Here is a 1153433-nt window from a genome sequence, read left to right on the forward strand (position 1 = left end):
CCCAAACTGTTTGATGGCTCCAACACTGTATGATGGCCACCACAGTGTAATCCCCTCACTGTATGATGTTCCCCTAAATAGCCTCCATATGGTATAATGCACCAGATAGTCCTCAATATAGTATAATGCACTCCCCATAGGCCTCTATATAGTATAATGCACTCCTCATAGGCCTCTATATAGTATAATGCACTCCCCATAGGCCTCAATATAGTATAATGCACTCCTCATAGGCAGACTCTATGTAGTATAATACACTCCCCACAGGCAGACTCTATATAGTATAATGCCCCCCCATAGGCAGACTCTATATAGCATAATGCACTCTCCTTAGGCCTCCATATAGTATAATGAACCTCCATATAGTATAATGCACCTCCATAGGCCTCATCCTCTGCTCTGAGTTCCTTCACATCTCAGTGCTAAGTAATGACATCATCGAGCCCGCTGTCAGTGACATCAGACACAGAATTATGGGCTCCATCTCTCATAATTGCTTTCAACTGTATCGGCATCCAGCTGAAACAGTTGAACTTGCGATGATGGGCCCATTTGAACTTGTTCACGGGCCCCAATAGCGGCTGGGTGGCTGTGCAGGGAGATCGAGTCTCCCTGCTCTGCCGCAGACTTCAACTGTATGGGTGTGCTGTGCATGCCCATACAGTTATCAGTAGCATAGCTCCAGTTCAGCCCCTCAGAGCACAGGTCCTGGGGCGACCACCCCCTTTGCCGCCCGGTGGCTACGCTACTGCTTGTTGTACATCATGATGTTGCAAAGTAGCACAAGCAGGAAACTCCAATCCAAAGATGTTGGGAGACATAAAGTTGGCTCAGTTTAGACCACATCGGTGACCGGACAGAAGAGGTGAGAGCTGTGGGAGTATTACTTATTTTTATTTATTTTAACCCCTTACCAATTTTTTTTTAATCCAGCAAAGTGGCGTCTGGCTGCCAGATTGCTGCATATGCATGAAATGAATCTCAGAAATAAATATATTTTGCATTCTAGTGACTGTAAACATTTTTTCTTAAATTTGAAGTTTTCTGCATTGAGAATTTTACCAGGACTTTTCACATGACTTGCAGGTGATGTCACAAAGCCTTGAGGGTAAGTGCACATTTTGCGGATTCTGCTGCGGATTTCTCCGCAGTGGATTTGGAAAATCCGCAGTGCAAAACCACTGCGGTTTTCACTGCGTATTTTATCGCGGTTTCTTCTGCGGATTCCTCTGAGGGTATTCAACTGCACTTTCCTATTGGTGCAGGTTGAAAACCGCTGCGGAATCCGCAGAAAGATTTGACATGCTGCGGAAAATTATCCGCTGCGTTTCCGCGCGTAATTTTCCGCAGCATGTGCACAGCGGTTTTTTTCTCCCATAGGTTTACATTGTTTTGTAAACTTTGGGAAAACTGCTGCGGATCCTCAGCGTCAAATCCGCTGCGGATCCGCAGCAAAATCCGCAGCGTGTGCACATACCCTAACACATGCACAATAAACCAGGATTGCTGAAGCCTGTGATTAACTGCAGTCAGGTGTCTAGAAGAGCGTGCATCATCAACATAGACATCCCGTCTTCTAGTCACCTGACCACTGCAGCCAATCACACCATTCAGCGTGACTTTCATAAAGAGCAGACATCACTACCTTACCCTTTGAAGTGTCCTGTGCTGGATCTACGGGGGATGCTGGCGGGAGTTTATGCCTCTGTTTTTCATTAATTTTTCTTAAAGGGGTTCTCTAGTACCCATGTTGAAGTTTATTTTAATTTTTTTAAATTAGCAAAAAAAGAAAGAAAAAAACGCACACCCTCCCCAGGTCCAGTGTTGAGTGTCCGGTGTCTGCTATTGTCTGCCAGAGTTGACAGCGGGAGCTGGTCATAACAGTTGTGCTGACTGATTGGCTGCAGCACTGTTAATGTTATGTTAGCGCTGCAGACAATAACAGACACTGAGAGCAGCGACAGAGACTCAGCGCTGGACCCAGGGAGGGAGAGTAAAGTTCAGATTTTTTTTTTTTTTTTTAAACAAAACTGTAGACGGAGGTTTTCTGAAACTGAAAAACCTCTTTAAGCAGATGTGTCCTCTGTCACGTCGTGGTGTACATAAAGGTTCTGCATTGTCCAGACTTCAGCTGATTGTCCCATCATCCCCCCTTCAGTACTTTATACCACCCTCTCCATTATTATTTCAGGTGTTTAATAACCACTTTTCCACTTTTACTGCAGTGCCCGGTGCTCAGGACACCTGTACTGTATTTACTAGGACCATTGTAGGGCTCCATACAAAGAGGACGCTTTACAACCCAGGGAATCAGCATAATTAAATTTACATCAGTACAAAACCCCTGGATCTCCTCCTTCCCCTTCACATGCAGATAGAAGCATTTGTATAAGGTAACTCGTAAAAACAAAAAAGAAGACTTTCCATGAATGGAAGATTTAGGTGAAAGCGTAAATAGGATTTGTATATTGTCCTGGGGTTCACCTTAAAACTCAACACAAGTGATTAGTGGCCGCAAAGAGGTAAAACTTGCGTTTAGCATCTCAATGGCCGGAGTGATGGAGGACTCAGCGTGAGATGTGCATTTTACAATTTACTCCTGTTCCACCGCCTCCTTTTATTTTTGCTTTATTCTCCTTTTTTTTTGGAGGGGGGGTATGTACACGGGATACCCGTATTGACAAACGTCTGGTCACATAAGAACGCAGTGGACAAGGACGAGGAGAATTCCTTGAGATGAAAACTGACATTGAGGATCAGGGGTTAATTTCTGGAACAGAAACATTTGCATACAAATGAAAAATGATGGGATTTTTTTTCTCTTCTAAATTTTCAATGTCATCAGCATCAAACAGCGGCCTGCACTCCCTTGCTGTTTGAAGAATATTCATCACTTGTGAGGAAGGGGGCACCTTGTTTTGTATTAATCACAATTGCAGGTCAATGACTTAATTTAAGGGGCTCTGTCTGAAGTGCCACTCACTCCTCGCTCCGAGCTTGGAGCTTTTGTGCTTCCAACAGGTCTGGGATAAAAGAAGCGCTGCGCTGACGGAGCGATGGGATGGGAAAAAGTTGTCCATTTTACCAGGGTGCCGGAAGAGAGGGGGGATCTCATCAGTTTCTCACATCTATGCGGGGGGGTAAGGGCGGCACACACAGGCGATTACAGAACGCAGACATTAATTATAACCTGTCGATAATTATTGACAGGTTGTAAAATTGTACCATGAACCTGTGCGGTTTGCGATTCTAGCTTTTACTTACCACCTTCATATCAGTATAAAGAAAAGTTTTGCAACTTTCCAAAATACTTTGCTATTTAACTTTCTCCCCAGTTTATAGATCTCTGCTTTCTATCAATAAATGATGAACTTGTTCTTACCCCTCTATAAAGTGCACATACAGTTCTCAAACAACAAAAAGTGTATATAATAAACAAAAAACACAAAGCAAAAAACAACAACACATAAAGCATAAATAGTAACAGTTGTAGGTCCCAATAATTCCTCCTGCCCATTTCACATAGGGCTGGACATAAATGGAGCAGATTTAGGCTAACGGACTTGGCACCCCTAATCCTGGCACAGGCCAAAGTTAGTCAGGTGCCAGTGTGGCCCTGCAGTTCCTAATCAGGACTCATGCACGTGTGTCCTTCCTTACCTTTCTTCCTGGCTTGACTTGGCCACAAATGAGTAGCGTGAGATGACCAGCTCTAAAAAAAGAAAAAAAAAGCATGATTTTGTGATACTCTGTCAGGAGACGTTTATGCTGTATGTATCTGTATACGCCACTCTGGTCGCGATGAGGATTGCAGCCTATTGAGGGTTTTACAAATTTATAGAATTTGTGGAAGTCCTTAAAGAGTAAGCGTTGTTATCATTTTTATTTCATGAAGCAATTAAATTACCGTAAGCAACTTTGTAATCTATTTAATCAAATAAATGTGCTTCTTTCTCCTCCTGGACTGATCTTTTACTCTCAATTCATTGGTAAAATCTGTATATCATAGTTGGTGCTTATAAAATTCTATGTAGAGGGAGGAGCTAGAGGCGGACGCGTTCTCCTGAAACAGCCGTTACAATTCTGCGTAGAACTTTGTGAGCACCAACTGTCATCTCCTACTACAGTAAAGGGAAGATTTTCATTTAATGAAGACATATTTAACTCAGTTTGGAGAATGAAAGATCAGTCCCGGTCCCGGAGGAGAAAGTGGATTTTTTTTTTATAAGATACATTGTAAAAGTTTCTTATTTTCTCTTGTACTATTAATTTATTAAAAAAAATTAAAACGACTGTCACATGTTGACAAAAATCATAGAAAGGTGAGGATGGCACCAGGTATATGTGTACTTACCAAGAGTCCCGAATTCGCTGGGACTGTCCACATTTTTCTTGAGATGAGGGGTGAGGCTTACACAAAACCTGCCCACAAGGTAGGCAGTTGTGTATGGGATGTGGGGAAGTTTCTGGAAGAATAAGGTGCAGGAACAAAGCAAAGTTAAAAAACCAACACCATTGTTGGTCTCTCTCGGTTTAAGTTGGGTGACAAAAATATTTGCCCTACCTTGGCTTGGCATCCACTTTGGTTCTCCACAACAGGTGGACCACTGGATTTGGGGGCTCATGTCAGGTGGAGCAGCTATGACCTCCTCTGCTTGGCAAGCCAAGATCATCGTAGCCACAGGTGAGCACAAGGATTTGACGACTTTAGTCCGGGGACCACTTTGGTACTCCTTGCGCTGTGCTAACCCCTCCACCGGTTGTCCAATGTTGGCATCCTGGGCTCTGATTACCATACGCACATAATGATGTTTTGAGAGTCTGGTAATCACAAGAGGAGCCCAGGATGCCGACATTGGACTACCAGCTGAAGGGGTTTGCACAACCCAAGAAGTACTAAAGTGGTCACTGGACTAAAGTCGGCAAATCTTTGTGCTCACCTCTTCCTACCACAACTTTGGCCTGCCAACCAGAGGAGGTCATAGCTGCTCCTCCTGACATGATCCTCCAAACCCATCGGGCTCTGACATGTTGCCACGTTTTCCCAGTGTGATTATGGCCATGGAGTACCCATACACAAGTACAACCAGACACAAATTAAAATAGTATGTCAGTACCTACCCCGGCACATCAGAGAGGGCTACCAGGACCGAGGAGCCACCTAGCAAAGCCGACACTTTCCCGGCATCTCGAACATTTTTAATATCTTGTTATCTGTTAATAATCTGTTTATCAACTATCTGGAAACGTTATCGGAGTAGACTTTGGCTAAAACGTGATACTGTGCCCAAATAATGAGCCCCCGCTGAGCAAAAAAAAAAAATGTAAATCAACCTTCCAGGACTTTCATTTCTCACTGTTTATGCAGTAGTCAGCCTCAATGTTAATAGGTTATGGAAGACAGTACTGCGGAGAAGTGAGGCAAAAAAAAAAAGATTAAAATCGTGTCTTACAAAATCTGGTGGATAGGGCACAGTCCTAATTAGCGATATCATGCAATATTTCATTCCGTCCAGGTCCCTGAGTGACAGTGGCGTACGACTACAGAGTCGACTGGAACTTGATTTCATTCCAGTGTGTAGACAAAATTCTAACTTCAAAGAAAATGTTCTATCTCCCAACTCCAGCTCCTGAGTGCTCTGGAAGTATAATATAGATGGGTTTAGCAATCCCTGCTGAGAAAAGGGCAATTTGACACTGAATCTGCTATTAAGGCACCATAAAAATACTGACTTTAGATAACTGCTCAATATCACAGGAAATATTCCCCATGAAATTCATAAAGTATGTTGGGTGACTTTTATTTCTCATGAAACGTTCTTTTTATTTTTTTAATGTGATTTTTTTTTTTTTTACATAACTTTCCCGGCTTCAGTCTCAAGCAGCAGACAAAGGATAATATTGGGTTAGTTTTATGGCACGTAACCCCTGTAGTTCTTTAGTTTTTCAATAACAGAAAGTTATTACCTGTGTATTTTTCCAATAGATTAATTAGTTTCTCATTATCTCCTTTTATACAAAAATATGGGTCTTCTCTTGCGCTGCCCCGATACTCTAGATTTCTTTTCCTTAATCTATTTGACTCATCCAGACCCCAAAGCAGTGGCATGTATAGGAAGAAATAATGCACATGGAAGGAAGCGCCCCCCATTCCCACAGTTACACATCCTGGGTCCTTAACTAATGAGTTCCTAAAGAGGACAAGTACTTCCTCACAGATAAGACCAATTTGACTGCAGGGCTGCATGGTTTTCCTCTTTAGCATGTGTACACTGTAGGCTAAGTGATGTACTCTATATACACTGGGTACAGAAAGTATTCAGACCCCTTTACATTTGTCATTCTTTGTTTCATTGCAGCCATTTGGTAAATTCAAAAAAGTTCATTTAACCTAATGTACAATCTGCACCCCATCTTGACTGAAAAAAAACAGAAATGTAGAAATTGTTGCAAATTTATTAAAAAAGAAAAACTGTAATATCACATGGTCATAAGTATTCAGCACCAGCAGAATAGTGAGTGCAGCTCTGGAGTATAATACAGGATGTAACTCAGGATCAGTAATGTGTGTACACAGTGACTGCACCAGCAGAATAGTGAGTGCAGCTCTGGAGTATAAAACAGGATGTAACTCAGGATCAGTAATGTAATGTATGTACACAGTGACTGCACCAGCAGAATAGTGAGTGCAGCTCTGGAGTATAATACAGGATGTAACTCAGGATCAGTAATGTAATGTATGTACACAGTGACTGCACCAGCAGAATAGTGAGTGCAGCTCTGGGGTATAATACAGGAGGTAACTCAGGATCAGTAATGTAATGTGTGTACACAGTGACTGCACCAGCAGAATAGTGAGTGCAGCTCTGGAGTATAATACAGGATGTAACTCAGGATCAGTAATGTAATGTATGTACACGGTGACTGCACCAGCAGAATAGTGAGTGCAGCTCTGGGGTATAATACAGGATGTAACTCAGGATCAGTGATGTAATGTATGTACACAGTGACTGCACCAGCAGAATAGTGAGTGCAGCTCTGTAGTATAATACAGGATGTATCTCAGGATCAGTAATGTAAAGTATGTACACAGTGACTGCACCAGCAGAATAGTGAGTGCAGCTCTGGGGTATAATACAGGAGGTAACTCAAGATCAGTAATGTAATGTATGTACACAGTGACTGCACCAGCAGAATAGTGAGTGCAGCTCTGGAGTATAATACAGGATGTAACTCGGGATCAGTAATGTAATGTATGTACACGGTGACTGCACCAGCAGAATAGTGAGTGCAGCTCTGGGGTATAATACAGGATGTAACTCAGGATCAGTAATGTAATGTATGTACACAGTGACTGCACCAGCAGAATAGTGAGTGCAGCTCTGGGGTATAATACAGGATGTAACTCAGGATCAGTAATGTAATGTATGTACACAGTGACTGCACCAGCAGAATAGTGAGTGCAGCTCTGGGGTATAATACTGGATGTAACTCAGGATCAGTAATGTAATGTATGTACACAGTGACTGCACCAGCAGAATAGTGAGTGCAGCTCTGGGGTATAATACAGGATGTAACTCAGGATCAGTACAGGATCAGTAATGTAATGTATGTACACAGTGACTGCACCAGCAGAATAGTGAGTGCAGCTCTGGAGTATAATACAGGAGGTAACTCAGGATCAGTAATGTATGTACACAGAGACTGCAACAGCAGAATAGTGAGTGCAGCTCTGGGGTATAATACAGGATGTAACTCAGGATCAGTAATGTATGTACACAGAGACTGCAACAGCAGAATAGTGAGTGCAGCTCTGGGGTATAATACAGGATGTAACACAGGATCAGTAATATAATGTGTGTATATAGTGACTGCACTAGCAGAACAGTGAGTGCAGCTCTGGAGTATAATACAGGATGTAACTAAGGATCAGTAATGTAATGTATGTACACAGTGACTGCACCAGCAGAATAGTGAGTGCAGCTCTGGAGTATAATACAGGATGTAACTCAGGATCAGTAATGTATGTACGCAGAGGCTGCAACAGCAGAATAGTGAGTGCAGCTCTGGGGTATAATACAGGATGTAACACAGGATCAGTAATATAATGTGTGTATATAGTGACTGCACTAGCAGAATAGTGAGTGCAGCTCTGGAGTATAATACAGGATGTAACTAAGGATCAGTAATGTAATGTATGTACACAGTGACTGCACCAGCAGAATAGTGAGTGCAGCTCCGGAGTATAATACAGGATGTAGCTCAGGATCAGTAATGTAATGTATGTATGCAGTGACTGCACCTGCAGAATAGTGAGTGCAGCTCCGGAGTATAATACAGGATGTTACTCAGGATCTGTAATGTAATGTATGTACACAGTGACTGCACCAGCAGAATAGTGAGTGCAGCTCTGGACAATAATACAGGATGTAACTCAGGATCTGTAATGTAATGTATGTACACAGTGACTGCACCAGCAGAATAGTGAGTGCAGCTCTGGAGAATAATACAGGATGTAACTCAGGATCTGTAATGTAATGTATGTACACAGTGACTGCACCAGCAGAATAGTGAGTGCAGCTCCGGAGTATAATACAGGATGTAACTAAGGATCAGTAATGTATGTACACAGTGACTGCACCAGCAGAATAGTGAGTGCAGCTCTGGAGTATAATACAGGATGTAACTCAGGATCTGTAATGTAATGTACTGTATGTACACAGTGACTGCACCAGCAGAATAGTGAGTGCAGCTCTGTGTATAATACAGGATGTAACTCAGGAACAGTAATGTAATGTATGTGCACAGTGACTGCACCAGAAGAATAGTGAGTGCAGCTCTGGAGTGTAATACAGGATGTAACTCAGGATCAGTAATGTATGTACACAGTGACTGCACCAGCAGAATAGTGAGTGCAGCTCTGGGGTATAATACAGGATGTAACTCAGGATCAGTAATGTAATGTATGTACACAGTGACTGCACCAGTAAAATAGTGAGTGCAGCTTTGGGGTATATTACAGGATGTAACTCAGGATCAGCAATGTAATGTATGTGCACAGTGACTGCACCAGCAGAATAGTGAGTGCAGCTCTGGAGTGTAATACAGGATGTAACTCAGGATCAGTAATGTATGTACACAGTGACTGCACCAGCAGAATAGTGAGTGCAGCTCTGGGGTATAATACAGGATGTAACTCAGGATCAGTAATGTAATGTATGTACACAGTGACTGCACCAGTAAAATAGTGAGTGCAGCTTTGGGGTATATTACAGGATGTAACTCAGGATCAGCAATGTAATGTATGTGCACAGTGACTGCACCAGCAGAATAGTGAGTGCAGCTCTGGAGTGTAATACAGGATGTAACTCAGGATCAGTAATGTATGTACACAGTGACTGCACCAGCAGAATAGTGAGTGCAGCTCTGGGGTATAATACAGGATGTAACTCAGGATCAGTAATGTGATGTATGTACACAGTGACTGCACCAGCAGAATAGTGAGTGCAGCTCTGGAGCGTCATACAGGATGGTTATAACTCAGGATCAGTAATGTAATGTATGTACACAGTGACTGCACCAGCAGAATAGTGAGTCCAGCTCTGGAGTATAATACAGGATGTAACTCAGGATCAGTAATGTAATGTATGTACACAGTGACTGCACCAGCAGAATAGTGAGTGCAGCTCTGGAGTATAATACAGGATGTAACTCAGGATCAGTAATGTAATGTATGTACACAGTGACTGCACCAGCAGAATAGTGAGTGCAGCTCTGGAGTATAATACAGGATGTAACTCAGGATCAGTAATGTAATGTATGTACACAGTGACTGCACCAGCAGAATAGTGAGTGCAGCTCTGGGGAATAATACAGGACGTAAATGTAGATTGATATACGTATTTGGTGTCATTCATATTTCTGCGATGCAAGAGTATTAGATTTTCCAGACTTTTCGCCCTCCACCCAAACCATGCAGTTTATCGCTTACATCAAGACTGTCCTGGTCTCAAAAATTAGAAAACACATTTTTGTGTGTTGGCAAGCGAAGCTTATTAGGCGGACGGCCATTAAAGAGGAGATTGGCCAAGATTCCACTTTGTGACTTCCCTGCACCCTGTAATGTAAGTGTTATTTTATGAGCCCTGCTTGTATTTCCAAGTCAACATAATGTGAAAATCTATATTTCCATTTTTTTTTATTAGATGCCCAGCTGGGAATAAAAAGCACCTTTTAGAAATTCTGATGTTAAGTATTGAACATTTCTTTAATATTGCTGCGTTATGGTGCCAAGTGAGTGTAAATGACCCCAACCTCTGACTGGGGGGTCCGTCCAAAGAATCTTAAAGGGGCACTTTTATGTCTGCCTGTATAGGACTTGAAGAAAATCATTCAATTGTTATTTCATGAATTTCCCCAAATCCGGCCAGAATCTGTTTTCTGCTTTTGTTTAGTGTTTTTATTTTGGACACTTTTTTTGATGCAGATTATTTGTTGGTGCGGAGTAATACTCTGTGCTGTGTGATCTCACTTTGCGACCCAGAATGCAGTTTTATGAAAGTAGTAGTTTACATATTGTGCTCCATGTGACCGTCTGATGCAAATGACTAGGGAGGAGTACGGAGCGCATGAAATTGACTCTTTCTCTCGTTTTTTGCAGTCGATGCTGATTTAGGATGTGAGATTTTACCAGCAGAAGTGCTAATCAGGCAGGAGAGTCTGTGAGGATTTACTTATGTATGCAGAAAATTATGGATGTCATTAAAAAGTAAGAGATTATGTCAGGGAGACTCGTTTTGATCTGTATCGTTAGCGAGATAAACTGAGAAAACAGCAAATATGTCAACTAAGTGTCACGGTGTAAAGATAAAATTCCATATAAATGGTGGCATTTAACCCATGATACCTGGTACTCCACCCGGAATTGATAAAATCAACATTTTCAGACCCTGGAATGGTTTTATAGACAAGACAATTACCCTTCTTCCTGCATATTAACTGGCATTATTAAATATCGCTTTTATTAGGTATTATCTAAATCAAATTATTTTCCAATATTGTTGTCTAATTGAGAGCAATATTCCTCAACTGTCCTATTGCTGTGATCTGCATTAGTTGTGTAGATGTTTCGCCGTTAAGCTGGCTTCATCTAGGGTACAGGGGCTTCTATTGCTGTGATCTGCATTAGTTGTGTAGATGTTTCGCCATTAAGCTGGCTCCATCAAGGGTACAGGGACTGCTATTGCTGTGATCTGCATTAGTTGTGTAGATGTTTTGCCATTAAGCTGGCTTCATCAAGGGTACAGGAGCTTCTATTACTGTGATCTGCATTAGTTGTGCAGATGTTTCGCCGTTAAGCTGGCTTCATCTAGGGTACAGGGGCTTCTATTGCTGTGATCTGCATTAGTTGTCTTGATGTTTCGCCGTTAAGCTGGCTTCATCTAGGGTACAGGGGCTTCTATTGCTGTGATCTGCATTAGTTGTGTAGATGTTTTGCCATTAAGCTGGCTTCATCAAGGGTACAGGAGCTTCTATTACTGTGATCTGCATTAGTTGTGCAGATGTTTCGCCGTTAAGCTGGCTTCATCTAGGGTACAGGGGCTTCTATTGCTGTGATCTGCATTAGTTGTGTTGATGTTTCGCCGTTAAGCTGGCTTCATCTAGGGTACAGGGGCTTCTACTGCTGTGATCTGCATTAGTTGTGTAGATGTTTTGCCGTTAAGCTGGCTTCATCAAGGGTACAGGGGCTTCTATTACTGTAATCTGCATTAGTTGTGTAGATATTTCGTCGTTAAGCTGGCTTCATCAAGGGTACAGGGGCTTCTATTACTGTGATCTGCATTAGTTGTGTAGATGTTTTGCTGTTAAGCTGGCTTCATTAAGGGTACAGGAGCTTCTATTACTGTGATCTGCATTAGTTGTGTAGATGTTTTGCAATTAAGCTGGCTTCATCAAGGGTACAGGGGCTTCTATTGCTGTGATCTGCATTAGTTTTGTAGATGTTTTGCCATTAAGCTGGCTTCATCAAGGGTACAAGAGCTTCTATTACTGTGATCTCCATTAGTTGTGCAGATGTTTCACCATTAAGCTGGCTTCATCAAGGGTATAGGAGCTTCTATTGCTGCAATCTGCATTAGTAGTTTCGCTGTTAAGCTGGCTTCATCAGGGGTACAGGGACTTTAACCTACTTTCTCTTCCTGGAAGCAAAACTGAGCATTATTAATTCTGTGAAACAATTTTTTAAAATTGTTTCATAAAAATAATTGAGATTTGAAACCCAGCATGTAATCCTGGTGTGACAAATTAAAGTCACATGTCAGAGGAGATCTGCGTAGGAAGAACAAACCAAAAAGCATTTGGTAATATAGGGAGCAATGCACTATGAGGACAAAACAGAGGACTCTTGTCTGTCCTGTCTGGGAGTCAACCCCAAAATAATTAAATAAATGAAAAACCCTGTATGTTCTACTGCCATCTACAGATGAGTTTATATTACTGCACCGTGAACTAGAATTTGTTACTTTCTTTGCTGCATCTTAGCCTTACTTAAAATTGGTTGGGATTTTTTGTAAAATTGGTTTACTGCCATCCTGCATTTCTCTGCAGGGTCTACTAATGTATTATGGTAAAAAAAACCTGAAAAAAATAGAGTAGCTTACCACTAAATATGCACTAACAATATGGAGCCCACAAACATGATACACAGCCAGATAGATGAAAAATAGCAATAATTTATTGATTACATGATTTATTTAATCATACAGTTTAAAAATAATGGAAAGGAACAGAACAGGGTAAAACAAACCTCATAAGAGTGCAAAAGCAAGAGGTAATAGATATCAGGGTCACCAAATGCCAGAGAGATTATGCTGAAGCAACATGTGTGCATATGTTAGATATGTGATACATTGCTCAAAAAATAGTGCAAATAAATTACACACAAAAGTTATTCTTTACCTTGGTCACTTTCTGTCATCTACCTATTCATACATGGATGGATATATATATATATATATATATATATATATATATATATCTGGAGCTCTTTACCACTTATTTCTTGTCTTTGGCGTCCAAAAATGTTTGTATGCTCATTCCTGGCCACATTGTGGCTTCTCAAGCTCACTGCGCCTGATCCCACATTTGAGGGATAGTATTTCTTCTTTTTATTCATCACATTTAGTTTGTTTTATGAATGAATAATGTAAAGTTTTTAGAAATAAGTATTATTTTCTTAGAAAAACGAGGGCGGCCTCTAAGGCACATTGCACCCTAACACGTATTCTTTCTCTAATTTCAGATTCCCTGCTGAGATGGCCAGTAAAATGTGTGATTTATCTAACCCCCTTGATGTTGAAGAAATGAAGAGTCTGCTATGAATTGATGAAGATTTAGGGGACGAGAGTGACATTTCATCTCCTTATGAGGTGGAAGAATGTAAAAGTGAATCAGGAACAGAGCAGGATGGTGAGGAGACTGATACAGATGAACAAGACAAAGATAAAACCTTAGATTTGGGCAAAGATAAAAACACCAAGTGAAGCAAAAAGCCACTTACAGAGTTAGCCAAAACACCAAGCGCTGGCCAATGGTCATCTTCTTCGTGATGTTAAATGTGGGTGGTATCAATTCACAAATTATTTACTTTGACAATTACCTTGAACCACTGCGTAGAAGGATTTACCTGAAAACCTTGGCTAATGAGCTGGTGAGTGGAGAGCTACGCCGAAGAAGTCCAAAGACCAGTGGAATCCTCTCTGACCTGCAAGTCCAGCTGAAAAGATTTAATCCCAAAGATGATCGAGAACAATCACCTCTCCAATCTCCCAGAAAATGTAGATGCACCTTCTGCACCATTGAAACTGGAGGCAGAAGGATGTCAAATTATGAATGCAAAAATTGTCACAACGCGATCTGCCTGTCCCATGCAAATATGATCTGCCAACCTTGCTTCTCTAAGTGTAATTGTGTGTCCCAACTCGGTTGTCGGGTGACCCGGGACCAGGGGCTCCTTCCTTGTCCCTAATGCTAGGGGGCGCCCTAGCTTGCCCTGTTCCCCAGGTTACTTCTGAAGGTGAAGATGCCGGGGCCACGTACCTTTCATTATCTCCTGTATTCACTCTGTCTGTACCCTTCCTCCACCCAGGGAAGAGGGGAGCAGCCGTGCACCGCAATACACCAACCAGACAAACAAGGCAACACGAACAGGGGCAACTGAAAATACGAGGCATACAAATATTCACTCACATATAACAGATGAATTCACCGGGGAGTGGAGAATGGGGAAAAACCAAAGTAGGAGAAGGAAAGGGAATTATCACACTTACAAACCTAAGCAACAGGCGCTGATAAACCCACCATACACCTTCTCATATACCCACTAACTCCTATCCTCCCAGCCATGCAGCATAAGCTAACTCTGACAATGTGTGTCAGTCAGGACCCAGATTATATATTGGATAGGAGTGGCTAACTGTGCTCAGCTGAGAGCCCAGACTGCCAGAGCTCCCAACATGGCCGAAAGAAATTTACCCTGTTTAAAAAGAAGGTGCAGTACTTCTTTTCAGCGCATGAGTAGGAGCAATCATATGCTGCGGTCTTCTGCCTCCTCTCTGTCGTGGTAACCCAGTGACACTGTGTTTCTTCTGATGAACATGTAACCTCTGAATCTGAGTGACTAGTAATCAAGTAGCAGCTAATGCACTAACATTAAGTTTTTTTCCTAATTTTAATGTTTAGTACTACTTATGTCATGAAAACTTGAGGCTATTTGGCGTTAGTTGAGAAATTTGGTACTTTTTGTTTTAATATGTTTATGGTTATTAAATGGGTTTTTTTACATCTGATTTTGTGTACTCTCTTTTAATACAGCCCTACGAAGGTCACTGATTACTTTTAGAGTCCTGACATTGAGATAATTAGATATTCTATGTGATTTTATAACCTGTGCCTGTCAGGGGCACTGCGCCTGAACTCGGGAGTGCCAGCCGTGCGCCTGACGGAGGGTTAATGGTAAAATAGCCAAAAGGGTGAATACTTCGCAAGCCACTGTATTTTTAGCTCAATTTGACAATACTAAGGCAGTGTTTTCGTTAAAGTACTCGAAAGGGGTTGGACACAGTCCTAGAAGACCTAGAGTATTACGACTTTTCTGTGTAATTGAAGGCTTTGTTATTTGCCAAAAATGAATTTTTGGGTGAAAAATTTGGCAAAACTGTCAAATTTGAATTTCAAAAGATTTACTAAGCTCCAAAAGGTTTCATTTTTAAAATCTCCATTTAGACGAAAGCTGATTTGTGGCTGTACCCACAGTGGCCGTGGGATGGGATCGATAGAGTGAGTAAATAGTTCTCGTCTCTTGGTGTCATGGTGCGCCCCTCGCTTCCTCACATCGTATCGCCTCTTCCTGTAATGCTCCTTTAAGTTGGTGTTAGAAAGCGAAAAAAAGAGTCTTTTCCGTGTGCATATCTATAAATTCTAGAGCATTTATAGCCACCCTTAGTCACACAGCTGCTCAATGCCTTTATGATAGGTCTATGGTCTCGCAATTACTTCTCTAACCGGATAACCTGTACCCATTACATTTCATTTGCATATAAGAGCCCGGAGCGTAACGCCGTACACACGGCCTGTTAATGATCATAGACTTATTGTTATTAAAATAAAAGAAAAACATAAGCAAAATTTCCGCTAATTATATGAAATTATAGGTATTCTGCAGAGGTCGCTATTTTATGGCCACTCTCAAGCTAGACGGAATTAATAAGTTCATAAATCAGAGGCTTAGCAGAATTAATATCGCCTAATGTTGTGTCGCAGGTAGAGAGTGCACGCGTACGGGGGAGCAGAGGCGCTTCTGGCTCCGCTATAGGATCACAATTAACTGATTATATTATAAATTCATCCGGGCTTTATAATGAGTTAATGTCATTTCAATCTCTGATATTGCGCTGCGTTCCCGGGACAGACTCCATTTTGTAAAATGAATGGCGTCCTATTATATACATTTCCAAGGTGCTGTTTGGGAAATAGATATCGCTCTTGTTATGAGCGAGTTAATGTAATGGGGTTTTACTGCTCACCGCACATCGTTTCTGATCCATTTATTTTGCACTTGTATTTGCTTTGTTACAATGTAATTAGAAAGTTACACGTGTTCTTCTCGTACCCTGATCCATCCAGTCCGGGGAAGGAAGAGGATAAAAGTGCATGGTTTGCCGTTACCACAATGGTAAAAACTAACGATTAATCTATTATCCCAGGAGAACCAAATTAAAGACCAATTTTTAGGTGCATTTTCCAATAGGTGGAGCTAGAGTTTTAGTCCCCTCCTTCTCTGAAGAGACAATTTGCATATTTAATTTCCCAGAGGAGAATGCATGGCTTATAAGTCTCCTCACTCTGACATGCCAGGCCTTGTGTGTCACTCTCTACAAGGAGAAGAGTTACCCTTTAGACCCCAGTCCAGAGCAACTCACCTAATCAAAGCAGATCTCATGCTTTGCACTGATGAGGGGCATTACCCCAAACACCATGTCTGCAAGCTGAGATTTTGGTTTGGCTTTTATCCTAAGTCATATTGCAAGGCTTGTTATTGACTTTTAGGATTGTTGCTTCTAATAGGTGACCCGAGAGTTCTAGTCCTCTTCTTCTCTGAAGAGAGAATTTGCATATTTAATTTCCCAGCGGAGCATGTATGGCTTATAAATCTATCTCCAACATGCCAGGCCTGGTTTGTCACTCTCCACAATGAGAAGCGTTATCCCTTAGACTCCAGTCCAGAGCCTTTCACCCAGGCCAAATCAGATCTTATGTTTTGCACTGTTGAGGGGCAATACCCCGAAACACGTCTGCAAATTGAGACTCTGGTCACATTGCAAGGCTCTTTTAAAAGTCAATATTGGCTTTTTGGTTTGCTGCTTCGAATAGTTGGCACTAGAGTTCCAGTCCATACAATGATGGGGGAGCAAGCTTAACAAATGACGCTTGTTGGCATTTGAAACAAGTTTCTATTATGGATCATGATGTGATTTTGTAACCTGATCGATTTCCCTTGTTGAAATAAAAGCGGATTTTATGAAGTCGGAACCTCTTTGCCTTGGATTACTCACACGTGTGGCCACACAAGTTCTGTGCTTCGACGCGCCAAATACTGCTATAGGTGAGCTGGGTCTCTCTACCTATTTTTATATTGAACCTGTGACTTTCATTGCTTATGTAATAAAGTGAGTACCACACCAGATTTACCCTACATAAATGTAATTTTCAGATATTGACAAGCTGAATTTAAAGGGGTTGTCCGATCCTAACAAATTTGCAGTCATTCTATGTGACTGGAGACTTGTGAATGCTGAAAAAGGCCCTCACCTTGAATAATTTGGGCTTGGCTTCCGAGCCCGCTGCCAACACCTTCATCCTACATTGGACCTAATTGTACATCCTATGTTAGTGAAATGTGACGCGGGGTGGTAGCCGTGGATGAGGTACTCTTGTTCTACGCCCTGGCACGCTACATGAAAATAAGGGTCCTGGCTGGGTGTGTGCAATTTAGCTATGGAGGCGCTACCCTCTTGCAGGTCGCATGCTGCTGGTGACTTCAGCTGGCCAGGACCAGGTCTTGCAAAGTTCTATGAGGGAGACCACCACTTATAGATAAACTGTATATCGTTCAACAATAACTTGATGGGAATTATCTCCAGTTGATAGCGGGTGCACAACTTCTCTTAGGACATGGAACATCTTTATACACATTCCCTCCGTCCTTCCCAGAATAACTCAGTTCTGCCTTGTTCAGTTCTTCACCACAACTCAACACAATACTTCAGGAACTTCCCTTTCCCCAATAACAATTCTACAGAAGGTAAAGGAAAGTCCTGTACTTCAGCCCGTGGGTCCATGTCCTTTTCCCCTAAGGGGAGCTATTTTGCCACCGTGGCCGTTACTCAACTTCTCTGCTGGTCGACACCTTGGAACTACCCTTTGAGTCACTCTCATCACCCCACATTCCCTGCTCTGATCCGTCCCGTTACCTTCTGGACTCGCAAGTTTAGTATTGCCTTGTTAGGTTTCCTGCCCCTAGATTCCATCTCTGGAGAATCACTCACACCTTCCGTCTCTTTTTCTTGCTTTCTTCTTGGATTTCGCTATCTGTTCCCATGGTCTCCACTCTCCACTCACCCCACGTACACCAAAATCATGAGGCTGCTTACTTTTCAGACCGTAGGTCTGCTTCTGCTGCAGGCTGGACCCTATCTGACTTTCTGACATGAAACTCCCTCACTTTACTCTCTCCCGATCTGGGCTAGTCCCAACTATTAACCCGAACTGTCCCTATCAACTCCCTGCTTCTGGGCAGAACACAACCTATCACTAATAACACACATTACTAAACACACTGCACATCAAAATACATTGCAACAATACATGTGTCTTCAAAGGGGAAATGTTGGCAACACTTCACCTTCTTACATAAGGAAAGGGATGAACGGCTGACTTCACTGACAATACAATATGTAACATGCTCCCGAAGGGGACATCACACATTCATTATCTTGAGTGATATCTCCTTCAGCCCTAAATTATATCTTCCTCTCTGCATTTATCAATCTAATGGTATCGCTTCCTGTCTCAGTGACCACACAGCCAAATAATCTATTGGACTTAATTGTTATGGTCACGGAGAATAATGAAAATTTGGCTTTGGAGAGAACCGGGAAAGAGGCACCAACCATGAAGAGATAAGGGAAGAGATGATACATCCATTCAGAGAACAGAGGAGAGAGGCTCCATTCATGCAGAAAGCAGGGAAGAGAGGATCCATGTGTAACATGGCGCAGTGCGGTAGCCATTAACGAGGTACACATTGCATGAAGGTGGGGGTCCTGGTTGGGTGTGTGGACTTGTTCTGTGTGTGCGCTCTATATACAAGCTGCATGTTGCTGGTTGGCCAGGACCAGTTGTTTGACAGTTAATGGAGGAGTGTGATCACCAGATCAAAAATTTTATGCTGAATATTAACTTGGGGAGGTCTATATAGAGTAGATCCTCTCCCAGGACCCGTCTCTGGCAAATCACTCTGTCTCTCAGTCACTCTTCCTTGTTTCTGCTCTGGATAACGCTCTTTCTCCCAGTCTCCTCTCACAGCTAGTGACAACCAAGGAATGTGCCACTGCTCACACGATACCTTAGGTCTCTATGCACTCCAGGCCACATCTGATGACCCAATAGGAACTGTCTCTTTCCCTTCAGCTTTGTACCTCCCACATTGGGCTAGTCCCAAACATTAAGTCTAACTTTCCCTTTTGTCAAGCAGCACACCTTATGAACATTACTAACGCAAGTCACCATTCACATTTTACATCCCAATAACAATTGTCTCTTCAAGGTGAACATGGACAGTATGTTCATCTCCTTACATGTGCATGCAAAGAACAGGAAAGAGAGACAGTATGCATGCAGTGACCACTATAGAAAGGCTCCATGCATGTGGAGAACAGGGAAGAAAGGCTTCAATCATGTGGAGAACAGGAAAGAGTGGCTCCATACATGCAGAGAAAAGATCATAGAGGCTGAATACAGTACTTAAATCCATCCAATCACAGGGAAAAGATGCTCCTCCCAAGCTTAGGAAGTGGCTGAGTGGCTCCTGTTATGATCCTTAGTGGCTGAGGATCACAGAATGAACTAGCTAAGTAACTGAACATAGAACGAGCTCTAGGGAGGTGGTAACTGGACTGACCGCAAAACCTGATCCTAACCAAACACACTAAAGGTAGCCAGTGAATGTGCCTAAATTCCTGGACGTCTCGACGCAGCCTGAGAAACTTGCTACCCCTATAGAGAAAGTAAGACCTCACTTGCCTCAGAGAAATTACCCCAAAGATATAGGAAGCCCCCAACAAATATTAACGGTGAGGTAAGGGGAAAATACAAAACGTAGAAATGAAAACAGATTCAGCAAATGAGGCCCACTAATACTAGATAGCAGAAGACAGGCAGGGAACTGTGCGGTCAGTAAAAAACCCTATACAAAATATCCACGCTGAGAATTCAAGAACCCCCACACCAATTAACGGGGTGAGGGGAGAAACTCAGCCCCCTAGAGCTACCAGCAAGCAAGGAAATCACATATTAGCAAGCTGGACAAGGACAAGTAAAAAACATATTGAATACTGATGAGCAAAAATAACCAAACAGAAAACTTAGCTTCTCTTGAAGAGACTGATAGCGAAGGAATTCAGGAGAGATCAAAATAGCACTGAATACATCGACAGCAGGCAAACACTGAAAGTCCAGGTGAGCTAAATAGGAAACCAGCTAACAGATAACGAGACAGCTGATCCTGCCTCAGAGGGAGCCCAAAGACAGCACTCACACAGTACCACTTGTGACCACAAGAGGGAGCCCAAAAACAGAGTTCACAACAGTACCCCCCCTTGAGGAGGGGTCACCGAACCCTCATCAAAACCCCCAGGGCGATCAGGATGAGCCACATGGAAGGCATGAACCAAATCGGCCGCATGAACATCAGAGGCGACAACCCAGGAATTATTCTCCTGACCATAGCCCTTCCACTTAACCAAATACTGAAGCCTCCGTCTAGAAATACGAGAATCCAAGATCTTCTCCACCACGTACTCCAATTCGCCCTCAACCAGCACCGGGGCAGGGGGCTCAACAGAAGGAACCACAGGCACCACATACCTCTGCAACAAAGACCTATGGAACATGTTATGTTATGAATGGCAAACGACGCTGGGAGGTCCAAACGAAATGACACCGGGTTAAGGATTTCCAAAATCTTATAAGGACCGATGAAGCGAGGCTTGAATTTAGGAGAGGAGACCTTCATAGGAACATACCGAGAACACAGCCATACCAAATCCCCAACACGAAGTCGGGGACCCACACCGCGACGGCGGTTGGCAAAGCGCTGAGCCTTGTCCTGTGACAACTTCAAATTGTCCACCACATGGTTCCAAATCTGCTGCAACCTATCCACCACAGAATCCACCCCAGGACAGTCAGAAGGCTCAACCTGACCCGAGGAAAAACGAGGATGACAACCAGAATTGCAGAAAAAAGGCGAAACCAAAGTAGCAGAACTAGCCCGATTATTAAGGGCAAACTCGGCCAATGGCAAAAAAGTCACCCAATCATCCTGATCAGCAGAAACAAAATATCTCAAATAAGTTTCCAAGGTCTGATTAGTTCGCTCGGTTTGGCCATTCGTCTGAGGATGGAAGGCCGACGAAAAAGACAAATCAATGCCCATCTTAGCACAAAAGATCCGCCAAAATCTGGACACAAACTGGGATCCTCTGTCAGACACAATATTTTCAGGGATGCCGTGCAAGCGAACCACATTCTGAAAAAATAGAGGAACCAAATCGGAGGAGGAAGGCAACTTAGGCAAGGGCACCAAATGGACCATTTTGGAAAAGATCACACACCACCCAGATGACAGACATTCTCTGAGAGACTGGAAGATCCGAAATAAAATCCATGGAAATGTGCGTCCAAGGCCTCTTCGGGAAAGGCAAAAGCAAACCGCTGGCACGAGAACAGCAAGGCTTAGCCCGAGCACAAATCCCACAGGACTGCACAAAGGAACGCACATCCCGCGACAAGGAAGGCCACCAGAAGGACCTAGCCACCAAATCTCTGGTACCAAAAATCCCAGGATGGCCTGCCAACACCGAAGAATGAACCTCGGAAATAACTCTGCTGGTCCATCTATCTGGGACAAACAGTCTCTCTGGTGGGCAACGGTCAGGTCTATCCGCCTGAAATTTCTGCAGCACTCATCGCAAATCTGGGGAAATGGCAGACAAAATCACTCCCTCTCTGAGAATACCAGCCGGCTCTGAAACTCCCGGAGAGTCAGGCACAAAACTCCTAGAAAGAGCATCAGCCTTCACGTTCTTCGAACCAGGCAGGTACGAGACCACGAAATCGAAACGGGAGAAAAACAACGACCAACGAGCCTGTCTAGGATTCAGCCGCTTGGCAGACTCGAGATAAATCAGATTTTTGTGATCAGTCAAGACCACCACACGATGCTTAGCTCCCTCGAGCCAATGTCGCCACTCCTCAAATGCCCACTTCATAGCCAACAACTCCCGATTACCAACATCATAATTCCGCTCGGCAGGCGAACACTTTCTTGAAAAGAAAGCACAAGGTTTCATCACAGAGCAATCAGAGCTTCTCTGCGACAAAACAGCCCCTGCTCCAATCTCAGAAGCATCAACCTCGACCTGAAAAGGAAGAGAGACATCAGGCTGACACAAAACTGGAGCCGAAGAAAACCGGCGCTTCAGCTCCCAAAAGGCTTCCACTGCCGCAGCAGACCAATTAGTCACATCAGAACCCTTCTTGGTCAAATCCGTCAAGGGTTTAACCACGCCAGAAAAATTAGCAATGAAGCGACGGTAAAAATTAGCAAAACCCAAGAACTTCTGAAGACTCTTAACAGATGTAGGCTGAGTCCAGTCATGAATAGCCTGGACCTTGACTGGGTCCATCTCAATAGTAGAAGGAGAAAAAATAAAACCCAAAAAGGAAACCTTCTGTACTCCGAAGAGACATTTTGAGCCCTTCACAAATAAGGCATTAGCACGCAGGACCTGAAATACCATCCTGACCTGCTTCACATGGGACTCCCAGTCCTCAGAAAAGACCAAAATGTCATCCAGATACACAATCATAAATTTATCCAGATATTCTCGGAAGATGTCATGCATGAAGGACTGGAACACAGAAGGAGCATTAGAGAGTCCAAAAGGCATCACCAAGTACTAAAAAATGGCCTTCGGGCGTATTAAATGCTGTTTTCCATTCATCCCCCTGCTTAATACGCACAAGGTTATACGCACCACGAAGATCTATCTTGGTGAACCAACTGGACCCCTTAATCCAAGCAAACAGATCAGATAATAATGGCAAAGGATACTGAAATTTGACCGTGATTTTATTTAGAAGACGATAATCTATACAAGGTCTCAGAGAACCATCCTTTTTGGCCACAAAAAAGAATCCTGCACCAAGAGGGGAGGAGGATGGGCGAATATGTCCCTTCTCTAAAGACTCCTTTATATAACTCCGCATCGTGGCATGTTCTGGTACAGACAAATTAAAAAGTCGTCCCTTAGGGAACTTACTACCAGGAATCAAATTTATAGCACAATCACAATCCCTGTGAGGAGGCAGGGCACCGGATCTGGGCTCATCAAATACATCCTGGTAGTCCGACAAAAACTCAGGGACCTCAGAAGGAGTGGAAGAAGCAATTGACACCAAAGGAGCATCGCCATGAATCCCCTGGCAACCCCAACTTGAAACAGACATAGCTTTCCAATCCAGAACTGGATTAGGGGCCTGCAGCCATGGCAGACCCAAAACGACAACATCATGCAAATTATGCAGCACAAGAAAGCGAATCACCTCCTGATGTACAGGAGTCATGCACATGGTCACTTGAGTCCAATACTGAGGCTTATTCTCAGTCAATGGTGTAGCATCAATTCCCCTCAGTGGAATAGGGAATTCTAAAGGCTCCAGAACAAAACCACAGCGCCTGGCAAATGACAAATCCATCAGGTTCAGGGCAGCACCTGAATCCACAAAAGCCATAACCGAGTAGGATGACAGAGAACAAATTAAAGTAACAGACAAAATGAATTTAGGCTGTATAGTACCAACGGTGACAGATTTAGCGATTTTTTTTACGCGCTTAGAGCATGCTGAAATAACATGAGTTGAATCACCACAGTAAAAGCACAACCCATTTTGACGTCTATGATTTTGCCGCTCAATTCTGGTCAGAATTCGGTCACATTGCATAGACTCAGGTCTCTGTTCAGAAAACACCGCCAGATGGTGCGCAGATTTGCGCTCCCGCAAACGCCGATCAATCTGAATGGCCAAAGCCATTGAGTCATTCAGACTTGTAGGCGTGGGGAACCCCACCATAACATTCTTAATGGCTTCAGAAAGACCTTCTCTGAAATTTGCAGCCAGGGCACACTCATTGAGTAAGCACCGACCATTTCCGAAATTTTTGACATTACACCTCAGCTTCATCCTGGCCCTGAGAGACAGCCAGCAAGGCCTTTTCTGCCTGGTTCTCAAGATTAGGTTCCTCATAAAGCAAACCAAGCGCCAGAAAAAACGCATCCACATTCAGCAATGCAGGATCTCCTGGCGCCAGGGAGAAAGCCCAATCTTGAGGGTCGCCAAGTAACAGGGAGATAACAATTCTAATTTGCTGAGCGGAATCACCCGAGGAACGAGGTCTCAAAGAAAGAAATAATTTACAATTATTCTTAAAATTCAGAAACCTAGATCTATCTCCAGAAAACAACTCAGGAATAGGTACTTTTGGCTCAGACATAGGACTGTGAACAACAAAATCCTGAATGCTTTGCACCCTTGCAGCAAGATGATCCACACTAGAAGTCAGACTCTGAATATCTATGTCTGCAGCTGAACTCAAAGCCACCCAGAGATTAAGGGGATGAGAGAAGCTGGACAGACTGCAGCAAAGGGAGAAAAAAAAAATTGTACTCAGGACTTCTCTTATCCCACTTCTGCGATGCATTAAACACTTTTTGGCCTGCTGTACTGTTATGATCCTTAGTGGCTGAGGTGTCATGATCTCTGCAGGCAGAGATCATAGCAAGCCTATAGAGGGACAAGCTCTCGGAAGATGGAACTATACTGACCATGAACTAAGCCTGCCGCGCAACTAGAAATAGCCAGGTAGCATTTCCTATTAATCGCTAGATGCCCAGCTCTGGCCTAAGACCTAAATAGCTAGCAGAGGGAAATATAAGACCTGGCTCACCTCTAGAGAAATATTCCAAAGAAGACAGTAGCCCCCCACATATAATGACGGTGAGTTCAGATGAAACAACAAACGCAGCAGGAAAATAGTCTTAGCAAATTTGAGGTCCGCTTACTAGATAGCAGAAGACAGATAGTATACTTTCATGGTCAGCAGAAAAATACTAACAAAACACCATCCAGAGATTACCTTAAACTCTGGCATTAACTCATAACGCCAGAGTAGCAATCCCTGATCGACGAGAGCTTTCCAGACACAGTAACAAAACTTCAGCTGCGAACTGGAACAAATAGGCAAAACAAAACATGGACAAAAGTCCAACTTATCAGTAGTTGTCTAGAAGCAGGAACAAGCACTGAGAGGCATCAGATAACATTGTTGACCGGCAAGAAACCACCAGAGAAATGAGCTTAAATAGCGACACCCACTACTGATGGAATCAGGTGAAACAGGAAAGAGGATGACAAGTCCAATTCCACAAGCGGCCACCGGGGGAGCCCAGAATCCAAATTCACAACAGTACCCCCCCCTCAAGGAGGGGGCACCGAACCCTCACCAGATCCACCAGGGCGACCAGGATGAGCCCTATGGAAGGCACGAACAAGATCAGAAGCATGAACATCAGATGCATTGACCCAAGAATTATCCTCCTGGCCGTAACCCTTCCAGTTGACCAGATACTGGAGTTTCCGTCTGGAAACACGAGAGTCCAAAATTTTCTCCACAACGTACTCCAACTCACCCTCAACCAACACCGGAGCAGGAGGCTCAACAGAAGGTACAACAGGTACCTCATACCTGCGCAATAACGACCGATGAAAAACGTTATGAATGGAAAAGGACGCAGGGAGGTCCAAACGGAAAGAAACAGGATTAAGAATCTCCAATATTCTATAAGGGCCGATGAACCGAGGTTTAAACTTAGGAGAAGAGACCCTCATAGGGACAAAACGAGAAGACAGCCACACTAAATCTCCAACACAAAGCCGAGAACCAACACGACGATGACGGTTGGCAAAACGCTGAGTCTTCTCCTGTGACAACTTCAAATTGTCCATAACCTGCCCCCAGATGTGATGCAATCTCTCCACCACCGCATCCACTCCAGGACAATCCGAGGATTCCACCTGACCGGAGGAAAATCGAGGGTGAAACCCCGAATTACAGAAAAACGGGGACACCAAGGTGGAAGAACTGGCCCGATTATTGAGGGCGAACTCTGCCAATGGCAAAAAAGCAACCCAATCATCCTGGTCAGCAGAGACAAAACACCTCAGATATGTCTCAAGGGTCTGATTAGTCCGCTCGGTCTGGCCATTAGTCTGAGGGTGAAAAGCAGATGAAAAAGACAAATCTATGCCCATCCTAGCACAGAATGCCCGCCAAAATCTAGACACAAATTGGGTACCTCTGTCAGAAACAATATTCTCAGGAATACCGTGCAATCGGACAACATTCTGAAAAAACAGAGGAACCAACTCAGAAGAAGAAGGCAACTTGGGCAGAGGAACCAAATGGACCATTTTAGAGAAATGGTCACAGACCACCCAGATGACAGACATCTTCTGGGAAACAGGCAGATCTGAAATAAAATCCATCGAGATGTGTGTCCAAGGCCTCTTAGGAATAGGCAAGGGCAACAGCAGTCCGCTAGCCCGAGAACTACAAGACTTGGCCCGAGCACAAACGTCACATGACTGCACAAAGACTCGCACATCTCGTGACAGAGAAGGCCACCAGAAGGATCTTGCCACCAAATCCCTGGTACCAAAAATTCCGGGATGACCTGCCAATGCAGAAGAATGTACCTCAGAGATGACTCTGCTGGTCCAATCATCCGGAACAAACAGTCTATCAGGCGGACAACGATCCGGTCTATCCGCCTGAAACTCTTGCAAGGACCGCCGCAGATCAGGAGAAACGGCCGACAAAATTACTCCCTCCCTAAGGATACCTGTGGGTTCAGAATTACCAGGAGAGTCCGGGTCAAAACTCCTAGAAAGGGCATCTGCCTTAACATTCTTAGAACCCGGTAGGTATGACACCACAAAATTAAAGCGAGAAAAAAATAAAGACCAGCGCGCCTGTCTAGGATTCAGGCGTCTGGCAGTCTCAAGATAAATCAAATTTTTGTGGTCAGTCAATACCACCACCTGATGCCTAGCCCCCTCGAGCCAATGGCGCCACTCCTCAAACGCCCACTTCATGGCCAAAAGCTCCCGATTCCCAACATCATAATTCCGCTCTGCGGGCGAAAATTTGCGAGAAAAGAAGGCACAAGGCCTAATGACGGAGCAGTCGGAACCTTTCTGCGACAACACTGCCCCAGCACCGATCTCCGAAGCGTCAACCTCAACCTGAAAAGGCAGATTCACATCAGGCTGACGCAACACAGGGGCAGAGGCAAAACGGCGCTTAAGCTCCTGAAAGGCCTCTACAGCATAAGGGGACCAATTAGCAACATCAGCGCCTTGTCTGGTCAAATCAGTCAGTGGTTTAACGACATCCGAAAAACCAACAATAAATCGGCGGTAAAAGTTGGCAAAGCCCAAAAATCTCTGAAGACCCTTAAGAGAGGAGGGCTGAGTCCAGTCACAAATAGCTTGCACCTTGACGGGATCCATCTCAATGGAAGAGGGAGAAAAAATATACCCCAAAAAGGAAATTTTCTGGACCCCAAAAACGCACTTAGACCCCTTCACACATAAAGAATTAGACCGCAGAACCTGAAAAACTCTCCTGACCTGCTGGACATGAGAGTCCCAGTCATCAGAAAAAATCAGAATATCATCCAGATATATTATCATAAATTTATCCAGAAAATCGCGGAAAATATCATGCATAAAAGACTGGAAAACTGAAGGGGCATTAGAAAGACCAAAAGGCATGACCAAATACTCAAAGTGGCCCTCGGGCGTATTAAATGCGGTCTTCCACTCATCCCCCTGCCTGATCCGCACCAAATTATACGCCCCACGAAGATCAATTTTAGAGAACCACTTAGCACCCTCTATACGAGCAAACAAATCAGTAAGCAATGGCAATGGGTATTGATACTTAACAGTGATCTTATTCAGAAGCCGATAATCAATACATGGTCTCAAAGAGCCGTCTTTTTTTGAGACAAAGAAAAACCCAGCTCCCAAGGGAGAAGAAGATGGACGAATATGTCCCTTTTCCAAAGACTCCTTTATATATTCCCGCATAGCAGCATGTTCCGGCACAGACAAATTAAACAAACGACCCTTTGGATATTTACAACCCGGTATCAAATCTATGGCACAATCGCACTCACGGTGCGGAGGTAACGACCCAAGCTTGGGTTCGTCAAAGACGTCTTGATACTCAGAGAGGAACTCAGGGACTTCAGAGGGAATGGACGACGAAATAGAAACCAAAGGTACGTCCCCATGAATACCCTTACATCCCCAGCTCAACACAGAAATAGCTCTCCAGTCCAAGACTGGGTTGTGAGACTGCAACCATGGCAATCCCAGTACCAAATCGTCATGTAAATTATACAGCACCAGGAAACGAATAATCTCCTGGTGATCCGGATTGATACGCATGGTTATTTGTGTCCAGTATTGTGGTTTATTATTAGCCAATGGGGTGGAGTCAATCCCCTTCAGAGGAATAAGAGTCTCCAAAGGCTCTAAATCAAAACCACAACGATTGGCAAAGGACCAATCCATAAGACTCAGAGCGGCGCCAGAGTCAACATAGGCGTCCGTGGCAATGGATGACAAAGAGCAAATCAGGGTTACAGACAAAATAAACTTAGACTGAATGGTGCCAATGGAAACAGACTTATCAAGCTTCTTTGTACGCCTAGAGCATGCCGATATAACATGAGTAGAATCCCCACAATAGAAACACAATCCATTCTTCCGTCTAAAATTCTGTCGCTCGCTCCTGGACAGAATTCTATCACACTGCATACTTTCTGGCGTCTTTTCCATAGACACCGCCAGATGGTGCATCGGTTTGCGCTCCCGCAGACGCCTATCAATCTGAATAGCCATTGTCATGGACTCATTCAGACCTGCAGGCAAAGGGAACCCCACCATAACATCCTTAACGGCATCAGAGAGACCTTCTCTGAAAGTTGCCGCCAAGGCGCACTCATTCCACTGAGTAAGCACAGACCATTTACGGAATTTTTGGCAGAAAACTTCAGCTTCGTCTTGCCCCTGAGATAGTGCCATCAAAGTTTTTTCTGCCTGAAGTTCCAAATGAGGTTCCTCATAAAGCAAGCCCAAGGCCAGAAAAAACGCATCCACATCGCGTAACGCAGGATCCCCTGCTGGCAATGAGAAGGCCCAATCTTGAGGGTCACCCCTGAGCAAGGAAATCACAATCCTAACCTGCTGAGCAGGGTCTCCAGCTGAACGAGACTTCAGGGACAAATAAAGCTTACAATTATTTCGGAAATTCTGGAAGCTAGCTCTATTCCCTGTGAAGAACTCCGGCAAAGGAATTCTCGGCTCAGATACCGGAGCATGTACTACAAAATCTTGTAAATTTTGTACTTTCGTGATGAGATTATTCAAACCCGCAGTTACACTCTGGAGATCCATTATTGTCAGGTGCACACAGAGCATACAGAGATTAGGAGGAGAGAGAGAAAAAAGACTGCAGCAAGGCAGACTGGAGGAAAAAAAAAAAAAAAAAAAAAAAATTCCAGCAGACTTCTTATAACTCTCCTTTCTCAACCTGGGTCTTTAACACTTTAGTGGCCGGTCAAACTGTCATGATCTCTGCAGGCAGAGATCATAGCAAGCCTATAGAGGGACAAGCTCTCGGAAGATGGAACTATACTGACCATGAACTAAGCCTGCCGCGCAACTAGAAATAGCCAGGTAGCATTTCCTATTAATCGCTAGATGCCCAGCTCTGGCCTAAGACCTAAATAGCTAGCAGAGGGAAATATAAGACCTGGCTCACCTCTAGAGAAATATTCCAAAGAAGACAGTAGCCCCCCACATATAATGACGGTGAGTTCAGATGAAACAACAAACGCAGCAGGAAAATAGTCTTAGCAAATTTGAGGTCCGCTTACTAGATAGCAGAAGACAGATAGTATACTTTCATGGTCAGCAGAAAAATACTAACAAAACACCATCCAGAGATTACCTTAAACTCTGGCATTAACTCATAACGCCAGAGTAGCAATCCCTGATCGACGAGAGCTTTCCAGACACAGTAACAAAACTTCAGCTGCGAACTGGAACAAATAGGCAAAACAAAACATGGACAAAAGTCCAACTTATCAGTAGTTGTCTAGAAGCAGGAACAAGCACTGAGAGGCATCAGATAACATTGTTGACCGGCAAGAAACCACCAGAGAAATGAGCTTAAATAGCGACACCCACTACTGATGGAATCAGGTGAAACAGGAAAGAGGATGACAAGTCCAATTCCACAAGCGGCCACCGGGGGAGCCCAGAATCCAAATTCACAACACTGAGGATCACAGAATGAACTAGCTAAGTAACTGAACATAGAACGAGCTCTAGGGAGGTGGTAACTGGACTGACCACAAAACCTGATCCTAACCAAACACACTAAAGGTAGCCGGTGAACGTGCCTAAATTCCTGGACGTCTCGACGCAGCCTGAGAAACTTGCTACCCCTATAGAGAAAGTAAGACCTCACTTGCCTCAGAGAAATGACCCCAAAGATATAGGAAGCCCCCAACAAATATTAACGGTGAGGTAAGGGGAAAATACAAAACGGAGAAATGAAAACAGATTCAGCAAATGAGGCCCACTAATACTAGATAGCAGAAGACAGGCAGGGAACTGTGCGGTCAGTAAAAAACCCTATACAAAATATCCATGCTGAGAATTCAAGAACCCCCACACCAATTAACGGGGTGAGGGGAGAAACTCAGCCCCCTAGAGCTACCAGCAAGCAAGGAAATCACATATTAGCAAGCTGGACAAGGACAAGTAAAAAACATATTGAACACTGATGAGCAAAAATAACCAAACAGAAAACTTAGCTTCTCTTGAAGAGACTGATAGCGAAGGAATTCAGGAGAGATCAAAATAGCACTGAATACATCGACAGCAGGCAAACACTGAAAGTCCAGGTGAGCTAAATAGGAAACCAGCTAACAGATAACGAGACAGCTGATCCTGCCTCAGACCTGCAGAATGACACAAAGAGCCACCAGAGGGAGCCCAAAGACAGCACTCACACAGTACCACTTGTGACCACAAGAGGGAGCCCAAAAACAGAGTTCACAACAGGCTCCATCCTCACAGAGAATAGTAAAGAAATGACGCAATATACAGAGAATAGGGTAGAAATTTTGCACCCATGCACAGAATAGGGCAAGAGAGGTCCAGCCATGAAGAAAACAATTAACGTAGGACCCACCCATGCGGAGGAAGGAGGAGATAAGCTCCACCCATGCAGAGAACAGGACAGAGTGGATCAACTCAATGATCCATCAGTGGGACTGAGTCATAGTGAAGGATTAGGATTCCTTTGATCCCGGGCTTAGTAGGACCCCAGTAGGTGGGTCGCCAGTGAATTCACTTTATAGTTACAGTACATAGTCACCTCTCCAGAATGTACAACGTTTTGGAACAGGAGACCCCTTTAGGTTCTAAAACTTCCTAAAATTATTTTTTTAGATTTTGAATATATTTTATTTTTTTCCAATCACAGCCCCCCCACCATGCTTTTATCATTCTTATATAAGAACATAAGTAAGCAATTGTGTCTCAGACGCATAAGCAAATAATGAGAACGATTCCTTCATTACAAATTGCTTCTCTGGCATCTGCTATCAAAAACAGAAATTCTCCGCAGACACAGAGTCTGGAAAGTCGGGTATTTTACTGCAGAAAATTCTCATTTTTAAAATGTTCGTTATTATACATTACAACAGGAGGACGGTTCTGGTGGCCTCATGGATAGATCACTCACCAAATAAACTTTAATGAACACTCCACAATAAAGAGACTTCTAAACTCTCGCAATTTGCCAACTTAAAATTCAGTTTTATTATTATTTTCTCTTTTTTTTCTGAGGGAACAATTTATTTTAGTAAGCCTGGAAGTGAGACGGGTGCTCTGTAGTAATGAGCTTGTTGCCATTTTTATTTTCTCAATCTATCTGGCCTTTCATTTATAACTTGCAGATTCTAAGCTTTTTTTTATAATGGGATTTATTGTAACTCATTTCTTTTTAATGCACTATTATGTGTTTATAATGTTACTGTTATTCAAAAGCTTCTTATTGTTAACACAATCTACAACATTGTGAAGAAGAACCCAAATGTTACTTGGTTCTATCTATCTATCTATCTATCTATCTATCTATCTATCTATCTATCTATCTATCTATTATCTATCTACAGTATCTATTATCTATCTATCTATCTATCTATCTATTATCTATCTATTATCTATCTATCCATCTATCTAGGCAAAGGGGCTTTGCACACAATATCTTTATTTTTGCTATTGCTTGTGTTGCACTATTCTTCTTTTTTTTATCTATCTAACTCATATCTATTTATCTTTTATGCATCTGTCCTGGATTTGTGCTCTGCTTCCCTCTTCACAGTCAGCTAAACTCTACATCGGGCTTTGCAGATGGCCCGGAGTGATCCCATATGATCATCTGTCTATAAAGGTATTAAGACTTTAGTGTTGCTTGACCTTGCCTTTCTATATACACCATTATATCCTCAGTTGATGTCTGCAGTTTCCAAGACGTCTTCCGCCTGCCTGTGATTTCTAGCATCCAGAAATGCACCCCCAAAGTATGATGCTTCTCCCACCATGCTTCACAGTTGGGATGGTGTTCTTGATGTTGTACTCATCCTTCTTTTTCCTGCAAACACAGTGAGTGGAGTTGATACCATAAAGTTCTGTTTTGGTCTCATGTTCCCCCATGCCTCCTCTGGATCATACAGATGGTCATTGCCGAACTTCAAATGGTCCTGGACATGTGCTGGCGTGAGTAAGGAGAACTTGCGTGCCCTGCTGGAGTTTAATACATGATGGCGCACTGTGGTCCCAGCTCTCTTTAGGTAATTGACCAGGTACTCCTGTGTAGTTCAGGGCTGATTCCTGACCTTTGTCAGAATCATTCTTACCCCACGAGGAGAGACCTAGCATGGCGCCCAAGACCGAGGAAGATTGACAGTCATCTTGTGTTTCTTACATTTTCTAATAATTGTGCCAACAGTTGTTGCCTTCTCACCAGGCTGCTTGCCTATTGTCCTGTAGCCCATCCCAGCCTTGTGCAGGTCTACACTTTTGTCCCTGGTGTCCTTAGACAGCTCTTTGATCTTGGCCATGGTGGGGAGGTTAGAGTGTGATTGAGTGAGTGAACAGGTGTCTTTTATACAGGTAACGAGTTAAAACAGGTGCAATTAATACAGGTAATGAGTGCAGAGTAGGAGGCTTCTTGAAGAAAAACTAACAGGTCTGTGAGTGGTGGAATTCTTGCTGGTTGGTCGTTGATCAAATATTTATTTCATGCAATAAATAAAATGCAATTTAATGAATACTGTAGATATGCACTAAATGCACTGAACGACACTGATGAATGAACGACCATCTACCTGTGTAGCTGGGTAGAGATGTGTGAGGCACACATACTCTTCTAAAGGAGATGATCAAGTCGGTGATGAAGCTGTACTGTGTCCTGGATTCGTGCTGTTCTGGATGATGCACAGTCAGCAGCGTTCCTGACGACTGCGCTGATCCTGACACCTGCTTGAAAAGGGAAAAGCTGCCGCCTTATGTCTGCGTGACGTCACTACATACGTCAAGGATCCCTGTTTGAACTTGTTACCTGTATAAAAGACACCTGTCCACACACTCAATGAATCACACTCCAACCTCTCCACCATGGCCAATACCAAAGAGCTGTCTATGGACACCGGGGACAAAATTGTAGACCTGCTCAAGGCTGGGATGGGCTTCAGGAAAATAGTCAAGCAGCTTAGTGAGACTCATTCATTTTATCAGTGTCATTCATTGTATTTAGTGCATATCTATCAAATTAATTGCATTTCTACCCATCACACACGAGGGAAACCAGGTACGTCAACATATACAGTGTTAAATACAACATGAGCACGCAGTGGTAGCACCAGGGCAGTCATTGAATAAAATGCAATTAAATTATGTAAAAATCATACAATGTGATTTTTTATTTTTAGATTCTGTCTCTCACAGGCGATGTGTACCTACGATAAAAATCACAGACCTCTCCATTCTTTGTAGGTGGGAAAATTTCCAAAATTGATAGCGTATCAAATACTTATTTTCCTCACTGTATATGTATAGTTTGAAAACTGCAGGACTCCAGAACTGAAATAATAGAAATAATTGTGACTTTATTGAGCCATGTGGTTACTGCGACGTTTCACTACCTGCTGTCGTTATAATATTCTCTCAGAATATTTCTGCTTCCTTCGCGCCAGTATTGACAGGTGACGCACTTTCTGCCACTATTCCCATTAATCACTCCTATGTTTCATCCTGCATCCGGATAATGATGTAAAACCAATCCAGACCTTGAATTCGATTTGTTCCGTTATTGTTACTGTTGTCTCCACCGCGACCCCTAAAACTGTGACCTAAATATGGCTGAACGGCCCATCATGTGACCCGCAGAGGGCTGCGTGCCGTGGCCCGGAGCGATCTCCAGCTCGCTATTATTGGGAAGTGCACAGATGTAGCAGATGGCAGCGTATTGTCCAGAGATGACCCATGCATAATTGCTGAGAGGTTCAATACGCTCAGGTTTTAGATCTAATTGCATTGACCGTCTTACCTACCGCTGCTCAATGATTTCATTTCCTTAAGGTGGAAATCATCTCTGAGACGGAGCACCGGCGACACCAGAGACAGAGTCCCTTCTGTAAGGGCTTGTGTCACTGCGCAGAAGATACGTCAGTCCTCCACCGCTGTCTGACCGCTCATACCTTAATATTACATCATTACGAGAGCAACCGCGAGGCCAAGACATGATGGGACGATACCGGGCAACCAGCACTTGTAGAGTCTGTGCCATTATCTGCTGATACCGGCGCTCCAGAGACGCCATTGCTGGGATTGTACATTATGGGTAAAGATACTTCATTATGGCATGTAATAATCGCGGTTAGATAATAAACACACAGTATATATATTATACACACATATATACTATGCACTAATACCCACATTGCCACAAACCTTTCTTTTGAATTGGCAATATATAGAGAATACATATTTAGAAATGTAACAAATACAATTATTCTTCTCATTATTATCCACGAATGATCCATGAGACACAGATTGACACAACCCGATGCCTACGATGTGCTGCACAATCAGCAGAGGACACGAAAGCATCAGAGCGGCAGCGATCAAGGCTGCTACGTAGGTAGATCGATCAAAGAAAGAATGTGGACGAAAGATAGGGACATGATAGAAGTATGGACAGAAAGATAGACACATGGATAGGGGAAGTAGGGAAAGAGGGAGGGAGGGAAGGAGGAAGGAAGAAAAGAGGGAGGGAAGGAAAGGGAGGGAGGAGGGAAAGAGGGAAGGAACGGGAGGTAAGGAAAGGGAGTGAAGAACTGATGGAATAAGGGAAGGATGGATGGAGGGAAGCATTAAAGGAAAGAGGGAAGGAAGGAAAGAGGAAGGAAAGGAACGAGGGAAGAAAGGAAAGAGGGAGGAATAAGGAAAGAGCGAGATAGGAAGGAGGAAAAGAAGGAGGGAAAATGGAAGGAAAGAGGGAAAGATTGAGGGAAGAGAGGAAGGAGGGAGGGAAGAAAGGAAGGAACGAGGGGAAGGAAGGAAGAAAGAAGGGAAGGAAGGAAGGCAAGGAAAGTGGTAAGGAAAAGGAGTGAAGAATTGAAGGAATGATGGAAGGATGGAGGAAAGGAACGAGGGAAGAAAGGAAAGAGGGAGGTAGGAGGAAAGAGGGAGATAGAAAGGATGGAGAGAAAGAAGGAAAGAGGGAGGGAAGAAAGTGAGGAGGAAGGGAAGAATGGAAGGAAGGAGGGAAGAAAGGAAGGCGGGAGAGAAGAATTCAAGGAACAAGGGAAAGGAAGGAAAGTGGGAAGGAAGGAGGGAAAGAAGGAAAGATGGAGGGAAGTAAGGAAGGAACGAGGAAAGGAAGGAAAGAAGGAGGGAAGGAAGGAAAAGGGAGGTAAGGAAAGGGAGTGAAGAATTGAAGGTACGAGAGACGGATGGATGGAAGGAAGGATTGAGGGAAGGAAGGCAAGAGAGAGGTATAAGGAAAGAGGGAGATAGGAAGGATGGAGGGAAAGAAGAAAAGAGGGAGGGAAAGAGGGGAAGGAAGGAAAGAGAGAGGAAAGGAAGGAGGGAAGGAAGGAAAGAAGGAAGGGAGGCAAAAGGAAGGCAAGAGGGAGTGAAGGAGGCAAGGTGGGAGGTAAGGAAGAAAGAAAAAGAAAGGAAGGATTGAAGACAAATATGAAATAGTTTATATGAATAGAGAGAGAAAGAAAGAGAAAAAGGATGACAGATAAATGTGAAATAGATGACAGAAAGGTAGATCATAGATGGATCGACACATAAGAAGGAATTAAGAAAGATTAAGTCAGAAAGAAAAGGAGAAAGAAAGAGAAGGATAAGAGTTGAATGTAAAGTATATAGAAGAAAGATAGATAATAGATAGATAATAGATATATAATAGATAGATTATAGATACATAAATAGATGGATGATAGATAGATAATAGATAGATGATAGATAGAAGATAGATAGATGATAGATAGATAATAGATGATAGATAGATGATGGATAAATAGATAATAGATGATAGATAGATAATAGATGGATGATAGATGATAGATAGAAAATAGATAGATGATAGAAGATAGATAGATAATAGATAGATAATAGATAATAGATAGATAATAGATAGATAGATAATAGATAGATGATAGATAGATAGATGGATAGATAATAGATAGATGATAGATAGATAATAGACCGGATATACAGAATTAGCCCCCCGTGTGTTCCGTGTCGCCATCTTTCTCATATATCTGCTTTCTGGCCTGTAGACCCCACAATACTCGATGTTCCGTTACTAGCTCGGTTTCTGATGATTTTCCTCTTCTTTCCCTGACTCAGTGATGACTCTGGTATCCGGGATATTCTCGGTGTTCAGCCGCTCACACACGGTCACCTATGGCCGCGCTCGTCCTTGACATGGAGGACTCCAGACGCTGCGCTCTCCACACAGCGGTCCACCTTAATTTAGAAATGAACCTCTTGCAATTATGTCGGCTACTTAAATTTATTTGCAGACGGCTCAATTCATATTGATCATAACTCGACCCTGCGGTGACCTTGAACAAAGGTACTCGGCTCCCGCCATGGCTGCTATGATCAATACCCCGTGCAATTGCCTATACCTAGTTACTGATAAATGAAGTAAGGAAGGTATACTATTTCACACGCTGCCATAATAATAGCTCATTTAGCCGCCTGTTTAGAGAAAGGTTTAATATTGATACGTGTGGCAGAATAATGAGATCCTGAGACTCTTTGCAATGGTCGGAAAAACAATGGGGCTCATGGTAACTGCACATTATCAGAAATAAATCATTATTTTGCTACAATGTGAAAGGAGAGAGGGATAAAGAGCCAAATAATGATATAGCAGACGACAAAAAAAAAAAAACACTTGATTGTTCCGTCTTTCTTCATTAACCCTTTCATGGGCAGATTGCCTCAATGTGCGAGATTTTAACGTTTTTATTGTTTTTTTTTCTCATTAAAGGAGCACTCCGACTAAAATGGATGCATTGCGTTATGCCCAGAGCAGGACGGTGTGCGACCCAGGCGGGCAGCCAAGGGTCCGCAGGGCGACATAAGGTGGGTGCCTCCGCTTGTTATTGTGAAAACATCAATGCCAAAAAAAAAAATCGGATGACTCATTAAACATTACTGCTTGCTGTCAGTGAATGAAACTCCATCAAGGGGGAAAAAAAATAATTGTCCCTGTCCTAAAAATTGATGGTGTTCATGTAATGGACACATAAGTGCATTGTGTGTAGCGTCGTCTTCTGTGTGTCCATCACACAACAGGAATAGTCACATTCACTGCACTGAGTATCATGGGTGCTTGGGTGCACACTGCGTATCGAGGGTGCTCAGGTTTGCACTGAGTATTGTTGGTGCTCGGGTACACTAAGTATCATGGTTGCTCAGGTACAAACTGAGGATCGTGAGTGCTTGGGTACGCACTGAGTATCACTGGTGTTCGGGTACACACTGATGATCGAGGGTGCTTGGGTATGCACAGAATATCGAGAGTGCTCAGGCACACACTGAATATCGAGGGTGCCACGGTATGCACTGAGTATCATGGGTGCTTGGGTACGCACTGAGTATCGTGAGTGCTCTGGTACGCACTGAGTATCACGGATGCTTGGGTATGCACTGAATATCGAGGGTGCTCGGGTACACACTGAGTATCGAGGGTGCTCAGGTACACACTGAATATCGAGGGTGCTATATTATGCACTGAGTATCGAGGGTGCTCAGGTACACACTGAATATCGAGGGTGCTATAGTATGCACTGAGTATTGAGGGTGCTCAGGTACACACTGAATATCGAGGGTGCTATAGTATGCACTGAGTATCATGGGTGCTTGGGTACGCACTGAGTATCGTGAGTGCTCGGGTATGCACTGAGCATCACGGGTGCTTGGGTATGCACTGAATATCGAGGGTGCTTGGGTACACACTGAGTATCGAGGGTGCTCAGGTACGCACTGAGTATCACGGTGCTCGGGTACACACTGAGTATCGAGGGTGCTCGGGTATGCATCGAGTATCACGAGTGTTCGGGTACACAATGAGCATCGAGGGTGCTTGGGTATGCACTGAGTATTGAGGGTGCTTGGGTACACACTGAGTATCGAGGGTGCTCAGGTACACACTGAGTATTGCGGTGCTCGGGTACGCACTGAGTATCGCGGGTGCTATAGTATGCACTGAGTATCATGGGTGCTTGGGTACGCACTGAGTATTACGGGTGCTCGGTTACACACTGAGTATCAAGGGTAATTGGGTATTCATCGAGTATCGCGAGTGTTCGGGTACACAATGAGAATCGAGGGTACTTGCGTACACACTAAATATCAAGGGTGCTTGGGTACGCACTGAATATCGAGGGTACAAGGGTACACACTGAGTATCGAGGGTGCTCAGGTAGGCAGTGAGCATCATGGGTGCTTGGGTACACACTGAGCATCGAGGGTGCTCGAGTATGCATCGAGTATCGCGAGTGTTCGGGTACACAATGAGTATTGAGGGTGCTTGCGTACGCACTGAGTATCGAGGGTGCTCGAGTGACATGTTCAAGTCCCTGCGGCTGCATGTTTCATAGCTGTTAGACAGCCAAGAAACATGGGGGATTGCCACAGACAATCCTCGCATGTTTTGTGACTGTCTTATAGCGGCCACAGGGCCTCGAATATGTGACTCGAGCACCCGCGTTACTCAGACTAAGGAGCACTTGCGCTCATCACTTGTGCCATCCAAATAGCGGTCATGCATGCTGCCATTTTGCACTTGTGGACCATTGATGTGTTTCGGTCCGTTTGCTGTTTGCAAGCTTCTCTTTTGCATATGTCCTGCACATTCACTCTTCTGGATGAGCCCTTAAGTGGCCGAGTGTCACAATTTGCAAATCGAACATTGTAACTAACCTCACCCAGGGGTGGACATACCATTGGTGCAACCAGCGACCCAAGCGGTAAGAAGGCCATTTTCTCCTCCACAGCAGGTTGTATGGTGAGCTACTGGACTGTATGTGTCTGACCCGTTCTGTATGTGTCCTCCAGCCTACACATCTATCCACTGATACATTGTAACAAACCGCAACTGGGTGACAATAAGAAGAGGCAGACTGGAAAAATCTATTGATTCCGTTTTGGTGAATTTCACCAATTCGATGACGTGTTGGTGGAACATCCACCGGTGCAGGTGACCTCCCAGCCCAGCTCCTTCCTTCTCTCCTGTCTTCACGCTGTCGGTAATTGCCTTCTAATGTAATCCTGGAATCCTAAACACAGATGGCTCCTCAATCTCCCATCCAGATCGTTACCCTTTGTTTTGGGACTGTAGGTCTAATGTCTGGTAATTTGACACGTATGTATAAGACGGGAGCCTACCTGCTCTTAGCCCATCTCTATCTGCAAGGTCTCGATCTCCCGGGGCCTCGTGTCCTTCTGTAATCCAATCCGGGGGAATATGTCTAGACTTCACAGGGCCGTGCTCATTTACATGGATTTCATTTCGTCGACCTGAACAGAAGATCACATGTAAGAACTGGGAATAAGAAGCTTTCAATCACCCCGGTGCTCACCTCAGGCTCGGCAAGCAGGTGGCGACTCCATTACACCCAGCTGCTCGAGAATCCGGAGCAGACACTTGTCCATAGGCAACTTTTAAAGAAACGGTTTATGATACTTTCTAGATGAGAAATAAAAAAAAATATGAAAAAAAAACAGCTTCCGTCTCCACGATCGTTAAATATTGCTTGGCTATATTCATTTTCATGCCGCTAAAATGTATATTGTTTGTGAAGCCAATGTATGAACAGCTGTAAAATTTAATTTCGGATGATCTATGGCGTAAGTCGAAATGAGAAAAGCAATAACAATTTATTTTAATAGTATCTTAATTAATACTGAATTACAATGCGATTCCTATGGAAGGAGCCCACGACGTCGACTCGAAATGCCAAATTAATTCTTTATGACCGGCGCTGTTAAAATCAATACTAAATGAATACATAATGGTGGCATAGTTAGAATGAAAAGTGACCACACGCAACAATAAAACGCGCTCGTCACCACCCTTATCTATAGCCGAATAATAATAAAAAAAGATTCCTCAACTCGTTGACGGGAGCCATAAAAGTAGCCGGGGCCTAAACTGTATATAAAAATAAGTGCACGTTTATGTCTTTATTACATTGTGATTTTATGCGTCGTTATAGTGATTCCCGTTGAAAACAAGGGCACAGGCGTTTATTGCATTGCTTATCAGATGCATAGTAGGAGGGTGTGAGCTCAACGGGCAGGAAAACGGTCCAGGACTTCAATAGAAAACCAACAGGAATACAATTTATTCCAATTTATTTTGACTTTTACATTTATTTATTTTTTTTAATTTACTTTGCGAATATTTTACAATTATTTGTGATTTAATCTTTTATTTTACTCTTGTGATATGTTCTTTTATGTTGCATTTATTTTGTATCCATTTTATATGTATTCTCTTATTTCTTTCATTTTTTACATTATTTTATGCTCTTTTTATATTTTATTTTATGTTTTTTTTTTCATTCATTTTACAATTATTTTATATGTATTCTTTTATTTTCATTTTATATTTATTATTTAATTTACTTTACAATTATTTTATATTTCTTCTTTTACTTTATTTTACACCTATGATCTTTTATTTTACATATTTTACATGTTCGTATTCGTTCTCTTATTTTACGTTTTATAGTTATTTTTTCATTTTTTACTTTATTTGCTTTATGTTTATGCTTTTAGTTTACATTTATGCTATATACATTCTACTTTAAATTTAGCTTTTATTTATTTTGTATTCTTTTCTTACAATTATTTTACATTTATTCTTTTATTTTTTATTTTTTTTATTTAACATTTTACCGTTTATAATCTTTTTATGTTTTTGCTTTTTTAAAATTATTATTATTATTTTATTCCAATTTTTCTGCATGTGGCTGGACATAGGTTGGTGCCCTGTGCAGTACCTGCTGTTGACACTGGTCGTTCCGCTCTTGCTAATGGTTAACCATTTATGGCCCAAATAGTACAATAACACAGTGCAATATCGAGTATACTATTCACCATCTGAGCTGCTCAGGATAACTATGCAAATTCATTATTTATCGTCCTGTCTGTATAATGAATCTATATTTCAGGGGCTATTACACGTTACAGGATCCCTTCGTTAGGTTAATCACACTGATCGGCATTGATTCACTGATTAATTAGAAGTGGATGTATTGCTTCCCCGGCATGTCTCCGCTTCATAGAGAACATTTTGGAGGGGTCTCTCTGGAATCAGTCAATCACTCAATTATAGGAAAAAATATATATTTTTTTATAAATTGTTACATAACAAAAATGTACGGTAAGTAAAAAAACTAATAATTTCGAAAGTTATCCGGTAATTCCCCCACAGCTCTGGTACAGTTCCTCTGGTGTTCCCAACTTTCACATGACCGCAGCAACCAATCACTGACTTTGACATTCAGGTGCCATAATCACTGTTAAGGCCAGTGATTGGCTGCAGTGGTCACATGTGAGTGGGGCAAATTGTCACTGCTGGGCAGATCGGTAAGACCGGACCACCAGAAAAGCATGGAATTTACCAGGTGAGTATAAGTTATTTTGAGATTTATTTTACATTCATTTTTGTATTTATTCCACAGTCTCTTATTTTACTTTATATTTAGCTTTTTTTCTTTACATACCGTAATTAAGTATGTTTATTCTTTTATTTTACATGAATTCTGCTTCACCTTTGTTATATTCATTCTGTTACTTTACGTTTATTTAGTATTTCATTTATTATCTTATTTTACATTTATTTTGTATTTTATTTGAATTGTATTCTTTTATTTTACATTTAGTATAGTTATTTATTTTACTTTATATTCATTTTATATTAATATGTATTTCCTATTTTCCACTAATTCTCCTGCACAGAGCCGTACATAGGTTGGTGCCCTGCGCAGTACCTGCTGTGGACACCGGTCGTCCTGCTCTTGCTAATGGTTAACCATTTAGTACCCAAATAATACAGCTATTGTCACGATTCCTCTGCTCAGTGTGTCTGGGATGCAGTTACTGACAGCTCAGCCTTACAATCTGAGACTGGTAGGTGCTGATCTTTCTTCAGGAGTTCCCTGTTCTAAGTGATTACCCAGCTATCTAGCTAAGCTGTCTGTCCCGGATCTCTGCCAGACGTAACATTTGCCCGGTGGTGCATGTTTGCCTTGTATTCCTCTGCTCTGTTTTTTTGATCAATTGCTGCTTAACCTTGGACCTCGTTCTGACCATCCATTTGCCTAGCCCCTTTGCTCTGATCCGCTATCTTCCTGGTATTCTGACCTTGGACCGTGACCTGACTGCGCCTTTGTCTTCCCCTTTAGTTTAGTATTTTCTCTCTTGGTATCTGAGCCTGGAACGTTTGACTACCCTGCCTCATGGCTTGTCCGTGAGTAGTAACTAGCGCCACAATAACCCGATGCAGCATTCACCATACATTATTGTCCTACAGTATCTACCAGCCATGGCCATCCATTCACAGTCTGAGCCATAATCACTGTTAAGGCCAGTGATTAGCTGCAGTGGTCACGTATAGGTGGGGCATGTTGTTACTTAACAGGGACCATTAGAGCTGCAGGGAATTTACCAGTTGAGTATAAATTGATATTTTCACACATCCTCTTATTTAGTATTTTAAAAAAAATCCTGTAAAACCTCCTTGAAAACCTGTAGATTGTTCTCGGTATAGTTCTATAAGCAAAAAAAGAATGAGCAATATACAATGTAAAAGCCGGAGCGTTGTCTTTTGTCCTGTCATCCCTGTGCCTTTCCTCTCCCTCCGGCTGCCTTCCTCTATATCTCACAGTAGGAAAGTTGTAAGTCCCTGTCTGCAGAACGTCAGCGTGGGGAGAACATCTTCAGGGGGAGATATCATTTTAAGATTTTTTTTTTTTTACTTAGAGCCTATTTTCTCTTTACGCACAGCATAGCCGGTTCATGACTAATAGGACCCGGAGCAAGGTAAAAGGTTTAATTTCCCCCCCTCTGATCTGCAGCCTATATTCCCTATCATCTCTGTAATACTCTATTATTAGCTAATATTAGCTTTGCTACCCTCCCCATGATCTCATAATGGTTACACGGGGATCGTATTATGCTGCCAGTGCCTCACTATATACTAGAGTACGTGCTAACAATATTGACACATAGATGTCATTTTGTGATACTCTGTTGGGAGACGTTTATGCCTTATGTGTCTGTATGAGGCATCTAAAGCAATGCAGGCCTGGACCATTGGAATAGTAAGGGAAGCAGTTGGTAAATCTCCCCTAGAGAGATGGACCCCCAAAGTCCTTGGTCCAAGGGAGCAGATTTAATGTAGCATGGCTAAGAACTGTACATATTTCTGGGTTTTAATGCATAGAATTCTTTCGCAGGATGTCCTGTTTTTAAACTTAAGCATTTTTCATATTTTTCTAATGGATCAATAAAGCTCCTTTTATTACTTGGACAAGTTTTAATGCAGCACGGACAAGGGGCGTCGGTGCAGCAAGGCAATCAAGTTGGAACAATGGTGGTCAGAGTTCGAAAACAGCAACTGAAATAGCCAAACTAGAAGAATGGCAGCAGAGCTGGAACAGTGATGTAGCAGAGTTGACTCAATGGTGAATACCTGGTGTAGCAGAGCTACGTTTGCAACTTTTAATGCAGCATGGACAGGTGGCGTTGGTGCAGCAAGGCAATCAAGTTGGAACAATGGTGACATATGTGTCACAGTTGCAAAACAGCAACCAAAATAACCAAGCTAGAACAATGGCAGCAAAGCGTGAACACTGATGTATCAGGGTTGACTCGATGGTGAAAACCTGGTGTTGCAGAGCTGAGTTTGCATCAGTGACTCAATGCAGCAGAAACGAGGCAAGATTTGACTCAGCAATGGGGGACTGGTGTAGCCATACTGGAACCATGGAACAGCAGAGCTCAGACTGAGAAGGTTTCCAGTGTAGTGGCAAGACACCAGCGGCCTGAATACTCATCACCTGAGCTGGTCTAAATGACCCTGGTGCGTGATGTAAAACGATCTCTCCAGGTTGACACAGCAACCTGATGCAAAGAGTAGCAGAGTGTCTCAGCAGCAGAGGACAAAGTATGCAGTGTTCAACGCTGGAAACGGGAGAGGTGGACAACTGTACTTCCTTGACCCATCACAGGAGAGGATTGTAGGCCACACTCTATACAAGTCATACTGAATATATACATCCACTTTCGCAGTGTGCTCTCTATTGTTATTTTTGCATTTGCAGATGATTACTTAGGTCTAATTTGGTTTTGGCAATGTTAATCCTTGGTGGTCAAGAATTAGCCAAATGGGATTGTCTTCTGCTGGATCTTTTTGGGGTCGTTACTGTGCCGGTGCCTGATCCAGTAGAGCATCCTCTGTTCTTCTAGTAGCCAGTCTAATCATTTTTACTCCATTCGGGCTTAGACAGTGGACTATATAGAAACCATCATCAGCCCAGTGCGTCCTCGTTGTCGCCATCCAGACCGAGCAGGGGGTGTAAATCTGGTTTCGATATGTCCTGTTCCATCTGGGTGAAGACCAGCGGTCACTGCTGCAGACCACACGACCCCTCTAATGTTCATACATTCTAAAACTCTTGATAGTTGAGTGATACAATTGTCTAAAAAAATGAAGAAAAAAAGTTTTTTTTTTCCCGTCACAGAAGCGCAACAAAGAAAGCGAAGCTATAAATAAAGTAATAAACAGCTTTGATGAAGATATTGTTGTAAGGGAAATGACTCCATGTGTATCGTGCAGTATAGCTGCTGCTCAGCAGGAAGGAAAGAATTAAAGCTACAGGTAGTTAGATGGAAGGAAATTCTGAGACACGGAACACTTAACTGTGATCAAAGCAACCTAGCTGCCACTTGTAGGAGTTATTTTAGTCTCAGGATGGTTCATTTGTTTATTTTTCTCTATAGATTACTCATAATGCGATAGGATGCATACAGCAGTGGTGGCCATGTACAAACAGGCCAACTCCCCAATACATAAGTTATCCTGTTCAGTTACTTTGTGTCTAATGACATTTATTAATATATTCCCAGTATTGCTTCCATATATATTGGCTTATTTCATTATGATTTTTATTGTGCTGTCTTTACTAGAGAATGGCGCTCATGTCCCCATGACAACACTTCCGGAATGTTTTAACCAGACCTGGTTCCATACAAAAATGTCATTATGTATTCTAATTAGATACATTTAGGCTCAGTGTATTGGTTATCATACCAGAAGAATGCAGCAGAAAATATTGTGTATTTTGGCAGGGAGCTAAAGGGTTTGTCCAGGATTACAAAAACACGGCTGCCTTCTTTTAAAAACACTGCCACCTCTGACCATGTGTTTGTGCATGATATTGCAGCTCTGATTTGTTCACTCCAGTGGGGTGACTTGCAATACCAGACACAACCCATGGTCAGGGGTGGAGCTGTTTCTGAAGAAAAAAAAAAGCAACGATGTTCTTCTAATCCTGGACAGCCCCTTTTGAGATGGAGCTAGACATGATGGGTATGATATACTGTAGATTTTTATAGGACTAATTCAGGATTAGAAAAAAAGTGTATTTTCTTTAGCAACAGCACCACATTTGTTCAGTGGCTATGTTTGGTATTGCAGGTCAGCCCTAATTTATTGAATTACTGAATTGAAGTACTGAGTACTATGCACAGCCCATGATCGGACATGATACTTTTTTGGGAAAAAAAAGCATTCTACTGGGTTATGTTCAAACAGAGGTTTTTTTCAGTAGTTCAAAAAACTTGTTTTCAAGCAGGAAGCTGTTGGGTAGATTGTGGAGCAGTTTTTCTTTTCCTGAAAAGATTTTGAAGAGTTTTGATCGGACAGTGACTTGTTTGGAGAAGATTTCTTCTGAATCTACTTCAAAGAAGCAACATTCACAATTATTTTTCCATCAGGAGTTTTTCAAAACCTCTTCAGCCTAAAAAGGGTCAATACAAACATCCGGTGTCTGTAGCTGCAACTTAAAGTGATGATTCTTATGTAGTTCCAGTTACAAAATGCTTGTAAGAACAAACAACTTTGCAATTTACTTTGTATTAAAAATCATCTCTGTTGTTAGGGTCACATGGTGAGGTAGATCCTTCAAACCCAAGGTCTGAGTAGACACCCGGGCCACAGGAGTCAGTGCAGCAGACAAGTGAGGCACACAAAAGATGAGTAGCTGAGGTACTTGGAAGCTGCAGGCAGAGAGGAGACATTCTGGACACTGCAGACAGGTTACAGAAATAATGGAACCCCTAGGCAGACGGGAGTCCAGTAGCAGGGGTACTGGAAGCTGCAAAAAGACAGGAGACATCCTGGAGAGAGCAGATAGATGCCAGAGGACAGATAGCAGGGGTCTTGGAAGCCTCAGGCAGACTGCAGAGGTACACAGGACTCAGGAATAGTGATTAGCGAACATGCTCAGATAATGTGTTATCCAAGCACACTTGGCTGCTATCCCAGTGACTCCGGCGTGCTTAAGTAATATGTTCGAGTCCCCATGGCTGCATGTCTCCTGTTAGACAGCTGCAACACATCCAGGGATTTTCTGACAAACAGGCAATACCCACATGTGTTGTGGCTGTTGAACAGCCACGAGACATGCAGCTGCGGTGACTCGAACATATTGCTCGAGCTTGTCCGAGATACTTGCATAGCACCCGAATATGCTCAGATAACACCTCATCTGAGCAGGTTCACTCGTCATCACTACTCAGGAACACTAAAGTCTAAATACAAGGGTAAACACAGGTGTTTGTCTTGGTGAACCCTAAAGGTACCTTCACACTTAGCGACGCTGCAGCGATACAGACAACGATGCCGATCGCTGCAGCATCGCTGTTTGGTCACTGGAGAGCTGTCACACAGACAGCTCTCCAGCGACCAACGATGCCGAGGTCCCCGGGTAACCAGGGTAAACATCGGGTTGCTAAGCGCAGGGCGGCGCTTAGTAACCCGATGTTTACCCTGGTTACCAGTGTAAAATGTAAAAAAACCAAACAGTACATACTTACATTCGCGTCCCTCGCCGTCCGCTTCCCTGCACTGTGTGAGTGCCGGCCCTAACAGCAGAGCGGTGACGTCACCGCTGTGCTGTGCTTTCACTTTACGGCCGGCGCTCAGTCAGTGCAGGAAGCAGACGCTGGGGGATGCGAAGGTGAGTATGTACTGTTTGTTTTTTTTACATTTTACACTGGTAACCAGGGTAAACATCGGGTTACTAAGCGCGGCCCTGCGCTTAGTAACCCGATATTTACCCTGGTTACCATTGTAAAACATTGCTGGCATCGTTGCTTTTGGTGTCAAACACAACGATACACGCCGCTCTGACGACCAAATAAAGTTCTGAACTTTCAGCAATGACCAGCGATATCACAGCAGGATCCTGATCGCTGCTGCCTGTCAAACACAACGATATCGCTATCCAGGACGCTGCAACGTCACGGATCGCTAGCGATATCGTTTAGTGTGAAGGTACCTTTATATAGGCACAGGCTGATGATCACATGAGATCATGCTGGGTCATCTGCAAAGTCTGACATGCAGCACAACAAAGTTTACCAGACCGGGGATAGGACAGCAAAGCCCAAATTTGGGGCAGTTGCATAACATCTGTTTTCAAGAATTTAGGGATTTTCAATGCTATAGTGTACAGCTTGCCACTCTGAAGCTGGCCAGATCGCTGGATATGACTAGCCTCAGCGCCTCTGTGCTCTTCCGATGTTACTAAAGCCAAGTTGCCTCTGCTAGCAGCAAGGGAGGTCACTCAGTTTGGATCAGTGGTGAGACCTTGGCATTGATTCAAACTGTCCATCTTCAGGAGAACACTAAAACAGAAAGCCGGGTGCCGGGAGGGGTGCACTACTGAAGGAAAACATTTGATTGACCTTTGAATTGGTTATGGGGTTTTACCCTGGTGAGTGTGGCATCATTTATAAGGAATTTTTATTGAACCAGGACAACCCCTTTAGTGATACCAATCCCATCACCAATCCCATCACCATCACCCAACTTTCCTGATCCTTCTCACCCTGTATCTGTCTGCTATTCCTGGTATGTCCGCTGGCTGCTATTACTGTTTTTTTTTTCTCCTGCATGTTTTCTCACCTTAATTCCTTGATGCCAACACACAGTTGGCTTTATCTGTCCATTTGCATATGACTATTTCCTATTTGTTTTTGCTTCTGACTTCAAATTAATCCCGTCCTGTGTCTGTGACCAGTCTCCCTGCTGCCCCTTCCTCCTGATCACACCTGGCCTATTTCATGTGCACGTAGCTTGTTATAAATTCAGAGTCACAGGTCTGTCTCTATAAGGATGGCTCTAAAAGGATAACAGCAGAAATATGCCAGAAGTGAGCAGAAGGTATGACTAACACTGTTAATAAATGTACTACATTTCTTTCACTTTCCCCTACAATTATTCTCATCATGCTGACATACTGTACGCTCTAACAGTTTTGTCTCCATTACTCCTCATTCTCCTTCGCTATCCCCAAACCCCAGCACCCTCTAGCCAAGTAATAATCTCTCCTTCCCTCTTGCCTCCCCACCTGACCTCCTCCACTGACCTGCTCCTCAACCTCAGATCTCTCCTAATAAAACACAAAACAAGCCGCCCACTTTCCTTCTCCCATCTGCTCTCTCTCTCTCTGCTTCTCCTCACTGCTGGCGACATATCTTCCAATCCTGGACCCCCTCAGCTCATACCTTCCATTACTACCCCCTCCTATCACTCCCAAACCAATATAAACACCTGAAATCTTGCTCACCTGAAATCTGTGCCCATGACGCCCACACCCCTGTACCCTCTCTCTGGATCACTATGGATTGCCCGCTCCATCTGCAATAGTCACGACCTCTTTTCCTCTCATAATCTTTCCTTTCTGGGCATCACCTAAACATGGCTGACACCCTCTGACATCGCCTCCCCTGCTGCACTATGTTATGGTGGCTTCCACTTCACCAACACTCCTCGCCCTGGCAATAAACATGGTGGAGGAGTTGGAGTTCTCCTTTCTTCCAATTTTACCTTTAAGCCAATCCCACCTCTACCCTCCCTTATCCTCCCCTCTTTTGAAGTCCACTCTGTCTGCATCTACTCCCCCTACAACCTCCATATGGCCATCATATACCGAGATCCGGGCTCGACCACTGCCTTTGTTGACCAATTCTCCACCAGGCTCCTTCACTTTCTGTCTGCTGACATTCCCACCATCATCATGGGTGACTTCAACATCCCCATTGACACCCACCAGTCAGCAGCCTCCAAACCCCTGTAGAACGATAAGGTAAAAGGAAAAAGAAATCCAGCTTCCAAAAATATCAAAATTTATTGAAGATAAAATCCAAAGTCCAATGACATGGTTCACAGGAGAATGAGTAGCAGCAGGCTATGCATTTCGAACAATGAGTTATTTTTCAAAGCTTTGAAAAATAACTCATTGTTCGAAACGCGTAGCCTGCTGCTACTCATTCTCCTGTGAACCATGTCATTGGACTTTGGATTTTATCTTCAATAAATTTTGATATTTTTGGAAGCTGGATTTCTTTTTCCTTTTACCTTATCGTTCTACGTGATGACTGCACGGTATCCGGGCTTCCCCACAACAAATGCCTAATAGGTGAGCTGGTTTTTCACTATTTTTCCAAACCCCTGTCCCTGTCCTCTTCAGCCACCCACACAGATGGACATGCATTAGATCTGGTCTTCACCCATCTCTGCTCTCTATCCAACTTCAAAACCCCCCATCTCCCTCTACCTGACCACCATCTACTCACTTTCTCATCCCTGTCCTCCTCACCTGTCACCCATGTCCAGCAACATGTGCACCCCCGCAGAAACCTCGCACATCTAGACCTTCGCACACTCTCTGACTATTCCACCACTATCCTCCATAGCTTCACTCCACGACACAGACACTGCCACTAGTTTCTACAATGCCACTCTTGCATCAGCCATCGGCTCGGTCGCCCCTGTCATGCATAGCAGAGTGTGACAATTCAATAGACAACCCTGGCACAATAACATCACTAAAAGGCTTTGGCAAGTATCCAGAATTGCAGATCGGCGTTGGAAGATAACACATTCGCAAGATGATTTCGCTACACTCAAACAAGCAACAGTCGCATTCAAATCAGCTCTCACATCTGCTAAACAGGCCTATTTTACATCCCTCGTATCTTCTTTATCCCACAACCCCAAACAGTTGTTAAACACTTTTAACTCCCTCCTCTGCTCACCACTGCCCCCTCTGAGTTCCCTAATTGTTGCCGAGGACTTTGCCATGCACTTCAAAAATAAGATAGACCAAAGAAGGCAAGTCTTTGTTGTCAAACCACCACAACCCCTTTGTATACCAAACCAATGACCTAACCCCATAACTTCCCTCTCCAAAATCACTGAAGGGGAGCTTGCTCATCTTCTCTCCAAATCACACCTCACCACTTGTGCGCTTGACCCCATCCCATCCCACCTCCTCCGCAACCTCACCACCACACTAATCCTATCGCTAACCCATCTCTTCAACCTATCACTAACTTCTAGTACCTTCTCCTCTGCTTTCAAACATGCAACAATTACACCTATCCTCAAAAAGCCATCCCTTGACCCAAGCGTTATGTCCAGCTATCGCCCCATATCTTTGCTCCCATTTTCTTCCAAACTCCTTGAGTAGCAATTCCATGCTGAACTTTCCTCTCACTTTGCATTTAACTCTCTCTTCGACAACCTACAATCTGGCTTCTGTCCCCACTATTCCACTGAGACTGCCCTGACCAAAACTACTAAAGACTTACTTACAGCCAAAGCTAACTGATAATTCTCTATACTACTCCTTCTAGACCTGTCCTCTGTCTTTGACACAGTTGACCACTGCCTCCTACTAGAGATCTTCTCTTCCTTTGGTGTCAAAGACCTTGCCCTATCTTGGATCTCCTCATACCTTTACAACAGCACATTTAGCTTTTCCTACTCCCATACTACCTCTTCATCTCATCCCCTCTCTGTTGGAGTCCCCCAAGGCTCTGTCCTAGGATCCTTACTCTTCTCAATCTATACACTCGGCCTGGGACAACTCATAAGGTCCTATGGCTTCCAGTACCATCTATACGCTGATGACACTCAGATCTACCTCTCTGGCCCAGATGTCACCTCTCTGGTCTCCAGAATCCCAGAGTGTCTATCAGCCATATCCTCCTTCTTCTCCTCTTGCTTCCTCAAGCTCAATGTGGACAAATCTGAACTAATCCTTCCCTCCATCTCACATATCTTCCCTACCTGATCTATCTATCAAAACAAATGAAATCACATTTTCCCCTGTCTCCAAAATCTGCTGCCTTGGAGTAACCCTGGATTCTGCCCTGTCCTTCAAACCGCACATCCAAACTCTCGCCACCTCCTGTCGCCTCCAGCTCAAAAATATTTTCAGAAACCATCCTTTCTTCAACCAAAATGCTTGTGTGTGCCCTAATCATCTCCCGCCTCAACTACTGCAACATCCTCCTTTGTGGCCTACCTTCTAACACTCACGCACCCCTCCAGTCCGTCCTTAACTCTGCTGCCCGACTAATTAATCTCTCTCCTCACTACACTCCTGCTTCCCCTCTTTGCAAATCCCTTCACTGGCTCCCAATTTCCCAGTGTATCCCATTTAAACTACTAACACTGGCCTACAAAGCCATCCATAACCTTTCTCCTCCGTATACTTCCAAGCTAATCTCTCAATATCTTCCCTCATGTAATCTCCATTCCTCCCAAGACCTCCTTCTCTCCTCCACGCTTATTCGCTCCTCACCCAATCGCCTCCAAGACTTCTCCCGATTATCCCCCATCCTCTGGAATTCTGTGCCCCAAACGTCCGGTTATCCACCGCATTTGGATCTTTCAAAAGAAACTTGAAAACCCACCTCTTCGGGAAAGCCTACAACCTGTAATGACCACGCGGCCACCTCAACACCATCGGAGCTACTGCAACCCCCGACCTACTGTCTCCTTCCCCATAACCCTGTAGAATGTAAGCCCGCAAGGGCAGGGTCCTCTTCCCCCTGTACCAGTCTGTCATTGTTAGTTTGTTTACTGTAAGTGATATTTGTATTTTGGTGTAACCCCTTCTCATGTACAGCATCATGGAATTAATAGTACTATATAAATAAATAATAATGATACCAAGTATTAGGTAGCACCAAGGTCCAGGCTGCATGGAGTTTGCATTTTTTTCCTAAATCACTCGGAAACATACCTAATGGCTATCTAGCTTCCTAAGGCTATTTCAGATTCTGCACATTTGCAGCATAATCTGTGAATGAAATATTCTGCTGTGTGTGTCCTTACCCAATCTGTCTCTTGTAGGGACTGGTGAAATATTTTAGCACTATATAAAACAATAGAAAATAGATGGGGAAAATTATTGGAGACCAGACAGCCCGTCTTGGTGGCATTCTTAGAGAATCCATTCAAAAATTAGACCAAAAATTCATGTACCCTTTGAAGTTCCTAAATGCACTGAAAATGATCAGTGTTTTGTGTCCACAGTTGTGTGCTGGCAGGATCCCTCGCTGGAAAGAATCAGCGTCTTACCGTGTGAAGCTTAATATCAGTGTTTGCTTTTGTTGAAAAAAAAAAAAAGTCTACAAAGGGAACGTATCTCTGGAGGCACCAGCCAGTCTAGCTTCCTCTGAGATGTATTATGGGCACGGTGGAGATGGGCCAAGCGACACTCTTTTTCTCAGAACGAGTAATATGTAATGAGTTTGATACGTTTCATGGCTCCTTTTATTTTAATATGCCTTTTTGTTTCCATTGGCTTTGAGAGTTAAACCACACACACAAAAAAATACATACATAAGGTTTTACGGGTAGAGGCTTTATCTCCTGCAAGATGTCCCCTCTGCTCTCATTCACTCCTCAAGAAGGGCGCCAGCATCTCTTGTTTCCTGCTGAACATTTGGCGTCCATTTCCACGCCGTTACATCAATCAGGACTATAGCCAAGCCTAATTGTTTTTAGTCTACGTCCCAATAAGCATTATTCATGCTGCTTTCCTTAGTATATTGCTTTATATTTCTTCCTTAAAAGTAGAGTTTTACAAGAACATATTGGAAACTTTTTGTAGGGCAATGCCAAGGTCCCACCTCGATTTTTTTTTTCTTTTTTTTATACACAAGCTTCAATTGTGGAGACATCTAGGATCTCGAATAGTCTGAGAATTACAGAACATTGTAAAAACTAAGCTCCGGAGGTTATTGTCTATTGTTCCGCTTGCTAAACCAAAGACAGGTTTGTCTTTATTTTTTTTTATTTTTTGGACATATAAAATGCATGATGCTTTGCATATGCGGAACATTCGGCCAGGAGATGCTGACGCCCCTTTGCTTTAATAGTTGGAACAGAGCAGCTTATTGTCACATGCGCAGGGACAATTCAGCGCTGATTTTCATTTCCATGAGATTAAAAATGAAACATGTAACCACAAAGCTGGTTTATGTCATCCACTCTCCGCTCCGGCAGCAGTGCCAAAAAAATAGACATTTGATAGGTTTGCTAGAGAAGCAGATGCAGAAAATGCCATTCCCATAATTTAAACTACGTCTTATCTGAACGGAAAGGAACTTGCGAAACATGTTATTACAATCTATATACACGATGAAACATCATAAAGGTCACCACTGGAAAACAATGCAAAAATGGTCTTCAAGAAGGGTGGTCTTCTCAAAGAAGTGGGCAATGTACATAAGATAAAAGGGAAGATCCATCACAAATAAATCTAGTCTACTTTAGGGATGGTTTAATCAGAGATGTGGTCTTCAGTACATACAATGGAATACTTCCAAAAGCAAAAACACCCTCCATGAGATGACTACTGGAAAGTAGAATAAAAAATGGTCTTCTAGAAGGGTGGTCTTCTCAAAGAAGTGACTGACGAAGATAAGATAAAAGGGAAAATCTAGGACAAAAAGTGGTCTTCCAAAGGCGATGTCTTCTCAAAGAAGTGGCCAATATACACATGATAAAAGTAAAGATCTATCACAAATAAATCTAGTCTAATTTAGGGAGATGTGCTCTTCAGTACAGTGGAATACTTCCAAATTCAAAAATACCCTCCATGAGATGACTACTGGAAAGTAGAATAAAAAATGGTCTTCTAGAATGATGGTCTTCAGAAAGAAGTGGCCAATATACATAAGATAAAAGGGAAGATCTAGGACATATACTTCTAGTCTACTTTAGAAATGGTTTTCTCAAGATGTGGTTCTCATTATATGCAGTGTACCACTTCTAAAAGTAAAAAAAAAAACCTCTATGAGAGGAGCACTGGAAAGTAGAGTAGAGTAAAATATTGTGTTATAGTAGGGTGGTCTTCTCAAAGATGTGACCAATGTACATAAGATAAAAGGGAAGATATATCACAAAAACAAATCTGGTCTGATGTAGAGATGGTTTTCTCAGAGATGTTGTCTTCATGACATACAATGTAAAACTTCTAAAAGTAAAAAATAGACCTTTATGAGATGACCACTGGAAAGTAGAGAAAAAACTGGTCTTCTAGAATGGTGGTTTTAACAAAGAAGTGATCGATATACTGTATATATAAGGTAAAAGAGAAGATCTATCAGAAAAAAAATCTAGACTACGTTAAAGATATGGTCTACTCTTCATTATATACAGTGTGAAACTTTAAGCAAAAAAATACCCATGAGATGACCAATGGAAGGTAAAATAAAAATAATGGTCTTTTTCTCAAAAAAGTGGGCGATGTACATATTATCAAGGGAACATACAGCAGATTCCTAAACATTTAGTCTATAGTATTTAAGGTTCTTTTTTTCTGAGGCAAGCTCTTCATTATATACAGTTTAACCCCTCTAAAAAGAAAAATAATCCTTTTTGAGATAGCTGTAACCAAGAAGGGTAAAAAGTGGTTTTCTGAAGAAGTTGTCATCTCAAAAAAGTGGCCAATATACACAAGATAAAAAGGAAGATCTATCACAAATAAATCTAGTCTACTTTAGAAATGCTTTTCTCAGAGATTTATTCCTTGTTATATACAGTGTAACACTTCTAAAAGATAAAAAAAAAACCTTTGTGAAATGACCACTGGAAAGTAGAGTAAAAAATGGTCTTCTAGAAGGGTGGTCTTCTCAAAGAGGTGATGTACAAAAGATGATAGAGAAGATCTATCACAAAAAATATAGTCTGCTATAGAGATGTGGTCTTCATTTTATACAGTGTAACACTTTCAAAAGCAAAAGAACTCTATGAGACGACCACTAGAAAGTAGAGTAAAAAATTGTCTTCTTTTTAAAGAAGTGGGTGATAAACATAATATTAAAGTTTAGGTATAGCATATTCCAAAAAATCTGGTCTACTGTCTTCAAGGTTGGGTTTCTCAGAGGAATACTGTTCATTATACAGTCTGCAGATTATACTTTCAGAAAGTAAAAACAAAGCCTTTTTGAGATGACCTTCATGAAGAAGAGTAAAAAAATTGTCCACCAAAGGAATGATCATCTCAAAGAAATGGCCAATATACGGTAGATGAGATAAAGGAGCGGATCTATCACATCAAAACCTATTCTAAGTCAAGTCTTTTTTTTACAGAGACAATTTTTTCATTATGTATAGTGTAAGCCCTCCAAATGCCCAAAAATGCTCTTTTACAAGACCACAAGTAATGTCATAGATTTTCAGTGCCATAATGTACAGATGTGTCCTTCCTTACCTTTTTTTTCTTGGTTTGACCATTGGGTGAATGGCACAAGATGAACAGCTTTAATTAAAAAAAAAACATGATTTTGTGATATTCTATCAGGAGATGTCTATTTGTGGCCACCCAATGCTTGTGATGTAGTTTGCGGCCCGTCCAGGGTTTTGTCACGATAATGGAAATAATTTGTGGCAATTTGGGGAATTCGACTCTAAATGGTGCATGTGTATGGGTGTGACATGGACAGCTAGACAACATAATTCTACCCATTGATTGAATAACTCCATGCCAAACCATGGACATTAATAGATGGTTGGTTCTCCCTTGACTGTTGTAACAAGCACCCTTCTTCCAGAAAGGCTTTTTACTACATTTGGAACAAAGCAATGTACATCATCCATGTACACATCATCCAATGTACACATTCATGGTGCCAAAAGTACAATTGTGAGGTCATTGAGTAACAGTAAGATTTCTCTTCCTTGGAACCCTTGGAAAGCAGCTCCTGTCAATCCAAACCTAACAGTTTGGCATGCTCTTGTAGACAGAAAGCTTCATTTCGAAATCTGGCAAACACATATCCATCGATTGTGAAATGGTGAAACATGATTCATCACTCCAGAAAATGAGTTTTTATTGCGCCAGTAGAATGGCCTTGACTCTGTAGTAGACTCTAATTGTTGGGACATCTATCTAATAAAATATATTTTTTGAGGCAGAATAAACCTTCAAGTATGTGCACGAGTCAGAGCCCAGTGCCAGGATGCTTGGCATCATGCTGGAGGACCTTAGGATTCCAGTAGTGACTATTAGGATGGCTCAAACTGAAGGCAACAAAGCTGAAGGAGTCTTACGCCTTGATTAATCGGTTCTGTTTAGAAGAAAACCCCAACAATATAGAGATCACAAAGAGTTTTGTAGCCATCAAACAAAGCAATCCGATGTAATCTGTGGGAAAGCTTAACCGCAAGTGCTCACAATTTCTTCAGCGCCACCACAGGAGAAATGAAGTGTTACACAGTTCATAGTACAGTAAAATTCTGTTTGTGCATACTATTAACATGACTTAATTTTTATCTGTCCTATCTATCTATCTATCTATCTATCTATCTATCTATCTATCTATCTATCTCAGTCGCTGTTCAATTCAAATAAGCTTTATTGGCAGGACCAAATAAACATTAGTTTTGCGAAAGCATGTGTACAATAGGGAGTAGGGATAGGGACTGTAGGAATGATAAATGGGGACACATCCAGGGTGGGGTCTATGGAAGTCCATGGCATATTATAGTTCTCTTTCTCGCAGCCTATGGCATGCACTCACATACTGCGCTGCTCTCTCCCCATGCTCACATACTGGGAAGAGATTGGAGAGTCTCCTGAAGTGAGTATCACTCACTGCTGAGTATTTGGTGCAGTGTAGCAGGAAGTGGGACTCATCCTCCAGGGCCTCTGGGTCGCAGTGTGGGCACAGTCTGTCCTCCTTGGGCTTATAGCTTTGTCTGTGCCGGCCAGACTCAATGGCCAGACTGTGGGCACTGAATCTATACCTGCTCAGGATTTGGCGGTGTCTGGGGTCCGAGAGTTTCTCCAGATATGGGGACAGTCTGTAGTCTCTCTGTAGACTCTGGTACATGGTCATTTTCTTTGAGGTGGGTATATAATTCCTCTAGTCACAGACATATCTCTCTGCTCCTCGTCTACTATCTTTTTAATTCTGTGTTTTCTCAGGCTGCTGTGATTGGTGTTTTTGTCCGGTTGGGTTTGGGTGAGCTGTCCCAAGGGTCCTCTTTCGGGTGGACCACCTATATGTAGCAGGGCTTTATGGTGATGGAAGCTTCAATTTATACTGTGTATATGAACCAAGAATAACAGTTTCCTCTTCAGATCTGCTAGGTGTAGAGGGAATCTGCCCAGCTCAGCCCAACAGGCACTTTTAGAGGGATCTGATGGACCTGGAGATGGAGCTTACAGAATTCCAGGTGGAATATTTCTGTTTTGATGGAATCCCACTTTGACCAGTCTGGGTATATGTGAGGACCCCAGACTTTGCTGCCATACAGGAGGATTGGGACGATGATGGCACTGAAGATTTTTAGCCAGACCCTCACTGGTGGCTTCAGGTGGTAGAGTTTCCTTCGGATAGGTTTTGCAGGACTTATCCTTTAGGGTCTCGATTTCTTGTTTGAGGCTCCCTGACTGGTGAATTTCCAAGCCCAGGTAGGTGTATTTGTCCATTACTTTAAGAGTACAGTTTAGTACAAATGAAGGATGCCGGTTTGTTTTCTTCTCTCGAACACCATGAAGTTGATTTTCTCTCTGTTGATCGGTAGTGCCCATGGAGAGCTGAAATTCTCCAAGATTTTCAGGTTGTCTTGGAGGCCTTTCTTGGTTGGTGACAGCAGCAGTAGGTCATCTGCATACAGCAAGAATTTCACCTGGGCGTCATGGAGTGTGAGATCTGGTGCTGCGGAAGATTCCAGAGTGATTGATAGCTCATTAATGTAAATGTTGAAGAGCATTGGACTTAGACTAATTTTTCCACCATTCATACGCATGCTGCAGCGGTTCTCGTTGCAGGAGCTTTTGATTACATCATAGGTCATTCCTCCTATTCCGTTCTCCAGCAGTTTCAGAATTAAGTCCAGGTGCCATATGGAGTCAGAGGCCATTTTAAAGTCTGCAAAACAGGCTCAGCATCTATCTATCTACTATCTATCTATTATATATCTCAGCATCTATCTATTTTTCTATCCCATATCTATCTATCTATCTATCTATCTATCTATCTATCTATCTATCTATCTATCATCTGTCAACATGTCATCTACAGTATCTACCCATCTATCTGTGTATCCACCTATCTATGTATCTTTCTGTCTTACAGACCTTTTGTTCTGTTACATTCCGCATTCTAATATTCCACACACTAATTTTCTTGCTTATATTAAATGTGTCTGAAAGAAACTACTGGAATTAACCATGGGTATATCATCCAAGGAGAATTTATCTTTATTTTTTCAGGCACTTTGTTCTATTTTTTATTAAATTCTGCCAGCTGTCAGCTAAACAAATCTAGCCAGGTGGGGTTCACAATCCATAACTAAGAAACCTAGGAGTACAGCTGGCCAGTTCGCCTTAAGGAAGAATTGAAACAAATGGCGAGGTTGGATCATCCGAGCTGTTTCCAGAATGGAGAAATAAAGCTACCTACATTCCTTCCCTTTATTTATTGTCTGATCGTTATATTTAATGCTGAGAATAAACATGAGTTTAATGCTACATTGTAATGTTATAGAATAGGTCAGGACTATGGCTTTTCTATAAAAATGTGCTCCTATCATCATCTTACATACGAGTTATACCCCTCGTGTATTAATTTTGAAAACCCATTGTCATATGCCCTAGCAGGGAATTATGAGTTAACAGAGGGGGACTTTCTGCTCAGGATTCTCATCTTTTGGCCAGAGAGGAGTTAGAGGCGATCTGTCCTATCCTACATTATACAGATAGCCCATTGATTTAAATGGACACTGTACTACCTCATTTTTCCTGAGGTGGCGCTGTAGGAAAAGTGAACACCTCCAGGTTTCCTTACAGATTACAGCTGATCACTAAAATAATTACATGTGAAGGATTTCTCATTCTGTTCTTTATTGCATTGTGATTCCCATTTTGTTGATGGTGAAGGCAGTTTGCCTGATTCTCCTTTTACTTGCCAAGAAAAAGTCAAAAAAAGCTTATAAAAAACAATTCACTTGACCTAAGATGACGCCAGTGGTTTCTAGCAGTAAAATCACAATTCTGTGCATAAAACCATCATGATAAGAACTCTTTTCTGGGACTCATAGAAGGTTTGTCACCAGGTTAAAAGAGACCAGTTTTTGCTCTTAGTTTATTCCCTCTTCTCCCCTGACTATTCTGTTTTTGTTTGTTCCTAAATCCACCATTTATTTCCAGAGATATAGGCATCTTTATTTAGTGCTAATTTTTATGGCCTGCACCACGGGGGCGGTACTCACAGGGTAATAATGCAGAGCAGTCTAAAGACACATAGTTACATAGTTACATAGTTATTAAGGTTGAAGGAAGACTGTAAGTCCATCTAGTTCAACCCATAGCCTAACCTAACATGCCCTAACATGTTGATCCAGGGGAAGGCAAAAAAAACCCATGTGGCAAAGAGTAACTCCACCATGGGGAAAAAAATTCCTTCCCGACCCCACATACGGCAATCAGACTAGTTCCCTGGATCAACGCCTTATCAAGGAATCTAATATATATACCCTGTAATATTATACTTTTCCAGAAAGGTATCCAGTCCCCTCTTAAATTGAAGCAATGAGTCACTCATTACAACATCATACGGCAGAGAGTTCCATAGTCTCACTGCTCTTACAGTAAAGAACCCGCGTCTGTTATTAGGCTTAAACCTTCTTTCCTCCAGACGTAGAGGATGCCCCCTTGTCCCTGTCTCAGGTCTATGATTAAAAAGATCATCAGAAAGGTCTTTGTACTGTCCCCTCATATATTTATACATTAAAATAAGATCACCCCTTAGTCTTTGTTTTTCCAAACTAAATAGCCCCAAGTGTAATAACCTATCTTGGTATTGCAGACCCCCCAGTCCTCTAATAACCTTGGTCGCTCTTCTCTGCACCCGCTCTAGTTCAGCTATGTCTTTCTTATACACCGGAGACCAGAACTGTGCACAGTATTCTAAGTGTGGTCGAACTAGTGACTTGTATAGAGGTAAAATTATGTTCTCCTCATGAGCATCTATGCCTCTTTTAATACATCCCATTATTTTATTTGCCTTTGTAGCAGCTGCCTGACACCGGCCACTGAATATGAGTTTGTCATCCACCCATACACCCAGGTCTTTTTCATTGACGGTTTTGCCCAGAGTTTTAGAATTAAGCACATAGTTATACATCTTATTACTTCTACCCAAGTGCATGACCTTACATTTATCCCCATTAAAGCTCATTTGCCATTTATCAGCCCAAGCTTCTAGTTTACATAAATCATCCTGTAATATAAAATTGTCCTCCCCTGTATTGATTACCCTGCAGAGTTTAGTGTCATCTGCAAATATTGAAATTCTACTCTGAATGCCCCCTACAAGGTCATTAATAAATATGTTAAAAAGAAGAGGGCCCAATACTGACCCCTGTGGTACCCCACTGCTAACCGTGACCCAGTCCGAGTGTGCTCCATTAATAACCACCCTTTGTTTCCTATCCCTGAGCCAGCTCTCAACCCACTTACACATATTTTCCCCTATCCCCATTACTCTCATTTTATGTAACAACCTTTTGTGTGGCACCGTATCAAAAGCTTTGGAAAAGTCCATATATACTACGTCCACTGGGTTCCCTTGGTCCAGTCCGGAACTTACCTCTTCATAGAAGCTGATCAAATTAGTCTGACATGAACGGTCCCTAGTAAACCCATGCTGATACTGGGTCATGAGGTTATTCCTCTTCAGATACTCCAGCATAGCATCCCTTAGAATGCCCTCCAGGATTTTACCCACAGTAGAGGTTAAGCTTACTGGCCTATAATTACCGAGTTCAGTTTTTGCCCCTTTTTTGAATATTGGCACCACATTTGCTATACGCCAGTCCTGTGGTACAGACCCTGTTATTATGGAGACACGCCCCAGAGGATCATGTGAGCCACGCCCCTAGTACAAACAATACAAATTGGTACTAACTAAAAGGTCCATATCTGTAGATCCGTATAGTGGATTTAAAATAAAAAAAAAAAAATGGAAAACTCAGAAGAGCAGTGGGAATAAAATAAAAGCAAAAACTATTCACTTTTGATCTGTTGACAATCATCTTTAATTAGAGTCTATGATAAGCAGTGCTTTATACTTTAGCTTGATCAAGCGCTCGTCTATAATTCAATTTCTTGAAAAGCACAAATGACCAGAGATAGCGTAAATTCACTACTATAAAACTCCTTCATAACTTGGGGATACTTGGAATTGTCACTTGTTAACAATAGGGTAAGAAATATTGGTAAATCAATATTGAAGATCACAAAACAGTAAAAACACTAAATAATGATAAAAAAGTAAACGCAAAAATATGTCCATAAAAAAAAATTGTATGCAGTGACACATGATAAAAAACAGAAAAAAAACCCAATAAAAACTTCCAAAAAAGTGCTTATAAACATAAAAATTAAAAATGACATAAAAGCTAAACAAAATAAATTGTTCAGAATTCCAGAAATTTATTACAGTAAAAGTCTGTAATAAAATTCTATTGAAATTTCTGTAATGTAATAGAAAGATCATGCTACATTGTGTTCGCGATCCTATTTAATTATATAGTCATCTGAAATTTTGGAGGAACCCGCAACATTTTATAAATCGATTTATAACTGTGGACTTGAAATTGATCCCTATGTATCAAAGATCAGAGAAAACTGTCTGCGAATAATTCTGCTCTTGTATATGAAAATGTCTTTTTTTCAATATTTCTGTCGAAGCAAGCAGTGTGTGTGCCTCCACCTAGGGGTCTCCTCCATCCACCTACAGCCAGATTATACTGAGCTCTGGAGCCAAGCAGAAAACATATGTGCGCCTACCACAGGCAGAGCTTTCCGCTCCATCCTTCATTTCTGGAGAAGGTACCAAGTGTTTTGCATTTAAGTGTAAAGTCTGTTGTGAGTTACATCGATGTACTGACTATTTTTTTTCTTTAGTTTTGGATATTGGAATATGTTGGGCTTCATTCACTAAGCAGTAAATTATTAATCAGAACTGTACTGGGGGAGATTTGTAAAGACGGAGACACTACTTCATTGCATCTAGAGTCTGACCCTAGATGTGTTCAGGTAAATCCTCACAAGGTCAGACTTCCCGACCTGCACTCTGGCGATAAGTCAAGCAGTCTCATGCCAAGTTTGGTTTGCCTGATGACCCATAGACCAGGATGCCTCATTCCAAGCCAATGCAGCATATAGTGAAGGGCCCACTACTCAGACATTATTGATCATTAGAAGGGGATCCCTAGTACCCTGTTTGCGCAGAGCTCATAAAAACAGGAGACACTTTGCACTGTTAAGCAATTTGTACTGTTCTTGGCTTTATTGACACATTGTGCATTTGCAAACACTGAACTACTCTCTGAAGCTCATAATTAACACGCTATAAGTAGCGTTGATCAAATTGATTTACAGGACCCTGATCCAGTGGCCAGGTCAGTAATCTATGGCTTGATATGAGCCCCGCATCACCTTCTACCTGTCAAAATCAGTGGCTTCACTTTTGACTATCCAGTCCAGCATGCGTCACATCACAACAATGACTTTGTACTAAGCTGGCAAATAATAAAAAAAAAAAACTGGGCTGTTCACAGGTCTCTGATCTAGCGGACAGGGAATAGTGTCTTGGTTGTTGTACCAGAGACTTAAAAATCAATTTGCTCATCTCTATTGATAAGCTTCTACTGAGATACCACTAATTGCAAGAAAGTGTGTTACAAATATCTTTTGTGAATGCAGTGGTGTGGGCATTCTCCATGTCTGCTCCATTCAAAATGGGAGACATTTTGTGAAACAAGTTGTACAGCACTTACATGGAACCAACCATGGAACTCATCTCCTAGACTCTGAATGCAACCATGAATCTCACAACAATATAATTCATCTGTGCGACTCCGAGAACGCAATCATGGAACTCACCTCTGAGACTTCGAACACATCTCTGAATGCAACCATGAAACTCATCTCCGAGACTCTGAACACAACCATGGAACTCATGTCCGTGACTTCAAATGCAAACGCATCTCTGAATGCAACCATGAAACTCATCTCTGAGACTCTGAACACAACCATGGAACTCATGTCTGTAGCTTCAAATGCATCTCCGAATGCAACTATGGAACTCATCTCTGAGACTAAGAACGCATCTCTGAGCGCAGTCCTGAAACTCATCTCTGAGACTCTGAACACAACCATGGAACTCACCTCCGAGACCCTGACCACAACAATAGGACTCATCTCCGAGACCCCAAATGCAACCATAGGACTCATCTCGAAACACAACCATGGTACTCGTGTCCATGACTCCAAACACATCTCCAAAACCAACCATGGAACTCATCTCTGAGATTCTGAACGCATCTCCGAACGCAACCATGGAACTCATCTCTGATATTCTGAACGCATCTCCGAATGCAACCATGAAACTCATCTCCGAGACGCCAAACACATCTCGGAACGCAATAATGAAACTCATCTCTGTAATTTTGGTAATATATTCATCTTTTTAATACCATATGCCCAGATTTGAAATCAGCATGTATGTGACCATAAATTCCAGCTACATAACAAATTGTTGGCTTCAAACTTACTTGAGTAGTGGCTACCAGGATGTCAGTGCAGGAAATTTGGGGCTCCAACCATTAAAAACATATAATTGATAGGTTTTTTAATAAAATGAAATACAATCCAAAACTACAAAGTAAAATGATGTCAGGCAAGATTAAGATCATCTTGGCTATATATGCTGCTCATAGGAAGAAGCCCTAAAGATATCATAGCACCGAAGCATTTAATTGTTTTTCTGTCTTTTTTTTCTAGAACGATGACACATACCTCTCCATAAGAAAAGCTGATTCTAAGCCCTAATTGTGTACTCAATGAATTGCTTTCATAATTATTCCATTAATTGTCTTGACATTAACATGAACTGGGGGTCAGTGATGCTAAAACACTCTGGCACTTTTACATTAATGCTGATGCTGGAGATTCTCACTTAGTGACGAGATAGTAAGTGACTAATTAGTGAATGACAAGACGAACATTATGGGGACACTGTAAAAACAAAGGATCATGAAAATTCAGTTCAATGCCGTAAACTTGAGTTTTAGAAATTAATTTTGAGTCATTGTGCTAAAAAAGACACTATGTGAGATGCATATTCTGCTGCCCAAGGGGATAGAGGATACAGACAGTCATTTTCTAGTTTTCTTATATTGTTATTCACTCTTCCTGTTGTATGCCTTTATAATAAGAAACTTTACCTATGACATGCAATCCATAGTACGTTCTTAGGGTTTTAGTGTGCATAGTTAGTATAGAGCAATATTTAAATGCTACTCACTTGGAAGCGATATGAAGTATCACAGGACTATTTTCTATTTAAAAGTTTGGCTGGCTTATTTCAGCCGTCATGAATCACATCACAGGAAAACTTAAATACAGCCTTGGTCCGGCACAAAGTGAAACATAAACTAAAAAGTCCATACAATAGTTCTGGTTAGCCCACTTAAGTTACTTGCTTTATTTCATTATGTTCTTGAGTGAGTTTTTTTTAAAGAATTTTATTGGGTTTTTTTCTGCTGCAGTTTTTGTCTTTTTGAAGTGTCATGTTTTAAATAAAAACTGCTTAGTTTGTTATACTTCCTGGTATTTGGCTTTGATAAAACTTTACTGATAATGTCATATGCGGAATACATTTGTTTTTTACCTGCGGATTTTCCTAATTTCATCCAAGTTTCTGATAAAGCTCTGCAAATAAAACGCATGTTTACTGCAAGAGAAACTGACGTTGCTGATTTCAAACACGCACTGCCGGTCAATTTACGCTGCACAAAAATAAGCACAACGGGCAGGAGATTTCTATAAATCCCATTCACTTTTCTGGAAACGTAAGATGCTGCATATTTTACACAATGAAGATGTGTAGTGTCAAAAACTCACCAAAAAAAGTCATCATGGGAACCTAGCCTTAGTCTTCATAACCGGCAACCAAACCAGTTGGGACACTTTTGGTTGCCAGATCGCTAGAAAGTCTTGAGAATGAAATGACTGTATGTCCAAATAAATGTACGACTATTGTGGGGTTGCTGGATGGTCTAGGTTTCATCTATTTTATTCTATCAATTTGGCACCATTACATTACTCTAAAGAATTACATACCTCATTTATTATACAGGTATGTCCTTGCTTACCTTTTCTTTTGACCTGTACCTGTCCTTCTGAAACAATTGGCTCAGAATTAAAAAATCAAAGCATAATTTTGTGATACTCTGCTGGGAGATGTTTATGCTCTACGCGTCTGTATTTTCCCACCCAGTTTATGTGATGCAAATTGAAGCCTTTCAAGGGTTTTTATTAACACGTCACTTTTAGCATTACATTTGTATTATGTGAAATCGATGACCTTAAAGGGGCTGTTCACTCCTTTTTTTTTATTTCAAAATAGGCCTGAGGGAGGTCTAAAAGGAAAAAAAAAGCATACTAACAAACCAACCAATCAACTTCATATCGTTTTCTTCATCATCCTCCTTTTTGGAGAGGATGATAAGTCTGTTCTGTGGCCAGTGATTGGCTGCAGCAGTCATGCACTGTCACCATCGGAAGAGACGATACAGATGGGGGAATTGAGCAGCTGTACAGAGGAGAGTTAGGGAATTGGTAGAGGAGTATATATTTTTTTACTTCGTTTAAGGGACTGTACGACCCATTTCTTAGTAATTGAGGTAAGGTGAAAAATTGTAAATTTGTACATTTATATTAATTACATTTTTACTTAGGATAGAAAAATTGAAAGTTTTCTATCATCTTCTTACAGATAAAGACACCTGATACATAGAGCTTGGTAGTGGGGAACTGAGAATGGTAGAGTGAAGGGGAAGGAGGGAGAAAACAGAGGAAAAATGGGCAAGCGCTTTTTGGAAGGTGAGTGGCTGTTCGGAGGTGGGAACTCCTCGGGTGTTGTGATCCGCTTTTTGGGCTCCCCTGGTGGTGGCTGGTGGTACTGGAGGCTTGTGTGTGCTTTTCTCCCTCAGCTCACCTGTTTCCATCAGTTTTGGGAGTTCCCTATTTAGCCTTGCTCTCCAGTCACTTCCTTGCCGGTCATCATTGTAACCTGAGTCATTCAGTTGCATGTTCCTGCTACTAGTCTGCTGATCAGCTAAGTGGACTCTTGTCCTTTTTGTTTTGTATTTTTTGTCCAGTTTACAGTTTTGTCATTCCCTGTTACTGGAAGCTCTTGTGGACTGAAATTGCCACTCCTGTGTCATGAGTTGACACAGGAGTCTTAAAGTAATCTCAGGATGGGGTTTTGAAAGGGTTTTTCAGCTGACCGTGAAGTCCTCTTTTGTATCCTTCCTCTATCTAGTAAGTGGACCTCGCTTTGCTAAATCTACCTTCATACTGTGTATGTCTTTTCCTCTGAACTCACCGTTAATATATGTGGGGGCTACTATCATCTTTGGGGAATTTCACTAGAGGTAAGCCAGGTCTGTTCCTTCCTCTTCCAGGCGTAGTTAGTTCTCCGGCTGGCGCGTGGCATTTAGGCAGCCGTAGGAATGCTCCCTGGCTACTGTTAGTTGTGTGGTAGATTTAGGTCACGGTCAGCTTGAGGTTCCATCACCCGAGAGCTAGTCTGTTATGCGGTGCTTCTGATGTTCCCATGCCATTGGGGAATCATGACAGTATGACCGGCCGCTGTTAAAACTGTTGGCAGAAGAAAGGAGAGAAAAAGAAGTCTGCAAATTTTTTATTTTTTTTTCCCTTGGTGCTTGCTTTATAGTTGAATCAGTTGCATTTCAGCTCTAATTGCAGTCTTTGTCTCCCTCTCCTTCTAATCCTTGAATGGCTCTGATCTCTCCGGTTTAAGGATGGACCCTCAGAGTTTGGCTGCAGGTTTTAATAATCTTGCTACGAAGGTTCAGGATTTACAAGATTATGTTATACGTACTCCTATTTCTGAACCTAAGATTCCTACACCAGAGGTATTTTCCGGAGATAGATCTCGGTTTCTGAATTTCAAATGTAATTGTAAATTATTCCTTTCTCTCAGACCTCACTCCTCTGGAGATCCTGTTCAGCAGGTTAAGATTGTGATTTCTTTGCTGCGAGGTGACCCTCAAAATTGGGCATTTTCATTGACACCAGGGGATCCTGCGTTGCTCAATGTGGATGCGTTTTTTCTGGCTTTAGGGTTGCTGTATGAGGAACCTAATTTGGAGATTCAAGCTGAAACAGCTTTAATAGCCCTGTCTCAAGGGCAAGATGAAGCTGAGATATACTGCCAAAAATTTCGTAAATGGTCTGTGCTTACTCAGTGGAATGAGTGTGCCCTAGCGGCAAATTTCAGAGAGGGCCTTTCTGATGCCGTTAAGGATGTCATGGTGGGGTTTCCTACGCCCACAGGTCTGAATGAGTCCATGACAATGGCGATTCAGATTGATCGGCGTTTGCGGGAGCGCAAACCTGTGCACCATTTGGCGGTATCTTCTGAAGGGATGCCAGAGAAAATGCAATGTGACAGAATTCTGTCAAGAAGCGAGCGGCAGAATTATAGGCGCAAAAATGGCTTGTGCTTCTACTGTGGTGATTCCGCGCATGTTATATCAGCATGCTCTAAACGTACTAGGAAGGTTGACAAGTCTGTTTCTATTGACACTTTACAGTCTAAATTTCTTCTGTCTGTAACTCTGATTTGTTCATTATCAGTTATTACCGTGGATGCCTATGTGGACTCTGGCGCCGCTCTGAGTCTCATGGATTGGTCCTTCGCCAGGCGCTGTGGGTTTGATTTGGAGCCTCTGGAAGTTCCTATACCTCTAAAGGGTATAGATTCTACACCTCTGGCTTGTAATAGACCACAGTTCTGGACGCAAGGGAATGCGTATGACTCCAGACCATCAGGAGGTGATTCGCTTCCTCGTGTTGCATAATCTACGTGATGTTTTAGTGCTTGGATTACCATGGTTACAATCTCATAACCCAGTACTGGACTGGAAAACTATGTCTGTGTTAAGCTGGGGATGTCGGGGGGCTCATGGGGACATACCTTTGGTTTCTATCTCGTCATCTATTCCCTCTGAGATTCCGGCTTTTTTGTCGGATTTTGGGGATATTTTTGAGGAGCCTAAAATTGGTTCTCTCCCTCCCCACAGAGAGTGTGATTGCGCCATAGATCTGATTCCAGGCAGCAAATTTCCAAAGGGTCGTTTGTTTAACCTATCTGTACCTGAGCATGCTGCCATGCGAGAGTATGTTAAGGAGTCCCTGGAAAAGGGACATATTCGTCCTTCTTCGTCACCTTTAGGAGCTGGGTTTTTCTTTGTCTCTAAAAAGGATGGCTCGCTGAGGCCTTGTATTGATTATCGACTCCTGAATAAAATGACAGTCAAATATCAGTATCCGTTGCCGCTGCTTACTGATTTGTTTGCTCGTATAAGGGGGGCTAAGTGGTTCTCCAAGATTGATCTCCGGGGGGCGTATAATTTGGTGCGAATTAAGCAAGGGGATGAGTGGAAAACCGCATTTAATACGCCTGAGGGCCACTTTGAGTATTTGGTGATGCCTTTCGGCCTTTCTAATGCACCTTCAGTTTTTCAGTCCTTTATGCATGATATTTTCCGTGAATATCTGGATAAATTTCTGATTATGTATTTGGACGATATTTTGATTTTTTCTGAGGACTGGGAGTCTCATGTTCAGCAGGTCAGGAGGGTTTTTCAGGTCTTGCGGGAGAATTCTCTGTGTGTAAAGGGTTCTAAGTGTGTTTTTGGGGTTCAAAAGATTTCTTTTTTGGGGTACATTTTTTCCCCTTCTTCTGTTGAGATGGACCCTGTCAAGGTTCGGGCTATTTGTGACTGGATGCAGCCTACTTCTCTAAAGGGTCTTCAGAAATTCTTGGGCTTTGCTAATTTTTATCGTCGATTTATAACTGGTTTTTCTGGTGTTGCTAAGCCTCTTACGGATTTGACTAAAAAGGGTGCTGATGTTGCCAATTGGTCCTCTGCCGCTGTGGAGGCCTTTCGGGAACTTAAGCGCCGCTTTTCGTCTGCCCCTGTGTTGTGCCAGCCCGATGTCTCTCTCCCCTTTCAGGTTGAGGTCGATGCTTCCGAGATCGGAGCGGGGGCGGTTTTGTCGCAGAAAAGTTCCGATTGCTCAGTGATGAGACCTTGTGCGTTCTTTTCTCGAAAATTTTCTGCCGCCGAAAGAAATTATGATGTCGGTAATCGGGAGCTTTTGGCCATGAAGTGGGCATTTGAGGAGTGGCGTCATTGGCTTGAGGGTGGTAGACATCAGGTGGTGGTTTTGACTGATCACAAGAATCTGATTTACCTTGAGTCTGCCAGGCGCCTGAACCCTAGACAGGCGCGCTGGTCGTTGTTTTTCTCTCGGTTTAATTTTGTGGTCTCATATCTACCAGGTTCTAAGAATGTGAAGGCGGATGCCCTTTCTAGGAGTTTTGAGCCTGATTCCCCTGGTGATTCGGAACCTACAGGTATCCTTAAGGATGGGGTGATTTTATCCGCTATTTCCCCAGATCTGCGACGTGCTTTGCAAGAGTTTCAGGCGGATAGACCTGATCGCTGTCCACCTGGTAGACTGTTTGTTCCTGATGATTGGACCAGTAGAGTCATCTCGGAGATTCATTCTTCTACGCTGGCGGGTCATCCTGGAATTTTTGGTACCAGGGATTTGGTGGCTAGATCCTTCTGGTGGCCATCTCTGTCTCGAGATGTGCGTGTTTTTGTGCAGTCTTGTGATGTGTATGCTCGGGCCAAGCCTTGTTGTTCTAGGGCTAGTGGGTTGTTGTTGCCCTTGCCTATTCCAAAGAGGCCTTGGACGCACATCTCTATGGACTTTATTTCTGATCTTCCTGTCTCTCAGAGGATGTCTGTTATCTGGGTGGTGTGTGACCGTTTTTCTAAGATGGTTCATTTGGTGCCATTACCGAAGTTGCCTTCCTCGTCTGAGTTGGTTCCTTTGTTTTTTCAAAATGTGGTTCGCTTGCATGGTATTCCTGAAAATATCGTTTCTGATAGGGGTACCCAGTTCGTTTCTAGATTTTGGCGGGCATTCTGTGCCAGGTTGGGCATTGATTTGTCTTTTTCGTCTGCCTTCTATCCTCAGACTAATGGCCAGACGGAGCGAACTAATCAAACTTTGGAGACGTATTTGAGGTGTTTTGTGTCTGCGGATCAGGATGATTGGGTTGCCTTTTTGCCGTTGGCGGAGTTTGCTCTTAATAATCGGGCTAGTTCTGCCACTTTGGTTTCCCCTTTCTTTTGCAATTCAGGGTTTCATCCCCGTTTTTCTTCTGGTCAGGTGGAATCTTCGGATTGTCCTGGAGTAGATGCTGTGGTGGATCGGTTGAATCGGATTTGGGGACAAGTGGTGGACAATTTGAATTTGTCCCAGGAGAGGACTCAGCGGTTTGCTAACCGCCAGCGTCGGGTTGGTCCTCGCCTTCGTGTTGGGGACTTGGTGTGGTTGTCTTCCCGTTTTGTCCCAATGAGGGTTTCTTCTCCTAAATTTAAGCCTAGGTTCATCGGTGCCTATAGGATTTTGGAGATTATTAACCCTGTTTCCTTTCGTTTGGACCTTCCGGCATCTTTCGCTATCCATAATGTGTTCCATCGGTCGTTGTTGCGGAGATACGAGGTGCCGGTGGTTCCTTCTGCTGAGCCTCCTGCTCCTGTGCTGGTTGAGGGTGAATTGGAGTACGTTATAGAGAAGATCTTGGACTCCCGTATTTCCAGGCGGAGACTCCAGTATCTGGTTAAGTGGAAGGGCTATGGTCAGGAAGATAATTCTTGGGTAACTGCCTCTGATGTTCATGCCTCAGATTTGGTTCGTACCTTTCATAGGGCTCATCCAGGTCGCCCTGGCGGTTCTTGTGAGGGTTCGGTGCCCCCTCCTTAAGGGGGGGGTACTGTTGTGATCCGCTTTTTGGGCTCCCCTGGTGGTGGCTGGTGGTACTGGAGGCTTGTGTGTGCTTTTCTCCCTCAGCTCACCTGTTTCCATCAGTTTTGGGAGTTCCCTATTTAGCCTTGCTCTCCAGTCACTTCCTTGCCGGTCATCATTGTAACCTGAGTCATTCAGTTGCATGTTCCTGCTACTAGTCTGCTGATCAGCTAAGTGGACTCTTGTCCTTTTTGTTTTGTATTTTTTGTCCAGTTTACAGTTTTGTCATTCCCTGTTACTGGAAGCTCTTGTGGACTGAAATTGCCACTCCTGTGTCATGAGTTGACACAGGAGTCTTAAAGTAATCTCAGGATGGGTTTTTGAAAGGGTTTTTCAGCTGACCGTGAAGTCCTCTTTTGTATCCTTCCTCTATCTAGTAAGTGGACCTCGCTTTGCTAAATCTACCTTCATACTGTGTATGTCTTTTCCTCTGAACTCACCGTTAATATATGTGGGGGCTACTATCATCTTTGGGGAATTTCACTAGAGGTAAGCCAGGTCTGTTCCTTCCTCTTCCAGGCGTAGTTAGTTCTCCGGCTGGCGCGTGGCATTTAGGCAGCCGTAGGAATGCTCCCTGGCTACTGTTAGTTGTGTGGTAGATTTAGGTCACGGTCAGCTTGAGGTTCCATCACCCGAGAGCTAGTCTGTTATTCGGTGCTTCTGATGTTCCCATGCCATTGGGGAATCATGACACTCGGGGGTGTAAATAAGTGGTGAAGGAGTTGCAGTTATTTCTCAGCCTTAAAGCCTAAGAGGGGGAACAAAAGACCCTTTGCACAATATGAGGACATTACCTATTGGGTAATAGTTAGGGAACCATAGAAAAGATCTTACATTGGGGCCCAAAAGCTTTGTTAGTCCTCAGGGGCGGAAAGCCTGGTTTTAGGGGTGGAGCATTATCAATTTTATTCATTTTTATGACTGCATAAATATTGTTCAAATCAGGAGGTAAAATAGTCACAAGGTCAAATGGTTTCTTAATTCTCGTCACTGTTCAGTTGACATCTAGGATAACTCATTAACTAAGGATTGGATGATCTGCGCAATAAATGGTTAATTGTTCGAGGGTGGATTTAACTTTTAAGTGATTAAAGCCCAAATAACAGAGTTAAATAATATTTTGCAATCTTTACTGGTTACTGGCTGTAAAGTGACTTTAATGAATGTGTTTTTAATATTCTGACATTTTATTACTCACCATAGCAACATGTAAAAAAAAATAAAAACGACATTCAATCTCAGATATTTCTATGTATACAGCAAAGTTAATTGGGTAATTAAGTGTTAAATCGAGAAAACCTAAATCCGTTCCAAGTCAGCGAGTTAGATGGTCCTGTTCTTGGGGACTGTGTTATTTAATTTAAAACATAATCAAATTATCATTAATTACATTATGTAATTAGGCTAAGTGAAAAACTGGAAAATCAGCACTTGACCGCCAATCATCATCCATATCCGCCTTTTGGTTCCCTGTGATGAGATCAATTGCGTATTTTTTCTAAAAAACATGCAAGATCACTAAAAAGCGGAAGAAAACTTTTTCTCCCCATGAGTTAATCCGTGGCAAACCCTTTCATCTGAAGCCACCTTCAGCACGCGGCTGAAATTGCTGGAGGAAGCTGCAGCCATGAGGATGTTATAGTATTAGATGGCGGCCATGACACAATGGCAGAATCAAACCTACCAGAGTTTTAGCCCCTATGTTGACACTTTGGAAAAGTTTTTTCCTCTAGTGTTTTTTTTTGCAGCTTATTGATTGGACAGTGCCTAGCTTGATGAGGTTTTCTGATGGATCCACCTCAAAGAAGTGACATACTCTTACGTTTTCCACCAGACTCTTCAGGCTATGTCTACACGGGGTCTTTTTGTTGGGTTTTTTGGAACCGAAACCGAGCATAAACTCCCAAGGTTTTTTTTTTTTTAAGTTTTGAGATTTGGAAAGTTTCCGCTCAGTTTCCACAAAAACTCCTCGAAAAAACTCTGTGTGTACGTACCCTCACTATTCATATGTTCAGTTCTTTGAGCATTTTTTTCTCCTTCAGGTTTTGAAAAACATCTGTTAAGAGAAAATAAAGTGCATGTCACATATTTGAAGGGGCTCCTGACAGAATCTACTCCAAACTAGGCACTGTCCAATCAAAGGGCTTCAAAAAATGCTTCAAGAAAAAAAACACCTCCAAACTTAAAAAAAAGCAAAACTCTTCAAAACCACTTCAGGTTCTGCTTCTGGAAAACAAAAACTCTTCCAAAAACATCCCAAAAGAAGGAGCATTTTCAACATTTTTTGACCATCTCAAAAAAGCTGCGTGTGTATGTACCCTATGACCCTTAAGAGAAAAGTTGGCCAAACCCATGATTTTAGGGTGAACATCCAAACATGTGATTGTCGGGACTCTCCGGTATATACATTTGGGAGATTTCCTTCACATTGGATGCTCATCCAGCCCTGCCAAAAACAGCGGGTTCACCAGACTTTAATATGCGTTTGGCCTTATAGAGGTGTAAATGGATCTAAAGTGGCTTTTTTTAAAATCTTAGTTTATTCCTGTTGCTCCCCTATCCTCAGTATTCCATTTTTGTTGAACCACTAAACAGATCCAGACATATAGGTCTTTTAATTTTGTGCTAATGTTTATGGTCTTTAGACTCTTTACCTAGGGGGTGCAGCTCCCAGGGTAATAATATATAGCAGACTAAAGACACGCCCCTGAGGATCCAATGAGCTCTTGTCCCATAAATACCATAAAAATTACCACTGATTTAAAAAGCCCATTTCTATGGAACTGTATGACAAATTAAATAAAAACAAAAAACAGGTTCCTCAGGGGAACAGCAGGAGTAAAATAAAAGCAGAGACTGGCCAATTTTTACTTTGTGATAGGTCTTTCTGGAAGGAGAAAATTCTTCAATGTGGAGACTTTCCTTTACTTTCTTTATTTTACTGGCCAAAATCTACAATCATGTTTCAAAGTTCTTCTACGGAGCAGATTTTGATTTACCGGGCTGCAACCTCCTTCATCTGTAGGAGAGACAATTTGCACACCTACTTCCCACGAAGCATTGTCTGTAAGAATAAATAGCAGCTCGGTCTCTTCGTTAAGAGCTATTACACAATGAGAGATCCGAAGCGAGTAGAGAAACGGTTTTGTGATAGTTGCTGTAGAAAAAGGATTGTGGAGTGTTAAAAAAAAGTTACAAAAAATTTCCAAACATATGGACTTCATAGAATTATATAGTGGGCACAATTCCTGGTCCATTTGCAAGTCTCATGAGAAAATTTGGGTCAGGAGATAAAATTAAATTAGTAACAAAAAATCTGCTTTTTTTTTTCAGCACCACTCTTTCCCAATGGTTGCATCTTACATTGCAGCTCTAATACCAAGACCTACCCTAGAGACAAGAGTGTTTTATTTTGGAGGAAAAAAAGATTTCTTTTTACCCAAACAACTATACATTCATTAATACAATGTAATTGAGAAATAAAACCGGAAAGGGTTCTGTACAGTAAGAGCAATAAAACTAGCTAAACTGGTAATAAAGTCAGATATAATGCCAGATTTATTAAAAATGGGCTAGATATTATAATATTTGGCAACAAATGATATCTATTGATAAAAGTAAATTAATTTATAGTTGTTATAGTTTAAGGGTAGAAATTGGCCCTTGGTGTCTTCCGTTGCATCAAAAGTCGAACTTAATAGATTTGTAACTAAATAGGAAAACAAGCAAAAAAGCAAAAAACAAAAAAAAACAAAAAGGCAACTACAACGACAAAAAAGGCAACTACAACAACCTAACAACCCAAGTTATCTTCCATGGACTCACCTTTCTACCAACGATACTCTAAATCAGTGCCATGTGCCACGCAGCATTTTAACACTCTGTAATTAATTCTCTCTTAGGTTCTTCCAATTCCTCTGCACATAATTTGTATCTTAATCATGTTTGGTAAAGAAGTCCTTTAGAAAATTTGCACTGCCTCAATAGCCGGACGAACTTACTTTTAAGTCAAAAACACTCACAAAAGGTTTACGTTATAAGGAGCGGCTTTGGAGATGAGCAGATTTTGTTAGTAAGTACAAAGTGAACATGCAAATTGCCTTATCTTGTGGGATTCACAAACAACCATCATTCAGATTGATTTAATACGTTGCCTTTTATCTTTAAAAGTGTTAATTAGAAAATAGGGACAGTTCTCTGAACACTTAAGAGTAATAAACAGATCAAAACGGCATCCGTGCCTCTATGATGGGACTTCTGAAGACTTTATAAAGGGATTAATACAATTGTCAAAAAGACCACAGTATACATATTAAATAGTGCTATCAAGCCACAATAACAGACTTTTTTTTTTTTAGTTTATTTTGTTAAAAAAAAATTAAAATAAATAAATAAATACAAATCTGCTGTTTTCATATGATAGATTAAATAAATGAGCAATTTGCTCTTTGTGCTTTTTTTTCCATATTAATTACTGTTACCAAGTTCAGGTTGGGAAACGGGGAAAGCAATTAAAATACAAACATGAGACGTGACGAACGCCGCGATTGAGCGATAAGGTGGGTCTGATGATTGTGGACGGTTTGCATTGGTTGAGTTTGCAGCATGGATTCTTATGTACCAAGGATGAAGGGTATGTGGTTGTCCACATGATGGGGTGGTTGGGGCGGACTGGCTAATTAGGGCTCATGACGATGGCTGGTTTTCTCGTACAAAGTCTATCCATTTTTTTCATGGGTAGAACTCATGCCTATTATAGTCTATGGAGCCGTTCACATGTCAGTGTATATTTTTGCGGACCGAGTGGTCTGCACACAATCATGGAGACAGGTCTGATTTTGATCAGTCTTGGATCAAATACAACAATGCAAGTTTGGGGTCTGAAAAAAAAAGTTCACCACTTAGATCCCATTTATATGCTGTCTGTTCTCCACGGAAAGTTTGATGAGAAGCTTGAGAAACCTCCATCGGGTTTTTTTTTCATGATAGAAAAACTGATGAAACTTTGACCCAAGAATGATAGTAAAAACAGACCAAACTCTGACCAAAAACACTGATGAAACGAGGACCATTCTTTTTATGTACCGGAAAAATCACTGATGTTTCAATGAGACTTTAATGAGGTAGGGCAAATCCAAGCTCATTGGTTAATCCAAACACCCCTTAAAATTTAAAGGGTATGTCCACAGTGTACAGTTTTAGTGTCATTGCTAAGATGCACATCTATAAAAGAAAGTTATTGATTTTTTATTAAAATGTTTTTGAAACTTTGCATTTTTTAGATTTTTCAAAACTTTCCTGGAGCCGTTAATGAAGTAGGGCAAATCCAAGCTCATTGGTTAGTTCAAACGCCCCTTAAAATTTAAAGGTCATGTCCTCAGTGAGCAGCTTTGGAGTTATTGCTAAGATGTAAGTCTATAAAAGAAAATTATTGTTTTTGTTTGTTTTTTCTTAAATGTTGTAGAAACTTTGTATTTTTTAGAGTTTTTAAAACTTTCCTGGGGGTGACCATATTGAAAGCACACAGATTGATCTTGTATTGTTTATATAAGATGTGCAGCAAGGTGTGATTGCTTAATAACCGCTTGCCATAAGTCCTACTATGGAGCGCTTACCCCCGCAGGCCTAATGGCAAATCATCTAAAGCACAGACGACGATCTGTAACCACCTCATCTGATCAGAGTACCACTAATCCTCTCACCGGGCCCAAGCACAGCGACACAATGATACACCCTTTGGCCAAGCCAACTTTCCAAATTCTGCTACTATACATCCTACAGCATTAAAGGCACCATAGAAAAAAAGTACAAATTAAAGGTGCAATATCTGCAAAAAAAAACAAAACGTATTCCAGCACCTATCTACATGCAAACATACCATGATACAACATAAGAAGGCCAAGGCTACTAGTTTCTTCACTAGCTGTCTACAGTTGTTCAAGGATACATTTGTAAGAGAAGGGATTGTTCAGCGATCCAACAAGTCCAATCAGAGCACCCTCTTGCATATGTGAGGAGTGCCCGGGCTGTAGTCATGGCTGACACATATTGCTCAATCGCGCCCTAGTTCCCTGTCACATGAATACAATGTCCCCTTTTCAGCATAACTTCTGCACCATCAGGGTCCCATCGGAGCTGCTGAAGTTCTGCTGCTGGCGCTGTTATGCATAAAGAGACTAGTCCAAGTTCAACTTAAAACAGACAACTTTACTGTGTTCTTCTCTCAGCACATCCAAGTCTATTGCAGCATCAACATAGGGTTCCACATAGTTTACATCCTTCACTTTTCCTGTGCTCTCCCTCATGTCCTTCAGCACGTACCATCTTGTCCGGTACTACAGCGTCCTCCCTGTCCAGCTTCACTACTCTTAGAATTCCCCTGTCCACTTTGCCCCAGACATAAGCTGCCACGTGATAGAGCCACCTGCATTCCTGTGCTCTCCCTCATGTCCTTCAGCACGTTCCCGGATTGTACCATCTTGTTTGGTATCGCAGCATCCTCCCTGTCCAGCTTCACTACTCTTAGGAGTTCCCCTGTCCGCTTAGCACCAGATGAAAGGGCATCTGCCCACGTAGTAAGATGCCACATGATAGAGCCACCTGCGTTACTGTGCTGCTGCAATTCCTGATCTCCTGGCCTTGGATGTCTGGGCTTCTAGCTTCCAACGTTACGAGGCCCACTGCGTTGCCCCAGGCTCTAGAGCCCTCCAGGACTGCCTGGGCTCTCTGGCCCTCCTGGTCTGTCTGAGCTCCCTATTTCCACTAGCCTCCAACAAGGAAATACTCCTATCTTATCCACATTGGCCCCTCCTATGTTAACTGATACTTTATTACTATAACTTTTATAGGAACAGTATCACCATCTAGTGTCCTAATTGACGTACTGCACTTTCCCTATTCATACTTCATGTATATATATAGCAGCATCAGGTATTAAAATATATACAATTGGCAACATTTAACATTTAATCGGGACGTGCTTGGGGTATAAAACAGTCTCTGCGACACCTTACACATACACCCTTGAAGACCATGCTAACTCCATACAGATGTTGTCCTTGATCCCAATCAAACCATGGATTTCAAAGCTACAGGGCTTCAATAGTTAACGCTACTGCCTATTTATGCCACATGGCTTAAGACCTGTTTCTAAATACAGGCAGCATTGTGGCTCAGTGGTTAGCACTGTTACTTTGCAAAACTGGGATCCCACCTTCTAATCTCACAAAGGACAACATCAGCGGGTAGATTGTATGTTCTCCCCGTGTTTGCGTCAGTTTCCTCTGAGTTCTCTGGTTTTCTCCTACACTACAAAGTCATCCTGATAGGGAATTTACATTGTAAGTCCCAATGGGGACAGAGATGGTGACGATGTATGAAAAGAGAAACTTATAGTACATGGAATACTTTCTGGGAAGTAAGATATGCAAATTTACTTCTTCATAGAGGTAGAAACGAGCGAATCTTTTAAAATTCAAATTCATCAGATCCTTCAAACTTTCCCAGGAAACTCAATTCAGGTTGATTCAAAACTAATCTAAGCCTTCAATTGCCCTGAAAAATGTAAAGGACAATGTTCATTTTCCCTCACACATTTCACAATCTTCTATACTGCTGTATTGTCAAACAACATTTTCAGGCTGCATTCTCACATTGCATTCTTTTGCCGTGATCATACTAGATCTGCAACAGTTTTGTTGAAACTTTGAAAAATCGTGGCAAAATCATGCTCTTTTGCCACAATTATCAAAATTTCCAGATTCATTTTTGTGACTACCATCAGTCACAAACGATGCTATATACTTCCATAAACAGCTAATATGAAAATTAAGAGGACAATAGGAAGTTTTGAGAATTAAAAAATTGGCTTTATTAACAACAATAACATGTTAAAACCGAAGGCAACCGTTACAAAATGACGGTGCCGTAGACATACGAAAATGCAAAAAGACACCAGACAAGAAGGTCTGCCGCACAAAAAAGTGGTATCTGGTAAGGAAAGAGAAAAACTCTCAATACATAGTAAGGGTGCAAGTAACACATATGTAAGCAATATACCCTAATAGCATTGGTCCCATGAGACATGATCCATATACATAAAATGCAGATAATTTATGCATGTGTATTTCGGCATTGTACCTAAGTCACACTTGATCACAATCAAACGAATAATCCATGGGTATAGAGTCTCTCTGGGCAAGGGGCTAAGTCCATACTCCGTACCCCATATCAATTGTCTGAATAATCAGAGGTAAATGCAAGCATACTTTACCAGAGTGTCAGCAGACCAATTGCACATAGAGGTAGAAACGAGCGAATCTTTTAAAATTCAAATTCATCAGATCCTTCAAACTTTCCCAGGAAACTCAATTCAGGTTGATTCAAAACTAATCTAAGCCTTCAATTGCCCTGAAAAATGTAAAGGACAATGTTCATTTTCCCTCACACATTTCACAATCTTCTATACTGCTGTATTGTCAAACAACATTTTCAGGCTGCATTCTCACATTGCATTCTTTTGCCGTGATCATACTAGATCTGCAACAGTTTTGTTGAAACTTTGAAAAATCGTGGCAAAATCATGCTCTTTTGCCACAATTGTAGCACAACATGGTTACAATTTATTCAGTTTTTATGGCTTTCTCTTCTTATCTCTATGGCAGAGCTATGAGCTGTGATGAGTACTCGTAATCCTGATTTACCATAAAATGGCTGCTGCATACCCTGCCTTGGCTTTTATACAGCCTCTGATAGTCTCTATCGATTGTCTGTGCTGTACTATGTACTCTGATAGCTGCATGGCATCTGAGGACATGCAATTTTTTCCTAAAGGATGAAATCCTCTACATTGTGTCAAATTGCGCTGGAAATTTTTGGCAATTAACACAAAATAAATCACAAATTCTTCAAATTCGGTGTGTCCTGTGAATTCCACAAAATTTTTTACAAAAGTTTGATTCACTCATTTCTAGTAGCAACTATTTAAAGCCTTGCTACATGACTAAGGCTATAAAGCCAAACCTGGATATCCATTTGCACACAGTTGTTTCAGGTTTCTTGCCTCTCATCAGTGCAAAGTAGAAGAATGGCTAGGTGAAAGACATGTGGAGGAGGCTTTAAAGAGTAACGTTTCTCCTTCAGGAGACAGACAAGCCTGCTAAGGGAGATCATGCAAATTCGGTGTTAAGGATAAAGAATATAAAATGTTGGAATCGGTGGGGACTTCTGGGAATAACCCTGACAAATGTAACTCTGAAGTTTGGTGGAGCCGAGGGGGTCACATTTAAGAGCCAAAGTTTGGAGGGCTGGATTTCCCTTCCTCTGATCAAATGATCCCCTTGAGATGTTGTGTAGGTTTTCGCTGATGTTTCCCGGTATCTGTAAACACTCGGTATGTTAATCTGCATGTAGCTTTCCTCTCCATTTCACCCTGACATGAAGCAGACACGCTGATTGCTAGTGGCGGAACCTCATCCCCTCCAAGAGGTGAGTAATGCTGCACCGCAATCTGCTATTTAGTTCAGCGCCGTCTTCCACCTGTGTTATTATGTTTTACTTCATGCTGTAATTCCCAGGAAGTGAACAGTTAGGTTCGGTGTAACCTTTATTTCAGCTATTGTTAGCACTTCTGTATGTCACGGCAGGACTCGGAGATTTAATGTTGGATCTTCAATCCTAATAGGGAATTTTAATTACTCCCCTAACACTCCTCAACCAAAAGCGTCTGAATTATTTGCTCGCTGTATATACATAACCTCCTGCTCTTTTGCTAACATTTGTTATCAGGAATAAAAAAAATATATATATAACCAATTGCTACAAAAGTAGTTGTAAAGCCGAGAGTGAATATTCCTTGCATCATTAATTATAGTTATGCGCCTTCTATCTGGCGCTGCCCTTGTTTTCTCCATAGGTTCGGCGAGGAAAAATAAAAGTGTCATACTTATTTTATTTTAACCCAGGAGTTGCTGGGAGAGCAAATTTTTTTGTCTTATGGGTGGAAAATATATATGCACCCCCCCTCACATAAAATATCCCACATCGTCCTCGCCTTTAGGGATTGTGATGTAAATGGAGCGCCCCCACACCGCCGCAGGGCCGAGGGGTACCCGGAGCCGGGCCTCTGGGATCTCAGTCCTGGGGTTGTCACGGTGGCTAGACCCGGTCCGTGGCCCTGTCCGTCAGTGGGGGACGTCCGGTGCAATAAGTGGTGTGGTAACGGTGCAGTTGTGGGGTGCAGGTCGCGGTAAATAACGAGGACACCAGGTTGCAGTCTCTTTACCTCTTTACTGGAGATCTCTCGGTCCTCAGTCCGGAATCCGGCCCACCAGGCTGCGCAAGTCCGGCCGGTCCAATGGCACCTCCAGAGTTCTCTTCACAGGTGGAAATCAGTGCCTTCCTTCTTAGCGCTGTGTGTTGTAGTCCTTCCCTGCTGTGCTCACGGAAAGTACCCCACAACTGTTGTGTCTGTTTCTTAAGTTCCCTCACAACTCGATTAGATGTTCCTCTCTTATTCCGTCCCTCCCTGGTATTCAGGTTGGAACGGCACCCGTTTGTCAGGTAGGCCTGGAGTTCTTCCGGGACCCTAGTGACGCCCCTCTCCCGCAATTGCCCCCCAAGACTTCATAGGTGATATGTGGTAGACAGCCCGCCTGAGACTGACTGTCCTGCCGCTGTTTGGAGTATGGCTTAAAGCTGTAAATTATTCCACTCCCTCGGCGTTCCGGCCACCGGTAATGCGCCTCAGCAAGGTGCTGCCTCTTTCAACAAAACCCCTGCTGGTATTCTCCTTCTGCTTGATCTCGTTTCTCACTCAGCACAATCTATCTCGCTTCTAGTCCTTTCTTGGGCACCGCCGCTATGCTGAGCAGGCACGGTCCCGTTACGTTCTTTCAAAGCCAAGCCTCTGCCAGGATCCCACCCCTGGCAGAGACCCTACTGTCTCTTCCTCCACAACACCCTCTCTCACTAGGTGTTGCTTCATTCAATCCAGTCAGCGTTCTCTACTAACTTCCTGCCTGACCCCCAGTTTACCCACTATGGTGGGGAGTGGCCTAATGAATAGCACCCTTAGCTCCCCCCGGAGGCCCAGCTGTGAAACATATTGGTGTCTGTGATACCTGATTGGAGGAACTCCTTCAGTGCCATCGAACGCACCATGGCTCCCCTTAGTGGCGGAGCCACAGTACTGCAACGACCAGGACTCTGGGGCGCTGCATAAATCATGGCGATCATTCCTTTATCTGAGCCCAGCAGAAGTGTGGTTGTGATCGATAGAGGTGTAGCTATAGAGCATGTATAGATAGGAATCACAACAGGAACCAATGCCCAAGGGACTCAAAGGCCCATCTGACAGTCTCTACCAGGATCAAAAAAGTCTCACGAGGGATCAGGATTTTAAAGTTACATCACTGCAAACATACTTGTTACATCTATTCTTCAAGAGTTCAAGAACATAGAGTACTCACCCCCATCTCATTCTAAAGTTAATTAATAGGTCATTTGTACATATATTTTCTACGTCAGACACCCCCCCCTTAAATCTGATATCTTACCTTAAGTTAATCAGAGGTCCAATGATTTTATTTTTTAGATTAATTCTATAAGTTGACTGCCAATGCATATTATTTATTCAGAATAGACTTATTTACTTGTTCCTTTCTCTCTTAAAACTCATATATACCTTCTTCTCAGTTAGGGGTCATCGTGTTATTATCACACAATCTTTGAACAGTATTCTTTTACATTTATTTTTTCAACCAAGAACACATTCTCAGTGATCAATATTTCCTGTATGAGGAAGTTACATAAATTGTACCACAGAAATTCTCCACAGGATAGGACCCAAACTGTTAGCACAGTTACTGTTGATGACTACACAGCTCTTTTCACACAGTTGTAAAGGATGAGATGACAGTTTTCAGCCCCCTGATTGTATAATTATAATATATGAGCTTATTTAGGAGAATATGGAGAAGATAAAGACACTGTTGCTCTAGGATGGTATTTATGGTAGGATCTGCTGGTGCACCATGGGATTCGTAGCAGAGCAGAAAGGAAAAAAAGCCTATTGAAATCTGCAATCAAGTTATCTGAAGAGATGAAGACAGAGCTGCACTGTGTGCAAAAGAGGTGCAGAGTGTAATAAGGTGCTGGGATGGAGAAATAAAGATGACATAGTAGAGGGGGAAATAAAACAACACCCACCGGGAAATGTAAATTTAACATTTTATACCTTACCTGGGCATGTGGTGTGTATGACATGGTCAGATACAACCTGTTTAATGTACGAAAGAGAGACTCTCTAAATCCCAAAGCCTATACGCACAATGCAAGAACTGCCAAAATGTAGAATTAAGAAAGACTTCGATACACTCTGTATTGGACATAAAGGAGGGCATCATACACATTCTTTTAAAATTGTTAGGTATTGGGACTGCTAGACTCATAAAGGCTGTGCACTAAGTGCAAGGACTGCCAAAATTTAAAAGGAGGGACTGCAATACACCCTGGAAGACAACAATTTTGAACAAGTGACCCATAATGGCCTTCTAAAATATTTGTAGAGAGAAACTTATAATGACCTTCTACAAATTTGGAAAGAATGACACATAATGACCCTCTAAAAATTTGGATAGAGTGCAGCATAATGACTCTCTAAAAATTTGGAGAGAGTAACTTACAGTATAATGACCTTCTACAAATTTGGAAAGAGTGACGTATAATGACTCTAAAAATTTGGAGTGAGAGCCGCATGATGACTCTACATTTGAATTGGGGTTATGTTCCACTGCTGTCACCCAGTGGGGTTGAGAAGTCTGGTACCATCCAGGCATCATTCATTTTAAGTGAGGGCCTCATGATGACCCTATATTTTGAGTGATGGACGCTTGTTGAACCTATAAAGATTTTGAGTGAGAGCTGCCTATTGACCCTATAAAGATTTTTAGTGAGAGCCGCATGATAACCCTGTTGATATGGTGGAGCAGGACATGAAAAAGAAGAAACCATGAACTGAACCCTTTTTTGGGTGGGAAGGGGTGCATGGGAATACACCAGAAAAAACATGGAACATTTGAATTTGTTTTATGTTCTGCTGTGGTCATCCAGTGGGTTTGAGAAGTCTGTGCCAATCCAGGCCCTGTTCACTTTGATAAAAGTCAGCCAGTCAGCATTTACAGTTGACAGGCAGATGCACCTATCAGTTATTATGCCCCAGCAACACTAAAAACCCGCTGACAAAACGCTACTGGTAGGGCAGGCCAACACCTTCAAAGTGTAGAGGGACATTTCATGTCACATGTCCAGCTTGGATACCCAATAGTTGTACGGAGGACGCTGGTACAGTCGGCTAGGTACTCTTTCACCATCTTCAAAAACTTTTCCCTTCTTGTCAGACTACCCAGTGTATCAGGGCATGTGCGCTTGGAGGGTCTAATCAAACTGTCCCGCAGGAGGAAGAGATGGAAAGTTCTCCTTGTAGCGTGGGTCAAGAGGGGTGATCAACCAGTAATCAGTGTTGGCAAAAATGCGTATAATGTGGGGGTCTGTTATGACCCCAGTGGACAGGGTCTCAGAGGAACGTGTAAGTCTGCGAGATTCAAAAATCCAGCTCATAGGGCTGTGGTAACTGGGTTGACCAAATAGCTACTCCTAACGCCAACACTAGAAGTAGCCGGGGATCATGCCTACGGTGATCGCTAGATGACTCGCGCCAGCCGGAGAATCTAACTACCCCTAGGAGAAGAAAACAAAGACCTCTCTTGCCTCCAGAGAAAGGGACCCCAAAGCAAGATACAAGCCCCCCACAAATAATAACAGTGAGGTAAGAGGAAATGACAAACACAGAAATGAACCAGGTTCAGCAAAGAGAGGCCAGCTTACTAATAGCAGAATATAGCAAGATAACTTATCTGGTCAACAAAAACCCTATAAAAATCCACGCTGGAGATTCAAGAACCCCCGAACCGTCTAACGGTCCGGGGGGAGAACACCAGCCCCCTAGAGCTTCCAGCAAAGGTCAGGATACAGATTGGAACAAGCTGGACAAAAATACCAAACAAAACAAAAGCAAAAAGCAAGGAAGCAGACTTAGCTTGAAATACAGGAACCAGGATCATAGGACAAGAGCACAACAGATTAGCTCTGATTTCAACGATGCCAGGCATTGAACTGAAGGTCCAGGGAGCTTATATAGCAACGCCCCTGAACTAACGGCCCAGGTGAGGATATAGGAAAAGACAGAAGCTCCAGAGTCAAATCACTAATGACCACTAGAGGGAGCAAAAAGCAAAATCACAACAGTACCCCCCCCTTAGTGAGGGGTCACCGAACCCTCACCACGACCACCAGGGCGATCAGGACGAGCGGCGTGAAAGGCACGAACTAAATCGGCCGCATGAACATCAGAGGCGACCACCCAGGAATTATCTTCCTGACCATAGCCCTTCCACTTGACCAGGTACTGAAGCCTCCGCCTGGAGAGACGAGAATCCAAGATCTTCTCCACCACGTACTCCAACTCGCCCTCAACCAACACCGGAGCAGGAGGCTCAGCAGAAGGAACCACAGGCACAACGTACCGCCGCAACAAGGACCTATGAAATACGTTGTGGATAGCAAACGACACAGGAAGATCCAGGCGAAAGGATACAGGATTAAGGATTTCCAATATCTTGTAAGGACCAATAAAACGAGGTTTAAATTTGGGAGAGGAAACCTTCATAGGAACAAAGCGGGAAGAAAGCCACACCAAATCCCCAACACGTAGTCGGGGACCCACACCGCGGCGGCGGTTGGCAAAGCGCTGAGCCCTCTCCTGTGACAACTTCAAGTTGTCCACCACAAGATTCCAGATCTGCTGCAACCTATCCACCACAGAATCCACCCCAGGGCAGTCAGAAGGTTCCACATGACCCGAAGAAAAACGAGGGTGGAAACCAGAGTTGCAGAAAAACGGCGAAACCAAGGTGGCGGAACTAGCCCAATTATTAAGGGCAAACTCAGCCAACGGCAAGAAGGTCACCCAATCGTCCTGATCAGCAGAGACAAAACACCTCAAATAAGCCTCCAAAGTCTGATTAGTTCGCTCCGTCTGTCCATTAGTCTGAGGATGGAAAGCAGACGGAAACGACAAGTCAATGCCCATCCTACTACAAAAGGATCGCCAGAATCTGGAAACGAACTGGGATCCTCTGTCTGACACAATATTCTCAGGGATGCCGTGCAAACGAACCACGTTCTGGAAAAACACAGGAACCAGATCGGAAGAGGAAGGCAGCTTAGGCAAAGGAACCAAATGGACCATCTTGGAGAAGCGATCACATATCACCCAGATAACAGACATGCCTTGAGACACCGGAAGATCAGAAATGAAATCCATGGAGATATGTGTCCAAGGTCTCTTAGGGACAGGCAAGGGCAAGAGCAACCCGCTGGCACGAGAACAGCAAGGCTTAGCTCGAGCACAAGTCCCACAGGACTGTACAAATGACCGCACATCCCTAGACAAGGAAGGCCACCAAAAGGATCTGGCCACCAGATCTCTGGTGCCAAAAATTCCTGGGTGACCTGCCAACACCGAGGAATGAACCTCGGAAATGACTCTGCTGGTCCACTTATCAGGCACAAACAGTCTGTCAGGTGGACAAGAATCAGGCCTATCAGCCTGAAATCTCTGCAACACACGTCGCAGATCAGGAGAAATAGCTGACAAGATAATACCATCCTTAAGAATACCAACAGGTTCAGCGACTCCAGGAGCATCAGGCACAAAGCTCCTGGAAAGAGCATCGGCCTTCACATTTTTTGAACCTGGTAAATACGAGACAACAAAGTCAAAACGGGAGAAAAACAATGACCAGCGGGCCTGTCTAGGATTCAGGCGTTTAGCAGACTCGAGATACATCAGATTTTTGTGATCAGTCAAGACCACCACACGATGCTTAGCACCCTCGAGCCAATGACGCCACTCCTCAAATGCCCATTTCATGGCCAACAACTCCCGATTGCCCACATCATAATTTCGCTCCGCAGGCGAAAACTTCCTAGAGAAAAAGGCGCAAGGTCTCATAACAGAGCAACCAGGGCCTCTCTGCGACAAAACTGCCCCTGCTCCAATCTCTGAAGCATCCACCTCAACCTGAAAGGGAAGCGAGACATCAGGCTGGCACAAAACAGGCGCCGAAGTAAACCGACGTTTCAACTCCTGGAAAGCCTCCACGGCAGCAGGAGCCCAATTAACCACATCGGAGCCCTTCTTGGTCATATCCGTCAAAGGTTTCACAATGCTAGAAAAGTTAGCGATAAAACGACGGTAGAAGTTAGCGAAACCCAAGAACTTCTGAAGACTCTTAACTGACGAGGGCTGAGTCCAATCAAGAATAGCTCGGACCTTGACTGGGTCCATCTCCACAGCAGAAGGGGAAAAAATGAACCCCAAAAAGGGAACCTTCTGTACACCAAAAAGACACTTTGAGCCCTTGACAAACAAAGAATTTTCACGCAAAATTTTAAAGACCATCCTGACCTGCTCCACATGCGAGTCCCAATTATCAGAAAAAAACAGAATATCATCCAGATAAACGATCAAAAATTTATCCAGCTAGTTCCGGAAAATGTCATGCATAAAGGACTGAAAAACTGAAGGGGCATTAGAGAGCCCAAAAGGCATCACCAAGTACTCAAAATGACCTTCGGGCGTATTGAATGCGGTTTTCCATTCATCTCCTTGCTTAATGCGCACAAGATTGTACGCACCACGAAGGTCTATCTTGGTAAACCACTTGGCCCCTTTAATCCGGGCAAACAAGTCAGACAACAGCGGCAAAGGATACTGAAATTTGACAGTGATCTTATTTAAAAGCCGATAGTCAATACAAGGCCTCAAAGATCCGTCCTTTTTAGCCACAAAAAAGAATCCCGCACCAAGAGGGGAAGAAGACGGACGGATGTGTCCTTTCTCCAGAGACTCCTTGATATATGAACGCATAGCGGTATGTTCAGGTATCGACAGATTAAAAAGTCTTCCCTTAGGAAATTTACTGCCTGGAATCAAATCTATTGCACAGTCACATTCCCTATGAGGAGGCAATGCACTGGACCTGGACTCGCTAAAGACATCCTGATAATCAGACAAATACTCCGGAACTTCCGAAGGCGTAGAAGAAGCAATAGACACAGGCAGGGAATCCTCATGAATACCACGACAGCCCCAACTAGACACTGACATAGCCTTCCAGTCAAGGACTGGATTATGGGTCTGTAACCATGGCAGCCCCAAAACAACCAAATCATGCATTTTATGTAGAACGAGAAAACGTATCACCTCGCGGTGTTCAGGAGTCATGCACATGGTAACCTGTGTCCAATACTGCGGTTTATTTTCTGCCAATGGCGTAGCATCAATACCCCTAAGAGGGATAGGATTTTCTAATGGTTCAAGAATAAAACCACAGCGCTTAGCAAATGAGAGATCCATAAGACTCAGGGCAGCACCTGAATCTACAAACGCCATGACAGGATAAGATGACAGTGAGCAAATCAAAGTTACAGACAGAATAAACTTAGGATGCAAATTACCAACGGTGACAGGACTAACAACCTTAGATATACGTTTAGAGCATGCTGAGATAACATGTGTAGAATCACCACAGTAGTAGCACAAGCCATTCCGGCGTCTATGAATTTTCCTCTCATTTCTAGTCAAGATTCTATCACATTGCATCAAATCAGGTGTCCGTTCAGACAACACCATGAGGGAATTTGCGGTTTTTCTATCACATTGCATCACATCAGGTGTCTGTTCAGACAACAACATGAGGGAATTTGCGGTTTTGCGCTCCCGCAACCTCCGGTCAATTTGAATAGCCAGGGACATGGTATCATTCAGACCTGTGGGAATGGGAAAACCCACCATAACATTCTTAATGGCCTCAGAAAGGCCATTTCTAAAATTAGCGGCCAGTGCACACTCGTTCCAATGTGTCAGCACGGACCATTTCCGAAATTTTTGGCAATACACCTCAGCCTCGTCCTGGCCCTGAGACATAGCCAGCAAGGCTTTCTCTGCCTGAATCTCAAGATTGGGTTCCTCATAAAGTAAACCGAGCGCCAGAAAAAACGCATCAATATCAGCCAATGCCGGATCTCCTGGCGCCAACGAAAAAGCCCAATCTTGAGGGTCACCCCGTAAGAATGAAATAACAATTTTTACTTGTTGAGCAGAGTCTCCAGACGAACAAGGTTTCAGGGACAAAAACAATTTACAATTATTCCTGAAATTCCTAAACTTAAATCGGTCTCCTGAAAACAGTTCAGGAATCGGAATCTTGGGTTCAGACCTAGGATTTCTGATAACATAATCTTGTATACTCTGCACACGAGCGGCAAGCTGGTCCACACTTGTAATCAAGGTCTGGACATTCATGTCTGCAGCAAGCTTAAGCCACTCTGAGGTAAAGGGGAAAAGAAAAAAAAAAAAAAAATGAGAGAGGGAAAAAAACACCTCAAAATTTTCTTTCTTATAATCCCACTTCTGCAATGCATTAAACATTTAATACTGGCCTGGCATACTGTTATGACCCCAGTGGACAGGGTCTCAGAGGAACGTGTAAGTCTGCGAGATTCAAAAATCCAGCTCATAGGGCTGTGGTAACTGGGTTGATCAAATAGCTACTCCTAACGCCAACACTAGAAGTAGCCGGGGATCATGCCTACGGTGATCGCTAGATGACTCGCGCCAGCCGGAGAATCTAACTACCCCTAGGAGAAGAAAACAAAGACCTCTCTTGCCTCCAGAGAAAGGGACCCCAAAGCAAGATACAAGCCCCCCACAAATAATAACGGTGAGGTAAGAGGAAATGACAAACACAGAAATGAACCAGGTTCAGCAAAGAGAGGCCAGCTTACTAATAGCAGAATATAGCAAGATAACTTATCTGGTCAACAAAAACCCTATAAAAATCCACGCTGGAGATTCAAGAACCCCCGAACCGTCTAACGGTCCGGGGGGAGAACACCAGCCCCCTAGAGCTTCCAGCAAAGGTCAGGATACAGATTGGAACAAGCTGGACAAAAATACCAAACAAAACAAAAGCAAAAAGCAAGGAAGAAGACTTAGCTTGAAATACAGGAACCAGGATCATAGGACAAGAGCACAACAGATTAGCTCTGATTTCAACGATGCCAGGCATTGAACTGAAGGTCCAGGGAGCTTATATAGCAACGCCCCTGAACTAACGGCCTAGGTGAGGATATAGGAAAAGACAGAAGCTCCAGAGTCAAATCACTAATGACCACTAGAGGGAGCAAAAAGCAAAATCACAACAGGGGTCACTGGAAAGCCGGCGGGACATAAAGTCAGCCATGTGTGCCAGATTCCCAACAGGCAGGACTTCCCTGTCTGTTGTGAATTCCGCTCTTGGGCTCCCTCCGGTGGTTGTAAGTGGCACTTTTGTGAGTTCTGCTCTTGGGCTCCCTCCGGTGGTTTTAAGTGGAACTGCTGCTCCTTGGATTTAGTAGTCAGCAGCTGCTTCCACTGATCGTCTTTCTGGCTTGGCTATTTATCCTGGCTCTATCCTTTAGCCAGTGCTAGTTGTCAATGGTTCCTGGTTGGATTCACATCTCTCTTGGATTTCCCTGATATTCTGTCCAGTTCAGCAAAGATAAGTCCTTGCTTTGTTCTTTTGCAGTCCACTTTTTGTGGACTTAATCGTTCAGCACTTTCTATGTTTTTTCTAGTCCAGCTTGTCATTATGGATTTATTCAGTTAAGCTGGAAGCTCTGGGAAGCAGATTTACCCTCCACACCTTTAGTCAGGTGTGGAGATTTTTGTAAACTCTGTGGTGGATTTTTCTAGTTTTTTAATACTGACCGCACAGAGTATTCTGTCCTGTTCTATCTATCTAGCTAGAGTGGCCTCCTTTTGCTACATCCTGGTTTCATTCTGTGTATGTCATTTCCCTCTCCACTCACAGTCAATATTTGTGGGGGTCTGTCTGTTCTTTGGGAATTTTCTCTGAGGCAAGATAGCTTTCCAGTTTCTATCTTTAGGGGTAGTTAGTCCTCTGGCTGTGACGAGGTGTCTAGGGAGTGACAGGAACATCCCACGGCTACTTCTAGTGTTGTGTTAAGCTCAGGAACTGCGGTCAGTACAGGTACCACCTCCTCCAGAGCACGTCCCATGTTGCTCCTAAACCACCAGTTCATAACACCTGTCCCAACCACAACAACAACTCTATATTCTCTTCCTCTTCAGCCAATCCACACTGAACAGATGGGGTGAAGCTGATGTGGGTGGCACACTCTGTAGTGCAGGCAACCATCTGTTCCATCCTCCTCCTCCTCCTCATTATCACAATCCTCACTGAGATGAGATGAGGCTGGTCTGGGTAGTATCACCCTGTATACTTTCTTCATTCATCTCCACCTGATCCACATACAAAGCTTCCACTTTAATTGTGAGCAGTGAGCATTTGAGTAGACAAAAAAGCAGGATAGTTACGCAGATTATAGCATCATCACTGCTCACCATCTTGGTTTTGTAGATCCGCACAGATGTCAGACATCCATGCCCATTCATTGGTTTTTGTATGCAGAGGTTTAACATAATACTAATGGTCATATTATAGCTGGTATTCAACTATTGCCCTCTGATACTTACAAAGCCTTGCCAACATATGTTATGTGGAGTTCCAGCATGTGGTCACCAGATCGGTGGCAGCTGTAGCTGACTTGCAGAAATGGGTGCACAAGAGGCATATCTTCACAAGTAGCTCAGACAAATATGGGTAGGTTTTCAGAAACCACTGAACCACAAAGTTAAGCACGTGGGCCAGGCATGGTATGTGTGCGATCTTGCCAAGCTTAATAGCCATCACCAGGTTGCGGCCATTATCACACTCGACCATGCCTGGTTGTAGGTTCAGTGGCAAAAGTCACAGATCTGTCAGGTCTGTTAAACGTTTCAACAACTCTGCACCTAAACAAATTAGTTTCAGCTTAGCCTGTTCCCACTTCACTGAGGCAGTGTTGCAACACTGCTTCCAGCTCGTGACTGATATGGACAACGTGGTCTGAGATGACAACTCAAAGAGACAGGATGAGGAAGAGGTGGGGTGCAGGAACTACTTTAGAAGTTGGAGGAAACCCTGATGGAACTTAAGGCCCCGTCACACTTAGCGACGCTGCAGCGATACAGACAACGATGCCGATCGCTGCAGCGTCGCTGTGTGGTCGCTGGGGAGCTGTCACACAGACAGCTCTCCAGCGACCAACGATGCCGAGGTCCCCGGGTAGCCAGGGTAAACATCGGGTTGCTAAGCGCAGGGCCGCGCTTAGTAACCCGATGTTTACCCTGGTTACCAGTGTAAAATGTAAAAAAACAAACCGTACATACTCACCTTCGCGTCCCTCGGCGTCCGCTTCCTGCACTGACTGAGCGCCGGCCCTAACAGCAGAGCGGTGACGTCACCGCTGTGCTTTCACTTTACGGCCGGCGCTCAGTCAGTGCGGGAAGCAGACGGCAAGAGACCTGACGGACACCGGAATGTGAGTATGTAGTGTTTTTTTTTTTTTACATTTACGATGGTAACCAGGGTAAACATCGGGTTACTAAGCGCGGCCCTGCGCTTAGTAACCCGATGTTTACCCTGGTTACCAGTGAAGACATCGCTGAATCCGTGTCACACACACCGATTCAGCGATGTCAGCGGGACCTCAACGATCAAAAAAAGGTCCAGGCCATTCCGACACGACCAGCGATCTCACAGCAGGGGCCTGGTCGCTGCTACGTGTCAAACATAGCAAGATCGCTACTGAGGATCGCTACTGCTGACTCAGCAGCGATCTCGCTAGTGACCTCGCTTAGTGTGACGGGGCTTAAGACTCGCATTCTTTGGTGTTGGTAGCATGTGTGCCATTCCAGGATCAGAACTGGTCCCGGCCTCCACTAAGTTCACCCTGTGTGCCGTCGGGGAAACGTAGCGTCCCTGGTCAAAAGCACTTGTCCCCATATCGGTCGTTAAGTGGACCTTCCCAGTAACTGCACTGATCAGGGCACATGGGATGTTATGGGACACGTGGTGGTGTAAGGCGTGGATGGCGCACCAGGAAAAATAGTGGCAACTGGGACCAAGTACCGAAGGACGGCCGCTGCCATGAGGTTGCAGAATGCCTCAGTGTCCTGGTATCTCTGGGTATTAGATCAGATAGGATAGACAAACTGGACAGCAGTTTGAGAAGCCTCTTCTTACCTCAGCACCCCTGGTATCTCCAGTATTAGATCAGACACACAGGGTAGACAGCAGTGTGAGCAGCCTCTTCTTACTTTAGCACCTCTGGTTTCTCCAGTATTAGATCAGATAGACAGTGGGGACAGCACTGTTAGCAGACTGTCATTACTTCAGCACCCCTGGTATCTCCAGTATTAGATCAGATAGACAGGGCGGACAGAAGTGTGGATAGCCTGTTCTTACCTCAGCACCTATGGGATCTCCAGTATTAGATCCGATCGACAGGGTAGACAGCAGTGTGAGCAGCCTCTTTGTACCTCAACAGAACCCCTGGTATCTCCAGTATTAGATTAGATAGGAAAAACAGAGTGGACAGCAGGGTGAGCAGCCTTTTCTTACCTCAGCACCCCCGGTGTCTCCAGTATTATATCAGACACACAGGGTAGACAGCAGTGTGAGCAGCCTCTTCTTACTTCAGCACCCCTGGTTTCTCCAGTATTAGATAAGATAGACATTGTGGGCAGCACTGTTGGCAGCCTCTTATTACTTCAGCACCCCTGGCATCTCCAGTATTAGATCAAATAGACAGGGCGGACACCAGTGTGGGCAGCCTCTTCTTACCTCAGCACCTATGGGATCTCCAGTGTTAGATCCGATAGACAGGGTAGACAGCAGTGTGAGCAGCCTCTTCTTACCTCAGCACCCCTTGTATCTCCAGTATTATATCAGATATACAGGGTGGACAGCAATGTGAGCAGCCTTTCTTCTGTTGGCTCCCCTGGTATTTCCAGTATTTGATCAGATGGACAGGGTGAACAGCAGTGTGAGTTACCTCGTCCTGCCTCAGCACCCATGTTACCTCCAGTATTAGATCAGATAGACAGGATGGACAGCAGTGTGAGCAGCCTCTTTTTACCACAGCACTCCTGGTATCTCCAGTATTAGATCAGATGGACAGGAAGGACAGGAGTGTGAGCAGCCTATTCTTACCTCAGCACATCTTGGTATCTCCAGTATTAGATCAGATAGACCGTGTACGCAGTCTCTTTTTACCTCAGCACCCATGTTTTCTCCAGTATTAGATCAGACAGACATGGTGGACAGCAGTGTAAGCAGCCTCTTTTTACACCACAAGTCCGTTTCCTCTGCTGTGGTATTTACATACATTGTGTACTATGGGACTACACAACACCATACTCAACAAGCTGCAATCTTTTATGTGATCTGACATGCTTCTTTTGTAGCTAGTAGTGTCTTTTATACCAATTTGCACTACAGTAGTTCTTTTGTGTAATTAGACCTTATAGAGTTACTTTCTCTGCATGCATTAATAAGCCTTGGGAGACCATGTCCCTTTGACCCTGTTGCCGGTTCACCAGTTCTGCCTTGGACCACTTTTGTTAGATGCTAGCCACTGTGTACCACAAATACCTCACACCAACTGCACTTTTGACCCGGTTATCTAACCATCACAATTTCACCATGTCTTCAACATGTACTCCAATACATCATATGGGCAGCACGGTGGCTCAGTGGTTAGCACTGCAGCCTTGCAGAGCTGGAGTCCTGGGTTCAAATCCCACCAAGGGCAACATCTGCAAGGAGTTTGTATGCATGGGTTTCCTCCGGGTTTATCGGTTTCCTCCCACATTCCAAAGAAATACTGATAGGGAATTTACATTATGAGCACAGCGATGATAATGTGTGCAAACTGAAAAGCGCTGCAGAATAAGATAGTGCTATCTAAAAATAAAGGTTATTATCATAGTATCATGGTTATTCAAGATCTCGGTTTGTATTCTTTTAATAGGAATGTTCATAGTTTTCTTCTATTTGATTAAAACCTGTCCTGTGATGGATAAAGGTTTTTGGACAACTAGAAGACACAGCTCTGATAATCATACTGTGAGTGTACAGAACCTTACACCTGTGAGAGCATTACTAGTCTGGGGTCAAATTTTCTTTACCAATTCCTTCTGGATCATTACAAGGTCTTTGTCTCTGTACAAAAATTTGGATGTGTAGGCAGGGTCTTTGTCTCTAGAGGAAATGGGGGCAGATCTTTGTCTTTTTACAGAAAACAGAGGTGGGTCTTTTTCTCTCTACAGGAAGTGAGGAGGATCTTTATCTTTCTATAGGAAATTGGGGATGGTCTATGTCTTTTTACAGGAAGTGGGGACAGCACTTTATCTTTTTATAGGAAGTGGAGGTGGGTCTTTGTCCATCTACAGGAAATTGCGGAAGGTCTTTGCCTTTCTACAGGAATTGGTGGCAGGTCTTTGTCTGCTCTTGTTCTCCTGTTAAACTGTATACAGGTTAAAAAAAAGTTGGGTTTCTAGACTAGATCAAAAAAGCTATTGGACAATAACATGAGTAAATTGAGGAGGGAAGTTATGGAAAGGAAGTTCCAGCTCCTTTGGTGTGAGGAGTATACGAGTCAGGAAGATTAACCCCTGACTCAGAAATGTGCACACCAAAAGCATTTTTTACCTTGTAGGAGATGAGGGTAACAATTCCATGATTTTTGACAGGTTTTGAGTGAAATGAAAGGTATAACTCATTTTACATGTACATGTATAGTAGAGCTGAATTTGTAATATAGATATATTTTATGTGCGAACATAACAGTTGGATTATGTGCAGTCCCACGAGGACCCCGTAGCACATCAAAATAATACTATGACAAATTCAGCGCCACTCCATCTGTATATACCGTGCATCCATGATTTATGAAGCCTCCATCACTCCCCATTATATAGGGGATTTAATATGATTAATCAATGTATCCAGCTTTAATAAATAGTTAAACAGAGAACCATTCATTGGGAGTTCGGAACAATTCACATATTCTCTATGAAGGTAGAATTGCCATCGCCACCGAGCTCATGAATTATTTATTAATGGGAAAAAAAAAATGCGATTCCATATAATGGCTTGAAAGTTTTACTGGTTTAATGAAAAGTAATATTTTAAGAACTAAACTTGCAAAAGATAATGGTGCAATTTCGTGTCCTTTTTATCTTCAAGTATATAAAAAATGGATACTCTTACGTCTAGGTGTGCCTGGCTGTATGAAAATTCAATGCAAATAAGTCTTCACCCCTGTGGTACTTGCAACTGTTTTCTCTTTGATAACCCAATTATTGTCTCAAGAGCTGTGTCAATTGCTTCAGCGATCTCTTCTTCAACAAATCACTCCTGTAACCTCAAGCATTTTCCATTTGATTCTGCCATTTTTGACAGTTCAAAGCAATCAGAGACGGCCTCACAAGGATCGGGATTGATTTTATGTACTTGCTTATCATGTTAATTCCTTGAAAATCAGCCTTTTCATCCTTCTGTCTGATTATTGCTGTTAGAAAGACTGAGAAATAGAGAAGATCAAACAGAGCAGTTATAGGTAATATTATTGTCTGGGCCCAATCTCGAAATACAATGTGAAACGACACAACTAACCCAAACTGTCTGAAAGTTTATTCTACTTGATGGCTGACCCAAACATGATTTCCAAAATTAGGTCTACCCATTTATTTCTCATTACTAGGTCTGGGAGTGTTCGGGATTTCATTGAAGAGAGATTGAGGTGTATATGAAAACTTATTTACTGGCAAATAGAGATGGCAATGACGTGTTTTCCGAGCACGCTCGGGTGTTATCCAAGTATCTTCGGTGTGCTTGAATAATATGTTCGACATCCGCAACAGGACCAGGAGCGATGTTCATACTATTAACTGGCTTGTATTTAAGGTCAATGTTCTGTATCACAAGTATTCAGCAAGTTCCTGGTGCACAACTCAAGAATTAACAGAATGGCAAAAGAAAGAATCCATCGGTCATGCTTTACACTCTTAGGCCCTCCACTAAACATAACCCGTATCGGACGGACCCAGCATAGTGCCAAGCATCTAATTATGGGACTCAGGGCTCCAGCAGAAGACAACCTCAACTCAGGATCTGATAACTTGCCACTAAGATCTACTTCTCATGCGGGAACAGCCAACTGGTAATGTTAATGGGAAAACATTCTCCTCCATTCGTTCTTGAATTCACATATATCAAAATAATTCCTTGGAAAAACAAATAATTTCCAGAACTAAGTACATGTAATAGTATGGGGCCTACTCATTATTTGCAGGATTTCTGAAAGGTCTTTTTTTGTCTTGCCATCTTTTTTTCCCACCAAACTAATCAAAATCGCGCCCACTGTGCATAACTTTTGTGCCACGTTTAAGTTCCCATTTATTCCGTCTTTTACATACAGTTAGGGGTACATAGCAACATTTATTGTGCAACACTGAAATTGCAGCATCTCATTGCGACATATTTAGTGATTTTCTATAGCCTTGCATTGCGGCTTGTGACATCCTGTGACTGCGGCGCAGAGTCTCAAATATGTTGGGTTTTCTGTTGCATGTCGCAAGCAACCCACTTGCCATAGGATTCGATGCAAGTCGTAAGCGACATGCAACGTGTCACAACTTGGCTGGCTTATTTTACAGCAAAATCAGAGCTCTAAAATGGTCAGGGTGCAAGTTGCACAGATGTTTTTGTAGCCCAGCTTTTATGTCGCCATAGCCTTGGAATAATTTTTACTCCAGATTAAAAGGTGCAAAAACGATGACGGATTAGGGCTTATATGTTTCAAAGAAGACACCCAGATCTCGTCATAATTCTACCATTGCAACATACTGTGGTAGAATAGTAATGGAGAAGACAGACAGTCCTTTTTTTCACCAGAAAGCTTTTGAAAAGTTGATGGAGGGGTCATGGCCTCAGACTGCCAGACACATTCACCATAATTTCATTATATTGCAGTAGGAATGCACTTCAGTCCATGACCGTACATTTCTGCCTGATGCAAGTCAACTCTCTTGGCGAATTCCTCTTTACTTTTATCTTCTAGATATTAGGACTCAGCCTCAGATGGACATTTTTCATTTTTTACCCATTCATAATAATTTATGCAGCAACTACTGTATGTGTTGCATGTGCTAAAGTGGATCTGTCACCAGAATTCACAATAGACACTGTATACACTGTTAAGTGGATCTCTTAAACCTGATGAGGCAGATGCACTTGCTTTGAAATGTTATCTCAGTATGGATGCATAATCCATCTTGAAAGTTTAATCTCAATCTATGCAAACCCAATTTGACAGAGCGCCACTCCTCTCTGCTGCCGAGTATTTGCCCACTGAGCCTGACTAGACAAAGAGAATCCAGAATAGGTGCAAAGAACATTGAAATTATTTAATTCAGGACAGCAATCCTCTGTATGTACAATTTGTTTTAACGTTTCGCCTATCAATCAGTCCTTCATCAGAAAAAGATTGCAGAGTATGGCACAGAATAAAATTACAGTGCAAGGGAGTAGGCATTCCCCACCGCATTTCCCCTGCGGTGGGGAATTGATCCCTTGCAGCCGGATTCCGCTGCACATTACAGATGATTATAGGGGTCGAAACAACAGGACACACTATAACAACCTTATCAGATAATACACAAAAATATGCACCCAACCTAACAATTTGGGATTGCCTAATGATATTTATGTGAAATTATCAATTCTTATCTTATAAAGTGCCATGAGCTCATGATTGATGGGGAATCTGACTTTTGGAACCTCCACCGACCTTGCAAATGAAGGGTCTATAGAGATGCTAACGTTATGTGCACCGTCAGGTAATCGGGAGCACAGCGGTATGGAGAATTTACAATGAAGGCATCACCTGTCTTTTGATTGGACCCAAAATGATCTAAAAGTGATGATATGTCCTAGCAATGTAATACCCCTTTAAATATTGTTTTTGGTGTTATTAAAAATAACTAACTACTAACTTAAAACATTTCTTCAAAAGCGCCAAAACTATTTTTATTGATTGGAAATACGTTTAATTGATTGGACATGAATGAATCTTTTTGAAGGCAAATTATATTTGCTTCAATGTTTAAAAAAAAAAAAAAAAAGATTCTCCTGAATCAATTTTTTTGCAATTTGCTTTGGGCAAACGCAGCAAAACGGTGGCCATCAAATGGAGCAAAATGGTTAAAGAAGCAGTCCTTCTCATCCTCTCATCAAAGATTTTATCTTCTTAATATATTGCAGTCGTCATATTATACTGCACTGTGTACTTGCAATTGCTCATTTTATCTTTCTACCCAGATAATTCCTCTCTTTTCTCTATGTAGAAACAGGAAGTCTCTTTTCCCGGCATGAATCATTCCCCTCTTCAACTACTGACCAAACTGCCCCCTCTTCCTCCGGCCAGGGACTTTTGCAGTGATGACTCATGCAGGAAAAAATTGACCTCCTGTTTCTACATAGAGCTTAGAAGGATTGAGTTAGTCAGTTTTAATCAAGAATAATTAACTGGGTCCAAGAGCAAAATGAGCAATTGTAAGTGCAAAGTGCAATATGATGATTGAAATATATTGGGAGGATAAAAAGTTTGATGGGAGTTCTTCGTTAAAAAAAAAATGATGGCATTCACTTGTCTCCCCACCACAGTTCCCTCTCCGATCTATAATGTCTACTTTGGATCTTCAAGAATTTTCATTTGGCGTCAAAGCTTTTGCATTGCCTAAGGTGGTGACGAAGCATCAAGGAGTGAAAGTTGTGATGTTAGAAGCCTACACAGCCCTAGAAGACACGACGGCGAATGAAGATGCCAGAAGAGCCAAAGTGAAGCTTGTTTTTTTTTTTACCTTGATAAAAGCACCAGGCTGGTGCCGAAACGCGTTGGGTTGATAAAGAACCATTTTGGAAAGCAAAAGACTTCTCATTTACCACAGCCCTTGCAATGTGATAATGTTGTCCTCTCCTAAGAGGAGCCAAAGAGGACATCATGCATGGTGCGAAATGTAGCTATGAGGAAGACTGGTTGGAGGGCTGCAGTGGTGGGGTACAGGTGAGGAGCAGCATTAAACTTTTTATCCTACTTTAGTTTTTTTTGGGGTCTGGTGATTTTAAATTATAGTATGGCATATTTGCCCATTTTGCCTCTACAGTTTCACCAATTATAGGTAGAACCGGCTAAACACCACTGGCCATCTTGTCTCACGAACACATTTTTGACCCAAGTCAACTTTACATGAAACTCATCAAAGGGTATTCTGTTTCTAAATGTATGTTAATTAGTGCAAACCACTGTATATTCAATGCCATAAATCATCAAATAAAGTTATATATTTAAAAAGGAGGAAAAAAAAAAAGATTTGTTCCAGGAGCGATTAAGCCTCCGTGTTAAAGAACTTGTCTTTACTCTGCATTTAGCCCTCCGCGATCTCACTATATCCAGTATATTTTATGATAAACATGTCGAGTCAAAGAAACATTAATGAAGCAATTCCCCAAATAAAACAGACCATCATATCTGAATTGCAGCAGAGAGAGAAAGTGGGGTCTTTGTAGTTTAATCAAGATCAGAAGACTTGTTTTGAGCGTCTGTCATCTTTAATTTTACGGCACTTCATTTCAGAGTGGGACAGCCGGGGTCACATGCAATTAAAACACAGGCAAGATTTGTCTTGTGAAATCTTAACATAAAAAGTAATGTGTTACTTCATTTTAACTTTTTTTTTTTCACTGAACTCAGCGAAAGTCACTAATTACTTCCCCCCTCTCGTCACCTTTTTCGATAGAGCGCACATTTTTATTTTTTTTTAAATTGCGGGGTTTTTTTTTGGTCATCATACAGAGAAGTTTAGAATTTTCATATCAAACGTACGGCTCCGGATAGCAGAGTGAATCGGGAGGATAAGGAGAAGATTGAAGTTTTTTTTTTTGTAGAAATACATTTTAAATACATCTAAGCCCTTCTTAAATTAAGACTCCGTTGGATGAAAAGATACAAAAAAAAAGCCATTAATCTGCTTAACCGGGGCAGGTAGGAATACAGATCTCAAAATGACTCATAAACGAAGGGAGTTTAACGCGATATGGGGACAAAACGACTTAAATTTATCAGTTCGGAGGAAACGTCGGGAATCAGTTTAGGGCCTGTTTTATACCTAGATGACAGTCGATTCATCACAGTGATTGGTAAATTGCAAAGACCCTTATTAACCTTATTGGTAAGGAGCTTAAAGGTTCATTGAATCCACAAAATAGACTTGCTTATAGTCATCCCCGCTGCTTCTGATACTTTGTAAAGAAAACCCTTTAGATTCACATCCCAATCTCCCGTTCGAGTACTTCGCTAATTTAAGTGCGGCCGAGGGAGCCATATCATGGAAATGATAGGAATTCACACAGCGCTGTAGCTTTAAGCCTCCACGTCTAGAGCACCTGGAGAATGTCTTAAGTAGTTTGCTCTTTTGAAGATTTTTTTTTTAGGAGGGATGATAGATTTTTTTTTTCTATTTATTTATTTTTTGCAAGTAACCAGGGATTATCTTTGATACCTGTCCAAAAGAGTTATGTCTACACCGATTTCCCTCCCATGCCGCTAATTAACTTTATTGTATGCAGGAAACAGTCCATTTAATACCTGCATTCTTTCTGTAATGCCAAGTCAAATGAAATCCAGTGTGAAATCTAGTTAGCGTTTGCTGTTTTTGAAGTCATTTTGAAGTTTCCAGTTGTGCTGACTGTGACCTTAGAACTGATAGCTGGGAAACGCTCAGACGGTTTTCTTTTTGCATCCCAAGTACATCGTTTTCACGTTTAGTGTTAGGTCTCACCTGGACTTTCTGGCAGGCAGATATTTATTATCGGGAAGACAGAGTACATTTCTTTAAAACTCGCAGATGGGGAATTTTCAACAACATCTTCAAAGTAACGGCAGAAAGAAAATCATATATTTTATTATACAGAATCCAAAAATAAATTGGTGGAAGATACAACCAGATGTTCTTATGGGTCATGTTATCTTTTTATGATAGGTTAATGGATTTCATGGTTTTATTGCGAAATTGTCTTCTTTATGTAGGAGTCTTCCTTTTTATTTACCTTAAGGAATAATCCAGCTTCTCCAGAGTACTGTCTGTAGAACAACCTGATACGTTTTTGCTTTCTCTCACTCTTTCTTTCTCTTTCCTTTCTCTCGCCTTTCTCTCTCTCCTTTTTCTCTTTTTTTTTTCTCTTTCCTGCTTTCTCTTTTTCTCTCTTTTCTTCCCATCCTTCCTTCTCAGATCTACAAATGTAACAAGTATTTAACACAACCGCATTACCCTCTTTTAGCAATGGAATGGCTGCATTACACAACTTTTGTTTGCTATTATTGAAGTAATTTTTAAGTATCTATATCTCATATCTCTATCTATCTTAGCTGGCAAAGAACTCTGTGTGTGTGGCGCCCCTGAGGGTCCAGTCATCACAGAGGTACTGCACCTCATCCAGAGGTGTGGTATCCCACTCTCGGGTAAGGAGGGGGCACTATCGAGGACTCTAACACTCACACCCAACACACACCACTTCAGTCAGGGCACCTGGGCGTACCCTTAGGGAGGATGGCCTCATCTCAGGCTGGAGAGTACTGGGTGGTGGGAGTGGGTGGGGTAGGTAGGAAAAAGGGGAGGAGCGGATTAGGTGGGAAGGACTGTGTGCAGTGGGGAGTTGGTTGAAGAAAGAGGAGTGAAGAGCGTAGCTGAGGAGAGAAGTGTGAGGGAGAGCAAGAAGGAAGCTTCTGGGAGGACAGAAGGGGTTCTAGGGGCACGGGTAGTGAGTAATCCACCCATGGGGCCCACATCCACAACCATAGTTAGGTGAAGGGACCAAGTCGCAGTCAGGGGACCAGCCCCAATTTAGTGGAAATCTTCAAGGTTCAGCTAAGAAACCAGATGCTGTGGCATTTGTAAGTGTCACAGCCACAACTACCCATAATTTGCTAAAAAGGCAGTCGTATAGAATGCTGGGGACTCAGAGGACGTCGCCCGACCAGGTTTGTGGCTGCTGGCTTGGAACACTGTGGGTGAGGCGCTGGGCAGGAGAGGTGGAAGCCAGCATAGAGAGACAACCAGAGAAAGACATGAGAGGAGTCCTGGAAAAGTGCACCCCAATTTACCTGGGAGTTTGCTGGGCCATTGACCTGGAGGACACAGCACCCGGCTGGCATTTGTGGACTGGAGAACTGTGTGTAAAAGTGGAAACTGCACCTTGCTGTGTCCTTCGAGTTATTGCTGCGTCCCCTGCCCGGCATAACCACAACCGCTATCTTAACACTTAACCCTACAACTGCCCTGAGGCTAGCTCTACCCATGGAGAGCTGCACCATCTTTGCTGCACCACCATTGCTCCAAAGGATCTGACTGCAGCATTGGCTATTATAGCCGAACATCACGGGTGGCAGCACGAACAATCTTCTATAAACTTTAATCCCCTTTCATCACTCTCATTCTTATTGGACGCCCAGGGCCACAGTACGGGTCACCGCTGCCGTGACTTCTCCTTTAAGAACTGTGCCGACCCGGTACAGAGTACCCTGTGGCCCAATAGGGCGCTCCATGTGCATTCCAAATGCATTGCTGTTTATGTGGATATCACGCACTGAATTTGTATCTATTTTTTTCAATAAATCTTGAAATTTTGAGAAGCTGTATTTTGTCTAAAAATTTTTCTACAATTGGCCATTGGATTCCGTGCTTCAACACACCTAGAGCCTGGGCGAGCTTGTTTTCTTTTTTCGTATTATCTATCTACAGTACCAGTCAAAAGTTTGGACTCACCTGTTCATACACTGGTTTTCCTTGTTCTTATCACCTGGAGTGGCTTCCAATGAACAGATCACCTTGTCAAGTGATCATTTGTGAAATCTCCGGTGTTCAAAAAGTGTTAGAAACCATCAAGTGTGTGTTGGCAGAAGCAGTGTTTGTACACAGCTCCATAGAGTGCTGACCCCTATTCCACAACAGTTCTAAGCTAGAATATGGCAATAAGCAATCAACTAAGTGAAGAAAAACATCAGTCCATTATTAGTTTTATGAAGGAACAGATGAATGACCTCGGGGAGACCAAAACATCCAACACTGCGGAGACACCATCACGTGTTTCTCAACGCAGTGATCCAGAACACTGCCCCCATCCCTTATGGGAAATATTCTCCGGGAAGGAACAACCACGGGAAGGGCAGCATCCAATAAAGGAGAATATCCAATAAAGGAAGACCACCTATGCCAAGCATGGTATCCATCCACAAACAGCTGTTTCGGGGTTTTTGCCCCTCATCAGTGTGGAGTAGGAAACTGGCTATTAGGAGCAGTGCCTGGTGAAAGGCTATGAAGGAACAGATGAATGACCTCGGGGAGACCAAAACATCCAACACTGCGGAGACACCATCACGTGTTTCTCAACGCAGTGATCCAGAACACTGCCCCCATCCCTTATGGGAGATATGCAAACGCATGTAAAGTAAGCTGCGGAGACACCATCACGTGTTTCTCAACGCAAGCAATGAATAGCCAGGCCTTTCTCCGGGAAGGAACAACCACGGGAATGACAGCATCCAATAAAGGAGAATATCCAATAAAGGAAGACCACCTATGCCAAGCATGGTATCCATCCACAAACAGCTGTTTCGGGGTTTTTGCCCCTCATCAGTGTGGAGTAGGAAACTGGCTATTAGGAGCAGTGCCTGGTGAAAGGCTATGAAGGAACAGATGAATGACCTCGGGGAGACCAAAACATCCAACACTGCGGAGACACCATCACGTGTTTCTCAACGCAGTGATCCAGAACACTGCCCCCATCCCTTATGGGAAATATGCAAACGCATGTAAAGTAAGCTGCGGAGACACCATCACGTGTTTCTCAACGCAAGCAATGAATAGCCAGGCCTTTCTCCGGGAAGGAACAACCACGGGAAGGGCAGCATCCAATAAAGGAGAATATCCAATAAAGGAAGACCACCTATGCCAAGCATGGTATCCATCCACAAACAGCTGTCTCCGCAGTGTTGGATGTTTTGGTCTCCCCGAGGTCATTCATCTGTTCCTTCATAGCCTTTCACCAGGCACTGCTCCTAATAGCCAGTTTCCTACTCCACACTGATGAGGGGCAAAAACCCCGAAACAGCTGTTTGTGGATGGATACCATGCTTGGCATAGGTGGTCTTCCTTTATTGGATATTCTCCTTTATTGGATGCTGCCCTTCCCGTGGTTGTTCCTTCCCGGAGAAAGGCCTGGCTATTCATTGCTTGCGTTGAGAAACACGTGATGGTGTTTCTAATAGCCATACAGGTTTTCCTGTATTGGATGTTTTCCTTTATTGGATGCTGCCCTTCCTGTGGTTGTTCCTTCCCAGGGAAAGGTCTGGCTATTCACTGCTTGCGTTGAGAAACACGTGATGGTGTCTCCGCAGCTATCCTACATGCATTTGCATATTTCCCATAAGGGATGGGGGCAGTGTTCTGGATCACTGCGTTGAGAAACACGTGATGGTGTCTCCGCGGTGTTGGATGTTTTGGTCTCCCCGAGGCCAATCATCTGTTCCTTCACATTACTTTGGTAAACACCTGAGGGGTGACCGATATACCAAAGGGGAGGGCCCTATACTGGAAGTGTCTGACTACCCCATCCAACCGTACCGCCACCCTAAGGTATCGTTGGTGTCCTGCATAAATGGGGATATGGTAATAGGCGTCCTTCAAATCCAATACTACCATAAAGCAGTTTTTAAACAGCAGCTTTATTGCGGTGTTAATAGTTTCCATTTTAAATGATTGTACGGTCAGGAAATTGTTAAGAGCCCTAAGGTTAATAATTGTTCTGAAGGAGCCGTCAGGTTTACGTATTAGGAATAGAGGAGAGTAGAATCCTCTACCCTGTTCTCCTTCCGGAACCTCTGATAGGACATTCTTATTGAGCAGGTCGTGAACTTCCGATTCCAGGGCCGCCTGTTCTGCTGGAGAGAACCTGAGTGGGGTGATTCTGAAGAAATTCTGAGGGATAGAGGAGAACTCTAGCCGCAGACCCATAGCTATTATCCCCAAAATCCAATCGCTACTGGAGATTTTTGACCAGGCCGGGTAGAAGGCAGATAGTCTACCTCCCACCGGGGCGACTAGTCATTGGGGTGGTTTTTTGACCTCACGGGATGGCTCCTGACGTCCCCCACCTCCAAACAAATCCAGTACCTTTCTTCTTTTTATCGTCCCATCTGCTCTGGTCTCTAGCTGGTCTCCTTCGAAAGAATCTTTTCCCTGCGAAGAGACGCCTGTAAGAAGTAGTCGGTAGACTGGGAAATTTCTTCTTCTCGTCTCCGGCTTTCTCCAGCAGTTCGTCTAGGACCGGACCGAACAGGTATTCCCCTTTGCATAGGATAGAGCACAGACGGGATCTGGATTGAAGGTCACCCGGCCAACATTTCAGCCATAGGGCCCTGCGTGCTACATTTGATAATCCTGCCGCTCTAGCCGCCATTCTTGCAGAATCTGCAGATGCGTCCGTGAGAAAGGCAGCAGCATTCTGAATTGTTGGCAGGAATTTTAACATAGAATCTCTGGAGACTCCCTCTTCCAATTTGGACCCTAGTTGATCCAGCCAGACCATCATCGATCTGGCTGCACATGTCGCAGCTACAGCAGGTCTCAGGGCACCCGCCGACATTTCCCATGTCCCCTTAAGGAATGAGTCAGCCTTCTTATCGAGAGGATCCTTTAGGGAAGCCATGTCGTCAAAGGAGATAGATGATTTTTTAGATGCCTTAGCCACCGCTGCGTCCAATTTTGGTGCCTTATCCCATGTGTTCACCAGGGGGTCCTCAAAGGGATATCTACGTTTAAAGGCCGGTGGAAAGGAGCCTTTTTTCTCTGGCTTTTTCCATTCCCTTTTGATAAGGTTCTGAACCTTGTCATTAAGCGGAAATGACCTACGTTTTTTTGGGTCTAGACCGCCAAACATTAAGTCCTGCGCTGAAAGTTCTGGCCTTTCGTCAGCCACCCCCATGGTGGATCTAACTGATTTAATCAGTTTGTCCATCTGGTCCAACGGGAAACAGAAACGATTAGAATCCTCTTCCGAAGAGGACGCTGAGGAGACAGAGGTGTCTGAATCATTCTCTCTTCTAAGGCCAGCGGACGTATCCGAATCTGAGGCGCTAGGCTCCCTTCTTCTATTGGAAGGCTACCCCCGGGACAGGGATTTCAGGGAATCTTTCACCTCCTTCCTGATAATCTCTCTAAGATTTAACGTAAACTCAGGAGACTCTTCCGCCACCTATGGGAGCGGAGAAAAAGGCTATGTAATTAATATCTGGTGCTACCGCTATCAGTGTTTCCATCAATTTATTCCCTACCGTCTGCCGCACACACGACTGACAAAGCCTCTTAGGGTAGGCGTCTGGCAAAGGGCAAGCGCACAACGCGCACTCCTTGTTTTTAACCTTACCAGCCCATTTTTTCCCCTACGGAAATAAACATAGGAAAAGACTGCATCAGGGTACGTTCACGAAGATCTCTTACCCAGGCAGTAGTGGTAGGTACCGGATTACTGGGGGTCAGTCCAGATCCTTCTGTTTAGATCTGCGACTGGCCTGGTTACTGCGTCTGCGGGTCTTCGCCTGGGGGTTCGCATGGGACCTCTCCGAGGATCTGTCCTGCTCCTGCTCCAGCAGACCGACGGTAGCTTCCGGCTCATCTATAGCTGCAAATGGGCTCACAAGCAGCCCCGCAGCATTCTGTTTGGCTATATATAGCCCTTCCCCCGGATCCGGAACATGTGCAGGTGTGTGGCCAGAATCCATCCCCCCACGTGCAGGTCACTGCTCCACCCCCCTCCACCTCTCACCGCTCCCCCCCGCTGCCCCCACCACATGCAGGACCGCGGCGTTCCCAGCTAAAGCCGGCCGGTGTTTGATTTCCGGTCCCGGCCCAACCCCCTGCGCGTCACTTCCGGTATCGGCCAGTGCGCTCAGGGACGCGCCCGGAAGCCGGGGACAGCACCGCCGGACCCCCCAGCCGCACGCCGCTACACCATCGCCGCCCGTGGCCACAGCACAGCGGCGATCGCGGCAGAAGCCGGCGTCCGACACCCGGCTCCGGTCCCGCCCCCCCGCCGACCTCTGATCCGAAAGGAGCGCAGAGGGGTGCTCCAGGAAGCCTGCACTGCACCGACAGGACCAGAGGCAGGGAAGACAGAGGCCCAGGAGAGCGAACGGACCCGAGGGGGTAGACATACTCACCTCGCTGGCCTCTGGAGACAGAGTTCCTCCAGACGCTGCTCCACTCTGCACCGCTCACTGTCGTGGAGCCCTACCCGGACCCACCGTGGCGCTTCCAGGGACCCGCACTCCCCGAGGTAGGAGACCCCCTCGCTACCTGGGTCGGACAGCCGGCCTGGGTATTGATAGATGAACCGAAGTCATATCTGTAGGGAATCCTGTCCTCCAGGAACAGGAAACCAACTGATGCGTGGGAGAGGTGCTGCCCTTATGTATCTGTAGGTTTTCCTGTTCCTGAAGGGCGGATCCCCTCTCTCCGTAGTGCTGTCATGGACGACCCATAAAAGTCAATCAGAGTTCCCAGCTTCAGAAAACGCAAATTAACAGCACTACAAATAACAGTCTTCATAAATTATGCACAGAAATCAACTATAACACATATCTTAACATCAACTGTATAGAAAAGACTGTGAGAAGCAACCTTGGTGGTCAAATTGATGCACAGAAGCAGTTACTTAGGACCACAAACAAGAAGAGACTTGTTTGGGTGAAACCATCACAAGGATTGAACATTAGATCAGTGGAATATGTACTGTGATCTGAGAGTCAAAATTAGACATTTTGTGAATCATTCCATGTCATTATGTGAGGCATAAAAGGTGAGTGGATGGTTTTCATATGTGTGGTGTCCCCATGCAGGGAGGGGACATTTGATTTTTGTCAGGGTGATTTCCTAGTGACACTGTTGGTGATTAATTCCAAATTCAAAGCATGCTTATCCGGCATGGATACAACAGCATTTTCCAGTGACATACCATCCCAGCTGGTTTGCAATTAGTGGAACCATCATTTGTGTTGCAACAGGACAATGACACTAAACACTTCCAGACTTTGTAAGAGCTGTGTGACCTAGATGGAAAGGGATGGAAATGGTGTCAGAGGACATGTTCTTCACAATTGCCCAACTTTAACCCAACTGAGATGGTTCGGGATAAGTTGGACGCGGAATCAAGACAAAGCAGCCAACAAATGTTCAGAACCTCTGGGAACTCCTTTAAGACTGGTGGATGCAATTCCAGGGGATGATCTGATGAAATCGCCAGAGAGAAATCCAAGGGGCTGTAAAGCTGTCATCAGAGTAAATGGGGAGTACTTTTAGGAATCTAAGGCTACGTTCACACGATCCGTTTTTTGCTGCGGATCCGTAGCGGAATTGCAGCTACGGATCCGCAGCCGTTTTCCATGCAGGGTACAGTACAATGTTACCCTATGGAAAACAAAACCCGCTGTGCCGACGATCCTTTTTTTCGCTGGAAAATCCGCGCGGATTTGCCAACGGAAAAAAGAAGTACCATGTCAATTCTTTCAGCGGATTCCGCTGCGGGTTTCCAACAGCACCAATAGGAAACTGCAGTTGGAAACCCGCAGTGGAATCCGCAGAAGAAAAAGGACACAAATCCGCCGAGAGAAGCACCGCCGTTTTCCACTGCGGATTTCCCCGAAAAAGGACCGGAAAAATCCGCAGTGAAAAACGGATCGTGTGAACGTAGCCTAAGGCTACACACACATTCTCAGTTGTTTCACATGTTTCACATGTATTTCTTTACTCCTTGATTTCATGTGGTGGCTTTTGTGGTTTTGGTGCCTTCAGTCTCAATTTTCAATTGCACTATGGAAAGAAGGCAACTCGATGAAGGCTCTGGGCAATAGTCTGCAGGGAAACCCTGGTCCTTGCATCATGTGGATGTGACATGCACCACCTACCTAAAAATTATAAAAATGTTGACTTGACCTCCACAAAGTAAATGGCAAGGTCTTCCTCAATAATGAAAAAACATAAAAATTGAGCTTGGTTCAAGTTGGTATACATGCAGCACATAAACGCATGTTCACATTGGCCATAAAGCATACAAAACCTACAGGAAGCAAAATGTGCAAAACCCCTACTGTAACTAAATAAGTATAAAGCAAAAGTGCAGTAAAATAACACAGGGTTCTTAGTAATACTGTTTTTTATCAAAAATAGCATAAAAGCCTTCCCACCGTAGACAAGGTGACCCTGATCGGGATGGCCCTACGCTGTCTAATGTTAAAAACCTTACTGTTGTGAATTCTGTTTTTGGGCTCCCTCTGGTGGTTACTGGTGGTACTGGCTGACTTTTGTCTTGCACCTGTTCCCATCAGGAATCTGGGAGTTTCCTATTTAGTCTGGCTTCTCAGTCATTCTAGTGCCGGCAATCAATGTTACCAGAGCACCTCTGTTGCTTGCTACCTGCTCCAAGTCTGCAATTCAGCTAAGTTGGATCTTTGGCATTTTTTGTGTTTGTTTGTCCAGCATGCATTTATATTTCTCTTGCTGCTGGAAGCTCTAGTGATCTGAAATTACTACTCCGGTGTCATGAGTTGATAACGGAGTTAAAGTAATTTCAGGATGGCTGTTTAGGGTTTTGAGGTGACCGCGAAGTCCTCTTTTGTATTTTCTGCTATCTAGTCAGAGGGCCTCTCTTTGCTGAATCTATATTCATACTGCGTACGTGTTTTCCTCTTACCTAACCGTTATTATATGTGGGGGGCTACTATCACTTTTGGGGTTTCCCTGGAGGCAAGCCAGGTCTGTGTATTCCTCTACTAGGAGTAACTAGATCTCCGGCTGGTGCGAGGTGTCTAGGGATAATCGTAGGCACACCCCCTGGCTACTATTAGTTGCGTGTTAGGTTCAGCGTCGCGGTCATCTGAGATTCCATCATTCCTAGAGCTAGTCCGTTTTTGCCTGAGTCCCTGCCATTGGGAAACATGACACCTTACCATGTGTGAGAGTTTTTACTCATTTTGCTTCTGGTAGGTTTCGTATGCTTTATGGCCAATGTGAACATGTGTTTATGTGCTGCATGTATACCAACTTAAACCAAGCTAAATTTTTTTCTGTGCAAGCTGAGGTGCGGTCATCTGAGATTCCATCATTCCTAGAGCTAGTCCGTTTTTGCCTGAGTCCCTGCCATTGGGAACCATGACAGTATTGCCGGCCGCAAATGTATTAAAGGTATTGGCTGAAGAAAGAGAGAAAAGAAGAAGTTTCTGACACTTTTTTTTTTTTTTTTTACTCAGTTCTGTCTAGCCATAATTGCAATCTGCTGCTTTTTTCTCTCCTCTTAACCCCTGAATGGCTCAGATCTCAGCTGTTGAGAAATGGATATCCAGAGTTTAGCTACAGGCCTGAGTGCTCTTGCTTCTAAGGTTCAAAATATCCAAGACTATATTATACATGCTCCTATGTCAGAACCCAAGATTCCTATACCTGAGTTCTTTTCTGGAGATAGATCTCGTTTTTTGAATTTTAAGCACAATTGTAAATTGTATCTTTCTCTGAGATCTCGCTCCGCTGGAGACTCCGCTCAGCAGGTTAAAATTGTGATTTCCTTGTTGCGGGGTGACCCCCAGAATTGGGCATTTGCATTGGCACCAGGGGATCCTGCGCTGCTCAATGTGGATGCGTTTTTTCTGGCACTGGGGTTGCTCTATGAGGAACCTAATTTGGAGATTCAGGCTGAAAAGGCCTTGATAGCCCTCTCTCAAGGGCATGATGAAGCTGAAATATATTGTCAAAAATTTCGAAAATGGTCTGTGCTTACAGACAGTGGAATGAGTGCGCCCTGGCGGCGAATTTCAGAGAAGGTCTCTCTGACGCCGTTAAAGATGTCATGGTGGGGTTTCCTACGCCCACAGGTCTGAATGAATCCATGACTATGGCTATTCAGATTGATCGGCGTTTACGGGAGCGCAAACCTGTGCACCATTTGGCGGTGTCTTCTGAGCAGACACCGGAGATTATGCAATGTGATAGAATTCTGTCCAGAAGTGAACGGCAGAATTATAGGCGTAAAAATGGGTTGTGCTTCTACTGTGGTGATTCTGGTCATGTTATATCAGCATGCTCTAAACGCACAAAAAAGGTTGATAAGTCTTTTGCAATTGGCACTTTACAGTCTAAGTTTATTTTGTCTGTAACTTTGATCTGTTCATTATCATCTATTACTGTGGATGCCTATGTGGATTCTGGCGCTTCCTTGAGTCTTAAGCTGGGTTCACATTGCGTTAATGTGTGCACGCTAACGGACAGCGTTGCACGGCGAAAATGTCGCAATTAACGCTGTGCAACGGGGCCGTTAGCGTGCCCATTGACAGCAATGTCAATTTCTCCTGCAGCGCATCACTAGCGCGTGCCTTTTTCGGCTCGCGCTAGTGATGTGCCGTTCTTCTGTGACGCGCCTCGGATGCTGCTTGCAGCATCCGCGGCGCGCCCGAGGTCCGTTCCCCGCTCTCGCAGATCGGGGATCTGCGAGAGTGGGGACGTTAACGTGACCCCTAACATGGCCCCTAAATAAACATTGCGTTAGCGCAATCCGCTAGCGCTAGCGCTAAACGGATTGCCCTAACGCAATGTGAACCTAGCCTTATGGATTTGTCCTTTGCCAGACGCTGTGGGTTTAGCCTAGAGCCTTTGGAAGTTCCTATCCCTCTGAAGGGTATCGACTCCACACCATTGGCTAGGAATAAACCACAATACTGGACACAAGTGACTATGTGTATGACTCCTGACCATCGGGAGGTGATTCGCTTCCTTGTGTTGCATAACTTGCATGATGTCTTAGTGCTTGGATTGCCATGGTTGCAAACTCATAATCCAGTCCTTGACTGGAAAACAATGTCTGTTAAGCTGGGGATGTCAGGGGGCTCATGGGGAAGTACCTTTGGTTTCCATTGCTTCATCTACTCCCTCTGAAATTCCGGCATTTTTGTCTGACTATTGTGATGTTTTTGAGGAGCCCAAACTTAGTTCTCTCCCCCCTCACAGGGATTGTGATTGTGCTATAGACTTGATTCCGGGCAGCAAGTTTCCCAAGGGTCGTTTGTTTAATCTGTCTGTGCCTGAACATGCTGCTATGCGAGAGTATATTAAGGAGTCCTTGGAAAAGGGACATATCCGTCCATCCTCATCCCCTTTAGGAGCAGGTTTTTTTTTCGTGGGTAAAAAAGATGGCTCCCTGAGGCCCTGTATTGATTATCGCCTGTTAAATAAGATTACAGTCAAATACCAGTATCCTTTGCCACTATTGACTGATTTATTTGCTCGTATTAAAGGGGCAAAGTGGTTCTCTAAGATTGATCTTCGGGGTGCGTATAATTTGGTGCGGATTAAGCAGGGAGATGAGTGGAAAACTGCATTTAATACGCCCGAGGGCCATTTTGAGTATTTGGTAATGCCTTTTGGTCTTTCTAATGCTCCTTCAGTCTTTCAGTCCTTTATGCATGATATTTTCCTTAAATACCTGGATAAATTTATGATTGTGTATTTGGATGATATTTTGATTTTTTCGGATGACTGGGAGTCGCATGTTCAACAGGTTAGGAAGGTTTTTCAGGTTTTGCGGGCCAATTCTTTGTTTGTAAAGGGTTCAAAGTGTATTTTTGGGGTTCAGAAGATCTCCTTTTTGGGGTATATTTTTTCCCCTTCTTCTGTTGAGATGGATCCTGTCAAGGTTCGGGCTATTTGTGATTGGACGCAGCCTACTTCCCTGAAGAGTCTTCAGAAGTTCTTGGGCTTTGCTAATTTCTATCGTCGATTTATAACTGGGTTTTCAAGTGTTGCTAAACCTCTGACTGATTTGACTAAGAAGGGTGCTGATGTTGCCAATTGGTCCTCTGCGGCTGTGGAAGCCTTTCGGGAGCTTAAGCGCCGCTTTTCTTCCGCCCCTGTGTTGCGCCAGCCTGATGTTTCGCTCCCTTTTCAGGTCGAGGTTGGTGCTTCCGAGATTGGAGCGGGGGCGGTTTTGTCGCAGAGAAGTCCCGATTGCTCAGTGATGAGACCATGTGCATTCTTCTCTCGAAAGTTTTCTACCGCCGAGCGAAATTATGATGTCGGTAATCGGGAGCTCTTGGCTATGAAGTGGGCATTTGAGGAGTGGCATCATTGGCTTGAGGGTGCTAGACATCAGGTGGTGGTCTTGACTGATCACAAGAATCTGATTTACCTTGAGTCTGCCAGGCGTCTGAATCCTAGACAGGCGCGCTGGTCGTTGTTTTTCTCCCGGTTTAATTTTGTGGTTTCATACCTGCCGGGTTCAAAAAATGTGAAGGCAGATGCCCTTTCTAGGAGTTTTGAGCCTGACTCCTCTGGTGATTCTGAGCCTACGGGTATCCTTAAGGATGGGGTGATTTTGTCTGCTGTCTCCCCAGACTTGCGACGTGCTTTGCAGGAGTTTCAGACTGATAGGCCTGATCGTTGTCCACCTGGGAGACTGTTTGTTCCAGATGAATGGACCAGTAGAGTCATCTCGGAGGTTCATTCTTCTGTGTTGGCAGGTCACCCTGGAATTTTTGGTACCAGAGATTTGGTGGCCAGGTCCTTCTGGTGGCCTTCCCTGTCTCGGGATGTGCGTGCCTTTGTACAGTCTTGTGATGTTTGTGCTCGGGCCAAGCCTTGCTGTTCTCGGGCTAGTGGATTGTTGTTGTCCTTGCCTATTCCGAAGAGGCCGTGGACGCACATCTCTATGGACTTTATCTCGGACCTCCCGGTTTCTCAGAAAATGTCCGTCATTTGGGTGGTGTGTGACCGTTTTTCTAAGATGGTTCATTTGGTACCCTTGCCCAAATTGCCTTCTTCATCTGAGTTGGTTCCTTTATTTTTTCAGAATGTGGTTCATTTACATGGTATCCCGGAAAACATCGTTTCTGACAGGGGGTCTCAATTTGTGTCTAGGTTCTGGCGAGCGTTCTGTGCCAGGATGGGCATTGATTTGTCTTTTTCGTCTGCATTCCATCCTCAGACTAATGGCCAGACGGAGCGAACTAATCAGACCTTGGAGACTTATTTGAGGTGTTTTGTGTCTGCTGATCAGGATGATTGGGTCGCCTTTTTGCCGTTGGCAGAGTTTGCCCTCAATAATCGGGCCAGTTCTGCCACTCTGGTTTCTCCTTTCTTTTGCAATTCAGGGTTTCACCCTCGTTTTTCATCTGGCCAGGTGGAATCTTCGGATTGCCCTGGAGTGGACACGGTGGTGGATAGACTACACCGGATTTGGAGTCATGTGGTGGACAATTTGAAGTTGTCTCAGGAGAAGACTCAGCAGTTTGCTAATCGTCATCGTCGTGTGGGTCATCATCTCCGCGTTGGGGACTTGGTGTGGTTATCTTCTCGTTTTGCCCCTTATGAAGGTCTCTTCTCCTAAGTTTAAACCTCGGTTCATAGGTCCTTATAAGATTTTGGAGATTCTTAATCCTGTATCTTTTCGTTTGGACCTACCAGCATCTTTCACCATTCATAATGTCTTCCATCGGTCGTTGTTGCGGAGGTACGAGGTACCGGTTGTTCCTTCTGTTGAGCCTCCTGCTCCTGTGCTGGTGGAGGGTGAATTGGAGTATGTTGTGGAGAAGATTTTGGACTCTCGCGTTTCCAGACGGAGACTTCAATATTTGGTTAAATGGAAGGGATACGGTCAGGAGGATAATTCTTGGGTGACTGCCTCCGATGTTCATGCCTCTGATTTGGTTCGCGCCTTTCATAGGGCGCATCCAGATCGCCCTGGTGGTTCTCATGAGGGTTCGGTGCCCCCTCCTTAAGGGGGGGTACTGTTGTGAATTCTGTTTTTGGGCTCCCTCTGGTGGTTACTGGTGGTACTGGCTGACTTTTGTCTTGCACCTGTTCCCATCAGGAATCTGGGAGTTTCCTATTTAGTCTGGCTTCTCAGTCATTCTAGTGCCGGCAATCAATGTTACCAGAGCACCTCTGTTGCTTGCTACCTGCTCCAAGTCTGCAATTCAGCTAAGTTGGATCTTTGGCATTTTTTGTGTTTGTTTGTCCAGCATGCATTTATATTTCTCTTGCTGCTGGAAGCTCTAGTGATCTGAAATTACTACTCCGGTGTCATGAGTTGATAACGGAGTTAAAGTAATTTCAGGATGGCTGTTTAGGGTTTTGAGGTGACCGCGAAGTCCTCTTTTGTATTTTCTGCTATCTAGTCAGAGGGCCTCTCTTTGCTGAATCTATATTCATACTGCGTACGTGTTTTCCTCTTACCTAACCGTTATTATATGTGGGGGGCTACTATCACTTTTGGGGTTTCCCTGGAGGCAAGCCAGGTCTGTGTATTCATCTACTAGGAGTAACTAGATCTCCGGCTGGTGCGAGGTGTCTAGGGATAATCGTAGGCACACCCCCTGGCTACTATTAGTTGCGTGTTAGGTTCAGCGTCGCGGTCATCTGAGATTCCATCATTCCTAGAGCTAGTCCGTTTTTGCCTGAGTCCCTGCCATTGGGAACCATGACACCTTACCATGTGTGAGAGTTTTTACTCATTTTGCTTCTGGTAGGTTTCGTATGCTTTATGGCCAATGTGAACATGTGTTTATGTGCTGCATGTATACCAACTTAAACCAAGCTCAATTTTTTTCTGTGCAAGCTGAGGTGTGGCCTCCCTCTCCTGAGCTGGAAATGACATTTAAAGACTTTCCAAGACTGGTGTCCATGGGTCGCGACCCAATCCTTTTGTCTGCCCTTATTCACAAACTGAGATCAACTCTGATACCTAAGGTTTTTAATATTAGAAAGTGCAGGACTGTCCCAATCAGGGTCACCTTGTCGACGGTGGGATGGCTTTTATGCTATTTTTGTCTATCGGCCTAGACGACTGCTGCGCTCTGTAAACAACTTTTGACTAACCTCTGCACTATTCCGTACCTCCGACTCCCGACTCCAAGACTTCTGCCGTGCTGTGTCAATCCTCTGGAATGCTCTACCCCAAGAAATTAGGACCAGCCACAACTTGCACGTGCTCCCTCAAAACACATTTGTTCAGAGCGGCCTATCATGTTCCCTAATCAAAGTCATTTTATGTGTAAGTGTGCGTGTGTAGCCCTTTCACTATCTCCACCTATCCCCGCCCCCTGAAAATGGCTGGACCATCATTGTATATACATCATTGTAAATTCACACCTGTACTTTGTATCTCCCCCACCTCATTGCAGATAATAATAATAATCTTTATTTATATAGCGCCAACATATTCCGCAGCGCTTTGTAAGCTCTCACGAGCAGGGGCGTCTTATTTTGCTTTAATCATTATATTATTGTTACCGCTGTTACTTATGACTGGCGCTATATAAATAAAGATTATTATTATTATCCTTTATCAAAAAAGTATTACTAAGAACCCTGTGTTATTTAAATGCACTTTTGCGTTTAACTTATTTAGTTACAGCAGGGTTTTTGCTCATTTTGCTTCATGCAGATTTTGTCTTCCTCAATAATGGTAAAATATAGCCCAAAGCTCCTCAAATGGTTTATTCTGGGTCAGAAAAATCTTGCTAACATTTGAGACTCATCTACAGTCAATTTCTGAAGAGGGACACAGAAAGTGCCAGAGTGAAGTGTCTTGTCATGCTTAAGAATGGCGTGGTGCCTCATCAATAAGGCTTCTTTTACACTTGCCGTGTTTATGCGGCCCGTTTTTGCAGCCCCAATAGATTTCTATGGGGCCGCAAAAATGGGCCACAACAATTCGTCGGAGCACCATACGCCGTATGGCCGTATTTACGGACATGGCACCCATTGAAAATCAATGGGGCTGCAAAAACAACGGAAGCTTGTTTTTTCGGTCCACCATGTCGACAGTATTTGCGGATCGTAGTTTTTTTTCCCTACTTTTTCCCCAGTATTCTAAACCAGAAAAATGGCAATCTGCAATATTTTTTGCTGCCCGTTTTTGCGGCAGACCGTGAAAATTACGGCAATACGGCCCGCAAAAAAGCCCACAAAAATGGGCTGCAAAAAACACTGCAAGTGTAAAAGAAGCCTTAAGGATGGCTCACATTGTATAAAAAGTTTGCTAAATCTCTAGAATCATAAGAGGTGGGTAAAGGTTCAACTTGAACACTGAAAAAAAATCTTCCAAATTTAGAATTTTCTTTTTTCTTAAAGATACCTTGTGATTAGTGTTGAGCGATACCATCCGATACTTGAAAGTATCGGTATCGGAAAGTATTGGCCGATACCGGCAAAGTATCGGATCCAATCCGATACCGATACCCGATACCAATACAAGTCAATGGGACTCAAGTATCGGACGGTATCCCTGATGGTTCCCAGGGTCTGAAGGAGAGGAAACTCTCCTTCAGGTCCTGGGATCCATATTAATGTGTAAAAGAAAGAATTAAAATAAAAAATATTGCTATACTCACCTCTCCGACGCAGCCTGGACCTCACGGAGGGAACCGGCAGCGTTCTTTGCTTAAAATTTGCGCGTTTACTTCCTTCTGTGAAGTCCCGGCTTGTGATTGGTCGCGTGCCGCCCATGTGGCCGCGACGCGACCAATCACAGCAAGCCGTGACGTAATTTCAGGTCCTTCAGGATTTAAAAATTACGTTCTGGCTTGTGATTGGTCGCGTCGCGGTCACATGGGCGACGCGACCAATCACAAGCCGTGACGTCATGGGAGGCAGGACACGCGCGCATTTTAAAATGCGCGCGTGTCCTGCCTCCCGTGACGTCATGGCTTGTGATTGGTCGCGTCGCCCATGTGACCGCGACGCGACCAATCACAAGCCAGAACGTAATTTTAAAATCCTGAAGGACCTGAAATTACGTCACGGCTTGCTGTGATTGGTCGCGTCGCGGCCACATGGGCGGCACGCGACCAATCACAAGCCGGGACTTCACGGAAGGAAGTAAACGCGCGAATTTTAAGCAAAGAACGCTGCCGGTTCCCTCCGTGAGGTCCAGGCTGCGTCGGAGAGGTGAGTATAGCAATATTTTTTATTTTAATTCTTTCTTTTACACATTATTACATTATTGTTGTTTCGATACCGATACCCGATACCACAAAAGTATCGGATCTCGGTATCGGAATTCCGATACCCGCAAGTATCAGCCGATACCCCATACTTGCGGTATCGGAATGCTCAACACTACTTGTGATATGTAAAAACAAGATGATAATTTGGATCTAAATGCAGTTTAATTAACCCATTCAATAAGAGAGATTATTGAGCAAACAGCTAAATGTTTCTATCATGATATCCTTAATTAAACTTCCCTTATTAGAAGCTCAATGACAAGAATTAGCCACACGTAATTAGACTTAATAATGGCACAATTACACAGAGAAGTATGAGAAACTTGTCACAATTAAAACATTTTTTATATTATTTGTTTGCATATGTAGGTGTGCACATATTATCCTAATTATAGGGGGAGAATAGGAAAAAGTTCAAATCAGGCCGTAGTGCCTAATAGGGTCCATGTGTCACGTTAGAGTATGCTACTGCTATAAATCATATGTAGCAGGTGGTATTCGTATTACAGATTTTTGCATTGTAGACCGGTGTTTCCAGTTATGATGCAACAGGCTCTTAATTAAAATTTGTAAATGATGGGAATAAAAAATTTGCTCTGCTGTATCTTTGTCCGTCATCTCTCCCAGTGACGAAAACAATTTGTCCTAATTTCAAAACAGTAGAAAGGAGATTTTATAGGAATAATAGGGTTAGGATTTTCATGGGAGGAGTTAAGAAGTTCAGGGGTGTAATTTTTCTATCTAAAAATGTAACGGATCATCTGATAGAGCTTAAATCTGTTTCCAAGCTTTTAAGACACGATGATCCTGGAGGTCCCTTCCAACTCTAACATTCCATGATGAGACCCAGGAGGGTTTTGCGCTTGTGCGTTGTGATGATCTGAAGAGGTCGATGACCAGAAAGTTGACGCGTAGAGGCCGGACAGGTGAGCAGTAAGGTGTGTATTAGAATTTTTTTAAATTCTTTAACATTGTGACTGTTAAAAAAAAAAATGACGGCCAGTGGTCAGCGCCATTTTTCTGTATCTGTGCAGAAGTCTGCATTTTGGCGAATGCGGCTTTGTGTAAAATATGACCAGAATTCAATTCCACTTGAATTCATTCACTCATCCTTAGTCACTATGTCTCTTTATTGTTACGGCTTTTACCAAGGATTGACAGCAGTTTAAAAAATTACCGCTTCTAAAAAAATATGATGTTCACACAATGGGTTCCCTATGTGATAATATGGCACAATTAACGCGGTTTTACTCCATTTTCAAAAACTTGCAGCAAAATAGGTCATCGTAAACACATTGTGTGAATATGTAAATATACAGGGTCATTCCAGAATGTCTTATGGCATTCACTGACACATTGTGTGCCAAATTCAACAAAATGGGGCATGTGGTTCTTTTATTTTAGACAAAATAAAAAATGCTCTTTATTTTTGTCTTTTTCCTTTTTTTTTTAACATTCACATGCTCTGTTACAATGTCGCACCCGTTTCTTTGCAAAAAAACGTTCTGGCTTATAAAAACAAAAACAAAAACAAAAAACAGGAAGGGACTGGAGAAAATTTTTGAAGAAAATGTAATGACTGTTTTAAAAGTTGCAATTTATGAATCGGCTGCACACATATGGAAAACAGAAATCAATCCCATAATGGGAACATAAAAAAAAACACGAGAACTGAACACATAAAGTAGACTTAAAAAAAGCTAAAAATCAGACTTAATTAAAACAGGTTAAAAAAGTAAGAGCTGTTTTAATTGTTTCTTTCATAAATCAATAGTATGCATGAAAATAGGAAACTTTGTGATGTATCTTATCAGAGAAATCTGCTTCTTTATCCTCCTGGACCGATCGCTCATTCTCTGAATTCTTCAGTGAATATAACTGTTGTTTCAGGAGAACTTGCAGCAGAATGTCTGTCTCCGCCTCTACCTCCTCCCTCTCCATTGAATTTTATAAGCACCAATTGTCATCTCCTGTCGCAGTATTGGAAATATGTCTTCAATGAATAAAGATTTTACCAATGAATTAAGAGATGAACGATCTGTCCAGGAGGAGAAATAAGCAGATTTCTCCGATAAGATACATTACAAAGTTGCTTAATTTCATGTGGACTATTGATTCATGAAAGAAAATTTTAAACTTACTGTTTACGACACTAAAAATTAAATAAAAGACAGATGCAAATGCAATAATAAATTGGGACCCCTTTGTGATTTTATTTTTGAACTTCCAAAAAGTTTCAAACATATTCTTTATTTATAACCGATATAAAACAAATGCAATAAAACTGATACATAATAATATAACATGATTCCAGATGTTCACATACTATAGGAAATACATGACGGTCATATTAAAGGTCCCAGGAAAACAATGCTGTAAAAAACTCAAAAACATTTCATACCCATTTCCACCATTTCTGTGTTTGTATATCGTCTTTACATTCATGTCGAAAACACACAGACATGTACAACTCCGCAAAAGGCTTAAAATTGTATCTCTGTGCAAAAACAAAAACTGTGTGCACCTCCCCTGAAAGACATGGATTTACCTACACTACCCAAATCGTAAAATCAATGTCTACTTTTTACAATATAATAGTTTTGTAAATTAAAAACATTACGTGCAAATTAATTTCGGATCCAGATAGTCAGAGACACAGGAAAATGAGTCATGAACGAATAAGCGGTTCATTATTATTACTATTATTATTATTTTTAACTTAAAATTAATTTTCAGGATTTGTGGATTTTGCTGCCGTTCTCGGACACCATCAGAAACAAAAAAAGTTTTGTAGCAACTTTAACTTCTCTGTTGAACTTCATGGAAAAAATTGTATCACAAGTCTGCAACCGATCGACCATAACAGGTATTGAGAAGCAATAAAAAGTTGCAAATTTAATAAAAAATATGGAAGGCGCCAAGAATACGTGACTTAATTTTTCACCCACAAAAACTTTTTACACCAGTAATAAATCTCTCCATTGTCTGTGCTGAGGATTTGGAGATGTATTAATCAACGCGGTAAGTTGGACCTAGAAGTAACAAAATTATAAAAAGTGGACATTGATTGAAAAGCGTAACCTCAGAGATGAAAACGTCATACAGGAAGATTTTAGAGATCTACTCTCCTAAGCGTTACTTGCTGCCTTGTGCAAATAGCATTGGACAGGGAGAAGAGGTGATCTGTGCCATCACCTTTTGTGATTGGTGGATCCTGTGTTATGTACTGAATGTAGGAATGTTATCTGTCATTGTAACCCTGTCTTTGATGATAATGAAACCGCTGAAAAATCTTTTGTACACAACATGAATTATACATTTTCTTTTAAATATAAAAAAACTTGATTTGAACAGTAGGTCATTTTTTGATTACATATTCTTCTTAAAGGGCACCTGAGATGCGAACTCTGCTTCAGGAAAATGGCCGCCGCGATCTCCATCTGCGCACGCGCTGCATCCCGCGGCCATTTTCCTGAAGCCGCGGCCAGCAGAGCGCCGCTTCTGCGCACGCGCGGCCAAAGGAAGATGGCCGCGCCCACCGATCACCAATGGAATACAGCACATCGCGCTCTTTTCACTCCCCTGTGACGTGGATTTGGGACCTTGGGCATGCGCACACCACTACGCCACCAACGGAAAACTAAGCAAGATCTGGGGGAAGACACCATGCCCTTTTGACCAGACCAGCCTGATTGACAGGCGAAAACGGCTACTTTGGTAACGTATTTCGGCAACATAGGTGGGGAATCGGGGTCCACAAAATACACTGTTGTAATGCACAGCTCAGGCCCTATTTAACAGTATTTTTATCTCATACGGAAAAAACGGGGTGACAGGTTCCCTTTAAGGCAGCAAATTATTTCTATGGCTAAGGGTACATAATATATATATACTGGTATATTATCTTTGGTACAAGCTGATGCTTAAGGAATCAGTTGGTTGACATAGTGTGTAGGACCTTACTGTGGCGATCCCTACAAGATAATCGATGATCTACCTTACAGCTTTGCTGAGTATAAAGCATTGCAGGGAACTAAATATGATGGCTCATCGGAATAATTTTAAGGTCACCAATGGTCCTCTGGGTGGAGAAGACATCTCTTTGGTTTATTAAAAGAGTTATCTCATCAACATTTCCCATGGATAAGGATAAGTGAGAAATACATGAACGGTGGGAGACTGATTGATGGGAATCCCATTGATCAGGAGATTAGGGGTCCAATGTCCTTGGTGTAAACTGTGAAGATAGCGGTGGTCAAGGATGAGCACTCACACGAGGGACGCGGGACTCCTGATTTTGAGATCTGCTGGGTTTCCAGTGGTTGGATCTTTACCAATCATATAATGAGCATGTCTTCGATGGATGATAAATGTTGGTGGGATAACCCCTTCAAGTAGATTTAGGGATTGTACAGGTAGCAATTGCACACATATCCTTTGCCTATGAAAACCCAAAATATCTCGGACTAATTTGGAGGCTACACAAATGCTGTGTGTAATCTAGATTTTGGATTTGATAGACCGTGATCTACAGTGCCTTGTGAAAGTATTTGGCCCCCTGGAACTTTTCAACCTTTTCCCACATATCATGCTTAAAACATAAAGATACCAAATGTAAATTTTGGGTGAAGAATCAACAACAAGTGGAACACAATTGTGAAGTTGAACGAAATTTATTGGTTATTTAAAATTTTTGTGGAAATTAAAAAACTGAAAAGTGGGGCATGCAAAATTATTTGGCCCCTTTAACTTAATACTTTGTTGTGCCACCTTTTGCTGCAATTACAGCTGCAAGTCACTTGGGGTATGTCTCTCTATCTGTTTTGTACATCGAGAGACAATCGTGTTTGATGGAGATCATTTGTGAACAGCAGTTTTCAGCTCTTTCCTCAGATTCTCGATTGGATTGAGGTCTGGACTCTGACTTGGCCATTCTAACACCTGGATACGTTTATTTGTGAACCATTCCATTGTAGATTTTGCTTTATGTTTGGGATCATTGTCTTGTTGGAAGACAAATCTCCGTCCCAGTCTCAGGTCTTTTGCAGACTCCAACAGGTTTTCTTCAAGAATGGTCCTGTATTTGGCTCCATCCATCTTCCCATCAAATTTAGCCATCATCCATGTCCCTGCTGAAGAAAAGCAGGCCTAAACCATGATGCTGCCACCACCATGTTTGACAGCGGGGATGGTGTGTTCAGGGTGATGAGCTGTGTTGCCTTTACACCAAACATATCATTTGGCATTGTTGCCAAAAAGTTTGATTTTGGTTTCATCTGACCAGAGCACCTTCTTCCTTATGTTTGGTCTGTCTCTTAGGTGGCTTGTTGCAAACTTTAAACAACACTTTTTATGGATATCTTTGAGAAATGTCTTTCTTCTTGCCACTCTTCCATAAAGGCCAGATTTGTGCAGTGTACGACTGACTGTTGTCCTATGGACAGACTGTCCCACCTCAGCTGTAGATCTCTGCAGTTCATCCAGAGTGATCATGGGCCTCTTGGCTGCATCTCTGATCAGTCTTCTCCTTGTTTGAGATGAAAGTTTAGAGGGACGGCCGGGTCTTGGTGGATTTGCAGTGGTATGATACTCCTTCCATTTCAATATGATCGCTTGCACAGTGCTCCTTGGGATTTTTAAAGTTTTGGAAATCATTTTGAATCCAAATCCGACTTTAAACTTCTCCACCACAGTATCACGGACCTGCCTGTTGTGTTCCTTGGTCTTCATGATGCTCTCTGTGCTTCAAACAGAACCCTGAGACTATCACAGAGCAGGTGCATTTATACGGAGACTTGATTACACACAGGTGGATTATATTTATCATCATTAGGCATTTAGGACAACATTGGATTATTCAGAGATCCACAATGAACTTCTGGAGGGAGTTTGCTGCGCTGAAAATAAAGGGGCCGAATAATATTGCACGCCCCACTTTTCAGTTTTTTAATTTCCACAAAAATTTAAAATAACCAATAAATTTCGTTCAACTTCACAACTGTGTTCCACTTGTTGTTGATTCTTCACCAAAAATTTACATTTGGTATCTTTATGTTTGAAGCATGATATGTGGGAAAAGGTTGAAAAGTTCCAGGGAGAAGAATACTTTTGCAAGGCACTGAACTTTTTGCATAAATATTGACTAAATTTAACAGAAAAAAGCTTTGCATTCCAATATCATGAGCTCTACTATTTGATTTTGATAAACCATGCAGATTGCCATATTCCCCGAATCACTTTCAGGTCTCAGGAGGGTCGGTCCAAAAACAATCCCCAAGCTCTGTGTTGACATCAGGTTCACGGAGGCGTTGTCGACAATCCTGTAAAATAACACAAGGACATATTGGTTTACATTCCTTCACATCTTCGGGGGTTAAATTGCTAATGTTGACAAATTTAGGTCCCCATGGGAATAAAAAGTTGTTACCTAAAGAACAAGTAATTAGCGGTACTGTTTCCTAAGCGCATTGTAGTCTCGCATCTCTCTGAAGCGGAGAATTAAATACAGGCCACTTAGATATGTTGGCCGGGAAAAATCTAATTTCTAATCGTTTTCCCGTTTGAAATAAAAAAAAAAGATGAAATCACTTGCTTTCGGTATTTTCTACGACGACTCAATCAAAATAACCACAATCAGAAGATTCTTATTACTTTCCTGAAATAAAACATTGTTTCATGGGATATAAAAGTAGCTAATAATTATTCCATTCTAGGCCACATTACTGGCTGCATAGTTAATTTTAGCCAAAGATGATGTTTTTTCTTGTGCAGGAAAAGGAGCCAATTTCTTTTAAAATGAAACAGATTTTTAAAGACGACAGACTGATTTGTAATAAGTACATATCTATTATCTATCTATCCAAATCCATCCGTCCGCCTATCTTCTAACCAAAATGGGAAATCAAAGTAACATAAGACATAATTCCGGAGATGCAAATCATCCAAGGCATAAGCCAAACTTCTACCAATAAATCCAAATGGAAACCAATCATTCCATCCATATCGGGCAAAGCAATATCAGACTGTATCATCCACCTATCTTATAATCAGTCTGTCTGTCCAACCATTGGTTTTGTTGGACAGCCCGGTGGCTCAGTGGTTAGCACTGTTGCTGTGCTGTGCTTCTAGGTTCAAATCCCACCAAGGAAATCATCTACAAGCAGTTTGTATGTTCTCCTCGAGTTTTCTCTGGGTTCTACAGTTTCCTCCCACACTCCAAAGACATACTGATAGAGAATTTAGGTTTTGAGCCCCAATGGGGACAGCGATGATGATGTCTGTAAAGCGCTGTGAAATATGATGGCGCTATATAAGGGTTCGTGCGGATGACTGTAATAATCACACTAGTGCTATCCTTCGTTCTGACAAATAGCACCCATCCCCATGTTATTTTATGAGGCCTTGCACATGTCCGATTTTTTCCTTGGACAGAGCAGGTCCGTTGAAAAAAACAAAATTGCTGCATGCCCAAGTTTGATCCAATATTCGAATCGCACTTGACCATGCAAGTCGATGCGTCCTTGGAAACCAGCGGATGACATCTGAGTGCAGTCTGATTTCCATGGACTGACACAATGGAAAAGATGGAGACATTTTTTTCTCCATCTTCTCCTCATTTGAGAAAAATCGGATAACACAGTGATCAGAGTTTGATTTGCATAATCGACCCGATTCTCTTGGATGAGACAATATACGGTCATCTGCCCACAGCCGAAGCAAGGGAGATAAATATATTTATAAATATATTCAGCAATCTTTTAACATATATTAGGCAGGGGCCCCCAAAAATATATCCGTTAGTATTTTATTTTAATCATTCTGTATAAGATCCTCATGCCTAGTCCATATTTTATTTTTTTAAAACTTATTTTACTCACTTATATAGTGCCATTAATTCCACAGGGCTTTACAGACATTTACAGAAATGACAGAGTACCTCGTGCCCTGGACATCCTGTCCTGCAGTACCCAGGCAACCCATTGATTTGAGTGAGTACCATGTACGGTAATTTTTCATCCTATCCTTTTATGGCGATGCAGGGAAACTTTATGCTAATTCAAAAACTACAGCTGATCGCTGAAGGTCTTTGTGATCTGCTTATGGGACCTTAGTATTGAGCGAATGTGCTCATTTCATGGGTTTTCTGAGCATGATGGGTGTTTTACGAGTATCTTGGGCGTGCTCGTAGATTATGTTTGAGGCCCCACAGCTACATGATTTGCAGCTGCTAGACAGCCTGAATACATGTGAGGATTCTCTAACAAACAGGTAACCCCTGCATGTGTTCAGGCTGTCTAGCAGCTGCGGGGACACAAAGTCTACGAGCATGCCCAAAATACTCAGAGAACCCCCGAGCATGCTCGGAAAACCCGAGTAACAAGCACACTTGCTCATCACTAGACCTTATACCAAGGAGAACCTCTTTTTTTTTTTAACTGCTCACCTGTTTAGGCAATAAATGGCCGTTTCCAGGTGGGAGTATTTGATTGACAGTGCCCTTTAAGACAAGTTTTATCAGCCTATGATACTGTACACACATCGTGGCTGAATCCCATTAATGGATTTGCAGAATCATATATACATATGGTACATTTCTTAGTAATGAGATTACTTCCACTTAATTAGAAATGAAATTTAATAAGAAAGAGAGTCATAAATAATTCCACTCCCAAAAATAGGTCATAAATAATAATCTTTTAAGTCTAGATTATATTACACATCAAAAGATACATGATGTAATAGAGATCTAGAAATTGTTCTCTACATACTGTGGAATAGATTCAGAATAACTGTGTTTCTATTAACAATTACAAATACATACACATTTCTTATTAATTAATATATTTTTTTTAAGTGTGTTCAATTATATATTTCATTAATTGCATGTCATTCCATAATTAATCGCTATTTTCCACAGATTTATTACCTCTATGATATTAATATAAGACCTAGAGATGAATGTTGGCTATTATATGGACATTAGTACTTCCTTTGTGGGATGCCTGAATCCTGTGATTGGCCTGAAGTTATCATTTATTTATGGAAATCAGTAAATTTTATTATGGAACATTATCTTTAGCTTTTTTGCGAGTTCCTCAGGGGAATTATTAAGAAATAAGACATTTTCTAACTATAACTTCCATATAACAAGCTTCCTGTGAGTTCCTCATGGGCGTGGTTACAGAAAGTGGAGATAGGGAGGAATTAATTACATCAGGGCCCTGGTATTTGACTGCGTCCAAAGAAGATACCAATAATATAAATGGCTGATGGTTTGTGAGGAAGCACCTGTTACAGATTTTGCATTAGGTGCCCAGAGACTACAAGTTACACCCTGCTGAATCCATTTTTATTTATTTCTTTCATGTAATTTACACATCTCTACACAGTAATAAGCCCATCTATCCATGATTTCTCCAGTAAGTGGAGATGTTTTTGGAAGAAGAACCAAACTGTTTAGGTTCATCTTGTGAGGTGGATCCTGTAAGAATCAGGTCTGGGTGGGCACATGGACCCCGGGCATTAATGCAGCAAGCAGGAAGGCATGTGATAATTGAGGACATGGCACACACAGGAATCTTAGGAGCAGTAGGACGGGTGAAGGGATGGAAGCAAACTGAAGCACAGTATGCACAGAAAGTGGAGCAGAAGTTTAGAGTCTCAATCCCAAGACAGAGGTGGGCCTTAGATAGGTCTAGAGAGATGATGTCACTGATCCACTATGGACAACCTTCAAAACCCGACACAGTGCATAGCAGAAGGCAGCAGACCCAGTGGAAGAAAACAGAGGACGTGATACCCGGGACTAGGGTTGAGCGACTGCTTTTTTAGGATCGAGTCGGGTCTCGTGAAACCCGACTGTCTCGAAAGTCGGATCGTGTGAAATCGGCCGACTATTCTGAAAAGTCGGGGGCCAACCGAAACACGAAACCCAATGCAGGTCAATGGGGATATATATATTTTTTTCTCTCTCTCTCTCCTCCGTCCCTGCAAAGTTTGTGTTTCACTGTGCAAATCGCTATATCCCAAACGTTAAGATGGCGGTTTTACCCCCTGTGACGCCGCACAAAGCAAGCCGGAACCTATGTCATCACGCTGCCCACACTCCTTCATTGGCTGAAAAAATGGCGGGGAAAGCGTCATATGAAACGCGACTTTGGCGCGAAGATCGCCGACCGCATGGCCGATCCCACAGTGGGATCGGGTCGGGTTTCATGAAACCCGACTTTGCTGAAAGTCGGCGACTTTTGAAAATGTCCGATCCGTTTCGCTCAACCCTACCCGGGACAAAACACAAACTGTATAAATATCTACAATAGGTACAGATAAATTGCAGATGGTGATAACGCTGTGCCCGCTACCTCTAAGTGGTTTTTCCTCTTGACTTTTCAGCTTCTAAGTAAAATAGGATCTACGTGAATCACGTGTCGTTGGGATATTTAATAAGTGACACGTTGCTGATCTCAGTGATCGGTATCTTAGAAGATGTGGGGTGAGACAACTTTTCGAGAAGCCAAATTCTCTAAAGCATGAAAACAATACGAGCACAGCGACTGCACGCAGAGGAGGTAGCATAGCTGGAGTTGTGGTTTATTCCATGTTTCTAATAAGAGCTGTTATTGTTATGTAACAACAAAACACTCAGCGCCGGCCAATTTCTATTCAGCTGTTTAATGGTTGAGGAAATTGACTTATTCTGCTTACTTTTCACCCTAAGGATTCATTTCATGATCAGTGATATTCTTTTCATCCGGCATCAGATAGTCTGGAAATTCTAGTACAGTATTGTTGGATGATCAGAAATCTCACACAAATCGGAAACAGGAAACGAAACACAGGGTAATATGAATGATTTCCTATAAAAATCACATGCATATGCCTGGCGGAAAGGGTATCCACCATGCAAGTACAGGGTGGGCCACTTATATGGATACACCTGGGTGGGCCTTGTATATGGATACACCTAAATAAAATGGAAATGGTTGGTGATATCAACCTCCTGTTTGTGTCACATTAGTATATGGAGGGGGAAAACTTTTCAAGTTGGGTGTTGACCATGACAGCCATTTTGAAGCCGGCCATTTTGGATGCAACTTTATAAATGGCCCACCCAGGTGTATCCATATAAATGGCCCACCCTGTACATGAGTGATTGTGCAGGTCCATCATATCCCTCAGGGGAAGGCAGAGGTGATTGACAGCTGTCCATCTGCACTAATTGCCTTATTTGAAGAAAGCATAGATTCCAATTGTCATGGCTTCATTATCAAAGAAGCCATAATGCAAGTGTGAACCAAACTTAAAGGTCCCCATATGCCTTTTACACATTAAGTAAACAATTATGAGGATTGTCCATATCTCACTGGACCTTACACTTTCCACAGGAGGTCTACGTTCTGACTTTTTACAAGATTGAAATCCTTTCAGTCTCAAATAACAGTGTCTGCCTGTAGCTCGAAGTCCTCTCTGATGCTTGTTCTCAGGGCATCAGACCCTCACTTGTCTTTGGCACCTCTTGTGGTGGGTAGATGGGGTACTGTACACACAATCTGAGACTTGCTACTCCCACTTCATGGTCTTACCAATTTATATCACCACTTATATCACCGCCTCTTGGTTGCTTCTCCCTGCACCACCATGTTGCCCCTGCATGAGTGCCATGCTTTGCCTAGTTCTACATTGCACCTGGGGTTCTTTTCCTCCTGATTGGGAGGTAGGAAACTCTGTTTTCTGATGACCAGGGACACTTTGATATTTGCAGCAACCCTGGTTAAATACACACTGCATCAAGAGAACGAAAAACTATTAAGAAAAACAAGAACCAAGTCAAACTAATAAAGTTATTAAAGGCATAGTTGACAACTCTTGTGAATGCCTTTCTGGGAAGACTATGCTACTTGCACATTATGTGGGGAGCAAAAACTTTTTACCTAGAGCCTTGTCCTTTTTTTCTGGTCAATTCCCCTTTCCACAGCTCCTCCAAACCAGTTTGGACTCTGGAACTCTGCCTGTTGGTGAAGCAATTTATTGTTACGCCCAAGAAAGCTTCCGGACCAATGCTTTTTGCAAGGTTTTGACGGTGCTCATCATGATATTTGGTAACTAAAAAATGTTCCCCTTTTTTTCTTCCTATATGTTCCAGGAGGGTTGTCAAGTATGAATAAAGGATACCGTCACACATTTAAAGAAATCACCCAATAAAGAAATGGCTGCAGACAATTTGGGCTGACCTCATTACCATACAGTTGAGTTTTTTTAATTGCACATTTTGAGCCCGCAGTTAAGCCTGGCAGCTTTCACACTTTGCATTAGTTACATGCTCTAAATTCTTTGCAGACTTGTTCCCATTACATGTTTATGTGGTTTTGTTAACCTGCTAGCATGTACTGGACCATAATTTTCCTTGCAAAATTTGCCCCCAAAGCCTGCAAGGAATGTGAGCGTGACTTCATGGTGCTAATAATCTGTCCTGAGCTGTAAGTCTACTTTTCCATCGATTGACATTGCCGCTACTTTCACTACAAGTTCTGATACTTCTGAAAGCATTATGGTTATATGATGTGTCAGTCCTGTGAATTCTTCCTTTTGGAATAAAACATACATTGAGGTCACATCCAATGTCAACGTAAAATGTCAGCGCATACAATAAAATTATCCACGGCAGCGGAGAGAAGAGACGAGCGTGCAATTCATTCCAAACCGAATGCTTGATATCATTTTGATTTAAGCACAAATGGGAAAAAAACAGACATTGTCATATTGTGGAGCTCGTCCGCTGTACATGTGTGAACTATTCTCGTGGAGCCAGATAGGAACAACGCGATGGCGTCCAAAACTGACTGATATCATTAAAGTCAAAAGACAATTGAGCTCTGTCATGACAAAATGATAAGTGTGCGAAACGGAATGAGACAAAGTGTGATAGATGAAGCCAAAGTGCTGAAGCCAAGTGGGCTAACGCACTGAGCGGAGCCTGATCCGTCCCTTAATGGTCGTATCTGGATGAAAGCACAATGAAGCCAGTGCTGCAGAATCATCGCTGACAACTACAACCTCTTTATAAAGTCCTATTAATAGAGACTTCTTGTAAATACCTTGGATTCTACATGTAATAACAATTGTGGAGCATTTTGTCTGCATGAACCTTCTGCTCCGAACCACCGGTAGGTTGTCTAGTCCTGGGTCTGTGTCCAACCCAAGACAGCATTCCCTGCGTCGGCACGGGACCGTGTGTGTGTGAAATTCACTGCTGACTGGTTTCTTTTATTTGCTAGGCCAGACCCCTGATTAAAGAATGGAAGTGTAGAGGCAGGGACCTGGGATCGAGGCGACCACCAGTGGATTGAGCACTCAGGCCAAGTCAATTTTGAAAAATTCAATAGAAAATAGTTTGAAAAAAGACATTTATTATGTTCTGAAATCTCTACACTTCCCAAAGTATAATAAACAGAAGGGAAAGAAGGGGTAAAGAAGTAGTAAAATACATTATCCTCACCTGTCTTAAGACCTCACTTTTCCGTATTCCTGCTCCTTCACTACGATAGCTCACCAGTACTCCGCATTGGTCTTTTCTCATTGGTTCACCGGTCTTTGGTAATCGGCCTCATGAGTTCACAAGAAAGGGCAATGCTTATCATTGCCTTCAATGACATTTAGTACCCCCCATTATGACAGTGTGAGTGCAATCACTGACCTCAGTCCCGGAATGGAGCAATGGAAGAACCAAAGATCACTGCGAAGGACCGATGACCTACACTAGTGGCTGAGGTACTGTAAACACAATTGAGTGTCTAGGACAAGTGGGAATAATGTATATTATGTTTATTATTTTTACCCCTTCTCAACCCTCAAAGGAAGACAGGCTGGCATTTTTCTGGATTTGGACCAATTGAATCCTAAAAATATTAGTATGGTTTTAGTGAACTTGATTTGTTACAGATGAGTTGGCTCAAAAAAAAAAGACTGGTCCAGTGACCACTTTGGTATCCCATGTGCCTCTTTAGATTAGTAGGCCCTCATGAGTTCATGAGTAGGTTGGCTCTGCATTGTAATGATATCATGGGGTATACTAATTAGATGAGACATTGGGCAATGCCGGCAGGTAAGAGAAGGTTCACAGGGCTCTGGTTTAGCAGCCACTTACTATTGACAAGGCCCCTGCAAATCTTTTTGAGCAACTCTATACCTTACCAATTAAAGCTGCTGCATTTTTTCCATGGAAAACCCCTTTAATGAATTGGACAGAGTAGTTGTCTATAGGTGGCATTAGGGAGACAGTTTCCTCCTTTTTCAGAAGGAGAGCTTATTTGCATACTTTCCCCCAGGAAGCATTGCCTGTAAGCAATGATCTCTATAAAGCAATGATCTTCATTCTAGGGGAAATATTTCCTTTTTCTAAAGTTCCTCCGACACATTAAAAATATATTCTAGCCCAATCGTCGTCTGATTCATGATTCAGACGAGTCTTTACGAGACAAGAAGAAATTTGTAAAATAAATGATATTAAATTGACTAATTGATTCCAGATAGAGGCCAGAAGTTGCAGGTGGTGAGCAGCTAATGAAAGTCCATAAATCACCGGTGACAATTGCGAGTCTTGTTTTCTTTATTTAAAAGCTACCTGCTCTCGGAGACGCCATTGATCTGCATGAGGACTGGTGAAAAAAAAAATGAAGGTTTTTTTTGTGTGTGTGTGTGTGAACAGTGAAGAGATACACTTAATCCAATTTGACAGGCAATGCCAAAGATGCCAGTGGTAATTAATTAGCCCGTAATTTAGACCGCAGAACAACAGGATATAGGAATCGGTGTTCAGTGCCATTTCCCCTTAGGCTCCATCTTACAGGGTCAGGTTTATGTCTGTTGTGTTGAAGGTCAGTAAATAAATTGGCAGAGGGCCACGGCGCTGGACGTTTCATGATAGATATCCTTCACCCTCCTAAGTGCCTCTGGCATTCGCAGCCGGGAATGAAACCGTAATTCTCTTCTTTTTCTCCAGAATTGAACGTTCCTTTCTTGAAGGATTTTAGCAGAGAAAGAAGTTGAACTTATGTGGCATTCACTTGTCATACGGCAAACTGTCTACAACACAGACCCAAAGTATCAGAAAGCACTTTCCATTTTTACAACATTCTCTAGCCGTAGCAGGATAATGTGTTCATTAGAGATGAGCGAATCTTTATATGTTCAAATTTGTGTTGATACAAAAATACTCCAGATCCTTCAATTTCTCTGTAATATGAATTACACTCTTGAATTCCTCTCTGACACATCTTCTTCACCGCTGCACTGTCACACGTCATTTGTACAGTTTAGTCAGTGTTTTATGACTTTTTCTCCTTATCTTCATGGCTATGCTGTGACGTTCTTTCACTATCTTGATTCACCAAAAAATGGCCACTGCATTTCTTGCCTATGCTTTTATACAGGCTTTGATATGTCCGAGCCAATCAGGAGGGCATTATGGGGAAGCTCACTTGCCATGCCTCAGGTCATATGATCTCTCTCTGATGCAGAGGAAAAAAAAAAGATTTGCAAATTAAGTGTCTTTCAGAAGAAAAAGTATTTCTCTAGTGCCACTTATTGGAGGTAGCTAGCCAATAAGCCAATGTCTTGCAACACAACTAAGAATATAAGGAGACCAGAGTCTCCTCTTGTAGATAGAGACAACCACCTGTAGATAGCAGTTTCTGGGTTCTTGCCCATTTTCACTCTAGAAATGGTATTGGCAAGATGGGTAGGAAGCCTATGATGCGGGCTCTACAGGTGGCACTAGACATTGTTTTGTTCCTTCTGAATGAGAGCAAATTTCATAGTTTTTGACCTTGAAGGTAGATTTAAGTTCAACCTTCCTTCTAACATGTTGACCCAGAGAAAGCCCCAAACCTCATGGGGAAGGTGCCATCCCCATGGGGCAGTCAAAATTCCAATAGGGCAAACACTTTTTTTCCAGGGAGCATTGCTGGTGGGAATTTGTCAAGTATCTCAAGGTTCATAAATTGCCACCAGTATCATACAGAATCATATACATTTGTATTGTGATAAAACTCTGCAGCTATTAGTGTCAGAAACACTTTTGTTTCACAGCTTATAATATACAAATTAACCAGGACTAATCTGGAGGGGCATCTATTTCTCATGGGCAAGTCTGAGCCTTGGGTGCTGTAACCATGCCCTCTAGGTGCGAATGGATAAGGGGAGACAAAAAGCACAATAGGGTCATATCCGGTAGGCAAGTACAAGTGAAGGAACATGTAACTGCTCAGATTTTAGGGTTGTGAAACAGACAACTGAGGAAAAGAATCAAGAAACAGCTGCTACAGCACCATCTGGATGGGAGTCCTGCTGTGTTAGCGTTTGTTTCCAAGATAGAAGTGGTGATCTGCTCTGCAGAGGAGAATTTTCAATAATGATCCAGAGGACATGAAGTAGGAAGCAATGTGGTTTATTCTCAAAGTGTTTCGTAGTTGGACTAACTTCTTCATCAGGAGAAACCACAACAACTATTCTCGGTGTGACTGACATCTTCAATTCCCCCGTCAAAGCTTCAATGCCCGACGTTGTGCACCTCCTAAAGACCTCCGGCACTGAAACTGTGATGGGGGACAGTGAAAAAGGTGTCAATCACTCTGAGTGGGTGTGATTACTGCATTTAAGGATGAGACTAATTCTGGAAAATAGAAGCCCCATCGGATTAATCCTTGCATATAATGATTGGTGAAACCAAACTGTTTTGCCGCTCACGGCTGCACAGTTTTCTCACAACACACACATAATTAAAACACAGAAATAGTGCTTGTTCTTACACTGGTGCCAGTTTGAGGGCCTTGGAGAACCGGACAGTTTTCTTTAAGCCTCTCTACAGTAGCTGGCAATCTCCACAATAAACTAAGTTTTACTAAATCACATCAAACGTTTCTTACCAAGTCAACTTGTATCCAACGTGGCACTGATGTGAAAGAAGAACACCGAAAAATAGAACACGAAAAATAGAAGTGCAAGCCGGATGTGTATTTCAAGGCAGAAGTAAAATCCAAAAAGTTTAATATTATAGGTTTTAAAAAGTTGACATGTTTCAAGGTTCTACATGACCTCATCATCAGGACAAAAACCAAAAAGGATAGCGGTTAGGATAAGTTCATCTTATAAGCAGTCATTTTTTGAAAAACGCGCCAAACCGGGCACATGACCGACTAGAGTTCAAACACTTAATCCAGAAGCATGTGGGTGTTATGCATATGTAACATATAATTCTTATAATATAGATTAATATATTTATATATATTTTATTAAAAGTAAAAATAAATTCATTAAAACATTAAGGAAAAAGATTAAAATGAAAGGTTGGGAAGCTCCTGTTAATAATATAAAATGCGATCTAACATAAAATCCTCAAACATTTGATCACATTTTATAATAACAACCTTCCATTTTAATCTTTTTCCTTAATGTTTTAATGAATTTATTTCCAGTTTTAATAAAATATATATAAATGTATTAATATTAAACTATCACTTTGAATCCAGGAGCCTATCTTGTCATTTAGAGAGGCCAAAGTACAGAAATGCACAATAGTTCTACAATATGGCATTTAATGGAGCATGACAAAAGAAGAAAAAAGCTCTGTGTTCTTCTCTATGAAATCAGAATCTAGAGATATAATATGGCCAATAATCATGATAAGTTAGTAAGTATAATAAAATTATCTAATATTTCTATAACCTTTAACGATCATGATTTTTTTATGACCATTCTATCTAATGTATTTACTTCTAATAATAATCCTAAATAAAATTTTACAGATATATAGATTAGTCCAAAAACTAGGGACGACATTTCAGGACAAAATGGCAAAGCCTTTCTCAAGCTTGATGCCTAATTAAAAGTTTTCATCATCTGACTTTGGAGAGTTGTCCCAAATTTTTGGTGTTTTCCATTTTTAAGAGGTTCTTGCTGATAACTTTGGAGGCTTTGCACTGTTGCCTTTTTCACATGTGCCCAAAAGCTTTCGCATTTTTGTTTTTTGCATGACACAACTTTTGGAGTACTTCCTACATTTTTGAACCTTCTATTTATATTGGTGGTTTGTTACAACAACCTGTGAGCTGGCACCACTTGCTACATTGAAATACTTACATAGTTATTCAGGTTGAAGGAAGACTTTAAGTCCATCTAGTTCAACCCATAGCCTAACATGCCCTAACATGTTGATCCAGAGGAAGGCAAAAAAAACCATGGGGCAAAGAGTAACTCCACCATGGGGAAAAAAATTCCTTCCCGACTCCACATACGGCAATCAGACTAGTTCCCTGGATCAACGCCTTATCAAGGAATCTAGTGTATATACCCTGTAACATTATACTTTTCCAGAAAGGTATCCAGTCCCCTCTTAAATTGAAGCAATGAGTCACTCATTACAACATCATACGGCAGAGAGTTCCATAGTCTCACTGCTCTTACAGTAAAGAATCCGCGTCTGTTATTATGCTTAAACCTTCTTTCCTCCAGACGTAGAGGATGCCCCCTTGTCCCTGTCACCGGTCTATGATTAAAAAGATCATCAGAAAGGTCTTTGTACTGTCCCCTCATATATTTATACATTAAAATAAGATCACCCCTTAGTCTTCGTTTTTCCAAACTAAATAGCCCCAAGTGTAATAACCTATCTTGGTATTGCAGACCCCCCAGTCCTCTAATAACCTTGGTCGCTCTTCTCTGCACCCGCTCCAGTTCAGCTATGTCTTTCTTATACACCGGAGACCAGAACTGTGCACAGTATTCTAAGTGTGGTCAAACTAGTGACTTGTATAGAGGTAAAATTATGTTCTCCTCATGTGCATCTATGCCTCTTTTAATACATCCCATTATTTTATTTGCCTTTGTAGCAGCTGCCTGACACTGGCCACTGAATATGAGTTTGTCATCCACCCATACACCCAGGTCTTTTTCATTGACGGTTTTGCCCAGAGTTTTAGAATTAAGCACATAGTTATACATCTTATTACTTCTACCCAAGTGCATGACCTTACATTTATCCCCATTAAAGCTCATTTGCCATTTATCAGCCCAAGCTTCTAGTTTACATAAATCATCCTGTAATATAAAATTGTCCTCCCCTGTATTGATTACCCTGCAGAGTTTAGTGTCATCTGCAAATATTGAAATTCTACTCTAAATGCCCCCTACAAATCATTAATAAATATGTTAAAAAGAAGAGGGCCCAATACTGACCCCTGTGGTACCCCACTACTAACCGCGACCCAGTCCGAGTGTGCTCCATTAATAACCACCCTTTGTTTCCTATCCCTGAGCCAGCTCTCAACCCACTTACACCTATTTTCCCCTATCCCCATTATTCTCATTTTATGTAACAACCTTTTGTGTGGCACCGTATCAAAAGCTTTTGAAAAGTCCATATACACTACATCCACTGGGTTCCCTTGGTCCAGTCCGGAACTTACCTCTTCATAGAAGCTGATCAAATTAGTCTGACATGATCGGTCCCTAGTAAACCCGTGCTGATACTGGGTCATGAGGTTATTCCTCTTCAGATACTCCAGTATAGCATCCCTTAGAATGCCCTCCAGGATTTTACCCACAGTAGAGGTTAAGCTTACTGGCCTATAATTTCCGAGTTCAGTTTTTGTCCCCTTTTTGAATATTGGCACCACATTTGCTATACGCCAGTCCTGTGGTACAGACCCTGTTATTATGGACTCTTTAAAGATTAAAAATAATGGTCTATCAATGACTGTACTTAATTCCTGCAGTACTCGGGGGTGGATCCCATCCGGGCCCAGAGATTTGTCAATTTTAGTGATTTTTAGACGCCGCCGTACTTCCTGCTGGGTTAAGCAGGTGACATTTAATTGGGAATTTTTATCACTGATCATATTGTCTGCCATGGGATTTTCTTTTGTAAATACTGATGAAAAAAAGTCATTTAGCATATTGGCTTTTTCCTCATCCTCATCCACCATTTCAGCCAGACTATTTTTAAGAGGGCCAACACTATCATTTTTTAATTAACACTAATACTTGTACTGATTTGTTTTCTTGTTTTATAAGTAACTAGACCAATACGTAACGTCCCTAAAAAATGTGCCACCTGGGTCAATAATTCACCCTTTTTTTGAGTGCTGCCTATTTTTTTTTAAACTTTATTTGTAACATTGTTTGCTGGGTTATAACCTATGTGCCGGTAAGAAACACATACACAGGTAGATAGATATCTTTCCTCCACCTCTCCTAACCAATCTGTCTATCGGAGTAACTCTTGACTCTGTCCTACAAACTGCACATCCAAGGTCTTCCCACCTCCTGCCACATTCAGATCAAAATTATTTTCAGAATTCGTTCCTTCCTTAACCCTGAATCTACTAAAAAGTTAGTACATGCCCTCATCATCTCCCGCCTTGACTATTGCAATATTTTCCTGTATGTCTTTCTATACCTTACTAACAGCTCTCTCCTCCAGTCAGTCCTTAACTATGCTGCCTCACTAATCTACCGCTCGCCTCACTACTCCTCTGCTTCTCCCACCACAAATCCCTTCATTGTCTACCAATTCCCCAACGCATAAAGTTAAAACTACTAACATTGACAAAGCTGTCCATAATCAGTCTCGGAACTAATCTTCTGATATCTTTTAACACGTAATCTGATGTCTTCCCATGACCTCCCTATCTCCTCACCCAATCACCTCCAAGACTTCTCCCAAGTATCTCCCATCTTCTGGAATTCTATGCTCCAACACATCTGATTATTCACCACATTTGGAACTTTCATATGGAACTTGAAAATGCATCTCTTCAAGAAAGCTTTCAACCTGCAATAACTCTGCAGCCACCTCACCACCATTGGAGCTGATGCAACCCTTCACCCTACTGTCTCCTTCCCCATTATCCTGTAGACTGTAAGTACACAAGGACAGGGTCCTCTCCTTTCTGTACCAGTCTGTCATTGTTAGTTTGTTCACTGTATTTTATATTTGTATCTTGTATGTAACCTCTACCCGTGTACAACACCATTGCATCAACGGTGCTCTAAAAATAAATATTAACGATATAGATGTAACTTTTTTAATGGCTTTTGGCTTGTTCTCAAGCCATGGTGACTTGATGTAGGATCTGTAGGAAGATCTATCTCGTGCAAGATTAGATAGGTCCACCAGGTTCTTTTCAGACGTTATCTTGATAGAATCAAGCCATTGGGTTGCTGGTTTTCCTCTTCGCCATGTTCCTTCTACTTTTCCGTCCATGATGTCCTTCTTCAGTGATTGTTCTCTTCGTTTAATTTGTCCAAAGTAAGCAAGTCATAGCTTGGTGGTCCTTGCTTTGAGTGACATATCTGACTTGATTTGTTCCATAAATGACTTGTTGTTTCTTCTTGCCATTTATGGTATTGACAGCATCCTTCTCCAATACTACATTTCGAAGGAGTCGATTCTTCTTCTGTCTTGTTTGTTTATCACAAAGAGTTCTCATCCGTATGTTAATACAGAAAAGACCAAACTATGTATGAGCCATGTCTTCATCGCCAGTGAAATGTTCCTCTATTTGAAGACCTTGTCCAGTGACTTCATAGTTGATTTGTCCATAGCTATTCTTCTATTGACTTCTGGTGTCGTGAGTGATCATCGATCTGAGTAGGTTGAGTCCTTTACAACTTCCAGTTTGTCGCCGTCCATCTCAAAGTGTATTGTTGTGCCTGGCCAGTAGTCAATATCCTTGTAGGTACATAGAGCACAGACATTATATTTAATTAATTAGTCTTTACTTCTTACTGTAACATATATTACAACCTCTTCTTGTAAACTTCATATGGGTGCATTGGAGCGTGTGACATCTGATTAAAGCAATGGCCGTATCCGCGCGTTCCGGTGCCGAGCGCCGATGTATTTGTTATACATTCTTCCTTATATTTATAACACCGTATGTAAATGATGTTATTGTTATACAGGGAGAATTCCTGCCTTTGACTTCGCTTCTGCTTATGTCTATGGCGGAGCAGTTATAATAATCATATCAAATAAGCATAGCCTGAATCTAATTGTGAATATTTTAAAATGCTGAATGAGGACAGCAAAAATAAACACCAGATCCTGCGCTCCCCGGGATAAGAAGGTAGAGTGAAAAAATCTGCTGGACTTGACCACATTGTCATAATCCACATACATAACGGCTTATTGAATCCAGGCCATGCAGACGAGGGGACGACTGCTGGCTCCGCAGTGGAACACTGCCGGCCACAACAAAGCGCAGCAACTCTACTCTCCATGTTTTCTCACAGACTTCTTAAAACATCGGCTTCGGTTACATCTGACATCCCGGATTTTCTTGTAAATTTGGGTCTTACCTGTTCTGCTTAAATTGAGCAAATAAACTCGACAGATATGTAGATAAACTATCTGGAGCACGTGTTTGGATCACGTATCGCGTTCTTCCAAAGGAACAGCAATCTGTGACACTCCTTTTTTATGATACTATAAATCCCAGCATGGCCTGATACTCCCAGATTGTCAGGGCTTTCTGGGAGTTGTAGTTTAACATTAGCCGGAATCTGGGTGGTTGCTGATTTTTGCATGAAGCAATGATAGGAAAATATATAGGTAAAATGTAGATGTAGCAGAAGCTAAATTTGTCACATATGCAATGTATTTGTCAATAGTTTTTTCTAATATCTAATCTGTATCTTCTCCCTTTCAGTTTCACTCCATTGCTTCTCGTGTTTCCATGTGAAAATGAGAATAATGATGATCCCTCTACACTGTGACAGCCCTTCAGATATTTGTAGAAGACTATTAAGTCTCCTCTTGGCCTTCTTTTATGCAAGCTAAACATTCCCAGATCTCTTAACCGTTCCTCGTAGGACATACTTTGCAGTCCGCTCACCATGTTGGTCGCTCTTCTCTGAACTTTGCACCAGTTGGCAACAGTCTAGAGGCAACAATCAGAATGGGGTGAAACTTTGCAAGCTGCAGCCACATACCATCCTGGTTTTGGCTACATTTGCGCGGTCCATTGCTATTATTTTATAGGCTACAGAAAAATATAGGAGCTAAGCAACAAGGACCAGAGCTGTGCTGTTCAGCTGTATACAATGTTTACATCTGGTCACCCCTGGATCACTGGGGGTATTTGATGTCGGGCCCTCAGCGACTTGATAACAATCACCGACCTCTTCCGACAAGCCTACAACCTGCAGTAACCACCGATCGACCAAACCGCTGCACGACCAGCTCTACCCTCACCTACTGTATCCTCACCCATCCCTTGTAGATTGTGAGCCCTCGCGGGCAGGGTCCTCTCTCCTCCTGTACCAGTTATGACTTGTATTGTTTAAGATTATTGTACTTGTTTTTATTATGTATACCCCTCCTCACATGTAAAGCGCCATGGAATAAATGGCACTATAACAATAAATAATAATAATAATAATAACAATGACCTATCCTATGAACAGGTCAGCAGTATTATAAAGGGCTTGTCATGGCTTGGGGCGTGCTTTCGGGATTCTCTGGTGCCAGCACCGGGAGTGGGAGGTCCTGTGACCTTAAATATGCAATTTTCATACTTTTGGACACATTCCGACTAGACGTGTCCAGCCTCATCTACATACATGAATAAATGTGGTCACATCTAGTCGGCATGTGACAACATGAACGTATGCAAATCCCATACTTGCAGTCATACATCTCCCTCTCCTTGTGTTGGAGAACTTTGACAGCAAGCAGTGTGCACACTGTGAGGATCCACAAGTCTACAGTCACAGAGTGACTGCAGACTAGAGCCGCGAGACTGGACAACCCCTTTAAGCCTAGAAAACTCCTTTAACATTGTGCGACAAGCCCTGTGATGAGAGTAAGGAGATAGAATGGGGACAGTGTATATGTTGCAATGTGACACCCCTTGGGGGTGGACAGGTGACTAATATTAGAATTAGCTTTTCCAGATTACAGTCTATGCATCATGATAACGAGCTGAGACAATACGTTTCCTTTCCGTCCTATGTAACAAACTCTTCTCTACTACATCTGCTATATCTGGGTAAGTCAGGCTCTTACATATGGATATATATCACTGTACTGAGTACTGTGTAACTTGTATTTTAGCAGTACCGCCATATGGGAATTATTATAGGGCCAGAGAGACGCTGCTATGTGTCCAACAATGGGACAATAGAGTCGCTTTAAGATGATTTTGGTCACTAAACAAGCTGGGAGTTGTAGTTTTTCCATAGCTGGAGAGTAACAGGTTGCAGACAATTTCTCTTAAGTTTTCTCTCAAGTTTTACACTACATTTAAAACTTTTATTTCAGGTCTGTGCTGATTTTTCAAGGAGGAATGTCTTTTTTTTTTATAAAGTTTAAACTGCTGCTGTCTGCTGACAATTAGGACTTCTCGGTTCCCACGTCTTTCAGTCGTAGTATCTGCTCTTTACCAACGCTAAATCCTCCTAGGGCTTCACACTGGAAAGACAGGTCACTATTGTTTGGTCTACATAGAGTAAACTTGTTTTCAGAGGCCATTTACATCATTATTCTCTAGACTCTAAACAGCTGCCATTATCCCTGCAGTAGTGAAAGACGTGTGGATATCAAGTGTGATCACGCAAATTTGCCAAAAAGACGTCCCTTCCGTGGCTACCTAGCAGTCTGGAGTTATCAGTGCAAAGTGATTGCAGTTATCTATGCAAAAATATTAACCCCTTCATGACATATGACGTACAGTTATGTCATATTTTGTGCCGCTGCCTTCGATGCGGCCTCCCACACCGAGTCCACATCTTTCCCAGCAGATGATGACAAATTTAATAAAATGCAACAAGAGGCGATCAAAAACATTGGATCTGCCGGAAAATGGTATCGGTAAAAACATCAGCCCAGGTCACAAAAAATAAGCCCTCTCACAGCACTATGTCCTGAAAATTGAAAGTGTTACAAGTCTCAGAAAAGGCGACACAAGCAAAGGTTTTTTTTCCAACAAATATCCAAATTTTCTTTCGCCCCGCTGAAATATATATATAAAAAGCCTGGAGAATTATAATGCAAGGTCGATTTTACAGTATAGTGAGTGAGAGAAATAACACACCGACGCCCCCCCCCCCCCAAACCAAAAAAAAATATGAAATTGCACTTTTCAAATTTCAACACACTTGTAGTTTTATTCTCGCTTTCCAGTGCATCACGTGATAAAATTAATAGCGCTATTCAAAGTATAACTCGTCCCACAAAAAACAAGCCCCCATACTGCTCTGTGAACAGAAAAAATTTAAAAAAGTTATGGCTCTTGAGTCTTGAAAGAAGCAGAAGATCAAAACGTAAAAAAATAAAACAAAACAGAAAATCGCCCGAGGGTGAAGGGTTAAGAATGTAAATGGAAATGTAACAAATGACAATGGTTACAAATATTGAATGTAAAACAGTAACAAATATTGCAAATGTATCAAATCATCAGAGGCTGCAAGGGATCCTGGGTAAAGTTACACTTTTGTGACTCAGCCTAAAGCTTAAAGGGAGTGTGCCAGCACAAACTGCACTTGCAAGAGGGGCCTTTGTGCACTGGCTTAATCGCCCCTCCCCATGATGTGTTCATGGGGTACTGATAAGTTGATAACGGTCTGATGGTTAGTAAAAGTCTGATCTATCAAAATTATTTAAACCGTAACCTTGAACCCCGAAAGAAAAAATTGAAATTCCCAATTTGTGCTTTTATTCAGATCCTGCAGTTCACCCCAAAAAATCAAAAAATTCAACAAAAAGTGATGATTATGTTGTATGTACGCCACAATTCATGAGGGAAAAACTAAGGTTTCTGCATAATGGAGGCAGCATTCAGAAGACTATACAGGTTCAATTATTATTATGAGGACGAGGGTATGTGTTTAGTTCATGCCAACAGTTTGGGCTGACAAACCCCCTTTAAAGTGAACCCGTCAGGCAGTGGCGTAACTACAAAGTTATGGGCCCCGGTGCGAACTTCCAAATGGGGCCCTCCCCCCCACCTCCGTGACGCCCCCCCACCCCCTTCCCCTAGATACGCCTCGGACTGTTGCAGGAATCTCCTGCACTGCAACATGGTGTTGGGTGCCAGCACAGCCCGCACAGTGGTATATCCAGCACAGCCCGCACAGTGGTATATCCAGCACAGCCCGCACAGTGGTATATCCAGCACAGCCCGCACAGTGGTATATCCAGCACAGCCCGCACAGTGGTATATCCAGCACAGCCCGCACAGTGGTATATCCAGCACAGCCCGCACAGTGGTATATCCAGCACAGCCCGCACAGTGGTATATCCAGCACAGCCCGCACAGTGGTATATCCAGCACAGCCCGCACAGTGGTATATCCAGCACAGCCCGCACAGTGGTATATACAGCACAGCCCGCACAGGGGTATATACAGCACAGCCCGCACAGGGGTATATACAGCACAGCCCGCACAGGGGTATATACAGCACAGCCCGCACAGGGGTATATACAGCACAGCCCGCACAGGGGTATATCCAGCACAGCCCGCACAGGGGTATATCCAGCACAGCCCGCACAGGGGTATATCCAGCACAGCCCGCACAGGGGTATATCCAGCACAGCCCGCACAGGGGTATATACAGCACAGCCCGCACAGGGGTATATACAGCACAGCCCGCACAGGGGTATATACAGCAGAGCCCGCACAGGGGTATATACAGCACAGCCCGCACAGTGGTATATCCAGCACAGCCCGCACAGGGGTATATAGAGCACAGCCCACACAGGGGTATATACAGCACAGCCCACACAGGGGTATATACAGCACAGCCCGCACAGGGGTATATACAGCACAGCCCGCACAGGGGTATATACAGCAGAGCCCGCACAGTGGTATATACAGCACAGCCCGCACAGTGGTATATCCAGCACAGCCCGCACAGGGGTATATCCAGCACAGCCCGCACAGGGGTATATACAGCAGAGCCCGCACAGGGGTATATACAGCAGAGCCCGCACAGGGGTATATACAGCAGAGCCCGCACAGGGGTATATACAGCACAGCCAGCACAGGGGTATATCCAGCACAGCCCGCACAGGGGTATATAGAGCACAGCCCGCACAGGGGTATATAGAGCACAGCCCGCACAGGGGTATATACAGCAGAGCCCGCACAGGGGTATATACAGCACAGCCAGCACAGGGGTATATACAGCACAGCCGGCACAGGGGTATATACAGCACAGCCCGCACAGTGGTATATACAGCAGAGCCAGCACAGGGGTATATAGAGCACAGCCCGCACAGGGGTATATACAGCACAGCCCGCACAGGGGTATATACAGCACAGCCCGCACAGGGGTATATACAGCACAGCCCGCACAGGGGTATATACAGCACAGCCCGCACAGGGGTATATACAGCAGAGCCCGCACAGGGGTATATACAGCAAAGCCCGCACAGGGGTATATACAGCAAAGCCCGCACAGGGGTATATACAGCACAGCCGGCACAGGGGTATATACAGCACAGCCGGCACAGGGGTATATAGAGCACAGCCCGCACAGGGGTATATAGAGCACAGCCCGCACAGGGGTATATACAGCAGAGCCCACACAGGGGTATATACAGCAGAGCCCGCACAGGGGTATATGCAGCACAGCCCGCACAGGGATATATACAGCACAGCCCGCACAGGGGTATATGCAGCACAGCCAGCACAGGGGTATATAGAGCACAGCCAGCACAGGGGTATATAGAGCACAGCCAGCACAGGGATATATACAGCACAGCCCGCACAGGGATATATACAGCACAGCCCGCACAGGGATATATACAGCACAGCCCGCACAGGGATATATACAGCAGAGCCCGCACAGGGGTATATGCAGCACAGCCAGCACAGGGGTATATAGAGCACAGCCAGCACAGGGGTATATAGAGCACAGCCCGCATCTCATCTCCCCCCCCCCCCCCCCGATAATGGCCCCACAGTCCGGTGAAAAAGAAAAAAAAAAACTCTCCTCACCTTTCCTTTTGCCCGCGCTGCTCCTGGTGGCTGCAGTCTGCCCAGGACACTGCAGGTGCGCGATGATATGACGTCATCGCGCACCCGCAGTGTACTGTCAGAGGCAGAGCGGGGAATGATGGGAGAGGGAGCGTCAGGTGACGCTCTCCTCCATCATTGCATTGAACTATACCGGTGTCATAGACGCCGGTATAGTTAAATGCGGCGGCGGCGGCGGCGAGGAACAGTGCAGCGGCCCACTACTGGCATCGGCTCTTCTGGCATTTGCCAGAAGTGCCCGATGTCCAGCCCGGCCCTGCCCTGACCTGCCGGCCCGGGGCCCCTGACCTGCGGGGCCCGGTCGCAATGGCGACCGCTGCGACCGCGGTCGTTACGCCCCTGCCGTCAGGTCCCTTGTGCCCCCAGAAACAGCAGTAGTTGTAACTACATATATAAACACCCTGCCTAACAGTCCCTGTATTACATTACACACAGATTTTTAGAAAAAAAGTTTTTCAACATATTTTCCACAATGGCCTTCTGGTATTTCACCATTTTAGAAGACCTCCCACCTCAAGAAAAAGAACTGCAAAGTTCTCCTTGTAGCGTGGGTCTAGCCGGGTGAACAACCAGTACTCTTTTTTGGCCAAGGTGAATGTTATGCGAGAGTCACAGGAACATTAGCAGTACATAAAGTCAGCCATATGTGCCAAGCTCCACAGCCAACACTTCCCTGCCTCCACCATGATGACGACTTTCCATCTCCTCCTCCCTTTCTTCTTCCTCATTCCCATCCTCAGCACATCCACGTAGGAGAGACGGGACAAAGGTTGTGTGGCTACTAGCGTCTATAGCGCTAGCCACCAGCTCCTGTTCTTCCTCCTCAGAAATGTAAGATTGCAACATTTTTAAACTTTTTTTTTTTCAGTTTTATAGATCACAGGAAATGTTTCCCAAACTACGGAATATTGTATGAGTGACAAATTTAAGCTGCAAATTTTTAATTGCTTTTTTGGAGTGATATATAAATATATACCAAAAAAAAAACAGAACAAAGAATACAGTATTGGTAAAAAATTTAACCCCTTCATGATCCGGGGTATTTTCAATTTTTCGTTTTTTGCTCCCCTCCTTCGCAGAGCCATAACTTTTTTATTTTTCCATCAATATGGCCATGTGAGGGCTTAGTTGTACTTTTGAATGACATCATTGGTTTTACCATGTCTTGTACTAGAAAACGGGAAAAAAATTCCAAGTGCGGTGAAATTGCAAAAAAAGTGCAATCCCACACTGTTTTTTTGTTTGGCTTCTTTGCTAGGTTCACTAAATGCTAAAACTGACCTGCCATTATGATTCTCCAGGTCATTACGAGTTCATAGACACCAAACATGTCTAGGTTCTCTTTTATCTAAGAGGTGAAAAAACATTCCAAATTTTGCTAAAAAAACAAAACAAAAAAAATTCTGATACCCGCAGCATCTCCATTTTTCGTGATCTGGGGTTAGGTGAGGGCTTATTTTTTGCGTGCCGAGCTGACGTTTTTAATGATACCCCATTTGTGCAGATACATTATTTTGATCACCCATTATTGCATTTTAATGCAATGTCATGGTGACCAAAAAAAGTATTTCTGGCGTTTCAAATTTTTTTCTCGCTACGCCGTTTGGCGATCAGGTTAACAATTTTTTTTATTGATAGATTGGGCGACTCTGAACACGGCAATACCCAATATGTTTATATTTGATTTTTTATTGTTTTATTTTGAATGGGGCGAAAGGGGGGGGTGATTTAAACTTTTATATATTTTTTTATTTTTTTCATATTTTTTTAAAACATTTTTTTTACTTTTGTCATGCTTCAATAGCCTCTATAGGAGGCTAGAAGCTGGCACAACTTGATCGGCTCTGCTACATAGGAGCAAAGCTCAGATCGCTCCTATGTAGTAGAATTGCTGCATTGCTACGAGTGCCGACCACAAGGTGGCGCTCACAGCAATCCGGCATCCACAACCATAGAGGTCTTCAATAGACCTCTGGTTGTCATGACGATGCATCACTGACCCCCGGGGGGGTCAGTGGTGCGTGCATTTCCGGCCCAATGGCCGGAAGCGCTAGTTAAATGCTGCTGTCAGTGTTTGACAGCGGCATTTAACTAGTTAATAGCTGCGGGTGAATCGCTATTCCACCTGCCGTTATAGCGGGCATATGTCAGCTGTTCAAAACAGCTGACATGTCCCAGCTTTGATGCGGGCTCACCGCCGGAGCCCACATCAAAGCAGGGGATCTGACATTGGCCGTACTATCCTGTCTGAGGTTAGGAAGGGGTTAAGCCAGGGACATTTTTTAACAATTTTTTTGAAGTGTTATATAAGACAAGAAAGTTACACAAATCACGTAAAACTATGGATAAAAAATATAACATTTTTTCACACCCCAACCAAAAAAATTGCAGCTATAAATTTACCAATGAACTGCACAGCCCTAATCCCTGTCTAAAGACTGGATTTTGTCACTCTCCCTGTTCCTGCAACTCTCTCTTCCTCCTAGGCTAAATGCATATTGTATGTTATACAAATGGCGAAGCAAATCATTAGCCCTTAGAAGGACTGTTAGTATGTTTGCTCAGCATCAGCATCAGTATCTACACTACAGGCCTCTGATTCATTACGCTTTGCACACAAAGGTGCACTATCTCCCTTCAATATGAAGTTTCACAGAGCTGTGCAATGGCGTCTGTGTGATGCCATTTCTTTTATAACCCCTGATGATGTCACAGTCAATCACAGTAATGCCACAACCAAGATGGCTACAGCATTACAGTGACAGGCACGCAATTCCTGCATGCTTATTGGCTGTGTAACAGGTACCAAAAATGCAGAGTGGGGATTCGAGTTTTACTTAGCGCACCGCCCATTACTCGCTGAGAAACGAGTACATCCCAGCACCATGATACTCAAGTGATAACCAAATATTCCCAAGCACGTTCCACATTCCTATTTCTGAAGACAACAGACAAGAAACTGAGCTGATCAAGGTACACAGAAAAATGAAGTCTTAGGAACACTGAAGTTTTAATACCAAAACACAGGTGTGTGTCTTAATGAGCCTAATATAGGTCTAGACAAATTATTACATGGGATCACGCCAGGCCAAGTGCAAAACCTGATGTGGAGCACAACAGAGTTTAGTGGACCAGGGTAAGGGAAGCAAAGTACGGATCTGGGAGAGCTGTGCAACAAAGACAAGGCTCTGCATAGCTCTGTCCTTTAAGTTCAGATGTTAGGATCCGGTTTAGAGATGGGCGAACCTGAACAGTAAAGTTTGGGGTCCGTACAGAACAACTAGTGTTCATGAATGAACCCCAAACACGGACTTCTCCAGGAAGTCTGTGTTACTGTTTGGGTTCAGGAACCGGAACATCGTGTTTTCTACACTGCTATCTCCATGACGGTAAGATCATTACCGCAGGTCGGAGAGCTGCAGTACCCATGCTGTCAGATGACAGCATGAGCCAGCAGCTGTGATTGGTGATAAAAAAAGGTTACTACTGGTCACAGGCATCAGCTGATCAGAGAGTACTACTCTCATCAGCCTACACCTGCTGTCGCTGATAACAGCGACAGCAGGTGTAGCTGATGGGATTATTCATCAGCTGGCACCTACACTTTACATAAATAAGTTTTAAAATAATTACATGGGGTCTCTTCTATTTTTGATAACCAGCACAGGCAAAACTGACAGCTGCGGGCTGCAACCCTCAGCTGTCAGCTTTATCATGGCTGGTTATCAAGAATAGAGGTGTCCCACGCCATTTTTTAAAATTATTTATTTTTGACACCCAGCCAAGCTAAACAGAACAGCTGAGGGCTGGTATATTCAGATTGGTAACGTGCCATGAATATTGGCCCCCTCAGCCTAAAAATAGTAACCCGCAGTCGCTCTAGAAAAGGCCCATCTAATAGATACACCAATTTTCGTGCTTTACCTATCTCTTCCTACTTACCCTGGTGTGGTGGCAAGTGGGGCAATAGTTGTGAGGTTGATGTCAGCTGTTTTATGGCTCCTGACATCAAGCCCACAGGTAAGTAATAAAGAGGCATCCATAAGACGCCCCCATTACTAACCCCATAGTTAGATTGTACAAAAAAACAGTCAGAAAAAGTCATTTAATTGAAATAAATACCCTGAAACCTTTGTTTGAAATAAAGAAAAAAAACAAAAAACAGTGCTATACTCACCTATGCCTAATCCATTGAAGTCCATGTCCCCTGGAAAAAAACAGGCAATAATAAACAACTATATCCCTCACGATGTGAAGATATTCCATACTGTCCTACGATGATCCGGATGATTTGGAGAGCAGTCCCATCAGTGACCGCTCTCCCGCTAACACTGAGACAGGAGCATAATCACATTCCTGCAGTATCTAGCGCTGAGCTACCATGAAAAAGTTCACTGAATTCATAGCTGAGCTTTTTCATGCAGTGAACGATGCCGTAAGTGAGGTCATCGGGGTTCATCAGCTATAAACTTTGGTGAACTTTCTCACTGGAGCTCAGCGCCTCAGAGTGCAGGAATGTGACTACGGTCCTGTGTCACTGTGAGCTGGCTGGCAGGGAGAGTGATCACTGGTGTGACTGCTCTCCAAATCATCTGGATCGCCTGGGGACTGTATGGATTATGTTCACATCGGAGAGGTGAGAAATGTCGTTGTTTATTATTTTCTGTTTTTTTCCAAGGGACATGGGCTTCAGTGAATTAGGAGTAAAGTTGAGTATAACGGCACTTTTTTTGTTTTTTATTTTAACTAGGGGAGTCTGTGTCTTTATTTTAATTAAAGGATTTTGTTCTGGCTGTGTTTTTTGTTTACAATCTGAATATAAGGGTTAGTAATGGAGGCGTCTTATAGACGCCTCTCCATTACTAACCAATTTTTTTGATGTCAGCAGCCATGAAACAGTTGATATTAACCCCACAACTATTACTCCACTTGCCACCTCATCAAGGTAATTGGGAAGTGCCGGGCAAAGCACCAGAATTAATAAATACACCTTTCCTGGGGTTGCTGCGGGCTGCTATTTTTAGTCTATGGGGCCAATATCCATGGCCCTTACCATTTTTAGAATATCAGCCCTCAAAATGAGGGGGACCCACAACATTTTTAAAAATTATTTATTTAAATCATTACAAAAAAACCTGTGTGGCATCTATTCTTGATAACCAGCTATGAAAAAGCTGACAGCTGATGGTTGCAGCCCGCAGCCGGAGATTTGCCTCCGCTCAAAAATAGAAGAGATCCCATGTAATTTTTAAAAAATGTATTCATTCATAGCACAGGCACCAGCTGATGAATACTCCCATCAGCGACACCTGCTCTCACTGTTATCAGCGATAGCAGGCGTAGGCTGATGAGAATAGTACTCTTTCATCAGTTGCCGCCTGTGCCTGGCGGTAACCATTTTACTGCTTTTCACAGCTGCTAGCTCACTCTGACAGCGTGGGAACCACAGCTCTTTGACTGGTGGTAATGATCTTTCCGCAAAACAGATCCCATGTCGGCTGTGCAGATGACAGCGTGGCAAACAACGGAGGTTCAGGCCCCCAATTCATCTGGCACCCATACTTTTTTTTTTTTAGATGTTTGGCCGAACTCCTCGGACCCGAACATCCACGTGTTTGCCCAACACTAACCTGGATCCCCATGGAATGGTCAGACCCAAGGTATGTTATTCTCTATCCTTTGGATCAAGAATAACTTTTTTTTTATTTTGGGGGGTGATAACCCTTTAAGGAAATGTATCGCCCCCTCCCCAATTCATCTTTGATCTCCTACAGATAATCTCCTATAATGATGAGATTAGCCTTTCTTCATTTAGCTATCAGTCAGGTGTGGGGCCGACGCATTTCATTATTATTATTATTACGCAGCACACACAGGTTTGCATTGACAAAAGCCCATTAAAATGTACTTTTCTAAATGATAGGAACTAGGTAGGTGGCCTGCACTCCCTCATCATTCCAAGCCCCTAACATCTTGTGTCGCAGCCTGAAATAATCATAAACATAATCATAAACATTTAGGCGCTGCTTATTCTCACTGTGACTTATTAGCGGAAAAACACATCTTGGAGGTAAGTTCTTATTAAATAGTTTTTTCGTCACTTTAAACATGTGCTGTCCAGAGCCGGCCCTTCTCGAGCAGACGCGGGGAACAAACACTTCACATTCACAGATGCTCCTAATTTGGTGCGGTTTGGAGTGTAATTTAGATCAAAAAGATCTATGTAAATGAGTCAGGATTTCTTAATTAGGTGCTTTCAGTGAAAGAAAGGGAATAGTAAAAAAAAAACTTGGACCACATCAGTAGGTGCGGGTGTGGCGCCCACAATATTGGAGCCTTCTACTTTGGGTTTGGTTCAATATTGTTCAGGCAGAGAATTTTTTGATTTTTTTTTTTTCAAGGCACAATAATAAATCTGCAGATGGTATAGACATAACGACGCTACTTCAGAAGGATTGCATGAAATGCTGTCTCTTTGGCGAAGTCCTCCAAGTAGGTCACTCTGTTGTGAGTTAGCAGTTTCTTGTATAGAACTGCCAGATATTTGTTCCTATTAGAATGGGGCGCGTTCCAGTCTACGATTCTCTCCTTAAATTTTTTTTTTTACAAGTGCTATTTGTTTATAAAAAATTTGCAGATCTTCCTCGGAGCTCGCCAATGTGCTGTCACAGTAGTAATTATGAAACGAGCGACGCCACAATTGTATTTCAAATTAAAATACAGAATGATACATTGTTTTTATTTTTGCGCAGATGATACCATTTTAAATCCCTTTTTCCTGCTTTTTTTTATTTCAAATTTGACTTTATTAAAAAAAAAAATCTTAGGCATTCATGTATTTTCTTTATTTGCTCAAAGGGTGCCAGTATTTAGAGTCGTTCACAGGTTGTAATTGTAGAGCGACGTTTAGAAGGAAATTAAATTCGGAAAAATTGACGGAAGTTATTTAAGAAAAAAGAAAATCTGAAAACTGAAAGTAAAGATTTCAGTAAATATTTTGTATGTATTTGCTTCGTTATGGTCATAGTAAATAAAGCTTAATTTCCTGAAAACTGTCATGAGTGTCAAATAACTTTAGTTCCAATATGTAGTAAATCATATTTCTATTTTGATTTATTATTTGTGCGTTTTATTTTTACTTTGTGATATGTCACCAATACTACCCTAAGGCCTCATTCACACTTTTTTTTCATACATATGTTGATTTTGAATAGGTTTTTTTTTATCTGATCAGTTTTTTTATCTCATTTTTACCCATTTCTTTAATCTATCTGTCCATTTTTGCCATCAGTGTGGACTTACAGTAATGTGTTGTTTAAGATAAAAAAAAAGATAAAAGTTTTCAAACTTTTCCTACCCAATACACAGGTGCCATCTGTGTGATGTCCATTTTTTTCCTCAATCTCATTGGTTTGAATGTGACATTTTAATCCAAAAATTGTTTAAAAATTGTACATATTTTAATTTTATTAGTGAACCGATTGTACACATGTAAAAAGAAAAAAAAACAAACAAACATTCAGAGCACCTACATGTGAATCAGGCCTAACTACTCCATTATTAATACTAATAATAAAATGTAATTATACTATACATTTAAAACATTTTATTAGTTAATTCAATATTTTTTTAAAATTTTTATTAGGTCTTTATATATGTACAGGTTTGTATTACTTTATAATAAATTAATATTTCTAGCACCATGATAACTATGTTCTTGATAGAGTATTTTTTTACTGGTATTTTTCCCATAATTTTATTATTAGATTAAAAAAAACAGAAATTGATTATTACAAATGTAATAATTAAATAAAAAAGAAGCCATAAATATGCTTGTAAAACTTCTTTAAAAATATTTGGAAAAAAATGAGAATTAAAAAAAGAACAAAAGATTGGAAGAGCCCTTATTTAATGAAATCATGACGATGTTGCCTGTAATGTTTGAAAACATATTTTTTACGGGTGATCTGATGACTAAATAAAACTCTGAAAACACATCTGCTCCTTATTGCCAGCAAAGAGGAACCCAACACAGATGAAATGAATCAGGAAAAAAAAAAAACAACTTTGTATAAAGATAATAGAACACGAGGATACGTGCCACGCAATCAGCTGACCACGCAGAGGCGAAACTCCGACAGCAACTCGCCTGATGAACGAGCCAATGAGCCAGATGCTGCGGTTGGCTGAGGATTTTCGTTGTGTACCAAAAGTAGACATCTGGGTTCAGCAATTTTCATTCAAAAAAAGAAGATAATAGGGAAGAGTTTCTGCCATCTTCCGCACCAATCTCTTCAATTCATTCTGAACTATGAAAAATAAATGCGTAATATGGCGAAAGAAAACATATAATTTCTTTGGAAAACGACCGATAATTTTTTTTTTTTTTTTTTCAAAAGATAAAAGAGCCAAAAAGGCTCAAGCAAGAAATAAAACTGAATGTAAAATAGTAAATAAATATAGTAGAATATATAAAATAAAATCTAGTATATATAGTAAAATATATAAAATAGAATATTTATTAAAATGTATAGTAAAATGTATAAAATATATATCGAAAAATTCCAGTATATCAACATCCTGGGACCACCGAGGTGGGAAAGTAACAAATATACGGTGCACGGTCCTGGTAACAAATAAGTAGGAGAAACAAAAAACATGACATTTATTGACTTCTCCCATAAATAATTTTTTTTAGATGTCCTACAATGCACAGTAATGTGCCGATATGATGTAGTGACACAATAGTGCCAGCATTTCTGCTCTTTCCAGGCATCCGGTATTAGTTAAAATAACTTCCGTTTTAATTTTTATTTCATAAATCAATATTACACATGAATATAAGAAACTTTGTAATATATTTTATCAGAACAATTAGTGTCTTTCTCCTTCTGGGTTGATCTCTCTTAATTCTTAGGACAGATTTTTCCCATTATGGAGATAGGAGATAACAGTTGGTGCTCTTAAGATTCTATGGAGGAGGGAGGATTTGCCTAAAATAAATGTAGCCACATATGTAATTCCCGCCTAGAATATTAACTGTATGCATGTATGCAACGTGTAATACTACTTGCTAGGGTTGAGCGACTTTTATTTTTATAGGATCGGGTCGGGTTTCACGAAACCCGACTTTCTCAAAAGTCGGGTCGAGTGAAATCGGCCGATCCTATAAAAAAGTCGGGGTCGGGGTCGGCCGAAACACGAAACCCAATGCAGTGCAATGGGATACTATGGTTCCCAGGGTCTGAAGGAGAGGAAACTCTCCTTCAGGCCCTGGGATCCATATTAATGTGTAAAATAAAGAATCAAAATAAAAAATATTGATATACTCACCCTCGGACGCGCCCTGCTTCTTTCCGGCAGCCTTGAGCGCGTGAAGGACCTTAGATGACGTCGCGGCTTGTGATTGGTCGCGTGACCGCCCATGTGACAGCTCGCGACCAATCACAAGTCGCGACGTCACCGCAGGTCATTCACGCGCTCATTCTTAGGAAGGAAGGCTGCCGGTTAGTACCAGGGCACGTCCGAGGGTGAGTATATCAATATTTTTTATTTTGATTCTTTATTTAACACTTAAATATGGATTCCGATACCGATTCCCGATATCGCAAACATATCGGAACTCGGTATCGGAATTCCGATACCAGACTCAGAAGATCGCCGACCTCATGGCCGACCCCACACAGGGGTCGGGTCGGGTTTCAAGAAACCCGACTTTGCCAAAAGTCAGCGACTTCTGAAAATGGCCGACCCGTTTCGCTCAACCCTACTACTTGCTTCACAAAGTCAACCTGTCATCGGATTCATGATCTTGGAGGACAACTGGGTGTCAGTACTTTATATGGTGAAGGAGGTGCTATGAAAATGGCATTCTGGTGGTGTGGACCTTGTGAGTCACTAAGGATTGAGGGCTGAACCTCCTTAAATCCAACAAGAGGGTGTGAACTTCTTCAAAAGGAAATCCCCAGTTTGCAACTCCAGTGTAATCTCTAAGAAGAACATATAGATAGGAAGCAGATGCCTGGACAAGGTACCAAAGTGATAAACAGAAATCATTCAGGCAGGGCATTGGACCACATAGGTGGAGATTACTAGTGAAGGTCAGGGCAGGCAGCAGATAAATAGACACGTTGAATATTACTAAACAGGTTCTGCCAACAGCAGATCTGTGTGGATAAGGAGAACAGTGCTTGTTGGGGAGCAGATACCATGCCCTAAAGGAAGGACAATGCAGAGAGACAGGTGCCATTCTCACAGTATCACCGTGACCAATAAGTTGCGACTAGTCGTTGTAATGCACTGCATGTCACCATGGAACTGGCATAGTGAATAGTTTTTCATCCTTATTTTGCCCTCGTATTAACTACCTCTAAATAACATTAAGGCCATTCTCAGGCAATGGTTTTATCTTGTTTTTGAAAAACTGCATAAAAATTATTCGTCAGTAACTCTACCCTTGCATCAGCGAGCACAACCCCTTTTTGCATCTTTGCAAGGCTAGAAAATCTATGATCATATATGAACAGAGATAACCGTCCCACTCCCTACAAATCCATATTTAAGAGCTGCAGGTAGTTGTTTTCATGCCGATCTATTTAAATGAAAAAATCCTGAGTTTTGTATCTGCATCTCCAATGTAGATTCACGCGTTTCCATATTTATGTATTTCATACTTTTTTACATTTGTATCTCTCATCATCCCAACATACTTAAATGTATATGAGCAAGCTAAAGAGGACGGATAGAAGATGATTTTCCTGCAAAATCTGACTACACAGAGTGTTTGTTGTCTGTTACCATGGAGAGACCGAAATACTTTTGTAGCTGTAATGACAAAATGAAAGGAGATTTTTAATTAAGAACATTTGTAGAGTTACTTCATTTTTCATTTTGCTATGATTAAAAAAAAATCTCTTGAACCTTGTCTTCCATGAATAACGACATTATACACGTAGAAGTGAAAGGTGCTGCTCACAGCACCTCTTACCTCTTCCTCAAAGCAACCTCTCCAGCGCCTCTTACCTCTCGATTTACTGTAGGTGTAAGATTTCACGGGGTAACCACATCAGAGAGGATGTGCAGAGAGCACTCCCCGGTGCATTCCTCTGTTATATATGAGTGAATATTTGTATGCTTCGTATTTTCCGTTTTCCCTGTTCGCGTTACCTTGTTCGTCTGGTTGGTGTACTATGGTGCACAACTACTCCCCTCTTTCATGGGGGAAGGGTACAAACGGAGGGTGGATTCAGGAGATAAGGTAAGGTACGTGGCCCCGGCATCTTCACCTTCAGAAATAACCCTGGGAACAGGGTGAGCTAGGGCACCCCCTAGCATTAGGTACAGGGAAGGAGCCCTTGGTCCCTAGTCACCCAACAACAAAGTCATGACATAAGAGAGTCTGAATTGCCTCTTTAAAGGTGTTGTCCACGTTTTGAGCTTTTTTTTACTTAATTGGAGCTCAAATAATTTTTCCAATTGGGTTTAATAAAAAGCGGTTGCAGGTTTTGCCTTCTCTAGCCTCTGTGTTGTATTTTCTAGAGCTGGCTGCAGAATGACTTAATTGAGGATCTGTCAGTCACCGCACTATGGATGTCATACGGGAAGTTTTTAACTCTTATACCTGTCTTTTTTCTAACTCATCTCAGCTGATTTATGGCCACAGACCACATCAAAGTTGAAAGTGCAAGGGAAAAAAAAAAGTTTAGAAAAGCAAAACGAGGCAACATTTTTAGTGAAAGCCAATTGCAAAAAAAAATTATTTGCAGTCTAAAATACATGCATATGATTACATAAACCGTCCCCAAGAGTTGACAATCCCCTTACTGATATAAGAGTTGTCAATAGGCCAAGTATACATGTCGAAGGGCTATGGGTGAGTTCCATATCAGCCATCACATGGAAACCGCACTGAGCGTGGCGACATATAATCTGCTCGAAATAAATTGCACCATAACGCTGCAGGTTGACAAGTAACCAGTTTTGTGTATAAATAGCACATATTTCTCTTTAAAAGTCAAGGCAGTGACATTTTGTGCAACACTCTAATTCCCGTCTTGCAAACAGAAGAGCCCAAATCCCTCCAGGTAATGTTACTCTCGATAAGTAATGTCACAGCGTGACTTCACATGTTAACAGCCCGGCGAAAGAGTGTTTTATAAAGCTTTCTAATCAGCTTGAAAATGGTCTATTTACAGACACTGAAATCATATTTACCTGCACTGGAGGTAATAGTAAAAAGAGCAGATGATCAGGCGAGGTGTGAAGTGTTCTGTACAGCCAGGAGCTGTTTATTTATCCTCATCTAATCTGTCAGTACCATTAGCTTATCTCACTATCGATGACATGAATATTTTATTCATGCCATATGTATTTCTAAGAGTTTACATTGCAAAATGCTGTCACCAAACCGAGATGTTCCGCTGCCATAATACAATTACATGTGTAGTATACAAATGCTTACATTGAAATGTAACAATGCAGAAGTAACTTTTCTTCAGGTGCTCAAGCATATTTGGTAATTATCAGCAGATATTGGTCATATCAAATGTGACTGTCCTGTAACTATGATTAGATGAAGGAAGGATACAGATTATTCACTGCACGAGCAGCGACATTTTGAATTCTTTACTGCTAGAGCATTGACATAATACATTCTTTACTGCTAGACCAGTGAGATTATAGATCCTCTACTGTTAGAGCGGTGAGATTATGGATTCGTTACTGTTAGTGCAGTGAGATTATAGGTCTTCTACTGTTAGAGCAGTAAGATTATGGATTCTTTACTGTTAGAGCAGTGAGATTATAGATCCTCTACTGTTAGAGCGGTGAGATTATGGATCCGTTACTGTTAGTGCAGTGAGATTATGGATTCTTTACTGTTAGAGCAGTGAGATTATGAATTTGATACTGTTAGAGCAGTGAGATTATAGATCCTCTACTGTTAGAGCAGTGGGATTATGGATTCATCACTGTTAGAGCAGTGAGATTATGGATTCTTTACTGTTGGTGCAGTGATATTATGGATTCTTTACTGTTAGAGAAGTGATATTATGGACTCTTTACAGTTAGAGTGGTGAGATTATGGATTCTTTACTGTTAGTGCAGTGAGATTATGGATTCTTACTGTTAGAAAAGTGATATTATGGATTCTTTATGGTAAGAGCAGTGAGATTATGGATTCGTTACTGTTAGAGAAGTGATATTATGGATTCTTTATGGTTAGAGTGGTGAGATTATAGATCATCTACCGTTAGAGCCGTGAGTTTATAGATCCTCTACTGTTAGAGCAGTGAGATTATGGATTCGTTACTGTTAGAGCAGTGAGATCATAGATCCTCTTCAGTTAGAGCAGTGTGATTATGGATTCGCTACTGTTAGAGCAGTGAGATTATGGATTCGTTACTGTTAGAGCAGTGAGATTATAGATCCTCTACTGTTAGAGCAGTGTGATTATGGATTCGCTACTGTTAGAGCACTGAGATTATGGATTCTTTACTGTTAGTGCAGTGATATTATGCATTCTTTATGGTCAGAGTGATGAGATTATGGATTCTTTACTGTTAGTGCAGTGATATTATGGATTCTTTACTGTTAGAGTGGTGAGATAATAGATTACTATTAGAACAGGTTCAAGGAGTGTCTGGATGTCTTTCTTGAAAAATAGAATATCACTGGTTAAGAAAACTAAATTTTGGAGATGGGCTGTTGATCCAGAGAACTAGTCTTATTCCTACTTGTGGAAACACTCCAGGGAGAGGCCTGACTAGGCTGATGCTGTCCCCGGAGTGCTTCTCCTGCCTCACCCCAATTAATTGACAGGTCTCTTGCATGTATGTACATAGAGAGAAACCTGTCAATCAAATGGTAGGGGGCGGAGAGATGCCAGCTGGCGAACACATCAGACTAGTCTCTCTACTGTCCCTGCCCAGCTTTTCAAAGTATGTTCACTCTGAAAAATCTTAGTGTATAAACGTAAAATATTCCATCAATCCTGCATCATCCTGTAGTTTGAAAAGCATGAATCTCAAGACAGGTTCCCTTTAAAACTATGAAACTACAAGTTTTGACTTTTCAGAATAAGCTATCCTATGTCTTACATGAGGAATAACACTATTTCTGGCCATTACATAACATTTATTCTGCATTTCACAAATTTTGTCTTCTGCGGCTTCTATCTTTGAATTTGCAGCTGACTCTGAGCTGATGGGAAACCAGCTGCCTTGATGTCTCCATACACATCATACAGACACGAGTGACTCCTGCTCTTCATTCCTTTGCATGCAGAGGGAAGCAGCAGCATTAGCAGGGAGGATGCTATACAGCAGCACTGAACTGTGTAGATGTGACTACAATGCTGGGTGAGGTAAAAGACTTGTTAGAAATCTCAACACAATCTTTCTTTGTCTACTTCTGCCTCGCTTCTAACTCTGCCTTCCCAACCCATTATTAAATATACTAGGTTGTGTAATCGGAAACCTCAGTGTCCTGAATTTTTGGGATAAGATTTATTACATTTTTTAGATTTGCCCGTACTGCTGATTTAAGCAAAATTCATTTCAAGTACAGTTCTCATTTATAGGATTTGGGCACCTTTGGTAGCAACATTTTTTCTCACCTATTTTTGGCTAATAATAATCATTTTTGCAAAATAACCCTATTACTAGACTAATGTCGGCTCTACCTAGCCACAGAGGTTGGCACCCTGAATTATGCAATTGGCGCCCCCACTCAAAGTCAACTTGCCCTAATATCCCCTCTTATATACTATATGTCTAGAGGCAATCCAAGCATAATGGCTAATGCAAAAAACACATAGTAGAACCCCAAATAGTCGTCAAAAATTACATGTAGAGGTCAAATAGATGTTACAGGGAACCAAGGTGTCTCAATGGGGTGTGCCAATCCTTATCCATAATGTGCCAAAATGTCAAGTGAAAGGATAAATAACTATAGGCCAAAAAGACAAAGTAATGCAACAAAATGTAATAATATTCATAATAACAAGTGCGATATTAGAAAAATAACTGATCCAAATGTACATAATGTGCCGTATTCAACCCAATCTCAAATTAGTACGAAGAATCCTGTACTCAACGCGTTTCCCCAAAATAGCTTCCTCAGGAGTTCATTCTGTGTAAGTTCATCATAAATTCATCAATTACTCAAAGATATATATAGAATGCCAATACTTGGCTTCTAGATACGATTGTGGCACCTATGTGATAATAAGGGGCATAGGTTGGACATGATATCCAGATAGGTTAGCATAACGCCAGGTAACATCTCCAAGATAGTTCCCACCATGCAGCATGTCATGTGACGACAAATTTAGCGCCATAAATAAGAATAAAAGGGAGTGACGTATCTTGGAACGCATTTTGTGCTCCAACTGTATCACCCACGAGCAAAAAGTGATGTTGCGAGACATCGATAGGGAATGGCGCCGGTCTGAAAAAGACAATGGAACGCTCCAGATGGAGCACTTGGTGAGAAACATTCATTTCCCCAATTTTTTTTTTTTAAGTGTCAATTTTAACTCTCAGACAACAGAGGGTTACATTTATTTAAGAGGAACTAAAATCATTACAGGAATCACGTGTAGATTTTTTCATTTCCCTTCAAAATGGCCCACAGCAGGGATCAATTAGAGTGTGGCCCTGTGAGGTAATGGAGCCGAGCCACACTTTGATTGGAACCTGCTGCTGTTTATAGACCGGGTAGTAGAGCGATCGATAGATGCCGAGGAGACGTTTTGGTATGTGAGTGCGATGCTCCCTGGAGTATATTTTAGAAATTTGTCATGGACCAGTTAGTTAAGACACCAAACAAGAAACATGTACTTAGAACTTCCAACTCACTTTCTCAGGTGTTCAAAAAGAACTTTCATGGTATCTCGGTTACATGGCGGCAGCTGCTTCACCAGCGTCCTCAGCGTTTTAATTTGACGGTCTCTTTCTGGAAGTTCTGTAGGAAATAGAAGAGTAGAGAAAGTAAGAAAAAAGACAGCAACAAAACAAAAGAAGTAAAAGTAAACAAAATAAAACTTATCTAAAAACTTTTTTTCCTCAAAAAATAAATAAAAGGTCAGTTTTTGGGAAAGTCTATATACATATAAGAGGCAGCTTAGATTCATCTGTACAGTTACTGGCGATGCACAGCAGAGAGGCACATGAGAGAGGCACAACAGAGATTTATAGCAGAGAGGCACAGCAGAGATTCATAGCAGAGAGGCACAGCAGAGATTCATAGCAGAGAGGCACAGCAGAGAGACACAGCAGAGATTCATACCAGAGAGGCACAGCAGAAAGGCACAGCAGAGATTCATAGCAGAGAGGCACAGCAGAGATGCACAGCAGAGATTCATAGCAGAGAGGCACAGCAGAGAGGCACAGCAGATATTCATAGCAGAGAGGCACAGCAGAGATTCATACCAGAGAGGCACAGCAGAAAGGCACAGCAGAGATTCATAGCAGAGAGGCACAGCAGAGAGGCACAGCAGAAAGGCACAGCAGAGATTCATAGCAGAGAGGCACAGCAGAGAGGCATAGCAGAGAGGCATAGCAGAGATTCATAGCAGAGAGGCACAGCAGAGAGGCACAGCAGAGATTCATAGCAGAGATTCATAGCAGAGAGGCACAGCAGAGATTCATAGCAGAGAGGCACAGCAGAGAGTAATAGCAGAGAGGCACAGCAGAGAGTAATAGCAGAGAGGCACAGCAGAGAGGCATAGCGGAGAGGCATAGCAGAGAGGCACAGCAGAGAGGCATAGCAGAGAGGCATAGCAGAGATTCATAGCAGAGAGGCACAACAGAGAGGCACAGCAGAGAGGCACAGCAGAGATTCATAGTAGAGAGGCATAGCAGAGAGGCACATCAGAGATTGATAGCAGAGAGGCACAGCAGAGAGGCATAGCAGAGAAGCACAGCAGAGATTCATAGCAGAGAGGCACAGCAGAAAGGCACAGCAGAGATTCATAGCAGAGAGGCACAGCAGAGAGGCACAGCAGAGATTCATAGCAGAAAGGCACAGCAGAGAGGCATAGCAGAGATTCATAGCATAGATTCATAGCAGAGAAGCACAGCAGAGTTTCATAGCAGAGAGGCATAGCAGAGAGGCACAGCAGAGATTCATAGCAGAGAGGCATAGTAGAGAGGCATAGCAGAGAGGCACAGCATAGATTCATAGCAGAGAGGCACAGCAGAGAGGCATAGCAGAAAGGCATAGCAGAGATTCATAGCAGAGAGGCACAGCAGAGAGGCATAGCAGAGATTCATAGCAGAGAGGCACAGCAGAGAGGCATAGCAGAGAGGCATAGCAGAGATTTATAGCAGAGAGGCACAGCAGAGAGACACAGCAGAAAGGCATAGCAGAGATTCATAGCAGAGAGGCACAGCAGAGAGGCATAGCAGAGATTCATAGCAGAGAGGCACAGCAGAGAGGCACAGCAGAGATTCATAGCAGAGAGGCATAGCAGAGATTCATAGCAGAGAGGCACAGCAGAGAGGCACAGCAGAGAGACACAGCAGAAAGGCATAGCAGAGATTCATAGCAGAGAGGCACAGCAGAGAGTAATAGCAGAGAGGCACAGCAGAGAGTAATAGCAGAGATGCACAGCAGAGAGGCATAGCAGAGAGGCATAGCAGAGATTCATAGCAGAGAGGCATAGCAGAGAGGCACAGCAGAGAGGCACAGCAGAGAGACACAGCAGAAAGGCATAGCAGAGATTCATAGCAGAGAGGCACAGCAGAGAGTAATAGCAGAGAGGCACAGCAGAGAGTAATAGCAGAGAGGCACAGCAGAGAGGCATAGCAGAGAGGCATAGCAGAGATTCATAGCAGAGAGGCACAGCAGAGATTCATAGCAGAGATTCATAGCAGAGAGGCACAGCAGAGAGTAATAGCAGAGAGGCACAAGAGAGAGTAATAGCAGAGAGGCACAGCAGAGAGGCATAGCAGAGATTCATAGCAGAGATTCATAGCAGAGAGGCACAGCAGAGAGGCACAGCAGAGATTCATAGCAGAGAGGCATAGCAGAGAGGCACAGCAGAGATTCATAGCAGAGAGGCACAGCAGAGAGGCATAGCAGAGAAGCACAGCAGAGATTCATAGCAGAGAGGCACAGCAGAAAGGCACAGCAGAGATTCATAGCAGAGAGGCACAGCAGAGAGGAACAGCAGAGATTCATAGCAGAAAGGCACAGCAGAGAGGCATAGCAGAGATTCATAGCATAGATTCATAGCAGAGAAGCACAGCAGAGATTCATAGCAGAGAGGCATAGTAGAGAGGCATAGCAGAGAGGCACAGCAGAGATTCATAGCAGAGAGGCATAGCAGAGAGGCACAGCAGAGAGGCACAGCAGAGATTCATAGCAGAGAGGCACAGCAGAGAGGCATAGCAGAGATTTATAGCAGAGAGGCATAGCAGAAAGGCATAGCAGAGAGGCATAGCAGAGATTCATAGCAGAGAGGCACAGCAGAGAGGCATAGCAGAGAGGCATAGCAGAGATTCATAGCAGAGAGGCACAGCAGAGAGGCGAGTTCTCAGTTTAAAGCAGGCAAGCCATTGGATAGTATTAGGAGTAGTGCGTACAGAAGGGAGGGAAAGGAAGTTCCAGCACCTATAGCACTGGCAGAACACTAATGAAGAGAAACTAATGAAAGGTGGATGGCAAGTTAAACATCATGAAAATTGGGACAGTTCCCAGACATCGTAGACTTGTTGTGTGGTGACTGGTGAGGGCAGGAAGACAATGCTTTTTCTGCCATTTTGGGTGAAAGGACAGGTAATATTTTTAAGACATGGCAGCCATATTTATTTCCTATTGAATGCATTATGTTTGCAGCATGCCATCATATATCAGTCACCTGGAGGTGCTCATGTCCTTCTTATAGTCGCCCTACATATTACTGTGAGCACAAATCCTACATAACTTTTATTACTTTCAAGAAATCCTTTGGTCAGCTAAGAAAAAAAAAACCTACTGGATCTCTTCGTTTTTCAGCGAAAGTCCCTCTTGCTGAACATGAAATGATTTATCACAGGCTCACAGCTGGAATTTACTCAGTCACTTAATAGGACATTAAGAGCAGCAATTAAGCCGTACTCCCCAAACAGAAACAACATCACTTGCTTGAGTTTGCTCTTCACATGTCCTTGTGTCTATATTTACCGCACCAAAAAAGCCGCTATTGCCTGGATTTTACCAAATCTTCTCCACAACTGACAATCAGATCCGTGCACCATTCCCGGAGCAGCGAGGGAGTCCGGATAACCATTAAACAAGACACCGTCCATGTTGGCACTAGCACAGTATAAATCATTCTCCAAGAACCCACTGTGCGACTTGTCTGCCAGAACCTGCGTGCAACAATGACTTCATAAATCTGATAACAATTTTAATGTGCCGTAAAATCACCCTTCAGGCAGGAGGCTTGACTCCCAGAGACGTACCTATCCATAGGAATACAGTCTGGAAACATATGCTGCAGAGGTGTGAGCGTGATTTATCTTATTACCTCCTGTCTAACACCGACTTATAGAAAAAGTAACATCAGCTTCTGTATTCAAGTAAATGTGAGCGTATTTTACACTATAAATATACACTCACCGGCCACTTTATTAGGTACACCATGCTAGTAACGGGTTGGACCCCCTTTTGCCTTCAGAATTGCCTCAATTCTTCGTGGCATAGATTCAACAAGGTGCTGGAAGCATTCCTCAGAGATTTTGGTCCATATTGACATGATGGCATCACACAGTTGCCGCAGATTTGTCGGCTGCACATCCCAAAGATGCTCCATACAAGGCAGGATGGATCCATGCTTTCATGTTGTTTACGCCAAATTCTGACCCTACCATCCGAATGTCGCAGCAGAAATCGAGACTCATCAGACCAAGCAACGTTTTTCCAATCTTCTACTGTCCAATTTCGATGAGCTTGTACAAATTGTAGCCTCAGTTTCCTGTTCTTAGCTGAAAGGAGTGGTACCCGGTGTGGTCTTCTGCTGCTGTAGCCCATCTGCCTCAAAATTCGACGCACTGTGCGTTCAGAGATGCTCTTAGGCCTACCTTGGTTGTAACGGGTGGCGATTTGAGTCACTGTTGCCTTTCTATCAGCTCGAACCAGTCTGCCCATTCTCCTCTGACCTCTGGCATCAACAAGGCATTTCCGCCCACAGAACTGCCGCTCACTGGATTTTTTTTCTTTTTCGGACCATTCTCTGTAAACCCTAGAGATGGTTGTGCGTGAAAATCCCAGTAGATCAGCAGTTTCTGAAATACTCAGACCAGCCCTTCTGGCACCAACAACCATGCCACGTTCAAAGGCACTCAAATCACCTTTCTTCCCCATACTGATGCTCGGTTTGAACTGCAGGAGATTGTCTTGACCATGTCTACATGCCTAAATGCACTGAGTTGCCGCCATGTGATTGGCTGATTAGAAATTAAGTGTTAACAAGAAGTTGGACAGGTGTACCTAATAAAGTGGCCAGTGGGTGTAGATTTTATATATATATATATATATATATATATATATATATATATATATATATATATATTTTTTTTTTTTTTTTTTTTTTTGAGTCACTGTGTACATTACTGATCCTGTACTGATCCTGAGTTACATCCTGTATTATACTCCAGAGCTGCACTCACTATTCTGCTGGTGCAGTCACTGTGCACATACATTACATTACTAATCCTGAGTTACATCCTGTATTATACCCCAGAGCTGCACTCGCTATTCTGCTGGTGCAATCACTGAGTACATACATTACTGATCCTGAGTTACATCCTGTATTATACTCCAGAGCTGCACTCACTATTCTGCTGGTGCAGTCACTGTGTACATACATTACATTACTAATCCTGAGTTACCTCCTGTATTATACCCCAGAGCTGCACTCACGATTCTGCTGGTGCAGTCACTGTGCACATACATTACATTACTAATCCTGAGTTACATCCTGTATTATACCCCAGAGCTGCACTCGCTATTCTGCTGGTGCAATCACTGAGTACATACATTACTGATCCTGAGTTACATCCTGTATTATACTCCAGAGCTGCACTCACTATTCTGCTGGTGCAGTCACTGTGTACATACATTACATTACTGATCCTGAGTTACATCCTGTATTATACCCCAGAGCTGCACTCACTATTCTGCTGGTGCAGTCACTGTGTACATACATTACATTACTGATCCTGAGTTATGTCCTGTATTATACTCCAGAGCTGCACTCACTATTCTGCTGGTGCAGTCACTGTGTACATACATTACATTACTGATCCTGAGTTACATCCTGTATTATACCCCAGAGCTGCACTCACTATTCTGCTGGTGCAGTCACTGTGTACATACATTACATTACTGATCCTGAGTTACATCCTGTATTATACTCCAGAGCTGCACTCACTATTCTGCTGGTGCAGTCACTGTGTACATACATTACATTACTGATCCTGAGTTACATCCTGTATTATACTCCAGAGCTGCACTCACTATTCTGCTGGTGCAGTCACTGTGTACATACATTACATTACTGATCCTGAGTTACATCCTGTATTATACCCCAGAGCTGCACTCACTATTCTGCTGGTGCAGTCACTGTGTACATACATTACATTACTGATCCTGAGTTACATCCTGTATTATACTCCAGAGCTGCACTCACTATTCTGCTGGTGCAGTCACTGTGTACATACATTACATTACTGATCCTGAGTTATGTCCTGCATTATACTCCAGAGCTGCACTCACTATTCTGCTGGTGCAGTCACTGTGTACATACAGTACATTTCTTATTCTGTTCTGATATAGAGTTGCAGCATGTAATATAATTCAGAGCTGCATTCTAAATTCTCGAGATTTTAAGAAAACCTGAAGCTAAAATCTCAACATTCCTTGCATTTTGGGAAGTGTAATCTTAATTGCACATGGCTCAGTGGTTAGCACTGTATGGTGGCTCAGTGGTTAGCACTGTATGGTGGCTCAGCGGTTAGCACCGTTGCCTTGCAGCACTTGGGTCCTGGGCTCAAAACCCACCAAGGACAACATCTGCAAAGAGTTTGTATGTTCTTCCCGTGTTTGCGTGGGTTTCCTTTGGGTTCTCCTGTTTCCTCCCACACTCCAAAGACATACTGTTGGGGACAGTGATGATGTCTGTAAAGCGCTGACAATTATGATGGCGCTATATGAGAAAAGCAGAGTAAATAAATAATAAAATATTGATATAAGATAAGAAAAAAGTGTCTCTACAGTGTAGCAGTTCTGGGTTGTTTTTAAAGACAGTGGTCTAAATTGTGATTACACCTCTGGTCTATAATTTATGGTATATGGTGATTTTTGATTTTTTTCCTCTGGGAATAGTCCAGTGATATCCCCTAAGTGTCAAAATAGGACATATACAGTGGGGCAAAAAAGTATTTAGTCAGTCAGCAATAGTGCAAGTTCCACCACTTAAAAAGATGAGAGGCGTCTGTAATTTACATCATAGGTAGACCTCAACTATGGGAGACAAACTGTGAAAAAAAAATCCAGAAAATCACATTGTCTGTTTTTTTATCATTTTATTTGCATATTATGGTGGAAAATAAGTATTTGGTCAGAAACAAACAATCAAGATTTCTGTCTCTCACAGACCTGTAACTTCTTCTTTAAGAGTCTCCTCTTTCCTCCACTCATTACCTGTAGTAATGGCACCTGTTTAAACTTGTTATCAGTATAAAAAGGCACCTGTGCACACCCTCAAACAGTCTGACTCCAAACTCCACTATGGTGAAGACCAAAGAGCTGTCAAAGGACACCAGAAACAAAATTGTAGCCCTGCACCAGGCTGGGAAGACTGAATCTGCAATAGCCAACCAGCTTGGAGTGAAGAAATCAACAGTGGGAGCAATAATTAGAAAATGGAAGACATTCAAGACCACTGATAATCTCCCTCGATCTGGGGCTCCACGCAAAATCCCACCCCGTGGGGTCAGAATGATCACAAGAACGGTGAGCAAAAATCCCAGAACCACGCGGGGGGACATAGTGAATGAACTGCAGAGAGCTGGGACCAATGTAACAAGGCCTACCATAAGTAACACACTACGCCACCATGGACTCAGATCCTGCAGTGCCAGACGTGTCCCACTGCTTAAGCCAGTACATGTCCGGGCCCGTCTGAAGTTTGCTAGAGAGCATTTGGATGATCCAGAGGAGTTTTGGGAGAATGTCCTATGGTCTGATGAAACCAAACTGGAACTGTTTGGTAGAAACACAACTTGTTGTGTTCGGAGGACAAAGAATACTGAGTTGCATCCATCAAACACCATACCTACTGTAAAGCATGGTGGTGGAAACATCATGCTTTGGGGCTGTTTCTCTGCAAAGGGGCCAGGACGACTGATCCGGGTACATGAAAGAATGAATGGGGCCATGTATTGTGAGATTTTGAGTGCAAACCTCCTTCCATCAGCAAGGGCATTGAAGATGAAACGTGGCTGGGTCTTTCAACATGACAATGATCCAAAGCACACTGCCAGGGCAACGAAGGAGTGGCTTCGTAAGAAGCATTTCAAGGTCCTGGAGTGGCCTAGCCAGTCTCCAGATCTCAACCCTATAGAAAACCTTTGGAGGGAGTTGAAAGTCCGTGTTGCCAAGCGAAAAGCCAAAAACATCACTGCTCTAGAGGAGATCTGCATGGAGGAATGGGCCAACATACCAACAACAGTGTGTGGCAACCTTGTGAAGACTTACAGAAAACGTTTGACCTCTGTCATTGCCAAAAAAGGATATATTACAAAGTATTGAGATGAAATTTTGTTTCTGACCAAATACTTATTTTCCACCATAATATGCAAATAAAATGATAAAAAAACAGACAATGTGATTTTCTGGATTTTTTTTTCACAGTTTGTCTCCCATAGTTGAGGTCTACCTATGATGTAAATTACAGACGCCTCTCATCTTTTTAAGTGGTGGAACTTGCACTATTGCTGACTGACTAAATACTTTTTTGCCCCACTGTATAACTTAGCATTGAAGCAGACCATACAGTTGCTATGAGGTGCTGGCAAAAATGAGGCCCAGGCAATCTCACTGAGATTGCTCGTGGGCGGAGAGAACCAGTGCAGCAGTCCCCTCCCCAGAGGATCAGGGAGGAGTGGCAAAGCGCAACCCCACAACTAAACATCCATTTCTATCATTGCTGTGGGGCCCCTGCTCCTTCATGCAAGCCCCTGGCAAGGAGATTAAGTTGCTATACAATGCACTGACTCTCTATACAACACAGACTTGTTTTATTATTTGTTCTATCCTATGCATACATTTCTTTTACACATTGTATCTTAGTTGTACACCCTGTAGGCCTAGCAGTTGAAAAAATGCTTAATCTTCTCATCTTTTTTACTAGGACTTTGGACTAAAATATTTTGGTGAACTTTACATTTAATGGGATTTTTCTCTGCTCAAAACGTTATTCAGATCGTCTGCAGACTTCACATTCCATCCGAATGGAAGAAGAAGAAATGCAACGTTGAAGAACTTATCTTTATATAACAAATAGACTTTAGTTCCCGAATTCTAAAAAACCCTCTAAAAAAATGTGTTACTGGCAAAAACAAGAGACAATTCATTATCACATTTTCATCTTTTTTTATCTAGTTTGTGGTGTGTGCACCTGTTTTTCATTTGCGCCTTATTTTTTAGTCTATATTATGTATTTACCTGTTTGTTTTTGTTTGTCATTGTGATGTCATTATTAAGATGATGAAAAATGTATGCACAAATGTACTTTAGTCCCCCCGTTCACCCACACCCCAGAATATGTGGCTATTTGTGTTAAAAGCAAAAGAAATGAGCCGGGCTATAAGCTGGTATAGAAGCAAAGTGTGAGAGCATGTTCACACTATGGCCATTTCACACACAAAACCCCAAAATAACCCACATAAAAAGTAAAATGAGCAAGTAAATCACTAAATGGTCCACTCTTCTTTGCAGATCATCTCTAAATCATTAAGATTTTGAGGCTGTCTCTTGGCAACTCGGAGCTTCAACTCCTTCCATAAGTTTTCTATGGGATAAAGGTCTAGAGACTGGCTAGGCCACTCCATGACCTTAATGTGCTTCTTTTTGAGCCACTCCTTTGTTGCCTTGGCTGTATGTTTTGGGTCATTGTCTTGCTGGAAGACCCAGCCATGACCCATTTTTAATGTCTTGGCGGAGGGAAGGAGGTTGTCACTCAGGATTTTACGGTACATGGCTCCATCCATTCTCCCATTGATGCGGTGAAGTAGTCCTGTGCCCTTAGCAGAGAAACACCATGCTTGACAGTGGGGATGGTGTTTTTTGGGTCATAAGCAGCATTTATCTTCCTCCAAACACGGCGAGTTGAGTTCATGCCAAAGGCCTCAATTTTTGTCTCATCTGACCACAGCACCTTCTCCCAATCACTCACAGAATCATTCAGGTTTTCATTGGTAAACTTCAGATGGGCCTGCACATGTGCCTTCTTGAGCAGGGGACCTTGCGGGCACTGCAGGATTTTATACCTTTATGGCGTAATGTGTTACCAATGGTTTTCTTGGTGACTGTGGTCCCAGCTGCCTTGAGGTCATTAACAAGTTCCCCCGGTGTAGTTTTAGGCTGATCTCTCACCTTCCTCATGATCAAGGATACCCCACGAGGTGAGATTTTGCATGGTGCCCCAGATCGATGTAAATTGACAGTCATTTTGTATTTCTTCCATTTTCTTACTATTGCACCAACAGTTGTCTCCTTCTCACCCAGCGTCTTATTTATGGTTTTGTAGCCCATTCCAGATTTGTGCAGGTCTATGATCTTGTCCCTGACATCCCTATAAAGCTCTTTGGTCTTGCCCATGTTGTAGAGGTTATAGTCTGATTGAGTCTGTGGACAGGAGTCTTTTATAAAGGTGACTATGTAAGACAGCTGTCTTTAATGCAGGTAACGAGTTGATTAGGAGCGTCTAACTGGTCTGTAGGAGCCAGAACTCTTAATGGTTGGTAGGGGATCAAATACTTATTTCTCACTGCAAAATGCAAATAAATTTATGTAATTTATACAATGTGATTTTCTGGATTTTATTTTTGATATTCTATCTCTTAATGTTAAAATTAACCTACCCTTAACATTATAGACTGTTCATGTCTTTGTCAGTGGGCAAGCCTACAAAATCAGCAAGGGATCAAATACTTATTCCCCCCCCTTGTAATCAGGTCAACGTAGTACCCTATTTTGGACAGTTTATCAGGAGAGGGGGCCCTTACAATGAGGGTACAGGCTGAATAATTAAATCAAATAAGCGGTTATACTGGGAGGTATATTAGAGAGTAAGTATACCACAGCTAAGAGAGAGATTATACAGATACGTATCATATATTGGATATAATCCTCAACATAGTATGTACTTCAGACTGAGCCTTGGGGTCCATTAGTCAAAGAGAGGTGCCCTCATATTCAACGTCTCTAAAGTGCTTCCGTGTGCATCAATAGTTAGTTACCCATTATTATTACCAATATCCATCAGATTGATAAATCAATACAATAGATCAGGATTTCCCAGCCAGTATCCTTATGATGAGTTCAGTCTACGAGACGCGTTTCCCCGTCATGAGGTTCATCAGGAGAACATACTGTCTAAGGTCCATAAAGAGAAGAGTCAAAGACAGCGTGGGAATGGTGCACATCTTCGTGACTCTCGGAGCCGGTATCCGCCAGTATGTTCTCCTGATGAACCGCATGATGGGGAAATACTTGTCTACTTTTCCGAGGTTCCAACCCTACCACTGATAGAGAACTAGGAACATACCGTTCTTTCCAGTCAAGATTGCCAAACTGGTACACAGAGCCTTACAGGTGGGGTAATGCTTAGAAGTTGCACATACCCAGAAAAGAACCAATGACTTGTCCAGGGGTGGATACAGACAGAAAGGGGCCCCTGGGCAAGAAGGGTATATGGGCCCTTAGCAGTCCAATAATGCGAGACTGAAGCTTCTTTCCTCTTTGTAGGTAAATGTAGACGACCCCTGACCGGTTGGGTCCCTGTGCAGCTGCACAGGTTGGGCCGGTGGTATGTCCGCCCCTGGACTTGTCCTCATTACTCTTTGTGTAGTGGTTTATTTCTAATCTATTGTAAAACAAGAAAAGAATGAGAAAAAAAACCCCCAGTAATAGTCAACTTGTGGCAGCTTTAGTCAGCAGTCCTGAGCCGGCGATGATAAACACCTCCACCGGCTCTGGCATTTATCAGGACTGCAATATTATTACCACATACAGTCACAGCTTGGCTACCGTTATCATTGAAGAAAGGCCCAGCTAATCTTAATGGTTTGTAAAGCCGTTACCTGCGCTGGTCCGACATTTATCATGATCACTTTACCTCATAGGCCTAACACACAAAAGGTCTTTTATCTGCGAGGGACATCACTATGAATTATTATTTGCAGCTAGGTAGAAAATTGTGTGTTGCAGATACCTTTTCTCATTATAAATCACGCAGTCACATTCCGCCATTCGGCTACATAAAGCTGCTGAGCTCGGGATTTTTTGCCACACTTTGCTCTTTAAAGCCTGGAGAAAATATTGCGAACTGATGCACTAAAAAGCGTAATATGATTTCTTTTCCCCTTCTCTGGCGCTATGTACCTTTGCCTTCCTGCGCTAGGACAGTTTACGAGGTTCAGCTTCCCTGATGCCAATCCAAAAATGGATAAGAACGAGAAAATACTAAAAGAACAAATGCATTTGTTTCTAGATGTTTGTGTTGGACCTTCCATGACCTTGTGAGGTCCCAGATAAAGTTAAGTTATTCATGTGTAAACTATCATGGCGTCTTTTATGCTTCGATTAGGATTTTGAACATCAGAAATGGTTTTATCATGGAGACATCAAGGCGGTACGTACTGTGCCGGCATTTCATGGCTTGTTGAGCGCCGTCTCCAGATTGTGGAGTGTAAATTGGTCCTTTTATTGGGAACAAAATACAATCAGTGTCCATCTCCGTAGAGTAGAATTGGTTCGATAAGACGGGAAACATTATAGGGAGTTGAGATAAGCTGATGGTCCTCAAGACAACAATGGATGAACTTTTTAGCTTTTTGTCCTTCGAAGACTTTATTTTCCCCAATTAAGACCGCATTGGGTTATACTCCTGATTTCTCCAAGGAATTAACACCTTGCTGCTACTTGCCAGGCTGGATAACCTCCATGATGTAATGAACGCTGGCACCGCGACCTTTTCTAAGTTGATATTATGACTTGATTACACAAATGTGTTCATCCTTTCTGTAAAATCTCTCACGTTACAAATTCAATTCATTTTGTTGTCAGACTAGAAAAAGCTTCAACAGGCTTCAATCCAAATCACGGTCACCGAGTGGCAACGTGTAGATACACGTGGCATAAACATCTCTCGACAGAGTGACACAAAATTAGTTTATTTGTTTTCAAATCTGGTTATTTTGTGTCACTCATCTCTAGAACAAAAGGGATGATAAGGAAGGAAACATCTGTACGATAAGGAAGGAAACATCTGTACGTTGAATATGACTGGGACTACAACAATCCTAAAGACCCACATGAGACTAAAGTCGTCTGAAACCCACCAATATCAATGGGATGAGTCAATGTGTATGGGTCCTTCTGCTTCTTCCCCGACAGCTGAGGTCAGGGGAGAGAAGGATCCATCCTAATAAATTTCAGTGGTCGATCCTTTTGTTCTTCTAGAGATAAGCTGCCGCCAGAGGAATCGGTTAGTGGCTCTCAATATAGGGGCGCTTGATGGAATCGAACATTCATGTGTACGGAGGAATCAGGAGAGATTGATGTAAAATGAATGATTTGTCTCCAAGTTCTCCATACTGTGTATGGAGGTTTTCCAACTGAATCGACATTCATGGTCTTGTCTGGACTCTCAAGGCCAACGACGGAAATTATTGACTGCTTTATCAAATATAAAATGATCAGGTTGGTTTTTCTTGGTGCGTTTTTCCTTAATAACGCAGCAACACAAACTTTTGAGCCTGAGTATTTTTCCATTCATTACAGAGCTACATCTGACAACTCTCATAAATTGTTTTCGCAAGCACAAAAAACCAGAGGAACCAATAGACTGAAGGTCCTTAGGTTAAACAAAATTTTAACCCAATAGTGAGCCAGCAGAAGACAACTCATTTTATGACTCTGGAGCCAATCACTTACCACTGGGGTTCGATATTGATGGAGGGTGGTCCTCAGGCACCCAATGAACCCCATCATGACACTAAGGGCTTGTGCAGACCACCATATTTTCCTTCCTACTGTGATCCAAGAAAACTTCGGCTCGCACTTGGCTATACATGTCAATGAGCCCGTGGAAACCATTGGACTGCACTTCGATGACATCTGAGTGCGATCCTAGATTCATGGAATGACAGACTGGAGAAGCTGAAGACATTTTCTTCTCCATCTTCTCCTCATGCACGAGAATTGGATCACACTCTGATCAAACTCTGATCAAACTCTGATCAGAGTGAGGTAGGCATAATCGGTCTGATTCCCTCGGATGAGAGAACATATGCTGGTGTGACCTAAACTATATATAAGCATGACATTTCTGTGTTTTTTGATGTATTGATCTCTGTATCATTAAATGCAGAACTTTTATATTTTTACATAAAAAATATATACTTACAATTTGCACGTAGCATGAAAATAATATATAAAATAATACATTGATAATTATTACAATAATCATGATAAATAATACACAAAATAGTTGTGTATAATAATAACAATAAATACAAATATATATTGTTTCTTTTTTTTTTTGCAGCCCTGATATAAAATCCTAACGATCCAGCGCCGTAACGTACTGAGAAAATACAGAGAATTATACAAAGCCTACAAATTTGTGTTCTTGACGTTGATCTTGTCCTCAACGATTTTGCATTGTAAATTGATAAATGAACTAAACACATTACGCCGCCTGTGTGTGCTCGGTGAATACTGTTCTTTATACTGAGATGCTTAGCTTAATCTTGCAATGTTTTGCATAGATAACATTAATAAGTGAATCTGCTCTCGGAAAACTTGAGCGCTAATGTATCAAACTCCAGGTGTCGGAGACAGAGGGAAATAACCAATAATAGTCATTTTTTAACATATTTAATGGCACTGATTATGCAATATGCAACTCTAAATGGCTTATAGCACATTGTAGCATGGTTCCATCCCATTGGCTGCAGTAGGGTGCAGGCAGATGGATGACAGTGACAAGGAGGAAAGTGCTTTTGCTTATCCGTGCGTTAAGATGCCATCCCGTAGCACTGTGTACTGCAGTCACTTCATTAGGATGCCAGGGTAATGGTAGACTACCACTCAAAGTGACACCCCATTTCCTGCTTACTGAGCGCTTCAACCTCAGCAGATGTCAACAATCTCCGAGTGCTACAGAGCAGACCTAAGATTCTTGTTACTCCATAGCGTTAGTTGTTTCCCTCTTACATGGAGCCATGCACTCGGTGCCCTGTGTGCTACAGGCGTGCCGAGTCCTGGAAACATAGTGGGCCACTAAACAGCATGGCGTCGGGCATTAGCACCATACATCATAACCGTTTCATCATTATTGTCGTCCCCAGCGTGAATGCAAATAATTCATCTCATTCTGATTCCGGAATTAAAGGTTAATCATTGTATAACGGAATTATGGTTCTTTGCCATTTTGAAGATCTCCGCTCGCTGCCATTAAATGGAATCTTCATCTTTACGTCAAGACGGTTAAGCCCGTACAAACGTCAATATTCTCATAGTCCAGTGGTGAATGGCTTCCAGTCGAAAAACAATCTTCTGTGAACTAAATGCATCATGAGGAGAACAGATCTTATTATTTCTATAGATCTAGATAAAGGTAAATATTTAATTATTGCCTTAGTGTAGCTTTTATTGATTCCGATTTGCAGACTTTATTATACTCCAGATCGGCATTCACAAGATTTCAGTCCTCAGAGCGGTAATCTCCCGGCATTTCTTAATGACTGGACATTGTTTTAAGATGATTTTGTGAATTCTACAATGGTAGAGATTGTCTTTAATTTTTTCCAGTCAGTTGATTTATGCTGCCCAAGTAACGTCAATATCATAAGAACTGAGCATCACAATTGCTGTTTTTCTCTGAAATGCTGGGGCATAGTTTGAAGATCTGGATGGGGACCATAGCTGGAAAGGAGACTATTGAGGCACCGTTCTCGATGGCTTTTGCCAGGAACAGTCCCAGTTGTTTGTTATGTCTCTTCCTAAATGCAAATGCATGTAGGATAGCTGCGGAGACACCATCACGTGTTTCTCGACGCAAGCAGTGAATAGCCAGACCTTTCCCCGGGAGGGAACGACCACGGGAAGGGCAGCATCCAATAAAGGAAAACATCCAATACAGGAAAACCACCTATGCCAAGCATGGTATCCATCCACAGACAGCTGTTTCGGGGTGTTTGCCCCTCATCAGTGTGGAGTAGGAATCTGGCTATTAGGAGCAGTGCCTAGTAAAAGGCTGTGAAGGAACAGATGATTGGCCTCGGGGAGACCAAAACATCCAACACCGCGGAGACACCATCACGTGTTTCTCAACGCAGTGATCCAGAACACTGCCCCCATCCCTTATGGGAAATATGCAAATGCATGTAGGATAGCTGCGGAGACACCATCACGTGTTTCTCGACGCAAGCAGTGAATAGCCAGACCTTTCCCCGGGAGGGAACAACCACGGGAAGGGCAGCATCCAATAAAGGAAAACATCCAATACAGGAAAACCACCTATGCCAAGCATGGTATCCATCCACAGACAGCTGTTTCGGGGTGTTTGCCCCTCATCAGTGTGGAGTAGGAATCTGGCTATTAGGAGCAGTGCCTAGTAAAAGGCTGTGAAGGAACAGATGATTGGCCTCGGGGAGACCAAAACATCCAACACCGCGGAGACACCATCACGTGTTTCTCAACGCAGTGATCCAGAACACTGCCCCCATCCCTTATGGGAAATATGCAAATGCATGTAGGATAGCTGCGGAGACACCATCACGTGTTTCTCGACGCAAGCAGTGAATAGCCAGACCTTTCCCCGGGAGGGAACAACCACGGGAAGGGCAGCATCCAATAAAGGAAAACATCCAATACAGGAAAACCACCTATGCCAAGCATGGTATCCATCCACAGACAGCTGTTTCGGGGTGTTTGCCCCTCATCAGTGTGGAGTAGGAATCTGGCTATTAGGAGCAGTGCCTAGTAAAAGGCTGTGAAGGAACAGATGATTGGCCTCGGGGAGACCAAAACATCCAACACCGCGGAGACACCATCACGTGTTTCTCAACGCAGTGGATGGATACCATGCTTGGCATAGGTGGTTTTCCTGTATTGGATGTTTTCCTTTATTGGATGCTGCCCTTCCTGTGGTTGTTCCCTCCCGGGGAAAGGTCTGGCTATTCACTGCTTGCGTCGAGAAACACGTGATGGTGTCTCCGCAGCTATCCTACATGCATTTGCATATTTCCCATAAGGGATGGGGGCAGTGTTCTGGATCACTGCGTTGAGAAACACGTGATGGTGTCTCCGCGGTGTTGGATGTTTTGGTCTCCCCGAGGCCAATCATATGTTCCTTCACACTCTTCCTAAATGCACACATAGAAGAGACCTGTCAATCAACAAGAACAGGACAAGATTAGTGGGGTAAAAACTCTCACGCTGCTAGCGGGGATCTCACAGAGGCAGGGCCGGACTGGGACTAAAATTCAGCCCTGGCATTTGAAGTTACACAGGCCCACTTGTCACATGGTGACTGTATAATATCTTTGTACACTTGTAGGCAGGGCCGGTTTTAGGCAAAGTTTAAAATGGGTCCCCAAATGCTAACATATTGCACATCACACAGAAGCCTTTCTGTTGTATTTACGTGCGCTGAGTTCAGGCCGCTAAACGAGTTTGATCGACAATACTGAAGTTGTTCAACGCTTGTTTCCCGGCCTCTTTCCACCAGCTGAGGAATAATGATGAGACAGAACGATCACTAATAGATCACCATACAGTATCATGTTTTCAGCAGCACATCTACAGTTTACACTGGCAATGTGCTGCTGACAACAAGGCTTTTTGTTCCAGCAAAAACAATCCGAATATGCAGCATTTTACTTGTTTAGTAAAATACACCCCATAGTCCTCTATATATTATAATGTGCTCCATAGTCCTCCATATAGTATAATACACTCCCTATAGTCCTCTGTCATGATCTCCATGGCCAGAGAACTAGCATAAGCCTCTATAGGAACAAGCTCTTGGAAGATGTAACTGTACTGACCATGAACTAAACCTACCGCATCATCTAGATAGCAGAAGACAGAAAGCATACTTTCATGGTCAGTAGAAAACCCTAACAAAACACATCCAGAAATTACTTTAGGACTCTGGCATTAACTCATAATACCAGAGTGGCAATTCCTGATCAACAAGAGCTTTCCAGACACAGTAACGAAACTGCAGCTGTGAACTGGAACCAAAATACAAAAACAAAACATGGACGAATGTCCAACTTATCTAGTAGATGTCTGGGAGCAGGAACAAGCACAGAGAGGCTTCTGATAACATTGTTGACCGGCAAGCATCTAACAGAGAAGCCAGGTTATATAGCGACACCCAGATCTAATCAGAACAGGTGAACAGGGAAGATGATGTCACAAGTTCAATTCCACCAGTAGCCACCGGGGGAGCCCAGAATCCAAATTCACAACAGTACCCCCCCCTCAAGGAGGGGGCACCGAACCCTCACCAGAACCACCAGGGCGATCAGGATGGGCCCTATGAAAGGCACGAACCAGATCAGAGGCATGAACATCAGATGCAGTGACCCAAGAATTATCCTCCTGGCCGTATCCCTTCCACTTGACCAGATACTGGAGTCTCCGTCTGGAAACACGGGAGTCTAGGATTTTTTCCACAACGTACTCCAACTCACCCTCAACCAACACCGGAGCAGGAGGCTCAACGGAAGGCACAACCGGTGCCTCATACCTGCGCAATAACGACCGATGAAAAACGTTATGAATAGAAAAGGATGCAGGGAGGTCCAAACGGAAGGAAACAGGGTTAAGAATCTCCAATATTTTATACGGACCGATGAACCGAGGCTTAAACTTAGGAGATGAGACCCTCATAGGGACAAAACGAGAAGACAACCACACCAAATCTCCAACACAAAGCCGAGGACCAACACGACGGTGACGGTTGGCAAAAAGCTGAGTCTTCTCCTGGGACAACTTTAAATTGTCCATCACCTGCCCCCAGATATGATGCAATCTCTCCACCACCGCATCCACTCCAGGACAATCCGAGGATTCCATCTGACCGGAGGAAAATCGAGGATGGAACCCCGAATTACAGAAAAACGGGGAAACCAAGGTGGCAGAGCTGGCCCGATTATTGAGGGCGAACTCCGCCAATGGCAAAAAAGCAACCCAATCATCCTGGTCAGCAGACACAAAACACCTCAGATATGTCTCCAGGGTCTGATTAGTCCGCTCGGTCTGGCCATTAGTCTGAGGGTGAAAAGCAGACGAAAAAGACAAATCTATGCCCATCCTAGCACAAAATGCCCGCCAAAATCTAGACACAAATTGGGTTCCTCTGTCAGAAACGATATTCTCAGGAATACCATGCAAACGAACAACATTTTGAAAAAACAGGGGCACCAACTCGGAAGAAGAAGGCAATTTGGGCAGGGGAACCAAATGAACCATCTTAGAAAAACGGTCACACACCACCCAGATGACAGACATCTTCTGAGAAACAGGCAGATCTGAAATAAAATCCATCGAGATGTGTGTCCAAGGCCTCTTAGGAATAGGCAAGGGCAACAATAATCCACTAGCCCGAGAACAACAAGGCTTGGCCCGAGCACAAACGTCACAAGACTGCACAAAGCCTCGCACATCTCGTGACAGGGAAGGCCACCAGAAGGATCTTGCCACCAAATCCCTGGTACCAAAAATTCCAGGATGACCTGCCAACGCAGAAGAATGCACCTCAGAGATGACTTTACTGGTCCAATCATCAGGAACAAACAGCCTATCAGGCGGACAACGATCCGGTCTATCCGCCTGAAACTCCTGCAAGGCCCGCCGCAGGTCTGGAGAAACAGCTGACAAGATAACTCCCTCCTTAAGAATACCTGTGGGGTCAGAGTTGCCAGGTGAATCAGGCTCAAAACTCCTAGAAAGGGCATCCGCCTTAACATTCTTAGAACCTGGTAGGTACGATACCACAAAATTAAACCGAGAAAAAAATAATGACCAGCGCGCCTGTCTAGGATTCAGGCGCCTGGCGGTCTCAAGATAAATCAAATTTTTGTGGTCAGTCAATACCACCACCTGATGTCTGGCCCCCTCAAGCCAATGGCGCCACTCCTCAAACGCCCACTTCATGGCCAAAAGCTCCCGATTCCCAACATCATAATTCCGCTCAGCGGGCGAAAATTTACGGGAAAAGAAGGCACAAGGCCTCATCACGGCGCAGTCAGAACTTTTCTGCGACAACACTGCCCCAGCTCCGATCTCAGAAGCGTCGACCTCAACCTGAAAAGGAAGAGTCACATCAGGCTGACGCAACACAGGGGCAGAAGAAAAACGGCGCTTAAGCTCCTGAAAGGCCTCCACAGCATCAGGGGACCAATTAGCAACATCAGCACCCTGTCTAGTCAAATCGGTCAATGGCTTAACGACATCCGAAAAACCAGAAATAAATCGACGATAAAAGTTGGCAAAGCCCAAAAATTTCTGAAGACTTTTAAGAGAAGAGGGCTGCGTCCAATCACAAATAGCTTGAACCTTGACAGGATCCATCTCAATGGAAGAGGGAGAAAAAATATATCCCAAAAAGGAAATTCTCTGAACCCCAAAAACGCACTTAGAACCCTTGACACACAGAGAATTAGACCGCAAAACCTGAAAAACCCTCTTAACTTGCCGGACATGAGAGTCCCAGTCATCCGAAAAAATCAGAATATCATCCAGATACACTATCATAAATTTATCCAAAAAATCGCGGAAAATATCATGCATAAAGGACTGGAAGACTGAAGGGGCATTAGAAAGACCAAAAGGCATCACCAAATACTCAAAGTGGCCCTCGGGCGTATTAAATGCGGTTTTCCACTCATCCCCCTGCCTGATCCGCACCAAATTATACGCCCCACGGAGATCAATCTTAGAGAACCACTTGGCCCCCTTTATGCGAGCAAACAAATCAGTCAGCAACGGCAATGGGTATTGATATTTAACCGTGATTTTATTCAAAAGCCGATAATCAATACATGGTCTCAAAGAGCCGTCTTTTTTTGACACAAAGAAAAAACCGGCTCCTAAGGGAGATGACGATGGACGAATATGTCCCTTTTCCAAGGACTCCTTTATATATTCTCGCATAGCAGTATGTTCAGGCACAGACAGATTAAATAAACGACCCTTTGGGTATTTACTACCCGGAATTAAATCTATAGCACAATCGCACTCACGGTGCGGAGGTAGTGAACCCAGCTTGGGTTCTTCAAAGACGTCACGATAATCAGACAGGAACTCAGGGATTTCAGAGGGAATAGATGATGAAATGGACACCAAAGGTACGTCCCCATGAGTCCCCTTACATCCCCAGCTCAACACAGACATAGCTCTCCAGTCAAGGACTGGGTTGTGAGACTGCAGCCATGGCAATCCCAGCACCAAATCCTCATGTAGATTATACAGCACTAGAAAACGAATAGTCTCCTGGTGATCCGGATTAATACACATAGTCACTTGTGTCCAGTATTGTGGTTTATTATTAGCCAATGGGGTGGAGTCAATCCCCTTCAGAGGAATAAGAGTTTCCAAAGGCTCTAAATCATACCCACAACGATTGGCAAAGGACCAATCCATAAGACTCAAAGCGGCGCCAGAGTCGATATAGGCGTCAGTAGTAATAGATGACAAAGAGCAAATCAGGGTCACAGACAAAATAAATTTAGACTGTAAAGTGCCAATGGAAACGGATTTATCAAGCTTTTTAGTACGCTTAGAGCACGCTGATATAACATGAGTAGAATCCCCACAATAGAAACACAACCCATTTTTCCGTCTAAAATTCTGCCGCTCGCTTCTGGACAGAATTCTATCACACTGCATGCTTTCTGGCGTCTTCTCAGTGGACACCGCCAGATGGTGCACAGGTTTGCGCTCCCGCAGACGCCTATCGATCTGAATGGCCATTGTCATGGACTCATTCAGACCCGCAGGCACAGGGAACCCCACCATAACATCCTTAATGGCATCAGAGAGACCCTCTCTGAAAGTAGCCGCCAAGGCACACTCATTCCACTGAGTAAGCACAGACCATTTACGGAATCTTTGGCAGTAAATTTCAGCTTCATCTTGCCCCTGCGATAGGGACATCAAAGTTTTTTCTGCCTGAAGTTCCAAATGAGGTTCCTCATACAGCAAGCCCAAGGCCAAAAAAAAACGCATCCACATTGCGCAACGCAGGATCCCCTGGTGCCAATGCAAAAGCCCAGTCTTGAGGGTCGCCGCGGAGCAAGGAAATCACAATCCCAACCTGCTGTGCAGAGTCTCCAGCAGAACGAGATTTCAGGGACAAAAATAGCTTACAATTATTTCTAAAATTCTGAAAGCTAGATCTATTCCCTGAGAAGAATTCCGGCAAAGGAATTCTCGGCTCAGATACCGGAGCATGAATAATAAAATCTTGCAAATTTTGTACTTTCGTGGTGAGATTATTCAAACCTGCAGTTACACTCTGAAGATCCATTATTAACAGGTGAACACAAAGCCATTCAAAGATTATAAGGAGAGAGAAAAAAAAGAAAGACTGCAGCATAGACAGACTGGCAAGTGATCCAATTAAGAGCACAGAGGAAAAAAAAAAAAAAAAAACTCTCAGCAGACTTCTTATTTCTCTCCTTTCTCAGCCAAGGATTTTAACCCTTTAGTGGGCCGGTCAAACTGTCATGATCTCCATGGCCAGAGAACTAGCATAAGCCTCTATAGGAACAAGCTCTTGGAAGATGTAACTGTACTGACCATGAACTAAACCTACCGCATCATCTAGATAGCAGAAGACAGAAAGCATACTTTCATGGTCAGTAGAAAACCCTAACAAAACACATCCAGAAATTACTTTAGGACTCTGGCATTAACTCATAATACCAGAGTGGCAATTCCTGATCAACAAGAGCTTTCCAGACACAGTAACGAAACTGCAGCTGTGAACTGGAACCAAAATACAAAAACAAAACATGGACGAATGTCCAACTTATCTAGTAGATGTCTGGGAGCAGGAACAAGCACAGAGAGGCTTCTGATAACATTGTTGACCGGCAAGCATCTAACAGAGAAGCCAGGTTATATAGCGACACCCAGATCTAATCAGAACAGGTGAACAGGGAAGATGATGTCACAAGTTCAATTCCACCAGTAGCCACCGGGGGAGCCCAGAATCCAAATTCACAACAGTCCTCCATATATTAAAATACACTGCTCAGTCCTCCACATAGTATAATACACTCCTCATAGTCCTCCATATAGCATAATACAATCCTCATAGTCCTCCATATAGCATAATACAATCCTCATAGTGCTCCATATAGTATAATGCACCGCCACAGTCATCCATGTAGTACAATTCACTTCCCATAGTATAATGCACCCCATAGTTCTTCATATAGTATAACGTATTCCCCATAGTCCTCGATACAGTATAATGCAGCCCACATATAGTATAATGCAGCCACCCCAGAGTATAATGCAGCCACCCCAGAGTATAATGCAGCCACCCCAGAGTATAATGCAGCCACCCCAGAGTATAATGCAGCCACCCCACAGAGTATAATGCAGCCACCCCAGAGTATGTAACCCCCATAGAATATAATACAGCCCACCTCCCCATAATATATAATGTAGCCCCCCATAGAATATAATGCAGCCCCCCATAGTATATAACGCAGCCTCCCCCATAGAATATAATATACCCCCACAATAGTATATAACACAGCCACATAGTACATAACATGGCCTCCCCCATAGAATATAATATACTCCCCATAGTATATAGCAAAGCCCGCATATTATATAGCACAAACCGCATAGTATACAGCACAGCCTGCATACTATAGCACAGCTCGCGTAGTAGATAACACAGCCCACACAGCAGTATTCAGCACAGACCACACAGTAGTATACAGCACAGACCACACAGTAGTATACAGCACAGCCCACGTAGAAGTATACAGCACAGTCCACACAGTAGTATACAGCACAGCCCACAGAGTAATATATACAGCACAGCCCACAAAGTAATATATACAGCACAGCCCACAAAGTAATATATACAGCACAGCCCACAGAGAACTATATACAGCACAGCCCACAGAGAACTATATACAGCACAGCCCACAGAGAACTATATAAAGCACAGCCCAGAGTACTATATACAGCACAGCCCAGAGTACTATATAAAGCACAGCCCAGAGAGTACTATGAACAGCACAGCCCAGAGAGTACTATATACAGCACAGCCCACAGAGAACTATATACAGCACAGCCCACAGAGAACTATATAAAGCACAGCCCAGAGTACTATATACAGCACAGCCCAGAGTACTATATAAAGCACAGCCCAGAGAGTACTATATACAGCACAGCCCAGAGAGTACTATATACAGCACAGCCCAGAGAGTACTATATACAGCACAGCCCACAGAGTACTATATACAGCACAGCCCACAGAGTACTATACACAGCACAGCCCACAGAGTACTATATACAGCACAGCCCACAGAGTACTATATACAGCACAGCCCACAGAGTACTATATACAGAACAGCCCACAGAGTACTATATACAGCACAGCCCACAGAGAACTATATACAGCACACAGTAGTATACAGCACAGAGCACAGCCCACAGAGAACTATATACAGCCCACAGTAGTATACAGCACAGAGCACAGCCCACAGAGAACTATATACAGCACAGAGCACAGCCCACAGAGAACTATATACAGCCCACAGTAGCATACAGCACAGAGCACAGCCCACAGATAACTATATACAGCCCACAGTAGTATACAGCACAGAGCACAGCCCACAGAGAACTATATACAGCACAGAGCACAGCCCACAGAGAACTATATACAGCCCACAGTAGCATACAGCACAGAGCACAGCCCACAGATAACTATATACAGCCCACAGTAGTATACAGCACAGAGCACAGCCCACAGAGAACTATATACAGCACAGAGCACAGCCCACAGAGAACTATATACAGCCCACAGTAGCATACAGCACAGAGCACAGCCCACAGATAACTATATACAGCCCACAGTAGTATACAGCACAGAGCACAGCCCACAGAGAGCTATATACAGCCCACAGTAGTATACAGCACAGAGCAAAGCCCACAGAGAACTATATACAGCCCACAGCAGTATACAGCACAGAGCACAGCCCACAGAGAACTATATACAGCCCACAGCAGTATACAGCACAGAGCACAGCCCACAGAGAATTATATATAGCACAGAGCACACAGTAGTATACAGCACAGAGCACAGCCCACAGAGAGCTATATACAGCCCACAGCAGTATACAGCACAGAGCACAGCCCACAGAGAACTATATACAGCCCACAGCAGTATACAGCACAGAGCACAGCCCACAGAGAACTATATATAGCACAGAGCACACAGTAGTATACAGCACAGAGCACAGCCCACAGAGAGCTATATACAGCCCACAGCAGTATACAGCACAGAGCACAGCCCACAGAGAACTATATATAGCACAGAGCACACAGTAGTATACAGCACAGAGCACAGCCCACAGAGAGCTATATACAGCCCACAGCAGTATACAGCACAGAGCACAGCCCACAGAGAACTATATACAGCCCACAGTAGTATACAGCACAGAGCACAGCCCACAGAGAGCTATATACAGCCCACAGTAGTATACAGCACAGAGCACAGCCCACAGAGAACTATATACAGCCCACAGCAGTATACAGCACAGAGCACAGCCCACAGAGAACTATATACAGCCCACAGCAGTATACAGCACAGAGCACAGCCCACAGAGAACTATATACAGCCCACAGCAGTATACAGCACAGAGCACAGCCCACAGAGAACTATATATAGCACAGAGCACACAGTAGTATACAGCACAGAGCACAGCCCACAGAGAGCTATATACAGCCCACAGCAGTATACAGCACAGAGCACAGCCCACAGAGAACTATATACAGCCCACAGCAGTATACAGCACAGAGCACAGCCCACAGAGAACTATATATAGCACAGAGCACACAGTAGTATACAGCACAGAGCACAGCCCACAGAGAGCTATATACAGCCCACAGCAGTATACAGCACAGAGCACAGCCCACAGAGAACTATATATAGCACAGAGCACACAGTAGTATACAGCACAGAGCACAGCCCACAGAGAGCTATATACAGCCCACAGCAGTATACAGCACAGAGCACAGCCCACAGATAACTATATACAGCCCACAGTAGTATACAGCACAGAGCACAGCCCACAGAGAGCTATATACAGCCCACCGTAGTATACAGCACAGAGCACAGCCCACAGAGAACTATATACAGCCCACAGCAGTATACAGCACAGAGCACAGCCCACAGAGAACTATATACAGCCCACAGCAGTATACAGCACAGAGCACAGCCCACAGAGAACTATATATAGCACAGAGCACACAGTAGTATACAGCACAGAGCACAGCCCACAGAGAGCTATATACAGCCCACAGCAGTATACAGCACAGAGCACAGCCCACAGAGTACTATATATAGCACAGAGCACAGCCCACAGAGAACTATATACAGCCCATAGCAGTATACAGCACAGAGCACAGCCCACAGATAACTATATACAGCCCACAGCAGTATACAGCACAGAGCACAGCCCAGAGAGAACTATATACAGCCCACAGCAGTATACAGCACAGAGCACAGCCCACAGAGAACTATATACAGCCCACATCTCTTCTCTTCCTCCCCTCACCTCCTCCGAGAATGGCCCCACAGTCCAGAAAAAAAAAAAACTCTCCTCACCTCTCCTCGTGCCCAGCGTTGCTTCCTGGTTCCTGCTCCTGTCTCAGCAGCTGCAGTCTGCCCGGGACACAGCAGGTGCGCGATGATATGACATCATCGCGCACCCGCAGTGTCAGAGGCAGAGCGGGGAATGATGGGAGAGGAGCGTCTGTAGACGCTCTCTCCTCCATCATTGCATTCAACTGTACCGGCGTCTATACGCCGGTATAGTTGAATGCGACGGCGGGGGTGGCGGATTGAGCGGCCCACCACTGGCACCGGCCCTTCTGGCATTTGCCAGAAGTGCCCTATGGCCAGTCCGGCCCTGCACAGAGGTCACCTTGACTGGGAACAGAGCCTCAGTGACCTCCGTCAATGATGTCACCACTGGTCACTGAAGCTCCACTCTCAGCAGCTCATTCACCAGTGGTTCTCAGCCTGGACGGTCGCATCTTGGTACCGTCCAGGTTGAATACTGTTTATCCTCTAGACATGGATTACAGTGTGGGAAAGAACGGCGACAGACAGGTATGATATATTGTTGTTTTTTTTATTTTAGTTTTCTTACAGGAGATCGAGGGCTTTGGTGGAATTACGCAAGGTCATGAGTATGCTTTAATTAAGAATATTAAAGGAGTCTGTGTCTTTCTTTCAATTAAAGGACTTTATTCTGGTTGTGTCTTTATTTACCATATAACTATAGGATTAGTAATGGATGATGTCTTATATAGACACCTCTCCATTACTAAGCCATAGGCTTGAGGTCACCTGACAATACAAAGGTGACATCAACCCCACAAATATTAACCCGACTTGTCACCGCTACAGGGCAAGTGGGAAGAGCTGGGCAAAGGGCCAGAATTCGAGCATCTAATAGATGCGTCTTTCCTGGGCAGCTGCGGGCTGCTATTTTTAGGCTGGAGGGGCCAATATCCATGGCCCCTTACCAGCCTGAGATTAGCAGCCCCCAGCTCTCTGCTTTAGCAAGGCTGGTTGTCAAAAATGGGGGGGACCCCACACCGTTTTTTAAAATTATTTATTTTAATAATTAAAAAATACGGCATGGGGACCCCTCTATTCTTGATAACTAGCCTTGCTGACACTGACAGCGGAGGGTTGCCTGGCTGGTTAGCAAAAATACAGGGGAACCCATGCCGCTTTTTAAAAAAAATTATTTATTTACAGTGCAGAAGCGGCTGATGAATACTCCCATCTGCCACTCCTGCTCTCACTGTTATAAGCAGCAGCAGGTGTTGGATGATGAGATCAGTAGTCCCATCAGCTGACACCAGTGACTGGAGGTAAACTTTATATCTTCAATCACAGCTGAGCGCTTCCACTGTCTTTTGACAGCATGGGAACCACGGTTCTCTGACCGGCGGGGATGACTTCACCGCCAACCAGAAGTGGTGTTTGCCGCGCTGCCATACACATGACAGCGCAACAAACACTCCAAAGAGTAACAAGGACTTCCTGGTGAAGTCCGTGTTCGGTGTCCGTGCCTGAACAGTAGGTGTTCGGTACGGATGCCGAACTTTACTGTTCGGGTTTGCTCATCTCTAATAGTGAGTGCAGTTCTGGGGTATAATACAGGATGTAACTCAGGATCAGTAATGTATGTACACAGTGACTGCACCAGCAGAATAGTGAGTGCAGCTCTGGGGTATAATACAGGAGGTAACTCAGGATCAGTAATGTATGTACACAGTGACTGCACCAGCAGAATAGTGAGTGCAGCTCTGGGGTATAATACAGGATGTAACTCAGGATCAGTAATGTAATGTATGTACACAGTGACTGCACCAGCAGAATAGTGAGCGCAGCTCTGGAGTATAATAAAGGATGTAACTCAGGATCAGTAATATAATGTATGTACACAATCAATGACTCCATCAGCAGAATAGTGAGTGCAGCTCTGGAGAATAATACAGGATGTAACTCAGGTTCTGTAATGTATGTACACAGTGACTGCACCAGCACAATAGTGAGTGCAGCTCTGGGGTATAATACAGGATGTAACTCAGGATCAGTAAAGTAATGTATGTACACAGTGACTGCACCAGCAGAATAGTGAGTGCAGCTCTGGGGTATAATCAGTAGCGTAACTACCGGGGGGCAGAGGGGGCCATCGCCCGGGCCCCATGCTCTGAGGGTCCCATCCGGAGGGGGGGTTCTGCCTTATATGCAGGATCTGCCTATTGGGGGATGCTGCCTTATATACAGAATCTGGCTATGGGGGGGTGTGCTGCCTTATATACAGCATCTGCCTATTGGGGGGATGCTGCCTCATGCAGGATCTGCCTATGGGGGGGTGCTGCCTTATATGCAGGATCTGCCTATTGGGGGGTGCTGCCTTATATACAGGATCTGCCTATTGGGGGGGTGCTGCCTTATATACAGAATCTGCCTATTGGGGGGGTGCTGCCTTATATGCAGGATCTGCCTATGGGGGTGCCTTATACTACAGGATCTGCCTATGGGGGGTGCTTTGTTATGCTACAGGATCTGCCTATGGGGGGTGCTGCCTTATACTACAGGGTCTGCCAATGGGGGTGCTGCTTTATACTACAGGGTCTGCCTATAGGGGTACTGTCTTATACTACAGGGTCTGCCTATGGAGGTGCTGCCTTGTACTATAATGAGGACTATCTGGCACATTATACTATATGGAGGTTATCTATGGGGCCGTCATACAGTGTTGGAGCCATCAAACAGTTTGGAGGCTAATAATGGGTCAGTATACTGTTTGGATGGTACTTGTTATGGACCTGGTGGTTAGGAGCACCCGAAATGACCTGATGAGTAAACTCAAAATCGGGACTAGCTCTGGGGAAGTGGGAACTCTGCTGACCGCAAACTCTACTCCTATCAACACACACTAGAAATAGCCGTGGAGCGTACCTAACTCTCCCTAGACGCCTCTTCACAGCCTAAGAGCTATTACCCCTAAAGATAGAAATAGAAGCCTAACCTTGCCTCAGAGAAATTCCCCAAAGGTAAAGGCAGCCCCCCACATATATTGACTGTGAGTTAAGAGGAAAGTCACAAACACAGGAATGAAACAGGTTTCAGCAAAGGAGGCCAGACTTCACTAAATAGTCAGAGGATAGAAAAGGAAACTATGCGGTCAGCACAAAAAAACTACAAAAACCACACAGAGTATGCAAAAGGACCCCCACACCAACTCACGGTGTGGAGGTGCAACACTGCACCCCAGAGCTTCCAGCTAGCAAGGAAATATCATGATAGCAAGCTGGACTAGAATTTAGCAGTACTAAGAAATATATTCAGGCAGCAGTACAACAAATGAACTAGAAGGGACTTAGCTTCTGCTGGAGTAGAAAGGTCCTCAGAGAAGTCCAAGAGAGATCTGAACCAATACTGATACATTGACAGCTGGCATGAAGTAACGATCTGAGTGGAGTTAAATAGGTAAGCCCGCATAGCAATAAACGAGAGCAGCTGATAAAGCCAACCTCAGTGACCAGCAGTTCCGCTCGAAGCCACCAGAGGGAGTCCAAGAGCAGAACTAACCAAAGTACCATTCATGACCACAGGAGGGAGTCCGAGAACGGAATTCACAACAGTACCCCCCCCTTGAGGAGGGGTCACCGAACCCTCACCAGGGCCCCCAGGCCGAGCCAAATGAAAGGCACGAACTAAATCAGCAGCATGGACATCGGAGGCAACAACCCAGGAATTATCCTCCTGACCATAGCCCTTCCACTTAACCAGGTACTGAAGCTTCCGTCTCGAAATACGAGAATCCAAAATTTTTTCCACCACATACTCCAACTCCCCCTCAACCAACACCGGAGCAGGAGGATGAACGGAGGGAGCCATAGGCGCCACGTACCTCCGCAACAACGACCTATGGAACACATTATGGATGGCAAAAGAAGCTGGAAGGACCAAACGAAATGACACAGGGTTGAGAATTTCAGAAATCTTATAAGGACCAATGAAACGAGGCTTAAACTTAGGAGAAGAAACCTTCATAGGAACATAACGAGAAGACAACCAAACCAAATCCCCAACACGAAGTCGGGGACCAACACAACGACGGCGGTTAGCGAAACATTGAGCCTTCTCCTGGGACAACGTCAGATTGTCCACTACGTGAGTCCAAATTTGCTGCAACCTGTCCACCACAGAATCCACACCAGGACAGTCAGAAGGCTCAACCTGCCCGTAGAAAAACGAGGATGAAAACCAGAATTGCAAAAAAAAAGGCGAAACCAAAGTAGCTGAAATAGCCTGATTATTAAGGGCGAACTCAGCCAATGGCAAGAAGGTCACCCAATCATCCTGATCAGCAGAAACAAAGCATCTCAGTTAGGTTTCCAAAGTCTGGTTGGTTCGTTCGGTTTGGCCATTTGTCTGAGGATGGAAAGCTGTTATGGTTCTCAATGGCAAGAGAACATAGCCCAGCAAACATACGAACTAGCTCTTGGAAGGATGGAAACTAAACTGACCATGAACTAAACCTGCCGCACAACTAACAGTAGCCGGGTAGCGTAGCCTGCGTTTTATCCCTAGACGCCCAGCGCCGGCCGGAGGACTAACTAATCCTGGCAGAGGAAAATATAGTCCTGGCTCACCTCTAGAGAAATTTCCCCGAAAGGCAGACAGAGGCCCCCACAAATATTGGCGGTGATTTTAGATGAAATGACAAACGTAGTATGAAAATAGGTTTAGCAAAATTGAGGTCCGCTTACTAGATAGCAGGAAGACAGAAAGGGCACTTTCATGGTCAGCTGAAAACCCTATCAAAATACCATCCTGAAATTACTTTAAGACTCTAGTATTAACTCATAACATCAGAGTGGCAATTTCAGATCACAAGAGCTTTCCAGACACAGAAACGAAACTACAGCTGTGAACTGGAACAAAATGCAAAAACAAACAAGGACTAAGTCCAACTTAGCTGGGAGTTGTCTAGCAGCAGGAACATGCACAGAAAGGCTTCTGATTACAATGTTGACCGGCATGGAAGTGACAGAGGAGCAAGGCTAAATAGCGACTCCCACATCCTGATGGAAACAGGTGAACAGAGAGGATGATGCACACCAGTTCAATTCCACCAGTGGCCACCGGGGGAGCCCAAAATCCAATTTCACAACAGTACCCCCCCTCAAGGAGGGGGCACCGAACCCTCACCAGAACCACCAGGGCGATCAGGATGAGCCCTATGAAAGGCACGGACCAGATCGGAGGCATGAACATCAGAGGCAGTCACCCAAGAATTATCCTCCTGACCGTATCCCTTCCATTTGACCAGATACTGGAGTTTCCGTCTGGAAACACGGGAGTCCAAGATTTTTTCCACAACGTACTCCAACTCGCCCTCAACCAACACCGGAGCAGGAGGCTCAACGGAAGGCACAACCGGTACCTCATACCTGCGCAATAATGACCGATGAAAAACATTATGAATAGAAAAAGATGCAGGGAGGTCCAAACGGAAGGACACAGGGTTAAGAATCTCCAATATCTTGTACGGGCCGATGAACCGAGGCTTAAACTTGGGAGAAGAAACCCTCATAGGGACAAAACGAGAAGACAACCACACCAAGTCCCCAACACAAAGCCGAGGACCAACCCGACGCCGGCGGTTGGCAAAAAGCTGAGTCTTCTCCTGGGACAACTTCAAATTGTCCACTACCTGCCCCCAAATCTGATGCAACCTCTCCACCACAGCATCCACTCCAGGACAATCCAAAGATTCCACCTGACCAGAAGAAAATCGAGGATGAAACCCCGAATTACAGAAAAAGGGAGACACCAAGGTGGCAGAACTGGCCCGATTATTGAGGGCAAACTCCGCTAAAGGCAAAAAAGCAACCCAATCATCCTGATCTGCAGACACAAAACACCTCAAATATGTCTCCAAGGTCTGATTCGTCCGCTCGGTCTGGCCATTAGTCTGAGGATGGAAAGCAGACGAGAAAGACAAATCTATGCCCATCCTAGCACAGAATGCTCGCCAAAATCTAGACACGAATTGGGTACCTCTGTCAGAAACGATATTCTCCGGAATACCATGCAAACGGACCACATTTTGAAAAAACAGAGGAACCAACTCGGAAGAAGAAGGCAACTTAGGCAGGGGAACCAAATGGACCATCTTAGAGAAACGATCACACACCACCCAGATGACAGACATCTTCTGAGAAACAGGAAGATCCGAAATAAAATCCATCGAGATGTGCGTCCAGGGCCTCTTCGGGATAGGCAAGGGCAACAACAATCCACTAGCCCGAGAACAACAAGGCTTGGCCCGAGCACAAACGTCACAAGACTGCACGAAGCCTCGCACATCTCGAGACAGGGAAGGCCACCAGAAGGACCTTGCCACCAAATCCCTGGTACCAAAGATTCCAGGATGACCTGCCAACGCAGAAGAATGAACCTCAGAAATGACTTTACTGGTCCAATCATCAGGAACAAACAGTCTACCAGGTGGGCAACGATCAGGTCTATCCGCCTGAAACTCCTGCAAGGCCCGCCGCAGGTCTGGAGAAACGGCAGACAATATCACTCCATCCTTAAGGATACCTGTAGGTTCAGAATTACCAGGGGAGTCAGGCTCAAAACTCCTAGAAAGGGCATCCGCCTTAACATTCTTAGAACCCGGCAGGTAGGACACCACAAAATTAAACCGAGAGAAAAACAACGACCAGCGCGCCTGTCTAGGATTCAGGCGTCTGGCGGACTCAAGATAAATTAGATTTTTGTGGTCAGTCAATACCACCACCTGATGTCTAGCCCCCTCAAGCCAATGACGCCACTCCTCAAAAGCCCACTTCATGGCCAAAAGCTCCCGATTCCCAACATCATAATTCCGCTCGGCGGGCGAAAATTTACGCGAGAAAAAAGCACAAGGTCTCATCACGGAGCAATCGGAACTTCTCTGCGACAAAACCGCCCCAGCTCCGATTTCAGAAGCGTCGACCTCAACCTGAAAAGGAAGAGCAACATCAGGCTGACGCAACACAGGGGCGGAAGAAAAGCGGCGCTTAAGCTCCCGAAAGGCCTCCACAGCAGCAGGGGACCAATCAGCAACATCAGCACCCTTCTTAGTCAAATCAGTCAATGGTTTAACAACATCAGAAAAACCAGCAATAAATCGACGATAAAAGTTAGCAAAGCCCAAAAATTTCTGAAGACTCTTAAGAGAAGAGGGTTGCGTCCAATCACAAATAGCCTGAACCTTGACAGGATCCATCTCGATGGAAGAGGGGGAAAAAATATATCCCAAAAAGGAAATCTTTTGAACCCCAAAAACGCACTTAGAACCCTTCACACACAAGGAATTAGACCGCAAAACCTGAAAAACCCTCCTGACCTGCTGGACATGAGAGTCCCAGTCATCCGAAAAAATCAAAATATCATCCAGATACACAATCATAAATTTATCCAAATAATCACGGAAAATGTCATGCATAAAGGACTGAAAGACTGAAGGGGCATTTGAAAGACCAAAAGGCATCACCAAATACTCAAAGTGGCCCTCGGGCGTATTAAATGCGGTTTTCCACTCATCCCCCTGCTTAATTCGCACCAAATTATACGCCCCACGAAGATCTATCTTAGAGAACCACTTGGCCCCCTTTATGCGAGCAAACAAATCAGTCAGCAGTGGCAACGGATATTGATATTTAACCGTGATTTTATTCAAAAGCCGATAATCAATGCACGGCCTCAAAGAGCCATCTTTCTTAGCCACAAAGAAAAAACCGGCTCCTAAGGGAGATGACGAAGGACGAATATGTCCCTTTTCCAAGGACTCCTTTATATATTCTCGCATAGCAGCATGTTCAGGCACAGACAGATTAAATAAACGACCCTTAGGGTATTTACTACCCGGAATCAAATCTATGGCACAATCGCACTCCCGGTGCGGAGGTAATGAACCAAGCTTAGGTTCTTCAAAAACGTCACGATATTCAGTCAAGAATTCAGGAATCTCAGAGGGAATAGATGATGAAATGGAAACCATAGGTACGTCCCCATGCATCCCCTTACATCCCCAGCTTAACACAGACATAGCTTTCCAGTCAAGGACTGGGTTATGAGATTGCAGCCATGGCAATCCAAGCACCAACACATCATGTAGGTTATACAGCACAAGAAAGCGAATAATCTCCTGGTGATCCGGATTAATCCGCATAGTTACTTGTGTCCAGTATTGTGGTTTATTGCTAGCCAATGGGGTGGAGTCAATCCCCTTCAGGGGTATAGGAGTTTCAAGAGGCTCCAAATCATACCCACAGCGTTTGGCAAAGGACCAATCCATAAGACTCAAAGCGGCGCCAGAGTCGACATAGGCATCCGCGGTAATAGATGATAAAGAACAAATCAGGGTCACAGATAGAATAAACTTAGACTGTAAAGTGCCAATTGAAACAGACTTATCAAGCTTCTTAGTACGCTTAGAGCATGCTGATATAACATGAGTTGAATCACCGCAATAGAAGCACAACCCATTTTTTCGTCTAAAATTCTGCCGTTCACTTCTGGACAGAATTCTATCACATTGCATATTCTCTGGCGTCTTCTCAGTAGACACCGCCAAATGGTGCACAGGTTTGCGCTCCCGCAGACGCCTATCGATCTGGATAGCCATTGTCATGGACTCATTCAGACCCGCAGGCACAGGGAACCCCACCATAACATCCTTAATGGCATCAGAGAGACCCTCTCTGAAATTCGCCGCCAGGGCGCACTCATTCCACTGAGTAAGCACAGCCCATTTACGGAATTTCTGGCAGTATATTTCAGCTTCGTCTTGCCCCTGAGATAGGGACATCAAGGCCTTTTCCGCCTGAAGTTCTAACTGAGGTTCCTCATAAAGCAACCCCAAGGCCAGAAAAAACGCATCCACATTGAGCAACGCAGGATCCCCTGGAGCCAATGCAAAAGCCCAATCCTGAGGGTCGCCCCGGAGCAGAGAAATCATAATCCTGACCTGCTGAGCAGGATCTCCAGCAGAGCGAGATTTCAGGGACAAAAACAACTTGCAATTATTTTTGAAATTTTGAAAGCAAGATCTATTCCCCGAGAAAAATTCAGGCAAAGGAATTCTAGGTTCAGATATAGGAACATGAACAACAAAATCTTGTAAGTTTTGAACTTTCGTGGTGAGATTATTCAAACCTGCAGCTAAACTCTGAATATCCATTTTAAACAGGTGAACACAGAGCCATTCCAGGATTAGAAGGAGAGAGAGAGAAAGGCTGCAATATAGGCAGACTTGCAAGAGATTCAATTACAAGCACACTCAGAACTGAGAAAAAAAAAAAAAAATCTTCAGCAGACTTCTCTTTTCTCTCCTTTCTCTGTCAATTAATTTAACCCTTTTAGTGGCCGGTCAAACTGTTATGGTTCTCAATGGCAAGAGAACATAGCCCAGCAAACATACGAACTAGCTCTTGGAAGGATGGAAACTAAACTGACCATGAACTAAACCTGCCGCACAACTAACAGTAGCCGGGTAGCGTAGCCTGCGTTTTATCCCTAGACGCCCAGCGCCGGCCGGAGGACTAACTAATCCTGGCAGAGGAAAATATAGTCCTGGCTCACCTCTAGAGAAATTTCCCCGAAAGGCAGACAGAGGCCCCCACAAATATTGGCGGTGATTTTAGATGAAATGACAAACGTAGTATGAAAATAGGTTTAGCAAAATTGAGGTCCGCTTACTAGATAGCAGGAAGACAGAAAGGGCACTTTCATGGTCAGCTGAAAACCCTATCAAAATACCATCCTGAAATTACTTTAAGACTCTAGTATTAACTCATAACATCAGAGTGGCAATTTCAGATCACAAGAGCTTTCCAGACACAGAAACGAAACTACAGCTGTGAACTGGAACAAAATGCAAAAACAAACAAGGACTAAGTCCAACTTAGCTGGGAGTTGTCTAGCAGCAGGAACATGCACAGAAAGGCTTCTGATTACAATGTTGACCGGCATGGAAGTGACAGAGGAGCAAGGCTAAATAGCGACTCCCACATCCTGATGGAAACAGGTGAACAGAGAGGATGATGCACACCAGTTCAATTCCACCAGTGGCCACCGGGGGAGCCCAAAATCCAATTTCACAACAGAAAGCCGAAGAAAAAGACAAATCAATGCCCATCTTAGCACAAAAGGACCGCCAAAACCTAGAGACAAACTGGGAACCTCTGTCCGACACAATGTTCTCCGGAATGCCATGCAAACGAACCACATGTTGAAAAAATAATGGCGCCAAATCAGAGGAGGAACATAATTTAGGCAAGGGTACCAAATGGACCATCTTAGAAAAGCGATCACAAACCACCCAGATGACAGACATCCTTTGAGAGATAGGAAGATCTGAAATAAAATCCATTGAAACATGCGTCCAAGGCCTTTTCGGGACTGGCAAGGTCAAAAGCAACCCACTGGCACGAGAACAGCAGGGCTTAGCCCGAGCACAAGTCCCACAGGACTGCACAAAAGAACGCACATCCCGTGACAAGGAAGGCCACCAAAAGGACCTAGCCACCAAATCTCTGGTACCAAAAATCCCAGGATGACCAGCCAACACCAAGCAATGAATCTCAGAAATAACTCTGCTAGTCCATCTATCAGGGACAAACAGTTTCTTCGCTGGGCAACGGTCAGGTCTATCAGCCTGAAACTCCTGCAGCACCCGCCGCAAATCAGGGGAGATGGCAGACAGAATTACCCCCTCTTTGAGAATACCAGCCGGCTCAGGGACTCCCGGAGAATCAGGCACAAAACTCCTAGAAAGGGCATCCGCCTTCACATTCTTAGAACCTGGAAGGTATGAGACCACAAAATCGAAACGGGAGAAAAACAGTGACCATCGAGCCTGTCTAGGATTCAACCGCTTGGCAGACTCGAGATAAGTCAGATTTTTGTGATCTGTCAAGACCACCACATGGTGCTTGGCTCCCTCAAGCCAATGTCGCCACTCCTCGAATGCCCACTTCATAGCCAGCAGCTCCCGATTGCCAACATCATAATTACGCTCAGCAGGCGAAAACTTTCTAGAAAAGAAGGCACATGGCTTCATCACAGAGCCATCAGAACTTCTTTGAGACAAAACAGCCCCTGCTCCAATCTCAGAAGCATCAACCTCGACCTGAAAAGGGAGCGAAACATCTGGCTGACGCAACACAGGGGCCGAAGAAAAACGACGTTTCAGCTCCTGAAAAGCCTCAATGGCCGCAGAGGACCAATTCACCACATCAGCACCCTTCTTTGTCAAATCAGTCAAAGGTTTAACCACACTAGAAAAATTAGCGATGAAGCGACGGTAAAAATTAGCAAAGCCCAGGAATTTCTGGAGGCTCTTCACAGATGTAGGTTGAGTCCAATCATAAATAGCCTGAAATTTAACAGGATCCATCTCGATAGTAGAAGGGGAAAAAATGAAGCCCAAAAAGGAAACCTGAACTCCGAAGAGACATTTAGACCCCTTCACAAACAAGGAATTAGCACGAAGGACCTGGAATACCATTCTGACCTGTTTCACATGAGACTCCCAATCATCCGAAAAGACCAAAATATCATCCAAATATACAATCATGAATCTATCCAGATACTTTCGGAAGATGTCATGCATAAAGGACTGAAACACAGATGGAGCATTTGAAAGCCCGAATGGCATTACCAGGTACTCAAAATGGCCCTCAGGCGTATTAAATGCTGTTTTCCATTCATCGCCCTGTTTAATACGCACAAGGTTATACGCCCCTCGAAGATCTATCTTGATGAACCAACTAGCCCCCTTAATCCGAGCAAACAAATCAGACAGCAGAGGCAAAGGGTACTGAAATTTGACCGTGATTTTATTGAGAAGGCGGTAATCTATACAGGGTCTCAGAGAACCATCCTTCTTGGCCACAAAAAAGAACCCTGCTCCCAATGGTGATGAAGACGGGCGAATATGCCCTTTCTCCAAGGACTCCTTTATATAACTCCGCATAGCGGCGTGCTCTGGCACGGATAAATTGAAAAGTCGGCCCTTAGGAAACTTACTACCAGGAATCAAATTTATAGCACAATCACAATCCCTATGAGGGGGTAGGACACTGGATTTGGGCTCATCAAATACATCCTGGTAATCTGACAGAAACTCAGGGACTTCAGAAGGAGTGGAAGCAGAAATTGATACCAACGGAACATCGCCATGTACCCCTTGACAACCCCAACTAGACACAGACATTGATTTCCAATCCAATACTGGATTATGAACCTGTAGCCATGGCAAACCCAACACGACCACATCATGCAAATTATGCAACACCAAAAAGCGAATATCTTCCTGATGTGCAGGAGCCATGCACATGGTCAACTGAGTCCAGTACTGAGGTTTATTCTTGGCCAACGGCGTGGCATCAATTCCCCTTAATGGAATAGGATACTGCAAAGGCTCCAAGAAAAAACCACAGCGCCTGGCAAACTCCAAGTCCATCAAATTCAGGGCAGTGCCTGAATCCACAAATGCCATAACCGAGTAGGATGACAAAGAGCAAATCAGAGTAACAGACAAAAGAAATTTAGGCTGTACAGTACCAATGGTGACAGACCTAGCGAACCGCTTAGTGCGCTTAGGACAATCAAAGATAGCATGAGTGGGGTCACCAGAAGAGCGGGGTTTCAAAGCAAGAAACAGTTTACAATTATTTTTGAAATTCAGAAACTTAGATCTATCCCCAGAAAACAAATCAGGAATTGGAATTCTAGGCTCTAACATCGGATTCTGAACTACATAATCTTGAATGCTTTGTACCCTTGCAGTGAGATGATCCACACAAGAGGACAGACCTTGAATATCCATATCTAAACCTGAGTCCTGAACCACCCAGAGATTAAGGGGAAAAGAGAGACCAAACACACTGCAAAGAAAAAAAAATGGGTTCAGAACTTCTCTTATCCCTCTTTTGAGATGCATTGACACTTTATGGGCCAGCTGTACTGTTATGGACCTGGTGGTTAGGAGCACCCGGAATGACCTGATGAGTAAACTCAAAATCGGGACTAGCTCTGGGGAAGTGGGAACTCTGCTGACCGCAAACTCTACTCCTATCAACACACACTAGAAATAGCCGTGGAGCGTACCTAACTCTCCCTAGACGCCTCTTCACAGCCTAAGAGCTAACTACCCCTAAAGATAGAAATAGAAGCCTAACCTTGCCTCAGAGAAATTCCCCAAAGGTAAAGGCAGCCCCCCATATATTGGCTGTGAGTTTGGAGGAAAGTCACAAACACAGGAATAAAACAGGTTTCAGCAAAGGAGGCCACACTTCACTAAATAATCAGAGGATAGAAAAGGAAACTATGCGGTCAGCACAAAAAACTACAAAAACCACGCAGAGTATGCAAAAGGACCCCCACACCGACTCACGGTGTGGAGGTGCAACACTGCACCCCAGAGCTTCCAGCTAGCAAGGAAATATCATGATAGCAAGCTGGACTACAATTTAGCAGTACTAAGAAATATATTCAGGCAGCAGTACAACAAATGAACTAGAAGGGACTTAGCTTCTGCTGGAGTAGAAAGGTCCTCAGAGAAGTCCAAGAGAGATCTGAACCAATACTGATACATTGACAGCTGGCATGAAGTAACGATCTGAGTGGAGTTAAATAGGTAAGCCCGCATAGCAATAAATGAGAGCAGCTGATAAAGCCAACCTCAGTGACCAGCAGTTCCGCTCGAAGCCACCAGAGGGAGTCCAAGAGCAGAACTAACCAAAGTACCATTCATGACCACAGGAGGGAGTCCGAGAACGGAATTCACAACAGGTACTATACAGTGAGGGGGCATTAAACTGTATAGGGGAGCGTACAGGGGGGAGACTCAGGACATTATTAAATGTAAAGTGGGCACTTATTGTTATAGGGGAACTCAGGTTACTGTGACTATCAAAGGGGCACACAGGGCAATATTTTCTAGGGGGCAAAACGTGGGCACTATTTTCAAGGGCACTTGCACCCGGCATTAATTAAGAGTGTACAGAAAACCACACAGCAGGTGCAGTAATAGGGACACATACGGCATCATCGGCTCAGTATTGGGATATCAGGTGCAGTAATAGGGACACATACGGCAGCAGCGGCTCAGTATTGGGGTATCAGGTGCAGTAATAGGGACACATACGGCTGCAGCGGCTCAGTATTGGGGTACCAGGTGCAGTAATAGGGACACATACGGCAGCAGAGGCTCAGTATTGGGGTATCAGGTGCAGTAATAGGGACACATACGGCAGCAGCGGCTCAGTATTGGGGTATCAGGAGCAGTAATAGGGACACATACGGCAGCAGTGGCTCAGTATTGGGATATCAGGGGCAGTAATAGGGACACATACGGCAGCAGCGGCTCAGTATTGGGGTATCAGGGGCAGTAATAGGGACACATACGGCAGCAGCGGCTCAGTATTGGGGTATCAGGGGCAGTAATAGGGACACATACGGCAGCAGCAGCTCAGTATTGGGGTATCATGTGCAGTAATAGAGACACATATGGCAGCAGCGGCTCAGTATTGGGGTATCAGGGGCAGTAATAGGGACACATACGGCACCAGAGGCTCAGTATTGGGGTATCAGGTGCAGTAATAGGGACACATACGGCAGCAGCAGCTCAGTATTGAGGTATCAGGTACAGTAATAGGGACACATACGGCAGCAGCGGCTCAGTATTGGGGTATCAGGGGCAGTAATAGGGACACATACGGCAGCAGCGGCTCAGTATTGGGGTATCAGGGGCAGTAATAGGGTCACATACGGCAGCAGCGGCTCAGTATTGGGGTATCAGGTGCAGTAATAAGGACACATACGGCAGCAGCGGCTCAGTATTGGGGTATCAGGGGCAGTAATAGGGACACATACGGCAGCAGAGGCTCAGTATTGGGGTATCAGGTGCAGTAATAGGGACACATACGGCAGCAGCGGCTCAGTATTGGATTATCAGGTGCAGTAATTGGGACACATATGGCAGCAGCGGCTCAGTATTGGGGTATCAGGTGCAGTAATAGGGACACATACGGCAGCAGCGGCTCAGTATTGGGGTATCAGGGGCAGTAATAGGGACACATACGGCAGCAGCGGCTCAGTATTGGGGTATCAGGTGCAGTAATAGGGACACATACGGCAGCAGGGGCTCAGTATTGGGGTATCAGGGGCATTGATAGGGACACGTACGGCAGCAGCGGCTCAGTATTGGGGTATCAGGGGCAGTAATAGGGACACATACGGGAGCAGAGGCTCAGTATTGGGGTATCGGGGCAGTAATAGGGACACATACGGCAGCAGCAGCGGCTCAGTATTGGGGTATCAGGGGCAGTAATAGGGACACATACGGCAGCAGAGGCTCAGTATTGGGGTATGGGGGCAGTAATAGGGACACATACGGCAGCAGCAGCGGCTCAGTATTGGGGTATCAGGGGCAGTAATAGGGACACATATGGCAGCAGCGGCTCAGTATTGGGGTATCGGGGCAGTAATAGGGACACATACGGCAGCAGCAGCGGCTCAGTATTGGGGTATCGGGGCAGTAATAGGGACACATACGGCAGCAGCGGCTCAGTATTGGGGTATCAGCAGGATGAGGAGTTTGTGCAGGTTGGGAATAGATGGTGATGGCTGGAATATGAGAAGTGAAACGTGTCTTTGTTGTATTCTCTCCAGACGAGTCGTGGCTGTAAGAAGTTGTCATGTCGGTCTGGGCCAGATGGAGAAGACGGGAAAAATGAATGATTCCATCAGAGAACGTCAGCGGTAAGACATTATCTGTAACTGTGCTGTGATCTCTTATATGTTCTGTAGGGCTGGTATCTACCGCTGACCATATGGCGGTAATATCAATGTTGGTCTTTATATAGAGATTACTTTCAGTAACAGCGCGGTCATCTGCTGAGGTTCTCCTCCACTATTAGGGTGCGTCACTGAATTGTAATCAAGGCTACCTGGTTAGGGGTCCACTCAGAAGCTTCGTCCCCCCCGAACCAAAATTCTAGCTATGCCTCTGGGTATAATACAGGATTTGTGGTCCCCTATGGCCGTCAAACCAAGGCCATCTTCACCTCTGTGGCCAGTATAATGGACGCCTCTGGCATGGACTAAGTTCAGTGGTATCTCGACCATGCCAATGATGCTGTTGTGAGGGCTGCCACAATGGACCAGACTGGACTGAACAATGGACAAACTATTGTGAATCTTTTTGCTCGGCTGTAATACACATATACATTTTTATATAGCGCTCTACATTAGAGCAACCTCTACAACTTTGATTTAAAGGAAAATATCCATGTAATTAGCATTAGAAAAATCTACATGCTACCATTTATATTCATTTCTTTCTACCCATTTGTATGAAATTGAATGAAAAAATGCAAAAAAATAAAATAAATAAATCAAACAAAATATTTTTTGTTAATCTTATTGTTTATTTATTTATTTTTTTTTATTTTAGACGGATGCGGTGCGGACACCTGGGACATTCTCATCCATTTGCTTAAATGCTCCACTTTCTACCAAATCTATATAGTTTCCAACAACAAGTGAATCCATTATAGGTAGTGGAGAAAAATGTTTGCTTTCTTGAAATAAATGCAATTATGTGCAATCTAAGCTCCCCGGAGCAGCCGCTATTTACGCCACAACACCCTTGTTTAGGGGGTGGACATGGCTTCATGACTGTTTATTGTAGCAGCTGAATAATACCAGCGCTGGCCTTTTGACTTTGAACCACTACCAAATTTCAGGCTGTGAGGAAATTGTTGTACATTTCCTGATAAATTGAGTTAAGCAGACATTAAGTGAGCTTTAAGAAAACAAATGGCCCATCTTTATCACAGGTGGACACTGATGACTTAATGGGGCCTGGGCTGATTGTATCAATTCTAATGGCTTGACGGGAAGCATTAGGAATTTTTTTTCTTGTGTGCATAAAAAAAAAAAAAATCCCTGGCATTGTGAATCCTGCTAACACAGACCTGTCAGGCGTTCTGTATCCCTCTGTGTAAGGAAGCAGATGTTTGTGTGTATACTATGAACTGGCATTGGAGCCAGCGACAGATGCCTGTATAAATGCCAGGTTTGTGAATTTTTACTGCCGGAGCATGTTCTGAGGAAGTGCAGCCCTGCCCTCTATCCTAGGTAGTTCCCGGAGGTACAGGCTCCGCCGCAGCCATGTTTACACATCTCCTAGTAACCGCCTGCGGACGCCGAATCCAGACTTGCACAGTAATCGATTTTAGAGCTAAGTATAGCTGAAATTTATGTTTCGCCGGGATTATGATGTCAGGAAGAAAATAAGGCAAGGGGGAGGGTATGTGGTCGGCCACGTTGCATAAGGATCTTCAAAAAAGGCCGTGGGAATCTGAATTGTTGCAAAACATCTTATGAAGGGAGGGAGAAATTAGGTTATGTGAACATGACGTCTTTTTCAGGTGGATTGGGACTGATATCACCTGAAGAAGCACTAAAAAAATGCCTAAAAGAAAAGAACATCTGCACTACAATTTCTAAACTATTTGCTGTGCACATGTTCTGACTTTTCTCAGGCTTCGAAAGAGGTGAAGCAGCTAAAAAAAATTAAAAAAAGAGTGACCCGTCCATATTTTTGGTGGCTTCCATTTGGAATTCAATATTGTGTTATTTGTGGAATAAGAAAGAAAAATACCGGCGGCACCACCACGAGGGACGTCATAAAAACATTTCAGGAAAAACACAACCTGCATTTTCTTGAAGTGCCTTCTGCCATGTGCACATACTCTTAGGCATGTGATTCTGGTGCATGCTTTGTATATAGAAGGTGAAAGGCAGGGGATATCATATATACAAGTCGTAGGTTCAGTGGCCAGGTCCGTATTCCATGGTTGCTTGGCAGGAGCTCTGCAAATCACCTCCTACTTCCTGGCATTCCCAGGACCTTTTTTAATTAGCAGGACCATCACTTTTATGTAGTAATAAACACACATTGTCACACCAGGTCGACTAGTCAAGGTTGAGCCGTGGATGTTGGGAAGTAGGAGGTGGTCTGCAGTGCTCCTGATTGGTAGCCAGGGACCCGGCTACTGGACCAGGGTATCGTGAATCATATGTATTATATTCTTTTACCTTGTATCCAAAGAAAACATCAATATCAAATGCCTAATCTCTTCATTGAAGCTTTTTGCAAAGAATATTTTTAATAAATTGGTGAACGAGAGACTGTCTCCTGCTTTTGTTTCTGTATTTTTCAGGTACCCATTTCTGGACTTTAGCGGATTCAGTGGATTATGTTGTACATGCATGGGTTGTAATTTTTTCCAGTAAATTGGTGAATGACAGATAGTGTGGGGGAGTCTTTATTCAAACAAAGTATTTTTTTGTGTGTTTTTATGTATTACTGGGTTAGTAATGGGGTTGTCTGATAGATCCTTCTCTACTACTAACCCCAGGGCTTGATGGCAGCTGTGATTTTTGACCATTCAGAGCTGACATCAACCCCAACAGCCATTACCCCGTTTGCCACAGCACTAGGGCAACCATGAAGAGCCAGGGAATGTGCCAGAATAGGCGACATCTCATGTGATGCACCACTTCTGGGGTGGCTGCTGGCTGGTATTTTTAGGCTGGGAAGGGCCCAATAACCAGGGACCTTCCCAGACTGATAATATCAAGGCGCAGCTGTCTGCTTTACATTGGCTGGTTGTTAAAAATAAGAGGGATCCCATTTTGTTTTCTAAAATTATTTATTTATTTAATAGCTTAAATGAGGTGAAACACCCTTTAATGACCTGTGAGAGGCACTAAAAGGTGAAAGTTTATAATATGTAGGGAGCTTGTGACATTATATATCTACAGAACATCTATCCTATTCTATCCCATAACTATCTATCCCATATCTATCTATCTCTCTTTCTCATATCTATTATCTATTACGATATCTATCATCTATCTATTATCTATCCATCCATCCATCCATCCATCTCATATTTATGCAAAGCTGCTTATATTAAGTGATATTATGGATGGGGGGGGCACTATATGATCCATTCATTGGCTCCCAACCCTCGAGATAAAGCTGCCAGCCGCTCAAGACAGCAAGTATGGATGCTGTAAAGAGTTTTATATTCCCAGCAATTATCCTGGATGCTGCCGGCGTGGAAACAGGTAGCTTGTAGTCTATTAAACAAACACAGTAGCCCCCTCACTTTTATTTGACATTTTATTTGGCTGTGACAAATGAGCAGCCGTTGGATTATAACATAATTCGTCTTGTCTTTATTACTAGCACAAAGGACACCATTCATTAATTATTCTGCCGTTGTAGCTTAACACTAACTGGAAAGGTCCCTCTTCGGACAGATGGTGGGGACGATGTTATTTATATCAATCAGCCAAAATCCTCAACAAGGATTACTGTTCCTCAGAATACAATGATTCATTTCTTTTTTTTACACGCCCCTCACCCCAATCCCGTCTGCTTTCTGATATCTCTCCACCAAAAAAAAAAAAAATGCTAAAAGCTAAGATGACCAAAACAAGGAATAAAAAAAAAATTAAAAAAATGGTTACAATTAAATCGATCAATTAGATCTGCCAACCGACCATTAACACTAATGATTTGTAAATGTATAACCGGCATTGAAGAGGGGAGGCGAAAACTGGACTTTTTGTCCCAAAAACAATAATAATCTCCTGGATATAAAAAGAAGCAATAAATAAATAAAAACAATGAAACAAATAAAACCATAAACAAACAAAAAAAGGACTTTTTCTTAACTCCAGATTTATTATGCCACTTAAAAGGCATCTTTAGTCTCCTACATAGATGGCAGATGCTGGATGACAACCATTAACGGCCACTATTAGAATGCCCAAGGGGGTTGTCACTCAGGTTTCAACAGAAATAAATCTGTGTTGTTATACAGACCTTTAATTTAATATGTCTCCGCTGGTGTGTCAGTCTTTACTGTAGTTTTAATGTTCTATTCATGAAGGTAATAATCAGAATTATAAATGAAGTGAGTTACACTTAGCAATTCAGTAACAAACATTAGCTCTTTATGGGAAGTCATTATCAGAAAATGACCTATAGTTAAAAATCAGGTTTTTGTATTACATTTTTGAAAAAGTTGGAAATTTTCCTATTTATAATCACAGTCCGTATTAAAAAATAAATAATAAAAATCTTGCAATTTTCAAACTGACCACTGGGGATTTTTTTAGACTTTAACTTTTTGTCGTTTCAGGAAACAACACATGTATATGGCCACAATGAACATGCTCCTGAACCCTATTTTTTTGTATTGAAGCATTTAATGGCCATGTGCAAAGGTCATTGTGAAGGGAGGGAAAATAGGTGAGCTGTGACATCGCTAACTTTTATTGGCGGGTCCTGTATTATCCGCTGTGCATAAACTTTCACTTGCCATTGTAATCCAGTCTCTCCAGTAATGAGCGTGCTGTAAACTTTTCCTATAAAAACAGTAAATATGAGTCTAAAATAGCTCCATTGTATTAATTGCAGAAAAATAATGTTGTTTTGCACAGTGTGCACTGTCAGAATTCTCCGGTGCTGGCGTCAGAGTATGCTCCGGCACTGTCATGTCGGACGCTATTCACACTAGGGCATCCGACAGACAGTGGTAATTTCACATTTGTCCACTACACGCTCAGTGGCGCCAGCTAGACTTTATCCAGGTTATCCGGGGTTAATCTAGCTGGTAATCGGGTTGGAGGTTGGGTCACGCCCATGGCCTTTAAATAGTCATTCTGGACTTTGGGCGTCGCCGATTATAGCTTGTGTCTTGTGCCTGGTGATCTCGGTCTGGAGTGGTGGTCTAGGAGAAGAAATATCGTATCTGGTGGTGTATTATCCTTTGTCATATTTCTCCTTCCTATATTTGTATTTGTTTTGCCCTGTGCACATTATAGTGTTTTCTTGTGTGTCTGCGGCGTGGTGCGTTTTTAGTTTTCCCTGTCTGTGCTTTCTGTAGGGGTTGGTGTGTGGTCTTATCACTGGGTGGCGTGTGGAGGTTTCAGCATAGGACTGAAACAGGAGTCAGGGTCAGGCCTGGCGGCCCAGACAAGCACACCATCAGTGTAAATTCTGGGAGAGGGACAGACAGGGTTTTCCCTAGTCTGAGGGATATCGCAGGGGCCCAGTTAATCAGCTGTAGTCTACCCAGTACCCGCGTGACAGGCACGCTCCAGTCACGCTCAGGCACCGGTGCCGAAGCGTGACCACAAGTATGCGATTTGTATACATGTGGTCACATGTCGACTGGACACGAAAGTCCTTGGTCAATTTAATTGGATTGGGTGAGGCCTTACACATCTAGTCAGAATGTGGCCGGAAGATTGCAAATCGCATACTTGCGGTCACATGACCATCAGCTCCCAGCACTGGCCCCGGGGAATCCTAACATTATGCACTGGGCATGCTGTCAGGATTCACAACTTTGCAGTCACATAGAGTGACTGCAGACTTCAGTCATAATACTTGACAACCCTTTGAAAAGCAGTCATGAAAACCATCAATCGCTATAATGAAACTCACTCATGAGGGCTGGCCAAAAAAGGAAAACAAAGAATTTTTATGCACTTTTAATAAATTTAATGTTTTTTTCCCGATAACTGAATAAACAACAATCTATATTTGCATGCTCATGTAAACACTGGCCACATCGTAAGACCAGGCAGGGAAGCACAACCACTAACAAGTGAGTGAATTGTTTTTGCAGACATTTTTTCTTCTTTTTTCTTACAAAGAAAGAGAATTATCTCTGCTGCAGAGGATAAGTTCATCAGTTACTAGCTTCTCCAAAGACGAAATGACAAATCAAATAACAGCCTGCATAAATTATCCACAGACACCAAGTATCAGACACATCACAACATCACCTGTCCAGAGGAGACAGCGAGAATCAGAACTTATAGTCAAATTGCTGCAAAGAAGCTGCTACTGAGGAGTGCAAAGAAGATGAGTAGTGATGAGCGAATATACTCGTTGCTTGGGTTTTCCAGAGCACGCTCGGGTGGTCTCCAAGTATTTGTTAGTGTTCGAAGATTTAGTTTCCTTGCTGCAGCTAGACCATTTGCGACTACTAGACAGCTTGATTACATGTGGGGATTCCCTAGCAACCAGGCAACTCCCACATGTACTCAGGCTGGCTAATAGCTGTGAATCTAGCAGCTGAATCAACAAAAACTAAATCTCTGAACACTAACAAATACTTGGAGACCACCCGAGCATGCTCGAGAAAACCCGAGCAATGAGTATATTCGCTCATCACTAAAGGTGAGATTTGTTTTGACCAAGCAATGCAAGGAGTGGACATTAGATTAGTGGAATCTGTACTGTGGCATGATTAGTCATAATTAAAGATTTTTGGTACCAACCGCCATATTTTTGTAGGGCGTAGAAAACCTGAGCACAGTTTCTACATGTCTGATGTCCACCGTGTAGCATGGAGTTGTAGATGTGATGGTGTTGGGGCAATTTGTTGGCAATTATGTTGGTGAATAATTCCAAAATTCAAGGCACGCTTATCCAGCATGGCGACCAAATTATTCTTCAATGACCATCATACCTTCTGGTTTTCACTTAATGGGTCCATTATTTGTGTTCAACACAGGACTATGACCGAAAACACCATCAGGCGATGCATGGGTAATGTGACCAATAAGGAAGTGATGGAGACTGCGTAAGATGAGATGGTCTCCACCATCATCCGACCTCAACTCAAGTCAGTTGGTTTGGGACGAGTGTTACACAAAGTGAAGGCAACATAACCAGAAAGGGCTCAGCACATCTGGAAACACCTTCAAGACTGTTGGAAGCCATTCCAAGTGATGATCTAATGCGTCTGATGAAGGAATGAGCTGTCAGAGTAATAGGGGTTACTTTTGGGGAATCTGAGGTTTAATGAATATTCTAGCTTGTTTCACATGAGTACTGTGTATAGATATAATCCTGAAATATTGCAGTATTTACTCTAAACTTCATAATAGGCTGACATTGCCTGGTTTGTTCAAATGACTTTTTAGCAGTCTTATCACAGGTAGTAATAATAATAATAATAATAATAATAATCTTTATTTATATAGCACCAACATATTCCACAGCGCTTTACAGTTTAACAGTTTCAAACACAACAGTCATAGGTAACCACTTTAACAATACAATAATAAAGCAAAATAAGAGGACCCTGCTCGTGAGAGCTTACAATCTACAATGAGGTGGGGGAGATACAGAGTCCAGGTGTGTATCTACAGTGATGTATTTACAATGATGGTCCAGCCATCTTCAGGGGGTGGGGGGTGGATGGAGATAGTGAATGGGCTACACACACACAAACATAAAATGACTTTGATTAGTTAACGTGGTAGGCCGCTCTGAACAAATGTGTTTTGAGCGAGCGCCTAAAACTATGCAAGTTGTGGACGGTCCTAATATCTTGCGGTAGAGCATTCCAGAGGTTTGGCGCAGCACCGGAGAAGTCTTGGAGTCGGGAGTGGGAAGTACGGATTAGTGCAGAGGTTAGTTGAAAGTCATTTGCAGAGCGCAGCGGTCGGCTAGGCCGATAGACAGAAATGAGGGAGGAGACGTAAGGGGGTGCCGCACTGTGGAGAGCTTTGTGGGTGAGAACAAGTACTTTGAATTGTATCCTGTAATGAATGGGCAGCCAGTGTAATGACTGGCGAAGAGCGGATGCATCTGAGTAACGATTAGCCAGATGGACGACCGTGGCTGCCACATTAAGGATGGACTGGAGAGGGGAAAGTCGAGTGAGGGGGAGGCCAATTAATAGAGCATTGCAGTAGTCCAGGCAGGAGTGGATTAGGGCCACAGTGAGGGTTTTTGTTGTTTCCATGGTGAGTATAATGGTAAAACATATGTACACTGTATAATAAATAGTACAGGATCCTCCATTCATGATAGGTGATGTCACAACTCACTTCCTCCTCCTGTATCATAACATCGTATACACAATTTACAATGATGGAGGTTTGGTACAGTCCACCTTTTCCTCTTCATGTTCAAAAACAGCTCCATTTAATACAGTATGCACCATTCACAATAGGTGATGTCACAGCTCACCTCCTCCTCCTGTACAATGACTGATAACACATCTATATACAGCAGATAACACAGGATCCACCATTCACAATATGTGATGTCACAGCTCACCTCCTCCTCCTGTACAATGACTGATAACACTTCTATATACAGCAGATAACACAGGATCCACCATTCACAATAGGTGATATCACAGTGCAGCGCCCCCACTGCCGCAGGGCCGAGGGGTACCCGGTACCGGGCCTCTGAGTCTCTGCTCTGGGATTGTCACGGTGGCTAGGCCCGGTCCGTGACCCTGCTGTGGGGCGTACAGTAAATAATAGATGTGGATGGTGGTAGTGGTGCGGTGTAGTGCCGGTCGCAGTAAATAACGAGGACACCAGGTTGCAGTCTCTTTACCTCTTTACTGAAGGTCTCTGGGTCCTCAGTCCGGAATCCGGATAACCAGGCTGCGCAAGTCCGGCCGGTCCAATGGCACCTCCAGAGTTCTCTTCGCAGGTGGAAATCTGTGCCTTCCTGCTAGCGCTATGTGTTGTGGTCCTCCCCTGCTGTGCTTACGGGATAGTCCCCACAACTGTTGTGTCTGTTTCTGATGTTCCCTCACAACTCGTTCGGATGATGTTCTTCTCCTCCGTCCCTCCCTGATGTTCTGGTTAGGACGGCACCCGTATGACGAGTAGGCTCGGAGCTCTTCCGGGACCCTAGAGTCGCCCCTCTCCTAGTGCGCCCCCCATGTCTTCATAGGTGATGTATGTGAGACAGCCCGCCTGAGACTGACTGTCCTGCCATTGGTTTGAAGTATTGCTTGGAGCTAGATATATAAATACTTCCTCGGCGTTCCGGCCGCCGGTTGTGCGCCTCAGTAGGATGTTGCCTCGGTCTTACAGCACGACTCCTACTGGTATTTCTCCTCTTGCTTTGATCTCGTTTCTCACCCAGCACAATATATCTCGCTTCTAACCCTTTCTTAGGGCACCGCCGCTATGCTGAGCAGGCACGGTCCCGTGACGTTCTTCCTTGTTGCCAGGCCTCTGTCAGGGTCCCAAACCTGACAGGGACCCTACCGAATCTTCCCCCACAACACCCCCTGCCACAAGGTGTTGCCTGGTTCCAACCCAGTCAGCTTTCTGATCTAACTTCCTGCCTGACCCCCAGTTTACCCACAGTGGTGAGGAGTGGCCTAATAAATAGCACCCTTAGCTCCCCCTAGAGGCCCGACTGTGAAATGCATTGGTGTATGTGATACCTAGTCAGATGAACTCCTTCAGTGCCATCGGACATACCATAGCTCCCCTTAGTGGCGGAGCCACAGTACTGCAACGACCAGGACTCTGGGGCGCTGCAACAGCTCACCTCCTCCTCCTGTACAATGACTGATAACCCCTCTATATACAGTAGATAACACAGGATCCACCATTCACAATATGTGATGTCACAGCTCACCTCCTCCTCCTCCTTTACAATGACTGATAACACTTCTATATACAGTAGATAACAGGATCCACCATTCACAATAGGTGATGTCACAGCTCACCTCCTCCTCCTGTACAATGACTGATCACACTTCTATATACAGTAGATAACACAGGATCCACCATTCACAATAGGTGATATCACAGCTCACCTCCTCCTCCTGTACAATGATTGATCACACCTCTATATACAGTAGATAACACAGGATCCACCATTCACAATAGGTGATATCACAGCTCACCTCCTCCTCCTGTACAATGACTGATAACACATCTATATACAGCAGATAACACAGGATCCACCATTCACAATAGGTGATATCACAGCTCACCTCCTCCTCCTGTACAATGACTGATAACACCTCTATATACAGCAGGTAACACAGAATCCATTATTCAGAATTACATAGTTACATAGTTACATAGTTATTAAGGTTGAAGGAAGACAGTAAGTCCATCTAGTTCAACCCATAGCCTAACCTAACATGCCCTAACATGTTGATCCAGGGGAAGGCAAAAAAACCCCATGTGGCAAAGAGTAACTCCACCATGGGGAAAAAAATTCCTTCCCGACTCCACATACGGCAATCAGACTAGTTCCCTGGATCAACGCCTTATCAAGGAATCTAATATATATACCCTGTAATATTATACTTTTCCAGAAAGGTATCCAGTCCCCTCTTAAATTGAAGCAATGAGTCACTCATTACAACATCATACGGCAGAGAGTTCCATAGTCTCACTGCTCTTACAGTAAAGAATCCGCGTCTGTTATTATGCTTAAACCTTCTTTCCTCCAGACGTAGAGGATGCCCCCTTGTCCCTGTCTCAGGTCTATGATTAAAAAGATCATCAGAAAGGTCTTTGTACTGTCCCCTCATATATTTATACATTAACATAAGATCACCCCTTAGCCTTCGTTTTTCCAAACTAAATAATCCCGAGTGTAATAACCTATCTTGGTATTGCAGACCCCCCAGTCCTCTAATAACCTTGGTCGCTCTTCTCTGCACCCGCTCCAGTTCAGCTATGTCTTTCTTATACGCCGGAGACCAGAACTGTGCACAGTATTCTAAGTGTGGTCGAACTAGTGACTTGTATAGAGGTAAAATTATGTTCTCCTCATGAGCATCTATGCCTCTTTTAATACATCCCATTATTTTATTTGCCTTTGTAGCAGCTGCCTGACACTGGCCACTGAATATGAGTTTGTCATCCACCCATACACCCAGGTCTTTTTCATTGACAGTTTTGCCCAGAGTTTTAGAATTAAGCACATAGTTATACATCTTATTACTTCTACCCAAGTGCATGACCTTACATTTATCCCCATTAAAGCTCATTTGCCATTTATCAGCCCAAGCTTCTAGTTTACATAAATCATCCTGTAATATAAAATTGTCCTCCCCTGTATTGATTACCCTGCAGAGTTTAGTGTCATCTGCAAATATTGAAATTCTACTCTGAATGCCCCCTACAAGGTCATTAATAAATATGTTAAAAAGAAGAGGGCCCAATACTGACCCCTGTGGTACCCCACTGCTAACCGTGACCCAGTCCGAGTGTGCTCCATTAATAACCACCCTTTGTTTCCTATCCCTGAGCCAGCTCTCAACCCACTTACACATATTTTCCCCTATCCCCATTACTCTCATTTTATGTAACAACCTTTTGTGTGGCACCGTATCAAAAGCTTTGGAAAAGTCCATATATACTACGTCCACTGGGTTCCCTTGGTCCAGTCCGGAACTTACCTCTTCATAGAAGCTGATCAAATTAGTTTGACATGATTGGTCCCTAGTAAACCCGTGCTGATACTGGGTCATGAGGTTATTCCTCTTCAGATACTCCAGCATAGCATCCCTTAGAATGCCCTCCAGGATTTTACCCACAGTAGAGGTTAAGCTTACTGGCCCATAATTACCGAGTTCAGTTTTTGCCCCTTTTTTGAATATTGGCACCACATTTGCTATACGCCAGTCCTGTGGTACAGACCCTGTTATTATGGGCTCTTTAAAGATTAAAAATAATGGTCTATCAATGACTGTACTTAGTTCCTGCAGTACTCGGGGGTGTATCCCATCCGGGCCCGGAGATTTGTCAATTTTAGTGATTTTTAGACGCCGCTGTACTTCCTGCTGGGTTAAGCAGGTGACATTTAATGGGGAATTTTTATCACTAGTCATATTGGCTGCCATGGGATTTTCTTTTGTAAATACTGATGAAAAAAAGTCATTTAGCATATTGGCTTTTTCCTCATCCTCATCCACCATTTCACCCAGACTATTTTTAAGGGGGCCAACACTCATTTTTTAGTTTCTTACTATTTATATAGTTAAAGAATATTTTGGGATTATTTTTACTCTCTCTGGCAATGAGTCTCTCTGTCTCAATCTTTGCTGCCTTGATTTGCTTTTTACAGAATTTATTTAATTTTCTGTATTTATTTAATGCCTCCTCACTACCTACTTCCTTTAATTCTCTAAATGCTTTCTTTTTGTCCCTTATTGCGCCCCTTACAGCTCTATTTAGCCATATTGGTTTCCTCCTATTTCTAGTATGTTTATTCCCATACGGTATATACTGAATGTCTGATGTCACAGCTCACCTCCTCCTCCCTTCACAATGACCACTATACAAGTCACTGAACATGTCCACAATTCTCCATGGAGTTATCTTCAGTAGGGTTGAGCGACTTTCATTTTTTTAAGATCGAGTAGGGTTTTGGGAAACCCGATTTTGTCCAGAGTCGAGTCGAGTGCAGTCGGCCGATTATCGCTAAAAGTCGGGGATCGACCGAAACACGAAACCCAATGCAAGTCAATGGGGAAGCATAGTCGGCAGTGAGTGGAGGCCAGGAAAACACCTACAGTGCCCATTTTAATGCCAAAAACATCCATTCTTGTTTCTGAAGCTTGCCAATCTTAATTAACTGTATAATAATAGTTGGGCATAGGGAATTGGGGGAAAGTTGTGGGGGGAGTAGGGCTGGCTCAAGTTTTTCGTGGGCCCAGGAAATGCGGACTACGTCACGGCGGTGTTGCAGGGAAAGGTAAGTATTTAAAAGTTGCAAGTGCTGTGATCCTGAGCAAGCAGGGGGGGGGCCCACTCGTTCGCATTGCCACTGGCACAGGGCCCCTCAAAGTACGGCGGTGTGTTTGCATGGCGGGGGCGCCTCCCACCAGCAGCGACACTTTTGCGTACTCTGAGGGGCCCTGTGCCAGTGACGTCGCCAACGAGTATGCCCCCCCACCTGATGAAGGAACCTGCACTTTCATCTGCACCTTCCTCTTTGTCCCTGTGTAAGGTGGTATAACATGCGGGAAGGGGAACCTTACTTTCAGCAGGGACAGATTCTGGCTGTGTAGAGTACAAGGGGAATGTAGTGGTCTAGGTCAATGTACCAGCAGACTCATTTAGCAGTGGCTGGGCAATGGGCAGGATGAGGAGGAAACAGATATAGGGCCAAAGAATAAAGTAGGCTACATGCAGTTCAAAATTGGTAACAGGACTAAACAGGCGGCATTGCTTTGTTCAGTGGAGTAGCAAACCCAAGAGCAGCAGACACTGTTTCAAGGGCCTAACCACACTAGTAGGCCAAATGCAGTTTAATATCTGATAGTATAGGGCGAAAGCCAGAATGTGGAAGCTCAGCTTTGTTCAGTTGAGGACAACACCAGGGAGGGGCAGACACCTTTAGTAGGCCGGAAAAGCCTATTGCATTTTTTAAAATGGTAATTTGGAGCAGAAGGTTGAAGCTCAGCTTTATTTAGTTGAGGGCAACACCAGGCAGGGGCACACAGACAGACACCTTTAGTAGGCCGGAAAAGCCTATTGCATTTTTCAAAATGGTAATTTGGAGCAGAAGGTTGAAGCTCAGCTTTATTTAGTTGAGGGCAACACCAGGGAGGGGCAGAAGCCGTTAGTAGGCCCTAACCACCATTTTTTTTTTTTAAAACCACTTAATGAGAGCCGGAAGGTTGAAGCTCAGCTTTATTTAGTTGAGGACAACACCAGGGAGGGGCAGAAGCCGTTAGTAGGCCCTAACCACCATTTTTTTTTTTAAAACCACATAATGAGAGCCGGAAGGTTGAAGCTCAGCTTTATTTAGTTGAGGACAACACCAGGGAGGGGCAGAAGCCGTTAGTAGGCCCTAACCACCATTTTTTTTTTTAAAACCACATAATGAGAGCCGGAAGGTTGAAGCTCAGCTTTATTTAGTTGAGGACAACACCAGGGAGGGGCACACAGACAGACACCTTTAGTAGGCCTGAAAAGCCTATTGCATTTTTCAAAATGGTAATTTGGAGCAGAAGGTTGAAGCTCAGCTTTATTTAGTTGAGGACAACACCAGGGAGGGGCAGAAGCCGTTAGTAGGCCCTAACCACCATTTTTTTTTTTAAAACCACATAATGAGAGCCGGAAGGTTGAAGCTCAGCTTTATTTAGTTGAGGACAACACCAGGGAGGGGCAGAAGCCGTTAGTAGGCCCTAACCACCATTTTTTTTTTTAAAACCACATAATGAGAGCCGGAAGGTTGAAGCTCAGCTTTATTTAGTTGAGGACAACACCAGGGAGGGGCACACAGACAGACACCTTTAGTAGGCCTGAAAAGCCTATTGCATTTTTCAAAATGGTAATTTGGAGCAGAAGGTTGAAGCTCAGCTTTATTTAGTTGAGGGCAACACCAGGGAGGGGCAGAAGCCGTTAGTAGGCCCTAACCACCATTTTTTTTTTTAAAACCACATAATGAGAGCCGGAAGGTTGAAGCTCAGCTTTATTTAGTTGAGGACAACACCAGGGAGGGGCACACAGACAGACACCTTTAGTAGGCCTGAAAAGCCTATTGCATTTTTCAAAATGGTAATTTGGAGCAGAAGGTTGAAGCTCAGCTTTATTTAGTTGAGGGCAACACCAGGGAGGGGCAGAAGCCGTTAGTAGGCCCTAACCACCATTTTTTTTTTTAAAACCACATAATGAGAGCCGGAAGGTTGAAGCTCAGCTTTATTTAGTTGAGGGCAACACCAGGGAGGGGCAGAAGCCGTTAGTAGGCCCTAACCACCATTTTTTTTTTTAAAACCACATAATGAGAGCCGGAAGGTTGAAGCTCAGCTTTATTTAGTTGAGGACAACACCAGGGAGGGGCACACAGACAGACACCTTTAGTAGGCCTGAAAAGCCTATTGCATTTTTCAAAATGGTAATTTGGAGCAGAAGGTTGAAGCTCAGCTTTATTTAGTTGAGGGCAACACCAGGGAGGGGCAGAAGCCGTTAGTAGGCCCTAACCACCATTTTTTTTTTTTAAAACCACTTAATGAGAGCCGGAAGGTTGAAGCTCAGCTTTATTTAGTTGAGGACAACACCAGGGAGGGGCAGAAGCCGTTAGTAGGCCCTAACCACCATTTTTTTTTTTAAAACCACATAATGAGAGCCGGAAGGTTGAAGCTCAGCTTTATTTAGTTGAGGACAACACCAGGGAGGGGCACACAGACAGACACCTTTAGTAGGCCTGAAAAGCCTATTGCATTTTTCAAAATGGTAATTTGGAGCAGAAGGTTGAAGCTCAGCTTTATTTAGTTGAGGGCAACACCAGGGAGGGGCAGAAGCCGTTAGTAGGCCCTAACCACCATTTTTTTTTTTAAAACCACATAATGAGAGCCGGAAGGTTGAAGCTCAGCTTTATTTAGTTGAGGACAACACCAGGGAGGGGCACACAGACAGACACCTTTAGTAGGCCTGAAAAGCCTATTGCATTTTTCAAAATGGTAATTTGGAGCAGAAGGTTGAAGCTCAGCTTTATTTAGTTGAGGGCAACACCAGGGAGGGGCAGAAGCCGTTAGTAGGCCCTAACCACCATTTTTTTTTTTAAAACCACATAATGAGAGCCGGAAGGTTGAAGCTCAGCTTTATTTAGTTGAGGACAACACCAGGCAGGGGCACACAGACAGACACCTTTAGTAGGCCTGAAAAGCCTATTGCATTTTTCAAAATGGTAATTTGGAGCAGAAGGTTGAAGCTCAGCTTTATTTAGTTGAGGGCAACACCAGGCAGGGGCAGAAGCCGTTAGTAGGCCCTAACCACCATTTTTTTTTTTTAAAACCACTTAATGAGAGCCGGAAGGTTGAAGCTCAGCTTTATTTAGTTGAGGACAACACCAGGGAGGGGCAGAAGCCGTTAGTAGGCCCTAACCACCATTTTTTTTTTTAAAACCACATAATGAGAGCCGGAAGGTTGAAGCTCAGCTTTATTTAGTTGAGGACAACACCAGGGAGGGGCACACAGACAGACACCTTTAGTAGGCCTGAAAAGCCTATTGCATTTTTCAAAATGGTAATTTGGAGCAGAAGGTTGAAGCTCAGCTTTATTTAGTTGAGGGCAACACCAGGGAGGGGCAGAAGCCGTTAGTAGGCCCTAACCACCATTTTTTTTTTTAAAACCACATAATGAGAGCCGGAAGGTTGAAGCTCAGCTTTATTTAGTTGAGGGCAACACCAGGGAGGGGCAGAAGCCGTTAGTAGGCCCTAACCACCATTTTTTTTTTTTAAAACCACATAATGAGAGCCGGAAGGTTGAAGCTCAGCTTTATTTAGTTGAGGACAACACCAGGGAGGGGCACACAGACAGACACCTTTAGTAGGCCTGAAAAGCCTATTGCATTTTTCAAAATGGTAATTTGGAGCAGAAGGTTGAAGCTCAGCTTTATTTAGTTGAGGGCAACACCAGGGAGGGGCAGAAGCCGTTAGTAGGCCCTAACCACCATTTTTTTTTTTTAAAACCACTTAATGAGAGCCGGAAGGTTGAAGCTCAGCTTTATTTAGTTGAGGACAACACCAGGCAGGGGCACACAGACAGACACCTTTAGTAGGCCTGAAAAGCCTATTGCATTTTTCAAAATGGTAATTTGGAGCAGAAGGTTGAAGCTCAGCTTTATTTAGTTGAGGGCAACACCAGGCAGGGGCAGAAGCCGTTAGTAGGCCCTAACCACCATTTTTTTTTTTTAAAACCACTTAATGAGAGCCGGAAGGTTGAAGCTCAGCTTTATTTAGTTGAGGACAACACCAGGGAGGGGCAGAAGCCGTTAGTAGGCCCTAACCACCATTTTTTTTTTTAAAACCACATAATGAGAGCCGGAAGGTTGAAGCTCAGCTTTATTTAGTTGAGGACAACACCAGGGAGGGGCACACAGACAGACACCTTTAGTAGGCCTGAAAAGCCTATTGCATTTTTCAAAATGGTAATTTGGAGCAGAAGGTTGAAGCTCAGCTTTATTTAGTTGAGGGCAACACCAGGGAGGGGCAGAAGCCGTTAGTAGGCCCTAACCACCATTTTTTTTTTTTAAAACCACTTAATGAGAGCCGGAAGGTTGAAGCTCAGCTTTATTTAGTTGAGGACAACACCAGGCAGGGGCACACAGACAGACACCTTTAGTAGGCCTGAAAAGCCTATTGCATTTTTCAAAATGGTAATTTGGAGCAGAAGGTTGAAGCTCAGCTTTATTTAGTTGAGGGCAACACCAGGGAGGGGCAGAAGCCGTTAGTAGGCCCTAACCAAAGTTGAAGGCCAAATGCAGTTTAATTTCTGATACTATAGGCCGAAAGCCAGAAGGTGGAAGTTCCGATTTAGACAGTGGAGGACAATTTGAATTAGGGACTGCAGACAGACTTAGTAGGCTGTCCCCTGTGGACCATGCATCCACCACATTAACCCATTGCGCCGTAATGGACACGTAATCTTCCGTGGCCATGCCTACAGGTCCATGCGTCTGTTGTCAGGTGCACCTTTGTACTCACAGATTGCCAGAGTGCATGGACAATGCGGTCTTCTACATGCTGGTGGAGGGTTGGGATGGCTTTTCTCGCAAAAGAAGTGTCGACTGGTTAGCTTGTAGCGTGGTACAGCGTAGTCCATCATGGCCTTATTAATAGTAAATAAAATATATAACTAGGCTCTATGAACTTTTAAATAGGTTCCAGGGGTACACGGGCAGCATTGGTGTGGTCAGTGGAGGAGTATTGCAAGTAGGGGCTGCAGACAGGCTATCAAAGGCCTAAAATAACAAACAGTAGGCAGTCATGGCAGTTTTACATCGGTTACATGGATACACAGGCAGGCACTCCAGGCAGCATTGTGGTCAGTGGAGGAGTATTGCAAGTAGGGGCCGCAGACAGGCTATCAAAGGCCTAAAATAACAAACAATAGGCTCATGGCAGTTTTACAGCGGTTACATGGATACACGGGCAGGCAGCTTGGTGGTCAGTGGAGGAGTATTTAAAGTAGGGACCGGAGACAGGCTATCAAAGGCCTAAAATAACAAACAATAGGCTCATGGCAGTTTTACAGCGGTTACATGGATACACGGGCAGGCAGCTTGGTGGTCAGTGGAGGAGTATTTAAAGTAGGGACCGCAGACAGGCTTCAAAGGCCTAACATAAGAAAATGGGCTGGCTGTAGGCACTTTATAATTGGTTCCAGGGGTACACGGGCAGCAGTGGTCTGGTCAGTGGAGGAGTATTTAAAGTAGGGACCGCAGACAGGCTTCAAAGGCCTAACATAAGAAAATGGGCTGGCTGTAGGCACTTTATAATTGGTTCCAGGGGTACACGGGCAGCAGTGGTCTGGTCAGTGGAGGAGTATTTAAAGTAGGGACCGCAGACAGGCTATCAAAGGCCTAACATAACAAACAATAGGCTCATGGCAGTTTCACAGCGGTTACATGGATACACGGGCAGGCAGCTTGGTGGTCAGTGGAGGAGTATTTAAAGTAGGGACCGCAGACAGGCTATCAAAGGCCTAAAATAACAAACAATAGGCTCATGGCAGTTTTACAGCGGTTACATGGATACACGGGCAGGCAGCTTGGTGGTCAGTGGAGGAGTATTGCAAGTAGGGGCCGCAGACAGGCTATCAAAGGCCTAAAATAACAAACAATAGGCTCATGGCAGTTTTACAGCGGTTACATGGATACACGGGCAGGCAGCTTGGTGGTCAGTGGAGGAGTATTTAAAGTAGGGACCGCAGACAGGCTATCAAAGGCCTAAAATAACAAACAATAGGCTCATGGCAGTTTTACAGCGGTTACATGGATACACAGGCAGCTTGGTGGTGAGTGGAGGAGTAGTGCAAGGAGTGTCTGTCCCAGTACTCCCAAAATATAAATAGATGTTAATGTCTCGCAAAACAACCAAAACAAAAAAAAAAGGTGGCATACTTAGGTACAGGGGTGGGCTCATCTACTGAGTTTCTGACATAGTAATTTGGCAGTAACTATTTAATGGTGCCAATATAGGACACAGACACAGACTACTTTAAGTTGCATCATAGATGTCTACAAATTTGTATTGTCAGTGCCAGACATTGAATGATGTCAGCGAATAGACTAAAGATTGGTGGAGCTGTGCGACATAATTTTGCACGTGGTAGAGCACATTTTGAGCTGGGGTAGGGGGGAACTCTCTTGAGGCCGGCGGGACCGCCCCAGGGCCCCTCATGTTACAACGGTGTGTCTGACGTTGGGTGCGCACCACCACCGCCAGAGACACTACATTGTACTATGAGGGACCCAGTAGCAATGCCGTCAACCAAAAGCGAGCACACCCACCTCTTCAGACAAACAGCAGTCTCACGGGTGCTTGCGCCAAGTCGCGATACCACGGCCCCGTGTGGGGAGTTTTGCCATTTAGGGAGGTGTAAACATGTCGTATGCTGTACAATCAGCTGCAGCAAATTAGACATTAGAAAAGTAATTCACAGGCAAGAGCTTTTCATAGGAAAGCTAGGTGTCGGCCGGGCAAGGTGGGGCAAAAGATTTCGAAATCCAGTTGTGGTTCATTTTAATGAATGTTAGATCGTCAACATTTTGGGTAGCCAGACGAGTCCTTTTTTCGGTTAATATTGAACCTGCAGCACTGAATACTCTTTCTGATAGGACACTTGCTGCCGGGCAAGCAAGCTCCTGCAATGCATATTCTGCCAATTCTGGCCAGGTGTCTAATTTGGAGGCCCAGTAATCAAATGGGAATGACGGTTGAGGGAGAACATCGATAAGGGATGAAAAATAGTTAGTAACCATACTGGACAAATGTTGTCTCCTGTCACTTTCAATTGATGCAGCAGTACCTGTCCTGTCTGCGGTCATAGCAAAATCACTCCACAACCTGGTCAGAAAACCCCTCTGTCCAACGCCACTTCTGATGTGTGCACCCCTAACACTCCTAGTCTGCTGCCCCCTGGAGCTCGTGTGAGAACGATCACGTGCGCTGTGTGCTGGGAATGCCTGAAGCAAACGGTCAACAAGAGTTGATTGTTTGGTTGCTAATATTAGTTCCAAGTTCTCATGTGGCATAATATTTTGCAATTTGCCTTTATAGCGTGGATCAAGGAGGCAGGCCAACCAGTAATCGTCATCGTTCATCATTTTCGTAATGCGTGTGTCCCTTTTTAGGATACGTAAGGCATAATCCGCCATGTGGGCCAAAGTTCCAGTTGTCAAATCTCCGGTTGTGATTGGTTGAGGGGCAGTTGCAGGCAAATCTACGTCACTTGTGTCCCTCAAAAAACCAGAACCCGGCCGTGACACGCAACCAAATTCCTGTGCCCCCGGGAAAGGTTCGGCATTAAAAATATACTCATCCCCATCATCCTCCTCGTCCTCCACCTCCTCTTCGCCCGCTACCTCGTCCTGTACACTGCCCTGACCAGACAATGGCTGACTGTCATCAAGGCTTTCCTCTTCCTCTGGTGCAGACGCCTGCTCCTTTATGTGCGTCAAACTTTGCATCAGCAGACGCATTAGGGGGATGCTCATGCTTATTACGGCGTTGTCTGCACTAACCAGCCGTGTGCATTCCTCAAAGCACTGAAGGACTTGACACATGTCTTGTATCTTAGACCACTGCACACCTGACAACTCCATGTCTGCCATCCTACTGCCTGCCCGTGTATCCTCCCACAAATAAATAACAGCACGCCTCTGTTCGCACAGTCTCTGAAGCATGTGCAGTGTTGAGTTCCACCTTGTTGCAACGTCTATGATTAGGCGATGCTGGGGAAGGTTCAAAGACCGCTGATAGGTCTGCATACGGCTGGCGTGTACAGGCGAACGTCGGATATGTGAGCAAAGTGCACGCACTTTGAGGAGCAGGTCGGAGAACCCAGGATAAGTTTTCAATAAGCACTGCACCACCAGGTTTAAGGTGTGAGCCAGGCAAGGAATGTGTTTCAGTTGGGAAAGGGAGATGGCAGCCATGAAATTCCTTCCGTTATCACTCACTACCTTGCCTGCCTCAAGATCTACTGTGCCCAGCCACGACTGCGTTTCTTGTTGCAAGAACTCGGACAGAACTTCCGCGGTGTGTCTATTGTCGCCCAAGCACTTCATAGCCAATACAGCCTGCTGACGCTTGGCAGTAGCTGGCCCATAATGGGACAACTGGTGTGCAACAGTGTCATCTGCCGATGGAGTGGTTGGCAGACTGCGTTCTGTGGAAGAGCTGTAGCTTCTGCAGGAGGACGAGGAGGAGGAGGAGGAGGGGGTGCGAACGCCTACAGCCAACTGTTTCCTAGACCGTGGGCTAGGCACAACTGTCCCTAAATTGATGTCGCCTGTGGACCCTGCATCCACCACATTCACCCAGTGTGCCGTGATGGACACATAACGTCCCTGGCCATGCCTACTGGTCCATGCATCTGTAGTCAGGTGCACCTTTGTACTCACAGATTGCCTGAGTGCATGGACGATGCGCTGTTTAACATGCTGGTGCAGGGCTGGGATGGCTTTTCTGGAAAAAAAGTGTCGACTGGGTAGCTCGTATCGTGGTTCAGCGTACTCCATCAGGGCTTTGAAAGCTTCGCTTTCAACTAACCGGTAGGGCATCATCTCTAACGAGATTAGTCTAGCTATGTGGGCGTTAAAACCCTGTGTACGCGGATGCGAGGATAAGTACTTCCTTTTTCTAACCAGAGTCTCATGTAGGGTGAGCTGGACTGGAGAGCTGGAGATCGTGGAACTTTCGGGTGTGCCGGTGTACATGGCAGACTGAGAGACGGTTGGAGACGGTATTGTTTCCGCCGGTGCCCTAGATGCAATATTTCCTCCTACAAAACTGGTGATTCCCTGACCCTGACTGCTTTTGGCTGGCAAAGAAACCTGCACAGATACTGCCGGTGGTGCGGAAAATGGTGGCCTTACAGTGACGGAAGGGATGTTGCGTTGCTGACTAGCTTCATTGGCCGAGGGTGCTACAACCTTGAGGGACGTTTGGTAGTTAGTCCAGGCTTGAAAATGCATGGTGGTTAAGTGTCTATGCATGCAACTAGTATTTAGACTTTTCAGATTCTGACCTCTGCTTAAGCTAGTTGAACATTTTTGACAGATGACTTTGCGCTGATCAGTTGGATGTTGTTTAAAAAAATGCCAGACTGCACTCTTCCTAGACTCGGATCCCTTTTCAGGGATTGCAGACTGAGCTTTAACCGGATGGCAACGCTGTGCTCCAACAGGTTTTGGCTTTGACACGCGTTTTGGTCCAGATACGGGCCCGGCAGATGGAACCTGTTGCGATGTTGATGCCTGCTGCGGCCCCTCCTCCACCTCCGCTTCTGAACTACTGCCGCCTGCACCCTGTTCCCCCAATGGCTGCCAATCGGGGTCAATAACTGGGTCATCTATTACCTCCTCTTCGAGCTCGTGTGCAACTTCGTCTGTGTCACTGTGTCGGTCGGTGGTATAGCGTTCGTGGCGGGGCAACATAGTCTCATCAGGGTCTGATTGTGGATCTGTACCCTGAGAGGGCAATGTGGTGGTCTGAGTCAAAGGAGCAGCATAGTACTCTGGCTGTGGCTGTGCATCAGTGCACTCCATGTCAGAATATACTTGTAATGGGCATGGCCTGTTAAATGTTTCACTTTCTAAGCCAGGGACGGTATGTGTAAAGAGCTCCATGGAGTGACCCGTTGTGTCGCCTGCTGCATCCTTCTCTCTTGTTGTAGTTTTTGCTGAGGAGGACAAGGAAGCGACTTGTCCCTGACCGTGAACATCCACAAGCGACGCGCTGCTTTTACATTTACCAGTTTCGGAAGAGGAGGCAAAAGAGCTAGAGGCTGAGTCTGCAATGTAAGCCAAAACTTGCTGTTGCTGCTCCGCCTTTAAAAGCGGTTTTCCTACTCCCAGAAAAGAGAGCGTTCGAGGCCTTGTGTAGCCTGACGACGAAACTGGCTCCACAGCTCCAGACTTAGGTGGAATATTTTTATCCCCACGACCACCTGATGCTCCACTACCACTACCATCATTACCAGCTGACAATGAACGCCCACGACGACCTCTTGCACCAGACTTCCTCATTGTTTTAAAATCTTAACCAAAGTAACTTTATTTGTTGCTGTCAAACAACTTACACGGTGAGCTATAACTTCAGTATGATTTCAATATCCCTTAACAGGTTGGTGAGACCACAAGGAAAATCAGGCACAATGTTACACACTCTGTTTTCTGTGGCACAAAATCACAGAGATGACACACACGCAGGACTGTCACTCAAGCACTAATGTCAATATTAATCTCCCACCTAATTTATTTTTTTTTTTTTTTCAGGGAGACTTTAGAAACCAAATAATATTAAAAAAAAAAAAAAAAAAAAAAATAGGCTTGCTATAGCCCACTGAATGAGAGATAGCACACACAGCAGTGGCACACAAGCCCTGACTGAGGCCAATATTTTTCTCCCACTGATTGATGTAGTGTTTTTGTGTTGAGGTAGAATTTAGAACACAAATCACGGAAAAAATAAATAGGCTTTCTATGGCCCACTGAATGAAAGGGAGAGAGGTGGCACACCCAGGAGTCAAGACTGGCACACAAGCTGAAAGGGCAATATTACTCTCCCACTGTTTTTTTATGTATTTTTTGTTTTTTCAGGGAGACTTTAGAAACCCAATAATATTTTAAAAAAAAAATAAATAGGCTTTCTATGGCCCACTGAATGAGAGGGAGAGAGGTGGCACACCCAGGAGTCAAGACTGGCACACAAGCTGAAAGGGCAATATTATTCTCCCACTGTTTTTTTAGGTTTTTTTTTTTTTTTCAGGGAGAATTAGAAACCAAATAATATTAAAAAAAAAAAATAAATAGGCTTTCTATGGCCCACTGAATGAGAGGGAGAGAGGTGGCACACCCAGGAGTCAAGACTGGCACACAAGCTGAAAGGGCAATATTACTCTCCCACTGTTTTTTTAGGTTTTTTTTTTTTTTTCAGGGAGACTTTAGAAACCAAATAATATTAAAAAAAAAAAAAAAAAAAAAAAAATAGGCTTGCTATAGCCCACTGAATGAGAGATAGCACACACAGCAGTGGCACACAAGCCCTGACTGAGGCCAATATTTTTCTCCCACTGATTGATGTAGTGTTTTTGTGTTGAGGTAGAATTTAGAACACAAATCACGGAAAAAATAAATAGGCTTTCTATGGCCCACTGAATGAAAGGGAGAGAGGTGGCACACCCAGGAGTCAAGACTGGCACACAAGCTGAAAGGGCAATATTACTCTCCCACTGTTTTTTTATGTATTTTTTGTTTCTTCAGGGAGACTTTAGAAACCCAATAACATTTAAAAAAAAAAATAAATAGGCTTTCTATGGCCCACTGAATGAGAGGGAGAGAGGTGGCACACCCAGGAGTCAAGACTGGCACACAAGCTGAAAGGGCAATATTATTCTCCCACTGTTTTTTTAGGTTTTTTTTTTTTTTTTCAGGGAGAATTAGAAACCAAATAATATTAAAAAAAATAAATAAATAGGCTTTCTATGGCCCACTGAATGAGAGGGAGAGAGGTGGCACACCCAGGAGTCAAGACTGGCACACAAGCTGAAAGGGCAATATTACTCTCCCACTGTTTTTTTAGGTTTTTTTTTTTTTTTCAGGGAGACTTTAGAAACCAAATAATATTAAAAAAAAAAAAAAAAAAAAAAATAGGCTTGCTATAGCCCACTGAATGAGAGATAGCACACACAGCAGTGGCACACAAGCCCTGACTGAGGCCAATATTTTTCTCCCACTGATTGATGTAGTGTTTTTGTGTTGAGGTAGAATTTAGAACACAAATCACGGAAAAAATAAATAGGCTTTCTATGGCCCACTGAATGAAAGGGAGAGAGGTGGCACACCCAGGAGTCAAGACTGGCACACAAGCTGAAAGGGCAATATTACTCTCCCACTGTTTTTTTATGTATTTTTTGTTTTTTCAGGGAGACTTTAGAAACCCAATAATATTTAAAAAAAAAAATAAATAGGCTTTCTATGGCCCACTGAATGAGAGGGAGAGAGGTGGCACACCCAGGAGTCAAGACTGGCACACAAGCTGAAAGGGCAATATTATTCTCCCACTGTTTTTTTAGGTTTTTCTTTTTTTTTTCAGGGAGAATTAGAAACCAAATAATATTAAAAAAAAAAAATAAATAGGCTTTCTATGGCCCACTGAATGAGAGGGAGAGAGGTGGCACACCCAGGAGTCAAGACTGGCACACAAGCTGAAAGGGCAATATTACTCTCCCACTGTTTTTTTAGGTTTTTTTTTTTTTTCAGGGAGACTTTAGAAACCAAATAATATTAAAAAAAAAAAAAAAAAATAGGCTTGCTATAGCCCACTGAATGAGAGATAGCACACACAGCAGTGGCACACAAGCCCTGACTGAGGCCAATATTTTTCTCCCACTGATTGATGTAGTGTTTTTGTGTTGAGGTAGAATTTAGAACACAAATCACGGAAAAAATAAATAGGCTTTCTATGGCCCACTGAATGAAAGGGAGAGAGGTGGCACACCCAGGAGTCAAGACTGGCACACAAGCTGAAAGGGCAATATTACTCTCCCACTGTTTTTTTATGTATTTTTTGTTTTTTCAGGGAGACTTTAGAAACCCAATAATATTTAAAAAAATAAATAAATAGGCTTTCTATGGCCCACTGAATGAGAGGGAGAGAGGTGGCACACCCAGGAGTCAAGACTGGCACACAAGCTGAAAGGGCAATATTATTCTCCCACTGTTTTTTTAGGTTTTTTTTTTTTTTTTCAGGGAGAATTAGAAACCAAATAATATTAAAAAAAATAAATAAATAGGCTTTCTATGGCCCACTGAATGAGAGGGAGAGAGGTGGCACACCCAGGAGTCAAGACTGGCACACAAGCTGAAAGGGCAATATTACTCTCCCACTGTTTTTTTAGGTTTTTTTTTTTTTTTCAGGGAGACTTTAGAAACCAAATAATATTAAAAAAAAAAAAAAAAATAGGCTTGCTATAGCCCACTGAATGAGAGATAGCACACACAGCAGTGGCACACAAGCCCTGACTGAGGCCAATATTTTTCTCCCACTGATTGATGTAGTGTTTTTGTGTTGAGGTAGAATTTAGAACACAAATCACGGAAAAAATAAATAGGCTTTCTATGGCCCACTGAATGAAAGGGAGAGAGGTGGCACACCCAGGAGTCAAGACTGGCACACAAGCTGAAAGGGCAATATTACTCTCCCACTGTTTTTTTATGTATTTTTTGTTTTTTCAGGGAGACTTTAGAAACCCAATAATATTTTTTAAAAAAAATAAATAGGCTTTCTATGGCCCACTGAATGAGAGGGAGAGAGGTGGCACACCCAGGAGTCAAGACTGGCACACAAGCTGAAAGGGCAATATTATTCTCCCACTGTTTTTTTAGGTTTTTTTTTTTTTTTTCAGGGAGAATTAGAAACCAAATAATATTAAAAAAAATAAATAAATAGGCTTTCTATGGCCCACTGAATGAGAGGGAGAGAGGTGGCACACCCAGGAGTCAAGACTGGCACACAAGCTGAAAGGGCAATATTACTCTCCCACTGTTTTTTTAGGTTTTTTTTTTTTTTCAGGGAGACTTTAGAAACCAAATAATATTAAAAAAAAAAAAAAAAAATAGGCTTGCTATAGCCCACTGAATGAGAGATAGCACACACAGCAGTGGCACACAAGCCCTGACTGAGGCCAATATTTTTCTCCCACTGATTGATGTAGTGTTTTTGTGTTGAGGTAGATTTTAGAACACAAATCACGGAAAAAATAAATAGGCTTTCTATGGCCCACTCAGTGAGAGATGGCACACACAGGGATGGCACTGTAGCAGAAATGCCAATCTTAATCTCCCACAAAAAAAAAACAAAAAAAAAAAAAAACTGTCCTACAATTACTATCTCCCTGCAGTAATGTAAGCCAGGTATGGCAGGCAGCAATAGGAGTGGACTGATGCACAAATTAAATAAAAAGTGTGGACAAACAAAAAAGATAGCTGTGCAGAAAGGAAGGAACAAGAGGATATGTGCTTTGAAAAAAGCAGTTGGTTTCCACAGTGGCGTACACACAGCAATACAGCTATCACGGAGCCTTCTAGGGCAGCCCAATGAGCTACAGCGCTGAGGGGAAAAAAAAAAAAAATAGCTTCCACAGTCCCTGCACACCGAAGGTGGTGTTGGACAGTGGAAATCGCTGCAGCACAAGCGGTTTGGTGGTTAGTGGACCCTGCCTAACGCTCTCCCTGCTTCTGACGAAGCGGCAGCAACCTGTCCCTAAGCTCAGATCAGCAGCAGTAAGATGGCGGTCGGCGGGAACGCCCCTTTATAGCCCCTGTGACGCCGCAGACAGCAAGCCAATCACTGCAATGCCCTTCTCTAAGATGGTGGGGACCAGGATCTATGTCATCACGCTGCCCACACTCTGCGTTCACCTTCATTGGCTGAGAAATGGCGCTTTTCGCGTCATTGAAACGCGACTTTGGCGCGAAAGTCGCGTACCGCATGGCCGACAAGCACAGGGGTCGGATCGGGTTTCATGAGACGCCGACTTAGCCAAAAGTCGGCGACTTTTGAAAATGATCGACCCGTTTCGCTCAACCCTAATCTTCAGTCTACAGGTTCCTTTGATACTTGTGGCCACTATAAAGCAGATATCTGAATGCTGTAATAACAGCCCAGACAAGATGACCGGTCCTATAATTATCTGCAGGACTCTGAATTTAAAAATGTACTATCAGAACATAAAAACAGATGAGAAATATGAAAAGTAGTTATTGATATCTGGCTTCAATTAGGAAAACATACAATTTATTGATACATTCTTTCATTTTCTCTCCTGCTTCCTTACTTCTAATGCTTTGTCAGTCTTAACTCCAGCTCTGATAATTTATTCCTGCGCAAGATGAGCAGTATTATAAACCTTGTTTAAAGTTTGGTCAAACATCTTAGAAAAGTGCAATACAAATATTTAAAATGGGAGTCGCAAGTGAAATATCTCTTTAAGGGGTATCAGAATTAGCGCCCCACCTTTCTGCATGGAGATTGCTGCTGGTGGCAGTGTAATAGTCTTCAATAAAAAAATAAATAAATAAATTAAAAAAAATTGCTATTCATACATGATGATAGCAGATGATCCAAAAGCACTGTTGATTCTTCATTCATTCATACCTCCAAGAAACATTCACAAAAGTTCCAAAACATATTAAAAAAATATATATATAAAAAAAGGGACCGACTGTCCGGGCCCAGGATGCACTGACTTCATTTTTTTCCATGTAAAATTCCTGTAATTCCTTGAGATTGACGGATTACATAATCTGTTTCTTTGACTGATCAAACAGCTGCTGGAGGATGAGTGAACTCTTCTGTATCACTGGCAGAGGGAGAAAACCAGGCGGAAAAAAAGTTAACTTCCCGTCTCAGTCCTTATCCGAACGCATCATTGTTCTAAAACCTCGTCGTACAAACTAGTTTGTCGGAACGTTTCCAGACCCGGGCCGTCACTACAAGTATCAGCAGCATGCAAATATCCCTTTTCAGGTTGTGATTAAGATTTTAAATGTATCCTTTTTGCTTTTAGTTAATGAAAAACAAAGTCTTGGAGGATCTAAGTTGTAATTTATTAAACATGAAAGGCTCCTTGATGAAATATAGAAATGAGATATATTTTGCATTTCAAAGATTTAAGCTGACAACTTACTTGCATGCAAATAAGGGCGAGAATGGTAAGAAAGAAAAAAAAAATATGTGGAGGGAAACGATTCTTGAGTGGACTTATTACAATAATGTGGCATGCAGATAAGACAAACACGGAGCGTTAAAAGACATTCATTTCACTAAAGTCTTAAAATTGGCTTTTTCATGCCATTGTGTATTAATGTTCCTCTTCCGGAATGCTGCATATTAAGCAAGTGAACAGAACCAGCCGTAAATTTCATAATTACGAATTTAAGGAACACGACTTCACTCTTTTTTCCCCGCAATATGTTCCTTCCCCCACCCCCCCATCCACCATCTCCTCGGCTTCGGTAACGCAGAACTGCTAATGCATTTTAATCATTTATGTGTAAACAGTTGAGGATAAAATATTCTTAAGTTTATCAATTCCAAGAGCTGTTTATTTGCTTGCAAAATAGCGCAGATTACATAATATATATCTTATCATTTCTGCTCATCAAATCCTCATTTGCCGAATGCAAATTCTTCCTGGCTAAGTGCTCCCGCACCTCAATTTGAATGAATAATAGGATCGACTCTATTAAAATCAGTTTAGGCCTTGCCATGGGTGACACATAAGCGGGGGTTAGAATGAAAATAAAAGGTCAATGCCGACTTCTTCCTGGATGTATAAACGTATTACTGATGGCATCTGTATCATGAGCCGGTGACACGTCGGGACTAAGTGGTTACGTTTTGGGGCTACTTGGGATGTTATTGTATTATAATCATCTGTGATCGTCTCACACACAGGAATATAGAAGGTTTATTAACACTGGATTATCTCTCCGGTATAATAAAACCATCTCCCGTGTACTTAGAGAATAGAGAAACAGAATATTGATGGCGGAGACCAAATGGCCCATCAAGGCTTGTGTATAATCGTGGTTATATGTATGAAGGGTAATCATAATATTTTGTATAAATAATTGGAGAATCAATAACAAATCATTCTTTTTCACCACTAGGGGGCGTTGCTATTTTGCCGTCTCTCTAGATTTTATTTATTTATTTAAATCAAGAAAATATGCAAATGCATGTCTACTACGAGGAATTACGAAGAGACACTAGACAGGACGAGAAAAGGGAGTTTAGTCCCATCCATTGGAAGTAGCGATAGTAATAGTCAATATTAACCATTTAAGGTGTGTCATGATGCACTGGTGACATCTTCCGACGAGGGGTGGATATATCGTTGATGCAGCCTGTGCGATCATACAGGAGCCCAAGAGGTAATGCGACCATACAGGAGGTATGGGGGCCATTTCCACCCCTAAAGCAGGTAGAATTGTGCATTATGAGGAGCTATTGGGCTAAAAAGGGCCCATATATTGTTCTTGAACAGGGGCCCACATTTATATGTGTCCACCAGCCATCAAATTAAATACTGCACTTGGGACGCCGGAAGTTAAGAGATTCGTGGGCCTCCCGTCTAGCCGTCAGGTACCACAAAGCTGCTGGAACAGAGTTTCTCAAATTGGTCCTCATATCTCTACCTGTATCGCCTATCAAGGAGAAGACGTTTCAGGGAAATGCCGGCAGTGTTTTTCCTAAAATGTCTTCTTTGATGTCTTTTCAGATCTCTTTTGCATTCGTTATTAAAATTCCATATACAACATAGTGGTGGATTCCAAGCAGAAGCCACCAGAACAGGTCTCTTCTTTTAGCCGTTTTGCAACTTTTGGAGCGGTTAGAAGTCACCAAAATGGAGCCTATGCACAGCAAGTCGCTTTGACATTACTGGGCATCTGATCACTCTTTTGGGTCTTTTTTGTTGCTTTTCCAGGTAGATTTTGGGCAGAATCTTCCTTAAAAGTACGTTATGTGCACATATCCCCAACACATGCCCTAAGCTATGAAGCCAAGGAATCTGGAACGAGGCCGATGGGAGATGTGGGCTCACTGGGTCGTGAACATTTTTTTTTTAAGCACTTTTATTTTTTGTCTTTATTTTTTGTACTGGCAGATGTTGCGCCAAATTCAAAATGTGGCAGGACGTCTGATTGATTTATAGCAATGCAAGGATGTTTATTTCCGCTGTTCTGCTTTATCTGCACCTTTAAATGTTGTCCAATTCTTATAATAACTTTTGAAATGTCACGTTATTTTTAAATTTTCGCAGAAAAAAGTTAGATTTTGTCTTGCAGAAAACAACTGCACACAAATTCCATAACGCTTACAAAGTTTGAAGAAGATAAATTTGCCGAATGCATCTAGGTAATGAAATCCATCCAAACAAAAGTATAGAGCAAGCCCAAAAGATGGCAAGGGTTAAAAAAAAATAGCCTTAAAATGCAACAAAGTCCATAAAACATTGCACAAAACATAAATGCTTAAAGTCCAAACATTTGCTTCAAAAAGGATGCACAAAGAACGATGAATTGGGGCATATGTCTTCACCTTTAATCCTCACAAAGGACTAGGACTTTTTTAAGCAACGGCGGGTGCGGGTAGGAGGACTGAAGACACCTAATTGTGGTACATGAGCAGCAGGCAGGACTTGTGGTCAGACGTTGCATGGATAGAGATCAGTGAAGTGTGGGTATAAGTGAGAGACGAGTAGAGGTCAGAGAGGGCAGCAGACAAAGGCAAGGAGTGACGAGAGAAGGGTCATTAATCAGCCTGGCACCCTTGGGAATTAGGAAAGGTCAAGGTGATTTCCGCATACCGTCCCTTTAAAATGCCAACCCATAGTCAGAGCTGGCATCACAAAAATAATAAGTGATGATCACATAAACCCTTTGTTTAAAGCTGGAAAATGAGAGGAAGTGGTGTTAGGTAAAAAGTAAGGAAATTAGAAATACATGCATTATTGGGATATGGCAAAAGTTGGCAAAAAACGTTACAAAACTTGCACTTTCTAGACTTTCTCCACCGCTCATGTCACTTTTCAGAAGGTGGGCATAGACGAGCTGAAAAGGGCAGGGCCACTCACACCACCACATTATAGTTTATGCCTGTGCCATCCGATTGTTAATAAATCAGGCGCTTCTTACACCAGAATACTTTTTATTAAAGCCAGAATAAATCTTCCCCACTGTCTCTAAGGTTTTATATCTTGGTTATGTGGAAGCTCCATTGACAACTCTTAAAGTTGCAGTAACTGAATAAGGCTTCTGAAGCATTTCGCACCATATTTCTGTACCCTAGATTTATGGTGCTCATTGAAAGCAAGGGGAAGACCCACGTCAGGCAGAAGAAGGTGGTTGGTTGTCATATCTAGACATCACATTTTTTTTCTCCAACACCCTTTGGCTCGATCTGGAGCCATGGCGACTTGATGGTAGGAAGATCAATCTTGTGCAAACTTAAATAGGTCCACCAGGGTCTTCTTTGTCATTATCTTCATAGTATCAAGTCATCGGGTTGCTGTTCTTCTTCACCTTGTCCTTTCTATTCTTCCGACCATCAGGTCCTTCTCCTGTGATTGCTCCCTATGTATGATGTGTCCAAAGTATGCAAGTCATAGCTTGGTGATCCTCGGCTGGCTTGTTTTATTCCAATATTCATTTGTTTGTTCTTCTTGCCATCCATCGTATCGATAACATCCTTTTCCAGCACCACATTTTGAAGGCCTTGATTCTTCTTCTGTCTTGTTTTTATCTCATCCAGGTTTCGTATCCATTTGTTACTACAGTCCAGACTATGTACCAGCCGTGTCTTCGATGCCAGTGAAATGTTCCTCAATTTGATGACCTTGTCCAGTGACTTCATTGTTGATTTGATACCACATTACCATGATGATTCTCACGCAGTTCCCATACTCTTGGCTGAGCAGTGACAAGGCTATTGTAATATCATTCAAGCCAAAGATGTCCACCCTCAACTAAGCTGCAATACAAATTACAACCACTAGTTGGCAACATTTAGATACACAGTTGCAGAATGGGCTATTCTTACACTGTTAAAACTACCATATATATGGCATCTGGATGGTAAATAGAGCACAGAGGGTCATCTTTGGGGGAAGGGGGGTGATTGGTGCAAAATGGGGCAGATTTAAAAATTGGTTATATTGGCACAAATGGCTAAATATATGTACAATATTATCAGACCACATTGTGATTTTGAATATAAATCTTTCATGGTGGGGAGATGCTCCTTTTGGACCATTATGAATTTGCTAGTTCAGGGACTATCTATGTCCAGAGGACCCAGACACCCATGCTTTACATAAATATGTAATTGTCTTTAGTCTCCACCAGGTGGAGCTTAGCATCTTAGTGCATACTATTTAATTAATTAGTTCCAGGCAGGAGTTGTATGCAGTAAGCTCCTCAGCTCCCTCTACTGGTGGTGAAAGGAGCAGAATTTTGTCATGTAGCTCAATACATGGGATTTGTGCTGTGATTTGACTTCTGACCCAATTATTTAATTAGAACAAAGAGTGTTGGACTTTAAAATATTATGCACGATTGATAGTAAAAAAAGGCATAACTTAAATCTCCATTGTATGCATAGTTGGCTTCCCTCACAGATTACTGCTGGTCCTGTAATCAGCTTATTTTTAAAGGGCCCCTTTAACAGAAAAGAAAACCCACCATAAACATTTCTTTAGCGTAGATCATTGGACTCTGATTTGTGGCTCTCTGGCTGTTAGGAAACTACAAATCCCAGCATGCTGTGACAGCCACATGTTGAGGACCAATGGTTGGATAAAGTATTCCGGAGCCTTGTAAATGTGGCAGATAAGACAACAAACTTTAGAAGACGAAGAACTAAGGAAGAGAGTAAGACGCCCAATGGCTCTCTGCACTTCTTCATTCCAGGTATATAGGTCGGCTGGATGGAAATTTCTTAGTTTTTCTCCAATTTCAAAAGAAAGAAAGAAAAAAAAAATAGCGAAGTATAAAAAAAACGGATCCTCCATTTCTAAGGTTACTGTGTTAGTTTAATTTTCACAGACGCAGAAGAATATTTTGAAGTGAGTAACATTTACCAAGTCATTAATTTTATGCAAACTAAGGAAGATGAAAGAAAAAAATATCAATTATTTATAGATTGTTAAAATGTATCTTAGTGCAGAGCTACTGTATAGAAATGACAATTAGCCAAACGTACCTTCTTTAATTAATAATGCATACATCATGCTCTTTGGGCATCTAATAAGCAGCTCCACAAATCTTACATTGTTTGGGACACCAAACAGAAAATGTCATAAAAAAACCAACCTACATCACGGATTAGGACAATTCTGCGTCTCGTGTGACATTAAGATGTCTGTTTCACAAAGTGAGCACAATGATGCCGCTCTGTACGGTCGCTGGGAGAGACTGCGGGAACTTGTTCTGGTGCCTGGGACACATTCAGTGCTCGGATCTGGCTTTGTAGTAAGTCCCCAGAGTTGTCCCTTACTGCCATCACCTCAATACCCCAATGGATACATCTAACTTGAGCACTAATGAGTCTTACGTTTATTGAATACCATTAACGAGTAGTTTTTAGGTCCAGCTTTCTGGGTTGATTCACTTCCTATTACTTATCGTAGTCCTGTTTTCTGATACACAGCTCCGAATTCCCTGCACAGACAACGTGCACATAAATAATAAAAATCTGTGCTCTCAGGGTAAGTTTAGGAGTTCAGATGTGTCCTCCCCATTGACTACACTTTCTAACTATTGATTGTAGCAAAACCTTTTGACAGGCTGCAACTCACCTGAAACTCCCCCCAGGAGGCCAAACAGCTGTGAGCTGGTAGTAGCCTGGGAGCCTTTTGGAAGATCGTCCCCTTTCCCAGATTATTAACATCAGTCCCCAGCTGTCAGCTTTCTCTCTGCTGGTTATCAAAAATTACACGGGAGCCAACACCATTTTATTTATTTCTTAATTTTACACATGAAGTACACAGCGAGTGCTGAATACAACTCCCATGATTGTTGCATGGTCCCACTGAGCTCAGGGAGACCATTCAACAATGATCAGAGCTGCCTTCAGCACCCAGCGCTTGGGTACAGTGCAAACTGTACTGCTTTTCCCAGGAACCACTCATGTCACATGGAAGACACACGGATGTCATCAGTGTGCAGTTGTTCCACTTTCATTTCGTCCATGTTGCTGCTAAAAAACTGACATGTCTGCGGGTATTTCACATGAACACACGGTCCATGTGAAAAACCTGATGTGCGTGCCACCATTGAATGCAATGGCTGTGTGTGTGTCTGTAATTATGGTTGTTAAAGGGAACCTGTCACCCCCCCAGGCGTTTTTAACTAAAAGAGCCACCTTGTGCTGCACTAATGCTGCATTCTGTCTAGGTGGCTCTTTTAGTTGTGGTCCCTTTCAATGCTAAAATAATCGTTTTTATAATTTGTCCCTGATACCTCAAATTCATCCTGGGGGCAGGTCTTTTCCCCCGGACAGAAACACCTCCCAGCCATCACTCAATGCTCTGCGTGCCGTGCTCCGCTTCCTCTGCCTTCATTAATGTCCCACTGGGGCTCCCGGATTTACTGCCTTGTCAGTGACCACCACGGTGCGTCCCCCGCTTCCCAGACGACCATCCACGGTCGAAGCAGCAGCCGCAACAGCGCCCACTTTGAGGAAGTCAACACGCAGCAGTCGCCCGTGTGTTCTGCTGTGGCCCCGGCACCTGCGCTGTGTAAGTTCAAAGGGCAGCACAAACTGCTCATGCCCGGAAAAAACTTACACAGCACAGGCGCCGGGGCCGCAGCAGAACACATGGGCGACTGCTGCGTGTTGACTTCCTCAAAGTGGTCGCTGTTGCGGCTCCGATTGCGGAAGATCATCTGGGAAGTGAGGGACGCACCACGGTGGTCACTGACAAGGCGGTAAATCCAGGAGCCCCAGTGGGACGTAAATGAAGGCAGAGGAGGCGGAGCCCGGCGCGCAGAGTATTGAGTGACGGCTGGGAGGCGTTTGTGTCCGGGGGAAAAGACCTGCCCCCAGGACGAATTCGAGGTATCGGGGACAAATTATAAAAATGATTATTTTAGTGTTGAAAGGGACCACAACTAAAAGAGCCACCTTAACAGAATGCAGCATTAGTGCTGCACAAGGTGGCTCTTTTAGTTAACAACGCCTGGGGGGGGTGACAGGTTCCCTTTAAAAAAAGGACCACATACAGACACAAAAACAGATGTGTGAAGGGGGCCTTACATAGCTGATTGTCCAGTTTCATTTTCTTGTACCAGATCAGTCAGTAAACTGTTCTTAAAAGTGTCACTTTTTCTTTTCTCCATTGCCTCATACAGTGTTAGATACTCCAGAAGGAAGGGAATTAACGGCAGATCAGAGTCTGGAGAGAGAGGAAATAGTGATCCAAGATATCAGGTAGGATAGATAGAGAGGAAAGTACATGAAACTCAGTTTGCAAAGGAAAGAGAGGGAGTTCATATAGGCTGTGTACAGGTGTAGAGAGAAAGTAGAACACCTAACACCTCATCAATGAGAAATCAATGCCTTTCAGCCCTGGGTTGATATGATCCCTTATGTGCTTTAGATTGGGAAATCCGTCCAGGAATACAGCTGTGCTGAATCATGATTGCTAGTGAAAACACTCATCCTTAACACATAGCCTCGGCAGAAGTAAAGTACACGCAGGTTGAAAACTGGATATTAGAGAGGCTGAAAATAAATGAATGGACATTCTGGAGTCTATAACTTAGTGCAATTCTTTTTTTTTTTTTTTTAACTCCGAATAATATACAGGAAGCAAAAATCATTTCTGCCATCTCAAAGGTATCCATTGCATTTAACGTGATCAATGTCTATACATTGGATTTGGAACTCTGATTCCCTAGAAAGATATACTAGGAAAATAATGCTTGAGCTTAATCTACACGGTATAGAAAAGTCGACCATCTTTAGTTTGTATACTTTGCTGCCAAGCATTGACAACCTTCGTGATGAATATATAAGTATATATACAGTATATTTTGGATGTAGACTGACCATTATGAAATAGATTAATTGCACATCTGATTATGTATAAATGGTCCAAATATTTATGCCCTGGATTGAGCTGCAAGATCAGAGCACACCATGCACACAGAATTGATCACGTGTGTGATATATAGTACTCAATAGTGACCCAAGGTGATCACACAAAATAATGATTGGCCAAAATGGCTCTTATTTTCCATGTTGCAGCATTAGACCGCCTGCACATAATTTCGCTTTTGAGGGCAGCAGTTTGTGCTTTTAAACATATTACAACCATAATCAATCTGTTAAGCCTTTTACCAGAGATGAGCAGCGATCGTGATGAATTCCGCTATCTAAAATGGCAGGCATTGTACACAGACAGACTCCCGTGTATGATTTGTCTCCGAAGGGTCGATGCATTAATTTGGTCAGATCTGGCAAATGTGCGAGTTCTCTTGCGTCTCCCCCAAAGCTCTCCCTAAAGAGGGGTTTCCACAACACTCCTAACACCTGTTATGAGTTACTAGTCACCAGATTACATTGTGCTCCAACATCTAGAAGGTCTTTACATTTTTGTATCCATTTCGGAATCGTTAAAATAGAAATAAAATGTCCCAGCGCAGGATCCCTCCATTTAAATGGAACAGAAGTGTCAAAATGTCCTTTGTTTGCCTCATTTCCATCTCCTATCTGTTTTTAAGCCTGAAAAAAAAGTTAGCATCACAATTTTTGTGTTGCACCTAAATAATTGGACAGAAGACAGTTCCACTTTTTAGCACTGAAGTCTGTGGAAAAAGGATCATAATGGAGATAATGGATCAAACACTTAGAAATGCCCAGAATACTAAAAGTGTTCGGAAACAAAAACCTTTACAATCATGAAAAAAATGAATGCAAAGTTGAAACCAAAGAGCCCACTATCAAATTGACACTTTTTTAAAGATAGATTCGCTGGAAAACAGGAACTTTTGTTTCCATTTTGCAACTTCTTTTCCTCTTTTTTATCCATTTTTATCTTAAATACCAGATGATTTACAAATGGATGATAGCTAGTGATGAGCGAGTATACTCATTGCTCGTGTTTTCCAGAGCACACTCGGGTGATCTCCGAGTATTTATGACTGCTCGGAGATTTAGTTTTCATTGCCTCAGCTGCATGATTTACAGCTATTAGACAGCTTGATTACATGTGAGAATTCCCTAGCAACCAGGCAACCCCCACATGTACTCAGCCTGGCTAACAGCTGTAAATCATTCAGCTGCCGTGATGAAACCTTAATCTCAGAACACTAACAAATACTCAGAGACCACACTCGCTCATCACGAATGATAGCCTTAGTCACCAACTACGTGCAGGAATGCTGAAGATACTGTAATATAGTGAGGAATGGAGCCTAGTGTCCTCACAAGGAAAATGGCGAGGAAGCAACTAGCCAGAGGATGAGATGGAGGCACAGTCCCAGGGGATGAGGCTCAGAACCAAGAAGCCAGGTGACCATTCCAAGGATAAAAACAAAAGCAGAATCCAGTAATTAAGTACTTTGCTCAAGTTTTTTATCTTCTTAATATATTACAATCATCATTATATAGCACTGTCTACTTACAATTGCTCATTTTGCCTTTCTACCCAACTAATTCTTCTATTTTCCATCAGGTCTATGACATCACACGATTAAAAATGGACTAGCTGAATCCTTCTAAGCTCTATGTAGAAACAGGAGGTCAATTTTCCCTGTATGAGTCATCACTGCAAAAGTTCCTGGCAGGGGGAAGAAGGAACAGCTGGGTCAGGAGTGAAAGATGGGAATGATTTCTGCAGGGACAAGAGACTTTCTGCTTCTACATAGAGAAAAGAGAGAGAGAGAGGAATTATCTGGGTAGAAAATCAAAATGAGCAATTGTAAGTACACAGTGCTATATAATATGATGACTGCAACATATTAAGAGGATAAAAACTTTGATTGGAGGAGAGGGCTTCTTTAAGGTCATTGCTAGGAACAAGGAACCAAATAAAGGATGACCCTTAAATTCTAAGCAAAGTAAGTCACCAGGGTCATCACCATCAAAGGCAGCCAGGTGCTAAGGTGCAGCAGCAGAAAAGAGGAGAAATGCATCCAGAATAATCAAGGTCGGCGCTGTCAGCATGAAGCATCACTGGAGCGAAAAGCAGTGGTCAGATTGCTTAGCTAGAACACATGGCATGGCCGGAACATCAGCTGGCAGTAATAATCCACCACTTCTGATCTCACCAATGGCATAGAAAGAGTTGCCAACTCCTGGAGCAAGACAAGTCTCTTGATTGCAACCTTGAAACAAATACCTACCCTTAAAAATCAATCAATGCACCCTTAAAAGTAGCATAAAAAGTAATAAGGTCCCAGCCCCCGTCCCCTGCATCTTTGGCCCTTGACGCCCTACTGATACTTTTTGGGGCTTTAAAATGTTGTGTCCAGTGCAAGAAGATTGAAGAATATATGAATTTGTTCCTGCCTCTACCAATTCTTCATGTTGGAATCGTGCCCCTGGGCCTTCTGCTCATCAGGAGATGGCACTGATACACTACAGGAGGAATGCGTCTGCAATGCAAAACTTATCACAGAAGTTTCAATGGAGTTAATAAAAAATCAATATTAATACAGTATCCTGAGAATGATCTCAAAGAAACTTTAAACAAACTACTGAAATTATGTTTTACATAGCTTAAATATTGCATCCGCCATTTTTTTTGTTTCATGTTCACGTTTAGAAAACTTTTAAAATGTTAGATAAAATAAAAAGAGAACCAAAAGATGTATAAATTCTAGAATTATAAATATTATTGGCATCTTCATTCCCTCATCGTACAAAAAAAAATACACATTGAACATAACCGCCGTTTGGAACATAGACGGCGTTAATCTTGTTGATTGTGATTGTTTACCTTTTGGGGGAGGGGATATAATCTTTTGAGAAAATAACAATATTTTTGGAATTTGTTTGTTGAAAAGTTAATCATTTCATTTCATTTCTGGAAGGTTTACAATTCCGATCACGGAGGTGCCAAATGTTACACCTAGCGCTCTACGGCAAATTAGATTTTTTTTTTTTAATAAAATCGTAGTATTTTTGTGTCTTTGTATGATTTTCTGCGCGGACCAGAATCGTTTGCTGCCTGGTGTCCCTGTGAAAATGTTCGTTAGCATCGCTCATAAAAACCCAATTCATCAATGTGAGCATAATTTGCTCTGAACGGAAAGCTCACAAAAGGGTGAATTTGTTAGATAGACAGGTGGCCTGAGATCTCTCTCTGATACTGAATGATATGAATAATAGATTCTGGTAAATGTATGCCAAGACTTGAGTTGTAAACACAGCTGCCTCCATTCCCGTCCAGAATAACAGCTTTGAGAATGAGAGCAGAGGAACTACATAGATCCACCTGAGGACTGAGCCTGGATTCACACAGAACAGAACACTAACACAGGCGCACTGTCACATACTTGGAAAAAACAAACCCATAAAATGCATTATGCTCAGTGGTCCATAGATTTCTTGGGTTTCTGAACTAAACCAATTAATAGTTTGACAGACATGTCTAAATGATGACCGCATCATTAAACTGCGGCAGAAGAGGGGCAATGAAGTCAACGTCTCATGTAAGAGGTGCTCATCGAATCACAAAAGCAAACAAATGCTGCGAAAAAAAAAGGTATAAAACATTCCTACTCCCACTTGGAGAGTTTAGACTAGAACTATTGAGTAGAATATTAACTCAACTCATTTTCAAATATCACAAATGTTAGCCAACAACACTGAAAAAAGACCCACCAACTATATACAAAACTTTATTAGCCAATTATATTAAAAAGTGGGGCTGTACAGCAGAGATAAGTCAGACGAATTGGTGGGAAGGGATATTGACCCTAGTAAAGGTCTCACGGTTTCCCTACCTAGCCACGAACTTGGCACCCCTGCTCAATGTCGGTTCACCCACAATGACTGTTAAACCCTGCAAATGTTCCAAGAATGGCTTCACAGGAGTTTGGGGCTCATTTTTTTCCTAAATGGAACCATGACTGTCTACTTTTCTCTGCTCATTTATGCTTCTCCTATCATAAAGTAGCGACTGGAACATTGTAAACTTTGCAACATTGATTGAGGGTGTACTTCTTTACATCCAAGATTCAAAAGTTCACAGCGTCCAAGACTCAAAAGCTCACAGTGAACATACGGACTGGTCAGTCGGCAGTACAATTTAGAGAAGGATGAGCTGAGTAGACATATGGGTTTTTGGGAAAGATTTGATATAATCATATCTTATGTTTTTGTATTTAATTCCTGATCATTCCATGCTTAGGAGTCCAGTTGTCGGCCCTAATCAGTGACTGAAAGCTATCTCTGTATATACAATTATACTAAAAATGCTGTCATTGTCAGATAGGACAGCCCAATGGTCCACAATGAGCAGGAATGTAAAAAATAAAAATAGCAAGATCTACTAAATCCTTTCCCACAAAGCTATAAGTCAATCTGCTCTGCTGCTCCAGTTCTACACATTGGACTGCATGTTCAAGATGACTAAAACCATCCTCTTCGCTCTCATTTTTTGCCAGATGAGCATGTGACTCCTGGGTCTGAGCATTCGGTTATGGGCTCACCAGGTGAAGTGGATTTGCTAAGCCATAGATCAGGTTGAGCAGAACAGACAAGAAGTAATGATGCACCAGAGTTGGACTTGCCGGAACAACGAGGACCAGTAGGGTTAGAGATGCAGGACAGCAGGTGGATCTTCAGAGCTAGAAGTATTAGGTGCTACAGAGCCAAAAGTGGGTATAGCACAGGAACAGCAGACTGGTGCAGACAATTTGATACCTTGTAGGCAGGGCTGCCACTAGGAAGTTTGGGCCCCATACTGGCAAAAATTTCGGGGCCCCCTTGAGAGTCTGCCCAGGCTCCACCCCCCCTCAAACCATCCACAGTCCCACTGCCGTCTCTTGGAAAAACTCTACTTCTGTACAACATCCTCACCAATGACACATTTACAGCTCCCATCACCACATTCATAGCTAGCAGCTTTTGCTTTGACCAAAAGATGTTTTAATCTGCCACCAAGACAACGTAGACTCTTTTGGCCGGGCCTTACTCTACTGTAATTTACTAAACATTTGTTAAAATATCCAATACAATTTAGGTATATTTTTATTTATTGTTCAATTTTTAAAATGACTAATAATGTCTCAAACAAAAAAAAAAATACCGCCGCAACATGACCATACCACATATCACCACCATATAGTGATCAAATAATACCACATACAAGGAGTAAACACAACCACACCAAGACCAGACTACGTATTATTAGTGATGAGCAAATATACTCGTTACTCGAGATTTCCCGAGCACGCTCGGGTATCCTCCGAGTATTTTTTAGTGCTCGGAGTTTTAGTTTTTATTGCCGCAGATGAATGATTTACATCTGTTAGCCAGCATAAGTATATGTGGGGATTTCCTAGCAACCAGGTAACCCCCACATGTACTTATGCTGGCTAACAGATGTAAATCATTCAGCTGCGGCAATAAAAACTAAAACTCCGAGCATTAAAAAATACTCAGAGGATACCCGAGCATGCTCGGGAAATCTCGAGTAACGAGTATATTCGCTCACCACTATGTATTACCACAGTGACCAAATAATAGCACATACAAGGAACAAATATCATCACACCATGACCAGATCACATATAACCCAACATAGTGACCGAATACTACAATACTGCCATTATACACAGGAAATCTGTACTTCGTATACAGTGTCCATGTACAAGTAATACAGTGTTCACCGGTGACATTATACACAGGAGCTCTATATATAGTGCCAGTGTACAGGTAATACAGTGATCACCAGTGACATACACAGAAGCTCTGTATATTGTCTCAGTGTACAGGTAATACAGTGATCACTGGTGACATTATATACAGGAGCTCTGTGTATAATATATAGTGTACATGTAAAACAGTGATCACCAGTGACATACACAGGACCTCTGTATATAGTATACAGTGTATAGTGTCAGTGTACAGGTAACACACTGCCTCATCAGTGACATCTCTAGTTGAAGTCCTTCATCTTTGCTTTTCATCTTCATCCAGCATGCACCGCCGTCACTTCTTCCAGCCAGGACTTGTCTTTGCAGAAAATAACAGTTATCTAGAGCTCATTCCCCAATTTTTCTACAATCTCAACACTATGCCAGATGAAGAGAAAAAGTGACCGTGTTGCCCTGCTTGGTAACAGGACCTTTCCTCCCCAACCGTATCCTCAAAAATAATAATTAGCCCCTACAGTAATAATGTCCCACATTCTGGACCCCACATATCCTCCCATTCTGCCTTGTGTCTCTCCATACTTCCCCCATGTCTCTCCATATTGTCCCCATAGTATAATGCAGCCCCATAGCTGTATAATGCAGCCCCATATCAGTATGATGCACCCTATAGTACTATGATGCACCTCCATGGTATAATGCACCCCCATAGGAGTATAATGCAACCCCTTTCCCTCCCCCATAGTAGTATAATGCACCCCCATACAGGTATAATATGTTCCATACCTCGGCTTTACAAAAACTAAAGTTTTTCCTTACCTAGCTGAACTTCAGCGGTGTCCTCCACTCCGACTCAGCTGAGGCGTGTAGTGTCATTCCTGCATATTATAGTGACATCATATGTCGGCGACGTGCGCGCTGATGTCAGCTGCCGGCCTGTGATTGGCTGGTGGCTGTTAAGTGTTGCCATGCGGGAGGAATCTCCTGCATGGCAACAGATTTTAACTGATCATTAGTGTTGAGCATTCCGATACTGCAAATATCGGGTATCGGCCGATATTCGCTGTATCGGAATTCCGATACCGAGTTCCGATATTTTTGTGATATCGGAAATCGGAATCGGAAGTTCCCAGTGTATCGTTCCCAGGGTCTGGAGGAGAGGAGACTCTCCTTCAGGCCCTGGGATCCATATTCATGTAAAAAATAAAGAATAAAAATTAAAAATATGGATATACTCACCCCTCCGGCGGACCCTGGACCTTAGCGGTGTAACCGGCAGCCTCCATTCCTAAGAATGCAGTGAGTGTAGGACCTGCGATGATGTCGCAGCTTGTGATTGGTCGTGTGAGCGGTCACATGAGCGGTCACGCGACCAATCACAAGCCGCAATGTCATCGAAGGTCCTTCACTCTGCATTCTTAGGAACGGAGGCTGCCGGTTACACCGCTAAGGTCCAGGCTCCGCCGGAGGGGTGAGTATATCCATATTTTTTATTCTTATTCTTTATTTTTTACATGAATATGGATCCCAGGGCCTGTAGGAGAGTTTCCTCTCCTTCAGACCCTGGGAACCATCCAGGATACCTTCCGATATTTGTGTCCCATTGACTTGTATTGGTCTTGGGTATCGGTATCGGCGAGATCCGATATTTTGCCGGTATCGGCCGATCCAATCCGATACCTATACTTTCGAATATCGGAAGGTATCCCTCAACACTACTGATCGTATATTGGAGGACGCGCTGTTTGTCATGATCTCCATGGCCAGAGAACTAGCATAAGCCTCTATAGGAACAAGCTCTTGGAAGATGTAACTATACTGACCATGAACTAAACCTACCGCATCATCTAGAAGTAGCCAGGTAGCATGTCCTACTTTTTATCCCTATATGCCCAGCGCCGGCCGGAGAACTAAATAATGCTAGCAGAGGGAAATATAAGACCTGACTCACCTCTAGAGAAATGCCCAAAAAAAGGAGACAGAGGCCCCCCACATATATTGGCGGTGATTTTAGAAGAAATAACAAACGCAGCAGGAAAATAGTTTTAGCAAATTTGAGGTCCGCTTTCTAGATAGCAGAAGACAGAAAGCATACTTTCATGGTCAGTAGAAAACCCTAACAAAACACATCCAGAAATTACTTTAGGACTCTGGCATTAACTCATAATACCAGAGTGGCAATTCCTGATCAACAAGAGCTTTCCAGACACAGTAACGAAACTGCAGCTGTGAACTGGAACCAAAATACAAAAACAAAACATGGACGAATGTCCAACTTATCTAGTAGATGTCTGGGAGCAGGAACAAGCACAGAGAGGCTTCTGATAACATTGTTGACCGGCAAGCATCTAACAGAGAAGCCAGGTTATATAGCGACACCCAGATCTAATCAGAACAGGTGAACAGGGAAGATGATGTCACAAGTTCAATTCCACCAGTAGCCACCGGGGGAGCCCAGAATCCAAATTCACAACAGTACCCCCCCCTCAAGGAGGGGGCACCGAACCCTCACCAGAACCACCAGGGCGATCAGGATGGGCCCTATGAAAGGCACGAACCAGATCAGAGGCATGAACATCAGATGCAGTGACCCAAGAATTATCCTCCTGGCCATATCCCTTCCACTTGACCAGATACTGGAGTCTCCGTCTGGAAACACGGGAGTCTAGGATTTTTTCCACAACGTACTCCAACTCACCCTCAACCAACACCGGAGCAGGAGGCTCAACGGAAGGCACAACCGGTGCCTCATACCTGCGCAATAACGACCGATGAAAAACGTTATGAATAGAAAAGGATGCAGGGAGGTCCAAACGGAAGGAAACAGGGTTAAGAATCTCCAATATTTTATACGGACCGATGAACCGAGGCTTAAACTTAGGAGATGAGACCCTCATAGGGACAAAACGAGAAGACAACCACACCAAATCTCCAACACAAAGCCGAGGACCAACACGACGGTGACGGTTGGCAAAAAGCTGAGTCTTCTCCTGGGACAACTTTAAATTGTCCATCACCTGCCCCCAGATATGATGCAATCTCTCCACCAACGCATCCACATTGCGCAACGCAGGATCCCCTGGTGCCAATGCAAAAGCCCAGTCTTGAGGGTCGCCCCGGAGCAAGGAAATCACAATCCCAACCTGCTGTGCAGGGTCTCCAGCAGAACGAGATTTCAGGGACAAAAATAGCTTACAATTATTTCTAAAATTCTGAAAGCTAGATCTATTCCCTGAGAAGAATTCCGGCAAAGGAATTCTCGGCTCAGATACCGGAGCATGAATAATAAAATCTTGCAAATTTTGTACTTTCGTGGTGAGATTATTCAAACCTGCAGTTACACTCTGAAGATCCATTATTAACAGGTGAACACAAAGCCATTCAAAGATTATAAGGAGAGAGAAAAAAAAGAAAGACTGCAGCATAGACAGACTGGCAAGTGATCCAATTAAGAGCACAGAGAAAAAAAAAAAAAAAAAAAAAAAACTCTCAGCAGACTTCTTATTTCTCTCCTTTCTCAGCCAAGGATTTTAACCCTTTAGTGGGCCGGTCAAACTGTCATGATCTCCATGGCCAGAGAACTAGCATAAGCCTCTATAGGAACAAGCTCTTGGAAGATGTAACTATACTGACCATGAACTAAACCTACCGCATCATCTAGAAGTAGCCAGGTAGCATGTCCTACTTTTTATCCCTATATGCCCAGCGCCGGCCGGAGAACTAAATAATGCTAGCAGAGGGAAATATAAGACCTGACTCACCTCTAGAGAAATGCCCAAAAAAAGGAGACAGAGGCCCCCCACATATATTGGCGGTGATTTTAGAAGAAATAACAAACGCAGCAGGAAAATAGTTTTAGCAAATTTGAGGTCCGCTTTCTAGATAGCAGAAGACAGAAAGCATACTTTCATGGTCAGTAGAAAACCCTAACAAAACACATCCAGAAATTACTTTAGGACTCTGGCATTAACTCATAATACCAGAGTGGCAATTCCTGATCAACAAGAGCTTTCCAGACACAGTAACGAAACTGCAGCTGTGAACTGGAACCAAAATACAAAAACAAAACATGGACGAATGTCCAACTTATCTAGTAGATGTCTGGGAGCAGGAACAAGCACAGAGAGGCTTCTGATAACATTGTTGACCGGCAAGCATCTAACAGAGAAGCCAGGTTATATAGCGACACCCAGATCTAATCAGAACAGGTGAACAGGGAAGATGATGTCACAAGTTCAATTCCACCAGTAGCCACCGGGGGAGCCCAGAATCCAAATTCACAACAGCTGTTGTGAATTTGGATTCTGGGCTCCCCCGGTGGCTACTGGTGGAATTGAACTGGTGTCTTCATCTTCTCTGTTCACCTGTTCCCATCAAGATGTGGGAGTTGCTATATAACCTTGCTGCTCTGTTAGTTGCTTGCCGGTCAACAATGTTATCAGAAGCCTCTCTGTGCTTGTTCCTGCTCCTAGACAACTACTAGATAAGTTGGACTCTTGTCCATGTTTGTTTTTGCATTTTTGTTCCAGTTCACAGCTGTAGTTTCGTTACTGTGTCTGGAAAGCTCTTGTGAACAGGAATTGCCACTCTGGTGTTATGAGTTAATGCCAGAGTTTTAAAGTAATTTCTGGATGGTGTTTTAATAGGGTTTTCAGCTGACCATGAAAGTGTCCTTTCTGTCTTCTGCTATGTAGTAAGTGGACCTCAAATTTGCTAAGCCTATTTTCATACTACGTTTGTTATTTCATCTTAATTCACCGCCAATACATGTGGGGGGCCTCTGTCTCCTTTCGGGGTATTTCTCTAGAGGTGAGCTAGGACTTATATTTTCCTCTGCTAGCATTATTTAGTCCTCCGGCTGGTGCTGGGCATCTAGAATCAACGTAGGCATGCTACCCGGCCACTGCTAGTTGTGCGTTAGGTTTAGTTCATGGTCAGCTCAGTTTCCATCTTCCAAGAGCTAGTTCCTATATATGCTGATGCTATGATCTCTTGCCATTGAGATCATGACAGTTTGACCGGCCTACTAAAGGGTTAAAATCCTTGGCTGAGAAAGGAGAGAAATAAGTAGTCTGCTGAAATTTTTTTTTTTCTCTCCTTTGAATGGCTCTGTGTCCACCTGTTTGTAATGGATCTTCAGAGTGTAACTGCAGGTTTGAATAATCTCGCCACGAAGGTACAAAATTTGCAAGATTTTGTTTGTCATGCACCTGTATCTGAGCCGAGAATTCCTTTGCCGGAATTTTTCTCGGGGAATAGATCTGGGTTTCAGAATTTTCGAAATAATTGCAAATTATTTTTGTCCCTGAAATCTCGCTCTGCCGGAGATCCTGCACAGCAGGTCAGGAATGTGATTTCCTTGCTCCGGGGCGACCCTCAAGACTGGGCTTTTTCATTGACACCAGGGGATCCTGCGTTGCTCAATGTGGATGCGTTTTTTCTGGCCTTGGGGTTGCTTTATGACGAACCTCATTTGGAGCTTCAGGCAGAAAAAACTTTGATGTCCCTATCTCAGGGGCAAGATGAAGCGGAAATTTACTGCCAAAGATTCCGTAAATGGTCTGTGCTTACTCAGTGGAATGAGTGCGCCCTGGCGGCGACTTTCAGAGAGGGTCTCTCTGATGCCATTAAGGATGTTATGGTGGGGTTCCCTGTGCCTGCGGGTCTGAATGAGTCCATGACAATGGCTATTCAGATCGATAGGCGTTTGCGGGAGCGCAAACCAGTGCACCATCTGGCGGTGTCCACTGAGAAATCGCCAGAGAGTATGCAGTGTGATAGAATTCTGTCCCGAAGCGAGCGGCAGAATTTTAGACGGAAAAATGGGTTGTGTTTCTATTGTGGTGATTCTACTCATGTTATATCAGCATGCTCTAAGCGCACTAAAAAGCTTGGTAAATCTGTTTCCATTTGCACCTTACCGTCTAAGTTTATTCTATCTGTGACCCTGATTTGCTCTTTGTCATCTATTACCACGGACGCCTATGTCGACTCTGGCGCCGCTTTGAGTCTTATGGATTGGTCCTTTGCCAAACGCTGTGGGTATGATTTAGAGCCTTTGGAGACTCCTATTCCTCTGAAGGGGATTGACTCCACCCCATTGGCTAATAATAAACCACAATACTGGACACAAGTAACTATGCGTATTAATCCGGATCACCAGGAGATTATTCGCTTTCTGGTGCTGTATAATCTACATGATGATTTGGTGCTAGGATTGCCTTGGCTGCAATCTCACAACCCAGTCCTCGACTGGAGAGCTATGTCTGTGTTGAGCTGGGGATGTAAGGGGGCTCATGGGGATGTACCTGTGGTTTCCATTTCATCATCTATTCCCTCTGAAATTCCTGAGTTCCTGTCTGACTATCGTGACGTCTTTGAAGAATCCAAGCTTGGTTCGTTACCTCCGCACCGAGAGTGCGATTGTGCCATAGATTTAATCCCGGGTAGTAAATACCCAAAGGGTCGTTTATTTAATCTGTCTGTGCCTGAACATGCTGCTATGCGTGAATATATAAAGGAGTCCTTGGAAAAGGGACATATTCGTCCATCGTCATCTCCCTTAGGAGCCGGTTTTTTCTTTGTGTCAAAAAAAGACGGCTCTTTGAGACCATGTATTGATTATCGGCTTTTGAATAAAATCACTGTTAAATATCAATACCCATTGCCGTTGCCGACTGATTTGTTTGCTCGCATAAAGGGGGCCAAGTGGTTCTCTAAGATTGACCTTCGTGGGGCGTATAATTTGGTGCGAATCAGGCAGGGGGATGAGTGGAAAACCGCATTTAATACGCCCGAGGGCCACTTTGAGTATTTAGTGATGCCTTTTGGTCTTTCAAATGCTCCGTCAGTTTTCCAGTCCTTTATGCATGATATTTTTCGCGATTATTTGGATAAATTTATGATTGTGTATCTGGATGATATTCTGATTTTTTCGGATGACTGGGACTCTCATGTCCAGCAAGTCAGGAGGGTTTTTCAGGTTTTGCGGTCTAATTCTTTGTGTGTGAAGGGTTCTAAGTGTGTTTTTGGGGTACAGAGGATTTCCTTTTTGGGATATATTTTTTCCCCCTCTTCCATTGAAATGGATCCTGTCAAGGTTCAAGCTATTTGTGATTGGACGCAGCCCTCTTCTCTTAAGAGTCTTCAGAAATTTTTGGGCTTTGCTAACTTTTATCGTCGATTTATTGCTGGTTTTTCGGATATTGCTAAGCCATTGACCGATTTGACTAAGAAGGGTGCTGATGTTGCTGATTGGTCCCCTGATGCTGTGGAGGCCTTTCGGGAGCTTAAGCGCCGTTTTTCCTCTGCCCCTGTGTTGCGTCAGCCTGATGTTGCTCTACCTTTTCAGGTTGAGGTCGACGCTTCTGAGATCGGAGCTGGGGCAGTGTTGTCGCAGAAAAGTTCTGACTGCTCCGTGATGAGGCCTTGTGCCTTCTTTTCCCGTAAATTTTCGCCCGCTGAGCGGAATTATGATGTTGGGAATCGGGAGCTTTTGGCCATGAAGTGGGCTTTTGAGGAGTGGCGCCATTGGCTTGAGGGGGCCAGACATCAGGTGGTGGTATTGACTGACCACAAAAATTTGATTTATCTTGAGACCGCCAGGCGCCTGAATCCTAGACAGGCGCGCTGGTCATTATTTTTCTCTCGGTTTAATTTTGTGGTGTCATACCTACCGGGTTCTAAGAATGTTAAGGCGGATGCCCTTTCTAGGAGTTTTGAGCCTGACTCGCCTGGTAACTCTGAGCCCACAGGTATCCTTAAGGATGGAGTGGTATTGTCAGCCGTTTCTCCAGACCTGCGGCGGGCCTTGCAGGAGTTTCAGGCGGATAGACCTGATCGTTGCCCACCTGATAAACTGTTTGTTCCTGATGATTGGACCAGTAGAGTCATCTCTGAGGTTCATTCTTCTGCGTTGGCAGGTCATCCTGGCATTTTTGGTACCAGGGATTTGGTGGCAAGGTCCTTCTGGTGGCCTTCCCTGTCACGAGATGTGCGAGGCTTTGTGCAGTCTTGTGACGTTTGTGCTCGGGCCAAGCCTTGTTGTTCTCGGGCTAGTGGATTGTTGTTGCCCTTGCCTATTCCTAAGAGGCCTTGGACGCACATCTCGATGGATTTTATTTCAGATCTGCCTGTTTCTCAGAAGATGTCTGTCATCTGGGTGGTGTGTGACCGTTTCTCTAAGATGGTCCATTTGGTTCCTCTGCCCAAGTTGCCTTCTTCTTCCGAGTTGGTTCCTCTGTTTTTTCAAAATGTTGTTCGTTTGCATGGTATTCCTGAGAATATCGTTTCTGACAGAGGGACCCAATTCGTGTCTAGATTTTGGCGGGCATTCTGTGCTAGGATGGGCATAGATTTATCTTTTTCGTCCGCTTTCCATCCTCAGACGAATGGCCAGACCGAGCGGATTAATCAGACCCTGGAGACATATCTGAGGTGTTTTGTGTCTGCTGACCAGGATGATTGGGTTGCTTTTTTGCCATTGGCGGAGTTCGCTCTCAATAATCGGGCCAGCTCTGCCACTTTGGTGTCCCCGTTTTTCTGTAATTCGGGGTTTCATCCTCGATTTTCCTCTGGTCAGGTGGAATCTTCGGATTGTCCTGGAGTGGATGCTGTGGTGGAGAGATTGCATCGGATCTGGGGGCAGGTGGTGGACAATTTGAGGTTGTCCCAGGAGAAGACTCAGCTTTTTGCCAACCGCCACCGTCGTGTTGGTCCTCGGCTTTGTGTTGGGGATTTGGTGTGGTTGTCTTCTCGTTTTGTCCCTATGAGGGTCTCTTCTCCTAAGTTTAAGCCTCGGTTTATCGGCCCATATAAGATATTGGAGATTCTTAACCCTGTTTCCTTCCGTTTGGACCTCCCTGCATCCTTTTCTATTCATAACGTTTTTCATCGGTCATTATTGCGCAGGTATGAGGTACCGGTTGTGCCTTCCGTTGAGCCTCCTGCTCCGGTGTTGGTTGAGGGTGAGTTGGAGTACGTTGTGGAGAAAATCTTAGACTCTCGTGTTTCCAGACGGAGACTCCAGTATCTGGTCAAGTGGAAGGGATACGGCCAGGAGGATAATTCTTGGGTGAATGCATCTGATGTTCATGCCTCTGATCTGGTTCGTGCCTTTCATAGGGCCCATCCTGATCGCCCTGGTGGTTCTGGTGAGGGTTCGGTGCCCCCTCCTTGAGGGGGGGGTACTGTTGTGAATTTGGATTCTGGGCTCCCCCGGTGGCTATTGGTGGAATTGAACTGGTGTCTTCATCTTCTCTGTTCACCTGTTCCCATCAAGATGTGGGAGTCGCTATATAACCTTGCTGCTCTGTTAGTTGCTTGCCGGTCAACAATGTTATCAGAAGCCTCTCTGTGCTTGTTCCTGCTCCTAGACAACTACTAGATAAGTTGGACTCTTGTCCATGTTTGTTTTTGCATTTTTGTTCCAGTTCACAGCTGTAGTTTCGTTACTGTGTCTGGAAAGCTCTTGTGAACAGGAATTGCCACTCTGGTGTTATGAGTTAATGCCAGAGTTTTAAAGTAATTTCTGGATGGTGTTTTAATAGGGTTTTCAGCTGACCATGAAAGTGTCCTTTCTGTCTTCTGCTATGTAGTAAGTGGACCTCAAATTTGCTAAGCCTATTTTCATACTACGTTTGTTATTTCATCTTAATTCACCGCCAATACATGTGGGGGGCCTCTGTCTCCTTTCGGGGTATTTCTCTAGAGGTGAGCTAGGACTTATATTTTCCTCTGCTAGCATTATTTAGTCCTCCGGCTGGTGCTGGGCATCTAGAATCAACGTAGGCATGCTACCCGGCCACTGCTAGTTGTGCGTTAGGTTTAGTTCATGGTCAGCTCAGTTTCCATCTTCCAAGAGCTAGTTCCTATATATGCTGATGCTATGATCTCTTGCCATTGAGATCATGACAACGCGCGATCAGTCACTAAAGCGGCAGGAGCCCGGTGATCCTGTCACATTGCAGCCTACAATCCAAGGCACAGGTATGCCGGACCTACCCAGGACCCAGGTGTCCTTTTGCAAGCAGGATATCCTTTACACCATTCAGTTATTTTGCCAACAGCGACTATATGAATAAGACCCTATGAGGGTCGAAACGTTATGTTCTTGTTGCCTCACCATTTTCTCTGTTATGACCCCAATGGCGAGGGTCTCAGAAATATCAGCAAGTCTGCGAAGTACAAAAATCCAGCTCATAGGGCAGTGGTAACTGGGTTGACCATATATCTACTCCTAACGCCAACCCTAGAAGTAGCCGGGGAACATGCCTACGTTGGTCGCTAGATGTCTCGCGCCAGCCGGAGAGCTAACTACCCCTAGAAGAGGAAAACAAAGACCTCTCTTGCCTCCAGAGAAAAGACCCCAAAAGTAGGATACAAGCCCCCCACAAATAATAACGGTGAGGTAAGAGGAAATGACAAACACAGAGATGAACTAGGTTTAGCAAAGAGAGGCCCACTTACTAATAGCAGAATATAGTAAGATAACTTATATGGTCAACAAAAACCCTATCAAAAATCCACGCTGGAGATTCAAGAACCCCCGAACCGTCTAACGGCCCGGGGGGAGAACACCAGCCGCCCTAGAGCTTCCAGCAAGGTCAGGATACAGATTATATACAAGCTGGACAAAAATAGCAAACAAAAACAAATTGCAAAAAGCAAAAAAGCAGACTTAGCTTAATGAAGCAGGAACCAGGATCAGTAGACAAGAGCACTACAGATTAGCTCTGATATCAACGTTGCCAGGCATTGAACTGAAGGTCCAGGGAGCTTATATAGCAACACCCCTGACCTAACGACCCAGGTGAGCATAAAAGGAATGACTGACATATCCAGAGTCAAATCACTAGTAGCCACTAGAGGGAGCCAAAAAGTAAATTCACAACAGTACCCCCCCCTTAGTGAGGGGTCACCGAACCCTCACCAAGACCACCAGGGCGATCAGGATGAGCGGCGTGAAAGGCACGAACTAAATCGGCCGCATGCACATCAGAGGCGACCACCCAGGAATTATCCTCCTGACCATAGCCCTTCCACTTGACCAGATACTGAAGCCTCCGCCTAGAGAGACGAGAATCCAAGATCTTCTCCACCACGTACTCCAACTCGCCCTCAACCAACACCGGAGCAGGAGGCTCAGCAGAAGGAACCACAGGCACAACGTACCGCCGCAACAAGGACCTATGAAATACGTTGTGAATGGCAAACGACACCGGAAGATCCAGGCGAAAGGATACAGGATTAAGGATCTCCAATATCTTGTAAGGACCAATGAATCGAGGTTTAAATTTGGGAGAGGAGACCTTCATAGGAACAAATCGAGAAGACAGCCATACCAAATCCCCAACGCGAAGTCGGGGACCCACACCGCGGCGGCGGTTGGCAAAATGCTGAGCCTTCTCCTGTGACAACTTCAAGTTGTCCACCACATGATTCCAGATCCGCTGCAACCTATCCACCACAGAATCCACCCCAGGACAGTCAGAAGGCTCGACATGTCCCGAGGAAAAACGAGGGTGGAAACCAGAGTTGCAGAAAAATGGCGAAACCAAGGTGGCAGAACTAGCCCGATTATTAAGGGCAAATTCAGCCAACAGCAAGAAGGTCACCCAATCGTCCTGATCAGCAGAGACAAAACACCTCAAATAAGCCTCCAAAGTCTGATTAGTTCGTTCCGTTTGTCCGTTAGTCTGTGGATGAAAAGTGGACGAAAACGACAAATCTATGCCCATCCTACCACAAAAGGATCGCCAGAACCTGGAAACAAACTGGGATCCTCTATCCGACACAATATTCTCAGGAATGCCGTGCAAACGAACCACGTTCTGGAAGAACACAGGAACCAGATCAGAAGAGGAAGGCAGTTTGGGCAAAGGAACCAGATGGACCATCTTGGAGAAACGATCACATATCACCCAGATGACAGACATGCCCTGAGACACCGGAAGATCCGAAATGAAATCCATAGAGATGTGTGTCCAAGGTCTCTTCGGGACAGGCAAGGGCAAGAGCAACCCGCTGGCACGAGAACAGCAAGGCTTAGCTCGAGCACAAATACCACAGGACTGCACAAATGACCGCACATCTCTTGACAAGGAAGGCCACCAAAAGGACCTGGCCACCAGATCTCTGGTGCCAAAAATTCCCGGGTGCCCTGCCAACACTGAGGAATGAACCTCGGAAATGACTCTGCTGGTCCATTTAGCAGGCACAAACAATCTGTCAGGTGGACAAGAGTCAGGCCTACCAGCCTGAAATCTCTGCAACACACGTCGCAGATCTGGAGAAATAGCTGACAGGATAACTCCTTCCTTAAGAATACCCACAGGTTCAGCGACTCCAGGAGCATCAGGCACAAAGCTCCTAGACAGAGCATCGGCCTTCACATTCTTAGAACCTGGTAAATACGAAACCACAAAGTCAAAACGGGAGAAAAACAATGACCAGCGGGCCTGTCTAGGATTCAGGCGTTTAGCAGACTCGAGGTACATCAGATTTTTGTGATCAGTCAAGACCACCACACAATGCTTAGCACCCTCGAGCCAATGACGCCACTCCTCAAATGCCCACTTCATGGCCAACAACTCCCAATTGCCCACATCATAATTTCGCTCTGCCGGCGAAAACTTCCTAGAGAAAAAGGCACAAGGTCTCATAGTAGAGCAACAAGGGCCTCTCTGCGACAAAACGGCCCCTGCCCCAATCTCCGAAGCATCCACTCCAACCTGAAAGGGAAGTGAGACATCAGGCTGGCACAAAACAGGCGCTGAAGTAAACCGGCGCTTCAACTCCTGGAAAGCCTCCACGGCAGCAGGAGCCCAGTTAGCCACATCAGAGCCTTTCTTGGTCATATCCGTCAACGGTTTAACAACGCTAGAAAAATTAGCGATAAAACGACGGTAGAAGTTAGCAAAACCCAAGAACTTCTGAAGACTCTTAACTGACGAGGGTTGAGTCCAATCATGAATAGCTCGAACCTTGACTGGGTCCATCTCCACAGCAGAAGGGGAAAAAATGAACCCTAAAAAGGGAACCTTCTGTACACCAAAAAGACACTTTGAGCCTTTAACAAACAAAGAATTTTCACGCAAAATCTTGAAAACCATCCTGACCTGCTCCACATGCGAGTCCCAATCATCAGAAAAAACCAGAATATCATCCAGATAAACGATCAAAAATTTATCCAGATACTTCCGGAAAATGTAATGCATAAAGGACTGAAAAACTGAAGGTGCATTAGAGAGCCCAAATGGCATCACCAAGTACTCAAAATGACCTTCGGGCGTATTGAATGCGGTTTTCCATTCATCTCCTTGCTTAATGCGCACAAGGTTGTACGCACCACGAAGGTGAACCACTTGGCACCTTTAATCCGGGCAAACAAGTCTGACAACAACGGCAAAGGATACTGAAATTTGACAGTGATCTTATTTAAAAGCCGATAGTCAATACAAGGCCTCAAAGATCCGTCCTTTTTAGCCACAAAAAAGAATCCCGCACCAAGAGGGGAAGAAGAAGGACGGATATGCCCCTTCTCCAGAGACTCCTTAATATATGAGCGCATCGCGGTATGTTCAGGTACCGACAGATTAAACAGTCTTCCCTTAGGAAACTTACTGCCTGGAATCAAATCTATAGCACAGTCACATTCCCTATGAGGAGGCAATGCACTTGACCTAGACTCGCTGAAGACATCCTGATAATCAGACAAATACGCCGGAACTTCCGAAGGCGTAGAAGTAGCAATAGACACGGGCAGGGAATCTCCATGAATTCCATGACAGCCCCAACTTGACACTGACATTGCCTTCCAGTCCAAGACTGGATTATGGGTCTGTAACCATGGCAAACCCAAAACAACCAAATCATGCATCTTATGCAGAACAAGAAAACGTATCACCTCCCGATGTTCAGGAGTCATGCACATGGTAACCTGTGTCCAAAACTGCGGTTTATTTTCTGCCAATGGCGTAGCGTCAATACCCCTAAGAGGGATAGGATTTTCTAATGGCTCAAGAACAAAACCGCAGCGCTTGGCGAATGACAGATCCATAAGACTCAGGGCAGCACCTGAATCCACAAACGCCACGACAGGATACGATGACAGTGAGCAAATCAAAGTTACAGATAGAATGAACTTAGGTTGCAAATTACCAATGGCGACAGGACTAACAACCTTAGTAAGACGCTTAGAGCATGCTGAGATAACATGTGCAGAATCACCACAGTAGTAACACAAGCCATTCTGGCGTCTATGAATTTTCCGCTCATTTCTAGTCAGGATTCTATCACATTGCATTAAATCAGGTGCCTGTTCAGATAACACCATGAGGGAATTTGCGGTTTTGCGCTCCCGCAACCGCCGGTCAATTTGAATTGCCAGGGCCATGGAATCATTCAGACCTGTGGGAATGGGAAAACCCACCATCACATTCTTAATGGCTTCAGAAAGGCCATTTCTAAAATTTGCAGCCAATGCACACTCGTTCCACTGGGTCAGCACGGACCATTTCCGAAATTTTTGGCAATACACCTCAGCCTCGTCCTGGCCCTGAGACATAGCCAGCAAGGCTTTTTCTGCCTGAATCTCAAGATTGGGTTCCTCATAAAGCAAACCGAGCGCCAGAAAAAACGCATCAATATCAGCCAATGCCGGATCTCCTGGCGCCAGCGAGAAAGCCCAATCCTGAGGGTCGCCCCGTAAAAAAGAAATAACAATTTTCACTTGCTGAGCGGAGTCTCCAGAGGAACAGGGTCTCAGGGACAAAAACAATTTACAATTATTCCTGAAATTTCTAAACTTAAATCGATCTCCGGAAAACAGTTCAGGAATCGGTATCTTAGGTTCTGACATAGGATTTCTGGTAACATAATCTTGTATGCCCTGCACACGAGCAGCAAGCTGGTCCACACTTGTAATCAAGGTCTGGACATTCATGTCTGCAGCAATCACAAGCCACTCAGAGGTAAAGGGGAAAAGAAAAAAAAATGAGAGAGAGAAAAAAAAACTCAGAACTTTCTTTCTTATAATCCCACTTCTGCAATGCATTAAACATTTAATACTGGCCTGGCAAACTGTTATGACCCCAATGGCGAGGGTCTCAGAGAAAAAAGTAAGTCTGCGACGTACAAAAATCCAGCTCATAGGGCAGTGGTAACTGGGTTGACCATATATCTACTCCTAACGCCAACCCTAGAAGTAGCCGGGGAACATGCCTACGTTGGTCGCTAGATGTCTCGCGCCAGCCGGAGAGCTAACTACCCCTAGAAGAGGAAAACAAAGACCTCTCTTGCCTCCAGAGAAAAGACCCCAAAAGTAGGATACAAGCCCCCCACAAATAATAACGGTGAGGTAAGAGGAAATGACAAACACAGAGATGAACTAGGTTTAGCAAAGAGAGGCCCACTTACTAATAGCAGAATATAGTAAGATAACTTATATGGTCAACAAAAACCCTATCAAAAATCCACGCTGGAGATTCAAGAACCCCCGAACCGTCTAACGGCCCGGGGGGAGAACACCAGCCGCCCTAGAGCTTCCAGCAAGGTCAGGATACAGATTATATACAAGCTGGACAAAAATAGCAAACAAAAACAAATTGCAAAAAGCAAAAAAGCAGACTTAGCTTAATGAAGCAGGAACCAGGATCAGTAGACAAGAGCACTACAGATTAGCTCTGATATCAACGTTGCCAGGCATTGAACTGAAGGTCCAGGGAGCTTATATAGCAACACCCCTGACCTAACGACCCAGGTGAGCATAAAAGGAATGACTGACATATCCAGAGTCAAATCACTAGTAGCCACTAGAGGGAGCCAAAAAGTAAATTCACAACATTTCTCTATCTCTGCACCAATTCCTTATTCATGAATTCATCTACATCAGTATAATAAAGTCTTCACAAGCAACTATCAAGAGTGTGCGGTGATTGAACATTACTCTATTACTGGGGCCAGGTGAGCAGAACAGAGTGGGCCCACTGTGGGTCCTCTATGCTCATCGGGCCCCATAAGCTGGTAAGGGCAGTAATTTCCTGATGCTGGCCCTGCTTGTAGTAGTAGTGCAGAACACATGAACAGCAGAGTTGTGAGTGCTGACAGCAACAGATTAACCAAGATAATTTTGTTCTTGTATAACTTGACATGGCCGAGTTGAGGGTGCGACAGAAACAGGATAGGTAGTACACATTGGTTATTGCATACCTTAATAGCAGAGAGAAAGGTGTGGTTGATGTCAAGAATAACTGAAAGGATTTGGATATCTGGTACCTTGATAGCGGAGATGAGGTTTGCACTACATCAATATTAGCTAGACTGACCTTGACAATAGTAGAAGGCTGCAGCTTAGTAGATAATCACATACCTGGCTTGAGCTGAACCAATTGGGAAGTGTTGCCAAACTTAAGCAAAATATGTGGTAGCAGCGTGCACGCCTACCTGAATACTCAGGTGGCAAGCAACAGCAGCCACCCGAGCTGACCTGCAAAGGTGTTGGGTGATCACAATGGAGGTGCCATGTATAATTCTAATGTTCTAACTTTGCTGCTTTTTAACATTATTGACTTTTTTCAGTAAGAAAAGCTACAAAAAGCACAAAAACACTACAGAACACAGCCATAAAGTAACTACATAAAACAAATGCACTGACCACACTTTCTACAATTCACTCCCAGAACATAATCACAAAATGTAATATTATGTTAGCGTTGAACAAAAAAAAGGAACACAATCTGTCTGCAGCTTTCACTGGGTTTTAATACAGCGCAAAGATCCTGACGAGATCATAAAAGCAATTTTCAGAACTCACTTGATGATATTTGGAGGGGAATTTGTCAATGTTACAGACAATAATTGCTGCACGCCAGCATCATTCAACTCACAGCAACCACCGGAAATATCTTCACTCCCGCGCAGGTTATTTAAGAGAGAAGGCAACAAAGGAATAGAGAAAAAAGGAGGAAAATATGACACAAAATTCTAGAAGACCTAACTGTGCATGTGACAGATCTTATCTAGTCTTGATTTTTAAAGGGCTACTAGCTCAATCTTAGTGCTGGTCACTGTGTAAACCACTGGTTATAATTCAGGGTATAATTTTAAACCTGATTTCTAATGCTACAGAATATGACATCACTGACTTGGTCCATTCAATTATTGTGCAGAACTTACATATATGAAAAGGTTTATACTGCTTCCCTTTATTCCCCAGGTCACAAAACTCATTGGCCCTCCCTATAATTGTTCTCCTATATGTACATAGGGGCAGTATTATAGTAGTTATATTCTTGTACATAGGGCAAGTATTATAGTAGTTATATTCTTGTACATAGGGGCAGTATTATAGTAGTTATTCTTGCACATAGGAGCAGTATTATAGTAGTTATATTCTTGTACATAGGGGCAGTATTATAGTAGTTATATTCTTGTACATAGGAGCAGTATTATAGTAGTTATATTCTTGTACATAGGAGCAGTATTATAGTAGTTATATTCTTGTACATAGGGGCAGTATTATAGTAGTTATATTCTTGTACATAGGGGCAGTATTATAGTAGTTATATTCTTGTACATAGGGGCAGTATTATAGGAGTTATATTCTTGTGCATAGGGGCAGTATTATAGTAGTTATATTCTTGTACAAAGGGGCAGTATTATAGTAGTTATATTCTTGTACATAGGGCAAGTATTATAGTAGTTATATTCTTGTATATAGGGGCAGTATTATAGTAGCTATTCTTGCACATAGGAGCAGTATTATAGTAGTTATATTCTTGTACATAGGAGCAGTATTATAGTTATATTCTTGTACATAGGGGAAGTATTATAGTAGTTATATTCTTGTACATAAGGGCAGTATTATAGTAGTTATATTCTTGTACATAGGGGCAGTATTATAGTAGTTATATTCTTGTACATAGGAGCAGTATTGTAGTAGTTATATTCTTGCACATAGGGGCAGTATTATAATAGTTATATTCTTGTACATAGGGGCAGTATTATAGTAGTTATATTCTTGTACATAGGAGCAGTATTATAGTAGTTATATTCTTGTACATAGGGGAAGTATTATAGTAGTTATATTCTTGTACATAAGGGCAGTATTATAGTAGTTATATTCTTGTACATAGGGGCAGTATTATAGTAGTTATATTCTTGTACATAGGGGGCAGTATTATAGTAGTTATATTCTTGTACATAGGAGCAGTATTATAGTAGTTATATTCTTGTACATTGGGGCAGTATTATAGTAGTTATATTCTTGTACATAGGGGCAGTATTATACTAGTTATAATCTTGTACATAGGGGCAGTATTATAGGAGTTATATTCTTGTACATAGGGGCAGTATTATAGTAGTTATATTCTTGTACATAGGGACAGTATTATAGTAGTTATATTCCTGTACATAGGGGCAGTATTATAGTAGTTATAGTCTTGTACATGGGGGCAGTATTATAGTAGTTATATTCTTGTACATAGGGGCAGTATTATAGGAGTTATATTCTTGTACATAGGGGGCAGTATAATAGTAGTTATATTCTTGTGCATAGGGGCAGTATTATATTAATTACATTCTTGTACATAGAAGCAGTATTACAGTAGATATATTATTGTACTTAGGGGCACTATTATAGTAGTTATATTCTTGTACATAGAGGGCAGTATTATAGTAATTATATTCTTGTACATAGGAGCAGTATTATAGTAGTTATATTCTTGTACATAGGGAGCAGTATTATATTTGTTATATTCTTGAACATAGGAGCAGTATTATAGTAGTTATATTCTTGTACACAGGAGCAGTGTTATAGTAGTTATATTCATGTACATGGGGCAGTATTACATTAGTTATATTCTTGTACATAGGGACAGTATTATAGCAGTTATATTCTTGTACATAAGGGCAGTATTATAGTAGTTATATTCTTGTTCATTGGGCAGTATTATATTAGTTTTATTCTTGTACATAGGAGCAGTATTACAGTAGTTATATTCTTGTACATAGGGACAGTATTATATTAGTTATATTCTTGCACATAGGAGCAGTATTATAGTAGTTATACTCTTGTACAAAGGGGCAGTATTATAGTAGTTATATTCTTGTACAATGGGGTAGTATAGTAGTTATACTCTTGTACATAGCGACAGTATTATAGTAGTTATATTCTTGTATATAGGAGCAGTATTATAGTAGTTATACTCTTGTACATAGGGGCAGTATTATAGTATTTATATTATTTTACATAAAGGCAGAATTATATTAGTTTTATTTATGACCATAGGCGGTATCTTTATAGTACTTTTTTGTTTATAGGATCCTGTTCTTGTCCGCATTGGTTGGTTATATGTGACGTATAATTTGCTTCATTGGGTGCTGTATCATAGTAGCTTCTATACGGAATATACTTATCAATGTGAGCTATGCGAAAGTGCACCTATAATTTTGTTTCTGCCTTTGTATTTGCTAGACTTTGAACAAATACATCATCTTTGTGTAGAACAAAATATTAAGATAAAACACATTATTAGTTTATTAGTTATGGCAGAGCTTTTCCAAACTTCAGAAACGATGCCTTTCGCTAAAATAATTTTAAGGCCTGTAGGTGACGCTGTGATGAGAAATCGAGACACTGACCATATGTCTCTGCAACACTGACATCTGCTGATTAAAACATCGAACTACTCTCAACCTCAACCCAACCTGGGGGAAAAAAAAGGTAGTAGATGTAATAAATTGTAGGCTGACTTTTTGCAACAAAATGCATTGCAGAGGTGACTGTTTAACACGTACTTGTATAGGAAAACAGCCTCCTAGCCTGGAGAATACGGTACATAGGGATATGTGACCTTCTATTTAAGCTGCCTGATGTTGCGTTATGGAAGATAACAGTGAGATGGAACTATAAAAAATAAAAAAAATAAAAAATCTCGCGATCATGAATATTAAGGGAGATGAATAAAATCAACATGACTTTGAACAGGACTGTGATTTATTAGCGCTGATTTGCTTGTAAATTATGACACAAAGTCTTCATTTTCGCTGCTCAGGAACATGTGCACATTTCAGCTTGCTGGACACATCCTGCAGAACTTGACATCTGCTACTGAATTCATGCTAGTATTCCTGGCGCCAGCTCCCTTATGCATGGCTATTGAGGTTACACTCTTGTTAGGGGGGCTTGCTCCATCCCTTGACTTTCATTTTCCTTAATGCCGTTCACATACTTTATTCTTTTAACTCTTACAAATGTTTTTTTTTCCTTTTTTTTTTCTTTCTTCCAAAGGTTAGTTTTGATTTATCTTTAATAAAGCAGAGGACATCCAGCTGCCGCTCCTCTAAATACTTTCATCTGATAAATAGTGTTCCGTGAGTCAAGAGGTTTCATTAATATATGGATGAAGTTCTTGGCGCAGAGAGTTCGGATTTCCCCGGTGCTAAGTGTTAATGTTTTTCCTATCAGTATTCACCGCCGTCATCTACATGGTCAACCACAATGTGTTAATCAGAATTGATTTCTCGGCCGTGTTTGGATATGAATGGGCAATACGTCCTGCGTCTATTGACATCGTCACCTTTGTGTTAGTACATTGTCTTTGTAAATTATGGCGCGGCGGACGGGAGAACAAGTGCGGCATTCGCAGGAACGAAAAAAAAACCGTTAACTTTCTGAATCAAGATTATTCCCAGAAATGCTCAAAACGTAGTCTTACCATGATGTGGAAATATACACTATTTTGAGAGCAGTGTTGTGTCATAATGATTGAATTCAGGTTCTTTATTCAGTTTCATTGTATAATCTCAGACTCCTCACCCCTGGTGTATAATATCCGGCCCCATTGCCCCCAGTGTATAACATCCAGCCCCATTGCCCCCAGTGTATAACATCCAGCCCCATTGCTCCAAGTGTATAACATCCAGCCCTATTGCCCCCAGTGTATAACATCCGACCCCATTGCCCCCAGTGTATAACATCCAGCCCCATTGCCCCCAGTGTATAACATCCAGCCCCATTGCCCCCAGTGTATAACATCCAGCCCCATTGCTCCAAGTGTATAACATCCAGCCCTATTGCCCCCAGTGTATAACATCCGACCCCATTGCCCCCAGTGTATAACATCCAGCCCCATTGCCCCCAGTGTATAACATCCAGTCCCAGTGCCCCCAGTGTATAACATCCAGTCCTATTGCACCCAGGGTATAACATCTGACCTTATTGCTCCAAGTGTACAACATCCAGCCCCTTTGCCCCCGATGTATAACATCAGGCTCCATTGCCCCGGAGTATAAAATCTGACCTCATTGCCCCTATTTTACAACATCCAGCCCCATTGCCCCAGCGTATAACATCTGACTCCATTGCCCCGAGTGTATAACATCAGGCCCCTTTGCCCCCGGTGTATAACATCTGACCTTATTGCCCCCATTGTATAACATTCAGCCCCCATCCCCAGTGTATAATATCTAACCCCATTGTCTGGGGTATATAACATTCAGCCCCCCCACCTCCAGTGTATAATATCTGACAACATCATCCTATGTGTATAACATTCAGCCGCCCACTCCCAGTTTATAATATCTGACCCCATTGCCCCCCAGTCTATAACATTCAGCCCACCGCCCCCAATGTATAATATCTAACCCCATTGTCCTGGGTATATAACATTCAGCCCCCCCACCTCCAGTGTATAATATCTGACCGCATTGTCCTATGTGTATAACAATCAGCCCACCGCTCCCAGTTTATAATATCTGACCCCATTGCCCCCAGTGTATAACATTCAGCCCCCACCTCCAGTGTATAATATCTGACTGAATCGTCCTATGTGTATAACATTCAGCCCCCGACTCCCAGTGTATAATATTCAGCCCACCGCCCCAATGTATAATATCTGACCCCATTGCCCCCCAAGTGTCTAACATTCAGCCCCCCACCTCCAGTGTATAATATCTGACCGCATTGTCCTATGTGTATAACATTCAGCCCCCGATTCCCAGTTTATAATATCTGACCCCATTGCCCCCCAGTGTATAGCATTCAGCCCCCCGCCCCCAGCTTCAACAGTGTCCAAGGATGGTGTTAATGTAAAAAATATTTGACACACTTGGAGACTGCTGCACATGAGCCGCGTGCTCTACCCAAGCAATGGAATGATATTCACCTTAAGGCCCCGTCTCACATAGCGAGATCGCTAGCGAGATCGCTGCTGAGTCACAAGTTTTGTGACGCAACAGCGACCTCAGTAGCGATCTCGCTATGTGTGACACGTACCAGCGACCCGGCCCCTGCTGTGAGATCGCTGGTCGTGTCGGAATGGCCTGGACCTTTTTTTGGTCGTTGAGGTCCCGCTGACATCGCTGAATCGGTGTGTGTGACACCGATCCAGCGATGTCTTCACTGGTAACCAGGGTAAACATCGGGTTACTAAGCGCAGGGCCGCGCTTAGTAACCCGATGTTTACCCTGGTTACCAGCGTAAATGTAAAAAAAAACAAACAGTACATACTCACCATCTGATGTCCGTCAGGTCCCTTGCCGTCTGCTTCCTGCTCTGACTGAGTGCCGCCGTACAGCGAGAGCACAGCACAGCAGTGATGTCACCGCTGCGCTCTGCTCTCACTGTACGGTGGCACTGTCAGAGCAGGAAGCAGACGGCAAGGGACCTGACGGACATCAGACGGTGAGTATGTACTGTTTGTTTTTTTTGGTAACCAGGGTAAACATCGGGTTACTAAGCACGGCCCTGCGCTTAGTAACCCGATGTTTACCCTGGTTACCCGGGTGCTGCAGGGGGACTTCGGCATCGTTGAAGACAGTTTCAACGATGCCGAAGTCGTTCCCCTGATCGTTGGTCGCTGGAGAGAGCTGTCTGTGTGACAGCTCCCCAGCGACCACACAACGACTTACCAACGATCACGGCCAGGTCGTATCGCTGGTCGTGATCATTGGTAAATCGCTATGTGAGACGGGGCCTTTAGTTTTATGTAGCGTAAATGCCATAGTGATACAACCAGTAATTTAAAAAATTAATTAGGACTTATAAAACTTTATAAAAAACTTAGCATTTGGTTTCTTCACCAGTTGCTGTCAGTCAATCATTTCTGCCTTACTTTTGGTTGTCTGCTGAGGGTTTGTTACAGAATGCTAGAGCAATAATATGACAGCTTTGTTTAATTCTTTGGCACATGTGATGCTATCTAGGCAGGGAGCTTTGGGGTTAATTCTGGCCTTATTTTAATGTTTACTCTCTTGTGTCAGCCCTGGATGGAGAAGATCACTGTATTATTCCTGAACCACTGTTTCCCACTGCCAGTTATAAGTTCTGCCTTACCTGGTCCACCCCCCTGTTCTCAGCTTCTCTTCTTCCAGTGAATATTCCAGTTTCAGACCACTGCTCATTTTTTTTCATTTTGGGACTATTCTTTTGCGTGACAATTTTGTCCTTTATCCAGATTCTCTCTCTAGATGTGAACCAATTATCTGACCATTCCTGCCAGACTGCTTCACTGGTCAACAGCTACTCTGTGGACTCAAAGCAGGGCTTTTGTTTAGGTCCATGTCTCTGTACTTGGATTAAAGGTGAAGGCCAGAGTTCCACTGAGACTTGAGGGATAAAGTTTAACCGAAAAAAATAGGAGCATGTACACACTGACAGAAAAAACCTAAGACAGAAACAAAATTAACATATACCCTGTTGTATGTAAGTAAATAAGTAAAAAAAGCTGGCCTTGTTCTAATGACTATTGAACCAATGCACTTAGAGCCGAGTCCACGGATCTAAGGGATGCAGACTTTTTCCAGCATGGATCACTGGTTATATTAATCTTATTGTTGTGTTTTACTGGAGATTTGCTTGCTGTGTTTCATTAGAGATTTCCTCGCTCGTCAGTTCAGCCTCAGGAATCAATGTTTCCATTCAATGACAGTTAGCCGAGGAAGACTTGCAGGCTGATCTTTGGCATGCATAAAGGTACCTTCACACGAAACGACATTATAACGATATCGCTAGCAATCCGTGACGTTGCAGCGTCCTGGCTAGCGATATCGTTTCGTTTGACACGCAGCAGCGATCAGGATCCTGCTGTGATGTCGCTGGTCGCTGAATAAAGTCCAGAACTTTATTTGGTCGTCCGATCGCTGTGTATCGTTGTGTTTGAAAGCAAAAGCAACGATACCAGCGATATTTTACACTGGTAACCAGGGTAAACATCGGGTTACTAAGCGCAGGGCCGCGCTTAGTTACCCGATGTTTACCCTGGTTACTAGCGTAAAATGTAAAAAAAACAAACAGCACATACTCACATTGCGTCCCCTGCAGTCTGCTTCCTCCTCTGACTCAGCGCCGCAAAGTGAAAGTGAAAGCAGCACAGCGGTGACGTCACCGCTCTGCTCTCACTGTACGGCGCTCAGTCAGTCAGGAAGTGGACGCAGGGGGACGTGAATGTAAGTATGTGCTGTTTGTTTTTTTTAGATTTTACGCTGGTAACCAGGGTAAACATCGGGTTACTAAGCGCGGCCCTGCGCTTAGTTACCCGATGTTTACCCTGGTTACCAGGGGACCTCGGCATAGTTGATCGCTGGAGAGCGGTCTGTGTGACAGCTCTCCAGCGACCAAACAGCGACGCTGCAGCGATCGACATCGTTGTCGCTATCGCTGCAGCGTCGCTTCGTGTGAAGGTACCTTAAGGCCAGACCCAAGATCGGTAATCTGGTAAGGCAATCATTTTTTATTACTCTCCTCTCAGGGGCATCAAGCCATTGTTCTCCCAGTCACTAGTCCCATTGTGTGGATGGTGATAGTGGACCCAGTGGAGCTGTCACCACAGGGGGTCTCACATGTAGTCTTGGGTGATGAGGCTTGGTCTGAGGAAAACACCTCAACCAAAGCAGATACCTTTGGGGGTGTGTGAACACTTCTTTCATTCACGGTGCTGTCCCTAATGAGGGAGGACGATAAACCACATGTTTAGTGAGTTGTTGGTGCAGTGACGCCAAGGAGCGAGGATCTGTCAGTGAGGTCTTGGTGCCCCTGTATGGCTGGCCTATGGATTTTGGAGATCGGTTTCTGGCTGGAGCCTCATACATGTTTGCGATATCTATTGCCTAGATGCGTGGAACTATCTTAATGATTATTATTGCCAGCTGGAGCGGGAGACATGTGCTATGGTCGTGGTATGGAGCATGGACTGTGACTACAGACTATACTGGAAGGAGATACAAAAGCTATGGGCCAACCAAAAGTTGGGAGACAGCGAGTATCGCCTGGTACAGGGGCAGTGAACTATTGGCCCCAGGATGGGATCTTGTGGACTGTGACATTGCTTTGTGACCATCTACCCAGAATTGTTGTAAAATCATGGACTAAAAAATAGTTGCATCGTTTACCTAACTAGGTGATAATTACAACCAACCACCTCAGATCTTCACAAGGACTTCCCCTAAGCATCAAAATGTATCCAAATTGGGTTGGTGCTAACTTCTAGAATTAAAACCTTTCAATGTGTCAAAGTGATGTCTATGTGAATAAGGGCTGACTAGGATCGGATCCCGAATATGGATACCAAGCAAATTGGAATCTATATGAACGTAATGTCCAGCTCAAAGAATGGGAGGCAACACCCTTACTTGAACTTATGGTTTCTGCATTCTGTGCAGTAAAGGGTCTTGCCTCCCTTTCTTTGAGCTGGACACTACAGTTATAAAGCTTCCCATGGCTGGGTATCCATATTCAGGACTTGGTTGTGCTTGGCAGTTATTCACATTGATATCACTGACACATAGTAATGTTTTAATACTAGAGGTTAGGACCATCCCGATTTGGGTACACCTTGACGCTGGTGGCATGGCTTTTATTCTTTTTTTTTTTAATAAAGAATGTTCACTAAGTGTCCTATGTCATTTATATGTACTGTTGCTTTAACTTAGATCAGGATATATGTTCATTTAGTTTCTGTCTTAAGTTTTGTCTGATAGATGGAGTGACTGGTGCAAAGCCTGTCCATAGAAGCAATATCTAGAGAGACCATAACAGAGCCATTCTACAGAGTCATTGCAGAATCATCCTCCCCCTCCCCCCTGTTCCAAATCTTCTGGATTATTTTAATACATTTACAGGCACTACTAATTGTGGCAATAGGTACATTTCCTATATGGAAGCATGGTCCTATTATAAATCATACTTTTCGTTGTTTTATGTCCTTGTTGTATGATCTGCTAATGACGGGCTTTCTGCCCACTTGGTATTGCCGAGACACCATTTTCGTTAGTTTTTTTTTTTTTTTTTTTACAAAACTAAAAAAGCAAAAAAGTCTAATTTTCATTAGTTGATATTCAGTTAATTTTATTTGAAAATGACTTATCAGCTTCACGTTATTTCAGTGACCAGTGTGGGTTTTTCTTACTTTAACAGAAGGGTACCAACAATTTTGTCCATGTTTGTATCTCTGCCCCCTTTCTCCTTCATTGATAGGATTGGCTTTACAGGAGACCTTACAAATGCATTGATAGTTTGAGCACTTGCATATGTGCAGAAGTTATACCAGCCAAGCTAGAGCATAGGCGCATGCTAAGAAAAAGCTTTCTTGTCTGCTACTTTCATGTCATTCTGTTCATGCACCGGCTCGCAACCTATTAGCGCATGATTTCAATGGAGACAGTGCTCGCGCCTGTAAGGCCAGTGCTGTCCATCAAGAAGGAGGGCGATATATGTCTAGCAAATGGGGGGAAGGTGGACAAAACTCTTGGCCACATAAAGAATGCATTGATCAGCTCATTGATTAAAACACTAGAGGCTCAATTCGTCAAAGCTTTCACTCCAGAATTCTGATGTAAAAGTTTTGAAAAGATGCAAAATTTAGGCACAACTCGAAGTTGTGCTAAATTTTAGCGACTTTTAGTGTTTTCACGCCGGTTTCTCCCAGTTTCGACAAAATGGATGGAGCTGGGGTGGGACTGTTGCCTATTAAATCCATGATGAGTGGGGGCATTGGTGGTAGGATTTGTGGTGAGCCACACACAGAAGTGCACACCACTAGCGTCAAATGGCTGTTTATGAATCAGGAGTGTCAGACTCCAGCGCACCCCCTCATCAAGACCGGCATGAACAATGCCAGTCTTGATGAATCAGGCCCTAAAAGGGTAATTTTTAATTAGGGCTGATACCCCTATAAAGGTGTTGCGCTTGTTTTGAGCACTTATAAGAAAACAGCTCTACTTTAGCCGAAAGCGATGGTTTTCCATTACCGGACTCCCAGTTTGATCACATGACCTTTAGAACAGCAGAATGTCACATTGTATCTATAGCACAGTGGCTACAACGTTGCAAATTGTTACAATCACACAGTTCATCCAATCATCCCAGCTTCCTCTTTATTCATCCATTTCTTTCTCCCTAAGTTCTGTACAATGTATTTGTCTCTCAAACCCGGGCTTTCACCTTCAGTGACTCCTTTGTAAGGGTCCATTGGGGTACAAAGATTTATTGTATATGCAGTAAGCCATTCATACACAAAGACACCTGTGCAAGCCAGTTGGCTTCAGTCAAATCTTGTTTAACATTTAATTATGAATATAATTAGCATGAGTTAGGAGACAGGCCAAGCATCTGCAAGAAAATTTAGGATAGGGAAAAAAAAATGAAATCACACGAGAAATTGCAGGTTTAGCTTTTTGCTATTTTTTTATTTTAGTTCTTTTTTTTTGCATTATTCTACATATTTTCTATAAATATGTAGTTCTGTGAGTGATCTTTATTTAAGTAACAAGCTGGGGGAAATTTCTGTCATCATTTTTAGTTAATTAGTGAAAATCCGTCTGCGATTATGCTGAAAAATTCAGTGTTACCAGCCTGGCTTGGTATATCAGTGAATATTATAAAGTTTCTCAAAAAATATTTATCGATACTTTATTCAAATGCTTTTTTTGTATCATGGGCTCAGTTAATTCTAAGCAAATCTATATATATATATATATATATATATATATATATATATATATATATATATATATATAATTTTTTTTTCAAAATAATTTAGAATGTGTTAAAAATAACAAGGGTTTCTATTTATATGCGATAATCTGTCCTTATAAATTCATCAAATATGGGATTATCTCTGCATTTTCATATGAATAATGACACTATGCACATGTCAGGGGATAAAGACATTTACAAAGTGGAAGTAAAAAGGCCCATATGGCAATTAATTATGTACAAATCTGCCTATTTCTCTGCATTGAGCATCCATATGTGTATGTGCATCCATTCTGCTCGATTCCAGGTAATAATGGCTGTGGGAAGATGTGCCTGGTACATAAAATTAAAGCTGCTGTCACTTTAAAGAGCACCCATTTGCCCTGCAGACATGTCTGTTCTATAATCCGCTTGTATTTCCCATAATATTAGCAATATTGGAACATTTTTTTTTTATAAACTCTGATTTAGGCTGTTCGCTTGTCGTTATACTCTAGGAAATTTTTGAAAAAAAATTGTCAATTTGATGTCACTCTAAAATGCGGAAACATGAAAAGAATGGCAGCACTCACCATCCCTTGAAAGATTCTTTATTCAGCAAACATAAAAACATTGATGTACGAGAGTTATGAAGACATAATGAAAGACGGACTTTTCACTTCTAGGACACGTTGAAGAGCAGGAATGAGCGAAACGGCCGTCGTCCGATATGTGTTCATAATTTCCTTGCATCCGTGTTTTAATTTTTGCTGAAAAAAGGATCTTTCAAGGGATGGTAAGTGCCACCTTTCTTTTCCATGTTTGCACATTTTTGGATTCACTCTATTGTGGTGTTGCACCCCAGGTTCCTTCTGTCTGGTGGAATAATACATCCATAAGTAACAGGAAATTGAGGCGGACTTTTGGTATATGGTGCTGGTATCTTTGCCATTTTCTCAATTTGAGGTCACTATTTACGTTTGTCAAATCAGCCTTGATAGCATCTAATAATGCTAACTTGTGTAGGTGTTGCTGTGGTGGAGTGTGAAAATTGGGGTAAGAGATGATCTCCATATTGTCAAGGACTTATGTACAGTATCAGTCAAATGTTTGGACCCCCTGTTCATGCAACGGTTTTCCTCCCTCTTATTGGAATGTCCACATTATAAATTCAGACTGAAGGCAGCAAAATCATGAAGTAATACATATAGAGAAATGTGAATGAAGAAAACCATAATATGTATTAAACCTTAGTGTTCCAATGAGTGCTTTATAGCCCCTTGGCATTCTCTCAAGCAGTTTCATTAGGTTGTCAACTGAAATTACTTTCCAACAGTCTTGAATGAGTTCCCGAGGTGTTGAGAACTTGTTGGCTGTTTTGCATTCACTCTGCACCCAATTCATCTCAGTTGGATTGAGGTCAGGTGATTATGTAGGCCAGGTCATCTGATGTAGTCTCCATCCCTTCTTCTTGGTCACATAGCCCTTGTATGACCTTAAGGTGTTTTTGGTCATTGTCCTGTTGCGAGAGAAATGTTGGTTCCACTAAGTTCAAACCAAATGGGATGATGGTCATTGGAGAATACTGTAGTTACCATGCTGGGTAAATGTGCCTTAACTTTGGAATAAACTACCAACCCCACCACCAGCAAAGGACCCGGACGCCATCCTACCTCCCCCTCCATTCTTCAAGTTGGACACCATATATGTAGAAACCATTCGCTCAACTTGGTGGTTGGTACCAAAAATCTTTCATTTTGACTAATCAGACCACAGTAAAGATTTCCATTGATCTAATGTCCTTTCCTTGTTTTGATTGGTCCAAACATGCCTCTTTTTCTTTTTTGTTTTCTTCAAATGTTTTCTTTTCACAGCAATTTGACTATAAAGTCCTGATTCTCTCAGTGTCCTTTGGAAAATGGATGTTGAGATGTTTCTGCTATTTGAAGTCGGTGCATCATTTATTAGGGCTGTTTTCTGATGTGCTGCCAATTTGCATTTTTTCGATGAACTTATCCTCTTCAGCAGATCAATATCTTGGTTTTCCTTTCCTGACACTGACCTCAAGAGAGCTAGTTTCACCATAGTGATTGATGGTTTTCAACATTGCATTTGAGGATACCTTCAAGGTTCTAGCATTTTTTTTTTTTGATTGATTGAGTTTCATGTCTTTAAGTAACGATGGACTCTCATTTCTCCTCACTTAGTTGATTGGTTGTTGCTATTTTCTGGCTAAGAACAGTTGTGGAATACGGTTCAGCATTGTATTTAGCTGGGTACCAACTCTGTCCATGCAAAACACAAATGATGGGTGCAAACACTTTTTGAATTCATGATGTCTCATTGAAAGCCATTCCCGATGAAGACCTGATGAAGCTTGAAAGAATGCCATGGAGGTGTAAACTGGTCATCGGAGTATCTGGGGGGTATATGTGAGGAATCTAATTTAACACATGTTCTGGTTTATTTCAAAAGTTTTCTCTATTCCTTTTCAAATATGTGTGTTCCTTTGCAGTTTTGCAGCCTTCAGTCTGACTCTATAATGTGCACATTTCAATAAGTAAATTCATTGCCTGAACAGTTGTGTTCAAACTTGCGACTGGTAATGTATCTATATATGTGTACAATTAAGGTTGAGATTTCCCTTTTAGAAAAAACTGTTGCAAACAATTCAAACCAATGTAAAGTTTACTTTTCTCTCTTCAGCAGGGACAGAAAGCGCAGAAGCCACAGAACAACCTGGGTGGCGTTAACACGTAAAGGAAGCCTAACATCAGAAAATCTCCTATTAACCTAACCCCATGCGCCGGCAGGCAATGACTTGAAAATTACAATGATATTTTTAGCTAAGCTATATGTTTTGTGGTTTAGTTATAGATCAAAAACTTGCCTCTGTGTGTGTAAAACCGTTAGCCCGAGTCATCGGAAGGGTACAAATTTTGGCTAATTTACCAAGCCATCTTCTGCAAAATGACATTTCCCTTTGATTGCTCCAGTCTGGTGAAGTTCAGCGCAAACACTTGCAGGATCCAGACTCCGAACACCTCCGTCATGCGCAGTGGACAAGAGGAGGCTAATCAGTAAAGAAACTGGCTCACTGCACATGACGGAGGCGCGATGAATATTCATCATTGTTATACCGGCAGCCTCCATTTATTGAAATGTCAGCGCTAGTAAATTCAGCAAAGAACTTATCTAGTTTTTGAAAATGAAGCAAGGAACACGTTCATACGATCAGTATTTGGTCAGTATTTTACGTCAGTATTTGTAAACCAAAATCAGGAGTGGAACAATCAGAGGAAAAGTCTAATAGAAACTCGTCACCACTTCTGCATTTATCACCCACTCCTGGTTTGGCTTACAAATACTGATGTAAAATACAGACCAAATACTGAACGTGTGAACGTGGCCTTAGACCTGCATCATGTACAGTACAGTGGTGCTTCAAATCTGAGAGATAAAGAAAAAGAAAGAGATATAAAGATAGACAGGAAGAGAGATAGCGAGATAGAGTGAGAGAACGATAGAGATAAAGAGATAGAAAGAGAGCGCTAAAGAGGTAGATTGATAAAGAAAAAGATTGCGAGAGGTGAACAGAGAAAGGTAAAGAAATGAATAGAGAGGGATAAGTATAAAATAGCGAAAAAGATACAGAAATAGAAAGATAAACAGAAGGATAAAATATAGAGATAAACAGAGAGATTAAGAGTTAGAAAAAAGAGGTAGATATAGAGAAAGATAAAGAGATACATAAAGTAATTGAGAGGGAGATAAAGATAAATATGGAGAAAGATATATAGACTGTGCGAGAGAGAGAAGGAGAGAGATAGATAGCGAAAAGAGAGAAAAAAAAAGAGATAAAGATAAAATGCAAGAGATAGATAAAAAGAGAGAGTTAGGGTACCGTCACACAGTGCCATTTTCATCGCTACGACGGCACGATCCGTGACGTTCTAGCGATATCGTTACGATATCGTTGTGTCTGACACGCTACTGCGATCCGGATCCCCGCTGAGAATCGTACGTCGTAGCAGATCGTTTGAAACTTTTTTTCGTCGTCTAGTGTCCCGCTGTGGCAGCATGACTGCATCGTGTGACACAGGTTGTATACGATGTGCGCACAGTAACCAACGGCTTCTACATCGCAAATACATCATGAAATTATCGCTCCAGCGCCGTGTATTGCAACGTGTGACCGCAGTCTACGACGCTGGAGCGATAATCATACGACGCTGCAACGTCACGAATCGTGCCGTCGTAGCGATGAAAATGGCACTGTGTGACGGTACCCTTACAGAGATAGAAAAAGATCAGTAGAAAGTGAGAGATAGGCCGGAGTCACACTAGCGTAGAATACGGACGAGTGTTATGCGAGAAAACATCGGATAGCACTCGGACCAGCGATAATCTATGGGGCAGCTCACATCACACGAATGGCCATACGTAGAACACTTGTTCGACTCTTGGCAAAGAGACTCGGACTGATTTTTCATGTTAAGTGTGACCCCAGCCATAAAGAGAGAGACGCAGATAGGTAGCGAGAGATCATAGAATCCTAGAATGTTACAGTTGGAGGGGACCTCCAGGGTGGTCGTGTCCAACCCCTGCTCAATGTCCAACCCCCTGCTCAATATCAATGAGATATCTGATCATCTTTCATCTCCAAGCCCTATTTAGCCACACAATATGTTAGGGTACCGTCACACAGTGCCATTTTCATCGCTACGACGGCACGATTCGTGACGTTCTAGCGATATCGTTACGATATCGCTGTGTCTGACACGCTACTGCGATCAGACATCACGCTGAGAATCGTACGTCGTAGCAGGTCGTTTGGAACTTTCTTTCGTCGCTTGATCACCCGCTGACATCGCTGGATCGTTGTGTGTGACAGCGATCCAGCGATGTGTTTGCTTGTAACCAGGGTAAACATCGGGTAACTAAGCGCAGGGCCGCGCTTAGTAACCCGATGTTTACCCTGGTTACCAGCGTAAACGTAAAAAAAACAAACACTACATACTCACATTCCGGTGTCTGTCCTCCGGCGTCTCAGCTTCTCTGCACTGTGAGCGCCTGCCGGCCGGAAAGCGAGCACAGCGGTGACGTCACCGCTCTGCTTTCCGGCTATGGTGCTTACACAGTGCAGAGAAGCAGAATGCCAGGGGACAGACACCGGAATGTGAGTATGTACTGTTTGTTTTTTTTATGTTTACGCTGGTAACCAGGGTAAACATCAGGTTACTAAGCGCGGCCCTGCGCTTAGTAACCCGATGTTTACCCTGGTTACCCGGGGACTTCGGCATCGCTCCAGCGCCGTGATTGCAACGTGTGACCGCAGTCTACGACGCTGGAGCGATAATCATACGACGCTGCGACGTCACGGATCGTGCCGTCGTAGCGATGAAAATGGCACTGTGTGACGGTACCCTTATAGGTGTGTCCCGCAATTGACACATTGTAAAACAAAGAAAGGAAAACACTAAAATGGATGAAAATAAAAAAAATATATATAAAAACAAATATACCACATAGCTAGATGGAACCAATGGTAATATTCCATGTTCCTGTATATATTTTAACCTCATAAAACTGCTGAAAAAAAGACGGTATCCTATTCCAGAGTACCATAACCTTCAGCCTATCCAGAAGACATCAAACAAAAAATGGGGAACTTATTGAAATTACAAGGCGTGAAACCTATCGGAGAAAACAGCGGGTGCGATCTTAGTTACTCAGAGCCGAAATTGCCGTTATTAAAGTCATTATTGTATTCTGACTATTGATTTACCTCATCCATTTAGGACACATCGCAGCCAAAATCTGAAAAAGTGAGCTCCTAGCTGACATAGCCAAACCCCAACTGTGCTGGCAGTGCTCAGGCCGAGAGGTATAGGTTACATAGGCATTTGTCATCTGGCACAGCCACGCACATTAAAAGCATAAAGAATAATATTTCAGGGCGAACAACAAGTATTTGTATGAAAGCACAAACAATGGTGCACAATAAAATGGCCAATGTAAAATGGACACTTATCTCTAGAGGCAAGGATCACATGAAATCACGTGATCCGGGCACTGGTCCCATCGGTATCTCACATCTCAAGTCATGTTCTCCGTCGTCTCCATGGACCTAACTTTTACGCAGTATGTAACCTATAACTTTGACACTTCAATTGCCGAACAAGACAAAAACCACAAATATTTTTTTCATAAATAAGTATTGGAGCGTTTTCTGCCAAAGCAGGAAAATAAAACATTTAGAAATGTATGTCAGATGTGGGATGTTTGGAAAATATGTCGAAAGAAAGGTAAAGTGCTGAAATGGACCGGAATGACCTTAACCCAACTTTTGTGAGGTTTCCAAAAAAGTGTTTCATACACGATAAAACAACACGAGACACATCAGTGGGGACGTTTTACAATCATTTCTATTGAAATTGTATCTTCTTATAATAATACAGTGGCCGTAATAAGTAATCAGTGGTGACTTTTTATAGAAATTTTACTACACTGCCTAACTTGCCAACATATTCAGTTTTGACACCTTTTCATCTTTGGCAATTTACTATACTTGGTAATAAGAGCTCCAAAAAGTTTAGGTTGGGTATTTGTAACTGTCTTATACTTTAAAGGGGTTGTCTGTCGAAAAGAAGTAATCCGCTATTTACAGTAAAGGTGATAACTAGTAGATCGTAGAGGTCCGTCCACTGAAGCCTGCACTGATCGGCAGAACAGGGCACTTTTCTCCCCATTAGAATGGATGACCACTGATCCATTTATTCCCTATGAGGCTGCCAAGCTCTGCACTAGGCTTTTTATGGCAGCCCCATAAAGAATGAATGAAGCAGCGGCCGGGCGACTTGCCACACCATTTTATTATGGAGGGATAAAAACTCCATTTGAGTTAAAAAATTCACTGTTCTGATGATCGGTGCAGGTCCCAGCGGTTAGTCTCCCAAGATCAGCAAGTTAACATCCATCCAGTTGAGAGGTAATAACTGGACAACCCCTTTAAAAAGAGTTGCAATGAGGTCAGGAATAATTTCCAATCCAAAAACTCATCTACAGACAGCCTATTTTGAGGTATTGCCCCTCATCAGTGTCGATCAGAGTCTGGCTTTAGTTTCTTTTCTTCAACGAGAAAGCCAGTCTGCATACTTTTCTCCTATGGGGCTTTGACTGTAAAACTCCATACTCAGCTGGTCACTTCATGGAGAAACACCACTTCACCCATATTAGTAATCATAACTTTTTATTTTCAAGATCTCCGATTACTATCTATCAATGAATGAAAACACTCTTATTGAAGGATGAAAAACTGTTCTAGATTTGTCCTACTAAGTTAGGTGAGGAATCGATGTAATGTGTCAGTCTATGTCATCTAATGAGACTTAGACGGGTTGTCCACTACTTAAACATTGAAGAAGACCTATTCTGAGAATAAGTCATCAAAGTCTGTTCAGTGCGGGTCTGACACCTGGCATGTTCTCAGTGTCGGACAGAACAGACCAGTTGCGGAGCTGCACGGCGCAGGTTGGTCTCCTGCATAGTGGCCATTCACAGTTGCTGCACATCCGCCACCTCTTCAAATCAATAGTGGGCAGATATGCATTACCTGTCCACCGCCACTATTCCGTAGTCTGAGCTGTGCCATGCCACTCAGTAAATGAGCAGTTCTGTCCATCGCTGACACTGAGAACAGCAGATCGGTAGAGGTGCCGGATGTCCCACTGCAACTGACCAGACATTAATGACCTATCCTAAGGACTGGCCATCAATGTTAAAGTAGTGGACAACCTCTTTATGCAAATCTGGTGCACACCATGTTCCTGTCCTGAAGTCCAGCTTTACAGCCCTTAAAAATGGTATATGTGACAGGTGCCTAACTTTTCATTATATAGTCATTAAGCTTTAGCAAAATTACTCTTGTTATTTCTAGAGCTTTCGGATGACAACCCGGTTGGGACGATTAGCAACGAGGAAAGCCACTTATCCCTCTTTCCTCATTATCTGCTCCTCACACACCAGCCTCTATCTTTACTGATTGCAATTCACTACCCATTAAAATGTACCCCCTTTGCTTATTTTGTTAGAGGTACAACTGAGGTGACTTAAAAGTTACAATTGATTTATGAGTTACAAATTTTCTATGAGTAGTTGTCAGTTCCCTTCCCCCACTCCTTCTAAAAGCATATGCAAAAATTAGGTTGAGAACTATACCTTGTACTGCTGAACTATTGCCATCTTTGTCCACATTTTACCTTTTAGAGAAGCAGGTTGTAGCCCAGAGCTGCTCGTGTAATTGGAAGTTGCAATAAAAGTCAGTTGTTTTGGCTCCTGTGACCTCTGTATGGGGTCACCACCACCATGAGTACTAGTATACACATCCAGTTAGTTCAGATATTCTCTTTCTCCTCTCTTCTTTTTTGTCACGTTTATGTTTTCTACTCTCATACTCATTTCTAGCTATAGATGTGTCCTTTTACATATCATCTTGACTCAACATATCTTGAGATGAGTTGCACGGGAAGACCAACTTAAAAAGACACAAAACATGAATTTTGGATATTTTATTGGGAGATGTTTATGCTATATGGGTCTATATGTGGCCTCCGAGTGGTTTTGATATGGGTTGCATCCGGTCAAGGGTTTTGCTAGCACGTCATGATAAGGTGATGAATTTATATTGTGAAAAAATTGGATTCACTAAAGGTACCTTCACACTAAGCGACTTTACAACTATAGCGATCCGTGACGTTGCAGCGTCCTGGCTAGCGATATCGTTGTGTTTGACACGCAGCAGCGATCAGGATCCCGCAGTGAGATCGCTGGTCCTTGCTGAAAGTCCAGAACTTTATTTCGTCGCTGGATCTCCCGCTGACATCGCTGAATCGGTGTGTGTGACACCGATCCAGCGATGTCTTCCCTGGTAACCAGGGTAAACATCGGGTTACTAAGCACAGGGCCGCGCTTAGTAACCCGACGTTTACCCTGGTTACCATTGTAAATGTAAAAAAAAAAAAACACATACTCACATTCCGGTGCCCGGCGTCCGCTTCCCTGCACTCCTCCTGCATCCTGTGTAAGTGCCGGCCGTAAAGCAGAGAGGTGACGTCACCGCTCTGCTCTGTGGGAGATGCCGGAGATGTTCAGTGCTGACACAGGATGCAGGAGGAGTGCAGGGAAGCGGACGCCGGGCACCGGAATGTGAGTATGTGTTTTTTTTTTAACTTTTACAATGGTAACCAGGGTAAACATCGGGTTACTAAGCTCGGCCCTGCGCTTAGTAACCTGATGTTTACCCTGGTTACCCGGGGACTTTGGCATAGTTGGTCGCTGGAGAGCCGTCTGTGTGACAGCTCTCCAGCGACCACACAACGACGAAACAGAGACGCTGCAGCGATCGGCATCGTTGTCTGTATCGCTGCAGCGTCGCTTAGTGTGAAGGTACATTAACAAAATGTTAAGGGTGAACATATTTGTACAATAAATCTGTTGTCTTATGAAATAAAGCATCTTTATTCAGTAAACTGCTTGACAAACAGCTGATTTTGGTAGCTACAGGGGAACTTTAGAATTAATGAAGTTGTCCGGAACTTTAACATTGATGGCCTTTTCTCAGGCTAGGATAGGGGGTACAACATCCGGCACCCGCGTATGATCAGCTGTTCCTAATGTCAATGGCTGCTGGAAATGCTCAGCACAGCTCTATCCACTGTATAGTGGCCATGGTCAGGCTCTGCACTTCCACCCCTGATTCAATATAATAGGGGACGGACGTTCAGTAACCGGCCACGGTCATTATTCTGCCAACAGAACGCTGGAAGCACTTGATCAGCAGAGTTGCCTGGTGTCACAACCTCACCGATCAGACATCTATGACCTATCCTAAGTATCGGCCATCAATGTTAAAGCCCTGGACAACGCCTTTAAATATCACCATTCCATTAAATAACTGTCTGTGAAGTATGTAGACCTGACAACCCTCATCTATCCTTCCACTGCACCTGCCATTCGGTACTCCGATCCTCACAACTTCTTCCAGCCTCAGGTCTTCTCTTTAGGTGTTCAGATGCTGAATAAGCCTCACGCACTTATGTGTTTGCCATTCATCACATCCCACGAGACCACATGAAGCTTAGTAAGCACCAGAAGACCCAAAGAGAAGACCAAAGATTGGGGGCCAGAGGAAGATCCAAAGTGAAGACTGGAGAATCGGTCCGGAAGCTGCAGTTATGCTACGTTCACATTTGCGTTGTGCGTCGCAGCGTCGGACGCTGCAGCGTCGCCGCATGCGTCATGCGCCCCTATATTTAACATGGGGGCGCATGGATATGCGTTGCGTTTTGGGATGCATGTATCCTTTTTGGCGCAAGCGGCATGGCGCAGAGGACGCAGCATGATGCATTTTTTTTGCATTCAAAAATAGAACGCATGCGTCGCAAAATGCAGCGTTGTGCATGCGTTGTGCATGCATTGTTCCTGCGTTGTGCGTTGCGTCGCCGATGCTGTGGCACACAACGCAAATGTGAACGTAGCGTTAGAAGACAGGTGAGTATATCATTTTGTAACCCATTCTCTTCCCTCCACTAATTATGTTTTTGTGTCTGGAGACACTTCAGAGCATAATAAATGTGTTTCGGAGGCACTTTTGATTCCAACTAAATCGAACCCAAAACAAATTTTAAGGAATTCGCTCAACTCTAAAAACAATAAGGTAAGAGGAACACTCCTCTTCTTTGGGTTTCCATTCATTTCAAAAGTAGCAGACAGAAGAGAAACTACAGAATTAGCTAAAATATAACATTTTAACTTAAAAAGGTGAAAATTAAAATAAAAATAAAGTAAAAAAAAAATTAACAAAATATCTGTAATACCCTAAAGTCGCATTAGACAGTAAATAACTTGCGACTGCGCCCTATTCTTGTCGTCTCCGGTAAATTTTACTTCCTATATCTCACCGAAGCAGGCAAAACTAAAATTTGGCGACTGCTTTAAATCCGTAATCCTGAATAGAATGGTTCTAAAAAGGAACCGAGGAAAGTAATTATTAGCGTGAAATCATGTGATGTCACATTCCGCTCGTTTATTCGTTTTTGTAAAAAAAAAAAATAAATAAAAAGACCGCTTTTACAATTGGAAAAATAATCTCTTGAAAGTAATAATAAAATAAAAAGTAGCAGAAGAATTCTTTATTATTTTTTTTGCACTTTCAAAAAAATTAAAAAAAATTGCACTTACTTATTGCTTCCACAAACTGCTCAAAGAAGCTATGTGGGAACAGAGGATCCGGCAGCTCTCGGAAAAACATCTTGAGTGCTCCAGTGACAACGTGTATGTCCTCCCACTGGCTGTCGTCCAAATTCAGCTTCTCTTCTGGGAAAACACGAGGAGAAATGGAACAACTGGTTTTAATGAAACAATTACAAGACACTAATTATTATGTTAATGTTTCCCTACTATCATCAGCAACCGTTAACAGCCTTCTGCACCTAGAGGTTTGGTGCGGTGCTTGTTTTTTTTTTTTTTTCCAACGCTAGAAAAGGAACGTATTCAATGAAATACCATCTGTAGGAATGCAGCTAACGAAAAAAAAAAATTACAGGAGATACAAAGAGACATGGCATTGACATAACATGTCAGATACATTTATTCCCATAATGCATCGGCATAGAAATTAGAATTACAGCTCGACATGATTCAAAGCCATTTGCTTTTTATTCGGGAGGTCGAGGGGCTCAGTTGCCAAAGCTGAGCAACTCAAGGGACCGACCTAAGGCCTAACGGAGCCAACATGAGACATATGCTAAGTGCGGCAATAGAAAATAAGCTATTACGTTACATATGCTGGCCGTGCAATGTGCTGGGGAATTATAGGTAAAGGCATTGTCACATTTGTTTGTGGCTGACAGCAACATCAACTAGGAAAATGCACAAGAGGGGAAGGCGGAGGAGGAGGAGGGGGTGCAAATCCTCTTTTTAATGATTTCAATAATGTTTCCGTTTTCAACTCAGCAAGGTAGACGGCGGGAGCAACAATGCTAGGCGGACCCCTGTTGGTCTACCTAGGCTGTGTAAATCTGTCAGGAACGATAACGTGCCAGACACACAAAAAAAACGAGTCTTCTTCCAGCCGTCGCCGGTTACACACAGGAGAACGTTTTGTTTGAAGCTAACCTGAACCGAGAATCTTTTTGCGAAATTAGAAAAGAGAGAACCTAAATACAATATTTAATTAGGAAGAATGAAATAATTATCCTCCATTGCTCGGCGTTATCAGGTTGTATTTGTTAAAACATCAAACGTGCAGTAATTATATGATGGCGCACGCACCTCGCTACTCAGTGACAACTTTTTGTAATTGTTACGTTGGGAAATTAATACTTATATTTAATTAGGTTAGGTGGAAGTGCCGGTAACGCTGCAATACAAAGCTTAGAAAAAAAAAAAAGTTCAGGTAGAGCAGAAGACTGGAGACGAGACAATCTATCCAATTTGCTTTAAATTTTCATTTGAAAAATTTAAAAATAGATTGGACCTAATTTTTTTGCTGGCTTCAAGTTTGCTTGATTGTTTTTAGAGCTGAAAAGGAGTTTTTTTTTTAAAAAAAAATCATTATGCGCACCTCACCCTACTCCTGCTCTGGTGCTGAAGCTTCCCACCTCCGCTGGCTCCCGTCAAAAGAGGCCAACGCATTAATGTCATGTGACCTCTATTGAGCACCACAAGTTCCAAAGAGTGCAGAAAACTCAAGACAGATGAGAAAAATGAAGCTGGAGGGAGGTAGTGAACCAACGAAGGATCGGGCATATTGCTCCAGTGCCTGGACAAGTGATGGGCAAGTTGAGTATAATTTTTTTTATTTTTAAATCATTCCATTTATTGTCAAAAAAAAATCCAGCTAACTCCCCAGCAGGTGCATGGATCACATGGTCTGTGTGCAGCAATGGTAAAGAGGTGAATTTCCTTGCTCTTCCATTTATTGTGTTTTAGCGAGACCTCATAACACAATAATCAGTGTTGAATAGCAATTTGACTCACGTTGAATGCATTCACTGTGAATTGAATTTCCTGACCAAATTCGAGCAAGTCCGGGGAATTAAATTTCACCAGGTTCGATCATATTTGTAGACCGTTATTAAGTCTCCTCTTAGCCTTCTTTTTGCAAAAAGACAATCGCATACAAGACAAGACTTCTCCCGTGCTTCCCCCCTACTCTGGAACTCTCTACCTCAAAATATCAGACTCTCGCCTACCGTGGAAACCTTAAAAATGAACCTGAAGACCTACCTCTTCCGACAAACCTGCAACCTGTAGTAATCACCAATCCTCCAAACCGCTGTATCCTCACCCATCCCTTGTAGATTGTGAGCCCTCGCGGGCAGGGTCCTCTCTCCTCCTGTACCAGTCGTTACTTTTATTCTGTAAGATTACTGTTCACTTTTATGTATACCCCTTTTCACATGTAAAGCGCAATGCAATAAATGGTGCAATAATAACAAATAATAATAAGAGGAGAATAAATAGCTGTCTACAAATATCTGAAGGACTTTCACATTGTAGAGGGATCATCCTTATTCTCATTTGCACATGGAAACACGAGAAGCAATGGAATGAAACTGAAAAGCAGAAGATACAGATGAAATACTAGAAAAAACTTTTTTACAGTGAGGGAGAACAATGAGTGGAACAGGTGGCCACGAGAAGTGGTGAGTTCTCCTTCAATGGAAGTCTTCAAACAGAGTCTGGTCAGACATCTGTCTCGGATGGTTTAGTGAATCCTGCATTGAGTAGAGGGTGGGACACGATGACCCTGGAGGTCCCTTCCAACTCCAACCTTCTAGCATTCTATCCCCAACAGTAGACTGTGATAGGATAAGCTAGAGACAGATTAGCACTTGAAGACTAGAGTCTTCAAGGTTTACAAAATATTGATGTAAAGAATTCCCCTTTATTTGCAATGTTAAAATCCATTTACAAATTGCTAAAAGTTATATGTACACTACATTTAAAATTATGGGACCCAGGCGTGACTGCTACTTCTGCATTCTCTATTGCAAACTCCCAAATTAAGAGAACATATAAACTCAAAGAAGATGTTCCACTGCTCCTAGTTCTTAGAGGGATTGTCCCAAAGGGTAATATAATGAACTATCTGCAGGAAATGATGTAAAATAACAAACCAATTATTACTTACCAGTCAGATTTAGTGCTCAGATGGTCCTGGACGGTTATTTCTGGTCATGCAGTGATGATGTATCCAATGTACCATGGCTGCTGAAGCCAATCACTGGCCTCAGTGGTCACATGACGCACATCACATTATCACTGTTGAGGCCAGTGATTGGTTGCAGAAAATGTACACGAATACCCTTGCAGATCGGATGATGCTGTATCGGTGCTGGATTTGATAGCTAAGTAATGGATGGTTTATCATTTTATAATAATTCTTGCAAGAAATTTAATGTGCCATACTCCTAATTTAACATACTTTTTAACATCAACTTTAAGATGCTACAAATATTGCATGTTTAGATCAATTTGCAGTTATGGGACCTTTTCTTAACTTATTAAAGAGTCTGAATGATTGCCCTGAATTAAAAAAAGGGCTTATAAATATTCTTTTGAGGAACCAGAGACTGTTAATCCTGGGGACTGGACTGTAGAGGACGTTTATTTATGCCACCTCCAAATGGACAAAGTTACTAACCAGGTCTAACAATGGATTTGTACAGAGGTAGTATAATGCTCTCATCATGTGTATTAAAAGAGGTTTGGATACACATGATGAGAGCATTATACTACCTCTGTACAAAACCCTGGTTAGACCGCACATGGAGTACTGTGTACCATTTTGGGCACCGGTGCTCAGGAAGGATATAATAGAACTAGAGCGAGCACAAAGGAGGGCAACAACATTAATAAAGGGGAAGGGGGAACTACAATACCCAGAGAGATTAACAAAATAAGGATTATTTAGTCTAAAAAAAAAGACGACTGAGGGGTGGTCTAATAACCATGTATAAGTATATAAGGGGAAAATACAAATATCTCTCCGAGGATCTGTTTATACCAAGGAAAGTGATGGTCACAAGGGGGCATTCTCTGCGTCTGGAGGAGAGAAGGTTTTTCCACCAACATAGAAGAGGATTCTTTACTGCTAGGGCAGTGAGAATCTGGAATTCCTTGCCTAAGGAAGTGGTGATGGCGAACTCAGTCAAGGGGTTCAAGAGAGGCTTGGATGTCTTCCTGGAGCATAACAATATTGTATCTTACAGCTATTAGGTTCTTTAGAAGGACGTAGATCTGTGGATTTATTCTGATGGAATATAGGCTGAATTGGATGGACAAATGTCTTTTTTCAGCCTTGCTAACTATGTTACTAATCCTGCTCCAAATTTATTAAGTGCAAACTTAGATTAGTTAGCAGTAAATGGCGCTAAAGTTATTATTGTAGCTCATGCTACAAAATTTCCCACCACTTTATTGCTTCTAAAATTTTGTGCTTAAAGTTACAATTTAATCCACACCCCTTTAGTCTAAGCCACACCAAATTTTTATCCAAGACAATACCCCTTGCCAACTGAGCATCTTAAGTGCATGATAAATAGGACTACAACCAGGTGCAAAAGTATAGATCAAAATTTTTTCCAAAATTTAACTCATTTTCCATCAAAATTGAAGTGCACTTGCAATGGTTAATGTGACAAAATGTATTCAATTCAAAAACTAGCCTTACCGAAAGAATCGCGCATTCACCTGCATTCATAGGCCTAGAGAGTCAGTATGAGGACATCTGGCGGTCTTGTTCATTAGGTTGCCCGATCTGCCCTTTTAAGTCGAATTTGTGTCCTCTCTTTACAAAACCTGCTGGCAGAGGCATATAGAAAGTACAACCCAGAATACAAAGTTCCTGTCCCGCTGCACACACCACTTTTTTTATTCAGCATGCAAGAACTTAAACATCTGGCCGATAGAACAATGGTCACGACTGGGCAGTCATCAAAAAAAAAAGTAATAACTGAATGTAACAAAACTTCTTAGGACAAATACCTAAGCCTGTCAGGGCAAAATCAAATCCAATTTTCTTTTGTTGGGGTTTGAATTGGAGAATATCCCATCAAAACTGCTTTAAAGCCACTTCTTCTCATTGATCATCAGCTGCATTGTGTGTAAAATTCCGCAACTGACGTCAATAAAGACTTTGACTTAGATGTTGACGGAGGGGGCCAAACTTCCCACAGTAGCATCTCCATAAACTTCATGTGCGTGTCAGCACGAGCGGTGGTCATCAAGTGACCTCCCTTTACATGCAATCAAGTTGATTGTTTAGACATGATCAATTACCAGCTCCCTTCTGCTCCCCCCTCGTTCTTTTTAACACTCTCCGAACACAAGACACAAGCGTACAAGAACGTACCAGTCACCAAGAAACAATGATAAGAATAGACAAAGAACCCGTTGGCTTTACTGTCACTTTAAAGAACGAGGGCTTTGCATTGTTAAAATGTGTCAGATATTTGGAAATGTCCCTCTCGCTGTGGCGCCACACCCCCTGCGTGCCCCTATAATAAAATTGGTTTTACTCCTGATTAAATCATTTTCTCCTCTCCCACTACCATACTTTTCATAATGGACCTGTGTACTCTACAGCTGGCGTTCTTCCCATGACACCAATTCTTACTTTATCTTTTAAGCACTTTGCAGCTAGGATCTCATGCAGAGGGCTTATGTTTTGTTAAGAGCTTCGTTCCTACAGAAATAGCTGAACACATGTTCTAAAAAATCTTGTACAATTTATTGCTTGAAACACATTTAGAAAATGTAAAAGTAGCTATGTCGTAATGGGGGAAAGCGCACAACGATGTGCGACGTGATCAATGGGTTTATTGGGTTAGGGATGAATACGATCTGTCACTCATGTGATAACTGCAGTCAGATACACATCTTTATGTAAAGAAAAACAGCTAAATCATAGAGTCTGGAATCCTGTGAACCAAGCTGTAACTCGAAGCTTTGGGGCCATCAGTTATTATGTGTCATACATAGAACTAGTTTCCTTATATTGGACACTCTCATGGGCTATCGTTAGTTTTATCCTACAGAGTAGCAAATTTTTAAATTTTCCAATTTTTTTTACATTTGCTTTAGGTTCGATATGTCCCAATCTGGCAAAAGATTTGAACCAAACAAAATTGTCACTACACTGGATGGGGAGGGGTGAGATAAGGCTTGATATAGGAGCATAGCAAGGTATTTGAACCCGGCATCTCCACCTTCAGGAGTTATCCGGGGAGCAGGGATAGACTAGGGAACCCCTAGTTCTAGGGACCTGGTTAGCATCCAATGTCCCAACACCATTGTGATAGTAACTCCTTGATATAGGAGCATAGCAAGGTATGTGAACCCGGCATCTCCACCTTCAGGAGTTATCCGGGGAGCAGGGATAGACTAGGGAACCCCTAGTTCTAGGGACCTGGTTAGCATTCAAAGTCCCAACACCATCGTGACAGTAACTCCTTGATATAGGAGCATTCCAAGGTATGTGAACCCGGCATCTCCACCTTCAGGAGTTATCCGGAGGAGCAGGGATAGACTAGGGAACCCCTAGTTCTAGGGACCTGAATAGCGTCCAAAGTCCCAACGCCATCGTGACAGTAACTTCTTGATATAGGAGCATAGCAAGGTACGTGAACCCGGCATCTCCACATTCAGGAGTAATCCACTGGACAGGGATAGACTAGGGCACCCCTAGTTCTACGGACCTGGATAGTGCCCAAAGTCCCAACACCATCAGGACAGTACCTCTCTTACGCAAAACTAATCACTATCACAACATCCTATGCAGCTCCAAAAATATCATCTATAATGAATACAGGTAAAAAGCTTCAAACGTATACAGACAGTCCTGGAATTTATGGTCTCTTGGTATGGTTTCATGTCACTGGAACCCAACATATTGGTACAACCGGCCCCATTCCCGGTTTGTACTCTTCTCTTCTTTCGCTTTTTAGGACTAAAGGGGAAGTTGTGTGTCTTCACTTTTTCTCTGGGTATAGAGAAACGGGGAAATTGGGCAGCCTATGTGATGGGGCTCAACAATAGCCTCATGGCCAGCCTCTGTGACTTGGACACCCTATTATTTTTTAAACTGTCTGTAGTAATTCAAAACTTTTTTTCATAGTTTTCTTTTTTCCTTTGTGATAATCCATTCACACTATGATTCCATCAATCAATGTAGGGAACACCCTGAGCTATCCATATCCCATTACTTGTAGCTAATGCTTTACTTGCTGCTTCAAACTCTATCCTAAAATCCGGCGTGATCCTACATTTGGTAGCGGCTGACCGTTCCCCACTTTAGAAGGATTTCCAGAGTCAATAGGGGTCTCATTTGTGGTTTATTAAGTCTTCAAATGCACTTCTATACTTATATAACGATTAACATATGAGAACTGTTGGGACTGTGGTGGATATTGGCATGAATTTTGGAAAACTTCCGTAGATATACTGTATGTAAAATGCTTGAACAGAAGGTTAAGACACAAAACAAATGATAACTTAAAGTATCACAACATATTAACACATTAGCACAAGGCATCAATGTAGGGATTTGCTAGTATCTGACCATGTTGTCTTTTCCCATCCACCATGAAAGGTTCTCATTAGTCTTTGTGTGACCGTCATTACTCAAAAAGACCAAAGTGATGTTTGTGATGCAGCTGAATTTGCAAAAAATGTGCAAGTAATTTTGTTTGAAAGGGTTTTTTTTTCTTTATCACATGGGAAAACACTTATCACTCTGTTGGATCAAATGGTACATGAAGAACTTCCTCCTGATTTTGTCTGAGACAGGAGGATAATCAAGGTAAACACATGGCGGAGAAAGAAAGATTAGATATAATCCTGTCATTTCCTTTCCTTTTTATCCAGAAAATGACCCATATAAATGGAAAAAAAGTTTTTAAAATTTTAGAATTTCGAAAAAAATATTTGCTTTAATTGGTAAATAGGGAAAATCGGATCTTGAGAAGTGGATATTTACTTTCTTTCTTACAAGAATTGGGGCCACCTTGTGATCATCAGGCCCATGGGCCTACAGGGCAGAACATAATGTAGCAAACTTCATATCCCATTCACCAGATGAATGCCTTTATTTCCCTGGTGCAGAGGTATGGTTTCAAAAATGGAAAGAAATGTTATTCAGATATCTCTCATGATTTCTTGGGGAGAAAATTAAATTTCTCTTGCAGATAATTAGGAGTTTAGGCGTGTCAAGCAGTCTCTGATCTGGACCCATCTTAACTCCTCTGAAGGCCCATGTAGGTGCTTCAGGGAACTATATGGACAGCATGGACTTGGTTGCAGCAATTGGTGGAATATCTAAATGAATCTTAGAGAATGATGCAAATGTAAAGTGACTGCGGGCGGTAGCCATGGCGGAGCTCCTGCTCCATAACGCTTCGGCACTTTACAGGAAAACCGTGTCCCAGTGTGCTGTCAGGGGTGGGGTGCACCACACTCACTTGTATGCTACAGGCATCCACTGTCTCCAGGCCTCCATCTTTAGGAGCCGCCGCATACAACACAACTCAAGGGTCACCAAGTTCATCAGACTGTAACATGTGGGATAGGGCACAGCACTTCTTGTTCCTTATTTCCTTAGTACAACACATCTTCAGCTCTACCATTCATTCCTCCTGTACGATCCCAAAGCCCACAGCCCCAGTCAGATCCAGGGATTTACTGCCCAGTTCACTCGTGGTCCATCACCTTCCTTTAACATGCTTCTGTGTCACTCTTCCCCTGTAATGTGCCCTTTAGCCCCTATGTTGGGTCTCTCTTGAGCTCCTGATGTTGCCGGAATGTCCGCATGGGATTCTAGCATGGTCTCCCACTGCCTTAAACGATAGGTACATGCTGACCCTAGAAACCTACTGTACTTGAACTTTACCTTGTTACGGTACTTCTTTTTCTGAGCCCCAGGAAGTGCCAACCCATCGGCGCCCCTCGATCATGTGAAAGAGGCGCCGATGGGTGGAGTTTGTGATGGGATTCTGGTGTCCATGCTAAATGCCACTGTTAGAGATTTACAGCGGCATTTAACATGTTAACAGCCGAGGGTGGATGGAGACTCAACTCATTCCCATCAGATGAGCTGTCACGTTGCCTGAAAAGATGTGGGCTCAGAGCCAGAACCCACATTAAAGACGGGGAGGTGACCTATGATGTACCTATACTTCATAGGTCGTAAAGGGGTTAGTGTTTTATTTTTTGGGAGAATTAACAAGAAGCAAGAAAGGAGATTGAATAAAAGGAACTGAAGTATATTACTAAGTTTATTTATATATATTTGCAGAAATAAAGAACATTTTCTTTTTCTGGACAACCCCTAAATATTAAAATTTTAACTGCAGGTAGCCAACACTAGAGGGAGCTCCCTGCATACAGAGATACATGATTTGATTTTGCCTGCAGCCACCACTAGGGGGAGCTCCCTGTATACAGATTTTTGTATACAGTGATCGCCTCCTAGTGGTAACCAAAGAGAAATACTATGGCTGGGAAAAGAAGAAGGTGGAACAGCTTATCGCTGACCCCGAAGTAACCATGAAGCCAATTGAAGTTTTAAAGTCTGTCTGAAGGGTAGATACATGATTGTAGATTTAGCAGCGCTAAAGTGGCAAAACGTATGACATGCAGAAACATAACTATAGATGGTGGAGGGGTTGCAGCCGCACTAGGGCTGTGAAGCTATGGGTGGCCCAAAAGGTCCTTTGACCAACAAGAAGAGACGAACTCTATCAAAGACCTGTTAGAGTTGGGGACATTGTTGGAGAATTTGCAATGGATCCCAAAAGATTCAAGTTGTACCCCTGATCATATACTTTTTTTTTGGGACTATACAATCGCAAAAAGTTAAGAAAAACTCGTCTATGCTACATCTGTACAAGGATTTCAAACGCCTTTGATACAACCACGTATTGAAAGCTTTTAAGCGGCACATAACTAAGTAGCCAGCAGCAGTCGGAGAATCTGTTTTTTCGTGTCCTCGCGTTGAAGTTTTCCATTGAAAGGCTGATAAATATTTCTTTGGTTTTAATATAATTAACTTAAAAAAAAATCCAGAGAAAGTGCGATGTAAGAGACAGATAGAAAATCAAAGATTGCAGCGAGTACTGCGGGGGGATTAACATTTCTAACACACCAATAAAAATATTAATTAAAAGTATCTCTCTTAAATATAAAATACAGTTATGGAATTAGTACTTAGCTAATGAATTAGTTTGTCTGCTTTCTCGGAATGTACATAAACTTCAGACGAGCGGGGAGGGGAAAAAAATAACTTATGATTTAATGTAGAAGAAGGCACTAAATAGAAAACACGTATTAAAATTCCATTTATTCACACATGTTCCAGTAATAAATATAAAATATACAGAATTATAATGGTTATATCATTTTACCCATTGCAGAAGTGTGGATGCTGACGAGACGGGATTATATACGGTAGTTTTTATACCGTGATTTTATGTTATTTTTGTTGCAATTTCTTTTATAAAAGTTAAAGGGGTTGTCTGGTTAAAACAAATTATCCGAATGTTAGGTGATACCTTATTGATTGATGTCCTCTTTCTGCAACTTCTTTCTGCGCAATCTCTGCCTGTAGCGCCATGTCTTTCAAATTACCAGGGCATTTCCTGTGTATAGCGCCCTCTTAAGGTCACCTGTAGATAAAAGCAATTAGGTGTGGGCTTTGGCTGAGCCATTCCACATCTTTCTTTGTATGGTGATACCATTATTTTATTGATTTTTAGGTTGTTGTGCTGAATGGTTAAATTCTTTTTCATCTTCTGTTTTTTTTTATCATAGGCCTGAAGGTTTAATTGCAAAATTGACTGATATTTGAAACTGTTCCTAATTCTCTCCACCTTGACTAAAGCCACAGTTCTTGCTGTCAAAAAACAGCCCCAAAATATAATGCTGCCTCTATCATGCTTCACTGTGGGTATGGTGATCTTCATGTGGTGTGCAGTGTTCGCTTTCCACCAAGCATACATTTTAGAATTATGGCCTAAAAGTTCAACCATGGTCTTTTCAGAATAGAACACACTTTACCACATGCTTTTGATAGACTTGATGTAAGTTTTGACAAGAAAATACTTCTGTCTCACCACCCTACCCCAAAGCCCAGAAATATGGGACAATGTTGTCACATGCAGTACACAACAAGTACTTTCCAGAAATTCCTGGAGCTCCTTTAATGTTACTATTAGCCCCTTGGCAGTATACCCGACCAATTTTTTTGTTGTCGTTTATATCAATTTTTGAGTGACATCCAGTACTAGGTAGTGTCATTGTTGTGACAAACTTAAGCTATTTCTTGATGATGTCTTCACCGTGCTCCATGGTTTATTTATTACTTTGGCTATGGTTCTGTACCCTTCTCCTAACTGATAACTTTGACCATTGAGATACCTTGGCTGTGTTGTCAGCTGTTTATGGACTGTGGCTTTTGCTGTAAAATGCAACTAAGAAAATGTCAGGAAAATCCAAGTAGAAGAGCTAAAACTTTCTAAGAGTTTAATCAGACTGTAAATGATGACGGCCACTATTTAACATGAGTTTTTATAAGATTGGCTTAATTTGAACACATCCACATCCCCAGTTATTAGAGGGTGTTCAGACTTATACAACCACATTATATTAGTTTTATTTTTAATTTTCCAGCTCAAAATGACCTGTTTATACAGATTTTGTAAGACATTAAAGGTGCAAAAAGTTCTGAAATGATTCTTCTTGGTATGACTTTTTTTTCTCTCATGACAAAAGCCTTTCATTTTAACAGAGGTGTGTAGACCTTTTACATACACTATATATATATATTGCAGTGCTCCTAGTGCACCTAATAAATTATTCCCTGAGTAAAACAGAACTGCTGTGACAAGCGAGGAGAGATAAGACATAACAGTTCACATGTTTACATGCTCTGAACTTGAAAGACAAGATTATAGGAGGAGCAGACTCCGAGGGGATTTTATGCTTTGAATGTCACAATGAAGATACAGGAGCGTTATATGACACATGCATACAATATTAAACACACAAATTGTTCTCTGTATACACCACACATTGCAAGAGATAAGAGGGGGCCATCACCAGGCACACATGCAATATGTAACCATGATCCTGTGCTGGAACCACTTCTGAAAAATGGTAGTTGAAAAAAACAAAACATTTATCTGTCTTTTGTATGTATATAAGTTTTTTATGGACACTTAAAGAGTTAGTCTACTGATAATTGATAGTAACAGCAATAATACAGTAAACAATTCAAGAATGATGATGATAATAATAATGTCTTTATGGGCAAAAATAAAACTTCTATGAAACTGCCCCATGTGTAAAACAATATAACTACTATAATACTGCCCCTATGTACAAGAATATAACTACTTTAATACTGCTCCTATGTACAAGAATATAACTACTATAATACTGCTCCTATGTACAAGAATATAACTACTATAATACTGCTCCTATGTACAAGAATATAACTACTATAATACTGCCCCTATGTACAAGAATATAACTACTTTAATACTGCTCCTATGTACAAGAATATAACTACTATAATACTGCCCCTATGTACAGGAATATAACTACTATAATATTGCTCCTATACACAAGAATATAACTGCTATAGTACTGCCCCTATGTACAAGAATATAACTACTATAATACTGCCCCCTATGTGCAAGAATATAACTACTATAATACTGCTCCCTATGTACAAGAATATAACTACTATAATACTGCCCCCTATGTACAAGAATATAACCACTATAATACTACCCCTATGTACAAGAATATAACTACTATAATACTGCTCCTATGTACAGGAATATAACTATGAATAATAATGCCCCTATGTACAAGAATATAACTACTATAATACTGCTCCTATGTACAAGAATATAACTACTATAATACTGCCCCTATGTACAAGAATTTAACTACTATAATACTGCCCCTATATACAATAATATAAATACTATAATACTGCTCCCTATGTACAAGAATATAGCTACTATAATACTGCTCCCTATGTACAAGATTACAACTACTATAATACTGCCCCCTATGTACAAGAATATAACTACTATAATACTGCTCCTATGTACAAGAATATAACTACTATAATACTGCCCCTATGTACAAGAATATAACTACTATAATACTGCCCCATATGTACAAGAATATAACTACTATGATACTGCTCCCTATGTACAAGAATATAGCTACTATAATACTGCTCCTTATGTACAAGAATATAACTACTATAGTACTGCCCCTATGTAAAAGAATATAACTACTATAATTCTGCTCCTATGTACAAGAATATAACTACTATAATACTGCCCATATGTACAAGAATATAGCTACTATAATACTGCTCCTATGTACAAGAATTTAACTATTATAATGCTGCCCCTATGTGTTATGATCTGGTGGCCTAAGAGCAGCAAGAGACGTACTCTGGAGAAGGTGGTACCTGTACTGACCGCAGACCCTGAACTTAACACCGCAACTAGAAATAGCCGTGGAATGTACCTAGCGCTCCCTGGACTTCTCGACACAGCCAGAGGACTAATTAACCCTAGAGATAGAAAAGGGAAAACTATCTTGCCTCAGAGAAAATTCCCTAAGGATAGGCAGCCCCCCACAAATATTGACTGTGAGAGGAGAGGGAAAAAACATACACAGACTGAAATCAGAATTTAGCAAAGGAGGCCACTTCTAGCTAAATAGAAAGGATAGGACAGAGTACTATCCGGGCAGTATTAAAACACTAGAAAATATCCACCACAGAAAATACAAAAACTCCACAGCTAACTAAAGATATGGAGGGTATATCTGCATCTCCAGAGATACCAGCTTGGCTAAACAAATCCTTATACAGACCAAGCTGGACAAGACAAAAAAACATGGAAAAGAACTGAACAATAAGGCCACAGCATGTGGACAGCAAAAAATCAAGGCCAGAACTTATCTTTGTTGAAAAGAACTGCAAAGCAGGAGAGACCAGGCAGAGATGTGAATCCTCCAGGAACAATGGACAACTGGCACTGGCTAAAGGGTGAAGCAAGACTAAATAGCCCAGTCAGATTTGCAGAAAGTGAACACACCTGATAAATGCTGCAATTCAGAGACTGCAGCGCTACCACTTACAACCACCGGAGAGCCCAAGAGCAGAATTCACAACAGTACCCCCCCTTGAGGAGGGGTCACCGAACCCTCACCAGAGCCCCCAGGCCGATCCGGACGAGCCAAATGAAAGGCACGAACCAAATCATCAGCATGAACATCGGAGGCAACAACCCAAGAATTATCCTCCTGGCCATAACCCTTCCTTTTGACAAGATACTGAAGCTTCCGCCTCGAAAAACGAGAATCCAAAATCTTCTCAACCACATACTCCAACTCCCCATCAATCAACACCGGGGCAGGAGGATCAACAGAGGGAACAACGGGCACCACATATTTCCGCAACAAAGATCTATGAAAAACATTATGGATGGAAAAAGAGGCTGGAAGGGCCAAACAAAAAGACACTGGATTGATAATCTCAGAAATCCTATAAGGGCCAATAAACCGAGGCTTAAACTTAGGGGAAGAAACCTTCATAGGGACATGATGGGAAGACAACCAGACCAAATCCCCAACCCGAAGCCGGGAACCAACACACCGACGACGGTTAGCAAAACGCTGAGCCCCCTCCTGAGACAACACCAAATTGTCAACAACATGAGCCCAAATTTGCTGCAACCTGTCAACCACAGAGTCCACCCCAGGACAATCCGAAGGCTCAACCTGCCCCGAAGAAAAAAAAGGATGAAAACCAGAGTTACAAAAGAAGGGTGAAACCAAGGTAGCAGAACTAGCCCGATTATTAAGGGCAAACTCGGCCAATGGCAAGAAAGCCACCCAATCATCCTGATCAGCAGACACAAAGCATCTCAAATAAGTTTACAAAGTCTGATTAGTTCGCTCGGTTTGGCTATTTGTCTGAGGATGAAATGCGGAAGAAAAAGACAAATCTATGCCCAGCCTAGCACAAAAGGCCCGCCAAAACCTAGAAACAAACTGGGAACCTCTATCGGACACAATATTCTCCGGAATGCCATGCAAACGAACCACATGCTGAAAAAACAACGGAACCAAATCAGAAGAGGAAGGCAACTTAGGCAAAGGTACCAAATGAACCATCTTAGAAAACCGGTCACAAACCACCCAGATAACTGACATCCTCTGGGAAACCGGAAGATCCGAAATAAAATCCATAGAAATATGTGTCCAAGGCCTCTCAGGGACCGGCAAAGGCAAAAGCAACCCACTAGCGCGGGAACAGCAAGGCTTGGCCCGCGCACAAGTCCCACAGGACTGCACAAAAGAACGCACATCCCGTGACAAAGAAGGCCACCAAAAGGACCTACCAACCAAATCTCTGGTGCCAAAAATCCCCGGATGACCAGCTAAGACAGAACAATGAACCTCCGAAATCACTTTACTAGTCCATCTGTCAGGAACAAACAATTTCCCCACTGGACAGCGGTCAGGTTTATCAGCCTGAAATTCCTGAAGAACCCGTCGTAAATCAGGGGAGATGGCAGAAAGAATCACCCCCTTCCTTCAGAATACCGACTGGCTCAAGGACCCCAGGAGAATCAGGCAAAAAGCTCCTAGAGAGGGCATCAGCCTTAACATTCTTAGAACCCGGAAGATACGAGACCACAAAATCAAAACGGGAGAAAAACAGGGACCATCGGGCCTGTCTAGGATTCAGCCGTTTGGCAGACTCGAGATAAATCAGATTCTTATGATCGGTCAAGACCACAATACGGTGCTTGGCCCCCTCAAGCCAATGTCGCCACTTCTCAAATGCCCACTTCATAGCCAACAACTCACGATTGCCAACATCATAATTGCGTTCCGCAGGCGAAAACTTTCGAGAAAAGAAGGCACACGGTTTCATCAAGGAACCATCAGAATTTCTCTGAGACAAAACGGCCCCTGCCCCAATCTCAGAAGTGTCAACCTCAACCTGAAAAGGAAAAGAAACATCTGGCTGATGCAACACAGGGGCAGAAGTAAATCGGCGTTTAAGCTCCTGAAAGGCAGAAACAGCCGCAGAGGACCAATTCGTCACATCAGCGCCTTTCTTCGTCAAATCGGTCAAGGGTTTAACCACACTGGAGAAGTTGGCAATGAAACGGCGATAAAAATTAGCAAAGCCCAAAAATTTCTGAAGGCTCCTCACGGATGTGGGCTGGATCCAATTATGAATGGCCTGAACCTTAACCGGATCCATTTCTATAGATGAGGGAGAAAAAATGAAGCCCAAAAAAGAAATCTTCTGTACTCCAAAGAGGCACTTAGACCCCTTCACAAATAGGGCATTATCACGAAGGATCTGAAATACCATCCTGACTTGTTTCACATGAGACTCCCAATCATCTGAAAAAATCAAAATATCATCCAAATATACAATCATGAATTTATCAAGATAATTCCGAAATATATCATGCATGAAGGACTGAAACACAGATGGAGCATTAGAGAGTCCAATGGCATCACAAGGTATTCAAAATGGCCTTCGGGCGTATTAAATGCAGTTTTCCATTCGTCACCCTGTTTAATACGAACAAGATTATATGCCCCTCGAAGGTCAATCTTAGTAAACCAACTAGCCCCCTTAATCCTATCAAACAGATCAGAAAGCAAAGGCAAAGGGTATTGGAATTTGACCGTGATCTTATTCAAGAGGCGATAATCAATACAGGGTCTCAAGGAGCCATCTTTTTTGGCAACAAACAAAAAACTGCTCCCAATGGTGAAGAAGATGGCCGAATATGCCCCTTCTCCAAGGACTCCTTAACATAGCTCCGCATGGCGGTATGTTCTGGCACAGACAGGTTGAAAAGTCGGCCCTTAGGGAACTTACAGCCTGGAATCAAGTCAATAGCACAATCACAGTCCCTATGCGGTGGAAGGGAACTGGACTTGGGCTCATTGAATACATCCTGGAAATCTGACAAAAACTCAGGAATTTCAGAAGAGGGGGAGGAGGCAATTGACATCAAAGGAACGTCACCATGAACCCCCTGACAACCCCAACTAGTCACAGACATAGATTTCCAATCTAATACCGGATTATGCACCTGCAACCATGGGAAACCCAGCACAATAGCATCATGCAAATTATGCAACACCAGAAAACGACAATCTTCCTGATGGGCTGGCGCCATGCACATGGTCAGCTGTGTCCAAAACTGAGGTTTATTTTTAGCCAACGGTGTAGCATCAATGCCCCTCAAAGGAATAGGACTCTTCAAAGGCTGCAAGGGGAAACCACAACGTCTGGCAAATTCTAAGTCCATTAAGTTTAGAGCGGCGCCTGAATCCACAAATGCCATGACAGAAAATGACGATAATGAGCAGATCAGGGTCACAGATAACAGAAATTTAGGTTGTACAGTACTGATGGTAACAGAACTAGCGATTCTCTTGGTACGCTTAGGGCAATCAGAAATAACATGAGCAGAATTGCCGCAGTAAAAACACAACCTATTCTGACATCTGAATCCTTGTTGTTCAGCTCTAGACACAATCCTATCACACTGCATAGGCTCAGGACTCCGCTCGGAAGACAATGCCATAGTGTGCATAACTCTGCGCTCACGCAAGCGCCGATCAATCTGAATGGCCAGAGACATAGAATCACTCAGACCAGCAGGCGTGGGGAACCCCACCATAACATCTTTAACGGATTCAGAAAGACCCTTTCTGAAGATTGCCGCCAAGGCATCCTCATTCCATTTAGTCAGTACAGACCATTTTCTAAACTTCTGGCAATATGATTCTGCCGCTTTGTGACCCTGAGACAGGGCCAACAAGGTCTTCTCAGCATGATCCACTGAATTAGGTTCGTCATGCAATAACCCAAGCGCCTGAAAAAAGGTGTCTACATTAAGCAACGCCGGATTCCCAGGTTCCAGGGCAAATGCCCAATCCTGAGGGTCACCACGCAGCAGAGATATAACAATTTTAACCTGCTGGATGGGATCACCAGAGGAACGGGGTTTCAGAGCAAAAAACAGTTTACAGTTATTTTTAAAGCTCAGAAATTTGGACCTATCCCCAAAAAACAAATCAGGAGTTGGAATTCTAGGCTCTAAAACCGGAGTCTGAACGATATAATCGGAAATACACTGTACTCTAGCAGCAAGTTGATCCACTCGAGAAGCCAATCCCTGAACATCCATACCAGCGCCGAACTCCTGAGCCACCCAGAGGTAAAGAGGGAAGAAAAAAAAACACAACAGACTACAGAAAAAAAAATGGCTCAGCACTTTCCTTCCCTTCTTCTGAGATGTGGTTAACTCATTGTTGGCCAGTTGTACTGTTATGATCTGGTGGCCTAAGAGCAGCAAGAGACGTACTCTGGAGAAGGTGGTACCTGTACTGACCGCAGACCCTGAACTTAACACCGCAACTAGAAGTAGCCGTGGAATGTACCTAGCGCTCCCTGGACATCTTGACACAGCCGGAGGACTAATTACCCCTAGAGATAGAAAAGGGAAAACTATCTTGCCTCAGAGAAAATTCCCAAAGGATATGCAGCCCCCCACAAATATTGACTGTGAGAGGAGAGGGAAAAAACATACACAGACTGAAATCAGAATTTAGCAAAGGAGGCCACTTCTAGCTAAATAGAAAGGATAGGACAGAGTACTATGCGGTCAGTATTAAAACACTAGAAAATATCCACCACAGAAAATACAAAAACTCCACAGCTAACTAAAGATATGGAGGGTATATCTGCATCTCCAGAGATACCAGCTTGGCTAAACAAATCCTTATACAGACCAAGCTGGACAAGACAAAAAAACATGGAAAAGAACTGAACAATAAGGCCACAGCATGTGGACAGCAAAAAATCAAGGCCAGAACTTATCTTTGTTGAAAAGAACTGCAAAGCAGGAGAGACCAGGCAGAGATGTGAATCCTCCAGGAACAATGGACAACTGGCACTGGCTAAAGGGTGAAGCAAGACTAAATAGCCCAGTCAGATTTGCAGAAAGTGAACACACCTGATAAATGCTGCGATTCAGAGACTGCAGCGCTACCACTTACAACCACCGGAGAGCCCAAGAGCAGAATTCACAACACCTATGTACAAGAATATAACTACTATAATACTGCTGCTATGTACAAAAATATAACTACTATAATACTGCCCCTATGTACAAGAATATAACTACTATAATACTGCCCCCTATGTACAAGAATATAACTACTATAATACTGCTCCTATATACAAGAATATAACTACTTTAATACTGCCCCCTATGTACAAGAATATAATACTATAATACTGCCCTTATGTACAAGAATATAACTACTATAATACTGCCCCTATGTACAAGAATATAACTACTATAATACTGCTCCTATATACAAGAATATAACTACTATAATATTGCCCCTATGTACAAGAATATAATACTATAATACTGCCCTTATGTACAAGAATATAACTACTATAATACTGCCCCTATTTACAAGAATATAACTACTATAATACTGCCTCCTACATAAAGGAATATAACTACTCTAATACTGCCCCTATGTACATTTTTTATTTATAATGCAATTGATGGATCAATTCTTATAACTTTTCCTGGTGTCTGACCCTAATTTGAGCAGATTTGACAGCTTTTGGGCCCTGTGAAGGTGTTATGTATGCATTTGGTTTTCTCTCCCATTGAATTCAATGCTGTTCGGGAACTGTTCGGTAAACATCAGGAAGTTTGACGAACATAGCCAAACCGAACCTTAAAAGGTTCGCTCATCTCTACTTAGGAGTAGCCAATATTGACTCTAGTCCCTTAGTTGTAAATATAAAGCAGAGTGTGTGTATATATATATATATATATATATATATATATATATTACATATATATGTATCTCGCTGTATATAGATATCCTGTTTAATTGCTTTACTGTATTTTGTTGCGCCATAGTTTAGTGTACTATCGTTGTTCCTTGTTACCATTGACAACATGCCTACATATACAAACATATACATACACACACACTTTTGTTACAAAAATAGTTATTTGTTAATGCACTGTTGCATCCGCGTACTTGTTTACACGTGGTCATAAGATGTCATGTGGTCCCTCAAAGATTCTTAAGTCCATGAGCATCACCAACTGGCACTACTGTTCTGCTTATTGTATATAAGGTCCTTTACAATTTTCTATGCAGAACAGATTCTATAACTTTCAGGGTAAGTCAGAGGGTACAATCCATCCATCATCATCTAATGTGGTATTTCCCGCCTTTGGTCCTTCACATGGAAACAAAAAGGTATTATTTCTGAAGTGTACGGGATGGGTCGCAATTTAGCTCCCACACACCGGGAATGAAGAAGGTGGTAAAGCGCCTAATTGCTGATGATGTCATCTTTCCATAACCTCCTTAGTCACAAGGCAGAAATATGACTGATAAGATGTGACCGTGCTGAATGCTAATGAATGGATTCACTGTTACCGCGAGTCCAAATTATGATTTATATCCATAGACTAGCTTGCTGTTTTTTATTGCTGTGCCTTATTGTTAACAAGGCATCACTTGTTCTAATGGCACCTCAAGGCATAACAGTTTCTGGGAAGCTAAATAAGATCTATTCTAAAACTGCAAGACGACATTCCAAGGTTTTCAAACGCAACTTGTTGTCCAGATTTGACCATTGAAGGAACTGAAAGGACCTTGTCAGAACTTTTTTCCCCAAGACTTTTTTTTTTTTTTTAAATAGACCAGAAACTTTTAGGATCAAAATAAGAATATAAATATGAAAAAAGTACATTTTGGAAGAAGTGAATCTATTTCAATGAGACTTTGAATGAAGATAGTAGTTTTTTCTAGATTGGTAAAAAAATATATATTTTTTTTTATTATATAAAATAAAATAAAACATATTTGGACCATACATCAGTAAACATTACATTAAAATTCCAAAATGTCACAGATCGGTATTGCACTATTTCTCCTAGTTATGGAGATTATGGGGATTATAGTTCACATATTATATGTGACTTCGTAAAACTGATGGACAGTAAGGCTGCGATAAGATATTCGAGATTTGCTATTGTTTCTTCCACGTTCTTTAATATTTGATTGTTATGAGGATCAAAAATTAAACTTTTATTTAACTATTGTCCATCAGATTTTAAGATTTCTGAGGATGTGAAATGATAAAATAATATTTGATGGTGTGGTTCAGGGGATTAAGGGTTGCAGATAAAGGCCAGGGTCACACTTGCGTGTGCAATGAGAGAAGCTTGCATGAGTCTCTCACATCAATTCCCGGAACTGCCGCCGGCACTTGGACTGGAGTGTGCGGCTACATAGAAATACCTGCAACTGAACGCTCCGGTCCCGAGTGCCGGTGGTGTGCCGGGTATTGACTCATGTGAGTTTCTCCCATTGCACATGCAAGTGTGACCCCGGCCAAATGGTGATGGTCATTTTGTGTTGTTTGTACACTTTTTCTAGCCTCTGTCAAAGCCTGGAGGAAGCGTTATACAATATGAAATATCCATATATTTGCACCTCCTGTCTTGCAGAACTTAAAAAAGTCTTAACATATTGTACATCACTTGCTCCTTTAGATTCTGACAGCTTCCACTCCTTCACCCGGACGCCTAGAGAAAAAAAGTTTTGACATGCTGAAATTCTGGTAAGTGCCACTTCTTCGTTAGCGTCTTTAATTCTAAGTATGAGCTACATGATTATCAAGGACGTCTGCTCTATGAGGGCTCGTGTAGAAGACTGTATTTTTAGTCCGAGTGCGATTCGACAAACCATTGGATCGCACCCGGATCAATATTATTCTCTGGGGCCGTGCACATTTGTACAGAGTCTGTCCAAGGAAAAGAAAATGCTGTATGCACGATTTTCATCCAATATTCTGATTGCACTCCGCCATGCAAGTCAATGAGTACGTGAAAAAAATTAAAAATCGGACCACACTCGGATGAAAATTTGGTGACATCAGATTTTTATGGATTGACAGAATGGAGAAGATGGAGACATTTTATTTCCATCTTTTCCTCATCTGAGAAAATCCGATCACAGTGTAATTAGCATAATTGACCCAATTATTTTGGTTCAATACGGTTGTCTGACCCTTAAGCTGAGCTGGCAGTGGTAGTGCAGATCTGTTTTTGGACTTTCTATTACAAATAGAGATTCTGTCTTTTACTTTTATCCTAAGTCATGTGGCACGACTCGCTAAAGGGTCGACAGTGACTTTTAGGATCGTTACTTCCTATAGGTAGCACTAGAATTCTAGTCCTCTTCCTTTCCGAAGAGACAATTTGGACTTTCTACTGAAACTTTTAATAAAATGTGTGCAATCTCCATTCTACGAGAGAATGTAGCAAAACGGAGTATAATTTGTGCAATATAAAATCTTTTTAAGACAATATTTTATTTTCTCCTGTAGCTCAATCGTTAGTCCGAGAAAAAAAGTGTGTGGTCAGCTTGGTTGTACGCTCTTTGGAGATTGCACAGATGATGGAGTGAATGAACATAAAAGAAATCCCTTTACAGATATAAGGAAGATAGCCGTCCATTTAGATGTAGTCATATCATCTTCAAGGGTAAATTAGAAAACAAAATACAACATAAACACACAAAAACAATGGATACTAAAGATACCTAATGAATCCTAATTTTCCATAAATAGCAAAGTAGGATTTGAAATTTAGATAAACTTTTTTTTTGTAATTTGATGCTGAATCAGATAATTTAGCCATGACCAATATTCAGGTTAGTGAGCCAGCTCTGTGAGTTTTCGCATTTGACACCTGCTTTGTGGGTGCAGTTCACAGCTACAAGTCAGGTCCAAGTCTGTCAGATTTTTTTTTCCCCACACTGTGCCAGATGCTCCACTAGACTGCGTTCCTGGCAACCCTCTACCCGGCAGTATCTGATCTCAAACACAGGAGAGACTCAGAGGAAGCAAGATCAATAGAGCAGTAAGGCAGAATATCTGGCAGGATACACTCCCATATGTCCATTATTTCAGGAGACTGTTCTATTTCATTTTACACCTGATGTCCGATTTCACGGAAAACAAAAAAAGAAAAATGCAGATCAAATGACAAAAACTTGATCAAACACATGTGCAACCTGCACCTTTTACCTCCGTCTTCAGAAATATTTATTTCATCATAATTTGCTTCTTGGAACTCTACAGACTTGGAAGTATTTGAGATATGTCAATGTAAGGAGCAATGCTAAACCGGAGCTGTGCCGGGAGCCTTGTGGCTTTATGGTAGGAAGTCATAGGCAGTCTATGTGCCTCATGTGATACCTCTATATTACATGCCACAATTGCGTGGAACATTCAAATAAAATCTGTAATATCGTAAGTGTGGAGAGATGTAGACTGGCCTCAAACATCTACAGTATGAGCACTGAATCGAAACTGCAAGGTTCTATGGAGCCATATTGCAGTAATGTGAATGAAGCCTAAGTAAAGAATGAATGGCATATTGACCATAAATATTGTAAAAATGAGTTGATTGGAGATCAAATCACTCACAAAAAGAATAATGACCCCATGGAATAACCAGTGCTTTACAGCTTTACCTAGACTTCAAGGAAGACCACTTGGTAAGACTGTTTTTCGAGCCAACTTTTCAGTTGCATCTGATATTTTTACAGACCTAGTCCTACTCCAACTATTCTAATAAACTGGTATATTAGTGGTCCTTATACAGTAAAAAAAATACATGATTCTAAAAGAAATCTGCATATTTACAGACTTTAATGTTTGTCTTCTGGCAGACCATGGTGAAAAGCTCCAAGCGGTAACGTAAGGACACTCATTGGCTTTCCATCATTAGAAAGAAAATCTGTTTTTCTCCATGGATTGTGTATTTTATGCAGCTCATTTTTTTTATTCCCGTAGAGGTGTTTCCATTAAATATTTCCATTATCTGTCCACAGGTAAGCTTGTAAATGATCGGTGGGGTCACAATTGCTTGGAACCCCACTGTCCCCAAGAAAGTCTCCTTTGTAAATGGAGCAGTGGAGCACGTGCTTGACAACTTATTCACTGCTACAGGATTGTGATACCGGTCTGTCCAGTCTCATAGAAGGAATCGGAGTGGTGGTTGAGCATGTGTACCACCCTTTCAGTCACACAGAAGACTTTGGGAACCATCATTGTTGGGATTGGTGAAGGACTTCGCAGTTAGATGCCCAGCAATCATATCACACTCTACCACATTTCCATTTACTCATTTGGGATGGACTGAATGGCTATCTCCATTAGTGTCACACGAGGGAATGGAATGGTGGAGGAGCATGGGTATCACCATTAACATAGGGGACTTTGGCATCCCTGTATTTTGCATAGGTTGGGATTCTAGTGGTCAGATCCCCACCAATCTTATATTTATCAGGTGAATAAATGGTAAGTACATTTAATGAGAAAACAGTTTCTAGTGGACTGACCTGTAATACCACCTACAGTCCACAGAATAGTGCCGTTTACGGAAAGAAAAATTGAGATCCTTTTTTCAACCTCATATGTTTCAATGTGTCCCAGTAAGGCAGTCTTCATACCATGCTTTTGTGAGGAACTTTTTTTTCTGCCTTAATGTTCCCAAAGTACAAAAAACCCAAATCTCTGTTGTGTCAGCATGGCCCAAGTCAGAATCAGAAGCAACACTGAAATGTAATCAAAATTCTTTTTCGATAATCAGAAGTTTGGATTTTTACCACAGCATTGATACAGTTACTAATGAACCCTGAACCGAGAGATACTTCCAGTTAGTGCTCTATGGACTGAACGACTAGAACAAAGTTTTGCACTTGTATATATTTGCTGTACAAACTATTAAGGGAAATGTTCGAAGACCCTTTAAACTGCGAGGAAGCAGCAGGATCCCTTCCTAATTTGCTGTTTTTAGCTACAGGTGGCCTGCAGCCTCGTGTAAACAGGTTATACGTTACTTCAGATTCCCAGGAGCTGAAGCACAAAGTCCTATCTGTATTCAGGGAAGTGTATTTAGTATTCCAGACCCATTGTTCCCATCGCCTGAGGTATGTCCCCGAGCCACGGACAACACAGAAGCCCTCTTGTCTCAGTAGTTGAACATGAACACAAATGGTATCAAAAAGCCCACTTCACATGACTCCTGCAGGCCGGGCGCCAGCCTGTAGCTATTATAACCTACTTACACAAAACATGGATTTTATGGACGGTAGCAGAAGGTTACACAAAAAAAAGCAAAAAAATATCCCATCTGATAAAGATTGCGAGATGCATCAGAACAATGGATCATCACAGAAAGGGAGATATGTTTATGAACATGGCTTAATATTCTCACCAGCGGATACATCACACTGGGAATGTTACATTGTAACTGGGTGCTAGAGCCAAGTGCCCAAATTAAAGAATCAGAAGTGAATCTTTGTGTGGGATTTTAATGTGTTTTTGCTTCTAAACCAATGAAGTTCAAAATCCCCAAAACAGTACTCTGTACAGATGGGTTATATCATGCTTTTACCGCAACAGAGAGGAGCCAGAAGACCGCAGCATCTGATTTCTCCTACTCCTGCACTGATTACAAGCACTTCACCTTCAAATTAAATGGTGTAAATTTATTTTAGCAAACCAGGGGTTAATCTGCTAAGTTGAGAGCTCCTGGAACCTTTCCAGCATTAAGGTTCTCAGCTGTGCACTGTAAGCCACTCCCATTTCCTATATAATCTGGGTCCTGGCTAGCATTCATTGTCAGAGTTAGCTTATGCTGCATGGCTGGAGGTTGTTGTTGATTATTATTGGAGAAGGTGTTTTGTGGATTTGTCTGCAACTGTTGCTAGTTTTCAAGTGTGTGATAATTCCCCTTCTTTTCCTACTTTGTTTTTTCCCCTTCCTCCACTCCCCGGTGTATACCTCTATTGTTTATGTGAGTATATTTGGTATTTTCCTTTATCTCTGTTCCTATTACCTTGTTAGTCTGGTTGGAGTATTACAGTACACTACTGCTCCCCTCTTCCCTGGGTGGGGGAACGGTACAGACTGAGGGTGGATTCAGGAGCTAAGGCAAGGTATGTGGCCCTGGTGTTTTCACCATCAGAAGTAATCCGGAGAACAGGGCAAGCTAGGGTGCCCCTAGCCTTAGGAACAGACACACTAACCTTTCACCGTTCCTCAACTTTTTTGGGGGGGGCGAAATTCGAAGCAAACTCACTTCTATACTATTATTTTTTTGCACAAGAACAAACAGATCTTCTACCAAAGTGATTTGAAAAGTTGTATAACTTTCGATGCTGGACAAAATTATATGAAATTATATGAAAAAATAAAGGTTAGGTGGCCTTTAATTGAATGGAGGTGAGCTGCAATATCATGGACAACCTGGTAAACAAGGAAGAGCGTGAACGCTCGCCAGAGGGAGACTGCCATGTTGCTGGGTAGAGGTGCCAGGAGACAAACCTTTACTAAGCTGATGTTGAAGGTCAATCCAAAGAATAGGCAATCAATACCATAGATCCAGGGGCAGTTAAATAATCTGAGCATTTCGATTTCCAATAAGGCTTCTTTCATACTACATGGACATTGTATTGGTACAAAAACCATGCTAGTCCTTAAAGAGTAACAGTCATTTTAATTTTTATCTTCTAAATCAACAGTAAATGTGAAATTAAGAAACTTTGTAATATGTCTTATCAGAGAAATATGCTTCTTTCTCCTCCTTGACTGATTCTTCATTTTCAAAATTCTCAATTCCTCAGTAAAATCTGTCTGCAGTGAAGACAAAATATTACATTATTGAGATAGAAGATGCCAGTTGGTTTTTATAAGATTCCGTGTAAAAGGGAGGAGGGAGGAGCTCAGCCTGTAGCTCCTCCTTTTTCCTTACCCCTCTGCATAGAATGTTATGAGCACCAACTGCCATCTAGTATCCGAGTAATGTAAAAACCTTTGTTCACTTAAGACAGATTTTACCCAATAATTAAGAATTTTGAAATTGAAAGATCAGTCCATTAGGAGAAAAAAACTGATTTCTCTGAGAAGATACATTACAAAGTTTCTTATTTTCATGTGTATTGTTGAATTAGGAAATAAAAATTAAAACGATGGCTGCTCTTTAACCCCTTCACCCCCAAGGGTGGTTTGCACGTTAATGACCGGGCCAATTTTTACAATTCTGACCACTGTCCCTTTATGAGGTTATAACTCTGGAACGCTTCAACGGATCTTGGCGATTCTGACATTGTTTTCTCGAGACATATTGTACTTCATGATAGTGGTAAAATTTCTTCGATATAACTTGCGTTTATTTGTGAAAAAAATGAATATTTGGCGAAAATTTTGAAAATTTTGCAATTTTCCAACTTTGAATTTTTATGCCCTTAAATCACAGACATATGTCACGCAAAATACTTAATAAGTAACATTTCCCACATGTCTACTTTACATCAGCACAATTTTGGAACCAAAATTTTTTTTTGTGACGGAGTTATAAGGGTTAAAAGTTGACCAGCAATTTCTCATTTTTACAACACCATTTTTTTTTAGGGACCACATCTCATTTGAAGTCATTTTGAGGGGTCTATATGATAGAAAATACCCAAGTGTGACACCATTCTAAAAACTGCACCCCTCAAGGTACTCAAAACCACTTTCAAGAAGTTTATTAACCCTTCAGGTGTTTCACAGGAATTTTTGGAATGTTTAAATAAAAATAAACATTTAACTTTTTTTCACACAAAATTTATTTCAGCTCCAATTTGTTTTATTTTACCAAGGGTAACAGGAGAAAATAGACCCCAAAATTTGTTGTACAATTTGTCCTGAGTACGCTGATACCCCAAATGTGGGGGTAAACCACTGTTTGGGCGCATGGCAGAGCTCGGAAGGAAAGGAGCGCCATTTGACTTTTCAATGCAAAATTGACTGGAATTGAGATGGGACGCCATGTTGCATTTGGAGAGCCCCTGATGTGCCTAAACATTGAAACCCCCACAAGTGACACCATTTTGGAAAGTAGACCCCCTAAGGATCTTATCTAGATGTGTGGTGAGCACTTTGACCCAACAAGTGCTTCACAGAAGTTTATAATGCAGAGCCGTAAAAATAAAAAATCATATTTTTTCACAAAAATGATCTTTTCGCCCCCAATTTTTTATTTTCCCAAGGGTAAGAGAAGAAATTGGACCGCAAAAATTGTTGTGCAATTTGTCCTGAGTACGCTGATACCCCATATGTGGGTGTAAACCATTGTTTGGGCGCAGGGCAGAGCTCGGAAGGGAAGGAGCGCCATTTGACTTTTCAATGCAAAATTGACTGGAATTGAGATGGGACGCCATGTTGCGTTTGGAGAGCCCCTGATGTGCCTAAACATTGAAACCCCCCACAAGTGACACCATTTTGGAAAGTAGACCCCTTAAGGAACTTATCTAGATGTGTGTTGAGCACTTTGACCCAACAAGTGCTTCACAGAAGTTTATAATGCAGAGCCGTAAAAATAAAAAATCATATTTTTTCACAAAAATGATTTTTCGCCCCCAATTTTTTATTTTCCCAAGGGTAAGAGAAGAAATTAGACCACAAAAGTTGTTGTGCAATTTGTCCTGAGTACGACGATACCCCATATGTGGGGGTAAACCACTGTTTGGGTGCATAGCAGAGCTCGGAAGGGAAGGAGCGCTATTTTACTTTTCAATGCAAAATTGACTGGAATTAAGATGGGATGCCATGTTGCATTTGGAGAGCCCCTGATGTGCCTAAACATTAAAAACCCCCACAAGTGACACCATTTTGGAAAGTAGACCCCCTAAGGAACTTATCTAGATGTGTTTTGATAGCTTTGAACCCCCAAGTGTTTCACTACAGTTTATAACGCAGAGCCGTGAAAATAAAAATTCTTTTTTTTTTTCACAAAAATGATTTTTAGCCCCCAGTTTTGTATTTTCACAAGGGTATCAGGATAAATTGGACCCCAAACGTTGTTTTCCAATTTGTCCTGAGTACGCTGATACCCCATATGTGGGGGGGAACCACTGTTTGGGCGCATGACAGAGCTCGGAAGGGAAGGAGCGCCATTTGGAATGCAGACTTAAATGGATTGGTCTGCAGGCGTCACGTTGCATTTGCAGAGGCCCTGATGTACCCAAACAGTACAAACCCCCCACAAGTGACCCCATATTGGAAACTAGACCCCCCAAGGAACTTATCTAGATGTGTTGTGAGAACTTTGAACCCCCAAGTGTTTCACTACAGTTTATAACGCAGAGCCGTGAAAATAAAATTTCTTTTTTTTTTTCACAAAAATGATTTTTTAGCCCCCAGTTTTGTATTTTCACAAGGGTATCAGGATAAATTGGACCCCAAAAGTTGTTGTTCAATTTGTCCTGAGTACGCTGATACCCCATATGTGGGGGGGAATCACTGTTTGGGCGCATGACAGAGCTCGGAAGGGAAGGAGCGCCATTTGGAATGCAGACTTAAATGGATTGGTCTGCAGGCGTCACGTTGCATTTGCAGAGCCCCTGATGTACCCAAACACTACAAACCCCCCACAAGTGACCCCATATTGGAAACTAGACCCCCCAAGGAACTTATCTAGATGTGTTGTGAGAAATTTGAACCCCCAAGTGTTTCACTACAGTTTACAACGCAGAGCCGTGAAAATAAAAAATCTTTTTTTTCCCATAAAACTTATTTTTTGGCCCCCAGTTTTGTATTTTCCCAAGGGTAGCAGGATAAATTGGACCCCAAAAGATGATGTCCAATTTGTCCTGAGTACGCTGATACCCCATATGTTGGGGTAAACCCCTGTTTGGGCACAGCGGAGAGCTCTGAAGGGAAGGAGCACTGTTTTCCTTTTTCAACGCAGAATTGGCTGGAATTCAGATCGGATGCCATGTCCCGTTTGGAGAGCCCCTGATGTGCCTAAACAGTGGAAACCCCCCAATTATAACTGAAACCCTAATCCAAACACACCCCTTACCCTAATCCCAACAGTAACCCTAACCACACCTCTAACCCAGACACACCCAACCCTATTCCCAACCGTAAATGTAATCCAAACCCTAACCCTATCTTTAGCCCCAACCCTAACTGTAGCCCCAACCCTAGCCCTAACCCTAGCAATAACCCTAGCCCTAACTCTAGTCCTAACTCTAGCCCTAACCCTAACCCTAATGGGAAAATGGAAATAAATACATTTTTTAATTTTTTTATTTTTCCCTAACTAAGGGGGTGATAAAGGGGGGTTTGATTTACTTTTATAGCGGGTTTTGTAGCGGATTTTTATGATTGGCAGCCGTCACACACTGAAAGACGCTTTTCATTGCAAAAAATATTTTTTGCGTTACCACATTTTGAGAGCTGTAATTTTTCCATATTTGAGTCCACAGAGTCATGTGAGATCTTGTTTTTTGCGGGATGTGTTGACGTTTTTATTGGTAACATTTTCGGACACGTGACATTTTTTGATCGCTTTTTATTCCGATTTTTGTGAGGCAGAGTGATCAAAAACCAGCTATTCATGAATTTCTTTTGGGGGAGGCGTTTTTACCATTCCGCGTTTGGTAAAATTGATAAAGCAGTTTTATTCGTCGGGCCAGTACGATTACAGCGATATCTCATTTATATCATTTTTTTTATGTTTTGGCGCTTTTATACGATAAAAACTATTTTATAGAAAAAATAATTATTTTGGTATTGCTTTATTCTCAGGACTATAACTTTTTTATTTTTTTGCTGATGATGCTGTATAGCAGCTCGTTTTTTGCGGGACAAGATGACGTTTTCAGCGGTACCATGGTTATTTATATCAGTCTTTTTGATCGCGTGTTATTCCACTTTTTGTTTGGCGGTATGATAATAAAGCGTTGTTTTTTGCCTCGTTTTTTTTTTTTTTTTCTTACGGTGTTTACTGAAGGGGTTAACTAGTGGGGCAGTTTTATAGGTTGGGTCGTTACGGACGCGGCGATGCTAAATATGTGTACTTTTATTGTTTTTTTTATTTTATTTAGCTAAAGAAATGTATTTATGGGAATAATATATATATATTTTTTTCTTTATTTAGGATATTTTTATTATTTTTTTTTTACACACATGTGGGGAATTTTTTTTTACTTTTTTACTTTGTCCCGGGGGGGACATCACAGATCATTGATCTGGCAGTGTGCACAGCACTCTGCCAGATCTGCGATCTGCTGTGCAGGGCTGCAGGCTTACCAAGTGTCTGCTCTGAGCAGACACTCGGTAAGCCACCTCCCTCCCTGCAGGACCCGGATGCCGCGGCCATCTTGGATCCGGGACCTGCGGCGAGGAGGGAGGTAGGAGACCCTCAGAGCAACGCGATCACATCGCGTTGCTCCGGGGGTCTCAGGGAAGCCCGCAGGGAGCCCCCTCCCTGCGCGATGCTTCCCTATACCGCCGGTACACCGCGATCATGTTTGATCGCGGTGTGCCGGGGGTTAATGTGCAGGGGGCGGTCCGTGACCGCTCCTGGCACATAGTGCCGGATGTCAGCTGCGATATGCAGCTGACACCCGGCCGCGATCGGCCGCGCTCCCCCCGTGAGCGCCGCTGATCGGTGATGACGTACTATCCCGTCGGCGGTCATACGGGCCCACCCCACCTCGACGGGATAGTACGTCAAATGTCGGGAAGGGGTTAAACCCTATAAAATCACTCAAAAACGTTTGGAAGATTCTTCCTCTCCGTTTCTATTGTAAAACCACTTTGTTGTCCATACTTTCAGTCTTTTCAGCGTTTTCATCCTCTTTCAGTTTTGAAAAATGTCTTTGTGGGAGAAGAGAAAGCACATGACACTTTTTTTTTTTTTTTTTAAGAGGATCCTGATTGAATCCGCTGATACCTAACCAATTGGAGGAATGCAAAAAATGTTTATGGAAAAAAAACTCTTTAAAAATCTTTCAAAAACTATTGAAAATTGAATCAGGAAAAGAAAATGTCCTCCAAAATCTCCTTAAGAAAAAACATTTCCTGAAGTAGTATCCAATAGAAAACTTGTCATTTTTAACCGCTTCCAAAAACTGTGTGTGTACAGAGACTTAGGGTTTGTGCACACGGTGAGTATTTGCAGCAGAATTTTTTTACAGCTTTTTCTGCATCTCTTGGCAGGAAAAATACGTGGATTTTTAACACGTTTTTGTAGCATTTTTTAGACTCCAGAGAAGGTTGTCAAATCTCCCAAAATTAGTACAGACAGTCCTACTTGGATTTTTTTAATTAAAAGTTCTTATTCACTGTGTAACACTTATCCTGAGTCTGTAGACTTCTGCTTGCTGTCAATGAGTGGAAACCTCCAGCAAGCAGAGATATTGAAAAGGAAGAAGACATGCAATACAGGATACATTAGAAACTTGCAGAACTTGTGGTCACAGAATGATGAAGCTTCAGTGACACGTAAGTGGAGAACGGTCTTTTTCCCCCCGTGTTTTCACAAAGGTGGCGTCACAGCGTGACTTGGGTTGTCAGGTTCCGTCAGACCCCTATAAATCCTGAGTGAAGCCCCTCAGTCGGCATCTTGGGAGAACGGCTTAAGCAATTTACAGGCTGTATAAACCAATGATGAAGTGACAGCAGTATTTTACAGTATTTTCGATGACAGTGATGAGCGTGGACATTAGTCATCGTGCGGAGGACTCCTGTGGCAGCCGGTCTGAGCTCAGCGGACAATGGGCCTCATTGTAGGAAAATCACTTTATGGCTTCAATCTATTAGACAGATAATGGCAGACGCATATGGACACGTAAGGTCAGCGCCAGACTGGGGCGTGACGGCACAAAGTGTTATGGGTTCCAGAGCCCCGATGTTCACCTCGCCTCCAACCCATTACCTGTAATCAAACCCATGCATGACAAATAATATTGAGAGCTGTTTTTTTACTGGACTGAGACAAAATTAACTCTGGCATCTAACAGGAAACCTGTTTGTGGTGTTTTGTTTTACTTTTTCAACAATACAAGTCAATGTGCCGCTAATGTGTACAGAGGGTGTCTTCATGTTATGTGTATGTCTTATTGGATGGGGCGATAGTTGAATTATTTACACTACAACGATGGATAAGCATCTAATATCTATTTTCTATCATCTATCTATTATCTATTATCTATCTATTATCTATCTATCTATCTATCTATCTATCTATCATCTATCTATCATCTATCTATCTATTATCTATCATCTAGCTATTATCTATCTATTAGCTATCATCTATATATATATTATCTATTATCTATCTATTATCTATCTATCTATCTATTATCTATCTATCTATCATCTATCTATCTCCTATCTATTATCTATCACCTATCTATATATCATGTATTATCTACCATCTATCGATCATCTATATTATCTATGGATTATCTATCTATTATCTACTATCTATCTGTTATCTATTATCTATTATCTGGGGCAGCACGGTGGCACAGTGGTTAGCACAGCAGCCTTGCAGCAGTGGAGTCCTGGGTTCAAATCCCACCAAGGACAACATCTGCAAGGAGTTTGTATGTTTTCTCCGTGTTTGCGTGGGTTTCCTCCGGGCACTTCGGTTTCCTCCCACATTCCAAAGACATACTGATAGGAAATTTAGATTGTGAGCCCCATCGGGGACAGTGATGATAATGTGTGCAAACTGTAAAGCGCTGCGGAATATGTTAGCGCTATATAAAAAAATAAATAAAATAAAAATAAAGATCTATCTATCTATTCTCTATCATCTATATACTGTATCTAACTATCTATTATCTATCTATTATCTATCATCTATCTGTATCTCATAGCTATCTATTTATCGATCATATATCTAAATCTATTTAATACACAACAGCAACACTCCAAAATTCCATTACCAAAATGTGGCTTGAAATAGTAGAAACAACACATTATGAGTTAATAAAGTTCTAACTTTTTTCAATCAGAATTTTAGAGCATTACATTCCTGGTCGGTATGTAGGAAAGACAAGGCAAAAACTAAGAACAAGAATGAATTCTCATCGCCATACAATAAGAGAAAAAAGAATGGATCTACCTGTGGCAAAACATTTTTGTCTCCCAGATCACAGCATCATGAACATGAAATTATTTGTATTAAAGGGTAATTTCAAATCTCAGAAAGACAGAAGAGTCTGGGAATATAAACTGATGATGACATCTGACACTCTCAGTGCAGGAATGAATGTGTCGCATGGATTTATGTCTTTTTACATCAATTAAGGAATTTGCTTCTCAGTCCTTGTGGGGGCATCATAACGCAGAACCAAACCCCAATCAGAGGACAATAAAACATTCACACTCCTTATCTATGAACTGTTCCAATATTTATGGATACAACTGTTTATCCCTCTCCCATACTGGTAGTTTTGATTCACGTCACCTGTCTTATCTATGGCATTATTTCTGTGCTGTGTTGTGCATAAATATGTGATTCTTCAGAATTTCTATTAGTCTTTGCCTGATGAAGGGACCTGAGTAGTCTCAAAAGCTTGCAATGTGTTACCATCTTTTCAGTTAGGCATTAAAAGGTATCAACCACTGAGGACTCTGAATTCTAAATATTTTTTGTGTGGATTTATCAAGTAAGGATTGTTTACCTGAATCCTGAAGTTTGCACCCATCTTTAGTTATACTACCTATCTATCTCTACATCTCTTGTCTATATCGAACATGCATCCAATATTTATTCATCTATTATCTATCTATCTATCTATCTATCTATCTATCTATCTATCATCTATTTATCTAATATATATCTATCATCTATTTATTATCTATCATCTATCTATTTTCTATCTATCTAATCTATCTACTGTATATGTCATGCTTCAGCAAGAATTTAACACAACCACATTGCACTCTTTTAGCATTGGAATTGCTGCATTACACAATTTTTACTTGCTGTTATTGAAGCCCTTTTGATCCATCTATCTATATATCTATCTATCCATCTATCATAGTAAAACCATAAAGCAAAGTTTTAACTCCACAATTTCCTTTGCTTCCCATTAGATAAGTGCCCCTGGCGGTCAGAATAAGCACAGGACCTCTCGTCTCGCGTACCTGACTTGTATATGTATTATTACTAAATACTTCATCTATATTCTTATATTCTTATTCAGGATACTGTTCCCCTTTTGTCATTTTCCAATAAAAGCCGCCATACCAAATAGGCCGAGCACATCGTAATTAGCAGCTGGCAGAAAGAGCTGTAAATCTGTATCGGTTCTGAACGATTTGCTTACATTGTTTCTTTGTTGACAAATGATGCTGTACATGTTAATGTTTCTGCCATGTCCCCGCTGCACCTGACGTGCCAATAAATGGCAGCCAGCTGTATGAATTATGGAAATAAGATTTTTGTTTATGAAGGTGCCCCAGACATTTATTTTACAGCTTGCCTCTTGACACATTTAATGTCTACAGTTACACTGGAAGGATATTTCCTACTTGACACAATGAGTAATCAAAAGTTTACTTATATTTTCCGTATAAAAATTAAAATAAGATGGAGAAAGGTGATCAGATCAGGATTCTGGCCAATTCTCTGCTGAGTCTGCATTTCTCATGTTGAAATAGGAAACATACAGGTAAAGCGGTCCATCCACAAGGTTTATAAAATGTAAAAGAATATAAGCAAGATTTTTTTTTTCATTTTGGACTGGGATTTTATTTCGAGATCTGATTAATTTATAGGATCTAGTTCGGGGTCTGATAATTAAAGGGGTTTCCTGTGGAGCCTGATTAATTTAAGGGGTCTAGCCAAAGGTATAGTTGGGGTTCGAATAACCTTATGGGGTCTGGTATGGCATATGACTATTTGTAGGGTCCAATCTGAGGTCTGATTAATTGTGAGATCCTGTCCTCAAGGTATGGTCCAGGGTCTGATTAATTTATAAGGTTGAATCTGGACTCCAATTATATATAAGATCTGGCTTGAGGTCTGATTAATTTAAAGGAGTTGTCCATCACTCAGACACCCCCTTCTGAATCCCTATTTTTCTCCCCAGTAAAATAATAACACTTATACCAACCTCCGGTGCTGACGCTGCTCCAGCGGTGTCATCATCACTGACTCTCCTGAGGATCTCATGACTAGAGATGAGAGAATATTTCATTGTTTGGTTTACGATTGCCGAATTTGCAATATTCACCGATTTATTCATCAAATATTTGGCGAACATAGCCGTATGCCGTTCAAGGCAATGGGAGGCTAAACAAACGCATGCACAACACCTTATAATGGCCCCAGAAGCTGCCAAAACACATCAAATTATGGGGAGCCACCAGGAAAGTGGCCTCAATTCATTCACAGTACAAATTGTAGCATGGGACTGTAGCAATCAGCCAGTCATGAGATATTGAGGTCTGGGACAGCATTTACAGCTTTCAATTGAACGTCACAGTAAGACGAGGTGGGTGAGGGATCGGTGCAGGCCTCCTTTGTTGTGAGCTCTGACACCACATACAACACCTCTACCTGCTTTCATGCTCAACCACACTCAGGTGGCACAAATATCATATAGCCAGAAAAATCTAAGGATAACACGGGTAGTTGACTCCAAGGAAGTGGAGGCCTGACTGCCTTGGACCCTACTGCTACAGGCAACACTGTTATGACCCCAATGGCGAGGGTCTCAGAGGAACGTGGAAGTCTGCAGAATACAAAAATCCAGCTCATAGGGGCAGTGGTAACTGGGTTGACCATATATCTACTCCTAACGCCAACACTAGAAGTAGCCGGGGATCATTCCTACGTTGATTCTAGATGACACGCGCCAGCCGGAGAATCTAGCTACCCCTAGTAGAGGAAAACAAAGACCTTTCTTGCCTCCAGAGAAGGGGACCCCAAAGCTGGATAGAAGCCCCCCACAAATAATGACGGTGAGGTAAGAGGAAATGACAAACACAGAAATGAACCAGGTTTAGCACAGAGAGGCCCGCTTACTGATAGCAGAATAAAGAAAGGTAACTTATATGGTCAACAAAAACCCTATCAAAATCCACACTGGAAATTCAAGAACCCCCGAACCGTCTAACGGTCCGGGGGGAGAACACCAACCCCCTAGAGCTTCCAGCAAAGGTCAGGATATAGATTTGGAACAAGCTGGACAAAAATACAAAACCAAAACAAATAGCAAAAAGCAAAAGGCAGACTTAGCTGATATAACTGGAACCAGGATCAGTAGACAAGAGCACAGCAGACTAGCTCTGATAACTACGTTGCCAGGCATAGAACTGAAGGTCCAGGGAGCTAATATAGCAACACCCCTAACTAACGACCCAGGTGCGGATAAAAGGAATGACAGAAAAACCAGAGTCAAAAAACTAGTAACCACTAGAGGGAGCAAAAAGCAAATTCACAACAGTACCCCCCCCTTAGTGAGGGGTCACCGAACCCTCCCACGACCACCAGGGCGATCAGGATGAGCGGCATGAAAGGCACGAACTAAATCGGCCGCATGAACATCAGAGGCGACCACCCAGGAATTATCCTCCTGACCATAGCCCTTCCACTTGACCAGGTACTGAAGCCTCCGCCTGGAGAGGCGAGAATCCAAGATCTTCTCCACCACGTACTCCAACTCGCCCTCAACCAACACCGGAGCAGGAGGCTCAGCAGAAGGAACTACAGGCACAATGTACCGCCGCAACAAGGACCTATGAAATACATTGTGAATAGCAAACGACACAGGAAGATCCAGACGAAAAGATACAGGATTAAGGATTTCCAATATCTTGTAAGGCCCAATAAAACGAGGTTTAAATTTGGGAGAGGAGACCTTCATAGGAACAAAGCGGGAAGAAAGCCATACCAAATCCCCAACGCGTAGTCGGGGACCCACACCGCGGCGGCGGTTGGCAAAGCGCTGAGCCTTCTCCTGTGACAACTTCAAGTTGTCCACCACATGATTCCAGATCTGCTGCAACCTATCCACCACAGAATCCACCCCAGGACAGTCAGAAGGCTCCACATGACCCGAAGAAAAGCGAGGATGGAAACCAGAGTTGCAGAAAAAAGGCGAAACCAAGGTGGCGGAACTAGCCCGATTATTAAGGGCAAACTCAGCCAACGGCAAGAATGTCACCCAATCGTCCTGATCAGCAGAGACAAAACACCTCAAATAAGCCTCCAAAGTCTGATTGGTTCGCTCCGTCTGTCCATTAGTCTGAGGATGGAAAGCAGACGAAAACGACAAATCAATGCCCATCCTACTACAAAAGGATCGCCAGAACCTGGAAACGAACTGGGATCCTCTGTCTGACACAATATTCTCAGGGATGCCGTGCAAACGAACCACGTTCTGGAAAAACACAGGAACCAGATCGGAAGAGGAAGGCAGCTTAGGCAAAGGAACCAAATGGACCATCTTGGAGAAGCGATCACATATCACCCAGATAACGGACATGCCCTGAGATAGCGGAAGATCAGAAATGAAATCCATGGAGATATGTGTCCAAGGTCTCTTCGGGACAGGCAAGGGCAAGAGCAAACCGCTGGCACGAGAACAGCAAGGCTTAGCTCGAGCACAAGTCCCACAGGACTGCACAAATGACCGCACATCCCTTGACAAGGAAGGCCACCAAAAGGACCTGGCCACCAGATCTCTGGTGCCAAAAATTCCCGGGTGACCTGCCAACACCGAGGAATGAACCTCGGAAATGACTCTGCTGGTCCACTTATCCGGGACAAACAGTCTGTCAGGTGGACAAGACTCAGGCCTATCAGCCTGAAATCTCTGCAACACACGTCGCAGATCCGGAGAAATAGCTGCCAAGATAACTCCATCTTTAAGAATACCAACAGGATCCGCGACTCCAGGAGCATCAGGCACAAAGCTCCTAGAAAGAGCATCGGCCTTCACATTCTTTGAACCTGGTAAATACGAGACAACAAAATCAAAGCGGGAGAAAAACAATGACCAGCGGGCCTGTCTCGGATTAAGGCGTTTAGCAGACTCGAGATACATCAGATTTTTGTGATCAGTCAAGACCACCACACGATGCTTAGCACCCTCGAGCCAATGACGCCACTCCTCAAATGCCCATTTCATGGCCAACAACTCCCGATTGCCCACATCATAATTTCGCTCGGCAGGCGAAAACTTCCTAGAGAAAAAGGCACAAGGTTTCATAACAGAGCAACCAGGGCCTCTCTGCGACAAAACGGCCCCGGCCCCAATCTCCGAAGCATCCACCTCAACCTGAAAGGGAAGTGAGACGTCAGGCTGGCACAAAACAGGCGCCGAAGTAAACCGGCGTTTCAACTCCTGGAAAGCCTCCACGGCAGCAGGAGCCCAGTTAGCTACATCGGAGCCCTTCTTGGTCATATCCGTCAAAGGTTTCACAATGCTAGAAAAATTAGCGATAAAACGACGGTAGAAGTTAGCGAAGCCCAAGAACTTCTGAAGACTCTTAACTGACGAGGGCTGAGTCCAATCAAGAATAGCTCGGACCTTGACTGGGTCCATCTCCACAGCAGAAGGGGAAAAAATGAACCCCAAAAAGGGAACCTTCTGTACACCAAAGAGACACTTTGAGCCCTTGACAAACAAAGAATTTTCACGCAAAATTTTAAAGACCAACCTGACCTGCTCCACATGCGAATCCCAATTATCAGAAAAAACCAAAATATCATCCAGATAAACAATCAAAAATTTATCCAGATACTTCCGGAAAATGTCATGCATAAAGGACTGAAAAACTGAAGGCGCATTGGAGAGCCCAAAAGGCATCACCAAGTACTCAAAGTGACCTTCGGGCGTATTGAATGCGGTTTTCCATTCATCACCTTGCTTAATGCGCACAAGGTTGTACGCACCACGAAGGTCTATCTTGGTGAACCACTTGGCACCCTTAATCCGGGCAAACAAGTCAGACAACAGCGGTAAAGGATACTGAAATTTGACAGTGATCTTATTTAAAAGCCGATAATCAATACAAGGTCTCAAAGATCCGTCCTTTTTTGCCACAAAAAAGAATCCCGCACCAAGAGGGGAAGAAGACGGACGAATATGTCCTTTCTCCAGAGACTCCTTGATATATGAACGCATAGCGGTATGTTCAGGTACCGACAGATTAAACAGTCTTCCCTTAGGAAATTTACTGCCTGGGATCAAATCTATAGCACAGTCACAGTCCCTATGAGGAGGCAGTGCACTGGACTCAGACTCACTGAAGACATCCTGATAATCAGACAAATACTCCGGAACTTCCGAAGGCGTAGAAGAAGCAATAGACACAGGCAGGGAATCCCCATGAATACCACGACAGCCCCAACTTGAGACTGACATAGCCTTCCAGTCCAGGACTGGATTATGGGTCTGTAACCATGGCAGCCCTAAAACAACCAAATCATGCATTTTATGTAAAACCAGGAAACGTATCACCTCGCGGTGTTCAGGAGTCATGCACATGGTAACCTGTGTCCAATACTGCGGTTTATTTGCTGCCAATGGTGTAGCATCAATACCCCTAAGAGGAATAGGATTTTCTAATGGTTCAAGAGTAAAACCACAGCGCTTAGCAAATGAGAGATCCATGAGACTCAGGGCAGCACCTGAATCTACAAACGCCATGACAGGATAAGATGACAGTGAGCAAATCAAAGTTACAGACAGAATAAATTTAGGTTGCAAATTACCAACGGTGACAGGACTAACAACCTTAGCTATACGTTTAGAGCATGCTGAGATAACATGTGTAGAATCACCACAGTAGTAGCACAAGCCATTCCGGCGTCTATGAATTTTCCGCTCATTTCTAGTCAGGATTCTATCACATTGCATTAAATCAGGTGTCTGTTCAGACAACACCATGAGGGAATTTGCGGTTTTTCTATCACATTGCACCGAATTAGGTGTCTGTTCAGACAACACCATGAGGGAATTTGCGGTTTTGCGCTCCCGCAACCGCCGGTCAATTTGAATAGCCAGTGCCATAGTATCATTCAGACCTGTGGGAATGGGAAAACCCACCATAACATTCTTAATGGCTTCAGAAAGGCCATTTCTAAAATTAGCGGCCAGTGCAAACTCGTTCCAATGTGTCAGCACGGACCATTTCCGAAATTTTTGGCAATACACTTCAGCCTCGTCCTGCCCCTGAGACATAGCCAGCAAGGCCTTTTCTGCCTGAATCTCAAGATTGGGTTCCTCATAAAGTAAACCGAGCGCCAGAAAAAACGCATCAAGATCAGCCAATGCCGGATCTCCTGGCGCCAGCGAAAAAGCCCAATCCTGAGGGTCGCCCCGTAAGAACGAAATAACAATTTTTACTTGCTGAGCAGAATCTCCAGATGAACAGGGTCTCAGGGACAAAAACAATTTACAATTATTCACGAAATTCCTAAACTTAAACCTGTCTCCGGAAAACAGTTCAGGAATCGGTATTTTAGGTTCTGACCTAGGATTTCTGATAACATAGTCTTGTATGCCCTGCACACGAGTAGCCAGCTGGTCCACACTTGTAATCAAGGTCTGGACATTCATGTCTGCAGCAAGCATAGCCACTCTGAGGTAAAGGGGAAGAGGAAAAAAAAAAAAAAAAACTCAGAATCTTCTTTCTTATAATCCCTCTTCTGCAATGCATTAAACATTTAATACTGGCCTGGCAAACTGTTATGACCCCAATGGCGAGGGTCTCAGAGGAACGTGGAAGTCTGCAGAATACAAAAATCCAGCTCATAGGGGCAGTGGTAACTGGGTTGACCATATATCTACTCCTAACGCCAACACTAGAAGTAGCCGGGGATCATTCCTACGTTGATTCTAGATGACACGCGCCAGCCGGAGAATCTAGCTACCCCTAGTAGAGGAAAACAAAGACCTTTCTTGCCTCCAGAGAAGGGGACCCCAAAGCTGGATAGAAGCCCCCCACAAATAATGACGGTGAGGTAAGAGGAAATGACAAACACAGAAATGAACCAGGTTTAGCACAGAGAGGCCCGCTTACTGATAGCAGAATAAAGAAAGGTAACTTATATGGTCAACAAAAACCCTATCAAAATCCACACTGGAAATTCAAGAACCCCCGAACCGTCTAACGGTCCGGGGGGAGAACACCAACCCCCTAGAGCTTCCAGCAAAGGTCAGGATATAGATTTGGAACAAGCTGGACAAAAATACAAAACCAAAACAAATAGCAAAAAGCAAAAGGCAGACTTAGCTGATATAACTGGAACCAGGATCAGTAGACAAGAGCACAGCAGACTAGCTCTGATAACTACGTTGCCAGGCATAGAACTGAAGGTCCAGGGAGCTAATATAGCAACACCCCTAACTAACGACCCAGGTGCGGATAAAAGGAATGACAGAAAAACCAGAGTCAAAAAACTAGTAACCACTAGAGGGAGCAAAAAGCAAATTCACAACACAACACGCATGAAGGAGACCCAACTAGGAGTGTTAACATTTCCAAAAATTAGTGGCATCACCACAGAAGAAATAGTAATACAGGGACCGACAGGTCTTCCACTACACCCAACCCAGCAGATAGACACCTAACCAGGAATGTTCTCATTTCTAAAAATTATTGGCATACATCACAAAAGTGGCATAAATTTCACCACAGTAGAAATCGTAGAATAGGGACAGACAGATCTTTCACTACATCCAAAACAGCAGATGGACAACCAACCAGGAGTGCTCACATTTAATGAAATGACGGCCTTATACCACCAAAGTGGCGTCAATTTCACGAGAGTAGAAATGCTATAATTGGAACCGACGCGTCTTCCACTACAGCTAACCCAGCAGATGTAGACCAACCATGACTGTTCACATTTCCACCAATTTGTGTTAACATCAGCAGCAGCAGCCACAGCAGGCACTGAAGCCACACTAAAGACATCACAGAGTGCAGCTACGTGACATTAATGCATCACACTAAAAAAATGCGATATCGCTTAGTCTGTTCAGTCAGCGATTGGGGCGCAAAAGTCCTTGCAGATCCATGACTTGTTCATCTTGATGAAAGGTTAGGCTGCCAACACTTTCAGGGGACAGCCGGCTGCGCTTATCCATTAGGACACCACCAGCAGAACTGAAGACATGTTCTGAGAGAACACTGGCTGCCGGTCATGATAAAACCTCCAAGGCGTGTGAAACGAGCTCAGGCCACTCATCCATTTTGGAAGACCAAAATGTGAAATGGTCCAAACCAACCATGACAGTATTGATATTCAGTTCTAGAAACTCCTGCACCTTCCTCTCCATTCGTTCACAACATGTAAGACTTGGACTCTATTGTGCTGGTGCACGAGCTGGTCTAAAAAAAAAAGTGTCAAAGGACTCACAGAAATTGCTTCAGTCCTGCAAGCCTTGGGGATTCCAAGCAGTGGCTGCTGCCACAGCCACCAGAGTCACCCAGTGCACAATCAGCGAGATGTAACGCCCTTGTCCATGCTTACTCATCCAAGTGTCTGTGGTGAAATGCACCCTGGCATTATGATATGGGGTCTTATTAATTTAGGAGCCTGATCTGGGATCTCATCTGTTTAGAGTTTCAAGGGGTTGAATGTAGAGCTTGATAAATGTTGAGTATGGTCTGAGGTCTGTTTAATTTAGACCATTTTATCTGCAGGTTTATAGAAATTTTCAGTTCCTTTCTGGGGTCTGCTAAATTTAAGAGACTAAAAGTTTGCTATTGGGGCCATCACTTTATATCTATACACCTGCGTTAATTTGCATATGTCTCCTCAGACAGTATAATTTAGATAGTGTAGCAATGTTGAAGAATAGAAGTTTGTGTTGTTTTAATGACAAGGACGGGCTGCAATAGAGAGGGGTCAAACATGTCTTCGCAAATTCTAATGTCATCAAGAGACATCATTATAGCGGTCAGGGCCAGGTGGCAAACAAAAGTGAGGGACTAAAATCAGGGAAAACTTCATCTGTGAATTACTAAATATTATTGGTGTCCTACACCTGTGTTTTGTCAATGCTGTGTTCATGTTTATGATCCACATTTTTGTCTGTTATCTGCAATCTGATATTTTTAAAACTACGGTTTTATCATTGGTTTTCATATTGAATTTTATCGACGACTTTTGCTAGTATTATACAGTCACTATATGGTGATAATTTTTGCTCATACGATCACTTGGCTGCCAACAATAATTCAGGAAGCAAGAGGAAATGCCCATTACTGACCGCATCGCATTATTGACAAATCAATAGAATTACATGGAAATACATTTTGTTTTTTAGATACAAAGTATTGTTGGATAAATCTGCCCAATGAAACACAGATATAGTTCAGTCCACATGAATTCACCCACAAAAAATAGGTCAGATCTGGAATTTCAAGCGAGTTCTAGCGATACAAAAGGCACAGCCCCCACCTTCCGCCCCGGTGTGACAATCAGGAGGAATGAAAATTATAAAGAAAATTCCCTTTACAAAATGTAATTTTAGCAAATATATGAAGCACCGATATGGTATACAGCATGCATACATATATGACCCGCACGCTAGGCTTTCCCTCAGCTATCAGAAGCAAATTGAACGCTACAACAGAAAGCTTAAGGCTACAAAGATCCAAAATAAATACAATATTTTTTATTCCTCGTACTGTTGAAAGAAAATGAGATTTAACACTTCCACTTTTTTTTTTAGATTTCCGTCTTTGATCTTTCTTTACTCTTTTTAAAGATGCATGAAATTGTTTGGTTAGAGTTTGTTGAAGCCCAATATTAAATTATTTATTTATTTAATGAATTTGGTAAAAAAAAAAAAAAAAAAAAAGTCATCCTCTGAAATTATTTTCCACCCAATGAGGAGGATACATGCATGAGGAATGAACGCCTCGAGATACGGGACAATTCTGGTACTTTTACATTTCCGTCTATTGTGCAGAAGAGCTAGATATTTATGTTTAGTCTATTTACACAATATTGTGTAAATAGTTATATTATATAATTGATCAATAACCTTACAAAAAAGACGATGAGGGATGTAACTGGGGAAAGGGGAGGAACGGCAGTGCACCTACCCCAAGGTCAATAAAAAAAAAAAAAGGCGGCAGTATCAGTACACAGACTGCTCTGCAATATCGGATTTTCAGTCCAGTACATTTTCCAAATGTCGGAAACAAAATTATATACACATATAGGAGTACAAGTCAAATTTTAAAAATTATTATCTTTATTAAACAGTTATCAAACAAATAATAAAAAAATAATTTGGTTTGAAGGGTAAGCATCAGACATAAGCAACAGCCACAGCATAAAAAAACCCCTTCCGTCATGATCAAAAAAGTTCATAATACATTGGTGGTAAAAACCACATCAAAAAGATATTTTTTTTAGAAAGACCATATTTCCCACAGGCATGTATCATAGAAATAGAAAACACAATGGAACAGAATCCTGCCAAGTGCAAAAATGCTGCATCAAACTAAGCATACTTTTGTTTTCAAGAATGATATATTAGTAAATAGGGATGGGCGAACCCGAACTGTAAAATTCGGGACAGTACTGAACACATAGTGTTTGGTCACAAGGTTCCGAACATGGGTTTCCATGGGAAACCCGTGTTACAGTTCAGGTCCAGGGCAGCTGTAAAAGAAAACATAAAATTAATAAAAAGCGTTATAAATATTATACTTACCTGTCCAGCGACGCGTCCTCCCGTCCCGTTGTCTCCCGGCAGCATCTGCTTCCGGGGCTGCTCGCTACCTTCTGGCCGTTTTCATGTACAGCTTCCTCCAAGGGGTTGGATCCTAAACCTAAGTGTTGGAGCCTAAATTATATAGTGTTCCTTTCTTGTGATGGCTCTGGTGTTTTCAGGTCTCCTATAGAAGTAGATAAAGATAAATGCACATGCCCAACCATCTCTCCACTTGCAATGGCTAAGGCACCAGTTAAAATGGAGGATCAAGGGACCTTGTTTTTTTTTTGGTGACACATGTGAATTCCATCCATTGGACTTGGATCTAGCAAACAAATTATGGCATGTCCTGTGGTTATGTCATACATTTCTGTGATAAGACAGCTCTTTTAAATCGAATCAGTCACCAGGTCTTTGCGAAGTAATCTGAGAGCAGCCTGATGTAGGAGCAGAGACCCTGACATGAGTGATGTGTCACTTACTAGGCGGTGTTTCGCTGTTTCAAAAAAATCAACAGGAGATTATCACTAAAAGGACTAGGTGTCTGGTGCCTCCTAGTCCAACCCCACCTCCACCACTTATTAGTAGCTTTTTGTCAATATAGAAAGTACACAGAAAGCCACCCGTGTTGTGAGTGGGGTTATACACAGCTCAACATTTCACTCTCTGTTAGATCTGCTGCAGAGAAAACTGTGTGATTCGATACATTATTGCACCATTCTAGCAAAATTATTCCGATACTTAAAGCACAAACCTCTCCCAAAATATTGTTTTTGAAAGCTAATCATCTTGCACCATTCTTCATCTTAGGATATGAAAACCCAAATAGAAAAGTAAGGAAGGAAACAATGCCAAGGCTGCTGTAATCACAGAACTTTACTAACATATTGTCCTTTTAGACAGACAGCTTGTAAGTCTGTTTGGAAACATAGTCAAGTTATTTAATCTACAGTAGAGATGAGCTAAAAAATAATTAGCAGGACTCCCCTGGTCCAGTGGCTACATTAGTATTCCGTAGCTGCCAAACAAGAGACCTGCGAATCGCCTCCAACCTCCCGGCATCCCGAGCTACTCTTGATTGGCTAGCCTCATCATCATCATTGTAGAGTGACGAATACATGACGTTGCTTTGTTAATTTCTAATCTACACCCTCCTCTTTCCTTACCCCTTTATCTACAGTATCTAGTTCTGTGACTCGCATCTGCAACTATCAGCAGGGAGGAAGTAAAGGTCACTTACATTTCCTTCTAATTTGCCTCGTATTTAAATGAATGGACTGTGCCTATGGTCTACGAGTGCATGGGGCAGGCCAACAGCATAGAAGAGCACTCAATCTTTACAATCTAGAATTTTATATATATTATATATATTTTTTATTTACAGACTGGAGTACGAAGATCATATAAAGGGTTTTTCAGAACATTACTTCAGTCTACAGTGGAGTTTTCATTACAGATAGACATATTAGGTCAAACTTATCCCACACGAAATATCCCGTTTCCACTACAGCGTGTGAGAGCCCATCCTGAACTATTTCAGCCGCAGAGCATTATTAATGATGTATGTGGCTTTTCTCTGCAGCCATAATTGTTTTGTAAACCACCTGAGGTTGACCATACCATTTACCAGCATTGATTACTCTTCAACATGCTGCAGTCTTTCGTATCAAAACACAACTAAGCTACTTGATGGCCATCGTAGGAAGAATGTAAAAGCTTGTTACTTTGTTGCTTAAATAACTTCTCTAGGATTATTGTGGCTTCCAGCTTTTGTATTTGTTCTCGGTTAAGTCCCTTTACTTCCTGTATCAGTATAATGGTCAATGTATCAGAAATAAATCTTATTAGGCTTCATCGCCTTAAAATATGATGTGCAAATAGCCTCTTCAGGAGACAGCAATCCTAAAAGACAACATCCGCCCTTTTAACGAGCCTTGCCACATGACAGAATAATAAGCCAAACCAGAAACTCCATTTTCAGACACATGTTTTGGGGTTTTTGCTTCTCTTCAGTGCAAAGCGTGAAATCTGATTTGGCTGAGCGAGAGACCTCTGAATGTAGGTGTAAGGGAGGATGTTTCTCCTATAGGAGAGTGCCAATCCAGCGTAAGATAAGAAGCCAAGCTAGAAACTCCATTTGCAAACACATGTTTGGGGTTTTTTGTCCCTCCTCCGTGCAAAGCAGGAGATCTGATTAAGCTGGGTGAGAGGCCACTTACTGCCTGTCTAAGGGGGAAGGTTGCTCTTAGCAGAGAGTGCCAAGCGAGTGTAAGGAGACTTATAGGCCATGCAGTGCTCCTCTGGGAATTTAAATATGCAAATAGCCTCTTCAGAAGGAAGAGGACCTGATCTCTGTGCCATCCATTAGATGTAGCAATCCTGAAAATATGATGGCGGTATTATGAAATATATAACCGATGAGGGATGGTGAACAATTTGGGAACCATATAGTTGTCAAACCCCCCCCCAAAAAAAAATACTCCACAAGCTAAATAAAATATATTTACAAGCCCTAGTTATTAAAGTGCAAAATCTCTTACGAACTAAGAATGTCAGAACTTAGGGCAGCTTGCCTTGAGAACCAAAATATGTGGTCCCAGAAAAGACCTTTTACCTGATATGTTGAATAGATGCCCAATGCATCGTAAACTCTTCTCTTAGTTGCTCTGACCACCCAGCTACTGCCCCATACACTAAATGATATCTATGACCTCATCTGGGCCTACTTTGGAGTTTTGTCATCTGCTCCATCCGTACATTCATCAGAAGTGATCCTATCAGCACATGCACTGGGTTTCAGGCCAGACCGTACTGGCCCAACTGAAGCCAGCAATATCAACTGCTGAAGGGGTAGGGTGGTTGGCTGAGCAGGTAGAATTGCTAAGACTGCCCATGCAGCATTAAACACCTAATTAGCATATCAATTAAAGAAATGTTTTCTGGAAAAGTAGACCATGTATTTTGAGAATACTGGTATGAATATTCTCAAGCTGCCCTACATATTGATGTGCTTGGATCACAATTGATTTTTGCCCTAACAGACTCCATGTAAATGACTGAATACTTTTGTTGCCTTTTTTGTCTCTTTTTTTACCCTTTTAATTCCAATCTCAGTTTTGAAAAAAAAATATTAGATGCAAATACCCTATTGCATATAGCAAGGCGGGGATCAAGGTCCAAATGAGAGAATTAAGGAATTGATATCGGCCAACAGAAAACAGCAACAAAGATCTCATGGCAATTTAATTTTCACTGACACGTTCCTCCTATATGGCAGAATAATGTATGGAATAATTAGATTAATATACTTAACTGGCTATCTTCCAGCACTGGTATGACAACAGCGATAGCATATTACCTCCTATTGTATTTCAAGCTTCACTTCGAGTGCACTCTCTTTGTGATACAATTTTTCTTCATCTTTAGCCATTCTGGTTTCAAACTTACTCATTTTTTGTTCATTGTCCTTTGAGTTCTTCCTAAATCTCAGTCAACTGGGCATTTCCAGATTACCCATTAATTTGGTACCTCATTGTCTGGCTACTGATGACTATTGGTCAACATTCCATCTTCCTATCAGATCACACAATTCCAGCCATGTAACCGTCACTTCTTCCCTTGATGGCCCAAATTGTATGATAACAAAACGTACCTATTGGTAGAGGTAACCATTTTTACAGTCAATTTTGGCCAGCAGCCATAAATGGAGATGATAAAATCTGCAAAAAGTAAAATTCAGCAAATCGGGCAAATTTAACAGGAGAATTATGGTAGATTTGCAAGTTACTTACTGCAAATTGAATGTTCTGAAATATTCTATGGGTTCTTGAAAGACCCATCGCATAATAAATGTAGAATGTAGGATACATAAATAATTGTCACCCAACCGCTTATCCCACCACCCCAGCAGCACAGTTACGGACCACAATGTGGTTTTTTTTTTGCTTTCCCCCGCCATCCCTTTTTGGCTGCTTGACTCTACGCTAGTGATGAGTGAGTGTGCCCGCTACTCAAGATTTCCGAGGATACTCGGGTGTTCTCCGAGTATCTTGGGCATGCTCGTATATTATGTTTAAGTCCCTGCAGCTGTATGATTTGCAGCTGCTAAACAGCCTGAATACATGTGGGGGTTCCCTAACAAATAGGCAATCTCTGCATGTGTTCAGGTTGCCTAACAGCCGCAAATCATGCAACTATGGGGATTCAAACATAATCTATGAGCATGCCCAAGATACTCGGAGAACACCCGAGCATGCTCGGGAAATTTTAGTAACGAGCACACTCGCTCATCACTAGTAAATACCATACGCTCACTGCGAAATCCCCACTAACGGGCCTAGTAGGGGAAACAGCTGCTGGGGCTCCCATGCCCACTAGATCTTTTGATGACACTGCACACCATGATGTGCTATGATGTGCGTCCCATGATGCATAGACTAGATCTCAAGCAACGCTCTTCAGAACGTCATGATGACATGGCAGCATTGTGTGCGTTAACATCAGAGGCTTAGTCAGCATTGGAATCCTGGGCATTGTGTCAAGAAGGCAGCAAAGGAGGCACAAGATGGGGAAGTCTATGGGGGTGACGAGAACAGTGAGTGATTAGGTGAGTTCATTTAGGGGTTTCTTTTTCAACCTTTTGATGGCACTCTACACTTTGGAGAAATGATGGCTGAATCTTGCGGAATTTGAGTGGAGTGTTTTGAGTAGAATTCAATTCTGCTTCAAATAAATTCACTCATCACTAGGCATAACATAGTAAAAAATAATCTTATGGGAAAGTCTTGGCGAAGTTTCTTCTGAACAGCTGTACCTTCGGAGAAGTTTATAGCAACATGGGACTGTTAAGAAGCAAATATTCTTTTGGAACCTAAATATTTTATTGCTGCAAAATGTATCTAAAATCTATAACTATCTCCTGTCTACAGAGTCACTGTAGATTCTATGTGTCTCTATGGTTACAGACTACAAACAAACTATGTAGTCTGACCTTGCAATCATACTTTTCCACAAGCATCTTCTAAACTGCCAAATGTATGTAAGAAAGAAGTAATAGACAGATAGAATAGAGGTTATCACTGTGGAAATAGGTTTTTATTGGGTAACAGAAAATTAGTTTACGTTTTAGGAATTCTTGAGCTCATTTTAGATTTTGGATACATGTGAAAGAAGAGATCAGGAATGTTGTGGGAATATGAGGGGTGCCTGGTTCTAGAGAAAGTTCCTTGTCAGTTGGCTCAGACTACAGAGAATTTGTTTGTAGTCTTACCATCGACACACATAGATCTGCATAGGAGCTGTAGACACGAAATGGGTATGCTGGGCTTCTTCTCTGATTTGGAAAAGTAAAAATGGCCTGGCACTGTAAACACAAGTTGGTTCTGACTACATAAGATTTATCTGTAGTCTGTGACCAAAGAAACTCATAAGTTTGCACAGAAGCTGTAGACACAAAGCGGTAGCAAGAGTATTTATCCCTAATTCTGTAGATGAGGTTGCCCGGCTTTTTGGATGATTTATTTGTAATTTCTGTGGATATTGCCTAATTAGACCTTCTTTAATTGGATCCACCAAAGAGGCAGTCATTCTCTTAAATTAGGGAAAAAGCAAACATTTTGTGTCCTTCGCTTCTGCTTGGGACAATGTCCGGACAAGATTGTGTTGACTAAATAAAATATATATTTTATCATCTGTTACCAAGTCGTTGAAAATAAAAACAATTTTTTTTTTTTCAGATCGAATCCATAAATATTCCAATTAAAACCCTGTAATTTATGATGCACATATGGAAAATAATACACGGTAAAGTAGAAAGGGATTTTGCCTGGTGCTGTCAATACTTTGAAGGATGGGGTGATTATAAAGCAAATTAACAATACTTTTAAATGTGCATTCACTTATCTTTTCAATTAAATTCTTGTTAAACAACCGCACAGACAGTAATACAGCGTCGCTGAGGAACCCATCAAGACAGGTTTATTGTAAATTTTACTCTGCAACAATTAATCAAGCCGCGTTCTCTCTATTATTAAATTATTTCAATGTGTAATTTAGTTAATACATATCTTGAGATTGTTCATATATTTGCTGCATGTAGCTCTACTAAAAATAACCAGAATTGCGCTGCGTTTTTTTTTCTTTTGCTACAAAATGAATTAACCGAATATTTCTGATATTCCACGGTTATTGATGTTTGTAGTATTAGATCATAACTTGATTTAGATTTGGAACTCTTCCCTTTCCCAACAAGCTTTACAATAAAAACCCACAAAATAAATACTTTATTAATATACAGTACAGACCAAAAGTTTGGACACACCTTCTCATTTAAAGATTTTTCTGTATTTTCATGACTATGAAAATTGTACATTCACACTGAAGGCATCAAAACTATGAATTAACACATGTGGAATTATATACTTAACAAAAAAGTGTGAAACAACTGAACATATGTCTTATATTCTCGGTTCTTCAAAGTAGCCACCTTTTGCTTTGATGACTGCTTTGCACACTCTTGGCATTCTCTTGATGAGCTTCAAGAGGTAGTCACCGGGAATGGTTTTCCCTTCACAGGTGTGCCCTGTCAGGTTTAATAAGTGGGATTTCTTGCCTTATAAATGGGGTTGGGACCATCAGTTGTGTTGTGCAGAAGTCTGGTGGATACACAGCTGATAGTCCTACTGAATAGACTGTTAGAATTTGTATTATGGCAAGAAAAAAGGCAGCTAAGTAAAGAAAAACGAATGGCCATCATTACTTTAAGAAATGAAGGTCAGTCAGTCCAAAAAATTGGGAATACTTTGAAAGTGACCCCAAGTGCAGTGGCAAAAACCATCAAGCGCTACAAAGAAACTGGCTCACATGAAGACCGTCCCAGGAAAGGAAGACCAAGAGTCACCTCTGCTTCTGAGGATAAGTTTATCCGAGTCACCAGCCTCAGAAATCGCAGGTTAACAGCAGCTCAGATTAGAGACCAGGTCAATGTCACACAGAGTTCTATCAGCTGACACATCTCTACAACAAGTCTTAAGAGGAGACTTTGTGCAGCAGGCCTTTATGATAAAATAGCTGCTAGGAAACCACTGCTAAGGACAGGCAACAAGCAGAAGAGACTTGTTTGGGCTAAAGAACACAAGGAATGGACATTAGACAAGTGGAAATCTGTGCTTTGGTCTGATGAGTCCAAATTTGAGATCTTTGGTTCCCACCACCGTGTCTTTGTGCGACACAGAAAAGGTGAACGGATGGACTCTACATTCCTGGTTCCCACTGTGAAGCATGGAGGAGGAGGTGTGATGGTGTGGGGGTGCTTTGCTGGTGACACTGTTGGGGATTTATTCAAAATTGAAGGCATACTGAACCAGCATGGCTACCACAGCATCTTGCAGCGGCATGCTATTCCATCTGGTTTGCGTTTAGTTGTACCATCATTTTTCAACAGGACAATGACCCCAAACACACCTCCAGGCTGTGTAAGGGCTATTTGACCAAGAAGGAGAGTGATGGGGTGCTACGCAAGATGACCTCCATAGTCACCAGACCTGAACCCAATCAAGATGGTTTGGGGTGAGCTGGACCGCAGAGTGAAGGCAAAAGGGCAAACAAGTGCTAAGCATCTCTGGGAACTCCTTCAAGATTGTTGGAAGACCATTCCCGGTGACTACCTCTTGAAGCTCCTCAAGAAAATGCCAAGAGTGTGCAAAGCAGTCATCAAAGCAAAAGGTGGCTACTTTGAAGAACCTAGAATATAAGACATAGTTTCAGTTGTTTCACACTTTTTTGTTAAGTATATAATTCCACATGTGTTAATTCATAGTTTTGATGCCTTCAGTGTGAATGTACAATTTTCAGAGTCATGAAAATACAGAAAAATCTTTAAATGAGAAGGTGTGTCCAAACTTTTGGTCTGTACTGTAGATTAAAAAAAGGTTTAAATAAATATCAAAGGAAGCGACTATAACAGAACAAACCAAGTACTCCGGTAAAATGAGGCCAAAGCACATATGTAGTATATACCTATATACAAGCATCAGAGAACAAGAGCAAAAAATGTGCAAACAAAATGTAAGGAATAAAGACCCTACCCTAAATGCCCTTAATCATAGAGACATGATGCTGTGACTAATCCTTCTCCAATCACCAGCAGCGCACAACATCCACAATGTATGCATCTGATCTGATGATTTGTGGACCTGCGAAAGCCGAAATTCTATACTTTAACTTTGTTGTGCGAGAACAACCAAACCAGCTTTTTTGTAACCTTTTTTATTCTATAAATTTATACCGGATAAAACCCTATTGCACTTTTTCTCTGCTCCCTAGCCCTTTATTATTGAAAATCTTCCATGACAGCCCACATACGAACTACTGCACCATTGCAATTATTACTTTAAGTTTCCAAACTGAAATCTTACCTTTGGCTCCACATTGCAAAATAATGCATAACATGCAAAAAATAAAATAAAATACAAATACGGCTCGCTAAGGAGTAGGATCTGGCCTCCAGCCTCCTGGGTTCATCTAGGGCAGCGTTATCCTGACTATTTTTTTCACTATGCATGCGACTTTAGAATGCATGACATTCCATTGTTGTGTTTGCTATATATCACCTATATAAATCATCAGACATACCTAGTTTTTGTAGACAAAAACTGAATTTAAGCAATTTCCCCAAATCCCCAGTAACGTGAATGAATCTTACTCATGGAATGTTGTAATACACAAAGGCTCACTCAATCAAGGCAAAGACACGATAAAAGTTCGGAGTAACTGGAGCCACTACTTTTACTTTTGGTCATGTGATTTCAGACCTTTAATAGAAAATATAAATCATTGCGGTAAGATAATCTTATCTCACATAAGCCATATAGTTTATTATTATAAATGGCTTCTAGTGCAGAAAAACCCTGCAGAAAAGAAGAAAACATTAAACCAGAACACTAGTCTGAAAGATCGAAATCCAGTCGAAATCATCAGCTGCAAATAATAAGACTATAAAATAAATATATACAGTTGAAGCGACTCCCTTTTTAGTCCGAATTATTCAAAAATGTAATAAAATAATGTTTATTAATTACTACTACATTTAAAAAACATGCTCGAAATATCCACAGCTTTCTATGTATCTGTGTGTGCCTATTCATCTAGAAATAATATATGGATAACATGAATTTTGCTTTTCCAATAATAATATTTGATGCTCCCTTTAAATTTGTTGTATACTTACCATATAAAACTGTTGTTCCCTTATTCAATAAGGCGCTTATGTTTTAGTGATATACAGCGCATGTGCCAGTTACTCTTACTATACTAGTCTATTGATTCCCTTGTTAAGATAGCGCTCACAATTAGTGTTGAGCATTCCGATACCGCAAGTATCGGGTGTCGACCGATATTTGCGGTATCGGAATTCCGATACCGAGATCCGATACTTTTGTGGTATCGGGAATCGGTATCGGATCCATATTACTGTGTAAAATAAAGAATTAAAATAAAAAATATTGATATACTCACCTCTCCGGAGGCCCCTGGACATCACCGCTGGTAACCGGCAGCCTTCTTTGCTTAAAATGAGCGCGTTTAGGGCCTTCCATGACGTCACGGCTTCTGATTGGTCGCGTGCCGCTCATGTGACCGCCACGCGACCAATCACAAGCCGTGACGTCATTCTCAGGCCCTAAACTCCTCATTCTAGGAATTTAGGACCTGAGAATGATGTCGCGGCTTGTGATTGGTCGCGTGGCGGTCACATGAGCGGCACGCGACCAATCAGAAGCCGTGACGTCATGGAAGGCCCTAAACGTGCTCATTTTAAGCAAAGAAGGCTGCCGGTTACCAGCGATGATGTCCAGGGGCCTCCGGAGAGGTGAGTATATCAATATTTTTTATTTTAATTCTTTATTTTACACAGTAATATGGATCCCAGGGCCTGAAGGAGAGTTTCCTTTCCTTCAGACCATGGGAACCATCAGGATACCTTCCGATACTTGGTGTCCCATTGACTTGTATTGGTATCGGGTATCGGTATCGGTGATATCCGATACTTTTCGGGTATCGGCCGATACTATCCGATACCGATACTTTCAAGTATCGGACGGTATCGCTCAACACTACTCACAATTCTAATGCTGATTGGCCCACGAACCCGGGAATCTCATGATGTAGGCTTCATCTTTTCCTAGCACAATAGTGAAAATTAATCTAGACATGCAAAAAGTAAGTTCCCTAAAATTGAGAGTTTGGCACTTTGAACATAATGTATGAGTTTTATATTCTACTATAGTGTGAGGATATTGCTAGAGGTTATTCATGTACTTTGAAATATTACTACATTATATACTGTACAAACAATAGTAGTGTTGAGACAGCATCAAACTTCCATATCAGATAAATGTACGAATGCCAAGCGTTGGGATGATACCTTTTTTCCCCAAGCAAAATCCAAGTAAAAGAAAGTGGCCTCACATTTAATGATTGTCGTATAGAAAAGTTGTAAAATCCATCAAGACACCTCCGGAAAGGGGACAAATCACCCTTGAATATATGGGATTATAATTATAACTGGGGAAATGAGAAAGAGCTGACACTTCGAACTTCCATTGAAGTAGGACCTCCTGTTGTGAACAGGTAATTACAGCAGATATCTCTGGGAATCGGCCTCCAAGTCTAGGATCCATATATTCAGAAGTATAGAAGCACAGGGGCTTTCTCTGTTCTAAAGAATTATCTCAGACTCTCTGGAGACAGTGGTTAGTGATGAATATTAGGGTTTGCATAGATCTGATATTTATCGAAGATCTATTTTCAGCGTCACAGCAAAGGGCCAAACATAATGCATTCACTAACATCATCGTAAGGCCAGATGAACACCTCCAACTTAATATGGATGGATGATGCTATCCATGCCATATTTCAGCTCTATAGAAAGGTAAAATCATGATAGGAAACATAATATCTCCCGCCTGGGACCTACAGGGGTAAAGATATCCTGAAAGTTGGGGATCTCATAAACTTCTAAAAGACCCAGCACATTCAACAACCAGTCCCCCTTATGAGCTCGCGAAGGGGACGTATTTGGGAGCAACCTTGATGTAATAAAAGCAGAGTTTGGGTTTTTGTCATTTTTCAGTCCTAGAAGGTACAGCTTATTGTGGTTCTGTCAGTTTCCTAAAGTAGTACCTCCCTCCGCTAAGCTCGGAGTCATTTCCATGACACAGGTTTAGTACATTTTCTTTTCTTATCCCTTTTGTTGCATGTGATTGTATATACCGTATTGTTTTGTTCCCATTTTGTATTATCTTTGTATATTTTTATAAACACTGCTTACTTTTCTGGATTAAACATACAATTTAATAGCTCTGTTTCTTTTGCTTTGTAAATTGCACCCCTCAAGCCATACGCTACCTGTAATAGGTGTCCAATTTAGGGTTGAGCGAAACGGGTCGATCATTTTCAAAAGTCGCCGACTTTTGGCTAAGTCGGCGTCTCATGAAACCCGATCCGACCCCTGTGCTTGTCGGCCATGCGGTACGCGACTTTCGCGCCAAAGTCGCGTTTCAATGACGCGAAAAGCGCCATTTCTCAGCCAATGAAGGTGAACGCAGAGTGTGGGCAGCGTGATGACATAGATCCTGGTCCCCACCATCTTAGAGAAGGGCATTGCAGTGATTGGCTTGCTGTCTGCGGCGTCACAGGGGCTATAAAGGGGCGTTCCCGCCGACCGCCATCTTACTGCTGCTGATCTGAGCTTAGGGACAGGTTGCTGCCGCTTCGTCAGAAGCAGGGAGAGCGTTAGGCAGGGTCCACTAAACACCAAACCGCTTGTGCTGCAGCGATTTCCACTGTCCAACACCACCTTCGGTGTGCAGGGACTGTGGAAGCTATTTTTTTTTTTTTTTCCCCTCAGCGCTGTAGCTCATTGGGCTGCCCTAGAAGGCTCCGTGATAGCTGTATTGCTGTGTGTACGCCACTGTGGAAACCAACTGCTTTTTTCAAAGCACATATCCTCTTGTTCCTTCCTTTCTGCACAGCTATCTTTTTTGTTTGTCCACACTTTTTATTTAATTTGTGCATCAGTCCACTCCTATTGCTGCCTGCCATACCTGGCTTACATTACTGCAGGGAGATAGTAATTGTAGGACAGTTTTTTTTTTTTTTTTGTTTTTTTTTTGTGGGAGATTAAGATTGGCATTTCTGCTACAGTGCCATCCCTGTGTGTGCCATCTCTCACTGAGTGGGCCATAGAAAGCCTATTTATTTTTTCCGTGATTTGTGTTCTAAAATCTACCTCAACACAAAAACACTACATCAATCAGTGGGAGAAAAATATTGGCCTCAGTCAGGGCTTGTGTGCCACTGCTGTGTGTGCTATCTCTCATTCAGTGGGCTATAGCAAGCCTATTTTTTTTTTTTTTTTTTTAATATTATTTGGTTTCTAAAGTCTCCCTGAAAAAAAAAAAAAAACCTAAAAAAACAGTGGGAGAGTAATATTGCCCTTTCAGCTTGTGTGCCAGTCTTGACTCCTGGGTGTGCCACCTCTCTCCCTCTCATTCAGTGGGCCATAGAAAGCCTATTTATTTATTTTTTTAAATATTATTGGGTTTCTAAAGTCTCCCTTAAAAAACAAAAAATACATAAAAAAACAGTGGGAGAGTAATATTGCCCTTTCAGCTTGTGTGCCAGTCTTGACTCCTGGGTGTGCCACCTCTCTCCCTCTCATTCAGTGGGCCATAGAAAGCCTATTTATTTTTTCCGTGATTTGTGTTCTAAATTCTACCTCAACACAAAAACACTACATCAATCAGTGGGAGAAAAATATTGGCCTCAGTCAGGGCTTGTGTGCCACTGCTGTGTGTGCTATCTCTCATTCAGTGGGCTATAGCAAGCCTATTTTTTTTTTTTTTTTTTTAATATTATTTGGTTTCTAAAGTCTCCCGGAAAAAACAAAAAAAACCTAAAAAAACAGTGGGAGAGTAATATTGCCCTTTCAGCTTGTGTGCCAGTCTTGACTCCTGGGTGTGCCACCTCTCTCCCTCTCATTCAGTGGGCCATAGAAAGCCTATTTATTTTTTTTTTAAAATATTATTGGGTTTCTAAAGTCTCCCTTAAAAAACAAAAAATACATAAAAAAACAGTGGGAGAGTAATATTGCCCTTTCAGCTTGTGTGCCAGTCTTGACTCCTGGGTGTGCCACCTCTCTCTCTCATTCAGTGGGCCATAGAAAGGCTATTTTTTTTTTGGTTTTTTTAATATTATTTGGTTTCTAAAGTCTCCCTGAAAAAAAAAAAAAAACATAAAAAAACAGTGGGAGAGTAATATTGCCCTTTCAGCTTGTGTGCCAGTCTTGACTCCTGGGTGTGCCACCTCTCTCCCTTTCATTCAGTGGGCCATAGAAAGCCTATTTATTTTTTCCGTGATTTGTGTTCTAAATTCTACCTCAACACAAAAACACTACATCAATCAGTGGGAGAAAAATATTGGCCTCAGTCAGGGCTTGTGTGCCACTGCTGTGTGTGCTATCTCTCATTCAGTGGGCTATAGCAAGCCTATTTTTTTTTTTTTTTTTTTAATATTATTTGGTTTCTAAAGTCTCCCTGAAAAAAAAAAAAAAACCTAAAAAAACAGTGGGAGAGTAATATTGCCCTTTCAGCTTGTGTGCCAGTCTTGACTCCTGGGTGTGCCACCTCTCTCCCTCTCATTCAGTGGGCCATAGAAAGCCTATTTATTTTTTTTTTTAAATATTATTGGGTTTCTAAAGTCTCCCTTAAAAAACAAAAAATACATAAAAAAACAGTGGGAGAGTAATATTGCCCTTTCAGCTTGTGTGCCAGTCTTGACTCCTGGGTGTGCCACCTCTCTCTCTCATTCAGTGGGCCATAGAAAGGCTATTTTTTTTTTGGTTTTTTTAATATTATTTGGTTTCTAAAGTCTCCCTGAAAAAAAAAAAAAAACATACAAAAAACAGTGGGAGAGTAATATTGCCCTTTCAGCTTGTGTGCCAGTCTTGACTCCTGGGTGTGCCACCTCTCTCCCTTTCATTCAGTGGGCCATAGAAAGCCTATTTATTTTTTTTTTTAAATATTATTGGGTTTCTAAAGTCTCCCTTAAAAAACAAAAAATACATAAAAAAACAGTGGGAGAGTAATATTGCCCTTTCAGCTTGTGTGCCAGTCTTGACTCCTGGGTGTGCCACCTCTCTCTCTCATTCAGTGGGCCATAGAAAGGCTATTTTTTTTTTGGTTTTTTTAATATTATTTGGTTTCTAAAGTCTCCCTGAAAAAAAAAAAAAAACATACAAAAAACAGTGGGAGAGTAATATTGCCCTTTCAGCTTGTGTGCCAGTCTTGACTCCTGGGTGTGCCACCTCTCTCCCTTTCATTCAGTGGGCCATAGAAAGCCTATTTATTTTTTTTTTTAATATTATTGGGTTTCTAAAGTCTCCCTTAAAAAACAAAAAATACATAAAAAAACAGTGGGAGAGTAATATTGCCCTTTCAGCTTGTGTGCCAGTCTTGACTCCTGGGTGTGCCACCTCTCTCTCTCATTCAGTGGGCCATAGAAAGGCTATTTTTTTTTTGGTTTTTTTAATATTATTTGGTTTCTAAAGTCTCCCTGAAAAAAAAAAAAATACATAAAAAAACAGTGGGAGAGTAATATTGCCCTTTCAGCTTGTGTGCCAGTCTTGACTCCTGGGTGTGCCACCTCTCTCTCTCATTCAGTGGGCCATAGAAAGGCTATTTTTTTTTTGGTTTTTTTAATATTATTTGGTTTCTAAAGTCTCCCTGAAAAAAAAAAAAAAACATACAAAAAACAGTGGGAGAGTAATATTGCCCTTTCAGCTTGTGTGCCAGTCTTGACTCCTGGGTGTGCCACCTCTCTCCCTTTCATTCAGTGGGCCATAGAAAGCCTATTTATTTATTTTTTTTAAATATTATTGGGTTTCTAAAGTCTCCCTTAAAAAAACAAAAAATACATAAAAAACAGTGGGAGAGTAATATTGCCCTTTCAGCTTGTGTGCCAGTCTTGACTCCTGGGTGTGCCACCTCTCTCTCTCATTCAGTGGGCCATAGAAAGGCTATTTTTTTTTTGTTTTTTTTAATATTATTTGGTTTCTAAAGTCTCCCTGAAAAAAAAAAAAAAACATACAAAAAACAGTGGGAGAGTAATATTGCCCTTTCAGCTTGTGTGCCAGTCTTGACTCCTGGGTGTGCCACCTCTCTCATTCAGTGGGCCATAGAAAGCTTTTTTTTTTTTTTTCCTTGATTTGTGTTCTAAAATCTACCTCAGTACAAAAACACTACATCAATCAGTGGGAGAAAAATATTGGCCTCAGTCAGGGCTTGTGTGCCACTGCTGTGTGTGCTATCTCTCATTCAGTGGGCTATAGAAAGCCTATTTATTTATTTATTTTTTTTCTTATTATTTGGTTTCTAAAGTCTCCCTGAAAAAAAAAAAATACATAAATTAGGTGGGAGATTAATATTGACATTAGTGCTTGAGTGACAGTCCTGCGTGTGTGTCATCTCTGTGATTTTGTGCCACAGAAAACAGAGTGTGTAACATTGTGCCTGATTTTCCTTGTGGTCTCACCAACCTGTTAAGGGATATTGAAATCATACTGAAGTTATAGCTCACCGTGTAAGTTGTTTGACAGCAACAAATAAAGTTACTTTGGTTAAGATTTTAAAACAATGAGGAAGTCTGGTGCAAGAGGTCGTCGTGGGCGTTCATTGTCAGCTGGTAATGATGGTAGTGGTAGTGGAGCATCAGGTGGTCGTGGGGATAAAAATATTCCACCTAAGTCTGGAGCTGTGGAGCCAGTTTCGTCTTCAGGCTACACAAGGCCTCGAACGCTCTCTTTTCTGGGAGTAGGAAAACCGCTTTTAAAGGCGGAGCAGCAACAGCAAGTTTTGGCTTACATTGCAGACTCAGCCTCTAGCTCTTTTGCCTCCTCTTCCGAAACTGGTAAATGTAAAAGCAGCGCGTCGCTTGTGGATGTTCACGGTCAGGGACAAGTCGCTTCCTTGTCCTCCTCAGCAAAAACTACAACAAGAGAGAAGGATGCAGCAGGCGACACAACGGGTCACTCCATGGAGCTCTTTACACATACCGTCCCTGGCTTAGAAAGTGAAACATTTAACAGGCCATGCCCATTACAAGTATATTCTGACATGGAGTGCACTGATGCACAGCCACAGCCAGAGTACTATGCTGCTCCTTTGACTCAGACCACCACATTGCCCTCTCAGGGTACAGATCCACAATCAGACCCTGATGAGACTATGTTGCCCCGCCACGAACGCTATACCACCGACCGACACAGTGACACAGACGAAGTTGCACACGAGCTTGAAGAGGAGGTAATAGATGACCCAGTTATTGACCCCGATTGGCAGCCATTGGGGGAACAGGGTGCAGGCGGCAGTAGTTCAGAAGCGGAGGTGGAGGAGGGGCCGCAGCAGGCATCAACATCGCAACAGGTTCCATCTGCCGGGCCCGTATCTGGCCCAAAACGCGTGTCAAAGCCAAAACCTGTTGGAGTACAGCGTTGCCATCCGGTTAAAGCTCAGTCTGCAATCCCTGAAAAGGGATCCGAGTCTAGGAAGAGTGCAGTCTGGCATTTTTTTAAACAACATCCAACTGATCAGCGCAAAGTCATCTGTCAAAAATGTTCAACTAGCTTAAGCAGAGGTCAGAATCTGAAAAGTCTAAATACTAGTTGCATGCATAGACACTTAACCACCATGCATTTTCAAGCCTGGACTAACTACCAAACGTCCCTCAAGGTTGTAGCACCCTCGGCCAATGAAGCTAGTCAGCAACGCAACATCCCTTCCGTCACTGTAAGGCCACCATTTTCCGCACCACCGGCAGTATCTGTGCAGGTTTCTTTGCCAGCCAAAAGCAGTCAGGGTCAGGGAATCACCAGTTTTGTAGGAGGAAATATTGCATCTAGGGCACCGGCGGAAACAATACCGTCTCCAACCGTCTCTCAGTCTGCCATGTACACCGGCACACCCGAAAGTTCCACGATCTCCAGCTCTCCAGTCCAGCTCACCCTACATGAGACTCTGGTTAGAAAAAGGAAGTACTTATCCTCGCATCCGCGTACACAGGGTTTTAACGCCCACATAGCTAGACTAATCTCGTTAGAGATGATGCCCTACCGGTTAGTTGAAAGCGAAGCTTTCAAAGCCCTGATGGAGTACGCTGAACCACGATACGAGCTACCCAGTCGACACTTTTTTTCCAGAAAAGCCATCCCAGCCCTGCACCAGCATGTTAAACAGCGCATCGTCCATGCACTCAGGCAATCTGTGAGTACAAAGGTGCACCTGACTACAGATGCATGGACCAGTAGGCATGGCCAGGGACGTTATGTGTCCATCACGGCACACTGGGTGAATGTGGTGGATGCAGGGTCCACAGGCGACATCAATTTAGGGACAGTTGTGCCTAGCCCACGGTCTAGGAAACAGTTGGCTGTAGGCGTTCGCACCCCCTCCTCCTCCTCCTCCTCGTCCTCCTGCAGAAGCTACAGCTCTTCCACAGAACGCAGTCTGCCAACCACTCCATCGGCAGATGACACTGTTGCACACCAGTTGTCCCATTATGGGCCAGCTACTGCCAAGCGTCAGCAGGCTGTATTGGCTATGAAGTGCTTGGGCGACAACAGGCACACCGCGGAAGTTCTGTCCGAGTTCTTGCAACAAGAAACACAGTCGTGGCTGGGCACAGTAGATCTTGAGGCAGGCAAGGTAGTGAGTGATAACGGAAGGAATTTCATGGCTGCCATCTCCCTTTCCCAACTGAAACACATTCCTTGCCTGGCTCACACCTTAAACCTGGTGGTGCAGTGCTTATTGAAAACTTATCCTGGGTTCTCCGACCTGCTCCTCAAAGTGCGTGCACTTTGCTCACATATCCGACGTTCGCCTGTACACGCCAGCCGTATGCAGACCTATCAGCGGTCTTTGAACCTTCCCCAGCATCGCCTAATCATAGACGTTGCAACAAGGTGGAACTCAACACTGCACATGCTTCAGAGACTGTGCGAACAGAGGCGTGCTGTTATTTATTTGTGGGAGGATACACGGGCAGGCAGTAGGATGGCAGACATGGAGTTGTCAGGTGTGCAGTGGTCTAAGATACAAGACATGTGTCAAGTCCTTCATTGTTTTGAGGAATGCACATGGCTGGTTAGTGCAGACAACGCCGTAATAAGCATGAGCATCCCCCTAATGCGTCTGCTGATGCAAAGTTTGACGCACATAAAGGAGCAGGCGTCTGCACCAGAGGAAGAGGAAAGCCTTGATGACAGTCAGCCATTGTCTGGTCAGGGCTGTGTACAGGACGAGGTAGCGGGCGAAGAGGAGGTGGAGGACGAGGAGGATGATGGGGATGAGTATATTTTTAATGCCGAACCTTTCCCGGGGGCACAGGAAATTGGTTGCGTGTCACGGCCGGGTTCTGGTTTTTTGAGGGACACAAGTGACGTAGATTTGCCTGCAACTGCCCCTCAACCAATCACAACCGGAGATTTGACAACTGGAACTTTGGCCCACATGGCGGATTATGCCTTACGTATCCTAAAAAGGGACACACGCATTACGAAAATGATGAACGATGACGATTACTGGTTGGCCTGCCTCCTTGATCCACGCTATAAAGGCAAATTGCAAAATATTATGCCACATGAGAACTTGGAACTAATATTAGCAACCAAACAATCAACTCTTGTTGACCGTTTGCTTCAGGCATTCCCAGCACACAGCGCACGTGATCGTTCTCACACGAGCTCCAGGGGGCAGCAGACTAGGAGTGTTAGGGGTGCACACATCAGAAGTGGCGTTGGACAGAGGGGTTTTCTGACCAGGTTGTGGAGTGATTTTGCTATGACCGCAGACAGGACAGGTACTGCTGCATCAATTGAAAGTGACAGGAGACAACATTTGTCCAGTATGGTTACTAACTATTTTTCATCCCTTATCGATGTTCTCCCTCAACCGTCATTCCCATTTGATTACTGGGCCTCCAAATTAGACACCTGGCCAGAATTGGCAGAATATGCATTGCAGGAGCTTGCTTGCCCGGCAGCAAGTGTCCTATCAGAAAGAGTATTCAGTGCTGCAGGTTCAATATTAACCGAAAAAAGGACTCGTCTGGCTACCCAAAATGTTGACGATCTAACATTCATTAAAATGAACCACAACTGGATTTCTAAATCTTTTGCCCCACCTTGCCCGGCCGACACCTAGCTTTCCTATGAAAAGCTCTTGCCTGTGAATTACTTTTCTAATGTCTAATTTGCTGCAGCTGATTGTACAGCATACGACATGTTTACACCTCCCTAAATGGCAAAACTCCCCACACGGGGCCGTGGTATCGCGACTTGGCGCAAGCACCCGTGAGACTGCTGTTTGTCTGAAGAGGTGGGTGTGCTCGCTTTTGGTTGACGGCATTGCTACTGGGTCCCTCATAGTACAATGTAGTGTCTCTGGCGGTGGTGGTGCGCACCCAACGTCAGACACACCGTTGTAACATGAGGGGCCCTGGGGCGGTCCCGCCGGCCTCAAGAGAGTTCCCCCCTACCCCAGCTCAAAATGTGCTCTACCACGTCCAAAATTATGTCGCACAGCTCCACCAATCTTTAGTCTATTCGCTGACATCATTCAATGTCTGGCACTGACAATACAAATTTGTAGACATCTATGATGCAACTTAAAGTAGTCTGTGTCTGTGTCCTATATTGGCACCATTAAATAGTTACTGCCAAATTACTATGTCAGAAACTCAGTAGATGAGCCCACCCCTGTACCTAAGTATGCCACCTTTTTTTTTGTTGTGGTTGTTTTGCGAGACATTAACATCTATTTATATTTTGGGAGTACTGGGACAGACACTCCTTGCACTACTCCTCCACTCACCACCAAGCTGCCCGTGTATCCATGTAACCGCTGTAAAGCTGCCATGAGCCTATTGTTTGTTATTTTAGGCCTTTGATAGCCTGTCTGCGGTCCCTACTTTAAATACTCCTCCACTCACCACCACCAAGTTGCCTGCCCGTGTATCCATGTAACCGCTGTAAAACTGCCATGAGCCTATTGTTTGTTATGTTAGGCCTTTGATAGCCTGTCTGCGGTCCCTACTTTAAATACTCCTCCACTCACCACCAAGCTGCCTGCCCGTCTATCCATGTAACCGCTGTAAAACTGCAATGAGCCTATTGTTTGTTATTTTAGGCCTTTGATAGCCTGTCTGCGGCCCCTACTTGCAATACTCCTCCACTGACCACAATGCTGCCTGGAGTGCCTGTCTGTGTATCCATGTAACCGCTGTAAAACTGCCATGAGCCTATTGTTTGTTATTTTAGGCCTTTGAAGCCTGTCTGCGGTCCCTCCTTCCACTAGTCCTCCACTGACCAGACCACTGCTGCCCGTGTACCCCTGGAACCAATTATAAAGTGCCTACAGCCAGCCCATTTTCTTATGTTAGGCCTTTGAAGCCTGTCTGCGGTCCCTACTTTAAATACTCCTCCACTGACCACCAAGCTGCCTGCCCGTGTATCCATGTAACCGCTGTAAAACTGCCATGAGCCTATTGTTTGTTATTTTAGGCCTTTGATAGCCTGTCTGCGGTCCCTACTTTAAATACTCCTCCACTCACCACCAAGCTGCCTGCCCGTGTATCCATGTAACCGCTGTAAAACTGCCATGAGCCTATTGTTTGTTATTTTAGGCCTTTGATAGCCTGTCTGCGGTCCCTACTTTAAATACTCCTCCACTCACCACCACCAAGCTGCCTGCCCGTGTATCCATGTAACCGCTGTAAAACTGCCATGAGCCTATTGTTTGTTATGTTAGGCCTTTGATAGCCTGTCTGCGGTCCCTACTTTAAATACTCCTCCACTGACCACCAAGCTGCCTGCCCGTGTATCCATGTAACCGCTGTAAAACTGCCATAAGCCTATTGTTTGTTATTTTAGGCCTTTGATAGCCTGTCTGCGGTCCCTACTTTAAATACTCCTCCACTCACCACCAAGCTGCCTGCCCGTGTATCCATGTAACCGCTGTAAAACTGCCATAAGCCTATTGTTTGTTATTTTAGGCCTTTGATAGCCTGTCTGCGGTCCCTACTTTAAATACTCCTCCACTCACCACCACCAAGCTGCCTGCCCGTGTATCCATGTAACCGCTGTAAAACTGCCATGAGCCTATTGTTTGTTATTTTAAGCCTTTGATAGCCTGTCTGCGGTCCCTACTTTAAATACTCCTCCACTCACCACCACCAAGTTGCCTGCCCGTGTATCCATGTAACCGCTGTAAAACTGCCATGAGCCTATTGTTTGTTATTTTAGGCCTTTGAAGCCTGTCTGCGGTCCCTCCTTCCACTAGTCCTCCACTGACCAGACCACTGCTGCCCGTGTACCCCTGGAACCAATTATAAAGTGCCTACAGCCAGCCCATTTTCTTATGTTAGGCCTTTGAAGCCTGTCTGCGGTCCCTACTTTAAATACTCCTCCACTGACCACCAAGCTGCCTGCCCGTGTATCCATGTAACCGCTGTAAAACTGCCATGAGCCTATTGTTTGTTATGTTAGGCCTTTGATAGCCTGTCTGCGGTCCCTACTTTAAATACTCCTCCACTCACCACCAAGCTGCCTGCCCGTCTATCCATGCAACCGCTGTAAAACTGCAATGAGCCTATTGTTTGTTATTTTAGGCCTTTGATAGCCTGTCTGCGGCCCCTACTTGCAATACTCCTCCACTGACCACAATGCTGCCTGGAGTGCCTGCCTGTGTATCCATGTAACCGATGTAAAACTGCCATGACTGCCTACTGTTTGTTATTTTAGGCCTTTGATAGCCTGTCTGCAGCCCCTACTTGCAATACTCCTCCACTGACCACACCAATGCTGCCCGTGTACCCCTGGAACCTATTTAAAAGTTCATAGAGCCTAGTTATATATTTTATTTACTATTAATAAGGCCATGATGGACTACGCTGTACCACGCTACAAGCTAACCAGTCGACACTTCCTTTGCGAGAAAAGCCATCCCAACCCTCCACCAGCATGTAGAAGACCGCATTGTCCATGCACTCTGGCAATCTGTGAGTACAAAGGTGCACCTGACAACAGACGCATGGACCTGTAGGCATGGCCACGGAAGATTACGTGTCCATTACGGCGCAATGGGTTAATGTGGTGGATGCATGGTCCACAGGGGACAGCCTACTAAGTCTGTCTGCAGTCCCTAATTCAAATTGTCCTCCACTGTCTAAATCGGAGCTTCCACCTTCTGGCTTTCGGCCTATAGTATCAGAAATTAAACTGCATTTGGCCTTCAACTTTGGTTAGGGCCTACTAACGGCTTCTGCCCCTCCCTGGTGTTGCCCTCAACTAAATAAAGCTGAGCTTCAACCTTCTGCTCCAAATTACCATTTTGAAAAATGCAATAGGCTTTTCCGGCCTACTAAAGGTGTCTGTCTGTGTGCCCCTGCCTGGTGTTGTCCTCAACTAAATAAAGCTGAGCTTCAACCTTCCGGCTCTCATTAAGTGGTTTTAAAAAAAAAAATGGTGGTTAGGGCCTACTAACGGCTTCTGCCCCTCCCTGGTGTTGCCCTCAACTAAATAAAGCTGAGCTTCAACCTTCTGCTCCAAATTACCATTTTGAAAAATGCAATAGGCTTTTCCGGCCTACTAAAGGTGTCTGTCTGTGTGCCCCTGCCTGGTGTTGTCCTCAACTAAATAAAGCTGAGCTTCAACCTTCCGGCTCTCATTAAGTGGTTTTAAAAAAAAAAATGGTGGTTAGGGCCTACTAACGGCTTCTGCCCCTCCCTGGTGTTGTCCTCAACTAAATAAAGCTGAGCTTCAACCTTCCGGCTCTCATTAAGTGGTTTTAAAAAAAAAAAATGGTGGTTAGGGCCTACTAACGGCTTCTGCCCCTCCCTGGTGTTGCCCTCAACTAAATAAAGCTGAGCTTCAACCTTCTGCTCCAAATTACCATTTTGAAAAATGCAATAGGCTTTTCCGGCCTACTAAAGGTGTCTGTCTGTGTGCCCCTGCCTGGTGTTGCCCTCAACTAAATAAAGCTGAGCTTCAACCTTCTGCTCCAAATTACCATTTTGAAAAATGCAATAGGCTTTTCCGGCCTACTAAAGGTGTCTGTCTGTGTGCCCCTGCCTGGTGTTGCCCTCAACTAAATAAAGCTGAGCTTCAACCTTCTGCTCCAAATTACCATTTTGAAAAATGCAATAGGCTTTTCCGGCCTACTAAAGGTGTCTGTCTGTGTGCCCCTGCCTGGTGTTGTCCTCAACTAAATAAAGCTGAGCTTCAACCTTCCGGCTCTCATTAAGTGGTTTTAAAAAAAAAAATGGTGGTTAGGGCCTACTAACGGCTTCTGCCCCTCCCTGGTGTTGTCCTCAACTAAATAAAGCTGAGCTTCAACCTTCCGGCTCTCATTAAGTGGTTTTAAAAAAAAAAAATGGTGGTTAAGGCCTACTAACGGCTTCTGCCCCTCCCTGGTGTTGCCCTCAACTAAATAAAGCTGAGCTTCAACCTTCTGCTCCAAATTACCATTTTGAAAAATGCAATAGGCTTTTCCGGCCTACTAAAGGTGTCTGTCTGTGTGCCCCTGCCTGGTGTTGCCCTCAACTAAATAAAGCTGAGCTTCAACCTTCTGCTCCAAATTACCATTTTGAAAAATGCAATAGGCTTTTCCGGCCTACTAAAGGTGTCTGTCTGTGTGCCCCTGCCTGGTGTTGCCCTCAACTAAATAAAGCTGAGCTTCAACCTTCTGCTCCAAATTACCATTTTGAAAAATGCAATAGGCTTTTCCGGCCTACTAAAGGTGTCTGTCTGTGTGCCCCTGCCTGGTGTTGTCCTCAACTAAATAAAGCTGAGCTTCAACCTTCCGGCTCTCATTAAGTGGTTTTAAAAAAAAAAATGGTGGTTAGGGCCTACTAACGGCTTCTGCCCCTCCCTGGTGTTGTCCTCAACTAAATAAAGCTGAGCTTCAACCTTCCGGCTCTCATTAAGTGGTTTTAAAAAAAAAAATGGTGGTTAGGGCCTACTAACGGCTTCTGCCCCTCCCTGGTGTTGCCCTCAACTAAATAAAGCTGAGCTTCAACCTTCTGCTCCAAATTACCATTTTGAAAAATGCAATAGGCTTTTCCGGCCTACTAAAGGTGTCTGTCTGTGTGCCCCTGCCTGGTGTTGCCCTCAACTAAATAAAGCTGAGCTTCAACCTTCTGCTCCAAATTACCATTTTGAAAAATGCAATAGGCTTTTCCGGCCTACTAAAGGTGTCTGTCTGTGTGCCCCTGCCTGGTGTTGTCCTCAACTAAATAAAGCTGAGCTTCAACCTTCCGGCTCTCATTAAGTGGTTTTAAAAAAAAAATGGTGGTTAGGGCCTACTAACGGCTTCTGCCCCTCCCTGGTGTTGTCCTCAACTAAATAAAGCTGAGCTTCAACCTTCCGGCTCTCATTAAGTGGTTTTAAAAAAAAAAATGGTGGTTAGGGCCTACTAACGGCTTCTGCCCCTCCCTGGTGTTGTCCTCAACTAAATAAAGCTGAGCTTCAACCTTCCGGCTCTCATTAAGTGGTTTTAAAAAAAAAAAATGGTGGTTAGGGCCTACTAACGCCTTCTGCCCCTCCCTGGTGTTGCCCTCAACTAAATAAAGCTGAGCTTCAACCTTCTGCTCCAAATTACCATTTTGAAAAATGCAATAGGCTTTTCCGGCCTACTAAAGGTGTCTGTCTGTGTGCCCCTGCCTGGTGTTGTCCTCAACTAAATAAAGCTGAGCTTCAACCTTCCGGCTCTCATTAAGTGGTTTTAAAAAAAAAAAATGGTGGTTAGGGCCTACTAACGGCTTCTGCCCCTCCCTGGTGTTGCCCTCAACTAAATAAAGCTGAGCTTCAACCTTCTGCTCCAAATTACCATTTTGAAAAATGCAATAGGCTTTTCCGGCCTACTAAAGGTGTCTGTCTGTGTGCCCCTGCCTGGTGTTGCCCTCAACTAAATAAAGCTGAGCTTCAACCTTCTGCTCCAAATTACCATTTTGAAAAATGCAATAGGCTTTTCCGGCCTACTAAAGGTGTCTGTCTGTGTGCCCCTGCCTGGTGTTGTCCTCAACTAAATAAAGCTGAGCTTCAACCTTCCGGCTCTCATTAAGTGGTTTTAAAAAAAAAAATGGTGGTTAGGGCCTACTAACGGCTTCTGCCCCTCCCTGGTGTTGTCCTCAACTAAATAAAGCTGAGCTTCAACCTTCCGGCTCTCATTAAGTGGTTTTAAAAAAAAAAAATGGTGGTTAGGGCCTACTAACGGCTTCTGCCCCTCCCTGGTGTTGCCCTCAACTAAATAAAGCTGAGCTTCAACCTTCTGCTCCAAATTACCATTTTGAAAAATGCAATAGGCTTTTCCGGCCTACTAAAGGTGTCTGTCTGTGTGCCCCTGCCTGGTGTTGTCCTCAACTAAATAAAGCTGAGCTTCAACCTTCCGGCTCTCATTAAGTGGTTTTAAAAAAAAAAATGGTGGTTAGGGCCTACTAACGGCTTCTGCCCCTCCCTGGTGTTGTCCTCAACTAAATAAAGCTGAGCTTCAACCTTCCGGCTCTCATTAAGTGGTTTTAAAAAAAAAAAATGGTGGTTAGGGCCTACTAACGGCTTCTGCCCCTCCCTGGTGTTGCCCTCAACTAAATAAAGCTGAGCTTCAACCTTCTGCTCCAAATTACCATTTTGAAAAATGCAATAGGCTTTTCCGGCCTACTAAAGGTGTCTGTCTGTGTGCCCCTGCCTGGTGTTGTCCTCAACTAAATAAAGCTGAGCTTCAACCTTCTGCTCCAAATTACCATTTTAAAAAATGCAATAGGCTTTTCCGGCCTACTAAAGGTGTCTGTCTGTGTGCCCCTGCCTGGTGTTGCCCTCAACTAAATAAAGCTGAGCTTCAACCTTCTGCTCCAAATTACCATTTTGAAAAATGCAATAGGCTTTTCCGGCCTACTAAAGGTGTCTGTCTGTGTGCCCCTGCCTGGTGTTGTCCTCAACTAAATAAAGCTGAGCTTCAACCTTCCGGCTCTCATTAAGTGGTTTTAAAAAAAAAAATGGTGGTTAGGGCCTACTAACGGCTTCTGCCCCTCCCTGGTGTTGCCCTCAACTAAATAAAGCTGAGCTTCAACCTTCTGCTCCAAATTACCATTTTGAAAAATGCAATAGGCTTTTCCGGCCTACTAAAGGTGTCTGTCTGTGTGCCCCTGCCTGGTGTTGTCCTCAACTAAATAAAGCTGAGCTTCAACCTTCCGGCTCTCATTAAGTGGTTTTAAAAAAAAAAATGGTGGTTAGGGCCTACTAACGGCTTCTGCCCCTCCCTGGTGTTGCCCTCAACTAAATAAAGCTGAGCTTCAACCTTCTGCTCCAAATTACCATTTTGAAAAATGCAATAGGCTTTTCCGGCCTACTAAAGGTGTCTGTCTGTGTGCCCCTGCCTGGTGTTGTCCTCAACTAAATAAAGCTGAGCTTCAACCTTCTGCTCCAAATTACCATTTTAAAAAATGCAATAGGCTTTTCCGGCCTACTAAAGGTGTCTGTCTGTGTGCCCCTGCCTGGTGTTGCCCTCAACTAAATAAAGCTGAGCTTCAACCTTCTGCTCCAAATTACCATTTTGAAAAATGCAATAGGCTTTTCCGGCCTACTAAAGGTGTCTGTCTGTGTGCCCCTGCCTGGTGTTGTCCTCAACTAAATAAAGCTGAGCTTCAACCTTCCGGCTCTCATTAAGTGGTTTTAAAAAAAAAAATGGTGGTTAGGGCCTACTAACGGCTTCTGCCCCTCCCTGGTGTTGCCCTCAACTAAATAAAGCTGAGCTTCAACCTTCTGCTCCAAATTACCATTTTGAAAAATGCAATAGGCTTTTCCGGCCTACTAAAGGTGTCTGTCTGTGTGCCCCTGCCTGGTGTTGTCCTCAACTAAATAAAGCTGAGCTTCAACCTTCTGCTCCAAATTACCATTTTAAAAAATGCAATAGGCTTTTCCGGCCTACTAAAGGTGTCTGTCTGTGTGCCCCTGCCTGGTGTTGCCCTCAACTAAATAAAGCTGAGCTTCAACCTTCTGCTCCAAATTACCATTTTGAAAAATGCAATAGGCTTTTCCGGCCTACTAAAGGTGTCTGTCTGTGTGCCCCTGCCTGGTGTTGTCCTCAACTAAATAAAGCTGAGCTTCAACCTTCCGGCTCTCATTAAGTGGTTTTTTAAAAAAAAATGGTGGTTAGGGCCTACTAACGGCTTCTGCCCCTCCCTGGTGTTGCCCTCAACTAAATAAAGCTGAGCTTCAACCTTCTGCTCCAAATTACCATTTTAAAAAATGCAATAGGCTTTTCCGGCCTACTAAAGGTGTCTGCCCCTCCCTGGTGTTGTCCTCAACTGAACAAAGCTGAGCTTCCACATTCTGGCTTTCGCCCTATACTATCAGATATTAAACTGCATTTGGCCTACTAGTGTGGTTAGGCCCTTGAAACAGTGTCTGCTGCTCTTGGGTTTGCTACTCCACTGAACAAAGCAATGCCGCCTGTTTAGTCCTGTTACCAATTTTGAACTGCATGTAGCCTACTTTATTCTTTGGCCCTATATCTGTTTCCTCCTCATCCTGCCCATTGCCCAGCCACTGCTAAATGAGTCTGCTGGTACATTGACCTAGACCACTACATTCCCCTTGTACTCTACACAGCCAGAATCTGTCCCTGCTGAAAGTAAGGTTCCCCTTCCCGCATGTTATACCACCTTACACAGGGACAAAGAGGAAGGTGCAGATGAAAGTGCAGGTTCCTTCATCAGGTGGGGGGGCATACTCGTTGGCGACGTCACTGGCACAGGGCCCCTCAGAGTACGCAAAAGTGTCGCTGCTGGTGGGAGGCGCCCCCGCCATGCAAACACACCGCCGTACTTTGAGGGGCCCTGTGCCAGTGGCAATGCGAACGAGTGGCCCCCCCCCTGCTTGCTCAGGATCACAGCACTTGCAACTTTTAAATACTTACCTTTCCCTGCAACACCGCCGTGACGTAGTCCGCATTTCCTGGGCCCACGAAAAACTTGAGCCAGCCCTACTCCCCCCACAACTTTCCCCCAATTCCCTATGCCCAACTATTATTATACAGTTAATTAAGATTGGCAAGCTTCAGAAACAAGAATGGATGTTTTTGGCATTAAAATGGGCACTGTAGGTGTTTTCCTGGCCTCCACTCACTGCCGACTATGCTTCCCCATTGACTTGCATTGGGTTTCGTGTTTCGGTCGATCCCCGACATTTAGCGATAATCGGCCGACTGCACTCGACTCGACTCTGGACAAAATCGGGTTTCCCAAAACCCTACTCGATCTTAAAAAAATGAAAGTCGCTCAACCCTAGTCCAATTGGCCTGTATGAACAATTGATGGTGGCAGTTTGTTATTATGGAGCTGGCAGTGACTATACAGGGGTATATATGCACATTCCATGAGTTGGAATCGGTGGTGTACATACTAGTGATGAGCGAGTATGCTCAGTGCTCAGGTTTCTCCGAGCATGCTCGAGCGGTCTCCGAGTATTTCAGTGTGTTCGCAGATTTAGTTTATGTCGATGCAGCTGCATGATTTGTGGCTGCTAGACAGCCTGAATACATGTGGGGATTCCCTGTTTGCTAAGCAACCCAAACATGTATTCAACCTGTCTAGCAGCCAAAAATCATGCAGCTACGTCGACATAAACTAAATCTCCAAGCACACCGAAATACTCAGAGACCACCCGAGCAATGAGCACACTCGCTCACCACTAGTAAATACCATACGCTCACTGCGAAATCCCCACTAATGGGCCTAGTAGGGGAAATAGCTGCTGCCTCGTCCATCATTCATCAGTCAATTGTGTAATTGTCTGACAAATTGGTGGCAGCCGGTGGGATCAGCGTAATCTCGCCTATGTTCTTCCTGACAACGATGATCAACATGCTTTGAAACGTTGCCACTGTTTCTGTATTGCCGATGCCATAATACCGCATGTTGATCATCAATGGATGTGATGCCACGTTCTTTAAGTTACATTATATATATATTCACTTACTCTTTGATTTGTATGTTTGGTTTATGAATTTTTTGCATTTTAATGCAAATGGATTTGTAATTCTGAACTTGATTTATGCTCAAATATATTTTTATTGCATACTTGTTTGTTGCTTGAGAAAGGTTCTGTAATGGGACCGACATGTTGCCTCATGGGCCAATAAACAATTCACTTTTTAACATCAAAATATTTGATTGCTGCCTTTACATTCATATATCTATAGATCTCATATCTAATTTTGATGTATAATTTGTATGTCTACCTACCAATTAGTAATTCTTGAAAGTTGGACCAAAGTCTTAAACTTATTGCATCATTAGAGAACGGTCGACAGAATTTGCCTATTTTGGTGGAAACCAACCGGCTATCTACTGTACTATATGTTTCTAGGAGCCTCCTGATTCTTTCCATCATCATTGAAGGATAGAGGATTTTGGATTACAAAAACTGATAATTTTGTTCTTCTAGGAGATAAGCTTTATTAAAAAGTGGGATGTAAATTTGATGGCCGAATGAGCATACATCTAGAGCAACCAATTCATGGGCACACGTTTCTATTTGTATCGGTCTTTTAAGGAAATGGAGTATTTCCTTCAATTAGGCAACAAACCACAGTAGTAATAATAATGGCCACTACACGACCTTGTCACAAATCGACATAAGACAACTTTATTATACATCTATGCTACTTGAGTAAATATGAAAAAACACATGTAATCACAGTCATAGAAAAATTGGGACTACTAGTAGGTCACGAAAGTCCACCATCGGAAGTCATTATTGAAAACATTACATATTTAGAAGTGTTAAGTGGCCAAAATGTCAATAGGAACTACAAAAAAGCAAAAACCACAAAACCGAATAACATTCTTCACTCAACCATTCAATAAAGTTTGTAAAGAATGGCCAAAAAAGGCATAACGTGTATAATTGACAGAAAATTATCTCAAAAGCTGGACAGACCTTTAGGATGGGCATTTCCTGAACTTAATGACAGAGCGGACCCAGCCATGGGCTTTTTGTTCTCTCTACAAGACAATCATCAATTTCCAGGAAATGTCTTCCCCTGTGGCCATTATTCCTTAGAAAAGTTCAAACGCTCACCAATAAACTTTTTTCTCCTTTCATTTCAAGATAAGCTGCGCACATTATCATCAAAGGCTTAATGCAAGAATCCAAACATTGATCAAAATTGCAATGCAAAAAAAAAAAAGAAAAAAGTCAGAACAAGAGAATGAGAGTCTATATTCCAGGAATAACAAGGCTACATCATGGAAAAGTCAAAACATGTCTGCATACATGAGGATTAACTCACCCTGATTCACAACAAATCGCAACTTCTGTATCGTTGACAGGTTCCCGCTGACTCTGTACAAGCCATCTGCATCTAAACCTGGAAGGGAAAAAAGAATTGTGTTACTAGTAAACAATAGGGAAGGAACAGGTCCTTGTAAAGTGGTGTGGGATACATATTATATGGTCACTGCCGCCTAAACAAACTTCGCGAAAATCAATAGGATACAATTGAGGAAACTTTGTAGCGTAACTTATGAAAGAAATCCAGTTATGAGCCACTTCTACTCCTGAACTTATTATTCACTCTGAAAAAGCTGCCAACATTTTTCCTGGTCAACACAATATGTACTACCAACACACTGAGGGATCACATTACAGCTGTATAGTGAGAAGATGTGGTTGGAGGACGGAGGAGCAGACTAAGAGCCTGACAAATGGTTCTGTGCTATCAAGTAAGTGTTCAAGGTCACTAGTTCTAAAGTCACCAGTTTTTTTATTTTTGTCCATGATCATCTGATGATTCCACTCGTTTTAATTTATTTTTTAAATTGGACTTTTTTATTTAGCACTACTTTTTATGGTCCTCAGGATTCTCTGGAGGCGTGCATTTAGGCTACTCTGAACTACGCCATGCCCCTTTGAATAGACCATGAAAATCGATACTAAACAAAAAGAACCATATCTCTGGAACCATGCGGCAGATTTTAACAATATAAAAAAAACCCATAATACTCAGAGGAGCAGAGGGAAAGAAAATCCCTCATGTCTGTGTGTGCTCTGCGTGGGAGATGATTATTTAGCTAGCTGATCCACTAGCTCAGAGACAACTGGCAATTAGAAACAATGGTTGCATAGGGTAAAACTAGTGAAAAATTTTACCAGTCATATAATAGGCAGAAGTAGGGTTGTTCCTCATACACACTTGCAGGACAGATTATTCAAACAACTTTATGAGTTTTGTCACTATGTAATATTCAGTTCTTTTACTTTCTTTTAGATCAGGTAAAACAAAATGCTTAAACTGAAATTATTTAGAAATCATCCTGTGTCTAGAGATTACTTTTACATGATTGCTGTGAAGCTCCCCAGTATTTATATACTATTGTTTCCAGTTTTGGTGGTCTCACATGCTCAGTAGCTTAGTTCCACTGATCTAATTCTCTTAAAATAAGCAAAAAAGTATAGTAAAGACAAAGAAAAGAAAAAAAAAATGATACCAGGAATTCATTCCTGAATATTACTAAAATGCTTTCCTCTAACTTTATTTTGACTTGACTATTTTTGATTTTGACTATATTTACAGCTTATAAATTACTAAATACTGTGTTTTTCGGACTATAAGATGCACTTGTTTCCTCCAAAAATGTGGAGGAAAATGGTGGTGCGTCTTATAGTCCAGATGTACGGTGGGGTATGGTGTATAGCAGTGTTCCCCAACTCCGGTCCTCAAGAGCCACCTTAGTATTGCACAGGTGATAATTGCATCACCTGGACAGGCAAGCATTCATTCACCTGTGCAATACTAAGGAAACCCGTAAAACATGACCTGTTGGTAGCTCTTGAGGACCGGAGTTGGGGAACACTGGTGTATAGTCTAGTTATGGTGGGGAGGTGGGGGAATGGCATCGGCGAAGCAGTGGGTTACAAGAGGCTGGAACCGGTGGCTGCAGCTAACTCCTGTTCCTGATGCTAAAGAGAAATGAATATTCACTGCATTCCATGTCCATGGGCATGGAGATCAATGAATATTCATTTCTCTTTAATAATAGTATCTTGGTATTATTTTCCCCCAACCCCGGTCCTGGTATGCATTTCCCCATCCTTATAATTGGCCCCCATACCCATCCTGGTATGCATGGTCCCATCAGAAAACATAAAAAAACCCATTACACTTACCTACCTGGCGCTCCCTCGCAGCGTCCTGCTCCGGTGCCAGCAACTGCTTTATGCTTGTAAGCAGCGCATGGCAGGGACGTCATGCGCTGCTCACAAGCAGAACACAGCTGCCGGAATACTCCCTGGGACCTTGTGCGCAAAGAGCAGTGACTATTCATTGCTCTTCAGTAATAGCTCGCAGTATCAGCCACTGGCTTCCTGCTGCTACCGGTGGTCATGTGTGCCGCTACTTAAGAGAAATGAATAGTCAGCTCTGGAGTACAATACAAGATTTAACTCTAGATCAGTTGTGTATAACTAATCTAATGTATGTGTAAAGGTGCTTATCTTCCTATGTATATTGAATTAAAATTTTCAGCAAGAAATTAAGCTTCTTGCCACTTTTTGGAGGTTCTGTCAGCAGAATATAGCTGCTGTGTTTGGCAGCCTGTATTCTGCCAATAGCATAAGTAAGTACATTCACTAAGCAGCTGTTGCCAATGTCTGTTAGCATTTCTAAATAGTCAGTAGAATAACAAATTGTTCAATGATGGTGCGATTATCAAACCTTTTCTTATCGTAAGAGGGTTCTTTGCAGAACGCAGTTATATTCTTATAAAAATGGAGAGTGACACTACAAATTAACTCAACTATTAGAAAAGTTTTGATCAGTTGTAGTCTAAGTTTATTAGTTTTAATTGGTGGCATAAGGGATTCTGATTTGGCTTTTATCCTATGTCGTATTGAAAGGATTATTAAAGAGTCGACATTGACTTGTAGAATTGCGACTTCCAATGGCTGGCAAAAGAGTTCCTCTTCCTCTCTGAAGAGACAATTTGCATATTTAATTGGTGGCATGGACATCCACCTATCCCTCAAATGCAAGGGCCTAAGCAAGCAGTGGACCTCAAGCACAAGCTGAATGGTGTACAGACCAAAATCTTTCTCGGATAGGTTGGTTTATTTGTTCCTTTCAGTTGAGTGATTTGTGGTTCCTTAGCTCTTGGACCTCCACTGATCAAAATTTCAAACTAGTGACTACAACGTATCAAAACAAAGAGTAATGTGTAGAAGCTGATATCGCTCTTGTTTTTCACACTCTCCTGACTGATTATCATCTCACCATGGTTCATATACAATCTCTAAAGCCTCAGAAATATTAATTATAATGCTCACGAGCCACAGTTCTCCTCTCCAAGAACTTTTCAAGCTCAGCCAAGCCAAAGCAACGTAAATTGAAGGGATTGGGCATCAGCTTTGTGACCGCATTCCCCTTGCTGGAACTCAGATATATTATTTTAGAAACACAATTAGGCCAAGCGTAACTTTGAAGAGAGAAAGTTCTTTAAAGTTCCAAACTTGCAATTCTGTGAACATTTTTCAATCAAAACAACTTTAAAGGCACCTTTCGTCTAAAAACAGCAAAAAGCATGAAACACAAGGACGCTGACATTCAATGAAGACAAATGACATCAAGAAATTAAATCTATGGTACTTGTAACCACTTCTGTCCAAGGCTGTTACACAGGAAATAGTGGTTGGTAGAAACTATACAATTCTCCTCTGCATGGTCTGGTACCAGCTTGGCAATAGCAGAATGTTCTTATTAAATTGTGTAAGGTGGATAATGTTCAAAGTACTCAATAATAACAACCATGGACTCCAAGGAAGGAGGGAAACTTAGCCAAACCAAACTTTTAATCCTTTATTACAAGGTAATAAGCAGCTGAAAACTGTGGAAAAGAATTTATGGAGAATATTATATAATATTTAGGATATGTGCAAGCTAATACCATATGATCAGGCCAGTGGACAGGAGCATCAAGACAATATTCGATATGTGTCAATATTCCATATAATCTGGTGGTACAGACTTTGTATTGAGTATCTCCAGGTTGTGCCTTCAATCTCGAATATCAACCATTGGCGACTTTCTATGTAAAAGTCATACAAATCTGTGTCCAAAGTCATGCAACATAATAGACAGGTCAATAGACACAGGTCAGAACGAGCCTCCGCTGATACCTAATATCGTGTGGGCATTTATCCCTTTGTTATGATGGCCATCACTGTTTAGTGCGATTGCGCTGTGCGCTTCTGTATGCCGATGCAGTGGGTGGCTCAGCTGAACTCACTGAGTGTTCACCTGTGTGTTCTCCCCTCCATCTCATCACTCCCTGAAGAAGCATTGCGAAACGTGCGTTGAAGGGTGAGGTGGAGGACAAGCAATGCATTCAACTCTATGGGTTTGTAATTCCTTTCATTATTCTTACATTGATGGACCCCTCATCTATGCACTTCAAATACCTTTAGGTAACCTATTTTCGGTATTCCATCTTTCATTATGATTTGAATTCTACGTGCTTACGAATTAAGTGCTGCATGATTTATTTATGTACTGGCGCTTTATTTGTTGTATTTATACATTCATATTTTTACTTTCTTTGACTACTATGTTTATAGATAGGGATATCAAGAACCAATCACTTTTTGATCATTATCAAGATCTATAGGATGTTCTATCTGATTAATAATTTTGTCTGTGTCACTCTTTACTGTACATTTACATCATAATTTTTGCACTCTTTTCCTCTGCTTTCATTTATCTTGTCTGTTTAGTTGTATATGGTTTTAATTCATGTGTCTTTTCCACTTTGTTTTCAATGAAGATTGTTTTAATACTTCATTATTGGTCTTGTGCTCGATTTTTGTATGTGCCATTATGTTTCTTTATATTTCTAGCTGACCTATGTACTAGTCCATAATTTATGCCATTACTCTCTTTAGTAGTTGTTGATATGAGACCCGTTATTGCCTGTAATGATCACATGGGTCGAGGACATGTGAGCGCTACAGGATATAAACCTACACTGTTGGGTAGCTTCAAAACAACAGCAACACTGGTATTTGATCGGGTAAGTAATGGCTCTTTTGTTATGACTTTGCCATTTACTGACTTTATGACTCTTTCAGATGTCCTTGATAATCGGTCTGATGTTGGATCGCAATGCACAGACTGATCGCACAATCTCCTGACCTGTGCATGATAGCTTCATATATTTCTATGAGGCTTGGGTCAAGAGATGTGCGGTCAGTCCGTACACTGCGATCCGACCTTAGACCGATTATCAAGGACATCTGAAAATGCCCTTAGGGTAATTGTTCTTCATACTGGCAGCATGGTGGCTCAGTAATCGGCACTGTTGCTTTGTAATGCTGGGGTCTTGGGTTAAATCCCATCAAGGACAACATCTCCCAGGCGTTATGTTCTTCCAGTGTTTACATGGATTTCCCCCTGGTTCTCTTGTTTCCTCACACACTTCAAAGTATCTACTCATAGGGAATTAAAATTTTGAGCGCCAATTGGGACAGTGATAACGATGTCTGTGAAACACTGTGGAAAATGATGGAACTATATAAGTGAAATAAATAAATATTTTCAAATAACTTGTCCCAGATAATCTGTCCTGTGTGTACATGAGAAAAAAACACTATTCCTGGCCATTATTTGACTTGCATCCTGCATTTTTATCACTTTTCCAACTACAGGCTTTCCGTTTTTTGGTGACAGTAGACTAGGTGTTATAATAGCTCTAAAGTAGAGCACACAGATGGGGGGATTCTTGTTCTTCATTCCCTAGTAAGCACGTTCTCAACTATGTAGATGTGAATCCAGTTCTGGTGTGAGGTAAAAGACTTGTTGGAACGCTCACCATCATGTTTGTGTCATCCTCTGCCGGTCTTTTACATTCATACTCATTAGAGAAAGAGGAATGAGAATCAAAGTGTAAACTCAACATGGTTGCAGACTATCTTCTCTTGAGCAAGCTGTTCTTCACAGTGCATGACAGTCAGGAGGGGAGCAAGTAGCTCATAAGTTGAGAAAATAAAAAAAAGAAGCAGAATATCCTTATAAGATATATTACAGTTTTTTTAAATATTTGCATATACTATTGATTTCTGCAAAATTTGTTGAAAGTACAATTCCTTTTAGCCTATTTTTGTTTATTAATCCAGGGAAGCCTCCTTAATGCCTTCACAGGAACTTGTTTCTCATGTATGATTTCCAGATCCCTACCCATCGTGAAAATGGGAACGGCAAGGAAGATCTTTTCTTTACAATTTTATACTTTATTTAAGAGAGCCATGCACATGGCCAGCTTCCTTTGCAGAATGTGAGACAGGGGAGATCCCTAGTCCTCCAAGTAGGTGGGCTTCACAGAGGTGGAATTGAGTGTTTATGAAATATCCTCTGAATATGAAGGCCTGAAGTAGTATGACGCCTATAAGTGCTGTGCAAAAAATGTTGGAATATTGGAGCATGTGCTCAATTACAGATCTAATATAGGTCCCCAACTTCAGGGTAAATTTATATATTTAAGAACTTGTTCAACCTATTGCTCCCACTGGCCAGTTCATTCCGGTGTTTAGAAAAAAAAATGACCGTACATACACTTTTGTCATCTATAGATAAATTAGTTTCCTGATAAATGTGCCAACTCTACTAGAATAAGGGGACAGCTCCCGAACTCTTGGAAGAGTTTGAAAAGATGCTGGGTTCTGCAGCCACCCCCTAAAATATAACACTCCTTGAACATTTGACATAGTTGACATAGATGGACCTAACAGCCAAAAATAAAGAAATGTGGCTATTAAATAAAATATATCAAATCTTCCAGAAAATAATTTTAAAAAGTTGTCAAGTTTGGTTTCTGCTAATGAAACTCGGGTTGCTTTGAATTAGTTCTAAACATTTTAAATGGCCTTTAGGGAGATATTTGGGCACTGAAAAAAACAAACTAAGGTAGCGCTCCAAAATGATTCCAATAGCAAAAAGTTAAGACTTTATTGGCCGACTGCAACGTTTCTGTCCATAAAATTTGGACTTTTTTCAATTGTAACTGATTCCAAATACACTTTAGATGTCATTAGAGGGTACCAAAAAAGGCACGACCAAAGCTAAGAAGCTCCTGTTAAACATACTATCGTGTAAATGTCAGATCTGTGATCAATCATCCAGTAAGTTGATCTATAACTTTATAAACCAGCATTCCAAGTGTGCATTAACAATTTGTGTAAGGTTGCAATTTACCAATTTGACCCTATTTTTCTGTCCCCATTACAACAGTTAATCTTGTAGTTGAAAATTGGATACACAGAAAATAAAGCTTTTTCTCTTTAAATCAGAATGACGTTTTTTGGCTTGACATGAATCACAATCGTCATTTTTCAGTCACATCATATAACATGAGGCTTCGGAAATATTTCTTCCATTCATGGATATATTTAGCGGTGCAGTACTTCACTTTCTCGTTAAATGCCCATTATCATGAACAAATGTTTAAGGATTTTTTTTAATGTATGGCATAATGCCAATGTCATTACATAGTATTTCCGTAGAACTTGTTTCTCTGTCATTTTTTATTTTTTTGGTGGAGAAGGGGAGGAAGGTCACATTGCTTTCACGACCACTCTGGAAACGACTGAAGCCACAGAGGGTACATCACATATAAGGACAGGGAACATTTGACACTTGGCCAGAAAGGGTAAATGGAGGTGGCATACAGTCAGAATCATATCTTGTAGGATTCTTGGGAGTCTTTAAGCATCATGGCTGTAGTGTGGCTGCTATGACAGTATGATCCCCGAAAGGTCTACCCCATAACGTAAACCAATTTATCACAGATATCAACTTTCTGGGATGTGAAGACCAATAATGGCTGAAATCTGATGGATCTTCAGAAGTTACTTCCCTTGAGGGCTTCTGCCTGCCGATAGGGGAACTGCAATGCGCGGTGATCAGGAGCGATATAATCTAATATATATGGGAGTATTTCAACTCTGCTCCAATAACAGATGTCAAGTTGGTCACAAGAATCATCATGTTGGATTTTTTGGTAGGTCCTTCGTTCTGATGTGAGATAAGCTGCCGTCCGAGGCACTGGCTTCCTTCCTTCATCCTACTGAGAACAACAGTATACTTGGCCAAATATGCTTGTATATGGATGTGGTTGGTAAGAATAGTTGTCTATTCATCTGTTTGTGATGCCCTAATATCTACCTGGTTTATAAAACCCATTTTCAGATACTCTACTAGGAAATTTTGACTTAGTAATAAAACAAAACCAGTGGAAAGACAAAAAGGGACTATACCCATCATTTTCTGTCTGGTGGACCCTCCATGTCCAGGAATTGGATAGACAGCCATTTGATTCCATTGATAACTGTGTAATGCCCCATTTCTCCTGTGGAGGCACTGCAGGGAATCTGTACACTTGCAGCCAGCTCCTAATTGGTTGATCGCAGTGTGGTCATGTTTTAGTCCCTCTTGCAGCCATATTAATCATATTTCTTAAAAAGTATTGATATTTAGAGTAAAACTTCTTTAAGGCTGGATTTCTTTTATTGCAATTAAACCGTATTTAGGAAAGTTAGTAAAACCTCAGTGTTTACTGTAAGGATAAAAAATGTTGGAGTCCTGCGGATGAAATTCACTTACTTTATTGTTTGTTATGTTTTCTTGTTCTGTTGTTCTTGTCATGTTAAAATAAAGGCCTCTTGGGATCTACGCGGCTCATAATGAATTGATGAGAATGTGTTTACAGAGAAACACAGCAAAATAAACCTTTTTTTCTATGTTGTAATAGACTAATGCAATTTAGTCTGGAGTTGTTGCATAACATTGTTTTTTAAAGGCAAGGAAGATAGCATCATTTCTAGGTGTCATTTAAGTTTACAAGATTATCTGCAGTTGTTTTTTTTTTAAGTTTTACTCATTTATTCAAATCCTTTTATAAATAATTTAATTTTCGCATAAGGCCAACGTATTGTGTACAAATCTATCCAGCCTTAAATATTCTTAAATTTGGTAAAGGACTCTAATATCTAATTAAGCAAATTCAGTACATTATCGTAACACGACAGAAAAACTCACAACAGGCTTCAAACCAGATCATAACCACTGGATGGCCACATATAAACACATCTACTATATAATTGTCTAAGGGGTACTTCCGTCTTTCTGTCTGCAACTTCCGTCATGGAAATCCTGCATCGCTGATTGGTCTCGCCAGCTGCCTGTCCTGGCTGCCGCGACCAATCAACGACGGGCACAGTCCGGTCGAGAATTAGTCCCTCCCTACTCCCGTCCAGTCAGTGCCCGGCGCCCGCTCCATACTCCCCTCCAGTCAGCACTCACACAGGGTTAATGACAGCGTTAACGGACTGCGTTGTGCCGCAGTGTAATGCACTCCGTTAACGCTGCTATTTACCCTGTGTGACCAACTTTTTACTATTGATGCTGCCTATGCAGCATCAATAGTAAAAAGATCTGATGTTAAAAATAATAAAAAACAAAAAACCTGCTATTCTCACCATCCGTCGTTCGCCGAGGCACGAGCGGCTGATGCCAGCTTCTGTTTCCAGAGATGCATTGTGAAATTACCCAGAAGACTTAGTGGTCTCGCAAGACATCTGGGTAATGCATCCTGGGAACGGAAGCTGGTGGCAGCCACGCGCGCATCGACAGAGCTTCGCTGGACGATGGAGGGTGAGTATATAACTATTTTTTATTTTAATTATTTTTTTAACAGGGATATGGTGCCCACGCTGCTAAATACTACGTGGGCTGTGTTATATACTACATGGCTGCTATATACTACATGGTCAGTGTTATATACTATGTGTGCAATGTTATATACTGCGTGGGCTGTGTTATATACTCTTTGGGCTGTGTTATATACTATGTGGGCTGTGTTATATACTACATGTCTGCTATATACTACATGGGCAGTGTTATATACTACATGGGCTGTGTTATATACTGCATGGGCTGCGCTATATACTACATGGCTGCTATATACTACGTGGGCAGTGTTATATACTATGTGGGCTGTGTTATATACTGCATGGGCTGTGTTATATACTACATGGCTGCTATATACTACATGGCCAGTGTTAGATACTATGTGTGCAATGTTATATACTGCGTGGGCTGTGTTATATACTCTTTGGGCTGTGTTATATACTGCATGGGCTGTGTTATATACTGCATGGGCTGCGTTATACACTACATGGCTGCTATATACTACGTGGGCAGTGTTATATACTATGTGGGCTGTGTTATATACTGCATGGGCTGTGTTATATACTGCATGGGCTGTGTTATATACTACATGGCTGCTATATACTACGTGGGCAGTGTTATATACTATGTGGGCTGTGTTATATACTGCATGGGCTGTGTTATATACTACATGGCTGCTATATACTACATGGCCAGTGTAATATGCTATGTGGGCTGTGTTATATACTGCATGGGCTGTGTTATATACTACATGGCTGCTATATACTACATGGCCAGTGTTATATACTATGTGGGCAATGTTATATACTGTGTGGGCTGTGTTATATACTATTTGGGCTGTGTTATATACTACGTGGGCTGTGTTATATACTGCGTGGCTGCTATATACTACGTGGGAAATGTTATATACTACGTGGGCAGTGTTATACACTATGTCGAAAATGTTATATACTGTTTGGGCTGTGTTATATACTGCGTGGCCACTGTTATATACTGCGTGGCCTGTATTAACGCATCGGGTATTCTACAATATGTCGTGGCCTGTGATATATACTATGTGGCTGCTATATACATACATACATATTCTAGAATACCCGATGCATTAGAATCGGGCCACCATCTAGTATAGCATAAATACCTCCCAACAGGGTATTGGAAAATCATATCTCCATAGTTGAATCAGGAAATTTTGAGTCAAGAATGTAATGCTCCACTTACACGATCGCTTGACAGCTATCTTCCCCAGAGAGCTCTGCTGAACATTTCAGTGTTCTCTAAGCGAGAAATACAAAGCTGCTGCCTGTCTCCTGTGATGCCTGACTACAAAAACTTGGATAATTGTAAACGCAACATTTTCATCCTGTAATATATTGCAGTCATCATATTATATAGCACTGTGTACTTACAATTGCTCATTTTGCTTTTCTACCCAGTTCATTCTTCTTTCTTCCATTAGGTCTATTACATCACGTGATTAAAAACTGACAAGCTAAATCCTTCTAAGCAGGGTCAGGAGTTGAGGTGGGGGATGGCTCATGCAGTGAAAAGAGATTTCGTAGGGCTGAGAGAAAAGAGAATTATCTGGGTAGAAAGGCAAAATGAGCAATTGTAAGTGCATAGTGCTATATAATATGACGATTGCACTATATTGAGAGGAAATAACTTTGATTAGAGTAGGAGGAGGAGGGCTTCTTCATTCTTAACTTATACCCTCTCAATCTATTATCCCGATTTAACAAACCCATAATTTGCAAAACCGCATTTGTAGGAATGCTCATTCACAACTGTTGGCCTGTCTAGCAGGCCAGCAACCACCCAAAGAATGAGCAAAATTCTTGCCTATCCTAGATCAGCTCATGCAAGAGGGCAACGAGCAATTATTTCCATTTCATCTACTCGTGTTCCATCCTTTATTGTGAGTCAGTGTATATTGTATGGGGTGTATTTTTTGTACCAGAGCTCTGGGCAGTGAGCTATGGCAGCAGTACAGCAGTAAAGGTGAGTATAACCTGTCGTCAACATTTTGCTGGATTTGTGGAAATGAAATCGTCAAAAATTTGGATATTGGCAAATATGTAATTTTTTTAATAAATTCATAAGGAATTTAATTAAAAATTGATTCACTCATTTCTTTGCCCAATAAATGTTGAATGCTAATGCCCAATCCTATTGTTTTTAGGTAAGATAAGTAATCACTGGAGGTGTCAAGTAGTGGCTAACGTCCCTCTCCCTACTGAACATATCTGCATGCTCGGGTGAATTAAGTGTGTGTGTATAGGTGGGTCCATGCAATATCCGTTTGGTGGACAATCTATTGCAGGTATACAGACACTCTATGCTGTAATTTTCTAAGCCTCTGTCACTCATCTGTCCCGGCACAAGCACCAGGCTATTTTCTCATATGACCATCTCAGATTAACCCCACATGAGTCTCTTAGGTAATCCGGTGAACTCCCAGGACATCAGCACCCTAGGCCTTGTAAGGTTTGCTTTGGCAGAAGTAAGGTGCTTGGATATTAAGACGCATTGTTTCAATTGCCGCAAGTTTGTCAGGAGTTTGCTGCTGCTTCTCAAGGCAGAGTTCCAACCAGATGTCTGTCATCTCATCTTCCCCTAACTTCCATGCTACAGCCATAGATATTTCCAAGCTCACTCCAGTTTACTTATGGGGTCATCCACACCACCCTTTCTGAAAAATACCAAATTTATGTAATTGGTTACACTTAGCCTATGCAATCAAGGTAACACATCTGTTCAAATGAATCCCTAGTTTGTTTATACTTCATTGAATTCCTGTTTTCATTAATGTTTTTAAAACTAATGTGTGTTTTTTCAATAAAGTATATTTTTTATCTGTAGATATTTATACACTTTCTACTTTCATTTTTCTGGTTGGGTTGGTAAATCTCTAGTTTGTCTATACATCATTGAATTCCTGCTATTAACCATTGCCTTTCTGAAACTGCATTTACTTCTTGCGTACTGCTGTGTTTAACCATTGCCCACTCTGCATTTCTGTGATAATCGGCTTCACTGCCTAACAATACTAATTTCTATATTGCTACTGTTCCTGTGTATGCCCACACACCTATCTATGCTTCATCTGTGCTACCTTCTCTGCTGTCCTGGTCCTCACTAATCCATGTCATTCATCAAGAACTGCACTGCTGCATTGTCACCTCTGATCCATGCTGCCCACTCAGACCTATGACTTAGAGAAACCACCTCACAGGCAAGCCATAACCTCCAGTGCAAGCCCTTTCATTATGCCATGATAATAACCCTCAAATATTGACCCCCCAAAACAGATAAATAACCCTCTATTAAATAATAATGCGGTCAATATAAATTGGTGTCCAACAATGGCAGACTTTATAGATATGCCTCAAAGCCTTTTGCAACTTTGCATTTTCTTTAATAAACTTTTACAGTTAATTGGAGGGGTATCCCCTATACCTTTCTAAATGGAACTTTACAGTAAGTAATGCAGAATCGCTACGTACAATAGAAAATACCCAAACCGCAGAGACTAAGTACATGACAGAGAAGAAGGATGGAGCAATGTGTACGAATACAAGGCAAGCTCCCCCGGCTTCCTGTGAATAGCACGGCTGAAACACAACATCATAACAAAGTAGTTAAGGTAATAATTTTAGTAATTTGCTTTTTTCAGGTCACTGTAATCTAACCAAAGATAACTAATTGCTGAAAGTAAACATTCCACTGCGACCACAAAAGGAATCCATTACATAAACATATAATTCACAGTCATTTTCGTGGGCTGTAAACAGTTTGGAATGAGCATGAAAATGGAACAAAAATCAAAGTGAGCATTTAGAAATGAAAAAGTGTTTGCTACAAAAGGTCAGTCCCTTTGCTTGGCAAACCCTGCGCAAAACCCTGGGAACAAGCTGATCACACAAGCAGAGAGCGACTTTTCAAGCCAACAACCGCTTTGTTTCTTTAAACAGACATCGGAACCTATAACTGGATCCTGTCAAACAAACGACAGTAAAAAATACATAACAGCTGCTAAGAATTACATTTGAGAGATAAAGGAATAAGTGCAGAGACCCTTCTCAGGGAAGGGACCAATGGCCTCTTTCATTCCTGGAGCACAGACATAGGCTCCGGGCTGACATTTTGGGCATGGAATCAAGTTTGCACTATTATGTGCATCCCACGACTTTGACATTTGTTTGAGTTATTAAATAATGTAACATTTTAATACAAGAATATGAATGCTAAAACCTGCACTAAGACCGAAATATAGTTATTTTATTGTTCTCCACAAACATGCGCAAAAAAAGACTGTAAACAACGAATCATTTACCAAAAAAGCTAAATAAATATTTTGCACAAATAAGTTTTATAGACTGTTTTGTGATGGATACGCACCTATTATTACAAGACACGAGCACATCTTTTAAAATTTAAATTAGTCAGATTCGCCAAATTTCCTCAGATAATCAAATTTACAGTGAATTGATTTGCCTAGAATTAAAAATACTTAGAAAGCCTACACTATTCTCTTTTCCCACACACTCATTGTTGAGCTGTCACATACTATCTTTACAGTTACTTTAGTGTTTTATGGCTTCCTCTATCTATCTATATGGCTAAATTGTGAGTTGTGACGTCCTCTCACTATTCAGATTCACCACAAAATGGCTGATGCATTCCCTGCTTCTGCTTTTATACAGGCTATGCTATATGTGATATGATAGCTGAAAGACATTATAGGGAAGCCCGCCTGAAGGTCTTTTGGTACTTCTCTGGGTGATGTAATATTCTGCTACACGTAAGGCCGTTATAGGCATTTTTTGTGAACCAAATTACAAACGGTTTGAATTCACCGGGTTCAGCTAATTCCTAAAAATTCAACTTGCATCAAATTGATTCACTCATCTCTAATTATTACATTTGCCTTTTATGGATGGACGTTACTGGTCTAGGTCCAGCGCCTCCTTCTTGCGCTTGCCATCCTCCTACGCTTTATGTGCATGACGTGTCCTACATCATCCACAGAGTTTTCCAAATCACGCTCCTGCGCAGATGCACTTCTCTCTGTCCTGCTGACACTGTAGTATGCATGCACGGGTAATGCTAAAGAGTGCCGGCGCATGCGCACTACAGTTCTAGAATGAATGAGCATGATTTGGAACACTGTGTGGATGACGTAGAATGTGTCATCCACATGATAATAATAATAATAATCTACTATATAATTGTCTAAGGGTCACTTCCCTCTGTCCTTCGGTCTGTCTGTCTGTCACGGATATTCATTGGTCGTGGCCTCTGTCTGTCATGGAATCCAAGTCGCTGATTGGTCGTGGCAAAATGCCCACGACCATTGCAACGACCAATCAGCGATGGACACAGTCCTGTGGCAAAATGGCCGCTCTTTCCTCCCCGCAGTCAGTGCCCGCTCCATACTCCTCTCCAGTCAGCTCTCACACAGGGTTAATGCCAGCGTTACCGGAGCGCGGTGTAACACACTCTGGTTACGCAGCTATTAACCCTGTGTGACCAACTTTTAACTATTGATGCTGCGTATGCAGCATCAATAGTAAAAAGATCTAATGTTACAAATTAGAATAATAAAAAAAGGTTATTTTCATCCTTCGACGTCGCCCGCTGTCCTCGGCAGTGCAAGCGGCAGGTTCTGGTGCCAAAGATGCTATGCAAGAAGGACCTTCCATGACATCATGGTCATGTGACCGCGACATCATCACAGGTCCTTCACTCATACCAACCCTGAGACTGGAAGCTGCCGCGTGCACCGCACACAGGCACCAGGACTTCAAGGGGCCTTCGGAAGGTGAGTATATGTTTATTTTTTATTTTAAGTCTTTTTTAACCACGCATATAGTGCCCACATTGCTATATACTTATGTGGGCTGTGTTACATACTGCATGGGCTCTGTTATATACTACATCTCTGTGCTATATACTAACGTGGCTATGTTATATGTTATATACTGCGTGGCTGCTATATAATGCGTGGGCTGTGTTATATATTACATGGCCAGTGTTATATACTGCAGGGGCTGTGCTATATACAGCGTGGCTGCTATGTACTGCATGGGCTGTGCTATATATTACGTGGCCAGTGTTATATACTGCTTGGCTGCTATATACTGCGTGGGCTGTGTTATATAGTATGTGGGTTGTGTTATATACTATGTGGCCACTGCTATATACTGCGTGGCCTGTATTAACGCAGTGGGTATTCTACAATATGTATGTATGTATATAGCAGCCACATAGTATATAGCACAGGCCACGTAGTATTTGCCTGCTATATACTACATGGCTCCTATATACTACGTGGCCTGTGCTATATACTATGTGGCTGCTATATACATACATACATATTCTAGAATAGCCAATGAGTTAGAATCGGGCCACCATCTAGTAATAATAATAATCTTTATTTTTATATAGCGCTAACATATTCCGCAGCACTTTACAGTTTGCACATATTATCATCGCTGTCCCCGATGGGGCTCACAATCTAAATTCCCTATCAGTATGTCTTTGGAATGTGGGAGGAAACTGGAGTGCCCGGAGGAAACCCCTGCAAACACGGGGAGAACATACAAACTCCTTGCAGATGTTGTCCAAGGTGGGATTAGAACCCAGGACTCCAGTGCTGCAAGGCTGCAGTGCTATCCACTGAGCCACCGTGGAGGATGGCATCTCAAGGAGTGTGGAGTGCTGGACCTAAACCAATGCCGCACATTGGACTGGACCGCCCTGTAGATGAGTATAATAAAAGGTCTTTTTTTGTTATACAGGGCAGCTTGGAGACTTGTATACAGCATTCCAGAATGCTGTAACACAGGGCTGAAAGGTGATGGCTATAGGTTAAATGTGAAAAACCTGGTGACAGGTTCCCTTTAATGCCATAGTATTATTGGTTACACTATGCTCATTCCTGACCATTTCACAATGCAGTCCTTCATATCCTATTATACCCTAACTCTATATTAATAATTAGGAAATAGTCATTACCTCCACTAGGATCAATGTACTCTTCTGCTGGTACTGTTATCAATCCCATTACCAGATTGTATGTCCGGTGCTCTATTCCTGTGGCGGTCAGGTTCACACTAGTTTTTCTGATTTCTCATCATTACTTGACAGTCACTGACTTCCAGAAAATAAACATACTGTACTCAACTCAGGTTATTGTGCTCAGTGAAATTACATTATATGGTTGGTCACAGTGTGTTTGTACTCGACCACTTTACTAGGAAATCCACTGCACCTTATTCGTACTAATATACATAATTGTCACCAGTCATTGTCTCCAACAAGATCAACACATTCTCCTCCTACAGATTTTACTAGTCTGAATGCAATAAAGTGTCCTGTGTCTGGTCACTTCATAGTGCGGCATCATACAAGGCAATCGTATTCTCATTAATTAAAGGAGTAGATGAATCAGTGAGTTCTACAAAATCAACATGCTCCTCCACTGCTGCTGTTATTAGTCTCATTTACTGATTGGTATAGGGTTTCCTATTCCTTGTCTCTTCATAGCATTGCCACATGCCAAGCAAACCTATTCTGAGTGCGGTAATCATAGAAGTAGATGGGTCACTAAAGGAGATGAAAAGATCTTTGGAAATTTCTGTTCATCAACAAGAATTTTCCCCCCAAAATTAGGTTTGCAGCAAAAACATTTCCACTAATCTCAATACTGAGAAAAAGAGTAAGGCCAGGGTCACACTTGCGAGAAACTCGCACAGGCCTCGCACCTCAGTACCCGACACTGTCGCCGTCACTCTGACCAGAGTGTTCAACTGCATAGAAATACATGCAGCCGCACGCTCCAGTCCCGAGTGCCGGTGGCAGTGCCGGGTACTGAGGTGCGAGGCCCGTGCGAGTTTCTCGCAAGTGTGACCCCAGTCTAAGAGAGAAAGAAAGAAGAAGAAAGAGTAAAAGAGAGAGAACAAGAGATAAAGAGAATCTCATTGACCATAAGAGCTTACACTCTACAAGAGAGAGAGAGACTTACCCAGCGACCCTGGAGATGGAATATGACTCTGCTGTCCAATCTGTGCTGCCTGGGAACCACCGATCTGTGATCTCTCTCGTACTGACCACCACTGTACAACGTATGATAATCCACTAGATTTTATAGCTGCAGGACATTATGGGGAAAACAGCAACTGATCCATCTCAAGTCACTGACGTCTACAGAATCAATATGCTCTGACTCTAATCAATTCCGCAAATTTATTTCTATTTGCAGGTTTCATGCTGGTGACACACGATCAATTCCACAAATTTGTATTGGGAGGTTTCATGTTGGAGTGTCCTCCAACCCTTGGAATCCGGCTCTTTAATATTAAAGTCACCTAAGATTGAACTGGTCACTTTCTCCAACATAATCAGCAAACTCATCTCTTGTTGTTTATTGGTGATGGAATGTTTGCTTCCTGCAGAGCTGTAGCTGGATGCTAGACTTTCTTTCGCAATTAGACAGATCACTGTTGTAGTGCTTGGTCAAGGCAAAGTGGTTTCGTTGGGGTTTTTCTTGACACGTAGCACCCAAAGCATATACCCCGATTTATCTTCCATAGCTACCACCCTGACAGTGGACCAATATCTAATGCTGTCTTGTAATTATATTTCCCCTTTAATTGTATAAATGAACAAAAAGTATATGTAACCAAACATATGCTCATACAGATACAAACCTATACAATAACAAGCCGTCAATCTGTGACCGTTTCCCCTTTTTCCATTTTACTTTGCATTTCATGCTTAATGGCCCTTTAAGGAAGGTGAATATTTATTGCAACCTTCAAGCTAATTTAAACATCCATGCAAATTAGACCAGTCTCAAATTGAATATGCCAAGATGCAAATGCATTTTATTCACACTTTATCACAATTTGTTGTATCCATAGACAATTGTGTCAAAACCAGTGTACAGTATAATTTACATATATAACACATTCTGGTATTTGATGCAAATGTCCCTGAATAATGTGAACTGAGTGTTAGGAGTTGAGTTCCCGCCGCTGCACAGCGGGAATCTCTAGCCTTGTCTGCTGCGGTCTCCCATTCTACATCGACCACAGTGGAGCCTGCTCAGCGGAGACGTCGGTCCCAGCATCTCGCTCAGTCTGATACTGTGCAAAGGGTAACTGCTGCCTTTCCAGGCTCTCCTGTTGTAGCCTGCACTGGTCAGCGGCAAGCAGGCTTTTCTGGGACTAAGTCCTGCCTTGCACACACTGAGCATGCCCAAGGTAAAACCTCTCATTGGAGGTCAGGGGTCACGTGCTCAGGTACTGCAGCAGCTATCAATGGTCCTCTAGGAAGGTCCTGAAGTTGCTCAGGTACTGTAGCATCTTCCATTGGTTCCCTAGGAAGGTCCTGAAGCTTCTGCAGCTATAAAAGGTTTGAATGGCCGCACTGCCATGCCCTAGTATTATGTTAGGGTTGGCGGAACGCACCTATTTATACATATATATACTCGGTGTGTTCCACCAACCCTAACACTGAGCATATTATATTTAGACTAAATTCCAATGTGATCCTGTTCAATTTAGAGCATTGTCCAAAACAGGAATGATGGAAATGTTTGTTAATTTTTACTGCAGTACATATTTGATGTATACATTATTTTACTAGCCCTGTTCAGCATAACACTTTATGTGACACTTATAATTAATGTCATGTGACAGTCTACAATCTAGATCCAAGGGTTAACGTTTCTTCTTGCGGAGAGTGACATGTCAAGCCTGAAATGCCAAGCTTAGGCTTTGCAATGCTCCTCTGGGAAATATGCAAATTGTCTCTTCAGAGAGGAAGAGGGCAAGAACTCTAGTGCTACCTATAGGAAGTTGCAATCCCAAAAGTCAATATTGCCCCTATAACAAGCCTTGCCACATTACATGAGTTAAAAGCCAAAACCTTAATCTCAATTTGCAGACACTGTGTTTCGGGGTACTGCCCCTTATCAATGCAATGTATGAGATCTGGATCGGCTGATTAAGACGAGTCTGACTGGAATCCAAAGTATAACGTTTCCTGGCATGTCAGATTTGACATGTCACCCTCTGCAAGGAGAAAGGTTACCCTTGGATGCCAGTTAGACGCCTCTCACCCTGCCAAATCAGATGTCACACTCCGCACTGATGAGGGAAAGTACCCTGAAACACAGTGTCTGTAAATTGAGGTTAAGGTTTTTCTTTTTATCTCAGGCCATAGGGCAAGTCTTTTAAGAGTGTCAACATTGACTTTTAGGATTGCTACTTCCAATAGGTAGCACGAGAGTTCTTGTCCTCTTCCTCTTTGCAGTCTACAATCTAGAAACACATGACCATTAAACAAGCTGTAAAGGGCTGTTGACCTGGATATTGTGCTGGATCTTTTTTGTTCTTGACATATTAAGGGTTATAGAGATACACAGATGGGTCAGCAGAAAATTACCGTTCAAATCAAGCACAGGCTTTCAGTGCACCCTTGACATGGCCAAACAGATCAGTACAACCTTCTACCCACCACATTTCCATCTAACAACACCTTCATCTGGCTCCTGTATATGTATAGCTGTCAATTAAGAAAGAAGAGGCTGGAGATAGATGCAAAACTTACTGAACTGTTTGGCCAAACCAAGAGTACACCTTGTACCAATGTTCGTCTGATCTGACCAGATCTCCATCACTTATCATTATTGTTATGAAAGTGGTGTAAATTACATTATATCAGCAATTCATGATATATCCATAATAACAGAATTCATTTTATACACGGAAGCTTTGTCCATGCGGAAATAAATTTACTCATTGACGTTAATACGTTTTTGCATGTAAGAACAATAGTAGAGTTCCCTTACTAGCAACCAAGACAAATTTAGATAGATTTGACCAATGGAACAAATTTACATTGGCTGGAACTTTACACAACTTCATAAATGGATTTTAGGATGAGCTCCAACACGTCAAGAACAATTTTTAAGAGAGACTCCGTATCCAAAGTGTGCAGACTTTCTTGGGATCTCACATAATGACCACAAAGCAGAAGCTGTAATGGAGCTCAAAATTAAATCCAAATTTTAAAGTTACGCTATTCAGACTTTCTTTGAATGCATTATATATGACAAAGCATGAGTATCAAGTCAACGACCAGTTCCGGTTGAATAAACATGTCCATAGTTGTACAATGAATGATTGGGAAGTACAGCATGTTACCGGCATACAGTAAAGCTATGATATTCACAAAAGATTTTCTCAACTCAACCAAAATGTTTCAAATGACCTTTAGCATGAATAGAAAAGAGAACATTAGCATCTGGCCAATTGTCCATTCTAAATAAACTTATTTCATGAATTAATGTTTCCATTGGATAAGTTCAATAGCTGAGAGATACAAAACCAACTTTCCTCCACTTCTACTTGATCCTCAAGATGTTGACAACCGAGTGAAAAATGTAACTTCATTATGGGAAATGTTAACAAGTCTGTAAAATTGAACCAGTGAAGCCTAATGTTCCATTTCATTTTACCAGATCAATATATCATGCTTTCTTTAGAAAAAAAAACTTAATTTTTTTCACATCAAATCATCTAACTAGCGCATCAGATATTATTTTTAAACAAAGATGATTCCCATAGTTGAAAAATAACTGTTTCCCATGACATTGTAGTGTCAGACACTTTGGTAGAGCGAGGTCCATAACCAGGAAAATGTTAGTTCTCCCGAACCCTAACCTTCCTCAGGCATTTCTGGCACCTCTACACGCTTTCTCTTCAGCATGAAATGTCATCAGGAGCGTGCATAAATATTAAAGTCACTCTTCACATGCTCTATGTCTGATCCAAAAATCAATGCCAAGTCTTAGCAACATTGTTTTAACTAAACATCATAATAAGTAAATGAACGCAATCGGGAAAAAAAATTGAGTTCCTTGGAAAATCGTAAGAAACTAGAGAAATGTAAGTCTATAAATAAAATCTAGAACTCTATGATCAAACAATGATCCAACACTCCCAGAAACAACTGTTACTTTAAGGAGTTTTTTTGGCTTGTATTTTGAATATCATCATGCTTTTAATATACATGCATCTGGAATCAGAAATCTATTATGAGAAAGTGAAACAGCTATTTAGGTCAGACGGCAATGTTATATTAGAAACTAACTCCGCAGAAAATAAAGCCCTCATACAGCTCCTTCAGTAAAGATACCCATGATGCCGACAGTTAAACATGGCCCATTCCACCAGTCATGATAGTGGTTTGTGGCCACTGGACTGGAGAAGGAGTACCGCTTCTTATCTGCTAGTGCCCCTGGCTCTTCTTTTGATTAGCCAGCCTGGCTCTACATCATCATGGCATCATGATGCACATGTGATGTCATGCCAGTACGGCTAACCAAAAAAAAGAAGCCCTGACACTGCCAAGTTAGAAGCGGTACTCCCTGCTCTGTCCAGGTGTCACAAATCATTGTCCTGGCTGATGCAATGGTACGCGTAAATAAATCTGCATCAATTCCATTGCTGGCGATTGAATGCGCAGTTTCTATTTCCTTGTTGAAACTATAAAAAATGTAGAAAAAAGAAAAAAAAAAACCCTGAAAACATAAAACTTTTTTTCATTTGTTACATAAAATAATACAAATGATAATATCAAACATGTTTATTCTAGTTAGCACCTGAATATAGGCAATATATTAAAATATGTGGAATAAATAAATAAATAAAAATGCCAGAATTGCTGTTTTTTCGGTCACCTAGCCTCGCAGAAAAGGAATAAAAAATGTGCATGTACCATAGTTGCATGTACATTATGCTGTAAGGTTACACTCTTAAAAAGACAATTATTCATTACTATAGGTGTAATGATGCATTCAAATTGCCTTCTTAAAGGAGGCATTATGCCTTTAAAACATATTGAAGTGTTGCGCCAGATAGGGAGGTGCAACGCCTCCAAGTGCTTCAGTTTATTAATTGCTCCTTGTGGCGAGAACATGGAGTGTGACGATTTCCACTGATAATATGACAGTTATCTCGTATGATGCCACTTACCTCTGTTTTCTACAGCTTCTATGCACATCCGTACAAAGTGAGGGACTGTACAGTTTTCTCGCTTGCAGAGAGTCTCAAGGTGACAACCGAATACTTGATCTGATTGGAAAAGAGACAACATTCAAGATAAAGATAAGTTTATCTATGATGATGAGAATTCAAGATCATTTTGGGTAAATTCTCATATAGCCACCAAAGTGTGGATTTTCAAATTGATTGTAAATGGCCACTTGATTTTTGGGGAAAATTTCCCTGTAAAATCATGCAATTATTAACCCCTTCCCGACCTTTGACGCCACGTAGGCGTCATGAAAACCGGTGCCAATCCGACCCATGACGCCTATGTGGCATCATGGAATGATCGCGTCCCTGCAGATCGGGTGAAGGGGTTAACTCCTATTTTACCCGATCTGCAGGGAGAGGGGGAGTGGTACTTCAGCCCAGGGGGGGTGGCTTCACCCCCCCGTGGCTACGATCGCTCTGATTGGCTGTTGAAAGTGAAACTGCCAATCAGAGCGATTTGTAATATTTCACCTAAAAAACTGGTGAAATATTACAATCCAGCCATGGCCGATGCTGCAATACCATCGGCCATGGCTGGAAAACCTGAAGTGACCCCCCCCACCCCACCGATCGCCCCCCCAGTGCTCCGTTATGGGGTCCGGTCCCCTCCGTCCTGTGCTCCGCTCCCCCGTCCTCCTGCCCGCTCCCCCCCTGCTCCTATGTCACCCCCCGGTGCTCCGACGCCCCCCCCCGTGCCCCGATCTCCCCCCCCTTATACTTACCTAGGCTCCCGGTGTCGGTCCGTCTCCTCGCTGGGCGCCGCCATCTTCCAAAATGGCGGGCGCATGCTCAGTGCGCCCGCCGAATTAGCCGGCTGGCTGATTCATTACAGGTATATTTTGATCGCTGTGGTAGGTTCTAACACAGCGATCAAAATAAAAAAATAATAAATAAACCCCCCCCTTTATCACCCCCATAGGTAGGGACAATAATAAAATAAAGAAAATATTTTTTTTTCTTTTTCCACTAGGGTTAGGGTTAGAACTAGGGTTAGAACTAGGGGTAGGGTTAGGGGTAGGGTTAGGGTTACGGGTTAGGGTTAGGGGTAGGGTTATGGCATGTGCACACAGAGCGGATCGGCCGCGGATCGGCAGCGGATCGGCCGCGGATCCGCAGCGGATCGGCCGCGGATCGGCAGCGGATCGGCAGCGGATCCGCAGCGGATCGGCAGCGGATCCGCAGCGGATCGGCAGCGGATCGGCCGCGGATCCGCAGCGGATCGGCCGCGGATCCGCAGCGGATCCGCAGCGGATCCGCAGCGGATCGGCAGCGGATCCGCAGCGGATCGGCAGCGGATCGGCAGCGGATCGGCAGCGGATCGGCAGCGGATCGGCCGCGGATCCCCAGCGGATCGGCAGCGGATCCGCAGCGGATCGGCAGCGGATCCGCAGCGGATCGGCAGCGGATCGGCAGCGGATCGGCCGCGGATCCGCAGCGGATCGGCCGCGGATCCGCAGCGGATCGGCAGCGGATCCGCAGCGGATCGGCCGCGGATCGGCAGCGGATCGGCAGCGGATCCGCAGCGGATCGGCCGCGGATCGGCAGCGGATCGGCCGCGGATCCGCAGCGGATCGGCCACGGATCCGCAGCGGATCGGCAGCGGATCCGCAGCGGATCGGCAGCGGATCCGCAGCGGATCGGCAGCGGATCCGCAGCGGATCCGCAGCGGATCGGCAGCGGATCGGCCGCGGATCCGCAGCGGATCCGCAGCGGATCGGCAGCGGATCCGCAGCGGATCGGCCGCGGATCCGCAGCGGATCGGCCGCGGATCCGCAGCGGATCGGCAGCGGATCCGCAGCGGATCGGCAGCGGATCCGCAGCGGATTGGCCGCGGATTGGCAGCGGATTGGCCGCGGATCCGCAGCGGATTGGCCGCTGCGAATTCGAAGCAGTTTTCCATCAGGTTTACAGTACCATGTACACCTAAGGAAAACCAAATCCGCTGTGCCCATGGTGCGGAAAATTCCGTGCAGAAACGCTGCATTGTATTTTCCGCAGCATGTCAATTATTTGTGCGGATTCCTCAGCGTTTTACACCTGTTCCTCAATAGGAATCCGCAGGTGAAATCCGCACAAAAAAACACTGGAAATCTGTTGTAAATCCGCAGGTAAAACGCAGTGCCTTTTACCTGCAGATTTTTCAAAAATCGTGCGGAAAGATCTCACACGAATCCGCAACGTGGGCACATAGCCTTAGGGTTAGGGTTGGAATTAGAGTTAGGGTTGGAATTAGGGCTGGGTTTGAAATAGGGTTAAGATTAGGCTTGTGGTTAGGGTTAACGGATAGGGTTAGGGGTGTGTTGGGGTTACAGTTGTGGTTAGGGTTGGGATTAGGGTTACGGTTGGGATTAGGGTTAGGATTAGGGTTGGAATTAGGGTTACGGGTGTGTTGCGGTTAGGGTTGTGGTTAGGGGTGTGTTGGGGTTAGGGTTGTGATTAGGGTTATGGCTACAGTTGGGATTAGGATTAGGGGTCTGTTGGGGTTAGTGTTGAAGTTAGAATTGAGGGGTTTCCACTGTTTAGGCACATCAGGGGTCTCCAAACGCAACATGGCGCCACCATTGATTCCAGCCAATCTTGCGTTCAAAAAGTCAAATGGTGCTCCCGCCCTTCCAAGCCCCGACGTGCGCCCAAACAGTGGTTTACCCCCACATTTGGGGTACCAGCGTACTCAGGACAAACTGGGCAACAACTATTGGGGTCCAATTTCTCCTGTTACCCTTGCAAAAATAAAAAATTACTTGCTAAAACATAATTTTTGAGGAAAGAACAATTATTTTTTATTTTCACGGCTCTGCGTTATAAACTTCTGTGAAGCACTTGGGGGTTGAAAGTGCTCACCACACATCTAGATAAGTTCCTTCGGGGGTCTAGTTTCCAAAATGGGGTCACTTGTGGGGTGTTTCTACTGTTTAGGCACATCAGGGGCTCTGCAAATGCAATGTGACGCCCGCAGACCATTCCATCAAAGTCTGCATTTCAAATGTCACTACTTCCCTTCCGAGCCCTGACGTGTGCCTAAACAGTGGTTTACCCCCACATATGGGGTATCAGCGTATTCACAACAAACTGGGCAACAAATATTGGGGTCCAAATTCTTCTGTTACCCTTGTGAAAATAAAAAATTGCTTGCTAAAACATCTTTTTTGAGGAAAGAAAAATGATTTTTTATTTTCACGGCTCTGCGTTGTAAACTTCTGTGAAGCACTTGGGGGTTGAACGTGCTCACCACACATCTAGATAAGTTCCTTGGGGGGTCTAGTTTCCAAAATGGGGTCACTTGTGGGGGGTTTCTACTGTTTAGGCATATCAGGGGCTCTGCAAACGTAACATGATGCCCGCAGACCATTCCATCAAAGTCTGCATTCCAAAACGTCACTACTTCCCTTCCGAACCCCGACGTGTGCCAAAACAGTGGTTTACCCCCATATATGGGGTATCAGCGTACTCAGGAGAAACTGGACAACAACTTTTGGGGTCCAATTTCTCCTGTTACTCTTGCAGAAATAAAAAAATTCTGGGCTAAAAAAATATTTTTGAGGAAAGGAAACACATTTTTTATTTTCACGGCTCTGCATTATAAACTTCTGTGAAGCACTTGGGGGTTCAAAGTGCTCACTACACATCTAGATAAGTTCCTTCGGGGGTCTAGTTTCCAAAATGGAGTCACTTGTGGGGAGTTCCTACTGTTTAGGCACATCAGGGGCTCTGCAAATGCAACGTGACGCCCGCAGAGCATTCCATCAAAGTCTGCATTTCAAAACATCACTACTTTCCTTCCGAACCCCGACGTGTGCCAAAACAGTGGTTTACCCCCACATATGGGGTATCAGCGTACTCAGGAGAAACTGGACAACAACTTTTGGGGTCCAATTTCTCCTGTTACCCTTGGGAAAATAAAAAATTGAGGGCTAAAAAATCATTTTTGAGAAAAGAAAAATTATTTTTTATTTTCATGGCTCTGCGTTATAAACTTCTGTGAAGCACTTGGGGGTTCAAAGTGCTCACCACACATCTAGATTAGTTCCTTGGGAGGTCTAGTTTCCAAAATGGGGTCACTTGTGCGGGAGCTCCAATGTTTAGGCACACAGGGGCTCTCCAAACGCGACATGGTGTCCGCTAATGATTGGAGCTAATTTTCCATTCAAAAAGCCAAATGGCGTGCCTTCCCTTCCGAGCCCTGCCGTGCGCCCAAACAGTGGTTTACCCCCACATATGGGGTATCATCGTACTCAGGACAAACTGGACAACAACATTTGATGTCCAATTTCTCCTATTACCCTTGGGAAAATAAAAAATTCTGGGCTAAAAATCATTTTTGAGGAAAGAAAAATTATTTTTTTATTTTCACGGCTCTGCGTTATAAACTTCTGTGAAGCACCTGGGGGTTATAAGTGCTCACTATGCATCTAGATAAGTTCCTTGGGGGGTCTAGTTTCCAAAATGGGGTCACTTGTAGGGGAGCTCCAATGTTTAGGCACACAGGGGCTCTCCAAACACGACATGATGTCCGCTAACGATTGGAGCTAATTTTCCATTCAAAAAGTCAAATGGCACGCCTCCCCTTCCGAGCCTTGCCGTGCACCCAAACAGTGGTTTACCCCCACATATGAGGTATCGGCATACTCAGGAGAATTTGCCCAACTAATTTTAGGATCCATTTTATCCTGTTGCCCATGTGAAAATGAAAGAATTGAGGCTAAAAGAAATTTTGTGTGAAAAAAAAGTACTTTTTCATTTTTGCGGATCAATTTGTGAAGCACCTGGGGGTTTAAAGTGCTCACTATGCCTCTAGATGAGTTCCTTGGGGGGTCTAGTTTCCAAAATGGGGTCACTTGTGGAGGAGCTCCAATGTTTAGGCACACAGGGGCTTTCCAAACGCAACATGGTGTCCGCTAACGATGGAGATAATTTTTCATTCAAAAAGTCAAATGGCGCTCCTTCCCTTCCGAGCCTTACCATGTGCCCAAACAGTGGTTTACCCCCATATGTGAGGTATTGGTGTACTCAGGAGAAATTGCCCAACAAAATTTAGGATCCATTTTATCCTGTTGCCCATGTGAAAATGAAAAAATTGAGGCTAAAATAATTTTTTTGTGAAAAAAAAGTACTTTTTCATTTTTACGGATCAATTTGTGAAGCACCTGGGGGTTTAAAGTGCTCACTATGCTTCTAGATAAGTTCCTTGGGGGGTCTAGTTTCCAAAATGGGGTCACTTGTGGGGGAGCTCCAATGTTTAGGCACACGGGGGCTCTCCAAACGCGACATGGTGTCCGCTAAAGATTGGAGCCAATTTTTCATTGAAAAAGTCAAATGGCGCTCCTTCCCTTCCGAGCCCTGCCGTGCGCCCAAACAGTGGTTTACCCCCACATATAAGGTATCAACGTACTCAGGACAAATTGGACAACAACGTCCGTGGTCCAGTTTCTCCTTTTACCCTTGGGAAAATAAAAAAATTGTTGCTAAAAGATCATTTTTGTGACTAAAAAGTTAAATGTTCATTTTTTACTTCCATGTTTCTTCTGCTGCTGTGAAACACCTGAAGGGTTAATAAACTTCTTGAATGTGGTTTTGAGCACCTTGAGGGGTGCAGTTTTTAGAATGGTGTCACTTTTGGGTATTTTCAGCCATATAGAACCCTCAAACTGACTTCAAATGTGAGGTGGTCCCTAAAAAAAATGGTTTTGTAAATTTTGTTGTAAAAATGAGAAATCACTGGTCAAATTTTAACCCTTATAACTTCCTAGCAAAAAAAAAAATTGTTTCCAAAATTGTGCTGATGTAAAGTAGACATGTGGGAAATGTTATTTATTAACTATTTTGTGTCACATAACTCTCTGGTTTAACAGAATAAAAATTCAAAATGTGAAAATTACGAAATTTTCAAAATTTTTGCCAAATTTCCGCTTTTTTCACAAATAAACTCAGAAATTATCGACCTAAATTTACCACTAACATGAAGCCCAATATGTCACGAAAAAACAATCTCAGAATCGCTAGGATCCGTTGAAGCGTTCCTGATTTATTACCTCATAAAGGGACACTGGTCAGAATTGCAAAAAACGGCAAGGTCATTAAGGCCAAAATAGGCTGGGTCATGAAGGGGTTAAACTGTATGATTGCTACATTTTTTACCTCTCCATAGTCACTATGTGGGAATTTACCTTTACAGTTTGAGTAACACTTTGTTTTTCTTCATAGAAAACCTAATTTACACATAAGCACCATAGACGCAACAGCTCTTTAAAATGACCCAAAATTCGTTGAAGTTCCCATTGGGATAATAGCACCATAGTCGTGACAGCTCTTTAAAATGACGCAAAATCTCGATGTTCCCATTGGGTTTATAGGACCATAGTCGAAATAGATATTTAAAGTGACCCAAAATTTCTTGAAGTTTCCATTGTTTTTTTTTTGAGTTGTTAAAAAGTGTAAAATTAGTGATGGAGCGAGTATGCTCGTTGCTCGGGTTTTCGCGAGCACGCTCGGGTGGTCTCTGAGTATTTGTTAGTGTTCAGAGATTTTGTTTTCATCACGGCAGCTGAATGATTTACAGCTACTAGCCAGGCTGAGTGCATGTGGGGGTTGCCTGGTTGCTAGGGAATTCCCTCATGTACTCAGCCTGGCTAGTAGCTGTAAATCATTCAGCTGTGGAGATGAAAACGAAATCTCCGAACACTAACAAATACTCGGAGATCACCCGAGCATGCTCGTGAAAACCCATGCAACGAGTATACTCGCTCATCACTATGTAAAATCTAAACAAAATTTTTAAACATGCAAAATGAAATAATCAAAAATCGTAATTCTTCCAAATATATATGAATACATTTTTTTCTGGATTTCTCTGCTCAAATTCACATTTGCAAAGGGTGAAATCTGCTTTAAAAATCCACCATGTCAGTCAACTTACACTATAGAATTTTTCCACTGCAAGTTAATGAGTTTTTATAAAAGTTTCCCAGATATACAATCATCTGCCTTTACATCCATTGTGAACGCAACATTAATCCAGTTTCACATACCCGTGTGTTACATCTGTCAGAGGCCGCATGTTCAAGAAGGCTACCTCGCACAGACTTGGCACAAGCCACACTGTCTGCCAGATCTGATCTTAAAACAGGGTCCAATGGATGGCTTCCATGGAAGAGCTGCTAACTGTAGGAGGGAACCAGTTGCAGGAGAATAGTCGGGTAGCTGGGTAAGAACCAGGAGGTCTCTCCCAGTCTGTATGAAACTACGAGTGCCAGAGACCACAAAACAAGAACTGTTGCCCACAAAGAGCACGGCACCATCTGGCGACAAGCAGAGGCAGTAAGGGCAGGCACTGATACAGACATCACACCAGGGACTCGAATTGTAATGCACTGACAGATCCTGGATCTCCTGACCTGAACTCGTCGAGTCGTCAGCCATATATAAATCTAGATGTGTGTGAATCTGGCCTTAGATTATCATGCTATTAGTTCCTCAGTAACTTAATCCAGAATTGCCCCAATGACTGAAACCTGAAGGCTACCTGGAGAAATAAAGTTAATTTCCTCCAGGCAGCGGTGCTCTAAATGCGAGTACTTGGCAGGTTCAGAATGCGGCTATAACATGCAGATTAACCCCATATCTTCAGGCTAATAGCATTTTTTTGTGCGTGCAAGTTCCTTTAAAGCACTGAGTAAACATTACATATAGTGTGTAACAGCACAGGAGTGAAGAAGGTTAGTATGGGAGAATAAAGGAGTGTCATATACAATGCCTACAAGTAGTATTCAACCCCCTGCAGATTTAGCAGGTTTAAAAAGATGCAAATAAGTTAGAGCCTTCAAACTTCAAACAAGAGCAGGATTTATTAACAGATGCATAAATCTTACAAACCAAAAAGTTTTGTTGCTCAGTTAAATTTTTATAAATTTTAAACATAAAAGTGTGGGTCAATTATTTTTCAACCCCTAGGTTTAATATTTTGTGGAATAACCTTTGTTTGCAATTACAGCTAATAATCGTCTTTTATAAGACCTGATCAGGCCGGCACAGGTCTCTGGAGTTATCTTGGCCCACTCCTCCATGCAGATCTTCTCCAAGTTATCTAGGTTCTTTGGGTGTCTCATGTGGACTTTAATCTTGAGCTCCTTCCACAAGTTTTCAATTGGGTTAAGGTCAGGAGACTGACTAGGCCACTGCAACACCTTGATTTTTTTGCCTCTTGAACCAGGCCTTGGTTTTTTTGGCTGTGTGCTTTGGGTCTTTGTCTTGTTGGAAGATGAAATGACGACCCATCTTAAGATCCTTGATGGAGGAGCGGAGGTTCTTGGCCAAAATCTCCAGGTAGGCCGTGCTATCCATCTTCCCATGGATGCGGACCAGATGGCCAGGCCCCATGGCTGAGAAACAGCCCCACAGCATGATGCTGCCACCACCATACTTGACTGTAGGGATGGTATTCTTGGGGTCGTATGCAGTGCCATCCAGTCTCCAAACGTCACGTGTGTGGTTGGCACCAAAGATCTTGATCTTGGTCTCATCAGACCAGAGAACCTTGAACCAGTCAGTCTCAGAGTCCTCCAAGTGATCATGAGCAAACTGTAGACGAGCCTTGACATGACGCTTTGAAAGTAAAGGTACCTTACGGGCTCGTCTGGAACGGAGACCATTGCGGTGGAGTACGTTACTTATGGTATTGACTGAAACCAATGTCCCCACTGCCATGAGATCTTCCCGGAGCTCCTTCCTTGTTGTCCTTGGGTTAGCCTTGACTCTTCGGACAAGCCTGGCATCGGCACGGGAGGAAACTTTCAAAGGCTGTCCAGGCCGTGGAAGGCTAACAGTAGTTCCATAAGCCTTCCACTTCCGGATGATGCTCCCAACAGTGGAGACAGGTAGGCCCAACTCCTTGGAAAGGGTTTTGTACCCCTTGCCAGCCTTGTGACCCTCCACGATCTTGTCTCTGATGGCCTTGGAATGCTCCTTTGTCTTTCCCATGTTGACCATGTATGAGTGCTGTTCACAAGTTTGGGGAGGGTCTTAAATAGTCAGAAAAGGCTGGAAAAAGAGATAATTAATCCAAACATGTGAAGCTCATTGTTCTTTGTGCCTGAACTACTTCTTAATACTTTAGGGGAACCAAACAGAATTCTGGTGGGTTGAGGGGTTGAATAATAAATGACCCTCTGAAAAGACTTTTCACAATAAAAAAAAAAAATAAACAAAGAAATAACATTCTTTTTTGCTGCAGTGCATTTCACACTTCCAGGCTGATCTACAGTCCAAATGTCACAATGCCAAGTTAATTCCAAATGTGTAAACCTGCTAAATCTGCAGGGGGTTGAATACTACTTGTAGGCACTGTATGATTTTCAGGGAAAATAGCGACTTTGGAAAACTTTTGATTTGATGCAAATCGATTCATCACTAGTGTTGAGCGATACCGTCCGATACTTGAAAGTATCGGTATCGGAAAGTATCGGCCGATACCGGCAAAATATCGGATCCAATCCGATACCGATACCCGATACCAATACAAGTCAATGGGACTCATGTATCGGACGGTATTGGAAACTCTCCTTCAGGCCCTGGGAACCATATAAATGTGTAAAAGAAAGAATTAAAATAAAAAATATCGCTATACTCACCTGTCCGACGCAGCCGGGACTTCAGCGAGGGAACCGGCAGCGTTGTTTGTTTAAAATTCGCGCTATTACTTGGTTACGTGAATTCCCGGCTTGTGATTGGTCAGGTCGGCCATGTTGCCGGGACGCGGACCAATCACAGCAAGCCGTGACGAAATTACGTCACGGCTTGCTGTGATTGGTCCGCGTCCCGGCAATATGGCCGCCCTGACCAATCACAAGCCGTGACGTCACGGGAGGCTGGACACGCGCTCACTTTAAAATTGGCGCGTGTCCAGCCTCCCGTGACGTCACGGCTTGTGATTGGTTGCGCCGCGGTCAACCAATCACAAGCCGGGAGGCTGGACGCGCTCATTTTAAAATGGGCGCGTGTCCAGCCTCCCGTGACGTCACGGCTTGTGATTGGTTGCGCCGCGGTCAACCAATCACAAGCCGGGAGGCTGGACGCGCTCATTTTAAAATGGGCGCGTGTCCAGCCTCCCGTGACGTCACGGCTTGTGATTGGTTGCGCCGCGGTCAACCAATCACAAGCCGGGAGGCTGGACGCGCTCATTTTAAAATGGGCGCGTGTCCAGCCTCCCGTGACGTCACGGCTTGTGATTGGTCAGGGCGGCCATATTGCCGGGACGCGGACCAATCACAGCAAGCCGTGACGTAATTTCGTCACGGCTTGCTGTGATTGGTCCGTGTCCCGGCAACATGGCCGACCTGACCAATCACAAGCCGGGAATTCACGTAACCAAGTAATAGCGCGAATTTTAAACAAACAACGCTGCCGGTTCCCTCGCTGAAGTCCCGGCTGCGTCGGACAGGTGAGTATAGCGATATTTTTTATTTTAATTCTCTCTTTTACACATTTTAACATTAATGTTGTTGCGATACCCGATACCCGATACCACAAGAGTATCGGAATCCCGGTATCGGAATTCCGATACAGCAAGTATCGGCCGATACCCGATACTTGCAGTATCGGAATGCTCAACACTATTCATCACTAATTGAAGTACCTGGGAAATGTTGGGGAATCTGGTGAAGCTTATTTGACGAATAATGAAAAAAATTACACAAATTTTCATTTGTTTGATCATCACATGACCAGTTTTTCATCTTATCGAAGCAAAAGATCATTTAACCACTTGACTACTGTTAGAGTTTCTGAAGAGACGATTAACAAAGAATAAGAAAAAGAAAGTAAATTAGAAAGTTGTTGAACTTTTACACTAAATAAACTATAACGTGCCAAAACTCGAACATCCCTTTCAGTAGTCTGGACTGTACAGCGCAGGATTACTCTAATGCCAGTTAGAGAGCTTTGATACCAAAAAATAAATAAATTATGCTGTAAGTTTAATTTTGGAATTTGTATCAACTTTTCTTTTTTTTTTTTAAATCAAAAAGTTTATAAACTTTTAAAAATATGATTATACCACCAGCACTATCTAGTTTTCTGACCTCAAAACATTTTTAGAGGCCTGCCATCTCTAAGTTTGTGATAAAAAAAAAAACCATGCTGCCGTACTGGTTACCGCTGCTGCATCGGAGCCGACGTTCTGGATTGGAATCCAATCAGGACACGGTCCACATGGAATATGCGTATTCTCTCCATGTCTGTATCTGTTACCTCCAGGTGCTCCGATTCCCTCTCACAGTCTAGGAGCATACTGGTAGGTTAATTGGCGGCCGATTAAACCGTCCCTCGTGTGTGCTTATATTTTGTGCCTGTGGTAGGAAAATTAGATTGCAAGCTCCACTGGGGCAGGGACAGATGTGAGTGAATAAACATGTTCAGCACAGTATTGCTTACGGTGTCTGGGTCACATAGATAAAGGATAACAGTTGTAAAAGAGAAATATTATAGGGTGAATTGTTATGTACAGCCTTGTATTGTTATTTTATATTATGTTACTTTTTAACACATTTTGTAACAGGGGTAAAAGTGCCCTATTCGGCCAATTAGTGCTGGTCGAAGAGGTGGGAATCTCATGGATCTGGAAGTTGTCACCTACCTATGGACAACTGGATAACCATGATAACTCTGGAATCCCCATATTTAGCTAAAATGGAGGTCCTGAGCCCCCGTTCCTCCTCACTTTAATACCACAGTGAGGAGATTGAATGGAGCACTGGTCGAGCATGTGTCCGGCCACTCAATATAATGCCCATGGGCCAGATAGAACTATCTAAGGGCTGTTCTAAGAGGTTTTTAATAGTTCCATAGACACCACCGACTGCTGCTCCATTTAACCTTTCCTTCAGTCCGACTGTTGGAGAACAGGGGCTCAAGACCCCTCTTTTAGTGATTGGTGGAGGTCCCAGAGTTCAGATGTTTAACCTTGACCCTGCATATAGGGGGTTTATGGGAATATCTTTTTAATATGATTATATATGATATATTTTCTCACTATATTAGCCTATATATGTCATTATAAATTTATATATGTATCCAGATATTTAGCAAATTTTATTAAAGGGGTTATGCACTACTGGTCAACCCCAGATTAATCAAGCCAATCAATATAAACAGTGTAACCTCACTCCTTGCAGTGGCGCCAATCCGGCTATGTTGGCGCCGACATTCCCTGAGAGTGATGTTAATTGTTGCTGTTGTTCTAATGAGTGACCGCAGCCGCTCATCACATGCAGCCTTTAGTATAACATCAAAGTGGACGCTCGCCCTGGCACAATATTAATGAGCTATAGTTGACGAGCGGCCGCTCGATGGAATAACAACAAGCCACGTCTCTGAGAACAGTATGAAGGGCGTCACTGCAGAAGGTAAGTTTGGATTGTTTTTATTTTAATTGGGGTCTTGACTCGATTAGGTTAGTGTTGGCCAGTAGTGGGCAACCTCTTTAAAAGGAATCTGTCAGTAGGATCCACCCTTCTAAGCCATCTATGTGAGCATGTAGGTCCTAGGAAGTTGAATAAAATGATACCCTGATGTCTGTGATCTGATGTTTTATTCCAGAGAAATATATGTTTTTCTTAATATGTAAATGAGCTGTTAAGATCTATGGGCCAGACGTTGATCTCTCCAAGAATCTGCCTCCAGAGCTTATATTACATAAAAAATGGGGCTTTACTAGTGTGAGGCATGTAGATCAGAAATGCTGAATGTCAGTCATTACATGTATCACTCTGGTAACGCCCCCCTTTTCATTTAATATCAGCTCTGAAGGTGGATTCCAAGAGAGATCTATTCCAAGTCCATAGATCTTAACAGCTCATTTACATATTAAGAAAAAGATGGATATCTGTGGAACAAAACATCGGTTTGCAAATATCAAGGTATCGTTTTATTCAACTTTCTATGACCTATGTGCCCATATAGACGGCTTTAGAGAGTGGATCCTAACAACAGTTGCCTTTTAAGGACCTTAATTCTTCAGTTTACAGCTACATTTTGCCAAAGGTCTGGACAGGCTGAAGCTCACTTTGCAACCACTGAGTTTCCAATAGTTACTTATAGCAGAAACATCTCCCCACAGAGTATTGAAAAATTATGTTTTTATTTTTTTTCTAAGCCGAATCATTCGTTCTAGTCATCGGAGAACATATTAAGTCAAGTGGAAAGGTTAGTATGGTACGACATATTTTCCAAAATAATATTTGCCCATACAATATATTATATTTCAAGCCTTTATATATTATATTATGTCTTTAAACGGGTTAGTATAATTTTTGCACTAGATGATATATTTTGTGACTTCATAGATAATACAACATGCAAATTCCTTTTTTTTTATATAGTTATCCAGACCACAACATTCCAAGAAAAGTCAATTTACCCTCCTCTAGGAATAAAAAGACATCTCCGGGAGAAAATAACAAGTAAATCTCTATTTTCCCTTGGAGCCGAGCTGTTGAGCTGCTCTCTACCTGCGTGTCACAGTCTCCCTGCACTAATTTCTTCTCTTAACATAGTAATTATTCATAAACACCTCTTGCTTGCATGTCAAGATGTGGAAATACATGCTAATTAAATCTAATATAAATCTCAGGCAGATCAGTGGCTTTTTTTTTTTCCCGTGTTCCGTAAATGAATGTTTTTCAATAAAGCTTCTGTAGGTGAGAAGTCGGCGATTTCCTGTTTGTTGCTATTTGCAATGACATATCACCCTGTATGAAGGATGTATGATGCGTCGGTGTCTCCACCTGCTAATTGTCTAATCACATTTAAATAATGAATTACAGTTTAGCATGAAATTATTTTTGCTCGCCTCCTCCGGTCGACATGTTCCTCGCCTTAGAATATATCGGTACATCAGGTGAGATCTCACCAATTTCAAAATAAGCATATTCGCCCTGTTCGTATGCGGCATATTGTGACAAATTATGGAAAGGTGACTGTAATGGTAATTGTGTTAGCTTCTATAAATATGTCAAATCATTGGAAGCCTTTATTTATTGCACGCAGGTTAATGACTGTGATGTTTTCCCGGATTATGTCTGGTGCTGCGGAATCGCTAACGCAAGGGAAGATTCATCAAGTGACAGCAGCGGGATGAGTATTGATGATTTCTTTGACTGCACCTCGAATTGCTCATTTCTCATTTTTTCCTTTTATTCTGAAATGAAAGGAGTCAAGTGACTTTATTTTACGGAACAAGAAAAGTGCAGTTCAAAAAAATGTTTCAAGGCAATAATCTACTGCTCCCATTTTGATGCAAAATAGCTTTTCTCCAGAAAAAGCAGATTTTTTGTATTATATTTTCATATATTGTCACTTTTTATCCACAGTCCATTGTTTTTGATCTAGTAACTGTCTCATATCTTACATTTTATTGCATTCACTTTTTACCCCTTTTGCCCCAATAAACTTAATGTTATATCCTTCACAATTATTGTCCTTCCATCTTTTTTTTACCTCTGGTTCAGGTATTCCTCCTCATTTAGCTTTCTGTCTATGTACTACTGTATAGTGTACACAGAAAGCTTCCAATCAATGGTGTGGGCGGGGTTATACAGAACTCAGCAGTCTAAGCATGGCTGTCATGTTGTGACTCGACCCAATGGATGGTCATCAGCTAATGGCACGATACACATACAACGGGGATGGTATAGGTGAGAGGAAGGCCTTACCCGTAGGGAACGGGGAAAGATCACCATCTGAGCCTGACCCTGCACTCCCCTAACACCCTATGTGAGTCCTTCCCCCCCGCCATCAGGATACCTCATCTCTAGTAGTCACCTATTACTGCCCTGGCTTGTGCACTGACTGGCAAGGAGCACTAGCTTCACCTCTGCAGATAATACAAATAGGGGGAAGTGACAAACACCAAAGGGACGACAAGGTAACAAAACACCACACTTAGCTTATGAACACCGCTGCTAAGCTCCACACCACAGATAGCAACAGCAACTGGACTCCAATATCCAGACGTGGCTGACACCAGAGAGCTGCTCCTGCTAGGCTGGTCTCCAGAAAGGAACTGTATCACCAACAGTCAGCTGATGCATCAGGTGACCTTTAAAAGGATGGTGGGAGTGGTCACCACCTGCATCAGCTGACCCAGCAGCACTGCAGTAACACTAGATTGCAAGCGGGGGAAAAACTGACATTAACCTCAGATGGTCCAAAAGGAAAAACGTTTTAAACTGAGTGGAACCAAAGCTGCCACAAATCCAAATCCATCATGACAACTGCTAGATCAGCAGCAGAGAAAACAGGGACTGTATCAAAATAACAGCCTGGATGCAAATGCTAAGCTGAACGAGGGAACAGGGTCCTGAAAATGTATTCGCTCATCTCTACATTCTATTTATTATCTATTATCTATCAATCTATCATCTATTCATCTATCTATTATCCATCTACCATAAATTTATTATCTATCTATATTATCTATCATCTATTATCAATCTTTATGTGTTATCTATCTATTTATCCATCTTTCTCTCCATCTATTAATAAATCCCATATCTATTTTATCTGTCTGTCTACCATATGTATCTATTCTCCCTATCCATTATGTAATTTAGCTTTCGTAGATTTCGTATATTTTCCAACAGATGGTATAAGTACGCCAGTTAGTTCCCCTTAAAATGAAAAGCTGAGTAATACATAAAGGTCATCACTCCAGAGGATTTTTTTCCCCTCTAAATTACTCCTAACAAGTGCAATAAAAAAGCGTTGTTGAGAACCATCCCAGGAAATCAGAAGTTTTCAAGCTTCCAAAAACAATCACTAATCATTAAAATGTGCTCATAGGTTGAAAGGAAATGTAATTCATTAAGTTTACAAAAGTTCCCATACATAGCGGCTGGTTCACAGGCGCACGGAGCCGGGTCGGAGCGCTGGGCCAGTATTTCTCAACCATCACTCATTCATTCAGCTGTTATCAATTATGAAACCAATGAAAACTCCTGCACGGACTTCAGAGGAACAGTCAATTTTAATATCTTGGGGCATCTGTAGCTTCCGTGAATTGGCTGCGGAGAAGAAGTAGGGAGCTAATCTCAGACCATAAGTCTGTATGAGGTTTGTACAACATCCATCAAGCACCAGACAGATAGTCAATAGCAGACTTACAAAAACAGCGCCATTTTTTACCGGGGACAATATATTTACACATTACTTATCTTTTACATAAAATCTATTCTAAACGCAGGAGTTTTCTTTTTGTAAATATTGTCCCTTCGTTTAAAAGTTAACTGGATTATAAATCTTTCGGTGATTGTTTTTGCCGTTATTAGAAAACTTAAGGAAGGGGTGCGACGAATTGAAGAAAACTTGAAAGTTACTTAAAAGAGTTTCACAGTTAAAAGGCATTTTGGTCCTAAATTAAAAAAAAAAAGATGCATAAAGGTTAAAAAATAGAAACACATCGTACAGGACTCCTTCCCTAACTTTCTCTACCCAGCTTCACCTCTTTGGTCTTCTCGGAGATGCGGCACATGAGCAGTGCGCACGACGACCAGCTACTTTGGCTTACAATTACGTGTCAGGTTGACCGGCCCATCGGGGAAGCTGACCAGTAACCTAATCACAGGGTGGGTTCAGATGCCAATTGGTGGTCCCAGCAATCAAAATTAACCACCTTTTTGTTCCTCTCTGTCTCAGCTATTGAATTATCCATGTCTCTTTTCTATTATGACCCATAAGTTCTAGGACCATTCTTCTGGATTAACCCTTGGATGCTCATCTTGATTTGACTTTGGATGACTAGTTATTTTTACACCACTATCCGAGCCCAATTTCCAAGATTCTGAATTGGCCTTCCATGACTGCACACCTAGTTTTTATTTCATCTTTTTGATTTTCTGGTTTTGACCCCAGCTAGCTTGTTTTTTTGCTCATCAGATTGCTTCACCAATCAACACCTACTCCGAAGATGCAACCTTTCTTGCAGTGAAGTCCAAATTCCTATATAGGAGCTTAAAGGTGACTGCAGACTTGCAAGTCCTCACACCACATGCCGGCATCGCGAGCAAGCAGTCATGTGACCACAAATATGTGATATGCATACTCCCTGCCACATTCCAACTAGACTATTTCCAGCCTCTCTCAATACTCTTTGATTTAGCAAGGCTGTGCCCATCTAGTCGAAATGTGACCAGGAGAGTGCATATTGCATACTTACGGTCATATGACCACTCGTTCCCAATGCCGGATAATCTTCATTGTGTGTGGTATGTAAGCATTCACAAGTCTGCAACCATATAGAGTGACTGCAGACTTGTAGTTTAAGAATAGACAACCCCTTCAAGGGTGTTCACCAGAAAACCCCACCGATCAGCATAATGAAGGTCTCAGCTCACAGTGTTTTTTACTTTTTGTGGTCCAGGTGTTGAGTCACCTACCAATCAAAACTTTTAATATCAAGAAACATTCAGAGAAAACATGGTTTGAAGAACTATCCGGGGACTATAGGAATAGGTGTTATGGGTCAGGCAAGTCCCCTGGGTGACTTTTCAGCACTCCAGCTGATTGTCAGATTTCTCCTATGTATGTACATAGGAAGAGAATTGTCAATTAAGTTGAGCCGTTCATTGAGAAGCCGGCCGGGGGAGGCGCCGGACAAGTCAGGTTTTTCCGTATGGTCACCGGTTGATTCTATAAACTATGATTTCTCAATCGCTCAACCAAGCTTCTATTCATGATGCTTATGGTTTGGGAATCGTAAACAGAGAGAAATAATTCTTTATACAAAATTTACTGGTAGAATTTCATTGTTTACCCGATCCAGAATAATTTGCCTTTAGGAGGTCTCGGGAAGCCTGGTAGCAATCTCTGTTGGATCATCAATGAGGCTCATATTGGTTGGAACCCAATTTTCGGAAATCCAATCTAACTTTACAGAATTTTTACCAACTTAACCGAAGGCTGACTCTAGGACCGATATTTTTTTCTCTTTTTATTCTTATAGCTGGAAATGCTCATTAACTTTAAACCATTTGCTGCAGATCCATTTCTTAAGTTGTGGAGCCTGCTTTATACTAATATTAGCTCTCCAAACATGCATTCTGGAATTATTTAATTGTAGCGAGAGAAGCCAGCTGTATTTGTAAATAAATTATAGCAATTATAAAATAATCATATGTACGGGAAAGTAAAAAGTGCAGCTAAAACTGGAACATAGAAAAAGTTGGAATGTGTTCAATGAATATCAAATCTATAGAAATGTGGTAACCACCAATCATGGAATGGGTGAGATGCGGTGTCTTCTTAAGGTGATCCGTACCTCATATGTTTTATAGTATCAGGCTCTGTTATTCTTTTTAACTATAAAAATGGTTGTGGAAAAAAACAGAAGAAATCAGCAGCCTTACAAATTCAGTAGATGGATAAAGTCACTTCTTTATTTTCAGAGAAAAAAATATTAAAAAATCCATCACATGGAACATGGAAAAGAAACTTACGCGCTTCGAGCACGAAGTGTGATCTTAGTCATAGTAAACTTGTATACTTTATTAAAAAATGGTTGTCTGATTTGGAGTTGCAGATGTTCTCCCCATACTCCACTGCATTGATGATATAATCACAGGCAGTGACTGAGCCCAACAACTAATATTGATAAATCTATCATCTCTCTCTGTATCAACATATCTATCTATTATCTTTCTCCATATCCATCATCCCTCTTACTATCCTTCTATTCATCTATCTTTCTATCCCATATCTATGCTCCCATGTCTTCATCTCCCCATCTCTCCATCATTTATCTAATATCTATCTTATATCTATCTAATATCCATCTATCTATCCTTAGATAGGAAAACAAAACGCCAGGTTTAGATGCAAAGAAATCAGACTTTATTTATTTATTTAGCCCTGATGAAGGACACTTGTCCGAAACGCACGTTGGGGTGCGTGCCATTCATACACAGCTGACCAGGTAATACTATTGCAGCGCCCCAGAGTCCTGGTCATTGCAGTAACGTCGCTCTGCCGCTAAGGGGAGTGATGTTACATCTGATTGCACTAAAAGAGTTCACCTGACCAGGTATCACAGTCACACATTACACTTCACATTCTGGCCACCAGGGGGAGCAAAAGGTCCTATCTACTAGGCCACTCCTCACACATGGGTAAAACTGGGGGTTGGATAGGAAGTGGGGGAGAAAGTAGCTGGGGAGAGTTCGGGAGAGGACCTGTCAGGGGTGGGGTCCTGACAGCGGCCTAGGACAGACAGATCGTTACGGAGCCGCACCTGTTCCATATAGCAGCAGACTCCTAAGAAAGGACACGAAGCGAAGTATATTGTGGAGAAGTGAGAAAAGGGATCACAGCACAAAGGAGATAGAACCAGAAGGAGTCGTGCCCCGAGATCGGCAACATCCTTCTGAGGCGCGTAGCCGGTGGCCGGAGCACCGAGGAAGTATTAGGCTCTATGCATCACTTTGAACTACGGCAGGGCAGTTAACTCTAGGTTGGCTGTCTCACCTTTACACCTAACGAAGACAACGGAGGCAATTGTGGGAGAGGGGCGTCTCTAGGGTCCCTATAAAATAACTCCAGGCCTACCCCGTCATACGGGTGCATCCTTTCCATATCATCTGGGGGATGGAGAGAGAAAGAACAGAAACATACACGACAGTTGTGAGGACTATCCCGTGGTGCTCAGCAGGGAAGTACTACAACACCCAGGCGCTAGTAGGAAGGCTACTGATTTCCACCTGCAAAGGGAACTCTGGATGTGCCTTCGGACTGGCCGGTCTCAGCCAGCCCTGTTAGCAGTGCTCTGGACTGTGGATGCCGAAGCCTTCAGTAAAGAGGTAAAGAGACTGCAACCCTGTGTCCTCGTCATTTACTGCGACCTACACCGTCACCTACATCTTTAATTGGGCGCCCCTTAGCAGGGCCACGGACCGGGTCAGGCCACCGTGACATCCCCAGAACAGAGAGACCCGGTACCGAGTACCCCGCTATCCTGTGCTTGGGGGCCGCTCCACTATAGACCTTTTTTGTACTCTTCCCTTGCATTTGGACTTGGTATGTCACTTTCAAGTTTAGGCTAATGCCATGGGTATCATGCTGCTACTACACTTGAGCAATAAATCTCTTTTTATATGGAACTCCTCCTTGCATGACCACTTTGTGCTTCCATCACTGTGTCCCTATTACTTCAGTTATAATATAACACTTTAACACTTGATTTTTAATTGTTTATTTATTGCCCCTTAGCCATTTGCTCTGACATTTGCATATTATACCCTCCCTGTTGTATATTTTTTGCCTGGTCTTTTCTATTTTAAATCTTAACTACTCTGGTTTTTATTAATGTATTTATGACGTATGACTCATATTATGTATCCGTGCTGTTTGTATGTACTAGGCACCCCTTGTTAGTCATGCCACCACTTCACCATGTCTCTTTAATAAAGGTGTTTTAATGTAAAAATCTCTTGTTTCACCTATCCTTAATTTGCATACACCCCTTGACCTCTATTCGGTAATTTTTCTTTTGGGTTCACTATTTGATCCGAATGGTCTGCCATTCTTCCTTGTGCACATATACATCACTATTCACAATGCTTATTTAGATATAGAATAATTAGTTGATGTATATGCATTCAGAATTTTGTTTCATATTTAGCCCATGCAGCGACATCTAGCCCAAGAATCACAGATCCCTTTTCAACTTTGATGTGCTCCGTCCACATGCTAAAATCCCAATGTGCTTTAAAAAAAATATTTTGAAAGGTAAAAGAATGTTGCTTATGCAGAAAAACAAAAAAATCATATTTTTTTTGTCTAATGATAAACTTTAACAAAACGGAAACAAATAAAATCTAATGGTACATTCAAAATGAAGGTGACATGCAGAATGGAATAAAATACAATTTTGGAAGAATATCAAAATATAAAATAATTGTTTTTAGTAATACCTCTAATTAGTCCTTTTTCCTGTAGAGTTTTCAAAGAGGGACGACGAATTATGAACTTCTTTAGTCTGGTTTTCACACGGTTTATGTCAGATGAGTCTGAAGCGCTATAGTTTAATTTGAAAACTGGAAAATAATAGAAGTAAATGTATTAGAAAAAGTTTTTACAAATGTGTTTACTACAGATTAGCTTATTTTACTGCCTATGATATGTAACCTCTTTGTTTTTATTACTAATTTTTCTGAATATAATATAGTAATCTATAATTCTTCAGCATTGAGATAAAAAAAAAATCATGAAAATCATCAAGATCCACTGCTGGCAACTCCTGTGTAATCACCACTGAAAGACCAACCTAGATGTGCTTGATGGGAGGCAAATCAAGAGACTCTGCAGGCCATGATAGCACATTTGCACCATGCAATATACCAACAGTTGTACGAGCAACATGCAGGATAAGATTGTTGTGTTAAAAAATGGCTTCTGCGGCAGTTTGGAAAAATGTCCATACCTCTGGATCCACAACCAAATCACTTGGAAACTTGGAATGAAGACTAGAGGAGTCCCGCTACTGTACATTATACCACCCCACCCCATAATTCCAGGGTTAGAACTGGTATGACATTCCCTTGTGAAGGCACCTTCATGGGCATGTCAGATTTGAAGTATGATTAGTATTGATCCATTCGGTACAAGTAAAATTGGACATTACATACTGAGCCCAAGATATCAAGCTGTGTATACACAAACCATCAAAAGAGTTTGCATGACACTGGGCTACAAGACAGATATGCACTAACAAGAGCTCGTTCAACCACACACCACTGCTTTCAAAGGCTATCATGATACAGAACAAGATGTCAATTATGGTTAGAATGGAGGTCTGTGCACTTCAGTGAGGAGTCCTGGTTTTGTCTTGGATGCAATGATAATCAGAGATTGTTTTGGAGACCCCGTGGCCCATGCCATGATGAGGCTTTCATGACTACCCTCTCATCGGGCAGATTTTGGGCTTCCAGTACCTCAGCTAACCTGTCTGGCTGTGACTTCCAGTATCTCAGCTACCTGTATGCCTATTGCTTCCAGTACCTCAGCTACCTGTCTGCCTATGGCTTCCAATACCTCGGCTAACCTTTCCGTCTGCAGCTTCCAGTACCTCTGCTTCCTGTCTGCGGATTTCAGTATCTCTGTTAGATTTTTGTTGCGTGCCTCACCTGTGACCACCTAGATCTTGGGTTTTGAGAATCTCTTTACCAGGTGAGCCTAAAACTAGTGTAAAAACACCATTAGATATCTGGTGGTAAACTGTTGATGGTTATCCTCCCAACAGATGATTTAAGAGTTGGGAGACCCTGAATCACATCAAATGGTGATAGTTTTGCAGACTTTAATCTACTATATATCTTAAGCCTTTGAGTATTGCCTTAGAGAGTCCTTTAGGACGTGAGAGCCTCAGTACATACAATGACAACCATTGATAAAAATAGGTAGTTTAAGATTTCATTAACTTTTTTTTAGAACTCTGATTTAAGAAGAGGTTGACCAAACATGACATGTCCTTAAAGATATTTTTTCAAGCCTAAGCCAGAAGACAACTTTTCATGGAGGTGTATGAGCTGGCATTACTTCTAGTGTACATTGTTATGGGATTCTAGGGATCTCCTACCTCTTGAACCCAAACCAATGTTACCTTTGGACTTAGCAAAGACATGCGGGAAGATTTTTTTAAATAAAAACTCCTTTAAATATCTCACTTTATTAAAAAAAAAGTTTCAATTTGTGTTTTTCTACCAAAACTTTGAGCAATGATCCAAAGTTCCTTCTATTCTCCAAGTTTTATTAATTTATATTTTAGGCTCGTGATGGCCAGAATGAAAAGGATGATATTTATTTTACATGTTTATTCCAATGTAGGTCAGGTACATATTGTTTTTATGAAAGCATCATTAAAAAAAAAATCAAGCGGCATGACGATTTCCTGTACTTACCAAAGTTAAAAACCTAACCTAAAGTTAACTCGTTCGTTTCCTGAGAGACAGAATAAAATGGACAGTTATCTTTACGAAGCTAATTTTAATTTACATTAGCCAATTATTTCTCGAGTATCTTGGGGATGTTTGGATTTCCAGCCTTGAAAGTATGACTTTATAATCCAAACTTCTAACACACTTTGTGCCTCATTGATATCAAGGGAGCTAAACTTGCCAAATTGTTCATTTAAAGTAAATAAAAGATAGCCAATTAAGGAAAGTAAAATATAAACACATGCCCATGATAATAAGAGGATAGTGAGCCTGTCGTTTTACTACTGAATTTAGTAGAACGCTTCTCTTTTTCCCACAACACCAGCTGACCTCACAAATACTTTCATGAACTTGTAATCATCACATGAAAAAAAAACGATGCCTCTGCTGAAAAATGCATTAACCAAATAATCTATTCCTTTACAAATACACCCTTCACGCTAATTCGACCGCTTGGTCAAAGGCAACACTTTCTATAATTCCAGTGGAGACAACTCATCTAGAGTGCATACCCCAAGAGGGCCTTATATTTACTGTGTATAGCCAGATTATAATAAGGCAAGCAGTTACTTAAATAATTTAACCCTTGATGCTGTATGGTTTTGCAATACTTTTTGGTGTTTTACGATTCATTTGTAGTTAATTTCAAACCATCACTATCTAAATAATCTTAAAAAAAAAAAAAAAAAAATGGTTACACTATTTGTATACAAGAGTATATGCATATCCAAAAGAAATTCTGTGAAAGTAAAACTTGTTATGGAAAGATGGACCTCATTTTATGTAGGATATTATTTTGCATATGCCACAGTCAGCAAACTGACAAAAATCAAATGTGAGTAGGAGCATTGCAACAGAAAATGGCCACATTTCACGCCTGTGTAAGTAAAAGTTGTTTAAAAACTTTATCATATCTGTACACTTCGAAAGTTTAGAAAGTGCTTGGATGAATTAGAAGATGAAGACCTACAACAAGTCATAGAGGTCCATGACCTATCACGTCAATTTACTCGGCTCACAATTCAGCTGCTACTCATATGTCCTGGCACCCGGACACATCCATGTGTATTCCTTTCTAGAGGGTGAGCTAGCTCTGCTGACATGTATGTCTGGTCACCAGTGATGAGCGCATGTGCTCGTTACTCAAGTTTGCCTAGGGTGCTCGGGTATGTACCGAATATCGCAAGTGCATGAGTGACATGTGCGAGTCCTGGGGCCCGCATGTTTCGATGCTGTTAGACAGCCACAAACAATGTGGAGATTGCCCCTGTGTGATAGGCAATCCCCGCATGTTTTGTGGCTGACAGACGCAAAACTTGTGGGAGCGGGAACTCGGAACATGTCACTCGAACATCTGCGATATTCGGTACATGCCAGGGCACCCTAGGCAAACTCGAGTAATGAGCACTTACACTTGTCACCAGAGTTGAGCAAATATGTTCAGAATCGGTCTCCGAATATGAATTTGCCATATTTTTGCCATATTGCTACCCTACTTGTGCCGAATTTATGTTTGATGATCGATTCCAAATTTATTTGTTCATTTCTACCCACATTGACTCCAATGATGTTCGGCTGTGTTCAGCAAATATTGAAAACAATATTCACCGCCGATCATAATCGTAACCAAAATGCACTCAACTCTGCTCCTCACTACTGGTCACAATGACATCTCTGATGTCATAACTCTGTGCTTTTAAGGCAGGATCAAGTACCAGCAAGCCGCCTGAGTATTTTGTCAATAAGTGCACACTGCTACCATGTGCTTGCACTCCAAAATGCTGTCCACAAAAAAAAGGAAAAATTCTAAGCCTGAACTAGGAGGTGGAGGAAGAAGTGAAGGTGGTGGGTAGCCAATACAGTTTTTGTGTTTTGCTTTTTTTTATTGATTTTTGGGGAAGTACTCTGAAAACAGGCAGTGCAATAATCTGCTTGCCACTCTCTCTCTCTCTGTATACAGGCCGTGTATTACTCTGCAATTTTCAGGGTTACACACAGCAGCTTTTGGCACAGTACTCCCACAGGCGGGGTTGCAGAGTAACACATCAGCTTGAAGGCACAGTACTCCCACAGGAGAGGTTGCAAGGTACACACAGCGGCTTTTGGCACAGTACTCCCATACTTATGGGTTGCAGAATACACAGAATAGCTTTTTGGCACAGTTACACACAGAGACAAGTGCAGAGTACACACAGCGGATTTGTGGCAGAGTGCACTACCTAACAATGTCCCTCACTCCAGCTGTGTCCTGTCCCTACACTAAACAGAACAGAAAGGGGGCAGCACCTGTGATCCGGCATTTATACAGTCAGGGTCACATGGTGAGCCAGCCAATCACAGCCATGCCAATACTTGCTCTGGAAGTGTCCATAGCCTAAAAGTTTGTTGATTGGCTGCGCTGCAGCCTTTCAACAAACTTTATAAGACAACTGATCCCAAATAGTAAACAGGACATCCCGTGAAAAGTCCATGTTCGGGCTCGGTACCGGACACTAGATGTCCAATATACTGTCGACCCAAACTTTACCATTTAGGTTCACTCATCCCTAACCCTGTTCCCTTTGATCTTCTCTGTTTCACATGCCATTCAGCATATCTGACTCTCATGCATCGACACCTCCAGTCCGTGCTGCTCACCCTGACCTACAGCTTAATAAATACACCAAATAAAGTGAACTCCAACACCAACCCGGATTAACAGATGAGTGAAGGGACATATAGCTCTGATATATTTATTGTACAAAACAAAAACAGCCCCACCTCTCTGATCTAAACTTTGATAGCAGGAATTGGTCTCATCAAATAAACTCTGGGGAGTGAAAAATACCGTATATACTCGAGTATAAGCCGACCCGAGTGTAAGCCGAGACCCCTAATTTTGCCACAAAAAACTGGGAAAACTTAATGACTCGAGTATAAGCCTAGGGTGGAAAATGCAGCAGCTACTGGTAAATTTCAAAAATAAAAATAGATACCAATAAAAGTAAAATTAATTGAGACATCAGTAGGTTAAGTGTTTTTGAATATCCATATTGAATCAGGAGGCCCATATAATTCTCCATAAAGTTCATGATGGGCCCCATAAGATGCTCCATAATAAAATATGCCCCATATTATGCTCCATAAAGTTTATGATGGGCATCATAAGATGCTTCATACAAAAATATGCCCCATATAATGCTGCACAAAGGTTGATTATGGCCCCATAAGATGCTCCATAGAAATATTTTCCACATATAATGCTGCATTAAGGTTGATTATGGGCCCATAAGATGCTCCATAGAAAAATTTGCCTCATATGCTGCTGCTGCGATTAAAAAAACACCGGCCCTTGCGATATTCACCTGTCCCTTTTCCATCACTCTGTCTTCCGTCTCTCTGCAGTCACTGTTCAGGCAGAGGGCGGCCCGCACACTAAACTCATCATCACGCCCTCTGACCTGAACGTCACAGCCAGAGGACACGGAAGACGGGGTGGCGCGTAGCGGTGGAATGGGGAGACAGGTGAATATGGCATGGCTCACCTCCCCCGTTATACTCACCCTCCCGGCGCGGTCTCTGCTTCTCCTATGCGATGGCGCCCGCAGCTTGTTCCTGTGTTGAGCGGTTACTGGTACCACTCATTAAAGTAATAAATATGCGGCTCCATCCCTCTGGAAGAGGAGTCGTGTCCATATTCATTACTTTAATGAGTGGTACCACGTGACCGCAGAACACAGGAAGAGCTGCGGGCGCCGGTGAAGCAGGGACATGCAGAGATGCTCTGGGAACAGGCGAGTATGATGGACAGCTGCTGCTGCTCCCCCTCCCCGCCGACCCCCTGGGACAATGACTCGAGTATAAGCTGAGAGGGGCACTTTCAGCCTAAAAAAATGGGCTGAAAATCTTGGCTTATACTCGAGTATATACGGTAAGTTGATTTCCCATAAGTGTATGTGCACGTGTTAACTATTTCCTGCAGATACTTCTGCATCAAAGACGTGTCTCTTTGCATAAAAAAATTTGCATTTTTCCAACACATTTTGCATGTGCTTTTCAAAATACTGCAAAAATGCTGAAAGAACTGACTTGCTGCAGATTTGTAACTGCTTCAAATCTGCAAGGAAAAAATAAGCATGAGCATGAGACTTCAGAAATCTCAGGCTTTTTGCTGGGACAGTAAAATGCTGCATTTTCCCATCAAATACGCGTCAAAGCAACGCGTGAAAAATGTGCCAAAAACGTGACGTTTGAACATGCCCTAAAAAAGTAAATTGCAATCTCAGAACTATAGCTCCCTGTAAATCTATGTCCGATACTTCAAGAAGCCTTGCAGAACGACACTGGACTGGGGCTGAGCTGCAGTACTGCACACAACCAGGAGAGAGATGTGGCGCTGGTTTTGTAATGTGTTATAATCTTGGAAGACTACATTCACATGTAGCGAAAATGTGAATTTTTTTGGTCAGAATTGCAGATGCAAAATTAGCTTTGTATTACCGAAATGTATCATATGCCGCGGAAAAAAAACAAACTACGTGCCGATTTTTGCAAAGACTTTGCCGCAGAATATTTGGTGAGATCCGTGATGGTTTTATGTTCATCCTGTGCTCTATTGGGCTTAAATGTATTTTGTAGAGTATAAAAAATGGTTAGGATGAAATAAAATCTGCTCTATCGTCCGTCATCTGAAATACACATCTATTCCCAGGGGCGAATAAAGTCTTCATATGAAACCCGTGGGTCGGAATTGCCTTTATATTCAATCAATAAGAAGAAACGGGCAATAATTAATTGCTTCCTATTACCTTTATCTATTCACCTTAATGGAATCAATAGCGTAAAACAAGCGGCTGCTCAACAGTAGTGGAAATCATTGTAAGCGGGAAAAAAAAAAGAGAAAAATGGCCAGAGAGACTATACATCTTTTTACGTTAATTCTGGAAATGTGAGCAAGTTTCTTATTAGAAAAACCACATTATTCAATATCAAAATGAACGCGAGGTGGGCTCATCAGCCGCGCTTATTCAAGATCTCAGGGGGAAATTCAGACCTTCCTCTGACTTTTATTTCGCTCTCCATATATATATAAAAAAAACATTTGTATATAATCCCATGGGGTTACCTATAATTAATTCCTGCCAGGGTACATTTGAGTACTTTTAACATGTGTTGAAAGCATTGGTTTTTGGAAGAACTATCCATTAACGACTTTCTGAACTGTAACAATGGTTATTGACAGAGCTTGTCAGACTAAAGTACTATTGATTTTTTCACATCATGTGTATAGCAAAACCAATTTCTTTCAAGTGCTTCATCCTAACTGAAATACATTATAACAGGCTTCCTATCAGTTTATCATAACCAAAGTCATAGAATAGGATGCATTACAGAAAAGGATTAACGTTAATGAATCAAAAAGCTCAAAGCTCCGTCTACTTTATGTGTGTAGGAATTTGCTTCCCGGTAATATCTATTGGTGGGATCCCTATTCTGGGTCCATCACAATCTTATATTTTATCTAGGGTGGAGATACGATAGCAGATGTACTAATATAATCGAAAAATTTCACCAAAAAGAATAGAAAATTAGGTTAAAGAACAACGCGTTTCGGCTGTATCCAGCCACCTGGCAGACAACTGAAGAAGGCTGGATACAGCTGAAACGTGTTGTGTTTTAAAATAAAATTGTCCTTTATCTTATTTTATTCTTTTGCCATTTTTTTGGTCATTTTTCAATTCGATTATATCTGCTATCTTGGGAGCGCACTTCACCTTACACACTGCCGGAACTTCCTTGGAGGAATTTCCATCAGCACACCAGGTCGGCTCCACCTATACAATTTATTTTATACATTTTTAGGAGTTGTGCCCAAATATGGCTCCATAGAATAAAATGGGGAAGAGTGCTACTCATAAGAACGACAGATAGCACTCGCCCGAGTTATACGGCGGTCTACACAAGCCCTATAATACAACATCTTTTGTGTCCCAGTAGCAGGAAGGACAAAGGAGAATTAAAGTGTCTAGCCAGAACAACAATATTGACCTATTCTTAGGATGGGTCATCAATATCAAGTCAATAGGGGTCCGACACCTAACACTCCCACCAATCTGCTCTTGCAAAGTCCAAGGAGTGTGGAGTATGAACACCAAAACTCTGCGCCCTGTGTAGTGGCTGTTCTCAAGCACTGCAGAACAACTCCTATTGAAGTGAATGGAAGCAAGGCTGCAGTACCAGAGAACGACCACTACACTGTGTACAGAGGGGTGGATTCCCGCTGCAGTGCCTTTTGTACTTCTATTGACATCTAGCGGCAAAACGGTTGATTGGTGCTGAGAGTATAAACATAAGAGAAGTATCCCTCAGCCAAGCATTACAGCTGATAGGGAAGGTCCAAGCATGTCTGAACCTATTATAGGGGAAACAAGGATTGGGAAATGTTTAATTTCAGCCTGACCAATCCTATTTTCTCATGAGTGATAAGTAGCTGATGGAAACACCTGACATGGACTTAGTCCTCTCTCCCCATTGACATTTTTTTCTGCCTAAAACGAGCATTGGACCAACAGCTCTCCAAGATACATGACCTCCTTTAGGTTCATGTACTTTTTTGATCTGGAAAGAGGACTATGACAATTCTTCTATCGGTTACCACTCACTCCAATATTTCTTTCTGCCTTTGTATGCCCCATGCCCACAAAGAATGGTCTAAAATGTAATCACTTGATATGTGGAATTATATTTAATTATTTTAAAATAACTTTTCAGATAGTTTTTTAATTTGTTATTGGAACCCAACATATCGCAGATACGGAATGTTTTTGGGAAAAGTTTAATTGCTTCATGTAACTATTTGTTTGTGTACGATGTTATGTTCTACTTGTAGCAAGTCACCACCCATTTATAATTTATATTAACTGTGTGTATAATGTTTCTGTAAGTAGATTCCATATTTCACTTATATTATTTTCGGCAAATTTCCCTCATCATAGTATAGGTCAAAGAAAATTGACAATAAATTGGTATCATATGGTTTTACCAAAGTTGAGCCTGCTGTAAAAAAGTCCTATCCTTATTTTTGCAGTAACAGGTAAAGTTATTTAGCACGTTATTCCCCTATATCTAAAAATTTTCAATTGTAATTTTTACATGAAACAACATTATTAAAAAAACAAACATTTTTTAAAGTTTAAAAAATTATCTAAAAAATTAGGACTGTCCCAAGAAAATTCAGACAGATGGGAGCATCGAACAGACTTTAGAAATATTACATAATTTATCCAAGCAGATGGGATCGTTCTTGTGATGTCATTACAGACACAGATGGATAGGGTCATGTGATGTCATTGAGTTTTTATTATTTTTGTGTTTTATTTTTTTTCTGTGTGGAAGTGATCTTGCCGTTGTTATCTGAGAAGTACGATACATATTTTTTCTATTGTGTAAGCTGCAAGTTCCTGGAGAAAGACAGACGAGCTCCACTGGAGACTAAACACAAAAAGTGAGACATTAATTCTTAGAACGGGCTAATAATTTTACTGTAATGCGACAACCTAATGGTTTAAGTGGCCGGTATTGTCATTATCACTGTGAAGCATTGGACACCTGCAACCTTATTGATATTAACCTGGTGAACTAATGAAATCAATTGAAGAACCTTGCCTGGGATGTGTCTCAGAGCCAGTTCTCTACAGACTTATCTAAGCTAATACAGCAGAGACTTATATAGTTTCTAAAAAAGCAACATTTTCTAGGTAATTGGACAATATGGTTGTATATGAAAATAATAAAGAAATGCATCAATTATAGAAATAGTCCATCTTACTTTAATTACATTTTGTGATATCTGCTGGTTTAGTGTAACTATACTTCTGTTTATGGGGTAGGATGAAGATCCAAACTGCAGGAGCAGCTCCCGACTCCAGTTCAAGAGAATTTGAGTCATGCTTTCTGAAAAGTGGTGCTGTTACTCTAGTCACTACTCACGGACAAGCTGTGGTCATAAGCCAAGAGGGTTGTTATGACCCCAATGGCGAGGGTCTCAGAGGAACGTGGAAGTCTGCAGAATACAAAAATCCAGCTCATAGGGCAGTGGTAACTGGGTTGACCATATATCTACTCCTAACGCCAACACTAGAAGTAGCCGGGGATCATTCCTACGTTGATTCTAGATGACACGCGCCAGCCGGAGAATCTAGCTACCCCTAGTAGAGGAAAACAAAGACCTTTCTTGCCTCCAGAGAAGGGGACCCCAAAGCTGGATAGAAGCCCCCCACAAATAATGACGGTGAGGTAAGAGGAAATGACAAACACAGAAATGAACCAGGTTTAGCACAGAGAGGCCCGCTTACTGATAGCAGAATAAAGAAAGGTAACTTATATGGTCAACAAAAACCCTATCAAAATCCACACTGGAAATTCAAGAACCCCCGAACCGTCTAACGGTCCGGGGGGAGAACACCAGCCCCCTAGAGCTTCCAGCAAAGGTCAGGATATAGATTTGGAACAAGCTGGACAAAAATACAAAACCAAAACAAATAGCAAAAAGCAAAAGGCAGACTTAGCTGATATAACTGGAACCAGGATCAGTAGACAAGAGCACAGCAGACTAGCTCTGATAACTACGTTGCCAGGCATAGAACTGAAGGTCCAGGGAGCTTATATAGCAACACCCCTAACTAACGACCCAGGTGCGGATAAAAGGAATGACAGAAAAACCAGAGTCAAAAAACTAGTAACCACTAGAGGGAGCAAAAAGCAAATTCACAACAGTACCCCCCCCTTAGTGAGGGGTCACCGAACCCTCACCACGACCACCAGGGCGATCAGGATGAGCGGCATGAAAGGCACGAACTAAATCGGCCGCATGAACATCAGAGGCGACCACCCAGGAATTATCCTCCTGACCATAGCCCTTCCACTTGACCAGGTACTGAAGCCTCCGCCTGGAGAGGCGAGAATCCAAGATCTTCTCCACCACGTACTCCAACTCGCCCTCAACCAACACCGGAGCAGGAGGCTCAGCAGAAGGAACTACAGGCACAATGTACCGCCGCAACAAGGACCTATGAAATACATTGTGAATAGCAAACGACACAGGAAGATCCAGACGAAAAGATACAGGATTAAGGATTTCCAATATCTTGTAAGGCCCAATAAAACGAGGTTTAAATTTGGGAGAGGAGACCTTCATAGGAACAAAGCGGGAAGAAAGCCACACCAAATCCCCAACGCGTAGTCGGGGACCCACACCGCGGCGGCGGTTGGCAAAGCGCTGAGCCTTCTCCTGTGACAACTTCAAGTTGTCCACCACATGATTCCAGATCTGCTGCAACCTATCCACCACAGAATCCACCCCAGGACAGTCAGAAGGCTCCACATGACCCGAAGAAAAGCGAGGATGGAAACCAGAGTTGCAGAAAAAAGGCGAAACCAAGGTGGCGGAACTAGCCCGATTATTAAGGGCAAACTCAGCCAACGGCAAGAATGTCACCCAATCGTCCTGATCAGCAGAGACAAAACACCTCAAATAAGCCTCCAAAGTCTGATTGGTTCGCTCCGTCTGTCCATTAGTCTGAGGATGGAAAGCAGACGAAAACGACAAATCAATGCCCATCCTACTACAAAAGGATCGCCAGAACCTGGAAACGAACTGGGATCCTCTGTCTGACACAATATTCTCAGGGATGCCGTGCAAACGAACCACGTTCTGGAAAAACACAGGAACCAGATCGGAAGAGGAAGGCAGCTTAGGCAAAGGAACCAAATGGACCATCTTGGAGAAGCGATCACATATCACCCAGATAACGGACATGCCCTGAGATAGCGGAAGATCAGAAATGAAATCCATGGAGATATGTGTCCAAGGTCTCTTCGGGACAGGCAAGGGCAAGAGCAAACCGCTGGCACGAGAACAGCAAGGCTTAGCTCGAGCACAAGTCCCACAGGACTGCACAAATGACCGCACATACCTTGACAAGGAAGGCCACCAAAAGGACCTGGCCACCAGATCTCTGGTGCCAAAAATTCCCGGGTGACCTGCCAACACCGAGGAATGAACCTCGGAAATGACTCTGCTGGTCCACTTATCCGGGACAAACAGTCTGTCAGGTGGACAAGACTCAGGCCTATCAGCCTGAAATCTCTGCAACACACGTCGCAGATCCGGAGAAATAGCTGACAAGATAACTCCATCTTTAAGAATACCAACAGGATCAGCGACTCCAGGAGCATCAGGCACAAAGCTCCTAGAAAGAGCATCGGCCTTCACATTCTTTGAACCTGGTAAATACGAGACAACAAAATCAAAGCGGGAGAAAAACAATGACCAGCGGCCCTGTCTCGGATTAAGGCGTTTAGCAGACTCGAGATACATCAGATTTTTGTGATCAGTCAAGACCACCACACGATGCTTAGCACCCTCGAGCCAATGACGCCACTCCTCAAATGCCCATTTCATGGCCAACAACTCCCGATTGCCCACATCATAATTTCGCTCGGCAGGCGAAAATTTCCTAGAGAAAAAGGCACAAGGCTTCATAACAGAGCAACCAGGGCCTCTCTGCGACAAAACGGCCCCTGCCCCAATCTCCGAAGCATCCACCTCAACCTGAAAGGGAAGTGAGACGTCAGGCTGGCACAAAACAGGCGCCGAAGTAAACCGGCGTTTCAACTCCTGGAAAGCCTCCACGGTAGCAGGAGCCCAGTTAGCTACATCGGAGCCCTTCTTGGTCATATCCGTCAAAGGTTTCACAATGCTAGAAAAATTAGCGATAAAACGACGGTAGAAGTTAGCGAAGCCCAAGAACTTCTGAAGACTCTTAACTGACGAGGGCTGAGTCCAATCAAGAATAGCTCGGACCTTGACTGGGTCCATCTCCACAGCAGAAGGGGAAAAAATGAACCCCAAAAAGGGAACCTTCTGTACACCAAAGAGACACTTTGAGCCCTTGACAAACAAAGAATTTTCACGCAAAATTTTAAAGACCAACCTGACCTGCTCCACATGCGAATCCCAATTATCAGAAAAAACCAAAATATCATCCAGATAAACAATCAAAAATTTATCCAGATACTTCCGGAAAATGTCATGCATAAAGGACTGAAAAACTGAAGGCGCATTGGAGAGCCCAAAAGGCATCACCAAGTACTCAAAATGACCTTCGGGCGTATTGAATGCGGTTTTCCATTCATCACCTTGCTTAATGCGCACAAGGTTGTACGCACCACGAAGGTCTATCTTGGTGAACCACTTGGCACCCTTAATCCGGGCAAACAAGTCAGACAACAGCGGTAAAGGATACTGAAATTTGACAGTGATCTTATTTAAAAGCCGATAATCAATACAAGGTCTCAAAGATCCGTCCTTTTTTGCCACAAAAAAGAATCCCGCACCAAGAGGGGAAGAAGACGGACGAATATGTCCTTTTTCCAGAGACTCCTTGATATATGAACGCATAGCGGTATGTTCAGGTACCGACAGATTAAACAGTCTTCCCTTAGGAAATTTACTGCCTGGGATCAAATCTATAGCACAGTCACAGTCCCTATGAGGAGGCAGTGCACTGGACTCAGACTCACTGAAGACATCCTGATAATCAGACAAATACTCCGGAACTTCCGAAGGCGTAGAAGAAGCAATAGACACAGGCAGGGAATCCTCATGAATACCACGACAGCCCCAACTTGAGACTGACATAGCCTTCCAGTCCAGGACTGGATTATGGGTCTGTAACCATGGCAGCCCTAAAACGACCAAATCATGCATTTTATGTAAAACCAGGAAACGTATCACCTCGCGGTGTTCAGGAGTCATGCACATGGTAACCTGAGTCCAATACTGCGGTTTATTTGCTGCCAATGGTGTAGCATCAATACCCCTAAGAGGAATAGGATTTTCTAATGGTTCAAGAGTAAATCCACAGCGCTTAGCAAATGAGAGATCCATGAGACTCAGGGCAGCACCTGAATCTACAAACGCCATGACAGGATAAGATGACAGTGAGCAAATCAAAGTTACAGACAGAATAAATTTAGGTTGCAAATTACCAACGGTGACAGGACTAACAACCTTAGCTATACGTTTAGAGCATGCTGAGATAACATGTGTAGAATCACCACAGTAGTAGCACAAGCCATTCCGGCGTCTATGAATTTTCCGCTCATTTCTAGTCAGGATTCTATCACATTGCATTAAATCAGGTGTCTGTTCAGACAACACCATGAGGGAATTTGCGGTTTTGCGCTCCCGCAACCGCCGGTCAATTTGAATAGCCAGTGCCATAGTATCATTCAGACCTGTGGGAATGGGAAAACCCACCATAACATTCTTAATGGCTTCAGAAAGGCCATTTCTAAAATTAGCGGCCAGTGCACACTCGTTCCAATGTGTCAGCACGGACCATTTCCGAAATTTTTGGCAATACACTTCAGCCTCGTCCTGCCCCTGAGACATAGACAGCAAGGCCTTTTCTGCCTGAATCTCAAGATTGGGTTCCTCATAAAGTAAACCGAGCGCCAGAAAAAACGCATCAAGATCAGCCAATGCCGGATCTCCTGGCGCCAGCGAAAAAGCCCAATCCTGAGGGTCGCCCCGTAAGAACGAAATAACAATTTTTACTTGCTGAGCAGAATCTCCTGATGAACAGGGTCTCAGGGACAAAAACAATTTACAATTATTCACGAAATTCCTAAACTTAAACCTGTCTCCGGAAAACAGTTCAGGAATCGGTATTTTAGGTTCTGACCTAGGATTTCTGATAACATAGTCTTGTATGCCCTGCACACGAGTAGCCAGCTGGTCCACACTTGTAATCAAGGTCTGGACATTCATGTCTGCAGCAAGCATAGCCACTCTGAGGTAAAGGGGAAGGAGAAAAAAAAAACTCAGAATCTTCTTTCTTATAATCCCTCTTCTGCAATGCATTAAACATTTAATACGGGCCTGGCAAACTGTTATGACCCCAATGGCGAGGGTCTCAGAGGAACGTGGAAGTCTGCAGAATACAAAAATCCAGCTCATAGGGCAGTGGTAACTGGGTTGACCATATATCTACTCCTAACGCCAACACTAGAAGTAGCCGGGGATCATTCCTACGTTGATTCTAGATGACACGCGCCAGCCGGAGAATCTAGCTACCCCTAGTAGAGGAAAACAAAGACCTTTCTTGCCTCCAGAGAAGGGGACCCCAAAGCTGGATAGAAGCCCCCCACAAATAATGACGGTGAGGTAAGAGGAAATGACAAACACAGAAATGAACCAGGTTTAGCACAGAGAGGCCCGCTTACTGATAGCAGAATAAAGAAAGGTAACTTATATGGTCAACAAAAACCCTATCAAAATCCACACTGGAAATTCAAGAACCCCCGAACCGTCTAACGGTCCGGGGGGAGAACACCAGCCCCCTAGAGCTTCCAGCAAAGGTCAGGATATAGATTTGGAACAAGCTGGACAAAAATACAAAACCAAAACAAATAGCAAAAAGCAAAAGGCAGACTTAGCTGATATAACTGGAACCAGGATCAGTAGACAAGAGCACAGCAGACTAGCTCTGATAACTACGTTGCCAGGCATAGAACTGAAGGTCCAGGGAGCTTATATAGCAACACCCCTAACTAACGACCCAGGTGCGGATAAAAGGAATGACAGAAAAACCAGAGTCAAAAAACTAGTAACCACTAGAGGGAGCAAAAAGCAAATTCACAACAGAGGGTATGTCATAGACAAAGGGGTGAGAAAAGGCATAGTCAGGTCATAATCCGGGATCAGAATTCCAAGAAGGTAGTGGATCATAGCAAAAGGGTTTGACAAATGGATGGTCAAGCCAAATCCAAGGTCAAGCAGCCAAGATCAAAATACAAGACTAGGAGCACAGAGCAAACATACAGCTCTTGAGCAAAGCTACATTTGGCAACAATCTGAGGCAGAGAGCTGGCTAAATAGTCCGGTAATTATTCTAAACAAGAGAAACATGAATGAAGCCGCGGCACACCCTAGTCCTGATTGGACTACTAACTTGTCACTCAAAATACTGACAGCTCAGCACGCCCCAGCATCTAATTGGATAGGCTGACCTGTCAATCACCATAACGACAGCTCAGCAAGCCACTGGATTGGACAGCAGAACTGTCATTCACTGTGCCCTGACACACTGACAGAAGGAAATGAGACAGGTGCCCACAGAGTTTTTTGGGAGGAGGTCAAAAATGACAAATTTTCTGGTGGAAACTGCTTTAAATACATGTTCCTACTATGGGGAGTTTTTGGAGGCATTTTTCATTTTCTGAGACAGTGTTGAGTTTTTGAAGCATTTTGGAACATTTGTTTTCCCTTAAGCGTCATCTGCCGGCATCTGATTGGACAGTGCCTAGTTTGGAGCAGATTCCATCAGGAGCATATGTACTAGTTTGGGATGGTGTACAGCTTCAGATAACAGTTGCCAAAAAGGATATCTGTGATGAGCAATTTCAGTCGAGCCAATAATTGTAGGGCACTGAATTATGTCAGTGATTGGGGCCTTACTTTGGAATTTTCTGCTCTACATGCAGCAGGAGTTTTTCTCTGGGATTTCACAAAGCATTAGAACTAGATTTATCATTTGCATTTTTTTTCCAAGTCACTTTTCTTTTTTTTGTTTTGTGGTATCCGTTGACAATTTTTTAGCACCAAATTCTTCAAAATGTCACATGCAGTTCATGAAATAGAAAAATTCTCTATATTTTTTCTTTAAACTTATTTGCAACTTTTTAGCACAAACATTCCCATGTACCGCTAAAATTTCACAAAATTTGGCAACATTTTTTTTTTCGAAACTACATAAAATCACTCCAATGGGGAACTGGAGTACATTTGTGGCAAAATGTTCAGCTTTTTCAAAAGTCACAATTTATGAATCAACCATAAGTATCATGAAAACAAAAAAGCCCACAATAACGAACACAAAAAAAATCAATCACAAGTAAAATTGATTTTATAAAAGGTGCAGATTAGAAATAATTTAGCACAAATCAAAAACAGGAAAAACACTGGAAACTAGAAAAGAAAACAAAACCACAAATGCAGTAATGAACTGAGTCCATAGTTTACAGTTTTATGTAAAACTTTGAAACTTTCCAGGTTGGAAGAATAAAAATTCCTGGTATCTTAGTAGCTATATTTTACTAATTTAGAAAAAAATACGATCAGTGTTTGGGTTTACAATTGGACATTTCCTTTGTACAGACTCCATGGAAAAACATGCATTTCCAACTCCAAGTATACACATTACAACAAAAATTAAGAACTGAGTTATCGTAAGAAAACTATGAGCTCAAAACAGGCTTCAAAAGTTAAGCTTCTATTTAGGAGTGTCTAAAGAAATCTTTAGTCTTCACCCTTTAGCATCTCAACAGGGGTCTGAATTTTGTTGCATGGTCTTCCAGACTGTATCTGCAGGTCCTCGCTGTCTATTCGAGAGAGCTTAAAGAATAATTCATCTCAACTAGCTTGGCCAGAACCTGAGATCAGAGTCTAGGAGACTCAGACAAAGAACAAAGGTAAAGGAAGAGTCAAGCGGTCCATGATCAAACCAGACTTGGTATCCAAGGTTTAATTCAGAAAAGTAGTTAAGAACCAGCCAGGTCAGAACCTGAGATCAGAGTCTAGGAAAACACTAGAGGAGTCCAGAATATCTCATCAGATAGATTGAATTAGAAAACAATTGCTGGCACAAGATGCAACAAACATTGAGAATGAGCCATTGACTGACTTAAAGAACCACACATTTCGAATGGCTGGGGTAACTCTTCTACTTTAAAGGTTTTTTCAAATTGCCCACATAGGACTAATTAAGGAAAATTTAATACTAACCTTCCAGACCTCTGCCGCTCCACCACACAATGTACTGTACGGAGGAGCAGCACTATCAGTTCCAACCGGTTTCAGGGCTTCTACAACTAGAGGTAACATCATGTGATCACTGCAGGTGAGTATAGCATTTTTCTTACTCTTCCTTAGGACTATTGACAATCGCTTTTAGAGTAGGGGAAAATCCTTTCACCATACCAGGTAGCCAAGAGCACGGCACATGTGCCATCCAGCCAGAGCAGTCTAGAAGACTAGATTGAGAGTTCCACCTGGAACCCACCTGAAAAAGCACTAAAGAACGTCAGAAAGAGTGAACATATGCTCAGCAAGGTCAAATCAACTTGTTCTGCATATGTTTTGTCTTCTGTCAAGCCCGAATAAAAGAAATGAACTTTCCATTCTCCCACGTGGAAACCGACACTATTTTATACATAGGATGTGAAAAAAGATGCAAGTGGCAAGGCCACTGCAAAAGACATTCAAGAGGACTCCACCAGGCAGAAAAGTGTCTTTGTGTAAAAACAGTATATGAGCTCTCATAAAAATGCAAAATTATACCTGCTTTGAAGATGGTAGTGGCCACCCTACCTCTTGGGTCCTGCACATTTTACACCAATGATATTTTCGCCCCTGAAGAGGAAAAAAGGTGCTTGAGAAAAAACACCACCTGTGTTTTCTTAAAGTATCTTTTTACAGCAAAAATGATCCAGTAAATCCCAGCGTCTAAGGCTATGCTCACACGTTGCATTTGTTCTGCATTTTTTTCTGCAGGCAAAACCTGCTCTCTTGGCAGTAAAGAAGCTGCTTACAAAAAGCAGGTTTTGCTGTGTTTTTCAGGATCTGAAAAGTTCATTTTTTCTTTCACCACGCAGAAGCATGAACAATGCAAGGTGATGTTAGGTCACCAATGCAAGACAAATGTGAAACCATGAAACCATTTTGAAAAAAAAAAAAGCAATTTGATCAAATTATTTAGTGGAAAAAGTCTTGTATGTCTGAAAAAATAGTGACTATTCGGAACAAAAACGTTCATGAAAAAATACAGAATTACAAATGCAACAGTAGGGGAGGTGAATTGGTCAGGAATAGTTTACCTAAAACATTTGCAGAGCATTGAGTTTGTAGGACACAGTTTACTTTCACACTTTGGTCAGCCTTTGAGTTGATCAGGTATTATTCAAGTTCACACTTTGGTCGGCCAATGTTTACTTTACACATCACTAATTTGATTAAACTGAACTAACTACCATTCTCAGGTGAGGAGACCAATACATTATATTTTATACTTGGAAAAAATCACTAAAATAAATGTGTTTCACATACTGCTGTACCTGCTTTTTTATCATCAAAAATGTAGCAAAACCTGACACCCATATTTTTTACTGCATTTTTTTGCACTTATTGCTTTCTATGATGAAAAAATGCAAAAATCTCTGAAAAAAGTGACATGCTGCAGTTTTTAAAAATGCAGTTTTCTTCTAATTCAGTCAGGAAAAAAACCTAATGTGTGTGCATGACATTTCTGAATTATCATAGCTTTTGGTGGTACTGTGAAATGCAGCTTAAAATTTGCATAAAAAGGGCAAAAAATCGCAACATGTGAACATAGCTTTATAGCCGTATGTGGGATCTATTTTCAACATTTCCATAAAATAATATGAACCCTTCCAACTTTATGGTCACCGCTCTAACATTAGGCTTTTGATTGTAGCAAATATCCTTCCTACCATAAAAAAAACCCTGTTTGCTGCCGACGGGAAATGTTTTGCCCTCTCCTTTGTTGACAGTAACATTCGGATGATTCAGGGTTTTTTCATGCGCTTGGAGCATTAGTGTAGGTGAAACCTCTTTATGCAAAGGCTACCTGGCACGGAGACTCTAGATAAACACTGAATAATCTATGATTAGATATATTTAGTCATTAGCTGTGAAAAAGACACTCGACTACAGTAAAGTGTCACAGTAATAGAAGATAAAAAGCGGCTGCTTGGCTGGTGTCCCACATTTGAACATGCATTGATCTAACACAGGAAGAAAAAAAATGAAAATAAAGAGTCATCCATAAATATAGAAAATGGCACAGCCGCCGCTTGTCACCGCGCAAGTGTTAAATCAAGGTACAGGTGTAGAGACTCATTAAGAAGACATCATTGCCATTGATCTGCTTGGCCTTGAAAAGGTAGCAGGTTCCTGTCTGAATACTTCTTCCCAAATCCCCAAATCAGCAGAGCTACCCGGTGCCCACTGCCTCTTCCTCACAGCTGCTTTCCATCGTCATTAATTAAATTCAAATCACAGAAAAATAAACATGCAAGCGAACGAACCAAAAAATGAACTCTTTCCAAAAACACAAAATAAAATCTCTTAGTGAGCAGCATTTCTGCAATTATGCGAGCCGCGTACACAAAGCCAATCCATTTTTTTTTTCCAGAGGCTTCGGTAGACAGACTCAAATCATCTTTTTTTTTTTTCTAAAGCGCTGCAGGTGTTGCCATTACCGAAAAACGTAACTTTGCGATCACCTGTTGTATAATATGCTTAAAATATCAATAAAAGGATACGGCTCATTCTTCCCGATGAATAAATTAGCCTTTACGGTGACGTATTGTCTGCCAAAGAGAATATCTAAAGAAATTTAAATTTGTTTTTCGTTCCGTTAGTTTACCCGTGTTGTTTTTTTACATCCCGCCATTCAGAGGAGGGATTCATTGTGACTTAATTGTGCCGTATTATGAAACCCTGTGAATAGGTAGCAATCATCTTTACAAATCGGAGGGAAAAAAAAGTTTATGCTGAAACTGCACGTGTTTTGTGCTCATCCAGGAAAAGATTTTTTTAAATCTTTTTATTTAATATTATGTATTTTTTTTTAAAGTCTTGCAAAGAAGTAGAAATGCAGTTAAGGAATTACATTTGTAGGATAGGAGTTTGGGGTCCATAATGAAAAGGGGAACGGTCGTACAGTTAGTTGTGACAGTTTAAAGCTTTTGCAGTTATTTGCTGAAAATGTCATCATTGTAGAGGATGACTGACTAATTGGGCCCCTTAAAGAAAGGTTGATAGTGTAAGACCCCTGCACATGGCTATAGCAGTTGTGCTTACCAAGGGAAGGTGCTGGGAGGATAAGCTTGCCCCCGAGGAGCACAGAAGGCTTAAGATTAGTGATGAGCGAGTGTACTTGTTGCTCGGGTTTTCCCGAGCACGCTCAGGTGATCTCGGAGTATTTGTTAGCGTTCGGAGATTTAGTTTTCATCACGGCAGCTGAATGATTTGCGACTAGTGTTGAGCGATACCTTCCGATACTTGAATGTATCGGTATCGGATAGTATCGGCCGATATCCGAAAAATATCGGATATCGCCGATACCAATACCCGATACCAATACAAGTCAATGGGACACAAGTATCGGCAGCTATCCTGGATGGTTCCCAGGGTCTGAAGGAGAGGAAACTCTCCTTCAGGCCCTGGGATCCATATTCATGTAAAAAATAAAGAATAAAAATAAAAAATATGGATATACTCACCCCTCCGGCGGACCCTGGACCTAGCGGTGTTAACCGGCAGCCTCCGTTCCTAAGAATGAGCGAGTAAAGGACCTCCGATGACGTCGCGGCTTGTGATTGGTCGCGTGACCGCTCATGTTACCGCTCACGCGACCAATCACAAGACTGCGACATCATCGCAGGTCCTTCACTCGCTCATTCTTAGGAATGGAGGCTGCCGGTTGCAGCGGTTACAACCAGGGCGCGTCAGAGGGTGAGTATATCCCTATTTTTTATTTTTATTCTTTATTTTACACATGAATATGCATTCCGATCCCGATTCCCGATATCGCAAAAATATCGGTACTTGGTATCGGAATTCTGATACCGCAAATATCGGCCGATACCCGATATTTGCGGTATCGGAATGCTCAACACTATTTGCGACTACTAGCCAGCTTGATTACATGTGGGGATTCCCTAGCAACCAGGCAACCCCCACATGTACTCAGGCTGGGTAGTAGTCACAAATCATTCAGCTGCCGTGATGAAAACTAAATCTCCAAACACTAACACATACTCAGAGATCACCCGAGTGTGCTTGGGAAAACCCTACTACTTAAGATCAGAAGCCAGCAGAGTCGATGGCAGTGGTTCGACGTTGGCCAATAGGAGCAAAGAACACTCCCAGACAGGTGGTTACCCAAGGGACCAATTGCATGCTGCTCCCATGCCTACAGTACAATAGGAGCTATATATCAGTATTATCTCGGACCAGGAAGAGTCAGATGAGGCAGATACTCCCATCTGGGTAATTGCACACATTTCCCTAATAGTGGTGGAAGAGGACTGTAGAACAATGCAGATAAGCATGATAGACTGGTTCATAGAGCATTTTGAGTGCCCAGAGACCCTACAGGGATGCAGCTGTGAGGAGAAATATAGGAACCAGCCCAGTGATGACTAAGGGAAAGTAGCTGGAGCAGAGCAGGTAAGCAGCAGTAGCCTGAAAGAGAGAAAGGTGCTCCAGACTGGTTCCTGCCATGGGAGGTGCCCAATATGGGTGACCAGCTGGGAGTAAGATGCCGATGTGGCAGAGAAACATGAAGATATGGCGTTACCTGTGTCACATACAAACCTTTTGACAAACTTATACACCGGCTAGAAAGTATTGTCAGCCATTGGGGCACATGAAAAGGTTTGTGCCTCATTAAATTACCATGTTCCCACCAGACTGAGTTGGGTTGATGCCTGAGTGCGTGACATGACCTTCATGTTGCTCAGTGTTTTCTGTTGGAAGGTAGAGGACAGTCTGGCACCCAAAAGGAAGAGCTGTGAATGGCCAACGTTGCCATTGAACAGAGAGACTGTTCAAGTGATGTGCCTCTCTGTAAAAACCACGGTGCGCAATACGCCTCAAGCAGAGTGGTAGCCAATATACCTATGCGTCCTATCTGATAGTGACTGCTGCTATGAACTGTATATATAGCGTTTACACAGTATGTATTATACCATTACACTGTACTGAAAAAATATTCTTCATTTTTGACAAATTTTTCCAAAAATATTCTACAATGCTGACCAATTGAGCTTAAAGAATGTGTGGAACACTCGGATGTCTCCAAGGACTGTATCTAACCCCTAATAAGCTATTTAATGCAAAAACAGCATCAGTAATGTCAAAGTGACCTCCACATTATTGGCTGTGGGTAAACAGACGAAGGTAACTAGCAGCCTGTTCCTCACACACTAATCATTTTGACAGCTGTGCTGCCACACACTTTCTGTAATGTTTCTTCAGTGATTTATGGCTTTCTATCCTTATCGCTAGATAAACTGTGACATTCTCTCACTATTCAGATTCATCACAAAATAGTGGCCTCAACTTTTATGTAGGCTGATGTTCCATCCTGACTGACTGTGCTATATCATATGATGTGATAGTTGCAAGACATTATGTCCTGACCTAGCCTGACCACACCTGTGGTCATGGATGCAATCTTCTGCAATGTGTAAAATTTGCAACATACATCCAGGGCAATTTGCCAATTCAAAAAGTGAATTGCAAACTGTTCGAATTTGCCAGGTTCAGCAAATTCCTAAAAATTCAACATGATGTCTATTCACATCAGATTAATTCACTCATCTCTAGTGATGGGCAAAATCCTGGATGTTTGGGGCCAGTGAGTTCTACCAAACAGTTGAAAGGAGAAGAGGGATTCAATGCATTGGGCGTTCGGTGAGCAAAACTGTTTTTGATACTTTTTAATTAAAAAAAAGTAAAATTGTGTTTTTTTTATTTCAAATAAAAGACTTTATCCTGGCTGTGTCTTTATTTATCATATAACTATAGGATTAGTAATGGATAGGTGTCTTATAGGTGTCTCTCCATTACTAAACTGTGGGCTTGATGTCACCAGACATTACAAAGGTGACATCAACCCCAGAAATATGAATCCCACTTGCCACCGCTGCAGGGCAAGTGGGAAAAGATGGGCAATGTGCAAATATTCATGGCCCCTTACCACAGCTGTCTGCTTTAGCTTGGTTGGTTGTCAAAAATGGGGGACCCCTCGCCATTTTTTTTTAATTATTTATTTAAATTATTTAAAAAACAGCATGGGGACTCTTCTATTCTTGATAACTAGCCTTGCTGAAGCTGGCAGGTGAGGGTTGCAGCCCACAGCTGTCAGTTAAGCCTATCTGGTTATTAAAAATACACGGAAACCCCACATCATTTTCTTTATTATTTATTTATAACACAGGTGCCAGCTTGTGAATACTCCATCAGCTGCTGCCTGCTCTCACTGCTATTAGCGGCAGCAGGTGTAGGCTGATGGAAGTAATACTCCTATCGGACTACGCTTGTGTCCAGAGGTAAACTTTTTACCTACGGTCAGAGTTGCGGGTTGATGCATGACAGCATGGAAGCCGCAGTGCTCTGACCAGCAGTAATCATCTTACAAGTAGGTGTTTGGGTTCACCCATTTCTACTCATCTCTTTTTGTTATGCAGTGTTCAGATATTACAACTAGTGATGAGCGAGTATACTCGTTGCTCAGGTTTTCTCGAGCATGCTCAGGTGGTCTCCGAATATTTGTAACTGCTCGGAGATTTAGTTTTCATTGTGGCAGATGAATGATTTACAGCTATTAGCCAGGCTGAGTACATGTGGGGGTTGCCTAGGTGCTAGGGAATCCCCACAAGTAATCAAGCAGCTGTAAATCATTCAGCTGCCGCAATGAAAACTAAATCTCCGAGCAATTACAAATACTCGGAGACCACCTGAGCATGCTCGAGAAAACCTGAGCAACGAGTATACTCGCTCATCACTAATTACAACCAAAAACAGTTTTAAGGGGTTTACCACTACTTTGATATTCATGACTGCAGATCACTGAGGGTTCTATAGCCGGCATCCCACTAATCATCTGCAATCACTTTCAGCAGTGGTCAGATGTAAATAGTGAATGGAGCTGAGCTGAAAAGATGATTGTCGGGGGTGCTGATTGTTGTACTCTAAATGTTTGATATAGATGACCTATCCTAAAGAGGTCATAAATATCACAGTGATGGAAAATCCCGTTAATACTGTAATATAGTATCACAAAATGAATATAGAATGTGTACTGATTTGTTGGTCATAATGTAATAAATTTCAATAATTTTAGGTTTATTTTACTAGAATTTAACATTCATATTATCTGACATTCGCCACATTCCCTTGTGTACAGGGGTTTGAGGGTGAAGGACAGGACCTCCCTAGGACCTAATAGTTGGAGTAGCTATTGCTAAGCCTGTCCGTATAAAGTTGCAAGGCCACCAAGGACAGAGAATATTACAGGAAGTGGATAGAGCACTATCTGGAGACTGGAAGAAGTTTTGAGACCACCTTAACTTCTTTTAGGCTAGGTTCCCATTGCGTTAATGGGATAGCGCTAACGGACAGCGTTGCATGGCGAAATTAACGCCGTGCACCGCGTCCGTTAGCGCTCCCATTGCCGGCAATGTTAGAGCGCATTGCTAGCGCGTGTCATTTTCGGCACGCGCTAGCGATGTGCTGGTCTTTTGTAGCGCACCTCGGACGATGCTTGCAGCGTCCGCGGCGCGCCAGAGGTCCGTTCCCCGCTCTCGCAGATCGGGGATCTGCGAGAGCGGGGACGTTAACGCGACCCCTGAACGCGGCCCCGAAAAAGACATTGCGTTAGCGCAATCCGCTAGCGCTCGCGCTAAACGGATTGCACTAACGCAATCTGAACCTAGCCTTAGAAAATGTAGCTAAGTCATAAATATTATCCTTAGAGATGAGCAAATCTAGAAAAAAACCACAGGTAAATTTCTCTATTTGGCCAGTTTCAAATCTTACTTTTTTTCTGATTTTCTTTATGCTTTTCCTCAGCTGGATGTTACTTGGCCATCCAACCGCCCTTTTGCTGGATATGTTTTTTGGATAAAAAGAAAAAATGATACTTAGACTCACTGGTCCTGCCACAAAGTTCCTTCTGGTTATGGTCACTTCTGTGCCTCCTGCACCGACTTGGCCCATGACATCGATGGGCAATGGACAATGTCATGATATGCACCTTTCCATTACTTTATGACACTGTCAGTCAGAGTCAGCACCGGTGGCACTGAAGTGCCCTGAAAAGTGTCCGAGTGGTAAGAGAACCGATGAGGGATGGGGAGAGTTGAAACATTTTTTCAACGTTTGTTGAGGCGGCCTTTAGGTTTCAGCATCTAATAAAAGTCTTTATATAGCAAATTTGGTTTGTATAGAATAAATTTGATGTAAATCAAATTTCCCCACAAAATTTGAGCGAATCTGTAGATACAAATTTCAACAGATTCTATCATCTCTATTTACAATTTATTGCAATACAATAGTACAGGATTGCAGGTTTGAGCTTGATAATTTTATTTACTTTATATATTTTAACTTAAATGCATGTATTTAGGGTTAAAAAGTCAATTTTGTGATACAGTTTCATTAATACTTTTGCACCATTTGGCTTGAACAGGCTCTTTCCCTGCACATTCAACTTTGAAGTGGTCTGTAATGGTAATTTAACTGAGAGGAGCACGAAAATGACTAAATATGTTACAAACTCAGACCCATTAGAACTAGCTGCCTGGTGGATTTTTAGTTTACTCATTCTGCAGCCAGCAGAAGACAGACTATAAAAGTCAAAGGTGCAACAGCTTTAATAAAAACTAAAATAATTTTTTAGCATTTAAGTAAGAAACTGTTGAAAAAGGTGGCTAACTCTTAAAAGGGTTAAAAAAGCAATAAAAATGTAAATAAATGCAAATAAATGCAAATATTTGCCATTTCCACATCCGTAAAAGCGTCTTCTCTACATTCTGGTTTCTTAAACACTTTTTTTTTCGAAAAGTGGCGCAGTCCGATGATGAATACAGTCCATATTTTGAGTTTGGTACTTTCTCACGTGCTTGGAGTGGGTCACACACAAATTGATACAAGAGCTCACAATTTCCCCCCCTACTGTGCTATATAGCGGGGTCTTTAAAGCCCATTTTGATCTCCGTTACAAGATGTCTCCTAAAAAAAGGACAATACGCGAACACTATCTGTTTATTCTCCAGAAGTGGCCCCTTTCTGGGCAACAAAGGCTGAATGTTTATAGAAGTCACATGTGAGATCAGTCCCTTGAACTTCACTTCTCTGAGCTGTTTTGAACAATTCTTCGGAGACTTTTAGATAGACATTTTTGTATTATATCGCGCCCAGGGGAAAACTATATGATCATCTTAACAAGGGCTTTCTCAGTCTCGGCTGAATAAATATGCATTTTGTTTTATTAATCTTCAAACAACTGCAATGAATTTTACCCGGGACTTTTAAGGCAAAGAGAACAAAACAAATAATAGAAATCTTTAGAGGGAAAGGCTATAGTAAAGGACCTGAGGTGAGTCTTTCAAAGCAAACAGTCCTTAAATGATGTGCAAATGATTTCTCTGCTGTAACTTGATTTATGGACGATGATTGCTTCACCGAGACTATAACCTGCTTTAAAATGCCGGGCTTTGAAAAAAAAAAGAAAAACGGGAATTGAAATGGATGGAAACAATGTGGCTGGCTCGAGATATATACTATTCTGCCAGCTGATTGTAATTCAGCTCCTTGGCACACGGTATATACCTATGTCTCCAAGGAAAATATCTTACATTGATATAATGTATTGGACTTCTTATTTATGTGATTAAGAGGTCATGTACTTGGCCATATTCACTTGAAGTTGTAAAATAGCAGCCTTAGAAGTATATAGGATAGGACCATGCTACACCTTGGGATTAGTGATGAGCGAGTGTGATCATTACTCGGGTTTTCCTGAGCATGCTCGGGTGGTCTCCAAGTATTTATGGCATGCTCAGAGATTATAAGTTGAGAAAATACTTGGCACTCAGGAGAATTTTTGTTGCAAGGTTCAAAAGTAGATTTTTATTTTGGTGCATCCAGTTCAACATATAAACGTTTTCGGTCTCGACAAATGAGACCTTCATCAGATATAGTTGTTAACGCTGCAGTGTATATACAAAAAACAAAAAGGAGATGCTGTAAGCAATGAGAATACTGTTGCACAATAATACAAAAATAAATAAATAAACATGAAATCCATATTATATGACAAAACAGTCTGCATACGATTGCGGGAAATGGCGTGCAGTACAGGTGGCAGAATGGGTGAATCCGTTCTAGACCTGCGTGAGACGTGAAACTTGTTCAGGAATTGCTGGAGAGTGTACACGTGTCAAGGTTATACTGAGGTGAAAAATGACAAAGTAAGCAAATACAATGGAAAGTAAACCATAGAACACTGGAGATGTGACCTCGTAGTGGGTCTAACATTGCAAAAGAAGCACTGTCTCAGGTGAAGGATACAGGAAGTGAAATATCCTCCACAGGTAAGTATGGGGATATATGACTAAGGTGCACGGTGGGCTACCTGAAAGAGAGAAAGTTATGCATCAGAGATGACAAAGTACAGAGCTATAATGTGAGAGGGCACAGCTGCCCCATAGGCCACATGGAACACATGCCAGACAGACTAACGGGGTGACCACCAGAAAACCAGACAGGATATATGGGGCTAGATGCGGCCCAACGAAGGCGTACCTGGAGACCATGGGTAGTGTGTGTATAGGTCACACACTGAGTATGGAGGCAGGGAGTGGGAGCGCAGGGCGCCTGTGGAAGGGAATAGAATACACACAGCATGTAACCGCTGCAGGGCTGAAAAAACGAAAAAACGAAAAGCATCCCCCACTAGCAGGACATACCTGAGGTGCTGGAGGGCAGTATATGGCGCGTGTAGCAAGGCGAGAACACTCGCAATACGAGAAGCGCTGTGGAGACATGCATAAATGCTGTTGTTGAAATCAGGCTGGAGCCAGGGAGAGAACAGTCTAAAGCCAGCACAGGGCTGGGACTGTCCGTGATGTTACCTGAGCGGTGCCGCTGCCAGGGGCGATGTGTGCGCTGTGCTGCTGAGCAAGGGGACGCTCCCGGGGCTGCTGAGAAGAGCGCAGCACTTCCGGGTATATGAGCGCTCTCGGACGCGTCACCTGACGTCTGACGTCACCGGGTCATGTGATCGGGGGAGCCGGCGCATGCGCAGAAGAGCCGAAAAGGATGTCAATAGGAATGAAAGCCGGGGGAACCGGCGCTTGCGCAGTGAGCCCCTGGAGGCAAGGAAATGGATATGGGAGTGCACTGCAGTGCAGGAAGCTGTGTGAATAAAAAGGAGAAAATTGTAAATAAAAAGAGTAGGGTGGAAAACCCCAAAGGTGTCTGGCAAGGGGTCACCCCGGATGTATATAGAGAACAATTTACCCTCTATATATAAGGCATGTAGTGCATACTGTACCGTGTGCAGTGCTCAGTGCGAAGGGTGCAATTAACGATTCTGTGGAGAAAAAGGAAAGGGCACAGGTAAACCATAAGTAAAACGATAGTTATGTTACATTACATGGTGCACCTGAAAGGTGCTACAGAATAAAACCAATAGACATGTACATAGTTACAAAAAAGCCGAGACATCGTAGTCTCTGTTGAGACCCTTCGGTTCTAAGGTTTGCAAGGAATAAATCCAATAGGCCTCCCTTCTGAGGAGTAAGCTGACACGGCTTTGGCCCCTTCTTGGAGTGTCTACTTGTTCCAGGACCTGATAGCGGAGCTGAGAAATGTTGTGGTTTTGTTTGGAGAAATGATACGGAAGTGGTAGATGTGTTTTATTGCAGCGAATTGTGGATTTGTGTTGGGCCACCCTGTCTCTTATTGGTTGTGTAGTTTCACCCACATATGCCAGCCCGCAAGGGCACTTGATGACATACACGACATGTGTGGATTCGCAAGTGAAAAACCCTTTTATGGGGATGGCCTTGCCTGTTTGCGGGTGAGAGACTGTGGGACCCTTCTGAACATTGCTACATTGTAGGCAATTTAGACAGGGAAATGTACCCTGTCTTTGGGTTTGAAGAAAGGACTGTTTGGGGACCCTATTGGTTGAGCCAATGTCAGCTTTGACTAGTTTGTCTTTTAGATTCCTGGGTCGTTTAAAACAGGACATAAAGGGCACCCTAAACTCTGGAATGCTGGGATAGCTTTTTGTAAGGATGCCCCAGTGTCTCCTGATGGTAGACTGGACCATGTTGGAGAAGGGATGGAATGTTGAGACAAACGGAATTCTCTTGTGGTCATCCTTGGATCTAATCACTGAAATGCTACGTTTGGCCTCTGTGAGGATATGCTGCGGATATCCCCGGTTTGAAAATTTTTGTTCCATCTCACTCAATCTTGTTTCTTTGATTTTATCATCTGAGACAATTCTTTCAACCCTGTGAAATTGGGACTTGGGAATAGAGTTTTTGATGGATGGTGGATGGCAACTGGTGAAATACAGTAGGCCGTTGCGGTCTGTTGGCTTTGTGTACAGATCAATAGATAAGGAGCCGTCCCTCTCCTTATAAATGAGGGTGTCAAGGAAGCTGATTTTAAGTTTGTCGTATTGTAAAGAGAAACCAAGTTCGGGCCAAATGCTGTTAATATGCTGGTCAAAGGCTATCAATGATTCCAGGGGACCGTCCCACACGCAGAAAATATCATCAATATACCTGCGCCATACCCTACAATGGGCAATGAATAGAGGGTGGTCGTACACAAAGTCATTTTCAAAGGCCGCCATATATGCAATAGCATATGGGGGCGCTACGTTCGCGCCCATTGCGGTGCCTTGTAGCTGGGTGTAAAAGGAATCCTGGAACATAAAGTAGTTTTCTTTTAAAACCAAATTCAAAAGGTCGGCGCAGAAGTGGCGGATTTTTTTATCGACTCTATTATCTGACAGGAGTCTGTCCCCAAACAGTCCTTTCTTCAAACCCAAAGACAGGGTACATTTCCCTGTCTAAATTGCCTACAATGTAGCAATGTTCAGAAGGGTCCCACAGTCTCTCACCCGCAAACAGGCAAGGCCATCCCCATAAAAGGGTTTTTCACTTGCGAATCCACACATGTCGTGTATGTCATCAAGTGCCCTTGCGGGCTGGCATATGTGGGTGAAACTACACAACGAATAAGAGACAGGGTGGCCCAACACAAATCCACAATTCGCTGCAATAAAACACATCTACCACTTCCGTATCATTTCTCCAAACAAAACCACAACATTTCTCAGCTCCGCTATCAGGTCCTGGAACAAGTAGACACTCCAAGAAGGGGCCAAAGCCGTGTCAGCTTACTCCTCAGAAGGGAGGCCTATTGGATTTATTCCTTGCAAACCTTAGAACCGAAGGGTCTCAACAGAGACTACGATGTCTCGGCTTTTTTGTAACTATGTACATGTCTATTGGTTTTATTCTGTAGCACCTTTCAGGTGCACCATGTAATGTAACATAACTATCGTTTTACTTATGGTTTACCTGTGCCCTTTCCTTTTTCTCCACAGAATCGTTAATTGCACCCTTCGCACTGAGCACTGCACACGGTACAGTATGCACTACATGCCTTATATATAGAGGGTAAATTGTTCTCTATATACATCCGGGGTGACCCCTTGCCAGACACCTTTGGGGTTTTCCACCCTACTCTTTTTATTTACAATTTTCTCCTTTTTATTCACACAGCTTCCTGCACTGCAGTACACTCCCATATCCATTTCCTTGCCTCCGGGGGCTCACTGCGCAAGCGCCGGTTCCCCCGGCTTTCATTCCTATTGACATCCTTTTCGGCTCTTCTGCGCATGCGCCGGCTCCCCCGATCACATGACCCGGTGACGTCAGACGTCAGGTGACGCGTCCGAGAGCGCTCATATACCCGGAAGTGCTGCGCTCTTCTCAGCAGCCCCGGGAGCGTCCCCTTGCTCAGCAGCACAGCGCACACATCGCCCCTGGCAGCGGCACCGCTCAGGTAACATCACGGACAGTCCCAGCCCTGTGCTGGCTTTAGACTGTTCTCTCCCTGGCTCCAGCCTGATTTCAACAACAGCATTTATGCATGTCTCCACAGCGCTTCTCGTATTGCGAGTGTTCTCGCCTTGCTACACGCGCCATATACTGCCCTCCAGCACCTCAGGTATGTCCTGCTAGTGGGGGATGCTTTTCGTTTTTTCGTTTTTTCAGCCCTGCAGCGGTTACATGCTGTGTGTATTCTATTCCCTTCCACAGGCGCCCTGCGCTCCCACTCCCTGCCTCCATACTCAGTGTGTGACCTATACACACACTACCCATGGTCTCCAGGTACGCCTTCGTTGGGCCGCATCTAGCCCCATATATCCTGTCTGGTTTTCTGGTGGTCACCCCGTTAGTCTGTCTGGCATGTGTTCCATGTGGCCTATGGGGCAGCTGTGCCCTCTCACATTATAGCTCTGTACTTTGTCATCTCTGATGCATAACTTTCTCTCTTTCAGGTAGCCCACCGTGCACCTTAGTCATATATCCCCATACTTACCTGTGGAGGATATTTCACTTCCTGTATCCTTCACCTGAGACAGTGCTTCTTTTGCAATGTTAGACCCACTACGAGGTCACATCTCCAGTGTTCTATGGTTTACTTTCCATTGTATTTGCTTACTTTGTCATTTTTCACCTCAGTATAACCTTGACACGTGTACACTCTCCAGCAATTCCTGAACAAGTTTCACGTCTCACGCAGGTCTAGAACGGATTCACCCATTCTGCCACCTGTACTGCACGCCATTTCCCGCAATCGTATGCAGACTGTTTTGTCATATGATATGGATTTCATGTTTATTTATTTATTTTTGTATTATTGTGCAACAGTATTCTCATTGCTTACAGCATCTCCTTTTTGTTTTTTGTATATACACTGCAGCGTTGACAACTATATCTGATGAAGGTCTCATTTGTCGAGACCGAAAACGTTTATATGTTGAACTGGATGCACCAAAATAAAAATCTACTTTTGAACCTTGCAACAAAAATTCTCCTGAGTGCCAAGTATTTTCTCAACTTATAATTACGGGTTGGATCCCCAACTTGAGCACCTCCCAAGCATCCCTGAGTGCCGTAGTTATCTCGTTCCATATGCTCAGAGATTAGGTTTGAGTCGCCGCAGCTGCATGATTTGTGGCTGCTAGACAGCTTGAATGCATGTGAGGATTCCCTAACAGGTAGCCCCCACATGCATTCAGGCTGTCCAGCAGCCACAAATCATGCAGCTGTGTCAACAAAAACGAAATCTCCTAGCATGCCGAAATACTCGGAGGGCACTCAAGTATGCTCGGAAAAACCCAAGCAACAAGTATACTACTTTGGATGTGTTCAATTTCATGCAAAGGCACGTAAAGGTTTGTTAGAACAAAAATGCATGTTCTAGTGAATATTGGACTGGGGTTCCTTGAACCCAACAAAGGAAATGGTCATAAGGTTACAGCTTCATTCCATACAGAAAATATGCATGTCCATTTTAAAGTGCCTTCTCATTTTTGTGGGTATAATGGAATGCACAGGATGTACTGTATCAGCAATAAGAATATTTAATAGGTTATTTGGGACCCATGAGTAGTAGACTCTAGTGGTAAGTGAATCTCTACAAAGTCATCACCAAATGGGGTTATCTTGTACTGGACCTTTCAGTCTAATTATTTTGAAAGAGCCTTGCCCTACCAGAAGATCCTGCAGCCACCATACATATAAACCTGGGTTGCTTACAGTTCCATGTGGCACTGTACTGGTCTGGTTTATGGCAATAACATTTGCTCATATGAGCATTGATCTTGAAAAACCTTGGCGAGTTGGCTCGTTCAGTTGACTAGCTTATCCCACCACCCTTGCAACCTGCCATCTGGTTCTATGCACCTCTTCTCCCCTTTCCCATATCCTCTTCAGCCGCTTTACTCAATGCCATTTTTGCTGCTGACTAGACCTTTGATGTGATTACATTGACTAGGTCTTGGTCGATGCACGTCGCAGCATCACAACATGCACTACAGCAAGGCACACAGTGATGTCAGAGACATAGTCAGTGATGGAAGCCATGGCATGAAGTGAAATGGGGCCAAGAAGATCCACATGATGGGCCTAGTGGAAAAAAGATGCTTGGAGTACCAAATGGAGGAATAGGTGACCAGTGAAGTCAGTATTATGATTTTCTTTTTTTAGCAGTTAGCCTGGTTGTCTACAGTTGAGCAAAATGATGGCCACAGCTGGCTGCAGTTTTATTCAATTCACGTTGAGCGCATTGTGAAAAATATATATTATGGAGAATACAAATTATTGTAAAATTCAAGGAGATTTCAATTCCACTCAAACAAATTTGTTCATCTCAAGCACTTACCAATAAATATTATAGGTTTTCTTCCTTCTCTTGTTAATGCAGCTTTCCTTGCAGACTGCACAGCTCTCCTATTCACAAAATAGATGCAACTGAGGAGCACGTGACCAGACCTGATAGACCTGTCATCACTCTCCTAAAATTGTTAAAGAGCATTTCTGTGTGTAATTTTTTTCCAATTGGAGGAGAATAATGGGCAGGAATGGTCACATGTTCCTCCATCAACAGCCAATCAATTGTAAAAGATTTAAGGCTAGAACCAATTGAGGAAATTATTCTTGAAAACACACTTATTGGTTGATGCCATCATATGACGAGATCATATGCTTTGACGATGATAGTTGATCAGACAAGCGAAGCTGAAAAGCAAAAGTAGAGGATTGTGGAGACCACCCTTGATCTCCAAGGTCTTGAGTTAATCTAATTTGTGGTCGCATAAGAGCACGTTGCCATATCTGCTTCTTTGTTTATCACAAGAACATATCACCGGCTTCTGTCTCAACATTTAAAACTATGTGTATTTACAGAATAGTGAAAAGCAGAATGACCAACACTCACGTAGTTGAAGTAGTTTCAAAGATTTTTTCATCAGTAACATCATAAATTACCAGTTTCTGCTCTAACTCAGCTTTTGAAAACAAAAATTCCTCTTTAATTATTTTTGCTTTTGATTTTAAGTGTGACACCTTTTCTTGATGAGAGCGCCACCAGACTCACGAGTGCGAACTGGATCTATTGATGCATCTACATCGTAGGTGATGTCTTGATGGTTGGTTGGGTTCTAATTTCTTGGAGTGAAGTGCTTCATCACAATGGAGCGGTGACAAAGCATGCTGACCACAGCTCCATTCATTCTCTGTGGGATTCCTGAAGATGGCCGAGTACAGTAATGCAGTAGTCTATTGCAATCAATCCCTTGGACAATAAATGGAGTGATCTGTTGAGACAAAGGCTAGTTGCTATGTTCTTCTGAAAAGCAGATATGCAGGTGGCCCTTATGTGACCACACTAGATCTACTCAAGACTTTGGAGACCAAGGGTGGTTTCCTATATATGTTTCCATCTGTCCCAGTGGTCAGACCCCCAATGATCCGTATAGTAATCATCTATCTGGCCAATAGATGATAACCTTTAAATGTTGGATATAAGAATGTAAGAAATTAAATCCAATGGCTCAACATTCACTTTGAACTGAAAACTTTTTGAACTTTTCCTTTGGGGAAACATATAAGGTGCGATGATAATGTATCCTACTAAAAAGTTTGTCTCACTATCCCAAACCAGTGTGACACCGAGCGCCAATGAAAGATGATCTATAACAATCACATCGAGCAGCTTTTAAAGAAAGAAAGTGGAATATCTCATGCATCCCAGTGATTTGCATACCAATGCACACAATGGTGTGAGGACAAGCACAGCTGTGTTTTGAAGTACGATTGAAAGAACAGAATTGAAAGTTCTATATAGCGGCATTCTCCACGAGCATCTCAGCTTTGTTTAGTAAACTAAATTGTGAAGGAGAACGCTTGCCTCTTTTGTGCGCCAGTTGGAAAATACGCCTACCTCACTTACTTGGCCGCATTATCTTAATAATATCAGCTTCTTTTACATACTGCATCTACAATATATATTAGCGCTCTGGATTGTGGAATAACGGAAGCAAGGCGTATATTCATGTGCCTATTTGCATACTCAAACCCAGATTGAGCTTTGAAGCCACACAGCTGTGATATGACTGCACCAAATTTAACATCTGCTAGCAAAATAAAAGCCTAGGAATATAAAAGAAATTAAGCCTCTCTATCATATTGACTTCTGTATTATATAGATATAGTTTTTTTTATTTCAAAAGCGCATTAATATAGTTGAATAACTGGCAGAATTAAGGCAAACGAGTCTTCGAGTGGTAAAACATATTGTCTTCCCGCGAGAGATGTGACATGGACCTGGTCCTGTTAGTTTCTGGTGACCTCGGTAAAGCTACTCTGCTCTCCTCCTTTCTGAGATTGGGATCTTGATGAGTAAAGGTACTGAGACCCCCACCTATTGCTAGCCTATAGATTTTTGCGGATGCCAAACTCTAGAGCTTACACTCTACCGGAGAGATAGAGAAGACCTCACTGACCATTAGAACTTGCACTCTACAGAAGTAAAAGAGTTAGGACCTCACTGATCATAAGAACTTACACTCTACCGAAGAAAGATTTACCCAGAGATTCTACAAATTCTGCTCCACTGGGAACAGCTGATCTGTGACAATCCGCTAGATGTCATATTATCGGGAAACATTTTGCAACCAAGCAAAAAGACATTAGTTCTATATTCGATACTTCAGCAGTGTAGGAAATGGTGACCGGACAGTTTTTTTTTTGGTGAACCCCGAATCGAACCTCAGTGTGTTTGAACCAAAAGTTTCAAAAAACTCGACTCAAACTCAATCCTCTGTGAATTGATCAGCTCATCTCTAATTACTGCTACTTTTACTATTGCAACTGCTATTTTATTAATATTGCTAGTGCCACCACTATGAGTTACAATTAGTAATACTAATGATGCTACAATGGCTACAACCGTTAGACATGATGCTACCAATACTGTATATCTCCATAGTTATTACACTAAGGGCTCGCTCACATCACAGTATAAAATTGGAAGAGTGCTATACAATTTTTTATTGGATAGCACTCGGACCAATGTTATTCAATGAGGCAGTGCTGATGACCGATTTATTTCATCAACGGAATCTGCCTGTGAAAAAAAATCACCGCATGCTACGATTTCATTTCACTCCTAAATCAGAGGGGTGCGAGAAAAAAAATCAGATGCCATGCAGAGACACAGTACAGCATACAATTTTACCAGATATATTACAATTCTGTAACATAGGAAACTGTAAATGGTCTTACAAATTATTAATAGCTATAGAGTAATAAAATAGATTGTATGCAGATGAAAAGTAACAAAAAAATCGCTCCACTCTTCTGGATGAAAATCGTACAGAATTTTTATACACTCGTTATAACTGTTACTGATACTGCAATTCCTGCTACTGTAAATATAACTGAAAACCAAGAGGGAGACGTTCCATAAATAATAGGCACTTCCAACAAATATATGAAATTCCAAAACCAATAGAAACAAATGCAGCTAAACAAATAGTAATGGCCTCTATTAGGAATTAATATAACATGATAAAAAAATGTTAAAAAGGAGAGAAAGAAATGTGACAGAGATGATCCCATCTATCCAGGACAAAAAACCAGGTAAAAGTAAAAAAAAAAATGCAGTACTAAAAGAATATATAGGACTCAAAGGTACATATCATACTGAAGCCACGGAAAGCATAAACATGGGCATAACAGAATCCATCAATAACATCCCATAGTGGGTACAGCACAAAATATATCAGTAATAAATGCACTAAGAATAGTCACAAGATCAATTGATAGTAACATTTTAACAACCTGGAGGAGGTGAGTAACGGTACCCCAACGCGCGTTTCGCAATAGTTTCTTCTGAGGTATGATAAATATAACTGCTAATAACTAGTGACTACTACTATGTTATAAAAATAGTAATTTCTAACTACTACTATTAATAATAATAATAATTTATTTGAACCCCTTTACACCTGAGGGGTGCTCTCATCACTTCAGAAATGCCAAAAGTGGATGATATATGTGGTTTATGTACACTGTGGGGCTCAGAAGGAAGAGGGCATTTGCACTTGAGAGTGCAGAATTTGCTGAATTTCTTTTGGCGAGTGAGGAGCCATTTTGCTTTTCCAGAGCCTTTGTACTCCAGTAACATGGAAGCCCCCTATATTTCCGTTAACAGATGACAGACCTGAGTGGGGACTTGCTTTTTTTGTGGATTGAGTTGAAGCTTTTATTGGGAACATTTTGCATAATGTTTTGTATCACAGCTATCTGACGCTCTATGCTGACCACTTACTTTGGGGTTTCCATCTAAATCTCTGAGTGACGTGATTCAGATGAAACCCTTGAGGGATTCATTCACTAAATTGAGGCAGCAGAGTTACTCTAGACTCCATATGGCCTCTGTTCAGCGGTGACCTTCTTTTCAGAAGTGCACAAAACTGTAGCCAATGGCACTTTTATGCAATCCTAAAAAGATGGGCACAGCCAGATCCCAGGACAGATGGCGTCTACAGTGCCTTCATCTGCCTCATTATAGGGAATCTTCTGCCAGAGGTTCTGTCTGAATCATGTATTTCAAAGATTTACACGGAAACCCCGATGCAAGAGCTCAGCGCAGAGCGCAGGATAAATGTGCGCCGAGCCTTACTGCAATCTTTGGGAGGCAGAATGAAAAAATCAACAGCAGGTGAAGAATTGGTTTTATTGATTTTTTGCGCTGTTCCTCGTGTGGTATAAGTGAATAGGCGACTTTATTCTTCGAGTCGACGCGATTACAGCAATACCAGATTTATATCAGGCTTTTATATTTGGCTGCTGTCACACACTAAAAGACACTTTTTACTGCAAAAAAATAGTTTTTGCATCACCACATTTTGAAAGCTATAATTTTTCCATATTTTGGCCCACTGAGTCATGCGATGGCTTTATTTTGGGAGGGGTGAGTTGAAGTTTTTATTGGCACCATTTTCGGGCACATGACATTTTTTGATCGCTTTCTATTCCGATTTTTGTGAGGCAGAATGAACAAACACATTTTGGGGGGCTTATGCTGTTTCGTGTGTGGTAAAATTGATAAGGCAGTTTTCTTTTTCGGGTCAGTACGATGACAGTGATACCTCATTTATATTTTTTTATGCTTTAGCGCTTTTACACAAAAACTATTTTATAGGCAAAATAATTATTTTTGCATCGCTTTATTCTGAGAGCTATAACTTTTTTATTTTTCCACTGATGGAGCTGTATGATGGGTAGCTTTTTTGCGGGACAAGATGACGTTTTCAGCTGTACCATGTTTATTTATATCAGTCTTTTTTATTTTGGTTTTATTCTACTTTTTGTTCGATGGTGTGATGATAAGGTTTTTGCCTTGCTTTTCTTATGGTGCTGACTAAATGGGTTAACTAGTGGGACAGTTTTATAGGTCGGGTAGTTGTTGATGCGGGGATACCAAATATTTGTACTTTTCTTGTTTATATTGTTTTTCATTAAAATATTTATTTATTGATACAATATCTTGATTTTTTTATTGTTATTTTTGATTTTTATTTAAATATTTTTACAATTACTTCAAAAAATGTTTTTACTTTTGTGCTTAGTCCCACTAAGGGACAGTCATTTTTTGCAGGCCGATTGCTTGTACAACATGGGGATGCAGCAGCATGCCCATGCTGTAGAAACTGTCAGCTCTGCACTGACAAAGAAACTTGCTGATCATACACTGTGCATGATCAGCATATTTCCTAGCTCTGGCACCCCGGATGTCTTCATGATGACATCAGGTCACCATGGCAACGATCGGGACCCCTCGTCACACCACGGGGTCTCCGATCCAAAAGGCACAGGGACAGTAAGCCCTCTGCTGGCTCCTGAAATGCTGCAATCTCTTTTTTCGATCGCAGCATTTCGGGGATTAAAGTGCCGGGAGCAGTGTGTCGGAATCAGCTGACACACGGTGGTGATCGCCCGCACACCACCTGTCTGCGCGGGCAACCGTGCAGATGTAATAATCCATCCCTGGTCAGATATACACAGGTCACATGGACGGATTATGTCTAATGTCAGAAAGGGGTTAAATACCCTTAATTGAAGGGTGCTATACATAGAGGATGAGCAAATAGGGGTTCTGTGCAACCATTAAAAGTGTAACGTAAGCCATAAAAAGTACAATAAGAGTATGTTCACATGTGGCATTTTTGCAGCATTCTTGCTGTTTATTTTGATAATATCAGTAGTCAAGTCCTTCACCCATTTAGCAACTTTTACCGCATGTTCACTTATTGTGTTTTCACAGAATTTTGTTTGCACCAATAACGAGAGTTGTCGCCCCCAAAACGCTGCAAAAACGTAACATTTGAACATACCCTAAAAGTTGCTTTACAAGTGAAGAACGTCTATGACTACTGCTATTATCATTCCTACTGGTGCAACAATTATGACTAATATGACTTTGCTTACTATTATAACTATTGCTACTGTTATAATTATTACTACTATCATAACTACTACTAAATAATAAATAATAATTGTCATCATCATAACAGTTTAGCACCATATTGTATAATTAAATGTTTTTCAATTTATCAGTGTCAAGATGCTGGTAGAAATCATTCCCACTACAGTTAGTCACCAGTGTTTTGTTGCAAAAGGGAAAAAAAAACATAAAATAAATCACAATTACATTTTGCCAATCTGTGCTGTGGGACATATTGGATTGTCACAGCCAATACTCTTTGGCTCATTCAGTATTTTCCAAATTGAGCCAAAAACCCGTAACAAACTTCATTCTTTGACAATTTCTTTTTTCAAAAATATTATATATTTTGATAATTAATTGAATATATCATATAAATTTAAGTCAAAATATTAATCCTAAAACAATATTGATCAAAATTACTAATTTCAAAGACTGTGACCCATTCATTAGCACGTAGAGAATTTTGGAGATCTGGGACAGATATTACATATTAATGAAGAAGTCATTAGATGTCGTTGTGATGTTTACAGACTACATTTGAAATTTGAGGTTATGAGGAATTTTCATCACTTGAACAAGTCTTGAAGTGGAAATATTTATGCAGCATATTACTACAAAAATGCTAATAATCAGGGAGTGTCCCTATAGTGGGTGCAGAAGTTGCAATCACAGAGCGTTTCGGTTGTTTGCTGCCTTCCAAAAGAAGCCTGTAAACAGCCAAAATGCGTTGTGTGTACTTTTTATTTGTTTTTTTGTGTATATAGTTATATATATAGTATATATAGTTGTGTATATAGTTTTTATTTGTTTTCGTGTATATAGTTATATATATAGTATACATAGTTGTGTATATAGTTTTGTTTTTTATCAGTTTGAATAACATTTTACCTACAAGCAAACTGAAATTTCGGCACCTTGATTTCTCTTGGCGGCAAAGACCGCGCCATTCCCTGGTTCTCCTGTCTGACAAGTGACATAATGACAAAGGCGCCATATCATCACATATGAACAAACAAAAATACAGAATAGGTGGGAATTAAAAAAGTCAGAAATGTGAGACTGTGGACTGTTTTACCCCGTCCCAACCTTAAAACCACCGCCATATGCATATGTGTAATGTGAACAGTATTCCACGCTTTATGCATTTAATGTGTATGTGTGTAATCCCTATGTAATATGTTATGGTAATGTCTAGAATAGCAGTGCTAATGCGGAAACCCCATGATAGTGTATAAAGATAAGTGTTTTATAGATAAAAGGAAGAAAGGATTAGCAGTAATATACTGTAGAGATAAGGAATGGGTAATGTTAGGTACAAGCCCACTAATGGGAGGGGAATAGTCCCTGCCCAGCGCTTGAGTCTTTAGCTTGAGTGATAGCATACTGTCTGATTTCCTTTCCTGGCATCACACAGTGAGCTATCAATCAAGCTAAAGTCTCGTTCTGGGTGGCGAAACAGCCTGTGTAGGCAGAGGCTTGATAGGTGCTATGCCACACCCAGAGCACTTTTTAACATGTGATTTGCATTTGATTTAAAGCCTAAAACTCTCAGGAATACAGCAATAGACAAGTTATAAAGGGTTGATGAACTTACACTTATATCTGTTACTGCATTAGTGAGAGTTTAATGTTTTAATTTATATGCAAATGAGTTATTAAGTGCTCTGGGAGTGGCAAGCCTCTGCCTTCCCAGGTTGATACCCCGCCCAGCACCAGCTTCTTTAGAGGGTTCACTCTCCATGGGACAACAAGCAAGGAAATTAGACGGTGAGCTATCAATCAAGCTAAAGAGGTTCATGCTAGACAGGGAACCCACCACAGGAGGAGGCAGAGGTTCGGGAAGTGCTCTGTCATTCCTGAGCACTTTTGCCTAATTTACATATGAATGAAAATGCAAATTTCTTGGTAATGCAGCACCAGAGGGATTTACATTTCAAAGACCAGCGTGATCACATATGTGTTTTGATGGAGTTGATTTCATAGACAATTCTAGATACATTTGCAGGAAAGTGATTGGATGATGACCTTCTAAGAGGACCTGATTACAGGAAAGGAACATTGGGCATACCTTCTTGTGTATTGACCATTTTGGTGGAATTAGGAGGCTTCCACCACCCATAATCCCTGATCCTATCCGGCCCAGAAAAGGTCATCACTCAGGAACCATTTCTGTGGCTATTTTTATACATCTTAGAAAATTGATGGTTCAGCTGGACCTATACAGTGGGGCAAAAAAGTATTTAGTCAGTCAGCAATTGTGCAAGTTCCACCACTTAAAAAGATGAGAGGCGTCTGTAATTTACATCATAGGTAGACCTCAACTATGGGAGACAAACTGAGAAAAAAAAATCCAGAAAATCACATTGTCTGTTTTTTTATCATTTTATTTGCATATTATGGTGGAAAATAAGTATTTGGTCAGAAACAAAATTTCATCTCAATACTTTGTAATATATCCTTTGTTGGCAATGACAGAGGTCAAACGTTTTCTGTAAGTCTTCACAAGGTTGCCACACACTGTTGTTGGTATGTTGGCCCATTCTTCCATGCAGATCTCCTCTAGAGCAGTGATGTTTTTGGCTTTTCGCTTGGCAACACGGACTTTCAACTCCCTCCAAAGGTTTTCTATAGGGTTGAGATCTGGAGACTGGCTAGGCCACTCCAGGACCTTGAAATGCTTCCTACGAAGCCACTCCTTTGTTGCCCTGGTGGTGTGCTTTGGATCATTGTCATGTTGAAAGACCCAGCCACGTTTCATCTACAATGCCCTTGCTGATGGAAGGAGGTTTGCACTCAAAATCTCACGATACATGGCCCCATTCATTCTTTCATGTACCCGGATCAGTCGTCCTGGCCCCTTTGCAGAGAAACAGCCCCAAAGCATGATGTTTCCACCACCATGCTTTACAGTAGGTATGGTGTTTGATGGATGCAACTCAGTATTCTTTTTCCTCCAAACACGACAAGTTGTGTTTCTACCAAACAGTTCCAGTTTGGTTTCATCAGACCATAGGACATTCTCCCAAAACTCCTCTGGATCATCCAAATGCTCTCTAGCAAACTTCAGACGGGCCCGGACATGTACTGGCTTAAGCAGTGGGACACGTCTGGCACTGCAGGATCTGAGTCCATGGTGGCGTAGTGTTTTACTTATGGTAGGCCTTGTTACATTGGTCCCAGCTCTCTGCAGTTCATTCACTAGGTCCCCCCGCGTGGTTCTGGGATTTTTGCTCACCGTTCTTGTTATCATTCTGACCCCACGGGGTGGGATTTTGCGTGGAGCCCCAGATCGAGGGAGATTATCAGTGGTCTTGAATGTCTTCCATTTTCTAATTATTGCTCCCACTGTTGATTTCTTCACTCCAAGCAGGTTGGCTATTGCAGATTCAGTCTTCCCAGCCTGGTGCAGGGCTACAATTTTGTTTCTGGTGTCCTTTGACAGCTCTTTGGTCTTCACCATAGTGGAGTTTGGAGTCAGACTGTTTGAGGGTGTGCACAGGTGTCCTTTTATACTGATAACAAGTTTAAACAGGTGCCATTACTACAGGTAATGAGTGGAGGAAAGAGGAGACTCTTAAAGAAGAAGTTACAGGTCTGTGAGAGCCAGAAATCTTGATTGATTGTTTCTGACCAAATACTTATTTTCCACCATAATATGCAAATAAAATGCTAAAAAAACAGACAATGTGATTTTCTGGATTTTTTTTTCTCAGTTTGTCTCCCATAGTTGAGGTCTACCTATGATGTAAATTACAGACGCCTCTCATCTTTTTAAGTGGTGGAACTTGCACTATTGCTGACTGACTAAATACTTTTTTGCCCCACTGTATATCTCTATGGTCTTCAATGCAGAAGGCCACCAGTGCTCCGCTTCCTGTTATGGGTACAATAAGGGGTTAGATGAGGTATGTAGGATGCAAACCACCGCTAATTCTTTTCACTCTACCAAGCCCATAGTCTTTTCGCAGCCTCACCGTACAGGGTTACACGGTCTTGGCCTGTGAACACCACGTGAGCTGGATGATGAAGCTGTGGTATTGAGCAAACACAAGCAATCTTGAAAGCTGCAATTCTCCAGAACAAAACCCGGTAAACATGTATATTTATATTTATATGAGTTCAGCATTTTGCAAACCTATGATTTTTCCCATCAAACCAAAAGTCTTTGGTTAACACAGGGATTTTGTTTGTATTGTGAGTCACACACAATCACAAATGCCATTCATAGAGGAGTACTTCAGAGGACACGGGCGATCTGTTTTTTTTTGGGTAGCAGCATGTTTAGTTCCTAGAGTGGATTAAACACAAGTAAACTGGTTTGGGTTAGTACGATTTCTTATGATTTAATGAAGTATTCATGAATGCAAAGAAGTTTAATACAATATTGCATTTTTACATAGATTTATTGCCCCTTTCGGCATTTTTACAATCACAGTCCTCGGTTTCGATAGGTTTATATTTATAGTCATTGATAACTGTAGAGAATATACTGGATTCCTAAAAGCAGATAAATATGAAAGGAAGCTATTAGGTCAATATACCGAAGAAGAAACATTCATGCTGCTTACTTGTAGAATCTTCCAGAATGTCCCGGAGGCTTCTAGAAAAGGGAACAGGAATTCTAGAAGATCTATCAAGGCTTCCCAAAAAGTAGGTTTCAGGGGTGCCAAAATGCACATTGTGAGATTATGGTAGAGGCGTGAAAATCCTGAAAAGTTGCAATCATGAGCACTATGAGGGGATAGGCACTGTGAAAAGTCCCGTGGGTATATGGCGCCAACATATTCCAAGGTGCAAGACAAAGACTATTGACACTGACATCAGTCTTTGTCTCTATAGCATAAATTCTTCATTTCAGGCACACACACATGCACACACACACACACACACACACACACCTACCTACACATTAGAGTATGTTTTTGTAGTATCAGAAAAAAATGGAGAACCTACAGTCTTCCAGCTAACATAATGGTAGATCATCAATATCAGATCTTTGGCGGTGTGACACCCAGCACCCCCCGCCAAACAGATGTTTATAGTGCAAGTGCTGGTGGGATGTGATCAGTTGCAGAGGAGAGCAGCACAGCTACTTCACCTGTATACTGGCCATGGATGGGTTCTGCACAACCGCCCCTATGGAAATGAATGGAAGTGGATCTGCAGTACTCAGGTGCAGCCACAATACGGTTAATAGAGCTCTGCTGTTCCGCTCCGCCACCGATTAGACCACCTGCTGCCACCGGCGGGAACAGCTGATCAGCAGAGGTGCCAGGTATTGCACCCCTACTGATCTGATATTGATAATCTATCCTAAGAAAAGGACTTTAATTTAAAAGTACTAGACAACCCCTTTAAAGAAATTTCACCTTTTAGTTTCACATGTGAATTTGATATTTTTTGAACAGTTTTGTTTTTCCAGATTGGTGAAAATCAGCTAATAAAAAAAATATAATACCAAAAAGTTATTTTTTGGCTTTCTCATGAGAAGATGATGTCACACAATAACAATTCGATATACATTTTAATTACTTTTCCCGAATTATTTTTCATTTTTACAATATAAACAAGTCATTATTTGAAGAAGATACATGTGTAGGCTGTAGAAAATCTGTAGCGCAAAAAAAAATTATATTTCAAAATATCCCAATTGTTGGAATTCTCTGTAGACAAACTGGACAATGAATGAGCCACCTGTTAATTGCTAACAATGTGTCATGTGTGTTTAGATGCCAAATATTCAGAAGTCACTTTTGGCTCCGTCACATCGCTGTACTGGCTACGACATTGGACTCGGATGTGTGATCATTAAAACATTATTCCAAAAAGCTATTTATTTTATTTTCATGCCTGAACACTGTAACATTAATGCTCCTGATACTGTACATTGATGATAAATTTGATGCGCTGCTCTTAGCTTTTCATGTAGAGAAATGCAAACGTAAAAAGTTCTGGATGCAGATTCCTTATTAATCCAAAATTAAAGATTTTTCAGGGATTAGAAAAAGAGGTTTACCGTAATTGTTTTTGCCAGTAAACCGCGCCAGTCTTGTCCACAACCTATGCCGGGTATTGCAGTTCAAAAATATAAAGATACCTGGCACTCCAAAATGAAGATAGACTAAATTTTTATTCTGATAATCCCCCAAAAATAGTAGTGTTTCGGTCCAAAAATACGGACCTTCATCAGACACAGAATGGGCTTCCTGCCAGTGATTGACAGGATATTCTTTACTGAGACCTGCTCCACCCACCGACATGTCACTCAAGCGCAATCATTCTGGGGGCGGCCCATGCACATCAACGTGCTGATGATGGTGTGAGAGCAGGAATGTCCATCTGCTCATGTTCCGCCACCGGAAATGAAGGTGCCTACATGAGATATCAGTCATTGTGACCAGCTCCTCAGCCTAAGATATTGCGCAGGCATCATCATTCCCTAGGGGGTGGGCCAGTGCATGCGCCTATGGATATTTTGTCTTTCTCAGTGTCATCAGGTCGTTACTGGCATGCGCTACCCCTGGATTGATGACCCCTTTGTGTAATGTTGCCCAGGGGAGCAGGTCACAGAAGGGTGACTTGTAGTGATGAGCGAGTATACTCGTTGCTCGGGTTTTCCCGAGCACGCTCGGGTGGTCTCCGACTATTTGATAGTGTTCGGAGATTAAGTTTTCATTGCCTCAGCTGAATGATTTACAGCTACTAGCCAGGCTGAGTACATATGGAGCCCCGACCCACCATAAATATAGCAAAAAAAAAAAATCAGAACAGAAATGTGAACCCTTTTTTTGGCAATATTCAAAATGAACTGGCAGAGGAGATCATATTCATAGCAGAAAAGTGATAGATGATATAAAATACGTACCTAGTGATTTTCTTTGCTCATTTTTCTTCTCTTTCAGCTCATTTCCTGGAAGTAAAATCTCCGTGCTGGCAGACTTCCGGACATTAATGCTCAGTGCTGAAAAAGGCACCATTCCCTGAAAGACACATTCGAAAAGTTTTTAGACCTAAAAAGATTTTTTTTTTAGAAAATCAGATTTAATCACAGGTACGAGAATTATTTTACTCATCCAATGGCTATCCTCATGAGTGCTCCAAACTTCTGCCTCCCGACACACTGCTTGCCTGAGGGGTGGTGCACTACTGTAGGACTAACAGGTTGGACCAGCGGCATGGCTGCAACCCCAGACCTGATCGTTGCTGCCTCGGCAGTATGGGAGAAGCGCATGGGAGACTGAAGCTGAAAGTATCCAACATTGTGGCCAACTTCAGAGGAATCCATCTAAGGTTCACAGTTTGCAAGTCCTGCTCTCCTTGCTAGGAAACTGGCCACCTCTGATAGACTGCAAAGGTGGACGGTAACAATAGAATTAAAAATCCCTCCAATATTAAGGATTTTACTTTACTTTACAATTTTAGGCATTTATGGTGATGAGAAAACCCATTTAAAGGAACATTCCAGGTGATAAACTTATCTCAAAGAACAGAAACGATAAGCTATGACCACCTCTTCTGGCCAAGCAACAGACATAGCAAAGAGAATCAATATAAGTGAATTGTAGATCTTTCTGCGATGAAAAAAAATGAACATTTTTAAGATGTTACAAGGCTGGAGCGCTAAGAATGACACATTTTCCAAACTTTCAACATATCCATCTAAGGTAAATGCGTTTGCTGCGACAACTCCACAAAGGTGAACTGCTCTTTGGGGTCTACAGATGTGTTCTTCATTACTTTTACTTTTGGATCAATATATTCTGACCTGATAGGCAACAGAGAGCCATATTTGAAGGAAAAAAATATATGATTTTTGGACACTCTGCTGGGAGAGGTTTCTGATATATGTGTCTGTGTGGGGTTGCCCAGTGCATGTGATGTGAATTGATTTTGCTAGCTTGTTGAACTAATATATTGGATTTCTACAGTCAGATATTGGAGTCTTTAAAGAAATTTGCATAAAAGTGTGTGTAGACCTGTATAAACAAATATGCCTTAATAGTTGATATCAACAGTCAACACCAAAGCAGAGCCAGTGTCAATCATGGCTGGGGGTGCTGTTTCAGCCGCGGGGGCAGAGGGCTGACATTGGGACCGGCTGTCAGTCAGGGCCAGGGGCGGGTTTCCAGCTGCCGCTCAAAGACAGAGCTTTGACTAAACCCACATCAGCGCCGCCCCCATGGCTGAAAAAGAAACGCTGCCAGGGAAAATAAAGTTAATTTTCTCCCCTGCATGCAGCATAACAACGCTATTAAGATTGACCCCATATCTGCATGTTAATAGTGTTTTTTCTGGTGACAGGTTGTATCAAAGCTTTTATTTAGGGAATATATAGGTCATTATGAAGGGAGGGTGAGCAGAGTAACCTGAACCTGTGTATACAGCTGTGTATACAGGAGTCGCGCATCATTGGAATCCGGCCTCTGATGATAAGGAAGCTGTTGTCAATTCTTCCTGTATGGACAGGAAGTACGAGTCTTAAACAGCCCCCAGTGGCCAATGTGAAAATTGCAAGATTACTCATTTTACTTTTAATACACATTGTGATATGAAAAAGAAAACGTTTCCAACATTTTTTTTTTTTAAATATCTGATATACCCCCCTTTAATGCAATGTTCTTTTTCTCTTGTGCTTGAAACAAACGGCGGAATGCAAATCAAAGAACAAAAGTTTTTTTTGTTCTGTAAAAGTTCCAGAGCTGTCACCTAGATAACATAACCTTCCCAGGACGTCAAAAGCAAATGACTAATTCTCCAAATAATCAAGACCTAATTATTTAATTATTGACGGCTCGCGCTGTTTGTTTTTGTCTGCATATCTGTCATTTCAGCCATCCACTAAACTGTATAAACACACCGTCCTTCTGAAAACTCTTTTCTCGAAAAAGGTAACAAAGTATTATACATACCAAGCTGTCAATTGCATTCCGGATCGCACAGAACCATTCTTGTATGGTAACGTCTGCGTCTGACTGTAGAAGAAACTCATTTCCTGATTCTGTTGTGATCTGAGCGGAGAAATTTTATTGTAAGCAAGTGGACTGTTGAAAGATTATTTATTTAGACCAAACATGCCCAATGCCTGGGAATTTCTTTACTTTCATACTAACAAGCCCAAGGAGCCTTCACTTTGAAAATCAATGCAGTTTCTTACAGTCATGATACTAAGTCAAGGGTGGAAACTTTGTAAATTAAACGTAAAAGCACAAAAGAAATATAAACAGGATCTAAGACAATTACATAATACAGTGACATTGATTTTATTTGGCATTAAATAGCTCAGAAACGAATATTTTGGCATGATACTTTCCAGAAGAAACCTGTAAAACAATCAGAAATCTCACATGACTCAGTAGAATTTGTAGAAAGAACTAGTTTACTTTTTATCAGAAATTATTTCATTTTGAGAAAAAAAGAATGCAAGCTCTGTAAAAGGACAACTCCATGTTCCCTGCTATTTATTGCATTAGTGTCCTATTTTGTGGAAAGGAGATCCTTAAATATGGTTCCTTGCATGTACGGTGTCTTTAAGGACACTGGAGCATGGATTGGCAAAGGTTCTGTTTTAGATGGGTGTTGCCCCCTTTTTGAGTCAGGCATCTCACCTTTATTACTTCCTATGAGCAAGTATCAGAACAGTTCGGTATAGGTCATGCTCTACTTTGAGGTCTGCTGACACAGAGAGGTTTAATACTAGAGACAGAATTGTCTCAGTTGGGTACACCTTGACGCAGTGCAATGGTTTTTATGCTTTTTTAAATCAAAATAGTGTTAACCAAGTACCCTGTGTTATTTACATGGACTATTACTATTTATTAGTTTACTTGCTACATTGTATTTGCTCATTTTCTTTTTTTGTTAAGTCTTGTCTGTTAAAGGTTCAGCTACGCATCGCACTTATAACAACATATGGTCCGGCTCATTTGGTTTTGCTTTAGTTTTTTGTACTTTGTACAAACGGCGTGGCTCCCACTTTTTTATCTGGGCATTTTGTCTTTATAGCCTTCTATGGGCAGGTGTCTGAACAATAGAGTCTGGGTCATGGTTTGCCATCTAGTTTCAGGTCTACTGACACATAGAAAGGTTTAACATTTGAGAAAGGACTGCCCTGACTGGGTACACCTTGTCGTGGTGGGATGGCCTTTATGTTTTTTTAATCAAAATAGTGTTGACAAAGTTCGCATTGTTATTTACATGTATTATTCCTATTTACATATATACTTACTACATTTTATTTGTGCATTTTGTTTTTATCTTAAGTTTGGTCTTCTGTTCTAGAGGAAGACTTGCTAGATAATGAAATAGCCTTGTGCACTTTCAAAAACTGTTGAGGTGAACACGTAGGGAAACAGGCTGCTAAAATAATGTAAGCAGTTGCAAACCCCTTTTAGCTTGTCTGTTTAGTGGTCAGTTGTAAGACAAGATAGCTAAGACAGGTGGCTGAACCTGTCTGCTAAGTGCAATCACCTCTATTTGTGAATTACATTGTTACAAGACTTTTCTTGTTGATGCTGGTAACCTTCAAGTTCTGCATCTCAACCCTGATGTGCAACCGCCATGTTTTGTGCCTCAACGCTAATGTCAGCTTGTTGCTCTCAAGAACAAAGTTTATGCCTTAGATCTCCGTCAAAAGTCTCTGACCAACCTACCCAATATCCTACTTGATAAGGGGAAAAGAACCTGATACAGGTGTCTGCAGATGGAGTTCTTTTCCTTTTAGAGAAGATTTTGGTTTGGATTTATATACTAAGTCATGTAGCAAAGACCTTGAAAGCTTCAAAATTGATATATAGGATTGTTTCCTTCAATAAGTGGCAATAGAGACTCAACTCTCTTTCTCTTTAAAGCACCACTCCAGTGGTTTTTTTTAATTATATCACTGGAGTGGTGCTTCTAAACTATGGTTCTTGCTCCTACTCTCATTCTTACCTGCAGCAGTCTTTCCCTTCTATCACCGTTGCTTCTGTTGGTCTCCGGCAGTTTGTAACTTGCCAGTTCACTCCAGGGTTTCAAGGAGAGAATCGGAGGTCACATCTCAATGCAAGTTTAAGAAAGCCTTGTTCTAGCTCTCATAGACTTGCATTTAGAGCTTGAGATGTAACTTATGACTTCCGACCAGTCAGAAGTTGCTATCACAAGATAGTGCCGCGGGACCAAAGAGGTGCTTAAAAAAAAGGTGAACACGCTGGAGAGAGAGTGCAAGTCTATAGCCATGGGCCTTAGATTAGAAGAACCACTACAGCGCTGAAAAAACCCTCACTGGAGTGGTGCTTTGAAGGGGTTATTTGCACCAATTCCATTTAGTACCTGCCAAGCTCTAAGATGGTTTTCTCATCATCATAAATTGTCAAAATTGCAAAGTGGTTGTTAAAATAAGCAACTTAGCATTTTACTTCTTTTTAATAATCCTCTCTATTCTTAAGAACAGAGGGATTTTTTACATCTCCATTCTAAGGTTACTGGCCACCTTTGCAGTCTATTGTGGGTGGTGGTTCTCTTAGGCAAGGTATGCAGTGCTTATAATTAGAGTTGAGAACAATTTCTTAGGTTCCCCGCTTATTTGGCAAGCTATAGCGCTTGCCAAATAAGCTGCAGAGGGAACCCAGATACATGGAGCGCACCAGCTGATCAGTTGATCGCCGTCGCAACTGCATGTGTCATGGCTGTGTCATTGTCACAGCACATGCATAGAGAGCCCAAAAAACAGCTGCGACACATACAGCTACGGCAACGATCAACTAATCAGCAGGTGCGCTCCATGTATCTGGGTTCCCTCTCCAGCTTATTCGGCAAGCGCTATAGCTTGCCAAATAAGCGGGGAACCTAAGAAATTTGCTCAACTCTAATTATAATCTGTTATCTATAGAGCTGGTAAGTGTTGCTCTGAAGCTGGCCAGATCACAGTGCCCCTGTGGTCCTCAGATAATGCCAAGGCAAAGCTACTTGTGATTGCAACATTTGATACCCCCGGAACAAGGCACGGCGCCGAAATGCGTGTTGGGGTGGGTGGCATCGTGGTCCCTCAGGTAATTATATCTACTTTTATTATTATGGGTCATGCTCTCTTGTTACTCATAGGCTATGCTATGGCAATCTTGTGATGAGACTTTATGGTGCTCCTGCATCTCTTACATTTGGTATATATTTATATCCTTATGAAATTTCAGCACAATGCACTGGCACTTTTTTGAGCTGACTATCGGTTTATTATACATGAACTATTGATTGCCTGTTGGGTACTGCTTTGCCACCTTATTTTGGTGAGTCCCTTGTCACTTCCCTGTGATCTCTATTCACTGTCTGTTATCTATTTTTTGCGTTAATAAAATTGTTACTTTTATATGAATTTGGTTCTTCTGGTGCTTTTTGTTCTTTATTGGTTGCCCCCCCCTTGTGATTGCAACATTGTAGAGTGTAAACTATGGGTCATCCGGATGTTCCAAAATGTCACTTAATCAGGAGTTCACCGCCCATTGAGATGCAGGAAGTCTCGAGGCTGGGAAGCAGTGCACTCCTGATCAACAACTCTAATATATAACCACCAACTACTTTGCCTTAATACTTTGTATTTGACCATTAACATGATATGAACACAGACTAAGTCACAATTTTTTGTTACTATAAAGCCACACACCTTTTTATACCAAGACACATCAGGGTTTAAACTAGCTATACATATTAGATGAGTGTTTGCCAAACCTTCCAATTTTGGTTTGACGGTCCAGCTATCTAAAATGTCCAACAAGCATGTGGAAGAATTAGATGTCAGCCAAGCACTCAATTGGGCAACAGATTTCTATGGCCAATTTGGGTAAATATGGTGTTTTGCCTAAATGTTATTCTCCCTAGTCTTCGCTTCCTGCACTATGTTTACTATATTCGAAAAAAAATGGTGCAGGTCCTCTTTAAAGGCCTTAAGAACACATTGTACTCCCTTGGCTTCAGCCTCTATGATCTTTTGCAAATAAACCCTTGAGCATTCCCAGATAAAATGTGATAATGATAGCAATAATCATGATACTAATGAAAAATAAAATCATAGATATGCAAACGATTTGAAGTCACTTACAAAGAGCAGCGTGGTTATCTATCGATACATAAAACCTTTTGTAACATACAGACAGTCTCCGCTCTCTTCCTCACAGATTAGCTGCGCAATGCTATTTTTATCTTTTCAATTTGGCTCCTAATTGTACCATCACATCACAGCTCTGTCAGTCCATATTTTAAGTGCTAAAATTAACACAAATGTAGTAATACTGGAAACCAGGCATGTCGGAGAAAAATATGTTAATATACAAACATGCTATACTGTGAAATGGCTCGTGCCAGTAGACCATTTAACAGTATAGAATAAAATAGGAATTACTGAAGTGCAGAGGTTTAAGCCTCTGTCCTCGGCATAGCTGCATTGTCTTACTATTTGGCACCTATATTTTTAATTTAAATTTATTTAAAAAAAAAAAACCTGAAACAAAAAGTTTTAAAGGTTGCATGAGATTTGCAGATTATGGCACATTGGAGTGTTAGCAGTTTTTGGCCTAACTAGATCTCATGATATGTGCATGCATCAAAGTCATATGGAGTGCTACCGGCGACACTGGTTTTATTTAGAGATGAGCAAATCATTTGAAATTCGAACTCACCAGCTTCAACTAATCTTCCCAAAGAATTTGATTTGTGTTGAAAAAATTTGCTGCAAATTGCGATACTAAAAAGCCTCCAACCGCCAGTAAAAAGGTGCATAACACTCTGAGGTGGACTGTATTGAACTTGTTTTGAGCTATGCAATGATAACAGCCTTAGTAATGTCCAAGTAACTTCTACCTATATGACTGGTGGTAAGCAGTTGTGGTGGTAGTGGTGGTGGTGGTAGTGGTGGACATTTCTCCTTTGAATATAAAAAAAAAATAAAAAATAAAAATGAAAATATATATGGCTTGTCTGTCTTACATGCAGGAAGGACAGCATCTGTGATACACAAGCCTTGGTTTCAGGATTTTGTTTTAGTGACAAAATTAGCACTGAGGGGTTTAATACAGCCCCTCCTTTTTTACAGTGTGTGAAGAATAAAACAAAATGCAGCTATTCAGGTGCTGTTACTGCAGTATATCAAAAATCAACCAATTTACAGTAACTTTGAGTGACTAGACAGCTACAGCAGTTCCTACAGATTATTTGATTATTATTTACAGACTGAGACTCACTATATTTTAAGTTTCCTGCAGCACTGAAATCGTACACCAAAGTCAGAATAGTAATTTTTTCCCGTAAGTGGAATGAGCTTTGCACTCTGACCTCCTATCACGACATTGTGCAAACAAACAATGTTGCTTCTTGACCTAACCTCATCTTTTAGTTTGGCTTTGATACCCCCTCTGATTGGCTGTGGAAGGCCATGTGATGTGATAGCTGCAAAACTTTTTTTGGGGAATCCTGCCTGGTTGGCCATTAGCACGTTCTCGAGTCTTCAGAAATGTGGGAAATGTTGCAGGCAATTTCTTTTTTTTTTGGCCAATCCTCAAGAATTGAATCACTAATTTAGGAGGACCTGTGAATTTCAGGACATTGGACTCAGAGCCATTCCTCCACGGTCCGATCAGCTCGTCTCCAAGTTTTATTTAGTCACAAACTATTGCAGTTAGACTTTGTGATCTCGAACGAGGTCATTTTACCACATAGTGAGGTCAAGGGGTATAAAATGTAACCTTGAAGCCCCAAAACAAAACAATGGGACCAACTTTAGTAGCATGGGGAGCAAAGGAATTATAGAGGTACATAATAAATGGGGGCAGGCAATGTATCTTACATAACTGTTGGCCAGATGATCTTACAGTAGATAGTCATTTTAATTGACTCCCTCAAACTAATGCAAGGTTGATTTGGCACTGGGAATCAAGTGAATACAAGTATTCAAATTTCACTTGCCTGATCACTCTCCTGACAGATTTGGGAGGCCCCCATATGCATTGGATTCTCAGCTGGTTCTACCTTATTTGGCTGGTATCGCAGACTTGCCTCTAGTGCATATGAGGGCCTTTAGACTCAGAAGGCATCTGGTTCTCCATAATAATATCAGATGTGTGTTTTTACAGATAGAGCTACAAATGTTCCCTTTACCTTCACTTGGTCTTAGAGTGAAATAGTAAAATTGTGTGTTGAATCAGCTACAGATGTCTCCTCCTATATCTTTTTTTTGGTTCAATACTTCTTGAGATGAGACATGTAAAATTGCCAGTTTAGAAAAAAAACATGATTTCGGGATACTGTGTCGGGAGTTGGTTGTGCTGTATGTGTCTTTATATGACCTACATTCATTCTCTGAATCCCTCCTCCCTCTCACAGACATAAGTTCCATACACAATGCGGATGACGCTGCCGCTTTATATAACACCACAATAGCTGTAGCTTTGGAATCTGCTGCCCCACTTACACATACCAAAGCTCGCAAAATCAACAGACAGCCCTGGCACACCAGCCTGACCAAAGAACTGAGGCGAGCTTCCAGGGCTGCTGAGCGCAGATGGAAAAGATCCCACTCCAACGACCACTTCATCGCATTCAAACAGTCCCTCGCTACTTTCAAGACCACACTCGCCACAGCTAAACAAACCTGCTTCTCATCTCTCATATCCTCCCTGTCTCACAACCCTAAACAGTTATTCAACACCTTCAATTCTCTCCTCCGTCCCCCAGCACCTCCTCCCTCCCCACTTATCTCCGCTGAAGACTTTGCCTCATTTTTCAAGCAGAAGATTGATAACATCAGAGACAGTTTTGGTCCTTCCTCCTGACTTCCCAGCCCTCCACCTCCAAAACCAACTTCTCCACCATTACAGAAGATCAACTCTCCACTCTACTCTCAAGATCGCATCTCACCACCTGTGCACTTGACCCGCTCCCATCCCACCTCATCCCAAACCTCACCACAGTCTTCATTCCAACCCTAACCCATCTCTTCAACCTATCACTAACAACTTGTGTTTTCCCCTCAAGCTTTAAACATGCCTCAATCACACCTATCCTCAAAAAGCCCTCTCTTGACCCATCCTCTGTATCTAGCTATCGCCCTATATCACTTCTCCCTTATGCCTCCAAACTACTGGAACAACATGTCTACCTTGAACTGTCCTCCCATCTCTCTTCTTGCTCCCTCTTTGACCGCTTACAATCTGGCTTCCGGTCACACCATTCCACTGAAACTGCCCTAACTAAGGTCACCAACGACCTCTTAACCGCCAAGAGCAAGCGACACTACTCTGTTCTCCTCCTCCTTGACCTGTCGGCTGCCTTTGACACAGTGGACCATTCCCTATTATTACAGACCCTCTCATCCCTTGGCATCACAGACTTGGCCCTATCCTGGATCTCATCATACCTAACAGACCGGACATTCAGCGTCTCCCACTCACACACCACCTCCTCACCTCGCCCCCTATCTGTCGGAGTCCCACAAGGTTCAGTCCTTGGGCCCCTGCTCTTCTCCATTTACACCTTTGGCCTGGGACAGCTCATAGAATCTCATGGCTTTCAGTTTCACCTCTATGCTGATGACACACAGATCTACATCTCTGGACCAGATATCACCTCCCTACTAACCAGAATCCCTCAATGTCTGTCCACTATTTCATCCTTCTTCTCCACTAGATTTCTGAAACTTAACATGGACAAAACAGAATTCATCATCTTTCCCCCATCTCATGGCTGCCCACTCTCCCCAGTCCCACAAGCTCGCTGCCTCGGGGTAATCCTTGACGCTGATCTCTCCTTCAAACCACATATCCAAGCCCTTTCCACTTCCTGCCGACTTCAACTCAAAAATATTTCACGAATCCGTTCATTCCTCAACCAAGAATCTGCAAAAACCCTAGTCCATGCCCTCATCATCTCTCGCCTTGACTACTGCAACCTCCTGCTCTGTGGCCTCCCCTCGAACACTCTCGCACCCCTCCAATCTATACTAAACTCTGCTGCCTGACTTATCCATCTGTCCCCCCACTATTCCCCGGCCTCTCTCCTCTGTCAATCCCTTCACTGACTCCCCATTGCCCAGAGACTCCAGTACAAAACCCTAACCATGACATACAAAGCCATCCACAACCTGTCTCCTCCATACATCTGTGACCTCGTCTCCCGGTACTTACCTACACGCAACCTCCGATCCTCACAAAATCTCCTTCTCTACTCCTCTTATCTCCTCTTCCCACAATCGTATACAAGATTTATCTTGCGTATCAGCCCTACTCTGGAACCCTCTACCACAACACATCAGACTCTCGCCTACCATCGAAATCTTCAAAAAGAACCTGAAGACCCACCTCTTCCGACAAGCCTACAACCTGCAGTAACCACCGATCAACCAAACCGCTGCATGACCAGCTCTATCCTCACCTACTGTATTCTCACCCATCCCTTGTAGATTGTGAGCCTTCGCGGGCAGGGTCCTCTCTCCTCCTGTACCAGTTATGACTTGTATTGTTTAAGATTATTGTACTTGTTTTTATTATGTATACCCCTCCTCACATGTAAAGCGCCATGGAATAAATGGCACTATAACAATAAATAATAATAATAATAATAATATGGCCACCCAGTGGTTGTGATGGGAGTTGCAGGGCTTTGCTAGGATACCACAATAATATAATCAATTAGTATTGAGGTTTTGGAGGCTTTAATGAACAATAGACACATCTTTACCATTATAGGGAGCCGGCTAGTATTAAAGTTCCTCGGAATAGGTAAGATAGTGAGCTTGTGATGTAACTTCTGACTTCCGGTCAGTGAGAAGTTGCACTCACAAGATGGACTGGAGCGATGCCGAAGACGCCAGATGGTGAGTATATGACAGGGGACTTATATCTACTTTGCCACTCCAGGGCTGAAAACCCCCACTCTGATTGCCATTTATTTGTTTGGCGTTGTCTTCAGGAGCAAACTGCTTCTTTGCCTGCCAGCTTCCTGTTTTCTGGTGCTCTCCTAAAGATTGACAATTCAGATCAAGCAGCATGGTTGTGCTCCTGGTCTGAAGTGTGCGTGCTCACACGCCGCTTGCACCTTGCAGCCTCTGCAGAATGGGAAGAGCATGGAATCTGGCCAAATCCAAGGATCCGGCCTCCTTCAGAGCATCTCAGGAGCAAAGAGCTCCTTGCCTAGGAGACAGTGAGGAGCCAAAAACCTAGGAAACGAGCAGCAAACCATAGAACTAAAAATATTTTGAACACAAAGTAAACTGCAAAGTTGCTCGTTTTCACTAGCATTTTGCAATTTTGCCTAATTATGAGGATGAGACAACCCAAGAATGTGCTATGAGAAAAAGAATTTTACATTTTTTGGCATATTAAAAAAATCACAAAGTCCTGAAATCTTGCAGTTTTTTAATGAGGTTGCTGAGCCACATAATACGCTGACACTTCCTGGTCTGTACACATCACTTTTCAGTAGTCATCTCATTAATATTAAGAGGATAAAGGTGCCGTTTTATCAAAGACAATTCCATTGGCTGCCCATATCCCCTGCAGCGGCCACACCAAATAATACGGTATAACGTGGCCAATCATATAAAAGGTCATTCACTTAAAAGGGATTGTTTGTGCAGACGAGTTATAAACTATCCTGATGACTTATAGATTGGCGCAGGTCTGTCTGCCAGGACGTATCGGTAGAATGTTGCACTTTTATTCCCATTTAGGATAGCGCAGCAGTGCACATGATTGACTGCCACTCCATTCATTCCCTTTGTGCCTGCCGAGCATTGCGCACGGCTTTTTCTAGCAGGACCATAGATAATGAGTGGAACGGTGGTCGGGCATGTGCTTCTTTCTAAATCGAGATAATGGGGATAAACATGCTGCTTTTTGCTGGTCCCAGTACTCAGTCCCGACCAATCTATAAGTTATCTTCATTGCACAATCCCTTTAACACATAGAAAGACTGGTGTTAGGGTATGTGCACACGTCCGGATTTCTTGCAGAAATTTCCTGAAGAAAACTGGAAATTTTCTGCAAGAAATCCGCATTTTTTTTTTGCGTTTTTTTTCCATTTTTTTCGCGTTTTTTTAGCATTCTGCAAGCGTAATTAGCTTGCAGAATGCTAAAGTTTTCCAAGCGATCTGTAGCATCGCTTGGAAAACTGACTGACAGGTTGGTCACACTTGTCAAACATACTGTTTGACAAGTGTGACCAACTTTTTACTATAGATGCTGCTTATGAAGCATCTATAGTAAAAGATAGAATGTTTAAAAATAATAAAAAAAATAAAAAAAATGCTTATACTCACCCGCAGACAGCTGATCTCCTCACCGGCGTCCGTTCCGTATAGATGGTGTGCGCGCAGGACCTTCCATGACGTCACGGTCACGTGAGCGGTCACATGACCGGTCTCGACCAATCACAGGACCGTGACGTCATCGGCAGGGTCCTTCACCGCACACCAGCTACAGGAACCGAACGGCAGCGTGCAGCGGTGAGGCGGGAACACTGCGGGGGACATCGAGGGTGAGTATAGGACTATTTTTTATTTTAATTCTTTTATTTTTGACCAATTATATGGTGCCCAGTGCGTGGAGGAGAGTCTCCTCTCCTCCACCCTGGGTACCAACCGCACATAATCTGCTTACTTCCCGCATGGTGGGCACAGCCCCGTGCGGGAAGTAAGCAGATCAATGGACTCCTAGGTGTGCGGAATCCCTGCAATTCCGCATTTTTAATGAACATGTTGCTTTTTTTTCCGCGATGTGATTTTTTCGCGGAAAAAATCGCAACATTTGCACAAAAAATGCGGAATACACTGTAAATAATAGGAGGCATATGTTAGCGTTTTTTTCGCGTTTTTATCAGTTTTTATAGCGAAAAAACGCGAAAAAAACGCTAAAAATCCTGAACGTGTGCACATGGCCTAAAGGGTCGAGTTTCCCCCTCTGCACAGGGGGAATCTCGGGCCATCTCCGCTGTGGTCTCCCATTCTTCTCCTGCCACAGTAGAGCCTGCTCAGCGGAGACGTCGGTCCCAGCGTCTCGCTCAGGCTGACTCTGTACAAAGAGTTACTGCTGCTTCTCCTGCTTCTGCCATTGAAGCCAGTGTTGGGCAGCGGCGAGCAGATGCTTCTGGGACTAAGTCCTGCTTTTCCCATTCTGAGCATGCCCAGAGTAAGATCTCTCAGTGGAGATCGAGGGTCACATGTTCAGATACTGCAGTCTAATCTATTGGTCCTTCTAGGAAGGTCCTGTAGGTGCGCAGGCTCTGTAGCAGCCTCTCATTGGTCTTCCTAGGAAGGTCCTATATGTGCTGCAACTATTTAAGGCTCGCATGGCCGCACGGCCTTGCACTAGTGTCTTTCTAAAGTTATGTGCTTTGCGCCAGTGTGGTCATGTGAGTGTGTGTTCAGGGACCCGGCTGAAATAAGCCCCTAGAATGCTGGCACCTCCGGCGAGGAGATTGTGTGTGTATGTATTCAGGGACCTGGCCGAAATAAGCCCTTAGAATGCTGGCACCTCCGGCGAGGAGTTGTGTGTGCATGCATGACCACGGACTGCTCTCGTTTGGGTAGTTAGCCTGTGCCTCTGTGAAGTCAAACAGGACACAGAGCTTTGCTTTCTCGGCTACTCTGTGAAACTAACAGAGCTGGTTCATACCGCCATATAGTGCCGCCGTTTACTAGCAGCAGGTTCTCCTGCACGGTGGACCTCGGGCTGCGAACGCATCTACTTCAATAAAACATTTATATTTACCCGGTGCGTTCCGCTAGCCCTAACAACTGGGACCAACAGGATGACAGTCACCACTTGTTATTAGCATCAGTTCACTCTTGCTTTTAGAGAAATGCCCTGAGCAGTTAACCCTTTCTATTTTGCCCATGAACCCTAATTGGGTAGCAAAAATGAGACAACCCCGTTTTCTGAAGGATCTCGCTCTTACCAATGTTATTCTATGGAGCCGTACACACGTCCGACTTTTTTCTCTGTCTGAACGGTCCAGCCCAAAAACGAAAATAAATCACAGTTTCCACGATTTGCTTGATAGAATCAGATTCATGTTTATGGATCCGTGTAAAAATATCGGACCGCGCTCAGATGACATCAGGGTACAGTTCGATTTTCACAGACAAAGGACAAAGGTGTAAAACTTTTTTTTTTTCTTTCTCTCCACCTTTGAGAAAATCTGATCAGAGCGTGGTTAGCACAATCGAACCTATTTTTTCTCGGATGGAGGGAAAGCGGTCGTCTAACCCCCAACCTTATGCAAATAAAGTTTGAGTCATTTTAATTTAACCCTTTTGATTTGAAAATGATTTGATCAGGCATAGCAGAGTTAAACCGAATGCAAACGGTGACCATATAATCTAAAGGATTGCCGTCATTTCTTTCCTATACATCTGAAGTGTCGCTCTCCTTCTTCAACGTAGCTTTTAAAGGCTGCTACTGCTCTCTACAGTTTGAAAGCCTCCACTTCTTAATTACATATGGTAATTCACTTTGTATCAGTCAAAGACGGTCTGTAGCTTTTTTTTTTTTGGCTGCTAAATCCCTTTTTTCTTTTTTTTTTTTCTTTAGTGTTTAGATTCCTTTAGCTTACTTTTATATATTGACTCCACTGTTTTCTCTGATAAATGAGCCTTGGAACGGTTCACTAAAGCATATTTGCACTTTGTACTAGGGAAATTTCAACACCCTTGGGGAAAGACTTCAGTGGAAGCTGTTAGCTTTTGAGTCTGAGCTTGTGATTGACCAATTTGTGATCATAGACGTAAATGATCTATAACTGACAACAAGAGCAAATAGTGAAGCCTTGAAATGTTCTAGAGGCTCGGGCGCCTCGTTCTGTGACCGTACTTGGGCGAGCTACATAAATATCAGGAAAACAAATGTGCACGAATGTGAGACATCACAGAAGTGTCAGCTCGGATTTCAATCATGATCTCCGCTGCTTAAATTGCTTTTGAAAGTCCTTCTTAGTACACGTCGGACTTGAGGCATAAATAGGCTTTTTTTTTTTGCAATCCTAAATTTTTAGCAAAATAAAAGTAGGGTGATAAAAATTGAAAAGGGGGTACAAACTTTTTTTTTTTAATTAGAGCTTTATGACAAAGATTTGTGATTATGAAATGTAAACCTCCTTTCTATTGTATTCCGGTTCTCTGAATTCAGCCAGCAGAATGTTTATAATGGAAGGTTACGTGTAATTCTAGATTTTTACTATTACTCCAAATATCATATTTTATATTAAAATCTTATAGACTCGAGTAGTGATTTCCAATTTTTTTTTTGTATAAGGCTGATGATTAAATTTTTATTTTTTAATTTGTGATTTTTTTTATTTAGTATTTTTTTCTAGATTTTATGTCCTATAATATTTTTTTTTTATTTCTATAGCATCAGCATATTCTGTAGCACTTTATACGTATTTCAACCATTAACAAGAGGAATGATGGCCCTGCTCACAAGCTTTCAATCTATGAATGAATAAGAGGGGGACACAAAAGGTAAAAGACTATTTGCTGTGTGTGATTCAGTCATCAATAGATAGGGGTATTCAAATAATGGTGCATGAATCGGTCACCAGCAAGTGTCTGTATAAGTGCAGATATAAAGTGCTACTGATTGCATGGAGAGTGTAGGAACCAATGAGAGAAAGGACCAGATTCTTAGGGAATAGCTAGATTAGTGAAGGGAGTCTAAAGAAATGCGTTTTTAGAGTAAACTTAATATTGTCCAGGGTAGTGCATTCTAAAGAAATGAAGCAGCACAAGAGAAGTCCTGGAGATGGGAGTAGGAGGTTTGGATTATAGAGGATGTTCGTATTAGGTCGTTAGTGGAATGGAGAGCATGGGTAGGGAGGGACAGAAATGTGTAGATGTAGGGCGGTGCAGAACTGTTGAGAGCTATCATGAGAGAGCAACGTTAATATTGTACTTTGTAGCTGATGGGTAACTAGTGCAATGGCTGGCATAGGGTACAGGCATCAGTATAGTGGCTGGACAGAATTATGACCCTAGCTGCCACATTCTGTATAGACTGGAGAGTGTAGAAAGAGGGAGGCCGATTAGTAGAGAGTTCGAGCAGTCCAAATGAGAGTGAATCAAAGCAACAGAAAGAGTTTTTTGCAGAGTAAAAATGAAGAAAATGTCAAATTCTTGAGATGTTTATGAGGTGCAGGTGGCATGAACAATCAAATGATCAGAAATAGGGAGTGAAGGAATGATCTGAGTCAAATATATCCCCAAGACAGCGAGCATGTTGCCTGGGAGATATGATGGAACCATCTATGTAGATGATATCAGATTTACCTTATTTTTCGGACTATAAAATGCACTTTTTCCCAAAAAAAATTTGGAGGAAAATGGGGGGTGCGTCTTATAGTCTGAACACAGTGGTATAACAGCGTCCCTTGTTCAGGGAACCAGCGGAGGCAGAGGTGTGGTGATGCTGAAGCTCGGTGTGGGTGGTGGGCAGTGTGAAGTGCATCATTCGTTTCCCTGCGGCCATCTTCCTGAAGCTGTGACCCGCCAGAGGTGGCGCGTGCGTAGATTGAGATCTTGGCTGACCTCTCACGCTCCATTCTCCTGAGGTTGTGGGCTTGAGATCTCGACGGCCCTCGGCTTCAAGAAAATTGTCGCCGGAGGCCACTCGCGCTCAGATTGAGATCTTGGCTGGCATTTTCCTGAAGCTGTGGGCCACCGAGGTCTGAATCTGCACACGTGCGGCCTCAGGAAGATGGCCGATGAGAAACCGGCGATGCACTCGGCTCTGCACGCCTTTGACACCAGGCCGCGTCATCATCACATTTCTGCATCCTGATGAAGGGACTCTGCCTCACTGCCGACACCAGACTTGAAGCTCCGCACCCCTGGGATTCCCTGGATCACTGCAGCATTGCCCCACTTCAGCCGCTGCCATCTTCCAGAGGAAGGAATCATGCCTACTGTGACCCCGCTCTACCACCGCCAGCCTTCAGGTAACATACCTTAAATTCGGACAATAAGAAGGACCCCCATCTTATAAAATTCTTTTTTCTGCTATTTTCCACCCCAAAATTTGGGGTGTCTTATGGTTCAGTGCATCTTATAGTCCGAAAAATACGGTAAAGGGAGGAAACACAAGAAGTTCAGTTTTAGAAAGATTCAGTTTTATAAAAAGGAAGGACATAATGTTAAAGACAACGGACAATCACTGGTACTTTGTAGTAATGTGGCGGTGATGTCAAGAGAAGATGTGCATAATTGTCTGGTAAATCAATTATATCCTCAGGTGCTATGCCGACAAGAGGTCACAATCACTTAGAATGACGTGAAGCATTTTCCTGTATTCTACAGCTCACAGATAAGGAAAAAGCTGCACCCTGGACACTTGACCAGAGGATCTCAGGATATCACAGAACCCACTTTCAGAAAAACCAGATTCAAGAATGACCTATATGAACATGTATACATATCTAAAGCTTATACTGGGTATATACTGCATCTGTGCCCAGTGTCAAGCAGACACATTCTATGCGCCCTGCAATGGCCATGGTCCAGATGGGTAACGTGACATCCGACCACCATGAAGACTCATTGTAAAAAACATTCCGGATGGTAATCGAATGACAGTGGGCCTTTGCATTTGTAAGCGCAGTCTGCTGTTCATTTTTGCAGTAAAACAAAGGGTATCTAGATGCATACCTGCCAGATGGAGGTCATTTTGGTTTCCACATGGGGGAAACACAACCATAGAGCTGGGAAATGGTAACAATAAAAAGGAGAGTTCATTGCATTTTTAGTTAAAAGAAAAAAAAGGGGGTTTGGTACCGTGTTAGCCAGTTGAAAAAAAGAAAGCTCTGAGTGGGAAAAAAATAATCTTGTAGTTATGAAACCTTTTAATGGCAAACAAAATCAAAATACCGTAAATGACGTTACAAAGCAAGCTTTCGAGACATCTTAGGAAGAGACTTAAGAAGTCTCAAAATTTTGTTTTGTTGGAATTTATATTGTTTTTGTTAGCCATTAAAAGGTACAAGATTATCTTGTTTTTCCCACTCAGAGCGTTCTTTTTGCATTTTTAAACATGATATACCAAGATTTTAGAAAGATAAATATGCCAAAAGTTATAAATTAGTGATCATTTATGTTTTAAAAAAAATCCAAAAAGTTCAGCCTTTTCCAACATGTCTCAAAAGAACGAAAACACAATTCCAACTTTGCATGTGTGTCAAAATCCGCTCATCCTCTTCTATTTTCTACACTTGACAAGTATTCCTTTGTTTAGTTATGATTTATAAAATTACTAAAATAAGTGGGTTTTTTTAGAGACAATGCTAGACATATGCACTTTAAATAGGCATACATTTTAAAAAAAAAATATGGGTCAGATCATCCCTGCTACTCTTCAACTAAGGTGTGAACCTAGCCTAAAATGTAACAATTTCACATTTCAGCACCAAGTTTTAGAAAGGGGTACCAGGAATGGGGAAAAAAGTTGACAAATTGCTCAAGTGAATCCCACTTAAACCAAGTATATTCAATTATACCAAATTTATTGCAACAATGTTCTTGTTGACATAGACTAAGTGTGAACAGGTGCTGAACCTAAAGTCACCAACTCTTATGTAGTCAAGCAAGTAAGGCAGCACACTGTAGCGCTGAAACATGCAAACTAGAAATATGAAAAATTAGAGCGTTTAGCGCATAAAAATGGCCAATTTTATGTGTACCTGGTAGCCACTTTACGGCATCTCTCTCTCTCTTTAATTACAGCAGGTCCATTACCCCTCCACAGAGAGTGAGAATGCTAGTCTAAGAAGAGGTTTTCATAGGTACCCATTCAGATGGAGACGTTTATTCTCAGCGAGGAAAGGAAAGCGTAGGACCTGGTATAAGAGAGATGCCGTAAAGTGGCTACCAGGTACACATAAAATTGGCCATTTTTATGCGCTAAACGTTCTCATTTTTCATATTTCTAGTGCAGTAATGCAGTTCAATTTTCGTGTTTCATGTTTGCATGTTTCAGCGCTACAGTGTGCTGCCTTTTTTGCTTGAATGTTCTTGATAAAGTTACCAGATTCTGAATTAAGTTGAGTCCACATCTTGCAAATACCATACAAACATTTTTCTTTTTTTGCAGTTTGTTTCTCGGTTTTGTGATGCGAAATCCCTCCGTGCATTGGTCCACAGTGTCTCCTATAGACATCAGGTCTCACTGGGTGATATCACTTGCTCCTTTCACTCAATTATCCTGGTTCCCCTTTCTTAGCTATAGGCAACTGTATTAGTTAATTAGTGCTAATGTGGATATCTATCGTTTCACAGCACGCTGAAAAGCGACATGTCATTGAAGCAGAGGGGGTAAATCCATTGGGATGTCAACTGCTGCTCAGCCAAGCAAATACCAATAATTGGTGAAAACAATATTCATATGGAATTTAAAACAACAATAGAATTTATAATTATCAGCTGTGAACGTTGTGTGCGGGATGAGTTATTTTATTGCCTTTTTTTGGCTATTATACTGTATGTTACGCATGCTCCAATGTGGCTACATACCGTAGTGCATACATATGGGATCAATTATCTGCATGTAAGTAATCACAGAAAATCATTATGACTGTATCAGCTCTAGGACGACTAAAATGACACATGAAGGAGCAAAAACATCAATTTATTTAACATATTTTGATAACGTGCAGAATTACATTCCAAAGTTCCATGGAGTAAGTCCTACGGAGAAATGCGAGACACAAACGCATCCTCTTTATCAAGAACAGTAACAACAGTGACACCTTCAGTTTATAACAGAATGAACCAAGAAAAGCTAAAAAAGAGAGGAAAAAAGAAAAGACCTAAATCTAAATATATTATATATATGAAATAATCTTAAATGCATTTACCTGTATTAGTTCTTTCCCCAAACACAAATATAACACTTGCAGCCATTGTTTTAGATTTTTACAGAGTACAAAGTAGATGTATAAGATTCAAAGAATAAGGGCGCAGTCAAGCAGCCGTATAACATGGAGGACGATCTCATGCTTGGACGAGTCGGAGGTTCTCTTGAAGTGAATGTGACAACTGTATAGAAATACCGTCCATCATGTTCGGGTCAGGAGAGCCGACGGCCAGTCCGAGCATTGCGATGCGATCGTCATATGTGTTCGGACGCAGTTAGACGGCCCTATAACATGGACAACGATCTCATGCTTTGACGGGTCGGTGGCTCTCCTGACCCAAATATGATAGCTGTATAGAAATACCGGAAGCCATGCTCCGGTCAGGAGAGTTCGAGTTCCCCGGCTCCACCTAATTTTCAACAAAGAGTTGGCTTGAGCACAAATACATTTATTCGAGTCTGAATGCTGGAAAGTTTGTAATGTCTTGGAAAATATATGTGAGAGAGAGAAAGAATCAAATTGACTATAAGAGCTTACACTCTATAGGAGAAAGAGTGAGAGATATAGAGATCCACGCTGATGAAAAGAGCTTATATTATATAGCAGTGGATCCCATAGACCCCTCCATATATAGCAGAGACTGAAAGCGAGAGAGGACATCTCTGACCATAAGAGCTTGCACTCTACAGAAGTTAGAGGACGAGGGTGACCATCAGAGCTTACAGTCTACAGAAGGGACAGGACAAGTGTGACCATCAGAGCTTATACTCTACAGGAGAGAGAGGGGACGAGGCTGACCATAAGAGCTTACACTCTACAGGAGAGAGAGAGATCCACGCTGACCAAAAGTGCTTACACTACACAGCATGAGGATCCCATTGATCCCTTCGTCTATAGCACAGACAGAAAGCGAGAGAGAGAACCTTGCTGACCATAAGAGCTTACACTCTACAGAAGAGAGAGAGGACAGGGCTCACCATAAGAGCTAACACTCTACAGGAGAGAGAAAGGATGAGGCTGACCATAACAGCTAACACTCTACAAGAGAGAGAGAGAATTACCCAATGACACTGTCATACAAACTGTTCTCCACTGGGAGTCACTAATTTATGATGGCCCCAGTATTGACCACCACTGTACAAGGTATGATAATCCGATAGATGTCATAGCTGCAGGGAATTATGGGGAGGCCACGGGGCAAAAATACATTAACCCAGTCTCTGATGCTTCAGCAGGGTGGGAAATGGTGTTAGACAATTTATTTTTGCAAACCACGAATTGAATTTCAAAGTTTACGAATTCACGAGAAATCATGAATTTTAGCAAATTTGACTCTACCACAATGCTCCACGGATCGATCTGATCTCTATTATCTTCACTTAATCCATGTAAAGCAGGTATGGGCCATGTGATTGACCTGATATTTTATGTAATATATCCAAAAATAAATAATCAGTAAAATGTATGAACCCCATCTGGGATTCCATTTAACAGCGTCCAAAACCTGGTCAACCAAAAGGTTTATCAAAAATGTGCATACTGTGTGTTATATTGGATATGGATTTGGCAACATTTTTGGAGTGAGAAATGGCACAAACAGTCCAAACTGCGCCAGATCTGTTACATCTGTAGCATCTGGCACTCCATTCTTTCAACAATAGGTATCCTAATTATAATTAGGAGCACGCGGCCCAGATTTTATTCTAGAAATGAATTGTCAAAACTTCAATCAGCCACCACCCAAACTGAAAAAATCTTTGTGTTGACTTCTATATATAATTATGTTTCATTGTGTAATTCTTTAATATGAAATTAAATGGTACCAGATGAATCAAAACAATAGTCTCCCTGCAGTCAGTACATTGATGGTGAAGCGGTGTCATTTTTCATGTGACCATATCAACACTGGGTATTTTGTGTCATGATCAGCCACCTTTTGGTTTTAGGTGAATAAAGTTTTGACGTTGCAACTCACTATACGGAAACTCCTAAAAGGACATTTACTAGATTTGTTTGCACAGGACTAAGACTGTAAACATGCCTGTGTCCCCCCCCCCAAAAAAAAAAGTTCCACGGCAGCGGTCCACAGGTTGCGTCTGGTATTGCAGCTCAGTCCAATTCCCTTTAATGTAAAGTAACTGAGATGCAATAGCAGTCACAACCGATGGACAGGTGTGCTGCAAGTTTTAGAAGAGGCCATGTTTTTCTCATACTGTACACTCCTTTTTGTTAGAAGTCCCTAAAAGTGGAAAAAAAAAGTTAAACTTTTTCCAATGTTTTTAGCACCCAAGTTATTCGTTGTAGCTCATATGTTAATGGACCATTGGAAAATGTGCAAACCACTTCCTGTTTGCTGATGAGTTAATCAGTCATCTATCATTCATTTTTCAGCAGCTCATCACAGAAATATCAGATTCTTCCATTCACTTAGGCCATTGGAGATTTTTTTCCCCCCGATTTTACAGGCTCTTCCACACTTGCATCTTTCCAGAGCCCATACCCAGCGTGATCAGGGTCAAACACAGACAGGAGAAGCCCCTGTGCAAGAATAATATATGGGGTTTTTCAATTGAATAGCTCATCATAAGGAACAATTCAACTTGTTTTGGATGTTGTAGAGTGGCCCCGCACCTCTTTGGCTCTTGTGCTTACTGAACTTGTTGCACCAATAGAATATCCCCCCGTCTGTGTTAACGGCACATTTCTGCAACACGTACAAGAAACTGATGCTTTCCTGAAGGTTTCAGAAATACAGGGAATATTTGTGGACTCTGTTGGAATTCTGGCAAATATCCTCCATTCCGGGAGGGTTTTAAGTATTAAGCCTCATGAACACAAGACCTACACAGCAGTTCAAGATGTCCATAATGTTTAGCACACTCAGGCCGTTGTCACACTTGTGAGTTCAATGCGAATCTCTCGCATCAAGTACCAGCACTGCTGCCGGCACTCGGGACGGAGAGTGCGGCTGCATGTATTTCTATGTAGCTGAATGCTCCATTCCCGAGTGCCGGTGGCAGTGGCGGGACTTGATGCGAGAGTTTCTCGCATTGAACTCGCAAGTGTGACATCGGCCTTGTAGTCACATCGTTAGTACAAAAAAACAATAACAAAAGAAACTTGCATTAGATATTAAATAAAAATACTTTATGGGATTGGTCATATGTTGTCAGTTGCGTAATATTGCCCCACTCGTGCTGTGCTACCTTTAGAAAGAAAATGTACGATATAATAGATATATATATATATATTGTATTATATTATATCTCTCATGGCTGACAGTGTTAGTACCCTTGAAATTGTTCCAGAAAATAAAGTATTTCTCCCAGAACGTTATTGCAATTACACGTTTATTTCCTTCGTGTGTATTGGAACAACATGAAAGCAAGAAATGAAAAAAAGGCAAAATGGACATAATTTCACACAAATCCCCCAAAATGGGCCTTGTCAAAATTGTTGGTACCTTTCCAAAATTGTGGGTAAGCAACTTGTTTCAAGCATGTGATGCTCGTTCAAGCTCACTTGTGGCAAGTAACAGGTGTGGGCAATATGAAAATCACATCTGAAACCAGATATAAAGGGGATAAGTTGACTCAATCTTTGCATTGTGTGTCTGTGTGTGCCACGCTAAGCATAGAGAGCAGAAAGAGGAGAAGATAACTGTCCGAGGACTTGAGAACCAAAATTGTTGAAAAATATAAACAATCTCAAGGCTACAAGTCCATCTTCAGAGATGTTGATGCTCCTTTGCTCATGGTCCGCAACATAATCAAAAAGTTTACAACCCATGACAATGTAGCTAACCTGTCTGGATGTGGACTGGAGAGAATAATTGATGAAGGGTTGCAACACAAGATAGTCCAGATGGTGGATAAACAACCCCAATCAAGTTCCAAAGAAATTTAAGCCATCCTGCAGGCTCAGGGTGCATCAGTGTCAGAGCAAACTATCTGTCAATATTTGAATTAAATTAAATGCTATGGCAGGAGACATAGTAGGACCCAACCACTGAAAAAACTAGACTGCAGTTTGCCAAAATGTATGTGAGTAAGCCAAAATCCTTCTGGGAAAGCGTCTTGTGGACAGATGAGACAAGGAAAAAGCTTTTTGGTAAATTACATCATTTTACTGCTTACTGAAAACTAAATAAGGCCTACAAAGAAAAGAATACAGTTGGGAGTAGGTGCCTTCAAATATGAGAGACCTGGAGCAGTTTGCAAAAGAGTGGTCCAATTCCAGTTGAGAGGTATAAGAAGATTATTGATGGTCATAGGAAGTGATTGATTGCAGTTATTTATGCTAAAGGGTGGGCAACCAAATATTAAATTCAGGGCGCCAACAATTTTGACATGTCCATTTTTTTAATTGAAATTTTATGTCCAATTTGCCATTTCTTCTGGTTTTTTTGTGTTGTTCCAATGCACACAAGGGAAATAAACCTGTATAGCAAAACATGTGTAATTGCAATATTTTTTTCAGAACAGTTTCAAGGGTGCCAACACTTTTGGCCATGACTGTACATATACTGCATTTATATAAGGTATAGCTATAAGCCTTTCATTTACGACTCTTTTAGAGACCCAATTCTTAAAGAGAAACTGTCATGTCCGAAATCTCTATCAACCTGCAGATAGGTTAGTAGTACTGTGAAGCTTTCCTGTGAAAGCATTACTGCTGGAAGAAAATTAACTTATTTCCTACAGGGAGTTATCGCTGGATTTCAGTTGTGGGGGGGCAGGAAATGGTTACAGTCACCACTCACAGCATTGCCCTGCAAGTACGCCTCAACACTTCGATTGACAGCTCGGTCTGCACACAGATAAGTTGCAGTTCGGCAACTCTAACCACTCTGTGCACACTCCACGACTGAAATCCAGCAGCTCCAGGTGGAAATAAGTTAATTTTCTCCCATTAGCCGCACTTTCAGTTAGACAGCTGAACTGAATTGTAATGCTATTTATCTGATGCTATTTATCTGCAGATTAGCCCTATATCTGAAGCTAAATAATGTTTTCTGAAATGTTCTTTTTAAACACTTTTTTAATTTTTTATAAGCATTTTTAGTGCTGTTTTTTATTTTACGAAATTTTTACTTTTTTTTACTAGTATTGGTTCAAATTAATTTGCAGAACCCAGTCCATCGGCCCTCTGTGGAGTCTGAACAGGAGCTCTGTTAATCGCCTCCTACCGCTCAGCATCCACAGCTCTTCTTTTGATTAGCTGGCCTGATACAAAGTAACATCATGTACAAAACACTGCAAAGATAATGTTGCGCCAGTATTATAGTTTTCTGTCATTTTTACAGAACAATGACCAAAATGCTTCAAATGGTATTCAACTATTCCAGCCTCACATGAAACCTCCATGCCACAAACTTCTTTATTTGTTGACTTTTTCTTGAGCCAAATGTTTCAAAATGGAGCACATGGTTCATTTTGCGCAAAATCTGAAAAATGCTCTTTAGTCTTTTACCTTTTTTCGTGACTTTTAGTGTAAAAGGTACTTTTGTTACAATCTTGCAAAATGTACAAAAACAAAATAAAAAAATAAAAATTCAGGTGTGCATGCAATCAATCTGGAGAGGGCATGGAGAACACTTCTGCTAAAAATGAAACTTTTTAAAAAGTTGCAATTAATGAATTGGCTGCAAACATCTGGAAAACAAAACAAAAAAAAACACTCCCACAATGGTGAGTAGAAAAAAAAAACAGAACGCACAAAAAAGGCACAAAGAAAAATTTGGCACAGATCAAAAACTGGAGAAAAAGACAAAAAACGTGACAAAATTGAGACGCAAATACAACAATGATTCAGGCCTGAAGTCTTATAATGTAATGCTGGTTCCTATATAAATTGGAATTCCAATATAGATTATTGGAAATTAATAATTACGGTAATTTTCATGTCCTCTGCAAATTAATTTTATTTTTTCGGTTTTTTTATTATTTAGATAAAATGATCAGCTGCCTTTTTTATACTATAATTTTTTTTATATTGCTTTCAAACGTTTTATTTATTTTATGTCTAATATACTTTACACAGCAAAATGTAGAAATATTCAGCTTTTATTTTAATAGAGTTTTGCAGAGGACGGGGCGTTTGTTGTGGTCTTGCGCTGACAATAAGCTAACGATCTGCTCACTTTTAAGTGATCGGTTTGTGTCCATGAAGTCACACATGTATCAGTGAAGGATTAATATTCTCACCCATTGAATTGCAATCTCAAGCCTTTTATGATTAGTAACATGCCTGTATTTCTGCCAAAAAAATCCTTAGCGGATCAAAGCCTTTTTCTCAATGTCTTCTGTAGACTGTGTGCACAAACTGTTAAAAAAACAAATAAAAAAAAACAAAGAAAAATCATCATCTCTAATTCTATTAAATAGAATTTTGAAAAAAAAATTGAAATTTGGTATTTTTTTAATTATATGTTTGATCATTTATAAACCGCACATTAATGCTTATTGATATGGCTCAGTAAGTAAGAGACACCGTTGACAAAGAAAAGAAAAAAAAAGAAAGAAGAGGCTCAGCTCATCTCTTTCATTAGTGACGGTTTAAACTATTCCTATTAGTTTGGAAATGTCTTTTTTTTTCCAATTAAATGTTAATGAGATGTTAAATCAAGGTTTTCGCTGCGTGTTTTCTCTGATTTTTCAGTTGGATGTCAAAGGACCTATTATACCATTTTAAAGGCTAGTGGACACCCCTGATATGTTGGCCAACATTGTTTCTTTCTCAATTAATACCACCACAGCTTAACTGGCACTATTATAAATACCTATGGAGCTACTAACTACGTTACTGAGCAAATAACTGCTGCTGAATTGCCGGCTCACAGTTACCAGAGGCGATACAATCTTTCACTTTCAGAGGCACTTGAAAATTCAATGGCTGTATGGCGAGTCAGTGCAAAAAAAGAAAAAAAAACCCGCAGTAATCCTTCAGAATGTGTTTATAAGAGGCGCTCCACTTATATAACCCTTCACGCCATATTATTCTCCGTTCTGTAAATGAACACAAAGGCTCTAAATCATAATCGCTGCCGCCGCTTCACGTAGGCATAAGAAAATTCTCACGATAGAGGACGTTGCTGTTTAATTACTTATTCTAAAGCGCTGATTTATAATGTAGCCATGGCAGATAGATCTTTGCTATGTGATCAAATGTATCAAAGCAAAATGATAGGTGCAAAAAATAAGTGCATAAATACACAAATAAGTAAGACAATACATTTTGTGGCCTCTCTGGCTGATGAATATACACTGCTCAAAAAAATAAAGGGAACACTTAAACAACAGAATATAACGCCTAGTAAATCAAACTTCTGTGAAATCAAACTGTCCACTTGGGAAGCAACACTGTTTGACAATCAATTTCGCATGCTGTTGTGCAAATGGAATAGACAACAGATGGAAATTATTGGCAATTATCAAGACACCCTCAATAAAGGAGTGGTTCTGCAGGTGGGGACCACAGACCACATCTCAGTACCAATGCTTTCTGGCTGATGTTTTGGACACTTGAATGTTGGTTGTGCTTTCACACTTGTGGTAGCATGAGACAGACTCTACAGCCCACACAAGTGTCTCAGGTAGTGCAGCTCATCCAGGATGGCACATCAATGCGAGCTGTGGCAAGGTGGTTTGCTGTGTTTGTCAGCGTAGTGTCCAGAGGCTGGAGGCGCTCCCAGGAGACAGGCCAGTACACCAGGAGACGTGGAGGAGACTGTAGGAGGGCAACAACCCAGCAGCAGGACCGCTACCTCAGCCTTTGTGCAAGGAGGAACAGGAAGAGCACTGCCGGAGCCCTGCAAAATGACCTCCAGCAGGCCACCTATGTGCAAGTGTCTGCAAAAACGGTTAGAAACTGACTCCACGAGGATGGTCTGAGTGCCCAATGTCCACAGATGGGGTTGTGCTCACAGCCCAACACCATGCAGGACACTTGGCATTTGCCACATAACACCAGGATTGGTAAATTCGCCACTGGCGCCCTGTGCTCTTCACAGATGAAAGCAGGTTCACATTGAACACATGTGACAGACGTGACAGAGTCTGGAGATGCCGTGGAGAGCGATCTGCTGCCTGCAACATCCATCAGCATGACCAGTTTGGCAGTGGGTCAGTAATGGTGTGAGGAGACATTTCTTTGGAGGGCCGCACAGCCCTCCATGTGCTCACCAGAGGCATTGTAGGGAGATCATACAGGCACGTGGAGGCCATACACACTACTGAGCATCATTTCCTTGTCTTGAGGCATTTCCACTGAAGTTGAATCAACCTGTAACTTCATTTTCCTCTTTGATTTTGAGCATCATTCCAACTCCAGACCTCCGTGGGATATTAGTTGTGATTTACGTTGATCATTTTTAGGTTTTATTGTTCTCAACACATTCCACTATGTAATCAATAAAGATTTACAACTGGAATATTTCATTCAGTGTTATCTAGGATGTGGTATTTTAGTGTTCCCTTCATTTTTTTGAGCCATGTATATATATATAGCCATTCATGATTTGGCATCCATCAGGTCACATTCATGTTGCATATCAGCACATGTATTCAGTTGTGTTTTGTGTACTTTCTATCTTTTACATTTGCTTTTTTGGCTGCTTTACTGCTGTTCTTTGTCTGTTCTACTGTCACGGGGTTACCACAACAGAGTTGGGTCAGACAATAGAGTCTGGTGATACATACACCTGCGGTAATTAGAATGGCTTCACTGTCCTAATTAGGAGTTTTGGTTTTCTTTGCTATGGTGCTGCAAGGGTTATAATCAGGGGCGGACCTACCGCCTTTCAATCGGTGCAGCCGCACCGGGGCCCAGAAGTGGAGGGGGGCCCTTGCAGGCAGGGGCATACAGGGCCCCGGCTTTCTGCTGCTGCTGTAGATCGGTGCAGGCCCCTCACTGTATTAGCAATTTACAAGTGCCGGCCGGCATCCCCCTATTGCAGACAGCAGGCTGTATATCTGCTGATCTGACGTCACCTGCGCGCCTGTTTCACTCTGCCGGAGGCCTGGAGGAGAGATGAAGTTAGTAGAAAGCCATGGGGTCCCGGGCAGGAGGTATGTGATGGGCTTCATCTCATTCCTGCTTTCTTATCTGCTTTCTGTAGATCCATCTGTATTGTGAGATTTATTGCACCATCTTAAACTTACAGACAGATAAGGTCCCGGCTCCAGCGTCACCGGATCTGCATGTAAGCTTAAGCTGCAGCAATAAGTCACAGTGATCCTCCCCCTGCACTGTGTGACCCTGAGCCCGGCTCCAGGACATCCCACATTATATATCAGATATATATTATAATGTGAGTTCCTGCAGCCTGGTCAGTGCTCAGTGCATGTAACACTATATATGTGCACATAGTACAGTGGTGCCAATATACAGTATGGAGCATCATGTGCGGTCATTATACAGTATGGAGCATCATGTGCGGTCAATATACAGTATGGGGCATCATGTGCAGCCATTATACAGTATGGAGCATCATGTGCGGTCATTATACAGTATGGAGCATCATGTGCGGTCATTATACAGTATGGAGCATCATGTGCAGTCATTATACAGTATGGAGCATCATGTGCGGTCATTATACAGTATGGAGCATCATGTGCAGCCATTATACAGTATGGAGCATCATGTGTGGCCATTATACAGTATTAAGCATCATATGGGGCCATTATACAGTATGGAGCACTGTGTGGCCATATTTTTTTGTTTATAATTATTCTTTATGAAACAGTGTGATCAGCAGTGCTAAATGGGTGTGGTTGGGACGTGGATATGGGTGTGACTAGTTATGAATGGGTGTGGCCAGAGGCGTGACCTAAAATTTGCCGCGGCGTGCGTTGCGCGCCGCAAACCTTTTCCCCCTTTCCCATCTTCAAAAGTTGGGAGGTATGATGCTGGGCAGGGAGGGGGGCCCCAGACACATTTCTTGCACAGGGGCCCAAAGCTGTCAGTGTCCGCCACTGGTTATACTGCTTAGTTAGACTCTTGGAGTCTTTTCTGTCTTGGGTAGTATCAGCTGATCTGAGTTTGTTACTCCCAGCAGGCATAAGAGCCCTCTTCCCTGCTTCTGACCTTGCCAGTGATAGTTTTAACTACCTGGTTGGAGTTGAAGGAGGTCAGTGTTTGGAGTAGTCAGTTCGAAAGTTTTTAATGAGATTGCTGCGTGGAGTTGATTTACATGTTTATCCTTATACTCTCCCATTTGGTTTCTTTCTTCCAATTCCTCCTGTTTCACACTCTGTTGTTTTGTGAGTGTATTTGTATGATTGTAGTTTTCTTTTATCCCTGTCTGTTTACCCCTGGCTGTCTGGTTAGTGTTTGTCTATACACTTTGACCTCACACCTGCCTGGGTGGTGGAGTGATGAGACCTTGACATCTCCACCTTCTGGGGTTACCTGGGATGACAGGGATAGCCTATCGAGTCCCTAGTTTGAGGGATCAGGTAGTTGCCCACAGTCCCTTGTCACTGTGTAACATCTACTTTGGTATTGATGAGCTGTCCCCCAGCACCCCTGCTGACCAGATGTTATCAGCTCCAGGGCAGAACAGATCAGCACATTGTGTAGGGGCTGTTCTCAGATGTTAAAGCTTAGATACTACAGAAGTGATTATGATTATGATACATGAGAATAACAACTACGAAATGGTCACCACCGGAAATCAGAACAACTAATTGGTGGGGATGCCGGACCTCCACTGATTTGATATCTTAAGGATAGCTCATTTTATTCCCAGTACTTCACCGAGTATTCCGCTGTTTGCTTTTTCCAAATCTGCTATATGGTGGCAGAGATATGGACCTTTTTATTTTGTTTTCATTTTTGTGGTCCTTGCCAAGGAAGCGGTGCTCACAGGGTAATAATGCAGAGCAGCCTAAAGACACGCCCCCAAGGAACCTCTAAGCCATGTCTACTTAGAAAAGACCTTTAATATTAGCACAAAAAAGGGCTCATGTCTCTGGAACAAAATGGCAGATTTACAAAAAGACAAAAAAAAACTGAATAGTTAGGGGAGCTAAAGGAATAAAACAAATGGAAAAACAAGTTATTTGCCTCCTGGTGACAGGTCTGCTTTAAAGGGCTTTGTTCAATATAGGATCAAAAAATTCATACATTATCATCATTATTATAACATGTATAAAAAATATAACTAGTGATGTGAAAATATATAATGATGAAAATGGACACGCAGAGGTCTGCAACTTAAATCACTCTGATATCACAACAATGTGGAGCAGCCTAAAGATACGCCCCCAAGGAACCTGTAACCTGCATCATGTTCAGCGAGACCTTAAAAGGGATGTGGCTAGCTTTACAAAATTCATTACTTATCATAAAGGTGGTAATTGCTATACAAGGACAGAAAATGTCCCTTTGAAGAGTTGTCGTGGTCAAATGAAACCGAGCTGTGTACTCAGTGCATGCAACTATTTAGTGTTAAAAAAACACCTGCCGCTAGCTAAGAGTCTATATAGTAACACCTTTGATGCTTTTATAGTTCAGAGGTGTTTGGTAAAGTTTTAGGTGATTTGGGGAAATGGAAGTGAAGTCTCTGTAAGTCAAGGACATTTTATTTGCCTTTTTTTGGGAGTCCAAGACGTGAAGTATTGTGGACAACTGCTCACTTTTTTATTTTTTCAAGACCAAGACAATTTTCAAGACCTAGATTCGGGGAAATATGATGACTTGAGTTATGACCGTAAAGGCGATGTGGACCTAGCCCTACTCAAGTATAGCTGTAAACTATCCAAACTCATACTACAGCCACACATTCTGATACATTTGGTTCTGCTTCTTCTCTAGGGACAAAAAATAAAGTTAATTAATAAACTCCGTGCACAAACTAAGTAACCAATTGTTTGGGTGTTTTAGAATCGTAATTTTTTGATTAGGAAAATTAGATCAAAAATAATTTTCGATAATTATATGGAGAATTATTCTTCTGTGCTACATTATATTGAATCCATACACATTAACCAAATAAGTTGCATTTGCCCTTTCACTTACGGGAACGTAATCATAGCTTTCACCATGAAACTTTTGAAAGTTGGTTGAAGAGAGGACGCCTCGTCCTGGGTGCTAGCTGGAGACACTAATAGTAGACTTTATCCATCTTGTGAAGAATAGGACGCCGGGGAGCCATATTTGTTTTAATTGGCACTCACATATGTATGTCCTCATCAAGATAATATAGTAGTGTCACAGCCTTACTACTTTTATTTAGAACCCCACACTTTCTTCCTTACTTTACATCCAGAATATAACATGTCTTTAAGAATATAGCTGAAATTGCAGCCTGCAATGTTAAACAATGGGACATGTCCATTTTGTTTTGGATGCAAAATGTACAGTTCTAAAATTGCAGTTTCCATTGTTGTTCTGGGAGGTTTATAACATATACATGTTGTAGAAAACAAAATAAAAGCATTATTTATCTGAATTTATGTCCTAAAGGATGTTTCATGTGACATTTAGCTACCAGCGATGGGTGAGCCTGCGAGCCACTGTTCGATACTCGAGAATCATGTACTGAGCAGAGGCGAGTATCGCACGGTGCTCAAGTGCTCGAGTCCCTGAGCCGGAAACTCTTTCTCTCTCCTTCCCTCATCCGTTGAGTAAAAATCTACCGGAAAAATGCTCGACTTCTTCACTGACATACATTATGCTTGGTACTCGAGCACCCGACCATTTAAAAGTGCTCAATTCAAGTACAGAGCACCCGAACAGTTTACTGCTCGCCCAAAGTGCACAATGAACCATGACTACAGATAGCAGGGCAGCTCAAGTGCCATGCAAAACTGGAAACTTTCCAATAAGTGCAAATTCTGCATAAAATGAGGATATTTTTCCTGCACCTGCATTCATTTCCAAGACTTTTAAACTTTACACGAACTCTAGAGTTTGAGAAAGGGAAAAATAGATTGTGAGCCCAATTGGGGCTAATTTATGATAATATCTGTATAACACGGCAGAATAGGTTGTAAAAGCAAAAACAATAAAACAAAAACTAAAAACACTTTGCAACATTTAACTTTTTTTGGGGTAGCCATCTGAAATATTGAATCAAATGACAAACTGATAACTTCCTCTAAGTGTTGCCATTTTGCCGAATTCATATGGGCTAGCAAAGGGTTAAAAATACAATAATAATAATAATAATAATAATATATATAAAAAAAATAATAATAATCAGACTAAGGCCCCCCTCCACTCTGGCTCTGCTTTCATCTTTCCTTTTTGCAGATGCTTCTGGTTCCAAGCCTTGTTGTAGTTCCTAATATCAAGCAAAGGTCTATGAAGGTAATGGATCAGCAGTATGGAGCTGCGGTGGCAGGGACTGATGAGGGACCATTGTTTTTTAGCCCATCCATTTATTATAAGGGAGACCTCAAAATGAACAGTTATATACAGGGATATGTCACTTACTAGATTGTGTGCTACAGTTTCAATACAATCAGTGTTTTATCAGCAGAAGATTATCACTAGACAACTAGGTGCCACGTCCAGCTAATCAGTGTTACCACGTCCCCATCAATGATTGGCAACTTGTTGAGGATGTACACAGGCAGCTGCCCATCAGTTGTGTTGGCGGGGTTGTACACAGATCAGCACTGCTACATCTACAGCAGAGAAGACTGAGATTCTATAAAAATTGCGCCAAGTAGTTCAAAAATTGACACATTGCTAGAATCAGGGTATCTTCCCCTACATCATGTTGCTCTCAGATTACATAGCAAAAACATGCTAACATATTCCCTTTAAGGACAATTTATCATTGAAAGTGTGAACATATATGCCTTTACATCTGACTAGAATGATACTAACGGCAGTTGGCAGTGCACAGATTGCCCATAGTGTGAAACCATAAATACCCCATATGAAGCATTAAAGGATTTTCACAAGTCTCTGACATAAGCGTGACACCAAAGGCCGGATTTTAGAGATGAGCAAATTAAATTTGAGTAGAATTGACCTCAAAATCCGTATTTTGCCTAAATGCTACTTTTTTGGTATTTTGCATCTGTGCGAATTTAGCAAAATGGTGACTGCTGTTGCCAATTTTCTGAACTGTAAAAGTCATCAAAAGGTAAAAAAAAAAAAAAAAATCCCTATACTTACATTACAGCTCCCCACCCTAGTCTATTCAGCCTGTGTATTGGATTTTCTGATCCTGCTAAAATTCCTGGGCCACTCCCACCGAGTTGTAACTTCCGGCTCTGGTAAAGTCCTGGGATAATTCTGCACGTTCACGCACAAAAGTCACGGTTAATGTCATGAGTCATGACCTTTCATGAACTTGCTCAGAACCCTACCGGGGATCAACAGCACCGGAAGTCCTGGTGGTGGTGATCAAAAGATACTATGAAGACCGGATGGGTGATGTTGAGGAATGGAATAAATGGGGAAGTGAGAAGTCAAGGAAGTATAAAGATTTATTTTTATTTTTTTTATATATTACATTTCTAATGCTTTGTGTTCTGGAAAGACTCCAGACTAATAAGGGACATTTATTTCATGGAGAATAACCAGTGAATCAAATTTCTTGGGAAAAGATGCTAATTGTCTTTTGTCTCTCATCCTAAATCATGTGACAAGGCTCGTTAAAGGGTCGACATTGACTGTTAGGATTGCTACTCCCAATAGGTGGCACTAGAGTTCTCGTCCTCTTCCTCTCTGAAGAGACAATTTTCATATTTCCCAGAGGAGCATTGCGGCTTTAAGTCTCCTCATCTCGACATGCTTAACATGTCACTCTCTGCAAGGAGAAACGATACTTCTTGGATCCTGGGAAAAGATGCAAATTTGAATTTTGCCTGATCCACGGATTTTACAAAAGTGTGATATTGGCACCTTTATATCATCGTCCTGGCCATGGGTTTGCTAACCCAAGCTGACAGCATTATGCGGTATTATGGCAGTACGTTAGTTTGGGCATGAAACCGATTTAAATCACGCAATTAAGAAAGGGCACTGCTTTTAACAAAGTCGACATGCTCTTCTTCTGCTGCTGCTCCTGCCACTATCTAGTTGATTTTTCCATTAGCAAAACAGCTGTAGTTAAAGGCCAAATGTCCTAAACCTGTTTCCATAGAAAACATGAAACTTAGACTGTGTCCCGCTAATTAGAAGTTAATATATTTGCACATTGCTTTAGATATATTGTTGAGTCTAAATACAGTGGTGGCGGCCATTATGTGGATTAATCGGTAGGGAGCCTATTAATTTACAAGACATTCATATTATCACTGACGTACTGCCTGATTTTTATTATTATTCATGTGGTTTGTACTATTTCATGTGGTTTCTTCCCATGGCTAGGTTTTAAGAAATATTAGTAAAGCCCACAAATAGATATTCATACTTCACTGTATTTCAATGGTCTTCTAGACTTACATTATTACTGATCGACAACTTTTATTGCCATGTCGCAAGTACAAAAATTACAGCAGTGTAAAAAGCCAACTGGTCGGGGGAAGATGCCCAAGAGCCCATATCCACTAACAGTAATCATAATTCTAGAAGAGATGTCCCAGCAAAAAACAGTTCCATTGGTCACATCCCCACCAATCTAATCATTATCACTTCTATATGGATCAGGGATGTGATTTTGACTTGGGGTCCCCATTTGGATAACAAATCATTTAAATGGGCACAAGATAGCATAAAATAGGAAAAGTAACTATACTCAACTTTACCGATACCCATTCAGACACTTCTCCAGTCCGACAGGTCTCTATATGTTCTAGTCTTGTCTCGACATACCAGGAATGGATATAAATGACTGCTTACCCAATCACTGACTATGGAGGGTCACTTTTAAGCTCTTTAAACCAAAATGGACGTGCTAATGCAAAAAGACTCTTGTTCGAGAAGAGTTGATCAACAACTACATGGTGGATCAAATGGGTAGAATGTAATACTGGATTATTACTGGAAACCATTAGCATGGCCCTCCGCAGGTTCTCCTGGAAATAACAGGTGATGGTTATGGGTTTCTGAACAGAGACCTACTATCTGATTGGCAGTTTTGGCTTTAGTCTGAAAAAGATGATTAAAAAAAACCTAAAAAAAAATCCTTCCACTGCTATCTACTAGAATGCACAGGCGACTGTGCTAATTATTCATCCCATGGCTAAGAATTACTGGTGGATTGTCAAATTAATGAGAGATTCCCAGGAGATCTATGAAGTATGGGCCCATATATTGTTTTATTTTCTGTCTTTTCTGAATGACTAATTTATATGGAAGGTATCATTTATGTGCGAGGACCTGTTACTGCTATTCCTGCCCCTGAGGAGTCAACAGATCTCACAGAAAATCTTATGATTAGCAGGATAAAGTCAGGAAAACAAGAATTGACACGACCGTTCCTCCATAACTCTGTTGCCCTATATCTTTCACGGAAGGAATTCCGCATGGGCCATCTATTAAATGCATCCCTAAATGTATGATCCGTTAGGTACAAGGGTCTTAACCCATTATCTACCAATGTCCTTTTTTTGGGACGCCTAATCTTTAGCTTCTAGCAACTAAGATTTTATAATTTTTATAATTAGGTTCAATTTTTTGTGTTGTGTTTGTAAAATTAATGTTTTCAAAATAGGAAATCATGTCATTGTCATTTTTAATTGAATATTGGGACACCCTTTTCTGAAAAATCCGTACTGGTAAAAATTTTAATTTGGCAAGTAATGGATTAAAACATAAAATAATCAGGTTTTAATGAAGAAAGAATAAAAGCAAAGTTTTAGTGATGTTAATGGGGTTTTATGCCTTTTTAGTAGTTTTCTTTGTATTGAGGTCTACAAATATTTTGGGAGTACATAGAAAACAATAAAAAAGTAACTGCTGCCTATAATTCATTATTGAGATTCCAGTCCACCAAAATGTGGAAACGAGGGTGGAAACCCCATCATTATCAGATCCTCTCAGTTGCAAAACAATTGGTAATTATACCTTTGGTTAGAGGAATTCATTACCATGGATGAGTATGTAACAGAGGAACTAGTGACTGTAGACTTCATAGTGTGGCACTGGCTGCATACTCTGTAGCAAAATGCTCCATTGATGCATCTTTGACCGCAATTTATTTGGATGTTGTGAAACTTATTCAAAGAAACAAAATAAGTAAAAAGAATGCTTAGAGTTAGGGATGGGTGAACCCGAACGTTAAAGTTCAGGGTCCATACCGAACACTTAGGGTCGGTGCATGGACCCAGAACAAGAACGTCTCCCTGAAGTCCGCGTTACTGTTCTGATTCGGCAGCAGTAAAAACGTTACCGCCAGTCACAGGTGTCGGCTGATGAGCGTACTACTCATCATGGTACACCAGGTCTCACCAATAGCAGCGAGAGCAGGCGAACAATGATGAGAGTATTCAACAACTGGCACCTGTGCAATAAATAAATAAAATAAAAAATTGGCTCCCCTTCCTGAGTTCTCAGGCTCACCTCAGTGTCTCCTGGATTCTTGACTGATCAGTCGCATCATGCCACTGCCGCATCCAGATGTAGCAGAGTTGGAGTGCATCGTGGGGCATATGGATTATAGTCAAACAGGTGAAGTATATGGGGTTTATTTTTATTTTTGTAAAATGGTTTACAGAGGGTGGGGAGTTGTATTTGCAACAAAGGACTTTATTCTGTCTGTGTCTTCTTTCTTACAATATGACTATGGAGTTAGTAATGGGGGTCTTATAAACGCCTCTCCATTTCTAAGCTGTGGGCTTGATGTAAGACAACATTACAAAGCTGACATCAAGCCTACAAATATTACTTCACTTGCCACCACCACAGAGCAAGTGAGAAGAGCCAGGCACAGCACCAAAATTGGTGCATCTAATAGATGCACCATGTCTGAGTGGCTGCAAGCTGCAATTTTTAGGCTGGGGAGGGCCAGTATCCTTGGCCCCTTCTCAGTCTGAGAATATCATCCTCAAGCTGCCTGCTTTATCTTGGCTGGTTGTCAAAAAATGGGGGTGGCTCTACGCAGTTTTTTTTATTCTTTATTTAGCTAAATTTTTAAAAACAGTGTGGGGACCCCTCTATTTTTGATAACCAGCCAAGATGACACTGACAGCTGAGGGCTGCAGCCTGCAGCTGTCAGTTTTCCTGTGCTGGTTAGCAAAAAATTAGAATGTACCCCACGCCAATTTTTTTATTTTATTTATTGCACAGTCGCCGGCTGACGAATGCTCTCATCATCATAAGTCTGCTCTCACTGCTATCAGAAAGCCAGGAAGTACAATGATGAGAGTAGTACTCATCAGCCAATGCTTGTGACCGGCGGTAACCTTTTTACCACTGGTCACAGCTGCTGGCTCACACGCCATCATCTGTATGATAGCGTGGGAACTGCAGCGATCTGACCAGCGGTAACGAACTTACTGCTAAAGAGATAGTGCTTCTCATGATGTCAAATAGATGACAGCTTGGGAAACACCGGATGTTCGAACCCCCCATTTATTTAAATGAGGTCCTAATACCGTTATGTTACCCAAACAAAAAGGTTTTTTAATGTCCGGCAGGAACCAAACATCCACTGGTTTGCACATCACTATTTACAGTACAAAAAAATGATACACAGTAATTATAAACTAAAAGATAACGTGAGAAAATATAGAATTTTGTAGTATACCTGGAATAATTCAAAGCTGTATTATCTTTATTTATTCCTGATGCCCAAGGTGACCCTTCCTCTGTCACATAAGAGGACACCAATATATCAATTAACATGCTTCTGCATGAGGAAATGGTGTATTGGGGTTTAGGAGCTTCACATAAAGCTATTCAGAACATTTAAGTCCTGGATTCTCAACTTGTGGTCCCAAAAAAGATACATGCCATGTCCCAATGGGTCTTGGACTGTGCTAATGCTGTGCCTTTTATAGGCAGTCCCCATGTTATAGTGAGGACTTCGCGTTGGGGGTACTTAAATTTTCTAATCCTTTTGACTAGGCATAGTTGGCTTATTAGCCCTACTCAATGACTGTTGAGGCATGACCCAATCCTAGGCAGTCAGAGATGTGTAGGGAAGACAACTGTCCAGGGCTGTAGGTGCACCCAAGCTCTGGTGCCTAACGGGCATGACTCAAAGAAGACTCCAGTTCCATAAATGATATCTGGTAGCATACAGCTGTAGAGAAGGTTATGCACCCTCTTGATAACATTGCACAAGGCAATGACCGATGTCAAGTTGTGTTGAATTACACTTTTTGTGCCATCATTTCCCAGTGTCGTGTTATCCTTAATTTGGCAAGACAGTTACAATTTTGGGAGATATGTTAATGTCATATTTTCATAAGTATCTGGCCAAAATAGGTGTTTATTCAAACTCCCCAACCCCCCAAAATGAAGTTTTGCCCAGGGAAGGAGCATCCATAGAGTTATGTTAGAAGTGTTCCCTGGCAATACTGGGGCCTAACGGGTAATATTTCTCCTTGTGGAGAGTGACATGCAAGAGAAATTAGACTTATACGCTTTGAAATGCTCTTCTGGGAAATTAAATATGCAAATTGTCACTTCAGAGAGGAAGAAGACTTGAACTCTAGTGTCACCTATTGGAGGTAACAATTTTAAGCGTCAATGAGTCTTACCACATGACTTGGGATAAAAGCCAAAGAAGAATCTCAATTTGCAGACACGTGTTTCGAGGTCTTAGGAATGTCACTCTCCACATAAAGAAACTTTACCCCTTGGACCCTTCTCATACAGCCAAATCAGGTCTCATGCTTTGCACTGATGAGGGGCAAACAACCCGAAACACGTCTCTGCAAATTGAGATTCTGGTTTGGCTTTTATCCTAACTCATATGACAAGGCTCATTAAAGGATCGATATTAAATTTTGGGGTTGTTACTTCCAATAGGTGGCAGTAGTAAAGTCCTCATCCTCTCTGAAGAGACAACTTGCACACTGGCAATATTAGGGATGGGACTTTTAAAGCCCTAAGTAATGTTGGTGAGTTTATAGCAGGAAGTGAACTGTTGCAGTTTTATTACTGGAATGCACATTATTCCTTTGCAACTGCATGAGATCAAGTGCAGCTATTGGGTACTAGACTGGACTTACTACATTACGGTTTTATCGGTGTTTGCCAATGGAAGGAAAGCAATAGGTGAATTTGAAAGAGCAATATGCTTAGGACATATGACTCTTCCTCGTTAACAGGTTCCATTATTTTTGCGTTGATTTATTTACAGCACATACTGACTGCATAAATACAATATTGGAGATAACACGGGCTGCTGACATATCCCCCCCCTTGTTGCTAAATTTCTCCTTACACATTGGTCTCATAGCTTCATTATAGTCTTGCCCTTATACAATGTATATATTACAAAGTTAATAAAGTCTAGACCTTACACATTTTTTCAGCCCGCACCTTTTCTAGAACGCGTCTTCTTACTATGCACATAATAAACTGCAGGTTATACATATGCCAGTTCCTAATTAATGCACCAAAGGAAGCAAAACTTACACTGGTTCATGGTGATAAACAATCACTCATTTCCTAATTAGCTTGTGCCACATATTAACTTTTCACTCTCCTGTGATGTTGCTTGCATTATGCATGACACCTACTGTCACCATGAGCTGCAGCGCTTTATGAATGGTTGTGAAGGGTTAAAGTTTATTCACCTTTTTTTTTTTTTTTTTTTTTAAACTAAAGAACTCAGTGTCCTGAATTCTCATCTATAATATTGCTCATTAGAGGGATGTTTCTTTTGTTACACTGTTGTAAAGTCATGGAAGTTCATATCTTCATGTTACTGGTGCAGAAAGATATAGGGAAAGAAAGGAGCGAGTGTAAATGGAAAACTTATAGGCCAAGTCAACTTTTGCACATAACCTTTTTATTATAGCTCATTTGCTTGCTAAATGCAAAATTAAATAACTTACTAAATAGGATTCATTAAATATTTTGTACCATTTTGCTGTTGCAGAATGTCTGTAAATTCTTTATCAAGCTAAATGCTTTGCAAAAAAGTTACAAATCCGTAAGAGTTTCTGATCCCTCATCCTTTCTCTTAGAGTTAGAGATAATAGCAGGAAGTGCGCTGTACACAGGAGTCATGAGTGGAGAGGGGAGAAAGAATCTGCAGTATCAGGGAGGGTAGAAAAACAGGCTCTAGAAAAGAAAAATTGTGCGTGAAGAGGAAATAAGTGCAGGATAGAATCTAGGCTAAAATAGAATATGAGTTAACAAAGACAGCAGCACTCTGGATATACACAGATCCTAAATCCAGCCTATATTTCTGGGAGAACCACTCTCACAAAATAAATCTGAAATTTGTATCAGCTTGAAAACTGCATATTAGAGGATCTGAAAACGAACGTATGAAAGAAAATTACAAATGGGAACGTATTGCAATTTTATTATTAAATAAAAGGCAACCCCTAAACTTGTGTAAAAATCATTTTTTAAAGGCCAAAAGGGAGTTAATGGCCTTTAAAATTAGTTGGAGGCATTCAAATGTAACTTGATGTATATGCCAAGACATAATATGGTTCATGTATTAAAACAATTCCATCAACACAAGCAGCTCAGCTACATCAACAAAGGCATCACAGCTACATCAACTCACGCAGCTCAGCTACATCAACACACGCAGGCCAGCTACATCAACTCACACAGCTCAGTTACATCAACTCACACAGCTCAGCTACCTCAACTCACACAGCGCAGCTACATCAACTCACACAGCTCAGCTACATCAACTCACACAGCTCAGCTACATCAACTCACACAGCGCAGCTACATCAACACACGCGCAGCTCAGCTACATCAACACACGCGCAGCTCAGCTACATCAACACATGAGCAGCTCAGCTACATCAACACAGGCATCTCAGCTACAAAAACTCACACAGCTCAGCTACATCAAGTCACACATCACAGCTACATCAACTCACACAGCTCAGTTACATCAACACACGCAGGCCAGCTACATCAACACAGGCATCTCAGCTACAAATACTCACACAGCTCAGTTACATCAACTCACACAGCTCAGCTACATCAACTCACACAGCTCAGCTACATCAACTCACACAGCTCAGCTACATCAACTCACACAGCTCAGCTACATCAACTCACACAGCTCAGCTACATGAACTCACACAGCTCAGCTACATGAACTCACACAGCTCAGCTACATCAACACACGCGCAGCTCAACTACATCAACTCACACAGCTCAGCTACATAAATATACAGCTCAGCTACAATACACACTCACATGTGAGAGCAGTTTTCTCCGTGATACGGAGCGATGTTGTGTCAGTCTTCTCTTAGATCACAGGAAGCTGTATGTCTCCAGACTATAAGACGCACACAGTTTTAGCAAGATTTTTTCTTTCTAAAGAGTGTCTTATAGTCCAAAAATATGATATATACAGTACATATATATATACAAAAACTGCAAAAGCAAAGAGCAAAAACTGCAGCAAAGTGCAGCAACCAGTCTAAAGGCCGTTTCAGACATCCGTGCAGATCAGTCCGAGCATGGACCGAAATGTGTGGACTGGCCGCAGGTCTCCTCACCAGAGTATGACAGCTTGATATATGTCTTTAAGACTGTGCCGCTGAGGTTGGGAATGGCCAGTCCGTGCTTGGACCGATTTGCACAAACATCTGAAGCATCCTTTTAATTAGTGTGGGATCCTGTTTGACCATTTAATTTAGAGACTTTAGGCCAAGGAGATACATGTCTGATAGAAAAGGTTGGGATGCCATCAAAGGATAAAAGTATGTCTTGTCGTGGCCAGTGGGCTCACAAAAGGTCCGATTTGTTTACTTTGTACCTCAATTTTATAAGTACAGTCTATACGACAGTAATGCAGCTATAATTTGTATATTCAATGATTGCACGCACAGTATCTTGATGCACACAGTGGCCGCGATACATAAATGGATAGATAAATGGATAGATAGATAATAGATAGATGACAGATAGATAATATAGATAGATAGATAGATAGATAATAGATAGATAATATAGATAATAGATAGATAGAAGATAGACAGATAGATAGAAAGATAATAGATAGATGATAGATAGATAGATAGATAGATAGATAGATAGATAGATAGATGATAGATAATAGATAAATAGATAGATAGATAGATAGATAGATAGATAGATAGATATGGAGATAGATAGATATCAGTAATAAAAACACAACTTTTAGGAAAAACTGCGAATTTGGCCGATTGCCACATGTTCCAGCACGGTACACTAAATAAGCCGGTGGGGCGGTGCATCATTGCCATTTATCACTTCCCATATGCCCCTCATTAGCCATTTGAAAATAAATGGTTGTTAATGTTATTGATTGTTGTTCTTCTCTGCATTAATTTCTCTCTTATTAACTGTCAATTTCTGATGGTGATGACATCCATCACACATACTGCGGCCTCATCTGAAGTCAGTGCCGGAGACTGTGGTGTAATAATAAGTAGCCTCCGCTAGGGTATTATTAGCATCCAGCCCTCATTAAAGTCAATCATTTGCCAAGGCAGGTTTCAGTACAGATTGCTAATATTCATATACATTTTGTATTAATAAATCTTTAACCGGTGCCACCTGGAAAACAAAAAAATCTTTGTGCAACAGTCGATATTTTCTCCCCAATTATGAGCATTAAAAATGCATTCAAAAATGGTTTCTTGTCTTCGCGCACTAATGAGAACACCTGCTAGGTTTCACTCGGCACAGACGTATTTGCATGGGATCCAGGTTTCCGAGTGTCATTTGTCATATTTTGATAGACAGGAATTTAGAGAGAATCATGGTTAAAAGTTAATCAGCATCTGAAATTTCGGCTTGTTTGAAAGGAATCAGCCCTTTATGGCAGACAGTGTACTGTGTGATTTGTCTCACATCCACCAATGTCAAGAATGACACTGTATAATCCCCCCCAAACCCTCCCCCACCCAAAAAAATTAAAGCAGTAAGACAAGGCTGAGAATCAAGCGTACATACAGTATTCTATCCTAAAACGCCATTTATAAAGAATTTTCTGCATCTGTCAGTTTCTTTCTCAGTTTGTCTCCGTATTGAGTCTTTATTGGGGAGTATCATTGTCATTTATCAAAAAAAGACCCTAAAGTCAACTTTTATAAGTAAGACCCCATGTATGGGGGCACATATTAGCCCCGATTTATCATTTGTGTTTTTTTTTTTTAAGTCGCTATGCTTTTTGTCTTGTCATATCTGTTGCCTTTTTTGCGACAAATTCTACAAAATAAAAGTATGAATGGTCTTTATTTTCTGTCTTCAAGTGTCTTGCCACTTATTAACCCAATAAGTTGTACTCTTGGAAAAACGGTGCAAAAATTGTGCCAAAATATGTGCAAGCTAAAAACATTCCAGAGAACACTGGAGTGGAGTTTTGCAAAAAAAATTTACTTTTTAAAAACCCGCAATTGATGAATTAGGTGAAAACATCTGGAATCATGAACACTTTTGACCACAAAGAAGAAGAAAAAAAGAAAACACAAGAGAGCACATATAACACAACCTTGATAAAAAGGCACAAATAGAATAGTAGATTGGGTGCAAACAAAAAAAGGGGTCAAAACACACAAAACTTGGCAAAAATAGGCACAAAGTCAATGATGAATCGGGGTCAAAATCTACGGTTTTCTGTTATGGAGTCTTTATTGCTCTTCCCCAGTTTCTTCTCCAGAGGCAATGCTTTCTCGTAATAATCATCTGCTGGACTATGCCACACAGTATGAGAAAAATTTGGTACAAAATGGGCCTTTATGGTTTTAAAGCTGTAAAGATGATCGGTAAACTATGGCCAGCTTTGATAAAAAAAAAAAATCACACTGTTTTCCAGTAATCTGTGTTGAGTTGTTTATGCTGGTCAATGGGGTCTCATTGTAATTCACAAGATACTACAACAAGTAAGTTGCCAGAATTCCAACTAGTTCCAACTTTTTGCAACTTGCTTGTCATGGTTACAATTTTAATCAATGTCCCAAAATATACTAAATGGTATTTCTGAATGACAAATACAACTCAAAAGGGGCAGTAAATTATGCCACCACCTAAATAAAGCGAACCATCAATATTAAAATTAATTATTGTTCATTGAAAAGAATTAAAAAATTGTATAAAAAGGCCACATGTCCATTATATACATGAACGTACCCCAAATAGGGCAACACTAACAGACCAATTAATACCAGATAGCACTCAATTATATTTAAGGGGTTAATAAACTATTGTACATCCAGCTAGTCTCTTATGAGATGCAAACTATACGTTCACATATGAATTGCAATATCAGCCGGTTCACTAGGTGCTGAAAGCATCCATTTTGTTGATTTGGCAATTAATGCATATATATTCACATTGTATCCCAGTGTAAACATTTGAACAAAATATGCTTCAAACATTAAAGAGAAAATAGCCTATACAAAAAGATCCATATTGGAAATGCATGTGTGTCTCCTTAGTCAGTGCAAAAAATGATGTTCGTGGTCCGCTAGTGACACTCCGCACCCCAACGCGCGTTTAGCTCTTTTGCCTCTTCCAGGGGGGTTTGTCATGGTTATAGTAAATTCTGGTCACAACACAACCCCATTTACCTGCTTTATTCTGCAATGTCGCAGCTGCATAGAGCGATCTTTAAACACTCAATCTGTATCGCTCCCGCCTTCAATGGGTTGACCAGGCTCCAGGCTCAACTCTGCAGTCACTCTATGTGACTACAAACTAATGAATCCTCACAATGCCCACAGTGCATGCTGTCAGGATTCTCTGGTGCCGGAAGAGGGCGGTCATATTGCCGCAGTTTTGCGATTTGCATACTTCCGGCCACATTTCGAGTAGTGTCCAGCCTTCCTCCATTCCTGCCACTTGTCATTTGTAGGCAAATTGTTGGCACTGGAGAATCCTGACAGCGTGCGCACTATGCACTGTGAGGATTCACAGAGTAACATCCCTCTTGAACCCCAAGCCTGGACAACTTCTTCAACAAGATTCAGGAAATGTACGACAGACACTTGTGTAGGTACATAGCTTAGACACATCTGTGTACCTAAGCCCATAAATGTTAGTCCTGTACTTTATTGTGTCAGAAATGTGGTTGTACATAGCATTGACTACCAGACACAATATTGTCCTGATTTCATGAGACACTACTGGGCACTTACAATTCTCTTCCACTAATATGTCACTACAGAGATTGGCACAGGAAGAAAAGTTAGACAAGTGGCTGTTGATTGGCTGCTCAAATGTGACTTCCTGTTAGCGGTGTAGTATACATGTCTATTGTCAAACTATTGATTTTTTTTAAAACAGCCCTGGCAAATTTGTGTCATCCGGAGCTAAAAGTCGATGTGGTTCAAACAAAGCAACCTCGTAAATGGGAGTTTCCAGGCTGGAATGAGGCAGGAGTAACATCACTAAATTGCCAAAAAGTGCAACTTATGTGCAAATGTTTTGCAACATTTGTGGTTTTTTTTAAATGCAAATAGTTGGATTATCCCGTTAAGACTGAACCTTTCAGAGCAACAATGCATGTGCATGCAAGAAGAAGTGGGTGTTCAAGGAAGTCACTCCTACAATATATTGATGGGACTTATGGCAGAACAAATGGCATGGATGTGCAACAATTGCAATAGTCAATTCTACAGATGAGCGGACCCGTGGAAGTTTGGGTTCTGGTACCCGACCCAAACTTTATTCCAAAGTTTAGTTTGGGTAACAGAACTTGAACCACAACCTGAACCCAAATTAAAACAATGGGGTCCCGAAATTTTGAGCTGGAAAATATACGCTCTCCTCTCGGATCTCCGAACATTACAACGTACTTCCGGGAGAAGTCATTGTTTGGAGATTAGCACCGGATACCAACAGTCCGGTACGAACCCCGAACTTAAGTTTAGGTTCGCTCATCTCTAGTCAATTCTATATATTTTGTGCCACAGACAAAATTTACAAAAACATTCTAGTCCCCAGTTTAAATAGTGGATCATTAATGTATCAAGATATGCAAAATCCTTTTATTAGCATATTTTTTTTGCCTTGCTGCTAAAAATATGCTCAACATTTCACAAATGAGTTTACAATATGATACATAGAAGACAAGAGATGATTGCACATATCCAAACAAAACAGTATGTGGCATAGAGTAAAATATCAAGCAAAACCTGCTCACTATTTATCAACGGGAACATTTTGGAAAAGCTTCTTTTTGGCTCCCACCAGAAATAATATATTTACATCAAATGAGATATAAAATGCAAAATATTTTTTTTTCCTTCTTGTATATTAATAGGGCTGCCAACAATGACAATGACTCCTTATTAAGACTTGAAAGATGTCAATAATTACGGGGACCATTTTCTTGGGACAATAGATCAGATTCAACATTTAAGGTGCACCTGACAGCTGATAAATGCGACCCGATCCACGGGCAGCATGTACCAGACACAGGCTGTAGGATTTCAGCCATGTAAGACTGTTGCATTTCAGAGGAAAAACATACCTTAAAAGTTGCCAAGGCCTGACCCGGACAGAAGACTAGTCATAAAGCCAGGTCCACCCACTTACCTTGAGTGACAGATCTCTCCCTGCTTGACCTATCAGTCACTGGCAGAAGGCGATGAGAAGCTGCCAGGGAGTCGCCTTCTCGAACTAGTCCCCGACAGCTTTCAGAGTATGTTTCTTTCTGAAATGGAGTAGAATTTCAGAGATAAACATACATGGCTGAAATCATACAGTCATGCTGCATAAGAATCGGGCAGCACGTGTCCACTGTCAGGTTCCCTTCAAAGTACTTTACTTTTTTCATCTTCTGGTATTCACCAAATTCATCAATAAGGCTCATGCAGTTCATGAAATTGGTGCAAATGAAAAGAGATTTTTTTTTCCTGACTTTACTGATATTTATACGTAGTGGCAAAAACTGTTAATCACTTACATGGTCTGCAGAACTGGAATCTACCACTATACACTCAATATGTCGGGGTAATATTGGTCTTGGTCTTCGAAAAATGATTTTTATTGAGCAACGGAATTCTCGTCTGCTGAAGTGTCCACTAAATTAGAGTCCACCTCTTTGGTTAACAAGATTTGGGGTCCTATTCAGAAGTGTTTCTCCCCATTGTTCTGGATTTCTAGCTACACCTCTGCGTGTAACTTCTAGCTACAAAACCCAAAGCCTAATTGATGGTGAACGTCGGTAAGCCAGCAAATGTGTTTGGGCGAACTGCGTCACATGGTAAAGCTCTTTACCACATGACGTAGTTCGCCCAAACACATGCGCTGGCTTACCAAGGTTCACCATCAATTAGGCATTCAGTCCTGATGAAGATCCCTAAAAGGATCGAAAACGTTCAAACTAGTAATGAATGCCAACTAAAATAGAAGGAAACCTAATTCTCAAAGTGATTTCTCGCGTTAGTGCCAAGTGTTTTTTGACGCCATATTTGTATGGGTTGGACACCCTACTTGAGCACAACATCCACCATTTCAAGAGTGCCATATAGTATCCTTCAAAAAGAATCTGAAGACCCACCTCTTCCGACAAGCCTACAACCTGCAGTAACCACCGATCGACCAAACCGCTGCATGACCAGCTCTACCCTCACCTACTGTATTCTCACCCATCCCTTGTAGATTGTGAGCCTTCGCGGGCAGGGTCCTCTCTCCTACTGTACCAGTTATGACTTGTATTGTTCAAGATTATTGTACTTGTTTTTATTATGTATACCCCTCCTCACTTGTAAAGCGCCATGGAATAAATGGCGCTATAACAATAAATAATAATAATAATAATAATAATAGTATTCTACGCAGTACAATACCCAAAACAGCATTATATCAGGTACCCCATTTGCCCCTCAGTTCCAATTTTCTCAAGGATTTTAAAGTTTGTAGGACTCCCTAAAGTGCAAGTACTGTATAATGAGAGATTCTCTGTTGCCAAAGTTTGCAAATTGGTAGCTGTAATTTTTGGACAAGCCCTCTACAAATGTCAGCCGATAGAACTGAGTATTTTATTTATTTTTTGCACCAGGCACATAACATATCCCTGCATGTGATTATTGTTTCCCGGCGTTGTTGGTTCAAGGCTTCTGTTATAAATCTTCTATACCATTTCCAAGGCTTGTTAAACACTCTTGTCAGGCCATTAAGTCTTAGTGAATACAACACTTTGTAAGAATTACCCAAGATGTCAGATAAAAAAAAAATAGTGAGCGCCTTTGTTTGGTTTCCAAAAGAAACATATTTTCCTCTTTAATATCAAACTCATTCAGGAGAACTTAAGACCTAGTAGAAAGGCAGAATAGAAGCGCAACAAAATAATCACAATCATTTTCCCCTTTTTTTGGCCAAACAAAGCTGAAAAACGGAGAGAGCTCATGTTTCAAATTAAAATAATTGTAGAGAGGAAAAAAAAATCGTAACATGTAGACGTTTCGCAGGAAATTATGTTGAATTCTGAGCGATTATCCAAACTTAGCTTAATGTTTATTGAATTTGTGGGGGTCCTGGCATTGTCAAAGTGCATAGAATCACTGGTGTCTCTTTATGTAGACCCAGCAGGAGTCTTGTCACTACTGCGCAGTCTTTCCCTTTTGCTTACTTTTTTTTTTATATATATATCTCAAGTATTTGGCAAGATACTTGACATATGTACTAGCAGATAAAGTTATTTTACGTAGAGTAACACAAATATGGTCTTGATTAAAATCCTAAAATATGATTAAATTTATATAGAATTTTGATATAGATCTAGCAAATCCGACTTCTGAAGCCAAGTTGTTCTTTTGGGAGAATTCATTGTTGTATCTCAGTGTGATGTGTGGTTTTTTTCCTTATGACTGGAGATATTTTATGCAAGTAAATGTATAAATTATGATTTATTCAGTTTTTCTGTAAATTATATATTTTAATTATCCTGAAGTATTACAGTTTTTAAACCAGTGGCCGACATCCTCCTGTTTCTGCAGCTCAGTTTTCAGCTTTACTATATAGATTGGGTAAGCCTAGAAGAGTCATCTCATTATTATTAGAGGACAGGGTATTTAATCACAGATGGCAGCATTATTGAATTGGTGGAAGCCAACATAGAATTGGATAATCATACTATATGCACAGGTATTCCTTTGTATGCACCTCTCATTTACACCACTTTTACTTTTTACTTTATGGGGATGGCTGTACTTTAACTCTTTAGGTACCCTATATAAATCTGGGGACAATTTTCTTACCATTTTCCATCTGTATTGTCAACATACCTAATAATTTATGCTGCCTCCCATGTTTGTCAAATTGGAGCTTTGTTTTCCTCTTCTCATCCAAAATAGCATGAAGAGCCCAGTGGAGAAACTATGTTTTTGGGGCAGTTTCTAAGGTAATACTCAATGAACAAGGCCCTACTTTAGTAAAATTGGTTGATACAACAATATAGACTTAAGGGGAATCTGTCACCACATTTGACCTATGTAAACTATTAATATGGGCATACAGGTTATAAAATGCTGAAAAAAGTCCTCCCTGAGTGTCTCATATTAGATGTGTTGTTGAGAAATCATCTTTTATCACTTTATATAAATGATATCTTCAAGACACTGGGGCAGGATGGTGCCTGGGAGATAACTCTGCCTCCAGAGCTTACTTTACATGAAGGGATAGTTACCAGTGCGAGTCAAGTAACTAACACAGAACAGGAGAAATTAAATTTGTCATCTTGTAAACATATTTTGTGCATCTCTCAGAGCTCTGCTGTATTGCAGCAATATTACAACCCTGACTTCCTGCGAGATGGAAGCTGAGAAGAACATGCAGATGTGTCAGATATAATCACACACAGCTCTGTAGTGAGAGCAGGAGAGCAGAAATTGACCATCATATCACACTGGTAACTCCCTCTTATATTTAAAACAAGCTCCGGAGGCAGAGTTATCTCCAGGCTCTATCCTCCCCGAAGCCTGTAAGAGGTCACTTATATAAAATGATAAAAGGTGATTCCTCAGCAATAACACATCTATAACCTGTATGCCCATATTAATAGTTTAGATAGGTAAAAAATGGTGACAGATTCCCTTTAAAGGGGTGGCCCGAAGGAAAATTTAATCCTAAACCCCTATTTATTTAGTGCCATAATCTAAACTATATTCTAAGATACATGTATTAAAAATTCCTTACCATTCCCTAACTACACTATCTAACTGCTATTGTAATTTTTTTCTTCTATTTCCTGTATGATGGCGGTTTGTTTGAGAATCCCAGTGTATCCTGGGAAACTCCAACAAAGCATCATCAAAGTAGGAGGCTGAAGCTATGGCTGAAGATGCTTTGTTCAAGTATCCCAGGATTCACTGGAATTCTCAAGCAAAGTGTTATGACACAGGAAGTAGAGAAAAAATAAAATAGAAGCTAGATTGTGTCGATAGGGAACAGTAGGGAATTTTTAAATACAAGTATATTAGAAAATAGCTTAGATTATAACAATAAATAGATCGGGATTTAGGATGAAATTTAGTTTGACTTCGGACCACCTCTATGTATGTAAAAAACATAACTTAAAAAAAAGTGTAAATTTATAAATGGTAAAATTGATGTGGAAGAGAAATCACGGATTTGCTTATTTATTTTACTTGCTTATGTAGTGCCAATAATACCACAGAGCTCTACAGATATTAAATATTGGGATTTGGACCCAGGACCCCAGTGCCGCAAGGCTACCATGCTGCCCAATAAGGAATCTTACTAAACAGTAAATTTAACTGTAGCATCTATTGTGGCAAACTGGCTTTTCCATAAACCCTTGCTGCTATATCACATGGTATAGTATAGTCAATCAGAAGCATCTATCACAGCCTGTATAAAAGTAGAGGTAGAGAATGCAGCAGCAACTTTTGGAGTCAATCTGGTAGTGACAGGAAGTCAGAGCTCACAGCCATAGAAATGAAAAGACACAGCTTTAAAGACTGAATAAACATTACGGATAGAATATGACAGCACCGTAGTGAAAGAGATTAGTGCGTGAGGAAAAAAGAATAATGTTATTCATGCTTTTTACGGCTGTTGGAGGCTTTGAAATACTTTTGTTTTGCAGCAAATTGATTTACCAAGAATGACATTTTCAGGGAAAATTCCGTCAATCTGGAAAATCTGGATTTCAAAAGATTTGCTCATGCCTATAATATAGTTTTACCATTTTACAAATCACTAGTCGAACCACAGTTTGAGCACAGAAATGAAAAGCAAAGCTGGAGAAGGTGTTTATATATTAAAGGGAACCTCTCTGGTCCCCCTTGCCCTACAAACCATCAGCATTCACTTATGAATAAATTCCCTGCCTAACCATGCCTGTATAACGTTTGTATGTACAAATTAGGTTTAAAAAACGCATTATAGTGTCCCCTCTTTACTATGTTAATTAGGGCTTTGACTAGTCAATGGGGCGTTCGTTGCCCCAGACTAGACAGCCCTCTTTCAATGTTAACATGCCCCTGTGGGCATGATAACACTATCTGCACTAGTGGCATCATGCAAATCTCGCGCATGACTGCTGGTCATTCGTACAGTGTCACTGCATTTCTGAAGCTAGGTGTACACTTCCCGTCTTCAGAGGAGCGATCTGCGCTTGCCTGGAAGTTCCCTTTAAGAAAGTAGATCATTATAAAATCTGAATTATTTTTTTGGCAAAAAAAAGAAAGCTTTGGGGGTGATCAGGTCACGGTGCACAAATGATGTATGTTTCTTTTTGGCCAAAATATCCTGAGACTCGTTTCAAGAGGTGACCAACTTTAAAAAAAATATTTTTTGTGTCAATGTTTGGTATTCTAAGTAACATGAAGATTTACCCACTCGCCCTCCCCAAGACTAATAGTCATCCGAGGAAAGTTAGTGGACACAACTGTGTCAATCAAAGCTCAAAACAGAAATCTGTCTCATGATCTTATTGTACCTAGATCTGTGGCTGTAGCAAGGGACAGGCATGCCCTATGTCTAGACCGGGGATGGGGAATCTTTTATCTACCAAGGGCCATTTGGATATTTATACCATCCTTTGGGGGCCGTACAAACTCCGCCCACAAAGTACATCCTGACTCTGGCACTGGTGTCAGGACGTAATCTTTCATTGCATACCCTTCAGTGCTCAATAGTGAACACTGCATGTGTGTGCTAACAGAGCAAGAAGAAATAAATGAGCTGGTGGCAATCAAAATGCAGGTCCCTGACCAAGAATGCGGTCCCTGAGAATCTGCCCGGGGGCCTGATAAAAGGTCATTGAAGGCCGTAAATGGCCCTGGGGCCTGAGGTTCCCCACCCCTGGTCAAGACTGAAGAAGGATCTACAATCAGCATAGAAGAGGATACTCTAGTGTAAGAGGAGTATGACTATTGGACATTGCCTAAGGAAGTTATCATGGGGAAATCACTGACAAAATTTTAAATGGTCCTAGATGGTTTTCTTCAAAGTAAGTACCTGAACACCAATGCCATTAAAGTCTTTATGTTTTGATGAATTGCCATCAGAAATTTTAATAAGGCTGTTGAATTCACGTACCCAAGATTACGATGAGCGGATCCATCTGCCGAGGTTTGAATTTGAGCCGTATTGCCTGAAAGTCCTGGTTTCACGACAATTCAAACATTTTAAGATTCAATTTGCGGTTTGAAAAAAAAGAAATAAACTTGCCCCATTTCCCACACTGCTGAAGCATCAGAGAGCAGGCTAAGGTCATTTTGCTTTGCCAGGTGGGATCCACATAATGAGTGTATGGGCAGTTGTCTTTTATGCAGGTAACAAGTGCAAATAATACAGGTGGTGAGTGCAGAGTAGGAGGGTGTCATAATTCCACCCCTCAGAGTGTCTGGGATGCAGTTACTGACAGCTCGGCTGTCCGTCCAACTCAGTATAGGGGCATGCTGAAGCTGTCAGTACTTTGATTGACAGCTTGACTATCCAATCTGAGACTGAGAGGTGTCGGCTGTCTCCAAGTGTTCATTATTAGTGATGAGCGAGTATACTCGTTGCTCGGGTTTTCCCGAGCATGCTCGGGTGATCTCCGAGTATTTGTTAGTGTTCGGAGATCTAGTTTTCATTGCGGCAGCTTAATGATTTACAGCTACTACCCAGCCTGAGTACATGTGGGGGTTGCCTGGTTGCTAGGGAATCCCCACATGTAATCAAGATGGCTAATAGCTGTAAATCATTCAGCTGAGGCAAGGAAAACTTAATCTCTGAGCAGTCACGAATACTCGGAGATCAACCGAGCGTGCTCTGGAAAATCCGAGCAACGAGTATACTCGCTCATCACTATTCATTATCCCAGGTGATTGCCATGCTACTTAACTAAGCCATTTCTCCCAGACCTCTGCCAGACGTACATTCAGCTAGTGAGGTTTATGCTTCCTGTGCCTTGAGTCCTGTATGCTTGATCTTTTGTTGCCTGACCTTGGACGTCATTCTGACTATCCGACTGTTTAACCCCTTCCGCTCTGATCCGCTATCCTCCTGGTATTCTGACCTCGGAATGTTACCTGACCACGCTTTTGTCTCTTTCTTCTGTTTAAGACGTACCCTCTGACCTTGGACTCCCTGACCATTCTGACTCATGACTTGGCCGTGAGAAGTGACTAGCATCTCTGAGGACTTTTTAAAGAAAAATGTTTGTCCGTGAGAGCCAGAATTCATGTTGTTTGGTAGGTGATCAAATACTTATTTCATGCAATGCAATTCAAATTAATTATGTAAAAATCATGTAATGTGATTTTGTAGATTTTTTTTAGATTCTGTCTCACAGGTGGAGTGTCCGTACGATAAAAATTTACAGACCGCTCCATTCTTTGTAGGTGGGAAAACTTTCAAAATCGGTAGTGTATCAAATACTTATTTCCCCACTGAGGAAAGACTATTGCTCTTTTCATAAATTTTCTAACTGTGCTTGCGTATTTATGATTTTTTTTTAATTCATCAATGTATTTGCTTCTTTATATTGGTTACATATTATGAATATTGACCGAGATTAATGTTGTAATAACTGATTAGTAATTTAAGTTTCATGGAAAAAGTATTTAAATATCATAAAATAATAAGAAAATGCTCACAATATTTATTAAATTAAGGTCTATTTATCGTTCATGCTTTCTTTAGTTAAAGAAAAAAAAAATGACAGGGAAAAATAATGATTAATGAAAAGTTGCCAAAAAGATTTAAAAAACTCTGAGGTGTTACCTACCAAAAGTTCTCCTTCTGTCTGTGATACAGCACAGATTGCAGTCGTGACAGTAAATCTGGTGCTATTGTTAGTGGCATTGCACTTTGGTTTTTTTGGCTTGCATGAGTCCAATCTGTGACATGCCTGTGAATAACTCTCTTCTGTACTGTCTGTATGGCATATGGATTTCTGGAATGCAATATCAGACCTAGCCACAGAACAAGTGTTCAAAGCACCTTATTATTTAAAAAAGCCAATTACTCAAAAAAACCTCACAAATGTTACATGTTTCACATTTTAATGATTGTCGGATCCTGAAATGGAACAAAATATGTCTCCTTTTTTTAAAGGAAAGTTTTTCTATTATAAAAACGATGACATATGTATAATTTTTTTATTTATTTAATTAAGATAACTAAAAAAAATACATCTTAAAATAAAATTAAGGAAAGGAAAAAAAATGTGGAATATCAACAATACATAATATGAAAAAAATATAAAAAAAAGCAAAAAATACATGTTAAACATTAGGGAAAAAAGACTGAACATTGATAAAAATTTATAGAGAGAATGATTTATATATATATATATATATATATATATATATATATATATATATATATATATATATATATATAAAAATGTAAATAATTATAAAAGTAACCATATATGTGTAATAGTATATGTAAATAATTATAAAAATAACTAAAAAATACATTCCGTATATACTCTTGTATAAGCAGTGTTTTTCAGCACTTTTTTTGTGCTGAAAATGCCCCCTCGGCTTATACACGAGTCAATTGTCCCAGAGGGTTGGCGTGGGAGTGGGAGCGACGGAGCAGCGGGTCACAGAGGCAGGAGTTGGTGGCTGTGGCTAAAGCCTGTGACGCTGCTGTAATAGTGCACAGGGCCAGCCGCCGGCTTCCAGCACATATCCTACTCACCTTCCGGCGCGCCCTCGCTGAAACTGTGACTGCATCTCGTTCATTCCGGAGCCAGCAGCTCTTCCGGCTGAGCGATCACATGACCCTGCTCATTAAGGTAATGAATATGCACGTCTCTCCACTCCCATAGGTGTAGAGTGCATATTCATTACCTTAATGAGTGGGGTCATGAGATCACTCAGCTTGAAGAGCTGCTGGCGCCAGAACGAACGAGATGCAGTGCCACCGAGGGCACGCAGGCATGTAAATAGGATTGGTTTTTTTTAACAGGAATCATGCATACAAGGATAGGGGATAAATAGCCATACATACAAGGATAGGGGATAAGGAGCCATGCATACCAGGACAGCAATGGGGGAGTCATGCATACAATGACAGCAATGGGGGAGCCATGGATGCAATGACAGCGATGGGAGAGCTATGCATACAATGACAGTGATGGGTGAGCTATGCATACAATGACAGCGATGGGGGAGCCATTCAAACAATGTCAGCGATGGGGGGAGCCATGCATACAATGACAGCAATGGGGGAGCCATGGATACAATGACAGCGATGGGGGGAGCCATGCATACAATGACAGCAATGGGGGGAGCCATGCATACAATGACAGCAATGGGGGATCCATGCAAACAATGACAGCGACGGGGGGAGCTATGCATACAATGACAGCGATGGGGGGAGCCATTCATACAATGACAGTGATGGGGGAGCCATGCATACAATGACAGCAATGGGGGAGCCATGGATGCAATGACAGCGATGGGGGAGCCATGCATACAATGACAGCGACGGGGGAGCCATGCATACAATGACAGCAGCGGGGGAGCCATGCATACAATGACAGTGGAGGGGGAGCCATGGATGCAATGACAGGGATGTGCATACCAGGATGGGGATGAGGGTGTAAGCAGGTTGCAGGATGCAGTGACAGACAGGAGGCAGAGCAAGGGTTAACCAAATGTAACAATTTAATAGAACAGTGTATTCACTCCTGGCAGGGAGGTAAATGGTTAATGAATAGAAAATAAGAGAAATGGTAGTAAAACAATAGCAGTCTGCTTAAGGAACTTAAGTCCTTTATGCTCCTTCTCAGCAAGTGATCTCAAAGGGGGTTGTAGAACCGGCAGCGTCCGGGAAGATGTCCTCAGATGGGGTCCTTGAAACGATGCTCCGTCTCCGGCACCTTCTGCCGAGACCTTAGTCTATGAACTGAGGCGGCCGAACCAAACAAGGCCGCAGCACTCTCCAAGTCTAACGTGGGTTGATCAATATTAACTGCCAAGGAAAGCCGCAGGTATTTGTCCGATACCTGACCTTCTTTACCCTGCATGTGCGCTGTACTCACGGTCATGGAGCGCACAGCACCTCACTCTCTGGCAGTCACTGGGCACATAGCACGTTGCTCTATCACGGTCCCGCTGGTAGTGGCGGGAGCTGGCGGGCACAATACTTTGCAGCGCCGATGCTTAAGGGACAGAGCATGCTGCTCACCCTGCTGCACGCTGCTTTTCCCTGCCAAAACTGTCTACTGTCGCGCGCAATTTTCTTCAGACGTGTCCCCTGCTTCCAGGTCACCTGGTTTGTGTGACTCACTATCCTTTCCCCAGGCAACCTGAGATGCAGTTTTGACGGTTCCGGACCCAGCACAGCACAGGTACCCGCAGCCCAGTCTTCCTCCTTACAAGGGAACAATCCATACCCGGCTTATACTTGAATCAAAAAGTTAACCCAGTATTTTTTGGCAAAATTAGGTGCCTCGGCTTAAACTTGGATTGGCTTACACTCGAGTATATGCGGTATATTAAAACATTAAAGGAAAAAAAAGATTGGATATGAATAAATAAAAATAGAGAATTTATTTGTATACATACATGTATATATAAAGAGAAAAAAGCTTGACAAAGGCTCACAACCTTGAGCTGAAACGTTGCCATTCTGGGGTATTAAATAGCACTCTTTTTTACCTTTACCAGGTGTGTTGCCTCCATTTTTTCTATGTATATGTATATATATATATATATATATATATATATATATATATATATATATATATATATATATATATATATATATATATACACTGTGTTCCAAATTATTATGCACAAAGAGTTTTGGAGTGATAAGTGTTGTGAATTCCGCTCTTGGGCTCCCTCCGGTGGTTGTAAGTAGCACTTTTGTGAATTCTGCTCTTGGGCTCCCTCCTGTGGTTTTGAGTGGTATAGCTGCTTCTTGGATTTAGCATCAGCAGCTGCTTCCACTGATCGTCTTTCTGGCTCGGCTATTTTAGTCTGGCCTTATCCCTCAATCAATGCCAGTTGTCAATTGTTCCTGCTTGGAGCCACTGCTCTTTTGGATTTCCCTGACACTCTGTCCAGTTCAGCAAAGATAAGTCCTTGCTTGTCCTTTTGCAGTCCACTTGTTGTGGACTTTATTATTCAGCACATTCTATGTTTTGCTCATTTGTCCAGCTTATCAGTATGGATCTATTCAGCTAAGCTGGAAGCTCTGGGCTGCAGATTTTGCCCTCCACACCTTTAGTCAGGTGTGGAGATTTTTGCATATCTCTGCGGTGGACATTTTCTAGTTTTTATTACTGACCGCACAGTGTTCTTTCCTTACTATCTAATTAGCTAGAAGTGGCCTCCTTTGCTAAATCTTGTTTCATACTACGTATGTCATTTCCTTCTCCTCTCACAGTCAATATTTGTGGGGGGCTGTCCTATCCTTTCGGGATTTTCTCTGAGGCAAGATAGCTTTCCTGTTTCTACCTTTAGGGGTAGCTAGTTCTCCGGCTGTGACGAGGTGTCCAGGGAGTGACAGGAACATCCCACGGCTACTGCTAGTGTTGTGTTAAGATTAGGAACTGCGGTCTGTATAGTTACCACCTGCTCAGAGCTAGTCGCATGTCGCTCCTAAATTATCAGTCCATAAGAGATAAGGTTTGAATTTTTTTGTTTGTCATTTAAACTCATTGATGGTGATGTGCGTCAGGGCTCTTTATATCACTGAAAGCAATTGCAGATACCTGTGCACATTAGTTTGGCAGCTGTGTCCAAATAAAGGAAAGACTACTTAAGAAGCCTGTTCCACATTATTAAGCAACCTACATTTTTTGCCAGAATGGGAAAGAAAAAGGATGTGTCGGCTGCTGAGAAGCAACAAATTGTGGAGTATTTAGGTCAAGGCATGACTACAATCAACATAGCCAAGATACTTCATCGTGATCATCACACAATCAAGAAGTATGTAGCTGATTCCCAGCACACACGTGTGCGTGCTGATAAGGAAAAATTGAGGACTCTTTCCAACAGGCAATTGAGTAAGGTTAAAAGAGCAGCTGCAAAAATGCCTTGTCATAGCAGCAGACAAGTTTTTGAAGCTGCTGGTGCCTCCAACGTCCCCAGAACAACAAGATGCAGGGTCCTTCAGAGGTGCGTAAGCCATCCTGTCGACCACCTCTATCCACTGCACACAAGCAGAAACGGCTCCAGTGGGCCAAACGATACATGAAGACTGACTTCCAAACTGTTTTGTTCACCGATGAGTGCCGTGCAATGCTCGATGGTCCAGATGGATGGAGTGGAGCATTGCTGGTTGATGGACACCCCATGAAAACACGGCTAAGGCACCAACAAGGAGGAGGTGGAGTAATGTTTTGGGCTGGAATCATGGGGAGAGAGATTGTCGGCCCCTTTATGATCCCTGAAGGGGTAAAGATGAACTCCATAATCTATGTGGAGTTTCTAAAACAACACTTCCTGCCATGGTTCAAGAGGAAGAACCGTGCTTTCCGCAGCAAGATAATTTTCATGCATGATAATGCACCGTCTCATGCTGCAAAAAAACACATCTGCATCTCTGGCTGCTATGGGCATTAAAGAGATCCAACTTATGGTGTGGCCACCATCTTCCCCTGACCTCAACCCCATTGAGAACCTCTGGAGCATCATCAAAAGGAGTGTCTATGATAGCGGGAGGCAGTTCACATCTGAGCAACAGCTCTGGGAGGGTATTCTGTCCACATGCAACACAATTGAAGCAGAAACCATCCAAAAACTGACAAATTCAATGGACGAGAGAGTTCAGAAGCTTCTTTCGAACAAGGGGTCCTATGTGCTAATGTAACATCACCTAGAATAAAGTTTCACTTGAAAACTGTTTGATTTCATTATGTAATAAGCTGATAATGCTTATAACTTCACAATTGACCATTTTTTTGTTCAAAATAAAAAAAAAAAAGGTTGAAAACTCTGCTGTGCATAATAATTTGGAACATGCATTTTGAGTGTTTATTTTTTTAAAAAAGATACTGTTTTCATAGGCAGTTTGTTCCAAATCATTGCAACTATACTAGAATAGTAGATGACTGGAAAATAACAATGACTGCAATTCAGATAGGTAATTTAGAGAAAATGTGAGGAAATATTATTTGCATAATAATTTGGAACACAGTATATATATATATATATATATATATATATATATATATATATATATATATATATATATACATATATATATACATATATATATATATATATATATATATATACAGTTAGGTCCATATATATTTGGACAGAGACAACATTTTTCTAATTTTGGTTATAGACATTACCACAATGAATTTTAAACAAAACAATTCAGATGCAGTTGAAGTTCAGACTTTCAGCTTTCATTTGAGGGTATCCACATTAAAATTGGATGAAGGCTTTAGGAGTTTCAGCTCTTTAACATGTGCCACCCTGTTTTTAAAGGGACCAAAAGTAATTGGACAATTGACTCCAAGGCTATTTCATGGACAGGTGTGGGCAATCCCTTCGTTATGTCATTCTCAATTAAGCAGATAAAAGGCCTAGAGTTGATTTGACGTGTAGTGCTTGCATTTGGAAGGCTTTGCTGTGAAGTAGACATGTGGTCAAAGGAGCTCTCCATGCAGGTGAAACAAGCCTTCCTTAAGCTGCGAAAACAGGAAAAAACCCATCCGATAAATTGCTACAATATTAGGAGTGGCAAAATCTACAGTTTGGTCCATCGTAAGAAAGAAAGAAAGCACTGGTGAACTCATCAATGCAAAAAGACCTGGGCGCCCACGGAAGACAACAGTGGTGGATGATCGCAGAATAATCTCCATGGTGAAGAGAAACCACTTCACAACAGCCAACCAAGTGACCAACACTCTCCAGGAGGTCGGCGGATCAATATCCAAATCTACCATAAAGAGAAGACTGCATGAAAGTAAATAGAGAGGGTTCACTGCACGGTGCAAGCCACTCATAAGCATCAAGAATAAGAAGGCGAGACTGGACTTTGCTAAAAAACATCTAAAAAAGCCAGCACAGTTCTGGAAGAACATTCTTTGGACAGATGAAACCAAGATCAACCTCTACCAGAATGATGGAAAGAGAAAAGTATGGGGAAGGTGTGGTACAGCTCATGATCCAAAGCATACCACATCATCTGTAAAACACGGCGGAGGCAGTGTGATGGCTTGGGCATGCATGGCTGCCAGTGGCACTGAGTCACTAGTGTTTATTGATGATGTGACACAGGACAGAAGCAGCCGAATGAATTCTGAGGTATGTAAGAGCCATACTGTGTGCTCAGATCCAGCCAAATGCAGCCAAACTGATTGGTCATCGTTTCATACTACAGATGGGCAATGATCCAAAACCTAAGGCCAAAGCAACCCAGGAGTTTATTAAAGCAAAGAAGTGGAATATTCTTGAATGGCCAAGTCAGTCACCTGATCTCAACTCAATTGAGCAGCATTTCACTTGTTAAAGAGTAAACTTCAGACAGAAAGGCCCACAAACAAACAGCAACTGAAAACCACCACAGTGAAGGCCTGGCAGAGCATCAAAAAGGAGGAAACACAGCGTCTGGTGATGTCCATGAGTTCAAGACTTCAGGCAGTCATTGCCAACAAAGGATTTTCAGCCAAGTACTGAAAATGAACATTTTATTTAAAATTATTGAATCTGTCCAATTACTTTTGATCCCTTTAAAAACAGGGTCGCACATGTTAAGGAGCTGAAACTCCTAAACCCTTCATCCAATTTTAATGTGGATACCCTCAAATGAAAGCTGAAAGTCTGAATTTCAACTGCATCTGAATTGTTTTGTTTAAAATTCATTGTGGTAATGTCTATAACCAAAATTAGAAAAATGTTGTCTCTGTCCAAATATATATAGACCTAACTGTATATATATATATATATATATATATATATATATATATATATATTCAAGGCATTCTCTATATACTTTTAGGTATAGTTAAGGTATTTTTTCTTTTTCCAACATGTTTTATATGTATTGTTTACTAGGGCTCACCCTACCTTCTATCATCTTTTGATACTGTATACACATTGATGACATTTTATTACTGACTGTACTGGTTCTAATATGGCTACCACCACTATGTTTGGCAAACATTTAAATAAAAAAAAAAATTAAAAAAAACTGTTTTGTTACTTCCCTTGGTGCTAGCATATTTTAAATACTTTTGTACATAGTAACCAAAATAGATTATTAATATAAATGAACATTCATTTCATGCAACCATTTAATTACATTATCTGTAATAGTCTTGTGAATTAAATCACATTCTAATTAAATTATGGCGGTAAAAATCACAGTTTTGCATCAATACTGAGAAAAAAAAGTCTATGAAAGTGAGTAGTATAATAGCTAGCTAAATGCATGATCCAAATTGTTTCTGTATATATACAGTGCCTACAAGTAGTATTCAACCCCCTGCAGATTTAGCAGGTTTAATAAGATGCAAATAAGTTAGAGCCTTCAAACTTCAAACAAGAGCAGGATTTATTAACAGATGCATAAATCTTACAAACCAAAAAGTTTTGTTGCTCAGTTAAATTTTTATAAATTTTAAACATAAAAGTGTGGGTCAATTATTATTCAACCCCTAGGTTTAATATCTTGTGGAATAACCTTTGTTTGCAATTACAGCTAATAATCGTCTTTTATAAGACCTGATCTGGCCGGCACAGGTCTCTGGAGTTATCTTGGCCCACTCCTCCATGCAGATCTTCTCCAAGTTATCTAGGTTATTTGGGTGTCTCATGTGGACTTTAATCTTGAGCTCCTTCCACAAGTTTTCAATTGGGTTAAGGTCAGGAGACTGACTAGGCCACTGCAACACCTTGATTTTTTGCCTCTTGAACCAGGCCTTGGTTTTCTTGGCTGTGTGCTTTGGGTCGTTGTCTTGTTGGAAGATGAAATGACGACCCATCTTAAGATCCTTGATGGAGGAGCGGAGGTTCTTGGCCAAAATCTCCAGGTAGGCCGTGCTATCCATCTTCCCAAGGATGCAGACCAGATGGCCAGGCCCCTTGGCTGAGAAACAGCCCCACAGCATGATGCTGCCACCACCATGCTTGACTGTAGGGATGGTATTCTTGGGGTCGTATGCAGTGCCATCCAGTCTCCAAACGTCACGTGTAAGGTTGGCACCAAAGATCTCGATCTTGGTCTCATCAGACCAGAGAACCTTGAACCAGTCAGTCTCAGAGTCCTCCAAGTGATCATGAGCAAACTGTAGACGAGCCTTGACATGACGCTTTGAAAGTAAAGGTACCTTACGGGCTCGTCTGGAACAGAGACCATTGCGGTGGAGTATGTTACTTATGGTATTGACTGAAACCAATGTCCCCACTGCCATGAGATCTTCCCGGAGCTCCTTCCTTGTTGTCCTTGGGTTAGCCTTGACTCTTCGGACAAGCCTGGCCTCGGCACGGGAGGAAACTTTCAAAGGCTGTCCAGGCCATGGAAGGCTAACAGTAGTTCCATAAGCCTTCCACTTCCGGATGATGCTCCCAACAGTGGAGACAGGTAGGCCCAACTCCTTGGAAAGGGTTTTGTACCCCTTGCCAGCCTTGTGACCCTCCACGATCTTGTCTCTGATGGCCTTGGAATGCTCCTTTGTCTTTCCCATGTTGACCATGTATGAGTGCTGTTCACAAGTTTGGGGAGGGTCTTAAATAGTCAGAAAAGGCTGGAAAAAGAGATAATTAATCCAAACATGTGAAGCTCATTGTTCTTTGTGTCTGAACTACTTCTTAATACTTTAGGGGAACCAAACAGAATTCTGGTGGGTTGAGGGGTTGAATAATAAATGACCCTCTGAAAAGACTTTTCACAATTTAAAAAAAAAATAAACAAAGAAATAACATTCTTTTTTGCCGCAGTGCATTTCACACTTCCAGGCTGATCTACAATCCAAATGTCACAATGCCAAGTTAATTCCAAATGTGTAAACCTGCCAAATCTGCAGGGGGTTGAATACTACTTGTAGGCACTGTATATATATATATATATATATATATATATATATATATATATATATACATATGTGCAAAAACCCAAAAGAAAAAGAAGAAGTAGCGCACTCCTCTTGTCCAAACCAGACTTGATTTTTATTGAGACATCTCACAAAGACAGGCGGGTAAGAGAGAACATGCTGGAAGGTGAAGGACTACAGCTGTTTCGCGCAAAAAGGCGCTTCTACAGGTCCCTACCGTTTTTTTGCGCGAAACAGCTGTAGTCCTTCACCTTCCAGCATGTTCTCTCTTACCCGCCTGTCTTTGTGAGATGTCTCAATAAAAATCAAGTCTGGTTTGGACAAGAGGAGTGCGCTACTTCTTCTTTTTCTTTTGGGTTTTTGCACATTTGTTATTTCCTCGTATGCAGCACCCTCCAGGAGCCGACCACTCAAGACGGAGAGAGTCGCAGTGATTAGGACGCTCGCCACGCACGAGGGGTAAGTGCATACCAGCGGTGCTACATTTTCTCTTTTCTACGGCAACATATATATATATATATATATATATATATATATATATACACAGCGACAAGTAGGGGCACGGTTTTAAAAATTCCACTGTAAGTAAATTTAGTGCTGGCTTGCATGAATGTTGCAGTCCAGGCATCTAATTTTACTATTGATGACCTACTCTCTGAATATGCAATCAATATCACATTGGTGAGGGTCTGACACCCAGCACTCCACCAGTTAGTTGTTATTAGTTCTGGCGCTGGCCAGATGTAATACTTCAACAGACCAGAGTAACACAGCTCTGATCAAAATGTAGCCGCTGCTGCCGGGTACTTTAGATCAGCTCCTATGTACGAGATCTGCGGTACCCAGCAATGGCCACTACACATTGATTGGAGCCGTGTGGTTAAAGGGACACTGTCACCTGAATTTGGAGGGAACAATCTTTAGCCATAGGGGCAGGGTTTTCGGGTGTTTGATGCACCCTTTCCTTACCCGCTGGCTGCAATATTGGATTGAAGTTCATTGTCCTCCGTAGTACATGCCTGCACAAGGCAATCTTGCCTTGCGCAGGCATGTACTATGGAGAACAGAGAATGAACTTCAATCCAATATTGCAGCCAGCATGCAGCCGGCGGGTAAGGAAAGGGTGCATCAAACACCCGAAAACCCCGCCCCTATCGCTAAAGATTGTTCCCTCCAAATTCAGGTGACAGTGTCCCTTTAAGCTCTGTTCAGTGTTCAAATCCGGCCTCCGTTAAAGCCAGTAGCAGCTGACTGGTGTGGACTCTGGTCACCTATTGTGAGGATAGGATATCAATATCTCATGCCCGGGTAACTCATTGAAGCTCTGCTCTTTTTGGTCATGTCAACTGCATGGTTAATTAGAGTTTATCCTAGTCTAAAATCCACTGCTAATAATAAAAAGCTGACAGTAGTTGTTATGGATGTAGTATTTTGCTTGAAGTTTGTAGATTTGTGGCCATAGTCCTTTCCTTCTAGAGACCATGCCCATTCCCAAACTATTCTCTTCCCCCTCCATTTCTCCATCCCACCTCCTTGCGATCCTGAGGGACAAGAAACCTTCCAGAACAGCTGATTTCCTGGGCGGTGTAGAAAAGATGCAAACAATGTGCTGACTCTTTCAGAAGTCCTGGAAGTCTCCTGTATTTCTAAGAGTCTCCTAAACATCTAAAGAGAGTTACCAAGTATGTCACAACAGTCACGAAACAGTAATCTGATGAAAGGATGTCTCACTGGAGAAAGTCTCCATTATCTATTGGGGAGTCTACTTCTAGCTTTTCAATTTCCTTACAGCGCCTCCAGAGGGGAACTGAAGCATTACATAATTCCCATTGACATTACAGGTCTTCTAGAGCAAGCGACACTATTTTTTTTATAGTTGCTCTTTGTTCTGGCGTTAATACTCACCTTTCTCTTTTTCTCCTCCTGATGAAGTTGCAGGAGCAGTGAAACGCGCTTCGAAGTGGATAACTGCAGGTTACAGGAACAGGTCACGCGCTGAGTTCACTATATCCCTATTATAATATGGCCTTACATGGATTTTTTGCCGCTCAGCTACAGATCTGTTTACTATTTTACACTTAGATTTTGTGAGTTCTATATTTTCAGTTGATACAGTGCCTTGCAAAAGTATTCGGCACCCTTGAACTTTTCAACCTTTTACCACATATCATGCTTCAAACATAAAGATACCAAATGTTAATTTTTAGTGAAGAATCAAAAAGTGGAAGTTGAACAAAATTTATTGGTTATTTTAAATTTTTGTGGAAAATCGAAAACTGAAAAGTGGGGCGTGCAATATTATTAGGCCCCTTTAATTTAATACTTTGTTGCGCCACCTTTTGCTGCGATTACAAGTCGCTTGGGGTATGTCTCTATCAGTTTTGTACATCGAGAGACTGAAATTCTTGCCCATTCTTCCTTGGCAAACAGCTCGAGCTCAGTGAGGTTTGAGGGAGATCGTTTGTGAACAGCAGTTTTGAGCTCTTTCCACATATTCTCGATTGGATTGAGGTCTGGACTTTGACTTGGCCATTCTAACATGTGGATACATTTATTTGTGAACCATTCCATTGTAGATTTTGCTTTAGGTTTGGGATCATTGTCTTGTTGGAAGACAAATCTAGAGGGACGACCAGGTCTTGGTAGATTTGCAGTGGTATGATACTCCTTCCATTTCAATATGATCGCTTGCACTGTGCTCCTTGGGTTGTTTAAAGTTTTGGAAATCATTTTGTGTCTAAATCCATCTATAAACTTCTCCACAACAGTATCACGGACCTGCCTGTTGTGTTCCTTGGTCTTCATGATGCTCTCTGTGCCTCAGGCCGGTTTCACACGTCAGTGGCTCCGGTACGTGAGGTGACAGTTTCCTCACGTACCGGAGCCACTGACACACGTAGACACATTGAAATCAATGCATCTGTGCAGATGTCATTGATTTTTTGCGGACCGTGTCTCTGTGTGCCAAACATGGAGACATGTCAGTGTTCGTGGGAGCGCACGTATTACACGGACCCATTAAAGTCAATGGGTCTGTGTAAAACACGTAACGCACACGGATGTTTTCCATGTGCAGTCCGTGTACCGTGCAGGAGACAGCGCTTACATTAAGCGCTGTCCCCCCAGCATGGTGCTGAAGCCGCCATTCATCCGTTCTCTCCAGCGCTCGCTGGGGAGAAGGGATAAAAAATCTTTTTTTTTTTGTTTTTATGTGTTTAAAATAAACTTTAGGGCATCCTCCCCCCTCCCACCCCCTGTGCGCCCGGCCGCCGGCATTAAAATACTCACCCGCCTCCCTCAACACTTGCTCTCTGCCCAGCAGCTTCTCCTGCACTGAGCGGTCACGTGGTGCCGCCCATTACAGTTGATGAATATGCGGCTCAACCCCTATGGGAGGTGGAGCCGCATATTCATCAACTGTAATGGACGGCACCACGTGACCGCTCAGTGCAGGAGAAGCTGCTGGGCGGAGAGCAAGCGTCGAGGGAGGCGGGTGAGTATTTTAATGCCGGCGGCCGGGCGCACAGGGGGTGGGAGGGGGGAGGATGCCCTAAAGTTTATTTTAAACAAATAAAACCAAATAAAAAGAAGATTTTTCATCCCTTCTCCCCAGCGAGCGCTGGAGAGACCGGTTGAATGGCGGCTTCAGCACCATGCTGGGGGGACAGCGCTTACTGTAGCACTGTCTCTCCTGCACGGTCCGTGTGGTACCCAGGCGGCACACGGCTGCCGCACGTGTGCCACACGGATGGCCTACGTGAGCTCACGGACACACGGACACGGATAACTCCGGTACCGATTTTTACCGGTACCAGAATTATCTGGACGTGTGGGACAGGCATAAAAACAGAACCCTGAGACTATCACAGAGCATGAGCATTTATACAGAGACTTGATTACACACATGTGGATTATATTTATCATCATTAGGCATTTAGGACAACATTGGATCATTTAGAGATCCACAGTGAACTTCTGGAGTGAGTTTGCTGCACTGAAAGTAAATGGGCCGAATAATATTGCACGCTCCACTTTTCAGTTTTTGAATTTCCACAAAAATGTAAAATAACCAATACATTTCGTTCAACTTCACAATTGTGTTCCACTTGTTGTTGATTCTTCACCAAAAATTTACATTTGGTATCTTTAGGTTTGAAGCATGATATGTGGGAAAAGTTTGAAAAGTTCCAGGGAGCCGAATACTTTCGCAAGGCACCGTATAATGTGCATATTATCTCTTTTTATCTCATGGTATTTATTGAATGTTATTCTACTACTGGATAAGGAAACAAATACTGATCCTCCCTTTCCATCATTACGTGTACTTTGTAACTTATTTAATATTTTCCATATTTAATAAAAAATACTTATTGCATTATATACTTATTGGCATTTCTATGTAGTTTTGTATTATTTGGTTTGAAAGCTTTGTGGTTATGATTGCAGGTTTTTTGTTGTATATGATCTTTTGGGGAGTATGCTTTTTACTGTTCAATTTCCCTATAATGCCTCCGGAGGGCAAATTAAGTATTACATAATTCCCATTGTCATTAATAGACATAAGTCCTCCAGAGGAATCAACACTTTTATAGTTGATCTTTGCTCCGATATACATACTCTTCTTCTTTTTCTTTCAAAATGATTTTTTTTTTATATCAAAACACAACACCTTTAACCCCTTCATGACCTTGGGATTTTCCATTTTTCCGTGTTCGCTTTTCGCTCCCCTCCTTCCCAGAGCCATAACTTTTTTATTTTTCCGTCAATTTTGCCATGTGAGGGCTTATTTTTTACGGGACGAGTTGTATTTTTGAACAACATCATTGGTTTTACCATGTCATGTACTAGAAAACGGGAAAAAAATTCCAAGTGCAGTGAAATTGCAAAAAAAGTGCAGTCCCACACTTGTTTTTTGTTTGGCTTTTTTGCTAGGTTCACTAAATGCTACAACTGACCAGCCATTATGATTCTCCATTCGTCAGTACGAGTTCATAGACACCTAACATGACTAGGTTATTTTTTATCTAAGTGGTGAAAAAAAATTCCAAACTTTGCTAAAAAAAAAAATAAAAAAATTGTGCCATTTTCCAATACTCGTAGCGTCTCCATTTTTCATGATCTGGGGTCGGTTGGAGCTTATTTTTTGCGTGCCAAGCTGGTGTTTTTAATGATACCATTTCGGTGCAGATACATTCTTTTGATCGCCCGTTATTGCATTTTAATGCAATGTCGCGGCGACCAAAAAAAACGTAATTCTGGCGTTTCAATTTTTTTTCTCACTACGCCATTTAGCGATCATGTTAATGCTTTTTTTATTGATAGATCGGGCGATTCTGAACGCGGCAATACCAAATGTGTAGGCTTGATTTTTTTTTATTGATTTAAGGGGGGTGATTTAAACTTTATTTTTTTTATTATTTTCAAATTTTTTTTTTTACTTTTTTTTTTTTTTACTTTTGCCATGCTTCAATAGCCTCCATGGGTGGCTAGAAGCTGGCACAACGCGATCGGCTCTGCTACCTAGCAGCGATCATAAGATCGCTGCTATGCAGCAGAAATGCAGGTGTGCTATGAGCGCTGACCACAGGGTGGCGCTCACAGCTACCGGTGATCAGTAACCATAGAGGTCTCAAGGACCTCTGTGGTTACTATGCAGAAGCATCGCCGACCTCCGATCATGTGACGGGGGTCAGCGATGCGCTCAATTCTGGCCGCCTGGCCGGAAGCGCTGGTTAAATGCCGCTGTCTGCGTTTGACAGCGGCATTTAACTAGTTAATTGTGGTGGGTGAATTGCGATTTCCCCCCTCCTCTATTGCGGGCACATGTCAGCTGTTTAAAACAGCTGGCATGTCCCGGCTTTGATGCGGGCTCACCGCCGAAGCCCGCATCAAAGCGGGGCTTCTGACCTCGGACCTACTATCCCGTCCGAGGTCAGAAAGGGGTTAATAACGGAGCTGCTCGTTCTGCTGTGCTATCATGTATAGAACTGGTAGGGACGGGGTACTATTATTGCTCCCAGTAACATTATATCCAGACTCTCGAAATCATAAAAGGTAGGCAAAAATTCAGACAGAAATAACATAATTAATTTTGGTGCTCATGTTTTGCACCTGTTATGTTATCAGCTCGCTTTTCAAATGTTCCATCTGAGATCTGGTTGCCAACCTGAGCTGCTACAAGCGCTGATGACAGAACAAAATGTGAGAAGGTCCTTCTGTCTTTAACGCCTGCTCAACAGTGAATCAGCCTCCAATTAATCTGTTGTTTCTGTAGGAGTTTCATAAAAAGTCAGAGAGAAACATTTCTCAGCAATAAAAATATTCACTCACCTTCAAGGGTACCCCAAAAATGAGTAAATACTAGTATGGGGCCAGTATAATATTTCCCAAAGTCCACATATCTAGTGAGTGCATTGTATTGTGCCGAAAAGCTATTTTATGAGCAAATATCTATGTGACAATAAAAAGAAATATTATGCCTTAGGTTTTGCTCTTTTTACTATTAACCCCTTAAAAATACAGTCTACATGGCCTTAAGAATTGTTTTTCCAAAAGATTTAAGTTTTTTTATTTTTTACTTCTATTACTTTTTTTGGATGACAAATAACATTTTAACTATATTCTTTTGGTTGCTTTATTTACTCCGATGCCGAATATTAATTTTTTTTGCTATACATTTTAATATTTTTACACCACTATATTGTAATAAATTTGCATTTCTGCTCTTGATAGCCATAATGTTAAGGTAAGCTACTTTTTAGGAACAAGTTTTAATTTTTCAGTTGTACTATTTTGGATACACATAACGTATTACCTTTTTTTATTTTTTTTTAACTTCCACTCCAGCTGCCATGACAATTTTTTGGCAACCCTGCTTTTTCATCACTTGGAAACCAGTGAGGTACACCCTCTGTCCAACTTCTTAGATGTGTGCGTCTGTAGGGATTCACGCTCTCAGGTAGGCATTAGGTTGTGTTCACATAGGCAATTTGGTTTGGTAAATATCTGATGTTTTATTGCTTTCATAAAACTAAACAGTTAATTCTGCAGGCACATATGTCACTGCGGGCTCACCTGAACAGATTTCAGTCCTATTTCTGGGGAAAACTTTATACACAGAAGAGGCACGGTCCTGCCAGTCTTGGTGTCACCTTTGGCCTAAGCTCCAGCAGCTTCCAGCACTAAATAAAAGTGTTCATCTCCATGCACAGTTCACACTGAACAGGCTGCAACTTCCAGACATTACTTTGCAGCTCCAACACACAGACTGCTCAGATTTCCTAGCTGACCCATTCAGTCTCCATTCAGAGAGAGTCTGGTTTGTCTCTCTCCCAGCTACAGCTCACATTTTGACTGGTCACTCACCACCTTCAACACATTCCACTCCTCTTCATTCAGCAGAATGACCCAACATGAACCCATTTCCTGGTTCTTAGTCAAAGTTAGCCATGTGAATCTAAGACCTGCAGTGCTAGGATTTAACCCAGTCCTACCTGTCTTTGCTACAATGCACACAAAATCTGACACATCAATGCATTGACTCTTCAAGACTGCTAAAAGTGTTCTTAGGTTATTTTCATCATGATATTAAAGATGTTATATCTTTTAAAATGGCTGTCAACTTCTTAAAATTACTTTTGAATATTGCATATAGTGTCTTAAAACAAAATGTCTCAAGTCAGCAGATACCTCAGTCATACCTTGCAGTCGTTAAAAATTCTAGCAGCAATTCCTTGCATCATAAAAATGGTTGATGTGCCAACACCCTCTCCTGGCAATGAGCAAAATCTTGCCCCAACAAGTATATTTGTTTAAAAATGTTGCACAATAAAATTGACGGCAAGTGTCATGCAGCGAGCATATGTTAATTTGCCTGTCGGCATTGCAGCCCATGATGTTTTTGGAATTGATGCTTACTATGTTGCAGAGGAGCCATCCAGTGTGAAATGTGATAAGTTCTGCTCTTTTCTGGGACTAACTGGGAAAGGGGGGGTATTGATTGATTTCTTTGTGTTTTAACAGTATGACAAGATTTTTCACTGGCAAAGCTCTTGTCACAATGTTTCTCTGATCGCTCACTGACAGAAGATCATGAGAGAAGCAATGTTCTATATTAGGCAAATCACCTGGGAAAGTTTGTTACTACAACAAACTTTCCCAGCGATGGCGGTCATTGGCTAGCATGACGGTGATGTCATCAGAACCTGAAACAGTCAGGTCTCAATGAGGTCAAGGGTCACAGTTAGTGTTCTGCACTGGTCCCGAAGCTTGCAGGTATGTCTGGGTTCCAATCTCGGCAAGACCACCAACCGTACACAAACATTGGCACAGCACAAAGCCAAGTAAGCGCCAACGTTTATCTATCATCGACATTAGTGAAGGGGTTAAGCTTCATTTACACATGAAGAAGATAACTGTAAATGTGAGTTGTTAAAAGCACTTGTTCCGCTATAATCTTTCAGTGTAAACAGGCTGCCAAAGATTGCTCATTGGGTGAAATTATATTTTGGGCAGCACAAAAAAAAATTAACGTTCTCACCGGTGCATCGCACAGTATAAATGGGACTCACGCTGACGAGAACTATGGCAGCATATGATCTAGTATAGATATACTACAGATCAATCAGTGGTGGTCATCATTTACCATCGTCAGCCTGTGTAAAAATACATTTAAATGAGCACCGATCGGTAAAGTCTACTTATCGGCGGTTGTATCATGCCGCTGGTCGGTCCATGAAAACGAACCCTAACACTTGCCCATTGTTACTGCATCTAACACATCGAAGGGCTTGTCCACTAGTCGGACAATCCCTTCTGAATCTCTATGTTTCCCCCAGTAAAGTATCAACACTTACACTCCAGTGTCAGGACCGTTCCAACGGTGTTGGCACTGGCTATCCCAGGAAGAGAGCCCTGCTGCCAATCAGGGCTGGCTTCACTCTCCTTTCTTATGGATGTAACTGATATCCAGAGGAAGGGAGAGCTGCAGCTGCCCTCTCACTTCCTCGGGATGGTGTGATTTGTCCAAAAAAGAGGAGAGTGAAGCCAATGCTGATTGGCCATGATCCCAGGGAGAGCCAGTTCAGAAACTACTGGAATTTTGCCAAAACCAGGAGTAAAATTATTATTTTATTACATAGTGTTTTAGAAGGGGTTTCCGAGAAGTGAACTTAAAGTATAAAAACTGCAAGTGTACAGATAGTTTTTTTAAAGTAAATAATTAGGATTTATTTGCAAATGATAAAATTGGTTGACGGTGTTCTACTTCAATTGCTTCAAAGGGGTCTGCATTAAAAAAACAAAAACAAAAAAACTCTGATACATTGTAGCAAACTAACTGCATGAAGGTAAGATTAGGTCAAGTAAAGAAAAAAAAGTTTTCATTTGGCAGAGATCTTGAAAAGGCTTAGCTTTTTCGCTGCACGACAATTCTTCTTTATTTGCATAAGCTCAAATGGTTGGCGATATATCCTCTGCAACCTACAAGGTATCATTGGGATGACTGCTGGCATTTGTAGTTTCACGCTACCATTGCCCTCTGATCTTTCATTGTCCTGACCTATCTGGACTTCCCAATGAATGAACAGATCTGATTTCTGATTTACCATTTTCACATAATATCTATTTTAAAACAGACACAAGACTAACATATTTCACAGGAGTTAATTATCCTGTTTTTATCCCAAGAAACTCGGCTTTAGTCTGTAATCTGTGAGGAAATCTGCTGTTCTAGTCTCAAATCCTTTCCTCAGCCTGGCGATTATCAACTACATTTTTGTACTAGAGGGAATTAATGCCACATACGGACTAAGCAGCTTTGAAGTAGAAAGGCCCAGACCTGTATTAACTTTGCTGCACATCACTGATGCGCTGAGAATAAGAGAACGGCATTGACACAGATGTCCAGTCAATCCCTGTGTTCGCGGTTACCTTTCATTTCAGCGCTGTACATCTCTCACGCTGTTCTTACTCTTCGCATTTGGCCCCAGGTAACTGTACGCTGCAGCCGCCGCCAACCGAGTGTTAAAATTCGTATGCGAAGACTGGAACGCTATAAAAGGCCGATTGAAGTGGTTGTATGGCTGGAAACATCAGCAAACATCATATTCACATCCCTGATGGCGGTGTGATAAGAAAAGTAGAAATATATACATATACTGTAGTTATAAAGTTACTCCAGATACACCATACCGGGCTCTGCCGACAAGCCACATACTAACTTTGGTTACCTATGCATCGTGAACAACATTGCACCCCATTTTTGCATCTCCTAGTAAATTTTGTTTTTACAAGAGTCCGCTCATCATTAAAAGTACAACTGTTTGGAATAAGAACCTTAAAAAGGTAATTTATAGCAAGGTTTTCCCCATATAAATAACAACCACCACCATAAAGTCTTTTACAGCATACTAGAATGCCGTTAAAAAGTCCCCAATCCAGTCTGCAGATACCAAAAAAGACCTTCTATGGGACCTTTCATACGGCTAAGGCCAATTTAATGGGCGTTTGTGGTCTCAATCCAGCGCCTCCTCTCTTCCTACATTGTGGTCCTCCTTTGCTGTTATTGCAGCGCCCCAGAGTCCTGGTCGTTGCAGTACTGATGCTCCGCCGCTAAGGGGGGCTATGGTACGTCTGATGGCACTGAAGGAGTCCACCTGACCAGGTATCACAGACACCAATACACTTCACAGTCTGGCCTCCAGGGGGAGCTAAGGGTGCTATGTATTAGGCCACTCCTCACAATCTGGTAAAACTGGGGGTTAGGCAGGAAGTTAGAGAAAAGCTGACTGGGAATCGAACAGGCAACATCCTGTGGCAGAGGGTGTTGTGGGGAGAGACTCAGGGGGGTCCCTGTCAGGGGTGGGATCCTGACAGAGGCCTAGCGAACTGAGAGAACGTTACGGGACCGCGCCTGCACCTGATCGCAGCGGTACCCTAAGGAAGGACAAGAAGCGAGGTTTATTGTGCTGAGTGAGAAACGAGATCAACGCAACAAGGAGAAACACTAGTAGGAGTCGTGCTGTAAGACGAGGCAACATCCTACTGAGGCGCGCAGCCGGTGGCCGGAACGCCGAGGAAGTATAGAGCTCCAGGCCTAACTTCAAACCTACGGCAGGACAGTCAGCTATAGGCGGGCTGTCTCACACAAATCACCTATGAAGACACAGGGGGCAACAACAGGAGAAGGGCGACACTAGGGTCCAGGAAGAGCTCCGAGCCTACCCAACATACGGGTGCGTCCTAGCCATATCATCTGGGGGACGAAGAAGAACATCAGAATCGAGTTGTGAGGGAACTTCAGAAGCAGACACAACAGTTGTGGGGACTATCCCGTAAGCACAGCAGGGGAGGACCACAACACACAAGCGCTAGAAGGTAGGCACAGATTTCCACCTGCAAAGGGAACTCTGGAGGTGCCATCGGACCGGCCGGACTTGCGCAGCCCGGTTAACCGTATTCCGGACTGAGGATCCTGAAGCCTTCAGTAAAGAGGTAAAGAGACTGCAACCTGGTGTCCTCGTTATTTACTGCGACCTGCACCGCACCATAACATCACCCCCACCAACACCTTCATTGTACGCCCCTCAGCAGGGTCACGGACCGGGTCTAGCCACCATGACAATCCCAGAGCAGAGACTCAGAGGCCCGGTACCGGGTACCCCTCGGCCCTGCGGCAGTGGGGGCGCTACAACTTGGCGTCACAAACAGGATCTACTTAAGCCTGAAGAATCAGGTCATGTGTGCCTTGGAACTGTGATTTGTTGTGCTTGGACTGTGACTTATTGCAAAGACTGTGCAGTGCCACTTGCCGCCAAAAAAACCCGCCGCGATCACAGTGCTGAGGAGAGCGCAGGAGAAGAAGAGGGGCGTGGAGTAGGCGTGGACCAGCTGAAGAGCGCGAAAGACAATGGCCGCCCAGTCCAAACATTTTTGCATCTTGAGGACGTGTCCGTCAGCAGCCGAGGTCCGCCTTCTGATCCTCTTTGGAGAGTGGGGACCAGGGAGATGGGGCCGCCCATGAAAGAGACCGCGGGAAGAAGACACTGGAGAGGAAGCAAAGATGGCGACACCAGGAGCCCCGCGTGGGGACGACCCGACCCAGCATGAGGTTGCACCACCCGACACAGCCCCAGATGCGCCATCGTTGCAGGGACTGGCCCTTATGGAGCTACCAATGGGCAGACCCAACTGGCCGCCATCTGAGGAGTGTGTGGCCGTAGCCGAGGCCCGGCTGATAGCACGTCGCCTTGAGGCCGACGCTCGTGTGACCGCTCGAGTGGGCCAGCCTACGGAGGTCCGCCTAACTCCGGTGTCCCCTGCTTCCTCCATCCCGGCCGCGGCAGAGTGTGAGCTGCAGGCACAGGGCCTGAGGATCCTGCCGGAGGCAGAACACCTTCGGCCCCTGATGGCGGCATGGCGGAACAGACCCCAACCTGCAGCCCAGGTCGACCTGACGAGTTGTGAGGACGCTCCGCCGTCACACTGGGGTGTGGTGGTGTTCTTCAACTCCCGGGAAGGAAGGGGAGTCATCCAAGAAATTGGAGAGCCACTGCAGGTCCGTGTTGACCGGAAAGAAGTGGAGCCCTGCGGAGGAAGGTATGGCCGCGACCTGGAGCCCGGGGATGCAGTAACCTACACGCGATGGAGGAGGGAAACGGGCTGGATACCTCGGGGCGTCCAACGGTGCGTCGCACTCCAGGCCGCTGCCGGAACGTCGGAGGACGAGCCTTCTGCAGGGAAGGTGCCGGAACCTGCCCCCGCGGAACCCCAGGGAATCCAGGCCCACCGTGTGGCTACGGGTCGTGCTCACCCACGAGCGAGGAGGGTGTCCCGACGAGGGATCCTATCGTTACTGGGACCGGTCTTTGCTACACCATCACGACCCGTTTGTCCGGTGAGGCCCGGGAGGAGGCCACCTCCTGGGCAGCCAGAAACTGAGTAAGCAAGAATGCTTCATTGAATGTAAATAGTTAACTGTTTGTCCTCTTGCTGCTATGACCCGGTCAGGGTAACTCTTAAAGGGATCCCTTTGTTTACCCGGGATCCTTTCTTCTGCTTTTTGTTTTTGTTTCCTGTTTTATCATTGTTGAAAGAACTGCTGGATCATGAACACTGCATGATTACAAACTCCTTGTAAATAGTTTGCACCTTCTTAAAGGTGCCCTCTACTGGTTTTATAAAAGAAAGGACTCTTTGCGAAGAAACTGTTCCTGGAAGCAGTACCGGAGTCCTTGCTGCACATGAACTTGCAGCTTGAGAAGTTGCACTACCTCATAGAGACTCGGTCCCTTCTTAAAGGGGACGTTCATCGATAGCACTTGAAGAGTGATGATGCTTTAGGGGAAAGTATTAATAATGCTTATGTATAAAAAGGTTATATGTAGTGAGCTGGTTGATTGTGAGAAATGTTTGGTGATGTTGCTAGAAGAATGAGGACGGGAGGTGAACCCAGACGGGGTTAATCGGTGGGTCCTCCTGGGAGCCATGGAGAGATGGCTCGGTGATCCTGATCTGAGAGATGGAAGATAAGTTCTATACTGTGTATAGTAGCAGAAAGGCAGTAGGCCCGGGCGAAAGGGGCGGTCCTGCAACAGAAGGAGAGGCAGTAGGCCTGGGGCAGATAGACAGGCGGTCCTGCAGATGTAAAGGTGGAAAATGAAGAAAAAGTTGATTAGCCTTATAAGGTTTTATAAGAAGGTCTTTAGAGGATTCAGCGTGTACGTCCTTAAAGGCAATGTTAAATTATTGTTCAAAAAAATTTGCACTAAGTAGAATACCCGGTTGGGTAAGAAAAGTTATTTATAGTATGTTATTTAAAGTATTTAACCAGGTTTGTAACGTTCAAGTGTCCTCACCTCCCATAAAGGGAAGCTCTGTTTAAACTTACTTATTGTTATTGCATTTCAAAATTGTATGTCTTTTTGCTGACCTGTATTGTTGTTTTCTTCCCAGTCCAGGAGTACTGGATTTAACCGGGGGGGGGAGTGCAGCGCCCCAGAGTCCTGGTCGTTGCAGTACTGATGCTCCGCCGCTAAGGGGGGCTATGATACGTCTGATGGCACTGAAGGAGTCCACCTGACCAGGTATCACAGACACCAATACACTTCACAGTCTGGCCTCCAGGGGGAGCTAAGGGTGCTATGTATTAGGCCACTCCTCACAATCTGGTAAAACTGGGGGTTAGGCAGGAAGTTAGAGAGAAGCTGACTGGGAATCGAACAGGCAACATCCTGTGGCAGAGGGTGTTGCGGGGAGAGACTCAGGGGGGTCCCTGTCAGGGGTGGGATCCTGACAGAGGCCTAGTGAACTGAGAGAACGTTACGGGACCGCGCCTGCACCTGATCGCGGCGATACCCTAAGAAAGGACAAGAAGCGAGGTTTATTGTGCTGAGTGAGAAACGAGATCAACACAACAAGGAGAAACACCAGTAGGAGTCGTGCTGTAAGACGAGGCAACATCCTACTGAGGCGTGCAGCCGGTGGCCGGAACGCCGAGGAAGTATAGAGCTCCAGGCCTAACTTCAGACCTACGGCAGGACAGTCAGCTATAGGTGGGCTGTCTCACACAAATCACCTATGAAGACACAGGGGGCAACAACAGGAGAAGGGCGACACTAGGGTCCAGGAAGAGCTCCGAGCCTACCCGTCATACGGGTGCGTCCTAGCCATATCATCTGGGGGACGAAGAAGAACATCAGAATCGAGTTGTGAGGGAACTTCAGAAACAGACACAACAGTTGTGGGGACTATCCCGTAAGCACAGCAGGGGAGGACCACAACACACAAGCGCTAGAAGGTAGGCACAGATTTCCACCTGCAAAGGGAACTCTGGAGGTGCCATCGGACCGGCCGGACTTGCGCAGCCCGGTTAACCGTATTCCGGACTGAGGATCCTGAAGCCTTCAGTAAAGAGGTAAAGAGACTGCAACCTGGTGTCCTCATTATTTACTGCGACCTGCACCGCACCATAACATCACCCCCACCAGCACCTTCATTGTACGCCCCTCAGCAGGGTCACGGACCGGGTCTAGCCACCGTGACAATCCCAGAGCAGAGACTCAGAGGCCCGGTACCGGGTACCCCTCGGCCCTGCGGCAGTAGGGGCGCTACATTCTTTGTGTGGATGACGTGTCCTACGTCATCCACATAGTGTCCCCCCATCAGGCTCCTGTGCAGGAGAAACTTCTTTTTGCCCTGCCGCGGGCAGATCGAATTAATGTAACATACATCCATTGGGAAAGGCCAAAGAGTGCCGGTGACCCGGAAGTAAAACCTGCGCATGTACACTACAGTGCTTTACTCTGCCCTCGTCAGGCTAAAGAGAAGTGTGCTTGTGCAGGAGAGCGATTGGGGTAGTGTGTGGATGACGTAGGACGCGTCATCCAGATTACACAAGAAGTAGGACTGCAACTGTAAGGCCAGGCTCACACTTGTGAGAAACTCACACGAGTCTTGCACCTCAATAGCCGGCACTGCCACCGGCACTCGGGACTGGAGTGTGTAGTTCCATGGATTTCTATGCAGCTGAACGCTCCGGTCTGAGTGCCTGGTATTGAGGTGCAAGACTCATGCGAGTTTCTCGCGAGTGTGAGCCCGGCCTAAGAAGAGAAGTGGCACCAGATAAAGACTAGAGATTCCCATCGGGCTGGACCACCCCAGCAGTGAATATAATGAGGTGTCTTTTTTGGGATCTTCAGAGGGGATTGGGGACTTTTTTACAGTACTCTAGTGTGTTTTAAAAGAGGCCTTAATGTGATGGACATATTTTTTATGGGGAAAACTTGGTGACAGGTTCCTTTCAAGGGGAATCGGTCACCAGGTTTTTATTACCCTATCTGAGATCAGCATAAACTAGTGGCAGAGACCCGGATTCCAGTGATATGTCACCTAATTTACTGTTTGCTGCAGTAATGATTAAAAAAAACCTATTTCTCTGCTGGAGATCTCAGAATGCTGAGCTCTGCATAACCCCACCCACAGCCCTGATTGGCCGCTTTCTATGTACAATGTGCACAGACAAAAAGCTGCCAATCAGAGCTAGGGGCGGGGTTTGACTACTTGGCAGCAGGTTTACTACTCCTCTAGTGATAATCTCCCGCTGATGTAAGTGATTTTATATAAACTGCAGCAAGCAGCCCAGTAAGTGACATCACTGGAATCAGGGTCTCTGGTTCCCTTTTAATAGCTGCTATATGAAGGTCTATTAATAGTCGCTTATATTCATATTTATACATAAACTAATCGTCCTTGCTTTCTACACCGTAAAGAAAAGTTATCCCCGCACAATTCCAAGCCATTTGCAAACTTTCCCTCTCTCCTTTCCGCAGACCTGTGGCTTTTTTCCCGGCGTATTGTAAAACAAACATATGCCAGGGACAGAAGAGATGTTCCAGCAGCACTAGCGCTCGTCCTCATTCAGCGCTGGAGTGATAATTAAATCTCAGAATCGCAGGTGACGTCCCTTCCTCCGTCTCCCCCCGGACCCACAATGCTGGCGTCCCAGCGCGGCCTGTTAGCACAGATCAGGTGCTGATTCATAGGGACAGATGAGCGGTAGCTGACAGATGGTAGAGTGACCTGAAAAACCTGCCCCCTTTTCTGGGATCAGGCAGCAGATGACAGGTATTATTCCATAAAATAAAGTCGAAAAGGAATCACCGGAGCCCTCGCATTAATCTGAGGCAGTAACCAGCCATGTAACATTTATGTCAGGACAAATCTGTCTCCGTGAACGAGAAGGAAAAGTGGTTTTTGATGAAGATGTTCATAAATTTTAATATAATATGCCTGACGGTGTCTCAGGTCTCTTTTATATTTTAAGAGTTGGAGTAAAAGACAGAAATATTCGCTTTTTACTATATGTATTTTACATATCTGTAAGGTGATGCAATGGGTGCACCGGAAACTCGGTGGTTACGTTAGATGTTCTGATTACTTTATGGTGAAGTCTTCCTCATCGGAAACTATGAGGAACGCAAAAAAGCATGTCTAGGAGCCTCCAATACTTATGCACCAATAATCAGGTTTTTTTTTTGCCATACACATCTTAGACACAAGGAGTGACTGTTGTGGATTTGATTTCAACTTGGGTCATAGAGGACAGTGGAAATTCAGTAAATACAGATGTGAGCGTAATAAAATTTGAGGACAAAAATGAATAACGACTCAAATTTTGCATCGTTCAGATGCAATTTGTTATCATGACATGTGCAGCACGGTGGCTCAGTGGTTTGCACTGTATGGTGGCTCAGTGGTTAGCACAGTTGCTTTGCAATGCAGGTGTCCTGGGTTCAAATCCCGCCAAGCACAACCTCTGCAAGGAGTTTGTATGTTCTCCCCATTGTTTGCATGAGTTTCCTCCAGGTTCTCCGGTTTCCTCCCATACTGCAAAGACATACTGATAGGAAATTTATATACTAAGCCCCAGTTGGGGCAGCGATGATGAAGATGTAAAGCGCTGAGGAATATCATGGTGCTATAAAAGCAAAGCAAAATAAATAAAATAATAATGACTTGCTAATGCTTAACAGGCGACAGTACACATCACGGACACATCTAGACACATGTAGTAGAAACATCCCCGATTTTTTTTCCCTCACTTATCTTTATATATATTTAGAATGGTAGAAAGCTAAAGAAAAACTCATTTATAAATTGCATTTTTTTCTAATTTAAGTACAAAGAAAACTAAACTTTGGTTATGAATACTCACAATATTACTTTGTATATAAAGTTCCGGGGGTGTTGTAGATAGAAATGCACAAACAGCACCGGATTTGTGGCAGAGTATTATCTAAGCTAGTGTAGATCAGCCCTACCATAAAAAAGTATTTCCTTTCCTATATACATATCATTATACTAATGTCAGACGCACCCCACAATTTCGATGGATTCGGCCAGCATGCTAATGAGTAGGACGGCACTGGCCAACTCAGAGGAGATGACGATCAGGCAGTTCCGATTTTGGACTGTGGATCATTCTGTCCTCCCAGAGATGAGCCGCCATCAGACAAGTCTGGCGATGGCTCCTTCATAAAGAACACAGGAGTGCTCAGCTGAATAACTGGTCCTGTATATGGGAGACAAAGCCGACTGAGCAATCTGCCAAACCATCAATCATCTGACAACCATCTGATGTGTTTGGGGGACTGTACACTTAGCTTTACATGTCACAAAATGTGAAATTTCAGATTACCAACTTAAAAAAAAACAACAACAACAACATGATTTAGAGATACTCTGTTGGGAGAAGTGTATGTTATAAGTGTCTGTGTGTGAGCAGCCAGTGGATATGATGCTAATTGCAGCTTGTTGAGGGTTTTTCTAGCATGTTGCAATAATATATTGCTTTTTATAGCAAGATCTAGTCTTTAACAATATTTACGGAAAGTTATTCTAACATTGAAAGTTTCCTATCCAGCAGAGTGGTGGCGATGAGCCACTCAAGGGGAGAAGAGTATAATAGTTTGTGTTTTTAATTCCTCCCAGAAACATAGCAAAATGGTGGCTGACTGTCCTTGATTTGGCAAATCGAATTGCCAAAAATTTAGAATAGTCAAAATCCAAATTGTAGGGGAAATTCGTAGCAAAATTTATCCTATTAGAATTTGTTAATTTCTTTGTTCATTGATGTTGTTGTTATAAGGATTTCCAGGAATGTGGTGTGTGAAAAAAGATGTTTTTCATGATGTAAAGAATTTTACAATTTTTTCTCAGACAGTAGCAAACTGTGATATGTTGCGACCAGTGTTCAAAGATACTACAAAATGGATATTAAGAGTAATCTTTAGGTCTCTAGACAAAGATAGATAGATTGAACTAGTTATCTATATATAAGACATCTGTCCACACACACTCAATCACTCTCCAACCTCTCTACCATGGCCAAGACCAAAGAGCTGTAAGAACACCAGGGACAAAATTGTAGACCTGCACAAGGCTGGGATGGGCTACAGGATAATATGCAAGCAGCTTGGTGAGAAAGCAACAACAGTTGACGCAATTATTAGAAAATGGAAGAAACACAAGATGACTGTCAATCTTCCTCGTTCTGGGGCTCCATGCAAAATCTCTCCAAGTGGGGAAAGGTCAGGAATCAGTGCAGAACTACACTGGAGGACATGGTTAATGACCTGAAGAGAGCTCTAATCACGGTCTCAAACATTACCGCTAGTAACACACTACGCCGTCATGGATTCAAATCCTGTAGTGCATGCAAGGTCCCCCTGCTCATACCAGCACATGTCCAGGCCCGTTTGAAGTTTGCCAATGACCATCTGGATGATTCAGAGTAGGCATGGGAGAAGGTCGTGTGGTCAAATGATTGGAGTTGATAACAAAAAGTTCTATTTTTGGTCTCACCGTGTTTGGAGGAAGAAGGATGAGTACAACCTCCAAAACACAATCCCAACAGTGAAGCATGGTGTGGTAGACATCATAATTTGTGGGTGCTTTCCTGCACCGTATTGAAGGGAGGATGGATGGGGTCATGTATCGTTCGATTTTGGTCAACAACTTCCTTCCCTCAGTAAGAACAGTGAAGATGGGTCCTAGCTGGGTCTTCCAGCATGACAATGACCAGAAACAAACAGCCAGGGCAACTAATGAGTGGCTCCGTAAGAAGCATTTCAAGATCCTGGAGTGGCCTTGCCAGTCTGAAGACCTGAACTCAATAGAAAATCTTTGGAGGGAGCTGAAACTCAATGTTGTTTAGTGACAGCCTTGAAACCTCAAAAAGTCTTATCTCTGTAATTGCAATAAAAGTTTCTGTACCAAATATTAAGTTCTGTTTTTCTATTGCATCAAATACTTATTTCATGCAATAAAATGCAAATTAATTATGTGAAAATCAGACTCTGATTTTCTGGATTTTTTTTTTAGATTTTGTCTATCACAGGTGAAGTGTACCTACGATAAAAAGTACAGACCTCTATTCTTTGTAGGTGGGAAAACTTGCAAAATCGGCGGTGTATAAAATACTTTTCTCACCAACTGAAAAGGTTTCCAAGATGATCTGAAAACCCTATAGACCTTCAGCACTACATGAGCACTGCCAATTAACCGGAAGAAAATATTATGGTGTTCAAGAAAAGAAAGCATAAACCAATTGGCCATCCCCCCTTCATAGGGGGACAGCTGTCCACTTACAGAAACCAACAAAAACACCTACTTGGGCCCAGAACTTAGCCATTCAGTCAGCTTTAAGCAAGCCATAGAGTTGCTGAAAGACATTGCATGCAAAGCCTACTATGCCATCAGAAGACACCTGTACCCTCTCAAGGCACATGTAACAGTCTGGCAGAAAATGTTTGATAACATCATTGCCCCAATCCATCTTTACAGCAGCAAAGTCTGGGGTCCAGTCTCATACCCAAACTGGTCAATGTGGGATCTGAGCCAACAGAAATATTCCACCTAGGAGTTCTGCAAAAACCTCCTCCAAGTCCATCAGAGCACATCAAACAGTGCCTGCAGAGCAGAGCTGGGCAGATTCCAACTATATCTTGCAATCCAGAAGAAGACGCTATCAGTCAAGGCTAGTGTTGAGCATTCCGATACCGCAAGTATCGGGTATCGGCCGATATTTGCGGTATCGGAATTCCAATACCGAGATCCGATACTTTTGTGATATCGGGAATCGGTATCGGAATCGATATTAATGTGTAAAATAAAGAATAAAAATAAAAAATATTAATATACTCACCTCTCCGACGCAGCCTGGACCTTACCGATGTAACCGGCAGCTTCTGTTGCTCACGCGACCAATCACAAGCCGCGACGTCATCTAAGGTCTCTCAAGCGCTCATTCTTAGGAACAGAAGCTGCCGGTTACATCGGTAAGGTCCAGGCTGCGTCGGAGAGGTGAGTATATCAATATTTTTTATTTTTATTCTTTATTTTACACACTAATATGGATCCCAGGGCCTGAAGGAGAGTTTCCTCTCCTTCAGACCCTGGGAACCATACAGGATACCTTCCGATACTTGGTGTCCCATTGACTTGTATTGGTATCGGCGATATCCGATACTTTTCGGGTATCAGCCAATACTATCCGATACCGATACTTTCTAGTATCGGACGGTATCGCTCAACACTAGTCAAGGCTCATCTACAGAGTAGTAGTCCCAGCTCCTAGCATCACAAAGGCGTGCAACACCAGGAAGCCCCAGGAGAACAAAGCCCCCAACACAAATCACCCAAAAGCAGTCTGACCAAGCCACCAAAGTCCATGTCCTGACACAGACGCAATTTGGAAGACTGTATACAATGGCAAAGAGTAATATCTCAGCGTCTGGAGGAGCACCATGAATAAATCATAGAAACTGACGATATATCAGAACCTACAGAAGGAATACAAATTGTACCCATATCTAAAGAAACTAGCAAAGCCCATAGAGTGACAGATCCTGAGCTGGCACAGACTGAGCACACAGCCTACTCAACGCATCTGGGAAGCAATGACTACAAGCCCCAAAAGAGCAGAATCTGCCAGCAGTGTCCCAGGAGGCCGTGAAGGAGGTCCACTTCTTGCTGAGGTGCCTCAAATACTCTGCAGTGAAGGACACTCGCTTCAGGAGACTGTCTGATTTCATCCCAGACTTCAACTCCATGGAGGAGGAAGAGAAACTGCCTATACTACTGGGGGGAGATGAAAGAGCAGCGCAATATGTCAATGCCTGCCACAGACTAAGAGGAGCCTCCTGGGGCAGTGCTGGCAGGTTCTGCTCTCTTGGGGCTTGTAGTTCTGTCGTTGCCACCCAGATTCAATGAGTATGTCATGGACCCCACCCTAGATGTGTCCCTATCCCCATCCCCCCATTATTTTACCACTTGCTTTGGCAATGCTAACATGTACTTAGACCTTCCAATAAAACCCATTTAAATTGAGATGGGTGGATAGATGGATGGATAAATAAATAGATAGTTCTGTGGGAATTCCTACCAATGATTATGACCACGTAAACTCTTCTTCCTGTTAACTCGCTCCTTGCACTTTTGCCATCTTTCTTCACTGTTAAATATTGACGTTGGGATTTTTTTGCATAGTTTTTTTTGTGACATTTACAGAACTCGCTTGACATGTTAATTCCGCCTTGTTGTTTTGGAAGCTAGTACTCCTGCCATATTGCCTTATGAAATGCTGTATAATGGGAATATAACATATCTTATGTTGAGGCATCTCTCATTAGACCTATGTTCTATGTATATTATCCCAGCACTTTCATAGTTCTCGTAATAGTATAACTCTTTAGGATTCTCTCAGTGTTAATTTTCGCAGTATTAACTTTATTCCTAAATTTTAAACAATTATAAAATTTCAATTCAATTTGCAGCAACTTCGCCGTAAAATATATGGCACAAACTCTGAAAGAAAAGTAAATACTGAGCTGATATTAACAAAAAAAAGTTAAAATCAAAGTTGAAATTGTAATAAATTTTAATATCTTTTCTAGAGAGTGAACTTTCATCTTAAGCGGAAATCGGTTGGGGCACCTGTCGGGGCCAATGACAATCCCATTTTCTATGTATTAAAGAAAAATTATTTTTTTATGACGAGATAGACAAGTGCGAGTATTTAAAGAAGTCTGAAGATGAAATTATACTACCAAGGGCATAAAACAAAATAGACTGGCGTACAGTTAGACAAATCATAATGTCTATATTAGAGTCTCGGAGGAAAGACCTAATTTCAGCGGCTTTCAATATTTAATGCCTGTTTTCCTCAAATATGGTGATTAGCAAAACAGACATATTTAATGGCTGTGAATGAATGAGAAAAAAAAGTTGAAGGTTGGAGGGAACGTAGATCGCACATTTATTCACCGTTACTCTTGTATAGCACCAGCATATTCTGCAGTGTTGCAAAAAGATTGTCCCCAGTCATATCAGTCCTTGTCTCTCAAAGTTTAGTTTCTACTAGTTTTATAGAAAGTCAATTAAACTGACAGTATACCTTCTGGGATGTAGAAAAGCATAAAACTCCTTGCTGATGTAGCCCGTGACCGCTGAGCCGCCATGATGTCATTTTCATAATGTTTCTTCTCAATACAGATTTTTTTTTATTTTTAACATTTTTGTTTAGATATGTGCACACCGGCGTACCATTCAGTTTTTGAAGAAAAAGATGCTTTAGGAAAACGCAAGCAGTATTTTTTCCTGAAGCTTCTTCGCTTGCCTTCTTTGTAGTCATTTTTTGTTGTGAATATGCAGCTGGAGGGATTTTTTTTTAATTTTTTTTAATTCTACTAGCAACATATTGACAGTTTCCAAAAGAAAGACTGAAGAGTAACCAGTGATTTTGAGGAAAGAAGGGGTTAAACCTCCGCTTCCGAGTGGAGAATCGTGGACGACTGGAGCCAGAAACTTGATGGCATACGGATGTAGTTTATTGTCAATGCATCTCGAAGATCTATGGTTGGTCCTGAAGAAGAAGTTTGGTGTAACTTGGAAAGGTGTTGAACATAAACTTGTACCCCATCAACTTTCTGGCTCCATTGGTTTATGACTCCTCTCCACTCAGTAGAACAAGCTTAAAGGGAACCTGTCAGCAGGATTGTGCACAGGAACCTTTCCAATTTATTATACTTAAGAATGACCAGATCACCAGAATGAAGTGGTTAAAAAAAGTTAATAGACAGAACATGCGCACAGCAAATCCTTTTGGCATGGCAGTGCATAGGATCATTATTGTTAAGGCTTAATGAGTGATCATTCAGGTGGTTCCAGGTGGACGTTGTGTGAACATACCCTTATAGGTTTTATACAATTCAGTCTCAAGTCTAGAAGGGTTCTTGGGCTCTAAAGCAAATTCCTCCCCCCAAAAAAGTACACCAATTAATATGCATTATAAACAATATTGGTTATCTTAGAAGGGCCAGAAAAACTTTTTTGGCTTTGGCATCCAAGCATTGCCTCAATCTCTGCACCCCCTATAATTAAACCCTGGGCCAGGTATAATTGTGCTCAAGTCCGGCCATAGCTTGCCTTGGTAATTTTTCTTTCCAGCAATTTTTCTGCATAGTTGCCATTGCTTCAAAAATCTTCAGAAGCCTGCCACAAAATGTGGGTCCTCCCAGATTCCAGGAAGATTTAGAACATTTCCCAATTGCTGCTGAAACCTCGGATCAAGCAGCTCTTCAGTAAGGTTTCTACAGCATCCAGGAGGTTGGACTAGAAGACCCGGGCTTTGTGTCATACATCTCACACACTGAGAAACCATCTCTAAGCTCTGGTGGGGGCGTGTCCTTCATTTTACTGCCCGTTACTACCTGCTTCTGATTGGGCAACATCATACGGGGAATAGAAGTACAATCCTCCAGTAAAAACTCTGATTACACCCAGTTGAACTTAACAACATTTTTTTTTTCTAATATCTCAGCAACAGACAAGAAATAAAAAAAATTAAAAAGGAAGATGTTTTATTCTGTTCTGCAGCCACTATTACATTGTGTCCAGTTCAACATAAAAAAATTGCTGAAAGGTCCTCTTTAAAAAGGAGTTTGTCACCTAAGTATAAATTAAACAAATAGGGCCCCCATTTCATTATTTTTAATTTGTTTCATTTTTTTCCCGTCTTGTGGTATTCGCGGATTTTTTTTTAGCCAAATACACCAAAATGGCGGGTTTGGTTCATGAATTTGGTGAAAAAATAAAAATGTTCCAAAGAAATGCAATGTTTGGAAAATTTGCATTTTCGTGAATCTATCGAAAACATTCTGGATCCGAAAAGTTGTTGAGGATAAATCATAAAAGACTTAAAACAAGAAAACTTCGAAGGTGGTAAAAAAATGTAGAGCATAAGGCTTAAATACTAAAAAGGGACAAATAAGAGGAAATTACTTCAGAAAACTGGAGAAACAACAATGATCAATCAGGGCCATAGCATTATAGGAGATATAGTAGCACCTATATGCAAGCAACATCTTATTCAGGCAGAAGAAAGAGCTCAGTGCCGAGATCTCGGAACGAGATCTCGTTACCAAGATCTCAATCTGAACATGCGCCGCCCACGACGGCCATTTTCCCAGAGGCAGGGGGATGTGCGTGGGCCTCCGGGCTTTCACAAAATGGTGGCGGTGTCCCCCCGGCACCACAGAGCACCGCCAAACCTGCGAGACCAGTCTGGGATGGGAGTCATATCACCGGACCACTGAACACCAGGTCCACGCTCCACCAGCGCTGCCGATCCCCCTCGGTAAGCTAAATTTGGACGGTAAGACGAACCCCCATTTGACACATTAATTTTTTTTCTCTATTTTCCTTCTGAATATTTGGGCTGCATCTTATGGTCCGGTGCATCTTATAGTCCGAAAAATACGGTAATTTAATGGGCAGCAAGTACATTCATTGAATCGTCTGAAAATTGGGTATAAAAAAAATGTTATCCTCACTTCTTCTGTCCTCCTCATGCCAGTGCCACCACTACCGGTCCTCCCATCAGCTATTCTATATTCAGTTTTCTAATTTCCTTATGAAAGGGTCTTTTTTATTAGGCACTTGAGCATCTGAATTATTATTTTTTAAATAAATCTCAAAGCAAAATCAAATTTGCTTGAAACATTTGCTCATCTCTGTTTCTAAGCAGACAGGATCTGCGGCTGTGCAACAATTACTCCAGGATGCGGGGTAATTCATGGCTGCAGAATCAGACTACATATTGGATTTATTTGTAGTCTGTCACCATGGAGACCCATAAATCTGTGTTGAAGCTGTATACGCGAACATTTTTTTTAAAGACTATTTGAAAAATAGTCTAATAAAATAGGGATATAGATGCAAAATATGACCACTATAGGACCAAATATACAGAATATAAACTTCATCTAAAAACTGTGTTTATTATAATTCCAGAATGTCTACGCACCTGAGCCTAAATATATAAAATGCATAAATAAATATATTTCTCTTTATGTTAGAATGCACATTAATAAAGGCATCTGAGACAACTAAACCTAAAACTAGTGGTGGTGCGGTGATGGCCCCGGCCCCGGCCCCGGCAGTCCTTAGGGGATGACCATGTAGTCACATGCAGACTGAACATCACCAGCTGTTTATTTTCTACAATTAGTTCTCCAAAAAGAAACTGAGTCGCTCACAGCAACATCTCCCCTAAGACGAGCTGTCACTTAAAGAAACAAACATCACATTTTAATGCATGCATTCATCTCACCCGAGCGTCACAAACATATATAAAGTCGCACAGGAAATATTTGTAATGGAAAGTGAATTTTTAACTCCCTGGTGTCTTTCTATAAACAGAAGACGGGGAGAAATTTTAGTAATATATTCGATTTGGAATTTGCCACAATTAAGAACATTTATATCATAATGAGCTTAAATATGCACCGAGTTATGGACTGAATTATGCTTCAGAGCTGAACTCCCCTATAATCAAATGCAGGAGGGAAGTCAGTTTTTCCTAAATCTGATTGCTACTTTACAGCGTCTGGTGTAAAAATTACAATTTGCAAATCATTGAAACAAGCTCTAGTGGGAGATATCACCTCTGAAACTGAGAAATAACATTTTAGTTATGCCGTATAATACAAGAATATTCCAGCACCTCAAGATAAGTAATGTATGCACACAGTGACTCCACCAGCAGAATAGTGAGTGCAGCTCTGGAGCTTAAAACAGGATGTAACTCAGAATCAGTAATGTAATGTATGTACACAGTGACTGCACCAGCAGAATAGTGAGTGCAGCTCTGGAGTATAATACAGGATGTAATTCAGGATCAGTACAAGAATGGAAGATAAGCACTTCTCCTTTTAATAACACTGGAAATTGTGTAAGGCCAAATATTTACCTTTCAAATCAATGTATTATCATTGTCATACAGGTCAGGACTGGAGGTTTGGAAAGATATACTCTTTACAACTGCTCTGAAACACGGCAAAAAAATAAAAAAAATCTTGTTTTAACTTCCAATTGTATAAAGGTTAAATTAAAATAGGGTAATCGACTTAAATCTTCTTCTGTTTGTTTAAAGCTCCCATCACCACAGACGGTGTCCTACTCCACCAGTTAATAAGCCCCAGATGGGATTTCTGTTTTTCTATATATACAAGCCTTCTATTGATTCTCTCTACTGTTCAAGTGAGGTTTGACAAAGACCCGGGGTAGGGTTGAAACGTTGCCTTGTTTTCACTTATTTTCATCCCTGTGGTGAACATTTATTGTATATTTAATAAACACAAAATCTCTTTTTGCAACTTATAAGACTTTTTGAATGTGGCTGTTCCTCATCCTGGTTATGGTCACTGGACTCAGTCCATGTTCAGCCTGCACCTACATATAAGCAGAGAGTTCATCATTTACCCTTTAGTTCCCATTGTGCCCAGGCACATTCCTCACTAGTAGAGTTGAGCTAACCAAAAATTAAAAGTTTGGAGTTCACACAGGACAGTTAGTTTCCGATGCTAAACAGTGAACAAAGACTTCTCTCGGAAGACCATTGCAATATTCAGAGTTCTGGCGGAAGTGAGCGAGAATTTTACAGCTCCAAAGTTTGGGTCTCCATACATTTCAGTGGGGTTCGGGTTCTGGTTTAAGTTCGGGTATAGTTCTGGTACACGATCTATACTTTGGACTAAAGTTCGGGTCAAGTAGCAGAACTGGAACTTCAACGGGTCCGCTCATCCTTACTCATCAGTCTCCCCCTTTAGCTAAAGCCCTATGTTATAGGTCATACGGCCCAACATTTCTAGTCTTTCCCATGTAAAATACAGTGAATTACAGATTCTTATATAATTCTGAATTTCTCCAAAAATCAAATGATATTTTCAGCAACTGTCTTCTCGCAGACTATCCGTGCTGAAAATAAGAAAGCACAATCATTTTTGCACTACCATTAAAGGGCTGTTTATTTTATGTAAGATCTTAAATTCACGGTTTGGGTGATCATGATGCCAATCATCGTTAACGTCCATTGTGGAGATTTTTATAAGATGTTTATTTTTTTGTGTTGAAATGGCTCAAACAATTTCAATCATGTCTTAATTACTTCTAAAAAAAAAATGCTGCATTGGCTCCGGAACAAGACGTCGAACTTGTTAGGCATTTGAAATTTCTGCACTGTTCCCTTATTCCTGGCAGTCAATGCATGCGTCCAGATTGTAACCTCCTTTCTGCCTCCAAGCCTGCCTTGGCTCTGTGTCCAGCTAGGGATTATGGATTTAGTAAGGAAGGTAAGTGTAGCTAGGAGCATTGGCTTGCCATCTGCTCCCCAGCAGAGTTCGGGCCAACCTGCCTAGCCTGCAGCAAGACCGGGGCACTTTGTTCAATGCAGCCCTTTCCAACCTGGCTCAAGTAGCCCATCATATTGAATCAGATGATTAGGTCTAAGCAGTCCATATGTAACTGAATATTTTTTCTAAATACCAAAATGAAAACAACATGAATGCCATTCTCTCCATTCTAATTCCTCAGTACATCAAGTTAAGTTTACATAAATAAATACTCTCTTAAGGTTTATGCAAATCATACAAAAAAAAATAAAACTATGCATTATTTAGTAGATCTCCTATTTCAAGATCTAACAGACTTTATTCTCAGCATGTTTTTTTCCCAAGTTTATATTGGCCTTCTTTTCCGATTCTGTTTTTTTTATTCATCTTTTAAATTATTCCTTTTTAAATTATTATCTCATGTGACTTGATAAACGCAATTGCACTAATTTATAATTAATTTTGTGTGGCGAATTAAGATTAATGGAAAATTGCAATTTTTTATTCTCCCATCACTTCAGAATTCACTTTTAAAAAGTTACCTTCCTTTTGCGGACAGTCCTCGAAGGAGAAAACAATTGTTTACAATGTAACTTTCCTCTAAAGTCAACTGTGTTCCACAAAGCAATTATTCTGAAAATTTTATTTGCGAAAATTCTGCTGTATATTAATGCCTTTGCCATTTACACATTTAACCTCTCCTGGCTAATCCTCATAGCTTAGAAAAGTGGTGTATATATGAATCTACAAATAGAACGTTGACTTCGGTCCCTTAGGCTATGTACCCATGATGAGTCAATGGTGAGTTTTTTTTATGTTGCAAGTTTTCTGCATCATTTCTGCAACTGTTAGGTAAATTAGGTCACTTGCGTTATTTTCATTGTGTTTTTGAAAGCATTTCTTTACATGCCTTCATGCTGTTTTTGTTTTTTTGCAGTTTTTAGCTCTTTCTGGAATGTTATATTTTAAGTAAAGCTGCTGTGTTTTTTACACTTCCTGTTTTTGGCTTTGACAAAAACTTTATTCATACAGTCTGAATTACGTGTGTTTCTAGTAAGTTTTAAATTTTTTTTTTCAAAAGTTGGATTACCTCTTAAAATCTTCTCGTCAGTGTTAAGAGTTGCAAAACGACTTGATACAAGATGGGATCCTTTATGGTACAGGTGTGTGCCATCAGAACATTCATTTCTCATAGTGTACACCTCCATACACAATAGATAAAAGTCAGCCAAGTCCACCAATTTCAATGAGATTGGCTGACAATATTCTGTGCATAGGGGCCTCTTGACTATCTCACAACAGATGATATTGGGAGACATAAGGAGCGAGCTGTTGCTATTCTTTAGCCCCATTATTCTGTTCTGAAGGAAAATAAGCCACTGCCGGATGATTTTGGCAGTGGCTCTCTCATAGAGAACAAAGAAATGTTATGCCAAGCAAAGCGTAGTTGTGTATAGAAGAAATGGGAGACATGGAAGTCAACCAAATCTTAAAAGAGTCATCCTCTTTTAGAAACGTTTCTTCCATACATTGATATAGTTATAAAAAAAAAAAATATTGAAGCTGGTCACTACTCAATGTGATGCTAGTTACTACTCACAGACTTACCAAGAGGCAGGATCGTCAAAAAGTCCAGGCTCAGTACATAATTGAAAAAGGGAAAAGACAAAAGCATAGTCAGGTAACAGTCTGAGGTTGATGTATCAGGAAGGTAGCGGATCAATACACAGGGGTAAGTCAAACGAATGGTCAAAGGTAAATCCAAGGTCAGCAATGAAGATCAGAATACAAATAAGGGCACAGAGTGAATACAAGAGACATGAGCAAAGCTACAACTGGCAATGGTCTGACTATTGTCAGAGTGCTATATAGCCCTGTAATCGTCCAGAATGGATGAAACCTAGAGGAGATCCCACAGACAAAGCCAAATAGGATGGCTGATCGGTCAATCACAACCCTCACACCTCTGCCACAGATTGTATTGTTGGGCTGCCGCTCACAATCCTGCCAGCTGAGCCAGCCCTCAATCCCATAGGGCAGAAGAGCTGTCATTCACAGCGTCCATAGGACAAGGCAGGTGATGGAATCGAGACACAAACTTATTGGTGACGTCATGTTAACAGTGCAGAAGCCAATCACTGCTCTTAGCGGCATCATTGAATGCAGCTCTGTTGATGTGACATCACCACTACAACCAAACAAGAGAGACTGGGCCTGCAGGAGAGATCTGTCAGTGAACCCAGGGAGGATAAGAAATGCTCAGTTTGTGTTTTTATGAGTATTTGGGCTTGCGCACATGACAGTTTAAATCAGGTGAGTGAAATCTATGGTTTTGATGGACTCATGTTATTTTAAGAGGCTGTGCACAGTTTTTCTCTGATGGAGGGGAAAAGGTCGTGTGAACCTACCCTATCAAGGTATGATAAAAACTTTTCTAAAAGAGGGCAACACCTTTAAGTTGCTGCCAGACACCTGTAGTGACTTTTCTCTAATCAACACAATGGCTAAGATTGAGATTTTAAAGACCTTTCCTCTCGAACGTACTGTAAGAATTATGTCAATTTTGGCGCCACTGCCAATTCTTAATTTTGTGTGAGAATTACGAGGCCCAGCCACATTTGGATCTGGACACAATTTTCTGGTTTTGTTTTTATATATTTGTGACTCATTGCAACTATGAATGAGGATTGACCAATAAATGTCAACGTGTCCTATCCTTTGAGCTCCCAACATCATCTGGTCGGGAAGAGTCAGGAGTTCCCCATACACATCGGATGGGCAGCTAGTCCCACCAAAATCAAACATGTTCGGATGAGTTGTATCCGGTGCATAGGAGCCTTTAAAACTAAAATCATCATATAATTCTAGTAAAATGTCCTTTATATAAATCAACTTCATACAATCAGATCTGTCTCCTTGCGCACGTGGTTAGATGGTAAAGTACCAAACTTGTATCACCATTGAACGAGAAGAGGAAATAATGGTGAATGCTAAGGTCTTGTATCTTTTTATTATGTTTATTGTATCTTTATTTCATGTTGCACAAATATTGTCCCATGAATCATTTACCTGCAATTTATAACATTTTGATTTACTCTATTTATTTTATGATTGCCTCCGGAGCCAAGCTCTAAACGGGTTTATTTGCTGCTCCTATTCTAAGCACAGCGATTTCGGCTCTGCAGAAGCTTTTCATGTCTAGACTTCTTTTATTTTAATCCATTGTCTGTCCAAAAAGATGATTGTATAAAGAGTCAACAATCTGTAGTCTTTTATTACAGAATATAACAGTATATTAAGTTACATTATCAGTCAGTAATGGAGACGTATTCCCAGAAATGAATTATTTACAAGCCATTTAAGTAATCTATATTCAGGTGTGGCGCAGAAAAGCACAGCATAAATCTTTAATGCCGACTGCTTGAGAGAGGTGAAGTGAGGATTAAAGACATTTTAAAGGAAGACAAGTGCAGCAAGAAGGACATCGCTTCTGCCGTGCATCGCTAGAGCAAGTCCATTGCTAGTACATTGATAAATGGCATATGTCGGAGTTATGATTCCAGATCCTTGCATCTGTTTCTGTGGTTAGAGCAGGCAACAAAGTGAATAAAGGATTAGCTCTTTTTATTATTTGTTTAATGAACCTTTAGTACAAGACACCTTCAGCATTAAAATGCGGGAAACATTTATTTCATTGGTTTGGGGAGGAAGCATGGGCTGTAATCAGGTACCTTATGGTATGTATCTTGTAGATATAATTATTTACATTTCCATAATTCCGCTCTCTCGCTCCTACCGATCTACCGTACAATGCCCAAAGTGTCTTATACATGGTAGCTACTAATTACTCTGGTGCACAGGTCCTTTTTTGTTTGAGGATATGCCAACATAGGACAAGTCCATGGGTGAATTTGCAACTGTTGAAAATCTACCACAATAATTATTGCAAAAGGATAAATTGACAATTCCAAATCTACCGCTCCCCTTAATTTCAAGGGTTGATTTTCTCTACAATGCGTTGATGAAATTTTGGAAAATCTCATCTACATTGGAGATATTGTAAGATATTGTAATTCCGGAAGAAAATCTGAAACATATGCCCTGTGTGGACATAACTTGAATGTTTTTTTTTGTGGTGGAATTGTACCTCTATAAACATCCGATTTTTTTGGAAGGTACTAGAAAATGGGACCGATTATTCTGATCAGAGCATCATACGAGAATCATCCAATTTTTCATTCATGGAAAAAGTAAAAAAAATAAAAATTCTCCACCTCCTCCATTCTGGCAGCCTATGAAAATCGGACAATCGTTAACATCCGAGTGCGGTCCGATTTTTTCATGGAGCCATTGACTTGCATTGCCTATTGTTAGCTCAACCTCCGATTAAAATCTAACATGTTTCCACAATTTTTTCATGGTCATTTCAGTCCAAGAAAAAGATGGACATGTGAATGGCCCCATAGCACTCGTATCTGTGATAGTCTGTGAAAATCATGGCTAGCACTCAGTCATACATCGGACGTCTTAGCGAGGCCTTAGCATACTCCATGTCACTGGTTTCCAGGATCCCGAGGCCCATTTTTGGGACCACTGGTTAGATCCAAAGTGATCATTAAGGTACTCCTTATCCAATGGATAGAAGATGTTTTTTTAAATCTGGGACTAAAAATTGGCTTGTGATGTGGCTAATCCACAATTTTAGATCATTCATTATCTGCTGTTGCGTTCTCAAAAAATTAATGGGCATCTAATAAGTAAAAAATTCTTTATCTATTTTGCTCTTCAATAAAGGAAGTTTTGCCACTTTTTCCATTTAGGACAAACTTTTTATGCTAAAGTTATTTCTTAAGAATGTTGGTTATATTTTATTTCGAATTTCACAATTACTTTACAAATACTAATCATGAAGTTTTCATTTTAAACCTCTAAAAAGTAAAACACTTCTTGTTCTGTAGAGATGGCTTTCACTTCTCTACTGTCATCTCATTATCATTACAAGTCGGACCACAATGAAGGTTAACATCTCTATTAGACATAAGTGAATCGATTTGAGACAAATTGAATTCATCTTGAATATTATGAATAACAGATTTGCCAAAGTCCAATTTTTGGGGGAATTCGATTTGTAAAATTCCAGCAAAATGACTGACTGCTATCTAGCGGGGTTCAAAATCTCCAGGAAGCGGTTAAAATTAATACTTAACCGGGGCTCACCTGTCCTGCTGTGGAGCCCTGTTGTGATCCAGTCGTCTGCTACGTTCCAGTCACTCAGCCACTTGGCATCTCCTACACTTACCAGGCCACTACCTAGTAAAAAACGCCAAAGATGTTGGCAGCTGGAAGACATCAATGATGGTCCAGTAAATATGGCAGTTGTGACCAGATTAAAGAAAATAACCAGAAGGGAGTAGGGCTGCACAGAACAAGTGGAGGCCTGAAAAGTATAATTTATTGTAACTCATCTGTCTCAGCTCCAAGACTGGGCCCTGTTACCTTCTACTATTGCCACCTTCTGTTGCTGTGGTCCACCCCAGGTTTGTCAAGTAGCCCATCACACTCCTGTGACATCATCACCCCAATCATTTTATGGCCAACTTAGACAGCTATGTGCTTCTAAGTATTCAGCTATGTATACAGTTACTCTTTGCTTTGGAGTTTGCCTCCTCTTCCATTTCCCTCATCACGTAATCATCTCTCCAGCAAACTTTTTTTCTCTCAGCTATCTGCATATAATTCTGGCTCTAACCTGCTCATTAACCATTCATTTGTTGTATGGACAATGAACTCTTCTCTGGTACTGTTCACACTACAAACCTTGTTGAGACAATGTGCATCACTTCTTCAAGCGAGTATTCAGCTTGACTGTTCATCACTGCAACCTATATCCCGGCCAAGGACCACCTGTCCGCAAACAGCATACAATTGTGTCTATTTATTTTCTGCAAGTCCTGGACTGTCTATACATCTGCAGTTCCTGTGAAACCCACATTACTGGGTCTGTGTCTTCTCCCGTTTCCTGTTATTCTTGTCCGTAACCCAACCATTCGCAATAGGTGATCTCAAAGCTGACCCCACTCCAATGTCAGTTCGCACAGTATGTCCACAACACTCTGCCATGAAAGTTAATAAACGTCTTGAAATCACAAATTCTAGTGGTCCATGTGACTATTGTAATCCATTTCTCTTAATGTTGTTAACAGCAACTCCGGTAAGATAGCTGCCCCCTTAACCATAAATGAGAACATTTCTAAATCAAAAATAAATTAAAAAAATTACATTTAGAAAATAAAAAAACACATTGAAAATAAAATAATATTAATCATTATATGACTTAAATTTATAAAAAAAATACAAAAAAATCTTACATTTTATTCAGATGGCGTAAGTGCTAATAACACACGGCAGTATCAAGGCGCATTTGTAGTATGCAAACTAATTTGCATATGAACGCTCAGCGTGCAAAAATAATCTTAATGTGCCACGTTTGTGGTACTTTCAAGCAACAGCACACATCCACATCAACAATTGATTGCCACTAAATAGGTTCTCGGGACCACACGGTATCGGAGCCCATATTGGGAAATTTAGAAAATATCCACAGCCTGATTATTTCATGCAAATTATGTAAAATTTGTATAGTATAATCCTTACCAAAATGTGCACATGAATTATGCTAATAAAAATACAACCTTCCACATATGTAAAATAATCAAAAAATGGTGCCCTACGAGAAGACCAACTCGCCCAACCAAAAAGTTATCTCCTACATTGTCTACACATGGTTTTGCTGTAAGTGCTACATCCACGGAGTCCCTGCAGATGTGTGTCAGCACAAAGTGATAGCACAATGACCCATTCACTATTGTAAAGGTCTGCGATTCAATGGCGTGATTAATCCTCATCACAGCAACTGATAAGGGCTCAGTATTCACATCTCAGGCGCATAATATCCTCATTGTAGCTTTCCCAGCTGGACTTTGAATAAAGAAAGAGGCAGCAATTATTAGATACAAAATGTTTCATATAGAATACTATTTTTAGAGGAAAATTTTACAGCAGTGTCTTTTTTTCTTTATTTTTGTTTTTTGCTTTTTTTTTTTTTCTTCTATGGTCGGTTCCTATGAATCTTTCCCACAATGCTTGTTGTGTTGTCCTCTATTTTGCATGCATTAAGACACATAATTAGCTTTATGGTGATTCCTAGATTTCATACTAACTTTTCTCCAAGCAACTATTAAAGGTCATGTTTTGACGGCTGAACGGCATGTCAGCACCTTAGTTCCCCCGAGGAGCGTTCCCCAGGTACATGCAAAAGGTTATTAAATTACCTTCCAAGCAACACTATCTCTCCAGATAAAAATAATTACAGGCTTTTAACAGCATCAGAATGCTTTCCTTTTTTTTTTTTCTTAAATAAGATGAAGATGCAGTAACTAATGACCATTTTTGTGCGTGAGTCAGAACCTGTCAAAATTGACAGGGCAAATGAGCGTAATGGAAAAGCTTAAAGGGGAAAGGTTCACATTAAACAGTGACAAATAATATTTAAATGGCATTGTTAGAGACCCATCATGGCTGTGAAATGTAGATTCTGTCTCTTGTCCAACCCATCACTCCGGTTCCTTCATGTCATTTAAAATAACTAAAAAAATATATATTTGTTGTTAATCTGTAACATCAGGTGCTATTGATATTATTGATGCCAACAGGAGGCCTCACCATTGGCACAGGCATTGGAAATTCATGAGCATAAAACACAATGTAGACTTTGGGAAAGGGATTGAGTAAGCATATGAAAAAAAACTGTCACGAGAGAAGCCATCTTCATCACTAAAATTTGCCAATCCACAATCACTAGAGATGGGGGAATCTATTCATAACTAATCAAATTCGCTATGAATTTTCAATTTCCGATCGGTGGGGGTGTATGTGACATCCAACATCCCCCACCTCACTTATAAGCTGTTCGTAGTGCTCACGAAGGGCGGAAGGGCTCAGTTACGGAGCGGCACAGCAGAAGTCTGTCAAATATCAAGTGGCCGAGGCCGGGTATGGCACATCTACTTTCCCCTTATTCTCCACTCCTATGTGAATCAATAGATGGCACTTCCATCGGCAACAGGAATTCCTGATCGGCCGGAGTGCCGGTTGTTGGATTCACATCCCAATCAGATATTGATGACCTATTCTAACAATAGACCGTCAATGTAAATGTCCCAGACAACAACTTGAAAATAAAAAATTAAAAATTCTCACTTGCCCTAAGTCATGACCTGACTCGGTACACTGCCACGGCTTCTTTATTATTTTCTGTCTTTTACATCTGACATAGCTATTGGAGGGTTATCTTCTTGTTGGTCATGTGAGGAATATGGTTGTTTATTATTTTTTTTCTTTTATTCTGGGGTGGCTGAGGGCTGTTATTTTTAGGCTAGGGGGGCAATATCCATGGCCAACCTGAGAATACCAGCCTACAGCTGTCTGCTTAAGACTAGGGTTGAGCGACTTTTGCTTTTTTAGGATCGAGTTGGGTTTTGTGAAACCCGACCTTCTCAAAAGTCGGATCGTGTGAAATCGGCCGATTCTACTGTAAAGTCGGGTTCCGGTCCCGGAACACGAAACCCAATGCAAGTCAATGTGCATTCATATCTCTCTCTCTCTCTCTCTCTCTCTCTCTCTCTCTCTCTCTCTCTCCTCCGTGCATATATTGTATTTGACTCCGGAAATCACTGCAGCCCAAACGGTAATATGGCTCTATGACGCCGCAGAAACCGGGCCGGAACCTATGTCATCACGCTGCCCACAATTAATTGGCTGAAAAAATGGCAGGGAAGGCGTCATTCAAAACGCGACTTTGGCGCCAAGATCGCGTACCGCATGGCCGACCCCACGCTGGGATCGGATCGGGTTTCATGAGACGCCGACTTTGCCAAAAGTCGGCGACTTATGAAAATGACCGATCCGTTTCGCTCAACCCTACTTAAGACCATTGCCCCTGTTGAAGTTATCTATCAGTAACGTGCGTTGGGGCGAATACACGGATCTGTTGAGCCCCTGCTGCTGCTACCTTACAGGTATTATGATCCATTACTATTGTACTATTATCTCCAACAATAGTGTATATCTTGCGTTTGCATAGGTGCTATACACCTTATCACATTACGATTCAGGTTGTGTTTTGGAGGATATTATACTCAGTTATATCTATGAAGCTTGTAGTTGTACCACATCGCAGTACTGACCACAGCGTTATACTTGTTTCCTCTTCCACTGACTCAGTGTATATAATGCCACAACCAGCATAATACCTGTGTGATATGTATATCCAGAGAATGTCTGAAAACCTCTAGTCGGTACTGTGGAATATAATTTTGCTCAGTAGATTCCGTGTGCCCTCTGCATACATCATTGTATGGTTTCCTATGTGTCACATACATGTTTATTGTATAAAAAGGCATACGGAGACATAAAGATGTTATCAACTTCTAAATTTTTGGACTCTATGATCATTTTTTGTTTCTTCTCTCCCTCCCTTTGCTTTAGATTGGCTGGTTGTCAAAAATGGGGAGAACCCCAGGCAGGATTTCTTAAATTATTTATTTAAATAAGTTTAGAAAATGGTGTGGGACTTCACTATTCTTGATATACTGCCATGATAAAGCTGACAGATGTGGGTTGCAGCCCACAGCTGTCAGTTTTCTCTGCACTGGTTATCAAAAATAGAAGAGAGCCCCCGTCATTGTAAAAAAAAATGTATTTTATTTATAGCACAGGCTGATAAATAATCCCATCTGCTGTGTCTGCTCTTGCTGTTATCAGTGCCAGCAATCGTAGGCTGATGGGAGTAGTACTGTCATCAGCTGACGCCTGTGACCGGCGCTAACCTTTTTACCTACTGGTTCAAGTTGTCATTTGACAGCTTGGGAACCTCAGCTCTCTGACCATTGGTAACTAACTTATCTCCGTTCAGAGCGGTCAGTGTTTCTCTCAATGTCACATAGATAACCTGGAAAACAGCCGGTGCCCAGGTTGTCGAACCTGAACAGTAACCCGGACTTCCTGGGGAAGTCTGTGTTCAAGGTTCCTGCATGGACACTAACTGTTTGGTAAGGACACTTAGAATTGAGAGTTCTCAGTGGTTGATACCTTTTAATGGCTAACTGAAAAGATGGTAACAAATTGCAAGCATTCGAGACTACTGAGGCCTCTTCATCAGGCAAAGACTAAAAGACTGAGAAATGCTTCAGAATTTCTTTTAGTCTATGCCTGATGAAGAGGCCTGAGTAGTCTCGAAAGCTTGCAATTTGTTGCCATCTTTTCAGTTAGCCATTAAAAGGTATCAACCACTGAGGACTCTCAATTCTAAATATTTAATAAATATCAACTGGCTAACACGGTACAAAGATATATATCTTTCCTGGTAAGGACACAGAATTTCACTTTTCAGGTTTGCCCATTTCTCCTTGAGAGTGTTGACACATGACGACTACACACAATCACTGACCACACTGGCAATGTGTCAACGCCACAAAAGTCATAGCTGTGGCCAGTGTATGGCTCCAGCATAGCGGTAACATCTCATGACTGGAGGAGATTAAAAAGAGATGACTGGTGGGGAATCAAGTAGATATCTGCATGGAAGTAAAAAGAAAAAATATGGCGTTGGAAAACTTCTTTCAGGGAGTTTCTCTTCAGAAAAGCATCCCAAGCGTTACAAGATACTGGTGCTGATGGTTTTACCAAGAGATTGTCGATTTAAGAAAATGTATCAGTGTTTGTGAAGGGGAGAATTGGCACTGTCAGGTTATTATAACCTGAATCTTTCTTCTTACCTCTGTCATCGTTGTCATGCTATCAGCTTTGCAAAATGCATTTGGAATGTTGCAGATTCACATTTGGTAAAATTGTGTATAAAATTATAAAAAATTATGATTGGCAAAGTAGACCTATGGAAGAAGGGATGGCCATTTGAATTTCTACTTGATGGTAGGTAGGAAACTTTGATGTGTCATTGAAATTTTAAATTCTTGCAGTAAGGTCCAGGAATAAAACTATGTTTGTGAAATCTGAAAAACTGACCTGTACTCATTGATTTTATCAGTTTTTTGTAAAATCGGCAGCAGTCTTATGAGCCCTCATTCAACCCACAAAAGGCTTTGGCGTTGCTGCCAACAAGTAGAGAAATATCAAACCTTCCCTTTTCTTGAAATTGGTTCAAAACTCAATATTCATTATATTATCAGGACATGCAAAATAACACTTGACAGGCTGCAATTCACATCACAAACACTGGGGGCTCAATATTGACACACATAGCGTAAACATCACACAACAGAATATCACAAGATCCTGAGTTTTTTTTCAGCTGGTTTAGACATAAGTTAAGCCAAGTGCACAGGTAAGAAAGGACATATGTGCAGTTGATGGGTACAATTTCAAGTCAGTACATTATATGTTTATACCTCTGGATAAAAACAGGAAAAAAAAGTGTATAATGAAAAATAGACTTTTCAAAATGGCGCACACTTGCAGATTTTGATACGGGAGAGATTATACATGCGGAAGGAATAAATATAAAACAATCGAGTTAACGTGAAGTGATGCCGGCTTTTATAAACATGCTACCGCAATAACATGTGACATTAATATTTAATTACGAAAGCACTGCTACAAAATCTTTGAAATTAATGTTTTGCAAAATTAACATTCAGTGCACAGAAGCAAAGTCGTTTCAGGCGCGACTGTGATTAACAATCCCATTCACTTTACATATTATATTAATATATTATTCAAGCCACAAATTAACACCTCCTAATTTAAATAAGGTGCTACATATCACCATGAGCTAAACTGCTTTTCTTTAAATGGCCTGTCTGATTTAAAGCAATCTGTGTTTATCATTTAATATTTTGGTATCAAATACTCTTCTCGGGGAAAGATGCTTTATACTTCAATTTTCTTTGAAAATGGATTTCATTAAACTGGTTTCTCCACTTGCATTCTTTTTTTTACCAAACTAGTGGAAACGGCAAGTTTAGTTTCACATGTAATGGATTATAATGACCGCGTGTTATTTAAAATTAATGGCAAAAACACATTCCAAATTAGATAAAAAAAATAAAAAATGAATCTCAACCTTTAGCTCTCTCTCTACGTGCAGGTTCTTGCGACCATTTTTCTCTCCATCTGAGAAAAGCAGTCCAATTATACTAAATCAGACTCTGAACAGAGTGGAATCAGAGTTGGATCAGATTTTCTTAGAGGTGAAGAGAAATAAAATAAAAAAAACTTTTGACACATTTTCGATTAGATTAGTCCATGAAAATTAAGTGGCACCTGGATGTCATTCGAGTGCAATCTGATTTTTTTTACGGACCCATAGACATGAATGGGCGAGTGCCATTGGATTCTTGCAGGAAAATTGGACATGTGCATGACGCCATAGAATAACATTGGTATGAGTGCTATCCGTCCAACCCACAGACAGCACACAGATTTCAGGGAGGGAGCAGATCTGATTTAAAAGGTTGTTGGTTTCAAGAGACCTAGCAATTACAAAATGTGAAAGGCTTGCATTAAGGAATGGGGAAGTGGAAGTGCTGATGATGGTGCACGCAGATGCCGAGGATGTGGGGCAAGTGCGACTACGCCTGTTGTTGGAGCACAAGAAAAGCGCCCATCTATGACAGAAATGTTCCAGTCCAACTTTCCAGGGAGGCACGGTACACCACTTCCGCAAATAATGCTTCCTGCAAGCTTGGCAGCACCACCCAGTCTTCCATACAGTCCAGTCTCAGCAGCCTAAAGTCTGGATCACTTCATCCTCACCTGATGCTCCTTCCTCCCACCATGTTGAGTACCAGGAGACTAGAGATCCCACACTAGGACACTCCGAGGAGCTTTTTACAACATCATTTCTTGATTGTGGCCTCTCATCCTGTATGCTCCAAGAGAGACAGGAGTACATGCTGTCTAGTGATTCACAAAACTTAGAGCAACCAGGGTCACAAGAACATGACAGTGGGTAATGGCAAATTTGGGATAAGGAGGAAGAGGATGATGAGACACAGTTACTGTTAAGTCTTGCTATTGTTATGTTACAAGGTCAGGAGGTCTAGGGAGTGGTGGTGGAAGATGAAGTGGTGGATGACAGAGTCAGTGACACAACCTTGGAAACTGGCATTCAGAGTGAGGACAACAGTGTGGAGGGGGAGAGATCAGCAGCACCAAAACAGACAGGAAGATGTACTGGGGTGACCAGAGGGACAAGGCGGAAAACTGTTCCACAGAGAATCAACACTCGTGCATCTCTCTGTCAAAGAGTTAGGTGTTCTCCAGTTTGGGACTTTTTAAAGAGAATTCTGAGACTAACAAAGAGGCCATTTGCAACCAGTGCAATCACAAGATCAGCAGTGGCATGACCACAAAGAACCTAACCACGACCAGCATGATCAGAAACAAGTCATCTAACCACCCAACTCGGTGGGCTAAACGCTTGGATCCACAATTGATGCCATTGAGTGACACCACTGCCTCTTCCCTTGTGCTAGGTGCTTCCCAATCCCCTGTTCAAAACACTGGTGCAGATGCCTCCTGCCCTGCACCTATCCTTGGACATTCTGACTTACCATCAACCGGAACTTCCAAATCCTTGTCCCAGCACAGCTTACAGCTGTCCCTACCATATCCCTTGGAACAAAAACGAAAGTTCCCAGCCACCCACTCACAGGCCCAAAAGTTAAATGAAGCACATTTCCAAGTTGCTTGCAGTGGAAATGTTGCAATTTAGGCTGGTAGACTCCGAGCATTTCTGCCGACTCATGGTGGCAGCCGACTCTCGGTACTCGGTCCCCAGCCTCCATTTTTTTCTTCCAGTGTGTAATCCCCACCTTGTACTAGCTTATGTCCAGGAATATCACGCATGCTCTTACCAATGCACTTACTGGTATTGTCCACTTAACGACCGACACATGGACAAGTGCTTGTTGACAGGGACACTACATTTCCCTGATGGCACACTGGGTGAACATTCTGGAGGCTGGGGCTGAGTCACACCTTGGCACTTCACATGTGCTCTCGACACCGAGGATTGCTGGCCCTACTTTTATCTGAGTTTCCTGCACCCCCTCCATCTCCAGTGTGCTATGTCTATGCTCTGGCATGTCATCCACATCAGCCAGAAGCTGGAAGTTCAGCAGCACTGTGGCAGCAAAGTGGCTCTGCTGAAGCTAACTTGTCTAGGAGACAAACAGAACACTGCGGCAGAGTTACTTAAAGGAATAACAGACCAGACAGAGCTGTGGTTTTTGCCGCTGAACCTCCAACCAGTCATGGTTGTGTGTAATAATGAGCATAACCTGGTGGTGGCTGCGAAGCTTGGCAAGCTCACACACGTAACATGATTGGCACATGTGCTTAACTTGGTAGTTCATCGGTTTCTGAAACATATACAGATTTTCCAGAACTTCCAGTCAAGGTATGCTTCATCAGCACCCATTTCCACAAGTCTGCTACAGCTGCCGCTGCACTGGCTGTGTTGCAGCAATGTATGTTGGTGCCAGCTCACCAAATGGTGTGCGACATCACCACATGCTGGAACTCCCCACTGCACATGTTGGCAAGGCATTGAAAGCAGAAGAGGCCAGTGGTTGAGTATCAGTTCCAACTTGCTTGTCAGCATTCTGGTCAGCCTCTGCATATAACAACTGAAGAGTGGGCATGAATGTCTAACATTTGTGCAGTTCTCCAAGAGGGCTCCACAAAGATGGTGAGCAGTGATGATCCCATAGTCAACACAACTATCCCACTACTGTGCCTACTTAAACAGTCAATTCTCACAATTAAATCATTAAGCTTTGCATACGGAACAGCTGGGGATGGAGGAAGACATGAGACAGGGAGATACTGCCTAGCCTCATCTCATCAGCTCAGTGTGGATTGGGTATCAATGAGGAGTTGGAAGCTGAGGAGGAAGAAGAGAAGGAACAGGAGCTGGTGGCTAGTGCAACAGAGGTGGCTAGCCACACAGCCTTTGTCCTGTCTCTCCTACATGGATGGGCTGAGGATGGGAATGAAGAGGAAGAGAGGGACAAGGAAGAGGATGAGGAGGAGGACGAGATGGAGAGTTGTCATCATGGTGGAGGCAGGAAACTGTTGTGTTTTTTTAGTGGCTCAGGGAGGGGGTTGCACTTTCGATTTTCAACAAAGATTACAGACAGGTTTACTCTCATTAAAATGAACAAAGCTTGCATTAGCACACACTTTTCTATACCACCAGATGACCGCAGCACATAAAGTGTTTGTGATATTCTATATTTTAATGAGGTCTGCCAATGGTTGCCTTTCAGGGTTCTATGGATGACCCTCATAATTTCTGTCTGGCTTTGCGTTTTCTCCATAGCATTTATGACTCTAAGTACATCAACTACACTTTCAATATATTTTAATTTAAATTTTTTTATGGATTCAATGACTCATCCATAGAGTTTAATACAGTTATTGTTGCACTACAGTGGTATGTAAAACTTGCAAAAAGCATATTAAAATATTTCAGGATTAGATTATGCATCCATAGAGTATTATATAGAGTACTAGATGGTGGCCCAATTCTAACGCATCGGGTATTCTAGAATATGCATGTCCATGTAGTATATTGCCCAGCCACGTATATTGCCCAGTCACGTAGTATATTGCACAGTCACATAGTATATTGCCCAGCCACGTAGTATATTGCCCAGCCACGTAGTATATTGCCCAGCCACGTAGTATATTGCCCAGCGACGTAGTATATTGCCCAGTGACGTAGTATATTGCCCAGTGATGTAGTATATTGCCCAGCTACGTAGTATATTGCCCAGTCACGTAGTATATTGCCCAGCGACATAGTATATTGCCCAGCGACGTAGTATATTGCTCAGAGCCATAGTATATTGCCCAGTGACGTAGTATACAGCACAGAGCCACGTAGTATATTGCACAGCGAAGTAGTATACAGCACCCAGTCACATAGTATATTGCCCAGCCACGTTTGTCACAGGTTAAAAAATAAAAAATAAACATATACTCACTTTTCCGAGGGCCCCTTGTAGTCCACGGCAGCTTCCGGTCCCAGGGTTGGTCTGAGCGCAGGACCTGTGATGACGTCGCGGTCACATGGCCGTGTAGCGGTCACATGACCGTGACGTCACGGCAGGTCCTTTCCGCGCAGGACTTGCCATGATGGCGCGGTAACATGATCGTGACGTCATGGCAGGTCCTTCTGCCATACAATCTTTGCCACCGCAACCTGTAACGGAAGATGGCGGGCGGCGCGAGCAGCTCAGCGGACTACAGAGGGTGAGTATAGCAGGTTTTTTTTTATTTATTATTTTTAACATTACATTTTGTACTATTGATGCCGCATAGGCAGCGTCAATAGTACAAAGTTGGGGACACACAGGGTTAATAGCGGCGGTAACGGAGTGCGTTACTCACGGCATAACGCGGTCCATTACCGCCGGCATGAACCTTGTGTGAGCGCTGACCGGAGGGGTGTATGCGGGCGTCGGGCAGGGAATGCGGAGAGTAAGGAGCGGCCATTTTTTTCCAGACTGTGCGCGTCGCTGATTGGCCAATCAGCAAACGAATAACCGCGACAGAAAGACGGAAGTACCCTTAGACAATTATATAGTAGATTATGTGCGTTCGGGCACATTTTGGTTGTATATACTGTAACAGTACAAAAAAGCATTTGAAAATGTTGGTTGTTTGTTTACATTTCTTACCCGTACACTATTCCTGGTTCTGGTTTACATTTTTGTGATATTTAACACTATAAAAAAAATTTAAAATTTTGAGGAAGAGACAGGAGGTCAGGGGTGCTGCAGCACTGGTGGTGATGAGGCAGCAGCTCAGGTGGTTGGTGAGGCGGCAGCTTGAGTGGTTGGGGAGGCGGCAGCTCGAGTGGTTGATGAGGCGGTAGAATGGTTATTGCAGGCTGTAGTCTTTCCTGAAGAGATGGGTTTTCAGGTTCCGTCTGAAGGATCCGAGGGTGGTGGATAATCGGACTTGTTGAGGCGTGGAATTCCAGAGGATGGGGGATATTAGGGAGAAATCTTGGAGGCGGTTGTGTGATGAACAAATAAGTGTGGAGGAGAATAGGAGGTCTTGGGAGGATCGGAGATTACGTGAGGGAAGATAGTGGGAGATTAGTTCAGAGATATAGGGAGGGGACAGGTTGTGGATGGCTTTGTAGATCAGTGTTAGTAGATTACACTGGATTCGTTGGGGAATTGGGAGCCAGTGGAGGGATTTGCAGAGGGGAGAAGCAGGGGTGTAGCAAGGAGACAGGTGGATTAACCGAGCAGCAGAGTTGAGGACAGACTAGAGTGGTGCAAGGGAGTTAGCGGGGAGGCCATAGAGGAGGGTGTTGCAGTAATCGAGGCGGCAGATGATGAGGGCATGCACAAGAGTTTTAGTAGATTATGGGCTGAGAAAGGGATGGATTCTGGCAATATTTTTGAGTTGGAGGCGACAGGAGGTGGCAAGAGTTTGGACGTGCTGTTTGATGCCAGCAAAGTGAATGAGAATCCTAAAGTGTCATGCACACGTTAAGTATTTTTTATTTGCATATTTGGTGCAGAAAATAATTTGCAGCATGTCAATTCTCTGTGTGTTTTTGTCCTTTCATCATTGACCTCACTCAAATCAATTAAAAACACGTTAAAAATGCAACAACGCACTTTTTCCAGCTTTTTTTTTCCTGCCAAGAGATGCAGAAATGGTGCAAAAATTTTGCTCAACACGTGTACATACCCTCATCAGTGTTATATTTCTCACCCATAGACTATTCCGTGGTCTGGAGTACATTTAATTCGTATTTAACCCTCAAAAGTGCATAGTCTTTATGAGTCTGGGAGACCAATACATGAACAGAATGTGTATGAGGACCTCCTTTTTATCTAATACAGGGTGTATCTCAGTCCCTCTGAGTCCCTAATTTTTGGCAGTTCTTGTTTCCGTCATATAACATAGGAAATTTCTGTTTAATTTAGTGACAAAATCAATTTAGGTTTACCTAAAAATTATATATATTTTTAAATCCTTTTAAAATTTTGCCTTACATACAATTTATTATACAGGAAAAGATGTTTCTTAAGATTTCTTTTAATGTAAAATAATAATAATAATAATTTTTATTTATATAGCGCCAACATATTCCGCAGCACTTTACAATTAAGCGGGGACATGTACAGACAAATTCAATACACGTTAAGACAATTTAAACAGTGACTTTAGGGGTGAGTTCCCTGCTCGCAAGCTTACAATCTACAAGGAATTGGGGGGACACAATAGGTGAAAAGTGCTTGTTATTTCATGTCTGGCAATTATAATAAATAAGGATTTTCATACAAAGCTGCATGATCCGGTCATCAGCGCGTGTGTTTAAGTGCAATAGTCAAGTATCAAGTGCAGTTATCGTGTGCATGGAGGGTGTGGAGACAGATGAATAGTAGGGTGCAGATTCAGAGTAATATTTGGAAGGAGGGAACAGGGTAAAGTTAGTTTACTGAGTAGTTGATGTGGTAGGCTTGTTTGAAGAGATGGGTTTTTAAAGCGCGCTTGAATAGGTCGGGGCTAGGTATCATGTTTTGGTCTCCCCGAGGCCAATCATCTGTGCCTTTGCAGCCTTTTTACTAGGCACTGCTCCTAGTAGCCAGATTCCTACTCCACACTGATAAGGGGCAAAAACCCCGAAACAGCTGTCTGTGGATGGATACCATGCTTGGCATAGGTGGTTTTCCTGTATTGGATGTTTTCCTTTATTGGATGCTGCCCTTCCCATGGTTGTTCCTTCCCGGGGAAAGGCCTGGTTATTCACTGCTTGCATTGAGAAACATGTGATGGTGTCTCCACAGCTACTCTACATGCATTTGCATATTTCCCATAAGGGATGGGGGCAGTGTTCTGGAATCACTGCGTTGAGAAACACGTGATGGTGTCTCCGCGGTGTTGGATGTTTTGGTCTCCCCGAGGCCAATCATCTGTGCCTTTACGGGGCTAGGTATCAGTCTGTTCGACTGGGGAAGCGCATTCCAGAGTGCTGGCGCAGCACGAGAGAAGTCTTGGAGACGGAGGTGCGAGGTTCGGATTACGGGGGATGTTAGTCTTAGGTCATTTGTAGAATGGAGGGCACGTGTAGGGCGATAGACAGAGATGAGAGAGGAGATATAAGGTGGTGCAGAACTGTGGAGGACTTTGTGGGTGAGAGAGATGAGTTTATACTGGACCCTGTAGCGAATGGGTAGCCAGTGTAATGATTGGCACAAGATGGAGGCATCGGTGAAGCGGCTGGACAAAAATATGACCCTGGCTGCCGCATTCAAGATGGATTGGAGAGGAGAAAGTTTGGTAAGAGGGAGACCGATCAGAAGAGAGTTGCAGTAGTCCAGACGAGAATGAATAAGAGTGACAGTAAGAGTCTTAGCAGTTTCAAAGGTGAGAAAAGGTCGGATTCTGGAGATGTTTTTAAGATGCAGGTGACAAGAGCGAGTGAGTGATCGGATATAGGGAGTAAAGGAAAGTTCGATGTCGAATATGACCCCAAGTCAACGGGCATGCTAAAATGCAATTTCTCATCAGTTTGGAATGTTTTATTGTCACTCCTTAAAGTGGAATCCAAGTGTGACACCACTGTTCTCAGCCGCGATCTGGGAGTCAGATGCTTCCAGTTGTCTTTCCCATGCTGTTCTGCTTCCATTCAGCACTCTTCCCAGCTATTTGAACATTCTCATTGCCCCTCAGACCTCTTTGTAGAGTCTGCCATAAAAAGCTTGACATTTCCATTGACTCCCATTATACTTGTTACTCGATACAAGCATGTGAGTATTTGGAATTGCTTGGTTCCAGCAATGAGCACCCGAGCATTTTAGTGCTTGCTTATCCCTAATTCAGCACCTTTTGGGCTTACAACGTTGCAAAAATAGACATTTCTGCTGTATAACTGCTTAGATGCTTTAGTCACTATTTGTCATCACAACTAATGGGTTATATGCCCATAAATGAAGTTATGGCTGATGCCAGTGTTAACCGTCAAGGAGCGATGACATTGATGAGTATGGTCTAGTCCAAAACTCTGAGCATGCATCAACCAAGTGTCACCCATGCATGGGTTTAACTAAAATCTCTTTGTGCTGTAAATTCTAAAATGTTATTACGGCACTTACAATATTGGGCAGTAAGGGACAAAAATGTGGAACAACAATATCCTCATTTGGGAATATGAGGGTTACTCAATTTACGGGCTGTAGGTGTATGTGGGACATTGGTGGTGAGTCCCAGCCTAGTCCACATTTGGCTCGATAAGTTTTCAGAGTTGATTTGGGCACGTACTCTTTAGACTTGTAAGGTGGACTCAGGCATCTGTCTACGTTTTGATGCCAGTGCTTTGAATAGAAATAGATATATAACGAAATAAACAAAGAAATGTCAGAGCAAAGGAAGAGCTGACTGGTTACGCTCTATTTACCTCTATTAATACAGATGATTAATCGTCTTCTGTTCCAGCTCTGAGGATAATATAACTGTGTGTGCTGAGGCAGAACACTATATTGTTCACCGATGACACTAATTGTGCTGTGTCTGGGTCAGACACCTTAGCTTGAGCTTTAAATGTCCTTAAGTGAAAGGGTTAAAGTAAAACTTTTCTATAAAAAAAAAAGTAACCATCACTTTGGATCTTTATGTCCGATATCTAGAATCTCAATTTTCTCGCCTTTACACGATGGTATACATGCATACTGAAATTCGGAATAATTAGTAAAAAAAAAAAAAGGGTATTATTAAATTTAAAAAGAAACAAAAAAGAACTATCTGCGCTGTGTTCAGAGTTTTTGTGTGAAAAACCTAAATAAATGCCTGTTAGAAATCAATCACTTTATAGGGGGAATCAATGTTTAAATGAATATCAACAATCAAGAGAAGAAAGGGTTAAAAAGTGGTTAAAAGATATAAAAAAATATATATATAAATCCTGCTTCCACTATAAAGTTCAGTAGTGGTGCACTTACGTGGCCCGGACGAGGATAGCGATATCAAAAAGGTGCCGTGTGCTAGCTTCAACTTTGTCAGGTGAAGCTGTAGTGGCCGCGCACGATCCTCCACAGCCCCGGATCAGCTGTCTGCAGATGATCTGACCCAGAAGGGGGTGACGGAGCAAAAGGGGGCCGTGTGCTGCCTTCGGATGTATCAGAAAAAGCTGTCGTTGTTGCGCACTACCTTACGTGGTCACCGTGCACTTCCGTTGTTAGAAGAGGGTAATATCCAATAGATCCCGTGTTTTGCCTTTCAGATGGCGGGTTGCAGGCACTGCCCCGGCCGGTGGCAGAAGATCCTGCGTTCGCATGCAGTGTAGAAAGGATTAATATTGCTGGGCTAAGCCGTTAGGTACTCTACTACTGCAGGACCTTACGTGACGTATTATTAAATTTAAACTTCAATATATATGAGACAAATTTGAAGGGGTATTCCCATTTGATATTTCAGTAGAACGCAACGATAAGCCATAACTTTATGATCGACTGGAGTCTGATCACAAATGAAGCAAGATCTAATCAGGTAACAAATGTTTGGTATAGTTCCCAGGAAACCAAAAGGTTGGAACACCGTTAACCAGACAATATTCTGAAGGGGTAGAGATGCTCAATTCTGAGGATTGTTGAGGTTCAGACCTAAACTATCAATTAATATTAATATGCCATCACTTGTGCCTTCTCTCTGGCTCCTTGATATTGCAGATAATTTAAAGATCCTAAATAAAACAATTTAAAGAATATTTTTGATTTATAAATTTTGCGAACTGAAAATTGAATGTCATATTATAGACTAAATGTTAACAGTTGCGCCATGTACCGTGGTGTTTGATATACAAGTCTATATTAGGTGACTGAAGAAGTTGAGTCTCTTTGCTTTGAGAGATGCATCTTGTGCAAATAGGGTTTTACCCAACACACTCGATTTATATTTAAACAGGATTTGCTAACCTGATGCAGTAGAATAATACGCTTTGAAAAGAAGTTATGGATCCACAAGTCACCAGACCAATTGTAGATCAGAGAAGGAAGATTTGTGTTTTTCCAGTTTTTATTCAACACTTTTCGAAGTATATCACGCTTCTTCAGCAAGTAACCACATAAAATGATGCACCTGCTGTGTGTTAGAGTTGTTCGAAAGTGGGTACAGCAGTGACAGCACTGATTAAGTGCAGGGCTCGTGTGACTTAACCTCACGTGAGCACCAGGAATGCAAATGCTGTCACCGAAGAACTGGTGTTGGCACCGAAGGGAAGTATAGGCAGTTTTATCTGTAGCCACTTTCAGTTTATGGACATATAGTACTATGGTATTATCTAACTTTATAATTAGAGGTGGGATAATTTATTTAAATGGAATAGTATTCTACTCAGATTTTTCAAAAATAGTCATTCTGGAGCGTAGAGATTTTTTGAAATTCAGCAAATGGCAGCCATCTTGTTGACAAGTAAAGGGCTTGAAAAAAGGTCAAAAACATAAAAAAACACACTCACCTAACTGTTCACGTGTCTAGCTATCCATGATGCTCCTTTCCCACTGTCCCATCCTCCTACCTCCATCATATTTCCAGCCCAGCGTTCACTCTAGGCCGGGATTTCCGACCGCAAGCAGACTATGGAATTCTCTGTCCATGCATCAGGGTATACTCATTACTCAAGGCCTGGACCACAGATTCGATGAGACAGAGGACACAGAGCACCGAACAGCAGGCAGGGAGCAGCAGGGGACATTTGGAAACATGAACGTTGAGGTATGAATATTTTTTTCCTTTTAACCTTCCCAGTCATATGTCTTTCTGCTCACCCTTGCTGCTCCCTCCTCATTTTCTGGTCTTCCCTGCCTACCCTGCCAGGGCTTCTGGCAGCGATCAGGCCTTGGAGTTAACAGAGCATGCTCAAGGGCCTACTCCCAGCCAAAATTCCAACCTAGGATGAGTACCGAGCCAGACATATGACTGGACAATGACACATAGGACTGGACAGCAGACAGGGAGCAGCAGAAGTGGACAGAGGTGAATGGTAATGTGAGTATAAGGAACATATTTTTAAGCTTTTACATGCTATATTTATTATGCTTTTGGGTCTGGAGAGACCCCAGAACACAATCAGTGACATTCAATTTTTAATTTTTGTACCCTCCCTTCACCAATTCTTCTCTACTCTTAAGCCAATGCTCTGCCAGTCTCTCACTGTTCCCTGTTCATCAGGTTCCAGTGTGGATTGGTCAACACGCAATGTGCTGCAGCTAGAATCAAGCTAATCGATTCATGGCAAATCAAATTTGCCTTGAATTTTACAACAAAAAAAATCAGATTTGCTTGTATCAGATATAATCCATTTTGCTTGAATATCAAGAGGAAAGTTGAGATAAAAAAAAATTAAAAAAAATAATATACTCACTCGGCCCGCCCCTGAAAGGACATGCAGCTCAGCCAGAGGAGCGATTCGGGCAAGTGTAATCTTTATTTTTTTACCTTTGTTTATTATGCTTTGGGGTCTGGAGAAAACTCAGAGCATAATATTCTGCATTTAACTTACGTCTAATACATTCAATGCAAGATGAATTTGCTGGATAAATTCAAGCAAGTCAGGAAACGTGAAATTTTTCAGAATCACTCGTCCTTAACTGCAGCCAAAGTGATGATTAAGCGATATCTGCAGCGATTACAAGTTTTGTTAACATGGCATTACTGAAGGTAAAGAACAGATACCGACATGAGAATGTTGGGAGTTTGGTGATGTAAGTATTGTTATTCTTGTTGATTTTAGCATTCTTAAGCCCCCCATAAACTTTAGATAGGCGTCAGTCAGACAAATGTTGGTTTTCGCATACTCAGGAGTGCTTGGCCTGTGTTTTCTATAAGAGAGCCGTTCATAGACATCTCTGGTGGCAGCTTTTGTCTTAAAGAACAAAATGATTGACAGTCCAATGTTCCAGATCCTTTTATTCCTGGAGAACATCTGTCAGGGGCAATCAGGAGTTTCCCACAAACTTTAGACTGTCGACAGATGGCAAAATATCGGTGTGTTTGGCCGACGTTTGCCAAATTTGTATGGGGTTCATAAGTAGTGTTTGAAACATTTAGATGGCTAGGCAATCACTTAATTTGACTGTTAAGACACTGAAGGGTAGAGAAGCATCCACTCTCTAGAAACAGATTGTCACTTTTAGCAAAATATACTGTTGAAAGTCAACAATCGTCTTGAAATAAGCTTGATACAACAATAAAATTCTACAACTTTTGGCCATACATAAAAACATTTTCTGCCTATCTTTGCCAAACCCATTAAAATTAGTAATTGATGCTAAACTTTGGTGCTTTACATTATACGTGCTCCCTATATGGCTACCATTAAAGGAGACATTGACCCTTTTGGGCTTCATAACAGAAAAAAAAATCAACAATGTCAAACAAATTATCATGCCACTCAAGAAATATTTTCCAAGTGTCTTGGTGGGGGAAGAAGATTTCTGTTTATCTCCGGAAAAGTTGCACTCAACTAGTGTACAAAGAGTAAAGAGGCTGTTATTCATATTAACTGCATTTTCATTCCTATCGTAACATCTAGAGAGCTAATAGAGGGGTTATTAACATAACAAACGTAAATGTTCTATATAAATAATACTGTTTCAGGCCAGCAAGCGCTCATCTGACAGCATTTAGGCACAGGCTCAACATCTGTTTATGAACACTTTGCCTAATGATATCATCCGATATCATTAAGTGCGGCAGAATACGGCACACGGCAGGTGCAGCTGCGCTCAGAACCCGTCACACAAAATGAAAAGAGCTGCATCCCCATTCCGAAAACCCATCATTAGGACAATTTTCTTCGACAATCCAGCCCTGTGATTTCGATCCGTATATCACCTGTAATTGTAGTTTTTAGCAAGAATCTGATTCCATACATTTATCACCGAATCACGGTGAAGGCCTGAATACTGAGAACACATTTGTGCTACCAGCTGCGGCTGCTTTTTTTAGATGTCGTGTTAACAAATTACTGCTAACAAGGCAGAGCTAGAAGAGCGGCTTTGTTTCTCTTGCTTGTGCGTTGTGTGTAAATGCGCACAATTATGGAGATTACGCCATTGATTGGTTCTCAATAATAATTGATCATTGGTCACTTAACCCTTTCTAAAAGGGCTTCCTCACAGGTGAGCTGGTGAGATAAACATACATTTAAAAAAAAACAAAAAACACTCAAAGTTCAATGCTTCATTTATACATCACATCCCACGATAAACAGAACACGGAAAAGGAAATAAAAAAAGAAATCACATTTTGATTTCAGACTTATTTTGCCCTCCGGCAAACTAAGAAGATCATAGACACAGCCCAGTGGAATTTCCCTCTACGGACAAGACAGAAACATACATTACATTTTTTACAGACCCATGTATCTCATTTCAAAGTATTTTAATCTTTAGCTCTTTTTAAACTTTTTTTTTGATTTGCAAATGGAAAAAACACCAGTGTTAAAAATAAAAGAAAAATATGACATTTCTTTACAGAACATCTTTGTGAGAGTTTGAAAGGTTTGCTCTCGTTCAAGCGCAACTTCGGAAATGATTAGAATCTTAATTGTACTCCATGTAACCTTTGAGATCGAGTTAATCAGCCTAGGTTTGTAAGTTTATCAGAAGTGGAACCCGTAATCAATGACTATGATTGCAAACAAACACATGTAATATTATGCATGACAACGTATTGTAACTGTGTAATAAAAAGGATAATATAGGATTGAATAATTTTATCTTTTTTTCACCTCTATACTACATTTTTGAAAATTGTAATTGTAAAACATATTTCAAATTATATTAACTTATATAAAATAGCATCAGCTTAAAAAAAAGAAATTAGGAATTACTAAATGTTTCTGTTTATACATTAAAGAAATAATTTGAAAAGATTTTATTCAAAAAGTTTAAACATTTCTATAATTATTAAACATATTAACAAAAAGTATTGATAAGGTAAAAATATGAAATTCCCTGTAGAAAAATCTATACAATTTTCAGTTTTATCTTTTTTTTTTTTTTTTTTTTTAAACTAAAGTCCACTTAAAAAGTGTGAAGATATCTAATCCATTAATTGGTAGATATTTGAAAGTCTTAAAAATAGTCAAAATATACCTAAGCATCACAAAAGGTGCTACAATTTTCCTCATTAATATTTAATTTGTTACATTATTTTTTTGTAACATGTTCTGCAAATCTAAACTCAATTTGTTCCCATTTTTTTTTGGCAAAATGTTACCTACTGTTTTCCAAAATAATCTACCAAATGAAACTTTCCGACCACCTGCAAATCTGCATATGTAAATTTTTCATAAATCTAAAATAACACTGCGTTGAATTAAAAGTCTATTAAATGGTCAAAATTTGAAAACCTACTTGAGGATAAAATAACAAGAATGGAGTTTCTGGTACAATTTTTTTTTTTTTTTACTTTAAAAGCTACAGCTAATAATGAATCTCAAATGAAAGATATTTGTCCTTATTTTTTGCATCCATTTTTTTTTTCAGTTTGACCACTCTCATAATAAAAAAAAATTGAGAAAAAATTGGATGTATGAGTCAAAACTTCAACTTATACTTTTTTTCCCAAGATACCTTAGGTCTAATTTATTTAATGAGGCTTCTGGACTCAGCAATGGGCTTTTTAATATGTTAGTCCAGGGCGACTATAGGCTGTCACTTAAAAAGTGAACAATAGCGCTTTCATTGAGTCGACACCACTGATCGTACTAAAAGAACCGATCATTTAAGCGTTGAAAGGTGACACAACGTCATAGTTGTCTAACTTCACAGAGAACACAAAACCTTCATATTAGAGGAATTAACATGCTCCAAACAAGTTCAGAACTTCATTTCCCACGGTGCCATAGAGAAAACAGTGATTATCCCTTACAAAGGGATTGTTGGCAGAGATATGCAGATGAGCACCTTAACTGTGTAACACCCTTTGTCTCTATCCACTCAACAGGGTTCTCTTATGTTCCATGCTTTAAAAACAGTTCTTAAAGCTAGTCATCTGCATAAACACGCCCACGGCATCTATAGGACCTAAAATGACTGTTGTCTTGTGATTATATGGGAATGCGGGTCCTGAACCTGCTTGGGATTGAAGAAAAAAAAAAGTAAATAATGAGTTTTCTATAATTATAACCCAACCTTACTATCTGTTTCAATGGATCTTCTGTTCTAGGTTTCGAGACTTGTATTTTTGATGCATACATAGTTGACACAACTTTTTGAAATCACAGAGCAAAAATGTTTTAGCTAACACTTCCAAAACATTGATTTACTTACTGCTCATTCCTATAAAATGTAGATTACAATTGTTGCAGAGTGTTAGACTGCAGAGAAACAGTGCTTCTTCCATCAACCGTGGTGTGTCTTCACGTTAATCACCCTTTTTTCAGGTTTGAACTCAAAATACACAGCTCGGAAGTGTCAAACGTGAATTTGCATGTCTTTTAATTAGACTATAAAATGGAAAGGTTTCCAGTAGGCATAGCAAAGTAAGGTAAAGCCTGGGAACAATAAACTAGATGATTTTGGAAAGTTCTAGAATTTTATGAAACCATAAACTGTGTAGTCGAATGTTTACAGTTTGTCATGTTACCAAGAGGTCCGCATAGTAATGATCATCTGAGGCGTAACTTCTGGGGTACTATGCAAGATCTGTGGTCTTTCACAGCCTTTTCTGGTGTTTTCTTGCACAGCAGAGGGGCCTTTAGACTCCAAGATCCGAAACTTCCACCTCTATACCAACTACAGTTATGTCCTTGTCATTCTACCATTTATATACATGAGAAATGATCAAAAATGAACTGTAATACTCCCTTATGACTTTTGGATGACTTCTATAGACAAAACATATCAATCCAAAAAGTTTGGTAATACATTTGTAGAGTTTTATGAGTGATTGAATTTTAGTGCAGCCAGTAATTAATATCTGCTTCTATTGTCTCTAACATAATAAGGCACATTCGATTAGCATAAAATAAATTTGAGCAGATCTGTCGAATTGAATTGCTCCTCTTGGACCACCAATGAACTGGAGCCTGAAGAAGGTTGCATTGTTGGTCTACAAAGCAGTCTCTGGCTATTTGCCCATCTTTACTGAACTGTCCCGATTGGCTATGCCTCGTTGCGTTGGGATGACTTTTACCCTTTTTAAAATCTAAATAATGTTAACTAAGCACCTTATGTTAGTTACACGTACTATTGATGTTTATTTATTTGCTTACTCTATAGTATTTGCCTTTTTTTTTCCTTTGGGTTTTGTCTGTTAAATGACCACAGTGTGAACGTGCTCCTAATAATTGCTAGTATACCAACTTATCTTTCAGCTCATGCTGTTCGTTTTCGTGTGGCCTAGATTAGAAAACCTATTTTCAATTATTTTATTAGGGAATAAGGATGTGTAAATCAGTTCTAAATGTATCATTTAGAATTTCCAAAAATTAATGCATTCTATCAATTCTGAATGTTTGAGAATTCAATTTATATTGAATCCAGTTAAATGGTGGCCAGTTAGTATCCATTTTGCTAGATTCATTTTGGATACAAAAGGGGGTTAAAAAAACCCTGAAAACTATTATTCTCACCTTACCTTTCACCCATCTAAGGCCTCTTTCACACTTCAGTCTTCTGGCGTCAGTCAAAATCCGTCGACGCAACGGAGCCACGGATCTGTCACAAATAGTGAAAAACGGAAACAACAGATCTGGTTTTTTGACGGATCCGTATAGCGGATCCGTAAAAAACAAAGATCCGTTGCATCCATTTTTTTCATCGGATCCGTTTTTTCATATCTCCAAATCTCCCAAACGTGATTGGCTACTGGAAAATAATGGAAACCTATATATTGAGTGTTTTAACACCCCATCTTTGACAGGTTGTAGAGCAAGTGGCAGAAATAGAAGGAGTTCTAGCAAATATTGTGACCATCTATGCATCTATCCATCAGGCAGGTTGCTGGCAGGCTTCTTGCTTGTATGCTTCTTGCTGGCACATTGATGAATGAAGCCACATGGCAGGTGACTTCATTCTCAGGCCCTAAACTCCTCTTTCTAGGAATTTAGGACCTGAGAATGACGTCGCGGCTTGTGATTGGTCGCGTGGCGGTCACATGAGCGGCACGTGACCAATCAGAAGCCGTGACGTCATGGAAGGCCCTAAACGCACTCATTTTAAGCAAAGAAGGCTGCCGGTTACCAGCGGTGATGTCCAGGGGCCTCCGGAGAGGTGAGTATATCAATATTTTTGATTTTAATTCTTTATTTTACACAGTAATATGGATCCCAGGGCCTGAAGGAGAGTTTCCTCTCCTTCAGACCCTGGGAACCATCAGGATACCTTCCGATACTTGGTGTCCCATTGACTTGTATTGGTATCGGGTATCGGTATCGGCGATATCCGATACTTTTCAGGTATCGGCCGATACTATCCGATACCGATACTTTCAAGTATCGGACGGTATCGCTCAACACTAGAGGCCATCCATCGTAAATGTAATCCATCGCTAATACAAGTCTATGAGAAAAAGACGGATCCAGTGGGCAAATTCGCTGGATCCGTTTTTTTTTTTCACAAAACGACGGATTTTGACTGAAACAAAAAGACTGAAGTGTGAAAAAGGCCTTAGATGCCCTTAACTAACACTTCCCATGCCGAATACCCATTATGGCATTATAACATGACGTATCCCATGTGGTCACCTAGAGTGATGTGACTTCATGGAGTGATGAATGTCATGAAGTGAAGAGGAGACCCAAGCTGGAGTGGGTGCCTTAAAGAGCAATCAGAGTGCTGGTAGGGAGCTGTGGCAGCGATACAGGTGTGGGGTGATATGAGTATGATATTTCAATTTATTTTCCCCCTTATATCCCCCTTATTAAATAGTTGCCTTATTAAAGAAGAGTCTTTCACTCTGGAAGACACAGCAATTTCCCAGCATTACACACATAGCCCACTGATTCCTATAAGACCTGTTTTCTTAGCTTCAGTTTTCCGGAGGTGGCACTGAGGCAAAAACTTGGAGCTTTTTGAGTAGACTCTCCAACTATGGCTGGTTTGTTGTTGGGCCCATTAAAAAGAAACCTCAGCAACGTTGCTATCAGAAGACGCTCCTAAAAAAAAGTGGACAATTCCATTAGCAATCATAAGAATATGTTGCTTTTTAAAAAAAAATATTTAATGGACTTCAGTTGATCTTTTGATCTCAAGCCATGGCGACTTGATGAATGAGCAATCTGCTGGAAAATTGATCTTGTGCAAGCCCGGGAAGTTTTTTGTCGTTATAATGATAGTATCAAGTCATCAGGTTGCTGGTTTTGCTTTTCACCTTGTTCCTTCTATTCTTCTGACCATGATGTTGTCCAGTGATTGCTCTCTTCATTTGAGGTTGTCCAAAATAGGCAAGTTGTAGCCTGGTGATCCTTGCTTTGAGTCACATGTCTGGCTTGATTTCTTCCAAAACTGATTGATTTGTTATTCTTGCCATTCATGGTATTGATAACATCCTGCACCATATCTTAAAGGAGCAATTCTTCTTATGTCTTTTCTTCTGTACAAGTTTTGCAGTCATAATTTACTACAGAAAAGACCAAACTATGTACGCATCGTGTATTCATCGCCACTGAAATGTTCCTCCATTTGAAGACCTTGTTCAGTGACTTCATTGTTGATTTGCCCAGAGGTATTCTCTTATTGACGTCTGGTGTCGTCAATGCATCTTGAATGATCATTCTTCAGAGTAGGTTGAAGTCCTTTACAACTTCCATATTGTCGCCATCCACACTTGTGGATATTAAAGTTGTATAGTCTGCGTAATTAAGATTGTTGATTCATCCAGCAATTTTAATTCCGTTTTTTTTTTCAGCAAGTCCAGCCTTCCTGAAAATAGCTTTTGAAGATGTGGCTACACATTATATTTTACCCATGTGGCTGTGAAATAGTTAAGGTGAATAGGCTAGGTCTGTTAATGCAGAATATTCATTGTTTTTTCACGGTGCAATTGTTTTAATGATTTCTCACTTCTGCAATTGAGCTTTAATGAAAATGCATTTATTTACAGGTAATATAACAACAGTCAATAGAAAAAAAAAGCTAAATCTTATCTAGGAAGAAATTGGCTGATAAAAAGTATAGATAGCAAAACAGAAAATTAATTTTCAGAATTTCATAAAGTGTAAAGAGTATTTTTTCTGTCAAAAATGTAACAAAGTCTTTATTTTTGCCATTTCCTTCCTAAGGAGTATGCACGAGGAGCTCTTAAAAGCCTGCTAGTTCTTAACAGAGGAAATTTCGAGTTGCCGAATGCTTAACGTTGTCACCTTAAAACAAACTGTGACACATTTTCTTTCTCACACATTTGAAACCCAACTTATCAACCTTAACAAGTGCTCTTATCAAGAGAATGTTGTTGTCTTTGTTCTCCAACTTTCACAAGTAAATTACACTTTTTAGGATTTATCAAGACAAGAGACGAATTTTGAAGAGCAGACCAAACTCTCCATGGAAAACAGTCTCATTACTTCCTAGCCCCAGGCACTATTTATCACTACATGTTATCTATCTTTTTTCCCTCTTTGTTCCTTATACAGTATATCAGTATTTACGTAATTATATTTCTGGAGCAGATGTTTAACCACCTTTCCCCAATACAATTTCTATGTTTTTCTTTCACGTACTGATGGGTTGCTGAACAATAAAAATGCAATGCCTACAATAACACTAAAACCATTAGTATTCATTATCATATATTAGGATTATTTTAGTTATATCTGATTGACATGCTGATAAAGCCACCATCTGGAACAGTTGGTAGACATGTATCTTCAACATTTATAAGGATGATACTTGCTTGATGTTCATTTATTTTATGGCTGAACTTTATTGCCAAATTTCTAAATATGTATCATTTTTATCTCCTATCAACCTCCTCCCCATCCATCAATCTCTTATCAATCCCGCATCAAGCTCCTCCCCATCTGGTCCGTCAACCTCCTCCCCATCTGTCCATCAACCTCCTCTCCATCCCGTCCATCAACCTCCCCATCTGTCAACCTCCTCCCCATCCTGGCCGTCAACCTCCTCCCCATCCCCACCGTCAACCTCCTCCCCATCCCGGCCATCAACCTCCTCCCCATCCCGGCCGTCAACCTCCTCCCCATCCTGTCCATCAACCTTCTCCCCATCCCGTCCGTCAACCTCCTCCCGTCTGTCAACCTCCTCCCCATCCCAGCCGTCAACCTCTTCCCCATCCTGGCTGTCAACCTCCTCTCCATCCCGGCCATCAACCTCCTCCCCATTCTGTCCATCAACCTCCTCCCCATCCCGGCCATCAACCTCCTCCCCATCCCGGCCGTCAACCTCCTCCCCATCCTGTCCATCAACCTTCTCCCCATCCCGTCCGTCAACCTCCTCCCGTCTGTCAACCTCCTCCCCATCCCAGCCGTCAACCTCTTCCCCATCCTGGCTGTCAACCTCCTCTCCATCCCGGCCATCAACCTCCTCCCCATTCTGTCCATCAACCTCCTCCCCATCCCGTCCATCAACCTCCTCCTCGTTTGTCAACCTCCTCCCCATCTATCCATTCATCCAGAAAAATAAAGTAGAAAAGTAGAGGAGCACCGTTTATTATAGCTTTGTAAAGTCCAAGTCTTAAGACATTGGCTATAAATCTTTTAAAGATGAAAACACAAGAAAAAAGGTCAACACTTCAACGAAGTTTAATATAAAAGTGATGACTTAAATAATCTATTCATGCAACACATCAGAACAAAGCAACTGGGGCCATTCTTGTCTATCATAATTTATCTGCCAAATGCTGATCTTCTATATAAGACCATAATACAAGTCTTTTCAAGCAGATATGTACTTAACGTATGTTCTCGGCACAGCTGTAAAGAAATAATGATAATGTTACTTACAATAACACTGATTAAGACAAAAGTCCCTGTTGGAATTGCTAAACAGCCAGGAATTAGTTGCATATTTTCTATTACGATCGAGCTGTAGAACATACAAATAAGGTAATAATGCTAAAACAGAGACTTTTGTGCTATTTAATAACATGAATGCGAAACCGCATTAATTAAAAGAAAAAGGAAAAAAAAATACAATTATAGCCGGAGACAAATTTCTAATAATATATAAAAAAAAAAACTCGAGAGCTAATCACACTTAAACCTTTTTTTTCTCTCCTTTTCTGTCCTGCTTGGTTATTTGCAAAGAGCACATAAGATGTTGTAATTTTAGGGGGAAAATGCTTTCTTATTTAATTATACAGAACACATCTGATGAAGTTGCCAGAATAGAAGCAAAGTGTTCATCTTCCTATGCACCTGCAGAGAAGATATAGGGGTTGGGGGCTTAAATGTCTACCCTGGGTTTTAAGAACTAAATGATAGTGAGGCTGCCTGGATGAAATCCAGCTCCTACCATCCACACTGTGCACTTGAACGAAAAATTAGTAGTTACACCGCTGGACTAATGATGTTTGACATTTTATTTTATCGTATGCGGTATAAGTCTTACCATGGAACTACTGTCGCTGTGTTCTAATAAAATACAGAACTCGAAGGAATTTCTTTGAGCAAAAAGAATATATAGCCATAGCTTGAAAACTATATAAAATAGTGGAAGAGAGGAAAGTATAAGGAGATAAATAAGAAGAACAACACAAAAATCCATGATATAAAATTATAATATTAACCTATTTTATATTAGCAATAATAACAACAACAAACAAAAGATGCAGGTTAAAATTACAAAGTTCCCCTCCTGCAATCTAAGGCATTATACCTAACTTTAAAAATTATTACTTCTTCAAAGAATAGGTGATAACTTGCAGTTCAGTGGAGGTCAGACCATTGAGACTCCACCAATGCTGAGAACAGGACTCTGGAATAGAAGATATCCCTGGCCACGGATGGGGCTTCACCATAATGCAATTTATCATGTATCCCTTGACCAGCGATATACACGTAAGATAGCTGCTGGCTGAACAAGCCTTTGGCAAAACTATATGCCTCCATATCTATACACATATACTGTTCTGTACTGGAATCGCTGCGCCATTCCAATGCATCATTTCTTTTTTTTTAGAACCAACTCTCTACCCATTTGCTTGATTTAACGGCAAACATTTATTTGAATTTTAAGGCCCCAGATATTCTTTAAACATTTCCTTTTCTTACTCATCAGCCCGGGCTCTGTTGCTTCCTGGCCAGCTCCCTCTCTGCTAGACCACAAGAGATTCCTGTAGTAACATCGCATACTCCTCTTATGTCATCATCTAAGGCCTTTTAACGATGGCACATGCAAATATTAACTGCCTAAGTATTTGTCATGCGTCTGGGTTCAAACCCTTGAGCCTGTGCTTTATGATCGGCTTCTCTGTACTCCAAGCCACAGCAGATACACCTTTTCTCTGTGTATTTATTTTGTGATTATTGCTTATGTCTTTTCAGGGTAAAGGCTGAGTCACACATAACGATATCGTTAACGATATCGTTTTAACGTCATGCTTTTGGTGACGTAGCAACGATCCCGCTAACAATCTCGTTGTGTGTGACAGAGACCAACGATCAGGCCCCTGCTGGGAGATCGTTGGTCGATGGGAATGATCAGGACCATTTTTTGGTCGCTGATCACCCGCTGGATCGGCGTGTGTGATGCCGATCCAGCGATGTGTTCACTTGTAACCAGGGTAAATATCGGGTTACTAAGCGCAGGGCCGCGCTTAGTAACCCGATATTTACCCTGGTTACCATTGTAAAAGTAAAAAAAAAAAAACAGTACATACTCACATTCTGATGTCTGTCACGTCCCCCGGCGTCCACAGGGTTAAAACTGCTTTCGGCAGGAGCGCTGGTAATGCACGCGCTGCTGCCGAGAGCTTCCCTGCACTGAATGTGTCAGCGCCGGCCGTAAAGCAGAGCACAGTGGTGACGTCACCGCTGTTACTGCCGGCGCTGACACATTCAGTGCAGGGAAGCTCTCGGCAGCAGCGCGTGCATATTAGCAGCGCTCCTGCCGAAAGCAGTTTTAACCCTGTGGACGCCGGCGGGGGACGTGACAGACATCAGAATGTGAGTATGTACTGTTTTTTTTTTACTTTTACAATGGTAACCAGGGTAAATATCGGGTTACCAAGCGCGGCCCTGCACTTAGTAACCCGATGTTTACCCTGGTTACCCGAGTGCTGCAGGGGGACTTCGGCATCGTTGAAGACAGTTTCAATGATGCCGAAGTCGTTCCCCTGATCGTTGGTCGCTGGAGAGAGCTGTCTGTGTGACAGCTCCCCAGCGACCACACAACGACTTACCAACGATCACGGCCAGGTCGTATCGCTGGTCGTGATCGTTGGTAAGTCGTTTAGTGTAAAGGTACCTTAAGAGATATTTTCGTTTACTCATTTGTTTGCCCTATTACCTTTTAGATTCGGCTTTATATACTTCCCCCTGCTGGTATTTCCTGCTGGTGACAGTCTCATTTGTCCAGCCCTACTGCTGTAGATTAAGCCAGTCAGTGAAAGACCAGCTAGGGTTTCTATTTCTGCTATTTATAGTTGTTACTCTGCATTTATTTCCTATTTCTTTTAAGGAAGCATGTGGCATATTCTCTAAAATTACATACCTTAATCCTTAATTTTGTATTTTGTGGTTTGTTTTACTCAGTATGGCATCTCTTTTAAATTCAGCACACTTTCCCTTCTGTAGGTAATTTGCACTCTGCTCTGCCCTCCGATTCCTTAGAAGGAATGTGAAGCTATCGATGGCATTTCAGGCAGCATAGGTCCAAGTTGCCATCATCTAGTCTGTGGTTAGGGCTATTTCAGCTCACACAGGAACCTCTAGGGACTGTAAGGTTTGGATCTCTAGTCTGTACAGGAGCCGGCAGGGCCAGTTGCAGTTTTTAGTGTGTGTTATCTATTTTCCTGAGTGAGTCGCCATGCTATCATAACAGTTTTGTTTTAGCATAGCACTCTGCTACCAGGTATTTGTCAGGAGTTTAGTTTAACTTGACTCAGCTCCTGGTAGGTATCTAATTATCTTCTCAGCTACTCCTGACTTCTGTCCAGCTACCAGTATTTACTACCAAGCTCAGTCCAGTCCACACCTACAGCGCTGACAAATTGATATTCCAGATAACCAAATACTCTAAATTATTTTTGGCATTTTTCATATCTGTGTCTCTATTAATGTACACGATTATCAGTTAAATTTTGCTATTCTGATGCCATCCATACAATTAATTTAGGTTTGTGGAGTTTCCTAGTAATCAACTCATCTCATTTATCCTGGTGCGCACTTGATTCTCTGCTGTTCCTGTGTGCAACCACATCCCACCTACAAGATCTGTCTCTACTTTTCAGCTGAGTGTAACCGGACTCCTGCTGCAACCTACCAGTTTGCATAAATCTCAACTATTCCTGTACAAGCCGCACATCTGGCTCTGTTTTGTCAAGTGCTTCCAGTTCTGCCATCTGACGTACTCTGCCGTACTGGTCCTTGCTGATCCATGTATATTCCCGTCAATTCCAGTTGCACTTCACTATTGCCTCCTGCCTACATTATCCTTCTGACTTATATTTTAGAGAATTCACCTCACCTGGCAAATCCATAATGCTTTAATTGCATTTTCTATAAAAAGTAACAACATGGCAAATTTAAAATAAAGAAAATATTGGAAGAATATCCATTTTGGAAGTCCAGTTTTTCCTATAAAATGAACACTAAGTTTTTCTCAGCATGTGTACTTTTTATACAGCTCTGGCAAAAATTAAGAGACCACCACATCAAAACCCTGTCATGGGCAGCCCAATCTCCAGACCTGAACCCCATTGAAAACCTCTGGAATGTAATCAGGAGGATGATGGATAGTCACAAGCCATCACACAAAGAAGAACTGCTGACATTTTTGCGCCAGAAGCAGTGTGAAAGACTGGTGGAAAGCATGCCATGACGTATGAAAGCTGTGATTAAAAATCATGGTTATTCCACAAAATATTGATTTCTGAACTCTTCCCGAGTTAAAACATTAGTATTGTTGTTTCTAAACGATTATGAACTTGTTTTCTTTGCATTATTTGAGGTCTGAAAGCACTGGGGTTTTTTTTACAAAATTTTGGCTATTTTTCTTTGTCAGAAAAAACAAAACAAAATTTATTGCTTGGAACTTCGGAGACATGCTGTCAGAAGTTTATAGAATAAAAGAATAATTTACATTTTACTCAAAAATACACCTATAAAGGGAAAAATCAGACAAACTGAACATTTTGCAGTGGTCTCTTAATTTTTGCCAGGGCTGTATATGAGTGAACGTGTTCAAATTATACATTATATCTTATCAGGACTATGCGGTATATACATATACAGACACAGTTGTGTGAAAAAGTGTTTGCCCCATTCCAGATTTCCTATTCTTTTGCATGCTTGTCAAGCTTAAATGTTTCAGATCACCAAACAAATTTAAAACATTAATAAATATTAGACAAAGAAAACACATGCAAACACAAAATGCCGTTTTTAAATGAAGCTTTTTTATTATGAAGGGAAAAAAAATCCAAGGCCCTGTGTAAAACAAGTGATTGCCTCTAAACCTAATAACTGGGCCACTTTTAGCAGCAACAACAACTGCAATCAAGCATTTGCGATAACTGCAAATGAGTCTTTTACAACGCTCTGGAGGAATTTTGGCCACTCATCTTTACAGAATTGTTGTAATTCATTCACATTGGAGTTTTCAGAGCAGAATCCACCTGTTTAAAGTCATGCCACAGTTTTTCATTTGGATTAAGGTCAGGACTTCGACTAGGCCCCTTCAAAGTCTTAATTTTTTTTCTTAAGACATTCAGAGGTGGACTTGCTGGTGTGTTTTGGATCATTGTCCTGCTGCATAACACAAGTAGGCTTCAGCTTGAGATCACAAACAGATGGCCAAACATTCTCCTTTAGGATTTGTTGGTAGACAGCAGAATTCATGGTTCCATTTACCACACCAAGTCTTGCAGGTCCTGAAGCAGCCAAACAGCTCCAGACCCTCACCCTATCACCACCATATTTTACTGATGGCATGATGTTCCTTTTCTGAAATGCTGTTTTACTTCTATGCCAGAAGTAATGGGAGATACACCTTCCAAAAAGTTCAACTATCATCTCATCAATCCACAGCGCATTCTCCCAAAAGTCTTGGGGATCATCAAGATGTTTTCTGACAAAATTGAGACAAGCTTTATGTTCTTACTGCTCAGCTGTGGTTTTTGCCTTTGAGCTCTACCATGCAGGCCATTTCGCCCCGTCTCTTTCTTATGGTGGAATCATGAGTACGGACTTTAACTGGGGCAAAAAACTGGAAAATTACAGCAGAATAACAGAATATTCTAAACACTTAAATATCATATAACAGCCTGCAAGGTAATATTCACAGTCAAGATGCGAAAACCAGGAAAAAGCATGGACATCTTATGGAAGATCAATGGATTAAAGTGTAACCGCCATTTTCATTTTATTTCATAAATCAATAGTGCAAATGAAAATAAGCAACTTTGTATCTTATCAGAGAAATCTGCTTCTTTCTCCTCCTTTACTGATCTTTTATTCTCAGGTCCTAGGTAAAATCTGCAAACATCGAAGACAGATTTTCCCATTACTGAGGCGTATAGTAGGCCATCATTGCATGAATGTCAGTCTCCCAGTAGTTCCATGATAAAGAATCCAGTGAGTGTTGCCTCACTCTGGTTTTGGATTATTTTTTCTTACATTAGTTTGTGAACCTTATTCACATGAAGGGTTGAAGGTGATCATTTGCTGACCATTCTGGGTCTAACTACTAAAATGCCCCACCAGAACACGGCAAGAGTTGTGTATGCATGACACTGCTCCATTCATTGCCTATAATACTACTTGGCAAGTGCTATACTTCATTATCTCCAGCAGTCCCATTGACAGCGAATAGAGAAGTTTCTTGTTTACGTGGTTGCCACTTTATTCCACTGGTGCATTTGAGAGCCTCATTCTCTAGATCGGGAAAATTTCCAAATCACAATATATTGTAACTAGGGATAAGCGAACCCATGGAAGTTTGGGTTCTGTTACCCGACTAACTATTCCAAAGTTCAGTTGAGGTACCAGAACTGTATATAAACTTGAACCAGAACCCCATTGAAAACGATGGTGACCCAAATTTTTGAGCTGAAAAATATTTTTCTCTCTCTCTGCAACGGACTTTCCCTGGAACTCCGAACATTGCAACAAACATCTGGGAGAAGTTCATCATATTCAGCGTTTAGCACCTGACACTAACTGTCCAGTACGAACCCCGAACTTTTAAGCTCAGTTTCGCTCATCTCTAATTATAGATCATGATTTTGAATTTAAAGAGAACCATTAAGGAAAGTAAAAAATAATATATTTTGGTTTTTTAAAATATATTTTCTCTAAAAACTTTCTTATAAAAATATTTTAAGATGTAATAAAAAAGGAAATACAAAAAACAGGTTGAAAAGAAAGCATCACTAAAATAAATGATACATTTTGCTATTAAATTTTTTGTGCTGTGTTGACACATGTGACCCGGAGCCTCATTGTATGGAATTGTTGCAATTTGTAGCATTTTATAACATCGTCTCTCCGAAAAGTACTTAAGTCATGAATTCAAATAAAACCATTTCCAAACTATAACCGAGGTGGAGAATTCATCAAATTGTCAGATAGACTATGTTTATCAGTTTTGAAGCCCAATATCTGACAGTTCCTATTTACGATAAGTGCGATTCTACTCTAATTGTTATCACAGATATAAATACGAAGATAATTCCCAGTTTCTTCTAGAGATTTGGAAATGGAAGATGAGAATGTCCATTCTGGCCAGTAAATGACTGTCAGAAATCAGACGGCATTAATTTAAGAGCGTCTTAAGCGTAACATCCTTGTATTAGACCAGCATTATATGCAAGATTGGCCGGAAGAATATAGTAATCTTATTTGTAAATTGTGTAATTTACAACATTTACTTATTAGAAATAATATGTGAATTCGGAATCACTTTATTTTTTTTTTAGAATATACATGCAAGTTACAGTATATTCAGATGTCCATTTTTTTGCATATGAAAAAAAAAACATAATTTTTTTTTTTATCATGGTACTGGATCCGATTTTCATTTATTTTTGCGTTGCCTGCTCATTTTTACCATCAGTGTGTCATCAGTTTTTATTTTATGCAAAAAAAAAGTAAAAAATGTCATTAAGCAGTAAAAAAATGAATCGAAAACAGATATTTCTCCATTTTGTTTTTGAGCCATCGGTTCACAAAAATGCAAAAACTTGTTCTATCCATTGAAAACGTGGACAGAACACATAGGGGAAAGATGAAGGTGTGGATTAGGTGTTATAGTACAATGTGATTGTGATCCTTGGATCACCACTTATGGATTTTGCGACAAATTAGTGCAATTTAGAAATGATTGGGTAAATTAGAGTGGAAATAAATTCTACTCAAGGTTTTACAAAAAATCTGCATTTGTCCAAATGCATAGGATTTTTTGGATTTAGCCTCCGAGTGGATTCAGTAAAATACAGTCTGCTAGTCGTCATTTTTCTAAACCATAATGAGCCATCAATAAGTTAAAAAAAATTATTTTATTTCATCTTTCTGCTCACCTCTTTGACCCTTACACTTGTCACCATCACACTTCCAGTCCTTGACACACATTGCGATCCCACGTGGAATAAGATTTCATGCTGTAATCTTCCAGCTTCTCAAGCTGTGCTGGGGCATTGGTTTTCATGGGGATGGAAGGGTTTTGAGCATGCATGCAGGAAAGTCATGATGCAAGTTGTGACATGATGCCGTGACGTCCCGTGGGCATGTGCAGAATCCTCCATGCCTTATAAGAGCAAGCAGTCCAGCACACAGAGTGTAAGGAAAGGGACTTATTGCCCTGTTCCCCCTTGAAGACATCAGTTCTGTGTATCAAATAAAACACAGTGTGTATAATGTTATGCTTTAGGGTGAAGTGCAACTTGGATTGAGATGCGGTGTTTTGTAATGTTTTATACTGTACTGTTATGAATCAGAATTCTGCCCAGCAACAGACAGTGAGTAGTGTAAGACATAGTTAAGTGTTGGGACTAGCCCAGAGAGAGAAGGGCTATGTGGCAGGATCAGAGAGGACATTCTGGTAGTGAGTCAGACAGGGCCGAGCTTGCAGATAGAGCAGATGGCCGCATTTAGTGGGTGTTAAGTGGGAAGAGCGAAAAGAGATCAGGACAGAGATAGCATGATCCTGAGGAACAGACCAAGACAGAGTGAGCGAGTTACAGAGACGCAGAGAAAAGGAAAGTGCCAGATGAGAGGGTTGACCAGAGAGCAGAATGACCACGTGAGGAGGTACACCCAGCAGCAAGGCCCCGAGTAGCTTACAGCTCTTTAAGGGCCGGGATGGAATAGAACATGAGATTTCCAGGCCCTCGCTTGGCAAAATAATAAACGCACAAGATACATACCTTCTGATGTCCGATCACGTCCCACGATGTAATCCATCTGAAGGGGTTAACTAATATTACAGGCACGAGCTGCGATAAACCACTCGCTCGTGCCTGTAATCCCCGGGTGCTGAAAGGAAAGCTGGATCTGTACTTACATTGAGTCGCGGTGATGCGCCCCTGCTGGATGTTCTCATGAACTGCAGCCTGGGAACTTTTTCCCACGCTCCAGGTCATATGAGGACATCCACCAGGGGGCGCATCACCGCGACTGAAGGAAATGTAGGTCAATGACCTACATTTCATTCATTCGCCGGGGAATTACAAGCACGAGCACAGCTGCATTTGCAGGGCTCCTGCTTGTAAATTATTTTAACCCCTTCAGATGGATTACATCGTGGGACGTGACGGTTCAGCTGAGGGTATGTATCTGGTGCGTTTATTATTTTGCCAAGCGAGGGTCTGGAAATGGATTGAGAGAGCAATAAATTATTAAAACAACCGCTGTGTTTATTTCATTAAAATACTTTTAAATCATGTGTGTGTGTTTTTTTTAACCCTTTCAAACAATTGGATTAATAATGGATAGGTGTCATAATTGACGCCTCTCCATTATTAATCTGGCTTAATGTCACCTTACAATAGCAAGGTGGCATTAACCCTTCATTACCCCATATCCCACCGCTACACGGGAGTGGGAAGAGAGTGGCCAAGTGCCAGAATAGGCGCATCTTCCAGATGTGCCTTTTCTGGGGTGGCTGGGGGCAGATGTTTTTAGCCACGGGGGGGCCAATAACCATGGACCCTCTCCTGGCTATTAATATCTGCCCTCAGTCACTGGCTTTACCATTCTGGCGGAGAAAATTGCGCGGGAGCCCACGCCAATTTTTTTCCGCTATTTAACCCTTTATTTTAGCAGCTACAGCGCTGAAATTTTGCACATACACACTACTAACATTAGTAGTGTGGAATATGCAAAAAAAAAGGGATATGAGATGGTTTACTGTATGTAAACCATGTCTCATATCATGTCGGGTTTGTGCAGGAGAAATGAAAAGCCGGCAATTGAATTACCGACTTTTCACTAACACCGCTGCGTATTTCTCGCAAGTCACACTGCTGGTCCGTGTGGAATCCGTATTTTTCTCGCCCCCATAGACTTTCATTGGCAAATTTTTTGCGCAATACGCTGACAAACGCAGCATGCTGCGATTTTGTACGGCCGTAGAAAGCCGTATAATACTGAACCGTAATATACGGCTGATAGGAGCAGCCCCATTGAGAATAATTGTGCCGTATGTTATGCGAGTTTTACGGACGTAGTTTCTGCGCTCTTACGTCCATAAAACTCGCTAGTGTGAGGCCGGCCTAAGAGCTTACACTCTACAGGAGAGAGAGGACCCCTCTGACCATAAGAGCTTACACTCTACAGGAGAGAGAGAGGACCCTGCTAATCATAAGAGCTTACACTCTACAGAGGAGGGTGCAGAGCTGTGCCAACATCAATGGTGATAGCAGATCAGTGTGGGTTGGGGGTTGATGAGATAATGGTCTACCTATCCTATGGATTCATCATGAAAAAGTAGTTCCCAACTTCCTTAAGTTTTCCATTATGTAGATCATTTTGTACTAACTGGGCTATTACTGCATTATCATCTGATATTTATTGTACTGTTTATCTTATTTTATTCACTTTTTTATGCCTATCAAAACTAATTTTAAGCCTTTATAATGATATAATCAAGAAATAAACCTTTGAACAATAGCCGAAGAATTTCCCTGACATAGAAGGTTAAACTGCGGTGCTTTAACAACGGCAAACACGTTATGTACGAGTTCGGTATTACTAATTTGTTAACTCTGACAATTTCACACAGAAAACCTTCTGCTGGATAGTAAATTTCTCATGTAATAATTAGCTGTGGAATATTACCCCAAACAGGTGTCTGTAGCCTGACAAAGTCAGAACAGGTGATTTGGAATTAGTGTACTAAAAGAACTGTGAATTAGCGAAGCAAAAACGTGTTAATTTCTTCTTCCATCTGTTAATATAAATTCGCTGCCAAATATTTTACTTTGTAGAGCTGTGCTGAGATTGGCAAGAACATAAACTATTACAAAAAAAAAAAAAGTTTCATGTTTGGAAATCAGGGCATACGTTGGAGAAAAAAAAAAGTTTTGTCTCTGGATTCCCAAGAGTAGACAATAAAAGGGAGGTTAGATGTGCAAATACAAAACTAAAGAACCACAATAATTCCGGATAGGAAGGAAGCGGAGTCGTCTCTAGAAGGAAAGTTATCAGAACAGGGATGTAAAAATATACAACCAAAAATCCTGATGATCACTCCGATCATCGATAGATGAATCCATTGTGCCGTCCCATACCTCCAACATTAAGACTTGTCCTAGCTCTGTGCATGAATAGACACAAAGAACCATCATCTTCCACTTTATGTCCTATTTTATTTTTTTCTTAATCACACCTGTATTTTTTGAAAATTACAACAGAACAGAATATTCTTAACACTTATGATTCTTATCATATTACAGAATTCAAGGTAATATTCACAGTCAAGATGCGAAAACCAGGAAAGAGCATGGACATCTTATGGAAGATCAATAGATTAAAGGATAACCGTCGTTTTAATTTTTGATTCATAAATCAACAGTGCAAATGAAAATAAATAACTTTCTAATATATCTCATCAGAGAAATCTGTTTCTTTTTTCTCCTTTACTCATCTTTTATTCTCAGGTCATGGGTAAAATCTGCAAACACCGAAGACAGGTTTTCCCATTACTGAGATAGGAGATGACAGTTTGTGCTATTAAAACTCTATGAAGAGGGAGGAGCTAGAGGCGGAGACAGACATTCTGCTGCAAGTGCTACTGAAACGACCGTTACATTTCTGCATAGAACTTTATAAGCACTAACTGTCATCTTCTATCTCAGTAATGGGATCATCTGTATTGACTGCATTTTACTGGTTAATTCAGAATTTTAAGAATTAAATGTTCAGTCGTGGAGGAAAAAAAAGCAGATGTCTCTAATAAAATATTAAGTTGTTATTTTCATGTGTACTGTTCATTTATGTGTGTGTGTGTGTGTGTGTGTGTGTGTTCATTTATGAAAAACAAAAAAATAAAGTAACACTCTGAAAGATAAAGTACTACTATTCAATGGGACCATAGAAAGTCAATTTAGCATATACTTGTAAAGGGAGGGAAATTTCAAAAACATTGGACCTAATTTATTAAGACTGGTATTGCATCTGCCAGCATTAAAGAGGCTGTCCACTAATTTAACATTGATAGGCTGCCGTTACGCTAGGTCATCAATGTCTGATTGGTGGGAATGTGACACCCGGCATCACCGCCAATCAGCCGTTCTAGGTACCGGCAGCGACCAGAACTGCTCAGCTATGGAGCTGTACAGTGCAGCATCATCTACTGCATAGTGGCTATAGGTCATCGATGTTAAAGAGGTTGTCCACTACTTTTATATTGATGACCTACCTTTAGGATAGGTCATCTATGTCTAATCAGCCGGGGTCCAACACCCAGCCCCCCGCTGATCAGCTGTTATCGGCGTCGCCCAGAATTACTCACTTACCGAGTTGGTCCATCTACTTGTAGTGGCACAGTACTACACATCCCCCTCCTATTTATTTGAATAAGAGGCAGATATGCAGTACCCAGTCTTGGCCACTAAAAATAGATGGAGCAGCTTGGCAAGTGAGCACTGCCGGCCATCGGCACCGATAACAACTTATTGGGTGGGGTGCCGGGTGTCGAACCCCGGTCAATCAGAATCATAGAATCTTTTGGATAGGTCATCAGTGTAAAAGTAGTGGACGACCTCCTTAATGATCAGGACCGCTGAAGTGAGATGTGTTCTTAATTTTTTTTTTTTAGAGGCACAAAGAGGAAATTTGTTCCACCTTACAGGGAACGTGCACGTAGACTTGTTTTAATTGCACATACAATGTAATATCCTAACCTCCTGTGTTGTTCTTCATGGAGACGACGTAAGCGGTAGCAACTGGCAGAGAGGTTGAGCAGCGCATGTCTATGTGCTTGCTGCCAGTTAGTGACGCTTTCTCCAGCTAATTAGAGAAGCCAGTCAGTAGAGTAATGAGATGGATGGCTCCTATTTTATATTACCAGTGCTACATATTGTATTGTTTGGATAGTCTTTGATAGGTTGTTTGGATGACCCACTGGATGTCCACTGTGGATGACCACCAACTGAATAATCTTGCTTGCCTCTTCTTAATTCTGACCCCTGACTTTATTCTTTAATTCTGATCCAGTCATTGACTAGAGAGTCTCTTGTTCCTACCTTGGCTTGTTTTGAGGACGCCTTTTAGCTCACTCCGCAAATCAACAACTACTCGGCAAAATTAGCCTTTGAGCCAGTGAAGTAAAGATCCCAGTAGGATTGGATACCAACGAAATTTAGCCAAAAACAGCAGCCAGTCCTGAGTGATGATGGAAGCCCATTATGATCTGACGGAACCATTACATAACGGATTCATCATTGATGAAGCCTAATGAATTACTTGTGAATCATCCATGAAGAAATACACATGATTAGCAACTGATTTGCTCGAAAGTCTCATCCAAATGGAGATGTTGGCCATTATCATTGAAGGGTCGGCATTCTGAGGTATCACAATGGACCAGTCAACCCTTGCCATAGGACTTGGTCTTTATATATTCTAGAAGATCATAGAATTACTACTGAATGTAAATGATCTGACGAAAAGGACTCAAGCAAATGTATAGGGCAGTCGTCAACAGATGTCCTGTGTTTGGTGTGTTGGAGAATGAATAAGAATCTCTTTCCTACAGGCAGATGGCTTCCATCCTTCTACTATATTAATTAGTCAGTAAGAGTTTGAGAAATATTAGCAAAAACAACAGGAAAAGAAAAGACGTATGTGTTTAAATTAAACATATGTCATATACATACTGTACTTTACATATCGTACACTCAGGGTTCATGTGTATCGTGAGAATTAGCTTACTGCACAAGTCCATGATGGAAGGTCCACACAAAGATGTATCACCAAATCGGTACAGGAAATAGAAGATGGTAAGATTTAATGAAAATTTAGTTTGAGCATTTATGAGATTCATACACAGAAAGAGTCGATTCATTTTTATAGATGACTGACAACCAACTTTCTAATTAAGGAAACGGGTTAAGGGGAGTCAGATAATTGTCTTGCTACATAGAGATGCTGCTGCCCTGTTGATTAAATACTTAAGGCCAAATTAGTGCACGTTCTTTATACATTTTGAAACTAAAATTGTATTTTTTTTCTTTTTTCCTTTTTTTTTGCAACTATGTAGAGCACAAAAACTCACACGTTCTGCGAAATGGCACAAAAGTTTTTGGCAAATACAAAATCAGTCCAAGGAGCGACTGGAGATGTGCTAAAAAATTTGAAGACTTAAAAAAAAACAACTCTACAATTGATGAATCAAGAAAAAAAAACATCTGGAATCTTCAAACCCTGCCCAATATGGCAAACTAAAAACAAAGACAAACACAATAAGAGCTCATTCTCTCATCTGATTTTCTCGTACAAGTGCTATCTGTGGTTTTCACGGATTGCAGCCGTAATTATGATATTTTATGAGGCTTTGTACATGTTTGATATTTTTCCCCGGACCGAGTAGTCCTCGGAAAATATCAGAGACATGTGTGATTTTGATCAGAGCATCAGATCAAAATCAGCAATGCAAGTCCGTGGGCCCGTGAAAAAATTGGTTGGACCTTACTCACATGACATCCGAGTGAGGTCCGATTTTCACAGACTGTCAAAATGGAGAAGATGGAGAATTGTTTTTTTCTCCAAGTAGGAGAAAATCTAATGGCACTTGGAGCACACTGTGATCAAAGGGTGATTGGAATAATCGGAAGTGTCAATGAGCCCTTAAAGCCATATGCACGCGTTTAGTATTTGCTGCAGATTTTTCTGCTTCAAAAGCCAGGGTTGTCAAGAAAAACTCTGCATAAAGAAAATGTGTTTTTCTTTTTAATTTACTTTTTTTCTCCATTCAATTGAATGGGTGAAAAATGCTGCAAAAAAAAGCCAAAAGAATTGACAGGCTGCAGATGTGAAAAGAAAAAAAAGTTTTGAGGGTTCAAATCTGCAAGAAAAAATAATCAGTAGCATGTGAATGAAATTTCAAAAATCTCTTTCACTTTGGTAGTAAAATATTGACTTTATTCCATGTCAATATAGCAAAGTGTGAACAAGCCATAAGCTAGACTATAAAAAAGAAAAAGCACAAAAAAAGTTTCTAGAGCAATAATTAAACTTGCGCAATGTGCCTCGATGAAAGTCCTCAAATAGGAGCCCATGAAACCGTTTCCCCTTCTCATCATCTTAGATTTTATCTGACAATTAAAGGGAACCTGTCACCCCCAAAATCGAAGGTGAGCTAACTCTACCGGCATCAGGGGCTTATCTACAGCATTCTGTAATGCTGTAGATAAGCCCCCGATGTATCCTGAAAGATGAGAAAAAGAGGTTAGATTATACTCACCCAAGGGCGGTCCCGCTGCGGTCTGGTCCGATGGGCGTCGCGGTCTGGTCTGGCACCTCCCATCTTCTTACGATGACGTCCTCTTCTTGTCTTCATGCCACGGCTCCGGCGCAGGCGTACTTTGCCCTGTTGAGGGCAGAGCAAAGTACTGCAGTGCGCAGGTGCCGGGAAAGGACAGGGAGGCCCAGCACCTGCACACTGCAGTACTTTGCTCTGCCCTTAACAGGGAGATAAAGTACGCCTGCACCGGAGCCACAGCGTGAAGACAAGAAGAGGACGTCATCGCAAGAAGATGGGAGGCGCCGGACCGCGATGCCCATCGGATCGGACCGCCCCCGGGTGAGTATAATCTAACCTCTTTTTCTCATCTTTCAGGTTACATCGGGGGCTTATCTACAGCATTACAGCATTACAGAATGCATTACAGAATGCTGTAGATAAGCCCCTGATGCAGGTGAGCTTAGCTCACCTTCGATTTTGGGGATGACAGGTTCCCTTTAAGTGGAGGCTCCTGCCCTCCAAATTGCTTTGATAGTGTCATATGGTGTCTTGATTGATAGTCGACATGGTGTCTAGAAAGTTGATGCCACGTGATGCCTATTTTTCCGATACTACTTCAGTGGAACAGGCTGCCACGAGAGGTGGTGAGTTCTCCTTCAATGGAAGTCTTCAAACAGAGGCTGGGCAGACATCTGTCTGAGATGGTTTAGTGACTCCTGCATTGAGCAGGGGGTTGGACACTATGACCCTGAAGGTCCCTTCCAACTCCAACATTCTATGATTCTATGTAGAAGGACCTGAAGCGTTTCATACTCCTCCACACTCTCACTGTTATTCCCTGTTCTGAACAGACAGTGATTCATATAAGTACAATGTATCATCTACACTAGATAATGGCAGGGGGCGCTGTTGCATTATACTCTATGGAGATCTCAAACTTTAACAATGGTGAAAACCGGTACTGCAGGTAACACAAATTATTGTAAATTGTCACAGGCTTTGCGGAAAATTGCAGCCTTTAAATTTACTCCGCAAGTAATATTTCCAGATCCCTATATCCACTATAATATAACACAGAAATGTTCTTCCAACATAGTATATTCCCTTTCAGTACTAAACAGTCTACCTAAACAGAAAATCACTTTCCAATTGAAATCCACTCACGTAACATTTCCAAGCCAAACAATAAACCAGTTAAACTATCTAAACAGATGTCAGATATTTTTTTTTTCTCAGGGTGCACGGCAAAATAAAATGTAAGTTATCTGTGAAGAACATATATAAACCACCAGACAGAATGTACGCCGACTTCCATCTACGTTGTTAGTAATGAGATGTTTCTCATTCAAATTCATTTCAATTAAAACATTGCTGAGAAAGCAAACACCCAATTCCAGAGGAAATGATTCCCAATCTTCATGATAACATCCCGCTGTAGAGAACGCAATTATTTATAATCGTCCAAGAGTTAGTGTCCCCTCGTACGGGAGGCTTATCTAGAACGCGGCATTTCATGGATACGGCAGCCATTATGCTCCTGCGCTAACAATGTAATATTGTTGTAAACAGACGTGATGCCAAATTGCTTTATATTTTGCATAATTGTATGAGGGAATACTCAGTTCTTTAATAATGGTAAATGGTATATCCAGACAGTGAGCTGATCGTAATAATGTGCGTCATAAATAAACTCCCTTAGTATCTGGAGGAAACCGTTACCGTATTTATCCCCAAATCACCTATTTATCACCTATTTATGTATATCAGACCCCGCCACTGACTTATTGATTGAAACTGGATTTCCTATAAAGTTCTTTGAAGATCAAGAATATGGACACCATCAGGGTCAATTTTTTTATTTTTTTTTACTTAGAGGGGTGGTCCAAAATGCAACGTAATTCTAATCCTAAATTCCTTTGGCAGAGCAGGGGAGAATGATGAGAGCCATCTTCAGCACTCGGCGCCGGGGAACAGTGCTTACTGTAGCGCTTCTTCCCCGGCGCTCGTCTGTGTGGTACTGATGCGGCACACTGTTGCCACACATGTGCCGCTAGCATTACACACATGGGACACTCATCTCCGGTACCGGAAATAAACAGACGTGTGAAACTGGCCTTAGTTTAAGTTGTAAGATGAATACCCAGCTTGCTGACACCTGTGTCACCCGAGCAAGTGATGTTGGGTGGTGCTGCTCTGTGCATGCTGGGTAGTCTTACAGCACACACCAACAGTGAGCTGTGGTGCTGACTCAGTAGTATTGATCTGAGCAGGCGAGAGAGTGCACTGTCATTGTGCACATTGCACAGGGACTAGCCCAGCCCCTGAAACAAGCATCACTGATGGCGCTTTGTTTCAAGGATGGTGCAGAGGCTGTGGCAGTGACCTCCTGGTGGCACGTCATTTGAGTGTTCCAGCATGCACAAGGATCCTCAAACGAAGTGTCATCAAAGAGTAAGTTGTAGAAAAAACAAAAAAATAAAGGAAAGGGAGTTAGTGTAGTTAGGGAAGAATATGGAATTTTTAATTCAACTATATTAGAAAATAGTTTAGATTATGGCATTAAATAGATAGGGATCTAGGATTTAAAATTAAGTTGTATTTTGGACCACCCCTTTATATGCATGCATTCTGGGCTGAAAAAATTTTTTGCAATTAGGTTTCTGTAAAAATGTTGCGCCCTTTGGTTTTTATAGGCTCTTTTATTTCCCTGCACATTGCCGTTTACAGATTCGGGTCTGGATTGGAGTCTTATTATTGCAACCACTAAGGGTAGCACAGGAAGGTAGCACAGTCAGAGGAAAGCCAAAAGTCAGTACACTATACAGGAGGAGCAGGAGCGCATGGTAGACTAAAGGCTGTGCGGTCAGTCTCACGAGGATGAAAGTGCAAAAGCCTGTCTTAAATAGGGTGTCCAATCAAAAAATCTCAGGATGGAGCCAATCAGGAAAACACAAGGTGGTGTCAATCAAGAACAGGTACTGGTATCTGAAATAGCAAAGAGCTTTCCAGAACAGCTGCTGCATGGGAATTGCCAGGTTCAAGTCCAGACATGCTGGTTGCACAAATCTCTTTATGCCATTTAAGTTATCACGATCCAAAATGGTTACATTATCGCAACATTCTAGCAAGACCGTCGACAGGATCCAATACACAATCATCTCCTGGCAGAGTATCATGACATTTTTTTTTCTTTTTCAAATCTGATCATCTTGCTCTTCAACTCTTGGGATTTTTATAAAATGTAAGAAAGAATACATCTATCAATAAATTAAGTGTATCCATTTTCTTTATGATTATGATGACTTTTTCTGCTTTATGCTGCATGGCAATGTTGGTTTTTGAGGTCTACCTACATAAGTACATTTATGGAGAACATCTAAGCTTTTGTATGGTTAAAAAAAGAAGAAGAAAGAAGCAGGAAAGTCTGAAGATCACATTTACAACAGCTGCTCCATAGAATACACAAGGGGTTATCTTACTGAGCTCACCGAGTGCTAAAATGTTCCAAAAACTAGGGATTTCTGCACACAAATCAGCCACCGAGCCTCATCCCTTCCAACGGGCTGTCCCACCACCCTACAACACTAGAACAATAAAAGCGAACAGGTGGTGGTGAGAAAATATGGTCTTTTCTCCAAAACAGCTGCTTGTGATGTAATTCAATCTTCCAGTTCTGCTCCGAGCTGCCTTTCCATCATAGATACAAGAGATAAGTAATACGTATATGTATTTTTCTATTGCGCTGCCAAATATTCCCATGTGACCGGCATTAAGTTGGCGATGGCAATTGGTGCACATTTTGGGAGTGATGTATCGGTTGTTTACAGCAGTTGCTCACATTCCATTATATAAACGAGTCCTTCTTCAGGAAAAAAAGTGGCCTCCGGGCACCACGGCACTACTGTAAATCTCAAATTACTGTTAGTCTCAGTTCTCCGAAGAGCTCAATGACTATTAAAATGCCACAAGGAACAAACAATAATGATGGAATTGACCTCCCAAGTTTCTCCGAGTAGCTGAAAAATGGTTATTAATGTCCAGGAAACAATAATACGCCTGAGAGAAAAAAGGTGATGACTGATGACAAGCGTTGCACGCCGGCGTCTTTCACGACTGTCATAATAACTTGATTTTTCAAGTCGTAAACGTCAAACCCAAAAGAACTTTTTTTTTTCTCAGGAAAAGCATGAACATACAATTAAAATGAACGGGTTTGCATTTTGGATAGAACGTCAAAGGGCAACTGCCACTTCTAGAGAAAAAAGAAAAATCTCGGCTCTGAGCACGAATGCGGCTTCGAGCGTAATAAACTTCTCATTTCCGCTCTCTCACCCTTATTATTACCCATTTCCTCTTTAGGGTGCCTGCAAACGAGCTTATGAAAAAATCATCCAGAAAACACATTTTTAATTTTTCATCAGGTTTTCATCCGTGTGCCATTTTTTTTATGTCAGTGTGAGATCCGTTTTCATACAACTACTTAAAAAATGTACATGATTGCATATAGTTTCCTAAGGCTACTTTCACACATCAGGTTTTCACCATCAGGCACATTCTGGCGAATTTTCCAAAAAAAAAAACTGTATCCGGCAAAATCAGTTTTTTCTTCTCATAGACTTGTATTCGCACCGGATGGCCTCACATTTCATCCGTTTTTTGCCGGATCCGTCGAAAATGAGTTTTCCAGGGGCCGGAGAAAATGTACAGAGGACCATTTTTTCTGTCCGGTGAAAAAGCACACAGTGACGGATCCGGCGGTAAAAGCATGAAACGTGAGGTGAAATGAGTGAATCTGGCTACTGATTCCTGTTTTTTACATTGAGCATGCCCCGTAGCTGCATTTTTCTGATCTGGAGTGTCTTTCTCTCTCTATCCGATTTTTGTCGTGCACCCATAGACTTGAATGTGTGAGTCTCATCCGGGACTCCGATGAAAGTAGGGCATGATGCCATTGTATTTTCTCACGGACATTCTGACCAAGAAATAAAAAAATAAAAATCATTCTTCTGAACAGCACTATAGAATATGGATCGGTGTGCTGTACAATGAATCAGATGCCACATACCCAATATATACGAACCTTAGTTACAGTGGGTTCCTCTTCTTCAGAATTATTGGGGAGCATAGAAGGCGGAGCGGCACCTCGCTCCTGTGTAGCACTCGCTGCATTGTCTGCCTAATCAAGATACCACCAATAAATTGGTACACCTTCAGGTGAATCTGCACTGTAGAAGGTAAATCGTCAGACTACTCAATGATAGCTTTATTAAAGGGGTTTTCCCACAAAGAAAAGTGGATTTTAATCAATCAGATCTTGAAATAATAATAACTTCCACAATTGGATGTGTTTAAAAAAAATGTTCCTGTGCTGAGATAATCTTATAAATGTGCCCCTGCTGTGTACTGTGTAATGAGCTTGTCTGACCGTGCAGGAACATGGTTGGATCGTACCACAGCTCGTAGGCGGAGGGGGGAGCAAAAGAAAGGACGCAGATATTACAGCAGGGAATCACAGCTGATTCTTTCTTTGAGGTAAAACATTGTTTAAAAACAATCAGGGAAATGTTTTACCTCACAAAAAGAATCAGCTGTGATCACCTTACTAACAGACTTGTTTATCCTCTCAGTGCGAACACTGAACCCTGTGACGATTCTCTGGCACCAGGAGCAAAAGCCATGTCACCGCAAGTACGCAATTTGCATACAAGCAGTCACATGCCAACTAGCGTAACATGACCTCACTCAACGGAAGTGTATTCAGAGAGGCTGGACATGTCTAGTCGGATTGTGACTGGAAGTATCCAAATTGCATACTTCCAGTACATGAACGCTGTCTCCTGACATCGGCTAATCCTCACAACGCGCAGTGCGCATGCTGTGAGAATTCACAAATCTGCAGTCATAGAGTGAATGCAGACCTGTAGCCCAAGGACGGACAAGCCCTTTAAAGCAGAGCTAGGTAATTGATAACCTTAAAAAAGGGTTTCTCCTAATAAATGGTGGTAAATCCTTGACTGACTGCTCCAAACATCCATCGCCTATTACCCTCAGGTTTGATTTTTAGCTTTTACATTGCATACATGTCAGTCCCATAGACAACCAATGGCGCACGTCAGTGCGCAAGTCGCTACATTCATTTCTAGAGGCAGTGTGGAGAACTGAGCTATATGGACCCTAATCTAGTAAATGTTCAGTAGTGGGATCCCCAGCTTTCGCACCATTAAGGAGGTGCTGTGTAATACTGTCCCGATATCCTAGAAATAGGGAAGCTGAGAAAAACCGCCGGAGTGTGATTGATGACTCACAAGAATTACCAGTGTGTCACGTAAAGTTGCGCACCATAAAGCTGAACTTCTGCATGATGAAGTGTCTGTGCCGCTCAAGGGAGACGTCCAATTTTATTTTCACTTGCAGTTGTCCTTGAGTTCAACCAACTGTGTTGCTTCTTTTTTAAAGGGAACCTGTCACCTCAAATTGGCGGGATATGTAAATGCCTTTTTTCCAGTCAGATGGGCGGCGTTTCGTCTTCATTTCTCCACCCCATTCGTCCCTGTTGTCTGCAATATGTTCGAGAATTAGAGTACTTGTCCTCCATAGTTCGCATGTGCGCAATGCAATCTTCACTCGCACACATGCAGTATGCTTTGTCCAACTGCGGGCAAAGCCGAAAACCATTACTGTGCATGCGCCCGTGCACTATGTCCCGGAAGTATTTTGCTGTGTTCTAGGACATAGTGCGCGGGCACATGTGCAGTAATGGTTTTCGGATTTGCCCGCGGTTGGGCAAACCATACTGCGCATGCGCAAGCAAAGATTGCACTGCACACACGCGAACTATGGAGGACAAGTGCTCTAATTCTCGAACATATTGGGCAGATGGGGTGGAGAAATGAAGACAAAACGCCGCCCATCAGACCGGAAAAAAGGAATTTACATATCCAGCCAATTTGAGGTGAAAGGTTCCCTTTAAGTCAAGCAACCCTATCTTGAAATTCCTTCAATGTTCGGTGGATGGTCTTGTTCCCCATCACAAAGGAAAATCAAAAAAGTTTAAACAAAATAAAATTGGACAGGCAGATGTTCGAAAATAAAAGGAAAAACAGCACCCATCACTTCAATCCTTTACACAGATTCTCCGGTAGTCCTTCCCGGTTCTCTGTTTATGTGTCATACCGGCACATGACCAATTAGTAGTCTCAGCTCTCAGAAGTCACCGATCGGCTGCAGCGGTCATGTACCAAGGATCTAATAAAGTTGGATTTATTTTTATTTTTTTAATTCTTGGAGTTTTCCTTTTTCTGTTTAAAAACCTACAGTATTCTTTCTAGTTTCACAGTGAACAAGCTTCTCTAGTAAGATTCTCAGCGATCCGGCTGCTCTGGAAAAATTCCCGTAAGAGTCGACGTTAAACATAAAGAAATAAAAAAAGTAGATGTTTATTTAATTCTGACACGCCGGAACACAAAACACCTTTCAATACATGAAATTCCGGAACACGTTTACATTTTTCACGTTTAAGCTACACGGCTTGTGATTTGTAAAATATATAAAAACGCAGCAGACTAGTCAATCTAACAGTAAAACGATCGGCTTCACAGCGAGAAATCAAGGGAAACATTTCTTCCAAGCTTCTATTGTCGTTCCCCTGAGAAATGCTTCCAATTCTCTTTGTCACAGTCCAGATCCATCACGTTATGCTAGCCCGGCTCACTAATACTGGCTTATATATTTATATATGTATTTTTGGATTTTCACTCGGTTTCCCGTATTTTCACTTGAACTGATGCCATCATGGGAAAATATTGATTTTTTTTTTTGTTCGCAGGCAAACTGCTCAGTTACTAAGAAGAGTCTCCAGAGTCACCTAGTGTTCTCCACTGTCTTTATCAGGCTAGCCGGCTGACAGATTGCTGAACCTTGCAGCCGCCGGTGACAGTCTCGTTCTTATAGATATAAACACATGGACAGGTATTTCCACAGCATATGTCAAGGAAACATATAGTAAGACCCATCCTACAAGTAGCATCTAAATCAAGAAAATAAAATTCTGCTCCAATTAATTTTCTGCTATATTTTTATACTGGTCAGATTTTCATTTTTCTGCTCTTATTTTCCCCATGTGTCTTTAAATTAAAGGGGTTGAACAGTTAAAAAAAATCCTTTAAGAGATTGTCTACTGTAATAGTCTACTTCTGGACCCAAAAAATAAAAAAAAAACTCATCAATCACTGCTCACTTCTCTTTCAGCACTGGTAGACCACCAATTGATGTCCTTCCACTTCTGGCAGGATGCTCATGTGACAGCTACAGCCAATCACTGGATGTTGTGGCCAGAGATTGGTTGCATCAGTCACATGTGTAAACGGCCAGAACAGGATGTATAGAGACTGTATAGCCATGTACAGACATGCCTTAGTCCACTGATGGACACACGCAGCAGTGGGCCCCTGTGCAAGGACAATATATGGGCCCTTTGCTGTCCAATAGCTCCTCAGCCTAATATTCTGTCACAGCCAATGCAAACAGAGGAGGACACTAAGTTATTGAAATGAGCCATTAATCCAGCCCCCTTTTTATAGTATTGAAAGGACCTGACTGGCTCCTGTTTTTAGCAAAGGGCAAAAGCAGAACTGGAACGGCTATCTTCTGATCAAGACAACTTTGATTATTAAAGAATACTAGAAAAATGTAGGTTACTATATAGTCCATTAAAAGGATTTAATTCTTAATGGACAATCCCTTTAAATTATAACATTCTAGCTGAAGAAAGCACTAGAGGGAGCATGTAGCTTAGATGGCAGTTTTCTTTTTAACAGTGATTATGCATTAAGCTCCCTCTAGTGGCAACATTTTTTCAGACAAAATGTTATCATTTAAAGCAGTTGTCCCGGATTTTAACATTGATGGCCTAATCTTAGGATAACTCATCAGTGTCTGATCAACGTGGGTGAGACACCAGGCACCTCCACCAATCAGCTGTTCCCGTTGCCGGTGGTGGATGGAACTACTCAATTACGGAGATGCACAGCTCCATCGATGGAATAGTGGCCGTGGCAAGGTACTGCATATCCACCGCCTGTTTGAATAGGAAGTGTATGTGCAGTACCCGGCCATGGCAATATACAATTAACAATGTTAAAGACCCCTTTAAGGGATTTACCCAAGACTATTAAATTAATGAGCTACCTTTACGGTTCGACAGCCAGCGCCCTGCTGATCAAACAGTGTTTAATTTAGCCATTTAGTAGGCACAGCTCCATCTTTTTAATAGTGGCTGTTCCCGGTACTGCAGCACAGCCCAATTTATTTAAATAGCATCGAGCAACAGTAAGTTGCAATACCAGGCACTGCCTCTGTGAAAAGTGTGGCACTGTGCTGTAGCGTCATTATCTACATGATCGACATGTGCTCGCAATTATGACCCCATCTGGTATTGATGGTCTAAAATCAAGAGCTGCAATATCACAACTCATGTACATAAGTTGCATTTTTTCTAAAAAAATTTAAAAAAAACCTGAGCAATTATTAATCCTTACTATTCTACAAGGAAGACAATTGCTATTAATTTATTGTATTGCATGATTATTATTATTATTATTATTATTATTATTATTGATTCTGCTCGCTTTGCTGTTCCCTATGTTTGTTTCTTTGCCACGGACAGCCGCCCCAGGTCGCTTTATTACAGGCGCACCCCTGGATAATGAATAACGTATTTTCTATACTCCGAGGGACGGGAATCTTCACTGAAGTGTCTCTTTTTATTTTGTACTGCTTTTGAAGCACACCAATTCTTGGCACTCCGAGGAGCACCCTTGAGTATAATACGTGCTTCTCTAAGTGTATCAGTGCAAGTGTGCAAACGGAACTGGATTGTAGCCATTCGCTGCTAACAATGTCTTTTCAAAGGGCGACTAAGCAGGGAGAAGGACGCTTTCTGGGGTTTGTGACTCGCTCTTTTACAACAGGCGATTCTTGGTGAAGTTGTCAATCAGAATTGATGATGAACAAGGCAATAATTTCACTTAGAGACCAAGAATACAGTAGAGGAAATTCCGTCACTGGCTTTGTGGACATGGAATCATTTTTCAGGCGGATTCCGCCAGGTATCTGCCTGAAAAAGTGCAGCAGAAGCGCCCCATAAAATGAACATAATGCACAGCAACATAAAAACGACATTGCTGTGCACATGTTCCATCTAACGTCACTTTTAACTACTTCAGGGTTTGGAAAAGAAGTGACATGGCCACTCTATGGACAGTTTCTGCTAAGAATAGATCCGCTCTTTATACGTCACAGTATAGAGAAAGATGCTGATGGCAACTGATGGCGTGAAGTGGCTCTGCAAGGGAAAGCTCGACAACTGCATCAGCATCTTAAAAGACACAGCGTGCACATAGCCATAGCATTACAAAATGATTTACATGGAGACTGGACTACTTTAATTTTATGCAATTTGGAAAAGATAGAAACAATAAAAAAAAATAGTGGCACTCCCCACTGGTATGTGAAGTAGCAGCACTATATTAGGTCGTCACATGGGGAGAGGAGAGAGAGGAAGGATTGAGCAAAACCTGTTTCGCTTGAACTGAGCTTCTTCTGGAGTGCACAGTTTATATGAAACAGCTGTCACTCAATCATTCCTCTGTCTCCTCTCCTCATGTGGTGACCTAATAAAGTGCTGTTATTTCACATAGCAGTGGTGAGTGCCGCTCCTTTTTCTAACTTTTCATAATGCTGCATTCAATTTGGGCTGAGCATCACCAGATCTGGTTGCCCGCTAATTCCTTTTGCAACATAGTGTTTCTGGGCTAAACGCCGTACAGGTATGATAGAAGTGCCAACGTTTATACATCTTTTTTATGTGTTGGATATCATTTTATACAACATTTCCAATAGATGGGCAAGTTTGACCCTGTTTTACTTGCGTATCTGAACTAAAGGGCAAATGCATTAAAATTAGTACAGGAACACAGGAAGTACAGGAACAGTTCCCAAGTTTAAGAATAATGGTCATTATTTTGTCTAAAAATGTCCTCCAATGGGAAACCGTTTTTATTCTAGTGCCTTCATACTTTTCCTCCACATCTTCCAAGAGCTATAACATCTTTATTTATTCCACCAGCATAGTCGTATGAGGGCTTATTTCATATATAATGTGATGACTGCAATATATTGGGAGGATAAAACTTTTGATAGGAGGAGTGCTTCTTTAAACTTACTTCACGAGATCTTTCATGTTTACAAACTCCTTAAAATATTTACTGTATCCATACTGTGGTTTTGCAAATGTGAGAGGGCTATTCCACTTCTTTCTTTGGATTGTTGATATTTCCAAGAAATGCGGTGAGTTGGATAGCTCAGATCTCCTCTGATTTACTATTTTCAATGACACTCGCCAGCCTCTACTCTTTTTTTTTGTATGAACTCATAATTTATATTTACAAGTATCCCTTCACTTTTTAACATTCCAGAAGGAAAATACTTTATGATGGGTAACTGTAATCAAGAGCAAACCACATATATAGGTGTACGAATATCCACTTCTATTACACAAGTTCTTCTCATTTGAATCTGGTTCCTCAAACTCACATAGAGCTCCCACTCATGCACAAAAATTCCTGCTTTATAAGAGAATATTTTGCATTAAAGTAGTAGCTTGATCTATGCCACACTATGGAGATGTACTTGGACTGATATGAGTAGCAGCATTCATGGTATGTGCCCACCCCGACGCACGTTTCGCTGTACCTTTAACAGGGAGCCAGCAAGGGGCAATGCGAGATAGCTGAAGTGATGGGCAATGCATGCACACACAGAAGGTCCAGAGAAACCACCCCTTGTCATGTGACCTGTGAGGTCCAGGTACATTTCCTTCCAGGCAAAACTGGGCACATAGTATGACTCATGGTCTCTTTCTGACACCTCTATTGGATTACCCATCTTCTAATCATGACAAGGATCTATCTGCACTTTCACGTTATTTTATTAGGTTAACATACCACACACCTTGATTCATGTTGGTGATCCATTTGTATATATATATATATACTGCACAATTGCACTTTGTGAGTAACAATATTCTATGTATTTATAGTATATCAGATTGAAATTACACATGATGCATACTATCGAAAGAGCAGCCTCCTCCAACTTCTCTATATCCACTGTCATTTTATGTATTTGATGTGTGCTACCTTTTCAGTTATTGTTGCATAACCACTGCATATAGCTTCATCATTTTTCTGATACAGTTCTATTTATTTTCATCTATTTATCCGCAATCTCATTTTTTCCTTTTCTCATTAGTTATAAAAATGTGAAAAAAGGAAAAAGTTAAACAGAAAAAGTTAGTTAACTTCAAGTTGGATAACTTCAACAGATACATAAAATTCTGAAATAAAATATAAAAAAAAACCTCACAATATTCGTGAAAAGCATCTGCTTGTTGCTAATAAAATAAAAAGTATCCCCTGTAAATGTTGCTACAGCTCTCAATTTTATGACGTCTATAGGTCAGAAATTGAGACCGTTTTTTTTTTTTGCACCGTCTATTTAGCATTTCTTGAGGCTGCCAATCATTCTTGATTTGTATACCATCCAAGTAAGTAACTCAGTTAAGACTGTGACTGGCAACAAAGAGTCATCAACTCGGATGTAACACAAGTAAGTAAGCTCGAGATCCATTACATGATATGTTTACCCAGTAAGTTGGCAAAACATAGGACTTTGTGGAATAATATAAGTTTTGTGCATCAATAGAGAGTAATGTTACTATTTCCATTTAATTTGCTAAAAAAAAATCAAATTAGTATAAGTCGGATTTATTTGGAATGTTTTACCATGCTGTTAGCCAAACCATGAACATGTTTACCAAAAAATTAAAATGGGGAGGTTGTTGTAGGACAGTGTATAAGTTTTGATAGTATAAATAGAAAGCAAACAGAATATAGGTTTTGGAATGGTTTACACAGCACATTATTAATTTTTTATATATTGTTTTTATTTTTAAAGCATTTTTGCATAAATTTTCTCAAATCAGCAGTTTGTTATAGAGAAAGATGTGATTAAAGTGTAAGTAAGCTTTTGATACATGTAATTATTGGTCAGTCTTTGCAAAGTTGTAAATCTTTGTGTTTCAGTACCTTTTTTTCTTCCATCTCTCTCAAGCACCATGCTAAAAGTGCTGTTTTAACTAGTTGATGTTCTTTTAGAAGCTGCTTTTAATTGCTGCTCTAGCAAGAATCTGTACACAAACACTATTTACAAACGCTTTTCTGCTCCCTGCCATCAGGCCAAACATAACCGTTCACCCAGTGTTTGTTAATAGTGTTTAATTATGGATTCTTGCCACAGCAGCAGTTCAAAGCAGCTTCAAAAAGAGCATTAATTAGTTAGTTAAAACAGCAACTTCATAGTGTTTGAGAAATATATGCCAAAAGTTCATAACTTTTCAAATGATGAACAATAATTAAGTTTTAAATTTTTTTTTAAATATCTAAAATCTTGCTCAACCTTCTTGTTCCTTTTTTTGCACATGGTTACGTTACAGTTCCCTAAAAACTCCAAATAGCACTATGCTGAAATTATATAAACTCAAAAATCTATGGGGAAATATGGAAACCACATAAAAAGAAAAAACTATAAGGCTACATCCCCAGGATAAATTTTTTTGGCTAGTTTTTCACGCTTCATATTTTTGAAAAAAAATGCAAGTAACCTATTTTACTTAGTGGGTACAATAATAATTATAATAATTTTTATTTATATAGCGCCAACATATTCCGCAGCACTTTACAATTAAGCAGGGACATGTACAGATAATAAATTCAATACAAGTTAAGACAATTTAAACAGTGACATTAGGAGTGAGGTCCCTGCTCACGAGCTTACAATCTACAAGGAAATGGGGGGACACAATAGGTGAAAAGTGCTTGTTTTTTCAGGTCTGGCAATTATAATACACAGGGATTTTCATACAAAGCTGCATGATCCGGTCATCAGCCCTTGTGTTTAAGTGCAATAGCAGATTCAGAGTAATATTTGGAAGGAGGGAACAGGGCAAAGTTAGTTTACCGAGATGTGATGATCGGATTACGGGGGAGTCTTAGGTCATTTGTAGAACGGAGGGCACGTGTAGGGCGATAGACAGAGATGAGAGAGGAGATATAAGGCGGTGCAGAACTGTGGAGGACTTTGTTAGCGAGAGATGAGTTTATACTGGACCCTGTAGCGAATGGGTAGCCAGTAGTGTTGAGCATTCCGATACCGCAAGTATCGGGTATCGGCCGATATTTGCGGTATCGGAATTCCAATACCGAGATCCGATACTTTTGTTGTATCGGGAATCGGTATCGGGATCGATATAATGTGTAATATAAAGAATTCAAATAAAAAATATTGATATACTCACCTCTCCGACGCAGCCTGCACTTTACCGAGGGAACCGGCAGCCTTCTTTGCTTAAAATGCGCGCGTTTACTGCCTTCCGTGACGTCACAGCTTCTGATTGGTCGCGTGCCGCCCATGTGACCGCGACGTGACCAATCACACAAGCCGTGACGTAATTTTCAGGTCCTGAATGCCTAGAATTAGGCATTCAGGACCTGAAAATTACGTCACGGCTTGTGTGATTGGTCACGTCGCGGTCACATGGGCGGCACGCGACCAATCAGAAGCTGTGACGTCACGGAAGGCAGTAAACGCGCGCATTTTAAGCAAAGAAGGCTGCCGGTTCCCTCGGTAAAGTGCAGGCTGCGTCGGAGAGGTGAGTATATCAATATTTTTGATTTTAATTCTTTATTTTACACATTAATATGGATCCCAGGGCCTGAAGGAGAGTTTCCTCTCCTTCAGACCCTGGGAACCATCAGGGATACCGTCCGATACTTGAGTCCCATTGACTTGTATTGGTATCGGGTATCGGATTAGATCCGATACTTTGCCGGTATCGGCCGATACTTTCCGATACCGATACTTTCAAGTATCGGACGGTATCGCTCAACTCTAGTAGCCAGTGTAATGACTGGCACAAGATGGAGGCATCGCTGAAGCGGCTGGACAGAAATATGACCCTGGCTGCCGCATTCAAGATGGATTGGAGAGGAGAAAGTTTGGTAAGAGGGAGGCCAATCAGAAGAGAGTTGCAGTTGTCCAGACGAGAATGAATAAGAGCGACAGTAAGAGTCTTAGCAGTTTCAACGGTGAGAAAAGGTCGGATTCTGGATATGTTTTTAAGATGCAGGTGACAAGAGCGAGTGAGTGATCGGATATAGGGAGTAAAGGAAAGTTCGGTGTCGAATATGACCCCAAGACAGCGGGCATGCTGCTTGGGAGTTATGGTTGAACCCTCCAGGGTAATTTCGACGTTGGGTAGAGTGAGGTTAGTGGAAGGGAGAAACACAAGAAGTTCCGTTTTGGAGAGATTTAGTTTCAGGTAGAGGGAGGACATGATGTTAGAGACAGCAGACAGACAATCCTTCGTATTTTGAATTAGGGTAGGGGTGATGACAGGGGAAGAAGTGTATAATTGGGTGTCATCAGCATAGAGATGATACTGGAACCCAAATCTGCTGATTGTTTGTCCAATAGGGGCCGTGTAAAGAGAGAAGAGGAGGGGGCCTAGGACTGAGCCTTGCGGAACCCCGATAGTAAAGGGACAAGGAGAGGAAGAGGAGCCGGCAAAGGATACAGTGAAGGAGCGGTCAGAGAGGTTGGAGGAGAACCAGGAGAGGGCTGTGTCCTTGAGGCCTATAGAGTGGAGCATAGTGAGGAGGAGCTGGTGATCCACAGTGTCAAATGCGGCAGAAAGATCCAGGAGAATCAGCAGAGAGCAATGACCTTTGGATTTGGCTGTTATTAGATCATTAGAGACTTTAGTGAGGGCAGTTTCAGTGGAGTGTAAAGAGCGGAAACCAGATTGTAAGGGGTCAAGAAGAGAGTTATCTGAGAGATAGCAGATTAGACGGGAGTGGACCAAGCGTTCCAGGAGTTTAGAGATTTAGTCAGGTGAGTGATGACCACTGGTGAGAGAGACTGCAGGAGAGGTGAAGAAATGGGGTCACTGTTGCAGGTTGTAGGTCAAGCAGAAGCGAAGAGCTTGGAAACTTCTTCTGAAACAGGCTCAAAGATGTTTAGTGAGCTTGAGGTGCGGCAGGGAAGGGGATCCAGGCACTGAGGAGATTGCGCTGAGATATCCTGATGGATGTGGTTGATTTTTTCTAAGAAATAAGTGGCCAGATCCTCACTGCTGAGGTTGGTGATGGGGGCCTGTACTTTAGGTTTCAGGAGGGAGTTTAAGGTTTCAAAAAGTCATTTTGGGTTGTTGAATAGTGAGGTGATGAGGGTGGTGAAGTAGGATTGTTTGGCTAGATAAAGAGCAGAGTTATAGGTTTGGAGCATGAACTTATAGTGGATGAAGTCTTCTGCTAAGAGAGATTTTCTCCACTGCCGCTCTGCACACCTTGAGCAATGCTGAAAAAAGCGTGTTTGCATAGTGTGCCAGGGCTGCCATTGTCTGTGTCGGGTCGGGTACTGAAAATATGCAAAAAAACTCACCATAAGTTCATTGTGGAAATGTTGCCTAATTCTATGACAAAATTTGAAACAAATTGATACACACCAAAAGCCTCCAATTACTCTGAAAATACTGTATGACACTTATCTTTTACTCACACTCTACCCTGCTTGACCCCTGTGCTGTCAATCAGTTTTGTGTTTTATGGCTGCCAACGCCTATTATCCAGATTCACCACAAATAGGCCACTGCATTCCCTACCTCTGCTTTTATACAGGCTGTGCCGAGATCATATGATCCTTCTCTGGCTAATGTAGTCTTTCTGTAATGTATAAGATGGTGGTGGACATTTTTCACAATTTTCACGAAGCAGATCGCAAAATTGTTTGTATTAGCCAAGTTCAGCAAATTTCTAAAAATTCATAACCAATTTGATTTACATTGAATAGATTCTCTTTAAGCTATGCCCTGTCTATATGCCCCAAATGTGTCAAATGGGAATATCCCTCTAACTTCATTTTTTTTTCTCCATTCACAAGAGTATTGTCATTATCGTTATACCTTGTCATTTAGTTTTACTTGGCTTAACAGTAATTAAGGAATTTAAAAAAAAGTTAAAAAATAAACGTAAAACAAAGCTGTGGTGGAGAAATCAAGTGTCTAAAAACATTTTATATTAAAGCCGACACAAACAGAAGGGCTCGGTGCTGCAGGACACAATGTTATGGATCACATCTGTTCTATTCTTTCTTATAGTTCATTTGCAATTTTTGTTTAGGGGCATCACGTGCCAAATATAGAAAACAATCCACTTGTTCTGGAAGACAAACGTTAATGTCCTACGAATACACAAAAAACTGAAGTTGGTGCCGCGCGTCCCGTCTGTGTCCCCGGCGGTTCCGGAGCTTCTCTGCCCTTACACATCCCCTTCAAGGCTCAGGTGCATTTCATTTCTCAGCGATGAATTGGAAATTAAGAAGAATTGCGACAATCACATTAGACGCGGCTTCGCGGTCATTAATACCAGTATATTTGCAGTAATGTTTGCAAATCTTTATCTATGCTACATATACAGAGAGGCAAATAGGTTAATAGTCATTAGGGGTCTGTCATATCTCATGATGAGATGATACAATCATGACATGGACATTGAGGGACAGGTACGTGGAGCATAGCTAGATGGAAATTCCCATCCCACTCAATGATTGTGGCAAATATTGTATTAATAACGGAATGGAACAATCAACTTGATACATTGTAATATTTTTGTTTAATAGCCATCGACCATAGAAAATCATTCTGGAGGTGCTCGTTTAATCGTCGGCTCTTTAAGGTTGTCGTTGATCCGAATAAATCATAAACTCTTGTGTTAGCAACAATTTAATAAACCTTTAAATTACTGCGGTATATTCTTCCAAATCCTCTTTTTATTGAATCAGATTGATCCCATTGAAGCTTCTTAGCTTCCGTATTTACCGAACAGTCGCCTAATAAAAACTGGTGATTTTGCAGCCTTTACTTTATAGAAATAATTTGAACTGCAGTGTAAAGCATAGTGGACGAACGCAAGGCACTCATGAAAATGAGAGGTAGGTTTTACACTAACCCTCTGGTTAAGTTCCCCCGATAAGTTTTTGAAGCTGCGGATTTTTGCTGAGCAAAAAAAAAACAGAACAAAAAAAAACAAACAAGCGTCTTAGGGCCTGTGCACATGTTACAGATTTGTTGTTTGTTTGTGCAAAACCTGATGCCAGCAAAGTGATTGATAATCCTGAAATCTCATGCACACCATCTTAATTTTTGGTTTGCAGATTACTTCTTTCAGCATTTTTGCTGCAGATTTCACTCATACTAATCAGTGGGGAAAAAATCTGCACAAAAAAACTCATGAGAAAAAAAAAAAGCATCCAAAATGCGCCTATGTGATGCAGGGTTTTTCCTGCCAAGAGATGCAGAAATGGTGCAGATATTTTTGCACCAAATACTAAACGTGTGCACATACAGTTCCAGTAAAGGGGATAGGATTTCTAGGAATCTCTGTACCTTTTTTTTTTCTTTTTTTGCACTGCATAAATTGTCCCGTGGTGCGTGTTTCAATTCCGCAACATGTCAATATTATCTGCAGGTAAGCCGAGTTTTATGCGCAAATTTTCTCTATAGACCTGCATTAGACATGGAAAATCTGCAGGTAAAAAAACAAAAAAGGGGTTTTCAGTGTGTTTTCATGGCAGAAACGCACTAAAAATCCAAGTAATTTATACATGACTGTATAAAGAAAGTTTTGGTAAGCTCAAAAACTAAGAAGTAGTAAAACCACAACGGTTTTATTTAAAACATGTCATACCAGTAAGCGACCAAAAGAGCAATAAAAACGCAATAAAATGCATGTAAAAATAGGCACACAAAAATAAATAAATTTAAAAACACGAGTAACCTAATTTAAATAGGTGCAGATATTCTGCAACATCAAAATCTCACCAAAAGGGCATCGTGGAGGGGTCACCTTAGGTCGTGTTCGCACAATAAGGTTTTGATGTTGCAGATTTTCACCACTTCTACACCCATTAAGTGAAATAAGTTTACTTGCATTTTTTCGAAAAGACATAGGGTGAAAAACCTCACCAGATAGTCAACTTGTGCACGTAGCATGAGGGTTCGGAAACACTGATGGGGTTAAGGCTACGTTCCCATGATGAGTTTTTGGAGAGGTTTTTACGTTGTATATTTTTTTTAAAGTGCAAGTAACTGATTTTATTTAATGGGTGCAGAAAATCTGCAACATCGAAAAGTTGCCAAAAGCTGATCGTGGGAAAGTACCCTTAACGAAGTGACCTGCTCATTTTTCAGGAGGCTTCCTCTCAGAAGCCATCTGCTCTCCATACTTATCAGTATAGCGTAAGGCTACATTCCCATCGTGAGCTTTTGATGTTGCACATTTTCTCCACCAGTTCTGCACCCATTGAGTAAAATAGATTTCTGGCATTATAAAGAAAATACGCAGCGTAGGAAAAAAATCGTGGGAACATAGTCTACAAGGTTCTGGCGGTGGAGCAAGTGATGGCACAACGGTCAGCGATTCCGCCTTGGGAAAGGGACCAACAGTATTTTCCTGAAGTGCATTTACCTGGAAGATCTCAGCAGCTGCATCTAAAACACTTAGTGTGCACAACCCTGGGGATAGTTTCAAACAGTTTTGTTTTGGGGAAAAAAAAGTTTTTTGGTTGCATTTTTCCTTTAGGAAATATGTAATGCACTTCAATAGTACAACTTAATTTTTAGTATAGCATTTTAGTCAAGACTGCATAGAGTTAGACTAGATGTCCTTCACTTTTCAAAAACCTTCACAACTTGTCAAGTGAGTCACTATGGCTCACCTGGTGAGGTGGACCCACTAAGCCATGGGTCCGGGTGGGTACATGGGCCCCGAGTGTTGGTGCTGCTGGCAGGGTGACACATGGAGAGTGAGGATGATACACCCTCAGGGATCTTGAGAACAGCAGGATGGGTGCAGCGAAGTCAGTAGGGAAAGAAGTAAGTGACAGAGTGCACAGGAGATCGAGAGTGAGGCCGGGGTCACATTTGTGAGTGCAATGCGAGAAACTCACGTGAGTCTCTCGCCTTAATACCCAGCACTGCCGCCGGCGATTCAGACCGGAGCGTTCAGCTGCATAGAAATACATGCAGCCGCACGCTCCAGTCCTGGCCTAACAATAACAATACTAAGACACAGGTCTGTATCCTAATGGGCCTTAAAAGGCTCACGGAGAGGATGTCAGATGCTGGGGAATATGCAAAGCTCAACGTGGAGCACAACAGAGGGCAGCAGACTGAGGTGAAGGGAGCAGAGCCCTAACAGGTGTGTAATATATGGCATTTTTATAAATTTTGTTGTTGGCATGCATTAGATCTGTGACTGTTTTGATTTTTCATGAAATTCAGAACGCTTTGGCTTTGGCCACTGGACAATTGCAATGGATGCTGTAAGAGAGAGGAAATGAAGTTCTAGCATCTATGGTGCTGTCAGAAATCTTATTAAGGGAAACCTCCCACATCAAAAGAATGGGGAAAAAAATACTGAGTAGGATAGTCCTTGGACTTAATAGATGGACAGAAAAGTTTGACCTTGTTGTGAGAGACAAGGGCTCCAAGAACATGCCTTTCTTTGGCTTTTATGTGGAAAGACAAATATGCTTCAAGGGGGAAAGGAAGACAATGTTTCACTCTCAGAATAGGATAAAACCTCTATTCCAAACCACAAAAGTAAAATAAGAACATAATCAAATAGTCAATTCCATTCCTTGGATCGATGATGATGGATGACCGGAGAGGACATGTTTTATATTGTATCTCTTCACAACATTCCAAACTTGATAAATGTTACATTTGCTGCAGATTCTGCCTTCAATTTATTTAACTGAAGTGGGAAAATAGTGTAAATTGCTGATATTTTGGAATCGTCTTGATGTAATTAAGACGCCTCCAGGGTGAAGTGACACGCGGTGTAGAAAATTGCAGCCACTGACATAATGGGAATACCCTCAGTGATTTCCACATGACAAACCGACACGATACATTGTTTAGCGCTATTCTCTACGTTCGCCGTCACTTTCCCATCTGCAAGCCTCTGCGCTTAGATAAATGACCTGAAAAACGACTAATGTGAAATTACTGTCAGGATTATTATTACAATTATTACAGGAAACTGACAGCGCCCATAACATGTTGCAATATTCATCACATACAAACATTGTTAATGAAGGATCCTAGTTGTCACGGAACGATCAGAGGAATTAAAGTTTAGCGGTTTAAGAGGCTTGTGGACCAATAGATAAAATGGTTCACTTGCTCCTCAACCCGTTCTAGAATGATGTGGCACATTTCACATTTTAACAAGCTGCTCTGGGACCACATTGCATAAACACTTTGTTTACTTTGGTTTACACATTGTCACAAACAACTATGAAGAACTTGTTAAGTGTGTTCGCGGGGAACGGCTTCGTGATCTGTCTGGAGATGGAGCATCTTCTCATACGGTGATAATCATTAATGCGGAAAATAATTACTTTTGGTGGCGCAGGCGCAATGCACATGTTCCTCTAATATCGGCAGGGAAGTCAACACAAAAGACGGCCATTTTTCAAATGGAATTCAAAGAAGTGTGTCATACAGTAGCTTTAACACTCTCATTCCCCAAAAAAATGGAGGATCCATCTACCCTGTTCTTGTCGTAGATAGGATTATGTAAAAGTTGAGTTTACCTTCCCAAAAGGTTAAATTGACCCTTAATCAAGGGAGATTGGGATCACATTGAACCTTCAAAAGGCTTCACCTTCTGTAAAATGTATACAATTCTTCTAACCAGTTTATACGCAGGCAATGGGAAGGCAAGGGGTTAAGGCATCAAGAATCAACCCATCCTGAGGGACAAGAAACCCAAACCGCTATCGGCAAATTGGTGTATTTCTTTTGAGGGAGACTTTGGTTTGTCCATATTTCTAGTAATGTAGTAATGCAATGCTCAGATATAAAAAATATAGCCTAACTACATCCACTAAAGAGACAAGTTTCTTTCTTCTGGAGAAGAGCTAGCTTGCATTTCTTTTCTCCCAGGGGATATTACCTGATCACATTAGACTTCCTAGCCTTCTACCAGGAGGAATAATCTTTACAAAGAAACATAGAACCCACCTAGATCCAAATCAAGCTTTCTTCTCGAGGAGAGCCAACTTGCATATCTTTTCTACCAGGGTGCCTTAACTGATCAATTAGATCTCCTAGCCATCGCCCCCGAGGAGCAATCCTCACAAGGAAACATAGAACCCACTTAGATCCAAATCAAGCTTTCTTTATTCTGGGGGGAGAGCTCATATTTTTATAACTTTTTTTAACCAGATGGAGCACTTCCTTGCCTGGAAGACTCGTTGCGGTTTCCACAAGGAGAAACATTATCTCCTACATCCACATCAAAGGACCCTTACCCAACTTTGCGTCTTCTAAATGAGAGATAATCACCATAAATGTCATGAACAAGCAGCGTATGCCACAGTTGAGTATGTATGGTTTCCCCATATTTGCCTTTAATTGGATGTGTACAATAATTCTAATATTGATGTTCCAGCAGTAAGAGACTATTAGTCTAAACTGGCAGTATATACGAAGCATACAGCCGCCTTGTGGAGTGGATATAGCGCCTTTAGTCTTCTATTCATTGCCTCTGTTCTGCAGAAGCTGAAGTTTAATCCTATATGCTAATTAGGCTGGCTGCTCTGTGGACCGTTGCCGTGGCCTCGAGACCCAGCGCACCATTCCGCCCAATGGTTTTTCATGCTCTACCTCTTCATTCACAGATGATTGACAGCACTGAGCCTCTTGGTCAGACTCAAAACAAAAAAAAAATAGAATTATCAATCCTATAATTTTCCTACTGGCCATTGGGGCATTTTACACTTCCAGCAATTTTTTGGTTCCCATCAAGTTTTCGGCATTTCCATTATCATCAGAGACAGGATTGAGCGTTTACGTCGTAGGTGGCTGAGAACAGGACAATAATGAACGTTTGAGCTTCAGGTTCTCCGTCACCTTATAGAAGTGATAGAAAAGAAAACATCTGCAGCATATTGTGCAATTCAGCTCCATAAACAATGTACACAGAGGAACGGCATGTTCTGTAACAAATTAATAGCCAGAAATACAAGTGTCAGGTGTTTACAGGTACATCGGCTGCGAAGTAACAGATTTTATTAAAATCCGATATTTACCTCGTGACCGCCCAACGGGTGTTAGATTTATGTAACCAGTGAAAAGATCGACAAGAAACATCTGAATCTCTCAGCTTGGAGGGTTCTGCTTTATATTGTTGCTTCGGAATGTTGTGGATAGAATGTTAAAGTAGCGATGATGGATTCTGTCAGATTACTGATCTTCTGGAGTCCGCTTGATCATGGAATAGTCTTTCGTGTCAGATAATTAGTCTTCATGGGATCATCTTGCCTGTCAGATTACTGATCCTTGGAGTCAGGCTAACCATAGCATCTTCTCACATTAGATTACTCAGTTAAGAAGTTAAGAGACTCACAAGATCTTTTCAGATGCCAGATTACCGATCCACAGACTAAATATAGGATTTACCCTCATGTCGAATTACTAATCTTTAGAGTCAGGCAGATCATGTAATCTTCTCACAAGCCATATTACTGACCCTCTGGGATCAGGATAATCATGGGATCTTCTCACATGCCAGAATGATAAATATCTATGGTTAGGGTAATCATGTGATCTTTTCACATGCCAGATTACTAATTCTCTGTGGTAAATCACAATATTATTTTTTCTCTCTCATGTCAGATTATCAATCTTTAGAGTCAGGCTGATCATGGGATCTACTCACCTGTCCAATTACTAATCCTCTGTGGTCAGGCAGCACATGGGATTTCCCCTCAGGTCAGATTAGTAATCTTTAGGGTCAAGCTGATCTTGGGATTATATGATCCACTGGTAAATCGGATATAGGGATCATCTCACATGTCAGATAACACATTGGATTTAGGATGATTATGGGATCATCTCATGTCAGATTACCAATGTTCTTGGATTTAGCTGCTCATAGGATCATTTTACATGACCGATTACTTAAACTCTTGGGTCAGGTTGATCATAGGACCATCTCGTATGGCAGATTACTGATCTTCTGGAGTTATACTGTTAATGATCTTGCTGTTGGGGGGTACATTATCACTGGGGCTAAATATCATTTGCTTTTTAATAAAGGGTCTAAGCCCAATTGTGGAACCCCCTTAAATAATTTGTTTTGGCTCAAAATGTCATGTCATTTTAACCCCTTCCCGACCTTTGACGCCATGTAGGCGTCATGAAATTCGGTGCCAATCCGACCTGTGACGCCTATGTGGCGTCATGGAAAGATCGCGTCCCTACAGATCGGGTGAAAGGGTTAACTCCATTTTCACCCGATCTGCAGAGACAGGGGGAGTGGTACTTCAGCCCAGGGGGGGTGGCTTCACCCCCCCGTGGCTACGATCGCTCTGATTGGCTGTTGAAAGTGAAACAGCCAATCAGAGCGATTTGTAATATTTCACCTATGAAAATGGTGAAATATTACAATCCAGCCATGGCTGTTGCTGCAATAGCATCTGCCATGGCTGGAGACCCCGATCTGCCCCCCCCCACCGCCACCGAACGCCCCCCCAGTCGTCCTTTCTGCCCCGATCTCCTGTCCGCTCCCCTCCTCCCTCCTGTCCGCTCCCCCGGTCCTCTTGTCCGCTCCCCCGGTCCTCCGATCCCCCCCCCCCGTGTTCCGATCCCACCCCCCCATACTTACCTAGCTTCGATGTCCCTCCCGATGTCCGGCCATCTTCTCCATGGGCGCCGCCATCTTGGAAAATGGCGGGCGCATGCGCAGTGCGCCCGCCGAATCTGCCAGCCGGCAGATTCATTACAAGTACATTTTGATCGCTGTGGTAGGTTCTATCGCAGTGATCAAAATAAAAAAATAATAAATAACCCCCCCTTTATCACCCCCATAGGTAGGGACAATAATAAAATAAAATTTTTCCACTAGGGTTAGGGTTAGAACTAGGGTTAGAACTAGGGGTAGGGTTAGGGTTAGGGTTACGGGTAGGGTTAGGGTTAGGGGTAGGGTTATGGCATGTGCACACAGTGCGGATTGGCCGCGGATCCGCAGCGGATTGGCCGCGGATCCGCAGCGGATTGGCCGCGGATCCACAGCGGATTGGCCGCGGATCCGCAGCGGATTGGCCGCGGATCCGCAGCGGATTGGCCGCGGATCCGCAGCAGATTGGCAGCGGATCCGCAGCGGATTGGTCGCGGATCCGCAGCGGATTGTACAATGTACACCTATGGAAAACCAAATCCGCTGTGCCCATGGTGCGGAAAATTCCGTGCAGAAACGCTGCGTTGTATTTTCCGCAGCATGTCAGTTCTTTGTGCGGATTCCGCAGCGTTTTACACCTGTTCCTCAATAGGAATCCGCAGGTGAAATCCGCACAAAAAAACACTGGAAATCTGCTGTAAATCCGCAGGTAAAACGCAGTGCCTTTTACCTGCAGATTTTTCAAAAATCGTGCGGAAAAATCTCACACGAATCCGCAACGTGGGCACATAGCCTTAGGGTTAGGGTTGGAATTAGAGTTAGGGTTGGAATTAGGGCTAAGGTTTGAAATAGGGTTAAGATTAGGCTTGTGGTTAGGGTTACGGATAGGGTTAGGGGTGTGTTGGGGTTACAGTTGTGGTTAGGGTTGGGATTAGGGTTACGGTTGGGATTAGGGTTAGGGTTAGGGTTGGAATTAGAGTTACGGGTGTGTTGCGGTTAGGGTTGTGGTTAGGGGTGTGTTGGGGTTAGGGTTGTGATTAGGGTTATGCTACAGTTGGGATTAGGATTAAGGGTGTGTTGGGGTTAGTGTTGAAGTTAGAATTGAGGGGTTTCCACTGTTTAGGCACATCAGGGGTCTCCAAACGCAACATGGCGCCACCATTGATTCCAGCCAATCTTGCGTTCAAAAAGTCAAATGGTGCTCCCTCCCTTCCAAGCCCCGACGTGTGCCCAAACAGTGGTTTACCCCCACATTTGGGGTACCAGCGAACTCAGGACAATCTGGGCAACAACTGTTGGGGTCCAATTTCTCCTGTTACCCTTGCAAAAATAAAAAATTACTTGCTAAAACATAATTTTTGAGGAAAGAACAATAATTTTTTATTTTCACGGCTCTGCGTTATAAACTTCTGTGAAGCACTTGGGGGTTCAAAGTGCTCACCACACATCTAGATAAGTTCCCTTGGGGGTCTAGTTTCCAAAATGGAGTCACTTGTGGGGAGTTCCCACTGTTTAGGCACATCAGGGGCTCTGCAAACGCAACCTGACGCCCGCAGAGCATTCCATCAAAGTCTGCATTTCAAAACGTCACTACTTCCCTTCCGAACCCCGACGTGTGCCAAAACAGTGGTTTACCCCCACATATGGGGTATCAGCGTACTCAGGAGAAACTGGACAACAACCTTTGGGGTCCAATTTCTCCTGTTACCCTTGGGAAAATAAAAAATTGAGGGCTAAAAAATCATTTTTGAGAAAAGAAAAATTATTTTTTATTTTCATGGCTCTGCGTTATAAACTTCTGTGAAGCACTTGGGGGTTCAAAGTGCTCACCACACATCTAGATTAGTTCCTTGGGAGGTCTAGTTTCCAAAATGTGGTCACTTGTGCGGGAGCTCCAATGTTTAGGCACACAGGGGCTCTCCAAACGCGACATGGTGCCCGCTAATGATTGGAGCTAATTTTCCATTCAAAAAGCCAAATGGCGTGCCTTCCCTTCCGAGCCCTGCCGTGCGCCCAAACAGTGGTTTACCCCCACATTTGGGGTATCATCGTACTCAGGACAAACTGGACAACAACATTTGGGGTCCAATTTCTCCTATTACCCTTGGGAAAATAAAAAATTCTGGGCTAAAAATCATTTTTGAGGAAAGAAAAATTATTTTTTATTTTCACGGCTCTGCGTTATAAACTTCTGTGAAGCACCTGGGGGTTATAAGTGCTCACTATGCATCTAGATAAGTTCCTTGAGGGGTCTAGTTTCCAAAATGGGGTCACTTGTAGGGGAGCTTTAATGTTTAGGCACACAGGGGCTCTCCAAACACGACATGGTGTCCGCTAACGATTGGAGCTAATTTTCCATTCAAAAAGTCAAATGGCACGCCTCCCCTTCCGAGCCTTGCCGTGCACCCAAACAGTGGTTTACCCCCACATATGAGGTATCGGCGTACTCAGGAGAAATTGCCCAACAAATTTTAGGATCCATTTTATCCTGTTGCCCATGTGAAAATGAAAGAATTGAGGCTAAAAGAAATTTTGTGTGAAAAAAATACTTTTTCATCTTTGCGGATCAATTTGTGAAGTACCTGGGGGTTTAAAGTGCTCACTATGCCTCTAGATGAGTTCCTTGGGGGGGTCTAGTTTCCAAAATGGGGTCACTTGTGGAGGAGCTCCAATGTTTAGGCACACAGGGGCTTTCCAAACGCGACATGGTGTCCGCTAACGATGGAGATAATTTTTCATTCAAAAAGTCAAATGGCGCTCCTTCCCTTCCGAGCCTTACCATGTACCCAAACAGTGGTTTACCCCCACATGTGAGGTATTGGTGTACTCAGGAGAAATTGCCCAACAAAATTTAGGATCCATTTTATCCTGTTGCCCATGTAAAAATGAAAAAATTGAGGCTAAAATAATTTTTTTGTGAAAAAAAAGTACTTTTTAATTTTTACGGATCAATTTGTGAAGCACCTGGGGGTTTAAAGCGCTCACTATGCTTCTAGATAAGTTCCTTGGGGGGTCTAGTTTCCAAAATGGAGTCACTTGTGGGGGAGCTCCAATGTTTAGGCACACGGGGGCTCTCCAAACGCGACATGGTGTCCGCTAAAGATTGGAGCCAATTTTTCATTCAAAAAGTCAAATGGCGCTCCTTCCCTTCCGATCCCTGCCGTGCGCCCAAACAGTGGTTTACCCCCACATGTGAGGTATCAGCGTACTCAGGACAAATTGGACAACAACGTCCGTGGTACAGTTTCTCCTTTTACCCTTGGAAAAATAAAAAAATTGTTGCTAAAAGAACATTTTTGTGACTAAAAAGTTAAATGTTCATTTTTTACTTCCATGTTGCTTCTGCTGCTGTGAAACACCTGAAGGGTTAATAAACTTCTTGAATGTGGTTTTGAGCACATTGAGGGGTGCAGTTTTTAGAATGGTGTCACTTTTGGGTATTTTCAGCCATATAGAACCCTCAAAATGACTTCAAATGTGAGGTGGTCCCTAAAAAAAATGGTTTTGTAAATTTTGTTGTAAAAATGAGAAATCACTGGTCAAATTTTAACCCTTATAACTTCCTAGCAAAAAAAAAAGTTGTTTCCACAATTGTGCTGATGTAAAGTAGACATGTGGGAAACGTTATTTATTAACTATTTTGTGTCACATAACTCTCTGGTTTAACAGAATAAAAATTCAAAATGTGAAAATTGCGAAATTTTCAAAATTTTCGCCAAATTTCCGTTTTTTTCACAAATAAACTCAGAAATTATCGACCTAAATTTACCACTAACATGAAGCCCAATATGTCACGAAAAAACAATCTCAGAATCGCTAGGATCCGTTGAAGCGTTCCTGAGTTATTACCTCATAAAGGGACACTGGTCAGAATTGCAAAAAACGGCAAGGTCATTAAGGCCAAAATAGGCTGGGTCATGAAGGGGTTAAATTACCAAATAGTGAAAAACCTCTTCAACCTTGAAAGTCCAACTAATGACTTCAATGACTCGTTTGGCCATCTACTTACCTTAGTCTTATTATTATTATAGCGCCATTTATTCCATGGCGCTTTACATGTGAGGAGAGGTGTACATAATAAAAAACAAGTACCATACAATACAAGTCACAACTGGTACAGGAGGAGAGAGGACCCTGCCCGCGAGGGCTCACAATCTACAAGGGATGGGTGAGGATACAGTAGGTGAGGGTAGAGCTGGTCGTGCAGTGGTTTGGTCAAGCGGTGGTTACTGCAGGTTGTAGGCTTGTCTTATAGTGATATTAAATCCCTAAAGCCACAATCCATGTAACAAGGCCTAAATGTATCACTATAAACAACAACAACAGTCAAACGAACGCAATCCAAATAAAGTCATTTTCCACAGGTAACCTGCAATTAGCTGTCCTGCCGGTCTCTGAAATAAGGCGTAGAGTGTTGTGAATTGAACTTTTTGGCTCCCTCTTGTGGTCACTAGCGACATGACACTTTGATTTTCTTTCCCCAGCTTGGTACCCACCTGGTTCGTTAGTCCAGGGGTGTTGCTATTTAAACTCCCTGGATTCTCAGTCTGGTGCCTGGCATCATTGTAATCAGTTCCTTTCTGTTTGCTCCTGTCTGCTGGTCCTGGTTCTTTGCAAAATAAGCTAAGTCCTTCTTCCTTATTTTTTGGTTATTTGCATTGCTCTTATTTTTGTCCAGCTTGTACTAAATGTGATTCCTGATATTGCTGGAAGCTCTAGGGGGCTGATATTCTCCCCCCGTGCCGTTAGACGGTTCAGGGGTTCTTGAATATTCAGCGTGGAAATTTTGATAGGGTTTTTGCTGACCGTATAAGTCATCTTCCTATATTCTGCTATTAGTCAGTGGGCCTCTCTTTGCTAAAACCTAGTTCATTCTTACGTTTGTCTTTTCTTCTTACCTCACCATTATTATTTGTTGGGGGCTTGTATCCAACTTTTGGGGTCTTTTCTCTGGAGGCAAGAAAGGTCTATTGTTTCCCTTCTAGGGTTAGTTAGTTCTCCGGCTGGCGCGAGACGTCTAGTACCAACGTAGGTACGTTCCCCGGCTACTGCTATTTGTTGTGCTAGGATCAGTTATATGGTCAGCCTAGTTACCACTGCCCTATGAGCTGGTTTTTTGTGTGTGCAGACTTGGTAATAACCTCTGAGACCCTCTGCCATTGGGGTCATAACAGTAGAGGTCCTTACTCCCTCGGTGTACTGGCTACCGGCTTAGCTTCGACTTCCTTCACGCTCACTGCAATACAATTCTGCATTTAAATGTATATATATATATATATATATATATATATATATATATATATATATATATATATACACTCACTGGCCACTTTATTAGGTACACCTGTCCAACTTCTTGTTAACACTTAATTTCTAATCAGCCAATCACATGGTGGCATCTCAGTGCATTTAGGCATGTAGACATGGTCAAGACAATCTCCTGCAGTTCAAACCGAGCATCAGTATGGGGAAGAAAGGTGATTTGAGTGCCTTTGAACGTGGCATGGTTGTTGGTGCCAGAAGGGCTGGTCTGAGTATTTCAGAAACTGCTGATCTACTGGGATTTTCACGCACAACCATCTCTAGGGTTTACAGAGAATGGTCCGAAAAAGAAAAAAAATCCAGTGAGCGGCAGTTCTGTGGGCGGAAATGCCTTGTTGATGCCAGAGGTCAGAGGAGAATGGGCAGACTGGTTCGAGCTGATAGAAAGGCAACAGTGACTCAAATCGCCACCCGTTACAACCAAGGTAGGCCTAAGAGCATCTCTGAACTCACAGTGCGTCGAACTTTGAGGCAGATGGGCTACAGCAGCAGAAGACCACACCGGGTACCACTCCTTTCAGCTAAGAACAGGAAACTGAGGCTACAATTTGCACAAGCTCATCGAAATTGGACAGTAGAAGATTGGAAAAACGTTGCTTGGTCTGATGAGTCTCGATTTCTGCTGCGACATTCGGATGGTAGGGTCAGAATTTGGTGTAAACAACATGAAAGCATGGATCCATCCTGCCTTGTATGGTGCATCTTTGGGATGTGCAGCCGACAAATCTGCGGCAACTGTGTGATGCCATCATGTCAATATGGACCAAAATCTCTGAGGAATGCTTCCAGCACCTTGTTGAATCTATGCCACGAAGAATTGAGGCAGTTCTGAAGGCAAAAGGGGTCCAACCGGTTACTAGCATGGTGTACCTAATAAAGTGGCCGGTGAGTGTATATACACTCACTGGCCACTTTATTAGGTACACCTGTCCAACTTCTTGTTAACACTTAATTTCTAAAGAGCCAATCACATGGCGGCAACTCAGTGCATTTAGGCATGTAGACATGGTCAAGACAATCTCCTGCAGTTCAAACCGAGCATCAGTATGGGGAAGAAAGGTGATTTGAGTGCCTTTGAACGTGGCATGGTTGTTGGTGCCAGAAGGGCTGGTCTGAGTATTTCAGAAACTGCTGATCTACTGGGATTTTCACGCACAACCATCTCTAGGGTTTACTGAGAATGGTCCGAAAAAGAAAAAAAATCCAGTGAGCGGCAGTTCTGTGGGCGGAAATGCCTTGTTGATGCCAGAGGTCAGAGGAGAATGGGCAGACTGGTTCGAGCTGATAGAAAGGCAACAGTGACTCAAATCGCCACCCGTTACAACCAAGGTAGGCCTAAGAGCATCTCTGAACACACAGTGCGTCAAACTTTGAGGCAGATGGGCTACAGCAGCAGAAGACCACACCGGGTACCACTCCTTTCAGCTAAGAACAGGAAACTGAGGCTACAATTTGTACAAGCTCATCGAAATTGGACAGTAGAAGATTGGAAAAACGTTGCTTGGTCTGATGAGTCTCGATTTCTGCTGCGACATTCGGATGGTAGGGTCAGAATTTGGCGTAAACAACATGAAAGCATGGATCCATCCTGCCTTGTATGGAGCATCTTTGGGATGTGCAGCCGACAAATCTGCGGCAACTGTGTGATGCCATCATGTCAATATGGACCAAAATCTCTGAGGAATGCTTCCAGCACCTTGTTGAATCTATGCCACGAAGAATTGAGGCAGTTCTGAAGGCAAAAGGGGGTCCAACCCGTTACTAGCATGGTGTACCTAATAAAGTGGCCGGTGAGTATATATATATATATATATATATATATATATATATATATATATATATATATAGTGAGTTACCTAATAAATAGTGTGAAGTGTGTTGCATGTTTGTGATACCGGGATGCAGTTATCCTTCTTTGCCTCCAAACGTAGAATCACTCTCCCTGAGAGGAAAGCAATACCACTGCAACGACCAAGACCATGGGGCGCCGCATATTTTTTTGCCAAAGGCCAATGGACAGTCAATCAATTTATGAGCCTATTGAAAACTTATTTTAGCCCCAAATGAGGTAAAAATCACATTTTTAGATGAAATAAATTTAGTGACCAATTTAGAACAGATATGGGCAGTATAACAGTGGGTTAAGACAGCCTTTTGTGGATCATGGTGGTCGACACTTACAGGGGCAGTGTGGATGGAATTTATGGGGGCAATGTAGGTTATACTTGGGGGTATTGCTTGACTTTTGTAGGTACTGGGAGGCTAATATACAGGCGCTTCTCACAAAATTAGAATATCATCAAAAAGTTAATTTACTGAGATAATGAGTGACTTTCGTGTTTTCATTGGCTGTAAGCCATAATCATCAACATTAACAGAAATAAACACTTGAAATAGATCACTCTGTGTGTAATGACTCTATAATATATGAGCTTCACTTTTTGTACTGAAGAACTGAAATAAATTAACTTTTTGATGGTATTCTAATTTTGTGAGAAGCCCCTGTATGTGGGGGAATGTGGCATATTAGTGAAGCCTTTTTAATATAGCGCCTTGAAAAAGTACTCATACTCTGAATAGTGATGAGCGAGTGTACTCATTGCTCGGGTTTTCCCGAGCACGCTCGGGTGACCTCCGAGTATTTGTTAGTGCTCGGAGATTTAGTTTTCATCACGGCAGCTAAATGATTTACAGCTATTAGCCTGCTTGATTACATGTGGGGATTCCCTAACAACCAGGCAACCCCCACATGTACTCAGGCTGGATAGTAGCTGTAAATCATTCAGCTGCCGCGATGAAAGCTTAATCTCCGAGCAGTCATAAATACTCGGAGGTCACCCGAGCGTGCTCTGGAAAACCCGAGCAACGGGTATACTCGCTCATCACTAACTCTGAACTTTCCCACATTTTCTCACGTGACACCCACAAACTTCAATGTATTTTTTGTGGATTTTATGTGATATCAACACAAAGTAGCAAGTATTTGTGACGTGTAAAGGAAATGATACACGGTTTTCTAAGTATTTCAAAAACATACATTTGAATATTGTGAGGTGCATTTGTATTCAGCCCCCAGTTGTCTAAATTTCCTCCAGAAGTCACAATTAGTACATTTTGTCCACCTGTGTGTAGTTTCTTCTCAGTATAACGACAGCTGATCTGCGAAGGCCACAGAGGTTTGTGCAAGAACATTAGGGATCAAACAGCATCATAAAAACCAAGGAACCCACCAGACAGGTCAAGGATAAAGTTGTGGAGAAGAATAAAGCAGGGTTAGATTATAAAAAAAATAGCCCAAGCTCTGAACATCTCACAGAACACTGTTCAATTCAGCATCCAAAAATAGAAGGAGCATGACACAACTACAAACCTACCAAGACATGGCGGTCCACCTAAACCAACATCCCAAGCAAGGAGAGCACTAATTAGAGAAGCAGCAACAAAGACCACGATCACTCCAGAGGAGCTGCAGAGATCCACAGCTCAGGTGGGAGAATCTGTCCACAGGAAAACTAAGTTGTATGCTTCATATATCTGGCCTTCATGGAAGAATGACCAGAAGAAACACATATGCACAGGACAATATTATTCCTATAGATGTTAGATAACCTCAGATATACCTTCTAAGATGTATGATAGGAGTAGTCCTACCACGATAGTAGTTTCAAGCAATAATCACCTTCACGGAAGTTTGGATATGTCTGGTTAACCTGCAAACAGCTGATGCTCAATGAGGCATAGGGTTAGCAAGATAACATCATACACAGGTAATGTGTGCAAGAGGATTGTTTTATGTGACATAATTGCTTCCTAAATTAAGTTTATTGTCCTTATCTAACCAGATTATTTCCGGTGAGATGAGACATCGCTGTCAGAGACGTGTTACATTTATACTTCAATCATCTATGCACCGCAGAGCAAAGAATCATAAACAAAAGAGATAGGAGGGAAATGAGCAGAAAAACAGGTCGGATTTAATCTAAAACACTGCAAACTGCAGATTGACTTATTTTATTTGTGCCTCTGTGAGCAACGTAAGGCTATACCTGTATTTATATCAAGCAGCCAGCCGGCTGTGTAATTTATAATTATTATAAATCAGATTTAGAGGAGGAATCGCAGGGGGTAGGGCGGACGGAAAAAAGCAATGTAGGAGAATAATCACACAGGGGAATATAGAGCTAATGACAAAGGCTGACGAGGGTTTATTTCTATAACTCGTTGTCATTGGGGTCTTACTGTCCAGAGAGCCCAATGTTTTCTGCAGGTCATATCAGTGTGAGATCACAGAGGAACATGGCGGCTTTGTTACAGCAGTGGAGGGCATCTGATTTAACTAAAACCAAAAAGGAACAGGTAATATTCAACATGCTCCAAAATCAAAACCCTGTAACCCTGACAGCTGCGCTTTATTCACATGAGCTGAGGATACCGTCCCCATAAGAGGCAAATGCTGCACCCCGAAATGCAAGGCACACAAACTCCACACGGGTCGGCCACACAACATTTACAAGTGTCACACAACCTCTGAGTATCGGCCACACAACCCTCACAAGCATCACTCTACACCCCAAGTGTCGGCCAAACAACCCTCGCAAGCATCACTCTACACCCTAAGTGTCAGCCACACAACCTCACTCTACACCTCAAGTGTCGGCCACATAACCCTCACAAGCATCACTCTACACCCCAAGTGTCAGCCACACAACCCTTATTCTACTCCCCAAGTGTCAGCCACACAACTCTCACTATACACACACCAAGTGTCGGCCACACAACCCTCACTCTACACCTCAAGTGTCGGCCACATAACCCACACAACCATCACTCTACAACCCAAGTGTCGGCCACACAACCCTTATTCTACATCCCAAGTGTCGGCCACACAACCTCACTCTACACCCCAAGTGTCGGCCAAACAACCCTCGCAAGCATCACTCTACACCCTAAGTGTCTGTCACACAACCTCACTCTACACCTCAAGTGTCGGCCACATAACCCTCACAAGCATCACTCTACACCCCAAGTGTCAGCCACACAACCCTTATTCTACTCCCCAAGTGTCAGCCACACAACTCTCACTATACACACCAAGTGTCGGCCACACAACCCTCACTCTACACCTCAAGTGTCGGCCACATAACCCACACAACCATCACTCTACATCCCAAGTGTCGGACACACAACCTCACTCTACTCCCCAAGTGTCGGCCACACAACTCTCACTATACACACCAAGTGTCAGCCTCACAACCCTCACAAGCATCAGTCTACACCCTGTCAGCTACACAACCCTCACAAGCATCACTCTACACCCCAAGTGTCAGCCACACAACCCCTATAAGTACTCTATCACATAACCCCAAGTGTCAGCCACACAACCTTTACAAATATCACCCTATACCCCAAACGTCAGCCGTAACATTCCTATATGAATCACACTATCCACAAATGTCAACCAAAGTATCACACTACACCCCAAATATGAGCCATACAACCCATACAAGGATCACACTACCCCCAAGAGTCAGTCGCACCACGACTAAATGTATCACACTACACCCCAAATGTCAGACACACAAGCCCCACATAACACCCAAGTGTCAGCCACACGACCCCTACATGTATCACATTACCCCCAAATATCAGCCAAAAGGTATCACACTATGCCATAAGTATGAGCCATAAAACCCTTAAGAGTATCACACTACCCCCCTCAGTGTCATCTGTAAAACCCCTGCAATAGACTCTATCCCTACTGATGTAAATGGCTGAGCACGTTGCTCGGCAGTCCTATAGACAATGAATGGAGTCCATGCATGTGCACACTTGTGTCATTCAGAATGGGTTTCCAGAACCCAGTTCTCGAAATCAGTGGGGAACCCAGGGATTGGAACCCCAGCGATCATTAACTTATAAAAGGATTACCAGTATTTAGAAAAAAATGTAAGTCCTTCTTCCAAGTATTAGCTGAGGGTCACTATTGCGGATCCTGTTATGTGGATGACGTGTCAAATCAAACAATGAATAAGGCGCAATATAAAACGCACTATTGTAAAAGGCATAAAGAATTATGAATGGAAGTCAAAGACTATTTAAAAATCGGGTTTCGAAACCAGATGACCCTTAAAATTACCATTGTTTTCATTGAAGAAGAAAAACACATGAAGTCGTCAGAACGTGGGATTTCAGGAGGACATCGGACTGGAAACAGGTGCATTAAATTGCTTATTGCTGGGATCAGTTCCCTCTCAGTTTCCACATTCCAGAGTAATGAGGGCTGTGTCCTGTTATTGAAATATCATCGACTTGTGCAGACCACGAAAGAACTTCTGAATTTTCATATTACAAAATTTTGGAGGAAGGGACTGGTTGTTTTCCTTAAGGAGACCAAATGAATAAAGTCTTTTTTTGCAATGTCTCATGGGGAAAAAAAAAACATGCAAATTTGATCTCTCATGGAAGGAAAAAGTTCACTGGTGCCATCTTTTGGAGGTATCAGTCTTGCAACATGACATGTTTGTATCATAGTAGGATGTCTGGGTTATCTAATGTTCCTAGCCATGTTGCAACCACCCGTAAAGAGATGGACATTGAGTTAAAGGGTGGCTATCTCCAGCTGATGAAAGCATAAAAAGGAAGAACAAATGGGTTGTTTTGCACTGCCGTGAGAAAGGGAGGATGCCAATCCAATAGTAAGTGGTTTATTCGTCAACACATTGCAAAGTATACAACTTCATCAGGACAACCATAATCGCCTTTGTGGTTGTCCTGATGAAGAAGTTGTATACTTTGAAACGCGTTGACTAATAAACCACTTACTATTGGACTGGTATCCTCCATTCTCTCATAGAACAACCCATTTGCTCTTCCTTTTTATGCTTTCATCTCCTCGTGGGCCTGTAGCAGCCTCACATGCAATCAGTGGTTGTGTGCACACAACCCAACCAGGTGAGCACAATTTGGGCATTTCTTTTAATATCGTCACCCAGATAAGGCTTGATTTTGCGCTATGTCTCCTTCCAGTTTTTTCCTTCTCATACCTCTAGTAGATGGCATTAGTGATATTTAATGATATTTTACTGCTCTGCAAACTCAAAGAAATGTGTAATTGGACACAAGTGATCTTTATCCACTTGTAGCAATACATAACATTTGAAGGCTCCTCGTGGTGTATTTTCCAATCGTTTTTTTTTTTATACGCTTTTGCTATTTTTTTGGCAAAAAATATATTTTTTTGTGAAAAATGTATTGAAATGGATACATTTGTATCAATAGAATATTTTTGAAAAAAAAAAAAACAACTTGTCAAATTGAGAAATATTTATGCACATATCTGTTTCGATATCTTTTTTTCATTTTACCAGAACTTATTGTTCATAGGCAGTCCCTGGTATTGCCGCTTAGCCACTAATCGGGCAGAGCTGCGATACCACACAAAACCTATGGACGAGAGTGGCGCTGTTTCGGAAAGAAAAGCAGCCATGCCGTGTTTTTCTAATTCAGAACAACTACTTTAATTAGTCTTGGAATTTTTGTTGACATTCATTGTTGCAGTTTATGTATTATAGGGCTCAGTTGTTAATGTTTTTACCCCAATTAATTGGAATATAATGAGTTTTTTTTTAAAGATATTTATGGCATGCATTAAATTTATTGAACACGTTGTGAACAAATCTTTATTCGTTTTTAGCTGTTCTGATAGATTTCTATAAACTTGGTTAAAGTGAGTGTGGTTTAGATTTCCAGCTGTTTTTAGAAAGATTCATCAATTGCAGCGGTACAAGATCCAAAAAATACTCCATTAGGGGATAACATAAAACTTGGAGGAAGAGTTCTAGAATAAAGGGTTGTGTTAGATATTGAACAAATTTAATAAATGTCATGTGGCATTTGGTAAGTTTGGAGAGTAACCAAATGATTTTGAACTTGTCACTGGTCTCCAACTCCAAAAATGACTTTAAATAGATCCCTGATCATATGTGACACCAAATAACTCTAAGGTTCCATTCACACATCTGTTATTCCCATATGAAACACCTGCCACAGCCGTGGGGTACTCAGTGCCGGGTCTGGTACTTAAAGGGATGTGTCACGGCGGCGGCAACCCAGTCCATGGCCCTGGGTGCCCATGTAAAAGGGATGGTGTTTAAAGGGATTTGTGAGATAATAAGAGTTTGTGACACCACCTGTGGTATTCAGTCAGGGATGACCGACGCTGCTTTAAGGGGTCCACTGGGGTGATGTTATGGCAGCTGGCATGGTGTAGCTTCCCACAGGTGAAGCTGGGTCCCCAGGGCTCCCAGTGTAGGATGAAGATGGTGAGTGATGCGATAAAGAACAGAGGACACAGGTTTGCAGTCTCTTTACCTGGTTTACTGATGGTAGCAGGCAGCCCCAGTCCAGGGCACCAGATCACGGGTACAGGCAGGGTCCGGCCAGCTTCGAAGCAAGTTCAGAGTTCCCTTTAACCAGGTGGAGTTAAAAATCTTCCTTTTAGTGTGGTGGTATTGTAGTCCCTTACTGCCTAAGGCTTCTGGCAAGGTCCTCTCAGTTCTCTCTGTCCCCCTTTAGGTAGGACTCAAACCCGTATGAGAGGTGACTCAAGCCTTTTTACAGGGTCTCTATCATCACCCGGGCTCTATGTGTCACTGTGTCTCCTGGATGTTAGGGTGGACAGGTGATGTGTAGTCCAGCTGTCCTGCCATTTCTGCTGTGCTTCCTAGAGTATGACACAACCTCGGTCTTCCGGTTACTGGTATCTGCGCTCTGTCAGGGAGGTAGCCCAGTCGCTGCTATTTTCCCTTGTTGTCACTTCTCCTGTGCTTCGCTTTCTGGCACATTCGCTACAAGCTGTTCTTCCTTCTGTATCTCACTATCTAGGAGCTACAGCACCTCAGGCTGTACGGCCCCTCACTCGTCCTTCTGCCTCAGACTGCTCCCGTCTGCTGTCTGGCACCAACTGTCTAACTCTTCCTAACTGCCTAGCAACTGCCTACCAACTAACTCCTCCTCCTAACCAGAAACAGCAGCTCCCCTGAAGTCGGGTGTAGAGCTCCCCCTTCTGGCCTAGAGTCAGAACGATGTTGTATGTGCTGATTACCTGTCAAAAGGAATCCTTCTTCGCTTCCAAGCGTGACATCACTCTCCCCGTGAGGAAAGCAATGCCACTGTGACAACCAGGACCCTGGGGCATCACACATAAGTGCTAGATCTTTGTCATTCATGGACAGAAGCCATTCATTATTTGTGTATCAGCATGAAATGGACACACTCGCGCCTTCTGTGGTGCAGCCTATCGCTGTCCGTTCTTTACCGTCTACATCTCCGTTTACACGAATTGCTGAATTCATCGGACTTCCCACATCAGCAAATTACATACAAGACAGTCTCTGCGTGTGGCTCCGTGTCCAACCGTATCACAGATGGTTGCAGGAGGTGTCTGCTATCAGGCTTGGACTGGCCCACGGGAGAACAGGAGAATCCTTCGGTAGGCCCCATACAGGACTGTTCCAGCACCCAGTTATATGAGCAATACTTGGCACAATATACATGAATCACTATGCACAGACACAGGCGACATCTTATTCATGTAACAATTAGCCCAGTACATTGCTATAGAAATTTGTGAATGAGAGTAAACTCAAAATGTGGGGCCCTGGAGTTGCAGTTACCGATGGGCCCTTGGCACCGAAGTCCGTCACTGTGCAGCTATTACCCGATGTCCATGAGAAAGATTGCAAATTTACACTTGCATTTAGGATAGCATTGACTATGAATGCTGTCCACTACCAACACGGAGAGCACATGGACAGAAAGAGTGATCATCTGAACACACCCTAATGGGTAAGAAAAGGTTTTCCTGTTTCGTTTTTTATTTTTATTTTTTTTTAACAAACGACAAACTGATAGTAGAAATGGACACAGAATAAAATAACAGATAAAAACTGGATTAAAATAAAAAAAAAATACCCTGATGAAAAATAGGTGGATTTTTCTCATAGGCAAAAATGTGAATGGGGCAAAATTAACTATTGGAAGCCTCTAATGTAAAAACTCAACAATAAAAAAAAAAAAAAAGAAAAAAAAGATTATCTGAACACTAATGGGTAGGAAATGTTTTGAACTTTTTCTATTTTGTTGTCTATACAAATGCCAAATCGATAGTAGAAAAGGACACAGACCAAAATAACTAATGCAAAATGGATTAAAAAAAACTGATAAAAATTGATGGATTTTTCTCCTGGGAAATGGGGCCTAAAGGGACTTTTGAAATGAAATAATCATGACTTGTAATGTAAAAGCACAACTATAAAAACTGCAACCAAAAGAAGCAGAAAATAAAACTCATCCATAGGAAAAAAAACAACAAAGTGATAATTCAGGCATTTTCACATGCATTTTTCCCTCGATAAATGTTAATTAAAAAAAAAAAATCTTTGCACAAGATGCCACAAATACATTTTATGATCTTTAAATCTCAATTCTCAAACAATCTTTTTTTTTCTTATGAAACCTTTCAATCATTATCTCTATGTCCACAAGATGGCAGCAGTGATGCGACCGCACAACGTAAGCACAATCTAACGCCAAGTGAGTAAATAACCTGAAACAGCAGCGAAATCTGCCTCCTCGGAAGAAAATCACTTGTAATAGGTGGAAGCGAGGAGGAGCGGGCTGCAGAGTCAGGTACATTCTGCCGTCTCCCCTGTATTTTCCCAGCAGTGACAGTCCCTGATATTTATTTGGCTGCGCTCATCTCACGGCTGCCATCCTTGATGAAATCGCCTCATATGCACATTAAGCATTAGCTGCAGTTGTGCTCTATTTTCTGAAACAAAGAACTTGCCTGTGGCTCCAAATAAATATTTTTATTTCAGATGGACAAACAACATCTGCGGTTTTCGGAGAACTCCGCTGTCACTGTCAAAAGCTAAATGATTCGTATAATTTTACAAAAGGCACGTGTTCGGGTGCACGTGTGTTCACCAGGGCAGGCGGCGCGCTCGCCGAGAGTTTTGTAGGTCACAGCGAATCAGAAAAGTTTACTCGGAGAATTCTTCTTTGTAGTTTGTGAAGACCGAGATGTAAACGATCTACGGGAACAAACTGCAAGGTCAAAAAGTGTCTTCTATACAAAACCAATTCTGTGCCCTGGCTCTACGGAGAAACCCTTTATGACCATCAAAATTTCTTTTTTTCATTTTTTTATTAACCGACCTGGCTATAAGAGACCTTGATGGAAATTGTATGCTCTGTTCTGAGTATGTGCACGGCACACATTGGTGCAGCGGTCTTGTGCTCTCCGATGTGACCACCGATTGGTGAAATCATGCAACAATCGCAGTCAGAGGAAAGAAGATGCCGAGAGCCCATAAGGGAGCCAAGGCAGCACTATGGAGGAGTGGCAGAGGATCGTCAGGTCACATTTTCTGGTGCATTTGGAAAAAAATTACTGCACAAGCCCCTTCAAATGTAGAAATAGTTGATACAAGAGGTAGCTTATAGGGGTGTTTTGGCCCTAGTCTACAAGTCTGCAGTATCTGACTGCAGACTTGTGACTCCTCATATCGCGTGCGCTGCATGCTGTAAGGATACTCCGATGCTGGCAAGATGATTGGGTGGTCATGGTCATAGGTCTGCACATATGCAATATGTATACTCCCAACCACTTTCTAACTACACACTGTCCGGCCTCACATGATACATTTATACTGAGTGAGGCCATGCCCATCTAGTCGGCAGGAGACCAGAAGTATGCAAATCACATACTTGCAGTCACACACCTTCCATTGCTGGCACTGGCACCGTAGAATTCTGGAGCACGTTATGGCCTCTTGTGCAGAACCTTCTCATGCCTCATCAGAGTTAGTCAAGCAGCTCGGGGATTTCAATGCTCGGAAACAGAAGATGCAACAAAGGCTGGACAGGTGGCGCTGAGGAGTGAAGGGACCAGAAAAAAAAGAGTGATAATCTAAGCATAAGGATATTTTTTATTTTTTTTACATATTACGTTTATAATACTCGGTTTTGGAGACCCCAAAGCGTAATAAGGGAAATTACATCTCAAATCCATTCTCAATGTAGCTTCCAGGATCATATTCCTGTCCAACTGCTACACCGATGCCCCCACCATGTGCCAGCCATTGCACTGGTTACCCATTGCCGTAGAATACAATATTAACTTTTCACTTTTTCTCACAAAGCTCGCCACAGTTCATCACCACCCTACATCTCCTCCCTATCACTCTACCCATGCCTTCCTTTCCGCTAATGACCTAAGACTAACATCTTCAATAATCCAAACCTCTCACTCCCCTCTCCAAGACTTCTCTCGTGCTCCACTAGTTGTCATAAATTGTAGCATGCTCATCCCTCTTGGTATAGTATGTTTGATTTATGTATTACTTTGTAATGTACAAGTCCTCTCTGTAATGTAAAGCGCTACAGAATATGTTGGCGCTATAGAAATAATAATTTTAATACTGTATATAGAGATTTTACTTTGTAATCTGTTATGGTAGACAGCTAATAAGTCTACTGTGGCTAGTGAGGATACAATCTCACTGATGACACATTCTCTTTATGGATCAGTCACACATTCATATACATTTCTCCGAACCGATGACAATAGTACGTCAGCATTTTTCACAGCGATATGATATTAATATTACATAGGTGCCTTCGTTACGGTCCTTATAGAAAAGATTAAATATATTTATTTTTAAAGAAATATGTTTAATAAAATACTGATTGAAGCACAGAAGATCTCTACTTTCATATAGCCATCACTGAAAAGGAGAAGACTCTTGCGTACTCGGCTTTAAATGAAACACTAATCTTCTCTATGATAAATCATAGTGGCGCAATAAGTGAAGTGTGCTATCCATTACTAATGGACATTGGTGGACATACCGCCTGTTTAAGCGATGCAGCTGCATCGGGCCCGGAGGCTCCAGGGAGGCCCCTGAAGGGCGGCTAATAATGAAGGCAATCTGGCCAGTTTATCAGGCCCCGAGGGGGCCCTGGCCAGATTGCCCTCATGTGCGGTGGGCAGGGAGCAATCCCTGCAGCTCCGCTGCCTGCAAGAGAAAATGGCAGTGGAGCAGATTTGCAGGGACCCATCCTGCTTCCTGCCCAAGTTACCGGTCTCACACAGCAGTGGCTGAATGACATCATCATTCAGTGCCGTGGCTGTGCGAGACAGGAAGCTGCCGGCGATGGTGCGGCTTCAGGATACCGTGCACAGAGGTGAAGTTGTGTGTGTGTGTAGAGAGAGGTGAATGGTGCTGTGTGTGTCTGTAGGTGGAGGAGAGGACAATGATGGGGGTGATTGGGTTGATGGAGAGGGCAATGATGGGGCAGAAGGCAATGATTGGGTTGACGGAGAGGGCAATGATAAGGTGATGGGGCAGAAGGCAATGATTGGGTTGATGGAGAGGGCAATGATGGGGTGATGGGGTAGAAGGCAATGATTGGGTTGACGGAAAGGGCAATAATGGGGGTGGTGGGGGAAAATGACAATGATGATGGCAGTGGTAAGGACAATGATGGGATGGTGGGGAGGAGGCAATAATGGAGGTGATAGAATAGGTAATGATGGGGGTGGTGGGGGAGGAGGAAGTGATGGAGGTCGTGGAATGGGTAATGATGGGGTGATGGGGGAGAAGGCAATGATGGTGGCAGTGGAAAGGACAATAATGGGGTGGTGGGGAGGAGGCAATGATGGAGGTGGTGGAATGGGTAATGATGGGGGTGGTGGGGAAAAGACAATGGTGGTGGAAAGGGCAATGATGGGGCTGGTGGGGAGGAGGAAGTGATGGAGGTCGTGGAATGGGTAATGATGGGATGGGGCAGTAGGGGAGAAGGCAATGATGATGGTGGTGGAAAGGACAATGATGGGAGAGGAAAAAATGATGGAGGTGGTGGAATGGGTAATGATGGGGTGGTGGGGGAGAAGGCAATGATGGTGGCAGTGGAAAAGACAATGATGGGGTGACGGGGAGGAGGCAATGATGGAGGTGGTGGAATGGGCAATAATGGGGTGGTGGGGAGAAGGCAATGATGGAGGTGGTGAAGAGGGCAATCATGGTGGTGGGGGAGAGGGCAATCATGGGAAGCATGGGGATGAGGACAATGAGGGGTGTGGGGCATTGGGATGGGAGGAAGGCAGATTTATAATGGATTTACTAACAGGGGGAGGTGGGAGAAGATGTTATTATCAATTATGTCTAACACAGTCCCTTAGTATAAAGTGTACTCACTTATGTATAGCACAGTCCCTTAGTGTATAATGTACTCACTTATTATATATAACACCATCCTTAGTAACATAGTTTCCTCTTTTGCTATATATAACACCGTCCCTTATTTCTTTACCATCCTCTCTAGTTATACATGATGCCCCCCTTATTATATAGCTTCCTCTGCTGTTATGTACAGTGCTGTCTCTTACATAGTGCATTCTTGTTATGTTTTTTATTCACAGTGACATCTTTTATTGCATAGTCCCCTCTCTTGTTAGATATAAAATGACTACTGATGGAGGAGCCGGTGACCAGACTACCAGTCCATCAACTCCTCCTTTAGAAAAGAAGCTTTCCCATGCTCCATCAGCCATCATTGCATTATACAGCTAACAAGACAGGACGGTATGTAATAAAAAACAGGGCTCTATAAAATCCAATATGTAAGGGACAGTGCTGTACATAACAAGAGAGGGCACTGTATAAAAAGGGACAGCAATATACATAATAAAGGAGACTATGTAATATATACATATATATGAGTTTGGATAGATAGATAGATAGATAGATAGATAGATAGATAGATAGATAGATAGATAGATAGATAGATAGATAGATTGCCCGCCAGGGCCTGGGGATACTCGGTAATGGGTCCAGTACTTAAAGGGAATGTCATGGTGGCAGTAACCCAGTCTGTGGCCCTGAGCGCCCATGTAAAAGGGATTTGAATAAAGTTTGTGTTCATGTGTACACTAAAATTGACAAATCTCCGGGCCCGGATGGGATACACCCCCGAGTACTGCAGGAACTAAGTACAGTCATTGATAGACCATTATTTTTAATCTTTAAAGACTCCATAATAACAGGGTCTGTACCACAGGACTGGCGTATAGCAAATGTGGTGCCAATATTCAAAAAAGGGGCAAAAACTGAACTCGGTAATTATAGGCCAGTAAGCTTAACCTCTACTGTGGGTAAAATCCTGGAGGGCATTCTAAGGGATGCTATACTGGAGTATCTGAAGAAGAATAACCTTATGACCCAGTATCAGCACAGGTTTACTAGGGACCGCTCATGTCAGACTAATTTGATCAGCTTCTATGAAGAGGTAAGTTCCAGACTGGACCAAGGGAACCCAGTGGACGTAGTGTATATGGACTTTTCCAAAGCTTTTGATACGGTGCCACACAAAAGGTTGTTACATAAAATGAGAGTAATGGGGATAGGGGAAAATATGTGTAAGTGGGTTGAGAGTTGGCTCAGGGATAAGAAACAAAGGGTGGTTATTAATGGAGCACACTCGGACTGGGTCGCGGTTAGCAGTGGGGTACCACAGGGGTCAGTATTGGGCCCTCTTCTTTTTAACATATTTATTAATGACCTTGTAGGGGGCATTCAGAGTAGAATTTCAATATTTGCAGATGACACTAAACTCTGCAGGGTAATCAATACAGGGGAGGACAATTTTATATTACAGGATGATTTATGTAAACTAGAAGCTTGGGCTGTTAAATGGCAAATGAGCTTTAATGGGGATAAATGTAAGGTCATGCACTTGGGTAGAAGTAATAAGATGTATAAATATGTGCTTAATTCTAGAACTCTGGGCAAAACCGTCAATGAAAAAGACCTGGGTGTATGGGTGGATGACAAACTCATATTCAGTGGCCAGTGTCAGGCAGCTGCTACAAAGGCAAATAAATTAATGGGATGTATTAAAAGAGGCATAGATGCTCATGAGGAGAACATAATTTTACCTCTATACAAGTCACTAGTTCGACCACACTTAGAATACTGTGCACAGTTCTGGTCTCCGGTGTATAAGAAAGACATAGCTGAACTAGAGCGGGTGCAGAGAAGAGCGACCAAGGTTATTAGAGGACTGGGGGGTCTGCAATACCAAGATAGGTTATTACACTTGGGGCTATTTAGTTTGGAAAAACGAAGACTAAGGGGTGATCTTATTTTAATGTATAAATATATGAGGGGGACAGTACAAAGACCTTTCTGATGATCTTTTTAATCATAGACCTGAGACAGGGACAAGGGGGCATCCTCTACGTCTGGAGGAAAGAAGGTTTAAGCATAATAACAGACACGGATTCTTTACTGTAAGAGCAGTGAGACTATGGAACTCTCTGCCATATGATGTTGTAATTAGTGTTGAGCGATACCGTCCGATACTTGAAAGTATCGGTATCGGAAAGTATCGGCCGATACCGGCAAAGTATCGGATCCAATCCGATACCGATACCCGATACCAATACAAGTCAATGGGACTCAAGTATCGGACGGTATCCCTGATGGTTCCCAGGGTCTGAAGGAGAGGAAACTCTCCTTCAGACCCTGGGATCCATATAAATGTGTAAAATAAAGAATTAAAATAAAAAATATTGCTATACTCACCTGTCCGACGCAGCCTGGACCTCAGCGAGGGAACCGGCAGCGTTGTTTGTTTAAAATTCGCGCTTTTACTTGGTTACGTGAAGTCCCGGCTTGTGATTGGTCAGGGCGGCCATGTTGCCAGGACGCAGACCAATCACAGCAAGCCGTGACGAAATTACGTCACGGCTTGCTGTGATTGGTCCGCGTCCCGGCAACATGGCCGCCATTAACCAATCACAAGCCGTGACGTCACGGGAGGCTGGACACGCGCGCTTTTTAAAATACGCGCATGTCCAGCCTCCCGTGACGTCACGGCTTGTGATTGGTTAATGGCGGCCATGTTGCCGGGACGCGGACCAATCACAGCAAGCCGTGATGTAATTTCGTCACGGCTTGCTGTGATTGGTCCGCGTCCCGGCAACATGGCGCCGTGACCAATCATAAGCCGGGACGTCACTGGAGGCTGGACAAGCGCGCTTTTTAAAATACGCGCATGTCCAGCCTCCCGTGACGTCACGGCTTGTGATTGGTTAATGGCGGCCATGTTGCCGGGACGCGGACCAATCACAGCAAGCCGTGATGTAATTTTGTCACGGCTTGCTGTGATTGGTCCGCGTCCCGGCAACATGGCGCCGTGACCAATCATAAGCCGGGACGTCACTGGAGGCTGGACACGCGCGCTTTTTAAAATACGCGCATGTCCAGCCTCCCGTGACGTCATGGCTTGTGATTGGTTAATGGCGGCCATGTTGCCGGGACGCGGACCAATCACAGCAAGCCGTGACGTAATTTCGTCACGGCTTGCTGTGATTGGTCCGCGTCCCGGCAACATGGCCGCCCTGACCAATCACAAGCCGGGACTTCACGTAACCAAGTAAAAGCGCGAAATTTAAACAAACAACGCTGCCGGTTCCCTCGCTGAGGTCCAGGCTGCGTCGGACAGGTGAGTATAGCAATATTTTTTATTTTAATTCTCTCTTTTACACATTATTACATTAATGTTGTTGCGATACCCGATACCCGATACCACAAAAGTATCGGATCTCTGTATCGGAAATTCCGATACAGCAAATATCGGCCGATACCCGATACTTGCAGTATCGGAATGCTCAACACTAGTTGTAATGAGTGATTCATTAATTAAATTTAAGAGGGGACTGGATACCTTTCTAGAAAAGTATAATGTTACAGGGTATATACACTAGATTCCTTGATAAGGCGTTGATCCAGGGAACTAGTCTGATTGCCGTATGTGGAGTCGGGAAGGAATTTTTTTCCCCATGGTGGAGTTACTCTTTGCCACATGGGTTTTTTTTGCCTTCCCCTGGATCAACATGTTAGGGCATGTTAGGTTAGGCTATGGGTTGAACTAGATGGACTTAAAGTCTTCCTTCAACCTTAATAACTATATGACACCACCTGTGGTATTCGGTCAGTGGGGACCGATGCTGCTTAAAGGGGTCCTCTGGGGTGATGGCATGGCATCTAAGATGGTATAACTTCCGACAGGTGAAGCTGGGTCAGTAGGGCTCCCGGTTTGTAGATAGAGATGGTGAGTGGTGCAATAAGAAACAGAGGACACAGGTATGCAGTCTCTTTACCTGGTTTACTGAAGACTTCAGGTCACCACAGTCCAGGGCACCAGATTACAGGTACAGGCAGGGTCCAGCTGGCTTGAAAGCAAGTTCAGAGTCCCCTTTACCATGTGGAGATGAAAGCCATCCTACCAGCGCTATGGTGTAGTCCCTTGCTGCCTGTGGCTTCTGTCAAGGTCCTCACAGTTCTCTCTGTCCTCCATAAAGGTGGGACACAAACCCATATGACAGGTGGCTCAAGCCTTTTTACAGGGTCTCTGTCACAACCCGGGCTCTATGTGCCACTGTGTCTCCTGGGTATTAGGGCGGACAGGTGATGTGTAGTCCAGCTGTACTGCCGGTTTCTGCTGTGTCTCTTAGAGTCCAACACAACCTCGGTCTTCCAGCTACCGGTTTCTGCGCTCTGCAAGGAGGTAGCTCAGTCGCAGCTATTCTCCCCAGTTGTTTACTCTCCTTTGCTTCGCTCTCCTCCACTCTCACTGCAAACTATTCTTCTCTCTGTGTTCTCTTTCTCCAGGAGCTGCAGCACCTCTGTCTGCACGGCCCCTTCAGTCCTTCCGACACTAACTGTCTGACTGCTCTCTCCTCTGTCTCTGACAGACTGAATCAATTTCCCTCCAGACCAGAATATACTTATAGGGAAGTTCCCCTGAAAACCGGGTTCAGTGCTCCCCCTTCTGACCTGGAGTGTGAACATGTTGCATGTTTGTGTATTCCTGATAGAGAAGAGCTTCCTTCGCTTCCAAGCATGACATCTCCCTCCCCGTGAGGAAATCAATGCCACTGTGACAACCAGGACCCTGGGGTGTCACAGATATAATATATATATATATATATATATATATATATATATATATATACATACACACATACATTCACACACACACGTACAGTATGTATATATATAAGTTTGTCGCCTTGAAAGGAGGGGGGCTTAGACACATTTCCTGCACAGGGGCCCTAAGCTCTCTGTGTCCGCCCCTGCTGATGGATGTAAATGAGCAATAATGGCTGCCAACTCATGGAGAACGCACTATACTTTTCCTAAAAGCTTCATTTATAATCTGAGGGAGGAATGGATAATCCCATGGACTTGGAAAGATTTGAGGAGGTACACTCTATATAAAAGGTACATTATGAAAAAAGAATATCATGAGTCAGGATGTTATGAAGGATCACGTCTACAACTGGGATTCTTTGTCATATGTTAATGTTAAGTTTAAAGAAGTTGTCATATTTTTCACAGAACAGCGCCACTATACTGTACTGGTTGTGTCAAGTATTGCAGCTTTTCTCAACTTACTAGTATTATGCCATATTAGATGAAGTCAAGAATAATAAAAGTGATGCTGCTTCTAGAAAAAAAAAAGGAAAAAAACTCTTAAATGGACAGCATTTTATCAAAACCACTATTAGAAAATACAACTGTCCCGTTTACTAGGGTTGAGCGACTTTTATTTTTATAGGATCGGGTCGGGTTTCACGAAACCCGACTTTCTCAAAAGTCGGGTCGAGTGAAATCGGCCGATCCTATAAAAAAGTCAGGGTCGGGGTCGGCCGAAACACGAAACCCAATGCAGTGCAATGGGATACTATGGTTCCCAGGGTCTGAAGGAGAGGAAACTCTCCTTCAGGCCCTGGGATCCATATTAATGTGTAAAATAAAGAATTAAAATAAAAAATATTGATATACTCACCTCTCCGATGCAGCCTGCACCTTACCGAGGTAACCGGCAGCCTTCTTTGCTTAAAATGCGCGCGTGAATGGCCTTAGATGACGTCACGGCTTTTGATTGGTCGCGGTCGCCCATGTGACCGCCACGCGACCAATCACAAGCCGTGACGTAATCCCTCAGGTCCTAAATTCCTAATTCTAGGAATTTAGTACCTGAGAATTACGTCACGGCTTGTGATTGGTCGCGTGGCGGTCACATGGGCGGCCACGACCAATCACAAGCCGTGACGTCATCTAAGGCCATTCACGCGTGCATTCTTAGGAAGGAAGGCTGCCGGAAAGAAGCCGAGGGTGAGTATATTCCTATTAGGTATATACTCACCCTTGGACGCGCCCCGCTTCTTTCCGGCAGCCTTCCTTCTTAAGAATGAGCACGTGAAGGGCCTTAGATGACGTCACGGCTTCTGATTGGTCGCGGCCGCCCATGTGACCGCCACGCGACCAATCACAAGCCGTGACGTAATTCTCAGGTACTAAATTCCTAGAATTAGGAATTTAGGACCTGAGGGATTACGTCACGGCTTGTGATTGTGATGTGCAATTCACATTACAAACACCAAGAGGCTGCAAAAAGAAACGTCTCTTGACAGAGTATCTTAAAATTATTATCGTCCATATAATTGCCTAAGGGGTACTTTCGTCTTTCTGTCTGTCCTTCTGTCTGTCTGTCTGTCTGCAACTTCCATCACGGAAATCCTGCGTCGCTGATTGGTCTCACCAGCTGCCTGTCCTGGCTGCCGCAACCAATCAGCGACAGGCACAGCCCGGCTGAGAATTAGTCCCTCCCTACTCCCGTCCAGTCAGTGTCCGGCACCCGCTCCATACTCCCCTCCAGTCAGCGCTCACACAGGGTTAATGACAGCATTAATGGACCGCATTATGCCGCGGGTAATGCATTCCGTTAACGCTGCTATTAACCCTGTGTGACCAACTTTTTGCAGCATCAATAGTAAAAAAATATAATGTTAAAAAATAATCAAAAAACCTGCTATTCTCCCCTTCCGTCGATCGCCGAGGCGTGCGCCGCTGCCGCCAGCTTCAGTTCCCAGAGATGCATTGCGAAATTACCCAGAAGACTTAGCGAGTCCGCTACGTCATCTGGGTAATTTCGCAATGCATCCTGGGAATGGAAGCTGGCGGCAGCTGCGCGCACATCGACATAGCTTCGCTGGACGATGGAGGGTGAGTATAGAACTATTTTTTATTTTAATAATTTTTTTAACAGGGATATGGTGCCCACACTGCTAAATACTACGTGGGCTATGTTATATACTGCATGGCTGCTATATACTACGTGGGCAGTGTTATATACTATGTGGGCGGCGTTATATACTACATGGGCAGTGTTATATACTTTGTGGGCTGTGTTATATACTGCATGGGCTGTGTTATATAATACGTGGGCTGCATTGTATACTACATGGCTGCTATATACTACGTGGGCAGTGTTATATACTACATGGCTGCTATATACTACGTGGGCAGTGTTATATACTGTGAGGGCTGCGTTATACACTACATGGCTGCTATATACTACTTGGGCAGTGTTATATACTATGTGGGCTGCGTTATATACTACATGGCTGCTATATACTATGTGGGCAGTGTTATATACTACGTGGGCTGCGTTATATACTACATGGCTGCTATATACTATGTGGGCAGTGTTATATACTATGTGGGCTGCGTTATATACTACATGGCTGCTATATACTATGTGGGCAGTGTTATATACTATGTGGGCTGTTATGACCCCAATGGCGAGGGTCTCAGAGAAACAAGTAAGTCTGCGACGTACAAAAATCCAGCTCATAGGGCAGTGGTAACTGGGTTGACCATATATCTACTCCTAACGCCAACACTAGCAGTAGCCGGGGAACATGCCTACGTTGGTCGCTAGATGTTTCGCGCCAGCCGGAGGACTAACTACCCCTAGAAGAGGAAAACAAAGACCTCTCTTGCCTCCAGAGAATAGACCCCAAAAGTAGGATAGTAGCCCCCCACAAATAATAACGGTGAGGTAAGAGGAAATGACAAACACAGAGATGAACTAGGTTTTAGCAAAGAGAGGCCCACTTACTAATAGCAGAATGTAGTAAGATAACTTATATGGTCAACAAAAACCCTATCAAAATCCACGCTGGAGATTCAAGAACCCCCGAACCGTCTAACGGCCCGGGGGGAGAACACCAGCCACCCTAGAGCTTCCAGCAAGGTCAGGAAACAGATTATATACAAGCTGGACAAAAATGCAAACCAAAACAAATAGCAAAAAGCAAGGAAGCAGACTTAGCTTAATCAAGCAGGAACCAGGATCAGTAGACAAGAGCACTACAGATTAGCTCTGATATCAACGTTGCCAGGCATTGAACTGAAGGTCCAGGGAGCTTATATAGCAACACCCCTGACCTAACGACCCAGGTGAGCATACAAGGGATGAATGACATACCCAGAGTCAAATCACTAGTAGCCACTAGAGGGAGCCAAAAGGTAAATTCACAACAGTACCCCCCCCTTAGTGAGGGGTCACCGAACCCTCACCAAGACCACCAGGGCGATCAGGATGAGCGGCGTGAAAGGCACGAACTAAATCGGCCGCATGCACATCAGAGGCGACCACCCAGGAATTATCCTCCTGACCATAGCCCTTCCACTTGACCAGGTACTGAAGCCTCCGCCTGGAGAGACGAGAATCTAAGATCTTCTCCACCACGTACTCCAACTCGCCCTCAACCAACACCGGAGCAGGAGGCTCAGCAGAAGGAACCACAGGCACAACGTACCGCCGCAACAAGGACCTATGAAATACGTTGTGGATGGCAAACGACACCGGAAGATCCAGGCGAAAGGATACAGGATTAATGATTTCCAATATCTTGTAAGGACCAATGAAGCGAGGCTTAAATTTGGGAGAGGAGACCTTCATAGGAACAAATCGAGAAGACAGCCATACCAAATCCCCAACGCGAAGTCGGGGACCCACACCGCGGCGGCGGTTGGCAAAACGCTGAGCCTTCTCCTGTGACAACTTCAAGTTGTCCACCACATGCCCCCAGATCCGCTGCAACCTATCCACCACGGAATCCACCCCAGGACAGTCAGAAGGCTCCACATGTCCCGAGGAAAAACGAGGATGGAAACCAGAGTTGCAGAAAAATGGCGAAACCAAGGTGGCGGAACTAGCCCGATTATTAAGGGCAAATTCAGCCAACGGCAAGAAGGTCACCCAATCATCCTGATCAGAAGAGACAAAACACCTCAAATAAGCCTCCAGAGTCTGATTAGTTCGCTCCGTTTGTCCGTTAGTCTGGGGATGGAAAGCGGACGAAGACGACAACTCAATGCCCATCCTACCACAAAAGGATCGCCAGAACCTGGAAACAAACTGGGATCCTCTGTCCGACACAATATTCTCAGGAATGCCGTGCAAACGAACCACGTTCTGGAAGAACACAGGAACCAGATCAGAAGAGGAGGGCAGCTTAGGCAAAGGAACCAAATGGAGCATTTCCGAAATTTTTGGCAATACACTTCAGCCTCGTCCTGGCCCTGAGACATAGCCAGCAAGGCCTTTTCTGCCTGAATCTCAAGATTGGGTTCCTCATAAAGCAAACCGAGCGCCAGAAAAAACGCATCAATGTCAGCCAATGCCGGATCTCCTGGCGCCAGCGAGAAGGCCCAATCCTGAGGGTCGCCCCGTAAAAAAGAAATAACAATTTTTACTTGCTGAGCGGAGTCTCCAGATGAACAGGGTTTCAGGGACAAAAACAATTTACAATTATTCCTGAAATTTCTAAATTTAAATCGGTCTCGGGAAAACGGTTCAGGAATCGGTATCTTAGGTTCTGACATAGGACTTCTGATAACATAATCTTGTATGCCCTGCACACGAGCAGCAAGCTGGTCCACACTTGTAATCAAGGTCTGGACATTCATGTCTGCAGCAAACACAAGCCACTCAGAGGTAAAGGGCAAAAGAAAAAAAAAAAATGAGAGAGAGAAAAAAAAACCTCAGAGCTTTCTTTCTTATAATCCCGCTTCTGCAATGCATTTAACATTTAATACTGGCCTGGCAAACTGTTATGACCCCAATGGCGAGGGTCTCAGAGAAACAAGTAAGTCTGCGACGTACAAAAATCCAGCTCATAGGGCAGTGGTAACTGGGTTGACCATATATCTACTCCTAACGCCAACACTAGCAGTAGCCGGGGAACATGCCTACGTTGGTCGCTAGATGTCTCGCGCCAGCCGGAGGACTAACTACCCCTAGAAGAGGAAAACAAAGACCTCTCTTGCCTCCAGAGAATAGACCCCAAAAGTAGGATAGTAGCCCCCCACAAATAATAACGGTGAGGTAAGAGGAAATGACAAACACAGAGATGAACTAGGTTTTAGCAAAGAGAGGCCCACTTACTAATAGCAGAATGTAGTAAGATAACTTATATGGTCAACAAAAACCCTATCAAAATCCACGCTGGAGATTCAAGAACCCCCGAACCGTCTAACGGCCCGGGGGGAGAACACCAGCCACCCTAGAGCTTCCAGCAAGGTCAGGAAACAGATTATATACAAGCTGGACAAAAATGCAAACCAAAACAAATAGCAAAAAGCAAGGAAGCAGACTTAGCTTAATCAAGCAGGAACCAGGATCAGTAGACAAGAGCACTACAGATTAGCTCTGATATCAACGTTGCCAGGCATTGAACTGAAGGTCCAGGGAGCTTATATAACAACACCCCTGACCTAACGACCCAGGTGAGCATACAAGGGATGAATGACATACCCAGAGTCAAATCACTAGTAGCCACTAGAGGGAGCCAAAAGGTAAATTCACAACAGTGGGCTGCGTTATATACTACATGGCTGCTATATACTACGTGGGCAGTGTTATATACTATGTGGGCTGTGTTATATACTACATGACTGCTATATACTATGTGGGCAATGTTACATACTGTTTGGGCAGTGTTGTATACTACGTGGGCTGTGTTATATAATGCGTGGCTGCTATATACTACGTGGGCAATGATATATACTACATGGGCAGTGTTATATAATGTTTGGGCTGTGTTATATACTGCGTGGCCTGTATTAACGCATCGGGTATTCTACAATATGTTGTGGCCTGTGCTATATACATACATACATACATACATATTCTAGAATACCCGATGCGTTAGAATCGGGCCACCATCTAGTTTTTTATATTTTTCTTCAAAACTGGCATCTCATGCCATTCATTTTTGGATTTTTTCTTTAGTCAAAAGATAATGATGGATACATCTGTATTGATGTCTCCCACTTTCAGATATTCTTTAATAGGTGGAGCAGAGCTGTTGGAGAATGGTAGGTGTCACTTTAAATGATTTTTCCTCACTTCATTGAGTCAATTGTTACTTAAAAGTGGTTATTTAGTTTACTGTCTGTTTGCTAAAAATCCTGAAAAACTGCTTAAAAAAATTCTTGCAACACATTTCTATGCAAAATTAACTTTGCTGTTCATATGAAGATTTTTATAAGCATTTTTTTCCCTGAAAAAGGTCTTGTAAAATGCCCGGAGGAGAAAAAACAAAGTGCACGTCACTTTGAAGTGGATCCTGATGGAATTTGTTCCAAAGACGAAACGGTCATATAAAAAAAAGACTGCAAAAAACACGATTTAGGGAAAGAAAATCTACCAAAACATTTCAGAAAAACAAACAAACAAAAAAACAAAAACAGCATTTCTTAGGAGATTTCTGTTTTAAAACTTGCTGGATTTCTCCACCTGCAAAAAAAAAAAAGTTTTTCAAGGAGTTTATTGAGCACTCAATCCTCTTCAAAAATACAAAACGCTTCAAAAACTTGGAGGATTTATTAGCTCCCTGTAACAAAAAAAATAAAAATTCAGCAAAAATACTCTGTATACACATACTCCAAGGCTATGCGAATACAAAGTTGTTGTTTTTTTCCCGAACAACACCGCTGGCTATGTGCACACGGAGTCTCTTGAGAATGGAAACTGAGAAGAATCTGGGAGGAAACTCTCAAAATCCAAGGTGTAACGTTTTTCCTTTCGGAGAATGACATGTCAAGCCTGACATACCACATGACTTAGCATAAAACCATAATCTCAATTTGGCTCGTTAAAGGGTTAATATTGACTTTTAGGATCACTACTTCCTATAGTCGGAATTAGATTTCTAGTCCTCTTCCTCTCGGAAAAGACAATTTGCATATTTCACAGAGGATCATTGCAAGGCTTAAAACTTTGAAAATGTCACTCTCTGAAAGGAGAAGCGTTACACCTTGGATCCCTGTAAGACGCCTCTCACCCAGCCAAACTAGATCTCACACTTTGCACTGACGAGGGGCAGTACCCCGAAACTCAGTTTCTGCAAATTGAGATTCTGGTTTGGCTATTATCCCAAGTCATGTGGCAAGGCTCGATGTTGACTTTTAGGATTGACACTTCCAATAGATGGTGCTAGATTCCTAGTCCTCTTCCTCTCTGAAAGGCAGAATCCTACTCAAAAATTAAAAATTAATTTGATCGTTTCTCTTGAGCCAGACAAATCCAAATTCTTTTCTTGAGAGAAATCTATTAGGGAATCAATGTAAATTTGATGAGGTTTGGGATTTTAACCAGGCTTTTTTTGAAGAAGTTTAGAAGAAGCTTTTTTTTTTTCCGTTTTCTTTTTAAAACACACATTTTTTCACAACCCTTTAACTTGAGAATACCGAGTTTGGAGGAGATTCCATGTGGAATACCCATCAATGAAGCTATATAGAAATACTAAAAGACCATAAGCGCAACAGAAAAAAAAAGGAACGTATCACGTGGCGTGTTAGGACACAGCTTCTGGAAGTAACATGAAAATGTGTTGGTTTTTTTCTTTCTTGCAACTGCCATGTTTTTGCAGTGTTTCAGTTTTGTTTTTTGTACATGCACTTGGCGTTATTTTCCCAGGCAAAGTGGCTTCATGAAAATGGCAGGGGTGATGGTTTTCCCAAGATCTTCATTTTTTGCGATGGATCCACGTCCGCCAGCTTTCACTCTATACCGCTCTGAAGCTTCTCAGAGTTTATATTCTGATTAGTGTTGAGTGATACCTTCCGATATTTGAAAGTATCGGTATCGGATTGGATCGGCCGATATCCAAAAAATATCGGATATCGCCGATACCGATACCCGATACCAATACAAGTCAATGGGACACAAATATCAGAAGTGATCCTGGATGGTTCCCAGGGTCTGAAGGAGAGGAAACTCTCCTTCAGGCCCTGGGTTCCATATTCATGTGAAAAATAAAGAATAAAAAATATAGATATACTCACCCTCGGACGAGCCCTGGCTGTCACCACTGCAAGCGTCTGCCTCCGTTCCTAAGAATGCAGAGTGAAAGACCTTCGATGACGTCGCGGCTTGTGATTGGTCGCGTGACCACTCATGTGACCGCTCATGCGACCAATCACAAGCCGCGACGTCATCGCAGGTCCTACACTCACTGCATTCTTAGGAACGGAGGCTGCCGGTTGCAACGCTGAGTTGCAGGGGCCGTCCGAGGGTGAGTATATCCATATTTTTTATTTTTATTCTTTATTTTTTACATGAATATGGATCCCAGGGCCTGAAGGAGAGTCTCCTCTCCTCCAGACCCTGGGAACCATACGCACCGCACACGCCTGGGAACATATAGGAACTTCCGATTCCGATTTCCGATATCACAAAAATATCGGAACTCAGTATCGGAATTCCAATACAGCGAATATCGGCCGATACCCGATATTTGCAGTATCGGAATGCTCAACACTAATTCTGATGGTTCTGCCTTAGGAGTTCGCAGAGGTAATTCAAGAAAAAGCAGGCAACTTTTTTTTCCTGAAGTGACTCCTCTGGCGGTTTTGTCGCAGTTTTTGCTGCAGCTCCTCTGCCAGTACTCTATCTTCTATGAAGACTTCAGAGTGGCTTTGTTCCGGAAGCTGCCCAGAGATTGAACATGATACTTAACTGCTCTGGAGTTTCCAAACCCTGAGGCGGTTTAAAGAAGGAACAGACTGATCAATCACCGTAATGTCGTTTTTTCATGCACATTCACATGTTCACCCTTTTAAATGTTGTTGGATATCTTTTCAGACAGCTTCCGATTAAGAAACCACCTGGAAAAGACTTTGTGTGCACATAGCCACTGAGCAGAAACTCCAAGTGTTGGAGGCATTTTGAGATTTTCCGCTCAGTTTCCTCTAATTTGCTGCTTCAAAAACTCCTTAAAAACACTCACATAGGAAGATTCTTCTCCAAAAACATCTAAAAAACCCTCCATTTGTACATAGCTTTTGAGGTGGCTTTTGGAGAGAATCTGTTCCAAGAATTTTTTTTAAATGTTCTGTGCGAAAATAACCCTATCCATTTTGGCTAACAAGTGTCTAAAGCAAGGGAACATCATAAATGAAACCCAAAGAACCAATTTGCAACATTAAATATATTTTAAATTACTTCACTATAGCTGCAATACTGAATATGATCTTTGGACAAGCATGAAGATATATTATATATATATATATATATATATATATATATATATATATATATATATATATATATATATATATATATATATATATATTTTACACATATACACACACACACAGTACAGACGTACAGACCAAAAGTTTGGACACAACTTCTCTTTTAAAGATTTTTCTGTATTTTATTGACTATGAACGTTGTACATTCACACTGAAGGCAACAAAGCTATGAATTATCACATGTGGAATTATAGACTTAACAAAAAAGTGTGAAACAACTGAAATTATGTCTTATATTCTAGGTTCTTCAAAGTAGCCACCTTTTGCTTTGATGACTGCTTTGCACACTCTTGGCATTCTCTTGATGAGCTTCAAGAGGTAGTCACCGGGAATGGTTTTCACTTCACAGGTGTGCCCTGTCAGGTTTAATAAGTGGGATTTCTTGCCTTATAAAATCGGGTTGGGACCATCAGTTGTGTTGTGCAGAAGTCTGGTGGATACACAGCTGATAGTCCTACTGAATAGACTGTTAGAATTTGTATTATGGCAAGAAAAAAGCAGCTAAGTAAAGAAAAATGAGTGGCCATCATTACTTTAAGAAATGAAGGTCAGTCTGAAAAATTGGAAAAACTTTGAAAGTGTCCCCAAGTGCAGTTGCAAAAACCATCAACTGCTACAAAGAAACTGGCTCACATGAGGACCGCCCCAGGAAAGGAAGACCAAGAGTCACCTCTGCTTCTGAGAATACGTTTATCCGTGTCACCAGCCTTAGAAATTGCAGGTTTCTTTGCGTGACGCAGAAAAGGTGAACGGATGGACTCTACATGCCTGGTTCCCACTGTGAAGCATGGAGGAGGAGGTGTGATGGTGTGGAAGTGCTTTGCTGGTGACACTGTTGGGGATTTATTCAAAATTGAAGGCATACTGAACCAGCATGGCTACCACAGCATCTTGCAGCGGCATGCTATTCCATCCAGTTTGCGTTTAGTTGGACCATTATTTATTTTTCAGCAGGACAATGACCCCAAACACACCTCCAGGCTGTGTAAGGGCTATTTGACCAAGAAGGAGAGTGATGGGGTGCTACGCCAGATGACCTCGCCTCCACAGTCACCAGACCTGAACCCAATCGAGATAGTTTGGGGTGAGCGGGACCGCAGAGTGAAGGCAAAAGGGCCAACAAGTGCTAAGCATCTCTGGGAACTCCTTCAATATTGTTGGAAGACCATTCCCAGTGACTATCTCTTGAAGCTCATCAAGAGAATGCCAAGAGTGTGCAAAGCAGTCATCAAAGCAAAAGGTGGCTACTTTGAAGAACCTAGAATATAAGACATATTTTCAGTTGTTTCATACTTTTTTGGTAAGTATATAATTCCACATGTGTTAATTCATAGTTTTTACGCCTTCAGTGTGAATTTACAATTTTCACAGTCAAGAAAATACAGAAAAATCTTTAAATGAGAAGGTGTATCCAAACTTTTGGTCTGTACTGTATATATATCTTTTTTTTTAATAACTTTTAGCAAACGAGGTTCTTACATGGTGAACCAATTCTAATTTTAGAGATTCAGTAGCACATGACACATCACATAATCCCAGCTATAATTATTCTGATTAGTAACAAACATGTTATAGAAATAGAAAAATTAAAAAAAAAGTGAAAAAAGGCAAACTCGGGGAAAAAAAGACAAAACAAACGAAAAACATTGTTCTGTGTCAATTAATATGATGTGTTACATTTAACCGACACTGAAACAACAAACATCTCCCTTCAAGGTAGAAGTTCATTATGCCAAGATTGCTTGTTGGAGGACCTTGAGCACTTTCTTACCACGGGCCAAATGTACAATAAGGTCAGATACAATGCAGGGATCTTCCCTGGTGACCTGTCAAACATATTGAATTCAGAAAGGCAAACAGCTGAGACAAGACCAAGTAGGCAAATAAAAAAAAAAAATCTATTGTAAGGAAGTTTATGTGCAGCGGCCATGGGTTTGTATGGTTTCGGAAGCATGAAAGATTGAGCATCTAGGTTATTTTATGCTAATCGGGTCACAGATGCTTCAATGGTTGTATTACGGAAGGACATGGAAGATTCTTCATTGGTCTCCTACACTTGATTGCATGTTGAGCAGATTAATAAAGATCAGTCAGTTCTTATTTAATATTTCCCAATGAGAGAATCCACAAATATTCTTATCATAAGTTCCGCTGTGTTACTCATGGAAGGAATCAGATAGAACACAGATGGGGAAACCGTCCAAGAACAGTACATGGGGCCCTTGTTCGTAAAGGAAGTCTGCTTTTATTTTCAGGTTGTACATTTCTTTAACACTTTACTTCAGTTACGGTTAACAGTATTTACACCATCAACATGGACCATAGGAACCTGCAGAATGGAAATGACTCATTGACAAAAGTGAAGAGGGCCTATTCTATGAAATGTACAGAGGTCACTGCGCAGGGATTAGGAGGAGGTGAGCTGTTATATCACCTATTGTGATTGGTGGATCCTGTGCTATCTACTGTATATAGAGGTGTTATCAGTCATTGTACAGGAGGAGGAGGTGAGCTGTGACATCACCTATTGTGAATGGTGGATCCTGTGTTATGTACTGTATATAGAGGTGTTATCAATCATTGTACAGGAGGAGGAGGTGAGCTGTGACATCACTTATTGTGAATGGTGGATCCTGTGTTATCTACTGTATATAGAGGTGTTATCAATCATTGTACAGGAGGAGGAGGTGAGCTGTGACATCACTTATTGTGAATGGTGGATCCTGTGTTATCTACTGTATATAGAGGTGTTATCAGTCATTGTACAGGAGGAGGAGGTGAGCTGTGACATCACCTATTGTGAATGGTAGATCCTGTGTTATCTACTGTATATAGAGGTGTTATCAGTCATTGTACAGGAGGAGGAGGAGGTGATCTGTGACATCACCTATTGTGAATGGTGGATCCTGTGTTATCTACTGTATATAGAGGTGTTATCAGTCATTGTACAGGAGGAGGAGGTGAGCTGTGATATCACCTATTGTGATTGGTGGATCCTGTGTTATATACTGTATATAGAAGTGTTATCAGTCATTGTACAGGAGGAGGAGGTGAGCTGTGATATCACCTATTGTGATTGGTGGATCCTGTGTTATATACTGTATATACAGGTTTTATCAGTCATTGTACAGGAAGAGGTGAGCTGTGACATCCCCCATTCTGAATGTTGATGGTGTATCCTGTTTTATCTATATTGAATATGTACTTGTCATTGTAACCCTACCTGTGATGATAATCAGATGACTATTGAGAAGTCACCTGTAAAGACCAGGGAGTGGCAGACTTATGAGACTCAAGTCTTTCTGTAGATAACTTTCTGGCTTGGAATTTATGCCCAAAAGGGTCCGGCGTTGGACACTTAATTATAGGGGAGCCACTAGAGATCAATTCTAAATGAATTAAATTTAATTAGAATTTCCCACATTTTATAGATTTAGGCAAATCTATATTTTATTTCGATTTTTTTTTAGCAAATTCATTTCACTTCATTTTTATAGTGCCAAAAAGGAAGTAAACTAAGAAAAAAAAAAGAAAAAGATACTTCACTATTAGTGATGAGCGAGTGTACTCGTTGCTCGGGTTTTCTCATGCACACTCGGGTGGTCTCGAAGTATTTATGACTGCTTGGAGATTTAGTTCCCCCCCAGAAGCTGGATGATTTGCGACTGTTAGACAGGTTGATTACATGTGGGTATTCCCTAGCAACCAGGCAACCCCCACATGTACTCAGCCTGGTTAGTAGCTGTAAATCATTCAGCTGAGGTGATGAAAACTAAATAATACTCGGAGGTCTCCCGAGCAACGAGTACACTCTCTCATCACTACTCACCATCACTTGTTCAGCAGCCTCTATCCACTCTGAACTTATTTTCCTGCATCCAATCTGACCCAGTCTGATGCGTCCCAGTATCTTCGGTTCCTCTGCGCTTGACCAGACCTCAAAATGTCACAATTTCAACTTGTGATGTAATAAGTCATGACACTGCAGGAGGTCTACTCCTTGACATCATTGACTCTGTCTCGTGCGACATCTTGACATAAGGGCCTGGTCAGGTGCGAAGAAGCTCGGCTGTGGCAGACCGGACCGGGAAGCGTAAATGCAGATGGACACGCGAGGGCTAAGGCAAAGTAATTATATTTTATTTTTTACCTATGTTTACTATGCTCTGGGATCTGGAGCATAGGAAAGAACGTGCGGCTTGTAGTAAACAAAATTGACGTGACTCGAATTTCTTGGACAAATCTAAGCCGATTTGCCAAACTGGCTTTCAGCAGACTCGCTCATCGCTGATCACCACCTTTCCTAGCTGTTACGTGAAAGATAAAGAAAAACTCCGGATCACATCTACTCTCAGTTACTCATCTTGTAGTGTGCATTAGTCCTGTGATACATAGAGACTCTAAAAGAAAAAATGTCGCAATACGCAAAATGACCGACTTTGCTCTGCTGCATCCAGCAATCTCCGCTCTGCCACCTCTCTACAGAGATCTGATTTCTCCATACTCTCAGAAGAGGTAATCACAGGACAACAAGAACCTCATCAGCCGAGCGCCAGCCCTTAATGCGGTTTTATTTCGTTATTACCACCATTTCTGTGTAAATGACAGTTAGGATTATTTAAGATTATATTGTAATCCTTTTAATCCTCAGCGCCTTAAATTTCAGTCCAAACACCAAAGTGCACTTAGCAAAAAATGTTTCAAGCTAGGCGATCTTCCCATAAATCGCCCCTTCAGCATCGCCCGTGATGGAAAGCCCTAACCTTCCTTGACGGCACCAAACAGACTTGTAATTGCGTTTAAAGAGAAAGTAATTGTCCCCTCTGTCTATTTTTCATCCGCTCGTTCTCCGCTTCACCTTAGCATTTCTCCGCTCGCGCTAATTTAAACAGAAAATAATAAGCAATGAATTCTCCGTATTATTAAAACCAACAGCTCTACGGACCCTAATACATAATACAGGCATAAGCACCTGCAACCGTCTCATTATATGGCTGTAATTAATATCTCCCCTCTGATATAATGGATTTTAAATGTAAACATTGCTAACAGGTATAATTTCGTCTCACTGATTCCTCTTATCCAAATTATTCAGTGGTCATTTTCCATATACAATCAATAATTCATGGTCTTAAATTGAAAACTCAGGCTAATTTCGACAACGGAATTTTTACTGACATTTCTAAAGAGAACACATCAGCCGGGCTAATTATTGCCTCGTTTCACTGTGTGGCCTTTCATTATACCGGAGGTAATGAAAATAAAAAAAATAAAAAACAACAATAACACAATGCTTTGCTTCCCTCTTCTCATGCTCAAAGCCCATGGACCAGAAGGGACATAATGTTTTCATTTTACTTTGACCTTTACGTTCTTGGGATCATAAAATTATGTTTTGTTTCTTTACATAGAGTATAATGCTGTCACAATGTGCAAGACGCAACCGTAAAATAGCAATGAGATAACCAATTAGCCAGGACAGCTATTACTTTGCATTGTTTTACCACTAAAGAGGTCATCCCATCTGAAGAACCTTTACCATAACGGCAGCTTTGCCGATGGTTGCAGATCTATTGGACGTAACCTCAACGATCACATTGGAAGAGCTTCTGATAATATTGAAAACCTTTGGCATGTCATTGTGATGGTCAACACTTCTGACCTAGCGAGTTGTGGAAACCCCCTCCTATTGACACAGAAGTGCTCAACTTAGATCTGTGACCCCATGTTTCCTTGATGGGCACAGATCAGACAAACCGTACACAAAAAAGCGCAGTGACACATATCTCTCTTCTACTACTCTGCCAGTGACTCTGTCACAATAATACATACACTTTGTGTGTGTGTAAATATATATATATATATATATATATATATATATATATATACACATACAGTACAGACCGAAAGTTTGGACACACCTTCTCATTTAAAGACTTTCCTGTATTTTCATGACTATGAAAATTGTTGTACATTCACACTGAAGGCATCAAAATTATGAATTAACACATGTGGAATTATATACTTACCAAAAAAGTGTGAAACAAATGAAATTATGTCTTATATTCTAGGTTCTTCAAAGTAGCATCTTTTGCTTTGATGACTGCTTTGCACACTCTTGGCATTCTCTTGATGAGCTTCAAGAGGTAGTCACCGAGAATGGTCTTCCAACAATCTTGAAGGAGTTCCCAGAGATGCTTAGCACTTGTTGGCCCTTTTGCCTTCACTCTGCGGTCCAGCTCACCCCAAACCATCTCGATTGGGTTCAGATCTGGTGACTGTGGAGGCCAGGTCATCTGGCGTAGTACCCCATCACTGTCCATCAGCACCCCATCACAGGCATGTAGAGTCCATTTGTTCACTTTTTCTGCATCGCACAAAGACACGGTGGTTGGAACCAAAGATGTCATATTTGGACTCATCAGACCAAAGCACAGATTTCCACTGGTCTAATGTCCTCTCCTTGTGTTCTTTAGCCCAAAAAGTCTCTTCTGCTTGTTGTCTGTCCTTAGCAGTGGTTTCATAGCAGCTATTTTACCATGAAGGCCTGCTGCACAGTGTCTCTACTCTGAGCTGCTGTTAACCTGTGATTTCTGAGGCTGGTGACTCAGATAAATGTATCCTCAGAAGCAGAGGTGACTCTTGGTCTTCCTTTCCTGGGGCGGTCCTCATGTGAGCCAGTTTCTTTGTAGCGCTTGATGGTTTTTGCCACTGCACTTTGGGGACAATTTCAAAGTTTTCCCAATTTTTCAGACTTACTTACCTTCATTTCTTAAAGTAATGATGGCCACACGTTTTTCGTTACTTAGCTGCTTTTTTCTTGCCATAATACAAATTCTAACAGTCTATTCAGTAGGACTATCAGCTGTGTATCCACCAGACTTCTGCACAACACAACTGATGGTCCCAACCCCATTTATAAGGCAAAAAAATCCCACTTATTAAACCTGACAGGGCACACCTGTTAAGTGAAAAACATTCCAGGGGACTACCTCTTGAAGCTCATCAAGAGAATGCCAAGAGTGTGCAAAGCAGTCATCAAAGCAAAAGGTGACTACTTTGAAGAACCTAGAATTTAAGACATAATTTCAGTTGTTTCACACTTTTTTGTTAAGTATATAATTCCACATGTGTTCATTCATAGTTTTGATGCCTTCAGTGTGAATGTACAATTTTCATAGTCATGAAAATACAGAAAAATCTTTAAATGAGAAGGTGTGTCCAAACTTTTGGCCGGTACTGCACGTGTGTGTGTATGTGTATATATATATATATATATATATATATATATATATATATATATATATATATATATATATATATATATATATATATATATATATATATATATATATATATATATATATATACACACACACACATCGTTTAGACAGGCTTTCAAACTAAGTACACCAGCTTCATCAGGTCTCAGCTTGTATTGGGAATTTTGGTGACAGTTCTAAGTTGTCCCTATCAAGAAATCTTTGATGCGGCAGCATTGTGCATTGTTCTCCTCTCATGATCTTGATTAGATGCAATAAGTCACCACAAGCTTAAACTTTGAAGTAAATATTGTTTTACCTGGAACACATTTTTCCGACTGGATTTGTCATTTGTCCACTCAATCAGCGCCCCCCGTAGATCTATGTACTCAGATTTAGTGCCGGATTTCTGGAAACATGAAAACCGCTTTTGTTAATTTGGTTATAGACATTTGCTTATAGATACAAATAAGTTAAAAAACAATTAAGTGATATTTAATCATCTCCTCTAAACCGGTTTGTTTTTGCGGTCACCAGCTGTACAGAAGTAATGATGGTCCATTCTTCAGTCACTTGACCACTAATTACCATGATTGGCTGCAGTTGTCAAGTGACTGAGATATGACAACTGCAGCCAATCATGGGCCTCAGTAGGTGCAGTTCCCCTCAACCGTTGGTTTATGTACCCTCACTGACCACTTCATAAAGATCTCTGAAGATGTTAGACCTTCGATTGTGTCTAAACTTATAACACAAACGTTGCAGATGTATTATCTGTTTCACAATTAATAAAAAATAAATATAAAATTAGAGAAGTTTTCCTAACTTTTTATTTCTATGATTTCTTTACCCATTTTCAAATTTTGAAAGTTTTTTTTTTAACCCATCAAAAAGTTTCACTAATTATAATCACAAGATACAAAATCTGTTCTATCAAAAGCAGAAGGTGGAAATATTTAACAAGCAAATCACTATCCAAATATAAGTCAGATGAAAAGAAATGTCTTTCCTGTAGGAAGACTCAATCATGGATGAACATTGCAGAAAGAAAAGAGATAAGGGCACAGATAGAACTGGAGTATTTTATAGACTTGTATAACAACTAATGAAAGGGTTTTGTTAAATTGTCATTGTACATGGGCTAATAGATACAATGATGAGAGATGAGAAGCAGCCAACCGCACACAGGGTCCTAAACAAATGGCTCTGAATGTAGAACTTAGTTCAGTTCAGCTTAACCTGGCCCAGCAGTTATATTGTTTCATCTTCAGCTATAATATATATATATATATATATATATATATATATATATATATATATATATATATATATATATATATATATATACACACACACACACACACTTTCTCCTTAAATAGTGTATTTTGGGCTAAAAATTATTTATATAAATGTTAATTTTTACAAATCACTTAATGTTACATAGTGTGGAAAAGATGTGCAAATATATATTTAAATTCTACTCAAATATTACAAAAATCCACATTTACCAAAATGCATATTTTTGGTTACTTGTGATTCAGCAAAACTGCGAAGCAAAGGTCTGTTTAACAGTAAAAAAGAGGAGTATCATTTTGCTATAATCTCCCATCATAAAATTATAACCTTTTTTTTTTTTTTTTTCGGAAGGATGAGCATTTGATCTCTGCCACCAACTATTGATGTAGCAATTCTAAAAGTCAGTATTAACCCTTTAACGAGCGTTGCCACATGACTTGGGATAAGGAGCCAAACCAGAAATTCCATTTGCAGACATGTGTTTCTGGGGGTTTGCCCCTCCTCAGTGCAAAGCAAAAGATCTGATTTGGCGAGGCAAGATGCCTCTTTCCTGGAACAAGGAGTCCAAAGACTTACAAAAGGACCAGAAGAGCATCGGCATGAGAGCAGGAAGGAATTGGTAAGGCGAGTATCATTTCTTTTCATAGTTTAATTATAAACTTTTTTCATATGCATATAGCCTTTTCAGAAGGAAGATGAGTTTATCTCTGGCACCACCACCCTTTTTCAAGCCTTGCCACATAACTTAGGATAAGAATCTAAACCAGAAACTAAGTTTGCTGACACACTTTATGTGCAGAATTTTTAGGCAAGTTGTATTTTAGAGGATTATTTTTATTATTGATCAACAACTATGTTCTCAATCAACCCAAAAGACTCAAATATCAAAGCTTAATATTTTTAGAAGTTGGAGTGGGTTTTTTTAGATTTGGCTATCTTAGGAGGATATCTGTTTGTGCAGGTAACTATTAATGTGCAGAATTATTATGCAACTTAATAAAAACTAAATGTATTCACATCTCACCTGTTTATTTTCACCAGGTAAAACCAATATAACTGCACAAAATTTAGAAATAAACATTTCTGACATGCAAAAACAACTCCCCCAAAATTAGTGACCAATATAGCCACCTTTCTTTATGATGACACTCAGCAGCCTCCATCCATAGATTCTGTCAGTTGCTTGATCTGTTACGATCCACATTACGTGCAGCAGCCACCACAGCCTCCCAGACACTGTTCCGAGAGGTGGACCGTTTTCCCTCCCTGTAGATCTCACATTTTATGAGGGACCACAGGTTCTCTATGGGGTTCAGATCAGGTGAACAAGGGGGCCATGTCATTATGTTTTTTTCTTTGAGACCTTTACTGGCCAGCCACGCTGTGGAGTAGTTGGAGGCATCTGATGGAGCATTGTCCTGCAGGAAAATCATGTTTTTCTTGAACGATACCGACTTCTCCCTGTACCACTGCTTAAAGAAGTTGTCTTCCAGAAACTGGCAGTAGGTCTGGGAGTTGAGCTTCACTCCATCCTCAACCCGAAAAGGTCCCACAAGTTCATCTTTGATGATTCCAGCCCATACTAGTACCCCACCTCCACCTTGCTGGCGTCTGAGTTGGAGTGGAGCTCTCTGCCCTTTACTGATCCAGCCTCTGGCCCGTCCATCCGGCCCATCAAGAGTCACTCTCATTTCATCAGTCCATAAAACCTTTGAAAAGTCAGTCTTAAGATATTTCTTGGCCCAGTCTTGACATTTTATCTTATGTTTCTTGTTCAGAAATGGTCGTTTTTCAGCCTTCCTTACCTTGGCCATGTCCCTGAGTATCGCACACCTTGTGCTTTTTGTTACTCCAGTAACATTGCATCTCTGAAATAAGGCAAAACTGGTGGCAAATGGCATCTTGGCAGCTTCACGCTTGATTTTCCTCTATTCATGGGCAGTTATTTTGCGCCTTTTTTGCACGACACGCTTCTTGCAACCCTGTTGGCTACTTGCCATGAAACTCTTGATTGTTCGGTGATCACGCTTCAAAAGTTTGGCAATTTCAAGACTGCTGCATCCCTCTGCAAGACATCTCACAATTTGGGACTTTTCAGAGCCCGTCAAATCTTTTTTCTGACACATTTTGCCAAAGGAAAGGAAGTTGCCTAATAATTAAGCACACCTTATATAGGGTTTTGATGTCATTACACAACACCCCTCCTCATTACAGAGATGCACATCACCTGATTTACTTAATTGGTAGTTGGCTCTCAAGCCTGAACAGCTAGGAGTAGGACAACATGTATAAAAAGTATCATGTGATCAAAATACAACTTGCCTAATAATTCTGCACACAGTGTATGTTTCAGGGTGTTTGCCGCTCCTCAGCGCAAACCAAGATACATGCTTTGGCTGGGTGAGAAGCCTCCTCTTCCTTATGAAGAGGCTACTTATATATTTAAAGAGCCAGAGAAGCATTCCATGGCCTATAAATCTTTTTTTTTTTTTTTCAAAAAATTCTAATTGACAACTTCTTTAAAGCTCACTCTGCCCTAGATAATTATGTAGCACAAAACTTTTTTGGAAAATCTAGAAGATTTCATAAAAAAATGGATTAGCCTTCTTCAAATGAAAAGAATTATCCTCAATTTTTTAATTCTCTGTCTTAAACCCTATAATGTTTTTTTTTCTAATACACTGTTATTCCTAGATGGTCAACAGTGGTGAACTTGCCATCAAGAGGCGCAGCCCGATGTTCATTTCTACTGACTCTGCTTTGTGACAACAAGTTGTCCTCTCCACGCTTGAGTCAGTGACAAATAAAAAATATCACTTTCCTTTCTGCTTTGTTTTTCATATTTTCTTCATTTATTAGAAAGAGATACGTTATGACAGATACTCTTGGCAGCGAGGACTAAACTGATCTTTGTCACCTGCCAAAAGAGGAAATGGCTTATTCTAAGTGACTCCAGCTTGAAAATCACCTTCTCGGGCAGCCATCATTCCAATAAGGTATGGCAGGTCTCATCCAGCCTTGGGTATCCTTCACAATGGGGCTCTGTCAAACGCGTTTCTGTATGTCCCTGCACCATCATCCTCTCATTGACTTGTTCTCCCTTTAATGCCACACAGAGGTTTGTAAACTTTCACAGCATTATATCTAAGGCTATAAGAATACATGCCAGATTTGTCTCAACAACTTATCTGTCATATCTGGGAAAATGAAGATCAATGCTCCCTCCTCGGGCACAATGTGGAAAAAAAAGTACAAAGTGGAATTTGCTGTAAGTGCTGGCTTCTAAAATTGTAACAGTTGCAATAGAAGAAATAGCGAGTGCTACCGTTGGCTTTCTAGGACAGGAATCACGCATTTTACTAATTTATGCAATACTCGACTCGCATTTCTGCCCTTATTATGACATTTTATGTTCTTTTCATCAACAGTAAGAGATTAGTTGTTTTTCATTTTAGCACTTGGACTTAATGTTTTGTGCAGTATTGAGTCGTAATATTTCTAAGTTACTTCTTGAAACACTTTAAGCAATGCATTTTTGGAATTCAATGCCTTTCTATAAGATGTTACATTTGGCTAAGGATGAACTACTGGAAATGTTGTTCAAGAGTTGGTAAAAGTATCAAAATCATGTAAAAATCACAAATATAATGTTCTACTAAAGGGAAAAATAATCACGACTGGTCCAATGCCAATCATTAGAGTTAAGGATATAAAACTCCTTGGGTTTTTTATTTTTTCCCCCCATAGGGGACATTTATGGTTAAGATAAAATCATAGCTTTCCACAATTGTAATCTGACCACAATGTTTCCCTGTAGGGTAAAAAAATTTAAGGGACTTTTAACACATATTATTCTAGTGGCTCTTGCATAATTTTTTTTCCGCCATTAGAGAAACATTTTGGTGGAACCCAAATTTATCACACAATAAAAAGTCGAGCCTTAGTTTCACCCTACAGTTGGGAAAAAATGTCTCCTTTTTTTGGTTATAATTTCTAATGAAACTGTGAATCAGATAATTTTCTAATCTTTAGGAATTTTGGGGTCAGATTACATCCGTTTTTATGGTTTGAGTAATAGGTGGAAGCCACAACACAGTGCTGGATCTTTTATGCAATGGACTTTGGCTTTGACTGACGAGGCCCCCTTAAAAAGTGATCTTTGGCTTGTATGATGCTTTGACAGAAAGAATCATGGATCCTCTACACTTGTAATACAGTAAAATAATAAAATGACAAAGGAACATCGTAAGACTTGTGCAGTCTAGATGCAATGTTTAGCCCTTTAGCCAATGCATGCACCATTTGGGAAATATACATGCGCCATATTGGTCTTTGCAGAAGCAAAAATCTGCAGTAAGTCAAGTCATGCAAGAAAATCAGATGGGTTGTGTTATTAAAAAAAAAAAATACAAATTAATCACTTCCTGATCGGTGGAGGTCTAGCCATTGGGGCACCTGTCGGTGTTGATAAAAAAGCAAAAAACACTTCAAAAAGTTGTCTGCATAACATGGGAGCATCACTTTGCATGAAAAACTGTTTAGCTAGTCCTACTGTCCTTCATTTTGAGGACTGTATGGTCCCCACTGAACATGAAGTGATATCATGGCTTCTCAAAGTTGGAATAGACAGGTAATGTTATCCATCTAAAGAGTGATACATTATCACCATTGCCTACTAGATCCAAACTATAGAAATCTTTAGAATGCACTGACCAAATTTGCTGTCAGCTCCTTGGCGTCCTTGTAGAATTCCAGCCGTTCTACGGAAAGCACAACATACGTAGCAGTCCAGTTTTTCCTAGGACATAAAAAGATGTTGAGTCCTCACTCAATGAGTTTATATAAATTAAGAAAAGCAACTTCAATAGTTAAAGTTTACAGACAGAAAGATTGAGAACCTGATTAATCATTTGCCTGTTTTTTTTCTTCTTTCTATGTCTTGTGATATTTGTTTATCTTTTTACACCAAACTCTTCAAAATTGGCTCAAGTTTAATAAATTTGGGGCAAAATCAAATATGCTCTTTATGTTTAGTCTTACCATTTTTCTCAAATTTTTAAAGGGACTCTGTCACCTGAATTTGGCAGGCTATGTAAATGCCCTGTGTCCGGTCTGATGGGCGGTGTTTCCTCTTCTTTCATTCACCCCTTCCTTTCTCGCTGGCCGCAATATTTTCTTGAATTTCAGTAGGTTTCCTCCATAGTTCACTCGTGCGCAATGCCTTGCGCACGCGCAGTATGCTTTGCCCAACTGCGGGCAAAGCCGAAAAGCATTAGTGCGCATGCACCACGACACTATGTCCCGGAACACAGCAAAATACTTCCGGGATGTAGTGCGGCAACGCATGCGCACTAATGCTTTTTGGCTTTGCCCGCAGTTGGGTAAAGCATACTGCGCGTGCGCAAGGCAAGATTGCATTGCGCACGCGTGAACTACGGAGGAAACCTACTGAAATTCAAGATCTGCAGAGTAAGGCCTCATTGAGGCTTTCATTTTTCTCACGAGAAAAATGGACCACACTCGGATGTAAACCAAGTGCAGTATGATTGTATGTGACCCATAGACTTGCTTTGGCGATTTTGATCCGTCTCTCTGATCAAAATCATACGTTTTGGTGATTTTTCGTGAACAGCTTGGTCTACAAAAAAAAAACTGCCGACATTTAAATGACCCCATTGACTATCACAGGTATGAGTGCTACCCGTGAAAACCACAGATTACACTTGTACGCAAAAAATGGAAGTCTGAATGCGGCGTGAAGAGCCAGAACTTAGTTTGTGGTCACCAAACGTCTTGAAAAAATAAAAAGCAATCAAAATATTGTATGTACCCCAAGATGGAGTCAATAAAACCAACAGGTCATCATGCAAGAAACAAACTCTCAATTGGCTAAATTGACGGAAAAGTAAAAAAATAAAAATATTACGGCCCCGATTTATCAAAGATGCAAAATTTCTGTGCACCATGAGGCTGTGCAATTTTTTTCTGAGTTTTTGGCATTTTCATGTCATTTTCACGCAGTTGCAACTAAGTGGTTAGAGCTAGCGGTGGGTTTCCTTACACCACAAATCTTACCCAAGTCTCAGACCAGAGTAAGCTTTGTAGCAAGACGGCGCTCTACGCCCTGCTGATTCATTAAGGCTATGTTCACACTCTGCATTTTTTTTTATGCAGTATTCGAACATGGCCTTTTTTTCAGCTGTGTTTTACAGTACCAGCAAAGTATGAGATTTCGGAACTCTCTTGCACACACTTGCAGCGTTTTTGCAGAAAGTTTTTGAAAGAAATGGGTGGTGCAAAAAAACAGGTGTCAGGTTTTGCGGCCAATACTGATGAAGTGGAATCAGATTATTTTTTTTTTTATCCACTGAACTTCATCAGCGCGCACAAAAGACAAATGTACCCGGACAAAAACTGCTTTATCAGTAGTTTAAACTTTGTATTAAAAAAAAGCAAAAATGTTGACAAGCTATTTTTTTTTACTTAACTAATGAAAAATAACACCAAAGTCTAGTATTGCTGTATTTGTACTGCCCTGTAATTTTTCACAAACTCTCAAAACAAAACAATGGCAGAATTTATTTATTCCCCAACATTTTATCCCACTTTTTTTCCCCTATTTTTCCGCACATTGAATAGCAAAATTAAATGGGCTCATTCAAAGCTACAACGGATCTTGCTAAAAAAAAAACAAAGCTCTCATATGGTCATGCTGATAGAAAAATAAAAAAAAGTTATGGCTCCTGGACAAAGGAGAGGAAAAGATTAAAGCACAGAAATTAAAAAATAGTCGGGATCTTAAGGGTTTAATAAAAGTCATTTGATAAGTGGTGTTAGAAGATAAAGGAATTGGGTCGGTAGTTGGGCAGTAATCTGCACAAAGTTTTTTTTTGTTCCCTTTCTGGCCTCAGTTTTGTATTCTTATTGCCTTCTTCTATAGTTACAAACTACATACTGTTTGTAACTATGTCTTAGAGAACATTTTTAGAGGGGTTTTTACTTATTTGGTTCAAAAATCTCATTTTAATGAGGCTTAGTTGCAGTACCAGGCACAACCCACGGACAAGGGTGGCGCTCTTCTGAAAGAATGAAAAGGAAACTTACATGATACAAATAGAGAAGCCGCATTCAGAATGTAGAATATTTAACCATTTGGAATTATAGATACTTTTGAACTTGTTGTTATAAGACAATGAAAATGACCGAAGAATGATCAGAGGAGAGAGAAGCAGAAAGAAGAAGCAAATAACTGGTGTACGAAAGGAGCGGAGGAAGAAAAGCAGAAACAGATCGGATAATGGAATGTGACAACAGGAGGAAAGGTGGAAGCTGGAACCTCAGGGGGAATATGTTAAGTGTATGAAAATAAAATAATCAGCAACAACGTATCAAGGACAAAGCAGTGCGGAGAATGAACACAAGATGGTAACAGCTTATGAGCGTAGACGCGGTCATGCAGAACGGATGGTTTAACTTTCCACCTGCTTTAAAGGGTATGTCCATTTTACAGTTCACCCACACATAGCATACAGATAATCTACACACATAGTTCAATAACTCTTGCGAGGGATCGGCTCTGTGGTCGACGCTGGTTCACACACAGGATTCAGTTCGTTGATTTTAAACAAACGGGTGGTTTATTAAAAGTTCATAAACTGTCTGGTCTAACAAAATAAAAACGTCCTCTTCTGGGTACAAAACCAGAACTAAAATGGAAAATATCCAGTCCATATAATGCATGGTCTGAGTTACACATATAAGGCCTCCTCCTCACCTTGCACACACAGACCCAGTGAGACAGCACCAGGTGCCATAAATCAGACATCCCAAGACCTGGACTGGCTCTTTCAGCTGCTTGTAAAACCAGGACCCATTATACACCTGCCAGCACTATGTGTACTGGAGCCTGCTTGTCCTACATCACCAAGGCTTGGAACCTCTGTAAGTGCTGAGATGTGTGAAAATAATGAATATATGACATTTGGATGTGTTACTGCTATGCAGAATATACTTACAAAATGAAGATGCTTAGCACACTAATCGGCTAATTCATGAGAGCCCATCAGCCACAACAAGGCAAATCTATATTTGATGGGACCAAACCTAATATTTATCAAACATGCCTCTCCTGGGCTAAAAGCTAAAAAAAATAAAGGGCAGGTAGGATTCAGCCTAAGGTTACCATATGTTTGCACATTGCATTTTTAGCAGTGTTTTTTTTTTCTGCAAACAAACCCTGCTCTCATGGCAGTAACGCTGCTGTCATAAAGCAGGTTTAGTTACATTTTGTGGTTTGCTTTTTGGTGCGGATTCTATGTGTCGTTTGTCTATAGTACATGTTTTAATCAACAAAAAAAGCAGCAAAAACAAAGCAGAAATGCATGGTTGCGTTTTTTTCACTACCACATTGCTTTCTATGGGTGACAAATATGCTGCATAAACGCTGCAATAATTGACACGCTGCAGTTTTCAAAAGCGCAACAGTTTTCCAATTCAGTCAGGAAACAAAACTGATCATGTGCATGAGATATCCGAAGTGTCATAGTTTTATCTGTCACTGTAAAAACGTTCTTAGTTTAAAAAGGCAGCAAAAAAAAAAAAAAAGCAGCATCAACGCAACATGTGAATATAGCCTTAGGTTAGGTGCACATATTCAGATTTGCAGCGGAAAATTCTGCTGCAAATCCTGATGTGTTGGCAGAAAAAAATGCTGCATAATATACGTGTGTTTTTGCCTCATTTTGTTTTTATTGCAGAATTTCCCGACACACAGCAAAAACACCAAGGGTATGTGCACACGTTGAGGATTTGTTTGCAGATTTTTCGGTGCAGATTCTGCAGAATCCGCAGGTAAAATGACTTGCGTTTTACCTGCGGATTTCCATCGGATTTATTGCAGCTTTAGTGCGGATTCCACCTGCGATTTTACACTTGTGGATTCCTATAATGGAATAGGAATTGACAAGCTGTGGAAAATAATCCGCAGCGTTTCCGCACGGAATTTTCCGCAGCATGTGCACAGCGGATTTGTTTTTCCATAGGTTTACATGGTACTGTACAACGCATGGAAATCCGCTGTGGATTAGCAGCCAAATCCGCAACATGTGCACATACTCTAAAAGATTGACATACTGTAGATTCAAATCTGCATGGAAAAAATAAGCAACGTGTGCATGAGACTTTAGGATCCTCATTCACTTCACTGGTACTAAAAAGTCCTTTGGTGTTCTGACAAACGACGTAACGTGTGCACAGACCCTTAGGCCGGGGTCACACTTGCGAGTTCAATGCGAGAAACTCGCGCATCAAGTCCCGGCACTGCCGCTGGCACTCGGGACCGGAGCACGTGGCTGCATGTCTTTCTATTTCTACATAAAGATAGCCAAGGCTATAAGAAGATTGCCAACACCCTGACGCTGAGCTGCAGCACGATGGCCAAGACCACACAGCGCTTTAACAAGACAGGGTCCGCTCAGAACTGGCCTCACCATGGTCGACCAAAGATGCTGAATGCACATGTTCAGAGTCATATCCAGAGGTCGTCTTTTCAAAATAGATGTATGACTGCTGCCAGCATTGCTGCAGAGGTTAAAGGGGTGAGGGGGTCCACCTGTCAGCACTCAGACTATACAACGCACACTGCATCAAATTTGTCTTCATGGCTGTCATCCCAGAAGGAGGCCTCTTCTAAAGATCATGTACAAGAAAGCCGCAAACACTTGGTTGAACGCAAGTAGACTAAGGACATGGATTGCTAAAGCCTTTTACTGTGGTTTAGACCAATATAAACTTATTTGGTTCAGATGGTGTCAAGAGTGTATGGCAGCAACCAGATGAGGAGTAGAAAGACAAGTGTGTCTTGCCTACAGTCAAACATGGTGGTGGGAGTGTCATGGTTTGGGGCTGCAAGAGTCCTACTGGCTGTGAGGAGCTACAGTTCACTGAGGGAACCATAAATGCCAACCTACACTGTGACATACTGAAGCAGAGCATGATCTCCTCCCTTCAGAAACTGGGTCGGAGGGCAGTATTTCATTTATTTCAGCATTTGTGTGGCATCCTCAAACAGAAGGTGCAGGAGCTCAAGGTCTCCAACATCCACATGCTCTGTGGTATCATAATGGAGGAGTGGAAGAGGATTCCAGTGGCAAACTGTGAAGTTCTGGTGAACTCCATGCCCAGAGATGGTTAAGGCAATGCTTGAAAATAATGTTGGCGACACAAAATGTTGACACCTTGGGCACAATTTGACCATTTTCACTTAGCGGTGTACTCACTTGTTGCCAACGGTTTAGACATTAATGGCTGTGTGTTGAGTTATTTAGAGGGCACACCAAATGCCTTCTACAGCAGGTTCCTGGAGAAGCAGTGCTGAGAAGTATTTGTAATGGGCCAGGATATTGGGTCCAGGTTTTAGAAACAGTGAGAAAACCGGGGTGGGACTGTGCGTTCCTATACCTCCAGTTCCAGGACTTGGAACGGGCTATTTTAGGCAGTTCAGCTGCCTCATTCAGGGTCTATATGTGAAGGTGGAAAGACTGGTGATCCTGTGCAGATTTGTGCGGAGTCCTTTGTAAATGGGTGAGCCTGTGCGTCCATGGGACTGTTTATTTTATGTTATACCATTTTGTCGGAGAAAGGCTGTTTCTCTTGGGTGAAGACTTATGGACTGCAATAAATCCACCTCTTTTGCACTAAACAACTTTAAGCCTGTGCCTACCTCAAACCGCTGCCATAGAGAGTGAATCCAGTCCATATATTTGAGAGAGAATTAGATATAGCTGCATATTTTACAAAATTTTTACATTTTCCTCCAATTGTATTATTTATTGTAATGTTACTATATATTATGTGATACATTTATATCTTTCTATACCATATTAGCACATTGACCTTAAGACAAATATAACTATTAGGATAAATCTAATACATCGGGAATGACAAGCGCTCGTCAGACTGAGGCCGGAGTCTGTTTCCAGACCCTTCTGTCTTGCGACTCAGGCGCTAAGGCATCATCTGGAGGCTCCAAGGTAACGTATTCATGCCTAATTCCCCTCTTTGTGGTCTTATGAAGCCATTTATTTCAGGTATTTTCTTTTACTGCCCTCTGTGATGAGGGTCATTCCATCATGAGCTGAGCTCCCGAGCAAATATTGTACAAAAATGATATCATTTGCATTATTTTGCATAATGACATTGAGTCAATTTATGACCCAGCATTATGATATCAAAAATGTTATGTCACTGCATCTAATATGGCGAAATTGAGTCATTATGCAAACATTATGCAAATCGGCTCTTTTTTTTGTCTGTTAAATACAACCTTTGATAGATCAGTACCAAGGTGCATTGTCCGTAATGTTTAGAGGAAGCGGATTATGGCCGGGAATAAATCAGTATGACGGTATTTATGGATCCCATCGGTAATTACACGTCTTTTAAATCACGTTTAATCATTGATATCACATTTGTTAGATCATTTTAAGGATTTTTAAGCAATGATTATCAAGTTACATTTTAAAAATTGCGAAAGCAAAATATTTACATTATGCATTATATACAATGCAAATATTTATTTATGGACTCGGTTTATAAATTGCCATCAGTTCTTCAATCTTTGCTTTCTCGGGTATTGAACTGCAAAGGCTGCTGGGAATTGTAGTTTCACAAAAGCACAGGCTACAAATCACTGATAACACAAGTATTTCTTAACCCCTTCATGACCGGAGGTATTTTATTTTTTGTGTTTTTGTTTTTTGCTCCCCTTCTTCCCAAAGCCATAACTTTTTTTTATTTTTCCATCAAAATGGCCGTGTGAGGGCTTGTGTTTTGCGGGACGAATTGTACTTTTGAATGACCCTATTGGTTTTAACATACTGTGTACTGGAAAATGGGGAAAAAAATTCAAAGTGTGGTGAAATTGCTAAAAAAAAAGTGCAATTCCACAATTGTTTTTGTTTGGCTTTTTTACTATGTTCACTGAATGCTAAAACCGACCTGTCATTATGATTCTCCAGGTCGTTGTGAGTTCATAGACACCTAACATGTCTACCGTAGGTTCTTTTTTTATTTAAGTGGTGAAAAAAAATTCAATGTTTGATTTTTAAAAAAAATTGCGTCATTTTCCGATACCCGCAGAGTCTCCATTTTTTGTGATCTCGGGTTGGGTGGGGGCTTATTTTGTTAGATTTTTTAAAATATATATATATATATATATATATATTTTTTTTTTTACTTTTGGCCTGCTTCAATAATTTCCATGGGAAACTAGAAGCTGCCAAAACCGAATCGCCTCTGCTACATACAGGCGATGATCAGATCGCCTGTATGTAGCAGAATTGCTGACTTGCTATGAGCTCTGACCACGGGGTGGCACTCATAGCAATCTGGTAGTGACAATCATAGAGGTCTGCTGGAGACCTCTGGTAATCATGCCAGCCCATCGGCGACCTGCGGTCATGTGACACGGGCGCCGATGGGCAGGATTTCCGGCATGCCTGCTGGAAGCGCGTGTTAAATGCCGCTGTCAGAGTTTGACAGCGGCATTTAACGGGTTAACAGCTGCGGGAGCATTGTGATTCCACAGATCACCTCAGAGTTGAGCTGGACTTTGATGTGGTCATAAATCAGCGCAGAGGAGCTCAGGAATAATCACATAAAAGGGTTACAAATTCATCACCTGAAAAAAACTCACTGATGGGGTATGTACTCACGTTAAGAATTTCTGCATCTTTTGGCAGAAAAAAAGCAACAGCAAAATCACACATTTTTGTTGCGTTTTTTAATTTTTGTATTTTTGCTGCAGATTTTTCCCCACTCTTTAGTATGGCTGAAATATGCAATAAAATTGCTGAAAGAATTGTCATGTTACGGATTTAAACCTGCACCAAATCTGAAAGTAGCAAATAAGCAACATGTGTCCACAAGACTTCAAGATTCTCATTCTTTGCCGGCATCAGGAAATCCTTCAGGTTTTGAGAAAAATCTGCACTGAAAAAAGGCAGCAAAAATGCAACATGTGCACATAAAAAGCTTGGTAAAGCCAAACTTTGCAAAATTTTAACAAAACTCAATTGCAAAAATTATTTTTAGACCAAAATACATGTATGAAAGTTCCTGAAAGAGTCCATAGCCTTTAGTATGACATCTTACAGAGGCCAATACTTTAGACTTGCTCCAAGTGCAAAGCGAATGAAGATTGCATTTTTAAAGGACGGGATATAGGGCTCTGCTCCTCCACAATGTGCATTTATGAAATGTAAGGAGCATTGCATGATAATTCCTTATATTAATTGTCTTTTTATGAAAGCTGATTCAAGTTATATCATTGCAATTGAATCCAGTCGGCCATAAACATCTCAGAGGGACTGGGATTGATTGGGTTCAGCTCTTACCTTAATTTCTTTCCTTTTTCTGTTATTTTGGTTTTATTTAATATCCCTTCTTTGTTCTGGTTTATCTGTTGATACAAAACACATTTATAGTATCTATCCATGCAATAAAACAATATACAATATTTACAATATAGTGGGTAAAATAAGTATTTGATACACTGCTGATTTCACAAGTTGTCCCACATACAAAGAATGGTGAGGTCTGTAATTGTTATCATAGGTACATGTCAACTGTGAGAGACAGAATCTAAAAATTAAAAAAAACAGAAAATCACATTGTATGATTTCAAAATAATTAAATTGCATTTTATTGCATGGAATAAGTATTTAATCACCTACAAACCAGCCGGAATTCTGGCTCTCACAGACCTGTTTGTTTTTCTTTAAGGAGCCCTCCTACTCTGCACTCATTACCTGTGTTAATTACACCTGTCTGAACTTGTTACCTGTATAAAGGACACCTGTCTACACACTCAATCACAATTCAACCTCTCCACCATGGCCAATACCAAAGAGCTGTCTATGGACACCGGGGCCAAAATTGTAGACCTGCACAAGGCTGGGATGAGCTACAGGACAATAGTCAAGCAGCTTGGTGCAAAGGCAACAACTGTTGGTACAATTATTAGAAAATGGAAGAAACACAAGATGACTGTCAAGCTTCCTCAGTCAGGGGTTCCATGCAACATCTCTCCTCCTGGGGTAAGGATGATTCTGAGAAAGGTCAGGTATCAGCTCAGAACTACATGGGAGGACCTGGTCAATGACTTGAAGAGACCTAGAACCACAGTCTCAAACTTTACCATTAGTAACACACTAAGCCATCAAGGATTAAAATCCTGCAGGGCACGCAAGGTCCCTCTGCTCATGCCAGCACATGTCCAGGCCTGTTTGAAGTTCGACAATGACCATTTGGATGATCCAGAGGAAGCATGGGGGTAGGTCATGTGGTCAAATGAGACCAAAAAAACTTTTTAGTATCCACTTCAGTCGACATGTTTTGAGGAAGAAGGATGAGAACAACCCCAAGAACACCATCCTAACCTTGAAGCATGGTGGTGGAAAGTTCATACTTTGTGTGTGTTTTTCAGCAAAGGCGACAGGACGAGTGTACCATATTGAAAGGAGGATGGATGAGGTAATATATTGAAAGATTTTGGCCAACAAACTCCTTCCCTCATTAAGCGCATTGAAGAAGGGTTGTGGCTGGGTCTTCCAGCATAACAATGACCTGAAACACAAAACCAAAGAAACTAAGGAGTGGCTCCGTAAGAAGCATTTCAATGTCCTTGAGTGGCCTAGCCAGTCTCCAGACCTGAACCCAATAGAAAATATTTGGAGGGAGCTGAAACGTAATGTTTCCCAGTGACAGCCCCGAAACTGGAGGCGTGTTCCTAAATCCCTGCTACAGTGTGTGCAAACTTTGTCAAGAACTACTGGAAACTTCTGACCTCTGCAATTACAAACAAAGGTTTCTGTACCAAATATTAAGCTGTTTTTCTATTGTATCAAATACTTATTTCATACAATAAAATGCAAATTAATTATGTAAATATCATACAATGCAATTTTCTGGATTTTTTGTAACATTCTTTCACAATTAAAGTGTATAGACCTCTGCATTCTTTGTAGGAGGGAAACTTGCAAAATCGGCAGTGTATCAAATACTCACTTTCTCCACAGATGTATGCATACACAGTCACATACATATTTGAAGACATATTCAAAAACATATCAATATATAAATACATAAGTAGTTGTGCACAATCATTTATACACACAGACATACACACAAACTGGGGGTGTTTTTGCATAAGAGGCTTGGGGACAACACAGCTTCTCCTGGCTTGTCTCTTGGCCCACATAGTTGATGGAAGATCTTCTTTGGTGGTAAGAAGGCAGTGCAGGGAAGGCTGCGTGATTGTCAGTATAACAGGCAGGGCTGTGCATAGTGAACTGCATTTGGCCATGTCTGCTGTACTGTGATGCGGCTGAGTCGGCACTGTGCCTGTAAGTGTATCAGTTTGTCACCTTTATAATTTTCTTATGTAGGCTAAATTGCCCACGTATCCTCTAGGATTCATTATCCAGGTTTTGCCTTGGACAAATTGTCCACTACTTTTCTTGTCTACGCCACATTTTCCATTTAATTTCTTCTTTAAGGCTACATTGTCCACCTTTCTCATGTAGGCTAAATTATCAACTTCTCATCTTCACATTGTCCACCAATTCTCCAAGACACATTGTTCATTCTTTCTCTACTACTTATAGGCTATATTGTCAAACACTCCTTTTATGACCTCTTGTTTAGGCCACATTAACCACCATTCTGCAAGGAACACTTTGTTCTTGCCTCTTTTTTTTCTATCTACATTATTCAATTTATCTCTAGGCCGCATTGTCAATGTCTCAGCTTATTTTTGTTCAAATTATCCACTATTTCTAGTGGACACAATGTCAACTTCTCCTCTATTCTATTGTATCCACTCCATTTCTGGGAAACATTATCTACCACACCTCTTCCTACCTTTCTTCTAGGCCATATTTTCATCATCTTATATTGTCAACCCTTTCTCTAGCCCATATTGTCCACATGAACTTTCGGTATATCATAAACCTCACTATGTCACATTATCTACCTCTTCTCTGGACCATTTTGGGGTAGTTTAGATCTGAGGTTGAGAAACACAACTTTAGACAACATTATCCATATTCATCATCTTGGTCACAATTATCCACCTTTTCGTTAGGCCAAGTTGTCTACCTCTCCTCTAGGACTTAACATTCATCAATATCTAGGTCACATTCTCCAGGTAACATTTAGCGTTTACCATATAAGCCACATTATCTATCTCTGCTCTAGACCACATTATCCATCTCTGCTCTAGATCGCATTATCTACTTCTTCTCTAGTACACATTGTCTACTTCTTTTTTAAAACTTGTACCTAGGGAACATTGTTCACCTCTCCTATAAGCTAGATTGCCATTTCTTCTTTAGACCTCATTCTTCAGGACACATCCTTCACCTGCCCTATAGGCTACATCATCCTTCTGTCTTCTAGGCTACATTGTCCACCTCCTCTCTAATCAATATCATCCACCTTTCCTTTAGGCCATATAGTCTATCTCTTCTCTAGAAAATAGTCTTAATTGCCCCTCTAAGCCATATTGTTAACCTCACCTCAATGACATATTGTCCATATCTCATCTAGGTCATTTTGCCCACCTCTCATTTAGCTCATATAGTCCACTTCCTCTCTAATTGATATTGTCTACTTTTACTATAAAAAAAAAGTGAACCAGCTTCCAAGATAGTTTTCTCCAAAGTTTATTGGTTCATGGATAAAAACAGGATCAGGCAGGACATAGTTCACATGACCGGGAGTAGGAGCAACGCGTTTCAAACACACTAGGTGTTCTTTCTCAGAGCTTTGAGAAAGAACACCTAGTGTGTTTGAAGCACGTTGCTCCTACTCCTGGTCATGTGAACTGTGTCCTGCTTAATCCTGTTTTATCCATGAACCAATAAACTTTGGAGAAAATTATCTTGGAAGCTGGTTCACTTTTTCTTTTCTGATTTGCCACACGTGAAACTACACGAGTCCTGTGCTTCCTCACACCACATGCTCCTACAGGAGAGCTGTTTTTTTCTTCTCTTTATCCTACTTTTATTATAGGCCATATTGTCCACGTCTCCTCTAGGACATATTGTCCATCTCTTCTTTAGGCCATTTTGTCCGCTTCTCCACTAGGATGTGAGTCGCCCGGTGGGCTAGGGGTACTCGGTACCGGGTCCGGTGTTCACAGGGGGATGTCACTGTGGCTGTGACCCGGTTTGTGGCCCTGGGTGCCCATGTAAAAGGGGAAAGGTCTTTAAAGGGATAAGGTTTATGTTCGTGATGCCACCTGTGGTATTCGGTCAGGGTGACCAACGCTGCTTTAAGGGGTCCGCTGGGGTGATGTTATGGCAGCTAGATGGTATACCTTCCCACAGGTGAAGTATATCCCCAGGGCTTCCCAGTGTGTAGATGGTGGTATAGTGAGAGGTGCAGAGAAGAACGAGGACACAATGTTGCAGTCTCTTTACCTTTACTGAAGACCTCAGCATCCACAGTCCAGGGAACCAGACCACAGGGCAAGCAGAGAAGTCTGAGCAGTCCAGAGACAAGCAAGTTCCCCTGGGTAAGTCAGGTGGGAGCCTACCACTCTGTGCTTTCTGTCTCTAAGTCCCTGCTGCCACTAAGTGTCTCAACAAGGTCTTTAATCGTTCTGCTGTCCTAGGACAGGTACCTGTATGGCAGGCAGATCGGGCCGTGTGAACTGGGGTCTGTTCTCATTGACTCCAAGCTCCTAGGTGCTGCTGTGCCACAGGTAATTATGGGAAAAGTCCTTGTAGAACAATACCCTCCGGTTCTGCTCTGTGTTTTATAATCCACAAAAGCCTCGGGCTCCCGGTACCTGGATTCTTGCGCTGATACTCTTCAGAGGCCTGTTCATGGCCTCCTGGAGCTCTTTCCTCTGTGCTCCACTCCTGTCTGTCCTCGCACACAGACTCCTGCTACAAACTGAGCTGTCTCCGCCTCCAAGCCAGGATCTTTATTGAAGGAAGCTGCCCTAAAACAGGGCTTGGAGCTCCCCCTCCTGGCCTGGAAGTGGAAGGTGTTGTGTGTGTGTAAACCTACCAAAGGAAACCTCACTTGTCTCCAGACATAGCACTATCCTCCCCGTGAGGAAGACAGCACTACTGTGGTACCCGAACTCCTGGGGTGCCACAGATGCATTGTTCACCTTTCCTCTATAACATATTGTCCACCTGTCCTCTAGCACATATTGTCAATCTCTCCTCTAGGCCACATTATTCCCCTCTTCTCTACTTTATATTTTCCACTACTCATTTAGGCCCTATTGTCCAACACTCCTATAAAGATGTTTGTACACCTTTTTTCTAGGCCAAAATATCCACCACTTCTCTAGGCCATATTGTGTGCCTTTTTCTCTGAGCCATATTGTCTCCTTTAGGTAATACTGTCCACTTCTCGTCTAGGACATATAGTCCACCCCTCCTCTAGCACATATTGTCTACCTTTTCTCTTGACAAAATAGTAAAAGGTAGACAATATGTCTAAGACACAATGTCCTCTTCTACTCTAGGTGAGAGATAAATATTCACCTGTGCACTAAAACAGCATGGTTGTCATACCCTTCGAGCCATCGTGACATCATAATGGCCAACTAATGAGCTACATTCCCCCAGATTTGTGCAATATTTCCTACGCAGCAAATTCCTGTCAAGAACAAACTAACAATGTTTTCTATTAGAGTTGCAAAATAACTACTAAATACTTTTATTTTTGCTGAGCTGCCTGGAGATACATTCGCACTTTCCACAGAGCACAGTTCATGTCTTGTTCCCCTTTATTAGAATCTAAAAATGTATCAAAATAGCCCGGCAGAGCTTCATTAGACAGATGCTGGGATTGTCAGTAATCTGCACATGTTCTGCAGTGCTTCTTTTTTTTGTGTAGCATTCAACCTGCCTGGAAGAATCTGCATCATTTCTTTAAATTGTTGCCCTACTTGCATCTTTCCAGCTGAGGGAAGGTTAAAAAAAAATAACCAGGAAAATCTCCTTAAGGCGACCTGATATGTTTCACTGAAACAATTAGATATGAAGAATAAACAGTCCAATTGTTTCCAGTAATTTGAGAACAGCTCCAGAATTCATTTGTATAATTAAAGTTATCTGTGAATATTTTATTCGCCAGGCACTCATTTTCATGGATGTATAAGAGTTGAATTTGCAGTTGAACTGCTTCTTGTGTCGATGATATAGCTTCAGCCCTAAGGTCCGAAATGTTTCCATTTTTCTTAAAACATAAAAATCATACACTTTTTCATGCTTTTCGTAGCAGACGACCATGGGGTTATGGGGGGTTATACATATATTTTGTCCCTTGTTCTTCTTTATTAGGCTCCTACTATTTATCCATATTTGTTTATGCTCGTCTTCCATTATCCTAATATTTTAAGTATTATCGAATCTGGTGAAATTCGATTAGCAAAATTCTTTTGAACTCGACAAGGAAATTTGATTTGAATTTATTGGACGTGAATCGAATACAGTAGTTGGTAAAAGCTGTTTCTTCAACTGTGGGGGTCTTAGCAGACTCTTAAGCTTAAGAATCAGGGAAATAAAAAAAAAACATTATTCTCGTCTGCCCTGGTGCCACAACTCCTTACCTTGTCCTCTGCTTGCTCGATTCCTTCCTGTCTCCAACCTTCTCTTCTGTCTCCAGTCTTTTCACATGACGTCATGACATTACGTCAAGATGTCACTTGAGATCTAGTCAGCGCTGAAGAGTGAAGAAGACAGATTCCAGAGACAGTAAACGAGCCAGCGGAACACTGAGCCAGGAGCTATGCCGCCAGGATAGGTGAAGAGCAAGAGGAGTTCATTTTTTACTTTTCCCTTGCCCTAGAAAGATTTACAATTCAAGTTTAAAAAAATGTTGCGTTCTGGCAAATCCCATTAAAGCAAATTTGATTTGACTCAAATTAATTCAGTCCATTTTACCAGATACCTTTCGTGCTCCAAAAAGAGAGAAAAGACATGTGGCCACTTAGACTATATTCACCAAAAAAGTTCATTGTGCAGGAAATTTGCAACAGATCCATGGCAGAAATCGGAGGCTGACTCTCAGTATTTCTGTTGTGTCTCTTCAGTTGACATGCCACAGATTCGGATTTGTTTTACCCAATCTACCAAAAGACAGATTTTAAGTCTGCCGGGAAAAGATATGTACCAAACTTTCCATTGAAATCAGTGGGAGGCTTCACCCATGCACTAAGGGTTCCCTGGTGCAACAGGGGAAAACACCGAATTGCTTTAAATGTGTCTACCCTTAACTTCATGGAAATTTTGGTAAGAAATCCAATTTTGTACATTACAAACTCAATACATTATCCCGACATGCCAGCAAAACCGTATCAGGCTGTAATCTACATCACACACACTGAATGGCCCCATAGAAACACTGATAGCATATACTTCTCCCAACAGAGTATCACAAAATCATGGTTTCTTGTTATTCCATGGTTATCTAAATTCACTCAACTTGTGATATGTTGAGCAAAAAGCAAAGGTCAGGAAGGACACTTTTAGTGGTTACCTGAAACTCTCTATTGAGGGATCGCACTACAGTTATATTGTTTTATTTGGGTTCAATGCCAACTGGTCAAATATGTAGCAGTTAGATCCCTGTAATGGTGGATGTTTCCTGCTAAAGACTTGACATTCATCTAGTCAGAAGAACAGATAAAAGATTTCCTGGTGTAACTTCCATAGAGTTCATAAGAGAGAGCCATGCACATGCGGGAAAGGGATTCCCCTTAAAGGCTTTCTCTATTACTTTTTAATAGTTTAAAAGTGAGCCCAGGGTGATTTATTACTCATCTACCAGACCCCCGCTGCTCGTTAATACTGCAGGTGTCCCCCACCTGTCTCCTCGCTTCCTCTTCTGGACATGATCGCTGCAGCCAACCACAGGCCACTGATTGCCTGCAGCAGTTCGGTCCCATTTGAATCAGAGGGATAGGTGTTCTATAGTGACCACTGCAGCCAGTCAGAAGGCTCTTTAAGTCTTCCATGTTGCCTATTTGGTTTGCAAACAAGGGTTAGGGCCCCCTTTTTGTTCCAGTATATGGAGGACCCAATTTACTTTTAATGATCTACATTACCTAATAGGTGTAAGGTCACATGACGTGGCTCATCTAATGACTAGAAATCCCCTCACCCATAGCAGTGGCCAATATATATAAAAAAAAACATTTGTACTCATTGGCCTTCTGTGAATGGGTTGAAGTTTATGCGCATGCACAATCCTACTGTATTATGCTAGAAGTCAATTAACACATTCAGACCATTAAACTCATCTACAGTAATCACTTACTAAAAAACCCTTATGGATTTGGTGGTCAGTCACATAGTGTTGCGAGTGATTCCTTCGATGACGAGAGATCTGGAAAATAAGAGAAGGCAAGATTCAGCTTCATTACAACAAAAGACAGCACTAATTGAACAAAATGAAGGTTACTAAAAGTTTTCCAATTAATGTCCAACTACAAACTCACAATTCATTAAGTTCTTTCTTTCCGCTGCTAATTGACCCTATAGGCAGTGACTATTAACAGCAAGACAACCTGTTATTTATAGCTATAAGTTATGCCTAGACCTTCTTTATACCGCCCAATCCACAGGTCCGTTCCCAAAGTCCCCAGTAAGGTTTCTGCCTGCAGTTGTCTTGACTGAATTCATTAATTAGAAGGAATTAATAATAATAAAAAAACACAACATTAACTCTGGCCAGGTTGCACACAAGAGGGATGGCAAATCTAGTAATTAGTAAGTTAGCGAGCAAATAATCTGATATCTTCTATATAGTAAAATATGAGAAAAGAATCCTAAATTCCATAAGCATGTAAATGTTACTGATATATATAGAGATGTACTTGTATACTGTATGTACAGTGTATATATATATATATATAAGAATGAAGCAGCACAATTATCCAGTTGAAAGGTTGAAAGATATGGAGAAAAAATGAAAGCTGGTAGCACTCCAAAAATGTCGCAGCACTCCGAAATTGGATGGGTGCGAGAGAAAAAAATTGAATGTCATACAGACTATCAGTTGGTATCCGATTTTTATGGCTACATTACATTTCTGTAACATAGGAAACATAGGAAAGAAAAAAAGTCAGACTTTTCTGGATGAGAATTGGACAGATATTTTTTTTATAAGCTAGAGTGAGTGTTCCCTAAATGAGTACACCCACGTTGAAAAGTAAGATTTTATTCAACATGTCACTCAACTCAAAAAGAATTTCCAAAATTTTGACAAGACTGAGTGTCGCTGAACATGTTGTAACCCTTAACACGAAAGTAAGATTAATAATATAACTTTCATTACCAAACCTTCTGTTTTACTTAAATCAGTTGATGCAAAAATGAGTACACCCCACACGAAAAACTACTACCTCTAATAATTTGTGTAACCTCCATGATTAATTAGGACAGCACCAAGTCTCCTAGACATGGAGTGAATAAGTTGGCGACATATTACAACAACTTAGTTGAGTCTGGATGCTGGATGGAGAGTGATGACAACTTATCTCTTCAGAATTCCCCATAGGTGTGTGCTTGGGTCAGATTAGGAGACACTTAACCATTGAATCACTTCCACCATGTTCTTCAGAAAAGCAACAGAGGTGCGTATGGTTCATTGTCATGTTGGAAAAGTGGACGTCTGCCAAGGGCACAGAGTGATGGCAGTATCTGCTACTTCACTATAGAGCAGAACATCTGTGAGCTCATGATGCCATCAATGAGATGTAGCTCCCAGATACCGGGAGTACTCATGTGCCCCACATAAGGTCACTGCCACTGCCATTTTTCATTGAAGGCTCCAGGATTTTTTCCAAATTAATTTCTCTAAATGCACAGTGCCTACAGTGAATCATGGTGGTGACACTGCTCTTATATATACAGACATGCACTCATCATTGAAATAACAACATCAAGAAGGAAAAGTCATAGAGTGATGGAAATCACAGAACAGAGACATGTTACTGATCTGCAAATGACAAAATGGAAACAAAAAATTAATTGTCTTGATTTATTCAGTTTAAGAAATTTGTGCATAAATCTATGCGCTTAAGGCCTTGGCTGCTACCAGTGAGGCTACTATTTTGCCGCTGTATATTGTATGTATTTTTTTTAAGTGTAACGAAGTTTAGAAACCCAGTCATGACGGATGTAATAAGTAATGTCAGCTGTATATATTACCCTTCAGAAAACAATGGTGGCCACACATAATATTGACACTTTGGGCACAATTTGGCCATTTTCACTTAGGGGTGTACACACTTTTGTTGCTAGCGCTTTAGACATTACTGGTTGTGTGTTGTTATTTAGAAGCCACATTAAACTTACAGTTATACAATCTGTACACTGACTACTTTACATTGTATCCAAAGTGTCAGATCTTCAGTGTTGTCCCATGAAAAGATGTAATAAAATATTTACAAAAATATGAGGGTTGTACTCACTTTTGTGATATACTGTATATCTAAAAATATTGACGTCATGCCCTTGCCTTTGATGTGGGCTAGCAAGACAAGTCTGCATTTTTCCCAGCAGATGATGGCTGATTTAATCAGCCATCATGTGCCTGTAACAGTTGCGGGTGGTGCAGAGCGACAAAAGAAAATTGTTTTTTTTTTTTTTTTTTTTAACAAACTTCAAATTTTTTTCCGCAACTTAAATAAGAAAAAAATATATACATGTTTGGTACCTGCATAATCATACTGACCTGATGAATCATATTGTCAGATCAATTTTACCATATACTGAACATAGTAAATAAAAAAAAAGAAATAAAAACAATCGTGGAACTGCACTTTATTTGCAATTTCAATACATTTGCAATTTTCTTTTTGCTTTCCACTGCATCACATGATAAAATGAATGGTGTCAATCAAAAGTACAATTCGTCCTGTAAAAAATAAGCCCCCATATGGCTATGTGGAAGGAAAAAATAAAAAATGTTCTGGCTCTTGGAAGTAGGGGAGGAAAAAAAAAATGGTAAAAAAAGGGAAAAAAAGGGAGAATAGCCCTGTCATGAAGGTGTTAAGAAAAAGGAGGAAGTGTCCACTCGTTTAGGAGATTATATGTTATGTACATGTCTTTTCAAAATAACTAATTAAAATCTCTTTTCCCATTATATTAGGATTTGAAAGCTGGTCTCTAAAAAGCAAAACCCAACAAATATGATTTATCCTGATAATGTGAATTGTAATAAATGTAAAATAACCGCTTTTTTTTTACTTTGCAACATTGTATCAAATCAGCTTGAATATTTGTAACTTTGATTTAAAATAAATAAATAAAATAAAAAAAATATATAAAGAAATACCAGCTGGCATCTCTGGCACAATGTAAAACTTTAAATGACCTATTTAAAAGAACACCACTTAACAAATACATTACAGGCAAAAAACATCTGGTGACAAGACTGTGTCCTGAAGTGTTTTGCTCCCTTAATATTCGGCATCTAAAGCAAAAGCGCTTTCATGAAAATACTTTGGTTGGTGGCAGTTACTCCTTTGGGGAAGGAAGGAAATGTCATAGCTTATTTTCTCTATTTTGCAGGCCTGTTTTCTGGAGTGTCAGCTCCTCGTGTTATTAACATGTAGGGTAAGTGAGTGTGATTCCACAACGCTATGGAGACAACTTCACAGATCTGCGAGCTTTCATTTTTATTATTAATGCAAGATTTAAATGAAAGGAACGAACAACATCCCATTATTATAGAGGATCATTATTTTTCCACCAATCCTGTGATTAATATTTTAGAAATTTAGATGTTACGTATACAAAGCGTTGCATATTTTAAAGAGAATACCACAAGTCATACATGAATCTAGGGCAGACGATACAATGGGGAAACTTAATGAAAAGACTTCCAAGCAACCCTTTGGCTGCTCAACCGGCCATTTCAGCAATGAATTCCCCCAACAGCACAAAGGAATTGTAGGAATCTGTAAAAACTTTACTTATTTTATGAAAGATGTATAAAAAAAAGTGCAACCTGTAACTGCTGATATGGAAGCTCTGAGAAAGTCTTTATTCTTTCATTACAGAAATGATTCGCCCTCTGTTCCTCATTCTCAGTTATCGGCTGCCAAATCTGCTGACCTTCCCAACTAAACTAATTATCTCAGATCACTTTTGATGAAATGTCTTCTAATTAGCTAGCCTCTTCTGCCCGTCTCTATTTACAAGATGTTCTGCAGCAGCACTAGCATCTATTATACTTTACTCTGAGCCCAACGTTTGCTGAATATTAATATATTGTTGGAACACCTCTGGCGCCCCTGCACGAGTACTCTCCTCCCTCCCTGCAGAGACGCCGGCGTGTGTATTTACCCGTTCGCGCTCCCTCAGCGTCTGCTTCCAGAACCAGCACGCTGGTCTCCTAAGAGTGGGCTTAGGGTGCATGCATGCTCCCTGACTCTTCAAGGGCCAGCTCGTGCACTGCTATAGACATCCCCAGTCAATAGCGGCAAACTTCTTGTATATAAGGCACTCTCCCCTATTGGGAGGTGCCTTAGCAACTTAGCTTGTCTTTGTTTCCTGCTATTTAGTTGTAAGATCCCCATGCTCTTGACCCGGCCTGCTCTGTCTGTTCTTTTACTGGTCCACCCTGCTGTACCCATACCCCAATCCATCCTGCCTGTTCCTAGTCCTGATTCTGATCCATTTAACCTGTACCTGCGCAGCTTACTTGTCCAGTCTGAACTTGCACCTGAGAGCCTGCATATGTGTTCTTGTTCCAGTCCTGCTTGTGAAGTATTATCTTGCTAACCAGTTACTGCCTAGTCCTGCTTCTCTGCCCCCCGTAGTAGTCAGCTGCCATGGCTTTGTGGGTCCATCCTGGAGTAGCACCTCATGTGCCTTTGGAGCCAAATCTAACCCCACCATCAGGGGCTCTAGCAAAAGTCAGGTGCTCGCTTAGTTACGCCCCTCCAGGCTCTCCCCGAACCATGGCACAGTGGTTCCACAACCATAACATATATAGATGTAACATCCATTGCGGGTTCATCTGCTCTCCATGCAGGAATACTGACATATTCACCGCCCTGGCCACGTCCACACTTTCCTCTTCCTCCTTCTCCTGTGCACGCCACAGTGACTTCTCACGGTACACCTAGTGTTGCGTGCGGTCCCCTGCTCTTGAAACGACAGTGCGCATACCTGCAAAAATGCCCCAAACCAATAGCTGGGAGGCACCTTGTAGGCACCCTCCCCAATAGGGAGGTGTATGAGCAACCTCTATAGTTTGTTAGTAGTAGTGTGTGGGCAACTGTATGTTGCCAGATCCCCTGTCCTTAGTCTAATATAGATAATTCCCTATCCTGTACTGTCCACATAGTCCTGTGTAGTTTATACGTGACCCTGAAGCTGCTCTGGAAGCACCTGATCCCTGTAGATGCATTGGCAGTACCTGAATCATTTTCTGAGACCTGTGTGTCTGAACAAGAACCTACCCCCAAAGTCAAAGTTAAAGGAGTTGCCTGGGACTTTAACATTGATGGCGCCCCAGGATCCTGGTCGTCGCAGTGGTATTGCTTTCCTCCAGGGGAGAGTGATGCTACGTTTGGAGGCAAGAAAGGGTAACTGCATCCAGGTATCACAAACATGCAACACATTCACACTCCAGGCCACCAGGGGGAGCTTTTGCTCCTATTTATTAGGTCACTCCTAGTGTTGAGCATTCCGATACCGCAAGTATCGGGTATCAGCCGATACTTGCGGTATCGGAATTCCGATACCGAGATCCGATACTTTTGTGGTATCGGGAATCGGAATCGGAAGTTCCCAGTGTATGGTTCCCAGGGTCTGAAGGAGAGGAAACTCTCCTTCAGGCCCTGGGATCCATATCCATGTAAAAAATAAAGAATTAAAATAAAAAATATTGATATACTCACCTCTCCGGAGGCCCCTGGACATCACCGCTGGTAACCGGCAGCCTGCTTTGCTTAAAATGAGCGCGTTCAGCACCTTCCATGACGTCACGGCTTCTGATTGGTCGCGTGCCGCTCATGTGACCGCCACGCGACCAATCACAAGCCGTGACGTCATTCTCAGGTCCTAAATTCCTAGAATTCGGAACTTAGGACCTGAGAATGACGTCACGGCTTGTGATTGGTCCCTGGCGGTCACATGAGCGGCACGCAACCAATCAGAAGCCGTCATGGAAGGCCCTAAACGCGCTCATTTTAAGCAAAGAAGGCTGCCGGTTACCAGCGGTGATGTCCAGGGGCCTCCGGAGAGGTGAGTATATCAATATTTTTTATTTTAATTCTTTATTTTACACAGTAATATGGATCCCAGGGCCTGAAGGAGAGTTTCCTCTCCTTCAGACCCTGGGAACCATCAGGATACCTTCCGATACTTGGTGTCCCATTGACTTGTATTGGTATCGGGTATCGGTATCGGCGATATCCGATACTTTTCGGGTATCGGCCGATACTATCCGATACCGATACTTTCAAGTATCGGACGGTATCGCTCAACACTAGTCACTCCCCATATATATATAACTGGTAGTCTGTAGGAAAGTTAGTGAGTTCCAGACAGTAGTCTGAGGAGGACAGAGGGTCCACGGAGCTGTGCATGCCCTCAGAGCTGCAGCTCCCAGAAAGAGATATTGAAAGGCTGAATTGTATTGCAGCGAGCGTGAAGGAAGTCAAAGCAAAGGAGAGGATACCAGAAGGGGACCAGCCCTGGACAGGCTGCCTCCTTCTGAGGCGCAGAATCCCGGTAGCCGGAACACTGAGGGAGTAAGGACATCTACGCCTTGTTTCAGAGACCGGCAGGACAGCTAATTGCAGGTTACCTGTCCGCACCTACACCCAGAAGGCATGGCGACACCCACAGAGTCGGGTTATCTAAGAGACCCTATAAACAGGCTCAAGTCACCAGTCATACGGGTTTTGTCCTATCCTATACGGGGGACAGAGAGAGAGAAACACCACATCTGTGAGACCCTTATGTGAAGCCATAGGCAGTAAGGGACTACACCACTGCAGCTCAAGGGAAGGCTATTGATTTCCACCTGGACAAGGGAACTCTGGACTTGCCTGCAATTCTTCCGGACTCTGCCTACACTGTGGTCTGGTGCTCTGGACTGTGGATGCTGAAGTCTTCAGTAAAGGTAAAGAGACTGCAAACCTTGTGTCCTTGTTTTTCACTGCACCTCTCACCATTCTACCATCTACATACTAGGAAGCCCTGGGGATATACTTCACTTGCGGGAAGGTATACCATCTAGCTGCCATAACATCACCCCAGCGGACCCCTTAAAGCAGCGTCGGTCACCCTGACCGAATACCACAGGTGGCGTCATGAACATAAACATTATCCCTTCAAAGACCTTTCCCCTTTTATACGGACGTCCCAGAGCCATGGACCTGGTCAGCCACCGTGACATCCCCCTGTGAACCGCAGGACCCGGTTCCGAGTCCCCCACAGCCCTGACAGGGCGCTCCACCTGTCCTTATGATGGGTCATCAATGTCTCATCGAAGAGTTGCGTCAACCGCCCCCTGGCCAATTAGCTGTTCTCTGAGTGGGCTTGAACTGCTCAGTTACGGTGTTGCACAGCTCCGTAGACTGTATAATGGCTGAGTACTGCACATCCTCTCCTTATTCAAATCAATAGAGGGTAGATTTCCAGTACCCGGCTGCGACCATGATACAGTCATCGGAGTTGTGCTGTGCAGCGCCGCAACTGAGCAATTCCGGATGCCAATGACACCGAGAATAGCTGATCGTCCGGGCCCAGGATGTTGCACCTCCATCGAACAGACATTGATGACCTATCCTAAGGACAGAGTCAAAACAAAAGAAAGTCAAAACTGCACCCTTTTATATATAGATTGAAGGTCTCAGCAGACACAAGGGCGCACATCCAAAACCAGGGAGTCCATCCCGGACAGTACCAAGACCACAAAAAACAAAGAGACAGCGCCACAACGCTGTGGCGCTGTCTCTTTGTTTTTTGCTATCCTAAGGACAGGTCATCAATGTTAAAGTCCCAGACATTAGTAAGCCAGGAATCTAATAACCAATCTTCTGAAGCACCACCACTAGTGTTGAGCATTCCGATACCGCAAGTATCGGGTATCGGCCGATACTTGCGGTATCGGAATTCCGATACCGGGATTCCGATACTTGCCGCGTATCGGATACCGGAATCGGAAGTTCCCAGATTCAAAATTCCGAAATTCAGCCAATGAGAATGATTCCAAGTGTGGGCACATCCTGTTTAGCATGGAGGGCATGAAACTACTGGCAAGGCTGTGATTGGCTGCTGAAATGATGTCATGATGCAGTTTAAAAGTCGCTGGCGCCATTTTGCGATCACTCTGCTGTGAATTCAGTTAGTGACAGGACGCTGTTTGCTGACTGAGGGACAGTTTAGAGATAGCGATTTGCTTCTTTGTGCTTTCCAAAGGCTAATTTAGCAACCGCTGTGTTCACCTACTATTCACCTTGCTTTTGCCTTGTAGCGCTGTTTTCACAGCGATCTGCAAGGTCTGTGTGTGTGTGTGTGTGTGAGTGCAGCCCACTCTCTAGTCTGAGTGCAGCCACATAGGTCATCCATAGCTGGTTGTATTCAGTTCAGGGAGGGTGGTTCATTGCATCATACTGTTCTTTTTTTTTTTTTTTTTTTTTTTCAAGTAGTGTAGTCTGCTGCTAATTTATTCAAAAAAATCCTATTAGTGTCTTTCCACCCGTCTCCAGCTAATTTGTGGAAAAACACTACATAGGATAAAGTAGAGGAGGGTTTTTGGGCCTTGCAGCGCCGTTTACGGCTGTCTGCACGGTCTCCGTGTGACTGCAGCTCGCCCTGTAGTCTGTGAGCAGCCGTAGCCTGGTTGTCTCCAGCTCAGGGTTGTTCACTGCGTCATACCGCCAAATCAATTTTAATTTTTTTTCAAGTAGTGTAGTCTGCTGCTAATTAATTTTAAAAAATCCTATTAGTGTCTTTCCACCCGTCTCCAGCTAATTTGTGGAAAAACACTACATAGGATAAAGTAGAGGAGGGTTTTTGGGCCTTGCAGCGCCGGTTACGGCTGTCTGCACGGTCTCCGTGTGACTGCAGCTCGCCCTGTAGTCTGTGAGCAGCCGTAGCCTGGTTGTCTCCAGCTCAGGGTTGTTCACTGCGTCATACCGCCAAATCAATTTTAATTTTTTTTCAAGTAGTGTAGTCTGCTGCTAATTAATTTAAAAAAATCCTATTAGTGTCTTTCCACCCGTCTCCAGCTAATTTGTGGAAAAACACTACATAGGATAAAGTAGAGGAGGGTTTTTGGGCCTTGCAGCGCCGTTTACGGCTGTCTGCACGGTCTCCGTGTGACTGCAGCTCGCCCTGTAGTCTGTGAGCAGCCGTAGCCTGGTTGTCTCCAGCTCAGGGTTGTTCACTGCGTCATACCGCCAAATCAATTTTAATTTTTTTTCAAGTAGTGTAGTCTGCTGCTAATTAATTTTAAAAAATCCTATTAGTGTCTTTCCACCCGTCTCCAGCTAATTTGTGGAAAAACACTACATAGGATAAAGTAGAGGAGGGTTTTTGGGCCTTGCAGCACCGTTTGCGGCTGTCTGCACGGTCTCCGTGTGACTGCAGCTCGCCCTGTAGTCTGTGAGCAGCCGTAGCCTGGTTGTCTCCAGCTCAGGGTTGTTCACTGCGTCATACCGCCAAATCAATTTTAATTTTTTTTCAAGTAGTGTAGTCTGCTGCTAATTAATTTAAAAAAATCCTATTAGTGTCTTTCCACCCGTCTCCAGCTAATTTGTGGAAAAACACTACATAGGATAACGTAGAGGAGGGTTTTTGGGCCTTGCAGCGCCGTTTACGTCTGTCTGCACGGTCTCCGTGTGACTGCAGCTCTATCTGTTGTCAGTTCAGCCCCCAAAAAAGAAATAAATAATAAAGTTCACCAAACACACCAGTTACACCACTTTACATTTCTGTAGGCCACATTAGCTCATATTAAAGTCTAGTCCACACTTTAGAAAATTAGTGTTTCTTATACCTGTTAGGAGGAGTTGCTCAGGAATAAGCACACAAATCCGTTAGTACTTTTCTGCTTATCTTTATCAGTCAACCAAGATGAAGAAGGCAGTGAGTAAGGCACGTGGGCGTGGGCGCAGAGCAGGGAGGGGACGTGGGGATTCTGTGCCTGCTGCGGGCACCGGTGACTCATCAGCACCCACTTTCACCAGGCAACAGTCGTTCATGCGCAGCTTTGTGTCAGAGCGCCGTACACCGCTGCTGCGTGAAGACCAAATTGAAGCTGTTGTCGGATGGATGGCAGCTAATGCATCAACTTCCATTAGTGCCACATCCTCTCAGACACAGAGCACTGGAGAGCAGCCATCTGTCTCTTCACCACCTGCCAAATTGCCCAGGCAGACAGAGAGCCCAGGACAGGAGCCGTCTCTACTTCTGTTCTCTGAATCTCTTGGCTTGGAAACAGGGGGCCAGCCAAGCAGCATTGGAGAAATGGAAGAAGAGGCAGGGTGCAGTGATGCCCAACAGCTTTTTCTGTCTTCCTCTGAAGAGGCGGGTGGGCCAGTGGCTCCGGTCACCACATCGCAGGCCGCATCAGCTGATGATGACACTCAGGTGCCACTTACTGGTGCGTGCTCTGCTGCTGAGACTACCCAGGAGGAGCAGTTGGGGGCAGAGGGTAGTGTAGATGATGAGGTCCTCGACCCATCTTGGCGTGAGGGACAGGAAGGTGGTGGGAGCAGCTCTGAGGAAGAGATTCCCCGTACGGCCCAAAGAGGGAGAGGGAGGGGGAAGACTGCGGATCCTGCAGCCTCCGCTTTGGCACCCGTTAGGAGCATGTCTCTTCCAAAAGCCAAAAAGGGCGCTCCCAAGACTTGCAGTGCCTGGTCCTTTTTTGACACAGTTGCAGATGACATTTGCTATGTCAGATGCAACGTGTGTCATCAAAAAGTCAAAAGAGGTCGAAATGTCAGCAACCTCAATACCTCCAACATGTGGAAACATGTGCGCAACAGGCACCCGGCGGAGTTAGAAAAACACACTGAAGAGGTAGGCCAACCAACAGAGGCAGCTACCACCTCTTCAGCTCGTGTTGCCTCTTCCTCTAGCTCACACGCAGCTGGTTCGGCTTCCTCCCAGGATCGCCGTGGAAGAACCTCTGGCCCTGTTGTCCAGAGACCCGCTGTAATTCCACCCGCAGCGCCACTTTCCCAGTCATCCACACACTCCCAGCCCAGTCTACAGCCATCGGTAGTACAGGCATGGGAGAAAAGGCGGCCTTTCTCGTCAAACCACCCACGAGCACAGGCTCTGACTGCAGGCATTGCCAAACTTCTGTCACTGGAAATGCTGTCATTCAGGCTGGTGGAGACTGACAGCTTCCGTGACTTGATGTCATTGGCAGTCCCACAGTACAATGTGCCCAGCCGCTTTTACTTCAGCAGGCAAGCCGTCCCTGCCCTGCACAAGCATGTGGAGGGACACATAAAACACGCGCTACTGAACGCCGTCAGTAGCAAGGTCCACCTCACCACCGATGCGTGGACCAGTCAACATGGACAGGGGTGATACCTTTCCCTCACTGCCCATTGGGTTAATGTTGTTGAGCCAGGTACAGACCGTGCGAGTGGCGCAGGACGTGTCCTGCCCACTCCAAGGATTGCAGGAATCCATTCTGTACGCATTGACTCCTCCTCTTACACCAGTTCCTCAGAATCATCGCTGCAGGAGCCGTCACAGTCCACCTCCACATGGACCCGTGATGAACGTGTACCTGTTACGACCGACATGAGCACAGCCGTGGCCAAACGTCAACAGGCCGTCTTGAAATTAATTTTTTTGGGGAATCGTAGCCACACAGCGCAGGAGCTCTGGAATGCCATCAAGCAGGAGAGCGATGTGTGGTTTGTGCCAGCGAATCTCCAGCCAGGCATGGTAGTGTGTGATAATGGCCGAAATCTGGTGGCAGCTCTGGGCCTCGGCAACCTCACTCACATCCCATGTCTGGCACATGTGCTCAATTTGGTCGTGCAGAGCTTTTTGAGGGACTATCCGGATCTTGATGCACTGCTGCACAAGGTCCGCCTAGAGTGTGCTCACTTGCGGCGTTCCAGCACGGCAAAAGCGCGCATTGCGGCTCTGCAGCGCCGACACCGCCTGCCGGAACATCGCATCATATGTGACCTACCTACCAGGTGGAATTCCACGTTACATATGTTGGAGCGGTTGTGTGAGCAGCAGCAAGCTGTAATGGAGTACCAGCTGCTTCAGGCGCAAAAAAGTCGCAGTCAGCGCCGTACAGACTTCACAACCACAGAGTGGGCCACTATAAATGACGTCTGCCAGGTTTTGCGTCCCTTTGATTATTCCACGCGGATGGCGAGTGCAGATGATGCACTAGTCAGCATGACTGTCCCCCTTATCTGCCTGCTTGAAAAATCACTGCAAGCGCTAAGGGATGATGTTGTGGAAGAGGTGGAGGATGAGGATTCACCATTTCCATCATCTTCTGGACAGTCAGCGCCACGTGGTTCCTCACAAACGCGTAGGCAGGGGACAGTTTGTGAGGAGGATGAGGAGGAGTCAATGGAGGAGGAAGACGTCCGTCCAGAGGAGGGAGTTACCGAATTGTCCAGTACTCAGTGTGTACAGCGAGGGTGGGGTGATGACGAGCAGGCAGAGATCACGCCTCCAGCAGGGGACAGCGTTTCTTGGGCAGTTGGCAGTCTGCAGCACATGGTGGATTACATGCTGCAGTGCCTGAGAAACGACCGCCGCATCGCCCACATTCTCAACATGTCTGATTATTGGGTGTTCACCCTCCTCGATCCTCGCTACCGGGACAACGTAGAAAGCCTCATCACACCGTTGAACCGGGAGCGAAAAATGCGGGAGTACCAAGACACACTGGTCAATTCCATCATCTTCTCCATTCCAACTGAGAGAAGTGCTGCTAGTGCATTACAAAGCAGCTCAGTGCGTCCAGGCAGTGGAGGAGGCTCTGCACAAAGAGGGAGCAGAAGCAGTGCCTCTGCCCAAGGCAAGACCAGTATGGCCCAACTGTGGCACAGTTTTCTGTGCCCCCCACAAAAGTCTACACCATCACAGACGGCTCCAGTCAGCAGGAGGCAACGGTTCCGTCAGATGGTGACAGACTACATGTCTTGCCCTCTTGCTGTACTCCCAGACGGCTCTTCCCCTTTCAAGTTTTGGGTCTCAAAGCTGGATACATGGCCAGAGCTAAGCCAGTATGCATTGGAGGTGCTGTCTTGCCCTGCGGCCAGTGTATTATCGGAACGTGTCTTTAGTGCTGCAGGTGGTGTACTAACTGACCGTCGCATGCGACTATCCTCCGATAACGTTGACCGGCTTACTTTCCTGAAAATGAACAAGGCCTGGATCTCGCAGGAATTTGCCACTCCTCCTCCTGATTAAATAATTAGGTCACTGTATACGTTATCCAGGTCTCCTGTTGTGTTCATCTTTCTACCACCTGAACTTAAATTCCTGGGCTCCAACACCGCCAGTTGAGGCTCAGAAGTGCCGTCTGCACAGTCAAAACATACGACCCAGTGTTATTGGGTTTCAGTAACGTCAGCTGATCCCCAGCTGTGTAGCCGGCAATGTGTCATGCGACCGCCACGCTGACACAACAACTGAAATGTAAGGGAATCTGCCCCCCCCCCCCCAAGGCGTTTGTTACTGAAAGAGCCACCTTGTGCAGCAGTAATGCTGCACAAGGAAAAGGTAGCTATTTTTGTTTAGCTCCTTGCACACGCAGAACTTAACACTTATAAAATGTGTCCACTGATACCGTAAAACCGTCCCGGAGGTGGGACTTTCCTTCGTAATGTGACGCAGCACAGCCGTCATTCCTACCCCCCCGGCGCCGCGCACCGGCTCCTCAGCGTTGTTTTATTCCGTCCCGGAGCCTGCGCTGTTATGTTATCCCGTGGCCAGGCACACTTAGGGCTGCCCGTCTTCTGGCATCATTTGGTGTCAGGATGGCTGCGCCTGTGCGGCCGTGCTGGCAGAGAGCCCGCCTCGCAGTGTCTTCTGATTTAATCCCACTGGGGGCCTGGGATCCATGGACATGCGCAGTGCATATCTGAACCTCCACCTCTCACTCATTTCCCTATGGCTTCTTCAGACTGTTCGGTGTCAGCTGGTCCCTAATAGCATGCCACGGCCGTGACACCGCACAGTCTTAAGAAGCCGTAGGGAGGGGAGTGAGAGGCGAGGATATGCACTGCGCATGTCCATGGATCCCAGGCCCCCAGTGGGATTAAATCAGAAGACACTGCGAGGCGGGCTCTCTGCCAGCGCGGCCGCACAGGCGCAGCCATCCTGACACCAAATGATGCCAGAAGACGGGCAGCGCTAAGTGTGCCTGGCCACGGGATAACATAACAGCGCAGGCTCCGGGACGGAATAAAACAACGCTGAGGAGCCGGTGCGCGGCGCCGGGGGGGTAGGAATGACGGCTGTGCTGCGTCACATTACGAAGGAAAGTCCCACCTCCGGGACGGTTTTACGGTTGCAGGGGACACATTTTATAAGTGTTTAGTTCTGTGTTTGCAAGGAGCATGATGAAAAGAGCCACCTTTTCCTTTTGCATCTTTTGTGCTGCACAAGCTGGCTCTTTCAGCTACAAACGCCTTGGGGGGGGGTTAAAGGTTCCCTTTCGACTTTCTCAGGCTTCGGCCTACATTGTGTTCCTCTGCTTTTCCACCTGTCCCTGGGCTCCAACACCGCCAGTTGCCGTCCAGAAGTGCTGTACGCACAGTCAACAGTCCCTCCTCTGTTATTGGGGTTCAGTAACGTCAGCTGTTCCCCTGCTGTGTGTGTGGCAATCCCTCCTACCTCCTCCACCTCCTCCTCCTCCACCTGTCCCTGGGCTCCAACACCGCTAGTTGTTGCCTGGTAGTGCTGTACGCACAGTCAACAGTCCCTCCTCTGTTATTGGGGTTCAGTAACGTCAGCTGTTCCCCTGCTGTGTGTGTGGCAATCCCTCCTACCTCCTCCACCTCCTCCTCCTCCACCTGTCCCTGGGCTCCAACACCGCTAGTTGTTGCCTGGTAGTGCTGTACGCACAGTCAACAGTCCCTCCTCTGTTATTGGGGTTCAGTAACGTCAGCTGTTCCCCTGCTGTGTGTGTGGCAATCCCTCCTACCTCCTCCAACCTCCTCCTCCTCCACCTGCCCCTGGGCTCCAACACCGCCAGTTGCCGTCCAGAAGTGCTGTACGCACAGTCAACAGTCCCTCCTCTGTTATTGGGGTTCAGTAACGTCAGCTGTTCCCCTGCTGTGTGTGTGGCAATCCCTCCTACCTCCTCCAACCTCCTCCTCCTCCACCTGCCCCTGGGCTCCAACACCGCCAGTTGCCGTCCAGAAGTGCTGTACGCACAGTCAACAGTCCCTCCTCTGTTATTGGGGTTCAGTAACGTCAGCTGTTCCCCTGCTGTGTGTGTGGCAATCCCTCCTACCTCCTCCAACCTCCTCCTCCTCCACCTGCCCCTGGGCTCCAACACCGCCAGTTGCCGTCCAGAAGTGCTGTACGCACAGTCAACAGTCCCTCCTCTGTTATTGGGGTTCAGTAACGTCAGCTGTTCCCCTGCTGTGTGTGTGGCAATCCCTCCTACCTCCTCCAACCTCCTCCTCCTCCACCTGCCCCTGGGCTCCAACACCGCCAGTTGCCGTCCAGAAGTGCTGTACGCACAGTCAACAGTTCCTCCTCTGTTATTGGGGTTCAGTAACGTCAGCTGTTCCCCTGCTGTGTGTGTGGCAATCCCTCCTACCTCCTCCAACCTCCTCCTCCTCCACCTGCCCCTGGGCTCCAACACCGCCAGTTGCCGTCCAGAAGTGCTGTACTCACAGAGCCAAACACCTCGCCAATGTGTTAGTGGGGTTCAGCACCGCCAGCTGTTCCCCTGCTGTGTATACGGCAACGTGTACTGCGACCGCCACGCAGGCACAACAAGTTAAATTTAAGGGAACCTGTCCCCCCCCCCCCCAGGCGTTTGTTACTGAAGGAGCCACCTTGTGCAGCAGTAATGATGCAAAGGGAAAAAGTGCCTCTTTTCGTGGTGCTCCTTGCAGATGCTGAACCTAACACTTATGAAATGTGTCCCCTCACAGCGTTCAACCGTCCGGTAGGTGGAACTTTCCTTTGTCATGTGACGCAGCACAGCCGTCATTTTTACCCCCTTGTCGCCGTGCGCCGCCTCCTCAGCGTTGTTTGAATCTGTCCCGGAGCCTGCGCTGTTAGGTTACCCCTTGGCCATGCACACATTTTGCGCTGCCCGTCTTCTGACATCATTTGCTGTCAGGCTGGCTGCGCCTGTGCGGGTGCGCTGTCCGAGATTCAGCCTCGCGGTGTCGTCTAATGTAATCCCACCGCGGGCCTGGGATCCGTGTCCATGCGCAGTGCATATCCTCGCCTCTCACTCCCCTCCCTACGGCTTCTAAAGACTGTTCAGTGTCAGCTGATCCCTAATAGCATGCCACGGCCGTGACACCGCCAGTTGGGGCCCGGTACTGCTAGCTGCACAGAGAAAAACACCAGCCAATGTGTCAGTGGGGTTCAGCACCGCCAGCTGTTCCCCTGCTGTGCAGCCGGCAACGTGTCCTGCAACTGCCACGCAGGCACAACAGACCCAAAAGCTGCCGCCAGTGCAGGCTTCGGCCTACACTCTGCTCCCTCTCCTCCTCCTGCTGACCCCGGGCTCCAACACCGCCAGTTGGGGCCCGGTACTGCTAGCTGCACAGAGAAAAACACCAGCCAATGTGTCAGTGGGGTTCAGCACCGCCAGCTGTTCCCCTGCTGTGCAGCCGGCATCGTGTCCTGCAAAAGCCACGCAGACACAAGAACTGAAATTGAAGGGAACCTGTCCCCCCTCCCCCAGGCGTTTGTACGTTTTAAAGGCCACCTTGTACAGCGGTAATGCTGCATGTGTGCAAGGTGGCTCATAAACGTATTCTCCTCGCACATGTGGAACTGAAAACACGTCTAAAATGTGTCCTCTGTGTGACCATTTAACCGTCCCGGTGGTGTGACTTTCCTTTGTAATGACACGCTGCAACCCCCTTGGTAGCGCTGCCCGTCTTCTGGCATCATGGTTTGGCTGCCTGCGCCTCTGCGGCCGCCCTGACCCACACAACGCCCCTCGTTGTCTTAGTTATTGGGACTGCGAGGGTGTGATTGATGGGCATGATCAGTGCATCAGTTCGCCTGTCCCTCATCTCCTTCCGCCTTCTGCGGACTGTGCGGCTTCATGGCCGTGGCATGCGATAAGGGATCAGATGACGCCGCACAGTCTGAAGCGGGTGTAAGGACCCGAGTGTGAGAGGCGAACATATGTGCTGCGCCAGGCCCTGAATCCCAGCCCCGCAGTGTTTTAACAATGTTAAGACACTGCGGGGCTGGGATTCATGGTCATCGCGAAACGCACCGGCCGACATTAAATGATGCCAGAACATGGGCAGCGCTAACAGCGCTAGGCCAGGGGATAACACGACAGCGCAGACTCCTGTACAGCAAATAACAACGCTCAGGAGGCTGCACCCAGCACCAAGGTGGGATTCTTGACACCTGTGCTGCGTCTCATTACAAAGGGAACTCGCGCCTCCAACACAGTTTGACTGTATAAAGGGCTAAATGTTATACGTGTTTCACTCAGCGTGTGCAAGGAGCGAAATTAAAAGAGCAACCTTTGACTTGTGCAGCACTACTGCTGCATAAGCTGTGGCTCTTCTACTTTGTAACCCCTGAGGGGGGGTTAAAGGTTACCTTTGAAATTGGTTCAATTAGGCTTCGGCCTACACTCTGCTCCCCCTGCAGAGCCCTGGGCTCCAACACCGCCAGTTGGGGCCCGGTACTGCTAGCTGCACAGAGAAAAACACCAGCCAATGTGTCAGTGGGGTTCAGCACCGCCAGCTGTTCCCCTGCTGTGCAGCCGGCAACGTGTCCTGCAACTGCCACGCAGGCACAACAGACCCAAAAGCTGCCGCCAGTGCAGGCTTCGGCCTACACTCTGCTCCCTCTCCTCCTCCTGCTGACCCCGGGCTCCAACACCGCCAGTTGGGGCCCGGTACTGCTAGCTGCACAGAGAAAAACACCAGCCAATGTGTCAGTGGGGTTCAGCACCGCCAGCTGTTCCCCTGCTGTGCAGCCGGCATCGTGTCCTGCAAAAGCCACGCAGACACAAGAACTGAAATTGAAGGGAACCTGTCCCCCCTCCCCCAGGCGTTTGTACATTTTAAAGGCCACCTTGTACAGCGGTAATGCTGCATGTGTGCAAGGTGGCTCATAAACGTATTCTCCTCGCACATGTGGAACTGAAAACACGTTTAAAATGTGTCCTCTGTGTGACCATTTAACCGTCCCGGTGGTGTGACTTTCCTTTGTAATGACACGCTGCAACCCCCTTGGTAGCGCTGCCCGTCTTCTGGCATCATGGTTTGGCTGCCTGCGCCTCTGCGGCCGCCCTGACCCACACAACGCCCCTCGTTGTCTTAGTTATTGGGACTGCGAGGGTGTGATTGATGGGCATGATCAGTGCATCAGTTCGCCTGTCCCTCATCTCCTTCCGCCTTCTGCGGACTGTGCGGCTTCATGGCCGTGGCATGCGATAAGGGATCAGATGACGCCGCACAGTCTGAAGCGGGTGTAAGGACCCGAGTGTGAGAGGCACATATGTGCTGCGCCAGGCCCTGAATCCCAGCCCCGCAGTGTTTTAACAATGTTAAGACACTGCGGGGCTGGGATTCATGGTCATCGCGAAACGCACCGGCCGACATTAAATGATGCCAGAACATGGGCAGCGCTAACAGCGCTAGGCCAGGGGATAACACGACAGCGCAGACTCCTGTACAGCAAATAACAACGCTCAGGAGGCTGCACCCAGCACCAAGGTGGGATTCTTGACATCTGTGCTGCGTCTCATTACAAAGGGAACTCGCGCCTCCAACACAGTTTGACTGAATAAAGGGCTAAATGTTATACGTGCTTCACTCAGCGTGTGCAAGGAGCGAAATTAAAAGAGCAACCTTTGACTTGTGCAGCACTACTGCTGCATAAGCTGTGGCTCTTCTACTTTGTAACCCCTGAGGGGGGGTTAAAGGTTACCTTTGAAATTGGTTCAATTAGGCTTCGGCCTACACTCTGCTCCCCCTGCAGAGCCCTGGGCTCCAACACCGCCAGTTGGGGCCCGGTACTGCTAGCTGCACAGAGAAAAACACCAGCCAATGTGTCAGTGGGGTTCAGCACCGCCAGCTGTTCCCCTGCTGTGCAGCCGGCAACGTGTCCTGCAACTGCCACGCAGGCACAACAGACCCAAAAGCTGCCGCCAGTGCAGGCTTCGGCCTACACTCTGCTCCCTCTCCTCCTCATGCTGACCCCGGGCTCCAACACCGCCAGTTGGGGCCCGGTACTGCTAGCTGCACAGAGAAAAACACCAGCCAATGTGTCAGTGGGGTTCAGCACCGCCAGCTGTTCCCCTGCTGTGCAGCCGGCATCGTGTCCTGCAAAAGCCACGCAGACACTTGCTCTTGTACCTTCTGCTCCCCATCCTGGTTCCAGTACCGTCAGCTGGTTCCGGGCAGAGCCTTTGGCTTAGGTGCCTCCCTCTGGGTATCCGAGTTCCACCAACGTCAGGTGGTCCTTGGTAGTGCTTTCAGGCACGGGTACCTCCTGCTTAGTAACCGGGTTCCAGTAACGTCAGCTGGTCCTCGGTAGTTCCATTGGCTCTTGGACCTTCGGCTACCCATCCGGGTTCCAGCACCGTCAGCTGGTTCTCGGCACTGTCTTTTGCTCTTGTACCTTCTGCTCCCCATCCTGGTTCCAGTACCGTCAGCTGGTTCCGGGCAGAGCCTTTGGCTTAGGTGCCTCCCTCTGGGTATCCGAGTTCCACCAACGTCAGGTGGTCCTTGGTAGTGCTTTCAGGCACGGGTACCTCCTGCTTAGTAACCGGATTCCAGTAACGTCAGCTGGTCCTCGGTAGTTCCATTGGCTCTTGGACCTTCGGGTAGCCATCCGAGTTCCAGTTCCATCAGCTGGTTCTCGGCATTTTCTCAGCCTTCTTGTACCTTCTGCTACATTTCCAAGTTCAAGAGACTAAACACGATGACCCGGAAGAACACCCCTAAGATGACGACGACACCAGAGACGACAACCACCGTGATGACGACGACCCTGGAGACGATGACCCTGAAGACCACCGTGATGACGACGACCCCGGAGACGACGACCCTGAAGACCACCCCGATGACGATGACCCGGGAGACGACGACCCTGGAGACGACGACCCTGGAGACGACGACGACCTGGAAGACCGAGAAGCAGAAGAACAAGAGGCTGCAGAACAAAGAGCAGAAGAACATTAAGCATAACACTAAATATCAGAGCAAAAAATATTATCTAAATTATAAGCAGAAGAAGACTAAGCAGTGTATGGGGGTGAGTCCGTTCCTCCTCGTGGTGCCCCTGGATAAAGCCTGATGCTGCAGGCCAAACTGAACGCGGACAAATGTAACTGGTTTGTGACAGGCAGAACGGAAGGTGTAATCTTCAAACTTTTATAGATAACAACTACAGGAATGCCTGTCACAAATAAGAATATGATGAAGAAGTAGAATATGATGAAGATAATAGTAAAATAAAAAGAATATGAACAATGTAACCCAAAAAATAATAGGTAGAAGATGAAGAAGAAGATGAATAAGGTGAAGAAGTTGATGTCAAAGAAGCTGATGATGAGGATAATGAAGAAGAAAGCGTGGGAGAAGAAAAAAAGAAGGTGAAGGGCGTTGAAGTAGTGAAACATCAATATGTGGCATAAAAAAAAAAAAAAAATTAACATAGTCAAATTCTTTCTAACGCCGAACGTCATCCAAAAAAAAAAAAATCCTGCTATTCTATTACATTGGGCTAAACCTCTGTGCCTTTAATGTCTCCGCCACGTCCCCCAATACATCCTACATTATTCTTAGTGGTTTTCCTTCATGTAGAATGAACCTACAAGTGTATAAAGGGTTTATTTTAATTCCGATATTTTCGTCCCATTGACTTGCATTGGGATCGGGTATCGGTATCGGATTGGATCCGATATTTTGACGGTATCGGCCGATACTTTCCGATACCGATACTTTCCGATATCGGAAAGTATCGCTCAACACTAACCACCACATATTATTGCTTCATTCCATATAACACATGCCATATATTATACAATAGCATTCATTTCTGCAGTGAGATCGCCTCATGTAATTATACAATGTGTCTGTTCATTCTTAAGAAGTTCTCTCAAGAACAAAATTCAATACATTATAGTGACATGCTAGCATAGTACTCCATAGGCTGCACTTCACATCACAACCAATGTTGGGGCTTTGTGCAGACACAATACATAAGCAACTCTCTACAGAGAATCACAAAATCCTGTTTTAAACTGTTATTCTCATATTTAGCATCTATCTTAAAAAAAAAGAGAATAGGAGGACAAATCTGTATGACTGTCACCAATGGGATTGTGCCTAGGGACCAAGCCGATACTATCACATATCCATTAGATATTATTGGCTGATCAATTCTGATGTCACCAAAGCTTGCGAATTCTCTATCAATGGCGTGAAAATATTTGAAGCTTTTCTTCATCACAACAAAATCTACATCTTCGATGTTGTGAGAAATGTATTCCTACACACATCAGAATATAATATATCTCAGAGAATAAACAGAATGTATGCAGACAGAAGTGTCCATGGTGCAATTTGTAGACACATATGTAGAATACTAGGACTTATTATGTTGCTCAGGTGATGTGAGCTGAAGCCAGGATTCTCATGCCAACACAAGCTCTGCTATGCCAGTTTTGATATCCCTAGTGACTAGGTTTTAGTGCCAAATTATCTGCCTTGGCCGGACAGAAATACCAAGAGTAAAACATGTAAATTCAGGGCAAAATGCTGGAAAAACAGTTGTAGTGAATCTACATGTGAATTCATCAAAATGATAAACATTCTGGTTCTACCTGAAGACTTCTATTCTGGTTTTACCTGAAGTTTAATCATTGGATGAAGAAAAGGTCTGCAACTTTATGACAAAATTTACACTTGATGGCTTGCCATTAAATTGTGCCACCTAAGTCTTCTCATTGTTTCATTACCGCCCAGGTTCTCTTCTTTACCTAGGAGAGTCCTAGATCGCGGCTCATCCTCTTCTTCTTGGCTTATGATTGACACGCAGTGATGACTGACACAGAGGAGAACAAGGAGTGGTGTAAGAGAAACAGAATAAGTGGTAACAGCTAACAGTCTGTTGGATAGAAAATTGGACCATTGACCTGGATCTTCACTTCTGAGCAGAGACTAACAAGGACTGGACACCAAAGGGCACATTAACAGAATTTTGTTGATCTGAACAGGAAAAAAAAAGGAGACTCAACATGATCTCCTTATGACAGTAGGATGTCTCAGCCACCTAAAGATAAGTAAAAAGTATCTCCTTCATTACTCTAGAGCACCAAGGACTGTACACCACTCCTTAACTACTCTAAGCACCAGCAACTTTACAATTCACTTCTTCATTACGCTAAACCACCAGGAACTTACACTTCACTCCTTCGTTACATTGGAAGAGCAAATTTTCTTCTTCATTATTCTGAACACCAAGAACTTTAGAATTTTGCCTATTCATTGGTCTAGACCACCAGGGATTTGACAGTCCACGTCACTATTCTAAAACACCATGGACTCTACAATGGTCTCTTTCACTATTCTGGACCACCAAATAATTAACAATCCACTACTTCTGTACTGTAGACCACCGGGAACTTTACAATTTCCTCCTTCATTTCTCCAACCACCAAGAACTTTACATTCCTCTTCTTCATTATTCTAGAGCACCAGCAGCTTTGTAAAACACTTCTTCACTGCTCTAGATGACCAAGAAATTTACAATTTATGTGTTCACTACTTTAGATCACCAGGGACTTTACGTTCCACCCCTTCACTACTCTAAATGACCAGGGACTCTATGGTACACTCTGAGTCCTCAGTGTTTGGCCCCTTGTAATGGCTAACTGAAAAGATGGTAACAAATTGCAAGCTTTCGAGACTCTCAGGTCCCTTCATCAGACATAGACATGTTACACTCCTTCACTATTCTAGACCACTGAGAACTTAATAATCCACTTCGTTATTGCTCAAAATCTCCAGGAACTGTACAATTTACTTTTTCACTTCTCTGCTCCACCAGGAACTTTACAATTCACTCCTTCTCTATATAGCATATAACCAAGAGTTACAATAACTCCTTTACTACATCAGACCCCATGAACTTTATGAATTTACACTTTTACAACTCTAGATTACCGGGAAGTTTACAATTCACTTCTTCACACTACTCTACAAGTATATATAAGAAACTTTGTATTATATCTTATCAGAGAAATTTGCCTCTTTATCTAGTTATTAGCCACATATTCCTTTGGCATCTCAAGTCATCTTTTACTCTAAAACTATTTCAATGTGACACAACAGACTGTAATCTCACAGAGGATTACAAATTAAATCTGATTTTGAAATTCATGAAGATGGGAAAGAGCAAAGTGAGAGAAAAAAAGACAGACACATACAGATGATGCTTCTGCTTTTTTTATCCAGAGTTCACAGCTGGATTCACAGCTACACTGCTCAGTAATACTGAATTATTTACTCCATGCTGCTTCGACTTCTGATCATGTGTTCTATAGAGACAGGAGAGTAGTAATCCCTAATGTATGTGTGACAGGCAGTCTACACCAGACAGAAGATGGTCCCTGCGTAAGAACAATATTTGGGCCCTTTGCAGTCCAATAAAAGTATAAGTCAGATAATTTACATTCCTGATAAACTGTGAGAGAGATGGGGTGGGTGATTTTGTTTGTTTGTGTAATGTGTTTACTAAAAATTTAAAGGGATTTTTTTTCAGTTTTTCGCTCTGACTCATCAAAATTTGTTTAGTTTTGTTCTAGAAACCTAGGAATGTTGTAGCACGTGTTGAGTTCCTTGCAGCACCACCACAAGTAAAATGGAGCTTTACATAGTGTTAATTGAAATCAATGTGATGTCCATATAATGACCAGACATGCGAGGTCTCCCAGAGGTAGAGATGCTCTTGAGAGCTATTATTTGTAGCTAGTTTGCTGCCTCTTCTCAAAGTATTCCAGTCTACAAAAATTAGCACCTATCAAATAAATAGATGATAATTGCTAAATCAGTGTCAGTCGCAGCCTCAGAATTCTTTCCATTAGCCCGTACTGGGAACTGTTACCCATTCTCATATAGCCACAAAATGGCAGCCAAGAGGAGCTGCACAACACAAAATTTTGCTTCCTTTAACTCCACCTGGACATGGTCAAAAAAGACAGGGAAGAACGAGGGAAGACAATGGGGCGTAAGTCCCACATTCTGGCAATTATTGATGGTACTTGAAACCAAAAATTATCTCCTTTTCTTTAGGCACAAGATGGCAGCAAAGGGGAGATTTACAACAATTCCTTCAATTTCTCCTGGCCACAGTAATGCAGCAAGGGAAGAACCAAGGAGGACCACAAGACATATGTCTCACATTCTGACAAGCAATGATGGTCCTACTACAACCCCAAAATTATCAACTTTCTTTAGGCACAAGTTGGTGGCAAAGCGGAGGTGCACAACAAGTTGTTTCCTTCAACTCCTCCTGGCCACAAACATGCAGCCAAGCAAGAACCAGGGAAGACCACAAAGCGTAACTCCCACATTCTGGCGATTCATGATGATACTACAATCCAAAAATAATCACCATTCCAGAAGGTCAATAATTGTTCTTGATTCACATACATCTGCTAGTATTAAGGCGACCATCTTGAGGTCACTTTTTGGATTTTGGTCATTGCAAATGGAAGGTAGACATTATTTACGAGATACTCATGAATGTCCTCCCTAAAGGTGATTTCACATATCCAAGCTTCATGGACCCTATACTGACCATGATTTTTGGACTGGAGTGGTCACATATTACCTAGCCCAGCCTCATACACATATATAAGGCTGTTGAGTAAAGGTCAGGTGAATCGCGGCCAAGATGGAAATCGCGTTCCGTGTACAGACTATGAAATACGGACTTGGAAAGCGGACCTTGTTTAGTACTCCATATAATTATGTTCATCTTCCAATAAAAACGTAATCTGATCACATCACTTATATCATGGGGATCATAGTGACAACTTAGTGAGTTAATTAGCAGACGAGTCACACCAAGGATAAATATAATCATCTCTGAAGAATCCTAGTGTTGGGTTAATGTGTTTTGAAGGAGCACATGGAATGTATAAGTGTCTTTTAAGGAAATCAGGGATTGTTTAGCAATGCAAACCTGAAAGGCAGTTTAACAGATGGCAACAATAAACGCAATCTCAGGACTCCAGAGCGGAGAATACCTTTTTGAATTGGTTTTATTGGATTTCAGCAGCCAAACACCTTTTCAAACAGCTTGTATCTGGTAAGCAGTGTGTATTTCAGTACTCCCTTAAGGAAAATATTTTTTTTTCAGTGAGAAAGTGAGATACATTCTACCTCTGCCTTTCCCCAACCAATCAGTACTAAAACAAATTGAGGAATTGGTGCAGCCATGTGAATCTGCAAGAGACGTGAATCGGGAGACATGTGTGTATGTTTAGCCCGGGGCATGTGATCTCCAGCCAAGTTCAACTACAAAAAGATCTTAAATGGAAATATCAGTAATTGCTATTTTTATCTTGGATGCATACATTGGAAACGCAAAGAGGTGCTGCGTTATCTATTATTATGATGCAAAAGGGAGAACTTACAAATAATATGCATATACAGGTTGGGCCATTTATATGGATACACCTAAATAAAATGGGAATGGTTGGTGATATCAACTTCCTGTTTGTGGCACATTAGTATATGGGAGGGGGAAAACATTTCATGATGGGTGGTGACTAGGGTTGAGCGAAACGGATCGGTCAATTTCATAAGTCGCCGACTTTTGGCAAAGTCGGGTTTCGTGAAACCCGAGCCGATCCCAATGTGGGATCGGCCATGCGGTTGGCGATCTTCACGCCAAAGTCGCGTTTCGTATGATGCTTTAACCGCCATTTTTTTGGCCAATGAACGAGTGTGGGCAGCGTGATGACATAGGTCTCGTCTTGCTTTCTGCGGCGTCACAGGGGGTGGGGGTATAAACGCCATCTTACCGTTTTGGATGTAGCGATTTACACAGTCCGAGAAATATAGCAATTTACACAGTCCGAGAAATATAGCAATTTACACTGTCCGAGGAGAGAGAGAGAGAGAGAGAGAGAAAAAAAAAATCCCTATTGACTTGCATTGGGTTTCGTGTTTCGGTCGGCCCCCCGACTTTTCACAATAATCGGCCGATTTCACACGATCCGACTTTTGAGAAAGTCGGGTTTCACGAAACCCGACTCGATCCTAAAAAAGTAAAAGTCGCTCAACCCTAGTGGTGACCATGACGGCCATTTTGAAGTCAGCCATTTTTGATCCAACTTTATTTTTTCCAATGGGAAGAGGGTCAGATCAGGACACCTTGGTGGCCATTCAACTGGCCCATGACGACCAATCCACTTTCCAGGAAACTGTATACTAGATAGATATGAGATAGATAAGAAATAGATGACAGATTATAGATAATAGAATGAAAATAATGTTTATATTATTTCTTGTAAGAATAGAAACTTAAGAAAAAAAACATTTCTACTTTGGGCCAATGCTGGCAGTCAATGCTGCCATGGCTGGATCTCCTACCAGGAAGGAGAATCCTCTGCTTAGGGGCAAATTCTGCAGGAAAGGGCACTTTGTGCTCAAGGTGAGGTAAATCTCAGTGATATAATTATCACAAAGGCAGGACACGTGACTTAATTTAGGTCTGTAGAGGTTTCTAGCACCCTCCTCCATCCGGATTGCCAGTACACTGTCATAGTAGCCACCTGATGCTTTGCTGGGAGATTTTACTGTATCTATAACATTCCGGGATGCCCCTAAGCAAGAGGAGACCGAAATAAAAGGGATAGCAATATCTGGAGCAGAAGTGACTAAGAGACAGAGTGACCTTCCAGAGATGGGTCCTGGGAGAGGAGGCCTAGCCACGAGACGCCAAGCCTATGATGCTTGAAGATAACAGGCCTGTACAGGACTGATAGGTGAGACCAGTAAAGTGTCCCAGGCAGGAGTTCGAGAGCATCAGCTTTACCGACCATGCTGGCACCCTAAAGGGAAAATAAGATGCAGAATCGTAGGAAAACTAAACGACTCTGGCTGAGCAGGACTGTAGTGTTAAAGCTTGGTTGTGGTGAAGTATTGAAAACAGTGGACATAGAGAATATTAAGGAAGGAAAGTGTGAAAATGCTTAGAGTTGGAAAGGAAATGTTCACAAGAATATGTAGCTGCTATCCTCTGTATATATTCCCTACCAAGTTCCCATTCTGCAAAAAGTTTATTTTTTAAAAGTAGTATCAACCATTGAGCTGTGAAACAGGCAAACCAGCAACATCAGTTACATGCAGCATCCACGGGAGTAGCGCCCTCACAACACAAGTCCACACCCATCCAGGCCCTGTCGGGATGTAGGAGACGATTGCCTCACCAATGGCTACCTCCCAGAGCCAAGTTACATCGGCAAACTCATGGATGGAGTGTGGATATTACTTTTGGATCTTGGTGTTTGATATTACTGTTGGTACATTATGGGTCCCATTCATTACGACTGGCTTTGTGAACGCAAGTTTAAACGATCTACTTGCTGAAGTTAGATGAACTTACTTCATTAGGAGGCGCACACCTCTAACTGAATTAGGGCCATTTTATAACTGACATGAGCCTCAGTTTGCATCCACCAGAAATGTTACTATAGTCAAGAAATGGAGTAACATTTTTGGCACAAAATATGCCAGCATTTTTTAATTTGTCTGCAGGTCTTTAGCACACACCAGCTCCACCCACTTTGGCTGGCCAAAATTGGCATAAACCCACAAAAGCCTCAATGTTTTTGTGCAATATCACCTTCATGAAAATGCCTGATGTTTTTGCCTTAGTTGTTGATAGTTGTGCTGTGTATGTATGATGTCTCAAGTAGGGTACCACAGGGTTCTGTCCTGGGACTGGTGTTGTTCAACATCTTTATCAATTATTTAGATGAAGGAATCAATGGTAAACCAATTAAATTTGCTGATGATGCAAAGCTAGGAGGGATAGCTAATACTAGAGAAGAGAGAGGATTCAAAAAGATCTAAACAAACTAGAACTGTGGGCAGCAAGTAACAGAATGGCTTTTATCAGGGATAAATGCAAAATCCTACATCTGGGCAAGAAAAATGAAAAATAAAACATATGGAATAGGGCTAAGCAACATCACGTGTGAAAAAGACTTGGTATACTAATAGATCACATACTGCACATAAGTCAACAGTGTGATGCAGCAGCAAAAAAGGCAAACAGTTCTGAGAAGCACAGAGTCTAGATCACATGAAGTAATTTTCATCCTCTACTCCTCCTTGGTCAGGCATCATCTGAAATACTGTGTCCAGTTCTGGCTACCACAGTTTAAAAACGACATTGAAAAACTGGAGCAAGTTCAGAGAAGAACGACCAGTATGGTGAGCGGACTGCAAAGTATGTCCTACGAGGAACGGTTAGAGGATTTTGGAATGTTTAGATTCCAAAAGAGAAGACTGAGAGGAGACTTAATAGCTGTCTACAAATATCTCAAGGGCTGTCACGTACAAGGATCATCATTATTCTCATTTGCACAAAATAGACTAGAAGCAATGAGATGAAACTGAATGGGAGGAGACACGGATTAGATATCAGAAAACACTTTTTGACAGTGAGGGTGATCAATGAGTAGAACAGGTGGCCACGAGAGGTGGTGAGCTCTCCTTCAATGAAAGACTTCAAAAAGAGGCTGGACAGACATCTGTCTGAGATGGTTTAGTGAATCCTGCATTGAGCAGGGGGTTGGATATGATGACCCTGGAGGTCCCTTCCCTTCTGTGATTGTATGATTTTATGTACCTACAGAATCTTGTGTAGCTTTCTGAGTTATTGTGCCTTCTATGGCATAAGCCACCTGTATGCTAGTACTATCATGCCTTGCCTGGAGCAGGAGGTGCCAGTATTGGCGAGGAGTCGGACTGCATTGCAGCACTGCTGTAAAGTAGCAAAAAAGTGAGTAGACAAAAGAGAATACAGTATGTGTGTTTAGATTTTAGAAGACACCTGGAGAACCTGTTGTGACATGTGAAAATGTTAGTTTTGGGATTTTCCACTCAGGAAGAGATACTAAATTGGAGCTGAGAGCGATTGAAGCGGAACCTGTAAACATGTGGTTCTCCTAATGTTTTTGTGTAGAACCCATAGGAGAGAGGTTCCATTCATGGTATCATGTAGTTGCAGCATCTATTGTAGTGTGACGACCATTACTAAAGAGCAGGGAGAATTCTGAATGGTTCAGTTCTACAATGTAAGGAACAGCATGGCACAACATGGTTGTCTCGCGGAGAGATCTTAAGAAAAGTCTCTTTTTAGAAAAGTTAATGAAAGTAGTTTTATCTAGTTTTTAATGCTAAGGGTAGTGTTCAGTGTCAAGACTACTCTGACCTGTCTGGAGCAAAAGATGATGTATATGAAAGATCATTGAGACTGACTTATATACATTTTTAAGCGTTCAGTGCCACCGAGTATGATCAGTAACCAACAATCGTAAATCCTCTTTGTAGGCTGCATTGCAACCACTAAGCACATAATGTCAAGCTCTGGGAACTAATTATCACATGTATTGTGCAGCATACGTGAACTGTCATCATTACATACTCTTGTCAAAAACTATACGTAACTATATGTAAGACGTGGTGAGTGGATACCCAGCACTGAGTGACCACGTCTTACATACAGATATTCCATGAATTTTGGACATAATAACTTTATTTATGGTTACTATAGTTAGGTAACAGTCTCTGAGACATTTTGCTCTGTAGTTCCATCATTTCTGTCCCTGGTCTGCAAAAATTAGCGAAAATCTTTTAATGTATAAATAAAGTAGCGCTATATTGTTACAATATTCCAAACGCTGCCAGCATTGTCTTTGTATGGTGCTTGTTAAATGATAAAGTATTTATTGGGTTTTACAGGAGCGGTCATATATCTTCAGCATTGTAGATATGGCACTACTGTACATTACCAAACCTTCCAAATCCATCGTGTGTTAAGAATGCCAGCTTGGTAAAATCCATGCAAATTAGCCAAACACAAAGAGGCCAAGGCCTAATGATTGCGGACACAGTGGGTGTGATTGGGTCCGTGCTGGAGGCCGCGGTGTCCAGGATGGGAGGCATGTATTATTATTTATTAATATAGCACCATTTATTCCATGGCGCTTTACATATGAGGGGTATACATAATATAAGCAAGTACAGTAATCTTAAACAATAGAAATCACCGACTGGTACAGGAGGAGTGAGGACCCTGCCCACCAGGGCTCACAATCTACAAGGGATGGGTGAGGATACAGTAGGTGAGGATAGAGCTGGTCATGCAGTGGTTTGGTCGATCGGTGGTTACTGCAGGTTGTAGGCTTGTCGGAAGAGGTGGGTCTTCAGGCTCTTTTTGAAGGTTTCGATGGTGGGCGAGAGTCTGATATGTTGTGGTAGAGAGTTCCAGAGTAGGGGTGATAGGCGAGAGAAATCTTGTATGCGATTGTGGGAAGAGGAGATAAGAGGGGAGTAGAGAAGGAGATCTTGTGAGGATCGGAGGTTGCGTGCACGAAAGTACCGGGAGACGAGGTCACAGATGTATGGAGGAGACAGGTTGTGGGTGACTTTGTATGTCATGGTTAGGGTTTTGTACTGGAGTCTCTGGGCAATGGGGAGCCAGTGAAGGGATGTGTTACTGAAAGTGGCCAAGATGAGGACATTAAACTAGGATGGGGACATTACTACCGGAAGGGGCACAGAATAGAGGATATTATATCAGAAAGGGGACCAGGATAAATTGCCTTATACCTTATACATTATGGGGGGGCACATATGTTTTTATACAAGGGTAATACATCTGACCAACATGTAAATGGGCAAAATTTTGCCCATCAGACTCTATCTACGTCACTGAAAAAGGCCCATAACTCTGGAACCATATTGCAAATATAAGAAACAAGAAAAAAACCTAATACTCTGGGTCACGGCAAGAATAAAATATAAGAAAATATTTTGCAGAGTGATGGTACTCTCTATATAGATGTAAATATATAACAATGTTATGTAACACAACTAATCTCCCCATCGGTATAATATAGAAATCCTACAGCAGCTGCTCTGCTGTTCTGATGCCAGAATTGAATACAACGATAAATTCACATATGATATAATTTACTGAGGAGTATAAAGGAAGCGTCCATCGCGCTTGCAGGAAAGTTGTGTCCTGTTAGAGGATGCCCACTGTATAGAGCAGCCCCTGTGCAATGTATCGCTCACATACCCGTGCGTTACATGGTGCTGCCCTGCCCCCTTGTGCCACTCTGCAGAATTCCATTAAATGCCATATAAACGCCAAATATTAACTGCACAAATGCTTCTTCTCACTACTGCCAAGTTCAAGGTCAGTGTTGAGCTATTTTCAGCCCATCTCTTCTTGATCCATGCCGAGACATGACAAGGTAACATGATTTGGGGTCATCTGTATTACAAGAGTCGTTATAGACGGGAATAGAGAGGGAATCAATCCCAGATGACAGTGTCTTCAGGATAATCAGCGCTCACTCTATGCCGCTGTCATTTCCCTCCAATCAAAATCAATGTTCGCTTTGTCATATAATTTTAATGGAAAAACAGATTCCGGATTTTTGGCAACATAACTGAACGTTTCACTCAACGGGTGATTAATTGCTGTTATGAGGCATCCGTCATGTTACTTGTGCATGGATATGAATGTTGTCTCCCAGGAAATGTCTCTTTATATTATTTATAAGGGGAACCTATAGAAGGAGTCGTTATAGCAGGTGTCAATGGATAATACAAAGCGGAAATATACAAAGATATAGATAGATAGATGATAGATATATAGATAGAAAGATAGATAATAGATAGATAGATAATAGATAGAGATATATTACAGATATAGATAGATATAGATAGATAAAGATAGATACTGTAGATAGATGATCGATAATAGATGTTAGATAGATAATAGATATATAGATAAAAGATAGATAGATAATAGATGATAGATAATATATATATATATATATATATATATATACACATATAGATTAGATAGATAGATGGATAATAGATAGGTAGATGGATAATAGATAGATAGATAATAGACCAGGAATTAAAGCAGCACAAGTATATGATCCACACGATTGCACGTCTCCAATCCCCTAACCACAGGCTGCAATGCATTGAACTCAAAATTATAGACAGTATTCCATCAAATATTTAAAAAAAAACTAATTTTATTAGCCCATATGTCAAAATATTTCAGCTAAAAAATACAACCACGAGAAAGACTCTAAAGCTAGCTATTTTTGGAAATATTTTCTACAGTTCTGTCAATTTTTAGATTCTAGATAGATAGACATGAGACAAACAGATATGAGATAAACAGATAGATATTAGATGACCGTAGATTCGGTCTAAGTGTGATCCGTAGAAACATCGGACCAATCTTCTTGAATGAGGCCGTGCACATGTCTGATTTTTTTCCTCTGACAGAGTGATCTGAGGAAAATATAATCTGAACATGCTTGATTTGCCTCCGCTAATCAGATGGTACTCGCCCATTAATGTCTATGGGTCCTTGGTAAACATCGTACTGCACTCGGATGAGATCCAAACATTGTCCACATTTTCACAGGCCAACAGAACGGAGCAACTTTATTTTTTTTTAATTCTCTTAGAAAAACGGATCCCACTCTGATCAGAGTCTGATTAGCATAATTGGACCAGTTTTCTTGAAAGGAAAACACACGGTCATCTGCACATGCCTTTAAATACCTAAATAGATACAGGTGCTTCACACAAAATTAGAATATCATCAAAAAGTTAATTTATTTCAGTTCTTCAATACAAAAAGTAAAACTCATATATTATATAGATTTATTACAAACAAAGTGATCTGTTTCAAGTGTTTATTTCTGTTACTGTTGATGATTATGGCTTACAGCCAATGACAACCAAAAAGTCATTATCTCAGTAAATTAGAATACTTTAGAACGCCAGCTTGAAAAATGATTTTAAAATGCGAAATGTTGGCCTACAGAAATGTATGTTCAGTAAATGCACACAATACTTGGTCGGAGCTCCTTTTGCATCAATTACTGCATCAATGCAGCGTGGCATGGAGGCGATCAGCCTGCGACACTGCTGAGGGGTTATGGAAACCCAGGTGGCTTTGATAGCAGCCTTCAGCTCATCTGCATTGTTGGGTCCGGTGTTTCTCATCTTCCTCTTCACAATACCCCATTAAGGTCAGGTGAGTCTGCTGCCAATCAAGCCCAGTGACACTGTTGTTTGTACACCAGGTATTGGTACTTTTGGCAGTGTGGACAGGGGCCAAGTCCTGCTGGAGAATGACATTTCCATCTACAAAAAGTTTGTCGGCAGAGGGAAGCATGAAGTGCTCTAAAATGTTCTGGTGGACGGCTGCGCTGACTTTGGTGTTGATAAAACACAGTGGACCTACACCAGCAGATGACATGGCTCCCCAAACCATCACTGATTGTGGAAACGTCACACTAGACCTCCAGCAGCTTGGATTGTGGCCTCTCCACTCTTCCTCCAGAATCTGGGACCTTAATTTCCAAATGAAATACAAGATTTACTTTCATCTGAAAACAACTCCTTGGACCACTGAGCAACAGTCCAGTTCTTTTTCTTCTTGGCCCAGGTAAGACGCTTCTGGCATTGTCTATTGGTCATGAGTAACTTATGTAGTGCAGCGGGGTTGGTGCAGTGTGACAGATAGGCAGGGACCACAGGAAAGTTCACAGCAAACGTGTTTAATGTCCAAACAACTCACACAGTGAACAGCACACGGTATCCTCCGGATCGCAGCTGGGGCATCACAACAGTCCGTATACAAGACCAGTTGCCAAGAGTGACTGCACCACCATATCACACTGTGTGGTGTCAGGCGTTTGCTGCTCTTGGCTCTGTGTTACCTCACAAGCTGAACGCTACAGAGCCACCTGCTCTTCCACTTGCAAACAAACATTGCCAAACCTAAACCCTTTACTGCAAGGTTTTTAACTGGAATCTGTAGCCGTGGGCCACTTGTAGGACCTGGCTTGTAGGGAGTGAACTGCCCCACTACAGCCATGTAGTTCACTCCAAAAATCAAAGTCCTTGATGGGTTTTCCTGAACATTACCTTGGCTATATAGCTTGACCAGGTCTACACTTACTTTTTTTTGCCTTGTGATTCACAGGCATCCTGCTGTGGACACAAGGCTCTCCAGTGGGTGTAGTAGGACTCCGTCCACACCCTGGGAGATACATAGCGACCCTCACATATAATACCTGTCACTGCCTCACACTTGAAACAAGGAATGTGACACTTGTAGCTCATGTCCTGGATATGTCTGTGTGTGGTGGGTCTTGAAGCAATAACTCCAGCAGCAGTCCAGTCCTTGTGAATCTTCGCCAAAACTTTGAATGGCCTTTTCTTAACAATCCTTTCAAGACTGCAGTTATCCCGCTTGCTTGTGAACCTTTTTCTACCACAATTCTTCCTTCCACTCAACTTTCCATTACAGCACTCTGTGAGCAGTCGGCTTCTTTAGCAATGACCTTTTGTGGCTTACCCTCCTTGTGGAGTGTGTTAATGACTGCCTTCTGGACATCTGTCAAGACAACAGTCTTTCCCATGATTGTGGAACTACTGAAACAGACTAAGGGACCTTTTTAAACATTTAGGAAGCCTTTGCCAGTGTTTTTTGTTAATTATTCTAGTTTACTGAGATAATGATTTTGGGGTTTTCATTGGCTGTAAGCCATAATCATCAACTGTTAGGTGTTGAGTTCCCGCGGCTGCACAGGGGGAATCTCGAACCATGTCCTCTGCAGTCTCCCATTCTTCCCCAGCCACAGAGGAGCCTGCTCAGCAGAGACGTCAGTCCCAGCTTCTTGCTCAAGCTGATGCTGTGCGTCTGGTTACTGCTGCTGTTCCAGGTTCAGCTGTTGTAACCAGCATTAATCAGCAGCGAGCAGATGCTCCAGGGACCTGCTTTTTGTCTACTGAGCATGCCCATGGGACGACCTCTCATTGGACATCAGAGGTCACGTGCTCAGGTCCAGAAACGACTCTGATTGGACCACTGGGAAGGTCCCGGAAGGCTGCAGGTATAAAAGGTTTGCATAGCCTCTCGGCCATGAACTAGTATAAACTGTAATCGTGTGTGTGTGGATGTGCGTATGTTCTGGTGAAAGCTCCTAAATGATCCCCTTCCCTAGCGTTGTTGTCTGAGTGTGGGTGTTTGGAGCTGACATAGCACCAGTTAAGTGCCATCCAGCACGAGGCACATTCTTACTGCGTCAATTCAGCAGCGTCCGCCAGTGCAGCATCGTGCGCAGCTAGTGCGCTTTCTGGTCCCTAGCTTGGGCGGTTAGTGGCGTCCACCAGAGCAGTGCTGAGCGCACTCAGTGAGCTAAATCTTTAATTTAGTTTATTCCCTGGCACCACAGTTGCGGTGCCGAGCGCTAGTGGGTCTAGAGGGACTCTAACCCCGTGTCCTTGGGGCCGAGTCCTGTGACCTCACACTAGCGTTCACTCTGCCGTATCACGGCCCTGTGATGCAATAGGGTTCGCCACCATACATTCCGAGAGAAGCTAACATAGGGTTCGCCACCATACATACCGAGAGAAGCTAACCCGTGTGTATTTCTTTTATACTGCCATATACAGTCTGCCATTGCCAAGCAGCAGGAAATATCTTTGCACGGTGGACCCCGGGCTGCAAACGCACCTTATAGCTTCCTTTGTGTTACTTAGTGCAGATCTTAAATGTGTTATTTATAATAGAAACAACGTAAAAGACCAGTAATGTTAGGTTATAGCAAGTAATAATGGACTATGTTCATTGCTCGCTGCTGGACAGATTGCTTAATACTGGAGTTTCTGTGAGAGATCTCTATACAAAGGCAGTAGTATTACTTTCTACTAGAGATGAGTGAGCACTAAAATGCTCAAATGCTCGTTACTCGAACCAAGCAATTCCTAATATTCGAATGCTCATTTTGAGTGACTGACAAGTATATGAGAAAGCAGCCCTTTTTTTCTGGCAGACACTACAGCGAGGTCTGGGGGGGCAGCCAAAAATGTGAAGTAAGAGGGACTCAGATACACTCTGTATTAGACATAAAGGAGGGCCTCAAACACATTCTGTTCAAATTGTCTTGTAGAGGTACTTCTAGACTCATAAAGGCTATGTACTAAGTGCAAAGCCTTCCAAAAATTGCAAGCAGGGTCATCCATACACCCTTGAAGGCACCAACTGTAGTACCTCATACAAATATTGTGAACAATGTATGATTGTGGTACTCCTACACTCATAAAAGTTCTGCACAGTGCAAAGCCTGCCAAAAATTACAAGCAGGTTAATCTATAAAATGAGAATAATGGGGATAGGGGAAAATATGTGCAAGTGGGTTGAGAGCTGGCTCAGGGATAGGAAACAAAGGGTGGTTATTAATGGAGCACACTCGGACTGGGTCGCGGTTAGCAGTGGGGTACCACAGGGGTCAGTATTGGGCCCTCTTCTTTTTAACATATTTATTAATGACCTTGTAGGGGGCATTCAGAGTAGAATTTCAATATTTGCTGATGACACTAAACTCTGCAGGGTAATCAATACAGGGGAGGACAATTTTACATTACAGGCTGATTTATGTAAACTAGAAGCTTGGGCTGATAAATGGCAACTGAGCTTTAATGGGGATAAATGTAAGGTCATGCACTTGGGTAGAAGTAATAAGATGTATAACTATGTGCTTAATTCTAAAACTCTGGGCAAAACCGTCAATGAAAAAGACCTGGGTGTATGGGTGGATGACAAACTCATATTCAGTGGCCAGTGTCAGGCAGCTGCTACAAAGGCAAATAAAATAATGGGATGCATTAAAAGAGGCATAGATGCTCATGAGGAGAACATAATTTTACCTCTATACAAGTCACTAGTGCGACCACACTTAGAATACTGTGCACAGTTCTGGTCTCCGGTGTATAAGAAAGACATAGCTGAACTGGAGCGGGTGCAGAGAAGAGCGACCAAGGTTATTAGAGGACTGGGGGGTCTGCCATACCAAGATAGGTTATTACACTTGGGGCTATTTAGTTTGGAAAAACGAAGACTAAGGGGTGATCTTATGTTAATGTATAAATATATGAGGGGACAGTACAAAGACCTTTCTGCTGATCTTTTTAATCATAGACCGGTGACAGGGACAAGGGGGCATCCTCTACGTCTGGAGGAAAAAAGGTTTAAGCATAATAACAGACGCGGATTCTTTACTGTAAGAGCAGTGAGACTATGGAACTCTCTGCCGTATGATGTTGTAATGAGTGACTCATTGCTTCAATTTAAGAGGGGACTGGATACCCTTCTGGAAAAGTATAATATTACAGGGTATATATATTAGTTTCCTTGATAAGGCGTTGATCCAGGGAACTAGTCTGATTGCCGCATGTGGGGTCGGGAAGGAATTTTTTTCCCCATGATGGAGCTTACTCTTACCACATGGGGTTTTTTTGCCTTCCCCTGGATCAACATGTTAGGGCATGCTAGGCTATGGGTTGAACTAGATGGACTTAAAGTCTTCCTTCAACCTTAATAACTATATAACTATGTAACTATACACCCTTAGATGCAACAATTGCACCACCTCTTTAAAATATTAGGAAAGTGTACACCTGTAGCAGGCCAATTTTAGTTTTTATTTCAAACCAACAAAAGCTCACACAAAGCAGATTTTGCATTACATATGACAATAGTCAATTTGACCCAAAATGTTTGGTGAACTGTACCACGCCAAGCAGTGATTAAAAATGTTAACCCACCATAATTTTACATAAAACACATTAATAAACTGTATGCATGAATCAATGAGTCCATAAAAAGTTTTGGAAAACATTTTTAGTTTAATATACCAGTGAAATGTAACGAGAACTGCCATATGGTATATGGATGAATCATTGAATCCCTAAAAAGTTTTGGAAGGGATTTTGTGAGTTTAGCATTGAAATGTAATAGAAAGCACACAATACTGTATGGATCAGTAACAGAATAAATGCAAAATGTTTCAATTTTTTGGAGTTTTATATAACACCAAAATGTAGTAGAAAACATGTAAAACTTTATGGATGAGTAATTGAATCCAGAAAAATTTCTCACTGCATTTTTGTAGTGTTATATATACCATCAAAATCTACCCAAGAGCACATAATACTGTTTGGCTGAACAATATAATACTGAAAAAAATTAACAACTTGTTTTCAAGGTTTATACTGGCAAAATCTACCAAAGAACATGTATAACTCTATGCATGAACAATATAATACCTAAAAAATTTTGAACAGTTTTTTTGAGGGTTAGATACCAACGAAATGTACCCAAGAAGACTTAGTACTCTGTAGATGAGCAATATAGTACCAATACATTTTTGAACAAATTTTTTGAGGGTTAGATACCACCAAAATGTACTCAAGAACTTGTAATACTCTATGGATGAGCAATATACTGATACATTTTTGAAATTTTTTTTGGGAGGTTTAGATACCACCTAAATGTACCCAAGAAAACCTAATACTCTATGGATTAGCAATATAATACCGATACATTTTTAAACATTTTTTTAGGGTGAGATACCACCGAAATGTACCCCAGAACACGGAATAGTACATGAAAAGTAAAGAATCCAGAAAAATGTTTTAACTTTTTTTGGAGAGAAAAAACACCGCAATATACCCCAGAGCACGCAATAGTATATAAATTAGTAATTGAATTCAAATAAGTGTTTCAACGGGTTTTTGAGGGTTATATACTACCAAAATTAACCTAAGAGAATGTAATACTCTATGGTTGAGTAATTGAATCGAAAAAATTTTTCAATGCTTTTTTGCAATTTTAGATAACATCTGTCTGGACTCTGAACATTTTTTATTACCTTTTTGTGCATTACTACCCTTTTCCAAGATGGCGTCTTTGGTCTAATGTGCACTGTGTCTTCCTGCTATAAAACTCCACCCCAGCCTTCAGTCTGTGCTAGACTATTCTGCCTTGATTCCAGCTCCTGACCTCTGGTGACTCCCTGGCTATATACCTGCTCCTGTGAACCTGTGGGGTTATCCTGCTACTCTGCTCTGAGTTCCTGCTGCATACACCAGTTCCAGTAATCCTCCTTCATCTGCTGCTCGTGTTTACTTCCATCTGCATTTGCTGGACATGTAAGCTGTTTGCTGCTCTGCAAGAACCTGAGACTATTACCCAGACCTCCCTGGTTGAGCTAAGATATTATTTGAACTGCCTTCTAAGCATATCTATCTGTGTTTTGGACTAAGCAAGGACTTATTCATCAAGTATCCTCAAGAATAATTGTGCTTCATAGACTTTCTGCGTGATTGCATTTTCCTCTGAAATTTCCTATAGACTGCTGAGCTGCATTTGATATTTGCACCAAGTGTTGTGGACTTGAGTTTCTCTCTGCACCTGTTTGAATCACCGTGTGATAATATAGACTTTACCACTTATAAAACTGTGTCCTGTAGTTGTCTTGTTCCACGCAAAGAGTCTCCTGAGTTATCCCCTATAATTATTACAGGATACTCTAGCCTAAAAAAAAAAAAGAGACTGCTGGAACAATGACAGCAGAAAGCAGACTAGAGCAGGTGTTTTCCATAATTAGATCACTGCAGAAAGATGTGGAAGGTCTGCAAAAGAAGTTTGGAAGCTTTGAACTCAATCAACAAGTGTTTGGACAGACTTTGCAGGACTTAAGCACCCACATGGCAGCCCAGGAAAACAAACTTGCTGGCATAGAGTCCCAGTATGGACGGGCTTTTCAGGACATAAGCACGCAAATAGCTGCACAAGCAACTTTTCCCTCTGGGCAAACGCCACCAGCTAGCCCACCTAAGTTGCCCCCATTCAGATTTAATGATGATCGCGACAAATTTCGTGGCTTTGTGAATCAATGTATGCTATATTTTGATGTGCATGCTGACCGTTTTCCTAATGATAGATCCAAAGTATTGTGTGTAATAATGCTGCTGACCGCACGAGCGCTCGCCTGGGCGAATCCGATGATTGTGTCTCGTGACCCACGGTTAAATAACTTGGATGATTTCTTGGCCGCTATGGCATTAATGTTTGATGATCCTAATTGCCGTGCAACTGCTGAATCTGCTTTATTGTCTTTACGCCAGGCAAAACGTTCTGTTATTGAGTATGCCACTGAATTCAGGAGATTAGCGGTAGACACCAATTGGGACAGTTATGCACAATTGCCTATTTTTAAAAGGGGTCTGTCTAGTATTGTAAAAGATGAACTAGCTCGCTCTGAGTCACCACAAGAGCTAGAGACATTTATACAGCATTGTTTGCGCATTGACATTCGCCTTACTGAGAGTAGGCAGGAGAAGTTTGCTGCATATAACCATATTTCTAACTTTTCCCTTCCTTCCAAAGAGCCTGCAGGTAAAACATCTCGGGGGGTGGAGGAGGTGCCCATGCAAATTGATTCCGTTCAGAGGCGTGAGATCAATGAGCGCCGGGAGCATCGCCTTCGTGAAAGTCTATGTTTCTACTGCAGCCAGTCTGACCACTTCTTGATCAATTGTCCTAGACGGCCTAACAAGGTGCTAGCAGCAGTAGGGGAGTATGACAACTGTGATGATGAATATGACATCTCTGAATGTAACCTGCCTTTAAATGCTGTATTCCATTCACTTTCAATGACTTCACCCCCAAGGAGCTTAAGGAAAATAACTCTCACTGTTCTCTCCCTATCAAGATCCTGTGTTCAGGACAGTGGATTTCCAGTGCAGCTATGATTGACTCTGGTGCAGGTGGCAATTTCATGGATATCGCATTTGCCAAGGAACATGGTATTGAAATTCAGCAAAGAGCCTCTCCAACTACCATGGAAACAGTGGATGGGTCATATTTAATCTCTGGGCCGGTGGATCAGGAGACCGTACCCCTTGAAATTTTGTTGGAGCCTAATCATCAGGAGCAACTTTCTTTCTTGCTAATTTCTTCTCCTCATTTTCCTGTGATTTTAGGCATTCCTTGGTTGCGTTCTCAGAACCAATTATCAACTGGGAGACCAAGGAGATTATCTTTCCAACAAGGAGCAACTCAGCGTTAACAGAAGCTGTCCCTGAGTCCACAGCTATGGAACCACATGTACAGGTATTTTCTTTACCACCAGCATATAAAGAGTTCTCTGACATCTGTGACAAGAAGAATGCAGATCAGCTTCCTCCACACAGGCATTATGACTGTCCCATTGAGTTGCTTCCTGGGGCAGCTATTCCTTTTGGTAACGTATACCCTTTGGCGGCACCTGAGCTTCAAGCCTTAAAGGAGTATATTGATGAAAATCTGGCCAAAGGCTTCATATGTCCTTCCTCACCAGGAGGGGCACCTATCTTTTTTGTAAAGAAGAAGAAGGATGGGACCCTGAGACCCTGTGTTGACTATCGGGAACTCAATAAGGTAAATGTACGAAACCAATACCCTTTGCCTCTGAGTCCAGAATTACTGGAAAGAGTCCACAATGCTAAGGTATTCTCTAAACTGGATCTTCGTGGGGCTTATAATTTGGTGCGTATTCGTCCAGGGGATGAGTGGAAGACAGCATTCAGATGCCGGTATGGACACTTTGAATCTCTTGTGATGCCCTTCGGGCTTTGTAACGCCCCTGCAACGTTTCAACACCTTGCTAATGACATTTTCAGAGATTTGTTGGACTAGTTTGTAGTGATCTATTTGGACGATATACTAATCTTTTCTGACTCTCTACAGGAACATGAAGAACATGTCAAAACTGTTTTAAGACGTCTGAAAGAGAACTATCTGTATATTAAGCCGGAGAAATGCGAGTTCCATCATTCTGAGATACAGTTCTTAGGTTATATCATCTCTCCCCAGGGGCTGAACATGGAATCTGGTAAGATTCAGGCTATCCTTGACTGGCCGGTACCCAAGAACGTTAAGGAGGTCCAACGTTTTATTGGTTTTGCAAATTTCTACAGACGCTTCATTCAAAATTTTTCTGATATTGTCCGTCCCATTACTTCCTTGACAAAGAAGGAAAAGCCCTTTAAGTGGTCATCACAGGCTCAAGAAGCTTTTGATCGGCTTAAGACCTGTTTCACATCAGCACCGCTGTTGATACACCCAGATCCAACACTTTCTTTCATTGTGGAGGTGGACGCTTCTGATAATGCTTTGGGGGCTATTCTCTCCCAAAGAACTGGAGAGAAGGGTCTGCTACATCCTTGTGCTTTCTTTTCCCGTTGACTAACCTCAGCAGAGAAGAATTACGACATGGGAGACAAGGAATTGCTGGCTATTATTGCGGCTTTCAAAGAATGGAGGCATCATCTGCAAGGAGCTGCACAACAGATCATAGTGCTAACTGACCATCGCAATTTAGAGTTCCTTAGATCTGCTAGATATCTTTCTCCTCGTCAGGCTCGTTGGAACTTATTTTTAAATCAATTTAACTTTGTTATCTCGTACCGTCCAGGTTCTCGTAATGGGAAGGCTGATGCTTTATCCCGAATCCATGCTGCGGATTCCGTACCTGGAGCCCCGTCCAAGACCATTCTATCTGATGTCAATTTCATCTGAGTTATCCACGATCGGGACTTGTGGAAGGAGTGCAGGAAGGCCTATGACGATTATATATTTCTGGCCAACCCACCTGTGGATATTAATCTTGTCTTTAAGGGTGGCATGTGGTTCAGAGATCGATGTATCTACGTCCCTGAGGTCGTCCGTCTGCAGATCCTCAAGTTGGTACAAGACTCCAAGATGGCTGGTCACAGGGGGGTACAGAAGACACAAGAGTTCCTGAGCCGATTCTTCTGGTGGCCAACTTGCCTGAAGGATACCAAGGACTATGTTCTCTCTTGTGAGGTATGTGCTCGTTACAAGACTCCTCATGTGGCACATACGGGTCTTCTACAACCATTACCTGTTCGTCCCGCCCTTGGGGGTCTATATCAATGGACTTTATTGTGGAGCTGCCTACATCAGGGGGCATGAATACAATTATGGTGGTAGTTGATCGCCTGACTAAAGCTGCTCATTTTGTTCTGTGCACCGGCCTCCCCTCAGCTAAAGATACAGTGAACTTGTTTATACAGAATGTCTTTTGGTTGCATGGGGTTCCGGATGAGATCATCTCTGACCGTGGAGTGCAGTTCACTTCAAGATTCTGGAAGGGGTTTTGCTCTGCACTCAATATTAATGTCTGTCTCTTTTCCGCTTACCATCCCCAGACAAATGGTCAGACTGAGCGTACCAACCAGACACTGGAACAATATCTAAGATGCTATGTCAGCCATCTCCAGGATGATTGGTTGGAGTTGCTACCGTTAGCCGAATTTTCATATAACAATTCTCAGAGCGCCTCCACTAAATTTACACCTTTCTTTGCCAATCTGGGTTATCATCCGTGTATCTTACCTAGCTCTCCAATTAATTCTCCGGTTCCAGCAGTGGAGGAAAGGCTGACTGCGATGAGGCAAAATCTGGAGGTTCTGAAGAAATCCCTGACCACAGCTCAAGAACGTTATAAGAGATTGGCTGATAGATTCCGTAAACCTGCACCCATGTTCAAGGTGTGATGCTGTAAGAATTAGGCTGCATTCAGAAGTCACCCGAGTGCAGTCCAATTTGAGTGAGTAGATTCAAACAGGGAAAACTTAGAGTGGACCCACTGGACCGTGACGACGAACCCCTCTCGGACGAGCTGACAAGGTAGACCGCCCCCTATACAGGGAGCGTTAGGGGCAGGCCCGTGAGGGACTATCGCCACGGAAGCTGGAGGGTCGACAGAGATCAGACGGTTAAACTGCAGGAATACAGGGACCGAAGGAAACAGCGAAGGGACAGAAGGAATGGCAAGAACTACGGAGACGAGGGAGGAGATGGCAATGCTACAGAGACACGGAGGCTGACGAGGCAAAATGGAGACACAGAGGCTGACGGGAGCAAGGAAATGGTATAGGAGCCGGGCAGGTTCCGAAGAGAAACAGGAACTGAAGGAACAAAGCAGGAACACAGGAAAAACAGGCTGGTACTGCAGAGAGAGGGGGAGTCCCAAGGTCAGAGAGCTAGGAACGCACAGAGACCACAGGTGACTAGAAGCACTTGCAAACACAAATGATCATCAGGCACAGAGGAGCAGCAGGAAGCAGCTTATATACCAGCGTGGGAGCTACTTCCGGGTTACAGTCCTCCAGGATGACGGAGAGGACAGGAAGGAGTGCCAACAGAGGAATCAGATGTGCGCACGCGCAGAGCTGAATGCGCCGCGCGCGCGCACCTGGCGAGCTGCAGAAGCCGGGGGCGAGCACTGCATGACAGTACCCCCATCTTTACGCCCCTCCTTTTTAAGACTTGAAAGAAACCGAGACAAAATACGAGGGGTCTGAATGTTCTCACGAGGCTCCCAGGACCTCTCCTCAGGACCAAAACCTTTCCAGTCAACCAAAAACAAAGTTCTCCCTCTAAGTTTTTTCATGGCTAAAATGTCCCTAACTTCAAAGACATCATCCTCGGAAACAGGCGAAGGAGAACAAAGGTTAGAAGAATGAAACTGATTAAAAACTACGGGTTTAAGGAGAGACACATGAAAAGAATTAGAAATACGCAGAGAGGCAGGCAACTTAAGTTTGTAAGAAATGTCATTAATACGAGACAAAACTTCGAATGGACCGATATAGCGAGGACTCAGCTTATGTGAAGGAATTTTGAGACGGATAAATTTAGAAGAAACCCAAGCCTTGTCCCCAGGATGGAATATAGGAGAATCGAGACGTCTTTTGTCCGCATGTCTCTTCATCCTGACTTGAGCCAACTCAAGGGCAGACTTGGTCTCCTGCCAGACCCTGGAGAACTCTCTAGACAGAAGATCAGCCGCTGGTACAGTAGAGACAGGAGGAACCGGAAGAGGAAGACCAGGATGTTGACCGTAGACGATAAAAAATGGAGATTTGTTAGTAGCTTCGCTGGAATGGTTATTGTAAGAAAACTCAGCCCATGGCAGCAAGTCAGACCAATCATTCTGATGGGAATTGGAAAAATGACAGAGATAAGTTACCAAGGTCTGATTAGTACGTTCCACCTGGCCATTGGACTGCGGATGGTAGGCCGAAGAAAAGTCAAGCAAAATGTTCATAGATTTGCAGAGGGATTTCCAGAAGCGGGCGGTCAATTGAACACCTCGGTCAGAAACAATATATAAAGGAAGACCATGAAGACGAAAAATATGGTGAACAAAAATCTTTGCCAATTCGGGAGCAGAAGGCAAACCAGGTAGTGCAATGAAATGAGCCATCTTGGAGAAACGATCCATGACGACGAAGATGACGGTACAACCAGATGAAGAAGGCAGGTCAGTGATGAAGTCCATCGATAAATGTTGCCACGGAGTGGAGGGTACCGGTAAAGGATGCAAAAGCCCAGAAGGTAGTTGCCTGGGAATTTTATTCTTGGCACAGGAAGGACAAGAGGCGACAAAACTTTGGACGTCCTTGGACAACGTAGGCCACCAGTAATAGCGAGAGATCAGTCGGAGGGTTTTTTTGAGACCAACATGTCCAGCTAATTTGGAAGCATGACCCCAAAGTAAGACGCATTCTCTGTTCTCTTCAGCAACTAAGGTCTTACCCGGAGACAACGAGGAAAGAGAGAGTGGAGCAACTGTGATGACTCTTGCAGGATCGATGATGTGCACAGGTTCTTCCTCCATATCCACCACCTGGAATGACCTAGATAGAGCGTCGGCTCTGGAGTTTTTATCTCCTGGCAGGAAACGAAGTTTGAAATCAAACCTGGCGAAAAACAAGGCCCACCTGGCCTGCCGAGGATTTAGTCTTTGCACAGAGCGGATATATGCCAGATTCTTGTGATCTGTGTAAATTACAAAACGATGTAAAGCCCCCTCCAAGAGGTACCGCCACTCCTCTAATGCCAACCTGATTGCCAAAAGTTCTTTATCACCGATAGAATAATTCTTTTCAGAGGAGGAGAAGATCTTAGAGAAAAAACCACAGGGCACAAGATGACCAGAAGAGGATTTCTGCGAGAGCACAGCTCCAGCTCCAATTGCAGAAGCATCTACTTCAAGGATGAAGGGTTTATTGGCCACAGGACGATGAAGAATAGGAGCGGAGGCGAAGGCCTGCTTGATGGACCGGAAAGCCTCTTCGGCCTCAGACGACCATAGATGAGGATTGGCACCCTTCCGAATCATGGAGGAGATTGGAGCAGAAAGAAAGGAAAAGTGAGGGATAAACTGCCGATAATAGTTAGCAAATCCAAGAAATCGCTGAATTGCTTTCACTCCAAGAGGACGTGGCCAGTTGAGCACGGCAGAAACTTTTCCTGGATCCATACACAAACCAGTGTCGGAAATGATGAAACCCAAGAAGGGAAGAGATGACTGTTCGAAGACACATTTTTCCAGTTTTGCGTATAGCCGATTCTCTCTCAAACGCTGAAGTACTTGCCGTACATCTCTTCTGTGAGTAGACAGATCTGGAGAGAACACAAGGATATCGTCCAAGTACACTACAACACAGGTGTAAAGTAGATCCCGAAAAACATCATTTAAAAACTCCTGGAAGACTGCGGGTGCATTGCATAAACCGAATGGCATAACCAAATACTCATAATGACCATCTCTGGTATTAAACGCAGTCTTCCACTCATCACCGGAACGGATACGGACCAAATTATAAGCTTCTCTGAGATCCAACTTGGTAAAGATTCGTGCTCCATGTAGACGATCAAAGAGTTCTGGTATGAGAGGAAGTGGGTACTTGTTCTTGATCGTGATAGTGTTGAGACCCCGATAGTCTATACATGGGCGAAGAGAACCGTCCTTCTTCTTAACGAAGAAGAACCCAGCTCCTGCAGGTGAGGAAGACTTTCGAATGAAGCCTCTGGCCAGATTCTCTTGGATATATTCGGACATGGCTTGAGTTTCGGTAGGAGACAATAGGTAAATACGTCCTCGAGGTGGAGTAGAACCAGGAACAAGGTCTATCGGGCAGTCAAAAGAGCGGTGCGGCGGCAAGATCTCCGCCTCCTTCTTGTTAAAGACATCCGAGAAGGTGCAATAGGCTGGAGGAATTCCCACGGATTCCGAAGCAGACCGAAAGGAGGACGCAGGCTTGACAGGAAGCAGGCACCTGTTCAGACAAGACTGTCCCCACCGTAGAACATCTCCAGTGCGCCAGTCCAGAGTGGGTTCGTGATCTCTCAGCCAAGGAAGACCCAAAAGGAAAGAATGAGACAATGAAGGTAAAACATAAAAGACCAGTTTCTCACGATGAAGAGCTCCAATCTGAAGTTCAACTTCCTCCGTAACCAAGTTGACGGTCTCCTGCAAAGGCTGACCATCGACGGAAGCTATTTGTCTAGGAGTCTCCAAGGGTCTAACAGGTATCCCAAGCCTGTTAACAACCTCGAGCTGAACAAAGTTCCCAGCCGCTCCTGAATCAAGATAAGCCTCCAGAGAAAAGTGACGGGAACCTAAATGTAGAATAACAGACAAAACCAGAGGAGGAGAGGAGTCATAACCACCTAGGAAGGCCTCTCTTACCTGACCTAGGCGGAGGCGTTTCCCGACCTCTGAGGACAGGCGCGTAAGAGATGAGAGGCACTGCCGCAGTAAAAACAGAGACCTTGTGCGAGTCTCTCCTTGCGGCGTTGCTCAGAAGACTTAAAGCGATCGACCAGCATGGGTTCAGGAGAAGATGAAGAAACCACCGGGGCTGCTTGAGATAAAGAAGTCCCTCGGGCAATAGTGGTCTGGCGAAGAGGTCTCTTTTCTCTGGCAAGCTCGCGAGTACGCTCCTGAAAGCGCAGATCAATGCGTATGGCCAAGGAGATAAGATCATCCAAAGAGGTGGGAGTGTCCCGTCCTGCCAGCTCATCCTTAATCCGTGAAGACAAACCACGCCAAAACGCTCCAACCAAAGCCTCATTATTCCACCCAAGGTCTGAAGACAGAGTCCGGAAACGGATGGCGTACTGAGCTACAGAGAGAGTAGCCTGGCAAAGGTTAAAGAGGGACTCTGTGGTAGAGACCAGACGTCCAGGTTCATCAAAAACCTTGCGGAATGTATCCAGGAACGGATTGAGTTGGGAGACCAAAGGATCATTACGCTCCCAGAGGGGATTAACCCACGCCAAAGCTTCACCCTCCAAATGGGATACTATAAAAACAACCTTAGCTCGATCGTTGGAATAAAGTAGCAGAGACAATTCAAAATGCAACTGGCATTGATTAAGAAAGCCGCGGCATGCTTTAGGATCCCCACCATACCGAGGAGGTCTAGCAAGTCGGGGCGAGGGTTGTGGCGCAGAGACAGGAGTGAAGACAGGGGCCACATTCTGGAGGGTGAGAAGCCGATCATTAATAGAGGCCAAAAAATTCGAAATATGGGACTGAGTGTCCCGTTGTAGACCTAGCTCCAGCTGAAGGGCAACCAACTGCAGAGCAATACCAGGATCAGAAGGCTGTAAAGCCGCTAGGCGAGACTCCATATTTTTTAAAAAACGACATGATCCTAGTCTGGTTTTCACGCAAAAAGAATAAGTCTTTTTGAGTAAGCGGAAACTCCAGCGGGGTCCATGGCCTGATGATACTGTGATGCTGTAAGAATCAGGCTGCACTCAGAAGTCACCCGAGTGCAGTCCAATTTGAGTGAGTAGATTCAAACAGGGAAAACTTAGAGTGGACCCACTGGACCGTGACGACGAACCCCTCTCGGACGAGCTGACCAGGTGGACTGCCCACTATACAGGGAGCGTTAGGGGCAGGCCCGTGAGGGACTATCGCCACGGAAGCTGGAGGGTCGACAGAGATCAGACGGGTAAACTGCAGGAATACAGGGACCGAAGGAAACAGTGAAGGGACAGAAGGAATGGCAAGGAACTACGGAGACGAGGGAGGAGATGGCAATGCTACAGAGACACGGAGGCTGACGAGGCAAAATGGAGACACAGAGGCTGACGGGAGCAAGGAAATGGTATAGGAGCCGGGTAGGTTCCGAAGATAAACAGGAACTGAAGGAACAAAGCGGGAACACAGGAAAAACAGGCTGGTACTGCAGAGAGAGGGGGAGTCCCAAGGTCAGAGAGCTAGGAACGCACAGAGACCACAGGTGACCAGAAGCACTTGCAAACACAAATGATCATCAGGCACAGAGGAGCAGCAGGAAGCAGCTTATATACCAGCGTGGGAACTACTTCCGGGTTACAGTCCTTCAGGATGACGGAGAGGACAGGAAGGAGTGCCAACAGAGGAATCAGATGTGCGCACGCGCAGAGCTGAATGAGCCGCGCGCGCGCACCTGGCGAGCTGCAGAAGCCGGGGGCGAGCTCTGCATGACACAAGGTAGGAGATTCTGTGTGGTTATCAACTAAGAATCTGAAGTTAAACGTTCCTTCACAAAAACTTGGACAGAAATTCATTGGCCCTTTCAAGATCAACGGTATTGTGAGCTCTGTGGCCTGCCGGCTGAAGCTGCCTAGGACTATGAAGGTACACCCAGTTTTTCATGTATCTTTACTAAAGCCTGTATCTCCTAATACCTTCCAGGGATGTGTTGTGCCACCTCCGCAGCCTGTGGTGATTGATGGGCAAGAACAATTTGTGGTGGAGGAAATTGTTGATTCCAGGATTCGCAGGAATCGGCTCCAATATCTGATAAGATGGCAAGGATATCCCCCTGAGGAAGACGCTTGGGTACCTGTGGAAAACATCAATGACCAACAGAAGATTTCTCGTTTTCATCAGAGATTCCCTAAGAAACCAGGTCCAGGATCGTCCTGAGGCCTCTTCTAAGGAGGGAGTAATGTCAGGACTCTGAACATCATTTATTACCTTTTTGTGCATTACTGCCCTTTTCCAAGATGGCGTCTTTGTTCTCATGTGCACTGTGTCTTCCTGCTATAAAACTCCACCCCAGCCTTCAGTCTGTGCTAGACTATTCTGCCTTGATTCCAGCTCCTGACCTCTGGTGACTCCTTGGCTATATACCTGCTCCTGTGAACCTGTGGGTTTATCCTGCTACTCTGCTCTGAGTTCCTGCTGCATACACCAGTTCCAGTAATCCTCCTTCATCTGCTGCTCGTGTTTACTTCCATCTGCATTTGCTGGACATGTAAGCTGTTTGCTGCTCTGCAAGAACCTGAGACTATTACCCAGACCTCCCTGGTTGAGCTAAGATATTATTTGAACTGCCTTCTAAGCATATCTATCTGTGTTTTGGACTAAGCAAGGACTTATTCATCAAGTATCCTCAAGAATAATTGTGCTTCATAGACTTTCTGCGTGATTGCATTTTCCTCTGAAGTTTCCTATAGACTACTGAGCTGCATTTGATATTTGCACCAAGTGTTGTGGACTTGAGTTTCTCTCTGCACCTGTTTGAATCACCGTGTGATAATATAGACTTTACCACTTATAAAACTGTGTCCTGTAGTTGTCTTGTTCCACGCAGAGTCTCCTGAGTTATACCCTATAATTATTACACCATCGTATTGTCACAATAGCTACATTCAACTGTATGAATGACTAATTGAATCCAGAAGAATGTATTTAATTTAAATAGTTTGAAAGTCTAGTTGATGTACTTCTACATTCATAAAGACTTTGCAGAAAAGTGCAATGCTAGGAAAAAATTACAAGGAGGATCATCTACAGCCAAGAAAAAATTATAAGGAGGGTCATCCATACAACCTTGAGAGCTCCAAGTGTAGTGCCTCATAAATAACATTAACAAAGTGTAGTTGATGCACTCCTGCACTCATAAAGGCTTTGCACAAAGAGCAAAGCCAGGAAAACATTATAAGAGGGACATTCATACACCCTTGAAGACAACAACTGGAGGGTTTCATTGAAATATTGAACATTAAAAACACTGTTATGTGCTTCTTTCATCTGGTGGTGATCAGTGTGAGCCTGTTAGCACTCTCTGTTGACAAGTGAAAGCACCTGTCTATTATGATCCCCTGGCAGCACTAGAAACCTATTCAGACAAGATGTTAGCGACACAACGCCTCCAAGGCATAGAGGGACAGCTCATGCCAGGTGTCGAGCTTTGAGACCCAATAGTTGAAAGACTTAGAGAAATTAGGGAGTACGCTGGTTTAGTCGGCCAGTTAATGCTTGACATCTTTCAAAACATTTCCCTCCTTGTCAAAAATACCATCGTCATCAGGCCCTGGATGTTAGGATAGTTTCATGAAACTGGCCCATGCCTTTGACAGTGTACCCCTGCCTCTGCTGTGTGTCACCCTCGCCTTTCCTCCTTGGTTGGGCAAGGAGGAAGCTTGTCTGCTGCTGCTAGCGTTGTCTGATGGGAATTTTTTTAACATATGTTCAACAATGGCCTTCTGGTAGAGCAACATTTAAGAAGATCCTCTTCGCCTCAGGAAGGAGAGATGCAAAGTTCTTGTTGTAATGTAGGTGTGAAGAATATGAAGATATAATTTAAAGGGTCACTGTCACCCCCTCCAGCCGTTATAAACTAAAAGAGCCACCTTGTGCAGCAGTAATGCTGCAGTCTAACAAGGTGTCTCTTTTAGTTTTTGATTCATTTAATACCTCAATAAAGTGTTTTAAAAATTGGCCACACATACCAGATATTGTGCCAGGAGGCGGTCCGAATCGTCCTCTTCAATCTTCCAACTGCCGTCACTCTTCTCTTCAGGGCCGATGGTACCGCCCCCTTCGCGTTGTTGCTTCTTAAATCCGGCGCCTGCGCTGTGCGTGCCTGCCTGGGGCCTGCGCAGTCTTCATTGTCAGTCACATCTCAGATGCCGGGTGCCTGACTGCGCCTGTGCGGGCAGTGCGCCCACCCTGTTCCTGAATCCCCGCCCCGCACTGTGTTATTCATTATGCACAGTGCGGGGCTGGGGTTCCTGGGCATGCGCACTGCGCTTGTCAGACGCTCCCCCGGTCCCCCGCCTTCCAGCATTGCCGGAATATACAGGTTTCATTGCCGACATTTTGAACAGCCACAAAGAACAACGCTGGAAGGCGGGGGACCGGGGGAGCGTCTGACAAGCGCAGTGCGCATGCCCAGGAACCCCAGCCCCGCACTGTGCATAATGAATAACACAGTGCGGGGCGGGGATTCAGGAACAGGGTGGGCGCACTGCCCGCACAGGCGCAGTCAGGCACCCGGCATCTGAGATGTGACTGACAATGAAGACTGCGCAGGCCCCAGGCAGGCACGCACAGCGCAGGCGCCGGATTTAAGAAGCAACAACGCGAAGGGGGCGGTACCATCGGCCCTGAAGAGAAGAGTGACGGCAGTTGGAAGATTGAAGAGGACGATTCGGACCGCCTCCTGGCACAATATCTGGTATGTGTGGCCAATTTTTAAAACGCTTTATTGAGGTATTAAATGAATCAAAAACTAAAAGAGCCACCTTGTTAGACTGCAGCATTACTGCTGCACAAGGTGGCTCTTTTAGTTTATAACGGCTGGAGGGGGTGACAGTGGCCCTTTAATGTCAATCAGTTGAATCGCCCTCCTGGGCCGTGGAGTACTCGGTACCTGGTCCGGTGTTCACAGGGGATGTCACGGTGGTGGCGATCCAGTCCGTGGCCCTGGGTGCCCATGTAAAAGGGGAAAGTCTTTAAAGGGATTTGGTGAATAGAATGTGTTTGTGATGCCACCTGTGGTATTCGGTCAGTGGGGACCGACGCTGCTTTAAGGGGTCCTGTGGGAGGATGTTATGGCAGCTAGATGGTATAACTTCCCACAGGTGAAGTATATCCAGAGGGCTCCCGGTGTGTAGATGGAAGATGGCGCAGTAAATAACGAGGACACAGGTTTGCAGTCTCTTTACATGGTTTACTGAAGACTTCAGGCAGCCACAGTCCGGGGTACCAGAGCACAGGATAGGCAGAGTCCAGCTGGCTTGGAAGCGAATCCAGAGTTCCCCTTTACCAGGTGGAGATGAAAGCCTTTCCTAATGCGGTGGTGTTGTAGTCCCTTACTGCCTATGGCTTCTGATAAGGTCCTCACAGTTCTTCTCTGTCCCCCATATAGGATAGGACACAAACCCGTATGACAGGTGACTCGAGCCTTTTTACAGGATCTCCATCATGATCAGGGCTCTATGTGTCACTGTTCCTCCTGGGTATTGAGGCGGACAGGTAACTTGCAGTTCAACTGTCCTGCCGGTCTCTGCTGTAAGTCGTAGAGTCCCTTACAACCTTGGTATTCCGGCTACCGGTGATATGCGCCTCAGAGGGAGGCAGCCCATTCGCAGCTGGTCTCCCCGGATATCACTCTCCTGTGCTTCGCTCTCCTTCATGCTCACTGAACGATGTCCTTTCCTTCTGTATCTCTGTTCAGGAGCTGCAGCACTTTCTCGTGGCTGCACAGCTCCTCATATGTTCTTTCTGCTCCAGTCTGCTCTCTGGCACTATCTGACTAACTTTCCCTCCAAACTAAAATATATATAGGGGAGTCACCTAGGAATAGGATCAAAAGCTCCCCCTGGAGTGTGAACATGTTGTGTGCATTGTGATATCCTTCATCGCTTCCAAGCATAACATCACTCTCCCCGTGAGGAAAGCAATGTCACTGTGATGACCAGGACCCTGGGGCGCCACACATTTGTCACCTTGGTGGCATGGGATTATAAAACCCCTTCTAATATGCAGCTGTAACAGAACACCTAGACTCTTTTCAGTGTGCAGCTAGCTCAGCCAAATGGCATAATAATGAGTAAGAGATAATTTTTTAAGGCATTTTTACTTACTGCAAATACAAAAGTTTACATATAGTGAGATTACTATGCCTGGACTGTCCATATGATGATGTCACGTGTTTGGAAGCTTCTGTTTTTTTGGCAACATCTAAGTTAATTAGAGACACACCTGTAGATGTATTTTAAAGCACACCTGTAGATGTATTTTAAAGCACACCTGAATCACACTGCTTCTTTGTGTAGGATCAATGGAAAATCTAAAGAAATCAGACAAGATATCAGGAAGAGAATTGTGGACTTGCACAAATCTGGCTCATCCTTGTGTCCAATTTCAAGATACCTGAAGGTGACTCTTTCATCTGAACAAACAATTATACGTAAGTACAAACAAAATGGTTTCTGTACAGCTGACATGTGCGCGCAATAGCGGCGGGTGAAATCGCTATTCACCCGCCGCTATTAACCTGTTAAATGCCGCTGTCAAACGCAGACAGCGGCATTTAACTAAAGCTTCCGGCCGGGCAGCCGGAAATGACGTCATCTCCGACCCCCGTCACATGATCAGGGGTCGGCGATGTGTCAGGACAGTAATCATAGAGGTCCTTGAGACCTCTATGGTTACTGATGCCGGCCTGCTGTGAGCACCCCCCTGTGGTCGGCGCTCACAGCACACCTGCATTTTAGCTACATAGCAGCGATCTGATGATCGCTCCTATGTAGCTGAGCCAATCGAGTTGTGCCAGCTTCTAGCCACCCATGGAGGCAATTGAAGCATAGCACAGGTAAAAAAAATGTTTTTAAAAATATGAAAAAACGTAAAAAACATAAAAGTTTAAATCACCCCCCTTTCGCCCCATCCTAAATAAAACAATTAAAAAAAATCAAACCTACACATATTTGGTATCGCCACGTTCAGAATTGCCTGATCTATCAATAAAAAAAAGCATTAACCTGATCGCTAAACGGCGTAACGAGAAAAAAATTAAAAATGCCAGAATTACATTTTTTTGGTCGCCGCGACATTGCATTAAAATGCAATAACGGGCGATCAAAAGAACGTATCTGCACAAAAGTGATATTATTAAAAATGTCAGCTCGGCTCGCAAAAAATAAGCCCTCACCCAACCCCCAGATCACGAAAAATGGAGACGCTTCGGGTATCGGAAAATGGCACTTTTTTTTTCTTAAGCAAAGTTTTGAATTTTTTTTCACCACTTGGATAAAAAATAACCTATGCATGTTAGGTGTCTATGAACTCGTAATGACCTAGAGAATCACAATGGCAGGTCAGTTTTAGCATTTAGTGAACCTAGCAAAAAAGCCAAGCAAAAAACAGTGTAGGATTTCACTTTTTTTGCAATTTCACCTCACTTGGAATTTTTTTCCCGTTTTCTAGTAAAAGACATGGTAAAACCAATGATGTCATTTAAAAGTACAACTCGTCCCGCAAAAAATAAGCCCTCACATGGCCATATTTATGGAAAAATAAAAAAGGTATGGCTCTGGGAAGGAGGGGAGTGAAAAACGAAAACACAAAAACGAAAAAGGGACGCGACTTGAAGGGGTTAACCCCTTAGTGACAGAGCCAAATTTTTGAAATTTGACCAGTGTCATTTTATGTGGTAATAACTCTGCAATGCTTCAACAAATCCTAGTGATTTTGAGATTGTTTTTTCGTGACACATTATACGTTATGATAATGGTAAGTTTAGGTTAATATGTTTTGTGTTTATTTATCAAAAATATCAAAAATTTGAGAAAAATGTTAAAAAATTAGCAATTTTCAAAATTTGAATGATTATCCCTTTAATCCAGATGGTCATACCACGGCAAACCATTAATAAATAACATTTCCCACATGTCTGCTTTACATCAGCACCATTTGTAAAATGCTATTTTATTTTGTTAGCATTTTAGGACGTTTAAAAATGTAGCAGCAATTTTTCATTTTTGCAAGGAAATGTACAAAATTTATTTTTTAGGGACCTATCCATCTTTGAAGTGACTTTAGGGGTCTCATATATTGGGAAACCCCCAAAAGTGATACCATTTTAAAAACAGCACCCCCTGACATATTGAAAATTGCTGTCAGGTAGTTTATTAACCCTTCAGGTGATTTACAGGAATTAATGCAAAGTGGCATGACAGAAATGAAAGTGTGTATTTTTAACATCTAAATGCCTCTAACTTCTGAACAGGTTACAACAGCCGTCAGACTCTAAGGCCGCTATTTGGTCATGTATTGCCATGGCAAACATCAGGACCACACAATCATGATCTGAGTGCACCAATTGGGATAAAGAGGAAGCCCCCACACTCTGTTAAGCATTTATAATGATGTAGTCACTATTGACAGCAGCATCTAAGGGGTTAAACAGATATGGACGGTGCAAATACTGATCGTGGCTGATACAGCAAGTTGTCAGCTATAGTGTACAGCCGACAGCTCCTGGATTGTCACCTGTATGGGGGTGCTATTCTCTTATATCTCAGGTCAGTTAAAAGATGTATTGGCTGTCATTAAGGGGTTAATTTAGATTCATAAAGGAGTTTGTGTAATTTTTTCAAGTAAAGGACTTTATTCTGGATGTGTGGTTTTTTTATACAATATTACTATGGAGTTAGTAATGGGGATGGGGACATCTTATAGACTCCTCTGCATTACTAACCTCTGTGCTTGATGTCACTGACAACACAAATGTGACATCAACCCCCAAACTATTACCCCACTTGCAACCACACCAGGACAGGCGGGAAGAGCGAGGCTAATTGCCAGATTTGCGCCTCTTATTGATGTGCCAATTTTGGGGCCGATGAGAGCTGATGTTTTTAGTCTGAGAGAGGGCCAACATCCATGGCACCTTCCTAGGCTATTAATGTCAGCCTGCAGCTGTCTGCATAGCCTTTGCTGGTTACTAAATATAGAGGGACCCTACGTAATTTATTTTGAGGGTTCCCCAATTTAATAACCAGGAAAGGCTAAGTATACAGCTGACAATTGATATTAATAGCCTGGGAACCTTTATGAATACTGTCTCTTTCCCAAAATAATAACATCAGCCCACAGCCATCAACTTTCCCTCTGCTGAATGTGAAAACTACGGGGTACCCCCTTACAAGAACAGTAAGGTCACCTGATTTCATAGCAGCTTTTTTCTTGCTTTGCAAGTGCCAGTGCCGGACTGATGAACTGCCGCGAGTCTGGCACTTGTCACTCCGGCATTTAATAGTCCGGAACTGGAGCTACCGTGAGACCCAGTGACTTCAACTCGGGTAACTTTTCAGGCTACCAGAGTTCAAAGCCACTGGGTCTCCCGGCAGCTGTCAGATGTGGAAACCACCTAAAAAACTTTGAGGGACATTTTAAGGTTAGTAAAGTTTCCAGCTGCTGGAACACCTGAAGTCTGTGAACTAAGGTTACGCTGGGTGTGTATTTTACTGTACTTGTTAATAAATAAGAAAATTAATGAAGAAAATGGAGTGGGGTTCCCTGTAATTTTCATAAACAGCTGAGGGATAGCGGGCAGCTGAGGGCTGATGTTAATATTCAGGTAAACAAGCAATATTAATAGAGGTTACCAGGCTATTGATATCATCTCCCAGCTGTATAGTTAGCATTTCCTGGGTATAAAAATGGGTGGACCCCACCAAAATGAAGTGGGTTCCCCTGAATTTTTGATAAACAAGCAGGCAAAACTGACAGCTGCAGGCTGCAACCCTCAACTGTCAGCCTCAGCAAGGCTGGTTATCAACAAACGATGGGTCCCAATGCCCTATTTAAAATAATGGCTTGCCCCCCTCCATTTTTGACAACCAGCCAAGCTAAAGCTAACAGCTCTGGGATGGTATTCTCAAGCTGGTAAGGGGCCATGGATTTTGCCTCCTCAACCTAAAAATAGCAGCCTGCAGCCGCCCCATAAAAGGCACATTTATTAGATGCACCAATTCTGGTGCTTTACCTAGGTCTTGCCACTGCCACAGGGCAAGTGGGAAGTGGTGTTCATATTTTTGGGGTTGATGTCACCTTTGTATTGTCTGGTGACATTAAGCCCACAGCTTAGTAATGGAGATGCGACTATAAGACACCTATCCATTACTAATCCTATAGTTATATTGTAGATAAACACACAGCCAGATTTAATTTGTGTGTCTTCAGTGTGCACATGTGCAGGATGTTTTGCGGCCTGTGGTGCTACCGGAAACACTGACGTCTGAAAGAGCCCTTAGTGACTCCAGTCATTTACCAAACTTTGGCCAATTTTTTTAGTCAGTTGGATGGTTGGAGAGTTGTGACGAGGGGGAAAACAAGAGTAATTGTGGTGCCACCTCTGAGGACTGTACTTTGTGTGAGATTAAGGTGGAGGAGAGGTCACTTGATGCAGTAATTACCATCATCTGGAACACATATTCTTTCTGGCCCTCATCTACAAGGTGTAGATGAGGGTGTCCTGCAAGATCTCTGCCTTGGGGTAACCCTGAACTCTGATCTCTCCTTCAAATCACCTATCCATGCTATTTCCTGCGTTAACGTCCCCGCTAGTGCAGATCCCCGATCTGCCACAGCAGGGAACGGACCTCGGGCGCGCCGCGGATGCTGCAAGCAAAAGAACGGCACATCACTAGCGTGTGCCGAAACTGGCACACGCTAGCGATGCACTACAGGCAAAATTTACATTGCTGTCAATGGGTGCGCTAACGGACCCGTTGCACGGCGTTAATTGCGACATTTTCGCCGTGCAACGCTGTCTGTTAGCGATCACCCAATAACGCAATGTGAACCTAGCCTAACAGTCTTGCACCCCTCCAATCTATCCTAAATTCTGCGGCCAACCTATCCCTCCGCTATTCCCTGGACTCCCCTCTCTGTCAATGCCTTCACCGGCTCCCTATTACACAGATACTCCAGTTCAAAACCCTAAAAATGGCATTCAAAGCCATCTACAACCCGTGTCCTCTATACATCTGTGACCTAGTCCCATGGTACTTACCTGCACGCAACCTCCGATCCTTACAAGATCTCCTTCTCTACTCCCCTGTTATCTCCTCTTCCCACCATTTCATACTAGATTTCTCCTGTACATCCCCTCTACTCTGGAACTTTCTGCCCCAACTTATCATTCTCTCGCCTACTATAGGAATCTTCTAAAGGAACCTGAAGAACCACCTTTTCCGACAAGCCTGCAACCTACAGTAACCATTGTTCCACCATAGCACTGCACAAGCAGTTCTACCCTCATCTATCTCCGAGCTGCTACTGTGCATCATGGAGGAGAAATGTTTTTTTTCTTCTCCAGTTAGATGCACCGTAGCAGCTATTGGATCACAGCTAGACACCGATGGCAGCTACTGCGCAGTCGCAGCAGGCACCATTTTTAAGTTGATTTTTTTTCTACAAGCTGAATAACATGAATAAAATGTATTATTGGCACACTAAACATGCTATTATGCTGCAGAGCAGGTGTCACAGCTGGCACCTACCTGCAGAAGGATTTTTTTGTAAGCGTATACAAATATTCATTATGCAATCTATGCAGCAGGTCATTGAGGGATCAGTGACCTGTCGGCAGTCTGCATTATGAATATCTAATCAGAGCACCACATGTAGAGCCCCTCTCCAGGCCCGCCTTAGGGCATGATCATATCATTAGCGCAAAACTGAAAATAAAGATTAAAGAACAACCATAAGACAGATTTAATCAACTAAGGTATCATTATAATCAGTATAACGGCGCCGACCTGACAGTGTGTAGGTTACTGTGCACAATACTGCCGACAGGTTCCCTTTAACTTTCCTCTTGCATTGTAAAAAGCCTAAGCATTATCCATAAGAATGTAGTATAAATGCTTCTCTCAAATAGGACCATCAGTAGCACAAATAGCCACATAGAATATTTGGAAACATTATAACTACTTGGCTTATAGACTGATTTTTGTGAGTTGTATAAAGTTGTACGGAATTTTCTCCTTAGTTCACATGGGATTTGGGAAACTCTGTACTCAGCTGCAGTTTTTTAAAAAACAACAGCTAAACTTTGTTTTACTCACCATTCCTAGGTCCAGTGTTGAATCTTCCAGTGTCTGTTAGGGTATGTGTCCACGTTCAGTATTACATCCAGATTAGCTGCGGATTGAACTCTGCATACAGCCGCAGCGTCCAGATGTTACGGCATAGTGGAGGGGATTTTTTTAAACTATGCCCACCCGGCGGCCCTGTGTTTACGGACATGCAGCACCTCTATTTAGAACGCAGCATGTCTGTTTACCTTGTGGTGACGCTCTGTCGCCGCAAGTTAAATCACAGGGCCCTATGTATGGGGTGTGGAGATTCCGGATGTGTTCACTGAACACATCCAGAATCACCGCTCGTACAGAAGGGGGCAGCGCTTTGGGCAGAGCGGGTTTTCCGCTATGTCCAAAGCTCCGTGACTACGGACCATGGACACGCACCCTTACTCTTCTGCAGCACTGATGTGTCATCAATAGCCCTGCAGCCAATAACTGAGCTCAGCTGCTCAACTCGGGCAGAATCATGATGCTCAGTTACCGGCTGCAGTGCCATCAGCAAGACACTAGCACTGCGTACAATAACAGAATGGAAACCCCTTTAAGGATATGAGTACATGATGTCTCTGTCAGAAGTATCCTGACTCAGATTCTGAGCCACAAAATCGCCCCATATAATGAAAATTGTGTCACTTTTAACCACTTCAGGGTTCAGAAACAAAGAAGCAGATAAAGAAACAAGATGCTTATTTTTGGGGCGGTAAACCTGAAGCCGATTTATCTGGGAAAACTTGGCAGCTGTATCAGCATCTAAATGAGAAGGAAATATTTTTTTTTAATAGAACTGAGAGGAAACTTCCCACATCTTCCTCCAGATCTCAAAACATAAAAAAAAAATTGAATTTCCCCATCTCACGCAACCCCACCAACAAACCTACCCATCAAGGTCAATGGCTGCTCACTCTGCCCAGTCCCACAAGCTCGCTGCCTCGAGTTAACCCTGGATTCTGCTTTCCTTCAAACTACACATGCAATCCCTTTCCACCTCCTGCCGACTCCAACTCAAGAATATTTCCAAACATTTGCACTTTCCTTAACCAAGAATCTTCAAAACACTAGTGCATGTCCTCATTATCTCCTGCCTTGACTACTGCAACCTCTTCTTTTGTGGCCTCCCATCTAACACTCTCGCAACCCACCAATCTTTCCTAAACTCTGCTGCCTGACTAATCCACTTGTTCTCCCACTATTTTCTAGCCTTTCCTCTTTGTCAATCCCTTCATTGGCTCCCCATTATCCAGAGACCAGTTCAATACCCTAACCATGACGTACAAAGCCATCCACAACCTGTCTCCTCATTACATCTGTGACCTCATCTCACGGTACTTACCTGCATACAACCTACGATCCTCACAAGATCTCCTTCTCTGCTCCCCTCTTACCTCAACAATTGCATACAAGATTTCTCCAGTGCATACCCCCTACTCTGGAACTCTCTACCCAACATATCAGACTCTTGCATACCATGAAAACCTTCAAAAGGAACCTGAAGAAACACCTCTTCCAACAAGCCTACAACCTGCAGCAACCTCGCTGCAGAGTACTGCTGCACAAGCAGCTGTACCCTCACCCACTGTATCCTCTCCCTACTGTATTCTCACTGTGCTGGAGTCACTGCTGTTAAGCCTGGCTGGGAATGCAGCCTCAGTGAACAGTGGTATCCTCGATGATGTCATCACTGCTCAATGATGCAGTGCTCGTAGCAAATAGTTCATCAGTGATTCTCAGCCTGGAGGGTTGCATCTTGGCACCGTTCAGGTTGAAAACTATTAATCCCCAGACATGTATTACGGCATGAGGGAAGGTGAGGTATATGGTTGTTTTTTATTTTTGCTATATTACAGGAGACAAGGACTTCAATTGAAATAGCGTTATGTGAGTATATGATTGTTTGTTATATTTAAATAAAAATTTTAAGTGTGTTTTGTTTTTATTTCAAATAAAAGACTTTATACTTGCTGTGTATTTATTTACAATACAAATATAGGATTAGTAATGGATATGTGTCTTATAGACGCCACTCTATTACTAATCCATGGGTTTGATGTCACCAGACAATACAAAGGTGATATTAACCCCACAAATATGAACCCCACTTGCTACAGCTACAGGGCAAGTAAGAAGAGCTGGGCAAAGCACCAGAATTTTACCCCTGGACAAGGAAGAAATATATCTTGGTACCGTGTTAGCCAGTAGATAGAAAAATATTTAGAAATGAGAGTCCTCAGTGGTTGATACCTTTTAATGGCTAACTGAAAAGCATTTCATGTGAAACGTGCGTCGGGTGTGGTGGGTGCCTGGAACACTATTGCCAATTAGGTAACGTATATGACTCTGTTAAGTATGGGGTTTATGCCAATCACTTTTGTTGAACATTTGGGTCATAATTATATGTGGCACATATGGTATATACTCCTTTTGGGATTACTGTTGTTCAATTTATCTATATTAGGCATGTTTTGGTCCTGCTCATTCTCTCATATATAGAGTGTTGGCTATCACGCTTGTTACTGCTCTGAGTCATATACACACACTGTTTGTTTTTTCTTGTTCAGTCCAGGTGTCCCACCTATTGCTGTTTGTTTGTGGTGCTCACTGGTTTTTATTTATACATGTTTTTAATATTATTAGAATAAAACATTTATTTTACTTTGTGGCTTTATTATTATTTTTTGGTGTTATATATATTGGATTCTTAATGTTATAGGTATACCTACACTTATTTATAGCATATATATATGACACTTCCCCTTGATAAAGCGAGGCTTACAAGAAGCGAAACGCGGGTGCGTGCTGGAGCGTCCCTATATTAGGTGAGACATGCTCTCCATATGTTCAGCTTGCACAACTTCTATATTCAGTGTTACCAGCATTACCAGGGTCCATAGGGTTATGGTATCTAGGACCTTACTTTAGGATTAGCGCTGGGGCATTATTTTTTCTGTTACTCTAGCCCATACTTATCAGAATATACAAAGGGCGATTGAGATATCAGAAAAATCTTCTGTCTATTTGAAGCAGCATATGGAGTCAAAAGCTTGGCTGCACCGCAGTAATTGTATACATAAGGATATATACAGCTCATGATCTATGTGGGACGTTCCATTAGTCCTGGTGTCTTTCTTTACACTTTTGTGTTATATGCACGGTTATTTACATATAATGTGCTTGTATTTTTGTATTTTGTGTATTTTTTATAAGTGTTTTTATGGAGTGTTTTTGTAACGAATAAATCTATCTATTTTATAAACCTAAACAAAGCTTCGATTGGTTCTCTTTAGTAATTATTATATATTTTAAGGGAGATGATAATGGTATTTTGTGATAAACAGTGGTCACAATGATAATTCTGGAAAATTTGTTAAACTTATTTATAGCACAGGTGGCAACTGATAAATGCTCCCATCAGCCTCCATCTGCTCTCACTGTTATGAGTTGAATATAACTTTCAAAAAGTGAACAATTATGTACAAAAATACACAGGTTATTCAGCTGTCTCCCATGCAGGGGCGACCTTCAGATTTTGATATCGATTTTAAGGGGGATCTGCTTTTCATTAATAGCATAGTCTAAGTCTGCAGCCAAAACCAAAACACAGGTATTCCTGCACTTTATGCTGATTTCTTGCTGCATTTTTCAGGATTCCAAAGATAAACTTTGCTTCCACCTTGCAAACATAAACAATACAATCTGTTAGGCCACCAATGCAAGTCTTATGTGAAAACATTCAACATTTTGGGAAAAAAGGGCAATTTGATCAAATTACTTAGGGGGAAAAGTATTTTTATGTCTTAAAAAATAGTGACTACTGTGAACAAAACAACTGAATTCATATATGAAATGCAGCCATGAAGTAAGATTATATGAGTTCATGAAAAAATACACAATTGAAAATGAAAAACAGCAGGAGGAAGTTGAAGTGATAGGGCATTGTTTACCTACCACATTGATTGGGCATTGAGTTGGTCGGACATTGTTTATTTACCACATTGGTAGGGCATAAAGTTGGTCGGACATTGTTTATTTACCACATTGGTAGGGCATTGAGTTGGACGGACATTGTTTATTTTCCACATTGGTAGGGCATGGAGTAGGTCGGACATTGTTTACCTACCACATTGTTTGGGCATTGAGTTGGTCGGACATTGTTTATTTACCACATTGGTAGGGCATTGAGTTGGTCGGACATTGTTTATCTACCACATTGATTGGGCATTGAGTTGGTCGGACATTGTTTATTTACCACATTGGTAGGGCATTGAGTTGGTTGGACATTGTTTATTTACCACATTGGTAGGGCATTGAGTTGGATGGACATTGTTTATTTAACACATTGGTAGGGCATTGAGTTGGACGGACATTGTTTATTTAACACATTGGTAGGGCATTGAGTTGGTCAGACATTATTTACCTACTACATTGATTGATTGGGCATTGAGTTGGTAAGGTATAGTTTACCTAGTTTACCTACCACATTGGTAGGGCATTGAGTTGGTCGGACATTGTTTACCTACCACATTGATTGGGCATTGAGTTGGTCAGACATTGTTTATTTACCACATTGGTAGGGCAGTGAGTTGGTTGGACATTGCTTTTTAACACATTGGTAAGGCATTGAGTTGGACGAACATTGTTTATTTAACACATTGGTAGGGCATTGAGTTGGTCGGACATTGTTTACCTACCACATTGATTGGGCATTGAGTTGGTCGGACATTGTTTATTTACCACATTGGTAGGGCATTGATTCAGTTGGACATTGTTTATTTACCACATTGGTAGGGCATTGAGTTGGTCAGACATTGTTTATTTACCACATTGGTAGGGCATTGAGTTGGACGGACATTGTTTATTTAACACATCGGTAGGGCATTGAGTTGGTCGGACATTGTTTACCTACCACATTGATTGGGCATTGAGTTGGTCGGACATTGTTTATTTACCACATTGGTAGGGCACTGATTCGGTTGGACATTGTTTATTTACCACATTGGTAGGGCATTGAGTTGGTTGAGCATTGTTTACTGTAACAAATCATTAATTTAATTAAACTGTACTTGGAATCAATAGAAACAAAATCACAAAAACAAATGTACCCAGCAAGAATAGACATTTTTTTCCTGTTAGGTTCTATCACATTGATCAAAAGAAAAAAAAAAGTAAATCAAATCCCCCTTTGTCACTCTCTTAGTTAGATAAAAATGATAAAATAATTGTATTTTTCTTTTTTCCATTCTTTGCAGTTGGGGTTGGGATTAGGGCTAGTATTGAGCACCAGTGCTCGCTACTCAAGTTTGCATCGGGTGTTTGGGTATGCACATAGTATCGCAAATCTCTGTGTGTTTTTTTGGGTGTCTAACAGCTGCGAGGCAGGGACACAAGCACATCATTTGAGCACCCGTGATTAGTGTTGAGCGATACTGTCCGATACTTGAAAGTATCAATATCGGAAAGTATCGGCCGATACCGGCAAAGTATCGGATCTAATCCGATGCCGACACCCGATACCAATACAAGTCAATGGGACTCAAGTATCGGACGGTATCCCTGATGGTTCCCAGGGTCTGAAGGAGAGGAAACTCTCCTTCAGGCCCTGGGATCCATATTAATGTGTAAAAGAAAGAATTAAAATAAAAAAATATTGATATACTCACCTCTCCGACGCAGCCTGCACCTTACCGAGGGAACCGGCAGCCTTCTTTGCTTAATATGCGCGCGTTTACTGCCTTCCGTGACATCACGGCTTGTGATTGGTCGCGTGCCGCCCATGTGGCCGCGACGCGACCAATCACAGCAAGCCGTGACGTAATTTTCAGGTCCTGAATGCCTAATTCTAGGCATTCGGGATTTGAAAATTACGTTACGGCTTGTGATTGGTCGCGTCGCGGTCACATGGGCGACGCGACCAATCACAAGCCGTGACGTCACGGTAGGCAGGAAACGCGCGCATTTTAAAATTACGTCACGGCTTGTGATTGGTTGCGTGCCGCCCATGTGACCGCGACGCGACCAATCACAGCAAGCCGTGACGTAATTTTCAGGTCCTGAATGCAGAATTAGGCATTCAGGACCTGAAATTACGTCACGGCTTGCTGTGATTGGTCGCATCGCGGTCACATGGGCGGCACGCAACCAATCACAAGCCGTGACGTAATTTTAAAATGCGCGCGTTTCCTGCCTCCCGTGACGTCACGGCTTGTGATTGGTCGCGTCGCCCATGTGACCGCGACGCGACCAATCACAAGCTGTAACGTAATTTTGAAATCCTGAATGCCTAGAATTAGGCATTCAGGACCTGAAAATTACGTCACGGCTTGCTGTGATTGGTCGCGTCGCGGCCACATGGGCGGCACGCGACCAATCACAAGCCGTGACGTCACGGAAGGCAGTAAACGCGCGCATTTTAAGCAAAGAAGGCTGCCGGTTCCCTCGGTAAGGTGCAGGCTGCGTCGGAGAGGTGAGTATATCCCTATTTTTTATTTTAATTCTTTATTTTACACATTTATGTTGTTTCGATACCGATACCCGATACCACAAAAGTATCGGATCTCGGTATCGGAATTCCGATACCCGCAAGTATCGGCCGATACCCGATACTTGCGGTATCGGAATGCTCAACACTACCCGTGATACTCAGTGCACATTCGAGCACCTGATGCAAACTGGAGTAGCGAACACTTATGCTCAATACTAATGACATCATGTTCAATATGACAACCTAATGTTAGCAAATTCTGTGTCGTACCTGTGGGTTCAAAATGCTCATTATTCCACTGGATAAAATTCTTGAGGGGTGTGGCTTAAAAAAGGGAGTCACTTGTGTGTGGGGGTTCCTCTGTTTCAGCATATCAGGAGCTCTACAATCGCGGCATGGGATCTGCTAATTATTCCATCAAATTTTACATTCAAAAAGTCAAATGGCGCTCCTTCCCTTCCAAACCCTGCCATGCGCATAAACTATCTGCATACTCAGGAGAAATTGCACAACACATTTTTTGGTCCATTTTCTCCTGTTATTCTTGTGAAAATAAAAAAGTTTGGGTCTAAATAATTTCTTTTTGAAAAAAAAAGAAATTTTCATTTTTTCCTTCCACATTACTTCAGTTCCTGTGAAGCACCTGAAAGGTTAATAAACTTCTTGAATGTGGTTTTGAGCACCTTGAGTGGTGCAGTTTTTTGAATGGTGTCACGTTTGGGTATTTTCTGTCATTTAGGCCCCCCCCCCAAAGTCACTTCAAATGTGATGTTGTCCCTAAAAAAAAATGGCTTTCTAAATTTTGTTGGAAAAATGAGAAATCGCTCGTCAACTTTTAACCCTTCTAACTTCTGAACAATTTTTTTTTTTTAAACTGTGCTGATGTAAAGTTGTAAAGTAGACATGTGGGAATTGTTATTTATTAACTATTTAGTGTGACATATCTCTGTAATTTAACGGCATAAAAATTAAAAGTTTGAAAATTGCAAGATCTAAAACATTTTTGCCAAATGACCATTTTTTTTTTCACAATTAAACGCAAGTCATATAGAAGAAATGTTACCACTATCTTGGAGTATAATATGTAGTGTTGAGCGATACCTTCCGATATTCGAAAGTATCGGTATCGGATTGGATCGGCCGATACCGGCAAAATATCGGATCTCGCCCATACCAATACCCGATACCAATACAAGTCAATGGGACACAAATATCGGAAGGTATCCTGGATGGTTCCCAGGGTCTGAAGGAGAGGAACCTCTCCTTCTGGCCCTGGGATCCATATTCATGTAAAAAATAAAGAATAAAAATAAACAATATGGATATACTCACCCCTCCGGCGGACCCTGGACCTTAGCGATGTAACCGGCAGCCTCCGTTCCTAAGAATGCAGAGTGAAGGACCTTCGATGACTTCGCGGCTTGTGATTGGTCCCGTGACCGCTCATGTGCCCGCTCACGCGACCAATCACAAGCCGCGACGTCATCGCAGGTCCTACACTCACTGCATTCTTAGGAACGGAGGCTGCCGGTTACATCGCTAAGGTCCAGGGTCCGCCGGAGGGGTGAGTATATCCAATTTTTTTTATTTTTATTCTTTATTTTTTACATGAATATGGATCCCAGTGCCTGAAGGAGAGTCTCCAGACCCTGGGAACCATACACTGGGAACTTCCGATTCCGATTTTCGATATCACAAAAATATCGGAACTCGGTATCGGAATTCCGATACAGCAAATATCGGCTGATACCCGATACTTGCGGTATCGGAATGCTCAACACTAATAAGCGATAAAAGACAATCTCAGAATCAGTAGAATACCAGAGTTTCAGAGTTATTATCTCATAAAGTGACAGTTGTCAGAACTGTTAAATTTGGCTTGGTCATTAAGGTCAAAATTGGCTCAGTCACTAAGGGGTTAATAGAGATCGAAAAGTCCTGGAGAAACACCTTAAAGGGGTTGTCCACTACTAGGATAACACCTTCTTGAACTAAATGTTTGGCCCTAATAAAATAAAAAACCTATACTCACCTCCCGTACCGCTGCCGTTCCCAGCGGCGTGAGCATGAAGAGGAAGTCAGAGATCAGCTGCATCCCGGACTTCCTCTTTATGTTTAATCCATACGAAGGCGGAGACAGTGACGCCAGAGCTGACTGGCTGCCAGGCACCACGTGTCACAAAACCTCAGGAGAGGTTCCGTGAGTGCTTACAGCACTGGAACGGGGCCGAGTTAAACATAGGTCTTTTTATTTTATCGGGGCAAAACATTTAGTTCAAGAAGTGGTTGTCCTAGTAGAGGACAACCCTTTTAATCTCTATAAAGAGGTAGACCATGCTTAGAGTATGCGCACACTGAGTATTTGATTACAGAAATGTCTGCACCATTTCCGCATCTCTTGGCAGGAAAACACAGCCACAAAAACATTGAGTTTTTGGTCTGTTTTTTTTTAAGTGCATTCGATGAGTGAAAAACGCAGACAAAAAAAGCACAGAAAATTGACATGCTGCAGATTATTTTCTGCACCAAATCTGCAAGTCAAAAATACTCAACGTGTGCATGACACGTCAGGTTTCTCATTCATGTTCTTGGCATCAGGTTTAGCCACAAAATTGCGCAGAAAAACATGACAAATGCACCAAATCTGCAATGTATGCACACACCCTAAAATTATTTATTTACTACTTTCATACTAACTACCTATATCAGATTGTTGAGGGTCTGACACACAAAGACCCCCGATCAGCTGTTCTTGGTCAGATGTTAACAGCTGCGAAACTGAACAGCATGGCTCCATCAACTTTGTAGTGGTTGCAGTGGGTACTACAGTTCCAGCCCTATTTGAATGATTATGTTTATCCTGCAGTGTGAATGAACTCCTAGGCTACATTCCCAGGATGAGTTTTTTATGCAAAAAAATGCAAGTAACCTGTTTTAATTAATGGGTGCAGAAAATCTGCACCAAAACTTAATTATGGGGATGTAGCTTTAGATACTGTGTAACAAATTCTATTTGCAGTGTTACATAATGATGGCACTGTATATGATCATTGTTTAGGCAACTAAATGGTAGTATTACATGTCTGACGTGTGGCGCCATCATGTTATACTAAATATATGGTTATAAATATGCAGTCCGTAGTATTGTACCATGTATGGGATTGCACTACATGGATACAAAATGCATCATCTAAGCCAGGAATTAACCAGTCATTAACCAGTTAATGCCCTGAGACCACACATGTAGCTCTCCTCCCTTAAACAATATTGCTTTAGGAAGGAAACAAAAATGATAATGGCATGATACAATAATGGAACCGCTGGTCTGTCAGCATGAGGGCTGAGCTAAATAGGCTAATTCCTGTTCCTACCTACCTTGTGCTATTGTAAAAAAAAGTAGCCAGCGAGGAGCGCTTCATCTAAAACCCATTTACAATAATATTAGCTGTCAGTAAATATTCAAACACACAACTCGTAAAGCTATAAAAATGGATTAGAAGCCATTTAAAAAAGAATTAACAAACTAGAGGAAAAGTATACTGTCAACAAACAAATGCTTCATCATCGCACTGTAATTCGGAATTTTAATTACCCCTCCGCTTCTGTAACAAAACAGTGTCTGAACTGGCAGCCATTTGAATCTCTCACAGGTCATTGAGCATTGCAGTTAATTACTCCATGAATAGCCGGCTTCTCTCCCCTCTGGAAACACATTTCTAATGGCAGTCAGGGTCTGACAAATGTGTCATCTACATAATTAGCTAGGAAGCAACACAAAACATTAAACATGCTTTGTGCCGACAACTATCAAAACATTTCATTTGTTGTCAATTATTCATCACTTTGTAGGTTCTGAAGGGGTTGTTATTATGGAAATCAGTCCAGATGCTAACAAGGTTAGGAGTTTTTTGATTTAAATTACTTATCGGAGGCTAACTTGAACAAATAAAAAAAACAATTCTATTGTATTCAAATGGAAGACAGTTTTCAATCAGAAGTAGATTACAAAAGGAATTCGTTCTGCTCAAACCTTTTTCTCGGCAAGTAATTAGAAATTAGATGGAATGAGCAGCGGTGGCGTGTCGGCAGAGGTGACCGCGGACCGGCTGAATGTCGACTGGAGGTTTTTCCACTCAGTGGTGTTTTGTGTTATGACTTTTTGGGATTAAAAAGAGAATCACTGGATTTATTTTCAGGGAATGTGAAAAAAATAAAAATTACCGATACCTATTCAATGTCTTGGAGCTTTGGTGATCCCCATCTGTCTTGAGTTATTTTCTTGCAGTCATGAAGTCTTGTACATCCTTGTGCACATCATGTCCCACGTCTTGGGAATCATACAGTATTGTCTTGAATTTTACTGTTGCGCTATGCAATAAGATTTGCCCTTTAATAGTTTGCCCTCCCTCTCTCCTCAGCTCAGATGTTCCTTCTTCTTCCTCATTCTCTGTACGTCTGCCATCTTAGGAATCTTATATCTTGCAGTTCTGCTTCAGAATACGGTACTTTTTTTACCTACTGTAATTGTGTTTAATTAAAAGAATTCATCTAGAAAATAAACCTTCCTCTGGACTTTTGATGTGTGCCACTGCAGTCGAGTCAAGCTATCGGAAGAAATCTCTTAGTATGAGTACTGGTACATAGAGACAGCCATAGAAATTATGTCTCAAGTGCCCGACATTTGCAGGCCTAGTTATGTAGTCAGAATATGACCGCTGTAGCCAATCACTGGCCTCATTAACTTCATGCTGTCTGTACAAACATTGCTAAGTATTATTTATGTCTGCAGTGATAATGTTTATGAAGGGCACATCAATGCTACAGAGAAGTAAATGAGGACCTGCATGGACTAGTATTGACTTCCAGATCTACTGGGTGATGATCCAACTAGAACTTTTCTTTTCTTTTTGGAATATTGGACTATCCCTTAAAAGCCACATTCACACATTTAATATTTTGGTCAGTATTTTACATCAGTATTTGTAAGCCAAATTCAGGAGTGGGTGATTCTTGATTTTGACTTACAAATACTGATGTAAAATACTGACGAAATACTGAACGTGTTAACGTGGCCTTAAAATTCTATTGTCATGACGTGAAACCTTTTTTTGCTATTGCATCCACTAAACTGCTCCTATAATTAGTAGTGTTGCAGTTCAGAAGCGTTGCCTGTATATTAATGACGCAGACGGATCACCCTTGTGTCCCCATTACAGACTTGCAACCTCCACCACATGACTCCTCTAAGCCAATCAGGAAGAAGGTTGTCGGACTTAGCATATGATGTGCACTTTTAAAAAGTACCCCAAACTCCTATTCATGCCATTAGTTGGGTTCCAATGAATTAGAAAACTTTGATCATATAAATTGTCTTTCCTACGGTGTCTGTCTGAAGGTTCTGTACATTTCCTTAAAATTATTTGGCTCTTTTTTTGTGGTAGGAAACGGTTTTAATTTTAAAGAAGCTTTCTCAGATGTCCAATAGATAGATAAAGATAGAGGGGGCGACGCTGAGCTCAGGGATATATAGTTTTCTATGATTTAATTCAGTATTTTCCTTTTAGAAAGTTGTTAACATGTTTCTGCATTGAAAGCCTCAGGCCCACTTTCCCCGCCCAAACAGAATGATTGACAGTTCTCTCCGTATGCAAAACTTCTACAGGCTGAATAAGCCTGTGAGCCAGGGAAGCACAACTCACTGGCTTTCACTGTGGGGACATTTAAAACATGCCCATCGTGGCCAGTGTTACATGATTGCAGGGCGTCTATAGGTTGTTATGACAGCCAGGTTTCTGTGGGAAACCCTTGCGCCTGCCATTGTAAATCTACTATAAATGGTGGCCCGAAGGTCAGTGTTCATACAAGATTGTGATTTCTGTGTAGCAAAGATCATCGGACGATTGCAGCTTCAAGAAAAAAACAAAAAACATAAAAGTTCAAACCACCTCCCTTTGCCCCATTAAAAAAATCATTATCAAAATTTAAAGCAAAATAATCTAATTGGTAAATGATGTAATGAGAAAAAAAATAACAATGCCAGAATAATGTTTTTTTGTTAGCCATAGCATTGCAATAACAGGCGATCAAAGCATCATATCTACCCCAAGATAAGATAGTAACAATAAAAATTTCAGCTCGGCGTGCAAAAAATAAGCCATCACCATCCCCAGAACCTGAAAAATGGAGACCCTTCGGGTCTCAGAAAATGGCATCATATTTTTTACAAACTTAAAAAGAACCTATACATGAAATTTACCTTTCCTTCCTTCCTTCCCTTTCCTTCCTCCCTGCTCTTTCCTTCCTTACTTCACTTTCCTTCCTTCCCTTTCCTCCCTTCCGTTTCATTCCTTATCTTTCCTTTCCTTTCCTTCCTTCCCTTTCCTTCTTCCTTCCCTTTCCTTCATTCCTTCCATGTCCTTCCTTTCCTTCCTTCCTTCCCTTTCCTTACTTTCTTTCCTTTCCTTTCGTTCTTCCCTTTTCTTCCTTTCTTTCCTTCCTTTCTTCCCTTCTTCCTTTCTTCCCTTTCCTTCCTTCCCTTTCCTTCTTTCCTTCCCTTCCCTTTACTTCCTTCCCTTCCCTTTCCTTTCTTCCCTTTCCTTCCTTCCCTTCCTTCCCTTTCCTTTTTCCTTTCCTTTGCTTCTTCCTTCCCTTTCCTTACTTCCATTTCCTTCCTTTCTTCCCTTTCCTTCCTTTCTTCCCTTTTCCTCCTTCCTTCCCATTCCCCCTTCTTTCCCTTTTCATCTTTCCTTCCTTCCCTTTCCTTCCTCCCTTCCCTTTCCTTTCCTTTCCTTCCTTACTTTACTTTTCTTCCCTTTCCTTTCTTCCTTCCCTTTCCTCCCTTCCATTTCATTCCTTCTCTTTCAATTCCTTTCTTTTCCTTCTTCCTTCTCTTTCCTTCATTCCTTAACTTCCTTCCTTTCTTCCATTTCCTTCCTTCCTTCCTTTCCTTTCCTTCCTTCTATTTCCGTTTCTTTCTTCCTTCCCTTTCCTTCCTTCCTTTCCTTTCATTTCCTTCCTTTCTTCCCTTTCCTTCCTTCCCTTTCCTTCCTTCCTTTCTTCCCTTCCCTTTCCTTCCTTTCTACCCTTTACTTCTTACCCTTTCCTTCCTGCCCTTTCCTTCCTTCCCTGTCCTCCCTTCCCTTACTTTCCTTCCCTTTCCTTCCTTCCCTTTCCTTCCTTCCCTTTCCTTCTTTCCTTCCTTCCTTCTTTCCTTCCTTATTTCCTTCCTTCTTTCCTTCCATTTCCTTCCTTTCTTCCCTTTTCTTTCTTCCCTTTGCTTCCCTTTCCTTCCTTCCCTTTCCTTCATTTCTTCCCTTTACCCCCTTCCCTTTTATTCCTTCCCTTTCCTTCCTCCCCTTTCCTTCTTCCTTCCCTTTCCTTCCTTTCTTCCCTTTACTTCCTCTCTTCCATTTCCTACCTTTCTGCCCTTTCCTTCATTTCTTCCCTTTCTTTCATTCCCTTTCCTCCCTTTTCCTTTTCCCCTTTTCTCCTTTCCTTTTCCCCTTTTCTCCTTTCCTTTTCCCCTTCCCCTTTCCCCTTTCCCTTTTCCCCTTTCCTCTTTCCCTTTTCCCCATTCCTCTTTCCTTCATTCCCTTTCCTTCCTTCCTTTTCTTACTTTCTTTCCTTTCCTTCCTTTTTCCCTTTCCTTCCTTCCTTCCTTCCTTCCTTCCTTCCTTCCTTCCTTCCTTTCATTTCCTTCCTTCCCTTCCTTCCCTTATCTTTTCTTCCTCCCTTCCCTTTCCTTCCTTTATTCCCTTTCCTTTCTTCCCTTTCCTTCCTTCCCTTTCATTCCTTCCCCTTCCTTTCTTCCCTTTCCTTCCTTCCCTTTCCTTTCCCATTCTTTCTTCCTTTCCTTCCTTCCCTCCTTCCCTTTCCTTCCTTTATTCCCTTTCCTTCCTTCCTACCATTTTCTTCCTTCCTTCCAACCCTTTCCTTCCTTCTTTCCTTCCTTCCTTCCTTCCTTCCTTCCTTCCTTCCCTTTCCTCCTTCCCTTTTGCTCCTTCCCTTTCCTTACTTCCTTTCCTTCCTTCCTTTCTTCCGTTTCTTTCTTCCCTTTCCTTCCTTTTTCCCTTTTCTTCCTTTCCTTCCTTCCCTTTCCTTCATTCCTTTCTTCCCTTTCCTTCCTTCCTACCATTTCGTTCCTACCCTTTCCTCCCTTCCCTTTCCCTCCTTCCTTCATTCCTTCCTTCGTTCCTTCCCTTTTTTTCCTTCCCTGTCCTCCCTTTACATTTTAGAGGGGACTTGTACATACAACAGACATTACAGCATAACAATAAACACATAGATCAAAACAGATACCAAGAGGAATGAGGGCCCTGCTCAAAAGCTTACAATCTATGAGGAAAAGGGGAGACACAAAAGGTGGATGGTAACAATTGCTTTATTTGTTTGGACAACTAATTTGCAACATTGTTCTTTATTGAATATTTGTAGAATGGGTAATCAATATCAGATGTTTGCAGGCCCAACACTCATCACCACAGCTGTTACCAGGTCCTGCGATCACTGTACGTGTTCAGTGTGTAAAGCCAGAACAGCCCAGCTCTGTGCACTCTATAGTGACCATTCTCAGGTACTACAGCCCGGATCCCATTTTTCACCTCCTTGTAGTTTTAGAGGGAGAGTCCAGTTGTGGAAAACCCTTCTAACTTTCATTTAGGAAAGTAGTCAGGAAAGAAATGAGAATTAAAGGGACTGTCCAGGAATAATATATTAATGACTTTTCCTTGGGTCTCGTGCAGACGACTCTATAAATCAGATGAGTGATATCCATGAGTTTATTGGATAGCACTCACACCTATCTTTTTCTATGGCCGTGCACATGTCCATTTTATTTCCTCGGACTCAGTGGTACAAGACAAGAGACGAAACTGCAGCATGCCCTGTTTGCCTTAAAAATCAGATGGTGCATGACCATTCAAGTCTGTGGGTCTGTAAAAAAAATTGGACTGCACTTGGATGTCATGTGAGTGCAGGCTGATTTTCACAGAGAATGGAGAAGGTCGAGAAACTTTTTCTATTTTTCACTCCACCTCTGACAAAAATTGGATCACACTCAGATCAAAGTTTGATCAGTATAATCGGACTGATTTTCTCTAATGATCGACCGATCAGGTGTGAGTAGTCCGGGAACTATCACTTTGGATTTCCAGCAAGTCCCTGTTATAAGATTGTTCTATTTATTGTGCTCCGAGCTCCTTACCGGCATCTGCTGGATACTTATTGAGTTACTGCATCATTTGCGATGTTTAATATTCTCAAACAACAGTATCATTTTTCTGTCCTGCTTATAAAGGACACATAGTAGTGATCCATAAAACAATACCAATATAGAGCAGATTAAGGAACGTATTTAATATTTTTTATTGCAGACTAGGGATACAAAACGTTTAACAGGGAGTATTAAAAATAAATTTGACAAAAAATAATTTGCGATAACATCAGCTATGCTAGTCTTCTCCCATTTATCTCCTTTCTGTGGGCAGATAGCGTTACTTTTATAATTGCGTGGTGTAACTAGGTTTTCATATTAAGTGCTTAATTATGCTTTTGTTTAGCATAAAATTACTATTATAGTCTACTTTATAATTCATCATAAAGAGGACAAAAAAGAATTGAAGAAATATGTGATAGGAAGAGCACTCACTAGACGCCGTGCCGAATTGTTTATTAAAATGGAACAGATGTATGCCAGGTATGATGTTGTCTGCAGATTTACCGGATCTAAGGTGCCCGTCCATGATGAGATATCACAGCGGAGGTCTCGTGACTGACTCCCCAGGTCTACAAACGACAGACTTGCAAAATGTCGATCACTTTATAACTTAGGGGATTGTCATCAAGAAGGATGAAAGATGTAGTAGAAAGATGACTTCCGACTGCAGTCTTCTCCTGACAACAAAATCATACTTCACTGCTCCCAAAACATCGTCATGATTGGCCAAGGAACGTGAAAAATTAGATTGCTGCTAATGTGGTTAAAGTGAACTTTTGGGTGGTCACCATTCGATAAGTTTGTGCACCCAGTCAATACATGTCGATGGGCAGATGTTTACTTGACAGCAACAGGAAATGCTCAAATGTACTTTGCCGATTTGTGTCCACATCTCCAACGCCAACCTATGAGTCTCTATTAGTGATGAGCGAATATACTCGTTGTTTGGGTTTTCCCGAGCATGCTCAGATGTCCAACGATTATTTTGGCATGCTCTAAGATTTAGTTTTTGTCGACGCAGCTGCATGATTTGCGACTGCTAGACAGCCTGAATACATATGGAGGTTGGCTGTTTGTTAGAGAACCCCGACATATATTCAGCCTGTCTAGCAGCCACTCATCATGCAGCTGCATTGACACAAAAATAATCTCCGGGCATGCCAAAATACTCGGAGGACACCCGAGCATGCTCGAGAAAACCCGAGCAATGAGTATACTCGCTCATCACTAGTCCCTATGGCTTTTGACTATAAACAAATCCTATGATCGAACCCTGCAATACCACAGTTTTTTATTTAAGGGGTTTTTCTTTTAAAAAATAGTTACTACCATTATAACTTGTACCAATTGGCAGATTGGGGAACTTTTATCCCCATGCAAGATGGCATGGCAAGTCAGACACCCAACCACCACTCCATTAATTCTCTATTGGACTGCCTGGAGTAGCTTACACAGCGCTTGGCAAAATCCATTTTCGGAAAAAGCATGTGTGCAGCATGGGGTGGAGAACCAACTCTTCTTATGTCACAAATACCCTGTACTAAGAAGTGCTTTGCATCTAGCACAGCCAAAATAGGTGACTGCAATGCCTTGCTACATTTCTCTTACTGTGACAAGGCTAGCAGTTCTGCAAATGAAGCACTTTCTTTGTTATCCTTATGAATAATGTTCTATTATAAAATTAGTAAGAGATCCATTGGTTGGAACAACAAAACCAAAGTGTTCTTCTTCATATTTTCTCTTTGCCTCATTTATCTCAAGACCATTGTGTAAGATCAAAAGGTTTTGAAAATTGTGATTCTATGATGCTACTGCTAGGAGTTGTTTATGCTATATGTGTCTATGTAGCTATGCAGTGGTTGTGATGTGGACTGTAGTCTGTCAAGGTTTTAACTTGCAAGTTGTTAGATTGTATTGAATTTGAATTAAAAAAAATTAGTCTTTAACATATTTTCAGAAGATTTTGGATTAGAGATGAGCATTTCAATTTGCATTGCCCTGGTCCACCACGTCCACTCTAGTCCTCAGTCTTCACTTCTGCACCCGGCATCCTGTCACTTTGGCACCTATGGTGATTATTAGGTTGTGCACCTGTTAGGTTCAGCAGGTGAGGTGGATCTTCAAAGCCCAAAGTCCAGGTGGGCACATGGGTCATGGGTTTCAGTGCGTCAGGCAGTTGAGGCACATGGAAACAGACAGCAGAGATATGGGAGATCGCAGACAGACAGGCATCCCAGAACAGGTAGCAAAGGATAAGAGACTGCAAGCAGGTAACTGAGGTCCTGGAGGCCGCAGGCCAGTAACAGAGGTCCTGGAGACTGCAGGCCGGTAACAGAGGTCCTGGAGACCGCAGACAGAGGTCCTGTGTAAGCCACCTGCAGATAGGAAACCAGGAACTGGCAACATAGATCCTGGAAGACCGGGGATAGGAAGCAGAGGTTCTGGAAGACAGGGAAGATATAGTAGATGTCCTAGAAGATCAGGAATAGGTAGGAGAAGTGAAGACCTGCTGCCATGGAGGCAGAACTGGATGCTGACAAAATAAAGTAGCACGCTGTAGCGCTATAGCATGCAAACATCAAATTTATGAAATTTAAAATATATGAAATAATATATGAAAAATTGAGAATACTTACCGCATAAATTAGTCAGTTTATGTATACCCGGCAGCCGCGAGAATTGCCTTACTGCGGCTGCCGGGTTCAAATGAATTGGCCAATTTAGGTGCTAAGTATTCTCAATTTTTCCTATTTTCTTCAGTAGTAATGCAATTCAAATTTCCTTTATTTCAAGTCTGCATGATATAGCGCTACAGAGTGCTACTGTTAGAATCTGTTTTGGTTTGACCATCCACCATCTTGCTGTGGTTTCTGGCTGCTGGTCTTTTTCCTCTGGTGCTGGGTTGTCTTGTTCAGGTGATTGTATCACCCTTTATTACCCAGCACCTGCCTCCCATTCCTTGCTGGACAACAGTGTTAATCCGCCAGACTTCTGGCTAGGTGCTTAGACAGCTTTCTGTGTTTGATATTTTGCAGTTCTGGGATCTCTGGTTCTGCTATTTTTTGTTTCTGTTTTCCACACATATAAAAAAAAATTAAAAAAATCCCGGATTCTTTCAATATGTGCAGCGTCCAGGAACTTGCTCAACGCTTGCAAGGGTTTACTTTGGAAGTAACCAACCTTCAGCAGCCCATGAGTAATTGCTCTGGAGCATGCTCTGAAGAATCTAAGGTATGATTACCTGAGTTTTTTTCTGGTAAACGGCAGGAATTTTTTACATTTAAAAATGCATGTTTACTAAATTTTCAGCTTAGACCCAGATCTTCAGGGAGTGAATTACAGCGTGCGGGGATTATTATGTCTTTATTGCGAGGTGAACCCCAAATCTGGGCATTTTCATTACATCCTGAAGATCCTTGTTTGACATCAGTAGAAGCATTTTTTTCTGCTATGGGGTTGTTATATGATGATCCTGATAGGGTCACATTAGCTGAGGCAGAGCTCAGACTAAGGGCTCTGTGGATGCTGAGAGGTATTGCACCCTGTTCAGACTATGGTCCGCAGAGGTCAGGCAGAATCACCCAGCGCACAAGAGTCAGTTTTTAGCAGGTTTGAGAGAAAGAGTTAAAGATTTGCTCATTGCATATCCTGCACCTGATACTTTGGAAACTGCTATGCAGTTAGCTATCTGTGTGGATAGAAGATTAAGAGACAGACAGAGTGAAGAGAAGACTCTTATAATGCTCTACCCAGTCTCTCATGATAGCCCTGTCGACAGTGGGGAACCGATGCAACTTGGGGCGATGTCCTTTTGTTCCCAGGAGAGGGAGAAGAGGTTCGCTGAAGGGCTATGCATGTATTGCGGTAAGGCTGACCATTTTATTAAGCAATGTGAGGTTCGCATACGGAAAGAAAAAAAAAGGTCAGTAGGAGTAACACTCCAGTTCGTATTGCGTTTTTACGATCAGCAGGAGTTTTTTTTTCTGGTAATACCACATATCATGGTCATTCCATTGATTTTCAGGTAATGGTGGATTGTGGTTCTGCACTTAATTTGATTGATCAACAATTCCTACACAAATATAAGTTTGATTCTGAACCACTGTCATCTCCTATTCCTGTTGTAGCTATTGATAACACTCCTCTGGAACATGGGTGTATTTCTCGAAAGGTTTCCAGGTTCCCACTTATTGTGAATATGGAATATCAGGAGTGTATAGACTTGTTTGTTCTTGCTAAATTACCTTGCCCAGTCATCCTGGGTTTACCCTGGTTAAAAATGTACAATCCTTTGCTGGACTGGTCGTCTAGTACTATAAGGTCCTGGGGTCAGGGGTGTTATGGTAATAGTTGTAATGTTCACATTGCTGCCGTTGTTAAGAAGGAGCTACCTGAAGCCATTCAGGATTTCTGGAGGGTATTTTCGGAGGTCGAGTTGCTAGCTCTACCACCCCATAGAGATTACGACTGCTCTATTGAGTTCGTTCCAGGTGCCACACTTCCTAAGAGTCGCATATTTAATCTGACGATTCCCGAGAGGGAGGCCTTAAAGGACTACCTACAGACTAGTTTAGCTGCAGGTCATATAAGACCCTCTAAATCCCCTGTGGCTGTAATATTCTTTTTTGTCAAAAAGAAGGATGGGGGCCTTAGGCCGTGTCTGGATTTTCGGGAGATTAATAAGATCACTGTGCGCAATCCTTACCCATTGCCGCTGATTCCGGATTTGTTTAACCAACTAACCGGAGTGAAGTGGTTCACTAAGATTGACCTTTGTGGGGCATATAATTTGCTGCGGGTGAAGGAGGGCGATGAATGGAAGACAGCCTTTAATACCCAAGGTCATTTTGAGTGTCTGGTCATGCTTTTTGGCCTTACTAATGCACCTGCGTTTTTTCAAAATTTCATTAATGACATTCTGAGGTCGTTGATCGGTAGGAGTGTTATTGTTTACTAGATGGTGGCCCGATTCTAACGCATCGGGTATTCTAGAATATGCATGTCCACTTAATATATTGCACAGCCCCCGTAGTTTATTGTCCAGCCACGTAGTATATTGCCCAGCCACATAGTATATTGCCCAGTGACGTAGTATATTGCCCAGTGACGTAGTATATTGCCCAGCCACGTAGTATATTGCCCAGTGACATAGTATATTGCCCAGTGACGTAGTATATTGCCCAGCCACATAGTATATTGCCCAGTGACGTAGTATATTGCCCAGCCACATAGTATATTGCCCAGTGACGTAGTATATTGCCCAGTGACGTAGTATATTGCCCAGCCACGTAGTATATTGCCCATTGACATAGTATATTGCCCAGCGACATAGTATATTGCCGAGTTATGTAGTATATTGCCCAGTGACGTAGAATACAGCACAGAGCCACGTAGTATATTGCACAGCGACGTAGTATACAGCACAGAGCCACGTAGTTTATTGCCCAGCCATGTAGTATATTGGCCAGTCACGTAGTATATTGCCCAGCTATGTAGTATATTGCCCAGCCACGTATGTCACAGGTTAAAAATTAAAAAACAAACATATACTCACCTTCCGAGGGCCCCTTGTAGTCCTTCCGATCCCAGGGTTGGTATGAGCGCAGGACCTGCGATGACATCATGGTCACATGACAGTGACGTCATGGCAGGTCCTTCTCGCGCAGGCTCGCAGGACCTGTGATGACATCGCGGTCACAAGACCGTGACGTCATGGCAGGTCCTTCTCGCGCAGGCGCGCAGGGCCTGTGATGACGTCATGGTCACATGACCTTGATGTCATGGCAGGTCCTTCACGCATACCATCGGTCACCGGAGCAGGAAAGGCGGCGGAAGGTGAGTATATAATTATTATTATTTTTAAGTTATTTTTAACATTAGATTTTTTTACTATTGATATAGGCATAGGCATAGGCAGCATCAATAGTAAAAACTTGGTCACACAGGGTTAATAGCGACGGTAACAGAGTGAGTTACCCGCGGCATAATGCCGTCCATTACCGCTGGCATTAACCCTGTGTGAGCAGTGACTGCCAGGAGTATGGAGCGGGCACCGGGCACTGACTGCAGGGGAATAGGGAGGGACTAATCGGACTGTGGCCGTCGCTGATTGGTCGCGGCAGCCATGACAGGCAGCTGGCGAGACCAATCAGCGACTTGGATTCTATGACAGACAGAGGCCGCGATCAATGAATATTTGTGACAGACAGAAGGACAGACAGACAGAAATATGGAAGTGTCCCTTAGACAATTATATAGTAGATTAGGACGATATTGTGAGATATTCACCTGATCTGGAGTCACATTGGCAGAGAGTCCGCGAATTTCTACAGATTTTGAGTGAAAACTCACTCTTTGCTAAATTGGAGAAGTGGGAGTTTGCGGTGCAGAAAATGAGTTTTTTGGGGTACATTGTCTCCAATGATGGGTTTGAGATGGACCCGGTGAAGGTTCAGGCAGTGCTGGAGTGGCCTAGGCCTGAATGTTTGAAGTCGGTTCAGTGATATTTGGGGTTTGCCAATTATTACAGAAAATTCATATAGAATTTTTCTGTGATCGCTAAACCTATAACTGATCTCACCGAGAAGGGTTCTAATACTGTCCAATGGTCCTCAGAGGCTGTTAAGGCTTTTGAGCATCTCAAGGAGAGGTTTATCTCTGCTCCTGTTTTGATCCAGACGGATGAGACCAAGCCATATCTGTTAGAGGTTGATGCCTCTTCAGTAGGGGTGGGGGCAGTTCTGTCCCAGGAGGGAGACGATGGAGTGCATCCCTGTGTTTTCTTTTCTAAAAAATTTTCAGAGACTGTGCTCAACTATGATGTTGGGAACAGAGAGTTGCTGGCTATTAAACTTGCGTTTGAGCATTGGCAACATTTTTTGGAGGGGGCCAGACATCCGATACAGGTTTTTACTGATCATAGGATTCTGATGTGGATGCTGCTAAACGTTTGAATGCCCGGTTTCATTTCTCCATCACATATATCCCTGGGACAAAGAATGTTAAAGCAGATGCTTTGTCTCGTAGTTTCTCTCCAGCAGTTAATACTGAAAAGGAGGAATGTATTTTGCAGAGAGGGGTGGTGGTGGCAGCATTGGGTTCTGAGTTGGAGAGTAGCATCCTAGAGGCCCAGAATGCTGCACCAACTAACACTCCGTATGGTAAATTATTTGTGCCTAGAGCCTTGCAGAGAGCTTTCTTTGCTGAATGTCATGAGTCTCGGTTGGCGGGTCATCCAGGGATTTCGGATACTAGAAAGTCGATCGGTCGAAGTTTCTGGTGGCCAGGGTGGCAAAGAGAAATCATCACGTGGGTGCGTCAGTGTACTGTGTGTGCTAGGTCGAAGGCCTCACATGCTCCAACTGCAGGGTTGCTGTGCCCTTTGCAGGTTCCTAGTTCACCATGGTCACATCTTGCTATGGATTTTATCACCGATCTGCCGGTCTCTGAGGGTTTTTCTGCCATCTGGGTTGTTGTGGACTGGTTTAGTAAGATGTGTCATCTGGTCCCGTTCAATAAATTACCCTGCACCAAGACTCTAGCTAAGGCATTTGTGAAAGAGATTGTCAGGCTCCATGGGGTTCCCACGGACATTGTTTCCGATAGAGGACCACAGTTTGTGACTCGCATTTGGCGTGCTTTTTGTGACAGATTAAAGGTTCATTTATCATTTTCGTCAGGTTATCATCCAGAGTCCAATGGACAGACCAAAAGGAAGAACCAGGACATCGAGCAGTTTTTGAGATGTTTTGTAGCAGACGATCAGGAGATGTGGTTGGAATATCTACCACTAGCTGAGTTTGCTCTTAATAATCATATAATCATACGTCTTCCTCGGCTGGGTGTTCTCTTTTTTTTGCTGTACAGGGAGGCATCCATCTTTCGGTCCATTTTCTAAAATTGGGGCAGCAGTGCCTGAGGAAGAGAGGTTTTTTTGGAAATTCGGACAGGGTTTGGACCAATGTAAGCCATAATCTTAAAGAGGCTAATACTAGGTCAAAGAAATATTTTGACAAGAAAAGAAGGGAGGCGTTGTTTGCAGTTGGGGACATGGTCTGGTTGTCCTCCAGGAATCTGCGTTTGAAAATCTCTTCTAAAAAACTGGGGCCTAAGTTTGTAGGAAACTTCAAAGTGGTTCAGGTGGTCAACTCGGCAGCGGTGAGATTAGATATCCCCTTGTCCTGAAGAATTAATTCAGTTTTCATGTATCTTTACTCAAAAAAGTTGACACACCAGATAAGGAGCCTATGCCGACTGTTCCTCCAGTTGATGAGGACGACGAGTTTGAGATTTCATGCATTTTAGATTCCAGGTGGCACAAAGGAAGTTTGCAGTATTTCGTGTCCTGGAAGGGTTTCGGTCCCGAGGATAATTCCTGGGTGAAAGCTGAGGACTAGGGTTGAGCGACTTTAATTTTTTTAAGATCGAGTCGGGTTTTGTGAAACCCGACTTTGTCCAGAGTCGAGTCGAGTGCAGTCGGCCGATTATCGCTGAAAGTCGGGGATCGACCGAAACACGAAACCCAATGCAAGTCAATGGGGAAGCATAGTCGGCAGTGAGTGGAGGCCAGGAAAACACCTACAGTGCCTATTTTAATGCCAAAAACATCCATTCTTGTTTCTGAAGCTTGTCAATCTTAATTAACTTTATAATAATAGTTGGGCATTGGAAATTGGGGGTCATTTGGCAAAAGTTGTGGGGGGAGTAGGGCTGGCTCAAGTTTTTTGTGGGCCCAGGAAACGCGGACTACGTCACGGCGGTGGAGCAGGGAGAGGTAAGTATTTCAACATTGCAAGTGCTGTGATCCTGAGCAAGCAGGGGGGGCCCACTCGTTCGCATTGGCACTGGCACAGGGCCCCTCAAAGTACGGCGGTGTGTTTGCATGGCGGGGGCGCCTCCCACCAGCAGCGACACTTTTGCGTACTCTGAGGGGCCCTGTGCCAGTGACGTCGCCAACGAGTATGCCCCCCCCACCTGATGAAGGAACCTGCACTTTCATCTGCACCTTCCTCTTTGTCCCTGTGTAAGGTGGTATAACATGCGGGAAGGGGAACCTTACTTTCAGCAGGGTCAGATTCTGGCTGTGTAGAGTGCAAGGGGAATGTAGTGGTCTAGGTCAATGTACCAGCAGACTCATCTAGCAGTAGCTGGGCAATGGGCAGGATGAAGAGGAAACAGATATAGGGCCAAAGAATAAAGTAGGCTAAATGCAGTTCAAAATTGGTAACAGGACTAAACAGGCGGCATTGCTTTGTTCAGTGGAGTAGCAAACCCAAGAGCAGCAGACACTGTTTCAAGGGCCCAACCACACTAGTAGGCCAAATGCAGTTTAATATCTGATAGTATAGGCCGAAAGCCAGAAGGTAGAAGCTCAGCTTTATTCAGTTGAGGACAACACCAGGCAGGGGCAGACACCGTTAGTAGGCCGGAACCACCAATTTTTTAAAAAATAGCAGTTAATCAGAGCCAGAAGGTAGAAGCTCAGCTTTATTCAGTTGAGGACAACACCAGGCAGGGGCAGACACCGTTAGTAGGCCGGAACCACCATTTTAAAAAAAAAAAACAGCAGTTAATCAGAGCCAGAAGGTAGAAGCTCAGCTTTATTCAGTTGAGGGCAACACCAGGGAGGGGCAGACACCGTTAGTAGGCCGGAACCACCAATTTTTTAAAAAACAGCAGTTAATCAGAGCCAGAAGGTAGAAGCTCAGCTTTATTCAGTTGAGGACAACACCAGGGAGGGGCAGACACCGTTAGTAGGCCGGAACCACCAATTTTTAAAAAAACAGCAGTTAATCAGAGCCAGAAGGTAGAAGCTCAGCTTTATTCAGTTGAGGGCAACACCAGGGAGGGGCAGACACCGTTAGTAGGCCGGAACCACCAATTTTTAAAAAAACAGCAGTTAATCAGAGCCAGAAGGTAGAAGCTCAGCTGTATTCAGTTGAGGACAACTTGAATTAGGGACTGCAGACAGACTTAGCAGGCTGTCCCCTGTGTGGACCATGCATCCAATACATTAACCCATTGCGCCACAAAGGACACGTAACCTTCCGTGGCCATGCCTACAGGTCCATGTGTCTGTTGTCAGGTGTACCTTTGGACTCACAGATTGACAGAATGCAAGGACAATGCGGTCTTTAACATGCTGGTGGAGGGGTGGGATGGCTTTTCTCGCAAAAGAATTGTCAACTGGGTAGCTCATAGCGTGGTACAGCGTAGTCCATCATGGCTTTATTAATATTAAAAAAAAAAAAAAAATAGGCTCTATGCACTGTAAATTAGGTTCCAGGGGTACACGGGCAGCAGTGGTCTGGTCAGTGGAGGCCTAGTGGAAGGAGGGACCGCAGACAGGCTTCGAAGGCCTAACACAATAAAATGGGCTGGCTGTAGGCACTTTATAATTGTTTCCAGGGGTACACGGGCAGCAGTGGTCTGGTCAGTGGAGGCCTAGTGGAAGGAGGGACCGCAGACAGGCTTCGAAGGCCTAACACAATAAAATGGGCTGGCTGTAGGCACTTTATAATTGTTTCCAGGGGTACACGGGCAGCAGTGGTCTGGTCAGTGGAGGCCTAGTGGAAGGAGGGACCGCAGACAGGCTTCGAAGGCCTAACACAATAAAATGGGCTGGCTGTAGGCACTTTATAATTGTTTCCATGGGTACACGGGCAGCAGTGGTCTGGTCAGTGGAGGCCTAGTGGAAGGAGGGACCGCAGACAGGCTTCGAAGGCCTAACACAATAAAATGGGCTGGCTGTAGGCACTTTATAATTGTTTCCAGGGGTACACGGGCAGCAGTGGTCTGGTCAGTGGAGGCCTAGTGGAAGGAGGGACCGCAGACAGGCTTCAAAGGCCTAACACAATAAAATGGGCTGGCTGTAGGCACTTTATAATTGTTTCCAGGGGTACACGGGCAGCAGTGGTCTGGTCAACGGAGGCCGATTGTAATGAGTGTCTGCCAGTTAGTAGTCAAAAACAACAATTAAATGTGAATGTCTCGCATTAAAACAAAACAAAAACACTAAAGGGTGCAATCATTAGGTTCAGGGGTGGGATCCTCTGCGTTGTTTCAGACCTACTAATTTAGCGCAAAGTATTTACTGTGGTAAATAGAGGACACTGCCCCTGACTATGTTAAGTACCATCATACATGTCAACACAATGGTATTGTCAGTGGCAGGTATGGAAGGATGTCAGCGCATAGACTAAACATAGGTGGAAGTGTGAGAGATAACTGTGGAAGTGGTAGAGCAATGTTTGACCTGGGGGTGGGTGAACTCTCTTGTGGCCGGCGGTACAGGCCCAGGGCCCCTCATGTTACAACAGTGTGTCTGACGTTGGGTGCGCACCACCACTGCCAGAGACACTTTATTGTACTATGAGGGACCCAGTAGCAATGCCGTCGACCAAAAGCAAGCACACCCACCTCTTCAGACAAACAGCAGTCTCACGGGTGCTTGCGCCAAGTCGCGATACCACGGCCCCGTGTGGGGAGTTTGGCCATTTAGGGAGGTGTAAACATGTCGTATGCTGGACAATCAGCTGCAGAAAATTAGACATTAGAAAAGTAATTCACAGTAGTCCACAGGCAAGAGCTTTTCATAGGAAAGCTAGGTGTCAGCCGGGCAAGGTGGGGCAAAAGATTTCGAAATCCAGTTGTGGTTCATTTTAATGAATGTTAGATCGTCAACATTTTGGGTAACCAGACGAGTCCTTTTTTTGGTTAATATTGAACCTGCAGCACTGAATACTCTTTCTGATAGGACACTTGCTGCCGGGCAAGCAAGCTCCTGCAATGCATATTCTGCCAATTCTGGCCAGGTGTCTAATTTTGATGCCCAGTAATCAAATGGGAATGACGGTTGAGGGATAACATCGATAAGGGATGAAAAATAGTTAGTAACCATACTGGACAAATGTTGTCGCCTGTCACTTTCAATTGATGCAGCAGTACCTGTCCTGTCTGCGGTCATAGCAAAATCACTCCACAACCTGGTCAGAAAACCCGTCTGTCCAACGCCACTTCTGATGTGTGCACCCCTAACACTCCTAGTCTGCTGCCCCCTGGAGCTCGTGTGAGAACGATCACGTGCGCTGTGTGCTGGGAATGCCTGAAGCAAACGGTCAACAAGAGTTGATTGTTTGGTTGCTAATATTAGTTCCAAGTTCTCATGTGGCATAATATTTTGCAATTTGCCTTTATAGCGTGGATCGAGGAGGCAGGCCAACCAGTAATCGTCATCGTTTATCATTTTCGTAATGCGTGTGTCTCTTTTTAGGATACGTAAGGCATAATCCGCCATGTGGGCCAAAGTTCCAGTTGTCAAATCTCCGGTTGTGATTGGTTGAGGGGCAGTTTCAGGCAAATCTACGTCACTTGTGTCCCTCAAAAAACCAGAACCCGGCCTTGCCACGCAACCAATTTCCAGTGCCCCCGGGAAAGCTTCCGCATTAAAAATATACTCATCCCCATCATCCTCCTCGTCCTCCACCTCCTCTTCGCCCGCTACCTCGTCCTGTACACTGCCCTGACCAGACAATGGCTGACTGTCATCAAGGCTTTCCTCTTCCTCTGGTGCAGACGCCTGATCCTTTATGTGCGTCAAACTTTGCATCAGCAGACGCATTAGGGGGATGCTCATGCTTATTATGACGTTGTCTGCACTAACCAGCCGTGTGCATTCCTCAAAACACTGAAGGACTTGACATGTTTTGTATCTTCGACCACTGCACACCTGACAACTCCATGTCTGTCATCCTACTGCCTGCCCGTGTATGTGTATCCTCCCACAAAAACATAACAGCCCGCCTCTGTTGGCACAGTCTCTGAAGCATGTGCAGTGTTGAGTTCCACCTTGTTGCAACGTCTATGATTAGGCGATGCTGGGGAAGGTTCAAAGACCGCTGATAGGTCTGCATACGGCTGGAGTGTACAGGCGAACGTCGGATATGTGAGCAAAGTCCACGCACTTTGAGGAGCAGGTCGGAGAACCCAGGATAAGTTTTCAATAAGCACTGCACCACCAGGTTTAAGGTGTGAGCCAGGCAAGGAATGTGTTTCAGTTGGGAAAGGGAGATGGCAGCCATGAAATTCCTTCCGTTATCACTCACTACCTTGCCTGCCTCAAGATCTACTGTGCCCAGCCACGACTGCGTTTCTTGTTGCAAGAACTCGGACAGAACTTCCGCGGTGTGTCTGTTGTCGCCCAAACACTTCATAGCCAATACAGCCTGCTGACGCTTGCCAGTAGCTGGCCCATAATGGGACAACTGGTGTGCAACAGTGTCATCTGCCGATGGAGTGGTTGGCCGACTGCGGTCTGTGGAAGAGCTGTAGCTTCTGCAGGAGGACGAGGAGGAGGAGGAGGAGGGGGTGCGAACGCCTACAGCCAACTGTTTCCTAGACCGTGGGCTAGGCACAACTGTCCCGAAATTGATGTCCCCTGTGGACCCTGCATCCACCACATTCACCCAGTGTGCCGTGATGGACACATAACGTCCCTGGCCATGCCTACTGGTCCATGCATCTGTAGTCAGGTGCACCTTTGTACTCACAGATTGCCTGAGTGCATGGACGATGTGCTGTTTAACATGCTGGTGCAGGGCTGGGATGGCTTTTCTGGAAAAAAAGTGTCGACTGGGTAGCTCGTATCGTGGTTCAGCGTACTCCATCAGGGCTTTGAAAGCTTCGCTTTCAACTAACCGGTAGGGCATCATCTCTAACGAGATTAGTCTAGCTATGTGGGCGTTAAAACCCTGTGTACGCGGATGCGAGGATAAGTACTTCCTTTTTCTAACCAGAGTCTCATGTAGGGTGAGCTGGACTGGAGAGCTGGAGATCGTGGAACTTTCTGGTGTGTCGGTGTACATGGCAGACTGAGAGACGGTTGGAGACGGTATTGTTTCCGCCGGTGCCCTAGATGCAATATTTCCTCCTACAAAACTGGTGATTCCCTGACCCTGACTGCTTTTGGCTGGCAAAGAAACCTGCACAGATACTGCCGGTGGTGCGGAAAATGGTGGCCTTACAGTGACGGAAGGGATGTTGCGTTGCTGACTAGCTTCATTGGCCGAGGGTGCTACAACCTTAAGGGACGTTTGGTAGTTAGTTCAGGCTTGAAAATGCATGGTGGTTAAGTGTCTATGCATGCAACTAGTATTTAGACTTTTCAGATTCTGACCTCTGCTTAAGCTAGTTGAACATTTTTGACAGATGACTTTGCGCTGATCAATTGGATGTTGTTTAAAAAAATGCCAGACTGCACTCTTCCTAGCATCGGATCCCTTTTCAGGGATTGCAGACTGAGCTTTAACCGGATGGCCACGCTGTCCTCCAACAGGTTTTGGCTTTGACACGTGTTTTGGGCCAGATACGGGCCCGGCAGATGGAACCTGTTGCGATGTTGATGCCTGCTGCGGCCCCTCCTCCACCTCCGCTTCTGAACTACTGCCGCCTGCACCCTGTTCCCCCAATGGCTGCCAATCGGGGTCAACAACAGGGTCTTCTATTACCTCCTCTTCGAGATCGTGTGCAACTTCGTCTGTGTCACTGTGTCGGTCGGTGGTATAGCGTTCGTGGCGGGGCAACATAGTCTCATCAGGGTCTGATTGTGGATCAGTACCCTGAGAGGGCAATGTGGTGGTCTGAGTCAAAGGAGCAGCATAGTACTCTGGCTGTGGCTGTGCATCAGTGCACTCCATGTCAGAATCTACTTGTAATGGGCATGGCCTGTTAAGTCTTTCACTTTCTAAGCCAGGGACGGTATGTGTAAAGAGCTCCATGGAGTAACCCGTTGTGTCGCCTGCTGCATCCTTCTCTCTTGTTGTAGTTTTTGCTGAAGAGGACAAGGAAGCGACTTGTCCCTGACCGTGAACATCCACAAGCAACGCGCTGCTTTTACATTTACCAGTTACAGAAGAGGAGGCAAAATAGCTAGAGGCTGAGTCTGCAATGTAAGCCAAAACTTGCTGTTGCTGCTCCGCCTTTAAAAGCGGGTTTCGTACTCCCAGAAAAGAGAGCGTTCGAGGCCTTGTGTAGCCAGACGACGAAACTGGCTCCACAGCTCCAGACTTAGGTGGAATATTTTTATCCCCACGACCACCTGATGCTCCACTACCACTACCATCATTACCAGCTGACAATGAACGCCCACGACGACCTCTTGCACCAGACTTCCTCATTGTTTTAAAATCTTAACCAAAGTAACTTTATTTGTTGCTGTCAAACAACTTACACGGTGAGCTATAACTTCAGTATGATTTCAATATCCCTTAACAGGTTGGTGAGACCACAAGGAAAATCAGGCACAATGTTACACACTCTGTTTTCTGTGGCACCAAATCACAGAGATGCCACACACGCAGGACTGTCACTCAAGCACAAATGTCAATATTAATCTCCCACTGTTTTATTTTTTTTTTCTTTTTCAGGGAGACTTTAGAAACAAAATAATAAAAAATAAATAGGCTTTCTATGGCCCACTGAGTGAGAGATGGCACACACAGGAGTCAGGAGTGGCACACAAGCCCTGACTGAGGCCAATATTTTTCTCCCACTGATTGATGTAGTGTTTTTTTTTCAGGTAGATTTTAGAACCCAAATCAAGCAAAAAAATTAATAGGCTTTCTATGGCCCACTGAGTGAGAGATGGCACACACAGGAGTCAGGAGTGGCACACAAGCCCTGACTGAGGCCAATATTTTTCTCCCACTGATTGATGTAGTGTTTTTTTTCAGGTAGATTTTAGAACCCAAATCAAGCAAAAAAATTAATAGGCTTTCTATGGCCCACTGAGTGAGAGATGGCACACACATGAGTCAGGAGTGGCACACAAGCAGAAAGGGCAATATTAATCTCCCACTGTTTTATTTTTTTTTCTTTTTCAGGGAGACTTTAGAAACCAAATAATAAAAAATAAATAGGCTTTCTATGGCCCACTGAGTGAGAGATGGCACACACAGGAGTCAGGAGTGGCACACAAGCAGAAAGGGCAATATTAATCTCCCACTGTTTTCTTTTTTTTTTCTTTTTCAGGGAGACTTTAGAAACAAAATAATAAAAAATAAATAGGCTTTCTATGGCCCACTGAGTGAGAGATGGCACACACAGGAGTCAGGAGTGGCACACAAGCAGAAAGGGCAATATTAATCCCCCACTGATTGATGTAGTGATTTTTTTTCAGGTAGATTTTAGAACCCAAATCAAGCAAAAAAATTAATAGGCTTTCTATGGCCCACTGATTGAGAGATGGCATACACAGGAGTCAGGAGTGGCACACAAGCAGAAAGGGCAATATTAATCTCCCACTGTTTTCTTTTTTTTTTCTTTTTCAGGGAGACTTTAGAAACCAAATAATAAAAAATAAATAGGCTTTCTATGGCCCACTGAGTGAGAGATGGCACACACAGGAGTCAGGAGTGGCACACAAGCAGAAAGGGCAATATTAATCTCCCACTGTTTTCTTTTTTTTTTCTTTTTCAGGGAGACTTTAGAAACCAAATAATAAAAAATAAATAGGCTTTTTATGGCCCACTGAGTGAGAGATGGCACACACAGGAGTCAGGAGTGGCACACAAGCAGAAAGGGCAATATTAATCTCCCACTGTTTTCTTTTTTTTTTCTTTTTCAGGGAGACTTTAGAAACAAAATAATAAAAAATAAATAGGCTTTCTATGGCCCACTGAGTGAGAGATGGCACACACAGGGATGGCACTCTAGCAGAAATGCCAATCTTAATCTCCCACAAAAAAAAAAAAAAAAAAAAAGAAACTGTCCTACAATTACTATCTCCCTGCAGTAATCTCAGCCAGGTATGGCAGGCAGCAATAAGGAGTGGACTGATGCACAAATTAAATAAAAAGTGTGGACAAACAAAAAAGATAGCTGTGCAGAAAGGAAGGAACAAGAGGATATGTGCTTTGAAAAAAGCAGTTGGTTTGCACAGTGGCGTACACACAGCAATACAGCTATCAGGGAGCCTTCTAGGGCAGCCCAATGAGCTACAGCGCTGAGAGAAAAAAAAAATGTAGCTTCCACTGTCCCTGCACACCGAAGGTGGTGTTGGACAGTGGAAATCGCTACAGCACAAGCGGTTTGGTGGTTAATGGACCCTGCCTAACGCTCTCCCTGCTTCTAATGAAGCGGCAGCAACCTCTCCCTAAGCTCAGAGCAGCAGCAGTGAGATGGCGGTCGGCGGGAACGCCCCTTTATAGCCCCTGTGACGCCGAAGACAGCAAGCCAATCACTGCAATGCCCTTCTCTAAGATGGTGGGGACCAGGACCTATGTCATCACGCTGCCCACACTCTGCGTTCACCTTCATTGGCTGAGAAATGGCGCTTTTCGCGTCATTGAAACGCGACTTTGGAGCGAAAGTCGCGTACCACATGGCCGATGCAACGCTGGGATCGGCTCGGTTTCATGAGACGCCGACTTTGCCAAAAGTCGGCGACTTTTGAAAATGAACGACCCTGTTGTGAAATTGGATTTTGGGCTCCCCCGGTGGCCACTGGTGGAATTGAACTGGTGTGCATCATCCTCTCTGTTCACCTGTTTCCATCAGGATGTGGGAGTCGCTATTTAGCCTTGCTCCTCTGTCACTTCCATGCCGGTCAACATTGTAATCAGAAGCCTTTCTGTGCATGTTCCTGCTGCTAGACAACTCCCAGCTAAGTTGGACTTTAGTCCTTGTTTGTTTTTGCATTTTGTTCCAGTTCACAGCTGTAGTTTCGTTTCTGTGTCTGGAAAGCTCTTGTGATCTGAAATTGCCACTCTGATGTTATGAGTTAATACTAGAGTCTTAAAGTAATTTCAGGATGGTGTTTTGATAGGGTTTTCAGCTGACCATGAAAGTGTCCTTTCTGTCTTCCTGCTATCTAGTAAGCGGACCTCAATTTTGCTAAACCTATTTTCATACTACGTTTGTCATTTCATCTAAAATCACCGCTAATATTTGTGGGGGCCTCTGTCTGCCTTTCGGGGAAATTTCTCTAGAGGTGAGCCAGGACTATATTTTCCTCTGCCAGGATTAGTTAGTCCTCCGGCCGGCGCTGGGCGTCTAGGGATAAAACGCAGGCTACGCTACCCGGCTACTGTTAGTTGTGCGGCAGGTTTAGTTCATGGTCAGTTTAGTTTCCATCCTTCCAAGAGCTAGTTCTTATGTTTGCTGGGCTATGTTCTCTTGCCATTGAGAACCATAACACGACCCGTTTCGCTCAACCCTACTGAGGACGTCTCGGCTTCAAGGCTGATTAAGGCTTTTCACAGGAGATTTCTGAATAAGGCTCAGCCAAGAGGATCCGGAGGATCCTCGTAAAAGGGAGGTACTGTTAGAATCTGTTTGTTTTGACCATCCGCCATCTTGTTGTGGTTTTCTGGACGCTGGTCTTTTTCCCCTGATGCTGGGTTGTCTTGTTCAGGTGATTGTATCACCCTTTATTACCCAGCACTTGCCTCCCATTCCTTGCTGGACAACAGTGTTAATCTGCTAGAGTTCTGGCTAGGTGCTTAGACAGCTTTCTGTGTTTGATATTTTGCAGTTCTGGGGTCGCTGGTTCTGCTATCTTTTGTTTCTGTTTTCAGTTTGTTTCTGCAGCCTTCTCTGTGTTTCCTATTAGGAGGTGACCTGTTTTTTGTACCCAGTCCTTAGATCTTTTAGGGACCTCCTTCCCCTTATCTATAGGTCTTCGCTGAGTTTAGACTAGGATCGTCGGTGGGTCTATTCGCAAGGAATGGGTTGCCCACTCCATCGTAGGGTTTCAGCCTAGTCTTAGTGCAGGGTCAGCTTTCTCCCCTCTCTCTTAGTTCTGTGCTGCAGTTTCACAACAGATACTTTATTTTGTTAGTAACTTCTATATGGAGATGGTTACTCATAGTCTGCACTTGTACACACCTGATTTCTTTTTTGGTATTTGTAGAATTGGATCGTGGACCATGACATCACAAATCAAATTGCTCTAGCAATGATGAAGACATTTGTAGATTTCTCCAGTAATAAATGCATGATGGACATGTTGTAAAATCTATAATTGTGATGTTAAAGGTTAGCAATAATAAGACAAGCTATATAGCTGTGGTCCCAAGCTTGAAGTGGTTGTCTGTGGATCTAACATTAATGACCTATTCTAATTCTCAATATTAGATCATTGGGGGTCCATTACTCATCATCCCCATGATGAGCTTCCATCAGCTCCTATTCTATTGAACATTTTACAGCTTACAAAAGTGAGATACCAATTGTGGAAGACAAAAATATTGAGCAACAGCTTGGAGACGTGTAGTTTCACGATGTACCAGGAGTTGTACATGCATCACATCTGGAGAGCCACAGATTGTAGACCACCGTCATATACGAGATTATATGAGTTGCAAAGGAAATGAATCTGACAATGTCGACTCTTAGTTGGACTTTTTTGTCACATGTGAAGAAAAAGGGATGACCAACATGAAATAGAGGAACAATATGAACCCAAGTAATTACACCTAAAAAAATGGTATCAAATGTCCAAGTTAAACATATTGTGATCCTTAAGTCTCCATTAATACATATGAAAGGTTATTTTAAAATTAAAAAAAATTCACTCAATGAAATTTGTTCCATTCATTAATACTGTATCACACATTTTGGAAAATGAATTTGTATTATTAATTGTGGGAAAGCAACTGTAGCAAGATAAAGGCAACCCTTAGAATATTTTAAATGTGAAATATCAGACTATTGGGTATGTAAAATCCTGCTTGAAAGTTTGTAAATCTTTGAGAATTTTCCATATTTCTGCATAAACTTTACTTAAAATCACAACAGATTTTTCTAAATCTACATGAGCCCGAAATATTAGACTTTATCATTTTTTAATTGAGGAAAGTGATCTACTAGTACTTTTGTGAGAGGCAAAAGTATGTGAACCTTTGTTTTTAGTATCTGGTGTGACCTCCTTGTACAGGAAAAACAGCATCTAAACATTATGGCTTGAAGGAATTTTAGCTCATTCCTGCCTACAAAACAGCTTCAGCTTTTTTATGTTGGTGGGTTTCTACCATGAACTGCTCACTTCAAGTCCTTCCACAATATTTCAATGGGATTAATGACAAGCCACTGCAAAACTTTACTTTTATTCTTCTTCAAACATTCTTTTGTAGAACGATTTTTGCTCTTTGAGTCCTTGTCTTGCTGGATGATAAATAGATGTCCTGACATTACCCTTTAGAATTTGCAGATAAAATTCACATTTCATTGTTTCATTAATAATGTGCACCGTCCTGGCCAAGATGCAGCCAAACAAGCCCAAACCATAATACTATTAAGGCCGGGGTCACACTTGCGAGTGTGATGCGAGAAACTCGCACGAGTCTCTCGCATGAATACCCGGTACTGCCACCGGTGCTCGGACCGGAGCGTGCGGCTACATGTATTTCTATAGAGCCGCACACTCCCAAGTGCCAGCAGCAGTGCCGGGTATTGATGCGAGAGACTCTTGTGAGTTTCTCGCATCACACTCGCAAGTGTGACCCCGGCCTAAAACTGTATGTCACAGAAGGCAGAAGGTTTTTATGCTGAAATCCAGTGGTTTTCATTCTCTAAATGTTACATTTCTCATTTAATTTAAAACCCTCTAATTTGGTCTCAACTACCCACAAAACATTTCTTCGATACCTTTCTGGCTTGTCCAGGTGACCTTTAGCAAATTGCAGATTGACATCAGTAAAACTATGAAACAAGGTTGAAGGTAGACTTAAGTCTAACCTACAGTCTAAAAGGTTGATCCAAAGGAAAGCAAAAATCCCATGGGGCAGACACAAGTAGCTCCTTATTAGGGTAAAAAAATTCTGTCCTGCCGCAATACTGCAATCAGTCTAGTTCCTTGGATCAACCCACCATCACAGAATCTAAAACCCTTATCCTGTAATGTTATATTTATCAAGAAAGGCATCCAGACCCTTCTTGAATTTTGCAGTGAATCAACAATTACCACATCATGTGGCAGAGACTTCCATCGTCTCACTGCTCTTTCAGTAAGGAATCTGTGTAAAAAGAACATTAGAAAGATCTCTGTACTGTTCCCTCATATATTTGTACATTGCAAAAAGATCTCCCCTAAGCTTTTGTTTTACCAAACTGAGTAACCCATCTTGATATTGCAGCCCACCCATTCTCTTAATATCCTTGGTTGCTCTTCTCTGCACCCGCTCTAGTTCAGCTATGTCTTTCTTATACACTGGAGACCAGAACTGTACACAGTATTCTAAGTGTGGTTGCATTAGTGACTTGTATGGAGGCAAAACTATACTCTCATAATGATCATCTGTGCCTCTTTTATGGAATCCCACTATTTTATTTGCCTTGACAGCACCTGCCTGACATTGATCATTCAAGAGGAGTTTTCAGTCCACCTATACACCCAAGTTTTTTTCACCTACAGTTTTACCGATTGTTTTAAAATTTAGTACATAATTACTGTATATATTTTATTTCCCCCACCCAAATGCATAACCTTACATTTATCTAAATTAAACAGAAATTGCCATTTCTCAGCCCAAGTCTCCAGATTATAGTTACATAAATCATTTTGTAATATTAAAGTGGCTTTCTCCGTGCAATCCTGCCATGCACATCATTATTGCTCAGCATCCTTCTGATGATGGACTCATGAACATTACCATTAGCTAATATGAGCGAGGCCTTTAGTTGCTGACAGGTTACCTTGGGCTCCTTTGTGACCTCATGGACAATTATCCACTTTGCTCTTGGGGTGATCTTTGTTGGTCGACCACTCCTGGGAGGGTAATAAATATCCTCTATTGTACACAATCTGTCTGACTGTGGATTGTTAAGGCCCCGTCACACACAGCGACGCTGCAGCGATACAGACAACGATGCTGATCGCTGCAGCGTCGCTGTTTTGTCGCTGTGTGGTCGCTGGGGAGCTGTCACACAGACAGCTCTCTCCAGCGACCAACGATCAGGGGAACGACTTCGGCATTGTTGAAACTGTCTTCAACGATGCCGAAGTCCCCCTGCAGCACCCGGGTAACCAGGGTAAACATCGGGTTACTAAGCGCAGGGCCGCGCTTAGTAACCCGATGTTTACCCTGGTTACAAAAAAAAACAAACAGTACATACTCACCATCTGATGTCCGTCAGGTCCCTTGCCGTCTGCTTCCTGCTCTGACTGAGTGCCGCCGTACAGTGAGAGCACAGCACAGCGGTGACGTCACTGCTGTGCTGCGCTCTCGCTGTACGGCGGCACTCAGTCAGAGCAGGAAGCGGACGGCAAGGGACCTGACGGACATCAGATGGTGAGTATGTAGTGTTTGTTTTTTTTTGTAACCAGGGTAAACATCGGGTTACTAAGCGCGGCCCTGCGCTTAGTAACCCGATGTTTACCCTGGTTACCAGTGAAGACATCGCTGGATCGGTGTCACACACACCGATTCAGCGATGTCAGCGGGACCTCAGCGACCAAAAAAAGGTCCAGGCCATTCCGACACGACCAGCGATCTCACAGCAGGGGCCTGATTGCTGGTACGTGTCACACATAGCGAGATCGCTACTGAGGTCGCTGTTGCGTCACAAAACTTGTGACTCAGCAGCGATCTCGCTAGCGATCTCGCTATGTGAGACGGGGCCTTTAGAATCCAAACACTTTAGATAATGTTTTATAACTCTTTCCAGCCTGATAAGCATCAAAAAACTTTTATTTTGAAGTCCTCAGAAATCCTCTTTATCAGTGCAATGACTCATCCACAAACATATGCTTGTCATCAGATTTTGGTAGATCCCTGTTCTTTAAATTAAACAGGTCACCCATTCACACCTGATTGTCATCCCATTGATTGAAATCACTAGACTCTAATTTTACCTTCAAATTATCTGCTAATCCTAAAGGTTTACACACTTTGCCACTCAGATATGTGATATTGGAACCTTTTTCTTAATAAAAAAAAAAAAATTACAAAGTCTAACTTCTTTTTTTCTTTTCAAATGTTCACTCCTCTTTTTAATTTTGGTCTTTTTATCTACATTTAGGACTTTTGTGAAAAAAAACTGATGTAGTTTTAGATCAAATTTAGGTGGAAATGCAGCACCCCAGAGTCCTGGTTGTTGCAGTACTGTGGCTCCGCCACTACGGGGAGCTATGGTACGTCTGATTGCACTAAGGAGTTTCTCTGATCAGGTACACTCACACCACACTTCACACTCCGGCCACCAGGGGGGGTGGTCCTATCTAGTAGGCCACTCCTCACAACTCTGGTAAAACTGGGGGTTGGACAGGAAGACAGGGAGAAGTAGCTGGGAAGAGCTAGTGAGAGGACCTGTCAGGGATGGGATCCTGGCAGACTCCTCAGAGCAGAACTAACCAGTAAACAACGGGAATACAGAAAAGGAGAAATACCAGAAGGGGTCTTGCTGTTAGACCGAGGCAACATCCTTCTGAGGCGCAAACAGTCGGTGGCCGGAACGCCGAGCAAGTAAGAGACTTTAAGTACATTGCAAACCACGGCAGGGCAGCTAACTACAGGTTGGCTGTCTCACTTAACACCTAAGCAGACAACGGAGGCAGCTGTGGGAGAGGGGCGACTCTAGAGTCCCGGAAGAACTCCAGGCCTACCCCGTCATACGGGTGCGTCCTACCATATCACCTGGAGGACGGAGAAAGAACAGTAGAGACAGAAAGAAACAGTTGTGAGGACTATCCCGGGAGCTCAGCAGGGAAGAACTACAACACACAGCGCTAGAAGGTAGATACTGATTCCCACCTGTAAAGAGAGCTCCTGATGTGTCGTTGGACCGGCCGGTCTCTGAAAACCCAGTTAACAGCGCTCTGGACTGAGGTCTCCCACATCTTCAGTAAAGAGGTAAAGAGACTGCAACCTGGTGTCCTCGTTATTTACCGCGACCTGCATCATCAACACGACTTATTGCACCGGACGTCCCCCCCACTGACAGACAGGGCCACGGACCGGGTCTAGCCACCGTGACAACCCCAGGACTGAGACTCAGAGGCCCGGCTCCGGGTGCCCCTAGGCCCTGCGGCGGTGTGGGGGCGCTCCAAACTTGGCGTCACGAACAGGATTTACTTAAGCCTGAAGAATCAGGTCATGTGTGCCTTGGAACTGTGATTTATCGTGCTTGGACTGTACTTTATTGAGAGAACTGTGTGCTACTGCTTGCCGCGGAAAGTTACCGCCAAAATTCGCCATTGCCGCGCGCGGAGGGAGGAGCCTTAGCTACGTGGGCGGGATCAGCCAAAAGAAGCGCGGAACGGAAAGCGCGGTGAGACGCCAATCCCGGAAGAGGAACTCCGACCTCCAGCAGGTTAGTGGAAGGAAGGGACGGCCATGTCCGAGTCGGGAGGAGAGGAGGTGGCGGTCGCAGCCGCGGACGCAGGGGCAGCTCCGGTCCCCGCAGCGGGCGAAGCCGTGGCCCTAATACCACCACTGGCTGCCGCAGAACCCGCTGCCCCCATCAGCCAGTCGGACACTGCCGCTAATGCAAAAGCCATAATGCCCTTCTCCATGCCCTACCTGCCCGGAGCGGCCTGGCTCCCACGATACTCTGGGGAGGCGCATACGTTCACTGACTTTAAGGAAGGGCTCTGCAGCCTGCTCGAGTTCTATCCCCTAACCGAGCCTCAGAAGGTCCATATGATAACCGGCCAACTCTTTGGGGTGGCTCTGAGAGAATTGAAATCCTGGCCCGCTGAGGATAAAGGAACTGCACTACAGATTTTTGCCAAGCTTAAAGCCACCTTTGATACTCGCACTGCTACAGAAATTAAACTGACTTTTTATGGATGCAAACAAAGGTCACAGGATAGCTTATGGGACTATGCCCTTAATCTCCAGGAAGCGATGCGGGCCATTAAGCAGAGTGACCCCGGCAGCATGCAGGATGAGGATAAAATCCTGAAGGAGCGGTTCATTGAGGGGCTCCTGTGCAGTCACCAGCGGAGCCAATTGCACTTCCTGGCCATGCAAAATCCAGACTTGACTTTTGCGCAGTTTAAAGATAAAGCTATCCAGGCATTGCAGGAGCGACAGCCCAGCCGCGCAATACCACCCAGGCGCCCCGCTCTCACATACCACCAGGAGGTGGCATCGGATACCCCAGTTGCCGCGGAGGCCGACGCCCAGAGCTTCGAGGACGACTCCCCAGCAGGAAACTCCGTCCCACGGAAAGGAACCCTGACAACTACAGTTCCTTCAAACTGGAATTCCTTGCCCTCGTCTGGGCGGTGACAGAGAGGTTTAAGCACTACCTGGCCTCTGCGAAATTCACCGTCTTCACGGACAACAATCCGCTAACGCATCTGGATACTGCCAAACTCGGGGCTTTGGAACAGCGGTGGATGGCCCGGCTGTCCAACTATGATTTCACAATCAAATATCGGGCAGGGCACCAGAATGCCAATGCCGATGCCCTGTCCCGAATGCCCAATTTACCAGAAGTGGGAGAAGACCCGGAGGCACTTGAAGAGGTGGAGCTGCCTGCCTTCCATCGCCCCAAAGCCACTCAGAACTCTCACCATGTGAAGAACAGGCACAAGAACCAACCGGATGCCACGCTGAATCCCCTGCCCCACCACGGATGGGCAGAAACCCAGGATAGTGACCCCGCGGTCCATCAGGTGAAGGAACTCTTGACGCAGGCTGGCTTGCACCCTGGCCCAGATGATCCACAAGAGACCCAACAGCTGTGGAAGGGGAGAAGCAAACTGTTTATCCATGATGGCAAGTTGTGCAGGAGGAGCATCGACCCACGTACTCATGAATTGGTGTGGCAGATAGTGGTGCCAAGGCGAGATGCGCCCATGATTCTGGGAGCCTACCATGATGGAGCCGGACACTTCGGATGGAAGAAGCTGGAGAAGCTGCTCCGAGGGAGGTTCTATTGGATTGGCATGAAGAGAACCATTGAGAAGTGGTGTCGGGAGTGTGGTCCATGTAGTCTGCGCAGGAAGGACCGTGACAGTCAACGGGCTCCCCTGCGGCCTATCATCACCAAACGGCCGCTCGAACTGGTCGCGCTGGACCATGTGAAGCTGACACCTAGCCGGTCGGGCTATATCTACGCCCTTACCATCGTGGACCACTACTCCAGGTTTTTGGTGGTTGTGCCTGTCAAGGATCTAACAGCTAGGACTGCCGCCAGGGCCTTCCAGCAGCACTTTTGTAGGCCCCATGGCTACCCAGAGAAAGTACTGACCGATCAGGGGCCTGCATTCGAAGCGGAAGTGTTCCAAGAATTCTGCCAGTTGTACGGGTGTAAGAAGATCAGAACTACACCGTACCACCCTCAAACCAACGGGATGTGCGAGAAGATGAACCAGGTGGTAATTGATTTATTGAAGACCTTACCGGTGGAGGAACGGAACCTGTGGCCGACAAAGTTGCCTGACTTAGTGGATATGTACAATCACATCCCCGTAAGTTCCACCAACTGTACTCCAGCGTACCTGATGCGAGGAAGATCTAGTCGGTTACCCGTTGATCTGGACATGGGGGTCCTAGTACCCGAAGATACCTCGCCGGATGCAGATTGGGATGCAGAAAGGCAGCGAAGGTACCGCGAAATACAGGAGTGTGTAGAGAGAAGTCTCGCCCAGGCCAGGCAGAAACAAGAAAGGGACTACAATCAACACGCTCCTGCGATTCCCCTGTCACCTGGTGAGCAAGTGCTTAAACGAAAGAGGAGGTTACACAAGCTCGATGACCAATGGGAAGCGGAACCGTATACCATCTTGCCATCCGACTTCGACAACACTAAGGTCTGTCTCATCAGCAAGGACAGAGGGGAGACCTCGGCAGCGGTATCCAGGGATCACCTTAAGGTCTGCCCCGATAAGTTGAAAGAGGGGGGCACGGCCCCAGAAATCTCCCCGCCGGTAGAAAAGGAGAAGGTGTTCCATACTGTCCTTGGTGACTTTCCCCAGTCCTGGACTCAGATAAACCAAGCCCTCGTGGTACCTGTCCTAATGTTTCCACAGCCGGACCCGCCAGAAACGATGGAGGTACCAGATCATCCGGCCCCACTACCTCAACAAGCCTTACCTGATGAAGCCATGCCAACCGTTGAACCGGCAAATCCTCCCTCTGCTATCGGTGAATCTGCTGTACCCACTGTTGATAGCAGCAGCTCTGAGAGCCCTAACCTGCCAGTGCTACCCAGACTCACTAGAAGTGTAGCTAGAAGACCGTGCACTACACCAGCGGTAGCAAGCATAGCAGGCCCTGTTAGGCCAATAGCAACCCCTGCGCTGCGAAGGTCCACACGCAGCACTCAAAATCAAACTCCCCTCCGCTACAAACCTTGGAGGTATTAATAAGGGCCGCTATTTAATTGAAAATGTTTGTATATATATCTTTTTGTTACAGGTTTTTAAATGGACAATAGAGTAATGGACGGTGAATTGCTCAAAAACTTTCAAAAAGGGGGCCCCTTTGTTTACCCGGGGTCCCCGCTGTTCCAACCACTGAACTGAGAGTCATAAACTGTGCATGACCTAACTTTTGCAATGTTCAAGAATCCTCACCTCCTGTAAAGGGAAGCATTGTTATGTTCAATTGTTATGCTATTTCAAAAAAATTTGTGTGTTTTCTGTTAACATGTATTATTGTTCTTGTTTTCCCAGTCCCGGAGTACTGGATTTAACCGGGGGGGAGTGCAGCACCCCAGAGTCCTGGTTGTTGCAGTACTGTGGCTCCGCCACTACGGGGAGCTATGGTACGTCTGATTGCACTAAGGAGTTTCTCTGATCAGGTACACTCACACCACACTTCACACTCCGGCCACCAGGGGGGGTGGTCCTATCTAGTAGGCCACTCCTCACAACTCTGGTAAAACTGGGGGTTGGACAGGAAGACAGGGAGAAGTAGCTGGGAAGAGCTAGTGAGAGGACCTGTCAGGGATGGGATCCTGGCAGACTCCTCAGAGCAGAACTAACCAGTAAACAACGGGAATACAGAAAAGGAGAAATACCAGAAGGGGTCTTGCTGTTAGACCGAGGCAACATCCTTCTGAGGCGCAAACAGTCGGTGGCTGGAACGCCGAGCAAGTAAGAGACTTTAAGTACATTGCAAACCACGGCAGGGCAGCTAACTACAGGTTGGCTGTCTCACTTAACACCTAAGCAGACAACGGAGGCAGCTGTGGGAGAGGGGCGACTCTAGAGTCCCGGAAGAACTCCAGGCCTACCCCGTCATACGGGTGCGTCCTACCATATCACCTGGAGGACGGAGAAAGAACAGTAGAGACAGAAAGAAACAGTTGTGAGGACTATCCCGGGAGCTCAGCAGGGAAGAACTACAACACACAGCGCTAGAAGGTAGATACTGATTCCCACCTGTAAAGAGAGCTCCTGATGTGTCGTTGGACCGGCCGGTCTCTGAAAACCCAGTTAACAGCGCTCTGGACTGAGGTCTCCCACATCTTCAGTAAAGAGGTAAAGAGACTGCAACCTGGTGTCCTCGTTATTTACCGCGACCTGCATCATCAACACGACTTATTGCACCGGACGTCCCCCCCACTGACAGACAGGGCCACGGACCGGGTCTAGCCACCGTGACAACCCCAGGACTGAGACTCAGAGGCCCGGCTCCGGGTGCCCCTAGGCCCTGCGGCGGTGTGGGGGCGCTCCAGAAATATGGAAAATTCCAACGCTAAGAATAAAAAAATACAGTGAATATGATAAAAGTAACAATTGTTTATGGAAAATTCTATGTCTAGCTTGTATTTTAAAGAGGTTGTCCACTACTCGGACAATCCTTTCTCGATTACCATATTCTGCCATGTAAACTAATAATAGCCTGTGCCAGCACCATTCCAGCAATGTTGGTGCCAGGTATCCGGGTGGTTAATAACCCCTTTAAGCTTCCAGATCCTATACTGATCCTACACTAAAACACATAGAATACTTAAGATCTAGTTACTACCCTGCCAGGACCTTTCTCCTCAATAATATAAACACAGAACTACAATTCCTTGCATTTCCTAAGGTGGAGACAGGAACATTACTGAATAGTGTGGTTTTTGCTTCTCTCTGTCTTCTTGCACTGAATAAATAGAAGATGTGAAAATTGAAAGGTTCTCCTAAGCACTTATCAGGGCAAAAGTGAAGGGAGGTAAAAGGAGGGCCCAGAGAAGATACATTTATAGAATGACTGTCATTAATGTTTTCCAAAATCATTAATATATATGGAAATAAGAAACTTTGAATTGCAACTGTAATTTCAGGAGAACTTGCAGTAGAATGTCTGTTTCTGCCTCTAGCTCCTCCATCCTTTATTGAATCCAGGAGTAGAAAAAAACTAATTCTGCTGATAAAATATATCACAAAGTTACTTATTTTCATGTGTACTATTGGTTTATGACATAAAAAATTAAAACAACGGTTGCTCTTTAACACCTTAAGCCCCAAGGGTGGTTTGCACGTTAATGACCGGGCCAATTTTTACAATTCTGAACACTGTCCCTTTATGAGGTTATAACTCTAGAATGCTTCAATGGATCCTGATGATTCTGACACTGTTTTGTCGTGACATATTGGGCTTCATGACAGTTGTAAGATTTATTTGATATTACCTGCGTTTATTTGTGAAAAAATGGAAATTTGGCAAAAATTTTGAAAATTTTGCAATTTTCCAACTTTGAATTTTTATACCCTTAAATCACAGAGATATGTCACACACAATACTTAATAAGTAACATTTACCACCTGCCTACTTTACATCAGCACAATTTTGGAACAAAAATTTTTTTTGTTAGGGAGTTATAAGGGTTAAAATTTGACCAGCCATTTCTCATTTTTTACAACACCATTTTTTTTAGAGACCACATCACATTTGAAGTCATTTTGAGGGTTTTGTATGATAGAAAATAACCAAGTGTGACACCATTCTAAAAACTTCACCCCTCAAGGTGCTCAAAACCACATTCAAGAAGTTTATTAACCCTTCAGGTGTTTCACAGGAATTTTTGGAATGTTTAAAAAAAAATGAACATTTAACTTTTTTTCACAAAAAATTTATTTCAGCTCCAATTTGTTTTATTTTACCAAGGGTAACAGGAGAAAATGGACCCCAAAAGTTGTTGTGCAATTTTTTCCTGAGTACGCTGATACCCCATATGTGGGGGTAAACCACTGTTTGGGCGCATGGCAGAGCTCGGAAGGGAAGGAGCGCCATTTGACTTTTCAATGCAAAATTGACTGGAATTGAGATGGGATGCCATGTTGCGTTTGGAGAGCCACTGATGTGCGTAAACATTGAAACCTCCACAAGTGGCACCATTTTGGAAAGTAGACTCCCTAAGGAACTTATCCAGATGTGTTGTGAGAGCTTTGAACCCCTAAGTGTTTCACTACAGTTTATAATGCAGAGCCGTGAAAATAAAAATTCTTTTGTTTTTCCACAAAAATTATTTTTTAGCCCCCAGTTTTGCATTTTCCCAAGGGTAACAAGAGAAATTATACCCCAAAAGTTGTTGTCCAATTTGTTCTGAGTACGCTGATACCCCATATGTGGGTAATAACCACCGTTTGGGTGCATGGCAGAGCTCGGAAGGGAAGGAGCGCCATTTGGAATGCAGACTTAGATGGATTGGTCTGCAGGTGTCACGTTGCATTTGCAGAGCTCCTGATGTACCTAAACAGTAGAAACCCCCCACAAGTGACCCCATATTGGAATCTAGACCCCCAAGGAACTTATCTAGATGTGTTGTGACAACTTTGAACCCCCAAGTATTTCACTACAGTTTATAACGCAGAGCCGTGAAAATAAAAAATCATTTTTTCCTACAAAAATGTTTTTTTAGCCTCCCAAATTTTTATTTTCCCAAGGGTAACCAAAGAAATTGGACACCACAAGTTGTTGTTCAATTTGTCCTGAGTACGCTGATACCCCATATGTTGGGGTTAACCCCTGTTTGGGTGCACGGGAGAGCTCAGAAGGGAAGGAGCACTGTTTTACTTTTTCAACGCAGAATTGGCTGGAATTGAGATCGGATGCCATGTCACATTTGGAGAGCACTCATGTGCCTAAACAGTGGAAACCCCCAATTCTAACTGAAACTCTAACCCAAACACACCCCTAACCCTAATCCTAACCACACCCCTAACCCTGACACACCCCTAACCCTAATCCCAATCATAAATGTAATCCAAACCCTAACCCTAACCCTAGCCCCAACCCTAACCCTAGCCCTAACCCTAACCCTAGCCCTAACCCTAGCCCTAACCCTAATCCTAGCCCTAACCATAATCCTAGCCCTAACCCTAGCCCTAACCCTAACCCTAATGGGAAAATGGAAATAAATACTTTTTTTAATTTTTTTATTTTTCCCTAATTAAGGGGGTGATGAAGGGGGGTTTGATTTACTTTTATAGTGGGTTTTTTAGCTGATTTTTATGACTGGCAGACATCACACACTAAAATACGCTTTTTATTGCAAAAAATATTTTTTGCGTTAACTTACCACATTTTGAGAGCTATAATTTTTCCATATTTTGGTCCACAGAGTCATGTGAGGTCTTGCTTTTTGCGGCACGAGTTGACATTTTTATTGGTAACATTTTCGGGCACGTGACTTTTTTGATTGCTTTTTATTCCGATTTTTGTGAGGCAGTATGACCAAAAAACAGTTATTCATGAATTACTTTTTTTTTTGGGGGGGGGGCCGTTTATACCATTCCGCGTTTGGTAAAATGGATAAAGCAGTTTTATTCTTCGGGTCAGTACGATTACAGCGATACCTCATTTATTTTTTTTATGTTTTGGCGCTTTTATACGATAAAAACTATTTTATAGAAAAATAGTTATTTTTGCATCGCTTTATTCTGAGGACTATAACTTTTTTATTTTTTCGCTGATGATGCTGTATGGTGGCTCGTTTTTTGTGGGACAAGATGACGTTTTCAGCGGTACCATGGTTATTTATATTCGTCTTTTTGATCGCGTGCCATTCCACTTTTTGTTCGGCGGTATGATAATAAAGCATTGTTTTTTGCCTCGTTTTTTCTTTTACGGTGTTCACTGAAGGGGTTAACTAGTGGGACAGTTTTATAGGTCGGGTCGCTACGGACACGGTGCTACTAAATATGTGTATGTACTTTTATTGTTTTTTTTTATTATTTAGCTAAAGAAATGTATTTATGGGAATAATATATTTTTTTTTCCTTATTTAGGAATTTTTTTTTTTTTTTTACACAACTAAATATTTTTTTTTTACTTTATAACATTGCCCCGGGGGCGCTTGGTAAGCCACCTCCCTGCAGGACCCGGATGCAGCCGCGTGGCCATTTTGGATCCGGAGCCTGCAGGGAAAAGAAGATAGGAGACCCTCGGAGCAATGCGATCACATCGTGCTGCTCCGAGATTCTCAGGAAAGCACGCAGGGATCTCTCTCCCTGTGCGATGCTTCCCTATATCGCCGAAACACTGCGATCACATTTGATCGTAGTGTGCCGGGGGTTAATGTGCCAGGGGCGGTCCGTGACCGCTCCTGGCACATAGTGCCAGATGTCAGCTGCGATAGTCAGCTGACAACCGGCCGCGATCGGCTGCGCTCCCCCCGTGAGCACGGCCGATCGCTATGACATACTATCCCGTCCCTGGGAATTAAGTCCCAGGTCACCTTGACGGGATAGTGCGTCAAATGGGATTAAGGGGTTAAACATTATTATTTGGAAAGTTCACTGGGACATTACCAGACAGCAGCTACTTAAAGTATAACATTTGACAGAGCTTTATCTGGAGCTAACTCTGAAGTCCAAGTCTTTGGACTATCACTCTGTTAAGAGCTAATCTTGTGAGGTGGATCCTCTAATGTTATGATCCTTAGTGGTTGAGGATCACAAATTACTCCAGCTAAGTAACATACATAGGACAAGCTCTAGGGAGGTGGCAAACTGGACTGACCGCAAATCTGAACCTATCCAAACACACTAGAAGTAGCCGATGAACGTGCCTAAAAATCCTAGACGTCTCGAGCCAGCCTGAGGAACTAACTACCCCTAGAGAGAAAGAAAGACCTCTCTTGCCTCCAGAGAAATAATCCCCAAAGATATAGAAGCCCCCAACATATAATAACGGTGAGGTAAGAGGAAGGCACATACACAGGGGTGAAAACAGATTTAGCAAATGAGGCCCACTAATACTAGATAGCAGAAAATAGTAAAGGGGTCTGTGCGGTCAGTAAAAAACCCTTACAAAATATCCACACTGAGATTTCAAGAACCCCCGCACCAACTAACGGTGTGGGGGGAGAAACTCAGTCCCCTAGAGCAACCAGCAAGCGAGGAAATCACATTTTAGCGAGCTGGACTAAAAACATAATAAATGCTGATAATCAAAAAATGATCAAACAAAAACTTAGCTTGTCTTGGAGAGACTGGGAGCAAGGTAGTCACAAGGAATCTGAAGAACACTGAATACATTGAGAGCAGGCAAGGAACTGAGTATGCAGGTGAGATAAATAGGAAACCAACCAAGGATAACGAACCAGCTGATGCTGCCAACCTGCAGAAAGGCAACACTACACAGCACCGCTTGTGACCACTAGAGGGAGCCCAAAAACAGAGTTCACAACACTCTAAGCACAGGTTCACATTGGCACATGGATCCCGAGTGTTGATGTAGCAGCTGGAAGGCACTTATGGAGCAACATTTTGAAGCACTGGAGTCCACAGGCACAGGAGAGCGGAAAGAAGGTATGGCACAAGAGCTTCAAACACTGGAGGCTGCAGGCAGACAGGAAAGAGGAAAGTAGGTATAGCACAAGGACTTGAAACACTGGAGGCTGCAGGCAGACAGGAGAGAGGAAAATAGGTATTGTGCAAGGACTTGAAACACTGGAGGCTGCAGGCAGACAGGAAAGAAGAAAGTAGGTATAGCACAAGGACTTGAAACACTGGAGGCTGCAGGCGGACAGGAGAGGGAAATGTAGGTATAGCACAAGGACTTAAAACACTGGAGGCTGCAGGCAGACAGGAGAGGGAAAAGTAGGTATGGCACAAGGACTTGAAACATTGGAGGCTGCAGGCAGACAGGAGAGATGAAAGTAGGTATGGTGCAAGGACTTGAAACACTGGAGGCTGCAGGAAGACAGGAAAGAGGAAAGAAGATATGGTGCAAAGACTTGAAACACTGGAGGCTGCAGGCAGACAGACGAGGGGAAAGTAGGTATGGTGCAAGAGCTTGAAATACTGGAGGCTGCAGGCAGACAGGACGCACTAAAATCCAAGACAATTCAGGAAGTGGCTGGCCAAGAGCAGGTAGTGGTGCACAGCAAAAGAAACAGCACCAAGAGGCTTAATACCAAGACACACAGGTGTGTTTTAGTAGGCCTTATATAGTAAAACCCAGCATGGAGCACAGCAGAGGCCATCAGCCATAGGGAAAGGTAATGAAGCCCTGCTGAGCCGAGGCAGTTCTGTAACACATTCTTGATTTGGAAGGATTCCTTGACAAAAAGCCAATCACAAAGTATCCCCTTGTTTTGACCTCCAACTATTAGTTGTAATCTGTGATAAACCTTATGGTAAGTTTTGAATTTCCCTGTAGCACCCCCAGAGGGGAAGGTAGAAATTACACAGTGCAAATTCATATCTATAGTTAGTTCATGTGATGTAGGACAAAAAAGGGGCTCCAGAGTGAGATAAATTTTTTGTCTCCATTTCACAGCCAGTACAAGAGATGAAAATCCTGATCAGACAACCCCCTTCTTTTATAGCGTGCATGAAAATGTGTTTTCCAAATTGATGAACTATGGTAATGCACATTTGGAGTTTGAGTGAAATGCTCATGTTTGGATAAAGGTATATTGTAAGCTTCCGCCATAGACTCCTATTGAATGTCAATTCCTCAAAAATACAAGATTCATAATAAGCCATTAAATGCTGGTAAAATCAATAAGTGCATTGACCAGTCAAATGGAAAAAATATATATTTTCAAAATTCTTAAAGGGAATCACCTACTGTATGTTCCTGGGGTTTTATTCTTATGTTAGAAAATGAAAAGGTTGGTCCCATGTCTGTTTAGAAAGAGCCACATGTCTTCCTGATTGCAGGGGCACAGGCTCTTCTGTATGATTGATTACTCAGACCAGAGGGATTATTGCACTGCTGGTCCAAACTGTGCACTGTAAGCTGAAGCTGGCCTGGAGCAGGAGCTAACAGTGCACTCCCGAGATCCTGGACAGCTTTAGTAAAGTGCTTTCAAGCTCTATTAGAAATAACTAATACAGTCTCAGCATGTTATTTATTATGCTTATAGCACAATCATATTACGTAGCGCTTTAGAGATATTATCGTCGCTGTCCCCATTGGGGCTCACAATCTACATTTCCTATCAGCATGTCTTTGCAGTGTGGGAGGAAGTCAGACAACCCAAGCAAACACGAGGAGAACATACAAACTACATGCTGGATGTTGTCATGGGGGATATAACCCCAGGACCTCAGCACTGCAAAGCAACAGTGCTAACCACTGAGCCACCATGCTACACTACATCTGTGTCTGGTTCTTTAGGCAATGAGCTGTAAAACAGATCTACGAGGAATCACTGAGCCATATGATGTCCTATAGCTTTTATGCACTGCTCCTCTGCCGGAGGGGGCAAAATCCCCTATAGATCTACCAAGTATGACTACTGTAATCAATTCGGACTGATGGGAGATGAGAACCCCAGAAATATTGTACGTTCCCCTTAACTATAGTTTTCCTAAAAATATTCAAAATTATTTCATAGTTGATAATTCACCACGAAAAAAAAAAAAGACAGAAAAAGAAAATCTGTTATAAATGTATCTAAATGTGTTTTGCGGAGATTGAGCCTCTTTAGTGATGTATCTCCTCCATGCCGCAATGCAGAAAATGGCTCTTATAAATAATTATGACGGCAATCCTAATACTCATTTAGAATTACTATATGACATTTATGCCATACTGTCGAAGCCATCAACTGTCCTAGTCCTGTTCTCAGTAATCGCTGTGACAGCTCTGCCAACACCAGGGGGTTCTCCTAAAACCGGAGCAGCCGCCCATCAATCTTTGATCTATGCTAGGAATCAGCGTGGTACCATATTAATGCTTGTTGCTGCAATCCACCTCAGACTATTTGTATAGAAAAATACATTGTGCATTTGCCAAAAATAATTAAACAGTATATGCATTACATCTGCCATCCGATACGGCAATAACACGTCAAGTTTCTTTCTGTTCGGCTCTTCCGATGCAACTGGCAGAACTCCATAGCGGTCCCATCTCCCGTAATGTCGCAGGTACCACGGGGACGCAGACAACCTTTTTGCCCTACTCCTTAGTTGCAAATAACTTTTTTTTCTTTTATTTGCAGCTTCAAACTCATTTACCTCTAATTATCCTGAAAATGTTGCCAAAAAAAGACCTGAGCTTATATAACAAGGTAATGTCAACAATGAAAAACTGCATGATAAAATCCTATCCAAAAGTGAAAAATGCTAATTTTGTCTCATTTAGCAGCTGGATACAGAAATGCTCATTAGTTTTAAGAGGGTTAATCTTTTTAACTTTTGCATATTGATATGCCAATTATGCCTAATTGTACAAGAGGCATCCGTCAAGGTAATAGTGCAGAAACACATGAAAGTTATTAAGTATATCCCAACATGTAATAAAGTAGGTGTTAATTGGTAGCTGAGTTCTGCAGGCTATTGAGGTGGATAATTCATTGCGAAATGGATCACTTGTAATTTCTCGACATAATTCCTTTTTGCAGCCTCACGCTGTGATGTTTTCATGCTTGTCAAAAAACAACGGCAGCCGGGTGCCTTTTGTTAAACACAGGCAATAAAATATGTTTGGCTTCATTAAATATACTTAACTTTTCAACTTTTTGTAAGGTATTTGTCCCGGTCAACTATTGCTGTCAATAAAAGAGCAATACCTAGAAAATTGGAATGAACAATGGCGGACTCGAAATCCGAGCAGCCAATTAAAATGTAACAATGTATTCTTGAACGAAAACCAGCATAAAATGGAAATTTGGGGACATTTTTCTTATATTCAGAAACTGGAATTTCTGGACGATTCTGAGAAGTGTTGGGGGTCTGGATGTGTTTTGTTTTCAGAACCACCAAGGGTCCAATTTTAAAATAATTTTCACTGTTGAACAACTTCTTCAAACACTTCTCAGAATCGTCCAGAAATTCCAGGATTGTCTGTAAAAATAGAGTAATTTTTTGCTCTGCCCGTAAAAATTTATACATGATTTTTTTTTTATGCGGAAGAAACTTTCCTAGATTCTTTTGATCAGTTTACAGTGAATGCAGCTGATGTCTTAATATCAGAAATTTGGGGATGTAGAATTGCATCCCTTAATCATTTTTTTATGGTTTTCCAATGTGTCTGTAAAAAGTGTAGTCTGTCCCTGATTTTTTGATAAGCGGCACATAAAAATTAAAAAGTCAAGTTGGGTACCCTGCTCGGTACTGGTGCTAGTAGTTTCTCTTATTTTGGCCGCACTGGATACGTTTCTTTCTGAACTGCAAGGGGAAGCTAGACACAGTCTCTTCCAGGTCAGATGTAATGTACCGGTCATCGAATGCTTCCCTTCAGAAGAAGATGGCAAGAAACCGAGGTAGGGTCGCTGGCAGTAAGGCTGCATACACACATCCATGTGCTGTCTATTTTTTTCTTGGACAGCACCCTGACCCATAGTGTTTCATAGTTCCATACATACATCACTTTTAAAAATGGATCCATGTTTCCAGTCTGTGAGACTCAGAGCAGGTCCTATTCTCATCCATTTCACGGGTCCGACTTGGCCATTAAAGTCTATGGGGATCTATGAGACACGGATGAAACTAGGGAGACAGGCTTTGTACTTCAGAACTCCATCCATGCTTCATTAATTTTTTACTGATACATTGTTAAAGGGGTTGTCCAGGCTTGGAGTTACAGTCGGCAGTCATTCTATGTGACCGAATTCACACAGTACACGCTCTCAGGATTCACCGATGACGGGTGGTCATGTGACTGCAAGAAAGCAATTTGGTTACTTCTGGCCACATTCTGACCAGATGTGTCCGCCCTCACTCAATTCACTTGTATTGAGTGAGGCTGTGCACGTCTGGTTGGCAAATGAGAACTTGTATGCGTGTCATTACTTGTGGTCACACACCTGCCATTCCCAGCACTGGAGAATGCTCATAGCACACTCTTCGAGAACATCCCCTTTAAGATTCAATGTATAAAAAGTTCAGCTAGTCTATTTGCTTCAGTGAAAAAAAGTAATAAAAAAAATGGTGCAAGTAGGAAGCAACTAAGATGCAACCAAAAAGACATTTGTGTAAAAATTGTCCATTTCTCATGGCTTATAACACTCCCATAGATGTGTGGATGTAGCTTACACTGAGGAAGTTGTGTCGTCATCCTTGGGAGACTGGGAAGTTATTCCACGTGTTGTCTGACTTTCACTTATTGGAGGCCATGTACTGACGCCGGCAGTCTCTTTTCTGAGCCACATGGGATCACTACAACCTGGTACTACATATGGCTTCAGCCACTCGCTGCGGACACTTCCTGCTATCAGCTCCCTTATGTCACCTCAACCTTGGTTTTGATACATCAGAGCCATCCAGGGGTAGCAGGTACAGTAACATTAATACCATAAACTATATACATAGGATAATGTAATTATTCGCATTGGCAAAACATATTGCGATAAGACTTACCTCTATCTTACATGATAGTACTAAATGAGGCATAAAGGATAGAGAGGTTGCATTCACATTTTGGTTCTGTAGCTTGGGGCTGGTCTAACAAGTTAATTTGTGCCACAGAAGAAGATGAATACTATGAATTTTGAGCTAAAGATGGGGCCCCGCTATGGATTTGCACTGGGTCAAAGAGCAGATCTAATAAATAAATTGCAAAAACTCAGAACTAAATGCAGTAGACTCTAATTCAATATGTAGCACATCTGGTCACTTTTGGAGACCTCAACATGCATCTTCACATGGTGGCTGAGTTCTGTCTGAGGTCCTCACAAGGACTATTCAATCTAAGACTATTAGTGCATTTTTCCTGTTGGCTTATTTCTTCTACAAAAGACTCATAACATCTAAAGATTTAGGGTCAGAAGAATAGGATTCTTTGCTAAGTCTGAAATCTCACAATGGGGTTCTGCAACTTGTTGACCTATAGAGAAAACCAGGAGTCCTTGATTTTCGTTTAACATGTACAGTCACTAAAAGTAGACCTGAACATGGCCAGTACAGCTGGGGGACAACACTCGACACCAGTCTCTTCTGGCTGGACTAAGATATGCAGTCCCGTCCAATATTGTCAAGATCCAAGAAGTCACTGTTGAGGACCTTATTTGGTGCACCTTGTATAACATGTTTTTTTTTTTGCACAAACTCAACATATGGGAATACTGTATATCAGTGACAATGTTTGCTCTTACCGTCTTTGTGGCTTCTGTAGGATCAATAAGGACCATAGATTTGCTCTGGCTCAGTCGTTCATGTTGTGAATTGGCACTTTTGATCCTCATCTGTACAGCACCCGCATTTCGTACAGTTGGTGGCTTCTCTTGTGGGGATTGCGGTGGTTCCTTCAGATTAAAAAAAGCCCAGATATAATAATAGCAATTAAATAATATCACTCTTGAAAACGGATAGCATAGAGGTTGGATGAGTGCGGTAAAAGCACGAAAAGAGCAGTTCCCTCACTTCAGAAGAAGCCATAATTTGCATTTAGACTCCTTCTTCCAGTTGGACCTCAAAAAACAGAATTAGTTGCCACCGAGAGCTACAACCAAGAATCTTAATAAACCGGTGTCCTGTTCTACACTGAAACAGCGGCCTATAGATGTGTAACTGGGATGGCGCAAATCTGGAGTCAGAATAAAGGCTCTTTTATGGGTGAGATGTTTCTAGAACTGGAGACATAGCTTTCGTTCTTCTAGATGGAAGCATTACCTATAAGATTCGATATATCAGCTGTATCTCTACAAGGAGAGTCAGTACCTCTGGAACATGCCCCTTAAGGTTATCCAATATCCTTCCTAACACATCAGCACATCCTTTTATTTTAATACAGTCTTCTATGAGCTGTAAAGTTTTATTGTTCATCTCTAGTGCACATCTAGGGCCTTTCACACCACTATGTTGATATTGTTAAAAAATGTATATGGTATGGGTAACTGCTGTCCATATCCTCATGTCATGGCCAGCTTGTAATACTACGTTGTTTGGCTGATTGCAACTTCCCCAAATTGGCTCCTTTTAATGAGATTGATTTTCCTGTATATATCTCTTTCGACAATGGAAGGTGAGAGGTGCTGCTTACTGATTTGGTGTTGGTCGGACACTTGACGGGTCTCATGCATGGTCCTATTAAGTAGTATAAGAAACATGCACCGTAATGGCCAGGCACACGGTAGACACCAGACCACATCAGTAGTGCCTTAGACCACGGACGAGGAAGTGAGAAGTCTGGAATAATAATAACCCTTCAGATGTATATAAACTGCATAACCAAAACTGGCGTAAATGAATGCAGATGTAACAGAGCTAAGGAATTGTTTCTTTTTTAAAACATTGTAAATTGTAAAAAAGTTTTATCTTTTTTTTTGCAACCACAGAAAACAGTGGAATATAAGTTAAGCCGGTCTGTTATATCTGTGCACGTATAAACCTATGGGATAGAATCATTATATCTGTCCTCCGACAATGGATGACGGTGACAGAGGCTTTATATTGTTGTATTGCACCGCGCTCATCAACCTTCATTAGGACTCATTTTTGCGGTTTAGGTGGAGATACCTTTATGTCTGCCTGACTGCATGCAGAGTTTCACTCTTTGTCACAATACTTTTGCCACCACAAATACGTTTATATCTGTCTCACTAGATAAATCGTTTCACTTTCAGTCATTAAACCGTTCAGGTCTTCTAATCGTCGTGTTCTCACTCTTATTACAGACCCCATATAACGGTGACATGACTCTTTTCTGAACATTCTATTGTTGCTTCATTGTGCCATCATTTGTAGCAAAGGTTTGGAAGAACTTACAGAGCAGTTGTCTGTGACCTGTGGTTCGCCAGCAGAACACAACATCACCCAACATGCAGAGAGCTCTAGTTAGGCAATAGGTGACTAATCTTGGTTTGCAGACCACTACTTTACCGCACAGATTAAATATTTTAGTGTCGTATTGACGGAAACTGTATCAGCCATGCTGAATGATGAGGATGTAGTGAAAATAATGCAAATACTTTATAGCTACTGTGCTTGACGCCGATCTGAGAATGCTGCAACTAGCACTGATATGGGGTACTGATCTGACACTGTAGAGAGACAGTTATGGGGTACTGGTCTGACACTGTAGAGAGACAGTTATGGAGTACTGGTCTGACACTGTAGAGAGACAGTTATGGAGTACTGGTCTGACACTGTAGAGAGACAGATATGGGGTACTGGTCTGACACTGTAAATGAGATGATGTTTGGGATTGTTGTGTAGAGACAGTTATGGGGTACTGGTCTGGCATTGCAGAGAGACAGTTATGGAGTACTGGTCTGACACTGTAGAGAGACAGTTATGGAGTACTGGTCTGACACTGTAGAGAGACAGTTATGGAGTACTGGTCTGACACTGTAGAGAGACAGTTATGGGGTACTGGTCTGACACTGTAGAGAGACAGTTATGGAGTACTGGTCTGACACTGTAGAGAGACAGTTATGGGGTGCTGGTCTGACACTGTAGAGAGACAGTTATGGAGTACTGGTCTGACACTGTAGAGAGACAATTATGGGGTACTGGTCTGACACTGCAGAGAGACAGTTATGGAGTACTGGTCTGACACTGTAGAGAGACAGATATGGGGTACTGGTCTGACACTGTAAATGAGATGATGTTTGGGATTGTTGTGTAGAGACAGTTATGGGGTACTGGTCTGGCATTGCAGAGAGACAGTTATGGAGTACTGGTCTGACACTGTAGAGAGACAGTTATGGAGTACTGGTCTGACACTGTAGAGAGACAGTTATGGGGTGCTGGTCTGACACTGTAGAGAGACAGTTATGGGGTACTGGTCTGACACTGTAGAGAGACAGTTATGGGGTGCTGGTCTGACACTGTAGAGAGACAGTTATGGGGTGCTGGTCTGACACTGTAGAGAGACAGTTATGGAGTACTGGTCTGACACTGTAGAGAGACAGTTATGGGGTACTGGTCTGACACTGCAGAGAGACAGTTATGGAGTACTGGTCTGACACTGTAGAGAGACAGTTATGGGGTACTGGTCTGGCATTGCAGAGAGACAGTTATGGAGTACTGGTCTGACACTGTAGAGAGACAGTTATGGAGTACTGGTCTGACACTGTAGAGAGACAGTTATGGGGTGCTGGTCTGACACTGTAGAGAGACAGTTATGGGGTACTGGTCTGACACTGTAGAGAGACAGTTATGGGGTGCTGGTCTGACACTGTAGAGAGACAGTTATGGGGTGCTGGTCTGACACTGTAGAGAGACAGTTATGGAGTACTGGTCTGACACTGTAGAGAGACAGTTATGGGGTACTGGTCTGACACTGCAGAGAGACAGTTATGGGGTACTGGTCTGACACTGTAGAGAGACAGTTATGGGGTGCTGGTCTGACACTGTAGAGAGACAGTTATGGAGTACTGGTCTGACACTGTAGAGAGACAGTTATGGGGTACTGGTCTGACACTGCAGAGAGACAGTTATGGGGTACTGGTCTGACACTGTAGAGAGACAGTTATGGGGTGCTGGTCTGACACTGTAGAGAGACAGTTATGGGGTACTGGTCTGACACTGTAGAGAGACAGTTATGGGGTACTGGTCTGACACTGTAGAGAGACAGTTATGGGGTGCTGGTCTGACACTGTAGAGAGACAGTTATGGGGTGCTGGTCTGACACTGTAGAGAGACAGTTATGGGGTACTGGTCTGGCACTGCAGAGAGACAGTTATGGGGTACTGGTCTGACACTGTAGATAGACAGTTATGGGGTACTGGTCTGACACTGTAGAGAGACAGTTATGGGGTACTGGTCTGACACTGTAGAGAGACAGTTATGGGGTACTGGCCTGGCACTGTAGAGAGACAGTTATGGGGTACTGGTCTGGCACTGCAGAGAGACAGTTATGGGGTACTGGTCTGACACTGTAGAGAGACAGTTATGGGGTACTGGTCTGGCACTGCAGAGAGACAGTTATGGGGTACTGGTCTGACACTGTAGAGAGACAGTTATGGGGTACTGGTCAGGCACTGCAGAAAGACAGTTATGGGTACTGGTCTGACACTGTAGAGAGACAGTTATGGGGTACTGGTCAGGCACTGAACAGAGACAGTTATGGGGTACTGGTCGGACACTGCAGAGAGACAGTTATGGGGTACTGGCCGGACACTGTAGAGAGACAGTTATGGGGTAATGGTCTGGCATTGCAGAGAGACAGTTATGGAGTACTGGTCTGACACTGTAGAGAGACAGTTATGGGGTACTGGTCTGACACTGCAGAGAGACAGTTATGGGGTACTGGTCTGACACTGTAGAGACACAGTTATGGGGTACTAGTCTGACACTGCAGAGAGACAGTTATGGGGTACTGGTCTGACACTGTAGAGGTACAGTTATGGGGTACTGGTCTGGCATTGCAGAGAGACAGTTATGGAGTACTGGTCTGACACTGTAGAGAGACAGTTATGGGGTACTGGTCTGACACTGTAGAGGTACAGTTATGGGGTACTGGTCTGGCATTGCAGAGAGACAGTTATGGAGTACTGGTCTGACACTGTAGAGAGACAGTTATGGGGTACTGGTCTGACACTGTAGAGAGACAGTTATGGGGTACTGGTCTGACACTGTAGAGAGACAGTTATGGGGTACTGGTCTGGCACTGTAGAGAGACAGTTATGGGGTACTGGTCTGACACTGTAGAGAGACAGTTATGGGGTACTGGTCTGACACTGTAGAGAGACAGTTATGGGGTACTGGTCTGACACTGTAAGAGAGACAGTTATGGGGTACTGGTCTGGCACTGTAGAGAGACAGTTATGGGGTACTGGTCTGGCACTGTAAATGAGATGATGGTTGGGATTGTTGTGTAGCAGTGTGGTTGGCAGTCTTCTTGGTACACTGATTGGAGAGGTGAGTATTAGTACCGCATTACTGTATATTCATAGGTTTGAGTTTCTAATATGCTCATTTTACAGTAATGGACTATAGTGATTTCTCCAGCGTTGGATGGCACATCACTCCTTGACAATCGTGTTTATTACTCTCCCAGAATGGAGTATTCAACTGCAATATTATGCCGCACAATTTATGCATTCCTAAAAAGGTTATTCCAAAAAGAACTAGTTATCCCTTTATCTACAGGATAGGGGATAACTTGCTGATCACAGGAACCATCAGCAATCCCAATATTGGGGCTCTGGAACTACAAGAATGTAGCAATACCAGAAAAAATGCTGTGACAAGTGATCAAAATGTCACATCTATCCCAAAATGGTATCAATAAAAAACAGTCTCTCTCCGCAAAAAATAACCCGGCCGTAACACAACTCCATTGAACAAAAAATAAAAATGGACTTGTTTGGTATTGCCGTAATCGTAATGATAAGCAGAATCATATTTCGAGGTAATTTTTACCACAAAATGTACACCATAAAACCAATTCCACCAAAACCATGTCAGAATTGCTTTTTTTTTTTGCACAATTTTTCCCCACTTGGATTTTTTTTCCTGTTTTCCAGCACATTATGTGGTACAGTGAATGGAATCATTCAACAGGACAAATCGTCCCACAAAAATCAAGCCCTAATTTGTCTTTGTGGACAGGAACATAGTTAAAAGAGTTATGGCTTTGGCAAAAGGGGAAGAAAAAACGAAAACGCAAAAAGGAAATTGTCCGTATCGTGAAGCGGTTAATGGCACCATCACTGGTAGTTTAAAGCACCACCCCAGCGTTTTTCTTATTTTTCACCATTGGAGTGGTGCTTTAAATGTAAGTCCCCTGCCCCCAGTGATGTAATCACCCTTCGACGTCTTCACCGCGTTTCAAGGTCACTCCAACTCAGAACGAGACAAGAACGAGGCTCTTATAGATTTAAATTGATCGGTGACCTACGTGCAGCTCTATGAAATACCGGACCAGCCGACAGGTCACAAACTGCAGGAAACCAAAGCGACAGTGAAAACAGATGAAAATGCCAGAAGGTGAGTTCTGGACACGGGGCAGGGGACTTGGATTTTATGCACCAAGCCAGCGATTGAATTAAAAAAAAACAAACGCTGGAGTGCTGGTTTAATAAGGGATCTTTGGTTGTCTTAGTAGTGGGCAATTAGAAAATTAGGAAGAAAAATCTATGCCAACTGACTACATACCTTAGATGCCGCAATGTCTTGGGTTTACAGTGGCACTGATCAGAGAACCTTTTTAACGGGATGTTTTATCTGGCTAATGACTTCTTTAAAGCAAACCTGAAATCAGGATTTTGCTAAGTAAACTACAGGCATTGTCAGGTTGACATTGTTACACTGATTAAAATGATACCTGGAGTGAAGAAATCTGTCTTGTGGTTCTTGTGTAATTAGTGTTAGAAGTTTTCAGTTAATGATATGCCCGTGCTCCAGGGTGGGACTGTAGGCAGAGTTTTATCTTGATGCTCTAGGCCAGAGAAACCGGAGAGAAATCCTCTAATATTGTCCTTAAATAAAGTATACTCTTTAGCCAAACTTTTTACTAGAACTATGTAAGGGCACTGTGGTTGGCACTATAATGAGGGCACCGTTTTAAGCAATGTCATGGTCCTCAATTGCAACTGAAATGGGCATTGAAAAGAACCTTCTGAGCCATGATGGACCCTCCTTGTAGAGGTTGCCTGAGATGAGAACATACTTGCCAACTTTTTGGGATGTTTGTCCATGAGAAATGCTGAATGCAGCACTTGATGCACAAGAAATCTCCTGGAAGTGTTTCCATCCAGGAGGATTCGAGAGCAATGCTTGTGCGACGCCAAGGAGATTTGTCATCTTATCCAGGAGTCAGGTATTGCTCTTCCAGATGTTCTACAAGAGTTGGCAAGGAAAAATTAGAAACCAAGAGTTTCTCCATGGTAAATGATTGGGGTTCATAGACTAACAGACTCTATTATCAAAGGAACAAGCTCCTAAATGATACCATAATGAAGGACAGGAGCAAAACGATAAAGTGTGGAGAAGCACCAGAAGCACCTGGATCCTGGCGCATGAGAATGGTCAAAGCCCCATACTCCAAGTGAGGAGACACCAGGTACGGACTGGGGCTGAAATTCAGCCCTAGCATTTGAAATCACACAGGCCCATGTTGTCCCCGTCCCCATGAACCAGATGGGATATATTACTAATATTACCCTGGATGGAGGAAAGGAAGATTTTCTACAAGACCAATAATTCTAATGATATCCGTGGCCTGCTGCGGTAAGTGATGGAGTCAGCGACTTTGTGCTCCATCACAACTCTTAATAGTATGGGTATCTTGAGAACACCGATTCTGTTAACAACGTAGCAGACAAGGCAGTCCACCAGACAGGCTCTTCTGGCATTTGCGAGAATTGCCAGATGGCCAGTCCGGCGCTGGGAGACACCAACACTATAAATAAAATGTGGTACATGGGGCCTCCTTGCATATTTGCATTTTGCAAATACAATAAGTTGCATTGCTCAATTGCAGCCAATGGGTAACATATTTTGCTATTTTGGCTAAACAGAAAGCAAAGCTACTACTGGTCATTCTTTGTAGACCCTTTTGCCAGTTTTTCAGTGCAACGTTTGTTATATTTTGTTTTCTATGTAACCCATTAGTATTACCATATATTAAAAAGTAGAAAAGTTTGCAGAAGGTTTTTATATAAGAAAATCAGCCCCAGACTCAACCTTTAAAATAAATCTGGGTCTACCTGGCACAAGCTCTCAGCTCCATCTGTGCTCATACAAAATCCAACATACCCTGCTGAACATACCGTACTTCCTTACATGCATGAGTAAACTTTGTTAATTTCCTTCCTGAATTATTCATAATAAGTGTCATTCTTCCTTGTAGCATTCAGAGTGTAGTACAAAAAAGTATCACCGAGGGTCACTGAGCCCAGATGCCGAATGGTTCACCAGCCCATAATGCTGCGGTGCCATCTGCGTCATGCCAACTATTATATGTAAATACTATTTTCATGTTGATGTATTAATAGTAAACTACATCTGAAGACTTTTTATGTATTGTTTTTTATGACATAACGAATAATGTTTCTTAATCGTAGCAATTATACTCTGCTAGGTACGCAGGTCCCTGAATTTCATAGATAGCATATTGATTTTAATAAGAACGGTGTAATACTTTATTTGTCCTCTAGTGGTGCTGCATACAAAAGTGACCTGTGGCTGATGAGATCTTCCTGCCGATCACTGAAGAGCCCAATAATTGTACTTTATGATAAAATTATTGTTGGGAAACCCTTCCAATAAAACAGTATTGTGCAAAAGAGAGAACCTGTTTCATATAAAATGAAAACAAATTTTCATATTTTATTTTTTATTACTAAATTGTTGAGTTTTCATTTGACCTCCAAATCCACTGTATAAAAGTAATCTATTAATTTCCTATAAAGGAGGTAAAATCCTTAAAGGGATTTTGCCACATGCAAAGTTAATTTTAATTAACATTTTAATCACTAGATCTTTGAATAATAATAACTTCCACAATTGGATGTGTTTAAAAAAAATGTTCCTGTGCTGAGATAATCTTATTAATGTGCCCCTGCTGTGTGCTGTGTAATGGCCTTGTCTGACCCTGCAGTGATATGGTCTGACCATACCACAGCTCCTGGGTAGGGGAGGATGCAAAAGAAAGTATACAGATAGCACAGGATTGAGCTGATTCTTTCTTTGAAGTAAAATATGGCTTAATAACAGGCAGTCAAATGTTTTGCCTCACAAAATGATTCCGCTTCATTCATGTGCTGTAATGTCTGTGCACTCTCTTTTGCATCCTCCCCCACCCAGGATATGTAGTATGATCAGACCATGTCCCTGTATGGTCAGTCACAGCCTTTACACAGTACACAGCAGGGGGATATTCATAAGATTATCTCAGCACTAGTGTTGAGCATTCCGATACCGCAAGTATCGGGTATCGGCCGATATTTGCGGTATCAGAATTCCGATACCGAGTTCCGATACTTTTGCGATATCGGGATCGGAATGCATATTCATGTGTAAAACAAAGAATAAAAATAAAAAATAGGGATATACTCACCCTCTGACGCGCCCTGGTTGTAACCGCTGCAACCGGCAGCCTCCGTTCCTAAGAATGAGCGAGTGAAGGACCTGCGATGACGTCGCGGTCTTGTGACTGGTCGCGTGAGCGGTCACATGAGCGGTCACGCGACCAATCACAAGCCGCCACGTCATCGAAGGTCCTTCACGCGCTCATTCTTTGGAACGGAGGCTGCCAGTTAACACCACTAGGTCCAGGGTCCGCCGGAGGGGTGAGTATATCCATATTATTTATTTTTATTCTTTATTTTTTACATGAATATGGATCCCAGGGCCTGAAGGAGAGTTTCCTCTCCTTCAGACCCTGGGAACCATCCAGGATAGCTTCCGATACTTGTGTCCCATTGACTTGTATTGGCATCGGGTATCGGTATCGGCGATTTCCGATATTTTTCGGATATCGGCCGATACTATCCGATACCGATACTTTCAAGTATCGGAAGGTATCGCTCAACACTACTCAGCACAGGAACATTTTTTAATCACATCCAATTGTGGAAGTTACTACTATTCCAAGATCTACACTGTGTGCAGAATTATTAGGCAAGTTGTATTTTGATCACATGATCCTTTTTATACATGTAGTCCTACTCCAAGCTGTTCAAGCTTGAGAACCAACTACCAATTAAGTAAATCAGGTGATGTGCATCTCTGTAATGAGGAGGGGTGTTGTCTAATGACATCAAAACACTATATGTGTGCTTAATTATTAGGCAACTTCCTTTCCTTTGGCAAAATGGGTCAGAAGAGAGATTTGATGGGCTCCAAAAAGCATTTCATGGCAAATAGCCAACAGGGTCTCAAGAAGCGTGTTGGGCAAAAAAGGTGCAAAATAACTGCCCATGAATTGAGGAAAATCAAGCGTGAAGCTGCCAAGATGCCATTTGCCACCAGTTTTGCCATATTTCAGAGCTGCAACCTTACTGGAGTATCAAAAAGCACAAGGTGTGCGATACTCAGGGACATGGCCAAGGTAAGGAAGGCTGAAAAACGACCACCTTTGAACAAGAAGCATAAGATAAAACGTCAAGACTGGGCCAAAAAATATCTTAAGACTGACTTTTCAAAGGTTTTATGGACTGATGAAATGAGAGTGACTCTTGATGGGCCAGATGGATGGGCCAGAGGCTGGATCAGTAAAGGGAAGAGAGCTCCACTCCGACTCAGACACCAGCAAGGTGGAGGTGGGGTACTGGTATGGGCTGGTATCATCAAAGATGAACTTGTGGGACCTTTTCGAGTTGAGGATGGAGTGAAGCTCAACTCCCAGACCTACTGCCAGTTTCTGGAAGACAACTTCTTCAAGCAGTGGTACAGGAAGAAGTCGGTATCGTTCAAGAAAAACATGATTTTCATGCAGGACAATGCTCCATCACATGCCTCCAACTATTCCACAGTGTGGCTAGCCAGTAAAGGTCTCAAAGAAGAAAAAATAATGACATGGCCCCCATGTTGACCTGATCTGAACCCCATAGAGAACCTGTGGTCCCTCATAAAATGTGTGTCAGGACTCTGAACATTTTTTATTACCTTTTTGTGCATTACTGCCCTTTTCCAAGATGGCGTCTTTGGTCTCATGTGCACTGTGTCTTCCTGCTATAAAACTCCACCCCAGCCTTCAGTCTGTGCTAGAGTATTCTGCCTTGCATCCAGCTCCTGATCTCTGATTACTCCCTGGCTATACACCTGCTCCTGGGAACCTGTGGGGTTATCCTGCTACTCTGCTCTGAGTTCCTGCTGCATACACCAGTTCCAGTAATCCTCCTTCATCTGCTGCTCGTGTTTGCTTCCATCTGCATTTGCTGGACATGTAAGCTGTTTCTGCTCTGCAAGAACCTGAGATTATTACCCAGACCTCCCTGGTTGAGCTAAGATATTATTTGAACTGCCTTATAAGCATATCTATCTGTGTTGTGGACTAAGCAAGGACTTATTCGTGTCAAGTATCCTCAAGAATAACTGTGTTTCATAGACTTTCTGCGTGATTGCATTTTCCTCTGAAGTTTCCTATAGACTGCTGAGCTGCATATGATATTTGCACCAAGTGTTGTGGACTTGAGTTTCTCTCTGCACCTGTTTGAATCCCCGTGTGATAATATAGACTTTACCACTTATAAAACTGTGTCCTGTAGTTGTCTTGTTCCACGCAAAGAGTCTCCTGAGTTATCCCCTATAATTATTACAGGATACTCTAGCCTAAAAAAGAAAAAAAGGAGACTGCTGGAACAATGACTGCAGAAATCAGACTAGAGCAGGTGTTTTCCATAATTAGATCACTGCAGAAAGATGTGGAAGGTCTGCAAAAGAAGTTTGGAAGCTTTGAACTCAATCAACAAGTGTTTGGACAGACTTTGCAGGACTTAAGCACCCGCATGGCAGCCCAGGAAAACAAACTTGGTGGCATAGAGTCCCGGTATGGACGGGCTTTTCAGGACATAAGCACGCAAATAGCTGCACAAGCGACTTTTCCCTCTGGGCAACTGCCACCAGCTAGCCCACCTAAGTTGCCCCCATTCAGATTTAATGGTGATCGCGACAAATTTCGTGGCTTTGTGAATCAATGTATGCTATATTTTGATGTGCATGCTGACTGTTTTTCCTAATGATAGATCCAAAGTATTGTGTGTAATAATGCTGCTGACAGCCTGGGCGAATCCGATGACTGAGTCTCTTGACCCACGGTTAAATAACTTGGATGATTTCTTGGCCGCTATGGCATTAATGTTTGATGATCCTAATCGCCATGCAATCGCTGAATCTGCTTTATTGTCTTTACGCCAGGCTAAACGTTCTGTTATTGAGTATGCTACTGAATTCAGGAGATTAGCGGTAGATACCAATTGGGACAGTTATGCACAATTGCCTATTTTTAAAAGGGGTCTGTCTAGTATTGTAAAAGATGAACTAGCTCGCTCTGAGTCACCACAAGAGCTAGAGACATTTATACAGCATTGTGTGCGCATAGACATTCGCCTTACTGAGCGTAGGCAGGAGAAGTTTGCTGCATATAACCGTATTTCTAATGATCATGTTACTCTCCACAAGGAGAAATGTTACCCCTTACACTCCTAAGCTCCTCACTTCAGCACACAGTTCTTCAAGACTGGCATGGCCGACACCGGTTTTGATGGATCAAGAGCCTTAATGTTTGATTGTACTTAGTATAAACTACCCAGATGTTATTATATTGGCACCAATAGGAAGCTATTCTTCTCTACTTTGCTATTCCTTATAGCATTTAATTACCTTCATGTCAGTCTTCGGTGGGATTGACCTTGGAGGTTTCCACGATCTTTCCTTGCTAATTATATTAACATAAAACTTCCTTCCAGATATGTCTTCATATACTTCCCACTGGTCCAGGACCTGGACTGGGGAACCCATGGGACTCGGAGGCTCCAGGTTGATAGCTTTCAGCTTTTGTTAAAACTTTTTGGTAGTCTGCGAATGCTGGAAAACAAATATGGAAGGTAAGATTATATATCTGGAACAAGCATGAAGTTAACCAAAGCTCCAAAAAAGTGATATCCTACAATTACAACTCTACGTGATAGGTGCTGTCTGAGTATCTAATCACCGCGGGCCACATCATTGGGACCTCCTCTGATCCTGAAAACTGGAGTTTTGGATTTCCCATTTGAATTGATCACAGGTTGCACACGTGCGCTGCAACTGCGCTCAGTGTCTGTGGGACTGATGAGGAAAGCTGAGCTCTGGACTCTGCTTTCTCTGACAGTCCCATAGACAAAGAATGATGCAGAGGTCTTCTTAGACCCAAGAAGAACTTTCATAATAGTTTTATGATTATTCTTGATTCTCATTTATTAGACTTTTATAGCTCTTTGCATAGGTTAGCATTAACCAGGGGGGGACAAACTATTGGTGCAGCACAAGAGCTAACAGGTAAGGGGCCCACATCAACCTCTAAAGCAGCTTCTGTCACAGACAGATAAAGTGGTGCATTATGATGAACTAATGGACTGTAAAGGGCCCATATACTGTTCTTGCACAGGGGCCCAAATTGCACTGTGTCCACCCATGCAATTAACATTTGTGCTCTGGACCAGTTGTTTAATGGGTTATGGTTTAATGCACAGCACTAGGTCCAAAGGAGCAAGGATCACACCAGGTGTAGACACAGACAGCAAAGGGCCCCTGTGCAAGAACAATATATAGGCACTCTGTAGTCCAATAGCTCATCATAATGAACAACTCCATTTATTTTGGAGGTGGAATTTGGCCCTCTTTTCCTCTTGGGCTCCTGTGCAGCTGTCCAGGATGCATCAATGGTATGTCCACACCTGGATCACACCCCTGTACTAAATACTAGTCTAGATACCAATTTATTAAAGGGGCATTGTCACAGGTTTGTCAGATGCTGCAGACAGTCGCTCTGCATCTGGCTGCAGATGGTCTCTGCGTTTGGCTTTGCAGAGGCCTTCTTAATCCTTTTGACTCTTGGACCCAGTGGCAACCTCCTTCCGGCTCTAATTGACACAACTTGACTTGGGTGTTTATAGACTCCCAGTCTGCTTCTGTGAATTGCCAGTGATCTTCACATTTCTCCCAGGGGGAAGGCTTGGAGCTATAGCAGTTGGCTATCTTCCTCTCTGGTGCTGATGGAGGATGACTGGTATTAACTCTCTGAGTCTGCTCAAGATAATTATTCCCCTTGTTTGTCTACCCTCTCTGTCTTTAGTTGTAGTGGCGACTGACTAGTGTACACCCTCTCCTCACCCTAACAAGTGCCAATCGCTAGGGTTAGGGACAATGTAGAAAACGGTCAAAGGAGCACAAAGAACACAAGGACACGGTAGTAATTTCTTAAGCCCACAACACGTTTCGATGGTAAACCGTCTTCATCATCCATTGGAGGTATACGTCTGGAGCTGCATTGGACTGTTTATTAATTTAATTAACCTCATTCACCGCTTTGCTGGCGCTCCCCAGTGACTGCTACTTTCACTGGCTTTTAATTGCTAGGGTTAGGCAGAGATCAGGTTCCTGCTCAGCAATAGGTGTAGAACCTATATAGGGATGTTTAGGGCTAATAGGATGATTTTAGATCTGCCTAGGGGTCTCCACTCCCCACTTCTCTAGTGTTTGGACTCCTCCCTCCTTCTTCCCCTCATGTTGCACTTAGTCTTCCCACACTGTGCCTGACAGGTATTCCTATAACTGAAAATTGTATAAGATAGTAGAGAACATATTGATTTTTGTTAGTCCAATAATAGGGATCTGGATCCTGAGCAGTAGCGTAGCTACCAGGGGGGCAGAGGGGGCGGTCGCCCCGGGCCCCTTGCTCTGAGGGGGCCCACCTGGAGCTACACTACTCTCAGGGCCAGCGTTAGGGGCCCCTGCCTCCGGTCAATGTTTATCTTTCATTTCCCCTGCGTTTGTACTGTGTATGTAGCTAAAGTAACATGCACGGTACAAACGCTCACAGGGAGTCAGCAGAGAGATGGAAGAGAAGGCCTCCAATCAGAGTGCAGGGAGTGAGTCATGTGATCGCTCTCCTGCAGTCTGTGGAGGAGAGGGGGAAGGGAGGTCACTCACCGCTCACCCAATCCCGGCTGAGCGCGCTCTGCTCAAAGCTCCTGTGCTGCAGAGAAGTGATCAGCTCCAGCAGCAGCAGCAGCAGCCGGGGACGCAGGGGGACTGTGACCTGAGCTCACTGCCTACACATGATGTCTGCAGCATCTGACTGGGAGGAGCAGCCCCCAGGACCAGAGGACACTCTCCACACAGCATGATGAGTATCTTGGCACATGTCATTTGCTTTTTGATATGTCTGATCTGTTGCCTTGAATACATACATACAGGCACAGTATATAAAGCAATGAAGGGAATGTCTTGTTTATCCTGCAATCTGGACAGACACTGAAAACTGACATGTGATCGATAAGTGTCTTGGCACATAATTTATTTACTGCTGATTAGCTTATGAGAAGGAGAATGATTATTTTCTTAAGTTTGCGAGCGGCTGGAATCTTGCAGGACGGCTTTTACATGTGGGAGCCTGTCATCATATAAGGTCCGGCCAGCATCTGTACGCCCTCACATAGTGTTCTAGAATGCTCTCTATGTCCCCAATCCTCTATGCAAGGCACAAAAAAGAGCTTTTATTATTATACTCACGGATGGCGCAGTCCGGGCGTCTCTAGTCTTGATCCGGCGCCGTCCCTCTTCCTGTGATCGCTGTCCCTCTTCGTGTGGAAGATGCGATACATCATGCATTCAGTGTCCTCTATCGCACTCCCGTGCACGTGCACTTCTCTTTGCCCTGCTGAAGTCAGAGCACAGTATTGTAGTGCGCATGCGCCAGCTTTATTTCCAGGTAATCAGCGCCCTTTGGCCTTTCTCAGCGCATACACACTACAGTACTTGGCTCTTCTTTCAGCAGCCCAGAGAGAAGTGCGCCTGCACAGGAGCGCGATGGGTGATACTGTGTGGATGACGTATGACGTGTCATCCAGATGAAGCAGTAATGGAGGATGGCGATCTTAAGTCAAGACCAGCGATGCCTTGGTGAGCGCCGTTGGTGAGTATAATGAGAGGTAATTTTTATGCCTTGCGGAGGGGATTGGGGACACATTTATAGCCTTCCTTATAGAGGCTGCCTATGGCGAGCTGCATTATACTATACAGTCTTCCTATGTGAAGCGCATTATACTATAGGGTGTGCCTATGGGGAGTGCATGATACTATATGGAGGCCTATGGGGAATGTATTATACCATATTAAGGACTATCTGGTGTATTATGCTTTATGGAGGCTATCTAGAGGGCCATCATTCAGTGTGGAGATTACAGCAACGGGGCCATCATACAGTGTTGGAGCCAGTTTGGGGGATATTAAGGGGTCAGTATATACAGTGAGGGGACATCATACTGTGTATAGGGGAGCTGTACGGGGGGGAGACTCGGGACTTTATTAAATGTAAAGTGGGCACTTATTCTTACAGGGGAACTCAGGTTACTGTGACTATCAAAGGGTCACACACAAAGGGCATTATTACTTTCTAGGGGACAAAATGTGGGCACTGTTTTCTAGGGCACTTGCACCCAGCATTACTATATTATAGAGGGGTGCTTTAGAATTTAGAGGGCACAGAGAACCACACAGCAGGTGCAGTAATAGGGACACATATGGCAGCAGCGGCTCAGTATTGGGGTATCAGGTGCAATAATAGGGACACATACGGCAGCAGCGGCTCAGTATTGGGGTATCAGGGGCAGTAATAGGGACACATACGGCAGAGGCTCAGTATTGGGGTATCGGGTGCAGTAATAAGGACACATATGGCAGCAGCGGCTCAGTATTTGGGTATCAGGTACAGTAATAGGGACACATACGGCAGCAGAGGCTCAGTATTGGGGTATCAGGTGCAGTAATAGGGACACATACGGCAGCAGTGGCTCAGTATTGGGGTATCAGGTGCAGTAATAGGGACACATACGGCAGCAGCGGCTCAGTATTGGGGTATCAGGTGCAATAATAGGGACACATACGGCAGAGGCTCAGTATTAGGGCATCAGGTGCAGTAATAAGGACACATATGGCAGCAGCGGCTCAGTATTGGGGTATCAGGTGCAGTAATAAGGACACATGGCAGCAGCGGCTCAGTATTAGGGTATCAGGTGCAGTAATAAGGACACATATGGCAGCAGCGGCTCAGTATTGGGGTATCAGGGGCAGTAATAGGGACACATACGGCAGCAGGGGCTCAGTATTGAGGTATCAGGTGCAGTAATAGGGACACATACGGCAGCAGCGGCTCAGTATTGGGGTATCAGGGGCAGTAATAGGGTCACATACGGCAGCAGCAGCTCAGTATTGGGGTATCAGGGTCAGTAATAGGGACACATACGGCAGCAGTGGCTCAGTATTGGGATATCAGTAGGATGAGGAGTTTGTGCAGGTTGGGAATAGATGGTGATGGGGCTGGAATATGAGAAGTGAAATGTGTCTTTGTTGTAATCTCTGCAGATGAGTTGTAGCTGGAAGAAGTTGTCACGTCGGTCTGGGCCAGATGGAAAAGACGGGAAAAATTAACAATTCTATCAGAAAGAACGTCAGAGGTAAGTAATTATCTGTAACTATGCAGTGATCTCTTATATGTTCTGTAGAGCTGGTATCTACCACTGACCATATGGCGGTAATATCCATATTGGTCTTTATGTAGAGATTATCTTCAGTAATAGCGAGGTCATCTGCTGAGGTTCTCCTCCACTATTAGGGCGCATCACCGAATTGTAATAAAGGTTACCTGGTTAGGGGCCCACTCAGAAGCTTCGCCCCCTCTGGACCAAAACCCTAGCTACGCCTCTGATCCTGAGAAATGTTGGTCATGCTCCACCTCAGCTGAACTCATTGTCTATGGGATGAACAAATAAGCTGAGCGCTGTACTCAGTCCTACCCACAATCCATACGCAACAAATGTAGTAAAATTTTAGCAAGTGGAACTCTTCTCCATTCAAGATGGAGCTCTGCCGACAATCAATCTCATGATGCAAAGTTCTTAGAACCGCCGGTGGTCAAAGCGATAGTAAGTCATTCTCTATCTTATGCATAGGGAATAAATTCAAAACTTGTAATTAAAGAGTTATTACCCGGATTTAAAGTGCAAAATATTGATTGTAATTTCCACTTTCCGATAGCTAAAATCTTCAGAGCAGAAATACTGTAGAGAATGAAGCAAGGGAGCTCCAAATAACTCACACAGGAAGTGTGCACATATGGAATGTTACATAATATCCATCGCCTACATAAAGTAAGCATCGTAGCATGATCTGTCAGATGGAGAAGAGCTGTGTGTATATTGTAACATGACACAGCTAGGCGGGCTTTGACACGGCATGATCTGTAATTTTACATAGGACTGCAAGTAAATCTAATATCTTTGTCACCTAAGTTCAGTGAGGCTGCATTATATAAAAGTTCTTAATACAATGCAGAGAAGTAGAATGGTTTTGTTTGTTGTGAACTATTCATTTTATGAAATGACTTAGCATGTAGATTTATCGGCAGTCCTATGTAAAATATCACACATTTCATTACGACAACAAAAGGAGATAAGCCAAATAAAAAACCTCCATGGCTAACCCGCTGCACCAGCACAAGTTTGCAGAGAATGGCATATCCTGCACCATATATATAATGCCATAACTTTATACTATGCGCTACTGTGTATCCACTTACCCTCGGAAGCTGATCGACCTATCTTTCCAACGTCGTGAAAAATGAGTGGTTTTCGTGTGACAGAGGAAATCACTCTCATCACATGTAGAAAACAATCAAGAGGAATATCTAACTGTTACTGGCTGTAGCGAAGGCTCTACTGTAAGAGGGCGAAATGCAAACACAACCACTTCCTGCTCGCTCGGGGCTTTGCCTATTTCACTTCCACTTTATCTGTTTTTCAAGATCAAGACACTCGTTGCTGTACTAATTAGGGTTAGCTGCTGACATTGCGGCTGTGTTCACATAGAGTACGGTATTATCATGTGACCTGAGGTTTGTAAGGGGCTCCGGACCCTGCCGGTGAGACACTTCTTGATTGTGTTGATCTATCCATCATTCTTCTGCCAAGCAAAGTCCTGTAATATATTAGGTCATAACCTAATACCAAACACATATAAACAAAAAAGACAAGGCTCAAAAAAGTGTCTAAAGTCTGATACAGTCTTCAGTAAGAGATGGAATTCAACAATTCCCCTTTAAAGGGGTTGAAAACAAGTTATATCTACCTATTAAATAGGTGATAACTTACAGATTGTTGGGGGTCCGACAGGTACGACTCTGTTTGCTGTATATATTCACCTGTCAAGCGAGTTGCAAAAAACCCCACCAATCTGATATTGATAATATTGCCTAGAAATAGCCCATCAGTATCAAAGTCCTGAAAAATCCCAGGGTAACGATATACAAAGTTACACTTGTTAGTGTTGTAGATGTAGTTATTGTTTTTTTTTCCATCCTTATCTACATGTTTGTCATCTGTCATTCAAAGACCCATCCCCTAATGATAATGAGATGACTCTGATGATTCTAATCCATTCTACACAGCAAAGTTGAAATGTAAATAGTAAAAAACAGGAAATGCCATGCTATTGTATGTGCTCTAATGGCCATTGTGAGAACCAGAATCAATTCAAAATTATTATTAAATGTTTAAAGTTATGAACAGAATAAACATCTAAATTTATATATTTTATTGTCCGTATGTTCATTCCTCTTTTTGTTCTTTTTTTCTACTACAATGAATTGGACTTAAAACATTACTATATACTTTAGTTAAAATAATATGCATTTTTTTTATTTTTCTGTTTGTTTTATACTAACAAAAGTCAAGTCAAATACAGTATACTGTATACATTTTTTTTATGTTTACCTCTACAGCAGTCTCTCAGTAGGTAAAATATATGCCTGATCTTCGTATATGTACACAGTATATATATATATATATATATATATATATATATATATATATATATATATACATATATATATATATATATATATATATATATATATACACAGTATATATTACTAGCTGTTTCCAGCCAGCTAACACTCGGCACACTCATTGCTATCTAATTAACGCTGCTGGTGATTAAACTAAAGTAAATAATGACAACATTCAATAGCGCTTACGCAGGTGGTAAATTAACTGAAAATGAAGTTAATAACAACAATAATCATTAAAAATCTGAATAATACTAATACATTTTATTCACAATGTAAAATCAAAATCAAACTGGATTCAGTAAGATGTGCATTTTGGTGATGTGGTGGGGGCGGGATTATGTGTGGTAGTGGGGTGGGGGGCGGGATTATGTGTGGTAATGTGAGGGGGCGGGATTATGTGTGGAAATGTGGTAGGGGCAGGATTATCTGTGGTAGTGTGGTGGGGGTGGGATTATCTGTGGTGTGGGGGCGAGATTATATGTGGTGATGTGGGGGTGGGATTATGTGTGGTAATGTGGTGGGGGGCGGGATTGTGTGTGGTAATGTGGTGGGGGGCGGGATTATGTGTTGTAATGTGGTGGGAGGGCGGGATTATGTGTGGTAATGTGGGAGGGCGGGATTATGACTGGTGGGGGGCGGGATTATGTGTGGTAGTGGGGTGGGGGATGGGATTATTTGTGGTAATGTGGAGGGTGGGATTATGTGTGGTAATGTGGTGGGGGCGGGATTATCTGTGGTAGTGTGGTGGGGCGGGATTATCTGTGGTGTGGGGGTGAGATTATATGTGGTGATGTGGTGGGGGTGGGATTATGTGTGGTAATGTGGTGGGGGCGGGATTATGTGTGGTGATGTGGTGGGGGTGGGATTATGTGTGGTAATGTGGTGGGGGCGGGATTGTGTGTGGTGATGTGGTGGGGGCGGGATTGTGTGTGGTGATGTGGTGGGGGTGGGATTATGTGTGGTGATGTGGTGGAGGGCGGGATTATGTGTGGTGATGTGGTGGGGGGCGGGATTATGTGTGGTGATGTGGTGGGGGTGGGATTATGTGTGGTGATGTGGTGGGGGCGAGATTATGTGTGGTGATGTGGTGGGGGGCGGGATTATGTGTGGTGATGTGGTGGGGGCGGGATTATGTGTGGTGATGTGGTGGGGGGTGGGATTATGTGTGGTGGGGGCGGGATTATGTGTGGTGATGTGGTGGGGGGCGGGATTATGTGTGGTGATGTGGTGGGGGGCGGGATTATGTGTGGTGATGTGGTGGGGGTGGGATTATGTGTGGTGATGTGGTGGGGGCGAGATTATGTGTTGTGATGTGGTGGGGGGCGGGATTATGTGTGGAGATGTGGTGGGGGGCAGGATTGTGTGTGGTGATGTGGTGCGGATTGTGTGTGGTGATATGGTGGGGGTGGAGCTACTGTGCAGGGGGTGGGATTAGCAAGTAATCACGATGCCTCTTATATATATAAATAATAGATCTGCCCACTTGGATGCTCATAGAAATAGATACAGGAATTTTGTCTCTTTAAATTTTCCACTGGTTTATTGAGGTATAGCACAAAACAGGGCAGGGTTAGCAACACAAACGTGGCCTTTCTGGCCTTTCCGGAATATGAAACAAATGGCACTGTCCATTTTACTGAGGGGATCCGCTTGGTCAGGAAACAAACATAAAGAAAAGGTTCAACTCTCCTTATTCTCAAACACAGTTCAGGAGCTCCCATCTCCAGGCACACCGAACACTGAAAGAGCCAGAAGGCTGTGTATTTATCATCCAAACTCCACCCTGGGGTGGACATATGATAATCTGAATCCCACCCACTCCTCACTAAACCTAGCCCTACACATCACCGATCAACCCCTCTCAGCACTTAGTGTGTTCTAGTGATTTCCTAGGTTCCTACCACTGAAGCCAATAACCTCAATGACACACATCTGCCCTGCAGTCAGTACTTTGCCAGTGACTTTGTCACTATATATTATACGGTATATATTATACAGTAGCGACCAAAAGTTTAGCATTTTTTAAAAGTGTGATTACTTCTGTCTGGTTGTTGTGGTGCCATTTTTCTAGTGTTGAATTGATAGTGCATAAAGTTGTCATCATGCAAGATGTTGTTTCTGACAGTTTGAGCACACACATGTTAGTGTCCTGCTGGAGGTCATTTTGTAGGACTCTGTCACTGCTCCTCCCTTTCATCCTTGTAAAAAGGAGGAGATAGCAGTACTACTGCTGGGTTGTTGCCTATTCTACATCCCCCTCCATGTCTCCTGGTGAACTAACCTGTCTCCTGGTATGTGCTACATGCTCTGGACATTGTGCTGACAAACACAGCTACCATTCTTGCCACAGTTCGCATTGATGTGCCATCCTGGATGAGCTGCACTACATGAGCAACGTCTGTGGGTTGTAGACACCATCTCATGCTATTGTACAGTAACTCTAGAGGTGAGAGCAATGACAAAATATAAAAGTGACCAAAACAACAGCCAAAAAGGATGAGAATTAAGAAATGGTCTGTGGTCCCTCCCCGCAGAACCACTCTTTTATAGGGGTTGTCTTGCTAATTGCCTATCATTTCTACCTGTTGTCTGTTCCATTTGCACAACAGCAGGAAAAAATAATTCACAACCGGTGTTGCTTCATAACTGGACAGGCTGATTTCACAGAAGTGTCATTGAATTGGAGTTACATTTTGTTGCACTGGAAAGGAAATATGTGTCACTGAGGTTATTAGTTTCAGTGACATGAACCTAGAAAAGTGCTCTATATATAGATACGGAAAAGGATTTGCTTTACTTGGTCTCCACACTATTTCCTCAATCATTTATGCATTTGATACTATCAATTCCATTCCTATTAAATCCCATTAAAGGATCATCTGTCTATCTATCTGAACAGAGACTTAATGGGAACTTCTCACAAGTAAAAACACTGTTAACCTGCAGATTAATAGCATCACTAACCTGTCCGGTGCCCGCAGATAGCCGAATGCTGCAGGGGGACATAGCTTTACTCTTTTCGGCAGCATTGTGGTTTAAGTCACGGGGACAGCACCGGTGTGGGTTCAGTCACTGCTCTGAGAATGCAGAGTGACAGCTGTAACCGCGCCCCCGGCACTGACTACTGACTGATGCTGGCTCTCCATTGGGGCCGGCTGTCAGTCAAGGCCAGGGGCGTGGTTACAGTCACCGCTCTGTACTCTCAGAGCGGTGACTGAAATAACATCGGTGCCATCCCCATGAGAGAAACCAGAATGCTGCCTGGGAATAAAGTTCATTTTCTCCCCACAGTGCTAGCACTGGGCAAGTTAGTATTGCTATTAACCTGCAGATTAACCCCATACCTGCAGGTTAATAGTGCTTTTTGGTGACAGGTTCCCTTTAAGACTTCCTATAGAAACCGCAGATGGCGATGAAACGCGCGTCGAGGGGTGCAGCAGCCTATTCCTCTTACCATGGTCACAGGTAATTACTGTTTATACTAATAATATATCAGCATGGAGTATTTTATACATGCATTATCTGTGGTGTTGAGGCAGTATACATAGATTTGGAGGCTATTATAGTTAAAATCAATTCCTGCCTTTGTATGCACTTATTCTTTTGTTAACTAGTGCTGTAAATGGCCTCTCTGTTCGCCTATGAGAACTATTTTTGCTTGAACATGTGTATCTGTTTTTAGGGTGCACTGTTTTTTTCTAGCTTCTGTTTTTCTGTTGTTGTTATCTATCACGTACTGATTGTCATGACCTTACTTGTCTACTGTTTTTATGTACTGATGAATTTTCAGATTCAATATATTGATAATTTTTGAAATAGTGGATTCAACTGCTTCTTCTTAGTCTCTGTAGGTTATATAGAAAAATATTTGGAATTGAGAGTCCTCAGTGGTTGATATATATCTTTCCTGTAGGTTATATAGTAACGCTATTAATCTGCAGATTAACCCCATATCTGCAGGATAACAGCATTTTTTCTGGTGACAGGTTCCCTTTAAAAGATTATATCTGCTAGCCAAGGAAATATTAAAAAGATTGTCTGCTAGAAGCAATATCAGAGGTTGTATAGAGCCATAATATGACCGTGTGCATGAAGACTGGGGTCTTATGGTTTTCACTCTTGGACAATTTTTTTTTCTGCTTTATCAGAAATCTTCAAGCTAGTAAAAAACAAAAAAAAGAAAAATTTAAATAAACACTGAGATATTATCGCTGAAAGATCTGTCTTGTGTTACTAGATAATGTCTCAGTACAGAAAGATAATAAGTCACATGTAGTGGATATCGCCATTTTATTTATTCATTTTTCAGTAAAAATTATTTTACTCCATCTTTTTTATAGCTCTCTTATATGTTGGGGGATGATTTTCTTTCTTTCTTTCTTTCCTTCTAATAAGTTCACTTTCAGCAGCAGCACTTGCGCAGGAGCGACTTCTCTGCATCGTGACACTGAAACAATGGCGCCAGCAAAACAAGATGTCCGCTTTTTATATGCCAGGGACATGTGACTTCAGCAGCCAATCACAGGAGACTTTGTGTCATGACGTTGTGGATAGTTTCTACACTGTGATTGGGTGCTGGAATCAACACACATAAAGTTAAGGGGAAAAAAAAGACAGCGCACATGTCGGTGTTTTCACAGTGACCGTGTGTCTGTGTGACCCACATGTAGACATGTTCTTTCTTTTCCGGCAGCATCATTGACAGTTTGTATCACACATATTATGCGTGACATCCGTGTGTTGTCACTGTGACTCGGACAGGAATAGAATACAGAATAGAAATGAAAGATTTTTATGTGTTAAAGATGTATAAAAATGTAGATAGATAGTTAGAAATGAGGTACATAAATTAGATATATAGACAAATAGATAGATAATTGAAAGATAAATAGATATCCGTGAGATATATAAGTAATGCCTTGCCTGTGTAGCTTACTATATATTTATTACTGTTAAGCTAATAAGTAGGGTTGAGCGACTTTCATTTTTTTAAGATCGAGTAGGGTTTTGGGAAACCCGATTTTGTCCAGAGTCGAGTCGAGTGCAGTCGGCCGATTATCGCTAAAAGTCGGGGATCGACCGAAACACGAAACCCAATGCAAGTCAATGGGGAAGCATAGTCGGCAGTGAGTGGAGGCCAGGAAAACACCTACAGTGCCCATTTTAATGCCAAAAACATCCATTCTTGTTTCTGAAGCTTGCCAATCTTAATTAACTGTATAATAATAGTTGGGCATAGGGAATTGGGGGAAAGTTGTGGGGGGAGTAGGGCTGGCTCAAGTTTTTCGTGGGCCCAGGAAATGCGGACTACGTCACGGCGGTGTTGCAGGGAAAGGTAAGTATTTAAAAGTTGCAAGTGCTGTGATCCTGAGCAAGCAGGGGGGGGCCCACTCGTTCGCATTGCCACTGGCACAGGGCCCCTCAAAGTACGGCGGTGTGTTTGCATGGCGGGGGCGCCTCCCACCAGCAGCGACACTTTTGCGTACTCTGAGGGGCCCTGTGCCAGTGACGTCGCCAACGAGTATGCCCCCCCACCTGATGAAGGAACCTGCACTTTCATCTGCACCTTCCTCTTTGTCCCTGTGTAAGGTGGTATAACATGCGGGAAGGGGAACCTTACTTTCAGCAGGGACAGATTCTGGCTGTGTAGAGTACAAGGGGAATGTAGTGGTCTAGGTCAATGTACCAGCAGACTCATTTAGCAGTGGCTGGGCAATGGGCAGGATGAGGAGGAAACAGATATAGGGCCAAAGAATAAAGTAGGCTACATGCAGTTCAAAATTGGTAACAGGACTAAACAGGCGGCATTGCTTTGTTCAGTGGAGTAGCAAACCCAAGAGCAGCAGACACTGTTTCAAGGGCCTAACCACACTAGTAGGCCAAATGCAGTTTAATATCTGATAGTATAGGGCGAAAGCCAGAATGTGGAAGCTCAGCTTTGTTCAGTTGAGGACAACACCAGGGAGGGGCAGACACCTTTAGTAGGCCGGAAAAGCCTATTGCATTTTTTAAAATGGTAATTTGGAGCAGAAGGTTGAAGCTCAGCTTTATTTAGTTGAGGGCAACACCAGGGAGGGGCAGAAGCCGTTAGTAGGCCCTAACCACCATTTTTTTTTTTAAAACCACTTAATGAGAGCCGGAAGGTTGAAGCTCAGCTTTATTTAGTTGAGGACAACACCAGGCAGGGGCACACAGACAGACACCTTTAGTAGGCCGGAAAAGCCTATTGCATTTTTCAAAATGGTAATTTGGAGCAGAAGGTTGAAGCTCAGCTTTATTTAGTTGAGGGCAACACCAGGCAGGGGCACACAGACAGACACCTTTAGTAGGCCGGAAAAGCCTATTGCATTTTTTAAAATGGTAATTTGGAGCAGAAGGTTGAAGCTCAGCTTTATTTAGTTGAGGACAACACCAGGCAGGGGCACACAGACAGACACCTTTAGTAGGCCGGAAAAGCCTATTGCATTTTTCAAAATGGTAATTTGGAGCAGAAGGTTGAAGCTCAGCTTTATTTAGTTGAGGGCAACACCAGGGAGGGGCAGAAGCCGTTAGTAGGCCCTAACCACCATTTTTTTTTTTAAAACCACTTAATGAGAGCCGGAAGTTTGAAGCTCAGCTTTATTTAGTTGAGGACAACACCAGGCAGGGGCAGAAGCCGTTAGTAGGCCCTAACCACCATTTTTTTTTTTAAAACCACTTAATGAGAGCCGGAAGGTTGAAGCTCAGCTTTATTTAGTTGAGGACAACACCAGGCAGGGGCACACAGACAGACACCTTTAGTAGGCCGGAAAAGCCTATTGCATTTTTCAAAATGGTAATTTGGAGCAGAAGGTTGAAGCTCAGCTTTATTTAGTTGAGGGCAACATCAGGGAGGGGCAGAAGCCGTTAGTAGGCCCTAACCACCATTTTTTTTTTTAAAACCACTTAATGAGAGCCGGAAGGTTGAAGCTCAGCTTTATTTAGTTGAGGACAACACCAGGCAGGGGCACACAGACAGACACCTTTAGTAGGCCGGAAAAGCCTATTGCATTTTTCAAAATGGTAATTTGGAGCAGAAGGTTGAAGCTCAGCTTTATTTAGTTGAGGGCAACACCAGGCAGGGGCACACAGACAGACACCTTTAGTAGGCCGGAAAAGCCTATTGCATTTTTCAAAATGGTAATTTGGAGCAGAAGGTTGAAGCTCAGCTTTATTTAGTTGAGGGCAACACCAGGGAGGGGCAGAAGCCGTTAGTAGGCCCTAACCACCATTTTTTTTTTTAAAAACCACTTAATGAGAGCCGGAAGGTTGAAGCTCAGCTTTATTTAGTTGAGGACAACACCAGGGAGGGGCAGAAGCCGTTAGTAGGCCCTAACCACCATTTTTTTTTTTAAAACCACTTAATGAGAGCCGGAAGGTTGAAGCTCAGCTTTATTTAGTTGAGGACAACACCAGGCAGGGGCACACAGACAGACACCTTTAGTAGGCCGGAAAAGCCTATTGCATTTTTCAAAATGGTAATTTGGAGCAGAAGGTTGAAGCTCAGCTTTATTTAGTTGAGGGCAACACCAGGCAGGGGCACACAGACAGACACCTTTAGTAGGCCGGAAAAGCCTATTGCATTTTTCAAAATGGTAATTTGGAGCAGAAGGTTGAAGCTCAGCTTTATTTAGTTGAGGGCAACACCAGGGAGGGGCAGAAGCCGTTAGTAGGCCCTAACCACCATTTTTTTTTTTAAAACCACTTAATGAGAGCCGGAAGTTTGAAGCTCAGCTTTATTTAGTTGAGGACAACACCAGGCAGGGGCAGAAGCCGTTAGTAGGCCCTAACCACCATTTTTTTTTTTAAAACCACTTAATGAGAGCCGGAAGGTTGAAGCTCAGCTTTATTTAGTTGAGGACAACACCAGGCAGGGGCACACAGACAGACACCTTTAGTAGGCCGGAAAAGCCTATTGCATTTTTCAAAATGGTAATTTGGAGCAGAAGGTTGAAGCTCAGCTTTATTTAGTTGAGGGCAACACCAGGGAGGGGCAGAAGCCGTTAGTAGGCCCTAACCACCATTTTTTTTTTTAAAACCACTTAATGAGAGCCGGAAGTTTGAAGCTCAGCTTTATTTAGTTGAGGACAACACCAGGCAGGGGCAGAAGCCGTTAGTAGGCCCTAACCACCATTTGTTTTTTTTAAAACCACTTAATGAGAGCCGGAAGGTTGAAGCTCAGCTTTATTTAGTTGAGGACAACACCAGGCAGGGGCACACAGACAGACACCTTTAGTAGGCCGGAAAAGCCTATTGCATTTTTCAAAATGGTAATTTGGAGCAGAAGGTTGAAGCTCAGCTTTATTTAGTTGAGGGCAACACCAGGGAGGGGCAGAAGCCGTTAGTAGGCCCTAACCAAAGTTGAAGGCCAAATGCAGTTTAATTTCTGATACTATAGGCCGAAAGCCAGAAGGTGGAAGCTCCGATTTAGACAGTGGAGGACAATTTGAATTAGGGACTGCAGACAGACTTAGTAGGCTGTCCCCTGTGGACCATGCATCCACCACATTAACCCATTGCGCCGTAATGGACACGTAATCTTCCGTGGCCATGCCTACAGGTCCATGCGTCTGTTGTCAGGTGCACCTTTGTACTCACAGATTGCCAGAGTGCATGGACAATGCGGTCTTCTACATGCTGGTGGAGGGTTGGGATGGCTTTTCTCGCAAAAGAAGTGTCGACTGGTTAGCTTGTAGCGTGGTACAGCGTAGTCCATCATGGCCTTATTAATAGTAAATAAAATATATAACTAGGCTCTATGAACTTTTAAATAGGTTCCAGGGGTACACGGGCAGCATTGGTGTGGTCAGTGGAGGAGTATTGCAAGTAGGGGCTGCAGACAGGCTATCAAAGGCCTAAAATAACAAACAGTAGGCAGTCATGGCAGTTTTACATCGGTTACATGGATACACAGGCAGGCACTCCAGGCAGCATTGTGGTCAGTGGAGGAGTATTGCAAGTAGGGGCCGCAGACAGGCTATCAAAGGCCTAAAATAACAAACAATAGGCTCATTGCAGTTTTACAGCGGTTACATGGATAGACGGGCAGGCAGCTTGGTGGTGAGTGGAGGAGTATTTAAAGTAGGGACCGCAGACAGGCTATCAAAGGCCTAACATAACAAACAATAGGCTCATGGCAGTTTTACAGCGGTTACATGGATACACGGGCAGGCAGCTTGGTGGTCAGTGGAGGAGTATTTAAAGTAGGGACCGCAGACAGGCTTCAAAGGCCTAACATAAGAAAATGGGCTGGCTGTAGGCACTTTATAATTGGTTCCAGGGGTACACGGGCAGCAGTGGTCTGGTCAGTGGAGGACTAGTGGAAGGAGGGACCGCAGACAGGCTTCAAAGGCCTAAAATAACAAACAATAGGCTCATGGCAGTTTTACAGCGGTTACATGGATACACGGGCAGGCAACTTGGTGGTGGTGAGTGGAGGAGTATTTAAAGTAGGGACCGCAGACAGGCTATCAAAGGCCTAAAATAACAAACAATAGGCTCATGGCAGTTTTACAGCGGTTACATGGATACACGGGCAGGCAGCTTGGTGGTGGTGAGTGGAGGAGTATTTAAAGTAGGGACCGCAGACAGGCTATCAAAGGCCTAAAATAACAAACAATAGGCTCATGGCAGTTTTACAGCGGTTACATGGATACACGGGCAGGCAGCTTGGTGGTCAGTGGAGGAGTATTTAAAGTAGGGACCGCAGACAGGCTTCAAAGGCCTAACATAAGAAAATGGGCTGGCTGTAGGCACTTTATAATTGGTTCCAGGGGTACACGGGCAGCAGTGGTCTGGTCAGTGGAGGACTAGTGGAAGGAGGGACCGCAGACAGGCTTCAAAGGCCTAAAATAACAAACAATAGGCTCATGGCAGTTTTACAGCGGTTACATGGATACACAGGCAGGCACTCCAGGCAGCATTGTGGTCAGTGGAGGAGTATTGCAAGTAGGGGCCGCAGACAGACTATCAAAGGCCTAAAATAACAAACAATAGGCTCATTGCAGTTTTACAGCGGTTACATGGATAGACGGGCAGGCAGCTTGGTGGTGAGTGGAGGAGTATTTAAAGTAGGGACCGCAGACAGGCTATCAAAGGCCTAACATAACAAACAATAGGCTCATGGCAGTTTTACAGCGGTTACATGGATACACGGGCAGGCAGCTTGGTGGTCAGTGGAGGAGTATTTAAAGTAGGGACCGCAGACAGGCTTCAAAGGCCTAACATAAGAAAATGGGCTGGCTGTAGGCACTTTATAATTGGTTCCAGGGGTACACGGGCAGCAGTGGTCTGGTCAGTGGAGGACTAGTGGAAGGAGGGACCGCAGACAGGCTTCAAAGGCCTAAAATAACAAACAATAGGCTCATGGCAGTTTTACAGCGGTTACATGGATACACGGGCAGGCAACTTGGTGGTGGTGAGTGGAGGAGTATTTAAAGTAGGGACCGCAGACAGGCTATCAAAGGCCTAAAATAACAAACAATAGGCTCATGGCAGTTTTACAGCGGTTACATGGATACACGGGCAGGCAGCTTGGTGGTGGTGAGTGGAGGAGTATTTAAAGTAGGGACCGCAGACAGGCTATCAAAGGCCCAAAATAACAAACAATAGGCTCATGGCAGCTTTACAGCGGTTACATGGATACACAGGCAGCTTGGTGGTGAGTGGAGGAGTAGTGCAAGGAGTGTCTGTCCCAGTACTCCCAAAATATAAATAGATGTTAATGTCTTGCAAAACAACCACAACAAAAAAAAAGGTGGCATACTTAGGTACAGGGGTGGGCTCATCTACTGAGTTTCTGACATAGTAATTTGGCAGTAACTATTTAATGGTGCCAATATAGGACACAGACACAGACTACTTTAAGTTGCATCATAGATGTCTACAAATTTGTATTGTCAGTGCCAGACATTGAATGATGTCAGCGAATAGACTAAAGATTGGTGGAGCTGTGCGACATAATTTTGGACGTGGTAGAGCACATTTTGAGCTGGGGTAGGGGGGAACTCTCTTGAGGCCGGCGGGACCGCCCCAGGGCCCCTCATGTTACAACGGTGTGTCTGACGTTGGGTGCGCACCACCACCGCCAGAGACACTACATTGTACTATGAGGGACCCAGTAGCAATGCCGTCAACCAAAAGCGAGCACACCCACCTCTTCAGACAAACAGCAGTCTCACGGGTGCTTGCGCCAAGTCGCGATACCACGGCCCCGTGTGGGGAGTTTTGCCATTTAGGGAGGTGTAAACATGTCGTATGCTGTACAATCAGCTGCAGCAAATTAGACATTAGAAAAGTAATTCACAGGCAAGAGCTTTTCATAGGAAAGCTAGGTGTCGGCCGGGCAAGGTGGGGCAAAAGATTTCGAAATCCAGTTGTGGTTCATTTTAATGAATGTTAGATCGTCAACATTTTGGGTAGCCAGACGAGTCCTTTTTTCGGTTAATATTGAACCTGCAGCACTGAATACTCTTTCTGATAGGACACTTGCTGCCGGGCAAGCAAGCTCCTGCAATGCATATTCTGCCAATTCTGGCCAGGTGTCTAATTTGGAGGCCCAGTAATCAAATGGGAATGACGGTTGAGGGAGAACATCGATAAGGGATGAAAAATAGTTAGTAACCATACTGGACAAATGTTGTCTCCTGTCACTTTCAATTGATGCAGCAGTACCTGTCCTGTCTGCGGTCATAGCAAAATCACTCCACAACCTGGTCAGAAAACCCCTCTGTCCAACGCCACTTCTGATGTGTGCACCCCTAACACTCCTAGTCTGCTGCCCCCTGGAGCTCGTGTGAGAACGATCACGTGCGCTGTGTGCTGGGAATGCCTGAAGCAAACGGTCAACAAGAGTTGATTGTTTGGTTGCTAATATTAGTTCCAAGTTCTCATGTGGCATAATATTTTGCAATTTGCCTTTATAGCGTGGATCAAGGAGGCAGGCCAACCAGTAATCGTCATCGTTCATCATTTTCGTAATGCGTGTGTCCCTTTTTAGGATACGTAAGGCATAATCCGCCATGTGGGCCAAAGTTCCAGTTGTCAAATCTCCGGTTGTGATTGGTTGAGGGGCAGTTGCAGGCAAATCTACGTCACTTGTGTCCCTCAAAAAACCAGAACCCGGCCGTGACACGCAACCAATTTCCTGTGCCCCCGGGAAAGGTTCGGCATTAAAAATATACTCATCCCCATCATCCTCCTCGTCCTCCACCTCCTCTTCGCCCGCTACCTCGTCCTGTACACTGCCCTGACCAGACAATGGCTGACTGTCATCAAGGCTTTCCTCTTCCTCTGGTGCAGACGCCTGCTCCTTTATGTGCGTCAAACTTTGCATCAGCAGACGCATTAGGGGGATGCTCATGCTTATTACGGCGTTGTCTGCACTAACCAGCCGTGTGCATTCCTCAAAACACTGAAGGACTTGACACATGTCTTGTATCTTAGACCACTGCACACCTGACAACTCCATGTCTGCCATCCTACTGCCTGCCCGTGTATCCTCCCACAAATAAATAACAGCACGCCTCTGTTCGCACAGTCTCTGAAGCATGTGCAGTGTTGAGTTCCACCTTGTTGCAACGTCTATGATTAGGCGATGCTGGGGAAGGTTCAAAGACCGCTGATAGGTCTGCATACGGCTGGCGTGTACAGGCGAACGTCGGATATGTGAGCAAAGTGCACGCACTTTGAGGAGCAGGTCGGAGAACCCAGGATAAGTTTTCAATAAGCACTGCACCACCAGGTTTAAGGTGTGAGCCAGGCAAGGAATGTGTTTCAGTTGGGAAAGGGAGATGGCAGCCATGAAATTCCTTCCGTTATCACTCACTACCTTGCCTGCCTCAAGATCTACTGTGCCCAGCCACGACTGCGTTTCTTGTTGCAAGAACTCGGACAGAACTTCCGCGGTGTGTCTGTTGTCGCCCAAGCACTTCATAGCCAATACAGCCTGCTGACGCTTGGCAGTAGCTGGCCCATAATGGGACAACTGGTGTGCAACAGTGTCATCTGCCGATGGAGTGGTTGGCAGACTGCGTTCTGTGGAAGAGCTGTAGCTTCTGCAGGAGGACGAGGAGGAGGAGGAGGAGGGGGTGCGAACGCCTACAGCCAACTGTTTCCTAGACCGTGGGCTAGGCACAACTGTCCCTAAATTGATGTCGCCTGTGGACCCTGCATCCACCACATTCACCCAGTGTGCCGTGATGGACACATAACGTCCCTGGCCATGCCTACTGGTCCATGCATCTGTAGTCAGGTGCACCTTTGTACTCACAGATTGCCTGAGTGCATGGACGATGCGCTGTTTAACATGCTGGTGCAGGGCTGGGATGGCTTTTCTGGAAAAAAAGTGTCGACTGGGTAGCTCGTATCGTGGTTCAGCGTACTCCATCAGGGCTTTGAAAGCTTCGCTTTCAACTAACCGGTAGGGCATCATCTCTAACGAGATTAGTCTAGCTATGTGGGCGTTAAAACCCTGTGTACGCGGATGCGAGGATAAGTACTTCCTTTTTCTAACCAGAGTCTCATGTAGGGTGAGCTGGACTGGAGAGCTGGAGATCGTGGAACTTTCGGGTGTGCCGGTGTACATGGCAGACTGAGAGACGGTTGGAGACGGTATTGTTTCCGCCGGTGCCCTAGATGCAATATTTCCTCCTACAAAACTGGTGATTCCCTGACCCTGACTGCTTTTGGCTGGCAAAGAAACCTGCACAGATACTGCCGGTGGTGCGGAAAATGGTGGCCTTACAGTGACGGAAGGGATGTTGCGTTGCTGACTAGCTTCATTGGCCGAGGGTGCTACAACCTTGAGGGACGTTTGGTAGTTAGTCCAGGCTTGAAAATGCATGGTGGTTAAGTGTCTATGCATGCAACTAGTATTTAGACTTTTCAGATTCTGACCTCTGCTTAAGCTAGTTGAACATTTTTGACAGATGACTTTGCGCTGATCAGTTGGATGTTGTTTAAAAAAATGCCAGACTGCACTCTTCCTAGACTCGGATCCCTTTTCAGGGATTGCAGACTGAGCTTTAACCGGATGGCAACGCTGTGCTCCAACAGGTTTTGGCTTTGACACGCGTTTTGGGCCAGATACGGGCCCGGCAGATGGAACCTGTTGCGATGTTGATGCCTGCTGCGGCCCCTCCTCCACCTCCGCTTCTGAACTACTGCCGCCTGCACCCTGTTCCCCCAATGGCTGCCAATCGGGGTCAATAACTGGGTCATCTATTACCTCCTCTTCGAGCTCGTGTGCAACTTCGTCTGTGTCACTGTGTCGGTCGGTGGTATAGCGTTCGTGGCGGGGCAACATAGTCTCATCAGGGTCTGATTGTGGATCTGTACCCTGAGAGGGCAATGTGGTGGTCTGAGTCAAAGGAGCAGCATAGTACTCTGGCTGTGGCTGTGCATCAGTGCACTCCATGTCAGAATATACTTGTAATGGGCATGGCCTGTTAAATGTTTCACTTTCTAAGCCAGGGACGGTATGTGTAAAGAGCTCCATGGAGTGACCCGTTGTGTCGCCTGCTGCATCCTTCTCTCTTGTTGTAGTTTTTGCTGAGGAGGACAAGGAAGCGACTTGTCCCTGACCGTGAACATCCACAAGCGACGCGCTGCTTTTACATTTACCAGTTTCGGAAGAGGAGGCAAAAGAGCTAGAGGCTGAGTCTGCAATGTAAGCCAAAACTTGCTGTTGCTGCTCCGCCTTTAAAAGCGGTTTTCCTACTCCCAGAAAAGAGAGCGTTCGAGGCCTTGTGTAGCCTGACGACGAAACTGGCTCCACAGCTCCAGACTTAGGTGGAATATTTTTATCCCCACGACCACCTGATGCTCCACTACCACTACCATCATTACCAGCTGACAATGAACGCCCACGACGACCTCTTGCACCAGACTTCCTCATTGTTTTAAAATCTTAACCAAAGTAACTTTATTTGTTGCTGTCAAACAACTTACACAGTGAGCTATAACTTCAGTATGATTTCAATATCCCTTAACAGGTTGGTGAGACCACAAGGAAAATCAGGCACAATGTTACACACTCTGTTTTCTGTGGCACAAAATCACAGAGATGACACACACGCAGGACTGTCACTCAAGCACTAATGTCAATATTAATCTCCCACCTAATTTATGTATTTTTTTTTTTCAGGGAGACTTTAGAAACCAAATAATAAGAAAAAAAATAAATAAATAAATAGGCTTTCTATAGCCCACTGAATGAGAGATAGCACACACAGCAGTGGCACACAAGCCCTGACTGAGGCCAATATTTTTCTCCCACTGATTGATGTAGTGTTTTTGTGTTGAGGTAGATTTTAGAACACAAATCAAGGAAAAAAAAAAAAAAAGCTTTCTATGGCCCACTGAATGAGAGAGGTGGCACACCCAGGAGTCAAGACTGGCACACAAGCTGAAAGGGCAATATTACTCTCCCACTGTTTTTTGTATGTTTTTTTTTTTTTTTTCAGGGAGACTTTAGAAACCAAATAATATTAAAAAAACCAAAAAAAAAATAGCCTTTCTATGGCCCACTGAATGAGAGAGAGAGGTGGCACACCCAGGAGTCAAGACTGGCACACAAGCTGAAAGGGCAATATTACTCTCCCACTGTTTTTTTATGTATTTTTTGTTTTTTAAGGGAGACTTTAGAAACCCAATAATATTTAAAAAAAAAAAAAAATAGGCTTTCTATGGCCCACTGAATGAAAGGGAGAGAGGTGGCACACCCAGGAGTCAAGACTGGCACACAAGCTGAAAGGGCAATATTACTCTCCCACTGTTTTTTGTATGTTTTTTTTTTTTTTTCAGGGAGACTTTAGAAACCAAATAATATTAAAAAAACCAAAAAAAAAATAGCCTTTCTATGGCCCACTGAATGAGAGAGAGAGGTGGCACACCCAGGAGTCAAGACTGGCACACAAGCTGAAAGGGCAATATTACTCTCCCACTGTTTTTTTATGTATTTTTTGTTTTTTAAGGGAGACTTTAGAAACCCAATAATATTTAAAAAAATAAATAAATAGGCTTTCTATGGCCCACTGAATGAAAGGGAGAGAGGTGGCACACCCAGGAGTCAAGACTGGCACACAAGCTGAAAGGGCAATATTACTCTCCCACTGTTTTTTGTATGTTTTTTTTTTTTTTTTCAGGGAGACTTTAGAAACCAAATAATATTAAAAAAACCAAAAAAAAAATAGCCTTTCTATGGCCCACTGAATGAGAGAGAGAGGTGGCACACCCAGGAGTCAAGACTGGCACACAAGCTGAAAGGGCAATATTACTCTCCCACTGTTTTTTTATGTATTTTTTGTTTTTTAAGGGAGACTTTAGAAACCCAATAATATTTTTTTTAAAAAATAAATAGGCTTTCTATGGCCCACTGAATGAAAGGGAGAGAGGTGGCACACCCAGGAGTCAAGACTGGCACACAAGCTGAAAGGGCAATATTACTCTCCCACTGTTTTTTGTATGTTTTTTTTTTTTTTTTCAGGGAGACTTTAGAAACCAAATAATATTAAAAAAACCAAAAAAAAAATAGCCTTTCTATGGCCCACTGAATGAGAGAGAGAGGTGGCACACCCAGGAGTCAAGACTGGCACACAAGCTGAAAGGGCAATATTACTCTCCCACTGTTTTTTGTATGTTTTTTTTTTTTTTTCAGGGAGACTTTAGAAACCAAATAATATTAAAAAAAACAAAAAAAAAATAGCCTTTCTATGGCCCACTGAATGAGAGAGAGAGGTGGCACACCCAGGAGTCAAGACTGGCACACAAGCTGAAAGGGCAATATTACTCTCCCACTGTTTTTTTATGTATTTTTTGTTTTTTAAGGGAGACTTTAGAAACCCAATAATATTTAAAAAAATAAATAAATAGGCTTTCTATGGCCCACTGAATGAAAGGGAGAGAGGTGGCACACCCAGGAGTCAAGACTGGCACACAAGCTGAAAGGGCAATATTACTCTCCCACTGTTTTTTGTATGTTTTTTTTTTTTTTTTCAGGGAGACTTTAGAAACCAAATAATATTAAAAAAACAAAAAAAAAAATAGCCTTTCTATGGCCCACTGAATGAGAGAGAGAGGTGGCACACCCAGGAGTCAAGACTGGCACACAAGCTGAAAGGGCAATATTACTCTCCCACTGTTTTTTTATGTATTTTTTGTTTTTTAAGGGAGACTTTAGAAACCCAATAATATTTAAAAAAAAAATAAATAGGCTTTCTATGGCCCACTGAATGAAAGGGAGAGAGGTGGCACACCCAGGAGTCAAGACTGGCACACAAGCTGAAAGGGCAATATTACTCTCCCACTGTTTTTTGTATGCTTTTTTTTTTTTTTCAGGGAGACTTTAGAAACCAAATAATATTAAAAAAACCAAAAAAAAAATAGCCTTTCTATGGCCCACTGAATGAGAGAGAGAGGTGGCACACCCAGGAGTCAAGACTGGCACACAAGCTGAAAGGGCAATATTACTCTCCCACTGTTTTTTTATGTATTTTTTGTTTTTTAAGGGAGACTTTAGAAACCCAATAATATTTTTTTAAAAAAATAAATAGGCTTTCTATGGCCCACTGAATGAAAGGGAGAGAGGTGGCACACCCAGGAGTCAAGACTGGCACACAAGCTGAAAGGGCAATATTACTCTCCCACTGTTTTTTGAATGTTTTTTTTTTTTTTTCAGGGAGACTTTAGAAACCAAATAATATTAAAAAACCAAAAAAAAAATAGCCTTTCTATGGCCCACTGAATGAGAGAGAGAGGTGGCACACCCAGGAGTCAAGACTGGCACACAAGCTGAAAGGGCAATATTACTCTCCCACTGTTTTTTTATGTATTTTTTGTTTTTTAAGGGAGACTTTAGAAACCCAATAATATTTAAAAAAATAAATAAATAGGCTTTCTATGGCCCACTGAATGAGAGGGAGAGAGGTGGCACACCCAGGAGTCAAGACTGGCACACAAGCTGAAAGGGCAATATTACTCTCCCACTGTTTTTTTAGTTTTTTTTTTTTTTTTCAGGGAGACTTTAGAAACCAAATAATATTAAAAAAAAAAAAAAAAAATAGGCTTGCTATAGCCCACTGAATGAGAGATAGCACACACAGCAGTGGCACACAAGCCCTGACTGAGGCCAATATTTTTCTCCCACTGATTGATGTAGTGTTTTTCTGTTGAGGTAGAATTTAGAACACAAATCACGGAAAAAATAAATAGGCTTTCTATGGCCCACTGAATGAAAGGGAGAGAGGTGGCACACCCAGGAGTCAAGACTGGCACACAAGCTGAAAGGGCAATATTACTCTCCCACTGTTTTTTTATGTATTTTTTGTTTTTTAAGGGAGACTTTAGAAACCCAATAATATTTAAAAAAAAAAAAAAATAGGCTTTCTATGGCCCACTGAATGAGAGGGAGAGAGGTGGCACACCCAGGAGTCAAGACTGGCACACAAGCTGAAAGGGCAATATTACTCTCCCACTGTTTTTTTAGGTTTTTTTTGTTTTTTCCGGGAGACTTTAGAAACCAAATAATATTAAAAAAAAAAAAAAAAATAGGCTTGCTATAGCCCACTGAATGAGAGATAGCACACACAGCAGTGGCACACAAGCCCTGACTGAGGCCAATATTTTTCTCCCACTGATTGATGTAGTGTTTTTGTGTTGAGGTAGAATTTAGAACACAAATCACGGAAAAAATAAATAGCCTTTCTATGGCCCACTGAATGAAAGGGAGAGAGGTGGCACACCCAGGAGTCAAGACTGGCACACAAGCTGAAAGGGCAATATTACTCTCCCACTGTTTTTTTATGTATTTTTTGTTTTTTAAGGGAGACTTTAGAAACCCAATAATATTTTAAAAAAAAAATAAATAGGCTTTCTATGGCCCACTGAATGAGAGGGAGAGAGGTGGCACACCCAGGAGTCAAGACTGGCACACAAGCTGAAAGGGCAATATTACTCTCCCACTGTTTTTTTAGGTTTTTTTTTTTTTCAGGGAGACTTTAGAAACCAAATAATATTAAAAAAAAAAAAAAAAAAATAGGCTTGCTATAGCCCACTGAATGAGAGATAGCACACACAGCAGTGGCACACAAGCCCTGACTGAGGCCAATATTTTTCTCCCACTGATTGATGTAGTGTTTTTGTGTTGAGGTAGATTTTAGAACACAAATCACGGAAAAAATAAATAGGCTTTCTATGGCCCACTCAGTGAGAGATGGCACACACAGGGATGGCACTGTAGCAGAAATGCCAATCTTAATCTCCCACAAAAAAAAACAAAAAAAAAAAAAAACTGTCCTACAATTACTATCTCCCTGCAGTAATGTAAGCCAGGTATGGCAGGCAGCAATAGGAGTGGACTGATGCACAAATTAAATAAAAAGTGTGGACAAACAAAAAAGATAGCTGTGCAGAAAGGAAGGAACAAGAGGATATGTGCTTTGAAAAAAGCAGTTGGTTTCCACAGTGGCGTACACACAGCAATACAGCTATCACGGAGCCTTCTAGGGCAGCCCAATGAGCTACAGCGCTGAGGGGAAAAAAAAAAAAAAATAGCTTCCACAGTCCCTGCACACCGAAGGTGGTGTTGGACAGTGGAAATCGCTGCAGCACAAGCGGTTTGGTGGTTAGTGGACCCTGCCTAACGCTCTCCCTGCTTCTGACGAAGCGGCAGCAACCTGTCCCTAAGCTCAGATCAGCAGCAGTAAGATGGCGGTCGGCGGGAACGCCCCTTTATAGCCCCTGTGACGCCGCAGACAGCAAGCCAATCACTGCAATGCCCTTCTCTAAGATGGTGGGGACCAGGATCTATGTCATCACGCTGCCCACACTCTGCGTTCACCTTCATTGGCTGAGAAATGGCGCTTTTCGCGTCATTGAAACGCGACTTTGGCGCGAAAGTCGCGTACCGCATGGCCGACAAGCACAGGGGTCGGATCGGGTTTCATGAGACGCCGACTTAGCCAAAAGTCGGCGACTTTTGAAAATGATCGACCCGTTTCGCTCAACCCTACTAATAAGTAAAAAAAATTGTATGGGACCTCGGCATTTTTAGTAACCAGCAAAGGTAAAGCAGACAGCTGTGGACTGATTTTATCAGGCTGGGAGGTCCCTAGTTATTGGGCCCTTCGCAAACTAAAAATATCAGAGCCCAGATGCCCTCAAAGTGGAACATCATATAAGATGCTTCAAATTTGGTGCTTCACTTTCACTCCTCCCAATTACCCTAGTCCGGTGGCTTTCTGGGCAATGGTAGTTGGGGTTGATGTCAGTCGTGAACTGTTCAAAAACACAGCTGACATCAAACCCCGGTATTAGTAATGGAGAGGTGTCTATCAGACACCCCCATTACTAACCCAGTACTAAAAAGAAAAACACACACAAAAATGCTTTATTTAAAAAAAACACTCCCCAACTCTTTCCCTTGTTCACCAATTTATGAAAAAAAAAAAACTCCCACTCAGGTCCAATGTTGTCCAGGGAATCCGAAACAGTCCACAAATGGGAACCTGAGAAACATGAAAGGATAGAAATGAAAACTATTTCTAATTAACCACTTCTACCTGCACTTTGTATCTTCTCGTGGGTCTCATGGAGTGCAGTGTGAGCCAGGAGTGGCTGCTGCTAAAGCGTTATGAACACCAGAACTTGATTCCAGCTGTGTTTTTTGGACAATTCAGAGGTGACATCAACCCCAACTACCATTACTCTGAATGTCAAAGCACCAGGGCATCGGGAATAGCTGAGGCAAAAATGCCACAACTGGATCACATTTTATGTGATGCACCACTTCTAGGGTGGCTGAGTGCTTGTATTTTTAGGCTGAGAAGAGCCCAATAATCATGGACCTTCCCAGCCTGATAATATCAGCTGTCAGCTCTCTGCTTTACCTTTGCTGGTTAAAAAAAAAAATTGGGAGATCCCACGTCTTTTTTTTTTTGTTTATTTATTAGGTTAATAGTCATAACATTAGGTCAACACACAAAGCACTAAAGGGTGCCATTTTTTATAATGTGTCCTGTTGTTGTTAAATTAAATGTCTATCTTTCTATCTATAAAGGACATTTGCTAAATTTGCAAACCTTTAACACATTAAAATCATTACTTTCTGGAAGGCATTTTATTTTGTTTGATGATTAAGGGTGCCTAGTCACCGGAAACGCGTCGATCTTGGTTTTATCATGCTGATGTCTTGTCCTTACACGCTATTTTGAAGTGAAATAAAGTTACGGATTCTTCACTGCATCGTTGAGCTGGATTCTTCTCCTTTTATGTTTGCCTGCGCCCTGACACAGCGGTTCCGTGCTCCGAGCCTCCGGGAATGTCGACATGGTGAGCTGGACTTTGTTTTTTCTATTTTATTTTGTTACATGTCACACAGACAGCACACCACAGAAATGCCACATGGATGACGCCGACATACACAAGTACATGTCACACGGACACACAATACTGATAACACCGATACTCTTTTTTCCATTTTTCAAGTACTGGTATCATCAGGATGTGTGAAAGGGGCCATAGAGAGCGTTAACTCCTTTGGAACATCAATAAACACATGTAAAACATCATCCAAGAGTAAAGATGATCTGAGCTACACACAATTTTATAGCCCCTCCATTAACAGATGATTGCATGTCTCTTAGTGATTGATGATTTTTCTTCCAAGTGTTCAATTAACTTTAGTAAAAGCAAGAAAGATTGTGTAGAAGATGATGATTTATGTCACATCTAAGGCCACATTCACACTCTTAGAATTTGGTCAATATTTTACATCAGCATTTTTAAGCCAAAACGAGGAGTCTAATAGAAACACGTCACCACTTCTGCATTTATCACCCACTCCCGGTTGTGGCTTACAAATACTGATATAAACTACTGACCAGATACGGAATGTGTGAACGTGGCCCAAAACCAATATATTTTTTTTTTCATATCAACCTTTCGTTCCTTCTTTGATCTTTTACCTTATTCCCTACTTATTCCAATCTTTAAGAACTTCATGGTATGTTGAGCATCACCAAAGTCTTTGCCTCAGTGTGGTTCCTCCTCCATGGTTATGTTTGTAAGGAAGTTGCTCAATAAATGTAAAGTCATTGCGGAGGCACAAAAGCAATAAAAAAAAAGCAACATCTGTCAGATTTTATCATGGAAACAGTTGTTCTTGGCAAACATGACATTTCAAGGAAGCAATCATTCATTTTGCAGTAAGAAGGACCTGGAAACCACATTTAGGTCCGTTTAATTAAAGCAAAACCAAATTTATATAGTTGTTGGTTTCTTATCTTTTATATATATAAATTGGACCTATAAGACAATTCTGGGACAGCAAATGGGATAAGCATAAGGGATGTACTTCTGGCCTTGAAGAAGGCGCTTACTTGTATGTATGAGATGATGGTGGGAGTTGCGCGACCACGTGGAGCCTTCACCCAGAATAGTGAGATCTACTCCACTTTTACATCTATAAGGAATATTATTGAATAACTAAATGAAAAATAATCAATGTGGATTAATAATAAGGAGCCGTAAAATACATTATTTATTTATTTATTTTTTTACAACATACAGTATATATAAAAATCAAACACTTGTGACACGACTATTTGAAACAACCGACACTAAGTCAATCTGATCTTTATTCTTCTTTCCCGTCTGTGTTCTTTGAGCTTTTAAAGGCGGCCAAAGCTTCTCCCAAAATTTTAATGAACTTGAAGACATCGTGAAACGTGTTATAGAGCGGAACAGGTGCGATCCGCAGAACATTGGGCTCCCGCATATCGCACTGTAAGAGAATATAGAAGTGGTAAGGCTTTATTTCCATCTCCGAAGGTCAATTTTAACCTTCTAACCACTACGATTGAGATCCAGTCTAGTATTAAACCAGTACATCCACACCAAAACCTATATCGAGTCTATACCTTTGCTTTTTTGGACTCTTGTCTGTTTTACAACCAAATTTTACACTATGTAAGGAGTAATTTTTTTTTTTTTACGCACGCAAGAGTAACCTCAGGGAAGCTAACTCCGAATTGCAAAAGTGTAATCCTTTAAAAGGAAGCTATCCTCAAAAAATTACCTATTGTTTAAAGCAGGTTTTTGTGTTAAATGTATATTGTATTTATTTTTTTTTATTTATTTATAATATTTAAATTTTTTTCCCCTCTAATTCAATCTTTATTAATAAATGTGATATCTTGCATTTTTTTTCCACTGGCTGCTGGGGCTTTTCAGACTATAACTTTCTAAATCAGTAAATTCACATGTATATTAGCCACATTGGTCAGGTTGTGACCTTATCTTTCGCATTGAAGCATCTAATGAGCGTGTGAAAAGTCTTTTTGAAGAGAGGAGGAGCAGAGGTCAGGTGTGACATCGCCTTTTGGGATTGGTGGATATTATGCTATTAGTTGTGTCATTGTAATCCTGTCTCTATTGATAATGAGCCTACTGAAAACTTTTCTTGAAAGGACATGAAGAATGAGTCTAAAACAGTCCCTGTAGATAGTGTGAACATTGGAAGGTTCCTAATATTGTGTTGTAATAAAGTTCATATGGAAAAAAAAATATTGCCAAATTTTTAAATTATTTAAAAAAAAAAATAACGAGGCAAACAAAAAATGTCACCCCATTTACCCCAAACGCAATTACCAAAATGTCAAAAAATAACACAATAACTCATTTAGCTTCACTGTGTGCATAATTGTCCGAGCTAAAATAAAAATTAGAATATTTAATCTAAACTGCGAAATGCAAAATTCAAAATGGAAAAATTCCATATTTTTTTGCTACTTTGGTTCCCATAAAAAGATGAATGAAAAGAGAAGAGAAAGTTCTATGACACAAAAATAGTATAAATAAAAACTACAGCTTGCACTGGGAAAAAAACAAACAAACAAGTCGTTATGCAAAGCAGTAAAAAACAAAAAAAAGTTATGGCTCCTTGACAGTGGCGCAACTTGAAACTCATGGGCCCCGATGCGAAAGCTCCAATGGGGCCCCCAAATATTTTAAATCTTTAATAGCAATAGTCTTTTCTATAGGCCAGAGGGACTTTTAGGGCCCCCTAGGCTCCAGGGCCCGGGTGCGATTGCAACCCCTGCACCTGTTGTAGTTACATCCCTGCCCCTTGAACATGGTGAATGAGGCCAGACTTTTTTTACAAGTTTTTATTTTTTTAAATTAGTTAACCTACTGTATATGAGTTTGGTATCACCATAACCACACTGACCTCTAGAATAAAGTTACCAGGTCATTTTTACCCTAGAAGTAAATGTCATAATAAATAAAGAGGAGGCGGAGAACGCCAGTTTTTCTTTTAGTTTTTTTTCTCGCCTTTCAGTATATTAGATCTGACAATTAATGGTGTCATTCAAACTATAACTTGTCTTGCAGAAATAAAAACCTCATACTACTACATCGACTGAGAGATAAAAACTGTATGGCTTTTGGAAGAAAGGGATAAAAACATAACGTTTTGGAATGAAAAATTGCCCAGTCCTTAAGGGGTTAGGGGATGTTTCCATCTAGGAACATAAACCATGGCTGCCTTCTTCCAAAACAGCACCACACCTTTCCAAAGGTTGCTTATGGTATTGCAGTCCAGCAACCTTCACTTTAAGACAGCTGAGCAGCAAAACCCAACACAACCATTGGCCCGCTGCGGCACTCTTTGGGAAGAAAGCAGCCTGTTCCCTTCTTAAAGAGGTTCTTCACTACTTTAATATTGATGGCCTATCCTTTGGATTGGTCATCGATGTCTAATTGGTCGGGGTCTGACACCGGCACCCCCATTGATCAGCTGTTCCTGGTGTTGGCAGCTGACATCGGGAATAGCTAATCGGTGGGGGTGCCGGGTGTCTCACCCCCACCAACTAAACATTAATGACCTATTCTAAGGATAGACCATCAATGTAAAAGTTTTGGACAACCTCTTTAATATACAACAAAGTTTAATATTTTTCGGCTTCAGCAGGGTTATTTTTTTTATTCTCATAAAGCTTCTATTATGAGCTCATTCATTTTGGGAAGGATCAGTTAAAACTCAATTTCCAGTTTTCTATTACAAAAAATATATACAGTATATTTTTGCTTAATTTTAACCTAAAAATTCTAAATTCTCAGGTTAGTTACTTGGCACAAATAAAGAGCGGTGAATTTTCTTATTTTTTCTGCTGCTCACTTTTCAGCTTTGCTGTGTGAGCTAAGACAGCGTCAGCAGAGTCATCTCACTATAATAAGAAGGTGCAGGTTTTAATGTCAAATGACAGCTCCACTGGGCAGCACTCTGTTTCTGAAGGCTGAGTGTTAGATAGATAGCTAACAAGATCTTTTAGCTGAGCTCTAAGTCTCCACACTTCCCTATACATAGATCATTCAAGCATGCATGGGTTCTTTATGGGGAGAATGGAGGACACCGGTGCCAGCGGCTTACAGTACCCAGCACGAGAACATAAGGGTGGTTGAATTCCATCCTTTTCTCCCCTGATATTATACATTGGTGGATAGTCAATATGCCCCTTTCCAATCAGATAGTTGATCAAAATGATCAGATTTGGATGACATTAGTCTAATATGTATGGGGGGCATCCTCTCTGTCATTAACTTCTATTCTTTGCTTCTCCAATATGGCCGCACTTAGAATATTTCCAAAAGTTATAAAAAATTAACTAAATAGTTTCTTTAAATAAAAATTGCTAAAAACATTATTTTTCTTTAAAATAACTGAAATGTAATTAACCGAAATGACCTGCCTGACAACCTTTCCTTTAAATACGTAACACGCTCACTTTAATGTCCGCTGCCCCATCTTTATGCATAAAAAGTATGAAGTTAATTGAAAATAAAGAATTCAGGCGTGAGCGATGACATCCTGCAAAGTAGCCGAAGGAAGTCAACGCTCATAAAGGGGAATGCTTGGAAAACTTTGTAATGTCTTAATGTGATTACCGGGTCAAGTGCAATTTTATTAAGTAAACCGGGTATTGACATTGTTAATTTGCAAACACGTCTGTGACAAAAGGACAATATCACGTACCGCGACGCCTCGCTTTTCCAGTTCTTTGTAAACAGCTTTTATGGGCAGAGAAAATGCCAGGGAGAGCTGACATCCCCGATCTTCAAAACGAGAGGGTGTGATTATTTTTGCATAAGGTTTCTCGGGTTCAGCCATATTTTCACTGTAATAATGTTTAATTAAGTACTCCAAATAGCCAGTCAGTAAAATCGACTTTTTCCGTAAGTCCTTCATGCTGGTTTGATTGAAAACCTTAGAAGGAAAAAAAAAATGAGGCATTAAACATGTAATTGGATAAAACAGAATAATCGCTTAGAAAAGTGACATTTGTAGTTTATGGATTTGCAAATAATAAAAGTGAAAGGATGAACTTGATGGAACTGTCTTTCTTTTAACCTTTGTAACTATGCAGAAGGTTGTTTCAAGGTACCAGTCCAGCATCGGGGTCCTCTAGGATACAAATATTATCATCATTGTTGTAAAATATTAAAATCATGGTATGGTACACCACCACATAAGCAATAAAATACCGTAGACGCGTTTCGGACGAAGGTCCTTTATTGTTGCATGCCATATACAGGGTTACAAATAAAGCAAAGGTAGGAGGTGAAATAAATATCATTTGCAAAGTAAAGCGTCATAATGACAAAAAACTAGAGCTATAACAGAGCTGACTTTTTTATTTGGCTCATTATGATGCAGCAATGCATCTTCGCGGTTTTACATAGGACTACGAGGAAACACAAAGGGGTAGTCCGGTCTACGGCTACAAGTCTGCTGTCTCTCCATGTGAGTGTATATCTATGAATCCTCACATTGCGCGCTGTGTGCATGCTGTTAGGATTCTCCAATGCCGGCAGTGGACCACAAGTGTGTGATTTTATTCCATGTGGTCACGTGCCAACTAGACGTGCGCAGCCTCACTCATTGCAAGTGTGTTGAGCAAGATCGGATATGTCTAGATGGAATGTGGCTGGAATTATGCAAATTGCATATTTGCGATCACATGATCACCTGCTCGGGCACCAGAGAATCCTGACTGTGATCTAAATTCTCTTATGAACCACCCCTTCACTCACTTTTATGGTTATATGGGATAGTACACGTGCATGACCCAGGCTCCCATGTACAGTGAATGGGGCAGAGTTCACACCTGCGCACTACCACTTTAGCAATACATTCAACACTGCTGCAGGCTGACTTATAAACTTAGGACCATGTAATTATCAGACCAAAAGGACTACCATGTAATGTCTTGATGCATGCCACCCCATATAGTGGGTCCTAATGGTTCCTTGGTGTTTGCCCTTTTACTCCTATATCCGGAACAGATGCACTCGCCTCTGGATTATATCCATGGATTAGCTGCTGGCCAGTCGAGTGAGTGAGGGTAAGAAGTATCCACACCCCAGGTAAGAACCTGAGATAGGCCATAGCAAAATTATATACAAAGTGTAGTTGTGGGATATTTGGGTTCAAGTTCACATGATCAGTAGTGATGAGCGAGTGTGCTCGTTACTTGAGTTTTCCGAGCATGCCCGGGTGTTCTCCGAGTATCTTGGGCATGCTCGTAGATTATGTTTGTGTCCCCGCAGCTGCATGATTTGCGGCTGTTAGACAACCTGAACACATGCAGGGATTGCCCGTTTGAATTCCCAACAAACAAAAGATTAAATGTGGAACAAAAGTTGGAACAGAACACAAAGGGTCAATCCTATAGAAGTCTACCAGAACTGTAGTATAGTACGATAATTGAAAAGTGACTCTAGGAGTTTAAATAAGAAGTGGTGCACATTGGCTGCTGAACTTGCTGAGTAATTGGTCTACCCCAGGAGTGGAATATCCACCACCCAGAACTGTTAGCACCCAGTCAGCACTGCTTCCCTCACTGTCAGTGCTGCCCAGAGGAAAATATTGGCAGTGTCAGACAGCAATGGAAGCTGGTGAAGTATCAGTGACAGATAAACATTAAAGATGAGCAAATTTATTAGATGTTCATCTAATTTGAGTCAAATTTTAGAAACTCGCTGGGACAGGCAAATTCAAACAATTTGATATTCGATTCGCATGCATTGCCAAAAAAAAATCTTCCTGACATGTTTCACATTGCAAAAGATAGTTCAAGCAAGTTACTTGGATGCAACGGTGCAGACAATGAGGAGACAGTGGAGACTGCACCAACACTGATTTATTTAATATATACAGATGAAGGATTAGTGCCTTACGTATGAAATTAAGAAACGGCACAATCAAAGACAGTAAAACAGGTTTTATTGCAATACAGAATTTGGCAACACAGATATCCAAAATATAATCACAGTATTATTAACATGTTATTATTCCTATGTCTGAGTAGTGGTCACCGTAAACATTATCTTATATCAGTGTCACTCTACAAGTTACTGTTGCTAGCTATCTGAACACCACTAAACAGTGCACAAGCCCTAATAGTAGTCACGGCACTAACTGCTTGTCACCTTGTCAACTCACTGGTCACCTTCGCTACTTGAAGTGCTGCCCAGTCCACTCCCAGTACCATATGTCTGCTCAGGCATGGTCCTCCGCTACAACCGGATCATCTTTCATGCCTAGTTCAGATCTGGTCACTGTCTTCTACTGGCGTGGATCACAGTGGTGATCACATGGTCTCAGTCTTCTACTGGCGTGGATCACAGTGGTCATCACATGGTCTCAGTCTTCTGCTCAGCTCAAGTCACCGATCTTCCTCTTAGTTCACGACACAGGTCTTCCTCTCAGCTCAAGTGACCGATCTTCTCCGCTCAGGTCATGAATCTTCCTCTCAACTGAGGTCAGAGATCTTCCTCTCAGGTCACTGTTCTTTATTTATATCACCTCCTTATCTTCCTCCTTTCTTTTAACTACTCAGTCCTTGGACGATAAGAGTCTTTGTGTACCTTAATGTTCCTCGAATGTGGGCCCAATGTCAACAGTATTTGCACACATTCCTGCATCTCTTGCACTAAGCATTGTCAGAAGAAATCATCCTATGCATATCTCGTGGATTAGACGCCTGCATTGGCACATTCAGTTTATCAAGACCCATCTTGAGTTGTCTTGTCAGGAGTACTCAGAACTTCAGGTACATCATGTGGAAGTTCAATCTCTCGCTCTCCTTCATGGGACTCAGTAACCTTCTCCACCAGGCCACCTGACTGCACTTCACCACCAGGTTGCAGGCCTTGGGTCTTTCCAGCCCCATGGCAGTCAGAAAATGGGGTGACACCATTGAACGTGGTACCTCCTTCAGTTGCATCAGCTTACCATCTCCAACACCTGACTGTGCATTAGGTGTGAGTCACATGTTCACCTTTTCCCTGGATTCACCATCTTTAACTTCCATGGTGCCCACCGGCTCCACCTGATTCACATTCAAGCATCAGGGTAATGCAGGCATCTTCCTGCAGACAAATGATGCTGTCTCTCTTACCCTTTGTTGACCTGCACCATGGTTCCGCCTGCTGTTGGATGAGATTCTTCGTAGCTCAACATCCTGTTTCTTCCATATCTCCATCCATTTTCTGTGGTCACTCTGCAATGGGTGGACCTTCTCTCTCAACTTGCCAATACTGGGGCAGGCATTCGTCATCACAGACTGAACCCTCTAAGTGCAGCATTTCCTCCAGTAGGTGTAACCTTTGGAGGACAGGATGAATATTTGTGACTTATTGTTTCTTCGATGGCCATGATGGATGGGGCCTTCCCTTTGTGCTACCCAACTGTCAGCCAGGAACTGTCCTAATTCCTTCAAGACATTGGTTCCATAAGTCACAATGGGTCAACTTCTGATGGGGCTTTTCACCAGTACGATCCCCTTCTTTCCCAAATTCTTTCCACAGACAAGCATCTATCTCCATTCTTACCACACCTGTCACAGAGATAGGTAGCAGGATGGCTGCCATCAGTCGAATAATTGGGCCCCCTCTAGGTTGACTGACATTGGGGAAATTTTGATGGAAATATGCTCCTGGCATTGTGGCCAACTGGCACTAATCTTCCACTCAGCTCAGGTCATCGATCTTCCTCTCAGCTCAGGTCTAGCTCAGCCCTTAAGTATCTGATCGTTGTCAGACCCTTTTGTGGCTATGGTCCATGTAAGCCCACTTCACAGGCACAAGATCTGCCTAGTACAGACTCTGGTGTCAACTGCCCCCTGCTCGGCCTGGCCAGGCCTTTAATATTTAATAACTGTGACACATCTGTCACCTGACCCTGTGTCTCTTCTAAACTATTCCCTCCAGGAAAAACCTATTCAATTCTTCAGTTCCTGTTTGTCAATTTCACACAGCAGATGTTTACCTGCTTACGCTAATTGAGTCCATCTTCTGTTCACCACCCCTTACAGTTGCATTGGGAAGAGAAGGCTTTTATGAACTCAGATGCTGCCTTGTGAGCTTCCCCATAATGCTTTATAACTATAACATTACATGATATAGCACAGGCAATCAGGAGAGGCTATCAGAGACTGTATAAAAGCAGAGGCATGGAATGAAGCAGCATTGTTAGGGTATTCAGGATGGTGAGATGTCACAGCTCAGCAATAAAGACAATGAGATTAAGCCACAAAACACTGAATAAACATTACAGATAGTGTGTGTGACAACACAGCAGTGCAGAACATTTACCATCTGTTTTCCCATAGCCAGACATGTTGAGGTCACTTTAACGCAAATATAAAGTTAATAATGTCAAAGAACCTGAAAGGGGTTGGATAATGTCCTAGGAGACCTCAGAGTGTTACACACTTTTTTTGGAAGCTTTGCAACATTGCAATTTGTAGGGAATTGATTTGTTGCAAATTGAATTTTCAGGAAAAATTTGACAAAGCTGGTGAAAGTGAAATTCAAAAGATTTGCTCATCTATTAGCAAGCATGTGACACTGAAAGGTTATTTCATTATAGGTAGTCCAGATATCGCTGAAGAAAACGGATTCTTCTTATTGCTTAACCCTTGATGAGTCTGTCAACCAATAAAGCTTTTCTAGCTAAAAGTAGATTTTAATGTAAATATATTATACACATGAAAGTAAATAAAAAATGACAATAGGATAAACACATAAAAGTCCCTGAAAATGCAGCTTTGCAACCCTTCCTGAATGCTCGTATATCTATCCTCCCAGCATTAAAGCATTGTAGATCCATTTGCTTGATTGCATCGGGAGCTGGGACTTAGCTAGTAACGGTTAGATCCATTTTGCTGAGGTTCTACAGCAGCAATTAGCATTTGGAAAGCCTAAGTCACCGTGCCAAAAAGGGTAAAATCAGCCATAAAAAGGAGAATCACAGAGCTCTCGACTCATTGCTGGAGACTCCCCGCAGCGGATTTAATGACATAGACACATAGCAGCTACGTGGTGACATAAGTTCATAAATGAAAAACCCTGTAGTCTCACATTGATGAACTAAAACCCCCCCAAAAAAGGAAAATATGATTTTTATGGAGTCTTTACAGTGAGGTACTTTGTGCAAATGAGCCCCTGGTGTGAAATCTTCTATCTGTACTCAGATTCCCAGGTCAAATTTGCCTAATTTAGCAGCGAAAATTCATGCAAAAAGCTTTCAGGATTTGGCTTAACAGCTTCTGTTGTTACAGATGAAGCATTAAGTTACGACGTAGAAAATGATACAAACAATCAGCGTTCGGGAACGTTATAAATGACTCGGCTCTAAAAGCTTTCTAAGCTCGACTCGCGGAGTAGAGAAAGTTCATTTGTTTGACTTGTGTCCTTGAAATTTCTATAGTGCCTCTGCCGGGACGTCCGTCTTAGAAATCACGGAGAAATTTCTGCAATTGCTGCAGATCGGTCAATTATAACAACTTTATTATTGAAAGCAAATTTTCAGCAAAAAATAAATAAAAATTATTACCTGCAGCCTGCGGAACAAGTATCGTGTTAAACGTGCAACAGTTTTAGGCCTCATGCAGACGTCCGGTTTTTTTTCCAAATGGACCAATTATTTTGATCAGACTCTGATCAGAGTGTGTTCTGAATGTAATCAGTTTTTGTTAGAATCTATTTCGTTTTGACCATCCGCCATCTTGTTGTGGTTTTCAGGCTGCTGGTCTTTTCCCCTTTGCTGGGTTTGTCCTAGGTCAGGTGATTGTATCACCCTTTATTACCCAGCACCTTCCTCCCAGTCCTTGCTGGACAACAGTGTTAATCCGCTAGAGTTCTGGCTTGGTGCCTTGTTAGCTTTCTGTGTTTGATATTGTGCAGTTCTGGGATCTCTAGTTCTGCCAGTTTTGTTTTTGGTTTTCCATTAGTTTCTGCAGCTTCCTCTATTTTCCTACTAGGAGGTTACCTGTTTTTGTTCCCAGTCCCTAGATCGTTCCGGGACACCCATTCCCCCTACCTGTAGGTCTTTGTTTGAGTTTAGCCTAGGAAAGGTCGGTGGGTCTATTCACAAGGAATAGGTAGCCCACTCCATCGTAGGGTTTCAGCCGAGTCCTAGTACAGGGTCAGCTGTTCCCCCTTCTACCCTACAAAGTGGTGTATTTATTCACATGTGTTTGACATTCAAATATATGTACACATACAGCAGGATAAGAAAAAAAGTGACGTTTCGACCCAGTTCCGGGTCTTTCTCAAACTGCAAGTAAACATAAAATACAATTAGTGTTTATGTACATAGAGCATAATGCGTGAAATTAATATTTACAACTATATATACAACTGTGATCACTAATAAAAATTCCATGAGTCCCCTTGAGGTGAAGGATCTTTTTGAAGGTACAATAGATGCACTGCAAGTCCTTTCCCTGGATTGCCAGTGGATATACACAGTATATGGATGGTTTTGTACCGCGAGATTTAGGACCAGAGACATAATAGTGGAGAGAGTTTGTGTGGTCAAAATGAATAATCTAGGTTGCCCAGTGGTGAACTAAATGCATAATGGTATATAGTGGATGAAGTGGATGAAAACCTAGTGCACTGACCTGAGTAGCTGATGCTGTTTGAAAATATTTTTCATTTATCAATTTTCCTATTTTTTCTTATTTTTCTTATTTTTTTTATTGTTTTATTTCGCTCCATAAGTTTAGCACTCCCCTTCTCTTGTTTACGAAATTATTAGCTTTGGTACCCCTTTATAGACATAAATCTATATTTCTATTCCAATATGGACTACACTGGGGCTTATTCAGGTTTTTTTTCCATCCCACAGTCTATGTATATTTATTCCCATTTTTCCATTTTTATTGTTTATTATTATTTTTATTTTTTTATTTTTTATTTATATTCAATATGCATTTCCTATGGGGTTTCACATTAGCAGTTTACCCAGGTGGACTCCCGACACACTCTGGGCCTTTCTTATAAGTATGAGCAGCATTATGCAGGCAACCCAGCCATTACATCACATCTGACTCCTAGACACAATCCATGCAGCTCGCACTCTGTGCTCCACAGCTCGCCCTGACATGACCTCACTTTATGGCCAGCAGGCATTATAAATGGAGCTACAATGCTCACATTAGCCCACACACTTCCAGGAAGCAGGATACCCCAGCGCCACACCAAGAGGAGGTTGGTAACTTGCCCACAATCTATATTTCCTTTCATACCACACAGACCTCGTTTCTCCTTACTAAGGATTCCCCCTCATATCCCCCCTTTTTCTACCCGCAGCCCCTTTTGGGACCTAATTTCAAATTTTCAAACAGCATCAGCTACTCAGGTCAGTGCACTAGGTTTTCATCCACTTCATCCACTATATACCATTATGCATTTAGTTCACCACTGGGCAACCTAGATTATTCATTTTGACCACACAAACTCTCTCCACTATTATGTCTCTGGTCCTAAATCTCGCGGTACAAAACCATCCATATACTGTGTATATCCACTGGCAATCCAGGGAAAGGACTTGCAGTGCATCTATTGTACCTTCAAAAAGATCCTTCACCTCAAGGGGACTCATGGAATTTTTATTAGTGATCACAGTTGTATATATAGTTGTAAATATTAATTTCACGCATTATGCTCTATGTACATAAACACTAATTGTATTTTATGTTTACTTGCAGTTTGAGAAAGACCCGGAACTGGGTCGAAACGTCACTTTTTTTCTTATCCTGCTGTATGTGTACATATATTTGAATGTCAAACACATGTGAATAAATACACCACTTTGCAAGCTATAACCCGAGAGAGTGCGGCTGTTTTCTCGCTTATTTGACTGGTATTGGGTTCTTCCCAAGTACAGCCTGTGCCACATGATTTGCTGAGTGTGCTCCATTCCTTTGAATTTACCCCCTTCTACCCTAGTCCTGAGCTGCAGATCCGTAACAGTTTTTCTCGTACGTGGAGAAAAAAGAAAAAAAGGTTTCTCCACTTTTTTTCTTTCCAACAGTCCATGAAAAACAGCAGACCACCTGCACTGGGTCCGAATTTTTACAGACCCATAGACTTATGATGCCAATTTTTATCCGACCATGAATGGATATAGCGGTAACATATTTCACAGCACTTTACACACATTATCATCATTGTCCCCGATGGGGCTCACAATCTAAATTCCCTATCACTATGTCTTTGGAATGTGGGAGGAAACCGGAGAACCTGGAGGAAACCCACACAAACAAGGGGAGAGCATACAAACTCCTTGCAGATGTTGTCCAAGGTGGGGCTTGAACCCAGGACTCCAGCGCTGCAAGGCTGCAGTGCTAACCACTGAGCCAGAGTGCTATCCGTGCAAATGATGTTTAGCACTCGTAGGTGTAGATTGGACATCTGAAGGAGGCATAATTAGAATTGTGACTACAAGGAGAAAATTAAGTCATCGGGGTTATGCAAGGAGCTGTAACAGTTACTACACTGTGAGCATGCTGTAATAGCTCCCCCAATACCCAGAATGACATCCTACTCTACAACGTATGTGGCTACTTAGTGAATGATGACTGTTAAGCTCTAGCTCCACCCTTATGACTGGAAACGAGCAGCTGCAGGGAAAACATAGCTTTCATTTTCTCTCTGTAGCTAGTCTTCCTATCAGACACCTGCACATGTTCAAAACAGTATTTACCTGCAGTTTCCCACTATGATAAATACCATTATTTATATTTTTTTAGCTGAGGGATAAATTGCACTTAAATAATATTGCAAATATGTGAAAATCTGTGGCTTATGGGTGGTGGGACTACGGAAGGCAGATTTTTCAATTTTCCATTAGTTTTGCAACTGAATTACATTTTTTTTCCCTTTTGCGCTGAATTAGAATTGGCTTGTTTATCTATCTATTGCCCTCTGTTGTTGAAAAGTGGTATTATAGATGTTATCATTTATTATTGTTGCTTATGTAGAGCCAACAGATTCCACAATGCTGTTATTTTCATTACTGTCTCCATTGGGGCTCCCAATCTACATTCACTATTAGTATGTATTTGAAGTGTTGAAAGTCAATAATGCTAATCACTGAGCCATCGTGCTACTCACATATACATTTCAATTCACTCACCAGTCATTCATTACCGTACATTTAATACTATAATTTAAATTATTAATAATAAATACAGTTGATTTAGATATACATTGTTTCTTGATTAATTTACATTTGTAAGCTATATTTATTGTATTCTAGGTGAACTGTGAGTGTTGAGACTTATAGCTTTCTATGTTTTAATTCAGTATGGTCACTAAAATAGCTGTTTGACTGTGGCCAGGAATAGGAAAGAAAGCCTGTGAGTCCTGCTTCTCCCTCCTACTTCTTGAGAAAGCCTGTGAGTCCTCCTCTTTATAGAGAAAGTCTGTGAGTCCTGTTTGTCCCATCTACTTCTAGAGAAGGCCTGTGAGTCTTTCGCGTCCCTTCTACTTTTCCAGAAAACTTGGGAGTCTGACTTGTCCCTCCTACTTCTAGAGAAAGCCTGAGATTCCATTGTTCCCCTCCTAATTTCTAGAGAAAGCCGGAGAGTCCAGTTTGAGGAGGCGTTTGGAATGTTGCTTAGAAGACTGTTGCTTGGTGATTTTTCTGTGTGCATATCTTCATCCTCTCCTATATGGTTTTTACTTTCTTTACTTCCCAGTGCTTATTCTGTTGTTCGTGAGTGCATGTTTGTATGATTGCTATTTTAATTTATAAATTGTTAGGTTTGTGTATTCATATACACTTAAACTCCTTATTTCCCTGTGTAAGGGATGGGACAGATAAGGGCTTATTTAGGAGCTCAGCAAGTCATGTGGCCCTGGTGTCTTCACCACCAGAAGTAATCCAGGGAGCAGGGATAGCTAGGGCTCCCCTAGCTTTAGGGATAGGGAAGGAGGCCCGGGATATCCTGCAACAATGCCTTGACAAGTAGATAGAAAAGCAGGATTTACATGTTTTTACTATGAGTGGGCTAGGAAGAGGGACTCGCATGCTGTCTCCAAAAGTGGATGAGGGAAGCAGTATTTCCATGCTTTACCATGAGCTGGTGAGTGAAGCAGGAATCACGTGCTATGTTAAAAACTGGTGGGATGAAGAAGGACATACAATTTTTTTCTATGAGTGGGGGAAAGCAGGACCGATATCCTTCCTAAAAGAAGGGGCAGGAAAAGCAGGACTCACAGGCCTTCTATATAAGTGGTGATGACACTGTTCTAAATATTTTCAAAAGTTCTCAGGTTCCGTTATGAGATGAGCCATTTCTCAATTATTTTGGCCTCCTAAATTCAAATCTGACAAAGAAAATGTTGAGTTATATCTTATTTCTATGGCATCAAGGAGTTTTACTTTTACTGCTAGATATAATTAATGCATACAAGTTTCAGTACTTTGAAACATTATTAGTTTTGCAAATATAAAGATGCAAAATATTTTGTTATGCCAATTTTCTTTATTTAGAGGTAACTTAGCAACAATTCAAATAACCAAAACCTGTCAAACACTATTGCAAATTATAAATTGGTACAGAAATTGCAATATAGCATTTGCTCCTCATTTGGTGACAACTCTTTTTTGCTTGTCTCTTGTACTCTTGCATCGGATCATCTCTCACAATTGCCCAAAAGTAAAAGTAATCTGCAGGCATTGATATATTCAATTTTTCTTGATATCTTTTATGCTTAGCCGCAATATATTAATGAAAACTCTCATGTCTACGTTGATGACACGCAGATCTACCTATCTGGACCCGACCTCACTTCCTTACTGACCAAAATCCCACAATGTCTGTCTGCTATTTCATCCGTCTTTTCTGCTCGTTTTCTAAAACTGAACATGGACAAAACAGAATTCATCATCTTTCCCTCACCTCACTGTACCCCTCCACCTGACCTATCCATCAATGTCAATGGCTCCTCACTTTTCCCCGTCCCGCACGCTCGGTGCCTCAGGATGATCCTTGACTTTACCCTCTCTTTCAAGCCACATATCCAAGCCCTTGCCTCCTCTTGATTCCAACTCAAAAACATTTCCCGGATCCGTACATTCCTTGACCATGAAACCACAAAAACACTAGTACATGCCCTTATCTCCCGTCTCGACTACTGCAACCTCCTACTCTCTGGCCTCCCCCCTAGCACTCTGGCACCACTCCAATCCATCCTAAACTCTGCTGCCCGACTAATCCACCTGTCTCCCTGTTACTCCCCAGCCTCTCCTCTCTGCCAGGCCCTTCACTGGCTTCCTATCGCCCAGAGGCTACAGTTCAAAACACTAACAATGACATACAAAACCATTCACAACCTGTCTCCTCCACACATCTGTGACATGGTCTCCCGGTACCTACCTACACGCAACCTTCGATCATCTCATGATCTCCTTCTCTACTCCTCTCTCATCCTTTCCTCCCACAACCGCATCCAAAACTTCTCCCGTGCTTCCCCGATACTCTGGAACTCTCTTCCCCAACATATCAGGCTCTCGCCTACCATGTAAACCTTCAAAAGGAACCTGAAGACCCACCTCTTCCGACAAGCCTACAACCTGCAGTGATCCCCATTCTACTGAACTGCCACACAACCAGCTCTACCATCTCCTAGTGTATCCTCACCCATCCCCTGTAGACTGTGAGCCCTCGCGGGCAGGGTCCTCTCTCCTCCTGTACTTGTGTGTGCCTTGTTTTACTCATGTTTATTGTACTTGTCTATATTTGCCCCATTCACATGTAAAGCACCATGGAATAAATGGAGCTATAAAAATGTATTATAACAATAATAATAATAGTAATAAATCATGCTCGTCACTCAATGTTCCACTGTTTGGTGGAAAAAAGTCTAGATCAACATGCTGAATTCTTAAAGGACATGTTACAGCCAAGATCCTTATATGTTTTGAGGAGATTTTCCACCAACTCCTTCATTGTTATCTGCTCTTGAGTGTCTCAATAACATTTATTACCACTAATGTGAATGCTACCCATGCAGCCTTTTCCTTACCCTACAACAAATGGAGAAAGTCATCATAGAATCCTAGAATGTTGGAGTTAGAAGTGACCTCCAGGGTTGTCGTGTCCAACTCCCTGTTTAAAGCAGGATTCAATAAACCATCTCAGAAAGACGTCTGTGCAGCCTCTGTTTGAAGACTTCCATTTAAGGAGTACTCACCACTAGGGTTGAGCGAAACGGGTCGATCATTTTCAAAAGTCGCCGACTTTTGGCTAAGTCGGCGTCTCATGAAACCCGATCCGACCCCTGTGCTTGTCGGCCATGCGGTACGCGACTTTCGCGCCAAAGTCGCGTTTCAATGACGCGAAAAGCGCCATTTCTCAGCCAATGAAGGTGAACGCAGAGTGTGGGCAGCGTGATGACATAGATCCTGGTCCCCACCATCTTAGAGAAGGGCATTGCAGTGATTGGCTTGCTGTCTGCGGCGTCACAGGGGCTATAAAGGGGCGTTCCCGCCGACCGCCATCTTACTGCTGCTGATCTGAGCTTAGGGACAGGTTGCTGCCGCTTCATCAGAAGCAGGGAGAGCGTTAGGCAGGGTCCACTAACCACCAAACCGCTTGTGCTGCAGCGATTTCCACTGTCCAACACCACCTTCGGTGTGCAGGGACTGTGGAAGCTATTTTTTTTTTTTTTTCCCCTCAGCGCTGTAGCTCATTGGGCTGCCCTAGAAGGCTCCGTGATAGCTGTATTGCTGTGTGTACGCCACTGTGGAAACCAACTGCTTTTTTCAAAGCACATATCCTCTTGTTCCTTCCTTTCTGCACAGCTATCTTTTCTGTTTTTCCACACTTTTTATTTAATTTGTGCATCAGTCCACTCCTATTGCTGCCTGCCATACCTGGCTTACATTACTGCAGGGAGATAGTAATTGTAGGACAGTTTTTTTTTTTTTTTTTTTTTTTTTTTTTGTGGGAGATTAAGATTGGCATTTCTGCTACAGTGCCATCCCTGTGTGTGCCATCTCTCACTGAGTGGGCCATAGAAAGCCTATTTATTTTTTCCGTGATTTGTGTTCTAAAATCTACCTCAACACAAAAACAGTACATCAATCAGTGGGAGAAAAATATTGGCCTCAGTCAGGGCTTGTGTGCCACTGCTGTGTGTGCTATCTCTCATTCAGTGGGCTATAGCAAGCCTATTTTTTTTTTTTTTTTTTAATATTATTTGGTTTCTAATTCTCCCTGAAAAAAAAAAAAAAAACCTAAAAAAACAGTGGGAGAATAATATTGCCCTTTCAGCTTGTGTGCCAGTCTTGACTCCTGGGTGTGCCACCTCTCTCCCTCTCATTCAGTGGGCCATAGAAAGCCTATTTATTTTTTTTTTTAAATATTATTGGGTTTCTAAAGTCTCCCTGAAAAAACAAAAAATACATAAAAAAACAGTGGGAGAGTAATATTGCCCTTTCAGCTTGTGTGCCAGTCTTGACTCCTGGGTGTGCCACCTCTCTCCCTTTCATTCAGTGGGCCATAGAAAGCCTATTTATTTTTTCCGTGATTTGTGTTCTAAAATCTACCTCAACACAAAAACACTACATCAATCAGTGGGAGAAAAATATTGGCCTCAGTCAGGGCTTGTGTGCCACTGCTGTGTGTGCTATCTCTCATTCAGTGGGCTATAGCAAGCCTATTTTTTTTTTTTTTTTTTTTTTTAATATTATTTGGTTTCTAAAGTCTCCCTGAAAAAAAAAAAAAAACATAAAAAAACAGTGGGAGAGTAATATTGCCCTTTCAGCTTGTGTGCCAGTCTTGACTCCTGGGTGTGCCACCTCTCTCCCTTTCATTCAGTGGGCCATAGAAAGCCTATTTATTTTTTGGTTTTTTTAATATTATTTGGTTTCTAAAGTCTCCCTGAAAATAAAAAAAAAAAATACATAAAAAAACAGTGGGAGAGTAATATTGCCATTTCAGCTTGTGTGCCAGTCTTGACTCCTGGGTGTGCCACCTCTCTCCCTCTCATTCAGTGGGCCATAGAAAGCCTTGTTTTTTTGTTTTTTTTTTAATATTATTTGGTTTCTAAAGTCTCCCTGAAAATAAAAAAAAAAAACATAAAAAAACAGTGGGAGAGTAATATTGCCATTTCAGCTTGTGTGCCAGTCTTGACTCCTGGGTGTGCCACCTCTCTCTCTAATTGTGGGCCATAGAAAGCCTATTTATTTTTTGGTTTTTTTAATATTATTTGGTTTCTAAAGTCTCCCTGAAAATAAAAAAAAAAAATACATAAAAAAACAGTGGGAGAGTAATATTGCCCTTTCAGCTTGTGTGCCAGTCTTGACTCCTGGGTGTGCCACCTCTCTCTCTAATTGTGGGCCATAGAAAGCCTATTTATTTTTTGGTTTTTTTAATATTATTTGGTTTCTAAAGTCTCCCTGAAAATAAAAAAAAAATACATAAAAAAACAGTGGGAGAGTAATATTGCCATTTCAGCTTGTGTGCCAGTCTTGACTCCTGGGTGTGCCACCTCTCTCTCTAATTGTGGGCCATAGAAAGCCTTTTTATTTTTTTCCTTCATTTGTGTTTTAAAATCAACCTCAACACAAAAACACTACATCAATCAGTGGGAGAAAAATATTGGCCTCAGTCAGGGCTTGTGTGCCACTCCTGTGCGTGCCATCTCTCATTCAGTGGGCCATAGAAAGCCTTGTTTTTTTGTTTTTTTTTTAAATATTATTTGGTTTCTAAAGTCTCACAGAGAAAAAAAAAAAAATAAATTAGGTGGGAGATTAATATTGACATTAGTGCTTGAGTGACAGTCCTGCGTGTGTGTCATCTCTGTGATTTGGTGTCACAGAAAACAGAGTGTGTAACATTGTGCCTGATTTTCCTTGTGGTCTCACCAACCTGTTAAGGGATATTGAAATCATACTGAAGTTATAGCTCACCGTGTAAGTTGTTTGACAGCAACAAATAAAGTTAGTTTGGTTACGATTTTTAAACAATGAGGAAGTCTGGTGCAAGAGGTCGTCGTGGGCGTTCATTGTCAGCTGGTAATGATGGTAGTGGTAGTGGAGCATCAGGTGGTCGTGGGGATAAAAATATTCCACCTAAGTCTGGAGCTGTGGAGCCAGTTTCGTCGTCAGGCTACACAAGGCCTCGAACGCTCTCTTTTCTGGGAGTAGGAAAACCGCTTTTAAAGGCTGAGCAGCAACAGCAAGTTTTGGCTTACATTGCAGACTCAGCCTCTAGCTCTTTTGCCTCCTCTTCAGAAACTGGTAAATGTAAAAGCAGCGCGTCGCTTGTGGATGTTCACGGTCAGGGACAAGTCGCTTCCTTGTCCTCCTCAGCAAAAACTACAACAAGAGAGAAGGATGCAGCAGGCGACACAACGGGTCACTCCATGGAGCTCTTTACACATACCGTCCCTGGCTTAGAAAGTGAAACATTTAACAGGCCATGCCCATTACAAGTAGATTCTGACATGGAGTGCACTGATGCACAGCCACAGCCAGAGTACTATGCTGCTCCTTTGACTCAGACCACCACATTGCCCTCTCAGGGTACAGATCCACAATCAGACCCTGATGAGACTATGTTGCCCCGCCACGAACGCTATACCACCGACCGACACAGTGACACAGACGAAGTTGCACACGAGCTCGAAGAGGAGGTAATAGATGACCCAGTTATTGACCCCGATTGGCAGCCATTGGGGGAACAGGGTGCAGGCGGCAGTAGTTCAGAAGCGGAGGTGGAGGAGGGGCCGCAGCAGGCATCAACATCGCAACAGGTTCCATCTGCCGGGCCCGTATCTGGCCCAAAACGCGTGTCAAAGCCAAAACCTGTTGGAGGACAGCGTGGCCATCCGGTTAAAGCTCAGTCTGCAATCCCTGAAAAGGGATCCGAGTCTAGGAAGAGTGCAGTCTGGCATTTTTTTAAACAACATCCAACTGATCAGCGCAAAGTCATCTGTCAAAAATGTTCAACTAGCTTAAGCAGAGGTCAGAATCTGAAAAGTCTAAATACTAGTTGCATGCATAGACACTTAACCACCATGCATTTTCAAGCCTGGACTAACTACCAAACGTCCCTTAAGGTTGTAGCACCCTCGGCCAATGAAGCTAGTCAGCAACGCAACATCCCTTCCGTCACTGTAAGGCCACCATTTTCCGCACCACCGGCAGTATCTGTGCAGGTTTCTTTGCCAGCCAAAAGCAGTCAGGGTCAGGGAATCACCAGTTTAGTAGGAGGAAATATTGCATCTAGGGCACCGGCGGAAACAATACCGTCTCCAACCGTCTCTCAGTCTGCCATGTACACCGGCACACCCGAAAGTTCCACGATCTCCTGCTCTCCAGTCCAGCTCACCCTACATGAGACTCTGGTTAGAAAAAGGAAGTACTTATCCTCGCATCCGCGTACACAGGGTTTTAACGCCCACATAGCTAGACTAATCTCGTTAGAGATGATGCCCTACCGTTTAGTTGAAAGCGAAGCTTTTAAAGCCCTGATGGAGTACGCTGAACCACGATACGAGCTACCTAGTCGACACTTTTTTTCCAGAAAAGCCATCCCAGCCCTGCACCAGCATGTTAAACAGCGCATCGTCCATGCACTTAGGCAATCTGTGAGTACAAAGGTGCACCTGACTACAGATGCATGGACCAGTAGGCATGGCCAGGGACGTTATGTGTCCATCACGGCACACTGGGTGAATGTGGTGGATGCAGGGTCCACAGGCGACATCAATTTAGGGACAGTTGTGCCTAGCCCACGGTCTAGGAAACAGTTGGCTGTAGGCGTTCGCACCCCCTCCTCCTCCTCCTCGTCCTCCTGCAGAAGCTACAGCTCTTCCACAGAACGCAGTCGGCCAACCACTCCATCGGCAGATGACACTGTTGCACACCAGTTGTCCCATTATGGGCCAGCTACTGCCAAGCGTCAGCAGGCTGTATTGGCTATGAAGTGTTTGGGCGACAACAGACACACCGCGGAAGTTCTGTCCGAGTTCTTGCAACAAGAAACGCAGTCGTGGCTGGGCACAGTAGATCTTGAGGCAGGCAAGGTAGTGAGTGATAACGGAAGGAATTTCATGGCTGCCATCTCCCTTTCCCAACTGAAACACATTCCTTGCCTGGCTCACACCTTAAACCTGGTGGTGCAGTGCTTATTGAAAACTTATCCTGGGTTCTCCGACCTGCTCCTCAAAGTGCGTGCACTTTGCTCACATATCCGACGTTCGCCTGTACACGCCAGCCGTATGCAGACCTATCAGCGGTCTTTGAACCTTCCCCAGCATCGCCTAATCATAGACGTTGCAACAAGGTGGAACTCAACACTGCACATGCTTCAGAGACTGTGCGAACAGAGGCGTGCTGTTATTTATTTGTGGGAGGATACACGGGCAGGCAGTAGGATGGCAGACATGGAGTTGTCAGGTGTGCAGTGGTCGAAGATACAAGACATGTGTCAAGTCCTTCAGTGTTTTGAGGAATGCACACGGCTGGTTAGTGCAGACAACGCCGTAATAAGCATGAGCATCCCCCTAATGCGTCTGCTGATGCAAAGTTTGACGCACATAAAGGAGCAGGCGTCTGCACCAGAGGAAGAGGGAAGCCTTGATGACAGTCAGCCATTGTCTGGTCAGGGCAGTGTACAGGACGAGGTAGCGGGCGAAGAGGAGGTGGAGGACGAGGAGGATGATGGGGATGAGTATATTTTTAATGCGGAAACTTTCACGGGGGCACAGGAAATTGGTTGCGTGTCACGGCCGGGTTCTGGTTTTTTGAGGGACACAAGTGACGTAGATTTGCCTGCAACTGCCCCTCAACCAATCACAACCGGAGATTTGACAACTGGAACTTTGGCCCACATGGCGGATTATGCCTTACGTATCCTAAAAAGGGACACACGCATTACGAAAAAGATGAACGATGACGATTACTGGTTGGCCTGCCTCCTTGATCCACGCTATAAAGGCAAATTGCAAAATATTATGCCACATGAGAACTTGGAACTAATATTAGCAACCAAACAATCAACTCTTGTTGACCGTTTGCTTCAGGCATTCCCAGCACACAGCGCACGTGATCGTTCTCACACAAGCTCCAGGGGGCAGCAGACTAGGAGTGTTAGGGGTGCACACATCAGAAGTGGCGTTGGACAGAGGGGTTTTCTGACCAGGTTGTGGAGTGATTTTGCTATGACCGCAGACAGGACAGGTACTGCTGCATCAATTGAAAGTGACAGGAGACAACATTTGTCCAGTATGGTTACTAACTATTTTTCATCCCTTATCGATGTTCTCCCTCAACCGTCATTCCCATTTGATTACTGGGCCTCCAAATTAGACACCTGGCCAGAATTGGCAGAATATGCATTGCAGGAGCTTGCTTGCCCGGCAGCAAGTGTCCTATCAGAAAGAGTATTCAGTGCTGCAGGTTCAATATTAACCGAAAAAAGGACTCGTCTGGCTACCCAAAATGTTGACGATCTAACATTCATTAAAATGAACCACAACTGGATTTCGAAATCTTTTGCCCCACCTTGCCCGGCCGACACCTAGCTTTCCTATGAAAAGCTCTTGCCTGTGAATTACTTTTCTAATGTCTAATTTGCTGCAGCTGATTGTACAGCATACGACATGTTTACACCTCCCTAAATGGCAAAACTCCCCACACGGGGCCGTGGTATCGCGACTTGGCGCAAGCACCCGTGAGACTGCTGTTTGTCTGAAGAGGTGGGTGTGCTCGCTTTTGGTTGACGGCATTGCTACTGGGTCCCTCATAGTACAATGTAGTGTCTCTGGCGGTGGTGGTGCGCACCCAACGTCAGACACACCGTTGTAACATGAGGGGCCCTGGGGCGGTCCCGCCGGCCTCAAGAGAGTTCCCCCCTACCCCAGCTCAAAATGTGCTCTACCACGTGCAAAATTATGTCGCACAGCTCCACCAATCTTTAGTCTATTCGCTGACATCATTCAATGTCTGGCACTGACAATACAAATTTGTAGACATCTATGATGCAACTTAAAGTAGTCTGTGTCTGTGTCCTATATTGGCACCATTAAATAGTTACTGCCAAATTACAATGTCAGAAACTCAGTAGATGAGCCCACCCCTGTACCTAAGTATGCCACCTTTTTTTTTTGTTTTGGTTGTTTTGCGAGACATTAACATCTATTTATATTTTGGGAGTACTGGGACAGACACTCCTTGCACTACTCCTCCACTCACCACCAAGCTGCCTGTGTATCCATGTAACCGCTGTAAAACTGCCATGAGCCTATTGTTTGTTATTTTAGGCCTTTGATAGCCTGTCTGCGGTCCCTACTTTAAATACTCCTCCACTGACCACCAAGCTGCCTGCCCGTGTATCCATGTAACCGCTGTGAAACTGCCATGAGCCTATTGTTTGTTATGTTAGGCCTTTGATAGCCTGTCTGCGGTCCCTACTTTAAATACTCCTCCACTGACCAGACCACTGCTGCCCGTGTACCCCTGGAACCAATTATAAAGTGCCTACAGCCAGCCCATTTTCTTATGTTAGGCCTTTGAAGCCTGTCTGCGGTCCCTACTTTAAATACTCCTCCACTGACCAGACCACTGCTGCCCGTGTACCCCTGGAACCAATTATAAAGTGCCTACAGCCAGCCCATTTTCTTATGTTAGGCCTTTGAAGCCTTTCTGCGGTCCCTACTTTAAATACTCCTCCACTCACCACCACCAAGCTGCCTGCCCGTGTATCCATGTAACCGCTGTGAAACTGCCATGAGCCTATTGTTTGTTATTTTAGGCCTTTGATAGCCTGTCTGCGGTCCCTACTTTAAATACTCCTCCACTCACCACCAAGCTGCCTGTGTATCCATGTAACCGCTGTAAAACTGCCATGAGCCTATTGTTTGTTATTTTAGGCCTTTGATAGCCTGTCTGCGGTCCCTACTTTAAATACTCCTCCACTGACCAGACCACTGCTGCCCGTGTACCCCTGGAACCAATTATAAAGTGCCTACAGCCAGCCCATTTTCTTATGTTAGGCCTTTGATAGCCTGTCTGCGGTCCCTACTTTAAATACTCCTCCACTGACCAGACCACTGCTGCCCGTGTACCCCTGGAACCAATTATAAAGTGCCTACAGCCAGCCCATTTTCTTATGTTAGGCCTTTGATAGCCTGTCTGCGGTCCCTACTTTAAATACTCCTCCACTCACCACCAAGCTGCCTGCCCGTGTATCCATGTAACCGCTGTGAAACTGCCATCATGAGCCTATTGTTTGTTATGTTAGGCCTTTGATAGCCTGTCTGCGGTCCCTACTTTAAATACTCCTCCACTGACCAGACCACTGCTGCCCGTGTACCCCTGGAACCAATTATAAAGTGCCTACAGCCAGCCCATTTTCTTATGTTAGGCCTTTGAAGCCTGTCTGCGGTCCCTACTTTAAATACTCCTCCACTCACCACCACCAAGCTGCCTGCCCGTGTATCCATGTAACCGCTGTGAAACTGCCATGAGCCTATTGTTTGTTATTTTAGGCCTTTGATAGCCTGTGTGCGGTCCCTACTTTAAATACTCCTCCACTCACCACCAAGCTGCCTGCCCGTGTATCCATGTAACCGCTGTGAAACTGCCATGAGCCTATTGTTTGTTATGTTAGGCCTTTGATAGCCTGTCTGCGGTCCCTACTTTAAATACTCCTCCACTGACCAGACCACTGCTGCCCGTGTACCCCTGGAACCAATTATAAAGTGCCTACAGCCAGCCCATTTTCTTATGTTAGGCCTTTGAAGCCTGTCTGCGGTCCCTACTTTAAATACTCCTCCACTGACCAGACCACTGCTGCCCGTGTACCCCTGGAACCAATTATAAAGTGCCTACAGCCAGCCCATTTTCTTATGTTAGGCCTTTGAAGCCTTTCTGCGGTCCCTACTTTAAATACTCCTCCACTCACCACCACCAAGCTGCCTGCCCGTGTATCCATGTAACCGCTGTGAAACTGCCATGAGCCTATTGTTTGTTATTTTAGGCCTTTGATAGCCTGTCTGCGGTCCCTACTTTAAATACTCCTCCACTCACCACCAAGCTGCCTGTGTATCCATGTAACCGCTGTAAAACTGCCATGAGCCTATTGTTTGTTATTTTAGGCCTTTGATAGCCTGTCTGCGGTCCCTACTTTAAATACTCCTCCACTGACCAGACCACTGCTGCCCGTGTACCCCTGGAACCAATTATAAAGTGCCTACAGCCAGCCCATTTTCTTATGTTAGGCCTTTGAAGCCTGTCTGCGGTCCCTACTTTAAATACTCCTCCACTCACCACCACCAAGCTGCCTGCCCGTGTATCCATGTAACCGCTGTGAAACTGCCATGAGCCTATTGTTTGTTATTTTAGGCCTTTGATAGCCTGTCTGCGGTCCCTACTTTAAATACTCCTCCACTCACCACCAAGCTGCCTGCCCGTGTATCCATGTAACCGCTGTGAAACTGCCATCATGAGCCTATTGTTTGTTATGTTAGGCCTTTGATAGCCTGTCTGCGGTCCCTACTTTAAATACTCCTCCACTGACCAGACCACTGCTGCCCGTGTACCCCTGGAACCAATTATAAAGTGCCTACAGCCAGCCCATTTTCTTATGTTAGGCCTTTGATAGCCTGTCTGCGGTCCCTACTTTAAATACTCCTCCACTCACCACCAAGCTGCCTGCCCGTGTATCCATGTAACCGCTGTGAAACTGCCATCATGAGCCTATTGTTTGTTATGTTAGGCCTTTGATAGCCTGTCTGCGGTCCCTACTTTAAATACTCCTCCACTGACCAGACCACTGCTGCCCGTGTACCCCTGGAACCAATTATAAAGTGCCTACAGCCAGCCCATTTTCTTATGTTAGGCCTTTGAAGCCTGTCTGCGGTCCCTACTTTAAATACTCCTCCACTCACCACCACCAAGCTGCCTGCCCGTGTATCCATGTAACCGCTGTGAAACTGCCATGAGCCTATTGTTTGTTATTTTAGGCCTTTGATAGCCTGTGTGCGGTCCCTACTTTAAATACTCCTCCACTCACCACCAAGCTGCCTGCCCGTGTATCCATGTAACCGCTGTGAAACTGCCATGAGCCTATTGTTTGTTATGTTAGGCCTTTGATAGCCTGTCTGCGGTCCCTACTTTAAATACTCCTCCACTGACCAGACCACTGCTGCCCGTGTACCCCTGGAACCAATTATAAAGTGCCTACAGCCAGCCCATTTTCTTATGTTAGGCCTTTGAAGCCTGTCTGCGGTCCCTACTTTAAATACTCCTCCACTGACCAGACCACTGCTGCCCGTGTACCCCTGGAACCAATTATAAAGTGCCTACAGCCAGCCCATTTTCTTATGTTAGGCCTTTGAAGCCTTTCTGCGGTCCCTACTTTAAATACTCCTCCACTCACCACCACCAAGCTGCCTGCCCGTGTATCCATGTAACCGCTGTGAAACTGCCATGAGCCTATTGTTTGTTATTTTAGGCCTTTGATAGCCTGTCTGCGGTCCCTACTTTAAATACTCCTCCACTCACCACCAAGCTGCCTGTGTATCCATGTAACCGCTGTAAAACTGCCATGAGCCTATTGTTTGTTATTTTAGGCCTTTGATAGCCTGTCTGCGGTCCCTACTTTAAATACTCCTCCACTGACCAGACCACTGCTGCCCGTGTACCCCTGGAACCAATTATAAAGTGCCTACAGCCAGCCCATTTTCTTATGTTAGGCCTTTGAAGCCTGTCTGCGGTCCCTACTTTAAATACTCCTCCACTCACCACCACCAAGCTGCCTGCCCGTGTATCCATGTAACCGCTGTGAAACAGCCATGAGCCTATTGTTTGTTATTTTAGGCCTTTGATAGCCTGTCTGCGGTCCCTACTTTAAATACTCCTCCACTCACCACCAAGCTGCCTGCCCGTGTATCCATGTAACCGCTGTGAAACTGCCATCATGAGCCTATTGTTTGTTATGTTAGGCCTTTGATAGCCTGTCTGCGGTCCCTACTTTAAATACTCCTCCACTGACCAGACCACTGCTGCCCGTGTACCCCTGGAACCAATTATAAAGTGCCTACAGCCAGCCCATTTTCTTATGTTAGGCCTTTGATAGCCTGTCTGCGGTCCCTACTTTAAATACTCCTCCACTCACCACCAAGCTGCCTGCCCGTGTATCCATGTAACCGCTGTGAAACTGCCATCATGAGCCTATTGTTTGTTATGTTAGGCCTTTGATAGCCTGTCTGCGGTCCCTACTTTAAATACTCCTCCACTGACCAGACCACTGCTGCCCGTGTACCCCTGGAACCAATTATAAAGTGCCTACAGCCAGCCCATTTTCTTATGTTAGGCCTTTGAAGCCTGTCTGCGGTCCCTACTTTAAATACTCCTCCACTCACCACCACCAAGCTGCCTGCCCGTGTATCCATGTAACCGCTGTGAAACTGCCATGAGCCTATTGTTTGTTATTTTAGGCCTTTGATAGCCTGTGTGCGGTCCCTACTTTAAATACTCCTCCACTCACCACCAAGCTGCCTGCCCGTGTATCCATGTAACCGCTGTGAAACTGCCATGAGCCTATTGTTTGTTATTTTAGGCCTTTGATAGCCTGTGTGCGGTCCCTACTTTAAATACTCCTCCACTCACCACCAAGCTGCCTGCCCGTGTATCCATGTAACCGCTGTGAAACTGCCATGAGCCTATTGTTTGTTATGTTAGGCCTTTGATAGCCTGTCTGCGGTCCCTACTTTAAATACTCCTCCACTGACCAGACCACTGCTGCCCGTGTACCCCTGGAACCAATTATAAAGTGCCTACAGCCAGCCCATTTTCTTATGTTAGGCCTTTGAAGCCTGTCTGCGGTCCCTACTTTAAATACTCCTCCACTGACCAGACCACTGCTGCCCGTGTACCCCTGGAACCAATTATAAAGTGCCTACAGCCAGCCCATTTTCTTATGTTAGGCCTTTGAAGCCTGTCTGCGGTCCCTACTTTAAATACTCCTCCACTGACCAGACCACTGCTGCCCGTGTACCCCTGGAACCAATTATAAAGTGCCTACAGCCAGCCCATTTTCTTATGTTAGGCCTTTGAAGCCTGTCTGCGGTCCCTACTTTAAATACTCCTCCACTGACCAGACCACTGCTGCCCGTGTACCCCTGGAACCAATTATAAAGTGCCTACAGCCAGCCCATTTTCTTATGTTAGGCCTTTGAAGCCTGTCTGCGGTCCCTACTTTAAATACTCCTCCACTCACCACCACCAAGCTGCCTGCCCGTCTATCCATGTAACCGCTGTAAAACTGCAATGAGCCTATTGTTTGTTATTTTAGGCCTTTGATAGCCTGTCTGCGGCCCCTACTTGCAATACTCCTCCACTGACCACAATGCTGCCTGGAGTGCCTGCCTGTGTATCCATGTAACCGATGTAAAACTGCCATGACTGCCTACTGTTTGTTATTTTAGGCCTTTGATAGCCTGTCTGCAGCCCCTACTTGCAATACTCCTCCACTGACCACACCAATGCTGCCCGTGTACCCCTGGAACCTATTTAAAAGTTCATAGAGCCTAGTTATATATTTTATTTACTATTAATAAGGCCATGATGGACTACGCTGTACCACGCTACAAGCTAACCAGTCGACACTTCTTTTGCGAGAAAAGCCATCCCAACCCTCCACCAGCATGTAGAAGACCGCATTGTCCATGCACTCTGGCAATCTGTGAGTACAAAGGTGCACCTGACAACAGACGCATGGACCTGTAGGCATGGCCACGGAAGATTACGTGTCCATTACGGCGCAATGGGTTAATGTGGTGGATGCATGGTCCACAGGGGACAGCCTACTAAGTCTGTCTGCAGTCCCTAATTCAAATTGTGCTCCACTGTCTAAATCGGAACTTCCACCTTCTGGCTTTCGGCCTATAGTATCAGAAATTAAACTGCATTTGGCCTTCAACTTTGGTTAGGGCCTACTAACGGCTTCTGCCCCTCCCTGGTGTTGCCCTCAACTAAATAAAGCTGAGCTTCAACCTTCTGCTCCAAATTACCATTTTGAAAAATGCAATAGGCTTTTCAGGCCTACTAAAGGAGTCTGTCTGTGTGCCCCTCCCTGGTGTTGTCCTCAACTAAATAAAGCTGAGCTTCAACCTTCCGGCTCTCATTATGTGGTTTTAAAAAAAAAAAAGGTGGTTAGGGCCTACTAACGGCTTCTGCCCCTCCCTGGTGTTGTCCTCAACTAAATAAAGCTGAGCTTCAACCTTCCGGCTCTCATTATGTGGTTTTAAAAAAAAAAATGGTGGTTAGGGCCTACTAACGGCTTCTGCCCCTCCCTGGTGTTGTCCTCAACTAAATAAAGCTGAGCTTCAACCTTCCGGCTCTCATTATGTGGTTTTAAAAAAAAAAAAGGTGGTTAGGGCCTACTAACGGCTTCTGCCCCTCCCTGGTGTTGTCCTCAACTAAATAAAGCTGAGCTTCAACCTTCCGGCTCTCATTATGTGGTTTTAAAAAAAAAAAAGGTGGTTAGGGCCTACTAACGGCTTCTGCCCCTCCCTGGTGTTGTCCTCAACTAAATAAAGCTGAGCTTCAACCTTCCGGCTCTCATTATGTGGTTTTAAAAAAAAAAATGGTGGTTAGGGCCTACTAACGGCTTCTGCCCCTCCCTGGTGTTGTCCTCAACTAAATAAAGCTGAGCTTCAACCTTCCGGCTCTCATTATGTGGTTTTAAAAAAAAAAAAGGTGGTTAGGGCCTACTAACGGCTTCTGCCCCTCCCTGGTGTTGTCCTCAACTAAATAAAGCTGAGCTTCAACCTTCCGGCTCTCATTATGTGGTTTTAAAAAAAAAAAGGTGGTTAGGGCCTACTAACGGCTTCTGCCCCTCCCTGGTGTTGTCCTCAACTAAATAAAGCTGAGCTTCAACCTTCCGGCTCTCATTATGTGGTTTTAAAAAAAAAAAATGGTGGTTAGGGCCTACTAACGGCTTCTGCCCCTCCCTGGTGTTGTCCTCAACTAAATAAAGCTGAGCTTCAACCTTCCGGCTCTCATTAAGTGGTTTTAAAAAAAAAATGGTGGTTAGGGCCTACTAACGGCTTCTGCCCCTCCCTGGTGTTGCCCTCAACTAAATAAAGCTGAGCTTCAACCTTCTGCTCCAAATTACCATTTTAAAAAATGCAATAGGCTTTTCCGGCCTACTAAAGGTGTCTGCCCCTCCCTGGTGTTGTCCTCAACTGAACAAAGCTGAGCTTCCACATTCTGGCTTTCGCCCTATACTATCAGATATTAAACTGCATTTGGCCTACTAGTGTGGTTAGGCCCTTGAAACAGTGTCTGCTGCTCTTGGGTTTGCTACTCCACTGAACAAAGCAATGCCGCCTGTTTAGTCCTGTTACCAATTTTGAACTGCATGTAGCCTACTTTATTCTTTGGCCCTATATCTGTTTCCTCCTCATCCTGCCCATTGCCCAGCCACTGCTAAATGAGTCTGCTGGTACATTGACCGAGACCACTACATTCCCCTTGTACTCTACACAGCCAGAATCTGTCCCTGCTGAAAGTAAGGTTCCCCTTCCCGCATGTTATACCACCTTACACAGGGACAAAGAGGAAGGTGCAGATGAAAGTGCAGGTTCCTTCATCAGGTGGGGGGGCATACTCGTTGGCGACGTCACTGGCACAGGGCCCCTCAGAGTACGCAAAAGTGTCGCTGCTGGTGGGAGGCGCCCCCGCCATGCAAACACACCGCCGTACTTTGAGGGGCCCTGTGCCAGTGGCAATGCGAACGAGTGGGCCCCCCCCCTGCTTGCTCAGGATCACAGCACTTGCAACTTTTAAATAATTACCTTTCCCTGCAACACCGCCGTGACGTAGTCCGCATTTCCTGGGCCCACGAAAAACTTGAGCCGGCCCTACTCCCCCCACAACTTTTGCCAAATGACCCCCAATTCCCTATGCCCAACTATTATTATAAAGTTAATTAAGATTGACAAGCTTCAGAAACAAGAATGGATGTTTTTGGCATTAAAATGGGCACTGTAGGTGTTTTCCTGGCCTCCACTCACTGCCGACTATGCTTCCCCATTGACTTGCATTGGGTTTCGTGTTTCGGTCGATCCCCGACTTTTAGCGATAATCGGCCGACTGCACTCGACTCGACTCTGGACAAAATCGGGTTTCCCAAAACCCTACTCGATCTTAAAAAAATGAAAGTCGCTCAACCCTACTCACCACCTCTCGTGGCCGCCTGCTCGACTCATTGATCACCCTCGCTGTCAAAAAGTTTTTTCTAATATCTAATCTGTATCTTCTCCCTTTCAGTTTCATCCCATTGCTTCTAGTGTTTCCATGTGAAAATGAGAACAAGGATGATCCCGCTACACTGTGACAGCCCTTCAGATATTTGTAGACAGCTTTTAAGTCTCCTCTCAGTCTTGTTTTTAGAACAACCATTAGTCATAGGACATACTTTGAAGTCCGAGAGGGATAATTACTTCACGTGATCTAGACTCTGTGCTTCTCTTAAAGGGAACCTGTCAGCAGGCTTGCGCTGAGTAACCTACAGACAGTGTCAGGTCAGCACCGTTATACTGATTAAAATGATGCCTTTGTTGATGAAATCCGTCTTGTGGTTGTTGATTAATTTTTATTTTCAGTGCTCAGTTAATTATGCTCGTGATCCGGGGCGGCCTGTAGGGGGTCTTCATGTGACAATCCGATACATGCTATTGCGCAGGCGCTGAAGGCACCATCTTGGAGGAGGCAATTCATTTTTTTCTAGCAAGATGGCGCCACCTACACCTGCACAGTACCAGCTTTCAGATCACCAATAACTGCTACTGTGCAGGCTCGGCCAACGCCATTTTCAGACTGATTTTTTAAAAAAATTTTTGTATACCATCAAAAACTATAATTAAATACACATTATGGATGTGATCGTTCTGCAGCACAGGCGCCGCCACCACCTGCTTGCAGATGGGGATTTTTAATTTTTTTTATATAATATTCATTATGTAAACTAGGGGCAGGTCAGTGAGGGATCAGTGACCTGTCAGCAGGTTGCATTATGAATGGCTAATCAGAGCACCACATGAAGACCCCCCACAGGCCGCCTTGGGGCACGAGCATATCATTAGCGTAAAACTGAAAATAAAGATTAAACAACAACCACAAGACAGATTTCATCACCAGGTGTCATTGTAATCAGTATAATGGCTCTGACCTGACACTGTGTGTAGTTACAGTGCACAAATCATACAATTTTTGGATGATTAGTTTGAGAATTCCACCGATCACTTCTAGATTCTTCTGCACCTGGCTGTATGATCCAGTATTGCCTCCAAGCGGATACAGTAAGCAGCAAGAGAAAGTCAGGATATAATTAGTGATGAGCGAGTATACTCGTTACTCGGCATTCCACGAGCACGCTCGGGTGATCTCTGAGTATTTGTGACTGCTCGGAGATTTAGTTTTCGTAGCCGCAGCAAGCAGGCAACCCCCACATGTATTCAGCCTGTCTAGCAGCCGCAAATCTTACAGCTGCTGCGACGAAAACTAAATCTCCGAGCACATCGAAATACTCAGAGAAAATCTGAGCGTGCTGGGTGAAACCCGAGTAACGAATATACTCGCTCATCACTAGATATAATATTATTATTATTTATTTATATAGCACCATTAATTCCATGGTGCTGTACATGAGAAAGGGGTTACATACAGGGTTATAAATATCGTTTACAGTAAACACGTTTACAGTGACAGACTGGTACAGAGGGGAGAGAGGACCCTGTCCTTGGGGACTTACATTCTATGGGATAGTGGGGAAGAGACAGAAGGTCGGAGGTGCAGCAGCTATGGCGGTGGTGAGGTGGCTGCTCTGGCGATGGTGAGGCGGCAGAATGGTTGCAGGCTGTAGGCTTTCTTGAAGAGATGGGTTTTCAGGTTCCGTCTGAAGGATCCGAGGGTGGTGGATAGTCGGACGTGTTGAGGCGTGGAATTCCAGAGGATGGGGGATATTTGGGAGAAATCTTGGAGGCGGTTGTATGAGGACCGAATAAGTGTGGTGGAGAGTAGGAGGTCTTGGGAGGATCAGAGATTACGTGAGGGAAGGTACTGGGAGATTAGTTCAGAGATATAGGGAGGGGACAGGTTGTGGATGGCTTTGCAGATCAGTGTTAGTAGTTTGAACTGGATTCGTTGGGGAATTGGGAGCCAGTGGAGGGATTTGCAGAGGGGTGAAGCAGGGGAGTAGCGGGAGAGAGGTGGATTAGCCGGGCAGCAGAGTTGAGGACAGACTGGAGTGGTGCAAGAGAGTTAGCGGGGAGGCCACAGAGGAGGGAGTTGCAGTAGTCGAGGCGGGAGATGATAAGGGCATGCACAAGAGTCTTAGTAGATTGTGGGGAGAGGAAGGGACGGATTCTGGCAATATTTTTGAGTTGGAGGCGACAAGAGGTGGCAAGAGTTTGAACGTGTGGTTTGAAGGACAAGGCTGAGTCGAGAGTTACCCTGAGGCAGCGGATTTCAGGTGCAGAAGAGAACGTGATGCCGTTTACCATAATAGATAGATCAGGTAGAGGGGGATACGTGAGATGGGGAAAAGATGATGAGTTCGGTTTTGTCTACATTGAGTTTTAGGAAGCGAGAGGTGAAGAAGGAGGATATGGCTGACAGACACTCCGGGATTCTGGACAGAAGAGAGGCGACATCTGAGCCAGAGAGGTAGATCTGAGTGTCGTCCGCATACAGGTGGTACTGGAAGCCATGGGACTTTATGAGTTGCCCTAGGACAAGGGTATAGATGGAAAAAAGTAGGGGCCCTAGGACAGAGCCCTGAGGGACTCCAACAGAGAGAGGGCGGGATGAGGAGGTAGTGTGGGAGTGGGAAACGCTAAATGTGCGGTCGGAAAGGTATGAGGCAATCCAGGACAGGGCAAGGCCTTTGATGCCAAGAGAAGAAAGAATCAGCAGCAGTAGGCAGTGGTCGACTGTGTCAAAAGCAGAGGACAGGTCAAGAAGGAGGAGGATGGAGAACTGTCTGTTAGCTAATACCAAATTATCCGTCATAGCGCCAATCACAGTCTCCATGTTTGGTACCATCTATTGTGCATTATGAGACTGCCGGCCATGGAGCTCCCCAACATGAGTTATTCACAAATCCATGTATTGTGCTGCCAGTGAGGCTCATCTATAGAGCCCATCTATTGTTGCCAGCCACAAAGCCCTAATGATCAAAAATTCACCTAACTCCCTCTTTTGCGTGAATTCAGGTGAACTGTAATACCAGACATAGCCTGTCAATAAAAGTGGTGCTGTTTTTGGAAAAGAAAATCTCATTTACACGTGAGCAGACTGTCTTCTTGCTGCACACAAAGTTACTCCAAAGAAAGAGAAACTTCCTGCAGGATCAACGTATGACATTGCTGAGATGATTCTTTATCTTATAATTTTTGCATATAAATCCTCATCAATCTCTCCTTCTTGGCTTCGGTGTCATTATTGTGAGACGTGTGGTCGCATTAAAAAGTCTATAGTGCATTTCACTATTGTACTTACCTCCAAACTTGCATGGAGGGAACACACCAGTAAAATCGGGGGATTAGACAGACGGAAGCCATCCACACCTTGGCTCAATTTTAGTTCTAAAGAATAAAAATACAAAGTTATTAGTATAAATTATGTAGTGCTGAGGAAGCAACAAAAAAATCTGCTTTCTGGAAAGTACAGGAGGTGTTATCAGTCATTGAAAGGATGAGGGAGGAGGTGAGCTGTGATATCACCTATTGTGAATGGTGGATCCTGTGCTATCTACTGCATATAGAGGTGTTATCGGTCATTGTACAGGAGGAGGTGAGCTGTGACATCACCTATTGTGAATGGTGGATCCTGTGTTATCTACTGTATATAGAGGTGTTATCAGTCATTGTACAGGGGGGGGGAGGTGAGATGTGACATCATCTATTGTGAATGGTGGATCCTGTGCTATCTACTGCATATAAAGGTGTTATCAGTCATTGTACAGGAGGAGGAGGTGAGCTGTGATATCATCTATTGTGAATGGTGGATCCTGTGTTATCTACTGTATATGGAGGAGTAATCAGTCACTGCACAGGAGGAGGTGAGCTGTGGCATCACCTATTGTGAATGGTGGATCCTTTGTTATCTACTGTATATAGAGGTGTTATCAGTCATTATACAGGAGGAGGAGGTGAGCTGTGACATCACCTATTGTGAATGGTGGATCCTGTGTTATCTACTGTATATAGAGGTGTTATCGGTCATTGTACAGGAGGAGGTGAGCTGTGACATCACCTATTGTGAATGGTGGATCCTGTGTTATCTACTGTATATAGAGGTGTTATCAGTCATTGTACAGGAGGAGGAGGTGAGCTGTGATATCATCTATTGTGAATGGTGGATCCTGTGTTATCTACTGTATATGGAGGAGTAATCAGTCACTGCACAGGAGGAGGTGAGCTGTGGCACCACCTATTGTGAATGGTGGATCCTTTGTTTTCTACTGTATATAGAGGTGTTATCAGTCATTGTACAGGAGGAGGAGGTGAGCTGTGACATCACCTATTTTGAATGGTGGATCCTGTGTTATCTACTGTATATGGAGGAGTTATCAGTCATTGTACAGGAGGAGTAGGTGAGCTGTGACATCACCTATTGTGAATGGTGGTTCCTGTGCTATCTACTGTATATAGATGTGTTATCAGTCATTGTAGAGGAGCAGGAGGTGAGCTGTGTTATCTATTGTGAAGGGAGGATCCTGTGTTATCTACTGTATATGGAGGAGATATCAGTCATTGTACAGGAGGAGTAGGTGAGCTGTGACATCATCTAATGTTAATGGTGGATCCTTTGTTATCTACTGTATATAGAGGTGTTATCAGTCACTGTACAGGAGGAGGAGGTGAGCTGTGACATCACCTATTGTGAATGGTGGATCCGGTGTTATCTACTGTATATAGAGGTGTTATCAGTCATTGATGTCTTGCCTGTGATCATAAAGAGAATGCTGAAAACTCTTCTAGAGAGAATACAAAGTTTGATTTTCTTATTAGGGTTAATGGTCAGTGGCTTCTTCTTTGCAAAAACAGCACCAAACACAGATTGTGTGAACATCACGTATGACTGGTGCTGTTTTTAAGGAAAGTGACAATTTCTCTTTTAAAATTTTTCATAAGTTGGCCTGCATATTTGCCTAAAGTGCTGAATATGTCTTAATTATCCTGCTATCCAGACCAATAGAGATACAGGCTTTAGCGAAAACATGAAAAAGTTGAATTTTTTTGCCATTTCAGTAAGTTTGTGGGTACGGGACATAAAAATGAAGGATTTGACATTCTATATGTTAGTAAGTATTTGTCTGTGTTCCTAGAAATAGCAACACATTGTAACAGAAAGAAGAAGGATGGAAAATGGCAAACTCTTCTCTGCTACATCTGGATATATCGGACTTAATGTAACACACGCTGGATTGATGTCAGTCTAAGAAGCCATGGACAAGGCCGGCAAATAGACAAATCCGTGTCTGAGGTCTTAAAGACAGCAATGTGTCTTCTATCTTGGAATGACAGGTCCATTTAGAGATCAAGGCGGAAAACATAACTGTAGAGTCCTGCTCTCATCCGGACATCATGAAGGATTAGTTCCGTGCCCGTCGTTGTCGCCCCGGCTGTGCGCCGAATGAAATGCTGAGCGCATTGTTTTATGGTGACGCCGCCGGTGCATTAAAGGCTACGGATGTGTTATCACCATGCGAGTACGTACTGTTCTCCATGTTGAATCTGGATTTGAACTCGTGACCCCACCAGCCAACCAACCTGGAACAAGAGGGAAATAAAAATCATTATGTTCAATTACAGCAGCCGCGGAAGTAGCTAATGTCAGGCAAGCGCGGCACAACTGTATGTCGAAAACAGCTCGTCAGCTCAGCGGGCGACCGGCAGAGATTGCAGAGTTCAGATCAATTATCGCTGTGTGAGAAAATGGGGAACATGAATTTAACATTGCTGACCAGAGAGATGGGAGAAGAATTGTATCACCGTGAAGGCCGGAAGGACGGAAGTCTGTACACAAATCTCGAGTCTGAGCAGTTATAAACAGAGGCTGCAATATTCAATGAGCCCCTCTATGAGAATCATAAACTTCCCAACCATGTAGAAATGAACATACACTCTACGAAGCTTAAAGTAGCAAATTCAGCGTATGAAATATTTTTTAATCCTTTTTGTAAACCTTTTTTTTTTACTAAACTATACTAAACTAAACTAATCAAAGCAGATCTGTCATCATATTTAAAAAAAATGAAACTGCATACATTATTAAATATGTTTTTTTCTACCTAATAAGGCTGGAATACTTAGAAAATCCATGTCAGAATGGCTGTTTTATTTTATATGAAATTTTATTTCTAAACCTCTGTCCATCTACACTGTCTGCCAGCTCCTCAGTGTCCCTCCTCCCTTCTTCTGCTAAATCTCCACCTACCTAACATGACCGACAGCTCCTAAGTGTCCCTCCTCCTTGCTTCTGCTGAATCTCCACCTACCTAACATGACTGACAGCTCCTCAGTGTCCCTCCTCCCTTCTTCTGCTGAATCTCCACCTACCTAAAATGACTGACAGCTCCTCAGTGTCCATCCTCCCTGCTTCCGCTGAATCTCCACCTACCAAACATGACTGACAGCTCTCCAGTGCTCCTCCTCCTTGCTTCTGCTGAATTTTCACCTACCTAACATGACTGACAGCTCCCCAGTGCTCCTCCTCCTTGCTTCTGCTGAATCTCCACCTACCTAACATGACTGACAGCTCCTCAGTGTCTCTCCTCCTTGCTTCTGCTTAATCTCCACCTACCTAACATGACTAACAGTTCCTCAGTGTCCATCCTCCCTGCTTCTGCTTAATCTCTACCCATCTAAGCTGCCCGACAGCTCCTTAGTGTCCCTCTCCACTCACCTAACATGACTAACAGTTCCTCAGTGTCCATCCTCCCCGCTTCTGCTTAATCTCTACCCACCTAAGCTGCCTGACAGCTCCTCAGTGTCCCTTGCCACCTACTTAACATGAGTGACAGCTCCTGTGTCCCTCCTCCTTGCTTCTGCTGAATGTCCTCCTACCTAACATGACTGACAGTTCCTCGGTGTCTCTCCTCCCTGCTTCTGCTGAATGTCTAACTACCTTACCTGACTGACAGCTCCTCAGTGTCCCTCCTCCCTGCTTCTGCTGAATCTCCACCTACCTAACATGACTGACAGTTCCTCAGTGACTCTCCTCCCTGCTTCTGCTGAATCGCCACCTCCCTAGCATGACTGACAGCTCCTCAGTGTCCCTCCTCCCTGCTTCTGCTCAATCTCCACTTACCTAACATGACTGACAGCTCCTCGGTGTCCCTCCTCCCTGCTTCTGCTGAATCTCCACCTACCCAACATTACTGACAGCTCCTCAGTGTCCCTCCTCCCTGCTTCTGCTGAATCTCCACTTACCTAACATGACTAACAGCTCCTCAGTGTCCCTTCTCCCTGCTTCTGCTTAATCTCTACCCACCTAACCTGCCTGACAGCTCCTCAATGTCCCTCCCCATTGTTTCTGCTGAATCTCCACCTACCTAGGCTGTCTGCCAGCTCCTCAGTGTCCCTCCTCCCTGGTTCTGCTCAATCTCCACTTACCTAACATGACTGACAGCTCCTCAGTGTCCCTCCTCCCTGCTTCTGCTGAATCTCCACCTACCTAACATTACTGACAGCTCCTCAGTGTCCCTCCTCCCTGCTTCTGCTGAATCTCCACTTAGCTAACATGACTGACAGCTCCTCAGTGTCCCTCCTCCTTGCTTCTGCTGAATCTCCACCTATCTAAAATGACTGACAGCTCCTCAGTGTCCCTCCTCCCTGCTTCTGCTCAATCTCCACTTACCTAACATGACTGACAGCTCCTCAGTGTCCCTCCTCTTTGCTTCTGCTGAATCTCCACTTACCTAACATAACTGACAGCTCCTCAGTGTCCCTCCTCCCTTCTTCTGCTGTATCTCCACCTACTTTACATGACTGACAGCTCCTCAGTGTCCCTCCTCACTGTTTCTGATGAATCTCCACTTACCTAACATAACTGACAGCTCCTCAGTGTCCCTCCTCCCTGCTTCTGCTGAATCTCCACTTACCTAACATGACTGACAGCTCCTCAGTGTCCCTCCTCCCTTCTTCTGCTGAATCTCCACCTACCTAACATGACTGACAGCTCCTCAGTGTCCCTCCTCCCTGCTTCTGCTGAATCTCCACTTACCTAACATAACTGACAGCTCCTCAGTGTCCCTCCTCCCTTCTTCTGCTGTATCTCCACCTACTTTACATGACTGACAGCTCCTCAGTGTCCCTCCTCCCTGCTTCTGTTGAATCTCCACTTACCTAACATGACTAACAGCTCCTCAGCATCATTCCTCCCTGCTTCTGCTGAATCTCCACCTACCTAACATGACTGACAGCTTCTCAGTGTCCCTCCCCACTGTTTATGCTGAATCTCCACCTATCTAGCCTGTCTGTCAGTTCATCAGTGTCCCTCCTCTCTGATTCTGCTTAATCTCCACCCACCTACCCTGCCTGACAGCTCCTCAGTGTCCCTCCTCCATGCTTCTGCTGAATCTCCACCCACCTACCCTGCCTGATAGCTCCTCAGTGTCCCTCCTCCATGCTTCTGCTGGATCTCCACCTACCTAACATAACTGACAGCTCCTCAGTGTCCCTCCTCCCTGCTTCTGCTGAATCTCCACCTACATTACATGACTGACAGCTCCTCAGTGTCCCTCCTCCCTGCTTCTGCTGAATCTCCACCTACATTACATGACTGACAGCTCCTCAGTGTCCCTCCTCCCTGCTTCTGCTGAATCTCCACCTACATTACATGACTGACAGCTCCTCAGTGTCCCTCCTCCCTGCTTCTGCTCAATCTCCACTTACCTAACATGACTGACTGCTTCTCAGTGTCCCTCCCCACTGTTTATGCTGAATCTCCACCTATCTAGCCTGTCTGTCAGTTCATCAGTGTCCCTCCTCTCTGATTCTGCTGAATCTCCAACCACCTACCCTGCCTGACAGCTCCTCAATGTTCCTCCTCCATGCTTCTGCTGGATCTCCACCTACTAAACCTATATTCCATCTCCACGATGACGTTTATGCTGCGCTAAAGATTACCTCAATAAGGCGCCAGGATGATTCCATGCATTACCATAAGAGTTCCCATGCAGGTGACAAACGTGCCCCCGCATAATACCAGGCATGTACATCTTTATAGAGCCAAAAAACTAGAAGACACTGCCTGCGTTTACCCAGAAGGGTGTCAGAGAGACCACCTTCATGTAATCTCTTGGTCAGACCATGCTTTCTCTTACATACCCCAGAACGCATCCCACTATACTGAGTGAAATTCATTTTTAATAGAATATGCATACAGGTTCTGCAATATTGATACATCACTAATGTCTTGAGGGTGACAGTGGAGCCAAATGGTTACTTCCGTGGATACCATCGTGCCTCTCTGCTCAGCTGTTTTCTCTAGACTAATTTTGTCGCCCGATATAATCAATGTTTAATCAGTTGGTCACTGTAATAAAAGCTGAGCAGAGCTGGCAGGAGACATAGTGGGATAGTGACTGGGCTGCAGTGTCCGGACACCCTACGATCGGACGTTGGTGGCAATCCCAGCAATATACAATATATCCCATGTCTACCCCTTTCTCTTCCAGCATCATCACCCTGATGGTCCCGCAGATAAGACATTGATTCCTGTAACAAGTAGTAAGAATGTGACCCTTTGGTGCAGGTTAGGTGCCCGGACAATTTACCTAATTTCCCATAGAAAAACACTAATGAGTTGATAGGAAAGTAGAGCGTTACGTACGATGGTTGAATAGTGCTGGAATGTTTCTCATGGATGAAAGCTCCGGCTAATCCTCCAGCGCCGGAGTTCAGATACTGCAAACAAATAGAAGAAGAACAACTAATTACTTCGTCAATGTGCAAAAGCATCAAATAGAGCTAAAGTGGATCTCGGGCACATAAAACATGCTGCATTATCTGCCGCCAAGCACCTGTCTCCTTATTCTTCAGCGCTGGCCGATAATGGGCTTTATACTGCCGCCCCGTAGGAGCAGATGGGCTCCTGTCTATGAGAATAAACCCACCAGGAAAGTGCGGAGAGTTGGTGATTCCACCATGGAAAGCAAATATAGGGAACGTCTACCATTCGGTACATGGCACATACAGTTAGGTCCATATATATTTGGACAGAGACAACATTTTTCTCATTTTGGTTATAGACATTACCACAATTAATTTTAAACAAAACAATTCAGATGCAGTTGAAGTTCAGACTTTTAGCTTTCATTTGAGGGTATCCATATTAAAATTGGATGAAGAGTTTAGGAGTTTCAGCTCCTTAACCTGTGCCACCCTGTTTTTAAAGGGACCAAAAGTAATTGGACAATTGACTCCAAGGCTATTTCATGGACAGGTGTGGGCAATCCCTTCATTATGTCATTCTCAATTAAGCAGATAAAAGGCCTGGAGTTGATTTGAGGTGTGGTGTTTGCATTTGGAAGGTTTTGCTGTGAAGTAAACATGCGGTCAAAGGAGCTCTCCATGCAGGTGAAACAAGCCATCCTTAAGCTCTGAAAACAGAAAAAACCCATCCGAGAAATTGCTACAATATTAGGAGTGACAAAATCTACAGTTTGGTACATCCTGAGAAAGAAAGAAAGCACTGGTGAACTCATCAATGCAAAAAGACCTGGGCGCCCACGGAAGACAACAGTGGTGGATGATCGCAGAATAATCTCCATGGTGAAGAGAAACCCCTTCACAACAGCCAACCAAGTGAACAACACTCTCCAGGAGGTCGGCGGATCAATATCCAAATCTACCATAGAGAGAAGACTGCATGAAAGTAAATACAGAGGGTTCACTGCACGGTGCAAGCCACTCATAAGCATCAAGAATAAAAAGGCTAAAAACATCTAAAAAAGCCAGCACAGTTCAGGAAGAACATTCTTTGGACAGATGAAACCAAGATCAACCTCTACCAGAATGATGGAAAGAGAAAAGTATGGCGGAGGCTTGGTACAGCTCATGATCCAAAGCATACCACATCATCTGTAAAACACGGCGGAGGCAGTGTGATGGCTTGGGCATGCATGGCTGCCAGTGGCACTGGGTCACTAGTGTTTATTGATGATGTGACACAGGACAGAAGCAGCCGAATGAATTCTGAGGTATTCAGAGACATACTGTATGCTCAGATCCAGCCAAATGCAGCCAAACTGATTGGTCGTCATTTCATACTACAGATGGACAATGACCCAAAACATGAAGCCAAAGCAACCCAGGCATTTATTAAAGCAAAGAAGTGGAATATTCTTGAATGGCCAAGTCAGTCACCTGATCTCAACCCAATTGAGCATGCATTTCACTTGTTAAAGACTAAAGTTCAGACAGAAAGACCCACAAACAAACAGCAACTGAAAACCACCGCACTGAAGGCAGAGCATCAAAAAGGAGGAAACACAGCGTCTGGTGATGTCCATGAGTTCAAGACTTCAGGCAGTCCTTGCCAACAAAGGGTTTTCAACCAAGTACTAAAAATGAACATTTTATTTAAAATTATTGAATCTGTCCAATTACTTTTGGTCCCTTTAAAAACAGGGTGGCACATGTTAAGGAGCTGAAACTCCTAAACCCTTCATCCAATTTTAATGTGGATACCCTCAAATGAAAGCTGAAAGTCTGAACTTCAACTGCATCGGAATTGTTTTGTTTAAAATTCATTGTGGTAATGTCTATAACCAAAATGAGAAAAATGTTGTCTCTGTCCAAATATATATGGACCTAACTGTATGAGTATGCACAAGGTTGAGGGTCCACGTTAAGGTGGCTTCAGGCACTGACTGTCCACATTTTTCAGATACGGCCCCAGCAGATTTAGGGCCACCCAAGATTAAAAAAGTTGGAGGTTTTGTAAACTCTGTCCAAATGTGGGTGTTCCTGTGTGGGTCATAGCTGATTTGGGATCATTCCCAGGGGATTCCAGACGGGGGATTTAAGTGACAACTCTTGGACTGCAAAGGGCTCATATATTGTCTAGCTCAGGGGCTTCCCTTCTCTAAGTCCACCACTGCATTAAAGGGTTAATTCCAAAAGATCATGTTATCCCCTATCCAGAGGATAGCGTATAACTTGCTGATCACTGGGAGTCCAAACACTTTGGACCCCTGCAAAAGGGGAGATCAGGGCTCTAGAACCCCTAGTAGGGGGTTCATGAACAGAGCAGAAGCCTTCATAGGTGGCATTCGTTCCATTCATTGTCTATGGGATTGATGAAAGTAGCTGAACACTGTGCTCGGCAGTCCAATAGACAATGAGTAGAGCGAAGGTTGAGCATGCGGACCCCCAGCGATTAGAAAGTTATACCCTCTTATATGGATAGGGTAACACTTGTTTAAAATAAACTTTTAATTTAAATAGGGACCTTGTAATGAAAGTATATTATGATAGTATATTACTTATCCTTAGAATGAAGGTGCCATGCTGCCGGTGTAGCGTTGTGTCCTGCACAGCCGTGGTTCTGGTCACTCAGCCATGCAGGAGTCTAACACTATTCACTTGAATGTGGCAGTGCTCCCTTCATTTTCAGGATCAGTAAGATTCCTACAGGTCAGACGGTCTAAGTGGCAAACACTTTACAAGATGGGAATACCTCTTTAATGATATATATTGTAGGAATATAATAGTAACAGGACCCCTGCAATAAAATCTAATGATTCTGCAAAGTACTCTAAATAGCAAAACTCCATAAACTTTGTAAATATATAAGAAAAAATAAGAAGAACCTTATAAGAACACCAACAAGCGAAGTCCACCTCCCACTCGTGCAAGTGAAGTTCAACATTACCAACAGCATGGGCCAAATCAAAGCCAACGTAGCACCCCTGGAAAAAAATATATATTAACCTTATTAATTATAGAATGGTTGGAAAATCGTTTCAGTGTTGCTTTGTTACGTTTTCTTTAGTGTAAACTTGTTATAATTTTATGGCAGTGCAGTTCCAAAAAAGTAACACAAGAGGGCAGTAGAGAAATAAATATAAACATTCAATGACTCAAAGTAGCTAAACTTTCATCACTTCCACTTTTTTAACTGAGCGGCTCTTTAATTGCAAGCAGAAAAAGAAAGTTATGGGTCTCAGAAAATGGGGATACAAATAAAATTTTGAGGTTCTGAATTTTTTTAAACCACAACAATATTAAAAAAAATAAAAAAATTATAAGTTGGGTATAGTTATAATCGTGCTGACCCTTAGAATCATACCATCAGGTCATTTTCAATGGACAAGGAACAACCTAAAATACAAAACTTCAAAAACAAAAGAGGAATTATGTTTTTTTTCTTCTTTATTTTTCAGTACATTATATGGTAAAACGAATGCTGTCACTTAAAACTACAACTAGTCCTGTAAAAAAACAAACCATGTAGATGGAAAAAGTAAAAATGTATGGCTCCTGGAATAAGGAGAGTAAAAAAAAAGTGGAAAAATGTTAAAAGAAGTGACGCAAAGTCTAAAAAAAAATGTAAATATGAATATATAATATAGTTGAATAATCTGTTTTCAGCTTTTTCTTTCTTTTGGTGAATCAGCACTTACCGTATACTATTTAAAGCGTAACCATTGTTTTACTTTTTATTTAATAAGTCATTATTACACATGAAAATAAGCACATTTGTAATGTATCTTATCAGAGGAATCTGCTTCTTTTCTGACAAAATTGACCGATTATTATCAAAAGTCACTATGTAGAGAGGGGAGGAGCTAGAGACAGAGCTCCTCCCTCCTCCTCCCCCGCCCATCTACATAGAATCAGTAGCCACCATCTCCTATCTCAGTAAGTCTTCACTGACTATAGATTTTTCCTCAGAATTGAGAAGTCTGATAACAACTGATCAATTTTGGCAGAGAAAGAAGCAGATTCCTCTAATAAGATACATTATAAAGTTTCTTATCTTCATATGTACTATGGATTTATGAAATTAAAATAAAAACGACAATTACTTTTTAAGTGACGACGAGGAAGACAATTTGCCGCAAACAAGGAGAAAGGAACAACTTCACTATGATATGAAATTAATAGGCACAAATATATCAGCTTGGAGCTACACAAAGAATGTTGTACAGGAGGAGAAGGTGAGCTGTGACATCACCTATTGTGAATGGTGGATCCTGTGTTACCTCCTGTATATAGAGGTGTTATCAGTCATTGTACAGGAGGAGGAGGTGAGCTGTGACATCACCTATTGTGAATGGTGGATCCTGTGTTATCTGCTGTATATAGAGGTGTTATCAGTCATTATACAGGAGGAGGAGGTGAGCTGTGACATCACCTATTGTGAATGGTGGATCCTGTGTTATCTACTGTATATAGAGGTGTTATCAGTCATTGCACAGGAGGAGGAGGTGAGCTGTGACATCACTTATTGTGAATGGTGGATCCTGTGTTATCTACTGTATATAGAGGTGTTATCTGTCATTGTACGGTAGGAGGAGGTGAGCTGTGATATCACCTATTGTGAATGGTGGATCCTGTGTCATGTACTGTATATAGAGGTGTTATCAGTCATTGTACAGGAGGAGGTGAGCTGTGACATCACCTATTGTGAATGGTGGATCCTGTGTTATCTACTGTATATAGAGGTGTTATCAGTCATTGCACAGGAGGAGGAGGTGAGCTGTGACATCACCTATTGTGAATGGTGGATCCTGTGTTATCTACTGTATATAGAGGTGTTATCAGTCATTATACAGGAGGAGGAGGTGAGCTGTGACATCACCTATTGTGAATGGTGGATCCTGTGTTATCTACTGTATATAGAGGTGTTATCAGTCATTGCACAGGAGGAGGAGGTGAGCTGTGACATCACCTATTGTGAATGGTGGATCCTGTGTTATCTACTGTATATAGAGGTGTTATCAGTCATTGCACAGGAGGAGGAGGTGAGCTGTGACATCACTTATTGTGAATGGTGGATCCTGTGTTATCTACTGTATATAGAGGTGTTATCAGTCATTATACAGGAGGAAGAGGAGGTGAGCTGTGACATCACCTATTGTGAATGGTGGATCCTGTGTTATCTACTGTATATAGAGGTGTTATCAGTCATTGCACAGGAGGAGGAGGTGAGCTGTGACATCACTTATTGTGAATGGTGGATCCTGTGTTATCTACTGTATATAGAGGTGTTATCAGTCATTATACAGGAGGAAGAGGAGGTGAGCTGTGACATCACCTATTGTGAATGGTGGATCCTGTGTTATCTACTGTATATAGAGGTGTTATCAGTAGTGTTGAGCGATACCTTCCGATATGCAAAGGTATCAGTATCGGATTGGATCGGCCGATACCCAAAAAGTATCGGATATCGCCGATACCGATACCCGATACCAATGCATATCAATGGGACACAAAATATCGGAATGGTTCCCAGGGTCTGAAGGAGAGGAAACTCTCCTTCAGGCCCTGAGATCCATATTCATGTATAAAATAAGGAATAAAAATAAAAAATATTGATATACTCACTCCTCTGACGGCCCCGGCTCTCACCGGTCCAAGCGTCTGCCTCCGTTCCCTAAGAATGCAGAGTGAAGGACCTTCGATGACGTTGCGGCTTGTGATTGGTCGCGTGACCGCTCATGTGACCGCTCACGTGACCAATCACAAGCCGCGACGTCATCGCAGGCCCTACACTCACTCATTCTTAGGAACGGAGGCTGCCGGTTACATCGCTAAGGTCAAGGGTCCGCCGGAGGGGTGAGTATATCCATATTTTTTATTTTTATTATTTATTTTTTACATGAATATGGATCCCAGGGCCTGAAGGAGAGTCTCCTCTCCTCCAGACCCTGGGAACCATACGCACCGCACACTTCCGATTCCGATTTCCGATATCGCAAAAATATCGGAACTCGGTATCGGAATTCCGATACAGCAAATATCGGCCGATACCCGATACTTGCAGTATCGGAATGCTCAACACTAGTTATCAGTCATTGTACAGGAGGAGGAGGAGGAGGTGGGCTGTGACATCACCTATTGTGAATGGTGGATCCTGTGTTATCTACTGCATATAGAGGTGTTATCAGTCATTGTACAGGAGGAGGAGGTGAGCTGTGACATCACCTATTGTGAATGGTGGATCCTGTGTTATCTACTGTATATAGAGGTGTTATCAGTCATTGTACAGGAGGAGGAGGTGAGCTGTGATATCACCTATTGTGAATCGTGGATCCTGTGCTATCTACTGTATATAGAGGTATTATCAGTCATTGTACAGGAGGAGGAGGTGAGCTGTGACATCACCTATTGTGTATGGTGGATCCTGTGTTATCTACTGTATATAGAGGTGTTATCAGTCATTGTACAGGAGGAGGAGGTGAGCTGTGACATCACCTATTGTGAATCGTGGATCCTGTGCTATCTACTGTATATAGAGGTATTATCAGTCATTGTACAGGAGGAGGAGGTGAGCTGTGACATCACCTAGTGTGAATGGTGGATCCTGTGTTATCTACTGTATATAGAGGTGTTATCAGTCATTGTACAGGAGGAGGAGGTGAGCTGTGTCACCACTTATTGTGAATGGTGGATTCTGTGTTATCTGTTGTGAATTTGCTTTTTGCTCCCTCTAGTGGTTACTAGTTTTTTGACTCTGGTTTTTCTGTCATTCCCTTTATCCGCACCTGGGTCGTTAGTTAGGGGTGTTGCTATATAAGCTCCCTGGACCTTCAGTTCTATGCCTGGCAACGTAGTTATCAGAGCTAGTCTGCTGTGCTCTTGTCTACTGATCCTGGTTCCAGTTATATCAGCTAAGTCTGCCTTTTGCTTTTTTGCTCTTTGTTTTGGTTTTGTATTTTTGTCCAGCTTGTTCCAAATCTATATCCTGACCTTTGCTGGAAGCTCTAGGGGGCTGGTGTTCTCCCCCCGGACCGTTAGACGGTTCGGGGGTTCTTGAATTTCCAGTGTGGATTTTGATAGGGTTTTTGTTGACCATATAAGTTACCTTTCTTTATTCTGCTATCAGTAAGCGGGCCTCTCTGTGCTAAACCTGGTTCATTTCTGTGTTTGTCATTTCCTCTTACCTCACCGTCATTATTTGTGGGGGGCTTCTATCCAGCTTTGGGGTCCCCTTCTCTGGAGGCAAGAAAGGTCTTTGTTTTCCTCTACTAGGGGTAGCTAGATTCTCCGGCTGGCGCGTGTCATCTAGAATCAACGTAGGAATGATCCCCGGCTACTTCTAGTGTTGGCGTTAGGAGTAGATATATGGTCAACCCAGTTACCACTGCCCTATGAGCCGGATTTTTGTATTCTGCAGACTTCCACGTTCCTCTGAGACCCTCGCCATTGGGGTCATAACAGTTATCTACTGTATATAGAGATGTTAGCAGTCATTGTACAGGAGGAGGAGGTGAGCTGTGACATCATCTATTATGAATGGTGGATCCTGTGTCATCTACTGTATATAGAGGTGTTATCAGTCATTTTACAGGAGGAGGAGGTGAGCTGTGACATCACTTATTGTGAATGGTGGATCCTGTGTTATCTACTGTATATAGAGGTGTTATCAGTCATTGTACAGGAGGAGGAGGTGAGCTGTGACATCACCTATTGTGAATGCTGGATCCCGTGATATCTCCTGTATATAGAGGTGTTATCAGTCATTGTACAGAGGAGGTGAGCGGTGACATCACCTATTGTGAATGGTGGATCCTGTGTTATCTACTGTATATAGAGATGTTATCAGTCATTGTACAGGAGGAGGAGGAGGAGGTGAGCTGTGATATCACCTATTGTGAATGGTGGATCCTGTGTTATCTACTATTGGGCACTTATCTTCAATACATAGTAGGGACACTCAGGGTACTATAAATGGCAGAAGGGCACATAGGAGACTTTATTATTTTCAACAACTCTTATCATCCAGCCAGTGTCATTAAGTACGAGGAGTTCTGGAAGTGATGATCTATGACACAGATCCCTGATCTCACATTATCCTGTCTCCCTGGGATCACATGAAGAGACAGAAGGATCCATACAAGCCTCTTCAAGGTGTTTAGAGCAACTTTCTGCTGAGTTCCTTAGAAAATTGTGTGCAAGTGTCAAGTACCAAGAAGAGCTGATGGAGGCAAGGGGCTGTTGCAAAAATATTGATTTAATTTTAATTTCTATTTTGTTCATTTCCTTTGCATTTTTATAACAAAAACACAACTAACAACACTTCTACTTTTGAAAGCATTCTTACTTTGTTCTTTTAATGCTTTTCTGAAACTTGTACCCGGTACCATATGTATATATTTATTGTTTATACACTAAACTCACACTATTTGCCGTTACTTTGCACTGAATGTTCTGAAATAATCAATCTCAATAATGGCCACTAGATGGCACCAAGCTACTAAAAAATCCATTCTTCTGTAAAAGGCTCAGAAACAGATTAGAAGCTTTAAAAAAGCAAAATAATGACTCATTTCTTAAGGGCCAAACATAGTGTTCCTTTCTGAGACATATTACGTAGCAACGAATTAATATATCAAAGTATAATTATTTAGAGATACTAGCATTCAGAAAGCTGGAAATAATGATAAATTGCTGCTTATTCCACTTAACTGCTGATTCTTATGTCCTGAGTGCCTAATGCTAGTTTTGTGCAATTTATCCTGCTGCAGATTATAGGGCGATTACACGTCATTGGCAGTTCTTTACATTTACAGTGAAAAATGTGTGTGTGTGTGTGTGTGTATATATATATATATATATATATATATATATATATATATATATATATATATATATATATATATATATATATATATATATATATATATATATATATATATATATCTTTAAATAAGACGGTGCGACCAAACTTTTGGTCTGTAATGTATATACATGCAATTCAGCATGTCTGATAATCCAGCACATGTCAAATATAGTGCTGGATTAATTAATTCACATTATATATATATATATACACACACTACTGTTCCAAAGTTTCGGGTCACCCAGATAATTTTGTGTTCTCCATGATAACTCATACTTTTATTAATCCAATGAGTTGCCAAATGAATGTAAAATCTAGTCCAGACATTGACATGGTTCGAAAAAATTTTTTTTATTTGAAATAATAATTTTCTCCTTCAAACTTTGCTTTCGTCACAGAATGCTCCCTTGCAGCAATTCCAGCACTGCAGACCTTTGGCATTCTAGCAGTTAATTTGCTGAGGTAATCTGGAGACATTTCCCCCCATGCTTCCAGAAGCCCCTCACACAAGTTGGTTTGGCTGATGGGCACTTTTTTCACCATACGGTCAAGCTGCTCCCACAACAGCTCAATGGTGCAGAGATCTGGTGACTGCGCTGGCCGCTCCATTACAGATAGATACCAGCTACCGGCTTATTCCCTAAATAGTTCTGGTATAACTTGGAGCTTTGGGTCATTGTCCTGTTGTAGAATGAAATTGGCCAAATCCCGCGCTGTCCACAGGGTATGGCATGGCGCTGCAAAATGGAGTGATAGCCTTCATTATTCAAAATCCCTTTTCCCTTGTACAAATCTCCCACTTTTCCAGCACCAAAGCAACCCCAGACCATCACATTACCTCCACCATGCTTGACAGATGGCATCAGACACTCTTCCAGCATCTTTTCAGTTGTTCTGCGTCTCACAAATGTTCTTCTGTGTGAACCAAACACCTGATACTTGGATTCGTCTGTCCATAACACTTTTTTCCAATCTTCCTCTGTCCAATGTCTGTGTTCTTTTGCCCATATTAATCTTTTCCTTTTATTAGCCAGTCTCAGATATGGCTTTTTCTTTGCCACTCTGCCCTGAAGGCCAGCATCCCGGAGTCGCCTCTTCACTGTAGATGTTGACACTGGCGTTTTGCGTGTGCTATTTAATGAAGCTGCCAGTTGAGGACCTGTGAGGCCTCGATTTCTCAAACTACAGACTCTAATGTACTTGTCTTGTTGCTCAGTTGTGCAGCGGGGCCTCCCACTTCTCTTTCTATTCTGGTTAGAGCCTGTTTGTGCTCTCCTCTGAAGGGAGCAGTACACACCATTGTAGGAAATCTTCAGTTTCTTGGCAATTTCTCGCATGGAATAGCCTTCATTTCTAAGAACAAGAATAGACTGTCGAGTTTCACATGAAAGTTCTTTTTTTTCTGGCCATTTTGAGAGTTTAATGGAACCAACAAATGTAATGCTCCAGATTCTCAACTAGCTCAAAGGAAGGTCAGGTTTATAGGTTCTCTAATCAGCCAAACTGTTTTCAGCTGTGCTAACATACTTGCACAAGGGTTTTCAAGGGTATTCTAACCATCCATTAGCCTTCTTACACAGTTAGCAAACACAAAGTACCATAAGAACACTGGAGTGATGGTTGTTTGAAATGGGCCTCTATACATCTGTGAAGATACTGCATTACAAACCAGACGTTTGCAGCAAGAATAGTCATTTACCACATTAACAATGTATAGAGTGTATTTCTGAATCAGTTAATGTTAGCTTCATTGGAAAAAAACTGCTTTTCCTTCAAAAATAAGGACATTTCTAAGTGACCCTAAACTTTTGAACGGTAGTATATATATATATATATATATATATATATATATATATATATATATATATATATATATATATATAATATAACACTGGGAGCGTCACTCTGTCCAAAGCCTTTATAGACTGCGCAAGCGCCGGCGCAGTCTGGACCCCACAGAGTGACGCAGCCCAGGAGATCGCGGTATGCGTAAGCACTGAACGCACACTGCGATCTCCAACGGAGAAGCAGGGATGTGCCAGGAGGGTGAGTATGCTATATTCACCTGTCCTGTTTCACCGATGCATGCCGCTCCGTCCTCCACATCCTCTGCCTGTGACGTTCAGTTCAGAGGGCGCGATGACGCGCTTAATGCGCGCCACCCTCTGACTGAACAGTCACAGGCAGAGGACCCGGAAGACGGAGCGGCACGCAGCAGTGGATCAGGGCCAGGTGACTATAGCAAGTGCCGGGGGCCTGAGCTAGCGGCGACTCCGGCACCTGACCCCCACAGCGCGCCGGTGTCCCCGCCTGCTCAGGCCCCCCAGCACTCAGTGCCCAGCGACGATAGGTGAGTATGTTATTTTTTTTTTTTATTGCAGCAGCATACAGGGCATATAATACTATGGAGCATCTTATGGGGACTATCAACCCTTATGGAGCAGCATATGAGGCATATACTATGGAGCATCTTATGGGGGCCATCAACCATAATGGAGCAGCATATGAGGCATATACTATGGAGCATCTTATGGGGGCCATCAACCTTTATGGAGCAGCGTATGAGGCATATGGATGGGATCAGCACATTACAGAACGGTGGTGCAGGATGGGAGCAGCACATGACACAATAGAGCAGCACATGACAGAATAGGGCAGCACATGACAGAATGGGGGTGCAGGATGGCAGCAGCACATGACAGAACGGGGTGCAGGATGGGAGCAGCACATTACAGAACTGTGGCGCAGGATGGGAGCAGCACATGACAGAATAGAGCAGCACATGACAGAACGGGGTGAAGGATGCAAGCAGCACATGACAGAGTGGGGGCGCAGGATGGGAGCAGCACATTACAGAACTGTGGCGCAGGATGGCAGCAGCACATGACAGAATAGAGCAGCACATGACAGAATAGGGCAGCACATGACAGAACGGGGGTGCAGGATGGAAGCAGCAAATGACAGAATGGGGGCGCAGGATGGGTGCAGCACATGAGTGAATGGGGGCGCAGGATGGGAGCAGCCCATGACAGAACTGGGGCATAGGATGGGAGCAGTACATGACAGAATGGGGGCTCAAGATGGGAGCAAAGCATGATAGCATGGGGGTACAGGATGGGTGCAGCACATGACAGAACGGGGGGTAGGATGGGAGCAGCACATGAGTGAATGGGGGCGCAGGATGGCAGCAGCACATGCAGAATCGGGGCTCAGGATGAGAGCAGCACATGTCAGAATGGGGGCGCAGGATGGTAGCAGCACATGACAGAACTGGGGCATAGGATGGGAGCAGTACATGACAGAATGGGGGCTCAAGATGGGAGCAAAGCATGATAGCATGGGGGCACAGGATGGGAGCAGCACATGACATAACGGGGGGGTAGGATGGGAGCAGCACATGACAGAACGGGGGAGCAGGATGGCAGCAGCACATGACAGGATGGGAGCAGCACATGACAGGATGGGGGCACAGGATAGGAGCAGCACATGGCAGGATGGGGGCGCAGGATGAGAACAGCACATGACAGGATGGGGGCGCAGGATGGGAGCACATGACAGGATGAGGGCTCAGGAAGAGAGTAGCACATGACAGGATGGGGGCGCATGATGGTAGCAGCACATGACAGGATTGTGGTACAGGATGGGACCACCACATGACAGGATTGGGGTACAGGATGGGACCACCACATGACAGCATTGGGGTACAGGATGGGAGCACGTGACAGGATGAGTGCTCAGGAAGACAGTAGCACATCACAAGATGTAGGCACACAAAACAGGATGGGGGCTGCACATGACAGGATGGGGGTGCAAGATGGTAGCAGCACATGACAAGATTAGGGCTCAGGATAGAAGCAACACATACCAGGATGGAGACCATATACCAATATAAATGCTCACCACCTGGGCGTAGAACGGGTTCAATAGCTAGTATATATATACTGGCCACTTTATTAGGTACACCTGTCCAACTTCTTGTTAACACTTAATTTCTAATCAGCCAATCACATGGCGGCAACTCAGTGCATTTAGGCATGTAGACATGGTCAAGACAATCTCCTGCAGTTCAAACCGAGCATCAGTATGGGGAAGAAAGGTGATTTGAGTGCCTTTGAACGTGGCATGGTTGTTGGTGCCAGAAGGGCTGGTCTGAGTATTTCAGAAACTGCTGATCTACTGGGATTTTCACGCACAACCATCTCTAGGGTTTACAGAGAATGGTCCGAAAAAGAAAAAAAATCCAGTGAGCGGCAGTTCTGTGGGCGGAAATGCCTTGTTGATGCCAGAGGTCAGAGGAGAATGGGCAGACTGGTTCGAGCTGATAGAAAGGCAACAGTGACTCAAATCGCCACCCGTTACAACCAAGGTAGGCCTAAGAGCATCTCTGAACGCACAGTGCGTCGAACTTTGAGGCAGATGGGCTACAGCAGCAGAAGACCACACCGGGTACCACTCCTTTCAGCTAAGAACAGGAAACTGAGGCTACAATTTGTACAAGCTCATCGAAATTGGACAGTAGAAGATTGGAAAAACGTTGCTTGGTCTGATGAGTCTCGATTTCTGCTGCGACATTCGGATGGTAGGGTCAGAATTTGGTGTAAACAACATGAAAGCATGGATCCATCCTGCCTTGTATGGAGCATCTTTGGGATGTGCAGCCGACAAATCTGCGGCAACTGTGTGATGCCATCATGTCAATATGGACCAAAATCTCTGAGGAATGCTTCCAGCACCTTGTTGAATCTATGCCACGAAGAATTGAGGCAGTTCTGAAGGCAAAAGGGGTCCAACCCGTTACTAGCATGGTGTACCTAATAAAGTGGCCGGTGAGTGTATATATATATATATATATATATATATATATATATATATATATATATATATATATATATATATATATATATATATATATATATATATACACATTTTTCACTGTAAATATAAAGAATTGCCAGTTAGAATATATATATTAATCCAGCACTAGATTTGACATATGTCAGATTATCAGACATGCTGAATGATTGGGTCATAAAATTATTGAAATACTTTTCTCATAATTTATTATCTCTGCTTTGGCTTTTTCTTCTAATTTTATATACCGTAATCTGTATATTCTCTAATTCTGTTTGTAAATGCATGTTCTGAACTGCTGGACTTTCTGGAATATCAGACTCTTGATGAAAGGATTTGTTTCTGTTTTGTAAATATTTATTTGGCAGAATCTAGTAGCTCATAATACTAAATATCATTATGAAGTGTAATTTTTAAACAGGGATTGGAATGGCAAACATAAGTGTAGCCTGAAGTTCCTTCATCCTAATGCTGCTATTTGAAAAGTTTCCAAGCCCCCCATCACTGGTGCGGGCGCCATCCGGGCTCCTTATTCCAGCGATTGGTCTGATTTGTGCTGAAGTTCAGAGCAGCAGAGAAGTCGAGTTTCTTAGATATCGGAATCAAAATCTCTCTGCAAAATAAAATACAGACGGGCAGAAGAAGGCAAACAGCTTGAATGTCTGCCATTTATGATAATTCTTAAGTTTCCATAACTTTCACCATTGTAAAAAGTCAGGAGACTTGTAATTAATACCCAGACTCCTGTCCCCTCTGGAGGAATTATTAAATGTGGATTTGGTGCTGATTTTGGAGCTTATTTGCTGCAGTTTTCCCCTTTTGGTTTGCAAAGGATAAAATCCTCGGCAGCATAAAATGATGAGCTGTAGATATACAATCCACACCGCTGGTTACTTTCCACCATAGATTTTTTTCTCTGCAGATCTGGTAAACTTTCATCCATTCTGCTGCAGCAGCAGATTTGCCGAATGTGCACAAACCCTTATATTTATTCTTCCATTTTTAGGTAAGCCCATTGTCTAATTTAACGAAAATAAAAGGATTTTTCCCTGCAATTTTTTTGTGCAGAAAATCAGCTGCGTTTCCCAGTTCAAGCACAGTGGATGTGATTTCCTGAAAACTCGTGCCCACCGTGCATTAGCAAGAGGTTTGCAGGAATCAACATTTTTGGTGCTTTTTTTTCACATGGACTTGAAAAACAAATGTAAAATCAAAATTGCATTTTTATGTCTGTGATTTAACAGTTTGTGAAGTAAAAAAACATATTTGAAATGTGAGTTCTAAAGAGACGCTTCAAGGAAAGGGAAAATATCTCTGAAAAATGGCAACAAAACCCTATAAAATGGAAGCTTTCAGCAGGTATTGCCATGTAATCCGAGAGCAGCATGATGTAGGGGCAGAGACCCTGATTCCAGTGATGCATCACTTACTGGCCCACATGCTGTCATTTTGATGCAATGTCTGTTTTCTCTACTGCAGATTTAGCAGTTCTTTGAATGCTGAGTGCTGCAAAACCACGCCCACAGCACTGATTGGCTACTTTCTGTGTACACTGTGCATTATCCCTGCCAATCAGTGTTGGGGGCGGGATTACACAGAGCAGCAGGACTACATGGCACGAGACACCTAGTCATTAGTGAGAATCTCCAAGTGATCGTAAAACCATTGTTTATTGAAACAGAAACAAGGCAAAGCTTCAATGGTAAGATGGTTGAATATGGCACAGCTTCGTTCTTAGGGTACGTTAGCAATGCACTTGAGCCTCTTTAAAAATAATCTCAGTAAAGATCGACAGTTTTATTACAATTTGCAACAAAACTCACAGCAGAATCACGGGATGGGTCTTAAAAAGTAACCAGTGTTTTAATTTTTATTTTATAAATCAATTATAAACATGAAAATAATAAACTTTGTAATGTTTCTTTTCATTCATTTTCAAAATTGTCAATTCTTGAGTAAAATCTGTATTCAGTGAAAACAGAACAAATTGTTACATTACTGAAAAGAAGATGGGAGTTTCTACCGATGAGGATGGAATAGTGAGGATAGGGAGGATAGAGAGGGAGGATGGATGAGAAAGAAAGAGGGAGGGCGGATAAGAGAAGATGGAGGAGGAAGGATGAGTGAGGAAGGAAGGAGGAAGGGAAGATAGGGAGGAATGATGATCGAGGAAAGAAGAATGAGGATAGATAAGTGAAGATGGATAAGGGAAGATGGATGAGGGAGGAAGGATAGAGAGGAAGAAAAGCGTATGAGGAAGGATAAGGGAGGAAAGATGAGGGAGGATAGGGAGGAAGGATGACAGAGGATAGAGAGGATAAGGAAGGAAAGATGAGGGAGGAAAGATGAGGGAGGGAGGATAGGGGGAAATATGGATAAGGGAAGATGGATGAGGGAGGAAGGATAGAGAGGAAGGAAGGATGAGGAAGAAAGGATAAGAGAGGAAGGATGAGTGAGGATAGAAAGGAAGGAAGAGGGAGAATAGGGAGAAAGAATAAGGTAGGAAGTATGAGGAAGGATAAGGGAGGAAAGATGAGGGAGGATAAGGAGGAAGGATGACAGAGGATAGAGGGGATAAGGAAGGAAAGATGAGGGAGGAAGGAAGGATGAGGAAGAAAGGATAAGGGAGGAAGGATGAGTGAGGATAGAGAGGAAGGATGAGGGAGGATAGGGAGAAAGAATAAGGTAGGAAGTATGAGGGAGGGTAAGGAGGAAGGATGAGGGAGGATAGAGAGGATAAGGAACGAAAGATGAGGGAGGAAGGATGAGGGAGGAATGATAGGGGGAAAGATGGATAAGGGAAGATAGATGAGGAAAGATGAAGGAGGAAGGAAGGATGACAAAAAAAGGATAAGGGAGGGAGGAAGGATAAGGGAGGAAGGATGAGGGTGGATAGAGAGGAAGGATGAGGGATGATAGAGAGTATGAGGGAGGATGGATGAGAGAAGATAGGCAGAAAGGATGAGGGTGAATAGGGAGCAATGATGAGGGAGAAAGAATGAGTGAGGATGGAGGATAGGGAGGAAGGATGAGGGAGGATAAGGAGGAAGGATGAGGGAGGGTAAGGAGGAAGGATGAGGGAGGATAGAGAGGATGAAGGAAGAAGGATAGGGGAGGAAGAATAAGGGAGAATAGGGAGGAAGGATAGGGAGAATGAGGGAGGATATGGAGGACTGATAATGGAGGCTGGATGAGGGAGGGTAGGGAGAGAGAAAGGATAAGGGAGGGCGGAGGAAGGATATGGAGGAGGAGGAGGAGCTCTGCTTTTAGTTCCTCACCACCTCACCTCTCCATAGAATCTTATAAGCACCAAGTGTCATCTGCTATCTCAGGAAAGTAACATTCTGTCTTCACTGAATACAGATTTTACCCGAAAAGTGACAATTTTGAAAATGAATGATGAGTCCTGGCAGAGAGCTAAGCAGGTTTCTCTGATGAGATATATTACAAAGTTGCTTGACTGACTGTTCCAATGTGTCAGAGCGCCCACAATCCCTGCACGATGAACTCCGCTGCTTCCATTTAGAGGAAGCAAGCAGAGATCTTGAAATGATGAATTAAACCCAAGCCAATGAGAATGCCATTTAATATTTATCACGCCATGCACTACATGGACAGGTCCCACCATTATTTTAACAGAAAAAAAATGCCCCCAACCACTGCAGAAAATCCCCCGAACACGAGGCAGAGCGACTCTGCTGCCGCACGTGCGTCTCCAGCGTTTTACAGCACAAATGCTTATTCTTCGTTTAATACTTTCTAGTGGTTTATGGTGCAGAAAGGAAAGAGCCGGCATTTCATCTAGAAAACGATCCTTTGTGGCTGAGCACAGAACCGCCGGTCTTATCTTGTCTACAGGAGGAGGATTCTTAAAGCCTATTTGTAATTAACCTTGTAAAATCCACTCTGATAATCCGTTAATCACTCAGATCATGTTGAGTGTTTGTAAGAAAATGTACCGTGACTTTAATCCATTGATATGGCCCCGCTGCAGCTTCATCCGCCGGAACAATAAACTCAATTTATTCCCAGCAAAGGGAACAAAATGCATTTTTCTAATGCATTAAGACAAAATGTGGTCGTATGGAGACATAAACTGTGCGTATATTTAATATAGCGCGGGAAAGGAGAGGATTCTCCTTATATAAAGGTGCTTGAACGAGAATATTAGGGAACTGCAATGTAAGCAATTTCCTGATGGACACTTCCTGCAAACACAAGTTTTGTTGGGGGGTTGTTAGTGCAGGAATCAATGTCTTCATTATAATGTCACTATGGAGGATACAGACATTGTGCTGCCATACCGTCCATAAACTTTCCATCGTGAAGTACATATTAATAACAGTTATGCTATATACATGCAGTCACCCTTGAAATTGTTCCAGAAAATGAAGCATTTCTCCCAGTAAATTATTACAATTCCACATGTTTTGATATACACATGTTTATGTCCTTTGTGTGCTTTGGAACATCACAAAAAAAACAGAAAAAAGGGCAAATTGGACATAATTTCACCCAAAACCCCCAAAATGGTCCGGACAAAATTGTTGGCACCCTCCCTAATATTTGACTGCACACACTTTGGAATAAATAACTGCAATCAATCGCTTCCTATAACCATCAACAAGCTTCTTACACCACTCAGCTGGAATTTTGGACTCTTCTTCTTTTGTAAACTGTTCCAGGTCTCTGATATCTGAAGGCAGGGCCGGACTGGCCATAGGGCACTTCTGGCAAATGCCAGAAGGGCCGGTGCCAGTGGTGGGCTGCTCAATCCGCCGCCCCCGCCGTCGCATTCAACTATACCGGCGTATAGACGCCGGTACAGTTGAATGCAATGATGGAGGAGAGAGCGTCTACAGACGCTCCTCTCCCATCATTCCCCGCTCTGCCTCTGACACTGCGGGTGCGCGATGATGTCATATCATCGCGCACCTGCTGTGTCCCGGGCAGACTGCAGCTGCTGAGACAGGAGCAGGAACCAGGAAGCAACGCTGGGCACGAGGAGAGGTGAGGAGAGTTTTTTTTTTTCTGGACTGTGGGGCCATTCTCGGAGGAGGTGAGGGGAGGAAGAGAAGAGATGTGGGCTGTATATAGTTCTCTGTGGGCTGTGCTCTGTGCTGTATACTGCTGTGGGCTGTATATAGTTCTCTGTGGGCTGTGCTCTGTGCTGTATACTGCTGTGGGCTGTATATAGTTCTCTGTGGGCTGTGCTCTGTGCTGTATACTACTGTGGGCTGTATATAGTTCTCTGTGGGCTGTGCTCTGTGCTGTATACTGCTGTGGGCTGTATATAGCTCTCTGTGGGCTGTGCTCTGTGCTGTATACTACTGTGTGCTCTGTGCTATATATAGTTCTCTGTGGGCTGTGCTCTGTGCTGTATACTGCTGTGGGCTGTATATAGTTCTCTGTGGGCTGTGCTCTGTGCTGTATACTGCTGTGGGCTGTATATAGTTCTCTGTGGGCTGTGCTCTGTGCTGTATACTACTGTGGGCTGTATATAGTTATCTGTGGGCTGTGCTCTGTGCTGTATACTGCTGTGGGCTGTATATAGCTCTCTGTGGGCTGTGCTCTGTGCTGTATACTACTGTGTGCTCTGTGCTATATATAGTTCTCTGTGGGCTGTGCTCTGTGCTGTATACTGCTGTGGGCTGTATATAGTTCTCTGTGGGCTGTGCTCTGTGCTGTATACTGCTGTGGGCTGTATATAGTTCTCTGTGGGCTGTGCTCTGTGCTGTATACTACTGTGGGCTGTATATAGTTCTCTGTGGGCTGTGCTCTGTGCTGTATACTGCTGTGGGCTGTATATAGCTCTCTGTGGGCTGTGCTCTGTGCTGTATACTACTGTGTGCTCTATGCTATATATAGTTCTCTGTGGGCTGTGCGCTGTGCTGTATACTGCTGTGGGCTGTATATAGTTCTCTGTGGGCTGTGCTCTGTGCTGTATACTGCTGTGGGCTGTATATAGTTCTCTGTGGGCTGTGCTCTGTGCTGTATACTACTGTGGGCTGTATATAGCTCTCTGTGGGCTGTGCTCTGTGCTGTATACTACTGTGGGCTGTATATAGTTCTCTGTGGGCTGTGCTCTGTGCTGTATACTGCTGTGGGCTGTATATAGCTCTCTGTGGGCTGTGCTCTGTGCTGTATACTACTGTGTGCTCTGTGCTATATATAGTTCTCTGTGGGCTGTGCTCTGTGCTGTATACTGCTGTGGGCTGTATATAGTTCTCTGTGGGCTGTGCTCTGTGCTGTATACTGCTGTGGGCTGTATATAGCTCTCTGTGGGCTGTGCTCTGTGTGTATACTACTGTGTGCTCTGTGCTATATATAGTTCTCTGTGGGCTGTGCGCTGTGCTGAATACTGCTGTGGGCTGTATATAGTTCTCTGTGGGCTGTGCTCTGTGCTGTATACTGCTGTGGGCTGTATATAGTTCTCTGTGGGCTGTGCTCTGTGCTGTATACTACTGTGGGCTGTATATAGTTCTCTGTGGGCTGTGCTCTGTGCTGTATACTACTGTGGGCTGTATATAGTTCTCTGTGGGCTGTGCTCTGTGCTGTATACTACTGTGGGCTGTATATAGCTCTCTGTGGGCTGTGCTCTGTGCTGTATACTACTGTGGGCTGTATATAGTTATCTGTGGGCTGTGCTCTGTGCTGTATACTGCTGTGGGCTGTATATAGCTCTCTGTGGGCTGTGCTCTGTGCTGTATACTACTGTGTGCTCTGTGCTATATATAGTTCTCTGTGGGCTGTGCTCTGTGCTGTATACTGCTGTGGGCTGTATATAGTTCTCTGTGGGCTGTGCTCTGTGCTGTATACTGCTGTGGGCTGTATATAGCTCTCTGTGGGCTGTGCTCTGTGCTGTATACTACTGTGTGCTCTGTGCTATATATAGTTCTCTGTGGGCTGTGCTCTGTGCTGTATACTGCTGTGGGCTGTATATAGTTCTCTGTGGGCTGTGCTCTGTGCTGTATACTGCTGTGGGCTGTATATAGTTCTCTGTGGGCTGTGCTCTGTGCTGTATACTACTGTGGGCTGTATATAGTTCTCTGTGGGCTGTGCTCTGTGCTGTATACTGCTGTGGGCTGTATATAGCTCTCTGTGGGCTGTGCTCTGTGCTGTATACTGCTGTGGGCTGTATATAGTTCTCTGTGGGCTGTGCTCTGTGCTGTATACTACTGTGGGCTGTATATAGCTCTCTGTGGGCTGTGCTCTGTGCTGTATACTACTGTGGGCTGTATATAGTTATCTGTGGGCTGTGCTCTGTGCTGTATGCTACTGTGGGCTGTATATAGTTCTCTGTGGGCTGTGCTCTGTGCTGTATATAGTTCTCTGTGGGCTGTGCTTTGTGCTGTATACTACTGTGGGCTGTATATAGTTATCTGTGGGCTGTGCTCTGTGCTGTATGCTACTGTGGGCTGTATATAGTTCTCTGTGGGCTGTGCTCTGTGCTGTATATAGTTCTCTGTGGGCTGTGCTCTCTGCTGTATACTACTGTGGGCTGTATATAGTTATCTGTGGGCTGTGCTCTGTGCTGTATGCTACTGTGGGCTGTATATAGTTCTCTGTGGGCTGTGCTCTGTGCTGTATACTACTGTGGGCTGTATATAGTTCTCTGTGGGCTGTGCTCTGTGCTGTATACTACTGTGTGCTGTATATAGTTCTCTGTGGGCTGTGCTGTATATAGTACTCTGTGGGCTGTGCTGTATATAGTACTCTGTGGGCTGTGCTGTATATAGTACTCTGTGGGCTGTGCTGTATATAGTACTCTCTGGGCTGTGCTGTATATAGTACTCTCTGGGCTGTGCTGTATATAGTACTCTGGGCTGTGCTTTATATAGTTCTCTGTGGGCTGTGCTGTATATAGTTCTCTGTGGGCTGTGCTGTGTATAGTTCTCTGTGGGCTGTGCTGCATATATTACTTTGTGGGCTGTGCTGTATATATTACTTTGTGGGCTGTGCTGTATATATTACTCTGTGGGCTGTGCTGTATACTACTGTGTGGACTGTGCTGTATACTTCTACGTGGGCTGTGCTGTATACTACTGTGTGGTCTGTGCTGTATACTACTGTGTGGTCTGTGCTGAATACTGCTGTGTGGGCTGTGTTATCTACTACGCGAGCTGTGTTATAGTATGCAGGCTGTGCTGTATACTATGCGGTTTGTGCTATATAATATGCGGGCTTTGCTATATACTATGGGGAGTATATTATATTCTATGGGGGAGGCCATGTTATGTACTATGTGGCTGTGTTATATACTATTGTGGGGGTATATTATATTCTATGGGGGAGGCTGCGTTATATACTATGGGGGGCTGCATTATATTCTATGGGGGGCTACATTATATATTATGGGGAGGTGGGCTGTATTATATTCTATGGGGGTTACATACTCTGGGGTGGCTGCATTATACTCTGTGGGGTGGCTGCATTATACTCTGGGGTGGCTGCATTATACTCTGGGGTGGCTGCATTATACTCTGGGGTGGCTGCATTATACTCTGGGGTGGCTGCATTATACTCTGGGGTGGCTGCATTATACTATATGTGGGCTGCATTATACTGTATCGAGGACTATGGGGAATACGTTATACTATATGAAGAACTATGGGGTGCATTATACTATGGGAAGTGAATTGTACTACATGGATGACTGTGGCGGTGCATTATACTATATGGAGCACTATGAGGATTGTATTATGCTATATGGAGGACTATGAGGATTGTATTATGCTATATGGAGGACTATGAGGAGTGTATTATACTATGTGGAGGACTGAGCAGTGTATTTTAATATATGGAGGACTATAGGGAGTGTATTATACTATATGGAGGACTATGGAGCACATTATAATATATGGAGGACTATGGGGTGTATTTTACTAAACAAGTAAAATGCTGCATATTCGGATTGTTTTTGCTGGAACAAAAAGCCTTGTTGTCAGCAGCACATTGCCAGTGTAAACTGTAGATGTGCTGCTGAAAACATGATACTGTATGGTGATCTATTAGTGATCGTTCTGTCTCATCATTATTCCTCAGCTGGTGGAAAGAGGCCGGGAAACAAGCGTTGAACAACTTCAGTATTGTCGATCAAACTCGTTTAGCGGCCTGAACTCAGCGCACGTAAATACAACAGAAAGGCTTCTGTGTGATGTGCAATATGTTAGCATTTGGGGACCCATTTTAAACTTTGCCTAGGGCCCCACTTTGCCTAAAACCGGCCCTGCCTACAAGTGTACAAAGATATTATACAGTCACCATGTGACAAGTGGGCCTGTGTAACTTCAAATGCCAGGGCTGAATTTTAGTCCCAGTCCGGCCCTGTCTGAAGGCGTCTTCTCCCAACAGCAATTTTAAGATCTCTCCACAGGTGACAAATGGGATTTAGATCCGGACTCATTGCTGCCACTTCAGAACTCTCCAGCACTTTGTTTTCATCCACCTCTGAGGGCTTCTTGAAGTATGTTTGGGGTTATTGTCCTCCTGGAAGACCCATGACCTAGGACACAAACCCAGCTTTCCAACACTGGACACTACATTGCCACCCAAAATCCTTTGGTGGTCTTCAGATTTCATGATGCCTTGCCCACAGTCAAGTTACCCACTGCCACAGGCAGCAAAACATCCCCGAAACCTCTTTGAACTTCCACCATGTTTGACTGTAGGTACTGTACTTGTTTCTTTGTAGGCCACATTCAGCAAACAGTAGAATGATGTGCTTCACCAAAAAGCTCTATATTGGTCTTATCTGTCCACAAGACGCTTTAGCAGAAGTATTTTTGATTGCTCACGTACATTTTGGCAAACTGCAGTCTAGCTTTTTTGTGTCTGTATGTCAGCAACGGGGTCCTCCTGGATCTCCTGCCATAGCGTTTCATCTCATTCCAATGTGAACAGATAGTTTGCTCTGACACTGATGAACCCTGAGCCTGTAGGACAGCTTGAATTTCTTTGTGGCTGCTTATCCTCCATCTTGACTATCCTTCTTTACAATAGTAAAGTACAATTATTCTCTGCCATCCACGTCCAATGAGATTAGCTAGAGTGTCATGAGTTGTAAACTTCTTGATGATAGTGAGCACGGTGGACAAAGGAATATCAAAATCTCTGGAGATGGACTTGTAAACTTGAGATGGTTGATACTGTTCAACAATTTTGGTTCTCAAGTCCTCAGACAGTTCTCGTCTCCTCTTTCTGTTCTCCATGCTTAGTGTGGCACACACAGACACACAATGTAAAGATTGAGTCAACTTCTCCCTGTTTTATCTGATTTAAAGTGTCATTTACATATTAACATCACCTGTTACTTGCCACAGGTGAGTTTGAACGAGCATCACTTGCTTGAAACAAAGTTGTTTACAAAGTCCTGCCCGTAGATTCCAAGGAGATCAATAATTTTACAATACTTTGTGTTGTGAAATTGGATTCTGGGCTCCCCCGGTGGTCACTTGTGGAATTGAACTTGTGTGCATCATCCCCTCTGTTCACCTGCTCCTATCAGGATGTGGGAGTCGCTATATAACCTTGCTCCTCTGTCAGTTTCTTGCCGGTCAACAATGTAATCAGAAGCCTTCTGTGCTTGTTCCTGCTACTAGACAACTCCCAGCTAAGTTGGACTTTTGTCCTTGTGTGTTTTTGCATTTTGTTCCTGTTCACAGCTGCTGTTTCGTTACTGTGTCTGGAAAGCTCTAGTGATCGGAAATTGCCACTCTGGTGTTATGAGTTAATGCTAGAGTCTTAAAGGAATTTCTGGATGGTGTTTTGATAGGGTTTTCTGCTGACCATGAAAGTGTCCTTTCTGTCTTCCTGCTATCTAGAAAGCGGACCTCGATTTTGCTAAACCTATTTTCATACTACGTTTGTCATTTCATCTATAATCACCGCCAATATATGTGGGGGCCTCTGTCTGCCTTTTGGGAAAATTTCTCTAGAGGTGAGCCAGGACTGTCTTTTCCTCTGCTAGGATTAGGTAGTTCTCCGGCTGGCGCTGGGCATCTAGGGTTAAAAAACGTAGGCATGCTACCCGGCTACTTCTAGTTGTGCGGCAGGTTTAGTTCATGGTCAGTATAGTTTCCATCTTCCAAGAGCTAGTTCTCATATATGCTGGGCTATGTTCTCTCGCCATTGAGAATCATGACAGTTTGACCGGCCTAAAAAAAAGGGTTAAATTTCTGGCTGAGAAAGGAGAGAAAAAAGAAGTCTGCTACATTTTTTTTTTTTTTTTCCTCTAGTTCTGTGTGTGCTCTTAATTGAATCACTTGCTAGTCTGCCTATACTGCAGCCTTCCTCTCTTTCTCTCCTTCTAATCCTTGAATGGCTCTGTGTTCACCTGTTTCAAATGGATCTTCAGAGTGTAGCTACAGGTTTGAATAATCTCGCCACAAAGGTACAAAATTTGCAAGATTTTGTTGTTCATGCACCTGTGTCTGAGCCTAGAATTCCTTTGCCTGAATTCTTCTCGGGGAATAGATCTCACTTTCAAAATTTTAAAAATAATTGCAAATTGTTTTTGTCCCTGAAGTCTCGCTCTGCCGGAGACCCTGCACAGCAGGTCAGGATTGTAATTTCCTTGCTCCGGGGCGACCCTCAAGACTGGGCTTTTGCATTGGCACCAGGGGATCCTGCGTTGCTCAATGTGGATGCGTTTTTTCTGGCCTTGGGGTTGCTTTATGAGGAACCTCATTTAGAGCTTCAGGCGGAAAAGGCCTTGATGTCCTTGTCTCAGGGGCAAGATGAAGCTGAAATATACTGCCAAAAATTCCGCAAATGGTCTGTGCTTACTCAGTGGAATGAGTGCGCCCTGGCGGCGATTTTCAGAGAAGGTCTCTCTGATGCCATTAAGGATGTTATGGTGGGGTTCCCTGTGCCTGCGAGTCTGAATGAGTCCATGACGATGGCTATTCAGATCGATAGGCGTCTGCGGGAGCGCAAACCTGTGCACCATTTGGCGGTGTCTACTGAGAAAACGCCAGAAAATATGCAATGTGATAGAATTCTGTCCAGAAGCGAGCGGCAGAATTTTAGACGAAAAAATGGGTTGTGCTTCTATTGTGGTGATTCAACTCATGTTATATCAGCATGCTTTAAGCGTACTAAGAAGCCTGACAAGTCTGTTTCAATTAGCACTTTACAGTCTAAGTTTATTCTATCTGTGACCCTGATTTGTTCTTTGTCATCTATTACCGCGGACGCCTATGTCGACTCTGGCGCTGCTTTGAGTCTTATGGATTGGTCCTTTGCCAAACGCTGTGGGTATGATTTGGAGCCACTGGAGGCTCCGATACCTCTGAAAGGGATTGACTCCACCCCATTGGCTAGTAATAAACCACAATACTGGACACAAGTGACTATGCGTGTTAATCCGGATCACCAGGAGGTTATTCGCTTTCTGGTGCTGTATAATCTACATGATGTTTTGGTGCTGGGATTGCCATGGCTGCAATCTCATAACCCAGTCCTCGACTGGAGAGCTATGTCTGTGTTAAGCTGGGGATGTAAGGGAACTCATGGGGACGTACCTTTGGTTTCCATTTCATCATCTATTCCCTCTGAGATTCCTGAATTCTTGTCTGACTTTCGTGACGTTTTTGAAGAACCCAAGGTTGGTTCACTACCTCCGCACCGGGAGTGCGATTGTGCCATAGACTTGATTCCGGGTAGTAAATACCCTAAGGGTCGTTTATTTAATCTGTCTGTGCCTGAACACGCTGCTATGCGAGAATATATAAAGGAGTCCTTGGAAAAGGGACATATTCGTCCTTCGTCATCTCCCTTAGGAGCCGGTTTTTTCTTTGTGTCTAAGAAAGACGGCTCTTTGAGGCCGTGTATTGATTATCGACTTTTGAATAAAATCACGGTTAAATATCAATATCCGTTACCACTGCTTACTGATTTGTTTGCTCGTATAAAGGGGGCCAAGTGGTTCTCTAAGATTGATCTCCGTGGGGCGTATAATTTGGTGCGAATCAAGCAGGGGGATGAGTGGAAAACCGCATTTAATACGCCCGAGGGCCATTTTGAGTATTTGGTGATGCCTTTTGGTCTTTCAAATGCCCCTTCAGTCTTCCAGTCCTTTATGCATGACATTTTCCGCGAATATTTGGATAAATTTATGATTGTGTATCTGGATGATATTCTGATTTTTTCGGATGACTGGGACTCTCATGTCCAGCAGGTCAGGAGGGTTTTTCAGGTTTTGCGGTCTAATTCCTTGTGTGTGAAGGGTTCTAAGTGTGTTTTTGGGGTTCAAAAGATTTCTTTCTTGGGATACATTTTTTCCCCCTCTTCCATCGAGGGATCCTGTCAAGGTTCAGGCTATTGGTGATTGGACGCAACCCTCTTCTCTTAAGAGTCTTCAGAAATTTTTGGGCTTTGCTAACTTTTATCGTCGATTTATTGCTGGTTTTTCTGATGTTGTAAAACCATTGACTGATTTGACTAAGAAGGGTGCTGATGTTGCTGATTGGTCCCCTGATGCTGTGGAGGCCTTTCGGGAGCTCAAGCGCCGCTTTTCTTCCGCCCCAGTGTTGCGTCAGCCTGATGTTGCTCTTCCTTTTCAGGTTGAGGTCGACGCTTCTGAAATCGGAGCTGGGGCGGTGTTGTCGCAGAGAAGTTCCGACTGCTCCGTGATGAGACCTTGTGCTTTTTTTTCCCGTAAATTTTCGCCCGCCGAGCGGAATTATGATATTGGGAATCGGGAGCTTTTGGCCATGAAGTGGGCTTTTGAGGAGTGGCGTCACTGGCTTGAGGGGGCCAGACATCAGGTGGTGGTATTGACTGACCACAAAAATTTAATTTACCTTGAGTCTGCCAGGCGCCTGAATCCTAGACAGGCGCGCTGGTCGTTGTTTTTCTCTCGGTTTAATTTTGTGGTGTCGTACCTACCGGGTTCTAAGAATGTTAAGGCGGATGCCCTTTCTAGGAGTTTTGGGCCTGACTCCCCTGGTAATTCTGAGCCCACAGGTATCCTTAAAGATGGAGTGATATTGTCTGCCGTTTCTCCAGACCTGCGGCGGGCCTTGCAGGAGTTTCAGGCGGATAGACCTGATCGTTGCCCACCTGGTAGACTGTTTGTTCCTGATGATTGGACCAGTAGAGTCATCTCTGAGGTTCATTCTTCTGCGTTGGCAGGTCATCCTGGAATCTTTGGTACCAGGGATTTGGTGGCAAGGTCCTTCTGGTGGCCTTCCCTGTCACGAGATGTGCGAGGCTTTGTGCAGTCTTGTGACGTTTGTGCTCGGGCCAAGCCTTGTTGTTCTCGGGCTAGTGGATTGTTGTTGCCCTTGCCTATCCCGAAGAGGCCTTGGACGCACATCTCGATGGATTTTATTTCGGATCTGCCTGTTTCTCAGAAGATGTCTGTCATCTGGGTGGTGTGTGACCGTTTCTCTAAGATGGTCCATCTGGTTCCCTTGCCTAAGTTGCCTTCTTCTTCCGAGTTGGTTCCTCTGTTTTTTCAAAATGTTGTTCGTTTGCATGGTATTCCTGAGAATATCGTTTCTGACAGAGGGACCCAATTCGTGTCTAGATTTTGGCGGGCATTCTGTGCTAGGATGGGCATAGATTTGTCTTTTTCGTCTGCTTTCCATCCTCAGACTAATGGCCAGACCGAGCGGACTAATCAGACCTTGGAGACATATTTGAGGTGTTTTGTGTCTGCGGATCAGGATGATTGGGTTGCTTTTTTGCCTTTGGCGGAGTTCGCCCTCAATAATCGGGCCAGCTCTGCCACCTTGGTGTCCCCGTTTTTCTGTAATTTGGGGTTTCATCCTCGATTTTCCTCCGGTCAAGTGGAATCTTCGGATTGTCCTGGAGTGGATGCTGTGGTGGAGAGGTTGCATCAGATTTGGGGGCAGGTGGTGGACAATTTGAAGTTGTCCCAGGAGAAGACTCAGCTTTTTGCCAACCGCCGTCGTCGTGTTGGTCCTCGGCTTTGTGTTGGGGACTTGGTGTGGTTGTCTTCTCGTTTTGTCCCTATGAGGGTTTCTTCTCCTAAGTTTAAGCCTCGGTTCATCGGCCCGTACAAGATATTGGAGATTCTTAACCCTGTGTCCTTCTGTTTGGACCTCCCTGCATCCTTTTCGATTCATAATGTTTTTCATCGGTCATTGTTGCGCAGGTATGAGGTACCGGTTGTGCCTTCCGTTGAGCCTCCTGCTCCGGTGTTGGTTGAGGGTGAGTTGGAGTACGTTGTGGAAAAGATCTTAGATTCTCGTGTTTCCAGACGGAGACTCCAGTATCTGGTCAAATGGAAGGGATACGGTCAGGAGGATAATTCTTGGGTCACTGCCTCTGATGTTCATGCCTCCAATCTTGTCCGTGCCTTTCATAGGGCTCATCCTGATCGCCCTGGTGGTTCTGGTGAGGGTTCGGTGCCCCCTCCTTGAGGGGGGGGTACTGTTGTGAAATTGGATTCTGGGCTCCCCCGGTGGTCACTTGTGGAATTGAACTTGTGTGCATCATCCCCTCTGTTCACCTGCTCCTATCAGGATGTGGGAGTCGCTATATAACCTTGCTCCTCTGTCAGTTTCTTGCCGGTCAACAATGTAATCAGAAGCCTTCTGTGCTTGTTCCTGCTACTAGACAACTCCCAGCTAAGTTGGACTTTTGTCCTTGTGTGTTTTTGCATTTTGTTCCTGTTCACAGCTGCTGTTTCGTTACTGTGTCTGGAAAGCTCTAGTGATCGGAAATTGCCACTCTGGTGTTATGAGTTAATGCTAGAGTCTTAAAGGAATTTCTGGATGGTGTTTTGATAGGGTTTTCTGCTGACCATGAAAGTGTCCTTTCTGTCTTCCTGCTATCTAGAAAGCGGACCTCGATTTTGCTAAACCTATTTTCATACTACGTTTGTCATTTCATCTATAATCACCGCCAATATATGTGGGGGCCTCTGTCTGCCTTTTGGGAAAATTTCTCTAGAGGTGAGCCAGGACTGTCTTTTCCTCTGCTAGGATTAGGTAGTTCTCCGGCTGGCGCTGGGCATCTAGGGTTAAAAAACGTAGGCATGCTACCCGGCTACTTCTAGTTGTGCGGCAGGTTTAGTTCATGGTCAGTATAGTTTCCATCTTCCAAGAGCTAGTTCTCATATATGCTGGGCTATGTTCTCTCGCCATTGAGAATCATGACAACTTTGTGATATTACAGGTAAAACTCTATGGAGTAAAAAATAAAAAAACATTGCTATTAGGAGAAAACTGGAAAGGGAATATGGGTCTAATGGGATGCTGTTGCCTAATGACCCCATAAATCTGGAGCTGGCCCTCACCCTAAGTCCCATGTACATGGAGTGGTAGTGAGCATGTGTGAACTCTGCACCACTCACTTTCTAAAGTGGTGTTCACACATGCTCACAAGTCACACAGCGGGCTTAGGGCTCCTGTGGGGTCCCAGCACTTAGACCCCCAATGATCCTATAAGATATTAGTAATAAATGTTGTTTGTAGGACAATCCCTTTAACAGCCCTATAAACCATAGTCACAACCTCAGCTGCACAAGTTAGCTCAATCCACAAAAGCAACACTTCAGTGACAAACTCAGCTCTGCTACATCTGCCCATAAATCAGCGCAATCACGGCACCGACAAAGACATTTTTTTTATTTCCCAATCTAGGTCACTAGTCTGTAATTATCTTTGGCTCCAGAGCAGAAAGGTCAAATCACTGAAGGCCGATCATAAGAAATAAGAGGCAGAATTGTAGAGAATCCGCCTCGTGCAGGATGAGGAGCCGACAAAGGCTGCAGTCAGCACCGCGGGGATCCACCTGCTGACTGCAGGAAAGTCTGCGGAAGCAGCTAGGATTGCACAATAATAGCGCAGAAGGCACCCCCGATCCCTGACACACGGGTGTGCTGCACTCACCATCCTGTGCCCCGCCGCTGTGATTCTGGGGAGGTCAAATAATTGTCCAGTGTAATATTGTACTCCGCTGAATAATATCACCGCTATACTGTCGCCTTCTCTCTCTATCACTGACAGAATATCCTCAGTCCTCAGAGTCTCTTCACCCTGAAGGGAAAGAAAGAAAAATATTAGAAATAGTGAAAATACAACGACAGATCTATATGAGATAGATAAATAGATAGAAAGATAGATAGATAATAGATAGATAGATAGATAATAGATAGATATATATAATAGATACATAAAGATAAATAATAGATAGATAATAGATAGATAATAGATGGATAGATAGATAATAGATAGATAGATAATAGATAAATAGAAAGATATAAGATAGATAGATAGATAGATAGATAGATAGATAGATAGATAGATAGATAGATAGATAGATAGATGATAGATAGATAATACATTATAGATAGATAATAGATGATAGATAGATAGATAGATAGATAGATAGATGATAGATAGATAAATAGATAGATAGATAATAGATAGATAATAAATAGATAACATATAGATGATAGATAATAGATTAGATATTAGATATGCAGAGATTAATTATTTACATATAATGTGGTTGTATTTAGCATTTTTGTTATGAAAAGATTAGAGTTGCTAGAAGATATTGACACAGAAGTTTTGTCATAGGAGCAAAGTCCAGCAGCTCTACTGATAAGGAGGGCAGTGATTCTGCCGCTTTGGGATAAATTGTTACATTTTGTAAGATTTTCAAAACTAATGAAAGGGTGTTAACATAGACCCTCTGGTAGTTCTCCTTTCACATTTGCTTTGGGGAAGTGTGAGCTCCGGTACCACTGATAGGAAATAGAATATTAGGGAAAAAGTCTCTAAACGGCGATTACAATAATTGGTTCTTTGTAGCCTCGCGTTGTAATTGTAATAATTGGTCCCTTGCAGTACCACTTTTCCCCACGGCTCTAAATACATATACACCAATGCAACAGCGCCCCCACCTCACCAGCATTAATTTGCGATAGCAGACTGCTACAGATTTCAACACAAAATACCAATCTTTAAAAAAGTGATAGCAAAATACTCTGCAGAAATGAAAGATCCCTAGCGATACTGAGCAGGACTTAACTCCAATAATAGAATATTTTCTACCCCTTTAAATGACAGGACCGCATCTTCTAATGTAATTTTGTTCCAGAATGGAAATGGCTATGACTTCAGAACAGTCTGGAGGCTTCATCTTCCAGCTCCTTTGACCAATCGTCCTCTCTGCAGACCAATTTAATAAGTGGGACGAGCGCTCAAGACCGATCTGTGGTCATGGAGAATTCATGTGCTGACCGAGAGACGTCACTCCTGAGAATTCGCTGGCCACTGAAGCATGGTGCTTTGACTTTCTTAGAAATAGTAACTTATTTTCTGGATCGGAGTCGTCATCTGCCGGGAGGGGATGCGCGCTCTTTACCTGAGATACACTGCAACGTTTCAATTGCTTAAAAATAGTAAATCTTCCGTAAGCAGAAAGGGAGTAAAATGTTTATGTGCCGGGAGACTAATTAGCCGGGCGGTATATGGTTATTTATACCGGTTTAATGCAATCGTTAAAGGTTTACGGAACGTAGCCTTTAAAGAAATGTAGCGACATAAAATGGCACGGATCCTGCCGTATGTTCTGGTGGCTATATTGTAACCTTCTGAAATGTTAATGATGACGATAGTGAGAGGAAGAAAAAGCCACATTCTAGAACCATGCGCTACATTTCTTTTTCCTTCTAAGGTACAGAGGTCCTTATGGCTCCCCTGACTTGTTTGTTTCACTAAATAATAGTATATCCTGTGAAATTATAATGTCGGAGTGTTTTTTTTCTTACTTAGAACTTCTTGTGTGGCTCCGCTATTATTCCTCCTGGAAATGAATGAACGAATGAAAAACAGGGCGCTATTATTCACCGTTCACAGTGACACTCCGTCAGACAGTGTCGGAGAGTTAAAGCAAATGCCTAAGTTGTCAGTTTACACATTTACAGGAGAGGTATCACAGGAATGGCACAATGCAAACATTTATAAAAATGTGATCAATTATTGTTATTTCATGGGGAATGTATTGGCTAAAACAGACATATTGGAAGAATTGATGAGTTCTATTTGTCCTCTGGTTTGGCGATAAGTTTGCTGCCATTTTGCTTGATTAAAACTAACCAAAAAGATCTTTATTCTGTTTATTCTGAGCTGTTTTGCAACCTTCAACGCCGTTGTAGCTCCATGCAGGTGGTTCTCTTTTCTTCCATTGCTCCTTTAATACACTATAGCAAACCTGTGAGTAGTGTCACTGAGTCATATTGGGGGTTGGGACCTACATATGTCATGACCTGGGTTATCCCCTCCAACCTGGCTGGGTGATGTCATTATGAAGCCGCAGAATAACCTTAGCACCAGAATAAAGCAAATGGTCATGGATGAAAAAAACACCAGAGAAGATGTCCAGTGCTCTGGCAGAGGTGGAGGCTGCAGAACAGATGACGAAAGGTGAGTGCAAATTGGGGCAGGCTCAATATGGATCTTATTTATTGGGAGTAATATAAATTTGCCAGCCATATTTGAGCCAATCTGCTCAAATCAAATTTTGGGATATTTGCTCTTCTCTGATCATTTTTAGATTTAACATTTTGCGATGATTATTTTATTCATATATCATTACATCGGTTGAGGTTCTATTTTCTTCATACAGAACTCTAAATAGTCTGCATTATCATAATGATAACATTTTGTGTTCCAGCAGTCACCACAAGAGGGGGTTGAAGAGCGTATCGTATACTGTTTCTTCATAGAACTCAATACTGCACCAGTATACATTAAACTCTTAAGCTCCCTCTAGTGGTGGCTGGAGGCAGACTCAATTTTAGCTTTTAATTCTATGTCTATGCAGGGAATTTGAAGCTCCTTTTAAAAAAAAATCAAAGAGTCTTCCGCTATAAAGATTTAAAAGAAATTACTTATATTATATATATAAAAAAAGATATTGGTGCTATTAAGGTTATAAAAACAAAACTGTCTTGACATTCAGGGGCACTAGAGTACGAGTCGGAAGCAATGATAGAGTAAAGGTTTCTCTTAAATGAAAGATTGTTTTAATGTAGTAGGAGGCCGTGCTTCAAACAACACCTTGACATTTGCCCACATCCTTTTTTCATATGATTGCTAATTATAAGGCATGGAAAAGAGTTATAATTAAACGTAAAGTGCTGCTCTCCCTTAGCGCGAGGCTTTCATTTTTCCCCAGAGTGTAATTAACTTGGAACCCAGCATAATAATGATAGCATCCATTTTTGTAAGTCGCAAAGGGACTCGTATCTGTGTACTATGCTCATCCGGACCTCGGCTATCAAACGCTACATTGTTAGCTTGTTTCCTTGATTTTATACAAACCTTTGAAATAAATAAATGAAAAAAAACTATAAACGAAAAGAAAGAAACATGAAAGATAAAGAATAAATTAAAGCTTCGGGACAGAAATGCAGAAATAAAAATTTTTCTTGGTACAAACCTTGCGGGGATGGACTAGGAGCATACTGGTCTCCACGTCAAGCCCATGAAGCCGGATTTGGGATTCAACAGCATACTGCAAGAAGACACAATATTCCGTATAGAGCCTGAGCAACAAACTAATAAAACTATTAGGCAAGACATAAAGCAGCTACAGATAAGCTTCCGTTACGCTAACAGTCTTACTGATGAAGTTAGCTACAATGAATCTACGCTGAATAACATACATGAAAATTGCTTTATTTTTGGAACAGGGGAAAGATTTGTGTTCTTGATACACAGTAACGAACTATCAGACGTGAGCAGAGACTGTTTCCTATGGGAAGGAGGCTATGACGTGGCCTCCTTTCTGTAATGACGCTGCCTGGTGTCACAGAGAGGCAGCCTAAGGGGGTGCTAGTGGGAGGAACGAGGCACGCAGTGCACACAGGACCTGAACTAGGCCGGTCACGTGATCACTGCAGGGACGATGGGGGTGGAGCTACCGCTCGAGAATGGAGGATCTACCAAAAAACACAGGACACAGAGTACTAAGACAGAGACATAGTCAAAGGACAAGCCAAGGGTCGGGAGCCAGGCGGAAGCGAGGTACAAAGGGGCAAATCAGCAGATTAGTCAGAGACAAGCCAAAGGGTCAAAAAGCCAGGACAGACAGAGAAGTACCAAGCAGAAAACAGAGGAAGTAGTCAGGGGGCAACCCGGGTCATACACAGCAAGACACACACACACAGAGGCACAATGATCACAGACGAATAACCTGGGTCAGCTATCTCAGGCTAAGTAGATGGAAGTATAACCGACTCAGAACCCAGGAACTACCAGCATTAAATAGCCGCCCCAGAACCAAAGAGAGGTGGACTAATTTAACCCAGACCTGACCAGGAAGGAGCCAGAACCAGCCCATCCAGAGTCATGACACTTTCTAAAGGATTTGTCCAGCCTTATGTAAGTAGAATGTAAAGTTCTAACCTGACGTCATTGTTTTTACATATGGAAACGTGTGACAACCCTGGAGAGAGCGGAGAGGAGAGAAAAACTCCATGTGATAAAATATAGTATACATCCAAGCCAGCCCATGTTCCAAAATAAACTCTTACTCTACAGATCGGAGAGCGACCGCAGAGATTTAGCTGTGAGTATATTGTTGCTTTCCAGCTTTATACAGGCATTCAGCAGTACAATGATTTGAAAAGTGAGATTGCTCTGCTAACTCTGTCCAAGTCTATACAGCAAAGTTTAAAAGTGCAGAAAGCATGAAACAAAAGTCAACTGTGTGTGTGTTCAAAGGATGAATGAGAATATTTCTTCTATTTTCTTTAAAACACTTGTAAAATTGAGCTAGCGAGAGTCAGCAATCCAAATATAGGAAAAGACTCCTATCGACAGATCCAGGAGCGCTTTCACCTGCGAGCCTGGCAATTGTTTTGCTGCTGTATAAATAAATGACATTTTGAACTCTCACGTGCTGTATTGATTTTACATTGGGCATTAAAAACATCATGAGTAATTGTCAGCAATGTACGACTTGTGCAGATCTCAGCTACCAATGGCTTCGAGAAATAGCCTGAAATCAATGAGCAAATCCAATTGTGATGTGCAATGTGTGCTTTTCTATTGAGCTGGAATAAATAGAGCCCTATAGAATATGGAGAGGTGGATTTACAATGAAAAGAAGACAATCACCACGGAAATTATACAAAAAATGTCCAGTAATGGCTAATTAGTAGATTGGTAGGTGGCTCCTTACATGGTCCGACGGAAAGGCTTTAGCTTCAAGAAGAATCTTATGGCGAGTTTTTGTTGGTTTGTAAATGGATAACTGCAAAACACAAACCCCAGACAAAAATGCTGAATACACGAGATTTTATCCAGCATCCATAGTAATGTCGTCATTAAAGGATATCTGAAAAACATGGTTCATGTTATCATTCACATTGAATAATTCACATGTCATCGACTCTGTGTAGAATGTTAGGAAACTGTATAAAGATATTTCACATTCCTTGTTGTAATTTTCAGGACACACAAACATGAAGATCCATCTCCATAATCTTGTCCAGACTGGACACTGTCACATTGGAAAAAAGCGCAGGTTTAAATATGTTTTTTTAACCCCTTAATGACAGCCAATACGTCTTTTAACTGACCTGAGATATAAGGGAATAGCCTCCCCATACAGGTAACGATCCCGCAGCTGGCGGCTGTACACTATAGCTGACAACTTGGTGTATCAGCCACGATCAGTGTTTGCACCATCCAAATCTGTTTAACCCCTTAGATGCTGCTGTCAATAGTGACTACATAATTATAAATGGTTAACAGAGTGTGGGGGCTTCCTCTTTATCCCAATTGGGGCCCTCAGATCATGATCTTGTGGCCCTGATGTTAGCCATGGCAATTCATGACCAAATAGTGGCCTTAGAGTCTGACGGCTGTTGTAACCTGTTCATAAGTTAGAGACATTTAGGTGGTAAAAATACACATTTTCATTTCTATCATACCACTTTGCATTAATTCCTGTAAAGCACCTGAAGGGTTAATAAACTATCTGACAGCAGTTTTCAATATGTCTAGGGGTGCTGTTTTTTAAAATGGTATCACGTTTGGGGGTTTCCCAATATATGGGACCCCTAAAGTCACTTCAAACATGGATAAGTCCCTAATAAAATAAATTTTGTAAATATCCTTGAAAAAATGAAAAATTACTGCTACATTTTTAAACCTCCTAAAATGCTAACAAAATAAAATAACATTTTACAGATGGCGCTGATGTAAAGCAGACATGAGGGAAATGTTATTTATTAATGGTTTGCTGTGGTATGACCATCTGGATTAAAGGGATAATCATTAAAATTTAGAAAATTGCTAATTTTTTAGCATTTTTCTCAAATTTTTGATATTTTTTATACATAAACACAAAACATATTGACCTGACTTTACCATTATCATAAAGTATAATGTGTCACGAAAAAACAATCTCAAAATCACTGGCATGTGTTGAAGCGTTGCAGAGTTATTACCACATAAAGTGACACTGGTCAGATTTCAAAAATTTGGCTCCGTCACTAAGGGGTTAAACCTTGTTACAACTTCTAAACCATATTTGTGAACTCCCCCTATCATCCAAGACACCCCTGGAAAAAGAAAGGAACACCCATAATTCTAGGAAGAAGACAGCATGCCGAAACGTACGTCGGGGCTGTGGCCACACATCCCAGGTAACAATATATATTTGAGATTGCTCCCTCTGTTATGATTTCATGAGTGCACCTTCTGCTGATAATCTTTTCCCATATGATAATTGTTTTTTATATGATGACATGGTTTATAATTATGATACCAGCAGATGATGGACAAGCTAGACACATGTGGAATTGATTGAAACTATGAATTATATCATACATAAATCTGTTGTTGCACATCATTTTGGGATTGTGATACCATTTTGTGGTTTCCCACTTTATTGTATGTTATCATCTAAAATACTTCTTCCATTATTGCAACCAATAAAATGTGATATATCTTTTGATATACAGTATACATATATATATGGACCTGGTGTACATTTATTTCTGACTGATTGAATGCTTCTTGGAGAATCTGTAAACCTTCTAGAACCATTGAAGACCACCCAAAATTCAGTAAACCTGGATGGATTATTCCCCCATGAAGAGGCAGAGATGGAAACACGGAGAAGGAAGGGAACGGAAAAGATGGTGTGTGAAGGGGACATGGTTCTGCAAATAGGGCATGGGTATGGCTGAACTTTTTCAGCGCCATGCTCAGTTCACCAACTCTCAATCTCCTGGATGACAACCATCTAAAAATGGCAAATGCATTCTATATATATATAATGTATATAGAATATCGAGTGCAAAAAATAGATGGATACGCACATCCAATAACAAAAAATATTCTAGCTTTATTACAAATACATATCTTTAAAAATCCATACGAGGATGATGTGGTGCAGGAACCGCTCTAACCCGTTTCTTATGCCTACTGCGCCCTTAGTGATAGAGCATGACATGCTTAGAGCATGCTCAGTCATGTCATGTCGGAGCGGTTCCTGCACCACATCATCCTTGTGTGGATTTTTTAAAGATATATGTTTGGAATAAAGCGTGGAGATGTTTTATTATTGGATGTGCCTGTCCACCTTTCTCTTGCATTGGATACTTCTGGTCGGTCAGCAATGTTGTAACTTCACTCCGGAAAATAAAGACAGGTGTTTCCTAAAATGTGAGTATGATGGAAATTTTTCTCTTCCGTTTTTATGGAGTATGTAGAATATATTCTGTGCTGATCAATGTATTAATATATCTTTATAGTATCCAAGTTTTGTTTTTCTGATATAGGGCTCCAAATTTTACTTTCATGCATATAGGGGCATAGAGAGAAGAATGCAACTTTAGCATGTTGCACCAATTTACTGTAATTCACATTATATTATTGTTACAAATTTTGCTACTAATGACTGCAAAATAAATACCTTTTATAAAGGGCAGCAAAACTACTTAAACCCTGCACAGTTGACGTTGCATGACCATCGTATGTGTCCAGGTCCTGGTACTGTTGCGCTGAAGGACCTGCAGACATTTGGCTGCATGATCATCTCTGTACAGGTCCAAAAGTCAGAGCACAGCAGCAGAGGAGGAAAGTATAAGTGGCTGTGTAAGTGTAGCGTTCTTCTCTGGGGTCTGTACTTATTTAGGGGGCTGGTCTGGGGTCAATTCTGGAGTATGTATTTGCTTAGGGGTCTTGTCTTGGGATTTTAATGGCTTAGTGGATCCAATGCTTGCAGTTGTTTGCAGAGTTTAATTTATGGGTTTGATCTGGTGGTCTCCATATATTTAAGCGTCTGTATTAATTTAAAGGGGTTGCCCAGGTTTGGGGCACAAATCTATAGTCGCAACGTAAAGTGTGCATGCTGTATGCGATTTTCATACTTCCGACCACATTCAAACTAGATGTGTCCAGCCTCACTCAATTCACTTGTATTGAGGGAGGTCGTGCACGTCTAGTCGGCATGTGACCGCATGTATGCAAATCTCAAACTTGCGGTCATGCGCCCGTCCATTCCTGGAAGATACTGACAGTGCACACACTGTATGCTGTGAGGATTGACTCATGTGTGGACGACCTCCTTAAAGGACTGCTCAGGGGTCTAAATTATTAAAGGCTAAGGAGGGTTGCAGATGTGAGGAACCAATGATGGTCATCATCATGGTGGTCTGGGCAGGATAGAGATTAAAAAGGAAGATAATATTTACACTGAAAGGTGATACCAATTGTGAGTGTCTACATTTATAGAGGAGCCATTATTGAGTCGCCCTGAGGGCTAGGGGTCACTCGGTACCGGGCCCTGCGATTCACAGGGGAATGTCACGGTGGCTGCGACCCGGTCCGTGGCCCAGGGCGCCCATGTAAAAGGGAAAGGTCTTTAAAGGGATAGAGTTTATGTTCGTGACGCCACCTGTGGTATTCGGTCAGGATGACCGACGCTGCTTTAGGGGGTCCGCTGGGGGATGATAGGACAGCTAGATGGTATACCTTCCCACAGGTGAAGTATATCCCCAGGGCTCCCGGTGTGTGGATAGTGATATAGTGAGAGGTGCAGAGAAGAATGAGGACACAAGGTTCCAGTCTCTTTACCTTTACTGAAGACCTCAGCATCCACAGTCCGGGGCACCGGACCACAGGGCAGGCAGAGAAGTCCGGGCAGTCCAGAGACAAGCAAGTTCCCCTGGGTAAGTCAGGTGGGAGCCTACCACTCTGCGCTTTCTGTCTCTAAGTCCCTGATGCCACTAAGTGTCTCAACAAGGTCTTTAATCGTTCTGCTGTCCTAGGACAGGTACCTGTATGGCAGGCAGCTTGGACCGTGTGAGCTGGGGTCTGTTCTCGGTGACTCCAGGCTCCTAGGTGCTGCTGTGCCACAGGTAATTATGGGCAAAGTCCTTGTAGAACAATACCCTCTGGTTCTGCTCTGTGTTTTATAATCCACAAAAGCCTCGGGCTCCCGGTACCTGGATTCTTGTGCTGATACTCTTCAGAGGCCTGCTCGTGGCCTCCTGGAGCTCTCTCTTTCCTCTGTGCTCCACTCCTGTCTGTCCTCGGACACAGACTCCTGCTACAAACTGAGCTCCCTCCGCCTCCAAACCAGGATCTTTATTGAGGGAAGCTGCCCTAAAACAGGGTTTTGTGCTCCCCCTCCTGGCCTGGAAGAGGAAGGTGTGTGTGTGTAAACCTACCAAAAGAAATCCCACTTGTCTCCAGACATAGCACTATCCTCCCCGTGGTAAGCTGATGGCTCCCTACATTGTGTGAGTGAATGTTGGATGCTTTCCCTGGGTAGCAGCATAGCATTTAACTTTTAAGTTGGTTTTGTCCAACCACTTTTGAAGCCCAAAGTTTGGTCATATTAGTTTGTTATTTCCCTGCCCCTTTCTTCTTGGAAATTTGTGTAAATTTCATTACTCAGAAGGGGTCAACAAAGAGCAGAGAAGATCCTTCTTGATAAATTATGAAACTGGATTTGCTTTGCAATTTTGGGCGGTATGGCTCACTGGCAGACAAAATGGACAAATTTGCAAAAAGCTATAAGTAGCCTGGATTGTATGCAAAATGGCTTCAGTATCAGAGAGAACTTGCTGGGGTATGAAAAATCTCAAAAGCAGCAGCTTCGGAGAATGGAGATGATTATTGTTCCACATCTTCATGATTTACAAGAAAACAATTTCTTGAAAGGGAAAGTAATGCTGTTTCTTGTGTGAACATGCATAAGAGATAAGGGAAATCTGCAATGGAAAGTAGACAAACCCGAGCTCAGGAGAAAGGACTCACCATCTGAAGATGCAAATTAACAGTTAGTCCATTCATTAACGCCACCTCTCCGGCTTTGGCACCTGCAAAGAAACATGAAAGAAATCTCAGCAATTTTTTTGTCCGATAATTTCGGTTAGCACGAAAAAAAAATAAAATTCTACAGTGAAAGAGAAGATGACTTTCCATAATCTGGGAAAGTAAACACAATTTGAATGTTCCACCTGAATAAAAGCGAGAGTCTATTTATTGCTCTCATTTGGTGATCAGATAATGAAGTAGTCGCAGGGAACGAGAGGCTGATTTATGGCTATCGTTATTTTCCAGCTGAATTCATACAAATTGCATTTCAAAGTTGAACACATGGAAATAGGAATTCCAATCAAAGACAACAGCAAGATGGAGGCACGTGTAATCACAAGGTTCTGATTATATTACAATATATCACAGTGTGCAGTGATATGCTGCACAGTCTTTACTACTATCAGGACCACACTAATCTTTTCTGTAATAATGTTTTCTAGCCCCATTGGTGGTCTAATCTTGATTAAAAAATTCTTAAACATTGCACACGACATGGGTTAATTACTGGGGTAAAGTCAAGGAGTTGGAGAACCTGTACCCAGAAGTCAAGTTTGTCGTCATCCACGCCCACGCTTTTCTGAAATCCTGCACATGTGCAGTGGTCTCTTCATGGATGTCAATTAATCTAATTTTCTACATAATATTTTTAAAAGGTGCTTTTGACATAAAATTCCCACCAGATGTCGAGGACAATTATGCAGCCTACAACCTGCAGTGACCACCGATCGACCAAACCGCTGCATGACCAGCTCTACCCTCACCTACTGTATTCTCACCCATCCCTTGTAGATTGTGAGCCTTCGCGGGCAGGGTCCTCTCTCCTCCTGTACCAGTTATGACTTGTATTGTTTAAGATTATTGTTTTTATTATGTATACCCCTCCTCACATGTAAATCGCCATGGAATAAATGGGGCTATAACAATAAATAATAATAATAATAATAATAATAACAAGCGAACAATGATAGAACCGCCATGATTAATTATCTATCCTCAATCCTGTGGAACACAATGCACTGAAATGGGAGGTCAGGATTATAAAAAAGGGCATGCTCCTGTCACCGGTGTAATTCTAAGGGACTTTACCCTAGGGACTGTCATTTCAGCTGATGGATTACAGAACTGCTGCACTGCCCAACACTGAGTCCGCAAATTAGTCTGGCTAATCCAGGTTGAGACAATCTGGTCACCTGGTCACTTATCTTGCTGTGCTTGGTCTGCTGCCTATGCTTGATGCTACCTCCTCTCAGTGGGTGCTCAGCAAAAGCGGGGTGCTATTGTTTGTGTAGCTGGCCCTGGATGCCCCAAAATAACAGAGGTTTTAATCTCAGGTAAGAGAGCAGAAGGGTGAGACACTGTCATTTGCACCATATATATATATACTGCTAACTATTAGTGACCAAATAAAGTCTTACCAGAGTGAACTGTGGTACCGTCACCCTACATTATCTGAGCTCTATTCTGCCCACAGGAAACGAGTAAGGGCATTCAGTGGGATGAGTCCAAGCCCATGTGGTCTTTCTAAAGACACACAAAAAGATCCCACTTACAGAACAAAACATAGTAGAAAACTCTACAATTTAATACCTAAAAAAAAAAACCTCTTGGTGCAAAAAAAGAGCAAGATGAGGTCCAGAGTTTTTTATATAAAAGTAATTATTTTATTAAGCAACAATACATATTTTTATATCTTTTCAGAATATCGCAAACCAAGCAGAGTGAAGTTCGAAATCGAGGTAGACAAATTCCCCCTTCACAAATCTTCATGCGTGAAGTTAAGCCATGATGACTAGAAGGTACACCATATGCTGTCCTACAAAATCCACGGCAATTCAATGTGCGTAGATGCCAGGGGTCAATGACTATATAAACCACTATATATATATAAATATTATGAAACACAAAATGTGTAAGTTAGAGAACAGAAGATATTTCTCATACAGGGGCCACAGGAGAGACTCAGGTAGGTTGAATCTTAAAAGAAGTTAAGACCAAAGTCATTGTAGAAGAAGATCTTTTCACGTTCTGATCTTGCCGCGTGTTGTTTTTGTGTTATACTGGAAGTTCTGTTAATATATTCAGGACTCAGGCATTTTTAAAGCTTTCACAATACTGGAAAGGGCATGCTAGAGCTCCGACAGCAGATTAATATCCCCTCATAATAAGGGCAGATGGATGGGGGCATTCAAGTACATTATTAAAGCAAAAAAAAGTTTAAAGATTTCATAGGGATTCATAAAGTTTGGAAAGATAAATTAACATGGCTCAGAGTGCATGATAATATACAATACGTAATGATGGCGCTAGCATCCTGTTTATTGGCTCCTTAAGAGCAGCAAGTAATGTATCCTCTCATATAGATGGTTATTATCACACACTAGCTCTGCCAGGCTGAGGATCGTTCCCAGAAAATCAGGATTTTTTTTTTTACATTCTTTACAATATATCAGTTTTTTTCTACTAGTTTACATGCAGACTTTTTCCTACTTCAGAGGGTGGTATTATTTCACATTTATTCTGCCTCACCAAGCTAAATAACATGTTTAAAGAATTGCCGCCTATTTTTGACTTAATAAAGTTACAAAAAAATATATTTATTTTTCTAGAAACAGCTCCCCTCTTGCCTTATGGCTGCATCTGGTATTGCAGCTCAGCCGGCTTCAAATAATTCAGGCTGAGCTGCAATACTAATAACAGCCTATAGATTGTGCTGTTAATGAAACTTATATTTGAAGTTTTAACTTCCTCTTGGAAAACAGACAAGAGTGTAAAAAAAATACAAATCCCAGGAGAAGAGCAGAAAATCTATTTGTGACCAGGACTTTTGGGGGATGTCCTGGTCACAAAGTGATGGGGTTAACATAAACTCCACCTAAAAGTGGCCGGTCGTCACATTGTCAACAACAACACTGATAAGAAAGGTATTTTTAACTTTGAGAAAAGTATCTTTTTTTCAGCAAAATTTGTAACTATTGGAGTTTTTACTTCTTCGTTGAATTATTTTTAACTTTGAGAAAAGTATCTTTTGTTCTTTCTTTCAGAAAAGTTTGTAACTATTGGAGTTTTTACTTCTTCGTTGAATGAAGACAATCGGGCAACAAATTTGGAACCGTTCTGCAATAAGAATTGACTCGCTAGAGTCGCTACAGAATAAAAAAATCTGCACCGCAGGTCAAATAATAAGCAAAGAATGTGCGCAGCGTGCGGATGAGTTTTGGTGAATCCTCTCTCACTTTGCTTCCACTTTATTACTGATGGAAAATCTGCAGCAACCCCAGTGATTGTAAATTTACGCTGATGATAAACTTCTTAAACTACTTCTCATCCTCTCCATTCGTACCCTTTTCTTAATTTTTGAGATATGTTTAAATACTTTCAGGCTTCGAAATTTGTTCTAAAGTTGATGCAGATAGGATTTAAGATTATTTGATCTCCATGGAATGATTAATAGAAGACGAGTGTTACATAACTAATAATGGTAGGAGCTGGGAGAAGGCTTTACATAGTGCTGCATAAATCAGCCTCCGCCGTGGTAATGAATAGTGTCCAATCATCCTAATTTAAATGCACTTTGCCTTTTGCATATATACTTCATCACTTCAACTCTCTCTGTTGTATCTGCTCTTTGCTGAATCAGCTCGTTGTAGCACTGAACCAGCATAAGCCTACTTCACAAAGTTAATATCAGCACTTCACCCCTTCTTCCTAACTTTTATGATGTCTGTTAGAATCTTATTCAAAACTAGAGTTGAGCAAATTTGTTTGGATTCCGTCCCAAATACGATCGGCATTGAATACTGTTTTTGCAATATTCGTCGAACACAGCCGAACTTCATTAGAGTCCATGGGAGTAGAAATTTCCGAATATGTTCGGAACCGATCATCAAACAGATATTCCGCACAAATAGGGTACCAATATGGCAAATTCAGATTTGGCGACCGAATCCAAACCAATTCACTCAATTCTATTCAAAAACTTAAAAATGGATTCCAGGGGTCTCTGTAAACAAATAATATGAAGTTTCGACATGTTAGGCCACTTGCAATGAAATTGGACGAATGCAATCCGATTAAAAATCGGATTGCATTTGGACCAGTGTTATTCTATAATTGTGTGTTCACTTGCGTTTCTTTTTCCAGCTCGGATCGGACCACATCCCGCAATAGAAGTCAATGGGTGTGAGAAAAAAATTTGCTCAGCACTCGGACCATGCGACTTCTGTCCGATTTTTACTCACTGATCGCATTTGAAAAGCTGGCAATTCATGTGCCGCGTACAGTAATATCACAGCATGACAGTTTAGAATAGATAGAATAGACATATACACATAGAATACATGGATACATAGATGTCAGTGACACACACACACACACACACACACACATATATATATATATGTATATACACTGCTCAAATAAATAAAGGGAACACTTGAACAACAGAATATAACTCCAAGTAAATCAAACTTCTGTGAAATCAAACTGTCCACTTAGGAAACGACACTGATTGACAATCAATTTCACATGATGTTGTGCAAATGGAATAGACAACAGGTGGAAATTATTGGAAATTATCAAGACACACTCAATAAAGGAGTGGTTCAGCACGTGGAGACCACAGACCACATCTCAGTACCAATGCTTTCTGGCTGATGTGTTGGTCACTTTTGAATGTTGGTTGTGCTTTCACACTCGTGGTAACATGAGATTGACTCTACAACCCACACAAGTGGCTCAGGTAGTGCAGCTCATCCAGGATGGCACATCAATGTGAGCTGTGGCAAGAAGGTTTGCTGTGTCTGTCAGCGTAGTGTCCAGAGGATGGAGGCACTACCAAGAGACAGGCCAGTACACCAGGAGATGTGGAAGGGGCCGTAGGAGGGCAACAACCCAGCAGCAGGACTACTACCTCTGCCTTTGTGCAAGGAGGAACAGGAGGAGCACTGCCAGAGCCCTGCAAAATGACTTCCAGCAGGCCACAAATGTGCATGTGTCTGCACAAACGGTTAGAAACTGACTCCATGAGGATGGTCTGAGTGCCCGATGTCCACAGATGGGGGTTGTGCTCACAGCCCAAAACCGTGCAGGTTGCTTTGCATTTGCCACAGACCACCAAGATTGGCAAATTCGCCACTGGCACCCTGTGCTCTTCACAGATGAAAGCAGGTTCCCACTGAGCACATGTGACAGACGTGACAGTCTGGAGATGTCATGAAGAGCGATCTGCTGCCTGAAACATCCTTCAGCATGACCGGCTTGGCAGTTGGTCAGCAATGGTGTGGGGTGGCATTTCTTTGAGGGGCCGCACAGCCCTCCATGTACTCGCCAGAGGTAGCCTGACTGCCATTAGGTACCAAGATGAGATCCTCAGACCCCTTGTGAGACCATATGCTGGTGCGGTTGGCCCTGGGTTCCTCCTAATGCAGTACAATGCCAGACCTCGTGTGGCTGGAGTGTGTCAGCAGTTCCTGCAAGATGAAGGCATTGAAGCTATGGACTGGCCCGCCCGTTCCCCAGACTTGAATCCGATTGAGTACATCTGGGACATCATGTCTCGCTCCACCCACCAATGACACATTGCACCACAGACTGTCAAGGAGTTGGCGGATGCTTTAGTCCAGGTCTGGGAGGAGATCCCTCAGGAGACCATCTGCCGCCTCATCAGGAGCATGCCCAGGCATTGTACAGTAGGGAGATCATACAGGCACGTGGAGGCCACACACAATACTGAGCATCTTTTCCTTGTCATGAGGCATTTCCCCTGAAGTTAGATCAGCCTGTAATTTGATTTTCCACTTTGATTTTGAGTGTCATTCCAAATCCAGACCTCCAAGGGATATTCATTCATAGATAGATAGAAAAAAAGCCGGCAATTTAGCAGCCGTGTAGTGGATAGAATAGATGGATTGCATACAGTAAATGCACATAGAATAGATAGATATTTATTTAATAAAAAAATATTTTTCTAAAAAAAAATGGAGTGGGCTACTGTGTAATTTTCTTAACCAGCAGAAGAAAGCTGATGACTGGGGCCGATGTTTATAGCTTGGGAAGGGGGTAATATCCATGCAGCTTCTCAGGCTATTAATATCAGCTCACAGCTGTATAATTAGCCTTTACTGGCTATTAAAATGGGGAGACCCCCCAAAAATGACGTTGGGTCCCCTGCCAGTAAAAGACTATGCAGACAGCTGCAGGCTGATATTAATAGCCTAGGAAGGGGCCATGGATACTGGCCCCCCAGGCTAAAAACATCAGCACTTAACCACCCCAGAAAAGTTGCATCTCTAAGATGCCCCAATTCTGGCATTTAGCCTCGCTCTACCCACTTGTCCTCTAGAGGTGGCAAGTTGCGTGATAGTTGTAAGGGTTGATGTCACCTTTGTATTGTTAGGTGACATCAAGCCCAGAGGTTAATAATGGAGAGGAGTTTATAAGATGCCTCCATTACTAACCCCATAGTCACATTGAATGAAATCACAGACACCCAGAATAAAGTCCTTTAAGAAGAATGACAAAGACTCCTTTAATAAATCTTTATTAAACCATACTTACGACATTGCCCATTCCAGAGATGCCATTGTCTCCTGCAAAAGAGTTAAAATAAAAAACAACAATATTTCTCACCTTTCCGCAGAGATGCTGCTAATCGATAGGTCCAACTCTGCTACATCAAGGTGGCAGGCTGCATGGTTGCATGATGCAACCATACAGCCTGTCATCCAGCGGAGAAACTGAGCATCGTGTGCTCAGTGTCTCCCTGTGAACTCATGTTCCCTGTCTGAGGGCACGGCGAACTTGAGAAAGTTCTCCTGCTCAACGTGCCATCAGACAGGTCCTGGGAGTTCACAGCCAGTCAACTCACTTCACCTTTCTGATGTCAATGCGAGTTTCATGGGAAAATTTCCCACGGCGCTCGCACTGACGTTAGAAAGGTGAAGTGAATTTATTGGCTGTGAACTCCTGGGACCTGTCCATTTTATATCATCAACATGGGCCTCAAAATGTCACGCACATGTGCACATGGATGACCTGCGCCTGGGAAAAAGTGGTACAGTTCGCGCTGTTCCCTGGCGCCGGGTGCTGAAGACAGCTCGGATCATTGTCGCCTGGTTCCCTTCAGCTCAATGCAACTAGGCGAAAATAATGAGAGTTCTATTCAGCACCTGTTGTGTACATTGTGTGTAAAATTAAAAATAAAAAAAAATGTTGTGGGCTCCCTGGTAATTTTCAAAACCAGCAAAGGAAAAGCCCACAGCTGGGGGCTAATGTTACTTCTACCTTCTCTTCACCATTGTTATTTTAATTTTTGTGCTTTTTCTTCCTCCTCAAAACCCATACTTGTTTTATTCTTCCATAAAAAATAACTTTATCTCGCCATTTTCTGAAATCTGCAATGCCTTGATCGATAGAGCTTTGTGAGGGCTTGATTTTTCTGTGCTGAGCTGACATTTTTTTTTTTATTCCATCTTTTGGTATTTTGGTTGTTTTTCTAATTATGGCATTTACAAGACGGGTTGATTAATTTAATATTTGGAATGATTGGACTTTCATATCCCCAGTGCTAAAGTATATGCTTACTTTTATTTTTTTATTGAGGGGATTGAATTTTTCTATTTTTTGCATATATGTGTGTGTATTTGTTTTTTCCAAACCAAACTATTTTTTTTTTTAGATTAGTTCCCCAAGGGGACTTGAGCCTGCAATAGTTTGTTCACTTGTTCTATACACTGTAATATATTGCATTGCAGTATATAGACAACATAAATGTAATTTTAATAACAATAATAGGATGACTAAAATGGCAGCCATTAGAGCCTTCCGCAGACCCCCATCGGCCATGACAGCCCACCGGCAACCTACAATCAGTTATTGACATTGGAATTGTCAAATAGTAGCACTCGGAGAAAGCTCCGGTATGGTCCGGTCTTAGCCTCAGAGCTCCATACATACATGGGAACCTGACGCAGGTCAAATTATGTCTTACAACGGAAGCAAATAAAATATAAGCCTATGTTCAGTTTCACCCGAAATATCAGATTTGATTGACTTTGATTTAATCTATATGTGGCCAAAATAGAGGGAAGGTTAAAGACGCAAATTGTGGTCTACAGTACCTATTATCAACTTCCATGAGTGGTTACTAAATCTTTGCAAGTCCTCTAACATACTGTATCACTTAAAGGGGTTTTCCCATAAACAAAAGTTCATATTAATCAATAGATTGTGGAATAATAATGTTTACAATTGGATGTGTTTAAATAAAATGTTCCTGTGCTGAGATAATCTTATAAATGTGCCGCTGCTGTGTACTGTGTAATGGCCGTGTCTGACCATACAGGAACAAGGTCTGATTATACCACATCTCCTGGGCCGGGGGAGGGGAAGCAAAAGAGAATATACAGACATTACAGCATGGAATCACAGCTGATTCTTTTTGAGAGGTAAAACATTTCCCTGCCTGTTTTTAAACAATGTTTTACTTCAAAGAAAGAATCATTTGTGAACCTCTGCTGTAATGTCTGTATACTATTTTGTCTCCTCCCCTGCCCAGGAGATGTGGTATGATCCAACCATGTTCCTGCATGGGCAGACACGACCATTACACAGTCCACAGCAGGGCCACATTTATAAGATTATCTCAGCACAGGAACATTTTATTTAAACACATCCAATTGTTGAAGTTATTATTATTCCAAGATCTATTAATTATTTTAATTAATGTTGATTTTCAACATTTGTTCTTGGGAAAACCCCTTTAAAGAGTAATGAAATTAATTTGTCTTATAACCTTGTCTATTATCGAAAGGTATGAAACCTCACAAGTCACTTTATTAGGGAATTTGTCTTGATTTCTGTACGTACATTGCATGTACCGTAAGTGGCTTCCAAACCCTTCTCTATCTCATCAGTATTTACCTGTCTTCAGCTGCATTGATGTCATTTGGAGTACAGATGATGGCAGTGAAAGGGTCAGCTCAGGTCCGATTTTCAGGTCCGATTTTTTTTTAACTCAGCAGCTATTAATAATTTACAGGACCATTTACATTTTCCAATGTTACCGAAATGTAATGTTTCCATAAAAATCAGATGCTGTATTGTGTCTCTGTCTGGTATCCGATTTTTTTCTCACACCCATCTGATTTTGGAGTGAAATCGTAGCATGCTGACGGATTTTGTCAGTGAAAAAAATTGGCCATCTTCACTGCCTCATTGGTTCGGGTGGAATCCAATAAAAAATTTGGATAGCACTCATCCGATTTATACGGTGATGTGAGTGACCCCAAACATAAATTCTAAACTGACCATTTCACTGCCATCATCAGTACTCCAAATAAATGAGTTCTGATACAAATGATGCTGACTGAGGTCAAATAGACCGGGAAAAATCCAGGGTTTGGTAACCACTAGCATGCAATTTTTTTTAACAGGAACTAAGTCAAATCCTCAAATAAAGTGATTTTCCAAGTTGCAGAATTTACTATGCTGGATAAAATTATTTAAAAAAAAAAAGTTTTGGTTGATCTTCACCACTTTAACAAAAAAACAACAAATTAAACATATTTTACATACCGACAAGTTTAACCATAAGGTCCACAATACATTCATCACCAAGGGCCCACGGACGCTTTCCTATGAAATGGCCATGAACTCCCCTGAAAAAAGAAAAGTGAATATTAAATCAACTGTAAAATCCGGGGTCCGTACTTCTCCAGGAAGTCAGTGTTACTCTTCGGGTTCATCCCCCCGAACATCCTTTGTTTGCCATGCTGTCATCTGCATGACAGCGCAACATACACAGGCTTTGATCAGCAGTAAGATCATTACCACCAGTCAGAGAGCTGCAATTCCCATGCTGTCAGATGACAGCGCGAGCCAGCAGCTGTGACCGGCAGAGGGTTGCAACCTGCAGCTGTCGTTTCTGGTTATCAAAAATAGAAGAGACCCCACATCATTTGTTATTTATTTATTTATAGCACAGGCACTGGCCGATGAATACTCCTATCAGCGGCGTCTGCTCTTGCTGTTATCGGCGACAGCAGGAGTAGGCTGAGGGGAGCAGTACTCTCTCATCAGCCGATGCCTGTGAGTGGTGGTAACCTTTTTACCGCCAGTCACAGCTGCTGGCTTACGCTGTCAACTGACGGTGTAGGACCTGCAGCTCTCTGACTGGCGGTAATGATCTTACCAATGATCAAAGCCCATGTTTGCCGTGCTGTCACGCAGATGTCATCAAGGCAAACAATGGATGTTCGGGCCCCCTATTCATCTGAATGGGGTCTGGGTTCAGGTACCGTTTTAGTACGCGAACTGAAATTTTCTTTAAATTTTCGTCCGAACCTGCCGGACATGAACATCCACGGGTGCGTCCATCACTAGTCATTTTCTGATGTAACATTCTCAATAAGCTAAAAAATAGTCCTAAAGATAAGCAAACATTCGTAAAGCCTTTCGACTCAAGACGATTGTTGGAGAAGGCTTTTAGAATCTGATCTCACGAATGAGGCGAGTGAATACTTTATTCTAATCAGCTGAGATAATGGTGCTTTTGCTGCTGGCACCGGGATATCCATGTCCTCTCACATTTACAGTTTGCGGTAAAATGCTATGCAGATATTTTAGAATCCCTCTTCTTCTCGTACTTTTTAGGTATTGAAATAATGAACGTTGACGTTGCTGAAGAAACTTTGAGGGTGAAAGGTTTTGCTTTATGTCGCATCTTTCAAAATAGCTGCTGCTTCCCTGGTCCACGGTCTGGAGCGTAACATTTCCATAAGGAGAAAATACATTTTTTAAAAGTCTGGATAAAGTATGACATCGCAAACGACAGTAGGAACTGCTGAGATGGTTAGAAAACTAGATGTCTGAAAAGTAAAAATATGTCTTTAATAAAGTTAAGCAAATTGTGGTGTAATAAATGAGCATCAAGGAAAGAGAGATCTATCTCTACATAAGGGGGGAATAAATACTATTTGTTGAGTAATAACAGAGGAGGCACGAGGCATCATATACCTCACATACAGGTCAAGGGATAAAAGAGTCATCCGGGCGTTAAAAAGGAACCTGTTTATGGCATCATTTAATAGGGCTTGTATTAACCTTCTAAATCCCTAATTATTTTCCTTGGTGAGGAGCAACACCCTAAAACATCGTATCTGCAAATTGAGATTCTGGTTTGGCTTTAATCCTAGGTCATATTGCAAGGCTCGTTAAAGGGTCGATATTGACTTTTAGGATCGAAGTTCCAATAGGTGGTGCTAGAGTTCAAGTCCTCTTCCTCTCTGAAGAGACAATTTTTTGCGTGCCATATTGCCGTAATGTTCACGGTCTGCCGCAAAAATGGGCAGCAAAAGTCTTCTCGGATCGCCGTTTTTCTGGTTTGGAATAGATTTAGGAGTGTCCTAGTAAAAATATGGCATTCCGCAAATACAGCCTTCACGGTGTACCGCAAAATCAACACACTGGGCAAGCTTCCGTTGTTTTTGCGGCCCCATTGATTTCAAATGGGGTCGTGTCCGTAAGCCGTGAAAAATATCGACCATTTTTTTTCACGGCCATAAATACGGCCCTCATGGCCATACGGCGCTCTAACAAATTTTTACGGCCCGTTTTGCTGCCCCATAGAAATCTATTGAGGCTGCAAAAACGGCCCGCAAAAACATGGCAAATGTAAAAGAAGCCTAATATTGACTTCCCAGTGGATATCTATAAGTAGATAGAGACATTCTTCCAGGATATAAATATTTACATACTTTTACGTAAACACTAGTGATGAGCGAATATACTCGTTACTCGAGATTTCTCGAGCACGCTCGGGGGTCCTCCGAGTTTTTTAGTGTTCGGAAATTTAGTTTTTCTTGCTGAATGATTTACATCTGTTAGCCAGCATAAGTACATGTGGGGATTCCCTAGCAACTAGGCAACCCCCACGTGTACTTATGCTGGATAACAGATGCAAGAAAAACGAAATCTCCGAGCACTAAAAAATACTCAGAGGACCCTTGAGCATGCTCGAGAAATCTCGAGTAACGAGTATATTCGCTCATCAGTCATCACCAGTAAACACCTTTTCGCCTGTTCTATCTTCACTAGTAAAGGTATTATAACCCACAGGAATGTCCTAAATCAACAGTCCTTCATTATAGAACTTGTATTTTTGAATTTTTAAGAAGATCCCTTAATAAATGCCTTAGGCTACGTTCACATTTGCGGTCGGCGCCGCAGCGTCGGGCGCCGCAGCGTCGCCGCATGCGTCATGCGCCCCTATATTTAACATGGGGGCGCATGGACATGCGTCGCACTTGCGTTTTGCGCCGCATGCGTCCCTGCGGCGCCCGCGTCCGGGCGCAGAGGACGCAGCAAGTTGCATTTTTGCTGCGTCCAAAATCAATGAAAAAAAGGACGCATGCGGCGCAAAATGCAGCGTTGTGCATGCGTTTTGCTGCGTTTTTGTTTGCGTTGTGCGTTGCGGCGCCGACGCTGCGGCGCACAACGCAAATGTGAACGTAGCCTTAACGAGGTAAGCCCCAATACAGTATATTTTGCTTTGTTTTTAGCATTATTAGCAGATGTCTAGTTACCAGGGTAGCAGCATTGCAGCCATAATGCGACCCAGCAACCTCTATTCATCCAGTGGAAGATGGATTAAATGCAAATTGCTTGACAATCAAAGAAAGTATGACAAATCACCAAATCTTCATAAATATTTCATATTCCGAACTCTCTTAATGAAGCGGGTCAATGCAGACTAGGACTGTGGTCCATGTATTTCTTGGGGCCCCCATATTCCATTTTTATTCTCCTGTTTATTAGTCAAAATGCCCTTATGTTTATACAACTTCTCTTTATTACACGTTAATGAATGTATCTTCTATTGATTTGTGCTTTTGCATGTTTCCCATTAGCAATAATTAATTAATACGGAGCTTTTATTTGCTTTTACCCCTAATAGCCATCCATTATTCATTACGCACTAATAAGTGATATTTTTTTTTTCCATTGAATCATGCGATCGCTTCCATCGGGTACCGGACTATTCTAATGATAATGTGGCTGTTAATGAGCGCTGCCTTTCACCTCTGTTCCTCCTCTCAATATTAGACGTTTAATTACTATGTAGCACAGGGATTGCTGCTGCTGGGGGGGAGTTGGATCTCTAAGTGCTGGTAATGGGTTTCGGCACTTCAGGATTCTGATGGCTTGAATCATCCTCGTAGCCTCTGTGCGTAAATTCTGCCCACAGTTCCAGGAATCCATTTGATCATTTGCCGTGACCTTGTCACTGCGGAGGATTTTAGAGAAATGGTAAATATTTCTCATGGTGAAGGTGAACGCAGGATCTCATCGACTTAATGATATATGTCGATATTTGTCACAAAGTATCAGTATGACACGATTGACAATTTAAGAATATTTGGATACTTTGTATTATTTGGTCACTATGTAGTGGTATTTTTTTAAGACCATACATGGCACTATACGGTTGTATGGAAGTACTACAGTACATTGGTGAATATTATTTAGATTTATTGTGGTATAATATAGAAACTATATGGCGGTATTATGTATATATTTTAAAGATATTTAAGATATTTCTGTTTAGGTGGTATTCTGTGAACAATATATGGCGCTATTTTCTTGGCACGATAAGGTTGAATGGAAGTACTATTTTATGTCAATAGATATTATTTGAGGTTATTAGTAGTATTATATGTGATGTATGATGAGGACAATTTAAGGAAAAATATTTGCACGCTGTGTATTGTTTTGGGCACCATGTGGTTGAATTCTGTAAACAATATTTGGTGGTATTATCTTGACACTCTATGGCTAAATAGAAGTATTATTGTATGCTAATGGGTATTTGCAGTTATTTTCAGTATTATATGGGAACTATATGACATTATAATGTGGACAATTTAAGGGAAAATATTTGGATACTGTCTATTATTTTGGGCACCATGTGGTGGTATCTGTAGATAATTTATAGCAGTATTAAGTTGGCTCTTAAACTTGAATGCAGGTACCACATTATAGGGGTGTGTTATTGAGATTAATTGATGTTTTATATTGGAATAATATGGCAGTATGATGTGAATAATTTAAGGAAAATTATTTGCATGCTGTATATTATTTTGGGCACCATGTGGTTGTATTCTGCACATAATATATATATTATGGGGACGGTTTAAGGATATTTGGGCACTTCATATTATTCGGTCACTAAGAAGTGGTATTCTGTAGATAATATATGTTGGTATTATATTGACAATGTATGGCTAAATGGAAGTATTAATTGGTGTTACTGAGGTTATTTGAAGTATTATATGGGAACTATATGGCAGTCCAAAGTTGGCAATTAAAGGGAAAATATTTGGATGCTGTATATTATTTTGAGCACCATGTGGTTGTATTCTGTACATAATATATGGCGGCATTATCTTGACACTGTATGCTGTATGCTATGCATGTACTACATTATATGGATGTATTATTTGAGATTAATTGAGGTATTATATGGCAGTATTGTGTGGACAAGAAGAATATTTTGATATGTCATATTATTTGGTCATTGTATAGCGATATTATGTAGACAATATAAGGCAATATTATCTTGGCACTACACAGTTTTATGGTAGTATTACAGTATGTTGGTGGCTATTATTTGAGATTTATTGTGGAATTTTATAGACACTATATGGCGGTATTATGGGGACGGTTTAAGGACATTTGGGCACTTCATATTATTCGGTCACTAAGAAGTGGTTTTCTGTAGATAATATATGTTGGTATTATCTTGACAATGTATGGCTAAATGGAAGTATTAATTGGTATTACTGAGGTTATTTGAAGTATTATATGGGAACTATATGGCAGTCCAAAGTGGGCAATTTAAGGGAAAATATTTGGTTGCTGTATATTATTTTGGGCACCATGTGGTGGTATCTGTAGACAATTTGTAGCAGTATTAACTTGGCACTATAGGTTGTATGCAGGTACTACATTATATGGGTGTATTTATTGTAGTTTAATTGAGTTTCATATGGTAACTATATGGCAGTATAATGTTGTTAATTTAAAGATATTGGGATACTTCATTTTTCAGATCAGTATATAGTGATATTCTGTAGACAATATATGGCAGTATTATAACAATGAATAATAATAATAATAATAATAATAATTACCTTGGCATTATGTAGCTGTATGGAAGCATTTTTATATAATGGCAAGTATTATTGGAGATCTATTGATGTTTTGTATAAGAACTATATGGCGGTATTATGTGGACATTTTACAGATATTTGGATACTTCATATTGTCTGGTCAGTATACAGTGGCATTTTTAGACCGTATATAGCAGTATTATTTTGACACTAAATGGTTGTATGTAAATGCTATGTTATTGGGTATTATTTCAGATTGTTTGTGATGTTACATTATGTGGTCAAACATTAGAGTAAGAAGAAAATGGACAATATGAAATCATATACAGTAAATATACATAAATGCAATGATAGATTCTAAATTGTGGAAGGAATTTGGGATAAAAACAGGTCAAAACTATTTTTTGGGACATCTGATAAGTATTGTAGCATTGAATGAAACTGGCCCAACTCCTCACCTATAAAGTGCTAAAATTTACCTATTGATTTAAAGAGTAACTTACCTATAGTTTAATTTAATTATCCTCCAGTCATTGTAAATTTCAGATTTTTTTGTAATCCTGCATACTTCATTAGATTTACTTTTCTTCCTTCTCTCCCCAAAAACTGCTGCAGGGCTGTTTCATACCAGTATAAGCACCTTTACAAGATCCTTTCAAGTGCTGCTCCGTGAACATTTATACACTGCATGCAAACAGACTTTGTTGGACAATTCCCTTGTTGGAGTCTAGTTGCTTCCTTCTTTCCTACTCCTAGACTCAGTCAGAGGAATTCCATATGTATACTGTTTGAATATAACGTACAGATCTTTGCCAAGCAGCAGTTGAAAGCATCTTCTAAAGGTGCATGCTGTATACTGGGCATTGAAACAGCGCGGCAGCATAATGTTTGGAAGAGAAGGAAACAAAGTAAGATACTGATCTGTATTACAAAAAAAAATCCTAACTTTGCAATGCCTGGAAGATGCGTTAAACAAAAATAAATGATAGAAAAAAAGTTTAGCTATTCCTTAAAATTAAAGAATTAAAGCTGCAAAAATATTAACTATTTTTCTAAAATATGAACAAAAGAATTAAAAGAAATCAGTACCTACATTTTTGCCCATTTGTCCAGCTCTTCATCAAGATAGGATTTCACATTTTTTGGCAAAAGCCCAAGTGAGTTCCCACAAAAATATACACACGCGTCCTCTTCATTTACAAGAGATTTATCAGCTGAAATAAATATAGAAACCATAGAATAACCATAAAGTAATAATAGAGAAGTCGCCCGTACAACATTGATATCGTGCATGGAAACCTCCGCCTACATTGTCACTTAGAAGACTTATTATGGCCAAAGAGTCTTCATCACATCTTTAGTTATTGTAATAATTTTTTTGCTGATTATCACTCAGTGCAGTGTAGAAAGCAACATACAGCTACATGCAACCATTGATGAGAAGGATAGCTATTATAGTAACAGTAAATATGAAGACTGGCAACTGTGGAAACAGTCAATAAGAAGGTTAGCTACTGTGGTTACCATCCACATGAAGGTTAGGTAGTGTGGAAACAGTCAATAAGGATAGCTACTGTGGTTAACGTCAATATGAAGGTTAGGTAGTGTGGAAACAGTCAATAAGAAGGATAGCCAGGGGCGTAACTACCGCGGTCGCAGGGGTCGCAATTGCGACGGGGCCCCAGTGCTTAGGGGCCCCTAAGAACTCTGAGCTACAAAATGGGCCGCCGGCTCTTTAAATAAATCTTCTTTACAGGCCCTGGTGCGTGTGCACTCTCTCAGTGCACGCGCGATCACGGGTGGGACTGCACTTGTCCCGCAGCAGAGCCCCTCCACCGCAGAGAGCCGCAAACCATAACTATGGCTGCAGCTGCTCTGTGCGCACAGGACCTGTGATGAGGTCACAGGAGGGGAGGAGTCGGAGTCACATGATTAAGGGCTTCCGTGTAGTGCAGGACAGTAGTGCAGTGCTGGTCGTCATCGTGCCGCAGGAGGGTAAGCTTTTGTGTGAGGTCAGGAGGGGGTTTGTGTGGATGTAGCAGAGCAGTGTGTGTATAAGGTGTACAGAGCGGAGCTGTGTGTGTATGAGGTGTATGGTGCGGAGCCGTGTGTGTACGAGGCGTACGGAGCGGAGACGGGTGTGTACGAGGTGTACGGAGCGGAGCCGGGTGTGTACGAGGTGCACGGAGCGGAGCCGGGTGTGTATGCGGTGTATGGAGCGGAGCCGGGTGTGTACGAGTTGTACAAGGCAGAGCCGGGTGTGTACGAGGTGTACGGAGCGGAGCCGGGTGTGTACGAGGTGTACGGAGCGGAGCCGCATGTGCAATGTGTACAGAGCTCAGCCGCGTGTGTAGGAGTAACTATGTGTGGCCATTATACTGTAGGCAATATCATGTGTGGCCATTGTACAGTATAGAGCACTATGTGTGGCCATTGTACAGTGTGGACAGGGGCGTAACTACCGCGGTTGCAGCGGTCGCCATTGCGACCGGGCCCGGCAGGTCAGGGGGCCGGCAGGTCAGAGCAGGGCCGGACTGGCCATCGGGCACTTCTGGCAAATGCCAGAAGAGCCGGTGCCAGTCATGGGCCGCTCGATCCGCCTCCCCCCGCCGCCGCCGACTCACCCCCCCTGCCGTCGCATTCAACTATACCGGCGTCTATGACGCCGGTACAGTTGAATGCAATGACGGAGGAGAGAGCGTCTACAGACGCTCCCTCTCCCATCATTCCCCGCTCTGCCTCTGACACTGCGGGTGCGCGATGACGTCATATCATCGCGCACCTGTTGTGTCCCGGGCAGACTGCAGCCCAGCCGAGCCTGAGACCGGAGCAGGAAGCAACGCTGGCAAGAGGAAAGGTAAGGAGAGTGTTTTTTTTTTTTTTTTTTTTACTGGACTGTGGTGGCATTCTCGGGGGGGCGATAGATGCGGGCTGTGCTGGATAGACCACTGTGCGGGCTGTGCTGGATAGACCACTGTGCGGGCTGTGCTGGATAGACCACTGTGCGGGCTGTGCTGGATAGACCACTGTGCGGGCTGTGCTGGATAGACCACTGTGCGGGCTGTGCTGGATAGACCACTGTGCGGGCTGTGCTGGATAGACCACTGTGCGGGCTGTGCTGGATAGACCACTGTGCGGGCTGTGCTGGATAGACCACTGTGCGGGCTGTGCTGGCACCCAACACCATGTTGCAGTGCAGGAGATTCCTCCTGCACGGCAACAGTCCGAGGCGTATCTAGGGGAAGGGGGCAGCCGGGGCACGTGAGAGACAGGAAGCAGCTCCAGTCATCACGATGAGACAGCCTCTCAGTCTGTATTTTTCCCCCCTCATACATCTCATGTACGTCTGAATGAGATCGTATTTAAGAGAAAGCCAAAATAACCCCGGGATAGAAGGCGAGAGCAGGGGGGAGGTGCGGGACAGAGCCGCTTTAGTCAGGAGAAGCTGAGGAGCTGCAGCCGGTTTACATAAGCCACCCCTGTACCAGAGAGGAGATTGTGAGTTGTGTATATGAGCTGGTATCTCTGGTGTGTGTGTGTGTGTGTGTGTGTGTGTGTGTGTGTGATATCTGTAGTATGTGTGTGTGTGATATCTGTAGTATGTCTGTGTGTGTGTGATATCTGTAGTGTGTGTGTAATATGATGTGTGTGTGATATCTGTAGTGTGTGTGTGTGATATCTGTAGTATGTCTGTGTGTGTGATATCTGTAGTGTGTGTGTAATATGATGTGTGTGTGATATCTGTAGTGTGTGTGTGTGATCTGTAGTGTGTGTGTGATAACTGATGTGTGTGTGATATCTGTAGTATGATGTGTGTGTGTGTGATATCTGTAGTGTGTGTGTGATATCTGTAGTATGTGTGTGTGTGTGAGGCAGCGGCGTAACTACCACGGTCGCAGCTGTAAGCGGCTCTGGCAGGTCAGGGGGCCGTGTGTCCCCTTGAGCCTGTCTCCCTTATGCTTGTGTCCCCATGTGCCAGTCTCCCTTGCCCATTAGTCCCTGTGTGTCCCCATGTGCCTGTCTCCTTTGTCCCCTTGTGCTTGTGTCAGTCTCCTTTGTCCCCTTGTGCTTGTGTCAGTCTCCTTTGCCCACTAATCCCTGTGTCAGTCTCCCTTTCCCACTTGTCCCTGTGTGTCCCCTTGTGCTTGTATCCCTTGTCCCCTTGTGTCAGTCTCTTGCCCACTAGTCCCTGTGTGTCCCCTTGTGCCTGTCTCCCTTGTCCCCTTGTGCTTGTCCCCGTGTGTCCCCTTGTGTCAGTCTCCATTGCCCACTAGTCCCCTTGTATCAGTCTCCTTTGCCCACTATTCCCCGTGTGTCAGTCTCCCTTGCCCACTAGTCCCTGTGTCCCCGTGTGCCAGTCTCCCTTGTCCACTAGTCCCCGTGTGCCCTTTGTGTCAGTCTCCCTTGCCCACTTGTCCCCGTGTGCCCCTTGTGTCAGTCTCCATTGTCCCCTTGTGTCCGTCTCCCTTGCCCACTAGTCCCCTTGTAACCTTCTCCCCTGCCTCCTAGCCCCCATGTGTCCCCTTGTGCCTGTCTTCCTTGCCCCCTTGTGCCCTCTCCCCTGCCCCCTCATCACCATTTGCTCGTGTCTTTCTCACTGCCCCTGTATGGAGGGGCTGCATTATACTATGAGGGGGGCTGCATTGTATTCTATGAGAGTTACATTGAATTTTATGGCGGGGGGGGGGGGGGGGGGCCCATTTGGAAGTTCGCACCGGGGCCCATAACTTTGTAGTTACGCCACTGAGGATAGCTATTATGGAAGCCGTCAATCTGAAGGTTAGCTATTATGGAAACAGTCAGTAAGAAGGTTAACTATAGTGGAAACAGTCAATATGAAGGTTAGCTGCTTTTGCCAAATCCTTTCATGATTCGATTGTTTTATTATGAAAAGCTCAATAACTGACGTGACGGCCGGACCAGTGTCCTGTGAATTTATTCACTCATCTCTACGCCCCTTGTTAACCCCTGAAGATCCATATAGTCTTACGATCATATGTGCGTCCTGCAGAAAGCAGGGGGTCTTTGATAGAGCGGGGGGCATTCGAGCAGCATGTGGCCCACTTGTATTTACATGGCTCAGCATAGAGGGGTGTAAGAAGCTGCCATAGCAGGCACAGCAGAAACCTGTCAGCACAGGCACAGTATTTTTGTGTCATCCTTCTACACGAAAGGAAGGGAAAAGAAATCCTTATTTTTACAGTTAGCCATGATGTTCCTGAGAGGATGCTGCGAGACTCTGCTCCTGATCTCTTCCAGTTCTTCGATGGCTGAATCAGCAAAATGGTCAACCAGCCGCATGATCGTCCAATCAATGGTTTTACAACCATCCATCTATGTCTACTTAATCCTTTCTATCCCTTATTAAAATCTCCCTCAAATTCCACAGGCAAGCATCTTGTTCAGCGACACAAAAGCAAAAGTTACAACTAATACCTAAGATCACGAATAAGAACAAGAATTCAGAGTACAATACCCAGGGACAGAAGTCTGAGTACAGAGCGCAACGCCACCGGGAAAAATCAAAAGGAAAGATCTAGGACAGAATAAATAAAAACTGTGGTATACAACGTCTTATTGATCTTCAACATATACAAGTGTATCTCATCAGGATGAGCAATGTACAGATAAGAGGCAAACAGATAATATTGTAATTGGAGATAAGTGAATCACCCGGTAATTAATCAAATTGCTACCAATTTCTCCAACATTTTTGATTCCACCAAATCTGAAAATTTGAGGATTTGATGTTCAGAAAATCTGCATGGCAGAGACAAAAAAGGTAAAGAAAAAACTGATAATCACATGATAAACTAAAGAAATGAGGTATCGCGCTAGAACTACTACAAACAACTTGTGCTACAAGTCGTGTGATGAACCTATTTTACCCACAGTGAATTAGACTGTGAGAATTAGTGACAGGCAAATTAAATGTCCTGGCACAGAAAGGCAAATCTATGGGCATTTTGAACATCAAAGAATTTAAGTTTATAATGAATAAAGACCCAAGTAGGGCTTTATTCTATCACATCCCCAAGCTCCATAAGAGCCTCACCCATCCTCCTGGTAGACCCATAATATCGGGCATCAACAGCTTAACATCTAATTTGTCCCGGTATGTCGATGTACACCTACAAAAATGCATGGCATTGATACCATCATATTTAAAAGATACTGGTCATACCTTACAAATCCTAGATACCATTAAGTGGGAAAAACATTATATAATAGGTACATTAGACATAAGGTCACTGTACACCGTAATTAATCAGGAAAAAGGGTGTCAAGCAGCCGAACATTTCCTTACGACCTTGGGCATGTATACAAGTGAACAAACCTCCTTCATTGTGGATTGCATTAAGTTCATTTTGCAACACAATTATTTCATATATGATGGTCATTATTATCTTCAAACTTGGGGCACCGCCATGGGCACGCGGTTTGCCCCAAGTTATGCCAACATTTATGTTGCTAAATGGGAGGAGTCCCATATATATAAGGAAGGTGGCCTATATCCAGGTCTGGTGATGTGGCGTCGTTTCATTGACGACATTTTGTTTATATGGGGAGGCTCCCAGGCTGAGCTCAGTACCTTTCTTCTGGGACTTAACAACAATTCCCATGGCCTAGAATTTACGTCTTATACAAGTCCGGTGGAGGTCAATTTTCTCGACCTCACTATATATGTGGGGAATGATCAATTATGTACGAAATGCCACCGGAAGACGGTTGATTCCAACAGTTTTATACATCTCACCAGTTGCCATCTTCCGGCATGGCTTACAAATATACCAAAAGGACAATTCACAAGGATCAGGCGGAATTGTTCAACAATTGAAGATTACTATAATGAATCCAGTTTCTTAACCAAGAAATTTTTGGAAAAGGGGTATCCCAGACCTTTGCTGGAAAAAACGCAAAACGAACTGGCCCAAATTGATAGAGGTTCTTTGTTCAAATCAACATCTAAAAAGGACCCAAATAGCAGTAAAATATCAGAGCAAATTTATACTTTGCCATTTGTCACACAATTTCATGCAGGCTATAATAAATTTGTTCATATTATTCGTAAACATTGGCCCGTTCTGCAGAAAGATAAAATAGTAGGGGAGTTTCTCCCCGTCCACCCCAGATTTGTGTATAGGAGAGCCCAAACATTGGGTAATCTTATAGCCCCCACTACGGCAGTTAATAACAAGAAAATGTGTCCCCAGAAAACGAACCAAGCAGGGGCCGGCTTTTTACCGTGTGGTGGTTGTTTTGGTTGTTTGCACACCTCTTCCAAAAAAACCCGACAAATCACGTTTTTTGACACTGACGGCACTAAAGAGTTTCAGATTAAGGAGAGTATTTCCTGTTTTTCTTCAGGAGTTATTTATTTTATCAGATGTCCATGCAACAAGTTATATGTTGGTCGTACTAAACGTCGTTTATTGGAGCGTATTAAGGAACATTTTAAAAATATACTAAAAGGTTTTGTAGGACACCCCCTTTCTCGCCACTTCAGGGACAAACATAATCAGTCCTTGAGGGGGGTCCTTTTCTGTGGTATACAGACTGTTCCTCATGGTCAAAGGGGCGGCGACTACCTTAAGAGAATGTCCAGAGTTGAATCACAATGGATTTTTAACTTAAATAGCTTGGTCCCTATGGGCCTTAACTACGAGTTAGAGCTATATGCATTTTAACTTGAATTATGGGGGATATTTTAGACATATATAAACTTTTCATATATAATATTTGTTTTTATTATTTATTCACTTTTTCTTAATAAAGATATAGTCCTATCTACACTTTTAGCGTATATATATGCATTTTGTATATGGTTTTATCAAGTAGGAGCTATTTAATACAGTGTGTACGGTTTTAATTCTATTTATATACCCTTTACCCAATTTTAGTTTTAATTATATGAATAAAGCTTGTTCAATACCTTGGGTAACCACATAATAGTATGCACAATTCTATTTCTGTACTATCTATATAATAAGTATAATGCAGATGTGTTTTATGCCCCATGGTCCCCATAACCCATTGGTGCATATTTGCAGTCCTAGTGTAATTATATATCCATCCGAGGTCCGGTCCTCTGAGGGTTAACAGGCTGATTATTTAGACAGCTATATAACAAGACGACAGGGAGGGGGCGGTAACCCTGACGAAGAGGGACGCAGTCCCTAGAAACGCGTTGGTTAGTTTTGGCCCCTTTGTAGCTCCGTAGCCTTTGTGACGTCACACGCTGCACAGTTTAGCAGCGTCGGCCTTACTTTCAGCCGCGCATCCAGGATCACCACCGGCCGGGGTGCTTCTGGCTCTGCGGGCTTTTCACACTAAAGAGCAAGACTCCTGTCGTCCTGTGGTCTGAAACCTTCAGTAGTAACATCCGCAGATCGGCACAACTAGCGGCACTATCTTCCATAACGCAGTAAGTGCCTATGTTCATTTTCCACTTTCACATGTGCCTGTCACTAATTCTCACAGTCTAATTCACTGTGGGTAAAATAGGTTCATCACACGACTTGTAGCACAAGTTGTTTGTAGTAGTTCTAGCGCGATACCTCATTTCTTTAGTTTATTTTGGTTCACCTGTGGGTGTGACAGGGGAGGCACGGCACCTGTCTGGTATCAGCAGCTTTTTTCCCCAGTTTGTCACGAGCGCCAGTGTGATAATTCTTTGTTGATAATCACATGATATTCAGTTCTTCTAGGACATCATCTGACTCCTCGTGGTCGGCTTCTCTTTAAGCCAAATTACAGGATACATACATTTTCTTAGGTGTTTGGGTTGTTTTCTGGCTGCAGTCTGTTTAGCTTAACACAGGTGTGCATTTGTGTGTCTATCACCTTTTGGGTGCAGCTGTGTTTTCCTGCTGGTGATAGATTCATTTGGATGTTTTGACATTCTGTTGATGTTTGGAGCAAGTTTGTAAAACTTCAGCTAAGCGTTTTTGCTTTATTGTTTCTTTGCTATCCTTTGCTTATATCTTCTATCTTTAGGAAGTAGGCAGTAGATATGTTAACAGTACTTGCTTTATTCTTTGGCATTTTGCTATTTACTTTACTCACTCTGGGATCTTTCCTTTGTTCAGCACACTTCTCCTCTTGTAGGTAATTCCCACTCTCCTCTGCCTTCTGGTTCTTTTGGAGGAATGTGAAGAAATTTGATAGCCATTTAGGCAATTAGATCTGTGATGTCATATCCTAGTCTGTGGTTAGGGCTATCTCTGTACCCACAGACACTACAAGGTACTGTGGAGTCAGGTTATCAAGTTTGTACAGAAACCGACAGGGTCAGTTGCAGTTTTTTAGTGTAGAACCTTTTTTTTCCGTAGTGAGTAGGTTTGAGCAAAACGGATCGGACAAATTCAAAAATCGTCGACTTTCGGCAAAGTCGGGTTTCATGAAACCCGACCCGATCCTAGTGTGGGATCGGCCATGAGGTCGGCGATCATGGCGCCAAAGTCACGTTTCGTATGACGCGTTCAGCGCCATTTCTCAGCCAGTGAAGGAGGATGCAAAGTGTAGGCAGCGTGATGACATAGGTCTCGGACCCCACCATCTTAGAGAAGGGCATGACAGTGATTGGCTTGCTTTCTGTGGCGTCACAGGGGCTATAAAGGGGCGTGCATGCCGACCACCATCTTATTTCTGCCGATCTTAGCATAGGGAGAGGTTGCTGCAGCTTCGTCAGAAGAAGGGACATAGTTAGGGAGGGAAGATTAACCCCCAAACCGCTTGTGCTGTAGCGATTTCCACTGTCCAGCACCACTAGTGTTGAGCATTCCAATACCGCAAGTATCGGGTATCGGCCGATATTTGCTGTATCGGAATTCCGATACCGAGTTCCGATATTTTTGTGATATCGGAAATCGGAATCGGAAGTTCCCAGTGTATGGTTCCCAGGGTCTGGAGGAGAGGAGACTCTCCTTCAGGCCCTGGGATCAATATTCATGTAAAAAATAAAGAATAAAAATAAAAAATATGGATATACTCACCCCTCCGGTGGACCCTGGACCTTAGCGATGTAACCGGCAGCCTCCGTTCCTAAGAATGCAGTGAGTGTAGGACCTGCGATGACGTCGCGGCTTGTGATTGGTCGCGTGAGCGGTCACATGAGCGGTCACGCAACGAATCACAAGCCGCAACGTCATCGAAGGTCCTTCATTCTGCATTCTTAGGAACGGAGGCAGACGCTTGGACTGGTGAGAGCCAGGGGCCGTCCGAGGGGTGAGTATATCAATATTTTTTATTTTTATTCTTTATTTTATACATGAATATGGATCCCAGGGCCTGAAGGAGAGTTTCCTCTCCTTCAGACCCTGGGAACCATTCCGATATTTTGTGTCCCATTGATATGCATTGGTATCGGGTATCGGTATCGGCGATATCCGATATTTTTTGGGTATCGGCTGATCCAATCCGATACCGATACCTTTGCATATCGGAAGGTATCGCTCAACACTAAACACCACCTTTTTTTGCAGGGACAGTGGAGGCTAAATCTTTGTGCATCAGCTCTGTAGCTTATTAGGCCGCCTTGTAAGGCTCCCTGATAGCTGCATTGCTGTTTGTACGCTGCTGTGCAAACCAACTGCTTTTTTAAAAGCAAAAATCCTGTTGCTCCTTTCTGCACAGTTATCTTGTTTATTTGTCCACACTTTTGTGTGCAGCAGTCCTTTTTATTGCTGCCATACTTGTCCTGAGATCATTGGAGGGAGATTGAAATTGTACTACAGTCCTTGTATTTTTTCATATATCTTCCAGCCACTTGCTGCCACTCACATTGCGTTGTTTTATACACTGTGCCTGAGTTTGGGTTCAGTCTCCCCCCAAACAAAGTGAAATTCAAATTCTCACAAAGTGGATATACCTCAGTCCTCTTAGTTTGTCGTATATCAGCCAGACACTTGCTGCCACTCACATTACGTTTAGGGCTGAGCGAAACGGATAGGACAAATTGAAAAATCGCTGACTTTCGGCAAAGTCGGGTTTCGGGAAACCCGACCTGATCCCACTGTGGGATTGGCCATGAGGTCGGCGATCTTCGCACTAAAGTCGCGTTTCGTATGACGCTTTCAGCGCCATTTCTCAGCCAATGAAGGAGGACGCAGAGTGTGGGCAGCGTGATGACATAGGTCTCGGTCCCACCATCTTAGAGAAGGGCATGACAGTGATTGGCTTGCTTTCTGCGGCATCACATGGGCTATAAAGGGGCGTGCATGCCGACCACCATCTTACTTCTGCCAATCTGAGCATAGGGAAAGGTTGCTGCAGCTTCGTCAGAAGCAGGGATATTGTTAGGGAGGAAAGATTAACCCCCAAACGGCTTGTGCTGTAGCGATTTCCACTGTCCAACACCACCTTTTGTTTGCAGGGACAGTGGAGGCTAGATTTTTGTGCTTCAGCTCTGTAGCTTATAAGGCTCCCTGATAGCTGCATTGCTGTTTGTACGCCGCTGTGCAAACCAACTGCTTTTTTAAAAGCAAAAATCCTGTTGCTCCTTTCTGCACAGTTCTATTGTTTATTTGTCCACACTTTTGTGTGCAGCAGTCCTTTTTATTGCTGCCATACTTGTCCTGAGATCATTGTAGGGAGATTGTTATTGTAGTACGGTCCCTTTTTTTATATATCTGCCTGCCACGTTCTGCCACTTACAGTGTGTAGTGTAATACAGTGGGCCTGGTTTTCTGCAGCAGTCTCCCACCCAAAAAAGGGAGATTTAAATTGCCCCTAAGTGGATCTGCATCAGTTCTGTTTGTCGTATATCTGCCTGCCACGTTCTGCCACTTACATTGTGTAGTGTAATACAGTGGGTCTGGTTTTTGCAGCAGTCTCCCACATAATAAAGGGAGATTTAAATTGCCCCTAAGTGGATCTGCATCAGTTCTGTTTGTCGTATATCTGCCTGCCACGTTCTGCCACTTACAGTGTGTAGTTTAATACAGTGGGCCTGGTTTTTTGCAGCAGTCTCCCACCCAAAAAAGGAGATTTAAATTGCCCCTAAGTGGATATGCATCAGTTCTGTTTGTCGTATATCTGCCTGCCACGTTCTGCCACTTACAGTGTGTAGTGTAATACAGTGGGCCTTGTTTTTTGCAGCAGTCTCCCACCCAAAAAAGGAGATTTAAATTGCCCCTAAGTGGATATGCATCAGTTCTGTTTGTCGTATATCTGCCTGCCACGTTCTGCCACTTACATTGTGTAGTGTAATACAGCGGGCCTGGTTTTTGCAGCAGTCTCCCACACAAAAAAGGGAGATTTAAATTCTCAACAAGTTTATATACACCTTCTACCTTGTTTTATAGTACCATATAACGGTTGTTAGTTTGGTTACATTTTCCCAAAAATGAGGAAGTCTGGTGGAAGAGGCCGTGGGCGTTCATTGCCAGCTGGTAATGATGGTGGTGGTGGTGGTGGAGCATCTGGTGGTAGTGGGAAAAGCAAAATAGCACCTAAGGCTCGAGTTGTTCAGACAGCGTCATCGTCTGGCTACACAAGGCCTCGAAGGCTCCCTTATCTGGGAGTAGGAAAACCGCTTTTAAAGCCGGAGCAGCAGGAACAAGTTTTGGCTTTGATTGCTGACTCAGCCTCTAGCTCTTTCACCTCCTCTTCCGAAAGTTCGAAATATAAAAGCAGCGAGTCATCAGTGGATGCTCCCGGTCAGGAACAAGTCGCTTCCTTGTGTCCTTCACCCAAAGCAAAAATGAAGGATGCGGCAGGCGACACTACAGTATACTCCATGGAGCTCTTTACACATACCGTGCCAGGGTTAGAAAGGGAAATAGATAACAGCCCATTACAAGATGAATCAGACATGGAGTGCACAGATGCACAGCCACAGCTAGATTATTATGCTGTTCCATTGACTCAGATCACTACATTGCCCTCGCAGTGTACTGAGCCAGAATCTGACCCTGATGAGACTATGGTGCCCCGTCCCGAACGCTATAGCACCTTACACGGTGTCACAGAGGACGGTGCACAGGACATTGAAGAGGAGGTGATAGATGACCCAGTTGTTGACCCGGATTGGCAGCCATTGGGGGAACAGGGTGCCGCTGGCAGTAGCTCTGAAGCGGAGTAGGATGATCCGCAGCAGGCATCAACATCGCAACAGCTTTCATCTGGCAGGCCCATATCAGGCCCAAAACGTGTGTCTAAAACAAAAACAGTTTAGGACAGCGTGGCCATCCGTTGAAAGTAGCACAGCGTGCAATGCCTGAAACGGTATGCGATAGTAGGAAGAGTGCAGTGTGGCAATTTTTTAACAAAGATCCGAATGATCAGTACAAAGTTATCTGTAAGAAATGCTCAAAGACCTTTAGCAGAGGGAAGAATCCCCTAAATTTAAATATAACGTGCATGCGTAGACATTTAACCAGCATGCACTTGCAAGCCTGGACAAACTACCAAACGTCCCGTAACGTTGGTGCACCCGCTCAGAATGAAGGTAGTCAGCAACGCTACATTGCTTCCCTGACTGTAAGCCCACCAATTAGGACACCACCTGCAACAAATGTGGAGGTATCATCGCAAAGCCAAGGCAGTCAGGGAATCACCAGGTTCTTGGGAGGAAACACTGCATGTAGGCCAACATCAAGAATACCATCACCAACCCTCTCTCAATCTGCCATGTCCAGCACCACCCCCGCTAGTTCCACCATATGCAGCTCTCCAGTCCAGCTCACCCTACAAGAGACTCTCGTTAGGAAAAGGAAGTACTCATCCTCTCATCCGGATACACAGGGTTTGAACGCCCACATTGCTAGACTAATCTCGCTAGAGATGATGCCCTACCGGTTGGTTGAAAGTGAAGCTTTCAAAGCCCTGATGGCCTACGCAGTACCACGCTATGGCCTACCCAGTCGACGCTTTTTTGTGAGAAAAGCCATCCCAACCCTACACCAGCATGTCAAAGACCGCATTGTCCATGCACTCAGGCAATCAGTCAGTAGAAAGGTGCACCTCACAACAGATGCATGGACCAGTAGGCATGGCCAGGGACGTTACGTGTCCATCACTGCGCAGTGGGTTAATGTGGTGGATGCAGGGTCCACAGGGGACAGCCATAGTGGGACAGTTCTGCCTAGCCCACGGTCTAGGAAACAGTTGGCAGTAGGCGTTCAACACCCCTCCTCCTCCTCCTCCAGAAGCGAAAGGTCGTCCAAAGAGCGCAGTAGCCCTACCACTCCATCCGCAGCTGCCAGTGTTGCGCACGAGGTGTCCCATTATGGAACAGCTAGTGGTAAGCGTCAGCAGGCTGTGTTGGAAATGAAGTGTTTGGGCGGCAACAGACACACTGCGGAAGTACTGGCAGAGTTCTTGCAGCAAGAAACTCAGTCATGGCTGGGCAGTGTACATCTTGAGGCAGGCAAGGTAGTCAGTGATAACGGAAGGAATTTTATGGCTGCCATAGCCCTTTCAGAACTGAAACACATACCTTGCCTGGCTCACACCTTGAACCTGGTGGTGCAGTGCTTCCTGAAAAGTTATCCGGGGTTACCAGCCCTGCTCCTGAAGGTGCGAAGACTTTGCTCGCACATCCGCCGGTCGCCCGTACACTCCAGCCGTATGCAGAACTATCAGCGATCGCTGAAGCTTCCCCAGCACCGCCTAATAATCAACGTTGCAACAAGGTGGAACTTCACACTGCACATGCTTCAGAGGCTGTGCGTACAGAGGTGTGCTGTAATGTATTTGTGGGAGGATACATATACACGGGCAGGCAGTTGGATGGCAGACATGGAGTTGTCAGGTGTGCAGTGGTCGAAGCTACAAGACCTCTGTCAAGTCCTTCAGTGTTTTGAGGAATGCACACGGTTGGTAAGTGCAGACGACGCCATCATAAGCATGAGCATCCCACTAATGCATCTGCTGATGCAAAGTTTGATGCACATTAAGGATCAGGCGTCTGCAGCCGAGGATGAGGGAAGCCTTGATGACTGTCAGCCATTGTCTGCTCAGGGAACTCTCCTTGATGAGGTGGCAGACGAAGAGGAGGAGGAGGAGGGTGATGGGGATGAATATTTATGGGAGGAGGATGCTTCTCAGGGGGCAATAGAAACTGGTAGCGTTGCAAGGTCAGGTGCAGGGTTTTTGCGGGAGACAAGTGATGTTCATTTGCAAGAAAGTGCTCCTCAGCCCAACTCAAGCAGTGAATTCACACCTGGAACATTGGCCCACATGGCTAATTATGCCTTGCGTATCCTAAAAAGGGACCCCCGCATTATAAAAATGATGACCGATGATGATTACTGGTTGGCCTGCCTCCTGGATCCATGCTACAAAGGGAAATTACAAAATATCATGCCACATGTGAGCCTTGAGCAAATATTGGCTACCAAACAAGCAACTTTTGTAGACCGTTTGGTTCAGGCATTCCCAGCACACAGCAGCGGTGATGGTTCTCACATGAGCTGCAGGGGGCAACATGGCAGAGGTGTTAGAGGTGCACAAATTAGAAGTGGCGTGACCAGGTTGTGGAGTGATTTCGCAATGACCGCAGACACGACAGGTACTGCTGCATCAATTCAAAGTGACAGGAGACAACATTTGTCCAGTATGGTTCCGAACTATTTTTCCTCCCTTATCGATGTTCTCCCTCACACGTCATTCCCCTTTGATTACTGGGCATCTAAAATAGACACCTGGCCTGAATTGCCAGAATATGCATTACAGGAGCTCGCTTGCCCAGCTGCTAGTGTGTTATCAGAAAGACTGTTCAGTGCTGCTGGTTCAATACTGACCGAAAAAAGGACTCGTCTGGCTACCCAAAATGTTGATGGTCTAACTTTCATTAAAATGAACCAATCATGGATTTCTAATTATTTTGCCCCACCTTCCCCTGCTGACACGTAGCTTGCCTGAAAAATGTCTTGCTTTTGGCCTCCTCTTACTGACTGCTCCAATTCCTCCATTTGCAGCTGCTGAATGTCCACCATAGGCCATTAATATACCTCCCTAAATGGGCTGACTACCCACACAGGGCCGTGGTCATCATCTGGCACAAGCACCCGTACGAGTGCCGTTTGCCTGGACAGGTGGGTGTGCCCACTCTTGGGCGACGGCACTGGCACAGGGTCCCTAATAGTACAATGAAGTGTCTCTGACGTTGGTGGTGCACAACCAACGTCAGACACACGAGAGAGCGTTCCCCCCAGCTCGAACAGTGCTCTACCACTTGCAATACTTACCTCTCCCTGCTCCACCACTGTGTAGTCTGTGCTGTTAAATCCTTCAATGGCACTGCCAATACAAATTTGTTGAAATGATAGATGATAGTTAAAATATACACGGGCCCTGGCCTCCATTTAGATGAGTTAATACGTTGTGCCTACTACCACTGTATGCTACTCAGCAGAGGAGCCCACCCCTGTACCTAGCTACGCCAACTGGTTATTTCTGAAAAAAAATTTGGCAGACATTTAGCCTACTTTATTATTAGGGCCTACTCACTGTGTCAGCCACTCCTTACAATTGTCCTCCGCTGAACCAAGCAATGCCGCCTGGTTATTTCTGTTACAAATTTTGAACTGCATTTAGCCTACTTAATTATTTGGGCCTGCTCACTGTGTCAGCCACTCCTTACAATTGTCCTCCGCTGAACCAAGCAATGCCGCCTGGTTATTCCTGTTACCAATTTTGAACTGCTTTTAGCCTACTTACTTATTTGGGCCTACTCACTGTGTCAGCCACTCCTTACAATTGTCCTCCACTGAACAAAGCAATGCCGCCTGTTTAGTCCTGTTACCAATTTTGAACTGCATTTAGCCTACTTTATTCTTTGGGCCTATATCTGTGTTTCCTCCTCATCCTGCCCATTGCCCAGCCACTGCTAGATGAGTCTGCTGGTACATTGACCAAGACCACTACATTCCCCTTGCACTCCACACAGCCAGAATCTGACCCTGCTGAAAGTCAGTTTCCCCTTCCCGTATACTATACCACCTTACATGGGGATAAAGAGGAAGGTGCAGATGAAAGTGCAGGTTCCTTCATCAGATGGGGGGGCATACTCATTGGCGACGTCACTGGCACAGGGCCCCTCATAGTACGTAAAAGTGTCTCTGCCGGTGGGAGGCGCCACCCGCCGTCAAACACACCGCCATACTATGAGGGGCCCTGTGCCAGTGCCAATGCCAACGAGTGGGCCCCCACTGCTTGCTCAGGATCACAGCATTTGCAAAGTTGAAATACTTACCTCTCCCTGCTCCACCACCGTGATGTCTTCTGCGTTTCCTGGGCCCACGAAAATCTTGAGCCAGCCCTACCCCCCCCACTACTTTAGCCAAATGACCCCCAGTTTTCAATGCATAACTATTATTATAAAGTAAATTAAGATTCACAAGCTTCAGTAATAAGAATTGATGTTTTTGGCATTAAAATGGGCACTGTAGGTGTTTTCCTGTCCTCCACTCACTGCCGACTTTGATTTCCCATTGACTTGCATTGGGTTTCGTGTTTCAGTCGGCCCCCGACTTTTCGCAATAATCGGCCGATTTCACCAGACCTGACTTTTGAAAAAGTCAGGTTTCGCGAAACCCGACTCGACCCCAAAAAAGTAAAAGTCGCTCAACTCTACTAGTGAGTTTCTGTATAGGCATAACACGTAGCGTCTGGAGAGACCTCAAAGTATAATAAACCTCTTTTCACATCAATTGAGTAACTTTCATTTTGGGCTGTATTGAATGTGCCTACCGATTCATGCAAATCTGTCAGAAACTAAGTACAGAAGATTCTCTTGTCTCCTAATTGCAATGAATGTTAAAAAGCAACAATTCGACTGTCAAATCCACCAGAAAGTGGCGCTATATTATACTGCACCAACAGTGCATATATGGCATTTATAACAAAGATCAATGGGGCACGGGGATTGATTTGAAACATTTGTATGTATCAGAGATGGGAAAACAAAAGGAGGAACTGTATAAAGCTGGTGTGTAAGAATAATAAGAAATTGTAATAAATATATTAATAAATAAGTAATAAAATACAATAATAATAATAATAATAATAATAATAATAATAATAACACAATGATAAATAATAGGAATACTTTTGATCAAGACTATTTGCAAAGCTGATCCCTTTTCTTTTTCAGATGCATCTGAACTAAACAAAAGTGGTTGCATAAGTTTGCAAACTTCATTATATTGTAAATGTCACAATCGATGCGCTGTCTTGGTGGGACAAGGACATTTGCCATTTTTATTCCTGGCTCAGCTCCAATGAATGCATGTCTGGAGGTTCTTATTACTGATTACTTTTCACCCAGTTCATAAAAGAAATATGCAGAATAGAAGCCAAAGACTTTAAAAAAACTTAATAATGTGTCTTACTTGTTGGCAAATCCATAATCTTTGGAATGTGAAAACATTGTCTGAGGTGCTTCAATTCATCTTCATTGTCTAAGTGGAGAGCGAAGTCCTCATCCAGCACAGTGCATCCCAGCTGAGACGCTACGCTTTCTAACCTTGTTATAGGTGACATATGATTCGATGCACTCATGATGATGGAAGGGGCTGGACTTAACAAAGCTCTGCAAACCTGACCTGAAATACAAAAATACCCACATCGTAGTCAATATATCAGAGCAAATGTACTCTGTGCATGATATAAATATATTTATGGCCATAGAAATTATGAGGCCCTAGAGCAGAATTTCTAATTGGGACCCATTAGGAATTTCAGGACCCCATACTGGCAACATTTTTTGGCACCCTTGAGACTACACCCAGGCTCCCCCCCAGCTCTGCAAACCCTTGAACCTTCCACAGTCCCAGAGCTCACTCTTGAAACATCCTCACCAATCACACATACACAGTTCCCATCTACTGCCAGATCACATACATAGCAAGCAGCTTTTATTTGGGTCAAAAGATTTTTTAAGCCGCCAACATGACACGGTAGACTCTTTGGCCGGACCCTTCTCTACTCTAACCTATTAAACATTTGTTAAAATATCTAATACCCTTTTTAGATATATTTTAATTTATGCTTCTTTAAAGGAATGTGTCACATACATTTTTTAAAATTAGCAATAATACCATATACAAGTGACAAATACCACCACACCACGACCGGATCACATATTACCACCACATAGTGATCAATAATACCACATACAAGGAACAAATACCTCCACACCATGACCAGACCACATATTACCACCACATAGCTACCAAATAATAGCATATACAAGGAACAAATACCACCACTCCGTGACCATACCACATATTACCACCACATAGTGACTAAATAATGCCACATACAAGGAACAAATACTGCCACAGCATGCCCAGATCACATATTACTACCTCATAGTGACCAATAATACCACATATAATGGACAAATACCATCACACCATGACCAGACCACATATTACCACCACATAGTGACTGAATATTACAATACTGATCATTAACAAAAAAGACAATACTAATATTGCTATAAGTGCTATTATAAACATGAGCTTTGTACATAGTACACATTGTATAGAGTCAATGTACATGTAATACAGTGATCACAGGTGACATTATGCACAGGAGCTCTGTGTATAATGTCAGCGTGCAGGTAATACAGTGCTCACCGGTGACATTATACACAGGAGCTCTGTATATAGTGTCAGTGTACAGGTATTACAATGACCACCAGTGACATTATGCACAGGAGCTCTGTATATAGTGTCAGTGTACATGTAATACAGTGATCACCGGTGACATTATACACAGGAGCTCTATGTATAATGTCAGCATTCAGGTAATACAGTGATCAGCAGTGACATTATACACAGGAGCTCTGTATATAGTATCAGTGTACAGGTAATACAATGACCACCAGTGACATTATGCACAGGAGCTCTGTATATAGTGTCAGTGTACAGGTAATATAGTGATCTGCAGTGACATTATACACAGGAGCTTTGTATATAGTGTCAGTGTACAGGTAATACAGTGATCACCGGTGACATTATACACAGAAGCTCTGTGTATAATGTCAGCGTACAGGTAATACAGTGATCACCAGAGACATTATACATAGGAGCTCTGTATATAGTGTCAGTGTACAGGTAATACAGTGATCACTGGTGACATTATACACAGAAGCTCTGTGTATAATGTCAGTGTACAGGTAATACAGTGATCAATGGTGACATTATACACAGGAGCTCTGTGTATAATGTCAGTGTACAGGTAATACAGTGATCACCGGTGACATTATACACAGGAGCTCTGTGTATAGTGTCAGTGTACAGGTAATACAGTGATCACTGGTGACATTATACACAGGAGCTCTGTATATAGTGTCAATGTACAGGTAATACAGTGATCACCAGAGACATTATACACAGGAGATCTGTATATAGTGTCAGTGTACAGGTAATACAGTGATCACCAGAGACATTATACACAGGAGATCTGTATATAGTGTCAGTATACAGGTAATACAGTGATCACCAGAGACATTATACATAGGAGCTCTGTATATAGTGTCAGTATACAGGTAATACAGTGATCACCGGTGACATTATGCACAGGAGCTCTGTGTGTAATGTAAGTGTACAGGTAATACAGTGATCACTGGTGACATTATACAGAGGAGCTCTGTATATAGTGTACAGGTAATACAGTGATCCCTGGTGACATTATACACAGGAGCTCTGTATATAGTGTACAGGTAATTCAGTGATCACCGGTGACATTATGCACAGGAGCTCTGTGTATAATGTCAGTGTATGTGCAATGCAGTGATCACCGGGACCCTCATAAGCATGATGTCCAGCATGTAGGCAATGGTGCGCAAACCCAGAACATGGTGGAAAGAAATGGGAATCACAACTGTTGGTGCAATAATGCCAGTCACCAAAAAAAAGCCCAATAACCTGAGGGAAACTCACACTGGTGTGGATCGGTCCGATATGGGAGCAAATACCAGTTAACCAGGACTAGGGTGGATGGCCCAGAAGCGGCCTCACGCGTATCGCTGTAACTTGTGTGGCTTTGTCAGGGAAAAAAGCTGTTCCTTTTTAATTTATTGTTTTCTCATTTAGTATATGTTATATGACATTGCTTACCCTACCAATGAATGTACCAAATTGTATATGATAGTAAGCATATGACACTTTACATATTGCGGTATATGGGGTCACATACCTTGCAATGTGCTGTTTTCCCTCTATTTATATTCTCAGGACTATGGAGTGTTTGTACCCACATCTGTTTTTAATTATGTTTTATTTCATTTGCTATTTTGTGTGCTAAATACAGATTTTTCACTATTTTTTTTTAATGATTTTCAGGAGTAGTGTGCATTTTTTACAGTAGTGCTTTCTTCCTTCCCTTGCACACCCCATGTAGTGACATCATTGCACCTGCTGTATTGAGACATCAGACACCGAGTGAGAGTGATGGAGGAAGAAGCGTTAGCTGACGCTCCGCGCTCTCTATCACCATTACTTTCAACTGTATCAGCATCCAGAATTCTGATACAGTTGAGCATGCGATGATGGCTGGGCCGTGTCGGCACTGGCACCATCCCCCAAGTTCATGGGCCCAATAGCAGCGTGGCCTGTGGACATTGGCGGTACGTCACTGTTACTGACTCCATTACTTAAGAGGATTGCCTAATGCACCCATAAGTGTATATGAATGGCACAAAAGAAGGTTTCCCGGTCTGGTTCCACCTCTTTGAGCCATATTGGAGACTTTTTCCTTAATCATGACTTGATTGGGTCCTTTCTTTCAATGCATTACATGAATAACTAAGTACATAAGGTGACGAAAGGTGAATGTCTGGTTAGTAAAGGTTCTCCATAGTTTCCTGTTGTGAAGAGTCTGGCTACCATTCAACAGTTGAGCTGTACAATAAACCACCAATCAACTTAATGTTTAACGGCTCCATTTAAAGTAATAAAAATAAGTAAATATTAATATAGTGCCGGATTAATTATAACCAGTTACCAAATAACTACATATTTTTATTTTTGCAAATTTCTGTCTCACTCCCTGTTTTACCGCTACAGTATGTTACAACATTGTAGCAACCAGTGGCTTTATTATAAATATTTATAAATATGTATACATAAATGTATTGAAGCCTGCCTAGGCTATTGTCTTAGCACAACACTCATTCAATGCATGGATAGTTGAAGTATGGTTTAAAAAAAAAACTGTGATACAATAAAAGGTATGTTCTGAGATATCTGCAGTGATACGTAAAATACATACTGTAATTATATCCTGCACATACCTTGTTAGTAGTATCCTTGTCTAAACATTGCAGCTTGTTCTTAGAGGCATAAGAAATGTGTCTACCGTATTTACTGGCTTATATAACAATACATTCAATGTATTTCATGTAATAGTTAATAAAAGTCTGCACAAACCTTACTCCTGGTGTATGAAAAGCTGGAGAGTGGCAAAGTAGCAAAGCTCACAGACATCTCTTCCTGTCCTATTGATTTGCACTTAGCAGAACATTTATGGGTATGGCTCTTTAAATCCCACCCCAGTCGTCAGCAAATACCTGCACAGTATCAAAGGTTGCTAGACTCTTGTCTGCAAAATAAGGCACAAGGAAAGCTGGAAGTTTGTAAACACTTTGTTTTGCACAGTCACATTTTTGTGGAAATAGCACATGTAAATTTGCATAAAACTCCAGTGATGAATTGTAGCAAAACTCATATCATTATTCTGGGGTCAAATAGTTTCCTAAAATTCCTGACCTGGTGCTAGGTGGTTATCAAATGGTCTAGGATATTAAGAAAACTGACAATGTGGTTTTATAATAGTGAGTTGTAACGCCCGGGAGACCGAGGTACCCAGCACCAGATCAATGAGGTCTGTCTCTTAAGGGGGATGTCACTAGTGGCTTGACCCGGTGCTGTGGCCTCAGGCGATGCACAGTGTAAGGGGTATCATGAAGGAACAGACACTTACTTGGTCAGCAGCAGGTCTTCTCAGCTATGATGGCCCCGATTCTGGACTGATGGTTATTGTCCAAATGAAAGACTGAGGCGTTGAAATGTTTCACCAATTTACTTCAACATAAAGGGATTTGCCACCAATACTGTCACCGGAGTCTGTATAAGAACCCTGAATTACTTTGACCCTGTCAGGATTTCCACCTCTTATTATGCGCAGTTTCTGTATGGTCCTGCTGCTGTTTGTGAACTGGCTGCCGACCCAATCTGTCTCTTCTGTGCTCTGGTTCGACGGGCAACCCGAGTCCCTTTTTGTCGGCTTACCCCCTCTGGGAGTACTGCTGAACTCTGTGTCTGTTGCTGCATCTTACCCTGGTGAAGCTGATATCACCTCCCTTCCGGTTGCTGTATTATATATAATGAATATAGCCACGGATCCGGTATCCGTCTCTGCGCCTATTCTGGGTAGAGGTTATTGCTACCCGGTTCTCACAATGTCCTTTTTCTCTATTCCTCTTTTCCTACTATCGGTATTACGGACCTATAATCCGTCATAGGGCTGTTAGGAGCTCAGTTATACGACCTCACACTTTCAGCTCCTCAACCCAACTGCCAATCTTTTTCTCAAACCAGAATAGATCAAGGGGAGTCTCTGGAGCTCCCCCTTCTGGCCGGAGATGGTAGTGCAGTCTTGCTATTTTAACATTTGTATTTTGTGTCAATAACTATTTTTGTGGCAAATACCCCTAGGGGCGCCACAGGTATATATTTGTATTAATTTGTGCCAGTTTACCCTCCAGGGATATTTGGGCCCGTCCTGCTGTAGTTCCAGTGTTCTTGGTTGAATATGTGCAGTGGCGTCTCTTTGTTGGGCTCATGAGGTGACATGGGTCCTCATGCCAGGGAGGAGACATGGGTCACGGTCACTGATGCAGCCAGCAGAAAGGCACGTGGGCAGTGAGGACTTGGCAGACTCTGGAATCTCAGGATCGACAGGATGGATGAAGTGGAACCCAGCAGGGATGATGCAAGCAGAAACACAAAAGGCACAGATGGTGGAGCATTCCAAACATAGGACTAGAGACTCAATTCCAAGACTCAGGTGTGTGTCTAAATGGGTCTTAAATAGCTCTAGAGGGATGATGGTGTAAGGAGGAAGACCGGGCTACGGGTACCTACATCATGCCGGGTCTGGAACTGTCAAGGCTGCGTCCAGCGCTGCTTGGGGGAAAGAATGTTGGACCAGACAGGTCCCATTACCCGAGTAGAGGGTGTGACTAAGCCGGGTAGTGTACAGGAAGCGCAGGAAAGAAGTCTCAGTTTCCCATCGACAGTGAGAGCAGAGGAAGGTGTGCTGCGTGCTCCGCAGTTACAGAGGCAGTGTGGAGATGTACCCCAGCAGAACTTGCGTGAGACAGTGAGTGTGCAGAGCGCCGTGCACCTGGCTAAGCAGAGTACGGTGCTTGCGCGGAGGAGCGGGGACCAGGTGCAGGACCCTGAGGTGCGTTACTAATTTCTGATAGACACACAGCAGCACCCGTGTTGGACAGGGACTGTTGTAGCGATCCCCACTTCGGTTTCACAAATTTATGGACTAGGGGCTCAGTGGGCAAAACCGGTGACCACTAGTTGCAGCCAGAAGCTGGACCGTGATTTTGTTTGGGATTCATCTGAGGACACCATTGCCGGCACTCCAACTTCCATCAGACTGTATGTGGATGAGGATCAGAGAAGACTACGAGAAGTGCCGATTAAATATTAGACTGTCGCGTCTTGTTTAGTGATTACTAACTCCCTGCAAGGAGATCAGTTTCATCCTTTTGTTCAAAATTAAATAATATGACGTCGCAGTCACATGAGCGGTCACGCAACCAATCACAAGACCGCGACGTCATCACAGGTCCTACACTCACTGCATTCTTAGGAACGGAGGCTGCCGGTTGCACCGCTGAGGTCCAGGGTCCGTCGGAGGGGTGAGTATATCCATATTTTTTATTTTTATTCTTTATTTTTTTACATGAATATGGATCCCAGGGCCAGAAGGAGAGTCTCCTCTCCTTCAGACCCTGGGAACCATCCAGGATCACTCCCGATATTTGTGTCCCATTGACTTGTATTGGTATCGGGTATCGGTATCGGCGATATCCGATATTTTTTGGATATCGGCCGATCCAATCCGATACCGATACTTTCAAATATCGGAAGGTATCGCTCAACACTAGCCACAGATAGAACTGTGTCCTTCTTTCTTTCTGTGAATAATGAAGGCACAGACAGTACTGTGTCCTTCTCTCTCTCTCTCCGTAAATAATGGAGGCACATATAGTGCTGCATTCTCTCTCTCTGTAAATAATAGAGGCACAGATAGTACTGTTTTTTTCATTCTCTCTGTAAATAATGGAAGCACAGATAGTACTGTGTCCTTCTCTCTCTCTGTAAATAATGGAAGCACAGATAGCCATCCACTCTGTCTCCTTATTATGTGGATATACCATAAATACCAGATAGTTGCAGTTGTAGACCCCAGCTTCGCATTAAGTGAACCGATTCTACACTGAAGCAAATGCGGCGCCCCATGGTCCTGGTTGTCGCAGTAATGTCGCTTTCCTCATGGGGAGAGTGATACTACGTTCTGAGGCAAGGAAGGATAACTGCATCCAGGTATCACAAGCATGCAACACATTTCATACTCCAGGCCACCAGGGGAGCTTCTGATCCTATTTACTAGGTGACTCCCCATATATATATAACTGGTAGTCTGTAGGGAAAGTCAGTCAGTTCCTGTCAGAGAGACAGAGGGGAAGGAAGCAGAAAGATGTGCTAGAGAAAGAGATTGCCAGAAGGGAGCTTGTCGAGGAACATCAGCTAGGCAGAGCTGGTACAATAGAATAGCTGAGCAGATGTGGGGGTCTGTAGCTCCTGGCAGCAAGAGGAAACTGAGAAGGAAAGAACATCAGCAGAGAAAGTTCCAGACAGCAGTCTGAGGAGGACAGAGGGTCCATGGAGCTGTGCATGCCCTAAAAGCTGCAGCTCCCAGAAAGTGACATTTTGAAGGTAGAATTGTATTGCAGCGAGCATGAAGGAAAGCAGAGCAAAGGAGAGGATACCAGAAGGGGACCTGCCCTGAACAGGCTGCCTCCTTCTGAGGCGCAGAACTCCGGTAGCCGGAACACTGAGGTAGTAAGGACCTCTTCTCCTTACTTCAGAGACCAGCAGGACAGCTAATTGCAGGTTACCTGTCCGCACATACACCCAGGAGGCATGGTGACACCTACAGAACCAGGTTATCTAAGAGACCCTATAAACAGGCTCAAGTTACCAGTCATATGGGTTTTGTCCTATCCTATACGGGGGACAGAGAGAACGAAACACCACATCTGTGAGACCCTTATGTGAAGCCATAGGCAGTAAAGGACTACACCACTACAGTGCAAGGGAAGGCTACTGATTTCCACCTGGACAAGGGGACTCTGGACTTGCCTCTGAACCGGCTGGACTCTGCCTGCCCTGTGGTCTGGTGCCCTGGACTGTGGATACTGAAGTCCTCAGTAAAGGTAAAGAGACTGCAAACCTGTGTCCTCGTTCTTCACTGCACCGTTCACCATCCACCATCTACACACTGGGAAGCCCTGGGGATATACTTCACCTGTGGGAAGGTATACCATCTAGCTGCCATAACATCACCCCAGCGGACCCTTTAAAGCAGTGTCGGTCACCCTGACCGAATACAACAGGTGGCGTCATGAACATAGACTTTTCCCCTTTAAAGACCTTCCCCTTTTACACGGACGTCCCAGGGCCCCGGACCGGGTCAGCCACCGTGACATCCCCCTGTGAACACCTGACCCGGTACCGAGTACCCCACGGCCCTGATGGGGCGCTCCACAAACTCTATGCAATAATCAGCAAATACGGATTCCTGTTCTCTCAATAGAGAGTGTCAATAATAGCATACAATCCTGATAAATTTGGGGATGTACCGAGCCATAAAGGTGTGAGGTTTCCACAAGCCACGTAATTGAGCAGTATCTAAAGTGGTTGGGTTTTTATTAAACAGTCAATAAACGTGTTGAACATCAATTATGGAATGCCTCTTACACATTAGCCTCCATATAAAATGCATGGAATACACAGCATAGCTGAAATTGTGCCCTTCAGCGCCATAATGTAAGTTTTCCATGTCTTTTTGATACTTTGCCTTTAACAGATATAGTGCTATAATAAAAAAGTAGAATATTTGCTCAGAAATGGTTAAAGACTGAGAGAATGGCACACATGGCACCCGAGAGAGAATATTCTGAGCAATTTTCCCAAACATTATGTTTACCATTAGGAATGAAAATCTGCTCAATTACAACAGGGGGAGGCTGCGCAATTATTCCAGCAGAATCAGGCAGAAATGTAGGAAGGATGCGATTCTCCCAGCAATGGTAGCGGTAACGGCCGTCTGAGGGATTGCCACCGCAAGTCTCATTTAGCATTAAGGCAAAATGTCTGCACTTTTATTTTAATTGTAATACCCTGGGTCTAGTTCAACTCTCCACCTTAAGCTACGAAAGGCAATAATGCTACCAGAACATTTTATACACTGAGCTGCCCAAAGTGTTCACCTGTCTCCCATGATGAAGAGGTTTCGAATTCGGCTGGATAAAAGGCTGAACGGCAATACGGCAATCAGCACAAAATGGAAGCTGTCTGTTAACCCTTCCTGTGGCAACAACCATATATTTGCTTGCAGATTCCCGGGGGGAGGGGGGGATAAAACCTTATACTTTGTACTGCTAAAGTCTGTAATATACTCCAAAGCTGTATTTATGGAGGCATTTTTTTTCTCCATTAGATGTTAGAACAACATTTGGTGTAAAGGTTACACTTTCGAATTTGGTAAACTATTAAGAGAATATTCCGCACAGGTTAAAATAAAGTGAGAAATGCTGGAAGAGTTCAGCTCTGAAGCATGTACATGTGTTTAACTCAGCTCCAATACATGCAAGTAAAATTCTAGTCAGGAGCATGCATAAATATCATGGTCTACCTAGAAAAAGTCCAAATTGGGCACATAAAATATAAATATTGGCTTGGGTCAGGCGGGTCAACGAATGAATGAGCATTAATAAATCCCCCAGGTTGTGTAGACAGAAAAGGGACATATATTGTGGCACAAAAACAGTTCTTTTCCTGAGCCCGCTCAGAAATACTACACCTAATGTAGACCTTTATTCTTCTCACCTACTACGATATCCCATTTGTAGCCCCCATACAGTATAATTCCTAACCATGTAGCATGATACCTACACGATCTCCCGCCACACAGTTGATGCCCCAAATTTGCATTCCCCTGCACAGTTTGCCCCCACAGTGCACCCTACTTACAATAAGCTTCCCCATAGTATTAGTCCTCATAATATATTCTCTCCATAGTATCAGACTGCTCCCACATATAATGTCCCCCAAAGTGCTCCCACCACAGTTCTGTGGCAATGGCTCCTCAAACTATGATGTCTCACAATGCTTCCAACACATTACGATGCCCCCACATTACCCCCATGTATTATGGTGCCTCCACAGTGCCCCCATACAGTATGAGGCCCCCACCCAAAGTATGATGCCCCGACAGAGCTGTCTACACAGTGTGATTCCCCAGTGAGCCCCCACACACTGTGATGTCTCTACAGTGCCACCTCATAATAAGATGTCACTATAATGCCCCTCTAGTATTCAGTCCATCCTCTCCACTTACTGCGTATCTTATCTTGCCCCTATCCCCAGAGGAACTTCTCGGCCTTTCCTATGTTGGCATAAGTAGGTACATCCTAATGACATCGTCGTGCCCGTACTTCAAGACTCAGACATGCAGGTTGAATGGTGAAGCAAGGAGATGATGGTTCTCTGTACTACCACTGTATTCAATTATGAACTGTGGACACGACTGAAATGGGAGGCCGCGTGGAGAGTGGGTCATGCTTTGCCACCAGTGGAGGTTCGTCAATGATTCTAGCTCAGGAAAGGTTACCTATCCAAATTATTACCTAGTCATAACAAGCCTACATTAAGAAAGTGATCAAGTGATACCAATATAGCAGCCATCAGAGATACTACCCTCATTCCAACCAAGATATTCTAGTCTTTTAAAGGAAACAACAATTCACCTTCTCTTCCAATATTATTGTGTAATTGTGCAATGTATCATCCGTGCAGAAAATCTCATGGGAGCGGTAAAAATGGCCTTACTGGTTGTCAACAGTTCCTGATTTGAGGAAGTTTAAAGGCACAGACTGTATGGCACCTTAGACCCAACCCATCCAATAGGTCACACCTATTCTCATTTATGTTTTCCTACCTTTACAAAATAAAGAAGAACATTACATGACATTCCGTTTCCCCTGCAACCTTCTACATTCCACCCTCCGTGTTCTCTTCTCATTTCCTCCGCACTGTAAGTGCCTAAATAACATATGTAATGGGGTAATCATGTTTACAGTTCTCTTGGTGTTACAATGTGTGCTTTATGTGTGTAATGTGTTCTGTCGTGCTTTATCACTACATCTGAGCACCTTGTGTACCGAGTTTGTAGTAGGCAGGTGCCAATATATCTCTCTGCAGAAGGTCCCTCAAAGCTATTGGAAAATGTCATATGATGTCATTAGAAGGGAGACTCCACGATGTGCCAAGTGATCCTCTTGTTGGCATATGCACTCTTTGTCCACCATAAAGATATGCAGGGTTGGACTGGCCCACCAGAGAACCGGAGAATCCTCCGGTGGGCCCTGGCTTCTCCTTCAGGAGAGTTCATAGTGCAAACCTTGCATTTGCTATGGGTCTCTTCAGTGGGGGAAAAAGGTGGGCCCTCAGAATCAAATCCTCCAGTGGGCCTAATGTTCTTCAGTCTGACACTGAAGATATCTGTGGGCTGGAGATCAATTTAGACTTGTTCATTGTTAGAATGAGAGTGAGCTGGAGGATGAAGAGGGCAGTGACGTGCCTGCGGAAACCCTTTTGTGTGAACTCATCCATCATACATATTGCGTTATGCTATGAAGGACTGCAACCATCAAACGTAAGCTGCCACCATATTTAAAGAAGAAAAGTAAGACTCTATCAGTCACAAATATCAGAAAATATAAAGCAGATCACTGAGCTATTTTGTTTGGGGAAATGCTCTACCCAATAAAATCCTTGAGACCCTAGTATAGTTATTAGGGTTTGTAGGACACCACTAGAGTTGGCAGCATGTAAAGGATCCGGTTCTTCCATGAATTTCATTATTTGTCTACTAGTCTTGAATAAAATTATATCTTATAAAGTAAAAAAATTACTAAAGTAATATCCCAACTTTGAGGAACCCTTGACCACCTCTTACTTATCAACACCTATGATTTATATATTAATTTACACTATTCAGCTTACACATATGCACATTTTTTGGTCAGTAGGATATCACTACATTTTACAGAAAATGTAAATAAAGGAAAATAATGTAAAAAACTTGATAGAAAAAGATTTAAAGATTTAGATAAAGCGCTTGCAAAGTATGTTTTGATTAAAGTAGCTTTCAACATAGAACCTTTCTCCTAATACAACCTCTCCACATATTAGGTTCTTCTGTTTATTTCAAAGTGTTGTCCATTATATGGCAATGTACTAAACCTGCAGGTAGAAAACAGAGTCATATAAAAGGGTTTGTCTGCTATTCAGCCAACCATTTTTTCATATATTTAGCAATGTAAAGTAAAAATAATGAATACTCACCTTCTTCACTGGCGCTGCACCTGCAATGTCGGCGACAGGTTTCTGTGACATTGGCTGCAAATTGGCTGCAGTTCTCAAACGTCCTTTGGACATCTTTGGCTTCATGGAAGGAAGTGTGATTGAAGCAGCCCAATAGTGGCCACTGATTGGCTGCAGTGCTCACTCGGTATAACAATGTCTTTGAGCCCTGGGTGACCCGTCACTGACATCGTATGTTATTGAGATTCTATGCCACTTGGTGAAAGGGTTTGTCCACTACTAGGACAACCCATTCTCAAACAAAATATTCAGCCCCTATAAAATAATAAATACTCGCCTCCTGTGCCGGCTGAGTTACAGCTGTGTCGACACTCGCAGTCCCGGGGCTGTGAAGCGGTGCAATGACACGTGATGCCCAGTGCCCAATCAGCGCTGGCGTCACTGTCTCCACCTTTGGACAAACTGAGCATGAAGAGGAAGTCCGCAATGAGCTGCAGACTTGTCTTCCTCTTCATGCTCAGTTCATACAAAGTTGGAGACAGTGATGCCAGCGCCATGTGTCACAACACGCATCACAGCCCTGGGGAGAACGAGTGCCAACACAACAGGAACAACGCCGGCATGGGAGGTGAGTATAGGCTTTATTATTTTATAGGGGCCAAACATTTTGTTTATGAAGGGGTCGTCCTAGTAGTGGACAACCCCATTAATGAGCAGTAACTAATGATAAAAATTGCAATAAGTGATTATTTTAGCATGTGTCTTGCTAACTTTCCTTAAAGAAGTGGAAGACACTGCAAAGTGTTCCCTAGGCACACAATTACATATAATTACACAATCCGGTTAAGCCAAATTGTTGACACCCTTCCAAATGTTAAGTGCGACTGAGCTCCTTTAATGAAAGAACCGCATTGGGTTTCTCTGTAAGAAACTTAGGTAAGATTTTAGAACAAGCCTGCAATTTTTTAAAAGTGACTTCATGTTTTACCTAATCAGATCCCCCTGGAAAGCAATCATGACAAAATATTCTTGCAAGTCCGCGCTGATTTCCTGCGCGCCTCATTATAGTAAATCCCCTCTGACTGGCAGACAATCACCATTGACTTCTCCAAAGTTATTACCCAGGCTTTTTGTAAAATAATTATACATGTGTTTCTTTTCACTTTGCTTATTAGCAGTACATGTTAATGTCTAATTAGTCTAACATGGAAACAGTTATGGAATCGTTAATGTTTTTGTATTATGAATGGAGAGGTACTGCAAGCTTCCTGGCTCATTGTTTACTTTGTAAAATTCTCTAATTAGATGGTTCCCTTCACAAAAAGTCTGCAGGGTCACAAAGTCATCATCTGTAACCTATGGGCATGGTAGTAAAAGACGATTCATCATCTTCGGGATTGCTTTTCGTTATGTTTTTGTTGTTTTTTTGTGCAAAGTCATCAAAATGGAGTTTGTGCAAAAGCAAAAATGCTTTATATTTTTTGCACAAATCTTTACACGTTCCTGAAACGTCACCAAATTTTCCGCAAACATTTAAGACGTACAGGGGACTGAAGTTTATATGGACAAAAATGTTGTGACTTTTTAAAAAATAGCAATTGATGAATCAGACAAAAACATTTGGAGACTGCAAGTCCCTCCCGCAATCACAAACAAAACAAAAACAGGACAGGTGAAAAATAGACATTAAAATGGTACAAATTAAAATTAGAGTAAGTCGCGAATGAAAAATGGACAAAAAAAAATTAAAAACTAGACAAAAACACTCAAGTGCAATACGGAATAAAGCCATAAGTTTTAAGCCCTCTGCAGCGCCACCACAGGGCAAATTGAGTATTACACAAATCAGTGGATCGTCTGTGTAATGCAGGACAGGGAAGGTTGTCTAGAATATGAAATATTCTTTGTAGCCAGTATCTACTAAAGCTAATAGAAGAAGATCCAAAACAGAGGAGCCCCTATTATAAACTGTGCTCGAAGCCCGTAAAGAAGAATTTATTGAATATTTATTGACCGATGGGCCTCTATAGCAGTGTAAATAATGAGGGCAATGCGGTGCCTAATTATGTTGACTTGTGGGGGTCTCTGACTCTCACTGGGGAAACATTGATGACCTATCTTTATCAAACACTTAATAAAATCTGTGATGTAGTTATTGCAATTGGCTTGAGATATGAATGTGATAATGACTTCCAGTTTTAAGAGTATGTCGTTTTCATTGATGAAGGGCATCAACTGGCCAACAAATGAGTCCTTTTTAACCTTTCCTTATGGTTTGACTTGTCGAGACTAGATGACAAACTTTGAAAAAATTAATGATTTTGTGATACTCTGTTGGGAGCTGTTAATGAAATACCATAGTGTTTATGATATGAATTGCGTGAACCTCCCATCCAGTGGAAAGACTACCGACCTGGCCGATGGAACCGAGACTCTCAACTTCATCCACCAATCTCTAGTAGACCGTTCACATCTCATTGTAGATGTCTGCAGTTCCACTACTACCGATAAGAGCATCTTTTCTATACACCCATAAGCTATTCCTTTTAGTTTCCTGTTTCTTTAAGGGTTGAATAATTATCTAAACTCATAATGACGCCTTCTTAAGAACCAGATGGACCAGACTTAGAAGGACATCTGCTTTTTATGCGTTACTTTTCTGCTCCATTTCTTAACATCCCTTGAATTTTTTTTAGTTCCTTTGTGAGATGTTAAGGCGATCGGACACACGAGACGTCTCGGACCATATGTCCTTGACACAGTTTCTCGCTTTTCCAAACAGAAACAAAACAAGAGTCAGAAATCATCTATTTAATTGTCCGCTAATTAGCCATGTACTTAATGGATACCCTTGAAGGTAGAATATATATATCTGGCCAGCGCGGACTGAGAGTTGAGAGGCAAATTACTGTATGTGCCATGTAGGGCACAGAAGCTAAGTAAGTAAAGATTAATACAGGTCAGCTCACCTCTTGCCTGTGGAAATGCTGATTAGGAAGAAAGCGACTCTTTGCCACTTATCCGGAGTGATGATACAGTAACTGGAAGCTTTGCAGATGTTGGCAATTGTGCTGTTCTTGCTAATAGTGCATTTTAAAGTACTTTGATATGTTTATGTAAACCTTAATACGACCTCTGTATTATTTATAATGTCTCATTTTTGTGCAGGTCTAATAAATCTTATGGCAGACCGTGCTGTCCTTACGTACACATTTATTTTAAGGGTTTAATTTGTTTTATTTAGGGACGTCTATTGTTTGCTTGGGAATATCTCTCCGCTGGGTTTCAGTTTGCCGTTGCGACCTTGTTAGATAAAACTACGAGCTGTTATTTACTATTTTTACGTGTTTTATAGCTAAAAAAATAACAAAAAGAAACAAACTGTAAATGTGAGAACTTGCATTATCTTTAAGTTGTAGGAATTACTGTCAGCTATTTCTTAGGTATATCTGCATAAATGGTCATCAATCTTCGCATCAGTCCATAGTACAAGTGAATATATAAAAAACTTTCTAATATATCTTATCAGAGAAATATGGCTCTTTTTCCACTTATGAGCCACTTCTCCTCCCCCTGCATCCTGAGCTTAGTCAAAAATAAAACCAAAATCCTTCTAGCTCCAGGCAAAATAGATTTCCAAATTAGTGAGGGATCAGATTACAGCTGCCAGTTGATGTCTATGGAATGGGGAGGGAGGCACAGTTCCTGTTGCTTTCTAGTAAGTGTTTTATCTTACATCAGAGCTGGATTGACTTCTACACTGCTCAGTACTGTTGTATAATTTCCTCTATGCTGCTGATTAAACATGTGCTACATAGAGACAGGGGAGAAGCAGTGGTGTAACTTGAAGCTAAGTGTTTTATCTTACATCAGAGCTGGATTGACTTCTACGCTAGTATTGATCTTTTCATATAGGACAAAGGGATTTTTTGGAGCCCCTTAGGCTCCAGGTTCAAGCTGCGATTGCAACCTCTGCACCTTTTGCAGCTACTCCTCTGGGGAGCAGTGATCTCTATTGTTTGTGCAGTGTCAGACTGTGGTGTCAAGGGTCCACCAATGACATTGACTCTGGGGATTCACTGAGCAGTTTAATGCAATATTACCTGGCAATTGATTATAAATTTGCACAAATAATAAACTGGATAGTTGTTAAAGGGGTTATTCGAGACTTTAAAAAAAAAAATTCCTATGGGTCTAAGAATGTACAGGCAGGAAGTTGCTGTCTGACTGCTTGCGTTGTCTGCTGGTTCAAGCGGTGACTTTCAGAGGCATGCAGTTAGGCAGCAGGCGGTCAGCTGTCAATCATCATCAGTAATGCACCGTCAACAGAGTAGAGCAGAAGAGGAGCTGCTTTGTCGACATAACATCACCGGAGGCAGAAGAATCGTGGCCAAGTCCGGTCCTGTTGCTGGTTAGAACAGGCATGTAGTTTGTTCGATATAAAAAAATAACCAAAGCCCCAGACAACACTTTAGAATGAATATTGTAAAGCCTCCTTTGGTCTGCTGATGTAGCATTAAGTGTACTATGACAAACACTGCTCATATAACGGGGTGTGGGGCTCATTCCTGCAAAGGGACAAACCAAAAAATTCACATGTTCCCCTATGGGCAAAATCGAGCCTGTGCCTGTGTTTATTGTGTAAAGTAGCAGCTAATCTCCACCTACTAGCTTGGAGACAACTGCAAATAACATATAGAGGTAAAAACTGTAAAAATTCAGGATACAAGTCATATAATGGTTTCTTTATCTCTTTTTTCCATTATCACGTAGAACATCTTCCTGATGATGCAGCGATATTTATTATTTGTGTCATTGAGCTCTAGGAAATGTTGCTCTTTTTAGTGCGATAAAGGCATTTATACTAATTAGTCTAACCTAACTTTCTTATGCATATGACAATTAGTTGAAGATTAAGGTTAAATTTTATACTTTCTCTAACTTGAGGCCGGTTATCCAGCTGATAGAATCCTGGTTGTAAAAAAGTAGCCCCCTTTCTGCACTGGTTTGTCAAGTTAGACAGTTTATTCTCATATTTTCCACCTACACAATACCACCATACCATATAGGGGTAAGATAATATTTCCATATGAAACCTACGTAATACTCAACTACCATACAGTGCTAATACCGTATATTATGGCATTTTCAAATTTTTCCACACTGAAGGTTCACTCCCTCCCAGACTGCAAACAGAGGCAATTTGAAGTGTTGCGGAAACCCCTTTCCCGGGAGACCTCATTTGAAATGAGACTCAAATGGTCTCCAAATCTGCCAGTGTTGGTCAAATCAGGACATCTATCAATCGGAGACGAAGCAGAAATATACACGTCTGTCTATGTGCAAAACCTGTCTGTCGGATCCTCAGACAAGCATGCTTTTTATTACCAATGTAGAAAAAGGACGTAAACAAAGGTGTAACACCATAAAAGAGTATAAGGTCAACATAACAGTAGCACACATACAGTATATTCCAGTAAATTACAACCACACTTATGAAGCCAATCAACATCTAAAACAGTTTTCGGAAATAGAAAACTTACACCCTGTCTTGCTGTTTTTACAAACGTGACTTTGTGTTGCGTGTACATAAAAAATGAACAAAGTTTATTAGAGTTGAAAAAGTTAACATACATTTTTTTTTAAATGTTAATAAAAGCCTGATACAAAATATTACCCATAACAGATGCAAATCGAATTTCCTGGCTGAATTCAAGCGAATCTGCCAAAGTCAAATTTTGGCACATTTTCTCATCTCCATCTCAAAACTACCCAAGAAGTGACTCATACAGAAACACATTTGGATAGCACCCTTATCAATTTTAGAGTATTTTTTTTTTTTTTGTAATCTGTCTAACTTTATGCACAATACTTGAGAAAAACAGAAAACTGATCCGGAGTAGGACTTGAAAACATGCATGATGTAAAAGCATGTTCACAATGGCCATGGAAGCAAACAAAACCAAAGCAAAGACAATGTGTGCATATACCCTAACGGAAATAAATAAGTAACAAAGCAAGTGCATTAAATAATTAACATAGGGTACTTGGTAAACACTGCTTTTGATCAAAAAAAGCATAAAGCTGTCCCACCGCGACAAGGTGTACCCAATTGGGACAGTAACTGCACTGTCTAATGTTAAAACCTATCTAGTCTGAATAGTGGCGGAGTCACCTTGTCGCGGTGGAACAGCTTTATGCTTTATTTGATCAAAAACAGTGTTTACCAAGTACCCTATGCTAATTATTTAATGCACTTGCTTTTTTACTTATTTATTTTCATTAGGGTATATGCACATATTGTCTTTTCTTTGGTTTTGTTAATATATAACTTGACTGCGACTTCTTCAGTTTGGATATATTTGCTAAGTTAGTACCGCAGCACTTATTTTTTACAGCAATTTCAATCAATGCAAATGTGTGTTACCTCATTATTACAGTAGACATTTATATTAATCCTCACACTAATGGTTTGCTTGGCAAATCTACTAGAGCAGATAACAAATAGAGATCAGCAGTTATGAGTTATAGCGCTTAGGACTTATAGATTAACTTTTAATGTTAATTTATAACTTGGCTGCGGATGGAGACGCCACATTCCAGGGTCGGAGATTTCGTTTTCCTGAGTAATTGTTGAGGGGCTTTCTAACCAAGAAATGTGACTTGTTCCTATTAATCCAGAAAATGTACAATGTATTTCTAAGCACTGCGATAACACACAGCGCAATGTCATAATGAAATAACGAAACCGTGTATGAATTATTGATCCGGCGAGTAAATAACTGCTTCTCGTTCTTTTGTGTCCTGAAACGGTTATTCATTTGCGTCAGAAAGGGATTTCTTATGCTTTCATCAGAAAATCGTAAATGGAAAAGAAGAAAAGAAATGAGCTTTCATAAACTGCAGATATATTTTTTTCAATAGGAAGTGTAGGTGGAGAAGTTACTAATTTGTGCTTTATATACAGTGCTTGGCATAAATAGGTACACCCATTTTGAAAAATAAGATTTAATCAACATCTCTTTGAATAAAAGAACAATTTTCAAAATTTTGACAAGATTGAGTTTCATGGAACATTTTTTAGCCTATAACATGAAAGTAAGGTTAATAATAGAACTTTCATTGTGAAATCTTCAGTTTTACTCAAATTGGTTGATGCAAAAATAAGTACACCCCACTACAAAAAATTACCCCATCTAGTAATTTGGGTGACCTGCATGATTTTTAAGGACAACACCAAGTCTTCTAGGCTTGGAATTAACAAGTTGGCGTCATATTGCAACATCTATCTTTTTCCTTTCTTCAAGAACGATCTCTTTTAGAACCTGGGTGCTGGATGGAGAGCAATGACAACTTGTCTCTTCAGGATTCCCCATAGGTGTTTGGTTGGGGTCAGATTAGGAAACACTTGGCCTCTGAATCACTTTCACTCTGTTCTTCTTCAGAAATGGAGCAGATCTGTGTTTTGGATTATTGTCATGTTGGAAAAGTGCACGTCTACCAAGGGCATGGAGTGAATGCAGCTTCTTCTTATTCACTATAGAGCAGAACATCTGTGGATTCATGATACCATTGCGTTTCTGCACTAGAAAAATTAAGAAAGTTTAGAGCATACTTTGGCCAATTCATGTGTACCTGGTAGCCATGATAAGGCATTTCTCGTTTACCAGGACCTAACAATGCCAATCCTCGTTTAGAATAAAGTTTTCATCTGTATGGGAACCTATGAATCCTCTCTTAGACTCTCTTAGACTAAAATCTATATCTCTGTGGAGGGGTAGTGGTCCTGCTGTGATTAAAAACTCCTGTAGCTAAGAGTCAGAGTGCTCTATTAGAAGGCTAATGAATACAAATTAAAAAAAAACTGACCGTTACATCCAAACATAGACTAGGTGTGAACAGGTGCTAATCTAGAGTCACCAACTCATATACAATCAAATAAATAAAGCAGCACACTGCAGCACCAAAACCTTTGACATTTTTTAAATTAATGAAATGTAGACCCCCCTCCCGACAACAGCAGCACTCAAGCAGCCCCACATAAGGGCAATGGAGCCAGAAGACAACAACAATGGCCCAGTGAACACCTCATTGGTGACTATACCGAAGCAGGGCTGCACAGTGGGATAGATGAAGGCGTGTGAGTATAATTTTTTTTTTCATATGAGAGACTCCAGACCAGAAGAATGCATATTTATTTACACTGAAATAATTTGATGCAAAACAAATTTTACGACCTAATTTGAGCAAGTTGCAAAATTCAAAACTTTGGAAGTTTTACAGTCATCATTACTAATCAAAAAAGATACACGGTGACAGAGGGGTGAACAGATAGATACGTAAACAGATATATAGAGAAATGCATATATGGATAGATAATAAATAGATAGATAGATAATAGATTGATAATACATAGAATGACCAATAGATGGATAGATATGAAGACACACCTAAAGGAGAAAACCAATATACACTCTGTGGCTCTCACGGTATATAAGCAATAGGTTTCCTACTTAGACTACCTTGAAATTCACTTAAGACAGGTCTATTTCAAGGGTTGAATTTTTGTCTACCAGTAGATTTGTCCAAGAAGTGTACAAATTTTCTGGCAGAAGAAGCTGTTGTTTTCAGCTTTCTTTTCAGGACTATAGTGTTAGGAAGCTTTGGGGAGCGTCCCTCCATTTGGGACCTTGAATTCACCAATTCTCAATTTACAGATGCTTCAATAGCTTGTGGACAGATAGCTCACATTTTCCCTGCTTTAGTCCTATAGAAAGTGTGCAAAGCTGTTGCAATTTTATTTAATTGGGTGAACCCCAGGCAGAAGCAACGGCGAAACGTGCATCAGGTGGTGTCAGTCTATGAGTCGGTACTCCCTCTTTACAACTATTTGTGAATCATGCTTTGACATATTAATTGTACTTTACTGGTTATAAGTCATTATTTTATGTATCTAAAAGGCATCTAACACTGTATTAATCATGATTGCTGCGCATGAGACTTTGTCCCATCTCCAATTACTATGCACTTTACACTTTCATTATATATGAATTATACAAATATCAAAGGTTTCAGATTAGTAATCATTTAATAACTTTGATCAATTCTGTCTCCAACACTCTATATCTTTCTGCTCAGTCTAATATATTTGCAATACATAAAGAATCATGTATTTATTGGAGTTTGAATTGTGGGAGCTACAAACTCATTCTAGACTGACCCTCCTAGTTATCATTGATGAAGTTCCCCACTTTATACTATGCTTTTATTGTCTGTAAATTATGTAAGCTATGATTATTTGTATTAATAAACTTTTTTTGTATTACATTTTGTGTACTCATCTTTTATATCTATAAATGTATCTTTATTGTACCTAAAGGAGAGTGGCTCTGAGCTTTCAGAGATCCAGTAGAGGAGGAGAACCCTGCTTAATCTAGATTTGTTGGCATTGTGGACTGGATATATTCTTAGGCTCTGATCACATCTACATGGGAGGCAATTCCTTCCACTGAACGTTGGACAGACTTGGTGGAATCCATCGTGGTCATTTGGATGCTGGTGGTGGAATTTATCATAGTCTCAAAGGGATTCACCATTTTTTTTGGGTTCAATTAAAAGTACTAAATGGAGCCTTGAATGTCGAAATATTCTCAATATTACTGGAGCAACATTGTCAAGGCATGCTTACCAGGGATGAGCGGACCCATGGAAGTTTGGGTACAGATTCCTGACCAGAACTTGACTCAAAAGTTTGGGTACCAGAACAGCACCCGAACTTGAACCAGAACCTGGACCCCATTGAAAAGAATGGGGACCCGGACTTTTGAGTTAGAAAATTATCTCTCTGTATCTCTTCCCCGGAACTCCTAACATTAGAATGGACTTTCGGGACAATTCCATATTCGGCGTTAAGCACCGGAGACTAACTGTCCAGTACAAATGCTAAACTTTTAAGTTCAAGTTCGCTCACCCCTAGACCTTACCAATCTCCACACTCAGTGACGGTCTTTACCAATTTAAGTTAAGTTCAACCATCGACAAAGAACGCTTTCTTTTGCTTAGTCTTTCTTATTCCTATTGAGCTCATTAACAAATCAAATCTCTCATCAGCTTGAAATCAATCTCATTTCAATTATAAATTGAACTAAGCACCTACACCAACCCTTCCTTCTGACATTTGTGAGCACAACTTCTTTTCTTTGTTATTTCAAAGTTTGGTTAATTATCTAAAGCACAAAGAAGCTGATAATAATTGTCTTCTACTGCAACATTGTATCTGATGTCTCAATATTTTGATTCTGAAATAAAAACAAGTATAAAAATCCCTTTTGTCACAGTTGTTGTTGACACATTACTAAATGAATGGCAACGTGGAGTCTGTTCATGACCATAAACACTGATAAGTAATAACGGACCTCGCACAGTCAGCTGTCAAACATCATTATCCTGACATTAGGTTCTGTTACTGTGAAAACTTATTATGAACTTTTTCAGATATAATTGACTGAAATGACTCTTGGTTTCCATGGCCGATCTTTGTCTTGTAACTATGTACTAATGCTTTATTAAAATGTGACTCACAGGCGAGGGCTTGAAACCAATTTAAAAAGACTTGGGTTAGTAGGAGAATATCCAGTGATACGTGATTCTCTGCCCTTTCTTCCGTGGGCTTCCTGGAGAGCTCAGAGCAAGAATTGTGTAAGAGAATTGTGTATGAGAAGGGTCAGCAAGTAAAACATTGGTTTCCAGATTGTGATATTCTCTGCCATTTTGTTTTATATATTATAAAGTGATTTTAACATTTATGTAACGGTTTACATTTAGATAAGGTCGATATATGGGATGGAAAGATAGATGATAGATAGATAGATAGATAGATAGATAGATAGATAGATAGATGATAGATAGATAGATAAATAGATAGATGATAGATAGATAGACAGATAGATAGATAGATAGATAGATAAATAGATAGATGATAGATAGATAGATAGATAGATGATAGATAGATAGATAGATAGATAGATAAATAGATAGATAGATGATAGATAGATAGATAGATAAATAGATAGATAGATGATAGATAGATAGATAGATAGATAGATAATATATAGATGATAGATAATAGATAGATGATAGATAGATAGATAGATAGATAGATAGATAGATAGATAGATAGATAGATAGATAATAGATAAGCTAATAGACAGATAAATAGATAGATGATAGATGATATATAGTTAGATAGATAGATGATAGATAGATAATAGATAGATAGATAGATAGATAGATAGATAGATAGATAGATAGATAGATAGAAAAAATGGAACAGCACAACGCTCACCGGTGAGTGCCAGGCCTCCTGGGCAAGACAGTCCAACACTTGCCCAAATTAGACAAAGTAGAAAAAATGAAGGCAGCACTCCATGATGATCCAAAGTGAAAAGCTGCGTTGTTTAATCAGACCCACATGTCTGGGCAAGGTTTCGCTCACAATGAGCCTTCCTCAAGATAGATACATAGATAGATAGATGGATAGATAGATAGATAGATAGATAGATAGATAGATAGATAGATAGATAGATAGATAGATAAAATAGAACAACACATAGGCAGCACTCCGGGTTTTAGCAAAAACATAAAAACATAAGTGGAGATTATTGGGCCCACATGGCGTGGTGCAATGTTTTGGCTTCCAAAAGCTTGAGAAAGGCTTTTGGAAGCCGAAACGTTGCATCACGCCATGTGGGCCCAATAAAGTCCACTTATATTTTTGCTAAAACCTGGAGTGCGGCCTTCCATTTTTTTGGTCCATAGATAGATAGATAGATAGATAGATAGATAGATAGATAGTAAGATAGATAGAAAATAGAAGTGTGATGCTGTGCAATTTTTTTTATTTATATTGCTCACTTATATATTTCGCCATACTATTCCGCAGAACTTTACAGACATCATCATCACTGTCCCCATTAGGGCTCACAATCTAAATTCCCTATCAGTATGTCTTTGGAGTGTGGGAAGAAACTGGAGAACCCGGAGGAAACCCACGCAAACACGGGAAGAACATACAAACTACTTGCAGACATCGTCCTTGGTGTGATTCAATCCCAGGACCCAAGTGCTGCAAAGTGACAGTGCTGCAAGGAGTTATATGTTACCATGTTCTTTTTTGCATCTGAAGTTACACAATTCTATTCTGGTCACTGTTCTGTTGTCCTCACTCCTCAGTGTTCTCTCTGCTGGGCAGCTCTTTGCGGGTGGGACTGCACATTGGGTAAAACTGTAACACTAGGTTTGATAGGAAGTTTAGAGACATTCAGAGCAAAGTATCACTGCTGAGAGGAAATTAACTTCAATTCTCTCGGTAGCATTCGACCTCACTGCTGCACCACTACTATATATGAAGACTTTATAACCACTGTGACGCTAATGTCAATCTTACTGCAACCTTACCGCACCATTACACAAGTATCTCACTGCTACTGGACCAGCACTGTACAACTACCACACACATATTGTGCCGCTATCACACCACAACTGCTCCAATAAAACATCACTACCGCCCCATTGCTACACAGAAATGTCACCATTGCCAAACCACCAACGCAACACGAGGAACCACTCCTGAAGAACGTGTGAGCACAAGCACTCCACTACTGCACATCAGCGTCATCACTGCTCCATCACTACCCCTCTACTGCTACACGCATGGACTGCACACCATGGATGGGGTAGCAATACGTTAGACTTGGTTGGTCGGTGATCAAATACTTATTTGAGGAAATAAAGTGCAATTTATTTATGTAAAAATCATACAATGTGATCTTCTGGATTTTTTTAGATTCTGTCTCTCACAGTTGAAGAGTACCTATAGATAGATGCAGTAGTGACCTGTAACATGTTTTCTCTCTCTCTCCTGTCCTCATGATGTTTGCTAACAGGAGACAAAGTAGATGTTATGTTTAAATAAGAGTGAAAATGGTATATGTCCTGTGAGGTAACGAATCCAAGGGTCATAGATCATACGGTTAATACCATAGAAGGTCTGTATGTTGTTCACCTCTGTTACTGCTCCAATCCTCATGGGAAAAAAAATCACTTGCTCGTATTTCTCTGACTGAAATCTGAATTATGCACTGAATTTTCCATAGGATGAAGATGATACTTCCCTTGTACTATATCAGGGTTGGGTGATGTTCACCGATTACTTTCTGCACAAAGATGTATCAGATCTGAGCAACAAATTGCAGAAAGGTTCTGAATCTTATGATGACCGTCATTCTGGACACACTTAGAAAGCCAATACTTGAGTCCTTATCTTTCTTTCCCCAAGATGAGCGGAGTTAGTTGGCCAGCTTTATACCGGATCTCGTCATTTAGTGATACTCTGTCAGGAGAAGTTTATACTATGTGTCTGTGCGCTATCATTCTATCAAGGGATTTTTGCTCCAACAAAGTGGTAATCCGCACGGCGGGGAAGCCCACTCAGTGCACAGGTAATTGCATGAGCTGATGCTGCAAGCATGTATACAGCAGTAAGTGCTCCATAGGCCGGGGTGCCGCTCCAAAGAAAATAGCCACAATAGATACAAAAATTGAAAGAAACGGATGGCACTCACTGGTTAAAAAACTTCTTTATTCCAATACTTTAAAACATCGACGTCGGGAGGATGGGAGCAGGAGTGGAATGGACGACAGCCGTTTTGCACTGCAGTGGCGCTTCTACCGGACACACAGGTGAGTGAGCCTGACATCACCTCGGTGCTTGAACACATGTGCAGCAGCTATACATAACAATTAAAATGCATTTAGAAAACAAATGAAAACAATACAAAAACACAATAAAACCGGCTTATTACAGGAAAATGGACATATTCAATCTCTCATTCAAACCAGCGGATTCTTGCGCTCGAGTGCGCATAATCCATATGGTCTCTCTTTTTAGTAGAAGCTTATGCAGATCTCCTCCTTGCACTGGAAGAGACACCCTTTCTAAGCCAGCAAAAGACAGCACCTCTGGGTTTCCTCCATGGAATTCCCTGACATGTTTGATCAAACGTGGAACCCCCTTGCCTGAACCGATCGAGTAGTAATGCTCTCTGAAACTCACATAGAGGGGCGAATGGTCTGACCAATATAGAAGGACTTACAATGACATAAACCACATAGACCACATGGGTCGTTTTGCACGTGATGAAATCTTTAACAGTGGGAGACTCACCTCCAATGTGCAGTCAAGGGATTTTGCTCGTGTGTCTGTTAATGTCTTGAATGTGTTTTATTAGAAACTGGAATTTTTAATGAGCGTCGCGGGAAGGTGAAGGTGGACAAGTCCGTAATGATTATATACAAATCATTATTATTATTATTATTAATAATAATAATCATAATCATAATGTAAAATCATGTATTCAGTGACTTCATACTAACAGTGTCAGCAACATTTGTGTTTTGCCCAAAAAGCTTCTTAGAGGAAGAGCAGGTCACAATTAGAAATAAGCGCAACTTTTGAAATTGTAATTCGCCAAATTCGCAGAATTTTCTCGCCTCAAAAGTTGATTTCACGTGAGTAAATTCTCAGGACTACTAATACTGGAAAATTTAGAATTACTCGCAAAATACATGTGGGGGAAAGGAGAGAGCCACACTGACCATAGGAGCTTACACTCCACATGAGAGAGAGGATCCTGCTAACCACAGGAGCTTACACTCTACAGGAGAGGGATAGAGAGAGATAGAGAGGACCCTGCTGACCATGAGATCTTACACTATACAGGACAGAGAGAGGACCTCACTGACCATAAGAGCTTACATGCTACAGGAGATATATATATATATATATATATATATATATATATATATATATATATATGTATACATAGAGAGAGAGGACATCGCTGATTATAAAATCTTACACTCTACAGGAGAGAGAGAGAGAAAGAGAGAGATGACCAAGCTGACCATAAGATCTTACTCTCTACAGGGGAGAGAATGGACCCGATGGCCATAAAAGCTTACACTCTACAGGAGAGAGAGAGAGGACCTCGCTGGCCATAAGAGCTTACACTCTACAGTAGAGAAAGGACAACGCTGATCAGAAGAGCTTTCACTCTACAGGAGAGAGAGACAGAGGACATCGCTGATTAGATCTTACACTCTACAGTAGAGAAAGAGGACCCCACTAACCATAAGATCTTACTCTCTACAGGAGAGAGAGGACCCAGATGATCATAAGAGCTTACACTCTCCAAGAGAGAGACATTTACTCAGTGACTCTGAAGATGGAAAATGACTTTACAAACTGTGCTCCACTGGGAACCACTGATCTGTGATGCTCCCGGCACTGACCACAACTGTACAAGGAACTGTACAAGGAATGATAATCTGCTAGATGTAATAGCTGCAGGGAATTATGGCGAAGCCATGTGACAAAGCAAAATGACACTGATACACTCTCTTATGCTATAGCAATGCGGAAGTGGAGTCAGGCAATTTTTGTTTTCTTTTTTCAAACCAAAAATCAAATCTATGCCTTATGACTATGACTCTATGACTTACTACAGAATCTGATATGCAAATTGCCTCTTCAGAGAGAAAGAGTACTTGAACCACCTGTTGGAAGTAGCGATCCTACAATTCACAATTAGTGTTGAGCATTCCGATACCGCAAGTATCGGGTATCGGCCGATACTTGCCGTATCGGAATTCCGATACCGAGATCCGATACTTTTGTGGTATCGGGAATCGGTATCGGGATTAATATCAATGTGTAAAAGAAAGAATTAAAATAAAAAATAGGGATATACTCACCTCTCCGGCGGCCTCTGGCAGTTTCCGCCGTAACCGGGAGCCGTTGTACCTAAGAATGCGCACTTGAAGGGCCTTAGATGAGGTCACTGCGTTCTGATTGGTCGCGTAGCGGTCGCGTGACCGCTACGCGACCAATCACAAAGCCGTGACGTCACCTAAGGTCTTTCAAGCGCTTGAAAGACCTTAGGTGACATCATGGCTTTGTGATTGGTCGCGTAGCGGTCACGCGACCGCTACGTGACCAATCAGAACGCAGTGACCTCATCTAAGGCCCTTCAAGCGCGCATTCTTAGGTACAATGGCTCCCGGTTACGGCGGTAACCGCCAGAGGCCGCCAGAGAGGTGAGTATATCCCTATTTTTTATTTTAATTCTTTATTTTACACATTGATATGGATCCCAGGGCCTGAAGGAGAGTTTCCTCTCCTTCAGACCCTGGGAACCATCAGGATACCGTCCGATACTTGGTGTCCCATTGACTTGTATGGGTATCGGGTATCGGTATCGGATTAGATCTGATACTTTGCCGGTATCGGCCGATACTTTCCGATACCGATACTTTCAAGTATCGGACGGTATCGCTCAACACTAGTCACAATCGACCCTTTAAAAAGTCTTGCAATATGACTTAGGATAAAAGCCAATTCAGAATCTCAATTTGCAGACACAGTGTTTCGGGCTATTGGCCACCGTCAGTGCAAAGTATGAGAACTGATTTGGCTAGGTGAGGCGAGACATGAACACAGATAAGTGTATCAGTGGTTTTTAATCTTATTTTGTTTTTTCACCATTTGTGGTTTCACAATCTGTACCTGGGTATATATTTTTGACATCCTGTGGACGCTTTAAGAGCATGCTGCGATTATTAATACAAAGATCCTATGTACATATATTGGGAAGAACACGCTGTATTAAATAGCATCTGTATTATATATGTGTATTAGGGATTTTTTGTTATCAAACCCCTATTTACTTGGTAAGGAGTTTTAGCAAGACACAGAAAGTAGCAGCAAAGTCCCTAGGTTTTATATTTTGAGTTAATTTGGTTATTTTCAGTTTTTTTGTTTTTGTTTATGGTCTGACTGGTAAGAGCTGTCCAGGGGCATGGATCACTAGGGTAGCCCCCAAGGCACCAATCCCTGCAGCATCCCAGTACGTAAAGGCATTCAATAGGGCTTTCAGGGTTAGCCGCCGAGTAGCGGGGGCGCCACTTTGCGTTCAAGAGGGTGCCAACCTCTGCTGGTAGGTAGGGTTGCCTGGTTAGGGACCCTTGAGGGTGCAATAGCCAATAGAGTAGGACAGTTAGATACAGTATAGAGTCAGACCATATAAAGTTTGTGTTACACCTTGGTGAAAAAATCACTTGGCACCGATTTGGTTTTTTGTTATTCCTTGGGCCCTGCATGGAGGGTAATTCAGGACTATACCAGTAAGAATTTAGGATTCCCATGAGTGTTTAGGGACCCATAGGGTTGACAGGGTGAGCCGTCAGTGAGCGGGGGTGCCATATTGCGTTCAAGAGGGTGCCAACCTCCGCTGACAGGCAGAGATAAATCAAGGGACAGGTAGAGTATTAATGCATACATATATGTCCCCCCTCCGTCTTCCTCTAACTATCGGGCCAGGTTTTTTATTGACCCACTCTTTTTGTAAGTGGTGGGATGTTGTATATGCTTTTATAGGTCCTATTGTGCGTATTTATGATTAAATAAAATTATCGTTTAGATATTAGTTTTTTGTTTATTTTTTGGCTAGGTGAGAGGCAACTCTATAGCGCAACCTGTTGGAAGTAGCGGTCACTACTATATCACTACAGTATGTCACTCTCCACGAGGAGAAATGTTACAGAATCTGAGGAATCTGCTCCAGAGACAGTGAGGCCACCAGTCCTCTGATCTTACTTAGATATTGCGTCTATAAAACTTTCATACCACTAATCTAATCCAATTAAGGATTCATTCCAGAGCTCATTTTTTTGTATCTTTAAGTATCAATTTATTATGAAATGCCTCTGTGTGTTTTTTTTCTGGGGTTTTTTTGCATATATTTTTGTTTCTTCAGACACTTTGTTATACCAATCCTGAAGAAGACACCTTAGGACAGTCACAGGCTGCTGTATTTGTTCTGCAAGGATCACATGGTAAACCTCATGCTGACCGTCTGGTCTCCTGACCTGAGCTTAACAGCTGCATAGAAATGGATCATAATGTCACGCTCAGGTCAGGAGAGGTGATGGGACAGTCTGCGCAGGCTGTGTCTGCCCTAAAAAGTCTGGAAAGCCTGCTTTGTAAGATTATTTATTTTATTTTTGTTACTCATTGAAAGGAATCATAACTACTGTTATTTTGTCGTTTAACTACAAGATTATCTTGTTTTTCCCACTGAGAGAATACACTGAATTGTTACACCCCATGAATTATTCAAATACTGCATATAGTTCACACTGCCTTGCCCATAGTGCTATACTGTGCAAAAATAAAGCTTTTCAGTACGCACAGAGTGTCAGAAGATCTCAATATTTTGCCCAAAAAGAGCCCAAGTCAGCAGCTAATTTTTTTGGCAATATTTCTGCTGGATGCTAAATAAGTGTAGAAGCTCCAGCTTGTAATGCAGTGTAACGGCTGCGGAGATGCCAAGGTTAAGCAGTGTCCTGCCACGTTTTAAGCTGCACTTGACCTTTTTGCTGTTGTACTTACTGGTCTTTCCAGGAAACATGGGCCAGGGTGCCAGTGATAACAACACAGGACTATAACAAGAATGGAAAGGGTAATTTAACTTTTTTGGGGGGTCCAGAAAAGGTGTCAAGAATACATTAAAGCTGCAGTGAGTGAGAATGGCAAAGGCCAAGTTTTGTTTCCCTTGGTGGTGCCCAATATTTTACTGTTAGAGCTGATTCTCTTTTTATGAATCTAAAATATTGCAAAACTACAAATTCCACAGTCATATTTCTTTCCCTAAAAGTGGTCGGGATAGAGGGTGGGTTTCAAGTAAGTGGGGAGGTTAGTATTACTTTTCAGTTTCACCATAAGTTTATTGTCATCATCCACAACTTGGGAATCATACAGTATTGCATTGTCTTGTTGCTGTTGCACTGATACATAATAAGGTTTGCCTTTTAGAAGTTTATCCTTTCTCTCACCCTTTCTGTGTCCCCAGCTCTAATGTTAGTACTTCTCCTTACTTCTTCCTCATTCTGTGTATGTCATTCATGTTATGTAGTTCATGTCTTGCATCTCTTGTTTAGAAAAGTCTTTTTTACCTACTGTAGTTGTGCATAACTACAAGAATTCAGCTTAAAAATAAAACGTTCTCTGGAATCTTCATATATTCTCCAGCAGTTGAGTCAAGCTATCTGATGAAGGGTCTTTGTGTGAGTACTAGTTCATAGAGACATGGAAAGTGTCTTTGTGTGAGTACTGGTTCATAGAGACATCAAAAGTGTCTTTGTGTGAGTACTAGTTCATAGAGACATCCATAGAAACAATGTCTCAAGTGCATGACACTTGCAGCCTAGTTATGGATTCAGAATATTTACTATGCTCTAGGGTTTGCAGAACATCAAATAATGCTGACGAATTGATTTTCCTGGCCAAATTTGAGCAAAGTGATGATTTTGAATTTCAGTAGATTTGCTCATCAGCGGGTGTAAAGGAGATGCAAAATCCATCACTGCCCTGCAAATTTAAAGAATGAAGTTTGCTGCTTCTATTAGCCAGTATTGTGTCTGTGTAATAAAATAACCAATGCCTAGTTAAGGGCTGGAAAGAAAACAGATTCGGACCTCATCCCCCAAGGCTTCACTGTTCTGCTCACAAATGTGCAAGGCTTAAATCTGAAAAGAACTATCAGTTATGCTATTGTTACTGTTGACATTCCCTGATATATGAATGTATGGTCAGTTTACCATTAAGAGATCTATTCTATTCCATAACTATTTTTATTTTTCTGAATATTGTGATTTTTTTCTGCACTTCAGCCATGTTTCTATATCATCAGCAATATTCATGGCATTGCTCTCGGACACAGCATGGCTCAGCCATCTTCTCAGTAAACAGTCAATTGTATACAGACTGAATATATTCTATTCTACGCCATGGAAACCACATGCCAGCTCCTGCAGAGATATGTGAGAAATGTAAAGAAATGGAAGAATTACATAAAGTTGCAGAAGGGTTTCTAAAACTACAAAAGTCATTTGAAGGTGAAAACTCTCACAGTCATGTATTCTCTTGGCTTCAGTGTAGCTTGCTTCAGACAGACATTAAAGGATTTGTGCCTGTTTAAACATTTTCTAAGGTGTCTTTCAATTTTGTCAGGATTTTTTTTTTCAATGGGGGTCTGTAAGACAAGACCCCTCTGAACTCTAGAATAAATAATGCAGTGCTCTAGCAAGTGTCATTTAACCTCAAATTCCTTATTTCATTAGCAAAATCTGCAGGAATGTTAAAGCGGATCTATCACCACATGTCCCAACACAAACTCCTACCTTCCAACAGTCCCATATTCAGTGCGATAGTCCTGATTTTCACAGCAGAGACCAGTTCAGCATAGATGCAGGACACACGGGCAAGTAGTAGGCTTGTGTGGAAGTATCATACTGTGTGGGGTGGACTCTTATAATAAGTCTAGCGGGTGGTGTAGACATCATACCATTTGTTGTACTGTAGAGGAATGTTCAGACCTGACACCCATAATGTGGTGGTGCACCATCTTGGGTGTCAGGTCCGAGCATTCCTACATTAACGTTTCCTCGAAAGTGGATTGGTTGTCGTGGGCCAGATGAATGGCCACTAAGGTCTCCCGATCTGACCCCTTAGACTTTTATCTTTGGGGTCATCTGAAGGCAATGGTCTATGCTGTGAGGATACGAGATGTGCAGCATCTGAAACAACGGATACTGGAAGCCTGTGCTAGCATTTCTTCTGCGTTGTTGCTACCAGTGTGTCAATAGTGGGAGAAGAGGGTTGCATTGACAATCCAACACAATGGGCAGCACTTTGAACACATTTTATAAGTGGTCATAAACTTGTAAATAATTCATGAAAGAATAAAGTTATGTTAAAATCAAGCACACCATTGTTGTTCTTGTGAAATTCTCAGTAAGTTTGATGTGTCCGACTCCGGTCCGGCTCGAGTAGCTAAATATTGTAATGCAGTTTTCATACATAATTTAATGCTAAGGTTACAAGACCTGACTTATGTTCCCCGTAGATGACAAATATTAGGATGAGTAAAAGAATCCCCGGTGTAAAATTTATAATTGAGATATCTGTCTCCTTTTTAGAAGATAGGATGCTGCTGTCTCATCTACATGGGCCATCTCCATGGTTGAATTGACCACTCTATTATTTACACAGCACCCAAGGACCCATCACAAAACAGTAAAGATATGAGGGGTGCAAAGGTGCAATCATACCAATGCTTATCTTAAACGATCCCCTGCTACTCATGTTCCCACACCTACTTGGTTTCTACTGGTCTCTCTTTCCTAGACCAGCAAATCAATGAATGGCAGCAGAGGTGACCTCGATGGGTATTCCTAGTGTGTTAAAATGAGACTGGATAAGCGCTGAAACGGGAATTGAGGGGGATCGGAACATTTTTTTACTTTTCTAGAGTGCTGGAGAAAATTTGGCATCCATGATTTGTGGATAGCAGGTGGCAACACTCCTGCGTTCGGTAATGGAACCATATTGGTTGTCAATCAGTGACAGAAGTATAATATGACTTGACATTGTTTGTGGCACATCTACAGAAGAGGAATGTTCAATATCTCATATTTCTAGTGGCTGTCCTTTAGTTTATATACATTTTTACTGTAGTTATAGCATTAGGATGAAATTCTTCTCAATGAGACAGCACCAAATAGATGATATCCCGGGGAAAAAAAGATGTACAGAAGTTGCAGTGGAACACAAAGTTTTATACTTTGAGCGATGGGGCTTAAAAAAGCTCTCCTCTTCCTCCTCCCATCAGAGTTCTTATCCTCTTAATATATTGCACTCATCATATTATATAGCACTGTGTACTTACAATTGCTCAATTTGCCTTTCTACCCAGCTAATTCTTCTCTTTTCCATTAGATCTATGACATCACGTGATTAAAAACTGATGAGCTGAATCCTTCTAAGCTCTATGTAGAAACAGGAGGTCAATTTTCTCTTAATAAGTCATGAGTCGCTGCAAAAGTCCCTGGTGGGGGAGGAGGGAGCAGCTGGGTCAGGAGTTGAAGCAGGTGATGACTCATGTAAGGAAAAGAGACTTCCTGTTCTACATAGAACAGAGAAAAGCAAGTAATCATCTGTGTAGAAAGGCAGAATGAGCAATTGTAAGTGCACAGTGCTATAGAATGTGACTGCAATATATTAAGAGGATAAAAGCTTTGTTTGGAGGAGGAGTGCTTAATTAAAGACTACGTATCAGATATCTGATGCTGCCCTTTTGACGTTAGTAAATAACTTTAATTGAAAAAATGTTGAAACTCTTCTCTGATGGCACCTAAGGAATCAGACTTTGTAGCAAAAGTTAGGTCCAAACTTCTCGTATACCTCAATCCTCCAAAGCCCTTATAACTAAACCAGTGCTGCACATTAGGCACACAGCTATTACCAATTGGTACCTGTTGTGTGTATAATGCCATAGTACAGTTTTACTTAAAACATGAGTAGTGTTGAGCGATACCTTCCGATATTTGAAAGTATCGGTATCGGATTGGATTGGCCGATATCCAAAAAATATCGGATATCGCCGATACTGATACCCGATACCAATACAAGTCAATGGGACACAAATATTGGAACGTAATAGGGAGTGATCCTGGATGGTTCCCAGGGTGTGAAGGAGAGGAAACTCTCCTTCAGGCCCTGGGATCCATATTCATGTAAAAAATAAAGAATAAAAATAAAAAATATGGATATACTCACCCTCGGACGGCCCCTGGCTGTCACCGCTGCAAGCGTCTGCCTCCATTCCTAAGAATGCAGAGTGAAGGACCTTCGATGACATCGCGGTCACGTGAGCGGTCACATGAGCGGTCATGCGACCAATCACAAGACCGCGACGTCATCGCAGGTCCTACACTCACTGCATTCTTAGGAACGGAAGCTGCCGGTTGCACCACTGAGAGCCAGGGGCCGTCGGTGGGTGAGTATATCCATATTTTTTATTTTTATTCTTTATTTTTTACATGAATATGGATCCCAATTCCGATTTCCGATAACGCAAAAATATCAGAACTTGTTATCGAAATTCCGATACAGCGAATATCGGCTGATACCCGATATTTGCAGTATCGGAATGTTCAACACTAAACATGAGTTTTCGCGCTGTGCCAGTGAAGGAGGGTGACAGATATGATATTTCACAACTCATAAGTTCAGACCAAACTTTTCCTAGAAAGTCAGGTCCTTTAAGACGGCAGTGATGGCACTTCTCAGCATTTTTTCTAATTGATGCCATTTGGTGAAATCACCTGTCTGTGTCTGTCCACTGTATTCTTCGGGTAAGTTCAGATACTGAAGGTAATAGGTACTCTTTTAAGTTTCAATACAACTATACTTTTCCAGCTTTTTTCCCCCACTCGTCTATACACATGCTGAGTGGAAGGGAATAAGCGGCCTCAAAGCCAAAGGATTGGGAACGTTAAATCCATTATGCTCAACCCTTCTTTCCCTCTAAGATTTGCCAACGGAGGACAGGTGGATGACTTTGCTTTTGGTAGGCCATTAATTTTCACACTGTCACAGCTGAATACACCAGCATAATATGTAAATAGCACTTTTTCCGTGTGGAACTGATTTTACTTTGGTGATTAGCAGCTTCCAGTTACACCTCCGATCATACCTGGTAATACTTCTAGTACTACTAGTATATTGCATCTCAGCATAGAAAACTTGTCCCCCTTTTTTTGGTGCATACATGCAATGCATTTTGGGTGTTAACCACACGGAGGAGCTAACAGACTGATAGAACATCTACATTGCAAATATCCCACAGCCACAATTGTTGCCTTTGTCTTGCTTTTGCGAATCCAGATAAATAATTAGCACCACTTTGTGAAATTAAACTTTGGCTTTGGCCTTGTGTATTCCATTGTGATTTCTGGAATAAATAGTAATATAAATTGCCAGTAGTATGCATTTCAATGAGCCTAACAATGACAAGTAAAAATTGCTTTAGAAGTGGATTCACAGAGGTTTGGGGATAGAGCTCAATGGACACGAATGTGCTAATAATCCTAATTATTTATAAAGTTTCGGTAATAAAGCCACAATGAAGAGAGAGGAAAGCTGAAATTAAAGGGTGCACTCTGGTCTTCCTAAGCAAAAGAGAAATGATTATTATTTTTTAAAATTAGTAATTTAGAGATTTTATTCCTTTCTCTCCCTTGACACTGAAGTCTATTTGTAATATTCAGTTTGTGCCTAATTTTGGAAGAAAATGCGGTCGTATCTAAAGTTGCATCAAATTATCCAAAGATCTAGGTGTGATCTGGCCGTAAACGTAATTTTAGACCAATTATCACTTACCAGATGCACAATTAAACAGGCATTGTCATACCTTCCATACTTAGGATAAAAAATGTTGGGATGTTAATGCCTCCCCGACACTCTCATGGGAATGTCCTTGATTCTTCCGGACTGCCCTCTTTTGAGCAGGATTCACATAAGCCCTGCAATTGTTTTGCATTTGGAACAATTGGTACAGATGGCAGGTATGATGTTTTAACAGTTGGAGAAAATTGAAAAAAAAAGATATCTTCTTTGTAGAAATTAGGGAGGAAGAAACATGTTTGGTGATACTGAGATATCACTCGAACATCTGGGTGCTCGAATGTGCTTGGCACTTGGCAAGCATTACCTAATGCTCGTAATTGAAGCTTGAATCCCCTCCCTGTATGTCTGGTGCCTGTTACAGAGCCAATAAGCATGTGGGGATTACCTGTAAGTTATTGTAATCATGTAGCCATCTTGTAATTGGACAGTTGCAATTGGAGAGATAGAGCAGTTGTTCAGGCCTGTGTGTGGACAGATTAACTAATCAGAGTCCTCCAGTGTTGATACTGGTGCTGATGCTGAACCATCATACTAACAGTCCTTCTAAGGGCTAATCCTTTGTCTTGCTGTTTGTATCAGATACAGTCTACATTTAGAATAGGGACAGTTGCAGGAGCAGGGAGAGTGGCAGCATACAGCCTCTAGGCAGGGCTTAGGGCTTTGCAGTCCGTTAATAAATATATAGCTGTTCAGGGCAGCACAATGGCTTAATGGTTAGCACTGTTACTTTGCAGCACTGGGGTCCTGTGTTCCAATCCAACCAAGCAAAACGTCTGCAAGGAGTTTGCAAGTTTTTCCTATGTTTGTGGGAATTTCTTCCAGGTTCTCCGGTTTCCTCCCACAATCCAAAGACATACTGTCATGTCGGATACTATTCACACTAGGGCATCCGACAGACAGCGGTAATTCTGCATTTGTCCACTATACGCTCAGTGGCGCCTACTAGATTTTATCTAGGTTGTCCGGGGTTAATTTAGCTGGTACTCGGGTTGGAGGCTGGGTCACGCCCACTGCCTTTAAATAGTTCTGCTGGACTTTGGGCATCGCCGATTATAGCTTGTGCCTCGTGCCTAGTAATTCCGGTCTGGAGTGGTGGTCTTGGAGTAGAAATATCGTATCATTTGGGGCAGAGGGACACCGAGGTACTTGCACAAGGCTGACAGCAAGGTAATATACTTCATTATTCCATGTGTGCCATGTACAGTATATTGGGAGTTTTATCTAATGGAACAGTATGGCTACATGTCTTTTCCTACCAAGGAATACTAGTATTATTGTTTGTTACTATACATGGACTTTTTAGGCCACGATATAACTTATACTAATTGTACTTCCATATATGCAGGCTCTTCTAATCATGGTATTCATATGAATATGTTTGCAAGTGTCGAGACAGATTTTTTGTAATTACCTAAGGCAGTATAGTCCCTTATGAGGATTTTCACCTTCTTTGCATGTAGTAACTCATATTTTTATATGTTTTATATCACTATGTTCAATAAAATTGTTAGTTTTACATCAGTACCGTAGTGGAGATCAATTTATTTTATAGATCACACTAAATGTGAAGGATATTAAGCTCAGAGGGTGTGGAAGAGGCTAATCTGAGCTTATGCATATCTTCCCTTGTGGTCTCTCAATGTATGCTTCCTGCCAAAGTTATGGTCGCTGGCAGAGAGCTGCCAATCACTGTTTTTGTTGATAGTGGTTCGGCCACTAATCTCATTGATGGGGAGTTTGCGCGCACAGGCGGGTTCACGGTCGAAAAACTGCCTCATCCTATCCGGGTGGTCACCATCAATTCTGCTCCTCTCCCACAGGGGGAGATTACTGAGTTTGTGGCTGAGGTGAAACTCCATATTGGGGTCCTACATTTCGAGCAGGTTACATGTAGGGTACTCAGTAATCTTCCTGCACAAATGGTTTTGGGTTTTCCATGGTTATCTATGCACAACCCGGTGATTGACTGGAAAATTTAGGACATAATCCAGTGGAGCGTAATCTGCCAGGAGAATTGCCTGGCCACATGTGTGTCTGCTGTGACTCCTAGCATTCCTGAGTCACTGCTGAATTTCACGGATGTGTTCTCAGAGAAGGGTTGCTCAGAATTGCCACCACATCGCCCTTATGACTGTACTATTAGGTTTAAATCAGGGGCCAAATTGCCGAAAGCAAGGATGTTTAACATCTCTGGTCCTGAGAGGCAAGCTTTAAAAGACTACATTGCTGAGAGTTTGAGCAAAGGGCACATCAGGCCTTCGTCCTCGCCTGTGGCAGTGGGGTTCTTCTTCGTTAAGAAGAAAGATGGCGGACTACGCCCGTGTCTGGACTTCAGGGAGTTAAACCAGATTACGGTTCATGATCCATACCCTATGCCACTGATACCTGACTTGTTCAACCAGGTGGCTGGTGCTAAGTGGTTCTCCAAGCTTGACCTCAGGGGGGTGTACAACCTCATAAGAGTCCGTCAAGGTGATGAGTGGAAGACGGCTTTTAATACTCCTGAGGGTCATTTTGAAAATTTGGTGATGCCATTTGGGTTGACAAATGCGCCTGCAGTATTCCAACATTTCATAAATGATGTGTTCTCCCATGTCCTGGGGAAATTCATTATTGTGTACCTATATGACATTCTCATTTATTCATGTGACCATGATACTCATTTAGAGCATGTGAGGCAGGTGTTACAGCTACTCAGAGAGAATAAGCTCTATGCAAAACTTGAGAAATGTGTATTTTCGATTCAGGAGTTGCCTTTCTTGGGTTATATTGTGTCTGCTTCAGGGTTTAAAATGGACGCCGCTAAGGTGCAAGCGGTGCTGCGTTGGGAACAGCCTGATAACCTAAAAGCGCTTCAGCGGTTCCTTGGGTTTTCCAACTATTATAGAAAGTTTATCAAGGATTTTTCTACCATTGCTAAACCGCTTACTGACATGACGAAAAAGGGTAACAATTTCTCTGCCTGGTCTGAGGCTGCTGTGCGCGCATTCGAATTTCTGAAGAACAGTTTTGCTTCGGCCCCCATTCTGGTGCAACCGGACGTATGAAAACCATTTACCGTGGAAGTCGATGCGTCTGAGTTTGGAGTGGGGGCGGTGCTGTCACAAGGCTCATCCTTGGGCGAGTTGTGTCCATGCACCTACTTTTCCAAGAAGCTGTTGCCCGCCGAACGTAACTACGATATCAGCAACAGGGAGTTGTTGGCTATCAAGTTGGCTTTTGAGGAATGGCGATACTTCTTGGAGGGGTCGGTCCACCAGGTTACAGGTTATCACCGACCATAAAAATCTGTCCCCCCAGGCAGGCTCGCTGGGCGTTGTTTTTCACGCGATTCAATTTTTTTGTTACTTACCGACCGGGGTCTAAGAACACTAAGGCAGATGCCTTATCCAGGTGTTTTCCGGGGGGAGAACCTCGGGAAGATCCGGTACCCATCCTCCAAAAGGGTGTAGTGGTCTCGGCTCTCATGACAGAGGTTGAGGCTGAGATTGCCGAGGCTCAGAAGGAGGTACCACCAGAGCTTCCCATTAACAAATCGTTTGTACCTCTCCATCTTCGCCTAAAGGCCTAAAGCATCATGATACTGTTCTGGCTGGCCATCCTGGGGTTAGTGGTACCTTGGAGTTGGTGTCACATCAGTTTTGGTGGCCCAAAATCCAACAGGACGTGGTCTCGTACGTATCAGCATGTACCACGTGTGCTAGGGCTAAGACGTGTCGCTCTCGTCCTGCTGGCACATCACATCCTCTAGGGGTACCAAGTAGGCCATGGACGGAGATCTCCATGGATTTTATTACAGACCTGCCCTCCTCAGCTGGGAACACTGTCATCTTGGTGGTTGTTGATCGGTTCTCAAAGATGTCGCACTTTGTGTCCTTGCCTTTGTTGCCTAACAAAGACTCTGGCTCAGGTATTTGTGCAGGAGGTGGTCAGACTTCACGGGGTTCCGTCTGACATCGTGTCTGATAGAGGTACTCAGTTTGTGGCAAAATTTTGGAAAGCATTTTGCTCACAGCTGGGGATCAAGTTATCGCATTCTTCGGCATTTCATCCTCAGTCAAATGGTCAGACCGAGCGTATGAACCAGAATTTGGAGCAGTATTTACGCTGCTCTGTTTCTGACAATCAGGAGGCGTGGTCGACTTTCCTTCCTTTGGCGGAGTTTGCCATAAATAATCACCGCCAGGAATCGTCTGGGGAGTCCCCGTTCTTTTGTGTTTACGGGCATCATCCTCAATTTTGTACTCTGCATCAGGGGAGCTCTGCTGGCATCTTGGAGGAGGACCAGTTAGGAGCACAACTGTCATCTGTCTGGAGGAGAGTGAAACAGCGCTTGCTGAGTGTGGGTGCAAGGTACAAACATGTGGCTGACAGTAGACAGGTGCCAGGTCCGGATCTGAGTGTGGGTGACTGGGTGTGGTTGTCCACAAAAAACATAAAACTCAAAATACCATCCTTGAAATTAGGTCCAAGGTTTATTGGTCTATTTAGGGTCGCCGCCATCATTAACCCGGTAGCCTACCGATTGGAGCTTCCTACGGTTTATAAGATACACAATGTGTTCCACAGATCATTATTAAAAAAGGTGGTGGGTTCCGTGGACGCGACACCGACGCCATCTCCAGTCTTGGTGGATGGCAATTTGGAATTTGAAGTCTCCAAGGTGGTTGACTCTCTTGTAGTGCGCCGCACATTACAGTACCTGGTACACTGGCACGGTTATGGGCCGGAGGAGAGGTCTTGGGTACCAGCCTCGGACATTCATGCGGACCGGCTGGTCAGTATGCTTCACTGCCGCCATCCGGACAAGCCGGGTCTTATAAGTCTTGAGGGCCCTGGGGTCCCTCGCAGAAGGCGAGTATATCAATATTTTTTATTTTTATTCTTTATTTTATACATGAATATGGATCCCAGGGCCTGAAGGAGAGTTTCCTCTCCTTCAGACCCTGGGAACCATTCCGATATTTTGTGTGCCATTGATATGCATTGGTATCGGGTATCGGTATCGGCGATATCCGATATTTTTTGGATATCGGCCGATCCAATCCGATACCGATACCTTTGCATATCGGAAGGTATCGCTCAACACTATTGGAGAGTAGTTATCTTGGTGGAGACAGGGAAGTGCTGGCTGTATGGAGCTTTGCACATATGACCAACTTTATGTACTGCTGCGTTTCCCGTGACACGTTATATTTATCATGGCCAAAAAATGTACTGTTTTTTACCCTGCTATACCCATGCTACAAAGAGAACCTGGCATCTCTCCTTCCTGAGGTGGAGAGGTCTACTAAAATGGTGCTAAACCAGAAGGATATTGTGGAAAATATGTTGAAAACTTTCCCATCAGACAACGCTAGGGGAAGGAGGCAAGCTTCCATGCCCAAACAAGGAGAAGAAGAAGAAGCAGCAATCTGGGAATCAGAGATGATTCCAGGGGTTTTCCTTCCATTTAGCATTTTTTACATCCATTACAACATTTTCACTGCCTTCCAGACCTCTTTGAAAGGTCTGCGGGAAAAATGTTTGGCTGTCCCGTTGACTCCCATTATACTCATTACTCGAAATAAGCATCCAAGCATTAGGAATTGCTTAGTTCCTGTAACGAACATCCAAGCATTTTAATGCTCGCTCATCCTTAGTGGAGATCAGTTGTCAGAAATCTAACATACTAGCCATATGCAAAGCAGGTTGGAAGTGCACTGAGGTTGTATCAATGTACTAAGAAGCAATCCAAGTGCACTAACACCCCCCCAGGGCACGTAAAGCCTGATTTGCATAAGGCTTAAATTCTACATTTCTCATGACTAAAACATCGGACCCCTACAAAAAAGTGTCATTTTTATTGGAGGACAAGTATTTATACAGACATACTGCTTCTTCCATATGTAAAAAGTAGCTCACAGGAGCACTCTATTTTTAGTATGGGGGGCAGTCTTCCTACTTGGGAACCCCATGCGAATGGCATAGGGAGACTTATATGTCAAGCAATGAACCCCTGGAAAATGTATGCAACTTAGCTATCTCCCCAAATAAATTAATGTGACTGTCTTTTTTTCTAATACTGTATATAAAGTTAGTGCTGTTTATGGTTGATGTAAAGAATTAAAGTTGTTTTCTAAAGTTGACTCAAACTTTAGTAAAGTGCTGTAATATTGGGTTGAATATGCTTGGGACCCCTATCCTGTTATGACCTATTATAAACGGACTGCATATTTATTTCCTGCCACTCCCGGTCACTATAAGCCATTACATGCACCTTGTATGTGAAACTTTATCCCATGGCTGTGAGTCTCCGAGTGTGTGCTCTTTCTTTTAGGCAGCAAATCATCTGATAATTACTCAAGGCGACAATCGGAGTTTGCGTATGCTCTCACCTTGGTTACCAGTATCCGGGGAAATTTTACTTCTTTTATCTTTTATGTGACTTTTTTTTTCCTCTGAGGGTTACAGATAGATTTTGTTTTGCAGCTAATCATCCTTTATGTGATAGCGCCACCAGTCTTCAGTTCAAATGCAAGCAATAAGTAAGGTGATTGTGTTTTTGCCTATAACTGATTACAATGACTTTTTTTATGTTGAAATAAGTAAGGCTACATTCACATCACACCTATGTCCCCCACATATGTCTCTGTCGGGGGCTTTGGTCTGAAGGATGGGAGGCACAACGTAATTTATAAAAATCAGTTTCCAAGATCAATGATCAATCTTTTAGTTAAGAAAATAAGTAGTATGATGTGCTGAAACTTTTCTATTAGCAAGTGAAATTGTATCACTGTTTCCGAAGAGCGAAATTGGGGGCTTTATTGAAGCATGACACATAGATGAACGACTATAATACAGAAGAAAACAGTTCATATAGTAGATGTAACACCAATACTCAGTATCTGGCAGAAAACAACTATCCTTAATTAAAAAAAATGAAAATATTCCAGCTCCAGATAAAAATAGTTCATTTAACGCTGTGAGCTGCTTAAGGTTTTGCTGCAATATTTGTTGCTTTTTTCAGGTACATTTGTCTCTTGTGCATGCTGATACAGTTCAGTGGCTGTTGTTCCAGCAATTTCTGCACCAAAAATGAAGCGAAACCTGATACTTGCATCTTTGCACTTACGCATTGAGTTCTATGGGTGAAAAAAACCTGCAAAAACGCTGTAAAAACACTGAAAGACGTGACGTGCTGCAGTTATCAAAAACGCAGCTGCTTTCCAATTCAGTTAGGAAAAAAAACAATGTATGTGCATGAGATTTCTGAAATCTCATTGCTTTTGCTGGTACTGTAATACTCAGCTTTCAATTTTTATTAAAAAAAAACAGCAAGACCTAACACCTGCATTTCTGCTGCGTTTTTGCACTTACTCTCATGGTGCTAGTGGGGATGTCACCGAGGTCACGGCAGTTCAGCCCTACTGAGAATGGAGCCTCTGTGACCGGAGGTAACCTCGATGATGTCATCGCCAGTCACTGAGGCTGCTCTTGCAGCGGCTCATTCCTCAGTGGTACTCAGCCTGGACGGTCGCATTTTGGCACCATCCAGGTTGAAAGCTGTTTTTCCCCCAGACATGGATTACTGCGTGGGACAGAACGATGGAGAGGTGAGGGATACTGTTGTTTTTTATTTTAGTTTTATTACAGGAGAACGAGGGCTCCGGTGGAATTAGGCGTTTGGTGAGTATAACTGTGTTTGTTATTTTTAAATAAAAAAGGAAAACTGCTTTGTTTTATTTCTAATAAAGGACTTTATTCTGACTGTGTCTTTATTTACCATGTAACTATAGGATTAGTAATGGATAGGTGTCTTAGGGTACTGTCACACAGTGCAATTTTGATCACTACGATGGCACGATTCGTGACGTCGCAGCGTCGTATGATTATCGCTCCAGCGTCGTAGACTGCGGTCACACTGTGCAATCACGGCGCTGGAGCGATGCCGAAGTCCCCGGGTAACCAGGGTAAACATCGGGTTACTAAGCGCAGGGCCGCGCTTAGTAACCCGATGTTTACCCTGGTTACCAGCGTAAACGTAAAAAAACAAACAGTACATACTTACATTCCGGTGTCTGTCCCCCGGCGTTCTGCTTCTCTCCACTGTGTAAGCACCATAGCCGGAAAGCATAGCGGTGACGTCACCGCTGTGCTCGCTTTCCGGCTGGCAGGCGCTCACAGTGCAGAGAAGCTGAGACGCCGGAGGACAGACACCGGAATGTGAGTATGTACTGTTTGGTTTTTTTACGTTTACGCTGGTAACCAGGGTAAACATCGGGTTACTAAGCGCGGCCCTGCGCTTAGTTACCCAATGTTTACCCTGGTTACAAGCGAACACATCGCTGGATCGCTGTCACACACAACGATCCAGCGATGTCAGTGGGTGATCAAGCGGCGAAAGAAAGTTCCATACGATCTGCTACGACGTACGATTCTCAGCAGGGTCCCTGATCGCTGCTGCGTGTCAGACACTGCGATATCGTATGGATATCGCTAGAACGTCACGAATCGTACCGTCGTAGCGATCAAAATTGCACTGTGTGACAGTACCCTTACAGACGCCTCTCCATTGCTAAGCCGTGGGCTTGATGTCACCTGACAATACAAAGGTGTCATCAACCCCACAAATATGAACCCCACTTTCCCTGTAGCAGTGAAGAGCCCGGCAAAGCACCAGAATTGGCGCATCTAATAGATGCGCCTTTTCAGGGCAGCTGCGGGATGCTCCTTTTAGGCTGGGAGGGGACCAATATCCATGGCCTCTTACCAGCCTGAGAATACCCCCATCTGTCTGCTTTAGCAAGGCTAGTTGTCAAAAATGGGGGGAACCACACACTGTTTTTTTTAATTAATTATTTAAATAATTAATAAATACGGCATGGGGACCCCTCTATTCTTAATAACTAGCCGTGCTGAAGCTGACAGCTTAGGGTTGCAGCCTCCAGCTGGGAATTTTGCCTGGCTGGTTAGAAAAAATACAGGGGGACCCATGCCTAGTTGTTTTTTTAATTCTTTATTTACAGCGCAGGAGCGGCTGATGAATACTCCCATTCACCGCTACTGCTCTAACTGTTATTTGTGGTAGCAGGTATCAGATGATGGGAGCAGTTGTCCCGTCAGCTTACACCAGTGACAGAAGGTTAATTGTATACCTCCGATCACAGCTGAGTGCTCATTTTGTCTTTTGACAGCGTGGGAACCACGGCTCTCTGACTGGCGGGGATGGTTTTACCCTCGATCAGAAGCGGTGTTTGCCGTACTGTCATGCACATGACAGCACAGCAAACACTGGATGTTCTGGCCCCCATTCAAGTGAATGGGGTGCGGGTTCGGGTCTTGATACTGTTCTGCTACCCGAACCCTACCTTTTTTGTAACTGTTCGGCTGAACCCGCCAGACCTGAACATCCAGGTGTCCGCCCATCTCTACTTATAAGTAGTGTGCATGGGCATTCAGGTCATAGAAAGTTGAATAAAAATATACTTTGATATTTTCCACCATATGTCTTATTCCAGAGAAATTCATTTTTTTCCTAATATGTAAATGAGCTGCTAAGTTCTATGGGCCAGACGTAGCTCTCTCCATTAATCTGTCTCCGGTGCTAATTGTGAATGAAATGGAGAGTTACCAGCGTGAGACATGTAATGACTGACAGTCTGTTCTCCTGATCTACCTGTCTCACACTGGTAAGGTGCCCTTTCATTTTAAATAAACTATTAGGGTAGATCCTCATTGAGATCTATATCCGACCCATAGAACTTAACAGCTCACTTAAATATTGAGAAAAATGTGGATTTCTCTGGAATAAGGCATCAAGTCACAGATATCAAGGAATCATTTTATTCAACTTTCTATTATTATTATTATTATTATTATTATTTATTGTTATAGCGCCATTTATTCCATGGCGCTTTACAAGTGAGGAGGGGTATACATAATAAAAACAAGTACAATAATCTTGAACAATACAAGTCATAACTGGTACAGGAGGAGTGAGGACCCTGCCCGCGAGGGCTCGCAATCTACAAGGGATGGGTGAGAATACAGTAGGTGAGGATAGAGCTGATCGTGCAGCGATATGCCCTATATGCCTATATAGACGACTTAATAGGGTTGATTCTACAGATGCCCTTTAAGTTGGCATTGAGCTCATTTACATCCATGACCCTTATGCAGATTTTACGTCATTGTATTATAAATTCGTACCTGGCTCCAAAAATACATTAATTTAATTTAAAGTATTTCAAATTAAAAAAGCACAGATGACAGTAATATTTTTTTTTTTTAATTCATACATACTAATTACATATCTTTTGTATCTGTCGGGGAAAATCATCCGTCTGTTCAGTAATTCTATAAGACAGCTCCATTGCATTAATATCCTAGCAAATAAGTCAGTGCTTGACTAATGTCTTGCACAAATCTTCGCTTCTTGTTAGCAAGTTGTTATTTGGAGAAGAACGGAAAATGTTTTTTTAATTAGATTATTGAGCATATTGTTTTAATAATTTCGAAATTGTCAAATTAGACGAGGCACAAAGTCAAGTACATGTTCGCTGCATGCATAATTCAAGTAGAGGCCTACCGGAATAACAAATGTGTCGGGAAGTTCATTTGCAGAGCATCGCGTACAATGTAAGGAGTTCATTTCTTATGTAAATTCAAAGCGAGATTTGCAGATTGAACGCATCCACCTGTGGGAGATCCAAGCTATGTTTTAATTAGGAGCCCAAATACAACATTTGTTAAATACTCTCCGGAACTCTCAAAGTCACTCTGTGAAATGTTGAATTAATGCAATCGCTTGTGGGATTATGTCACATGTAGGATCCAATATGCTTATGGAGATTCATTTATAAAAAGATGGCTGCGGGAAAGTTTTCAACTTTGTGGCAAAAAAAAAAATCCCAATGGCTTCACGGGAGAGAATCTCTTTTGTGTTTTGACGCTTCTTGCGATGTGACAGTTCTGATAAATGAAGTAAAATAAGCTTTTCTCTCCAAACTCATTCATCAGCTTTACATGTATTAAATCTCATATATTCTCCAACAGTAGCGTTCATCCCAATGTTTCCAACGTACGAGGGTGACTGAGCACATTACTGTATATTCTATTGTACTTTAGTTGCCATATCTAACGTTGGACGTAAAATAAATTACCAAGCTCTTATGGATCTCTCCATATCCAATTAATTTGAAGAATGTGAAAGAGTCGATTTTTCTCTAACGAGCATCTTTGTATTATAAGAGTTGCCCCGTGCATAATTAGCTTTATTTTTCCTTCCCCAAGACCCTTGGACTTTACTTACTGTCCGCATAGAGGAAAATTCATGGCATGCAATTAATCTGCGTAGAATTTGCTGATCTTTTATCATCCTGACTGGCCATCGTTCTTTACTAACTAATGTAAAGGATGAATATTGCTCATCCCTACTGTCCAACAGATGCAAATGGGTATCCTTAAAGGGCAGCCACAAGAATTTATCATAGGGAAAGTCATGTGAAGGTCACTGTAACTATATTTTTTGACTCGTAGGAGGAGAATAACTAGCAGCAGCAAGCATTTGAGGGTTTCATATGGGATCTTAGCCCTCTTGACCAATATGGAAATCTAGAAATAAACTCTTTAAAGGTCAGTTGAACTTCGAAAAACTGCAAACTTGCAAAATATGTATTTCAAAGGTTCAGCGGAGAAGCCAGAAAGGACTGCTAGTCGGAAGAATAAATTAATCATGTCATTGGGAAATCACTAAGGAAGATGAGCTGAAATATTAACTATCATGTGAATTTTGGTGGTCGGTGGCTACAGTATATGATTACTGCAAAGTTGCTGAAAATATTTCAAGAATACTTAAGTATTCAATTGTGTCACCAATTATTTTGCCAAAATGATCCCTCAATCAGCCACCTCCATGACTGTAGATTCTCCAAAAACCTTCAGATATCTAAAATGTTCTGCACAACCTCCCTATCAATTACCACTCCGCATATGTGTCAATCTTCATTGTAGTTACTGTAGTGGAATTATATTCATAAACTAAGGACAACCAATTCAGGAATTGACTTAAATCTATACAAACTCACTGTGACAAGCTGCAGAAAGAACGACAAGAAGTGTCATGGGAACAAAAGATCTGAGGAAACGAAGATCAAGCGCTAATAAAAAAAATCTATTACATTTTTTACATATGCACATAATCTACAGGACCTATTATATAAAACCTCCAGAATTTCAGATAATTATAGACAAATAGACAATTAACTTAATTTTTCTCACTATGGTCTGATGTCTGAGCATATCTGTCCTGTGAGGACTTTGTTCTTACCTAGCATAGAGCCCAACATGGCCATTACTGCAGTCGCCATAAGAACAGCTGATGTTTTGACCACTGACATAAGTTGCAGAGTTCTAATTGGCGACTACAGAGTTGCACTCAGCTGAGGGCGCAAAGATAAATATGCTTACGGTGTTATGTGAGCACATCAGAAATTTTGCACATATGTATGACCAATGTTGGACCTGGAAGCAAAAGGCCCATAAGTAACATTGACTTTGGGGTGCACTGTTTAGCTATAATGAGATGTTATTTGTGGCTGTACAAAGTGAAACAAGTGTATTGTTCCATCTACTGCCCATATATAAAGATTGGGTGGGGTACACCATTCTTGCACTGGGACCCACCGGTGATTCATCTGTTCCCCAATGGGCCAGTCCGAGACTGTGTATGACTGTTCTAGGCCGGAATCACATAAGAAGATTTTGGTGCAATTTTTTTTAAATCAAAACTAAACGTGGATTCAAAAGTGGAGATGAGCGAATCAATTTGTAAATAATGATATTGTATATAAATGTTCATTTTCCAGCAATCCATGAAAATGGCTGCCATCTTGTTGGATTATTTTAAGGATCAGGAAGGAGTTCAAATAATAAAATATCTTACGCACACCAGTACTAGGCCCTCACTGCCACCACCATCGTCACAGCCACTGGCCAGTCTTTAGTTCTTTCGTTGCTTCGTCTTCAGTGAATCCACCTACTTATTATAATGATAGCTGGACCACACACCACAAGCACTAGGTATCTTTTGTGTCACCCCTATTTCCTTATAGATTGTTAGATTGTGTACAGGGCCTTCGCACAGCTCCAAAAATGCTAGAACTGAAGACCAGCATAGAGGCCCGGTGAGCTGCAGCGGTAAGGGTGGTGTAAGACAGGTGAGGACCTAGGAGAGTTGATTATTTTGTATTTTTAACCCCTTCTGTACCCTCCATTTATTAGTTCTATAGAGACCTCAGAGCATAATAAACATCTTTCCATGGCAATATGCTCAATTTCAATTTCAATTCCAAGTTGATTTTGACCAAATCGAATCTACTGGGTCATTTTAGCAACTCTGGACAAAACTATTTGCTCGTCTCTAGTCAAAAAAAAAAATTATGGGAAAAATTTCTTTTTTCTGCTTTTGTCTCAAAAAGCTGCACCAAAACTACACGTCTCTCCAGCCTTAGCTTCTTTTATGTAGGATTACTCCTTACTTTATAGCGCAACCCTATTAATTTTGGAATCTTTTCTAAACTTGCAAGAAACATTTTAATAAATATTTGCATAAACACCAATCCCCATGTGTTACAGTTCAGTATATTTGTTCTTTAGCAGTTAATTTAATCCTCGTGCCCTCTTTTAAACAATTACTTTTAACCCCTTCCTTACATGCCATTCGGTGCAGGTGTATAAAGTGGGTTCAGAAGTTGAGCTTGCTCCATAAAGTGCAGGCACGGGCTCTGAGCACTGCTGTTAAATACTTAAACGTTACTTTGAGTTACTGACGAGACCATGTCAATGCTGTGGCCTAAGTGGTGCGTTCATTCCTGCACCTACCAATTCTCCTTGCCATGCAATCATGGATTGCTGATGGGTTTCCTTGGCAGTTGGAGGTCTACAAATGGTCCCTGATGACATCATCTTTATACACCTTTGAAGTCCAGCTGCAGAATATTTTTCCTATATAATGCAATAGTACAAAGGAGGGCAAAAAAATATAAACAAAAAATAATAATAAATCAAATCGAAAATCTATAAAAGAAGCAAACTTAACCTCTTTTCCCAATATAAAGAAATCTAAAAATAATCATATTTAGCACAATAATAAAAGTTTACTCTGTCAAAATATAAAATAAAATTAACCCTTATGGTAAATGCTTTAAAAACAAAAATCTGAAAAAATGAAAATGAACAAAATTGTAATTTTTGATCACAGACCTTCCCCCACAATTGCAATTAAAAGTGGTCAAAACATTGTGTGCCACAAAATGACGGCAATAAAAGCTACAGCATGCCACAGAAAATATACAGTATATTTAGATCCAATGATCAAAATATAATTTTTAAATTTTGCCTAAAAGCTGTCATAAAATAAAGAATTAATTATAATTCACCCCTTAATTCTCTCACTATGTCACAGTCATTATTTTGGTGGTATGCGCAGTTATCAGACATATCGGTGCAGCCAATTACTTGCCCCTGTGATAATGTTTGCATGTATATCATGTGACCATTAAGGGCCTGTGATGCTAGTCACTACTCATGGGGAAGCTGAGAGGTTGGGTAATCAAAAGGTCCGAGGTCAGAAGTATGGAGGGTACATCATAAACAGAGGGATGAGGCAAAAGAATAGTCAGGTCACGGTCAAGGGGTCTAATTACTAGGAAGACAGCGGATCAATCAAAGGGTCTAAGCAAATGGATGGTCAGAACGAGGTCCAAGGTGTGGCAGCAGCACAGAGCACCGAGCTACAAGGTATGAAGCTACAACTGGCACTAGTCTGGGGCAGAGAGCTGGTTAAATAATCAGGTTATTATCTGAACCAGAGACACCTGGATGAGGCTCATGCAACACCCAAACTCCAATTGGATGGCTAAACTGTCAATCAAGACACTGACAGCTCAGCCCACCACAGCATCTGATTGGGCAACTGAGCTGTCCATCAAATACTGACAGCTCAGCATGCCCCAGCTCTAAATTGGATGACAGTAACTCACTGCATCATGACACACAGAAAGGTGGAATCGTTAGAGGGTCATTTTACACTGCGTTCATTGGTCTTGTTGGGGCTTACGTCCGAACCCCCTGCAAAATAGCATTTGGACGTATCCACCAATGCTGCCATTGACTACAATGATACTGACGGAGTCAACTTTTGCTCTGTCGTGTTTCATACACCTACTAGAGATGGGCACTCAGACGTTGTAGACTACATCTGGGTGTCCACCTCCACTAGGTGTATACGCCCGAAAGAGATCAAGGACAGAGCACATGTTGACTCCATTGACATCAATATGGTCAACTGGCCAGGTAGCACTTTTGCCAGAATCCCATTTTGTGAGAAAGTTCGGACGTAAGCCCCAATGGGGCCAACAAATGTAGGACAAAGCTCAGTGTGATAGCATCAATACTGATGGGGAAGACTGGAGAGGTAGCACTGCACTAGTCAGGGATTCACAAGGTAAGTAATGCTAATCTCTTTCTTTATAACGTCCCCTATTCTTTTTCCACTTTTGAAAAATCCCTTAAAACTTCTTTAATGGCTTCCTCTTTACAACAATACAAAAACCTGGATCATCATTTTAAAAAAAAAAAAAATTTAGATTTCATTTTTATAACCCACATTTCTAAAAATGTCATAAATAGCCAAAATAAATTAAAAAAAAAAATGTATTTTTGTCCTCCCAAAAATGTGGAAGTCTGATGATTAGTGTTGAGCATTCCGATACCGCAAGTATCGGGTATCGGCCGATACTTGTGGGTATCGGAATTCCGATACCGAGATCCGATACTTTTGTGGTATCGGGTATCGGTATCGAAACAACATTAATGTGTAAAAGAAAGAATTAAAATAAAAAATATTGCTATACTCACCTCTCTGACGCAGCCGTGATGCGACCAATCACAGCAAGCCGTGACGTAATTTTCAGGTCCTGAATACCTAATTCTAGGCATTCAGGATTTTAAAATTACGTTCCGGCTTGTGATTGGTCGCGTCGCGGTCACATGGGCGACGCGACCAATCACAAGCCGTGACGTCACGGGAGGCAGGAAACGCGTGCATTTTAAAATTACGTCACGGCTTGTGATTGTTTGCGTGCCGCCCATGTGACCGCGACGCGACCAATCACAGCAAGCCGTGACGTAATTTCAGGTCCTGAATGCCTAATTCTGCAGTCAGGACCTGAAATTTACGTCACGGATTGCTGTGATTGGTCGCGTCGCGGTCACATGGGCGGCACGCAAACAATCACAAGCCGTGACGTAATTTTAAAATGCGCGCGTTTCCTGCCTCCCGTGACGTCACGGCTTGTGATTGGTCACGTCGCCCATGTGACCGCGACGCGACCAATCACAAGCCGGAACGTAATTTTAAAATCCTGAATGCCTAGAATTAGGCATTCAGGACCTGAAAATTACGTCACGGCTTGCTGTGATTGGTCGCGTCGCGGCCACATGGGCGGCACGCAACCAATCACAAGCCGTGACGTCATGGAAGGAAGTAAACGCGCGCATTTTAAGCAAAGAACGCTGCCGGTTCCCTCGGTGAGGTCCAGGCTGCGTCGGAGAGGTGAGTATAGCAATATTTTTTATTTTAATTCTTTCTTTTACACATTAATATGGATCCCAGGGCCTGAAGGAGAGTTTCCTCTCCTTCAGACCCTGGGAACCATCAGGGATACCGTCCGATACTTGAGTCCCATTGACTTGTATTGGTATCGGGTATCGGTATCGGGTTAGATCCGATCCTTTGCCGGTATCGGCCGATACTTTCCGATACCGATACTTTCAAGTATCGGACGGTATCGCTCAACACTACTGATGATTTATACAAGTTTCCAAACATACATCTATTTTTCCTACCAAAATAATCCATCTGCTGGCTGAGACCATAAGTAGATAAATCTAACCAACAACTGGGCAGCGACCACTATGTGTGTTCACACATAAAAACTAGATTTATTTCACAGTAAGTATTATAGATTTACAGGGAGCTTTAAGATATAACTTTTTTTTTATCCCAGCAATCTCTGTGATACTTAAAATGCCATATATGTTCTCCGAAGAGCTGTTGAACAGACTGTAGTGATAAAATGGGCTTCATTTGGAGAATTCTTGCTGACAGCTTGGAGCTGAACGCTGCAGTTTCGTACCCTTAAGATAAGACACTCTCGCATACTTGTAGTAGCTTCTGTAGCAGTTTAGGAGGTGGTAATCAATCACCAAATGACAATTCTAATTAGCAGCATTTCTAAGTGCAATATTAAAGCTTTTAACAGCAAGTTTGTGTTGCCCACTAATGCTCTACTGCCAAATTGCGTGAACCAGGGGGCATTTCACGAGATCTTCTTAGATCAATGTGTAATGAAAGATGGCAATTACTCTCCTTGTTTACTGTAATCAACACATTAATAGGAAACCGTCAATAATTAATTAAGCTGGGCTTAAAATTGTTCAGTTATCTAGGAGACCCTCATTTGGGACATCATTCAAATAACCAGGGTGCTGCTAGAAATTGGACCCAATTTTCTGGAAGGTCCACCCTGTCCATTATTTACAGGAATCGTCCACCATATAGTGCATGTGTTCTCCTTTGGTGGTACTGGAGGAAATTGAAGACTTTTGGTCAACAAAAAGGGATTTCTCAAAGTAGATGTTTTTTTCCAGATGAGAGTTATCCATTCTTTGGATACCACTAAAGTAGAATTGTGTGGGGTTTGTGGGTTGTTGTCACAATGAGCTGTTTTACAAATGTCGTTTATTGCTTCCTTGCAGCCACATGACCACCATTCCTGGCTCTGACACCGGCAAATCCTCACAGTGCATAGTGTGTACGATGTGAGGATTCTCAAGTCTGCAGTCACATAGAGTTATACATAGAGGGACTGCAGGCTTGTGGATTAGGCTGGATAACCCCTTTAAGGCTCATTCAGCCATTGAGGAATATCAGTCTGCGCTTGGACAGCAGTGCATGGACTGGCCACGGGTCTTCTGACCTGATCAGGTTACTAGATCATCCCCCAGTCCTTGCACTGCAGTCTGAGCGTAGACAAATTTGCCCCTTCCAATAATTAAACTACCATAATAATAATAAAAAAGCCATTTCCCAAACATATATGCCCAATTGCACCAATTATTCTCTCCCTTCTCCAATTCCATCCTCCAATTAAAATTTATAAGCTACTGGATGAACCTGAGTGCTCATCCAGTATCTTATATATTTTGGTTGTGGAGTTGAAGGGGGAGGGGAAGGATTGATTGTATCACACAATCATGTACTGAAATGGTGTACAAATTAATACATGGACTTAAGTTAGTTACTCGCACAGCCAGTGGCGCCTCCACGCCCGTCGTTCAGTCGAGAAGAATCCAATGGCTGCCTCATCAGCCTCATCCTGCCTGCTGCAGCCTCCTCATGCTGCCCACCTCCTTAGCAGCCTCCTTTCAGCAGCCTGCCCTCAGCAGCTACCCCTCAGTAGCTTGTCCTCCACAGCTTCGCCTCAGCAGCCTCCTCTCAGCATTCTCACCTTCGCAGCCTACCCTCCGCAGCCTTCCCTCTGCAGCTTCCCCTCAGCAGCATCCTCTCAGCAACCTTTCCCTAGCATCCTGCCCTCAGCAGCCTCCCCTCCCCAGCCTGCCCTCAGCAGCCTCCTCTCCACAGCCTACCCTCCACAGTCTGCCCTCCGCTGCCTCCCCTCAGCAGCTTCCCCTCCTCAGATTGCCATCAGCAACCATCCCTGTGTAGTCTCCTCTCTGTAGCCTGCCCTCCATTGCCTCCCCTCAACAGCCTCCACTCACTGACTTTAGCAGCATGCCCAGCCTTCCCTCAGCAGCCTCTGCTTCCCAGCCTGCCCTCAGCAGCCTCCCCTCCTCAGCCTGACCTTAGCAGCCTCCCCTCCCCACCCTCCCCTCAGCAACCTGTTCTCAGCAACTTCCCCTCCCCAGCCTGCCCTTAGCGGCCTCCCCACACTGCCCACCTGCCTCTTCCACACACTGTCTACCCGCCTCTTCCTCACACTCTCCACCTGATGCTTCCTCACCCTTTCCACCCATCGCTTCCTCACACTGTCCACGCGCCTCTTCTTCATACTGTCTGTTGCTGCAGCCTCCAATGATGCCTTGCTGCCACACTGTTCATGTGACATGCAGCTCCAAGTCCGAAATCAATATGGGAGTGTGAACATGCTACGAGAGGACCATGATGCACCCGGCTATGTCTTCAAAGTACAGCACCCATTTCCGGCCAACGGGTGCATTAACAACACTGTACCTGTATCTATATCTCACGGTGGTTGATTTAACTGTGCAGTGTTGCTATGCACCTGGCGTGCGGCACCTCAGCATCCCTGATTTTTGTTGCCCCTGAGGCCCAGTGACCAGAAGCAAATAGGGTCACCCAAGAACCAGGGCTGCCAGCGTGTCTGGGCCCCCCTCTTTGCTTCTTCTCATCGGGCCCCATACAATATTGAAGGCAGTAATGCCCTGATGGCGGCCCTGTGTTATGGTACCTAATCACTTGGTAAGATGTCTGTACCTGATTTTTTAAAAAGCTGTCCAGAAAAAATAGAGAGTCAATTAGGCTACCTGCTTGTGACATGTGTTGTGGATTCTGTTTGTGGGCTCCCTCTGGTGGTTACTGCTGGTACTGGGTGACTTTGGTGGGTTGCGGCCTTTGGTTTCCACCTGTCCATCAGAGGCTGGGTGTTTCCTATTTTACCTGGCCTTTCTGTCATTCCCTTGCCGGCTATCAATGTATTCAGATGTGCTCTGTTTGGTTCCTGCCTACCTGCTCCCAGATCTTTCAGGATAAGCTAAGTGCTGATTTTCAGTTGTTTGGTTTTTTTTGTCCAGCTTGCTTATTATGTCTCTATGCTAGCTGGTAGCTCTAGTGGACTGAGGTTCTCCCCATGTGCCATGAGTTGGCACATGGGTTCTTGTAATCTCAGGATGGTTTTTTTGATTAGGGTTTTTTGCTGACCGCTCAGTCCCCTTTTGTATCGTTCTGCTTTCTAGTTCACAGCGGGCCTCAATTTGCTAAAGCTATATATATCATCTCTATGTATGTGCCTTCCTCTCATTTCACCGTCAATACATGTGGGGGGCAACTATATCTTTTGGGGTTCGTTCCTCTGGAGGCAAGTGAGGTCTTATTTTCTCTGCAGTACTAGTTAGCTCTTAGGCTGGTGCGTGGCGTCTAGAACCAACGTAGGCACGCTCCCTGGCTATCTCTAGTTGCGTTTGTCAGGCGTAGGGCAGCGGTCAGCCCAGGTTCCATCACCCTAGAGCTCGTCCGTTATTTATTTGTACTTTGCTTGTCCTGTACTATCCCTAGCCATTGGGGATTCATGACAGACATGATAATTTTATAGCACTAGATTCAAGAAGAATCACATAGCTCAGCTGATGTGATGATGCAAAACTTAGTGGCAGAGGACATGTTTAATTTTCACTATTGCCATTGTTCATGATGAAGATGTCATTTTGAGGTTGTAACGTGTTCTACATTGTGCATATTTTAACTATCTAATCAGAGTATCCTTTGAGTATTGTCACAAAAAGTTTCCCAGGGTTTTTAGATTTATGGCTTCAAGCACCCTTGAGACTCCAAGAGGCTTTATGACGTCTATCACATGGTTTTCGACTCCATATCTTCACCAGTTGGTCTACATTGACTATCAAATGTTCCATAGATGGACAAAGTGAGCATACACTTGAATACAGTTTTGAGCCAGGTTTCTACACAAAGAAAGTGCCTTCTTTTCTCTTTTTGCTATTTTACCCAACACTTTATGTTTGGTTCAACTGGCCACCATAATTTTCCAACACAGCCAAAGCTGAATTGGGTAGTCTTCTCTCAGAAAACATTTGGGTATAAGCTTCAGAGTGTATTTAAACACAGACCAAGTATTACTTATCCTACACAGGTCCGGAGTTGTGTCTACACCGCTGCCTTGGTCTCTGTTGTTTGTCTGCAGCCCTATGTGGATGGCATGAAAACAGTAATTGGAAAGACATGATGTCAGCACTGCAGACCAGAGACCAGGGCAGTGATGGAAACACAACTCTAGACCCAGAAAGAGTAAGTAATAGTCTGTTTTTTTTTTTAATTTCTACTGAAACTTACACCCACACTATTTCTTTTGAATGGGGACAACCCCTTCATACTACTCCTATAAATTATTTTTTGTCAACCTATTTGATTTTCTGCTACACGTTGTTACCAATAACACATAGAGACCAATACATCAAAGCCTGTAAGATCTGAAGTAGAAAGCTATGAAAAGAAGTAAAACTTTCTGCTCTCAAATTTTGCACCTTTGGGGTTCTCCTGCCCTTTTAAGAAGCACAGCTATGACATAATGAATTGGCAGGGAGGGGACAAGGCAACCCCCACTCGTTATGGAGAGTGGCAACATCCCTTATTCCACAAATTTTACTCCCGTCAACTACTGGAGAAATATTTATGGCTAGCCGCACACAAAGGCGCATTCCACTTTTTAGACCTGGCAAATTTATTAAGTGGTGGCACCTTTTCGTGAATCAGGAGTGTCTGACACCAACACTTGATGAATTGCAGCCATAGTATCAAGGCAAAACAAAATGTATCATATTCTGTTCTACACAGATGTTTTTGAAAAAAGAATAGGCACAAAAATGAATTCTATAGTTATTGGTTTATCAAGGGCTTTGGAAAACTCATACAGTTGATGATCTTTAGACATCTCAATTCCTTGTTGTTCTACCTCATACATATGTAATCATTAACATTTGGCTTGAAAGCATTGAACAAATATATATATATTTTTTGCTGTAGACGTGGCCTTCAAGCAACGTTCTACCAAATCGGCATTTTTCAGTCACTTTTAATATGTTTTTCATAGCTCGGCTGCACCTCCTGGAATACAAAGCGGCAAGATTTTCATCATGAATAGACTAATGATTCACTAAGGAAAACATTATCTTTTTCATCCCATTAAGGGTATTGTAGCTGAGAATGTTATTTTCTAGTCTTATCCATCTGAAAGGGGTTTTTTTTTAACATTTTAGCTAAATGTTCTTTTAACCATCTTGTAAATTAACTGGAAAAAAGTATTAAAGAAAGACCATCATCTTTTAGATTAATCTGTGTCTAATACACACAATCAATTTACAATGGTCTCTTTTTAGAAATAATAATAAAAAAAATAATAATACGGTTTTCAAAAGGAAAAAGGAAAAGTGGTCCAATTATAATGGAATCTCTAACCCCATTGCTTAAATGCTGAGCACTGAAACACCTCCACAGGGGAAAGCCACCGGCCTCAGTCACTAAATTACCAGAAAATAAAAAAAGTAAAGAGAAAAAAAAGTTGTAATTCGGGAATTGTTACTCAATTGTGTTTTTTTGAAATCAGAATCCGTCTTGTAATTTTCCCACCGCTCGTTCGCGGGGACATTACGGCACTAGCGTCTGTTTCATAAAATCCCATTGTGATTCTTGATAACATCACAAGACAGATGGGGTCTGAGAATCATCAGCTGCCAACAAGGAATTTGAGTAAGAAGATAATGTGTCAATATCGCTCTACTGTCAGGTGTGAAAAATTGATAAATTACCTTACTCGTAGCAATCTGCAATGGATTTCACATATCCATACTACAGAAATGAAGGAAATAATAAATTAGTATTTTAAAAAGGTAAAAAAATTAATAAATTCGCTAGTTTATGATTTTAAAAGGAATGTGTATCCAAAATTTTTAATAATAAAAGTCAGATATTGAAATGCATTCTTTCTATATAAGTTAAGTTTTTATATTTTTAACATTGTATGCTTTTATTTTCTGATTGTAGAACTTTGATATTCTATTTTTTTTATATGATTATGAGGGCAGCCATCTTGACTGAATTGTGTCACTTTTAAATATAATTTTGATAAACTAGACAACTACTTTATTAGGCTTGGAAAGTATACATTTATTCACTTAGCAGATCCCTGCATAAAAAGAGACGCTTCTAGGTCCTGGCTGGTGTTAGCTTACGTTATCATCCCTGTACTTACCGTCTATATTCAGACAATAAGCAATTCTATCAAAATGTTTTCTGACTTTTCATAAAAAGTTTTTTCTTAAAGTTTAATGAACAATGCTTTGAGGCTTTCTACCTGGCAGTAACCCTGCAGTGTAAATTAAAGAACAATATGTAATATTCACTAAGCTTTCTGCACATGGAGCCAGAACTCAGACAGACATTGTTCAGCTGGTATAAATAAACTAGGAGATCTTATAATCTGACAGCTGTTTCATCGCTATGCTGGATCTGTGTTCCGCTCTTCCATCCCTCTATATAAATAATAACGTCTCCTCCTTCAGTCCAGAAGAACAAAAAAATAAACATTCTAATTCTAATCTGGGGTGCACATAGAATTGTGTGCCCGTACAGCAAGTATTGACATAGGGTACCTTCTGGTTTGGTTCCATTCCATTGATGGCTCATTTTAACTTTTTTTTGTTCTTGGTTTTCCATGCTGGTGACCAGGCAACACGCTGTTATGTGGGGCACAACATACGTCACTGACCTCAGTGTCGAAAGTCCATGGCAGGATCAAGTATTGGATCCCCCCAATAAAAAGAATATTGTTGATAGTCCATGGCAGTACCAACAGGCGAATGGACCAATATATCATTGTATTTCCTCCAGTTTTTTTTAAATGAAGGAATCTCATTAGGGCTTCATAATAAAGGCCCCGTCTCACATAGCGAGATCGCTAGCGAGATCGCTGCTGAGTCACAAGTTTTGTGACGCAACAGCGACCTCCATAGCGATCTCGCTATGTGTGACACGTACCAGCGATCAGGCCCCTGCTGCGAGATCGCTGGTCGTGTCGGAATGGCCTGGACCTTTTTTTGGTCGTTGAGGCCCCGCTGACATTGCTGAATCGGTGTGTGTGACACCGATCCAGCGATGTCTTCACTGGTAACCAGGGTAAACATCGGGTTACTAAGCGCAGGGCCGCGCTTAGTAACCCGATGTTTACCCTGGTTACCAAAAAAAACAAACACTACATACTCGCCTTTCGGTGTCCAGGTCCCTTGCCGTCTGCTTCCTGCTCTCACTGACTCCCGGCCGTACAGTGAGAAGTGAGAGCACAGCAGTGACGTCACCGCTGCGCTCTGCTCTCAGTGTACGGCCGGATCTCAGTGAGAGCAGGAAGCAGACGGCAAGGGACCTGGACACCGAAAGGCGAGTATGTAGTGTTTGTTTTTTTTGGTAACCAGGGTAAACATCGGGTTACTAAGCGCGGCCCTGCGCTTAGTAACCCGATGTTTACCCTGGTTACCCGGGTGCTGCAGGGGGACTTCGGCATCGTTGAAGACAGTTTCAACGATGCCGAAGTCGTTCCCCTGATCGTTGGTCGCTGGAGAGAGCGGTCTGTGTGACAGCTCCCCAGCGACCACACAGCGACTTACCAACGATCACGGCCAGGTCGTATCGCTGGTCGTGATCGTTGGTAAATCGCTTAGTGAGACGGGGCCTTAAGATCAAGTACCGTAAGTCAAGACAGCTGGAAATACAAGGGCACTGTGGACAGTTTTTGATGCCTAGTAGGAACGGAGAGTGGATTTTTTTAATAAACCCAAATTCTTTTATTTCAGTGAAATTTGTGGGGATCCATGAATGGGAATGAAAGGATGTGGGGTTTTGGGAAATATATTGTTGGGCATATAAATTGGTTTGGTGGTCAATTAACTGTTGGACTTCTGGGGTAACAACAATTTTGAAAAATTCAAAGGGAGAGAAATTGGTGCCATCTAATTTTATTTCAGGGGTTGCTGAAAAAGGAGGAATTTGAGGGGAAAGTGCAATGTCATGATACCACAATGGTGGGTTGGACTGCAGAGCTTAGCCATGCCTCTAATGCTTCTGCTGTCATGGCTAACTGCTATCATTGGGATCCTATACAGGAAGAGGAGTCATCACTGAAAACTGTTCTGCTTCAGAAGAAGATTTAGTTTTACACCCGGAACTGCAGAAGCAAAGCAGGATATACGCTTGCTCTGCAGTGGACATTTTTGTGCCGTTATTTTACATGAATGCCAAAAAAAAAAAAATCTAACATGAGTAAGCCTAACAGTAGTATTTTTTTTATTATACTTTTATTAAAAAAATGTTGTACTTTTAAAGAAACCCTAACCCTAAAGCCTAGCCCTAACATTGTAGCATTTCGTTAACCTTAACCCTAAAGCCTAATCATAAAGCCTTACCCTAAAATCTGACCCTAAAGTATAACCCTAACCCTAAAGACTAACTCTAAAGCCTAACTCTAGCTAAAGGCAAAGAAAGACAAAAATAACTTGACTAGGGGGATGACAAATATTGACCTTTTGGTCACTGTGATAGGGTCTATCACAGTGGTCAAAGGTCAGTAACCAATAGGAATAATTCCTGTGCACTGTACATCTGCCCACCATTTTGCTTAGGGAACAAGAGGAGGGCCGGGGGATGGCGCTTCCGGTACCAAGGTACCGTACCGTGGGCGGCCTGGAGACATAATTTCTCTCTCCTCTGACATATTAGTTCATGTCAGAGGAGAGAGAAATGAATTTTAAATGGGACTAATGTTTTTTTTAATGTTATTACCATTATTTGTTTAATAATGGCATTGATGTGATCGGCCCTGATTGTGTTCTCCAGGGTCTCAGCTCCCTCTCCTCCAGTAGCTGAAACTTCGGAGATTTTCTGACACTGGTGGATGCTATTTTCTTATTTCTTAGCGCCGTTAAAAATTGGCTCTGAAGAAGAAGGCCCCTTGATTGCCACTCCTTAAAAGAAGAGTTACTAAACTGTAAGAAGCTGAAGGAGGAAGATAGAGAAAGAAGATGAGTGGCAGATGGGGAGAGATGATCATCAATTAGGTTGGTAAGGTTCCTCATGATGAGAGTGGGAATGTCACAGGATACAAAGTGTGGAAGGAGGTGGCAAAGTGATCCAGAAATTGATGGGAAGAGACTGGAGGACAATATGCAACCACCACTCACAGCGAGAAGGGTTTAAAGAGTCTAAAGGTGTAGAATTTGAAGGAATGAAACATAAGTGAGGTTAGCACATTATAATGAAAGGAGCAGACTATAACATAACCCCAGACCTGTCTATTCTCAGTTCTGTGGGTATGAGAAAATTGTAGCCCACCATACAAGAGAAAAGCGATGGTGTCAGACTGCTGGATCCAGGTTTCAGTGAGAGCCAAAAGCTCAAGGGAATTTGAAAGGAAGAAATCTTGGATGTAGAGGAGTTTGTTGCACGCTAACCGTGACTTCCGAGTCCGAGGCGAGCACTGAATGTTCATAAGATTGTCAGGGTTTCTGTTATGACCCCAGTGGACAGGGTCTCAGAGGAACGTGTAAGTCTGCAAGATACAAAAATCCAGCTCATAGGGCTGTGGTAACTGGGTTGACCAAATAGCTACTCCTAACGCCAACACTAGAAGTAGCCGGGGATCATGCCTACGGTGATCGCTAGATGACTCGCGCCAGCCGGAGAATCTAACTACCCCTAGGAGAAGAAAACAAAGACCTCTCTTGCCTCCAGAGAAAGGGCCCCCAAAGCAAGATACAAGCCCCCCACAAATAATAACGGTGAGGTAAGAGGAAATGACAAACACAGAAATGAACCAGGTTCAGCAAAGAGAGGCCAGCTTACTAATAGCAGAATAAAGCAAGATAACTTATCTGGTCAACAAAAACCCTATAAAAATCCACGCTGGAGATTCAAGAACCCCCGAACCGTCTAACGGTCTGGGGGGAGAACACCAGCCCCCTAGAGCTTCCAGCAAAGGTCAGGATACAGATAGGAACAAGCTGGACAAAAATACCAAACAAAACAAAAGCAAAAAGCAAAGAAGCAGACTTAGCTTGAAAAACAGGAACCAGGATCAGAGGACAAGAGCACAAAAGATTAGCTCTGATTTCAACGATGCCAGGCATTGAACTGAAGGTCCAGGGAGCTTATATAGCAACGCCCCTGAACTAACGGCCCAGGTGAGGATATAGGAAAAGACAGACGCTCCAGAGTCAAATCACTAATGACCACTAGAGGGAGCAAAAAGCAAAATCACAACAGTACCCCCCCCCTTAGTGAGGGGTCACCGAACCCTCACCACGACCACCAGGGCGATCAGGATGAGCGGCGTGAAAGGCACGAACTAAATCGGCCGCATGAACATCAGAGGCGACCACCCAGGAATTATCTTCCTGACCATAGCCCTTCCACTTGACCAGGTACTGAAGCCTCCGCCTGGAGAGACGAGAATCCAAGATCTTCTCCACTACGTACTCCAACTCGCCCTCAACCAACACCGGAGCAGGAGGCTCAGCAGAAGGAACCACAGGCACAACGTACCGCCGCAACAAGGACCTATGAAACACGTTGTGGATAGCAAACGACACAGGAAGATCCAGGCGAAAGGACACAAGATTAAGAATTTCCAATATCTTGTAAGGACCAATAAAACGAGGTTTAAATTTGGGAGAGGAAACCTTCATAGGAACAAAGCGGGAAGAAAGCCACACCAAATCCCCAACACGTAGTCGGGGACCCACACCGCGGCGGCGGTTGGCAAAGCGCTGAGCCCTCTCCTGTGACAACTTCAAGTTGTCCACCACAAGATTCCAGATCCGCTGCAACCTATCCACCACAGAATCCACCCCAGGGCAGTCAGAAGGTTCCACATGACCCGAAGAAAAACGAGGGTGGAAACCAGAGTTGCAGAAAAACGGCGAAACCAAGGTGGCGGAACTAGCCCGATTATTAAGGGCAAACTCAGCTAACGGCAAGAAGGTCACCCAATCGTCCTGATCAGCAGAGACAAAACACCTCAAATAAGCCTCCAAAGTCTGATTAGTTCGCTCCGTCTGTCCATTAGTCTGAGGATGGAAAGCAGACGAAAACGACAAGTCAATGCCCATCCTACTACAAAAGGATCGCCAGAATCTGGAAACAAACTGGGATCCTCTGTCTGACACAATATTCTCAGGGATGCCGTGCAAACGAACCACGTTCTGGAAAAACACAGGAACCAGATCGGAAGAGGAAGGCAGTTTAGGCAAAGGAACCAAATGGACCATCTTGGAGAAGCGATCACATATCACCCAGATAACAGACATGCCCTGAGACACCGGAAGATCAGAAATGAAATCCATGGAGATATGTGTCCAAGGTCTCTTAGGGACAGGCAAGGGCAAGAGCAACCCGCTGGCACGAGAACAGCAAGGCTTAGCTCGAGCACAAGTCCCACAGGACTGTACAAATGACCGCACATCCCTAGACAAGGAAGGCCACCAAAAGGATCTGGCCACCAGATCTCTGGTGCCAAAAATTCCTGGGTGACCTGCCAACACCGAGGAATGAACCTCGGAAATGACTCTGCTGGTCCACTTATCAGGCACAAACAGTCTGTCAGATGGACAAGAATCAGGCCTATCAGCCTGAAATCTCTGCAACACACGTCGCAGATCTGGAGAAATAGCTGACAAGATAATACCATCCTTAAGAATACCAACAGGTTCAGCGACTCCAGGAGCATCAGGCACAAAGCTCCTGGAAAGAGCATCGGCCTTCACATTCTTTGAACCTGGTAAATACGAGACAACAAAGTCAAAACGGGAGAAAAACAATGACCAGCGGGCCTGTCTAGGATTCAGGCGTTTAGCAGACTCGAGATACATCAGATTTTTGTGATCAGTCAAGACCACCACACGATGCTTAGCACCCTCGAGCCAATGACGCCACTCCTCAAATGCCCATTTCATGGCCAACAACTCCCGATTGCCCACATCATAATTTCGCTCTGCAGGCGAAAACTTCCTAGAGAAAAAGGCGCAAGGTCTCATAACAGAGCAACCAGGGCCTCTCTGCGACAAAACGGCCCCTGCTCCAATCTCTGAAGCATCCACCTCAACTTGAAAGGGAAGCGAGACATCAGGCTGGCACAAAACAGGCGCCGAAGTAAACCGACGTTTCAACTCCTGGAAAGCCTCCACGGCAGCAGGAGCCCAATTAACAACATCGGAGCCCTTCTTGGTCATATCCGTCAAAGGTTTCACAATGCTAGAAAAGTTAGCGATAAAACGACGGTAGAAGTTAGCGAAACCCAAGAACTTCTGAAGACTCTTAACTGACGAGGGCTGAGTCCGATCAAGAATAGCTCGGACCTTGACTGGGTCCATCTCCACAGCAGAAGGGGAAAAAATGAACCCCAAAAAGGGAACCTTCTGTACACCAAAAAGACACTTTGAGCCCTTGACAAACAAAGAATTTTCACGCAAAATTTTAAAGACCATCCTGACCTGCTCCACATGCGAGTCCCAATTATCAGAAAAAAACAGAATATCATCCAGATAAACGATCAGAAATTTATCCAGATAGTTCCGGAAAATGTCATGCATAAAGGACTGAAAAACTGAAGGGGCATTAGAGAGCCCAAAAGGCATCACCAAGTACTCAAAATGACCTTCGGGCGTATTGAATGCGGTTTTCCATTCATCCCCTTGCTTAATGCGCACAAGGTTGTACGCACCACGAAGGTCTATCTTGGTAAACCACTTGGCACCTTTAATCCGGGCAAACAAGTCAGACAACAGCGGCAAAGGATACTGAAATTTGACAGTGATCTTATTTAACAGCCGATAGTCAATACAAGGCCTCAAAGATCCGTCCTTTTTAGCCACAAAAAAGAATCCCGCACCAAGAGGGGAAGAAGACGGACGGATGTGTCCTTTCTCCAGAGACTCCTTGATATATGAACGCATAGCGGTATGTTCAGGTATCGACAGATTAAACAGTCTTCCCTTAGGAAACTTACTGCCTGGAATCAAATCTATTGCACAGTCACATTCCCTATGAGGAGGCAATGCACTGGACCTGGACTCGCTAAAGACATCCTGATAATCAGACAAGTACTCCGGAACTTCCGAAGGCGTAGAAGAAGCAATAGACACAGGCAGGGAATCCTCATGAATACCACGACAGCCCCAACTAGACACTGACATAGCCTTCCAGTCAAGGACTGGATTATGGGTCTGTAACCATGGCAGCCCCAAAACAACCAAATCATGCATTTTATGTAGAACGAGAAAACGTATCACCTCGCGGTGTTCAGGAGTCATGCACATGGTAACCTGTGTCCAATACTGCGGCTTATTTTCTGCCAATGGCGTAGCATCAATACCCCTAAGAGGGATAGGATTTTCTAATGGTTCAAGAATAAAACCACAGCGCTTAGCAAATGAGAGATCCATAAGACTCAGGGCAGCACCTGAATCTACAAACGCCATGACAGGATAAGATGACAGTGAGCAAATCAAAGTTACAGACAGAATAAACTTAGGATGCAAATTACCAACGGTGACAGGACTAACAACCTTAGATATACGTTTAGAGCATGCTGAGATAACATGTGTAGAATCACCACAGTAGTAGCACAAGCCATTCCGGCGTCTATGAATTTTCCTCTCATTTCTAGTCAGAATTCTATCACATTGCATCAAATCAGGTGTCCGTTCAGACAACACCATGAGGGAATTTGCGGTTTTTCTATCACATTGCATCACATCAGGTGTCTGTTCAGACAACAACATGAGGGAATTTGCGGTTTTGCGCTCCCGCAACCGCCGGTCAATTTGAATAGCCAGGGACATGGTATCATTCAGACCTGTGGGAATGGGAAAACCCACCAAAACATTCTTAATGGCCTCAGAAAGGCCATTTCTAAAATTAGCGGCCAGTGCACACTCGTTCCAATGTGTCAGCACGGACCATTTCCGAAATTTTTGGCAATACACCTCTGCCTCGTCCTGGCCCTGAGACATAGCCAGCAAGGCTTTCTCTGCCTGAATCTCAAGATTGGGTTCCTCATAAAGTAAACCGAGCGCCAGAAAAAACGCATCAATATCAGCCAATGCCGGATCTCCTGGCGCCAACGAAAAAGCCCAATCCTGAGGGTCACCCCGTAAGAATGAAATAACAATTTTTACTTGTTGAGCAGAGTCTCCAGACGAACAAGGTTTCAGGGACAAAAATAATTTACAATTATTCCTGAAATTCCTAAACTTAAATCGGTCTCCTGAAAACAGTTCAGGAATCGGAATCTTGGGTTCAGACCTAGGATTTCTGGTAACATAATCTTGTATACCCTGCACACGAGCGGCAAGCTGGTCCACACTTGTAATCAAGGTCTGGACATTCATGTCTGCAGCAAGCTTAAGCCACTCTGAGGTAAAGGGGAAAAGAAAAAAAAAAATGAGAGAGGGAAAAAAAAAAAAACTCAAAATTTTCTTTCTTATAATCCCACTTCTGCAATGCATTAAACATTTAATACTGGCCTGGCATACTGTTATGACCCCAGTGGACAGGGTCTCAGAGGAACGTGTAAGTCTGCAAGATACAAAAATCCAGCTCATAGGGCTGTGGTAACTGGGTTGACCAAATAGCTACTCCTAACGCCAACACTAGAAGTAGCCGGGGATCATGCCTACGGTGATCGCTAGATGACTCGCGCCAGCCGGAGAATCTAACTACCCCTAGGAGAAGAAAACAAAGACCTCTCTTGCCTCCAGAGAAAGGGCCCCCAAAGCAAGATACAAGCCCCCCACAAATAATAACGGTGAGGTAAGAGGAAATGACAAACACAGAAATGAACCAGGTTCAGCAAAGAGAGGCCAGCTTACTAATAGCAGAATAAAGCAAGATAACTTATCTGGTCAACAAAAACCCTATAAAAATCCACGCTGGAGATTCAAGAACCCCCGAACCGTCTAACGGTCCGGGGGGAGAACACCAGCCCCCTAGAGCTTCCAGCAAAGGTCAGGATACAGATAGGAACAAGCTGGACAAAAATACCAAACAAAACAAAAGCAAAAAGCAAAGAAGCAGACTTAGCTTGAAAAACAGGAACCAGGATCAGAGGACAAGAGCACAAAAGATTAGCTCTGATTTCAACGATGCCAGGCATTGAACTGAAGGTCCAGGGAGCTTATATAGCAACGCCCCTGAACTAACGGCCCAGGTTAGGATATAGGAAAAGACAGACGCTCCAGAGTCAAATCACTAATGACCACTAGAGGGAGCAAAAAGCAAAATCACAACAGGTTTCTATGTGTTGCAGGATGAGAGTTATATATACTTGTGGAAGAGGAGCATGGGTTGGAAAGATGTCACCAGTGACTGGGAGAACGGAAAAAACAGAGAAAGAGCAGGTGGTTCAATGATTTGTGTGAGTGTTTTGTGCACTGTATGGTGGTAGTGGATGGTTTGGAGTGAATGAGAAATGTCTGCACAGCCTCAGTGTTGTACAAGGGAGTGGAGAGAAGGGAGAAGCTGATGTGGAGACAGGATACAGGTTGTGTAAAAGGGTAGTAGAGGTGAAAGTAAGCAGCAGCAGGTAAAACACATATAAAGCAGAGATATAAAAAATAAATACTGTAATAAAACAGAACAAGAAAAATGTTTATTTAAAAATCTTGCACAGCTTACTTGTCTACTGTCCGCATGCCATGTTTAATTGGCGAGACACTTCGAATATATTGGACTTAGAAATATATAGCACACGTGCCCCAGCACACGTTCTCTCCCTAAGCCAGATCTGAATATATTAGAAGTGTCTGCTGGGATGTAGGACCAATTTGCCTTGTTGAATAATTAAGTTAGACAAACATCCATACTGAGAAGAAAAAAACCATAAAGAATCAAGCGAAAGAAAACTTTGAACACTTAGAAGCCAATACTGGAACAATTAGTAAATAGTAAACTTGAAATTGTGAAATCAAGAGAGATGTTGTCACGATATGTACAACGATCCAAAGGGGGGTCGGTCAGGGGACGGCAAAGCAAACACACAATGGGATGGAAAAGGGGAGAGGAAGGCCATACCGATAGGAAAATGAGGGTCGGTCACCACCTGAGCTCAAACCCGAGCATGTCCCTGCACTCCTCTAACACCCTAAGTGGGTCCTTCCCCCCACTGCCATCAGGAACCTCATCCCTCGCTGTCACCTCACAGTGCCCTGGCTAGTGCCCTGGCTGGCAAGGGCGCTAGTGTCACCACTGCAGATGGAGCAACACAGGGGACAGTGAGAAACACGAGACAAATGAGGAAAAAACTCTACAATTAGGTTCTAGACTCCGCTGCCAAGTTCCACACCACAGATGACCCAGACACAGGACTCCAAACACCAGAAGTAGCTGACACCAGAGAGCTGCAACTGCATGACTGGTCTCCATAGAATAACTCTATCACCAACAGTCAGCTGATGCATCAGGTCACCATTTAAAGGATGGTGGGAGTGGTCACCACCCACATCAGAGGGAAACTGATATTAACCCCCACTGGCCTTAAAAGGAAAAAAGCTACATTTAATTTATAGAGGAACCAGAGCTGCCACACATCCAAAATTGGATCATGACAGATGTTCACACTTGACAGGTTTAAGGCATGCAAATCAGTGAATGATACATTCTGGTCACTTCTGGGATTTTCTGGTATATTTATAATGCGCACTTAAAAGCTGCACTTGAGAAGATGCAAAGCCACAAATAGAGGAATACAAATCCTCCAAAAATTCAAGAATTAATACAGAAGAAAAGGGACAGCAGTGCTTAAGCCAGGTTCACATTACGTTTTAGTCATCCATTAGATGGACTAAGTTACACCACGGCATAACGCGGTGTAGCGTAGTCCCTTAGTGCTGCCATTTAGTTCAATGTCAGACGCATCGCTAGCGATGTGCCGTCATTGGGTGCTGGACCCTGGGACGTGGGCTGCAGCGTTTCTGAGTCCGTCACTGCTAGCACAGATAGAGCATCTGATAGCTCTATCTGTGCTAGCGGTATGACAAGTCGGCACTTGTGTTAACAGCAGCCCGTTAACGCATGTGTTGAACGGGCTGCTGTTAACGCAGTGTGAACTTGGCCTTACCTGCCCAGGTCTCCGAACAAATGCACTATCAGGATGCAGAAAACCCATGTAGTAAAGATGGCGGCAACACAGGTGCAAAATACTGATAAGACAACCACTCACAGCCTACCAGATCATGGAGGGGGTGACTGCTTAGTATATGAGTGAGAAGATGCACTCTGAGACTTCTTGGTTTACATTTATACATCTATAATTGCACATGAAAGATACCAGGTGAGACAAGAAGGGAGGAGCCACAAGAAGGCAGGTAAAACAATTATAGAAATAGGATAAATTAGCAGACAGGAGTGAATACAAAATGTTGCTAATTACACAGCAGGGAAGCAGCAGATACACCAAAAATAGACAGACAGGTGTGAATTGTAACCAATGGATGTGAGTGATATTCAATTCAGGAAACATATTCTTAGTGTGCGCCTAAAAGCTGTACTTAGCATTTACAATACTGGTGTGTTGTATATGTGAAGAATGGCAATAGTTATGTCCCTGCCTGTAGCTACCGGCACAATAAATTGATTCAACCCACTTTACAAATCAGGTTTATTAGAAAATGCACAAACTTTCTGCTGTTAAAAGTGGTTGTCCAGTATAAAATCACAAATTTCTGCAGTCATTACACTGTATGTGACTGCAGACTTGAGGATCCTCACATGGCACATGCTGGTGCCGGCACCGGGAGAAGAGGGGGTGCGACCACAAGTACGCGATTTGCACATGCAGACTAGACTGTATCTGGCCTCTCTCAATTGAAGTGAGTATGATATTTATTGTTTTTTACCCCTTTCTAGCCCTTATGTATCCTTCAAAATGGCACCTAGCTTGCTGGCATTTTGCTCGAATTGCATAAATTGAACTACCCAAAATAGTCAGATATTTGGAATTGATTCATTTATCCTTAGTCCAGATCATTCTTTATTCAACAGGACTAATAATATTGATGCTTCAAAGATAAAGGTGCCTTAAAAAACTTATGAGTCATATGACCATACTGGAGTCATCTTCCGCAGACGGCTTCTGCAATAAACTTTCTCCAATTCTTGTAAAAGTTTACATTATTAAAATTGTGAAAAGTGAAATTCCATAAAGGGTTTCTGGATTGGATTAGGGGAAATGGACAGATCAATCTATTTGACAGGTCTAAAGCTCATCATCTCCAAGTTTGTTATGATAATAGATATCTGGAAATGGGTTTTGCTCCTATTTAGTGATAAATCTATAGACCGGCTATCATTAAATATAAATAAAGCCAAGGTTCTTTTATGCTCCGATTCCGTCTTTTTCTACCAGTTACGTAAATACTTTAACCTTCAATGGCTAATGATAAATCTTATTCTGCCATTTGTCAAATGCCTTGACAATAAGAGGAATGGGTAATTACATCACATTACCCTTATCCTGTGACAAAAGACATAACAAGGGATGAGGAACTTGGCAAAAATCCTTTCATAAGAAAATATTAATGAGACTGAAAATCTCTTTTCCCTGACAGAGTCTACAGTTTCGATTCAATTTACGGATTCTGATCGCCGAGAGGAGTTGTCATTTTTTGCTCTCCTGGTCATTAGCGGCAGGAGTCCAATTCATATAAGTCACCTTTTAATTCACAAAATTAAAAAAATCGCTTGCAATAGCAATGTTACCGGGGAGAAATAATGATATCCTGCAGGTATGCTCGATATCAACTGTCTGGAGGGTCTAAACTTTTCTACATTAGTTTGCACCCAGAACTCTTAATTTAGACTAAGATGCTGAAGAACAGGTAAAGGTTGCATTCAGAACATTATGCCACTGCTAGAACAGTATTATACATTTATATCTTTATAGTTAGTATTATTGTTAAGATAATTGTTAATATTATTAGTAATATCACAGATGTGTCCAACCTTAAAAAAAAAGTATCACCTAGCTAAAACTGTCATTTTTTACTCGTTTTATTATTGCTGCTCCTCTGACTATTCCGGCATTTTTTTTCATGAATTCGTCATGCGGTTCCAGAGATTTGGGACTTTTTATTTTGTGTTTATGGTCTTTAATGAGGAGTCAAGTCTCATAGGATTCCATGGGGGCGTAACCTGTTGGATTCCTCGTGGGTGTGTATTTAGGTCGCTCTGCACTGTTACCCTGTGAATTAGCATTGACATTTTTTACTTATTTTATTATTGTTGCTCCTCTGAGTATTCTGTTTTTTTGTTTCTTTGAGAACCCATCATGTGGTTCCAGAGATATAGGCTTGCAAATTAAATCAGATGTAGCTTTTGAGGGGCTGCAGCAGTCCTGTGACTGGTTAAATGGCGCAGTCATTGCTTCCGATGCCTTCAATGACCATGGAGAGGCCTGCAATAAATCAATGAGGGTGACGGGAGGTGAATATGATTTATTTTGTTATTTTTACAGGAACCAACACTCAGTGTAACAAGCAACTTTTTCCCAAACAACTACTTTAAATTTCCATAAACCTTACTAAGGATTCCAGTTTCTCATGCTATAAATTTAAAAGCGTTAAATACTAAATGGACAAGGCTGCATTTCACATCATCACCATTAGGGACCACATATCAACACATATAGCATAAACATCTCCCAACAAAGTATCATGAAATCTGGTTTGTTTCTTAATGCTGATTTTAAAAAGCAAAGGTAGCTATGACAAAAGAGAAATAATGCTGTTATTAAGAATGATCAAATTTGCAGGAATTAAAATTTGACAGATTTGTTCGAATTAGGCCTGGAAAATCGTTTTGCATCAATTTGTTATGCTTTTAGGTCCCTCCAGACCTCCAAAAATAATGTAGGTAAAACTAAGTAAAGAAATGATACTCATCTAGCTCTCCTGTCTCCACCATGCAGTCCCTCTCTGGTCCAGTGATTTTCATCAGTCCAGTAAGGTCTATTCATTTGTTTGGTGCGATGTAGCTAAGTAGGCACCACGTGGTGTCATGTCCTAGCAAGCAACATGCAATGTCATGGTCCAGCAGACTTCATGCATGCTTCCCAAGTCAGCCTTCACCTGTCCGGTCATGCAAAGACTTTACGGAATGTCATAACATGAACTGCCATAACGTAGGACCTCACCAGTGGCAAAGATGCCAGAAACTAGAGGAACACGATGCACCAGACTCAATAAGACCTTCAGACAGGAGTTGGGTTGAGCAATGGGATTGATGACAGCCCAGTGAGTACAATTTTTTTTTAATTTGTGAACCCCTTCCTGCTCTACTGTAATCCAACATTATTTTTTTACGATTTCCACAAAGCTAAGCACAAAATAATTCTAATTTGGGGCAAGTTCAACTTTTCTATTCAATTTAAAGTGAATCAAGAAAACTTTTTCTCTGAGTTCTAGTTATTAACTGTCGTTAGATATATATCTAAAGATACAAGTTTTGCAGGGTCTTCTTGCTCCCTCTAAAACGTGCAAATGAAGAAGTTTTATAACATTGATCAAAGCACATACAGTGCCAAAATGAATATTTAAGAAATTCCCATTACTGTGTGATAATTAAAACTAACGCTCAGCTGGATATGAAGGTGCTAATTTTGCATCTTCGTCCCTGTGTATAGTTTTGGCGGCAGACCTCGGGGATTTGTTGTTTGTCCAAAGCCTAAATGCTTTTCTTTTTTTTCTTTTTAACTCATTAATTATATTATGATATTTACATTAGAAGCTACAAAATCACCTTTATAATGTAATCGCTTATTTCTACCATTACAGAAACAATAAATATGTTTGAGTTATTCACTTGCTTGCAACTAACGTTTAAATAAAAAGGTGTATTACAAAAATATGGTTACTGGAATAAATTTGGAAAAAAAATCTCTGACTTTTAGTTTTCATCTATTTATTTTTTTTATAAATACAATCTACTGATATATAAAGGCATATGTGTATATACCATTACATTATGCCTACAGTATATTAGGCTTCTAAAGGAGAATACTACGGAGGTTTATAAACAGAGAACATTCTACCATCCATCTCAGTTCAGCCGGTGGCTCTCTGTGTTTCTGCTTTCAGCACTAGAAGTCCTTAGTTTGAATCCTGGCAAAGAAAGGCAGATAATTAATCAAATATATAGAAACATCCATTAAATAGAGTCAAACTTAGGAAAGGTTCACCCCTCCCACTGTCTTGAGTGACAGGATCTACCTGAGTTGAGATAACACAGTAGCAAATTGAGGTGAATCGCCCAAAAAATGCCCAGCACCAATTAATACATTGCAAAAAATTGCACCACCTACAGAAAGCTCAAATGGCTACAAGAGTGACCATGCAGGCTTACTGGTAATGATATTACATAGTCCCTCTTGATTTGGTGCACTATACTATCAAAGCCTGTATATAAGCCGAGGCAGGAAATGAAGCAGCCATTTTAGAGTGATCCAGGGTAGTGAGAGAACGTCAGCGCTCACAGCTCAGCAGTAGAGATAGGAAGAGAAAACCATAAAACTTTCGACAAATAAAGCAGATAGTAATGTATTATATAATTATAATTGAAGAAAATGTAAGTAATAATCTGTGAATAATAGAGAGATTCAGTTGATAGGGGGAGAGAAAGATAGGAGAGGGGCCAGCAGGAGTGCCAGACTCGGTGTGATTGATCAGTGATATGATGTAGCTGTCATCTGTCCCGCTGCATTTCAACTGCAACTACAATCTCTTTTTCTTCATTATTAATGCACTAAAAAGCAGAAACAAAGCAGCGCAATAGTTTTTACAGAAAAATAAAATCTGAAATCAGTTTCAGAAGCTTTTACATGGCTTGTGCAACTGGTTTTTTTTTTTAAATACAGAAGTAAATTCCCCAAATTCAGACCTTTAGATGGGACTGTTCCCCACAAAATGTGGATTTCACAATTTTATTTTTTTTATTTTGCATAAACTAGCATCATTTTACATCCCTACACATCACACCAAGAAATCGCCCTGGTGCAGGGGCTGGCTTTTTGGTTGTATACCAACTTAGCATTTCTTAGTTTGCAATTTTTTGGAAGTATTTGCAATTTCATTTGGAAAAAAAGAGAAAAAAATGTTGACACTTAACTGCACATATCTATTTTTTCACACCATTTTACTAGTCTAATTTGACAAAAGAATACTCCACATCTACACTGCAGGACGCTGACACATTTTGAAATATGTATTTGTACCTACCTACCTAGCATTTCTTGTTACGTCCTTTTTGGAAAGGGTAGAATTATAGGAGTACAAATATTGTCAAACGTTAACTACAGTGTTGTACAAAAATCATGGTAAAAGAAAGAGATGCGATGGTAATGGGCGGGATGATGTAAATGAAAAAAATAACACTGATAATATTGTGGGAGCCGCTAGAAGCATCAGAAGTGTCACCAACACCACTCGCACCAGTAGTCCGAGCAGTAGAACTAGTTCAGGTCTCAGGTGGCCTCTTTTGCATCCAGCAAGTAAATTAGTGGCAAAAAAGTGGATAACATTATGGACCATATGACACATCACTCATCTCAGCCACACCAGTAAGATGTTCCCTCTGAAAGTCTGAGTAAGTGTTATGCACAGAACAGTCTGCCTGATCACAGATGATTACAGAGGGATAATTTTTGGACTGTTTTGTCGTTTTGTAAAACATGAAAAGACTGTCTCTATTCTGCATTATTAAATGGCATGTTGGTTACTACAGATTACAATATGTTTCCATTGGTGAATACATGTGAATTATGTGGATAACATTCCATGAATCTACAACCATATGTAGAATTACACCACTCAAGAGTTAGGATGCATTCTCAGGTTGCAGCAAACCCATGTAGTAAAGATGGCGGCAACACAGGTGCAAAATACTCATGAGACAGCCAATCACAACCCACCAATTCATGGAGGGGGTGATGGCTTAGTATTAAATTGCACAAAAGAGGCTTGTATAGGACATTGGTCACACACAAGTAATGCACGGTGTCTGGCTTACAACCTATTAGTGATGTCTGTTATGACCTGGTGGTTACGGAGCGGTACTGAGATGACCTGGTGGGTAAAACCAACCATGGACAAACTTAGAGGAGGTAGCAGTTCCACAGACAGTAATCACTGATATGACCTAGTGAATACGGAGCAGCACTGAAATGACCTGGTGGGTAAAACAAAAAATGTACTAGCTCTGAGGAGGTGGTAGCTATACTGACCGCAATCCCTACTCCTAACACCAACACTAGAAATAGCCGTGGAGCGTTCCTATCTCTGCCTAGACGCCTCTTCACAGCCTAAGAACTATCTACCCCTGAAGAAGGAAACGGAAAACTATCTCGCCTCAGAGAAACCCCCAAAGGAAGATAGCCCCCCACAAATATTGACGGTGAGTGGAGAGGGAAATGACAAACTCAGAAATGAAACTAGAATTTTTTAGCAAAGGAGGCCAATACTATCTAAATAGACAGAATAGATAGAAAAGGCTACTGTGCGGTCAGTATAAAAACTAAGAAGTCCACGCAGAGTTTACAAAAATAACCACCACACCGACTCATGGTGTGGAGGGGCAAATCTGCGACCCCAGAGCTTCCAACTAGCCGGAATATTACATCATGACAAGCTGGACAAAAGAGACATAAATTAAACTGAACAGAAGGTCATAAGCAGGGAAACACCCAAAAACCAGCAGACTTATCTTAAGCTGAAAATGGACTGGCCAACAGAGAACTTCCAGGAAAGGACTGAATCCACAGGAAATACATTGACAGCTGGCATCCACTACAGCCAAAAGCCCAGTTAAATAACAAAGGCTAGGGAACCGATTAGTGAACGCAGCTGCTAAGTTCCACTTGAAACCACCAGAGGGAGCCCAAGAGCAGAACTCCCAAAAATACCATTCGCAACCACAGGATGGAGCCCAAGAACGGAATTCACAACAGTACCCCCCTTGAGGAGGGGTCACCGAACACTCACCAGAGCCCCCAGGCCGATCGGGATGAGCCAAATGAAAAGCACGTACCAAATCGGCAGCATGGACATCGGAGGCAAAAACCCAAGAGTTATCCTCCTGGCCATAACCCTTCCACTTGACCAAATACTGAAGTTTCCGCCTTGAAAGATGAGAATCCAAAATCTTCTCCACCACATATTCCAGTTCCCCCTCAACCAACACCGGAGCAGGAGGGTCAACGGAGGGAACCATGGGCACCACATATCTCCGCAACAAAGATCTATGGAACACATTATGAATGGAAAACGAAGCTGGAAGGGCCAAACGAAAAGACACCGGATTGATAATTTCCAAAATCCTATGAGGACCAATAAAACGAGGTTTGAACTTAGGGGAAGAGACCTTCATAGGAACATGACGAGAAGACAACCAGACCAAATCCCCAACCCAAAGCCAGGGACCAACGCACCGACGGCGGTTAGCAAAACGTTGAGCCTTTTCCTGAGACAATGTTAAATTGTCCACCACATGAGTCCAAATCTGCTGCAACCTGTCCACCACAGAATCTACCCCAGGACAGTCCGAAGGCTCAACCTGCCCTGAAGAAAAACGAGGATGAAAACCGAAATTACAAAAAAAAGGCGAAACCAAAGTAGCCGAACTAGCCCGATTATTAAGGGCAAACTCGGCCAACGGCAAGAAGGTAACCCAATCATCCTGATCAGCAGACACAAAGCATCTCAAATAGGTTTCCAAGGTCTGATTGGTTCGCTCCGTCTGTCCATTTGTCTGAGGGTGAAACGCCGAAGAAAAAGACAAACTAATGCCCATTCTACCACAAAAGGACACCCAAAACCTAGAAACAAACTGGGTACCTCTGTCAGACACAATATTCTCCAGAATACCATGCAAACGAACCACATGCTGGAAAAACAAAGGAACCAAATCAGAGGAGGAAGGCAACTTAGGCAAAGGTACCAAATGGACCATTTTAGAAAACCGGTCACAAACCACCCAGATGACAGACATCTTCTGAGAAACAGGAAGATCAGAAATAAAATCCATGGAAATATGCGTCCAGGGCCTCTCAGGGATAGGCAAAGGCAAAAGCAACCCACTAGCATGAGAACAGCAGGGCCTAGCCCGGGCACAAATCCCACAGGACTGCACGAAGGAACGCACATCCCGTGACGAAGAAGGCCACCAAAAGGACCTGGCGACCAAATCTCTGGTTCCAAAGATCCCAGGATGACCAGCCAACACCGAACAGTGAATCTCAGAAATCACCTTACTAGTCCATCTATCAGGAACAAACAAATTCCCCACAGGACAGCGGTCGGGTCTATCAGCCTGAAACTCCTGAAGCACCCGCCGCAAATCAGGGGAGATGGCAGAAAGAATCACCCCCTCCTTGAGAATACCAGCCGGCTCGCGGACTCCAGGAGAATCAGGCAAAAAACTCCTAGACAAGGCATCAGCCTTCTCATTCTTAGATCCCGGAAGATACGAGACCACAAAATCAAAACGTGAGAAAAACAAAGACCACCGAGCCTGTCTAGGATTCAACCGCTTGGCCGACTCAAGGTAAATCAGATTCTTATGGTCGGTCAAGACCACAACACGATGCTTGGCTCCCTCAAAGCAATGTCGCCACTCCTCGAATGCCCACTTCATAGCCAACAACTCCCGATTGCCGACATCATAATTACACTCAGCAGGCGAAAACTTTCTGGAGAAGAAAGCACACGGCTTCAAAACAGAGCCATCAGAACCTCTCTGAGACAGAACAGCTCCTGCCCCAATCTCAGAAGCGTCAACCTCAACCTGAAAAGGGAGAGAAACATCTGGCTGACGCAACACAGGGGCAGAAGTAAAACGACGCTTAAGCTCCTGAAAGGCCTCCACAGCCGCAGAGGACCAATTCACCACATCTGCACCTTTCTTGGTCAAATCGGTCAGAGGTTTAACCACAGTAGAAAAATTAGCAATGAAGCGGCGATAAAAATTAGCAAAGCCCAAAAATTTCTGAAGGCTCTTCACAGATGTGGGCTGAGTCCAATCATAAATAGCCTGGACCTTAACAGGGTCCATTTCAATAGCCGAGGAAGAAAAAATTAACCCCAGAAAAGAAACCTTCTGAACTCCAAAAAGGCACTTAGACCCCTTCACAAACAGTGTATTAGCACGAAGAATCTGAAATACCATCCTGACCTGCTTCACATGGGACTCCCAATCATCGGAAAAAAACTAAATATCATCCAAATATACAATCATAAATTTATCCAAATACTCCCGGAAAATATCATGCTTAAAGGACTGATACACAGATGGAGCATTAGAGAGCCCGAAAGGCATCACAAGATATTCAAAATGGCCTTCGGGAGTATTAAATGCTGTTTTCCATTCATCACCCTGTTTGATGCGAACCAGATTATACGCCCCTCGAAGGTCAATCTTGGTAAACCAGCTAGCCCCTTTAATCCGAGCAAATAGATCAGAGAGCAAAGGCAAAGGCTACTGGAATTTGACCGTGATCTTATTGAGAAGGCGATAATCTATACAGGGCCTCAAGGAGCCATCCTTCTTGGCAACAAAAAAGAACCCTGCTCCCAACGGTGACGAAGACGGGCGAATATGCCCCTTCTCCAAGGACTCCTTTACGTAAGTCCGCATAGCGGCATGCTCTGGCACAGACAGATTGAAAAGTCAACCCTTAGGGAACTTACAGCCAGGAATCGAATTAATAGCGCAATCACAGTCCCTATGAGGAGGCAGAGGACTGGATTTAGGCTCCTCAAATATATCCTGGAAATCCGACAAAAACTCAGGAACTTCAGAAGAAGGGGACGAGGAAATTGACATCAGAGGAATGTCACTATGTATCCCCTGACAACCCCAACTAGTCACGGACATAGATTTCCAATCCAGCACTGGATTATGTACCTGTAACCATGGAAACCCCAGCACAACCACATCATGCAAATTATGCAACACCAAAAAGCGAATATTTTCCTGATGTGCTGGAGCCATGTTCATGGCTAACTGTGTCCAGTACTGAGTTTTATTCTTGGCCAATGGCCTAGCGTCAATCCTCCTCAAGGGAATAGGACTCTGCAAAGGCTCCAAGGAAAAACCACAGCACTTGGCAAATTCTAGGTCCATTAAGTTCAGGGCAGTGCCAGAATCCACAAATGCCATTACAGAAAAGGACAACAATGAGCAAATCAGGGTAATAGACAAGAGAAATTTAGGCTGTACAGTACTGATGGTAACCGACCTAACAACCCTCTTAGTTCGCTTCGGGCAGTCAGAGATAGCATGAGTAGCGTCACCACAGTAAAAACACAGCCCATTCTGACGTCTGAACTCCTGCCGTTCTGCTCTCGTCAAAACTCTATCACATTGCATAGGCTCCGAACTCTGCCCAGAGGACACCGCCATATGGTGCATCACCTTACGTTCACGTAGGCGCCGATCAATCTGAATGGCCAGAGACATTGACTCGTTCAAACCAGCAGGCGTGGGAAACCCCACCATAACATCTTTAAGAGCTTCAGAAAGACCCTTTCTGAAAATAGCCGCCAGGGCATCCTCATTCCATTTTGTAAGCACAGACCACTTTCTAAATTTCTGACAATATATCTCTGCCACTTTTCCTGACCCTGACACAGAGCCAGCAAAATTTTTTCTGCCTGATCCACAGAATTGGGTTCGTCATAAAGCAGTCCAAGTGCTTGAAAAAATGAATCTACATAGAGCAATGCAGGATTCCCTGGCTCAAGGGAGAATGCCCAATCCTGCGGGTCGCCACGCAGCAGAGAAATAACAATCTTCACCTTCTGAATGGGGTCACCAGAGGAAGGGGTCTCAGAGCAAAAAATAATCTGCAATTATTTTTAAAGTTCAAAAACCTAGATCTATCCCCAGAAAACAAATCAGGAATAGGAATTCTAGGCTCAGAAACAGGAGTTTGGACAACATAGTCTTGGATACTCTGTACCCTAGCAGCGAGATGATCAATACGCGCAGACAGACCCTGAACCTCCATATCAATACCAAGCTCCTGCACCATCCAAAAATCAAGGGGTAAAAAAAGGACGAAACAAGCAACAAGAAAAAAAAAACAATGACTCAGAACTTTCTCTTCCCTCTTTTGAGATGCATTTAACACATTGTGGGCCAGCTGTACTGTTATGACCTGGTGGTTACGGAGCGGTACTGAGATGACCTGGTGGGTAAAACCAACCATAGACAAACTTAGAGGAGGTAGCAGCTCCACAGACAGTAATCACTGATATGACCTAGTGAATACGGAGCAGCACTGAAATGACCTGGTGGGTAAAACAAATAATGTACTAGCTCTGAGGAGGTGGTAGCTTTACTGACCGCAATCCCTACTCCTAACACCAACACTAGAAATAGCCGTGGAGCGTTCCTATCTCTGCCTAGATGCCTCTTCACAGCCTAAGAACTATCTACCCCTGAAGATGGAAACGGAAAACTATCTCGCCTCAGAGAAACCCCCAAAGGAAGATAGCCCCCCACAAATATTGACGGTGAGTGGAGATGGAAATGACAAACTCAGAAATGAAACTAGATTTTTTAGCAAAGGAGGCCAATACTATCTAAATAGACAGACATAGCAAAGGCTACTGTGCGGTCAGTATAAAAACTAAGAAGTCCACGCAGAGTTTACAAAAATAACCACCACACCGACTCATGGTGTGGAGGGGCAAATCTGCGACCCCAGAGCTTCCAACTAGCCGGAATATTACATCATGACAAGCTGGACAAAAGAGACATAAATTAAACTGAACAGAAGGTCATAAGCAGGGAAACACCCAAAAACTAGCAGACTTATCTTAAGCTGAAAATGGACTGGCCAACAGAGAACTTCCAGGAAAGGACTGAATCCACAGGAAATACATTGACAGCTGGCATCTACTACAGCCAAAAGCCCAGTTAAATAACAAAGGCCAGGGAACCGATTAGTGAACACAGCTGCTAAGTTCCACTTGAAACCACCAGAGGGAGCCCAAGAGCAGAACTCCCAAAAATACCATTCGCAACCACAGGATGGAGCCCAAGAACGGAATTCACAACAGATGTCCATACTGTTATATTAGGCGCCTAAGTGCATCCCATCAGAATAGACATCCTAGTTTAGAAGGCGAGAAATGCTGGGCTTGACTGCACCCTGAAAAATGAACTGCAAAACATATATGTATATAATATATGAAGCACTGGTTGATATTTTGGCCAAGATATGCAAGCTTGCAACCCGCATCAAGGGTCCTCACACTTGCGAGTCCTAACACTAAGGCCGGTTTCACATTAGCGTTTGCAGGAGCTGCGGACTTCCTCAGTGAAGCCCCGCCCTCAAACGCATCTCTGCTGCTAGCTCCGCCTACTTCTGCATGCGGCCAGCATGCTGCCTGTTTACTTATCTTTAACATTAGGTACGCAGGTCGTGCCGCTGTACCGCATGCGTCGTTTTGACGATGCGGCGACCAGCATAGGACGCAGCTTGTAGCAATTTTTTTTTCCGCATCGTCAAAACGACGCATGCGGAAGCTTCCGCATACAGAGGCACGACCTGTGTACCTAATGTTAAAGATAGGTACACAGGCCGCATGCAGAAGTAGGCGGAGCTAGCGGCATAGGTGCGGCCAAGGGCGGGGCTTCACGAAGGAAGTCCGCAGCTCCTCCAAACGTTAGTGTGAAACTAGCCTAACGTAAAAGCAAAGCCACAAAAATAGGAATAAAAATCCTCCAAAAAACATAATACTAAGCAGTCGCCCCCTCCATGAATTGGTACGTTGTAAGTGGTTGTCTCATCAGTATTGCTGCCCCGTTTTTTGCTGTTTTAATTCTTAACATTTTTGGAGGATTTTTATTCCTCTTTTTGTGGCTTTGCTTTTAAGTTAAATCAGAAAGCGACCTACTAAGAACAAAGTTTGTCGCCCCAAACTTGGTTACCTCTCAGAGAGGAACTTTAACAGTATATTGCAAAAATTAGGAACCTCTACCATAGTTGATAAACTGGACTCCCCCTTTAAGAGGGATGTAAATTTCTGTAGCACTTACAAAATCTGTTGAAGGTAATTTTTCATAACTGGGCATGCACGCTCTTAGTAATTTTTAGGTAAATTTTACGATAATTTTTGTTGTACAATTATATATTTTTCTTCCTTAGCTCTATTGTTGCAATGATTTAATGCAATCAACTCATTGTCAAGCCCTATGATACAATCTCCTACCCCAAAAAAATCCTATGTAAAAAAAAGACAATCAATACCTCTCTTCATCTATTCTCAAAAACGACCAGCACGCCTCTCACCTTTTTTTCTGTACTTTCAAGTCATCTAAGTTAACGCTGGCAAGAAAACCCAAAGCTCCATCTCTGTTGCACACATCTGAGACTCTTTCATTTCAGCCTTTGTTCCTTTTACTTCTGTCATTTCTCCCTTAACGACAAAACAGCTTAATTATAGCTTAAATAATGCTGCACCGAGTGCACTCCCCGTGTCTGAACCTGCACTGATGTTCTTATCATTGTCCTTTGTGATTATACCGACAGGAAAAATTGCAGTGGATTTTATTTTGGCTTTAACCTGAACTGTATCTCAGCAATTACAGTGAAGATGCTCGAGTCTCTATTAAGCTCAATCAGTACTAACAAGCTTTTGAATTTTCTTCATCAGTGTCACTCTGGGAATGGTTTCAACATCATTTTAATTAAGTTAGTTTTACAGTAATTCCATCATATAAAAATAACGCAATTATGCATTATTTTCAACATTCAGTCTATAGTCCACTTCTTCCGTGAGTCATAACTGTTCATAATTGGTGTTTATAGACTTTACTGTTCTTTACATTTTTATAGACTTTTTTAGAGAAAGTAATTAATAGAGAATTGCACGGTATGAATTCAGCAGGGATCTTAGCAATTGTGTAGCTATACTTATTCACCAGATACAAGATGAAAAAAGGGTAGATAGCACAGGACCCACCATTCTTAATAGGTAATGTCACAGCTCACCTCCTCCTCCTGTACAATGACTGATAACTAGTGTTGAGCGATACCTTCCGATATCGGAAAGTATCGGTATCGGAAAGTATCGGCCGATACCGTCAAAGTATCGGATCTAATCCGATACCGATCCCCGATCCCAATGCAAGTCAATGGGACGAAAATATCGGAATTAAAATAAACCCTTTATACACTTGTAGGTTCATTCTACATGAAGGAAAACAACTAAGAATAATGTAGGATGTATTGGGGGACGTGGCGGAGATATTAAAGGCACAGAGGTTTAGCCCAATGTAATAGAATAGCAGGATTTTGCGTTTTTTTTTATGACGTTCGGCGTTAGAAAGAATTTGACTATGTTAATTTTTTTTTTAATGTCAGATATTGATGTTTCACTGCTTCCACGCCCTTCACCTTTTTTTTTACTTCTCCCACGCTTTCTTCTTAATTATCCTCATCATCAGCTTCTTTGACATCAACTTCTTCACCTTATTCATCTTCTTCTTCATCTTCTACCTATTATTTTTTGGGTTACATTGTTCATATTGTTTTTAGTTTACTATTATCTTCATCATATTCTACTTCTTCATCATATTCTTATTTGTGACAGGCATTCCCGTAGTTGTTATCTATAAAAGTTTGAAGATTACACCTTCCGTTCTGCCTGTCACAAAACAGTTACATTTGTCCGCGTTCAGTTTGGCCTGCAGCATCAGGCTTTATCCAGGGGCACCACGAGGAGGAACGGACTCACCCCCATACACTGCTTAGTCTTCTTCTGCTTATAATTTACATAATATTTTTTGCTCTGATATTTTGTGTTATGCTTAATGTCCTTCTGCTCTTTGTTCTGCAGCCTCTTGTTCTTCTGCTTCTCGGTCTTCCAGGTCGTCGTCGTCTCCAGGGTCGTCGTCTCCGGGGTCGTCGTCATCGGGGTCGTCGTCATCGGGGTGGTCTTCAGGGTCATCGTCTCCAGGGTCGTCGTCATCACGGTGGTTGTCGTCTCTGGTGTCGTCGTCATCTTAGGGGTGGTCTTCCGGGTCATCGTGTTTAGTCTCTTGAACTTGGAAATGTAGCAGAAGGTACAAGAAGGCTGAGAAAATGCCGAGAACCAGCTGATGGAACTGGAACTCGGATGGCTACCCGAAGGTCCAAGAGCCAATGGAACGACCGATGTCATGATCTCTGCAGGCAGAGATCATAGCAAGCCTATAGAGGGACAAGCTCTCGGAAGATGGAACTATACTGACCATGAACTAAGCCTGCCGCGCAACTAGAAATAGCCAGGTAGCATTTCCTATTTATCGCTAGATGCCCAGCTCTGGCCTAAGACCTAAATAGCTAGCAGAGGGAAATATAAGACCTGGCTCACCTCTAGAGAAATATTCCAAAGAAGACAGTAGCCCCCCACATATAATGACGGTGAGTTCAGATGAAACAACAAACGCAGCAGGAAAATAGTCTTAGCAAATTTGAGGTCCGCTTACTAGATAGCAGAAGACAGATAGTATACTTTCATGGTCAGCAGAAAAACACTAACAAAACACCATCCAGAGATTACCTTAAACTCTGGCATTAACTCATAACGCCAGAGTAGCAATCCCTGATCAACGAGAGCTTTCCAGACACAGTAACAAAACTTCAGCTGTGAACTGGAACAAATAGGCAAAACAAAACATGGACAAAAGTCCAACTTATCTAGAAGTTGTCTAGAAGCAGGAACAAGCACTGAGAGGCATCAGATAACATTGTTGACCGGCAAGAAACCACCAGAGAAATGAGCTTAAATAGCGACACCCACTACTGATGGAACCAGGTGAAACAGGAAAGAGGATGACAAGTCCAATTCCACAAGCGGCCACCGGGGGAGCCCAGAATCCAAATTCACAACAGTACCCCCCCCTCAAGGAGGGGGCACCGAACCCTCACCAGATCCACCAGGGCGACCAGGATGAGCCCTATGGAAGGCACGAACAAGATCAGAAGCATGAACATCAGATGCATTGACCCAAGAATTATCCTCCTGGCCGTAACCCTTCCAGTTGACCAGATACTGGAGTTTCCGTCTGGAAACACGAGAGTCCAAAATTTTCTCCACAACGTACTCCAACTCACCCTCAACCAACACCGGAGCAGGAGGCTCAACTGAAGGTACAACAGGTACCTCATACCTGCGCAATAACGACCGATGAAAAACGTTATGAATGGAAAAGGACGCAGGGAGGTCCAAACGGAAAGAAACAGGATTAAGAATCTCCAATATTCTATAAGGGCCGATGAACCGAGGTTTAAACTTAGGAGAAGAGACCCTCATAGGGACAAAACGAGAAGACAACCACACCAAATCTCCAACACAAAGCCGAGAACCAACACGACGATGACGGTTGGCAAAACGCTGAGTCTTCTCCTGGGACAACTTCAAATTGTCCATAACCTGCCCCCAGATGTGATGCAATCTCTCCACCACCGCATCCACTCCAGGACAATCCGAGGATTCCACCTGACCGGAGGAAAATCGAGGGTGAAACCCCGAATTACAGAAAAACGGGGACACCAAGGTGGAAGAACTGGCCCGATTATTGAGGGCGAACTCTGCCAATGGCAAAAAAGCAACCCAATCATCCTGGTCAGCAGAGACAAAACACCTCAGATATGTCTCAAGGGTCTGATTAGTCCGCTCGGTCTGGCCATTAGTCTGAGGGTGAAAAGCAGATGAAAAAGACAAATCTATGCCCATCCTAGCACAGAATGCCCGCCAAAATCTAGACACAAATTGGGTACCTCTGTCAGAAACAATATTCTCAGGAATACCGTGCAATCGGACAACATTCTGAAAAAACAGAGGAACCAACTCAGAAGAAGAAGGCAACTTGGGCAGAGGAACCAAATGGACCATTTTAGAGAAACGGTCACAGACCACCCAGATGACAGACATCTTCTGGGAAACAGGCAGATCTGAAATAAAATCCATCGAGATGTGTGTCCAAGGCCTCTTAGGAATAGGCAAGGGCAACAGCAGTCCGCTAGCCCGAGAACTACAAGACTTGGCCCGAGCACAAACGTCACATGACTGCACAAAGACTCGCACATCTCGTGACAGGGAAGGCCACCAGAAGGATCTTGCCACCAAATCCCTGGTACCAAAAATTCCGGGATGACCTGCCAATGCAGAAGAATGTACCTCAGAGATGACTCTGCTGGTCCAATCATCCGGAACAAACAGTCTATCAGGCGGACAACGATCCGGTCTATCCGCCTGAAACTCTTGCAAGGACCGCCGCAGATCAGGAGAAACGGCCGACAAAATTACTCCCTCCCTAAGGATACCTGTGGGTTCAGAATTACCAGGAGAGTCCGGGTCAAAACTCCTAGAAAGGGCATCTGCCTTAACATTCTTAGAACCCGGTAGGTATGACACCACAAAATTAAAGCGAGAAAAAAATAAAGACCAGCGCGCCTGTCTAGGATTCAGGCGTCTGGCAGTCTCAAGATAAATCAAATTTTTGTGGTCAGTCAATACCACCACCTGATGCCTAGCCCCCTCGAGCCAATGGCGCCACTCCTCAAAAGCCCACTTCATGGCCAAAAGCTCCCGATTCCCAACATCATAATTCCGCTCTGCGGGCGAAAATTTGCGAGAAAAGAAGGCACAAGGCCTAATGACGGAGCAGTCGGAACCTTTCTGCGACAACACTGCCCCAGCTCCGATCTCCGAAGCGTCAACCTCAACCTGAAAAGGCAGATTCACATCAGGCTGACGCAACACAGGGGCAGAGGCAAAACGGCGCTTAAGCTCCTGAAAGGCCTCTACAGCATGAGGGGACCAATTAGCAACATCAGCGCCTTGTCTGGTCAAATCAGTCAGTGGTTTAACGACATCCGAAAAACCAGCAATAAATCGGCGGTAAAAGTTGGCAAAGCCCAAAAATCTCTGAAGACCCTTAAGAGAGGAGGGCTGAGTCCAGTCACAAATAGCTTGCACCTTGACGGGATCCATCTCAATGGAAGAGGGAGAAAAAATATACCCCAAAAAGGAAATTTTCTGGACCCCAAAAACGCACTTAGACCCCTTCACACATAAAGAATTAGACCGCAGAACCTGAAAAACTCTCCTGACCTGCTGGACATGAGAGTCCCAGTCATCAGAAAAAATCAGAATATCATCCAGATATATTATCATAAATTTATCCAGAAAATCGCGGAAAATATCATGCATAAAAGACTGGAAAACTGAAGGGGCATTAGAAAGACCAAAAGGCATGACCAAATACTCAAAGTGGCCCTCGGGCGTATTAAATGCGGTCTTCCACTCATCCCCCTGCCTGATCCGCACCAAATTATACGCCCCACGAAGATCAATTTTAGAGAACCACTTAGCACCCTCTATACGAGCAAACAAATCAGTAAGCAATGGCAATGGGTATTGATACTTAACAGTGATCTTATTCAGAAGCCGATAATCAATACATGGTCTCAAAGAGCCGTCTTTTTTTGAGACAAAGAAAAACCCAGCTCCCAAGGGAGAAGAGGATGGACGAATATGTCCCTTTTCCAAAGACTCCTTTATATATTCCCGCATAGCAGCATGTTCCGGCACAGACAAATTAAACAAACGACCCTTTGGATATTTACAACCCGGTATCAAATCTATGGCACAATCGCACTCACGGTGCGGAGGTAACGACCCAAGCTTGGGTTCGTCAAAGACGTCTTGATAATCAGAGAGGAACTCAGGGACTTCAGAGGGAATGGACGACGAAATAGAAACCAAAGGTACGTCCCCATGAATACCCTTACATCCCCAGCTCAACACAGACATTGCTCTCCAGTCCAAGACTGGGTTGTGAGACTGCAACCATGGCAATCCCAGTACCAAATCGTCATGTAAATTATACAGCACCAGGAAACGAATAATCTCCTGGTGATCCGGATTGATACGCATGGTTACTTGTGTCCAGTATTGTGGTTTATTATTAGCCAATGGGGTGGAGTCAATCCCCTTCAGAGGAATAAGAGTCTCCAAAGGCTCTAAATCAAAACCACAACGATTGGCAAAGGACCAATCCATAAGACTCAGAGCGGCGCCAGAGTCAACATAGGCGTCCGTGGCAATGGATGACAAAGAACAAATCAGGGTTACAGACAAAATAAACTTAGACTGAATGGTGCCAATGGAAACAGACTTATCAAGCTTCTTTGTACGCCTAGAGCATGCTGATATAACATGAGTAGAATCCCCACAATAGAAACACAATCCATTCTTCCGTCTAAAATTCTGTCGCTCGCTCCTGGACAGAATTCTATCACACTGCATACTTTCTGGCGTCTTTTCCATAGACACCGCCAGATGGTGCACCGGTTTGCGCTCCCGCAGACGCCTATCAATCTGAATAGCCATTGTCATGGACTCATTCAGACCTGCAGGCAAAGGGAACCCCACCATAACATCCTTAACGGCATCAGAGAGACCTTCTCTGAAAGTTGCCGCCAAGGCGCACTCATTCCACTGAGTAAGCACAGACCATTTACGGAATTTTTGGCAGAAAACTTCAGCTTCGTCTTGCCCCTGAGATAGTGCCATCAAAGTTTTTTCTGCCTGAAGTTCCAAATGAGGTTCCTCATAAAGCAAGCCCAAGGCCAGAAAAAACGCATCCACATCGCGTAACGCAGGATCCCCTGCTGGCAATGAGAAGGCCCAATCTTGAGGGTCACCCCTGAGCAAGGAAATCACAATCCTAACCTGCTGAGCAGGGTCTCCAGCTGAACGAGACTTCAGGGACAAATAAAGCTTACAATTATTTCGGAAATTCTGGAAGCTAGCTCTATTCCCTGTGAAGAACTCCGGCAAAGGAATTCTCGGCTCAGATACCGGAGCATGTACCACAAAATCTTGTAAATTTTGTACTTTCGTGATGAGATTATTCAAACCCGCAGTTACACTCTGGAGATCCATTATTGTCAGGTGCACACAGAGCATACAGAGATTAGGAGGAGAGAGAGAAAAAAGACTGCAGCAAGGCAGACTGGAGGAAAAAAAAAAAAAAATTCCAGCAGACTTCTTATAACTCTCCTTTCTCAACCTGGGTCTTTAACACTTTATTGGCCGGTCAAACTGTCATGATCTCTGCAGGCAGAGATCATAGCAAGCCTATAGAGGGACAAGCTCTCGGAAGATGGAACTATACTGACCATGAACTAAGCCTGCCGCGCAACTAGAAATAGCCAGGTAGCATTTCCTATTTATCGCTAGATGCCCAGCTCTGGCCTAAGACCTAAATAGCTAGCAGAGGGAAATATAAGACCTGGCTCACCTCTAGAGAAATATTCCAAAGAAGACAGTAGCCCCCCACATATAATGACGGTGAGTTCAGATGAAACAACAAACGCAGCAGGAAAATAGTCTTAGCAAATTTGAGGTCCGCTTACTAGATAGCAGAAGACAGATAGTATACTTTCATGGTCAGCAGAAAAACACTAACAAAACACCATCCAGAGATTACCTTAAACTCTGGCATTAACTCATAACGCCAGAGTAGCAATCCCTTATCAACGAGAGCTTTCCAGACACAGTAACAAAACTTCAGCTGTGAACTGGAACAAATAGGCAAAACAAAACATGGACAAAAGTCCAACTTATCTAGAAGTTGTCTAGAAGCAGGAACAAGCACTGAGAGGCATCAGATAACATTGTTGACCGGCAAGAAACCACCAGAGAAATGAGCTTAAATAGCGACACCCACTACTGATGGAACCAGGTGAAACAGGAAAGAGGATGACAAGTCCAATTCCACAAGCGGCCACCGGGGGAGCCCAGAATCCAAATTCACAACAGACCGAGGACCAGCTGACGTTACTGGAACCCGGTTACTAAGCAGGAGGTACCTGTGCTGAAAGCACTACCAAGGACCACCTGACGTTGGTGGAACTCAGATACCCAGAGGGAGGCACCTAAGCCAAAGGCTCTGCCCGGAACCAGCTGACGGTACTGGAACCAGGATGGGGAGCAGAAGGTACAAGAGCAAAAGACACTGCCGAGAACCAGCTGATGGTGCTGGAACCCGGATGGGTAGCCGAAGGTCCAAGAGCCAATGGAACTACCGAGGACCAGCTGACGTTACTGGAACCCGGTTACTAAGCAGGAGGTACCCGTGCCTGAAAGCACTACCAAGGACCACCTGACGTTGGTGGAACTCGGATACCAAAGGGAGGCACCTAAGCCAAAGGCTCTGCCCGGAACCAGCTGACGGTACTGGAACCAGGATGGGGAGCAGAAGGTCCAAGAGCAAGTGTCTGCGTGGCTTTTGCAGGACACGTTGCCGGCTGCACAGCAGGGGAACAGCTGGCGGTGCTGGACCCCACTGACACATTGGCTGGTGTTTTTCTCTGTGCAGCTAGCACATCTGGGCCCCAACTGGCGGTTTGTTAGAGCCCAGGGTCAGCAGGAGGAGGAGGAGCAGGAGCAGGGGGAGGGGAGTGTAGGCCGAAGCCTGCACTGGCGGCAGCTTTGGGTCTGTTGTGTCTGCGTGGCGGTCGCAGGACACGTTGCCGGCTACACAGCAGGGGAACAGCTGGCGGTGCTGGACCCCACTGACACATTGGCGAGGTGTTTGGCTCTGTGCAGCCAGCACTTCCGGACAGCAACTAGCGGTGTTGGAGCCCGGGCTCTGCAGGGGGAGCAGAGTGTAGGCCGAAGCCTACTTGAACCAATTTCAAAGGTAACCTTTAACCCCCCCTCAGGGGTTAGAAAGTAGAAGAGCCACAGCTTATGCAGCAGTAGTGCTGCACAAGTCAAAGGTTGCTCTTTTAATTTCGCTCCTTGCACACGCTGAATGAAACACGTATAACATTTAGCCCTTTATACAGTCAAACTGTGTTGGAGGCGCGAGTTCCCTTTGTAATGAGACGCAGCACAGATGTCAAGAATCCCACCTTGGTGCTGGGTGCAGCCTCCTGAGCGTTGTTATTTGCTGTACAGGAGTCTGCGCTGTCGTGTTATCCCCTGGCCTAGCGCTGTTAGCGCTGCCCATCTTCTGACATCATTTAATGTCGGCCGGTGCGGTTCGCGATGACCATGAATCCCAGCCCCGCAGTGTCTTAACATTGTAAAAACACTGCGGGGCTGGGATTCAGGGCCTGGCGCAGCACATATGTTGGCCTCTCACACTCGGGTCCTTACACCCGCTTCAGACTGTGCGGCGTCATCTGATCCCTTATCGCATGCCACGGCCATGAAGCCGCACAGTCCGAAGAAGGCGGAAGGAGAGGAGGGACAGGCGAACTGATGCACTGATCCTGCCCATCAATCACACCCTCGCAGTCCCAATAAATAAGACACCGAGGGGCGTTGTGTGGGTCAGGGCGGCCGCAGAGGCGCAGCCAGCCAAACAATGATGCCAGAAGACGGGCAGCGCTACCAAGGGGGTTGCAGCGTGTCATTACAAAGGAAAGTCACACCACCGGGACGGTTAAATGGTCACACAGAGGACACATTGCAGACGTGTTTTCAGTTCCACATGTGCGAGGAGAATACGTTTCTGAGCCACCTTGCACACATGCAGCATTACCGCTGTACAAGGTGGCTGGATAACGTAAAAACGCCTGGGGGAGGGGGGACAGGTTCCCTTCAATTTCAGTTCTTGTGTCTGCGTGGCTTTTGCAGGACACGTTGCCGGCTGCACAGCAGGGGAACAGCTGGCGGTGCTGGACCCCACTGACACATTGGCTGGTGTTTTCTCTGTGCAGCTAGCACATCTGGGCCCCAACTGGCGGTTTGTTAGAGCCCAGGGTCAGCAGGAGGAGGAGGAGCAGGAGCAGGGGGAGGGGAGTGTAGGCCGAAGCCTGCACTGGCGGCAGCTTTGGGTCTGTTGTGTCTGCGTGGCGGTCGCAGGACACGTTGCCGGCTACACAGCAGGGGAACAGCTGGCGGTGCTGGACCCCACTGACACATTGGCGAGGTGTTTGGCTCTGTGCAGCCAGCACTTCCGGACAGCAACTAGCGGTGTTGGAGCCCGGGCTCTGCAGGGGGAGCAGAGTGTAGGCCGAAGCCTACTTGAACCAATTTCAAAGGTAACCTTTAACCCCCCCTCAGGGGTTAGAAAGTAGAAGAGCCACAGCTTATGCAGCAGTAGTGCTGCACAAGTCAAAGGTTGCTCTTTTAATTTCGCTCCTTGCACACGCTGAATGAAACACGTATAACATTTAGCCCTTTATACAGTCAAACTGTGTTGGAGGCGCGAGTTCCCTTTGTAATGAGACGCAGCACAGATGTCAAGAATCCCACCTTGGTGCTGGGTGCAGCCTCCTGAGCGTTGTTATTTGCTGTACAGGAGTCTGCGCTGTCGTGTTATCCCCTGGCCTAGCGCTGTTAGCGCTGCCCATCTTCTGACATCATTTAATGTCGGCCGGTGCGGTTCGCGATGACCATGAATCCCAGCCCCGCAGTGTCTTAACATTGTAAAAACACTGCGGGGCTGGGATTCAGGGCCTGGCGCAGCACATATGTTGGCCTCTCACACTCGGGTCCTTACACCCGCTTCAGACTGTGCGGCGTCATCTGATCCCTTATCGCATGCCACGGCCATGAAGCCGCACAGTCCGAAGAAGGCGGAAGGAGAGGAGGGACAGGCGAACTGATGCACTGATCCTGCCCATCAATCACACCCTCGCAGTCCCAATAAATAAGACACCGAGGGGCGTTGTGTGGGTCAGGGCGGCTGCAGAGGCGCAGCCAGCCAAACAATGATGCCAGAAGACGGGCAGCGCTACCAAGGGGGTTGCAGCGTGTCATTACAAAGGAAAGTCACACCACCGGGACGGTTAAATGGTCACACAGAGGACACATTGCAGACGTGTTTTCAGTTCCACATGTGCGAGGAGAATACGTTTCTGAGCCACCTTGCACACATGCAGCATTACCGCTGTACAAGGTGGCTGGATAACGTAAAAACGCCTGGGGGAGGGGGGACAGGTTCCCTTCAATTTCAGTTCTTGTGTCTGCGTGGCTTTTGCAGGACACGATGCCGGCTGCACAGCAGGGGAACAGCTGGCGGTGCTGAACCCCACTGACACATTGGCTGGTGTTTTTCTCTGTGCAGCTAGCAGTACCGGGCCCCAACTGGCGGTGTTAGAGCCCAGGGTCAGCAGGAGGAGCAGGGGGAGCGGAGTGTAGGCCGAAGCCTGCACTCGAGCAAGTTGAAAGGAAACCTTTAACCCCCCCCCCCCCAGGCGTTTGTAGCTGAAAGAGCCATTGTGTACAGCACTAATGCTGGAAAAGGTAAACTTAGCTCTTTTAATTATGGTCCTTGCACATGCGGAACCTAACAGTTATGAAATGTGTCCCCTCACAGCGTAAAACCGTCCGGTAGGTGGAACTTTCCTTTGTCGTGTGACGCAGCACAGCCATCATTTTTACCCCCTTGGCGCCGTGCGCCGCCTCCTCAGCGTTGTTTGAATCTGTCCCGGAGCCTGCGCTGTTAGGTTAGCCCTTGGCCATGCACACATTTTGCGCTGCCCGTCTTCTGACATCATTTGGTGTCAGGCTGGCTGCGCCTGTGCGGGTGCGCTGGCCGAGATCCCGCCTCGCAGTGTCGTATAATGTAATCCCACCGCGGGCCTGTGATCCGTGCCCGTGCGCAGTGCATATCCTCGCCTCTCACTCCCCTCCCTACGGCTTTTTCAGACTGTGCGGTGTCACGGCCGTGGCATGCTATTAGGGACCAGCTGACATCGCACAGTCTGAAGAAGCCGTAGGGAGGGGAGTGAGAGGCGAGGATATGCACTGCGCACGGGCACGGATCACAGGCCCGCGGTGGGATTACATTAGACGACACTGCGAGGCGGGATCTCGGCCAGCGCACCCGCACAGGCGCAGCCAGCCTGACACCAAATGATGTCAGAAGACGGGCAGCGCAAAATGTGTGCATGGCCAAGGGCTAACCTAACAGCGCAGGCTCCGGGACAGATTCAAACAACGCTGAGGAGGCGGCGCACGGCGCCAAGGGGGTAAAAATGATGGCTGTGCTGCGTCACACGACAAAGGAAAGTTCCACCTACCGGACGGTTTAACGCTGTGATGGGACACATTTCATAACTGTTAGGTTCCGCATGTGCAAGGAGCACCACGAAAAGAGGCACTTTTTCCCTTTGCATCATTACTGCTGCACAAGGTGGCTCCTTCAGTAACAAACGCCTGGGGGGGGGGGGGACAGGTTCCCTTAAAGTAAACTTGTTGTGACTGCGTGGCGGTCGCAGTACACGTTGCCGTATACACAGCAGGGGAACAGCTGGCGGTGCTGAACCCCACTAACACATTGGCGAGGTGTTTGGCTCTGTGCGTACAGCACTTCTGGACGGCAACTGGCGGTGTTGGAGCCCAGGGACAGGTGGAGGAGGAGGAGGTTGGAGGAGGTAGGAGGGATTGCCACACACACAGCAGGGGAACAGCTGACGTTACTGAACCCCAATAACAGAGGAGGGACTGTTGACTGTGCGTACAGCACTTCTGGACGGCAACTGGCGGTGTTGGAGCCCAGGGACAGGTGGAGGAGGAGGAGGAGGTTGGAGGAGGTAGGAGGGATTGCCACACACACAGCAGGGGAACAGCTGACGTTACTGAACCCCAATAACAGAGGAGGGACTGTTGACTGTGCGTACAGCACTTCTGGACGGCAACTGGCGGTGTTGGAGCCCAGGGACAGGTGGAGGAGGAGGAGGAGGTTGGAGGAGGTAGGAGGGATTGCCACACACACAGCAGGGGAACAGCTGACGTTACTGAACCCCAATAACAGAGGAGGGACTGTTGACTGTGCGTACAGCACTTCTGGACGGCAACTGGCGGTGTTGGAGCCCAGGGACAGGTGGAGGAGGAGGAGGTTGGAGGAGGTAGGAGGGATTGCCACACACACAGCAGGGGAACAGCTGACGTTACTGAACCCCAATAACAGAGGAGGGACTGTTGACTGTGCGTACAGCACTTCTGGACGGCAACTGGCGGTGTTGGAGCCCAGGGACAGGTGGAGGAGGAGGAGGTTGGAGGAGGTAGGAGGGATTGCCACACACACAGCAGGGGAACAGCTGACGTTACTGAACCCCAATAACAGAGGAGGGACTGTTGACTGTGCGTACAGCACTTCTGGACGGCAACTGGCGGTGTTGGAGCCCAGGGACAGGTGGAGGAGGAGGAGGTTGGAGGAGGTAGGAGGGATTGCCACACACACAGCAGGGGAACAGCTGACGTTACTGAACCCCAATAACAGAGGAGGGACTGTTGACTGTGCGTACAGCACTTCTGGACGGCAACTGGCGGTGTTGGAGCCCAGGGACAGGTGGAAAAGCAGAGGAACACAATGTAGGCCGAAGCCTGAGAAAGTCGAAAGGGAACCTTTAACCCCCCCCCAAGGCGTTTGTAGCTGAAAGAGCCAGCTTGTGCAGCACAAAAGATGCAAAAGGAAAAGGTGGCTCTTTTCATCATGCTCCTTGCACACGCAGAACTAAACACTTATAAAATGTGTCCCCTGCAACCGTAAAACCGTCCCGGAGGTGGGACTTTCCTTCGTAATGTGACGCAGCACAGCCGTCATTCCTACCCCCCCGGCGCCGCGCACCGGCTCCTCAGCGTTGTTTTATTCCGTCCCGGAGCCTGCGCTGTTATGTTATCCCGTGGCCAGGCACACTTAGCGCTGCCCATCTTCTGACATCATTTGGTGTCAGGCTGGCTGCGCCTGTGCGGCCGCGCTGGCAGAGAGCCCGCCTCGCAGTGTCTTCTGATTTAATCCCACTGGGGGCCTGGGATCCATGGACATGCGCAGTGCATATCCTCGCCTCTCACTCCCCTCCCTACGGCTTCTTAAGACTGTGCGGTGTCACGGCCGTGGCATGCTATTAGGGACCAGCTGACACCGAACAGTCTGAAGAAGCCATAGGGAAATGAGTGAGAGGTGGAGGTTCAGATATGCACTGCGCATGTCCATGGATCCCAGGCCCCCAGTGGGATTAAATCAGAAGACACTGCGAGGCGGGCTCTCTGCCAGCGCGGCCGCACAGGCGCAGCCATCCTGACACCAAATGATGCCAGAAGACGGGCAGCGCTAAGTGTGCCTGGCCACGGGATAACATAACAGCGCAGGCTCCGGGACGGAATAAAACAACGCTGAGGAGCCGGTGCACGGCGCCGGGGGGGTAGGAATGACGGCTGTGCTGCGTCACATTACGAAGGAAAGTCCCACCTCCGGGACGGTTTTACGGTTGCAGGGGACACATTTTATAAGTGTTAAGTTCTGCGTGTGCAAGGAGCTAAACAAAAATAGCTACCTTTTCCTTGTGCAGCATTACTGCTGCACAAGGTGGCTCTTTCAGTAACAAACGCCTTGGGGGGGGGGGGACAGATTCCCTTACATTTCAGTTGTTGTGTCAGCGTGGCGGTCGCATGACACATTGCCGGCTACACAGCTGGGGATCAGCTGACGTTACTGAAACCCAATAACACTGGGTCGTATGTTTTGACTGTGCAGACGGCACTTCTGAGCCTCAACTGGCGGTGTTGGAGCACAGGAATTTAAGTTCAGGTGGTAGAAAGATGAACACAACAGGAGACCTGGATAACGTATACAGTGACCTAATTATTTAATCAGGAGGAGGAGTTGCAAATTCCTGCGAGATCCAGGCCTTGTTCATTTTCAGGAAAGTAAGCCGGTCAACGTTATCGGAGGATAGTCGCATGCGACGGTCAGTTAGTACACCACCTGCAGCACTAAAGACACGTTCCGATAATACACTGGCCACAGGGCAAGACAGCACCTCCAATGCATACTGGCTTAGCTCTGGCCATGTATCCAGCTTTGAGACCCAAAACTTGAAAGGGGAAGAGCCGTCTGGGAGTACAGCAAGAGGGCAAGACATGTAGTCTGTCACCATCTGACGGAACCGTTGCCTCCTGCTGACTGGAGCCGTCTGTGATGGTGTAGACTTTTGTGGGGGGCACAGAAAACTGTGCCACAGTTGGGCCATACTGGTCTTGCCTTGGGCAGAGGCACTGCTTCTGCTCCCTCTTTGTGCAGAGCCTCCACCACTGCCTGGACGCACTGAGCTGCTTTGGAATGCACTAGCAGCACTTCTCTCAGTTGGAATGGAGAAGATGATGGAATTGACCAGTGTGTCTTGGTACTCCTGCATTTTTCGCTCACGGTTCAACGGTGTGATGAGGCTTTCTACGTTGTCCCGGTAGCGAGGATCGAGGAGGGTGAACACCCAATAATCAGACATGTTGAGAATGTGGGCGATGCGGCGGTCGTTTCTCAGGCACTGCAGCATGTAATCCACCATGTGCTGCAGACTGCCAACTGCCCAAGAAACGCTGTCCCCTGCTGGAGGCGTGATCTCTGCCCGCTCGTCATCACCCCACCCTCGCTGTACACACTGAGTACTGGACAATTCGGTAACTCCCTCCTCTGGACGGACGTCTTCCTCCTCCATTGACTCCTCCTCATCCTCCTCACAAACTGTCCCCTGCCTAAGCGTTTGTGAGGAACCACGTGGCGCTGACTGTCCAGAAGATGATGGAAATGGTGAATCCTCATCCTCCATCTCTTCCACAACATCATCCCTTAGCGCTTGCAGTGATTTTTCAAGCAGGCAGATAAGGGGGACAGTCATGCTGACTAGTGCATCATCTGCACTCGCCATCCGCGTGGAATAATCAAAGGGATGCAAAACCTGGCAGACGTCATTCATAGTGGCCCACTCTGTGGTTGTGAAGTCTGTACGGCGCTGAGTGCGACTTCTTTGCGCCTGAAGCAGCTGGTACTCCATTACAGCTTGCTGCTGCTCACACAACCGCTCCAACATATGTAACGTGGAATTCCACCTGGTAGGTAGGTCACATATGATGCGATGTTCCGGCAGGCGGTGTCGGCGCTGCAGAGCCGCAATGCGCGCTTTTGCCGTGCTGGAACGCCGCAAGTGAGCACACTCTAGGCGGACCTTGTGCAGCAGTGCATCAAGATCCGGATAGTCCCTCAAAAAGCTCTGCACGACCAAATTGAGCACATGTGCCAGACATGGGATGTGAGTGAGGTTGCCGAGGCCCAGAGCTGCCACCAGATTTCGGCCATTATCACACACTACCATGCCTGGCTGGAGATTCGCTGGCACAAACCACACATCGCTCTCCTGCTTGATGGCATTCCAGAGCTCCTGCGCTGTGTGGCTACGATTCCCCAAAAAAATTAATTTCAACACGGCCTGTTGACGTTTGGCCACGGCTGTGCTCATGTCGGTCGTAACAGGTACACGTTCATCACGGGTCCATGTGGAGGTGGACTGTGACGGCTCCTGCAGCGATGATTCTGAGGAACTGGTGTAAGAGGAGGAGTCAATGCGTACAGAATGGATTCCTGCAATCCTTGGAGTGGGCAGGACACGTCCTGCGCCACTCGCACGGTCTGTACCCGGCTCAATGACATTAACCCAATGGGCAGTGAGGGAAAGGTATCGCCCCTGTCCATGTTGACTGGTCCACGCATCGGTGGTGAGGTGGACCTTGCTACTGACGGCGTTCAGTAGCGCGTGTTTTATGTGTCCCTCCACATGCTTGTGCAGGGCAGGGACGGCTTGCCTGCTGAAGTAAAAGCGGCTGGGCACATTGTACTGTGGGACTGCCAATGACATCAAGTCACGGAAGCTGTCAGTCTCCACCAGCCTGAATGACAGCATTTCCAGTGACAGAAGTTTGGCAATGCCTGCAGTCAGAGCCTGTGCTCGTGGGTGGTTTGACGAGAAAGGCCGCCTTTTCTCCCATGCCTGTACTACCGATGGCTGTAGACTGGGCTGGGAGTGTGTGGATGACTGGGAAAGTGGTGCTGCGAGTGGAATTACAGCGGGTCTCTGGCCAACAGGGCCAGAGGTTCTTCCACGGCGATCCTGGGAGGAAGCCGAACCAGCTGCGTGTGTTGTGAATTTGGATTCTGGGCTCCCCCGGTGGCTACTGGTGGAATTGAACTTGTGACATCATCTTCCCTGTTCACCTGTTCTGATTAGATCTGGGTGTCGCTATATAACCTGGCTTCTCTGTTAGATGCTTGCCGGTCAACAATGTTATCAGAAGCCTCTCTGTGCTTGTTCCTGCTCCCAGACATCTACTAGATAAGTTGGACATTCGTCCATGTTTTGTTTTTGTATTTTGGTTCCAGTTCACAGCTGCAGTTTCGTTACTGTGTCTGGAAAGCTCTTGTTGATCAGGAATTGCCACTCTGGTATTATGAGTTAATGCCAGAGTCCTAAAGTAATTTCTGGATGTGTTTTGTTAGGGTTTTCTACTGACCATGAAAGTATGCTTTCTGTCTTCTGCTATCTAGAAAGCGGACCTCAAATTTGCTAAAACTATTTTCCTGCTGCGTTTGTTGTTTCATCTCATATCACCGCCAATATATGTGGGGGGCTTCTGTCTCCTTTTGGGCATTTCTCTAGAGGTGAGTCAGGTCTTATATTTCCCTCTGCTAGCATTATTTAGTTCTCCGGCCGGCGCTGGGCATATAGGGATAAAAAGTAGGACATGCTACCTGGCTACTTCTAGATGATGCGGTAGGTTTAGTTCATGGTCAGTACAGTTACATCTTCCAAGAGCTTGTTCCTATAGAGGCTTATGCTAGTTCTCTGGCCATGGAGATCATGACAGTTTGACCGGCCCACTAAAGGGTTAAAATCCTTGGCTGAGAAAGGAGAGAAATAAGAAGTCTGCTGAGAGTTTTTTTTTTTTTTTTTTTTTTTCCTCTGTGCTCTTAATTGGATCACTTGCCAGTCTGTCTATGCTGCAGTCTTTCTTTTTTTTCTCTCTCCTTATAATCTTTGAATGGCTTTGTGTTCACCTGTTAATAATGGATCTTCAGAGTGTAACTGCAGGTTTGAATAATCTCACCACGAAAGTACAAAATTTGCAAGATTTTATTATTCATGCTCCGGTATCTGAGCCGAGAATTCCTTTGCCGGAATTCTTCTCAGGGAATAGATCTAGCTTTCAGAATTTTAGAAATAATTGTAAGCTATTTTTGTCCCTGAAATCTCGTTCTGCTGGAGACTCTGCACAGCAGGTTGGGATTGTGATTTCCTTGCTCCGCGGCGACCCTCAAGACTGGGCTTTTGCATTGGCACCAGGGGATCCTGCGTTGCGCAATGTGGATGCGTTTTTTTTGGCCTTGGGCTTGCTGTATGAGGAACCTCATTTGGAACTTCAGGCAGAAAAAACTTTGATGTCCCTATCGCAGGGGCAAGATGAAGCTGAAATTTACTGCCAAAGATTCCGTAAATGGTCTGTGCTTACTCAGTGGAATGAGTGTGCCTTGGCGGCTACTTTCAGAGAGGGTCTCTCTGATGCCATTAAGGATGTTATGGTGGGGTTCCCTGTGCCTGCGGGTCTGAATGAGTCCATGACAATGGCCATTCAGATCGATAGGCGTCTGCGGGAGCGCAAACCTGTGCACCATCTGGCGGTGTCCACTGAGAAGACGCCAGAAAGCATGCAGTGTGATAGAATTCTGTCCAGAAGCGAGCGGCAGAATTTTAGACGGAAAAATGGGTTGTGTTTCTATTGTGGGGATTCTACTCATGTTATATCAGCGTGCTCTAAGCGTACTAAAAAGCTTGATAAATCCGTTTCCATTGGCACTTTACAGTCTAAATTTATTTTGTCTGTGACCCTGATTTGCTCTTTGTCATCTATTACTACTGACGCCTATATCGACTCTGGCGCCGCTTTGAGTCTTATGGATTGGTCCTTTGCCAATCGTTGTGGGTATGATTTAGAGCCTTTGGAAACTCTTATTCCTCTGAAGGGGATTGACTCCACCCCATTGGCTAATAATAAACCACAATACTGGACACAAGTGACTATGTGTATTAATCCGGATCACCAGGAGACTATTCGTTTTCTAGTGCTGTATAATCTACATGAGGATTTGGTGCTGGGATTGCCATGGCTGCAGTCTCACAACCCAGTCCTTGACTGGAGAGCTATGTCTGTGTTGAGCTGGGGATGTAAGGGGACTCATGGGGACGTACCTTTGGTGTCCATTTCATCATCTATTCCCTCTGAAATCCCTGAGTTCCTGTCTGATTATCGTGACGTCTTTGAAGAACCCAAGCTGGGTTCACTACCTCCGCACCGTGAGTGCGATTGTGCTATAGATTTAATTCCGGGTAGTAAATACCCAAAGGGTCGTTTATTTAATCTGTCTGTGCCTGAACATACTGCTATGCGAGAATATATAAAGGAGTCCTTGGAAAAGGGACATATTCGTCCATCGTCATCTCCCTTAGGAGCCGGTTTTTTCTTTGTGTCAAAAAAAGACGGCTCTTTGAGACCATGTATTGATTATCGGCTTTTGAATAAAATCACGGTTAAATATCAATACCCATTGCCGTTGCTGACTGATTTGTTTGCTCGCATAAAGGGGGCCAAGTGGTTCTCTAAGATTGATCTCCGTGGGGCGTATAATTTGGTGCGGATCAGGCAGGGGGATGAGTGGAAAACCGCATTTAATACGCCCGAGGGCCACTTTGAGTATTTGGTGATGCCTTTTGGTCTTTCTAATGCCCCTTCAGTCTTCCAGTCCTTTATGCATGATATTTTCCGCGATTTTTTGGATAAATTTATGATAGTGTATCTGGATGATATTCTGATTTTTTCGGATGACTGGGACTCTCATGTCCGGCAAGTTAAGAGGGTTTTTCAGGTTTTGCGGTCTAATTCTCTGTGTGTCAAGGGTTCTAAGTGCGTTTTTGGGGTTCAGAGAATTTCCTTTTTGGGATATATTTTTTCTCCCTCTTCCATTGAGATGGATCCTGTCAAGGTTCAAGCTATTTGTGATTGGACGCAGCCCTCTTCTCTTAAAAGTCTTCAGAAATTTTTGGGCTTTGCCAACTTTTATCGTCGATTTATTTCTGGTTTTTCGGATGTCGTTAAGCCATTGACCGATTTGACTAGACAGGGTGCTGATGTTGCTAATTGGTCCCCTGATGCTGTGGAGGCCTTTCAGGAGCTTAAGCGCCGTTTTTCTTCTGCCCCTGTGTTGCGTCAGCCTGATGTGACTCTTCCTTTTCAGGTTGAGGTCGACGCTTCTGAGATCGGAGCTGGGGCAGTGTTGTCGCAGAAAAGTTCTGACTGCGCCGTGATGAGGCCTTGTGCCTTCTTTTCCCGTAAATTTTCGCCCGCTGAGCGGAATTATGATGTTGGGAATCGGGAGCTTTTGGCCATGAAGTGGGCGTTTGAGGAGTGGCGCCATTGGCTCGAGGGGGCCAGACATCAGGTGGTGGTATTGACTGACCACAAAAATTTGATTTATCTTGAGACCGCCAGGCGCCTGAATCCTAGACAGGCGCGCTGGTCATTATTTTTTTCTCGGTTTAATTTTGTGGTATCGTACCTACCAGGTTCTAAGAATGTTAAGGCGGATGCCCTTTCTAGGAGTTTTGAGCCTGATTCACCTGGCAACTCTGACCCCACAGGTATTCTTAAGGAGGGAGTTATCTTGTCAGCTGTTTCTCCAGACCTGCGGCGGGCCTTGCAGGAGTTTCAGGCGGATAGACCGGATCGTTGTCCGCCTGATAGGCTGTTTGTTCCTGATGATTGGACCAGTAAAGTCATCTCTGAGGTGCATTCTTCTGCGTTGGCAGGTCATCCTGGAATTTTTGGTACCAGGGATTTGGTGGCAAGATCCTTCTGGTGGCCTTCCCTGTCACGAGATGTGCGAGGCTTTGTGCAGTCTTGTGACGTTTGTGCTCGGGCCAAGCCTTGTTGTTCTCGGGCTAGTGGATTATTGTTGCCCTTGCCTATTCCTAAGAGGCCTTGGACACACATCTCGATGGATTTTATTTCAGATCTGCCTGTTTCTCAGAAGATGTCTGTCATCTGGGTGGTGTGTGACCGTTTTTCTAAGATGGTTCATTTGGTTCCCCTGCCCAAATTGCCTTCTTCTTCCGAGTTGGTGCCCCTGTTTTTTCAAAATGTTGTTCGTTTGCATGGTATTCCTGAGAATATCGTTTCTGACAGAGGAACCCAATTTGTGTCTAGATTTTGGCGGGCATTTTGTGCTAGGATGGGCATAGATTTGTCTTTTTCGTCTGCTTTTCACCCTCAGACTAATGGCCAGACCGAGCGGACTAATCAGACCCTGGAGACATATCTGAGGTGTTTTGTGTCTGCTGACCAGGATGATTGGGTTGCTTTTTTGCCATTGGCGGAGTTCGCCCTCAATAATCGGGCCAGCTCTGCCACCTTGGTTTCCCCGTTTTTCTGTAATTCGGGGTTCCATCCTCGATTTTCCTCCGGTCAGATGGAATCCTCGGATTGTCCTGGAGTGGATGCGGTGGTGGAGAGATTGCATCATATCTGGGGGCAGGTGATGGACAATTTAAAGTTGTCCCAGGAGAAGACTCAGCTTTTTGCCAACCGTCACCGTCGTGTTGGTCCTCGGCTTTGTGTTGGAGATTTGGTGTGGTTGTCTTCTCGTTTTGTCCCTATGAGGGTCTCATCTCCTAAGTTTAAGCCTCGGTTCATCGGTCCGTATAAAATATTGGAGATTCTTAACCCTGTTTCCTTCCGTTTGGACCTCCCTGCATCCTTTTCTATTCATAACGTTTTTCATCGGTCGTTATTGCGCAGGTATGAGGCACCGGTTGTGCCTTCCGTTGAGCCTCCTGCTCCGGTGTTGGTTGAGGGTGAGTTGGAGTACGTTGTGGAAAAAATCCTAGACTCCCGTGTTTCCAGACGGAGACTCCAGTATCTGGTCAAGTGGAAGGGATACGGCCAGGAGGATAATTCTTGGGTCACTGCATCTGATGTTCATGCCTCTGATCTGGTTCGTGCCTTTCATAGGGCCCATCCTGATCGCCCTGGTGGTTCTGGTGAGGGTTCGGTGCCCCCTCCTTGAGGGGGGGGTACTGTTGTGAATTTGGATTCTGGGCTCCCCCGGTGGCTACTGGTGGAATTGAACTTGTGACATCATCTTCCCTGTTCACCTGTTCTGATTAGATCTGGGTGTCGCTATATAACCTGGCTTCTCTGTTAGATGCTTGCCGGTCAACAATGTTATCAGAAGCCTCTCTGTGCTTGTTCCTGCTCCCAGACATCTACTAGATAAGTTGGACATTCGTCCATGTTTTGTTTTTGTATTTTGGTTCCAGTTCACAGCTGCAGTTTCGTTACTGTGTCTGGAAAGCTCTTGTTGATCAGGAATTGCCACTCTGGTATTATGAGTTAATGCCAGAGTCCTAAAGTAATTTCTGGATGTGTTTTGTTAGGGTTTTCTACTGACCATGAAAGTATGCTTTCTGTCTTCTGCTATCTAGAAAGCGGACCTCAAATTTGCTAAAACTATTTTCCTGCTGCGTTTGTTGTTTCATCTCATATCACCGCCAATATATGTGGGGGGCTTCTGTCTCCTTTTGGGCATTTCTCTAGAGGTGAGTCAGGTCTTATATTTCCCTCTGCTAGCATTATTTAGTTCTCCGGCCGGCGCTGGGCATATAGGGATAAAAAGTAGGACATGCTACCTGGCTACTTCTAGATGATGCGGTAGGTTTAGTTCATGGTCAGTACAGTTACATCTTCCAAGAGCTTGTTCCTATAGAGGCTTATGCTAGTTCTCTGGCCATGGAGATCATGACAGCGTGTGAGCTAGAGGAAGAGGCAACACGAGCTGAAGAGGTGGTAGCTGCCGCTGTTGGTTGGCCTACCTCTTCAGTGTGTTTTTCTAACAACGCCGGGTGCCTGGTGCGCACATGTTTCCACATGTTGGAGGTATTGAGGCTGCTGACATTTCGACCTCTTTTGACTTTGTGATGACACACGTTGCATCTGACATAGCAAATGTCATCTGCAACTGTGTCAAAAAAGGACCAGGCACTGCAAGTCTTGGGAGCGCCCTTTTTGGCTTTTGGAAGAGACATGCTCCTAACGGGTGCCAAAGCGGAGGCTGCAGGATCCGCAGTCTTCCCCCTCCCTCTCCCTCTTTGGGCCGTACGGGGAATCTCTTCCTCAGAGCTGCTCCCACCACCTTCCTGTCCCTCATGCCAAGATGGGTCGAGGACCTCATCATCTACACTACCCTCTGCCCCCAACTGCTCCTCCTGGGTAGTCTCAGCAGCAGAGCACGCACCAGTAAGTGGCACCTGAGTGTCATCATCAGCTGATGCGGCCTGCGATGTGGTGACCGGAGCCACTGGCCCACCCGCCTCTTCAGAGGAAGACAGAAAAAGCTGTTGGGCATCACTGCACCCTGCCTCTTCTTCCATTTCTCCAATGCTGCTTGGCTGGCCCCCTGTTTCCAAGCCAAGAGATTCAGAGAACAGAAGTAGAGACGGCTCCTGTCCTGGGCTCTCTGTCTGCCTGGGCAATTTGGCAGGTGGTGAAGAGACAGATGGCTGCTCTCCAGTGCTCTGTGTCTGAGAGGATGTGGCACTAATGGAAGTTGATGCATTAGCTGCCATCCATCCGACAACGGCTTCAATTTGGTCTTCACGCAGCAGCGGTGTACGGCGCTCTGACACAAAGCTGCGCATGAACGACTGTTGCCTGGTGAAAGTGGGTGCTGATGAGTCACCGGTGCCCGCAGCAGGCACAGAATCCCCACGTCCCCTCCCTGCTCCGCGCCCACGCCCACGTGCCTTACTCACTGCCTTCTTCATCTTGGTTGACTGATAAAGATAAGCAGAAAAGTACTAACGGATTTGTGTGCTTATTCCTGAGCAACTCCTCCTAACAGGTATAAGAAACACTAATTTTCTAAAGTGTGGACTAGACTTTAATATGAGCTAATGTGGCCTACACAAATGTAAAGTGGTGTAACTGGTGTGTTTGGTGAACTTTATTATTTATTTCTTTTTTGGGGGCTGAACTGACAACAGATAGAGCTGCAGTCACACAGAGACCGTGCAGACAGACGTAAACGGCGCTGCAAGGCCCAAAAACCCTCCTCTACTTTATCCTATGTAGTGTTTTTCCACAAATTAGCTGGAGACGGGTGGAAAGACACTAATAGGATTTTTTTAAATTAATTAGCAGCAGACTACACTACTTGAAAAAAAATTAAAATTGATTTGGCGGTATGACGCAGTGAACAACCCTGAGCTGCAGACAACCAGGCTACGGCTGCTCACAGACTACAGGGCGAGCTGCAGTCACACGGAGACCGTGCAGACAGCCGTAAACGGCGCTGCAAGGCCCAAAAACCCTCCTCTACTTTATCCTATGTAGTGTTTTTCCACAAATTAGCTGGAGACGGGTGGAAAGACACTAATAGGATTTTTTTAAATTAATTAGCAGCAGACTACACTACTTGAAAAAAAATTAAAATTGATTTGGCGGTATGACGCAGTGAACAACCCTGAGCTGCAGACAACCAGGCTACGGCTGCTCACAGACTACAGGGCGAGCTGCAGTCACACGGAGACCGTGCAGACAGCCGTAAACGGCGCTGCAAGGCCCAAAAACCCTCCTCTACTTTATCCTATGTAGTGTTTTTCCACAAATTAGCTGGAGACGGGTGGAAAGACACTAATAGGATTTTTTTAAATTAATTAGCAGCAGACTACACTACTTGAAAAAAAATTAAAATTGATTTGGCGGTATGACGCAGTGAACAACCCTGAGCTGCAGACAACCAGGCTACGGCTGCTCACAGACTACAGGGCGAGCTGCAGTCACACGGAGACCGTGCAGACAGCCGTAAACGGCGCTGCAAGGCCCAAAAACCCTCCTCTACTTTATCCTATGTAGTGTTTTTCCACAAATTAGCTGGAGACGGGTGGAAAGACACTAATAGGATTTTTTTAAATTAATTAGCAGCAGACTACACTACTTGAAAAAAAATTAAAATTGATTTGGCGGTATGACGCAGTGAACAACCCTGAGCTGCAGACAACCAGGCTACGGCTGCTCACAGACTACAGGGCGAGCTGCAGTCACACGGAGACCGTGCAGACAGCCGTAAACGGCGCTGCAAGGCCCAAAAACCCTCCTCTACTTTATCCTATGTAGTGTTTTTCCACAAATTAGCTGGAGATGGGTGGAAAGACACTAATAGGATTTTTTTAAATAAATTAGCAGCAGACTACACTACTTGAAAAAAAAAAAAAAAAAAAAAAACAGTATGAGGCAATGAACCACCCTCCCTGAACTGAATACAACCAGCTATGGATGGCCTATGTGGCTGCACTCAGACTAGAGAATGGGCTGCACTCACACACACACACACAGACCTTGCAGATCGCTGTGAAAACAGCGCTACAAGGCAAAAGCAAGGTGACTAGTAGGTGAACACAGCGGTTGCTAAATTAGCCTTTGGAAAGCACAAAGAAGCAAATCGCTATCTCTAAACTGTCCCTCAGTCAGCAAACAGCGTCCTGTCACTAACTGAATTCACAGCAGAGTGATCGCAAAATGGCGCCAGCGACTTTTAAACTGCATCATGACATCATTTCAGCAGCCAATCACAGCCTTGCCAGTACTTTCATGCCCTCCATGCTAAACAGGATGTGCCCACACTTGGAATCATTCTCATTGGCTGAATTTCTGCATTTTGAATCTTGGAACTTCCGATTCCGGTATCCGATACGCGGCAAGTATCGGAATACCGGTATCGGAATTCCGATACCGCAAGTATCGGCCGATACCCGATACTTGCGGTATCGGAATGCTCAACACTACTGATAACACCTCTATATACAGTAGATAACACAGGATCCACCACGGGTGGTGTCACAGCTCACCTCCTCGATCTCCTGTACAATGACTAATAACACTTATATATACAGTAGATAACACAAGATCCACCATTCACAATAGGTGATGTCACAGCTCATCTCCTCCTCCTCCTGTACAATGACTGATAACACCTCTATGTACAGTAGATAACACAGGATCCACCATTCACAATAGGTGATGTCTGTCACAGCTCACCTCCTCCTCCTGTGCAATGACTGATAACACCTCTATTCACAGTATATAACACAGGATCCACCACTCACAATAGGTGATGTAACAGCTCACCTCCTCCTCCTGTACAATGACTGATAACACCTCTATATACAGGAGATAACACAGGATCCACCATTCACAATAGATGATGTCACAGCTCACCTCCTCCTCCGGTACAAAGACTGATACCTCAATATGCAGAAGATACAGGATCCACCACTCACAATAGGTGATGTCACAGCTCACCTCCTCCTGTACAATGACTGATAACACCTCTATATACAGTAGATAACACAGGATCCACCATTCACAATAGATGATGTCACAGCTCACCTCCTCCTCCTGTGCAATGACTGATAACATTTCAATATACAGAAGATACAGGATCCCCCACTCACAATAGGTGATGTCACAGCTCACCTCCTCCTCCTGTACAATGACTGATAACACCTCAATATACAGAAGATACAGGATCCACCACTCACAATAGGTGATGTCACAGCTCACCTTCTCTGTTGTGAATTCCGTTCTGGAGCTCCCTCCTGTGGTTGCTAATGGTATTTTTGTGAGTTCCGCCCTTGGGCTCCCTCTGGTGGTTTCGAGTGGAACTGCTGCTCCTTTAGGTAGCTGTAGCAGCTGCCTTCACTAATCGCCTTGCCTGGGTTTGTTATTTAAACCTGCTCTGGGCTTTAGTTCATGCCTGCTGTCAATGTTCTTGGTTGGATTTGGTTTTCTCCTTGGATTTCTCATATGGCCTGTCCTTGTCAGCAAAAGATAAGTTTTTGCTAGTTTTTGTTTGTCCATTTGCTTGGACTTTATTGCTCTGCAAATATGTCTCTTTTTGTCCAGCTTGTCACTATGTCTTATTCAGGCTAGCTGGAAGCTCTGGGAAAGCAGATTTGCCCCTCCACACCGTGAGTCAGTTTGGAGTTCATTTTTGTAAACTCTGCATGGATTTTGTAGTTTTTAATACTGACCGGCACCGCATAGTATCCTTTTCTCTCTCTCTATCAAGTTTAGTATTGGCCTTCTTTGCTGAATTCTGATTTCATTTCTGTGTACGTCATTTCCCTCTCCATTCACAGTCAATATTTGTGGGGGGCTGTCTTTCCTTTTGGGGGTTTCTCTGAGGCAAGATAGCTTTCTATTTCCTTCTTAGGGGTAGTTAGTTCTTAGGCTGTGAAGACGTGTCAAGGGAGAGTCAGGAACATCCCACGGCTATAACTAGTGTTGTTGTTAGGATTAGGGACTGCGGTCAGTAGAGATACCACCTTCTCAGAGCTCGTCCCATGTTGCGTTTTAGCCACCAATTCATATCAGTGTGGCCTCTTAACCACCAGGTCATAACACTTCTCCTCCTGTACAATGACTAATAACACCTCTATGTACAGTTGATAACACAGGATCCACCATTCACAATAGGTGATGTCTGTCACAGTTCACCTCCTCCTCCTGTGCAATGACTAATAACACCTCTATATATAGTAGATAACACAGGACCCACCATTGACAATAGGTGATGTCAAAGCTCACCTCCCCCTCCTGTACAATGACTGAAAACACCTCTATATACAGTAGATAACACAGGATCCACCATTCACAATAGGTGATGTCACAGCTCACCTCCTTCTCCTCCTGTACAATGACTGACAACACCTCTATATACAGTAGATAACACAGGACCCACCATTCCCAATAGGTGATATCACAGCTCACCTCATCCTCCTGTACAATGACTGATAACACCTCTATATACAGTAGATAACACAGGATCCACTATTCACAATAGATGATGTCACAGCTCACCTCCTCCTCCTGTGCAATGACTGATATCATCTCTGTATACAGTAGATAATACAGGACCCACCATTCCCAATAGGTGATGTCACAGCTCACCTCCTCCTCCTGTACAATGACTGATATCACCTCTATATACTGAATATAACACAGGATCCACCATTCACAATAGGTGATGTCACAGCTCACCTCCTTCTCCTCCTGTACAATGACTGATAACACCTCTATATACAGTAGATAACACAGGATCCAATATTCACAATAGATGATGTCACAGCTCACCTGTTCCTCCTGTACAATGACTGAAAACACCTCTTTATACAGTAGATAACACAGGATCCACCATTCACAATAGGTGATGTCGCAGCTCACCTCCTCCTGTACAATGACTGATATCACCTCTATTTACAGTAGATAACACAGGATCCACCATTCACAAAAGGTGATGTCACAGCTCACCTCCTACTCCTGTACAATGACAGATAGCAACTCTTTATACAGTAGATAACACACAATCCACCACTCACAATAGGTGATGTCACAGCTCACCGCCTCCTGTACAATGACTGATAACACCTCTATATACAGTAGATAACACAGGATCCACCATTCACAATAGGTGATGTCACAGCTCACCTCCTCCTCCTCCTGTACAATAACTGATAACACCTCTATGTACAGTAGATAACACAGGATCCACCATTCACAATAGGTGATGTCTGTCACAGCTCACCTCCTCCTCCTGTGCAATGACTGATAACACCTCTATTCAAAGTATATAACACAGGATCCACCACTCACAATAGGTGATGTCACAGCTCACCTCCTCCTCCTGTACAATGACTGATAACACCTCTACATACAGGAGATAACACAGGATCCACCATTCACAATAGATGATGTCGCAGCTCACCTCCTCCTCCGGTACAATGACTGATAACACCTCAATATGCAGAAGATACAGGATCCACCACTCACAATAGGTGATGTCACAGCTCACCTCCTTCTGTACAATGACTGATAACACCTGTATATACAGTAGATAACACAGGATCCGCCATTCACAATAGGTGATGTCACAGCTCACCTCCTCCTCCTGTACAATGACTGATAACATTTCAATATACAGAAGATACAGGATCCACCACTCACAATAGGTGATGTCACAGCTCACCTCCTCCTCCTGTACAATGACTAATAACACCTCTATGTACAGTTGATAACACAGGATCCACCATTCACAATAGGTGATATCACAGCTCACCTCCTCCTCCTGTACAATGACTGTTAACACCTCTATATACAGTAGATAACACAGGATTCACCGTTCACAATAGGTGATGTCACAGCTCACCTCCTTCTCCTCCTGTACAATGACTGATAACACCTCTATATACAGTAGATAACACAGGACCCACCATTCCCAATAGGTGATATCACAGATCACCTCCTCCTCCTGTACAATGACTGATAACACCTCTATATACAGTAGATAACACAGGATCCACTATTCACAATAAATGATGTCACAGCTCACCTCCTCCTCCTGTGCAATGACTGATAACATCTCTGTATACAGTAGATAACACAGGACCCACCATTCCCAATAGATGATGTCACAGCTCACCTCCTCCTCCTCTTCCTGTACAATGAATGATAACACCTCTATATACAGTAGATAACACAGGATCCACTATTCACAATAGATGATGTCACAGCTCACCTCCTCCTCCTGTACAATGACTGATAACACCTCTATATACATAATAAGAGGAAACTGAAGCACCACTGTAATTGGTATTGGAGGGGAACAAGTCATAAAGACTCCCTCTTCATGCCCTTTGGGCCACACAGGATAGCTCCAAGCAAGGATATATACAAAAAAACGGAGCAGAAATATCCACAACAACAGAGTTGTATATAAAAGCAAAAAATTTTATTAAATATAACTCATAAACATAAATATATATATGCACATACTACCGCGAGTGCTGTACGCCACCCGCAGATACAGGGAGGTGACACAAGAAAGGGGAGAGAATGGTAGCCAACCACAAGGAGGGAAGGCACAAATACTGTGCCCTTAGAAACCCCTTATCTCAATAAGGTGCCCAGCTCAAAGCTATCTTAATAACATACAGGGTCCTATAGTATCCCTTACTCACAATCAGTAAACAGCTGATACAAAAAAGAAGCAATGTGCTATGTTCAATAGGGCTTACCCATAATGAGGTCCTGGAAAGGGTCCCCCCTCCTGGTGTGGCACCCCTGGACGCGCGTTTCGCGTTGTCGCTTTTTCAACAGGGCTAATGTGTAACCGTTCCCATGCTCTTAAAATATTAAACAGGCCGGAAGTAGCGCCGGCATATCGGCGCATGTGCAGTGGCACCCGGGTCGCGTCATCAGCTGGGTCGTCATAGCAGGGCGGGCGTAAGGGGGAAAAAACCTCCCATAGACGTCATGTGACGCCCCCCTGCTATTGCAGACGAACTCAGCAGAGGACGCATTCCCCGGGCGACAGTGGGCATGCGCACACCTGGCGTCCATTTTTTAGAAGACCGCAACAGCGGCCATATTAAGAAAGATTAAGGGGCTGTATACTCCTACCCACCATGTAGGTGGAAAGAGTGAAATTGATAAGTGCATAATACCAATTATAATACAACAATCCAGTGCATATAAGGGATAAAAATATCCAATATAACTAACATAGTTTTATAAATATATCACAAATCTCCAACTATATAAGAAGCGTCAATAAGACATAAAAGGAGAAATGCATAAAGTGACATGTGCAATTAGTGAATATATTAATAGACATAAACATAAACAATCATAAAATCGGCATTCAATTTATTCATATTATGCCGACTTTTTCTCCTTTTTTCTCTCTGTGACATCACAAGGTAGCAAGTAGTGTTGTGACATGGAGGGAAGGTATATTAGACAGCCCCAGCATCGTCCATGGCCATAAACGTGCTAGTATATACTAAAAATGAAACAAACACAAGAACAATTATGATTAAAAGAAAATAAAAACAGAATGGTGAATTCACTCAAAAGTAGAGAATATTCGGGCAACCAAAGCCCATTTATTTGATCTTAAATTACAAGGTGTCCAATGCCACACATGCGCAAAGGGACCGAAAGGGAGAAACCACACTCCGACTACCAGGCATATCAGAGCAAAGGGGCGAAACTTAGTTTTTCATTCAACCCCTTTGGAGCCATGGTGTCAAGGGTGACAATCCACCTACACTCACGTTGTGCAAGTGTCTTGGTGGTATTGCCACCCCTGACCCCTCCATGTATCCTCTCTATGCCTCTAATTTTCTGGCCTCTGGGGTCACATCCATGAAACTTCCGGAAGTGTCTAGGTAAGGTTTTTAAACTGGCCACATCCACTGCCTTTTTTGTGGCAATGATATCACGTACATGTTCGCGCGTCCGAATTCTTAATTCCCTAGATGTGAGACCCACATAAATGAGGGAGCAGGGGCACGTTGCATAATATACAACACAGGCTGTACTGCATGAGATAAATTCCCTTATTTTAAACTCCCTGCTCCCATCTGAGGTTTTGAAGGTCCCACATCTAAGGATATTCGGACACGCGACACATGAACCACATGGGTAACACCCCTGTCTCGGGCTCACCGCACCCAAGAAATTTTTGTTGTTACTATTTTTGGACACATAGTGACTCCTCACCAGATTATCTCTCAGATTCCTACCCCTCCGTTGAGTCATGAGGGGAGACTCTGTTAAATGTGAGGCTAACACTGTATCGGTCTGTAATATAGACCAGTGCTTCTTCAATATTTCTCGGATGCGGTGCCACTGGCAGTTCGAAGTTGATATGAACCTGACCCCAGACCCGCCGTCAGATCTTGGTTTCCCCCCTTGTGCCAACAAGTCCTCCCTCCGTGTAGACTTAGCCCTTCCATACCCTGCCCTAATGCTCTGGCGACTGTACCCCCTTGCCTGAAAACGCTCCGATAGGATGGCGGACTGCCTCTCGAAGCGTGCTTCCGTAGAGCACACCCGTCTGTTCCTCAAAAATTGCCCAACTGGGATGGCCTTAATGACAGAATAATTGTGTGCCGAGGATGCGTGCAACAGCGAATTAACAGATGTTTCTTTTCTATAAAGATCCGTTTCAATGGACCCATCCCCGGCCACACACAAAGTAATATCTAAAAAATCAATAGTGGTTTTGTGCCAAGAATAAGTAAATCTCAAATTAAAATTGTTATGGTTTAATTCCTGCATAAAATTGGATAGGCTGGCTTCGCTACCGTTCCAAACCATCAGAACATCATCAATGTAGCGAAACCAGCCCACCACTGGGTCAGCGGCGTGTGCCCTGTCTCCCTGGAAAATATACCTCTCCCAGAATCCCAGGAAGAGGTTTGCATACGACGGGGAACACGCCGCGCCCATCGCAATACCCTGTAACTGTAAATAAAACCTATCCTTGAAAACAAAATAATTGTGAGTTAAAATAAACTCAAGTAACTCCAAAATAAATTCAACTAAATGGCCATCCCAGTTGGTACCTTCAAGGAAGAAATGGGCGGCCCTAAGTCCGTCCACATGTCTAATAGATGTATACAATGACTCGATGTCAATGGTGATGAGAATCATGCCTGCCTCGAGAGTCAGTCCATCCACCCTCCTTAATACATCCGTGGTGTCTCTGACATAGGAGGGAAGCATCTCGACTAATGGTTTTAAGTAAAAGTCAACAAATCTGCAGACATTCTCGCATAACCCGCCTATGCCAGAGACAATCGGTCGCCCAGGCGGGTTCACAGCATCCTTATGCACCTTGGGCAGGGCATAGAATGTGGCAATTCTAGGGAACTTAGGTATGAGTCCCTCAAGTACCTTCCTGGGAACAGCATCTAGCCCGTCCGCCAGATCCAGGATGCGCGTCAGTTTATTCATAAAAGTCTGAGTGGGATCTTGGGGTAATACCCGATATGTGTCCTTGTTCCTCAATTGCCGCATGATCTCCCTTTCATATTTCTCAGTTGGCCAAATAACCACATTCCCCCCTTGTCCGCTGGTTTTATCACTACGGAATCAAGTTCCTGCAGTTCTCTCAGGGCTTTCCTATGACCCACTGTCAAGTTGTCCTTATACAGACCCCTCAATATCTTGGCCAGATCTTCAGTAACCAATCTACAAAATATATCCACTTGTGGACATAAAGACAAGGGAGGGAATGTGGTTGACCTAGGCATAAGTGTGGAAGGAAATTTACCTAAAAAGTCTGGTTGTTGTTCCTTGAGAAGATCCTCCAACGCTGACAAAGCGTCGGCCTCCGCCTCACTCAATGGAATATCTCCAAGACTTTTTTGGCCATGTAGTTTTTTGAGGAGTAATTTGCGGCAAAATAGATGGGTGTCTTTTACGACTGTAAAGAAATCAAATTGATTAGATGGAACAAAATTAGGCCCCAATTTTAAGACCTCAATTTGTGTATTAGTTAGAGGATGGGAGGACAAATTAATCACCTCTAGGCCTGCATTCTTAGTTTTCCGTTCATACACTGGCGGAGGGGTAAGCTTTCTTCTTTTACCATTGTACTTCGCCTTGGCAACTCTATTCGGCTGTATCTTCCGCTCCCTACCTCCACCAGATGTATTGGATCGGTCAGAAATTATACTGATTTCATCCACTGAGGTTGCGGATGAACTGGATTGTTGTATTATAATTGGTATTATGCACATTCCCTCCCTTGTCTTTATGTCCACAAGTGGATATATTTTGTAGATTGGTTACTGAAGATCTGGCCAAGATATCGAGGGGTCTGTATAAGGACAACTTGACAGTGGGTCATAGGAAAGCCCTGAGAGAACTGCAGGAACTTGATTCCGTAGTGATAAAACCAGCGGACAAGGGGGGAATGTGGTTATTTGGCCAACTGAGAAATATGAAAGGGAGATTATGCGGCAATTGAGGAACAAGGACACATATCGGGTATTACCCCAAGATCCCACTCAGACTTTTATGAATAAACTGACGCGCATCCTGGATCTGGCGGACGGGCTAGATGCTGTTCCCAGGAAGGTACTTGAGGGACTCATACCTAAGTTCCCTAGAATTGCCACATTCTATGCCCTGCCCAAGGTGCATAAGGATGCTGTGAACCCGCCTGGGCGACCGATTGTCTCTGGCATAGGAGGGTTATGCGAGAATGTCTGCAGATTTGTTGACTTTTACTTAAAACCATTAGTCGAGACGCTTCCCTCCTATGTCAGAGACACCACGGATGTATTAAGGAGGGTGGATGGACTGACTCTCGAGGCGGGCATGATTCTCGTCACCATTGACATCGAGTCATTGTATACATCTATTAGACATGTGGACGGACTTAGGGCCGCCCGTTTCTTCCTTGAAGGTACCAACTGGGATGGCCATTTAGTTGAATTTATTTTGGAGTTACTTGAGTTTATTTTAACTCACAATTATTTTGTTTTCAAGGATAGGTTTTATTTACAGTTACAGGGTACTGCGATGGGCACGGCGTGTTCCCCGTTGTATGCAAACCTCTTCCTGGGATTCTGGGAGAGGTATATTTTCCAGGGAGACAGGGCACACGCCGCTGACCCAGTGGTGGGCTGGTTTCGCTACATTGATGATGTTCTGATGGTTTGGAACGGTAGCGAAGCCAGCCTATCCAATTTTATGCAGGAATTAAACCATAACAATTTTAATTTGAGATTTACTTATTCTTGGCACAAAACCACTATTGATTTTTTAGATATTACTTTGTGTGTGGCCGGGGATGGGTCCATTGAAACGGATCTTTATAGAAAAGAAACATCTGTTAATTCGCTGTTGGACGCATCCTCGGCACACAATTATTCTGTCATTAAGGCCATCCCAGTTGGGCAATTTTTGAGGAACAGACGGGTGTGCTCTACGGAAGCACGCTTCGAGAGGCAGTCCGCCATCCTATCGGAGCATTTTCAGGCAAGGGGGTACAGTCGCCGGAGCATTAGGGCAGGGTATGGAAGGGCTAAGTCTAGACGGAGGGAGGACTTGTTGGCACAAGGGGGGAAACCAAGATCTGACGGCGGGTCTGGGGTCAGGTTCATATCAACTTCGAACTGCCAGTGGCACCGCATCCGAGAAATATTGAAGAAGCACTGGTCTATATTACAGACCGATACAGTGTTAGCCTCACATTTAACAGAGTCTCCCCTCATGACTCAACGGAGGGGTAGGAATCTGAGAGATAATCTGGTGAGGAGTCACTATGTGTCCAAAAATAGTAACAACAAAAATTTCTTGGGTGCGGTGAGCCCGAGACAGGGGTGTTACCCGTGTGGTTCATGTGTCGCGTGTCCGAATATCCTTAGATGTGGGACCTTCAAAACCTCAGATGGGAGCAGGGAGTTTAAAATAAGGGAATTTATCTCATGCAGTACAGCCTGTGTTGTATATTATGCAACGTGCCCCTGCTCCCTCATTTATGTGGGTCTCACATCTAGGGAATTAAGAATTCGGACGCGCGAACATGTACGTGATATCATTGCCACAAAAAAGGCAGTGGATGTGGCCAGTTTAAAAACCTTACCTAGACACTTCCGGAAGTTTCATGGATGTGACCCCAGAGGCCAGAAAATTAGAGGCATAGAGAGGATACATGGAGGGGTCAGGGGTGGCAATACCACCAAGACACTTGCACAACGTGAGTGTAGGTGGATTGTCACCCTTGACACCATGGCTCCAAAGGGGTTGAATGAAAAACTAAGTTTCGCCCCTTTCCTCTGATATGCCTGGTAGTCGGAGTGTGGTTTCTCCCTTTCGGTCCCTTTGCGCATGTGTGGCATTGGACACCTTGTAATTTAAGATCAAATAAATGGGCTTTGGTTGCCCGAATATTCTCTACTATTGAGTGAATTCACCATTCTGTTTTTATTTTCTTTTAATCATAATTGTTCTTGTGTTTGTTTCATTTTTAGTATATACTAGCACGTTTATGGCCATGGATGATGCTGGGGCTGTCTAATATACCTTCCCTCCATGTCACAACACTACTTGCTACCTTGTGATGTCACAGAGAGAAAAAAGGAGAAAAAGTCGGCATAATATGAATAAATTGAATGCCGATTTTATGATTGTTTATGTTTATGTCTATTAATATATTCACTAATTGCACATGTCACTTTATGCATTTCTCCTTTTATGTCTTATTGACGCTTCTTATATAGTTGGAGATTTGTGATATATTTATAAAACTATGTTAGTTATATTGGATATTTTTATCCCTTATATGCACTGGATTGTTGTATTATAATTGGTATTATGCACTTATCAATTTCACTCTTTCCACCTACATGGTGGGTAGGAGTATACAGCCCCTTAATCTTTCTTAATATGGCCGCTGTTGCGGTCTTCTTAAAAATGGACGCCAGGTGTGCGCATGCCCACTGTCGCCCGGGGAATGCGTCCTCTGCTGAGTTCGTCTGCAATAGCAGGGGGGCGTCACATGACGTCTATGGGAGGTTTTTTCCCCCTTACGCCCGCCCTGCTATGACGACCCAGCTGATGACGCGACCCGGGTGCCACTGCGCATGCGCCGATATGCCGGCGCTACTTCCGGCCTGTTTAGTATTTTAAGAGAATGGGAACAGTTACACATTAGCCCTGTTGAAAAAGCGACAACGCGAAACGCGCGTCCAGGGGTGCCACACCAGGAGGGGGGACCCTTTCCAGGACCTCATTATGGGTAAGCCCTATTGAACATAGCACATTGCTTCTTTTTTGTATCAGCTGTTTACTGATTGTGAGTAAGGGATACTATAGGACCCTGTATGTTATTAAGATAGCTTTGAGCTGGGCACCTTATTGAGATAAGGGGTTTCTAAGGGCACAGTATTTGTGCCTTCTCTCCTTGTGGTTGGCTACCATTCTCTCCCCTTTCTTGTGTCACCTCCCTGTATCTGCGGGTGGCGTACAGCACTCGCGGTAGTATGTGCATATATATATATTTATGTTTATGAGTTATATTTAATAAAATTTTTTGCTTTTATATACAACTATGTTGTTGTGGATATTTCTGCTCCGTTTTTTTGTATATACACCTCTATATACAGTAGATAACACAGGATCCACCATTCACAATAGGGGATGTCACAGCTCACCTCCTCTTCCCCCAGCTTGTACAATGATCTTTACCCAGATCAGACCATGCCTAGAAAGTTCTCTGGTAGATCTCAATGAGTCAGCAATGGAGCCTACTGACTGTGTACATGAGCTGCTTGTGAGCCTAATATTTGTGCAACAATCATTGGCAGCCACATTTTTCTGCTGACATATTGATATACAGTATATTTTATGAACAATAAAAATTAAGTTATAAATATGTATAGCCCAGATTATTAATATAAAGACATTAGTAAATATTGTTGGTGAACTCTTCAAAAATAATAATTACAATAAAGTATACAAGTATACAAGCTGCTCATGCTTTAATAAAAATTACTGTATACCAGAAAAAAGTCCTCTATTTTGCCGGCTATTCAGGGATTCACAAAAAGTTTGTAGCCCTAAAATGTAACTATGTAATTATTGCTATCTAACACTGTCATTGTAAGTGATATTAGTAGCAGCATTATTTCTACCTTTATAATTATTTCTATTATTTTATAAATTTGTTATTACTATTATTTTGTAGCTTTATCATTTCTTCAGAGTAAATAATACACCCATTCTGTGCTTAATTCTCATTCACACAGGATTTACATCAATATAATAAGGGTCTGGAACCCAGTATGACAAGAATACGAATGTCCCGCTTCAGCAAATGATGCTGGATCAGCTAAAAAAAACTGATTAAAATATTGTATAGTAAATTATTATTGACGTACGATATGTTAGGGCATAAATCTTCAGGGCCATCGATGTTCTTGAAATACAATATCTGCTAATAAACATATACAGATGGAGCAGCACACGGCAATACTCTGATGACTATTGATATGGTTGCATTTGCTATTGCACTTTCCCCATGTTGTATTTATGACCGTATTGTGTTAGAAGGTGATTTGAATATATGGATTTTTGTGGACACATGCCAAGTAATTACTTACAAATTCATACACTTTTGCTGCATGCTATTATATTAGGACTGAATACAGAAGATAACATTTAAAGAGCATTTACCCCTGCAGGGACTTTCTTTTACTGAATTTAATCCACTGTATAAATGTAGCAATTTTTCTTAGTCAGTTTCCAGCTTGGACCACGGCACAGATCCCCGAGGATGTAATGGCTCATGTTTGAGAGATCTCTAGTTTTCATTTCTATGAAATAATCAGAGGTGCAACTTTACGGGGCACAGACTGCGGAGGTTATAGTGGTACCCAGGAACTGGAGCATTTGAGAGCCCAAAATATATCTGACCCATATGAGGAAAACAAAATTGTAAATGTTGTGTGATAGGTAAATGGTTACCGATGCTCCTCAGTCGGCCCATGTCATGACTAGCAAACTGGCAAGCTATTTTATGGGCAGAAACTGAAACATTTAGTCCAACAATCACTAGAAAATGCTGTCTGCTGTTCATTGCCTGGTATCAAGTGCAATAAATCTCTAGCTCTATGTAGGGGCAGACATATTTCTCTATAAGTATTGGAGAGTGGATCTTTCTGTTTCTACATGAAGTGGGAGTGGATTTTTGTCACTTTACAGGAAGTAGGGTGGGTCTTTGTTTCTCTACAGGAACTAGCTGTGGATCTTTGTCCATAGAAAAAGTGGGGATGGGTCTTTCTCTCTAAAGAAAGTAGGGTGGATCTTTTTCTCTTCACAGGAAGTAGGGCAGGTTTTAGTTCCTCTACAGGAAGTGAGGGTGGATATTTGTCTTTTTATGGGAAGTGGGGGTGGATCTTTGTCTCTCTACAAAAAGTCAAGGTGGATCTTTTTCTTTATGGAAAGATAGATAGTTGTCTTTTTACAGGAAATTGAATTGGATTATTGTTTTTCTACAGGAAGTAGGGGTTGCTTTTTGTCTTTATACAGGAAGTAGAGATGGATCTTTGTCTCTCTACAGGAAGTGGGGGTGGATCTGTGTCTCTCTTCAAAAGTGAGGGTGAATCTATATGCGAAGTATAGTAGATCCTTGTCTCTTAACAGGAGTGATAAGTCTTTGTCTCTGTACAGGAAATGGGAATTGATTATTGTTTTTCTCCAGGAAGTAGGGGTGTGTCTTTGTCTTTCTACATGAAGTGGGGTTAGATCTTTGTCTCTTTATGGGAAATGGTGGGGGAATTTTGTCTCTCAGCAGGAAGTAGAGTGGGTCTTTGTCTCTGAAGAAAAAGTGGAGATGGGTCTTATTTTCTCTACAGAAAATGGGGTATTTGTCTCTTTACAGAAAGTAGGGTAGGTCTTGGTCTTACTACAGGAAGTGGGGGTGGATATTTGTTTTTCTACAAAAGTGGGGTTGCATCTTTTTCTCTACATAGAAAGTAGAGTAGATCATTGTCTTTTACAGGGAGTGATGATAAGTCTATTTCTCTGCACAGGAAATGGGAGTGGACTATTGTTTTTCTACAGGAAGGGGGAGTGTGTCTTTGTCTTTCTACCCAAGGGAACTAGGGTAGATCTTTGCCCCTATGGGAATTGGTGATGGATTTGTGTCTCTCTACAGGAAGTAGGGTGGATCTTTGTCTCTCTACAGGAAGTGGGGTGAATCTTTTTTTTCTCTACACAAAGTAGGACAGTTCATTGTCTTTCTACAAGGAACAGTGATATGTCTATGTCTATGTACCTGAAATGAGAGTGGATTATTGTCCTTTTACAGGAAGTGGGGTGAAAGTTTATCTACACAGGAAGAAAGGTGGAAATTTGTCTCTTTACAGGAAATGGGAGTGAATCCTTGTCCCTTAACAGAAGGTGGGGACTGGTCTTTGTCTCTATTTATGAAGTTTGGAGGCATTTATCTCTCTAGATGAGATGGGGCAAGGATTTGACTTTTAAATTTTGCTTTCCTGTCTGTTAAACTGCATGCAGTTGTAAGATAGGGGCAGGTTTTTATTAGCAGGGCAAGAAAGTCATTGTACAATGGCGGCAGGAGCTATTCATGCTTGGAAGTGAGGGAAATGAACAGAATACTGAAAGGTGAAAGGAAACTCACAATCACAAAGAGTGCATGGCGAGTTACATACTATGAGCATTGGGGCAGTTCCTGAAGAGACACCTACAGGCACCAAAATCAGTTTTAACTGGTTCTGGGAAAGGAGGTCAGACATTTCCTCAATTTTCCTCTATCCTTTACCGACTCAACGTTTGTATAGTGATTTTTAGCCACTATATCCTTGGTCAGTTTTTGTGATTGACAAAACATATTTAATGTTCATTTCCCAATCATGATTTTGAGGCATGAGACATTTCACATAATAATAATAATTGTATTTATATAGCACCAACATATTCCACAGCACTTTACAAATTATAGAGGGGACTTGTACAGACAATAGAAATTACAGCATAACAGAAATCACAGTTCAAAACAGATACCAGGAGGAATGAGGGCCCTGCTGCTCGCAAGCTTACAAACTATGAGGAAAAGGGGAGACACGAGAGGTGGATGGTAACAATTGCTTTAGTTATTTGGACCAGCCATAGTGTAAGGCTCAGGTGTTCATGTAAAGCTGCATGAACCAGTTAACTGCCTAAGTATGTAGCAGTACAGACACAGAGGGCTATTAACTGCATAAAGTGTATGAGAACATGATGCGAGGAACCTGATTATGGTTTTTTTTTTGAATGGGCCACACAGGGATGGTTAGGTTAATGCGTTGAGGCGGTAGGCCAGTCTGAACAAATGCGTTTTTCGGGCACGCTTAAAACTGATGGGATTGGGGATTAATCTTATTAACCTAGGTAGTGCATTCCAAAGAATCGGTGCAGCACGTGTAAAGTCTTGGAGACGGGAATGGGAGGTTCTGATTATTGAGGATGCTAACCTGAGGTCATTAGTGGAGCGGAGGGCACGGGTAGGGTGGTAGACTGAGACCAGAGAGGAGATGTAGGGTGGTGCTGAGCCATGGAGTGCTTTGTGGATGAGGGTAGTAGTTTTGTACTGGATTCTGGAGTGGATGGGTAGCCAGTGTAATGACTGGCACAAGGTAGAGGCATCGGTGTAACGGTTGGTGAGGAATATGATCCTAGCAGCAGCATTCATCTCACACCTTGTGATGTTACTGCCTCCTTCTGATCATTTGCCATATTTTCGTATCACAAGGCAAAAAAAGAGCATTGACGTTTCAGTAACTAATTGCAAAACTCTATTTAAGACTTTTTAATATGCGCAGAGCGTTATAATCAGCCTCCATTAAACAGTGCCACATTTTAGAATGTAAATCCATTTTTTTGCATCTACATAATGTTATTACATTTTTTTTTCCCCGATTGTACTTTTATGAACTTGCACATAATGTAGCTTTACTGCAGACGGAGGATGCAAATATTCCCCTCGGCAAAGTAAATGTAATTAAATATGGTACTTATGAAGTGGCTAATTAAAAAAAGCTGTTTTGATGATTTCAGATTCATTTTATTAACCTTTATAGTTAAACAGCTGTGAAAAATATTTGTCGGGCGACGAATGACAGTTAAATAAACAAGCAATGGAGGAGATGAAATATCATGTAGGATCCAATATTACTCACCGCTGAAGCTGCTGAATACATGAAAGGACAGGCCATTATGGGCTCATGCTAAGTTATGCGGATCTCATTTGCATACAGGAGCGAAGTGTTAAATACATATGTACACAATCACATTCAACCTACTGTAGGGAAAGATTAAAGCAAACCCGTATAAATCATATTTCAGTAGTAGTACACATACAGACGTAAAAATGTACTGTATTTACCGTACCACATAAATGGGGGTGTTAACCTTAAGCCATTAAGGACCAAGTCCCTTTATTGTTAATTTTTTATTTATTTATTTATTTATTTATTTAGCTTTAGAGTTTTTGATTTCCTGCAATTGTGGCAGCAAATACTTTTTTTATATATATATTTTTTTTCTTGATCTAGCTTTATAAGATTATTGTACAATATTTGTATATTATTAGGAAATAAATGAAGATTTGGTAGCTACTTCCATTGGCTTGCACTAGAGACACAGTGCCACTTCTCAAAAACAACTACCTGTAATTTGCATTTTGTTTTGTTTTTCATGGTGCATTGCCTGCAAGACTCCTTTCGTCTCTCATATACATCAGACTAACATTGTCTGAACCCACTGATATCAATAGGATTGGCCAATGGTCTAATGTGTATGGGGTCATAGGGGGTCTTCTCATGATTTTGATGGCAGTGTTCTGACATAAGCTGCCGGCTGACATGTCAATCGGCAGCTTTCCCATAGAGAACATAAGAGTGTGCAGCCGATCTGGCACTCCTGTTTATAAGAGAGTCAGGTGAGTTGGCAGTTGGCCGAAACATCAGTGGCCAGCTTTACTTTAGCATGGTCTACAGAACTGGAATACTGATGACTTATTTGTAGAGTTGGTCATTAGTGATGAGTGAGTATACTCGTTGCTCGGGTCTCCCCGAGCATGCTTGGGCGATCTCCGAGTATTTGGATGTGTTTCATCGCCTCAGCTGCATGATTTACGTCTGCTAGACAGGCTGAATACATGTGAAGAATGCCTGTTTGTTAGGGAATTCCCACATGTATTCAGGCTGTGCAGAAGCCGTATATCATGCAGCTGAGGGGATGAAAACTACATCTCCGAGCATGCCAAAATACTCGGAGATCACCCAAGCGTGCTCGGGGAGACGCGAGCAACAATGCTACTCGCTCATCACTATTGGTCATCAATTTCAGATATGTGTGGGTTTGGCACCTGGGACGTTCGCCAAGCTCGATCAGCTGCAATCATCTCTTGCAGTAACCAGATATAAGTGATCTATGGGGTGGTAAATGGAAGATAATGTTCATTACTTAGCACCAGCCACTACTCAATATACTGTGCCATTATGTTCCGCTCTATATATTGTTTATATACAGCCCCTTTCACTGCAGATTTCAGCTGATCAATGAAGGTGCTGGGTGTAAGACACTCACCGACCTCATACTGATGACCTATCCTACAGATAGGTTCTCAATAGAGATTATCATATTGATTCCTTTCAATTCAAATTCAAGTAGAAATTTATGTTGGTTAAATGTCTTGGTGAATATTAAAAATTTGCAATTCAATTTGTGTGAATCACAAACAAAATGCTTGTTGCCTTTTACACATTGCAGAATATTGGTTCAGTCACAGAAGACTGACATGACCTCAAGTGTGACTGCACGGACTTAACCATAATTCCTTGCAGCTATCACATCACAACATTTATCATGGTCAATCAGGAGAGACTATCATACAGTGTATAAAAGCTGAGGCAGGGAATGCAACAGGCATTTTAGGGTGATTTTAGAAAAGTGAAAGGACATCACAGCTCACTGCTTTGCAGAGATAGGAAAAGAAAGCCCTAAAACATTTAACGACTAATTTGGATAGTAATGTGTTTTATAACTGGAGCAATGGAGAAGAAGAGAATAGTAATCTGCAAATAATACATGGCTTCAATTGCTAGTGGGAGAGAGATAGGAGAGATGCCAGCAACAGTGCCAGACTCAGTGTGATTTATCGGTAACATGGGGTAGTTCAGAGGTGTCAAACTGCATTCCTCGAGGGCCGCCAACAGGTCATGTTTTGAGGATTTCCTTAGCATTCCACAAGGTGCTGGAATCATTCTGTGCAGGTGATTAAATTGTCACCTGTGCAATACAAGGAAATCCTGAAAACATGACCTGTTGGCAGCCCTCGAGGAATGCAGTTTGACACCTCTGGGGTAGTTGACATCTGTCCTGCTGTTTTTAAATTACAATTTTTTTCTTTATTATTACTCCTGCGCAGTGGCAGCTATCGGTGTATATAGCTGTGATCCGAGAGCTGCTAGTGTGCATGCGCCGTTTGCGCTATCTTACTAGAGAAGAGAAAATAAATTCTTCCTCCAAGATGGCTCCACCCGCACCTGCGCTGTAGCAGAACAGAAGGTACGCGGTACTCTTAGAATGAGGGATGAGGTGCCCAACTAGGGTATCCAGCCCGTATCATACAGTATCAGAAAAACTTGCCACTCAAAAGCGGTATTTTTGGGAGAAAACAGTTCCTTTTTTGTGCATTCGTAGTTGTTAAACTTTTTCGGTCATGCTGGGGTCCTTCATCAGAACTGAATGCTGAGAGGAACCAGGAACCCGTGTGGATCAGCGAATGGAGGGTGCGAGCTGCGTCACTGTGGAGAGCGACAGTTTCAAATTGAATTTCCTGAAGTTGAAAGTTGTTTTTTTTTGGGGGGGGGGGGAAGTTTCAGAATTTTAGTCAACAAGAAAGATAAAAAGGCAGAAAGAAAAAGAGAAATAAAGAGAAAGGAAAAGAAAGAAAAAAGAGAAAGAGAAGATCCATTTTACATGAGACGCATCCCATGAACATGTCTTCTTCCATTGCTATCATTGAATGTCATTTATAGATTTTAACAGATGCAAAAAAAGCAGCAGAAAATGTCATCTCCTTCTCGCTGCTCCAAAGTAACACATTCTGAGAGCCAAAACACAGATTAAATAACAAAGACTAACAATTCAATGAATCTGCCATCACCTCATCTGCGACTCCTGTTTGTGCTTTACACATTTCTTTATAATGAGAGAGAACAGAGAAAGGATCGTATATTTATATATGTTTAGTCCTTGCAAAGCTCTAATTAAAAAGAAACCGGCATATTGTCACATTCCTATAGCCCAGGAGAGATAATTAGTTTTAAAAAGTGACACAAGAACAAAAAAAAAGGAAAAAATAAAAAATAAAGACTTTTGTCCGCCATATACAGACATTCAAAAGAAGGGAAATAAATAACGATTTCACTGTGGGTTGGCACAGCGGGTACTGAATAAGGCTTGCTTTTGTCCGTGGAGGGCATTACCAAAGTGTAAAGGGATGCTTAATCAAAACCATTTTGTGACAGAGACAACGGAAATTGCTATAAAACTATGAACTGCTATTTTCAAGATGTTCAAGGTTATACATCATACTTTATTATAATATTTCATATTTCTATGATAGTTGTAGAACAATGGTACAATGTCGGATGGAAAAATCAGTCTTTGGAGGGTTGAATTGAGGCTTGCAAAATCAGTAACAGGGCCACATGCCTATCATGCCCCACTGACAATATTGGTGGAGGGGTCTTTGGATCCCTATAGGACCCTGACGGTTACTGCGTAATCTCCCTTTCTCATTTTTTAGGCTGATGTCCCTCTAGGTTTTCTTTGCTTACGTTGTTGCCAAACCCTAACATTCAGAGACATATGAAGGGGACAAGAATGGGGTGTGGATGGAGCTTTACTTGCCCAAAGGGGTATGGTTAGATAAATACAAATTTTGCAGTTCTCTAAGTACACTAATCCATAAAAGGATTTTAAAAAGTTGGCGAAGATGACAAAGCAACATCATGGGAGGCATCCCGCACCCACCTTGGTACCTCTGTCAGTATGCCAAAGTCAAGACGTTAATCTAAAAGAAGCAAAGCTGACCGCACCAATGCTTCTAATAACAGCTGAGCCTGTCCACCTGCTTTTGGAGTGTGGCCGCCGGATCACTGGTGCTATAGCCGAAGACACATGCCGGTATATCCAACAACAAAGAAAGAAGAGGTCAGTGACCCGTAGAAGCGCCAGGCAGGCGCGAAACGGCCGTCATCATGCTTGCCGCACTCTGTACATCAGCACCCCTGGCCGTGAAGATTTTATTGTAAGATAATAAAGGAACCTGTCTCGGAAGATCGGTGAGTGCTGCCTCTTCTTTCTTTGTTGTTGGATATGCCAAAGTAAAGGGTTGCTCTGTAAGAGAGGTTGCAGTGGACTGAAGCCTAAATGGACACCATGCAAGGCTACATTTTCAATACAGGGCTGTGTGAAGGTTCATGCTAAATAGTCTATTATTCATGAAATGACCCCTTTATAATATTCATCTAACTAGCATTGCTACTATATGTAATTACGACAGGCATTGATTAAGGCATTGATAAATGGCCATTGACCTTTTATCAAACATCATAATTCTAATACACTTAATTAAGTTTTACAGTTTCAAAAAATCTCTGTCCCCAGGTGAAACCAATAAATAATAAATAAAAGCAAACTGTTCTCTAGTCTACGCATGTTCCTCGGGTTATTGTCTGCGGGAATGCCATCATGTTGACATTGCTGCAGATAATCAGTAAGCTTTATGTTCTGAGTGGCTTGTGCTGTCAACTTGGCCAGAGCCACTGAGATCACTGATTGGCTGCAACGTCATTGACATGATGTGAATGCTGCAGACAATAACACTAAAAGAACAAAGAGATTTTGAAAATTGTATTTAATAAAAATTCATGGTGCCTACAGTGAAACATAGTGGGGGCAGTGTCCTTATGTGGTGCTGCATGAGCGCTGCTGGTGTCGGAGGTCTACATTTAATTGCTGGGATCATGAATTAACTATAGTAAAAGAGAATAGGCCGCCATCACTCTGTGCCCTTGGTAGACAAGCACTTTTCCAACATGACAATGATTCATACACGCATCTGCTCCATTTCTTATGAAGAACAGGGTAAAAGTGATTCAGTGGCCAAGTGTCTCCTAATCTGATCCCAACCGAACACCTATGGAGAATTCTGAAGAGACAAGTTGTCATCACTCTCCATCCACCATCCAGGCTCTGAACGGCGTGAACTCATTCTTGAAGAATGGAAAAATATCGATGTTGCAGTATGTCGCCAACTTGTTCATTCCATGCCTAGAAGACTTGGTGCTGTTCTGAAAATTCATGGAGCTCGGACAAAACATTACATGTAGTAGTTTTTGATGCAAGGTGTACTCATTTTTTCAGAAACTAATTGGACTAAAACTGAAGATTTTGTATTGAAAGTTATATTATTGACCTTACTTTGATGTTCTGTGTTAAAAAATGTTCTCCGAAGCTCAGTTGTGTCAAACTTTTGTTCAGAGAGATGTTGATTAAAATCTCACTTATTAAGGAGGTGTACTGCTTTTTTCTCAGCACTGTATATATATATATATATATATATATATATATATATATATATATATAGTCGCACTATGTCTAACATGTGACTTTTAACCCCATTGATGAACCTGCCGCATGTTACTTACAAACATGGCTGCACTTCTCGCATTGCCCTCAATAGCTTTGAGCAGGCAGTACTCATCTTTTCCTGGGAAAAATATAAAGTACATATATATATCAGTTTTTTCCAGCTGCTGCAATTAATGAGAAATAGAAGCCCATGGACTCGGTAAATGATGATATTACTAATTCTATACGATGTGTCAGGGCTGTTAAATTAGATTAAAAGCTAGAAATGTTCATTATATCATACATGGCAGAAAGCTGTAGCTGTTACGAAATGTATAATCCCTTAGGCACTTAATTACTGGGTTGTGCTATGAAGCTTTGCTTTCTCAACCACGGAGACCATATACACTGAATACATAGAGGCATCCAAGGGCTGAGCCTTTATTATATATGTGCATTATGCAGACAGTGCCTTGCATATTGTACATGACCCATGAGGTAAAAATGGTGAAGGAGATAAAATATATGTGGGAACATAGTCCTGGATCCACCATGTGCTAGTTAGTAAGAGTATTTGAACTGGACAATATATTAATTCATAGGATTTTGTGTTATGTAAACTTATTGACTTTGGGGGTCTCTTGATATTGCAATGAATTTGTAATCACAGCCATATGGTACATAGATATGATTCCAAAGATGAGGGGTTAATTGCTAAAAAATGATTGAGTTCATATACACAAAGCAATTTTCAGGTGTTATGATCAAGTCCTAAAGATCAGCATTTTGTTTCCATTTACAGTGGATGTGTAATTCTGGATTGGCTTTTATCCTAAGTCATGTGACAAGGCTCGCTAAAGGGAACCTGTCACCCCCAAAATCGAAGGTTAGCTAAGCCGACGGCATCAGGGGCTTATCTACAGCATTCTGTAATGCATTCTGTAATGCTGTAGATAAGCCCCCGATGTATCCTGAAAGATGAGAAAAAGAGGTTTTATTATACTCACCTGAGCGGGCGGTCCAATCCGATGGGCGTCTCGGTCCGGTCCGATGGGCGTCGTTGTCTGGTCCGGGGCCTCCCATCTTCATAGGATGACGCCCTCTTCTTGTCTTCACGCTGCAGCTCTGGCGCAGGTGTACTTTGTCTGCCCTGTTGTACTTTGGTTGTACTTTGGTTGTACTTTGGTTGTACTTTGTCTGCCTCTCTGTCCTTTCCCGGCACCTGCGCACTGCAGTGTTTTGCTCTGCCCTCAACAGGACAGACAAACTATGCCTGCGCTGGAGCCGCAGCATGAAGATAAGAAGAGGACGTCATCATAAGAAGATGGGAGGCCCCGGATTGGAGTGCAATGCCCATCGGACCGGACCACAGCGGGACCGCCCCTGGGTGAGTATAATCTAACCTCTTTTTCTCATCTTTCAGGATACATCAGGGGCTCATCTACAGCATTACAGAATGCATTACAGAATGCTGTAGATAAACCCCTGATGCTGGTGGGCTTAGCTCACCTTTGATTTTGGGGGTGACAGGTTTCCTTTAAAGGGTCGACATTGACTTTTAGGATTTCTGCTTCCAATTGGTGGCGTGTTGTGAATTTGGATTCTGGGCTCCCCCGGTGGCCGCTTGTGGAATTGGACTTGTCATCCTCTTTCCTGTTTCACCTGATTCCATCAGTAGTGGGTGTCGCTATTTAAGCTCATTTCTCTGGTGGTTTCTTGCCGGTCAACAATGTTATCTGATGCCTCTCAGTGCTTGTTCCTGCTTCTAGACAACTACTAGATAAGTTGGACTTTTGTCCATGTTTTGTTTTGCCTACTTGTTCCAGTTCACAGCTGAAGTTTTGTTACTGTGTCTGGAAAGCTCTCGTTGATCAGGGATTGCTACTCTGGCGTTATGAGTTAATGCCAGAGTTTAAGGTAATCTCTGGATGGTGTTTTGTTAGTGTTTTTCTGCTGACCATGAAAGTATACAATCTGTCTTCTGCTATCTAGTAAGCGGACCTCAAATTTGCTAAGACTATTTTCCTGCTGCGTTTGTTGTTTCATCTGAACTCACCGTCATTATATGTGGGGGGCTACTGTCTTCTTTGGAATATTTCTCTAGAGGTGAGCCAGGTCTTATATTTCCCTCTGCTAGCTATTTAGGTCTTAGGCCAGAGCTGGGCATCTAGCGATAAATAGGAAATGCTACCTGGCTATTTCTAGTTGCGCGGCAGGCTTAGTTCATGGTCAGTATAGTTCCATCTTCCGAGAGCTTGTCCCTCTATAGGCTTGCTATGATCTCTGCCTGCAGAGATCATGACAGTTTGACCGGCCAATAAAGTGTTAAAGACCCAGGTTGAGAAAGGAGAGTTATAAGAAGTCTGCTGGAATTTTTTTTTTTTTTTTTTTTTTTTCCTCCAGTCTGCCTTGCTGCAGTCTTTTTTCTCTCTCTCCTCCTAATCTCTGTATGCTCTGTGTGCACCTGACAATAATGGATCTCCAGAGTGTAACTGCGGGTTTGAATAATCTCATCACAAAAGTACAAAATTTACAAGATTTTGTGGTACATGCTCCGGTATCTGAGCCGAGAATTCCTTTGCCGGAGTTCTTCACAGGGAATAGAGCTAGCTTCCAGAATTTCCGAAATAATTGTAAGCTTTATTTGTCCATGAAGTCTCGTTCAGCTGGAGACCCTGCTCAGCAGGTTAGGATTGTGATTTCCTTGCTCAGGGGTGACCCTCAAGATTGGGCCTTCTCATTGCCAGCAGGGGATCCTGCGTTACGCGATGTGGATGCGTTTTTTCTGGCCTTGGGCTTGCTTTATGAGGAACCTCATTTGGAACTTCAGGCAGAAAAAACTTTGATGGCACTATCTCAGGGGCAAGACGAAGCTGAAGTTTTCTGTCAAAAATTCCGTAAATGGTCTGTGCTTACTCAGTGGAATGAGTGCGCCTTGGCGGCAACTTTCAGAGAAGGTCTCTCTGATGCCGTTAAGGATGTTATGGTGGGGTTCCCTTTGCCTGCAGGTCTGAATGAGTCCATGACAATGGCTATTCAGATTGATAGGCGTCTGCGGGAGCGCAAACCGGTGCACCATCTGGCGGTGTCTATGGAAAAGACGCCAGAAAGTATGCAGTGTGATAGAATTCTGTCCAGGAGCGAGCGACAGAATTTTAGACGGAAGAATGGATTGTGTTTCTATTGTGGGGATTCTACTCATGTTATATCGGCATGCTCTAGGCGTACAAAGAAGCTTGATAAGTCTGTTTCCATTGGCACCATTCAGTCTAAGTTTATTTTGTCTGTAACCCTGATTTGCTCTTTGTCATCCATTGCCACGGACGCCTATGTTGACTCTGGCGCCGCTCTGAGTCTTATGGATTGGTCCTTTGCCAATCGTTGTGGTTTTGATTTAGAGCCTTTGGAGACTCTTATTCCTCTGAAGGGGATTGACTCCACCCCATTGGCTAATAATAAACCACAATACTGGACACAAGTAACCATGCGTATCAATCCGGATCACCAGGAGATTATTCGTTTCCTGGTGCTGTATAATTTACATGACGATTTGGTACTGGGATTGCCATGGTTGCAGTCTCACAACCCAGTCTTGGACTGGAGAGCAATGTCTGTGTTGAGCTGGGGATGTAAGGGTATTCATGGGGACGTACCTTTGGTTTCTATTTCGTCGTCCATTCCCTCTGAAGTCCCTGAGTTCCTCTCTGATTATCAAGACGTCTTTGACGAACCCAAGCTTGGGTCGTTACCTCCGCACCGTGAGTGCGATTGTGCCATAGATTTGATACCGGGTTGTAAATATCCAAAGGGTCGTTTGTTTAATTTGTCTGTGCCGGAACATGCTGCTATGCGGGAATATATAAAGGAGTCTTTGGAAAAGGGACATATTCGTCCATCTTCTTCTCCCTTGGGAGCTGGGTTTTTCTTTGTCTCAAAAAAAGACGGCTCTTTGAGACCATGTATTGATTATCGGCTTCTGAATAAGATCACTGTTAAGTATCAATACCCATTGCCATTGCTTACTGATTTGTTTGCTCGTATAGAGGGTGCTAAGTGGTTCTCTAAAATTGATCTTCGTGGGGCGTATAATTTGGTGCGGATCAGGCAGGGGGATGAGTGGAAGACCGCATTTAATACGCCCGAGGGCCACTTTGAGTATTTGGTCATGCCTTTTGGTCTTTCTAATGCCCCTTCAGTTTTCCAGTCTTTTATGCATGATATTTTCCGCGATTTTCTGGATAAATTTATGATAATATATCTGGATGATATTCTGATTTTTTCTGATGACTGGGACTCTCATGTCCAGCAGGTCAGGAGAGTTTTTCAGGTTCTGCGGTCTAATTCTTTATGTGTTAAGGGGTCTAAGTGCGTTTTTGGGGTCCAGAAAATTTCCTTTTTGGGGTATATTTTTTCTCCCTCTTCCATTGAGATGGATCCCGTCAAGGTGCAAGCTATTTGTGACTGGACTCAGCCCTCCTCTCTTAAGGGTCTTCAGAGATTTTTGGGCTTTGCCAACTTTTACCGCCGATTTATTGCTGGTTTTTCGGATGTCGTTAAACCACTGACTGATTTGACCAGACAAGGCGCTGATGTTGCTAATTGGTCCCCTCATGCTGTAGAGGCCTTTCAGGAGCTTAAGCGCCGTTTTGCCTCTGCCCCTGTGTTGCGTCAGCCTGATGTGAATCTGCCTTTTCAGGTTGAGGTTGACGCTTCGGAGATCGGAGCTGGGGCAGTGTTGTCGCAGAAAGGTTCCGACTGCTCCGTCATTAGGCCTTGTGCCTTCTTTTCTCGCAAATTTTCGCCCGCAGAGCGGAATTATGATGTTGGGAATCGGGAGCTTTTGGCCATGAAGTGGGCGTTTGAGGAGTGGCGCCATTGGCTCGAGGGGGCTAGGCATCAGGTGGTGGTATTGACTGACCACAAAAATTTGATTTATCTTGAGACTGCCAGACGCCTGAATCCTAGACAGGCGCGCTGGTCTTTATTTTTTTCTCGCTTTAATTTTGTGGTGTCATACCTACCGGGTTCTAAGAATGTTAAGGCAGATGCCCTTTCTAGGAGTTTTGACCCGGACTCTCCTGGTAATTCTGAACCCACAGGTATCCTTAGGGAGGGAGTAATTTTGTCGGCCGTTTCTCCTGATCTGCGGCGGTCCTTGCAAGAGTTTCAGGCGGATAGACCGGATCGTTGTCCGCCTGATAGACTGTTTGTTCCGGATGATTGGACCAGCAGAGTCATCTCTGAGGTACATTCTTCTGCATTGGCAGGTCATCCCGGAATTTTTGGTACCAGGGATTTGGTGGCAAGATCCTTCTGGTGGCCTTCTCTGTCACGAGATGTGCGAGTCTTTGTGCAGTCATGTGACGTTTGTGCTCGGGCCAAGTCTTGTAGTTCTCGGGCTAGCGGACTGCTGTTGCCCTTGCCTATTCCTAAGAGGCCTTGGACACACATCTCGATGGATTTTATTTCAGATCTGCCTGTTTCCCAGAAGATGTCTGTCATCTGGGTGGTCTGTGACCGTTTCTCTAAAATGGTCCATTTGGTTCCTCTGCCCAAGTTGCCTTCTTCTTCTGAGTTGGTTCCTCTGTTTTTTCAGAATGTTGTCCGATTGCACGGTATTCCTGAGAATATTGTTTCTGACAGAGGTACCCAATTTGTGTCTAGATTTTGGCGGGCATTCTGTGCTAGGATGGGCATAGATTTGTCTTTTTCATCTGCTTTTCACCCTCAGACTAATGGCCAGACCGAGCGGACTAATCAGACCCTTGAGACATATCTGAGGTGTTTTGTCTCTGCTGACCAGGATGATTGGGTTGCTTTTTTACCATTGGCAGAGTTCGCCCTCAATAATCGGGCCAGTTCTTCCACCTTGGTGTCCCCGTTTTTCTGTAATTCGGGGTTTCACCCTCGATTTTCCTCCGGTCAGGTGGAATCCTCGGATTGTCCTGGAGTGGATGCGGTGGTGGAGAGATTGCATCACATCTGGGGGCAGGTTATGGACAATTTGAAGTTGTCCCAGGAGAAGACTCAGCGTTTTGCCAACCGTCATCGTCGTGTTGGTTCTCGGCTTTGTGTTGGAGATTTAGTGTGGTTGTCTTCTCGTTTTGTCCCTATGAGGGTCTCTTCTCCTAAGTTTAAACCTCGGTTCATCGGCCCTTATAGAATATTGGAGATTCTTAATCCTGTTTCTTTCCGTTTGGACCTCCCTGCGTCCTTTTCCATTCATAACGTTTTTCATCGGTCGTTATTGCGCAGGTATGAGGTACCTGTTGTACCTTCAGTTGAGCCTCCTGCTCCGGTGTTGGTTGAGGGTGAGTTGGAGTACGTTGTGGAGAAAATTTTGGACTCTCGTGTTTCCAGACGGAAACTCCAGTATCTGGTCAACTGGAAGGGTTACGGCCAGGAGGATAATTCTTGGGTCAATGCATCTGATGTTCATGCTTCTGATCTTGTTCGTGCCTTCCATAGGGCTCATCCTGGTCGCCCTGGTGGATCTGGTGAGGGTTCGGTGCCCCCTCCTTGAGGGGGGGGTACTGTTGTGAATTTGGATTCTGGGCTCCCCCGGTGGCCGCTTGTGGAATTGGACTTGTCATCCTCTTTCCTGTTTCACCTGGTTCCATCAGTAGTGGGTGTCGCTATTTAAGCTCATTTCTCTGGTGGTTTCTTGCCGGTCAACAATGTTATCTGATGCCTCTCAGTGCTTGTTCCTGCTTCTAGACAACTACTAGATAAGTTGGACTTTTGTCCATGTTTTGTTTTGCCTACTTGTTCCAGTTCACAGCTGAAGTTTTGTTACTGTGTCTGGAAAGCTCTCGTTGATCAGGGATTGCTACTCTGGCGTTATGAGTTAATGCCAGAGTTTAAGGTAATCTCTGGATGGTGTTTTGTTAGTGTTTTTCTGCTGACCATGAAAGTATACAATCTGTCTTCTGCTATCTAGTAAGCGGACCTCAAATTTGCTAAGACTATTTTCCTGCTGCGTTTGTTGTTTCATCTGAACTCACCGTCATTATATGTGGGGGGCTACTGTCTTCTTTGGAATATTTCTCTAGAGGTGAGCCAGGTCTTATATTTCCCTCTGCTAGCTATTTAGGTCTTAGGCCAGAGCTGGGCATCTAGCGATAAATAGGAAATGCTACCTGGCTATTTCTAGTTGCGCGGCAGGCTTAGTTCATGGTCAGTATAGTTCCATCTTCCGAGAGCTTGTCCCTCTATAGGCTTGCTATGATCTCTGCCTGCAGAGATCATGACAGTGGCGCTAGAATTCTAGTCCTCTTCCTCTCTGAAGAGACAATTTAATTATACTTGTATAATTGTTGCAAGTGACAATGATAGTTAAAAAAGATCTTCAAACTGCTGCTTCTTCTGAACATGTGTTACGTAGAGAGAGGAGAGCAGGAGTCCCTCATGTCTATGTGTACTGTGTATGGGAGACATCATAGATGCTAGTTTTCACCCACCAGCTCAGAGGCAACTGATAACCACAGATAGATCCTGCACAGCCTGGCACAAAATGGTGAAACGTGTAGAATTCAAGTCATATAATGACCAGACATAGTGTTATTCTTACTGTGAAAAGCCACCTAAGGTATTCTTTAGGTTTTTGCACAAGTAGAAGACACACTAAATGTCAATTGAAATGATTAATTTGCTTTTAGCTGTGGAAGAATACTGCAAATATATCCCATGGATAAACCATCAGTTTGTGATTACTGTCTTGTATCAACCTTTCCTCTGTCTCACAATCCTGTGTCTGGCCATGAGACAACTGGCTGTAGCCCTCTAACCTGGTCTACAATAGCAGACTGATAAGAGCTTATCTTAACCCGATCCTGTCCGTCATCTGTAAAACAAAATGCAATGAACTTACCTAGCTGTACCAATTGGAAAAATAGGGGATCTGTTGAAATCACCTGATTTCGAACTTAAGTGTCAGTTATAGGTGTTTTTTTGTCTTCCTATCAAAGGATGTTTTTCTTGTCACAACTTTGACTTTCTACTTGTGTCTTAGGTTTTTCCACTGACTACTCTATTGAATTAACCTTTGTTCTGCATACTCATATTTGCTATGTCACTTTCATCCCCCTCACCAAACTCTGGATTACCCGACCACCGTTCTGAAAAGGTATCCAAATCCACTCCATGACCAATGCTGAAACCTTGATTTCCTGACAACGCCCCTGAATACATCATGGGCATGATTGTTTCTTATTTACTTCATAATTCAAAGGGTCAGTGTATTATAGTCCATTACTCGCTACAGAGCTGAAGGTTCAATATCCTGTGGTCACCCTGTGTTCCCATCCCAGGGAAAGTGTCTTGTTAGCAAATTGATGGACATGTTTCTTTTTTCAACCAAACTATGTAAAACTTAACTTTGATCTCTGAATGTACTAATTCTTCGAAATTCTAGTTAATATTTTAATTAAAAGGACAAAATATAAATAGCGGAAAATCAAGGTAAAATGTTGAAAATATCAAAGCATGACAAAAAAACCCAGATCAAAGCATAAACAATAATTTACACAACAGATCAAAGCCAGCTAAACAGATAAGTATGATATAAAAAGTTGGTTGAGTTCAGTACATGGCTCGATAAATCAGCTAATTGGAAGCACCGCACAAGATAATTACAAAAATATTGAATATGAAACAAACAAACTCTGATTTCCTTTTTTATCATTATTTTTCATTTGTCAAAGAACTAACCAGCAGGATTCTTTTATTCTGCAGAAAAATTTATCAAAGGATTATTCCAAAATGCCGAGTCCGGGATGCCGAGTGCAGAAGAGAAGACAAGCTGCCATGATGCACCGGATTGACCAGGGCAGCACAAATCGAATTGCTCATCAATACAAGAGGTCTACTTTTTTTTGAAAGTTGCTCATCAATACAGGAGATCTACTTTTTTAAAGGGGCACATCAATACAAGAGGTCTACTTTTTAAAGGTGCACAGTAGTTCTATTCTTCCCTTCCGTAACGCATTAAAGAACCCAATCTGTTATTACTCTGGGGGAAATATTTTAGACATTGTTTGTGTTGTGTTCAAAAAGTGACAAGGTTTAATGAAAAGGGTTGTGGCTAGAGATGAGTGAATAAAATTGAATCCTATCCACCATTTTTCTGAAGCATAAAGGGCCATCAATATGTTAAGAAAAAAAACAAAAACTTATACTCACCTTTCCGGCCTCTCCGCTATGCACCGTAGAGGGTCCAAGATAGTTCTGGTCATACACCTGCAAAGTTTTTGGGCCATGATGTCACCACATGTGCCACGGCAGATGTCTCCACAGAACCCTCCTGGGCCTAACAAGCCCAAAAGCCTCCTCCTGGGCCTAGCAACTAGGGTTCCAGGGATTTCAGTGCCAATCCGAAAACAAAACAAGTGGCAGAGAGGAGCGAAGGGGCTTTGAGAGCTGAGAGATGAGGTGAATATACATTTTTTTATTTCTTATATAATATGGTTGCTACGTTCCGTGGTCTGGAGCGACTGCAAAACACAATAGTGGACATTAAATTCACAGTGAACAGCTTCCCCGTGAATTAAATTTCCTGGGAAAATAAAAATGGTTGTCCAGTTTTCTAATAAAAGACTGCAGTCATTCTATGTGGCTGCAGGCTTCTGAATCTTTACAGCGCGCACAGTGCATGACGTCAGGATTCTCCAATATTGCTAACATTTCTGAATGGTCACATGACCGCAAATATGCCTACTTCTGGACACATTCCTACTAGATGGGCTCGACCTAACTCAGTTTACTTGCATTGAATGAGGTCGGCCATGATTAGTCAGAATGCTAACGGAAGTATGCAAATTGCATACTTGTGGTCACATGATCTCCCGATCTTGGCAGCAGTGCTGGATAATCCTGACAGTGTGCAGTGCACTTGCTTTAAGGATTCAGCAGTCTTTTGTTACATACCGTGACTGCAGCATCTTTGCAGAGAACCGTGCAACCCCTTTAACGTCCAGGTGACCTCAACATATATGGCTAGGGGAAAACAGATGGTAACCTGTGATAATGATATTTTGGTGGCTTGTGTAATATTGGACTAATATTGGACTATTACAACAAGGAAATGTGCAAAAAATATATATTTTCCATCATAAAGAATTTGTGATGTAGACAGTTTGCTTACATTTCTGTATCATAGAGATTTCTCTATTGTGTCAATACATGGCTTGCCCTTCTTACAATTTAGAAAACATACTTTATGTAACACACAAGCCTTGGATTCAGTATTTTTCTTTAATAGCAAAATAAAGACAGAGGAGCATTTAAAGCCCTCCTTGTTTGCAGAATGTGAAGAATAGAAAATGATGTTACTCAGGTGTTACTACAGTAGATCACTAATAGCTGAAAGTATAGAGTCCGCCATGCCACCGGGATGTGAGAGAAACTGGAAAGTTGTGTGTTGCTCAAGAGAAAACTTAAAAATAACCCTTTTAACTCATACTGCACGTAATAAAGTGTTTTAATTGTCTCAAGTCACACATTTTCATCTCTTGTATAGTGCTTGTCCTTGAATAACTTCTGCACCCTATAACTAACGGCATTCATTATCTCATGCTTTGTGGGGATGCGCTTATACGTAGGTAGCAGCTGCCACAGAACACTTAGTTCAGTTACCGTCACCGGGTGACACTTGTAATTAACTTCTCAGATTGTTTCAATGGCAATAGATGAAAATGATACATTTACGTAAAACCTACTAAATGATTCCTTCTTTTTTTCATACTGAATAAAATTCCTTTAATTTATTTTAACGAGTTTATCAGAAATCTGCCCAGTTATATATTGTCAAAGCCGGAAATCTCAGTGTTATCCAGGGGTCTATCCTTCCCTCCCACATGTCATTTTGATGTGCACAGAACACTAATGGACATTAATTGATTTGTGAGAGGACTTACACTCAAGTATCCTTTTTTTAATTGTGAAGTTAATACAGTAGTACTGTAGAAGTGTCACAACTAGATGTCACGCGAAATTCATGTCCAAAAATTGGTTCTTTTGTGGTACAGACTAATATCATGCAATTGAGAGAATTTTTGTAGAATTCCCAGTAATTGCAACATTTCAATAGTTGTCAAAAATCCACAAGAATGTTTCCCCCTCCTCTGAGACTGATATTCGCGGGCATAGGAAGCATGGGTGAAAAATTAAGTCAATGGGTAGACAATGTATCTGCAGCCATTAGTGAGAGAGTTGCCAGGTCTCATTAGAGACACAAAACATGTAATTTAGTCCCTGGATGGACAAAAATGGAGCCTTAACTGCATTTGGTTTACCTGTGATGTAATTCCGTTGTATTCTTCAACAAGCACTTAGTGTTTTATCTCGTGATCTGGACATGTATAGTTCATATTTGCCTGCAATTAAACATTTATTGATCTTAGCAGTAGAATTTCTACTGAGGCATATATTTTTTTTTACGTTTAATAATAATTTTTTTTCTGCAGAAATGTGGAGCTCCAATGGGGGGTGAATTTTCTCCTTTACTAGCTAAGCTATTCATGTCCAGATGGCAGAAGCTAATTTAGTTTTCTGAAAACCATTTTTCTTCCCATGTCAGGTGGTGTGGTCATTACATAGAAGACCTGCTCCTGATATGGGATGGGGGTATGGATTTATGAAGGTATTTTGTTTCTTATATCAACAAGAATATTAACTTGAGATTTATGTTTAATGCACAAATTATCAACATTGGCTATTTAGATGTCACTAGGTGCTCCAATACACGGTATACCAGTCTCCCCTTATGTAAAAGGTAGATATACCAATACCACTTTACTAGCAACTTCATGTGACCCTCCCCATGTAGTTAGAAATATGCCAGTAGACAAATGTATTAGGATCAAAAGGAATACTTCTGATCCTGAGTGGAAAAAGGAATCTGAGCCTTTGTGTAATAAATTGCATAAAAGATGGTATCACAAGTAGGGTTGAGCGAAACGGATCGTTCATTTTCATAAGTCGCCGACTTTTGGCAAAGTCGGCGTCTCATGAAACCCGACCCGCTCCCTGTGTGGGGTCGGCCATGCGGTACGCGATCTTGGCGCCAAAGTCACGTTTCGTATGACGCGTTTAGCGCCATTTTTTCAGCCAATGAAGGAGTGTGGGCAGAGTGATGACATAGGGGTGAGGGGCGTGCACGGCTATCATCATTTTATCGCTTGTGCGCAGTAGGGATTTGCAATGTGTAACACAAGATTTTCTGTGCTGGGACGGAGGGGAATATGGGACAGAGGAGAGAGAGAGAGAGAGAGAGAAAAAAAAAATCCCCATTGACGTGCATAGGGTTTCGTGTTCCGGCCGATCCTCGACTTTTTGCAGTAATCGGCCGATTTCGCCCGACTCGACTTTTCAAAAAGTCGGGTTTCGCAAAACATGACTCGACCCTAAAAAGGTCAAGGTCGCTCAACCCTAATCACAAGGATATCGGAAGGAGATATAAAAGGGGAGACAAGGGGCGCAGAGTCTAAGTGTAGGTGTATATTCACAGCACAAAATATATATTGTTGCACTCACCCTTTGGATGTCTTGTATGTACATTCAATTGATCCGTATGATGGATCCATGCCTTATAATATGCCGGTATGCAGCACTATTGCAGGAACTATGCCAGCCTTGATCCAAGGAATGCATGTGAATACAATGGTTAAAAAAAAAAATTCCTTTCTTGGCGCTTCCGGAAGACAAGGATAGTTTGGAGGTTAACAAGTAAATTCCAATTTCTGTCAATAAAGGGAACCTGTCATGTCTGATAATGCTATTAACCTGCTTATATAGGGTTAATCTGCAGGTTAATAATGTTATAAAGGTGTATGGCCACTGTACTGAAAGTTTGGCACCTGGGGAGAAATTAACTTAATTTCTCTGAAAGCCGCTGGCTTTTAGTCATGCAGGCATGCCGGCGCAGCTTTAGTCATCACTCACTATACTACACTTTGTCTGACACCCAAACTGCACTGATGCATTGCTGAGCCAGCTATCAGTCAAAGTGTTGGGATGAGGTTACAGGGTCTGCTCACTGAGCAATTCTTATAGGCACGCCCGCACAATTGAATGACTGAAAGCCGGCGGCTCCCGGTAAATATAAAGGTTACGAGCGTATTTTCTCCCTGGTGCCACATATTCAGTACATTGTCTGGGTATCTTCATAAGGCTATTAACCTGCAGATTAACTCAATATCTGCAGGTTAACCTGACAAATTCCCTTTAACAGCGGTGATTGGAGCTTAGCTGTTAGTGCTTGCCCAACTCCTGTACTCTCTCTATACACCTATACCTGGCATGTGAGCTACATGTTCATCTGTGTATCAATGGGTTTTACAAGGTTGCCTCAACTTGGCAATTTATCAGTAGGCAAGTTAAACAATATCTTGCTGGTTGCTGGAGATTCGGCCACTGGGTTACCCATTGATCCCAAGAACAGGGCACTAATGTGCTCCATTAGAACAAAGCAGTATCATGCATGCATGCTAGAGGTAGCTGAGCGCTGCACTTGGCTATCTTCTGCACTCACAAGGTAAAAGACTGGAGTGATGGTGCTCATGCATGTCAACACTCTACTTTATCCCAGAATTTCAGAGCCTTGTTCTTAGGTCTATAACTAGTTTAATAACTATCTCCTACAATGTCATTGGGGGTGTAAATAATTTAGCCAGTGAGTAGTCTATTAGGCACTTGAGGGAGAACTGTTTGAATCAGTTTTATATCTTGATGCCCCCTTTAAAGACTTTCCCAATCATGTGTTTTACTAAAGTACTGTACTTCTAGATCAATAGTATTTTACCACTAAAAAAAAATCAATGCGTGGTAAAATATACATATCTAATATATACATAACCTGCAGGTGCACTGGCAAAAAGTTGCAAAGGAAGCAGCATATGTAAGGCAGCTTCGGGCTGATTATGCTTTATAAGATCTTGATGTAGCATCAAGGAGGGATGTTACAAGACATTTTACATTTTTTTCTCAGTAAAATCTTAATGTATTTGCATTGATTGATCTCTTATCTTTTAATGTTTTATTCACCCTCATTTTTCACATCAGAATTGGATTTTAATGAGCACTTGTAAGGTACAGCAGAACATTCGGCTTCAATCACATCTCCGACAGAATGTTACTTTCTGGGGTAGAGGACGTTATTGACCTATTCCAAGCTGTTTATTATTGAGATTGCCATTTGCTCATTGTACTGTATTAATCACGTATTCAATCATTGTGTTAACAGCTTCTCTGCCAAAGATCATGAAGATTATGTATTGGACCAGTCAAAGAATTAATTGGAAAATTAATTTATAAGCAAAGGACCAATGTAACAGTTGTGGAGGTCGCTGTTGGTTTTTGGCCAGTGATTCGATGACTCCAGTGACATATTCTGGTGACGAGCCATGGCTCCTGCTGACAGCCTCATCTGGTTGCTAACTTTTCACCATTCTTGCTTTGAACCTGTTCTTACTCGAAAGATTCAGGTCACGGCTCTGCTGTTCTGGATTCATGGCAGTGTCAGGTCGCCCAGGGATCTGGCAGCTGAAGGTGGTGTTGGACCTGGTAGCCTAGGGAATGTTTGCCATGCTTTGCTGAAAGAGATACAGTTCTTTCCTTACTCTTGTTCTATAATCTTTTCTGGCTATCATATGACTTGTATTCTGTATTTTCACAAATTTTCTCCTATACAGGCTTTATTTATAATTCGCAATGGTCCCTGATCTAGTGGTTGAAGACTAGCTGCTATGATGTCTTGAAAACACAGCACACACATACATGAGTGATTCCTTCTTTCCTATCTCTATGTAAAGCATATCAGAAGCATCGGCAGCATGGAGGACATTATACAGTACTGAGCGGTGTAGATGTGAATCCTGCTCTGGGTGAGACAAATGACTAGCTAGATCAAAACTATCTTTCTGTATTTTCCTCTGCCTGTTTTCATCCCCTCTCCCATTTCTGTAGAGTATGACATTAGGTCTAACCTGACACTTCTTTCCAACGCCATCTTGCTTTTACCAAGATGAATTAGAGCCGAGTGTTTTTTGGGTGAATGGTGAATTCAGGAGGTGGAGAGAAGGTGGGAGAGTTACAAGAAGTGGCTCATAATTGGACAAATAAGCAGAATTCTCCGATAAACTATATCTCAAAATTGCTTATATTTACCAGTACCATAGCAAGTTTGATGAAAGACACACAAATAATAGGAAAAAAACGCAAGCCAATATATAATAAAACAAATTAATTTTATTAAATATATAAAACAAAAATAACATACTTAGTGGAATGAGATGTCACAGGTAAGTTAAAAAATAAGCTGGGGACACCTAGTAACTGATGAATGAAACCAAAGTGTAAGCCTTGCTCAGTAGATAATATATGGCATGGGTAAAAGCATATAATTAAATGCAACGTATAAGCACTAGCAGCAAATATGTCATTATCACTAATTGAAGATAAACTAACCAAACTAGAAAGGCACAACAAGCAACACCTGTCAAAGTAAGCCACCTAGAAGGAAAGCCATACGTCTATATGTGACAGCACAGTGTGACATAGGAAAATAGACAGTGATGAATACGCACAATGATAATTTCCAAAGAGCAAGGCAAGGAACCAGGTCCCACAGCACCCAACGTGCGTTTCGCAGGAAATGCTTCATCCAGGGGTTACCCATAGACGAAGCATTTCCTGCAAAACGCACGTGAAGTGCGGTAGGACCCGGTAATAAAATTAACTTGTTTTATTATATATTGGCTTGCATTTTTTCCTATTATTGTAAAGTGCTGCGAATATGTTGGTGCTATATAAATAAAAATTATTATTATTATTATTATTATTATTGCTGCCTCTTGCTTACAATGCATGTAAGCCTTACTACATGGATTGGGATCATAGTTGTTCAAAGTTTGATGAAAATACAGTTCCCATTTAATATCCTTTTCCTGATTGTGACTGTTCCTGACAATGTTTGTCCTTTGTTATTTGGTTTGTGTGCCTAGTACATGTTGAGCTATGTCTTGACTATATTCCTGGTCACCTGCAACATATTAATTCACCAAGGTTGGATATTGCAGTTTAACTACATCGAAGTGAACGATACACAGCTGCCGCGACATGCATTACCTTTACCCAATAGTGGTGTTTCTTGGAAGAAGTCAGCCAATTTTAATCCAGGACAACCCCTTTAAATAATATATTACGGAAGGGCCAGAATCTCTCACCTTCCAGAATATGTGATTATACAGTCCCCTATAGACCTGAAAACACATTGTATAGAATATTTTATGTCTATAAATAAGTACATTCTCCATGTTTACATCAAGGCTCTGTCTTATTGAGAACAATTTCAAGTGCTGAATGTTTAGGTTTCTGCAGCTCGAAAATCATCATACTCATCATTATTCTAAATGACTGTGTAGCGGGACAGATCACGGCTACTGTGTGCTTGGCTACACTCTCCTTTAATTGGCCTGTAGGAGGACGATGATGTGCCAATTAAAACAAACAGAGCAAGCCATGGGAACGATACATTGTATATTCTGCTTTGAACATAATGAAGACAAATGACTGCTCCTTTATTAATAGTATGTCAATGTCAGGTGAGTCACAAGCCGAGTGCACCGGCCAGTGGAGCGCTATGGAGTGTATATCATGTGGCAAACATAAAGCTAAGTGGAGCTTAATAAGGGGCATTTGATCGAGAGACCTTTGTGTATTCTCAACTTATCTTCCTCTTGTTTTTTTGCCATCGTCTTGGAAGTGAGCAGGGAAAGAAAAGAGCAACGTGTTACAACTGAGACAAGGTCAGGAAAAGGGTATCACATTATTTTATTATGAAATATTAAAAGTAAGAATATGAAAAGATTCACCATTGGCAAATCTACAACCTGCCCAAATATTGGTGTTGGTAGGGCATCCTTTTACTGGAATCATAATTCTGCAGAATGTTCTCATTGCACACTGTTTCATAGAAGCGGCCCAATTCTTTTTTTTTAATGAATGCAACCAATTTTGGGGCGAAAGAAACAAAATTGATGTTTTATACACTTGCAAAAAAAGGCTCATTGGAGTAATTTGCATCATATTTATGAAAAAGCACATGCCACTTACAAAATGAAATTCAGTTTGAAAAGAAAATGAATAAACAATCATATCCCTCACTTGTCCGAAATGAAGATTAGCAATACTGTCCCATGCCGTAATCCATGTCTGCGATATGTGGTTTACAACCTGAACAGTGCCATGATGCGACCATCCAGGTGGAAAACCATGGGAGAATGAGGTGATGCGAGCGCAGCATCAGTGACTAGCAGTGATTTCAATGAGGTTACCGCAGCTCACTGTGGCTGCGTTCCCACAGGAACTTCACTGTGAGCCGGGACGATGAACTGCGGTGACCTCAGTGAGATCACCACAAGCACCGTGAGAAAATTCATCGGGTTCGGGTACCGCTCTGACACCCAAACCAAACTTTTTTAAGATGTTCGGCTGATCCCGCCAGACCCGAACATCCATGGGTTCGCTCATCACTATCCCTAGGTGAAGATACAAAAGAAAAATATAAAAGGACAGATAAAATGCATTTGATTGAAAAGAATATATGTATTGGTTTAGTGGATTTGAACTTGTATCTCACCAAACTCAAAGTGCCACATTGGAAGAGGATAACAAGAAGAATTAATAGCCTTGCGTAGATTAAATGAAAATTCCTTGGATTGTTAAAACCCAGAATGTGCAAAATTTTCTTGCATGAAACTTAATAAATCTGTCTGCTAGTTATTGGTATCTGTCTATAAATCTGTCCACAAGTATCGCCTGATACTCCACACCCATTATTTCAACTTGGTGAGCAAAAATAATAAAGAAAAATGCAATTTGTGACTTTTTAAAAAGTCTAGCCGGTGACCATTCTCTTGGCTTTTGGGGGTCCTGGATGGTGTTAAGAAACATTCATTCTTCCACTTCCTACTCCTTGGTCCTCTTCATGATCATCCTGACAATACCACTGCTCCTCATTAGGGTTGAGCGACTTTCATTTTTTTAAGATCGAGTAGGGTTTTGGGAAACCCGATTTTGTCCAGAGTCGAGTCGAGTGCAGTCGGCCGATTATCGCTAAAAGTCGGGGATCGACCGAAACACGAAACCCAATGCAAGTCAATGGGGAAGCATAGTCGGCAGTGAGTGGAGGCCAGGAAAACACCTACAGTGCCCATTTTAATGCCAAAAACATCCATTCTTGTTTCTGAAGCTTGCCAATCTTAATTAACTGTATAATAATAGTTGGGCATAGGGAATTGGGTGAAAGTTGTGGGGGGAGTAGGGCTGGCTCAAGTTTTTCGTGGGCCCAGGAAATGCGGACTACGTCACGGCGGTGTTGCAGGGAAAGGTAAGTATTTAAAAGTTGCAAGTGCTGTGATCCTGAGCAAGCAGGGGGGGGGCCCACTCGTTCGCATTGCCACTGGCACAGGGCCCCTCAAAGTACGGCGGTGTGTTTGCATGGCGGGGGCGCCTCCCACCAGCAGCGACACTTTTGCGTACTCTGAGGGGCCCTGTGCCAGTGACGTCGCCAACGAGTATGCCCCCCCACCTGATGAAGGAACCTGCACTTTCATCTGCACCTTCCTCTTTGTCCCTGTGTAAGGTGGTATAACATGCGGGAAGGGGAACCTTACTTTCAGCAGGGACAGATTCTGGCTGTGTAGAGTACAAGGGGAATGTAGTGGTCTAGGTCAATGTACCAGCAGACTCATTTAGCAGTGGCTGGGCAATGGGCAGGATGAGGAGGAAACAGATATAGGGCCAAAGAATAAAGTAGGCTACATGCAGTTCAAAATTGGTAACAGGACTAAACAGGCGGCATTGCTTTGTTCAGTGGAGTAGCAAACCCAAGAGCAGCAGACACTGTTTCAAGGGCCTAACCACACTAGTAGGCCAAATGCAGTTTAATATCTGATAGTATAGGGCGAAAGCCAGAATGTGGAAGCTCAGCTTTGTTCAGTTGAGGACAACACCAGGGAGGGGCAGACACCTTTAGTAGGCCGGAAAAGCCTATTGCATTTTTTAAAATGGTAATTTGGAGCAGAAGGTTGAAGCTCAGCTTTATTTACTTGAGGGCAACACCAGGGAGGGGCAGAAGCCGTTAGTAGGCCCTAACCACCATTTTTTTTTTTTAAACCACATAATGAGAGCCGGAAGGTTGAAGCTCAGCTTTATTTAGTTGAGGACAACACCAGGGAGGGGCACACAGACAGACACCTTTAGTAGGCCTGAAAAGCCTATTGCATTTTTCAAAATGGTAATTTGGAGCAGAAGGTTGAAGCTCAGCTTTATTTAGTTGAGGGCAACACCAGGGAGGGGCAGAAGCCGTTAGTAGGCCCTAACCACCATTTTTTTTTTAAAACCACATAATGAGAGCCGGAAGGTTGAAGCTCAGCTTTGTTCAGTTGAGGACAACACCAGGGAGGGGCAGACACCTTTAGTAGGCCGGAAAAGCCTATTGCATTTTTTAAAATGGTAATTTGGAGCAGAAGGTTGAAGCTCAGCTTTATTTAGTTGAGGGCAACACCAGGGAGGGGCAGAAGCCGTTAGTAGGCCCTAACCACCATTTTTTTTTTTTAAACCACATAATGAGAGCCGGAAGGTTGAAGCTCAGCTTTATTTAGTTGAGGACAACACCAGGGAGGGGCACACAGACAGACACCTTTAGTAGGCCTGAAAAGCCTATTGCATTTTTTAAAATGGTAATTTGGAGCAGAAGGTTGAAGCTCAGCTTTATTTAGTTGAGGGCAACACCAGGGAGGGGCAGAAGCCGTTAGTAGGCCCTAACCACCATTTTTTTTTTTTAAAACCACATAATGAGAGCCGGAAGGTTGAAGCTCAGCTTTATTTAGTTGAGGACAACACCAGGGAGGGGCACACAGACAGACACCTTTAGTAGGCCTGAAAAGCCTATTGCATTTTTTAAAATGGTAATTTGGAGCAGAAGGTTGAAGCTCAGCTTTATTTACTTGAGGGCAACACCAGGGAGGGGCAGAAGCCGTTAGTAGGCCCTAACCACCATTTTTTTTTTTTAAACCACATAATGAGAGCCGGAAGGTTGAAGCTCAGCTTTATTTAGTTGAGGACAACACCAGGGAGGGGCACACAGACAGACACCTTTAGTAGGCCTGAAAAGCCTATTGCATTTTTCAAAATGGTAATTTGGAGCAGAAGGTTGAAGCTCAGCTTTATTTAGTTGAGGGCAACACCAGGGAGGGGCAGAAGCCGTTAGTAGGCCCTAACCACCATTTTTTTTTTAAAACCACATAATGAGAGCCGGAAAGTTGAAGCTCAGCTTTGTTCAGTTGAGGACAACACCAGGGAGGGGCAGACACCTTTAGTAGGCCGGAAAAGCCTATTGCATTTTTTAAAATGGTAATTTGGAGCAGAAGGTTGAAGCTCAGCTTTATTTAGTTGAGGGCAACACCAGGGAGGGGCAGAAGCCGTTAGTAGGCCCTAACCACCATTTTTTTTTTAAAACCACATAATGAGAGCCGGAAGGTTGAAGCTCAGCTTTATTTAGTTGAGGACAACACCAGGGAGGGGCAGAAGCCGTTAGTAGGCCCTAACCACCATTTTTTTTTTTAAAACCACATAATGAGAGCCGGAAGGTTGAAGCTCAGCTTTATTTAGTTGAGGACAACACCAGGGAGGGGCAGAAGCCGTTAGTAGGCCCTAACCACCATTTTTTTTTTTAAAACCACATAATGAGAGCCGGAAGGTTGAAGCTCAGCTTTATTTAGTTGAGGACAACACCAGGGAGGGGCACACAGACAGACACCTTTAGTAGGCCTGAAAAGCCTATTGCATTTTTTAAAATGGTAATTTGGAGCAGAAGGTTGAAGCTCAGCTTTATTTAGTTGAGGGCAACACCAGGGAGGGGCAGAAGCCGTTAGTAGGCCCTAACCACCATTTTTTTTTTTTAAACCACATAATGAGAGCCGGAAGGTTGAAGCTCAGCTTTATTTAGTTGAGGACAACACCAGGGAGGGGCACACAGACAGACACCTTTAGTAGGCCTGAAAAGCCTATTGCATTTTTTAAAATGGTAATTTGGAGCAGAAGGTTGAAGCTCAGCTTTATTTAGTTGAGGGCAACACCAGGGAGGGGCAGAAGCCGTTAGTAGGCCCTAACCACCATTTTTTTTTTTAAAACCACATAATGAGAGCCGGAAGGTTGAAGCTCAGCTTTATTTAGTTGAGGACAACACCAGGGAGGGGCACACAGACAGACACCTTTAGTAGGCCTGAAAAGCCTATTGCATTTTTCAAAATGGTAATTTGGAGCAGAAGGTTGAAGCTCAGCTTTATTTAGTTGAGGGCAACACCAGGGAGGGGCAGAAGCCGTTAGTAGGCCCTAACCACCATTTTTTTTTTAAAACCACATAATGAGAGCCGGAAGGTTGAAGCTCAGCTTTATTTAGTTGAGGACAACACCAGGGAGGGGCAGAAGCCGTTAGTAGGCCCTAACCACCATTTTTTTTTTAAAACCACATAATGAGAGCCGGAAGGTTGAAGCTCAGCTTTATTTAGTTGAGGACAACACCAGGGAGGGGCAGAAGCCGTTAGTAGGCCCTAACCACCATTTTTTTTTTTAAAACCACATAATGAGAGCCGGAAGGTTGAAGCTCAGCTTTATTTAGTTGAGGACAACACCAGGGAGGGGCACACAGACAGACACCTTTTGTAGGCCTGAAAAGCCTATTGCATTTTTCAAAATGGTAATTTGGAGCAGAAGGTTGAAGCTCAGCTTTATTTAGTTGAGGGCAACACCAGGGAGGGGCAGAAGCCGTTAGTAGGCCCTAACCACCATTTTTTTTTTAAAACCACATAATGAGAGCCGGAAGGTTGAAGCTCAGCTTTATTTAGTTGAGGACAACACCAGGGAGGGGCAGAAGCCGTTAGTAGGCCCTAACCACCATTTTTTTTTTTAAAACCACATAATGAGAGCCGGAAGGTTGAAGCTCAGCTTTATTTAGTTGAGGACAACACCAGGGAGGGGCAGAAGCCGTTAGTAGGCCCTAACCACCATTTTTTTTTTTAAAACCACATAATGAGAGCCGGAAGGTTGAAGCTCAGCTTTATTTAGTTGAGGACAACACCAGGGAGGGGCAGAAGCCGTTAGTAGGCCCTAACCACCATTTTTTTTTTTAAAACCACATAATGAGAGCCGGAAGGTTGAAGCTCAGCTTTATTTAGTTGAGGACAACACCAGGGAGGGGCACACAGACAGACACCTTTAGTAGGCCTGAAAAGCCTATTGCATTTTTTAAAATGGTAATTTGGAGCAGAAGGTTGAAGCTCAGCTTTATTTAGTTGAGGGCAACACCAGGGAGGGGCAGAAGCCGTTAGTAGGCCCTAACCACCATTTTTTTTTTTTAAACCACATAATGAGAGCCGGAAGGTTGAAGCTCAGCTTTATTTAGTTGAGGGCAACACCAGGGAGGGGCAGAAGCCGTTAGTAGGCCCTAACCAAAGTTGAAGGCCAAATGCAGTTTAATTTCTGATACTATAGGCCGAAAGCCAGAAGGTGGAAGTTCCGATTTAGACAGTGGAGGACAATTTGAATTAGGGACTGCAGACAGACTTAGTAGGCTGTCCCCTGTGGACCATGCATCCACCACATTAACCCATTGCGCCGTAATGGACACGTAATCTTCCGTGGCCATGCCTACAGGTCCATGCGTCTGTTGTCAGGTGCACCTTTGTACTCACAGATTGCCAGAGTGCATGGACAATGCGGTCTTCTACATGCTGGTGGAGGGTTGGGATGGCTTTTCTCGCAAAAGAAGTGTCGACTGGTTAGCTTGTAGCGTGGTACAGCGTAGTCCATCATGGCCTTATTAATAGTAAATAAAATATATAACTAGGCTCTATGAACTTTTAAATAGGTTCCAGGGGTACACGGGCAGCATTGGTGTGGTCAGTGGAGGAGTATTGCAAGTAGGGGCTGCAGACAGGCTATCAAAGGCCTAAAATAACAAACAGTAGGCAGTCATGGCAGTTTTACATCGGTTACATGGATACACAGGCAGGCACTCCAGGCAGCATTGTGGTCAGTGGAGGAGTATTGCAAGTAGGGGCCGCAGACAGGCTATCAAAGGCCTAAAATAACAAACAATAGGCTCATGGCAGTTTTACAGCGGTTACATGGATACACGGGCAGGCAGCTTGGTGGTCAGTGGAGGAGTATTTAAAGTAGGGACCGCAGACAGGCTTCAAAGGCCTAACATAAGAAAATGGGCTGGCTGTAGGCACTTTATAATTGGTTCCAGGGGTACACGGGCAGCAGTGGTCTGGTCAGTGGAGGAGTATTTAAAGTAGGGACCGCAGACAGGCTATCAAAGGCCTAACATAACAAACAATAGGCTCATGGCAGTTTCACAGCGGTTACATGGATACACGGGCAGGCAGCTTGGTGGTCAGTGGAGGAGTATTGCAAGTAGGGGCTGCAGACAGGCTATCAAAGGCCTAAAATAACAAACAGTAGGCAGTCATGGCAGTTTTACATCGGTTACATGGATACACAGGCAGGCACTCCAGGCAGCATTGTGGTCAGTGGAGGAGTATTGCAAGTAGGGGCCGCAGACAGGCTATCAAAGGCCTAAAATAACAAACAATAGGCTCATGGCAGTTTTACAGCGGTTACATGGATACACGGGCAGGCAGCTTGGTGGTCAGTGGAGGAGTATTTAAAGTAGGGACCGCAGACAGGCTTCAAAGGCCTAACATAAGAAAATGGGCTGGCTGTAGGCACTTTATAATTGGTTCCAGGGGTACACGGGCAGCAGTGGTCTGGTCAGTGGAGGAGTATTTAAAGTAGGGACCGCAGACAGGCTATCAAAGGCCTAACATAACAAACAATAGGCTCATGGCAGTTTCACAGCGGTTACATGGATACACGGGCAGGCAGCTTGGTGGTCAGTGGAGGAGTATTGCAAGTAGGGGCTGCAGACAGGCTATCAAAGGCCTAAAATAACAAACAGTAGGCAGTCATGGCAGTTTTACATCGGTTACATGGATACACAGGCAGGCACTCCAGGCAGCATTGTGGTCAGTGGAGGAGTATTGCAAGTAGGGGCCGCAGACAGGCTATCAAAGGCCTAAAATAACAAACAATAGGCTCATGGCAGTTTTACAGCGGTTACATGGATACACGGGCAGGCAGCTTGGTGGTCAGTGGAGGAGTATTTAAAGTAGGGACCGCAGACAGGCTTCAAAGGCCTAACATAAGAAAATGGGCTGGCTGTAGGCACTTTATAATTGGTTCCAGGGGTACACGGGCAGCAGTGGTCTGGTCAGTGGAGGAGTATTTAAAGTAGGGACCGCAGACAGGCTATCAAAGGCCTAACATAACAAACAATAGGCTCATGGCAGTTTCACAGCGGTTACATGGATACACGGGCAGGCAGATTGGTGGTCAGTGGAGGAGTATTGCAAGTAGGGGCTGCAGACAGGCTATCAAAGGCCTAAAATAACAAACAGTAGGCAGTCATGGCAGTTTTACATCGGTTACATGGATACACAGGCAGGCACTCCAGGCAGCATTGTGGTCAGTGGAGGAGTATTGCAAGTAGGGGCCGCAGACAGGCTATCAAAGGCCTAAAATAACAAACAATAGGCTCATGGCAGTTTTACAGCGGTTACATGGATACACGGGCAGGCAGCTTGGTGGTCAGTGGAGGAGTATTTAAAGTAGGGACCGCAGACAGGCTTCAAAGGCCTAACATAAGAAAATGGGCTGGCTGTAGGCACTTTATAATTGGTTCCAGGGGTACACGGGCAGCAGTGGTCTGGTCAGTGGAGGAGTATTTAAAGTAGGGACCGCAGACAGGCTATCAAAGGCCTAACATAACAAACAATAGGCTCATGGCAGTTTCACAGCGGTTACATGGATACACGGGCAGGCAGCTTGGTGGTCAGTGGAGGAGTATTGCAAGTAGGGGCCGCAGACAGGCTATCAAAGGCCTAAAATAACAAACAATAGGCTCATGGCAGTTTTACAGCGGTTACATGGATACACAGGCAGCTTGGTGGTGAGTGGAGGAGTAGTGCAAGGAGTGTCTGTCCCAGTACTCCCAAAATATAAATAGATGTTAATGTCTCGCAAAACAACCAAAACAAAAAAAAAAGGTGGCATACTTAGGTACAGGGGTGGGCTCATCTACTGAGTTTCTGACATAGTAATTTGGCAGTAACTATTTAATGGTGCCAATATAGGACACAGACACAGACTACTTTAAGTTGCATCATAGATGTCTACAAATTTGTATTGTCAGTGCCAGACATTGAATGATGTCAGCGAATAGACTAAAGATTGGTGGAGCTGTGCGACATAATTTTGCACGTGGTAGAGCACATTTTGAGCTGGGGTAGGGGGGAACTCTCTTGAGGCCGGCGGGACCGCCCCAGGGCCCCTCATGTTACAACGGTGTGTCTGACGTTGGGTGCGCACCACCACCGCCAGAGACACTACATTGTACTATGAGGGACCCAGTAGCAATGCCGTCAACCAAAAGCGAGCACACCCACCTCTTCAGACAAACAGCAGTCTCACGGGTGCTTGCGCCAAGTCGCGATACCACGGCCCCGTGTGGGGAGTTTTGCCATTTAGGGAGGTGTAAACATGTCGTATGCTGTACAATCAGCTGCAGCAAATTAGACATTAGAAAAGTAATTCACAGGCAAGAGCTTTTCATAGGAAAGCTAGGTGTCGGCCGGGCAAGGTGGGGCAAAAGATTTCGAAATCCAGTTGTGGTTCATTTTAATGAATGTTAGATCGTCAACATTTTGGGTAGCCAGACGAGTCCTTTTTTCGGTTAATATTGAACCTGCAGCACTGAATACTCTTTCTGATAGGACACTTGCTGCCGGGCAAGCAAGCTCCTGCAATGCATATTCTGCCAATTCTGGCCAGGTGTCTAATTTGGAGGCCCAGTAATCAAATGGGAATGACGGTTGAGGGAGAACATCGATAAGGGATGAAAAATAGTTAGTAACCATACTGGACAAATGTTGTCTCCTGTCACTTTCAATTGATGCAGCAGTACCTGTCCTGTCTGCGGTCATAGCAAAATCACTCCACAACCTGGTCAGAAAACCCCTCTGTCCAATGCCACTTCTGATGTGTGCACCCCTAACACTCCTAGTCTGCTGCCCCCTGGAGCTCGTGTGAGAACGATCACGTGCGCTGTGTGCTGGGAATGCCTGAAGCAAACGGTCAACAAGAGTTGATTGTTTGGTTGCTAATATTAGTTCCAAGTTCTCATGTGGCATAATATTTTGCAATTTGCCTTTATAGCGTGGATCAAGGAGGCAGGCCAACCAGTAATCGTCATCGTTCATCATTTTCGTAATGCGTGTGTCCCTTTTTAGGATACGTAAGGCATAATCCGCCATGTGGGCCAAAGTTCCAGTTGTCAAATCTCCGGTTGTGATTGGTTGAGGGGCAGTTGCAGGCAAATCTACGTCACTTGTGTCCCTCAAAAAACCAGAACCCGGCCGTGACACGCAACCAAATTCCTGTGCCCCCGGGAAAGGTTCGGCATTAAAAATATACTCATCCCCATCATCCTCCTCGTCCTCCACCTCCTCTTCGCCCGCTACCTCGTCCTGTACACTGCCCTGACCAGACAATGGCTGACTGTCATCAAGGCTTTCCTCTTCCTCTGGTGCAGACGCCTGCTCCTTTATGTGCGTCAAACTTTGCATCAGCAGACGCATTAGGGGGATGCTCATGCTTATTACGGCGTTGTCTGCACTAACCAGCCGTGTGCATTCCTCAAAGCACTGAAGGACTTGACACATGTCTTGTATCTTAGACCACTGCACACCTGACAACTCCATGTCTGCCATCCTACTGCCTGCCCGTGTATCCTCCCACAAATAAATAACAGCACGCCTCTGTTCGCACAGTCTCTGAAGCATGTGCAGTGTTGAGTTCCACCTTGTTGCAACGTCTATGATTAGGCGATGCTGGGGAAGGTTCAAAGACCGCTGATAGGTCTGCATACGGCTGGCGTGTACAGGCGAACGTCGGATATGTGAGCAAAGTGCACGCACTTTGAGGAGCAGGTCGGAGAACCCAGGATAAGTTTTCAATAAGCACTGCACCACCAGGTTTAAGGTGTGAGCCAGGCAAGGAATGTGTTTCAGTTGGGAAAGGGAGATGGCAGCCATGAAATTCCTTCCGTTATCACTCACTACCTTGCCTGCCTCAAGATCTACTGTGCCCAGCCACGACTGCGTTTCTTGTTGCAAGAACTCGGACAGAACTTCCGCGGTGTGTCTATTGTCGCCCAAGCACTTCATAGCCAATACAGCCTGCTGACGCTTGGCAGTAGCTGGCCCATAATGGGACAACTGGTGTGCAACAGTGTCATCTGCCGATGGAGTGGTTGGCAGACTGCGTTCTGTGGAAGAGCTGTAGCTTCTGCAGGAGGACGAGGAGGAGGAGGAGGAGGGGGTGCGAACGCCTACAGCCAACTGTTTCCTAGACCGTGGGCTAGGCACAACTGTCCCTAAATTGATGTCGCCTGTGGACCCTGCATCCACCACATTCACCCAGTGTGCCGTGATGGACACATAACGTCCCTGGCCATGCCTACTGGTCCATGCATCTGTAGTCAGGTGCACCTTTGTACTCACAGATTGCCTGAGTGCATGGACGATGCGCTGTTTAACATGCTGGTGCAGGGCTGGGATGGCTTTTCTGGAAAAAAAGTGTCGACTGGGTAGCTCGTATCGTGGTTCAGCGTACTCCATCAGGGCTTTGAAAGCTTCGCTTTCAACTAACCGGTAGGGCATCATCTCTAACGAGATTAGTCTAGCTATGTGGGCGTTAAAACCCTGTGTACGCGGATGCGAGGATAAGTACTTCCTTTTTCTAACCAGAGTCTCATGTAGGGTGAGCTGGACTGGAGAGCTGGAGATCGTGGAACTTTCGGGTGTGCCGGTGTACATGGCAGACTGAGAGACGGTTGGAGACGGTATTGTTTCCGCCGGTGCCCTAGATGCAATATTTCCTCCTACAAAACTGGTGATTCCCTGACCCTGACTGCTTTTGGCTGGCAAAGAAACCTGCACAGATACTGCCTGTGGTGCGGAAAATGGTGGCCTTACAGTGACGGAAGGGATGTTGCGTTGCTGACTAGCTTCATTGGCCGAGGGTGCTACAACCTTGAGGGACGTTTGGTAGTTAGTCCAGGCTTGAAAATGCATGGTGGTTAAGTGTCTATGCATGCAACTAGTATTTAGACTTTTCAGATTCTGACCTCTGCTTAAGCTAGTTGAACATTTTTGACAGATGACTTTGCGCTGATCAGTTGGATGTTGTTTAAAAAAATGCCAGACTGCACTCTTCCTAGACTCGGATCCCTTTTCAGGGATTGCAGACTGAGCTTTAACCGGATGGCAACGCTGTGCTCCAACAGGTTTTGGCTTTGACACGCGTTTTGGGCCAGATACGGGCCCGGCAGATGTAACCTGTTGCGATGTTGATGCCTGCTGCGGCCCCTCCTCCACCTCCGCTTCTGAACTACTGCCGCCTGCACCCTGTTCCCCCAATGGCTGCCAATCGGGGTCAATAACTGGGTCATCTATTACCTCCTCTTCGAGCTCGTGTGCAACTTCGTCTGTGTCACTGTGTCGGTCGGTGGTATAGCGTTCGTGGCGGGGCAACATAGTCTCATCAGGGTCTGATTGTGGATCTGTACCCTGAGAGGGCAATGTGGTGGTCTGAGTCAAAGGAGCAGCATAGTACTCTGGCTGTGGCTGTGCATCAGTGCACTCCATGTCAGAATATACTTGTAATGGGCATGGCCTGTTAAATGTTTCACTTTCTAAGCCAGGGACGGTATGTGTAAAGAGCTCCATGGAGTGACCCGTTGTGTCGCCTGCTGCATCCTTCTCTCTTGTTGTAGTTTTTGCTGAGGAGGACAAGGAAGCGACTTGTCCCTGACCGTGAACATCCACAAGCGACGCGCTGCTTTTACATTTACCAGTTTCGGAAGAGGAGGCAAAAGAGCTAGAGGCTGAGTCTGCAATGTAAGCCAAAACTTGCTGTTGCTGCTCCGCCTTTAAAAGCGGTTTTCCTACTCCCAGAAAAGAGAGCGTTCGAGGCCTTGTGTAGCCTGACGACGAAACTGGCTCCACAGCTCCAGACTTAGGTGGAATATTTTTATCCCCACGACCACCTGATGCTCCTCTACCACTACCATCATTACCAGCTGACAATGAACGCCCACGACGACCTCTTGCACCAGACTTCCTCATTGTTTTAAAATCTTAACCAAAGTAACTTTATTTGTTGCTGTCAAACAACTTACACGGTGAGCTATAACTTCAGTATGATTTCAATATCCCTTAACAGGTTGGTGAGACCACAAGGAAAATCAGGCACAATGTTACACACTCTGTTTTCTGTGGCACAAAATCACAGAGATGACACACACGCAGGACTGTCACTCAAGCACTAATGTCAATATTAATCTCCCACCTAATTTATTTTTTTTTTTTTCTCAGGGAGACTTTAGAAACCAAATAATATTAAAAAAAAAAAAAAAAAAGGCTTTCTATGGCCCACAATTAGAGAGAGAGAGGTGGCACACCCAGGAGTCAAGACTGGCACACAAGCTGAGAGGGCAATATTACTCTCCCACTGTTTTTTTATGTATTTTTTGTTTTTTCAGGGAGACTTTAGAAACCCAATAATATTTTAAAAAAAAAATAAATAGGCTTTCTATGGCCCACTGAATGAGAGGGAGAGAGGTGGCACACCCAGGAGTCAAGACTGGCACACAAGCTGAAAGGGCAATATTACTCTCCCACTGTTTTTTTAGGTTTTTTTTTTTTTTTCAGGGAGACTTTAGAAACCCAATAATATTTTAAAAAAAAAATAAATAGGCTTTCTATGGCCCACTGAATGAAAGGGAGAGAGGTGGCACACCCAGGAGTCAAGACTGGCACACAAGCTGAAAGGGCAATATTACTCTCCCACTGTTTTTTTATGTATTTTTTGTTTTTTCAGGGAGACTTTAGAAACCCAATAATATTTAAAAAAAAAAATAAATAGGCTTTCTATGGCCCACTGAATGAGAGGGAGAGAGGTGGCACACCCAGGAGTCAAGACTGGCACACAAGCTGAAAGGGCAATATTACTCTCCCACTGTTTTTTTAGGTTTTTTTTTTTTTTTCAGGGAGACTTTAGAAACCAAATAATATAAAAAAAAAAAAAAAAAATAGGCTTGCTATAGCCCACTGAATGAGAGATAGCACACACAGCAGTGGCACACAAGCCCTGACTGAGGCCAATATTTTTCTCCCACTGATTGATGTAGTGTTTTTGTGTTGAGGTAGAATTTAGAACACAAATCACGGAAAAAATAAATAGGCTTTCTATGGCCCACTGAATGAAAGGGAGAGAGGTGGCACACCCAGGAGTCAAGACTGGCACACAAGCTGAAAGGGCAATATTACTCTCCCACTGTTTTTTTATGTATTTTTTGTTTTTTCAGGGAGACTTTAGAAACCCAATAATATTTAAAAAAAAAAATAAATAGGCTTTCTATGGCCCACTGAATGAGAGGGAGAGAGGTGGCACACCCAGGAGTCAAGACTGGCACACAAGCTGAAAGGGCAATATTACTCTCCCACTGTTTTTTTAGGTTTTTTTTTTTTTTTCAGGGAGACTTTAGAAACCAAATAATATAAAAAAAAAAAAAAAAAATAGGCTTGCTATAGCCCACTGAATGAGAGATAGCACACACAGCAGTGGCACACAAGCCCTGACTGAGGCCAATATTTTTCTCCCACTGATTGATGTAGTGTTTTTGTGTTGAGGTAGAATTTAGAACACAAATCACGGAAAAAATAAATAGGCTTTCTATGGCCCACTGAATGAAAGGGAGAGAGGTGGCACACCCAGGAGTCAAGACTGGCACACAAGCTGAAAGGGCAATATTACTCTCCCACTGTTTTTTTATGTATTTTTTGTTTTTTCAGGGAGACTTTAGAAACCCAATAATATTTAAAAAAAAAAATAAATAGGCTTTCTATGGCCCACTGAATGAGAGGGAGAGAGGTGGCACACCCAGGAGTCAAGACTGGCACACAAGCTGAAAGGGCAATATTACTCTCCCACTGTTTTTTTAGGTTTTTTTTTTTTTTTTCAGGGAGACTTTAGAAACCCAATAATATTTAAAAAAAAAAATAAATAGGCTTTCTATGGCCCACTGAATGAGAGGGAGAGAGGTGGCACACCCAGGAGTCAAGACTGGCACACAAGCTGAAAGGGCAATATTACTCTCCCACTGTTTTTTTAGGTTTTTTTTTTTTTTTCAGGGAGACTTTAGAAACCCAATAATATTTAAAAAAAAAAATAAATAGGCTTTCTATGGCCCACTGAATGAAAGGGAGAGAGGTGGCACACCCAGGAGTCAAGACTGGCACACAAGCTGAAAGGGCAATATTACTCTCCCACTGTTTTTTTATGTATTTTTTGTTTTTTCAGGGAGACTTTAGAAACCCAATAATATTTTTAAAAAAAAATAAATAGGCTTTCTATGGCCCGCTGAATGAGAGGGAGAGAGGTGGCACACCCAGGAGTCAAGACTGGCACACAAGCTGAAAGGGCAATATTATTCTCCCACTGTTTTTTTAGGTTTTTTTTTTTTTTTCAGGGAGAATTAGAAACCAAATAATATTAAAAAAAAAAAATAAATAGGCTTTCTATGGCCCACTGAATGAGAGGGAGAGAGGTGGCACACCCAGGAGTCAAGACTGGCACACAAGCTGAAAGGGCAATATTACTCTCCCACTGTTTTTTTAGGTTTTTTTTTTTTTTCAGGGAGACTTTAGAAACCAAATAATATTAAAAAAAAAAAAAAAAAATAGGCTTGCTATAGCCCACTGAATGAGAGATAGCACACACAGCAGTGGCACACAAGCCCTGACTGAGGCCAATATTTTTCTCCCACTGATTGATGTAGTGTTTTTGTGTTGAGGTAGATTTTAGAACACAAATCACGGAAAAAATAAATAGGCTTTCTATGGCCCACTCAGTGAGAGATGGCACACACAGGGATGGCACTGTAGCAGAAATGCCAATCTTAATCTCCCACAAAAAAAAAAAAAAAAAAAAAAAAAAACTGTCCTACAATTACTATCTCCCTGCAGTAATGTAAGCCAGGTATGGCAGGCAGCAATAGGAGTGGACTGATGCACAAATTAAATAAAAAGTGTGGACAAACAAAAAAGATAGCTGTGCAGAAAGGAAGGAACAAGAGGATATGTGCTTTGAAAAAAGCAGTTGGTTTCCACAGTGGCGTACACACAGCAATACAGCTATCACGGAGCCTTCTAGGGCAGCCCAATGAGCTACAGCGCTGAGGGGAAAAAAAAAAAAAAATAGCTTCCACAGTCCCTGCACACCGAAGGTGGTGTTGGACAGTGGAAATCGCTGCAGCACAAGCGGTTTGGTGGTTAGTGGACCCTGCCTAACGCTCTCCCTGCTTCTGACGAAGCGGCAGCAACCTCTCCCTAAGCTCAGATCAGCAGCAGTAAGATGGCGGTCGGCGGGAACGCCCCTTTATAGCCCCTGTGACGCCGCAGACAGCAAGCCAATCACTGCAATGCCCTTCTCTAAGATGGTGGGGACCAGGATCTATGTCATCACGCTGCCCACACTCTGCGTTCACCTTCATTGGCTGAGAAATGGCGCTTTTCGCGTCATTGAAACGCGACTTTGGCGCGAAAGTCGCGTACCGCATGGCCGACAAGCACAGGGGTCGGATCGGGTTTCATGAGACGCCGACTTAGCCAAAAGTCGGCGACTTTTGAAAATGATCGACCCGTTTCGCTCAACCCTACTCCTCATCCTTCTTCCAATCAGCTCCTCTACATTCTTCATCCGTCTTTCATGACTATTAGAGATTTACAGAACGTTCCATTCTCGTTTTCTTTACATTGTACATATCGTCCCAACTTTTTTCATTTTTGCATTATTTGCTCCATATTCTTTATAGCATTTCCACCATTTTGAGTTGTCTTTTTCAGTCTTTTTTGACTATTCCTTCACAACTTTATTTATCAAGAAGTTATTAGACAGTTTGAAGAAATGCAACCTTTTTCAAAGGTCATATTCTTTTAGCGTATCTCATTCCAGTCCCTGCCTGTAGAAAGCTTTCTGGCGTGTTCATTATTTTGCTGAAGACTAATGTGGGTCATTTTAAAGGATTGTGCAATTTTCATGATACTAAACGATTAAAGATAAAATTACAGAGAATTTTGCTCTTGCACCAAGTTCATGAAACACGTGCAACATTTTGTAAAATTTTGCCCCAAAATTTCAGCTAACATCACAACACAAAAAAAAGGAAAGGTGACTTAAAAAAAAATCGCGAATGATGAATTGAGCCCTAAAGTTTGTATATGTAGCATCATGTTGGAATATTATAGTATTGTATTGCACTGTACTATAATGTATGTGTTTAATTCATATTATATTTTACCGAATATTATATAACATGTAACATGTGTTCCTTGTATGATTTCAATGTGTCATTTTTGCACTTGCCTTGTCCAATGTATTATTATATCATTTGTAAGTTCTGCCCCCGGGGTGGGTTTACTGACTGCCACTACTTGTCAGGAAATCATTGCGTATCTTACTCATTTTTGCAGCCCAGGTTTCGTTTGTACCATTACTGCAGCCGAAAAGGTCAAGATGCTCCTGATAGTGAATGTGATCTTTATTTTCATGGTGGAGAATGCAAAGACAAGCAGCCTGCAGCAATTCCACTTGTTCACTCGGGGATGTTTCCTGCAAGGTTTTGCAAATAATTTTTTATGAGCTTTGTATCTGTACCTGGTATTTGTGATATTAGAAATGAGATCGTACAACACTGACCTTTAGCAGACTGCAGTTCATCATGTTAATAAATTGAACATTTATCTGCCGGGAGGTCGGTGACTATGCCCCATTGTTGCAAATTGATGATTACCTCGGAGCAGACTTGTCCTTGTGATTAGTATTTTATGTTTTTAATCAAATGTTTACTGCTAGAGTATTTTTTTAAGGAGCAATTCTACCATTTTATTTTTATATTCCGCATGAAGCAACTATTACCCATATTACAAATATTTATGTGGACTGTCCAATCAGTGTAACATTTCATTTTTTTGGATCCTAGTACTAGGAGCTCCACGAATAGCTGGTGCCAGTGGTGTAACTTGAAACGTGGGTACCCCAATGTAAAACCTCCAACAGGACCCCAACTATAACAGGTATATTGGAGAAACAGGACCTTTTAGCTCCACCTCCCCCAATAGTCTCCAGCGCTCCAGCGCTAGGGTGCAATTACAACCCCTCCACCTATTATAGTTAAGCCCCTGACTGGTGCCTTTAATGAAGACAGAGGGTAACTTCTCCCATTTATGTCTTCAGAAGCTCCCTCTAGTGTTGGGTTTTGGCTCTCTGAATTTCTGGGTGTAGAGGCTCTGTAGGGGTGAATAAGGGAGTTAGATGAATTCTTGCACTGAAACTTGCGTTTTTCTATGTGGCAATGCTGGCTAATTCAAAAATTAATACAGATGTCGAACCAGACAGACCCCCTTAATCAATTCAGAATATAGACACCTAAATCAGTTGAGATCCCACCCAAAACAAACCTCTAAGTCAGACAACCAGGCTACACCCCAAACTTTTCCATACCCCAAACCAGCATACTGTACATCAAATCAATTCAGCAAACATCCAAATTCATATAGGTCTCAGACTATTTCCTCCCAAAATTAGACCCCAAATCAGAAAATTCACTGATACCAGAACCCCCTTTCAAATATGGAACCCGAAAAGAAATATAAATATATATACAATACAATACAATACACTTTATTGATCCCGGGGGGAAAATACAGGGTGGGCCATGTATATGGATACACCTAAATAAAATGGGAATGGTTGGTGATATCAACTTCCTGTTTGTGGCACACTAGTATATGGGAGGGGGAAAACTTTTTAACCCCTTCACCCCCGGAGCTTTTTCCGTTTTTCCGTTTTCGTTTTTCGCTCCCCTCCTTCCCAGAGCCATAACTTTTTTATTTTTCCGTCAATATGGCCATGTGAGGGCTTATTTTTTGCGGGACGAGTTGTACTTTTCAACGACATCATTGGTTTTAGCATGTCGTGTACTAGAAAACGGGAAAAAAATTCCAAGTGCAGTGAAATTGCAAAAAAAGTGCAATCGCACACTTGTTTTTTGCTTGCCTATTTTGCTAGGTTCACTAAATGCTAAAACTGACCTGCCATTATGATTCTCCAGGTCAGTACGAGTTCATAGACACCTAACATGACTAGGTTATTTTTCACCTAAGTGGTGAAAAAAAATTCCAAACTTTGCAAAAAACAAAACAAAACAAAATTGCGCCATTTTCCGATACTCGTAGCGTCTCCATTTTTCGTGATCTGGGGTCAGGTGAGGGCTTATTTTTTGCATGCCGAGCTGGCGTTTTTAATGATAGCATTTTGGTGCAGACACGTTCTTTTGATCGCCCGTTATTGCATTTTAATGCAATGCCGTGGCGACCAAAAAAACGTAATTCTGGCGTTCCGATTTTTTTTCTCGTTACGCCGTTTTGCGATCAGGTTAATGCTTTTTTTTTATTGATAGATCGGGCGATTCTGAACGCGGCGATACCAAATATGTGTAGGTTGGGCGCTTTTTTTATTGATTTATTTTGATTGGGGCGAAAGGGGGGTGATTTAAACTTTTATGTTTTTTTTTTTTTTTTCACATTTTTAAAAACTTTTTTTTTTTACTTTTGCCATGCTTCAATAGCCTCCATGGGAGGCTAGAAGCAGGCACAGCCCGATCGGCTCTGCTATGCAGCACCGATCATAAGATCGCTGCTACACAGCAGAATTGCAGGTGTGCTGTGAGCGCCGACCACAGGGGGGCGCTCACAGCCACCGGCAATCAGTAACCATAGAGGTCTCAAGGACCTCTATGGTTACTGTCCTGATGCATCGCCGACCCCCGATCATGTGACGGGGGTCGGCGATGCGCTCATATCCGGCCGCACGGCCGGATGCGGTAGTTAAATGCCGCTGTCTGTGTTTGACAGCGGCATTTAACTAGTTAATAGCGGCGGGTGATCGCGATTTCACCCGCCGCTATTGCGCGCACATGTCAGCTGTAAGAAACAGCTGACATGTCGCGACTTTGATGTGCGCTCACCGCCGGAGCGCACATCAAAGCGGGGGTCCCGACATGTGACGTACTATACCGTCACATGTCGGGAAGGGGTTAAGATGGGAAGCGACCATGGCGGCCATTTTGAAGTTGGCCATTTTGGATCCAACTTTATAAATTGACCACCCAGGTGTATCTATATACATGGCCCACCATATATATTGGTACAGACCCTTGACAAGATCCCTAATTTACTTTGGACCATGGACAAGATAATTCAGATTAGGACATTGTGTGTAGAGCAACATAATAATAAATAGTCCAAGTAGTGGTGAGGTGATGTGTTCTTTCTTTTTAGCTCAATAGTTATGGTGCAAAATGTTGAGCTTTGAAAAAGAAACAAAACCTGATTTTGAAATACTCTGTTGGGGGATGTTTATGCTATATGTCTCTCTATGTGGCCACCCAGTGGTGGTGATGTGAATTACAGGATGCCAATAGTTTTTCTAGTATGTAGCGATAATGGATTGAATTTGTATCATAGGAAATTAGTTCCTTTAACAAAATTTGTGGAAAAGCGAGTGAATATGGTACTGAGATATCCTAGAGGCAACAACTGATTGCTTTCTTATTTGTAAGGAATCAGTGGCAGTTTCCTATAAACGACAAAATGAAATCCACAATGGATACAAGAGACAATATACACAGTAGGGAATTACTTTTGAGAGATTACCGGTCTAGACTTTTTCTAGTGTCTCAGGCTATGATTAATCAGATTTCCATGTAACAACCAACACAGCAGCACGCCAGAATAGTCCTCCCAGTCATGAAGATCCTGCTATTGTCTATGTTCATAATTTGTGTTTACAGATTAATAATCTCTAATAGCAAATGACTAAAGCAATTTCAATGTTATGTGCATACCGAGAAACAAAACTTAACAAGAGTCTATGCCATTAACAAGACCAGTCCGGCTCATTGTGTGGATTCCATAGTAAATGAAGGGATCTGAATATCATTTGTAGGCGAATTGGGCTTAATTCATCAAGAGACAAACAACCGGCCCTCCATTAACATGGAAAGAAATGAAGTGGCCGGCCAAGTGCAGGCGCTGCCATCCTGACCTATCTAGCAATATGTAACCTATATATGCCAAATACAGAGTGGTGTGCCTCAGCTAGACAATATTAGGGGCCTATTAGCACTGTGGATTTAGAATTACTTTTGGGTGAAGTCTGTAGAAATATATTCTCCTATTTTGACAATATAATAAAATTAATTTATATCTTTTATATTTTAATATATATACAGTATATTCATAGTATCCATTTGTATAAATAATAAAAAAGGAAAAAGGAGGCAGCACTCCAATAAATGATGAAAAAGTGGACTTTATTAGCCCATATGGTGTTTTGTCCAAAAGTTTGTCCGAAGTTTTGTCCAAAGTTCAGTTGCACTTCTTGCACTTACCCTTAGAGACGAGTGAGTCTCCCAAAAATAGTTTTTCGCAGATTGATTTTGGTCCAAAGATAACTTGATCCGAATTGAATCTTCTCTGGAAAGACGTTTGCTATTCTCTGAAGTCTCGATATACCCCAAAGCATAATGAAAAGAAGGCTAGGATAGCAGTAAAACTTCACGTGGCCACATAGGGCTTGTCACCCCATGCATTCCGAGGATCTTTGACGCAAGTTATTGAGGTCAATGATGTATGTTGTGTCCCAAGCGACCATGTGAAGCCTGGAAGATCTGCATCAGAGACCAATCCATAGACCGTAGCAATTGAAGGATCTGGAGGGAAGCTGTGCTAGAAGGAAGGGATGGGGTGCAAGCTTAGAGTAGGTGAGTATAATCTTTTCTTATACACACACTGTTCTCCCATCTGACAGTTTTCTGCTCATACCTTCTTTTACAAGAGAATGCTTCATTACAGATGATTCACATTGTATTTAATTAATCTGTAGGATGCACTCCATAACTGTCAGGAGGTCATTAAAATGCAAATAACTTGGTGCTTGCCAACAGCCATTAAATGTTCTTTACTGTTCTTATTAATTTTGTTAAAGAAGAAATATGACATTTGTGTTGTAAATGTAACATTTATTATATCACTTTAATGTTTTTAATAAATATATACTATCATTTGTCTGCACGATACCCGCCTGCACGAATCATAGGCAATCTGTTGTGAATTTGGATTCTGGGCTCCCCCGGTGGCCGCTTGTGGAATTGGACTTGTCATCCTCTTTCCTGTTTCACCTGGTTCCATCAGTAGTGGGTGTCGCTATTTAAGCTCATTTCTCTGGTGGTTTCTTGCCGGTCAACAATGTTATCAGATGCCTCTCAGTGCTTGTTCCTGCTTCTAGACAACTACTAGATAAGTTGGACTTTTGTCCATGTTTTGTTTTGCCTATTTGTTCCAGTTCACAGCTGAAGTTTTGTTACTGTGTCTGGAAAGCTCTCGTTGATCAGGGATTGCTACTCTGGCGTTATGAGTTAATGCCAGAGTTTAAGGTAATCTCTGGATGGTGTTTTGTTAGTGTTTTTCTGCTGACCATGAAAGTATACTATCTGTCTTCTGCTATCTAGTAAGCGGACCTCAAATTTGCTAAGACTATTTTCCTGCTGCGTTTGTTGTTTCATCTGAACTCACCGTCATTATATGTGGGGGGCTACTGTCTTCTTTGGAATATTTCTCTAGAGGTGAGCCAGGTCTTATATTTCCCTCTGCTAGCTATTTAGGTCTTAGGCCAGAGCTGGGCATCTAGCGATAAATAGGAAATGCTACCTGGCTATTTCTAGTTGCGCGGCAGGCTTAGTTCATGGTCAGTATAGTTCCATCTTCCGAGAGCTTGTCCCTCTATAGGCTTGCTATGATCTCTGCCTGCAGAGATCATGACAGTTTGACCGGACAATAAAGTGTTAAAGACCCAGGTTGAGAAAGGAGAGTTATAAGAAGTCTGCTGGAATTTTTTTTTTTTTTTTTTTTTTTTCCCTCCAGTCTGCCTTGCTGCAGTCTTTTTTCTCTCTCTCCTCCTAATCTCTGTATGGCTCTGTGTGCACCTGACAATAATGGATCTCCAGAGTGTAACTGCGGGTTTGAATAATCTCATCACGAAAGTACAAAATTTACAAGATTTTGTGGTACATGCTCCGGTATCTGAGCCGAGAATTCCTTTGCCGGAGTTCTTCACAGGGAATAGAGCTAGCTTCCAGAATTTCCGAAATAATTGTAAGCTTTATTTGTCCCTGAAGTCTCGTTCAGCTGGAGACCCTGCTCAGCAGGTTAGGATTGTGATTTCCTTGCTCAGGGGTGACCCTCAAGATTGGGCCTTCTCATTGCCAGCAGGGGATCCTGCGTTACGCGATGTGGATGCGTTTTTTCTGGCCTTGGGCTTGCTTTATGAGGAATCTCATTTGGAACTTCAGGCAGAAAAAACTTTGATGGCACTATCTCAGGGGCAAGACGAAGCTGAAGTTTTCTGCCAAAAATTCCGTAAATGGTCTGTGCTTACTCAGTGGAATGAGTGCGCCTTGGCGGCAACTTTCAGAGAAGGTCTCTCTGATGCCGTTAAGGATGTTATGGTGGGGTTCCCTGTGCCTGCAGGTCTGAATGAGTCCATGACAATGGCTATTCAGATTGATAGGCGTCTGCGGGAGCGCAAACCGGTGCACCATCTGGCGGTGTCTATGGAAAAGACGCCAGAAAGTATGCAGTGTGATAGAATTCTGTCCAGGAGCGAGCGACAGAATTTTAGACGGAAGAATGGATTGTGTTTCTATTGTGGGGATTCTACTCATGTTATATCAGCATGCTCTAGGCGTACAAAGAAGCTTGATAAGTCTGTTTCCATTGGCACCATTCAGTCTAAGTTTATTTTGTCTGTAACCCTGATTTGCTCTTTGTCATCCATTGCCACGGACGCCTATGTTGACTCTGGCGCCGCTCTGAGTCTTATGGATTGGTCCTTTGCCAATCGTTGTGGTTTTGATTTAGAGCCTTTGGAGACTCTTATTCCTCTGAAGGGGATTGACTCCACCCCATTGGCTAATAATAAACCACAATACTGGACACAAGTAACCATGTGTATCAATCCGGATCACCAGGAGATTATTCGTTTCCTGGTGCTGTATAATTTACATGACGATTTGGTACTGGGATTGCCATGGTTGCAGTCTCACAACCCAGTCTTGGACTGGAGAGCAATGTCTGTGTTGAGCTGGGGATGTAAGGGTATTCATGGGGACTTACCTTTGGTTTCTATTTCGTCGTCCATTCCCTCTGAAGTCCCTGAGTTCCTCTCTGATTATCAAGACGTCTTTGACGAACCCAAGCTTGGGTCGTTACCTCCGCACCGTGAGTGCGATTGTGCCATAGATTTGATACCGGGTTGTAAATATCCAAAGGGTCGTTTGTTTAATCTGTCTGTGCCGGAACATGCTGCTATGCGGGAATATATAAAGGAGTCTTTGGAAAAGGGACATATTCGTCCATCTTCTTCTCCCTTGGGAGCTGGGTTTTTCTTTGTCTCAAAAAAAGACGGCTCTTTGAGACCATGTATTGATTATCGGCTTCTGAATAAGATCACTGTTAAGTATCAATACCCATTGCCATTGCTTACTGATTTGTTTGCTCGTATAGAGGGTGCTAAGTGGTTCTCTAAAATTGATCTTCGTGGGGCGTATAATTTGGTGCGGATCAGGCAGGGGGATGAGTGGAAGACCGCATTTAATACGCCCGAGGGCCACTTTGAGTATTTGGTCATGCCTTTTGGTCTTTCTAATGCCCCTTCAGTTTTCCAGTCTTTTATGCATGATATTTTCCGCGATTTTCTGGATAAATTTATGATAATATATCTGGATGATATTCTGATTTTTTCTGATGACTGGGACTCTCATGTCCAGCAGGTCAGGAGAGTTTTTCAGGTTCTGCGGTCTAATTCTTTATGTGTGAAGGGGTCTAAGTGCGTTTTTGGGGTCCAGAAAATTTCCTTTTTGGGGTATATTTTTTCTCCCTCTTCCATTGAGATGGATCCCGTCAAGGTGCAAGCTATTTGTGACTGGACTCAGCCCTCCTCTCTTAAGGGTCTTCAGAGATTTTTGGGCTTTGCCAACTTTTACCGCCGATTTATTGCTGGTTTTTCGGATGTCGTTAAACCACTGACTGATTTGACCAGACAAGGCGCTGATGTTGCTAATTGGTCCCCTCATGCTGTAGAGGCCTTTCAGGAGCTTAAGCGCCGTTTTGCCTCTGCCCCTGTGTTGCGTCAGCCTGATGTTAATCTGCCTTTTCAGGTTGAGGTTGACGCTTCGGAGATCGGAGCTGGGGCAGTGTTGTCGCAGAAAGGTTCCGACTGCTCCGTCATTAGGCCTTGTGCCTTCTTTTCTCGCAAATTTTCGCCCGCAGAGCGGAATTATGATGTTGGGAATCGGGAGCTTTTGGCCATGAAGTGGGCGTTTGAGGAGTGGCGCCATTGGCTCGAGGGGGCTAGGCATCAGGTGGTGGTATTGACTGACCACAAAAATTTGATTTATCTTGAGACTGCCAGACGCCTGAATCCTAGACAGGCGCGCTGGTCTTTATTTTTTTCTCGCTTTAATTTTGTGGTGTCATACCTACCGGGTTCTAAGAATGTTAAGGCAGATGCCCTTTCTAGGAGTTTTGACCCGGACTCTCCTGGTAATTCTGAACCCACAGGTATCCTTAGGGAGGGAGTAATTTTGTCGGCCGTTTCTCCTGATCTGCGGCGGTCCTTGCAAGAGTTTCAGGCGGATAGACCGGATCGTTGTCCGCCTGATAGACTGTTTGTTCCGGATGATTGGACCAGCAGAGTCATCTCTGAGGTACATTCTTCTGCATTGGCAGGTCATCCCGGAATTTTTGGTACCAGGGATTTGGTGGCAAGATCCTTCTGGTGGCCTTCCCTGTCACGAGATGTGCGAGTCTTTGTGCAGTCATGTGACGTTTGTGCTCGGGCCAAGTCTTGTAGTTCTCGGGCTAGCGGACTGCTGTTGCCCTTGCCTATTCCTAAGAGGCCTTGGACGCACATCTCGATGGATTTTATTTCAGATCTGCCTGTTTCCCAGAAGATGTCTGTCATCTGGGTGGTCTGTGACCGTTTCTCTAAAATGGTCCATTTGGTTCCTCTGCCCAAGTTGCCTTCTTCTTCTGAGTTGGTTCCTCTGTTTTTTCAGAATGTTGTCCGATTGCACGGTATTCCTGAGAATATTGTTTCTGACAGAGGTACCCAATTTGTGTCTAGATTTTGGCGGGCATTCTGTGCTAGGATGGGCATAGATTTGTCTTTTTCATCTGCTTTTCACCCTCAGACTAATGGCCAGACCGAGCGGACTAATCAGACCCTGGAGACATATCTGAGGTGTTTTGTCTCTGCTGACCAGGATGATTGGGTTGCTTTTTTGCCATTGGCAGAGTTCGCCCTCAATAATCGGGCCAGCTCTTCCACCTTGGTGTCCCCGTTTTTCTGTAATTCGGGGTTTCACCCTCGATTTTCCTCCGGTCAGGTGGAATCCTCGGATTGTCCTGGAGTGGATGCGGTGGTGGAGAGATTGCATCACATCTGGGGGCAGGTTATGGACAATTTGAAGTTGTCCCAGGAGAAGACTCAGCGTTTTGCCAACCGTCATCGTCGTGTTGGTTCTCGGCTTTGTGTTGGAGATTTGGTGTGGTTGTCTTCTCGTTTTGTTCCTATGAGGGTCTCTTCTCCTAAGTTTAAACCTCGGTTCATCGGCCCTTATAGAATATTGGAGATTCTTAATCCTGTTTCTTTCCGTTTGGACCTCCCTGCGTCCTTTTCCATTCATAACGTTTTTCATCGGTCGTTATTGCGCAGGTATGAGGTACCTGTTGTACCTTCAGTTGAGCCTCCTGCTCCGGTGTTGGTTGAGGGTGAGTTGGAGTACGTTGTGGAGAAAATTTTGGACTCTCGTGTTTCCAGACGGAGACTCCAGTATCTGGTCAACTGGAAGGGTTACGGCCAGGAGGATAATTCTTGGGTCAATGCATCTGATGTTCATGCTTCTGATCTTGTTCGTGCCTTCCATAGGGCTCATCCTGGTCGCCCTGGTGGATCTGGTGAGGGTTCGGTGCCCCCTCCTTGAGGGGGGGGTACTGTTGTGAATTTGGATTCTGGGCTCCCCCGGTGGCCGCTTGTGGAATTGGACTTGTCATCCTCTTTCCTGTTTCACCTGGTTCCATCAGTAGTGGGTGTCGCTATTTAAGCTCATTTCTCTGGTGGTTTCTTGCCGGTCAACAATGTTATCAGATGCCTCTCAGTGCTTGTTCCTGCTTCTAGACAACTACTAGATAAGTTGGACTTTTGTCCATGTTTTGTTTTGCCTATTTGTTCCAGTTCACAGCTGAAGTTTTGTTACTGTGTCTGGAAAGCTCTCGTTGATCAGGGATTGCTACTCTGGCGTTATGAGTTAATGCCAGAGTTTAAGGTAATCTCTGGATGGTGTTTTGTTAGTGTTTTTCTGCTGACCATGAAAGTATACTATCTGTCTTCTGCTATCTAGTAAGCGGACCTCAAATTTGCTAAGACTATTTTCCTGCTGCGTTTGTTGTTTCATCTGAACTCACCGTCATTATATGTGGGGGGCTACTGTCTTCTTTGGAATATTTCTCTAGAGGTGAGCCAGGTCTTATATTTCCCTCTGCTAGCTATTTAGGTCTTAGGCCAGAGCTGGGCATCTAGCGATAAATAGGAAATGCTACCTGGCTATTTCTAGTTGCGCGGCAGGCTTAGTTCATGGTCAGTATAGTTCCATCTTCCGAGAGCTTGTCCCTCTATAGGCTTGCTATGATCTCTGCCTGCAGAGATCATGACAGCAATCATAGAACATGTAACATTTCATCCAACATTTGATTTGCAATCTGATTTTTTGCATGTACATGACATTGAATATTGAGTTCTTCATGAGGGGTTGCATAGGTATCAACTTAATATGGCACTCGTAGACCCAAAGATAGTTCATCCGTAAGAAAAAGATATAAGAAATAATAATGGCTTCTGTTACATAGTATACATTACAGCTACTTAGCTATGTGTGGCAGTGGCAGTGTGGCTGACTGTGTATCCAAAACTGAACCCACCCATGATGGTCGATGGTCTTAGGATTTTATCTCAAAATCACGTAGAAATTGGCCACCATAGTGGGTGATGTCTCACTCTAATGGTTCAAACTAGAAAATGTTATGTCTTTTACATCTTTGTCCATTACTAACCCCTGTGCCATAAAACAGCTGACATCAACCCCACAAATATTACCCCACAAATATTATCCCACAAATATTATCCCCCTTGCCAAGTGGGAAGAGCCAAGACTAAGCGTCATAATTGGTGCATCTTATGGATGTGCCATTTCTGGGGCGGCTAAAAGCTGATGTTCCTAGTCTGGGAGGGGGAAAATGTCTTTGCCCCCTTTTCAAAATATTAGCATCAGCTCCCATTTAGTTTACCTCAGCTGGTTATAAAAATTACAGGGGAACTATGCTGTGTTTTTCATTTATTTTTTTATTTATTAACAAGTACAGTAAGGTAACTTGAGTTAAGCTGCTGGAACACCGGAAGGCTGTAAACTAAGGATACCTTGGGTGTGTATTTTATTGTGCTTCTTAATAAATACAAAAATAAATGAAAAAACAGTATAGGGTCACCCATAATTTTCATAACCAGCTGAGGGAAAGCCGACAGCAGGGGGCTGGTGTTAATATTCTGGGAAAGGGTCAAAAGCAATAAAAGTTCCCAGGCCATTAATATCAGCTCACAGCTGTTTGCTTAACTCTCACTGACAGTGACATCAATAAGTTTATCACTGGCCACACAAAGCCGCATTGCCATGGTCAGCTCAGTGTGCCTTGAATGTTGGGCTGAGTGGTCACATCACGCCATCGCTCAGCAATGCATGCAAATGTAGCAGAGTTGGACCTCGTCGTGGGGCAAATGGATTATCAGCTTACAGGTGATTATAAGTTTCCGTTTTTATTTTATTTTTGGTGAATAAATGGATCATAGAGGGCCAGGGAGCTTTTATTTCAAATAAAGGATTTTGCTCTGCGTGTTTTTTTACTTGATATCAGTGGCCATAAAACAGCTGACATCAACCTCAAAACTATTACCCAACTTGCCACTGCACCAGGGCAAGTTGGAAGAGTCAAGGCAAAGTATTATACCTAGCGCATCTAATTGATACACCATTTCTTGAGTGGCTCAGGGCTGATGTTTTTAGTCTGAGAGGGGCCAATATCCATGGCCCCTTCCTAGGCTATTAATATCAGCCTGCAGCTGTCTGTTTAGCCTTTTCTGGTTACAGAATATAGGGGGACCCCATGCCATGTTTTGGGGGAGTTCCCCCATTTGAATAACCAGTAAAGGTTACACAGACAGCTGTGAGCTGATGTTAATAGCCTGGGAAGCTCCATGTTTATTGCCCCCTTTCCCAGAATAATAATGCCATCTCCCAGCTGTTTGTTTTCTCTCAGGTGGATATTAAAAATAACATTATTTATTTATTCAATAAATACATATACAGTAAAATACACACACACACACTTCACTGATTATATGATTATACATCACACTGACATCTTTATTACAATGCACAGGCACCAGCTGATGAGAGTACTACTCTCAACAGTGTCGCCTGCTCTCGCGCCTATCACTGAGACCAGGTGTACGCTGATAAAAGTAGTAGTACTCTCATCACCTGACATCTTACCGGTTGTAACATTTTTCACTGCCGGTCACAACTGCTGGCTCACACAATGTCGTATACTGTATGTGTGACAGCGTGGGAACCTCAGCGTTGTCACCGGCGGTAACGTGTAATGTTACCGACGGTCATAGATGCTGTTTGTATGGGGTCCTGGTTCAGGTTTGGGTACCGCTCTGGTACCCCAACTGAAGTTTTTTTTTTTGGCCACAAAAGCAGGTGCAATTTTGCAGTTTTAGGAGTTCTTGGGCTGCAAAAAGCCCATGTTTTGCATTTACACAGGGGCCGTTTTCGGTCTGTGTCCGCCAGTGAATTGGTCCTATGTCACCTAATAAGAAACCAGTATTATAAATGGCACATGGTAAGTAAGGGGTCCAGTTATCATTTTGCAGAAGCATCAGGTTATAAAATGAAACCGTACATGAAAGCTTAAACTGAACCGGGAAGTCTGTAACATCCACTCTAGGTGCAGGTTTTAAGCTACTTAGGATATCATTTTTCACGCTTGGAGACAGTAAGTTATGTATTGAAAGAAATTAAATCTTTTTGCTTAGTTCATTTTCTTCTACTGCAGTATTTATTTGTGGGGATGTGATATGGGAATTAATCAGAAAATCTGCATATAAATTCGCAAAGTACAAGTATACATTGTAGAGTTACGGGATTAGAAAAAAAGGTCTGCTTTATACATACAGTATAGTGACAAGCTGTAAAAAAAACCCCTGATAAGCTGCAGTTTACAATGCAGCTGCTTGGTGGCCGCATAGACACATATAGCATAAATATCTCCCAACAGAGTATCACAAGATCATTTCTTTTTAAAAGCTGCTCACTTTGGGTGACTCATTTCAGAATATTTTAAAAATATGAGAACAGATTAAAAAAAGTACGTATCTGTATCCCTGCAGTTAAAGAAGATGTAATATCTGGGTTTTACCTCTCTTTGCACCCTATTAGGATTATATAGCCAAAATGGAGCAGAAAAAGCAAATTCAAAGTTAGTTGCCTGTAAATCCGTCCCCACATATAATACTCTGTTTTGAGAAAGTCTATTATTATTATAACCCTATGAAGCTCTTTAAAGTGTTGTACAATTGATAAATGAGGTCTCCATCTAGCCAAAAAAAAAGAAAGGAGTGCTGAGCGAGTGTGCTCAGATAAGGTGTTATCCGAGAATGCTCGCGTGCTCAAATGATATGCTTGAGTGTCCACGGCTGCATTACGAATAAAACGGGGAAGAATAAAAGCGCAATAGGGTCTTATCAGATGACAATAGGGTGTTGGAGAAAAACTATAAGATATACTCACCTTGCTGAGTTGCTTAATGGCAACACATGAACGGCATATAACAGTTGCTGCACAGATACCGGTCGAGAGGACGACTACTGGTAAGAGGAAAATGATGGGAGGTATCACTTATGTGCCACTGAGATGAAATCCTTAAAATCCAATCATTTATTGGAACAGGTTTACAAATCAACGTGTCTCGAGGTCACGCAGGACCACTTCATCAGGACACATCAGGTTTGTCCTGATGAAGAGATCCTGAGTGACCTCGAAACACATTGACTTGTAAACCTGTTCCAATAAATGATTTGATTTTAAAGGGAACCTGTCACCCCGATTTTTCAATATGAGCTAAAAATTGTGTTCAATAGGGCCTGAGCTGTGCTTTAGAATAGTGTCTTTATTATCCTCTGATTCCCCACCTTTGCTGCCGAAATACCTTTGTAAACCCGCTGTTTTCGGCTGTCAATCACCCCGGTCCGGTACGATGGGCGTTGCCAAATCGCTGTCTCTCCCCCCGCTCCTCGGCGTGTCAGACGTAACTCGATCTGTGAATAGCACAGATTGCGCTCATTTTTGGCGGTTGCGCAGTGCATTAGGCACTAGCGCATGCGCAGTATGTATTGCCCAACTGTTGGCAAAGTATACAATACATCATTGCGCATGCGCTGATTTTCACTGTAACCTCTGTGCCCCGGAAGTCAGCATATGCACAATTTGCATACACTGACTTCTGGGGCACAGAGGTTACAGTGTAAACCTGCGCATGCGCAATGATGTGCTGTATGCTATGCCCACAGTTGGGTAAAGCATAATGCACAGGCACAAGATTACATTGTAATGTGCAGGCGCAAAATACAATGCCAACGGTGGGAAGAAGTTTCTTAGTGAAAAACCAGAGGTGCTGAGAATCGGAGATTAGCCAACGCCCATCGGACCGGGGTGATTGACAGCCAAAAACGGTGAGTTTACAAAGGTATTTTGGCAGCAAAGGTGGGGAATCAGAGGATAATAAAGGCACTATTGTAAAGCACCGCTCAGGCCCTATTGAATGCTATTTTTAGCTCATATTGAAAAAACGGGGTGACAGGTTCCCTTTAAGGATTTCATCTCAGCGATGCTTAAGTGATACCTCCCATTGTTTTCCCCACGACTGCATGTCTTATTCATTGTTCAACAGCTGCAACACATGCAGGGATAGCGTAACAAAGAGGCAATCCGTCCATGTGTCGAACAGCCGTGAGGCACGCAGCCGCGGGGACTTGGACATAGTATTCGAGCTCGCCGAAGACACTCTATTAGCACACGACAATGGTAGGATAACACCTTATCTGAGCACTTTCACTCATCACTAGATGGGAACACTCGCCCACACAATTCCCCAAAGCTCATGTTCGATTTTATTTAACCTCCATCTTAGGTATCCAATTCTGATTTTGATTAAGGATCCGCGAATCTGCTCATCCTAAATCTGCAATTCAAACAATATTGAAGTTATTCAATATGAATAGAATATGCTTTATTATACTCTGAGGTCTTTCCAGACCCCATGATATATTACACAGAGGTAACATGAAAATAAAAAATAAATAAATACTCACACAGTACTCACCTTGACTGAGGTGCAGCACCGCTCCGGTCACGTGATTTTCCTTAGTCTGGCGCAGCATCTTATTCTGTCCAGTGCTTGTCTTTCCACAGTCACGGGCATCTTTCGCTCTGAATACTCCAAGCATTGTAATAATATGTGAGGCAATATCAAGGTAACACAGGGTTTAGTCAGCTGTGAAGATGCCAGGAGCCGGAGGAAGAGGCCTCACTACGCCAAGAGAGGTCCATCAGAGTGAGGCTGAACACCGGTAAAGGTGTAGGCTGACTATAATTATTTGTATTTTTAAACCCCTTACCGACTCTCCATAATCCAGCACAATGGTTTTGGCTGGTTGCCATTTTGCTGGCTTTGGAGGAAGTGAATAACAAAAAATATAAAATTTGTGTGAATTCATTTTTTGTTGCTAAATTCAAATCAATTTGATGACCTCTGTTACAGATAAATTATTGCAAAAATGTTAAGTGTAACTTCAGATAGGCTGTATCCGTGCAATGTATCTATGTGGTATCAAAAATATACAGATGTGTGCAGCTTTTACTGGTTCTTGTCATGTAAAGAAACATTATTAACCTGCAGATATGGAGTTAAAATGAAGCATTCTGAAGCTGCCAAGCACACATACTGAGAGTTCCGCTGCCGGGAGGATATCAACTTTATTCTTCCCACAGCCTCAGGCTTTCAGTTATAGGGGTGGCACCAGTGTGGCTTCAATCGCCAATCAGTGTATTGTGAGTAGTGGTTGCAATTGCACCTCAGCACTGACTGACAGCCAGCTCAGCATTAGAGCTAAGTTAGTGCTGGGGCGAGGATTCAGCCACCGCTCTCTATGCACTGAAGCCAAGTCGGCTGCACCACTTTGACTGAAAGCCCTATGCTGCCGGCAGGAATGAAGTTTGTTTCCTCCAGGCAGTGAGGTTTCCAGTCCAGGCTCTGGGCAGCTTCAGAACTCTATTAACCTGTAGATTAACCCTATAGCTGCAGGTTAGTAGAGCTTTTTTTACATGACAAGTTTCTTTTAACGTGTCTTGAGATTTATGGCATGAGATGATAAACAATCATGAAAAAAATAAAGGTACATGAGAATGTTCCCTGTTTGCGCGGACTGATGCCACCACACCATTCATCATCTAAGAAGTGCACAGGTCAGGAGCCAGGAGTGCACATAAAAGGAAGTACAGATACAGTCCAAAATTATCCATTTTCTACTGTTTCCTGAGCTGCACACTTCTAAGAAGTCTCTTGAGCAATCAGTAGGGGTTTCAGTACCCGGCCCCCCATTTATCTTATCCAAATTAAAGGGCGTAAAACATATAAAAAAAAATTTCCCAATGCCTACGTACTCTTCAAGGATTGACAGATCCATACATATAAATTAAGGAATGAAGACATTTCAAGGTACCTTATAAAGCAAAAATTGAGTTTCTTAAATGAATGACACAGGGTTAAATGTAGTAATAAAAATTACACTTAATCTCAATATATCCATAGTACCTTGTGTCAGTCTGGAGGGTTGTTGTAAGTATTTAAAAACAACACATCTCTCAGGCCAAATATCTGTACAACTAGGCAATAACATCACAGGAGAAATAGAACGCAACAATTGTAAAGAAGAGATCCCTGCCCAAGACATCTCGGATCTTCTATTTATATAGAGTTAGCAATTTAGGTCAATCCATTAGACACATCATTTACCAGATCTCATGGAGACGTTCTTCTCCTCCTCCTGCTGCACATTAAGAAGAAAAATGGCAACATAGCTGAAAGAACAGTTTACAAGGCAAAACGTGAATGCTGGATGAACAGATGGTCTGGTTTATTAGACTTTCTATTGTCCAATTGAAGAGTAGGAAAATAAACTATTTCTGGGGTCAGAACATAATGCTGGCTAAGGGTGTTGAGGTGTCGACTTTTGATGAGGAAATTGCTCTGAGGCAAATCAAAATTTCGAATTGGCGCAAAAAGCTTAGATTGGCTATCTCAAATCCAGGAAAATGACAACCAGACAACTGCTATTATTCTGGATTTAGAAGGATCATATAATAGTTAAAAAATAGAAATACCTCTTCCTCACCCTCATTTTGTCAGCTTTCTATTGATCTTTCTGGTTCGTGATTCATTTCCATGCCACTAGTCTTCTTCATGTTTTGGGTCCCATTGGATCTTCGGTAACCACTAGACCTCTCAATGTCATGGCATGGATCAGGCCGTTAAGTCATTATGTTGGCAGACACATGGTGGGAACTAAACTGGTGGCCTATGACTGACGACCAGCCTAGAGTAAGCAAGCAGGAGTGAGTGCAAGAGAAAGGCTAGTGTTCATTTTTATTTATTTCTTTGCTCTTACACATTGACCAATGATCTGGCTCATTTCTTTGGCTTTGCTGTAGTTTCTTGTACTTTGTACAAACCTGGGTATATTCCTCTCCTTTCTGAGCTAGTCATTTTATCTATATAGCTTTCCATGGGCAGGTGTCTGAACAGTGAGGGCTCCTGTCCTGCTCTGACCTTATCAATATAAATGTCGACTGACACAAGACAAGGTTTTAATACTAGAGACAGGATAGGACTCTCCCGATTGGGTGCACCTAGTCACAGTGTGATAGCTTTTGCATTTTTTTTAAATTAAAATAGTGTTAACGAAGTACCTTATGTTATTTATATGAACTATTACTATTTACTTACTGCAGTTTATATGTTCATTTTGTTTTGTTTTTTGTTGGTGAAATGACCACAGTGTGAACATTCTTTTACGCATTGCATGTATACCAACTTATACTCCAACTCATTTCTTTGGTTTTTCTTCAAAGTTTGTTTTACTGACCTAATCCATATACGCTATAAGGACATAATAGAGGGGGGATTCTGCCCTAGCAGACCTAGTATTATATTGATAACCATTGGTGAAATGTAATATCAAATGGTAACTATGTAATACTTCATTTTCTTCCCTTTGGGTATGACTTCTGCTGTTTGGATGGCGCAGTGGAGATTAGTCGATCCGCACTACCGCTGCATCCAGAAAGGGATTGTTTCTATTAAGACAATCACTTTAAGCAAACATTTTACAATAACGCCATCATTTGCCCTTGGTGCATTTCTAAAGCAATGCCGTGTTTTATCACATTGCAAGAGCCTTACCGGCCGTAAGATGAATATTATTGAAGCTTGCTCACCTCTTATTTTTCTATTATTATTTACGCTGTTAAGTGTAATAATGATACTTTTTCTTCGCACATTTACTATCATCAACAAATTATTGTATCATCTTTTGTGAACTCATGTAATACATCTCATATGCAAACATTGTATTTTCAAGACTCATTAAGCGCGGATTTTGTGTTGACCTTTGTTTGTCGCCTTCTCCGCTGCTTAATAACCTCACGCTATAAATATTGTAAATAAAAGCTTCCGTCGTTCGCTCTCCAAACTCTTCATGTACAACACGACTTGGGCAATTTCTGTCAACCCACAAGTATAATAAACACACTAATGAATTCTAGCAAATTGTGTACAGACGACTGTTTGTTCACAACATCAAGACATTTATTAAGGTCAAGGTTATGCCTATTAAATGTGCCGGCACCTTCTGTCTCCAATTCAGTAGACATATTTAGAGCATATCGTCCTGACCTTTTCCTTTTAGGAGTTAAACAAGCTTTTCTAGAAATTCATCTGAGATACAATATCATTTTTTTCTGTTCTTGGAAACTTTTCAGACTCATGAGTTTTTTCGCTATCAGAATTACCCATGTAAATGATACCATGGTCCACCGCAAGGACAACAGTTTGATAAAATATAGTCCCTGTGTTGTTCTCTGTTTGTATTGTATTTGATTACTCATCAAATACTATAGGAAATGCTGGCAAATTTGCATGTAAATTTTCTACATGGTCCATCGATGGGAATACTCACCGCCAGTGCCGGGCACCCTCTTATCCATCCATCTTTCCAAGATTGTTTTTAATTAGAGCAAAGAATAGGTGGATTCTATTCTTCCCCCCTTCCATTTTATGCCTATGCACAGAGAGAGTTGAGTCTTTTATTAAATGGTCCCATCAAAAAATGAGGTCATAGGAAATTCTTAATTTTACTGTATGCTATAATAGAAGGACTATTATATTATTTACCATATTTTTCGAACTGTAAGATGCACTTTTTTCTCCCCAAACTTGAGAGGAAAATAGGGGGGTGTCTTATAGTCTGAATGTAGCTTATTGGGGGGGTGTGGTGGTGGTGAGGCAGGGTCACAGGGGGCATGGTCCCTTCCTCTGGAAGTTGACGGCGACAGAAGTGGGGTGATACTGAGAGTCAGGTGTCGTCGGTGAGCAGAGCTGAGTGCATTGCTTTCCCAGTGGCCATTTTCCTGAAGCTGTGGCATGTGCAGATTGGGATTTCAACCCAGCTAATGGCTTGAGGAAAAAGGCTGCCAGAGGTGGTGAATGCACAGATTGAGAACTCGTCCTGCGGTGGCTTTCTTCCTGAAGCCCACTGCTGGGACAGCAATGCACTCCACTCTGCCTCACCGCCGACACCGGGCCTGCAGAATCGCACCTCTAGTTCACCCCTCTCCTCCCAACCAGGGCCCACAGCATTGCCCCACTTCTGTCACCAACAGTTTGCCGCAGCCAGGGACCATGCCTCCTGTGACCCTGCTCCACCACTGCCCCCCAGGTAAGATACCTTAAATTCCGACTAATAGATGGACACCCATCTTATAAAAATATATTTTTTTCCTATTTTCCTCCCCAAAATTTGGGCTGCATCTTATGATCCGGTGGGTCTTATAGTCTGAAAAATATGGCAAATGATCAAATGATTGGAGATTTTAATAAACACAAGTGATCAAATGATTTGCAAGCCTATAAAATAGTAAAATTAACGTAAAATTAAAAATGTACAAATCTAAAAAAAACACAAAAATTTTATTTACTCTTTTCCCAACTCAAAAATAGAGAAATAAAAAATTAAAAATATATAACACCTTCACTTCTGACACAGACCGATTTATAATAATGTATATTTAATAACTACATATAGTAAACGCCACAAAAATAAATGAATAAAATGCCAGAATTGCTGTTTTTTAGTGACCAGTCAGCATATGTCCCCCAAAAATGTGATAAGAAGCAATCAAAGCATGTGTACTCAAAAATGTTGCTAATAAAACTACAGTTTAGCAAATCCTTACACAGCTCCAGCAAGAGAAAAATGAAATAGTTTCAGTGTCTTCGCTTTCTTCTCTTCCTAAGTTCAAACATTCTCTAATAACACCCCAAGGAACATAGAAACACAGATGCTGATTCATCATCATCTTACACATCAATTTTGATGAAGAGTCCAGTAGGGTAAGGTGTGCATCTTTGAATTTGAGGCATATTTCACATGCTGTGCTCCAGCTTCAGAACTGTGCTCCATGCATTGCAGTTAGTGTTGAGCGATACCGTCCGATACTTGAAAGTATCGGTATCGGATAGTATCGGCCGATACCCGAAAAGTATCGGATATCGCCGATTCCGATACCCGATACCAATACAAGTCAATGGGACACCAAGTATCGGAAGGTATCCTGTATGGTTCCCAGGGTCTGAAGGAGAGGAAACTCTCCTTCAGGCCCGGGGATCGATATTAATGTGTAAAATAAAGAATAAAAATAAAAAATATTGATATACTCACCTCTCCGACGCAGCCTGGACCTTACCGATGTAACCGGCAGCTTCCGTTCCTAAGAATGAGCGCTTGAAAGACCTTAGATGACATCGCGGCTTGTGATCTTTGATATATTTTCAACTGTTTTAAAGCTTAAATTATTTGAGAAACTGGCCCTATATTTAAAGGGAATCCGTCAGCAGGTTTTTACTACGTCATCTGAGAGCAGCATGATTTAAGCAAAGAGACCCCCAATCCAATGATGTATCGCTTAGTTAACTGGGTACAGTAGTTGTGACACAATCAGAGGTTTTTTTTTTAAATTTAGCATGTAGCAAAGCTCAGAAAGCTATCCCCAGCTCACTCCAGACTCTTTATGTACTTAGTATATGGATAGTGAGCTGTTTATCACAGGAAAGGGCGGAGTCGGACAACTAGTCTTGAGCACATCAGACCTGGCAATGATAATCTCCTAGTGATAAAACCTTCATTATAATTAAATAGCACACAGCTTGATAAGTGACACATCACTGAATTCTGTTTTTTAATCCCTAGGTCATGCTGCACTCAGATTACGTGGCAAAAGTTTGCTAACAGATTCTCTTTAAAACAAATTTCAAAAAACATCCCAGAACAAAACACAAAAACTGAAAAGTAAAAAATATAAACCAATTTTTCTACAAACTATATACAATTATAAAATAACATTTTCATTATACATGTTTCCTATAAAATATATCAAATTCTACATACCATAAACTTTATACATTAGGACAGCATGGGTGTCTCAATGGTTAGCACGGTTGCCTTTCAGCACTGGCGTCTTGGGTTCAAATCACACCAAAAACAACATCTGCAAAATGTATCTAAGTTTCTCCCATGTTTTTGTGGGTTTCCTCCCCCACTCCACAGACATAATGATAGGGAATTTAGATTGTGAGTCCCAATGGGGACAGTGATGATGATGATGACTGTAAGACACTGTGGAATATGATGGCGCTATGCAATAAAATCAAATAGGTTTCTTAAAAGAAATACAAACGTTATGTCCTAATAGAATGCAGAATAGTGAACATCTCTACGGGTTTTTAAGCTTATTATCAAATGCTTTATTAAGGGGTAATATGCATTTAATGGAAACCAAATGTATTTACATGTGGCATAAATTCAATGTCTGCAATAAAAGCAGAGACGCCTTTGCAATTTGTTTTACAATTTTAACATAAATGTTGGGGGCGGAAGAGAGGTTTAAAATCATTAAAGGCATTAAACCTATTTGAAGTGGACATAATTGATTTTCTAGCTTGGGAGGAATAATAAAAATCATAAGACAGACTTAATCTATTCTAATGTTAGTTTATAGACTGCAGTAGATATACATGATACAAATAGCAGCACAGCACAAATATAGTTGCAGGCATGGCAATATTGGTATGTGCCTTTGCTATCAATATACAGTATAATGGTCATACACTATGATAATAATGACGGTGTTACAAGTAATAGACAGATCACATAACGGAATGAGACTGCTCGTATTACATACAACAAGAAAAAGAAGCGCACATAGAGTAATACCTTCAGGTATCGCAATCACCTGGACCCCCACAAAACAGACTCACCTGGTCTGGTTGTGACAGGTCACAACTCCCTTGGATAAGCACGTATGGTCGCAGCAGGCTCCCGGCAAACAGTATGGATCCACATGGAAAAAGATAGAACATGAGGATAGAAGCCGCGCAGACCACAATAAAGGTAACAGAGTTACACACACACTCTGTTTATTAGCCTACGCGTTTCGTGGCAAACAGGCCACTTCATCAGGGCATCAAGATTCATCAGTAAAACCAGGTATATATACCCACAAATACAATCAAAAAAACACAAAACATGTACAAGCCCCACCCTCTTACGACATCACTTCTGGTGGGAACGCCCACTTTAGATCAAAAATTTGTAAATACACCCATAATATTGGATACAAAACATTAAAATACATTATATTACATACAAGACATAGAAGTCTGCGCTCTATTCTTACCTAGACATAACTTAGCCATTGATATACAATATATTTCATGTTTGATGTGAAAAAGAGACGTTGCTTTTGAGCTGGGAAACATTGTATTGGAGCAGATGGGATAAATATTAAAAGACTTCTTACAATGAATGACTGGTATGTGGTGGGTGTAATCCAAGAAGGAAGTGATCAGGATGAACCCTTCTTGCAAAGTGAACAGGCTCCTCGAGGTAGCTTGAAACGGGGCTGCCATCATCGAGAGATCATACTGTCCTTGGGGTTCCTCACCTTTTATGCGGAAGTAGGTAATGGTGCAGGTGATGCAGAGGGTTGTCGCCCATTTCTATATGTTGGGGGCTCTGGCACACCTGAAGATGGGTCACTTACAGTGCAGACACCTGTGAATCAGGATCCAGGAAGCAGGTGGGGGCAATCTCCCCAGTCTCCCGAGGAAGGAGAAGCAGACACCTGAGGAGGATTGCCGTATTGCCCTCCTTATAATTTTTTTCTGGCTTTTCATTTTTTGCAAAGCCTTTATGAGTGTAGGAGTACATCAACTACACTTTCAAAATATCGAAATGAGGCCCGCCTATTGTTGCCTTTATATTAAGGGTCTATGGATGACTGGATGAACCTGTTTAATTTTTTTCCTGGCTTTAGACTTTGTGCAATGCTTTTATGAGTGTAGGAGTGCATACACTTTTAAAATATTTGAATGTGGTCTGCCAGTTGTTGTCTTCAAGGGTCTATGGATGACTGGATGACGCTCCTTATAATTTGTTTCTGGTTTTACACTGTGTGCAAAGCCTTTATGAGTGTACAAGTGCCATAACTACAGTTTCTTAATTTTTTATGATGCACTCATTTGGTGCCTTTAAGGGTGTATGGATGACCCTCCTTATTTTTTTTGCAGACTTTGTTCAGAGTCATTGTGAGTGTAGGAGTACCACAACTACACTTTGTTCACAATATTTGAATGAGGTACTACAGTTGATGCCTTCAAGGATGTATGGATGATCCTACTTCTAATTTTTGTCAGCATTTGCACTAAGTGCATAGCCTTTATGAGTCTAGGAGTACCACTTCATGACAATTTGAACAAAATGTGTATGATGCCCTCCTATATGTCTAACACAGGTTGTATCTGAGTACCTCTTCCATCAAATTGTTGTTAGATTTTGCTTCCTTCAAAAATTACACTAAAAGAATGTTTCTTAACATTTTTTTTCCTATAAACTACAAACTCTCATCGATTTTGAATGTTTTATTGTTAGCTCTTAACGTGGAGTAAACATGTTCACACCATTGTGCTCAACTGTGATCTAGGAATCAGAGATGCTTCCAGGGGTCTTGCTCATGCTGTTCTCCTTCCATTCAGCACTTTTTCCATCTATTTCAACATTTTCACTGCCTCAAAGAGCTCATTGTAGGGTCTGCCGAAAAAATGCTCAGATTTCCCATTGTCTCACATTATACTTGTTACTCGAAATGAGGACTCGAGCATTAGGAATTGCTCAGCTTTAGTAACGAGCATCCAAGCATTTTAGTGCATGCTCATCCCTTATGTCTATGCCTTTTATTCTAGGGCTACATGGTGATTGTGGCCGTGACACAGGTCTCAAGCCACAGCTAGTTTTATGGATCCCAGTGGAGCACAGTTTGTATGGCAGAGTCGTTTTCCATCTCTGAAGTCACTGATTAAGTAACGCTCTCCTGTAGAGTGTAAGTTCAGTGTTAGCGGGACCCTCTCTGCCCCTCGTCTCTAGAATGTAAGCTCTTATGGTTAGTGAGGTCATCTCTCTCCCCTGTAGAGTATAAACTATTAGGGTATGTGCACACGTCCGGATTTCTTGCAGAAATTTCCTGAAGAAAACCGGAAATTTTCTGCAAGAAATCCGCATTTTTTTTTTTGCGTTTTTTTCGCGTTTTTTTTAGCATTCTGCAAGCATAATTAGCTTGCAGAATGCTAAAGTTTTCCAAGCAATCTGTAGCATCGCTTGGAAAACTGACTGACAAGTTGGTCACACTTGTCAAACATACTGTTTGACAAGTGTGACCAACTTTTTACTATAGATGCTGCTTATGCAGCATCTATAGTAAAAGATAGAATGTTTAAAAATAATAAAATAAATTAAAAAATGGTTATACTCACCCTCTGCAGACAGCAAATCTCCTCAGCAGCGTCCGTTCCTATAGATGCCGGTGTGGCTCAGGACCTTCGATGACGTCGCGGCTTGTGATTGGTCGCGTGAGTCACATGAGCGGTCACGCGACCAATCACAAGACAGTGACGTCATCACAGGTCCTGAACCACACCATCTATAGGAACGGAAGAGAGAGCATGCACCGGAGAGGCGGGAACACTTCGGGGGCCATCAGAGGGTGAGTATATCACTATTTTTTATTTTAATTCTTTTTTTTTACCAATTATATGGTGCCCAGTCCGTGGAGGAGAGTCTCCTCTCCTCCACCCTGGGTACCAACCGCACATAATCTGCTTACTTCCCGCATGGTGGGCATAGCCCCGTGTGGGAAGTAAGCAGATCAATGCACTCCTAGGTGTGCGGAATCCCCGCAATTCCGCATTTTTAATGAACATGTTGCTTTTTTTTCCGCGATGCGATTTTTTCGCGAAAAAAAATGCAACATTTGCACAAAAAATGCGGAATACCCTGTAAATAATAGGAGGTATATGTAAGCATTTTTTTCGCGCTTTTATCACGTTTTTATAGCAAAAAACACAAAAAAACGCAAGAAATCCTGAACGTGTGCACATGGCCTTATGGTCAGCAGGGCCCTCTCTCTCTATACTGCAGAGATCAAGATCTTATGGTCAATGGGGTAATCTCTCTTATCTGCAAAAGCATAAGTTCTTATGGTTACTCGGGTCCTTTCTCTCTACTGTAGGGTGTAAGCAGTTATGGTCAGTGGGGTCCTCTCTCGTCTGTAGAATGTAAGCTCTTAAGGTCAGCAGAGTCCTTTCTCTCCTTTAGAGTGTAATCTCTAATCAGCAGGGTCCTTTCTCTCCTTTTGAGTGTAAGATCTTATGGTCAGCGGGGTCATCTCTATTTTCTGTTTCTTTAAAGATGTGATAATTTTTTCAGATCTTTTGGAACAATAAAAAAAATATTGATTGCAAAAGAACACATACACTTTAATGTCTACTTCTAGCTTCCTCACCTTGGAGCATTGACAGAGTTGACTTCTTTGCTTTATATTTTTGTAGATTTGATTCTTATTTCTTAGCTTTACAGTTTACAAATAAAAAATAGTAAATTGTGACTAAAATTTTCCAGTTCTAACCTTTATATTTGTGCATGTTCTGCAAACCTAAAGTAGTAAATATCTATTTTGTTCTTCAGCTTTGTGTTTTGAATGGAAGCAGACCCCATGAAAAGAACACAACACGTCTGTATCGTCTCTCAGGCACACACAGTAAATGACTGCGCTTGATTATACAAATATGTATCTGAAAAACATAACAGAAAAAATAAATCCTAAAACCCAATACATGCAATCAATGATTCTGCTTGATGATAGGAATATGTATCTAAAAAAACACAAAAGAAAAGCTGAAGCACAAAAGTTCTCAATTTAGTGAAACATTCTGCATCATTACTGTAGAAGATGAAGGTTTACAGCTATTTGAAGGTCAAAGTGATTTATCTACAGAAATCAATAATACACGGCATAAATCATAGTTGTATGTGAAAGAACTACAGGAGGCTATGATGGACTGCAGATACAGGTGCAGATGTTTTGTGTGCACCCCCAATTTCTGTTCCAATATAACCTTGTTATTGGGGTGGAAAAAAATTATTGTGGTTCAGGTAAAAAGAAATCTAAGACCACAATAAAGTCTGACATTTCCAAGCATAATGACCTTGAATATAGGTAAAGAAAAATAGGAAACTCCATAGCTATCCTGATTTATCACTAGACTTCATTATCCCACAGCTATTCGATCGAACTCTTCATTGACGTCATTGGAGCTCCCAAATATGTTTGGACTCCATTTCTATATATTCTTGTAAAATTCATGCAGAATTTAATTCCACTCAAATAAATTTGCCCCATTGTAGCAGCAAATGTTGTAATAAGTCTAGAATATGGATTTTTTAGAATGAGTCATTTTTGCCCTTCGCTCTTTGCAAAAACAGTGAAACGGCAACCAGTAGCAGCCTCCATTTTGCTGAACCATAGAGAGTCGGCAAACATGTCTTTCACATTCTCTTCCTCTTCCCCCTAGGCCAGGTGTTTTAGCTCAATTAGACCTTGGATGTCACTATATGTCATGTTGGCGAGGCACAGCCTGTGATGTTACAACTTTATGACGTGGATTGCTCAAGTGACGGCACAGTGCATAGTAACGTCCGAAGCCTAGTTAAGCCAAAAGACCTGACCTGGCCAAAAAAAATGTGTGCAACAAATGAAGGTTAAATGAGAGTCATGGAGGACCAGATGGCTGGTTGCAGGGATGGTGGAACAAGTGAGCGGTGAGGCGAATATTACTTTTTTTTACATCCTATATATTATACTCTGGGGTCTGGAGAGACCATAGAGCATAATAAAGGAACCTTCAATTTGTAGGGAATAAATTTGCTCCAAATCAAATTTCCTTGTAAAATCTGCAGATTGGATCATCCCCAGTAACTAATTATCTGGACAAGAAAAAGACTTCTGCTATAGATGTATTTAGCTTATAGAGGATATCACAGACTGGATATAATTGGTACAAGCCCTCAATTGTGCTGGGCTTAGTGGGTAAATGCTCTTAAAGGCTCAGTAGCTACACCAGTAACTTTCCATTACCTTAATTCCTGGTATTCCCCTGTAGTTCTGCTGACTATTAAATTTTAGCTCCTTTCAATTCATTTGCTATTTTTCTCATCTTTGCTCAGCCGGCTGCCCGGAATGCTAATGTTTGCCCGTACTCTTTACCCAAGCGGAGCGTAATATATTGACATGTAGCAGAAGGGCTTGCACTCGGTAGAGCTTTGGCAAACAGAACCTCTCACTGAGATTAACACACATAGAAATTCTATGCATTGCAAACCAGAGAGCGATTGTAATCATACGTAACTCCCAGGAATAACTTGGTGAAACATAGCGCAGTATTTATACGGGTGAGCGGGGACACTTTGTTATATTGTCCTATTAAATTTAATCCCAAGAAATCTTACATCATACCTTGTGCTGGAAACCTCTGATGCGTCAGGTTTTGTCCACCTTCTGACGCAAACGTCCTTTAGCACAAATTATACTGCCATAATGGAAATATTCACCCATGTACACGTATAAAAAAATGTTCTACTGGAAGAAGAGATTGACACTTCTGCCAGAGGCGTATCTTTAAGCTACTATGCCTACAGGCAAAATCCCTAGCACGGCTCTCCACCTACAATGTTCCGTTTATCATACAGGTCACTTGGCCTAAGGGACTTTTGTGTCCCGTTAGACACCGGTATCCAAATATGTCTGCTACATCTTCACCCATACTAGCTTCTCCTTACATTTTCCATATAATCCTACAGAATTCAAAACGGGAGTAACGACGTCCAAGTTAAAAATGTGAACTTTTATTGAACACATAATAAAATATCAAAAAATAAACCAGTAAAGTATCAATAAAAAAACAGGAGACATCACACAGAGACAAGCACCATGCAGAAAATCAATAATGAAATAATATAATAAAAGTGAATGCCTACTTACATTCACCCATTGCAACCATAAGTTCAATAATGTGCACATGCATCTAAAAACATGATGTGCACCTGGACAAACCTAGAAGGAACAAGAGTATACTTTTAAAGTGAAAAAAGTGCCAAAATACATAAAGATCTACAGTATATTAGCTGGAGCCACCCACTAATTATGGGACCAGTATTAATATATATACCATAAAGTGTATAAAAAGAGGACATAAACTCTAAGATGTGTAAAAAACAATGCATATGGAGCGCCCCCAGATGCAGGGCCGTGGGACACTCGGTATCGGGCCTCTCTGTCTCGGTCCTGGGGTTGTCACGGTGACTAGACCCTGTTCGTGACCCTGCTAAGGGGCGTTCAATGAAAGGTGTGATGATGGTGCGTGGTGCAGGTTGCGATGAATAACGAGGACACAGGGTTGCAGTCTCTTTACCTCTTTACTGAAGGCTTCAGGATCCTCAATCCAGAGCACTGCTAACAGGGCTGGCTGAGACCGGCCGGTCCGAAGGCACATCCAGAGTTCCCTTTGCAGGTGGAAATCAGTGCCTACCTACTAGCGCCTGTGTGTTGTAGTACCTCCCTGCTGAGCACCACGGGATAGTCCTCACAACTGTTGTGTCTGTTTCTGATGTTCTTCTTTCTCACAACTCGTATCTATTCTGATGTTCTTCTTTCTCCGTCCCCCAGATGATATGGATAGGACGCACCCGTATGACGGGTAGGCCTGGAGTTCTTCCGGGACCCTAGCATCTCCCCTCTCCCACAATTGCCCCCTATGTCTGCTTAGGTGATTTAGGTGAGACAGCCAACCTAAAATTAACTGTCCTGCCGCTGTTTGAAGTAATGCTTGGAGCCAACTACTTCCTCGGCGTTCCGGCCACTGGCTACGCGCCTTAGTAGGATGTTGCCACGATCTTAAGGCACGATTCCTACTGGCTTTATCTCCTTTTTGCTGCGATCTCGTTTCTCACTTCTCCACAATAAACTTCTCTTCTTTTCCTTTCTTAGGATGCCGCCACAATGGGTGCAGGCGCGGCTCCATAACGTTCTGTTCTGTTCGCTAGGTCACTGTCAGGATACCACCCCTGACAGAGACCCCCCTGAATCTTCCCCTGCAACACCCTCTGCCACAGGATGTTGCCTGGATCCAACCCAGTCAGCTTCTGACTAACTTCCTATCCAGCCCCCAGTTTTACCAGATTGTGAGGAGTGGCCTAATACATAGAACCCTTTGCTCCCCCTGGTGGCCAGAGTGTGAAATGTAGTGTGTGACTGTGATACCTGGTCAGGTGAACTCCTTAAGTACCATCAGACGTACCATCACTCCCCTTAGTGGCGGAGCATCAGTACTGCAACGACCAGGACTCTGGGGCGCTGCACATACATATGTCTTCTTTTCTATATGTGCAATACAAATGGGTGACAGGTTAAAACTTAAACATCTACGCGTTTCAGGTTCCAAATGCACCCTTAATTTGATCCTGATTAAGTACTGAAGCACGCAGATTTTCAACTTTAAACCTGTCACCAATTTACGTTGCATTTATAATAAAAGAAGATTGCTTTTCCATAAAGCTGGACTACCATTTTTTTTAAAATAAAATTTAGGGCTGTGGCATACCATAATGTAAAAGGTTAATTATCCACTTCGCCAGAATCCACCATGTCAGACTAAAACATGTCTACTGAAGCTAAAAGTCTCCGGCAGGCATTGTGAGCCACTGCCGACATATCAGAGGTAACTCCATTCCCAAAGAACCTTGAGTCGTGACCGAACAGGGACACCATGAGTCTTTAAAAGGTGTCAGAGAACATTGTAGATGTGTAGATGGCAAACATGCTGGTGAGGAGTGGAGGGGTCCTGGCACAAGATGTGGCTTCCCATGTTACAGGGTTAATGGTCTGTGTCCTGCGGCTCATAATGGAGACATGAGTTGGGTGGTCACCAGAAGACTCCAGGAACCAATCAGGAATATGCAAAGATGATGGGAGATGACGGGAAGGAAAATGCCACAATCATAGTAATGACCAGAACGTGCGGTAATCGCATCGCCTTTTTATAGAGCACTTACCCTACATGACTTGAAAAAGGAGCCGTCAGGTCTGTGATTGCTCTCCTACCAGGAGAGGAACGAGCACGATTTCTCTAAAGTTGGAAAGCCATAGGATTGGGTCATTGTGACAACATTAGTGGTCCGATCGCAGCAATAAATATCATGCGCAACCCACTTCTTACATCGCATCATTTTTTGTGACTGTGGCGTACAGGCAGATACAACATCCCTTCTCCAGATCGTATCGTGTATGAGCAATTATGAGCTGGAATATTTTCTTATTATATGAACATGCCATACCAAATTTCACTACCAATGGCCATTGCAGAGTAAACAAAATGGCTGGTAGTGGTTGCCCCAATTCGTAACAGTTGATGGCCTATTTCTAAACCCAGACCAGATGGGCAAGCTTCAATCTGAAATATGTTGTCCTGAAATAGTTTACTGGTGGAAGAGTTAGCTTTTTCTTTTTACTGGAGTTTCAATAAAGTTGCAGCCTTGGAGGCAAGTGCAAGAAGGAGTTTGCAGGTTGACTTTCCAATGTTTCAGATTTTGGACGTTACAGAATAAATAACGCAGATCTTCATACATAGAGAGCTCCATAATATATTGACACCTACAAAGCTTTCATCTTTCCTCCTTGATAATCCATCGTGGCACAAGGGGCAACATACAATGATGATCTGTGAGCCTCCCAGATATTACAGAGACCTTTCTGAATCTATCGTAACAAATGAAGGCTTACACGATCAGGCTTGATGGTGATTACCGAAGCGGTTATAAGGAGAATGAGCAATTTCAGGTAGACAGCTGGGAAGGGCTGGAGAGACCTCATTTACTTTCATATGCAGTTTTTAGCCTTAGGCTGGTATAGGAACATCATCTGCGGAGCACAATATCCAGCAAGGAGGTCACAACTGTACAATGCAGAGGGCGTCTGATCATGTAGCTAATAAAGTATTAGGTATACGGTTTACGGAGAACATGACTGATCCCTGAGATAAAACTGCTTCATTATTGTTTAGTGTTACTCTCACCGGCTGACCTGAGTAATATACCAACTTTAATACAAGTGCAAGAACAAGAAAATGTTGCGCTCTAGAAAATGAAGAATATTTTCAAAAGTTTGACCCATGCAATGGTGCTGAAACGTAGCAGGTTATAGTCAATTATGGTCAGGATTATTATGTTGTTTTAACATTTTAAAGTTTTACTGATGTCACTTTGTACCTTACCATTAGTAGCATCATCTTTATTTTTAATTGCTGTAATTTTATTATTAGTTTAGTTTTTTCTATTAAATAATATTTTGTTATCATATTGAGGTGTTATTTCTGTGTTGCTCCTTTTTATAATAGAACCTTTGCTGGACTCATTGTATAATGTAGTACTATCAGTGCCCGATCGACCCTATTGTCTTATAATAGGGTCTATTAGGATTCAGTCATTATCATTACATACAAGCCTGTTCATTGAAGAAGAGTCATCAATTGTTCTTCCCAATGATCCCAAGACATGGCCAGTTAACAGATGGAAATCTATAGCTGCTGTTACTAAGAGCTTTCTGTAACAAGCATCCAATTCATTTGCTATTGACTACACTTGTGCTGCAGATTTAAGATCTAGGGTCAAGCCCAACACAGTGTCTTATGAAAGACAGATGGTTAAAAGCACAGCATATGGAGAAATCACAGCATTAGGCTGGTGTGACCGGTCCAAGTATGGATCACGATGATTAGACCAGCCCCAATTCAATTATAAAGGGGTTCTTCGGGAATTTTACATTGATGGTCTAACCTTAGGATAAGTCATACATAAGAGATTGTGAGGAGTGACACCAAGCACCCCCCACTGATCAACTAGTCCCGGTGTCTGTGGTGGTCAGAAGTGCTTAGTTGTGGAGTTGTGCAACTGTATAGTGTTCTCAGCTGGGTACTGCTTATCCACCCCGCTATTGATTCAATAAGGGGTTGCATCCATGATGCAGTTGACAGAGCTGTGCTATGCAGCTCTTCAAATGAGCAGTTCCGGCCACTATTGGCACCGGAAACAGCTGGTTGGTGGGGGTGTTGGGTGCTACTCTCCCACTGATCAGATATTGATGAACTATACTGTCATGATCTGTTCTGGGTTTTTGTCCCGTCTGCCCTTTTTCCGGGCAGATCATGTCAAGGGTTAAATTTGCTCTGCCTCTTTCTGGGTTTTGCTATTTAGCCCCGATGCATCCTACTGGCAGTGTCAGCTGTAGTTCTGCCTTCGGCATGTGTACCTGACTCTGGTAGATCTTGATTTGTCCTGCTATGATCGCCCCATGTCTGTTAACTCCCTCTGTCTGTCCTTTCCCAGTGTTTCCCTGTTAGTTGGTTTGTTTCCCTGGTTTTTGACTTGACTTGTATTCAGACTCGGTTCTGCCTTCTGTCTTTGTCTTTTCCACTCTCGACCGTTGCTGATCCCTCTGGCTTGTTCCTGACCGTGTACTGCTGCAACTTCTGGTACTTCTGCTTCTGACTGGTTTTTGACTTTGCTTGTCTGACCACTCTCTCACCACT

General features: G+C 42.8%; 3 protein-coding genes across 3 annotated transcripts in view; 1 reads left to right on the forward strand and 2 right to left on the reverse strand.

The window, feature by feature from the left end:
• QTMAN (queuosine-tRNA mannosyltransferase) overlaps positions 1 to 14051 on the forward strand; it is a 310972-nt gene extending 296921 nt beyond the window's left edge. Inside the window, exon 10 of the mRNA XM_077273016.1 lies at positions 13301 to 14051. Within this exon, the coding sequence (XP_077129131.1) occupies positions 13301 to 13312 (12 nt within the window). The 3' untranslated portion in view covers positions 13313 to 14051. The remainder of the gene's footprint in view (positions 1 to 13300) is intronic.
• A 112418-nt stretch (positions 14052 to 126469) lies between these two features.
• On the reverse strand, positions 126470 to 817052 carry ARHGAP15 (Rho GTPase activating protein 15). Its single transcript, XM_077273018.1, has 15 exons — positions 816941 to 817052; positions 810985 to 811188; positions 798864 to 799013; positions 683960 to 684028; positions 676009 to 676073; positions 667328 to 667412; positions 661638 to 661727; positions 456545 to 456643; positions 454501 to 454615; positions 407363 to 407485; positions 386349 to 386447; positions 363862 to 363939; positions 287960 to 288094; positions 164248 to 164353; positions 126470 to 126673 (listed from the first exon to the last, which is right to left on the reverse strand). Exons 2-15 carry the CDS (start codon positions 811120 to 811122, stop codon positions 126502 to 126504), a joined length of 1524 nt encoding a protein of 507 aa, XP_077129133.1. The 5' UTR covers positions 811123 to 811188; positions 816941 to 817052; the 3' UTR covers positions 126470 to 126501.
• Positions 817053 to 840768: 23716 nt separating this feature from the next.
• KYNU (kynureninase) lies at positions 840769 to 960216 on the reverse strand. Its single transcript, XM_077273017.1, has 14 exons — positions 960147 to 960216; positions 956100 to 956312; positions 938855 to 938975; positions 932168 to 932250; positions 922532 to 922593; positions 917436 to 917507; positions 915690 to 915764; positions 912128 to 912274; positions 884434 to 884532; positions 881451 to 881524; positions 877332 to 877384; positions 875109 to 875194; positions 844260 to 844490; positions 840769 to 841007 (listed from the first exon to the last, which is right to left on the reverse strand). Exons 2-14 carry the CDS (start codon positions 956266 to 956268, stop codon positions 840861 to 840863), a joined length of 1419 nt encoding a protein of 472 aa, XP_077129132.1. The 5' UTR covers positions 956269 to 956312; positions 960147 to 960216; the 3' UTR covers positions 840769 to 840860.
• Positions 960217 to 1153433: the final 193217 nt, after the last annotated feature.

This window comes from Ranitomeya variabilis, chromosome 7 (assembly GCF_051348905.1).
Source record: "Ranitomeya variabilis isolate aRanVar5 chromosome 7, aRanVar5.hap1, whole genome shotgun sequence".
Lineage (NCBI taxonomy): Eukaryota > Metazoa > Chordata > Amphibia > Anura > Dendrobatidae > Ranitomeya > Ranitomeya variabilis.

Bases quoted from the DNA above. Each gene is read 5' to 3' on its own strand.
- ARHGAP15 (XM_077273018.1), bottom strand. From the start codon at position 811,122: ATGGGTTCCCCAGTCCAGGTCCTGGACCAGTGGGAAGTATATGAAGAC. The intron at 667,413-676,008 runs GTAAGAGCTGAA...TTTATGTCCTAG, and splicing joins GAAAAAGGAAAGAAATTAAG to GAAAAACTGGACTGCTACGT. The intron at 363,940-386,348 runs GTAAGTGGCATC...TTTCCCTTCCAG, and splicing joins AGAAGCTGTAGAAAACAGAG to GTTTAGATGCAGATGGCTTG.
- KYNU (XM_077273017.1), bottom strand. From the start codon at position 956,268: ATGAGTGCATCGAATCATATGTCACCTATAACAAGGTTAGAAAGCGTA. The intron at 912,275-915,689 runs GTTTGTACCAAG...CTTTCCCTTCAG, and splicing joins TCCTAGTCCATCCCCGCAAG to GGTGAAGAGACTCTGAGGAC. The intron at 881,525-884,433 runs GTTCTTCTTATT...ATTTGTTTGCAG, and splicing joins CTTGTTGGTGTTCTTATAAG to TATCTGAACTCCGGCGCTGG.